We start from the raw sequence: 1153433 nt of genomic DNA, 5'->3' as shown, positions 1-1153433 counted from the left end.
AGCATTCATGGCAGTTTCCAGGTGAATGATCATTCTAGAAGTCTCCAGAGTTCCTATCCAAGCAAGGAAGATATCCAGAGGTATACAAATGCTGTCCAAGGAAGAGGTCAGGAAAGCATGGCTAATTCATCCTGCTATCTACGAAAACACTATTTATGGTAAACAAACTTGCTTTTTCCCCCCATCGATAAGCAGGCTGAATTAGCAAGCTGAATGAGGAGTCCCAAGCTAAGGACTTTAAAAAATGAAGAGTTGACCTCATCTATGTAAATTTCCTTCTTCTTTTAATTATTATTATTATTATTTTGCGACCCAGACTCCTCTGTAGATAGCATTTATCTGGACGATAATTGATGCAATACTGCCTTCCCACTCGGAGCCATCTGCATTTGCCAATTTGTTAAGGCAGTAGTGGGATTTGAAGGTGTGAACAGATGACCAGGTGGCAGCTTTACAAATTTCTTCTATGGGTACATTTCACAAGTGCACCATAGAGGCCACTGTTGCTTGGACTTGATGTGCTTTTATAGGATGCATTAGAATAAGGGACTGCACCTCACAGCAATGTTGAATGCAGGAGGCTATCCAATTGGAGAGAGAGTTTATTTCGCAACTGGTATACCCAATTCATTGGGATCATATGAATTGAACAGCTGAGAGGAGCACCTATGATCTTGTGTTCTGCATTTGTAATAAGCTCATGCTCGTTTGCACTCCAAGGTATGCAGCTCAGTCCCGCTCCTGTTTATGCGGCTTTGGAAAGAAAGTGGGGAGCATGATGGATTGATTCAAGTGGAATGCCAATACGATCTTTGGCAAGAATTTCAGGACTACTTTGTTATGGAAAAATTGTAGGTATAATGGAAAGTGCACCAGCACTTGCAATTCACTCACTCTTCTAGCAGAGGTAATCGCTACCAAGAAAATTAGTTTCCATGTCAAGTATTTTAGGTCATCTTTTTCCAAGGGCTCAAAAGGCAGTTCCATTAAAGCTTTGAGTAGATTTATGTCCCAAGACACTGGAGGTTTTTGTATGGGAGGATGTATATAAATGTTCTTTCATGAATTGGGAGATGAGCGAATGTATTGAGATGAAATTTCTGTTCTCTTGCTGATGATATTCTGCTATTGCACTTAGATGCACTCGAATGGAAGAGGTTGCGAGGCCCTTTTTGGGAAAGTGATACAGATGTTCCAATAACTGACTGACAAAGTTCACAGGTAAGGTTCACAGGTAAGTGCAGAATAATGCTTCCATTTGAAGGCGTAGTTATGGCATGTTGATGGCTTTCTTGCCAATACTAGGATGTTCTCAATGTCACTAGGCAAACACAAATACACTAGTGTCGAGTGTTCAACATCCATGCCATGAGTTTGAGCAAAGGCTATAGGGAATGAAGGAGTAAGCCTTCTTCCTGGGTTAGCAGTGCTGAGCTGTTCCCCAGAAACTGTGGGGGACTTACTGGAAAGGTTGCCTCAGCCATGCTGGGGCTACTAAGATCATCCTGGCATGCCTTGCATGCATTTCTGTACTGTTTTGGCTATTAATGGAATTGGGGGGGGGGGGGGGGGAGTGTAGGGTAGTCCCTGTCACCATGAGATCAAGAAGATGTCTGGAGCCTCTCGGTATGGGCTGGGATGAATGGAGCAAAAATGGGTCACCTTTTCTTGTTCCCTTCTGTGGCAAATAGGCCTAACCAAGAGCATCCCCACTGATGGAACAGGCAATTAGCTATTTACTACAATAGGGCCCATTCATGTGTTTGGTAAACTCTGCTGAGTCTGTCTGCTTCTGTGTTCACAATTCCAGAAAGATAAATTGCCTGCAGGGTCGCTAAATTGATACTTGCCCAGTTCCAAATCTTTAGTTTTTCTTGGCAGAGAGTCCAAGAGCCTGTTCCCCCCTGTTTGTTTATGCAATACATCGCTACTTGATTGTCTGTATGAATCATTATATATTTTTTCCCCAAGGTATATGTTGAAAAACTTCCAATACACATCGTATTGCTCTTAACTCTAGTAAATATATTTGATAGAATGAGTCTTGAGGGGACACATCCCCTGTGTTTTGAATTGCTGGAAATGGAATCCACAGTCACTGAGTGGAGGCATCCATGGCGAGTATAATCAGATGCAGTTCTGATTGAAGTGGCACTCTTATTTCCAATACTCCTTGACAGAGCCACCATTTGATATCCATCTTTATGAAATCGGTAATTAGAATTTTGGAGGAAAGTAGTTGTAGGAATTGATTCCACTGTGTTCATAATCCCCCCTGCATATGCAGACGGGTTAAAGGGACTACACATATCACTACAGCTAGATGTCCCAGTAATGTAAGGATGTGATGTGCCAACATACAGGTTCATTGTCAGAGATGGTTTGCTAAGATACAAATATTTTTTTGCTCTTTCTTCTGGGAGGAAAGCTCTGGACTGAAGTGAGTCTATCTGGGTCCCTATAAATTGTATTGACTGGGTTGGATGTAGGTTTCACTTCTCGTAATTTATTATGGAACCTAGAGTTTCTAGGCAGATAATGGTTGACCGTGTGTGAGCACCCAGATGGAGACTGAAGGACTGTTATCAGCCAGTCATCTAGGTAAGGAAAGATCCTTATTCCAGAATGACGTAAATGGGCTACAGCCACAGCTAAGCACTTTGTGGCAACTCTTGGGGCTGACAATAGGCCAAGTAGGAGCACCTTGTACTGATAGTGCTTCTCTCCCACTCTGAAGCAGAGGAAACGCCAAGAGGATGTGTGTGTATTATGATTTGAATATATGCATCCTGGAAGTCTAGGGAGCACATCCAGTCCTGTTGTTGGATGAAAGGTACAATAGTCCCTAGAGATGTCATTTTGAATTTCTTTCAATTAAGATGTTTGTGGAGACATCTGAGGTCTAGGATAGGGCGCAGACCTCTGGATTTCTTAAGAATGAGGAAATCTTTGGATTAATATTTGGAATAGTGGGCTAGTTCTTGTATGGCATTAGATTTCAGAAGCAACTGCACTTCCAAATGTAGAAGGATCATTTGGGATTGGTCAAGTGGGAGTAAAACCAGGTCAGGTGTCTGAGGCTGGTTCTTGAAATTTACTGTTTTACTATTGTCAGCACTCACTAGTCTGTAGTTATTGTGGATCAGTGGTTGGCAAAGTGTTGAATTCTGCCCCCCAACTGGTGTTAGTTGCTGTGGCAGTGGTGACTTAAAAAGTTCTGCTGTAACTCTGCTATCTACTGTGGCAGTTGCTTCTGTTGGCATCAATCTCTTTGATGTTCACAGGATTGGGAGACTGTTTTTTGAGGACTTGGCAGTTGATATGGACGCAAACCCCTTATCAAATACCTGCCAAACACTAATGGATATAAAGACAGCACTAGGATTTACTCTAACTACTGACAAACCCACACACAAAGCAGGACACTCTCTGGACCTATCATTTATCAACCACAGCTACTTCAAACTTATTAAAACAGACTACACACAAATTCCTTGGTCAGATCACTTCCGCATACTTTCCTCTATCAAATATATTGAACCACAAATGAAACAGACAAAAGAACCCATAGAATTTAAGTATCATCCGCCTTATAACATAGAAACACTGAAAGATAAATTAGAAGAAAAACTAACTGAAATTGACTATAAAGACTGCTGTTCTGCAGTAACAGCATGGATGCAAACAACCAACAAACTAGCTGATGAGATAAACCCAATAAAATTTATATGCATCAAAGAACCCAAAAAAAAAAATTCCTGGCATAGTAAAAAGATAAAGGAAGTCAAAAGAAATCTTAGGGAAAAAGAAAGAGAATGGAGAAAAGGTAAAACATCCGAAAACCTAACTAAATACAGAAAACACTTAGCCTATTACAAACAAGTAATTCTTGATGCAAAGAAACAATACTTCAGCTCTAAAATAGAGAAGTTTGCAAATAAACCAAGAACCTTATTTACCATAGTAAAAAATCTCACCAACGACAAATCTGAATCTCCTCAAACCCTACCAGAAAATAGATGTAATGAAATAGCAAATTTCTTCAGTGACAAAATTACGAACCTAAAAACCAAAATCCCAAACATAACTAAGCAAGAAATCAAAATGCAAAAAAGAGATGTTACACAATGGTCTACATTCAATGAGATATCAGACCTAGAAGTTGAATCCATGCTAAAAAAGCTAAATCCAGCCCCACACGTAATTGACACACTACCAACTACGGACATAAAAACAATAGCCAATACAGTATCTCCGATATTAGTGAAGATCATAAATCTATCCTTAGAGGAAGGAGTAATGCCAGATATACTAAAAGGAGCAATCATAAAACAAATTATAAAGAAAAAATCCAGTGACCCACTTACCCTGAGCAATTACATACCAGTATCAAATCTACCATTAATTGCAAAATGAATAGAAAAAACTGTACAAAATCAACTAGCTGAACACTTGGACAACAATAATATACTGTACCCATCACAACATAGCTTCTGTAAACACTACAGCACAGAGACACTGCTACTTTCACTAACAGACAATATCTTGAGAGGTTTCGATAGTGGAAAACATTACATTATAGTGATGCTAGACCTGTCATCAGCATTTGACACAGTAAATCATGACATACTATTAAAAAGATTAGAAGAAATAGGATTACTCAACAAAACAATAAACTGGTTCAGATCATATCTAAATAACAGATATTTCCAAGTACAGATCAAAAATGTAAGATCAGAAAAAATAAACCTTCAAACAGGAGTACCACAAGGATCAGCCTTATCCACAACACTCTTTAACATATACCTGCTGCCTCTTAGCAGGTCTGGGCATCATACATTACATATATGCTGATGACATTCAACTAATCCTACCCATCGACGACACAATTGAAAAAACATTAAACCTAGCTAATATGTACCTAGATATTATCAAACAGTTACTAAACCAAATAGAGCTAGTTATTAACATCGAAAAAACAGAATTCCTACATTTAGAATGAAAGAATATAGAGATCATTCAAAACCCAATTACACTCAAAAACAACCAGAAAATAGAATTAGCAGAGAACGTATGAAACCTCAGAGTAATAATTGACATGGAACTAAGCATGAAACAACACATATCTTTAAAAGTAAAGGAAGGCTATGCAAAGCTCATAGTTCTCAGGAGATTAAAACAACTATTAACACTGCTGTGTCGAATCCCTCATACACAGACCTTAGGAGATGTTGCAGTACTTCCTCCTTGTCATAAAGAAGTTGAGGTGAAATTGGTTGGCTTTCTTCCATTCTGATGTATGGTTTTAGTGATTGCAAACACTCATACAAGTATTGCACCTTATAAAACTGGTGCTGCTGGATAAGTGTTGTCAGCATCAAACTTTGAAAAAATTGCTTCCCAAAGTCATCTAATAGTTTGTGATCTTTCCCTGGAAGTGAGTTAGAGTGAAGCCTTGATTTTTTTAGCCCTCTTAATTGCTGATTCAACAATTACGAACTTATGGGGCATTTGCACAATGCTGTACCCTGGTGACTTCTGTAAATAAAATTTGAGATCTAGCTTGCAGTCTACTGTTGTCCTTCTGGAGAACCAGATGGGACAGGAGAGTGGTGGGTTCTGCTAGGATCTCTAAGATTTTTAAAATACCCATTACTTCCGCCTGAGGATGGGGTCTTTCTTTAAGTCTACTTTAAGACAAGTTACCATCTTCTCTACAAACCAAGATTACGTCACATCCTCAGGAGGGGAGGAATGGTCTGCACACTCCTCTGATAAGCCCATCGAGCTTCTCAGGGATTCCCCTGGAGATGGCAATATGGGGTTCTCTGATCTTGGAGAAGGTGCCAGTGATGATTCCCTAGAAGGTTGCAGGAAGAAGAGGTGCTCCCGGCATCACCAATTCCGTTGTCATGGGTCATATGGTGAAAATCTTGGATGCTGAACTTGTGGGAATAATGAAAAGAAATTTCTCTCAGTGTAGTAATCTTCTCTACTGCACTCTTGTGACTGGAGGCCAGGAGATTGAGGAAAGTTCTCTTCTGGTACTAGGATCTGTTCCTGCTCCATCGTGGTTATGGGACCCTTTGATAAGATTGAACAAACAGGTTGTGGTGCTTGAAGTCCCTATTGTCATGGGCTTGAAACCAGAAAGGAGCTTGGCCCTCCTATTGGAATGTGGAAAGACATTTCATAGGAAGAATAGATTCCCCATGGCAATCTTGGTGGCAGAAGTGCTGCGGCCAGTATTTCATGAGCTGGCACTGGCCCTAAGAGAAGAACCAGAACCTGTCACTTTCTAGGATGGATATCCCTTCTGTGAATACTTGACGTTCGCTTCCCTTTGAGGCCCTGAAGTTTGCAGGGTGGGCTCCTCAAGTATAGGTTCCTCCTGACGTGGAAGTCTTTTTTTCCCTTTTGTGCAGAACTGTGATCCCTGGGTGAGGAGGTTGTGCCATGGTCTTGGATTTTTCTCTTTAGTGGCAGTGGTCCTTCCTCTGCTTATTTTTCTCCATGTGATGCTTTCTGTTGCACGGTGTTTGAGTCATAGGCGCCGAGGCATGTGCCATCTTTGGTGCATGATGTACCGTATGCGATGAAGTGCCATGTTTTTTTGTGATCTTTGTGCTTTGCGTCAGAAACGGCATTTTGTGCATCATATGGGGAGGAATGTTGTGCACTGTGAGGGGTTTCCCCCATGAGTCAGCTGGGTTGCGCTGTGTGTCGATTCTTTCAGTGACCCTGTGTTTTGCTTCTTTGATCCAACACTATGGGACTTTTCCTCCACCAAGTTCATTTCTGATGGTGCGGTCGGTGCATGCAAGGCTCCCTTGGAGGCTGGTCAGTACTCCTGAACTTGGGACTGCCTCAACTGTGCCAGGGAAGATTTTGTCAACCTGGTATGGTTTCCTATCTTGCTAGATGAGGATAAGGGTGTTGCGTTTGCCGGCCGAGGCAGGCCTGCAGCCAGGCCCTCTTACCTCCGTTTGCCTGCTCCAGCGCCTGGTTCTGCTGCTCTCATGGCCGGTGGCCGCCGCCTCCAACCCCAGGCTGCTGCTCATGCTCCTAGTTCCGCAGCGGACGTCCCTGCTCCACTGCGGGCCTCCCCGCGTAGTCTGCGGGGAGACGCCGCCATCTTGCTCCAAGCCCCTCCCTATTTGCGCGTACGCACATCAGCTGTTCTTTTAAAGGGGCCGCGGCAGGAACCTCACCCGTGGCCCTGGATGATGACGTCACTGGGTCCCAGTATATAAGGTGGGGCCCAGCCAACACTTCCTTGCCTTGGCAGCAGGTCTCCACGCTGGTCGTGTCCTGAGTTGCTTGTTCCTGCATCTCCTCCGTGTTCCTGGTTTCTGATTCGTCTGTGTTCTTGTTCCTGATCCTGTTACCCGTTCTTGTTCCTGTGTTCGTGTCTACCTTACTTGTTCCATTGACTGACCTCCTAGCTTTGACTACTGCTTCGTCTGACCACGCTACCGCTTCTCTCCCGGTATTGACCTCTGCTTCATCTGACCACGCTACTGCCCGTCTCCTGGTTTGACCTTTGCCTTGCCCGACCATTCTCCTGCTGCCTTCTGGTACTGACCCACGCTTGCCTTGCTACTCTCCTTGCCTGCCACCTGCCCTGACTTCAGCCTGCTTTACGATGCTTCTCTCATCTTCATTCTGGACTTGGCTTTTCAGGCTTCAGCCTGTTCTTACTCGGGTGCCCTCTGCCTTTCTCCTGTACTCCTTGGCGCCTGGGTTTCCAGGACTCCGCCTTGTCCAGATCGGACTACGTATTCCTACTAGTGCTGCTGGCCCCTGGCTGACCTCCTCATCGTCCCAGAGAAGACCTCAGACGGAGGCCCACCTAAGTCCAGCCGGCCCCGGTACCCAAGGGCTCAACCTGCGGGGAACGAGGGCTGGTATTGTCGAAGCTCCAGCCAGCCTCCGTCAGTCAGCCAGCTTCGCCTGCCGACAGTAGGGACCCTTAGGGCTTGCCCTGCAGGGTCCCTTGGGCCAAAGTGCGGGTAGCGTCAACCCCACTTTGGCCCAAGGGTCCACCTCCCGCGCAACAAAGGGTGAGGACAAAGAATGCTCCAAAGCCGGTATGCTAGCTGCTCGAAGGCGAACAATTTTCTCCACTTTCTGCCTCTATATTCTCTGAGACATCCTTCCAGAGTCATGGCAATTGGCCTGGTTGTGCAATGCATGGACAAAAAAGAACTGAGGAGACTTCTAGAAAGATCATTCATGTGGGAACTGCCCCACATGACCAATAGAGCAAAAGCTCTAAAGCTTTGGGAGACAGTTTCACCTGGTGCCGCCTGATGATGTCACCCATTCAGCATGGCTAATTCAGCCTGCATACTGATGGAAAATACTTTGTATTGGCTTAGCACACCTATTGACAAAGAGAAGATCACTTGATGTGCTGTTGGAGTGTCAGCTTCTTACACCTTTCTTCTGAAGAATAGTTTTTTCCATATTTTAACTACTTTTAAACAGTTTCTACTCTAATTCAGGATCTTCTCCTCTCTGGGCTTTGTAGAATTTAGTCCTGGGGGAATTCTGGACTACTGTGAAATGCAGCATTTGCGCAGAATTCCCCTCCCATGCAGAATTTAAAAGAAAGCACCTGTGGGCCACAAGCAAATGAGTCCATCCCACTCACAGTGAAGATCAGGCCCAGGACAGCAGATGACCGTGAACAGTGAAGATCAGGCCAGAGGATCAGCTGGCCATGAGCGGAGCAGTGAAGATCAGCAGCAAAGAAGGCCCAGCATAAGAGACAAGTAAGCTTGTGAGCCTGTGTGAGAGAGGCAGTGTGCTTGTGAGGGTGCCTGTGTGTGTAAGCGTGAGTAAGAGATTGGGATCCTGTATGTGTGAGTGAGGGATTGTGTGCAGATGAGAGAGGCGGGGAGCCTCTGTGTGTGTGTGTGTGTGTGTGTGCATGCGCGCGCAACTGAGAGAGGGCACCTGTGTGAGGGAATGTGTATGTGTAGGAGAGAGAAGGAGCCTGGGTGATGGGGTGTTTGTGCAAGAGAGAGAGGGAGCTTGTGTGAGGGTGTGTGAGAGAGTGGGACAAAGAACCTGTGTGAGGATATGTGTGCATATGCAGACAGAGAAAGAAAGGGAGTCTGAGTGAGAAATTGTGTAGGTGTGAGGGTATGTGGGTGTTTATGAGAGGGTCAGAGGAAGCTTGTGTGAGGGCCTGAATGAGAAATGGATCAAACTATGGGAGTGGAGGGCTGGGGGGTGGAAAGACTATGGAGGGACTTGAGCATAGAGAGGTAGGGGATAGTGGAGAGCGGAAGAGTTGAGGCCTAAAAAGGCAGAGTGAAAGAAGTCTGGCCAGGGGAGTAGGGAGAGAGGTTGAAGGGACACTGTTACAGTGTGCTACTAGGGGAATTCAGTTAAAAATATTTAAAACTCTGCATCTTTGAGAAATAACTTTTCTATATTGCATGTCGACTGGTTCACCCTTATCCACATGCTTATTTATACCTTCAAACAACTCTAATTCTGAGTTGGAACAGTCGCAGTAAGCAGTAGCATTATTATATTTTTGGTCTTAACTTTTTCTAATTCTTCTTTTAATTTTAACTTTTATTTTAGGAAAGAATAATTGATTTTAGAATATCTTATTAAGTTCTTAAATATTTGTTCTTAGATAATAGTGTATCATGTTTTTGTTATATTTTATAGTAGTAGTTTTATGATATTTTTTAGCAGCTAATTTATACATGTCTCTTATTAATTTTAGCTGTTATCTCTTTTATGATATTATTGTATTTCTCTATTTTAATTTAATTGTAAACTGTTGTGATGGCATTGCCGATGTGACGTATAGAAAAACCAATAAACTAAACTAAACTAATAGTTTGGTACAGAAGTATTCCCTTTCTTAAATCCATGCTATCTCTACCCTACTGAGCCATGTTTATCCATCTGAGAAGGGCGAATGCCGAGGACGTGGGAAATGGAAAGTTGTTGATGGCAAGGGTTAAGAATGGAAATGGAGGCATTATATGTATGATTATATGTATGATGGATGTTGTGTAGGAGAAATGGGGAAAGTGGTGGAAGGGATGGAAGGGATGGGAGACAAAAGAAATGGAAGACTAAGAAGAAAAAGGAGAGGTAAGATGAAGATGTGAGGAGAGCCTGAGAGAAGTGAAAAGAGATTGAAGTTGAGAAGAGAAAGATGGAGAGAATGAAGGGGAAAGACAGAACTTGGGTCCTTGGTAGTGGTCTAACGGCACTGTAAGTAGTAGCACTATGGGAGAAACAGTCACTTGCTGTCACGCCTGCCCACTCTCCCCCCTCCCAACCTCTCCACCACTCTTGTGCAAAATGTATATGCTCCGCTCACACCCTGGAGAAAACCAGTGTGAACATGGCCATTCACCCTGGGCAGATGCACACATAAATTCCCACATGGGACACAACATCCATTCCCCCTTCCCCCAACCTCTAAAGCTGAGGCACTACCTTTTTTTGGATTACAACTGGCAGGTTGCCTCCATGCTTTCTGTTTAAGCTTGTAACTGCTATTCTATACTGGTCGCTCCAGGGTATCATTACCATCCACTTGTCTCTAGAAATCCTCTGCGTTTATCCCATACCAGTTTTGTCTCCATCACCTGCACTGGTTGCAACGACATCTGGTTTCCAACCAGCCATCCTGACATTTGATACAGTAGTTTTTGTTTATCCTGTACAGTTAGCTCTTTCAGTTAAAAGGAGTTTTACTTAGCTCTAGAGGGGCTTGAGAAAACTGGAGTCTTGAAGTTTGTGATACTTATTATTGGATCCAACAAGAAAATTATACAAAGATGCATCCGTTTTTTGAAACTACATTGGTCAATTCACCCTGCATTTCCTTCTCATCTTCAAAAAGAACCTATGTGGTCTTAGCTTATGCACAACCATTCTTTATAATCTCCACGCAGAATCAATAAAAGATATCACAAAACCTAGGACAAATCTAGTTGATCTACAATGAAACTTTAGTGCACAAGTATGGCTATTTCTTTTTTCCTACTATTAAATGATAAGTAATAAATGTCTGTAATACAGCCTTATCAATTCAGTGGACTGTATATTACCTACAGGTAATTTCTTGTAAGAGCTTAGCTTAGTTTCATTTTATTCCTCTTCCAAGCTGAAAAAAAAAATAAAGATAATTTATCTGAATTTTTCTGTGAACTTTGTACAGTGTTCCTGTTTTGTATCTATGTTATCCATCCATTAGGAACACTATTAACTAGTGTAACTGCCATCAATATATATATATATATAAAAAATTATATATATATATATATATATATATAATTTTTTGAGAGACATATTCCATCTCTGTTCCATACACGTGTCTTCAAATCTGCCAAGGAATAGCCAGAATTCTTTTTGTTTTTTTATGCAATAAGCAATAAAACTGAATATTCAGCTGTTCTGTCTCTCAGAGAGGGCTGGCTGACAATTTTGTTTTTTTTATTGGCTATACTGGCACAGAATATGAAGTGCAATAAATGATGTAATCTCTTCTCAAATTGTAAAACTAATTAAAAAGTGTACACATATACAAGAACTGAGTAAAGTCAGAAGGACAGTCTTGTGAGGCCCAGTCTCCAGAAAACTGGAGTATTGTTCATTTATTAGCACGTAGACTAAGTCAGCATTTTTGTATTCCCGACTTGTAATAGTGCTTACTGCAGTACCACTCCCTAAATATCCGTGTCCTTAGCATTTAACGGCTATGTTACTATAGTTAAACAGTCTTTGCTATCCTAATTAAATCAAGAGTTTGAGAGAAAATTGCAGTTCAATAAGCACTTTTAGGCATGTTGAAAACATTTATACAAAATGCCCTATGGGGTAATTTAGTAAATACATGCATAAATCTGACACTGATTGTGCAGATAAGTAATACCACGTTTTCAAAAGGAGAGTATGTGCGTGCTTTCCCTTTGAAAAATATCCCACCAAAACTAAAACTACCCACACACATGCGCACGCGGTTCTTTGAAGAAAAGTGCGTGTGGAAGTGCAGATCCGTCTCATACTCTGCCCCTGCTCGATGTGGGTAAACTTCCATGCATACGGGCCCTACACGCATACGTCTACTTGCACAGCGGGCGGGCAGTTTTGTAAAAGCCCATTTTACCCGTAGAAATGGCTTGAAAAATTACCCTCCCTAGGTATAGCTCCCTGCAAATCGCCAACAACAGTGATTCTGTTCTGCGCTCAAGGAAACATTTTGTTATTAACGCAATTAGCTTTCTCTGCGTTTAAGAGGTGATAATGCTTGAAGATGGTTTCGGCTTAGTAAAAAAAAAAAAACAATTCCAGCCTTAGCTATCGACAGCCTGACCCTCTCCAATTTCCAAGATCCTGCACTCAATACATAGCTGTGTCCTCTTGCTCAAAATTTTAAATTAGCCCGTCCTCAGAGAAAATCAAGAGATCTTTGCAGAGATTATGTAAAATAATCATTTTAATAAACAGTGGGGTCAATTTACTCAGGCTGAGGCTGGAAAAGAGGGTGTGGCAAGCAGTTATCCGGGACGGTTGGGAAAATATTTTTAAATGCCGATTTTTCTTTTTTTTTTTTTTTTTTTAACTTAGATGTCATCCGTAGCAAAAGAAAGGTTACACAGCAGGGGGCCTCGGCGCGTGCCGGACCGCGTAAGTATTTATGCATGCGGCCCAGGTTCATGCCCTGAAATGCCCATGCCCCTTTCTGAAATCTTCCAAAGTGTGCACGCTCCAGTAGATACGCACATTGGGGTAGATTTTCTAAATCTACACACGTGCGAACAAAAGTACGCCGGATTTTATAAGATACGCGCGTAGCTGCGCGTATCTTATAAAATCCGGGGTCGGTGCGCGCAAGGGGGTGCACATTTCTGCAACTTGCGCGCGCTGCCCCTCCGAGGCCGCTCCGAAATCGGAGCGGCCTCGGAGGGAACTTTCCTTCTACCCCCCGCACCTTCCCCTCCCTAACCCACCCCCCCGGCCCTATGTACCCCTTCCCCCTACCTTTGTTGGTAAAGTTACGCCGGCCGGAGGCTGGCGTAACTCTGCGCACACCAGCGGGCTGCTGGAGCGCCATCACCCGACCCGGGGGCAGGTCCGGAGGCCTCGACCACGCCCCCGGGCCTGCGCCACGCCCCTGACACGCCCCCGGGCCTGCGCCACGCCCCTGACACGCCCCCGTGCCTGCGCCACGCCCCTGACACACCCCCGTGCCTGCACCACGCCCCTGACACACCCCGGAACGCCCCAAAAATCACGCCGCCCGCCTGGCACGTCCCCGACACGCCCCCTTGCGAAGCCCCGGGACTTACGCGCGTCCCGGGGCTTGCACTCCCCACCGAGCCTATGTAAAATAGGCTCGGCACGTGCAGGGGTTTTTAAAAGAGTTTCGCGCATAACTTATGCGCATAACCCTTTTAAAATCCGGCCGATTATCTCTGCAGGTTTTAGAACCCGCTCAGCACACGAGGCCGACTTATTTGCGCATTCCCTAATTAGTGCATGCATCACCTTTAAGCGCGCAGCGGCCGCCTAAAGTTTCCCGAGACGTTAGAAACTCCCTCTCCCTCTGCTTACTTTAAAAGGAGTTTGTTAGAAGTGTTGTGAATAAACGTAATCAGGGTAAAAAAGCAGTTCTGTGAACGCTGCATTATTGCTGAAGTTGGTAAATGCTGATGCACTGAGATTCTCCAAAGCGATAAAGTTTCTCTTTAGTGCTGAAGTCAGATGTTCTCAAGCCATGCCCACGGAGTTTGAACACAGGCCAGTTTTCTCTGCGAGTATCCCCTGCTAGAACTATAATATTAAATTAAATCATCTGCCAATAATGGGCCTTATTCATCACGGTATTTTCCCATAGACCCGGAATGGGAGAGAAGCCTTAGTGAATCAGGCTATAAACATTAAGAAAATAACTACAAGACTGTCTGTCTGTATTTAAGCCTCATTCTGCCCCGGATGTCCAGTGTTTCCCTATCAGATCAGCCACTATAATTATTGGCACTCCCATCAACCTGTTGCACTTGGTTTAATCACTCACTTCTTATGTGCGTTTGTCAAAATCCCTGTTCTGAAAAGCTGTATAGGGCTCTGTCAGAGTCGAGTACATTACCCCCTTCATAACCACTGCTTATCATGAGCTGACAGTGGGAATGGAAGAGCTTTATTCTGCCACATTTTTAAGCACCTGGAGAGCTCTGCCCCAGCTGCCCATGCTCCCTTCCTTAGCATCAGAGGGGCCGATGCTATAAAGTGCGCCCAGCCTAGCACGCAGGTTCCCGAGCGGTTGGATGCGCTAGACTAACACCCGACGCAACAAGGGGATAAGCGCATCCAAAGCGAGTGCCCAATCAGCTGCAGAGCCGATAGCACCCATCACAAGTAAACGCCATGTAGATGAAGCTATTAGCTATTACCCCCCCCCCCCCCCCCCGATGCAGTAAATCCCAAGGCACCCAAAACACACTTTTTAACCCAGCAAATTCAACACCAGCGAGCCATGGGCTTATGAAAAACTCAAACATACTGTTCTCTGTGGTTCCTCCACAAAGAACAGAAGATCTACCAAAGATCTACTAAAGAATTAATGAAATGGATCAATTACAAAAATAAAATTTCTGGACACACAATATACACTCTCCAGGCCGATTTCACCGCTTGCTGTTGTGAGTGTATATTGTGTGCCCAGAAAACGTTATTTTTAAATAATTGACTCATTTCATTAATTCTTTAGGTGATATTTAGCATATCTCTATGGTTCGTATTGAGCACCCGTAGCAATAAGCACACAGCCCCGTCTCCTGGGCGCTAAGGATGCACAATTTCTCCCTACTGCATCCCTTTTAACACACCAAGTCATTTAAATATAGCCATCGGGCGCCCAGGAAAGGTGTCGTGAGTGCCCGGTTTGGACACACGTTTTTATGCGCGTCTTATTGCATCGGCTCCCTACGCCCATGCACCTCTACAGGCAGCTGCAGTCACAGTAGTTTATAGTTTATTAGATTTTTTTATGCCGCCATATTGGCGTTAGCCTTCACAGCAGTTTACAATATACAAATTAAAGATAATACAGTAAAACAATTCAATAAAAGGTGACAGCTAAAATTAATTAAAAGCACATAGAAATATTATAGCTGTACAAGTAAAGATAAAAATTATAGATTGCTATTCCTCAGTGTGGTTTTCAAGGGTAAAGTTAAGACAAATTAAGACAAAATAATAAGACAGCTGATGTAAATGTGCAACGGTGTGATTGCCCCACAAAAATGTCTGCCCCTCTTTAACCAACTACTCGGCATCTACAAAGCCACCAGACAATATCGTGAGAGCACTGCAATTACTATAAAACTCTGCCGCGAGGGTACTGACAGGTCAGAGGGTGTACTGTGCCTGTTTTATCATCTCTTCACTGGCTACCAGTTCAAGCAAGACTTAAATACAAGATGCTAATGCTGAGCCACAAGCTAATTAATACTACAGATGTGCCAGGGCTGGAATCAGCACTGTACATTCATATTCTACCACACAATTACGCTCCGCAAACAAAGGTCTTCTAAAGATTCCTAAGTCCATCAAGCTCATCTGTGCGAAATAAGAGCCCGTCCATTTTCTATGGCTGGACTTATAATGTAGAATGCAGTGCCAGAGTATTTAAGCACTATAACAAGAGCCTAAAGTGTTTTTAAAAACTCTAAAAACAAGAGTATTCCAGCAAGCCTGCAATCCTAATAGTTAACTGAATCAAAGCGGGTAATTACTGTAGTTAAAATTAGAGCCTGCAGATGTGATATGAGCTCAGAAACTAGGCACCATGTCTGTTTATGTACGTTACGTTAAAGGCCAATTATCGACAGTATATTTAGCAAAACTGCATGAGATATTTGTTTTATAAGTTTGTTCATGTTGTTTTATTATAGCGTACTTTTTATGTACATTATAAAGCAGCACAAGCATCAGAGTGTGCGGTCTAAAAATAATTTTAAATGCAGAAATAAAAGCATTTCATGGCCCCTGACTCTTTTCCTTGTAGGAGCAATAATGCTGAGCGCTCTCAATTCATGGTGTGTACCGGGGGGAGGAGGGCAAAAGGAATGCAGAAGGGGAGAATCCCCTGAAAGACAGCGCTGCCTTCCCCAATAGCTGCATTTCTGTAACTGGATCCCCAGGTGAGAGCAAGCTCAAATATTTCTGCAGTGCAGGAGGGAGGGAGCCTGGCTGGTGGAGCAGGAGAGGCCTCTGCCAGCTGGAAGGAACCCATGCTGCTGCTGCTGCCGGCCTGGGGCCAGAAAAGAGCTAAGATGGAGCCAAAGAGGTGCATTTAGCTGACAGCCTGCCACGGCAAGGGAGAGAAGGCAAGGCAGGGAGCAGAAATAAAGCGGAGAGGAGGACAGCAGACAATGGAAGGCAGAAACAGAGAGGGCGAAGAGGACCATGGAAGGCCCCCATCCTGTTACCCAACTTATTTTGCTGATCCTAGAGTTAGGTTCAGCATGGGCCCAGTGCTCGGCAAGGGCTGGAGGCCATGGACTCAGGAAGGATACAAGGAAGTGGCTGATGGTGATTTTATTTACACTGCAAGTTTCTGTTTAGTTTTATGCAGTCATTTTCAGTGATGCTATATACAATCTTTTGGTTTTATTTAGAATTTTTCAGAGCTCAAAAATGTTGCATATAACCCAAAAAGTTTCATATTGGAGTGGAGGAGTAGTAGTCTAGTGGATGGAGCAGCGGGCTATGAACCAGAAGACCAGGGTTCAATTCCCACTGTTGCTCCTTGTGACCTTAGGCAAGTCACTTCACCCTCCATTATCTCAGGTACAAACCTACAGGCCAATACAGTAAAAGTCACACACACAGGCCACTCTCCTGTGTGTGTGATTCTGTATTCAAATAAGGGCCTGCGGCAAAAAGAGGCGATAGGGACACTAGCACATCCCTAGTGCCTCTTTTTGGACAGGAGTGGCGGCTGTCAGCGGGTTTGACAGCCGACGCTCAATTTTGCCGATGTCAGTTCTCAAACCCGCTGACAGCCACGGGTTCGGAAACCGGACGCCGACAAAATTGAACGTCCGGTTTTCAACCCGCGAGCCGTGGGCCTATTTCAAATTTATTTTTTTTTAACTTTCAGGACCTCCAACTTAATATCGCCATGATATTAAGTCAGAGGGTGCACAGAAAAGCATTTTTTACTGCTTTTCTATGCACTTTCCCGGTGCCCGGAGAAATTAACGCCTACCTTCGTGTAGGCACTAATTTCTTAAAGTAAAATGTGCGGCTTGGCTGCACATTTTGCTTTCTGAATCGCGCGGGAATACCTAATAGGGCCATCAACATGCATTTGCATGTTGCGGGCGCTATTAGGTTCGGGGGGGGGGGGGAGTTGGATGCGCGTTTTCGACGCTCTATTATCCCTTACTGAATAAGGGGTAAATCTAGCGCGTCAAAAACGCGCGTCCAATCGCAGGTTACTAGTGCGCTCTGTTGGAGCGCACTGTACTGTATCGGCCTGTTAGATGGTAAGCCCTCTACAGATAGGGAAGAACCTGAATATGTAATCTGCTTAAAAGTGTGAAAAGCAGAATATAAAAATTGAAAACAATAAAATATTCATTTAAAAAAAAAGCATGGGACTCTCCCATTTCTAGTAAAAATACAAATTACTATCCCATGTGTAAATTTACTTTGGTGCAATGAAGAACTCAGAAATCTACTGCTCCCAATGCTAATAATTACAGTGGCAAATTTGCAGCCTGAGTAAAAGCAATAAGGATCCTAAAACTGATATTTCCATTTGCTCCCTTTATTTATCTTGCGATGTGGGGCATAGTGTCAGGGCAAAGTCTCAGGGCTGAGTTCTATTTTCAGAGTGGGCAATTTCACGTTATAGGTCTTAGGACTTTAAGGAGGTGGCATGCCCTCTATGCAGTGCATCAATGGTTTTCTATTGCCAGAATCTTCCCTGCTCAAAAGTCCTAAACCTCTCACAATAAGGCCAAGGGAATATCCAAGCTTCCACATGTCCCGTCAGATAAGCACTCAGAGGTATTAATTCTCCCTAAACAGAGAGGATGCCTGGGGTTCTTATCCCTAGCAAGTGGCTAATTCTTAGTGGAGCGAGTTTATCACAGGTCTCAATTCAGTAAGGCCCTCTGCAAAAGGCTGAATTATAATATTTCCAGCTTAACTGTGTCCTACTGTCCTTCACAACCGTGTGGGGATCGCCCCCTTTTAACCAAAACAGAAACCTGGAACTGGACTCTTAACTCTTTGTGGCAAATCTTGTACTATACTATTACTGTTTCCCAAAACCTTTGCACCATGCCAGCCTTCAATGACAACTCAAAAGAAAACCACAATTCAATTCCCCAAATTATTTTTTCATTCATTAACAGCTAACACTCAACCATAGCAGTAACAGTTTGAAGCAGGTAGTAGCACTGCTTAAGACAGCTCAACCTCTTAAGTCCCCAACCAGTCCAATCACTAGGAGAAAAGTATAATTCATAGCCCTGCTAACTCTGGGCTGTTTTACACAAATGCAGGGATTCCATGCCAGAGTTTCTAAGGGATTGGCGAGCAGAACCCTTACAGCTTAGGCTTCTAACTACTATGGGGCTTGCAGCACAAGTAATAGACAATTAATGACAGGACATATTCCAAACTGAAAGGTTCAGGATTTTCCAACACCACAGTTTCCTAAAAGCCTAGATGACCCAGTTAATCAGGTAGGGTTCTAACGGGCTGAACTTTTACATGAATTCAGCATTCCAAACAGCAGTTTCAAACCACAAATTAACCAATTAACACACAGCTTACGGTAGCTTGCTCAGCCTTCCGGCCCAATATTGAGCTTGCCTCTCCCAAACTATGTTCTCATCAATAACTTTAAACTTCAAGCACAAAGTCCTCTTCTTGAAATTGACTACAGGCTTGATTAGGGGCCTGTAGTTTGAGTAAGCTAACTCTAGATCTTCTTTTTTCTCTCCTATTTTTTATTGATTTTATGTATTTATTTTTCCTTAGAGCTGTCACTCTCTGGCTTTCCTCCGAGTTGTGCTATAACAAACCTAACATTCTCTAGTGCTCCTATTACATTAATCCAAAGTCTAGCAACCTACCGTTTCCTACACAGGTTCTTAAATTCCCAAGAAAAAGTAGCAACAGTTTTCCTGCTGTTTTCTAGACAAAAGACTTAACTTAAAAACTGGGCTCAGGCTCATCAACACTGTACTCTATGGTTAAACCAGTTGCCACCCCAGCTGTCCGCCTCCATCCCTACTGTTTCCCTCTGGTTCCTTTTATGGGAACTAACAGCCTATTGGTGGGCCTGACTCAGCCTTTCTCAAACTAGGTACCGGGGAACCTGGGAGATGTAGTCCTGATAGAATAACCATCTTAACCTCCTGCTTCAAACTGTTCCTGCCTTATCCTTAAAGGCTGTCTTTTGCACACAGACATATACTAACGCCACTGTGTCATTAAAACCTTCATTCAGCAGAAGAAAATACCTTTACTTTAAATGATAGCATTGATACTGTTCACTACTGTATAGACATATATTGTTCATTTGATAAAAACAAGATGACAAAGGAAGATACTTTCAAAATCTGTTTTATATTTTCTGGAAAAATGCTTTTTGAAGAAAGGATCTTGATGTTTACATGCATTTTCTGTTCACTCTTGAGGCATTATGAAAGAAATTCCTTCTGAATTTATTTATATGTTATTTGGACCCCAAAAACAGACCGGAAGCCGATCCAAGATGGCTACGTAGCGACCAAAAAACAAGGGCTTGAATGACGTCAGAATAAAGGCCCTTTTTTACACACCGATCCTGTTCTCCTTGTTTTTGGTCTCTTTATATGTTATTTGACATCATCCAAGAGGCTGTACCTTTAATATTAGTCAGTTAAGATTCTTCTTTTTAAATACGTTAGCAGGATATCTTTTATTCCAACAGACAACACCCAAAAAATTGTTTGCCAATCTTTCCCTAATAGTAACACCAGGGCCGGTGCAAGGGTATTAGGTGCCCTAGGCGAACCTTCTGCCTTGCGCCCCCCCCCCGATCCTGGTCCCGGCCTCAACCCCGACCTCATTTACTGAGACTTCGCTCGTGGCCCGTCAAGTCGTGTTTTTCTCGGCTGCGAGCAGTATGGACACTGCTCACAGCCAGCCGAGTCTCCACGCGCGGCCCCACACGGCTGCTTTTCAGGGCCCCCTAATGGCTGGTGCCCTTGGCAACCACCTAGTTCGCGTAATGGGACATAGCGGCCCTGAGTAATATACCTAGGTAAAGTTTCTCATGTAAAACCCAAGGGCAAGTGCTGCTTTTTCAGTAGGGGGATTGTGGCAATCAATATCTGAAAACCACCTAAGCCTTCCCTAGCCTCCATACCACCCTAGCCTATACAAGGACTCTTTTTTTCTTGCAAGCACAATTTTATACCTTCTTGCTACTGCACTCATTCTGTCACATCTCGTGCTTGCACACTAAACACTTGCTACATGCATGCAAACCTTCGTGCACTCTCATTTTCTCAAACGCACAGCGTATGTCCAAAAGACTAGGGATCTCCAGGACTGTAAATTTAAGACATCTGCACCACTTCTATGATGATCAACTACAATAGCAGGGAGTACTCAGGCACACTGTGGAAAAAAAAACCCTTTGAAAACTCTCCCACCTTCGATACAGGTGAAAGTATGCACATTGTACACAGCAGGTGAACTTTTCCATGCACAAAGAAAGGAGTGAGGACAGGTCAGGGAAGTGACGATATATGTTGAGATTTCAAGCGCACACGTTGCACTGGCTGGCAGTCAGGTGGGTGATTCAGTATCCACATTGTGCACGCTTGGTGGAATTTTCAGAGGCTTGGAAAATGAGCTTGCAGTCACGCAGGCACTTCAAATGCCACGGGAAGTATTATTATTGCCCTGTCCGCTCTTCAAAGTTTGTATTCATTATGGACACATTATGTAAGCCAGACAAAAGTATATTTATATATATAAAGCCCATACAGAACAGATGATTATACTCCAGCAAATCCACTTTTGTGATCCTATTGCTTGTTCTGATTTCTCCCTATGCGGGCGGTTTTAATCACCTATTGAAAATATTTATAGTGTAGGAACACATTGGTAATTGGTTTAATAGAATTACAACCATCACATTTCTGATTTATGGTTGGTTGCTTCCTGTTTTTGTCTTGATTATGCAGTTCATTGAAGCATATGTAACATCAGTACGTTTTATGGCACTTTAGCCTGTAATCCTAGATACTTAATATAATCATGTAGAGATAAGACACATTAACTAAAATAAGCACTCAGAATTTAGTATAATTTAAGATTAAATAGACAGAAAAGTACTTCTTTCAAGTCCCAATATTTATCCCGGACTGTCAACTAGATAAAAGAATCGTGTCTCTGCCCTTGGGTAACCAAACTGTTGTAACCATCATAGAGGTCAGTAAGGCAGTGAGGAAAATCATCTGATGGGTATGGCTGCAAAGGAATTTACGTGGCCCCTGACTATTTCACAGAGCCAATACAGATAGTGGACTAAAGGATTTCTATAAAGCATTGCTGATGTAAGAGCTCAAAAGATGTAATCTGACTTTCTACCCACAAAGAGGTGAATTTTCAAAAGATGCACACGTATAAAATAGTACATGCGTGCATAAAATATCACGTATGCGAGTATACACTATTTTAAAAACCACAACATATGTGCATATATCGGGGTCCGCGAGTAAACATTCGCATGTAAATAAGGGGCGTGCATAAGTTACGTGCATAAGTTGCTATTTTACAACCTGGCAAAGTGACGCGTCTAAGTCTTACTTACATATATTTACTCCCTACTCAATATCTGGTTACGTGATCATAAACATCTCACAAGTGAAAACATGACTGGATGAGGGGTCTGGGTGATATGTGGGGGGGGGGAATTCAGGCTGAAGAGCCAAGAGGGTCTTTACAAGCTCCAGATGGACTGGGCAAACCGGCAGATTAATTGTTAAAACGGGTAATTTCATTGCCGCATGCATGTTTTAAAATCCCCTGACTTACATGTGTAAAAACTAACTTTCGGAGGGTGAATGCATCTTAGTAACGCGAATAAAATCTATTCATGTAGCCCCTTAAAATTCGAAGTACAAATAAGCGGGTATATCATTTGCGCACACTTATCTGGCTAAGTAGTGCTTTTGCCGCTACTTAGATGGACAAATTTGAATTAAACCAGATAAATAGCACTTTTGTTTTAGGCTTATCTGGCTTTCTTACATACCCGGATAAATCGAATAAGTGTTAATTAGATAGAGAAGTAGCATTTATCAGACGTTTCTGGATAAGTGCCGCTACTTTTCTGGATAAGTCCGAACTTGTGCAGCTCTTGGTTTTTACATACAAGAGCATGTGCGTTCGCATATTGACTGGTATTTTATAACCTGCGCATTTCATTTGCGCACAGATTATAAAATACAGTAGTAAATTATTGTGTGCCTATAAATACGCATATATGGGCATATGCAAACAGTTTTGGAAGTTATCCTCTTAGTCTATTGATTTTTGTTTGATGTTCATGACTACAGTTGTACATATGATCCTCCTGGTTTATCACCAATCAAGGAGACAAGGCACCTCAAGCTGCAGTTAGTTTGGTCTGAACTAGATCTGATAAAGCTTCTTGAGAGTCGGAGCACAGCTAGTAAGTAGCACCTTCAAAAATGTGAGAAAAGACACAACTAACATCAGTCAGCTTTCTATATAAAAATGTGATCATTATCTTTTGACTATGATGATTTTCTACAATGCTCCTGAACATACATTAAACCTATACTTTACATGATAGACACAGAAACAGAAAGGTCCATATTCAGCAGTGCGGGATGCAGATAAATTATCAGGAAAAATTTACTCAGATAACTTTATATTCAGAAGAAAGCAGCCACTTTCGCTTTCCACTGCATATACTTGAGTAACATCCAAATTATCTGGATAAAATCATCCAAGTAACTTTAGGTTTCCTATCCGGAATGACCATGCTTACCTTTGTAACTGAATATCCGCATAATCTGGCTAAATTATCTGGATATATTCAGCCCTGCCCCCGAATGCCTCCCATTTATCCAGGTAAGTTTTATCTGTCTAAAAGCTTACCTGGATGAATCAGAGATAGTCTGCAAGGCAGCAAATTCTAATCACAGGTTGGTCCGGCTATATCCAAACTTACTGGACAAACTGTTTTGAATATTGACCTCAAGAGTAAGTGATCCACCTCATATGCCCATCAATATCTGCCTACTAGGCCAGATCCTACTTAATCTCTGGTCTTCTCCCTCCCTTGTTCTCCCACTAAAGGTCTCTTTGGGTCTGTCCTAAGCACATTTAAATTCTGTCACCCTTTTGTCTTCTACCACATCCACTTTAGTCTATTGCCGCCCCTTGTGCCCTGGTTCTACTTTAGAATTTTTAAGTTATCTATCATTTTATATCGATATCAATATATCATCTACAAACTGGCAATTGCATTCTATAACATTATTAAAGAAGACGTAAGCCTGGTACTGATCCTTGTAGCAAAGAACAGTTATTTTGCCTTCATCAGAGTGGACACCACCAACCACCATTTTCTGAGTCCTGAGGCTTAACAGATGCTGGCTGGTTCTCTTCAGCTGCGCCCGCTGTAGCAGGCCCCTGTGTTCATCAGCCGATGATCATTTTGGAAAGAAAAGCCAAGTATCGAGAAACTATTATGTCCTTTTGACCACCTCAGCCAGCCTTCTTCATCCCAGAAATACATTCCCACCATACTCATACTCAGCATCCCTATTAGTGCCACCAATATGGACACCAGTACAAGAGTTCAGATGAAGAGTCCCCCAGGCCAGGTCCTCGACCAGAATCAGCAGCACATCGCATGGCAGGCCTCCTCCCGATCAGTGCCATCTTGGCCTTGACAGCCACCCTAGTGTCCCACAAGCAATGCGTCGGCTAATCCACTGTCCTGGTTGTCCTTGGCAATGCTCTCCCAGATCTTTCCCTTAGTCTTTGAGGATGTCTTCTGATCAAAGAGGGCACTGTGTTTCTCACAGACACACCACACAAAAAGGTCCTTTTCATCCTCCCTGAAGCACAGATGGCATTGACGCCATTTGTCCTCTCGCTTTTGGCTGCTGATTTCCACCTGCTCGTCACTCCCAGATGATGACTGGTGTGGATCCCTACCTCCCTGAGCACTACTCCCACTACATGCTCCCCTATCACCTCCCCTCCCCCTGCTCAGACTCCTCCACCCAGCTTCTTTCCTTTCCCCCTCTAACTGCACCCTCTACCTTCCTACACCACTCTCCTCCTGCCCCATCTCCCCTCCTTGGCTACACTCCACTAACTAATGCACCACTCTCTTCCTAGCCTTTCTGTCACTATTCACCCGCCTGTCACGCACATCTGCTCCCCCATTTGCACCCCCCTCTGTCAGGCTCCCTTCCCTCCACAGCCACGAACACTCACTCCACTCTTTCAGGAACCTAAACGCAAAAGCGGACAAAAAGGCAGACAATCACAGACCAACAAAATATCAGATGCACACTAGAGATTCACTCAAGACAACACACAAAAGACAAAAGGAGAGGAAACAGCAAGGGAAAAAAACACAAAGCAGCACAGAAAACACCACTCACTCAGCAAGTGCAATTGAACAACTACCACCTCCAGCACCTCCAAAACCTCTCGCTCCTAGTCCAGAGCTCTTCTAACACCATCCAGCACTGACAAAATGGCCCTGGAAGGAGCTGCCTTTTATTTCCCTGAAAGGAGGAGTGTCCAAGAAAACAGATGGACGCCCAGCATGCACCACCAGTCACACCACCGGTCATGCTAGATCATTTCTATCAACCAATCGGGAACACTACAGCATTTTTCAAACTAGTACTGTTTTTCACCACCAGTTTCACTGTTGTTTTCAGTCCGTCGGTTTTAACGCCAGTTTTGATGCGCTTTTTGGGATTACTGAAGATTTTTTTTTAAGCACTGGTTTGGTTTGCATAACATTAGTTTACTACATCAAGCGAGGCCATGTGTTTTTTAACACGTGCAGTATTAAAATGCGCTATAAGTTTGTGCTGGTTTTGGCCCATGTTTTATTACATCAGCCCCTGTATTAGCATATGGATTCCCTAAAGACCTGAATCTCAGGGGTTTCTGCAAATTTTTAGATATGTACAGGGTCTGTGGCTTCATCAGAGGATTTGTTATATTTGCTGAGGTCATTGAATAACTTTCTGTCACAGATTTGTCTGAGCCCTGGATTACAGCAAATTGATTAGCTTGTGAAGATAAGTAGCAGCAGAGCGTCCTGCATATTTCATGAGCTGTTCATCTAACCTCAGCAGAAATATGAGAGCCTTTCAGGAAGTATGCTATCAATAATCGGCTCTTGCTAGCAGTAAGCAACTGCATCTCATACGTCACATGAAAGGACATATCTGGTGCAAAATGGTTGTCTCCATACATGGGAGCTTAGAGAAACAGATGGACTCCACAGCCAGCAAGATACGTTAATTTTACAGGCATTAACAGCTTGAAAATGTACTCAACAGTGAACACTGTCCCGCATGTTTTGCAAGTCTGTGTATGTAGTGAAGTATAGTATAAGGGTGGGCTGAATTTTCACTCCAGAATACTGTCTGACCATAATTCATATTCATAGTTTTAGATAGCATGCGTGCCCAGGAAGCAAAGCAGCTGTGCTAGCAAACTAAAGGCACATGCTCTGTGTGTGTTTTTTGTGGCACCTGTACAGCATTTCTGGCTCACATGCTTATGTGCGCGCTCACAGTAGAAAGTGATTCGCTTCTGGAAATTGCACTGTAATTTGGGAAACATTGCTCTTTCTAATTTACTCTTTTTCATTAGAATTCCACTATTTAACATGGAGCCAAATTTTAAAATACTTTCTTTTCTGCCATAACATGCATACATCTGCGCATAAGTAGCTTGTCTTCGTGAATATACTATTTTATAAACAGCATAAGTACGTGCATATTTTGAGTTTCGTGCACAAATTTACCTGCACAAAAAAGGGATGGTCTGGGGAGGACCACGGCAGGCACAAGAAGTATGCCCAGAAGTTGCTATTTTAGAAGAGATTCGCGCAAATACATTAGGCAATCTATTTGCGGAATTTTACCCCTACTAATTAACTAACGCAACTGGTATCAAACTTATCTGTTGTCTGCTATTTTTGGGTGAGAGATCTGGGTGAACTGGGAGTTCAGGATGAAGTCCTAGGAGGGTCTCGGTGATCTGGTGGAGGTATTGGCAAACTGGGGATTTCAAGTATGCACACATATTTTAAAATATACCCACTTCCGCTTATAAATTAGGGGCCCAATATTCAGCCCAATATTAGCTGCTCAATTTATGGATGGGCAATGGGCGGCACTACTTAGCTGGATAATTATCCAGCTAAGTAACAATCTTCACCCTTAGACAGGCAGCTTATCCGCCTAAGTCAAACCTACTCAATAACAGGTTTAAACTTACTTATCCATCTAAGTAGCGATTTCTCCATGGATATTCAGCAGCATAGCCGTTCTGCTGAATATCCCATCTAAGTTAGCTGGATATGTCTATCTGGTTAATTGAGATAGACGGACAACTTTTGAATATTGATCCCCAGAGTTTTATGCATAAAATATACATGTGTAAGTTTATAAAACAGATAAAGTACACGCTTTCACTGCATTGCAAAATATTTGTGCATACTGAAACATGCGTGCATATGTTGGGGGGTGAATATATGCTTATTTTATAATCTGCACAGACCAATATGCACAGATTAGAAAATATTATATCTCCCATATCTGTGTGTATGTGGGGCCAATGGAGTTGTTTGAAAGTTATCTTTTAAAGGTTTACTGTCATTTGATGCTTATGGAAAAGTGAGGCCCATGGTCTTCAAGCTCTCATCAGCTATCTAGTTTATCAGGAAAAAAACCAGAATCTGTCCTATTCCAGTAAGATTTGGGGTCTTATGCATAATGCAGAGTTTTATATTTCTGATTTCTTCTTCTTTGGGCTTAGATAGAGCCCCTTGGGGATTCGATTTTTATTTTTTTTGTTGGTTTTAGTCTATCAGCATACCTTATGATACGTGTTTATCTACGTCTTATATAGGACTACTTTTTGGGGACAATTTCTGTGGCAAGGCTGCATAAGAGTTGGCAAAAAGGTATATAAATGACACAGATTTTCAAAGTGAACATGCGCAAATGTTCGCTTTGAAACTTACCCCCACCAAAAATATCTTCACCCAATTCCACCAGCTAAAACATATGAAGAAAATGAAAAATAAATATGCATGTAAGTGCAAGGCCCTCCCCAACTCTGCCACCGGGAATGCCTCCACTCCGTCCAGGTAAACTCACCTGCCTGTGGGAGGGACACCCGACACAGGCCTGCATCTTTGTGAGAGTGCAACCTGAGCAATACAATGGAACAGAGTGCTCACAGGGCTCAGGGCTGACCAAGAGAGGCACTTTGTGATAAGCAACCTGACTCTCGCGACCAGAAAGAAATAGAAGGAAAAAGGTTCGCTCTGGGACCCTATCCCAAACAAAGAGTCCTGGGGAACACACCCACACCATACGCTGGGCAAAAAAATGTGCCAAGAAGGCTCTGCCCAAAAGCAGTGAACAAACAGCGCGCATGAAATGCAGGGAACTCAAAACTTCTTTCAGCTTAAAAGGAACGGCCTTAATCTAAAATATTACGGATATGCTTTCGTTTCGGTTTTTAAAAGAAACAAAAGCAAAATGAAGGACATATCGTTCATTTTCATTTTGTTTTAATGTAGGGCGTGCACCATGAAGCTGGGGAGAATTCTGTGTGGGTTTTGCTCCCCCAGGTGGGAGCAATGCAGATGGTACGGGCTGGCTGCTCATCATGTCAAAGCACCTGCTGTCCTGGTGGATTTTCAGATTGGATTTCGTTGACGTAGGAGCTCTCTGTCTCCTGATTTTTCCTCCTAAGTTATGGGAAGGGAGTAAGGACGTTCCCATTTAGGGGGCTCTTTTAAGCCAGTGTTTGAGGTGTCCCTGTGAGACCCCCCCCCCCCCCCGGGTTGCAGTGGATTGGGGCGTCCCTGTACTCCAGGCTGGCTGCGGGGTAAGGAAGAGCTGCGGGGGCTGTGTCTCCTGACGAGCATGCACAGTGACACAGGGACCTGCTGCAGAGGATGGAGAGTTTTGCATTAACTGTGTGGAACTATCTCCTCTGCTCTGAAGTTTTCCCACCCTTTCCCGTCTCTTGCTTCATTTTTCCCCTTTTTCGTGTTTGACGTAATTACTTTTGTTCACTTGGAGCTGACAGCCCAAGGTACCTGAAGGCAGCATCCTAAACCTAGTGAAGAGAGAATATTTCCTTCACAGAGGCACGGAGGAGTTACCAAGACCATCTAAAGAAAGGGAAAAAAACAAGGAAAATACTAAGGGAGGTCAAATAGGGGTAGGAGAAGAGTCCGCCCGGCGCTGCCTAGGGAGTGGAGCACGGCATGACGAAATATAAAGGGGGGAGAAGTGCCCACCAGGTGCTGACAAAGACGCTAAGGAGAGTGAAGTGCCCTTCAGATGCTGCAAAAGAGCTAAAAGGATTTCTGGAAGAGTAGGAAATCTGGGACCGAGTTCTGAATCAATATTGGGACCTCCGGGGAAGGGGGGGGAGAGTCAAATAGAAGTAAATTGGGACGTAAAAGAAGATTAAACTGCATAAGCGGGGAGGAGTTTCAGGAACTGAATACAGTGAGGAATTCTGTGTAAATATAGAAGTTTAGACTTTACCAAGAAGTGGAGTCACAAGTTTATTCTAGCTGCTGTTTATGATTTACTGCTGCTAAACAAGCGAATGAGAGAAGTGTAAATGTTACCGACTCATCTGAACAAGCTACCAGTAGAGAGGCTGGAAAACACCAGCCCTCTGCTGGGCGTTTATTGGATGCTGAGACCGTATAATTACCGATGCTGTGAAGCCAAGGGCGGAAACAGGGCTAGAACTGCAACAGGAACTGGGTATAAGAGCGATTGTTTAACCCCACTTATATTAGAACTTGTGGCCTCGGCTACAAGCTCTCCGGTAGGGAGAAGAAGCTGAACAGAGACCAAGAGGAGCTGTCTCTCCATTTATATGTGCCTCTGAGGGCCAAATAAGAGGATCTGTCCCGCCCAGGGGGTTACATTAAACTTTGTCCTCTACCAGACTCTTAACCCACCTCTGGGTCTTTGCAGGACAGCAGTGATCCCCGGTCACTCCTGCCCTGCCGGCTGAGCAATACAAAATGGTGGCGGCCCAACCCCAAGCCGATGTTATCTTGGATTACTGCAAAACTACAAAACGGCACTTGCCTCAAAGTTGGCCGGCATCATTTTGCAATTGTGAAACTGGAAGGTCAGGAGCAACTGAGGATCATTTCTGACCCATAAGGGACCATGGATGGGGGTGAGAGGCTGGGGCCAGGGAGTCTGAAGGCCGGGGAGGGGACTTGGGTGTTTAATTTTTTTATTTCTTTTTGTATTTATTTATTTATTTATTTTAAGTTTTTCTATACCGGCATTCGCAATAGATATCGCATCATGTCGGTTTACAATTAACAAGTGGATAGGTAACAAAACTCGGTAAAAAACTAACATTTATCTTAATAATAATAATAATAATAATAGTTGTAGTAATAATAATGATAAAAAACATTAAACAAGAGAAGGTTAAGGTATGCAGTTACAATAAAACAAGGGAGTAATACAACTTGGAGCATAGAAAAGAAGCTGGGGATTAAATAGAGAGAACGTAAATGCCAGTCAATGTGCTTAAAGCATTAATGAATTGTCCTTTAGAGGTAGGGATATTGATTATGCGGTACAGATATTAATTACCATGAATAAGGCAAAGTCTGAGCGCCTATTTAATAATGGAATAGGATCAGTTTAGTTCAGGAAAGGCTTTCAGGAATAGCCACGTTTTGAGTCTTTTCCTGAATGTGGGCAGGCAGGGTTCCTGTCGCAGATCTGGTGGGATAGAGTTCCACAGTGTTGGTCCTGCAATGGAGAAAGCCCTATCTCTGGTGGTTATGTGCCTCATGGATTTGGAGTGTGGTACTTGTAGTGTTTCTCTATAGGACTCTCTGATTGATCTGTTGGATGTAAATTTTTTGAGAGGAATTTGGAGGTTGAGCAGAGAATGTTGATGAATAGCTTTGAAAATAGTGGTTATGGACTTATATATGATTCTGTAGTGAATTGGCAGCCAGTGCAGGTCTTTGAGGATTGGTGATATATGGTCTCTTCTCCGTGTGTTAGTTAATATTCTCGCAGCCGTGTTTTGAACCATCTGAAGGGGTTTCGTGTGAGATGAAGGGAGACCTAATAGCAAAGAGTTGCAGTAATCTAGTTTAGAAAATACTATTGATTGCAGAATGGTTCTGTAGTCATGAAAGTGGAAGAGAGGTCTTATTCTTTTTAAGACTTGGAGTTTATAGAAGCAGTCCTTAGTAGTTTGATTTATGAATGCTTTTAAGTTTAACCTATTATCAATGATAGCTCCCAAGTTTCTTACTTGTTGAGTTTGTAAATTGTGAGGGGGATTTGAGTCGGTGTTCCTGTTTTCCGATGAAATTAGGAGGAGTTCACTTTTTGAAGAGTTTAGTATTAGATTGAGGTTGGAGAGGAGACCATCAATTTTTTTTAAGACAAGTTTCCCAGAATTCTAGGGTTTTGCTGTAGGATTCTTTGACGGGGATGACTATCTGGACGTCATCTGCATAAATAAAGTGTTTAAGGTTTAAATTAGTTAGCAGTTGGCAAAGAGGGAGCAAGTAGATATTAAAGAGTGTTGGTGAAAGGGAGGAGCCCTGTGGAACTCCCGTAGATGAAGGGTAGTGTTGAGATTCCTTGTTGTGAATTTTGACTTTGTATTTTCTGTTCCCTAAGAACGATTTGAACCACGAAAGTGCTGTTCCTGTTATTCCGATGTTTGCTAATTGAATTAGTAGGGAGGCGTGGTTAACCGTATCAAAGGCAGCTGAGAGGTCCAGGAGGATCAGTAAATAAGTGTGACCTTTATCCAGGCCCATGATGAGGTAGTCGGTCAGGGAAATTAGCAGTGATTCAGTATTTAAAGCTTTTCTGAAGCCATATTGGGACGGGAACAGAATTTTTTGTTCCTCGAGGTAGTCTGAGAGTCTGGAGTTAACTAATTTTTCCGTTACCTTAGCTATGAATGGGAGATTGGATATAGGATGGAAATTGGTAGGATCATTCGGATTTAAGTTGGGTTTTTTCAAGAGCGGTTTGATGGAAGCAATCTTCAGGTCGTCTGGGTAGATTCCTTGTGCTAGGGAGCAGTTAATAATGTCTGTCAGAGCGTTGGAGATTGTGTCTGGTATTAGCAGGAGAAGTTTGGAAGGGATGTGGTCAAATGGATGAGATGAAGGCTTCATTTTCTTTAATGTAGAAAGTAACTCAGTAGTAGTGATGGGTTCGAAGGATTGTAGAGTAATGTCTTTGTTGTGGTGGAAGTATGTGTTGGATGGCGTTGAAGTGTTGGTTCTCAGCTGTGTTATTAGGTTGGATATTTTGTTGCTAAAGAAGAGGGCCAGCTCCTCTGCTTTTTCTTGTGCTAAGTTGGCAGGGATGTCAGGAGTGGAGGTTTGTGTTAAGTTAGATACATAGGCAAAGAGGGCTTTGGAATCAAAGATTATGTGATGGATCTTCTGTGCAAAGAAATCCCTTTTTGTTTTTAATGTAGCGCTTTTGTATTGGTGGAGTGCAAGTTTGTAAGCAGAGAGGGAGGTCTGTGTTGGTGTTTTCCGCCATTTGCTTTCCTTCTGTCGTAGGGAGTGTTTAAGATTTTGAAGTTCTTCTTTAAACCACGGTTGTCTTTTGGAGGTGTTGTGTTCGAGTTTTTTTGTTACCAGCGGACAGAGATTGTTAGCTGCTGTTTCTGTTATCTTGGACCAAGAGTGGAGGGCTGAGTTGGGTGAAGAGATGTCTATGAGTGGGAGTTCTGGGCCAAGATGATTGTGTAATTCCTCGGAAGTGCAAGATTTCCTGTATATGAATTCCGGTTGTGGGACAGGTTTTCTGCTTGATTGTTCTAGCAAAAAGGTGGAAGATATTAAAGTATGGTCAGACCAGGGAACAGGTTGGCATTTGGGTGAAGTAGTTTGAGAGATGCTAGAGTTTACAAATATTAGGTCCAGGGTGTGACCTGCTCTGTGGGTGGGTTTGTTTATGATCTGCTTGAAGCCTATGGCCGACATGGCGATTAGGAAAGATTCGCAATTGGTTGATAGAATGGGGAGGGAGAAGGGCGGGCCCAGACCTGACCTTTTATTTTAAATTTGTTTTTTATTCCTTTCTAAAACAATTTTTTGTTTTTTCATTTTGACTAGACGAAATAAACAAACAAAATTTAAAAAAATTAGAAAGAAAAAAAAACAAAATAGAAAAAAAATAAAATAAAAATGTTATGTGCAGAAAAATAGCCTCTGTGAAGCATTACCAAAGCATTTGCCTATGAAGACAGAGCCATATCAACAAATATGTTAAGAGTCCAAGCAGTTTTAAGCCAGCGCTCTCAGTCATTAGAGAAACAGCTCAGTGGGGTGCTACTGAGCTTCACCCCTCCCCTTCTCACCAAGACCAGCAGATAGACTGGGAGGGGAAGGGCTGCTGCGGGATGGGACGGATCTGGCAAGTTACTTACTGTAAAACTCCTTTCCTCCCCATCCCCCACCCCCGTTAGGTAAAGATTCTCAGTGCGAGCCCAAAGGCTAAGAAGGGATCTTCCTCCACCCCCAGCCCAGCTCTTACGTTTAATCTTAAACGAAAAGCTGAGCAAGGTGGCAGCTGATCTGTTTACAGAGTACCCGAGAGACAGGTTCTGCTCCTCGGAGAGGCAAGAGCAGACATGAATGCATTACCTCTTCACTTCTATTAGAAAATACGGATATCCAGCTCTTGATTAAAACGGAACTGTGAGCTTTAAATCTGATTCCACGTTACAGAGGGCTGCTGCACTATGTCTGGGGAATGGATTTGGGTAGATTACTGCAATTTATCTTTATCACTCTGAACTTTAAATAGTGCTAATATTTTCCCTACTTAGGATTCACAAAGTTGTGATTTTACATTACACAGAGCAATTTAATTCTCTGCCTTCTAACATCCAAACTGGAGGATATATCACATTATCCATTTACATCAGATTTGTTGGAAATGTTTCCAGTGCCATAATGGAATCTGCAGCAAAGCCCGTGGTGCGCATAACTTTCCTGTAAAGTGCATAATGGCTCTGCTGTACTCGTGATGGGTTTTACCATATTACAGGATGTTTCTCGTTGACTGTTCAATTCACAAGCTGCTGCAAACATCAACAGCCTATTTAAGTGCATCAAAATGTCCTCTAAAGACTATCTCAAAGCAATCAGCTCATCAATAAACATCATAGTCAGAGGCTCAACGATTGATTACTGCATCTAATGGTCTGATTATGCAGGAGGTTCACAGTGACCTTTAAAAAAAAAAAAAGTTGCAGATAATAATCTCCCTAATTTCAAAATGACTAATTGAGTAATGTTCTATAATCATAATCAACAATGATGTCAGTATTCAGTGCTGCATACATTCATATAGTTACAGTATGTATATATCTTAATAGTATATTGATTAATAAAAATATTTAAATATATATATGTATATATTATACCACAACTGGCACTTACGTCAGACTATCCATTTTGGGGACAATACAATAAGATACACTCTATTTAACTAATGGATTGAACCCTACTCAATAGTATCTAATTATACTTCCTTTATTTCAGCTTGGCCTTTTGGAAACTGATCATTATAAATTCAATTAACAATTGCTACAAATAAGATACAACCATTCCTCCATTCAAACCAACAGTCATACTCACTACCACTCACATATCACATCCAGCATCCATAACCAACCTAGCACTCCGTCACTCCAGGGGCAACTCTGAAAGAGGTGATCCCCCTTTGGTTTATCCCTTCGGGAATATTATGGCAGGGGGTTTCTCTTGAACTCTGCCACTGATGATGTCACAGGAGGGGGACGGAGCTGCCGGTGGATGCCAGATTCTGAAGCAGCAGCGGCAAGAGTTGTGCAGGTCATCCAGCTGGAGAGGTATCCGTAGTGAGAAGGGTCTCACCCTTCCAGGCAGCTCTCTTTTGCAGCGGGTTTCCTCTTATAAATTTAATGCCATCAGATGATGCAATGACACAAGTTACATCACAGAAGAGCGAGCTGCACATCACCTGTCTCCACTACATACTGCAGAGTAATTAAATCCTCTTCTACATAATTGTCCATCTTATATAGGATATAATAATGATATGCAAAACAGCCCTTCTATATAGGAGATGGGGGAAGTGGCACAATCTTTCTTATCCAACAGTATACAACATGAATTTATTCAGTATTTTCTTTCCAATGAAAGACTTCCGGTATAAAGACTAATCCTAAATGAGTTGCCAAGTACAAGCAGAATATTTTGAATCTTAGTTAACTATATCCTATTGCCATCTTGCCAGTGGTCCCAATACATACAGTGGTGCTGAACCAGATTATCCTGTAAAAGACAAAATATATAATAATATGCAATAGATTAAAGAGTTTCTTGCTTTGGTTTGTGAAAGTCTGACACTATCATAGTTACGCATTGGAACACTAGTGAAATGAGGACACAGACAAGTTCCTTATTTATCAGTTCCCTGCTCTATGGCACCAGAAAAGACTCTGCCATTATTTTACTATTTAAATTCCACCTTTCTATAATAAAGTTCTAATAAAAGTACCACCTCAAAGCAACACACCCACCAGATACACTTGCTCAGCTGGAGAGAAATTATTTTGTTTGTCTGCTTCGCTGAGCTTTTTTCCATCACAACCTGCCTTGCTCTATGACTTTGAACCTTTCAAGCCTTATCTGCCAAATAACACAGCAAAACTAATGCACAGACTGCTCCCATTCCATAAGAAATGAGTAGGAGGAATCTGTAATGGACTTTGTACAGAGTGCGCTGGGAAGTAATCCTTATCACTTCAGGTATGTTTTCTTTCTGCTCATCAACTTATCGCCAAAGATGTTTTCAAGAATTTTTAAAATTCATTCAAAAATTGTTGTAATAACAGGAACATTTATTGTTACCTGCCAATTACTATGAAAACCAAGAAGCCCTCACAGTACTTGACAGGTATTTTAATGCAGAATCACATAGCAACAGCTCATAGGAGTTCCACAATCTGCTCTGGTCCCACAAATTTGCCATGGATTGCAGAGCTAATGAATGCATCGACTTCAGTAGCAATTAGGAAGTGCTGGGGGAAAAAATGTGTTTTTTTGTTTTGGGATTTTTTTTCTCCTCTGGGTATTATTTCATTGAATGTTTATTTCATTTCTAAACTTTGCAGAAACAAAATACACATTAACCCCCCCCCCCCAAAAAAAAATAACAAAATGTAAAAATAATAAAAATGGGAATTCCCCAGTACTCCCTGCACCCCATACAAACTGTAGGGACCAAGAACTTCCCCAGCCCTCACTTATCCTGTCCATGGGGGGGGGGGGGGGGGGTCATGTCAACACATTCAAATCAAGACCTAAGCTCAGGCCCAATACTGGGGTCTGGCCCAGAAGTTGGGTCCCATCACCAGGACCTCAAACTAGGCCCAGGCCCAATGCTGTGGCCCGGCCCGAAGGCCAGGGCGCAATGCCAAGCCCTTGGTCAAGATCTAGACTCGACACTAGGGCCCAGCCCGGAGGCCAGGTTCCATCACCAAGTCCATGGCCTCAGCCCAAACCAGGAGGTCAGGGACCAGGCCTCCAGATAACTTCTTCCATTGATGTCCTCTTCAAAGTCAGAGCCTCCGCTTGGAGGACGAACCAAAGTGGCATCTCTCCAGTGCCTTCGTCCTGACCAAAGGGCTCCATTCGTACATCAAAATGGCTCCCTCTGCTCAGGAGAAAGGTGCCAGAGAGACGTCACTCTGGTGTTTCTTCCAAGCGGGCCTGGGCAATAGTTCTGGCCTCAGGATCCTGCTTCTGGGTCAGGCCCCATTGTTGGACCTGGGCCTAGGAAGAGGCCTATGTGACAGGACCTGGTGGGCTGGATCTTGGGCCAAGGTCTCTGCGACAGGACCTAAAAGTCCTTGGCTCAGTCATGTTATCGGAAACCCATACGGATGGGCTAAGTGGGGATCAGGGAAATTCCTAGCCCCAGCAATTTTTGGGGGTGATCCAAGGGTTTATTTAGCTTTCTTTCAAAACAAAAAAAAAAACCCCCCCGAAGTCTCAGTTTTTCTATCATTTCATTTTAAAAACATTATAAAACAAAATAGCAAATGTCATTTCATTTCCTACTTCGTTTCCAATGAATGCATATTCCTAGTGGTAATGCTTACGAATTTGCTATAGCAAACCACAGCAAGTCTAGAGAATGCCAGAAATCGACAGTGTACATCACAGCCAAGAAAGCAAACAGAACGCTAGGAATTATCAGCAAAGGAATGGAGAATAAAACTGAGAATATCTGTATCACTCCATGGTGTGACCTCATCTTGAGTACTGTGTGCAGTTCTGCTCACCACATTTCACGAAAGATATAGCAGAATTAGAAAAGGTACAGAGAAGGGCAACAAAGATGATAAAAGGGATGGAACAATTCCCCTATGAAGAAAGGCTAAAGACTTTAGGACTCTTCAGCTTGGAGAAGAGACTACTGAGGGGAGATATGATTATAAAAGATAGTGAGATATCCTAGAATATTTATGATTATGAACTAGAACATGTATACAATGTGGTGTTGAACTAGAAGGTGAATGCTGACACACAGTATGTGATCGTTGACCATGAATATGAATGTGGATATTGGAAACTGCTGTGATCTTGTTTTGGAACGACAGTATATGAAACACCTAAATAAATAAATGTTAGAGGTCTATAAAATAATGAGTGGAATGGAACGAGTAAACATTAATCGGTTGTTTACTCTTTCGAAAAGTAGAAAGATCAGGGGACACACAATGTTTTTTTTACTCAACGCATAATTAAGCTCTGGAATTTGTTGCCTTAGGATATACTGAAAGCTATTAATATAGCTGCATTTAAAAAAGGTTTGGACAAGTTCCTGAAGGAAAAGTCCATTAACAATTATTAAATCCACTGCTTATTCTTGGGATAAGCAGCTTAGAATGTATCTACCCCTTGTGACCTGGCCTGGTCACTTTTGGAAACTATTGGCAAGCTTGATGTTATGTTCTCTGAAAGATCTAGAACTGAAAATGCAGTCTTCTGTATTCACAATGCTCAAGACTGATGAAGCCATTAGAGAAACTAAAGTCTGGGCAAAGAACCCCAAGGAACAACAAAAACAATATTTCACTAGAGTGCACATTCTGGAGTTAATTTTCAAATGGTTTGTACTCATAAAATCAAAATGTTTCCAAAATAGCATGTACATATGTAGATGCTATTTTGGAAACATCGTGGGTACGCACGCACTTGTGGTATTCTATGTAAATGTTAAAATGGAAAAAAAGGGGCAATTTAGAGGTGTTGCAGGGCACTTTAAGAAAAGTGATCAGAACTGAAGATTTCCAGAAATAACAATAATAAAAACACATTTAACATTTCTCTCTTCACATAAAAGTCTTCCATATTGAGGGACGGAGCTAACATATAGCACAAGAAATACTTAGAATGTATATAAGGAAACCAGCGGGATAGGCCTGAGACTACGCAATCTTTCAATTTACTGAAGGATTTGACAGGAAGGCTGCAAACTGTGTTACCAATGGATCTAATAAAACCCCAGGTGAGAGAACCAAACAGCTGTGAATATGCTTACCACTAAGAAATGAGGATAATTGGGATAATTGGGAAGGATCAAAAAACACATACTTATTATGTTATTTTACCACACATGGAAATTTGAGGAAAAGCAATGCCTCTATTTGCAAAACTTTGGGGCGGAGTAACAATATCTGCTTTCTACACTTTTGCTTAGGTTTTCCCATATCGGGAAAAATCCTCACTTTACAGTTAAAAAAAAAAAATTCTCCTATGTTTAAAAAGTCTTAAAATCTAATAGCAAATTGGTTCCAGGAAAAAGTTAACTATTAAAGCTTCCAAAGTAACAGGAGAAACCTCAGAACTCTCCAAAAAAGCAGAAAGGTCACAGAAAAAAATGGTTCCAAATTTCCCCCCAAAATCTCTCTTTTTGGCAAAGAGGGATAGAACATTCTAACCAATGGAGGTATCATTTCTGTTTTAACTTCTTAAACATTTCTGTTGCTGAAATCTTCACTGACTTTGGAAAATTATTGTCAAATTTGAATATTTAACAATGTTCTCAAAACTTTCCAGCTTATTCTGCAAATATATATTATCTTTCAGAAGAGAAAACACTTCTTGCTGTAATTCCCCAAATTTAGATTCCAACGCCTCCGTTTTATTAGTGTTAGTTAATAGAGAGGGTTCCTGGTCTGAAACTTTATTAGAAAGTGATGATATTTGTTGAGACAAAAAAAAAAGAAATACGGTGTCCATTCAGCGTCTTATCCAGTCCTGCCATAGCCATTCATATTGATTCCAAAGAAACAGTTTTTGGCTTCTCTAAAGCAAACTGGAAAGTTCATTAAGCAGCTACCTTCTCATCCTCCATCTCAGGATGAGCCGGTGCTCCCACCACAGTTGTTTTCGGGGATGAGGACAACTCCGGAATGGCTCTTCAAATCCACAGATGCTGCTACCGCCTGGAAAACACCCCAAGGTTCTTCCTGCCGCCTCGGCACCATAGTGGAACGGCATGGTCTTTCGGACCCTGGGGCTCAAAGGTGCCTTCCCAGCCTGCCAATCCCATGGGTCACCCGACCCTGCAACGGCTTCCAAGTGGCTGCCCCTCCGAGGAATTAGGTGGCAATAATTCCCGCTGAAGAAACTGATCCAGCAGCCCAGGGACCAACCCGATGTCAGTGGAAAAGACCTGGGTCCTCCCTTTCCTCTTCCCCATTTAGCGCTAAAGTTTTAAGCAAGAAAATCGCAGGTTAATGGGAGAGGTCTCGAAATCAGTCTGCCATTGTGCCCAACAAAATAGTTTGTAAACTGACTTTTCCCCCCAAAACTTTAACTGTACTTCACTGAGATATAGTTATATTTTTTTGCAAAATCACTTTTTATGAAGCTATTTTCACTCATAGTTTAAGCATTCATAGCTAATGAGCTAGTCTACAGAATTTTGCATCACGGACCTTCATCGGTGTGGATGGACTAACTAGACGGGCTGTAATGGTCTTTTTCTGTCATAATGTTTCTATTAACTATGAATTTACACAAAATTTTGCAAAAGTTCCGTTGTGCATACTAAATAGCTATTCGTGAAACCAGTAGTTAAATTTTGCATGCTAAAAGAATATAGTGCATGTTATCCCATGTCACACACTATTTGCTTTTTTAGTGTGCAAAGTAGCTTTTGCACAATTCTGCACACTTTCTAACATCGGCCTCTAACGGTATAAACCTCCTTCTACTTAAATGGACCCAGGTGCAGGCTTACTTTCTAAAGGAAGTACTGAGAATATCCTTGTTCATATAAGACTAATGTACAGCATGCTCTGAAGAAAACCACGAGAAAAGGGATAGTTCTAGGAGATATTCGTGAATTTACTCAAGAATCCATCTGCAAAAATCAGTACATGGATTTTGAAAACCCCATGGAAGGATGTTCCCCACAGGCTGGATTTTAAGCAGTTTAACATCATTCTTTTTTCTAAAAGCATTTTTTTTTTTCTTGGATCCCGGCACCAATAACAAGCTTTCACATCTTAAAAACAAACGCAGACCGGCAGTTTCCATGGAGCCTAATTAATTATTTAAAACATTTAATGGTGTGCGATTACAGCTCCTCCATTCAGCGTGGTCTTTCATCCACAGGCCTTCGTGGCCGCTGTTCCATTCTAATGCACAGTTGGGCATCCACCTTCAGAGGACCCAGGATTAGCTCCTTTGTTTGTTACTCAACAGCAGGTCACAGAAGATTTAAACAAGCCGAAGATGACCTATGCACAGCACACCAAGTTGCCAGAGCTAAGAAACAAAACATCACAAAAACTCTCTAAATTATTTCTCACAGCCCAGCTTATGGAGCCTTATTCGATTTAATGCTACGCAGTGTCAAATGTCCCTGTTCTATCCAGTGTGAATCTCTGCTTCTGCTGTTCTTATCAACAGCTCTGGACTGAAAAAATGCAAGGTAGGTTTGATGAAAGGCCCTTAAAATCTAAGGAAGTTTATTGTCCCCCCAGCTGAAAATACTCTTATTGATAAAAAAAAATATATACTTTAGACCCTTACCAATCAGGAGCTATCTTGCCTTCAGAACAGTTCCTGTTAGGAGTATTAATTTTGTGCTGCAGTCTAACACCATACTATCTGTTGCTAATTGGCCCATTATTAAATAGAATAAATATATACTGTATATTAAAAAGGGGTTATGGTAAAGTATTTATGGCGCAAATCTACAAAATGGATACAGCATACCTCTGTGAAAAATGAAAGAGCACCAGTCAATAAACATTGCTTGTACAAATTTATCCTAATCAATGGTTCCCAAGCTTGCCAGTTAATCAGGTTTTCAGGATAACCATGTAAATATGCATGAGATCAATCTGAATGCACTGCCTCCAACACATGTTCATTGTGGATATCCAAAACCCAATTGGCTGGGAGGCCATAGGGCAGGTTTGGGAACCACATGGTCTACTTTTTCTTTCTAGTGGGGGCTGGGGAGGGAGAGGTTTACCTAGCCTTCTCAAATGGAAATAGAAGAAACATATTACAAATATTAAATCTGAGAAGTCTTTACAGTTGCTTTTATCTCTTGTCGTAGCATGGTGCGCACTACTTAAATAACATAAAACACTGGGAGGAGAATTTTAAAGCAATCCGCATCAGGCGACAGTCCGTGTGTTGAAAGTACCTGCAGATTGTAGCCCAAATCTTCAAAGCAGATTCATGCGCCTAAGTCCGTTTTGAAAACTAGCGGGTGTGCGTGGAACCCTCATGGCATACATGCACACATGTGCACGGCTCCTTTGCAAGCGCCAACGTGTGCATGTAGATTCAAGTGCATACTTTCGAACATCGGATGTAAACGGCTTCCCCGCCCCAACTCTACCCATGAGAGCACCTCTTTCTAGTGGGCACAAAGGTGCACACAAAATTGCCTTGGCAAATACTTTTATCTGAATATATCCCAGCCAAGGCCTATGTATGTGCATAAAACTAGATTTTATGCAGGTAAGTCCTTTGGAATATTCAGCCCAAAAAGCTTCAGAAGAATCAGTGAACATCAGAATGCATTACAGTTCAACCATTTCCCGCTACTACATCAGAAATGGTAAGTATGAGATCGATGTACAGGTAATATAATGTGCGTGCGACCATGTTGTAAACATTTCTAATAAGGAAAAACTTCAGTTTCCAACTCTGGAAAGCAAACAGCAGAATGAGAGGTGAAAATCATCTGCATTGTGACAGAATCTGCAGGTTTCAAACAGAGCTGACCTCATGGCAGAGTCTACCCTCCAGAGCTGGCTTTCTGTGCCCGAGGCAAGCATTCAGTTTGATTTTTTGCCAGCACTATTAGGCAGTACCACCATTAAAGCGGGCAGCAATATAAAGTTACATGAGCATCTGTTACATTGCATGAGCCCTTTAAATGCCGTCAGCTAGTAGAAAGTACCCTGAAAAGCATGTGAAGCAATTTTCTGCTTTGCTTTGTGCTATTGCATTTTTTCAGATGATGTAAATTCATTAAGACCTAGATCATCAAAAAGCTATAAATATAGTGAAAATAGCAATACCTTGCAGGAGTCAATCTTCTGTGGCTGACAATAGGAATGTACACTATCCTTAGCAATGTGGATCAGAATAAATGGGCAGACTGGATGGGACAACTGGTCTTTTTCTGCTATCATATAGTATGTTACTATGCTAGTTCCACAGAAGTGATAGAAAAGTCAGAGATCAATTAAAGTTGATGGCACTATACCAGGAAATAAAATGGGCAAACACGATGGGCCATATGGTCCTTATTTGCTGTCATATTCTCTGCTTCTTTGTTTTTATTTCACCATTAGGAATAGTTCCAAAAAAAATAATAAAGTAAAAAGTAAATGCTTTTTAACTCACAGTTTGTCTCACCTGGTGGGCAGCTCTGTGCATGATTTAATTAACCCCGATTTGTGTTCATTGCAGTACTTGTCTTTTCATTAAGCAATTGGCTTGTGCAAGAGATGCAGAGAAGGGATTTTAATGGCTAAAGCCAGAATTGAATCAGCATGTAGATTACTGCTCAGACATGCTGGAAATTTGCATCTTTTAGGTTTCAGATTTGATGGAAAATGCCATTTTGACAAATGTAGGCCTATGGCATACTCAATCTCTTGTACATGCTCTGAAAAAGTGCCTTCCTTCGCTGGGTAACTGAGCAGAGGGCTACCAACAAGAACACTGTGCATTCCCTTAGGGGCGGATTTTAAATGCCCTGCCCGCGTAAATCCGCCCGGATTTACGCGAGCAGGGCCCTCGCGCGCCGGCGCACCTATTTTGCAAAGGCCGCCGGAGTGCGCAGAGCCCCAGGACATACGTAAGTCCCGGGGTTTTTTAAAAGGGACGGGAGGGGGCGTGTCAGGGGCGTGGCTGAACGACGCAGCATTTCGGGGGCGTGACGTGGCGTTTTGGGGGTGGCGACGTGGGCGTGGTTTCGGCCCGGGGGCGTTGCCGCGGCCTCCGGACCAGCCCCAGGACCGGAACACGGACGGGGCAGCCGGCCAACGCGCGCAGATTTACGTCTGCTTTTCGCAGGCGTAAATCGTGAGATAAAGGTAAGGGGGGGGGTTTAGATAGTGCTGGGGGGTGGGTTAGGTAGGGGAAGGGAGGGGAAGAGAGGGGAAGTGGGGGGAGGGCGAAGGAAAGTTCCCTCCGAGGCCGCTCCGAAATCGGAGCGGTCTCGGAGTGAACAGGCAGTGCGCGCTGGGCTCGGCGCATGCAGGTTGCACAAATGTGCACCCCCTTGCGCGCTCCGACCCCGGATTTTATAAGATACGCGCGGCTACACGTGTTTCTTATAAAATCCAGCATACTTTTGTTTGCGCCTGGTGCGCAAACAAAAGTACGCGATCGAGCAATTTTTTAAAATCTACCCATTAATGAGTGGTTTGGCACACAAAAAATCTAACCCAGGATCTTAGAAGTCCTGTGGCAGATGACTGACAATACTGAAGCCTTTAGAACAACTATCGCCTTCCTAGGCACAGCATTAAGATAGAGTCTAGACTATGGGGTAGATTTTTAAAAAGTGCGCCTTCGCGTACTTTTGTTGGCGCACCAGGCGCAAACAAAAGTACGCTGGATTTTAGTAGATACGCATGTAGCCGCTAAAATCCAGGATCGGCGTGCGCAAGGCTGCCGATTTCGTGTAGCCGGCGCGCGCCGAGCCGCGCAGCCTGCCGCCGTTCCCTCCAAGGCCGCTCCGAAATCGGAGCGGCCTCGGAGGGAACTCGCTTTCGCCCTCCCCTCACCTTCCCCTCCCTTCCTCTATCTAACCCACCCCCCCGGCCCTATCTAAACCCCCCCCCTACCTTTGTCGGGGGATTTACGCCTCCCGGAGGGAGAAGTAAATCCCCGCGCGCCAGCGGGCCGCTAGCGCGCCGAGACGCGACCTGGGTGCGGTTCCGGAGGGCGTGGCCATGCCCCCGGTCTGAAACCACACCCCCGGGCCCGCCCCCGAAACGCCGCATCCCGCCCCAAAACGCCGCGCCGATCGGCCCCGCCCCGACACGCCCCCGACATGCCCCCCTCGAAAAACCCCGGGACTTACGCGAGTCCCGGGGCTCTGTGCGCGCCGGCAGGCCTATGGAACATAGGCGCCCCGGCGCGCAAGGCCCTGCTCGCGTAAATCCGCCCGGATTTACGCGAGCAGGGCTTTTAAAATCCGCCCCTTTCTTTTTAACAAATTGGTAAGATTAAAGGAATGCCTAGCCAGAATGAATGTAGATAAAAAGCAGGTTGAAGAGAAATTACTGACTTACTGGTCAACTTAATTTCTCACATTGTGTCATTCCAATCAGGAGGGTATTAATTCATGCACTAGCAGCTGCCACTATAGACTATGCTTTCCTAAATTAATTAATGCTGTTCTTTTTAGACAAGCTTTTAGAGTCTATGTCGTATATTTTATTGCTTGTTTTAATTCCTTATGTTTTATGAACTTTTGTGTAGGTTTTATTTTACTGTTAAGAATTACTATGTATATTTGCTGTTTTCCGCAATGATTAAATGTTAGAATTGTGAATTATAAGAAATGTTATTTATTTACATACCGTACTATTAAAACAAGAAAACCCGAGGACTATTCTTATGTAAGTTTAAAATGTTTGCAATACGGAAGATTCCACAGTTTAAAGTGACTTATTCTGAATGAATCTCAGATGCATCCAGGAGTAAGGGGTTTCAGCGTTTATTTTCAGAAAGAATGTGTCAAATCATGGCCTGAACACTGGCAGACAAATGGAATCATGAGAAACATCATCTTGATGGAATTATTTCCCACTGTAATTGTCCTGTCACTATAGGCCAAATGACTAGCTAACAGGAAGTTACCACTCTGCTCTGATAATATGGGAGTTGTTGCAGTTGTCAACAGACAATCAGAAAAGGAAACTGGTTTAGTGAATCTGCTGTGAGTGGCAATTCTCAATAAATGACGCAGAACATTTCATTTAGAGCAGGGATGGTCAATTCCAGTCCTCGAGAACCACAAACAGGATATTCTTCAGGATATTCCCGAGGAATATTCATTGGATTGATCTGCAAGCACTGTCTCCATTATATGCAAATATAGCTCATGCATATTTATGTTCAATACAGTTTATTAAGTGATGCTTTGAAAAGGAATACATAAACTTGGAAAGAAAAAAAACACAGACATAACACGCAACAAGAAACTATCAACTTTCATCCAGGTAGTCATCAAATCAGGTGATCACTATATTTCCCAATGAAGGAATCACCCCCCCTTCCTCCCCTCTATTCCCCCCTCTTAAAGCCAGCCCACTCCCCCCCCCCCCCCAAGAGATCCAAACCAGAATTTCCATGTCCACTCCTTCCACTACACTTTTTGTCCCAGTACAAAAAGTATTTAAGCATTTAAGAGCAGGCTCCTGGCTTTCAGGCCGATACAGTAAGGGCGCGTAAGAAAGAGTGCGGCAGTGCCGGGCGCACCCTCGTTTGCCGCGCGCACAATTTGGTTCACATACCGCTCGATACAGTATTCAAATGAGACGCAAATGCAAGCGGCGTCCAAAGCGCATCCAAGAAGCGGTAGGCGTGCACAATCCATTTTACTGTATAGAGCGGTATACAGCGCCTATACAGTATCCTGGGTGCGCTGGTACCTGTCATTTCAAATGTCATTCCACCAGGTAAGTTCTTTTCTACAGACCCCACTGCCTTGAGCACCCGGCTGGACGTCCAAGTCGCGACCTTGGACGTCTGGCTTGGACGTCCAGCCGGGAGCTCAAGGCAGCGGGAAGGTCCATGAACGGATGCTGTGACTCTCGTGGAATAACATCGTTCCTCCATGTATTGCTGATGTCCTTTACCAAACTGCCACTTCCTCTGAAATCTCTCCAGACAGTGAATCTACAGCTCTGCACAGGAGGCGAATGCAGACCCCTGGCTTTCCTTTCCCATTAGCTCTTATTTGTTAACTCTTCCTCATGTGTGTGTGTGTGAGTGAGTGAGTGAAAGAGTGTGTGAGTGAGAGAGTGTGTGAGTGAGTGAGGGAGAGAGACTCTACTTACGAGCTCGGGCTCTGCCTTCAGTCTCTCGCAGGTCGGGAGCCATCTCCAGGCGGGGACGACGGAAGAAGGAGATCCCAGATCCCAAAGGTTAGCATGACCCAAGTGCCTCCCAAGCAATGATTCCCTCCCCATGAACGCGTCCATGAACGGACGCCGCGACCTCCCGCTGCCTTGAGCACCCAGCTGGATGGCGTCCATGAATGGACGCCGCGACTTCCCTGCTAAACTGCTCCGCCACGCTCGGGGAGGAGAAGAAGGGAAGGCTTTCGGGGTCTCCAGCTCCTCTCTCCTCGCAGGATGAACTTTCCGGAAAGCTGGCGCAGCAGGGGGTTGTCGCCTGCCTCTTTAGGGCGTCCCCGCAGAGATGAAAGGGTTAACCCCCCTCCCTGACTCCCACCGTGAATTAGAACTCTGATTCTATGCCTGCGGTGGCAGGGCAAGCGGGCCCAGTGCCGGGCCTTCCCAGCTGCCCGGCACTAGAGTGAAAGGAACATGTTTTAAATAACTTTTGTGCAGAGAAGGTTGAAGTAGGGAGATCCAGAGGGGGCGAAGATACAGCTCAAGGCAGCGGGAAGCTGAATGAACACCACACTAACGCCAGAGTCAGGGTAGGCGGTAAATTTGCAGGTTAAAGACGCGGCAAAATAGCTGGTTAAAAAGGCGATAATCTGGTCCTTTTTAACCAGCTGTATTGGAGGGAATAGCTAAATGGATCATTAACATATCATATACATGCGGTGGGCGGAGACGGATACGCGTCCGTTTCAGTAAGCGGTAAGGACGCGTAAAACCGGATACTGAATCGCGGGTTAGCCATACGCATCCAAAATGTTCGGCCAAAGCGGGTTAAAAACAGGGTAACCGCGGCCGCGCTTTACTGTATCGGCCTGTTTGTGAGGCAGCAATTGTAGGTAAGGTTTCATGCATATTTATTATGGATATCCTGAAAAGTAGTCCCAGTTCTGGCTCTTGAGGAGAGGTATTGGCCACCCCTGATTTAGAGTGAAACATGTTCCAGAAGTCCAAAAGGATACGATGTCATTGTCAGAGATCTCTCTATTTTCAGTTACGTGGCCTCAGATGTAGAAGAGGGAAGCATTATTGATCTTGCACGGCTTGTGGAGATTTGGCTACAAGGAACAGGGGCGGTGTTAAGCAATCTGATATCACTGAAAACCTTACAACAATTTCATAAAATGTAAGGAGGAGGAGAAAGATCAGCACGCTTAGCCAGACAGCTGACTGTTCACCAAGTTTTAACTCAGTTGTTTTAAAACAGGGTTTGACTGGCTGGATGTAAGTGTGTCTGGCACCCATTTCTTCCACCTAAGTGCGGAATCCAATCACAGCACTCAAATTAGAGCTCCTAAGACAGCAGGGTGATAAGATTGGGTCGATGGCATTCCACGGTCCAGCAGTTACATACCAACTGATGGTAGAGATTCATATTAAATAGTATAAATAGGGGGTCCATTTTTACAAAGCTGCAAAACATTAACAAAGGTTAATTTGTACCCGGGCACCTTTAGCAAATTTTCAAACAGCATGCACCCTGCTGTTTCTGTGGATAGAGTTAGCTCTATGGATAATTTCTGGGGGGGAACTAGGAGCATCAACTGAAATAGTCAGTATTATGCACATAGTTTTCTCCCCTGAGCAGGTTTGCCCCCTGTAACACCTACATTTGGAGTGGTTAAATAGAGTTACCTAGTTTGGCTCTGCATGGGGCCATTTCCAAACAAAGGATCTGGTTCCTTAACTCTGTGGTTGGGTGGCTATTTTCCTTTTGAAAATGGCCCTCATAAATTTTAAAACGTGGTCACTGTCTCAGATTTTATTTGTGTACTCCCCATAGGAAACATGGAATCAGTGTTTGAATGTGTGGCCACGTATCTGTATTCTGCATTAGAAGGCAGATGTCAGTGAAAACATTGCTAGCACACAGGTTCACCTACATTGGATGGAAATCCAACAGATGCAAAGGGACCAACCAATTCTGTTCATCTCTTCCAAGCCAGAAAAACCCTTGCTCCACCACATATATTATCATGGTCATTTATCGGGGGGGGAGGGGAAGAGGAGGCCAATGGTTTGGGAAAATGTTATTTATTTATTTTAAACAGTTGTGTTCACTGGTCGCAGCAGGCTGCTGTGACCTGCTTCACCAGCCCCTCCTGTGGCAGGATGCCGCTGCTCTCTCCGGTGGCAGGGACACCATCGGGACGAGGTCATGCCGGCAGGGCTTTCTTAGGTGTGCATGCACAGGGTGCATGGCTTTTTAAAGACCCCTGCGGTGGGAACCCAGGCTGCCGGCACTGGCGATATCCCACAGCTGGTTATATAAGGCTCAGCTGCGTACTGGAACTTGCCTCAGCAACAGGTCTCCTTCTTTCATGGTTTCTGTTGTTCTATGAAGCCTTGACTCATCTTGCCTTCCAGCCTTGCCTTGCCAGCATTGCCTCATCCACCCTTCCAGCCTTGCCTTGCCAGCATTGCCTCATCCACCCTTCCAGCCTTGCCTTGCCAGCATTGCCTCATCCACCCTTCCAGCCTTGCCTCGTGCATCTTTGCCAGCGCAGCCTTGTCCACCCATGCCTCACCCTACTTTGTCTTGTTCCTATTCCTGCCCTATCTCTGTTGCCTTGTTCTTGTCCTTTTCCTCAGAGTCTTATCTTGTCGGCCTTGTCCATTTTGTCTAGTCTTGTCCCTCCATATCTTGTCTGTCTTGGCTTGTTTCTGTGGTTCTGACCTTGGCTTGGATCTTGACTATCCCCTTGCTTTCCTTGTCTACGTCCTGTCTGCTGCCAGCCCTAACTTGTGGCCTGTCTCTGGACTCTGTCTTAGATCCTTTCAACCACTGAAGTCCTGCCAGCTGCTGGAACCCAAGGGCTCAACCCATGGAGGAGGCGGCTAGTTCAGGTGAAACTCCAGCTTGGTCTGCTTCAAGCCGCACTCTGCAGCTATTGGCGTAGGCCTCGTGGGCTTGCCCACAAGATAGCGTCAACTACACCACAGCACTAAAGGCACATGCCACTCCTTACAAAAATTTCTTATAGCCCACTTCCTCCAAAGTTCGGGGTGGGGTACAATAGTACATACATAATAAAACCTTAAAACAATAACCATAAATCAGAAAACAATTGACAGAATACAGATCCTGATAAAGGGGAATTAAAAGATGCCCCTCATAAAATGTCTCACTAATGTTCAGGGTAAAAATAAAAAGTCATTGTTAAGATGCCTGTTCCTGTATGAGATCTTTAAATGCGATGTTAAATAGGAATGTCTGCAGAAATGCATAGCTGCACAGGCAATGAGTTCCACAGTGAGGGGCCGGAGAGGGAAAAGGCTCTTTCTCTTTTTGAATCGAGTCTGGCAAACCTGTGGGAAGGAATCTCCAGGAGTTGCTGGTTGGATAACTGGAGGGAGCAGCTGGGTGTATGCATTTTATGTGTTGCATTTATCCAAAGGGAAGTGTGATGGTGTAACAAATTATGAATAATCAAAGCTAATTTATAAAGAATGTGCCACGGGACGGGAAGCCAATGCAAAGTGAATAATACTGGCGTGATGTGTTCATAGGTCTTGGTGCTAGTTAGCAGATGGGCAGCCAAATTTTGAATAGTTTGTAGAGCTCTGATAGAGAATTTTGGAAGACTTAAATAGGAGATGAAAAGAGACTTGATCCAGTGGGAAATGCAATTTTCAAAAGCCACTGTCCCATGTGAATGGCTATTTGCCCTAGTCAAGGTCTGTTTACTGAAATAAAAGGCATTTTGAAAACTCCCCACCTGTATATGGATAAAAGGGAGCATGCTGATCTACAATGCGGGTACTTTTACTTTAATTTTGTGGGGGCATTCTTGGGGTAGGATTAGGCCTGAGGAGGCAACAATACTTATAGGTTTGCATTTTTCAAAACTATATATATTATATTGGTCAGAAAAAGCATCTGCAAAAAATGCAGGTGCAAATCCCTGTGGTACTTTTTCAGCGGGTCATTTTCGAAGGGAAGGTATGCACGCACTTTCCCTATGAGAAATGGTGCAAAATCCGAGGAGGAAAGTACCTGTGGATTTTTGCAAGTGACTGCGCAATCATGGCAATTTCCCCCTTAATGACCATAATCAAGAGAATAAGAATGGCTTGACCTAACGTTATTCCCCAGAGGATTTGGAAGGGTGCTGAAAACCCCAACTGAAATTGGAGCATTTACAAGGAATCTAGTAGGTAGAACTATTAGGCAGGACTTGGGGCCTTATTCACTACAGAATTTATGCACAGGCAGAAATGATCAAACACAAAACCATTTGAAAGGACTGACGAGAAACCTGGGGGATTTTTTGGCTCAGCAGCAGACATAAAATTCTGCTGCCTCTCTATCATCTCCCCCTATCACTGTAACACATCAAGCAGCAGCAGCCCACTCACTTTTATTTGCTGGCAACGTCATCTCTTGCCTGTTTTCGTTTTTGGATCTGAGGAAGCGCATGTCTGCTCAAACAAATGTATTACGTCAGCTCAATAAAAAGGCATCAAATTATTATATTTTCTTTACTTGTTATCCTTTATTTCTGTGCATGCAAGTGGACTGACAGGGCAACCACACAGTCTGCATAGGCACAAGATGGGTAAATATATATAGGCAGGATGTGATCTATTTATCAGAAATGGGGCTCAGCTTATTCAATAATGCAGTTCAAAAAGCTATCAAGGCAGCTTCCCAAGTTCCTGAGGTCCACAGCTGGAGTGTAGGGAGTATCCTAGACAAATGAGGTGTCACTGTCTGTGCCAATGGTGGGGTCCTGTTGCATGGGACAGGAACCAATATATGAAGAGGAGGAGAGCACAGACCTTTATTTGCTTGCTCCGATTGAAAAGACAGGTGTCCCTGTGCAAGACTAATGTTGGGAGAGTAGAAAAGGGCAGTGTCCTTGAATACACAAAGCTCAACACAGCTGGGTCAAAGAGGCTGAGCTCAGCTGCAGCTGACTGGAGTGGGCTGAGCTGGGCCTGCCAGTCCCAAGGGCATCCCTGTCATTCTGCTACTGCACAGGCAAAGAGCTGATCCTATTAGAAACTGTAAGGTGTACAGTTTACCCTGTTACTTTTGCTCAAATTCAGTTCTCTAATAAAGCCGCGGCTTCTTCATTCCAGTGGTTGTTTCTGGAAGTGCTACTGGGGCTGTGGAAACACAACCCGATGGGCACAGTTGCACATATTATGGGACATTTTCAAAGCCATTCACCTGGGCAAATCCTGATTTATCTGGATAAACTGGCATGTCTGACAACTTCCCTCCTCAAAGCAGCAAAACCGTATGCCGGGGTTCACAACGCATGCAATTTTATCTGCCATTAACAGGGGGTGGCGGTTCCTGAGCAAAATAGCACGAGCACTTGGCATTTTCAAAAGCACGCATGCTATTTTGCCCTCACCTCCTCCACTGCCCGCACACACGGCATTTGCAAAGCACCCCCGACATTTGGCAGATGCTCACTTTCAGAGGGGAAGCAACGCTCATGGTTTCCTTTTCAAAACCGATTGCAATATACGGGGAGATAATGCAGACAATACAAGCTATTCAAAACGTTCCCCCTGTTATAGCCGAAGTACAAATACCAAGGCATTCTCCCGTGCCGGAGGTCATGGTTTTACTTCAAGGGGAGCGGTTTCCACACGCACACACAACCTGTCAAGCCGTAATTCCACAACTGCTTTCTTTATCAGAACGTGTGCATTCTCAAATGCAATCCCTTTATCTTGGAGGACGAGGGAATCCTTTCTCCGGAGGGGGCTGATTTTTTTTTTCTCCTCTATTTCTAATATTTTGCTCTCTCTCACTTTTCTCCTACCTATTTGGCTTCCAGCTCCAGCAGACTTGACCTCCACTGGGGTACAATGTCCTGGGCCATCCTTGGCAACTACCTGGGATTTAACCCATCTTTAACCCTCTCCTCCGCCTGACTAGCCCAAGGATTGCAGCAAGATTTCAGGCAGTCCCTCCAAAACCCAGTCTGAGTCTTTTTCTTTTGATTCTCTAGTACTAAGACTGATGATTACTTGCTGCAAAATGTTTAAAACTACAGTGTTTACAAGAATTAATAAAAAAAAAAACCAACCATTTCTAAATGCGCAAGTCTAATACAGAATGACTGAAGAAATACCGTAACTATCTAGATCATAATTACAAAAAGGTGCCATTTTGCCACTGTAATCACTTTTTGCTTGCACTAATAACTGTTTTAATACAGTATTGATATTACTGATGTGACCTGTGAAATATTGAGGGAAGGGTTTCACTTTTTCTTTACTTAAGTAGTTACAACTGATGTGCAAAGATTTTCACATCTACAAACTCTTAATATGTCTCCTATCAGCAAGGAGGATGAGGTTAGTGCAGTTAGTATAGCTATGTTTAAAAAAGGATTGGATAAGTTCTTGGAGGAGAAGTCCATTACCTGCTATTAATTAAGTTGACTTAGAGAATAGCCACTGCTAGTACTAGCAACAGTAACATGGAATAGACTTAGTTTTTGGGTAATTGCCAGGTTCTTGTGGCCTGGTTTAGCCTCTGTTGGAAACAGGATGCTGGGCTTGATGGACCCTTCGTCTGACCCAGTATGGCATTTTCTTATGTTCTTATGTTCTTATTCATAAAAAACTCAGCCCGATAAGTCAGACTTATCCAGCTAAGTGTCACCTTTGAATATCCAGCTATGTCCAGCAGGCGCCATAGCCGGATACTTAGCCAGATAACTCAGGGGTGGGGAATAGGCAGATTAGAGAGGAGTCAAGTTAGCTCCAATTCTCAGAATTAGCTAGATAACTTATCCAACTAACTCTGGTCAGGCTACAGGGCTATCCTAAAGTTAGTCGGATAAACCACATCAAGCATTTTCAGTGGCACTGCCACACTGCAGAATATCCCAGCTAAGTCAGCCAGATAAATGTATCCAGCTAACGTGCCGAGCTGCGCAGAGGCTCAATATGGACCTCTCGGAGCCTACATTTAAAATCTATCTGCAGGACAACAATTGTGCATGTAAGTGGACGTATGGAGACTAATGCTAGTATTTTATAAACTGTGCGGCAGCGGCTGCAATTTATATAATACTATGGAGTTCTGCTGCAAAAGTGCATGTGTATGTTTTACGTCATGCGAATATTTCCAATGCAGAAAATGCATACTTTTTTTACTTACTTTATAAACATGCACATGTATATTTTAGGTGCATAAAAAAAAAACCATGTACGCCTAATAAGTCCAATTTATATGCAGTGGCAGGATTTTATAGAATATCATACATAATGTTTTGAAAATACTTACCTGTGCATTTACCAGTTCATTGATACCTCTGCCAGTTCACCCAATCTATCTCTAGTCAACTAGACCCTCTAGCACTTTACCCTGAACCACCATCAGTTCACCCAGACCTCCCAACCAAAAACTGCAGACGAGTCTGATTTCACTTGCGCAAGTCAATGAGCAGGTATAAAAGTACAGAGAGGTTCGGTAAGGCATATGTGTATCTCTCTTACAAAACAGCAACTACTGCATGTACTTCTGAGCATGGTCCCAGAACTCCCCAGCCCGTCCCTTTCCTCTGCAGGTAAAATGTATGCATGCAATGGGAAATACAAGCGTATGCTCAATGTTTATAAAACAGCATATGCACAAGTACATGCAACATAACCACAGATATGCTATTTTGACCTTCAAAACCTTTTACTCGTAAGAGATATTTAACAAGATAACTCCCACATTGCCCTTTATTACAAAGAATTAATCGCATTCATGATTCCATTTTGCAATCTGACCAAAAATGCAACTTTCTAAAGAGCAGGTGCTGTAGATATCACAGCACAGCATTTTCCAACCGATCAAATGCTTTCAGATAATTAATTTATCTGCCAATGCAAAATGTTTTTCTATGCATTGTGGGAATGGTATCCAGATGGCCACTCTTCACATTTATTTCTGCTGGACGTGGTTAATTATTCAAAAGCAAACATTTCCCAAACTTCAGCAGTCCAGCTTGGTATGTCATCTTTTTGGCACAGCAATGAGGGTCTCCATCAAACTAGAGGTGATATTTGTTTAATGTCTTACTCATTGCATCTTTTTTGGCTAAATTTCGCACCTCTTCTCTGAACTGAGAGCGATAGTTAAAAAGTGCCCACCAGGTGGCACTGCTGGAAGGGACATTGTCCTTGGCTTAGTTTTCTGTCAGTGGGACGAGGAGCCCAGTCCGATTAGTCAGCACAAGTCTCTGATTTGATAAGCTGATGATGTTTGGTTTCTCACATTTCTACAACCGCTATCACACAGATCAATAATCCAGTCCACCAAGTAAAAGGAAGAAAATATTTGGGCATTTAAGTACGGATGGGGTAAAATCTCTCACTGCGCTATTTGCCCAGCCTTCCTGTGCACAATTTATTTTGCACAAGTTCTTTCCTAGCGCCAAATTTATCTTACGTGAAGCATGCAATATTCCAAAAGTGGCAAAGCTAAATGTTGTACACGTATATGCTGATTTTCTTTGCAGTGTTCTTGTGCATTGTCATTTAAGGAGGGATTACTTTATGCAAGCCTTCAGTTCATAGTACATGTAAAACACTCGCATTTTACTATGACAACTTTGGAGTGAATGATGCACAGCTCCGACAAACAACATTTTGAAAATATCAAACTATCCAAACTCACCAATGACTATTCTACACTTAGGAAGGATCATTTTAAAAGGCATTTCCAGGGGTAAAGCAATGCTTTACCTGCAGCAGGGCCAGTGCAAGGGTACTGGGCTCCCTAGGCGACCTTTGTGCTGCCCCCCCCACCCCCCTCGCGCCCCCTCCCCCGGTCACACCCCCCCCCCCCCTACCTGTTTCGGCGCCGACTGTGTGCTTCTCAGGGCTGCGAGCAGCTGGCCCTGAGAAGCACACAGTCTCTATTTCTCTTTGCCGCGAGCGGGATAGGCACTGCTTGCGGCACCACATGGCTGCTCTTCGGCGCCCCCTACGGCTCGGCGCCCTAGACGGCCACTGATGTTCGCCAAATGGACGCGCTGGCCCTGACCTGCAGAAACTGCTGGAAAACTGCAGACTGCCTAAGCGAGTAAATTTAGCTCGATAGTCCAACATTGCACAAATCTCATCTCACAAATCTTTCCTCACACCGAAGGACGTCAAATCTTCACAAGAGTGCACTGTTCTGTTTGTACGTCTCACTCTGCATGTAAAAGTGGCCCCCTAACCCCCACACTACTACCTAAACTTCACCTCGAGTAGCTAGGTGGGCCTCCTATAGTACCGTGTTTCCCCGAAAATAAGCCATACCCTGAAAATAAGCCCTAGCTTGAGTTTTCAGGATTTTTGGAGTGGGCTTGAAATATGAGGCCTACTCCAAAAATAAGCCCTAGTTATAATTTCAACGAGGCTGTGTCTGTTATCAACTCTTTGCTTTGCTACTGGCCAGCAGGCCCTGCTCGCTCCCCTCTGAACTAGACAGCGCGTCGCCGTGCATGACAAACAAGCTCTGATACACAAGTGGAAGTGCGGTTGCACCACCAGCTGGTAACAGCTGTGTTGTGGTTGGCCGTCGGGCCCGCTCGGTGGGTGGCGCTTCCTACCGTGGTTCCTTAGCTGATCTCTCACAGCTTAAGCAAGCACCACTCGCCATCAGACTTGGCGCCTAATCCACACGCAGCAGCCATGATTCTCCACACAGTAAAGTACCGTGCATATGTGACATGTGACCGTGCTCTTCACTCCTAATTGAATCTGATTGGTGAATGAAGGGGAAGGCGGGCTTAGCCTTGTCCTCATTCACCAATCTCTGCTGCTCATACTGCTCCTGGCTGTGTCTGGGGCTTGACTGCAGTGAGACGAGAGGACAGTTAGCAGTGCAGGGAGCTGGGGAAGTTGGGGTGTGTTTGGGCAGGGGAGAATGATGTATGAGATACATTAAACTGTATTATTGAAAAAAAAAAAGACATCCCCTGAAAATAAGCCCTAACCTTTTTTTCAGAGCTAAAAATAATATAAGACCCTGTCTTATTTTCGGAGAAACATGGTAGCATAAATAGCTAACTACTACAAGGGCTTTGTAGATAGTCTCTCTCTCTCTCTCTCTCTCAGTCTGTCTCAGTCTCTCTCTCTTTCTCTCAGTCTCTCTTTCTCTCTCAGTCTGTCTCTTTCAGTCTGTCTCTCTCTCTCTCTCTCTCTCTCTCTCTCTCTCCCTCACCCCCCCCCCCCCCCAGTGGTGAAATGAGCACTGCATTTTGATAAATCTAGGCCTAAGTTAAATTTATCAGGCTAACTAATAGATATCCAAGTATATTCAGTGGTGTGTCTGTGCCACTGAATACCTCGGCCAAGTTAACAAGATGTTTATCCAGCTAAATTGCTCAGCCTTATAGCAGATGAATATGGACCACAAAAAGGGAATGAAATAGCAAAAATTCAATCCCTTTTAAATTGTGTTATTTCCTTATATTTACCCTTATGGATCACCATACCCAATAAGGCTCATGGCAATTTACAGAGTGAAAGGGCTGGTTGTTGGTTTCAATCTTTTTTTACAAGGCAAGAATCAGGCTGTTGTCACAGGGTATTGGCTAGTGCAGGGGTGCTGAAACCAGTCCTTGGGGCTCCCCCAGCAGTCAGGTTTTCCAGATATCTACAATGAACTTGCATGAGATTTATTTGCATGCACTATCTCCCATGTATACAAATATTTCTCATGCATATTCATTAGGGATATCCTGAAAACTCAACTGGCTGGGGGGTGGGCCTGAGGACTGGTTTGAGCACCCCTGAGCTGTGGGGTGTCACATGGTGCCCCACCATTCCCCCATGCTATTTAATGTGCACCTTTGCCCCCTGGAAGCCATTATTAGAGCCTGGAGAAGCAGGAATACGTTTATGTAGATGATATCCAGATTCTCCTCCTGCAGTTGCAGATATGGGATACCCCACTAGTGAGTGAGAAAGAGCTTGTGTGTATGTGTCTGTGTGTGTGAGAGAAAGAGAGAGAGAGAATGAGGGAGAAAGCATCAGTGAGAGAAAGCTTGTGTGTGAGAGAGTGAGCAAGAGAGAGATTTGTGTGTGAGAGAGGGTGAGAGAGGAGCGCCAGTGAGTGAAAGAGGGTGTATGTGTATGTGAGCATGAGTGAGAGAGAGAGTACCAATGAATAAGAGAAACATTGTGTATGTGAGTTGTGTGTGTGTGTGCACATGAGGGAGGCAGCACCAGTAAATGATTGACAGCTTGCTTGTATGTAGGACTGAGGGAGAGAGTGCCAGTCAGTGTGAGAGAGCCTGCATGTGTGCATGAGAGGGCGAGAGAGCCTGTGTGTGTGAGAGAGAAAGTGAGGGAAAGAGCCAGTGAGTATCAGAGAGCTGTGTCTGTGAGAGTGGGGGAGGGGAAGAGAGAGCCAGTGAGTATGAGAGAGCCTGTGTGTGAAAGAGGGGGAGAGAACCAATAAGTGTGTGAGAACCTGTATATGAGAGATGCAGAGAGAGCCAGTGAGAAAGCCTGTGTGTGTATGACATAGAGAGAGCCAGTGAGTGTGAGAGAGCCTGTGTCTGTGTGAAAGGGAGTGTGCGTGAGAGTGAACATGTGTGAGTGAATGTGTGTGTTCGTGTGTGTGTGAGAGAGAATGAACAAATGTGTATGTTAAGGAGTGTGTATATATGAGAGAAAGAGAGAGAGAGGATAAAGTACATGCCCTCCCTCTTCCTGACTAATCCATGGCAATCTCAGGGGACTAGAAAACAAAGGTTCCTAGCTATGGAGATTGGGGGATCTATTTTAGCCCTGTTTTAATTATTGCACATTATTTGATGTGTCTGCAGTTGTATTGGTGTTTGGTAAATTGTAAAAAAAATGTTAATATGAGTTTTTAATTATTTGATGATATTTTATTTGTCACCTGTTTTGAAATATTTATTATTTTTATTGGTATGATTTTACTATTATGATGTTTTATATTTCATAGATTTATTGTTTGTTTTTTGAGGAATGGTGATGTTTTTGTTTTCCCATTCTTGCACAATATGTAGATTCTGGCTTGTTGCTGTTTTGGTCACTTTTTTCTGTATTTGGTGAGGGTCTGCATGAGTGACCGAAATGAGGTATTCTGCCAGTGTGTAGTTTCTGTGAAGGAATCTATAGCAGCCTGTTTTGTTCTGTTTTCCTAGCAGGAGGTGTATTGGTGTTTAGGACCTGGAGTAATATTTGCAGTATTGCCTTTTCATAGGCAGGGTGTTTACTGTTTGAGTTCTAGTAATTAGTGCTGTTTTGGTTTGGGAGGTTTACTATACTGTAATTCACTTCACACATGGCTTTCTGATGGGCAAGCCCCCACCCAATAGACGTTACCATAAGCCTAATACCATATGGGGTCCAAGTGTCTTTTTTGCAGGGTTCTAGTTTGCACCAAAACAGTACCTACATGTCGTGATATTTTTACCTCAGAAGACTGTTCTTTGAATCTGATATATCTGCATAATTTTAAATTGTGTGTGGGAAGGAGGGTCACGCAAGGCTGTAAGCTTTGCCTATTGAACCTAATACTCTTGCTCCTGCCCTGGGATGGCAGTGGTAGGTAAAGAGGTGTGATATCAAGTAAAAAAGACAAAAATAGCGGGGGAAATCTCAACTGGGCAGTGATAGGTTCGCAGGCTAAGCAACTGTAATGGGGCAAAACAGATTTAATAGAAGATTTGTGTGACATGATAAATGACAAGTATTTGTGATTCTTCTTCAAATCAAGTGCATTTTTCCTTAGTGGTGGGTGTGGCAATTGTTAAGTCATTTTAGCTTTCCTGACAGGCCCAGTGGAATGTTGTTGGTATTTTTATATTTGGGATCATTTGGTTGTGCACAGTTTTCTCGTAATAAGGCAAGTAACAAATATTTAAAATAAATAGTCGTGTGGAAGGACAGGCAAAAAGTTAACTCTGCGGGTCCAAGTGTTCAGAATTTTTACAGTTGAAAGTTGGAAATCCTGCTTGCTTTGTCAACTAGATTTAAGGATGATGATGCAAGTGGCTGTGCTCAGCCACTTTGATTATTACAATTTTCTATATGCAGGGCTGCCAATTAAATTGCTGACCAAGCTTCAAATAGTGCAAAACATGGAAGAGTCTATTCCAAAAGGGAAGTGGCACTTTTGACTGCTTTCCATCGATTAATGGTGGAGTTCTGAGTCAAGGTTAAGGCATTGGCACTAACTGTTAAAGGCATGAGCCTTTTGAATCTGTCACAAAAGGTGGAATGCTGGACAATGCATTCAAGGCATGAAAAGCACTTAAGATCCCCTCTATGAAATAGATTTGTGCAGTAAGAATGAGGGTGTTCTAATCTGTGCCTGGGTTAAGGAATCAACTCCCTTGAAAATAAAAAATATGGAAGATTATGGGCTGTTCCAGAAGGCCTTAAAACATGGTTCTTTGGTCTAATGGTACAGAAGGATGGTTATGGTATGGCACTGAAAAGAGACATAGAGGTACTATTAATTGCAGCAGTAGCATGGGATCTTCTTAGTGTTTGGGTAATTGCCAGGTTCTTGTGGCCTGGTTTGGCCTCTGTTGGAAACAGGATGCTGGGCTTGATGGACCCTTGGTCTGACCCAGCATGGCAATTTCTTATGTTCTTATGATAGGGTGCAAGAGAGAAAGAGGGGATGGGCTGGTAGTATTCATCTATGGTGGCCAATAGAGAAGGAAAGGGGTTTGGGGCTGGTGTTTATTTTTAGGCTGGACTTGGATGTGTATAATATAATTGGGTATGATTTAGTGTGGGTTGTTCAGGCAGTTATGCTTTTGTATGTTGATTATATGTTTTATTATGAATGGTATTTTATGTAATCCACTTTGTCCTTGTAATACTTAAAAATGCAGAATATAAATTTGTAATTAAATAATGAAAAACATGCAATAGTAACTTATACTCAAGTGTAACTTATTATGTGATACAACATCACATAATAAAACACAGAAACATAGAAACATTGAAACATGATAGCAGAAAAAGACCACATGTCCATCCAATCTGCCCATCATCCAATTAATTTAGCATTATAATTCTCATCACTTCTTTAGAAATCCCCTGTATTTATCCTATGCTTTCTTGAATTCAGATACTGTTTTTTTCTCCACCACTTCCAATGGGAGGCAGTTCCACACATCCACCATCCTCTCTGTAAAGAAATATTTCCTAAGATTACTCCCTGAGTCTACCCGCTTTCAAACTTATCTCATGACCCTTCATTCTAGAACCTCCTTTCCACTGAAAAAAGCTCACCTCTTCTGCATAAGAACATAAGAACATGCCATACTGGGTCAGACCAAGGGTCCATCAAGCCCAGCATCCTGTTTCCAACAGTGGCCAATCCAGGCCATAAGAACCTGGCAAGTACCCAAAAACTAAGTCTATTCCATGTTACCATTGCTAATGGCAGTGGCTATTCTCTAAGTGAACTTAATAGCAGGTAATGGACTTCTCCTCCAAGAACTTATCCAATCCTTTTTTAAACACAGCTATACTAACTGCACTAACCACATCCTCTGGCAACAAATTCCAGAGTTTAATTGTGTGTTGAGTAAAAAAGAACTTTCTCCGATTAGTTTTAAATGTGCCCCATGCTAACTTCATGGAGTGCCCCCTAGTCTTTCTACTATCCGAAAGAGTAAATAACCGATTCACATCTACCCGTTCTAGACCTCTCATGATTTTAAACACCTCTATCATATCCCCCCTCAGTCATCTCTTCTCTAAGCTGAAAAGTCCAAATCTCTTTAGTCTTTCCTCATAGGGGAGCTGTTCCATTCCCCTTATCATTTTGGTAGCCCTTCTCTGTACCTTCTCCATCGCAATTATACCTTTTTTGAGATGTGGCGACCAGAATTGTACACAGTATTCAAGGTGCGGTCTCACCATGGAGCGATACAGAGGCATTATGACATTTTCCGTTTTATTCACCATTCCCTTTCTAATAATTCCCAACATTCTGTTTGCTTATTTGACTGCCGCAGCACACTGTACCGACGATTTCAATGTGTTATCCACTATGACACCTAGATCTCTTTCTTGGGTTGCAGCACCTAATATGGAAACCAACATTGTGTAATTATAGCATGGGTTATTTTTCCCTATATGCATCACCTTGCACTTATCCACATTAAATTTCATCTGCCATTTGGATGCCCAATTTTCCAATCTCACAAGGTCTTCCTGCAATTTATCACAATCTGCTTGTGATTTAACTACTCTGAACAATTTTGTGTCATCTGCAAATTTGATTATCTCACTCGTCGTATTTCTTTCCAGATCATTTATAAATATATTGAAAAGTAAGGGTCCCAATACAGATCCCTGAGGCACTCCACTGTCCACTCCCTTCCACTGAGAAAATTGTCCATTTAATCCTACTCTCTATTTCCTGTCTTTTAGCCAGTTTGCAATCCACGAAAGGACATCGCCACCTATCCCATGACTTTTTACTTTTCCTAGAAGCCTCTCATGAGGAACTTTGTCAAACGCCTTCTGAAAATCCAAGTATACTATATCTACCGGTTCACCTTTATCCACATGTTTATTAACTCCTTCAAAAAAGTGAAGCAGATTTGTGAGACAAGACTTGCCCTGGGTAAAGCCATGCTGACTTTGTTCCATTAAACCATGTCTTTCTATATGTTCTGTGATTTTAATGTTTAGAACACTTTCCACTATTTTTCCTGGCACTGAAGTCAGGCTAACCGGTCTGTAGTTTCCCGGATCGCTCCTGGAGCCCTTCTTAAATATTGGGTTTACATTTGCTATCCTCCAGTCTTCAGGGACAATGGATAATTTTAATGATAAGTTACAAATTTTTACTAATAGGTCTGAAATTTCATTTTTTAGTTCCTTCAGAACTCTGGGATGTATACCATCCGGTCCAGGTGATTTACTACTCTTCAGTTTGTCAATCAGGCCTACCACATCTTCTAGGTTCACCGTGATTTGATTCAGTCCATCTGAATCATTACCCATGAAAACCTTCTCCATTACGGGTACCTCCCCAACATCCTCTTCATTAAACACCGAAGCAAAGAAATCATTTAATCTTTCCGCGATGGTCTTATCTTCTCTAAATGCCCCTTTAACCCCTTGATCATCTAACGGTCCAACTGACTCCCTCACAGGCTTTCTGCTTCGGATATATTTTAAAAAGTTTTTACTGTGAGTTTTTGCCTCTACAGCCAACTTCTTTTCAAATTCTCTCTTAGCCTGTCTTATCAATGTCTTACATTTAACTTGCCAATGTTCATGGTTTATCCTATTTTCTTCTGTTGGATCCTTCTTCCAATTTTTGAATGAAGATCTTTTGGCTAAAATAGCTTCTTTCACCTCCCCTTTTAACCATGCCGGTAATCGTTTTGCCTTCTTTCCACCTTTCTTAATGTGTGGAATACATCTGGACTGTGCTTCTAGAATGGTATTTTTTAACAATGACCATGCCTCTTGGACATTTTTTACTTTTGTAGCTGCTCCTTTCAGTTTTTTTCTAACAATTTTTCTCATTTCTCATTTTATCAAAGTTTCCCTTTTGAAAATTTAGCACGAGAGCCTTGGATTTGCACACTGTTCCTTTTCCAGTCATTAAATCAAATTTGATTATATTATGATCACTATTGCCAAGTGGCCCCACCACCGTTACCTCTCTCACCAAGTCCTGTGCTCCACTGAGAATTAGATCTAAAATTGCTCCCTCTCTTGTCGGTTCCTGAACCAATTGCTCCATAAAGCTATCATTTATTCCATCCAGGAATGTTATCTCTCTAGTGTGACCCGACGATACATTTACCCAGTCTATATTGGGGTAAATGCATGGATATATTGGGGTAAATGCATGGAAACCTTTGAGATATTTGAAAGTCTCTATCATATCTCTCCTCTCTCGCCTTTCCTCTATTGTATAGATGTTTAGATCTTTAAGTCTATCCCCATATGCTTTAGAACAAAGACCACTGACCATTTTAGTAGCCACCCTCTGGACCTACTCCATCCTGTTTATATCCTTTTAAAGGAGCAGTATCCAGAATCATATACAGTATTCCAAGTGAGATCTCACCAGGGACCTATACAGAGGCAATATCACCTCTCTTTTTCTGCTGACCATTCCTCTCCCTATGCAAGTCAGTATAATAATATAGTCATAGACAGAACATAATAATAAGCATTATTATTGACAAATAAACCCATTACAATCTAAAACACATTATAAAGTAAAATTCAACATATAAATCAACTACAAATAAAACACATGACTAAACATAATACTTCTCCGAAAAACCATGTTTTTAAGTCTTTCCTAAAATGTATACAGTCCTGTTGCAAGCAGAGTACATTATTCCATAACTGGAAGACACTACTGAAAATGCTTTCTCTGGTTTTCTGCAGCCAACTATTTGCTAGTGAGGGAAAAGATAAGAGATTGTTAGAAGATGACTTCAAGTTATGGTGGGCAACAAAAGAGACTACATAGTCAATAAAATAATCTAGTCCAAAGTCATGGTGATTATAAATGTTAGTAACAGGATCTTAAATCTCACCCAAAGATCTACAGGTAGCCAGTGTAGGCTCTTCAAAAATAGGGAAACATGATATCTAAAACTCAGTCCATAATGAAATTTTGCAGCCGTACGAGGCAAAAATTCTTTACAAAGATTTTTGTGGAAGCCTCATATAGACAGCATGATAGTAATCTAATCTTGGCAATATTGTAGCTTGAACCACTGAAGTAAAATATGAAAGATGGGCAACGCATTCAGATTATTGAACTAATTACAAAAGAAATCTGATCTGCCATCAACAACTTTGAATCAAGCCAAACTGCAAGACCATTGGCTTTCTGCTGATATGGTGGTAAAAAGAGGCATTTATTTGAATTTTGAAATCAGAATGAGGATCTGAAGTCCCATTTGTAACACTTCAGTTAGTTTATGTTAAATTTCAATCTATGCTCTTCTAAGCCATGTAACAATAAGTGTTATGCTTAGATTTATTAGATTTATTTTACCTAATTCCTTTAATTTGTCTTTGCTGACTGGAAAATACAGCTGCATTTTATCAGCAAATAAATAATAGTGACAACCTGCTGCCCTAATAATTTTACATAATAGGTCCTTAAAAATGTTAAATTCAAATGGTGACAATAAGGAACCCAGAAGGAACCCACAGGACAAATTTCAGATACTGAATGCTACCCATATAGCACTACAGTTTCAGGCCAAACAGTTAAATAAGCAATAAACCACTGTAAAACTTTGCTTTCAATCCTTCAAGTAGAAAGCCATGGCTTACAGTATCAAAAGCAGCAGACAAATCTAATACTTCACATTTCTGAACATATTGTTATAAAAGGAAAATAAACCCTTTCTATACTATATTTGATTATAAAATCAGATTGATACTTATCAAACACATTGTCATCTAAAAAAAACATAACCGTTTTTCCATTACTTTTTCCTCAATTTTTTTCCTAAATAAGGAAAATCTTAAATTAGTCTGCAGTTGTCCGCTATCATGGATCCAATGAAAGTTTCTTTAATTATTAGAATAAAGGAGTAGGATTAAATGGACAATTTTCTCAGTGGAAGGGAGTGGGCAGTGGGGTGCCTCAGGGATCTGTTTTGGGACCCTTACTTTTCAATATATTTATAATTGATCTGGAAAGAAATACGACGAGTAAGATAATCAAATTTGCAGATGATACAAAATTGTTCAGAGCAGTTAAATCACAAGCAGATTGTGATAAATTGCAGGAAGACCTTGTGAGACTGGAAAATTGGGCATCAAAATGGCAGATGAAATTTAATGTGGATAAGTGCAAGGTGATGCATATAGGGAAAAATAACCCATGCTATAGTTACACAATGTTAGGGTCCATATTAGGTGCTACAACCCAAGAAAGAGATCTAGGCGTCATAGTGGATAACACATTGAAATCGTTGGTTCAGTGTGCTGCATCAGCCAAAAAAGCAAACAGAATGTTGGGAATTATTAGAAAGGGAATGGTGAATAAAACGGAAAATGTCATAATGCCTTTTATCACTCCATGGTGAGACCGCACCTTGAATACTGTGTACAATTCTGGTCGCAGCATCTCAAAAAAGATATAATTGCGATGGAGAAGGTACAGAGAAGGGCTACCAAAATGATCAGGGGAATGGAACAGCTCCCCTATGAGGAAAGACTAAAGAGGTTAGAACTTTTCAGCTTGGAGAAGAGACGACTGAGGGGGGATATGATAAAGGTGTTTAAAATCATGAGAGGTCTAGAACGGGTAGATGTGAATCGGTTATTTACTCTTTCGGATAGTAGAAAGACTAGGGGGCACTCCATGAAGTTAGCATGTGGCACATTTAAAACTAATCAGAGAAAGTTCTTTTTTACTCAACACACAATTAAACTCTGGAATTTGTTGCCAGAGGATGTGGTTAGTGCAGATAGTATAGCTGTGTTTAAAAAAGGATTGGATAAGTTCTTGGAGGAGAAGTCCATTACCTGCTATTAATTAAGTTGACTTAGAAAATAGCCACTGCTATTACTAGCAATGGTAACATGGAATAGACTTAGTTTTTGGGTAATTGCGAGGTTCTTATGGCCTGGATTGGCCACTGTTGGAAACAGGATGCTGGGCTTGATGGACCCTTCGTCTGACCCAGTATGGCATATTCTTATGTTCTTAAACCCAAAACATACAAATTAGAGTAAATTGGCATAAAAACAAATAAACCACTATCGGAAACCACATGGTATCCTATCATGTATAAGGATGCTGATGATACCAAAGGAGTAGCCACTAGGAATGCTTTGGTTTTAGCTGTGATCTGGGCAACTCGCTACAAATGTCTAAGGCAAGTTTGTATCTTTAATCATATCCTTGGAATGGAAAGTACTCTTTTTACGCAGACGAACCTTACACCAGTATGTAGCCTGGGGCACTCTCAGGCACCACAGTCAGAGAGAATATATCAGATCCATTCTGGAAAACAAATATGCTTTGCTGCATACGGCTCAGAGACTTCCTGCTCTCACTCGGGTGATGCTTGTTTTGGAATCTAGACTTTAGCTCTGACTACCAGCATGATTTTCCCATTGTTAATATCTTTGTGTAGACTGTCGTCCACTTGGGAAGTACATAATGGCCTCAGAACTCAGATAATTCATATTCAAAAACCCACAGCATATCTAGGAAATCTCCATATGTGATTTATTAATTGCCTTGTCTCATGATGTCCCTCAGTGGAAAAACATTTCCACTATTCCTTCACGGCTGCTGCTGCTGCTGCTGCTGCTGCTGCAAAAACAAAAATTTAATAAGAAAGGACTTTCACTTCATGGCACAAAATATATTCAGATAAAAGCGAGCAGGCTTTTGTTGATAGTGAGCAGGTAAACCATGTCCTACTGCACTCAAGACAGCTCTAAAGCCTGCTTTTCTAGAGGGTATCAATTTATTTTGAAACTATATAGCCCACTAATCCTAAATCCTTACTCTTAAAAAACATAGCAGCTGATATTCAAATGCTACTTAGCCAGACAAGTAGGACTTATCCGGCTATGGGAGGCCACTGAATATCCGGCTACGTTTAGCGGCTGCCATTTAGCTGAACAAGTCACTCATCTGGCTAAGTAGACAGCCAGATAAGTTGTGGGTGGGCAGTGGGCAGATTGGGACAGGTCAACTTATCCAGTTAACTTAGCCGGCTAAGTAGCGATATTCGTACTTATCCAGTTATCTAGGCTATTACACTGGCTGCTCGGGGCTTCTGGGGTCCCTGGATGTGTGCCTATAGGTGCTGTTCCATCCGTTCCACGAGCTTCAGATGTGGGTTATGTGGAGAGAAGGATGGATTAGTTGCTCTCCATTTTTGTGTTCATGGGTTTGTTTCTGGTTGGGCATTTGGGGGGAGTTGGGTTGGGGAAGTTTGTGGGGGGAAAAGGCATGCTATCACTATTGTCAGCAAGCAATTTCAGTACTTCCTAGAATTGGCTATTGGCCTCTTCTTATATATGTCCATGTTTGTATATGTTCTCTGTCAATCTCTGTCTCCAATCTTATGAATGCACAGGTAAACACTATCTCTTTAAATGTGAAAGGCATCTCCTTCCCTATTAAGAAGAAACTTATTTTGCAGCATGGGAGCAGACATAAAGCTCACATTATGATGTTGCAGGAGACTCACTTAAATAAAACTGAACATGAGAAGCTGCGTTATGGCTGGAATACTATGCTTCATTTAACTCTAGAAGCAGAGATTTTTATGTTTTGATTGATAAAACTTTTCCCCTCACTGTGAAGAGATAATTAGCAGATCCTGAAGGGCAATATAACATTTTAGAATGTTTTCTCTATTTGTCAACATTTACATTAGTGAATGTATATGGGCCTAATATCAATCAAAATGAGTTTTATATGGCTCTTGCTGGTGTTTTTGTTGCGGTCCTGACCGCCCCTCTCCTGATTGGGCTCAGGCCTGCCTATCTCCGCTCCGGCAGCCGTGGGATTCCGACCAGCCCAGGTCCCGGGAGGCCCCCCCCCCCCCGTCCGCGCGCGCGAGGAGGCTCCTCTTGTGCGTCCAGCTCCCGGAAACCCGGCTCCGCCTCCCCGCCTGACTTCACGCTCAGCTCCCGATAAACCGGTGTTCAGTCGCTCACTAAACGCCTTGCAACAAGGTTCCTAGCTGACTAGTTGCTTCCTGTTCGCGTTTCCTGTTGTATCCTGATACCTGCCTTTGACTCCGGTTTGCTTCTGACATCGCCACAGCCTGCAGCCTGCCATAGACTCCGGTTAGCTTCTGACTTCTCTGCAGTCTGCCACCTGCCCTGATCCCGGTTGCCTCGGACTCTCGGCTGCCTGCTAGTCTGCTCCTAGTGGGCCTTCTGCCCTCCATTGGCACTAGCTCTTCTGGACATTCACTGCAGTGCCCAAGTCCCTATGGGCTCCTCCCGGGGGGACCCCAGACTCCGGGTGAATCCTCTCCAGATCGTGCCTCCGCCTCCAGGCCTGCCCTGTGATCTCCGGTAGGCCGGCCCAAGGGTCCACCATCTACCCTCACAGCAGTCTAGCCACAACAGTTTTGGCTGAAGCTGACCTTTCCTGGCTTTACTTGAGAGGTAACCAAGTAAAGCCAATACAAAATGAGTGCAGACCCTCTGCTTCTAGTACAGGTTTCAGAGACCTGATGGAGACTTACAACTTGGTAGATATCTGACGAAAGCAACATCGTAACTGTCGAGATTATATGTTTTATTTGCATAGACATAAAGGGGTAGATTTTCAAAGGGATACGCAAGTAACCCCCGCAAACCTACCCCTGCGTGCGCAAGCCCCGGGACACTCGTATGTCCCGGGGCTTTCCGAAATGGGTGGTCCGGGAGCGTGGCGGCAGTCCGGGGACGGTCCCAAGTGCTCCGGCACAGCAGCTGGTGCCAGAGCATGGCGCCCCGGCAGCTGGCCGGCGCGCACGTTACGCCTGCCTCAGGCGTAACTTGCGTGCCTCAGGCGTAACTTGCGCCTGAGGAGTTACGCCTCAGGCAGGCGTAACTCCTGAAAAAAAGGTAGGGGGGATTTAGTTAGGGCTGGAGGGTGGGTTAGATAGAGGAAGGGAGGGAAAGGTGGGGAGGGATAAAAAAAAAATTTCCCTCCTTGGATGGAACGGGGAAAGCCATCGGGGCTCCCCTTGGGCTCGGCGTGCGCAAGGTACACAAGTGTGCACCCCCTTGCACGCGCAGAGCCTGGATTTTATAACATGCGTGCGGCAGCGCACACATGTTATAAAATCGGGTGTACATTTGTGCGCACCATGTAGCGTGCACAAATGTACCCCACGCGCATAACAATTAAAATCTGCTCGTAAATGTACAGTATATTGGATTTTGCTCCTACAACATGGTGGCCTTAATACACAAAAGTAATATTCTTGATTGTGTGTTCTCTGATCATCATTCAATATGAGCCCTACTAGATTTTCAGGGCATTAAGTTGAGAACATATTCATAGAGGTTGAACACTATGTAGAGGATAAGGGTTTTCAAGAATTCTTGAATGATGCTTTTGCTGAATTTGATATGTTTAATCCTGAATCGGAGTACAACCTTACCTTGTTTTGGTAAACCTTTGAAGTATTCTTTCATGGGAGAATTATTGCCTACACTAGTCATTTACAATGACAGTGCAAGGTAACTTGGAGGTTCAGCACAAACTTGATTGTGCCCTGAAACCTTTTCAAAATTTATAGAAATTGCAGATGGAATTAAAATTCTTGGATATGGATAAGATTGAGAGTGTTGTTCAATTTACAAAATTACAATTCTATGAGCATGGGGTTAAAGCAGGGGCTTTATTGGCCAAGGCGGTCAAAAGGAAATTTGGGAGTTCAGTTATTGGAGCTATTAGAGATGGAGTGGTGGCATAACATAGGTTTGTTCTGCTGTAGAACAGGCATCTCTGGATTACTTTACAGCACTGTATCCTTCATCGCAGGCACTAAACACCTCTGGCATTACAGCTTTTTTCACCCCTTTCAATTTCCTAGCTATTATGCCAGCATGGACAGAAGAAACTTGCTGTTCCAATTATGCCGAAGGAAATTCAGTTGTCTATAAAGGCATTACCAGGTGGTAAATGTCCAGGCCCAAATGGATATCATATTGATTTCTATAAAAAATACTTGCCAGAAATGGTTCCTTATTTACTTGCTTTATTCAACTCCTGGGGTAATTCAGCTAATGTTATGATCACCTTGATTTATAAAAATAAAAGGATGATTGCATGGATTGATGTTCTTATTGTTCAATTTCATTACTTAATTCTGGCATTAAGGTGTTGCCTAAAGTCTTACAACCAAGGATGGATGAAATGAAGTCAATTTTGGTACAAAAGGACCAAACTGTTTTTATTAAAGGGTGAGTGTCTACTGTGAACACCAGATGTCTCTTTAACATTCTGCATGTCACCAAGAAGAAGGATCATTCAGGCTTGATTGTTTCCCTTGATGCAGATAAAGCATTTGATAGGCAATACTGGCCCTTCTTGTTTGCAGTATTAGACAAGGTTGGCTTGCCTCAGAGGCTAATAGAGTGGATTAGAGCTCTACATGAGAAGCCAAGATCCAGGGTACTGGTCAATGTGTCCTTCTCTTAGTTTTTTAATATTTTCCGGAAGGATGTCACTTTTCCCCACTTCTGTTCGAATTGAAAATAAGAGTCAATGGCAATTATTGAACAAAGATTCCTCTAATATTAATGGCTTTTATACTTGGAGAAGGGAACATAAACTCTTTTAGTATGGCGATGATGTCCTATTACTGGATATTTTACATCAATATGGACGGGTATCTAGCTATCGGATCAATAACTCTAAATCTGAGAGTTTTCCCATTGGGTCTCAGGTTGCCTTGCCATTTTGTCTCTCAGTTTATGACTGTCCTCATGGGATTTACAAATCTGGGAGTGCAAGTAGAAGCTAATGCCTTTGATCTTATTAAAGAAAATTATGGTCCAATTATAGGTGAGATCAAAAAAGACCTTGTTGAATGGCAAGATCTTGCCATTTCCTGGGCTGGTAGGATTAATCTTTTAAAAATGAGCATTTTACCCCAACTATTTTACTTGTTTTAACACATCCCTTGTAATATTCCTGCTAATGTGTTCATGTATCTATAAAGAGCTAAGGCATTTGTAATAATAAACAGGCAGGAATCAAGCTCAGTACCCTTTGATTGCCTAAAAAACAAGGAAGTATGGCATTACCTAATTTACTGATTTATTATTGAGCCTCCAGACTATACTCTTCCCCAACACACAAGGATTTCTTACTAGAAAAATTTGATTCTGCATTTAATCCCTTGCAAGATCTTTATCCTGTTGGACTCTATGCCATCCCGGACATAAAGTGACACCCCACCACCAAGTTGCTCCTCTCTATCATTGCGATATAAAATTTGTACGCTGCTGTCCATTGGTTATCCTCCTTCCACCAAGTCTCTGAGATGCCAATTACGTCTATGTCAGCATTCACTGCTATACACACTAACTCTCCCATCTTATTGCTTAGACTTCCCCTCCCTCCCCTATTTATTTAGTTATTGATCTGTTACTATGTTCTAGGTTACACAATGTTCCTTGTAAAGGCTTTGCCTATATATATCCTTGTTTTAAGTTATCTGTAAACCGGCACGATGTGCAAACGGTTGCCGGTATATAAAATTAAATAAATAAAATAAATAAATAAAATTAGTATATAAACATTTCAAAGTGTGTTTTTTGTTTGTATTAACATTCTGCTTTTCAGTTGACAGGGATAAATTGTAATCTTTTTGCTCAGGTGAGTCTTTAATTATAGGCACTTGGACTACTTTTTTTATTATTGGAACTTCTCTGTTGGGATGCCCTAACTCTAATGCTTCATTAGTATCCTTCGAATATACCTCCCTCCGAACCATGCACTGTTGAGCGACAGTTGGCTTTCCCCTTTGATTTAATTTAAAAGCCTCGCTATTTCCTTTTTAAAAGTTAGCGCCAGCAGCCTGGTTCCACCCTGGTTAAGGAGAAGTCCAACCCTTTGGAAAAGATTCCCCCTTCCTCAAAGGGTTCCCCAGTTCCTTACAAAACTGAATGTCTGTTCCTTGCACCATCGTCTCATCCACACATTGAGACTCCGGAGCTCTGCCTGCCTCTGGGGACCTGCGCGTGGAACAGGGAGCATTTCAGAGAATGCTACCCTGGAGGTGCTGGATTTCAGCTTCCTACCTAAGGCCTGGATTCATCATTCCTCGCAGAATGATGAATCCTGTGAAAACGGGGGGTGGGCCTGTGAAAGCCCGCAGCCTTCGCACCACGGCGGTGCGCCGGCTGCCGGCTTTCGCACCGAATAGCACCACCGTGAAAGGTGGTGCTATTCGGTGCGCTACTGCCGACGAATATGTTACTAACAGCCCCAACTCCTCCCCTCCCCCTAATTTGCATGATATCGCATGCGAAAAGGCCCTTTTCGCAAGCGATAAGCCTTTGATACATGACCCCTTAAGAGCCTAAATTTGGCTTCTATAACCTCCTTCCCCCATTTTCTTATGTTGTTGGTGCCCATATGTACCATGACAGCCAGCTCCTCCCCAGCACTGTCTAAAATCCTATCTAGGTTACGCATGAGGTCTGCCACCTTCATACCAGGTAGGCATGTTACCAGGTGATCCTCATGCCCACCAGCTACCCAGCTGTCTACATTCCTAATAATTGAATCACCAACCCTTCCCTCCTGGGCAGTAGCCTTGGGAGACACATCCTCGGTGTGAGAGAACAATACATCACCTGGAGAGCAGGTCTTTGCTATAGGATCATTTCCTGATGCACCAGGTTGATGCTCTCCAATCAGGAGACCTTCCTCCTCCAAGGCAGCACCAGGGTTTCCAGACTGGAGTTGGGACTTGGCTACTATGTCCCTGAAGTCTTATCTATATACCTCTCTGTCTGCCTCAGATCCTGCAGCTCTTCCACTCTAGCCTTCAGAGATCGTACTTGTTCTCTGAGAGACAGGAGCTCTTTGCACTGGGTGCACACATACAACGTCTTACCAGTGGGTAAAAAAATCATACATGTGACACTCGATGCAAAAGAATAGGAGGCACCCCTCTTGCTGCTGGACTGCTGCTTTCATCTTAAATTTGTTCAATTCCTAGTTAGGTTTAGGCTGCTATGGGAGTAGGAATGCATACAATTAGGGTCTTTTAAATGTATTAGTGTATTCACTATTTATCTGGTAGTGACCTACAAGGGAATGATTAAACTCTTGATAAGGCCTGGAGCAATCCTGTGTTTAAGTTAAAAGGCTGATTAATTTTTTTTCTTAGTGTTAAACTGTCACCTGCCTGTAAATTAAAGGATGAGCTAGAGGTGGGTGAGAGGGGTGGGAAGGAGGGATAACACAAACTCCTGGTTATTTTGCCTGCTTTCTGACTAGCTTTTTAATACAGACACACGAACATACTAAAGAATATACCCCAATAGTTTACTTCTCCCTATTACCCCCAAATGCTACCCAACTTTATCTTTAAACTATATTTGTTAAACTCTAATGTTACTCTCCTAATATAAACCATTTTGATGGCAAAACCGAATATACAGTACAGAAAGCATGTTAAAATAAAAATAAATAAATAAGTTCTAAAATTTCCCCAAGCAATACTTACTGATTCTTTCAGCCACCAGCAAGGTGATGCTCTCCTCTCGGTGCTCCTACTGGATTGTGTTGGCAGTATTTACATGGACCCTATGACATATTCAATGGGTTTGCTCCAGTGAGATTCCTGGAAAACTAGTTATCAGCCCTTAGCCCACTCTCATCCATAGGCAACAGAATGGCTTACTATCGCTTTAGTCTATATGTCACTCTAGTGAGCCCAGGCAGTTGAGTTGGGTGTGGTTGATCGTCTTCATTGAGCCCTGCTCTCTCCAAAATACAATCTGAAAACTTGTATGCAAGCTCCTGCATGCTCTTTCACTGTGGCTTCAGTAACAAAGCCAGAGAGACCCATCAAAGAAACCCAAGGACTTCGATGGCTTGTCTGGCTAGACACCAGGCTCTCTTACTGACTGCCATTCCAACATCGTAACTCAAGATATAATTTAGTTTTCCAGTAGACAGCATTTAGAAAGGCCAGACCTGTCCCAGTAAAACAAGAACAGCTGGTACTCTTATTCATAGTCGCCACATATGGGGGGGGGGGGGGTGTGTCATAAAATAAAGGCCCACATAAAAAGATGGAGTCAAAATAAAACCCAGCAGAAGACTGAAAATGTTTGCTTTATTAAACGTAAAACTCTCCTCTCTAGCAGCATAATCTCAAACACTGAGGTGTTCACTTTCATGATTTTTATAGTAATAAAACCATTAGAACTAACTAACAGCTAAAACTGATTTAGAGATGCATATGTAATAATATTGTGTCTTCAATAAAAACATTTAAATTAAAAAAAAAAAAGATTTAGAGATATTTGATACATTCATAGATCCAGGCCTGGATTGCTGCGCAGGCTCACTAAGTCTGTGCCTAGGGCAGCACAATTCTAGGCTGGTTCGTGAGGCCAAATAGCCATCCCCGCTCTGTATCCAGCAGTCTGCAGGACCTGAAGTCTCGCTGCCTCCCATTGCTCCTGTTGGCTGCTGCGGGGGCTGAAGCTATGCTGCAACTGCAGAGCCATGAAGATGCTGATGCCACCAGCGATGCCACTGGGAGCCACCATGGAGGCTCAAGCAGGGAAAGAGCATAGGTAAAGCAGGAGGGATAGGGCAGCGGTGGCCTGGAGTGGAGATTGGAGATCCAGTGCAATGACAATGGAGGTCTATCCTCTGGAGGTCTAGAAAAGTAGTTGTGGTGGAAAAGAGTCACCAAAGTGACAGAAACTGGAGGTCTGGGGGCAGAGAGTACCAGAGATCAGGGTAGGCGTGGGTGAGAGGGGTCAGTAAGGATGTCACTGGATATTGGGAGGGGAGCACTACACCAACAGCGCCCTAGGGGTGGCAGATAGGGATGTGCATTCGTCCTGTTTCGGCCACCCCGAAAAACAAAGGAAATTTCCCCGAAATTTGGTTTTTCGGAGTTAGCGCACATTAATCCGAAATTCGGGGCAGCTGAAAAAAGAAAAGGCCCGAACTGCGGGAAACCGAAATTTCCAGCAGCGGGCCGATAACAAAGGCCGAACCGAAAGGTTCAGCCGAAGCACATTTCTAGTGGCAGACAGCAAAATCCATAATGCATAGGTCCTGTGATTCCGATAAGCTTCTAAGTGAAGCTCAAATAGAGAAAAGGCAGAAATCACTGTGACCATAAGTAAGATAAGCAAAGTGAAACAGTAATGTGATGACATGTTGGATTTACAGGATTATTTGTCTCTTGTGCATTTTATTTTTCCTTTTACATGTAGGGCTGGCTTTCAGGACCCTTTCTATTTGGATCTCCATTATTGTTTTGTGGGTATAGATTTGTGCTATTGCTATTGGGTGGGAATTTTGTGTTTGACAAAATGTTTTCACTGATGTTATTTCAGTTTCCTTTTTCAACTGCTCACGGGAGATCTTAATTAGAAATGCAATTTAAAAATAGAAACAGTAAAAGTATAGCTGCTCAGGCCTCTTTTGGACAAGAGCTTTTCTATCTCTTGGGAGTTTTGGCAAAACTCCGCAAATCTGCCAAATCCCTCTTGCCCTGCTCCTTCTCTCCTCCATTCCCCATCCCTTCCTCTTCAATTTCCCATGCTTTCTCCCTTCTCCCCTCTCTCGCTTTGGTGTTAGTATCCACATTAATATTAATCAAACTCACTGAACACAGACTTTCAGAGGAGGGGCTGCCCCCCTCTCATCTCTGGCTGTGTTTGGTAGGCTTGGGCTTCCCGCTTCCCTTCCTGGAGCATCTTTGCTTCTGCCCCCTCCCTCTCCTGCCCTATGGTGGTGGTGAGATGCTGCCTCCTGCTTCCGCACAGGGGATGATCTTATTCTCTTTGGTTTTGTCTGCTGCCAGAAGACTCATCTGTTCACCGATCTGGTCCCATCCCAAGTCCCCTGGAAGTAAATGCAGCAGAGAGCAGTGCTTGCAGTGACACTAAGGAAACAGGAACATCTGTGGCAAATGTAGCGAATCAAGATAAGGACAAATGAACCCTTCTACGACATCTAGGCCACACTACTGTAAATTACTTATTAAAACTGTCAGGTTTGCCAGAACAAAAATAAGAAAATGTTCTTGGTGTTAGAGTGGGCTCTGATTGTTCAGTGCCCTGCTGCTACTTGACAGGTTCAGCAGGATAGTGCAGTTTAGCTTAAAGGTTAGGTAACACCAGAATTTAAATCCCACAGCCATTCTTCAAGATGTGACCTTGAGCAAACCAATTGGCCTCCAAGTGTTCATATCCAGTTGCAAGCCCTTTGAACCAGGTAACTGTTTATGTGTGTGATGTATCCAGCATAGGTGCACCACACAGAGGATACTCTACAAATTACAATTATTCTAAAAGTTAATGCTAAAGGAAATGCATAAGACTCCCTACTGGCACCACTAGGAAAAGCTCAGCAGCTCGCTCTGTTGCAGATTGTAGGAACCAAAGAGTTAAAATGTTAGTAATTCCAAACTGTACCCAGATGTCAGGACACAGTACTTGTGTATGCGGCAGTAAAAGGGCTGATGTACTGAGAGGAGATTATCCAAATGCATGCCGCCAATGTAACGCTGGCATGACAATATAAACCCCATGCAGCAGCCTGTACTGCAGCTGTTTGAAAAGTAACCATTTTTGAAATTTTACTTATTGCATTTGCAGTTCAAAAGACCTGAGTTCAGATTTTTGTTTTCCTTTAGTCAGCCTCTCCTAATAGCTAGCACTGTAAGTTGGCATGGTTTCCTATTGTATTATCATTGGTGTAACTACTGGAAAAGGTTTATATTCTGCATTCATCCTAACATGCGGAGGACAGAAAGTCCCCTGAGGACAGCACCACCTGCTCTGTATACCAAGAACAAATGGAAATATGTACTTATCAAGATGGATTTTCTACTGCAAAAGAGCAGACTTGGAGCTTTCCATACAGTTCAGTAACAGGTCCACAAGTTTGCTTAAAATAAAAGTAAAGAAACCCATGGGCTGCCAAGGGACCTGCTCAAATTCTTGATCTTCGATGTTTTTGCTTGCACCATAAGCTCCTCTTTGATCTTTTACTAAGAACCAGAAATGTTCATCCATAGTTAGAATACAAGAATTGCCATACTGGGTCAGACCGAGGGTCCATCAAGCCCAGTATCCTGTTTTCAACAGTGGCCAATCCAGGTAGGAAATACCTGGCAAGATCCCAAAGAGTAAATAGATCTCATGCTACCATTGTGCTATTCCCTAAGCCTCCTTGGTTAATAACAGTTTATGGACTTCTCCTCCAGGAACTTTTCCAAACCTTTTTTAAACCCAGCCTTAACTACATCCTCTGGCAATGAATTCCAAAGCTTAATTTTGCGTTGAGTGAAAAAGAATTTTCTAGATCTAGAACTAGTGTTAGCACAGAAAGGTTTGTAATCTACCATATTTATTAGACTATAAGGCACATTGCACTATAGGTTGGACCGAGGTTTTTTCAAGAAAAACATGGAAAAAAGATATCAGTGAATATGGGCCAATCAGGAGCCACTTCTCTGGGTGCGTATTATTGCCTCGGCCGTCATCTCTCTACCCCTTTCTCTCCTTCTGTCTCTACAGTGCCCATCTCCCTCTCTCTCCTCACAGTCATCTTTCTCCCTGTATTTTCCTCTCTCTGCATTCTCCTCTCCCGCCTATAATCATCCCTTCCTTCCACACCCTTTCCCCTCTATCTCCCTTCCTGCTCATTTCCCCATCTTTTGGCAGCTGGCAGGATGGACTCCACTTCTGCCCCAGGCCTTCTCCTCACTCTGGTGACTGGTAGAATGGCTTCCACCAGCTGTACAGGGACATACATAACTTTGCTCCCAATATAGCAAGGAGTTTTTTGCACAAAACATGTGCACACAACCCAGAGTAAAAAATGTGCACATGGCATCAAGCTCCACCCTGCAAAGTCCATGTTAATCACGGCATTAGCTGTTATTCCCCAATGCAGAGAGATATCTAGGCTTGCCTTTTATTTTCTTAGCACTGGAAATTTAACTACTGGTCAAAGGTGGAGTTTCTGAGACTAGTGTTAGTCTGTGGGGTTGAACTTGGAGTTCATGGTACCAGAATCCTGTACTCAAAATATATGCACATGAAACATGATTTATGTGGTTTTGTGCACACAACCTATAAGCACAATTTTTATGCTCTTAACTTATCTTTTATGCCCCCAATTTTTAGGAGCATCATCTGTGTTCCTATCTCATGGTTTATGTATAGAGCGATCAGAAGCATAAAAGTTTTGCTCCTAACTCATGCATTGTGCTCCTAACATAGGTGCATACAAATTCTACTTCTACCTTAGGAGCACACCTGTTACGGCTATGGCTGCTGTGCAACCGCCTCACCACCAGAGGTCCCTCAAGAGCATGCTCTCCTGGCTGGCCCAATCCGTCCTAGTCATCTGCTCTATGTCCTGGACTTCCTTTATAACCCTGCCTACCCAATTCTCCAGTGCTTCGACATCGAGCTCGTTTGGGCTCCCTGCTCTAGCCTCCTTGCTGTGCTGCCTTCGGGCCTCTGCCTTCGGGCTTTTGTGTTTTATGTTCAGTGTTAGTACTGTCTGGTTAGTCTGTCTAGTCATTGTCAGTCTTGCTTCCCCGGGTTCCCTCAGTCCAGTCACTCATACCTACAGTCAGTATCACCCTTACCTGCACGCTATCCTGAGTCCATCCTTACCAGCACCCAGTTCCAGTATCCTGATCACCTTTACCTGCACTCACTTTCACACATACCTCCATGCTGCTCCTGTGTATCAAGCTCACTCTTACCTTCACGCACCTTGTATCAGAGATTCCCTCAGCCTGCATCAGACTCCCTCCAGCCAGCTCCCAGTACATCCGACACCTTCCAGCTAGCATCCGGCTCCACAAGTTCCAGCCAGCACCAGCCTCCTTGCCAGCCAGTACTCAGCTCCACAGGTTCCAGCCATCACCCAGTTCTATACACTCTTGCCTGCACCACATTCCTTCCCAGCCATTATCAGAGGCTGTCCTGTTTCTCTCCACCTGGAGTCACTCCTGCAGGTGGTGTTCACTACACCTGACGATTGCCCAATCGTAACAATACCTCCTATGCTCCTAACTCACGTTTTGTGCCTACAACTTTCAGGAGCATAAAAGATGTGACCTATGCACTTACCAGAAGAATCTTTTTTCATGTCTTCCCAATCCTGATCTGTCAGATTTTTAGGAGACTCAATGCATTCAGATTTATCTCATGCATGTCCACTGCGGATACCCTGAAAACCTGACACTGGGGTTCACCAGGACAGCCCTGCTCTGCAGTGTTTCTTTTCTTTCCCCTTTCCCTCATACCCACATCGAGAGGTTGCCTTGGGAGGTGGAAGGCTTGAACATGGTATCTGCTGTTTGCTGTCACCTTGTCACAGTGTTTCTGGCACCATCCACTAACATTAAAGAGCTGCGGGGCAGTGGCTGGACAGCTCCCTCTGTGCTGGACCTTCCTCTCTTTCCTAGCATGTTACTCACCAATAAACTGTCTCTGATCGCCAGTGCCTTCCTGCTGCTGTGTTATGCTGGCCCAAGTGGGTCAACAACATGAACTGTGGGCCTGACGTAATAAGGCAGGTGCAAAAAAATGCGTGCCGTACTTCAACGCAAACTTTATTAACGCACTCACTAAAGGAAAAAAAAAGTTAACACCTGATGCAGTGAGGTGATGGTATGCAAATGCATCTTGAGTTTAAAAAAGTGCAGAAACCTAAAACTCTGTGCAAAAAAAAGTAGTGTGCATACACAAACCTTGATTTAGGATCACAAAACTTGTTTTTAGAAGTGTAACTAAGGTTTGTGCGCATTGTAGGCAGAAAACACAATTTATGCACATAAAACTTGTACTCCTAATGGGATAATTAAAAAAAAAGATTTACATACATAAAACTGGGTTTTCCACATGTAAAGGCACTTTACCCGAGTAAGTGGGCTTTTGAAAATTGATACAATATAGGGCCATTATGCAGATGCTGATTTCGAAACACTGGTCAGGGTCGGCCTTGGGACATTAATATCTTGTGAGATTAGTGTGCATAATTTTATTTGCATTTATAGAAAAAGGGCACAATTTTTGATTGCATTCAACCAAAAAAGAAAAAACAAACCTAGACCTATGAGTGTACCAATGGCATACAACACAGATTTAAGTCATGCTGTCATAGTGTGCAAAATGAGGTCAGACATATCCCATTTGAGAGTCACTGGTTTCAGCAAGACACCGAGTGAATTTTTGGGACATTGCTACAAAATAGAAGTCATACCAACAGCACAGTCTATAACAACCTGCTTACTCTAACTCATAAAGGTCCATAGACCTCCAGAGCCAGAAGAACGCTACTAAACTTCAGTCTGTGCTTTCAAAACCCCAGCACCATAAGTCAATGCCAGCCCTGCTGAAATATCTCACTAAGCTCGATTCAAGGCTAGGAAAACAGCACACCCATCAAACTTCCAGAAGAAGTTTGTGATAGTCTAGAATCCTTTGACCTAAACTAACGCCTCAAGGCACCGGATTTCACAACTCATAGGAGTGCATCATGCAGACCTGTCACTGCTATGCTACCCAACTGCTCTTTAAATCCAAATAAATATTTCTTAACCTATACATTTCTAAACTTCAAAGAACTGCTTCACAATTGACCTTTCATTCGTTTATGGCAGTGGTCAAACACCACTTTACTGTGCTGCACAATTTCCAATAATTGGTTTAAAAAAAAATTGTGCACCAGCATCTGCATCAGTGCCTTGCCGTCTATAAGGATAAGAGCCTTGTCCTTTCAATGCACCATTATTTGCCTGAAAATGCTGGCAAGCCTGGCGAGTTATACTCTACCTCAAAACTCCACAGATGTGCCAGGTTTGAAGACAAGGGAGGACCTTAAGTCTACTGCGATGAGCTACTTATAAAAGCATTTACAGGACATAAAGTAAAACAAAACAAGCTGCCGCAGCTACAGAGCCCCCGCCCCCACCCCCTTGCTGAGCAATGGCTATAAGCATTTGTAGCTCAAACTCCTGGATTAGACATGAGTTGCGCCTTACAACGCACATCCCACTCTATGTAGATGTAAAGCCAAATGCAAGGACTAATGATGACAACCTGATGCCTCTGTACACATGTGGAGTACACGTTCAGCTGAGCTCTGTATCGTGTACATTCTGGAAAACTGGAAGAGATCATAACCAGCCTTCCAGTTTATGAAGGTTTTCTTTATGTTTTACCAAATGTTTTTTTTCTGCACTTTTCTGTATTTTCCACATGGAAATCTTACTACTTAAATGCCATGAATCAAATCCTAAAGTTCTATTATATTTATTATATTTTGGTTCTCTAGGTGGCAGATTTATATATATAAGGAACAACTCACATACTATATCTAAAAATAAGAAAGTCTTGCTTTAAAAACTTTTACAAAATGTGTTTACACTTCTTAATTTGTTTTCCAGAGCTGGATCTTTGCACGGACATTCAAACCCTCACCATGGCTCTGCCCAAAACATTCTCGGTGGCTCCAGTGATATGTGGAGCACGCCGTGCCTGCAAACACCGAGGGATACTTCAAATTCTCCAGCCCTCCTTCTACAGAGGAGGAGTCTGCCCAAGCAAACAGGCTCTCCCTCAAGTGCTTCCTTCAGCCAGATGGGACCCTGCAGTACTTCAGCAAGAGGTACCTGACACTGTTGCACTTCCTCAGAACAACACCCCCCATCCCATCCCATCCCAGAAACTGCATCCTCCACCACCACACCTAAGGGCACGGAGAAAGTATATCCAGCCCTGCCAATTCCAACTACTAGAAACACCCAGCATTAAAAAAATCAGGAACAAATTTGTCTACTAAGAGTCTAAATTAGTGTCATGTCTCACAAAAAAAACAAAAAAAGAGACTCCTCTCAGGAGGGATCTTTGACTTACTGTCAGGAATCAAAAGTAGTTAAAAAAAAAACCTAACTAATTAGTTGAGTAGAGATGGTACTTTTATAATAATGCTGCTGACTGGTACAAGCCATCAGGGCTAGCAAGCTCCCTTTCTCGGATCTCCTGAGCTAGATGCCTTAGTAGCCCTGAAGCATGCGTCTTCAAATATTGGTTAGCCTTACTAAGATATTATATCTACTTAACTACTCCAGTTTTTTTTCCAACTAAGCTTTTTGTAACGGGCTAAACATGGTCTTCCCTTTCTGTATCTAGCAAACAAAGACTCCAGTCAGGATACGAGGGGTTCACAATATAAGGAGTGACTCCTGCATTCAGGATCTGACAGGATTTCACAATTTCTGAAACAATAATTAATGGAATCTCATATCCTGCTAGCTCCCAGCGCCAGCTGCAATCTTCCTATTATGTAAGGCATGATAAGAGTAAAAACAGTTGGTGGTCCAAAGCCTTTATGTTTAAAACGTGTCAATCTCACAAGAGATTAAGACTCATTATAAGAGATTCAGCTTCTCCTTTGGGCCTACTGAACTATTATTAATCAGGCATCATAGAATCCACATATAGAGCAGCAATACATGTTGAATGAGCAACAGCACTAAGGGGGTACTTTTGTATTATGTAACAGTGACACCAATTTTAAAAGCAGGCTTTCACGCAGAAGTCCACTATGAAAATTATCCCGGCAAAACTAGGCACACAATTACACCTGCTAAAATGTACACAGAAATGTTTCAGGAAGAAAGAAGGGAAATGGGGGGCGGAATAGGATAGAAACATTAGAATAAATTACAGGAAGATGACATTTTTAGCAGGAAAGGAATTTCAAGGACAAGGGACAATAGATGCTTGGCATAACCTAGCAAGAGAGAAGCTGGAAATCAGTATTGTGAAAGAATGTAAGCAATCGTGGTGGGACAGATTATAGAAGTAGGCAGGTTGCAATCAACTCACCCGTCACTCCCTCTAGAGCAGAGCTAAGGGGACAAGTCCCAGCTCCGTGCTTTCCATCATGCTGAGCCACCTGCCTGAACTAAACCTCTGAGTCGCTGCGTCAACCTTCCTCTCTGGCCACATTCAGATCCAGTCTAAAAACACACCTTTTTGAGGCTATTTTTAAATCCCAACTACTTCTCCAATATAAATCAGCTTCCCATAGACTCTTGTTTCTTTCTGAATGCTTTTCTTGACTAGACTGAAAGCTCCATGTTGCAGGGATTGTCTCTTCTGCATAGTGTGCTTCTGTAAAGCACTGCATATGTCTAGAGCCCTTTCGAAATGATAGTGTCACTAGTACTAGAAACAGGGACAGGTGATAGAGAAAAGAAGGGGACAGAGAAAGGAAGCATGGTCTAGTGACACCACAGGCCATAGGATATCTGGATGTGAACCAGCAGATTACAAAATCCCTAGAAATCAACTGAGTCGATGCCTGTAGTTTGGCAAAGCCTTGCTAGTTTTATTACTATTGCAAAGATTGTTGGTACGACATGGGGGGAGAGGCTGGGTGTCATTTTAAAGAAGGGCCATAGCAGATGTGTCCTACATCCACAGTAATAATACTTGCATTTTACCATACCTTGCAATGTCAGTAAAGAAAACATATCCTAGACAAAACTCTCCTACAAAGTGAGAAAACTTAAGATATAGTACATCCCTGCTAAGAAGTCAGATATTAAATCACCATTTATACTCAATTGTAGGGATAACAGGTGCATGGAACTACAGAATCCTGGCACAAAATAGCCTGCTCCATTAACTTCCTGGCACTGAAGTTTGGATTTCTCAACAAAGAAGCCTTCTACAAGAATAGATGTGCCAAACCCAATGATGCCAAAGTATTTTAATAAGCATTTTTTTTCATTTAGTTTCAAAGTCTAGATTCATTATAATTCTCCAGGAAATGTTTCCAGTGAAGAACAAGTGCATACGTCTTAAAAGCATTCACCATCCAAATGACAATGCTAAAATCTTGACAGGTCTTACCTTCACCTGATGATCCAGAAAGGTCTATGATTACAAACACTCTCCCCTCCGGCTCCAAGTCGATCTGCAATGGAGAGGAAAAGGCACAATTTAAGATAGTTTCACTAATTTACCTCACAGATGAAACAGTCTGCATTGAGTTCTGAATTTACTGAGCCCTGTGAAAAATGACAAAAATCTGCCTGAAAACTAGTCCACACTTAAAACCTGGCCCTAAACACGGGCGGGATTCCACATCGTGCATACGTTTAGCCATGTTAGGAGGAGGAGGTGCTCCTGATGGCATGTTCCAACGGGTGGTGGAGGGAAACGCAACCATGTGCCTAGTTCTGCACTTTCAAATTTACATTAGGATATTCCCCAGGCAACGAGTAACCACTTGACAAAGCAGGAGTAAATGTCATTGGATACCTCGTCCCTGCTGCAGTTTTCAAGGTGAAAGCAAACATGTGCGCTCACTATGAAAATGGTTGCAAAGCCTGTGGGTATCAAGTACCCCTGGGCATTGTAATAAATGGCAAACAGTTTGAAAAATGCCCGCCCCCCCCCCCCCACACCGCAAGAGTGCAAATGGCCAGAATCCAAGCATGGAAACTAGGGTAGTAGTTTTTATGCTTCTTTGCTGCTTTTCGGAGACGAGAGATCAATGTGTCTCAAGAATGTAAGATAAAAACAAAGTCTCCAGCCTGATTGCCCATCCATTTCATAAGTTTAATTTGTAACCAAATTTAGAAATGCAAAACGCATTGCCTACAGATATATCTAGGAAAACGTCAGTGTACAAATCCATGGCCAATGGCAATCAATCGATGATTGTATGTTGCCTAATTAGGGATGCAAAATTGTTTCAAAGCCCTCCTGCTTAAATTGGAGCTGTGGGAAAACCACATTTGGCCATCTCTATTTTACTCAAAGCCCAAACAAAGCAGCAATCCATGTGGGAAGTGCTGCTGGTTTGGGAAGGAGTTGATGTAAAAGGAAGAAGCCTAATTATCTACTAGGAAAGAATACAATACTGGAACTATGTATTCCTTTAAAGAAAGAAAGCTTACATTCAACTAGGACTACAGCAAAAAATAAACTTGGTCACTGGAATTTTTGTCTTACTAAAATGGGAACTGTGGTACAGCAAATGAACCCTCCCCATTATGTGGCTCTTTTATTCTAGAGTTTTCCAGTAGCACTGAAATCAAGAGAGAATACAAAGAGTTAATTTTTCTGGGTTTCTCTCCCATTCTGTGCCTGTGGTAAAATCCTTTGATAATTCAGGCCTGGGAGTTACAAAGGACTAGAGTACTTTAATATCTGGCTATGGTCATATTATACCTGCACTACTCTCTCTTCACTGGTTACTAAATACACTGGCCATCCCAATCCACCACTTAATATCAAGTCACCGTAGACCTTTTCTGTGTGTTAAAAATTCACACCCCCTGGGTTCAAAAAGGGTTTGGATAAGTTCTTGGAGGAGAAGTCCATTAACGGCTATTAATCAAGTTTACTTAAGGGCGGATTTTAAGAGCCTTGCTCGCCGGTGCGCCTATGTTCAATAGGCGCACCGGCGCGCGCAGAGCCCCGGGACTCACGTAAGTCCCGGGGTTTTTCGAGGGGGCGTGTCGGGGGCATCGGGGGTGGGGCCGATCGGCGCGGCGTTTTCAGGGCGGGGCGCGGCGTTTCGGGGGCGGGCCTGGAGGCATGGTTTCGGGTCAGGGCGGTCCGGGGGCGTGGCCGCGCCCTCCGGAACCGCCCCCAGGTCCCGTCTTGGCGCGCTAGAGGCCCACTGGCGCGCGGGGATTTACTTCTCCCTCCGGGAGGCGTAAATCCCCCGACAAAGGTAAGGGGGGGTCTAGATAGGGCCGGGGGGGTGGGTTAGGTATGGGAAGGGAGGGGAAGGTGAGGGGAGGGCGAAAGCAAGTTCCCTCCGAGGCCGCTCCGATTTCGGAGCGGCCTCGGAGGGAACGGCGGCAGGCTGCGCGGCTTGGCGCGTGCCGGCTACACAAAATCGGCAGCCTTGCACGCACCGATCCAGGATTTGCCAAGATCACTGAGGATTTTTGGCATCCTTGATCAAGGGGTGTGCATACATTTATGCCTGTTTGAAGATTTAATGTGACGTCCAGAGCTGGGCTTATTTTTGATACCCCAAGGAGCAATCTCTGTTTTGTTCTGTCGTTCGACTAGCACATAAGTTCAATATTTTGTCATTAATTATTCCTTTTCATAAATGTCTTTCAGAATTACAGACAGTGAGGTTAACTTAAACTACACAAGGCAGCTGCATAATTAGAATTTACTGGAATTGCAAGGCCTTCCCATGCAGATTTTGATTACCCTTGCGCAGTGTTGTGTGCAGAAATCTGACCCGAGCAACAGAGAGAATCTGTTATGCAAACAAAGGAGGCGAACGGATGGAGCAGAGCCAAGCCAAACCATAGAGCGCCCGCTCTCCTGTGCGTGCGATTTAGTATCGGCCCGCATGCAAATGAGGGCCCGCAGTAAAAAGAGGCGCTAGGGACACTAGCGCGTCCCTAGTGCCTCTTTTTTGACAGGAGCGGCGGCTGTCAGCGAGTTTGACAGCCGACGCTCAATTTTGCCGGCGTCGGTTCTCAAACCCGCTGACAGCCACAGGTTCGGAAACCGGACGCCGGCAAAATTGAGCAACCGGTTTTCAACCCGCGAGCCGCAAGCCGAATTTTTAATTTTTAATTATTTTTAACTTTTGGGACCTCCAACTTAATATCGCTATTACCCCTTAATATCGCTATTACCCCTTACTGAATAAGGGGTAAAGCTAGCACGTCGAAAATGCACGTTGAAACGCGGGTTAACAATGCGTTCCGTCGGAGCGCACTGTACTGTATCGGCCTGTAAGTGATTGCCAATAAAGACCTCACTGCATCTATCATTGTCTATCATTACCGTGCCATTAATCAAGCAAAGTGATGCCTCGATTGCCTCCCACCTGCAGACCAAAGGTCTTCAGTCATCCAAAACTCAGTGGAGGCCATTAATCTATGATAGGCTGATTATTTCAATTTTTATTTTATTTTCTATGATATGGCTGACTGGATTCTTGACTGGAATGCTGAAGTCAAAAATACACTTAAAACAGAACTTTTGTGTGTATATGTGGGGGGGGGGGGGGGGGGGGCAGAGAAATGCAGTGTCTGAGCTGCCACTTTCCCAAACAGCTCAGTTTAAATGTTGCTGACATCAGTCCACTGATCCAGGAGCCCATAATCAATAACTAGAAAACGTATTTTAAACATTTAGAGATGGAAAGTAATATCAGTTTTGTATCAGTGATCACTGCCTGACAATCAGCCGCAAGCCGGTCTGTTTGCTTATGCTCGTATTCCTTTATAATATATACATCATTTATGCAAATATACCTATGCTTTGCTCACAAATGCAATCAGCATCTGGTTTAAATAACTGGCATCTTGAACCTGCATTCTATTTATATAATTATATAACCAGAATCTCTCCTTGTCAAGAACCCCTCATAACACTGCTAACTCTATCACATAATCATGCAATATACGGAAATAAGGATTAACAGAAACAAAAAAATATGCTGCATATAACGTCATACCTTTTTATTCGTCTAACTTAATATATTTCTTGCCTGGCTTTTGGGAGTTAATACTCCCTACCTCAGGTCGAAAGAGAATGAGTAAAAGTTGACATCTCCGGAAACGCTAACAGGCCGAAGCTGTAAGGCGCACGGGAAAACGGGCAATCAGTACTGAGCACCCACTTTCCCAATGCGCGCTCAGCCACCTCTCCTAGGAGCGCGATCCTGCATTTAAATGAGGGGGTCGCGCTAAAAAGAAGGCGCTAGGGACAATAGCGCGCCCCTAGCACCTCCTTAGCAGCGGAAACCCAGGAGAGGTGGCTGTCAGAGGGTTCAGCTCAATTTTACAAGCGTCAATTTTCTGAACCCGCTGACAGCCATGGGTTAGGAAAATGGCGTCACCGGCACTTAAAATTTTTTTTTTTTTTAACCTTTTGGTTCCTCTGACTTAATAATGCTAAGATATTAAGTTGGAGGATGTACAGAAAAGGAGCATTTACTGCTTTTCTGTACACTTTATCGGGCCACTCAGAAATTAAGGGCAGGCGTTAATTTCATGAACGTGCATTTGCATGTAATGAGCGCTATTAGTGTTGGGGGGGGGGGGTAGTGGACCCGTGTTGAAAACGCGCGCCCAACTGCAGGTGAAACAGTGCGCTCAGCTGAGTGCACTTTACAGTATCGGTAAAAGGCATGCCAATGATGGTGTGAAGAGGAAGGTGGGGTGGAGAGCGGGCGCATGTTTGATGGGTGATCAGAAGGTAACAATCTGTATAGTACTGTGGATCATAATGAGTTAAGAAACCTAGGTCTTTGTTAAGTCCTTTCTTGTTTTAAATCTGCCTTTAATTATCTTGATGGTAAAGTCATTGAGGCAGTGATCTTGGTTCTGGAACGTGCTCTCCCATGGAGCATCACCTTGGTCTGACTCTGGGACCAGGGACCAACAAGCCCTTCCCATCCTGATCACCCCCCTCCAGACGTTCTTACTTCCAATTAAAACACGATATAGTAATGCAAACCCCGCAAATAATTGGCTGTAAAAGCCGCAGCTTTATTAGCATAACAATAAACAGAACAATAAAAAACATGTACCCGAGCCATGGTCATGGACACTGGGACTATGCCCCCAAACCATTCACCACCCGCCGTGACAACCAAACAAGGCAGTGATCTTCACCCACCGGCCCGGCCCCCCTGCCTTAGTACCAAGCAAGGGGGCCACCCTTCCAGGCATAACCACACCCTCCAATTCCACCCTAGAGGAATTCCCTTGGCAGCTGACAGCTGGCCCGTTACCATGTGCAATATTTACACTGCAAACAAACAGAGCTTGTCCTGATTTCCACTGTCAAAAACTATCATCCAAAAAGGAAATACCAACTCGACTGTTCTTCAACCGAAGGTGCCACTTACCAGGAATGTGTCTGCAAACTTTATTAAATATTAGTGTTAGATTTTCAGTTAGATTTTTTGCCGCATCATCAAGCCTGACAGCGTGCCCACCTGACATTCAATTCAATAATCCTCAACTGTCTATTAAGCTGAGACAACACACTACATGCAAGTCTATGGGAGTAGTGTATATTATCCAGTGTCCGTGTGAAAAGACGTACGTGGGAAAAGCCACGTGACAATTACGCACTAGAGTGACTGAACAGTGCTCTAGTCTGTCCACTAAACGTTTGAATGCACCTATAGTGATGCATTGCCTTGAGAAGGGACATGTCTTTGATGAATTAAAAGTATGTGTTTTGGAACAAATCTTACCACACTGGTGGCGAGGAGATATAAACAAGAAACTAATACAGGCAGAACAAAAGTGTATACGGTACATTTTTTGGATACATTACATCCTAAAGGCTTAAATGCGGAGCTTGAATTAAATGTATTCATTTGAAGAAACAACGGCGTTCACGTCATAGTGAGAAATGACGTTGTCCTGTATATGTAGATCCTGATTGGACAATATCCGGTTATAAGCTGACGCTTGACGCAGAGATGGTCTCTGCTCCTTTTGTCTGAATACTTCTCGAGACGATGGTCGCCCTGTTGGAAGGTTTGGTTTTGTGCCAACACCAGATAAGTAATACATTAACAGTTGAAGTTATGTTTTGATAATAATTTCTTGTTATACAGGAACTTGAATGAATATGGATGGAACGGTGTGACACATTTATATTATTGAGAAATGTACCTTTAAGACCTACGGCTCCTGATGAAGCAGTTTTCTGTGAAACATCGGCCGGTTGTCGAGCTGAGCTGAAGAAATGAGCTGAGCTAAAGAAATAACATTGGATTTAAAACGCGAGCTTATATTGAGAGTGTTGAAGTGATACACACGTTGACTACCGTGATCATATATCAAAAGAAAGAACAGTGTTTTTTATTAAAAAAAAAAGACTGTGACCACGGATGATTAGAAGACCAGGCGGCCTCCTTTTGAATGTCAGGTGGGCCCGCTGTCAGGCTTGATGATGCGGCAAAAAAATCTAACTAAAAATCTAACACTAATATTTAATAAAGTTTGCAGACACATTCCTGGTAAGTGGCACCTTCGGTTGAAGAACAGTCGAGTTGGTATTTTCTTTTTGGATGACAATACTTACACCAGCCATCAGAGCTTGCCATGGGCTTGGGTACCCATCCTTGCTACGACAATATAAACAATAATAATTGTATACTGTCTGTCAGACAAAGCTGAATGTGTACATGAAGATGTGGATTCCATCTAACATCCACTACCCGCCAAACAACACCATTAAATACTTAAACCCCATGCTCACATTAACCCTTATGCAAAATGTAAGGCACAATATTAGAAAAACATACATGAGTCGTTTGAAGGGATGGGAGGGTGGGGAAGTGAAGGAGCAGGCAAGAGGAAGCAAGGCGCGTCGGACCTTAAATTTAAAAATCCACGCATCAGCCTGCACCAGGCGTCCCCCCACTGCCAACGTCATCGGAGGTGGCTGGTGCCCCTGATGATGTCACCGGCGCACCGTGAATACGTAGTCACGCTGGCATGCCCGAAGAGGTGAGGGAGAGCCTCATTGGCTGTGGGCCGGAGGCGGGAATCACAGTGATAGCCTGCTCTGCCCCAGGTTAGTCGCAGGCTTCGGTGCATGAGGTGCGGGCCCGCGTATGTCTCTGTAGTGACTGATCTTGTATCGGTGTGAACTGATTCCTTTATCATAATCATGCAATGTCCTGAAAAATGCTGGAAACAAAACCATTCTCACATCAAAGGAGGAGATTCCAGGCTTCATTTGGATATGCATTTAATTCAGAATTTATTTATTTACATACATTAACATATTCCTAAAGGTAAATACAAGGTGGATTACATAAAATTTAAGAAGAATAAATATGACACACAGAGAAGGTGACAGATTGCAAGACAGGTACATTTTGGTACAACAGATGCATTAAAAAAGGTATAGTGGAGTACATTGGGTAGCAATAAAGATGTGGGTTAATTGGTTATAGAAAAATGCATATAAATATTTAAGACCCAAGTTAAGTGCTGGAGGTGTGAGAGATATAGGAATGACCCACAATTGGGTGAAAAATAGGTAGGTTGGTAGTAGGACGAGTCTCCACTGTGGAGTATGGAGGAAGGCCTGGCTAAATAGCCAAGCTTTGATTTTTTTTTTTATATATAGAATGAGAACACATTTCCTTTAATGCAGGTCTAGATTTGTCAATAGGCACACTAAACCTATGCCTAGGGCAGCTGAATTTCACTCAGCATAGAACAGCCCTCTATTTCCTGATCCGACCCCTCCTCTCTTAAGCAGCCTCCAGGGAGCAGGAGGAGAGGGGCCAGCCGGAAGCAGGCAGAGCAAAGAAAGCTACTCTGATCCCTAATCCAGCCCCTCCCATCCCCTCCCCTCATTCAGGGACAGGGGGCAGGGATGAGCCTAGGACAGACAGAGCAAAGGGGATCATTTTGGGGAGCTTAGGAGAGGCTGAATGGGAGATCATTGGTTAGTGAGTAGAGAGGCTAAGAAGCAATCAGTTGCAAGGCATGTGTCTGCATGTGAGAGAAACAGGGGACTGTGTTCTACAGTAGAATTTAAATACTAGTAAAAAAAAAAAAAGTCAACTCTGAGAATATTGCTAAAAACTGCACTATTTTGTATTCTGTAGTAAATTGCCAGAGTACTATATTGACCATTGCTCAGAGTTACATAGCTGAAGATTCCAGTATGCTTCTCTGTCATTCTGTGACCTTGAGCGTGTCACTTAACCTCTCTTGGTCAGACATACCATTATAAACTGTTTCGGGGATGGGCACAGTAAATGAGTGTACAGAGCTGTGAACGTTGATGGTGCTGTGTCAACCATAAACTAGGGCTGTTCTCTGCTGCTGAATGACATTCAGCAGAGCTGGAAGGCAACAAACCTGCAGCCCAGCCTTCTGCTTCTGAGATTTTGCCACCCTAAGCACTGGCCTAGTGTGCCTATTGACAAATACAGGCCTGATTAAGAGCCTCACAAGGTTTGGTTGGTTTGAAAAGCATCCAAATAAAAATGACATTCAGTGTTGGACTGAGTCCCACAAATGCAGAGCAAAGAATTAGTCTGGAGAAAAGTATCACTTTACCAGCACAACCGGACTTATCGACAATGTGTGCAGAGTGAAGGCATGCCAGACTTACTGGAGTTGGAAGAAGGACCTAACCCAGGGGCCGATGAAATAACACGTGGGTTAAAACTGTGCTCTGAAACTCAGCACGGTTTTCTAACATATGGGTTACATTTGTTTTAACTCCCAGTGCAGTAAGCTAATGGTAATGGTGATGCATCAGGACTTTAAAAAGTGCGCTGACTGTAAAATAAGAACCTGACTTAAAATGTGCGGTCAGCACAGACCACACATTTTAAACTTGGGGATGGGGGTGGGGGGAGAAGTCTAACATAAGTGATTTATGCGCACAAACTCATCTTTTGTGCACATAAAAGACTTTTATGCGCACAAAACATTAGTGCACATAAATATGATTTATGCACATAAAAATGCTTTCAGTGCACAAAGCATGTTTTCTGACATAAATCCAGATTACAGGTCTTGATTTCAGCTTCTGCTGACAGAAACGCTAGAAACTTTCCTCCCCCTCTGACCAGGAGTAAAATTTACAGCGCTAAGAATTGATAATGGGTAAATGTGAATCTGTTATTTACTCTTTTGGATAATAGAAGGGCTAGGGGGCACTCTATGAAGTTAGCAAGTAGCACATTTAAAACTAAACGGCAATAGTTCTTTTTTTATTCAATGCACAATTAAACTCTGGAATTTGTTGCCAGGGGATGTGGTTAGTGCAGTTGGTGTAGCTGTGTTTAAAAAAGGTTTGGCTAAGTTCTTGGAGGAGAAGTCCATTACCTGCTATTAATTATGTTTACTTAGGGAATAGCCACTGCTATTAATTGCATCAGTAGCATGGGATCTACTTAGTGTTTGGGTACTTGCCAGGTACTTATAGCCTGGATTGGCCACTGTTGGAAACAGGATGCTGCGCTTGATGGACCCTTGGTCTGACCCAGTATGGCAATTTCTTATGTTCTTATGGCTTCATTTGCATGGGATTTCCATGTGAGAGTGCTAAGCAAGTCACACAGTTTTCATGCACATTTTTGTGCTCAAAATTCCATGATGCATCGGGCATAACATCTGCCAAAAAAACCATGTGCGCAGAACTGAAGTTAAAACTGTGCGCTCTGCTGACCGCACCTTATTGCATCAGCCCCCAGGATAGTCTCATCCCCCTATTGAGCCTGGAGTATGAGCTGCAGGACTGCAGGTGGGCAGTGGCTCAATGTTCACACAAAGGTGCTGGTCCTGGCTGTCATCTCACCTTCTCTATCAGGTAACAGCATGAATATCTGATACTTGCATTGTAATTCTGTGTCTAGTACCAAGGCTAGAGCCCCACATTGCTATCCATATCCATTTGTCCTGCCTAGGCGGGTCTGAGAGGCATGCTAAACAGCAGGCTTTAGAGACGTAGCACACTGTTTGGCCTCTAGATGTGTCCATTGGGATTGTACAAGACATGACTATCTGCATGAGTACTGGCATGCATTCCTGTTCAAAGCAGTGGCAGAAGGTCTGCAGAGTAACCTGGTTTAGAAGACACTATGCCAGCAATATGTACAATGGATGTACTACAGAAGATGACAGAATCTCCTCTATTATGGCAAGACCACTGATGATGCAGGACAGGTCTGCAGTCCTTCAGGCCAATGCAATACGGGTGCATAGAAAATGGGCACTCAGTGCTCAGCATCCGCTTCCCTAACACATGCCCAGCCACCCCTCCTGGACGTGATCAAATATTTAAATGAGGGGTCCTGCTAAAAAGGAAGCGCTAGGGAAAACTGTGCATCCCTAATGCTTCCTTGGCATTGGGTGCCCAGGAGAGGTGGCTGTCAGTGCGGGTTAGGAAAACGGATGCTCAACACGAGCATCTGTTTCCTCCCGCTACCAACACAATATACATGCACAAGGTACACGGCCTGGCCCATCTATCTTGATATGTAAATTGGGTGCCCAGAATTTTTTTTCCAAGCCTTTTTTTTTTAATCTAGATTTGCTTTCTGTGGTTCCTCTTACTTAGTATCCTGATGCACCAAGAGGAGGAATCACAGAAAGCAGGATTTTTTTTATTTTTTTTCAATGCGCCCTTGAGTGTGGCAGATCTTTACACCAGCCCTGGGCTGGCGACAAATTCGCCGTTTTGTAACAGGTGCATTGGCTGTGCGGGAAATTTTTTTGAATTGCGGGGATTAGCTAATAGCCTCATCTACATGTACTTTACATATGATGAGAGCTATTAGCTTTGCGGTGGTTTAGATGCGCGTTTTGGGTAGGCTAATCCCCGTATTACAACGGGGGGTTATGGACGCATGACAAAAAATGCGCATCCAATCACATATAAAGCCGTGCACTCAGCTGAGCGCACTGCATTGCATCGGCCTGCTTGTGTGTGACAGATGAGGCTTCGGTGGCCAGTGCAGGAAAGGGGTTGCAAGATTGGGAAGCCATGACAGCATGCAGGCTTTGAGGACTGCAAAGCATATATAAGGCACAGGTGTGAGGCTAGTGTCCTGGCCCAGTGCAGAAAGCAGAGTGTGGGTAAAGGATGCAGAGTAAAGAGTTAGTAGATGGGGGGAAAATGTTGCTTATGTTTCATTTAGAGATATGGTGGCCTGGCATGCCAGCAGCTCCACATACGCTGCAGGCATCTGTGGTTTATTGGACTGAGAAAAGCAATGTTTTCCAGTGTGTGAGTGCTGAGGTTTTCCCCATTGATTCCCATACAGTAGAGTAAATAAATGTTTCACCGTAGGCAAATGAGGTGGCGTAGCTGTCAAGCAAATCACGAATCTTTGATATAACCATTTTTAAATAAATGCACAAACAGATGTGCAAATCTGAAAAGGGATGAGGAGGCTCGCGCATAAAGAAGTGAGGCCGGACAAATCCAAAACAGGTTATTACATGCTCAGTTTTGCCCCATTTGATCTCACTCACATAATGTTTTTCTTTGCCAGCTTTACCCCACATAGCTATTCCTCTCACCTTCGCCTTCTTTCAGGTCTCAGTTTCAGTGCATATATCAGCTTACAAGAAATAGGTGGCTAGTATACTGCGGCAGGGTTTGCCAAACTGTGAATCTTTATGTTCAGATGTGAATTCCCCCCCCCCCAAAAAAAAAAAAAATCAGATCTGAGTCCTAAGCTGCAGAGAATTTCAATCTTCACTATAGCTCTCGCTAGCTAGGACAGGAACATCTGAAGTGCCGGTCTGTTGAAGATGCGCAGAAGACGGCACTGGAAGACAGGATGGCTTTGCTGTATTTGTCCAAGATGGGGGCTAAGCAATGACTAAGGGTTGCTTTGCTCACATGCAAGGTTTTAGTTTATTTTGTAGCGCAACTATTAGATTCTCCTTGGAATACAAAAACAAGAGATTTCTTACTTCAAAGCTGATTTCATGATATCGCAAATGTCTGACAAATATGGCGAGCGCTTCAAAAAGTTCCAGAGGTCTCAAAACTGCAGATGTAGGTGAATTCTCGGGTTCCAAATTCTAAACTAATTTTCCAAGTGATTAGCATCACCAACAGATGCACATTTGGGGTAGGGGTGTACAGCCAAAAAAAAAAAAGTTTGATTTGTTTTGTTTCCTTTTATGCACCAAATTTTCTTTAATGCACATCAAAACCCATTTAGTGCCTGCTAACATCAATTTGCTGCCAAAATCAATACATTAAGTCAGGTTTTTTTTGTGTGTTTTTACAAAAACAGCTCAAGGGTGATTTCTCCCAGCATCCCAAGGGAGTATCAACTCCTGAATGCTAGTCAAGAAATGTACTAAATTAGTCCAATATTACTATATTATTTGTTTACTTGTTAACCTTTATCGCCATGCAGACAGTAACCAAAACCTTTCCAGGGTAATAGTTCCATCTTTTTCAGAATCTGCAAGTGCACGATTCATCTGCCAAGGGCAATTTTCAAAGCCAATTACCCGGTAAACTGGGGTCTGTCTAAAAGTTTCCCCTCCCTCCATCCGGCTGAATATATGAGCAGCCTTCCAAAGCTTTCAGCTGGACTGTCAGGAGGCATTCCCAGAGGTGCGCGAGGGTCAGGAAGGACAAGAAAGCACCTAGGCGAGATGTTCAAATCCACTTGCCGTATTTCCCATGGAAGTTTCACCCATACAGAGAGCTGCAATGCAGACTTTCTCTTTGAAAATTAGGAGCAAAATCCACAGGCACAAAGTACCCTGTGAACTTTTCACCAAGGCGAGGAGTTTGAAAATTGACCCCTCTATAACAGAAATACAACTTCTAGGGAATCCGATTTTGCAATGAGCACTAGAGACTTTTGCCACAACTAAAAACAAGAGGAAAGAGAAGCCAGACTAGACTCTCAGGGTCACGAGAAACCCGTGTTACAGCAAATAGCCTGTAAAATTAAGAAGATGGTTGGTCTGTCCACATTTCCTTGACCAGCATAGACATTTGATTTTCCAAATGTTTCTTTCTAAGCCATTTTGTCTCTTGCAGTGTAATGGAAAGTCCATTGAGCTGAACGGGATAGATACCTCCAGCAACATTTCTTGCTTCCGGTCAAACACAAATACTCCTTTTCCCTTAGCTCACGTAATTATTTGCACGCATTCCTCCTCCTTTGTTGTACTCTTCTGATACCAGGTGCACATTTACAGAAATCATGTGCCGAAAGAGGAAGTGCCCACAGAGCACTAGAAAAGCAACACCAAGGGCTAGAGGAAACAAAACCTTGTATTCATTTTAGTTTAGAGGCAGCTGTACTGCTGCAGCTAACGTGGCATAGATTCAAAACCTGCCCAACTGAGACGAAAAAGCATTGGCAAAAAGAAGGTTACTTTTGCCCATTCACGCAGAGGCATTCCGTAGATTCCTGATCTACGAGCGCTGCCAGGCAGTAGGCCCTTCATTCAATTCTTGGATTGATTCTCCCACACCCTAGGTCAGCTGGAAATGCTACAAAGGCAGTGCTCACAGCCTCTGGAAGAGAGGGAGTCCTGGTCATCCATAAGGGTGACACCTGATGGCCAGATCTGAAGCCCATGTTGCCGGATTCCAGGAGGGTTAATGCATGGTTCCCGGCCTCAGGACTGCTACTGAAATGATCAGACTATGTGAGAGTCTGTTAAAATAGAGGGGGGGGGGGGAATAATTAGAATAATTATATTGCTGTACCATGCTTTGATATTTTTTGTGTAACGTGGGTAATCACATTCTATTAAATAAAAAATAAAATCCCCAGGTAGTCATGAATGAAAATTCATGGTTCCAAGATCCCTAGGCTGGTTCCAAATGAGGAAGACTGGGCTAAGAAAAAAAAAAATTCCGAGCAGCACTTAATTCCTGGGGGGAATTCTGCGCCAATGCGCAATGTAAAATTTGCCCACAAAATCTGAGCTCACTACTCTCGGGGGGGGGGGGGGGGGGGGGGGAGCCATTTTGCAGAGAACGGGCCAGAGAGGGATGAGCAGCTAACAAGAGGAGGAGGAGGAGGAGGAGCAGCTGTTTCTGCAAGGAGGAACCGCTGCACTGAATGTGGGCAAGAACAGTCCCAGCTCAGCTCCATGGGCTGGCCAGAACCAGAAGAGGAAACCCTGTGAGGGTGGGCAGGTGGAAGCATTGTCTTCTTCAATCTGCACTCAGGAGAGAAAGGTTCAAAGTGTGTGGGTGTGGCGGGGAAAGGCTGCCATAGGGATTAGGAGAGAAAGAAGGAGAGCGAGACTGAGGACTAAAGCTGAAACATGTTGGAGGCAGGAGAGAGAGAGAGAGGCAGGGGTTAGGGAAACATGCTGGGAGAGGGTGAGATTGGTGGAAGCAGTGAAGAGAACAGAGGAAAGCCTCCTGGTTATGGCATGGGAGAGGTTAGAGAGGACGCAAAGCAAAGGGGGAGAGATGGAGATTGGGGGAACAAGGGCAGAGAGACTGGTGAGGTTATGGGAAATGGGAGGCTGGTGAGGATGAGCTGGGGGACAAGAGGATGGGGTAGAGCGCAATGAGGATGATTACAGTATTCCAAGTGTGTCAAAAGACATTTCAATTCTAAAATTTTGAGTAATAATTGTTTCTTGAATTGTAGTTTAAGTTACTTGCTCCTCAAAGATGAGAGTTACTTGTTCCTCACAAAAAATGGCAGAATTTTGCAGAATTTTAAAATACTGGGTGCAGAATTCCCCAGGGATAGCACTTGTAAGGCAATGCTTGGAAGAGGGATTAAACGATTAATGGAGGAATATTGATTTTTTTAAGCATCCAGGACCTGTTGTGCAAAGTTTAATTTAGGAGGAGAAAGTAAAGTGTAAGCATGCACAGACTGAGTAACCCTGATCTAGGCTTCCCAGACTGCTCCAGGCTGCACAGGTCCTGCTGGTTCCTTAACACAGGGAAAGGAATTTTAGTCCTGTATCACGTATCAGAAATCAGACCTTTAAGCCCATGGATAAAATGGAGCAAACCTGGGACTGGCCCAGCCTGTCTCGGAAGGTCTGGAGCCATATGGTGTGGCTATCTATTCTGATGACTTTTCCCTAGTTTATTTAATCTTCATTCATTGTAAAATCCCTCCAGCCCTCCCCCCACAAAAAAAGACAAAGGCAGAATTCGGGTGGTCATATGGGTCCAGATGACAACTGGATTCTTTGCCGGCTGGGATACCTTTTATTGGAGCAATATAGTGTAAGAATTATTAGAAGAGGCATCTGACGAAGGAGCTTTTGTGGCCTAATAAAGCTCATTGTCTAATGTAGGCTTTTAACATGTATCTGCTAGCTTGCATTAATGTTAACACAAAATATACTCTAATGAGGTAATAAGATGCAAAATGATGTTAAATAGTTCATTATCAGGACATGTTAAAATGTACAAAATTTAATGCAGACCTGTAAAATGTCACCGCTTGAGGAGATGCAGTCAACTTTTTGTGTTAATGCCTGCACTAACATGCACCTCATTTGTATCTCATTAATGTTTACCATTAAGATATGCATTAAATACCACATTACATGGGCATTAGTAGCTAATATTAAAGCAATTTAGCACTCTGGTCTCATAGGGCTGCTACGCTCCTACCCGCGGACCCCATCCCGTGGACAGGCCCTCACTTTTTTTCCCGTGCTGGCCCAACACTCCTCTTCTCACCGCGGCCCGGACTGCCACCGAGCCGCGCCTCCCTTCATGTCACGGCCTTGCCGCTGCTGCTGCTTCCTCCTGCACGGCTCGAGCCGTGCCACCGACTACTCTTCAGCGGGGAAGTCCCTGCCGGGATTCCCTCCTCTTCCGTGGCCGAGTGCCGCCATCGGAGTCCTCTTCAGCAGCAGGGAGCCTTTGCCGCTCTCTCTTCATCTTCAGGGCCAGACCCTGCCCCAGCGCTGCTCCTCTTCAGCGGCAGGAGCCGCCTCCGGCCTTCACCATCCTTCCAGGACATTGCTGCAGGGCCTAGCTCCACTAATCTTCTTCCAGGGCTCCCTCTAGGGCTGGCAGCATGGCTTCCTTCTTCTTTTAAAGGGCCAGAGACAGGACGCACTCCTGTGCTCTCCAGATGATGTCTTCAGGGCTCTTCCTGGTCCTGCCCTATAAAAAGGCTCTGCTTCAGTTCCTCAGAGCCTTCAGATGGAGTTACGTCTGCTCCATAATCCATCCTTGGAGTTTCACCCTCCATGGAGTTCCACTGCTTCCATCGTGGTCCATCTTGCTGCTCCTGTCCGGAAGACTTCGTGTTCCATGTCTTCTTTTTCCTGATGTCCGTCCGATGCTCCAGGTTTCATCCCTCTTCAGATCATCCTCGTGGTATGTTCCAGCCCTTAGCTTTCCTTCCATAAGCCTCGGGGTTCCTCATCCATACCTTGATGTCTGAGATGTTCCTGTCACCCAGATGTCCAGATGTCCCTGTCGTCCTGATGTCCGTTGTCCTCTTCTCTATGACCTTCTGATCTCTACTCGTCCAGTAGTCCACTCTAACTGTGTCCATCATCCCAGATGTCCAGAGACCCTGATATCCAGTTGTCTTCTCATTCTGAGATCCAGATGTCCTGATGACCTGCGCTTGAGGGTTCCCCTCTCGCATACTCTCTTCTTTCTCTCCTCATCTCGTTCCTGAAGAATCCGCCAGCAGCCTTGCCCACAAGAAGCAAGGGAGCACGGTCGGTCACTAGACTATAGGCCTGGAGTATCAGAGAAGGCCAATATAGCGTAGGCGATGACAAGGCAAGGGACAGAGCCAGAATCAAGAGGCGTGATCAATGGCTGCCGGGGTCAGGTTCCGAGAATCAGTCTGAGGGAAGTCAGCCAAAGGAGGAGTCAATACCAAGAATCAGTCCGAGAGTAGTCAACGAAGCAGGGGTCAGGTTCCAGAGGTCAGACGAGGTCACGAAGGCAGGCAAAGGTCAGAATCCAGGCAGCGATCAGAATAGTCAATGAAGCAGGCAGAAGTCAGTACCAGAGAGTCAGTCACAGGGACAGGCAGGGACAGACAGACGCTGGAACAGAAGGATGTTGGAATGGAAGGACGCTGGAACAAGGCTGGAACAGAAGGACGCTGGAACAAGACTGTGTATGGGGAGGCAAACTAGTACACATACAGTGCTGACCTGATTTCCAAGGCAAGGAAGTGCAGGCAGGAACTTCCTTAAGTAGTACGTTCAATCAGGGCGTGCCGTGGAGCTAGGACCCGCCCCTCGCCCTACAAGAGACTGGGCCATCTGTGCACATGCGCGTAGTGGCATGGCCGGCGCCACGGAGGATGCCGAACTCCAGTGTGAGGCCTGGTGCGCAGTGGAAGGCCCGGCGACTATTGCCGTGAGACGCCAAGGCCTGGAGGAGCTCGCGGCTGCCGCCGGGGAGGCCAACCCGTGACCTGCTGAGGAGCTAGCGAGGTGAGCAGGCCCGTGCGCGGGCCGAGTGCAGATGGGCTGCGCAACAAGTACACTGGCCCCAAAGAGCCTCATTCGTACTTTCCTATTACTACAAAGTCTGGTAGTAAGACATAGGGGCAGTGAGGACTGGGGGTTGAATTATGGAATTTGTGTGCTCATCTACCCAGGATGATAGAAAACCAAAGAAGGAAGACAACAACTGTCATGGATAAGGAGAGATAGCCTACAAGCAGTCAAGATTTCTATTGCTGGCTGCTGGGATATATCCTTACCAGTGTAGACCAAAATATCTAGGCAGACTGGATCGACCAATTAGTCTTTATCTACCATTGCCTTATTAAGTGGCTGTGTGTGTGTCAAAGGCCAACATAAAGTTGCAGCTCTTTAGCAATCACCAGCTTATGCTTCCCGATGAGTGTGGTAACAAGCTAATTGTGTTAGCATTACTGCACACCAGAGATCTCAATGGTAATGCTAACACATGCAAATTATAAAAAGAACATATATTTAACTTACCATTCTCTGAATTAATGTTGGATTTACTATCCTGTATTAATAACTGTAAAGCTGAATGCAGCTCTCCTAACGTGGGAAGTGTATGTAATTAAGTTTCTCCTTATTAGAATGATAGAGTTTGCATAATGCAGTGGCTCTGCCCTCCCTCTCCCTCATCCCTTGGCCTCCAAAAGCAAGACCGGGCTCTGAGCTCCTTCCCTCCTAAAATCAAGATTGAGCGATGGAGCCTCCGGACAGAAACCCACCCCCACCCCCACACATCACCAAGAAAAACTGTTCTCTTCAGGTTTCTACTTTCTCTCAAAAAATAGCCTGGCGGTGGAAGTAGTGGGGACTCCTCGCTCCTCCCACAATAGCCCATAGTAAGCACTCATATATACATATGTGGTTAACAGTACGATACATGGTTTTGCCATGGGCTTACTCTGGTGAAGCCAGAAGGAGGTAACTCGCCGTCGCCTGGACAAGAGGCGTGCCTCCAAGAAGCCAGGCCGGGCGTTACCGAAGTTGAAGCAGGTGATCTTCGGCCTCCCTTTCTCCCTATTCCAGGACCCCTGCAGCCCATGATCACTTTAAAGTGGGCTGCAGGGAACAACTCTGAACTGGCAGCGTTGCAGTCGCTGCATTAAACTATATATGCATGGGGCCATCCTTAGGAGGGGGCAAACAAGGGTAACTGCCCTGGGATCCCCACTCTGCCATAGTAGCTCCATCCCTAACACTATAATTTCAGTGCTCCATGGCCCCACAGGTGTTGCTTCACCCTGGGCCTCCTACAGTCAGCCCTGTTTATGCATAATATGTAGGAGTTTTCAATATGATGTAATTATGTGTTATTGTTTATTTTTATTTTATTTATTTAACTCTTTTCTATACTGACATTCATGATACGAATCATATCATATCAGTTTACAAGGAACAAAGGGGGTTATAACATTAACAAACCATTTAACAAGAGGCAAAGTTACATTTAACAAGGTGGAGTGAACTTGGAAGCTGAAGTAGCAGGAGCCGAGGAAAGAGGAAGAAAGAAAAAAAAAAAAACCCCTTAAATTATGATGATGTTTACTGATGATGTTTTACTGCTATTGTAACACTCATTGAGTGTAGAAAGAATAGAATTAAGCCGAACCTAGTCATTGTAACACTGCTACATCAGGTGTATCATCATCTTGGTACATTGGGTTTTAAAGCTTATTTATTTATGTATTTATTTACTTATTTATTTGTATTCTGCCTTTCAGGCACTTCAAAGCGGATTATATTCAGGTGCAGGAGGTATTTTCCTCGTCCCCAGAGGGCTCACAATTTAAGTATATTTCTGGGGCAATGGGAGGTGAAGTGACTTGACCAAGGTCACAAGGAGCAAGCAGCATGTCATCCTGCTGGTTCTTACATGGGCTGCTACACAGACCCCTCCCTCCTACAATTTTTTTTCTTAGCTTGTATTTTTCAACAGAGCAGGCTCTCTGCTCCAAGTGCACCTTACACATATAATCAGATTCACTGCAACACAGAAACGATAGCTACAGTAAGTACTGTAGTGCAAGGCAACTTTAAATGTTTATCCAAAGTGAATACAACTGAAACCATGAAATTCATGAGTTTCCAAATATCTTTGCTGCTACTTCAGAAAATGGGATCAAAACAAGGAGAAAGGAAAGCAAACTGGTCAGTTATTCAAAGATCCTTTAATGGAACTATTCATTAATGCTTTCAAAGTTTCGCTACATTATTAAGGGTTTCATGTGTGTCGTGCTCTATATCTTCCAGGTCAGGCTTGCTTAGTTTTCTAGACCAGGGCTTCCCAAACCTGTCTTGGAGACCCCACAGCCAGTTGGGTTTTTCAGGATATCCTTAATGAATATGCATGATGTAAATTTGCATATCATGGAGATCTTTTTTATCCTCTCAATGACAATGCAATATTCAGCCTGACCTGATTTCAGGTGTTACGCTAGGGCTCCGGTCAGGAGTCGTAAACACCACCCAGCAGGGTGGCTCCAGGTGGAGAGAGACAGGAATGGCTAGAAACAGTGTCTGGTTCCAGGCTGGGTCAGGGCAGGCAGCAAGTAGCAGTGTCTGGGTCCAGGCTGGGTCAGGGCAGGCGGCAAGTAGCAGTGTCTGGGTCCAGGCTGGGTCAGGGCAGGCGGCAAGTAGCAGTGTCTGGGTTCAGGCTGGGTCAGGGCAGGCGGCAAGTAGCAGTGTCTGGGTCTAGGCTGGGTCAGGGCAGGCGGCAAGTAGCAGTGTCTGGGTTCAGGCTGGGTCAGGGCAAGGCAGGTCAGAAGGCCCGTAGGCCACACACACACAGAAGGCCCGTAGGCCACACACAGTAAGCAGGGCAAGGCAGGTCAGAAGGCCCGTAGGCCACACACACACAGAAGGCCCGTAGGCCACACACAGTAAGCAGGGCAAGGCAGGTCAGAAGGCCCGTAGGCCACACACACACAGAAGGCCCGTAGGCCACACACCGTAAGCAGGGCAAGGCAGGTCAGAAGGCCCGTAGGCCACACACAGTAAGCAGGGCAAGGCAGGTCAGAAGGCCCGTAGGCCACACACACACAGAAGGCCCGTAGACCACACACAGTAAGCAGGGCAAGGCAGGTCAGAAGGCCCGTAGGCCACACACACACAGAAGGCCCGTAGGCCACACACCGTAAGCAGGGCAAGGCAGGTCAGAAGGCCCGTAGGCCACACACACACAGAAGGCCCGTAGGCCACACACCGTAAGCAGGGCAAGGCAGAGAAGGCCCGTAGGCCACACACACACACCGAAGGCCCGTAGGCCACACACCGTAAGCAGGGCAAGGCAGGTCAGAAGGCCCGTAGGCCACACACACACAGAAGGCCTGTAGGCCACACAAGGCAAGGCAAGACAAGGCAAGGAATAAGGCCCGAAGGCCGCGCAAGGCAAGGCAAGGCAAGGAATAAGGCCCGAAGGCCGCGCAAGGCAAGGCAAGGCAAGGAATAAGGCCCGAAGGCCGCGCAAGGCAAGGCAAGGCAAGGAATAAGGCCCGAAGGCCGCGCAAGGCAAGGCAAGGAATAAGGCCCGAAGGCCGCGCAAGGCAAGGCAAGGCAAGGAATAAGGCCCGAAGGCCGCGCAAGGCAAGGGAAGGTCCAGGGACCAAATGCACAGCAAGCAAGGAAGGCTAGAGCAGGGAGCCCAGGCGAGCTCGATGCCGAAGCCCTGAGGGAACTGTCAGGCAGGGTTATAAGGGACAGCCCAGAACATAGAGAGGAGAAGGGAGATGGACTGGGCCTGTCAGGAGATCCAGCTCTAGAGGGACCCCTGGTGGTGAGGCGGTTGCACAGCAGCCATAGCCGTAACATCAGGGATAGGTTCTCTGAGCTCAGGACATCCATACCTGTGAACTTTTGACTTTCAGTCACCTGAAATTATCGTAGGGTAGCAGGGGAGGGGCAGGGGCAGATAAACTTTGTCTTACACATACACATTCAAACACACTTAGGGCCAGAAGTATTAAGGTTTTACTCCCAATTTGTGTCTATGGGAAAAACCCTTAGTGAATCAGGTACTTACATATTCACTTACACTCTCTCTCACACACATGCCCATGCACACTCACTTCTGTCCTTCTCTCACTCTCATACACACTCATTCACTCTCAGTCATGCCTACCCCCTGCTCTGGTCCCAAGCGAAGGCCTCTTTCAGAAGATTGTGGGGACAAAGGAAAAGGAAAAGGAACGGTGACTAGTTGGCAAAAATAAATAAATAATACAAAAGTAAACTTTACTTGGAGGTTTGAAAGATGCCCCTTTCCAGTGTGTGCTCAGGCTGGAAACTGGTGCTGGCTCATGAATGGCATGGCCAGGTATTGGAAGCTGGTGAAACGGGAATTCTGGCTCAGGCTGTCCTGTTGTGTCTATCCCATTGTGGAGAGGTGGTAGAGCATGGCTATCGCAGGGCCAGCAACAGAATCAAGAGAGCAGGAAGGCTTGCCTCAGGAGAGGCCCAGGGCTATAGTTGTTTCCGATGGGAGCCCAGAGACCAGCCATTAAGTTCCAGCTGTTTAGGAGTTACTGTGGCACCTGGGTCCATGGAGGAAGGGTCAGGCAGCCATAACGAAGTAGACTGGGTTCGCACATCATCTAAACTGCAATCCCTGGCTTAACAAGGAGAAGTCAGTGTGAGCAGCAGTGGAGTATGGCAGGAGGCTCCCACCACTGCTGAAAAGTATCAGGGAGCACCAGATCCGGGTGAAACAGGAAATGCGAGGCTAGCCATTGAGAAGTTGCATTAAAAGGAAGCCAAAGTTTTTACACCCTAGAACAGCCGATGGCATGTTTTTATGCCGCTATATTTTAGGTTCTATCAGTGAAAGAAAACAAATTTTTATGGTGCATGAACTGATGCTCTCTGTTAGACAGAAGTGTCAGAGTGCAGACAAAAGTCAAAGCACCTCAAAAGATAAATCAGAATGAGCAGAAATTGAGAAAATTCACTGGCATGAAAATGTGCTGAGAGCTGTTCTAAGATGTGGAGCAAAAACTGAAGGGGGTAGGGGATAAAACTTTCAGGTATGAAAGGTCACCATAAATGATGAAAAGTCACAGATTTGCAATCCACTACGAACATGTGCATGGATTGTGCAAGCCTTTAAAATCTTCACAGGCAAAAAAACATGCCGGTGGTGGGAGCTGCACACAAAGCAATGAAGAGCGCTCAGGCGCCGGTGTGAGGGCTGCGCCTCCAGCTGGGGAGAAGAATAGAGGCCGCAGCACCTGCAGGTTGGCCCAGAGACCTGGCAATTCATTTAGAATTTCAGGGGTCTATTTTCAGCGGTGCTGCTCTGCTAGTTAGCTGGTCAGTGGTCACTTAGCCAGATAAGTCACTTACCTGGCTAACTATTTAGCTAGATAACTCAAGGGCAGAGAATGGGCAGCTCAGGGAGGAGCTGAGTTAGCTGGATAAGTTACCTGGCTAACTCGTAACTCCAATATTCAGAGTTACCTGATAACTTATCCGGCTAACTCTGCTCTGCCTATACACCTGTCCTAAAGTTAGCCAGATAAACTTATCTGGCTAACGTTAGGATACCCAGGTATATTCAGAGGCACAGCTGACTATCAGGCTAACTAGCAAAGTCGCACAGTGGCTTAATATGGGCCCCAAGAAGCTTTTATTTAGGAAAAGTTTAGAGTGTGAAGGCAGCGGGATACTAACTTGCAGTGAACAATCTGATAAAGCTGAAACAAGGCCCTGTCCTGATCTCATTTTTTTTCAAGAAATCTGAGATGGTTAAGCCACTGTATCTGCTATTGCATGCTGAAACATACGACTTATCTCCTGTGACTTATTTCGCCTTCTGTTGAGAGGTAGGATAGGTTAGCTCCCTTCTCTCATCAGTGCTAAAAAAATCCGTACAAGATTAATGATAGGACACGGTCCTCTGAGGACAAGAGCACTGTCCCTGCCAGCGTTCCAGTTGCTGCTGCTTTACCTACGCCATGATTTCATTAGATGATAAATAAAACAGGTTGGATCAGCACGTTGCAGTGCAATAACCAACCTGTCTCATGCTCAATTACACACAACTGGGAGGAAACCCTTCTGAAAACAGGACACCTTAGGTTATGCAATCTCAGCAGAACAAACTGACAACCAATACCCAATTTGCCTTTGGTAACATGAAAGACAATATGAGTACTTTAATTTGTGTCACTGTAACCACAGGTATCTCTGTTCTTCCTGCCTGCCTTGTCCCGCAGGAAAGGGGACACAGTACAAAGCTGCTCCTTTCCCAATAGTCAGGGCAAGGTTTCTCTTCAGCAGCTTTTTCCAGCTACCCCCTGCTTTCAAGATGAGGTATAATATAATCAAGATCAAGATAATATAATAGTTACAACTGTAGTTGTACTCATTCTATTCTATTTATTATTTGGATTAATTTTTAATTTTAATTTAATTTATTTATTTTGTATTGTATATTTCTTACTCATTTTAAGTCAATTTATTCATAGCCCTGGGTCTGTTCTATTTTACCCAAAGAGAGTTACCTCCTCAGTGTTCTATGGAAGCGTTCTGTTTAAACTGTTTCATGTAAACCTTGGCTTTCCTGAAGCCCGTTGGTATCCTAGTTTTATATAAACCGGATTGATTTGTATCCTTACAAGAATTTCGGTATATAAAAAAAATAAAAATAAACAAATAAATAAATGAGGTTAAAATCTGTTTTTATGAAAGTTGGATCCATGAACTCTGTAAACAAGGCTTTCAGCTTCTTAACCAGTATATATCTCACTTGATGTCATGCTAAGTGATTTCATTAATTAGGATCCTCCCTAATACAGAGTCATCATAGCGCATGTAAGTTCAATTATTCCTATTCAAGAGCAAGGAACAAGAGGAATTTCATTATCAGGTTAAACAAAGGCATATAGTTAATCACAATTGTCATTCATAGGAAAGACTACAACTGAGACTGCAAATGTAAATGTGCAATGCTCAGATCCAATCAACTTTTTCCTGATGTAGCCTGGAAGCCAGGGTTCAAATCCCACTGCCGCTCCTTGTGACCTTGGACAAGTCACTTCACCTTCCATGCCCTTGTGAGCCCTTGACTGCTGCCAAGTTGGCACTATCTGAACCGTGAGAATACAGATCAGGTGGAGGTAAGTACAGCCACAGACTAGGACTGAACTCACAGGGGGTCTTTGCCTATGCCAGGCTGCCTTCCCCACAGGGTGAGCCCTTGGGTGCTGATGGCCGGCAGGATGATAGCAGGCCAAGTCTTGATGGACAAGTGAGCGGAAATGAGATCCTGGCCGAGATCTGGGCAGGCATCAGTATCAGAGTTGGGTTCCGCGCCAAGGTTGAGGCTGGCAGCAAATTTCAGCATCAAGTTCCAGGCCAAGGTCAGGGTAGGTGGCAAGTTTCAGAGTTGAGTTCCAGGCCAAGGTCAGCAATCAGTGGAGACAACCAAAGGGGAAAAGCAAGGAAGCAGTAAGTGGAGAAGGGGGTCCGGGACCCGGGGATGGGCACAGGATGACAAGGCAGGCTCCAGAGGACAGAGAAGACAGAAATGACAAGGCAAGGCATGGCAAGAAATTCAGGAATGAGATAGCAAGGCTCCAATGAAGACGAAGAACCACACCAGGACCTGTTGCTGAGGCATCTGACCGGAGCAGGACTGGCTTTTAAATAGGGATGAAGCAGTGATGTCATAAGCCGGTGCTGAACTTAAGAGTCTGGCCTAGAAGCAGGCACCCTTGCCAAGGATGCCAGTGGTGATGGTGTGGCCTCTGAACACCGAAGCCTGCCCAAGGACAGGGTGCAGGTGAGCACCACGGCTAGTGAAATGTTACAGGTATAAACTTAGATTGTGACCTCTGGAGTCAGGGAAATACTTCCTGCACTTGAATATAACACCTCTTCAGTGACCAAGGAAAAAGCATAAGCTAAATAAATATAAATACATAAACAATGTTCCTCTTTTATGATCTGTGTTTGCAATTTTTATCCTAATGTCTTGCAGCAGTTGTCAGCTTCTGCCCCCCCCCAGAAAAGTGACTTGGCTTAGTTATTTCTGATTCCTTCCACTAATGGAAATTCTGTTTTCTAAAAGAGCAATTATTGGTCTTAAATTTTCAACCTCTGTATATGCTGCTACACAGCAGCCACACATGGCTGATAAAACACAGACTATCAAGTTCCCTCCCTGCGAGGGATGATTATACCGTGCTTTGCGTTGTACTGTAGGTGTTTGCACAAAGGCATAATCCCAGCACCACAATACAAATGGGCTCTTCGTTTCTTTGGCAACAACACAGCACAAACTGGATTTCCTATCATATGGTGAAAATAAAAGGCAGATTCAATTGTGGAATACATAACAAAGAATTAAACTTTACTATTTGCAAATCAAGGATGTATACTGTGGTTACTAAAATAAACTTATTTCATAGATTTCATGAGAAAGTACCTATATATGGAATGGCTGGCTTAGTGTGCTTTGAATAAGGTGTACATTAAGAAATCAGTGTTTTAGGGCAGTGGTCCCCAATCCTGTCCTGGGGGCCCACCAGCCAGTTGGGTTTTCAGGCTATCCACAATAAATATGCATGAGAGAAAATGTGCATGTTATGGAGTCAGTGCTGTGCTGTGCATGCAAACTCATTGTGGAGAGCCTGAAAACCTGACCAGCTGGGGATCCTCCGGGACAGGTTTGGGAACCTTTGGTCTAAATAGCTATGAGTACTAAAATGGCTGTTGACCAAACATCCAGCCTCCAAGACCTTCTGCATAGTATGATCCTTTTCCCTCAGGGCAACACAGGCATTCCCCCACCTGTCAAGGCATCAAGGAGTAAGAAGTTAATAATGGCGTAACTGTTCTCCTGTGAACCCTAGGTAACCTGGACACAATCCTGCAATCCCAATCCTCTGTAGTGAAATTTAAGTAATGGATAATCCCACTCTACCAAAATGTAAGGTAGGAAGAGGGGCGAGGAGACATAAGCAAAAACTATTCTCCCTTGTAGGTAGTGGGATGGTATTTAGTGTGCATCTGGCTCAAGAGCCAGATGCTAAAATAAATACATCAAATGTATTTCACTCTGCCTAATGCTGGAAGAATGAACTAGACTAACAGAAAGAGGAAAGAACTCAACTGCTAAATGATTTTCTTCTTCTTCTGACTTGGTACTATTTTTCAGAAGTTCAAAATGCATTTGAAAATTTAGCTTCAGATTTTCACAATATTTTAAGCAGATTTCACCCTATTGTGGGTTTGTTTTAAATTTTTCAAATTTCTTTTGCATTTTATACCTACTAGTAAGAATCCAATGGATGTCCCCAGAAGATCTGGGGAAAATCCAAAAATTCCACCCCGCTCAATCCAGGTTAACATTTGTCTAGTTTCAACCTGGATTGTTTGTACGTTTCTAAACAAGAGAATGGAATAGCCAGGTTTTGTTCTTCTAACCTATCTTCTCCAACCTAATCTTAACCTTCTCTTCCTCTACTTTTCTAGCCAATGCCACAGCCCCCACTTTGCCAAATGCGCTGGTCTCCTGCTTCTTTAAGAAGGAAGTCGGTCTAGCAAAGCCGTGAGGAATATAAAAGAGAGAAGCCGAAGTCCTCAAAAAATATTTATTGTTAAAACGATATTGCAGTGAGTGCCCGACTCTAGGCCTGAGTTTCGCCCAGTGGAGGGCTGCTTCAGGGGCTCATTTACAATCACATCAATAACGAGAGTAGCATGTTTTGCACTATCTTGTTGGTGTACTCATTCCATAGTGATTCATACATGAGCTCTTATGCTCACAAAGATATGCACGCTTGAGGTTTATTCTTTCAGAGCGGCTCCAAGGCACATAACAATGTAATATACGTGTATCAACAGGAAGTCAATATCAGCCCGACTATAGGAACGCTGTAAATGCAATCCAATTAGATTCGGTGTGCACACCATGTATCGGCTATTTTTGAAAAAGCGTGCATATCTTTGTGAGCATAAGAGCTCATTTATGAATCACTATGGAAAGAGTACACCAACAAGATAGTGCAAAACATGCTACTCTCGTTATTGATAACATTGTTAATGAGCCCCTGAAGGAGCCCTCCATTGGGCGAAACTCAGGCCTAGAGTCGGGAACTCACTGCAATATCGTTTTAACAATAAATATTGTTTGAGGACTTCGGCTTCTCTCTTTTATATTCCACCTGCTTCTTTTGTCAGGATTCACGGTTTGAAACATCTTCCTCCCTGCATGTCATGAACAGCCTCCCAACCAACAGCAGTCTGATATATTGCTGCATAGTTTTAATATGTACAGGCCGGGAAATCAAAAAAGGAACATTATCTTTTAAAAGCTCAGAACAGCCAATGGCAAAAAACATAAAAACTGCTTTGCCATTCACATGTCTTGGAGCAGAGTTGAGTATTGTTTAGCTGTGATACAAAACGGAGTCCTTTATTGAGAAACATATTTCTTTGGGTTCTTTTTGGAAGCAACAGCTGTCTTCCCATTGCACTTGTTCAATATTAGAATGTACACCATGGGTCTGTTTTCAAAAGATTTCCTTTGTGTGCTCACGCAAAGTTCTTTTGAAAACAGAGCCCCATGTTGCTATTTTATGGCCTCATAAAACATGTTTCATGACTAGTCATTGGAATTTGCACATATTTATCTAAAGGTCATAATCCCATTAAAAGTCACAGGGTTTTGCTGAGTCATGGAGAACACTTGGTCAAACAGAATCAGCAAGCATCTCTAAATGCTTTCTTGTAATTGCGATTAATACGGTAAATTGAACTTTTGCAAGTGTGTGCAATACATTTACTTTTAATTATTTACAACAAATCAAGCACAAATAGCTGCTGAACCAACTCGAGTGGCTTCTCAAGTAGATATATGCAACATCATATTTTGTTCATGACCAGGAAACCACTTTGATGCTTCTGCTTCCCACCTTTTCGATTATGTAGGATTCTGCCTGCTCTTGTCTGTCAAGATTATGAAATGGCCCCAAATCAACACAAGACTGACCCATGAACTTTTTTGGTTTTAAGTTTACTTGTCTAGCAATGTTAAGTGATATCATTTCATACAAAATGCCTGTTGAAAGAAGTACGCTTTTAGGGCCGGATTTTAAAAGACCTGCGCGCGTAAATCTGGCCGGATTTATGCGCGCCTATTTTGCATAGGCCGCCGGCGCGCACAGAGCCCCGGAACGCGCGTAAGTCCGGGGGCTTTGTAAAAGGGGTGGGGAGGGGGCGTGTCAGGGGGCGTGTCCACTGGCGCGCGCAGATTTACACCTGCTTTCGGAAGGCGTAAATCTGGCAACAAAGGTAGGGGGGAGGGTGGAAAGAAAGTTCCCTCCGAGGCCGCTCCGATTTCGGAGTGGCCTCAGAGGGAACAGGCAGCGCGCGCCGGGCTCGGCACATGCAAGTTGCACAAATGTGCACCCCCTTGCGCTCGCCGACCCCGGATTTTATAAGATACGCGCGGCTATGCGCGTATCTTATAAAATCCAGCGTACTTTTGTTCGCGCCTGGTGTGCGAACAAAAGTACGCGCTCGCGCAAATTTATAAAATCTACCCCTTAGACTTTTGCAGAACTTAAATAAGTAAAGAATTCTAGAGTATGAGACCCAAAACAAAGAATTCTCTCACACGATTCTTCCAGCCAAACCTGTCGGACAGAAGGGACTTCAAATAAATTTTCGGAGGCTGATCTAAGCTTGCGAACTGGACAATATACCTTTAATAATGGACAGGCAATACCATTGAAAGCTTTAAAAACTAATAATACAGTCTTGAATTTCACTCTCCAGGAAGTGGGCAGCCAATGAGCTTTGATTAAGGCAGGAGTGATATGATCTTTTAATTTAATGTCCATAATGAGTCAGGCTGCAGCATTCTGGATATATTGAAAAGCTTTCATAGTGGAATGGGGAAGGCCTATATATAAAACATTGCAATAATCCATTTGAGAAATGATTAATGCCTGTGTTACTGTTCTCAAATCAGATTTGGATAATAAAGACTGGATATGTCTTAACAACCAAAGCTTATAAAAACAGTTACAAACAAGATTTACAATTTGTGGCTTAAAAGACAGAGGAGTATCAAAAATGATTCCCAAATTACGTATCTTATTCAAATGTTAATGGGGGACTCCCTCAAAAAGCAGAGATGGTGGAGGCAGCGTTGGGGAGTAACATGATAAAAATAAAATTCTGGTTTTACTGGCATTCAGCAAAAGTCCGTTTTCAGAAAGCCAATACTTAATAGCAGACATACAACTAGATATTTTCAATAAAGCATTAACAATTGAGGTGGTAACAGAAACATAAAACTGAATGTCGTCTGCATGGAGACGATATCCAACCGATAAATTGGCTAACAGTGGACAAAATGGGAATATACACAAATTAAAAAGCGCTGCAGAAAGCGCAGACCCTTGTGGTACCCCAGTGTCTAAACTGAATGAAGATGATCTGCTTCCTGAAACACTAACAAATTGATGACGATCTGTCAAAAATGACTAAAACCAAGCCAACACAACAGATGAAATACCAATTTCCTGAAGACGATGCAGTAAAACATTTTGGTCATGTGTGTCAAAGACTGAGGTTATTTCCAGTTTGCAAATATTTGCGAGTATGATGGGGGGGGCAGATATACGTGTATTTAATAAAATACTAGAGTAGATCTTTGGCATGCCCATATATGCACCTATATGGCGCCACATGGGGATCTTTGAAAGTAATCCTATCTGTATGTAAGAATCAACAAGAAGCATTTCTCCCTTCTTCCTAAGGTTTAATTGGCTAACATTAAGAGTTGACCGGTTAAATCCAACAGGTATAATATATTCCCTCTCCTCGCCAAACACCTAGAGCAGACCTGCTTCATGATTTTGCAGATCAAAACAAATTATATAAGAAAAAGCAACACTAGCTGTCATCAGCTTTAGAGTGCTAAACTGATTATGCTAAGGGACTGGAATTCTACTTCATTCCCTAAGGTGACAACACAGAACCAAGGAATGTTGAAAATAGCTTCTTATGAATATATATAATTTATAAACAAGAAGACAGCAAGATCTGATCATCCTTCCTGAAGGTGTTAGAATGGGGGGGGGGGGGTCATCTATTAAGATGCCAACAGAGAGATCTTGTGCTTCCTCATGTTCCTCCTCTTTATCTATTATTTATTTTTTTTTGTTTCTATTTTTTGTGGCAGCATTAACTACAGGAAAAGATTTTCTTGTTGGATTGAATTTGCCAAAAAATTCAAGGTAAATGAATAGTAAAAAACAAAAAAAAAGCCCTCCTCTGACAGGTTAAATCTGAATGTGCAAGGTGCACAAATGCAGTCCATTAAAAAAAGGGGCAAGGCAGAAGCGTTGCAAGGTCCAGGTCAGAATTCATCCAGTTGGCAGTAATTTTCAGCACTAGTCAGTTAAGTCTAGAAGCAAAAACAACAGGCCTAAATCTAGCCAAGCATATTTTATCTGGCTAGATTTATCTGAACTTTCATCAAAAAATCTGGTCAATTAGATCTGACTGAAAATCTGGCTAAAATTACCTATTTATCAATACCACAGCAATTTTATGAAAATAGATCCATTAGAATTTATAATTTAAATACATTAAATGCTACTTTGTCATTTTTTCTGGGAAAGCTGATTTTGCTCTCAAGTCACTTTTGCAAACTTAGGAGGTTATTTTCCAACTCGCAGTATGGCCTTTTCGCATGCGTTAAGGTGAAAAACACCTTAACGCATGCGAAAAGCACCATAACGCATGGTGCGATGCTAATTTTTAAAAGGGGAGGAGTTGGGGTGGGAAATTTGCGAAAAAATTGTAATTTACGTTATGGGCATGTCGCACAGCTTATCGCCAGTGAAAAAGGTGTAGTTATTTTCGGCTTTAAAACTGTGCGATATGGCTTCACACTTTGCGAAGCCAGCCTACTTTTCCAAAAATCCCGACTCATCCTCCTTTTAAAAATCAGCATCGCACCATGCATTATGGTGCTTTTCACATGGGTTAAGGCAGTTTTCGCATGCAAAACGCCTTAACGCATGCGAAAAGGCCATAACACAAGATGGAAAATAACCCCCTTAGAAAGTAATTTACTAAGCTGTACTAAGCTTTGCCATACACTAAATGATTTTAAACGCAGAAATAATGTGCAAAATTTCAAATTCTGTGCATTATCCACACTAAAAAATCCAGGAACTACACAGGTATTAATATGAGCAGATGTGCATGCAAACACATGCAAATCAAATAATTTATATTAAAACTGAATGTAAATTGAATAATATGGCTTGCCATAAAATTCTCAAGCCTGGATATTTGAACAAAAATAAGCTTCAATGCAAGAGGTTTAGCTAACTTTCTCCAGGAGCATCAGAACATAAACGCACATCATAATACTTCTGAGATCAGGCCTTAAAGAGGATGTGCTTGTTGCACTCCTGCTCACGGGTCCAGCCGCAAGCAGGTGCTTACCTCGCGGCCCGTGACCACTGATGCTCCTTCAATGCAGCTTGTGCCACCCCCGGACCTCTCCATGTGACAGGAGGCCACTGCCGATGTCCCCTTCACTGCGGCAGGGAGCCACAGACTTTGGCCTGCTCTTCAGCAGCATGGCCGCCGGCAACGCCGTCTTCCAGCAGGCTTGGAGGCCTGCTCCTCAGCGGCATGGACACCGTCATCGCTCCGCCCCTGCCTCCCTCGTGCGGCAGGAAGCTGCCTCCCACATCGGAGCCTCTGTGGCTGCCTCCTTCTTGATAATGAACTCTGCCTGAACTTATTCCGTTCCGATGTGGCCGTCTTGCCTTGACTGGCCGGGAGAGCACGTCTTGGTACAGGCCTCTCTGAGCCTTGTCATGTCTTCAACCTGAATCTTCAAGCAACCTGCCCAGCTCCCCTCGTGGTCCGCGACCAGCCAACCGGCTGTGTAGGACACGTAGGAGACAGTGTGGTCCGCGACCAGCCCAGCTGGGCTGTGTAGGGCGCCTGAGAGATCTTGCTCGTCCTCGTCTGAGTCTCCATGTTCCAAGCTCCTCATCTGTGTCTCCATGCTCCAGAGTCCTCATCTGCCCTTGTCTCCTGTCCTCTGCCGTTACCCAGCGGCAGGTCCGAAAGGGCTTGGAGTGGTCAAAGGACTACTCAGAGACCAACCTTGCGAGGTTAGCCTCACGGAAGCCGTGCAGGTCGGTGGGGGCTTGGGCTACCAGTTTTCACCTAGAGAAGGACCCATCTCACCTGCCTCAGTGCTTCCTGAGCTCCTCTCCTGGTTCGCCAACGTCCAAGGGCACACTTCTCCCCGGTTCGGGAGCGCCCCCTCCTATGGATCCAGAACAGTGCAGTCCCAGAAATGCTCCCAACAGAGTGGTAAAAGCAGCTTGGGTTTATTCAGAACCCCTCGCAAATCCACCACCCCACCCACACTATTATAGAAACATGATGCTGAAAAAGACCATAAAGCCCATCTAGTCTGCCAAACTCTATAATCTCTACCATTCCCTCAGAGATCCACTGTGCTTGACCCAATCTTTCTTGAATTAAAATACTGCCCTTGTCTCCATCACTGTTATGGTTATGAGGTGTTGGAGTGGATTCTTGGGTACTGTGGGGATGGCCACTCCCATGAGGAGGAGCCCCATGAGGAACCACAGTACTAGGCTAGACTCTATACACACAGACACAGAGAAGTTGTATTTATTGTACAGCTCAATGTAATGCCCGAGGAGAGGGCAGCAGTGAAGGCAACCCAGTGAAGTAGTCCAGGAGTCCTCAGCAGGGGAGACCAGTCTCACACTCGAGTAGGTGATAGGCAGCGACGCGTAGCAGGGACAGGTCCTGGATGTCTCACAGAGCGCTGAAGCTGAAGATGAGGCAGACTGAAAGGGTTAGTACTCACTGAAGCAGAAAGCTGTATTGTTGAAGGTCCCGGCAGGCAGAAGTTGTTCAGTGGCAGGCACCAGATTTAGGGAGAGCAGGCCCTCGAGGATCGAGTACCTGGTATCCCAAGATAGGTACCTGAAATAAAGCAGAAGGGCCCCTGAGGAGCGGGTACCCAGGTTAGTGAAAAGTTACCCCGAAGGGCAGAGAGAGCTTCCTGCGGCAGCTGGGAAGTGGCAGAGAAGCTTAGACCAGAGGCAATCCAATCCTTGCTAACTCAGACTGTTAGCAAACGAAGGGCAGCTAAATACCAGGAAGTGATGACGTCACTCAGAGGGGACCCCTCCGAGGTTCACACCATGACGTGGATAAAGACGTGGGTGGCGTGCGCGCGCGTGCCCTAGGAGGCCCTCAGGAAAATCATGGCATACACCATCGCCATCGCCAATCCAGGGACACCGGAGAGAGCGGCATGAAGTCGCTGCAGCAGCCATCTTCCCAAGGCTTGAGGAGAGAGAAGGAAGAAAGGTGAGGCACAGAGATTGAAGCCGTCTGAGACCGACGGACGCAACAATCACCTCCAACAAGTGGCTGTTCCATGCATCTACCACCCTTTCTAAAGAAATATTTCCATAGATTGTTTCTTAGTCTGCCCCATTTCATCTTCATCCCATGATCCCTCATTCCAGAGTCTCTTTTCCATTGATACCTTGGAGGTATTAAATGTCTCTGTCATATCTTCCAAATCGCAACTTTTCTCTACGTTATACATGTTTAGATCTTAGATCACTACTGTTCATTTTAGTAGCCACCCTCTCGACCAACTCCATCTGGTTTATATTCTTTTGAACATGCGGTCTCCAGAATTATACAAATTATTCCAAAAGAGATCTCACCCTTGACTTATAGAATGGCAATATCACCTCCTTTTGCCTGCTGACCATTCCTCTACCTATGGACCCAAACATCTTTCCAGTTTTTGCTGCACCTCCTCCACCTGTTTGCCCAACTTGAGATCTAGACCCCACTCTTGATTCATGCATAGAACAATTTCACATCATACTGTACCATACTGTTGATGAGATTCATCTAACAAGACCTACTCTAGTAAAAACCATGCTGCACTGGATCTTGTAATCCATTGTATTCCAGAGATTGCACTATCCTGTTTTACCAGTGATTTCATTAATGTACTCATCACTGTGGTCAGACTAACCAGCCTGTAGCTTCTAGCCTCCTTACTTCAATTTTTATGAAGAGGAACTTCATCTGCCTGTCTCCAGTCCTCCAGAACTACTCCTGACGCTAAAGTAGCATTGAAAAAGTCAGCCAGCAAAGCTGTCAGAACTTCTCTACGTTCCCAATAATAACTTCAGATGGATCCCATTCAGCCTCATTATTTTATCTACTTTTAGTTTAGCTAATTTCTCACTAATACACTTTTCCGACAGTTGTGCAAAGTTTACTTTGCTTCCAATCCTATTTGTGTCCATTTTCTGTGGACCTACTCCTGGCCCTTCCTCAGTGAACACTATTTGTTAAGTAATTTTGCTTTATCCTCTTCAGGCTCTAGATATTCCAGCCCTTCACATATCAGGCTCAGAATGCCACTTTTGCACACCCTCCTATCATTAAAAAATAAAAGTCCTCCCCAACCTGTTTTACCGCATTTACTATATTTTTCTTCCATATGCATCTTTGCTCTCCTGACTACTTTCCCAGCTTCTCTTAGCTTTTGATTATATATTGTCACCTGTCTCTTTCTTTGATTTATTGTAGCTTATGAATGCTAACCTTTTTCCTTATCTTTTCAACTACTTTTTTTAGAAAACCATAGCAGTCTCTTTTAACTGTTTACCTTATTAGCCTTTCTAACAAAAAAGGTTAGTGGCTCTTACAATATCTTCTTTTAATTTTTCCATTGCTCTTTTACTTTCCATAGATTTTGCCATCCAGCTAATGACTCCTTGACGTTCTTCCCCCATTTTAACAAAATGTATTTTCCCGAAGTCCAGCACCACTGCACTCTAATACTGAACCACATCATCTGGCGATCGTTGATCCCACTGTCATGGCCTGCTCTGCTAAACATAAAAACATGATGGCAGAAAAAGATCATATGGCCTATCGAATCTGCCCATCCACACAACTAATTAGGCTTTATAATACCCATCACTCCCTTCAAGATCCCCTGTGATTCCCATGCTTTCTTGAGTAAATGTGTGATGGCTAAGCAAAGGCATACTTTGAGAGGCTGGGTGGTCTGGAGCTGCTGTTTTCCACCTAAGGCAGCCGCCATTCCCCATGGGTTGAGTCCTTGGTGCAGGTGGCCGCTAGGACTTCCATATGAGAGAGCGCAGGAACCGGAATGGACTGAAAACCAGGACCCAGAGTAGGAAGCAGGAGCATAGCTTAAGGCCAAGGCTGGAGCAGGAAGCAGGAGGGTAGCCAAAGGCCAAGGCTGGAACAGGAATACAGTAACTCAGCCAAGAAACAGGATACAGTATTGACTGTTGGACCAGCAAAGGTGTGGCAGAGTAGAATTCCTTATATACAGCTGTCTAGTCCAATAGGGACCCTCTAAAAGTGGGTCTCCAGGGGGCACCGAAGAAATGTTGCTAGGGGCGGAGCATACTAGCATTGAAATAGACCAAAGGCTGGTTTCCCTTGCTTTGGTTCACTTGATATTTAGTAGAGGATTCTTGCTGCTTCAGAATCCTTGTGACTCCACTGCAAGATCTCATGGCTTTGACCATCCAGGGTCACAGGTTTTATCCCCACTGCCCCCCGACACTCAGATGATCATTCACTATGACACTATAACCATGATACCTGTTGATATGCCACAGATACAGTACCACTCCCTCTCATGTGGGTTCTGTTACAAGTCGATGGAATAGTTCTCCCTGCTCCTAGAACACACCACAGCTTAGTAAATATTTTCCCTCTGCTTAGTAAATAGATTCAGTAATTGAGACAAAGTAATATCCACACTCCTTACTGTTATGAAATGTCAAATGGATACAAGTTAGCAATATTGTTTTATACTTTAATCTGCTATAGATAATTGATATTAAGCTCAGCAAAATATTAATGTTTTTAAATAAATTAAATAATATACAGTGGATAAGATGTGTGTATATTTTTCTCCTGCATTCATATGACACGGCTTGGAAGAGAATAACTACAGATTGAGAAGTATAATACAGAGGACAGATATGTGCTCTGGCGTGCCTTGTTTTACTCACAAGAGATGTAAGACACATGTAAGCTGCTTCAAGTTGGCATACTGTCAGTGATCCTTCATATATCAGTCTCATTATGTTATGACTGTATCAGGGGTTGGTTATTTAATCTTTGGCTTCGTGGAATCTCAACTCTGTCAACATATGGAACTGGAATTACAGAACAACAATACACTCCCTTTTGTGTTATTGTTAGTGACATTATTATGTAACTGATCACTGGGTAGGCTAAAAAGCTGCTGGAGATTTCTGTTCAGAAATCTATAGAGCATATTTTTTTCATTACTCTGCCATGCATTTTCAAAGATTTACAAAACCCCCATTCCCCACACTCACCTCTAGATTCATCATTCCGCTATAATTATAACGCCCTAACGTACGTGATAACAGTCCAACGCAATTTGATGAATGACCCCCTCAATGAGGTCTTGAGGTACATAGTCAGTGAATGGGAGGGGTTTGTGAGATAAACTGAAAATCATGAAGGTCACCCAAGGCAAGACCTAGAGTATGATGCAGACTAAGCATGGCATCAATTCGGGGCCGATAAATGGATGTTTTCTGTCCAACGGGTAATGATATGTGGTTATGTAACAGATGCAGTATGTTACGAAAAAAAAAAGCGCCTGAGGCTCAGATACAGTGCATATGTTATTTAAAACTTGACCAATTAACAACTTGTGGTTTACATTTGCAAATGACTATTAATCCCGCCTCTTTGTGGCTTGCAAAAAAAATTGTATGGACTTTCTATACCTCATACAAACATATTGGGATGATTGGTCGAGGCCCTCCTCCCCCCAATGCTTTGGACAGGAGCCCCATACTTCGATCCTCTCCCTCTTCCCTCCCCACCAGCAGTAGTACAGCAGCGTTTCTCAACCTGCATCTTCCTTCTCCTCTTTCAGTTTCAATCCAAACTGTCTGGTGATATTACGGGGCCCTGCACGGTTCAGACTTAAGGGTGAAACCAGCAGAGGAGGAGGCAGACACAGGTAAGAAGCACTGCTCTCACCCTCCTGGTAGGGAGGGGTCAGGAATTGCACTGGAGGAGTGTTAGAGAGGATCGTAGCCAAGGAAGTGAGGGGGAGATATGCTCCCCCCCTCCCCCCACGCACATATAGGCTGATGTGCCCTGGACTTCGTACCCCTCCATATCAGCCCTCTTTGTATTCAAATAACATCAGACTGCCATTGATCTCTCACAGTGGCAGACCTGTGACAGGTTAATGCCCGTAGATGTTACTCAAGCAGTCAAACCTGTAGCGCTGCTCTGTTGGATGCTAGAGAAACCACACATGGTTTTCTGCACACAAAAACAGAAATACTTGTAAAATATTGTGAATAAACCGTGCCATATAATGATGCTAACACACCTCACAGCATCAAATAATTAGCCTCTACCCCCTGCACTTCCACGTCACTCACTTACACACCTAGGTAATGGTGCCTCCAGGTCCCAGCCGCTGCACAGTATAACAGAAAAGTCAATTCCATTGATGTTAAACACTGATGCTCTTCCTTCTTCTAGCTACTTGCAATCTCTGATTTTGCTTATATTTTTCCAATACAGGATTTATTTTTTTCTGAGAAAAATACACCTAAGTGGTTGAACCCTTCCCCATGTGATTGTTGTGATCTGACTGAGCCAGTTTATGCATGATTATCTCCCGGCACTGATGGCTGAGAACACTGCAGGGTGGTTTGGTTAAAGGGAGAAAAAAATAAACCATGGCTTCTCCATTCCAAATGTATTTGTCACCAACTTATTAATGTTGCATTAATGGAGTGAGCAGTTCAGTTGTAAAGATGGTATTGCTAACAGCCAGAACTAACCCTCCCTTTTAAAAATGGCTCCCTAAAAAATCACGAAGATCACCGTGATACCTTCGTAATGTGGCCAGAGCGTGATTTTTTTTTTTTTTTTTGGCCACTTCTGATTCCTGGACCTTACTCCATCGTTTCCCAACCCTGTCGTGGAGGTACACCTAACCGGTCAGCTTTTCAGAATACCCACAATGAATATTCATTAGATAGATTTGCAAATGCTGGATTTTCATAAGTATGCAAACCTCTCTCATGTGCTCACTGTAGAGATATTCCGAAAACCCAAATAGTTAGGTCTGCTGACTCTGCTGCCAAGTTTAAGTCAAGCACGCTGCTTTCTAATTTTTCCCCTGGTCTCTATCAGGTTTCAACTTCAGCTTAGCTTAGATTTTACTTCCTTTATATCAGATGCTTTTGGAGTGCCAGCAGCATATGCCAAACAGCAAAATCATTTGCCAACAATGACAAAAGAAAAAAAAAAAAGCTGGAATTTGGCTCCACTTCTGCTAGTGAAAATATAGTATTTGCTACATGATGAAACATGTTATCTGCAAGATGTTACACACAGACCGAAATGTGTGCTTGAATGCCAGGTATATTGTCCTGAAACATCACAAAGTAACAGTTTCAAATATCCACAAGCAGAGGCATTATTTGAGGCTTCAGAAACAAGTGCAGTGAACATCCAAACAAGTGCCATCCATGGTCCGAGAGTGACAGGGTAGGTGAAAACCACTTTACATCCTTGTGTTAATTCAACAAACAGGAGGGAAGGGAAGTGAACGTTTCTCTCCTGTGTGTTGAATGAAAGCAAGTAATAACCACAATAACAGTCATAAAAGCTTCTTGAAATAAAAGAGTTTTCCATTTCTTAAGAAATAATTTATAGTCAGACATAGACCAAAGCTATTTCAGCACAATTTTCCATAAAGAAGGTCCTGATATTGAAATTGCACGATTTCTAGTCTCCTGAAGATGAGCAAATCTTACATCTGGGACCTCAAAAAAGTGCCCATGCCCCGAACGTAGGGTGTGAGAGGTAATATATTACTTAAACAAAGTTGGTAAATACACAGGAGCATCTGTCCTCAGTGACTTATAAAACAACACAAGTATTTTAAATCTGATTCTCTGCATGACTGGTAGTCAATGAAGGCTTTGAAGCAGAGGTGAAACATGGTCAGGCGGAGAAGCGCTGCAGAGTTTTGTAGCAATTGTAATGCATGTAGATGACTTTTTGGAAGTGTACATCTAAGTACATCACAAAACGATTGCACAGTTCTAGTCAATGGACATACTGTAAGTCTCTCTATGCAATAGCTGATCCACTCTGACTCACTGAATGCATTAACAAAATTACATGTATAGACCATGGGAATAGGCAAAATGGAAAATTCACAGAATACTGAAGCTTTATATTGGATCCCATGATTTTTCCATTCATTAATAAAAACCTTGGATATTCCCTCTCCCCCGTAATTTTATAGTATAGCAGAAGTATGAAAAGTCAACAAGGGCTTTTTTCTCCTTCATTTCCCCTCTTCCCATATGCCTGTGGGACAACACAAGGTTTAATTAGGTGCCTGATCTCAATTCTTCGTAACACACTAAAGGGGGCCCAGGCTTCAGGCTAGCCACTGCAATGCTTAATTTAAGGCTGTTCAATATGGACATTCAGGACTCAAAATCTCATTTTGGTTTGTTTTTTTCGTTTTGGAGGGTTGGGTTTTGTTTTGTTTAATGTTTATTTCAGTTTGGTTCATTTGCCAAACCAACATAAACATTAAAAAATGCCATAACACAAAAAGCACAAAAATGAGCCAACATGGAGGCCCCCGCCATGCTCCTCCAAACCTTCCCTCCCAAAAAAACAAATCTTCCAGGGTCTCCTTGATCACCACTTACCCCTTTTGTGGGGTCCTGGATAGAGAAAGGAGCAGGAGTGATACCCACTTGCTCCTGCCCTGCCGGTGTGCTTTGGAAAATGGCGCCAGTGATCCCTGTGACAAACACCATTGTGAAATCAAAATGGTGCCGGTCTAAATGCCAGCTGGTGCCATTTTTAAAGGGATGCAAATGGGGCAGGTATGAGTGGGTGTCACTTCTGCCCCTTTCTCTATTCAGGACTTCTACAGAAAGGCTAAGTGGGGGCCAAGGAGGTCTCAGGTCCCAGCAGATTTTTCAGAGGTCAGGAGGAGGGTCAGCAGGGTCCTGGGAGGCGCCAGCTGGGCTTGGCTCATGCTAGCCAGGGCAGTTTCAGACCCAGTGATTTTGGCGAGAACTCTTGGGAAGCCCTGGAGAGCACAGGGAAGGAGCACTGGGGGGCTGGGGAGGCCTTCTTTTTTTTGTAATGAATCACATTACTGGCCTGCAATTCATTTTAAACAAATTTACACTCCTACTGTTCAATGGTGCACTAAATTAAAAATGCTCTGGCACAGGACAAGATTTGTTTATTTACTGTACAAGCTTTTTTGCTTCTGAAAACCCATAACTGTTTTAATTTTTCCCCGCCGTCTTCTATGTAGGCCCAAATATGGGATGAAGTTCATAAAACCATTATCATCCAGGATAAACCACTTGTGAACTGGCCTAAGGCTCCTACCCTCATGCATAATAAAATCTCATTCCTGCCCTCCTTTCAATTGTCCAGCAGTTCCCGCAAAAAAACTTTTATTTTACAGTCCGAAATGCTTAGCCGAACAAAAATGCAGAAGAACCTTTCAGCCATTAATGCGATTCTGCTTTGATCCCTCCTTCTGGTCCATTGCTAAAAATCAACAGCATGATTGGTGAGAATACAACTCAACACTTGCTGCATCAGAGAAAATACTCAGACATATATTACTGTCGAGCTACCCAAACACAGTATCATTTTGGAAGAACATTTGTAAAGAAACGAATGCCACTCCTTGAACTCCGGAGTCTTTGTGTCAAATCCAGAGAGTTCCCAAGTATGGGAATTACTGGAGACAACTGCAACCCATCTGAAGATAAAAAAAAAAAAGTGAGACAACTAAACAAATCATGATGAATGATCTCCTCACCAATACATACAAAGAAACATACAAATCAAAACAGCAGCTGCAGAAGAAAGGCTGTGGTATTAGTACAAGTTTATGACTTATCAGCATCATTACAGGAACAAAGGGAAAAAAGGAAAACCAGAAAAAGGAAAACATATAAACCAGACAGCATGCCATGCTATTTAGCATTTAGAGGGTGCCTCCTCTACATGCCTCTACTCCTTTTCCTCTTCCTTGTGTGCCCATTTCTGCCCCTTTACTAGACGTGGTTGCCCATCAATGGTACGGCATTTGTGGCCTCAAAAGGTCAGCTTGTTAGTAGTATGAGTCAGAGGTCTCGATGGAGACTCTGCCCCTAAGTGTGAGGTCGGTGAACTGGAGAGGTGTTACGGTAGTGTACCACTCCCCACTGGGAGGGGTTTGAGCACTAACCAAACTCTGGTGCCCTTATGACAAAGAGGAAGTAAGGAACCAGCCGTTCCACAGGGCTGAGGGAGCAGGTGTCTCTCCTCTGGAGGACACTTGGTAGGTCTGATCCCTCCACAGGGAAGATCTGGGAGAAGAGAAGCAGGAGAACTGCAAGATTCCAAGAGGGGTGAAGAAAACGTTCCTGAAAGAAGAGGAGAATCCATGTCAAAAGAGACGGGGATTTCTCAGAGAACTGGTTGAGTTTACTGGAGGTATCAGAGGAGAGAGAACCCGTTTGAAGAAATCCAGAGTCAAAGACTAATCAAGAAATTCGGTCAAAAGGCTGTGGAGAGAAACAGAAGTGAGAGGTCGAGGTACAGAGAAAGCGATTCCACCACCCGGAAGATACTGGGAGAGCCCAGAGAGGAAGGGTACCTGCCCCTACTTATTTGTGATAGAGAGTAAGAAGAGACTGTACTGGATTTTGTACCAGTTTTTGTTTGCTAGAGTGCACTGTTCCCTGATTTTCTTGTTTTGGACTTTGGTTTCCCTGCCACCAATTTTCAGTAGAGATTCTGAGTAGCAGCTTTGGACTGTAGAGAGATTGCTTGTGTGACTGGACTGGAGTGTAGAAGATCCCTAGTGAGAGACAAAACCAAGGGCCTTGAAAACACTTATTTCCACCCCACCCCCATGCGGGAGCCCCAGGAGGTCATGCGGCCTTCCCCAATGTGCCCCTGTGCCCACATGCTGGCTAGGATGGGGACTACACGTGGGCACACTTTGCCTCTCCTCCCACTCCTCTCCCCTCCATACTAGAAGATGCTATGTGGATGCTTAATTAGTATATTCATATAGGGACACAGGCCAGCTCCAACGTCGGCTTTACGGATGCGCATATTCTTGCTTGTTGGACTTGCTTTAGGGCACTAAGAGATGGAGATTTGCCAACAAGAGCTCTCCATTCATATATGGACAGTACTCCTGCTTTCCGAAAAATCACTCTGGCAGAGAGAACAAGCTGAAAATGGCCACAGAGCAGCATGGCGCCCCCTCCTGGGTTCCTTTAGGGGCACAAATAAAGAGCAATAATAAACCAAGAAAATAGAAAGTGATAACCTTTTCTTTGGTCCGACTTAATACATTTCTTGACCAGCTTTCAGGAACTAATATTCCCTTCAACAAGCTCAAAACAAAAGGAGCAGGGAGATCCATGATTCAAAATGTTTTCTAGGTACTATGTTCCTTGCACGGAGGGATCTAAGTTCAAGAAATGCCCCACTCAACAAACAAAGACATTATTCCTGAAATAAATGAATGCGAGCCAGGTCTTTAATGGACTCATTTCATCTCATATCCACCAATGGCTGCCTGGACAGCTCTGCAGTTTTCTGCCATTCAGGAAGTGTCCACAAATTAAAAAAAACAAAAACAAAACAATCATATCATTATTCTTGCTTTCTTTATTTAAATGATTCATTCATTGTTTACTTAATTTTATCCCAGCATATTGGTACTTCTGTTTTGTAATAAAACATCAAGTTTTTATTGTAGTAGATGAGATCATAGGGAATATTATCTGACATGGTATAAATCACTTTCAGTCCATGTGCACTGCTCTGATACCACATTTTGGAATGTTACCTGAATGAATTCAACAATTTAAAAATAAATTTATTTCAGAATTAAAAAAAAAAAAAAGCCCCTTTGATAATCTGGAAAAAGTCAAGCGGTTGATACTTGCTTGTAAATAAACACACCAGATTTTACAAAGAGCTCAAGAACTGTGATAGTAACTTTTTCAGAAAGAGAAGAAATAAAGGTCAACAAACAAGCCCTAGCTGATACGTTTTTATTGGACTAATTCATCTATGACCAGCCATCAAGAACTCTGCTGTCTCCTTCAGGTCAGGTCGGGGAATGCAGCCCTCGAAAGCTGGTCACAGATGTATTGAGACAGACCAATAAAAAAGGATCAGCTACAGCTTTTTTGCTGATCTTTATTTCTGCTTATTCAAATGGACTCATTACCATACTTTGTTCAATTAAAAAAAAAAAAAGAAAACTGATATATACAGCATAGCTATACTATGGGCACAAATCAATAGTTTTCATACATCAAAACTGTTTATTGTACAAGCAAAGAAAAATCATTTCTACTATGTAGGTCTCTTTTCTGGATAATCTGATCTTCCTAGGAGAAAATAGAAAAAATTGTTTGCAGTCACTTGCTTATCTCCCACTCGAATTAGGGAAACATGTGACAAAAGTTATTTTCCTTGTTATTCTGAAGATTAGAAAGGTACCATGAGATTCTCACTGAAATATCTGTATCTGTTAACCACATGCACCACCATTCTATATAGTGCAATCCACCTGCTTCTGCTTCTCTGTAATTATGGCTTTGATTAACCCAAAGCCTCTCATTTCTCTTGTTTGTGTGACTTCACTGCCTCTTATGTGTATCCATACACTGCTTGTACATCTGGTGGTACTGTACAAATGGGGGCAGATATTTAAAAAAAAAATGCTAAGCTCCAAAATTTAGACCTCTTAATTAGGTGCAAAAGTTTTCATCTGAAAATTCACATAAATTTAGGAGCCTAACAGCCTGCTATTGCCTAGATTTAGGATCCATTCATCAAAAAGTGTTGAGAGAGAGAGGCCTGCACAGTAGTTAAGTATTTATATCTCTATAGGAGGGCCATCTAATAGGTCGAGGTGAGGTGTTGGTGGTGGTTTAGGGTTTAGGGACCAGTTTCACATGTAAAGTGAGACATACGAACAGCACAGTACACCTTGATGGAGATTTGACATCATTTGGAGTGAGGAAAGTCTTTAAAGATTACATTTCTACTATGTTTTCTCACCCTAGCTTGATGGACTCTATAACAGGGTACCATCAAGCTAGGGTGAGATAACATAGCACAAAATTTCATCTTTGACAGGCACAGAAGGGTATGTGTGCGATTTGGAGTCAATGTGCCTGAATGAGGGTGCATGTTTGTGTGTGAGAGGGAGCCCATGTGAAGGGATGTATGTGAGTAAGAGAACCTATGTGCAGGGGTGTATGAGTGAGGAAAAGAGAAAAGGAGCCTCTGTGTGAGTACTTGTTTGCCAGAGAGAGATGGAGCCTTTGTGAGGAGGGAGAGGTGTGTGCAATAGAGAGTGGGAGTCTACGTGAGGGTGTATATGTGAGTGTGCCAGAGAGAGGGAATCTGTGTGAAGGGGTGTGTATGTGTGAGGGCGAGATCAGTGGATGGAGCCTGTATGCAAGGGTGTGTGAAAGTGTGAGCAAAAGAGAGGGAGACTTACGGGCCAATACAGTAAATCCCGCGGGAGAGCTGGCGCTCCAAGGTGAGTTCCCGCTCCCCCAATGCGCGCCCAGGCCACTCTTGGGCGCACGATCAAGTATTTAAATGAGGACCCGTTGTAAAAAGAGGCGCTAGGGACACTAGCGCATCCCTAGTGCCTCCTTTTTGACAGGAGTGGCGGCTGTCAGCGGGTTTGACAGCCAACGCTCAATTTTTCCGGCATCGGTTCTCAAGCCCGCTGACAGCCACAGGTTCAGAAACGGACACCGGCATAATTGAGTGTCTGTCTTCCGACCCGCGGGCAGATTTAAATTTATTTTTTTTTAATTAAAATTTTTTTTTTGGGGGGGGGGGGCCTCCGACTTAATATCGCTATGATATTAAGTCGGAGGGTGTACAGAAAAGCAGTTTTTCTGCTTTTCTGTACACTTTCCCGGTGCCAGCCTTTGGGCAGGCGTTAATTTCTGAAAGTAAAATGTGCGGCTTGGCTGCACATTTTACTTTGTGTATCGCGCGGGAATAACTAATAGGGCCATCAACATGCATTTGCATGTTGCTGGCGCTATTAGTTTCGGGGGGGGGGAAGGGGTTGGCCGCGCATTTTCAATGCGCTATTACCCCCTTACAGTATAAGGGGTAAAAATAGCGTGTCGAAAACGCGCGGCCAAACACGGGCTAACAGTGCGCTCCACCGGACAGCGGACAGTCAGTGGTTCAGGAAACAAACGCTTGTCAACTGAACTTCCGTTGCCTACACCCGACTGCCAGTGCTTTTTTATTATTATTATTTTTTGAAAGATTTCTTCCTCCTACTTAATATCGCAATGATATTAAGTAGGAGGCTGTACAAAAAAGCAGGGTTTTTTTCTGCTTTTCTGTACTACTTTTAGAAATGCTCAGCAATTGGCGCCGGCTGTCCATTGCTCCTACCATGTGACAGAGGCCGGTCAATGGCACTGATAGCCCCTGTCACATGGTAAGCACAAAGAGACACCGGCGCCATTTTTACTGGCAGCTGATGGCCCGAGAGAGGGAGATCGCTCCCAGGACCCCTGTTGGACCACCAGGGACTTTAGATAAGTTTTGGGGGGTTGGAAGGATGGGGGATTGTAATTAATTAAATCTGAAGGGTTGGGGTGGTTTTCGGTTGTTTTCGGTTCGGGACAGCCGAAAAAAAATTGGCCCAAACCGCAGGAAACTAAATTTTCCACGGCGGGCCGATAACGAAGGCCAAACCAAAAGAATTGGCCGAATCACATCTCTACTGCTCATCAGGCAAGTCACTCCTATCTATGCCCTTCTCCTCTACCACCAATTCCTGACTCCATGCTTTCCATCTGGCTACACCACATGCTTGGAATAAAGTTCCTGAGCTGGTGCAACATGTTCCTTCTCTTGCTTTATTTAAATCCAGTCTAAAAACCCACCTTGTTGATGCTGCATTTAAATCTTAACCCCTGATTGTCTCACTTACAGTCTCATTCATTTTTAACCATTTTCTTCATGAATTAAATTTCCAAAGTCTTGTTTGCCTTATATGTTTGTTTTGATTAAACCGTAAGCTCTACAGAGCAGGGACCGCCACCTATATTTTTGTACAGCACTGTGTACATCGAATAGTGCTATATAAGTCTTAAGTAAAAGTAGTAGAAGTAGTAAAGTGAAAAAATTGACTTTAAATACCTTCACTGAGTCATGCACCCTTGTGAGAGAGACAAGGGACAGAACATTTCCAGAAGCATGGCCTAGAATATAGAATGCCCTTCTGGATACTCCAAGGGCAGAAATAGATATAAAATGTTGTTTCATTTTATTGAGGTATTTGTTACTCTGAAAGCTATGATGACAGGAAATAAATAACAGAGCACAGCTCATGGATACCAAAGCGAGAGGGCATATTAGTAACAAGGACAGGCCAAGCAGGGATTCACAGCAGAGGCTAGCAACAGTTTGTTTTAGATACATGCTTATGTTTTATGTCTTCATGTATATAGCTTGTAACCTGCCTAGGATTTTAGATAAAGTGAGTAGTAAATATTTTAAATAAAACAGAATAAAGTAGTAGGGCTTGCAATAAGTTTGGAGGTGAGTATGCCAACCTGCCCACTGAAAGTAGCTTTCAAAGGTAAAAATCACTGTAATGAGATAGAGAGCTCAGAATAAGTTCCAGAGCTGACATCACCAGATAACAGAAAAGTCGCTGGGCTGGATTTTGTACCTAAGGGAAAAACCTGTAGCAAATCCGACTGATCATCTCATGATGCCACCATTCAAAAGTTCTTTGCTAAATATTAGGACTCTAAGGTAAATGAACATAATTCAGAGGAACCACGTCTCAGTGCACTTTGTACCACGAACGGTTATGTACGAAATCATCATGTGGCAGAGATCCTTCCTCTGCACCTGTCCAGCCCTTATCACCACTTCCTCATTGGCTATAGCATAAATAAAAAATGGTGGGAAAGGCCTACCCTACACCAAGCAATATTAAATTATTTAAAATATAAATTTCCTATGAATGTATAACTCACCTTGAGCTATCAGTAAAAGGAGTGAGCTAAATCTAATATTTAAAAATATATGTGTAGCATACACTGGTGCTTTGTAGCTTGCCATGAAACCCTCCTCCTCTGCTCCCCTCAGTCAGCCTAAGCGTGCTCCTAGCTACCAGCACTCAGCCTGGGTCATCAGAAATAACAGGGTTTCCAATGAGCTAGGGACATTTTAACTGAACACAGGGTGCTTTTTTTTTTTTTTTTTTTTACAGCCCCTTGGTTCCTGCAAAGGAAGAAAAAAAAACAGGACCTAAAGAGTTAATTGCTTGACTTGGAGAAGAGAAAGGATGAAGTGCAGGGGAGCTTTTAAAATGTAGGCTATGTATTATTTGTATTGTTATTAAAATTACTATACCAATGTGAAGCAGAACCCTCCGACTTTTCGATTCTTTTCATGTCACAGCTTCCTCCTGCTCTGTTGGACTTCTAACTCACTCAAAATCATCCCCTACTGGGACCATGGCATACGGTGCCATGACACCCCAGAAACCGGGAGTGGATTTACGCTAGTCATACTGCAAAAGTCAATCTACCACCAAAGGTGTGTGAGAGTAAAGTGACCAATAGATTTTCATGTGCATAAATTCTTCAGTCAAGGTGCTCCATATTCCCTCACTGTCGGTCACAAACATATAATCAATTACTGGATGCTTCCACAGAATTCAAGGTATTTTAAACAAAGTGAAACTTGCAACAGAGGTTCAAAGGAGATGCGACCCCGGCATGGCCATGTTTCGCCCATCGGCTCCTTCAGGAGGGACAGAGGAGGAGGGTTTCATGATGCGGTGTAATGAGCTTTCATTCCCCCACCCCATATTTAAGCCCCGCCTTTCTAGCCTAGTCATATTGCAACACTCCTCTGGCTAAGAGGCACAAATCTTGCTTAATTCACATCCATTTTCCCTCAATCACCGTGCTTAGCCCGCACCAGGCAAGCAGCACCACAAGTGCCTGCAGCTGGTGCTGGCCGGACCCAGCCAGCAGCAGTTGGAAAGGGTGGAAGAGACGCGGAGGATGGGCAGGGAGCGGAAGCAGAGTGATGCAAGTTCTCTGTGCTGCTGTGGGACCCAAGTGCAGGCAGCACAGAGGGGCAGCAGCCAGCAAGGAGCTGCTGTGGAGGACAAACATGCCTGGCTCGACTCATTCTTGGATCATCATCACTAAGGATGACAAGCCAAGTCAGGGTCAGGCTCACTCAGTTCTAATTGAAATATGAATCGAAAGACTCTTCAGATGAACTGGAGCTCTCCTCTCATTCATACTAGTTCTCCCCTAGACTGCTATGTCTTACAGTGCAAGCCTACAAAGTGACTAACCAGTGAACTGAACAAGCCTGTCCCTTTCTGTCAGAGAGTCGTCAAGAAGTGGCAAACCCCCATGGTCTCAGATATTCAAAAATGGGCTGATAACTTAGCACTTGCATGACCAATATGCAGCTGCACATCTCAAATACACAGTGTGATGTACTAAGTTGTTCTACCCATGGACACAGAATGGGGAAAAAAAACCACCTTAGTAAATCAGGCCTACAGTCATGAAAAAAGCTGATTGGATATATTTGATGGCTAGGCCAAACACTGACCATGCAAACAGTCTGAACTGACACCAGGGACTTTTATAATGGGAAATATCCTGGTGACAGAATATCAAAACAGAGCACAGCTACAAATCCTTTCCTTTTCTTTATTTTCATATAAAATAAAACAATAATTACTCATCTGGAGGTTTTTGCTTGTCAGAATCTGTGTTAAGCAGACACAGTGCTGCAGGCTAACGTAACATTAGTCCTGTCTGAGGAACACCTGCACGCAGATGATTACAGATAACAAATAAATGCAAAAGAAAAAGAGAACTACTTTAAAGCATAGTTTCTGTGCTGAAATGTAAGCCCAGCAAGCACGCTGGCTAGCACAGCTGTTCTCATTAAGTGTATTCCCCCGAGATTCATAAACGGACCGTCGAGTAACCGGGTCTCTGGCTGAATTTTGAATATGTCCTATTTTCAGACTGCAGATTTAGAGATGTAAAATACAGTACAGTCTATTATACGTAATAATACTATGCAAATGGTATGTTATTATCCCCTTGATATTTTATATGCAATGCCAGATGTGCGGCAAACATCTGACTAAGCAGAAGACATTGGCTTAGTTTTACATTGTACTGATCCAACACCTTGTGACCCAGGCAGATGGTATTAGTCACAAAAAAGTATACAAAGAACTGAGAAAGAAAGCACCCCCCCCCCCCTCTTCTTTTGCCATTTCTCTGCATTATTATACAATTTCATATCTTTTTGCAATCTTTTTTTTTTTTTTCAAGAACATTGTTCAACTCTGTTATTGACTGTCCACTGTGAATACAAGTTTTTTTCAAGAGCTATTTTTCCATGGGAAATGTTATTTTGGGAGAAGAGGCTCTATGGCTCTAAACTGACAGAAATTCTTTTCCCCAGGATGGCAAATCTCTCTACAGAAATTGGCCATTGTGTCAACCGGTATTTAAAGTCTATAAATGTTATCTTCAAACTGTGCTCAGCATTTATCTGAAGGAACTAATGAAAAAGTACAGGATGTTTAATGCCCGATACCACTTGGAAATGCGCATTAAGAATAGGTTAGCCACTGATCTATATTTTCTTTTTCTTGAATGATGTATGGATAAGTAATATATGCACAATATACAGCATGCCTTAAAGTTTAAGATGTGTCAAAAAGATTAGAGACTATAAAATCACTGGGGCAGAGAAAAATTGATAGTACATAAAACAGCAAAGAAGTCCAGGCTACAGATGTGTATATGCTGAGGAGCTCAGGAGACTGCATGCCTTCAAAAGATACGAAGGTAGGATGGGGAAAATTTCTACAATGACAGAGAAATAGGAAAGATATTCAGGTGACAGGAAGCAAAAAAGCAGAAGGCAGCAAAGTAAGGTGAGAAGACTTTTGTGGATATTTTAGTAAAAGGAGAAAATGCAAGTCAAGAGTGGGACAGTAAGACAGAGGTGTAAAGAAGGAATGTGCAGAGAAAGACAAAGAGAAACAAATACTCTCTTCAGTGTACACTGAAGAAGCGATTAGTAAAGGACCACAAGTGAATGTCGGGGGCATAACCAGCAGAGAGATACGTCCCGGTCCCTTTACAGAGGACAAGATCTGCATGGAACTAGCACAACCGAAAATGGAAAAGGCACTGAAGCCAGACAGAACACATTCTAAGACTTTTTAATGTACTTATTTATTTATTTAAAAAATGTACAGCCCGCATTTATCCAAAATTCTAAGCGGGGTGCATGCTCACATTTATAAAAAAACTTTAACACAATAACAAACACTACATACAGTATCACAGCCACTTGTTTAAAATCCACCATCTACTGCTTACCTTATAAAAAAGGTTCAATATTAATGACTTCAGTACTTAAAATATCCTAAATAAAAGTTAGAGAGGTAATCATTCTTTAGCAACAGGAATAGTGGCAGAGTAATGGAGAAACACAGGCAAAATTGGAGTAGGGAGGAAGCTGGTACATAAAATCTAGTTAGTCCGACAGCAGTGGTGGTTAAATAAGTGGAATTACTAAAGAAGGGATACTGAAGTATCTTGAATCCAGGAGATTACAGGAACTAGGGCAAGAAAGAATGCCAAACAGTAAGATCAATTTCTTTGACTGGATAACAAAAGAATTAGATTGAAGAGACTGCTGGATGTGACACTAAAATTTCATGAAAGCTTTTGACACATTGTTCCACAGCAGTCTAGGGATAGGTCTAAAGTTAGTAAACTGGCTTAGCAACTAGTTGTGTGATAGGCTGTTATGATCCGGAAGTGGATCCTTAGGCCGACCGTCGTTGGGAAGCGGTCGGGAGGCAGACACGCACAGCCGTAGAAAGATCTTCGCCTGGAAACCCGTGACGCCCCCAGAGGAGCTGTGAACGCCCGGGTCGCTAGGACTTAGGTGACTTCACCCTGGAAGTCTGAGGTCCCCCCAGGAGGAGCCCGTAGGGACCCGGACCGCTGGGACTTAGGAGAGAGGCTGGTGTGGAAGAAAACCCGGACCGGAACTGGAACAGGAGTGAAGGCAGGAGAGAGAGTGAAGACGAACCGTGATCAAGGCAGGCAGCTGGAATCAGGAGCGGGAAGACAATCCGTGGTCGAGGCAGGCAGCAGGAATCAGAGGCGAGAGACAATCCGTGGTCGAGGCAGGCAGCAGGAATCAGAAGCGAGAGACAATCCGTGGTCGAGGCAGACAGCAAGAATCAGAGACAGGAACGCTGAAACTGGCAAGCAGGAACAGGAGAACCTGGAACAGCAACTAACCTACAGAAGTGACCTCGTTGCAAGGCAAAGCAGGAAGGGCTGGGACCGACTTAAATTCCCCGCCGGTGCTGACGTCATCCAGGGGGCGGTTCAGCACATCCAGGTGCTGGACTACCAAAAGCCCGACCCTCGCACGCGCGCATTCCCCTCCGGGGGAGGAGTCATCTGCGGGGCTCGGCGGTGTTGTCGGCGTCTCCCACGAGGCGAGGCCGTCGCCATGCGGCCAGGCCGGCCCCGGATCCCGCAGCTCGCGGCAGGACCCCGGACCCCGCTGAGGAAGTAAGGACCCGGTCGCTAACGCGGCGACCGGGGCCGTAACATAGGCAACCAAAGGACATAGCAACTTGAGTTTAATCCAAGGAAAGGTAGATTATATATAGAGTTTCTCAAGGATCAGCCTCGAGTCCAGGTCTGTTCAATAATATCATAAGTAATACCACAAAAATGGTGAGTAGTGAAGCTTTGTCTTTTTCAAGTTGATACCACAATGTTTAATGGAGTGGACATTCCAGATGGAATGGAAAATATAAGGAGTAGTCAAGTGTTTGGCAACTGATTTTTAATACAAAAAATTTTAGTTGTTGCGGGAGTGGACCCTTAGACCGAGGCGGGGTTGACGTAACCTGCAGGGAGGAGCCCTAGAGGTCCCTACCATCGGCAGGTGGACCCGAATGAGACAGAAGCACAGTTGGAGCTTTGCCTCTACCAGTCCATGTTCCCCTTGGGTTGAGCTTTTGGGTGCCAGGGACAGCAGGTCTTAGGTGGTGGCCTCTGCTGGTGGAGAGATCCATCAAGGTAGTTGGGTAGGAGCAGGAGTAGAGGAGATGGAACTGAAGGCAGGCTATGGTCGGAGGCAGGCTATGGTCGGAGGGAGGCACTGGTCAGGAATGTCCAGAAGTTAGGAGGTGGTCAGTGGCAGGCAGCATGCAAGAATATCCAGGAAGCAGGCAGTGGTCAGTGGCAGGCAAGAGTGTGCAGACGTCAGGCCGTGTCAATACTAGGTACCCATCCATAGGGAAGGAGGGAAGGATAGGCATGGCGGGAAGGCAAGGAGCAGAACAGGCAGGTGAGGAACCATGGAAGAACTGAAGACAAAGACAAGGACCACTAGAGAATGAAGATGAGGATCACTGAGGCAACTCACACTACAGAAACATAGGGAGACCTGTTTTCGAGGAAGCAGTGGAAAGTCCGTAGGGGCCTTTTATAGGCCAGAAGAGTGACATCATCTAGAGGCCCCTTCAGCCCTTTTCCTGCTTTATAGCTGGCGACATTGGGTGCGCATGCACTTTAGGAATGGGGCCAGATGATGTTGGAGGCATCCTGCTCCAGGCGCTGTTGGCAGAGTCTTGCCGCCCTGGTGGGCGGCGGTGTGTCGCAAAGACTCCAGGAGGCTGGCCACATTGGGAACAGAGAAGAGGCCCAGCTGGGAGGTGAGTGTGGTGGTTCGTGGGGACAGCTCACGGACTGCCAAGCGCAACAGCAGTCAAGTACTTGGGGGTGTACAAATCACAGGAAGCAGTACAGGATGGCAAGGTGAGGAACTGAAATGTACCAAGTGAAAGAGATCATGGACTAATTGTAGCTGATGATCTCAACATTGCAAAGCAGTACAACAAAGCAGTGACAAGAGCCAGAGAAATGACAGGGTGCATAGGAAGGAGTTATAAGCAGTAGCAATAAAAAGGTGATAATGCCTCTATACAAATCGGTAAGGATGTGAGTTGTTTAAGACACAGGAAATGTCATAATGTTGTTTTCTAAAGGAGTCGTCAGAAAAAAAAATCCAAAATTGAGTTTCTTGTCATTTGATGTTTTATGTGTATTATCTTCAGTGAGCATACACTAAAAATGAAAGTAAAAATAAAGCTAAATTTAAAAAATGACACTAATAACAAAATCTAAAGAAAACAAAATGAAAACCAAAAACTACAAATCGTTGGTAAGACCTCAAATGGAATATTGTGTACAATTCCAAAGATCACACCTACAAAAGGTTATATATAGGGTAAAATCCACAACATAAGCCCTGAGGTGAGACTTAAAGACATAAATATGTATATCCTATAGCAGATGACAGTGACGGGGATATGATAGAGACATTCAAATATCTCAAAGGTATAAACACCACAGATCAAAAACTTTTTAGAGGAACACAAATTCTAAAACAAGAGATCATAGTATTAGGCTGAAAGAGGCTACACACAAGAGTTAATAACTTAAGGGAATATTTCTTCACAGAGGGGGTAATGGGTGCATGGAACACCCTCCTAATGGAAGTGATGGAAGCAAACACAGTTTCAGAAGTTAAGTGCTCATGGGGCAGGCACAGAGGATCCTTTGTTATGGGGAACTGAGCATGACCAAAGCTCAAGAAGAAGAGTCCATGGCATTGCAGCAGGAAGGGAAAATGGGTGGACTCTATAGGCTGTGCAGTCGTTATCTGCTGTCATATTCTGTTTCTGTGGTTTGCACTGCTATATCTGGCATGAAGCCTAGCCAGTTTCCTATACATGGAACAGACTGTGGTTTCTAGGGTGTTAAAATCATTTATTTCAGTTATCATAAGAGTTTTGGAAAACTAAATTGTCTTTTTTTTTTTTTAGATCTTTTATTGACAGCCAAAAGGCAAATTTTCCAACTGTGTGCTACAATGTACCAACACATACAAACAAAGAAAACAAAAAACAGATGTCTGATCTGTAATAGATGTTAAAACATCTATCATCAAGGAAAAAAAAAAGTATTTTCTATTAACATGTGCAAGTATTTGTATCTCAATATACAACTCTGACTATGTGCAAGAGAGCTAAAAAGTTTACATTTCTCCATTCTGTATCCAAAATCTTTTGGCTGTGTCTCTACTCCACTTGGTTTGTTTAAAAAAAAAAGCATTGTTTGAATTTTTAATAATTTGTACAGACACTGATTCCAATATGAATGGGAGTCTACGTTTTTAGGGTCTCAGATTGTTTACGTAGTCTGGTCCTTGTATGTTTTACCATTTTATGAAGGTCTTGCATTTTGTAAGCTGCTTTGAGCTGTGGATTTAAATATTAAGAATCATCTTTCTTTAACAGTGAGTTAAGGAACAATGCGAGTTAGTTTGTGAGTCGGGCACAATGTCACTGCGCTGTAAGCATCAACTCAATGAAGACTAATCTGAAGGGGTGCAGCCTGAGTCAAACAGGACATTTAGACACAAATGTGTAAAAATACCCTTTCTTGCCCGCAGAAGGAAGAATCGCACGAGCTGTAAGTGGGGGGAAAAGAGGAAGGGATTGTAGCCGCTATAAGCGGACAGATGTTATGCACTTGAGTTCTTCCCTTGCAAACAGTTCATCTTTAAATGATGTTTAATATCCTTGACTAACAAATAAATGCAATCTAGCAGCCCACGTTGGCTAAATATCTTTGTGCAGCAGATAAAGATCAAAAGAAAGTAGGAGAGGTACAATGAAGATATTAAAGTAACCAACACTACCCTCCCACCATCTTCAGCTTCAAGGCTGGAAAACAAAACGTTTCGGGCACTTTCTAGTTTCCATCTCTGCTCCCAACCATTTCCACTTTCCCCAGGACAGGTTTGGAAAAATAGCTGGTGGCTGCTGTGAACACTTACAGCAGACAGGAGGAATAAACACTGTAGTGAGCTATCGAGGTGATAGGTCTGAGCGGGGAAAGTGCTGCACAGGACACCTCGCCAGTCATTGTTTACAGGGCCCCCTGACTTCTGGCCATGCTAAGGCAAGATATCTGCTGTCCTGGATCTCAGGATGGTTCTGCCAGTTACCCAGGCTATTAATGTACCATACTGGACCACACAGAGCAAATGCATTTAGCACTTGACAATGCTTTTAAATGCATTCCAGGGCGACTGAAAACAGCAACCTCGGCATCTCGGAACTAATTTGAAACCTCTTTTCTGATTCACTGGGTTAAAACCTCAGAAAACCAGAGCCACTCGCTTTCTTCAAAATGACAATTTGTTTATACATTTTTATGTCTTGCTGCTTTCATTGCAACGTTAATTTGTTAAGTGTTTAAAATTTCTGGAAGATAGGGTGTTCATCTCTGAGCATGGCTATGCCTCATTTCAAAATACCTCCCTTCCCTGTGGTCATGCTTCAATACTCCTTGCAGCACTGATACTCTAGATAGATATAGTAACATGGAGGTCAACATTCAGAAAAATGGTGAGCAGACAAGATATTCAGCTAAAGAAACCCAGAAAACCTGTTGTGGGTATTCAGCGGGACAAGCTTCCCACTGAATAAACTCATCTAAATTTATCTGGGTATATGTCCCCAGATAACTTTCAAACTTAGACAAGTATATTTTAATATAGCCAATTAGGTTTATAGTTATCTGGGTGCATATATCGAAAGAACTTTAACCTTAACTGGCACCTCCTTACAGCCTCTCACACCCTCAGCTTTTCATTTCCCTTCTTATTTTCTCCTCATATTCCCCATCTCTCCCGCTCAGTCCCTACCCTCATCTCCTCTTCTTAGTCTACTCCCCCTCCTCAGCTTCCAGCATTCATCACACCCTTTCACTCTCTGCATTGCCCTCAATCTCCTGCCTTATCTCAGCTCTGCAGTGCTTCATCTCTCACCTCAGTCCCCCTCCCCCCCCTCCAATTCTCAAACCTCAGTCCTCCATTTCATTTTCTTGCCTCAGCAAGAAGACAGATCCTGAGTCTCCAGGAATAGCCTAGCCATAGAGGCAAATTGCTCTTAAACAAGTAGGCAGCACAAAGTGATTACAAACTGTCCCTTGTTTCAGTCCTGCCTCCAACTCTTCCTTTCTCTGCGGCTCTTCCATCGGTTTCCTTTCTGAACTTAAAGCAACCGAAAAGGGAGAATTGCAGCACAAAGGAATAGTGAGCATGTGTACTCCTTCTGAGCTCCCAGGGCATGTGCTGACCAGGTTTCTAGCAATGCACTTCCATGAGTACTACTGATTGAGGAAACTCAAAAGTGAATACAGGAGTCTACCGGAAGTTTCACGGAAACTAGACTGTCACTGAAGTCTGTAGGCTTACACACCTTGTAAAAATAATAGGGGTGTGCATTCGTTCCCTACGATTTGGGAATCCACAACGTATAGGGCCCTATTCGTTGTATTCGTGGGGAAGCGAAACGTATCGCGATTCCCCATGATCGCTCCCGGACCCGCGCTGGACTTTTGGCAAGTCTTGTGGGGGGTCAGGAGGGCCCCCCAAGACTTGTCAAAAGTCCCTGGTGGTCCAGCGGGTATCCAGGAGTGATCTCCTGCACTCGGGCCGTCGGCTGCCAGTAATCAAAATGGCACCGATAACCTTTGCCCTTACTATGTCACAGGGGCTGCCAGTGCCATTGGTCAGCTCCTGTCACATGGTAGCACAAGATGGCACTGATGGCCATGTGACAGAGGCTGACCAATGGCCGGTAGCCCCTGTGACATAGTAGGTCAAAGGCTATCGGCGCCATTTTGAAACCGGCTGCCGAGGGTGTGAGTGCAGGGGATGGCTCTCGGACCCCCCGCTGGACCACCAGGGAGTTTTGGTAAGTCTTGGGGGGGGTCAGGAGGGTGGGGGTTTGTAGTTAATTTAATTTTAGCGGGGAAACGAATAGGAATTAACGTATAAACGTATCGGGGGGCCCCCTTGCCGAATGCAACGTATCTGCCCCCCGACGAATACGAATCCCGAATGCAACGTATGGCGTCCCTCTGCACATCCCTAAAAAATAAGTAGGTAGATGCCACCTAAAACCACCTAAAACCACCTATACCCATCTTCAGCGCTGTATGAGAATGCAGGGATTAAAAGTTAACTGATAGCTTCTATCTTACTCCCTACTGTGAAAGCACTTTTCAATATTAGTTTCAGACACCTGTAGTACTCTTTTCTCTCAGTGATTTATGCTGGATTGTTGCTCCTTCATCTACTCTTAGATATTTATGTACAACTTCCTGGCAGGTAAAGTTAAGTTGAACATTTGACCACTTCAGCCCCTTGGACATAAGTTTCAACTGGGGGCAATATTCAGCCCCTGAGCAACTCAGCTAGTTAGCCAAATAAACTTATCTGGCTGTGAAGTGTAGCGAGTGTGTGAGTCCTTGGTGCTGCGGCGTAGTTGACACAGCCTTGAGGGCGAACCCCCAAGGCCTCTGCCAGCAGCTGATCAATGCGCCCTGTAGCGAGTCAGTCTGGAGCTTCACCTTTACCAGCCACCTCACTCGTAGCTTGAGCCTTTAGTTCTGGCAGCTTGCAGGACTTAGGCAGGTTCCTAGGGTGGTGATGATAACAAAAGTCCAAAAGCATACCCAGGGTCAGGGCAGGCAGCAGACTAACAGAGTCGAGGCAGGCCAAAGCTGAGCAGGCAGCTAGCAAGAGTGTTCAGGTCCCAGCACGGATTCCGGTCCAGCCAGCAGGCAATCATGGCCAGGTCCAAGCAAGAGGTCAGGATCCAGAGCGTCAGGCCAAGGGTGGACAAAGACACACTGAAGACACTGGACAAGATGGATAAGAGAAAGTGAGGCTGGATTAGGAAAGCTGGAGAAGAGAAGGCTGGACAAGGCAAGGCTGGAAGGCAAGGCAGGAGGCAAAGCTGGAGAAGCCAAGACTGAACGAGGCAGAGGCACTGGAACACAGGAATCAGGAAAGCGAGGCAACATGAACTGGAAGGCAGAAGACTCTTTGCTGAGGTGAGGCAATGCTGTGAGGCTTTTTCTTAAATAGCCCAATAAGGCTGATGTCATCAAGAGTTTCTTGCCTTGGGGAACCTATATTATGTGCATATATGCGTGTGCGCGTGCCTAAGGTGAGGCGGCAGCCTGGCTGGGATGGCTGCGTCAGTGGCATTCAGTAGCATGCAGCAATGGCAGCATCCTGCCGCGAGAGGAGGCCTCCAGCAGCATCGGGCAGCAGCTGGGATGAGTGTGGCAGCTTGTGGGGCAGTCCTGTGAGCGGCCAAACGTAACACCGGCTAACAAGTAGGGTATATTTAGCAGCACGGTTGCACCGCTGAATATACCCAGCTATCTTAACGTTAGCCAGATAAATACTTCAGCAGCACGAGCAGAGTTAGCCATATATGTTAGCTGGCTAACTCTGAATATTGCATTTAGCCCGATTAACATATGTGGTTAGCTCCCCTCCTCCTCAAAACGCCTCCTGCCGACCCACCGGTTCAAATATTTAAGCCGATAACATTTCAGTTGTCCATCTAACAAGTTTCTGAATATTGACCTCATTTGTATTCCAAGAACGTAGCCTACAGGTCATGACTGCTGGGAAGTGTAAGAAAAGTTTATTCCATTAATGCTGACCAGTGATAAAATTCTTTTTGCTAATTGTTGACAATTATGAAATCATTGCTCATATTATCAGTGCAATAAATGCAGAGTGAAGTCTATTGATGCTGCATGCTTTCATTGCTGCAATGTCTTTAGACAAAGGGGTCAACTTTTAAAAAATGCTCAGTGTCTAAATTAGATCCCTAAAGTTTAGACACCAACAGTTAGGGGGATTTTAAGCTTGAATTTAGGGACATAAGTTTTTAACTGAAAATGCCCCTAAATTTATGGATCAAAGATATGTAAATTTAAGACTGCAATTCATTTGAATAGATTTAGGGACCCAAGTCAGGATTCTCCATCAAACTCCATCCCCCACTTTTTAGGGACTTAAATTTAGGCATCTAATAAAACAATGCCCCTAAATTAGGTGTTCATCCCTAGTCAGTTTTTAAAGGGGCTGTTATAGGTGCCTAACTTCCCAAATTAGGAACCTAAACCCTTGGAAAATTGACCCCCCCAAAGGGCCTAAGCTAGGGAACTATCAGTGGGATAAACACATCACCAACATTTAAAAAAACATATATAAAATACCCCGCTGTCCAGACAATGGCTGTTGCTGCTGCTCTAAAGCTGCATCCCACAGACACAACTTTTAGAACCACCTCTATCTTGAGAATTTCCTGCCCCTTGCTTTGCCTGTAGGATGACTGGAAGAGAAGCATATAACTGCATTCATTTTCTGTCCTCTCAGCAGCCCCTATGGGTTGGAATTTTCTGTTCTGAAAGGACAATGACTTCTTTTTTTTTTTTTTTTTTTAAGAGATGCAGCATAGGGCAAGCACTCTAGATCTGTTTCCCAGCCTACATTCACCAGTTATATCAGCAACAAAGTGCTACTTCAAACAAAACCAAGGCATAAACATAAACCGGTAAGCATTTTTTGACAGAAGGAAATATTTCTTCCCAGAAAGGGTGACAGCTGTAGGGAAGAGTCTCCCCATGGAAGTGGCAGGGGGGGCAAAAAATGTATCAAATTCAAGACGATGTGCAATAAGCCACGGAGCTGAACATCAAGACTATATAGCCAGAGAAAAGCAAGGTCTGTGACACCACAGAGGCAGGAAAAACAGGCAAAAAAAAACCTAGGTGGGCCTGAAAATCTGTTTAATGCTGTCAATTTCTCTGTTTCAGCCAATTGCAACTATAAAATAAAAAAGAGCAAAAGAGAAAGAACAAAAGCACACTGCACACGCACATTATACTGGGTAGGTGCACTGTAACTGAAATCCTGTTAATAGAATAAATGCACAGCCATCAGGGAGACCTTGTAGTTATGAAGTGAAAGTTTTGGACACTTTACAAGTTCAGAGGTAATTTGCAATACATAAAAACATGTCGTTTAGAAAATCAGTCTTCCAAAATTACCTAATTCACCTTAACATTTTAAATGTTTCCACCTTCTAATAAACACAAGTAACCCTGGGTGGGGAAACAGAGGAAGGTCATAACCTTCTTTTTATTTTAAAGAGAAAGTTTCATTTTTAAGCCAGATTTTATACCTCGTGTCTTCTTCTGGATAGTACTAGAATTCTTTAATTTCCCACTAATTCCTAATCTTTGAGAAAGTAATAGTACCAATGCACTGAATAAGAATATGAAACTTGCCGGTCGTGTACTCAGAGGTTTTAGTGGAAAACAAACTGATTTAGTACTGGGTGGCATGATAGATGGCAAAAGAAACAGAAGAACATAGTCAGCAGTCTGGGGCAATGACATCACAAAATGGTCAAGATCTGGAAACATGGGCAAAGGAGGAGGAGAAAGCTGAGTGCACAGTACCCAACCTCCATGTTGAAGATGGCATTTGATGATGATAACGATGATAAAGAATAAATGCTTATTCATACTTAATCACATGATGGGGCAATGGTCGGCTGGCGCCATTTTGGAAAATGGCATCGACAGGCTCAGGGCTAGGGGGTGCTCCAGGTTTGCCTCTGCACCAGTAACGAGTCTTCTAAAGATATAGGGAAAGGAGTCCAGAGGGGTCCAGGGCCACCCTAGACCACCAGGTCTGTTTTTGATGGAAGAAGGGATGGGAAGACCCACTAGACCCCAGAATGATATTGTATTTTGGAGAGGGAGAGCCAGGGGTGTATCTGCTCCTGGGAGGGAGTTAATGGGGGTATTTGATTGGGGCAAGGAAACTTTCTACAAATGGGAGGAGTTTGGGAAGGGAGCAGAACAACATCATGTGCAGTTGATTTCCTTTTTAAAAATCTTTTGGGGCTCACACCATCTCGATAGGTGGTTGGAGGGTGGGCAAGAGTCTTGATAAACCCCCAGTGGGGGATTTTATAGTGGCAGGAGTGGTAGTTATAGTTGGGCCTGTGAGTTTAAGAAGCCTCCCAGGGACATTGGTTAGCATCCTGATGTCCCCAGAAATAATTTGCATAGGATTTCCTATTCATTGATTGTTTGCATGGATTTGCAAAATATATGCATGCAAATTGCATGCTAAGCAGCTAATTATAATAGGGGTGTGTTTTGGGCCAAAATATCATGCAATATTATTAATATTAATATTAATATTGCTGCAATATGGTTAAATCATTGCAATAAATAGCATTAGAGCCTTATTGCAGCTTAGTAAATCTAGGCATATTTGTACCTGAGGCATTGTTGTGTTTTTTGCACAAAGACTTTGTTTTAAAGACATATAACCAGATGTCTGCACAAAGCATGTTCTCTGGAGGACCTCCACACCACAAACTCCAGGTTCAGTCCCACAGACTAATACTAATCCCAGAAACTTTACTCCAGCTCTGACCAGGAGTTAAATTTTCAACGTTAAGAAAACATGGGTTAGGGCTTATGCACCTTTCCACAATAGCTAATGCCTCAATTAACTTGGGATTTGAATGGAGGCACGCTAAACTGTGCACATATTTTTACTCAGGGTTGTGTGCACAATTGTTTTATGTGTAAAAATCCTTGTTAAATTGGGAGTAAAGTTGTGCACACACTTGCACGTTAACATGTATGCACAGCGACACATCAGTCTATCAGTTTGTAAAGCTGCAGTAAAAAGCAGGATAAGAAAAGAATATAAGAAGTAGAAAAAAAAGCTCCAATCAGATAGCCAGAGAAGAGTAAAGAGCGCACAGGGTACACATACACCTGTAGGTTGCTGTATTTTGGATGTGTGCCGGTAACTGAAAATGTCTTGCTCCGCCGTGATGGCATAGACCTGGGTAAAGAGTGAGAAAGCACCCAGACAGATTGGTGAGCACAGCTTTGAAAATACTGGTAAACAAATTTCTGGGAACATTTTGTTTCCTCCACAACCTTTGGTGAAACAAGCAGATTTTAACAAGCTGAACACAAATATGCATTTATTATGTCTATATCACATACCATTTGCCAGAAAAGTGCGATATACATTAAGCATTGTTACGTGTCTGTAGAGGCATAAGCTATAATGGCAATGTTGGTACCAGAAAACAAAACTAAAAATGTTTTGCCGCAGATTTTCGTTTCTAATCACTGTCCGACGCTTCGCAGATGAGAGTCCAACAATAGTCACCCAGCATGGAAGGGTTCCACTTGCTTTGATACCGTTTCTCCATTTTGACAATGTCTTGATGAAACCTTTCACCATGTTCGTCACTCACAGTGCCAAGATTGTCTGGGAAGAAGTCCAAGTGGGAATGAAGAAAATGTATCTTCAATGACATGTTGCACTTCATCAATTTGTATGCCTAAAGCAGATCTTCAACCTGTTTGACATAGTCTGCTGCCTTATAGTTGCCTAGAAAGTTACAAATGACATTCTTGAAGGCTGTCCACGCAACACATTCTGTACCTTGCAGAAGACCATCAAAGTGGCTGTCTTTCATCACAGCTCGGATTTGTGGGCTAACGAAAACACCTTCTTTTATTTTGGCGTCACTTATGCGTGGAAACACTTGCCGCAAATAATCAAAGGCTTTAATTTGCTTATTCATTGCCTTAACAAAGTTTTTCATCAGCCCAAGTTTGATGTGCAAAGGTGGAAGAAATATCTTACTTGGATCCACCAATGGGTCGTGCGCAACATTCTTCTGCCCTGGAACCAACTTCTTGCGGAGAGGCCAGACTTTTCTGACGTAATGTGAATCTCTTGCTTGACTGTCCCACTCACAAAGGAAGCAACAATACTTGCTGTAATCAAGCTGCAGACCCGTAGAATTGCAACTACCTTGAGATCACTACACAAATTCCAGTTGTACCTCGAGTACTCAATGTGGTTCAGTAATAGCTGCATGTTCTCATATGTTTCTTTCATATGAATGGCATGTCCGACAGGTATTGGTGGGTAGATATTGCCATTTTGCAGCAAAACAGCCTTCAAACTTAAGCTTGATGAATCAGTAAACAGTCGCCATTCTGTTGGGTCATGGTCACATCCGAGAGCACAAAACAATCCATTGATGTCACAGCAAAAAGTCAGACTGTCTACTTGGTTGAAATATTTTGTCAAATCTTCATGACGGCTGCAAAATACTGAAATTTTTGTATCAGATGACAAAAGATTCCAGCCTTGCAGCCTTGACCCAAGCAGCTCCGCCTGACTCTTTGATAAAGCCAAATCTCTGACCAGATCGTTCAGCTCTGACTGAGATATTAAATGAGGATTGCTCGCTGTTGATGGCACAAAGTCAGGATCAGCCGCAGCTTCCATCTGCGATGGCTCATCATCATTGCCTACCTCCTCATCCTCAAGTGTCCACACCTCTGGTGGTTTTAGAACAGGAAGACTGTCATCATGCGGCACTGGTCTCATTGCCGATGCAATGCTAGGATACTCAATAAACTTCCTGTTCTTTGATGAGTATCCTGACACATTCATCATGCAGATCTTTCTGTTCCCTCCATATCATTGGGATGGCAAATGGCATGGATGGTCACATACCTTTCAGCCAAGCTCGCAGACTACTGGTGCAAGATGCGCAACATATATGAGGAGCCAATTTTGCACCCGAAGTATAACTCGTATGCCTTCTTAATGAGTGCAGTCAAACTTCTTTTCTGTGCTTCAGAGTTATCTCACCACAGATGTAAAAAAAAAAAAAACGTGTCACGGCTATTATGACATTGGCGCGACATTTCATAAAGTATATGAAATTAAATCCACAAGCTTTAAACTCAACAGTTTTAGCAATACGATTCGCTCATTCACACAGACGTTGCATAGGAAACTATGCATTGCTGCTGTTTATATAAGGCTGTGTCATCATGGAAACAAGTTGGAATCTTTCAGCTGAGCTATGGCTTGCCCAAGCAAGTTCTGGCATGATCAGGCAGAGTTTCTTGGTATATTTTTTAAAAAAGTTAGTCTCTGTTACATGTTACGTTGCTTATGGCCATCAAAAATATGACATGAATTGTAAAAATCATAAAAACTAATGTCCAACAAGAAAATATGGGGTAGATTTTATAAATGTACGCCCACGCGTACTTTTGTTCGTGCACCAGGCGCACACAAAATCCGGAGTTGGCGCATGCAAGGGGGTGCATATTTGTGCACCTTGTGAGCGCCGAGCCCTGCACGCGCTGCCCGTTCCCTCCGAGGCTGCTGCGAAATTGGAGCGGCCTCGGAGGGAACTTTCCTTCGGCCTCCCCCCACCTTCCCTTCCCTAACCCCCCCCCCCCCCCAGCCCTATCTGCACCCCCCCTACCTTTATTGTGAAAGTTACGCCTGCTCCAGGCAGGTATAACTCGCGCGCGCCGATCGGCCGCCACCACGCGATTCCCCGGCCACGCCCCCGAACCGGCACCATGCCCCTGACACGCCCCCCGGAACGCCCCAAATGTCGGACCGCCCCGACACGCCCCCCCTAGCAAAGTCCCGGGAGTTATGCGTGTCCCGGGGCGCGCGCAGGGGGGTTTTAAAAGTGTTACGCGCTAACTTATGCGCATAACACTTTTAAAATCGACCCCTATATGTACGCGAGATTATATTTTAAAATTTCACAATTATTGTAACACAAAAGTGTCCGTTTCTCAAAAACCTTACGTGATGTACAAATTTCGAAGTAATATCTGTGATCAGCATCAAAAAATCTATTTGGAACACCAAAAAGCCTGAAGGAAACAAAAACTTTGTTTACCAGTGAAATCAGTGGTCACTGCTGCAGCCAAGTATGTAGCATTTGTTTGTCTGACCTTTAGCTGCCCAGAGTTAGCCTTACTAACTCGGCATGATTGGAGAGCTTCGTAGTCTGGCAGTGTAGACAGGCTCCAGGTTAAGATGAGCATTTAATGTTTTTGTGTTACTTAGCTGTTTAAAGAGTCCAGAATGGTAAGTATAAATAAATCACTACCACAATGCTGAAAAATATAATGTCCGTGAACCACTTCCTCGCCATCTCTTATTGACTCCCATGGCCGAAGCAAGAGGGACTTATTGCATGTTACAATTTCAGGTATGCCTAATTAATATTTTAAGCAAAAATGACTCAAATTGCCACAAAATGAGTCTTAAAGTACATCCTACCTAGAAAATATTTCCATTATGATATTTTTCTGACTCCCCAACACACATATAAATGCATCATAATCATATTTCTTCAGCTTTGCATTTTGATTTCAAAATTAATCCAAGTTCTTGAAAATTTTGAATTACTGCCTTCAAAGCAATCCATACTACTCCCATTAGGAGAATCCCAATCACATGGCCATAAATATGATTGCTTTCTTTCAGGCATTCTTTGTTGTATAGATATCATTTGGGATTGTTAGATATTGATCAAATAATGTTATCCCATTCTAATTCCAATTTTAATCCCAATGGATGAACTTACAGTAATGTAAAAATCCATCATCATTCTTTTATAGCGAGCAAACACTTCATATCACCTCCCCTCCATGATGCTCTTACCTGATCTGTAAAATGCCAAAAAATGTCCTTAAATACATTACCCTTTTGTGTATGATGTGCTACCCATTCAGCTTCTACCTTCCTTGTTCAAATGCAGCTTCAATGTTCTATAAATCTTGTCTTTATCATATACTTTTTTTCCCATGTATAATAAATTAAAGGGACAGCTTAAAAAGTATATTATGTATTGGGATCTGCTTTTGGTATTTGAATGGAACAAAAAAAAAAAACTGCTTGTTAACAGGATGCATGAATATACAAATGTCTACTGCATAAGGACACATGATGCTTTTGCCACTTTTCATGTGCCCATATGTGGTTCTAAATGAGGTTTTAAATCTGCTAACACAATTATATTCCTAATATTGTGATTTCTGGCAAATGCTGTATTTGGAGATTGTTGTAAAAAGTGATGTAACTTCAACATATATCAATGCAGATTAACTATCCATTCAATCCTGGCTGCATAGAATGAAATTCAAAGTACATGTCACCCATTTGATCTTTGATGTCTTCGTGGTGTCTTGTAGCTATTGTGTGCAATCAGTATATAGGGTTTGGGGTTTTTTTTAAGCCAATCAAGTGCTGGGATACATAAAATCAAAGAAGTGTCTGATGCTGTATTTTAGAGCCTGGTACTAGCCTCTGTGGATTCAAAAATCACAAAAAAAAAATGGTCAAGGAGATGGTGTCGTGAACCTGGCCTAGAAGCAAAGGCAATATTTCCTCATGCTGGAAGTCACAAAATCCTCCCTTTCAAAAGGCACAAACCTGTATTATTCTGGAGTGACCAGAAGACAAAGGCTCCTTAACTAGAAAATCACCAAAAGGATGAATCTTATAGAGGTCCACTCACACATTTACTGAAAAAGGCCTCTGAGAAACCAGGCCATTCTCTTCTGTAATAGGAAGACTCACACATTAATCAGAGGTAAAGGTTAAGTGACACATTTTTTTAGGACTAAGTAAAGGGCACATTTCTAGTGGCAAGGACCTGAGCCACATTTACAATGTACAATAAAACCAGTAGAAGTATTCTCAACTAAAACATCCAAAAATGAAATTTAGAATTTATCCATCTGAAGAATAAAACAAAAACTGACATCACAGTGATTAATCCATGTATTAAACTGATGAAGCTGTTCAACTTTTTTCTTAAATGAGCCTTCTAAGTGTAGTGTGGCATAAGGCCAAGAGTCCTCTCTCTTCATTGACCTATCTATATTTGATGTTTTTGAAAGGCCAGCAGTGACAACTGTTAGAAGCTGTTTCCACTCACTCTCTTATTGCCTTTTTTGTTTGATTAATCATGATGCCTGTACAGTAATTTGTTTTCTTATTTTGATTCTGTGACTGGGATTTCTCAGCCTGCTATATTAGATTGATCCATCTGCCAGCAAGGGTCATAGGCCTCAGCTCTGTTTGCCCAGTGGGTGCTTGAACATCCCCAGTGTTGTCTCCTGCACTTCTGTGAATTGAGAGCCGAGAGCTCCATGCTGCAGGGGAAGCAGGAAGGAAGTGTTTCTGCCTCCCTGCTGCTAATCCCGCCTCCCCCTGCAGCCCACTGATTGGCTGTGGAATCTCTGACCAATAAGCAGCAGGTGACTAGAGAGAAGCAGCAGGCTGGGCCAGACAGGCTTCCTCAGGGGCAGTGGAAATGGAGAGTTCTGCTGATAGAGGGCTCTGGGAAAGGGGAAAAGGGACAGAGGAGCTATGATGGGGGAAGAGAAGGGCTAACAGAACTACTGGGAGATGGGGAGGGAATGTTGGCTAGGAGAGGAACCGTGAGGGGAAGAAAGCCTGGTGGTGCAGCTATGGGAGAGGCAGAAGAGTAGGCAGGCTGTGAGGCTGTGAGGTTTAGCTAAGAGGGCTAAACCAGGGGTTGAGGAGACATGGGCTGTGAGCTGAGAGGGGGATACAAGCTAGGAGAAAGGACAAGGGTTGCAATCAGAAGAGTTGGGCTGAGAGATTAGGCAAAGGCAACTTAGTAGGGTGAGCGAGGTGAAGAAGACTAGGAAAGGAGCTGTGTGGGACAGAGAGAGCAGGGGGTCTGACAGGGGGAGTAAACCAAGAGAAGGTTGTGAGAAGCGATGGAATCTGCATGAAAGGGTGAAGAGACAAATGGTAGGAGGAGGTGAGAGAAGATAATAAGCTGTGGAGAGACAGCTGGCAGTCAGAAAAATATATACACATGGAAAAAAAAATAACAGAAATGATAAAGAAGTGAGAGGAAGACCAGAAAAGAAATGAGGAGGCAGAGAGAGAGAGAAAGCCAAGAGCAAGCAGAAGATAAATTCAAACTACAGACACAAATGATTGGAAGATTATTTTAGATTTGCTGGAGATTTCTATGCTAACTGGATGGGTTCAAGGTGTGGGACAGATAGTATTTGCCTATTTCTTCCAGCCCTGCAATCACCAGGGTAAATGCTGCATTTCACTAGAAGGAAGGGGAAGGAGGTTGTGGTGGCATTCGATGCCATGGGCTGAAAATCTCTCTTAAAAATTGCTCCTCCTTGGCAGCTACAATATTGAGAGGGGCTGAGGTCAAGGTTTGACAAAAATAAAAAAAAATAAATAATAAAAATGATAATTCCCCTGTTATATCTCACAGGATACGAAGGTTATCTCTGGGGTTTCCATGCAGAGAGACGGAAGCACCAGGTGCAACTATGCCCCTAGAACTGGGGATATGCTGACCACCGAGATGCCAGGGCTCAGGATATGCAGGTGCTGGAGTGTCTTATGGGCCTGGAATCTGTGAGTGCCAGGAGAGCGCTGCACGGGAAGGGGAGGAAAGACCATGTCTATAAAAAAAAAAAAAAAGTTGTACCTGAGCTCAGGGAGGGCAGAACACGAAAGTGATCCAAGCTTTTAGAGGAGGGGAACTCACACAAATTGAGAGGTGAGCTGAGCCTGTAACTGAGGGGAAGCCTAGAGTGCTTTTCTAACTCTGCCACCAGACATGAATCATTGTTCCTCCCATCCTGCATTCTGGCCAGCATTCACTTTTTCTACCTGGCTATAAGTTATTTAGTCTTATGTGGAATCAAATTTCACTTTAAAAAAATTTCAAAGCTATTTTCTGTCATTAGTGACGATACCAAGTTGCTAGAAATACTCTCTAATAGCCTTCCATTGATCACCAATAAACATGCAACTGAAGTCCTGCTATCAGGAGATCAATGTCTAGGCTTACATTTTTTTTGCTCAAATATTGCTTAGCCTTCTTCCAAAGATTTTTATTTATTTATTTATTTATTTTGTTCTTGACCACTTAGATTGGCACATAAGCATAATAATCTATTGCAGACGGTTGGAAAAAACTAATCCAACCGATATAAGACGTTTTCTTCCCAGTGCTAAAAACCCAATAACCTCACACCTGGGAGAGACGCATTGCTGCATCTTATAAGCATAAACAAAAATAATTCTCTAGTCAGACAAAGTTTATTTAATTCTACCTCATAGCTGTTTACTATAGTTAGTATCTGGATTATTAGTATTATGTCTCTGTATCCTATGGGGTAGAGTTTAAAAGGAGCGTGCGTGGCGTACATGTGCGAGCGCTACCTGGTACGCGCAGATGTGCACCCGATTTTATAACTTACGCGCGCAGGCAAGTTATAAAATCAGAGGTCGGCGCGCACAAGGGGGTGCACAATTATGCACCTTGCGCACACCGAGCCACACTGCCTTCCCCAGTATCCCCTAACTTGGCCTTCCACCCCTTCCCCTAACCTTTCCTCCCCCTAGCCCTACTCTAACCCCCCCCCCCCCCCCCCAAATTTTTAATTTATCTTTTGCGCCTGCCTCTAGGCAGGCACAAGTTGCTTGCGCCGGCAGCGTGCCAGCACGCGATCCTCCGACACAGCGGCAATGGCTGCTGTGTCGGAGGCCTCTGGCCCCACCCCCGCTCTGCCCCCGGACCGCCCCTTTTGTAAAGCCTCGGGGCTTTACACGCGTCACTGGGCCTTTTTAAAACAGGCCCAGCGCTCGTAACCCTTTTAAAATCCGACCCTATTTGTCTTTTAAATATCCAAGGCAGGAACTCAATAGGAGTCTACCCAGATACTGCTGTTCTGTTTGCTCCAGTATTTGATATTATGAAACATCTGCCACTCCACTACAGCCCTAAGCTGCCACACATAGAAATAAACTTTAAAATTTGTCATTACAAGGTTTCTCTGATCTTGAGAATCAAATTAAACAGATTGGGCTATGTGGGATGACTTGATTTTCCAGATATAGTCAAATTAGTTTTGAAAGCTCTTTTGCACTTGATATTTTATTTCAGTAGAGAGGATCTGAAACAGAAAATTTACTCTAGGCAATATATTCATTTTGATGCTGGCAATACAACCCATCCAAACAAAATTATATCTTGATCAGCATACTAGATCTTTATAAACTGTTTAACAAAAGGATAATTTTTCTGAAATAATTCATCTCTATGCAATATTATCCTTATTCCTAAATACTGCAAATTCTCCTTAGCACAATTAAAATGAAAATTGTGTTTAAATTATTCATCAAAGGACAAAGTAGCTTAATATTCAAAGCTTCAGATGTTTCCATATTAACTTTTAAAGCCTAAAACTTTCCCATATACATCCATTTCTTTCATAAGCACAGGCAAGATTCTAAAGGGATTAGAAATAAGGACACTTTGTAATCTTTCTGACCTACTAGTGTACATGAAACATCAGGGTCCAATTGGATTTTCTCCACCAATGGCTCAATCGCCAAAGCAAATAGCAATTGACACAGAGGGCATCCCTGCCTCACACCTCAACCAAAAGAAAATAAATTTCAGTAGCCTCCATTTGCTTTCATGCAGTAATGTGGATTATTTTCAAATACATTTAAAAGAAAATGCTCTCCCAATCCCCTTTTTTTTTTTTAATACCCATTTCATAAATTGCCAATGGACCTTACAAAAATGATTTTTCCAGCATTGATGGTTGTTATGGAATATGTTCCACCTCTGCTGCAGATGTTGGCAATTTTGTGAATATCATTTGTCGCTTGCCTACCCTGAATAAACTCTGATTGGTCTACGATGATTACTGAAGGCATGACCCCTGATAAACAGGGAGGACAATGCTCAAAAAGCCATTTAGCCAGGTAAATACAGATTTCCTTAGGTAAAAAGGCCTCCTGAAAATGGCCCAGCATCTACAAGACTAAATGTACGGGCATTCCTCCACTATGCACATATATGGTCATTTTCACCTTCAGAGAAGGCATTGCCTGGGGCGGGGAGTGGGTGTTTAGGTAGGGGAGGAAAACAACACCGATAGGAGTGAATTTTCAAAAACGGTCGCGCAACTTAAATTAGCACATGTGCACGTAAATGGCTCGTGTAGATGTCATTTTATAAGCATCGAAAGTACGCGCATATTTTTGGTTTCGTGCGCACAGGTCCCTGCACAAGAAAGGAGTGGTCTAGGAGAAATCCAGGGCAGGGGGAGGGGGGGGGGCAAGAGAAATGCACATACATTGCTATTTTATAAGAGAAGCAAAAGAAAAGGGAAGCAGGAGCTCGATGTTACAGTGTCCAGCCTCTATATGAGCATGATATATGAGGCTTATATCTATATTATATATATTATATATGAGCATGATATATGAGGCTTATATCTATATTATATATATTATATATGAGCATGATATATGAGGCTTATAAATATATTATATATATTATATATGAGCATGATATATGAGGCTCAGTCAAAGTTCTAAAAACTTTGACATAACTTTTCCATGCCGGGCCCCATCCGATGACGTCACCCATGTTTGAAGACTACCATCTTGCTTGTCCTTGCGGAAAATCCAACACAGTTTGCCAAAAGGATTCCTTCCTCCATGGAACAAACCTTTTACCATTTGCAGCAGAATTGCCATTTCCAGCCAGCATCTCCAGCATGCCCAGTCTAAAGTGTCCCGATGATGGGCCAAGAAATCGAACCAATAAAGGAAGGCTACAGTTTATCTCTATATAGATCATTGCTTCCATCAATACATAATGTAAAGGGTTCTGCCTTTACAAGGTCAAGTACAGCACTGGTACAGTGCGGTGCAAGCACGTTGTTAATTATGGCTGCAGTCTTGTGAAGTCCACAAGCAAATTGCTTGGCAGTGCTAGATTTGCTGAACAGCCTTTTAAACAGTGGACCTGCATGATCTGCTGCTGCTAATGGCAGGTTGTGCTTGATTAAAACCCTACTAAAAAAATATCTCAGCCTCAGTTGTTTTCTGAGAAAGATCATAATTTAAACCTGCAAAATGTAATCTGGTCTGCTTTTTATCCTCCAGCACATTATTCTCTGCTTTTGTGATGTACTTTCTATGTGACCTTTGCAATCACCAAGACCCTTGTGTGTAATGGAAATATCTGAGAAGCAAACTGAACAAAATATAAAGTCACTTCCCTTACGTGATCTTTTAAGAACGGGATATTCAGCAGAATAGCTATCCTTGTAGGTGCAGCTACATTTTCTTTGTGACACCTTGTCAGAATTTTAATTAACCAGCTGACCCAAACCGTGATCTGCGAGATCCACAAAATTTCTCACTGGAATAGTTTCTCTTTAAAAGTCAGAGAGCTCTCTGTTGGACAGTGCTGCAGGAAAATATAACTACTGCCCTACAAAATATACTATACTAAGAAAGCACTGAAAATGTTCAGATACTGCATGCACCCTAGACGTGGCTGCATGGACTTCCCCTCTCTCCTGTTTTTCCCTTCTCACCTCAGATACAATCTCTTATCCTCTACCCCAGCGATTCTCAACGGGTGCGTCGCGGCACACCAGTCTGTCGCCAAGCACCGGCAGGTGTGTCGCATGCTGCCCGCTCTCTCATTGCTCTTCTCTCCCCTTCCCCCACCGAGCGAGAGGCAGACATTCTTCCACTGCCGCCGTTGCTGCCCGGGCTGTCAGAACATTCAAACCGGGCCAGACGAGAACGGCAGCAGCAGCAGCGTTCGTTGAAGCCGGCCACTTCACTGTGGCCTTTTCTTCTTCCCGCCCCCACGGCCTGGAAGAGGAAGTGATGTGTGTAGCAGGGCATGCGGGAAAGAAAAGGCCATGCTGCATTGAAAAGTAGCGGCAGCCTCGGCCCGAAGCAGCAGCAGCGCAGGCCTGGAGCAAAATCAGAAGCAGCCAGCGATCAGCAAGGGAGACAGCAGCTTTAACCCCCACGGTCATGGGATTCATGAATCCCATGACCCCCACGGTCATGGGATTCATGTGTGTGTGTGAGAGAGAGAGAGAGACTGGTTGGGGAGATGATTGGTGTTTGAGAGACAGAAACTGGTCCTGAGGGGGTGACTGGTGTGTGTGTGTGTGAGAGAGAGACAGAGACTGGTTGTAGCCCAAAGGAAGAGGACCGTGAGGACAGCTTCAGTAGCCACTGCTGCTTCTGGTGTGTGCTACTGGCCAGCAAGGGAAAGGAGTAGGAAAGCTGCTGGAAACGGTAAGTAAAGGAGGCTTTTTAAGTTCATTTTCTTGATTGACTGCCATTTTAATTATTGGGTAGTATGTGATGTGTCTGCTGTTTTGAAATATTTTATTAGTGTTTGGAGAATTTTTAAGAGTTTTGTTTGTGGTGTCCTTTGTGTTGCTGTTATTGAGATAACACCAGAATATCTTTTTTATATGGTGAGTTGGATGGGAAAGGTTCTAGTTCTGCTTTATATCCATTGCTGAGAGTGGGCAGTGGGGGCTTCCTGTGGATGCAAAGTGTACATTTACATTTACCTTGTGACGGTCATGTGTTCAGCGGCTCACGCTTGTGAACCCCATCTATCAGATGTGTCCTGACAGATGAAAGGTAGAGAACCACTGCTCTACTAACCCTTCCAATGCAAACCTTTTCTCGTCTCTTCTCTCTTCCCCCCTGCCTACACAGACCTTCTTTCTCCTCTTACTGCAGACCTTTTCACTTCCTGCTGCAGACCTAGTCCTTCTCTTCCTCCTCATTCTTTTTTCTTCTTCTTCCTCCCACCATTGCAGACCATCTCTCCTCCCTCCACCACTGCAGTCCTTTTTCCTTCTCTTCCTCACACTGCAGATGTTCTCTCTTCCCCTCTGCCACCACAGGCCTTCTTTCTCCTGCCACTGCCGACATCATCTCTTCTCTTCTTCCTTCTCCCACTGCAGATGTTCTCTCTTCTCTCCTTACCCATGCCACTGCAGGTCTTCTTCCTTCTTCCACCCTCCCACCGTGACCCAAGGATCCCTATTGCCCTCTTTCCCTAACCCCTGCTTAATTTGTGGATCTCCGGTCCTCTGCCCGTCTAACCTGGCTATGCCCCCCTTCCATGGGTGCCTCAGTGTCACCAAGAGTTTTGATCTAATTCCCCTTCCCCACAGACACCATCTATTCTATGCTATCCTGTGCATGCCCTCTCACAGAAAAGGCCTTGATTCAGCCCCTCTCCGCATTTATCTTTATCATCATTATTAATCAATCAATTCATCATCATCAATCATTATTACAATCTTCAGTTCATCATCATTAATAATAATCAAATCATTATTCACCAATTCATCACCATTATCATTTATTCAATCAATTCATAATTATTAGTCATTGATAAATAATATTGATGAATTTATCATTGATTATTATTAATAATAATAATAATAATAATAATGATAAATTGGTTATTGATTAATAATAATAATAATGATGATGATGATGATGAATTGATTGATTAATAATCATCAATTCATCATCATCATCAAATCACTGACCTGGGCCCTACCTCTCCTCTTTGACTACTCTGAGGCTACTGTATGGGGACTCGAGGAGCTCAGCAATCCGGGGTATGCAGAGCTGCAGGCACTTCTCCCGGCCTTAAAATAAAAACACACCACGGGCCCTGCAAACCTCATGCAGTCTCTTCTTCACCCCATGGCTGTTCCTTGGGCATCGCCATTCCATCAGTTCACTCAACATCCAATCCTTACTCCCTGCTCCAGGCCAGCTGACAGATGCAGTGCATATGTGCAAGCGTGCAACGACAGCAGCTCCAGCATGCGGCCACACACGGGCCAAAACAGCGAGTACGTGCACAGCAAGACTAAAGAGAAGCAGGCAGCGGCACTGCACCTGATCCTCTCTGGAGATTTTATAGCCCTGCCCGCAGACCCATTCATCTGTGTAAATAGCCGGAGTCCCCTAGCTTAGTCCGGAGAGTTCACATGTATGTACATAATGGCTTGCTACAGAAACATTCAGCTCAGCCGGCCATTTCCTCTCTGATGCTGAGTTCAGAACCTTTTTAGTTCAGTTACTGGGCTATCTTCAGGACTCGCAAGAAAGTGACAAAAGGGCTTCTTATTAGAATTAGGCACAGGACCCAGAAACTGAATATATTTTGGCTTCCAAATCAAGGGGCCAATGTAATTAATTGAACATTAAAACTGTGGGCTGAAGTTTCTTAATGCACAAGCTAATTTTTTCTTAAATTCAGGATGCAATAAACTAATGGTATGCTAATACATCAGGAGTTAAAAAATGTGCACAAACCTGAAAATGTGTGCAAAGTAAAGGTTTGGAGTGAATTTTAAAATATATGAGTATCTGGGCTGCACACGAGCAATTCGTGTTTTAAAAGCCAGAAGTTACGTGCGTGTCTACACGGGTGCATGTAAAAAAAAAAAAAAAGGAGCAGAACTAAGGTGTTTCGAGATCATTCTGAGGCAGGCCCAAAAACTCTTAGTGTAAATCCATATTTTAAATCTGGTGGCCATAGTAGTCGGTGGCTTGTTAGCCGTGTATATTTACTACAGCTCCGAATGAGGTGCTTGTCTGCAGATCTCGTTTTTTAGGCCTAACACGTCAGAGTGAGGGGTCTGGGTCAACTGGGGGAAGGGTGGGGGGGAGGGGAGTGAAGGCTGAAGAACCAGAGGGGTCTGGATGACCTTGAGATAGACTGGGCAAACTGGTGGACTACTTGGAAAAACATGTCCTTCACGCGAGCATGTATTAAAATCCACTTACCTGCATGAGTTAAAGCCGATAAAGTCCTAAGGAAGATGCGCAAAATACCCATAGTACTTTGAATGTGTGCATAAAATACCAACTATAGGTCCTGGCACTGAGACCTTTGCTTCTGCCCATAGATGAACACTAGCACTGGAAACTTTACTCTGTCTCAGAACAGGGGTTAGGAAAACCTGGCGCTAGGAAAACCTGAGTTAAGCCAGGGCACCTCTCTGCATTGTGGGGTAATAGTTATTAGTTAATGCCTTCATTTGCTAGGGATTTCCATGCAAGGGCACTAAGCAGTGCACACAGTTCTATGCACACATCTTTTGTGCACAAAGTTCCCTGCTGCATCAGGATTAAAATTTGCACACAAAAAAAATGTGCACACAGTTGCGGGTAAGACTGTGCCCTCTGCTGGTTGTGCCTTATTGCCGCAAGCCAGTTGGGTTTTAAAGATTTCCACGCTGAATGTTCATGAGATGCGTTTGCCTGCACTGCCTCCACTGCGTGAAAAAGCATCTCAAGCATATTCAATTGCAGATATCCTGAAAACTTGACTGCCTTGCAGCATTTCAGGACTGGAGCTGCCAGCCCCCTTTTCATTTGTTTTTCAACTTTTCGCCTGTTGTATTCTTATTATTATTCATTTATATAGTACAGTGTTTCCCAAGCCTCTCCTGGAGGCACACCTAGTCAGTCAGGTTTTTTAGGATTGCCACAATGAATATGCATACACTAAGTCACCAATGTATGCAAATGTAACTCATGCATATTCATTGTGGATGTCCTGAAAACCAGACTGGTTAGACGTGCCTCCAGGAAATACAAGGGCTCGCGCACTCATATGCGCACCCGCCCCTAACAGCGCGCCGCCGGGATGGGAACACTCACCGTCCTCCAGCGCCGGTCTTCCTGGGCACGTCGGGTGTGGGCCTCTCGCGAGAGTGCGCCCCCCCTGACCGACGTGTCCATGGCATCATCGGCCTGCGACGCGCACCAAAGAGCGCGTCGCAGAGCCGATAAAACCCAGCCTCGCCGCTGCCATCACAAGCGAACATCCCTTTCTCTACCGGACCGCAAGTATTGAGATTTGGAGTGCGGGGGGACACGGAATGCCTCCAAAAAAATCGGCGATCCGAGGAGGAGGGGCAAGGGCTGCAAAGTAAGGCCCATTATAAAAAAAAAAATGGGGGGGGGGAATGCCGGCGGCCTGCCCAGCGGCAGTCAGAACGCGTGGCATACACGTGGTTTCCCCCCCCCCCCCACCCACCTTCAATATCAATTTTTGTTTCTTTAAAAAAAACATTTTTCTGCTGCACTTTTGCTACCCCTCCCTGGTTAGAGAGGGCACACTGAGCCCTAGATAAAAAAAAGAGGGAAAGGAAGAGATCAGCCACGCTTACGGCGGAAGACCTGAGTACTGCGGCCGCAAGACACTGTAATTTAAAAGAAGAGACCGGCGGGAGTATTTCAAAGAAGGTGGGTTATCCTACACCATGGCAGCCGTCCCGAAGGAAGCTGCGGACAAAACTGCACTGGAAAACAAGAAAGCAACGGCCAAGCCACGCGCATGACAGACTGCCAGCAGACAAAAGCGCAAAAGAGCGGAATGCGAGTGTGTCAAACTCGCTGAAGTGGCAAATAACAACAGAGATGGTACAACAAACATACCCCCTACAGCAGAACAACAGCAGCCTGGGCCACAAACACAAGAACTGGTCCAAAGGAAAAGCCTGACTGAGCAGTCAGTGACACAGAGTCAGACTGCGACACAGGGGCCCAATAATGCAGAAAATTTGGTCACGGCAACCGGCTGCCCCACCAACACGAGCGGAGGACAGACGCTGGCAGGACCTGCGAGCAATCAAATACAGAACGTTCCACAGCCCCCCTGGAACATGCTAGTACCATTCTGGCCTGGTGCAAATCCATTCACCAATTGGAACATGGGTAACGTGGGCATACCCGCGAACAACCCACAGCAGCCCCCCTGGGGATGGTGGGCATGGCCAGGGCAAACAGCCACAGGACAAACAGCCGCTGGCAACACAGCCGAAAGCACAGCACCAAGGCAAGAAATCAGCCAGAGAATGCAAACTGCAGAGTCGAGCTCCGCGCAACTTAACACGACCACCTCTGTCAACACGGCTCCGACGACTCAGGTGGTGGCAGAAGAATCCACCAATGAAAGAAACAACAAAGGCGGGCGGCACACAATTGCTGATCCATAACAATCATACCCCACTCAGTAGATACCAGTTCGCTGCAGTCCTCATTTTGGCAATTCAACAAATAGGACTCAACACTAAGGAATTCGGGACCCACTCGTTCAGGATAGGCGCGGCTATCAGCGTCGAACAAGCCGGACTATATATAGACGCCATTCAAAAAATTGGGAGATGGAAGTCAGATGCTGTCTACACGTATATCAGGCCAAGTGTACTGTGACCACATAACCTCATTTGTGAACCTCTTTTACAGAGACACCACAACGGCAAAGGTCTGTCTGGATTATCGGACATTCCTTTGTTCACTGGGCAGCCGAGAGGGCGCAGTTTCACTCTTATGGGACTCACTTGGGTCTAGCGTCAAGAAACATGAGAATCATACGGATGGGTCATAAAGGAATGACCTGGGATCAGCTTCTCCAGAGAATGCAGCACAGTAAAGACAGGTTGGCTGACCCAGATGCCGTGGTCATTCACCTCGGGGGCAATGATTCTTGTGTGATTTCAGACGCATACCTGTGATGCAATCCAACTGATTGAGTCAACTTAAGAATATGCCATTTTTAAGCCTGTTCAGCCCCTGAAGCAGCCCTCTAATGGGCGAAACTCAGGCCTAAAGTCGGGCAATCAATAAAGCATTTCCGAAGGACTTTCGGCTACTCTTTGCTTTGTTTCCCTGGGAACTATGTCATGCATAGATTTAATAAGAAGCATTAAACAGGATTGGAGCGAATTGGTTGCCATTTTTCCTAATTCCTGCATGATGTGGTCAGATATTATACTGTGACAGAAATGGCGGGATAACAGGTTATGGAAAAGAGGTCGAAAAAGGTAAACCAACAAGTCGGATGTTGGGCCACCAGGCTCGAAGGGCGGCACATACACCATGACTGGGCGGAAGACACATGTGAAGATTTATACAGGCCTGATCATATACACGTATCAGATATTGGCATTGACCTGTTCAACAATTCCATTCAGGAAGCCACTGAACAATTCTTAGGTTGAGGCCGCAGCTTAGGGGGGGCATGAGGCAAGTGCTACTACCTCATGCTGGTGCCGGGTGCACGAGTCGGGGCTGAATTTGGTAGGCCGGGGACGGAGCCCCCTTGCTAGGATGAGCACGGCAAGGGGCCGGTGGAAGGGGCCGCTTTGCTTGGAGACACGGCGGATGGCACCCTGCACTATTGGTTAGATACAGATATGATGAGAGACTCATGCATCTCAAGGTTATATAGTTGTTGAAGTCTTAATTATATAATAAAGCTGTGGCCTTTATTACCACCATAAAATGTTTTTGCCTCATATTGTTCCGCATTGTGTCAGCGATTCCCGATTGCAATAGCGAACGGAGAACTGCCCCGAGCATTTGCGGTCACGATGTTAATATAAGGGCTTGCGCTCATATGCGTACCCGCCCCAAAGGGTGCACCATCGGGATGGGAACACTCACCGTCCTCCGGCGCCGGTCTTCCTGGGCACGTTGTGCACGGGCCTCTCGCGAGAGCGAGCCCCCCGCCGACCGAAGTACCCATGATGTCATCGGCCTGCGACGTGCACCAAAGAGCGCATCGCAGCGCCGATAAAACCCAGCCTCACCGCTGCCATCGCCACTTTTCAGCAGCAGCGACGGCAAGCGACCCCACCCACCCCCATCTCAATCGTATATATGCATGTATTAGAAATAGCAAATAACCGTTAAATCATCTCTAGAGTGTTTGTTTATATTATAACATTGCTAATGGCTCTTGACTTCTACTGTTTCAATTTTGTTTCGTTCTCGGTTAATTATTACAGTGTACAAATGTAGCAACACACGTCGCAGCTTTATGCAGGTGCACGAGTCAGGGCCGAATTTGGTAGGCTGGGGATGGGGCCCCCTTACTTGGATGAGCATGGCGGGGGACCGGTGGAAGGGGCCGCATTGCTTGGAGACACGGCGGGTGGCACCCTGGACTGTTGGTTAGATACAGATATGATGAGAGACTCGTGCATCAAGGTTATACGGTTGTTGAAGTGTTAATGATATAACAAAGCTGCGGCCTTTATTACCACCATAAAAAGCTTTCGCCTCATATTGTTCTGCATTGTATCAGCAATTCCTGATTGCAATAGTGAACAGAGGACTGGCGGCGGTCGCGACGTTAAGGTTTGGGAAACACTGATATAGCACTGCAAGGCATATGTAGCATGGTACGGACACACAGAAGAGAGAGACTCTGCTCCATAGGGTTTATACTCCAGTCAAGACACACAGACAAGACAACGGGTTCTGAGAGCTGTGTTACCAGGGGAAAAAAAATGGTTAACGACAAAAAGGCCATAGGCAGAAGAATTAAGGTTCAAGATTTCATTGCATCCTCACAGAGCTGAGATTTTAAGCATGGTCTAACTCATTGATTATGCCTTATAAAGATCAATCAGCCATAGAATTCATTGTACTTTTGCTAATGCCAACATCTATCCCATTGTTTTCTTTTGATGCAGTGATCAAAACAGAACCTACTCCAAAAGATGATTACATCAGAGCATGCTCTCCTGCCGCGCGCTGGGTCCAGGGTATTTTTAGCACTTTCACAGATGCAGGCTGTGTTAGCATAAAATATGTTCTGTGAGGCAGATAGGGAGGCAGACATTCAGCTGAGGACAACAAAATTAAACAGAAAGAAATGGTTATCACGAAAAACAAAAAACCTGTCTGGGACTATAGCTAACATGTTCTTAGCATCCATTGTTTTCCAACCTAGCACGCACTCTACAAAGATTAAATCCGCAAAACAGCAGATTGACTTTTATTGTATGATCCAGTCCGATTACGGCTGCAGTTCAAGGAAATGATTTAAGGTGCATTGATTGGCGAGGCACCTCTAGGACATACGAGTTGGCAGTATTTAAGCCTGAAGCTATGCTCTCATTATCAAAGTCAAACTGTCTGAGCTCTCTTGCTTTTGTCTGCCAAGTGTTTTACTCAAAACTTTGCCTTTGTCACTTATCTGTGAAGGCAGAGAAGCTCCATGATGCTTCTGGTGACAAAAAAAACCCCAAAAAACAAAACAAACGTGCAAGAGAAAATCTTTTGGCTAAGAGAGGCCTTGTGCACAGTTTATATAATTTCTGGGTTTTTAGCTCGCCTTTCTAAATAATGTTTGAGGTGGATTACAGCATTAGTAGTATCCCTGTCTCAAAGAGCTTACAATCTAAATGGGTATCTGGTAAAAATGAAAGGTAAAGTGACTTGGCCACCATGAGAGGGCATATCAGTGGAGGACATGAGATTTGAACCCTGGTTCTCAGCACATTGCTTTAACCAACAGGCCACTCACTACCTCATGGCTTGGGGGTCTTCTAAAATAAGCATTTGAACAAAAATGTATCAAAATTGCTTGCTAAGAGCTGTAAAGAGTTGGCATATATTTCACAAATTTATAGCTACATCACAGAGCTTCAGTTTTTCGGAGAAGCTATAGAAATGTGTACATAAATAAGTACTGAATGGTAGGCTGTATGCAAATTTGAAACACTGTATAATTAGCAACTGTATGATTGTAATCAGTTCCTCTGATACTATGATTTATTTACATAAAATGCTTTGGCTGTTTCATTTTTAATAACTGGTGCAACCACATTTTTCAGAGGGGGTAAACGTAGCAGAGAAAGAGGTCTGAAAGGCTGCTGAATCAGAGAATGCATGCTGATCTGTACAGTGGTATATATACTAAATCTGACACAGCTCAGAGAGATTTCTCTCTCTCAGCCTGCACAGCGAGGTATTACTGTCCTTCATTCAATATTTATCCCTGCTTGGAGCTGAAAACGAAGCAGATTATAAATGTGTAAGCCCTTGACAGGGCACATAAAATGAGGGCTGGAATTCCCTATTGTTTACGGGTCCAACCCTTCCATCTTCCCAGCAGGCCATGCAGATGGTGAAGGCGACCTGATGGGGACAATAGGCTTATATCGCAAGCCTCCTTTTACCTTCTACACTATGGACAAAGAGGATAACACCCCACTCTCCTCCATGATCTGACCCCCATCCAGAAGATCGTGATGGCTCAATAATGGACACTGATGCACTGTATCAGATTTCAAAACCAAACTGCACCTTTATTTTCTTGCATTTCCAGCCAGTCAAGAACTATGTAGATGGATGAGCTGTTTTAACACTGCATTACTGTACATATCAGACAAGCATGGGCTTTCATATCAGCACAGATCATAATCACAGCTGACCATAAGACTATTCTATCCACCACCTTTTCTCTCCTTCCATGCTGTGGGAGAGTTGGGGGGGGTTTTTTTCCCCTGTCAGGCATACCCACAGCAAAATTCTTATCCAATGTGCACCAAATACATAATCACAAAATTCCATGACGTTACATTTGTAACGATACTGGCTGCTAGGCAGCCCTACTCCTGCCAGGAGGGGCCTTCACTGGGCCATGTTCGGACCCACTCTAGCCTCCTCCTCCTCGAAGGCCTTATGATGCAGCAAGGCCAGCCCCATAAAACTCTCCCTCATAGATTACTCCCTGTCAGGAGTCTCTTTTCTGCTTCTGCCTCTTGTCCATGTATTCTTTGCCTAGTGACCCTGTTCTGGGACTCCTTGTTCTTGTACGCCTTGCCTAGTTCTTTGCTCTGTCTTGTGTTGGACCTTTCTTGTCAGTGTGTTCTTAGCTTTGCCTTTCCTGCATTAGGCCTTCCAGTGGCTTTCCTTGCCTGCATGTTCTTAGCTTTGCTCCTATCCTGTGCCAGTGGCCCCCATATTGACATCACTTCACTGGCTCCCTATTACTGCACGCATTGCCTACAAATCAATGACCATCATTCACAAAATTCTAAATGATGACCATCAAGGACTGAATAGTTTAAACATAACCCCCCAGAACCCTCAAAGAAACCTACGTTCAAACAACACAGGATACTTAAGCATCCCCCCCATCAAAGATGCACATCTAACAACTGCAAGAGAGAGAGCTTTTTCTATCGCCTCCCCTAAACTCTGGAACACCCTTCCTAAAGCACTAAGAACCCAGCACAACCTGAAAACTTTCAAAAAGGACCTAAAAACTTTTATGTTCCGCAAATTCTTCAGACTCTCAGACCTCGGATATTCCCAACTCTCAAATGAACTCGCATCTATAAACCTCTTATTACCTGCTCTCCACCCTGAACCCCCTCTCCCTCCCTTCCAACCTAGTAATGCTTTCTGAACTTGAAACATTTTCATATCTACTATTGTTAACACTGGTTTACTGTTGCACAACTGCGAAGAATTATGTACTGTTCACTTGGTTTTTACTGTTGCCTAACTACTAAGTTATACATAATCTGAAAACCGTTATGATGGCTCTACCGAATGACGGTATATAAAACTCAATAAATAAATAAATAAATAAATAAATAAAAGTCACTAAGGCCTGGAGCTCACTGACCCTGTGCACTAAAGTGACCGCTACCAAAATTATGACCTTCCGGATCAGGTATTTCAGGTCATAGGTACGCAGGGAGCTTTCATCAGTTGAGCGAGCACCACGTTGAGGTCCGAAGACACAATGGGAGGCCTTAGGGGAGGCTTCAACTGAAGCAGGTCCCGCATGAAGCTTACAACTATGGGCTGTACAGAGATGGGCGTACCATCTATACCCTGGTGGTGTGCTCCAATAGCACTCAAGCGAACCCTAACGGAGTTAGTTTTTAAGTCAGCCTCCGATAGGTGCAGAAGGTAGTTAAGCAGTTTTTCTGTAGAGAAGGAGAAAAGATCTAGGGCCTTCTGCTCACAGCACACAGAAAACCTCCTTCACTTTAGTCCATAGGACTTCCTAGTGGAAGGCTTTTTAGAGCTAGGAGGACCCAAGACACATCGTCGGGGAGATCAAGCGGCTGCAGGATCAACCTCTCAACATCCAGGCTGTGAGCAATAAGGCCTGGAGGTTGGGATGTTGTAGCCTGCTCTGATCCTGCATGATGAGATCTGGGGAAGGCCCCAGATTGATTGGTTCCCAGAAGGACAACTCCAGTAGCAGTGGGAACCAGACCTGTCTCAGCCAATGGGGGGCTATGAGGATCATGGTCCCACAGTCCTGTCTGAACTTCAGGAGAGTCTTTGTGACCAGAGGGAGCGGAGGATACATGTACAGAAGACCCTTGTCCCAATGGCGAGCAAAGGCGTTAAAGGCTGGTTTGCCATCCAACTTGTACAGGGATGAGAACTGAGTCACCTTCCTGTTGCAGGGGGACATGAACAGGTCCACATCTGGGTTCCCCCAGAGACAGAAGATCCAGTTCGCTAACCCCTGGACTGAAGGTCCAACTCAATCTGTCCCATATGCCATTCTCCGTCCTGGCCAGGTACATGGCCCGGAGCACCATCCCGTGGGACAGGGTCCAGGACCAGATCTGTACCACTTCTTGACACAGGAGGTATAACCGCATGCCTTCCTGTTTGCTGACATACCACCTGGCAACTTGGTTGTCTATTTGGATAAGGACAATTTTGTTGGAAAGACAATCCCTGAAAGCCCATAGAGCGTACCTGATCACCCGGAGCTCAAGGAAGTTGATTTGATACTGAACTTCCTGAGCGGACCACAAACCCTGGGTGCAGAGCCCCTCTACATGGGCACTCCATCCTGGGGTGGATGCATCTGTGGTAAGGACAATTTGAGTAGGGGGATTTTGGAAAGACATTCCCTGCTCCAAATTGGAAAGAACGTGCCATGAGGATAAGGAGTCCCGGAGGGACGGTGTGATGCAGATGCTGTCCTGAAGGTTCTGGGTGGACTTGCGCCCCTGCGACCTTAAGGTCCATTGGGCTCTGTGCATGTGCAAACGTGTTAAGGGAGTGGCATGGACGGATGTGGCCATATGGCCCAGCAGCTTCAATATATGTGCTGGATTGACACCTGCTGGCTCTGCAGAGTCACCTCCGCTATGGACACCGAGGTGACCACCCTTGCATGTGGCAGGAAGGCCTTTGCCTGACCCGTGTCTAGCAGGGCTCCTACAAACTCCAACTGAGGTGATGGGCTGAGGTGAGACTTTGGGTAATTGATGATGAACCCTAGTGACTCCAGCACCCGGATGGTCAAATGCAAGGACCGATCTGCCCCTGCCCGAGAGGCGTTCTTGACCAGCCAATCATCCAGCTAAGGGAAAACATACACTCCCAGTCTGTGGAGGTGTGCCTCCACCACAGCCAGGCATTTCGTAAAGACACGTGGGGCCGACGTTAGCCCGGATGGCAACACTCTGTACTGGAAGTGCTATTTTTCCACCACAAATCTGAGATACTTCCTGTGACCTGGGAAGATCTAGATGGAGCATAGCCAGTTCCCTTTTTGCAAGAGGGGAATCAGGGTACCCAGGGGAACCAATTTGAACTTTTTTTTTCTTAGAAACTTGTTCAAGGCCCTCAGGTCTAGGATGGGACAGAGTCCCCCTGTTCTCTTTGGAATCAGGAAGTACCAGGAGTAGAATCCCTGCCCTCTTTGTCCTTGTGGGACAGGCTTGACCGCTCTGGCTGTTAAGAGGGCAGAGAGCTCCCAAAGAAGTACCTCCTGATGTACTATTGGCCCCCAAAACATGCAAGGAGGAGAATTTGGACACCCAATAGGTTCAATCGGTACCCCTGGTGGATGATAGACAGAATCCACTGGTCTGAGGTTATACTGGGCCACCAATTCACAAAGAACAGTAGCCTGCTCCTGACAAAGGGGTCCAGCATCTTGGGTAAAAGTGACTAGCTGATGCTCCCTATGATCCAGTCAAAACCCCATCCTGGGATTTAGCTGGGGCACTGGCTGAGACTTGGGAACCCGCTGCTATCTGGGATGGCCACAAGAGCTCACCTTCTGGGAACGGGAGCGAGGGGCCGGAAGATACTACTTCTTCTGGCAGAAGAAAGAATTCCTCTGGCCATACCTTGCCGACCTCCTGGCTGAGGAGGACAGGTCTGAAGTGCTAGCAGAGACTTATTGGAGGGTCTCATGGTGATCTCACAACTGAGCCACTGCGTCTCTCACCTTATCTCTGAAGAGATTTTCCCCTTTGCACGGCAGGTCGGCAAGTCTTTCCTGTACCTCCGGTCGGATATCCGAGGCCCGCAGTCATGCCATTCTGCGGGCACCAACTCCCACTGCAGAGACTCTCACAAACATCTTGAAAACATCATAGGTGGAGTGCACCTCGTGTTTTCCACACTCCAGGCCCTGACGCACCAGTGACAGGAAGGTGTCTTGCTGCTGTTGAGGTAGCTGCTCAGCCATCTACTGCACCTGCTTCCAGAGCTTGCAAGAGTTTTGGCTCATGAAGAGCTGGTAGGAGGCAATGTAGGCAATGAGCACAGCCCCCTGAAAAATCTTTCTCCCAAGGGCACCCAGCGCTCGTCTTCTCTCCCCAGGGGTGCCAAGGCATGGGTCTGAGAGCACTTTGCCTTCTTGAGAGTGGATTCAACCACTACCAATTGGTGTGCCAGCTGACACTTGTCGATTCTGGTAACCTGCTGGATGAGGTAAACCCCTTCCAACTTCCTGTAAACAGGAGGAACCGTGAGGGGGTGTACCCAAATTCTCAACAGCAACTCCTTAAAGATCTCGTGCACTGGGACAGCCATGATCTCTTTAGGAGTCTCCACAAACTGGAGGATCTCCAGCATTTTGTGCCGGGTGTCTTCCTCCGTCATTAACTGAAACAGGATGGCTTCTGCTATTGCTCGCACAAATCCTGTGAAGGTCAGATCCTCAGGGGGAGACCTCCCTTCACTCCTCTGGAGGAGAAGGTTCTTCCAAGTCTTCTGAGGAGGATTCCGCAGTGCTGTCCCCTCCCGGGGTCGTATGGCACCTCATCCTTGCTGTAATCCACAGGGGATGGAGTCCTAGGTGCTCAGCCTTCGTCCAGAGGTCTAGGCACCAAAGGCACCGGTGCCGGACCCAGCAAAGCTGATGGGGGACTACAGGCCACGGGATCTGCACCAGCCCCAATGGGGCTTCCTCCTCAAAGGAACCGGTGACAACCACCACATCAGTATGGGGAGGCATCGGTATCCTTCCGGGCATTGATGGCATCCTGGGAGCTAGCACCAGTTGGATTGATAATTCCCGAAGAGCATATTGAGACACTCCAGCAGCAGTTCCAACAGGAAGAGCCCAAGCGCTGATACTGTAGGTGCCATTGGCTTGATGCCCTGCAGTGCCCAGTCAACTGCCAGCTGGACTCTGCGCTCCAACTCCTCCTCGAAAGTTGCCGATGCCAAAATGGACTGGGAGGTAGGAATGGGTGGCCAGGTTTTCCTTGGAACCTCAAGGAGGATCGGCGACAGAACCCGGCATCGATGGAGGATAGGCACTCCTCGATGCGGGGTCGCTTCAGGAGCATCTTGGCAAGAGCTGGCCCCAACCCGAGCCTGGCATCATGCATCAAGGGCGACCAGTGCCGATGCTTCCTTGGCTTCCTTCGATGCTCAACCCAGTCTTTCCTCAGTGCCAAGGTCGAAGATGATGAACCTGATGTCCTTGACCTGGAAGAGACCGACAGGGGCCAGTCCCCGGCGCCCCAACCTCCGACAGTGCATCTCCATGGTCCTTCTTTGTCTATGCCACGGATGCTGAACTCAACGGCTCGAACTTCCTCGCCCCAAACAGCTTCTCCGTCTAGTCGAGGCAAGCGCATCATCCTTTAGGGGTCATTTGGTCACACATGCGGCACCGCTGAACATCATGTGAAGCCACTAGGCAGAGGATGCACATCTCGTGTGGGTTCATTCCATGATGGATATGGTCCTCGGGTACTGAGGGCATCAACGAAAACCTGATGTGGCCATGTTAGGACAAGCTAAAGGGGCAAAAAGTGAAGCCAAGGCAGTGGGCGACTGATGCCGGGGGGGGGGGGCACCAAAGCAACACTGCCATGGGGGAACAGATCGAAAGAAAACTTACCAAACTGATGAAAACCCTGACTGGAAAACAAGAGGGAACTGAGCGGTACCCGCAATCTGGAAAAAACACGCGATACATACAGAAGAAATCAGTGAAAGTTTTCCAAAACGGTACTGTTAGAAAATTAACATGAGTTCAAAAACCATGATGCAATAACTCTGCAGAAAAAGAGAGACTGAAAAGGGACCCTGCGTGGACGCATGATTTAGGGCATGCTGGGCATGCTCAGTGTGCCTAATCAAAGTTCCAGAAACTTTGACATAAATTTTCTGTGCCGGGCTCCATCTGATGAAGTCAACCATGTGTGAGGACTACCAACTTGCTTGTCCTAGGAGAAACCAATTTACAATAAACCAAAAAGCAAAAGGTAAAATCCACAGCCAACCAAGTGGAATTTTTATGGGAATAAACTAAGTATTAGGGACATGTCCTGCAACAACCCTGCTAACCGGAGGCAATGACACTAGATCATGCTCGGTTGGCTTCACAGAGGCACATTCTTCCCTCACCTCGCCAGGCGCCTACCTTGACATCAAAAGCCCCAGAGTAACCCTTAGGTTATCCCCTCAAGCATGTGACTGGCTGAACCCCCCCCCCCCCCCCCCCCCCATATACAGGTGGTACAGTTGGTTACAGAACCAGACAAGTGGGATGACTGGATAAGCTGCCTTATATTTATTTTCTTTACAGTCACTGAATGATTCTCATTTCTAAAACTCCTGTACCTCTGAAGTTTTAATTACAGTGCGCACTCATTTTCACAATGTGTGATCAGCACTTTTCAGCGTGTCAATCTGTGAAATATCAGCTGCATTCATGTGCGAAAAGTTCACAATTGTGAGGTAGTGGGCACCAGAACTCAGAAGATTTAACCTCCACTAGATGTCAGCCTTGCTTCCCTGCAACAGTAACAGCACAGCAGACTTCAAAGAAAATTCAGAACGTTTTGGCTTTTTATCAGAAATGATTATATGGGGGGGGGGAGGGGACACAGTTTCTTATATTTTTCTAGATAACAGTGAAACAGACATTTGCAGCTCATTAGATCAGAATGAGTCAAATTAAAAGCAATCCTAATTTCCAAGACTTTATCTGGTCTAAACAGATTGTACATGACTGTAGCTATACTGTACTACTAAATCAATATTTGCTCAAGTTTGAATGAATTAGCCATTTAATAAAAAAGGTCACAGAATTAGCAGACTTAATGAAGATTCAATAATCCTACACAGTATTTTATGCAACATTTAGCAACCACTAGACAATGGAATGTTAGCACTAACCACTCAGCAGCCAGTTAGCTCACAGTGAATGACGACGGGGTGGCTCGTGTTTTAACTTTATCTTTCAATGGAGATCATGACCTAGGAAGCAGATGGTTCTCAGTTAATTGCCCTTGCTATATGACTGGATGCCCTTGAAGGCCATCTGAAACATCTACATGTTGACAATTATCTCACAAGAACCCTTGCTGACATGGACATTGTTTCTTAAGAGTGATCCATGAGCGTGAGGCATGAAAGAATGAGCAATGATCAGGCTCTATAATAAGGTTTACAGAGCCACACACACAAGTGGTCTGCGACTGGCTTTCTGTGGTGGTGGTACTTCCTATTGTTGGACACCACTACTTTTGTTTTGTAGTCTGCTTAATTCTAGTCCTGCCCACCCCACAGCCAGTAATGGTGTTCATAGTGAAGATGATTGAGATAAATCTGCTTATACTAGGTCTCAGATGCATGCATATTTATCTTGTGTGCATTCATTATGGATATCCTGACAGCCCATCACCAAGACAGGTTTGGACCGCCTGACTTAATTAATGCAGCAAGGGAAACAGTAGGAGGATCTTGTCTACTGTTTGGTTACTATGCCATCCAGCATAAATGAAGAATATGTGAAAGTTCTTTTGTATTCCTGTTGAGGTTGGATTACAATATATTCAAATTAGGAAAGGGGAAAATAGACCTTACACAACCGATCCCTACCTGAGAATACAAATTATCACTTAAACCCTCCATAATTTTATAAATTTTGTTGCATTTCTACCCATGCAGTAAATAACTATCAATACCATCTCAGAGTCAGCTGCTCTCTAACTCCCCTTCTATCACGCCAATGAGACCATGAAGGAATAAGGCAAGGAGCAGAAGCTCACTGATAAAGGTTTAGAAGACTACCAAGGATGAGGCAAAACACTGAGTAAGTGTGATGATTCACTAATAGTTTTCTTAGTCCCTGCGCAGAAATTGGTATCTCAGAACTGAGAGGCAGGATCTGGATAGGCAAAAAGGAAAGACAAGCAAGATTGCAACACTAGAAGACTACATTTCCCATGGTACCCTGATGAGAGTTTCAGCTGGGAGGAGCTGGCATTGGGTGGAGTCATTAACCCTCACCTATAGCCTGATGCAATACTGTGTTCTCAGACTAGTACACAGATTAAACTGAGGTTGAATGCACGTTTTGGAAGTGCATCCAAAATCCCTTATGCAATAAGGTGATTAGTGCATCCAAAATGCATGTCCAAACCAGTGCATAGCTAATAGCACATGTAAATGCCATGTTGATGAGGCTATTAGCTATTCCCCCCTTATGTAAAAAATATGTGCGCTCAACGCGCACAATTTTACTCTCAAAAATTAATACCAGCCCTGGAGCTGGCGTTAAGTCCTGAGGAGTCCCAAAAGTTAACAGAAAAGCAGAAAATACTGTTTTTCTGTAGTTCCTCTGACTTAATATCATGGCGATTTTAATTCGGAGGAACTGAATAAAGGAGTAGCATTAAAAAAAACATTTTTTTTTAATGTCTTGCCGGTGGTCAGTTTAGGAAAACAGACGCTTAATTAACAGCATCCATTTTCCTAACCCGTGGCTGTGCACAGGTCAGGAAAACAGATGCCTGTAAAACTGAGCATCCGTTTCCTAACCCACACACAGCCACTTCTCCTGAGCGCCCAATGCTGAGAAGGCACTAGGGATGCGCAGTTTCCCTTAGCGCCTCCTTTTTAATACAGCGGCTCATTTGCCGACAGCATCGCGCACCCAGGAGAGGAGTATGGGTGCGCGTTAGAAAAGCAGGCACTCAATCACGAGTGCCTGTTTTTCCTGTGCCGATTTATTGCTTCAGCCTGCTAGAGGGGCAATTAGCTGTATAAAGGAGGAAGAAGTGAGTTGTGTATAATTAAGCCTGTGAAAGCAAGCAGCTTTCTCACCACGGCAGGAGGACTCAGATGAGGAGGACCTAGACACAGGACTTTCCACACATCATGGCTTTTAAGTTAAGTGATAGTCTTCTTTTGCCATTCTGCCTAAGAAGGACACTGCTATAAACTGAAAAGGAAAAGGTTTGTAGAAGTGAATGAGGGAAGCCACACAAGTATGATGAACAAGGCGGAACCTAGTAAGGCTATAACCTATTTTGGAGTTTGGGATTGGCTTGTTGTGCTAAGTAAGCTCTGCCCAAGTTGGGTTGCTGTATCAGGGGACTCTAATGTCTTCAAAAGTAAAGAGAATGCATGCAATGGCAGCAGCGTGCAAACTGATCTTATAAGTTAAAGTAAATAGAGACTCTGTGATATGCCAACCAAGGAGTAAGTCTCTTCTCAGTTTATAAACTGCAGTTCTGAACTGCACAGAAGTAGATTTTTGTCTCAGTGAGAAATTGCCTTTGTGACAGGCACAGAAGTAAAAAGCATGTAACCACTGCAGCAGTAAGTGTACAACTTTCAGGAGCAACCAGAGACTTTAGTGAGGTACCGGGGGAGGGGGGGAATAAGCCTCTCCTCTGTTTAAAGACTGCAGCAGCAAAATCATAGAAACAGTGCTCTGTTTAAATTAAAAAAGCTGCATTTGTGAGATGTCTAGAAATAAACTACCCAGGTTTAATTAGTAAGCTGTGTGCGAGAGCTACATGGGGCAAATCACCTCCTCTTAATTAACAAGCAGCAATGAAAAGCCTGGGAGAAGGAAAACCTCTCCTTAAGTAACTTAACCTTGCCTGGGACCTACATAGGCGTAAGCTAGCCCCTGCTTCCATAGGCATAATGTAGCACCTGCTTAGTAAAGCAAAGTGTTAAAATGTACTGAAGTGAACTCCTTCCCCAGTAATTATTTGGTACTACAAGCCAGTGCAAGCTGCATAGTGTGGACACTCCTTCTAGTTAATTGTACTAGTTGCCTCAGTGAAAATGTTGTGTCCCAGAGAAGCAAATAACATGCTGTACTACGGTCGATAAAGTTTCCCAGTACTGCCTAGGCTGGTGAAAGCGGCTAGAAGCCTGACCAGCCCATGCCTTGTGGTCTAGCTGCGCTGAAATGACCACTGCTTTGATTGACCCCAAAATTTTGACTGTGATTTGTTATGGAAATTCTGGGTTAATAAAGCTGAGATTTGCCTGAATGGAGATGGTACCAGGGAAGTTTTAATAATAAAAGTAACTAAAGGAATGCCTCTGATCCATGGACCTTTTCTTTTGGACATTAAAAGACAGTTCTAGGCTTGACAGCCTGAATATCAAGTTAGGAAGGTGAACAAGGGAAACATTACAGCGAACCCCAGTTGGAAGAAGGGGTCATCAGTGAGATCACAAGGAGCTCTGCACAGCCCTGTGAGAGCAGGGTCCTAGGAGCATTAAATTAGAGTCAGGGACACAGGTAAGGTGGGATTCACACAAGTCACCACTGCAATGCCTTGATTTTATTGACTTCTACGGTTCCCAGGGGTAGATTGCATCCAAGCCCAACTAAGCCAGTTGCAGCTTCCATGCAGAGTGCCAATATGCCGCGAGGCTCATGCATTCATCACAAGGGGGAACAATTTTCAAACTGTCCTCTTTGGGACATGATGGTGCATACGTTTTACCAGTGGTATCTCTGGCTGGAAGTATTAAAGGAGGTGGGGAGTGGCAACAGGGGGGCAAGCTAGATATGGAAGGGGGGGGGCAAGCCAAAGTGAAATTTCTACATATCACACCCACCTCCTCAACAAGGTCCCGCCTTCAAATTGACTAAAAAAAGACACAGAAAAAAAAAAACCAGATGGGTATAGATCCCTACACAGAAACCATGCCAGTAAAATAATCCTCTTTGGTCATACAGGTACGAGGCCCTTATGTGCCACTAGAAGATGTGCAGTGTGAAAACACAAAGGATTTCTAGGTTTGTAAAAATCTGACTTTCTCTGTGGGAGATTAATGAGGGACTGTGGTATATTTTGTAATGGGAAAGTTCCAGAGAGAGTTCACCTTAGGGTTGAGCAAAGACATGATGATTGTCATGTGGTACAGCCCCTTTTCGGTCATGGTCTAAGGAGGAGAATCTAAGCCAGGGTTCGGTGTGGGTCTGGAGCGTCCCCGGGATATCTGAGTGGAGTAAAGATGTAGCTGTCGCCCCACCCACCCCTGGGGTATACAGCAGGGGGAAGTGAGGTATATATGTGGGATACTCTCTCTAGCATCCCAAAAGAAAGAAACTGCTTGTGGTAAAATGAAGTACAAGACAACCAGAGGAAAGGAAGCTGTACTGGGAGCCACAGGACTAGGAGGAGAAACTGTGCCTGGCCTGAAGCTCAAAGCAGGGCCAAGAAGACTTCATTACCTAAAAACAGGGAGTGAGCGGCCATTCCAGGGACTTTGTGAGTTTTGGAAGCTGGGTAAGAAACTGACACGAAGACTGTTTCTGGGCCTGGTAGGCTGATGTTTTAAGAGGGAGCTGAGAAGACTGTTGGGAGAAGTGGACGGTGAAATATTTTCTTTATTTGAAGAGTGTTGCTGTTTTCTCTGCTCAGCTGAACTAAGAACTATATTTTGATTTTTCCTTTTTCACTAAGGAACTGATTATTCCAGGAAGCTCTCTTTATTTTTGGAGCACATCATCTGGTGTGGACTGTGTTTTGTTGGTGGGTGCCCTCAGCCCACCCTGGATAAGTTACCCCACTGCTTCCCAGGGGTGGGAAGGTGATCCCAAGTGGAAGAGGGGTTACACATATACAAAATAATCAACCACAAATTAAATATGGACTGACAAAAGTTGAAATGGAAATCCTGAGAAGCTAGACTCTGCACACAAATCAACACTGGAGAAAAAAAAATGTATTTTCACCTATACTGAGCAAAAATACCAAGATAAAAGGAATGCATATTCCCAAAATTGGTATATTCCAACCACTAAAATCCAAAATAAATGTCTCTACTTTTGTTGTCTGGATATTTTATTTTTCTAATCATGTTGGTCTTGGCATCTCTTTTCTACTATCCTCTTGTTGATTCTCACCCAAGCCTTTTTCCAGGGTCTCTTTTCCATCTCCATGTCTTCTCTCTCATTCTCCTCTTCCTTCCCTACATCTATCTCTCTCATTGATCTTTCTCTTTCATTTTACTTCTCTAGTTCTCTCTTCTCTGCTTCTCTGTTCACTCACAGCTGATTACACCCTTCCTTCCCCCTTCACACCTCTGGTCCTTGGTCTCTCTCTTTTCAACTCTCAGCTATCTACAAATGTTCCATATCCCACCCCACCTCCTCCCATTCCCCACTCTGTCTCTTATTCCTTCCCTAGCCTCCTGTTTTTCATTCCCCATTTCCACTATCTGTACTCAACCCCTACCTAGCCCTCATCTACTTTCCTCTGCTACTCATCTCCTCCTCAGCCCTTCCCTTTCATTCACCCCCCAGTCTCCAGCTGATTTCTTCTGCTCTTACCTTCTTTCACCTCCTCCCCAGCTCCATTTCCATCCTCTCTCATCCCCTTCACAGAACTGTTTACTCAGTCTCTCATTCCCCTCCACAGCCTCATCCCTTTCCTCTGCCTCCCAAACCCTCCCCAGTCCCTCACACCACCTCCCCACTCCTCTCCACCTTTCTACACCCAGTCTCACACCCCCTAAGCCACTGCCCCCTCAATTCCCGAGTCCTCATCAATCTGTCCCATTCTCCCCTGCTCTCCCACGCAATCCCCGAGCCTCTATCTCACTTCCTTCCTCTGCGGTGTGGCACAGAATGGCCGTCCCCTTCCAATCCACCACCCCCAGTTATTCTGTCCTCTCTTTTCTCTCTCTCTCTGCATCTGTATCTCAGATGTGGTCGCCCCCTTCCCCATCAAAGCTTTCCTATCCTCCTGAAATCTGTTTCTCATCCCCTCCCAAGCCCCTGTGCCGTCTGGTCTTCCCTTCTCCCAATCTGCTCGGCCCTCCTCTGTTCCTTTCCATCCTCTGTCCCTTCTTTCTTTCTTTCTCTCTGCATCTGTCCTATTCCTTTCCAGATCCCTGGGAAAACTCCCCCCCCCCCCCGTGTTAATCTAAATGGGAATACTTGGCCCCTCACCATTTCCTGTGACCTGCTCGAGCCAGGGAAGGGAGGTTTCTCTGAAGATCTCATCAGTAGGGGATGGGGCGGGCAGGCAGTGCTGCTCTTTTCCTCCTTAGCCCCAGAGGGATACAGTTCGTGACCAATGGTTCTTCATCCCTGAGTGGGCCGCATCCCCTCAGCCACTTTGGGAAAAGGCTGCACTCTGATTTGCAACCCACTTGCTTCCGCCTCTACCCGGCACTGTACATTGCGCCGCGGGGGCTGGAGCTTTTTTTTTTTTTTTTTTTTTTTTGCTAGGGTGTGTGGCTACCGGAGGCAGTGGTCTAGTTGCCCTGCTTGGTGCTGGCTTAAGGATGCCCCGCCTCCCCTTTCAGTAATGTGCCCTACAGTGACCACCGCACCCCACCCCCCTCCTCCAACTGCAGCAGCAGGAGTGCAATTAATCACCTTCTGCTGAGGCACAGGCCAGTCTCGCAGTATCAGCTGCGAGAATCCGCGCAGCTCATTGACTGAAACTGGACCCACGCAGCAGCGATTAAGTGGGCCACTCCCATTAGCTCACTGACTGCTCTCTTTATTGGCCCAGGTGGTGAGCGAAGATCAGAGCTGCACAGCACTGGAGAAGCTGGTTGAGTCGGCCCTGACGACACTGCAGGAGATGCGCAGGTCTGTGAAACTGCATTGCCAAAGTGGTGGCGGTGGCAAGCTTTTTTTTTGGGTGGAGGGGGGGAAAAACACTTATCACCCTATAGTGACGCTGCTGCATTTTACACCTGCGGGTTCTGCATCACTTCTGGAAGCAAAAGCATCAACAGGGTTTCACACTGAAACTTGTCGTTTGGTTAAAAAGAAAAAAAAGACATGGGGCCATGTGCAGCTACTTTCTCTGAAGGTAGAATTTGGCTGCAAAAGTAAGCACCGAGATTTGAAAATGCCACCTCTCCATGTGGCACTCGTGGAATGGCATGCAGACGTTTGACCACAGAGGGAGGCTGCTTTTCAGGCGCTGATTAACGCGAGCACATTGTTCTTTACCCCTCTAAACCCATTTGAAAACTGACCTCCAATTGTACATGCAAAGCCCTAAATTACCAAAAGAATAACTTTTTGCTACTAAGCACTTATTTTTTTTCTCTTCTAGCCCGGCACTAATCAACCACACGGGGAACATTTCACTGTACCTGAATTCCAAAATGGCTTGTCAAATGTGTCTAAAAAAAACAAAAATTGAGTTGAGCCAGTGGAGGGAGGGAAGGCGAATTGCCAGCACTGCATGGACTCCCATTGGCACTAAAATAGAGTGGAGAGAGAGTTTCAGAGACTCCCCTGCTGGGGTTGGTAGGTTTTAAAAGCGTGAAAAAAAAATTGGGATTTATAATAATGTATTAGGGCTGTGCACTACCCTGTGGAAGACCTGGGTAGTTGCAAATGAAGGCTTCTGGTGCTGTTGCCCAATGGAGGCTGGAAGCAGGAGGCCCAGAAAGGTTTAGCAGAAATTTAAAAAAAACCCTAAATGGCAATGCTGCTTCAAAGACAGGGAAGCTTTTACACTTTTTGTACAGCAGCAGCTTCACACGTTTCCTTGAGCATTTTTTTCAGACTTCCTCTAAACGGACAATAGTGCGATGCAAGGTGGTTTTTGGGTTTTTTAAGTAAATAAATATGCTAATTTCACCAGATAGCTAAAACCTCCACTGCGGCAGGACCCCACGTTATGAGAGGGCAGCAATTCTACCTAAGCTATCGGCGCTAAAAGAGGCGAGCTACAAAATCATATTAATTAATAAGTTAAAAAATAACTCCGCACAAAAGATGTTCAGACAAGCCTACTGCATTATTATTACAGGCACAAAATATTTAATCTTTTGACACTTCTGAGCACATATGAGTCACATGAAAAAATGCCGAAGAAATAAACAGATCCTAATTGGTGTGTTTTACAAACTGGAATGTGTCAAGTATGAAATAATATGAAACTCTTATTTAAAACCTGAAAAAAAAAATCCACGTTTCCGGGGTTGATCTGCTACTCCTTTCACCCTGCATTTCTTAATGGCGATAGATTTTAAAGTGCACGACCATACAACTGCCCCACTCTTTCAATCCCGTGGTTTTCAGAAACAGTGCCCACAGATTATGGCTGCTGCGGGAAAAAAAAAATCAGACAGATTATTCACCCAAATAGTTTTTTGAGGATCCACATCAAATATGACTGCCATTTTCCAAATTCGTAGCCACTCTCTTCCTTCTATAATATAGATCATTAAATTCCTATTGATTGAGCCATAAAGAGGAGGAGGAGGAGGATCCAAAAAATGCATAGATACCGAAGGAAGAACCAGAGAAGAAAGCCAGACAGCCGCACATCCAAGTGGGATTGACAAGGTAGGAGGGGAAACGCATTAAAATGAAAAAAAAAAAAAAACCCATTCAAAAGCAAGAAGTGGCAAAATCATTTTCTGGGAATTAGTGGAGAGTTGTTAATGACCTTTCTGGACATGTCTCTCTATGATGTGCTGCTGCACTAGGGAAAAATCCATTGGTGCTAAGAATTTAAAGACAACTGACTGAAATCTGTGGGTGTGCCTGTAGGGCACATTAAATCGAATAAGTAGAGTCATGCATTTGAGGTCTAGGAGTTCAGGGAAGAGGAGACTGGAGTACTGACAACCACCAAATAGGAGAGCAGAGGTAAAAATATTTAGATGCCAGCCAAAAATATTTAGAAATCAAGAAAAATGTTTAGCACTTTTTTCTTTTTTCCCTATTTTTTTCTATGTTTTTTGGTGTATTTGTTTTGTCTATTTTTTATTTTTTGCTTTCTTTAGTTCTCTCCTTCCCCCTCCAGTTATCTCCTCCCCATTTCTTTCCTCTAGGGCAGGGCTTCCCAAACCTGCCTGGGGACCCCACAGCCAGTCGGGTTTTCAGGATATCCACAACGAATATGCATGAGATACATTTGCATACCCTGGAGACTCGGTATATGCAAATTTATATCATGCGTATTCGTTGTCGATATCCTGAAAACCCTGCTGGCTGTGGGGTCCCCAGGACAGGTTTGGAAGCCCTTTTCTAGGGACCCTTTCTGCTTTCCTCCTTCCAAGCATTATCCCTCTTCTTCTTTCTTCCAGTCATTCTTTACTACCCCCCCCCCCCCCCCCCGCAACAGGCCACACTGGTTACATCCGCTGCAACTCTCTATGGCCTGGAGTCTGCTGGTGGTAGCCACTGCAACCTTCTGCAGCCTGGGCCCTGTCAGTGTTGGTCACTGCAACTCTCCCTGATCTGGGCCCCACTGGTAGAAGCCACCATAGACTGCGCCCTGCCAACAGCAGCCAATATAACTCTCCATGGCACATCAACACAGCTCTACTTGACCCTGGTACTGCTGGCAGCAGCCTTCACAGCTCTCTGACCTGTGCCCATCAGTATCTCTTCCTCTGGGCTCCAAGCAACCTAACACCTGAAATTTACAGCCCTAAGGAGCAAGATCTAGGAATGATCACAACTGACAATCTCAAATTTGTCAGTGTGATGATTATTAATCATTTTGTATAGTGCATACCAGATATATACAGCACATAATACAGTCTCTGCTCCTAGTAACATACAATCTAGTCAAGATCGACAGCATACAAAACAAAAAATAAATGAGTTATGATAGCAAAAGCATGACTGGGAAAGGTTTAAGATAGATGGTTTGGTTATAGTTGGGGTTCAATGGAGGGCTTGATTGCACTGTTATATGATCAAGATGTGCTGTTCAGGCTGTAATATTTAAGGAATATTGTGTGCAATTCTGGTTGTCACATCTCAAAAAATATAGCGTAATTAGAAAAGGTATGGAGAAGGGTGACCAAAATGATAGAGAATGGACTGATTCTCCTATGAGGAAAGGCTAAAAAGGTTAGGTCTCTTCAGCTTGGAGAAGAGGCGGCTGAGGGGAGACATGATAAAGATCTTTAAAATTAGTACAGTATAACAGGTAAACACAAATCAGTTGTTTATTCTTTCAAAAAGTACAAAGACTAAAGGACAAAAAATGAAGTTACTAGGTAATACATTTAAGACAAATAGAAAATACTTTTTTACTTAACGCATAATTAAACTCTAAAATTGTTTCTGGAGGATGTGGTGAAAACTGTTAGTGTAGCTGGGTTTAAAAAAGGTTTGGATAAGTTCCTGGAAGAAAAAGTCCATAAACCATTATTAAGGTGGGCGTGGGGAAATCCACTGCTTTTCACTAGGTTAAGCAGCTTGGAATCTATCCAGCTGTTAGGATCCTGCCTGGTGCCTCTGACCTGGCTTGGCCACTGCTGAAAACATGATAATGGGCTTGTTGCACCAATTGGTCTGATTCAGTATGGCAAATCTTATGTTCTTATGATTTATAATAATGGACTGAAGAGAGAGAGAGTGGAACACTATGGCATAACTAACAGAAAAGGATCTGATAATACTCCCCTACAATTCACTGGTATGGCTTCCTTTGGTGGTCTGTATTCAGATCTAGAGGCTGTATCTCCAGAAATATGAAAGCAATCCAGAGGCAGACTTATCAAAATGTTGCAACATTTGCATTAGGTCAATATTAGAAGCGCACTCAGTGCTATTTAGTTGGATAAGTAATTTATGCAGCTAAGTAGCAGTTGCTGAATATGCCCTATATTCAGCGGCTGCCGCTTAGCTACATAAGTCCCTAACACAGCTAAAGAGTTAGCCGCATAAGTTGTGGGTGTGTAGTGGGTGGGTCGAATTTGCCACATAACTTAACGTGGCTAGCTATCAATATTCAGTCTTAGCCGCATAAGTTAACTGGTGAGCTAGACTGGCTAAGCAGATCTAAACTTAGCCGGTTATAACTTATACGGTTAAGCATGAATTTAGATGTGTGTATTCAGTGCTGAGTTATATCCAGCCAAGTTACTGAAATGACCAACTTTTAATATTGATCTCAATGAGTCCTAGGAAGTAAGACTTGAAAACCTAAGGCAAGGATTTCTTAAACCTGTTCTTGGAATCCCCAAGCCAGTCAGATTTTCCAGATATCTACCAGGAAGATGCATGAGAAATCTGCATACATTGGATGCCCATTATAAATACATTTCTCATGCATCATCATTGTGGATAATCTGAAAACCCAAATGGCCAGGGAGTACCAAGGATAGGTTGAAGAAGCTCTGACTTTAGGGGCTTTGTAGCAAACTGCATTAACGTTGGCTGTTAATAATTACAAACACAATGCTTTGTTCCGGCATTACCAGATGCTAATGGATGCAAATAAGGCACGTATACCCACAGACGGTAGAGTGCACGCTAAAATGGTCAGTAATGCAAAAGCTTACCTACATCTTCTGGAGGCATAGTTATATTTTTTGGCATTGTCTGCATATTTTGTGCATTTTAACACACATACCTTTGCACTGCACTAATAGATAATGAGCTATTTTGCATACTTCTGCATTTCATTATTTCATTAGCGGAAATTTTGTGTTAACTCTAATGCAAACCTTTTTATGAATGTTAACCACTTGTAAAAGATAACACAGGGGAGCCAGGGAGGATCTGGGGAGCCCTATCCCAGGTCTTGCAGAACAGTGGCCCACTGCCACCTTCTGAGCACACCAACCCACACTGCAAGGGAACCAGCAGTTAAGACCCATGGATGAGTTAACAGTGGCGTTCTCAGTTATCATGCCATGGAAAAGACTGCAAGGCATCAGCAAAGCAGTTCTCCAAAAAACAGGGAAGCAGATGTCAAGAAAGGTGAGCCAGTCATGGGTCATGAGAGAGAATATGATATCAGCTCTGCTGGCTACACAGACTGCCAAAGAGTTTCAAGCTCAGAGTCCTCCAGCGACTTGAGCACCTCCTGGGACTCCTCCATAGCTGAGGCTGCTGCTCCTGCTTTAGTCATACAAGGCCTCCCTATGTTGACCAATGGCACTTGGCTCTGGGAGGATACTCCAAGGTCTCTCTGGCACCGGCTGAGGCAGCAGCAGCAGTACGTAAACCCTTTCCACCTGTTAGAAGGGCAGAGGAAACGAGGAGAAAGGATGAAGGGCAAGAAGCAAGATGAGCCCCTAGGTCCTAAAAAGAAGATGCAGTGCAATCTGGTTTATTGGGAACACTGCGCAGTTAAAGGTAAATTTTAAAACAACCACGAGGGGCGTCCATGTGCGTGAGGCTCCCGGCACGCGCACACAGACGCACCGATTTTATAACATGCGCGCATCGACACGCGCATGTTATAAAATCCGTTACCCATGCGCGTAAGGGGGGGGGTTGTGATTTTGCAAGATGTGCATGGCGACTGACTAGGCCTTTCCCCAGGGAACTTCCTAAACCCCCCCCCAACTACCCTTTTTTTTTTTGTTGCTTTTCAACTTACCTGCTCTCCAGAGCAGCAGTAAGTGGCGCGGGCTGGCCGGCTGCTGGCACGCACGCAAGCAGCTTTGCACCTAATGGCACTGCCCACACCCCTCCCAGATGCCGCACCAGGCCTGCCCCTTTCTTCTAAGCCGGCTCTTCCTCGCCTACTGGGAGATGCGCGCGGCCCAGCCCCGCTCACGTCTCCTGGTATTAGCGCGCGCGCTGGCCTTTTAAAATTGGGCCGTTAGCCAGCATAAATGGCAAAGCAGGCCCCCTTGCTGTATGCGGTCGTGAACACTATTCTTGGCACGCGCAAAGACTCCACGGGCTTTGCATGGCTGAACTATGATGAGTTGTTCAGGAAAAGGACATCCAGCAAATCAGGTGTGTTGGGGGGGGGGGGGGGGGAATACACAGGATGTTGGCCTTTGGTTTACCTGGACGATTAAGAAAGTACATCATGTGAAGGCCCATGGTTGCCCCTCTTGCAGTACTGCCAAACCCTCCTGCCCAGACGCAAGTCGGTTTGACCCATCAGATGCGTATTGGTGGTGCAGCATGACATACATAAGCATCTCCGTTCTCGACGTGCCGCTAGTCACCCCGCCTCGAATTGCTCCAGGAAAGGGACAAGCGTACAAGGGCAATGAGGGAGGTACGTTTGGAAGCAAATGGAGAAGCCTGTGGCATAGACTGATTTGGCAGCAGCGGGCACAGCAGGTCAGGTTTTCTGCACTCCTTCCCCATTCAGAGCACTTGGCCTGCCACGCACGTTGCAGGTGTAAATATTTGGAGTCTATAAGGGAGAAAAGAGGAAAAAATAGCTTGAGCTGCTCGGCAAAAATTCCCTTTATCTTTACGGTATGCAGTTAGCTCATTTGTAGTATGACAATGCTGTGTTTGTGTGTTTGTATTTCTCAAGTAGAGAAGCAGCTAATACAAAGATTTAATGAGGAAAAAAAAACAAAACAATCTAAAGATCCGAGAACACAAACAAAGTAGTCAATTGTGTATGCAAGAGAGCTTTGTATTACAGGAGAGATTTAGGCTCATAAAACCTTATTTCTGAAAAACAAAAGCTGCATTCAGTATAGTTCATTGGCTAAAAGCTTAAGATTATCTACGCAAATGAGAAATGCTGCGAGGAACACCAGGCTGTGAAAGCAATCCATTGATTACTTTTACAGGTCGATACTGTTTATTCAAGGTTATTAGGGACCAATCATCTGGTGGAATTTGGGTGAGAATAAAAAGCAGAATACTTCCATGACAGGCGGCACTACATCAAGACGGACATTAAATTGTTGAGAGCTGTTTTTTTGTTTCTTGTAAAAACACGATGTCTTGTGTTTCTGATACGCAATCAGAAACACAAGACATTTTTCAGACTGAGCTATTTTTATTGTGCATACAGCTGTCTATGCCAGTAGATCTGTAAGGGGAAGACTAGCAGGACATTTGGAGTCTGCTCACAGGAGTAGTGGACCCTTGGTACTGTGGTGTGGATGGCGCTGCCTATTGATCAAGAGCTGGCAGAGAAGCCCAATGGTGGGACTGGCTGCATCTTCACCTATATCAGCCACCTTCCCTACAGGTTGAGCCCTTGGGTTCTGGCAGCCAGCAGGTCTTAAGTGGGTCCATAGGGCAATCTGGGAATGAGTCCAAGGCATGGCGAGGGTCAGGTCTGGCAGCAGATAACAGGACAGAGGTCTGAGCTGGCAGCAGACTAGGCAGGGTCAGGTCCAGGTAGCGATCAAGGAAGGTCAGGGTCCAAGCCAGGGGTCAGAATCCAGGAAGTCAAGCCGAAGGGGATAGAGACAAAGACCAGAACAGATAAGACAACAGCCAAGGCAGGAACAAGAAGCAGGAATAGCAACATGCAGTGGGACACAAGGCACACCAGAAGACCTGTTGCTGAGGCGTAGAGAAGTTTCCAGGCCAGCCTAAAGTAGGGAAGGGCAGCTGATGTCATCAAAGGGCAATGCAGGGACTTTCCCGCCAAGGCCCCTTTAAGAGCTGGCACGTCGGGCGCATGCCTTAGTGGGAGCCTGGATGGAGGTGGCACTGGTGGCGACGTTCCTGCCACAAAGATGTCTGGGCCTGTCAGCGATGTCGAGGTGAGTGTGTCGGCTCATGGGGCTGTCAAACATAACAACTGAGACACCAGTAGGTGAGGGCACTGTGTGGGCAGTTTTCTGAGAAGCTGTAAAATCTGTGACTACTTTTGTGCCCATAGACCTCAAGGGTAACTTTCAAAGGGAAACCAAGGACTCAGAGACTTTGCACCTGCTTTTTCTAAGGGCTGGAAAACACCACGTGTAGATTTTAAAATTCAGTCTACGTGAGTTGCCTCTCTACCCTATCCTCTCCTCGCCCCTGGAAGTGCTTCCCCTCTAACTGGCTAGAAGTATGCATGCCGGGGAAGCCTGCATGTGCTCCTAGCTAGGCGGGATTTCCAGAAAGGCCAGTTTACCCCGATAAACAGCTTTGAAAACTACCCTCTGTATTGATTTGGGTCAGTCAGAGAATTGCGGGTCTGTTATTGTGTCTGTCTGCTGGCTCCAGTTGGGGATAGGAACAGAGTTATTACAAAAAGAGCAATGGAGCTGAGAGTTTAAATTCGTGCACTCAATGAACAATCTGAACTGTTGCTCTTCTTGAGAGAACAGGCTTGAACCACGGAGGGATGTATTGAAAACTGAGAGAGTAGCATTTTCCTGTGTGCGCTTAGGATTAAATCTACTGGAAGAGGAGTGCTTAGCCCAGTTCCACTCGATGTCACATGCTTACAAGGACAAGGTTCTTTGTGTCACTCTGATTAGAAAGTATGAGGGACAGAAGGAAGTGATGAGGAAAACCAGAATCAGATCCTTGTTGTCAGCTCTCAGCTTGAAAGTTGTACAGGAATTATAACTGCAAGCTAAATTTGGAGAACTGTGCATGAGAGCTGTTAGGAATTCCCATTATACCTGCATTAAACTGACTGAGAGGCAATTTTCACCAGCCGTTCATGGGGGTAAATGACTATTTACCCAGGTAACAGGACTCTTTTGGAAACTGTTCACCCTCATTGAGGGTAAAAGCACATGTATGGTAACATGACCAGCTATGGCTTAGGAAAAAAGCCAAGGGAAATAAGGATGCAGATCTGTCTGTTCCTTAGGTGCAGTTTATGTACAGTGAGAAAACGAAAATCAAACAAACAGTGCAGTTCACCTTAACTTCAGGTAACACACAGTCCTTAAATGAAGCAGGTCTTAACATAGGGTAGGTCACTGCCTGCTCCCCAGGGCACTTTTAACACTTTCAGGCCCTTCACCCAGGATTCCCTATGAGTCTGGATTCTAAGGAGGCCTGGTCCTTTAAAGGAGTTTTCTATACACTCCCTCACAACATGTTTCCTTGGAACAATGAATGCACTTTGACCTGCAATGAGTGGAGGTGCTCCCAGGGGAGGGGATAGGATGGGGACAGCCTTTCCTTCTGAGAACTGGGGTGAAGTCTGTGAGTAAAGGTGCTCCCAGACTTTGCAACTAACCCGCTGATATTTCAAAACTGCCCCCAAAAGTCAAATTCAGAGAGTGTGATCCGAACACTGCACTTGCGCAGACTAGAGCTGAATCTGGAAAGCTAGGCATGAGAACAGCTACAGCCTTCTAATGGACTCTGACAAGTTTAAGGAGCCAAAATGTTCAAAAATACATATAAGCTAAGGGAAAGTCATGACTGAAAAAAAAAACAGATTTAAGATTCAACTTTTTTTTTTGTTATTAAGAAAATGTCAATACACGTTATGAAACATGACATCATTTTCACACATAGCCAAGATTTCATAAAACACATTACATAATATTTACTGCACAGATAATCACCCCCCCCCCCCCCCCAAACCAATCTCTCCAGTCAACAAATAAAAAGGAACCTTCATTTTTTAAAACTATTATATGGAGCCCAAACAAATGCCATAATTTTATCTTGCTTCTTCATCTCAGCTGTCAAAATATCCCTTTCCTCCCACGCTCCAGAGACCCAGCCAAGGTTGGACAGAGGTAAACATTTTTCCATTTAAACCTAATAGCCCTCCTCCCTGGAAGGAACCATCACACCAGACAAATCACGTGAGCCGCTGGAGAGTAACAAGCCCTAAACTACACAACCAAGGAGTTGAAGGAACTTATACATCTGATGGGCCAAGAGAATATGTGAAATAAAGTACTCCTGTTTCTACATCTCTTCCAGAAACAGTCACTTCTGCTATTCCCACAGCTTCTAGTTGGATGAGGGTATAACAGGACTGAGCGAGAAATTTATATTTTTGCTCTCCTACAAAAGCTGATGGAGAACATTTATGCGTCAATGCAAACATTTCTCTCCATTTGAAGTTTGGCACACAGTTTCCTGCCCCTCTTATTCATAAATTAAAACATTATTATTTTATTTATTTATTTATTTTTTTAAGCAATGGCTCTATAAATCCTGCCAATCTCCTTTAACAGAGAAATCAGCTAAAATTGTTCAACCCAAGACCAGGGGTGATCCAGAGAAGATCCCCCTTAAATCAAGACGAGAATGAAAAGGGAAATCAACGAAGCTGAAACTTATCCAACTGCAAAAATGATAGGAATTCATTACCACAAAATAAAAGTTGGGGGAAAAAGTTTGCAATGACAAGTCACAAATTTTATTAGGCAACTTTCTGCAGCAAAGTCTGCTCTCCTCATGAGGCAAAATAGGCATCGATGGAAAAACTATTTGCTGCAGGTCCTTCAACAGCCTAGCTTGCCACCACTGCTAGCCACCCCAGTCAGAGGACATCCCCAGTCCCTCCCTCCTGAAATCCTAAATATTTCCTCTCCAATGCTGCTGTAGCGTTGGCTTGTGACATGGGGGCAAAATTCTTATTTGGGAAGCTTGGAAGAGCCGTGTCACCCTCTTTACTCTAACTTTGGTTTTAACGTTCTGGCTGATGATATTTTGTCCAAGGAAACAAACCGGTAGCCGATCCAAGATGGCTGACAGCAAACACACAACAAGATGGAATCGGTAAAATGGACTTTATTGACTCTTGCCTGCCCGACTCTGGCCGAGTTTCGCTTTACAAGCTGCTTCAGGGGCTTTAGAGTCACTCGGGTAGATTCAAATGAGCATAGACGTCACATACACTGTGATCTCAAAAAATTATACAGCGAGCTGACTTATAGTGACACCTCAACTTCCAAATCTCGCGATAGTGAGTTCTGGCTGATGATATTTTGTGGCGTTGCGGTATTGTTATAATATGAAAATCTTGTGCTAAGAACTGCGTACTAGTGATGAGAATAATCTAATGGGAGTTGAAACATGTGGGTGTGATCCATTGCGCAGTCAAAAGGTGCTTTTATGAGTGGCTCAAGTATAGATACATTTTTTTAAAAAATTGATTAGTGTAGCTAAGAGACTTCTTATTTTAAATAACTTTTTGTTGTGATATCCGAGCTCAATCAAAATTTGTTCAAAGAAAATCGCTTGGTACAGATGACACTTTTAGTAGTCTTCTAAGAAATGTTTTAAGGCACAAACATTTGGGACTACTAAGGTCCATGCCGAAATGTCCCTTGTTCAGACACTGCCATTTCTCTCCGCATTTTTCAAGGGTCTTGCTGCACTGATATGTAGACCCTTCCGCGCTCCCATGTCTCCACGAGCTGTTCCCAGCTCAGGCTATCAGTTAGGGAGTTGAGGAGGGAGCCTGCCACTCCTAATCAGCACCTCCTCCAAGGCTGCTGGGAATGGTATCTTCTGCTTGCAGGTGGGGGTGGTGGCATTTTGAGTTGGGTTTTGGGGAAGGAGGTGTTTGCATTATACTGGAGTTCCTCTACCTCCTAACCTAGGTCCCATGGTCAGATACCCAGGAGAAGAGGAGAGACCTGTCCCTGGTTAGCACCCAATCGCTCTGGAAGGCTTGGTCTCAATGTTGTGTAATTCTTTGGAGAGGAATTTTTTGGATTGTGGTGAATGTCTGTGGTGAAGCTCTGGGAGGTTCCCCTCCCCCCCCCCTTCACTCCCTGCTGGGAGGGGCTCCAGGAAAATAAGACCCACTGTTCCATCCTATCACTCGTGAAGGGACAGCAGGGACTTGCCACAAGAGACATCATGCCTGGTAATTGGCAAGTTTCCTTTTTGTGTTGGTTTGGAAGTTTTGTCCCTCCCCCACCCCCCCCCCCCTCCTTCCTGCATCAGCGGTGGGGAGAGAGGATTTCCCCTGCCGAGCTGAGTGTTGGGAATTTTGACCAGAGTGATCCCCTGTTAATACGAGAAGAGAGGCGAGAGTATCAAGATGTTCATCTGGAAAGCCCAAAAAGGATTCTCTACTCAAGGAGCTGAGAGAGGAGTGAGAGCATCCACGACCTCAGGTATTTTTCCTACCCAGGGAGGGGATACTAAAAGATCCCTGCCCTACTAGGCGCTTCGCTTCTAATATCTGGGAGGAAAGGCTATCCTAGTGTCAGCCATGCTACAGGAACACTTACCCAGAGAAAACAGGATTGAGGCTGAGGACAACTTATGGATGTAACAGCAAGGAGATGTGTGTGTGGTGCCATATTATACAGATTGAAGACTTGCTCAGTAAAGGGGTTTTGTTTTTTTTTTTTTTGTTAACATGCCACTGGAGTGTCAAACGTGGTTATTAGCTCAGAGACAACAAAGCACCAGAGAAACTGTGAGTATGCCAAAACAGAGAGGTATTCTCCCAGCCAGCCTTGGGCTCTGGAAATCCAGATTCCACCACCCCCCAAGTCCCTCCAGGGCTGAACAGACTTTGTGACTGTGTACAGGAACTCAGCCTTGGGACAGAGATTGACCCCTGCACTTTTCAGCCAAAACCCTGACATAGAGGATACAGATATATTTTTGAATGCAAGCACTCAAGACTACTTAGGCCTCTTGTTCAGGCTGAGTCCCTGATATACAGGAACCCTTCCACCAATTTTCAGATATCTCATGCCTATAATTTATGATCGTGACCTGATAAACCCCACCTTCCAAAAGAGATTGTCAGATTACAGACAAGATTTAGATCACAATTTTAAGTCATGACTTTCCAGCCCATCTCAACCATGTTGGCTTTCTTTAACCACTTTGGTTTTGCAGAAGTAATTGCAGGAAAAGTGAAGAACATCCTCCCTTAAGAGGTAGGGCCTGATTTGCTAAGGCTTTTTTCTCCATGTTGTATCTATGGGGGAGAAAAAAAAGCTTAGCTAATAAGCCACTTGTTTCCTTGCTTGATAACATCTTTGATTCCAAAACCACAATCTTAGATTGTGATGCAAATCAAAAATCAGCAGATCATGGACAATTCTGCTGGGCCTAAAGTTTTTACCTCATCCTAATCTATATCACTATGCTTTTCAAAGCAGGGCCCATCCCTATAAACTAAATCAAAGCTTGATTTCTCTTCCTTATTTCTTTTCTTTTCTGGGCAAGGAAGGGCTCTCTGAATAAGGGAGTCTACACACAAGGCCTCTTCCTTAAGATAAGGCTGGCTTAGCTTCTTCCTGTTTCTTTTTGGTCTCCAACTCAGTCAGAACTGGGGTTGTAATACGGTGCTATGAGCCTTCATTTGTAGCTACATGGGGGATTTTGTCCCATTTTTATATCCCCTCCCAACTCATTTGTAGTCCACTTACTACTGTGAGAGGCTTGGGTTAAGGGTCGTGCTAGTACCCTGCAGTAATGCACTCTAAATCCAGCCACTAGGTGTCGCTATTTTGTTTTGTCTATGGTTCCCCCTACGGACTGTGAACATGGTCTCTGCAGCACCACCAGCTGCGCTCTACCTGGGCAACTTGCTTTTTCTTTAACTTTTAAACTGTTTTTTTATTTTATCACAAATTACTGTCACATGCTGACCTCTGCTTGGCTTTTCATATCCCTCTGTAATCCAGTCCAAAACAGATGTTTGGGCACCTATGGGGATAAGAGTATGCAAAGCCTATAAGCATCCACGGAGAAGAAAGATTTATCCGCAAGTGACGTATCCAAGCAAGCATACACTCTTACTCGTTCCTTCAGCTGTGCTTATTAAGATCAGTTTACTCAGATTTTTTCTGTATAAAACAAATACAGATATAACAAAAAAACCAGGAGCCTTATCAATCTGGTAATTTATCAATTAACTCATATATGGTTATGGCTGCATTCAATCATCTGATTCTTGTGGCAGCAAACTACCAACTGTGGAACAGAACTGTCTTTTGGCTACACTGGTGAAAACTCTACTAATTCCTAAATTCTGTAGTTCACTCTTCCTGAAAATGTAAATCGTGAGCACCTTCATTTCTACTGGCTATCTTTTAAACAATGAGGTATACTTTTGATGTTTAGTGGCTTTGTTTTTTCACTTCTGCAGTTTTTTCCCCCAAGTGAGAACATCTAGAAAGTGGTGGCAGGTAAAGAATGACCATTGCACCAGTGCATTCTTGACTCCTGTGTGTTATTTTAAAAGCCAGGATAGTTATTTTGGCCTCTCTATCATTTTGTTCTCTATATCATTTTGTTCTTTCCATTACATTCATTGTAGATGTTTAAAATGCAGTGTTCTGGGTTTATTCAAACGTCAAAGAATATCTGGTGTCACACAGTTGGATAAACAGTTGTTTACAGAGGTACATTTTTATAGTGATCACCACCCCTGTCTGTAAAACGAGTCAAAGGAGTGTCTGATTCTTCAGTCTATGTGCGCAAATGTAAGGGATGATGAACGATGTAATAGAATGACACATTTTTGTCAAACTCTGATTTAGTGTCAAACTCTGATTAATGTGCAGATTGACATCTCAAATATAAGAAAGAGATAGAATATCAGACTTCGGAAGGCAGCCCTTCAGAATCTTATAACTGCTGAATTTCACTTATTAAGTACAGAATCAGGTAACTATTCTTTATGGAAAATGCAAACATACTTTTTGGATTCATTTAGAGATCCTGACATAGTACTGTAGTGTGTATATACTATATATGGCTAGAGCAGCATGCAAGCAATCTCGATGAATAACTAAAATGTAAAAACGATGGGGCTGGATGAACAATGCATTTTTCCTCCAAATATATAAAATTGGGAAAAACAAACCCTTTGGTTCATCCAGGCCCAGTGTTTACATGACATCGGCTCCTGAAGCTGTTTCATGTTTGTCATCCTGGTCCATGCATACTAAGCAAGAGAAACCCAAAACTGTTAATATAATTACCACTAAAAGCTATCCCCTTGGGTTTTCTATACCTTCTAAAACAAATGTTAAATGGATCATCATATGTTTCCACTCAAAACCTATACTTGATTGTCTCAAACCAGAAAGCAGAGCCTACCATGCAAGCAAGAATTCCCTTGAGAGCTAGAGATTTGCCAATGCTGAGTCCTCCTTAAGAAATCCCTCAGGCTAACAAGAGAATATTTAGAAATGTAGGCAAAGAGATCAGTTTTGAAAGGGTCTCATTGAAACTTGACTATCGCTGAGCTCCTAAATTTAGATGCCTAAAAGATGAGTGGGGTCAGGGTGGGAAAAGCTAGGTGTCTAACCTAAGCACCTGCATTTAGGGACGTGAACAGCAGATCTAAAATTAGGCATCTCGGTTTTAAGTTCCTAAATTGAACAAATTTTTATCCTAAAATGCAGGGGTTTAACATTGGTTGAAATTTCTCCAAACTTCGGTCCCTAAAACAGAGGTGCTTAGGTCAGGCACTCAGCGTCCTTGGAATATCAGCCTGCATGGGGCAGACAAAATATTTACCACAGATTCCAGTTTTCTGACCAGTCAAATTTTGGGCAAAATGTCATCCTCTACAGGAATGGAAGCTTCCCTAAAACACACCGCAAATCACAGCATGTACTGGAGGAATGCTTTGCCCCATCCTGCAAACCTTGGACCAGTTTCAGTAAGAATCTAGTGTAGGGGTGTCGGACTGCAATCCTGGAGGGCCACAAAGCAGTCAGTTCTCAGGATATACTGAATGACTATGCATATGAGATAATTTTACACAATGCCTGCCATGTAGGCAAAAGAGCTCATGTATATCCTGAAAACCAGTCTGGTTTGTGGCCATCCAGGACTACAGTTTTACACTCCTGATCTCATGACTGCCCATATCCTTTTATGGCTTCCCATTTCTTCCAGGCTACCTCTCTCAGGCCCTGGACAAACATTAAGGGTTATCCAATACTGAAATTAGAGGGGATAGGGATGACAAAATCACTGTAATTTGTGGCAGAGATTGTGGACAAAGAGTTCAACATAGCCCTGCCTTGTCTTATTTTAAGATCACCTGCAGGTGAGTGAGTGGTTTATTACCCAAACCTGTCCTGGTGACACTATAGCCAGTTAGGTGTACCGAATATCCATGAGACAAATTTGCATATACTGAGTCTCCAAAGCATGCACATTTATTTCATGCATATTCAGTGTAGATATCCTGAAAACCTGACTGGCTATGGAGTTCCCAATCAGGTTTGGGATGCCCTGCTCTAGAAGAAGAGAAAATAGAGAGGGAATTACCAAGACTAATGGAAGTTCCAGAGGGAGCTTAAGGGCGAAGTTACAGATGCTCATAGAAGATTAGAAGCTCTTAGAAGGAGAAGAAGTAAAACTTCTCTGCAGACAGCAGAAATAAAAATGAGTATGGTAATTCTGAACTCATCAGGGAAGATGCGTATTACCTATCTGGAGAAAAGAGGCCAGTTACATCTCCAGCCAAGTTTGTTTAGGTTCATTGGAACCTAGTGTGGTTGGTGGCCTAAGAAGAAAAGGATTTACCTTTTCAATTGTTTGTATTTATTTATTTATTTGAAGCTTTTATATACCGAGGTTTAGCGCATGCCTTCACCCCCGGTTTACATTGAAACGAAACAATGATACATAGAACAAGTAGTGAAACAAAAGTATATATAACAGGTCATGGAGCAGGTTGTAACAGGAAATAACTAAAATAGTTTAAGCCAAATAACGAAAATGAATATAGAAACGAAAAACGAGGAAGGTATATACAATAGAGGGGGAGGCAGTGGGAGGAGGAAGGGGTAAATATCTGCGGAAAAGAGAAGAGGGGAGAAGTAGGTGGAGGCTTAAGGCATCATAATTGTAATTTGCTTAAGTCATCATTGAAAGTCTGGCTGAAGATCCAGGTTTTCAGTTCTTTTTTGAATGCTTTATTATCGATGATATTGGTTAGGTAGTATGGTAGGGCATTCCAGAGTTTTGGCCCAGCTATGGAGAGAGCTCTATTTCTGGTGTTCGTAAGCTTTGCCATGGGATATGTGGGTATTTCGAGAAGTCGTTTGTCAGAAGTTCTGGTGTTCCGTTGAGGTTTGTGGGGGTGGAACATTTTACTGACTGCAGAGTTATCTGTATTGTGTACTGCGTTATGGATGAGCGTCAGGGTTTTGTATTCTATTCTCTGAATGATTGGTAGCCAGTGTAGACTTTTTAATACTGGGGTGATGTGATCCGATTTTTTTATTTCCGGTCAGTACTCTAGCAGCGGCATTTTGCAGTAACTGTAGTGGTTTTATGGTGGATTTGGGGAGACCTAGTAACATTGTATAAAATCTTCTTGTTTGAAGGATCTTAATTCAACCCTTTAAAAGAATAAATAAACTATTTTGTTTATGTGGAATATATGGTCAGTTGGTTAGTTGATTTTATATGTGGAAACTGATAAAGACCCTAGAGAAATATCTGACAGATCCACAAGAGATAATTTGCTGGGAGGAGGGAAGGCGTGCATTATCTTCACACTATCCTGGTTTGATCTCATTGTAGACTCAAATCAAAACTTCCTTAAGTATGTCTGTATAAAGTAGTCAGGCTGCTGTCTACTGCCTCTTTTCATGTTTGTATAGCTAAAGGAGACTTCTTTGTTTTGTTCAAAACAATTTTAATAAAGAGGCAAAGGAACAAAGCAAAATACCTCACCCAATTTGTTTGACTTAACAATCAAGTTTTCTCTATCTCAGCATGATCAGACACTTTTCTGGGAGAAAAGCAGTTTCTCAGATTGATGAAGTGCCAAAAAGCAATTAATAAGAGACCTGGATAATACAAACTATGTAGGCTGGCTGTCTCTCTCTAATTGATGATCTATGAAAAGGAAATATTTTCCATGGAAAGAGTGGTGGATGTGTGTCATGCCCTGGTGGGGGTAAAATGGTAAATGGTCTTCAAGAAGGCATGAGATAAGCACCTGGGATCCTTGCTTACAAAAAAAAAAGGGTGAGAAAAGCAGAATAATTAGCTACTGGGTCTGTCTAACAGGCCACAAGAACAGTAATAACTAGTTCCACAGTCCTCAGTTTCCTATGGCTGCTCAGGAATAGCTTCTGCACTTTCTCTGTAATTCAGTGGCAATTGAAAGACATATTTTTATAAAGTTGCATATATTTGCTTATTGAATAACGCATTTTTAACTTAATTTTCTTAAAGTTGTTTTCTAACATTTCTTAGAACATAAAATTTGTCATACTAGATCAGACCAAAGGTCCATCAAGCCCTGTTTCCAACAATGGCCAATACAGATAGATTACTAGTACTGGCAGGTCCCTAGAAGGTTGATAGATTCCACGCTGCTTATCATCACAAGGATAAGCAGTTAATTTCCCCAAGTCTGGTTTCTGGACTTATCTTTCTGGAACTTATCCAAATCTTTTTTAAATCCAGCTACACTAACAGCTTTTACCAGACCCTCTGGCAACAAATTCTAGAGTAAAAAAAAATTTTCTCCTATTTGTCACTTAAGGCCTGATTTTAAATCCCCTGCGTACGGGGAAAACGTGGGTTATGTGTGTGGCTGGGCCTTGTGCATGCTGTGCGCATTTTAGAAGAGGTCCACTGCGCGCGTAACCCCTATTACGCGCACAAGAGCCAGGCCTCTTCCAAGGGGCGGTCCGGGGGCCAAGTGGGGTGGAGCTGGAAGCTGCCAGTACAGCAACCATTTGCCGCTGTGCCGGGGAATCGCGCGCCGGCAGCCTGGCGTAAGTTCCAAAATAAAGAAAAGAACCAAAGGTATGGCCTTCAAAGGGGTCGGGGAAGAGGAAGGGAGGGTAATTAGTGGGGTAGGAAAGTTCCCTCCCAGACCGCTCCTTAATTGGAGTGGACTGGGAGGGAACTGGGGAAGGCCCGATCTCGTTGCCGCTCATAAACAGGGCAAATCTCCCCCCCCCCCCCCCCCCCCCCCCGTGCGCTCCGGCCCGGATTTTATAACATGCGCATGCCGGTGCGTCCATGTTATAAAATTGTGCATCCATGTGCATGCACCAGGTAGCACGCGCACATGGAGGCGTGCACGTATGTTTTTAAAATCTACCCTTTAATTGTGTGTCCTCTAGCCCTTGTACTTCTTGAAAGCATGAACAATCAGTTTACCCATTCACTCATTTTTCTAGATATCTATCGAGGCACAGGAACAAAGCAATACACACTGCAAGCCAGGGAGACCTGTTGCTGAGGCAAGGGCTTGGAGTATGGCTGTGGTTTAACCCCTCCCCCGCCAAGCTGCGTTGAAGTCATCAGAGGACGCCATCAGTCTTTGCTGCCATGCGGCCTTGATAATCAAGGCATGTGCCTAAGGGGAAGGCGCGAGTGACCGGAGCATCCAATGGCGACATCCCTGCCGCAAGAGAATCCCAGTAGCGTCCTGCAAGCCCAGTGGCACTAAGGTGAAGTGCGGCAGGTCACGGGCTTTCCTGCGACCAGCCGAAATGTTGCAATTCTATTTTCTTTCTTGGCCACTACCGCACACCGAGCAGAGGATTTCAACTTATTATCCCCAATAACGCCTAGATCTCTTTATTTATTTGCAATTTCTCATAATCCTCTTGTGATTTAACAACTTTGAAAAATTTTGTATTAGTAAATGTGATCATCTCACTCATTGTTCCCATCTCTAGGTCGTTTATAAATATTAAAAAGCTATGGTCACAGTACAGATCCCCAGGGCACTCCACTATTCACCTTTTTCCATTGAAAAAAAACTATTTACCCCTACTCTGTTTTCTATCTTTTAACCACTTTTCAATCCACAATAGAACATTGTCTCCTATCCCATGACTTTTAATTTCCTCAAGAATCTCTCATGAGATACTTTGTAAAATGCTTTCTAAAAATCTAGATACACTCTATCAACTGGCACACCTTTATCCAAATGTTTGTCCACAACTTCCCAAAAATGTAGCAGACTGGTGAGCCAAGACTTCCCTTGGTTAGATCCATGTTGGCTTTGTCTCATTAAACTTCTGTGTAAGTTTAGTTTGTTTACTGGCAGAGAGCAATCATAAAGGTCAATATTCAGACTCAGTCTGCATAGCAAAGTTAGCCGGATAAACTTTATCCAGTAGCATGGAATAGACTTAGTGTTTGGGTACTTGCCAGGTTCTTATGGCCTGGATTGGCCACTGTTGGAAACAGGATGCTGGGCTTGATGGACCCTTGGTCTGACCCAGCATGGCATGTTCTTATCTTACTTAGAGGTATTTGCAATAGTGCAGCCACACTATTGAATATTGCCAGCCATCTTAAAGTTAGCCAGATAACCATGACTGGGAAGGGATCTGGGAGATGGGAAGTAGAGAATAGAGGATCTTGGAGGACACAAATGGAAAAAGGAATGCATAGAATGGGAACCCAGGGAATAGGAGCAAAGGGGTATTAGCTGGAAGGGGAATCTTGAAGATGGAGGGAGAATGAAGGGGAGTGGAGGAAGGATTGAGATGCAGAGGGTGAAGAAGAAAAGGGGAAGCAGGGAGCAGAGGGAGGAAGGATCATGAACAGGGGAAGCAGAAGGAAAGGGGAGGAGAAAGTGGGGATAGTGGATCAGGGAAGGGGAGATCCAGAAACAGGAGAATTCACTCTCTCATCTCTCCTCCTGACATGAATCCCTTCTCTTACTCACAAAAACCCCATACCCTCCCTGTGATCTCCTCATTAATTCTTCCCAATTCCTCTTCAGTCCTCTCACTCAATTACACTCATCACACACACACACCTTAAACTCTACTTTCCACACTGAATCTATCCACCCTCCGAAGCAGGCTTAGTGGTAAGAGAACAGTAGCAGCTCAGCCTTTCAAGCTTTGTCCTTCTCCTCTGCTGGCCAGGGTTGGCATGCCATATTTTGAATTGTGCAGCAGTATGGTAACCCCATGGCTCAAACTTCCACACTCCAGCCCCAAATAATAGAGGAGAAGAAGATGAGCCAGGCCGCTGCATTGCTGCTGTCTTCCTCCTAATGCCATGATCAATGATTGGGTCTCCTGTCACAATTCTATTGGGAACAGGAAATGATGCATCAAGGGCCGCTTAGTGTAGCTGCAGAATTGCAAGAGACCAAGAGCCTTGACTACAACTAGAAGTCCTAGCAGAAATGCAGATTCTCACATAGCCAAGCCTGTCTGGCAGACTGCAATGACAATGGCAGCTGGGTCTGTCTGCCAGACTGCAAGTACAGTAAAAGCTATAAGTCCTAGAGGAAATTCAGGTGTTCTCAAAATCAAGTCTGCCTGACAGGTTACACCCTCCTCGTTTTAACTTGGTTAGCATAGCATGTTACTGGTGGCAGCCAGAAAGGCCATGGTGACCTAAGAGGTTGGATGTTTGGGTAACAGCTGTACTGGTGCTGTGCCTGTTTAGATTATTGTGGAGACCAGGTTGGGGAGAGGTGCTGAGAGTGAACTAAACTCAGGATTTTGCATGCTTACCTAATGAGAGAGAGTAGTGTACAAAGGAGGGAGCAGAGCTTCAAACTAACTCCAGAATTTCAGAACAGACTGTTATAGTCCTTGTTTGATCCCACTTGTAATCTTGGACTTGTAATCTTAATTTGTTTAGGAAATGTGATAGGGAAATTAGAACTACAAGTCTCTGCATGAAGTGGGGTCAAACCAGTACTGGATTGTCCTGTCCTGAAAAGCTAGAGCCAGTTGGCAACTCCAGGAGGAAAACAACATAAGGTATCTTGGTCAAGGAGTCATAGCCTATAAGTGGTCATGTTCTCTGGCTGGCAGCTGGGAGATATTCCTGTTCATGCTGCTAAGGATAACTGAGCAGACTGGATGAAACTGTAGGTCTTCTTTTGCTGCCATCTACTATGCTTCCAAATCTGTTGATCAGTGACCAGAAAAATCAAATTTTAAATACACAGAAAAGCATTATAATTAAAGTTACACATTCAGCATGACATTTACAAGTGAGGGGCGTGTCCAAGATGGCCTCCTGACTAGACGCCGAAATACTGAGCTCCTGCAATTCTCTTTTTTTCTTCAACATTTGTTTCATTTCCCTTTCCTTTGCCGATATGGGTAAGAGGAAGAGGGGTTGTGCGATCTTACCCCTCTGCAGGATCTTCCCAGCAGACCACTATGCAAGAGTATGCCGCATCGCTGCTTTCGCCAATTGTGGCTTCTGACTTGGACGAGGGGGCAGTCAGCCCGTTGATTGCTGAGGCTTCACTCAGCCCAATTGATCGGTCATCGCCCTGCCCTCCTAGTGCATCCACCCATGCAGGAGATGACCAAGTCAGGTTTGTCTCTTGACACTACTCCTGATTTTTTGGGTGGTGTTCTGTTTGCTGCTCTGCTGCTGAGGAACAGTGACATGGAACTACTGTGCAGCACCAGCCTTCCCAGGGGAGGGGAAGTATGGCAGAAGGTGCAGATTTTGGCGTTCTGATGTCATGTTAGGCACCGGTAGCTGAGACGGCTTCCTCTGCTGGTTCCCGGGAGATCCAAGATGCCATCAACACTCTTCAGGTCAGACCTGTTTTTGCCAAACCTAACCAAGTTTCTTTAGAAAATCTATGGGTTGTCCTTGCGTCTGTTGAAAAATCAGTCTCCTCTTTGGAAATTCTTACAATGGATATTCACTCTAAATGTTTGCTACAATACCAAAGGATGTCTACATGTGAATCTGCTGTTTCTAATTTAGAGACTTCTGTTGCCTCTGTTAAAGATATTCAAGCAAAACAAGTTGAAGACCCTATTTTGGTTTCATGCAAAATTGAAGGTTTGGAGAACGTCTCTAGGAACTTGAACTTATGTATTTTGAACTTTCCTCAGATTCCGATAATTTCTCCATTGGAGATGTTTAAATCATGTATGAAAGATGTTTTGCTTATTCAGGAAACAACCTATCCCCCAGTTCAAAGATTTTTTTACTTACCTTCGAAAAAGAAGAGGTCAGACATATTGCAGCAAGATGTTTCTCCGAACCTAACAGCTTTTTTTTTTGGATAACTCAACTTTACAATCATAACGGAGCTACTTTATTAGTTTCTTTTGTGTTTTTACAAGACCGTAATAATATTCTTCGTTTATTTTTTCGCCATCATGATGCTTTGTTTAAGAGGAAGAAGATCTGGATTTTTCCAGATTTAGCTAGGGCAACCCAAGAGTGTAGGAAAAAATTTCTTGCACTGAGATCTGAAGCATTAGCTTTGGGAGCTATGTGTGCAGTTAGATTTCCATGCAAATGTGAAGTAGTCCTTAATGATGTTTTCTTTGACCCTGGACAACTTCGTGACCTCATTGAGGCAAGACACCCTGCATCTTCTTAGTCTACTTTAGATGTTTTTATAGAGAGCGGTGATTGTCTTGGAGGCTGTATCTTACTTAACCTTTTTTTTCCTTGAATCATAAGGTCAATTTGCCTATGACCTCTTCCCCCCCCCCCCCCCCCCCCCACACATATATTTTTTTTTGTTTACCATGAGAATGATTGATTTTTATTTTTTCCTATTTATAATTGTTTTTTCCTTTATAATTGTATTTGTTAGCAATGTACTCTCAGCTTTTCTTTTTCAAATATATATGTATTTGATAAATTGACAAACTTCAATAAAATTTAAGTTAAAAAAATGAACTGAGTAAAGTTAAGGCAAAAGGACCACAAAAAGCAGGAGAAAGGATCACAAGAATATCCATAATAAGTAAAATAACAACAATCAACATCATGATTATTTGGAGAGACATACAAAATGAAAAAGAGGGAAGATTGGACAGATGGAGCTTTTATTAACACAGCTAAGCTTGCAGCCAATTTAAGTACTCACTCGGAAAGCTGGGAGCTAGTCAAGAACAGCAGCCAGAAATTTGTTACATTACAAGATACTCCAACTTGCAGTGATGCAAATGCATGCAAAACGTATGTAATTCCTATCAATACATTTTGATTTCTTTTCTTCTGTTCATGCCTTTTACAGCAGTATTTTAACATAGTTCATTTGAACGCTGGCTATGCTGAAATGCTCCATTTGGGTGCAGAATGCTATTTATGCACATGCCACTACTTGTTAAATTCACTTCAGTAATGGACAGCTCCTGACTTTGCAGCAGGACGAAAGGATAAATAATGCAAACAAATATCTTCTACCTTATAAATGGCCTGTGACCGACGGCCCGCAAATGCGCAGTAGAGACCAGCTCTACCGCGCATGTGCGGGCGAGCACGTCGCTCTGAGGCAGCTTCAGAAAGAAAAAAAAATGGCGGCGTCCAGTGGCAGCAGCGGCGGTTCCGGCGGCGACGGCGGTAGCGAGCGACGGCGGTAGCGGGCGGCGACGGCGGTAGCGAGGGAGGGAGAAGAGAGAGAGAGGGAGGGACGGACTGAGTGGGAGGGAGGGACGGAGAGAGAGAGTGGGAGGGAGGGACTGAGTGAGAGGGAGGGAGTGGGACTGAGTGAGAGGGAGAGGGGGGACTGAGGGAGGGAGTGGGACTGAGGGAGGGAGTGGGGCTGAGGGAGAGTGAGTGGGACTGAGTGAGTGAGAGGGAGGGGGGAGGGAGTGACTGAGTGGGAGGGAGGGATTGAGTGAGGGGGAGGGACTGAGGGAGGGAGTGGGACTGAGGGAGAGAGAGGGAGGGAGTGGGACTGAGGGAGAGGACGGAGGGAGTGGGGACTGAGTGAGAGTGAGTGGGACTGAGGGAGGGAGAGAGGGGGGAGGGAGTGAGTGAGACTGAGTGGGAGGGAGGGACTGAGTGATAGGAGAGGGAGGGTGGGGAGGAGTGGGTGAGGGAGGGGGTGGTGAAGAGTGAGGGGAGAGAGAAAGAGGGGGAGGTGAGAGACAGAGGGATGTAGCCCGTTTTAACGGGCTTAACGGCTTGTATAAATATATTTCGGCCTGAGAGCTTCCTGGTGTTCCTTTGGGCTCCAGCCAGCCCTCATGAGCCTTCATTCACAAGAATGCAGGTTTTTCCTCATTTTTAAACTTCTCCCCCTCCAGTCTAGCCCAGCCATTGTAGTAACAGCCTCAGCCAGGGGCCATAAGCTGCTGCTCCCTCTGAAAGCTGGGGCACAGGCCACAGAGTCCAACCATCTGCTGTCACCATTGTGAGCTGGCTGGGACTTCCTGTCTCACTGCTAGGAGCGGGACATTTGGCTGTCTCTGATGTTATGTAAGATGTTTTATGGTTTTGTATTTTTTTGATGAATCTATTATTCCTTGTTGATCTGTCTCTAGTTTTATGTGAAATGGGTTGTATTTCCATGTTTTAATTTTTGTTTTCTGCTCTAGCATATTTATGAACAGTGACTCTATAAATGTAAACAAATAAATGCTGCCTAAGCAGGATACGTGCATTGGCAAGCCCCAGAAATCAAATCCAGAAGTCACCACTGATCCATCAGGCCGGCTCTAAGATTGCAAATATTTAATGCTTTTCCTGCTGAAATGCAGTCATGTTTGTAATGACTGACAATGTTTGCTGTTCTGATTCCCCCTTTCAGAATTCTAGGGAAGCTTTTCCAAATAAGGAATCAAATGAGTCTGGGGCAAATGAGTCTTGGGTCTGGGGCAAAAAGCAACATTAGTTTCTTGGGTTCCTAGGAATACTCCTCCCAACATAATTATTTTAAGATGAATTACCTTACAATCTCAGGGTGCTGTCTAGGGATGTGCACTAAAAGCTAAAAAAAAAGTTACAAGCTTTGAGGCTCAGATTGAGTGCCCCAAGTTTGGACGTAGCCAGACAAATGGCGCTGTCTGAACACCCGCCCAAGCTCAGCAGCCAGCACTTACCTGGATAAGTTGGGGGTGGGTCCAGGGCATGAAAGTAGTTCTAAAGTTAGCAATATAAACTTATCCGGCTCACTGAAATAGCCGTGGATATTCAGCGGTACTGTCATGCTGCTGAATATACCAGCAAAGCTAGCCAGATATGTTTATCCAGCTAATTCTGCAATCTGGCCATCGGCTGAATATGGACCTTTCTGAATCCTCAATGTTCACACTCATAGGGATGATCAATCGTTTTTCCCAAATTAGGCAATGTCAACGAAATTACCTAATTCGGAATAGTTCGGGAGAACCGAAAAACAGTTTAATTTTTTCTGAAATTTTGGAAAAAATTCATTTTTGAGTTAGTACAAGTTAACTCCCATTAGTGCGCACTAACCCGAAAATCGGGGTCCCCGAAAAAAAACAAATCCCGAACCACGAGAAAAACGAAATTCTCGTGGGGGGGGGGGGGGCCCGAAATGAAGCCCGACACGAAATTTTTACCCGAAGCACATCACGTCAAAAGAGAACAGCATGGCCTCTTCTTTGAATCAGTTTTGTCAATCCATAATTCAGCACGGCTGACACAATATGCTTTGAACAGATTCCTTAATAACTATTTCCCTCTGACTAATTTTGTGGCTCTGCTGTCCTATCCTACACTCTAGTGGTAGGATACTAGAAATGTTGAGGTCCAGATTCAAAAGCATGTAGCCAGCAAGAATTTAGCCAGCTAAATGAATATTTGGGTGCCTATCTGGCTAAAGGCGGACAGAATTTAGCTGGCTAAGGGCCTCATTTAGTAAGCATTTTCCCCATAAACACAGAATGGGAGAAAAGCCTTGGTAAATCAGGCCCTAAGTTAGGGCATAACAGGGAGGCACTGAGTTAGCTGGCTAAGGGGGTTATTTTCTAAAGGTTTATCGCGTGCGTTAGGGCCTTATAAATAGATTTGTTATTGTTGCGTCCGTCGCTGCTCGACGCCCTCACACCACCCTTTTTACCTCTGTGGCGACTCCCTCCGGGTCTGATGGACGGTTAGCTGCCGCGGCGTCTTCATGCCGTCTTCCTCCGGCATCCCCGGACCAGCACGACGCTGTGGATCTGCCATGTTCCTGATGACATGCATGCTCTGATTGATGTACCAGCAAGGGCGCGAACCTCGGGGGCGTCCCCTGAGATGACATCATCCGCTTCCAATATAAAAGGTCTCAGTATTCGCTAACAAATCGAGTTAGCAAGGACTCTCTTCGGATTCGTGCAAGCTACTCTGCCTCCTTGGACTTACTAGGGGTACCCGCTCCTCAGGGGCCTCGCTCTCTTTTTTTCTTTATTTCAGATTGCAGATAGGAACTGGTACTCGCTCCTCAAGGGTCCATGTTCCTGAACACACTGAAGATTCTCTACTGCCTGGAAGCTATCCCAGATACAGACACCTGTGAGTTACCATCGCTCTCTCAGAGCTTTTCCTGGAACCAGGTACTTGCTCCTCGAGGGCCTAACCCTTTCCAACTACTGAGCTTCTTTAAGACCTTATGTGAGTTTTGTCATCCAGTTCTGGCTATGAACACAGCATACCCTGTCTACTCACTATCTATAGTTTCGCTACAGCTCAGCAACCCTGGGATCACTGTTCCAGTTCCTGAGGGACTTCAGCCCTGCCGGGCATATCAGCTCACTGCTGCCACCTCTGGTGGTTCTACTAATCTGTCTAATAAAAGTACTATCTGTGTCTGTCTCCATACCCAAGCTTAGTTGGTGGTCCCTCTCAGGATATCCTCCTGGGGGCGCAGCCATCTACCATCGGCCCAAGGACCCACCTATCTACTTTCCTTTACAGCCGAGTGCTCTCTCCAAACACTCCACTGGTAACAGATTGCTAACTCCTCACGGAGTCTCTAACAGATTGCTAACTCCTCCCTTCTACAGGAGTCGAGACATAACAAGATTGCTAACTCCTCCTACCACGGGAGCATATTCATAACTGATTGCTAACTCCTCCCCCAGCAGGAGTCTTTAGCATCAGTTTCATAACAGATTGCTAACTCCCATCTGCTTGCTCCTCCCATCAGCATAGCAGATCCTAACAGTTATATACACAAACCACAAATCTGCTCACAGTTAATAGGGACAGAACAGAATTCCATGCTTAGGTTGGGGAGATATTCACATCAGAAGCATTCGTTCACGGTGATATTTTTTTTTCAATAAATGAAGATAATCCTTAGTCCATTTTGCAAATACCGTAAATTAGAAGGCTAACATGATAAAATAAAATGGAAAATGTTTAACCCTTGCATTGACATAAATGTGCATACTTTTAATATGTTCATTTAGACATAAGGCTTGCCATACTAGTTCAGACCAAAGGTCCATCAGGCCCAGTATCCTGTTTCCAACAGTGGCCAAGCCAGGTCTCAAGAACCTGGCAGGATTCCAAGAGGTAGACAGATTCCAAGCTGCTTATCCCAAGAATAAGTAGGGGATTTCTGCAACTCTACATTAATAATGGTAAATGGACTTTTCCTCCAGGAACTTGCCCAAACCTTTTTTAAATGCAGCCACACTTATAGCTTTCACCACATCCTCTAGCAACAAATTCCAGAGTTTAATTATATGTTGAGTAAAAACATATTTTCTCTTATTACTTTTAAATGTATTACCTAGTAACTTCATTGTGTGTCCCCTGGTCTTTGTACTTTACGAAAGAGTAAAAAACTGATTAACGTTTACTCATTCCATTCCACTCATTATTTTATAGACTTCTATCATATCTCCACTCAACTATCTCTTCTCCAAGCTGAAGAATCCTAACCTCTTTAGCCTTTCTTCCTAGGGGAATTGTCTATCCCCTTTAGCATTTTGGTTGTCCTTCTCTGTACCTTTTCTAATTCTGCTATATTTTTTTTGAGATAATGTGACCACAACTGCAAGACTGGAAGATTGGGCATCCAAATGGCAGATGAAATTTAATGTGGACAAGTACAAGGTGTTGCATATAGGGAAAAATAACCCTTGCTGTAGTTACACAATGTTAGGTTCCATATTAGGAGCTGCCACCCAGGAAAAAGATCTAGGCAACATAGTAGATAATACTTTAAAATCATCAGCTCAGTGTGCTGCAGCAGTCAAAAAAGCAAACAGAATGTTAGGAATTATTAGGAAGGGAATGGTTAATAAAATGGAAAATGTCATAATGCCTCAGTATTGCTTCATGGTGAGACCGCACCTTGAATACTGTGTACAATTCTGGTCGTCACATCTCAAAAAAGATATAGTTGTGATGGAGAAGGTACAGAGAAGGGCAACCAAAATGATAAAGGGGATGGAACAGCTCCCCTATGAGGAAAGGCTGAAGAGGTTAGGGCTGTTCAGCTTGGAGAAGAGACGGTTGAGGGGGGATATGATAGAGGTCTTTAAAATCATGAGAGGTCTTGAACGAGTAGATGTGAATCGGTTATTTACACTTTCGAATAATAGAATGACTAGGGGGTATTCCATGAAGTTAGCAAGTAGCACATTTAAGACTAATTGGAGAAAATTCTTTTTCACTCAACGCACAATAAAGCTCTGGAATTTGTTGCCAGAGGATGTGGTTAGTGCAGTTAGTGTAGCTGGGTTCAAAAAAGGTTTGGATAAGTTCTTGGAGGAAAAGTCCATTACTTTCTATTAATCAAGTTTACTTACAGGCCGATGCGCTCCAACCCGCATTTGGACGCGCGTTTTCGACGTGCTAGCTTTACCCCTTATTCAGTAAGGGGTAATAGCGTGTCGAAAATGCGCGTCCAACCTCCCCGAGACTAATAGCGCCCGCAACATGCAAATGCATGTTGATGGCCCTATTAGTCATTCCCGCGTGATACAGAAAGTAAAATGTGCAGCCAAGCCGCACATTTTACTTTCAGAAATTTGCACCTACCCAAAGGTAGGCGCTAATTTCTGCCGGCACCCTCCGACTTAATAACATGGCGATATTAAGTCGGAGGTCCCAAAGGTTAAAAATAATCAAAAATAAAAAATTTAAAATCGGCCCGCGGCTTGAAAACTGGACGCTCAATTTTGCCGGCGTCCGGTTTCTGAACACATGGCTGTCAGCGGGTTTGAGAACAGACACCAGCAAAATTGAGCATCGGCTGTCAAACCCGCTGACAGCTGCCGCTCCTGTCCAAAAAGAGGCGCTAGGGACGTGCTAGTGCCCCTAGCGCCTCTTTTTACCGTGGGCCCTAATTTGCATAGGCCACCCTCCTAAATCATGCGCCCAGGAGAGTGGCCTGTGCACATGCCGAGAGCATGGGCACTCGCCCGCTCTCCCGCGACTTTTTCTGTATCGGCTTGTTAGGGAATAGCCACTGCTATTAATTGCATCAGTAGCATGGGATCTTCTTAGTGCTTGGGTAATTGCCAGGTTCTTGTGGCCTGGTTTGGCCTCTGTTGGAAACAGGATGCTGGGCTTGATGGATGCTTGGTCTGACCTAGCATGGCAATTTCTTATGATCTTATGTTCTTAAAGATGAGGTCACACCATGGAGCAATTCAGAGGCATTATAATATTCTCTATTTTAATCTCCATTACTTTCCTAATAATCCCTACCATTCAATTTGCTTTCTTGGCTGCTGCAGCACACATAGAAGAACATTTCAACATATTCGACTTCACTAACACTATCCCATCTGGGTCAACACGCCATGTGTCCCACTACATAATAATCCCTGAACAAATACAATCTCCTCCTGCCTAAGATTGACTACGTGTTACATGACCAATCCGAATTGCTAATATGTTAAATTCCAGTATGTTAGATTTCAGTAATTTAAAATGTTGTTTCTCATAATGTTCTATGCAATTTAATTTAATTTATTTAATTAATTTTCTCCCAGTTCTTCATTGCCTTGTTCTATGTAAGACATTAGTGTTTTGTCATCCCAAACTTATATGTAAACCGAAGTGATTGGTAACATTGTTACCAGAACCTCGGTATATAAAAAATGTTAAATAAATAAATAAATAAATTCTCAATGATGACACCTAGATCCTTTTTCTGAATGGCGTCTCCTAATGCGGAACCTTGCATTATGTAGCTATCATTTACTCTTCCCTAAGTGTATCACTTTGCACTTATCCATTTTAAATTTAATTTGCCATTTGCATGCCCAGTCTCCAGGTTTGCAATTTCCTCTTGCAATTTCTCACAATCCTCTTGTGATTTAACAACTTTGAATAATTTTGTGTCGTCGGCAAATTTGATCACCTCACTTGTTGTTCCCATTTCCAGGTCGTTTATAAATATATTAAAAAGCAGTGGTCCAAGAACAGATCCTTGAAGCACTCCACTACTCACCTTTTTCCAGAAAGAACATTTATTATTTAGTCCTACTGTCCGTTTTCTATCTTTTAACCAGTTGGCAATCCACAATAGGACTCTGCCCCCTATCCCATGACTTTTTAATTTCCTAAGAAGTCTCTCATGAGGGTCTTTATCAAATGCTTTCTGGAAATCCATATACACTATATCAACTGGTTCCACTTTATCCACATGTTTATTTATGCCCTCAAAAAAAACATAGCACATTGGTGAGGCAAGACTTCCCTTGGCTAAATCCATGTTAGCTTTCTCCCTTTAAACTATGCTTATCTATATGCTCAGCAATTTTGTTCCTTATGATAGTTTCTACTATTTTGCCTGGCACAGACGTCAGACTCACTGGTCTGTAGTCTCCTGGATCACCCCTTGATCCCTTTTAAAAAATAGTATTACATTGGCAACCCTCCAGTCTTCAGGTGCCATAGATTATGATAATCATTGCTTACAGCTTTCCAACAGCAGGTTCACAATTTCATTTCTCAGTTCTTTCAGTACTCTGGGATTTACTGTATACTATCTGATCCAGATGATTTGGTACTCTTTAGTTTGTCAATTTGCCCTAGCCTAGTACATCTTTGAGGTTCACTGAGATTTGTTTCAGTTCCTCTGAATCATCACCTTTGAATATCATTTCTGGCATGGGTATCTCTCTTACATCTTCCTCAGTGAATACGAAAGCAAAGAATTCATTTAGTCTCTCTGCTATGGCTTTGTCATTCCTAAGTGCCCCCTTTACCCCTTGAACATCTAATGATCCAACTGAATCCCTCACAGGCTAATGTACCCGAGAGTTTTTTTTTATGAGCTTTTGCTTCCACAGCAAGCTTCTTTTCAAATTCTCTCTTTGCCTTCCTTATCAATGCTTTGCATTTGACTTGCCAGTGCTTATGCTGTTTCCTTCATTTGGATCCCTTTTGCATTTCATGAAAGATGTTCCTTTATATATTATACTCTCTCTTATTTCATCTTTTAACCTTGCTTAAAAACCTGAGTTACCCACTACAATGATTTTACTCATTTCATTAAAAAAAAAAAAAAGTAAATCCCAGAGCAACAGGTGAAGCTGTAAAGCAGTAGCATCTCTAGACAGAAGTATGTGGAAGGGCATACGAGGTACGGAAGGAGGCAAGCCAAAGTGACATTTCCACACATTGTACTCAGTCCCAGGGGAAGTAGAATGGAGCTTGGAGAGGGAGGAAGTCAGTCTCCTGTCTCTAAGTTGCAGCTCATTGCAGGTAATTCACATATTCTGTTTCAGTGGTAGTGCACTTGGCTTTTCACTTGGCACTGTGTGTTCCCAAGCTATCATCTAGAAAGGAGAGTATGCCCATGCTAATGGAGTAAATCTCTCACTCCCGGGTTTGTCCTCAAGGGAAGAAAGCCTGGTCCAAGTTCTAAGTTGCACTAAGACACTGAGCAGTGACTAAGCAGTGTTTGGGAGAAATACTGTTTTGATTGGAAAGGCAGGTCAGCCCACCTTATGTTCCTGGGTGTCACTCTGGTGCCAACTGTTTGGAGAGGAGAAAGAGAAAGCTCTCCAACTAGTGCTTGTCTAAAGAGTCCAAAGAGAGAGCAGCAGAGATCAAGCACTAGAAAATGAGGTTCAACAGAGGATCCTTGGGAGTAAAGTAAAGTAACTAAAACACCAGTCCAGAGGGAACTGAAATTCTAGGAGAGAAGGCAAGGGCTCCCAGGAGGGTGCAGGCAAAGATCAGAAAGCCTATTTGATTTGTGCAACACTATAATATGGATGTCACAAGTAGAAAATATCATGTGCCAAATAATTTGTGCTGAAGACGTTTTGCAGTACAGACTTTAGGTTGGAACATTGCCACTCTGTGAAGGGCGGCCAAAATGATAAAGGGATGGAACGACTCCCCTATGAGGAAAGGCTAAAGAGGTTAGGGCTATTCAACTTGGAAAAGAGATGGCTGAGGGGGGATATGACAGAGATCTATAAAATCATGAGAGGACTAGAACAGGTAAATGTGAATTGGTTATTTACTCTGTCAGATAATAAAAGGACTAGGGGGCACTCCATGAAGTTAGCAAGTAGTACATTTAAAACTAATCAGAATTGTTTTTCACTCAATGCACAATTAATCTCTGGAATTCATTGCCAGAGGATGTGGTAAGGGCAGTTAATATAGTTAGGTTTCAAAAAGGTTTTCATAAGTTCCTAGAGAAGTCCTTAAACTGTTATTAATTAAGTTGACTTAGGGAATTGCCACTGCTTATTACTGGCATGAGTAGCAGGGGATCTTTTTTAATGTTTGGGTTCCTGCCACGTACTTGTAACCTGAAATTGCCACTGTTGAAAACAGGATGCTGGGCTTGATGGACCCTCTATCTGACCCAGTATGGCAACTTCTTATGTTCTTATGCCTTAGGCTATGAAAGTAAATCTTTCCCTCGATCACAGAATGCTTACTATGACTGGAAGTATGAGTCAGGACTCATTGATATCAAGTGATTCTTCTCTTGCCTAGAGGTGCACCCGGGAAAGTGGTTTACATGTTCAATAGTAAATGCCATAGTAAGGCGCTCATTATTCATTAACATATTTAACAATTTGCAGTAAATTTACCTTAGCAAATTTATCTGGGCGATGTCCCTGACTTCTACGATGCTGCAATTAGCCTGATAAAATTGACATATTATCAGTTATCTATGGGGGAGGCCATACCCTCAGCTTCCCTTGCCCTTGTTCAAAATTTCTCCCCAACCCAGTGCAATCAAACCTTCTCCACTATCATCACTGCATTATCCAATCCCTAGTCAAAACTCCCTTCTGTTCCCCTGATCCTGAGTCAAGGGATCCACAATCAAGTTCCCCTCCCAATCTACAGTCAATGCCACTCCTCCCCTTCTTAAGCCACAGTAAATCTCATTTCAAGGACTCCACTGCACCTCATCTAGTTCCCTCAGAACACCCCTTACCTCCTCACTAACACCAGCACAGAAAAAGATATACTAATTAATGATTTGCCGGGTGCGCATGCATTCAAGAGTCTGTTCGCGGTCCTTATAATTAAATTAAACCATCAAGTGATTTTTAATTTTAGCCCATGTGCTAACAAATGTACAATATAGGCCCCACTCTGACTAAAAACATCTAAAATTAAGTTGTACATGATGCAGACGGTGAAGGAGTGTATGTTAGATCCTCCTTAAAAGCCTGGGAGTAGACATTTAGCCTGGTGTACCTTAAGCCACAAACAGGGAGGGAGTTTAGCTCTGAGGGTGTTCTCCTTAGAAGGGGATAAAGGGCTAGGCCAAAGCCCCAGGGAAGAGAAGGAGCCTAGGGAAGACCAACATTGCTATCTTGTTTGAGAACTGCTAAAGTTTTTTTTTTTTTGGTTACCATGTTATAATGTAAAATAGGGCGGATCCCGCCCTATTCTCTTGGTTATCTGGAAACCGATGTGATATCTCGATTGAATGTCGGTATATAAAAGAAATAAATAATAATAATAAATAATAATAATAAAGTAAACAGAGCTGCTTTTGTCACATTTTTCCTGTGATTAATAAAAGAGCCAGAGTCCAGCCTGAGTCTGTTCTTGGTCAGCCACCGACCACTCATGATGCCACACAGACATATTCACATTAACCGCATGTGCAAACTCTCTAACTGAGAAAGCAGAAAACACTATTTGGTTACCTGCTTTGTTCCTGGTGCTTTCCCTTTGCATGTGCTCATTTCCTCCTAGGTCACCCCACTCCTCGCATGGGCTTCCCTTTACAGAAGTCCTGAGTTACTGAAGCCGCAAAAAGTAGCCAAGCTGGTGCGTTTTTAGAGCAGATTAGATCAGCATCTGTCTGGGATGAGAGATGCAAAATATCTTGCTCGGAGACAAGGGGATGAAACTGGTAACCACTGACATCATGTCCAGCCTTACCTTTCTAAATGTTTTCTGATTCTGTGTTCAATAGAAGACAATTTTCTGGGAAAAGTTAGGCAAAAGCAGAAAAGCATGAGGGAATGAATGAAAGGTGTGATGCTCTCTATTTCCTCATTCTGAGTTTAAGTTCAGTGCTTCCTGGTACACATGAGCATCCCACAAAATACAATAGGAGAAGGCGAAGCACCCCCCCCCCCCCCCCCCCCCCCGCCAGGAGTTGATGGAGATTTCTCAGTGTTGGCAGGTACAGACCTGTCTGCTGCAATCAAGGCAAATGCTTTCCCATCTTAACCAACTCCCTCACCTGAACAATCAGCCCTAGCAATAGCTTAGAAGCACCACATGCATACCAGGAAGTGCTGTGGCAACCCAAGGCACACCCTGCCCCCCAGATCAGGAACTAGAATCCCATGGATAGAGGAGGCCTCACTTAATTTTCCCCATAAATTAGTCTGATTGAGTCTACTCAAATGGAATGCATTAGAAAGCTAGAAACTGTAGTTTGTGTATGTCTCAGTTCTCACAGTCTATCTGAGTTAGGTTGCAATAAAAAAAAACAAAACCAGACAGGAAAATACAGATATCTCCAAAGGTCTGAAAGTATCCCTTGCACAAGTGCTGCCTGGAACCTCAAAGGTGAATTTAATTTTAAGATCTTGGCAAACCAACAGCTAGATGACTGATTAAAAGAAGACTGATGAGAAAGTGAGCCAGGCTGGTCTGAGCTTGTAACGTTGAAGCCAGCTGTCAGGGCACAGGATCTGATTTGCCCAGGGTTTGTTTTTTCCCCCACTCTGTGTTTTTGGATAAAGCCCTTCTAAAATATGGTCTAAAGGGGCAGAATTATCAAATATGTGCTCTGGTGCAAATTGTTGTTCAGGATTTATTAAATAAAATATCCCAGCATTTTGAAAGAGAAAAAGACCAGCATAAAACCAGAGAGCACTCTTTACATAAACGGGAGCAAAACACTGATATATCTACCCAGCGGTTGGAAATAAATGAGAAGAGACCCATTTCAAATATATGCACGTGGAATTTCATTCCAGCTATAATCAAAACAGTGTTGCTGTGTTATTGTGGTTCCCTGCATTCTCCATGCAAAACAGATCACTACTCGCCTCTGTTTTCTTCCTTTTTTTCCCACTGGAACAAACCCCTAGCCTCTGACATCCGAGAGAGCGCATTCCTAGACATCTTTCAGTCTCGAGGAAAGCACAGCTCTTCAAACGAGCTTCTCCAAACGCCCAACTCCTCCGTCGCCATTCATGCATCAGCCGACGCTGCACCGCGTCCCGCTCTCATCGCTGTTTTGCGTTCTGCGTAGGGGGTACCATACAAAAGTTGCAAATGAATAGATACAAAAAGCAGTAATAGAAGTTTAGTTTTTTTTCTCCCGTTAAGTAACAGCCCGCACACAACAGATCTTTCCGCCGCTAAACTTAGCCAATGAGTGTAAGAGGGCAGGCTGTAAGCCTCCTTCCCTGCTCATCCTACGTGTCCTTTTGCCGGCACCTAGCCCCACATATCAATTCTTCCCCTGTACTGTGGCAGAATTCACTCTTGCAAGATTAGGCCAACAAACTACGGGAGAAAAGAAATTGATTTAAAAACAAAATTCATCTGGTGCAAAGGTGGCAATTTTCAATGGCCCGCGTACTTGTGAAGTGATCAAAAACCTTTGTATCCAGGGACCCAGACCTTTGTATCCAGGGAATACAAACACTCGGGGTAGTTCCTACAAGGATCACGGGTACAAAGTTCCCACTCACTTTGCACCTGCTTTGTGTGCGCGTGACAGAACAGGGTCATGGGCATTTGAAAATAAACTCCGTGCACATTATTTGCTCCCATCCGAAACAGCCCCAGCTTCTCCTCAGTCTAAACCAGCTAAAGGTCCACCCATTGGGAAGGCCCTCGCATACTTTTAGCAGGGGCAATCTAGTGACTACTTAGTTACCCAGCTAGAGACCTTTGAAAATTGTCCTCCAAAGCAGAGAAGGGAACATTTTCTGCAAATGATCGCGTAGTTTTTTTCTTTTTTTAAGCTGCTCGCCAGCGTGACACAGGCTTCCAGAATAAACTGGGATGCCGAGTCGAAACAATCAACTCCCTCCAGAATTTATCCTTTGCTCGTGGTGCTGCCGGCTTCTTCGTTTCGCCGGCCCGCGCTAATGGCAGACAGAAAAATGATGCAAGTGCGGTAAAGAAGATCAGGGAGAAGTGCAAAAAAAAAAAAGAGGGAAGGAAAAGAATGAAGAGCAATGAGGACGCCAGCTCTCAGTCCCGTCCTTGGACCCATCCTGGTCTGGTTTTCGTGATATCCACAATGAATATGCATGCGCTACGTCGACTCAATTCACCTAAATAGATGACGATAAAAACTTACACGCAAAAGTTTTTTTGCTGAGGTTAACAAATAAAAATGATGCTACCCTGCATTATAAACATGGCTAAAGGTCTCTGAGCGTCCCAAAACAATTCAATAAATCCCCTTTCCACGCCGCTCAGAACAGCGTAATATCTTAGCAGTCTAATATAATGTGCAGGAGTTCAATGATCCCTTTCCCAAAGCACAGATGCTCTTCTGATATTACTAACATCTGGAGCTGGGGAAAGCAAGTTACCTTGCTCAGAAACCGCCACAGTGTTGGAATAAAATAAGGGTAAGAAGCCGAACACACTTGCCCATATTTCAATCACCGTGCCACCTCATTTAAACATGCTCAGACTCACTTGTGTGGCTCAGTGCCATAGGATTCAGTGGGGGGGAGGAGAGAAAGAAAGTAGAATTCTTTATTTGATGGTATAAAAATTGCTTTGCTACTTATACTGAATATATGACAAATGTGGAACATTATTTTGTGAAGGTCCACATTTGCATGTACAAGTAGGAAGAGAAACAAAAACTCACTGCATACTTTGCCTTCTCCGCATTACTTTATGACCTGTACTGCAGGTACATCAGATCAGATCTTTCCACAGGAAAGCTTCATTCTTCGCTTCACCCCTCCCTGGATACCATGGCCTGACATCTGTAAACTACAAAACAGAGAACAAACCATTCAAAGAAGAAGAGGCCAGAGGAGCAGGGGAAGAGTAGTCATGGGGTTATGACAATGCAGCTGTCCTCAGACTCACAAAACGCAGTGAAGCCCGGTGGCACCTCTGGTCTCCTATGTACAGTACAGGAATAATGGCAATGCTGGGGGCAGGTAGGCAGCCATGCTATTGAAAAAAGACTCAGTACATCCGGACACTGAAGGCAATATGATGCCCTCTCCTGAAAGAGTCATTATCTATTTCATCTAACTAGATCTAGTAGCCAATGAAACTGTAGTCTGTGGCTTCCATGTTTCTTGAAATGATGATAAAACGGGTGACTCACTCATAGAACCAAACACATGGTCATCCAACCTATCCGTTTTACAAAACCAAATGGACAGGAAGTTCAGATAATATAACCTGGGCTTCTTTAATTTGAACATTTCATTAAAAATCAATTATCCCATCATCTGTATCTACTATATGAAATGAAGAGTACACTACGGGGTACATTTTCAGGACCATGCTTTACAAGTACACAATTTCACTTAATAGGAGAGTGGTAATTTTTAAGAATAAATTTTATTGGGTGATATATTAAAAAAACTAAAAAATTGTTTATTCTCATGGGGAAATGGTAGATGACGCGATCTAACAGTGCCATTACATGAGAAGGGTTGTAGCCCTGTATAGGGCAAGAGCCTGTGAGACTGTGAGCACTTCTATCTGATACCTTCCCCTGAGAGTTTGTTAAGAAATACAAAATTATAATGAATGCTTTTTAGCAATAATCCTCAAAGATATCACGTCTTTTTGTTAGTTTATTAAGATTTTGAGGAAGTGAGCCGTTGTTTTAGAATAATTACAAGTATGTGAATCATTTTCAAGCAAGCTAATTTTTTATCTTAAGATGCATGCATAAGTTTCCTTTGATTGGATCGTTATGCAGCTAAATATATGCAATTTATGTTTTTCCCATTGCAAAATCGATTACAAAGTTATGTGTATAAATGGGCAGGCTAAGGTTTTACATATACCCAGGTCCAAAGGGAGCCACAGTCTGTGGCCTTTGGCCAAGAAATGTTGCTGTGATGGCTGCATTAAGACTATCCCTGAATAGGCCATAGGAGATTTTCCAGATTTTGCAAGATATAATGGGGGTGTGGAATAGCCAAGCAATCTTCACTGGCTGGCGACAGAAATCACGCTGACTACAGCCTTGCTTCATGCAACTTGAAACTTTATTCTTCCATTACATCGGCAAACAAAACAGTAGACTGCCTACCACCTTCTAGCAGTGTACTTTTACAATACGTTCGTGCAGAGCTGTAGTCAGGAGCTCTTCTCCTGGGGATGCTGCTGGGCTCACATTCTTATCCTGCCCCAGCAGAATCCCATCCACAGAGCTCTCTCTCTCTTTCTCTGTAGGATTTAAGGTGGACCAGGCTAGATGCCTGCTCCAGCACAAGTTAAGGAAGGGAAGTAAGACCACTCCTTCACATACCCTCCCTCTTAGCTTGGACCCATTGGTCCCATTCAGGGAAGTGCCTCAATTCTGATTCCCCTTCATCTGGCCTCCCACCAGCTAGGGCTGGGGTTGGAATTCTAGGATCAAGCTTACCCCCACACATTAGGGTTACCCCAGGCAGTACCGCTACCACCACCCACTGCACCCTTTGCCCAGTGTTCACCCCCAGTCCTTTAACGGAATCCATTAATGGCTCTGGGTTCCATTCTTTCCCTGGCCGCACTCCTTGGACTTCACTTAGGTGTTCTTGGGGGTGTCTTCCTTTCCACTTGCTGAAAAACTCTCCCTCCTTCAGGCTTCCACTCTTTCAACTGTTGCCACAGCATTTTCTGACTCATCTGTGCCATCTCCACCTGCAACGCCTCCCTCTGGCCATTCTGAAGTGGTTTCCTCTGGGCTCTCTGTAGGGCCTCCGTCTGGCTCCTCTGCAGCACCCCTCTATGGGCTCCCAGTAGCACCTCCCACTGGCTCCTGTACCACGTGTTTCACCGGATCCTACTTGCTGACTTCTTCTGGACAGTCTATGGGGCTTCCAACAGGAACTTCTATACCGTCTCCTTCAGGTCACTCTTTAAAACTCCACCATGAGCTGTCCTGCACACAAGTCACAGTCACTGCAGGTACATTCAACTGATTCTTTCTTTTCTTTGGCACTCAGCTTTTTTTCTGCTACATATTCCAGGGGTACATTGCCTGGTTCCGCTCCAGGTTTTCCTGTCACCTTCTCCACAAGCTTTCCTCTGGTTCCAACACTATTGCTACTTTTATGTTCTTCTGCAGCGTTGTCTGCTTCCAGATGTAGCAAGTTCTTTCCTTTCCCTACTTCAAGCAGGCTGGCAGACAGGAACACACTACTCACTTTCCAGATTCTCTTCTGATTAAGAACACATTTTTGCAGCTGCCTCTGTTCTTCCAGGAGGCTTCGCAATATAGCTCCATTGATTGCTCTTACATGCTTACTTCTGCAGCAGAGTAGCTGGCTTTCTGGTGCTCTAGTGTTGAGCAGGCTGTCTTTCTGCTGGAGGGCCATGCCCTGCTCACCCACACAAACACACAGAAACTTTGGCAGCTTCACTTCTCTTTAGGGACCACACCCTGTTCAAATCTGGTCTCTCTCTTTTTTTTTTTTTTTTTTGTGAAAAGATTTAAAAAAAAGGCCAAAACAAAATCCTACTTTTCCAGCTACTTACTCACTGATAGTACTGACTACGCATGCGGAGCAGACCCCCATTACTTGCAATGGTACATTTAAACCAACTTTTGCTTTCAAGCCCCAAGACATAGCTCTTTATATTGAAGAAAAAACTTTTAACCTGTTTTTCTCCTCTGTGCTGCTTCTTGAACCACAGTCTTTAAAAGTCCTCAGCACTCTGTGCACTCCTGTACTCTGTACCCTATTTAGAGCCACGGGTCCTCTGCTCAATTCTCTGTGTTCAAACAGAAATGTTAGCAGCTGTTTTACTTCTGTGTGTTATCCCCGACCAATACTCTTTAAACTCTTCAGTGCTCTAGAGCACACTGTAGCCCTGCTTTACGTCCAAACTGCTTTGGCAGCCCGCAAATACAACAAAATCTTTTCTTTTTCTGTTCTTCCCCTTGGAGACTTGGGTTTTCTTTCTGCTTTGCTTAGAGAAAAAATCCCCAAACTGACACCATATGTAGGGATAGCAGAGCAATCTTCACTGACTGGAGACAGAAGTCACACGGACCCCAGGGTTCATGCAACTTAAAGTTTATTCTTCCATTTAATCAGCAAATAAAAGAGTAGACTGCATATCTTCATCTAGCAGTGTCCTCTTGCAATACCTTCATGCAGAGCTGTTTATAAGAACTCCTGTCCTGGAGAGGCTGGAGTCTCTTGATCCCAGCTGGGCTCACATTCTTATTCTGCCCCTCCCACAAAGCTCTCTCTCCCTGTACGATTTAAGGTGGACCAGGCATATAGCACAGGTTAAGGAGGGGAAACAGGGTCACTCCACAGGAACATAAGAACATAAGAAATTGCCATGCTGGGTCAGAAGAAGGGTCCATCAAGCCCAGCATCCTGTTTCCAACAGAGGCCAAACCAGGCCACAAGAACCTGGCAATTACCCAAACACTAAGAAGATCCCATGCTACTGATGCAATTAATAGCAGTGGCTATTCCCTAAGTAAACTTGATTAATAGCTGTTAATGGACTTCTCCTCCAAGAACTTATCCAAACCTTTTTTGAACCCAGCTACACTAACTGCACTAACCACATCCTCTGACAACAAATTCCAGAGCTTTATTGTGCGTTGAGTGAAAAATAATTTTCTCCGATTAGTCTTAAATGTGCTACTTGCTAACTTCATGGAATGCCCCCTAGTCCTTCTATTATTCGAAAGTGTAAATAACTGATTCACATCTACTCGTTCAAGACCTCTCATGATCTTAAAGACCTCTATCATATCCCCCCTCAGCCGTCTCTTCTCCAAGCTGAACAGCCCTAACTTCTTCAGCCTTTCCTCATCCCCTTTCCATCCCCTTTCCTCATCCAGCCCATCCCCTTTATCATTTTGGTTGCCCTTCTCTGTACCTTCTTCATTGCAACTATATCTTTTTTGAGATGCAGCAACCAGAATTGTACATAGTATTCAAGGTGCAGTCTCACCATGGAGCGATATAGAGGCATTATGACATTTTCTGTTTTATTAACCACTCCCTTCCTAATAATTCCTAACATTCTGTTTGCTTTTTTGACTGCTGCAGCACACTGAGCCGACGATTTTAAAGTATTATCCACTATGATGCCTAGATCTTTTTCCTGGGTGGTAGATCCTAATATGGAACCTATCATCGTGTAACTACAGCAAGGGTTATTTTTCCCTATATGCAACACCTTGCACTTGTCCACATTAACGGGCGGATTTTAAAAGCCCTGCTCGCGTAAATCCGCCCGGATTTACGCGAGAAGGGCCTTGCGCGCCGGCGCATCTATTTTCCATAGGCCTGCCGGCGCGCACAGAGCCCCGGGACTTGCGTAAGTCCCGGGGTTTTTTTGTCAGGGGCGTGTCGGGGCGTGTCAGGGGCGGGGCCGACCGACGCGGCGTTTTGGGGGCGGGACGCGGCATTTCGGGGGTGGGCCTGTGGGCGTGGTTTCGGCCCGGGGCGGTCCGGGGGTGTGGCCGCACCCTCCGGAACCGCCCCCTGGTTGCGTCTCGGCGCGCCAGCGGCCTGCTGGCACGCGGGGATTTATGTCTCCCTCCGGGAGGCGTAAATCCGTGGACAAAGGTAGGGGGGGGTTAGGTAGAGGAAGGGAGGGGAAGGTGAGGGGAGGGCGAAAGAGAGTTCCCTCCGAGGCCGCTCCGATTTCGGAGCGGCCTCGGAGGGAATGGAGGCAGGCTGCGCGGCTCGGCGCGCCGGCTGCCCAAAATCGGCAACCTTGCGCGCACCGATCCTGGATTTTAGCAGATAAGCGCGGCTACACGCGTATCTACTAAAATCCAGCGTACTTTTGTTTGCGACTGATGCGCCAACAAAAGTACGTGAACGCGCATTTTTTTAAAATCTACCCCAAAATGTGATCTGCCATTTGGATGCCCAATCTTCCAGTCTTGCAAGGTCCTCCTGTAATGTATCACAATCTGCTTGTGATTTAGCTACTATGAATAATTTTGTATCATCCGCAAATTTGATAACCTCACTCGTATTCCTTTCCAGATCATTTATATATATATTGACAAGCACTGGTCCAAGTACAGATCCCTGAGGCACCCCACTGTTTACCCTTTTCCACTAAGAAAATTGACCATTTAATCCTACTCTCTGTTTCCTGTCTTTTAACCAGTTTGTTATCCACGAAAGGACATCGCCTCCTATCCCATGACTTTTTAGTTTTCTTAGAAGCCTCTCATGAGGGACTTTGTCAAATGCCTTCTGAAAATCCAAATACACTACATCTACTGGTTCACCTTTATCCACATGTTTATTAACCCCTTCAAAAAAAATGAAGCAGATTTGTTAGGCAAGACTTCCCTTGGGTAAATCCATGTTGACTGTGTTCTATTAAACCATGTCTTTCTATATGCTCTGCGATTTTGACCTTGAAAATAGTTTCCACTATTTTTCCCGGCACTGAAGTCAGGCTCACTGGTCTATAGATACCCGGATCGCCCCTGGTGCCTTTTTTAAATATTGGGGTTACATTGGCCACCCTCCAGTCTTCAGGTACAATGGATGATTTTAATGATAGGTTACAAATTTTAACTAATAGATCAGAAATTTCATTTTTTAGTTCCTTCAGTACCCTAGGATGCATACCATCTGGTCCAGTTGATTTGCCACTCTTTAGTTTGTCAATCTGGCCTATTACATCTTCCAGGTTCACAGTGATTTCATTCAGTTCGTCTGACTCATCACCCCTGAAAACCATCTCAGGAACTGGTATCTCCCCAACATCCTCATTAGTAAACACGGAAGCAAAGAATTCATTTAGTCTTTCTGCAATGGCCTTATCTTCCCTAAGAGCCCCTTTAACCCCTCAGTCATCTAATGGTCCAACCAACTCCCGCACAGGTTTCTTGCTTCGGATATATTTTAAAAAGTTTTTATTATGAGTTTTTGCTTCTATGGCCAACTTCATTTCAAATTCTCTCTTCGCCTGTCTTATCAATGTTTTACACTTAACTTGGCAATGCTTATGTTTTATCCTATTTTCTTCAGATGGATCCTTCTTCCAATTTTTGAAGGATTTTTTTTTGGCTAAAATAGCCTCCTTCACCTCACCTTTTAACCATGACGGTAATCGTTTTGCCTTCCTGCCACCTTTCTTAATGCGTGGAAGGAAGGACTGTGCCTCTAGGATTGTATTTTTAAACAATGTCCATGCCTGCTGAACAATTTTAACCTTTGCAGCTGCACCTTTCAGTTTTTTTCTATTTTCCTCATTTTATCAAAGTTTCCCTTTTGAAAGTTTAGTGTTAGAACTGCAGATTTACTTATTGTCCCCCTTCCAGTTATTAGTTTAAATTTGCTCATGTTATGATCACTGTTGCCAAGTGGCCCCACCACTGTTACCTCTCTCACCAAATCCTGCGTTCCACTAAGAATTAAATCTAAAATAGCTCCCTCTCCTGACTTAAATAGGTTTTGGGTGGTGATCACAGAAGTCTTAACTGGGGCTAATTTTGTTTATTGTTGGTCAGAAAAGATTGAGGATCTCAGGAACAGATCTTGGTGGGGGTAGATAAAGATGAGGTTTTAATTGGAGGTGAGGAAGAAGATTGGTTAGATGAGGGGTTTATGGGTCTGGAGGAGTACCATCCAATGGGGTTACAGGAGTTGCAGGGGTTATTGCCTACCTGTAGAATAACTAAGTTTGTTTGACCCATGCCCCTCATGTTTGATCAAACAGTTGCCTATTAATTTGCAGGGGGTGTTATTAAGATTAGTGAACCAGTCATTAGTTGAGGGTTCTTTACCACAGCAACTGAAGCGAGTGGTGATCTTGCCTTTTCTAAAGAAACCTTTGTTAGATAAAGAAGTTTGTGCCAATTATCATCCAGTGGCTAATGATCCTTTTATTGATGAAAATTATTGAGAAGACAGTTTGTTTCAGATTACAGATTAACAGAAATAGATGGGTTGGATGAGGCTCAGTCAGGTTTTAGGAAGGGCTATAGTCAGTCCTGGGTTTGTCAATAGGCACCCAATATACCCGTGCCTAGATAGCAAACATTTAGGGGTAGCAGGTTGGCAAAGATCTGCTGCCTTCCAGCTCTGTTGAATCTCATGCAGCAGAGAAGAGCCCTCTGCTACCCTGAAACAGTCCCTTACAGGAAGTGGGTGATTAAAAGCCTAACAAAAGCACCTAAGGCAGCAAAATCGTAATTTGTCTTTGGCTATAGTGTGGAAACTGCGTTGATATTGATAGCTATACATGATGCCATCCTGAAGGCTAGAGATCAGGAAAATTCAACAATACTAATCTTGTTGGATTTGTCAAGCACGTTTGACTTGGTAGATCAGCAAATTTTATTAAGTTGCCATAGGGCGTTGGGAATGGGAGGGCAGGTTTTAAAATGGTTAACCTCATTCCTTACAAAACAGTCTGCAGTGGTTCAACTAAGAGGAGTTTTTTTCTGCCCCTTATTCAGTGGAATGTGGGGTGCCTCAAAGCTGTAGTTCAATGTGTTCATGCAGTCGTTAGATCAATGTATTGGATACCTGGGTTTTAACATTTTTATGTATGCTGATGATGTACAACTGGTGTGTTCAGTGGGTACGGATTTGGATGCATCTTTGGCTCATATTAACGAAGTACTGAAAATGGTTTTCAATGAATAATTTGATTTTAAATGAAATTAAAACAGAATGGCAGTTTATTCCAGGAAAGAAGCATTTGGCTGTACCATTACCCCTTAAGAGCAAGGAAAAAGAGTTTGTAAATGTACAGAGTGCAAGAATTGTGGGTATTCAGTTTGAGGAGGGTATATTTGACGTGCAGATCTTGATGACAGTAAAATGTTTTGTTTTTTTTTTTAAAGTTATGCCAATTAAGGAAGGTAAGGAATATGTTGAGTTTTCCAGCATTTCTTGTCCTCCCCTTTGTTTATGGGCTTATCAGAATAGAACTTGAGGCAACGACAAGTAATGCAGCAGAATACGGATGCAAGATTAATCTTTGCATGTCAGCATAGAAAAAGCTCTCAGCCTTTTTTGGTCTGCCTCCTTTGGGTCCCAATAAAGAAAAGAATATTGTTTAAAATCATGATCCTGATGTTTTGGGAAATTAGAGGGGTAGAGGGGAAGGAACGAAATACTCAAAGCATTGCCAGTGGGTGAGGTGAAAACTATTAATGCAGCTGCATTTAAAAAAGGTTTGGAGAAGTTCCTGGAGGAAAAGTCCATTAACCTTTATTAATCCACTGTTTATTCTTGGGATTAGCAGTTTGGAATCTGTCTACCCATTGGGAGCCTGCCAGGTACTTGTGATCTGGATTAGCCACTGTTGGAAACAGGATACTGGGCTTGATGGAACTTTGGTCTCATCCAACATGGGAAGTTTTATGCTTTTATGCTCTTAAAACCTATTGGCAATTTAATGGTATACACTGCAGCAATCTTCAAAAGCTACTTACATGGGTAAAGTGCATGTAAAACCCAGTTTCAAGCATGTAAATGCTTTTTAAAATCAGGCCCTTTGCCCCTATGTTTACCCGCTTTGTTGCAGTAGAATTTTCTTTCCACTAAAAATTAGTTTGCTTCTTGTGATTTATTTACCAGTATAGCTTTGAGGCACTTGATTACTTCTATCACATCCCCTGTCCTCCATAGTATACATATTTCAGGTCTTAAGTCAAATTTCTTATAACGTTTTTGTAAGCGATGGCCAAAGAGATATGAATATACTGCATAGGGACGTGCAGGCCCCAAATTTTTCTTTTTTTTTGTTTGGTTTTGGAGTTTTTGTTTAATGTTTATTTCATTTTGGTATCTTTACAGCAATAAAATAAACATTTACTCCCCCCCCCCCAAAAAAAAAAAAGAAATAAAAACCTGAAATGCTAGGGAGCCCCTGGTAGCTCACCCCGACCCCCAAAATGATACTGGGGTGGGGGTGACCTGGCCCCTACTTAGTCCTCCCGTATGATCAAACTTACAGCTGTACAAACAAATTTCCATACAAGAAAATGGCACCCACCGGCCCGGAGACTGTTGCCATGTGATGTCTCTATGGTGCTAGTCTCAGGACCAACTGGCACCGTGCTGAAGATTACACAGATGGGGCAGGAGGCAGTGTGCATCCCTCCTTTATCTTTACCATTATTAGGATTTATGAATTGCGTATAATCAGTACTGTAGGTGATGTACAAATAAGAACAAAAGATATGCCATACAAAACAGTCACAAAATAATACAAATAAAATAATCACAAAACAATTGACGTCTAGTCATAAAACTTCACAGGGGTACCCTATTAGTCCATAATCAGGAAAATGAATAGTGCTAGCAAATGTTCAAAGACCCAAAAAGCTAATAGAGGCCTGTTGAAATAGCCAAGATTTCAATAATGTTTTGAAAGCCTTCACTCCATCCGCCTCTGGAAAAGAGTTCCAGAGAATAGGGGCCACAACAGAGGAGGCACAGTCTCTAGTAATGCTCTTGTACTTTGCTGTTGACCCCATGTGAGGGGTAAGTGGGGGCTGGAGTGGTTCCCAGCTCCAGTAGCTTTCTGGAAGTGGAGAGGGAGGGGTCAGAGGAGGCCACGGAATAGGCTCTGGGGCAGATTGTGGGGCATCTTCCTTGCCCCTTTTATTTTTATTTTGCAGGTGACCCCATGAGAGGGATAAGTGGGGGCTGAGGTGTTCCTGGCATCATTTCAGGAGCAGGGGGCGAGTTACTGGGGATTCCCTAGCATTTCAGGGTTTTTTTCTCTTGAGAGGGTTATAAGTGTTTGTTTTGTTTCAGTAAAGATACCAAAACTAAATAAGCATTAAACGAAAATATTTTTGGAATAATAAACCTCCGTAAATGAAAAAAAAAACCCCAAGATTATTGAGCCTATACATCTCTATGCAGCATATTCATATCTCTATGGCTAGTTAACACAAATAGCTGCCTCTTACTCATACAGAACTCATAAAGAAAAAAGAAGAGCACCAGCACACAGCACTATTCTCAGAATGTGCATTAAAATAGTCTAACAACTCTATTTCACAACAAACGTAATTGTAAAACACAGAGAATAGGAATTTTACCTGTGAATAGTACCATACAGGTACACCTGGTCATGACCGATTTCACTAAACAATCAATTGTATTATATAATATATTGTAACTGAACCTTTTGTGGCACCTGTTAGAATGTCACTCAAAAAACAATGCTTAGCAAGATCGAATCAATTTCGGAGAGGTCACGATCGATACACAAACTGCTACTATTGACCCGCTTCCTAATTCATAACCAACTTTGGACGCTATCGTAAAAATGTTTTGTGACCATCATACTAGGCATCATTGTGTGGTTCAACAGCCATAATCACTCAACCTTATTATAATCATCGGTCAGTCCATGTAAAACATCAATTTTTTGAATATTTTCTTGTGCTGATTACACCCATGAATGAAATTTTTTTTATTTCAATGACATATATCATTATTCTTCATAAATCACCTCTGCATCAATTCCCAAAGGTTTTATGATATTGCTTTTTCCAGTTAATTGGTATTAAATGCTGTACTTATCTCATGTTGACGCGCTTGTTTCTCTGCTGAAAACCAACCATGAAATTTCTGCCAGCATATATCTCAGCATTGTGATACTTCACACAAGCTCTTTTCTTGTGTGAAGTACCACAAACCGTTGCGAAGGTATATAATTTAGCGATGGTATAGAAAAGATTTTAAATAAATAAATACAAAACCTACGATTCCCCTTGATTAGGCAATTGGGGGCATAACACTAAGGGCCACAACTAAACCTCCTGTTTCTTAAGTTCCAACTAAAAAAGCCACACTGATAAATCTGCACAAACAACCATTCCAGAGGAGCCTCAGTGGAGGTGCCTGCAGGGATGGTCTGCAAATAAAAACATTCTTAGCCTAAGAAAGGAGCTAGGGACACTTTAGTTAGTTAAGACCTATGAGTCAATTACCAACATGAGTTCTGTCCCAACACAAACTCCACCCCGGAACACCTCTTGGTAGTGCACATAAACGTACAGGTGAAACGGGTTTTACATGTACCTTTGAATGCACAACCCCCCAGACAATTTTAAAAAGCACATTTATGCACATAAAACTGAGGTTTATGCATGTAAATCTTGCCACAATAAAATGCCTCGACAAGTTAAGAAATGGGAGAACCATTAAAAAGAAGCAGGAAAGTTACAACAGACTTTAGGAGCCCTAATTATAAAGTCAGAGCCAGCCTAAGGCTGCATGAACAAATGTTCTCAAAAGACAGTAATACACTGAATACTTTTACTGCAGTTCATGTATACAGAATAAGATTTTAACATTTTAACTAGCACAAAATCACCTTTAAGATCACCATTGCCTTTACTTGATCCTCATTCTCCTTGACTTATCTGCTACTTTTGATCCCTGTCTACTGCTTGACACAATATACTCAATTGGATTTCAGGACTCTGCTTTAGCTTGAGTTTCTTCTTACCTGTCCATTAGTACTTTTACTGTATTCTCGGGTGATTCATCATCCATCGCTATTCTGCTATCTGCCAGTGTACCTTGGCTCTGTCCTGGTCCTTTTCTCTTTTCTCTCTACATGCCATCTTGTCACAGTCCACTCCAGTAAGGATGGAGAGAAGGTGTGATGGCTAAGCAAAGGTGTACTCTGAAAGGTCGGGTGGTCTGGAGCTACTGTCTTCCACCTATGGCAGCCGCCATTCCCCATGGGTTGAGCTCTTGGGTGCAGGCAGCCACCAGGACTTCCATGTCAGAGCAGGAAGCAGAATGGATTTAAGACAAGAACCAGAAATCAGGACAGTAGCCAAGGACCAGGACTGAAGCAGGAACAAGTCAGAAAAAAGCAAACAAATCAATTGCACTTCCACAGGGCAGACGCCAAGTGAGCTGTTTGACAAGCAAAGGTGTGGCAGGCTAGAACTCCTTATATACAGCTGTCTTATTTTGCCATATTAATGCTAGTCTAATAGGGAGCCTCTGGAGGCAGGGCTCCCTAACTTTGCTTTGGTTGATATTTACTAGAGGATTCTCACTGATTTAGAGTCCCCATGGTTATACTGCAAGTTCTCCTGGTCTTGAACACCCGGGTCTGCAGGTTCGATCCCCGCTGTCTGATCTCTTTTCACAGCTTTCAGCACCACTTTTGATTCCCACATCTACCTCTCTATACTAGAAATTTCATGACAAATCCAGTCCTAAATTTCGGCCTACTTGTCTGACATCGCCACCTGGATGCCCCTCAGCCACCTAAAGTTAACATGACCAAGACCGAACTTCTTGTTTTCCCCCATAACCTTCTACCTCTCTTCCCTCTTTTTCTGTCTCTGTGGATGGTACTCTCATCCTTTGGGTTCCCTCAGCCCATAAGCTTGTGATGCCTCTACCTCCTTCTCTAGACACATCCAAAAGACTGCTAAAGCCTGTCATTTCTTCCTCTGACACCACTAAAATCCATCCCTTCCTTTCTAAGCATTCTAACAAAATGCTCATCCACTTTTTTTCTTATCACCTCTTGTTTAGATTGCTGCAATTTTCTCTTTGTAGGACTCCAGCTGAACCGTCTTTCTCCACTGCAATATATGCAAAATTTGGCTGCATGACCATGTAAACCCTTTTCTTGAGACACTACATTAGCTTCCTGTCGGCTTCTGTATACAGTTCAAGCTTCTTACTCGCCTATAAATGCATTCACTCTGCAGCTCCTCATTGCCTATCTTCTCTTCTCTCGCCCTACATCCTTATTCGTGAACTCCATTCATCAAGCAAGTCGCTCTCATCTGTGCTCTTCTCCTCTACTGCCAGCTCCCAACTCTACGCTTCCCACCTTGCTGAACCGCATCCTGGAATGGCCTTTCTCAGTTGGTCCACCCCGCTCCCTCTCTGGCTGTATTCAAATTCAGTTTAAAAACTCTCCTTTTTGAAGCTGGTTTTAAATGCTAGTCACTTCTATAATAAATACACTTCCCACTTCATTTGTCATGAATGCTTGCCTTGACTAGACTGTAAGCACGGACAGTCTCGTAATGTGTATCTGTGCAGTGCTGCCTCTGTCTAGTAGTGCTTAAGAAATGATCAATATTAGTAGTTTCAATTTCAGCTCTTTTTATTTTGTTTTTGGTTAGACAGGTTGGGTCTTTATTCAACAAGACATACAGTTAGGATATATCAGACAAATATCAAGTTTTAACAATCTAACACATAACAAATATTTCTTTGGTTTAATTGAAATCCCTGTTGAAATCTTTGATTACTCGTGTAATTGTGCAATAGAGCAATGAAAAGCCAATTTGCAACAAGGATTTCATAATGTGCTTCAATTACTGATCATTCTTGCATACACAAATGAAACATTTCCTTACAGTCAATTCTTGTTCTATTAACTTCTACATCAATGAAGCCCTGAGGCACTACTCCTTGGGGAGTAGAGGGTGTTGTCTATTTATTTATTTATATGAATTTTACATGGCAGCCTTGTCCAGGGCAGCTTACAAAAAACAGTGATAGGACAGTGTGAGCTCAACAGCTTCAAACCCTCTCATGTTTCCAGTCATTCATGATATTACACATGCAACTCAACAGTGCACTTCATGATCACATATCAGTCCATACACAACACAAACCAGTAGGTAATGTAGAGCCAAGCAGTGTACCAAAAGCATTCATGAGACAGTCGGTCCTGACTGTTATATGAGGAAGCAGAATATGAACTGATACGGAAAGTTACAATTCTATTCTATTCCCCAGCAGTCACGGCAGGTGGAACATAACATTGCAATAGTTTATAAGTTGGTGATCACAGCATTTTAGAGAACTTCCCAGATGATGCATTAAATATTATCCATTTTTCTACTCTGTAGTGTTTTATGACAGTATGAATTAAAGTCTATGCTGGCGCAATACATATTTTTTTTTAAATTTTAAAATCATGTTTACAGTCTGTCCCTCTTTTGTGATATCCAATTTACATATAAACAAATTAAAACCTTATGGTAACTTTGGCAATAGTGGCTTGGGAAACAGGCAGGAGGAATAAGGAGGAAGTCTCTGGCTGTTTCCTTTATGTGCAATTTAATTACAGTGCAAAGCAAATCAAAACAAAAATGCAGCTCACCTTAACTTCAGGCAGATTACACATCAAACATAGGGGAGGCTCCCGGGCCGAGCGTCTGGACCCTTTCTGTGGCTCATAACAGGGAGGGGGTTCCCCCCCTTTCTTCCCCAATTTCCGTATTTATTCGACCGTGAACGAGACCGAGCATCCCACGGCCTGCCATCCACGACGGAGGAGGATCGGGATCCTGGCCCGCCTCAGGTCTCTCTCTCTCTCTCTCTGTCTCTTTAGCATAGCCTGGCTTCCTCCCTGCTCCCCGGGGCCCTGAGGTCTTGTACACTGATGAGGGGCTTCTTCCTTCACCCAGGATTCCTAATGGGTCTGGATCTTAAGGAAGACCGGGCGAGACAGCTATGCTCAGTCCCTTCAGGTGATCTGAGGCAGTTTCCTTTAGACTCCCTCACAAGCTATACAGTCAGAATCTCAATCAACATTCCCACCCAACAGCATTAATCCTAAAAAAGAGGTATACAAAATTTCATAATACAAATACATCATACACAAACAACAATATTTATTCACATACCCCATCTTAACTTAGACCAAAGCTCCCCCACCAAACATCATCTATCCTAGTGATGTCTAATACCAGCTCCTCTCACATCATTAGTCTAACAACCAGCATCCTGTTTGTGGTAACTTGGGCGATAGCGGCTTGGGAGGTACACTCTGTCCCTTTCCTCACATGCACTTTTATTTACAATGAAAGCAAAAACAGAAAGCAAATGTAGCTCATCTTACAGTTCTGATAGCACTCAAACATCAAACATAACATGATTTCTCATAGGATGGCTTCCTCTCTGCTCCCCGGGGCCTTTCTAACCCTTCTAGGCCCTGAGTTCTTATAAGAACATAAAAAGTTGCCATACTGGGTCAGACCGAGGGTTTATCAAGTTTTAACAATCTAGCACGTCAACATCAGCATCCTGTTTCCAATAGTAGCCAATGCAGGTTAAAAATACCTGGCAAGTACCCAAATATTAAATAGATCCCAGGCTACTAATGCCAGTAATAGCAATGGCTATTCCTTATGTTTATTTGATTAACAGCAATTAATGGATTTATCCTCCAAGAACGTATCTAAACCTTTTTTAAACCCAGTTACACTAACCTCCCTAATCACATCTTCTGGCAACGAATTCCAGAGCTTAATTGTGCGTTGAGTGAAAAATAATTTTTCTCCAATTAGTTTTAAATGTGCTGCTTGCTAATTCATGGAGTGCCCCCTAGTTCTTCTATTCTCTGAAAGAGTAAATAACCAATTCTCATTTACCCGTTCTAGTCCCATCTATCATACAACCTCTCAGCCATCTCTTCTCCAAGCTGAACAGCTGTAACCTCTTTAGTCTTTCCTCATAGGGAAGCTGTTCCTTCCCCTTTTATAATTTTGGTTACCCTTCTCTGTATCTTCTCTAGTGCAACTATAATTTTTTGAGATGCGGTGACAAGAATTGCACACAGTACTCTAGATGTGGTCTCAACACGGAGCAATACAGAGTCATTATGATATTCTCTGTTTTATTCACCACATTCCTAATTTCTCACATTCTGTTTGCTTTTTTTGCCCCCCCAGTGTACTGAGCCAAAGATTTCAATGTTTTATCTACTATGATGCCTAGATCTTTTTCCTGGGTGGTAACTCCTAATATGGAACCTAACATCATGTAACTACAGCATGGGTTATTTTTCCCTATATGCTTCATCTTGCATTTATCCTCATTAAATTTCATTTGCCATTTGGATGCCCAGTCTTCTAAGTCTCGCAAGGTCCTTCTGCAATTTCTTACAATCCACTTCTGATTTAACTAATCTGGTGAGAGCTACTCCCTTCACCCAGGATTCCTTGTGGGTCTGGGTCTTAAGAAGACCAGGAGAGACAGCTGTGCCCGGTCCCTTAAAGTAGCCTAAGGGAGTTTCCTATAGACTCTCTCATACACACTACCCTTCAATTCAGTATTGTTGGGATGAGCACTTGCCTGTATTAGGGACACCTTTCTAGACAGGAAATCTGCATTGGTGTTTTTCCTTCCTGCCCTGTGTCATATTTTATAGGGCTAGGAACCATTTCATCATTCTCACTTTGGACTCCTTATTTCTATTTATCCATAGGTTTAGTTGCCTATTATGAGCATGAACTGCCGTCCCAGTAGGTAGTAGCACAAGGCCTCTAAGGCCCACTTGACTGCCAAGGACTCCTTCTCAACCGTTGAGTAGCATCTTTCTCGTGGCATCACCTTCTGGCTAATTTATGCCACAGGATGTTCTTGGCCATCCTTCTCTTGGACTAAGACTACTCCCAAGGCTTCTTCTGAGGCATGAGTCTGCACTGTGAAGGGTTAAATGAAGTCCGGACTTATCAGGACCAGTGCAGAGCATAACGCCTCCTTCAGAACCCAGAAGGCCTCTTCTGCTTCAGCTGACCACTGGACCTTCTTTGGTGCTTTCTTCAAAAAGCCTTGTGAGAGGATTCACCTTCTCCGAGTAATTGGGGATAAACCTTCTATAGCATCCCTTGAGTCCTAGGATTGCTTTCACTTTCACTTTTGTTTGTGGGACTGGCACCCTGCTGATCTCCTCAGTCTTCTGGGTCTGTAGATGGACCTTGCCCTTTCCCAGGGTATTGCCTAATACTGGAATTCTTGTCCCCCTAGCAAGCACTTCTTAGGGTTGGCCATAAGTCCTAATTTCCTCAGACTGGTTAACATAGCTTGGAGTTGGCATACGTGTGTCTTCCAATCTGGGCTGTACAACATGATGTGCGTACTCTTGATGTGGGTGGAGCAGGTGCTCAACCAAGCACTCAAACATTGCGGGGGCTCCACGGAGTCCAAAAGGGAGAACGGTGAACTAGAAAAATCCCTCTGGAATTAAGAACTCAGTCTTCTCCTTTGCTGCTGGTGTGAGAGGCGCCTGCCAATACCCTTTTGTAAGGTCCAGAGTAGACATGAACTGAGCTGATCTCAGATGCTCAGGTAGCTAATCCACTCAAGGTATTGGGTATATGTGTCAAGTTTTGAGAGTTTGTTGACCTTTTTTAAAGTTGATGCAGAACCTTATGCTCCCATCTGGCTTTGGCACCAACACTACGAGTGAGAACTAATTACTGTGAGACTCCTCTATAGCTCCGAGCCAGAGCATCTCCTACACTTCAGTCTCAGAGATGTGGCGCCTGGCCTCAGGAATCAGACAGGGTCATTGCCACACAGCAACTCCAGGAGGCATAATGATATCATGCTGCACCAGGTGTGTAAGACCTGATAGATTCGAGAAGATCTCCTTGTTTTTATTCACCAGCCAATTTAAGTCAGCTATGGTGCGGTGGACAGCTGCTCTCTGAAAGGAATTTGAGTTTGGTCCACTTCAGGTCCAACTCTGGACCAAACTTTTCTTCTTGTACCACTCCTCACACCTGTGGTAGATCTGAGTTTTCTTTTGTTTATCTGGCTGGGCTATTTTGTAATCCATGGGCCCTGTTTTCTCCAAAACGTCATAGAGTCCTTGCCACCAGATTAACAGCTTCCTTTCCAAAGAGGGGAGGAGGTCAAGAATGCAGTCCCCTGACTGGAATACTCTTTGGACTGTGAGGCAATTATAACCTTAAGTTTGGGTAGCTGGAGATTTCTCTAGGCATAGGCAGGCCGCCTCCCCAGCTTTTTTTAGGTGGTCCTGTACTTGAAGAACGTAGTTTGAGGTTCTGCCTGGGGTTCCCTTCAACTTCCCAAATTTTCCGAGCTATTTCCAAGATTCCTCTCTGCCTCCTCCCATTCAGTAATTCAAGCTCTGGGGCACTTCATGGATTGCAAACAGTACATAGGGCAGTTTTTGCCATCTTCATCCACGAATTTCCTTACAAAATAAAGAGGTGGATTGTGGCTCTTTCCCTGACTCCAACCCCTCCTCCCCATTGTCTCTAAATTAGCAAAATAACTGTATTTTTCCTGTTGGCATTATCTCTGGGTTTAGGAGTCTTAGAATCTTTATGATAGAGATCTGGATCATCCAAGGATAAGAGTTCTGGAAACTCCAATTCTTCATTGTTGTGGCTGGTTGAACCACAGGTTCACAGACTATCAAAGTTTGGACAGTCCCATCCTATTACCAAGGGGTAGGGTAGCCAAGGAAGAACTCCAACCTCCGTTTGAGCTTGGCCAACTGGAGTCTTCAGTTGCTCTTGGCTTGTGAGATACTGCTGCTGGTCACCATGGATACAGGCCAAGGTCACAGTTCTTCCATAATCAATCTGGATCCACTTTAATAACTTTCTTCTAATGAATATCTTTATGTTTCCAGAGTACACCAGTGCCTGGCTGGATGAGCCCTCCATCTCCACGGGAATCACAAAGGCAGAGACTCCTTGGCTGAGAACATCCCCAAATTTACAAAAACTTGGAGCCATGGAGTTAACATCCATGGCTCCTCTTCCTTGCAGAGGCAGTCTCAGGCAAAATGGCCTCTCTCTCCGCAGCTGAAACATGGTGGTCCTATGGGTGAGGTAAAAAGACCAGCCTGTCCAGGTTTACCAGCTGTCGCGAACTTCTGTCCTTAGAAGTCCAGTGCCCTCTAGCTGGGTTGGGTGGTCTCATCTGAGACTGTGACGATTCACGCATGAACTGTGCTTAGTAATTGGCCTCCACCATTTCCAACAATGTCTGTAGCGTAATGCTTGGTTGTCTGCACACCCACTGCTGCATAGGGTATTCTAGGCCATCTAGGAATTGATCCAGCAAAACTGCTTTGGCTACCTCCACCCAAGTTTTCCCTTCTGAGTGCAGCTACTTTCAAGCCACATCCTTAGGATGGTGGAAAATGTTCCATGGGTTTTCTCTGGTTGAAGAACTCCTTGCTGAAACCACAGTCGGTAGGTTTCTGGGGTAAGTCCTGTTCTTCCTAGAATGGCGGTCTTGACTTACGGATATGTGCCCCTCCCTTCCAGACTGGCAGTTTGGAAGGCATCTTGACTACTGGTGAGTGCATTCCCAGATAGGTAGTCCACCTGTACGCTGGCCAATCTGCCAGTTGAGGTGTGCATTCAGAGTTTTTCAGGAAACCATCAGGATCTTTTCCTGGGGTTATCTTAAGTAATGTCGGTGACAAAGGAGGTGGACTGGTTATGGCAGCTTTCACAGCCTGTGCTATCTGGGTTAGCACTGTGTATTGCTGCATCACCCATTCTCGCAGTGACTGTTGCTAGTCAATTTAGATTCGTAGGGCACTCTGCAGTTCTTGCTGCCCTGTAGCAAGGACCTGGATCACTTACTCCATATTCCCAGCTTTCTCAGGTGCTCTCCGGGGGAAGGAGAGGGGGGGTGGGAAATTAAAAAATAAAAACACCTGCTGGCCTGTCCAGCTCTTACTTACTGCTTGAACCCTGACTGCACAGACAGGGCTAGCCCCCTTGGCCTATTGTAACTAGAGATGGATAAGTGGAACCATGAGACCCCAGAGGAAAAAAGGGAAAAAAGATTTTTTTTCCTCTGCTGCAGCTGTCAGCTACTGCCTGTGCTTCCCGCTTAGGCCACAAGAATCCCACTTCTACCACTGTATGTGGTAACTTGGGCGATAGCGGCTTAGGAAAGAGCCAGAAAACAAAGGAGACAGACTCTGGCTGTTTCTTTACTTGCACTTTTATTTACAGTGAAAGCAAAAACCTAAAGCAAATGCAGCTCACCTTGCAGTTTGGATAGCACTTAAACATCAAATATAACATGTCTTCTCATAGGACAGCTTCTTCTCTGCTCCCCGGGGACTCTCTAACCCTTCTAGGCCCTGAGTTCTTATACTTTGATGAGGGCTGCTCCCTTTACCCAGGATTCTCTGTGGGTTTGGATCTTAAGAAGGACCAGGTAAAACAGCTGTGCCTGGTCCCTTAAGGTAGTCTGAGGGAGTTTCCTATAGACTCCCTCACACTTTGTTCCTTACAGACACAGCAAACACATATCTTGGAACAGCTATATCTTGACCCACTTTCAAAATTGAACATAATCCTTTAATACATGGATATCCTCTGAAAAGCTGTTCCAAAGTTGTTCAGTTGCTGCTGTAAAAGCTTTCTTTCTCATCCACTTCCACAAATAGCACCCCAATATGTAGTCTATTAGGCTATCTGATAGATAATGTGGTTTCCAGCTGTAGATTTGAACACAACCATTAAGGTTTTGAATTTAATTTGTGATTCCACTGGAAACCAATAGAGTTCTTCCAACATTGGAGAAATGTGGTCTCCAGCATACATATGTCCCACTATCTTGACCACAGTATTCTGAATTAGTTGAAGCTATACTAATAACTTGCTAGGGGGTTCCCAAAAGAATAGTGTTACAGTAGTCCAGTTTTGAGATTACTATAGACTGGACCAATGTAACTAAATTCTGGGACTGGGAAAACAGGCACAGATGCCAAATCTTATGGAGTTGAACAACACTGATTCAATGTTGAGCATTCATAGAGAATGTTGACTCTAGTCAAATTTCCAAATTACGTATTGACTTTCTAAGAGGCAAAATTGCATCTGGTTCTCCATTACCCACCCACAATAAATTATTTTTCATCATCCTCCAGCCTGAAATTTCTGTATCAATTCATTACTTTCTCCAAGTAAAGATTAATCCCTTCCAATTCCAATCCCTTCCCTGAATTTACTGGGAAGGCAACCTGAATATTATCAGCAAAAGTGAACTAACGCAGGCCTAATGATTTTAAAAGATCACATAACAGCATCATATATGCATTGTAAATGGCAACAGCTTTGAGCCTTGTGGCACACCAAAAGACAACATCCATGGCAAGGAATGGCATGTAACAGATTCAGAGGAAGCCATGGTTTGTGGCCCCTGGTCAAGGACCATCACTGCAATAGTTGGGTTAAGTGGTGGGTTTTAAAACAGGAAAAAAAAACTCAGGTAGTTGCAAATGGAGGTTCAGGGCAATGTCACCCAATATTGGTCAGTCTCCAAAGAATTAGGCAGGTGGTCTGTTAGAGCTGGGCAGCTAATTTGTCTAGAATAAACAGAGAGACAAATTTTGTCGTATTTGGAAGAGAGCCAATCAATTGAATTTCCATGTTTATGTTTTGTGTACATGTGTGTGTCTGTACTTCTAGCACAGACCTTCCTCTCTGGATGCATTACAGAACCCAAAGCTACGGAGGCAAACAAAGACATGCATAACTATTGAGAATCTGACATCTTGATTGTTCCCTCTGCTTTATACGATCTGAAAACCTTTGACACAAACTATTATTTACCAACATGGCTGTAAAAGGATGGGGTGATTTCCTTCTAAATTCCATTATTAATATGGTCAGAGAGAGAACATCACCTAATTATATGCCAAACAAAAGTATAGCAAGCAAAAAGAAGTAAGGCATAAGATATATATATATATATATTTCGCTTTACTCTAACAGAAGCAGACTGCAGCACACAAGACAGATGCTCAGTGCTGGGCTGAAGTTTAAGTTGCTCATCTGTTCTTCACTGCAGGCCAAATAATCTTTTCTCTATTGAAATGCCATTTATTCCTCCTCCACCAATGAGCCAGTGAAGGAAAAGCACAAATTAAAGCAGGGTCTAAATTAGAAACAAATACAAAAAGAATTTTAACCCAGCTCTGTAATCTCTAACTACTATGGTTGGAGCCAAAAGCTGATGAAAAGTGAGACACATCTCACCATATTTAACTGTCTATTTACTTTTCACAAACAATCATACAAACAAAAATACCTACAGTACCTGAATGTAAACCGATGTGATATCTCAGATCGAATGTCGGTATATAAAAATAAATAAATAAACAAATCACTGCCGTCTGCTTGCAATGAAAACCAGAATAAAAGAGATCCAGGGACGCCTAAAACGTCATCATCATCATCATCATTTATTTGTTTCAAGCCTTTCCAGCCAGGGAGTTCAAGGCATGCTACATTCAATATAGTAGATATAACACATTGGAAGTTGTCAGAGTAGAAGTTAACAAAGCTGCATAAATATATAAATAGTATACACACACACACATCGGCTGTCGTCAGGATAGGAGTTACTGTGGTTACAAGGTTAAAGAGAAATGTCTGTACTCCATTCTCATACTACTTTCAAACCTTGCGTTATCATTTTCAGCATGATTTTCTATACTAAAAATAATACACAATAAAATGGCATAATAGGGAGGGGAAGGCGTTCCACAGAATTCTCCTCTGAACTTAACCGTTCATAATTGATCTCTTGACAGCAACAGACTGCTCTTAATGTTTTCCCTGCACATGTGGCTCCTATTCTCCCATTCTTGTTTCACTGGTGCTATCCCTTTACAGGAGTTTCCGCTTTCTTCTCCCCCCCCCCCCCCCCCCAATTCATCCCTGGCTAACAAACACGAGACTACTCTCAGAGCCCAGCAGTAGCTAGAGAGACATATAAGGCTATGTGGACTTGCAGTATCCAACATAAGAGGTTTCAAAACAATATAAACATGATTATTGATGGTGGACCAAAGTTAGGCGATACACTCAAATTAATACATGAACAATGGAAATGCAAGCAAAGAAACACTAGTCTGAGAGATACTCAACGCAGAAAAAAATGTCCTGGGCATGATTAAAACATTGAGCATATTAAAATGGAATGATGCCAGTTCCCAGCACTGACATTTCATCTGAGTCATCTGCTGGAAACAAGTCAGCAGTACAATTTACACAGTCATACCAAGGATCAAATGACTCGTTTCCACAGGCAGCCCATGTACACATCATGTTTTCAATGGTTTTCACAGGAATTCAATCTATTTACAGGCTTTGCTGAAGGTCACATGCTTACACAGATCCGAAACTGAAAAAAATAAGGAAAGAAAATCGTGTCCACAAGGTTCTGACATCTTCCTGCTGTCTGCTCCTGTTACTACTGTGTATCACTGTAGGCACTGGTATTCATCAGCATGATCATGAGAAGCCTCTCTTAAAAATGCCCATGCATACAATACATACCACCTTGCTAGACAGAAGATTCCATAATCTGATCAAGCTAACAGTAAAAAAGGTTTTATTTTTCCTTAAAATTCTATTGAATTCCTCTTTTTTTTTTTTAGTTTCAATGTCTTTTTGTCTTTTGCATCCTACCCAATCTGTTGCTCAACTGATCTATATATTGGCCTCTAAAGGAATTACAGACAGTAAGTATATTACCTCTTACCTTCTCCTCTCCAAAGTACGCATTCTTAGCTGGCTTACTCCTTTGTCCTCTAGAAAACATTTCATTCCACAAATTAATTTACTTGTTATAACTTTCCTAACTGCTAAATTATTCTTAAAGTAGAGACCATGTCCTCGGCAGGATCCAACAAGTATCTTAAACAGGTACACAATGACAGCATTGGGCTAGGCAACTCATTGGCTCAGTTGTTGTGCACCACCATGAGGAGGGACCTGAGATCAATTTACAGAGACATCTTCCAGCCTCTGGGTTGGCCGAGGATGGAGACACCGTTGAGGCAATATTCCTAGTCCCTTTGGGGTTGCGTAGTCATTGCCAATAGTGATGACAAGTGGTACTGATTTAGGACCCATAATTGTAGGGTTGCAGAAGGAGTCCTGGTGCATGGCCCCCTACCAAGGACTTTCGCAATGAGATGTAAAACAGGAGAATAAAATCTCTGGGTAGTTGCAAATTAAAACTCATGGCACCAGATCACAGCACTGGTTCCAGCTGAGCTGGGAGCCCAAAGTAGAAAAAAGAAACTGTCAAGGTAAGAACAAAGAATACCAGCATCATCCATGTATCTAAATTTCTCTCTTCCCACCTTGCCATTTATCCAAGTGGATACATGCATACTTTTCATGTTTTTAAAATAGCATGTACGCAAGTACACATTACATGCACATATGCTGATTTTACATGCGTACATGTTTAGAAAATTCACCCCTTAGTCTAGCCGGCAATGTCTGAGTGCAAGAATAGCAGGCATAAGTCAACCTAGCCAGCAAGGCTTGTGGCTGAAAATGCACTTAGGTCTAGCAGGATGGAACATAGCCAGGTATCTTGCCACTGAGCAGCTTACCAAAAATTCACCCTCTGTATTAATGAGAGGGCTAAAATGCTGCAGGGGGGGGGGGGGGGAGCTAGACTGCATGGCTCTCGCAGGGTCACCCTCTACTTTGTGGCACTGCAGTGTGAAGAGGTGGATTCAGATTTCCATGTAGCCCTTTGTGCATTCTGGGATAGAATGAGTTGTCGGAGACCCAAACAGCATTCAAAAATAGGCTGAGGAGTTCTAACAGTTCCTAACTTTCTCTGGCAAGGGAATAATGCGTCAGCTTTATGATATTAAGATTAATTATCAAACGATGGCTCACAATCACAGATGGCACAGTAATCATATGAGTGCCAAGCATTTTGGCTTTCATTTCAGACACTCATTTTTTGCCTTGTTTATTTGAAAAAACTGCTTTATGAAATGAGTTAATTTTCCAATCTCTGGTGCAATAGCAATTTCAGCATGAATGTGACTATTTTTGCTGCCAAACTGCTTAGCTTTCTCCAACGCATCCAATGCAGAATTGACATCATACATATGAAGACGAACAGCCCACTTGTTCTGTGTGCTTAGGGATGAAATGTCATTCTTTCTGTTCCTAAATTTGACTGTGCTTTCATTTTTAACATCTGCACATATTTTTCTTCACAGGCAGAAGCCTCTAGGCATACTTACCCTGCACACTCCTAATGAATTGTTTATTAATCATGTATTGCAGTAGAAGCTGGTGGTATATCAGCCTGAGTTGGCAAATAGTTACTTTTTGGACGATCCCTCTCCCTTGAGTGGGTTATCTTACCTTTCAACAGCACACAGGCACTGCGGATGCACACTTATTAACTATGAGCATGACAAGTGTTTCTGTGGTCTGACGGATCCTGATTTCTGCTTTTAGACTAGTGAAATGGCTGGTAAAATAATTTGTAAATCAGAAGAGACCATTCTGAAAGTTCAGTGATGTTGCATGGTTGGAGAACAAAGCAGACATTCAGTGAAACTAACAGCAGAAGAAAGGCTACAGTCTGGACGCTGATCAGTGGTCCTATTGGGAGAGTAACAGGACCGGTTATAAGGAGCATATAGACTTACGTGCCCATTCCCAACAGCTGGTCTGCTGTCTACAAGGCTATCTACAAACTGGGTTATGCTCCTGGCAGTTCTGAAAACACAGGAGTAGCTCCTGTAAATATCCGAAAGACACACAACACAGAAGACTAAACACTGGCCTGATTAAAATGAACTTCCAAGTGCACCTTGATATATTGCCTATACATATTACATCCTATGAATGCCATAAGGAGGCTCTCTTGGCATAAGGCAAGTATTAAGACGAGCACTGGTAGTAGATTTGAGAGACTGAGATCATATCCAACATAAGCTCAGTCAGGTTCATTCCTGTCATGGTATGCACAAACGCTAACCCATTTGGAGGCACTACCCCCATCAAAGCGCAGGCTAGAGTAACGACAATCTTGTGCATAAGTGTGGTTATCAAGGAAGCTTGTCTAACCTGGCTATTTCATTGCTATATAAGCCATGCACCACAGGGCCAATAATCAAACTGCCTGCATTGGAGCAAATACCGCAGGTACCTTTTACCTATGGTGTTTGCGCCCATTTTGCTTTTATTAATGTGGTGGATAAAAATAGCTGCAACATTTGCACCTGCTTTCTGTATAGGTAAAAAATTAAAGGGAAATGGCACACAGACTTGACAATGCAAGCTACCCCAACCTAAACACCCTACTGAGAACACCTCCTGACAATATGGGGGAAAGCAAAACACCCTTACTTTTTCCCACATTCAGAGCAGGCAATTTTCATAAAAGTCAATTTATCAGAGTAAAAAACAAAAAAATCAGCCTTCACAAAAGAGCTCAAAGATTTGTTAACCATCCTAATGCAAGCAGGAAGCCTGAGAGTGATGCAAAATCTCTGCAGCAGGAGAGAGAGCGAGAGAACAAAACGACTGGACTAAGCAAACAAACAAAAAACGTCTTTACTGATGTGGATTCTAATAGAAAAATCCATTGTAGACTTGTTTAAACACATAAATGTCCATTTTGTTTTCTGGAATATAACTGTGTCTATTGATGGATGGATCTGAAATTGTAATGTAACTGGATGTTAAGTTTCGTAGTAATAATAACCGGAGTTAACCAACGCAAATGTTTCCATTGGTTTTCATGTTTGAGCTCATTTTTATTTTGTTCGTTTGTTGGATTATTTTTGAATCCCAAAGTATAAAAATATTAAAAATGAACTGAACCTATGATGATACAGATTTTCATCTAATTTTTTTTTCAGATAGAAAAAGCATGAAGAAATGTGGCATATCTGAGTACAGGGTTTTTTTAAATTCTTTATTCATAATTTCCAAATAATGCAAGGAAAAGCTTCAAAAACAGCAGCCAGAAATATAAAACAAACAGTAATCAATTCTACATAGCCCTAACAGTAACCCACAAAAAGGGAACTTTAAAGAGGGCTCCAGAGGGACATGAAAAGAAGAATGAAGTAAAGGACCAAAAAGCTAAAAACCATCCCTAATAAGCCCCTACTTTACAGTGCTGGAGCAGATGTAGGCAGGGCCATAGTCTTGCTATCCACAAAGGTTTTCAATTGACACAAGTCCAAAAATACATATCTATTATTATCCATAGCAATCACACATTTCATCGAATAACGTAATGAAAAGTGCCCCAAACCAATAACAGTTTCACAAAAGGATAAAAATTATTTCCTTCTTAACTCTGTCTGCCTGAATATATCAGGGAATCGTTTGACCAAAAAATAGAGCCTCCTTGTTACAAAAATGTGTACAAAAATCTGTACCACAATTAATTATCAAGGTAGCTCGTTCAGATATTATTTCTTCAGATTGCTCTAAAACCTGGTCACATTAAGACTAGTAGAACAAACAGATACAATTCCAGGATATGGATTCTCTTCCCTCCTTATACATTGGATATGGAGGGAAGAGAATCCTCAGAAAAACCCAGAATCTCTTTCACATAACTTTTAACAAGCTCCTTCCCCCAAATTAATGAAGACTGAGGAAAATTTAACAAAGATTCAGGGAACGATAATTGTTCTAAAAAATTACTAATTTCCTGTTAATAACACTGGTATCTTTAACTACAGCAGCTTGAAACTTTTGAGATGTCATGAGACTCCAAAAGTTTAATTCTCATTTCTTGACCTGCCAAAGTCATCTGATTAGTAGATATTTGACCCCGCATAACATTTGTGTTTGAAGAAATAGTTCCAAATTTACTATGCACTGTTTTATCCAAATTGATTATTGCCTGCCAAATGTCCTCCAGACATATAGTAGCTGGTTTCTGAGCCACATCCTACAAATGATCTTTAACTGCCTAGGTGCGAGCCATGCTAATCTCTTGTCTCAAGGAAAGAACAGGAGATGATACACAATCCCTAGAAACCAGTGCCACAGGTGGAAAATGGCAATCAGGGCTCTAAGATAACTCATCCGCTGGTTGGTGTGTGTCTGACCCTTCAACTGCACCAGCATCAAGGGAATCCCCTGAGAAAGCAAACTCCAAATCTTCAGCGAGCATCTGTGCTATAGTTCTTTGGGAAGCTGGAGGACGGGCTGACAACACTCAATAAACCCGTCCTTTCCAGTTACCCATAAGAAACAAAACGGTTCAAAAAAGAACCAACAAGCAGAATCAGCTGGGCAAGGAGTACTCCAGGCGAAAGCTTGAACAAAAACCTCCAAATTTGGCTCAAAGGGGAACCCTGGAGCTGAGAGGTGATGTCAAGAGCAACAGATGATGCGGGACAGTGGGCAACAGGAGGCAGATGGCTACAGTCCTCAGCAGTTCCACTCTCTCTGCATGATACCGTGTTTAGAAGGGGAACCCTGGCGCTGAGAGGTGACATCAGGACCAGTGCAATGAGGATCCATCACGGCAGCAAGTGACCCAGAAAAGCAGGCAACGAGAGGCAGATGTCTAGAGTCCTCAGCAGCTCCCATTGAGTACATTTTTAACGAGAGTTTTATTATTATGCATTTGTTTACTTAGGGGTAGATTTTAAAAAGGAGCGCGCGCGTGTCCATGTGCGTACGGTTCCCGGCGCGCGCACATTGACATGCTGATTTTATAATGCGTGCGGGCACGTTTTAAAAATTTGTTGGAGGCACGCGCATGTGTGCTCCAATTAAGGAGCGGACTGGGAGGGAACTTTCTTATCCCTAACCTTACTCTTCCTACCTCTTCCCCTCTCCACCCCAACCCCTAAATCTTTCCTATCTATCCTTTTTTTTTTGTTGTTTTGGAACTTACTTCAGGCCTAGAGCTGAAGTAAGTTGCATGCTCCGGCCAGCTGCCTGCGTGTGAGTCTTCAGGACAGTGCAAAATGGCGCTGTCCTGGCCCACTCCCCGCCTCGCCCCTTCGGAAAGGCCTGGCACTTGTGCGCATATTGGGCTTTACACGTGTGGTCGAGCCTGTTTTAAAATGTGCGCATCGCGTGCAAGACCCTGGCCATGCAGGTAAATCCTGATTTTTGCACCTGGCCTTTGAAAATTGGGCCTTTATTGCATTTTATCTGAATCTAGTCCCTAGTCAGTAGGACCTTGCTGATTTACAGGGTCACTTATCAAATCGCATTAGGGCCTTATCGCGGGCTTTAGGGCTCTAATGCATGCGATAACACCATGATAATTAAAGCATCATTAAGATGCGTATGCAAATTTGAAAATTTTTCCCAAATGGGAGGAGTTTGGGTAGAGTAAATCAAAATGAGGGGTGCCTATTGTTGCATAATGTACATTATCGCTGGAAATGACTATACCTTTTTTCTTGGAGTTGTGCTGTGCGATATGCCCGAAACGGGATTTGCGCTAAAAATCACAAATCCCATTTCAGAGAGAGAGAGAGAGAACCTCTGGGGAGGCACACCTATTAGTCAACTTTTTGTACCACTGTAGGAGGGGCAACTAGTAACTCGGGGTGAGCTTTTGATGGTGATTTAGTTTTGGGGGGGGCAATTTTACATGCACAGTCAGATGTACGAACAGCATAGTACACATCAGTGAAAATTTGATGTGATTTGGAGTGAGGAAAGGTACACAAAGATGAGATTTGTACAATGGACTCTCAACCTTGTTTGATGCACTCTCTGCCTCAAGCTAGGTTGAGAGTACATTGTACATTGCCGGCACACGATCCTCCGACACAGCGGCAAATGGCCGCTGTGCCGGAGGCCTCTGGTCTTGCCCACCCTCGGAACGCCCCACCCCACCCAGCCCCTTTTTCAAAGCCCTGGGACTTAGATGCATCCCGGGGCTTTACGTGCGTCACCAGGCCTTTATAAAATAGGCCCGGCGTGCGTAGGGCTTGAAAATCTGCCCCATAATAATTATAACAATGCATGTGCAATAACCTAGAATTAAACAAAGGCAGGTATTTTATAAAGTATACATGTACTCTACTTTTTAAAAATACTTGCCCATGTCCTTGGAAGCACCAGTTCGCTGGTGCCTCCACCAGTTTACCCAGGCTATCAATATTTCACTTTGACCCTCCAGCACTTCATCCTGAGGCCCTACTTGTTCACCCAGACCTCCCACCCAAAAACTAAAGACAAAAGACAAGTGCATTTTCAATTGTGCGAGTAAATTATCAGGTGAAAAAGCTTATGGACAAGTTCGGTAATATACGCACACATACCATTAGCAAAATAGCAACTTGTGCGTGTACTTCTGAACCCTGCCTATTTAAACAAGAAGTACCTTGAGATTTAAAACTGCTAGCACACTCCAGCATCCCATTTCCCTTGAGAACAATGCAGGTGTGCCTATTGCCAGGGTAACCCATGGAGAGTCTGGTGTCCTCCATGGGTGTCCTACTGCTGCCACTAGAATTTATTCCATTCATCCTCATCCACTAACTTTGCAACCAAACCCACTGCTCTCTTTCAGCAAGTCTCCTTCCTAAAACTTTCTTTCCTCACTTCTAGTGTCATACAGAATGCTGTCATATTGATAACCATTATTTATTTCCACATAACCAAGCTTCAGTTATTGTAATCGCAAGGGGAGGATAAAAGTAAATGACTACCAAAATAGTTCTTTCTTCACTCAAAAAAACTGAAGAGCTATTATTAAGCAGCCAGAATCATGTGTGTTATATCATGTCTGAATAGAGAGCACTCATGCTCATGAAACTCTCTGGAGACCTACCATGCAAATGGGATGGACCTACTTTCTCTGCTGCTTCTGCTCCCTCCTCGCCACAGATCTGAAAAGTGGCCAGATTCTATCCTATGTTTGTTCACACCTTGAAGGTGTGGTGTCAGTCTTCAGGGATACTGGCATCTCTTTTGGGGCTTCCTCGCCCATCTCTACTCTTACACACAATCTGGATATTTCAGTACATATGTTTAATGTACAGAAGGATGATTGGTGGGAATTGGCTCTACAATTTAAGAACATAAGAAATTGCCATGATGGATCAGACCAAGGGTCCATCAAGCCCAGCATCCTGTTTCCAATAGAGGCCAAACCAGGCCACAAGAACCTGGCAATTACCCAAACACTAAGAAGATCCCATGCTACTAGTGGCTATTCCCTAAGTAAACTTGATTAATAGCCGTTAATGGACTTCTCCTCCAAGAACTTATCCAAACCTTTTTTGAACCCAGCTACACTAACTGCACTAACCACATCCTCTCAAATCAAATTACAGAGCTTTATTGTGCGTTGAGTGAAAAATAATTTTCTCCGATTAGTCTTAAATGGGCTACTTGCTAACTTCATGGAATGCCCCCTAGGCCTTCTATTATTCGAAAGTGTAAATAACCGAGTCACATCTACTCGTTCAAGACCTCTCATGATCTAAAAGACCTCTATCATATCCCCCCCTCAGCCATCTCTTCTCCAAGCTGAACAGCCCTAACCTCTTCAGCCTTTCCTCATAGGGGAGCTGTTCCATCTCCTTTATCATTTTGGTTGCCCTTCTCTGTACCTTCTCCATCGCAACTATATCTTTTTTGAGATGTGGCGACCAGAATTGTACACAGTATTCAAGGTGCAGTCTCACCAAGGAGCGATATAGAGGCATTATGACATTTTCCATTTTATTAATCATTCCCTTCCTAATAATTCCTAACATTCTGTTTGCTTTTTTGACTGCTGCAGCACACTGAGCCGACGATTTTAAAGTATTATCCTCTATGATGCCTAGATCTTTTTCCTGGGTGGTAGCTCGTAATATGGAACTACAGCAAGGGTTTTTGGGTACTTGCCAGGTTCTTATGGCCTGGATTGGCCACTGTTGGAAACAGGATGCTGGGCTTGATGGACCCTTGGTCTGACCCAGTATGGCATTTTCTTATGTTCTTAAGGGTTATTTTTCCTATATGCAACACCTTGCACTTGTCCAAATTAAATTTCATCTGCCATTTGGATGCCCAATCTTCCAGTCTTGCAAGGTCCTCCTGTAATGTATCACAGTCCGCTTGTGATTTAACTACTCTGAATAATTTTGTATCATCCGCAAATTTGATAACCTCACTCGTCGTCTTCCTTTCCAGATCATTTATATATATATTGAAAAGCACCGGTCCAAGTACAGATCCCTTGGACCGGTTTACCCTTTTCCACTGAGAAAATTGACATTTAATCCTACTCTCTGTTTCCTGTCTTTTAACCAGTTTGTAATCCACAAAAGGACATTGCCTCCTATCCCATGACTTTTTAGTTTTCGTAGAAGCCTTTCATGAGGGACTTTATCAAACGCCTTCTGAAAATCCAAATACACTACATCTACCAGTTCACCTTTATCCACATGTTTATTAACCCCTTCAAAAAAATGAAGCAGATTTGTTAGGCAAGACTTCCCTTGGGTAAATCCATGTTGACTGTGTTCCATTAAATCATGTCTTTCTGTATGCTCTACGATTTTGATCTTGAGAATAGTTTCCACTATGTTTTCCAGCACTGAAGTCAGGCTCACTGGGCTATAGTTACCCGGATCACCCCTGAAGCCGTTTATAAATATTGGGGTTACATTGGCCACCCTCCAGTCTTTCTGGGGCAATCTCTGTGACAAGAAAGGTCTCAAGTCTTTTGGACTCTTACACTCAGACTAAGGGCTAAGGAGAAATTCTGTTGGTGTATTAGTAGGGTCCTTCATTTTCAGTTTAAATCGATTTTTAACCATAAATTCCTAGATTTTTCCAAAGCTGACAATATTTTTAACTGATTTCACCCTAATTTTAGGCCGATTAAAAAGCAGCTCCAGAGTTGTGGATGCAGAGTTTCAAGGCCTGCCATCCCTGCTGGAAATCAATGCGGGCTAAAGCATTGACTTCCAGCTGCATTCCAGCTGCATTCCAAGTTCTACCCCCTCCCAACTGTGAAAATGCTCGCTGATGCAACGTTTCAAGTTCTGCCTCCCTTCTCCTCCCTAACTAGCCAAAGTGCCTGCTGTATGGTGCCATACATGCAACATTTGAAGTGGGCCCAGCCACAACCCCTTCCCAGTAGGCTCCCTGGCCAGTACAAAAGCCAACGTGCAGAGCACAGGAGCCACAGCAAGCTGCTACCAAAGAAGGAGGGAGGAGGAGCCTACAGCCAGCACCAGTAAGAATGAATGCTTTTGCGGTGGCGGGAAGGAGATTCTTGGTGAGGACAGGGAGAGAAAGAGGGACATGTTGGGCAAGTGGTAGAGTGGGATATGCTGCTGAATGGGTGGGTAGGAGAATCCGCTTAGTATTGTTTTACTGTCCTGACTTCTGTGCACCATACTAAACTCTGATATTTACCTGGAAAAATAATTCATATTTTTTTCCACTGATTTTCTCCTGTTTTTGTTCTTGTCATAATAAATCTGACATATTGCAGGAAAAATAGAAAACAATAAAATGAGGGTCCTTATGTATTAATGAAGCAATATCATGGATGGAAGCTGCTAGGTGGACACATTGGGCCCCTTCTACACTTGAACCACAACTTAATGCAAAATGTATTTATTTATTTGGATTTATTTTTCACTTAATAACCATTGGATGCCATAAGCCATGAATGCCGTGTAAGTTAAAAAAATAAAGAAAACTAGGCAGATCTGTGGGGTTTTAAGGGTGGCGGATAGCTGTGGGAATGAAGGCTTTTAAACCAGGGGGAGTTTGGAGCACCTCTCTCTTAACTGGTAGAACTGGGGACGAACTGGTAAAAATGTCAATGGTGTCAGTGCGCACCCCTTTTAAAATCCCCCAATTTATGCGGTAGAAGCAGGATTTGTACGCACAGGCATGCGCCCACATATAATTCGATGCACATGTGCTCGTAGCCAGGCTATTTTATAACACGAGCACATATGCATGCGGATGTTATACAACGGCCACATCCCTGGGCATGGGCCAATGCAAGCGCACCAATGTGCACCCGCCCACCGGTTCGAAAGTTACTACACCTGATTGTAAGCCCTCCGGGGAGAGGGAAATACCTACAGTACCTGAATGTAATCTGCTTTCAAATGTCGAAAAAAAGGAATATAAAAGATATTTAAAAAAAAACAAAACACAAAACATGAGCTATGAATGAAACATAACCAAAGAAAAGGATGAAATGAATGAACAATCTGAACCAAAAATGTTTTGTGCCCATCCCGTCCTCAAATTTTTTTTTAGAGGGGATATGGTGAGGAAAGTTCATATATATGTATTTTTGGTGATCATGTGCAAAATGACTCAGTCTCATAGGAAAAGGTCTGGGTAAAGTACTGGGCATTGATCAGATGGACTCCTACGTGATTTTATGTATTTGCTGGAGCTTTTGTATGCTGCATGTAGAAGAGTCATCTCAGAGCTAATCCCATTACAGGGGCAGGCTGACATCTAGAGTTACACATGGTTTTACATGTTTCCTGTCACATCCTCTTCTCTTTATTTGTAGAGATTAATACTCTCTGATGTCTATGTTTGCTAAATTAAATTAAAGTTTTAAAATATTATGGGGATTTCTGAATCTTTACTTGATTTCTATAAGTACAAAATGTAGCCAAACACATACATGAAATCACAGGTTTTCAAGCAAAATATTTCAAATTTTGTAATAGATGTTTTTCTATTAGGTTGTGATTCTTAGCAATTGCTTATTTTTAGGGTATATACTAAAATGAAGAAATGTGCTGTTCTCCCATTCTGTGTGTTTGGGAAAAAAAGACCTTGATAAATCAGGCATTCATGGGGCAATTTTTTAAAATCTCTGCATCTGAATTTTCTACCAGCGAGCCTGTAAGTGAATTTTTAAAGAGAAACTTCCTCTAGAGTTTCCCTTTGAAACTTCAGGGGCCAGCCAATGCCAAGGATATTTCTGTACTTGAAATCTCTGCAAGTTCCTTGCTGGGCTCACCCATTTGCAGCATGGTGTGTGTACTCGGCTAATGATTTTACCTGGGCCACCGCTTATTTCCCTTCAGTAAAATCATTTGAAAATTGTCCTCAGTCTGGTCCTTGTTACTCTCACTGCTGTTCAAGGTTGTTTACAACCTTCCAATGTCATAATGCTAGCCCCTCCCACTTACCCAATGACCCCATCCACCTCACATAACTGTATATTTAAGCATAATGGAAGAACAATAAAATTACTGAAAGGCAGGAGGTATCAAAAACAGGGGTGGCCAACTCCAGTCCTTGAAAGCCTTGAGGCCTGGGAGTCAGGATATCCTCAATGAATATGCATGAGATAGATCCGCACACAATGGAAGCAGTGCATGCAAATCTATCTCATGCATATTAATTATGGATACCCTGTTTGTGGCTCTCAAGGGCCAGAGCTGGCCAGTCCTACTCTATAACATGCCCAATTTGTGTTACATTGGAAACCGTACACTTCTCCAATTTATTAGGAATGTTCTGAAACAAATGGAGAATAAAACAGAAAATATCATATTGGCATCGATCCATGGTAGGACCACACCTCGAGTATTGGATGCAGTTCTGGTCACCCCATTTCAAAAAAGCAGAACTGGAAAAGGTGCAGAGGGCAACAAGAATGCTAAAGGGGATGGAACATCTCTCCTGGGATGAGAGACTATGCAGCCTAGGGCCTCTTCAGCTTGGAGAAGAGACAGCTGGAAGGAGACATGTTAGAAGTTTATAAAATCACTTGTGGAGTGGAATGGGTAAATAAAGAATGGTTATCCACCTTTTCAAATAATACAAAAGCAAGGGGACATTCCATGAAGCCAGCAGATTCAAAACAAATTGTAGGAAGTACTTTTTCACTTGGCGCACAATCAAGCTACGGAATCTGTTGCCAGAGGATGTGATCAAGGCGAATAGCCTAGCTGGGTTTAAGAGAGGTTTGGACAAGTTCCTGGAGAAAAAGTCCTTAACACATTATTAGCCAGGTAGACTAAAGAAAGCAATTGCTATGACAGGCCGATACAGTAAGGCTGTGCAGGAAAGGGGCGCTCAGTGTTGAGTGCCCGCTTTCCTAACGCACGCCCACCCACCTCTCCTGGGCGCTTGATCCTGTACTTAAATGAGGAGCCGTGCTAAAAAGGAGGCGCTAGGGACAATAGCACGCCCCTAGCGCCTCCTTAGCAACGGAAGCCCAGGAGAGGTGGCTGGCAGCGGGTTTGGAAAACAGACATTCAATTTTACGAGCATCCATTTCCCTAACGTGATCCGCCTGCACACTTTTTAAAAATTAAAAAAAAAACAAATTTTTTTTTACCTTTTGGTTCCTCCGACTTAATTTTGCCATGAAATTAAGTAGGAGGATGTACAGAAAGGCTGTTGTTTTCTGCTCTTCTGTACACTTTTTTGGGCAGGTGTTAATTTCTGAGCGTAAAATGTGCGGATCGGGCACACATTTTTTTTTTCTGTATCTGGGGCAAATAGCTAATAGCCTCATCAACATGCATTTAAACGTGATGGGCGCTATTAGTTTCAGGGGGGTTTGGACACGTGCTTTGGACATGCTAAACCCTTTATTGTATAAGGGGTAGAGGACGCACGTCTAAGACACGCATCCAACTGTGGGTTAAACAGTGCACTCAGCTGAGCGAATTTTACTGAGAGCGATAACAGGAAATAGATCTACTTTTTGGGATCTGCCAGGACCCTGACTAGCCATTGTCAGCCATGATACTAGGCTTGTTGGACCCTGGTCTGGCCTAACATGGCACTTCTCATTCTTCTTATGTTAATATAATAATGAAGACTACATTTCCAAAATCCACATCATTAAACAAACAGTATTTAACATTTATATTACAGTGCCAATCACATGCTCCAGCAAAGCTTTTCTTATCCTAAATAAGGTTTTGGTTGAGTAGCTTTCAGCACGGGTTCCCCTTGCCTGCTTATGTACACACCTCACTACCATTTGTTTAAAGTACAAAAAACAAAATTCAGAAACCAGAAGGGGAAAAAATGGCACACAACAGCAGTGCAACACACTGCAAGAGCTAAAACCACTCTAATACACGTTCCAATTTCCTATACTGCCAGAAAATAAACTCCATAACAGACGGTGCAATTTACAGCGTAGAATGCGAAACCACGAAGAAAAGACACGGAGCTCGTTTCCCTGCCCAACTTCTGTTTCCGATTCAGAGTCACGAAACTTTCTTGGAATGGGAATGTAAAAATCAGGGTTTGTTCAACCTTTTTAATGCGAGGTGCCACACTGCAATTTTTCTCACTCACCCATGGGGTCCACTGAGCAACTTTTGGAAGAAAATGAATCAAAAGAACCACAAATGTGCCTATTTTTGTCATATTAAATAATGTTAATTTTTATATTATATTATAAACATAGAGAGTATTCACTTTCAAAACAATGACTGAAAGTCACCCTGTTGCTGAGCGAGATATACGTTATAGTGTGCTACCTATGGCTGTGCGTGGAAGATCTACCTCAAAGTCTTTTGTGGATTGTTACACTGCACTATATGTCTATGATGTGTGGTTTGTATTACCTAAAGCATCTCTTAGATGCTCCAATATTTACCAGTAGGTGAGATGTTGCTTTGATATTATGGGTTTACATGCATAAAGGAAATATGTATGGTCCAAGTGAGAGTGTCTGAGTGTGAGAGAGAAAGGGAGTGAACATGTGAAAGTAAGAGAGCCATGCCACATCCCCAGGTAAAAGGGGGGGGGGGGGCCCACAAATTTGGAGGTGCTCCACCTCCAGACCAGGAGGAGAGGTGGAGGGCTGGAGGTTGGACCGGTTAACAAACTTTAAGCATGGATGGGTCTGCCCACCAGCCTCTTCTTTCGGTGGCTTTTGCCTTGGTGTGCTCTCTGCTTCGTTTTCTGGCCTTTGCCTCAAGCCTGATCTTTGCTTCCCACCCTGCCCCCCTCACAGTTATTGGGCAGGCTTCCTCAAGGAGTTAAGTGAGTTCCTGCTTTCCCCTATGGTTGATGGTCCTTCGGGCCAGCTTTCATGCTGGCTAGAAAGACCCACCCAGGGCTCCCACTGCCGATACCTGCCACCGACACTGGAGCTTGATTCCTGGAAGTAATAGATTGCTGTGGATGTTGCAGGCCTGCGGTCAGAAGGATGGAGGGACAGCTGCTCCCGCCTCCTAGCACTACAACTTGGATGTAGCAAGGGCCCCACACCCCTTTGGGGTGGCTTGCACATACACGTTGGGCAGTGAGGCTGGGCATCTTCTTCATGTGTTGAAACCAGCAACCTCCTTCAGGGCTGTGCCCCCCCCCCCCCCCTTTCCTTTTTTTTGGCTTGGCAGGGCACGGGACAGCTCAGGAACAAATCCAGTGGGGGAGCACGGCTGCCACGTGTAAAGACAGTGAGCTTAATCAGTTGGGGTGTGGGTGCTACAGCGGTAGGCCTAGGAGTTCCCCTGCAACAGTACAGCTGCCTTTTGCATACCAGATTAAGGATTATTTTAAAAATAATAATATTCATAACCTCCGAGGGGACATGGATGCCACAGCTGCCCACCAGACAGCAAAGAAATGGTATTGGGGCCTGGAGTTGATGCCAGCCTATAGCATCCCGTGCACAGGCATGCAGCCTGCAGCTCTAGCACAGCAGTCCCTGAACAGAAAATAAGCTGGGAGTGACACATTTGTTTGGAGGCAAGATCTGGAATGCATCTTGCACAAGTACCCAACCATGCTGATGTGAGAGGTACAGTACAAGCGTGGGGAAAAGGAGCTGTCGCCACGGAGGAAAATGGGGAAACTTCAGGGTTAGATCGGGAGGTGGGCTTCTGAGTGGATCCACAGCCAATATGGACCCCGGAGGGTTTTGTGGGTGGGTGTTGGCCCTGACCAGGCCACACAGCTCAGTGAGGGACCCGAAGTAGGCATTTGTTCCCTTCCCCCTCCACTCCACCCCACCCCAGCATGGCTGCAGGTGATCCGCACAGCCTGGGCTTAGGTGGGCCTAAGTTTTATTTCTTATTTTGAACAAGGTCCTATGTGCACTTTGCTTTGTAATGCCAGTGGATATTTTTGAAGTGCAGCACACTGGTACAGATAGATAGGGCCAGGGAGGTCAGACATGGTGGTCCTTGTTTGGCGGCCCCCCCTATCAATCCCAAGAGTAAGTTTGGCAGCTGGAAGTGAAGCTAGATTCAGCTTAGCCAGGAAGCTGTGGCCTGCCTGTGGCTATTGGGGTTTCCACGAGAGACCTGTATGCCTAGGCATAGGTTGGCTTCTCGCGGGCCCGCACTGGTGGAACAGTGGGAAGCAGTGGGGCTGCAGGTGGAGAGTGTAGTCAGGCTCCGCATGTGGTAGTGTGAGAGGCAGAGTTCCAATTCCAGTAGGCCAGTTTAGGCCCCCTGCATGCTACATTAAAATGAAAAGGTGTTTGCGGAGAGGCAGGCTTTCATGCATCAACTTGACTACAAAGGGCACTAAAAGTTCTAGAGAGCCCTGAGTTTATAGAGTTTAGTGGTTGAAGGTGATTCGCATTAGCTATTGTTTAAAAAAATGTGGGGGGCATTTATACTGGGGCATGACTGATTAGGGAGGCAGCTGATGGTGGGCAATGGCCATTTGGGAGAGGGCAACTGGCATGTGCATCCATGTCCAATCATTTGATCTGACTGGCAGCCATCTTATGTTCTTATTAGCCAGCTGTGATGCACCGATTCCCTTCCTCAGTCTTTGCTCTTTTGCTGCTATGTTCTACTTATTATTAGAGTATACAAATTTAAGGTCTGATTCTGCTTGTACAGCATGTTTCATCTCTTTGCTGCCTCAGCTTTATCCCAAATTTTTTTATAGCATGCTTGGACAAGGCATTCCGCTATGACAGCACCATTGGTAATGTTTGCTTGTAAGACCTAACCGATGCCACCTTCAAACTGGGAGAGAGAATTCAGATCTATAAAAGTTATACAAGCATCACACCAATCCTATAGACAGAGCTAGTCAAGAAGCCTTCACCTCTCTGCAGTATCTGATAAGGTTAGGTACCAAATACAAGGTCACATGGTTCCATAGCGTTAGCTTGACTGCTATTGGCGATGATGCTTTTGAAAAGAACTTATTTTCTGATGTTTACACTTGGGCGTTAGAATATGAGCCAGTATCCCCAGCCACACTAACAGCATCACTACAATACTTATTTATTTTATTTTATTTATTTGTTTTTCTATACCAGTGTTCAATCTGAAATATCACAGCGGTTTACAGTGCAACAAGGGTTCTAAAAGACCAAAGCTTCTTATTTTACATTGTAACTTCATAATATTTCTTACATTATACTTTAAATGAAAATGAGGGCAACAATATAACCTGCAAGGAGTCTTACATTCTAGCAACATAGTATATGGTAACTTAAATATTTCTTACATTATATTTTAAATGAAAAATGGGAGCAACACTATATCCTGCAAGGTATCTTACCGTGTAACAACGTCGTATATGGTAACTTAAATACGCCATCTCAGGCTCATTTTGCCACATTCTCTGGATTTTGTTTTATATGTGTACGTTGGTCGAGCAGTTGTGGCAGATAGCCTGCATTTCTAAGAAAGCTGGCATCCTTCAGCATGTCTCTGGCCATCGCTATCAGTATGCACCTGTACATCATTCTGGTAGAAAGCATAGGTTGCCACAGTCATAATGCTCAACACCTTGTAGCCAAGATACGCTAGAGTTGCTATAGTCACATACTTTCCTTCTCTGTGGTCCGTGTTGGACTTTTTTGCTTGTTAATGCCATGTACTCCTTGATTCCAGAAAGGTTTAGAATTTTGTGTCTAGTGAAGTAAGTCATCGTTTACTTTGAGCAATCTTAAATCAGTCAGAAAGTGTTGGGAAAAACCCATAAGCAGGCCCTATTTTCATTGGTCCCTACAAAATCACAGGTAGATTGGCACCATAAACAACATACTCTCCCATGCTCTGCCTACTTATGTTGCTTCACCAATCTGACAGTGCACACATATCAGCAACTATGTACATTTAAAGTCACTTCCAATTACTTAAGTTACCATGTCTCTGGCTATGTCCTAGAACCTGTTCCCTATGTTGTCATACCTAGAGTAATGGTGTTCACATCGCTTTGTCTTGCAGATAGATAATGTACGTCAGGCTCTTGACGCTTTGCGATATTGTTAAATCCTCAATCATCTATCTTTGTTTATCAAATAATTTGTGGCATCCAGACATCTGTTGCCTACATGACGATGTCATATACAGTATGGGGTAGATTTTAGAAAGCCTACACATGTAAATCCATTGGATTTACCGCGTAGGTGGGGTTACGCGTGCCGAGACTATTTTAGAAAAGCCCAGTGACACGCGTATGTCCCGGGGCTTCGAAAAAAGGGCGGGGCGGGGTGGGGCCAGAGGCCTCTGGCACAGCGGCCATTTGCTGCTGTGTTGGAGGATCGCGTGCCAGCAAGCTGCCGGCGCATGCAACTTGAACCTGCCAGGCACAACAGGTAAAAGAAAGATCGGGAGGTTAGGATAGGGCTAGGGGGCGGGGAAGGGAGGTTAGGTTAGGGAGTTGGGAATGGGGAAAGGCCTTGCATGCGCCGACACCCGACTTTATAACATGCGCTCACCTGCGCACGCATGTTATAAAATCGGGTGTCCATGTGAGCGCGCTGGGTAGTGCACGCACATAGTCATCCGCGCGCGCAATTTAAAATCTAATGCTAGTGTGAGTTAGGTAGCTTCTTTGTTCTTTGGAGATCCAATGTAACACCATGTGCATCTTCACCTGTACTGTGTCTGAAAGTATTCTAGTGGATGGGGGCACAGAAGCCCTTATTTCTTATCTTGCATTGCAGTTAACATCGATAAAACGTGATACTAAGCCTTGGGAATTTCCCTTATGTAAAAACTGAAGTACCCACAATGATTCTCTGGACAATGATTTCATCTGTTCCCTCAGCTAACCACTGACTGCTATCAAATTTCCAGGTTGAGTAGCTTCCAATGCCCCTCCTTCTGCATATGTACATCAGTATTTTGTCTCAGCATGCCGTCCATTTTTCTTTTCTTTCACAGGTCTCTGATGGCATCCAGGCATCTGTTGGGGGCTGTGATTTGCATCTGGCGATGATATGAATGTCACTTGGTCTTCAGATATTGCACATATGTCACTGTCGCTATGAAGTGTGTTGCTGTAAAATTCACTGACAACTTTTGGCTCAGTAACTCAATTACTGCCTTGGGCATCTGTTCCACGTGTGCTCGTTTTATGAATGTTCACATTTCTGGTATGAGTGTCACCACCTAACTCTTGCATCGTTGGCAAGGACTGCTGTATCTTGCCATGTCTCCATGCCCACCCCATTCTGGGAGTGCAGGTATTCTGACTGAAGAGTACAGCACCCTGGCTTGTCAGGTGAAAGTGTTTCGCAGATGGCACACTCCCTGTTCCAAAGGGGTACTGATAGCACATCTTGTATGGAGTAGTCTGGGATGGCTTTTAGCAGAGCTAGTTCTTACGAAACTGTCCTTTCTTCCATATATTGCCCATCAGCCTGATTCACTTTACAGGCTGCAGGCTATTACCTCAGTGCATGACCATTTGTTTCCAAGTGGTACAGTTTTCCCCCAAATATCATAGCTTCAGGACAGTGGTGCGACTTTGTGATTAACTTCTCTCTCTTCATTTATTCACTATTGCCGGCTAATTCAGTCATAAATTGCATTCCTGGTTTAGCCAAGTACAGGTAGGAATGCTTCCTCCTCCCCTTTGATTACTCATCCCTGCAGCTACATTCAGGTATGGATGTGGCACCACTTCACCTGCTAGCCTGGGAAAAAGAGCCCTGGCTTGAAAATCAAACCCATGACCTCTTAGCGCTCCCAGTGGGGAAGGGAGTTCCAGTCAGTGTGCAACAATGACACCTATTGGTCAGATTTGGATCCCATGATTGCAGGGCTCCAGAAGGAGCACCAGTGTATGACCTCTGAATGAGGACTGTCACTGCAACGACCTGGATAGGTGAGTTGGGATATAAAATGGGGGGGGGGGGGGGGGATCGTCAGGTATTTACAAATGAAGGTTCATGGCATCAGTACCCAAACCACAATTCAACTTGAGTTAGAAGCCCAAAGGACAAACAATCAGGGATATATATATATCAAGCGTCATAGTACTATAATAGATGACAGCAGTAAAAGACTCCATCCAATCTGGCCAGTTATTCCTTTACACACTGCAAGGATATATCCCAGCAGCCAGTCATGGAGCGGGATCCATTTTAAGATATCTCTATTTAACCAGGACAGTTTTTGTTATCTTCCTCCTTTGTACTCTTCCTTCTTGGGAAAACGAGCTTACAAGATCCCCCACTCGTTTCACAAACAGCAATCCTCCCTTCCTATTTCTAATCATCAAGCTTTGCAATAATATAAATAGCTACCAATACTAGCATGTCTATTGCTCAAACATCTGAACTCCCTGTGCAGTCTGCCAGACAGATCGAGCTACATGAGCACCTGTGTTTCCACTAGGACTTCTATTATTACTGTATTTGCAACCTGCCAAAAAGACCCAGATGCTAGTTTATTCTATCAGGCCTGGCTGCATGGTGTATTTCTGCAATGACTTCTAACATTTCATTCTGGCTGCCCCAACACTTCTTGTATAATTTGCATACTGCGCTTTAAACAAACACATGCAACAAGATCATGCCTCCGCTATCTCTTCACTTTCTGCAACCAATAATCTGTGCTTATCTCATGCCCTCTTAAAAGTCCATTACTGTTTTAATCTCCACTACCTGCTCCAGGTCATGTTATGCAGCCACCCACCCTTTCCATGGAAAAATATTCACTGGCATTGCTTCTAAATCTACCCCCTTAAAGAGTCTCATATCGTGACCCCCCTTGTTCTAGATCTTTTCTTCTGTTGAAAAAGGCTTTCCTCCTGTGAATCATTAATACATTTCAGCTATCATATCTCCCCAGTCTTTCCTCTTCTCTCTTCTACGGTATACATATTTAAATCCTTAACTTGCCTCATACCGCCCAGAGTCTGCACCATTTTGACAGCCTTTCTCTGGGCACCTCCACTTGGCTTATGCCTTCATGGAAGTATGGTCTCTAGAACTGGAGACATCTGAAGTCTCACCAAGTCCCTGTACAATGACAATCATTTCCTTTTCTCTACCTATGTCTCGACCTGTGCACCCTAGCATTCTTCCGGCACTAGCCACCACCTTGTTGCCCTAGCTTGAAATCATCGGAAATAATCACCAAAGGATTTGTAGATAGCAAAATATCAAACCTTAAATATCACCGTTATGCAGAGAATGAAGAAAATATATTCCCTAATTATTAATCAGGTTCTTGTCCAAAAACTGATTAAAGTTTGGGAGTTGATTGCAGATGCCAGGCTCCTTCATTAAGATAATGTACTGAAGTAGATGAGAAAGAACAAAGGCAGCTGCACTGTTCAGACATGGTTAGAAACTGCAGTCTGAAAACATATAACTCAATGAGTGAGTTTCCTGTCTGCCCTGTCTACTGGATTCATTCAGAGAAAAGAGGTCAGGACAGCGGCAAATTAGGATAACAGAGATAAAAGCTGTAATCACTTCTAAGTACAAATTAAAAGGTACATCCAAAGCTATTATTACACTATGTAAAACACTCCGAGGCTGAAATTCCTCTGTGGTTTGTCCGGGTAGGTTACCAGGATTCACGTACCCCATATTCAGTGATACAACTGTGCTGCTGAAAATACTCAGACAAACCCAAAGTTATCCGGATAATTGAATATCCGAGTTAGCCAGATAACTCTCGCCTGCCCAGAAACACCCCTGAATTATCTGGAGAAATTATACCAAGTAAATACTTACCTGGTTAAAATGTATTCATTTAGAGGAACAGGAATTTAAAACCTCGATTTGTCCAGGTAACCTGAAGGTTACCCTGGACAAACCCCTTTGAACATCAACCTCTTGCTTTTTTTAAGTGTTTTTTTCAAAGCTTTCCTTTCTTGCAGCCCTCATTATAACCTCTGGGTTCTCTTTTTTTTTCAAGCTTGAGCCCCAAGCTACAGAAGGATTCCAAGGCTAGGACACAGTATGGTCCATATTAAGATGCTGGCTGGTAGGCATAATTATCCGAATAACATTTTCAGTTAACTTCACCGGGATATTCAGCAGCGAGAGAGCAAAACTGAATATACCAGGCTATCTTAAAGTTAGTTGGCTAATTTTAGCTGTTCGGCTGGTCTGAAGATGTCCAGCTAACTTGGCTCTGCTCCAGAATGCTCATGGACCACACATGACATAGCCAGTTAAGTTTTTAGCCAGCTAACAACTTATCTGGCTATGTGAGAGGCAGTTAGATTGGTGGTAGTTTCAAATCCTGGCATTTTGTCTGGCTAAGAGCCAAACTCAGCTAAACAAACATGCTAAATATGGATCTCAGTTTTATCAGCTGGATAACTGGCCAGTCAGTGACAAAAAATCTCCATTCCTATACCCCTTATGTCAACAACAGAATTTTCTTCCACTGAAATAGCTGACACTCCAGCGAGAGTCCCCCATCTCTCCAGGCTACCTGATGACCACAGCAGGTCTTCTAAAACTAGAATAGTGCCTTACTGCTCTATTATAATTAGTAGTTATAACAAGCGTCTCCTTGCATTAAAAAAATGTCCGTGTACTGAAACATGTGTGTGTACTTTTGGGGAAGTGATATGAGATATTTTATAATCTGTGCAGTTTCCGCTGCACAGTTTAGGAAACACAGGCATAACTTTAGAAGCACCTATTTATGCGTGTGTTTGTTGATTTATGCGTACTACTGAAAATTACCTTCTAATATTGCTACCACTGCCATAAAATAATAATAATAAGATGGAGTACTATTATACTACCGTATTTTCACATATATTTCCCACTTACGTATAAACCCCACACCTGTGTGTACCCCGCGTAAAAGTAGTCCTAGCAGATGTAAGCCAATGTATAACCTGCACCCATACCACATGCTAACAAAGCTGCATTTGCTTGATATATATATATATATATATATATATATTGATAAAAATAGCAAGGCATGTTCATTAGTTTCTTTCGTTTTGGCGGAAAAAACAATTTATGTGCATATTAAGGTGAACTGTAAAAGCCGGACTCATGCATTAATTAGGGGCTGTGCAAATATGTCGGGCTTACACACGCCAAGCAGATTTTAAAAGCCACACGTGAAAATGTCACATGTGCAAATTTTGGAAGTTTTCAAAATGGGGCACGGGCATTTCGTGGGCTTAAAGCTGAGATGTGCGCACAAATACTTGCGTGATCCGGCTCACACTAATGCCCCCAATGCGTAACTTTACTTCTGCTGTGGATGCCATGTAAGTTATAGATTAAAGATAAACAAGCAGATCAGTGGGGTTTTAAGGATCAGGGATAACTTGGGGGGGGGGGGGGTGAAGGCTATTAAAAAAGAGGGGGTTTGGAAGATCTACCTCTTAAATGGATGAACTGGGGACAAACTGGTAAAACTGGAAATAGCGTCAATGCACGCCCCTTTTAAAATCCCCGATTTGTGCGGCAGGGGCAGGATTTGCGTGCCCACTTAAAATTCAGAGCGCATGTGCGCGTGGCCGCATCCCTGGGCACGGCCAACACACATGTGCACTCGCCCGCCAATTTGAAAGTTACCATCATTAGCCGGTATTTCTGCGAGTACTTTGGTACGTGTGTGATGTAAAAACGAGTATAACCCACACCCTTGTTTTACCCTACATCAGGACTGCTTGAATGTAAAAAGTGTATATCCCATGGGTTATATGTGCAAAAATATGGTACTGGCTACTATGATGCAATAGTTTTCTCTCTGTTTGGCTTTCACCTCATCCACGTTTCCACATCTTGAGCATATTTGATGCTATTGCCACAGGTTGCTCTCTGCATTCCTCTCTCTCTTTTACCCTCTACTATGTCCTCCTGTACTATATTAACTAATTTACCTCCAAAGAAATCTCTACATACACAACTAGCAAAAACAAAATGTCATTTTCCTTTTAGTCAAATTTTCTCTGTACAGATATATAACTGCAGATTCTGTCCTGCTTGGTTTCTGGTCACGGGCCTGTTCAGAACCTTTGCTCTTGTGCTGGCATGTGTATTCTTACTAAGAACATAAGAACATAAAAAATTGCCATGCTGGGTCAGACCAAGGGTCCATCAAGCCCAGCATCCTGTTTCCAATAGAGGCCAAACCAGGCCATAAGAACCTGGCAATTACCCAAACACTAAGGTTCTTGCCGTAGATCTGGTGGAAGAGTATTCGATAGAGTGGGCCCTGCTGTTGAAAATGCTCGTTTTCTTAGCGAAGATTTGGCCGGGGGAGCATACAGGGAGCCTTTGTACGCTCTCCTGACTGGTCTGTCTGACGTGTGGGGACAGAATTGAATACTGAGCTTGAGAGGGGCGATGTTGTGGATGTCCTTGTGGATCATCATGAGGACTTTGAAGGAAATCCTAAATTTGATGGGTAGCCAGTGAAGTGACTGAAGTATGGGAAAGATATGGTCTCTTTTATTTGAGTTTGTGAGTATCCTGGCGACGGCATTTTGGACCATCTGCAGGGGTTTGATAGTTATTGCAGGGAGACCTAGCAAGAGGGAATTGCAGTAGTTTAATTTAGAAAGGATAATAGATTGAATCACTAGACGAAAGTCTCGAAAATGCAGGAGAGGTTTTAGTTTTTTGAGAACTTGTAGTTTAAAAAAGCATTCTTTGGTGGTGTTATGGACAAAAGATTTAAAATTGAATTTATTGTCGAGCCGAACCCCTAAATATCTGACAGAAGGGGAGAGGTTGATAGCTGTTTTGGCGAATTGAGAAGCGCTTGGGGAGTTGAGGAGAACTTGGTTTTCATCTGGTGAAATGATGAGTAACTCGGTCTTGTTTGTATTGAGGATCAGGTTGAGGCTAGCGAGGAGATTATCGATCGATTGCAAACAGCTATTCCAGTAAGACCAAGTATTTTGCAGGGAGTCTGTGGTTGGGAGAAGAATTTGGACGTCATCAGCATATAGGTAATACGTTAATTTTAGATTGGAAAGTAGTTGGCAAAGTGGGAACATGTAAATATTAAAGAGGGTGGGAGAAAGAAATGATCCTTGTGGGACTCCCAGGTTTGATTTGATGGGGTGTGATTCCTTGTTGTTGATCTTGACCTTGTAGAATCTATTGTCTAGGAACGATTTAAACCAGCTGAAGATGTCATCCACGTAGATAAATTTCCAAGACAGGATGGAAGTCAGGTCGTTAATATATAAATCAAACAGGGTTGGGGATAAGACAGATCTAATTTTATATCTAAAGTAATGCTTTTTCTATCTCTTCTGGCAATTCAGCTATGACTTCCACACAACACAAATATCTCTGCTGGCACTTCACAAACATCTCCATTTACTAATACTACCCACAAGATGAGCCAGAATGTGGAAAGAGGCTGGGGACTGTAGCAAGGACTTTTGTCCAAGGTTTTCCTCTCCTGAAACTTAGGGCGCTATTGAGAATGGCTCTGGACTCTAGTAAACCTTTACCTCTGTACAGAACAAGAAGTGACCTGCGGGAAACTTCAGTAGCACGGGAAGAGTACTGGGTCAAAATTTGTTGTGGGAGGGGAGGTGACGTCACCTATGCAAGTTGGCTGCTTGATTTTGTTGTTCCCCTGCCCATCCTTACAAAGCTAGATGTAGCTGGTGAATTGCAGCAGATAACACAGAGGCATGAGCCGAGCCATTGAGTCATTTTTCGTATAATTCCAGTGGATCCCAATTTGAGGCCTTTGGCAGTATGGCTGAGCAGGCAGAGGGCCATCTAAGTAAAACAGAGCTTGTAACAGATAGCATGGTACGGAACATGAAAGAGCGACACATTAACGAAAGAGGACTTTTGAAATTGGGTCCACAATATTCAAGCCGAAATAAAATCCCTAAAAAAAAAAATATGGGAAACTATATCCGACTTATGCTCGGACCTGAAATAGGCTGATGGGTAGAGGCGGTGGAAATCAGCATGGAGGACCAGGCTTTGTCGATGACATAGCTTCAGAGCGCTATGGCAGATTTGCAGATCCACAACACAGAGCTGGCAAATAAAGTAAAAGACCTGGAAAATAGATCGAGATGCTCAAACATCAGGATACATAGTTTGCCAGAGATTGAAGTTTACATGAACGCTCCGCTGTTGGCACAGAAGATCTGCCAGACCATACTGAATGCAAAGATGGGGGAACGGAGGCACATGTCCTACCACTGATTAAAATTAAGCCTTGGGAACAGCTCCTCGAAAGATGACTTGGGACATAATAACATGACTCCAAAGCTTTGTGATAAAGGAGAGAGTGATGAGCCAACCATGTAAAATGGGCCTGATTTTCTAGAAAGGCCATGTGTTTGCGAAATATCAGGATCTTTCACCCGTCATGCTGCATAAACGCAAGGAGCTGCAGTCGCTGATTTCAGTGTTTTGAAAAGAGAAGCTAAATATCTCTGGCTCTTTCCGAGTGGCCTGACTTTTACTTTACAAGGGGTGACATCATGAATCAAGATGGAGGAAGAAGCGCTGACCATTTTGAGAGCAGCCAGAATTGTAGTTGCAACAGTAGAGAAACCGCATCAGAGCCCTGCAGCCATGGGGAAACTGAGTTGGCAGTGCATGGGCAAGGGCGGACACATATTTCGCAGAAACTCGGAGGGAGCAGCATCGCAACTATCCAGTTTGGCTTGAAAAGTATGGACTTGGTGCAATTCTGAGGCAAATACAGATAAGTGCCTGTAGTTTGCTGGACATCCCAGCTGGGGACTTTTGAATTTTTGCTGAGTGTGGTTTTTTTTCTTCTCTAATTTGTGCTGGGGGAAGGAGGGCTTTAACCAGCGGTGAAAAGCACCGCTAAAAGCTTTTGTATTTTTTGTACTGTTTTTTATTGTATGGAAGTAACTGGGTGAAGAGTGCCTTAAGAGCATATACTGGATTTCACTGAAACTGTGGATGGTAAGGATGTTGGGGAGGGTGATGGTTAGTAGCTTTTGGCTGCGGGGAAGGGGGGAAAGAGGGAAATCTGGGGAAGAGGTGAAATTTGGGAGATAGGTTCCGGAGAGGGATAATTGTCGAGGGCAGAGCTCAAGCCCTGAGGGTTCTCCTGCCTGGGTGGCATGCTCTGGGGATTGGAAAGTTTTAGTTGGTTTACGGATAGGTAACATAGGGGTCAGGGATTAGTAACAGTAAGGAGTCTTGGATTGGTTGTTTCTACTATGGGGGGATTAGGAAAGTGGGGGATCTGTTTATATGGAGGTTAATGTTAAAAATTAACAGATCAAAAAAAATATATTTGCAGAGTTTCCAAATTCACCTTATTCTTTTTTGTACACTTGATGAAAATTTACAGCACATACACATAAAAAGTGATTATTATGGCTAACTCCAGGGTGATATGCTTGTCTTAGAATGTGCAGGAAATATCAACACCGATTAAGAGTAAAAGAATCTTCAATTTTTTGAAGAAGAGATCAGGAGATGCACTTGATGGACCAAGAATATGAGAAATTATGTAGGGAATGGGTGGAGCAGGTGTTCTATGCTTAATTGAACTCTAGGAGTAGAGGTGTTTGCATGTTAATTCATAAAAATCTGTTCATCGTGATCAGCAAACAGCATAGGGACCCAGAAGTCAGATTTGTTCTGCTGGAAGGCTCCTTATGTAGCCAGAACATTGCCTTAGTTAATGCCTATGGGCCAAACAGAGAGCTGGCCCTCTTTTATAACAATCTAAAAACAACCACAGAGCAGTTTACTTCTTGCTCTGAAGCAGTAGGAGAGGACTGGAATGCATGTATGGATCCTGAACAGGATAAATCTGAGAGTGTAAGAAGCATGACGAAGCCTACTAAAAGTCTTAAAACTCTGGTGCATAGTATGAACTGGGTGAATGTGTGTAGAATATGCTACCCGAGTGGCAGAGCCTATACATATTTCTTGACTATTCACCATTCTTATAGCCACCTGGACATGTTGTCCTGCTCAAAGGAGATATCTAGTTTGGTTTTCATGATAGAAATATTGAGTAGTAGTGATTTTGACCACAATCCTATTGAAATGGGAATTGGTTTATCGCAATTCCCAGCAGCAACACATTCCTAGCAGCTTGAGCTTTCAGTCCTGAATAAGGAGGAGTTTCAGGAAAAGATCAGAAAGGAAATTGCCGATTTTAAGAAAATTCATGCAGTTGGGGAATACAACTCTGAAAGATTATGGGAAACACTAAAAGTAGCGTTGAGAGGCAAAATCATAGGGTACACAAGTCACCGGAAAAAAGTTCGGCTGGCCAAAGAGGCTTCCTTAACTAGGGAAATTTTAAGACTATAAACTATTCACAAAAGTAACTGCTCTCTGAGGAACTGAAAACAGCTAATCGCCCAACGAAGGAACCTAGAAGTGCTACAAGTGAAACAGATTGAGAAATCCTTGCATTTCACATGGCAAATATTCTATAAGCATGGTAATAAAACAGGGAAGCTCTTCGGTAGCTTCTTAAAAAAAGAAAACAAAGCACGTTAATTACTAATATACACCAGCGAAATAGAAACATTTCTAACAACTTGGAGGATAGCAGCTGCACCTTTAAGAATTACTATGAGAATCTCTATGCAGGGAAAGAGATAAGCTCTGAGGAGGAAATTGAAGCCTTCCTCGAAAAAGTTAATCTTCCCAACCTAACAAAGGAACAAAATGAAAAGCTGAGGGAGATTATCATGCTAGCAGAAATGTTAAAAGTGATTAAGTTGCTTCCTATGTATAAAAGCCCAGGACCTAGCAGAATTTTGGCACAAAATATTTCATATTTGGTGCAAACTTACCCCAGAAGTAAAGTTTTAATTAACCTTTTATTTCCAAAATCTATGCATTTTGAATTTTTGCAAACCTGAGATTATACAAGACATCTCAAACTGATGCAAGAGAGTCTGTTGACAGCCAATGATAAAAAAGCAAAGTAAATAAAGTCACAGTGGTAACTGCATAAAAAATAACAAACAAATCAATAATGATATGTAATGCAAATTAACAATATAACACAATAGAAAAATCCCACTAGCTAGTGTACTGCTGCCTCCCCAGCATGAAACACAGTTAATGCTTCCACGGTAGAAGTTCACAGGTACATCAACAATCCCACACCCTGCAGTATTTCAGGAGAAGAGGCTTGCTGTCATCTCCTTAGGTTCACCCACACTGGAGTGATGGTTCATTCATTGCCCCAGTGGCTGTCCCAGCTGTGTCGAAGCACACGCAAGAGCCAACAGCCTGCCACCTCCAGGCAGCTGGCCCCACGCTCACTTTCCACTTGTTAGAAATAGAAACATGCAGGAAAAACCTGAAGTAGAAACCCCCAAGAAGACAGACTGCATACAGTGCAACCTGGCAGACACAGAAACAGAAATGCGTCTCCTCCTGTTCTGTGCAAAATACAAAGACACAAGAGATGCACATTTCCCAAAGCTGAAACAGGAAGTAAAAGACTTCCCACAAAAGAATGAGCAGGAAAAACTCCATAGAATCCTGGGGGGGGAGGGGTAACGGCAACTAAAACGTGCTGTATCCTGCCACCAGGCCAGAGACAATACTGAACATCAGAGTGCCCTGAAATTGCCTGTTATTGCTCTTCTGTACTTTTTAAACTTTTTTCCTTGTACCACTTTCGGGTAAAATTTTCAGTAAGGTGCCCTAACTGGCAATGAAGATGCGTATCTTTCAGCTCACACAAACATAAGGTACCCATGTCACGTGCATTGTTATACGACCGCAAGTACACACCTGCCCTCACAGTGTTGATCAATGGGGTAAAGCTGGGAGGGGTAGGCAACTCCGGCTGAGTGCCACAAAAGGTCAGATATTCAGGATATCCATAAGGAATATGCATGAAATAGATTTGCATGCACTGCCTCCAATTTATGCAGATATGTCTCATGCATATATTCACTGTGGAAGTCCTGAAAACCTGCCCAGTTTGCCTACTCCTGGTGTAAAGTATGTACTTTAGCAGTACGCCTGCCACATGCGCAAACGTTTGAAACTTAAATGCATGCACAGAGGGGGACATTTTCAAAAGGATTTACACACTTAACACTGAATTTTACACATGCAAGTAGGCTTCTGAAAAGTACTACAATATATGCTATTAATTTATCGATATGTTTTACATACGTAAGTCCACTTTAACCACATGAATGGGATTTTGAAAATTGCTATAATATATGCGTAAATCCTTTTGAAAATTACCCCCATGGTTTCCAACCATGCCCCGCAAAACATCCCCAGGATTGCCTCTCTTTATTTTATCTAAAAGTACATATGGTGTAAAAATACACACAAAGGTTCCTTGTTGTATGCAAACTCACGTAACAAAATTAGGGCTGGATTTACTAATGCCGCAAGGCATAGTGAATTCAGCGGTAACGGGGGCAGGGGGGCAAAACAGGGGGGGGGCGGACCTGCGATAGCCGACAGCGATCGCACTTCCGCGGTGCGATTGCTGCCAGCGTCGTGCCAAATAATTACACCATAAAAGGTGTAGTTATTCGGCGCGAAACTGGCAGCGAAAACGCAGCGTACCTTTCGCTGTCGGCGAAGTCTTCGCGGCGGCAGCCCCGGTGCCGCCCCGACTCTTCCTCTTCTGGGGCTGACACCGCCCCGACTCCGCCCCGATCTTGGTATCCGCTTGGAAAATGACCCCCTTAGTGTTTTGATGTAGAATTCCCCAGGAGTACTATAAAGGTACATCAAAAGGCAGCAGACGCCTCCACTGACCTGTCCTCTCCCCTCCTCTCTCTCCTGCTTTCTGGCCTGACCACATTTATTTATTTATTAAGCTCTTATATACCGTCGTTCAGATTGGCCATCACAATGGTTTCCACGCATAAAATATAAGTAAAACATAAATAACAATAAGTTAAATAAAGAGCAGTTGTTCCTAAAATATGGTAAATTAAACAAATAAGATACAATAAACAAATAAAATACAATAAAATGCAATAGTAATAAAACAATTTAAAATATACTAAAAAACTTAATATGTAAATGCTATAAATTTCTCATGCTCAATTGTTGGAAATTAACTGCCTCACGCTATATAAATAAATACTTAAAATACTATTAAAATAGCTCTGTCAGTCCTCCAAATGCAATTCCAAAACCCAGGTTTTCAAATTCTTTTTAAATGATTTTCTCTCTGCTTGGATCCTTAATTCAGTAGGCAGCTCATTCCACAATTTTGGGTCAGCCAGGGAGATACTTCTCTCTCTTATCTGACTAAGGGGGGTCATTTTCAAAAGGGATCGCACGCGATACTTAGATCGGGGCGGGTTCTGGGCAGCGTCCGCACCGGAAGGGGAGAACCCTTTTCGCCGCCAGTTTCGCGCCCAATAGCACCACCTTTTACGATGGTACTATTGGGTGCGAAAGCCGGCAGCAATCGCACCACAGAGGTGCGATTGCTGCCGGCTTTCACAGGCCCGCTTCCCACTTCACCACCCCACACCCCGTTATCGCCGAATTTTCTATGGTCACAGACCTTAGAAAATCCAGGCCTAAGATGGGCTGAATTTACTGATGGTATTGTTAGAAGCCCTTTATTAGCTGATCTCAGGTTTCTCTGGGGTTTATGTAGTCTAATTGCTGTATTTAACCAATGACTCTTCCCATCCCTCCCCAGGTCTGACCCACCAATTTTCCTATCCCTCATCTCTCCAGGCCCAACCTCACTACTTTCTCTTCTGTCTTCCCTAAGGCAAACCTGGTATGTTTTTTTTTCTCTCTCTACCCCTATCTCCCCATGTCAATCCCAGCACTCTCTCTTTCCTCCCTCTCCCTCTCCTGCAGGCCCAAACCCCAGCACTCTCACTCTCCCTCTTCCCTCCCAGGCCCAACTGCGAGAACTCTTTCTATGTCCTCCTCAGGCTTAATCCCAGAATTCACCCTCTTTCCAGGCCAGAGCACAGGCACTCTCTCTCTCTCTCTCAACCCCACTAGCCTCTAACCATCCCGTCTCTGAAGCCGCGGATGCTACAGCTGCTGTGGGCTCCATCCTGGCCTGTATGAGCCATTTCAGCCACTGCCTCTTTCCAGCCCTATCAACCATCGCCCCCTCCTTATTCTATCCTGGGCTGCTGAGAAAGAAGATCATAGCAGTTACCTCCCATGCTTTGGACTCCCTGATCTTGTGTATTCCTGGACAGACCAGCATACCAACGGGTGCACACATACCCTGAACAAGAATCACTGGGCTAACCAATTCACTCTGTGACAAACGCAGCAAAAGCACAGCAAGAACAGTTAGAACCAAGGGCTGTTTACCTTGTGACAAAGACAGCAGGAGTTCAGGCTCAAGGCAGACTTACTGCATCTTCCTAAGTTTCTTTTCCTGTGAAATAATCAGCTGTTTGCTTCCCATTTTTTTGCTTCTAACCAGTAGTAAGGTGGAGTTGTAATCTTAGCGGATGTGCACAAGCCTAGCACAAGCCACCAGTACTAATGCCAGCAGGGGGGTAAGTTCAGAGGGCTGGGCTGTGGTAAAGAAAACGGGAATATTCTGCAAGCCCGGTCACGTTTCAGATGGCTTCCTCCCTTTCCAGCAGAACACAGTAACTTGTTTAACAGATTTGTTCTAATCCAGCCCACACTGACCTGATGCTCAGGCCCTGATCACTTAAAAGTTCCTTCTCTGTTTTCAGACGTTATAAATAAACGCAGTCAAGGTTAGAATTCCTCTGTGTTGGGCCTCCAGTGCTCTGGATGGAAACAGTGCCACCTGGACAAGGTATGAGAAATTATAGCAAGAAAAAAAAAGGAAACGTTCAAGCGCACATGAAGAAAACGTATCTTAGGAAGGAAAGTCTTTACTCAAACACACCCGAATTGATTAAGGTGACTCAGCTGCAAGTGCTACCCACTCAGGTTTGATTCCCAGACCTGGCCAGGGCTGAGGATGTTATGGGGCAACGTTCAGACACTTGGGGATAATAAGTCTCAATGGTGACACCTAGTGACCAGATTTAGGGTCCACATTAGGTGAGTTCCAGAGGGTGCCACGGTTTGTGGCCCTTCGCCGAGGACTGTCACTATGATGGTTGGACTGAGTTGGGAGTAGGAGGGCATAAAAATAAATGTAAAACCCTAGGTAGTTATAAGTGAAAATTCATGGTACCATAACAATTGGTTCCAATTGAGCTAGAAGTCCAAATGAGAAGGAAGAAACTGCCAAGAACAAAAAAAAATCCACATCCTCAGGACACCATGGATTGTCAGAAGCTGTTGCACCTGATACTACATATATGTCCTGGCACTGGTGAAAGGTAGAAACTTTGTGATTTTCTCCCACTCCTTGCCTATGGGAAAAGTCTTTGCCCACTCATGATAGTTATTTTTTGATCAATCGTGTTCCCAGAACTTGTGCTCCTGTTGATTAGGGTTTCCAGCTCATTGGGAACCTACAGGGGCTATGGCACATGAACCTTCATTTGCTTCATTATTAGCCCAAACATTATAATAGCAACCCTTCAATCAGAGGCCAAAGACCAGGCCTCCCTCTGGAGCCCAGTGCACATGCACCCCAAGCCTGACCATTAGATATCACCACTGCACAATGGCTGGGACTCCTTCCACTCTATGTCTGTGAGCACTGCTTTCACAGAGTGCCTAGCTCCATACAGTGCAAGGCTGAGCTCAGGAATCAAACCCCTGATCTTCCTCATGGCGGTAAGCAACACTGCCACTGGGCCATTAGGTTAGACCAAATAGAGTCTTTTCATACCTGGCTACATTTAAAAAAAAAAAAAAAGCAAAAGAGGAAATTATACAGGTACCATAAAAAGTAATAGAAATAATAAAGAATGGTAACCCTATACTATAATAAAAAGCACCAAACTATACATTACATAAATATACAGTGATTTAAAAATGAGCTGGAGGAAAGTAAATAAAGGAAAAAGAGGCCGCTATGGTTTTCTAAAGAAGTAGCTGAAAAGGTAAAGGATAAAAGGTTAGCATTCATAAACAAGAGATCACAGAATGTGGAAGACAGGCAACAATATCTGGGGAAGCTAAGAGAAGTTGGGAAAGTAGCCAGAAATGTGAAACTCAAATGGAAGAAAAAATAGCAAATACGGTAAAATGACAGGACAAGACTATTTTAGATATGTTAGTGATAGAAGGAAGTGCAAAACTGGCATTGTGACTCAGAAGTGAAGGGGAGGGATATTTAGAGGCTGAGGAGGGAAAAATAAAATTGCTTAACAAATATTTCTGTTCATTATGGAAGGGCCTGGAGTAGGACCACATACAAAGAACACAAATGCAATTGGAAGTGAAGCGGCATACTGCTAGTAACAATCCCCTCCTCAGAGAAAACTCCATTTACCACTACCACTAACGCCTCCCAATCAGCCAATTTCTAACTCAGTCACTCTAAGATTCATACCAAGAGCACACAATTTATTTATAAGAACTTCTGTGTAGAACCGTGACAAGGCCTTGCTGAAATCCAAGTACACTACGTGTAGCTCGCTCCTGAATCCAACTCTCTCGTCACCCAATCAAAGAAATTGATCAGCTTCATTTAGCAAGGATTTACCTCTGGTAAAACCATGCTGCCTTGAATCTTGCATTCCATTGGATTACAAAAATTGTACTCTCCTCTGTTTTAGCAGTGATTCCATTACTTTGCTCACCACAGAGATAAAACTAACTGGCCTGTAGTTCCCAGCCTCCTCCTTACTTCCAAATTTATGAATAGGAATCACATCTGCACTTTTCCAGTCTTCTGGAACTACTCCTGACTCTAAAAAAGCATTGGAGAAGTCAGCCAGCATTGCTGCCAGGACATCTCTAAATTCCCTTAGTACCCTCAGATGTATCCCATCCAGCCCCATCGCCTTATCTACTTTAAGTTTAGTTAGCTCCTTGCGAACACACTGTTCTGAAAATCAGTTGAGGTTTACCTTACTTCCAATCTTATTTGTGTTTGTTTCATATGGTTCTGCTCCAGGACCTTCCACAGTGAACACCGAACAGAAATATTTGTTAAACAATTTTGCTTTTTCCTCGATCAGCCTCTACATATTCCTCCCCTTCACCTCTGAGTTTCTCAATGCCATTTTTGTACTTCCTTCTATAACTAACATATCTTATCTCCCCCGTTTTACGATATTTGATATTTTTTCTTCTATCTTATGTTCTTATTTGAATTTTCGCAGGCCTGATTATTTTCCTAGCTTCTCTTCATTTTTACTGATATGGTTACCTGTCTTCCTCATTCTGCCATCTCTTGTAGTTTATGAATGCTCTCTTACCTTTTCAGCTACTTCTTTAGAAAACCATAACAGTCTCTTTTTCCTCTTCCCTATATTTACATTCCAAACAAAAAGATTAGTTGCTAGGGATGTGAATTGTTTTTTGACGATTTAAAATATCGTCCGATATATTTTAAATCGTCAAAAATCGTTAGAGGCGATATACAATAGGAATTCCCCCGATTTATTGTCAAAAATCGTAAATCGGGGGAAGGGGAGGGGAAGGGGGAGGGTGGGAAAACCGGCACACTAAAACAACCCTAAAACCCACCCCGACCCTTTAAAATAAATCCCCCACCCTCCCAAACCCCCCCCCCCCCAAATGTCTTAAATTACCTGGGGTCCAGTGGGGGGGTCCCGCTGTGAACTTCCACTCTCGGGCCACGGGTGCGTTAATAGAAATGGCGCCGGCGCTACCTTTGCCCTGTCATATGTCAATATGACAGGGCAAATATGTCATATGCAATACAAAATGGCGCTGGCCGTATGGCCGTATGGAGGAGCTGACGATCGCAAGAATGTAAAGTGGAATTTCTCTGTGGACATACTGGAATTTAACCAGGGACTAATTTGGAATGATTGATAGCTATTTCCCCCTGAGTATTTCAGAACCTTTAGTCTAGAATCCTGCAGAGGCAAACAGGAGGTAGAAATTCAGGCTAAGTTTTAAGGAGTCAAACCGACCAGAGGATGAAGACTTCTCACTTAGAATATAACTGAAGAATTCAGAATAAAGACATCATAACAAAGCCATCAGAATGAGAAACTTCTTACAATAATTCCGTTAGAAATGCCACAATAATTTTAGATAAAATTTGAATCTTCTCAATTGTGTAAATGACAGGAACACACATTCCATTCAATATTAATATTCAAACCAACCAGGTTAACAGTGTTTAAAAAGAAGTCTATTGCTGTTCACCCTGTGCTAATACAGCATCTTGGTTACCACCCTCTGCAGTCTCTTTACTTCATCAGTTATTTTATTCACTTTTAGCTTTTTTTCTTAACTTTGTGTATTTTATTCACTGATTTAACAATGTTTTAGATTTGTTTTAGATTAATTCTAAGCTTACCGATATTTTAGTAGTTATTAAGCTATCATTATTTGATTTATTATATTATTGTATTTCTATTTTAGTAAGTGTACACCGTTGTGATGGTTTATTACTGTTGTGATGGTTTATAAAAACCAAATAAACCATAAACAAAGAATTTCAATTTGTTTATCTGTGTCCACATTTCACCCAACGAGATGCAAGAGAAGCATCTACTCTCTGATTCCGTAAACAGCTACAGTGTACAATGATTCTCATATGTACAATCCTCGTTGTCCCCCCCCTAGGTACAATTTGGAACAAGGGCAGACAATGGCATGAATAACAACAAAAAGATAACAAGCAGAAAAAGGTCTCCAGTACAAAGGTTCTCCCTGTTAAGGGGGTTTTTAAACTCCTTCAAGGAGTGAAGTCAAGGAACACAAAATACAGTGTCCACATTTAAAATGGTCATTTAAAGGAGAGCATAAAAGCTGAAAGCTGACGCTGTGATTCCAATGGTAAAGCAGCCACCAACAACCCATCACGAAGAATGCAAAGCCCTTTCAAAGGCACAAAGAGGTGGTTCCTGAAAATCTCTACAGGCATTAAACAAATGCCAATGTTTTCTTATAATGCAATTGAATTCATTACAGAAAGGTAGAGCACAAATTGTTTTCATTACATTTTCTCTTGAGAAGGAAAATAAAAAATGATCACAAGCTTGTTCAATAATAGGCACAGGATAACCTTTTTCTTTAAATCTCCCAGAGGAGATAATAGAACCTCACAAACGACGCAACTCTAAAACATAAGAACCGTATAGAAGACGGTATAGAAAAGACTTAAATAAATAAATAAATAAATAAATAAATAAATAAGCAAGCTCTGGAATTTGTTGCCAGAGGATATGGTTAGTGCAGTTAGTGTAGCTGGGTTTAAAAAAGATTTGGATAAGTTCTTGGAGGAGAAGTCCATTAACTGCTATTAATCAAGTTGACTTAGGGAATGGCCTCTGCTATTAATCGCATCAGTACCATGGGATCTTCTTAGTGTTTGGGTAATTGCCAGGTTCTTGTGGCCTGGTTTTGGCCTCTGTTGGAAACAGGATGCTGGGCTTGATGGACCCTTGGTCTGACCCAGCATGGCAATTTCTTATGTTCTTATGTTCTTATGTGGTCAGTAATCGGGCAGAGGTCGGTTCCAGGCAGCGAGTAGACGTGGTCGTAGAAACAGACAGAAGGTCAGAGGCAGGCAGCGATCAACGTAGTCAAGAATAGGCCGAGGTCAGTACCGAGAAGACAGTCCGAGAGGTACTACCTGGGGAAACGAGGAGACAGAAGGACGCTGGAACAGGAGGATGCTGGAACAAAAGGACACTGGAATGAGACTGGAACACAGACTGGAAACACAGAGGCAAACTAGAAATCACGAAGTGATCGATCTGATTGCCAAGGCAAGGAAGTGATGGCAGGGACTTCCTTTTATGCTGAGACTAATCAGAGCGCGCCGCGGAGCTGGGATCCGCCCCTGGCCCTTTAAGGGGCTGGGCGGTCCATGCGCACACACCTAGGGGCGGGGCCGACGCCATGGAGGACACTGAGCCCCACCGTGAGGCCTGGCTGGAAGAGGAAGGCCGGCGACCACCGCCACAGGACGTCGAGGCCTGGCTGGATTCACTGCCACTGCTGGGGAAGCCGACCCGGGACCCGCAGAGGTCTTAGAGAGGTGAGCAGGCCCAGGCCCGGGCCGAGCGCAGACGGGACACGCAACAGGAAGAATGAGTCCAATGTTGTTTTACATTAAGCAAAACAAATTTGACCCCCCCCCCCCCAAAATGAAATTTTTCATTTGCATTCATTTATGAAATGTAGTTTCATTTGAAATTTCCCTCCTCCAGGAATGTAATAAGTATTTGATCTCTAAGATTCTCTCTTGGATGCAAGAAAGGAAATAACAGCTGGCAATGGACAGTGGAAGGGTAGCTTGCATCGCAGGAACTAAATGAGGCTCTTGGTTTTCACCTGCATCCAATGAAATGTGTGTCAATCAGATTTTTATCAGTAGGCACACTAGGCCTGTGCCTAAAGTGGCAAAAGGTTTTGAGGGAGGACAGCAGGCTGGCTGAAGATTTGCTGCCTTCCAGCTGTGCTGAATCCCCCTCAGCAGAGAACAGCCCCACTGCGTCTTGATCCAAAACCTTCCTACCTATGCATGGTACAGGGAATAGGAGGGGAGGGGGATGAGCAAACAGCAAAGGGGATCATTTGGAGTGAGGGATCACTGGGGAATGAGAGGGGATCGGCTGGAGGTCATGTGCCTGTGAGAGAAAGGAGGGATGCAGTGATTTTGTGTGTGAGAAAGAAGGGATTGGTGCTCTGTGTGCATGTATGCCAGATCGGGTGACAGGTTAGAGAGGGGATGCAAGGAAGAGCAGGAACAGAGCGAGGTGGGAACACCTGCCTCCTCCTGAGAACCCCCACCACAATTCACATCCTCTCTCCTTTCATCTTGGATTCTATCCCCCAGATCTAGGAACCTCCAATCCTCCCTTCTCCCCAGATCCTTTTCTCCCATCCCAGATACCTGATCTACCCCCCCCCCCCCCCACTCGATCTTCCCCATCTCTGCCCTTTCTCCTTTTCCTCTCCCAATTCCCAGTCCTCTCACCTGTTCTTCACCCCATTCATGGTTCTCCTTCTTTCCTCTCCCCCTTTCTCCTCTCCCCATCCCTGAGATCTTCTCCCTGTACTAATTACTTGAGATCTTTTTTCCTTATCCAGTACAAAGGAAAATAAATTGTACACATAAGCAAGGTTTATAATCTAGTATAAAAGATGGAAATGTTTGTCAATGCAGCTCAGTGCCTTAGACCTACTTCTTGTTGACTGACCTTAGTGGGATGAGTACAGGGGGCGCGACAGCATCAGTGCCTAAGACAGCAAAATCCTCAATCTGGCACTGGTGTCAATTAGATCTACAATATTACTCTAACACTTTGGGCCCTAAACACAATTTCAAGACAATTAAGTGAAACAATTCCCTGCAGCTGCCAGAGGAAAGCCTTGTGACCCCCTATCACCCACAGTCCCGTTCTCCATAAATGTTAAGCTTGTTTTGTCAGTCCATTTTTGTCTCCTGATAAACTTGATATACCCCCATGAGAGAGAAATGCTTACTGTACTGCTTCTCCGAGTATAGTTTGAACTCCCTCCAAACTGCTTCTGAGGTCAGGATGCAAACAAAGGATTTTAAAAGTCTGTATTAAAGGACTCATGCCTCTCTTTTACCTTTGGAATCTAATAGGTTCCACCAAGCTCCACCAAGGGATTGGAGGGAACTCAGGAGCACAGCACCTAGAACCTCACTCACTCTTCCGCTGAAATTATCTAGAACAGCTTTACTCCCATACCATGTGTATATCAAACCATCCCTAGACTCAGGGCATTCAGTGAACTACAAGAAGTTATCCCATACATTTTGTCTGTGATCTCATTTACATGCTCCGCATGCAGCATGCACCCAGAATCACACAGATTTAATTCCAGGGTCACCTGGGCCTATTCATTATAAGCATCTCACTATAGCCTCTAGTCGCTAGAAATCTCCCAGCTCACATGGGATCAAGTCACTCTCTCCTAAGACTTGGAAACATTTCTAGCAGAACTTTCTTGACCATCTCAGGAGATCATATCTCAACCTTTCCAAAAAGCTGTTAAGAGGTCCCTACCCTTACCAGCACCACCAGCTAAAAATCCATCTACATGGTATTTTAAGTGTGCTTCCATTCTCCAATGCACTATCGATTTCATTACAATATGCATGAGGCTCGTTATCCTTATTCAGATATGCAACATTTTTCTGTTGACATCAGCAACATCTGAATGCAGTGATGTGCATAAAGCTCTTCATAAATCATGCCGATGCAATATCATGTGCATGAAAAATGTGCGTCCAAAGTGGCTGCACGTTGTTTGAACACGCGCACATCCACTTCTCCTGGGCGCTCGATGCAAAACGCAAATGAGCTTCCATGCTAAAAGGTATGTGCAGTGGATACTTTGTGCACCCCTAGCGCTCTGCATCGGGTGCCCAGGAGAAGTGTTGTGCATCCACAACAGCCTGGCTAGAGCTCCCTCCCCACCCCCGGCAGGGCTGTTCCCGATTGGTCCTTTTCACTGACAAATGTTAGTGAAAGGACCAATCCCCTTTTAGGACAGCCTTCTGAAAGGGGATTGGTCCTTTTGCTGACATATGACAATGAACGGACCAATCAGCAGTAAGTGAAGCAGTGAATAAATTAATATTAAAAGCCCTGTGTGTGCAGGTTACCAAAATGGATGCGCAATTTTTATTGGCACAATGCACATGCATAACATACACAGCCCTGAGCATGTATATTGCGGGTATATATTGTGTGATCCGAAATTTTTTTTTTTAGGTCAAAACTTTTTTTTGCATGGTGCTGCTTTCTGTGGTTCCTCCTACTTAGTATCATCAAGATACTAAGTAGGAGGAACCACAGAACAGCAGGGTTTTTTGTTTTTAAATTGAGCCCTTGACGTCTCAGGTACTCGGGGACTTTTGCATCGTGGGTAATAGCTAATAGCCTCATCAACATGGAATTACATGTGATAAGCACTATTAGTTATGTGTGATTTGGACGCACGTTTTGGATGCCCTGATCCCCTTATTGCATCAGGGATTATGGGAAGCACTTCCAAAACGCACATCCAAACACTCGTTAACCTGTGCGCTAGGCTCAATGCATGATATTGCATCGGCCTGAAAGTGATCAGTGTGAAGTTATCGACCAGAAAGCAAATGGCTTCCCCACACCTCAGTCACTGTTCCCCCCTCATTTAAATATGCTCTGAAGTACTTATATGCCTCCCATAAGAAATAATGGGAGACAAAGGCAGTAGCAAGACATATAGAAAATCCCTTTTTTGCCTTACAAATAAAAACAATGCTCTAGGAAAGAAGAAACCATGATAACCTGCTAACAGCCTAAAAGCAACAGATCACCTTCGTTCGTTGAATAAAAGTCTCCTTGAAGTTCCATCAGTTAAACTGGCTAGGTTGGATCTCACGGGGAAGCATGCCTTTTCAGTCACATGTCCCACACTCTGGAACTCTATGCCAGTTTCACTAAGGCTTTTGTCGAATCCCAAGGAATTTAAGAAAAAGCTTAAGACTTATTTATTTGCAATAGCTTTCAACACAATCGGTATCCGTTTGATCTCCTCCGTTTTACGTTTGTTCTGTCCTGTTTTTGTTAAGATATATAGATTGTATGTTTTAATGATACCCATGTAAGTTTTTATATCTTATTATGTACATGTATTTGGTAACCGCTTCGACCCTACTCCCATTGAAGAATGCGGGTATACAAAACTTGTTTAAATAAATAAATAAATTGCTCGCCATGGGGAGTATATACGAGATGATTCAAGGTTTTAAAAATTACAACAAGGAGAAGAATCTTGTGCTTAGCAGACAGGTCATAAAAAACTGTCTTTTTTATTCAAAGCTAATTAAATTATGAAACAACTTACTGCAAGACAAGGAAAACCACCAATGACATAGCACCTTCTCAAGGGAACTGGCAGACACACATGATTGCAATACCTAAATACATCCCTAATCACCAATGCAAATTCGAGTCATAAATAATAGAGTCATGTGAAAGTCTGAATCACTATGCACAATACAAAGTTAATTACAAAAGAAAGTAACCTTAGCTGAATTCAAACAAAGAGGTTTTAAGTTTTTCAGTTCATAAAGCCAATAGGATTTTCTGCTGATAAGACATGTTTATTGGCCGTTTACTACCCCAACTTCCCCTCAGTTGCTATAAATGAGAAACCATAACCTGAATCTCCATGGCAAGATTCAAAATGACCAGTTGTTAGTCGCTAAAACCCAAATATCTGGAGGTATTCACTCTCTGGAGCCTCTAAAGACCCATGTTACATTAGATATCTATGCACTTTTGGTCAGTTAAGTATTCTTGATTAGAGCCTTGAATATAATGCATTTCAGAATGTCATCTGCAAAATTATTCAGCCAGTTTGAGAAACAGCAAGATTCCTCTCACAGGCTGGTTTATTTGTTTTCAGCGATTATCTTTAGCTTCTGTCTAGAACCCGCAAATCTTGAACTGACGACCTAGGAGGAAAGAGGCCAGGAGCTCTCCACAAGACCCAAATAAGTTAAAGAACTGGAGCAGCCCTAACTTGCTGTCACAAGTCAGAGTTTACATCCCCTCCTGGAACATGCCAGCTAGTCCAAAAACATCTCAGCGACCAGGCAACCTTGCATAAACAGTGTATTTTATTCTTCTTCATCAATCACAGCTCCTTTCTTGAGACAATGAAGTCTATATACATATGGCAGAGTGTTCTGTATTTGTATGCTTCTTTAGTATACTGCCACCTGTGTCATCTTGTGAGTTTCTTTGGCTTAGATTTTCTACAGGGTGCACGCTTTCTCTATCTTGATTGGCTATTGTTTGAATGTTTCTGCACTTCTTGTTGAATTTGTTCCTGCTTGCTCTTGCTTTCTCTCTCTCTCCTCTTCCTATTGGTCCCCTAACCAAAAGCAACCTGGAACACTTTACTTCCTGGAGGGTCTTTCAGATTGAAGAAGGCTCTTGGCAAGCTAATAGTTCGTTTCATTCTCTTTCAAGCTCTGAGAAGCTTCATCTTTTCTCCATCCAATATTAACCCACAGCTACTGCCAGCTTTCAGAGAGCTTTCGATCAGTGCAGCTACCTTAAGTACCTTCTCATCCACAGTGAGTGGTAAATTGTTCCTCATTCAAATAAATGGTTTTGGTAATCAAGAATGAGTTTATCTGATATCAAGAGCTGAGGAAAGGTTTAACTGACTGTCTAGAAGCTCAGGATGGAGACTGAGGGTCAAGGGCAATACACAGACATTTATATACAAGCATGCAATTTTTTGCAATAGCTTAAAATTCCATTTAAGCTTTAGCCTACCCCCATTCTCAACCAGGCTCTTACCAGACTATGCCCACCTGGGCTAATCATAATTTCCTACAGTCCAGTTCAAGCTTCTCTAGTCATTTGCCTCTTTGGTATACATCTGCTGATGTTGAGTTTACTGCCTGCGGGACAGGCCTGCGAGTGGTTCACTCACCCCTGATGGCACTGGCTGCCAGCACGGCCCGAAGCAATGCTTCTTTCTGAGTTGCTGAGCTGCTTCCAGTCCCCATGCAGCTTGGAATGCCACCATCTGTTGCTTTGTATCGGCGGGGCCTCCAACACCGACGCTTCTCCTTCATGGCTGGAGTGCCGCCGATGCTGTTGCTGCTGCTGATTTCCTTTGTACCTGATGTTCCTAGGTGTGCATGCATGCTTCTCTTGAACTTTTAAAGGACCCGTGGCAGGAAAAATCCTACGGCCCTTCCTGATGACATCAGCCTGCTTGCCCAATAAAAGGGCTCTTCAGTCTGCTGTTCCTTGCCTTCGCAAGGAGTTGCCTTGCTCCTGGAGTTCCTCTGTCATCTCTTCATTCCAGGAGTCTTCGCTTATTCAAGGTCCTTTGTTTCTTCATTCTTTGTGAGAACTCCTCTATGTTCTATGATCCTGGTCTCTCGTCGGTTGTTTGTCCAAGTCTTCTGTGTCTTTGCCTGTTCCTATTACATCTTCCAAGTCTTCAATCAAGTTCCTGATGTTCCTGTCTTTGTTCCAAGTTCTGCCTTCCAGCTCCTCTCTCATCTTCCTCCAAGCGTGCCAGTGACATGGACCGCGACCAACCCACAGGTTGTGTAGGGCGCACAGCGAGATGACGTGGTCCGAGACCAGCCCTCAGGCTGTGTAGGGCGTGCTGTGGTGCAGCGCTCATTGAACCTATACGCAAACCTGAACCTGAGCCTTCGTCTAAATTCCACGTCTTGTGTATTCAGCCTTTGTCTGTCCTGACGCACAAGCTATTCTCAAGCATCAGGTCCAAAAGGGCTATTGAGTGGCCGGAGGGCTACCCCAGAGACCAGGATTACGTTGCTGGATCTCACGCCTGTGTGTACAGGCTCAGCGGAGGTCTGAGCAATCCTCAGTCCAAGTCCAAGCTATGTTCCAAGTCTAGCCCATGCCTGATCACGCTCACCTCCCATGGTGCGTACTCTGAAGCCTCGCCCTGTGGTTGTGCCATGACCCAAAGGCTCACTCTCTCAAGCAAGCGACTGCACTATCCTGCGCCCGCAACAGCTGGCAACTCCTTGGCCCTCTGTTTGTTGGCTTTCCAAGGGGTTTTCTTCTAGTTTAAACCATGCTTAAATCAGTAACTCCTGTCTCAATTAACTCCTCTATCCTTAGAACTACATTACACATCAAGCTTCTAACTACTACAACATCACTTCTTTTCTGCTTTTCCATTTCTTCCTTGCAGTGTCCTTTGCTATACTTGCAAACCATCCTCATCTCAGTCTTTTTCTTTTCCAGGCTGGGTGGAGTTCTAACTTTATTATAGGCTCCTGAAAGCCTCTGTCTTAAAGTCAAACTCGTATATATTTTATGTAGTTTACAGCCAATCTGTTCTGCATCTTTAGGCTGCTTTTCAATGTGTGTACCACCAGTTCTGTTGCAGTTACCTTGCAGAACCAAGGACTAGACCAACTAAGTCTCTAATTGATACAGGGGAAATGCCCTTATTGGTTTCAGGGTTTAAGATCAAACCGGAAAACCAATCCCTACTGGCACAACAGCATTTTGGGATGCTTCCTCTGAAATCTCTGTTCCTGCACTAAAAAAGGTTTGGATAAATTCTTGGAGGAGAAGTCCATTACCTGCTATTAATCAAGTTGACTTAGAAAATAGCCACTGCTATTACTAGCATCAGTGGCATGAGATATACTTAGTTTTTGGATATTGCCAAGTACTGGTAGCCTGGATTGGCCACTGTTGGAAACAGGATGCTGGGCTTGATGGACCCTTGGTTTGACCCAATATGGCAATTTCTTAGGTTCTTATGACCTTGTTTCTGGTATATTCCTACTTTCTTCAATTCCTGCCTTATTTCTGGTATTTTCCTGTTTATCTAGATTAACTTTATGGCTTTGGACTTCAGGAGGGTCTGGACTTACGCTATCCATTAACTCCCCCTTGAGGCTCATTAAAAAACTCTGAGTACACTCCATGCACATAGATAAGATAAGCTTATTTCCTGCTCACTCTGTCAGTCACCCATGGCTGAATATAACATATTCCATCTCAAGACCACCTATATTGTACATTCTCATCAAATATTTTCTGTTGCTACAACTGAAACCTCTTATTTCAGGACTTTTATTACTAGTGTTGTGTGTGCATACTACAAATATTTTTATATTACTCCACTGATGATATATTTGCTAAAGTTATATCAACAGTCTGACACTACAATATTACTTGAATTAAAATATATTCTAGAGCAGTTGCTATATGATTTATTACATTAGATCTGCTTTCTAGGAGTAATTTTTTTTACAAACATATACAAACTGAGTTCATTATGTGCTACATGGTCAAAAACACTACATTCATGTGCATGTGCTGCTTAGGGAAGCCAACAAGTGGTCTAGTGGTTAGAGTTCTTGACTAGGACTTGAGACATGAGTCAACCCAAACCTTTCCCAGCAGCTTCTGCGGTAAAGGAGCTTTATATACCAGAAAATATAGAAGCAACTAATCCTATTGTCAACTCAGCCTTTTCCAGTCAATCAGATTAGCCACTGTAACATTTTTGATCATACAACCCTTCTATTTAAGAACATGCAGAGAATTGAAAACCTTAAATCATCTACCAGGAGTTAGACCCAGATCTGCTTGGAGAATTTGGACAAATCCTTGTAGATCAGTATGCTCTAGCATAGATAATTATACATTTAATATTTAGATTCATTTTCAGCTACTGTCCAGCCAGCAAACTTACCCCTAGATTCATCAAAATGCCATAATTTTGCATGGATATTGCCTGCGATAAGAAAAAGGGTATTCTTACAATGTTCTCTCACCCTAACTTGATGGACTCTATAATCAAGGTACTATCAAGCTAGGGCGAGAAAACATTGTAGAAATCTTATCTTTGTGAGACTTTCCTTACTCCAAATGACGTCAAATCTTCACTGAGGTGTACTGTGCTGTTTGTACATCTCATTCTGCATGTAAAACTGGCCCCAAAACCCTAAACCACTACCACCAAAACCTCACCTCAAGTTATTAGCTGGTCCTCCTATAGTTGAATATTGTAAAGGCCTCCCCAGAGGTGCTCTCTCTACTCCACTCCACTCTTCCTCTCCCTAAGCCCAAAAATTGCAGAAATGCAATTTGCAATCTTTATTGCGAATTGCGTTACAGCTGCTTCAGGTATTTCGCACAGCTTAACACCAGGAAAAAGGTGTAGTTATTTCTGGCATTAAAGGTTTGCGATAGTGTGCATTACGCTATCACACAGTCCAAAAATGCCCTTCATTTTCATTAATCCTGCCCAAACCCCTCCCCAATCCCATCCTTCGAAAAATGTACATTCGCGCCACTTGCTACTACTACTATCAATTGCGTTATGGCATTATCGCAGGTGTTAATGCTATAACGCATTTTGATAAATGATCCTTTTAGCCAGATGAACTTATCCGGATAATTTTGTCCAAATATTCAATGATTCACTGGTGCTGCTGATTACTTTAGTGCTACTCTGCACCAAGACCAGATTTAGCTAGGTAACTTATCCGACTAACTTAACTCTGCCCTAAAATGTCCCTAGAATGCCTCCAAATTTTGGGGAAAAATTTTATCCAGCTAATTACTTAGCTAGATAACTTGGAAACAGTCAGCCAGAGGGGATTTTCAAATCCTGCCATTTGTATGGCTAGGTTCAAATTTAGCTGGACCAATGGTGCTGAATATCAGCCTCTAAGTTGTTCATGGTTCCATTATTTTTTCTCAAAACATGCACAGACTTTTAACAATTGTATTTGCATAGATATCTAACATAGAAACATAGAAATGTCGGCAGAAAAGGACTAAAAAGTCTATCCAGTCTGCCCAAAAAGCTTATAGTAGTATCTGCTGTGCTATATTCATCAATTTGCCAGACAGTAAAAGTCAGGGCCCTCTTTGGTTGCTGTTTGAATCCAATTCCCCATTACGCCTTGCCAATGAAGCAGAGAGCCATAATGGAGTTGTATCAAGAGTATGAAAGCTTATTGGTTAAAGGTAGTAACTGCTGCACCAACAAGTTACCCCCATGAATTCTTTTCTTCATTTCCATCCTCTAGCCTTTAGGGATCCACAGTGTTTATCTTTTGAATTCGTTCACAAGTTTCCCCTCCACGAAAAGGGCATTCCAGGTATCCACCACCCTCTCCTTGAAGAAATATTTCCTGACGTTAGTTTGAGTATTCCTCCCTGGAGTTTCATTTTGTGACCCCTAGTCCTACTGATTTCTTTCCAGTGGAAAAAGGTTTGTCAAATGTGCATCACTAAAACCTTTCAGATATCTGAAGATCTGTATCATATCTCCCCTGCACCTCCTCTCTTCCAGAGTATACATACTCATATCCTTTAGCCTCTCCTCATAGGTCTTCTTATGTAGACCTCACATCATTTTGGTCGCTCTTCTCTGGACCACTTCCATCCTTACTTTATCTCTCTTGAGATATGGATTCTAGAATTGAGCACAGTACTCCAAATGAGGCCTCATCAAGGACCTGTACAAGGGCATTTTTTTACTGGTTATTCCTCTTTCTATGCAGCCCAGCATTCTTCTGGCTTTAGCTATCTCCTTTTCACATTGCTTCGCCATCTTCAGGTCTCCAGACACCATTATCCCAAGATCTCTCTCTTGGTCCGTGCACATCAGTTTTTCACCCCCCATCACATACAGCTCTTTTGGATTACTGCACCCCAGATGCATGACTCTGCACTTTTTGACATTAAATCCCAGCTGCTAAATCTTTGACCTCTCTTCTAGCTTTCTTAAATCCCTTTTCATTCTCTCTACTCCTTTAGGCATGTCCACTCTATTGCAGATCTTTGTATCATCCACAAACAGACAAATTTTACCTTCTATCCCTTCCGTAATGTCGTTCACAAAGATATTGAACAGAACTGGTCTTAAAACTGAACACTGTGGCACTCCACTTAACACTCTTTTCTCTTCAGAGTAAGCTCAATTTACCATTACACTTTGTCTCCTATCATTCAACCAGTTTGTAAACCTCGCCAACACCTTGGCACTCACTCCCAAGCTTCTCCTTTTATTCACAAGCCTCCTGTGTGGAACCATATCAAAAGCTTTGTTGAAATCCAAGCAGATCATATCAAGCACTCTTGTTTGATCCAATTCTCTAGTCACCCAACCAAAAAATTCAATCAGATTTGTCTGATAAGACCTTCCTCCTGTGAATCCATGCTGCCTCGTATACAGCTACCCACCAGATTGTAGATAGATCATTATCCTTTCTTTCAGAGTCTCCATTAATTTTCCCTCCACCGAGGTAAGGCTAACGGTCTGTAGTTTTTGGCCTTCTCTCTGCTATCCCTCTTGTGAAGCAGGACCACCACCGCTCTTCTCCAATCTCGCGGCAACACTCCTGTTTCCAAGGATCTATTGAATATGTCCTTGTTATTATTCGTGATAGTTGTGGGTGGATCCTTGGGCCGATGGCAGATGACCACGCCCACAGGGGAAGATCCCGAGAGGGACCACCAGTCAGGCTCAGAATTGGGAGACCCACATACACAAGTTCTTTTATTAAACAGTTCTTGAGAACCACCAGAGGCTGGAGAGTCCGGCTGGGCTGTAGTCCTTCAGGCACTGGAACAGCGATCCCAGAAAGGCTGAGCTGTAGAGAAACTGAGATAGTGAGCAGGCAGAGTTCAGGAACAGAACCTTGATGGTAACATTCACACTGTAGTCTCTGAGAATAGCCCAGGAGCTGGAATGAAGTAGGCCCTCGAGGAGCGAGTACCTGGTTCCAGGGAAAGCTCTGAGAGAGAGATGGTAACTCACTGGTGTTGTAGGCAGCATGACTTCCTGGCAGAAGTTATATTCAGTAGCAGGTCCGGGAACGTGGGCCCTCGAGGAGCGAGTACCGGTTCCAGACTGCGACCTGAGAAGTAAAAGAGAGAGTGAGGCCCCCGAGGAAAGGGTACTCCTGTAAAGTCTGAGGAGGCAGAGTAGCAAGGTATGCGGAGAGCGAATCCCATCTGCAGTGATACCTGGAGGCAGCTAGGTATGAATCCCTTTGCTAACTCGATTAGTTAGCGAAATGAAAGACCTTTAAATATCCGAAGATGATGACCTCATCTCAGGGGGTTCGCGCCACTGCTGGTACTTGAGTCGGGGCCGCGCCGCGCGTGCGTCCTTAGGTCTCAGGAGAACATGGCGGAAGGCAGGGTCTAGCCAGTCTGGGAATGCCGGAGGTCGGCAAGATGACGCCGCGGCAGCCAAACTTCCATCAACCCAGGAGGAAGTCGTCAAAAGAGGTAAGGAGGGCGGAATGGAGACGTCGGGCAGCGACGGTCGCAACAGTCCTTCAGCAGTCCTGCCAGCACATCTCTGAGCTCTCCTGGGGTGTATCGTATCTGGACCCATGGCCTTGTTCACTTTCCTTTTGCCTAGCTCCTCCCATACATTCTCATCTGTAAATTGAGTTTCATCTACTCCATGCCCATCTTTGACCTTATTAACCAGCAATGGTCCTTCTCCAGGGTCTTCTTTGGTGAATACTGAACTGAAGTATTTGTTTAATATTTCTGCCATTTCTTTGTCATTCTCTACACATTGCTCCTTGTCACCTTTCAATTTCACTATTACACTTCTGACCTCTGTTCCTTCACTGATATATCTGAAAAATGTTTTGTCTCCTAGCTTTACCTCTTTGGCCATCCTTTCTTCCACTTGACCTTTTGCTTTCCTTATTTCTTTCTTCGTCTCCCTCAGTTTTGACAGATATTCTTCCCTGTGATCCTTTTTTTTGAGATCTTTTATACTCCTTGAATGATATTCTTTTTGCCTTTATTTTTTCAGCCACCTCCTTAGAGAACCAGATCAGTTTCCTTTTCCTCTTAATCTTGTTTACTTTTCTAACATATATATTTGTTGCCTATGTAATAGCTCCTTTTAACCTTGCCCACTGTTGTTCTACCTCACCCAGTTTCTCCCAATCTTCCAATTCTTCCTCCAGATATATCCCCATTTTGACAAAAGCTGTATTTTTGAAATTCAAAACTCAGGTGTTCATGTGACTTCTCTGTGTGCTATTTGCAAAATCAAACAACACAGTCTGATGATCACTGGTGCTCAGGTGAGCCGCTACCAGAACATTAGAGACATTATCACTATTAGTGAGCATCAGATCGAGTAACACATGCTCTTTTGTGGGTTCCATTACCATTTGTTTGAGCAAAGCTTTTCCAATGAGTGGAACAATTTTAGAAACTTTTTGTGTGATGCAGCAGCAAAGATATGTAAATTGATATTACAGGCCTAGGTTAAAGCAACTGTTAATCTCCACAGATAATACACTCAAACTGTAAATAATTGTAACCAACTATTTACCATTGCTTTAACTCACTTAAATGTATATTAAAATCTGAGAAAAAAACTACAGAAATACCTACTGTGCCTGAATGTAATCCACTTTGAAATGCTTGAAAAGCAGAATATAAATTAAAGAACAAAGAACAATGCATCCCTAAAATAATTAAAAAACTGACATTCCAATTATTGCACTCTATGTGTTGTAGTTGATAATGGAAATTTCTGATTATTCTGCATGAGGCGTCGTTCTTGCTGTGCGTCCTGGCCGCATGGGTGCCGCGACCGGGCCTGCTCACCTCGCCCTACCTTCAACTAGCTCCGGCCTCGCCGCTGCTGCCAGCTCCCACCGTCCCCGTGGCTCACCACGGCCTTCTCCGGCTTCCTCCATGCCGCAGGCCTCGCAGTGGAGCTCCTGTCGGGGCTCCACGTCTTCGGCCGCCTCGGCCCCACCCCTAGGCGCACGCGTGGCTGACGTCCTCAGATTTAAAGGGCCAAGCGCAGGAAATTCGATCGGGGCGCAGATTGATGACATCACATGAAAGCCCTATATACAGCGAGGCCCTGTTCCCAGGACCTCGCCTTGGTAATTGGGTCGACATTCCGGTGTACTAGTTTGCCTGTTCCTTGTATCTGATCCTTGTTCCAGTGTCTCCTCCTTCCAGCATCTCCTTGTACCAGTGTCTCCAGTGTTCCTGTGTCCTTCCTGTGTTCTTACTCAGGTAGTACCTTCTTGGACTGATCTCTGGTACTGACCCCGGCCTGTCTGACTACTCTTTGTCTGCTGCCTGGAACTGACCCTCGCTTGCCTTGACTACGCTCGGACTGACCTTGGTACTGACCCCTACTTTGGCTGACCACTTCTGGATGGATACTCTGGCTTTGACCCTTGCGCTTCACTTGCACACTCTCTTCTGGCCTACCGTGACTACCAGACCAACCTGCTTGGATTCAACCCGTGGCCTTCATCAGACTAGACCCACAGGCGCTGCCTGTCTCGCCCGGAGGAACTTCCTGAACTGTTACCTTCCTGAGGTCTCCGGAACTTCCAGTTCGGGTCTGGTCCATCCCTTCAGCATCAGCCGCAGTCCCTTGCTCGTGGTGGGCACACCTCTCCGCTACCTCTCCGGGAGACCCTCTGAAGCCACCTACGTCCAGGCGGTCCGGGTACCCAAGGGCTCAACCTGCGGAAACCCCAGACTGTTATTGGCGAAGCTCCAGCTAGCCTCTGTCTCCTCATGTGCTCCACCTCCTGGTGGCAGGCGCTCTCTGGGTCTGACCAGAGGGCTATACCAATCCTGCACAGGCCAAGGTTCCACCTGCAGCGCAACAGTTCTGAATAATGTTCTTGGATATATACCCCTAAGGAAGGCAGTTTCGCCGAAACATGGTCCATGTCGCCTACATAGCTAAGTATTTTTGATTTTATGGTGGTAATCATAAAATAAAATTTATTATCTTTGAGGTTTTTGGACTGATGGGAGGTTGATGGTAAATGATTAAAATCTGCAATGAAGAAATGCTGATACTGCCTAAGGCCCATTGCTGGCGAGACCCAGTGGATTACACTAGTGGCGCGAGTATTTCTGATACCGTCAAGCTCTTTGGAAGTTGTAGAGAGAAAATTATTAAAAGCTTTTTGTATTATTAAGTATAATTTTCTTACACAAAATAATTTTTGTTTCCCTCTCATTTTTGGTTTTTGCTGATTTCTTTAAATTCATGAAGGCAAGTGTGGCTAAGAAAGGGGAGCTTTCAGATATATTTGAAATATGAGTAAGAATTAAATAAAGGGACCTCAATGATTTGCTTCGATTTGACATCCGACTATCTAAAACTCTCTTTGCTATTACTGCTGCATTAAACCTGTCCTGTTTCCAACTCAGATTTAATGTTATGCCTCTAAATTCAATTTTACATCAATGAATTATTAACTGGCCTATTGCACTAACTGTACATGCACATATACACAGTGCAGACTACCATTGCAAAGAAGCAAGCCATCTTTACAGCCTTCTTTATTTATTTATTTGTTTGGGGGGGGGGGGTTATACCATCATTTGGCAATGCCATCATAACGGTTGACAAAACAGTGCGTCAATCAGTTTACATTCATTAAAGTTAGAGTAGAAAATATATAATATTCCAAAAAATAAAAATGTAACAGTTAAAAAATAAATTGCACATCAGGAAAATACAGTAAAATCTTAAAAATACATAAACCATGAATATTATTAGTAAGAGCATCTTAAAATTATCATTACAAGAGTAAATTAACCTGTACTATTGTTACTTTCCCAAACCATATAGAGAAGGAAAGTGATAGTAGAAGAAAATGTTACCATGAGCTGTCTGCATGATTGAATGTAAATAGTCTCATTCTCTTTTTTTGTCCGTCTCTTGTGCCAGTTACGCTATAACTTCCTTGCTATTTCTTCAGAGGCCAATATTCAGTAAGCCGCTTAGTGGACAAGTTGCCTGGCTAAAATTAGTATATTGGATATTCAGTGAGATAAATTACCCACTTATCCGACTATACTTAGCTGGATAACTTTAAACATAACTGGATATTCTTTTGAATGTCTCTGGTTATGTATAAAGCTTTCCTGCCTTACGTGGCCAGATAACTTTATATTTAACTGATTATATTTAAAAGAATATAGCCAGTTAAATAGCGGTTCAGTGGAAAAAAAAATTGCAGGCCTGCAGGCCCAAACCTTTACCTACCCTACCTCCCTCCCAACCGAACTCCAAAAGCCTCGCGGGGCGGAGCTTTCTGCCCTCTTCTCAAAGCACGCCATTTTTCAGGATTACAAAAAATATATCAGGGTCGGGAGTCCTTGCAATTCATTGCCCTCTCCCCCACACCCCTGCTCCCACTTCCCATTTTTTAAATGCTAGCATCTGGTGTCCGGGCCTCCCTCCCTTCCCCCCTGAACATCCCAACCCTTTCCTTACTATACCCCTCCCCCGTACCTTTAGTTTTTGCATTTAATCACCCGTTTCATGGTAGAATCCTACCCCAATCTGGGCCCGGCGCATTTAATCACCCGTGTCACGGTAGCATCCTACTGCAATCCGAGCCAGATGTGCCCTGCCATTGCCAGGCCACTACGTTGGAAATGTACGCCTCCAACATAGTGGCCTAGCAATGGTAGATGCGCCAGGCCCAGATTGGGGTAGGATGCTACCGTGACACGGTAGCAGAAGAAGTACAAAAACTTAAGGTGAGGGGGAGGTTAGTAAGGAAAAGGCTGGGGTATCCAGGGGTGTGGGGGGAGCAGGGAGGCCCGGCCACCAGATACTAGCATTTAAAAAAAACCAGGAAGTGGGAGCAGGTCGAGGGGGGAGGCAATAAAGTACACATATATTTTAGGTGCGTAAAAATATAACATATGTGTAATACCCCCAGTTTATACATGGAGGCAGGTATAAGTATGCACACATACAAGTTTTGATAATACTTTCGCGTGTACTTGAAACCAGTAATTCACCAACACCTCTGCCAATACCTCCAGCCCATCTCCAGTTCACTGGACCCAATACTAGCACTTCACCCTGAACCCCCACCAGTTCACCCAGATATCACACCCAAAAACCTCAGACAAAAGACAAGTCCGATTTCACGTGCAGCAGTCAATTAACAGGTGGAAACGTGTATGAATAAGTTCATTAATAAATAAGCGTATACCTCTTACACAATAGCAACTACCGGGCGTGCCTCTGAACCCTGTCCTGGTACACCCCACTCCAGCCCCTTTTTCTTTCCTGTAAAGGAGAATACGCACATGCTCTTGTGTACATACTACTGATGCATACATGTGCTATTTTAATGAACGAACCCCCTCTGAAAATGTACTCCAATGGTTTTAGCACGCATGTTTTTAGGGGGTATGAAATGGGACAAAACGAAAAGCAAAGCAAAACTTTTTTTTTCCCTGCACAACCCTACCGGGCATATTAAGGTCCAGGTTTTTCCAAGTTCCCCAGACATAAACCTTCCATTGAACATTCACCCCCCCCCCCCCCCCCCCCCCCCCTCCTCTCATTAGCCCAGTTTTACCCAGGTAAAAAGAGGGCGGGCGAGGCACATTCCAGGGGTGGGCTTCAGTAGGAAACGCATCCGGGTAAGCTCCGCTGAATCCCCTCAGCTCGTTACCCAGGCAACTCCCGCATTCACCGTCCTGCTCAGTAATGTAAACACATACGGCCTTCACACCTTATACTCGTGCTGCGATCCCGACTTTCTAAGAAAATCTGGCACTGGTGTGGGATTCGTGTTCAGTCTCTAGGGGGGCGGCACCGTGAAGAGGCGCGGGCGAGCAGGCTCACCCTTATCTGCTGGGATCACCGGGGATCGCAGCAATAAACATGTCAGCGTCCTCTCAGCACAGTCACGTGCCGTTCCCGCCGTAGGACAGATTTTTTTCTGAGCCGCCCCGATGTTTACAAAATCGCCCGGCCACCTCACAGGCTCCGGCAGTGGCCTCTGACAGCTGAACGAGGCATTGCATCACGCTGGCTCCAGCCCACGCTGCAGCAGCAGCACAGCTGGCGACGTTCAACAGGAAAGCGGCGCAGGAGCCTGCCAGGTCAAATGCTGTTTGATCTGGAAATGCGCACATTCCAGGCATTCCCAGATACCTACCGGGAGAGTCGACCAAGTTCTGCGGATTCCTAAATGTATCGCCGCAAACGTGCGTGCCACTGTCAATACGCATAGCCTGATTTTAGTTTCAAACAATCAAACCTAAAAGACCAAAATAAACTAAAATAATCTGTACAGAACAATAAAGTGACGCAAAAGAGAACAGAAACACAATGACCTGCAGCATTTTACCTCTCTGACACGATTATTTTTACCCCAGCAGAGGTGGTGGGGGCAAAAAGAGGATACTTGAGGCAAGGGTGAGACGTCAAAGCTGGAAACCAAGTCGGGTGGACGGTTTTACAGCAGGTAGGAAAAATGGGCTTTGAGCTCTTTATCTAGAATCAGCTTCTATAGTGCTATCTGACAGTACTTATACATCTAGTAACATCAAGATATTGATTACTATTGCTATCATCTGGTACTCCAGTTAGGGTGAGAAAATTTAGCATGAAAGCAAATTTATTGAGCGGGGCCCATATTTGTCATTCTTTCTTTACAATCTACAACCATATTAAAATGATTTCAGGCATTCCTTTTCTGGCCCCTAACAAAGGGATCATTGAAACCATAAAATGCACTAGGGTTCTCTCTCTTTTAGATCCGGCTAAGCTCTTTTAAACAATTAAATAACATTTGTCAGCCCAATTCATATCGTTTACATTTCTTCTCTGTGACCGTTTCCTTCTCTTCATAGGTCTGTGCGCTAGGCAATGCATTGTCTATCTATTGTAACTTCTCAAGTTTCACTTAAGGCATCCTCACAGAGCTTTGCACTGCTTCAGTAAACTTCCTTTTTTTCTTCCTGCATTATACTAGCTCCTCACAAAAAGCTGATATGGGAATAGGGAAATGCTGCAAGCTGGAAGAGGCCAGCACTATATACTCATGATGCAGAATGAGATCAACGGGAAAAGAGGGAGGAGACCAAACACAGTACATGTAAGCTTGTGCTGCTGACAAATTTCAGTTCAATCAGGGTCAGTGCAGGGATGTTAGGCACCCTACCTGAACCTTTAGCCTTGTGCCTTTCCTCCCTATCCTTTCTGGGACCTCACCCTCATATCCCCCCCCCCCCTCCTCCAGCCTACCCCCTCACCTCTTATCTCATCTGACCAGACCTGAGTCTAGCACAGATCTTCAGGTGGCAGTAGCAACAGGAAGAAAATCAACGTGGGTCTGCAAGCCAGCACGTAGTCACAGGCCCCGCAGCGACCTTACACCCTCACATATGTTTTCTTGGTAACAGGAAGACCTGTGGAAGGAGGTGGAGCCACTACAGGGCCTGAGAGCATATGCCAGATCAAAGGCCTCACACTGATTTTTCTTCTTAAATCCTCTGCTACCTGTGCTTATTTTGGTTCTGGGCTGGCAGCAGGCCCGCGGGTTCTTTGTAGTTTGGTGACCAGGTTGCCTCCCATAACTCTAGCCTTGTGAGCTTCACTACTACATGAAATTCTCATCTCTCTTCTCTCAAGTCAGCCCCTTAGAGATAATGTGAAAATCTGTCCCACTGAACTGACAGCCAGACTGTGACAACTTGATATCAGTAATGCAAATCAGTAGATTGATATCTTTCATTTCCCACTGCTGAAGCATGCTTATTTATTTATGCATTGTCATGCACAGTTTGTCAATTTTTTGCTACCCAGCAAATTTTGCTGTTCTAGGCAATTTCCTAATTTTTCTAGTGAATAAACTGGCCCTTTAGTCAATAGAAATTTTTTCCAGCAATAATAGGAGGACAGATATTTAATAAGCCACATTGCTTATCACTGAATGAATGGAGGGCAAGAAAGTTTGAGCACAATTGTTCTGCTAGTTAAGCAGAAACTGGAACATATAATTCACACAGATCCTGTTGGCTCCAAGAGAGGAGTGACCAGAATCTGGGTTGCCTGTACAGCACAGTGCTACAGTCATGCCATGGAGGCAATTCCATACTTTACAATAATTCATAGATCTTCAGGGGCTTGCCTGAAGCCACCTGTAAGATGAAAGCCATATGTTATTTTTTCTGACCAAGTATTTTGTAATGCAACTTCTATTTTATTGTATTCTCATATTTATATGTCACCCTTCTCCAAAAGAGGACCCAGGGTGGCTTACAACAAAATGATAAATAAATACAATAAAATTCAAATAATTTGCAACATAACAAAATATAAAAATAATTATACAACTAAATTGAAAATACGAATAATCATCATAGCAAAAATATCATTACATAAAGACCAAAGAATAAAATTCACAAACTTAGTCTTCAGTCCTCACTGGGAACAAAGACCAAATTCATATACATCCACCCTCAAGTCAGTAATAGAAAGTTATTAATTACATACTGCATAGACACTCCCTGACATGCTCTAAATGACCCCCACCCCCTTTCCCAACCCTCAAGAGCATTTCTAGGAGATAATCGAAGAGACTTGCCCTTTCTGAGGTGACCAGCCACTAGCTAGCCACAGCAATGTCAAAAGGGGAGAGGAGTCCATCGCTGTCGGAGGAGCCAGGCCAGAATGTAAGGTGAGAACAAGGCAGGATTATCCTCTTCTGAAAACAAAGGCATGGAATCTCTCACTATCTGCAGACCAGAATAGCATAACAGACCACCCTAGCAGTCCTCTGTAAAAGAGGACTTGCTGTATATAATTACTTCTGACTGGTACTTGCCATCAGGTACCTCAGAGCAGTCTACATGGCTTTATCGGACACAGAAGGCTGTTACTCTCTAGTTCTTTGGCCGATAAGGGCTGGCAGGAGTTCCTCGCTCCTTTGTGAGGAAAATGGAGCTTGCCATCCTCTTTGTCTGGGGAGAACCAAGCTGTCACATGATCCTGTTACAAATCTCTCCGAAAGAAAGGACCAGTGTTCTACGATAGATTACGATATATTGGTTATGGCTTATGATATGTTCATCTTTTAAACTGCATGCCGTTTTGAGTAATTTTTAAATTCAAATTGAAAACTTGACTAGATAAAAACAAGATTTTATCAGTCTGCAAATAATGGGGTCAATGTTTGAGTTTAACATGCTTGTGTACTTTTGTAGCTGCATGCCTTGCACCTGCATAGTTTCCCTTTGCAAAGTACCTGTGGACCTTGGTCCTGCTTTTTCTGGGTTCAGCTACACACTTGAAAATAAAGTTGCAGATTTAAAAATCAAGTTTGCACACCTATTTCCCCCCCCCTCCCCCGCCCTCAGGTCAGTCCTTTGTTGTTTTTTTTTAAACTGTGGCTAGATTTAACTGCTCTTAGGGGTGCAACCTTTGCCCCAGGGAATCTACCTGGGTAACTCAGTTACTTGGCCAGGTCCCCTTTGAAAATTCTTCTCAACACTTTCAACTTCCATTGTTCTTTATTACAGATACAGGCCTAGTACTTTAAAATCAAGAAAATGTGTTACTATCCTGTGATTAATATTGAAGAGATTTGATAGTGGTGGGAAAACAACTGCATAAGAAAGCTTTTTCCCTGGTTTTCCCTGCAGATACACAGGGAGAGATGTTCAAGTCTTTCACACCTTATCAGCAGAGCTGTCTGACTTATGCACTGGGATAAAGGAGCTCAGAGGGCCTCTGTTCAAGCGCTCATGTCAGATAGCATCAAACTGAGAACAGAGAATTATCCATCGTTTACTCCACTCAGATGGAGAAGCCAGAAGATGGAACAATGGTTATCAATACCTCTATCCATCAACCAAAAGCTGAGGTACACCCAACATCTCACTGTACACTGCACACTGTGATGAGAAAATACTATAGCTGGGCTGCCCAGCAGTGAGAAGATTTAAGATACAGACCGCATATCCATTGAGGAGATCGTTGAGCAACTTTAATTGAAATGGGATAAAAGAATGAACAGCTAACATCCAGGCCGAAGCAATAAGTGGTGCTCAGCACAGAGCACGGTTTAATCCTCAGTTGTGTACACATTAATTTTGTAAGCAAACTTATCTGCCAAAGCAGCAAGGAGTCTTGGGTAGAACACTCTGCATTTAAGTTAGCACCCTCGCTTGTAAATTCCACGCCAATGATGGCATTAGCTATTACCTCCCAATGCTGAAGTGTTTTCTTAGCGCTAGAAACTTAAGTCCTAGTAAGAGGTGGACTAGGAGTTGTCATGTGGTTGGTATTTTGTGCACAAAAAGCATGCACATGATTGTTGTACAGGCTAATGTACATGCCAAAAGCAGTGTTAAAAGGACAATGTCATGACACCTTGCTAAAAAAAGAAGCACTGGTTCTTAAAGGTATATTCCTCCAAGGGGGAGGTGGCCAGCCAGGCAGAAGACTGTGTCCTACTCTGCTCTTTATTCCTATGCTGCTCCTGTCTGGGGAATTCCCTTGCACTGGCCTACTCAGCCCTGACAGGAATGGGCAATTAAAAAGTGATCTTCAAACATTTAAATAAAAGATGTTTTCACAGGGTAGAGAAATTAAAAAATAAATTAAACTAAACACTGCAAAGTGCTCCTATCTGAGAATTGTTCCTTTGTACCAAAGGCTACTGCATGGCCAACATCACCACAGATCCTTCATCTACTCTGACGCACAGCCTACACTCCATCTCACCTCAAACACACCACCTGCATCTCGTCTTGTGCAATACCGCAACATCCTTTAACAGATCTTCTTTAAATATCAAAGCCAGATTCAAATATCTGTGTGCTCATGAAGCCATATGGTCACTCTAGCACATACTGAGATGAAGTGGCTGATTTGCCCAGAGTTTTCTCCCATTCTAGGATTATGATAAATCAGGTGCTCAGTCTCGAACAATGTCCCAAAAGTTAAAAGCTGTGCATTAAGATCAATAAGCTATCAAATGCAATGCTCATCATTGCTAACACGCTTTCCTCTCAGACTGTCTGAATCTGTTGAAACAACTCTCACTGTTTTCACTCTGACATTACCTTTCAACAGCAGTGCGAACAAAGAGTGGATATGGGTCCAGTAACCCAGTTCCTCCGCCATAACTGGGAACTCTCCAGCTTTGGCCTGGAGCCTCTGGAATTCTAACGGAATTGCCAGGTCTCCGGGCCAACATCAGAAAACTCCAGGTCCTGCTGCAGAAGCAGACCCTGGGAAAAAAAAAAAAAGTCACCGGGCATGCGGCTGAAGGGAGATCTATCGGGGCTGCACAAGCGGAAGGAGGAGGGGTGTGGGCCCCTTGCCAGAAGGAAGAGGCCCGTTGAGCCATATGCGCAAGGAGGAGGAGCATGGTCTCCCTGCCGGAATGAAGACAGGCTGCGAGTGCACTCAGGCAGAAGAACAAGGAGCATCTTCCCACCCCTGAAAAAAGGAAGGGATCCATCACCCGTGCAGCTGCAAGGAGGAGGCGTGTAGGAAAGAGGAGGAGCTATATTGGGCCCACGCAAGTGAAGTTGCTTGAAGGAGATCTGTCCACACTGGAAGAAGAGGCTGCTGTCATTGGTAGGTTTGGGGTGAGGACTGGGTGTGGAAGAAAGAGAGAAGTGAATGTGCATGCATGCATAAGATAGAGGGAGTGAAGTGTGTGTGTGTGTGTTGTGTGTGAAAAAGGGAGAAGAGTGAGTGCATGTATGTGTGTGAGTGCATGTGCATGACAGAGGGAGAGAAGTGTGTGTATATGTGAGAAAGTGCATGTATGTGTGTGAGTGAACATGTGAGTGTGCTATTGAGAGAAAATTTGTGCGCATGCTGCTACCGCATCCCACCCCAACAATCTCATGGTGACAGGAAATCAAAAGTTCCCAGGTTTGCTCCAGGCTCCTTCCTTCACGTGCTTCTGCCAGCAGCCAACGGGAGGCAGTGAGCAGGCCAACCCTGCTCTCAGCCGCATTTCATCCAGGCCTTTCCAACCCGCCCCCTTCCCAAACCAAGGGGGAAAACAAAGAAACAACAGGCAGCCCGCCCAAAGCCTAATCTTGGGGCCCTGCCTGGGTCCCCCTGACCACCAGTGTAAGTAAAAACTAATTTTTATTTATTTATTCATAGGAGAGAAGAGAGAGAAAGCACCTGAGTCAATGAATGTGTGTTTCTGACTGAGAGTTAGTGTGTGTGTGTCAGTGAGTGCTGTGAGAATGCATGAGTCAGTGAGCAGGTGCAACTGTAAGCATGTATGTGAGCATGACAGCACATGAGTGTCAGTGAACAAGTGTGTGTGTGTGAGGATGAGAGAGAGCATGAATCAGTATGTGAGAATGAGAGAGTGCAACTGTAGCATGTATGTGAGCATGACAGCACATGAGTGTCAGTGAACAAGTGTGTGTGTGTGAGGATGAGAGAGAGCATGAATCAGTATGTGAGAATGAGAGAGAGCATATGTGAAAGTCGGTGAGCATGTATGTGTATGGGTGTGAGAGCATGTATGTGAGCAGTGAGTGTGTGTGAACAATTCAGTGAGTGAGCCTGTGTGAGTGTCAGGGACCATTTGTGAGTGAACATATGAGAGAGAGTGTGTATATGAATGAACATGTGTGTTACAGAGTGTCTGTATATGAATGAGAGAAGAAAGTTTGTGCAGGTCACCACCTCTGACTAATTCACAACAATCTCAGGGTGTCTGGAATCAACAGTTCCTAGGTATGGAGAGCAGGATAATTTTTTTTTTAATCCTTTATTCTTTTTAATTATTGGATGGTATTTCATGTGTGTGCTGTTTTAAAATATTTTATAGGTATTAAGGACATTTTTAAAACTTTCAATTTTTGATTGTTGGATGCTGTATTCATCAGCTGTTTTGAAATATTCTTTTTATTAGTATGGTTTTAGTATTATAATTTATATTTTGTAGAGGGGAAGGTTGTTAACTTTTTATTTAAACAAAGTCAGAATACAGACATGGTGTTTATATCTTACATAAGTCTCTGAAAATCACAAACCAAAACACAACATCAAAATATCGTCCCCTTCCAGTTATAGAGAATGATAAAATTTCCAATAAGGGTCCCAGATCTTGTTATATAACAACACTTTATCATTTAACATCAATGTTAACTTTTCAATTAAAGCAACTGAATGGATTTGAGTCCGCCAATGGTCCAATGTTGGCACAGATTTCCATTCCAAAGCAATGGATAAGCGCGTCGCTTGGAGGAACTGTTGTATCAACAGTTTCTGATACTTGCCAAGTCTTTGATTACCCCATAGACCCAAGAGACAAAGCCCAGGGTTTAAGACCACCAAACATTCCACTATTTGTCCAGTTATGCATCCCACTCTGCCAAAAGAGAGTAAATATATGGGCAATCCCACCAAACATGCAGATATGAACCCGTTTGCCCACAGATTCTCCAATAGAAATGTGAGGCGGTGGTATCAAATTTACAATAGAACTTGGGATATCTGTAACTTCTCATTACTAATCTGACCAACAATTCCAGTCTTTTATCACATAAAGAAGATTTGTGCACTTTATGCCAAATAAGCCTCCACGCCTTAGGTTCTAGCCGTAACCCCAAGTCAGTTGCTCATCGTTCCTCAACATTCAAGGTGGGGGGGGGGGGGGTACGATTTAGATGGGATTGCACAATTGCCCTGTAGAGAATGGAACAGACTTTCCTCCAGGTAGGGCCCCCGGCAAAAGCTAGCTCGACCAGTGAGGGCCTAACCCATTGCCAACCCTCCAGCACCTCAAGCAAATAAGTGTAATATGAGTGGGACTGGGTAGGGATTTCAAACTCTTCTTGAAGCTCCTCAAAGGATCTAATCCTATTGTCTTCATACAAATCATTCAAACATTGCAGTTCTGCCTCCCACCATTGTTTTGCCTCACAGCTATAAGTATGTGTTACGAATGTCACTGCCCGACGTCTCCACTCCGCCCTCCTTACCTCTTTGGTGACTCCTCCCGCGGTTGAAGGACGTCTGGCTGCCGCGGCGTCTGCCTGCCGTCCTCTCTGGCATCCCCGGTCCGGCTTGGGCGCTGCAACCCGCCACGTTGTTCAGCTGCCATAGGGCACGCACGCCGCGCAGCCCTGCTTCTTATTCCTTCTTTGGCGTGAACCTCAGGGGCGTCACCCTGTGATGACGTCACGCATCCCGGATACAAAAGCCTACTCTGTTTGCCAGCTAAACGAGTTAGCAAGGGACTCCTTACTGACGGGATTCACTCTCCGTACCTAGCTACTCTGCCTCTCCCTATTGGACTTACTCTATCGGGGTACCCGCTCCTCGGGGGCCTCTCTCTTTTCTTTCAGGTCGCTGTCTGAAACCGGTACTCGCTTCTCGAGGGCCCATGTTCCCGGACTTGCTGCCTGAGCTCACTTCTGCTTGGAAGAAACTGCTGCCTACACCATCAGTGAGTTACCATCTAGATTCTCTCAGAGCTGTTCCCTGGAACCAGGTACTCGCTCCTCGAGGGCCTGCCTCTATTCCAGCTTCTATGTTACCTTCCGAGAGAAACCGCTGTATGAGTATTCAACCAACGAGGCTCCATACCAGAACCCTGTGTGTGCTCCATTGTACTCACTATCTCAGTTTCTCTCCACTACAGCACAGCTATTGAGGGATCGCTGTTCCAGAGTCCTGAGGAACTACAAGCCCAGCCGAGCTTCATCTCTACTCACTACTGCCACCTCTGGTGGCTTCTCAACTAAAAGATAATTCTGTGTTGTGTGTCCTAAAGCTGAGCCTGACCCGTGGCCCTCACAGGACTTCCCCTGTGGGCGTGGTCATCTGCCACAGTGTCCAAGGGTCCACCCAAAACCTTACAAACAATAACAGTATGTAGGGACAGAGCCGGGCTCTTCCACTGGGGCGAAAATGCCATGGGGCCCTTTCCAATAATACCCAACCCTCTACATAGTGCTCTCCAAGATTTAACTGTACAGGCGATGGTGGGGCAAATTCTGCAGGCCCTTCTACCCCAAGGGGATAGTAAAGGAGAGGTAAGCAAGGAGAGAAGATCAGTGTCCCCCGCCCATGTTCCTCTCAATAGCTAACCATGGTGACAGTCTATCTCTATATAACCAGGAAAAGATTCCCCGCATGGCTTGTAGGTCCGGAAACGCCATTCCTTAGGTCTGCACAGGGTATGCAGCTTAACCCTTGCTGGTTTACCACCCCACAAAAACTCCAAAAGCATGCTGGTCACCGTCGTAAAAAAAATGTTAGGAAGAAAGCAAGGCAGATGTTGAAATAAATAAAGTAACCTTGGCAAAATGTTCATCTTGATAACATTAATTCTACCTCCCCAAGAAATATAATAACTCTTCCAGTCCCGTAGATCTGCTGAATCTTGGTGAAAATTGGTGCATAGTTGAGCTTATAAAGATCCCCAAAGTTGCTGGGCACATAAATACCAAAATACTTAATATGATATAGTGCTTTTTTGAAGGGAGCGAAACAAGCAGGAATATCCCCCACCTTACTAATGCCAATAGGAAGATTTCCGATTTGTGTTAATTCACTTTCTTTCCAGCAACTTCCCCAAATGTCGCCAATTCCACTAATAACATTGGCCCCAATCTTTTAGGCTTGGACAAATATAATAACACATTGTCTGCATATAGAGAAATAAGATGCAGTTTTTCTCCCACTGGTATACCCCGTATCTCCCCATTAGCCCGCAGACGGATTGCCAAGAGTTCTATGGCCAGGTCAAAGAGCAGTGGGGATAACGGACAGCCTTGTTGAGTACCCCTCTGAATAGGGAAGGAGTCCAAAATATACCAATTCATGATAATTCGAGCCTCAGGTGCTCATACAACGTCCGGATATATTTTGTGTTTTTATTGTTCTATGTTAAGGAACGGTGAAGTTTTTCTTTTTCCATTGTTGTACTGCTTGTCTGGCTTTGTTGCGGTTTCCAGTTCAGTTTTTGTCTGCATGTTTCTATTTATACTTTGACCTCCCTATTCTGTATTTGGTGAGGATCTTTCTATGTTCTGTATATGTGACTGAGGTGAAGTATTCTTCTAGCGGGTACTTTCTGTGTAGGGATCTATATATTTATAAATGATCTAGAAAGGGGAATGAAAAGTGATGTGATCAAATTTGCAGATAACACAAAATTATTCAGGAGTAGTTAAATTGCAGGAGGATCTTGCGAAACTGGGTGACTGGGCGTCCAAATGGCAGATAAATTTAATGTGGACAGGTGCAAGGTAATGCATATAAGGAAAAATAACTCATGTTGTAATTATAAGATTTTGGGTTTCTTATTAGGAGGAAACAGATGTAGGTGTCATAGTGGACAGTACATTGAAATTGTTGGCTCAATGTGCTGTGGAGGTCAAAAAAGCAAACAGAATGTTAGGAATTATTAGGAAAGGGATGGTGAATAAAACAGAGAATGTCATAATGCCTCTGTATCACTCCATGGTGAGACTGCACCTTGAGTACTGTGTTCAGTTCTGGTTGCCACATCTCAAAAAAGATATAATTGTACTGGAGAAAATACAGAGAAGAGCAACCAAAATGATAAAGAGGATGGAACGGCTCCCCTATCAGGGTTGTTCAGCTTGGAGAAGAGATGGCTAAGGGGGGATATGATGGAGGTCTACATAATCATGAGAAGACTAGAACAGGTAAATGTGAATCTATTATTTACTCTTTCAGATAATTCAAGGACTAGGGGGCATTCTGTGAAGTTAGCAAATAGCATAATTAAAACAAAAGGGAGAAAATTCTTTTTCACTCAACGCACAATTAAGCTCTGGAATTTGTTGCCAGAAGAAATGATTAAGGCACTTAGCAAAGCTGGGTTTAAAAAAGGTTTGGAGAAGCTCCTGGAGGAGAAGTCCTCTCTAGAAGACCTCTCTAGAAGTCCTCTCTAGAAGACCCTGCGAGGTCCACCTAAGACCAGGCTTCCAGATAACCAAGGGCTCAACCTGCTCTTGGTCAAGTTGACTTAGGGAATAGCCACTGCTTATTACCAGCATTAGTAGCATGGGATCTAATTAATGTTTGGGTACTTGACAGGTGCTTGTATCCTGGATTGACCACTGCAGGACTTGATGCTGGATTTGATGGACCATCAGTCTGATCCAGTAAGGCAACTTCTTATATTCTTATGTTTCTGGCTTGTTCTGCTTTCCTTATAGGAGGTGTATTGGTGTTTTAGGGCCTGATGTAATATTTGCAGTGTTGCTTTTCATGGGTAGGGTTGATACTGTTTGAGTTCTGGCAGTTAGTTCTGTTTTGCCATGGGAGGTGTACTGTATTGTAGTTTGTAATTCAGTTTATTCAAAGCTTTCTGCGGGCCAACCTCACACCTAACGCACTTTACAATAGGCCTAATACCAAATGGGTTGTAAGTATCTTGCTTTTTTGTGGGAGTTTTCCTGAAATATCTCTAGAACCCTGACCTTCGCATCATCCCTTCCCCAGCATTTCAAATCACCAAGTGGGCTAGCCCCCCCCCCCCCCGCCTCCTCTCTCTGTTATCTGACCTGCACCATGCCTTGGGGGGGGGGGGGGGGTTCCTTGTCTCAGGCAGCAGATTGCCCTGAACTGCTCCTGGTGCCTGGGCTCTGGCCTAGGCCAAGTCCCAGCCATAGGGACCCGGTGTCTGGAACGGGCCCCGATGTCGAGGCTGGGCCCGGGCTCCAGCCTAGGCTGAGACTCATGCGTCGGGACCCAGCCTCCAGGCAAGGTCCTGGCATTGGGCCTGGGTCTAAGTCGAGGCTCAGGCATTGAGACCTGGCCTCTGGACCAGCCCCTAGCATCAGGCCTGGATCTTGGTCGAGGCGGAGGCCCCGGCATCTGGCTAAGGCTCCAATATTGGGCCTAGACTGAAGAGTCAGGACCAGGCCTCCAAGCCTCAGCCTTGCATAGATGTTAGGCCAAGGTCATAGCGACTTACCGTGGTCTCAGCCTATGCAAGGCCAAGACTTTGACCTGGGCTTAGGCCTCGTAGCAGATCCTCACCTGACCAGGTAAGTGGGGGTCAGCGTGATCCTGGCCCTGGCATTTTTCCGGATGGGAGGATGGGTGGTGTTGGGAGGCCTTGGGCGTCCCCATTTACTTTTTTTTGTTCTGTTGCGTCCATTGGTCTTTGACGGCTTTGCCCCGCCTTTCTCTCTCTACTTGTGGCTCCTCCCGCTCACCTTGGACTGATGGCCACTGCAGCATCTGTTTGATGACCTCTCCAGTGTCCCCGGACTGGCTTTGGTGCTGCCTCCTGCCATGCTCCTCCAAGGTACCTCTAGGGCGCACGCGCGCCACCCTCATCTTTATTTCCAGGTTGGCGTGAACCTCAGGGGTGTTCCCCCTGTTCTGACGTCACAACTCCAGGGTATATTTGCCTACTTCATTTGCTAGCTCGTCGAGTTAGCAACCGGAACTTTACAGATGGGATTCGCTCTCAGTTCCTAAGCTACTCTGCCACTCCAGCTCTACTGGAACTCTTACTACCCTTCAGAGCCTCTAACGGGATACCCGCTCCTCGGGGGCCTCTCTGCTTCTTTCAGGTGCTATCAGGAAACCGGTACTCGCTCCTCGAGGGCCCATGTTCCCTGTGTCGCTGCCTGCAACTTCTACCTTCTACTTGGAAGAACTAACTACAGTCATCATCTGTGAGTACAAGAAACATCTCTCTCTACAGTACCGCTTTGCCGGAATCAGGTAGTCGCTCCTCGAGGGCCTGCCTTCTGCTCTGGTGCCAGACCTCTCGTCTAGTGGAATCTTGGCTACTGCTAGTGAGTACAACGCTACCAATTTTCTCTGCTCTAAGGGATCAGGTACTCGCTCCTCGAGGGCCTGCTCTCCCTGTCTTGGAGCTTTCCTATTCTACTTGGGACTCTGAATGCTAATTCTATTGTGAGCTCATAACTCTCAGTCTCTTTCCACTACAGCACTGCTTACAGAGGAACCGTTCCAGCGTTCTGTGAGAGACGCGCCCAGCCGGGCTCTACAACCACTACTCGCTACTGCCACCTCTGGTGGTTCCAAATACTGTTTAATAAAAGATTCAAATCTGTGTTTGTCTGTCCGGCGTTTAGCCTGACACTGTGGTCCCTCACGGGACTGCCCCCTGTGGGCGTGGTCAGCTGCCACAGTGTCCAAGGATCCACCCAAACACCAATAACCATAACATGTTCATTTTTCTTTTGTAAATGCTTGATTTGTTTCTTTTAAACAAAAGAAACAATCAAACATTAATCAAATCAAAATTCTTGTGGAAAAAAGTTCCTAAAAACAAACCGAAACATGAAACAGATTATTTACCCCTGCATATCCTAAATAGTGCCTTTTATCCAATACATCATCATACTTTACTATCATAGCACAGTGGAGATTTCACACACACACACACACCCCTCTGCTCCCTCTGAGGTAAAAGGCGATGCAGTATGCGTCTGGCAACTGGACTGCAGAACCACTCCCAGGGCTACCAACTGAACCAGCTGTTGGCAACTGGCTTTTTTGCTACAACCCCTCTGTTGGGTTTTAGAACAGGAGGTTCTGACCTCAATCAGTAGTGCCAAGATTAGAAATAACCACCACAGTGCATCGTGATGTCCTATCCAAAACCAGAAATGACACCCCACCCCCACCCCCCACCACCAAAAAAAAAAAAAGAAAGCATCCTTCACAAACTAGGTCCTTCAGCAGCTTGGAACTTGCAAAGAAGAAAAACTTTGTTTTTAACCAAAAAACATTTGATATAGGGAAGCAAAGTGACTGTTTAGGGCCAGGCAGGAAGCCAGCAACAAAGTCTGAGCTCATATCCTTAGAATTCACCCAACTGCTGGGGGGGGGGGGGAGGGGAGTGGGTGTTATAACTGCTGGACCTAACTTCCCTCCCTCCCGCCTTTCTCCTTGCTGATACAAATGATAAACAACTGTACAGCCTCCCTTGCTTTTCCATATCTGTTTCAAAGTATTTCATCTCCAATTCGATTCATTTGTAAGCAGCCTTTTTGACAGAATGCAGTGCCAGCCTATGTGAGCTCTTGCTGGCAGCCCTTTAAATGTTTTTTTATCAGCAGTTCCAAAGCACGCCAGATGCGAGGAGAAGTCTTCTAACAGATAAAATATGCATTTATATGTACAGATATTGTATTTATAAGACTGCACAGGGCTTTTCCCCTGCACAGTCCATTTGAAAAGAAAAACAAAACAAAACAAAAACCTACAACTGTTTCTATTCTCTGTGTGCTCCCCTTCTCTTTCCTGCAGGCTGCCTACCCCTGCTGCTCTGCCTCTTAAACCTAAAAAGAAGTGCCAGGACTGTGTTCCATCCCGTTCCCCCACAAATTAAGCCCTGAATTTTCAAACCCTCCCTGAATGTACAGTCTTCCTCATTTTCTCTCTGTTTAGGCACTTTTTAAACTGGGTGCCATGTTCAGGCCTGCTTTTAAGGCTGCTCCCACTCATGTCTCCTTCCATGGCTATCAGATTTTATAAATCTTATATTTGCACCTTTTTTTTTTTTAGTGATTATACCATTAACAGCATAAACCTCCCTAACCCAAATATTAATCATCCAGTACCTTTTCTTATATTCTTTCTCCTCTGCTCATTTACCTAATGCCACCTATTTTGGCACTCTCCATCCAGCCTTTTCCTCACACTTGACCAAACATCTTCAGCTCTTAAAGCTGCATTCGTGCTAACATACATTTACTATTTTGTTTTACAAATGCCAAAATGGGGCTCTTAAGGGTTCCTGCAGTTGGGCTGGTAAAAATATCCCAAGGGTATTTTAATGTACAATGTCTGACTTTGTTCAAGATGACATATTCTGAAAGCAAATCTGGTAAGTGGAAGAGTCAACATGTGCTCTTTAGGTTCTATCCAAAGTTCCCCTTGCTGCTACCTCAGTGTCTACCACCTGCTTGCACTTTTTAATTGAATTAGAGATTACTCATTACGAAAATCCCACTGGGGAGCTGATGGGTTTATGAACTAGACACTCCACTGCCTTACTGCTCCTGGCTCTTCTAAATCTCCTTTATACTCACATTACCTCATGCTTACGTTATGGACTTCAATAAACTAAACGGAAGATAAAATGCTATTACAGGAACTTCAGAAGACTGAAATGGGGCCAACATACAGAGATTCTGAACTTTGACCCCTGTGCACAGTAACAAGGTTTGGGCTTTCATATTTAATAATCTCACTAAATCAGTACATAGTGCTTTACCATTAAATACAAGCGAACCATCTGACACAGAAATATTTCAATGAAAACCAAAACTTTTTCATGCCTGATACTGCTACATTCTGGAAAAATATTTGAATTTTTAGACGACCTTCCTAACAAGAACGAAAATTATTCTTCTTTTGAGAGTACTGCATTCAACTGTAGGAGTCATAATTTTGGAAACAGGGAAAAGGGCTCAAAAGGTAAAATAATATGGCTTGGGGCAACAGTGAAGCCCTATCGCCTTCAAATACTCACAAGGTCATTTCTTTGCTGTAGGATCCTCCATCCTTTCTTCAGTTTCTTAGTGAAGAATGGAATGGGATGCCAATATCTGCAATCAGAAATGCCTATAAAGGATCTCTATACGCACCACCGGTCAAAACCACTTTAAGAAAACGTGCTATTTCCACAGCCGGGCCCAGCCTTTGGAACTCGCTACCTCCTGAGCTTCGCCAAGAACCCTCTCTTCAAACTTTTAAGAAACACCTTAAAACATGGCTCTTCAGACAAGCCTTCCCAGAGTCTCAACAACACTCGGACACTGGTCAAAGGACATAACAGGTCACCAGGGAGCCACTGGTCAAAAGACATATCAGGACATTAGGGAGATACATGATCACCCTTAACTTCCTTAGCATATTCCCCTGACCATGATTCAATGTCACACATCCTTCCCCTCCTCCTCCTTCCCTCCATCCTTCAGCCTGATCCACTTAGCTCTCTCTTCCCTCATTGCTACCCTACGCCTTTGGGCCCCCGCCATGCCTTATTTATTCCTCAGACTCATAATGATACTCCATTAGACGTATTATTTTATGTAACACCCACATCCACTGTTGTTTGTTGCTCTATTTATTTTGTTATTCATTGACAAATTGTTTTTTACAGTTGTTTGTTATTTGATGACTTGTTCTATGTTCATTGCTCAATGTTCAATGTAACGCCATAGCCGCAACTGTTCTGTTTATATGGAAACCGATATGATTTGATATTTTTTTTCAAGAATGTCGGTATATAAAAATTCTAAATAAATAAGTGTGCCCTCATGCCTGTCAGCTACCACTCTGAACCTACTACTACTATCTGGTTCAGAAAAAGCTATCAGCACTTGGAGGGACGAGCCTTTGACATCTAAACATTAACGGGCCGATACAGAAAAACCCATGGGAGAGCCGGCGAGCGCCCGCTCTCCTGGCGCACGCCCAGGCCACTCTCCTGGGCGCACGATTCAGAAAAAAAAATATGTAAATGAGGGCCCACGGTAAAAGGAGGCGCTAGGGACACTAGCGCGTCCCTAGCACCTCCTTTTTGACAGAAGCGGCGGCTGTCAGCAGGTTTGACAGCCGACGCTCAATTTTACCAGTGTCGGTTCTCGAACCCGCTTACAGCCACAGGTTCGGAAAACAGACGCCAGCAAAATTGAGCGTCCGTCTTCACCCGCGGGCCGCGGGCAGATTTTTACATTTTTTTTAAAAATTTTTAAATTTTCTTTTATTTTTGGGGCCTCCAACTTAATATCGCTATGATATTAAGTCGGAGGGTGTACAGAAAAGCAGTTTTTTCTGCTTTTCTGTACACTTTCCCGGTGCTGGCCAAAATTCTGCCTTTGGCAGGCGTTAATTTCTGAAAGTAAAATGTGTGGCTTTGCTGCACATTTTTCTTTCTATATCACGCGGGAATGACTAATAGGCCCATCAACATGCATTTGCATGTTGCGGGCGCTATTAGTTTCTGGGGGGTTGGCCGTGCATTTTCCACACGCTATTACCCCTTACTGTATAAGGGATAAAAATAGCGATTCGAAAACGCGTGACCAAACGGGAGCTAACAGTGCACTCAGCCTGAGCACACTTTACTGCATCGGCCCGTAAGCGAGTTAAACGCTATGCCTAAACAGACAGCATCACTGTGGTTGTCCCATGGGATGGGCAGAACATTTTAATCTGCCAGTTTATTTAACTTCCTTTAATCTTACCTAGCTTTTGTAAAACTTTCTGAATTAAATCCTGTTCTAGGGTAACTGAAACCCATGGCTTTCTGAACCAGAAGCCAAGAAGGGGATGAAAAAATCTTTAAAGACAGAAGGATTAATGTATTTTTATTTAAGAACTCCATTGGTGCAGGGAGGGAGGGAGGGAGGAATATAATGGAGGGGTGGTTTTGGGTTTTGGAGGGAGGAATAGAATGTAGGGGTGGTTTTGGGTTTTGAGAGAAGGGATGGGAGTTAAATGGACTAGGAAGAGAAAAATGAACATAAGAGTTTTACAAAAATATGCTGTATGTAATCAGATATATATATTGTAATGTTCATTATTGTATGTTTTTTTTAAAAATAAAAACAGATTTATCATAAAGACAGAAGGATATAACAAAATACTTTGCAACAATATTTTTCTGGCTTAAGAAGAAAAGTTGGTCATTTTTCTCTTGTACTCTCTTGTCTGATTTTTCCCTGTTCCTTACTTGTCTGAAAAGCAGTGTGAAATACTCAGAGAAAGCCAAATGATGTATGATTAATGATACAGTACTGTTTATTCATTTATTATTGGTGCAATAAATCTTCCATCCCACCAAAGCTTCATAAACAAAAATCTGCTTGATATGGAAATATTGCTTATGCCCACCAAGAACTCAGTTTTCCCAAACAGTAAAGCGAACTGTCAGCTGGAAAATATTAGTGTGATCTACGATAAAATAAAAGGATATTCTAGACAACTATTGGCCAAACAAATCTATGGCGCAACATGTGCCCAAAGGGACTCATGGCCAGTTCTACTGGATCTCAAAGGGAACAACAGACATCTGAAAATGAAGGGCCACCAAAGATGAGATGCATCAGCCTAGATGTTCGGTTCATCATGGCACTCAAAGTCAATTGCATTCAGCATCGCTACCATAGACTTTACATGCACATTTGGAAAGTTATATAGAAAACCCTGATGTGGTGAACCCTCTCAACACAGGAGGGCCTGCTTCTTCAAGGTCTTTTACCATAAATAGAAAGGGAGAAAAGCTTGAGTGAACCAGGCCCTACACGTGCAGGGAACTATTAATTCAGAAAATTTTGGAAGAACTACCCAGTCTGCTACTGCCTCTCTTTGAGAGCTTCAGCAAATCTCTCAGTCTTCCTGTGCTTCCGCTTTCCATGCTGCACAAGGGTAACAATAATGACATTTTTCTCTTCTCTCCTTTGCAAGTTAAAAATGCACACCAGAAATCAAATACAGTAGCTCAACCTTTCACCACAAATGTGGCTGTGTGTAAGGTTCTGATGTAGGATGCAACCGTGTCAAAATTCAACCCTTGAGGGCTGCCAGCTGATCAAGTTTTCAGGATTAGTCCAATGATTAAAAAATACCCATTCCAAACCATCCACATCAAACTGTCCAAACCTTTAAAACAACTCTTCAGGGACTATCATTAAGCCTGTATGAGTGCCATTTGAAAAAGCTGCACAGGCCCTTATGAATCAAGGCATCATCCTAGCCAAGAGAATAAAATGTAAACTGTTACTGTAGCACTACAAACAGTTTTCACGCAGAGCACTCAGATACCAAACAACACAGAGGAGCTGAAGCCCTAGTTTCATCACAGTAACCCTGTTTTCTTAATGCTACAATAAAGTTTTATTTATTGCTAACTTCATTGCTGTTAGAATGATTTATGAATATCCTAGTTTTCAGCATAACATATGTCAACATCAAGAGGCCAATATTCAGCTGCTATCCTGCTCACCAAGATAGCCAGATAAACTACTTATATAGCTAACTTGGTCGAGATATTCAGCAGTGCAGCGTGGATAAGTTTATCCATCTATCTTTAGAACTACTCTATGGCATGACTAGAGTTAGCCAGATAAATTAACCAGCTAACTCAACTCTGTCCCAGAATGCCTCTAAGACAAGTAATCCAGCTAAATTTTAGCCAGAAAAGAGGGGGAAATATTGAGAAGTTGGCATTTAGCTAAATAACTCATTAGTGGAGTTGCAGATATCCACTACTTCCTCTTGGGATACGCAGCTTGGAATCTATCTCTTGGGATCCTGCTAGGTACCTGTGACTTGGATTGGCCACTGTTGGAAACAGGATACTGGGCTTGATAGACACTTGGTTTGACCCAGTATGGCAACTCTTATGTTCTTATGTTCTTAAATGCTGCTTAATATTGACTCCTCAGTGTGGAGAATAAATTGATGCTATTTAGGCATCTTGAATCTTGTGGATGGGCCAGAATTACCAGAATAGAAACAGGCCCAAAGGCAGCACCGAAATAGCGCTGTGTCAAACATTTGAATAAATATCAGCAGTAAGACAAAGACAGAATGGCAACATTCTCCATACCAAAGTTAGGTGGTGCTTTTTGGATTTAAGAGATTTGTACTGAGAAGAGAGTTTCACTAATTTCTTTTCATTGATATACTTTCATGATTATATGATTTTGCTAAGGAACAAAGTATGATTCCCAATGCTCTAATATGACCGCTGCTTTATATGATGACCCAGGTTTTCACCACAATGTTAAACAGAACATTTTTCAGCAAAATTTAACGAATAATTTTTATTTGCAGTTTTTACAGATTCAGAATAAGAAAACAGGGAATATGACATGTGGGAAAGTTTGTGCAGTAGTTTTAACACCTCCTTTGGCAGAAATAACAGCTTCCAACTGTTTCCTATAGCAAGCTAAGAGTCTTTCTATTCTTGCTTTCGGAATTTTTTTCACATTCTTCCTTGTAGAACTTGTCTAGTTCATATTCTTAGGTTTCCTAACATGCATTGCATCAGGGTCATTTATCATTTTGCATTAGTGTTAAGGCCCTAATGCATGTGGTAAATAGTGCAACGCACGCTAATATGCAAACATGACATTAGTTATGCAAGTGGGAGGAATTTGGGCGGAGTTAGTGGTAATGAGCGGCTCCTAACGTCAAATGCGATAGAGTAACACACAGTAACGTGGGTTTTAATGCTGGAAATAACTACACTTTTTTGCTGTGCATTGTGCCCACATTAGCTGTGATATCAAAAATGCCGTTCAGGCAGAGAGGGGAGGGGGAGAGACAGAGAAGGTTTGGGGGGCAGTTTTACATACACAGTCATAGGTACGAATGGCAAAGTTGAGATCACTGAAGAATTTCTATTATTTGGAGTGATGAAAGCTAAAAGAGGAGATGATTTGTGCAATGTACTCTCTACCTAGTTTGATGCACTCTCTACCTAGCTTCAATCAAGCTAGGTAGAGAGTACATTGTACAAATCAACTGCTCTTTTAGCTTTTATTGCTCCAAATGACAGAAAATCTTCAGTGATGTCAACTTTGCTATTTGTACCTCTGGCTGTGCATGTAAAACTGGCCCCCCCAAACCTACCTCACCCCCTCCAAACCCCACTCCAAGTTAAAAGTGCCCCCTCTTACAGTGGTATAAATAGTAAAGTTACATATTAGTCTCTAGCAAGTCTCTCTCTCTCTCTCTTTTTTTTTTCTCTCTCTCTCTCTCCCCCAAATGGCATCTGCAATAAAAACCTTTTTGGTCAGTAGCAAAAATTAGCATTGCTGTGATAAATTTATCGCAGCTTGCAGAAATTACCTGAGCGATGCGGGAGCAGGAAAGTCTGCCTAATGATGCCCCTTTTTTTTTTATCACGGGTGCTATTTTTGCTATGTTTATAGCTTTTTTATGAATCTAGGTCCATGTTTGAAATCTCCCACAGATTTTCAATAATATTCAAGTCTGTGGACCTTGAAGGCTATTTCAAAATCTTTGTCTTTCCGTCCCTTACTTCATGGTTGATTTTGAGGTGTGTTTTGAATTGTTGTTTTGCTGAAATATCCAAACTCTTATCAGCTTCACTTTCTTCATCAACTATGGGACATTAAGATTCTAGGATATGTTGAAATTTAGTTGATTCCATTCTTCCTTCCACCAGCATATTTCCTATGTCACTGGCTGCCACACAATTCCAAAGCAAGGTTAAACCAGATGTATTCCACACATTAAAAGAGGTGGAAAGAAGGCAAAACGATTACCGGCATGGTTAAAAGGGGAGGTGAAAGAAGCTATTTTAGCCAAAAGATCTTCATTCAAAAATTGGAAGAAGGATCCAAATGAAAAAAATAGGATAGTGCATAAGCATTGGCAAGTTAAATGTAAGACATTGATAAGACAGGCTAAGAGAGAATTTGAAAAGAAGTTGGCCGTAGAGGCAAAAACTCACAGTAAAATCTTTTTTTAAATATATCCGAAGCAGAAAGCCTGTGAGGGAGTCAGTTGGACCGTTAGATGATCGAGGGGTTAAAGGGGCACTTAGAGAAGATAAGGCCATCGCAGAAAGATTAAATGATTTCATTGCTTCGGTGTTTACTAAACAGTATGTTGGGGAGATACCCGTTCCGGAGAAGGTTTTCATGGGTAATGATTCAGATGGACTGAACCAAATCACGGTGAACCTAGAAGATGCGGTAGGCCTGATTGATAAACTGAAGAGTAGTAAATCACTTGGACCAGATGGTATACACCCCAGGGTTCTGAAAGAAATAAAAAATGAAATTTCAGACCTATTAGTAAAAATTTGTAACCTATCATTAAAATCATCCATTGTACCTGAAGACTGGAGGATAGCTAATGTATCCCCAATATTTAAAAAGGGCTCCAGGGGCTATCCGGGAAACTACAGACCGGTTAGCCTGAATTCAGTGCCAGGAAAAATAGTGGAAAGTGTTCTAAGCATCAAAATCACAGAATATATAGAAAAACATGGTTTAATGGAACAAAGTCAGCATGGCTTTACCCAAGGCAAGTCTTGCCTCACAAATCTGCTTCACTTTTTTGAAGGAGTTAATAAACATGTAGATAAAGGTGAACCAGTAGATGTAGTGTACTTGGATTTTCAGAAGGCGTTTCATAAAGTTCCTCACGAGAGGCTTCTAGGAAAAGTAAAAAGTCATGGTATAGCTGGCGATGTCCTTTCATGGATTACAAACTGACTAAAAGACAGGAAACAGAGAGTAGGATTAAATGGACAATTTTCTCAGTGGAAGGGAGTGGGCAGTGGATTGCCTCAGGGATCTGTATTGGGACCCTTACTTTTCACTATATATTATTTATAAATGATCTGGAAAGAAATACGACAAGTGAGGTAATCAAATTTGCAGATGATACAACATTTTTCAGAGTAGTTAAATCACAAGCAGATTGTGATAAATTGCAGGAAGACCTTCTGAGACTGGAAAATTGGGCATCGAAATGGCAGATGAAATTTAATGTGGATAAGTGCAAGCTGATGCATATAGGTGCTACCACCCAAGAAAGAGATCTAGGCATCATAGTGGATAACACAATGAAATCGTCGGTTCAGTGTGCTGCGGTAGTCAAAAAAGGAATCAAAATGTTGGGAATTATTAGGAAGGGAATGGTAAATAAAACGGAAAATGTCATGCCTCAGTATTGCTCCATGGTGAGACTGCATCTTGAATACTGTGTACAATTCTGGTCGCCGCATCTCAAAAAAGATATAATTGCAATGGAGAAGGTACAGAGAAGGGCAATCAAAATGATAAGGGAAATGGAATAACTCCCCTATGAGGAAAGACTAAAGAGGTTAGGACTTTTCAGCTTGGAGAAGAGACGGTTGATAGAGGTGTTTAAAATCATGAGAGGTCTAGAACGGGTAGATGTGAATCAGTTATTTAGTCTTTCAGATAATAGAAAGACTAGGGGGCACTCCATGACGTTAGCATGTGGCACATTTAAAACTAATCGGAGAAAGTTCTTCCTCATTCAACACACAATTAAACTCTGGAATTTGTTGCCAGAAGACGTGGTTAGTTCAGTTAGTATAGCTGTGTTTAAAAAAGGATTGGATAAGTTCTTGGAGAAGTCCATTACCTGCTATTAATTAAGTTGACTTAGAAAATAGCCACTGCTATTACTAGCAACGGTAACATGAAATAGACTTAATTTTTGGTTACTTGCCAGGTTATTATGGCCTGGATTGGCCACTGTTGGAAACAGGATGCTGGGCTTGATGGACCCTTGGACTGACCCAGTATGGCATGTTCTTATGTTCAAGATGTTCTTTTCTTCTAATGCTTCACTCTTTTTTCTCCAGATGTATCCTGTGCAGCTGTGGCCAAATTGTTCCATTTTAGTTTTATCATTTTAAAGCACATTGCTTCAAAAAGATTCAGGCTTATCAAGGTTTTATTTTGCATACTTTAGACAATGACTTTTAAGATGAGGCTGTAGAAAAAGTTTCCTTCTGACAATACTCCCATGCAGATCATTGTTATGTAAGAAACACAGTACTGTGGATCTGTGGACAACTACTCCAGTGGCAGCTAAATTTTTCAGCAGGTTGTTTGCAGTAATGTATGGATTCTATTTTGCAGATCTGACCAGTTTTCTGTGGTTCTATCAGAGATTTTTTTAGTCTTCCAGATCTTTCCCTGACCTCAACAGTTCCATGTTACATCCACTTCTTAACAATGTTTCTGACAGTTGAAATTGCTAGCTGGAAGCTTTTAGAGAGCTTTTTATAGTCTTTTCCTGCTTTGTAAGAGTAAATTATCTTCATTTTGAAATACTCCGACAGCATGGTTTTGAAAGTAGTCAGAACAATCAGAGTATTTGTTAAACCATGGAATTATCTCCACCCGATTGATTGAAGGCCAAATGAATCAATGAATGTTTTAGTCTTTATTATCAACTTAAAAAAAAAAGTCATGAATCAACTGGCAGAGTGTCCAAACGTTTGCACATGCCATATTCACTTTATTTTTAATCTGTTAAATTCAGCATAGTAATTTTGCATTGAACATCACAGAAAGATGAAGACGCTGAGAGACTTCCTGTCTTAAAAGATGATAACGGTCCAGTGATGATATATAGACCACTATTGTTTAAGAGCTCCTGAGGAAGCTTTCTGCGAAACATCAGCCATTGTTAGGCTTTTGAGAATACTATTTAAGACTGTTGTCTACGGGGTTTTGTGAATACTGTTTAAGACTGTTGTCTAAGGATTTTATATGCTATTTAAAAAAATTTGCTTTAAAAAAAAATGTCATTGACAGTCCCCACATATGATTGAATAGCCCGAGTGGCCCGTGTAATGCAAGTCATACTGACCGGCTTGCTGATTCTATGGGTGACATTTGCGAAGATTTACTAGTGGCAGGATTAAGGTGTGGTGATTTTTGATCTGTGTTTCCCTGTGTGTGGGAGTATGTTTTACTTTGTACCATGCAGAGGTTGTGTTAGCATCTGGCAGGCCAATTAGATCGTCACTGAAACATAAAATTTGACTAGGAGTGCCTAAACCTTTGCACGCAGCTGTATATGTAACTTGAATTTTGTATCAGGACTTCTAACCGATTCAGAGATGATCCCCGACTGAAAACTGTCTGAATATCTGATCATTAGAATAGCTGTGTGGCAAGCAACAGGCATCAAAATATCATCTTTCTTTTCCTGTTTATTTGCCAAATTCTACTCCTACAATAACAGAGAATTATATGACAAATAGTGAATCCTCTGACAGAAGTTTAATTTAAAGGGTGCTGTTTGCATTTTGATGTGAACATTCAGAATTGTTAAAAAATAGGGGGGGGGGGGGGGCGGGCGGGTTGGATATTGACAGCACGCTTCAACCAGGAAGAGAGGGCTTGCCTTTCTATAGTCTGTTGCACAGAAGAGGGTATTTCTGACGCATGACCTTCAGTGAACAGGAATTCCTCTACTTCAAAAATCTCATCCTTAACATGAACTCCAGCGCCACCATTCATCTTTTCACAGCCCAGGGGGTTAAAAAAACAATAGGGGAACCAAAATAGGCACACTGTATTATGTGGGTCCTTACTCGGGAGTTTTGCTACACTAGATGAGAAAATCTTGTTCAAACAGGAGCTTCAAGCAAAATACTCCTATCAAGGGACTATGTCTTCCCAAACCTGCCCTTGGGAGCACATAGCCAGTCAGATTTTCAGGATATCCACAATTAGTTTGCATGAAATGCAGTTGCATTCACTGGAGACCTAGTATTTGCACATTTATTTCATGCATAGTCATGATGGGTGTCCTGAAAACCCAACCGGCTGTAGGGTCATCAGGGAAGATTTGGGAAGCTCTGGACTATGGAAGTCTCATACAAAAGCAAAGTTTATGTGTAGCAACTGGGGTATTGAGAAAAGCTAATGAGTCCCTAATTATGGGACTCATTGAACCAAGTCATTAAGGCTTGCAAGTCTGAGATTTTATTACCTGCACTATATTTGTGTTTCTACAAGAAAAAGATACATCAAAATAAAGTCATTTATCTAAATAGACCATTGTCTTAATCCGAACAATTACAATTGACGGAAAGCTTTATTAAGGAGAAACCCCTCCAGGTGAGGCGGATCATCAAAGATGTAATTTGATCCTTGCCACTTCACACAACATTTGCAGGGAAACCTCAAGTAGAAGGTAGCCCCCAAAGCAATTGTCCTCTGCTTCAAAAGAAGAAACTGTTTCCTTCAAATCTGGGTTTCCTTAACATCAGGAAATATACTGATCTTCTGTCCTGTAAAAGGGGACTCTATTACAAAAAAAAGTTTAAAGTGAATTGATTATCTGTTCTCACAGGCAAAAACTAACAGCAGAGTAGCGCTGTTGGAAATAGGTGGGTCTGAATTCTCTAAGAACTCAGTTACATTTAAGGGATCTTGTACATTTAAATCTTCAGACAAATTTACAGGCAACACTTAAGGTTTAACATCGGAAGCATAATACGCTTTTACAATATCAGGTATAGCCTCCACAGAGAGTCTAAGAAAGTCTGAATAAAACGTTTCCAGCATCTCCATATCAGGCGGTAAGGAATAATATGGAAAATTTAAAAAATGCAAATTAAAACATTTTAGCTGATTCCCAACATTTTCTATTTTCCTAGTAAGCACTTTATTCCCCTGAATTAAAGAAATATTTGTATTAGGAATAGCCAGACATTGAGATTTCACAGCATCTAACTGTACCTTATGCTCTGAGATTTATAGAGACGAGAAGACATACTACCCAGACCACCCAAAACAGAGTCTTTTCTTGAGGATAAGGACAACTCCAGGCTAGAATTGCAGTCCCCAACAAATCCCGGGTAATAAGAGATGGTTTAGTTGATACAATATCTCTAGGAGTAGAGGTCATAGGACCATCTCCCCTCGGAGCCTGCCATCCGGAGAAGAAGAAAGTAAGCCACTACCAGACATAAGATCTGTTGTTATTATGCTTGTCATGCACCCTCCAAACCACCAGAAGTCCTCCAGGAGCTTCTCTTGCCATCTTTCCAGCTCTACCTTTGGTGACCTAATGACCCAGCAAGTCCCTGCCTATTTAGCCCTGCCTCAGTTTGTACTCTCGGCCTTGTCATTGAGTCTGCTCGGCTCCTTGCTTGGCCCCTCGTTTCTTGTATTCCTTGTGGCTTCCTGCAGCCTTCTGCCTTATTTATTTATTTTATTTATTTAGGGATTTTATATACCGATTTTCTTGATACAGATCAAATCAACTCGGTTTACATAGCCTTCTGCCTTGTGGCTTCCTTAGCCTTCCTGTATTCTAGCTTGCTTGGTAGCTTCCCTAAGCCTTCCTATTTCCAAGCTTGCCTTGTGGCTTCCCTAAACCTTACTGTCTCAAGCCTTGCTCCCTGGCCCCCAGGCCTCCTGTCTCAAGCTTGCCAATATTATTAACTACTGTCTTGCTCCAGTGTTCCATCCTAAACCTTGGTTCCTGCCTGAGATTCAGACCCACCAGACATCAGCGTCCAGCCCTTCAGCCTGCATCCCAAGTCTGCTCTGGCATCTGTCTTCAGTCTTGTCTGATGTCAGCCTACAGCCCTGCAGCCTGCCTCTTCATTTCTACCTGACTTCTGTCTCCACTCTGGATTCCAGTCCAGCTTTAGCCTTAGGCCTCCTCCCTTGTTCAAATCCTGCCAGCCACCAGAATCCAAGGGCCCAACCTTCGGGGAAGGTGACTAGTATAGGCGGAAGATCCCCTAGTCTAGTCTGCCCCTGGAATCCTGGACTGTTCCCATGGGGGTTCCCCAGCCGAGCTAGGTCCTCAACCCTAACAAGATCCGGTAGAACTGCCCCTAGAGCAGAAACTGGTATCAGGCCTAGGGCTCAGGGAGACCGAAGCTTCATCAGGAGTGGGGCCAAAAGCCCCAAGTTCATGGGAACCCCCAATTTAACTTGAAAAACGAAAGGCTTTCAAAGTCAATCAAGAAGTAGATGAAGGCATTACCTGTAGCATGAACGGCTATGACCTCAGGATCCTTTCCTCTTCTTACTCATTGATAGGAAGCTCTCACCAAATCCAGTGCAAGGAGAGATGAAAAATCGGACAGAGGGGCATGCCCCTTTGGTGTGGTGGCAGCAGCGCACCTCAGATGTAACCTCCCTGGTCGAGATCCCGGTCAGGGGATGGAGCTTAGGAAGAAAGTCCCCAGTCATGGCTGTCAGTGTCTGGGCTCCTCATAGGAGCTCTCCCTTTTTCTCTTTTTAAATACATTTTTTGCTTATGAACAAAATATCTCAGACAACCCAATTTTAATCAGTTTCTATCTACCTCTCCCCATTTCTAGTTTACACTTTTGTCAATAAATGAATTGAATTGTTCAGCTATGATCCCAATACCTCTCTGGGATAGATGCAGGTCATTTTTAAGGTATCATTCTGTGGCAGTCAGTTTTGGTTGTGCTATATTATGTGTTGTATGGAATAAGTCTTCAGGTAAATACAAATCAAGAAGACAGCCACTTGTGCTAACTGCTCAACTGAATAAAGATGGAAGCTTAAGTGACTCTATGCTGCAGAACCTCAGAGTCATCATCATCCTATAAGAAGCAAGCATGGACACAGACTTGTCATCTGACCTTCCTGCCCATCTGATCTACTGGAAGTAGTTTTAGCCAAACTGCCAGAAAGTCCTATTGTATTGCTTGTAAAGATAAATGGCAGAACCATAATCTGTTTACAAATTCACTCGGAAATCCCAAGTACTCGCAAAGATCTATATTTTAATGTATAGACCAAAAACACTCTGAAGGAATGGAAAAAGAGTACTTATGTATATGACATGGTAACAATTAAAAAGTAAATCTTTATTAATACATTAGTTGAAACCATTAAAATAAGAGAACACCTTAATACTGTTAAATGTAGCATGTCAAAACAGCCTATATACATGCATCTGTTTAACAATCTAATAGAAATATCTCCTTGCCTATACACAGCTTGTTTATGAATACTAATTCTCTTTTGTAGCATATAATTGTTCACATACCAAAATCATATGACACTTCAATATGTTTCAACATAATTAAATTCAAAAACATGTATATGAATATTGTGAAAGTTTTCCTCTTCTAAGGATTATTAATGGATTATAAATATTGACTCACAATAGCATTACTCGAAAGTATACAAAACAAACGACTGGTACAGCAACAAGTATAACCAATTTTTGTTTATTCAAAAACCAACTTTAAGACTGTAACAAAAATGGTGTTCCTCCCGGGTATGATGTCAAATGCCCCAACAAGGCCCTTATTTTGTCAGAAGTGGCTGGAAATGTATGTTAATTTATGTTATTTATTTATTTATACAGTTTTATATACTGATGTTTGGTTGGAGTACCATCACCTCGGTTCACAAAGCATACACATTAAAATTCATCCTTCATACAACAATAAAATAAAAAATCAGAACAAAAACACAAATTATCTATTCCTCAATTTAAATCAAGTCAAAAATTTCTGCTTTATAGCTTCTGGGATATAACTCTTAATTTAAACTGCTATTAAATGCCTGAGTGAAAAGACATGTTTTCAAAGCTTTTTAAATGTTTTTGAATTAGATTCCAGTCTTAGATATTCTGGCATGGAATTCCAAAGCTTAGGCCCTGCCAATGACAGAGCACGGGGCATGTTAATTGATTTTGGTCCCGTGGTGTGTGTAAGACAGTGGAGGAAGGTACTGCTGAAGGAAGCATTTAAACGTGTTTTTTGCTTGTGATTCCTATCGCACGGCTGCCTGACAGAGAGGCTGCCCCGTGTTCACAGATCCAATTGTTTCTTTAACAACATGGAAAATTCTATACGTGTGATTAACATAAATTTCTAGACATCTGAGTTTGTCTTCTTATGGCTCTCCTCTAAATGAAGCGACTTTTCTATGGATATTATCAAAATAACTTGCACTCCCTGTGCTTCTCCTGTTTCTAAATGACCTGCGAGCTAATTTCAGCCGGCACAACAAGTCAATCGGTGTTTTAAATCTAGATGCACTTTTGGCTCCCCTTGCCTTGGCATGTGTGGAGCCCCATGAGATTTTCAGGTATCCTTTATGTCAGGGGTTCCCCCCCCCCCGAGGAAGCCGCTTTTGGTGAAACAAGGGCCTTGTCGGGGCATTTGACATTGGTTCGGTGTCTTGGAGTAATATATGATAATGACTGTTGAGTATTGACAACTTTGAATCACACAAAATTGCCCCCTGATGCAGGCTTCGAAACACGGCTCCGTGTCAGGGATGTGTTGTCAAGATAAGTACATTTTACTTGCAATATAAAAAATACAAAACTATAAAAAGCTACAAAATACATTTGACTGGCTGATGATTATTGATAAGGCAAATGATTATACTGGAAGCGCCTATTATGACTGGCCACTTTGATGGTTTAACATCAATATATTCTTGCCATATTCTTCAAGAATAAAATAAGCAAAATAGCGAACACCTTCAACAATACTTCGATAACTGAAGAACACCCGGACACACCAAATATTACACCATGGTCGAATTTTGACCCAATTACAAACATTGAAACCGAAAAAATGCTAAGGAAAATAAACCCAGCTCGCCATGATCTTGATTTAATACCAACCCGCGAGTTAAAAGAAATATCACATATCATTGCTCCCTCCTTAGCAGCTATCATAAATAAATCACTCGAAGAAGGTGAACTTCCAACCAAATTAAAAATCGCAACTATCACTCCAATATTGAAAAAAAAGAACCTTGATCCAGTGGATCTGAATAATTATCGCCCCATCTCTAACCTTCCCTTACTAGCAAAGATGACTGAAAAAGCAGCACTGTTACAACTCAATGAACACCTAGAAAACAATAAAATTCTACACCCATCACAACATGGGTTTAGAAAAAATTGCAGCACAGAAACCCTACTACTCAATATATCAAACAAAATAACAAGAGGCTTTGACAATAAACTAAGATACCTACTAATACTACTTGACCTCTCGGCGGCTTTCGACACCGTTGACCACAAAAGCCTGATATCAAGTCTTGCTAACATAGGTCTTACTGGCAAAACCCTTGCCTGGTTCACTTCTTTCCTAAAAGACAGGTTCTTCAAAGTCACATTTAACAACAACTCCTCTGATCCCCTCCCACTCGACACAGGGGTACCACAAGGGTCAGCCCTCTCAGCCACCCTCTTTAATATATACTTACTCCCACTCTGCCAACTCATCGCAAGTCTAGGCATATCATTTTATATGTACACCGACGATATTCAGCTCCTTATCCCAATAACCTCTACAATCGAAGACGCATTGAGACTAACTGCCAACCACCTTATCGCAATCAGAAACAAGCTGAACCAACTAAAACTATGCCTCAAAATGGACAAACAGAATGCATACTCTTCGATAGAAACACAGGCCAAATGACCCCATTACCCTCCTTACAAATTGGCAACTCTAACATTCAACTGAAGAATAATACAAAGGACCTCGGAATTTGGATAGACTCCGAACTAAACTTAAAAAAAAAACATCGCAATGAAAACAAAAGACAGCTTCCATAAACTCCACATACTGAAACACCTCAAGCCCCTACTACACCAACAAGATTTCAGAACCGTCCTGCAATCTCTCATCTTTACCAGCCTCGATTACTGCAACTCACTACTAATTGGACTTCCCAAATCTACCATAAAACCACTCCAACTGTTACAGAATGCTGCTGCTAGAGTCTTAACCGGCAAAAAAAAGTCAGATCACATAACCCCTGTTCTGAAGAGCCTTCACTGGCTACCGGTCGAACAAAGAATAAAGTTCAAAACCCTAACAATCCTACACAACGCTATCTCAAAACTCTATCTCACTGGGAAACCTGCCTCCAAAACATCAAACAGCTTCTCACAAGTCTCAACTTGATACTAAATTCATCAAAAACGGAACTTCTACTCATCACACCAGAAAACAGCTCCCTCTCACACACTCATCCTACCGCTCCAAACACTACACAAGTGAGAGACCTAGGAGTTATAATTGACAATCACCTAAACCTGAAAGCTAACATCAACAAAACCACCAGAGACTGCTTTTATAAGCTCCAAGTGCTGAAAAGAATACGACCTCTCTTCCACACACATGGCTTTAGAACGATTCTACAATCAATCATTTTCGCAAAGCTGGACTATTGTAACACCATCATGCTTGGTCTCCCTTCATCACACACCAAACCATTGCAAATGGTCCAAAATGCCTCCGCCCGTATACTCACTAACACCAGGAGAAAAGAACATATAACCCCTATCCTGATGAACCTCCATTGGTTGCCCATCCACTTCAGAATAATCTACAAGGCCATTCTCACCATTTTCAAAAACATCCATCAATTAGCTCCAATCGATCTCCATATCCCCCTCCGATTACACCATTCAACAAGACCGATAAGAGATGCTTACAAAGGATCACTTCAAGTACCTCCAGCCAAAACTACCAGACACATCACGCTTAGAGATCGGGCATTCTCCACAGCCGGTCCAACTTTATGGAACTCCATTCCCCCGGATCTTAGAATGGAACCCAGCATCTCAACATTCAAGAAAAGACTCAAGACGTGGCTGTTCACACAGGCCTTTCCTAACTCCAACACTATGTAACTCCCATCAATCATCACGCTCCGCTAGCAATAGCGTTAATAGCCACCTCTTACAATGTTATCTATTCATATATTTAATTATTTGATCTTCATTTTCCTTCTCACTCCAAGTTATTGATTTCCTTGTTATATGTAACTGCTTTTCTGCACTATTGTTCAAATTGTAAAGTTTGTTATATGCACCCCTGTTTCTTGTGAACCAGCATGATGGGACTACCGTCTTGAATGTTGGTATATAAAAAAACTTAAATAAATAAATAAATATTTACAGATCAGATAACACCATCCTCGATAACATGCTCCAAACACACAAACCGCAACACACAACAAGAACCTCAAGCAAACTGCTCCTAGCCATACCTTCCCTACCATCAGCTAAGCACTCCAACACAAGGAACAGAGCCTTCTCCATTGCAGGACCAAAAGCATGGAACTCCCTACCTGACCACTTAAGTTCACTCAGAGACATAAAATCCTTCAAAAAAGAACTCAAAACATGGATATTCAGACAGACTTTCACTAATGATGTCGGCTAAGCATACATCAAACATACACACCAGAGACTCACTGACTTTACCCTGTTTTTCATGGAACTTATACATCAGCACTCGTTTATACCCTGATTAGACAATATTTATACATAGTTAGAATTGTTTCCCTCAAATCTTTCTACGATGTTTCCGTCATGTCTAGTTAACATGATACCCGTTTTATTGTTCGTTGTCTGTATCAAGTTGTTTACCTGTATCAAGTTGTTATACTGTAAACCGGAGAGAAGGCAGATTGCTATTCTTCGGTATATAAAAGACTTTAAATAAATAAATAAATAAATAAATAAATAAATAAATAAATAAATAAAACATAGGACTCTATTGTCATTGATAGCTTTAAATAAATGAATACATAAATAGTTTATATAAGGTCAGTGGCAATTTATCTCGCTCAACAAGTAGCCATATGCCACAAATATCTTTCATTTACCCTTTTCCGTTTTTAAATTTTCCTTTCTTTTTTTTTCAAAACTTCATAGTACAAGTACAATTTCTTTAAAAGTTTTTCAGCTCAGGTGTTTCAACAGTTCTAAAACACCTTAGCTGCTATCTTTTTTCCTATTACTTATTTTTACAAAAATACCACTTTTCAACCCAGGATGAAAAGAAACAAAGGTCCAACATTGGCCATTGTTTTGGCTATCCGCCTGCTTCAAGGAGTAATTTACATCATAACTGGTGCTTATCTGAACTGCTCTTCCAAAGAGCCTTTACAAATTGACAGCAGCTCAAGGGAACTCTCGGACTTCAAGCATTTAAAATGAAGTCAACCGCCTCTTTATACCTTTACCATGCCATTGATGTCATTTCTGGTACTGACAGTGAACTATGTCCTTTCCCATATCAAAGTTAAAAAGATGTGCAAGTGTATTTACATTATCACAAACTACCACTAGATCTTTATACATCAACATTATTTTCATTTACAGTAAGTATTTTCTAGTCAATATTTCTCCAACATAGGCAAAATACTTTTTTACCTTCAGATTTGGATATGCCAATCACATTGGAAAACTTTCTTTAATGTAGCAACGATTCTTCCTGCTAATATCCGATGAAAACTCTTTACAGAAAAACTTAAAAATCTATGTCAGCATTCAAACTGCTTGCTTCCATTGAGTTCAAAGGCCAAATTCAACATTGTTCTACTGACGGTCCATCAAGTCAAGTATCCTGTTTTCAGAAGTGGCCAATCCAGGTTACAAGTATCTCACAGGATCCCAAATAGTAGATCTCCTGCTGCAGATATGCAAGAATAAGCAGTGGCTTCCTCTAAGTCTACTCAGTTAATGACAGCATTATGGACTTTTTCAAAATGTTTTTTAAAACATCAATGCATTTATCCTGTCTAGTCCATTAATGCTTTTGTACAGTAGACCTCGATCACATCCCCCATCAGCTATCTTTTCTCCTCTGTAGCCTTTACTCATAAGGGAGATGTTCTATTCCCTTTATCATTGTGTTTGCCCTTCTCTGTAATGGGAGATGAGATGAGAGGGAGGGAATGAAAGAGAATCAGTTGGAGGTTATGAGAAAGGCTTGGAGGTGAGAGAAGATCAGCTGGAAGATGCAAAAATGGCTGAAGTGAGTGAGAGACAGAGAGTGGGCTGGGTAGGTGAGAGGAGTTGGAGTATGTAAGAGGATATCAGCTGGAGAGGCAGAGGTTGAGAGAGGGTCTGCGGAAAGGGAGGAGTTTAAGAGAGGAGATCTTCTGGAGAGGGTGGAGGTTGAGAGAGAGAATCAGCTGGAGAGTGGTGAGGGTGAGAATGGAGTTATTGTTGAATGGAAACCACACCACTGCTAATTTGTTATGGTCATCCTCTGAAGTCATGTGAATTTTCAAGTAATAAAATAGAGTCACTTGCTAAAACCTTGGGAAGTCCTGTTGTAGGATCTTCTGGTTGAAGGTTTCACCTCTTTAGCAAGAAGTAAGGAGGAGGAGACTACTGTGCCCTCAACATCCACACCCTGAGAGTCAGTACTGGTAGGTTCAGATGCTAGAGCCTGCCTTCTTCCTCTGTGATGAGAAAATAGAAATTCCCAATGGAACAGAGACTGAATTGACAGACGGATGAGCTATGGATACGACACTTGCTGTGGCCAGGTTGGTGCTATGAGGATTATCCTTGTCTTGTCCCAAAGGACCTTCTGGACCATCCTGGAGATTAGCTGAATCAGTGGGTCTGCAAAGAGTAGATCGATATTCCAGTCTAGTTCAGAAATAGCCAAGAGCTGATATGTAGCTGCTCAGATGCATAGAACAGAGCTCTGACCTTTCTGTTGCCTTCTGAGGCACATAGGTTGATCACTGGCCTAGCCCAACCATGATTCCTTGACTCAAGGAGCACTTGTGAAGTTACAACACTCTGAGGCAGTCTTCCCGGATGTTAGGTCACCTAGAGATGGGCATTGCGATATCCTGCCCACCATCAAATCTGGAGAGCCTCCTGGCTGAGGGTGTAAAAGCCTATACCTCACTGCTTGTTTATGTAGAACATGGCCAAATGGTATATCAAACTGTCCCCACACATCCTAGTATGATCCCAGCCCTCATTCTCCCTGCATTCCCCACCTCTCTTTCTCTCTCTCTCAAACACACACACACACACACACACACTGTTGGATTTGTGGACCCTTAAGCCGACTTAGACAGATGATTACGCACTGTGGAGGTACACAGTGGATGTCGAAGCCAGGAGGCAGCACAAGCAGGAAACTAGGAGGATCTTCACCACTGGAGATCCGAGGTCCCCCCAAGAGGAGCCCGTGAGGACCCGGGCTGCTTGAACTTACGAGCAGTCACCTGCAAGTCGGTTTCTTGATGAAGGAGAAGTAGAGCTGGAGCCAGGAGGCCAACTGGAATTTCACCACTGGAAGCCCGCAGTCCCCCCGAGAGGAGCTCATGAGGACCCGAGCTGCTTGGACTTAGGCGAGACCTCCTGGATGAGTGCCGAAGTCAGGAACCAGTAGATGAAAGCTGGAGTCAGAAGTCTGTGGACAAAAGCAGGGGTCAGAAGCCAGTGGATGGAAGCCGAAGTCAGAAGCCAGTGGACGAAAGCCGGGGTCAGAAGCCAGTGGATAGAAGCCGAAGTCAGGAACAGCAACTAGCAACTCTTAACCAGAGTAAACCTCGTTGCAAGCCCAGGAGTGCAGTTGGTGCAGGGTTAAAATACCCTGGGAGCGTCTGACATCCCTCCTGGGAGGTGCTGTGTATTCCTGCACTGGCCCCTTTAAGACTCGGGTCCCCGCGCACGCACCTAGGGGGCGGGGCCAGCCCAGATGTCGGTGGCGTCTCCCTCGCAGAGGGAACGCTGCGAAGAAACTTTACCAGCCTGACTAGGCCTCAGGAACGCCACAGCAGCCACCAGATGTCCCAGGGTAGGTGGAGGGCCGGCCCGCGGACCTCCGCGGGTCGGGCCCATAACACACACATGCACACCCTTCCTAAGACAGGAGGAGAAGATGTGTGGCACTTCTTACTTCTGGCCACCAAAATAAGCTCTGATATTTAACCAGAAAAATAAGTCTTTTTGCAGTGATTTTCCACCAGTTTTTTGTTGTTATAATAAAAACTGATATATTCCCATAAAAACTGGTTAAATATCTGTTCCATATGCTCTATGCAGTGAGACTTAAGGACCTATATATGTATGCCCAGGAGGAGGGGAAGGAAAGAAAAGACATGATAAACAGGAATTTGAAAATCCATGCGTCCGTTTGCCTGGGGTAAGCGGTTTTTCACTTCTGGTAGGCAGAGTTGAGCAGAGCTACGAAAAGACCGTTTCTTTGGCTACAATCAGGGAGCAGCACAAGAGGAGGCAATGACCAGCACCAGGACCACAGGGAGAAGGGCTGCACAGGGTTAAGTGAGGGAAGGGGGCAGAAAGGATAGGGGAGGAGAATGAAAGGGCTGCACAGGGGAAGAAGAGGCGTGCAGTACAGGTCAATGAAAGAGGCAGAGGCTGAAATGATAAAACGAAAAAAGCATTGCACTTCCAAGTGTAACCCCCCCCCCCCCCAGGGAACAGGGTCACCTTCCCAGCCCTGATGAGCACTGGAGCGCTCCCACAGATGTATGTTGTGGGGGGGAATACGAGTTCTGTGGATGGAGCGCAGGCAGGAATACTCCTGCAGGGGCCTCTGAAAGGCTTTCACTGTTCACAAAAATAAAATAAATAACTAACAGTCCACTCCAGAGAAAATGTGTTCCAAACCAGAACAACGTTCACTAAAATAATGGCACAGCTTCAGAAAACACAAAACAGATGTCCCAAAAATACAACAGTCAGGAAAAAGGATAAAACAACTTACAGTTCTTACAGAAAATTTCCAGATCAAAGAATGCACACACAATCATTATTCAACTTAAGTCTTCTCACTCACTATTAGCACTACACCTCCTCCCACAGGCTTTCTGTCATTTAGCCAGAAAAGAAATATACAGAATTTGTCCTGATATTGCCCAAATTGGCAGGCTGGCCCAAGACAAACCTTCTAGGTGGCTAGAAGTTCCCAAGTAAACCTTTACCACTTGCAGAAGAATTCTTCCTCTTCCAGGGAGCCAAAACTGGCTAGGACACAGCTCCTTTCTGTTCTTACTGGCTCCCAGCGCACACAAAACCACTCACTAGTCTAAATCTTTCTGGTCCCATGTTATAATGCCTCCCTGTGCTTCCTGAAAAGCACTTTTATATCACCTCCCAATCCATCCCTTTTGGGGGATGGACCCTCCTACACATCACTCCCTAACTCCTACCTCCATGGACCTCCCATTCCTGGGAAGTGCCTCACTGTAAATTATAGCTCTATATGTGATGATTCGTGAGCAGTTCTTGCCTCCCACCAGCAGGGGCTCTCAGTAGGCCATGTGTACTAGCTGCCTAGTCCTCCAGGCTCTATGGCTTGAGATTCTGCTGGCAACCATGTTGTTCCTGCGCTGCCTCTTTTATAAGCCAACCTCACACCTTGCTCAGTGCCAGTGCTTGATCCTTGTTATGCTCCCAGCCTTGGTCTCATGTCTGTCTTGATTCTTGTGCTTTCTGACTCTGATCCTCGGCCCTAACTTACGGCTTTACATTGGTTCTACTATCAGTCACATATTCCGAGACTTGTTTTTGCTTAGTTTGTTTCTTGTAGGCCTTCCTGTTGTTCCTAGTTTGCTCCTGTGTTTCTGTCTGGTTTTAGTTTTGTTCTGTGTTTCCTGGTCTTGTTTTTTTTTTTTTTAAGTGGGCGTCTTCCTGAATCCTGTCCCTTCAGTGGCCCTGCCCTGCTCCTGTGGGCACCTTCAAGTCCCCAGGTGTGTATCTGTGTGTCCCTTCTGTCCAAACCCTGCCAGTCTCCAGCATCCTGAGGGCTCAACCCAAGAGGAAGGCAACCAGTACAGGCAGAAAATATCCTGTTCCTATCTTATTACAGCCTGTCTCATCTGGGTCCATCCCTTCTCTGTTACAATTTTTTATTTTTGCAAAGATGAAATGTGGTCGGTTTTGTGATTTGTAAGGCCTAGTAGAGCTGATTTCATCCATGTTGGTTAGAAAAAGGATTTTGCAATGCTGCCTTCATATGACTGAGATTGGGTTCACCTCTCCAAACCCCTTATACTGAATTAAGATACATTTTATATTTTGTTGGCTGGTCAGCTTTCTCTGTGATTTGTAATATTTTTTATTTATTTAATTATTCATGTATTCAGGTGCATTTTAATATTCTGTCTTTTGTCAAAGCTGGTCTCAAGGCAGATTACAATACGTTTAAAGGGGAAGTGGATAATTTTTTAAAGAAATATTTGTTGTGCACAATTTTTGCAAAATTTTTCTTTTTACATGTATTTTTGGACACTTCAAGATTCTTATTATTTCTTTAAAAAAAAAAAGTTTGACATGCATGATATGATCATAACAAATGGCATGGCTTGAACAGTAATGTGACTGCATGCTGTAATATATGATCTTGCACAATTCTCTGTACTAATTGTGTATGTTAGATTGTCACATCATGAGCAACCTATGGCTGGATGGAGGACGGATTACAGTCTGGGCTACAGTTTTCTCTTGTACACTTTTATTATATACAATCGAATGGTAAGTAGAAAGCAGTTTGCCTTAGCAATGCGTCTTACCAAACCATATCAACCAAACAGTATCTACATGGAGCTGTGTTCCCCTCATCTTCCCAGGGCCTGTCCTGCTCTCTTCTGAGCCTATGCTTTATTCCTCCTCAGAGGAGACACCCTGCACCCAGAATGCCCTGTGTTAAAGTGGACCGGGCCCAAGGAGCTGGGAGCAGTCTTTTAAGGTGTTCTGAGGGGTTCTACAATGCACTCTGCCACATGGATATTTTAGGGTTTGTTCTGTTTTTGGGGACACTAAAATGGTATCAGGATTCAATAAGGCATGCAACCACCAGTACAGAATATCCATCCCAGGGATAACAGTACGGCAGAGCCAGAGACCAAGGATGATCTCTATATGGAAACACTTAGGGGAAAATGGGTTCAGTCTGTTTTTTTCAAAGTGTCTTAAAAGAGTTCTTTCAACTTGGCTGACAGAAGTCAGCTACTTTGAAATATTCTGCTCCATCTCTGTGGATCTGCAGATCTAAATTACAGCTCTAGGCTCCCCTGAAAGAGAAAATAACAGAAAATTGGAGCCTGGCACATATCAAAATAACAACTCTTCTGTCTCCAGTGGTGCTCCAACATCCCACTGAGTCTGTAAGAGCATTGTGTGCGCCTGCTGCTGCTTTCTGATCCGCTTAGGGGAGTGGAAACAGTCAGTGGGTCTCAAACTGGGGAGGATCAAACCACCACAGGTGGGGGGTGCAGAATGGATTTTTGATTTGACGTAATCTAAATTATACTGCACTGAAAAGTAAATTTTAAAATATTTTTAACCTTTTGGGGGAGGGATGGGAGGTAAAACGTATTAAAAGAAGAAAAAGGGGAGGTCTGAGAAACATTGAGTTAGAGGAGAGTGTCTCATTCCATGCAGGGGCTATTTAAAAATGCATTCTCCTTAAGTGGATGCATAGTGCTATAATAGAGTGCTACAAAGGGGTAGGCGAGGACCAGCTGAAATGTCCATTTTTGTGGCCCTGGCAGTTTCTTCCTGCTCTATCGAAAATCTCTGCCAGGCCTACAGCACCAAGAGTTTTCATTTCCAACTATGCGGGGTTTCCCCTCATTTTTAACCCCTTCCATCCAGCGCAGCCATCGGTACGGGGCCAGAGATCACCGCAATCATGCACGATGAGTCTGACCACTAGGTGTTGCAGTTATTTGTCACCGCCAACGGAGGCAACAGACTCCAAGCTAAGATGAGCAGAACTGAGGCTGTCATGAACTCTTCTTTTTTTTTCTTTTGGCCTGTCTGTTTCCTTCTGCTTCGTTGGGCCTCCAGTTCAACAGAAACCAGCGCCGGGAACTTTCATTCGCTAACTACCTGTGGATTTTCCCCCCTATTTTATATTGTACCGCTCCCCCCACCCATGCTCTAATCTGGTCACCGGTGCTTCCTCTGGTGCCCTGTAATCATGGACCCTGAATCCAGCCATAGGTGTCACGCTTAAGCAATTACCATGACTCCTTCCCATCCTCTCCTACAACCCAGAAAGTGTGAACGCTGCCTCTGCAGCACCCCCAGCCTCAGCTGAGAGTGGATGATCCAACTCAAGGACTGAACTGGGAACACTCCGCATGACAGTGCCACCCATGAGCTCTTTATTCTCATATCTTATCATTAATAGAACACCACATGCTTCTTGCTTCTTGGCAGTCACTTTATCCTACTGAATGCCACCATTATTGCTGTGCAGGCCTACCAAATATGCAGCTGGCTCTTCTTATGAATTTTTAGCTTTCCTAAAGCTGAATGGCATGCTTGTTGTAACCAGTATTTCAGTAAGATCTCAACATGCTAGTTATGATAACCCAGTTCTGCAATGAGGCAGATATAATATTGCTTATAAAACAAGTCAGAAAATCCAAGAGACAAGCCCTCTCTCATTTAACAGCACACATGTCAGTTACTTAGTTATACTACTTCTGGAGACAGTGAGAGTTACTACAGAACTGCACCATTTTCCTTGTCAGTGGTAACTCATAACTGATGCTCTCAAGGTTACAAAACAGTGGAACAAGGCAGTGGGCAAGAGTCAGAGGAACTGCAGCGTTCACAGGCTGAGACATAATCAACAGAAACAATGAGGCAATAAAACCTATACACAAATCATTAGCTGAGATCTCATTTGGAATATTGTGTCCAATAAGCCTTCCGAGATGAGACCTAAATATATACATCCTACAGGAAAGGAGAGTGAAGGGGATATGACAGAGGCATTCAAATACCTCAAAGTTATAAATAATGTACAAGAATAAAGAATCCTTTGGTGGAAAAGAAGCTCTAAGACCAGTGATCATGATATCAGGCTAAAAGAGAGTAAAGAGTAAGGAAATACTGAGAACAGCCTGCCAGGGAATTAGAGGCAAAAACAGTCTCAGAATGTAAGGGAGCATGGGAGAGGCACAGAGGAGCCGTAGTTGTAAGGGGTGAATGTGAAGCTGCACTTCAAGTGGAGTCTGCAGACTAGACAGGACTTTTTTCCTTATGTTACGTTTTGATGGCCCATGGAATGGGTCCATGAACCGCTACACTCACCCCAACCCGGTGGGCCTCTCCACCCCGACACCGCCAAAGAAGAAATGCCATGGAGCACAGCATGCCACACCTGGTCACCACCACCCTGCTCAGTCTCCTCCGGGCCCTCCCTTAGGTATGCATGCGAGGTACGCTAAAATATTTAAAGGGCCCGTGACGGGGAAGGCTTGCAGCGCCCTGGGATGATGCTGAATGCCGATGCATATTTGAGGACTCCTGACCCACAGTTCCTTGCTTCAGCAAGAGGTCTCCTGTCATGCTTTGCTCGTCAGGGCATGTTTCCTTGTCCTTTCGTTCTTGTCTGGCTCCATGTCCTTGTGTTCCTTTCTCCAGTTCTATTTCTGTCTCCTGCCCTGTTCCTGCCTTGCCCCCTCCTTGCGTTTGTCCATTTTGTCTTGTTCTTTCTTGGCTTAATTTCCTGGATTCTGACCTTGGCTCTGGACTCTGACCATTCTCGTTTGCCTTCCAGGCCTGATCCTTGCTTTGAACCTGACCTTGTCTTGTATGCTGCCAGCCTTGCTCATCCACTGGTTCTCACTGTCTGCTGCCTGCCCTGATTTCTGGCCCACCTTCTGGTTCTCCTGGTCTGCTGCCTGCTCTGACTTCAGTCTGGCCTTGGACTCTTGTTCTAGCCACTGCCTTAGCGATCCACCTAAGACCTGCCGGCCACCAGAACCCAAGGCTCAACCTGCAGGGAAGGTGGCTAGCATAGGCGAAGCTCCAGTCTGTCCCGTCACAGGGCGTGCCTGCCTGCTGATGGAGTGGACCTAGCAGGCTTCCCGTTAGGTTGCACCAACCACTCCTCAGCATCAAGGGTCCACCATTCGGATCCGTTACACTTTATCTGCTTTCATAGTCTATGGAGGTAATTTTCAAAGGATTTTCACAGGTAAATCTGAATTTTATGTGCATAAATGGGCTTTTGAAAATTGCTATTTTTAGGCACTTATCTCCTTTGAAAATTCATTCCATAAGGCTGAATTTTCAAAAGGTTTTACACATCCAATTGGACTTTTGAAAATTACTATGATTAGGGCCTGATTTTCAAAAACATTTACAAGCTTAAAACTGGATTTTACATGTGTAAATGCACATTACCTGTATAAGTGGGCTTTTGAAAATTACCAAATTATATGCCATTGAATTGTCAATAGATTTTACATGTGTAAATGCACTTTACCCACATAGATGGCTTTTGAAAATTGCTATGATAGTATATTACATTTATACTTGTAACTGATTTGAAAATTACCCCAATATGCTTTTACACCAGTAACTCATTTGAAAATTCACTCCTATGTTTTTTATGATCCAACAGAGATGAAGAGTAGCAAAAAATACTTACAATGTTTCATTCACTTAGGAGCACATTTTCAAAGGGGGTTCCACATGTAAAATGCAAAGGATAGGGGATGTGTGAGGCTTAGTGCTGTGGCGTAGTTGTCACAGCCTCGATGGCGAGCCCCCGAGGCCTACGCTGGCAGTTGGCGAATGTGCTCTGTAACGGGACAGTCTGAAGCTTCACCTTTACCAGCTGCCTCCTTCGCAGGTTTAGCCCTTGGATTCTTGCAGCCAGCAGGACTCAGGCGTGTCCTTAGGGCAGAGATGGTAGAGATGTGAATCGGAACCGGTTCTGATTCCTGTTCCGATTCACATCGTTAATTTTTTTTTGTGCGGCCTGATCGCGGTTTTGTTTATCAGCTGCGCCCGAGCCGATAAACAAAAAAACCCACCCGATCCTTTAAAACTAATCCCTTAGCTTCGCCCACCCTCCCAAACCCCTCCAAAACTTTTTACAAGTACCTGGTGGTTCAGTGGGAGTCCCAGGAGCCATCTTTAAAAATGGCGCGGGCCATCCAATGCTCCTACCATGTGACAGGGGCCGGCCAATGGCACGGATACCCTGTCACATGGTAAGAGCAAAGGGCCATCGGTGCCATTTTGATTAATGGCAGCGGACGGCCCGAGAGCGGGAGATCGCTCCCGGGACTCCCACTGCACCACCAGGTACTTGTAAAATGTTTTGGGGGGGTTTGGGAGGGTGGGCGAAGCTAAGGGATCAGTTTTAAAGGGTCAGGGTGGGTTTAGGGATTGTTTTGGTGTGCCGTTTTTCCCGCCCTCCCCCAAAACGATAAGAGAACCCCACAAACAATTTCGTGGGGTTTTCCTATCGGTTTCGGGGAGCCCTCGATTTCTGACGATTTTGAAAATATCGTATGATATTTTCAATCGTCAGAAGCACGATTCACATCCCTAAGAGATGGTACTTAGAGCCCAGAGACACACCAGAGAAAGAGTAGACAGCAGGCTTATGAGAGACAGAGAAAGGTCAAAGTCAGGGCAGGCAGCGGGCAAGAATAATCAGGTCCAGACAAGGCAGTCAGGTCCAGGCAGCAGGCAAATGTAGTCGGGTCTAGGCAAGAGGTCAAGATCCAGGTGGCAGACAAATGGGGGTCAGGTCCAAGCAAGAAGCAACAAGCCGAGGGTGTACATAGACACCCAGAAGACACTAGATGAGAGAACAAGGAAGACAAGGCTGGACTGGAAGGCAAGGCAGGACAAGGCTGGACTAGAAGACAAGGCAAGACGAAGCTGAGAATGCAGGAATGGTGTAGCAACACACTCTGCTAGGTAGGAGACCTGTTGCTGAGGCGAGAAGGGGAAGTCTGGGAAGCCCTTATATAGGAAAATGTGGGAGGAAGGTTCTGGAAGCCAAATTTAGGCTCTTAGGAAAAAAAACTGAAACTCAGAACCTCCAAGGTAGCCTTCTCTGAAATGCTCCCTGTTCCACGTGCAGGTCCCCAGAGGCAGGCAGAGCTCCAGAGTCTCAATGCATGGATGAGACGACGGTGCAAGAAAGAGGGATTCAGTTTTGTAAGGAACTGAGGAACTTTTTGGGTAAAGGGGAGTCTTTTCCAAAGGGAGAGACTCCACCTTAACCAGGCTGTTGGCACTAGCATTTAAAAAGGAGATAGAGCAGCAGACAGTCACTCAGCAGCACATGGTTCGGAGGGAGGTATCTTTGAAGGATAATAATGAAGCATTAGAGTTAGGGCATCCCAACAGAGAGGTTCTAATAATAAGAAAAGTAGTCCATGAGCCTATAAGTAAAAAATCACCTGAGCTAAAAGATTCTAAATTATCCCATATAACTGAAAAGCAGAATGTTAATACAAACAAAAAACACACTTTGAAATGTTTTATGCTAATGCCAGAAATCTGAGAAGTAAGGTGAGAGAGTTAGAGTATATAGCAGTGAATGATGACATAGACTTAATTGGCATCTCAGAGACAGGGTGGAAGGAGGATAACCCATGGGATAGTACTATGCCGGGGTTCAAATTATATTGCAATGATAGAGAGGAGCAACTTGGTGGCAGGGTTGCGCTTTATGTCTGGGATGGCATAGAGCCCAACAGGATAAAGATCCTGCAAGAGTCTAAAAGCACAACTGAATCTTTATGGGTAGAAATTCATTGTGTGTTGGGAAAGAGTATAGTGATAGGAGTATAGTGAGAGGCCAGTGAAATGCTAAGAGAAATTAGGGAAGCTAAGGGGGTCATTTATCAAAGTGCTATATGGCGTTTTCACATGCAAAAAACGCCTTTAACGCATGCAAAAACGCCATAACGCATAGTGCGACGCAAATTAGAAAAAGGGGAAAAGTTTGGGGCGTGATTTGTGGCCAAGTGGGCTGGCTTCATAATTGCGAAGCCATATCGCACGGCTTTAACACGTATTTTAACTACACCTTTTTCATTTGTATAAAACACAGCCAGCATGGATTAACCCAAGGGAAGTCTTGCCTCACAAATCTCCTACATTTTTATGAAGGGGTGAATAAACATGTGGACAAAAGTGAAACGGCAGATATGGTGTATTTGGATTTTCAGAAGGCATTTGACAAAGTCCCTCATGAGAGGCTTTTAAGAAAACTAAGATGTCATGGGATAGGAGGCGATGTCCTTCTGTGGATTGCAAACTGGCTAAAAGACAGGAAACAATTCAGAGTGGCAATGTTGAAGAATCATCTAGTTTAGGAGTGTCCACTTTCTTAGAAGAATCAATTGATATAATTAATAACAGAACGACACTCTTTGTTTCTTTTTTATTAGAACAAGATAAAGATTAGGTGTTTAAAAACTTTTTTTAGGAACAAAGATGCTTTGTTTTGTGGCCAGAAAATTCAAATGTTTCCTGATGTCTCCAGATCCACACAGGCTCGTCGGAGACATTTCTTATCCCTGAAGAGTAAAACTTTGGCTATTGGTGCCACTTTTTACTGAAATTTCCCTGTTATTGTTTTATTACTTTTCAGGCAAAAAAAATCTATATTTTCTGATCAATTACATTTGGAGACATTTTTATTAGATAAGACCAGTATAAATGAGAATCCAGTTTAGTTAATCAAGAATTAAGACTAGTAGAAGTTTGTTAACTCCTCTCTCCTAGTATTTTAGTTGCTTTAGTCTATATGCATATGTCAATAGATATTTATCTATGTATGTATATGCATGTATTTGTTTTCCTTTCTCCCCCATGATTATTGGGTTAAGTATTTCCATTTGAAAAAATTGTGTATTTTGTTTTCTTATACTGCAGTGCTTGCTTTCCTTTGTTTTATAATGTTTATATATTTAAAAATTCAATAAAGAAAAAACTAATTAAAAAAAAGACAGGAACAGAGAGTAGGATTAAATGATCTGTTTTCACAGTGGAAAAAGGTAAACAGTGGAGTGCCTCAGGGATCTGTACTTGGACCGGTGCTTTTTAATATATTTATAAATGATCTGGAAAGGGGCACGACTAGTGAGGTGCTTAAATTTGCGGATGACACAAAATTATGCAGAGTAGTTAAATCTCAGGCAGATTGTGATAAATTGCAGGAGGACCTCTTGAGACTGGAAGATTGGGAATCCAAGTGGCAGATGAAATTTAATGTGGAAAATTGCAAGGTGATGCATATAGGGAAAAATAACCCTTGCTGTAGTTACACGATGTTAGGTTCCACATTACGAGTTACCACCCAGGAAAGAGATCTAGGCGTCATAGTGGATAATACACTGAAATCATCGGCTCAGTGCACTGTGGCAGTCAAAAATGCAAACAGAATGAATTATTAGGAAGGGAATGGCGAATAAAAGGATGGATGTCAGAATGCCTCTGTATTGCTCCTTGGTGAGACCGCACCTTGAATACTGTGTGTAGTTCAAGTTACCACATTTCAAAAAAAATATAATTGCACTGGAGAAAGTACAGAGAAGGGTAACCAAAATGATAAATGGAATAGAACGTCTCCCCTAACAGGAAAGGCTAAAGATGTTAGGGCTGTTCAGCTTGGAGAAGAGACGGCTGAGAGGGGATATGATAGAGGACTATAAAATAATGAAAGGACTTGAACAGGTAAATATAAATTGGTTATTTATTCTTTTGGATAATACAAGGACTAAGGGGCACTCCATGAAGTTAGCAAGTAGCTCATTTAAAACAAATCAGAGAAAATTCTTTTTCACTCAGCGCATAGTTAAGCTCTGGAATTCAATGCCAGAAGATGTGGTTATGGCAGTTAGTATAGCTGGGTTTAAAAAGGTTTTGATAAGTTCCTAGAGCAGAAGTCTATAAACTGCTATTAATCAATAAGGAATAGTAGCTTGGGATATATTTATTTAATGTTTGGATACTTGCCAGGTACTTGTGACTTGGATTGGCCATTGTTGGACACAGGATTATGTGCTTGATGGACCCTTGGTCTGACCCAGTATGGCATATCTTATCTTCTTATCATCTTAAGAAAAGAAACATTTTTTTATATCAAGAGAAAAATGTGTTGATTAAATATAAGCTAGGAAAACTAGTCCCCAAGCTGTTGCTTTTAAATACGCTTAAGTCTACATAATTTCTACAGCAGGATCTTTTAGTTCAGTCTAGTACAAATCTTAAAACAAAAAATAATTATCCCAACTCCAAAAATGTCTGGAGTCTTTGTCCTTTGCTGTTTCAGGTTTTATATTTATATATAAATTTAAAGTAAAACCCTATCTTCCAAGTTTGTGCCATCCCTGTGACTTGATAAATACCAACAATATTGTTTAAATTGGGAATTTATTTATAGATAATGTCTAGGAACCTTATCCTTTCCATCCTACACAGTATATACTTGTATTTTGCATCTCTTTCAGATATTATTGCCCTGCCAATAACAGAAATGTGATTGAAAACATTTTCTTTCACTCCAAACTTATCATCTCCATTTAAACCTATTTATCTGTTCACTATGCGTCCTTTTCCTTTCCCTGTTTAATCATTTCAGCATCATTTGCTGAGAGCTGCAAGATCTCACCCCCAGCACATTTTTCTATCATATCCAGCTTTTCATGACCGTAGGGTGCTATGAAATATTCACAGACGCAGAAGAAAGATTACTGCCAGGAGTTAGGCCTGCTAGTGAAAGAATGCATCCAAAACCAACAACAAAGCAAACAAGAACATAAAAATGCACAGTTCTCCCCAGCAGAAGCACAAAAGCACGGAACTAAATTATTGGATTTGTAATTCTGAAGAACTAAATGCTAGCCTAGAAGATTTCTTGGGCAAGATGAGTCCTTCCACAGAGTCCTAGGAAGCACTCTTACCAGTTCAAAAAGAAGAGCTAACAGCACTGAGGGTCAAATGCTCTGGAAGAACATGGAGCGTAATAGTGGGTCAAAAAATCAGGGTTTATTAAGGATGACAAAATAAACCCTCCAACAAAATGTAACTAATGTGAAATCCTGATTGTACACAAGAGCCATTATTTCATTCAACTAGCTTAATGTATTTGTTTAGTAGCTATTGAGAGCTCTGCTACCTTCATAAAGTCAGTGCAGAGTGAGCTAAGAACAAAGCTGGCTGAATACTGAAACAAACCGTAGGTTAGATTATAACATCAGTTATAATCTAACCTACAAGGATAGTTTTCAAAGAGACGTAAAGTACAAGGATAGTACAAGGTGATGCGTACAGCAGAGAGGAGAGAAAAAGTTGTGAAAGCCACACAAACAGCAGAATTTACTGCTATAAGATGACTCTCTAGGTCATTTATCATTTCGTGTTAGGGCTTTGTCGTGTGTGATAACGCCATAACGCGCGTGATAACGTCGTAATGCACACGATAACACAGTAACACACACGATAAATAACACAACGCAAAATGTGCATGCAAATTTAAAACTGAGTATTCGAGTGGGAGATGTTTGGGCGAAGTAAATGGAAATAAGGGTCTGCTAGCGCAGAGTGTGATAAATTAACGCATACTATCACAGGATTTAACGCCGAAAATAACTTCTTCTTTTTTGTAGTACGGTAAAAAAAAATATTTTTCACACTCCTGCAGCTAATATCGTGGATCGGAACCGGAATCGGTTACGATTCCAGGTTCGGGGACTATCGGGAAATTTTTTGCGTGCGGTCCGATCGTTTTGTTGTTTTTTTATCGGCTGCGCCCGAGCCGATAAACAAAAAACCCACCCCAACCCTTTAAAACACATCCTTTAGCTTCCCTCACCCTCCCGACCCCCCCAAAAAAACTTTTTAAAAGTACCTGGTGGTCCAGTGGGGGTCCCGGGAGCGATCTCCTGCTCTCGGGCCGTCGGCTGCCACTAATCAAAATGGCGCCGATGGCCCTTTGCCCTTACCATGTGACAGGGGCTAGCCAATGGCACCGATAGCCCCTGTCACAAGGTAAGGGCAAAGGGCCATCGGCGCCATTTTGATTAGTGGCAGCCGACGGCCCGAGAGCAGGAGATCACTCCCGGGACCCCCTCTGGACCACCAGGTACTTTAAAAAAGTTTTATTGGGGGGTCAGGAAGGTGGGAGAAGCTAAAGGATGTGTTTTAAAGGGTTGGGCGGGTTTAGGGATTGTTTTTGTGTGCCATTTTTCCCACCCTCCCCCAAAACGATAAGAGAACCCCACGAACAATTTCTTGGGATTTTCCTATCGGTTTCGGGGAGCCCTCAATTTCTGACGAGTTTGAAAATATCGTAAGATATTTTCAATCATCAGAAAAACGATTCACATCCCTAATCACAGGTATTATTGCAGCTTGCGCGACCTCCCCCAGATCCCCCATTTGTTCCCACACGAGCCAAACGACACCACGCTGAGTGACAGCCAGCTTTGCCAAAACCTTATACAATGCTACTTTTCCTGATGGCCCTCACCTATCACATCCCCTTCCAGGGAAGGGAGGAGAGTAGACTGTTAGCTGCTGCTCTCCTTGCTATCATATTTCTTTCTGTCGCTGCTTCTCTTACTGGGTCACTGTGTAACAGAAAATACGTATGCCTAAGCAGGATTCATCATGACAATGGAGCCATACAGTGTACTGGAAAAACAGTTCTGAAATTAAAAATGACATAAAATACATGTGGCTGTCATAATGTGTTCTACCTCATAGTGACACTAAAAGAGGCATGTGTGGCACATGAGTCTGTGAACGACTGCCAACACAGTATTCATAGGTTGGCCTAGCTAGCACCGTGTGTCTTGTGGGCCCTCCCCAATGGACCCCATCCTAGTGCTCACATGTGGATGAGGTGGTGCCACAAGTGAGATGCCACCCCAGCTGGTCCTCGAGCATGGAGAGCTAAAACTCTAGAAATGGCAAATAGCTCTGAAGCTTAAAGGCACATCCTAAAGGTACAGGTAGACAGTTAAAGGTTTCAATGACAGAATTCCCATTTTACTGCCTCATTCTGTAACTAGGAAATGTGTGCATGTGAAGTTATACACCTGTACTGGGTCGGCGTACTTTCACATAGGCATGCCAAGACACAGCTGACACCACTGCATTACCAGTTTCACAGCCACTCTGACTAGGTTTTCCAACTGGATCCAGATTTCCAGGATATGTTGAACCAATCCTGGTCTTACTCCCATGCATGCAGGTATTGATAGTCTTGGTTTTGCTTGGAAAAGCTATAGGGAAATCAGATGAAATCCCTGCATGTAATGTGTTCCAAATCAGGACAGGATTTACCTGTCCTGAAAATTGGAAGCAGTTGGCAACCCTATTGCTGACATCCGATTACTCTAGTAGCATACCTTACTGTACAGCCTTGGATAAAGCACCTGTGCTTCCTGGTGCTATTCCCACAATGTTTACAGGTCCTTCCAAGGTAGCATACATCTTAGTGGTTGCATGCACCCCGACACACATGGCCCATACTACACCTACCTATGCTATTTGTAAATGGTAGGTGAGGGCCTTGGCCATTGTGATGTCATGTAGGTTCGGTTAGCATGTCAGCAAGCCTACACCGGGATGCATGTCCGGCTCTGTGAAGACAGGATTGGGAATCAGATGGGGCCCTGCATTCATTTGCAATTTTCTATGAGCTCGGAGATGTCACCATCACATATAGTTTCTAATGACTCTAAGAGCACACACATCTATCCTGAGCAAAGGTTGATGTCATAGAAGCCAATGGTTAGGTGTGATTGAACCTCCTGCCTTCAAATCAGCCATCACAACTAGCCTTACAGAGATCTTGAAATGTCAGGGTCCTGCAAGGCCCTTGGCAGTTATGGCTCACTGATAGTCATGTGGTGCAGCTGTATGTATGTTAGAGATGTGCAGCTGACACCCTGTTCCAACTATCATTATCGGCCTACCGCGGTTTGGACCGATTTTTTTTTCAGCTGTCCCGATCCAAAAAAAAAACAAAAAACCCACCCCAACCCTTCAGATTGAATTAATTACAATCCCCCACCCTCCCGACCCCCACAAAATTTGCCTAAAGTCCCTGGAGGTCCAGCGGGGTCCCGGGAGCAATCTCCCACTCTCGGGCTGTCGGCTGCCAGTAAACAAAATGGCACCGGTGGCCCTTTGCCCTTACCATGTGACAGGGGCTATCGGTGCCATTGGCCGGCCCCTGTCACATGGTAGGAGCAATGGATAGCCAGCGCCATCTTAAAAAATGGCGTGGGCCAGCCATTGCAAGAATTACAAGTATTACAAGTATTATATAGATCCCCAAGCCATGCTAGTACAGGGGTGCCAGCCAGTCTGTGGAAGTCTGCCTGGTCCCAAGCAACAGCAGCACTCTAGGCCTCTGCTGTTGGCCTGTGGACATTCTCGACATGACAATACTCCTTCACTCCTCCTCCCTAGTTGTCACTTAGCAGCTGACACCCTGTTCCAACTATCAGCAAGCAGATGTCATATTTGGTTTAGTGTGAAAGGTACAAATGCTTGGGTACAGAGAGCCTTTGAATCGTGACACAAGTGAGGGGGCCGAAGATCAAGTATTGTGTGCTGATGACTCTAACTTCTCCTTAACACCACACAAGCTCTACATGTACACAATATTCTGTGTTGGGTAGCTAGCTACTATCCATCTCACATACAGGCCCATGTAAGCAGGATTTAGCTAAGAGTATGCAGTGTGAAGAAGGCAACAAGAGGCAATACTGAAGGTGCCCAGTAATACCTTCTGTAACTCTTGCTGTCTTCCTTAGGAGCATACACTGAGCATTCAGTTGTATGGCCTAGCCCATATGGTTTTGCCTGCTAGAAAAGTGGCCAGTTGGAATATGCAAGGGCATTCTAGCATGCAAGGTCAGGTAGAGGGCCAACCTGATACCTAGTGAACCGTTAACACAAAAAACACACAATGAAAGGAGCCAAGCAGGAAGTGTATTTTTCAAACCAGTGACCACTTTATTAGCTAAGACATGTAGTCCACTGTTTGAAATAAAGTCAGTCTTAGGTAATCACATTCTGCAAAGACAAGACAGCAAATAGCACAAAACATTGTACATTACATGAACAGCACATTCTGTGTAGACCTGTATATACATTGTTTGAAATGGCATCATTACATATACAGGCTTAGCATCTTATCCTTTTGGCACAATGAAACAATTAACTACCTGATGATTTTGTTTTCTTAGGGGTTTTTTGGGTTTTTTTTTTGTGAAAAATCATTTTTCGGGCTAGTGCGTGCTAACAACAATTCAGGTCGTTGGAGGGCCCACCAAAAAGTCCAGCACCATATTAAGACTCCACAATGGAATTGGTAAGCTCAAAGGAGGCCTAAGGTGCTTCACTCCCTGCAAAAAACAGGCCACATCAGGATGAGATGAAAAGGAAACACCATTTGCCAGGCCTCTGAAACAGGCAAGAGCTGCAACCTGCACCTTCAAGGAATTAAGGGCCAAGCCTTTGACAATCCATCCTGCAAAACATCCAGAATCAGAGGAATCTTAACTGAACGAGGAGGAACACCCCGCTCCTCACACCAGGCCTCAAAAACTCTCCAAACTCGCACATAAGCGAAGGAAGTGGAGAACTTGCAAGCGTGGACTAAAATGGCAATCACCACAGAGGAATAACCACGCTTTAACAAGCGAGTCCTCTCAAAGGCCAAACTGTAAGACAGAATCGAGTCAGATCCTCATGATGAACCAGTGTCTGCTTCATGTGTGGCAGAAGATGAAGGGAGGCCTCCACCAGGAGTCATCACAAATCCGCAAACCATGGGTGCCTGGGCCAGTCTGGTGTTATGGTTATTGATGTTTGAGTGGATCCTTGGATACTGTGACAACTGACCACGCCCATGGGGGGGCAGTCCCGTGAGGGACCACAGTGTCAGGCTAGACTCTGGACACACAAACACAGATTTGAATCTTTTATTAAACAGTTTTGGAAACCACCAGAGGTGGCAGTAGTGAGTAGTAAATGTTGAACCCAGCTGGGCAGGTGTCCCATAGAACACTGGAACAGCGAATTCTCTGCTAGGCTGTGCTGTAGTGGAAAGAGACAGAGTTATGAGTACACAATGAGAAGCATTCAGAGTCCCAGGTAGAATTAGGAGAAGCTGCAAGACAGGGAGGGCAGGCCCTCGAGGAGCAAGAACCTGATCCCTTAGAGCAGAGAGACTCAGTTGTATTGTACTCACGTAGCAGTAACAGAGATTCCACTAGACCAGAGGTCTGGCACCGGAACAGAGGGCAGGCCCTTGAGGAGCGAGTACCTGATTCCAGTGAAGCAGTATTGTGGAATAGATGGTAGTTGTACTCACAGATGGAAAGTGTTAGTGAAGTCTTCCAAGCAGAAAGGTTTGAAGATGCAGGCAGCGACTCAGGGAACATGGGCCCTCGAGGAGCGAGTACCCGTTTCCTGATAGCACCTGAAAGAAGCAGAAAAGGCCCCCGAGGAGCGGGTACCCTGTTAGCAACCCCAAAGGGTGTAAGAGTTCCAGATAGCCTGGATTGGCAGAGCAGCTTCAGTACGAAGAGCAAATCCCATCCATAAGATTACCGTTGCTAACTCGATGAGCTAGCAAATACTGTAGGCTTAAAGATCCGGGCAGCGTGACGTCATATCAGGGGGATGCCCCTGAGGTTCGTGCCAACGTGTAAATAAAGATGAGGGCAGCGTGCGCATGCGCGCCCTAAGATACCTTGGAGGAGCATGGCGGGAGGCAGCACCAAAGCCGGTCCAGGGACGCCAGAGAGGATGGCAAACAGATGCTGCGGCAGCCAGTAGTCCGAGGTGAGCGGGAGGAGCCGCAAGTAGTGAGAGGTAGGCAGGGCGAAGCCGTCGAAGACCAACGGTCACAACATCTGACTCCACCAGGAGTACTAGCCCCCTGTGGTCTTCGATCTTGCGAATTATCCTACCCAGCAAGGGCCATGGAGGAAAGACATAAAGCAATCTGTCTTCTATCCAGACCTGTACGAGAGCATCTATTCTCAGGGACCACGTATCTCTCCTATGACTATAGAAGTGAGAAACCTTTGCATTTTGAGAAGTCACTAGCAGGTCTAGGAACAGAAGGCCCCAGCGATCCACAATCAGCTGAAATGCCTCGGCTGTCAACACCCATTCTCCTGGGTCCAAACTCTCCCTCCTGAGGAAGTCCACTCTTACATTGTCTTTTCCTGTAGTGTGAGAGACCAAGATCATCTGCAGATGACCTTCTGCCCATTCCATCAGCTGGTCTATTTCCTGCAACACTTGCTGGCTCTTGGTTCCTCCCTGGCGATTGATATAGGCTACTGTTGTTGCATTGTCCGATATCACATGTACCGTTTGATTCCATAGCCTGTGGCTGAACTGCAAGCATGTCAGCCATACCGCCCGGGCTCCAGGCGATTGATGTTCCAATGGGACTCTTTGGCATTTCAGCACCTCTGGGCCGTTAACTCCAGACAGGGAGCCCCCCCCCCCCCCCCAACCATGGAGACTCGCATCTGTTGTGAATACCAACCAGGCCAGAGAGGACAAGGGAACTCCCTTTCTCAGTTGATCTTCCTGCAACCACCAATGGAGGCGGGAGCAGATTTCCATCAGCAAGTGGAGCCGAACCGCATAATTCTGAGACTGCGAGTTCCAACAAGATAGCAGAGAGTGCTGAAGAGGCTGCATGTGCGCCCTTGCCCACGGCACCACTTCCAGGGTAGCTGCCATCAAACCAAGTACCTGAAGGTAGGACAACACTGTTGGGCATATGGTGTTTATCAACTGATGTACTTGAGACATCAATCTCTGAATCCAAACTTCTGATAGGAAAACTCTATCCTCTCCCATGTCAAACCAGACCCCAGATACTCCAACGACTGGGATGGTTAAAGATTGCTCTTGGTCAGGTTCACCACCCAACCGAGCACCGCAATAAGGAGATCACCTTGTATGTCACCAGATGGCTCTCTTCCTGAGACTTGGCTCAGATTAGCCAATCATCCAAATTCGGGTGCACCAGGATTCCTTCTTTTTGCAAGGCTCCGCTACCATCACCATAATTTTGAAAAATGTTCTGGGAGCGATGGCTAGACCTTCTTCTCCTTTCAAAAAGCTCAAAGCAATCCCCATAGGGAGATGCGCATCCACCATCTGCTGGAGATGGAGAATACTGGCAGGCTGGGGTCACTGCAGAGTATTATATACTGTGACGTCAGCTTGCTCCATCTGCTTCTGCTAGCAGGGAAGCATAAACCCACTGGTCCTGAATCTATCTGTCTACATGCTAGGAAATCATGATTATAAGAAATAACAAAGAAAGTGAAAGTGGCACCCCCAATAATTACAGTACAGCTCTAATGTTGGAGCTGACAGCAGCCCTGCTAAGTGATGGCTAGGAAAAGGCCCCAGACAGTCCATGCTGAAAGCATGCACTCAAGGGGACAGCTTAAGGGCAAAGACAGCAGAGTTCAAGTGAAGGCCCTAGACAATCCATGTTGAAAGAGTGTACTCAAGGGGACAGCCTAAGGGCCAAGGCAGTAGAGTTCAAGTGAAGGCCCCAGACAGTCCATGTTGAAAGAGTGCACTCAAGGGGACAGCCTAAGAGCCAAGGCAGCAGAGTTCAGCAAGAAGGATGCAGGACTAGGACCAAAGAGTGCAGCATGGAGGCAGGAGGTCTAGGAGAAGACACAGCAGCATAGAGGCAACAGCAGCAGCATGAACTGAGATGAGAAGAGACACCAGAATCTGGAGCAGGAGATGAGACATGATGAGAAGAGGCAGCAGCTGGACCACATCTGGAGGCCGCATCAAGGAGGATAGAATACGGGCAGAGCATTGAGGAGAGCTTTACAGTTACGCTGCTGGACCAAAATAGCTGACAGTAGACCATCCCTTCTGCGTGCTGGCACAAGAACTCTGTAGTGAGGACGGGCCCAGCAGGCTTCTTCCATCTAGCCAGCACAGGAATTTTGTAGTGAGGACGGGCACAGCAGGCTTCTTCTCTCTAGCCGGCACAGGTACTCAGTAGTAAGGACGGGCCCAGAAGGCTCTTCCATCTAGCTGGCATGGGTACTCTATAGAGGGGCCTGCCCAGGATTATTGGTACAACTATTCTTATTTGGCATTCAATGCCACCACCTTTGGTCCTTTATGGCCCCTTGCCACAACATGGTTTGCCACTGGGGGAGGGCATGTCTTTTGGGGGCCTACCCCTCAGGCGTCTGATAGCCAGGGACTGCTGCGGAGGGTAAACTCCAGTAATACTGGGAAACACTTGGATGGCTGCTCAGGCATCCTTTGCAGGACCTGCATCAGCACATTTGTCATGCTATTATTTACTGCGGGCAGCGCCGTAACATTCTGAGTGTTTGCGGCAGTCTGATCTCGCAGGATCTGGTTCTTCCTGTAGACAGCCCTCCTGAGGCATACTAGCTCTGCTAGTATGTGTCAGAGGTGTACCCCATGCCTCCTTTACAGCTGGTCCAGCTGATCGTGCATGGACTCTGTTGGTGGCGGGGATGTTGTTGGTGCTGGTGCCGGGCCTGATGCTGGTGCTGTGATGGTGGTGTGGAGTGCAGGACTTTGGGCCTCCAAATGTAGCATCATGGGGCTTCAGGCTGCTCCTGCCGAGGCCGTGGTACTTCAGGCTGGCGCTGTGGTGTGCTCGCTCGAGGTTGTGAGGAATCTGTTGGCTCCCAGTGTAGGCTAGGTTCATCCATGAAGCCAGAGAGGTTGAGGAACCCATTGAGTGGGCTGGGTGAACCCAGAGGTTGCAGCATCTGCATTGGCTCCTGAGCCTGTGGCTGCTGCTGCTGCTCCTCCTCCTCGCTCATCTGGGTCTGGGCTTCCATCAGGAAGGCCCTGTGCAAAAGGATGCTGTGCTGCTGGTCCCTGGAGCTTGCTGGCTGGTCCCTGGAGCTTCCTGGCTGAGACCAGCATCTTTGTAGGCGAGAGCTGTGGAAAAAAACATAAGACATAAGTATCAATGGCAGCAAGTATCCTTTGTTCATTTGGCATCAAAGGTACACACCCTTTGCAGTCTGCTCATTTATAAGTGAAGTGAACTTACCGGCTGTAGCTTACGTGGTGTCCAGTCGCTCAGCCATGCCCTCGAAGACACCAAGTCCTAGCCTTTGCACGAGGTGCTCCTCCATTGGGGTGAGGACAATGGAACAAGGGGCACCTCCTCTTGTCTGCCATATATATTTATTTCTGGCCGCCACCTTCGCTTTCAACTGCACCTTGATGTCTTGGTATCTGTGGCCCACTTGCTTCCTACTTCACTGGACTCCGCTGTGCCTGAAGATGCCCTGGGCTATGTTGCGCCAGATCTGGCGCTTGGATGCCTTTGAGGTCTTGGCTGCCTGGTTGCCAAACAGCATGGTATAATGCTCCAGGTCCCCTGCAATGACCATCTCATTATCCTACACACTGAACTTGATAGCCATGAGTTAAGGGCATCCTACTGCCTGTCAGAAGGGGGTGCCATTTCCAAATCTGGAGAGGTGTCCTCCCTTTCCTCACTCTCTCTCCCACTCCCCTTTCCCCTCCCTTCCTCCCTACTCCTGCCCCTACCCTGCCAACTTCCTTCCCCTCTGCCCTCTGCCCTCTCTCTCTATCCCTAGCCTGATGTCCTCCTCCCTCCGTCCTCACCTGCCTATCTCCTTCCCCCACCCATCTCCTCCTATCCCTTCCCTCCTCCCTATATCTACTTCTATCCCTGTCTCTAATCCTCCTCCTCCTCCTAGCACTCCTGCCCTCGACCTCCCGCCTCCTCTCCTCATACCTCTCCTCTCCTCTCTCCCCACGCCTCTCACACTTCATCCTCCTCACTCCTCCTCACCACAAACACCACTCATCCACACTCCTCCGCCAACACCACACCTCCACAACACCACTCCTCCATTCATACCACTCCTCCTCATTCCTCCACCAACACCACTCCTCCACTCACACAACTCCTCCTCACTCTTCTACTCCTCCACCACTTCTCTTCCACTACCACAAGGTAGACAGACAAACAAACTAGACTAACAAACAAAAACTTTCACTCCAACAAAGAAGACAAAAGACCAAGGTAAAGGGAAACAGATGCAACAGAAGACCAGACAATGCACTCAGGTAATTGATTCAGAAAAAGCTCCTGCTGCCACTAAACCACTCACGAACTCTTCTCCCCTCTCTCTCCCATGCCTGACATACCCTTAAAGAGGCAGCTGCAGTAAGTCAGGATATATTAACTGAAAAAATAATGCACAATGCGCTAATTTATGCTAGCCATGTAAAATAATGCGGCACGCACAGAAGCAACACACCATGTACTGACGCAGCGCACTGCATGTTATTTATCTATGCGATGCGAGAGCCTGCAAATTAGCCTAATCATACCCCTTTTTTTATTGTGGGCTTTATTTTCGCTATATTTATAGATTTTTGATGAAGCTAGATCTATGTCTGAAAAACAGTGTCGCTATTAATTTAATTTGTGTTTGTTCCAACATTTTGATCATTTTAATTTTGGGTGTCTTATATTCCTGGGTAATTTTGAAGTTTCCTGTTAGTATCCTGCTCATAAGGTCTTTGATGCAATGGTCTGGCCTAGGAAAATGTTCCACTACCAGAATATCACTTTGTTCTTCTCCAGGATGTATTATCTTATATCTGTGGAGGTTTGTTCTTGCCTTTCACTTCTTTCAGCAGTGTAACATCCCTCTTCATTTTTTCTACATTGAATAATACAGTATATGCTATATGAATAGTACAGCATGAACATGACCACTTTATGCTGAATATCTTTCGCCTCTGAGCAACTGCAATGTTCTGTGATATGTGCTGGTATCTACCTTATAAATGGGCTCTGACCGACGGCCCGCAAATGCGCAGTAGAGAGCAGCTCTACCGCGCATGCGCGGGCGAGCACGTCGGTCAGAGCCAAGCGTGCCCGAAAAAAAATGGCGCTGGGGCCGCAGTAGCGGTGGCGGTGAGAAGCAGGAGCGGCGGCGGCGAGAAGCAGGAGTTGGAGGAGCAGTAGCGGTGGCAGCGACGATGAGCAGTAGCGGCGCCGCGCGCGCGTGCGGGAGGGCCCCCCCCCCCGGAGATCTTCCGTCTGCCGGTTGTGGATGATCTGAAAGGGGAGGGGATTGAGAGAGGGGGAGTGACTGAGGAGAGGGAGGAGAGAGTGAGGGGAAGGGGAGGGGGAAGGGGAGGAGAGAGAGTGGGGGAGGGGAGGGGAGGAGAGAGAGTGGGGGGGAGGGGGAGGGGAAGGGGGGAGGGGAGAGAGTGGGGGGGAGGGGGGAGAGGGAGGAAGGGGGGAAGAGGGAGGGGGACTAGAGGGAGGAGGGAGAATGAGGGGGAGGGAGGGAGACTAGAGGGAGGGAGAATGAGGGGGAGGGAGTGAGAAGGAAATGGACCGAAAAATTTTTTTTTAAATGTAGCCCGTTGTTACGGGCTTAATGGCTAGTAATTTATAATAGGGGTGTGTTTTATTATTTATTTATTTATAGGCCACTTAAACCTAGGCCCTAAGTGGCATACAATTCGACATTCATAATTCTAAGAAAAATAAATACATACAGATATCACAAAATACAAAAATCAGTTATTCTAAACCTGGATAATTGCAATAGGCTTCTGCTGGTAAGAGAGAAAAGGCCAATTTAAGTAAAAGACTTGGCCATTTCCTTAAAGGTTTTATGACGGTCCATCAAGCGAAGCACAAAGTGTTCCACAGTACCGGAGCAGCAACCGAGAAACCCGTTCCCTGTTGTTTACTAATCTTGCCTGCCTTACAGAGGGAATGTCCAACAAGCACAATATTTTACTGGGATTATAAATTCAAGTAGAGCATTGATGCATAAAAATGCGTCAATGGCCAGTAACTTATCTACTGATACAACTGTTTTATATTTAACTCTCCACTGCAGAGCATGAAGTACAGGAGTAATAGGGCTTCTAATGCTATCACAAGAGATAACATGGGCAGCCACATTCTGGAGCAACTGGAGCATTTTGGTGGCTATTAATGGAGCCCTCAAATATATGACATTGCAATAGTCAAATATTGGAAAAATCAAGCCATGTACAACTGAAGGAAATGCATCTGGAAGTAGCAAAGGCTTGATATAATGTAACAAGCATAATTTGTAGAATCCAGATTTGAGTGTGGATTTAATTTGAGGGATCACTGTCAATTTAGAATCAACAATGACTTCCAGACTTCTTGCATGGGGAAAGATCTTGATCTTAGTATCACCCAATTTAACAATAGGGAGAATTTAAAAAGTTGCCCTGCTTCGAATTACAATGATCTTGGTCTTAGATAAATTAAGTGCTAGTTTGTATTGGGATAATCAGCGTTTAATAATATCCAGGCATAGCAAAATTGAGACAGTTGTATCAACCCAAGACTTTTCAACTGAGATGTAAAATTGTATATCGTCTGCATATAGAGTATAGACGGAAGCCCCCACAAAGGCCAGTTAGCAACGTGCAAATAGGTGCTAAATAGATATTAAACAAAAGGGTGGAAAAACCTGACCCTTGGGGGACTCCCACCTGCATAAGAAACCAAGCTGAAGAGATCTCACTAGCAACTACTCATTGAGGTCCAAGTCTGACTTGATACATGACTTTGCACTGATACATGACTTTGCATTTGGTTAATGAAAAATACTGATGTATAGGCCTTATGGTTTTATGGCTCACTATTTTCCTGTATTTTGTGTGGTGTTTTTAGAGTGTGTATGTGTATTTTAGGACACATTTCCAAAATTGTTTAAAAACGTTGTGATAATAAAAACTGTGCACTTTTCTCTTATATATGTGTGATTTACAAGTCTGACTTGAACCATTTTAAAACCAAAATTCCCCCCAAAATGTAGTATTAGTGAAAAAAAAAAACATTCCTATGTCCTGCCCCCCAACCCCTCCCTTTTGTTTCAAAATAGCCCCCCACCAGGCTGCCAGCCCCCACCTCATCCACCCTAGCCCACCCTCCGAACCCCCTCCAAATTTAGCAAAAACATACTGGTGGTCTAGTGGGAGGGCAGGAGCAACCCCTCTGCTCTTGGAACCAGCAGCCACCATTTTAAAAATGGTGCTGACCCTTTGCCGCTATCATGTAACAGAGGCTACCCAATAGCAGTGGTAGCCCCTGTTCCTTGATAGGGGCACATGGTGGATAGCACCATATTTGAAAATGGTGGCTGCCAGATTCGGGAACAGCCCGAATCTGGCAGCCAGGATAATTTTTGTAAGTCTGGGGGGGTCAGGAGGGTTGGGCCAGGATGGGTGATGTGGGAGCTGACAGATCAGCGGGGTGTTATTATTTTTAAAAAAGGGAGGAGTTGGGGACAGGACTTGGGAATGATGGTTTATTCGCTAATACTATCTTTTGGGGGGAAGTTTGGTTGCCTCCCGCGACAGCAGGGGCTGAAGCAGGGGTCTCCACAGACCCCTGGATTCTGACACTGGATTTTTTTTTTTTTTTTTTGTCGTAGAAAATAGTGTGTGTTAAAAAAAATCATAAAATTAAAAAAAAAACTTTCTAACAAAACAACATGAGAAATTAAATGACAATTTTTGCTGTGGACACCCCTAGTTTATAACATGTCATCCTGCCATTTTCTTGTTTTTTAATTTATATTTGAAGCTAGTTTCACACCAGTTTATGCTTCAGATTATGTAGCTGTCAGAAAGCTAGAACCAGAAGGGCAAGAAAAATTTCCTTCAATGATTCATGCTCCAGTAGCTCTGGGGTATTTTGAGGTCAATATTCAAAGCTATTTAGAAGAATAACATGCAAGTTATCCATCTAAATTGCAAGTTTTGAATATTCCTCTTTCTTAGCTGGTTAGGTCATTATCCGGGTACAATTTAGCTGAATAAGAAAGACGCGAGTTGGGGATGTTCCAGGGTGGGGCTGAGTTAGCTGAATAACTTACATGGCTAATGTTGATATTTGGATCTAGCCAGATAAGTTATTCAACTATCTCAAGATGTGCCTGAGAGCAGGTCTAAAGTTATCTGGGAACATATTTCCGGATAACTTTGGCTTTAACCGGCTTTCAATGTCCAATGAATTACCCCTAGCAATGGCAGAAGTACCAGGCTCAGGTTGCGGTAGGCTGCTGCCACAATTCAGGCTGGAGACCTTTGTGAGGGTTAGAGCTGGACTAGGGAAGTGAGGGGGCAAGCGAAAGAGTCTAAAAAAGGGCAAACAATAGAGGGGACAATGGACACCCCTGTTTCGTTTCCCGCTCCACCTCAAAGAAATCTGAATTCCCCCATTAACCCGTATAGCCGCTTTTGGGTGATGATATAAAGCATTTACCCAGGTCAAGAAGGAAGAACCCACACTAAACCAGTTTAAAACAAGTATGGCCAGTGCACTCTGTGAAATCCTTTCTCAGCATCTGCCGCCAACAGTACAGCAGGTGTTTTCCGCTTTTGAACCCACCATATTGTGTTTAGGACTCTAGGTACATTATCAGCCTCTAGCCTGCCTGGCACAAAACCCAATTGATCTCCATGAATAAGAACAGGAGCCACCATACCCAACCTTCGGGCCAAAATCATAGCTAGGATCTTGAGATCAAGGTTGGTTAGGGAGATGGGTCTGTACAATCCATATAATGTAGGGTTGCGTTCCCCTTTTGCGATCACAGTAATGCCAGCAACATTTGAATCCACTCTCCCGAAGAAAGTCGAACATCACCGTGAGACGTTTAACATGGGCCTGCTCACAAGCTTTATAAAATCTAGCCATGTACCTGTCTAGACATGGGGCCTTCCCCACTTTAAGTTTTAGAGGTCACCTCCAAAACCTATTCCTCCCAAATCTTAGCATTTAGGTGAATCCTGGCCTCCTCTGGCAGACATGGAAAAGACATCCCCTGAAGGTAGTTTTCTATAGATTCCTCCTTGATGGTGGGATCTGAGGAATAGAGTTCTGCATAGACCTGAGCAAATTTGAGTACTATCATACAAGAAATCATCTTCTGTATTCTTAATTTTAAGAATCTAATGAACCAAATATAGATCTTTTAGGCACCTAGCCAACATCCTGCTTGCTTTATTTCCAAATTCAAAGAATTTCTGGTTTGTCCGCTCCAAAGTGTAAACTAACTCAGCAAGGTCTAGAGCTCTCAATTCCTGTCTGGCCACTTCTAGAAGGGAGGGGGTGTGACCCTGACCACATATCTTATGCTTAATTTCAAATTTCCCAATCCGAATCATCAGTTGGACCCTGGTCAATTCCCTCTTCCTTTTTAAATAAGAGGCTCGCACTATCAGTTTCCCCCTAATAACTGCTTTTAGCTCATCCCATATTGCTGTGGGACTTACATCCTCCATCTCATTCAAGGTTAAATACTCGTCAATATCTGTAATAAGGCTGGCAGTAAAGGTCTTATCTGCAACTAAGTCTTCATTAAGCCTCCAAAAAGACTGCCTCAATGGTTCTCTGCCCACCATCAAATCTACCCATACAGGGACATGGTCAGACCAAGTGATGCTACCTATTCCTGCAGTCACAACTTTGCCCGCCATCCATTTATCTACTAAAAAATAGTCAATTCTGGAGTAAGATTTATGGGGCTGAGAGTAAAAAGTATAGTCCCTTACTGAAGAATTTCTAAGGTGCCACACATCAATCAAACCCCAGGTATCCATCAGTACCTTCATCCTCTGCCACTGCGCCCTTGAAGCACAGTGTCCCCCACTGGAATTATCCAAAAAAGGGTAGCGGGTCATGTTAAAGTCACCTCCCATGATGATATGCCCTTCCTCCCACCCAGATAACATGGTAGAAAGTGTATCAAGATAAGCTTCTTGACCAGTGCGTGGGGCGTAAACATTGACCAAAGTGAATAATTCCCCATGTATCATAACTTTTAAAAGCAGAAATCGATACCCCCTCCCCCCAACCCAGTCTCTAATTACTGCTCCGACATCCACTATTAAATTATTAGCAAATAAGATACCCACTCTGCCGTATTTGCACTCCTTAGAGGCCACAGCGAAGTATTGGGTAGGGAATTTCCTAGGGCACAGTGACGAGCCTTGAGATGAGTTTCCTAGCAGAAAATGATATTGGCTCTCACAACCTCCACTTCTTTGAACAATAATTTATGCTTCCTAGCAGTTTTCAGGCCCTTCACATTCAGAGATTCTATACTGAGCACCTCCATCCTAATTCCTTCTTCCAAGCAAGCTCCCGCCTGAGAACACACAGAGCATCAGAAGTTGCCAGCCATGCTTACCAACAACCAAACTCCCACCCAGCCCCCCTCCTTCACACAGCAACAATCCACTCAACATACCCCATCCCTTGTTCCATCCCTCCCCATTCCCCATCCCCCCAAACATGCCAGCACTCCACACTGAGTGCTTCCTCCCGTCAGAGGAATGATTTCATCCAGACAAGAGAGTTATCAACCCAGCTCCACTGCGCAGCTTCGCAAACATGCAGACGCCAAGCACAAATTGTCTAAGAACTCAGAGAGGTACAAAACCATCGCCCGGCCCCCCCCCCCCCCCCAACAGACAAAAAAGTAGACAAAGTTCCAGCTGTCAAACAGGAACCAGCAGGTTGTCCCATCACATATTCGCCATTCCCAATGACGAAGGTTTATCCGATTGTTGCTGTAGTCTATAGCCTGAACTTGGAACTCTCTGCCAGTGAGCCTGCTCATCCTTCCTCTTATGCTGAGACATGGTGAGGGCAGCCGGGGTCTCCTCCATCTCAGTGACACCCTCAGCTCATAGAAAGTCTAGCACCGCGGCAACAGTCTGCATCTTGGTGAACTTGCCCAGTACAGAAAATTGTAATCCAAAGGGAAAAAGCCAGCGATATTTATTTAATCCCAGATTTTCACAGGGTTGAAATGACTCCACAAAACTCCCTGCTCTTCTTAATAGTAGTCGCTGACAGGTCCTGGAAGACGTCAACCTTCTGGCCATGCCACACAACTTGCTCCACTCTTCTGGCTATCCGAGCCACTTTTTCTTTCATAGCAAAATTGTGAAAGCAGGCCACTAGATCCCTCGGGAGATTACCCCGTGGACTACCAATGGCTCTATGTGTTCTGTCCAATTTAATCTCAGTGTCAGGTACAACCCCCTCTTCAGTTTTCTATATGGAAATGCAGATGCTGTTCACTGTTTTACAAATATTAGCAAATTCCTGTACCCCATGAAAGTGTAAACTGGCCCTTTTGAGACCTGTTTTCAAGGTCCTCTAGTTTGTCCTCCAGGGCCTGAATGGAAGTCGCCAAAATCTGCCCCTCCTTTGGTGAGTGGCAAGATCTGATGTCTGATCATCCAGCCTCGATTCCACCTCCTCCACGTGGTAGCTCAGCGCCGCGACATCCACTTTGACTTCTGCAACCAGTACTCCGACTTCAGAGCGAAGCATTGCCATGTCCTGCTGCACCTTGGCGAACCAGCGGCAAAATTCAGCAAGGGTAGGCATCCCGCTGTTTTCCTCCTTCCGATCGCCCTCCTCTGCATCGCGGGCCGTGGCTGTCTCCATACTCCATACCCTCCAGACCCACCACACATAGTACCTCTCTGCCGGAGAAGGGAAAACTGCTTAAGATCTGGCATTTTTTTTGTTTCCCGTCATCGCTGAAGGTTCCATGAAGGTAAACCCGCTGAGACACAAAACCCGAAGATCAAGGGGTGTCACGATTGCATCTGATAGCAAAGTGGAATGCAGGAGCCTCAGGAGCAAGCGTCCATTGTGTGGGTGACATCACTTCCTTTCACAATATTTTCTTTTTAAACTCTGCAGCTCAGCACTTAACTGGCTATACTCTACGGAATATAGATGGTTTAAGTTAAAATTATCCAGCTAACTGTAGCTGGATAACTTTAGATCTAACTGGCTGTATTAAAAAGTATCCAGTTAGGTTTAAAGCTCCCTGGCTACGGTAAGTTGGATAACTTTAAGCAGGGATATTGAGTGGGACATTTATCATACTGAATATCCCAGATAACTTTAGCCAAATAGGTTATCTGTTTTCCGGATATCTGAATATTGGCCTCTTTATAATTTGTCTTCATTTTTCTAGCTCTGAGTTGTATGGTACAATGAAACTAATGCACTAAAGTGTGCTAAGAATTCTGGAGGAGTTACCACACATTACAAAATGCAATTTAGCATGCACAATCTAGTTACATGCATTAATTGCGCTTTTAACACTTGTCAGTTAGCTCACAAGAGTTTTAATGCAAAATCCTATGCTGAAGTAATGAGATACAAAACTATGTAAAACAGCTCATTACCTGTTAGTGAACAGAAAAATAACATGTGTTAAAATGCACAAACATGAACACACACCTGTTAATGCAGGAAGGTGTAGATAAGTTTTTAGAATAATGTCCATGCTGTGGTAACTCTAGCACTAGTAAGTTAACACAATACTCATTTGTCTGTCATTAACATGGGCTATTAATGCAAGCTAGTTAACATGCATTAATGGCCAATGTTAACACACTTTCATATACTGGCCCCTATAAGAGGAACCCGCTGCATGCTTTTCCTCTGTTTGTACCGCAGCAGCTTTGCTCTGAGTGTTTTATGTGATGCTGCAGCTTTCCTGGAGATTACTTTAGGGTTCTAGCCTTGTTTGAAGGATTCAGCTAGAGATCACCAGTGCTGTTATATTCCAGGCGGATCACAGAGCTCCCAGGCAATATGCTTATTAAGTGTTCATTCACTGAAAGAGGCACGGATTGCTAGGACTCACTTTTAGCTATTTTGTCTCTTCATTATGGAAGAAGCTTCCAATAGAAGTTCATTGCTCTCCACCATACTTTGAAGTCCTCGGTCTTCACCCAATCTTATGGACCTTTGTCCTGTCTTAATTGCTATTTGATATTTATAATTGTTAGGCTATATTGTTTTTTGCCAAGCCTTTTATGATTGTGAGTTTATAATTGCTATGTTAAAGTACAATGTTCTATTTTATGATTTCTTTGATTGCATTGATTATTATTGCTTGGTTATTTTTTCCTGTTATTATATTTGTTTACTTTAAGTTGTTCATTAATGCCTTGAACATTAGTGAAAATGATGAGTAATACTTAATTAATAAATACCTTGATGTGTTTATTCCTATCTTTTGGGTCCAAGCATCAGCATATATGTCCAATAGAGATTTATGGTTTTAAGAAATATGTATGCATTTGAGAGTGTGATAAAACAACATGTACTTGCTGGGCAGACTGGATGATCTTTTTTGGTCTTTCTCTGCCGTTATTTATTATGTTACTATTTGCATAATCCATTCCCTAAAAGCACGTTTTTCCACAGTGTATAAATAGGACTCACTAGGGGGAATCATGAGGGGCTGAGAGAAAGAAGAGGCAGCAAAAGTGCTCACTTGTTCTCTGCGTGGTCTTCAGCTTCTTCATTTTCCACACAGACATAGTGGGCCTGTTACTTGGTTCTCTACTAAAGCTGTTTGTGGGAAAATTCCACCTTTTCTCCCAAAAGGGAAGAAAGCTCAAGCCAGTCCCAGAGTTTGTCTCTAAAGGGATCAGGACTTGACAAAATTTTCAAGAACAAGGATTTCTAGTAGAACTCCGTACCTTGCTGGCTACGTTCTGTTTTGTGAAAAATAAATCAACGAGGGCAACCTACAGGGGTTATCCAACCAAAGCAAAGAAGAGAAGTACCAGGCCAGAGGGGCTGCAGCATTATAAGTAAAAGGGGGAGTCTGTTATAGCAAACAGAGGATCCCGCATATTTATTTGGGGGAAACATTTGAAGGCAAAGCATACCAAAGGGACACAGAGAACATTTATTTTGGATGTTGTTATGCGTTTTTACACTGGACAGTTTCTATAATTTTGAAGAACTATTTTTCTCACTGTATCTACATTAACGGCCGGATTTTAAATGTCCTGCGCACGTAAATCCGTCCGAATTTACGCACGCAGGGCCCTTGCGCGCCTCTTTTGCATAGGCCGCCGGCGGCACGCACAGAGCCCCGGGACGCGAGTAAGTCCCGGGGCTTCATAAAAGGGGCATGTCGGGGGCGTTCTGAAAATGACGCGGCGTTTCGGGGGCGTGATGCGGCGTTTCGGGGGCGGGCCCGAGGGCGTGGTGCCAGCCCGGGGGCTTGGTCAAGGCCTCTGGACCAGCCCCCGGGTCGGGTGATGGCGCGCTAGCAGCCCGCTGTTGCGCGTAGATTTACGTCTGCTTTCAGCAGGCGTAAATCTGCCAACAAAGGTAAGGGGGGGTTTAGATGGGGCCGGGGGGGTGGGTTAGGTAGGGGAAGGGAGGGGAAGGTGGGGGGAGGGCGATTTCGGAGCGGCCTCGGAGGGAACAGGCAGCGCACGCTGGGCTCGGCGCGCGCAGGTTGCACAAATGTGCACCCCCTTGTGCGTGCCAACCCCGGATTTTATAAGATACACGCGGCTACGCGCTTATCTTATAAAATGCAGCGTACTTTTGTTCGCGCCTGGTGCACGAACAAAAGTACGCGCTCGCGCAAAATTATAAAATCTACCCCTAATTTTTTTGCATTGGTTAGCTATTATTTGGATTGGAACAACAAATCAGTATGTGCAGAGCATTATTTAAGTAACCGTCACGGATCCTCTTGCACCTATAAAACTTAGCTTTCCCTTTATCTGGTAGAATCATCAGGACTAAGGTGAGTTTGGCTGGCCTCAGCAGCCCCTTTATCTCTGGAAGAGCTGAGAGAAGGGGGTTACAAAGTCCTGACAAAATCTAGACAGGTCACCCTAACCTAAGTTGATGTTTACTGTTGCAATAGGAACTAGTAATGCCTTAAGGCAAGGGTGAGCAGCTCCAGTCCTTGAGGACCACTGACCGGTCAGGTTTTCAGGATATCCCTTAATGAATATGCCTGAAAGAGAGATGTACATGCACTCTGCCTAGCTTGTAGGCAAATGTATTTCATGTATATTCAATAGGGTTCTCCTGAAAACCTGCCCGATCGGTGGCCCTTGGGAACTATAGTTACCCACCCCTGTCTTAGGGCATGAAGGAAAAGATGTGAGTGAAAAGAAAGGTAACATTCAGTTAGTAAAAAGGGAAAAAAACAAGGAAATAGCAGGAAGTAAGGTATACACAAACAGATAATACAGACTAAAAACTCCTGTAACTGGTCTGAATTAGTCAAGGAAGGTAAAGCTATTGAACAGAATTATGACTCATTTACATGCATATTAAACGCGATTAGTGTCAAAATAGTCACTGTACCTAGAAAAGCACCACGGTGTCATGCAATTCAAAGAACACAAACACCATTTGGTGGAACCTTTTCATTTGTTTCTACAGCTCTAATTTCAAAGCTACATTATCCCAATATAATGTTGGTCCTGAAATGAAAAGTTACCCAAGCACAAAGCAGCTACCTGGTTTTACACATTCAACAGGCAAGCCCTACAGCTAAAGGTTACCACAGGGAACAGTATTTCTGCTGCTTATGGTGCTGCTTTTTGTATATAATTAAATTAAGTCTATTTTTCAGATTTCTGAAATGGTTATTTTGAAAAATAAAATAATCTGAATATCTTTAGAAGACAAAATGAAAGCAGGCTGCTCAAAGCTACAGAACTGTAGTAAAAGAAATAACTAGAGTAGTATACCTAATTTCTGCATAGTTTAGGTCTCTCATATGAGTACAATCTTGAAAGAAGACTTAATTTGATGCAAATTTTATGCATTCATGTGTTTGATGTAAATAAAAATAACATTGTACCAAATAAATGACTTTTCAATATTGCTCATCAGAAAGTAAATATCTATTGATAAGTTTCATCATGGATGGATACTACAGCAGCAGTGATTTCCTTGTCTTCAATGTCTGGTATCTACATCAGTGATTCTCAAACAGGTACATGAGACTCACCCAGCCAGTCTGGTGTAAAGGATATCCACTCTGCAAATGAATGGGATATATTTGCATTTGCTGTGAGCCTAACTTTCAAACCTAGTCGTGGTACTCATTTTGCATGTGTAAGTGGACATGCAGAGATTTATCCTAGTTTTTTATAAACTGTGCGGTGAGAATTGCACAGTTTATAAAATACCGAGCAGTTGTGCTCTGAAAATAAACACATATGTTTTAGTACAGTCAAATATTAACAATAAAATGAAAGTGCGTACTTTCTTTACCTATTTTAGAAACATACACATATATTTTAGGTATGAAAAAATATAACAGGCACGCATAATAACCCCAATTTTATTTAAAAATCTTATATTCTTCATCTTCCAAGAAAAAATTCCACCTAGTGTGGATTACAAATTATGGGCCGGATTTTAAAAGGGTTACGCGCATAAGGTACGCATAACCCCCCTGCCCGCACCGAGCCTATTTTGCATAGGCTCGGCGGCACACACAAGTCCCGGGACGCTCATAATTCCCGGGGCTTGCAAAAAGGGGTGGTCGGGGGCGTGGCTAGGGGGCATGGCATCGGTTCGGGGGCGTGTTTGAGGGGGTGTGGGCGGTCCGGGGGTGTGGCCGAGTGCCCCGACACAGTGGCCTGTGTCGGGGCCTGCTGCGCCAGAAGACAGCCGGCACGCGTAAGTTACTACTGCCTGGAGGCAGTAGTAACTTTTGGAATAAAGGTAGGGGGGGGTTAGACAGGGCCGGGAGGGTGAGTTAGGGAGGAGAAGGGAGGGGAAGGTGCGGGGGGGGGTGGAAGGAAAGTTCCCTCCGAGGCTGCTCCGATTTCGGAGCGGCCTCAGAGGGAACGGGCAGCGCGCGCAGGGCTCGGAGCGTGCAAGTTGCACAAATGTGCACCCCCTTGCGTGCGCCGACCCCGGATTTTATAAGATACCCTTGGCTAAATACATGTTAGCTAATCATGACTATTTATATGTTCAGTAAGTTTGTTCATTCAAGGATAATCTATTCTTGGTTAGCCAGATCTTAGTCTGCAACATGCAGTCACAGAAAAGCATTTTGGGAAGCTCATCAGATCTGATACAAGAGAGGTAAAGCTGGATACTATTCGCATATATATAAAACTGCATATCTATAGCGCAAAAAAATCTACCTTAATGGTGAGAGGTAAAGATTAAAAAGGGCAGAGGACAGCGCAGAACCCTGTAGAACCCCTGATGTCAAACTATGCCAAGAGAACATTGTGCACCTAATTGGACATGCTGTCTTCTGCCCTGAAAGAAAGATTGACACCAGTTCAACACAACCCCTATAAATCCAATATCAGACAGGCGAGAAACGAGTATACCATGTCGCACAGTATCAAAAGCAGCTGACACATCAAGCTGGCCAAGAATTCCCAACCCACCATGTTCCAAACTACAAACTTTTGTGTCAAATAAGGAATGTAACAACTCTGTATTATGAACTTTAGTAAACAGCATAATTACACAAATATTCATCTAACTGAGACAGAACACTTTTTGTCCCAGAATTTTAGCCAAAATAGGCAAATTGAAAATGGGTTGGCAATTGGAGAAGCAGAAATATTCATATTTTTCTGTATTGGTGTCATGTTTGGCAACTCACGGGATGGCCCCGCAAGCCACTGCACTTACCCTGACACCGCTGACAGGCCCTGTCAGTTGCGTGGCAGGAACGCTGCTACCGCTGTGTCGTCAGCCAGGATCTCCCTAAGGTGCGTGTGCACCCAATGTGCTAGCTCTTAAAGGGGCCATGTCGGGAAAGTCCCTGCAGTGCCTTTTCTTGACATCAACAGCTCCTGTCTATATAAGCCTGGCCTGGACTCTGCCTCAACGCCTCAGCAACAGGTCCCCTGGTGTTCCTTGTGTCCCAGTGTATGTTGCTAGTTCTCTGTCTTGTTCCTTGCTTTATTGAGTCTTGTCCTTGCCTTGTCCATGCCTTGGCCTTGCCTTGTCTGTGCCTTTGTCCTTTTCTTATCCAGTTCTCCTCAACTTGACTTCCTGGATTCTGACCCTGGCTTGAACCTTGACTCTCCATGATCACTGCCTGGACCTGACCTTCTTCTTTGGACCCGACTTTGCCTTGTCTGCTGCCTGCCCTGACCCCAGCCTGGTATCTGTATCTGCTGTCTGCTGCCTGCCTCAACCTTTAGCCTGGTAGCCATATCTGCTGTCTGCTGCCTACCCCAATCTTTGCCCAGATTTGGATTTTCACTCCTGAATAGCCCAATGGACCCACCTAAGACCCTCCGGCTGCCAGAATCCAAGGGCTCAACCTGCGGGAGAGGCGGCTGGTATAAGCAAAGCTCCAGCTGGTCCCAACCGAGGGCTTCTCCACCAGTTGTCAGTGTGGGCCTAGTGGGTGCCACTAGGCAGTGCCAATCACAGCCTAGCACTAAGGATCCATTATTCCTGCGAGCGATATAGATTGCCTAGGCTGGCAGTCTCTCCTTCTGGTGGCTTCTTAGTGATGTCTGTAACTAAAAGATTCATTCAATCGCCTTTTTTATTTAATTTACTTTGGTCCCTACGTCTTCTGTCATCTTTGCAGTACTTTGCTTAACAGCGATATGGCTGCCTTATTGAATTGTATTTCTTGCTTCACAACAATCACCGGGCTCTGCAGTTCCTATTTCTGATACTGCTTAGTTATCCCCCTGAAGAAGGAAGAAGTATTACTTCTGAAACATTCCAATGTCGGGCATTATTTAAACAGCAACGTAAGGCACTACAGATATTTGCTGACCTGGAGCAACAACCGCAAACATAAGTATACTGAGATTTTATTTGCAACATAAATTTTTTTTTCAAACAATAGGACTTTGAGAAACCATGCAAAAACAATGACCATAGACTCTAAAGAGTAGAGCATGTTCACTTGGTTAGAATGACTGATGATTAAACTTTAGCATGAAGATGGGCATTACAATAGCCCAGTATGATGTGCTTCTATTCTAAGACATAATATAAGTGTTTCATACATCATTGTTTGAGTGAGATATTGATATTTGTTGATTGATCTTATTCTTACACTTTTGGGTTCTATTTATAGAGTATAGGCCATGGATACAGCAGTTCTGCCTGCCCTGCAGGCCATTTCCAGTATGGCCTAATGTATACAACAGCAGCAGAATGTCTTGGATCAAGTCACTGGGGTTCTAGACAGACTGGTGACTCATCTGGACATGCTACAAGTTCCATAACCGAGTGCTCCTACTCCAGTAGTTACTCAGCCGGCCTTGCCCCCAGCCTCCAGACTGGCACCACAGCTGCTGCCTCCACCTTGCTTTCACAGGAAACCCTTGGAGTGCAGGGGCTTCCTCAACCAGTGCCATATGCACTTCGACCTACAGGCAATCCTCTTCCCTTCAGACAAGGCAAAGGTGACATACATTTTGTCTCAGCTAGGATGGTTGGCACTGGCCTGGGTCTCAAATGACTCCCTTCTCTTCAACCTAGACCAGTTCCTCAGAGTTCCACCTCATCTTCAATGAGCGTGGTTGCACCACATCCACAGCGACAGAACTTTTCCAGATCTGACAAGGCTCCAGCCTGCTGGGGGTGCATGTGGTTCACTTTCGAACTTTAGTTTCGGAACTCCAATGGGGGAAGGACAGCCTAACTATGATCTTCCACCGGGGCCTCTCAGAATCCATAAAGGAAGAGCTCGCAGGCTGAAACCTTCTGGCCACCTTGGAGGTCCTCATCCCATTTGGCTGGATCTACACTTCCAGGAACAGGCCAAAGAGAGGCGTATCTTGGCACACCATCCACAGGATCTCCAGTCCTTCCTCCTCATCCAGCCCTCCTGGAATTGAAGGGGCCATCACTCTGCACAAAGAGCCTATGCAAATAGGCTGTCTCCAGAAGAGAAGCATAAAAGGAGGCATCTTAATTTGTGCCTGTACTGTGTGTGCTCGGGGCACTTTGCAGCATGCTGTTCTGCCAAGTCAGGAAACACAAAGACCTAGGGTTGGTAGGTGAGGCCACCTTAGGTCATTCCGATTCCTCACTCCAAATCCTAGGTCCAGTGTCTCTCTCTCCTGGAAGAGATCCACATCTACTAGAAGCCTTCCTAGATACAGGGGCAGCTGGGAACCTCATCACAGAAGAACGTGTACATTGCTGTGGGATCCCCACTGAGCCATTGCAAACAGTTCTTACAGTCTCATTAGTCACTGGACAGTTTCTGTTGGGTTGAATCACCCTGCTCACTGCACCTCTGCAGATGCAAATGGGCCTACTTCATCAGTACAAATCCACTTATACACCCTTCTGGGAGCTATTAATAACATCAACTTTGGCCTCCCCTGAATGAGGCAACACCAGCTCCATATTGACTGGGGCACTCTGGAGATCTCCCACTGAGGTTCCACCTGCCAGACACCTTGTCTAGCCCAGGTTCAACCACTGAAACTTCTGGGTCAAGTGACTGCTACTGAAAAGTCCAGCCTATCTTCTCAATACCCAGCCTACACCAACACACTCAGCAAGCAGCAGGCCACCAAGCCTATGACTGTGCCATAGACTTAATCCAGACAAACTCCCACCCAAAGGCCGAGTCTATCTGATATCTGCCCCAGAAAAGGAAGCAATGAAAAAATACATTAAGAAGAACTTGGATAGAGGCTTTATTCACCCTTCATTATTGCCTTCTGTGGCTGGCTTCTTCTCTATTGGGAAGAAGGACGGATCTCTATGCTCCTGTATTGATTACCATGATCTTAACTCTATTACCAAGAAGAATCGCTATCCGCTCCCTTTGATCTCCAAGCTCTTCAACTGCCTACTGGTTGCCCAGATGTTTACTAAATTGGACCTCTGGGGAGCATTCAATTTAATTAGAATTCCTGAAGGTAACAAATGGGAACTGCCTTTATTACCCAAGATGGACACTACAAGTATTTAGTGATGCCTTTGGGTTGTGTAACGTCCCTGCAATATTCCAATTCATGATTAACGAGGTCTTCATGGATCTTCTCTACTCCCATGTAGTAGTCTACCAGGATGACATCCTAGTCTTTTCCAAGTCACTAATGGAACATCGGTGTCAAATCAGGCAGGTCCTCTAAAGGCTCCATGAGCACCACCTCTACGCAAAGCTGGAAAAGTGTGCCTTTGAATAAGAGGAACTTCCCTTTTTAAGATACATTATCTCTTGCCTTGGTCTCAATATGGATTCAAACAAGTTAAAGGCCATCCTGGAGTGGCCCCAACCTGTGGGCCTCAAGGTGCTGCAATGTTTCTTGGGCTTCGCCAATTACTATAGGCAATTTATCCCTAACTACTCCCCTCTGGCAGCACCACTCACAGCCTTGCCTAGGAAAGGATCAGATACCAAAAACTGAATCATAGTTGCCATTCAAGCTTTTGAACAACTCAAAGAGGAATTCACCCAGAACCAGTTCCTACACTTCCCAAATCCGACCAATTCTTTCATCCTTGAGGTAGATGTTTCCACCCTCAGGGTAGATGCTGTCTTCCTGCAGCATAATCACAATGACACACTCATGACCTGTTCCTACTTCTCAAAGAAATTCTACCCAGCAGAGAAAACCTTGGGATGCATCTCTTTTTTTCCTTTATCTAGACTTCCTGCTACGGTGCTACATTATTATAAGATATATTAACATAGTAATGACGGCAGAAAAAGACCAAATGATCCATCCAGTCTGCCCAGCAAGTTTCTTATAGTATTAACTGTCGCTCCATGCAGGTTACCCCCAAGCCTTATGTTCAGGATAGTATTACTATTAGCAACACTTTTATAGGGTGAGCAGCCTTGATAAATGGCACCTAAACTTATGTAAAACTGAATTATCTATTATCTTATTAATGGGGACCCTATCCCAGCCCTCCCCATCAATTTCTGATGTCCACTTGGACAAAAAGTGATCCATATTCACTAACGAGCATTTCAGTTTTTTACAAGGAGCATTAGTACATGGTTTCATATAATATTGTACATTAAACACAAGAAGCGAATGATCATGGACTAAAAGACTGGAAATCTTATTAACCCAGGCCTTACTTCAAATAAAAGGCATAAATATGCCCCTTTTTATGAGTGGAATCACTCATAAAATAATTGAGCAAATTTGGCAGCAAATATGATCGTTAAAAAATCTTGAGAAAAATTTAAGTCTCATCATCAATGTGAATAATAAAATCACCAATCATTAATCTAGAATACCTCAATACTAATGAGGATAAAAAATCCATTAAATGATTCAAATCCTTCACCATATAGCATGGAAGAAAATATACTACACAGAAAACCTAATCTTGCACCCTTACTACTAATGCCTCCAATGAAGTTAATGCATTAAACTCTATATGATGAACCTTGATTCTTTCGAAAGATTACTAACACCCCACTTCATTGCCACCAGGGACGGATTGACCTATCGGGGGATCGGGCTTCCCCCGGTGGGCCGGTCACTCCTGTCATGTGATTATTTTTTTTTTTGGTATTATATAGTTTCCAACCAAAGTATTAGGGGGCGCCGCGAGCAGTGGTATCCCGAGGGGAGCCAATGCCCCCGGGCGCAAGGAGGCTCATGCGGCCGCTGAGCAGCGACACATATATAGCAGGCAGATCGGCAGGGCCGTGGTGAGGCTCACGTCACCACGGCCCGAAGAAAAAGATTGCATTTAAATGCGCTGATGCTCCTTCTCCTTCCTGCCTGTGCGGCCCCGGAAGTAAACGTTGCCAGAGCCATGTGGGCAGGAAGGAGGAGGAGCATCAGTGCGTGCAGAAGAGGAGCAGCGCTTACCGGCCGAGAAGAGGAAGAGGCCCGGTAGCAGGGCCGCCGTGGCCCGAGAAGAGGAAGAGGCCCGGTAGCAGGACCGCCGTGGCCCGAGAAGATCGGGGCCGCTGCAAAGCCCATTCTGCGGTGACCCACGAAGAGGAGGCACAGAGGTGAGAGAGAGGCTGAGGGTCTGTAGAGTGTGTGCATGAGATGAGTTGAGAGATTGTGTGTGGGAGTGAGGATCTGAATGTTTGCAGAGAGAGCATGTGAGAGCCTCTGTGTGTGTGAGAGAGACAGCATGTCACAGTGAGAGCCTGTGTGTGTGTATGAATGATTGTATGAGAGACAGCATGTGACAGTGAGAGCCGAGCAAGACAGCATGTGGGAGTGAGAGAGAGCCTGTGTGTGTGAGAGAGACAGCATGTGCCAGTGAGAGACTGTGTGTATGAATGATTGTATGAGAGAGAGCATGTTACAGTGAGAGCCTGTGCTTGAGCAAGACAGCATGTAGGAGTGAGAGAGAGCCTGTGTGTGTGTGAGAGTCAGACAGCATGTGCCAGTGAGAGACTGTGTGTATGAATGATTGTATGAGAGACAGCATGTGACAGAGTGTGTGTGTGTGTGTGTGTGTGTGTGTGTGTGTGTGTGTGTGAGAGAGAGAGAGAGAGAAATGCATGTGAGAATGAGAACCTGACTGTGTGTTTGAGGGAAGAAGATGGAGAGAAAAGAAATAGAAAAAAAGACAATATAAAAGGAATTGGCAAAAAACTAAGAAAGGGAAGGTGGAAAAAAAAAAGCCTGTGACCAACCGATTAGAAAACTAAGATCAGCCAGCAAAGGTTAAAAAAAAAAATTACTTTTTAGTGATTGGCACATGTAATCTTTGGGAATGTGCAAGAATAGCACTTTCTCTATGCGGATCTCACAATGTATGAGATCAGCATGGAGAAAGTGGAAGCCCATGGGGCCTGCACAGAGGAGGCAGCAGAATGGGTTTCAGTGTCAGTAGCAGCAATCGGTGCCTCCCCAGTAGCCATGTGGCAGCAGTGACAGTGGCAGCAGAGGAATGAGAGAGGTTCTGAGGTTGCTGGCAAAAGAAAGAGAGGGGGAGCTGCCTTTAGTGTGTGCATGTGTATGAATGGGACTCTGTCTGGGGGTGTATGTGTGTGAATGCATGGGTGCCTGCCTGGGGGTCTGTGTGTGTGAGAATGAATGTGTGCATGCCTGGGGGATGGGGAGGGAGTGGTGTGAAAATGAATGGGAGCCTGCCTGGGGGTCAGTGTGTGAGTGTGAGAGCATGAGTGTGTATGAGAAAATCCAAGGGAGTAAGAGTTTGTGCGTGTGGGGGTGTGTGTGTGGAGGGGGAGAGAGTGTCAGAGCCTGAGAGTGTGTCAGTGTCAGTGAGAGCAAGAGGTTATGGTGGGTATAAGAGCATGAATGTGTATGTATGTGACAGTGTATGTGTGAGAGAGGATGGACATGTGAGTATGTGTGAGAGAGAGAGAGGATAACCTCCTAATTCTCGACAATATCAGGGTGACTGAAAATAAAGAGCTCCCACAGAAGGGGACAGCAGGGGCTTTTTAAAATCCTTATTAGTTTTAATTATTGAATGTTATTTGATATATGTGCTGTTTTGAAATATTTTATTAGTGTTTGGGACATTGTAAAAAATGTATATGATTTTAATTAATAGAAATTCTATTTATCAGTAGTTTTAAAATATTCTTTTATTATGGTTTTACTATTATAACTGATGCTTTATGTTTCTTGATTTTATTTGTTTTATGAGGATGTTGGTTCTATTTTTCTATTGTTAATACATGGAGTCTGGCTTCTTGGAGTTTCCATTTCAGTTTTTGTCATTTGTGCTCCTTCATTTTGTATTCTGTATTTGGTGAGAGTTTGTGTTCGGCATGCAAAGACTGAGATGAAGCACTCTTTTAGCATGTGGTTTCTCTGTAGGGATCTGTAGTAGCTTGGCCTGTTCTGCTTTCCTGATAGGAGGTATATTGATATTTTAGATTCTGGTGTAATATTTGTGGCATTCTGTTTCATAGGTGGGGTTGTTATTCTTTGAGTGTTGGCAAATAGTACTGTGTTGATATGGGAGGACCATACCGAAATATAGGGATGTGTACATATATATGTAAATTATATATGTAAATTATATTGTATAGGTAATTGGGTACCCATGGGCCAGTATGGAGAAAAATCCCCCGGGCCACTATTTTCCCACAATCCGCCCCTGATTGCCACTGTAAGAAAACCTACCGTATGTAAGTAAAGCTTTCAGGGCACATATTATTTAGGAGGACAGTGAAAGTTATAATGCCAAGATTCAACAATACAGAATAAATCCAAATGATATTGATTAATAGCATTAAGTTAATAATCCTCATTTTTTCTTTTGGGCATGGCATTAATATAACCCACACACAGCTGACGGTTTTAACAATATGACCTTGCTCAGTGCAGAACACAGAAAAAGATGGCTATAATAGGGACCTCAGAGTTATCATGCTCCGGGTGATGTGTGCCCTTGGGCCATTGCTAAGTTGACACTGACTGGGGCATGCAAACACAGACCAGGCCCTAGCAGACAGCAGCTGACACACCTCAAGGCAAAATCTTCTGCCTGGCCAGCCCCCTCCCTCTTGGATTAAACCTGCAGGTTCTGGCAGCCGGTGGGACTTCTCTGGTGGGGTGCCAGGCAGGGTGCCGGCAGAATTCAGGCAGCGTCAAGGATCAGGGCTGGCAGAGAATTAGCAAGGTCAGTATCCAGGCAGGGATCAAGGCAGGCAGAGATCAAGCAAGGTTGGTGTCCAGGAAGGGGTCAAGGCAGGCAGAGATCAAGCAAAGTCAGAAGACAGTCTGAGGAAAGACTAACGAGAAGGCAAGGCAAGGCAAAGCAGGGCAGGAGAACAATGCAGAGCAGGACAGGAGCACAGCTAGGCAGGGCTGGACAAGGCAAGACTAGACAAAGCAAGAAAGGTAGCAATGTAGCACCAACAACTAGCACAGGAAGATCTGTTGCTGAGGCACTGGCTGATTGCAGAGGACTTCTTTATATATCTAGACAGGATGTGATGTCATCAGCTAGTGCCTGAGGAAATCCTGACTGCAAGGCCTATAAGAGGAGCTCAAGAATACACGGCCCTGGAATTCAGCATGGAGCGGGATGCTATGCCAGAAGCACTTGGAGATCGGGGCATTACATGAGTGTTCACTCTCCTAGCATGCATTCAAAGGTCTACAAATCTACTTCCCCCACAATTCATAAGAATAGTACATTCCATAACCAACAACTGTATAGCTACCAAAGGCAATATAAAAAAACATAACAAGGTTACATCACCAAAAGAAGATTCAACTAGTCCAAATCCAAAATCCAGAGTCCAGGGGCCCATAAAGTGGTGGGCCCACCAGGCTATGGTCCACCTAAGTGGACTGCCTCTTATGCAGAGCTCACAGTCCTTGAGTGATGACAACAATTGCGGTGACTCAACCCTTCCAGGCATTACAAGCAGAACTGGAAAATTGCCAACAGTAAGTAAAGTGCAGTAGTGTAAAACAGGGATTCAAGGCAGTCAGGCTACAGACACAGTTCCAGATGGTCATTAACGGGCCGCCTCTTATGCAGGGCTCACGATCCCTGGGTGATGACATCACTCACAGCTACTCAGCCATTCCAGGCCTTAGCAGCAGATCTGGAAAACTGCCAGCAGTAAGTAAAGTGCAGTAGTGTAAAACAGGGATTCAAGGCAGTCAGGATACAGACACAGTTTTTATGTGGAGGAGAGTATTTTATAAAGTATGTGCAGAAAGCATTTGAAAATACTTTCACGCATACTTGGAATCACCAGCTTGCCGATACGTCTGCCAGTTTACCCAGTCTGTCTGCAGTTCACCTAGACTCTCTAGCACTTCACCCTGAACTTCCATTACTTCTCCCAAACTTCCCACCCAAAAATTGCAGCCGACAGACAAGTCAGGTTGCACTTGTGCCAGTAAATTAGCAGGTCTAAAAGTGTACAAACAAGTTTGGTAATGTATAAGCGTAAATCTCTTATGAAACATCAACTTCTGTGTGTACTTCTTGATCCTGCCTGGAACACCTCTAGACCTCACCTTTTTTGCATCAATAAAATATAAGTGTGAAACAGAAAATACATGTGCACTTTTGATGTTTATAAAATAGCACATCTATTTTTATTTTATTTATTTAGTTTAAAACATTTTTAGCATATGCAATGCAACGTACTTGGCGGGTTACAACTGTACATACACAATAAAAACATTTATCAATACAAGAGCCAGTACATTATAATTATAAGATACCAGTTAACAACAGATAACAAACAGACACCAGTCCTTTCTTTCTGTCTTCAAACATGTCAATCAAATTGCCATTGCACAATATGTTTGCTTAAAATAAAATGCCCTTCGCTTGCTTTCTAAACGTTAAATGGCACTCAGTTGCCCTGATATCATCAGGCAGGTTATTCCACAAGAATTCTCTCTCTGGTCTCAGCTATGTGGGCCTCCTGACTGATGGCACATCAAGTGACTTCTATCCTACGGACCCTAGTGCTGTAGGGGATTTATCGATTTTTAATAATGAGCTTACACAGACATATGTCTCCTCACATACAGGTAGATTTTAAAAGCATTGCTCACACAAAAGGGCCCCACACAGGCGTATGTGGGCCGCACGCTAGCAACGCAAATTTTAAGAAGCCGGGAAGTACGCGCATCCATATCTGTGCGCGTGTCAAGAATAAGGAGGCAGAAAAGGGGTGGGGAATGGGTGTTCCGGGGTAGAGCCAAGACTTACACGCATAAACACGAATTTTGCAAAGGCTGTGAACATGGAAATGTGAGCCATGTTACCTGCGTAACTTTACTATTACCTGCGTTACCTACTATTTACCATGTTACCTGCGTAACTTTACTATTGGTCCTGATGAGCCAGAAGGAGAGAGCCTCTGTTAGAGAGACAATATGACACTGTATATCTCCCACTGTAAGAGGGGCACTTTCAGCTCAGGGGAGGTTTTGGGGAGGCAGTGTTACATTGGCCTGCCTAGGGTGCAAGGGACTGTAGATCCTTGTAACATCACCTCCTCCCCAAACCCATCCTGAGTTGAAAGTGCCCCTCTTACAGTCTCTCTCTCCCTCTCCCCTCCCACATGGTCACTTATGTGTGTAAAGGCTGCACACATACACGCAGCAAGCATATTTTAAATGAATCGCCTGTACTTGCATACACAATATAAAATTAAGCGTATCTTTGCTCGCGTGCTCAATATGTGCGTTTATGTGTGCACGCGTGCTCGTTTTCAAATTTACCTGTTGGAGCACAATGGATCAATGTTGCTGTCTTAAACTGGGTTCTCCAGGATATGGGTAGATAGAGTAATGATCTAAAAACTGGAGTAATATGAATGTAAAATCTAGATCCAATGATTATTCTGGGCACTACATTCTCAAAACAGTTGGCGCTTAAATATAATGCACTATCTGGGCATTTAGCTAGCATACTCCGAAGGTGAATTGTAGTCCCATAATGTTTTTTATCTGTTTTGGACACCCTAAAAACTTTGCTTAATAAATGAATGTCTTTCCATTGTCTATTATGGGTAGTTGTGGAGTAGTAAAAATATTGTATTATTTGCAAATGTTGCCTATATGAATAAGAGGGACTGAAGTTTAGTTGTTTAGATCTATGATATCAGCTTTTGTTTGGTATAATAAACATGCCAGACTAAATTTTGACTCCTTGAGTAGGGATGGCGCACATGGGGGGCTTGCTTTGCCCGATCTCCAAATATATAATGTGGCCTGTTTGATGTGTTATATTCAGGAATGGGTATCTTTGCAGCATAACTTTGATGCAGAGGGGTTGTTCAAAGAAATGTTTGACCTTATCATTCCATTGACTTTCTACATTTCACCAAATGGAGAATGCATTCACCATGCTCTGGGGTTTTCGGCCTATCCGCTATCAGGAAGACTTGGAAAGGGTGGAGGGATTCCTTATAATCCTTCCCCATTCTTATTTTTTGTAGTAACCCGAATTTCTTACTGGAGTTGGAAATTAAATTTCAGATTTGGAAACAGAAGGGTTTATATGGTTTGGGTCAACAGCTCGTTTCAACAGCTACAAGAATTGTGGTCAATCTCAAATGTCAAATTCTGTGCCTAACTTCAGGCTAGGCATTACTGTATGAGTGCTGCCAAGCGGGATGAGATACCGTAGTCAGATGTGCAAACTTCAGGGTTCGGGTTTGTGTGGAAGGAGAGAGAGATCACATGATGCCATTACATCATCACCACCTAGGGCAGCTGCAGACCCTTGCACCGGCACTGATGATACCTCTGGCTCTAATGGAACTCCATATACTCAGGGTACCTGATGTATCCTCTCCTGTGGGACATCAACCCTGTGGCAACTGTTCTTTTTGTTCCACGGCTATTACAGGTACTCAATGGCACAATCCACAATCGAGTCACATTATACATTTTTCTACAGCCACTGACTGCAGATTGAGATTTATAGTTTATTTCATATTGTGCTCTTGTTCTAAGATCTATGTCGGCAGAACAAAGAGATGACAAGACTTTCCTTGTTGCTATTCCAAAATTTAATAAGCTTGGAATTTGGGTCTCATTTATTAAAAAGCAATTTCTTTCTCCCCATTTAGGTAAGTTGGCCTCTCAGTGGGAGGCAGATTTAGGCCTCATATTAGCTCTGCTTTCTCAGCTTTCTATAGATATCTCCCACCAGCAAATTTGAGAGAAATACAGTTTAAAATCTTACATTTCATATAACTGACATAAAATGCAGCTGTGGGTGTCTGATCTTTGCCGAAAATATATTTATTGATGTGGCACTTTATGTCACATGTTCACTTCACAGAATGCTGTAAGTAGCAAGCATTTTGGAGACAAATCTTCGCTTTCTTAGAAAGGTTGTTGAGAAGATCTATTGACTGGAATGGCAAGCTACTGTACTTTTATCTGTTTGATAGATCTGTAGTGCTTCCTGCTGGTGGAAAAAAATGTATATATGTTTCTTTTACATTAGCAAAGAAAGTTATCTTAACCTTTTGGCACAATGACGAACTGCCTGTTTTCAGGCTTTGGAAGATGGAAACAGCTCGACATGCCTCAATCGAGTTTTAAGACAGAACAATCTTCACAGACACAAATCCATATTGACACACAGAAGATATTTTCAGCTGTGGGAAAGTTTGAAACGCATTGTATAAAGTAGGCATTAGTCTGTATGCATTTCATTCAGCATTATCTTGGAATGTATGAGGAGTGTATGGTATGAATGTGGTGTATAATGGGGAGTTGTTAAAACTGTGAGTGATTTTAGTCTGTTGTTCATAATAGTCTGGTATATTGTCGCCGTCTTAATTGTTCAGTGTTCTCTTATTGTTCCAATACTGTCACTCACTGGAATAAATATATAGGAAAAACAAAACAACAGCTGGCAACCCAACATAAAACAAGTTACAGTACTCCAGTTTTGATAATATAAAAGCCTACAAAACTGTATGAAAATCATTACAGTCTAAGTGTGATTTAACCCTGATAACAGACATAGCTTAAAAAGGGCATTTGTCACCATTCTTTTTATCTGTTGGCACAATGACACCCAGGGCTGGTGGGAGCATTAAGCGGACTAGGAAGGGCACAGGAAGTGGATGAGATACCGTAGTCAGATGTGCAATCTTCAGGGTTCGGGTTTGTGCGGGAGGAGAGAGAGATCACATGATGCCATTGCGTCATCACCGCCTAGGGCAGCTGCAGACCCTTACACCGGCACTGATGATACCTCTGGCTCTAATGGAACTCCATATACTCAGGGTACCTTATGTATCTACTCCTGTGGGACATCAACCCTGTGGCAACTGTTTTTTTTGTTTCACGGCTATTACAGGTACTCAATGGCACAATCCACAATCGGGACACATTATACATTTTTCTACAGCTGCTGACTGCAGATTGAGATTTATAGTTTATTTCATATTGTACTCTTTTTGTAAGATCTATGTCGGCAGAACAAAGAGAATGATTTGGACTCGTCTTACTGAGCATTGTAGTTGTTTGACTACTAGAAAGGAACAAGCCCTCTTGTCTCTCATTGTGAGGATTTTCATCATGCATTTGCGGATTTGCATTGGGGTGTCATTGATCAAATTCATGCATCACCTCGAGGGCAAGACCATGCTAAAACTCAGAACTTACGCAAACAATTTTGGATTTTTTATTTGAACTCAGTGACTCCTCAAGGTTTAAATTTGGAGATTGAGTGGTATTCCATTATTTAATAGATGATATGTCAATCATTATGGAACACTTACATCATTAGGCTGACGTTTCAGGAAACTTCTCTATTTATCTATCACTCATGTCACTGTCATTTCTGGTTAAAATTGGCACCATTTTCTGCTAATGCTGTCATGTAACATGGGAGTAGAGCTAGTAAGAAAAAGTACATGACTGATAGTTATTTTGATACTAATATATATTTTTTCGGCTTCCACAGAATTGAAAGATATAGCTCATATTCATGAAACTACCCCCTGATGCAGGGAGCGGCCTCGGAGGGAACTAGGAAAGCCATCGGGGCTCCCTTAGGGCTCGGCGTGCGCAAGGTGCACCTCCCTTGTGCACGCTGACTCTGGATTTTATAACATGCACGCAGCAGCACGCGCATGTTATAAAATTGGGCGTAGATTTGTTTGCGCCGCCCGTATCTTTTAAGATCTGGCCCTATATGAATATATGCTACTTACGTGCGTATATACAATTTTCCATGCAGAACTCCTTTGAAAATTTACTCATGCACAACTATGTGGAACTGAAGGACTAATTTCGGAATCAGCACCCTCTTTGTTAGCATACCAGTCCCTACCCATCACATATGCAACATACTACAAGTCTGTTTACACTGGCAATTCAGTTCACACTTGGGGATCACTAGATCTGATATAAATTTAGGGTCAACTACTTAATGAATGCTATTAAAAATTATATTTTTACCAATAAAGTTTATTTTTATTTTAAAATATCACCTATGCTAGCAAGTTACAAAGGGAGAGGAAGAATTCTAGTGGTAAAAGTAATACTTTGACAACTGAATTTAAGTAGGGCTGGTGCTTCCATTAGGCAAACTAAGTGGTCGCCTAGAGCGCCAAAACCTTTGGGATGGAAATCTAGATATCTAGAGGGGTGCTGTACCACAGCCAGTAATGTCAAAAAAGGGAATGCTGTGCTTGAGCCACTGCCGCTGGCAGCTAAGTTGGGGGGGGGGGGGGATGGGGATGACCAAAGGTTCGCCTAAGGAGCCAAATATGCTTGCACAAGCCTGAATTTAAGTCATGTTTTTGTCATGTTTTTGCCACTGTTTTAATTAGCAATCAAAGCAGTGGCAAAAACATGACTTAAACTCAGTTCTCCTAGTTGTCAAAGCATTAATTACTTTTACCACTAGACTAAGTCCTCTCCCTTTGTAACTTGACAGCACAATTGATTTTTTTAAATCAAAATAAACTTTATTGGTTAAAATATAATTTTACAACAGCAATTATGTAACTTGATAGCACAGTTGATTTCTTAAATCAAAATAAACTTTATTGGCACTAAATTTACATTAATGTTTCAACATCAATGGGCTTGATTATCAAAAGAATTTATGCATGTAAAACCTGGTTTTATATACATGAAATGGCTTTTGAAACTTGACCAGGGATTCGTGTGTGTAAAAGTAGGTGCAAAAAGGATTCCATGCAAAAAGGCACTCCAGGGAGTGGCCAAACCATTTCCATGCATATGTTCTGTTTTCAAAAGCATGCATGCAAATACTCTGCTCCCTAGTGGCTGTAAACATGTGCACTTATGCCATGCAGGGGCTAAATTTCAGAGCAGACTTATGCACGTAAGGCTGCTTTGAAAATTAAGGCTAAAGTCTTTGAGTACTTTCTTCGTGCAAACTTTAGCTCAACACGGGTAACTATAAAATTACTCACAATGGGTGGCCTGCTACCCCCCTCTTTGTCCCCTGCCCAATTGAAAGTAAGGCTTTTGTCTTTTATCTTTATTTCTTTGTAACCTCTTTGTATCCTCTTTGTAACCTCTTTGGGAGGTTACCTCCCACCCCAGAAGATACACCTGTTAGACTCAGGTACCTTCACTAACAAGAAATGAATCTTCCCTGAGACTTACCTCAACTCTGCTCCTTGCTTCATTCCCTCCATTCTTTACTGGAATCAAACTCATCACCTCCGCTGCACACCTAATCCCATTCAACCCCACTGACAGGAGGCTCATGCTACAGAAGGCTTTGATCTTAATCAGACTTTGACAATCAATACATTTAAAATCAATAGAGTATCTTTATCTGCCGTTGCCTCGGGTATCCTCTTAGACTGTATAACCTTAAGGTGGCAACGTGTTTTTTCATTGTACTTCTATAAAATGCTTCTGTATGGTACCCTGATTTAGGGTGCCATATAAATACCAACATAAATACATAAATATCATTTCTGTTATTCTATGAAAAGAAATCTAGGAATGTATTGATCACTAGGGAAACAACCAGAGTTAACTTTCCCAAGGCTTCCCACCACACACATCCACCAACTGCAGGGTGGTAGAGCAATCACACAGTAACACAGTAGATGATTTTTGTGCTTTAGGGCATTTCTTTGTACAGTACCCATCATAGAAGCAGTATATAAATTTAGTAAATAAATAAATGATGGCAGAAAATGACCAACCGACCTGTCCAGTCTGCCCGGCTGTACCGCACTACAAGATTATATCCCAGCTGCCAGCCATAGACGTTTGACTGCTTGTAGGATACCACTTCTTAACCAAGCCAGTTTGTTTTCTTCATCATGGTTCTCTACCATCCTGGGTAGATGAGCATCAAGATCCCATACTTAATCCAACATCACTCCCCCCCCCCCCCATATCTTACCACCAAGCTTTATAATAATCTAAACAATTGCCAAACTAGCAAGTCTGTTGCCTGAATAGCCAGCCTTTAGATCTCTGTGGCCTTGCTAGACAGTACCTAGTTACCAACAACCTACTAGCACCAATCTCATTGGTTCCTGAGGAATTCTAGCCTGCTGGTGCCAACTCATCTAGCCCATGGCCTGCAATATCATTAAACTGTGCTTCATTTATCTACCCTTTGCTCTGCCCCATCACCTAACCCCCTGCCTCTGCCCTCAAGGAGCAAAGGATGGATTGTTTGCTGTACTGCAGCCTCCCAACCCGGTTCTTAGTACTGTCATAGAAAATGACATCAGACAAAGACAATTAGGCTCATCCAGTCCACCCTACCTCACTCCCAGAAGAATGCCAGAAACCACAGCTAGTCCCAGGCATCCCCTTCACCTCCTCGTCATTAGGGGTCTTTTGTGCTTATCCCATGCTTTCTTGTATTTTGATACCATTTTTATCCCCATTACCTCCACTAAGAGTCCATTCCATGGATCTACCAACTTTTCCATAATGAAATATTTTCTGATGTTGCTTCTTAGTCTACCTCCCAGACAGGTAGAAACAAGTTGTAGGTGATATTTTTTTTTTTTATGGGCTAACTTAATATGCAGTATCTGTGACTAGCTTTCAAGAGCTAAGTTCCCTTCAGCTGATTAGTGAAGAAACAGCAGAGTTACACTGGGCGTAAATAGTACTGAGTCATCCAAGTTTTAGGTTGTCTGTATATGCTCAGTAAAGGGAAAGAAACAGAGAGGGGGTGGGAAGTGGATTTGACAGAGGTGACTGTGGACAGTAAACCTTTTCAGTTCAAATTACCTATATCTGATAATGAACAAGATGCCAATGTCCTTTCTGTGCTTGTTTCAAAGTATTTGAACAACCTCATTTCAGATGTTTTGTGCACTCCTAGAATTCCCTTTAAGCACCCAGCTTGTGAGATTGTTAAGGAAATGATCTTCCTTTGAGAAGTGTTCACCTACTGAGGTGTCACCATTCTCTTATGTCTGTAAAGATTTATTCTTGTCCTTAAGTTTTGGAATGTTTCACTCATACCGCATCCTTCTTCAAATTTTTGGCACTGGATCATGTACACGCCGTTCATAGAGAAGCAGTTTTAATAAGTTTTGGAAAAAATTACATTAGTTTGTGGAAGTTTCAATTTATATTTTTTGTATATTTAAGTAGAAGGATAGATAGACAGAGATAGACCTAGATTGTGCTTTGGAAACTGCAACTTACAAAATGCACTGTTGACGATTAAGTTTCAGCCCAACAATTTCTATGCAAATGAGGTTTCAGCTCTACTGGGTTTTTTGAGGACTACACATAACTGCAGCTTTGCTGCAACTCTGATATAATTTGTGCCACAGTACAACTTATAGAATACTGAATTCTTTCTGGGATTCAAACAGACCTAAGAATAACAAATCTTTTCTTTTCCTGTTGTTTAAGTGATGGATACAGTCGTCCAAACCTGTCACTGCTTTCACCATCTGACAATAAAGAAAAGAGCAAAGAAGGCTTAGAGAAAACAGAGAAGTGAAACTGAAGCTTGATGAGCACTGCTAGCTCCAAGTAAGGGAGAAAATGAAGGGCAAATTATTTATTTAATAAGTTTCTATCAGGCTGGATCACCAGTTCTCGGTGGATTGCATAAAAATAGTCAATAATCAATTAAAAATCACAACAAATCACAAACAAGTATAAAAACAACTAACATACCCAAACAATATTGAACTGCAAAGCTGCAAAGAACTTGATCAAGAATCACCAGATTGGTACTTCAGTACTCTTGTTTAGGTATAGTATAATGAACCATGTTATTTTTTGGTACTTTTTCTGTCTTTAAATCTGTTCCTTTTCTATACCTGTTTGGATGCCCTTGTTGCTTGATGAGAATGCAAATCTTATCTAGGGAAGCTGATGTACATTATGTTTGCATATCTCTTCGAAATGTGTAAATATTCTTTTTAATAAAGCTTTATTTACATCTTTATTTTTGTCCACTTTATTAACTTTATATTCTTTCCATTTCTCTGTTAGTTGGTTGTCCTCCCCTTGATAAAGCTGTTACATTGAAACATGGCTCATGTCAGGATTTTGAGAAAGATAGATAAATTTCCTATGGCAATGGGCAATCTTGGATCAAATTTTGGTCAAATATCACTAGAATAAAGCTGATTTGCTTTTAAGACATTCCTTTGTGAATAGTGGACTTTATCCTCTAACTAACACCTTCCCCTTTGCTGTGCTACATTTGATGAGCTGCTGTGCTATCTTTGCTCCTTCCCCTTTGTGATTTGCTGTCCTTAGGAGCATTTATGGCATCAGACACTACTGATAATTTCAGCTACACCGAACAGGATTTCAATTCACTTTTATCTGCCACTCCATTGTTTTCTGGTGTGGACTCTGCTTTAGACTCTGCCTCCTGGACTGATCTAATCCATCTATGCTGCCAAGAGATTCGAGCTGATCTACATGTGGCGACTTTAATCGAATACCATCAGGTTAGACATATCCCACGGGGCCTTCATATAAGGAAGGAATCAAAGCTACATGCTGAGAATTCTGATTTTGTCACATGGTGAAACCAGGCACTCAACAAATGTTCCTTTGATCTCATGATTTTGATCATTGAGACAACTAAAGACTCGGTCAAATCTCTCCAGGAACAAGTAAATCTCCATCTAGACACTTTGAAATTGAGGGCTCCATCCAATTTTTTTACATCTCAACTCACTGATTTTCAACAAAATATTGATAAATTTCATTCTGAACTGAAATCCTTAAAATACAGTTTCAACAGGATGCTCAGGACTACACAAAAGGCTACGTGTATCCATGGATGACATCATCTCGCCCGACCTGCAAAAGGGTAACCTTTGACTCTCCATCCGATTCATCTGGGGTCGAAGTTCCTCCAACATCAATATCCACTATCTCAACATCCTCTTCCTCAGTTTCTACCTCTTTTACAGAGAGACATCCAATGGCCCAGATCACCTGCAACATACATTCCCTTGGCCATCACCAAATTATCAGCCTGCCTCGCACTGCCTGATTCACCAGATCTCAACATCAGGCTCCTCCATGGTAGTGAATTTATCATCTCGCCATTTGACCACATCAGAATTTTTACTTTTGAACTTGAGACTATCATTTGTTCCATTTATATCTTGACATATGATCCATTTGATGTTCAAATGCATATTCAAAAATGCATAAATGTTTACTTTTAATAAAACCAAAAAGCTTTTATCAATCTTATCCCTCCTCCCCTGATATTTCTGTAGTGTCAAGTCCCTCTCACTTGGACCCCCTCTTCTCCTAGTGACTCCTTAATTGCTACCTTTGAAAGACTTATCTTCCATGAACTTTCTCTCTTTGAACTGGCTCATTCTAGTGACTTTCAAAATCTTTCTTATACTGCTAAACAAGCTCTTTCATCCCTACATACATACCCCACTATAATTATCCAACCTGCCGATAAAGGTGGAGGTATGGTCATTTTGGATCACGCAATGTATTTCTCTGAAATTTCACGTCAGCTATCTGATAAACAATATTACCTACCCCTTTAACAAAACCTTACTCCTTCTTTGATAGCTGAAATCTCCAACAAGCATTATCTAATCACTATATCCAACAAGCACTATATCCAACAAGCATTATCTAATCACTATATCACTTCATGTGAAGCTTATTTTTTAATTGAAAAGTTCCCTATCACACCAGTTTTCTACATACTCCCAAAGATACAAGAGTCCCTGACCAACCTCTTGGGATGCTTTATTGTAGCAGGCATTAGCTCCCTTTTGTAACCCGTCTCTGTCTTCATTAATAAATTCCTCGAACCATTTGTTAGTCAAATTCCATCATATGTTTGTGATTCCAGCCATATGATTACATTATTGTCCTAATTTCACTTACCTGATTCTTTGATCCGGTTAATCACATTAGAAATCGAGTCAATGTATTTTAATATACCCCAAACAGATGCATGTGAGCCAGTCTGTTCAGTACTTGATTCCTGTATCCCTACACCTAGGGTCCCTACCTCCTTTCTTATCTCCTTAACACACCTAGCCCTAACAATGAACTTCTTTCTTTTCCAGAACCAATTCTATAAACAGCTTCATGGCACCACTATGGGTGGGTGCCACTATGGCCCAAGACATTGCAAGTCTATATGTGGCAGCTTTTGAATCACAGATCCTCTATTCTTCATTTTGGCAACATGAATTAATTTGGTCATGATACATAGACGATGTAGTTTTGGTTTGGTTGGGGGTCATGAATCAATTTTTTTTTTCTTCGACTGGCTCAATACATGTGACCCACACTTACGGTTTTCTTTTCTATTCATATTGATCTCCATAAAAGACCAGCGTTTTTGCACTTCTATTTTTAAGAAACCTACTGACAAAAATACTGTTCTTCACTACAACAGCCACCATCCATGGTCTTTAAGACAAAATAATCCGGTTGGACAATTTCTTCGCCTTTGGCGCCTTTACTTCTCCAGAGAATTGTTTACCCATGCTCAGATTATGTGCAACAACTTTCTGAATCAGGGCTGTCCACCTCATTTCATAAGAAGAGCTTTCAAATGAGCATCCTATATTAATCATGACCTGTTATTTTTACCACATTCTGACTCAGTCAAAAGATTCATGCAACATTCTACATCAGCAGTGGTCACTGCTAACTCCCATTTCAATTTTCCAACACCCTCCCCAGTTTGCCTTCTGTCGAGGCTAGAATTTAAGACACATATTAAGGTCCATATTCAGCTACAGTCCAGCTAGCAAAGTTAGCCAAATAAACTTATCCAGCTAGATTTGGAGGTATATTGAATAGTGAAACCACACTTGAATATAGCCGGTTATCTTAAAGTTAGCTGGCTAACTATATATAGCTACCCAACTTTAGGATGGCTCTTTGGCCTGACCAGACTTAGCCAGCTAAGTCAACCAGCTAACTCTGAATATAGGAGTTAGGTGGCTAGAATTTAGCAGGCTATGTGCCCAAATATTAATTTAATTGGCTAACTTCTGAGCTGGCTAAATGCTTTTGAATATGGACCTTATTAGTATCACCTGATTTGCTGCAACCCAACTATTTCCATCTCTCCTATGGGTCATTGCCTTTGTGGCTCCTGCTTAGCTTGCAACTACTTGCTTCCTATTTCCACATTTATTCACCCTTCTACAGGCCGCTTGTATCATCTACTGAACAAAACTAACTGTATCACCTCCGGGGTAGTCTATGTAATCCTTTGTCCATGCTCCCTCCTATATACTGGAAAAACAACATGGAAAATCAAAACAAGGGTTTATGAGCATTATAGTAATAGTCACAAGCCCTTCTGGCATTCCAATGGTTGGTCCTACATCATACCATTGAAGATCTAAAATTATTTATCTTAGAGCTATGCAGACCATGTCCCCAAGACGGTAATTTCCCTTTACTATTACTACACGAGGAAAAGTGCTGGATTTTTACTCTAAACACTTTGGGCCTGATATTCAAATCTGCTTGGATATGTAACTTAGCCGGATATGACTTATCCAGCTAAGTTACAAGGGATATTCAGCAGCAAGATTATGCCACTGAATATCTGCATATAAGCCGCTACTTAGCTGGATAAGTTATATCCTGCTAAGTTAAACCTGCTTATTGGCAGGTCTAACACAGCCAAATAAGTTATCCAGCCAAGGCTGAATATCGACAATTAGCCAAATAACTTATCCAGCTTTGAGATAGCTGAATAAGTCACTTATCTGGCTATCAAATGGCCACTGAATATAATCGGATATTCAGTGGCCCACTAGACAGCCAGATAAGTCCTACTTATCCGGCTATGAGCACTATATGAGCTTTGAATATCGGGCCCTTTATCTCCAGCCGGTTTCAGTTCAGAGATCAAGTAGACATCTTATTTATTTATTTATTTATTTAACACTTTTCTATACCGACCTTCATGGTAATGACTATACCAGATCGGTTTACATCGAACAGGGTAAATATTGTCTGTAATATTGTAATACCAACCTTGAGTTCTCATTGGGTGGCAAATTCTTTTCTGTGATTGGTTGTTTTTGACCATGTGACATTTTTCTCTCTCTTAAATCTGTTCCTTTTCTATACCTGTTCAGATGCCCTCGTTGCTTGATGTAAATGCGAATCTTATATAGGTAAGCTGATGTACATTAAGTTTGCCTATCTCTTTGAAATGTGTAAATATTCTTTTTAATACAACTTTGTTTATGCATTTATTTTTGTCCACTTTATTAACTTTAAATTCTTTCCGTTTCTCTGCTAGTTGGTTGCTCTCTCCTTGATAAAGCTTTTACAGTGAAACACGGCACGTGTTGGGGTTTTGGAAGCAAGAGATAATTTTCCTATGGAAATGGGCAATCTCAGTTCACGTTTTTGTCAAATATCACTGGATTAAAGTTGATTTGCTTTTAAAATATTTCTCTGTGCACAGTGGACTTTATCCTGTCACACCTTCCCTTTTGATGTGCTACATTCGATAAACTGGTGTGCTATCTGTCATGATTCGCTCTGCCCGCGGGTCTCCCAGCGAGCAGGCTCACTGACTCACCCATGCTGTGCTGCTGTCTTCGCCGACGTGGCAGGACGCCGCCATCGGCCTGCCCACTCGGCCCGGAGGCCGCTCTGCATTCTTCTGGCTTCCGCGGCCGGAGCAGCGGCCTTCTTCGGGGCCTGGGACCGCCCCCATCGCTGCTTCTTCTTCGCGGCATCCAGGCCGCAGCCCCGGGTTGGAATAACGGCAGGAGCTGCCCCCGAGGCCTCCAGCAGTGGCTGGAGCCGCTGCTGACGTTGGAGCCTACGCCCAGGCTCAGCCCTGCCTCTGTTCACGCTCTGCCACGATGACGACGGTGCAGGCCGCTGTCCGCGGTCCTGCACAGCTCCTGCTCTTCTCCTAGGTGGGCGGCCGCGTCTTCCTTCTGCATTTAAAGAGCCAGACACAGGAAGTGTCTGGGCCCCACCTTGATGACTGTTTCCTGCTCAGCCCTATAAAAGGCTGCTCCGTCTGTTGTTCCTGGCCTTGCAGCGTCGTGGAGTCTTCGCTCTGGAGGCTCCTGCCTGCCAGAGCCCGTGTAAGGTCTTCCAGTCTTCTAGGAGCTCCTTGTTTCGTTCAGCTGTTCCATGTCAAGTCTTCGTGCCTATGGTCCATGTCCAGGTGTCTTCATGATCTCCTTCGTCCTGGTGTTCCTGCCTTCCGTGATGTTCTCTCCTATGCCACGCCTCATCTTCGCTCTCGAGCCTTCTGGTACCGGTAGGCCGGGGGTCCCTCAGATGCAGTACTCCTGAGAGGACTAGCCTGCTGGTGGACAGTTGTCCTGTGCTCCTGAGCCGTCATGTTCCGGATGTGTGTTCCTGTGCTGTCCCGCTCCCGTCGTGGTCCGTGACCAGTCTGCAAGGGCTGTGTAGGGCGCGTACTGGGACAGGGTGGTCCGCGACTCAGTCCCGCGGGTGGCCTGAGTAGGGCGCCCTGAGAGACAGTGCCAATGTCCATGCCTCCTGTTGCCTTTGTGGATGTCAAGAGTCTCGCCCCTGGATGCCGTTGCATCAGCCATGTGTCTTCGTCCCAGGATGCCGTTGCATCAGCCATGTGTCTTTGTCCCTGGATGCCGTTGCATCAGCCATGTGTCTCCGTCCCTGGATGCCGTTGCATCAGCCATGTGTCTTCGTCCCTGGATGCCGTTGCATCAGCCATGTGTCTTCGTCTGGATGCCGTTGCATCACTCCATAGTCATGTCTTCATGTCAAGGCCCGTCTGCCCGCAACCTCAGGCCAGGCCTGCTGCTCCATGCTGCTCGCAGCAGGTCTGAAAGGGCCTGGAATGGTCGGAGGACCATTCAACTTCCATCATCCTTGGATGTTGGCCATGGGAGCTTGCCGGCCTGGCCGAGGGCAGATTGTTCAGCCACGTGGGGCCACCGTCAACCCTTGGCTCGGTCCTGAAGGTCGGGGTCAGGCTGAGGCCCATGGGCACACGAAACACTGAATACAACACTATCTTTGTTCCATCCCCTTTGTGATAGCATAACAAAACATCATCTCTACCCTGATAAACATGATCTCTACCCTGATTTACTAACTGCTATTGTATTTTATTTATTGTCATTTTTTTATTGCCATTTTTTTTTATTGCCATTTTTCTTTGATATTTATTGTTGTTTATTTATTAATTATTTATTAATTGTTATTGCATTTATTTTCATTTATTAATTGTTATTTATTAATTGTTAGCATTGTTATATATATATATTTCTCACAGGACAAGCAGGATGGTTGTCCTCACAAATGGGTGACATCGAGGATGGAGCCCACCACGGAAAACTTCTGTCAAAGTTTAAACAGAACTTTGACTGGCCCCTACTGGGCATGCCCAGCAAGGCACTGACCCTGCAGCCAGCAGGGGTCTCCCTTCAGTCTTCTTTTTTCCGCGCAGCAGTTGCCACGCGGTGAAAGGAGCTCTCTAACCACGTTCCTGACAGGAATTTGGAAGTTAATTTCCTAAGAAAATTTGCCCCTCAGGGGTCTCCCTTCGACAAATTTTTAGTCATCTTACGGAACCCGGTAAGTTTTTTGCCTTTTTCCATCGACTACCGTCGAATTTGGCCCTTGAGGCCTGTTGGCACTTACCGATCCCCAGCCTAAATTTTGGCTTCAGGCCATGGCAACGGGGTTCCGCCGTTGTCCGGATTGTACCCGGACTATGTCCATCACAGACCCCCACAGGGTTTGTGTGATGTGTTTGGGTAGTGAGCATGATGTCCTGACTTGCACCAAATGTGCCTTAATGACACCCAAGGGTCGCAAAGCCAGGATGGAGAAGATGGGGCTCCTCTTCCATGCACCCACCCCAACGCCATCGATAGCATCGACGTCATCGGAACCGGCACCGTCGAAGTTGTACCATCATCGTCAACCCTCCGGTGACCGCCCGCCATCGATCGCTTCTCGGCCGTCGACTCCCGTCCCTTCCCCGGATGGGCGAGGGGATCGGAAGGAAAAGCACCGCTATCGACGGCACAAATCTCGGCCTGTCGAGGATCCACAGCCATCGACCTCTGCTCAAGCCGAGCCACCGACAAAGAAGCCACGAACAGACCGGACACCCTCCACGTCTCGTTCGCAGGCATCGAGGAAACCCTCACCCTCCCGGGGTGCGGGGGCCGTGATCCCACCGGTTACGGTGGTCCCTCCGGCCCTGCCTCAGCCTCCCTCTCCCGTCGAGCCGGGTATGGTTACCCCTGGTCTCCGGGCAGAACTGGACCGGCTGGTCCAGGAGGCCATCGAGAAAGCGATGAAGAAATTGCAACCTCCATCGGCACCGTCTCCGGCACCGGTTCCAGTGCCGCCCCCGGCACCGACACCGGCACCGGCTTCGCCACCGAGGAGGGAGGAACCGACCACCGAGCCGTTTATACAAGCGCTAGCACCGCTACTGAGCCGCATGGAGGCGCTCATGACGGCCCTTCCATCGGTGATTCCAGTGCCATCGACAACACCACCGTCTCCGACTGGATTTTCATCGGCAGGAGAAACACCGTTCCGGATTCCCCCTTCCGGGGTGGTTCCATCGGTGCCTTCTGGTATATCTCCACCGATATATCCTTCGGTTCCATCCGTTCCACGCCAGGCACCGATTCCATCGACAGCACCGAAGCCATCGATGCCATTTCTGGTTCCACCTACGGCACCGATTCCACCTCGGTTTCCATCGATGCCTTTAGAGCCTCAGCCAGGTCCATCAGGGTTACAAACCCCCACTTGATCCCTACGATACCTGGGGTGATGATGATGATACATCTTCTGACACGGATTTACCTTCGCCTCCATCTCCTACAGAGAGTAGAAAAAGATCTCCTCCTGAGGATCTATCTTTCATTAACTTTGTGAAAGAGATGTCAGAAGTTGTACCTTTTCAACTACAATCTGAAGCTGATGACAGACACCAGATGATGGAACTCCTTCAATTTCTGGATGCTCCAAAAATCATCGCTTCCATCCCTATACACCAGGTGTTTTTGGATCTGCTCAAGAAAAACTGGGAATCTCCTTCATCAGTGTCCCCAGTTAACAAAAAAGCTGACTCCACCTACCTTGTCCAGTCAGCACCAGGTTTCCAAAAACCTCAACTGGATCATCGCTCTGTTGTGGTTGAGTCCGCGCAGAAGAAGGCCAAGCGTCTTAAGCCACACTCTTCTACTCCACCTACCAGGGACAACAAGTTCCTAGATAGTGTTGGACGGAAAGTCTATCATGGAGCTATGTTGATTTCACGCATAGCTTCATATCAACTTTATATGACTCAGTACAACAGAGCCATCCTTAAGCAGATGCAAGACTATGCTGACACGTTACCAGACCAATACCAACCGCAGCTTCAAGCCCTTCTTCACAAGGGATTTGAGGCAGGGAAGCACGAGATTCGGACTGCCTACGACATATTCGATGCTTCCACAAAAGTTTCAGCCACAGCCATCTCAGCCAGACGTTGGGCTTGGTTAAAATCATCCAACCTTCGCCCAGAGGTTCAGGATCGTCTTGCTGATTTACCCTGCTTAGGCGATAATTTGTTTGGAGAGCAAATTCAGCAGATTGTGGCGGAGTTGAAAGACCACCATGAGACGTTGAAACAACTCTCATCTGTCCCACCTGAGCTGACCTCCAAGCAACCGCAAAAGAAAGACTCTAAGAAGTCATTCTTTCGACCACGCCGTTATTACCCTCCATCGGCCAGGCCTCGTCCAGCTCGATCCTCTACTAGGCCTCAGCCGCGTCAGCCTAGGAAACAAAGGCCTACTGTAGCCCCTCCTCCTGGGCCTGCGGCTGGCCTTTGACTCCCCTGTAGGGAACACATGCCAAACCCCTCTTCCGGACATCCCTGTAGGAGGTCGACTGTACCATTTTCTACAACCTTGGTTGCAGATCACCTCAGATCAGTGGGTGCTAACAATTATCGCACAGGGTTACCACCTCAACTTCATAACTCTTCCGGCAGACTCCCCGCCTCTTCAAGCGTGGAGTCTATCCACCCATTTGGCTCAATTACAACAGGAAGTATCCCTTCTTCTGCAATCAAATGCTATAGAACCCGTTCCTCCCTCTCAACGAGGCAAGGGATTCTATTCCAGATACTTCCTAATACCAAAGAAATCAGGGGGACTACGTCCCATTTTGGACCTTCGAGCCCTCAACAAATACCTTCAAAAAGAGAAGTTCAAAATGGTAACCCTAGGTGCGCTGCTCCCTCTGCTTCAAAGAGGGGATTGGCTGTGCTCTCTCGACCTCAAGGACGCTTATACCCATATTGCGATCACACAATCCCATCGCAAATATCTGCGGTTTCTAGTAGGCCACGAACATTATCAATACCGTGTCCTCCCTTTCGGTCTAGCTTCTGCCCCACGAGTCTTTACCAAATGTCTCGTAGTGGTAGCAGCATTCCTCAGGAAGGAAGGTGTCCACGTCTACCCATACCTGGACGATTGGCTAATCAGGGCCTCCACCCAACAGATAGCTCAATCCTCCCTAAAATTGACAATTCAAACACTCCTTTCCTTAGGGTTTCTCGTCAATTACGAGAAATCTTGCTTAGTCCCGTCTCAAACCTTATCCTTCATTGGGGCAGACTTGGACACCTTACAGGCAAAGGCTTACCTTCCTCTTCAGAGGGTCCACACCCTAATGTCCCTGGCTCGCCAGCTCCAGTCTCAGAACACTGCCACGGCTCGCCAGTTCCTCATTCTCCTAGGGCACATGGCATCCTCGGTTCAAGTCACTCCCATGACCCGACTAGCCATGAGAGTAACACAATGGACTCTACGACACCAATGGATTCAAGCTTTTCAGCCTCTGTCCTCCATAGTCACAGTCACACAAGTGCTGCGCCTATCCTTAACCTGGTGGACGACTCAGGTCAACCTCCTTCAGGGCTTACCCTTTCTTCCACCGGATCCGCAAGTAATCCTAACCACCGACGCTTCTCACATCGGTTGGGGAGCCCATGTGGACGACTTTCAAACCCAAGGGTTATGGTCCAAAGAGGAAGCCGAACACCAGATAAATTTCCTGGAACTTCGAGCAATCCGCTATGCGCTCCGCACTTTCAAAGATCATCTCTTTCATCAGATAATCTTAATCCAGACGGACAACCAAGTGGCCATGTGGTACATAAACAAGCAGGGAGGCACAGGCTCCTTCCTTCTGTGTCAGGAAGCTGCGCAGATCTGGGCGGAAGCCCTCTCCCACTCCATGTACCTCAGGGCCACTTACCTGCCGGGAGTAGACAATGTATTGGCAGACCAGCTGAGCCGTGTCTTCCAACCACACGAGTGGTCACTCGATCCTCTGGTAGCGACCTCTCTGTTTCACAAGTGGGGTTCTCCCCGCATAGACCTCTTTGCGTCCCCTCAGAACCACAAAGTGGACGATTACTGCTCTCTCATTCGGAGCCAGCACTCTCGGCCGAGGGATGCATTCTCCTTCAAGTGGACAACCGGTCTGCTCTATGCATTCCCTCCACTTCCTCTTGTGTCAAAGACTCTCGTGAAGCTACGCCAGGACGGGGGAACCATGATCCTGATAGCACCTTACTGGCCACGCCAAGTATGGTTTCCAATACTCCAGGATCTCTCCATCCGCAGGCACATTCCTCTGGGAAAGGACCCGCATCTGCTCACTCAAAACGACGGATGCCTCCTCCATCCCAACCTCCAAGCCTTGTCCCTGACGGCATGGATGTTGAAAGGTTAGTCCTTCAGCCTTTCAACCTTTCAGATTCCGTTTCTCGGGTCCTGATAGCTTCACGAAAGCCTTCCACAAGAAAGTCTTACTCATACAAATGGAAAAGGTACACATCATGGTGCACTTCTCAGTCCCTTGATCCCCTTTCCTGTCCAATCTCCAAATTCTTGGACTATTTATGGCATCTCTCTGAATCAGGTCTTAAAACCTCTTCTATCAGAATGCATGTCAGTGCGGTAGCCGCCTTCCATAAAGGTGTACAGGGTGTCCCTATTTCAGTACAACCCCTAGTAACACGTTTTCTTAAAGGCTTGCTCCATCTGAAGCCACCCTTACGTCCTCCGGCCCCATCTTGGGACCTTAACCTGGTTCTTGGTCGTCTAATGAAACCTCCTTTCGAACCTCTGCACTCCTGTGAGTTAAAGTATCTCACATGGAAAGTGTTATTCCTTTTGGCTATCACTTCAGCTCGCAGGGTTAGTGAATTGCAGGCCCTAGTTACCTATCCGCCTTACACTAAGCTCCTGCAGGACCGGGCGGTACTCCGCACTCACCCTAAATTTTTACCTAAGGTAGTTTCTGAGTTTCATATTAATCAATCCATCATACTACCTATCTTTTTTCCCAGGCCCCACTCCAACTCCGGGGAACAGACTCTGCATACCCTAGACTGCAAACGAGCTCTAGCTTTTTATCTAGACCGTACAGTTGCTCACAGGAAGAGCACTCAATTATTTGTCTCTTTTCATCCTAACAAGTTAGGACATCCTGTGGGTAAGCAGGCTCTTTCCTCCTGGTTGGCGGACTGCATTTCTTTTTGCTATCAGCAAGCTGGCATTCCCTTTCAAGACCGTGTAAAAGCACACTCTGTGAGGGCCATGGCGACGTCAGTGGCACACCTTCGATCGGTGCCGCTTCCTGACATCTGCAGGGCTGCAACCTGGAGTTCTCTCCATACCTTTGCAGCCCACTATTGTTTGGACAAAGCTGGAAGACAGGACTCCATCTTCGGCCAATCTGTCTTGCGTAACCTTTTTCCAACGTGACGTACCAACACCCTTCCACCTTCCCGGTAGGGTGCGGATGCCCTTTACCAAATTCCACCCCAGTTGTAGTGCCTGTTGCACGTCATTGGGTGCATTTGGTGCAAGTCAGGACATCCTCAGCTCGGTACTCACCCATTTGTGAGGACAACCATCCTGCTTGTCCTGTGAGAAAGCAAATGTTGCTTACCTGATGTAACAGGTGTTCTCACAGGACAGCAGGATGTTAGTCCTCACGAAACCCGCCCGCCACCCCGCGGTGTTGGGTTTGTTTTGTTTTTACTTTCTAGGCACTGCCTGTAGCTTTGAAAATCAGACTGAAGGGAGACCCCTGCTGGCTGCAGGGTCAGTGCCTTGCTGGGCATGCCCAGTAGGGGCCAGTCAAAGTTCTGTTTAAACTTTGACAGAAGTTTTCCGTGGTGGGCTCCATCCTCGATGTCACCCATTTGTGAGGACTAACATCCTGCTGTCCTGTGAGAACACCTGTTACATCAGGTAAGCAACATTTGCTTTTCTCTGTTTCTTGGATTAACTATGTTCATTGTAAACCGCTAACTTGAAGCGATAGTTACTGTTCATTGTAAACCGGGGTGATATGTATATTATACAGGAACCTCCGGTATATAAATCCTTAAATAAATAAATAAAACACAGAGCATCCTCTATCAGTGGGGACTGCTACAGATTTGCAAATAAAACAACCAAGACTTGAGCCGACTGTAATCTGCTGAGATTCGTGGATCTGTGTACTAGAAATTGTGGAAAAAAATAAATAAATTGAGTAACAGTTAGAACAGATTTTATCAACTCTAGCAAATTGTTCCACAACTGAGGCCTAGAAGAGTCCGCTCCCTGGTTGGTTGGTTGGTTTGGAAGGTGGGGGAGGGAGGGGTTTCAGTACTTTAAAATATTTGTATTCTCCGTGACCTGTGCAGCACTTCAGGAAGCCACCACATTCAGTCGGGATCAATCCCTCCCACCCTTCCCCGAACCCTTGGGGGCGGTCATGCTTGAAAAAGCATCCCAAATTCCCACTTGCGGAACAGGACCTTTACTGGTTCACCTGTTGCGGGTGATGCTGTCTGTAACATCATAGCCAGCGTAGACCCACGACATCCCATTCAATGTGAGTTAATTTGCAATTCTCCTGCCAAAACAGCTGCACAGGAGGACTACAGAAGACAATTAAAAAAAAAAAATTATGGAATGAAAAATAATGGCTGATTGGTATCTTTTTTAAGTGATATCGAGTATTATTACTGGCCATGTGTGCATCTGACATCCTACAGAGAGCACGGAACGCATAGTCCGTGTGACCTGACCGAAACCGATTTTACAGCCCATTTCCAAACGTAACAATTCCCCACAATTGAGTCATAATGCCTACAAGTCACCAATTAATCCTGGTAAAACAGGCTCTCTGCTACCAATCAGTTTCATTCCACACTTTCTGAAAAATGTGTGCTAAGCCACAAAGTGTTGCTTTAAACTTGCATTTTATTCCTTGGCACGATGATCCTTCCATCCAATTAAAGCCTGCATACCAGAGCAGCAAGATACATGAAAACTAAATACTTCTACAGCTCTATAACAAACATTACAGCACTGATTTCTTACATGGTCCATCTCACTTTAAAATCAATCAATCAATACATACATAAATAAATAAGCTTCATTAAAAACTGTGAGCGACCGAGGATAAACCCCCAAATTCAGATAACTAAGGGGCCCAATTTACTAAGCTTTTTTCCCATTAGTCACCATAGACACAGAATGGGGGGGGGGAACACATTAGGAAGCAAAGCCCTACGTTCTGGCAGCAAGCTAACCAATTTAAGCTCCACAGAGATGACCAGGTCATCCAGAAAACCCACTGATCCTGATATGATATAAAGTAGACAACAAGTTCTAATATACAGCCAAAATAATATTCATAAGAACATAAGAAATTGCCATGCTGGGTCAGACCAAGGGTCCATGAAGCCCAGCATCCTGTTTCCAACAGAGGCCAAAACCAGGCCACAAGAACCTGGCATTTACCCAAACACTAAAAAGATCCCATGCTAATGATGCAATTAATAGCAGTGGCTATTCTCTAAGTAAACTTGATTAATAGCCGTTAATGGACTTCTCCTCCAAGACTTTTCCAAACCTTTTTTGAACCCAGCTACACTAACTGCACTAACCACATCTTCACGCATTAAATTCCAGAGCTTTATTGTGCGTTGAGTGAAAAAGAATTTTCTCCGATTAGTCTTAAATGTGCTACTTGCTAACTTCATGGAATGCCCCCTAGTCCTTCTATTATTTGAAAGTGAAAATAACCGAGTCACATCTACTCGTTCAAGACCTCTCATGATCTTAAAGACCTCTATCATATCCCCCCTCAGCCATCTCTTCTCCAAGCTGAACAGCCCTAACCTCTTCAGCCTTTCCTCGTAGGGAAGCTGTTCCATCCCCTTTATCATTTTGGTTGTCCTTCTCTGTACCTTCTCCATCACAACTATATCTTTTTTGAGATGCGGCGACCAGAATTGTACACAGTATTCAAGGTGTGGTCTCACCATGGAGCGATATAGAAGCATTATGACATTTTCCGTTCTATTAACCATTCCCTTCCTAATAATTCCTAACATTCTATTTGCTTTTTTGACTGCTGCAGCACACTGAGCCGACTATTTTAAAGTATTATCCACTATGATGCCTAGATTTTTTTCCTGGGTGGTAGCTCCTAATATGGAACCTAACATCGTGTAACTACAGCAACGGTTATTTTTCCCTATATGCAACACCTTGCACTTCTCCACATTAAATTTCATCTGCCATTTGGATGCCCAATCTTCCAGTCTTGCAAGGTCTTCCTGCAATGTATCACAGTCTAAAATTATTCAGAGTATAACTACTCTGAATAATTTTGTATCATCTGCAAATTTGATAACCTCACTCGTCGTATTCCTTTCCAGATCATTTATATATATATTGAAAAGCACCGGTCCAAGTACAGATCCCTGAGGCACTCCACTGTTTACCCTTTTCCACTGAGAAAATTGATCATTTAATCCTACTCTCTGTTTCCTGTCTTTTAACCAGCTTGTAATCCATGAAAGGACATCGCCTCCTGTCCCATGACTTTTTAGTTTTCGTAGAAGCCTCTTATGAGGGACTTTATCAAACGCCTTCTGAAAATCCAAATACACTACATCTACTGGTTCACCTTTATCCACATGTTTATTAACCCCTTCAAAAAAATGAAGCAGATTTGTTAGGCAAGACTTCCATTGGGTAAATCCATGTTGACTGTGTTCCATTAAATCATGTCTTTCTATATGCTTTACAATTTTGTTCTTGAGAATAGTTTTCACTATTTTTCCCGGCACTGAAGTCAGGCTCACTGGTCTATAGTTACCCGGATCACCCCTGGAGCCTTTTTTAAATATTGGGGTTACATTGGCCACCCTCCAGTCTTCAGGTACAATGGATGATTTTAATGATAGGTTACAAATTTTAACTAATAGATCAGAAATTTCATTTTTGAGTTCCTTCAGAACCCTAGGATGCATACCATCCGGTCCAGGTGATTTGCTACTCTTTAGTTTGTCAATCTGGCCTACTACATCTTCCAGGTTCACAGTGATTTCATTCAGTTCGTCTGACTCATCACCCCTGAAAACCATCTCCGGAACTGGTATCTCCCCAACATCCTCAATAGTAAACACGGAGGCAAAGAATTCATTTAGTCTTTCTGCAATGGCCTTATCTTCCCTAAGAGCCCCTTTAACCCCTCTGTCATCTAATGGTCCAACCGACTCCCTCACAGGTTTCTTGCTTTGGATATATTTTAAAAAGTTATTATTATGAGTTTTTGCCTCTATGGCCAATTTCATTTCAAATTCTCTCTTCGCCTATCTTATCAATGTTTTACACTTAGCTTGACAATGCTTATGTTTTATCCTATTTTCTTCAGATGGATCCTTTTTCCAATTTTTGAAGGATGTTTTTTTTGGCTAAAATAGCCTCTTTCACCTCACCTTTTAACCATGATGATAATCGTTTTGCCTTCCTTCCACCTTTCTTAATGCGCGGAATACATATGGACTGTGCCTCTAGGATTGTATTTTTAAACAATGTCCATGCCTGTTGAACACTTTTAACCTTTGCAGCTGCACCTTTCAGTTTTTTTCTAACTATTTTTCTCATTTTATCAAAGTTTCCCTTTTTAAAATTTAGTGTTAGAGCTGTAGATTTACTTATTGTCCCCCTTCCAGTTATTAGTTTAAATTTGATCATGTTATGATCACTGTTGCCAATTGGCCCCACCACCGTTACTTCTCTCACCAAATCTTGCGTTCTACTAAGAATTAAATCTAAAATAGCTCCTTCTCTTGTTGGTTCCTGAACCAATTGCTCCATGAAGCACTTATTTATTACATCCAGGAACTTTATATCTCTAGCAAGTCCTGATGTTACATTTACCCAGTCAATATTGGGGTAATTGAAATCTCCCATTATTATTGCACTGCCAAATTGGTTTGCTTCCCTGATTTCTCTTAGCATTTCATCATCTGTCTGACCATTTTGTGCAGGTGAACGGTAGTATACTCCTATCACTATACTCTTACCCAACACACATGGGATTTCTACCCATATAGATTCTACTGAGCATTTAGTCTCTTGTATGATCTTTATCCTGTTGGACTCTATACCCTCCCGGACACTCCCACCAAGTTGATCCTCCCTATCATTGCGATATAATATGTACCCTGATATAGCACTGTCCCATTGGTTATCCTCCTTCCACCAAGTCTCTGTGATGCCAATTATGTCAATCTCATCATTTGCTGCTATACACTCTAACTCTCCCATCTTACTACTTAGACTTCTGGCATTGGCATACAGACATTTCAAAGTGTGTTTTTTGCTTGTTTTAACAACCTGCTTTTCAGTTGTTTGGGATAATTCGGAAATCATTAGCTTTGGTGATGTTTTACATATAGGTATATGAACTATGTTTGCATTCAATGGAACCTCTCTGTTGGGATGCCCTAACTCTCCTGTTTCATTAGTATCCTTCAAGGATACATTTCTCCGAACCATGCACTGCTGAGTGACTGTCGGCTTTCCCCCTTGTTCTAGTTTAAAAGCTGCTCTATCTCCTTTTTGAAAGTTAGTGCCAGCAGCTTGGTTCCACTCTGGTTAAGGTGGAGCCCATCCTTTCGGAAAAGTCTCCCCTTTCCCCAAACATTTCCCCAGTTCCTTACAAAGCTGAATCCCTCTTCCCTGCACCATCGTCTCATCCACGCATTGAAACTCTGGAGCTCTGCCTGCCTCTGGGGACCTGCACGTGGAACAGGAAGCATTTCAGAGAATGCCACCCTGGAGGTTCTGGATTTCAGCTTCCTACCTAAAATCCTAAATTTGGCTTCCAGAACCTCTCTCCCACATTTTCCTATGTCGTTGGTGCCCACATGTACTACAACAACTGGCTCCTCCCCAGCACTGTCTATAATCCTATCTAGGTGACGCGTGAGGTCTGCCACCTTCGCACCAGGCAGGCAAGTTACCAGGCGGTCTTCATGTCCACCAGCCACCCTGCTATCTACATTTCTAATAATCGAATCACCAACTATGATGGCCAGCCTAACCCTTCCCTCCTGTGCAGTAGCCCTGGGAGATTTGTCCTCAGTGCGAGAGGACAATACATCACCTGGAGAGCAGGTCCTTGCTACACCAGGGTGATGTTCTCCTATTGGGAGACCTTTCTGATCCAAGGCAGCACTGGGGCTGCCAGAATGGATTTGGGACTTGGCTACTATGTCCCTGAAGGTCTCGTCAATGTACCTCTCTGTCTCCCTCAGCTCCTCCAAGTCTGCTACTCTAGCCTCCAGAGATCAGACTTGTTCCCTGAGAGCCAGGAGCTCTTTGCACCGAGTGCACACATACAATCTCTCACCGGCAGGTAAAAAATCTTACATGTGACAGGATTCATTTCCTTAGGGCAACGTAGGAATAACACATCACCCCCTTCCCCCATTTATCTACATCTATAAAGTGGCATTCCAAAAGCTCCCCAGAATATGCATTAGTACGATAAAATGTAAAGTTTGGGATTTTACCTTGCAGCGTGCTAGAATTGTTACATTACTTGATAATAAGTAACATTTCTCTATAAACTGTGCCTTGCCTATTTTTTCCCCTCTGTATTTATTTTTATTTGTTTATTTAGATTTTTATATTCCACTTTTTGGTACTTCAACGTAGGGATGTGAATCGTTTTTTGACGATTTAAAAAAATCGTCGATATTTTTTAAATCGTCAAAAATCGTTAGAGTGCGCGATACAATACAAATTCCCCCGATTTATCATCAAAAATCGTTAAATCGGGCAGGGAATTATTTGGGGGGAGGGCGGGAAAACCGGCACACCAAAACAACCCCTAAACCCACCCCGACCCTTTAAAACCAATCCCTTACCCTCCCCCACCCTCCCGAACCCCCCCAAAATGTTAAATTACCTGGTGGTCCAGTGGGGGGGGGGGGGCGCCGGCGCGATCTCCCGCTCTCGGGCCATCGGCGCCATATTGGCTGCCACTAATATAAATGGCGCCGATAGCCCAATAAAAAAAAACCCCACCCGACCCTTTAAACCGACCCCCTTAGCCTCCCCCACCCTCCCGACCCCCCCCCCAAAACCTTTTAAAATTACCTGGTGGTCCGGGGGGGGCGCGGGGAGCAATCTCCCGCTCTCGGGCCATCGGCTGCCACTCATAAAGATGGCGCCGATGGCCCTTTGCCCTTACCATGTGACGGCATCCGTGCCATTGGCCGGCCCCTGTCACATGGTAGGAGCACTGGATGGCCGGCGCCAAGATGGCGCCCGCCAATGGCACGGATACCCTGTCACATGGTAAGGGCAAAGGGCCATCGGCGCCATTTTTATTTTAGCGCAGCTGATGGCCTGGGAACGGGAGATCGCTCCCCGTGGCCCCCCTGGACCACCAGGTATGTGTACAAAGTTTTGGGGGGGTTGGGAGAGTGGGGGAGGCTAAGGGGGTAATTTTAAAGGGTCGGGGTGGGGGGTTTTTTATCGGCGTGGGCCTCACTAAAAGAAATTAGTGATGTGAATTGGAATCAGAACCGATCCCAATTCACAGTTCTAACGATCAGATTCCCCCCCCCCCCCCAGCCGAACCCGATCGTTAAAACGATCGGGCACACGATTCACATCCCTACTTCAAAGTGTACATCAAAGCTGATTACATTCAAGTAGTATAGGTATTCCCCTATCCTCATAGGGTTTACAATCTACCATTTTGTCCCTGAGGCAATGGAGGGTAAAGTGACTTGTCCAAGGTCACAAGGAGCCACAGCCTAATAACTAACTAGGCATCTTAAAGTCTTATTTAACATGTTACAAATTTCCAGCTCAACACATAAGACCCAATTTCCCTGAAATAAAAAAAAAGTTTTCTAATCCTGCTTTATTGATCGGAGGGACTCATCCACATTTTCCAAGTGTTTTCTTTCATTATGGATGCATTTGGTAATAAGAGGCTCCAACTGTGCTTTTAACTGCCCTATCAGGTATTAAGTAGGCAGCAGCCAGGGATGCTGCAGAGGTAATGCTCCCATGGGGGGGGGGGGGAAGGGCTACCAGCTATTGTAGATCATTGGCCAAGCTCGGATGCACAGGTCCTAGTTTTGAAAGAGAGCCATAGTTAGTGGCCTCCAGCCCAGGATGATTGCTGCAATGTCTGCGCCATATGGAAGCGAGATGAGAGCTAAGAATGGCATGGCGGTGGCGGTGGCGGGGAATGCAAGTAGATACAGATACAAAGCCCATAGCTCCACAGCCCTTCCATTCTAATCGAACCAAAGAGCGGGCTAACGCTTTCTCCTTGTAAATGATCAGTGTGGTGACACTCAAATCGCAGAGTCTAGCAATGTGTGTCGCCAGAAGCGCCACTGAAATAAACTCCCTCACCAGCGGGTTTACTATCTTTTACAGCTTTACCCGCCTGGAAAGAGGAAATCATTTATTTCAAAAAGCTATTGCAGAGAGATATTGGCGAACCAGCATACAAACCACTTCAAAGTTCTGGGGTTTTTTGTTTTTTTTTTCACACAACCCTTGCTTTCGTTTACAGTTGCAAAGTGAAAGTCCAGCTGTTGCAGCGTATTCTACTATGCAAAGAATTATCTAGTCAACATTACAGCGAAGCGAGGGCAGCTTAGCCAATCAGTAACCAGATCCCCCAAGCGACTTTTCAGCGGCACCAGGGCCACTGAAGGTGAACTCCGACCCAATTTTTGACCTTTCTGTCTAGCCAGACATGGCTCAGCCCAACACCTTTTAGAGGGCCTTTGAAAACTTTCCAGAAAGGAATTCCAGTTTGCGCAGGAACACCACTGCTGTGAGCTGGGCCTGACTCCTGCCCCATGTCAAGCAAAGTTAGATTTCATCTCCCCAGTGGCTACAAAGCTGGCCCCCAATGAAAGAAACATGCAAGAGGTGCCAGTGATTTTGCCGACATACTGTTTTTAAAATTGTGTTTTCCTAGGGGCTGTCCGCTGTGCGGCATGTACAGCAGCTCACAAGTGCACGCTGTTGCTCATTGGCTATCACAGATGCAAATATTATAGAAATCAAATCTACTAGACACAGGATTCCAACTTAATTAAATGCTAAAACAGAAACTGGCTTTCCACAGCTGAAAACCCCGAATTGCCCAAATTGATTGGTCGATTTGTGGTTTCTGGTCCCAGACAGCATCTTATATGAATGGCCACATGCTTAAGCTTGAAGCAGACCTTTTTGTTCCTCAAAGAAAACAGCAAAGTTTGCAGCGTTAACTTGCAGTGCCCAGCTCCAAAGGTTACCGAGTTGTTTTAAAATGCATGGCAGCAGACAGTGAAACATAACTCAGTAACGTGTTTCTCTCGTCATCCTGGGCCACTCTTTAAAAAAAAAATGTGAAAGCAAACCAAGATAGCACAAAACCAAGGGAAATATTCTAAAAAACAAAAAAACAAATGTTTGACTTTTTTTTTTCTTCATATTTCCCATGCTACTGGGCATGTTCAACAGAATTAGCACTGCAGCATCATGGGCTAATTTCTTAGACTATTGCTATGGGAAAGCCTTACAGAGGCCTACAGGGCCACATCTGCTCCAAACATCACGCCCTTTTGAGTGGAAAGCAGGGTCGCAGCACAGGGAATACACAAAGAATTAAGAGCATCTTTGAAAATAAAACTATCCTATGGCATGTAACCCCCCCCCCCCCCGATACACTCATTTCTTGCCCCTCCCACATACACACCACACACCCCCATCTCCCATGCCCCTTCACACAAACACAACATGCACCCACCTCCACACACCTGCACACCCCTTGCTTCTTTTTTCGTGGGGGCTGTAAATGAGAAGACAAACTCTATGATACATGAATCATTCAAAGGAGAACCAGAATGTGATTTCTCAATAAATATATTGCCTATTTACCCCCTCCCATATGATCATGAAGTTATATTTTAATGTTGCAAAAATATAAATTGCATTTAAAAAATGTATCCCCTCACAAGGGAGCAAATTCTCGATTCCAGAAAAGCAAACTTTGATATCATCAGCTACATGCCAGCCTTGCTCCAACGTGGAGGTGCAAAAAAAACCTCAATCCTGTATTTTTCTCAGCCATGGCCCACAGAAACCCTTTATCAAAAAGACATACCCTTCCCATCGGCTCAGTCAAATCTGAAAATTCTGTGCACCCGAAACAGAATGGCCGGGAAAGTGGACCTCCCCCCCCCCCCCCCCCCCCCCGTACTGTGCTGGGAATTACTGAGGCGACATTATTGTCCAACTACAACGCTCATCAAATACACAAAATCGAAAACTAAGACAGTGACTTCACATGCGGGGTGCTTGACACCTCCGATCATGAGACTGCATTTGACAATGAGTAAACTTTCAGATCCAGAGCAGATAATGCCACAACTGGCGATTTGAATTTGTATTTATACATCTTGAAGGCAGGAATCAGAAGCCATCATCATTTTCAAGGGCATACTGCTCCTGGGAGGGAGGGTACCACTCAAACTCTTGACATCATTCCATGTTTGGGTTCTTGTAGCCTGGATTGGCCACAGTTGGAAATAGGATGCTGGGCTTGATGGACCCTCAGTTTGACCCAGAAGGCAACTTCTTATGTTCTTATGGGTTGAGCTAAAGAAAAGGCAAAATCATTGCACTTGGCAACTCTTTAAATCCTTTTTTTAACCCCTTTCCCAAAACCAGTGATACATGAATAGTGCTCCCACCACAAGCTTCTCCTCGGAGGACACATCTGATCTTATTTCCCTTCCCCTGATTTCAGAACCCACCTTCTTCACTTTGGGCCACATGTACTAAATTTATTTATCTCCCCATTCACACAAAATAAGGAAAACCCCTTAGTACGTCTGAACTTTTGTGATTTTAACATCCAAAGGCTGGTCAATGACAAAAAGAGTCTCAGACCTGAGTGTCGCAGACTTTAGCCCTAACTAAAGTCTATCAAAATGGGGATATTCTTGGAGGAAGAACTTGAAGACTGAGAAAAAATTGGTGAGGTGGAACAATAGTGGGCCAAATTAAAATGAGCTATTACAAAGGCAACAAATCTAAATGTTACAAAAGTAAACAAAAGTAAGAGGAAAAAGAAACCGATCTGGTTCTCAAAGGAAGTGGCTGAAATAATAAAGGCAAAAAGAACAGGTTCAGGAAGTATAAAGGATCCCAAAAAGAGGAACACAGGTAAGAACACCTGGTGAAACCGAGGGAGACAAAGAAAAAAATCAGGAAAGCAAAAGGTCAAGTGGAAGAAAGTATTTCCAAAGAGGTAAATAACGCAAGGTGACAAAACATTTTTCTGATACATCAGAAAAAAAGGGAGGCCCTAAGTGGTATAGTGAAATTGAAAAGTGACGAGGAGTACTGTGTGGAGAGAGATGAAGAAATGGTGGAAATATTAAACAAGTACTTCAGTTCAGTGTTCACTAAAGATGACCGTGGAGAAGGACCATTACTGGTTGACAAGACCGTAAATGGGGATGGGATAGACACAATTCCATTTACAGAAGAGAATGTATGGGAAGAGCTAGGAAAACTGAAAGTAAACAAGGGCCATGGGACTGGATGAGGTACATCCCAGGATAGTGAGGGAGCTCAGAGATGTGCTGGCGGGTCCGCTAAAAAACTTGTTCAACAGATCCCTGGAAACGAGAGTGGTGCTGTGTGACTGGAGAAGATCTTCATAAGAGTGGTAGCAGAGAGAAGGCTGGAAATTACAGGCCGGTTAGCCTCAACTCCATGGTGGGAAAATTAATGGAGACGTTGCTGAAGAAAAGGATAGTGAAATATCTACAATCCAGTGGGTTGCTAGACACAAAGCGGCATGGATTCCCCAGGGGAAGGTCCTTTAAGACAAATCTGATTGATTTTGATTGAGTAACTAGAGAATTGGACCAAGGAAGAGCACTTAATGTGATGTACTTGGATTTCAGCAAAGCTTTTGATACAGTCCCACATAGGAGGCTCGTGAATAAAATGAGAAGCTTGGGACTCGGCACCAAGGTGGTGGAGTGGACTACAAATTGGTTGACTGACAGGAGACAGCAAGTAATGTGATTCCGATCATGAAACTCGGTATAATAAAAATAATAAATAAAATAATAAATAAATAAAGTAATGGTAAATAGAACATACTCTGAAGAGAGAATTGTGTTAAGTGGGATCTGTTTTGGGACCTGTTCTGTTCAATATCTTTATGAGCTCACCGCAGAAGAGTTAAAAATTTATGTTTGTCTATTTGTGGATGATACTAACATCTGCAACAGAGTGGACATGCTTGAAGGAGTAGAGAGAATGAAAAGTGATTTAAGAAAGCTTGAAGAGTGGTTGAAACCTTGGCAGCTGGGATTCAATGCCAAGAAATGCAGACTCATGCATCTGGGGTGCGGTAATCCAAAAGAGCTGAACATGATGGGGGGTGAAAGACTAATGTCACGGACTGGGAGAGGGACCTTGCATTGATAGTGTCTGATGAACTGAAGGCAGCAAAGCAATGTGATAAGGCAATAGCTAAAGCCAGAAGAATGCTGGGCTGTACAGAGAGAGGAATAACCAGTAAGAAAAAAAAGAGGTGGTAATACCTTTGTATATGTCCTTGGTGAGGCCTCACCTAGAGTACTGTGTTCAGTTCTGGAAATCATATCTCAAATAGTACAGAGACAGGATGGAGGCGGTCCAGAGAAGGGCAACCAAAATGGTGTGAGGTCTCCATCGGAAGACTTATGAAGAGAGCCTGAAGGATCTCAATATGCATACCCTGGAAGTACACCACATTGAGTGCTCTTCCTTGGTCCAATTCTCTAGTCACTCAATCAAAGCTTCTCATTTTATTCATGAGCCTCCTATGTGGGACTGTATCAAAAGCTTTGCTGAAATCCAAGTACATCACATTGAGTGCTCTTCCTTGGTCCAATTCTCTAGTCACTCAATCAAAATCAGCAGAACCAGGGGTCATGATTTAAAACTCCAGGGAGGAAGACTCAGAACCAATGTCAGGAAGTATTTCTTCACGGAGAGGGTGGTGGATGCCTGGAACGCCCTTCCGGAGGAAGTGGTGAAGACCAAAACTGTGAAGGATTTCAAAGGGGCGAGGGATAAACACTGTGGATCCATAAAGTCTAGAGGATGTGAATGAAGAGAAGAGGCAAGAGGGTGGCTTGCTTGTGGGAATGACGGCTACTACCTGGAGATTAATATCCTTATTCAATAAACACACACACAGTTAATATGACTCCAACATTGCTCTATGCTTCAACGGCAAGAGGAAATGTGGAAAAAAGGATTTGCATCCACAAAAAAGCAAGGGAGTAGCTTGCTTGTTACGGTGGTTACTACCCCAAACCAAATAAACCTGATACTTCACTTTCAATGCACATCTAGCATAGCTCTCTGCTTCAACGGCAGGGAGAATGAAGAAAAGATGATTTATATTCAGCATCAACCAACAAGGAATGAATTACATAGTCTTGGTAAACAAATAAGCATGGGTGTAGCTTGCTTGTTACGGCGGTTACTACCCCGAATCAATTAAGCCTGATACTTCACTTGGAATGCTTGTTACGGCGGTTACTATCCCAAACCAAATAAGCCTGATACTTCACTTTTCAATGCACATCCAGCATAGCATAGCTCTCTGCTTCAACAGCAGAGAGAATGAAGATGATTTATATTCAGCATCAACCAACAAGGAATGAATTACATAGTCTGGGTAAACAAATAAGCATGGGTGTAGCTTGCTTGTTACGACGGTTACTAGCCCGAATCAATTAAGCCTGATACTTCACTTGGAATGCTTGTTACAGCAGTTACTACCCCAAACCAAATAAGCCTGATACTTCACTTTCAATGCACATCCAGCATAGCATAGCTCTCTGCTTCAATGGCAGAGAGAATGAAGAAAGGATGATTTATACTCAGCATCAACGAATGGGGAATGAATTGCATAGTCTGGGTAAACAAATAAGCATGGGTGTAGATTGCTTGTTACGGCGGTTACTATTCCGAAATAATTAAGCATGATACTTCACTTGGAATACATATCCAGCGCAGCTCACTGCTTCAACGACAGGGGGGAATGAAGTAAAGAGGATTTATATTCAGACAACCAACAGGGACTGAATTGCACAGGCAGGGTAAACAAACGGGAGTAGCTTGCTTATTGCGGTGGTTGCTGCCCCAGGCCAATTGGCTAGATGCTTCACTTGGATTCAACTCCAGCACTGCTGTCTGCATCGATGGTGGGGGTGGAGGGGGATTGGAACCAGGGAGTTACCAATAAGGGCCCTGACCTCAGCGGTCAGAGTAACTGATAAATATGAAAACAAGTGGGTTTTCATATTTATCAGTCTGTTTGGGGCATCCAGTCTGCTGGGCAGACTGGATGGGCCATTGGTCTTCTTCTGCCGTCACTTCTATGTTTCTTCTATGTATAGGGGAGATATGATGCAGACCTTCAGATATCTCAATGGTTTTAATGATGCATGTTCCTCAAACCTTTTCCAGAGGAAACCAAACAGTAGAACTACTGGTCACAATATGAAACTTCAGGAAATATTTCTTCACAGAGAGGGTGCAAGATGTCTGAAATGCCCCTCCAGAAGAGGTGGTGAAGACAAAAATAGTAACAGCCTGATTTCAAAGTCTGGTGCAAGTAAAAAAACAGGAGAAATGCGTGTGGCCATGCCACGCGCACAATGGGGAAATTTTCCAAGGCCTGCGGCCACGCGTCCATCTCACAGTACGCGCAGAAAAGCTGGCTTCGAAAAAAGAGGTGGGCCAGGGCGGTGGTCTGGGCAGGCGTGGGAGGGCTGTGGGCAGGCCGGGAAAGCACACGCTGGCAGCCGGCCAGCCTGCGCAACCTACTACTGCTCCAGAGAGCTGGTAAGTATTGAAATAAAAAAAACTAGTTCTAGGGGTTTTAGGGGTCGGGGAGGATAGGGGAAAAGACAGGCAGGGTAGGTAGAGGTGTAGGAAGATCCCTTCCAGTCCACTCCTTTATTGGAGCGGACTGGGAAGGAACTGGGGAAAGGGCCTATCGCGTCACCGTGCACATTTTATAAAATGGCCCCTCCTTACACGCGCGTTGGCATGTGCATGCGGGTAGCGGATTTTATAACATGCTCGCATTGCCACGCGCAAGTTTTAGAATCAGCGCGTCCACGCGCATGCACCAGGAACCGCTCACATGTGGATGCCCGCCCGCAGGTATTAAAATTCCCCTTTAAACGAATTCAAAATGGCATGGAATAAACCCTGTGCTTCCCATGCCTTTCCAACTCTAAAGACCAGAAATGGAAATTAAGAAAAGGAAGCATGGGAGTAACCAGCATGGAGCGGCAGCTGCCACCACTAACAGAAAGCGTGGGGATTACTACCCTTAACCAATTAGCTCACATGATTTTTATACATCTGCAACATCGCTCGCCGCTTTGCCAGTGGGGGGGAAAAAATAGGGAATTGGATTCAGATGACAAGCAATGCTGGGCCCTGACTTTTATGGTCCAGGGTATTTATATGCAGACATTAGGGGAAAAAGTACAGGACTGCTTCTACAGCCAAGTCCAAAAGCAAATCATTTCAAGCAGCAGCAGCAGCAGCAGCAGCATTGTATGAATTGTCAGGAAGGCTGCTCGCCCTGTAAAAATAATGCTAGCAATAATTTTGTTATGGGTTTGACAGTTGCTTGGTTTTGATTGTTAATATTACTACCCTTAACAGAAACATGGGGGTAACCTGCACGGAGCAGCAGCTACTACCATAAGAAACTTGCTGAGCAGGCTGGATGGACCATGTGTTCTTTTTCTGCCTTGTCATTACTATGTTACTATGCTATGTTTGGTATCTTCTTATGTAACTACTGCTGATTCAGCTCTTGATTTTGACCAGCCAGCGGCACGCACCAGCAGCTATTACCTGCCTCTAGAAACCAGGCTGAAACTCAGAACAGAAGCATCAGGGGGAAAAAGATTACACACTTAAAATCAGATTTCCATTTCTTTCAATTCCATTTTCCAATAGCAGCAGACCCTCTGGTAGAGAAAGATATCAGGCTGTCCTTTCGTTAGGGGTCCACTCTTCAGCATGGTATATCTAACTTCAAGCAAGAGCAATTAGCTGATGGCAGAGCCTCTTCTCACAATAAAACATGACAAATTTCGGTAGCAGAACAAAAAGAGAAAGCTACAGGCACCGTGCAGACTTTGGGCTGCGTTTTTAGTCATGATTTGATCCGCTAATTAATATCTAGTCTTAACAAAATTATCACCTACCCTGGAAGCAGAACAATAGCCTGTGCTCTGATTTGTCAAATTTTTATAGCTACGATCTGACAGCAGAGATTCTATTAAGTTTTACATTTTGCAAGGCAAAAAGATGTAACCTGTGTTGGAGCCATTAGGAGAGCTTACTGACAGGCTGTGCTCCCTTGATTTGCCTGCTCATGCAAACAGACAAGAATCTCCAGAGCAACCTGCTGAGAACGTTTTTATTCTACTAGGGGGATGAGGGAGATTGTGTGAAATGGGCAGCAAACCTTTTCCCCAGGGATCAGGGACTAGACCAAATGATTTCATCAGGGGTGGGAGAGGACCCTCTAAGCAGGCGGGAGGTGCCCGACCCTCCCAAATCAGTTTCTTTCCAAAGCACATTAACTTTTAAAGGGTAAAAACTATGGGAGTTGTTTCCGCCAGCTTCCTTTTGGAGGTGTCTCTGCAAAAAAAAAATGTTTCCCTTCTTCCTTTTATTCCTTTTTAAGTAAAATAATTCTAAAACCTGCTTCACTTAAACCTTGCCTGGCACTCTCCAGTGGAACTAAAGGGATCATCCTGGCAGCTGCACACACTGCCGCTCCTCAGTACCCTGCTGCCAGCACTTGGTCTGCAACAGTCAGAACAAATGCCAGGAAAAATCATGAGACCTTCAGTATCACTTCTCACTTTATCATCTTCATTTTCTCCTAGAGCTGGAGCTCTGCACAGTGCATCCCAGGCCTGGTTTGTGAATGGTTTTGTACCCATTAAGTACCTACGTGACACGCCCTTAGTAGGTCAAGATACGAGTCTCTTTCTGCGGTTTTATGACAGGCATGCCTATTTATTTTATTTTTTACAAGTTTGATTTTATATTACATTATGAGTTCTAGTTAGCTTTAACCCAGTTCATAATCTTTCTAATTTATATCGGCATACTCTGTTTATTATCTTTGTTATTATGATCATTTATTTGTAAATTGAATTTTTGTTTCCCACTATGAACAGTCCTGGTGATAAGGCAAGTCATACATTGTAAAAGAACAAACTAAAAATCAATGAATAAAGATAGTTTAACCTCAAAACAACTTTAAACTCATTTCCTAAAATGCATAGGAAACCCCACAGGAAATTATCAATAATCAGACTTACAAAAATACAAAGGAAGCCATCAAAAAATATTTTTGAAATTCAAAAAGACTGCTAAAGTAAATACCATTTTAACAACAAATTGAGTGAAAAAGGTTCAATCATTCTGTGAGGGAGTGTACAGGAAACTCCCTGAAACCACCTTAAGGGACTGGCCACAGCTATCTAGCTCGGTCTTCCTTAAGGATCAGCCCTGCAAGGCATTCTGGGTGAAGGAAGGCTCCCCCCACCATACTATAAGGAGCTAGGGCCCAGAAGGGTTAGCAAGGCCCCTGGAAGGAGACCGGAAGCCAGCGAATGCGAAGACCAATTACATTTCAGTTTGTTTGTAGCCAGCACTGCAAGGTGCGCAGTTTTCTTTCTGTTTTGGTTTTGCACTGTAAATAAATTTGCACCTAAGGAAACAGCCAGAGCCTGCCTCCTTATTCTTCTTGGCTGTTTCCTAAGCCACGACTGGCCAAAAATGTGTTCTAGTAGAAATGGCTACCTGGGTTTATGCCATCATTCTGAGCCTGAAGAAAACATGCAAATAATCAAGAAAAAATTCCACCATACTCTCCAAAACTCAAAAAAGGCAATATCTTTTTAGGAATCCCAAATTTAAGTCTTCAACAAGTAAAGATTTTTTCCATTCATGAACTAATTATATCTGTCTACAATTCATACTCCCATTGTGTGTTATAGATCTCTACTGTGTATATCAGATTACAACTTGAGTTCAACAACACTCAATAGGAGCATGAGATCTAAAACACTCAACAGGAGTTTGAGATCTATAACACTCAACCGGAGTATGAACTGTGGACAGATATAATTAGTTCATGAATTGAAAACAATATTAACTCTGAGAGAGATTGATTTTGTCTTTCTACTATCAAACTATGTTTTTTTTCATAATAAACTTTTATTAAATGTTGAGAAAACTGAGGTATTGATTTTGGAAAGAAAACTATCCAGAGATAAACCATCAATGTTTAGCTTTGAGGGATGTTAGATAATGATTGTCTCTCAAGCTAAAAGTCTGGGAGCGATCCTTGACTCTGGATTAACTTTGCTGCAGCCCAAGTTACAGCAGTAGCCAGATCCACTTTCTTTAAATTGCGGATCTTGCATCATTTAAAACCTTTATTTGGAATTTCGGTGTACAGTCAGGTTTTATAAGCTTTGATTTTTTTGGGGGGTTTGGACTGCTGCAACTCTGTATATATTGGTGTTCCATCTAATGTTTTAAGTTCTCTCTGCAAGTGGTACATATTTGGCAGTGTATATAGGAGCTGGTATTGCTTTCCATGAACACATCACACCTGTCCTAGTTATTCTCCAGTGGCTCCCAGTGGAATAGGGAGTAAAATATTAAATTACAGTTACTGAATGGCAGTGTGTCTCCTTGGGTGAGCTTGATGCTGTGTTTCACGTATGCTCTGGCTTGCTTGATATTCCTTTTAGTCCAGTCGACTGTCTCATGGAGACACACGAGAGCATTTTCAGTTGCAGGACCTATTTTTCGGAACAGTTTACCAGAACAGCTAAGATTGATCCTGTGCTACTATTTACAAAGTCGTGAAAGATGTATCTCTTTAAAGTGACATATGGCAATTAGCGTGCAAGCTTTTAAGTCTCTGATCTATAAGGTTTTTGAGGATGCAACCTGCGTAGAGTAGTTTTAGCAGTGTTTATTTTATGTTTCTTTGTAATTTTATGTATGTAGCATTGTACCCCACTTGGAACACTGTGATCAGAGCGGGTTATGAATCTTTTAAATATAAAGAAATAGCAAAGCTCAAGAGTGAACTTGTACTGAATTCTGAGGGGGGACTGCAGTTCTTGCCTTTTAGTTAGAGAACTGCCTGATGAGATGGTTGAACTAGACAGGGAGGAAGAAAGAGGAAGAAGAATGAAAAAAAAAATATATATAGGTGTTTTTTTTTTAAAAAAATACGTGCGCATGTCTGTGTGCATGCGCACAGGGATGCGCGATTTTATAACATGCGTGCACTCCAATTAAGGAACGGACTAGGAAGGAACTTTCCTACCCTCTACCTTAACCTCCCCTCTCCTACCCACCCTCTAAAACCCTTTTTTTATTTTTTTTTTACCTTGTATTTCGCAAGTTACTTCAAGGCCCGACCTAAAGTAACTTGCGCGCGCCAGCAGAGCAAGGAATGGCGCTGACCCGGCCCGCCCCCTCCCCGCCCCGGGACTGCCCTTTCACAGAGGCCTAGCTCTTGTGCGCGTAACAGGGGTTACATGTGTGGCCGAGCCTCTTCTAAAATGCGCGCAGTGCGCACGAGGCCCAGCCACACGCGTAACCCCCGTTTTTTACGCTCTGGGGTTTTTTTTTGTTTGTTTTTTAAATCCGGCTAATTCTGGGTAGTTATAAATACAAATCCATGACACCACAGCCCCACTTAGGGCAGGTTCCCCAGTTGGACTCAAAGCCTAAAGTAGTAGTAGGAGGCTATCAAGTCCAAAAGATTTAAAATGCACAATTTTCAAAGCTGTGGCATTTTAGTAAAGAACGACAGTTCCCAGAAGCAAGTCCCAACAGAAATAATCTATGGAAGAGGCCGCATAATCAGAGACTCCATTTCACTGCACGAGTCTTTTAGCAAACTTTGTCCAAAGGGCGATTTTCACACATTGTTTCATTCTACATTTTGTGGTTCACCAATATATAAAAAGCCCCTCCCTGAACTTGATTTGCCACTGCTGCCACCACCCACTGCCTGCCTCCTCCTTCCTTCATCTGCAATCTCCTTTCTTTCTTCCGAGCCCTGATCTGCCACTGCAGTCCCCACCATATCCTACTCGCTAAATCCCTTGGCCCTGACCTGCTGATGCCGCCTCCTCCTGCCGTTTCCCTTCACCCCAATCTGCTGATAAGGCATCTCCTTCTCCCACTCGAGTTCTGCTCTATATATGCAGCCAGGAATTTAGCACCGTGTTGGTGAAGCCGGTAATTTCACATTTTTTCTTTACTATGTGCATTTGCAATAAAATTGAACGCCCAAAACATAATTCTGCGGTTCCAAGGAGGATGAAGAGGTAGTGAAAGATGTGGGATTAGGGAGAAGAAGGTGGGGGTGGGACCTATAGACAAATGGGTCTGTAATGACGACTTAGAAGGAAAAACTTGTACTTTTTTTAACAAAAACATTTAGTGGATTTAAGGAAAATTAAAAAACAAATCCATACAAATCTGAAAAAACTCTAGTAGGCAGAGAGTGGACTTCAAGCAAGGGCGGAGGGGTTTAAGGAGCGGGATGTGCACATTCATTTTTTTTCATCTTCATTTCTTATTTTGTCTTTTGAAGATTTTTTGTTCATTTTTTATTTTCAGACATTTTATTTATTTTTTCATGGGGTTTTTTTGAGTTTTCAGGAAATAGTACATACTAATTTTAAAAAAAGGCACACTATTTATTAATAATGCACACTAGTTCCAAAAAATGAAAATTTTAAAACATTTCTTATTTTTCGGTTCATTTGAAATAAAAAAGAAAGCGGACTCATTCATCACCTTTTATATTTTTGTTTCCAATGAATGCAAATCCCCAGTGGAAATAGCAGTGACAGAGAACACATGCGCGCATGGACCCGCTGATTTTATAAACATGCCTGCATTTATGCGCTATTATAAAATCGGCTACCCATGCGCACATGGGCACACAATTTTATATCGACGTGCACATGTGCGCGCAAATCCCGTCTCCAGCGCATAAGGAGGGGAATTTTAGTAGGCACATGTGGCAACGCAATAGGCCTATTTCCCAGTTCCCTCCCAGTTCGCCCTAGTAAAGAAGCAGACTTCTTAAACCCCCTACCTAACTTGATTCCCTTTTACCCTACTAGCCCCAACTCCCAAAAGCTCGCTGACTACCCCCTTTTTTTTTTTTAACTACTTACATGCTGTCCATAGCAGAAGCAAGTTACGCAGTTGTGGGATCCCGGCGCGCACTAGTGCACGTAACTGACTTCATGGGTGCAGTCCCAGCCCACCCATGCCCCGCCCACCCCGTCTCTAGAATTAAGCAAGACTACCACATGTACAGGACCTGGTCCGTAAGGAGAACCTGCTGCAGAAGCAACACTAGCCTTTGAATCACATTAAGACCCTACAAACAGCTCTGACTGCTCACAATAGCCTTGTTTCACCTCACGTCTGTCTGGTCTCTGGTAAGCAAATATCTCTTGAATAACAACGATTGATGAATATGTTTTAGAGTAATTGAGTGATTGGCTCCAAAATGCCAATCACTCAAGGGGGTATACAGCAGAGTGTTTACAATGTTTCCCCTAGGGCCATAAAAGTTGTGTTCTTTGGGGCTACTGTCACCATCATATTCCCTCTCTCTGCAGATCTGGAAGGAGGGGGGAATCCTCCGTGGCCCAGGGGTTGGAGTGTTTCTCCTTAAGTGGGTGTATCTCTCTGGTACTGTACCTTCTCAGGGACAGCCTGGGTGTTCAAATGAAATGTACTGCTTATTTCCAAAATGTCAATCATAGTCCAGTATACTTTCCACCACTGAAACTCTACATTTCCATAGTCTCTCTGCTGGGGTGCTCGTGTCCATCTCGCTAGTTCCTTGCCACTTTTCCCTCATCAGTGCACAAACAGCCCCGGATGTAAGGGAATCCTATTGGGGAAACCCAAAAGCTCACAAAAATCCTACCTGAATCCAAAGATCTGTCTCTAGCCCACAGCCTGTGTCCTGGCCCCTCTGAGGTAGAGATCCGGGGTTCTCAATCCCTGACTCCGCTCTCTGAGGAGGATGTGGGAAAAAAAACCCTCCACACTAACCAAAAGGGGGGGGAATCCAAATTATTCTAAGTCCAAAAGTTCCCATGCTGGGTAATGCTGTCACTGGCATTGCTTCCTCTAGTGAGCAGAGGAGTACTCACAATCCCCAACCCCATCTCTCTGGACTGGAGGGTTCTCCTCTCCAAAGGGTACAGGGTGTTCCCCCAGCATGGGAAAACAATAAAAATCCTGACAAAAATTGTTTCTTCTTCAAAAGCCTAAGCAGACCCTCTCAGACAGGGAGTGTACGGAAAAGGGATCTCCTTGAACGCAGGAAAAACACTACTTTGGGTTACTGGGCCCAACTTAGCAGGGGACAGTGAAAAATAGCTCCTTACTTTTCAAAAGCCAACTCTCTCTCTACCACTAACTCCCCTTAGTGCCCTTGGGATAATGGAAAATCCCACTAAGCTGTTATTGCTACTGGGCAGGCATCTAGGGTCATCTAGTGGCTGGCCAAAGGATTGGCCACACATAGAAACATGATGGCAAAAAAATACCGTATGGCCCATCCAGTCTGCCCATCCGTCCAATTAATTTAGCACTATAATTCTCATCACTTCCTTAGAGAGCCCCTGTAATTATCCCATACTTTCTTGAGTTCAGATACTGTTTTTATCTCCACCACTTCCAATGGGAGGCTCTTCCACACATCTATCACCCTCTCTGTAAAGACATATTTCCTAAGATTACTCCTGAGTGTACCCCCTTTCAACCTTATCTCATGATCCCTCATTCAAGAGCCTCTTTTCCATTGAAAAAGGCTCACCTCCTGTACATGGTAACCTTTGAGATATTTGAATGTTTCTATCATATCTTTCCTTTTGCCTTTCCTCTAGGGTATATGTGTTTAGATCTTTAAGTCTATCCCTATATGCTTTAGAACAAAGACCAGTGACCATTTTAGTAGCCACCCTCCGGACCGACTCCATCCTGTTTATATCCCTTTGAAGGTGCGGTCTCCAGAACTGTACACAGTATTCCAAGTGAGGTCTCACCAGGGACTTATACAGGAGCAATATCACCTCCCTTTTACTACTGACCATTCATCTCCCTATGCAGCCAAGCATCTTTCTTGCTTTTATTGTCACTGCATCCACCTGTTTGGCTACCTTATATCATCCATCAGATCCCGTTCTTCCTTTGCTTAGAAGAATTTCACCTCCAATACTGTACTTTCACCTCCAAATACTGTACTCTGCATTTTTTAGCATTATATCTTACCTGCCAGGCCTTAGACAATTCTTTAAGCTTCGTTAGATCCCTCATCATGTTTTCCACTCCTTCCTGGCTGTCCACTCTGTTACAGATCTTGTTATCATCGACAAAAAGACAAACATTTCCTGACAACCCTTCCGTTACGTCATTCACAAAAATGTTGAAAAGAACCAGTCCAAGGACCTATCCCTGAGGCACACCGCTAGTAACAGACCCCTCCTCAGAGAAAACTCAATTTACCACTACCTTTTGTCATCTCCCAGTCAGTCACTCTAGGACCCATATCAAGGGTGCACAATTTATTTATAAGTCTTCTGTGTGGAACCATGTCAAAGGCCTTGCTAAAATCCAACTACACTACAACCAGTGCCCTCCTTTGATCCAACTCTCTGGTCACCCAATCAAAGAAATTGATCAGTTGACAAATCTTAATAGTAAATCTTAAAAATAAATATGATGAACAGAGACCTGGTTGTGTCTCTGTTTCTGTCTCCTCCTTCTGTGGAGTCTGGAAAGGCCGTCCCCCTGGAAGTCTATGTAGGAGCTCTCCACAGTGAACTCTGGAGGCAGTGCCTTTAGGTTAGCACAGAGTGCAGAGGTGTTAGGATTTTACCGTTTGTTGTTTTACAGGCCCAGTCACTAAAGGTAGGCTAACCCAGTCTGTTGGTCCTGACCAGGGTCGGGGGTGGAGAAGTTTCCTTCCAGTCTACTCACTAGCTGGTTGGGTTTTGAGATTTTTCGTGGTAGGAGCCTTGTGAGACATCTGGACCTTTCTTGGGCACAGGGATTGGGGAAACTTGTGTCTGGGATGCCCAGGGAGAGGGAAGACCTGCCCTCCATAAGCTCAGTGAGGAAGGGGGTGACAGTGACCTGCTGCAAAGAACAACTCAGGTGTTAATAGTTTTTTTGGGGAAAGAATCCGTTTTGTTAGAAAATTCAGGAAGAAGGTTTTGGCTGCCACTTCCTTCCTGCTTGAAGCAAGAGAACTGATTGTTTCAAAGAGGGTCCCCTTACATTAAGGATCCAGAGAGGGTACTAAAGAGACTGTGTAAGATCAAGAAAATCCTGAAGATCTGCTGACCATGAGTAAAGGAATCACCATCACTGGGGACACCCATCTGGTGTTCACCACTCTGGGAAGAGAAAGAGAGGATTTACTCTCTGTGCCATAGGCTTTGCTATTTTTATCAGCTTGGAGGGGGTTTTAATCATCCTAAAGACCTCCACTTCACTTTAAACCAAGAGAGTGGATGTTTTCCATGCCCTGATATAAGTGAGTCCTGCACAGATAGAGGGAAGAGGCTGTAAAGGAATTGAAGAGAGGCTTCTGTGGTGCTGCAGATATTCACCATCAGTGTTTAACAGTAAGGACTTTTATTTTGGACACTAGCCAAGTGGCTCCAGAGTATTTATTTCTGCACTCACTGCACCCATATCAGGGACCAATATCCTCCCCAAGGGAAACACAAGGGAATGTTGCATAAAGAAACCACCCCGTCACATCGGGATCTGAAAGGACTCCTTTCTTCCCTGAGCCCAGCAAATCCACACCCTGGGAAGTAAAGGAAATACAAGAGCTAGTCAGAGTTCCTGTCCCAAAGCGTACAAATTACTTTCTGGCCTCAGCCATGCTGGACTCGCACACCGGGATGGGGGTCACATAAATGAGCCATTCCATTCCCTTTATCATTTTTATTCCTCTCCTCTGCATCTTTTCTAGTTCCACTATGTTGTTTTCAGATGGGATGACCAGAACTGCAGCCCAATACTCAAGGGGTGGTCGCACCATGAATCGATACAGAGGCAATATGATATTTTCCATTTTATTCTCCATTCCTTTTGGATCATTCCTATCACTGAATTTGATCTTTTGACCATCGTCTTATACTGAGCTGAGTATTTCAATGTATTTATTTATTTATTTATCTGGCATACTTTATGTTCCACAAATTCCAAATTCGTGACCAACGCGGATTACAATAATACAGCCATAATTATAAAATATATACAAATTACATAAAACATGATAGTAAAATTAAATCTAAAGAAAAGCCACAAAGACTCACAGGTCCTTTTCCTGGGTGGCGATTCCTAATAAGCAACCCCAGTACCGTGTACCTATAGTTGCGATTGTTTTCCCCTATGTGCATCACTTTACACTTTCCAATATTAAATTTCATCTGCCATTTAGATGCTCAGTCCCCTCGTCTTGCAAGGTCCTTCTGCAATTCCTCATAATCCACTGCAATTTTAAGAACTTTGAATAGTTGTGTGTGTTACGAATATGTTAAACAGCACTCATCCCAGTATAGCTACTGCACCTGGGCACTCCAGTATTGACCTTTTTCCATTTGGAAAACTGAACATTTAGCCCTACTCTCTGGTCCCATTACCAGCCCATGTCAGGACACCGCTTCCTACCCCTTGGCTTTTTTAACTTTCTCAGGGATTTCTCATGTGGTACTTTAATGATATAAAACTGTATATATATGATGTATTCTTGTACTATTAAATTCAAAACAACATCATGTTTGTACAACGCTGATACCATGTAGTCTCATGAAACTAACCAGAGTAAACCTCATACAAAATGGTGGGCTTTAACTTCGATAGCCCTGACAGCCACTGGAATAATTGTGCGGTCACCAATCTGATAACAGACCGTCACGCTGGTATAATCATTGGTTTTTCTGGTATTGGTTTTACGTAAACCAATACCAGAGAAACCAATGAGAAACCAATGATTATACCAGCGTGACGGTCTGTTATCAGATTGGTGACCGCACAATTATTCCAGTGGCTGTCAGGGATATCGAAGTTAAAGCCCACCATTTTGTATGAGGTTTACTCTGGTTAGTTTCATGAGACTACATGGTATCAGCGTTGTACAAACATGATGTTGTTTTGAATTTAATAATTATATATCATGTGGTACTTTGTCAAATGTTTTTCAAACATCAACATACACTGTATCACTTGGCTCACCTTTATCCACATGTTCGTTTATACCTTCAAAAAGATCTAATAGATTGCTAAGGCAAAACTTCCCTTTACTAAAACCATGATGACTCTTCCCCATTAAGCCATATCTGTCCATATGGCCAGCAATTTTGATTTTAAATATAGTGTCTAACATTTGGCTCGGCATGAATGTCAGGCTCATCAGTCTATAATTTCCTGGATCACCCCCTTGAGTCCCTTTTTAAGAACTGGCGTTACATTGGCCACCCTCCAGTCTTCAGGGAATGCGGCTGTTTCAAATGATAGGTTACAGATTACTAGCAACAGGTTTGCAATTTCATATTATGAATGCTATCCAGTCCCAGTGATTTGTCACTCTTTAGTTTGTCAATTTGATCTATTACATCTTCCAGCGATTTATCTTATTGCTCAGAATCATCACCATCAAAGAATGTTTCTGGCATGGGTGTGTCCCACAAAAAATAACTGTACCACTAGCATATCACTCACTCTCTTCTTTCTAGCCATACACATAGAAGCACTACATTCCTACCTTTCCCTGCCACACATAACACTAAAGAATGCCTAGAATACATGAAGAAAAAATAGACACAAGATATGAACTTAAAAGAGTTACCAACCAAAAATTAGATGTCAAAAATATCAAATATAAATCGAGACTCAACAACTGGATTGTGAGTTGCGGCTGTCAAGTTTATAATGTGCCTCCCCTGTACTGTTCTGTCAAAAGCTAAGGCTGCCGCTCTTCTGTAAGGCAGATGAGCATCCCCCTCCTCTCCCTTTGCTGGATTGCTCTGTGTAATTAGTTCTGAGCTGTCAAGGCATTCTGTCCTCCGAGGAGGGAAGTAAAGACTGGTGCTCCAGAGCAGTAAAAGACAGACATATGTTATCTGTAAAGGATTCATTCCTCCCTGGTGTAGAGCGTTGCTGACGATAGGTAAGTTAACTTTACTCTCCTCCTGTAGATTCTGCATAACATGTGCCTTTCCTAACATCTACGTATCATCTCCGTTATCTTCCTTCTCATTATGATAATGTTTTTCCCCCAGCAACGAAAGAGTTCTAGTTTTGTTTTATTTTTCCTTTTTCCTCTTTGCTTCTGATTTAGTTGGCTTGGGTCATGGCTTTTGTGGTGACCAAGGGGCGGGCAGATATCTTTGCCTTACTATCTATCATTAGTTGAAGCTGTCATCGCAGCCGGAGCATACTCATGGGTTTCCTCCAACAATTCCGGATTAAGATATAAGGAGTGCACCCCCTGCATATCTGAAAGGGATAAACGAGGGTCATACATATTGTAATGAAGCTGGGCAGGGGACTGCCTAAACCAAGACATAAAAGGGAGTTTATTAGGATTTCCCAAAATATGCAAAGTATTTTGTTATCACAGCATGTGATTATTTTTATTTATCAACTCCGACAGATAAACTTTCATTTGTGAAAATGTCTCATTCCCAATTTGGGGTGAATTGAGCATCTGCCTCAGCTCTACCACCCATAATGCCTGGAGATGGGCTTGTTTGCTTTGTAATGCGAATGTGTTATTACAGGTGCTGCAACAGGCAATGACTTTGACAGGTACATACTAAAAATGTGGTGTCCCTCTAAAAGAGCAGGCGTAATATTTAGATCCCTGCATTACACAGCAAGACTGCATGGCCAGGCAGAAGGGAGAATGCAACCAGCAGTCAAGTTCAGATCAGGGCAGCGGGAAGGAATCCGATAACCACTTCTCAGGTGGCTGAAGCAACAGAACAGGCCGAGACCGCATGAACGGCTAGAGCAGCAGGCCGAGAACCAAGGAAGCCAGGATTCAAATCCTGCTTCTCCTGCTGATGCTTCTTGTGACCTTGGGCAAATCACTTCCCTCTCCATTGCCTCAGGTAGGACCTGATTTACTAAGGCTTGCCTCTCATTCCGTGTCTATAGGAAAAATGCTTAGTAAATGAGGCCCTTAGACAGTCAGCTCTCTGGGGTCAGGACAATACCCACAATAACTGACTGTAACTCACCTTGAGCTGTCAATGAAAAGGCCTGAGCTAAATCCAAATAATAATAATAATAGGCGCCTGCTGGCTTTCACATACCAGTATTTGTTCTGTCTCATAAGATTACACTCATTAACCTGCAAATAAGGCAAATGTTATCTATTAAGGCCAATGATATCTATTCTAATACTTTGTTCTCTATTGCCATCATAAAACAGATACAAAGGCACTTTACAATTCTTATTTTAGTTGATTAAGGTTTCTATATTATTTGTTTATTGACAATCTGCCTTTTTCCACAAGTGACCTAAAGGCGGATTACAAAACTTGTCCTTTTCAACTCATGAGAATACCTTTTTCTTTTCTATTAGCAGGTATAACATTCAAATTTATATTCTTCTGCGGAACTGGAAAACCAGGCACACATATTGACTATACTGAATACAGCAAGAGGGTGTCTGTTCCCACATCAGAACCCACATTTTAAGGATGGATTTTTCCCATACTGCAGGACTTGAGCACATAAGTTTAAAAACAGGACATGGACAGAAATCGGCAAGGACATACGGATACATGTACTCCATTTCCAAAACACACACTGCCTTCTTCTCTTACACACATATACAAATACACTCCCTTTCTGACAAACACACCACACCCACATACACAAACTTACACAAATGACAGCACCTCCATCACTAACACACACAAATGCATGCAAGCAAATTCAAGCGCTCTCTCAAAAACACACAGAATCAGCCTTCCCTCTCACACAAAGAACCACCCACAAATCTTGCCTCTTTGTTATACACAACTGACCTCTTTTTCTCACATACGCACTCAAAACAGTGTCACTCTCACTCATCTACACAAATACTGTTACCCTAGGTCTCTCTCTCACACACACTCACAAATATTTTGGAGATTTGCACTCAAAGTATAGAATGCCTTGGAAATTTTATGTACCCCATGGAGTACATAAAATTTAAACCTTGCAAATATAGATTTGCAGAAATTCCATGAAATCGAAAAAGCCTCAAATGCGCCAGATCAAAAGGAAAGAGACAGGTCTGCACAAAATCAGATACCAGGCGACAGCCCAAATGGAACATGTGCTAGTATGTTTCTAAGGACATCTCTTTCTGTAATGCTGTACAAAGGGACAGACTGAACACACCCAACAAGAAATTAACATTGATTAAATGAAATGAGTCTCTTTTATAATTGTGTCCCGTCTCTGATGATACTGCGTAGAGAGCCACAGCTTCCTCCCGGGTATTATGGCAGCACATCCACTGTAACCATGGTGTTACCTGGCATCGCATACATAATAAAACTAAGTGTCTTCAGCAGCACTTGCAGCTTTCTCTGTTATTCACTTTGAGAGGGTTATGCTATAGCTGAGCACAGCTGCATATATTTTACACACATTTTCAAAGCAAACTTGGCGCGGCAGTTTGCTTTGAAAAGCTGCGGGTAATTGGCACACAGATTAACTCGCACAAAGTTACACCCTTCAGAGGCCATAACTGGTGCAGGCTAGCTTAAAAGGTACACACTGAAAAATCAGAACGCACGTGAGTTCCAACTCAAGCCCCACTCCGCCCCCGAAATGCCTAGAGCCTAGAGTACTTTGCAAACTTTTGTGCCTGTTTTACAAGCGCACTTTTTACATGAGGTGAGGCCCAGGCTATTTTCTAACAGCCATTTATAAAAAAATGTGTTTTATACAAGTAAATGGCTTTGAAAATTTGGTCCTAAAAAAAAAAAAAAAAGGTGAAAGAAAAAATGGACATGTTTCTTTGCATCACTACAAGCAGAGCTGCTTGACAGAATGAAAATGCCTTAAATACAGAATCATGGCTTTTTTTCCCTTCAATAAGAGAACTATTTCTTTGGCCATCCAGGTTTTGCTGATCCCCATACCTCGCATGCTCGCACACATGTTAATTTATCCCCTTCTGTTATTAAAACTAGTACAAAAGTGTTAAAGGAATATGAAAAAATGACTGCATAATAAAATAATTCTGCAACCAAAAAGAACTTTTCCCTAAAGCTGTATTTATCTGGTGAGAAGTGAGTCAGAGGTAACACTGCACACAGCAGAGGATGGGTAATGTGGAGATAAACGCCTATTAGCAGGATGCTGATAAAGCCATAAATGAAAACAGCTTTCTCGCAGAGCCTCTAGAGCAGAAGACTACTCTGAATGGCAAAAAAAAACCTAGGCAGCAGAGCAAGACAGAACCACACAAATGACACAAGTAGGATTGCACTAAAATAGATGTTCTTTTAAGATTTTGCAGGTGCCTCCATGTCTGTGATTTATTTCGATTAATCAGGAAAATGATGACGAGAATAGTGAGGTTGCCATGTTATTCCATTTAGATCCATAGAGATAAAAGTCAACAAGTAGGTGACACCTTTCTACTGAACTGAGGGCCAGATGTACTAAACATGAGTCCCATTGACACAAAATGGGAGAGAATCCCTTAGTACATCTGGCCTTTAATGTGTTAGCAACTAGCTTTCCAAGACTATGCTCAGTATATAAGGGGGATCTTCACCAGATACTACATTAGAGCCTGTGTTCTTTATCTAATTATCTAGTGGCTTAACTCACAGCCATGAGATCTTTCGGTGCTTTGATGACAAGTGAATTAGCAGTGTGAAAAGGCACAGACATGCTGAAATATAGGATCCTAATGGTTACTATGTATTATACGCTAGGGATCAGGACAGCAAAGGCTATAAAGTACCTGCCCGTGGATGAATCTCAGTTTACAGGAAAGTGGCCCACCGGAACAAAGAAGACGGAAATCTGAAAGTCTGCTAAAAACCAAGCCCCATCCTTCCTCCTCCCTTTACCAGCTGACAGATCCCTACCGAATACACGGTGCTGTCACTCCAGTGTCCCTCACCCTAAGCTGCGTTCCATCAAGCAAGCACTTATTTCTTGCATTTCACTTGCCCAAAAGCAATAACCCAAGTGAATTTAAAAAAAAGAAAGTTTTTAATGCAATCCACTACACACCTCTTTTATTTTCAGATCGGCATCCTTAAGGAGGGATGTGATGCCAGTTAAAACCACAGGTGCCTCATTCAATAACATACACACACACAAAACTCACCGAATGCCACACTGCCAACCAGAAGGGCACTGCATGGTTAAATTCATTGAGAAGCAGCACCTAAATAAGAGCAATGTTGACTTCCAAGAGGCTTACCCAGTCTTCATAGTGCCGGCTCCCGTTCTGCAGCAAGTCTTCAAACTGGATAGTGCAGTTGGCCACAAAGTCGTCGTATCCGATGGGGGCATCGTGGAAGACGGCGAGCTCGATCTTGCGGCCGTCGCTCACCTCGGTCACGAACTCGTCGTGCCAGGCGGGGCTGTTGGTCTTCTGCTTGGTGGAGGTCTGCCCGATGCGCGAGTCATCCACGTTCAGGGCGATGTACGGGTCCAACAGGAAGGTCTGGGGCCGGGGTCCCACGGCGTGCCTCAGCGACCAAGGGGTGGGCTTCAGGTTCACCGCCTCGCAGATCTTGATTTTCAGCAAGCCATTGAAAACAACCATGGTGAAGAGAGCAGGCTCACCCCCGGGGCTCGTATTATTTAATCCCCCAGCTAATGCCCACTCCCGGCTGCAATGAAAGCTCAATGTGCTGGCAAGGGAGAGGAAAAGCGGGGGGGGGGGCGTCCTTTCTGAAACCCCCTTTTGGTTATTTAGCCTTTGCTCTTGCGACACCCAGTGAATGCATGTATTTCTTGCTATGTTTTCTAACGGAAAATAAGGAGGGGGCGTCCGCTTTTTTTTTTGTCTTCCTTTGCAACCAGATGCAATCAAAATCCAAACGTGATCCAGGATGCGGATAAACACTGACTTGTTTTTTTTTTTCGTCCGCTGCTTATTACCATTTATTCATAGTAGTAGTAGTAGTAGTATTTTATCTTGACGGCTCCGATCTTGCCGACAAGGCTTCCTCGGGCGGGCTGCGACCTAAGGGAAGCGGTGGCGATCTCCGGCTACAGAAATGAGCAGCGGAGCCCCTTCCCCGGCAGTGGGGGGGGGGGGCTGCAGTCCGAAAGCCGAGACCTTACTACATCCGCATCGGCTCCAGGATTCCCCGGCGGCGGCGGCTGCTGCCCGGAGCGCGGCCGGAGGGCCCCCTGCTCCGGCCAATCACGCGCAGTGCATGGGGCTCCGGGGTTGGGGGCTGGTGCTCTGCCCGATCCCAGAGCTGCGCTGGCTTCCCGCGGGGAGAGTGGCTGCAGCCTCTGCCTCTGCCGCCGCCGCTGCTGCTGCTGCTGCTCGGTGCTCCTGATGAGCACCACCCCACCTCTCCCTCTCTCCCTTCTCTCTGATGCAGGAAATGCGCAAAAGACGTCAGTGTGTGTGTGTTTGTGTGTGTGCGTGTGGGGCGAAATAGAAAGTTTTGCCTGTTGGGGGAGCAATCCGGTGAGTCGGACGAGAAGCAGAGCGAGAGCTCGCAGCAGGGCGAGCATTGCGGATCCCGGCCGGGGCTCAGTTTGGCGAGGGGTATGATGGATGGTGATTGTTGGTGCTTTTTTTATTTTTTTTGTGACAACTGTAAATGTCTGGTTTTCCAGAGGAACAAACCAAGGCCGTCTCTCCCCTCAACAGCACACACAATCCACAGTGATCCGGGAAGGATGTGCGAGATCGGGCTTAATCCCCGCTTATTCTGCAGCTGTACTTATAACAACTCCTTTTGCGTGGTCTCTTACAGTGCACACACAAACAGCCAATATCTCGCGATAGCTAATCTCTTCAGTGCATGTATGCCCGCATTTGTGTGTGTGTGTGTGTATATGTGAGCGCACGCATGCATGTGTTGGATTTCAACAGGCTTTTAGCTTTTTTATTATTTCTCCGAGGGTAATATTCCACTGGCATCCTTTGGCTGCTTCTCGCACACACTGCCCCCTAAATTATGATTGACAGGTGCAGCTTCATTTCCGGAATAGATTTTTTTGACTTGACCATTTTGATTTCTGGCTAATCATCATTTGGTTTTTGTTTTTGCTCGTTTTCATGTTAACTGGGAAGTGCGCTGAAACGCCGTACTTGCACAGCTACACCCAGCGAGGCTCCCCGGCGGCGCACTCTCCGTGTACCGCGTGACGTAATGACGTGAGGGGGCGGGGCTTCGGCCCTTCAGTTGCGTTTCCTCGGCGCGCGCCGCTTGCTTTCAGGGCTGGGAGGGCAAATCGGAAACTTGCAGCACGGATTTGAGAAAATTATCTCGGCGATGGAGCTAATTCTAGCCCAGCGTAGGCGATCTCTTCGAAACAAGAAACGGCGACGTGGATTGCCATTAAAAGTATATCAAAGTGTATGTTTGCCTTCTGTGTGCATGTGGCGAGAGCGGCTGATTTATGGAAATGATTGAGCATGAGTCGTTAAGAAATGTGAAGCGAGCGAGAGTGGTTTGCTGGCCAGACTCTTTTTAGGCGTAATGACAGTGCTGGTCACAAGCCAACTGCATTACATAAGGGCTCACAAGTGCCTCCGCGACTTTCAGTCCGTTTTCTGTTCACATTGCAGCGTGGTTCTGTAACCCGCTCCACGAATGAAGTTGTACATTTGTCTTATCTCGAAATAAGAAAGACGAGAAATGCTGTGTAATCTGATTTCTTTTCACTAAGGAAATGTGTGACTGATGTTCTTTTGCATTCTGAAATCGCGATTTAAAATAGGGTGGCTGAATTAACGCCACTCTGGTTACAGTAGCCAGGCCTGGCTGAAATGCTTTCTGCAAACGTTTCATTGCTTGGAAAGAAGCATGCAAGAATAATAACAATAAAAGTAAAATGTTGCAAAAGTATAGCAGATCAAAGTGTAAATCATTCATTATTTCTAATGGAGTAGGTTGGGCGAATAAGGAAGTATAATAAGTATGCCTTCTCTCCAGATACTTTTGTAGCATTAGTACATCACAGTTACGGTAAAAGAGAAGTCCACTCGCTTGCTTACCTCAGCATATGACCTTTGCATGCTGCAGGACTCTCAAAGGTGCACTGCGGAGAAACAGCGCTATCTAGTGGAGACAGCATAGAATGCTAAAATCTGCAGTTTAATTCATTTTGTTAAAGTGCAGTACTTTATACTAGGCTCTGCTACTGGCAACAGATATAATCTTAAACCTGCCGCTCACATGATACGGTTTCCCAGATTTCTTTCAGCATTGTGCATGGGTAAACGATAGTTAAGGCAAGAGTAAACATAAACGCCCAGGGCCTATTTGCAAAATGATGTTTAGTTTCCCTGACAATGACAAATGCTTCAGGGCTTCCCAAGCCTGTACTGGGGCCTCCGTGGCCATTCCGGTTTTCAGGATATCCACAGTGAATATGCAGCAAAGAATACATTTGTATATACTGAGTCTGCAATGCGTGCAGATTTACCTCCTGCATATGCATTGTGAATATTCTGACAGCCTGACTGGCAGTAGGGTTCCCAGGACAGGTTTGGGAAATCCCACTTTATGATCTTTGTTATGTTTCTCCCCAAGAGTGTATCCTGTTCTGTGGTGGCAGGTTTAAATGGTTAACCAGTTTGTAGCATGACTGATTGTATAAACATGGTTGAAACCTGTTGTAGTGCCAAGAAAGCTATTTTCCAGCAAAAGAAACCTCCCCTCTTCCCCCATCTTCTGTCGGGGTGTCCCTCTTCTCCGGACCCTTGTGGTATGATAGCGTTCGTACAATAGGGCATTATAGCATTCATATGAGAGGGTGTCATAGTATTCATCCACTTCCAAGACAGTATCCTAAATAGCAAGTTTCTGTCATACCAGAATTATAGCTCTGGGGTTTTAAAGTGGCATTCTTAATTTAGAGCTGGATTTTCTAATGACGCACAGCTCTATGAATCGCACGGTAACGGGGGGTGGGCCTGCGAAAGCTGGCAGCGATCGCACCACCGTGGTGTTATCGCTGCCGGCTTTCACACCCAATAGCGCCACAGTGAAAGGTGGTGCTATTGGGCGCGCTACTGGCGGTGATAACGGGTCTTTCCTTTTCGCCGCCAGCGAAGTTTCCACCCCGACAGCGCCCCGACTCCTCCTCTTCCGGGGCCGACTCCGTCCCGATATAGCCATCGTGTGCGATACGCATGGAAAATGACCCCCTTAAATTGCTGTAGGTTTCCACTTTTGGGGGAAAATACTCTTCTCTGAGGCCTCATCTTTGGTGCTGTTCTCGAGGTGTACGGTACCAAGCCGAGGCCTGTACGACAGCCTCATCAGCATCCGTGCCATACTGTCCTAACTTCTTTTGATTCACAAATATATGGGAAATGCTAAGTAGAAGTCTGAAAAAGAATGAAATATGTCTACTCAGAAACTAAATGTCTGTCAGCAAAAACAAGTGAAAAAAAATTTCAGAGCTCTGCCCACCCCCCCAACCCCCCCCCCCCTCAAGTTACAGCCTTGAAGGGTTGATTCATCCATTTCTAGGCCACAACAAATTGTCCAAAAACCATTTGGGTAGATTGCTTGAATATTTTATTTCCTATCTTGTGTTTAAAAACATCACTAATCAGGAGGCCAAAGAGCAGCCAAAAACAACATCAGCAAAGGATTTTGGCCAGGCTCCTCTCTTGAGTCAGGGAACGAGTCAAACCACGCAGAAACCTTATTATTCCTTCTAGGATATGCGGTGTCTCGTGACTGACGTTGGTCCCAAAAGGTGAAGTAACGTTCACAGGGGTGGCGCCCACGCAAAACATTGTCAAGAGGCCAAAAAACGGCTTGCACCCAGCTGAAGCAGCTCGCGGCCTCCGTTGCAGCTCCTCTCCCGACAAGGCTTCAGGGGAAAGAACGAGGAAGTAGGCAGTACAAACCCAAGAGGTCTTTCTTTTCTTTTTTTCTTCTTTAAATCAGTGGATTAAAAAGGTTAATAAAATAAAATAGAGAAATGGCACTACTGTGATCCTGAGCCTTTTTCTGCAACTGGGCTTTTTTTCAGCTTCTTTGATTCAGCCCCTGCTTTCAATCGTGGACTCTGTTATTAAAATGTCACCTTCCCTTCTTATCCTTTAGGAGATATTTGCAAATCCCTCTTGCCACTGGGGGAGAGTTTCAAAGAACCGCTCTGAGGCCAAGTTAACCAGTTAATTTTAATTGGTTAACTTTGGATAGTCAGCTGCAACTAACTGGTTAGATTTGAGGCTGGATATCCCATTACATTTAATCGTGTACAACTTGTGTGGTTAGGGGTAGATACTGGAAAGATTTATGTGCTTACAATTGGCTTTTAACCACATAAATCTAAGCTGTTAAAAATCCCCTCCCCGGTATTGTGATTCTTAATGTGGATATATTACAATGCTTTGTTGGTTTTTTTTCTTATTGGAATTATGTAACTATCCCTGTTTTCTAAACAAATAATGTATGTATTTTGAATTATGTAAAATTACTAAAAACAAAAATAAAGTTAAAAAAAAATCCCCCTCCCCTCAACTGGCCAAAATCCACACAAAATCCATGCATGCACAGGTTTAGGAAGATGAAAAGGGGGCTGGAGCGAGGCTGAAATTTTCATATAGATCTAGCTGCACCAGTGGCTGCGTTGCATCTAAGCTCACAGGTTTTGTGCAATTAGATTTAGCTGGATATTCAGCAGCACCTGAATATTGCCACTCAGCAACGCAGTGAAAACCTACCCCCTTAGATTTAAGGCAGCACTTAGATTTGGGACTGCACTTAGGGGGACAAAGTTAGTCCCTTAGTACAGAATGTAGCACCAAGCAGCTACTTTGAAAACCCACCTAGGGCACACCCTGACCTTTTTTTTTTCTTGTCTGGTTAAATCTATGCATGCAGCTATTTTGTGTGGACAGATTTTAGTTGGATGAAGTGGGGGAGGAAGGGAGGAATTTTTAACCAGTAAGCTTTAGGTGGTTAAAAAACAATTTTAGCAGCATTTGTTTTTTAACTATTGACTCCACTGTGTACCTCTAAAAAAAAAAAAAAAGGAGTGGAGGAAGCATGGTGAACATGCAGCAGCTACTGCTGTCAGGATTGGACAAAAACGGAGCCTGTGGAAACCAGAGCTGAAGTCCTGAGGTGGAGTTGCTAAATGTTCCCAGAACTCCTGTCCATCGCACTCCACGCAACAGCAGCATTCGGTCATATCCCTCCCCCTCTGCAGCTCCCCTTTGGTGCATGACTTGGTAATGCAGCTGTTATGGCAGTAGGATCAACCTCTTCCTCGTCATCTCTTTTTCCAGCATTTTTTGAGCTCTAGAGCAGGGGCTAATTATTATGGTCCTCCACTGGTCTTGTGCAGGTCTGCCTTTCAAAATAAATAAAATATTTAAGTTACCTGATTCTTAGACTATATTTTTGCAGGTATATCTGACAAATTTCATTGTGGGTATTCTAAAAAAAACCCTATTGGTTTGTGGTTCATGTGACCAGTCTAAAGATGACATCCTGCAGTTTTGGTTGGGGAAAAGTTGTGCCAGTTTCTACAACCAGTCCGAGTGGGGAAAGTAGGACATTAAACATAGTTCTAGGCTGGGTTTATACTCAGAATTTTATTCTTAATGCAAATAAGGGTTATTTTTACCACAGATACCAGGTTCAAAACACAAGGACTATAAGTCTCAGGATACATGGATACTAGGTTCAAGGCATAAGGTATCTAAGTCAGGATCCAGAGCTACTCCTAGGATCCTCGCTGCAACCCCCAAACCATCTGGTTACAGGGAGTATTGAGGAACCTCCAGCAATCCCTTATAAACCCCTGAGGCCCAATCCAAGAACTTGGGCTGAGTTGCAGGACTAGGCTGAGAGCAGGTATGGAAGATTTCAGCAGTTTGCTTGTCTGCAAGTGAAGAGATTCCATTCTGTGGCTCAAGGGCAGAGCTCCCATCTTCCAACAGGTTGCACCCTGGTTCAAGACCAGGTTTGGTTCTTTATACCTTTACACTTCTACTTCAGTGACCCTACATCAGGGGTGAGCAAACCTTTTGAGCCTAGGCTCTCCCCCCTTCCATCCATACAATTTGTTGGGCCCCCCACACCCCAAAGTTGGGTTGCATTGGGTATATAGTATATATGTCAAAGTTTCTCATCAACCAATCAGCTGTAGAACTGTTTGCCAAATAGGCAATCATGCTGCCATCCAGAAGCTCAAAATTCCAGTTGTTGATTCTTTTCAGGTTGCTTATAGGAACAATCAGATACCACAAACACAAAGCGAAGCAGACACCACACCAAATCCAGACAGGCATCTCACAGTAACAGCAGCACAAACACCTTCCATTGTCTGATACATTATGAACTAATACAAAACCCTTCAAAAAAGACACTCAAAATCTAGACAACAAACATAACATAAAAGTAGTAACACCAAGAACTCAAGTGAACCCTACCTGTGAAAAAACAGCACTGTAAATATTACACTGAGTCCCAGAATACCAATATACCACCTACTGGGGAAACAAAACAATCCTGATTCCTATGGATCCCTACACAGACACTACATGCTATCAAAATCTCTCCCCTTGGTCACACGCACAGAGCAGAGACAGACCCTCACCAAATACAGAATAAAGGATCAAAAATTAGAACCAGCAATATGCAGACAAAAACTGAAATGGAAACTCCAAGAAACCAGACTTTGTCTACATTGTAACAATGGAAAAACTGAACCGCCATTCCTCATAAAACAATAAAATCAAGAAACATAAAGCATCAGTTATAATAGTAGAAATACTAATAAAAGAATAAGTATTTCAAAACTACTGACAAATAGAACATCTTTTAAAGTCATACATTTTTAAAAATTTCCCAAGCACCAATAAAATATTTCAAAACAGCATACATATCAAATAACACCCAATAATTAAAACTAATGAGGATAAAAAAGCCCCTACTGGCCATACGTGGGAACTTGATTTCCAGTCACCCTGAGATTTTCAAGGATTAGGAGGCCACCTCACACCCAAATTTTATCCTCTCTCGCTCACACACACACTCGCATGTTCATTCTCACACGTACACATATATACATACATGCTCTCATACATACCCACACACTCATACACAGGCTCTAAGTCCCTCTGCCCCTGTCCATGCACCCAAAAGCTCTTACTTCCCTATATTGCCTCATACACACACAGGCTGTCACCCACACAGACCCCAGGCAAGCACCCATTCATTTTCTCTCTCACACACATATACACACCCCAGGCAGGCACTCATTCTCTCACACAAACAAGCTCGCATTCATTCACATACACACACTGAAGGCACGCACTCTCTCTTTGTTTTGCCAGCAGCTTCAGAGCCTCTCTCATTCCTGTTGCCACTGTCACCACTGCCACACGGCTGTTAAGGAGGATCCTATCCCTCATCACTGCTTCTGTCACTGTCCATTCTGCTGCCTTCTCCTCTGGGCAGGCCCCAAGATAATAAAAATGGGCGGGACTAGCATTTCCTCTGTGCTGATCTCATGCATCACGAGATCAGCATAGAGATAGTACTACTCTCACAAATTCTAATACCACGAGCCTGCACAGAGGGGGTGTCGTTTTCTGCTCAGCCACTGGTGGGATGAGGTCTACTGGTGGCTGCTCAACCTCTCTCTCTGTTTTTCAGCTGCTGGTATGATCAGGTCCACCAGCGGCTGCATGCACCTTCCCACACAGTACGACATTCATGGCCCCTGGGGTCGCACTCCCTGTTTGCACACCCCTGCACTACATCGATATTTCCCAAACCTTTTAAACCCAAGGCGCACCTACATTAACAAAAATGTTGTGTGGCACATCAGACTCCACTGTGCAGGCAGTGCGGAAATGGTGAGGAGTCACATGGCCAAAAGAAGAGCTGGAAAAGCCCTGAAAGCCCCTCCAGCAGTCTTTCTTTCAAATTTTAAAACAAAGCGAGAGAAGAGGCAGAGACACATTTGAACTTGTCACAAAGGGCCAGTTCCCTCCATGTATAAGAGTAGGAGAAGGTAGAAGTCTACATGATGCAGGCAGCTGGCTCGAGAAAGTTATCTTGGCTGCCGCATGTGGCTGCCAGAATGTCTGCTTCAACATTCAGTATGAGTCGCATCCAGTGCTCAGTGCACACTCTCCCTACCCCACTCAGTCTGTGGATAAGACAAAGGTTGGAACAACTCCATAGGAGGAAGAAGGGAAAGATGAGGAGGTGCTGTGGGCACTGTGTGTGCTGAACAAAACAGGGTCTAGCTGCCCATTAATTGCCATCCGCCAGGGCTCCTGCTATAGCTGAGAAGAAGAGGCATGCATGATTACACATGTTCTCAGAAAGGAGTTCCCACCTGTTTAAGAGCTACTGATGGTGACTTGTTGCTGTGAGGTGCTGAAAGCAGACCCCCAGATGCTGACCTGGATCTGAGCATCAGGCAGTGGTGACTTATTTTTGTGGCACACCTGATCAGGTCTAAAGGTTGAAAAATACATCCCTACATCATTTTTTCACAGAAAATAGACCACAAAAAAGAAAGCCAACAAGGACATGTCTTTCTCTACTAAATGGGATTTAATTTTCCTCCTTATTTATTGCTCTAGGGATCATGCTGGTCCTAGACATGGCCAGATCACAAGTGGAAGACCTAGATCAATAGATTCCTTTTAATTTTCTACCTCTGCCTCTGCCTTCTCAAGATAAACCTCAATACTGAGTGACTGGAACATCCTATACCAGGAGTAGGCAGCTCCAGGTCTGGTTTTTAGGACATGCATGATATATATCTGCATAGAATGGAGGCAGTGTGTGCAAATATACCTCATACATTTTCATGGTGAATATCTTGAAAACCAGACCTGCTTGAGGCACTCCAAGACAGATGTTGCCTACCCCTGCTCTAAACTTTTATAGATAGAGGAGAAGGTATAGATGCCACAAGCTTCTAGTGCAGAGTGAGGCAACTCCAGTCCTTGAGTGCTGCAAACTGGGCGAGATTTCAAGATCTCCACACTGAGTATGTTATTGTTTGAGTAACTAGTGAATGCTTGTGGGAGTATCATTCATATTAAGTAGGAATCTAGAGGGACACACACCTATGCACTACACCTGATAAATACCAAGGTTAGTGGTTAGGACACACTTTAAGTTCCTTTGTCATGGCTCATCATCGAAGACTGGTTGATGGGACACCTGTCCATTAACGGTGTCCCAAGAGGGACAATGATATAATTCATAATTCTGGTTCAGAACTGTGGCTTATTCAGCCATTCCCAGAATCATCAGAGGGCTGATTCATACTGACACTGTTGAAATATAGTGAAATTCTAATCATCAGACTCAAAGAATGTGAAAGATCTGGAAACTTGTAGGCTCTGCAAAGCCTATAATTACAGGCCACAGGGGAGAGTGGGGAAAAAGCATGCAGGAAGGAGCCGGGAAGAGGAAAAGCAATTGGGAGAGTACTCAGGAAGAGACTATGGGGAAGGCAAGAGGGAGAGCATATTCATAAGATACATTTGCATGCATCACCTCCATTGCATATGAATGTATCTCATGCGTGTTTATTGTGAATATCTTGAAAACCCGACTGGTTTGCAGCACTCAAGGACAGGAGTTGCCTAACCCTGTACTAGTGAATGGGCAGACACCTTGCCCAGCTGTAGGCCCTATTCAAAGTAACTCCCCCCCTCCCCCATATTATGTGCCTTTAGAAAAATATCCTGATTGAATAAAGTCCTTAGAGCAGAGCTTTCCAAACTGTGTGTCGGGACACGTTAGTGTGTCGCCTGCAGTGTGCAGGTGTGTCGCGCAAGCCCAGTCAACTCTGATGCGAGTTTGGGCTTTTTTTTTTCTAGAGATTCACTTTTTTTTTTCAGTTTATGGGTTGCTTATTATTGGGTGATTTTTGCTGTCAATCGCGTTTTTTTGGGGGGCTTGGTGGGTGGAATAAGCCCAGCCATCCTTGCATTGGCTGCTGCTGCTGCCGATGAGGCCTGGCCATGAGGAGTACTGACTGCAAGCAGCAGTGTCTGGGGATCATGGAAGGGAGTGAAGCACTTAACTGGCAACAATCAAAAAGACGAGGTACATGAGTGTGGGGGCCAGACATGTGCTGGGGAGAGAGAGATGAGTGAGTGGGGGGCAAACGTGCTGGGGGGACAGACATGTGCTTGAGGGGGAGAGATATGAGTGTGTGGGGGCCAGACATGTGCTGGGGGGAGGAGAGAGATGAGTGTGTGGGGGACAGACAATTTGTTTTATTATTGTTTCTCATAAATTATAACAATAACATGAATCTTGGAATATATATTTTTAATATACATTTAAGGTTTTCATGAGATAGGTTGTGTCGTGAAACATTTTATTTATGTATATATTTAAGGAAACATACATAAATTGTCGAAATATGTTTCGTTCGTTTAACCTTTAACCTCTGGTTTACTAGTAGACTGAATTACCGTGTCGTGAAATTATGTTTGTCTAAAAAGTGTGTCACCAACATGAAAAGTTTGGAAAGCTCTGCCTTAGAGTCTTCATTCAATGTGCCTCAAATGGTAGGCCAGAGGGGAGCTGGCCTACCATTAGAGCATCTTGCAATCACAACATGGAGGAAAACGTGTGGCCTTCGCAGCCAGGGTGGCAGTCCTAGCCATCGTGCAAGAGCACACTTGCACCGAATCCCTGAGGGGAGCTATTGTCCATACCCCTCATCCAGCGGATCGTCGCTGCAGGAGTACATGGAGATCACATATGGGGAAAAATAAAATATCCATGATCCTATAAGCCCTGTTGGGGCAGATATCAAATGAACTGGGAACTCCAGACTAGGAGTAAGCAATGATGCCACCTCCAAACTCCCATCCGCCACCACAAAACAACAACAAAATTGGATTGAAACCGATAAAGAAAAATAATAAGCACATTTCTCAAACTTGTACAAAGCGAACTCCAAAGCTCACACCCATAGCTCAAGGCGTGTACACTGTCAGGGAAAATAACCATGGGACTCCACTAACAAAATATAAACAAAGGTGCCATAATCCCTTTCTAAACAACTGCCCACAATGAGCAATAAGTCATCCACAGGAGCAATGGTAATTTGAAGAGAATTTTCCTTAAGTGATTGGCACTCCATGGCCATCATAAGTTTGCTATGTTTTTAGACAGCAGTTTTCTTTTTTTCTATTTCCCTAAACAAATATAGAAACATAGAAATGGCAGCAGAAGAAGACCAAACGGTTCATCCAGTCTGCCCAGCAAGCTTTCACATTTTTTTTTCATACTTTTGTTACTCTTGTCCCTTTAAATAATTTTTTTTTGTTCTATTTCCCTTCCACCCCCGCCATCGTAGATAGCAGTGCTGGAGCTGCATCTAAGTGAAGTATCCAGCTAATTGGTTTGGGGTAGTAACCACCATAATAAGCAAGCTACTCCCATGCTTGTTTACCCAGCCTGGGCAATTCAGTCCTTGTTGGTTGTTTGAAAATAAATCTTCTTTTCTTCATCCCCCTGCCATTGAAGCAGTGAGCTGCACTGGATATGTATTCTAAGTGAAGTATCAGGCTTGATTTGGGGTAGTAACCGCCGTAACAAGCAAGCTACACCCATGCTTATTTGTTTTACCCAGACTATATAATTCAGTCCTTGTTGGTAGATGTCTGAATATAAAACATCTTTTCTTCATTCCCCCTGCCGTTGAAGCATAGAGCTATGCTGGATATGCACTGAAAGTGAAGTATCAAGCATTTTTGGTTTGGGCTAGTAACCGCCGTAAAAAACAAGCTACTCCCCTGCTTTTATGTGGATGCAAATCCTTTTTTCCACATTTCCTCTTGCCGTTGAAGCATAGAGCAGTGTTGGAGTCGCATTAACAGTGTGTATGTTTATTGAATAAGGATATTCATCTCCAGGTAGTAGCCGTCATTCCCGCAAGCCACCCCCATGCCTCTTCTCTTCATTCACTTCCTCTAGTCTTTATGGATCCACAGTATTTATCGCACGCCCCTTTGAAATCCTTCACAGTTTTGGTCTTCACCACTTCCTCCGGAAAGGCGTTCCAGGCATCCACCACCCTCTCCGTGAAGGAATACTTCCTGACATTGGTTCTGAGTCTTCCTCCCTGGAGTTTTAAATCGTGACCCCTGGTTCTGCTGATTTTTTTCCAACGGAAAAGGTTTGTCGTTATCTTTGGAACATTAAAACCTTTCAAGTATCTGAAAGTCTGTATCATATCACCCCTGCTCCTCCTTTCCTCCAGGGTGTACATATTTAGAATCTTCAATCTCTCCTCATAAGTCATTCGATAAAGACCATCCACTTTTTTGGTCGCCCTTCTCTGGACCGCCTCCATCATGTCTCTGTCCCTTCGGAGATACGGTCTCCAGAACTGAGCATAGTACTCCAAGTGAGGCCTCACCAAGGACCTGTACAAGGGGATAAACACTTCCCTTTTCTTACTCGATATTCCTCTCTCTATGCAGCCCAGTATTCTTCTGGCTTTAGCTATCGCCTTGTCACATTGTTTCGCCAACTTCAGATCATTAGACACTATCACCCCAAGATCTCTCTCCTGCTCCGTGCACATCAGCCCTTCAGCCCCCCTTGAATACAGTTCTTTCGGATTTCCACACCCCATATGCATGACTCTGCACTTCTTGGCATTGAATCTCAGCTGCCATATCTTCGACCACTCTTCCAGCTTCCTTAAATCCCGTCTCATTCTCTCCACTCCTTCCGGCATGTCCACTCTGTTACAGATCTTAGTGTCATCCGCAAAAAGACAAACCTTACCTTCTATCCCATCTGCAATGTAGCTCACAAAGATATTGAACAGGACTGGTCCCAACACTGATCCTTGTGGCACTCCGCTTAACACTGCTCTCTCTTCAAAGTAAGTTCCATTTACCATCACATATTGTCTTCTGTCCGTCAACCAGTTTGCAATCCAGGCCATCACCTCGGCACTCACTCCTAAGCTTCTCATTTTATTCACAAGCCTCCTGTGTGGTACCGTATCAAAAGCTTTGCTGAAATCCAAGTAGATGACATTGAGCGCTCTTCCTCGATCCAATTCCCTAGTCACCCAGTCAAAAAAGTCAATCAGATATGTCTGACAGGACTTTCCCCTGGTGAATCCATGCTACCTCTGGTCCAGCAATTCTCCCGACTGTAGATAATTCACTATTCTTTCTTTCAGCAGCGACTCCATTACTTTTCCCACCACCGAGGTAAGGCTAACCGGCCTGTAGTTTCCAGCCTCCTCTCTGCTCCCACTCTTGTGAAGCGGGATCTCCACCGCTCTTCTCTAATCACTCGGCACCACTCCCGTTTCTAGAGATCTATTGAACAGGTCACACAGCGGACCCGCCAGCACATCTCTGAGCTCCCTCCAGTATCTTGGGATGAACCTCATCAGGCCCCATGGCTTTGTCCACTTTCAGTTTCCCAACTCTTCCCATACATTCTCTACTGTAAATGGAGTTACATCTACTCCCCTCCCCTCCAGTTTCTTGTTAACTAACAACGGTCCTTCTCCAGGGTCCTCTTTAGTGAGCACCGAACTGAAGTATTCGTTTAATATTTCTGCCATTTCTTCGTCTCTTTCCACACATTGATCCTTTTCACCTTTCAATTTCACTATACCACTTTGAACTTTTCTCCTTTCTCTGATGTATCTGAAAAATGTTTTGTCACCTCGCTTTACCTCTTTGGCTATCCTTTCTTTCACTAGACTTTTTGCCGTCTTGATTACTTTCTTCGTCTCCCTCAGTTCCACCAGAAATTCTTCTTTGTGCTCCTCCTGTTGTGTTCCACACCCATGGACAGCCACGGGCACGGCCCCTACCTCACCCGCGGTGGCGACCCGCCACAGCAGCTCCTAGTAATACCCCTGGGCTGGTACCTGTCGCTCCGGCGCAAGTCCCCGGTCTGGCCGCCGGGTGGGGTGCCGTCCCTGCTCCTCTCTCGCGGCATCCTGCAGTCTTTCCTCCGCGGAGGAAATCCAAGATGGCTGCCGCCATCTTTACGCACGAGGCTGCGCCTCCTCCATAGATTTAAAGGGGCCAGACCCCCTTAACTACTCACATCTGTCTCTAATGGGCCAGAGTAGAGGAAGTATAAAGGGAAGCTTCCTCTGCCCATTCCTTGACTTGCCAACGTCCCGCATAGTCAGGTCTGCTTGCTTCGGTGAGTTCTTGTACTTCGGATCCTTGTTCTTGTCTTGTCTTGGTGTTCCTGGTTCCTGACTTCGGATCGGCTAGCGGTGATTCCTGGTGTGTGACTTCGGACTGGCTAGCGGTGATTCCTAGTGTGTGAATTCGGACTGGCAAGCGGTGATTCCTGGTGTGTGTCTTTGGACTGGCAAATGGCGATCCCTTGGTATACGACCTCAGACTGGTAAGCGACGACCCTCTGGCACATGACCTCGGACTTCTTCTGGACCATCGTCTTCAAGGGCCCACCTAAGTCCCAGCAGCTCAGGTCCCTACGGGCTCCTCCCGGGGGCACCACGGGCTTCCAGGGGTAAAGCTCCAGTTAGCCCTTGCACCGAACTCTTGACTCCTTGACCTCTCAAAGGTCCACCTAAGTCCCAGCGGTCTGGGTCCCTATGGGCTCCTCCTGGGGGGACCGCAGACTTCCAGTGGTGAAGACTCCATTCTTCTCCTTGACATCACGACTCTTCATCTGCTTCCACAGTCGCCTCAGTCTCCAGTGCTGAGGGTCAGCTGGTCGCATCTTCTGTTCTGCCTCCCACCCAACGGGAGAACCTACGGATCTTCCTCTTAAGGTACTCCATCCTCCCGTCAGCCCAAGGGTTCACAAGCCTGAGCATAACACCTCCCTTTGGGAACCTTTATATTTCTTGAATGCTGTTCTTTTAGCTTTTATTTTGTCAGACACCTCCTTTGAGAACCAGATAGGTTTCATTTTTCATTTGATTTTCTTTACTTTTCTAACATATAGATTAGTTGCCTCTCTTGTTCTCCCAGCCTTCTAGTTCTTCCTCGAGGTACTTCCCCATTTCATCAAAGTCTCTCCTTTTCCTTTCCATGAACCGGTAACACTTCTGAAAAGGCAATGGTTGTTGCCATGTGAATAATCTGCTTCGCTAGAGACTGGAAATCCCTCTGTACCTCTTGGATGCTATTTCTAACAAGATCGTTGGTTCCCAGATGGATGATAATATCAACTTTAAAGTCTTTGCTTTCTTCTTTGATCGCATTGACTATCTGAATAGCATTTCTGCTGGCCGATGATCCTGGGAGGCTTTTAACTGTAGTGTTTCCCTCACTGAGAATTCCCAGATTAGTGCCTCTGATGACAGAGTCACCCAGCACAATGAGTTTTTTTCCTTTGGTTACTGATCGTATTATGGAATTTCTGTATGCATTGGGTTTCTTCTTTCTTTACAGATAACACTTTAATCTCTTTCTCAAGAACTTCTTCAGTATTTAATACAGAGAAGGCTTTTTGTTCTTGGGTCACTTGATATAGTGTGGGGCAGATTTTTAAAAAGTACGCCCGCGCGTACTTTTGTTCGCGTGACCAGCACAAACAAGAGTACGCCGGATTTTAATAGATATATGCGTAGCCGCGCATATCTTTTAAAATACGGGGTTGGTGTGCGCAACGCTGTGCAAAATCGGCAGTCTGCGCGTGCCGAGCCGTGCAGCCTGCCTCCGTTCCCTCCGAGGCCACTCCGAAATCGGAGCGGCCTCAGAGGGAACTTTCCTTCCACACCCCACACCTTCCCTCCCTTCCCGCACCTTCCCCTCCCTTCCCCTACCTAACCCACCCCCCACCTTTGTTTGAAAACTTACGCCTGCCCAAGGCAGGCGTAACTCGCGCGCACCGGCTGCGCGATTCCCCGGCCTGGGACCAGTTTTGGAGGCCTCGGCAATGCCCCCGGGCTGGAGCCATGCCCACGGCCCCGCCCCCAGATGACGTGCTACCGTGGCATGCCCCCCCCCCCGACATGCTCCCCAGGAAAGCCCCAGGACTTACGTGCATCCTGGGGCTTGCTCACGCCACTGAGCCTATTCAATATAGGCTCGGTGCGTGCAGGGGGAACTTGGGGCAGGTTTTTGAGGTGTAATGGAGGAAGGGAAAACGCATATCTTATGTGCGTACCCCTTTGAAAATCTGCCCCGTGTGTCTCCACATTAAAGGTCTAGTTCTACCAGAGCACACTGTAATCCTGTTGTTTTTTGAGTTCATTAATGCCCTGTGTGAGTTGGGGGGGGGGGGGGGTAGACTTGTGGGCTGCACAGCTGTCAAAAATGGGTGTCTGTGGGTCACAGGTCTTATCCTACCTGAGCCCACTGTAAATCTCTTTTTCCTTGACTTTTGCTTTTTCTGTGATAATGGGGAATCAATTCCTGAATAATGTAAAGTGGGTGAAACTTTCTTTATTGCAGCTAATTCAGCTTTAACTTCAGCTAGCTCCTTTTTCAAGGAAGAGATTTCTGAACAAATGGGCAAGCCCTAAGTTTCCAGATGATTTCCCTCAGAATAAAGGCTCCACAATAGTTACATTGGATAGTCCTCATTTAGGTAAATTTATTTGATGGATAACACCTAAGGAAATACCAATTTACTAATTTATCTTGTTGCCAATTATGTATTTAGGCAGACTATATCAGAAAAACAAACCTAGGGGTGGGTGTTAAACAGTTAACCCTTGGTCAAGGTTGTTCTCAGGACTCTGTATCTGCAATTGAGTTTGATAAGACCCTCCCCCTGATTGGTTTACTAAGTTAAACCTTTACTTAGCTGGACACAAGAAGCTTTAGTGCTTCCTGACTTCTTGCTGAGCACAGCCCACAATGGATCTGATTGACCCCTGCTGGCTCTCTGAGTCAGCAGACCCCAAGCTGGGTAGAGCAGGACTCTTTCTGGAATTTTTTTGTCCTTTGCTTTAAATGAACCCTCAGAAAATATATGCCCCAATATTAATATCTAAACAGAGATTATTAGTGACAGCTGAATCCAAATAAAAAGAGATCATTTTATCTAGGTAAATCTCAATTTGCCCATCTAAAACCCAGTTTTCCTGAGTAAATGCCTTTGAAATTTGCCCTCTAATGGTTGAGCATAGGTGAAAACCTATGGTGAATTGGAAACCTACATACATGCTAAAACTTCAAACACGTGATCATGAGCTCATTAGCTATTATGACTCACGGCTGTCAAGACTGATAAATTTAGCACCTGCTCTGGGTAGATGTTAAATGTCAGCATGTTGGCAGGGCAAGCACACACTGACAGATAACACAGTAAAGGAAGTTGTGTCTTCCTTCCAAAAAAAAAGCCCCCACCTCCCGAGAAATTCCAAATAGACCTGACCCCCCTCTGATCCCAGCACTCTGCCACCTGACTGTCAGGTATGGTCGGTCTGTAGTTGAATAACAACCGAAAAAATAAAGCCAAGTACCTGTTGGCAGGGGCCCAGTGCGTACAAAAGTTTCTCAGTGCTAAAATCCAAATCCAAGCAAGGCCAGCAAGTTCGGTTTAGAAATCAATCCAACAGGCTCACCGAGAGAGAAACATAGGGCTAGTACAGGAGCAGAATTTCAGGAAAGAAATACCAGCATCCAGCTGTGCCAGCAAGCAGCTTGTGCAGCCACTGGGTTTAAATGCCTTGGTTATTGAGGTGGTCCCCCTTGCTGGGCCCATGAAATGCTTCTCCTACTGCCAGAGGATAAATTACTAGTTGGTTCTCCATGGTTTCCCAAGAATCCTGTGGTTCCTCTGGGAAGTCTCCTGGTCACCTTTCTCCAGGGTCACCTAGTTTAAAATGCACGGGTCCTGACACCAACAAACTGAAAAAAAAGGTCCATTCTTCCTCCAGTTCTACCCCAATCCCTGCCGATAGCAAAAGGGTCCAGCCTCCTCTGATTCCTCCCCACATCCTCTAACAAACTCAAAAAGCTCCATCTCACCACTACTGGTAAGCCTCCAGCCCCCTCCCCAATAATCCAAGCAGACTCTGGACCTCCTTCCTCCCCACCCCGACAATATCACTAATGCTCTGCCCCTCCCCCTCCCCCCTTTCCCTCCCACACTCCCCTTCCAACATCACAGTGGCATTCCGGGACTCTCCTTGTCTCTCTGCAACCGAAACGTACTTGCATCAAATCATGAAACCTCTGCCGGCAGGAAGTATTCCATGTGCTTCCTGCCGACACTGCTGCTGCATTCAAATTGGTGCTGCCTAGTGTTACTTCACAGAGCATTGCACTGGTGCCTTCTTAGATTGTCAGAAGGAAAGAGACTGGGAGTGGGCCGCAGCCCAATTTTGCTTGTTGGGAGGGGGTTTTCCCCATGCTAACCAGCTGTTGCAGTTTGGACCAATTACATTGGGGGGATTATGAGGTGCATATTGTGCCCCTGATAAAAGGCCAGGGCTACCTTTAGCACAGCCCCCTTAACATGTACCTGCTCTGCATGTCATTATCGTAGAGACTAGGCCACTGAAACAATTCTACTGTACATGCTAAAATAATATTTATCTGCCCTCCTGTTTTATGCTTCTGTGTACTAAACTGCAGTACATTTACTCCTGTTCAAGGTTAGTTATGAGTAACAACATTTTGCAGCTGGCCTCTGTTATTGAGTAACTAGTAGTAACTATAAACCTCTCCAAGGACAGGAAAAAACTGTATGGTAGTACAGAGAAAAACCTGAGCTTGGGTGTACTGTGTGGCAGTAGAGAGTGGCTTGGACAATTCAGAGGGGGGTGGAGGGGCAGACCTGGAGACTACAGCCAGAGAGAGGGGCGGAGTTCAATTTCTATATGTGGTAATAGGCAATGGATTGGACAAATCAGAGAGAGAGAGAGAGGGAGGGGTGGAGCTGGAGAGTGGGGCAGAATTGGAGAATACAGGGAGAGAGAGAGAGAGAGAGCTCAGTTTCCATACAAAATCTCCCCCCCCCCCCCCAATAAATCCCTGCTCAGTACTCTAACAAGATCTCTTCAGTCCTGACCTCCTTCCCACCTCATTTCTTGCCTCCTTCCCCACAATCCTTCCTGTCTCCCTCCTTAATAAATTCTTCCTGGCCCTCCTTCATTCTGTTCTTGTTTTTCTTTTCCTTCAGCCTCCCCTCCTTCCTCCTTCTCATGATGTCTGACTGCATTGGCCATGGTGGGATTCTTCCTGCCCCTCCTGCATCCTTCTCTCATCTCTTTTTCTCTCTTAACATTCCTTTCTGATATTTTTATGAAATCCACATCTACAATGATCCCAGTAGCAGTGCTGGCACTGGAGCTGCTGAAACAGCCCAAGATACACTACACGTTACTAAGAGGATGGAAGTACTAGCCCTGGTGGAGTACAATGTCTATTGACTAGAGCTCTGGGGATTAACATTTTGGATGCTTATCACAATGGTTGTTGGGGGGTTTTTTCTGTTTGCAAAATGAGTGTTTTGGTGGCTGAGACTTTACATTGGAATTATTTTACTGACATATAGTTTTTTTACCTCCTCTCCTGAAATGCTGGAAAACCTGTGGAAAGTTTTCATATGAGCTGTGGAAAATTTCTGCTGGTTTAAGCCTTTGGATGTGTGTTTTAACTCCTGAGGTTTTCTGGTTCTCTACTTTAGGTTTCAGACTACCTCCAGCCCAAACGCTGCTATAATGGAGGAAGGGAAAATGTAAAAGAATAATTCTAAATAATTGCTTGATTTACTAAAACTGTACCCGTTAGTATACCTGAGAAAAGATGGCTTATCTGAATTCTGTTGAAGACAGCCATTTATTACAAGTGTCTGTTGTAGACAGCCACCCCTATTTTCAGTTGAAATCAAGGTTTGGTTTTGAAATTGAATTTCTGCATGTAATGTGTCAGAAGGAAGCAAGTCCAGGACTGAGGTTGCAACCATTGTTCCCAGACAAACACTCCTACTGTCTCAAAGTGCTTGGTCCTGTTGAGATTGTCACAGTAGTGCATTTGTTTTTCCAGCTTGACTGGAGCAAAGACCAAGATTTCTGATTGCTTAAACAGCTGAGGAATAATGATCTATTTTATGACTGATGGGAAGCAGAGATCTGTAGTGGATGAAAAGAGCCAATTTTCCTTTTTTTTTTTTTTTGCCTTCAGGCAATTTGAAGTTTGTCTTGGAAGCGAGGCTGAGAATTCAGTCCAGGACTGCTGTGTGAAGGAATCTGAAACAAGGAACATTACATGTAAAGTGAAAAAAATTGTACCCCTTTCAGTTTGCAAAGTTTTGCATCTGTAGGATGGGTTGGGACGGAGAGTGAGTGTTCTTTTTCATTCCTGGATCCATCTCTTCTGCTTCAGTGGCCATTTTAAGCCAGCACATTACTTTGTAAGCAAATACTACAGGACTATACTGGTCCTTGATTTTTGTCTAAAAGATCAGAGAGAAGGGACCCAAGAGAGTTGCAATGTGGCCTTAAGCTTTGTGAATGATTGCCTCATGATGATTTGGGAAATGTCCAATGAATCAGTCTTGCTGGCCAAATGTAAATACATTCATTGAAGAAGAACAGAGCTTAGGGCAGGCTCAACTTAACCATTAGGCAGACTAGGCGATTGCCTATGGCAGCAGCTTCTGGGGCGGGGTGGGGGTTTGCAGTCATAATAGTGCTGTTGTGGTGTGACAGATTTTCTGCCTAGGTACTGAGCCTCTGTTTTGTTTTGTTTTTTGCAGCGTATTGTGCTACATTACAAAGTGTCTGGTAATGGAGAGAGTCTGATTCACTGTTACTGAGGAGACACCAGAATTAGACTTTTTTTTTTTTTTTTTAATATGGTGAATAATAAGGGAAATTGTAAAAACACTCCTTGCTTTTTTCGAATCGACGAAATCACCAAAATATTGTAAATTGTACGTCAACTTTTCTTATTCTTTTCGAGAGATCACAACGTCGGTACCGAAACCCACTATGCAATATATTATACAAGTGATTTATTGACCTTCATAACATCCCGCGGTCTCTTTGGGCATCTCTGCTCTTTGTTAAGCCGCTACTGGGATCATCTTTAATCACAGGTCATGAATTTACTTGTATGCAAATTAATTTTTTGGTTTTTGCTTTTGCTGTTTTTTCACATTTTCCTTTTGAATAAAACAATTTTACATTCCATTACAGTTCGACGTGTCCACGTTTCGCATCCAAAGCTGCCTCAGGAACTCCTCTGACTGTATATTACTTTGGTTACACTTTGGTTTCTAAAAGAACAAAGTATTATTACAACCATTTTATTGATGATTATTTAACTTAGAAGCATTAGGACTCCCTGATTAGGTGTTCCATATTCCCTTTAAACTTGACGCATGCACATAAGAAGTGAAATCAGGGTGATTAAATCAAGTTAACCTTAGCACAATTATGTTGAATTCAAATGGCACGCATGCGTTTAAAAGCAGCTTCACAGCGTTTACATCAGTAGGAGGCATCTCCCGCACCCCGACGACGCAATGTATACATTCACGAGTATGTAAGTACATCTTGAGAGCAAACGTAAGGCAAGTACAATCCCGATAAAATGGTTGTAATAATACTTTGTTCTTTTAGAAACCAAAGTGTAACTGAAGTAATATACGGTCAGGGGAGTTCCTGAAGCAGCTTTGGATGCGAAACGTGGACACGTCGAACTGTATTCTGTCATCATTGGAAGGGTAGAACCCTCCATGAACTGTACTCTGCTATCCCTGGAAGGGAAGTATTTTTGAATTATTCACTTTAAAAATGGAATGTAAAATCATTTTATCCAAAAGGAAAATGTGAAAAAACAGCAAAAGCAAAAACCAAAAAATTAATTTGCATACAAGTGAATTCATGACCTATGATTAAAGATGATCCCAGTAGCGGCTTAACAAAGAGCAGAGATGCCCAAAGAGCCCTCGGGATGTCATGAAGGTCAATAAATCACTTGTATAATATATTGCATAGTGGGTCTCGGTACCGATGTTTTGATCTCTTGAAAAGAATACGAAAAGTTGACAAATAATAAGGGAAAACATTCTAGTTCAGCCCAGCTAGCCATTTCAGAGACCCTCTGTAACCCATATGGTATGGATTTACTTTAATTTATAAATGAATTATGGGGTGAAATGATTATTCCCAAGTCTCTCACTGAATCAGCCAGATCTATCTTAATATTGTTAGGCAGTAATATTGTATTTTGACTATTGTTTTTTTGTTTCCTGTCTAGGAGTATGAATTCGGTTTTCTCCATGTTAATGGCTAATTTCATATGGCAAAGGAGTTGTTTTATTGCAGCCAAGTAAATGTTGATTAATTTTAAAGTCTGTTCAACAGTATCAGTAATAGGGATGAGTATCTGTATGTCATCGGCATAAATATAGAAATTCAGACTAAGGCCGGCCAAGAGATGGCAGACTGGTAATAAGTAGATGTTAATCAGAGTGGCCAACAAGGCAGAGCCTTGTGGTACACCGGTGTTAAGTTCATGTTTATCTGAAATTGTGTTACCTATCTTGACCTGGAATGATCTCTGGTGGAAAAAGGATATCAACCATTTAATTGTGATGTTTGTTAGGCCAATTTCTTTTAGTCTCACTATTAAAATGTCGTGATTTACCGTGTTGAATGCGGCGGACAAATCAGGTAACATTAATATGTATTGTTGGCCAGTATCAAAGCCTTTCAGAACGGTATCTGCAAGTGAAATGAGCAGTGTTTATGAATCTCCTTAACAGATTACAATAAACCTCTCAAAGTGATGTACACCTCAACAAAAAGCACTGGCCACTGAATTAAAAGGATAAATGAAGCAAAATCAATAAGAGTGTGGGAACAAACATATCAGACATTTAACCTGCAGCCACTTGGTGGCTGATGAACTGAGACTCTTCAATACATGATTAGCTGGTTGTTGATTTGTATTGTGGTAGGTTGTTGGCCACCTGAAATCAAAAACCTTGTTATAATTATTTCAATATATGATAGATGTTTCACTATCATGAGGCTGGTCTCCAAAAGGGATTATAAACTATCAGAGAGGGAAGGGATGGACAGCGACACAACAAATCATGAGTGGCTGTAAATCCTTTATAGTAAATGGTTTGGCCAGTATGGTATGAACATATGAGGCTGAGTTTCTTCTCATCTCCAGACTCAATCATCAGCCTCCAGCTCTTCTGCCTCCTCTTTCATTGCCTGCTATGCTGGAAAAACCTCTTGATCTTTGAGTGTCTTCCAATGTCTTCTTAAATCTTTTCTGTGTCTTTGCTGACATCACCGAGTTTGTCCTGCTACTTGCTGGCCTTTAATCTGACTCTGTCATGTGATTTTGTAACATAATTTTCATTTGTAAAAGCTTCTGTTTTGAAGTTTCATAAAGGCAATTTTTAGAAGCCATTTCCTCAGGTAAATAAGCTGTCCGAAAATTACCCAGCCTTCTCTGCTAAAAGTGTACATAGGAGCCAGCGCCTTGTGTACTTTTAGTAGGCAAGTCGGGGGGGGGGGGGGGTGTTCAGGGCAGGGGAGGGAAATAGCATATGCAAACTAGATTTTCAAATTTACATGCAATATTTTCGAGGGGTACTTTTTCCTAGGAAAGTATTCACAGGGAACATATACTTGTATTTTCCCTTTTGAAAACTGGTGCAAAACTTGTGAACTCTGCATCTATGCGGGCACGCTTGAAAATTGCCCCCTAGATAAATCTAGAACAAAACAAAAGAGAGGAATGGGGAGGTGGAAGCCCTATTACCAGCATGGGTGTCCCGAGGCAGAGGAGCACTGAAGCAGCCAACATCATCGGAAGGGGACTCCCGCCCCTTCAAAATCTCCTGTCCCTTAAGAAAATGTTATTTCTTTTTGCCCTTCCATAAATTTCTTTGTTCAGAAAGGGTAAGAAGAGGAGAGGTCATTTATGTGCTTTCTCCCCCAAGCCTTCTCTAGCCCCTTTTCTTTCTCAACCCACTCTGGAGTTGTTTCAATTTCAGAATGGCAGAAAGAGCTTGGAGATCCTTCTTCCACTTCCTTCATTTCATCTGAGTTATTGAGCCTCCAAAGGTCCTTCTTTACTGCAACCTTTCGATATTTCATCTCCTGGGCTAGGAGGAGATTCAGGATTGATAACAGCATCTACGCTTGTTCTTGCTCTGGCTGGGGAAATTCCAGGAATAGATCAGGCATCATTTGAATGTGTTTCACCATCAATGTCAGCAGTGGACAATGTTCCAATGTCTGCAGTAACTTTGGATACGGTATGGTCAGCAATTACTCATCTTGAGAAATTATTATAGATGCCACACTCACATGCCTTGGAACTTTATCTACCCAAGTGGCAGAAGACTCTGTGATGTTAAAAAAGCATTCAGATAAATTAGCTGAGATTTCTGGTAGATGTTTCGTTTTACATGAGTTTCAAGCTTTTTTTGATTAATTAAAATAAGATACTTTCTCGGAGAACTGAAAATTTGGGTAATCTTGCTAAAAAGTTTAATATGAGATTCTTAAAGTTTTCGAGATGTGTTTTTGATTCCACCATTGGAGATGTATTTTTTAATATTCTGAAGGAACATTTGTCTTCTTTCCTAAAAGTTTATTATCTAACCTCTTAGCACTGGTAAAATGTCTCCTGAAGAAAATTTAGGAAGAATTGAGCCATGCCCTAGGAGGTTGAGTGTTTAAGAAATATTGGAACAATATTTGCTCAATGACAGAGCTCCTTTTTTAGTTTCATTCAGTTCTGAAGATGATAAACAAATTACATTGAGATTTTTTTTTTTCAACTTAAAGATATTTGCTTCTTAGGGCATAAAATTGCAATTTTTCCTGATGTTGCAAGAGAGACTCAGTTAGAAAGTAGAATGTTCCTTTTGAAGAAACAGAGAGTACTTGCCCCCTTGGGGCAATGTTTCTTTTGAAATTTCCCTGTAGATGTTTAATTATGTTCCAAGGGAATAAATATGTGTTTGGTAATCCTATGCAGTTAGAAGGCTTTTTGCCTGACTTGTCAACAATTTTTGTAAGGCTGGATGGTCAGGCAGGTCTAATACCAGCTTGCCCATAGTAATATGGTGCCAGGCTCACTTTGTGAGCAGGCTGGGGGATGGGGAGGGGGGGGGGGATCATTGACTGGAAGCTCCAGTCTAAGTTAGGGGCAATTGTGGTTTGAATTCAAACCACTCAGAGTTAGGGAGCTAATTGGTTCCCAGGGCCTGGGGCTTTCAGAGTAAGGGGAGGAGTTGGGCGATCTGGGGGTTAGATCCATCAGGGTGAAACGTCACTTGCCTGCCATCATCTGTTGGAGCTGTATTCCACCCACCCGCACTTATATATAGTATGGTTGTTTGTTTGAGGGTATTGTCTGTTGTCACAGCTGGGGTGGGGGGGACGGGTTGCCCGAGCTGGTTGGGATTCAGCCTGGTGCTGAATGGTTGGCTGCCTTGACGGTGGTCAGGTCCGGATCTTCCGTAGGAACAACTGTGTGCAGTTGTCCCATGTGTGGCTCCTTGCTGGGCTGTGGCTTGCATACACAGCTCCCTGCTGGGTGGTGGTGGGGGTCATGGGAGCGGCTATGGGGCAATGCCGATAAATAACAGGTCAGGTGGCCTGGCGGTGTTTGTCTTGCTGATTGGTGGCGGATGGACACTGTGGGCTAGTTATTCCTTGCTTCTGTTGGGCTAGGGCACCTGGATTGTTATGTAAATAAAGCTGTGGCCTATTTGATCCCACTCTATCAGTGTTTTTATTGTATTGTTATTTGTAAAAGGGCAGATGCTGGGAGAAGTGCATGTCCTGGCTTCCCATATTACAGTTTATAATAAGATTGCCATTATATTTTGTATTATTATTTGCTTCCTTTTATTGAAATCTCCTCTTCATGTGGTCTGAATTACAACTGACTGTTTTATTGTCAATAATGGACCTTAAATTGCTTTATATTTTCTTGAACAAAGTATTTTGCTTTGATGTAACTTATAATTAAAGAATTAGAAAAAAAAAAAAGGATAGGATATCAGATTGGCTTGTAGGCTTCGAGCAAATCAGCTGGACTAATACATTTTACATTTTTTGCCAGGACAAAAGTGCCTTGTCAAGATGGATTTACAAACTAAATTTAGATTTTGATCACACTCCGAGTGACTGTAGCTGCTGGAACATTAGCAGATTATATTAGTTTTGTGCTTTGTTTTGTAGCCCTTGTGGAAGGCATGGAATCCCAGGGCCAACTCCTTTCTCGGTCCCAGAGCCCCGGAAGTGTTGGATTCTTTAAGATGGGGTGGGGGAAGGAGGGGGAGACATATTCCTCCAAGGCCCAAGGTCTGGGGTAACTCACTATTTCTCTCCTGGGGAAATTTCTCTTCTTTGTAGGAGGGAGGGATGTGAGTGCCAACAAATTTACTTTGAATGCTCAAGCTGGGGATCCAAATTGAACTTTACTGTAGCAATTATTCAAAGGCAAGTTGTGGCACTATACACACCAGTTCTTGGCACAGTTTGTTATCACAGCTCTCCAACTTTCCTTATCTGTGTAATTGTCCCTCAGCAGATGGACTAGGGAAGATCTCACCCTTTAGGGCTCGAAAAAGAATGACATCACAAATGGACAGGGGTATCCTGTGTTAGGTGGAAAAATCCCCTTCCAAAAATACTGCAGTAAACAGGACAAACACTGCACTACTTCTCCTTCCCAGGGTGAAGATTCTGGATGGGGGTCTCCAGGCACCACAAAAAGGTCTTACAGTTCGTTTTCTCCAGATGACACATGGGATCTTTTGGATGAAAGGTTCAGGCAACAGGGAAGAATAAACTCTTCTAATTGTCCCCAATTCAGGGCAGGAAGGGTGGCAGACAAAACTTCCTCCCAAAACACAAGGCAAATCTTCACATACAAAGCAAAAACTCAAACTCTCCTGTAGTGAGTCCCCACTGATCCTCTTACTGATTGTGAGATGGAGAGCAGTGGAATCTCCTCTACTCCCGACCTTCCCAAGAAAGGGAAAGCCCCGAAAGTCCCCCAGGCCAAGTACTGGGGATCTCACAGAAAAACTTTCAAAGAGCAAGTCCAAAAACTCCGCAAGCAAATCCAGGCTGCGTTCCAGCAAGCCAATTCTCCCCTTCCTATTCAGTCTCCTTGCACACCTAGAATAGGAAGAAACTGAACTCTGGAGAAACAGCTCCTTTTTCCCTGATTGGTAATTCAAAATGCCACACCTTGCTACGATGCAACCTGCTTTTTGTTAGGTGCTCCGGCCCCCCTTACCTCCTTCTCCAACGCCGGGACCTTTGCCAGGACCCACGCGGCTGTGGGGAGACGCCCCCGCCGCACACGCCTGGTCCCATCTGCTCTTGCCGCAAAACTTGTGCCGCCCTCCACGGCAGGAGGGACAACCCCAGACCTTGTCTTCATGGTACCAGGCTGCAGGGCGACACTGACAGCAGCCTCCTCTGGACCAGGCCCTTCCTAGGTGCACAGCAGCGCCCTCTGCTGATTCTTAAAGGGCCAGCCTCGACGAACTGCAGCCCAGCCCAGCCCCCCTGGATGACATCAGGGGCCTGGGACTATTTCTAGGAGCTTCCTCTTCCTGTCCCTTGACTTGGCAACGAGTCTGCTTCACTTTGGTGGAGTTGTCTGTGCTTCGTTGGTGTCCTGGTTCCTGTTCCTGCCTTCCGAATCCTGTTCCTGCTTTCCGAGTCATGTTCCTGCTCCCATCCTTTGGCTCCTGTGGACGGATCTTCTGGCTTCTGACCTCGGACTGGCTCTTGGTGATTCTCTGGTTTCTGACCCTGGACTGGCTATCGGCACTCTCTGGCTTCTGACCTTGGACTGGCTATTGGTGATTCTCTCGGCTGTTATCCAACCGTCTTCACAGGAGCCCACCTAAGACCAGCCAGCCCCGGCACCCAAAGGCTCAACCTGTGAAGAACGGGGTTGGTATTGGTGAAGCTCCAGCCGGCCCCTGCACCAGATCAGCCTCGCCTCCCGACGGTGGGGACCTGCGGGGGTTCGCCCTCTCAGGTAGTGCCAACTCCCCCTCGGGCAAGGGGTCCACACTCTCGTCCATCAACTCAACAGATTGTCAAGTCCATGGACCCAGTAGAGGCCTCCGCCCTCCAAGCCATTCCGGGCCTAGCTCAAAGGATCCTTGAGCAGCAGAAGGCCCTGGAGACGCTCGCCTCCACAGTAGAGACTCTAAACCAGCAGTTGGACTCCGCAGCTCCTACAGTCTCCACCACACCGCCGATGCCTACCGCCTCACCTCTGGTACCGGGAGGTCGCCCAGTGATTCCCCTACCTGCACCTTCCTGCTTCGCTGGGGACCCACAGTCCTGCAGGGGCTTCTTTAATCAGTGCAGCATGCATTTTTGTCTACAACCAGCCCTCTTCCCAGAGGACATCATGAAGACAACTTACATCTTGTCTCTTCTTGATGGGAAAGCCCTGGCCTGGGCATCCACCCTGTGGGAACGTGCTGAACCAGTTCTGCAGGACTTGAATGGCTTCCTGACTCTCTTCTGTACCATGTTCGAAGACCCTACTTGGCAGGCGGCCTCCGGGGCGACCCTTCTTCACTTACGCCAAGGTTTATGGACTCTGAGTATGTCATCGAGTTTCGAACCTTGTCCTCCAAGCTCCATTGGGACACTAGTTGTCTGAGGGCCATTTTTCTGGAAGGCGCTAGTCCTAGAATCAAGGACGAGCTTGCAGCCCACAAACTACCGGGGTCATTAGATGCCTTGATCAACTTGACCTGGCGCATCGACCGGCGCCTCCAAGAACACTCCCGGGAGGCTCAATTCTCGAGGAAGTCTTCCGCTGGCTTACGACACCCCCGTGTTTGCCTTCCCCAAAGGCCAACTCAGGCACACCAGGAGCCGCAGCGGAGAAACCCATGCAATTGGGTTGGGGTAAATTAACCCCTCAGGAACACCTCAGGTGCCAGCAAGGCGGTCTCTGTCTCTACTGCGGCGGAGCAGGACATGTGCTGGCGTCATGCCCGGTACGTCCTGGAAACTCCCGGGCCTAGGTCCTGAAGGAGGACTCTTCCTAGGCCTTGCCTCACCCGCTCCTCCATTGACATTACCAGTCACCCTGAGGATGGAATCTCACGACTCCCACACCCTGGCCCTGGTGGACTCGGTGGCTGGGGGCAACTTTGTGATGAAGAGTTTGGTGGAACATCTCCGACTTCTGCTCCACCGCTCCCTGGTTCTATTGGTTCTCTCATTTATTCAGGGTGAACCCTTACCGGGTCAAGTCACCCACATTTCTGCCCCTATCCAAATCCGCACTGGGGTGCTTCACATGGACCAACTTGCCTTCCATGTACTTGATCAAGCCATACATCCCATTGTGCTAGGGCTCCCCTGGCTACAAACTGTTGTGTTTGTGGCATTGTGGACCCTTGGTCGCAGTGGAGATGACTCCACCCATGGGGAGGGGCCCCATGGGGAACCACTGCAATAGGCTGAACTCAGATAGCAGACACAGTATGGATAGAGGCTTTATTGTACTGCTGTAGATAGATGGTAAAAGCAGGAAGATAAGGCATTGATCCACGAAGTACCAGTACGTTCAACAGGCTCAGTATGTAGTCTCACCCAGATGTTCACGGTAGGAGGGAGCCCGCAGTGCGGGTAATGCCACAGCTGGTGGGTGGAGCTGGAGCACTGGATCGTAGAGGTACTCACAGGAATGAAGGTGTCTTCCTGATGATGGAATGGTGGGACCGAAGGTCCGTGGTGCAGGATATAATGGCTGGTAGGCCCTCGAGGAGTGAGTACCGGATGGTCCGATATTCTGAAATATATATATAGAGAAAGACCCACAAGGAGCAGTTGTCTTAGTTAGTGAGAGGGAAGAGTGGTGTCTAGAGCTTCTACAGGAGCGAGGCCCTTGGAGTGATAGCGGCGTCTAAGCGAGCAGCTTAGAGTGGTCAGAGTAGCTTAACCGAAGTCCTTGCTAACTCAAGGTGGTAGTGGAAGCAGAGACTTGTTATACCTGTAGATACTGACGTCATGCGGTGGGGCTGCCCCCTGAGGTTCCTGCCATGACGTGTATTTGACAAACAATCTCAATTTTATCCACTGACGTGGGGGTAAACCAAATATCACATTACCAAAAAACCCGCACCAAAAATGCAAACTTTTCCTTATTTCTCTTTTTGTTTTTTTATTGTTATTATATTTTATATTTTTTTAAATTAATTTATAAATAGTTCTTTTTTGTCACCTTTTTCTGTGTGTTTCCCACGTTATAGTGTAATAATTAAATACAATTCCCTTCATTAATATTTTAAAAATATTTAATAGGTGTATGGTGATGCTTCATAAAACGCAAGGATCACTAAACCTTAGTGCCCTGCTCAAATTTTTCGTTTATTCATGAGCACCACCGTCCACCCTTTAATAATTTATTTAGCTCCTTAGACATATATTTCTATAAATTTTGGTTTTCTATAAAATTTCTCTTAATTTCTTCTTAATTTCTAAAAATAATTGTTGTTTTTCTGAAAATCATTAAACTTTCTGTTGGAATTCCAGTGTTTTTACACGAATCCAAACAGAGAATGTCAGGTCGTCAATAGTTTAAACTGGGAGCTGAAAAAGCTGAACCACTTATCTTAGCATGTTAGGGGTTCGCCATCTTTTGAAGAGGAGTGCGGTGTGAGCAGCGTGGAGACAAGCTCATAAGAAGTCTTACATTTAAGGATAAAAGTTATCATGCCAGGAGAGTGGCTTCCCCTGAGGAAGAGCAATCGAAACCAGGCCTCGTTGGGGCAAGTGCTGCCTAAGGACTATTGTTACACGCTAAGATAAGTGGTCCAGCTTTTTCAGCTCCCGGTTTAAACTATTGGCGACCTGACATTCTCTGAACTTTCTGTTGGAATTCCAGTGTTTTTACACGAATCCAGTGTTTAATGATTTTCATAAAAACAACAATTATTTTTAGAAATTAAGAAGAAATTAAGAGAAATTTTATAGAAAACCAAAATTTATAGAAATATATGTCTAAGGAGCTAAATAAATTATTAAAGGGTGGACGGTGGTGCTCATGAGGAGTATACTAGCGTCCACTTGGACAAAATGGTCAGACAGATGATGAAATGCTAAGAGAAATCAGGGAAGCAAACCAATTTGTCAGTGCAATAATAATGGGAGATTTTAATTACTTAAACAAAAGAGAGTAGGTGGTATACCACACAGATATAACATGGTGAGATTTTAATTACCCCAATATTGACTGGGTAAATGTAACATCAGGACTTGCTAGAGACATAAAGTTCCTGGATGTAATAAATGACTGCTTGATGGAGAAATTGGTTCAGGAACCAACAAGAGAGGGAGCTATTTTATATTTAGTGGAACACAGGATTTGGTGACAGAGGTAACGGTGGTGGGGCCACTTGGCAATAGTGATCATAACATGATCAAATTTATACTAATAACTGGAAGGAGGACAATAAGTAAATCTACAGCTCTAACACTAAATTTTCAAAAGAGAAACTTTGATAAATGAGGAAAATAGTTAGAAAAAAACTGAAAGGTGCAGCTGCAAAGGTTAAAAGAGTTGAACAGGCATGGATATTGTTTAAAAATACAATCCTAGATGCGCAGTCCAGGTGTATTCCACTCATTAAGAAAGGTGGAAGGAAGGCAAAACGATTACCGTCATGGTTAAAAGGTGAGGTGAAAGAGACTATTTTAGCCAAAAAAAACACCATCCTTCAAAAATTGGAAAAAGGATCCATCTGAAGAAAATAGGATAAAGCATAAGCATTGTCAAGTTAAGTGTAAATCATTGATAAGACAGGCGAAGAGAGAATTTGAACTGAAGTTGGTCATAGAGGCAAAAACTCATAATTAAAACTTTTTAAAATATATCCGAAGCAAGAAACCTGTGAGGGAGTTGGTTGGACCGTTAGATGATGGAGGGGTTAAAGGGGCTCTTAGGGAAGATAAAGCCATTATAGAAAGACTAAATGAATTCTTTGCTTCCGTGTTTACTAATGAGGATGTTGGGGAGATACCAGTTCCGGAGATGGTTTTCAAGGGTGATGAGTCAGATGAACTGAACCAAATCACTGTGAACCTGGAAGATGTAGTAGGCCAGATTGACAAACTAAAGAGTAGCAAATCACCTGGACCGGATGGTATGCATCCTAGGGTAATGAAGGAACTAAAAAATGAAATTTCGGATTTATTAGTTAAAATTTGTAACCTATCATTAAAATCATCTATTGTACCTGAAGACTGGAGAGTTGCCAATGTAACCCCAATATTTAAAAAGGGCTCCAGAGGCGATCCGGGAAACTATAGACCAGTGAGCCTGACTTCAGTGCCAGGAAAAATAGTGGAAACTATTCTAAAGATCAAAATCGTAGAGCATATAGAAAGATATGGTTTAATGGAACACAGTCAATATGGATTTACTCATGGTAAGTCTTGCCTAACAAATCTGGTTCATTTTTTGAAGGGGTTAATAAACATGTGGATAAAGGTGAACCAGTAGATGTAGTGTATTTGGATTTTCAGAAGGCGTTTGACAAAGTCCCTCATGAGAGGCTTCTAAGAAAACTAAAAAGTCATGGGATAGGAGGCGATGTCCTTTTGTGAATTACAAACTGGTTAAAAGACAGGAAACAGAGAGTAGGATTAAATGGTCAATTTTCTCAGTGGAAAAGGGTAAACAGTGGAGTGCCTCAAGGATCTGCACTAGGACCCGTGCTTTTCAATATATTTATAAATGATCTGGAAAGGAATATGACGAGTGAGGTTATCAAATTTGCGGATGATACAAAATTATTCAGAGTAGTTAAATCACAAGCGGATTGTGATACATTATAGGAGAACCTTGTAAGACTGGAAGATTGGGCATCCAAATGGCAGATGAAATTTAATGTGGACACGTGCAAGGTGTTACATATAGGGAAAATAACCCTTGCTGTAGTTACACGATGTTAGGTTCCATATTAGGAGCTACCACCCAGGAAAAAGATCTAGGCATCATAGTGGATGGATAATACTTTGAAATCGTTGGCTCTGTGTGCTGAGAATGTTAGGTATTATTAGGAAGGGAATGGTTAATAAAACGGAAAATGTCATAATGCCTCTGTGTCACTCCATGGTGAGACCGCACCTTGAATACTGTGTACAATTCTGGTCAACACATCTCAAAAAAAGATATAGTTGCGATGGAGAAAGTACAGAGAAGGGCAACCAAAATGATAAAGGGGATAGAAGAGCTCCCCTATGAGGAAAGGCTGAAGAAGTTGGGGCTGTTCAGCTTGGAGAAGAGACGGCTAAGGGGGGATATGATAGAGGTCTTTAAGATCATGAGAGGTCTTGAACGAATAGATGTGAATTGGTTATTTACACTTTAATAGAAGGACCAGGGGACATTCCATGAAATTAGCAAGTAGCTCATTTAAGACTAATCAGAGAAAATTCTATTTCACTCAACGCACAATTAAGCTCTAGAATTTGTTGCCAGAGGACATGGTTAGTGCAGTTAGTGTAGCTGGGTTCAAAAAAGGTTTGGATAAGTTCTTGCAGAAGAAGTCCATTAACTGCTATTAATCAAGTCTACTTATTTATTTATTTATTTATTATTTTTATATACCAACATTCGATCTGAGATATCACATTGGTTTATATTCAGGTACTTAGCTAATAGCCACTGCTATTAATTGCATCAGTAGCATAGGATCTTCTTAGTGTTTGGGTAATTGCCAGGTTCTTGTGGCCTGGTTTTGGCCTCTGTTGGAAACAGGATGCTGGGCTTGATGGACCCTTGGTCTGACCCAGCATGGCAATTTCTAATGTGCTTATGTGCCAAAGGGAACTTGCTCTGGGGCTCGGAGGATCCTGATGCTGTACCAGAAGGATTTTATCTTGAGCTGATCAGGACATTCTTGTGAGCAACTATTTAGCTAACTGATGAAAAGAAAGAGGGGGCCAGGCTAGGTTGTCCAAAAGACTGAAGAAAGAAAAGAAACAACATAACCAGACACAATGTGTTGCTGTAAGAAGAAACTGTTACTTAATAAAAAGAAGTTATAAGGAGAAGAGTTAGAGGCTTCCTTGAACTGTGGTTCTGTTTAATTTCTGCATTTACTTGAGCTGTCATTATGTATGAATCTGATGATTCTACAGTAAACTATTTATTTTTTTGGAGCAGAGCTCGAGTCTGGAGAGTGGTTGGGTTGTGTGGAGCCAGATAATGTGGGTGATATAATCTGTGGAGTTTTCTTTTCACACCCAACTGTCTCCACATAATGTTAATTATTACTTGTTCAGGTATCTCTACCAGGGTATTGCTGTATCTCTCGGCATCCAGTTCTGCCCTGCCTCTTATTTTGTAAGAGTAGGACTCACTGAAAAGGGAGCTTTTACTGCTCAATATTGGAGGTGCCTGTAGGACCTGCATGACTACTAGCCAGACATCCACAGAAGTGGCCTCTGAACTTCAGTAAATGTCTGTCAGCTTCTCAGAGTGTGACAAGTGTGCATTCTTTGTTACAGGTGAACTTACCTCCTGAGCTCCGGAGTCTGCTCTGTTGTGGTCCAATGGAGGTAAGGGTTGGCTGTGGTAGATCTCCAGTCATTCAGCATCTAGAACAATGTTACACAGTGCCTCCTTTCTCTGGAGGAAGACATTGTTATTATTCCCCTCTTCCCTGACTTCCACATCGTGAAGCATTATCAGAGTGAGATCTGCTAACCTCTGGCAACTGACCCTTTCAGTGGCCCTTTTCCTGTTCTGTTGAGCAAGTACCATCAGCCGACTTCTCCCCTTTTGCAACCCTTCCAGAGGAGAGAGTGTGCTTGACCCTTGTCCATCTGACTTAATTTAGGTAGTCAGGGTCCGGTGGCAGACTCCTGAGTAGGTCACTTCCAATCAGGATTTTATTTCCCATGTTCTCTGGGACTAGAACTGAATGCACTACTTCCATCTCTCCATCTGAATGGCAAACCAGATCGTATCTCTTATCTCCATGGGCATTTCTCAATGGACCCTAGGCCACATCGTACTGAACCATCCTTGGGACGGATTTACTCTTTAAGAAAGCAGGGAATTTGTTAAGCAAGCTCAGAGTGATTAGGGTGACTCTAGAACTCATACCAGGAGATCCTTACACTGAACACACCCATGTATTCTGACAGGGATTGTACACTGGGATCTCGGAGGTTCCCTTTCTCTAAGGCATACTTATGCTTCTGGATGGTGTCCACCTCCAACCAGGCAACGCTCTCATGTAACAGGATGTCACCTAGTGTTGGAGAGGCAGCAACATCAGAAGATTCAGTTCAGGGGAGATTATTTCACACCGTCGGTATATACCTGGAGAGTAAAAATAACATGATTTAATTATTGTGAGCTAGTAGAGGGCTCAGAGGGACTGGTGTCCACCATGAATGTATGAGGCCCAGTACTACTCTTGGTGACCCCAAGCTTCCTGATTTTCCTTGGACTCCCTCTCAGGTATTGCCAGCATGCTCTCCCGGTGCTCACTGCTGCTTCAGGGGTCCTGAGAATCACCTGAGCTGGTGTTTTGGTTTTCTGTCAAATAAGTGGATTGCTCCTTGAGAGGCGGTAAACTAAGCTTGTCAGATTTGAGATATGAAAAGACAGTATTAATTTCAAGGTTTTTCCTCTCTGGATTCTGAAACATGGGGAACATCTGGTGTTAGCCTTTATCTTTGTACTGACCTCTGCTGGTTGGTTTATCTTTGTTGAAAATGTCATAAAGCTTATCAGCTTCCTTTACTAGGAAACCCATGGGTGCATGCTTGTAGGCACAGAGCTGAGCCCTATAATTAATGGGAAGCAATTCAGAGGAAGCATCCCAGAATGCTTTGCTATTGTACTCCCCTTCAGGGAAGAGGGTCTGCCTCAGTTTATAGCTAAAAGCTCTCAGGCACTCATTCTTTCTGCAGGATATGGCATATGTGGTCTTCCAGGAGAGGATCTTATTGGCACAAGTGCCAAAATGTTTTTTTAAAGGGCAGATTCAAAGTTCTTAAGGTGTCTAGTGCTTCCTTTGAGAAGCCATCAATTTGTATCTGGCTGTGTCACTGAAGCTCAGCAGAATAAGGACAATCCCATGTCCCTCAGAATTAACTGCTAGGAGCTTGAATATATTCTGAAGTTTAATTAGATCCTCCATTATGGTAAGCTTAGACTCCTCCTGAAATTGTAGGACCAGCTTTCCCATGATTATAATCTGCTCAGCTAAACTTTGGTGTGGCTCGTGCTCTCTAGTGATTGCTAGTAGGGCAGTAGCTTGGGGAGTGGGTTCCAATTCCAGTTCCTACTAGTTGTTTCTGGTAATCCCATCTGGCTCCCTCCTCTCCTAAGGGTTTCCCAGTATTTACCAGCTTGCTGGAAGCTGTGGCTAATTTCCTGATCAAAGACCCTAAAATGTAACCTTGACCATCAGATTCTATTTTATATTCCCTGGGGCTGGGTAACCTTGCTTCCCTTCTACGCTAATTACTGGATGGTACAGGGGGGAGCCTCCTGTCTTCCTCTAACCTTGGTTGGGGCACTGTGGCTGCCTATGCTCAGCTAGTGAAGGGAGGGGAAAGCCAGGCAGGACCTGCCCTAATTGTCCTTAAGGTTTAATCCTGTTTCAATGTATGTGCTGAGGTGGTCAGAACTGCCCTGCTGCACTTCTCTGATAAAGGAATTTAGCATTTTTTTAAATTCTTTGTTCTGCTTGTGTACCTTAGTTTGGATTGCTCTGTTTGAGCCTTTAACAGCTTTTGCATGAACAGATTGAACAACTCAGCAGACTTGCTTAATTGATTTCAGGCTTCTTGTAATGTTCCTTTTTTGTATTTCAAATAGCAAGCATTCCTGCCCTTCATTACAAACTAATAGATTTTTTCAGCATGTAGCCAGGTCAACTGGTAACTGGCTCTACATTCCATTCTGGTTAACAGTTTAACTATTTCCCTATTAGCTACTGTGATTTCTTACCCAGAATGCTCTGCATGCATCAATCTCACATGGAAACTCCAGATACTATTTCTCTGTTAGCTATGCTGCGATTTCTTCAGGATAGTTTATATAAATTACTGTAATCTCGGTGGAACTTCCATTGCTGTAGGGAGAAGTTTTAGGATTTCCTAGTCCTCCCCCACTTTTTACCGATCAGCTTGAGGACTGCCAATTGTTCACATCTTGACAGTGCACTGATAAATCCTGCTCTCAGATTGGCCCCAGAGCTATAAAAAGAGGTCCCTTCTGGTTATATAGATTCATACAGCCTAAATTGTTCTTGTGTTTCTCTGGGGCTCACTGGCTCCAGCTAGGCTGGGAGACCCTTTAAATCTGTCAGGCTGGTCATGTGCACTGCAACTGCAAAGTCTCTCATATCTCTGGATTTTGCTGCAGATAGCCAAATAGGCCAATATCCATTTTTACTGATGCAGAGAATCCATCTTAGCTGCTTGTCCTGTTAGCAAGAATTGAGATATTCCCTACAGGAGAATGAGAACAAAGCTCTGGCTTTGTTCTCATTCTCCTGTAGGGAATATCTTTAAGCCTAGAAATGAATGACTTTAAGCCTAGAAATTATATATGTCCAAGCAGGAAATTAGAATACTGCCAGCAGGAAGTGTGGGTCAAGGAGCTGGGAGGATTGATTAGTCTCCATAGCCCCAGAGGCCCCTGCTGGAAAGAGGTAAGAACTGCCTAGTGAGACTTCACATTGTCTCTTTCATAGACTTCACACTTGCTAGAAGTTTCTTGATTCACAGTCTAGTCAATTCTGTTTATCTCTCTCGTTTTCTTTCTTGCTTCTCCAATATAGTTTCTCTGGGTAACCTTTAAATCCCTACCTCCAGTTTCTTTCACTGGCTGCATTTCTTTCACACAATTCTCAAACACAATTTTGCAAGTCCTCCTCTGATGCTTACATTGTATTGTTTCAAACACTGATCTTTAATAGCTGTCACCAGAGAAGTGCTTCAACTTGCCCTCCTCTGTCTTTTCTCTGTTTGGCATTTTAAAATAGGTCATCAGGTTTCCCCCACCCTTATTTTAAAAATCCTGCTCCCTGGCCTCCATGATTCTACACTTCCTTTAGAATTCTGGGATTTGTAGTTTTCTATTCTTTGACTTGGGGGTCCTTTGCCAATTATTCTGACAGACTTTCCTTTTAGAGCAGCCACACCCAGGGATGATGATAGGAAGTATATCCCATCGCAACAATGATCAGCACACTTGTCTGGAATTTGTATTTCAGGTGGTTTTTAGAAATTCTAGAAATCTGTGAATATATGGGTTTGATTTTGTGACCCTTCCAGAAGATGGCACAATTCCTCAAAAATAATCTTTATTGCCAGCAACTCTTTATCAGTGGTAGTTCTTCTCTGGTGCTGCCAACTAGCAGCATTCATTCCTGCTAGAGTGAATGCTCACTTTAACCTAGACGTCCCTGGTCAGTCACCCTATAGGGAGTCCACATAAAAAAAAATTCCCACTCTAGCAAGCCGATTCCCACTCTAGTAAGCCGATGCTAGAGTGTGGAAAATGGGTACTCATGATTGAGTGCCTGCTCTTCTAATGCGCGCCGAACAACCTCTCCGGGGGACCTGATGCAAAATTCAGATGGGCTGCTGCGGTAAAAAGGAGGCACTAGGGGAAATTGTGCACCCCTAGCGCCTCCTCGGCAGTGGGCGCCCAGGAATGGTGGCTGTCAGCGGGTTAGGAAGACAGTCGCACAATTTTACGTTAATTGAGCATCCCTTTTTCTAACCGGACTGCCGGCACACTTTTTAAAATTTTATTATTTTTTTTACCTAACTCCTTTTTTCAATTCTTCCAACTTAATATCGCCATGATATTAAGTCGGAGAAACTACAACAAAGCAGTATTTTCTGCTTTCCTGTTAACTTTAGTGGTTTCTCAGAACTGCCCTGGGGCAGGCGTTAATTTCTGAGGGTAAAAATGTGCGCGTGTGGCGCACATTTCTTTTTTTTGGCATCGGGAGGTAATAGGTAATAGCCTCATCAACATGAATTTACATGTGATGAGTGCTATTATGTTCATGGAGGGAGGGTTGGACATAAATTTTGGATGCGTTAATCCCCTTATTGCAACCATGGGTTAACCAGTACACTTGGCTACGGGTACCTAAGAGGTCTGAGGTGTAGGGTAGATGGGGGGAGGGGGTGCAGGGGGTGCAGGGGGGTCTGTCTGCTAAAAGACACTGCTAGCTGCCCTCCCACCTTCCTTGCATCATAAGTCAGGCAAAAGACAATGTGTGTGCTCCTCAGAAACAGACTTTTATTTATTAGATTTGGCAGGACCTAGCATTTAGAAAATAACAATAATTCCTATCTTTAACATCCCATTCTGTCCCCAAAATTGCAAAGCACTGTTGATGTGGTGCTCACAGCTTTGTAGTACCCTGATTCTTTTTCCACCGTCAGCAACAGCTTAACAGCAGCTTATGATTGCTGCTTTGTAACTCAGCAGTTCAGATTTAAAAAGGGAGCCAGATCTCCCTACAAAACAGTGGTGGTGATGTGTGCATGGAGGGGATTTGGCAGTGGTGGTGGGGTTGGCAGTAGTGTGTGTGTGTGTGTGTGTGTGTGTGTGTATGTGTGTGTGTAAATGATGGTTGGCAGCATTGGTGGGGTGTGTGTAGGGGAATTGGTGGTAGTGGTGGTGTGTGTGTGTGCATGTTGCTTTGGCAGTAGTGGTATGTGAGGGGTTTGGCATTGTTGGTGTATTTGGAGGGAGGGTGTTGTGGAGGTGGTGGTGTGTGTTTGGGAGGGGTTTGGTGGCAGTAGTGGTATGTGTGTGGGTATTTGGTGGTGATGGTGTATGTGTGTGGGGATGGGGGTGGTGATGGTGGGATATGTGTGTGGAGGGTGGGGTTCATAGTGATGTGCTGTGAGAGTGGGAGTTGAGTGTGTGTGTGTGTAGGTGGTATGCATGTCTGAGAGATGTGTGTGTGGGGAAGAGGTGGTGTAGGGTGGATCTAGGTGAGTGTGAGAGTGGTGATGTGGGAGTGGGGTGGAGACGGTGCTGGTGTGTGTGAGATGTGAGAGAGAGTTGGGGTGGTGTAGTGCGTATGTGGGATATATGCATGTGTGGAAGGACTGGTGGTGTATGGAGAATGTGTGTGATGTATGTGGAAGGAGCTGGTGGGATGTGGTATGTAGGGAGTGTGTGTGTGTGTGAGGGGTGGTGATGTGGGGAATATGTGAATGTGTGAAGGGGGTGGTGGTATGTGGGGAGTGTGTGGTGGTGTGCTTGGGTTGTGTGTGTGAGGGGAAGGGAGTGTGGTGGTAATGGGATTTGTAGAATGTGTCTTAGGGGGGAGATGGTGGTGTGGATGTGTGTCTGTTGATATGGGAATGTGTGGAGGGTGGAAGTAGAGTAATGTGGAGGGAGGGTTTGTGTCTGCACTCCCTCCCACCTTTCCCTTAGCATTCTTGTCTTCCTCTTCCTCCTCTCCCAATCTGGTACTCATTACTGATCTTCCTCCCTCCCAGTCCAACTGTTCTCTTCTTCTTTCTTCCTCCCCTACCTCTAACCGCTTCCTTTAGCTTGTGGGCCCCAGGAAACTCTCACTGTCCTTTCCGAGACCAGTTCAACAGCCAATTGCACTCTGCTCATCTCTCCCCTACTCATCTTTCCCCCTCCCCTCACACCTTGGCTGGCTGCTTTCTTTTTTTTTTTAAAGTCAATTTAAACAATTGACCAGCAGCACAACCGAAAGAAAAACCTTGGGGCTGATGCAATATAAATTGCGGAAAGTGGGCACTGAAAAGTCAGCACCCGCTTTCCTAATGCATGCATGGTGCCCGCAAAGGGAGCGCCATGCAATATCCAAATTAGGGGTTCACGCTAGCAAGGAAGCGCTAGAGTCGCTTGCGTGACCTTAGCGCCTTCTTGCTAACGTGACCCCGCTGCGGCTGCTGGTTATGAAGACCAATGCCGGTAAACTCGGCGTCTGTTTTCATTACTGGCAGATGGCCGGTTATGAAAACCGACCCTGAGTTTACTGGCGTCAGTCTTCATAAACGGCAGCCGCGGCGGGGTCGCGTTAGCAAGGAGGCGCTAAGGTCACGCAAGCGACTCTAGTGCTTCCTTGCTAGTGTGAACCCCTAATTTGGATATTGCATGGTGCCCCTTTTCATTACTGGCAGACGGATGGTTATGAAAACCGACGCCGAGTTTACCGGTATCGGTCTGCCGAGTTATTTATTTTTTTACTTAAAAAAAGAAGTACAGAAAATCAGTTTTTTCTGCTTTTCTGTACTTCTTTTACCTGCGCTCAGCTATTAACGTGCATCTGAGACGCACATTTATTTTTTTGCATGCGCAGTGAATGAGTAATAGGCTCATTCACATGCATTTGCATGTGATGAGCGCTATTACATTCACTCTGCATCCGATGCGGGTTAAATAAGCGCTAATCCCCTTATTGCATTAGGGGGTGGATTAGTGCCTATTTAACCCACGTCAGAGTGCGGGTATACAGTGCGCTCGGCTGAGTGCACTGTATTGCATCAACCCTCTTGGCTGCTTTCTGCTGCTAGTGTGGCCAATGAAATCCCATGAACCTTTCCACTGCCACTACTGCTAGTTTAACTCTTCTGCTACTAAGGCCTGGAGAAGCCAACCAGCCCTGCTGCCGGTCCTTTTTTCTCTTTTGCTGGTGAGGGCTGAGGAACCCCACCAGCTTTTCTGAGGCAGGATCTGCAGCCTATCGTGCCCCACTCCTCTCTCTCTCCTACTCCCCTCGCTCCTTGCACCTCGGCTGCTTTCTGCCCCTAGTGCAGCCAGTGAAATCCCACAGCCTTACCGCTGCTGTTGCCTGGTTTTTTTTTTTATCACCTGGTGGGACCCAGGGAATCAGCCTTGCCACTGCCACTCATTTTTTTTCTTCCGCTGGTGGGGCCTAGGGAACCCCAACAACCCTATTGCCACTCTTTCTTTCTCTTCCCTTTCTGGCCCTGTGATGTGGCTCTGCTGTGCCTACCTCTCTTTGCAGCCCCAACCCTAGCAGCTCCCAGTGAATGTTGCTGCACACATATGCTTTGCTGTGATTAGCCAGAGCCCCCAATATTTTTATAATAGAGTGATAAATTAAAAAATTACACATTTCTTTTCAAACTCTGCTGCTTATCTGCTGGCTGTCTCTCCACAGCTCATTATCTTATATCACCTCCTTCTAGACTCACCCTCTCATGCCATTTCCTCTCCTCACCCCTAATTTCCACTATTTCCTCTTAACCCTTCTCTTGATTTGCCTTCCTTATCAGCTGTCCCAGTCAGCTCCTTTCCAAATCCTTTTCATTTCTCTCTCTATCCCTTAAATTCCCCTTCCCTAACTTTTAACCTATTCTTCTTATTCCAGCCCATATCGTCTCTACCAGCTTGTATCCCCTTCCCCCTTCTCACAGCCTATGTTCTCTCTTGCCCTCATAATCCATGTCGACTCCTCTCCTTCTTCCATAGCTCCACTATGAGCCCCTCTTCTCACAATTGCTCTCCTCTTTTCAGTTTATCTTCGTCTGATTCCTCTCTTACAATCAATCTTCCTATCTCCCAAACAGCATTCCTTCTCCCCATGACAGCAGTTCTCGTTGCTCCTCACGCACTCGCCTCTGTTCCTCTCATTTCCACTTTCCCTGTCCCTCTATCAGCAGCCCTACTCATAGCCACTGCTCCTCAAAGGCAGAAAGCCTGTTTGCCCCACCCTTCTGCTGCTCTCTGGTCCCCCTGCAGTTGTTCGGTTATTTCACACCCGGCCAAGAGGCTGCAGAGGTGAGGATGTAGTAGGGAGACGGAAGTGATTTTTTTCGCCGTCATCTGCTGGGGCATTACAGCATGGAGCTCTACGCTCCAGATTCATAGAAACGTTGGCAATAATATTGGTGGTGTTCAAGCACCCACAGAGCTGGCGCCTATGATTCAGGATTGCCAAGATGTGCAGGCCTTCTCGCCAGCATTTTTTCAACTCGAGCTAAGATTAATTTTATTCGCTAGCAAATAGTGAACACATTTTCTGTCAGAACTAGTTTGACTTCCCTAGTGGGAGTGGCTGACTCGACCCCCGTACTGTAATTACTAAGGCGCGCGAGGCACTGTCCAGGTAGTACTGCGCGCAATAAAGCTTTACACAAGAAAAAAAAAAATGTCCGCGACGGCAGGAGCCGGTGGAAGGCGTCGCGACGTCATCGCAGTAAGGGGGCGGAGTCTCGCCGTGGCATGCTGGGGTTGGAAAGTGTGAGTGTGCGCGCTGGAAGAGCGGAACGGGCCGGCTTTGGTGTCTGGTGGTGAGGTGCGAGCGACGGTAAGGAAGTGGTGGCGGGGGGCTTTGCTCGTTTTTCCCCCTCACCCGGGAGCTGCGGCATAGAGGTCGAGTAGTGCTGCCTTGGTGGTGGGTTGCGGCTCTGTTCTTGTGGACTGACTTGACAGCCTGATGCAAAGAATGTCTTTACTCCGAGCTATTGTGTTAGGGTCTTTTTTTTTGGGGGGGGGGGGGGGGGCGGAGTGCGCTCCCCGGGTATTTGTGGCGCTGTTTGTTGGAGCTCATCTGCTGAGAAACTGGTGGGCTGGGGGACTTTGCCAGCCTCTTCACCGCATGAAAACAGCATTGATAAGATGCACCGGAGAAGCGGTCACAGTGCCTAGGGGTCGGTTATTATGTTTGCAGGCAGTTCACACCGCTGATTTTATTAAAAGAAGTTCAATAAACTCATTCTTATCGAGCACTTCTAAGGGCTAACGTGGCTGTACCTGTGTTTTTGTTGGAAATCATATTTTGCTGCTGTCTAAAGTATGTTAAAGCAAGTCTTCAATAACTCTAGTTCTTTCTTGGTACTGTTTCTTCAGCTCGGGGGTCATCATGCTGTTATGAAATGCTGATTTTGTTTTCCTCTTTTTTTTTTTTTTTTAAATTCATTATCGGAAATAATTTTTCTGCCTGACCCTTTGTTATCAAGTGTAATGCATCAATTCCCCCCATTTCCTTCACACTTCCCATTCTAATGTTTACTTGTGTTTTCTGGCAGTGCCTGCGCTGATCTACTCATTTTGTTTGGACCAGAGGAAGTGTCAACTCCTAAAAGCTAGTTGAGAATATTGTTAGTCCCATGAAAAAGTATCATTTATGATATTTTTTGTTTATTAACTGTTTCCTTACATACAGGTCCATACAGTACAGTGTGCTCTGGTGGAGCACTGTTAGCCTGGGTTTGGCCGCGTGTTTTCGACGCGCTAGCTTTACCCCTTATACAGCAAGGGGCAATAGCACGTCGAAAATGCGCGGCCAACCTCCCGAAACTAATAGCGCCCGCAGCATGCAAATGCATGTTGATGGCCTTATTAGTTATTCCTGTGCGATCCAGAAAGCAAAATGTGCAGCGAAGCCGCACATTTTACTTTCAAAAATTAACGCCTGCTGGTGCCGGGGAAGTATACAGAAAAGCAGAAAAAACTGCTTTTCTGTACACCCTCCGCTCAATTATGCCGGCGTCCGTTTTCCGAACCCGTGGCTGTTAGCGGGTTTGAGAACTGACGCCGGCAAAATTGAGCATCGGCTGTCAAACCCGCTGACAGCCGCTGCTCCTGTCAAAAAGGAGGCACTAGGGACGCACTAGTGTCCCTAGCGCTTCTTTTTACCGTGGGCCCTAATTTGCATAGGCCACCCTCCTGAATCACGTGCCCAGGAGAGTGGCCTGTGCACGCGCCAGGAGAGCGGGCGCTCGCCGGCTCTCCCGCGAGTTTTTCTGTATTGGCCTGATTAGAAGTTTCATGCTAACAGGCTGATGCAATATAGTGTGCTCAGTCTAGCGTGGTTGGACATGCATTTTGGATGCGTTAGATAACTCCCATATCAATAATGGGGTTAGTGTGTCCAAAACGTGAGTAGCTATTATCGCTCATAATATGTAAATGTCATGTAGATGAGGCTATTAGCTATTATACCCCCCCCCCCCCCCCCCCCCCCCCCCCCGATGCAAAATTAATGTCAGCCCCGGAGCGTGACATGCCCCAAGCCGCAACAAAAAAGCCAAAAATATTGCTTTTCTGTGGTCATTCCTATTTAATATCGTCGTGAGACTAAGTAGGAGGAACCCACAGAAAACAGCATCATGTGAAAAAAAAAGTCTTGGCGGTCAGGTTAGGAAAATGGATGTTCCAATTACAAGTTTCTGTTTTCCAACCCGTGGCTCTGTGTGGGTTAGGAAAATGGACACTCGTAAACTGAGCGCCTGTTTTCCTAATCCGCATACGGTCACGTCTCCTGAGTGCCAGATGCCACAGATGTGCTAGGGGCGCACAATTTATCCCTAGCGCGTTTCTTTTAATGCGGCAGCTCATTAAAATATGCCATTGTGTGTCCAGGAGATGTGGCTGTATGTCTGTTAAAGCCCCCCCAAAAAACCATACGAGCGCCCATTTTACCGCATGGATTATTGCATCGGCTCCTAAGTCTAATAAGTTTCAAATCCAGCATCCTGTCTGGGTCACAATTCGCCCTCAGATCACCAATAGTTGATCTATTTCTTATTTCTCACTTCCAGGGATAAGCACTGGCTTTCCCAAGTCTACCTGGCTAATAACTGTTTATGGATTTTTTTTCTTCAGGACTTGTCCAATCCACTTTTGGAACCCACTATGTTACCTGCTTTGACCATGTCCTCTGGCAACAGATTCAATAGCTTGATTCTTTGCTGAGTGAAAAAATGCTTCCTATGATTTGTTTTAAATCTTCCGGTTGCTAGTTTCATGGAGTATCCCTTAGTCCTAGTGTTGTAGGGTAAATAACCACTATTTACTTCCACCTATTCATAGTTTTATAAATTTCAATCATATTTCCTCTGTCGTCTCTTTTTTGCATGCTACAGAGCCCCTACTCTATTTAGCCTTTTTCCATAAGGGAGCTTTTCCATCCCCTTTATCATTTTTGTCACCCTTAAGAACATAAGAACATGTCATACTGGGTCAGACCAAGGGTCCATCAAGCCCAGCATCCTGTTTCCAACAGTGGCCAATCCAGGCCATAAGAACCTGGCAAGTACCCCAAAACTAAGTCTATTCCATGTTACCGTTGCTAGTAATAGCAGTGGCTATTTTCTAAGTCAACTTAATAGCAGGTAATGGACTTCTCCTCCAAGAACTTATCCAATCCTTTTTTAAACACAGCTATACTAACTGCACTAACCACATCCTCTGGCAACAAATTCCAGAGTTTAATTGTGCGTTGAGTAAAAAAGAACTTTCTCCAATTAGTTTTAAATGTGCCACATGCTAACTTCATGGAGTGCCCCCTAATACTTCTATTATCCGAAAGAGTAAATAACTGATTCACATCTACCCGTTCTAGACCTCTCATGATTTTAAACACCTCTATCATATCCCCCCTCAGCCGTCTCTTCTCCAAGCTGAAAAGTCCTAACCTCTTTAGTCTTTCCTCATAGGGGAGCTGTCCCATTCCCCTTATCATTTTGGTTGCCCTTCTCTGTACCTTCTCCATCGCAATTATATCTTTTTTGAGATGCGGCGACCAGAGTTGTACACAGTATTCAAGGTGCGGTCTCACCTTGGAGCGATACAGAGGCATTATGACATTTTCCGTTTTATTCACCATTCCCTTTCTCATAATTCCCAACATTCTGTTTGCTTTTTTGACTGCCGCAGCACACTGAACAGTCAATTTCAATGTGTTGTCCACTATGATGCCTAGATCTCTTTCTTGGGTTGTAGCACCTAATATGGAACCTAACATCGTGTAATTATAGCATGGGTTATTTTTTCCCTATATGCATCACCTTGCACTTATCCACATTAAATTTCATCTGCCATTTCGATGCCCAATTTTCCAGTCTTATAAGGTCTTCCTGCAATTTATCACAATCTGCTTGTGATTTAACTACTCTGAACAATTTTGTATCATCTGCAAATTTGATTATCTCACTCGTATTTCTTCTGTTTTTGTTAGGTCTTTTTGAGATGGGGGGGACCTCAAGATGCAGGTCACACCATGGATCTTTACAAAGGCATTATGATGATCTTGACTTTTTTTTTTTCTAAATTCCTTTCCAAATAGTTCCTAATATTTTATTTGCTTTTTTGACTGCTGCCCTACACTGAGCCAAAGATTTCAAGATATTGTCTACAAGGATTATGAGGACCTTTTCCTGGGTGGTGACTCTTAACACAGACCCCAGCATCATGTACCTGTAGTTGGGTTTATTTTTCTCTTTGTTCTTTACTTTGCACTTGACCACATTTAATTGCATCTGCTATTTAGAAGCCCAGTCTTCTAGTCTCGCAAGGTCCTTCTGCAGCTCTTCACAGTCCACTGCTGCTATAACAACTCAAAATAACTGTCATCTGCAAATTTGGTTACCTTGCTCGTTGCCTCTTTCTCCAGATCATTTATAAATATGCTAAATAGCACAGGTCTCAATACAGACCCTTGTGACACTCCACTAACATCCCTTCTCCATTTGGAAAACTGACCATTTAGTCTTTCCCTCTGTTTCCTGTCTTTTATCCAGTTACCAATCCACAATAGGACACTGCCTATGATTTTATGACCTCCCAGTTTCCGGAGACTCTCATGAGGGACTTTATCAAATGCCTTCTGAAAATACAAATACAGCGCTTTACACTTTGATGGTGGGGGGTCGGGAAATGGTATTGGATTCAGACGACAGCCAGTGCTGGGCCCCACTTTTACGGTCTGGGGTATTGATAAGCAGACATTAGGGAAAAAGCACAGGATTGCTTCTTTGGCCAAGTCCAAAAGTAAAGCACGTTCAAGCAGCATTGTCTGATGTATCAAGAAGACTACTCACCACGTAAAAATGTTGCTAGCAGTAAATTATGGATTTGATAGTTGCTTGGTTTTGATTGTGAATATTGCTACCTTTAACATAAAGCATGGGGATAACCTGTATGGAGCAGCAGTTACTACGATAAAAAACTTGCTGGGCACAATGCATGGACTATTTGGTCCTTTTCTGCTGTCATTACTATGTTACGGTATCCAAACTGGCTCACCTTTATCCACGTATTTATGTACCCTCTCATAACAATTTAGTAAGTTTGATGGCAAAACTTCCCCTTACAAAAATTATGTTGACTGCCCTGTTAAACTATGTTTATTTAAGTGGTCAATTTTGCTTTTAAGGATAGCCTCATCCACTTTGCGGAGCACAGACGACAGGCTCACTAGTCTATAGTTTCCCAGATCATCCCTGGATCCCGTTGTAAAAATTGACATTGTATTAGCCACCCTCCAGTCTTCTGGTACCATGGCAGTTAGGTTGCAAATCACCAGAAACAGGTCTGCAGTTTCATTTTTGAGTTCCTTCAGAACTCTGGGGTGAATACCATCTGGTCCGGGTGATTTATTAATCTTTAGTCTGTCAGTCTAAATTATGTCCTCCAGTTTCACAGTGATTCTATATAGTTCCTCAGAATCATCACCATCAAAAAAAGTTTCCGAATTGGGTATGACCCAGACAGCGTCCTCCGTAAAAGCAGATGCAAATAATTTGGTTTTTTTGCTATTTCCTTTCCTTCCCTTCCCTTCCCTGATCCATCCCATTTACACCTCTTGTCATCTAGTAGTCCAACTGTGACTCCCTCATAGATTTTTTGCTTCCAGTGAAATTGAAAACGTTTTTTTACTTGTTTTTACCTTTATTGTAAGTTTCTTTTCAAATTTTCTTTTAGCTTGCTTAATTACTTATTAGCTTGCTTTTAGCTTGCTTACTTATTCAGACCTCTTCACTTTTTCCACATTTTGTTATATTACATCCTTATTCTAAAATGGATATTCCTCTTCATCCTGCCAGACCAGTAACCTGTGTGATTCTGCCTCCCACCAGCAGATGGGGCAGAGTGCAAAAGCTTCCTTTCTGACATCCCTACCATAAAGGCTGGCCCAGCAGAGGGGAAGTCAGTAGTCTCTGCCTCCAGCAAATGGGATAGAGCATAGTGTAAGAAGGGCCCTAGGGCAATGGCTTTCCCTAAGGTCGCTTTTCCCTAGGAGCCTGGGTTGGGGTGGGGATCCTGCAGGACTACAGCCTCCGTAATTCTAATCTTTCCTCCCCCGGGCAGCCAGTTGTTTTAGTCGCCTTGTTTTCTGACAAAGTTGCTTAACTGTGAGTAAAAAAAAAAAAAGAAAGGCGAAGAAGCAGCCTGGCCCGAACCATTGCTGCCTGCCCCAGGTATTAAGAACATAAGAACATGCCATACTGGGTCAGACCAAGGGTCCATCAAGCCCAGTATCCTGTTTCCAACAGTGGCCAATCCAGGCCATAAGAACCTGGCAAGTACCCAAAAACTAAGTCTATTCCATGTTACTGTTGCTAGTAATAGCAGTGGCTGTTTTCTAAGTCAACTTAATAGCAGGTAATGGACTTCTCCTCCAAGAACTTATTCAATCCTTTTTTAAACACAGTTACACTAACTGCACTAACCACATCCTCTGGCAACAAATTCCAGAGTTTAATTGTGCGTTGAGTAAAAAATAACTTTCTCCGAATTGTTTTAAATGTGTTACATGCTAACTTCATGGAATACCCCCTAGTCTTTCTATTATCCGAAAGAGTAAATAACCGAGTCACATCTACCCGTTCTAGATCTCTCATGATTCTAAACACCTCTATCATATCCCCCCTCAGCCGTCTCTTCTCCAAGCTGAAAAGTCCTAACCTCTTTAGTCTTTCCTCATAGGGGAGCTGTTCTATCCCCTTTATCATTTTGGTTACCCTTCTCTGTACCTTCTCCATCGCAATTATATCTTTTTTGAGATGCAGTGACCAGAATTGTACACAGTATTCAAGGTTCGGTCACACCATGGAGCGATACAGAGACATTATGACATTTTTCGTTTTATTCACCATTCCCTTCCTTATAGAGAAGGGCAACAAAGATGATAAAAGGGGATGGAACAATTCCTCTACAAAGAAAGGCTAAAGAGGTTAGGTCTCTTCAGCTTGGAGAAGAGCCGGCTGAGGGGAGATATAATTGAGGTCTTTAAAATCATGAGTGAAAGGAATGAGCAAACAATTAGTTGTTTATGCTTTCGAAAAGTTCAAAGACCAGAGGGGACACAATGAACTTACTGGTAATACATTTAAAACTAATAGAAAATTATTTTTTACTCAACGCATAATAAGTTCTGGGATCTGTTGCTAGAGGATGTGGTGAAAGTTATTAGTGTAGCCTCATTTAAAAAAGATTTGGACAAGTTCCTGGAGGAAAAGTCCATTAAAAATTAAGGGAGAGTTGCAGAAATCAATTGCTTATTCTTGGAATAAGCAGCCTGGAATCTATTTACCCCTTGGGATCCTGCCAGGTACTTGTGACCTGGCTTGGTCACGGTTGGAAACAGGAGGCTGGGCTTGATGGACCCTTGGACTGACCCAGTATGGCAAGCCTTATGTTCTTATGACGTAACCCTAAAGACAGCATATTAGTGGCCCTGTGTTCGGCCAGAAGGATCTCAGAGTTGCAAGTGCTGTCCTGCAGGGATCTGTACTTATCCTTTTCAAAGGAAAAAGTGACAATCAGACCGGCACCCAGCTTTCTACCCAATGTGATATCAGTATTTCATCTCAATCAGCCCATCTCTCTTCCTGCATTTAGGAAGGTGGAATGCATAGGGAAACAGAAGTTTGAGGTTCCTGATGTTCACAGGTGCCTCTTAAAATACCTGGAAGTGACCAACGACTTTAGGAAGTCAGACAGACTATGTTGTTCACAGGACCCAGAAAAGGGCAGGCAGTGTCCAAAGATTCAATCACAAGATGGATTTAGGAGGCGATAGCAACATTCTATATAATGAAGAACAAAGCAGTGCCAGAAAGGCTAAGAGTGCTTTTCACGAGAGCACAAGCAGCATCTTGGGCAGAATATAGAGCATTTACGCCTAGGGACATTTGCAGGGCGGCCATATGGTCATCTGTTCCCGCTTTTACAAAACATTATAAATTACACCTTCAAGAAAGGGATGAGACAAGTTTTGGTATTGGGGGTATGGAAGCAGAACTAGGGATCCCCACCTGGGGCAAATACAGCTTAGGTATATCCCTCAGGTTACTGGTCTGGCAGGACGAAGAGGAAGGTTCAAGGTCTTACCTGCTAATTGGCTTTCCTCGAGTCCTAACAAACCAGTCTAGATCCCACCCATAAGAAAGGAATGAAAAGGCACGTGAATAAAGAGAGTTTGATAAATAAATTAAAATATAAGAAACAAAGGAGCACAGCTGAACGTGAAGGCAGGCTGTTCTCCACTTAACCTTTTCTTTCATTTTGTGATGCGTCCTGGATCCCTTACTACAGAAAGTAGGGAACCAGCATCCTATAATACCCGGGAAAATGCCACTCTGGGGATGATAAGACAGACAAAGGAGCAGGCTGAGTAACGAGTTAAGTCTCCTTAAAAAAAAAAAAAAAAAGAGATACAAGCAACAAGCCATGCTTTGGCAAAAGACTACTGACTTACCCTCTGCTAGGCTAGCCTTTATGGTAGTGACGTCAGAGGGGAAGCTTTCACACTCTGCCCTCATCTGCTGGTGGGAAGGAGAATCCCACAGGTTACTTGACGAAAGCCAATTAGCAGGCAAGATCCAATTGAACCATATGCATTTTTTCTCATCCTTAACTTACACACAATACCCATAATGATAAGGCAAAATCAGCTTTGTAGAAATGTGTGCAAATTAAAAAAAAACAAACCAAAAACTGAAATATCACATTTACATTAGCATTCAGACCCTTTACTCACTGCTTTGTTGAGGCACCTTTTGCAGCGATTACAGCCTCAAGCCTTCTTGAGTATGATGCTACAATCTTGGCACACCTGGATTTGGGTATTTTCTCCCATTCTCTGCAGATCCTGTCAAGCTCTGTCAGGTTGGATGGGGAGCGTCAATGCACAGCTGTTTTCAGGTATCTCCAGTGATGTTCGATCAGGTTCAAGTCTGGGCTCTGGCTAGGCCACTCAAGGACATTCACAGACTTCTACTGAAGCCACTCCTGCATTGTCTTGGCTGTGTGCTTAGGATTGTTGTCCTGTTGGAAGGTGAATCATCATCCCAGTCTGAGGTCCAGAGTGTCTTGGAGCAGATTTTCATCAAGGATCTCTGAACTTTTCTCCGTTCATCTTTCCCTCGATCCTGACTAGTTTCCCAGTTCCTGCAGCTGAAAAATATCCCACAGCATATGCTGCTACCACCATGCTTCACTGTTAAGGATGGTATTTGCTAGGTGATGAGAGGTGCCTGGTTTCCTCCCATCACGATCGATGCTTGGCATTCATGCCAAAGAGTTCAATCTTGATTTCATCAGACCAGAGAATCTTGTTTCTCATGCTCTGAGAGTCCTTTTAAGTGCCTTTTGGCAATCTCCAAGTGGGCTGGTATGTGTCTTTTACTGAGGAGTGGCTTTCATCTGGCCACTATATCATAAAGGCCTGATTGGTGAGTGCTGCAGAGTTGGTTGTCCTTCTGGAACATTCTCCCATCTCCACAGTGGAACCTCTGGAGCTCTGTCGGGTTCTTAGTCACCTCCCTGGCTCAAGTTGGGCAGGAATCCACCTCTAGGAATGGTTCTGAACGGCTTCCATTTAAGAATGATGGAGGCCACTATGTTCTTCTGGACCTTCAATGCTGCAGCAATCTTTTTGTCTTTTCTCCAGATCTTTGCCTCGACACAATCCTGTCCCAGAGGTCTACAGACAATTCCTTTGACTTCATGGCTTTGATTTTGCTCTGACATGGCACTGCCAACTGTGGGACCTTATATAGTCAAGTGTGTGCCCTTCCAAATCATGTCCAATCAATTGAATTTACCCCAGGTGGACTCCAATCAAATTGGAGAAACATCCAAGGGTGATCAATGAAAACAGGATGCACTTGAGCTCAACTTTGAGGGTCATAGCAAATAGTCTGGATACTTATGTAAAATATGATATGTCATTGTTTTCAAATTGCACAAATTTCTACAAACCTGATTCTTTTTGTCATGGGGTATTGTGTGTAGATTGAGGAGGTAAAAAAAATGCATATCCATTTTAGAATAAGGCTGTAACATAACAAAGTGTGAAAAAAGTGAAATACTTTCTGAATGCACTGTATCTAACTTGCCATTGTTTATGCTCTTCCCTATTTTCCTTATTTGTCTGGTGTCCATATTTAAATTATGCTCTTTTGGCTTTAAATGCCTCCTTCACCTCACTATTAAACCATGTTGGCAGTCATTTGGTTTTCTTTTGACCTTTCTGCATGCACTGAATACACTTTGTCTGGGCCTCAAGGATGGTAATTTTAAACAGTGTTCAACCTTGTGGGTTGCTCCTTTAATTTTTTTTTTCTAACAAATATCCTTTTTTTAATCTTAGTCTCCCTTTTTATAGTTAAATGTTACTGCATAGTTTTCTTTAGTATTCGTCCTCCAGTGATTGTTTTTATATATTGGCCTTCCTGCCAATATTATGTCACTCTACAACTGGTGGAGAATTCTGCAGCACTGTTGTTGTCAAATATTCGTATGTGGGAGCGTATTACTCCTATTCTTACAAAAATACATTGGTTATATTATCAGTAGAATGGTGGGTTCAGTATTAGGTTGCCTGTGTGGAGTCTTGATCAGCTACTGCTGGTGCTGGAACTGGATTCTCTGGAACATCAGCTGCTGGTTGGTACGGGCCCCAGAGCGGGCGGTGGAACATCAGCTGCTGGTTGGTGCGGGCCCCAGAGCGGGCTGTGGAACAGCCGCTGCTGGTTGGTACGGGCCCCAGAGCAGGCTGTGGAACACTTAGCACAAGACTTGAAACAGTTTTATTGGCGTAGATGGAATTGCAGTGCAGCATTAGAAGTGGCTTCTGGCTGAGATGGACTCCGCAAGGCAGGATTGGAAGCAGTTTCTGCTTGTTTGATTAAAGTTTGCATGACAAGGCTGGAATGAGCTGTCTGACTTAACTGGAGCTGGGACTGAGGCTGACTCAGCTAGAGCTAAGGTTGGAGTCTTGAAAGCAGACAAGCCACACAAATGTGCGAGGCATTCCTAGTAAAACACAAATGGCAAATCCAGATTCTTGGTTCTGAACTAAAAAAATGGGTCTTTTTCAAAGAAACAGCAAAGCACATAACTGAGTTGTAGTTCAAGACCGGAACCTGAAAAACTTAAGCCAGGCTTGAGGGAGTTCATGATGGTGTTTTTGTGGGATTTGTATGGTCTCATTTTGATGTCAGGGCATGGGTGCCAGTTATGGATACCAGGAGCAGACTGAATCCAGGAACAGGTCTGGCCTGGCACCAGAAATTTTCCGCCTAATCAGCTACTTCCCCCCTCTGGTTGAGTTCTCAGGTTCTGGTAGCTGGCGGGACTTGAACTTGAGGTGCACACAGGATTGAAAGGCACCCACTAAAACAGGGCAGGACTAAAGCTAGGATAAAACAAAAGGGTGCCCATGAAGCAAGACAGAACAGGGAAGAGTACTACAAAACAGGAACCAAACAAGACCAAAACAAGAGAAACAGAAGGCCATGAATCTGCGGCCAAACAGGACACATGAACAAACACCAAAGAAATAAAGCTAAGACTAAGAAACACAGAAGGCCAAATACAGAGCTAAGGCAATGACTAGGACTAATTTGGCCATAATGCACACTGTAGTAGACTCCAAGATGAGGCAAGTACTTACTAGAGATGTGAATCGTGTCCTCGATCGTCTTAACGATCGATTTCGGCTGGGAGGGGGAGGGAATCGTATTGTCGCCGTTTGGGTGTTTAGATTATCGTGAAAAATCGTTAAAATCGTGAACACACACTAAAACCCCCTAAAACCCACCCCCGACCCTTTAAATTAAATCCCCCACCCCAAATGCCTTAAATTACCTGGGGGTCCAGCGGCACACTAAATCCCCCACCCCAAATGCCTTAAATTACCTGGGGGTCCGTAGCGGCGGTCCGTAGCTTAAATTACCCCCGGGTCCGTAGCTAAATCGTGGAAAGGGGGAGAGCAGGAAATCCGGCACAGTAAATCGTGGTGTCTTCAGCCGGCGCCATTTTGCAAAATGGCCGCCGCAAAATGGCGGCGGCCATAGACCAATACGATTCGACGCAGGAGGTCGTTCCGGACCCCCGCTGGACTTTTGGCAAGTGTTGTGGGGGTCAGGAGGCCCCCCCAAGCTGGCCAAAAGTTCCTGGGGGTCCAGCGGGGGCCCCTGGAGCGATCTCCTGCCGCGAATCGTTTCCGTACGGAAAATGGCGCCGGCAGGAGATCGACTGCAGGAGGTCGTTCAGCGGCGGTCTGGAACCCTCACTGAACGACCTCCTGCAGTCGATCTCCTGCCGGCGCCATTTTCCGTACGGAAACGATTCGCGGCAGGAGATCGCTCCAGGGGCCCCCGTTGGACCCCCAGGAACTTTTGGCCAGCTTGGGGGGGCCTCCTGACCCCCACAAGACTTGCCAAAAGTCCAGCGGGGGTCCGGAACGACCTCCTGCGTCGAATCGTATTGGTCTATGGCCGCCGCCATTTTGCGGCGGCCATTTTGCAAAATGGCGCCGGCTGAAGACACCACGATTTACTGTGCCGGATTTCCTGCTCTCCCCCTTCCCCCGATTTAGCTACGGACGCGGGGGTAATTTAAGCTATGGACCGCCGCTACGGACCCCCAGGTAATTTAAGGCATTTGGGGTGGGGGATTTAATTTAAAGGGTCGGGGTGGGTTTTAGGGGGTTTTAGTGTGCCGTGGGTGGGTTTTAGGGTGTTTTTAGTGTGCCGCTGGACCCCCAGGTAATTTAAGGCATTTGGGGGGGGTTCGGGAGGGTGGGGGATTTAATTTAAAGGGTCGGGGGTGGGTTTTAGGGGGTTTTAGTGTGCCGGTTTTCCTGCCCTCCCCCTTCCCCCGATTTACGATTTTTTGATGATAAATCGGGGGAATTGGTATTGTATCGTGGCCCTAACGATTTTTGACGATTTAAAATATATCGGACGATATTTTAAATCGTCAAAAAACGATTCACATCCCTAGTACTTACTATGAAGACAGCTTTTAAACTGTGGCAGTGCAGGAAACATGGCCACTAGCATGACTAGCAGCAGGTGTAACATGGCCCACTGAGGGCCCTTGCTGGCAGGAAGTGTGCATTGCACACAGATCTTCACACTTGCTTTGTCAGATACCTCCTTCCGAACAATGCGCTGCTTAGTGACTGTTGGCTTTCCACCATGTATATTTGTTTATTTTTATTTATAAAAATTTATAGCCTGCCTTATTACCAACATACTGTTCAAGGTGGATAACAATCTCTTAAAAAAAACCAAACTAGTAAAATCATACAAACATTAACATTCATAAAAGCAGCACAAAAAACACCTCACTGAGCAAGTATAGTTTTAAACATTTTCTGAAGCACTCGTAATTTGTCTGCAGCTGCAAGCTCCCAGGAAGACTATTTCAAAGGGTGGGAGCTACCAAAGAAAACACATGACTCTGAATACGCTGCAGCCATGCCAATAACACCACAGGGATAGTCAACAACTGCTGTCCTGAAGAGTAATGAATGAGTTGTTCATACAAAAGTAGCAGTCTCAAATTTAACTCTTTGCTTAATTAGCAGCCAGTCGAGGGATCTCAAAATTGGGGAAAATATGATCTCTCAAAACATTTTCGGCTACTTTTTTTCCTTTTCTTTGTTAGATCAGTCATTGTGTCTGGGATTTCCCCCTTTCTTAGCTGATGGAGACAGAAGACACACCTCTTTTATGATCTCACTTTGGGGTATGGTCCTAGTTGAATTCAGTAGTCTTTGTCTCTGGCAACTGCAGACACATGAAGCGGATCCCCCAACCTGGTTGAGTTCTTGTTGCTCCTGGAACAGCAGCCTTTAGGGTTTGATTTCCTCAGTGGGAGCATTCTCCCAGGCTCTGCCGTGGTTGAGCTCCTGGGGATGATCTCAGTATCCTTAAGGGTCTGTGGAACTTCCAGTGAATGATTCCTGGATCCATAGGAATCTGGCAACCCTTAAATTAAAAAGAAAACAAAAAAACAGAGCCTGAAGGACTGCTCTCTCCCTCTCTCTCTCTGTCCCTACTCCCTCTCTGGTGAAGAAAAAAAAAGCCTAATTCTTGGAAGATCAGAAATGGGAGAAAACCTGGGTCTGCTTAGCAGCTGGCAGTGACTCCCTGGAGGTGGTAGTAAGTAGTGGCTGTGCCATTTTCCTTGGGGGACAAAAGTCAGCATCGGGGCTTGCTTTGTTTGCTGCTTATATGCACACAGCTGAGGGAGGGCACCTGCTGAATGTATTTGTTCACCTTGGAGGAGTGGAAACTTAACTTGGCACAGCTGTGCCTTGTTTGGTTTTCCTTGCTGTTTCTGGGGCATTGCAGATATGTATAGAGGGAGAAAATGCTAGGGGTGTGCATTCGTTTTCAATGCATATGTAAAACGCAACGTAATTTTTTTTTTTAACTTAAAGTGATGAGGCGAAAACGATCGGATTTCCAACTTATTCAACATAGCTATGTTGAATACGTTGGAAATCGCGATTGTTGATCCTAAATAAAAATTTAAACCCCTCACCCTCCTTAATCCCCCCCCAAGACTTACCAAAACTCCCTGGTGGTCCAGCGGAGAGTCAGGGCGCCATTTCTATATTCCTTTGCGAGGAGCACGTGACGGCGTCACGTCGGAGTGACGCGGACATCACGTGATTCCCCGCGCGTTCACTCCGGGACCCTCGTTGGACACAACCGGAACTTTTGGCCAGCTTGGGGGGGGGTCAGGAGGCCCCCCCAAGCTGGCCAAAAGTTCCGGTTGTGTCCGGTTGTGTCCCGGAGCGAACGCGCGGGGAACCACGTGACGTCCGCGTCACGTCGGAGTGACTGTAGAAAGGTATTTATCTTTTTTTTTTTTTTTTTTTTTTACCTGAGCCATGCCACATGTAGTCTCGGAGATTTGTTGGGCCTGCCAAGGGTAGGCGAATTTGTGCACGTGCATGAGGGTTGGACTGTGCTCCCAGTTCGGCCTGCCTGCGGTCTTGCAGGTATGCTCATGCTCTGAGATGTTGATGTGGATGGGCCTGCTGATCGGCAGCAGCACGGATGGGTCCGCTCTCCGGTGGCTGAGTGGATGGGCCTGCGCACAGACGGTCGCATGGATGGCACGGCGGTCACATGCATGTGTGCCCTTACTGTTCGTTTCCGACGCCTGCGCGAGCTGTGCCCACGGTGATGGAGCCCGGACCTGTGGGGCGGCTGAAGGCCACACATATACCCCGGCGCTGGTGGGCACGTTGATGCCTTGGCGCTCCGGCAGGCGCGCAGATGCTTCAGTGCTCTGTACAATGAGGGTGCGCGACAGCGCACACCCGGAGTCGGTGGCCGGCTACTGCATGAGTGCCCCGGTGCACGCATCAATGCGTCCGGCGCACGTGTCGATGTGACGGTCCTCCCCCGGCGCAAGCGGTTATGTGATGGTCCTCCTCCCGGCGCGCTCCATTAGTTAATTATAACAGTTGGCGCCGGTGTGCGTCGAGGCTTTGACGCTTTTTTTTTTTTGACAGCTGGTAAGCAAAAACGGCTGCAAAGGCTCCCCTCCCTTCTCTACTCAGTGCCAGCCCGGGTAGACCGGGGGTAACCGAGGAGACAATTCAAGCAGTAAGTCGGATGGGAGGAGAGGGGGCGTGGGTGTCCCTAGATGTTGAATGATGTCCTGCGCTCCTGGAGTTGATTTTGAGCATGTGTGATGTGACAGGTAGCCTGTTTTGAGGCAAAGCTGTCGGTTGTCAGTCCACGAAGAAACTGAGGTCCTCCCCCTATCTGCACTCTGTGCCAGCCCTGCCATCGTGGGGTCAACCGAGGAGATCATCAGAGGAAGGTAATCATCTGAGAGGGGGAGGGGGTGTGCCGAGATGCTGAAGAGGATCTTGCTCTGAAGAAAACATTTTTTTAAGTTAAAATACAAATTAAGTAAGTTCTATTTCTTTCTCTCTTTCGGTATTTATTTTTTTATTTTTTTTTAAGTTAAAGAGAGGAGAGTAGAGAGCTCCGCGCACTGTTGTGTGGAAAAAATCAGACTGAGGTACCTGAGGTGATCCTGCCAGGATATAGCAGGGAGGGAGTACCTAGCTAAAAGTCTGTAATAGACTTTGAGAGCTCCGCCACCTAGTGGCATGGAGGACGTACCCATACAGCATGGGTAATTCATGCTGCTTATCTACGTGAAAAAGTCTACAAAGGTGAGTGATATCAACAACTGCCCATGTGGAAACATAATGTTTTGCACAGATGACTACAATTTATGCTACTGCTATCTGGAACCAGGCCACAACCAGAAAAACTATGTAGCCTGTGTATGGATGTCCCTGTGATCACAGCGCTCCAGGGCTTTGCTTATGGAAGAGCTGCATAAATCAGGAATAGCAGTAGATCATCTTCCTGCGGTGCCGCATTGTCTGCTGCCTCAGGAAAGCCACGTGAGCCGCTGGTGGTCCAAAACTCCCCCATATGCAATGACTGCAGCTGTGGAGTTGAGTTCAACTGCCCTGACGCCTTCATAAACCATTTTCATGAGATGAGTCGATGCCAGCTTCATTGTGCCATCCCTCTTCGGTTGAGATGAGACCACATGTGCAGGTCTCATCTCAACATGGTGCATTGAAAGACCGATGCATCCAAGCATGCACATGTGGCATCAAAGCATCCAAAGTGCAGTGCATGACACACTGGCCATAAGATGCATCTATGCATTTGATGCACCTGATGCATGCTAAACCAGTACAAGGTACATCAACCTACAATTCACCGATGCAAGTCATACCAATGCACTCTGCATCTTGAGTCTTCTGATGCAGTGATATCTTCTCCTCCTCATGTACTGGTATACCTGATGCAGGCCATGATGCATCAGATGCATATTTAGCTCCATGATGCCCCTGGATCTTCCTCAACTACAACTCAAGAAGGGCTCATGATCCTCTTCCTCATCCAGAGATTCCACATCTCCTTCCTGAGAGCCAAGAAAATTACCGACAGAAAACTTCAGTAGCCATCCAAGATCTGCAGGATAAGGAGTAAGATTGCCCTTACCTCCACCAATAGTTTGACAGCTAACATCCCCAAGGTTGGTAGTGGAAGGTCTTTGATTGCAGATGCTGGATCTTATCAGTTCGATAGTGCTCTTGTCCTCAAATCCACCACCTATTACTCTGCAGGAACCTGTTCTAGTTTCAGAAGATGTTTCTCTGCTCACTTTAGGTCAAAGTGCACAGCAATAGTATGACTATGTTGCAGGGTTAGTGAGAAATTTCTTGACCTCACTTGCAAAATGAATGGAATGCTCCAACACCTCTCTTCAACACTCGCTTTAACAGTTTCTCAGATTGGAGTCCTAAACTCATCTTTTGGTGTGTTTTCAACATCAGAACCTCATATTAGAGGGCCTTCATCAATACATTCCTTTGTAGTAGATTCCACTCATTTGGAGGCAGTAGACCAGGCCTCCCTTCTGAAATCTCAAACAGAGGAATGTCCTTCTTTCTCTTATTCATTATTGGCATACTGGCTGAGTTAGCCACTACCACTAGGATCAGATGAGGAGTCCCCTGGAATACTGTTGCATCCTCTGCCAGATCTTCTGGAATATTCTTCTCCAGAAGACCTTATGAATTCCAAATTTGTTGACAAGTTGTCAACAGCACTGGGTATTCTTAATTATAAGGACAAAGACCTAGAAAAAAGAGCTTCTTGGTCTCCTAAAGATTCTGATACACTGGCTGAACCTGCTGCCTTACCAGTTCATGACATTCTTAAGGCATTACCCTTGAAATTATGGTAAACACTCAAATCTTGCCTAGAATGCTGCACCTCCAGTTTTGAGTACAACAGTCTCTGGGATTTGGACAACAGTGGCCAATCCAAGTCTCAAGTACCTGGCAAGTACTCAGATATTAAATAGATCCCATGCTAGTAATGCTGGCAAGAAGCAGTGGCTATTTCCTATTGATTAATAACAATTTATGGATTTCTCCTCCAGGAACTTATCCAACATATTTTAAACCCAGCTACACTGACTGCCTTAACACATTCTCTGGTAATGAATTCCAGAGCTTAATTGTGTGTTGAGTGAAAAAGAATTTTCTCCAATTTGTTGTAAATGTGCTACTTGCTAACTTCCTGGAGTGCCCCTAGCCCTTAGTTATTTACTCTTTCGGATAATAAATTTCACATTTACTCATTCAAGTCCTTTCATGATTTTGTAGACCTCTTTCATATCCCCCCTCAGCTGTCTCTTTTCCAAGCTGAACAGCCCTAACCTCTTTAGCCTTTCATTCCATGCTCTTTATCATTTGGTCACCTTCTCTGTACTTTCTCCAGTGCAACTAAATCTCTTTTGAAATGTGGCAACCAGAATTGCGCACACACTATTAAAGGTGAGACTGGAAAATTGGGCATCCAAATGGCAGATGAAATTTAATGTGGATAAGCGCAAGGTGATGCATATAGGGAAAAATAACCCATGCTATAGTTACACGATGTTAGGTTCCATATTAGGAGCTACCGTCCAGGAAAGAGATCTAGGCGTCATAGTGGACAATACTTTGAAATTGTTGGCTCAGGGTGCTGTGGAGGTCAAAAAAGCAAACAGGAATTATTAGGAAGGGAATAGTGAATAAAACAGAGGATGATATAATGCCTCTGTATCGCTCCATGGTGAGTCCGCACCTTGAAAACTGTGCCGTCGGTACCTTGGGTCAGATCATGATGATAAGAATTGTTACAGTTGTGGATGGATATCCCCCATGCTCCCAACATTCCAGGAGGATTAGGATTGAGGAGCTCTGTAAATCTTGTCGGAATAAGAGCAGGAACTAGAGCTTCTTCCCCCCCTCGGCTCAGGCTGAAGCCACAGGGTTGAATAGTGTCAGCCTCCCTGCATCAAAGAAAAAGTTGCTGCAGTTATTGGAACTATTGGAGCCTGCATCAAAGAAGCATAAGCACTTAAAGCATGGTGCACCGGCACAGTTAAAGTGACTACTATTGGCACAGTTGATGCACCTGATGCCCAAAGCTTTGGGACACCCGATGCACATCCCATCAGTGCATTTGACACATGCTGAGCTAATGCACGGTGCACTGGTGCACTCGATGCTTGAAGCACCAAATCCAGTGGTATGTCTGGATCACTCTTCATTGATGCACCTCGAGGCTTCCATGCCCGGGCCCCATGGTACATCCAGTCCACAATGCACAGTACAAAAACACATGGCGCAATCCGATGCGATCGATGATTCAATGCAACATCCTTGCTCTGTCCCAGATTCCTTGACACAACTCTCTAAAGATCTGTCAAAGCAATAAAAAGTTGTGCTCTTCCAAAGCATCCAGGCATTGCATTCCATCGTAGCTATTGATTCATGAAGCCCAACTGCCAGCTTATCAGACTGCTCTACCAGCACAACTAAATGCAGCCCGTTCTAGATCTGCAGCGGAAGGACTCAATTACCTCTGCCACCTCCAATAACAAGAACTCTCATTCTGTTCAGGCTGTGGATGGAGGTTCTTTGTTTGGAAACACTGAATCTGGTACGTTCCATAATTCCATTCACATCCAACAAATCTGTACATTCAGATGCAGGAACCTATCCTGGTCTCCGAAGAGGATGTTCCATTGCTGACACCAAGTCAGAGGACACATCAGTCACTTGACCAGATTGCAGGTTTGTAAGATGTTTCTTTGCTTCTTTGACCAAGGAAATGAGAGAACTATTCAGCTTCTCATCTCTACTATTGCTGTAGTGATTCCTCAAATTGGAGTCCCAATCTCGCCTGTAGGGGTGAACACATATCAATAAGTCAAACAGATTTCTCACAAAAATCTTATATAGTGGGCAAAATTATGTATGTTGCCAAGTGACCATCATAGAGCACTGGGTTGAGTTAGTATACCTTGTTCTGCAACCCATCACTGTTAGTGTGTGCTTAAAAGCTTATCATCAGTCACTTGGCTCCCTTTATTCTTAATTTCTAATATTCTTTTTTTTGCTTTTTTGCTTTTTTTATATTTTTTTGAAAAAATGTATATGCTGGTAATCATTAAATGTAGCACATATGTTGGAGATGTAACAGAGTGAATCCAGCGACTGTCTTGCTTGCAGGGTCGTCAAATACGGACTTAAAGAGAGCAAGAAAACCTGGCAAGTCGCTAAGGATCGGGTCATTGTGCTCCCAGAGAGGTGAAGCCCAAGCCAGGGCTTTCCCATCTAAAAGAGACAGGATATACGTGGTCTTGGATACCGCAGTAGGGAAAGTAGGTTGGTTTTAAAGAAAAGTGCATACAGCACTGATTGAGGAAGCCTCTACATACCAGGGAATCTCCTGAGAAGCGAGTAGGGGCTGGCAGTGGTACTGCAGTTTGTCCGGAAATCACTGATGATGAGGCATCTTTATCAGACGTACTCGGGGTATTCAGTCGTGAATGCAACTGAATGCATTAGTCAAGGTCTCTAAAGCCCTCTGTTGTTCAGCAATACGTTGGGCCAGACCAGGGATGGCCTGAAGGGCTGAGACCTGAGCCGAGTCCATGGAGTTAGCAATCTGTTATATTCTGCTATATTTGTAGACCCTGGATCAGGGTGAGAGCTGACTCCACCCACAGGAAGGAGCCCTATGGGGACTCACCACTATAGGCGTGGCCTTAGCTGAGACTGACACAACAGAAATAGACTTTATTATACCGGAAATATAGAGGATCCCTCCAAGTGGGATAGGTAGACACAGTCCAGAGATATGGATGACTCGATGATATCCCTGGTAGTGGTCTGCGGAGGGGGGTACCCCGGGGACATAAGAACACAAGAAAATGCCATACTGGGTCAGACCAAGGGTCCATCAAGCCCAGCATCCTGTTCCAACAGTGGCCAATCCAGGCCATAAGAACCTGGCAAGTACCCAAAAACGAAATCTATTCCAGGTTACCATTGCTAATGGCAGTGGCTATTCTCTAAGTGAACTTAATAGCAGGTAATGGACTTCTCCTCCAAGAACTTATCCAATCCTTTTTTAAACACAGCTATACTAACTGCACTAACCACATCCTGTGGCAACAAATTCCAGAGTTTAATTGTGCGTTGAGTAAAAAATAACTTTCTCCGATTAGTTTTAAATGTGCCCCATGCTAACTTCATGGAGTGCCCCCTAGTCTTTCTACTATCCGAAAGAGTAAATAACCAATTCACATCTACCCGTTCTAGACCTCTCATGATTTTAAACATCTCTATCATATCCCCCCTCAGTCGTCTCTTCTCCAAGCTGAAAAGTCCTAACCTCTTTAGTCTTTCCTCATAGGGGAGTTGTTCCATTCCCCTTATCATTTTGGTAGCCCTTCTCTGTACCTTCTCCATCGCAATTATATCTTTTTTGAGATGCAGCGACCAGAATTGTACACAGTATTCAAGGTGCAGTCTCACCATGGAGCGATACAGAGGCATTATGACATTTTCCGTTTTATTCACCATTCCCTTTCTAATAATTCCCAACATTCTGTTTGCTTTTTTGACTGCCGCAGCACACTGAACCGACGATTTCAGTGTGTTATCCACTATGACACCTAGATCTCTTTCTTGGGTTGTAGCACCCAATATGGAACCCAATTATAGCATGGGTTATTTTTCCCTATATGCATCACCTTGCACTTATCTACATTAAATTTCATCTGCCATTTGGAAAATTGGGCATCCAGTCTCACAAGGTCTTCCTGCAATTTATCACAATCTGCTTGTGATTTAACTACTCTGAACAATTTTGTGTCATCTGCAAATTTGATTATCTCACTCGTCGTATTTCTTTCCAGATCATTTATAAATATATTGAACAGTAAGGGTCCCAATACACATCCCTGAGGCACTCCACTTTCCACTCCCTTCCACTGAGAAAATTGTCCATTTAATCCTACTCTCTGTTTCCTGTCTTTTAGCCAGTTTGCAATCCATGAAAGGTCATCACCACCTATCCCAAGACTTTTTACTTTTCCTAGAAGCCTCTCATGAGGAACTTTGTCAAACGCCTTTTGAAAATCCAAGTATACTATATCTATCGGTTCACCTTTATCCACATGTTTATTAACTCCTTCAAAAAAGTGAAGCAGATTTGTGAGGCAAGACTTGCCCTGGGTAAAGCCATGCTGACTTTGTTCCATTAAACCATGTCTTTCTATATGTTCTGTGATTTTGCTGTTTAGAACACTTTCCACTATTTTTCCTGGCACTGAAGTCAGGCTAACCGGTCTGTAGTTTCCCGGATCGTCCCTGGAGCCCTTTTTAAATATTGGGGTTACATTTGCTATCCTCCAGTCTTCAGATACAATGGATGATTTTAATGATAAGTTACAAATTTGTACTAATAGGTCTGAAATTTCATTTTTTAGTTCCTTCAGAACTCTGGGGTGTATACCATCTGGTCCGGGTGATTTACTACTCTTCAGTTTGTCAATCAGGCCTACCACATCTTCTAGGTTCACCGTGATTTGATTCAGTCCATCTGAATCATTACCCATGAAAACCTTCTCCATCATGGGTACCTCCCCAACATCCTCTTCAGTAAAACACCGAAGCAAAGAAATCATTTAATCTTTCCGCGATGGCCTTATCTCTAAGTGTCCCTTTAACCCCTCGATCATCTAAGGGTCCAACTGACTCCCTCACAAGCTTTCTGCTTCGGATATATTTAAAAAAGTTTTTACTGTGAGTTTTTGCCTCTACAGCCAACTTCTTTTCAAATTCTCTCTTAGCCTGTCTTATCAATGTCTTACATTTAACTTGCCAATGTTTATGCTTTATCCTATTTTCTTCTGTTGGATCCTTCTTCCAATTTTTGAATGAAGATCTTTTGGCTAAAATAGCTTCTTTCACCTCCCCTTTTAACCATGCCGGTAATCGTTTTGCCTTCTTTCCACCTTTCTTAATGTGTGGAATACATCTGGACTGTGCTTCTAGAATAGTATTATTTAACAATGACCACTCCTCTTGGACATTTTTTACTTTTGTAGCTGCTCCTTTCAGTTTTTTTCTAACAATTTTTCTAATTTTATCAAAGTTTCCCTTTTGAAAGTTTAGCACGAGAGCCTTGGATTTGCACACTGTTCCTCTTCCAGTCAGTGGATCCATAAAGTGAAGAGGACGTCAATGAAGAGTGGGTGGTTCGCCAGAATGACGGCCACTGCCTGGGGATAATACCCTTATTCAATAAACATACACACGGTTACTGCGACTCCAACATCGCTCTAAGCTTCAACGGCAAGAGGAAATGTGGAAAAAAGGATTTGCACTCACAAAGCGGGGAGTGGCTGGCTTGTTGCGGCCCCCAAACCAAATAAGCCTGATGCTTCACTTTCAATGCATATCCAGCATAGCTCTCTGCTTCAACGGCAGGGGAGAAGAAAAAACTGATACTTCACGCATATCCAGCATAGCTCTCTGCTTCAACGGCAGGGGAGAAGAAAAACTGATACTTCATGCATATCCAGCATAGCTCTCTGCTTCAACGGCAGGGGAGAAGAAAAACTGATACTTCATGCATATCCAGCATAGCTCTCTGCTTCAACGGCAGGGGAGAAGAAAAAACTGATACTTCACGCATATCCAGCATAGCTCTCTGCTTCAACGGCAGGGGAGAAGACAAAACTGATACTTCACGCATATCCAGCATAGCTCTCTGCTTCAACGGCAGGGGAGAAGAAAAAACTGATACTTCACGCATATCCAGCATAGCTCTCTGCTTCAACGGCAGGGGAGAAGAAAAAACTGATACTTCACGCATATCCAGCATAGCTCTCAGCTTCAACGGCAGGGGAGAAGAAAAAACTGATACTTCACGCATATCCAGCATAGCTCTCTGCTTCAACGGCAGGGGAGAAGAAAAAACTGATACTTTACGCATATCCAGCATAGCTCTCTGCTTCAGCGGCAGGGGAGAAGAAAAACAACCAATAAGGGCTGAATAACATAGTCTGAGTAAACAAATACGCATGGGTATAGCTTGCTTATTGCGGCGGTTACTACCCCTAACTAATCAAGCTTGATATTTCACTTGGATGCAGCTCCATCACTGCTCTCTACATTAATGGTGGGGGTGAAAGGGAAATAGAACCAAAGGTTACTAAGAGCCAAGAGAAACAGATAAGTATGAGAAAAAAGAAGTGTGAAGCTTGCTGGGCAGACTGGATGGGCCGATTGGTCTTCTTCTGCCATCATTTCTATGTTTCTATGAAATCAAATTTGATCATATTATGATCACTATTGAATTCCTCCTTTGCTGGAATCTCCTGAAGATCTGGTAGTGGCCCGCAGTGCGGAGTACGCAGGATCACAGGAGAAATGTTGAGAGTAGAGCAGCAGGCCAGTGGAGCTGTAGAACAGATGGTATTCACTCTGAAGTGTGCAAGGAAGGTTACTGAGGCGATCACGGTAGTGGCCCGAGGCACGGGGTACACCGGAGGTTCCGTCAGCAGAAGGTAGTGAAGTCACAAGGCTGAACCAGACAAGCCTGAAGTAGGAGTGGAGAGATTCCAGGCAAGAGGCCCTCCGAGGAGCGGATAGCCAAAACGGGACAAGGACCCCGAGGAGCGGGTACCTAAAGCGTTCAGATCTCTGGTCGGGAACGAGTTCAGCGTTGCAAAGCACACGTCTCTGAAGAAGTGGAATTCAGCAGGAAGGAAGTCCTTGTTAACTTATAGGTAGCTCGGACCGGCTAGCTCAAATACACATAGGCAGATGACATCATGTGGGGGGGGGATGCCCCTGAGGTTCCCGCCATGATTTGTAGAAGATGGGGCCTGGCGTGCATATGCCTTAGGTAGTACCCGATTCAAGATGGCGGACGGGATTGCCCACGCCGTCCCAGGAATGCTGAGGAGAATGGCATGGAGAGGCAGAGGTCGCCAACTGTCCGAGAATTACTGATGCAGGCAAAAAGAAGGTGAGCAACAGAGGTCGCAGCCGTCTGCGACCGGCGCAACATCTCTGAGAGATATTAAAAATAAATTCCCTCAGCACGATTCTCGCTTACATACAGAAAGACGAATGGATATGTGCCTTGGACCTAAAAGATGCATATGTTCATGTACCCATCCATCCTTCAAATTGGTGATATCTTCGCTTCAAGGTGGATTCTTCCCACTATCAGTATTAGGTACTCCCATTTGCCCTGTTGGCAGCTCACAAGAGTCTTTACGAAATGCCTCTGTGATAGCTGCACATCTATTTCACCTAGGAATACAAGTTTTCCCATACCTGGATGAATGGCTAGTCACGGTGAGCTCTTGGGAAAAAGAACTCTTGTTTCTTGCACAAGATATTTTGTCTTCTACAATACTTAGGTTTTCTAAATACTTAAAAAAATCAAATCTAGTATCTACTCAATGGCACAAATTCGTTGGGGCTTGGAAAGACTCACTATAAGATAGTATTTCTACTTTCAGATCGGGCGAACATCATGAGATCACTCATCCACAAGCTTCTGTCCTCTACGCGCTCCTGGTAGTCTTAGGACATAAGGCGGCAGCCATTCATCAGATGTTTCAATGAGATCAGCTCTCTCAACCACATTTCCAATGAGATCAACCAACTCAGCAACTGTTGACTTTGGTACAGGTTACATTCGACATGAATCAAGAGTTTCAGTAATGGTTGTAACCCCATATTTGCTAGGAAGGGGCTCCTCTTCACACACTTCCACAAGTAACACTGGCAATGAACACCTCCACAAAAGTATGGGGCATTCACACAGGATCCTTTCGAAGCCAAGGCACTTGGTCCCTTAAGGAAAGCCATTTCAAAGCACTCTGCTGGAGTTAAGGGCAATAAGATGTTCTCCATTAGTGTTCGAGCATCTTCTTCAGGGCAGAAACATCCTGATTCAAACCAGCAATGAAATCATGTTATATGTCAACAAACAGGGAGGCAGAAGATCATGGCTTCTTTGCTAGGAAGTGCTGAAGATCTGGAATTGAGCAGCCAAGCTATCCTGTAGGCCATCTATCTTCAGGAGGATCTCCAACATGCTGGCAGACTGAGTCAGCAGAAGATTTCATCCACATGCAATCCACAAGCAACCCAACCTCAGCATCCTGACAGCTTGGATATTGAGCGCTCTGTAATCGCAGATCTCTGTTTGCCTAAAGACGTTATAGACAGTTTTGTCAGGCCATCAACTAGAAGAAATTATGCCTTCAAATGGAACACATATTCCATTTGGTGCCAAGAGAATGCTTTGGTCCAGTTTTCTTGTGAGCCCATGCATTTGCTAAAGTACTTGCTCCTCTTCTGATTCAGGTTTCGCCACTTCAATGCTAGTACATCTCAGTGCCATAGTAGCATAACATGTCTAGGTGGACATTAAACCAGTTAATAAGAACATAAGAAATTGCCATACTGGGTCAGACCAAGGGTCCATCAAGCCCAGCATCCTGTTTCCAATAGTGGCCAATCCAGGCTACAAGTCCTGGCAAGTACCCAAAAACTAAGTATATCCCACGCTACTGATGCTAGTAATAGCAGTGGCTTTTATATAAAACAACTTGATTAATAGCAGGTAATGGACTTCTCCTCCAAGAACTTATCCAAACCTTTTTTAAACCCAGCTACACTAACCACATCCCCTGGCAACAAATTCCAGAGTTTAATTGTGTGTTGAGTGAAGAAGAATTTTCTCCAATTAGTTTTAAATGTGCTACATGCTAACTTCATGGAGTGCCCCTTAGTCCTTCTATTATCTGAAAGAATAAATAACCGATTCACATTTACCCGTTCTAGACCTCTCATGATTTTAAAGATCTCTATCATATCCTCTCTCAGCCATCTCTTCTCCAAGCTGAACAGCCCTAACCTCTATAATTTCTTGGATTGCCCCTGGAACCCTTTTTAAATATTGGGGTTACATTAGCCCACCCTCCAGTCTTCAGGTACAATAGATTATTTTTAATAATAGGTTACAAATTTTAACTAATAGATCTGAAATTTCATTTTTGAGTTCCTTCAGAACCCTGGGGTGTATACCATCTGATCCAGGTGATTTACTATTCTTCAGTTTGTCAGACCTACCACATCTTCTAGGTTCACCGTGATTTGGTTCAGTTCATCTGAATCATTACCCATCCACTGATATCTAAATTCATGAAGGGTCTGTGGCATGTCAAGACTTTGATATAAAAATTGTCAGGTCCATGGGACTTGAGCAGGATACTTTCTCAGTTGATGATTTTTCCCTTTGAGTCATTGGAGTTGGTTTCACTTAAGTTCTTGACATGGAAGGTACTGTTCCTTGTAGTGGTGACATCAGCTAAAAGTCGTTGAATTCCAAGCTCTCGTACACTATCCAGCTTATATACAGTTCTTCCACAACAGGGTAGTCCTCTGTATTCACCCAGAGTTTCTATCAATCAGTCATGGCATTTCCAGTCTTCTTTCCAAGATCTCATGTGACCATACATTCATACATTGGACTGCAAAAGAGTCTGGGCCTGTAACAAGAAATGAACTCTGCCACATCATCAAACTTCTCAGCTGTTTGCGTTATACAACCCTAACAGGCTAGGCCAGGCAGTTGCCAAGCGTACTTTGTCGACCTGGTTGGCTAAATACATTCAACACTGCTACACCTTAGCAGGCTTATAAAAGCCCATCAAGTGAGAGCTATGGCATCTTCTATTGCTCATCTTCAAGAAGTGCCTATCAAAGATACCTGCAAAACTGTAGCCTGGTCATCAATGCATACCTTTACTTCCTATTACTGTCTGGGCAATCTTTCAGGGAATGACAAATTCAGATGAGCAGTTTTGTATAACTTGTTCTCACAGTAGTCCATGCTCCACAGTGTAGAATGGGTTGTTCTGCTGCAACCCTCAGCTTGGGACTTCCCACTTGTAATGGCTAATTTAGCATGCTTATTGATAGATAAAGTAAGTTTGCTTACTGTAAAGGTGTTTTCCATAGATTATTTATTTATTTATAACTTTTCTATCCCGAAGTTCAAATAGAGTTACTTATCACTACGGTTTACATTTCAACCATAAAATAGACAGTAACAAATAATTGTCTTACAATGAAACAAGGAGGAAATAAACTTGGATAACTTAAGCAAGGGGAAAAAAACAAAGTAACAAACTAGTAAAATCAGGATTATTGGGGTAGTGGGCCAACTGGGATAGGGAGGTTGAATGGATACCCATCCACTTCCCTGGTGAATTGACTACATAGCTAGAATTAGCTCTGATATAGACTAAGGAGGATCACAAGACAACACCCACATAGAAACTCCTGCACATACTCAGTAGAGCTCAAAAGCTCTACTAGCTTGGAAAGACAAGTCTATGTGGTGCCGCCAGATGTCACCCCCCCACAGGTAATGGCTAATTCATTTGCTTTCTATGGAAAACACTGTTTATGGTAAATAGTATGTATGGCATTAGATTTATAGCTGAATGAGGTGTTTTACTACGAGACTTGTAGTAAAGCAATAATAAAAATTGCTATTTTTCTATCGCTAAAGGAGCTTTCCTTTACAGTGAAATTATTCATAGAATTTTCATTGGCATTACAACTTCAGATGTCTATTATTACAAAGCAAAATTTGAGGAAAAAAGAAGTAAAAAGTTTTTTTTGTTTTTTTTTTCCTAGCCATCAAAAAACATGATTAACAGAGGGAATATAGGCAATTGTGTTGTAATGTAGTGAGATACATAGACTGCTTATTGTCATTGCACCTAGGAACCCTGTTTGTAGAGTGACCCTCTTAAGAACCTAAGGTCTGTTTAGGCATCCCACAAAACATAAACAGGGATCTAGAATAAATTGTTTAGTTGTATATATTTTAATTAATACTTTAATTGACTTATGTTTTACTCCCTTTTTTTTTTTTCTGTTTTCTATATTTCTGTCAGATGTCTGGATTACCTAGAAGAGCAAAACAGAAACCAAACGTTGTGATAGAGGATGAACTGTCAACTTTTTTTAACACGTAAGTATTATTTTCTTGGGCCCAGATACTCACCAAAAATAAGGTCTGTCTCCAAAATTCCTGATTCTTGTAACTAACCTTAAGAGTCCCACTTGCAAGCTTGTTCATTGTGAACAGTCTTACCAGCTTTTTGAACAGGAGAGGGATCTGCTGCAGTTAGGGGTAGCTTTGCCTTCCCCCACCAATTGTTGGGCTGTGGTGAAAGAGAGCCGTCACAGTAAAGAGGAGTAACCACCACGTCTGTTGTGCTCCAGTGAAGAGGAGCAGCTGTCACCAATGGGCCTGGTGAAGAGGGACTGCCAATGCTGCCCAGGAAGCAGTGTGCTGCTAGGCCATGGTGAAGGAGAAGGCTGGAAGGAAGGAGGAGAGAAAGGGAAGAGGCCGGAAGGAGCAGAGGCAGGTTTTCAGTGGAATTCTTGAGGGCTGACATGTAATCTGTACCTCAGTGGAGTAAATTTATTTAAAATTCTATTTGCCTTTGAAAATTTCTACAGTTCTTGATAGAAGTCATTTTCCATATGAAAAACAATTTGAAGAAAAGGGGTAATGATATAAATTAGGGAGAGAGGTTCACATGAAACATCACTGGAGGAATGGTAGATGCCTAAAATAACCTACCAGTAGAAATATAACTAAAACCATGACAGAATTTATGCATGCTTGGGCCTCGTTCTGAGCAGAGTGGTAAGAGCATGTGGGACAATAGTAGGTGGAAGGGAGTTCTCACAGGACAAGCAGGATGGTTGTCCTCACAAATGGGTGACATCGAGGATGGAGCCCACCACGGAAAACTTCTGTCAAAGTTTAAACAGAACTTTGACTGGCCCCTACTGGGCATGCCCAGCAAGGCACTGACCCTGCAGCCAGCAGGGGTCTCCCTTCAGTCTTCTTTTTTCCGCGCAGCAGTTGCCACGCGGTGAAAGGAGCTCTCTTACCACGTTCCTGACAGGAATTCGGTATTTTTCTATCCGAAGAAAATTTGCCCCTCAGGGGTCTCCTTTCGACAAATTTTTGTCACCTTCGCGGAAACCGGTAAGTTTTTTGCCTTTTTTTCTTCGACTACCGTCGAATTTGGCCCTCGAGGCCTGTTGGCACTTACCGAGCCCGCGACTAAATTTGGCCTTAAGCCATGGCGACGGGGTTCCGTCGATGCCCGGATTGTACCCGGACTATGTCAATCACAGACCCCCATAGGGTTTGTGTTTTGTGTTTGGGTAGTGAGCATGATGTCCTGACTTGCACCAAATGTGCCCTAATGACACCTAAGGGTCGCAAAGCCAGGATGGAGAAGATGGGGCTCCTCTTCCATGCACCCACCCCAACGCCATCGATAGCATCGACGTCATCGGAACCGGCACCGTCGAAGTTGCACCACCATCGTCAACCCTCCGGTGACCGTCCACCATCGATGACTTCTCGGCCGTCGACTCCTGTCCCCTCCCCGGATGGGAGAGGAGACCGGAAGGACAAGCATCGCCATCGACGGCACAAGTCTCGGCCTGTCGAGGATCCACAGTCATCGACCTCTGAACAAGCCGAGCCACCGACTAAGAGGCCTCGTTCAGACTTGGCACCGTCCACGTCTCGTTCGCAGGCATCGAGGAAACCCTCACCCTCTCGGGGTGTGGGAGCCGTGATCCCACCGGTTACGGTGGTCCCTCCGGCTCTGCCTCAGCCTCCCTCTCCCGTCGAGCCGGGTATTGTTACCCCTGGTCTCCGGGCAGAACTGGACCGGCTGGTCCAGGAGGCCATCGAGAAAGCGATGCAGAGATTCCAACCTCCATTGGCACCGTCTCCGGCACCGATTCCGGCACCGCCACCGGCATCGACCCCGGCACCGACTCCGCCACCGAGGAAGGAACCGACCACCGAACCTTTGGTGGAAGCGCTGGCACCGCTACTACAACGTATGGAGGCACTTGTACATGCCCTCCCATCGATGATTCCAGTAGCACCGACAGCGCCATCGTCTCCGACTGGATTTTCATCGGCGGGAGAAACACCGTTCCTGATTCCCCCTTCCGGGGTGGTCCCATCGGTGCCTTCTCGTATATCTCCACCGATTTATCCTTTGGCTCCATCGGTTCCAAGACCGGCACCGACTCCATCGGCAGCACCGAAACCCTCGATGCCGTTCCCAGTACCGATTGTACCACCGGTTCCTCCAAGGTTTCCTTCGATGCCTTCGGATCCTCAACCAGGTCCATCGGGGCTTCAACCCCCAAGTGATCCCTATGATACCTGGGGTGATGATACATCTTCTGACACAGATTTACCATCACCGCCTTCTCCTACAGAGAGTAGAAAAAGATCTCCTCCAGAGGATCTCTCCTTTATTAATTTTGTAAAGGAGATGTCCGAAATTGTACCTTTTCAGCTGCAATCTGAGACCGATGACAGACACCAGATGATGGAACTGCTTCAATTTTTGGACGCTCCAAAAATCATCGCTTCCATCCCCATTCACCAGGTGTTTCTCGATCTCTTAAAGAAAAACTGGGAATCTCCTTCATCTGTATCACCAGTTAACAAGAAGGCTGATTCCACATACCTCGTCCAGTCAGCACCAGGCTTTCAAAAGCCTCAACTGGATCATCGCTCTGTTGTGGTGGAGTCCGCACAAAGAAAGGCCAAGCGTCTCAAGCCACACTCCTCCACTCCGCCGGTCAAGGACAATAAATTCCTAGACAGTGTGGGACGGAAAGTGTACCATGGAGCTATGCTGATTTCTCGCATAGCCTCATATCAACTCTACATGACGCAATATAACAGAGCCATCCTTAAACAGATGCAAGATTTTGCTGACACATTACCTGACCAATACCAGCCACAGCTTCAGGCCCTTCTTAACAAAGGGTTTGAAGCAGGGAAGCACGAGATCAGAACGGCTTATGACATCTTCGATGCCTCCACAAAGGTTTCAGCTACTGCCATCTCGGCCAGACGTTGGGCTTGGTTAAAGTCTTCCAACCTTCGCCCAGAGGTCCAGGATCGTTTAGCGGATTTACCCTGCTTAGGGGACAATTTGTTTGGAGAACAAATTCAGCAAATAGTAGCTGAATTGAAAGATCACCACGAGACGTTGAAACAACTTTCTTCTGTTCCGTCTGAGGTTTCCTCCAAACAACCACTTAAGAAGGACTCTAAGAAGTCGTTCTTTCGGCCACGCCGTTACTACCCTCCATCGGCCAGGCCTCGTCCAGCTCGATCCTCTACTAGGCCTCAGCCGCGTCAGCCTAGGAAACAAAGGCCTACTGTAGCCCCTCCTCCTGGGCCTGCGGCTGGCCTTTGACTCCACTCTAGGGAACACATGCCAAACCCCTCTTCCAGACATTCCTGTAGGAGGTCGACTGTACCATTTTCTACAACCTTGGTTGCAGATCACCTCAGATCAGTGGGTGCTAACAATTATCACACAGGGTTACCACCTCAACTTTATAACTCTTCCGGCAGACTCCCCGCCTCTTCAAGCGTGGAGTCTATCCACCCATTTGGCTCAATTACAACAGGAAGTATCTCTTCTTCTGCAATCAAATGCTATAGAACCCGTTCCTCCCTCTCAACGAGGCAAGGGATTCTATTCCAGATACTTCCTAATACCAAAGAAATCAGGGGGACTACGTCCCATTTTGGACCTTCGAGCCCTCAACAAACACCTTCAAAAAGAGAAGTTCAAAATGGTAACCCTAGGCGCGCTGCTCCCTCTGCTACAAAGAGGCTGTGCTCTCTCGACCTCAAGGACGCTTATACCCACATTGCGATCACACAATCCCATCGCAAATATCTGCAGTTTCTCGTAGGCCACGACCATTATCAATACCGTGTCCTACCTTTCGGTCTGGCTTCTGCCCCATGAGTCTTTACCAAATGTCTCGTAGTGGTAGCAGCATTCTTAAGGAAGGAAGGTGTCCACGTCTACCCCTACCTGGACGATTGGCTAATCAGGGCCTCCACCCAACAGATAGCTCAATCCTCCCTACAATTGACAATTCAAACACTCCTTTCCTTAGGGTTTCTTGTCAATTACGAGAAATCTTGCTTAGTCCCGTCTCAAACCTTATTCTTCATTGGAGCAGACTTGGACACCTTACAGGCAAAGGCTTACCTTCCTCTTCAGAGGGTCCACACCCTAATGTCCCTGGCTCGCCAGCTCCAGTCTCAGAACACTGCCACGGCTCGCCAGTTCCTCATTCTCCTAGGACACATGGCATCCTCGGTTCAAGTCACTCCCATGACCCGACTAGCCATGAGAGTAACACAATGGACTCTACGACACCAATGGATTCAAGCTTTTCAGCCTCTGTCCTCCATAGTCACAGTCACACAAGCGCTGCGCCTATCCTTAACCTGGTGGACGACTCAGGTCAACCTCCTTCAGGGCTTACCCTTTCTTCCACCGGATCCGCAAGTAATCCTAACCACCGACGCTTCTCACATCGGTTGGGGAGCCCATGTGGACGACTTTCAAACCCAAGGGTTATGGTCCAAAGAGGAAGCCGAACACCAGATCAATTTCCTGGAACTTCGAGCAATCCGCTATGCGCTCCGCACTTTCAAAGATCATCTCTTTCATCAGATAATCTTAATCCAGACGGACAACCAAGTGGCCATGTGGTACATAAACAAGCAGGGAGGCACAGGCTCCTTCCTTCTGTGTCAGGAAGCTGCGCAGATCTGGGCGGAAGCCCTCTCCCACTCCATGTACCTCAGGGCCACTTACCTGCCGGGAGTAGACAATGTATTGGCAGACCAGCTGAGCCGTGTCTTCCAACCACACGAGTGGTCACTCGATCCTCTGGTAGCGACCTCTCTGTTTCACAAGTGGGGTTCTCCCCGCATAGACCTCTTTGCGTCCCCTCAGAACCACAAAGTGGACGATTACTGCTCTCTCATTCGGAGCCAGCACTCTCGGCCGAGGGATGCATTCTCCCTCAAGTGGACAACCGGTCTGCTCTATGCATTCCCTCCACTCCCTCTTGTGTCAAAGACTCTCGTGAAGCTACGCCAGGACGGAGGAACCATGATCCTGATAGCACCTTACTGGCCACGCCAAGTATGGTTTCCAATACTCCAGGATCTCTCCATCCGCAGGCACATTCCTCTGGGAAAGGACCCGCATCTGCTCACCCAAAACCACGGATGCCTCCTCCATCCCAACCTCCAAGCCTTGTCCCTGACGGCATGGATGTTGAAAGGTTAGTCCTTCAACCATTTAACCTTTCAGATTCCGTTTCTCGGGTCCTGATAGCTTCACGAAAGCCTTCCACAAGAAAGTCTTACTCATACAAATGGAAAAGGTACACATCATGGTGCACTTCTCAGTCCCTTGATCCCCTTTCCTGTCCAATTTCCAAATTCTTGGACTATTTATGGCATCTCTCTGAATCAGGTCTTAAAACCTCTTCTATCAGAATGCATGTCAGTGCGGTAGCCGCCTTCCATAAGGGTATTGGGGGTAATCCTATTTCAGTGCAACCCCTAGTAACACGCTTTCTTAAGGGCTTACTCCATCTAAAGCCACCCTTGCGTCCTCCGGCCCCATCCTGGGACCTTAACCTGGTTCTTGGTCGTCTAATGAAACCTCCTTTCGAACCTCTGCACTCCTGTGACTTGAAATATCTCACTTGGAAAGTGTTATTCCTTTTAGCTGTTACTTCAGCTCGCAGGGTTAGTGAATTACAGGCCCTAGTTTCCTATCCGCCTTACACTAAGCTCCTGCAGGACCGGGCGGTACTCCGCACTCACCCTAAATTTTTGCCTAAGGTAGTTTCGGAGTTTCATATCAATCAATCTATCGTACTACCTATCTTTTTTCCCAGGCCCCACTCCAACTCTGGAGAACAGACTCTGCATACCCTAGACTGTAAACGGGCTCTAGCTTTTTACCTGGACCGTACAGTTTCTCACAGGAAGAGCACTCAGTTGTTTGTCTCTTTCCATCCTAACAAATTAGGACAACCTGTGGGTAAGCAGGCTCTTTCCTCCTGGTTGGCGGACTGCATTTCTTTCTGCTATGAGCAGGCTGGCATTCCTTTTCAAGACCGTGTTAAAGCACACTCTGTGAGGGCCATGGCGACGTCAGTGGCACACCTTCGATCGGTGCCGCTTCCTGACATCTGCAAAGCTGCAACCTGGAGTTCTCTCCATACCTTTGCAGCCCACTATTGTTTGGACAAGGCTGGAAGACAGGACTCCATCTTCGGCCAGTCTGTCTTGCGTAACCTTTTTCCAACCTGATGTACCAACACCCTTCCACCTACCCGGTAGGGTGCGGATGCCCTTTCCCAAATTTCTCCTCAGTTGTTGTGCCTGCTGCACACCGTTGGGTACATTTGGTGCAAGTCGGGACATCCTCAGCTCGGTACTCACCCATTTGTGAGGACAACCATCCTGCTTGTCCTGTGAGAAAGCAAATGTTGCTTACCTGATGTAACAGGTGTTCTCACAGGACAGCAGGATGTTAGTCCTCACGAAACCCGCCCGCCTCCCCGCGGTGTTGGGTTCGTTTTTATTTTTACTTTCTAGGCACTGCCTGTAGCTTTGAAAATCAGACTGAAGGGAGACCCCTGCTGGCTGCAGGGTCAGTGCCTTGCTGGGCATGCCCAGTAGGGGCCAGTCAAAGTTCTGTTTAAACTTTGACAGAAGTTTTCCGTGGTGGGCTCCATCCTCGATGTCACCCATTTGTGAGGACTAACATCCTGCTGTCCTGTGAGAACACCTGTTACATCAGGTAAGCAACATTTGCTATACTGATTGCTGGGGTAGTTCTAAGAACTATGTATGCTAAGTCACATTTAACATTAGAGGGTCAAAAGGGGGAGCAGGCAAAAGCCAGCTTGCACAGTGATGATACAGCTACAGCAAGTTTTCAAGAAGAGGAGGTAAGGTCAATCTTTATGAAACAATAACAAAGATTTGAGAGATATTTTTTTTTAATTGAAAGTTTGTAAGTTCACAAATATAGCCATAAGCATTAGCCATGAAACCATAATGTAAACACTCACGTTTCTGCTTATTTGCTTTGTTTCTCCAGTTAGAAATTGTTTAACCTATCCTTTTCTCTAACAACCAAGTTCCACATTCCCTGTTATAATGTAATTTCTTGCTTCCATTGTTAACTGGTTTTTTCCCCCTAGTTCATTGTAAACCGGTACGATAAGACCTGGTCTTGAGCATCGGTATATTAAAAGAATTTAAATAAATAAATAAATAAATAATATTACAGTTATTAAGAAACCTGCTGATCCATTATACAAAGGAAGTGGTAAAATCATACAACATGTTGTATCAGTTGCTATACAAATGAAAGATTGACCTGGACTAACAACCACTACCTCCTCCCCAAAGCCCTCCCTCCCCCCCCATCCCTACTCTCGGATAATAAAAACAAGCATTGTGCATAATGAAAGAAGATAAAAAGACAATTCCTATGACTCAACAAATACAGTTAGGAACAGCCAAATAGGATAACACTTAAGAAGCAACATCCAAAGATTGCCTCCACATATCATAAAGAGATCACACTCTCTCAAAGTTATATAAGTACTTGTGTTGAACAGCAGAAATCCTATATAAAATGAAGACCCTCTCAACGCTTGCGTTTCACAGAAGTGTGGTACCCTGGGCTCCTCCCAAAGCATTGCTAAATCACATCTAGCTGCAACACAAATATGCTGTACCAATTACCGCTCGTGTTCACTTCCTTGTGAAGTGGGGACATAAAGCAGGGCATTTTAAGAGAGAAGTACAATTTTGAACGGAAGTATACACTCGATTTGCTGGATCACCTCCCCCCCCCAAAAAGCTTTAATACGTGGACATTCCCAGCATAAATGAATGAAAGAGCCCATTCCCTTACATTTTTATTTTATTTATTTAAAAAACTTTTTTATACCGGAGATCATGTACAAATACATATCGCTTCGGTTTACAGAGAACCAACAATTGGAAATTACAGCAAACAATATGAACAAAATTGAACAAAAATAGAACCAGAATGGAATTGAACATGGATTACATCCCTTTTAACATACATCAGCATATGAGAGAAGCATCTTATGAAGGCAAACAGGAGTCATATACTAGCGGTACACTACTTTGTAGCCATTTTCAACAATCTGTGCAGAAATCAACCCCTTACCCATAGTTTGAAAAATGGCTAGCTATTGTTCTGTAGAAAGTTCATCCCCCAATCAATCTCCCAGGATTTAACAAAGGCAGGTTTGGATGACATATCACAATTAAACTGAATACATTTTTGAGAGGATCCTTTTAATCTGATCTGCATGCTTACAAAGCGATTTAAAATAAAATACTCCTTGTATCAAATGGGTCTGTATCTTGGTTTGTATCACAAAGTGGCACAATTGTAAATAGGAAAACACAGCATGATCAGGAAGATCATATTTTGCTTTTAATGATGGAAAAACTGAAGCCCAAAAACATCCCATACATGTTCCCATTGTAAAATCCCACATGATCGCCACAATCTAAAAGCTGGATCTTTCATTCCAGGAAAGAAGTGTATTGCAGAAGTTGAGAGAGAGCAGCTTTGCAAAAAGCAAGCAAGTAAATAAATAAAGGAAGCAGCTCCTGAGGTGAAAAACCAGTTCTTCTTCCTTCGGTTGAGCAGGACCTCTTCCATAGCATCTAGCTATGAAATGCTATGCACGGTAGTATAATTCTCCAGCAACCTGCGAGACAGTTATGCCCTTGAATTTGCCAGTCTAGTCTTCTGACTACTTAAAGGGCTCCCTTGTGTTCTCAATTCAATGCTAAAGTTATACCTGATCAGGGGTATTGGAGGTCATTTGAAAGGGCTATGCTCTAGAGCTTCTCTGGTTGGTTTCTGGCAGATTTTTTTTTCATTTCCCCTCATTCTGCCAGGAGGCGAGAGACTGTAAAAACCAAGTTGGACCAGCTTCTCTTCTTGAAGGCTTGATCCTGCTCCTCAGTACTAATGGGGTCAAGGTTCTTATTCGATATGTTGTGTGGTACCCGAGAAGGACGGAATCTTCCGTCTCATTTTGGAACTGAAACATGTCATCAAGTTTTCTCTAGTTTCATTTCTCACTGGAGACCTTGAGGTCCGGCCTTTGGACAGTGAGTTGAGGGGAGTTTCTTATCTCACAGGAGCGCATCTCCATATTCCTATCGGGAAAGACCACCAGCAGTTCGTTCATTTTTGCAGTCTAGCAGAGCATTTTCAGTTTCAGGTTCTTCCCTTCGCTTTTTCCATTGCTCTGAGGTACTTTTCCAAAGGATGGGGCAGACGGAGGGTATTTTTGTCCTTCTTTGTCTGGATGATTGACTGTTAAGAGCAAAGTATAAGAGAACCAAATTTTTTCCAGGAGCAGTTCCTGCCTGATCTTGTATTATCTGGGAGCCCTTTTTGACAAAGGCAGGATGGGTCTGCCTGATGCAGAAAAGGATTCAAAAACTGAAGCACTGAATCTTCATTGCTGTCCACGGAGGTTGACAGTATGCAGTTAATTTCAGCAACTCTGCTCCATGACAGCAACATTGGAACTGGTTCTCTCTGGGTGAGGGCTTACATAAGGTCACCGTAGAGAGCCTTGCTGTCCAGATGAGATCTCTGTTCCAGAATTATTATGCTAAACTAATAGTGCTAAAAATGGTCTGGACCAGTTTGATATAGTAGAGACAGTTGAAAATGGCACCTGGGTGCTATCTCCGCGAATGAATGGGAAGCAGTGGAATGTCCTCCCGCGGGGAGGATTCTGCTGCCATATTCCAGATATTCATTAAAGAGAAACTGGTGTGTTGACTGCACATTTCTTAGCCACACTGAATAGAGCAGAAGACAAGGAAGAGAAGTCTTCCAGTTTGGTGCATCCTGTTATGGTCTGTTTTAGGAAATCTTCCAGGGTTTTTTTTCCTACATCAGACTGTTCTAGATTAGGTGTATTTGAAGAGGGTTCTCCAGAAGCCAACTTTAAAGAAGCCCTCTCCTTGACTAAGTTGTATCCTCTGGCCTTGCAAGAGAAGGACATGATTTGATTCCTGACAATGTCTCGAAGCGGACTATTATCCCTTGTATAGTGGAGCTGTCTTGACCGATGTGCAAGAGAAAGAAAGAGTCTGTTTTGAAGCAGGCTTTTGAAGCAGCTGGCATGGCATTGCAGATAGCGTTCTGCTGCACCTGCACTGTATCAAGATCTGGTTTCTGTCTGGCGCACTGTTCTCGGGAGGAGTTGATGGATGTGTCTTTTCAGCTGCCAGCGGGATCATTGTTTCTTGCAGATGCTTTCTTGCTCTGGTACTAAGGGCGGCCAGGGGAATGGCGTCAGTAGTGGCAGCAGAGAGGCTCCTCTGCCTTCGTTTCTTGTCTGTGGATTCTGTTACTCAGTTGAACCTTACCAAACTTCCCTTAAGGAACATGTTGTTTGGGGAGGAGCTCTGGAGTAGATGGACCAAGTCCTGGGGCGAAACCATGGTACCTAGACTTCAGGAGGTCTTTTATGGAAGTCCTTTGAGGCCTTTCTATCTGCTCTGCACAAAGTCTCTCTCAGGTTTTTATCTTACTATCTATTCCTTGAGAGGGTTTAAAATAAAACAGTGAGCAGCTATTCCCTGATAAGGTGTCCGTGGTTCTCTAATCTTTGCAGAAGGGTCCTCTACAGCAGTGGTTCTTAACCTTTTTCCCATCGTGACACACTTCTCATTACAATTCACGGCTGAAATAAAAAAAAAAAAAAAAAAAAAAAGGTCCAGTATTATTTTTTTGGTCAAGAATGACACAAGGGAAAGTTAGGCACTCTGTCGGAACAGAATTTGCATAAATAGTAAACATCCCATACAGCACCAATTTCCAGCACCCTTACCTAAGAAAAGGCAACACTGAAAATATTATTCCAGGCTTTAAGACTCTAATACATCTCCTATTAGGAAAACGGACAGAGTCAGGCTGCTATAGAGCCCTACACAGAAACTACATGCCAGCAGAAAACCTCACCTGAATCACATGTGCTGACCCTCATCTAACAAAGAATAAACAGACCATAAAGCATAACTAGAAACATGCAGCCAAAACCTGAACTGGAAACGTCAATAAGCCAGAGAGACTGTATGCAGTAACAAAAGAAAAAGAGAAACTTCACCAGTCCTCAAAACAAATCAAGAAATATAAAATCAATAGCAGTAAAACCATACTAATAAAAAGAACAGATTATTTCAAAACAGCTGATGAATGGAATACCCAATAATTAAAAACTCATATAAAAATTTTCTAGATGCCAATAAAATATATCAAAATAGTAGACACAAAGACCCAATAATGAAAAATAAGGATGATAAATGCTTTGCTGTGCATACCTGGAAACATTTGATATCCAGGTGCCCTGAGATTGTTTTGAATTTGCAGGAGGAGGGATGGTTTGCTTGCAACTTTCTCCTCTCTCTGTCACACAGGCTCTCAATCAAATGCAGATGCTTTTTCTCTCTCACTTATATAGTCTCTTAATCACACATTTACACACATGCTGTCTTTTCACACTTGCACACACACAGACTCTCAATCACATACTCACATGCTCTCTCATCTACACTGGCTCTCAATCACACAGACACACATGCTTTCTCTCTCTTACTTATATACACAGGCTCTTAATCATACATACACATGATCTCTCTCACTTACACATGCAGGTTCTCAATCATATACTTACATTCATGCTATCTCTCTCACACACAAAGGATCTCAAACAAACAGGCTCTCACACACACACACACTCACACAGACAGGTTTTCAATCACACACACACACAGGCTCTCAATCACTCACATACATGCTGACACACACACACTATCTCAAACACATGCTTGCTCATTCACTTTCTCTCTCACCCTCCCTCCACCGAACTAGCGGTAGCAAGAGCTTCCTCCACTTCCAGCACTTGAAGTTTCAAGAAAGGAGTCCCATCGGCCGCGGGGCTGACGTTCTCCTCTTTTGTTCCACGACGCACTGCTCTTCTTTAGGCCATGTCTCTCTTCTCTTCTTTGGGCTCATGCTGCACAAACTAGCATGGTTTCTTCTTCCCGCGTGCATGGCTGCTGCATACCACTTCGTCTTCCGGGCCACAGGGGTTGGGAAGAAGAGGCTCTCCTACTACGTTCCGCCCGGGCTATCAGTATTTTAAGCCTGGGCGGAGGATGTATTCCTATTTCGCTGGGGCAGGGGGAGCAGTTGGGTCAGCGGGGGACCAGGAAGTGTGGCGATACACTTGCATTTGCTTGACGACACAAAGGTTGAGAACCACTGCTCTACAGCCTCATTACTTGTTTTCTTGATGATGCAGGTAGAATCGCTTATGTGCTTCGGTGGGAAGGGGACTGTATTGGTTTGTCACTTTTCTTGCTTCCAGTGGTAGCTGCGTTTTGTTTTTCCTTATGGAACGTGAGAAGGATTCCCATTTCTCATGAGGTGTTCCCTTTTTTTAGAGTGGTGTTTTAACCTGTTGGGAACTTCTTTAGGACTATTTTTCTTGGAAACCCTCTTCCTAGTGGTTGTTTCATTGCAAAAGTATTGGAGATGCAGGCACATTGCAGAGACACCTTGCTAAGATTCATTCAGATCTTTCCATCTTCTGATTGTGGTTTGGGATTTAGGGTGTTTATTGCTTTCTTTAGTTGTCTTTGGTTTTTACGGAATCACTTGGCTTCTTGTTTGACCTATCAGGAGAGTTTCTCTTCTCCTGAAAATTGTAAACACCCTTGGAAGGTCAAACTGTTTTTTGGGCTGTACGTGAGCAGTCTGTCTGTCTGGTTTCACCTTAGGTGTTTTTGAAGACAGTGACTTGGCCTTCATTTTTCATTCAAAGCATTATTGCTTGAATGGGGGCATCAGAGAGGAGGCTTTTCACCTCCAAGATATTGCAAGTAAGTTTGGCAGTTCCCATTCTAGTCAAGAGTAATTTGGGTCCATCCCATTTATCTGGACTGGTCTGACTGGATGATGAGGAAGGAGAAATTTAAGTAACTGATAATATTCTTTCCTTGAGTCCCGTTAGATCAGTCCAAGACCCTCCCTGTACTGCCAAACTTAATCAAACTTGAACACCTATGGAATAGACTTGAGCAATCTTGATCAGTTTAGCAAAGTATTTCACAAAGTGGAACAACCTGGCATTTACTTAAGTCTTTATACATTTCTGTTTGCTGTGAGTTGAAGGTTGTGGTCTGCGTTGTTTTACCTTAATCAGTTGAGTGCTTAGAGTGATAAGTGCTATTTCTGCTTCCAAGATGATTATTTTTTTGGAAGCATGTTAAAAAAAATAAATAAATAATTTTTTGAATAGTTGTGGAATTAATGTTACCTTGTTACAGGCAATACAGGAAGGCAATACAGGAAGGCTGAGGTCAGCACGGATGCATATAAGGGGTGATGTCAGTGAGCCTGTTGATCTTTCTCCATCTGCTGGTTGGTGACATAACTCATCTGCTGGTTGGTGACATAACTCATTCGTCTAGACTTGTCTAACTGGACTCTAGGAAAAGAAATTATCAGGTAAGAAGTAATTTCTCCTTTTCTAATATTGATATCAAATAGGTAACAGACTAGTATTGCTATTACAGCAAGGACTTACTAGTTGATATCTGGTTTAAGAAATTTCAGCATTTGTATTGTTCTTTGATTTGGCTGTTCCTTCACTATCGAGTACAGATTCTGCACCAACCTGATGAAGGGAAAACAGATTTTGAAATCTGGTCACAATTGTATTTGTTTATTTTATTTGATCTCTCATTCCATACAAGCTCAAAGCGAGTTACAAAGTAAAAATTACAAATATACAATTTGGCATTTCTCCAGTAGAAAGGTATCACCTCCAACTTGTTTGACTTTTATTTCTGTTTTAATGTATTATGTTTGCTGTGTTAGCCCGCCTAAATATGTCAAAATAAGGGTCAGCAGCCACGTTGGAGGTAATAACCTTTTTATTGGACTAATTCAGTGGAGCTGTGCTCCCTTCATCAGTCAACAAGGAAACAGCATAGTTATACTAGGTTTAAATAGTATAGAGTTAACTAGACATGAGATTGCATGACATTAACAGTTCAGCAAAAGGGACGGAGGTGGGGAAAGGGAGACATGACTGAGATGACTGTAAATCTTTATAGTTGAAAGGGCCTATTTCTGATTTTGGGTGAGAGCCAATGTCCTTAGTAAGTCTTTTTGTCTTTGTTTCAACATGCTTGATCATCTTAATTTAAAATGTTTTGCGTTCTTGTGCACTCTTTGAGAAATGCTTTCCTACCAGTGTGTCAGTCTGCTGTTACTACATAAACCCAGTGTAACTGCACGGCCTCTTCACTGACCTGAGGAAGGGAGTTTAGAATCTTAGTCACAGATGTATTGTTAGTCCCATATCACTTACAACTTGTTTGACATATTTCTACATATTTGATTTTCTTGAAACTCCTTTATTCAGCAGCAGAAGCTGTTGCACAGTAGTATCTTATATACAGTATTTTTGCTAGTATAACAAACCCCAAAAATCAAACATCTCTGAAATGAGTATTCAAAAGGGCATGGGATAAACATTGCAGATCCTTAGAGGTTGGAAATGAAGAAAAGGGTGCATGGGGGTAACCTGCACAAAGTGGCAGTTACTACCTGTAAGAAAAGGTATGGGGTAACTTACATGGAGCAGCAGCTACTACCCTTAACAGAAGGAATGGTGGTAACTTGCACAGAGCAGCAGTTATAACCATAAGCAGCTTGTTGGGCAGACTGGATAGACCATTTGGTTTTTATCTGCCATCATTACTGTGTTACTATGTTATTTGGCTTATTTCAGAAATTGTAAGTCTTTTCTTATTTGGCTAAGAGGCACTGATCGCCTCCCCCCCCCCCCCCTTCTCCCAAATGGAAAAGTAATTAACAGTCTTGAGATACAAAATAATTCGCAAATGAAATTTTATATTTTGCAGTTTAACATTCATTATTAATCTGTTTTGATATGTGTAAGCAGGTCTGAATCTGAAACAGATGACTCAGGAGATGATGAATGGGAACCAGAAAGAAAAGTTATAAATAGCAAGAAAGTGCCAGCTTCAGGTGCATCAAAACCTAAAAAAGAAAAAATGGTAAAAGAGAAAACTGTAAAAGAAACCGCAAAAAAAACCCCAGGAAGACCAAGAAAGGTAATTGACTGGTAAACTCATGGGACTATATGCCGAATGCATGCAAGCCTGTTTATATTTTTCATTTATTGTAAAAACTGATGTTACACTCAAAAGTTTTAAATTAAAAAAAAAAAAAAAAAAGAATGCATGCAAGTCTGGTTTTACAAAGAACAAATAGAATGTGAAATGTTCTTTTTAGCCTATTGTATAGTTCTTACTGCCTGCTGCATTTTCATGTCATGCTGGAAAGGTTTACTCATTATTATTCCTTGAGACCAGGTTAGATAGAATAATTTAGATTTGGGCCTTTTTAAGGCCTTTGAATTTCTAAGAACATAAGAACATGCCATACTGGGTCAGACCAAGGGTCCATCAAGTCCAGCATCCTGTTTCCAACAGTGGCCAATCCAGGCCATAAGAACCTGGCAAGTACCCAAAAACTAAGTCTGTTTCATGTTACCATTGCTAGTAATAGCAGTGGCTATTTTCTAAGTCAGGTAATGGACTTCTCCTCCAAGAACTTATCCAATTAAACACAGCTATACTAACTGAACTAACCACATCCTCTGGCAACAAATTCCAGAGTTTAATTGTGCGTTGAGTGAAGAAGAACTTTCTCCGATTAGTTTTAAATGTGCCACATGCTAACTTCATGGAGTGCCCCCTAGTCTTTCTATTATCTGAAAGACTAAATAACTGATTCACATCTACCCGTTCTAGACCTCTCATGATTTTAAACACCTCTATCATATCCCCCCTCAGCTGTCTCTTCTCCAAGCTGAAAAGTCCTAACCTCTTTAGTCTTTCCTCATAGAGGAGCTGTTCCATTCCCCTTATCATTTTGGTCGCCCTTCTCTGTACCTTCTCCATCGCAATTATATCTTTTTTTGAGATGCGGTGACCAGAATTGTACACAGTATTCAAGGTGGGGTCTCACCATGGAGCGATACAGAGGCATTATGACATTTTCCGTTTTATTCACCATTCCCTTCCTAATAATTCCCAACATTCTGTTTGCTTTTTTGACTGCCGCAGCACACTGAACCAATGATTTCAATGTGTTATCCACTATGACGCCTAGGTCTCTTTCTTGGGTGGTAGCATCTAATATGGAACCTAACATTGTGTAACTGTAGCATGGGTTATTTTTCCCTACATGCATCACCTTACACTTGTCCACATTAAATTTCATCTGCCATTTCTTTGCCCAATTTTCCAGTCTCACAAGGTCTTCCTGCAATTTATCACAATCCGCTTGTGATTTAACTACTGTGTCATTTTTTTGTCCGAGCACAAGCATGGACATGTACAAGTCTTTCTCTTTATATTTTTCTGTCAACCCTTGAATTCAATAATTGTCCTTACTATTTTTCTAGAGACTTTGAACATCTTTTGCCATATTAGCAAAACTATTTTAAAGAACGAGTTGGTTTGAAATTAATACATGCAGTTTGACCTGCATTTTATCCTTTTAGTACTTAAGGGTGTTTAGATCTTTGACATATCCTGTGAGAGAACAGAAAGAGTAAATCAGTTTTATAACAGGATTAGCAGATTACACCAATGAAAAAGCATGCCCCCTGTATGTTAGTTACCTTGGGAGGAAAGCTGTAGTAAATCAGGCCCTTAATGTGGGTTTCACAGACTTGGAGGATGTCTCAATTCAGGAAAATTGCATTTAACACATGGGAAGAGTATAATACAGTATGATGCCATGACAAGTAGATGGATTACCTTTATCTTTGACATGAATCAGTTTTAAAATTATTGTTAAATTTAGTATGAGATTTTCTGCTACCGGCTAGAACTCGCTCTACGAGACCATTTCAAAAAACCTAGTCTCGTCAGATACGAAAACAAAAGCCGCAAGCAGCTCCTCAGCTGGGCCCTGCTACCAGTTTTTGACTCCTGCATAGAGAGCAGCAGCCAGCTTCCACTGCCTCACATACCAGTGAGAGATCGATTGTGCCATTTCAACAACAGGTGGCACTCAATCACCTCAGACCAGTGGGTCTAGCGATAATCGCTCAAGGTTATCATCTCAACTTTCTCTCCATCCCACCGGACTCCCCCACCTCTACCTACGTGAAGAACATCCGATCACTCCATCCTTCTGGAACAGGAGGTCTCCCTCCTTCTCCAGTCCAAGGCAATAGAACCAGTACCCTACTCTCAGCACGGCCTAGGGTTCTATTCCCGGTATTTCCTAATCCCCAAAAAATCGGGAGGCGTTCGTCCAATTCTGGATCTACGTACCCTCAACAAGTACCTCCATCGAGAAAAGTTCAAAATGGTAACCTTGGGTTCTCTTCTTCCTCTTCTACAAAGAGGAGACTGGCTCTGCTCTCTAGACCTCCAGGACGCATACACTCATATTGCGATAACTCCATCTCATCGCAAATACCTGAGATTTCTGGTAGGCCCCAAGCACTATCAGTACCAAGTGCTTCCATTCGGCCTCTCATCTGCACCACGAGTCTTCACAAAATATCTTGTAGTAGTTGCAACCTTCCTCAGGACTCAAGGTGTTCACGTCTACCCCTATCTAGACGATTGGTTGATCAGGGCTCCCACTCAGCAAACTGCTCTGTCGCCCCTACATCTTACCTTACACACTCTGATTTCGCTAGGATTTCTCGTCAACTATGACAAATCCTACTTAGTCCCATCTCAAACATCATTCATAGGGGCAGACTTGGACACCTTGCAGGCAAAGGCTTTTCTACCTCGATAATGAGCTCTCACTCTCGTCTCTCTCACATATCAACTGCAGTCTCAACGCTACACGACTGCACGCCGCTTTCTCATCCTACTGGGACATATGGCATCCTCAGTTCAGGTCACCCCAATGGCCCGCCTAGCCATGAGAGTCATGCAGTGAACTCTAAAGTCACAATGGACTCAATGCATTCAGCCTCTGTTGACCATTGTCCACGTCACCGACTCGCTCCGTCAGTCTTGCCTGGTGGAAAAATCAGATCAATCTCCTCCAAGGCTTGCCCTTCCAGGCTCCAGACCCTCAAATAACTCTCACCACCGATGCTTCCAACCTCGGCTGGGGAGCCCATGTGGCCAATCTGCAGACAAAAGGAACTTGGTCTCCAGAGGAAGGAAAACACCAAATCAATTTCCTGGAGCTTCGAGTAATCAGATATGCTCTCAGAGTATTTCAGGATTGCCTCTCCAACCAAATCATCCTGATTTAGATGGACAACCAGGTGGCCATGTGGTACAACAACAAACAAGGAGGCACGGGCTCCTACCTCCTGTGTCAGGAAGCTGCGCAGATATGGGAGGAGGTCCTCTCCCACTCGATGTACCTCAGGGCCACCTACTTGCCGGGAATGGACAATGTGTTGGCAGACAAGCTAAGTCGCACCTTTCAACCGCACGAGTGGTCTCTCAACCCCTCACTAGCGGACTCTATCTTCCAACAATGGGGTTACCCTCAAATAGATCTCTTTGCATCACCTCAAAACCGCAAAGTAGAGAACTTCTGCTCTCTCACTCACAGCCAACACTATCAGCCAAGAGATGCGTTCTCCCTCTTATGGGCAACCAGTCTCCTATATGCATTCCCTCCACTTCCACTTCTCTCAAAGACTCTCGTGAAGTTACATCAGGACAAGGGAACCATGATCCTGATAGCATCTCACTGGCCACACCAAGTTTGGTTTCCAATACGTCAGGATCTCTCCATTCGCAAGCACATTCCATTGGGAAAGGACCCACTTCTGATTACACAAAATGACGGGTGCCTGCGCCACCCCAATCTTCAAGCCTTGTCCCTGATGGCATGGATATTGAAAGGTTAATCCTTCAGCCACTTAACCTTTCTGAATCTGTTTCTCGTGTCCTGATTGCTTCATGGAAGCCTTCCACGAGAAAATCCTACCTTTACAAATGGAACAGGTTTCAGTCATGGTGCTCTTCTCAATCCCTTGACCCCTTTACCTGTCCAATCATGAAGTTTCTGGACTATCTCTGGCACTTGTCAGTCAGGTCTAAAAACTTCCTCCATCAGAATGCATGTTAGTGCGGTAGCTGCTTTCCATAAAGGTGTCGGGGATTTCCCTATATCAGTACAACCCCTTGTAACATGTTTTCTGAAGGGCTTGCTTCACCTCAAGCCTCCACTGCGTCCTCCGGCCCCTTCTTGGGACCTCAACTTGGTTTTGGGTCGGCTCATGAAACAACCATTCGAGCCTCTCCAATCCTGTGAACTTTGCTATCTCACATGGAAAGTGATTTTCCTTTTGGCAATCCATTCGGCTCGCAGAGTTAGTGAGTTACAGGCCCTAGTTACCTATCCGCCTTACACTAGACGTCTGCAGGACTGGGCAGTACTCCGCACTCACCCTAAGTTCTTGCCTAAGGTAGTATTAGAGTTTCATCTCAATCAATCCATTATACTACCTACCTTTTTTCCCAGGCCCCATTCCAATCCAGGAGAGCAGGCTCTGCATACCCTTGACTGTAAATGGGCTCTAGCGTTCTACCTAGACCGTACAGCTGCCCACAGGAAAAGTACTCAACTGTTTGTCTTTCCATTCCATCAAATTGGGACAGCCTGTGGGTAAGCAGACTCTCTCCTCCTGGTTAGCGGACTGCATATCCTTTTGCTATCAGCAAGCAGGCATTCCACTTCAAGACCGTGTTAAAGCACACTCTTTGAAGGCCATGGCGACCTCAGTAGCACACCTACGTTCTGTGCTGCTTCCTGACATTTGCAGGGCTGCCACCTGGAGTTCTCTCCATACCTTTACAGCCCACTATTGCTTGGACAAGGCCGGAAGACAAGATTCCATCTTCAGCCAATCTGTCCTGCGTAACCTATTCACAACTTGACGTACCAACACCCTTCCGCCTGCCCGGTAGGATTCAAGATGCCCTCGGCCAAATTTTACCCCAGTCTTAGTGCCTTGCACACCTGGGTACATTTGATGCATACTCGGACATCCTCAGCTTGGTACTCACCCATATGTGAGGCCTATCATCCTGCTTGTCCTGTGAGAAAGCAAATGTTGCTTACCTGTAACAGGTGTTCTCACAGGACAGCAGGTTGTTAGTCCTCACAAAACCCGCCCACCGCCCCGTGGTGTTGGGTTCGTTAAGTTTCTTATTTTATTTTTCGGCACTTCCTGTAGCTTTTTAAACAAGACTGAAGGAGGACCCCTGCTGGCTGCAGGTTTAGTGCCATGCGGGGCATGCCCAGTAGGTGCCAGTCAAAGTTTTAGAAACTTTGACAAAAGTGTTCCGTGATTGGGCTCCATTCTGTCATGTCACCCGTATGTGAGGACTAACATCCTGCTGTCCTGTGAGAACACCTGTTACAGGTAAGCAACATTTGCTTTCTCTGTAGATAACAGGACAAATTAACAATGGCATACCTGCCAGTCTCCCTTGAAAGTAGACTACATAGCTAGAATTAGCTCTGATGTCGATTGAGGAAGCTCACAAGGCAACGCCTGTGCAGGAGCTCCCGTACATGATCAGTAGAACTCTAACATTTTACTAGCTAGGTGAGATGAGTCCGTTTTGTGCTATCAGATGACGCCATCCATATTTAATGGCTAATTCATCCTGCTATGTTTGGAATACACTGTTTATGGTAAGCAAACTAGCTCTATCAAATGTGATGTATAAAAACCTAAGACAAAACTGTTTAAATTCTACGGAATCTGTGGTAAATAAAATAATGCCAGCAGCTTTTGGTCCTTTGGTTGTGGTTTAAATGTATTTTAAGGAATAGCCTTTTTTTCTTCTTCAAATATATTTGTGCATTAAAACAAATTTGGATGTAGTTACCTAATCAAGATTGTCTCTAGGAAACACAATGCCGTGAGCACTGCTTGCAGTTGGCTACCCTCCTCCCATCCCTCTGACTACCTGTGCAGCTCCCATGGCCCACACCCACATTGGGCCATGGGAGCTGCGTAAATAGAGAGTGGGCGTAAATAGAGAGGAGGCAGCAAACACTGCACGGAGCGGCAGTAGCCACTGAGGCATTCACGGAGCGGGATGCCAGTGGCCAGTAGTTGGTGTTCCACCTTCAGGCAGCAAAACACTGCACGGAGCGGCAGTAGCCACTGAGGCATTCACGGAGCGGGATGCCAGTGGCCAGTAGTTGGTGTTCCACCTTCAGGCAGCAAAACACTGCACGGAGCGGCAGTAGCCACTGAGGCATTCACGGAGCGGGATGCCAGTGGCCAGTAGTTTGTGTTCCACTTTCATGCAACAAAACACTGCATGGAGCGGCAGTAGCCACAGAGGCATTCACGGAGCGGGATGCCAGTGGCCAGTAGTTGGTGTTCCACTTTCATGCAACAAAACACTGCACGGAGCGGCAGTAGCCACTGAGGCATTCACGGAGCGGGATGCCAGTGGCCAGTAGTTTGTGTTCCACTTTCATGCAACAAAACACTGCACGGAGCGGCAGTAGCCACTGAGGCATTCACGGAGCGGGATGCCAGTGGCCAGTAGTTGGTGTTCCACTTTCATGCAACAAAACACTGCACGGAGCGGCAGTAGCCACAGAGGCATTCACGGAGCGGGATGCCAGTGGCCAGTGGTTGGTGTTCCACCTTCACGGAGCGGAAGGATGGAGGGCTGCCATCTCAAAAAAATAAAAAAAAAACAAACAAGCAAACAAAACAGGGGTGGGTAAGGGGCAGGGGTGTGGCCTGCTGGTTGCGGCGGTTGCTACCCCTGATTGAGCTGGATGTTCACTAGGATGGCGCTGCTCTCTGCATTGGTGGAGGGGTGGAAGGGAATTGGGGCTGGTGGGTGCTGGAAGCCAATAGAGACGGGTGGGAGGGAGAAAAAAGGGGGAAAAAAAAATTGGATAAACTGCGTAGCTTGCTGGGCAGACTGGATGGGCTGTTGGTCTTCTTCTGCCGTCACTTCTATGTTTCTATGTTTGTATGGGCAGGCTGGCCTGCTATTGGGCAGCTCAGACAATGCATATGCTTGTTCTGGAGCGGTGGTTACTGATGGGGGCAGGGCAGTGTGCAGCTCATGCCTCCGGCATCCTGAGTGGGATTTCAGCTTGCCCTCCTATACTGATGATCCTGTGTAGCATGACTTATTTATTGATGGTTTCTTGTCTGACTATCATGGCTAGGTATGACATGTTTGTATCACAGCACTACAGTTGTCAGAAATTGTCAATCTTGGAAGGTCACACATTGAATGAAATCCAAATTATCTTCTCGCCTCTCAGCAGGACATCATTGCGGCACATTGCTCATGCGGCCTGGATAATTTGCGGTGCAGTTCTGTGGAGTAATGGAGGAATTCAGTTTTTGATGCTGTTCATCTGGCATGCATTATGACTGTTAAATACGTTAACCAAAAAAATTAGGAATGGAGAACAGAAGTGAAATAATTGTATTTCTGTTATGTGCTTAGAACATTATTTTTGTTTGTGTTCTCACTTCAGTAATTTGAAATGAAATATTTTAACTTTGCTTGTTGGGTTTTGTTCTAGGCAGTTCAGAAAGCTGATAATTTAAGTCCAATTATTAATCAAGAATTCACATGTTCGGAACCTTCTGCCTCTGAAAATGCTTATGCCTTTGAAAATGCCTTGGCTAAACCATGCACAGAACAAATGATGAAGCAGGAGGTAAAACTTCTACTAATGTTTTAACTAATATACTAGTTCAGATGAACACAATATATTCATTACTTAACACAATGAAATTAAATGTTTAGTATTGCTTTATAGTAAGTGTTTGAGAACTTATGCACAGTTATTTTCTGTTCAGATGGAAATATTTGGTAATGAACACATTTACTTTTTAGGTAACTCTTTTGATGGTACATAATCATTAAGATCTGCTTTTTCATTTTCATTGGTATTTCTCTCTTGATGTTTAAACAAGAAGCTCTGTCTTTATCATTCTGCTTCACAAGTCCAGACAATTATGTTTTACCCCCTTCCCCTCAGCTGATGGAGACAGAGGGGACACATCTCTTTCTATATGACATCATCCCTGGATAAAGGTAGGTGCAGCCTGGGTCTTTACCAGTAGTCTGTCTCCAGCGGGTGGTGAACATGTATTGATTAGGCAGGGAAAGAATCAGGGTGCATCTCTATCTAGATGTTGGCCAGATTATTCCAAGACAACCAATTGGCATCTGCCAAAGTTGTCCAGGTCTTGGTGCGCATTGGTTGGATGATACACTAGTCAAAGAGCAGGTTAAGCCCATCTCAAAATTCTTGGAAGCCCAGTTTGATACAAAAATAGGATGTGTCTTCCTAACCCAAAAAAAAAGGGTTGATGAGTAGCACAAGTGCAAGTATTTCGGTCTCAGAGGGCCCAAAATGTGGGACTAGATCCAACTTTTGGGGCTTATGGCAGCCTCCTGGGACTTCATTCCATGGGTCACATATGTCCTCTGCAGTTGTCAATGCTGTCTCATTGGGTCCCCAAGTCTCAGAGCTATGAAATTCATCTACCCATGCCACTCCCAGGAAGGGACAGCCTGAAGTGGAGGGGGGGGGGGGGGCCCAAATTTGTTGAAAGGAATGTGTTTGGCGTTTCCTTCCTGGCTTGTAATAACCTCAGATGCAGTTGCAGTGGGGTTGGTGGGGGAGCTCACTGTCATGTTCAGGTGGCTCAGGGCCTCCAGATCAAAGAAGGGTGGAGCTTATCCACTCTCCGTTTCAGTCCTTGGTTCCTTATAGAGAACCCTACCTGGTGTTCTTTATTGAAGCAATTACCTTTTGGCTGGTTCCTTCCTTTATCTCAAAAACAAAGTTGTCCTTCCATTTGAATCGGTCTTACTGCCAACCTTCTGGGGGAGTTCATGTCATGCTAAAAATGTATTTATATTTTAGATTTTTATATTCCACTTTTCGCAGCACTTCAAAGTGGATTACATTCAGGTATTGTATGTATTTCCCTATCCCCAGAGGACTTACAATTTAAATTTGTAAAGAGAGCATGCTCCATCTTTTAGATGGCCAATGCAAACTTCGCAGGCTGTTTGTACTTTTCAGCGGCCCCTGTAGGGGCAAACCAGCTTCCAACAATATTCTAGCCAGATGGATCAAACAGGCGATTGTATTGGCATGCACAGCTGAAGAGCCTGCAGGTGCCAGAGGTGCTCTGTGCTCATTCCATGAGGGGCCAAATGTCATCATGGGCAGAATCCTTTGCAGTGACTGCAGAGGATATCTGTAAAGCATCTACTTGGGCATCATTGCAGACTGTAAATACTGGCCAAGGCATATGCTGCATTTGGGGCAGGCATTCTCATAGCAGCTATGTCTTCCGTACACCTGGGCTAGTCCAAGCTTAGGTAATTCCTACTTGTCTGGACTGATCTAGTAGGATGATAAGGAGAAATTTAGTCATCTGTTAATTTCTTTTCCTTGAGACTTGACAGATCAGTCCAGGACCCATAAGGGAATGCAACTGCTACACATATGTATTTTTCTCTCTCCTTGCCTATCCTTTAGGAGGAATAGGGATTGTAGTTCTCTCCTTAGGGAAGCAGCTTGACCTACTCTGTGTCATCTATTCTGCTTTTTCCTCACCTTCTCCTCCTGTCTAGGGGGATACTGGTTGAGGTTCCCTTCTGCTGATAAGGGTAAAGATACTTTTGGTTTAGGGATTTGCTCCAACAAGATTAATAATGGCCAAAGCGGAGTAAAACCTACTTGTCTGGGCTGGTCTAGTGGGATTCAAGGAAAGGAAATTGACAGGAATGACTACAGTTCTCTTTTTCATCCCGCTAAACCAGTCTAGACAAGTGGGTTATGTTCCCCTACTAGCAGATGGAGGCAGAGAGCAACTGATTTGCTGATGTCACCTTATATAAGGTCTCATGTTGCCCTCAGCCTGCCAGTATTTCTCTGCCTCTAATAGGATGGCAAACCTGTGCATCGGTGCTATCAGTGCTGGATGAAGAGGAATTTCTGAATGGAGTGACTGACACCTAAGGCAAGCATTGTTTGAATTTATGGAGGGGTAGGGGTGAGAGATACTCTGCTGTGAGAGCCGACAGATTTCTGGATCTGCCTGGATGCCTCTCTTCTCATTAACAATCTTATTCTTTGCTCCTTTCTCCCGCCTTTTCCTCCAAGTCTCCTCTTAATTGTAGATTTTGTCTACAAATACAGAAAAAAATAAAGGAGGGGGAAGGACAGTGAGTTAGACTGAGCACTGCAACCATTCGGCTTTGGGTTGGTGATCTTAGCTTCTTGTAGTGAGTCTGGCTGGGGAGCTCCGAACAGCAACGCAGTGAGTACCTCTGGGTGGGGAGGGCACTTTTATCGCAGGAGCATTATGGCTGAACCTAGAAAATGCACTAAATGTATATAGGGGCTTACAGCAGATGTGGTTTTTGCTGCACTGCTGGAAAATGCCGTCTGTGTTCGGAAGAGGGGGGTGACTTGGACTTAAGTTTCTGCTGTACTGGGAGGCCAGATGGCAACACTTGGAAGGCAGACATTTTCCTGCCAGTGCACTTAGCACCATGGCATTAATGGTGTGCAGGTACAGACTGCAAGAAATTGGCCCTCTTTTCTCCTGCGGTTGCTGGGAAAGCTTAAACTCAAGGGGGAGTTTCTGTTTCTAGATTGTTGCTGGCTAATCCTCTGCCTCCTTGTTCTTTTCCCCAGAATTGCATGGAAATGAGGGCTTCTATAGGAGAGGGACAGGGTGTTTTGGACGCTTCCCACTGCAAGAACAAACACTTAATACCAATAGCTAGCAAAGAGAAAAATCTTTATTAAGATATTTTAGGAGCAATGTGGATTTGCCATAACTGTATGAGACAAATGCAGAGCTTAGGGTTCTGAGCCGGTACAGCTGGTTATATATGTCCCCTCTCCTAAACTTACACATCATTGGGTTAGTTTCTTTGTAAGCACAACATTTTTCTAGCTGATTAATATTCTTATTTTATTATGATCATATGATTTCTTGTAAATTGGGTCCAGAAGGTAGAAGCAAAACTTAATGCTGATCTTTGACATACTTTAGGATTCTTACGGTAAGATGGTAGTGATCAGTTCATTCTTATGCTGCTTTTATCTTTCTGCTTCTTTACTGCCACTAACTTGTTTGTGTCTATGGAGAAGTCCTTGAAACATCCATACAAGGCATATTGTCCTCTTCTTCAGAGCAGTCCTTTGGATTTTCCCTGTCGGCCTTCCTTGCCCTCTGCCTCTTCTTTTTCCCTCGAATTTGTTTTCCTTTGTATCAGGTCATCTGCTGAAAGCAGGTACTAGGGAAGATGGGGGAGTGTCCTTTTGCCTCCTGGGCCTCCCCACCCAGGGGCAGTTGGTCTTGTTCTTGATTGTCAGTGCTCTGGACTAGACTAACTATAATGGCAGGCAGGAAGAAGCCTATAAGAGGTTTTCCCCTACTTCAGATGATCAAAGATTTGGTTACAGCAGAATAGAATTTCCCAGATACCACATTGAAGACCAGAAAGGTGGTGAATAGAATCTATCCCTGCAAGTGGAGGAAAGGGAGAAGCTTGAGTGAATATACTCTTGTGTAGGCAACTTGAGTGAATATACTCTTGTGCAGTCATGAGGAAAATCTCTCTTTCAGTGGAAGGAGGGACAGCGCTGAAGATTGTTCAGGATCATAACATTGGGTCACTGCTTTGGCAATCCTCTAAGGTCTCTGATTTGGTCTACAGACTGCAGGGTCTGTGTGATTGGAGCCTGCCTTTGCTGGACTCAGCTGCTTCAGGGTGACATACTGGGCATGTGTACAGACTGAGAGGAGGTGGCTCAACTGGAAGTGGACATGGCCTTTCTAGTGGATGCTTATGATCTTATTAGGGTGTCTGCACAGAGGGTGGGCTTGGGGGAGTCTGTCACCCAGACTTTCTGTAGTTGAGTGTAAGGGCTCCTCCTGGACTTCTCTATCTATGAATTGCTTTACGGATTCTAAGATTTATTGTCCAAGGAAAGTTTCTGTAGCCTAGCAAAATTTCATAAGTCCCAGCCCACTGGGTGGGGGGGGGGGGGGGAGCACTAATACAAGATGAAGAGATGGAACCATGAGAGGTGCCAGTGGCAGCCATAGTGCCCATTGAAGATTGGAGGTCATTTGAAGGGGCAAATAGGTGGTTGCCTAGCCTTGTTTTATTGGAAGTGGGCCAAAATTACTTCAGACTGATAGGTTCTGGAAGTTGTGAGTGATAGTTAAGACAGGGAAATTCCCAAGATATATTTCAGATGCCTTCAAAATGTTCCCATGTTACTCTCATCTAAAGAGGGAGGTAGTCCAGATCATTTTGAATTATCTCTTCCAGATGGGAGTGGTGATCCCCGTATTGGAGTGGGGTCAGGGAAGGTATTGTTTTTCTTAGTAGTTCCTAAGAAGGAGGGCATCTGGCCCATTTTAGACCTGAAGTGTATCAAGAGGGGATTGAGATGATCTCTGTTTTGGATGGGAATTCTGAGGTCCATTGGGATGGAGGGAGGCAGAGAGCGTTCTTGACCTCCCTGCAGTTAACGGAAGCTTTCTTTCATATTCCTATCTGAAACCGTGATCAGAGATTTCTGTCTTTTGGCACTCAAGGGACACTCCCAGTTCTGGGCATTGTTGAAGATGATGGTGCTAGTGACAGTGGCTTTGCACTGGAAGGGAATTTTAGTGCACCCTGGATGATAACTATTCTGAACAAAAATGTTGACATCCTGACTTCTATTGTCCAAGTAATACAGCTCCTGCAGGAGCTGGGCTGGGTGGTGAATCTTGCCAAGAGCAAACTGGCAACATGCTGGTAATATCTGGAAGCTCACTGTGACATGAAGAATGTTTGGATGTGCATGGCAGTGAAAAGGATTTAGGACCAAGCATGCAATCTGAGATTGCTACAGAGTCTCAGGGTGTGGGACTACCTGCAAGTCTTGGACTTCATATTGACAGCTGTGGATCTAGTGAATTGGGTGATGGTATACATCGGCTGTTGCAGATGTTCATCTTGTCTTGATGGTTACCTTGGTAGCAGACCCGCTTTATTAGAGACCTGCTTTCAGCATGGACTAGATCCAGCCTAGTTTGTGGCTGAATAGGAACAATCTGGAGACAGGACTGTACATTGAGACTTCTAGAAACCCTTCCTTGGATTATGGTTATATCCAATGCCAGTCTCTCTGTGGTGCTGGAGTCCACTGTGGGGAAAGAGGTGGTTCATGAGACATGATCTTCTCTAGAGACCAGTTGTTCCATTAAGCATTTGGAGATGGGAGCCATCAGGAAAGCCTTAGAGTTCTCCTGTGTTACAAGGAAGGCTGTTTGAATTTGGTCAGACAATACGACAGAGGTGGCATAGGAAAATAATCCAGGGAAGATCCAATAATTCACAGGTTGCCAAAGGGTGGCTTGCATAGAAGGAGTGGAAAATACCCAAATGGAGTTTTTGAGTCATCATACACTGTACCCAGGAGAATGGGAGATCTTGGAAGAGGTCTTCTCCCTGTGATTGTGGCCAGGTAAGGAAGGCCAATTATGGTCCTCTTCGCAATCAGAGAGTAATATCGAGGTGAAAGTTTCTTTAGACAAAGAAAAGAAGGTTGGGAAGGGCTGGATGCATTGACACAACCATGGCTTCCTTGCAGATTCGTGAACGTTTCTTCATAGAAACGTTTGGGTGGGCCATTAGTAACGAACCTTGAAGACGAATTGGTCGAGTCTTGCAAAAGATAGTCAAATTCAGGAAACTGGTGACACCAGATTAGTCCAGATGTCCCAGGTTTGCAGTACTTATGAGAATCATAGAATCTCTGAAGTTCCCTCAGGGCAGGAGACTATTGGCTCAGATCCTAATAGTGTGTGAGGATCTAACTCAGTTTTTTGTCTTAATGTTTGGCCATTTAGAGCAGCGGTTCTCACACACCCGCTGCTCTTCCCCCCCCCCCCCTTCACCGCTGCTCTCCCCCCTTCCCCCCCTTCACTGCTGCTCTTCCCCCCAGCGAGACGAACACTGCTGCCATTCCTGCCTAGGCTATCAGCACATTCAAGCCCCAAGGGGGGGATGGCAGCAGTGTTTGTGGAAGCCAGCAACAGGAACATGACTTTTTCTTCTTCCTGCCCCTGTGGCCCGGAAGAGGAAGTGATGTTTACCGGGCACGTGGGAAGAAGAAAAGGCCATGGATGCATGCTGCTGCTGCGGAAATCGCATTCGATGCTGGCTGGCCACTTTGCCAGGGTCTGCAGGAGCACGGCGCTGCTGCCCCCACAGGCTCCGACCTCCCCTTCTCTCACCAGTGCAACACCAGCAAGAAAATATAAAATTAATAATAATAAACTGCAAAAAAAAAAAAAAAAGGCTGGGGTGGGGAGAAAAGCATAGAATTATATTCTCAGCTGATTGCCCTGTGCCTTGATCGATCGCAGCACAAGCAAACAGCTGAGTGCTGCCGCCTTAGCACTGTGGGGCTGGGGAGGTCACTCCTGCTGCAGTTTCCAGCCTGTCAGGACTCTGCTTTTAATAGCAGCATACTGGCTACCTTGTGTTGTAGCTGCTATGTGTGCTGTGGGTGGGGGTGAGTGAGACAGAGAGTGAGCCAGCATGTGTGTAAGTGTATGAGAGAATGTGTGTATAAGAGAAATGTGAGAGAGAAAGAGATTGGTCAGGGACGTGACCGGTGTGTGTGTGTGTGAGAGAGAAAGAGATTGGTCAGGGATGTGACCGGTGTGTGTGTGTGTGTGTGTGTGTGAGAGAGAAAGAGATTGGTCAGGGACGTGACTGGTGTGTGTGTGAGAGAGAAAGAGATTGGTCAGGGACGTGACTGGTGTGTGAGTGTGTGTGTGTGTGTGTGTGAGTGAGAGAAAGAGATTGGTCAGGGACGTGACTGGTGTGTGTGTATGAGAGAGAGAGAGACTAGTCATGGACCCTAAGGAAGAAGAATGTGAGGACAGAGCTTCAACAGCCCTTGCTGCTTCTGGTATGTGCTATAGGCCTACAAGGGAAAGGAGTAGGAGAGTTTCTGGAGAGGGTAAGTAAAGGTGTTTTTTTAAGTTTATCTTTCTTGATTGACTGCCATTTTAATTATTGGGTATTATGTGATGTCTGCTGTTAGAAATATTTTATTGGTGTTTGGAGAATTTTTAATTTTGAAAATTTTTAATGATTGGATGTTTCATTTATCAGTTGTTTTGAAAAATATATTCTAGTTTTAGAATTTTATATTTCTCGGGAAATGTATAAATAGAAATGTGGAGACAAAAACTGAACTGGAAACAGCAAGAAGCCAAACTGTATGCAGTAAACGCAAAAACAAAAACATTAGCTTTTTATTCTGTATTTGGTGAGGGTCTGTCTGTGTTCTGCATTGTGTGATCCAGCTAAGGGTGTTCTGTGAGCTTGTAGTTTCTTGGTAGGGATCTATAGCAGCTTGGCTTGTTCTGTTTCCCTAATAGGAGATGTATTTGTGTTATCGGCCTGGTGTAATTTTTGCAATGCTGCCTTTTCATAGGTAGGGTTGTTAATGTTTGAGTTCCATAATGCAGGTGTAACTTTGTGCACATTAGTTTGTGTACATTATTGCAGATCCTGGAAGTCTGTTAGGTGGTATATTTCTGTTTTGCACAGAATGCAGAGTGGCTTTTTTGGGTTTCCATTCCAGTTTCTGTTTCCATATTTGTAATTTGTGGTCTTTCTGTACTTGGTGAAGTATTTTACTAGCATGTAGGCATTTGTATCAATATTATTTGTTGTGTTTTCTCAATAGAACATGCATTGGTGGTAAATTACTGTCTTTTCATAAGGAGGACTATTGCACTTGGTAGGAGAGAGTGTTTATGTTGCTGTTATTGAGATGTCACCAGAAATATCTTTTTTTGTATGGTAAATTGAACGGGGAGTGTCCTAGTTCTGCTCTGCACCCATTGTTGGGGGTCGAGGGGGTTCCTGTAGATACAGAGTATATGTTTATATTTAGAACTGTACCCCAATATTAATCTCACCCTCCTGTGTTAATTTTATTATATTAATTTTTGTTTGCTTTAATTGAAGAATAATGTAAAACGGAAGAAGGTAAGTTTCATACGTTTGAATGCATGCCTTCCTCGGCCTTGCTTCATTTCTGTAGTGTAATCATTAACTTACCTCCCTCCCGATCCCTTTATTTGTATATCTTCTTTATCTGAAACAATTTATTAATTAATGATTAAAATGTCCACTATATAATGCCAATATTGGCTTTTTTTCTTTTTACTTTTTTATGAAATATTTGTAGTCAAAACGCCAATTGTTTGCTATGGATTTCTGTCGAAAAAATATTCTCAATAAATTTATTCTCTTGTGAACCCCGTTTGGGTAAAAAATTATTCCGACTAAGAAATATCCGTATTAGACGCCATAATAATTAATTATTGAAAATATAAGACTTATCTCCCAACACAACTGTGTTTCGATGTCCTTTTCGAAACACAGCTGTGTTGGGAGATAAGTCTTATATTTTCAATAATTAATTATTATGGCGTCTAATACGGATATTTCTTAGTCGGAATAATTTTTTACCCAAACGGGGTTCACAAGAGAATAAATTTATTGAGAATATTTTTTCGACAGAAATCCATAGCAAACAATTGGCGTTTTGACTACAAATATTTCATAAAAAAGTAAAAAGAAAAAAAGCCAATATTGGCATTATATAGTGGACATTTTAATCATTAATTAATAAATTGTTTCAGATAAAGAAGATATACAAATAAAGGGATCGGGAGGGAGGTAAGTTAATGATTACACTACAGAAATGAAGCAAGGCCGAGGAAGGCATGCATTCAAACGTATGAAACTTACCTTCTTCCGTTTTACATTATTCTTCAATTAAAGCAAACAAAAATTAATATAATAAAATTAACACAGGAGGGTGAGATTAATATTGGGGTACATATATATATTGTTTGGTCTCACTTTAGCGGAGATTGGGTGAATCATATATTTAGAACTGTGACAGTCATGGGCTCTGTGTGTCACGCATGTGAGAATTATCTGTCAGGTGTGTCCCGACAGAAAAAAGGTTGAGAACCACTGATTTAGAGGATATATCTAACTAGGAAATGTTATTTTGACTAGGTGGTTTCCACACTTTTACAGGTGCACAAGAGATCCACCTCTCTAATTTGTGAGGCTGTGGAAGATTTTTGAGACTTGGTGTGCAGATAGGGTAATTTTGCCTTGAAAGCTTCAGTGGTTATAGTTTTAACCTTCTTGTGGAGGGGGAATGGAGAAAGGGCTATCGCTTAATTCTCTCAGCCACATCTTGTACTTACTGAGGGCTACGGGAAGCATCTTCAAGGTTCATTGTTGGAGGCTCACCCAAAGATTTCATGCTTTCTAAAAGAGGTGAAATATATACGATCTCTCAGGAGGGAAGTGAAACCTTTATGCAATCTGAATTTGGTTCTTATTTGGTGCTCCTTTTGAGCCCTTCAGGGGAGTATCTCTGAAAGATCTGACTTTGCAGATGGTTGTTTTTTTTTTTCTAGTAGTGATGTGTTTGTTGAGGTGGATTTTGGGCCACAAGCTGTTTCCTGTAGGGGTTATTTTCTGAGGTTTTCAGAAGGGTCGGTGTTGAGCCACACAGTCTCATCTTTTCATCCTGAGGTGGTTTAACAATATCATTTTAGACAGTTTTTCAACAGTTCTTCAAGAAAGAGTCCCCAGTAGAGGGTTTTTGAAGAGCTTCAATGTTTGGATGGCCACAGAGTGCTTCTGTGATATTTGAGAGTGACTATTTTTTTTTTTTTAATTCTATTCCTTCATGTTGCTTATTGGACGAAGGAAAGGGGAGGTGGTTTCTAAAGTTTCAGTTGTTCAATGGTTTAAGGAAGCTATGGACTCAGCATACATTGTTATTGAGCTGCCACTTCCCAGAGAACGTAGGACTCATTTGACCAGGGCTCAGGCAGTGCAATTATGCTTTGTTTCATCATTGGAGATATGCGGGGTTTTTACTTGGTCATCCTTGCATTCATTCATAAAGTATTATTGTCTGGGACTTCAAGCTTGTGGCTGAAGCTTTTGTGAGCAGGTTTAGCAGTATCCCATACAGTCTGAGGGATGGCTTTGATTTATATCCCATTTGTCTTGACTAGTCTGGCAAGACGATAGGGAAGGTGAAATTTAGTCTTACCTGCTAATTTCCTGTCCAGGACCTGCCCAGACTGCCAGTTGGCTTTGTTCTCTCTCTCTCTATTCTTTGTGTTTGGGGTGATAAGGAAACCGTATGACAGAAAATGTTTTCTATAGGAATTATAGCTTACAGGTTTGGAGCCTTATGAGGCTTCCTGATAGTTCTGTAGGGTCTGAGAATATCACTGCTAGTTCTTTTTTTGTAAAGCCCCCCTTAGTGCACACTATTGGCAACATGCACTAAAATCAAATCCTGCACCACCTGATTTAAAAATGGCTGCCCTTTGCCCCAAACTTTCTCACCAACTTTCTTCCTAGCTTACCTGTAATCTCAAGATCTAAAGAGGAGCAGGAGCGATCCCCAGTCACTCCTGTGCTGCCGGTGCTATATTTCATAATGGCACTACCGGACCCAAAACTGTCGCTATTTTGAGGTATGGCTGCATCCTCTTTGGATCCCGGGTATTGTGAGTAAGTTAAGGGAATGGTCTGGGAGAAGAGGAGGGCAGGCTTTTTGAAAATCAGGTGGGCCTGGGAATTTAAAAATGGCAGTGAATTTCTTCAACTGAGGGAGTGGGCCTAATCATGAAACAAAAAAATGAACACCATTTTGTTTTTGTTTCATTTCTAAAACCAAACAAAATGGAAAATGATGATATTTCCTATTTCATTTCTAAGCTTTCAAAAGAAAGAACATTGAGATATAAATCGTTGAATGGTATAGCTTTTTCTGTCTTTTAATGTTCTAACTTCATTTCTGTTGATTTGTTTTGCAGCGGCTTTCTATAGCTATTTCTGACAAAGATGACTTGCAAGATAGTCAGAGTGAATTGAAAGATGTGAAAATGAAACCTACGCCTAAGAAACCTATGGCTAAAAAACCAACTACTCCGAGGCAAAGAAAACCAAAAGCTGTTAAAGTAAAGAAGGAAAGTAAAAACCTGAACAGTAATGAATTTCCCTCAACAAGTACACAGCAGAATGAAATGAACATAAAGGAGGAAGAAACTGAAGAGGATTATGCCTTTGGTGAGCCACCTTTAAAAAAGATGAAATCTACATCGTCTCCTCAAGGAAAAGCAGTAAAGCATAATGTGAACCTCAGCACAATTCTTGGGGAATTTCAAATGAATTGGGACCTGCCACAGGTATGAATTATACATTTTATATAAGAAAACAATAAATAAGCTTTAGATGTTAAGAAAAAAGAGAAAAAAAAAAAAAAAGAAACAAGGGGGCTGTCCTGGTGGCTCAATGGCAGTGTTATGCACCACCATAATAACCTAGTATAAGGCAGATAAAGACCAGTCTGCCCAGTTAGAGATTCATCCACTTTTGATACGTATACATATACATTCCCAAATGCAACCTAGCACTAACTTTTTGCCCATGTCTTCACCTGACCTCACAATATTTTCTCATCTTTGTCCCACACATGCCCAAAATCAGTTTAGTGATGGCCACCTCTGATGGTGTGTTTTTTTTTTTTTAAGCCCTGATGCAGTCATTCCACTGGCATGCCAAAGAACCTCTCTTTGATCCCCAGATTGGTTTTTCTACTTCCTGGGTTGGCTGGGGTTGCTGTGGAGGGCAATGTTCACAACCCCTAGCGGGAAGGGAGTCATGTTCGTTCCTTATGGTTGACGCCTAGTGGCCAGATTCAGGGCTTGGTGATTGCAGGGTTCTGAAGGAAGTCCTGGTGTGTGACCCCTGGTTGAGGACTATTGCTGCAATGTCCAGATTAGGTATATTGGGGGTGGAATATATAAAATAGGGGAAAAATCTACAGATTGTAGCCAATGAAAGGTCACGGCACTAGATCCCAGCCATAGTTCAATTGAGAGGGGACCAGAGACATGAGAAAACTGCTGAGTCAGGAAAAAAAACTTGGAAAGAGGCCAATTAAAATCTATAGTTTAGGGAGCAAATACATGTTAATCCAGGATTTGAAAAGAGATGGAAAATTCAGGAAAGCTTCTCTCAGATAAGTATGGATTTTAATAGTAGCCACCCTTTCGTTCAAAAGGAAATGGCAGGGGGTATGGAAGTTTGGGGTTTGGAGAAGGGAGGATAGACAAGAGTGCAGTTAGAGAAAAGATGGGTAATTATGAATAGAATGTTGTAAAAGGTAAGTAGAGCTAATGAGGATGCTTGACAGGAGTGGTATAGTTATAGGACTGAAGTCACAGGCAGCCAGTTGTGGCCAGAAAGGAGGCTATTTCAAATAGCTAATTGGGATGACCAGCAAATAAAAAGTTGCCATCGTAAGCTGGAGCAGAGGCTGCCTGGGAGGTTGGATAGCAATGAGAGTATAATGGAGAATTTCAGATTCATCCTATCCTGAGCTGTGGAAACCATTACCCACCTCATTTCCTTATGCATGAGCCTGATTATCCCTTTTTAGACATGCAGGTCAGTCGAGTTATGTCTGTCCACTATAGAAATTGATAGTGAAACTGCATTGGGTATGTACAGGCAGCCCACATTTCATTCTTCCTACCTTATTTTCAGTACTCTCTGAAATGCTTATTCACCCTGGCTCCATTGGAATGAACAGAGAAAAATCCCAACATCATGGGGCCTATAAGCACAGCAGTACCAAAGTCTTGCATCACATATCACCTCAATTTTGGGAGCAGAAGTGTTAGTTAAATAATGAAAAGCCAAAACATATATAGAAAAACAATAGTTGTACAAAATGCCACCATATTATAAGGGACTATTCAACCACCTCTTAAGAAGAGAGCTGTGAGGATTTCTGGGGAACTGGAAGAATCAATATGCAGTAGTTAAGATTTCAAACTCCGTGCTGAGTTCACCACCACACCACTTGCATCTGAAACAGTGAGCACATTTCAGCACATATCTGCATGTTGACTGTATAAAATGTCCTTCCATACACCCCATTTCTTTTTCTGCTGCATTATTGAAAGGACAGAAGAAATAGACGCTGCTACCCAAGACCCCACTTCCAGGGATACTGAGAAGCCTATGGGGGGACATTGATTTCTCAAGAGCAGCCTGCTGCTTGCGGTTGCCAGGATTATATCTAGCCCTCAGGCTTAGGGATCAGAGGGATGCTGAAGCTCCAAAGACTACCTGTAATTGACCTGCCAAGTACAGAAATAGTTGAAGGCCTGGAAGTCCAACTTTCATCCCAGGGAAGCCGAGGTCTCTGTTGAAGATGTCTCAAATTTCAGATCAATGATACTGCTGCTAAACAGCTGATACGGAGTCAGATTCCTACTGCTAATGGCATTGAAGTGATATCCAGGGAGGTGGAGAAGGTTGTACACATGGAGAGATTTGAAAACACAGTATGTCAGTATGCTCTCAATGGTTAGGAAACATAACCAGGGACCATCAGTGTGGAGGAAGGTGATTGCCCTTTCCCCATCATCCTGCAACATATGTATTGTCTGCCTTAGCAATTCTCTTTTTTTTTTTTTTTTTCACTAAGACCAAAATTAGACTAAAGAGATGCAAAGGATTGATAAGCTACCAAATCTTCCTCATACAGATGCCCAATATATTTTATGCCCGATTCTTTCCATCCTTTAATTTCATCAAATTTGCCAGGAGCTTACTTGCTTTGTTTCCATATTTATACAATTTATATTTAAAAAAACTTTAATGACATTTGGGCCCTCTGGAACAGTAAATGATTCAAAGTTTACCCATACCAGGTCTAATGACTGTTTGTGCACTTCGCAAAATGGTATCTTGATGCTGGACCTGAGCCAGTTTGAGCCAGTGTTAATGTAAGAATTTTAGTGTCTGCTTATTCTGTTTGGCTGAATATGCAATATGGCCACTCATTACTGCCTTGTTAGTCTCTCACCTGAGACATGTAGGTAAAAGAGATATTCGCCGCTTCCTTTTTGTCCTGCTACACTAGTCTAAACCAGTCCATACCAGTGGTTGTATCCCACTTCTAGCAGGTGGAAGCAGAGCACACAAAGAGGCCGATGCTGACCGGTGTGTTCAGGAACTTATGGTTTTACAAGCATTTCAATGGACACTTTCTGCGTGCAAGGAGTTTTGCAAGCAGAAAATGTGTGTGGAAAACTGAGTACTGCTTAGCGCCCTCGCATGGAAACCCATGCAAATGAGAGCATTAAGCAGCACTCCCCGATGCAGAAAGGTGAGCTGGCCCTAATCCAGGTTCTATTAATGCTGGAACTTTACTCCTGGTCAGAAGTGGAGTAAAGTTTCCAGAGTTGCTATGCTGGTGCAGAAAACCAGGGAATCGCAAAAAGAAAAATCTGTACTTACCCAGCTAATTGATTGTGGTTAGTTGCTGCCGCTTAGCTAGCTAAGTATGGAATTATCCAGCTATTTGGCCACAGGAAAAATCTTTCTTTTCACTTGTGATTCCCTCTCCCACTCCCAACTTTCTGAGTTAAAATATGTGTTCTTCCTCTGAAGAATGCACATTTTACAGTCAACGTGTTTTGTTTTTTTTAAACTCTTGATGCATTAGTATAGCATTAGCTTACTGCATCGGGAGTTAAAAAAAATTTAATCTGTGCATTAAAACTATGAGCTGAAATCCAACGTAGTTTCTTCAAGCACAGATTATTGCATCACCCTGTGAATTCTTCTATGACATTATCAGCAGTAATTATTGGTGATGCAGCCCAGAGAAATCCAGTATTCTTTGCCTCCAGCAAATGGTTTGTCCCCTGAAAGTAGAATATAACAAATACCAATATAACAGAAGTTTCACTTAAAAATATATGAAAACAGATTAAATGTTTTAAAAGCAAATCCTAACAATGTTTCAATGATCTTCATAGTGATACCTTAGAACCACATCATTTAGTTAAGATGGCTAATGTTCAAAGAAGTGTCAACAATATAATCATCGGTCAAGATGGTGCCAGGAAATATTCTATTTTTTTAATTTTTATAATATGAAGGTAAACGATCACTTGTAAACAATATCCACACTTATTTGCTGCAATTTGTAGATGATCACAAGTCAACTACTCAATATGTTGGAAGAATGGAGTAAAACGCAGCTGAGGCCAAGATGCTGCAACATTTTGAGAGCATTGCTTTCTGCTTCAGGAAATCTGTTTTTATCTGTCAATATCCTCCATTCATAGAGTGTCCGAGGTTTCTAAAAATATTTTCAGTGAACATATTTCTCAGTTATTCTTGTATACAGACATGTTGACACTGAAAATAAAAAGATACTCTTAAAAAGCAAAAGAAAATACATGTCCCGATTAGAATTTGAAAATGGACCAGAAGAATACTACTACTAGTATTGACTCAAGGAGGCAAATACATAAAGAATTTTTATAAACTGAAATGCTCACTTTAGAACAGGTGATTACAGTCTCTTAATGGGGCCTGGCGAGAGAATGCTTTGACAGCCTGCTGCTACGCTCTGACACGCTGAGATGCCAGAACTGCAGCCATTTTAAATGCTTAAGCATGCGAAACTAAAACTATCAATCATGCCATTGGCTGTCATGAATTCTTATGAATATTCATGGGCGCGTGAGAATGAAGCTGTAAATTCTGCCACTAGATGCCATGAAGGATTATAAACTATGCCAATTGATGCAGTCATTTAGTCCAAAAGGTACAACTGAAATTAGAAAAAATATCCAGAAGTGTTCTCGCTTGTTGAGAGTGGAATGAGGATCACCACTCCTCTTAAATAGATGTACTTGTTCGAACACTGTCCCTTGCAAGTTTGTGACAATGGGGGCAGACAGTTCTCTGTTGGTCATGCAACTTTGGTGCTCCCTCTGGTTTTGACCATCCGCGATGTCAGATTCACATAAATGCTGGGACATGGACATTGAATGAGATATATAACTGACTGTGAATTGCAATTAGTGCAATTCCGAAAATGGATAACTTTACCCCAGTTAGGATGTTCCCAAACCGGGCCCTGCATCAACTGTATGTCCCCATAGGAAACTCCCTCAGACCACCTTAAGGGACCAGGCACAGCGGTCTTCCTTAAGATCCAGACCCACAAGGAATTCTGGGTGAAGGGAGGAGCCCCTCACCAGTGTATAAGAACTCAGGGTCTAAAAGGGTTGGGGGGGGGGGGGGGTCCCACAGAACAGACAGGAGCCCATTCTATGCAAAGACCTGCTATGTCTCTGATGTCTGTGCTACCTGAACTTAAGGCTTTTCTTTCACTGTAAATAAATTGCAGGTAAAGGAAATAGCCAGAGTCTGTCTTCTTATTCTTTCTGGCTGTTTCCCAAGTCGCTATTGCCAAGTTACTACAGAGGGTCAGTCTTCTCTGGTGGGTTGTTTATCAGAACCTATTACAAGAGGTTCCCTCCTGGGATCTGCTTATGACAGACTTGAGTCTTCCCAGCTCAGGTGCTTTCTAGACCATGTAGCTGAGGGATACTTGAATCCAGAGGAGGCAGCTTGGATTATCAACAGACTGGAAACCAGGGCGATACATCTAGCCATGGTTTGGTTCCTTCTCTTTCTTTGCTACAGTACTATTTTCCTCTCATATTCTTCCCTCCCCACTCCCTTTCCTCCCCCCCCCTTAGCCCCTACCACCGGCCCTTTATTTCCACTACCCTTTTAGTATATTTAATCCTTAAGTTTATCTGTTACCACAATGCTACTGTTCTTAGAATCTGCTACCTGTCTCCTCTTGCAACCAAGTTCCTTTTACTCCCTGTTCCATGTAACTTCTCTTTCCTTTTCCAAAGTTAATTTATACCTGTTACATGTAAACCAATGTGATATGCTATATGAATGTTGGTATTGAAAAGTTTTAAATAAATAACCCAACAATGCCATGGCAGTAGCATATTTCAACAGGCTAAGAGGTGTCTGAGGAGATGGAACTGTTGTTCCCTTGGGTGGAACAGCCCCTTGCAGCTCTTGGTGGCTTATGTTGCAGGGCAGGACAATGTGCAGGTTGATTATCTGAGCAGGAACCTTCTGGATTCAGGAGAATAGGAACTCAGCGGAAAAGCCTTTCATCGAGCAGTTCTCTGATGGGGCATGCCTCACATGAATTTTACGGTGACTCACAGAAATGGAAAGGCTCCTCTGTTCTTCAGCTGACACAGAGAGCCCAGTGCAGAGGGCATAGATGCTCTGGCACAGCCTTGGCTGGCAGGAGAGATTTTTTATATTTCCCCTATGACCTCTAATTGGAAGAGTTCTACCTCATTGAAACAGAAAGCAACCCGGTGATTCTGATTGGCCTCAGAGGCTGTGATATCTGGATCTGAAGAGACTTTGCTGGCCTGCCACTGCATTTCCCAGTGTCTCGGAGACTCTTGATGCACGGTTCAGTTCTCAAGGTTGATCCAGCTCCATATTGTCTTACCACCTGGCTCTTGAGAGGGTGAGTGCGAGGAAGAAGTTACTTGGCATCTGTTATTTCTACTCTTCTCAAAGCATGCAGGACTTTCACTTCTTTGGCTATATTCACTTATGGCAGGTCTTTCAATCTTTCTATTTGGATTGAGGGATCGCCCCTGGATTGCAGATATTCCTTGTGTGCTGTCTTTTCTTCAGAAGGGTCTGGACAAGGGATTGGCCTTGAATTCCCTTAAGGTGCAGGTAGTGGCAATTTCTTGCTATGGGGGCAACTTACAGGGTTATTCATCAAAATGTGTTATGGCATTATCACGGGCATTTGGGCCCTAACGCCTGTGATATTTGTCGCAACGTGTGGCACGAATGCAAATTTTTTGAATTTATTCAAAAGGGCGGGATTGGGGAGGGGTTTGGGAAGGATCATGAAAATGGAGGGGCATTATCGCAAGTGCAATAGCATAACGTACACTATCGCATGTTTTTAATGCCGGAAATAACTACACCTTTTTTCCTGGCGTTAAGCTATGTGATATGCCCGAAGTGGAATTTGCAAAAGGTCTTATGGGATTTCTGCATTAATCCGCCTGTTGTGCTTCTGGCTTTTTCTAAGGAAGAGTATCATGTCAAAAAATCCTTGTAGTTGCTTGATGTTCGTCGAGTGGTTATCAGGTATTTAGAGGCAACAAATTCCTTCCATAAATCTGACAGTTTTTTGCATTGTTTGGAAAGCTGCATGAGGAAGAGGTGGCCTCCAAGGCAACTTTGGCCAGATGAATTAAGGATACTATCACTTCAGCATATTTGTTCAGTGGATGGTGAGCCCCAGAGCTAGTCCACGCTCGTTCCACCAGAGCACAGTTTTCCTCTTGGGCAGAGGCAGTGGTGGTTGCCTCTACTGACATTTGCAAGGTGGTGACTTGGACATCTTTGCTTTCATTTTCAAGACATTACAGATTAGATGACCTGGCAAAGGAGAATGTGGTTTATGGAGCTGTGGTTCTCAGGGCAGTCCTTTCTTCCTCTATCCCTAATTAGTTGGGCTTTGATATTTTCCACCGGTATGGCCTGACCTGGACTGGTGTAGCAGAACAAAATGGAAGAAGGACTTTGTACCTGTTTATTTCTTTTCCAGGAGTCCTGCTACAACAGTCCAGGGCCTTCCTAGGAAGCTGGGCCTTTATTTTGGAGGATAACTTTTGCTTGTGGTTTATTGACCTGTATATGCTTTGCTGAGAGACAAATCTTTATTTAGCCAGGAACTGTCCTCTTTCTCTTTCCTGTCCTTTGTTCTGTGGTTCTGTTATTCACAAGGGCAGTTTGTTTCCAGGTGAGAGGATATATCTTGTAAGATGTTGGAAGTTTAGTGTTCTTATTTGGATTCCTATAGTTAGTTTTGTTGTAATGCTTTGTCAAGGGAATACTGGCTTTTTCTGGGCTGCACTACCAAAAAGTACTGGCGATTGTGTCAAAAGAATTCAGTGTGCTCTGCTGCCATCTGCTGGAAAGGGAACACAACTTACCGGTATGGACTGACTTGAACTGGTGTAGCAAGACTCATGGAAAACTAATTAACAGGTAAACATTCCTCCATTTTCTTGCAAGTATGTATGAAAATGTGAATCTTGAAAGAGACCAGGACTCATCCTCCAATTAAATGCTTTGTGCTCTGAAATTCTCTATGAAACTCAAGGTGCATGATCAGAGATGAAGACTGCACCAGTTTTCAAGTCCTCCACTTTATGAAACAAGTCCTCCGAAACTAGCAAAAAATCCAGCCTGGAGTAGCTATTATGTGGGTTAGAGTAGAAAGTGTGATCCGCTTCTCCAGGGAAAAGAACCTGCCAAGCAGCCAGAAGGGCCTACATCTTGACAGACAAAATTTACTCCCAGTGGTTCCTTGTCTGTTTTTAGGGTCCTTAGGTTGTTTGTGATCAAATTTTGCAATCCGCCACAACATTGAAATCATCTCCCACTGCCAGTCTATAAGTCAGGAAACCAAGGAGATTCCTGACTATATTGAGAATAAACCCATGCAAATAAGAATTTAGTGTGTACAAATTGCACAAAGCCAATTTATGACTATAAAGTGAACCCAGCAAAATAATAAATCTGCCCCCCCTCATCTTGTTACTGGTGTTCCACCTGAAAGGAAAGTTGCTTGTGTAGTAAAATAGCCACATCCCTTTGTCTAGAAAATGAGGAGTGAAAATATTTGGCCAATTCATTCCCTTTTTAATTTAGCATGTTTCTCATCAGTCAGGTGGGTCTCTTGGATTGTAACTTGCAAGTTTAACCTTTTAAACACATTTATAGGTGAATGGACCCCATTGACATTCAAAGTAGTAACATTAGCTTGCACCATTTATATTCCTAGAATGCCACTACATAATCTGGTTAAATTTTAGATGGATACTATGTTATCTGGCTAAAATTTGGCTGGGTAAGTGGAGGAAATATTCAAAAGTCTACATTTAGATGGCTAACTCACTAGTTCTCTGGCTAAATGCTACTGAATATTGACCCCATAGTTCATTATGCCCAAGGTAATATTATCATAATTGAACATGTAGGAGTTTTTAAGACCTTGTGCTTTTGAAGTCTTTATGGAGAGAATGGTACATTAGTCTTAGCATAAGAGAATGAGATTTAAGAAAAAGGTGTTGGTATTTTGAAAACTGTATAGTTATAGGATAGTTGAGTCATTGACAATTCTGAGATGCAGATATTTGAGACTTTCGAGAGGGGGAGAATAGAGAGAAGGCTAAGGGAAAAGGAGGAGCTGGGGGGGAGGGTTGAGGGGAGGATAATGAGGCACTTGTGAGGAGTGGAAACTAGGAAAAAGAGCAGGCTGTATGAGTAATGGTCGGGAAGTGTTCACTCAGGAGGAGAAAAATGGACTCACTGTGTATTCCTATTCTCCCAAAAAATTATTATTGGGGGAATAGTGTAGGAGTACATGCTGAGTAAGTTCTGGAAGAATTATTCAAGCCTTGTATATTGAGCAACTTATGCCCTTGAATGCTAAAATTAGATATTTACATTACTGCATAATACACATGGTGAAATATTCTTTTCTTCATTAGGTTTTGTCTGAAACAACTAATGTTGAAATTTGGGTCTGTTCAAATCTAATTAAACTCTTTCAAGATGAGAATACAATTCCATTTATTGCCCGATATCGTAAAGAACTCATCAATAACTTGGATGCTGATGCTTTACGAGAAGTACATCATACTTTGGATGAACTATGGTGAGAGAGGACATCAAAATCCTATTAACCACATTTCTTTGAATTAATTTATTGTGGAGAGCATAGTCTTTTCACCATTTATGGGCTTTTTGTGCCATCTTGAGAGCCTCTAGATTTTTGACTGGTAGCACATACTAATTGTTCACATGTAGTATGTAGTGATTCATAATCTTTTTATCTTGAACTAGCCGATGATAGTTTTTTTTTTTTTGTCCTCATTCTCTTGGTGATTGTGGTATGGGTATCTTAAATGCATAGGGGCTGATGTAATACAGTGCGCTCAGCCAAGCACATTGTTTAACTGGCAGTTGGACGCAGGTTGTATAGGCGCTACCTAATCCCCTTATGCAGTAAAGGGATTAGTGCCTCTACAACGTGCGTCCAACACGGGGCAAAACTAATAGCAGGCTGACTGCTTCTCTGTACATCCTCCTACTTAATATTGTTGCGATATTAAATAGGAGGAACAAAATCTTTAAAAAAAAAAAAAACAAAACAAAACCCAACTTAAAAAAAAAACCAAACAAAGGTTATAAAGCACTGGCGGTCGGGTTCAGGAAACGGATGCTTGGTTAACAAGCGTCCATTTCCTGAACCCCTGGCTGTGCGCCGATTAGCAAAATGGACGCCGATAAATTCCGTCCATTTTCCTAACCGGAGGACGGCCGACCGCTCCCGGGCTTCCGTTCTCAAGGAGGCACTAGAGGCATGCAAGCATCGGCCCCATAATGAGGTCAATATTCAAAGCCTTTGTGCATGTAACGCAACAAAAGCTGAGTTATGAAGTTTTGCCCCTGCCAACTGCATAAATATGGTGTGCATAAAAATTACCTAGACAAAAAAGGGGCATCAATGGAGGTTTTGAGGACAGGGATACATTTTTTAGTTGGGTGTGTGTGCTTATTGAGCAGTTTTTGTCTAAAGTTACATGCATAAAGTCTGGTCAGAAAAGTAACAGTCCTAACTATATCTGGAATAAAGTTACGTATGTAACTTTAGTGATAGTCTTGTGCATGTAAGACCTGTTGAATATTCAGGAAAAGGTATATGTGTAACTTTCCTCAGATATTTTTTCCTCTCACTGGCTTACAGGAATATTGACCTCCATAAATGTATTAATTTTGATAATTTTTTTGTTTGTATGTACTTGTTCTGTTGGCTCCTAGTTGGTGGGTTGTATTCATATCATTGTTCTTTATTAAAGTATAACTTTATTTAGGATTTTTTAAGTCATGCATCTGTAGTCAACAAAAGAACAATAAAATACAATTTAAAAAAGTGAAAAAAAAACCTGATATTGTATATGATCAACCACAAGAGAGGGGAAAAACTTACCCTTGATAAGTGATTTAATAGCTTTTAGACCAATAAATCAGGTGAAAAGCCATCAGTAGTGTACATTTACAATGCATGTGAATAGTTTTATTACATTGCGAACAGTCGTATGGAAAATAAAAATATATAGAAACACTAAAATATCCTGCAGCTACAAAAATGGAAGTCATATTTACTTCTCACCCAGACATTTCCCCCAAACACAACCCAACAATTAAATTAAAAAATGTATGATCCCTTATCTCTTGTTAATACTCCCAACCCCCTCTCTCCATCGTTTCCTAAAATTCTAAAAGATGAATTGTACTGCATGCTGTGTGTACAATGGAAACTTGCATAATACATAAATGGTAGCAATATCTAATGCTGTATAAAAACACTCTGAACTGAGCATTTCAAAGTAAGCAGTTATTGGTAGACTATGCTGAAATACTGCTAAAAGGCAGGGCAAATTTTTAAAACACTTATTTATAGATTTTTTTTCCTCCAATACACATACATAAAATTTGTATATGACATTGGCTGATAATCATTAAACATGTAAAGTATCATACTTCCTTGTCGTCCCACCAGACCAATTTCAGACCCATGGGTTTTCTTCCCCTACCAGCAAATTGAGCCAGTGACAGTGGTATTGCTGATGTCACGCTATATAGGGCACTGTGCCATCTGAAGAACTTCTCCAGCAAATGGTATAAGTGCTAATCCTGTAGTTTGGTCTTGTTGGGGACAAAATTGCTTCTGTGGAACTCCTGCCTGATTGAGCAGGAGGATTGGTGGCCCTTGCTAGCTTGTTCTGTGTCTGGGGGTGGGGAGGAATGGGATTTGAAAGCTAGTGGTACTGATTTCCTCTTTTCCTTTGACTTTTCCCACTACCACCCCCCACACACTTTCCTTGTAAGAGAAGAGGGCATTCGGTGGCAGTTCAGTGGATTATCTGTTCAGAAAAGTATTTTTTATATCTTTTATTTGTTTTGAGTCTGTAAATTTGAAAACAAAAAGCAGCAGACTCCATTTTTACTTTGTGCTCCTTCTTCTCTTCGCTGGTCTGAAGGAGGTTTTTGTCCTTGTCTCTTTGGGGAAGCAGTAAGTAAGAGTAATCGCTCTCTTTGTCAGGAGGCTCCAGTGATGGTGGCCCTCGCTGAATGTGGGAAGTGCTGCATCTGAAAGGGCTGATGTATTAGCTCTGCTACTTTGTATCTGGGAGGGGGGCAGAGGATGATCATTCTAAATTGATCACAGGGGCTCTTCCTCTGTGGAGAACACTTTGAGAGAAGTCTCTGTAAAGAGCTGGGAGTAGGTTCCAACACAGGCCACATGGGGTGGGAGGGAGGTGAAGGTGAATGCGGGCTTAGCAGTCATCTTAGGTGTTTCAGGCAACAGAGGTCAAACAGAGAAGAGGATTAAATGGTCAGTTTTCTCAGTGAAGAGCAGTAAACAGTGGAGTTCCTCAGGGATCTGTACTTGGACCGGTGCTTTTTAATATTATTTATAAATGACCTGGAAAGGGTAAAGACAAGTGAGGTGATCAAATTTGCACATGACACAGTTATTCAGAGTAGTTAAGTCACAAGCGGATAGTGATAAACTGCAAGACTGGAAGATTGGATATCCAAATGGCAGATGAAAATTAACGTAGTCACATGCAAGGTGATGCAAATAGGGAAAAATAACCCATGCTGTAGTTACACAATGTTAGATTTCATGTTAGTTACCACTCAGGAAAAAGATCTAGCCATCATAGTGGATAATACATTGAAATCGTCGGCTCAGTGTGCTGTGGTGGTCAGAAAAAGCAAACAATGTTAGGAATTATTAGAAAGGAAATGGCAAATAAAATGGAGGATGTCACAATGCTTCTGTATCGCTCTATAGTTAGACCACTGAGTTCAAGTCTGGTTGTAGCATCTCAAACAATATAAATGCATTGAAGGGCATGGAATGGCTCCCCTATGAGAAAAGGCTAAAGAAGTTAGGGCTGTTCAGCTTGGAGAAGATACAGCTGAGGAGGGGATATGATGTCTACAAAATCATGAGGACTAGAATGGGTACATGTGAATTTGTTTACTCTTTCAGATAATAGGACTAGGGCACTGTTAGCAAGTAGCATATTTAAAACAAATCAGAGAAAATTCTTTCACTCAACTCACAATTAAACTCTGGAATTCATTGCCAGAAGACGTGGTTAAGGCAGTTAACTTAGCTGCATTTAAAAAAGGTTTGGAGAAGTTCCTGGAGGGAGAAGTCCATAAATTGCCATTAGTCAAGATGACTTGGGGAATAGCCATTTCTTTTTAGCAGCATTAGTAGCATATGATCTATTTAATGTTTGGATACTTGCCAGGTACTTGTAACCTGGATTGGCCACTATTGGAAACAGGATGCCAGGCTTGATGAACCCAGTATGGCAACTTCTTATGCTCTTAAATTGGTGAAATTTTCCTAGTTCTCTCTTTCCCTCCCCCCTCCCAGAGTGGGGGGACAGGAATTACCGGTTCATTGTCAGGAGATGATTGGGGCTCAGATGGCCAGAGAGAATGTGTCTTGTTCCTCTTCTTTAGTTTTTATTCCCGAGTTTGTTCTGCTTATATACCAGATTTTTTGCATAAAATCTGGGTATGACTCCACAACAGTCCAGCTTCTGCTAGAGCTCCCAAGGCATCCTCTCTGCCCAAAAAAACCCAACTTGGATCCCAACATGGAGATGGATGCAGCTTCTATCGCTTTGGGGTCAGACACTTTAAGGGACAATGCAGCAGCTCAGGAGGTTGGGGATAGTGACCCAGAAGGAAAGTTCTTTCAGGTAGTTCATCTCTTTAAGAGGGACACATTTCTGGCAGTGATTACCTAAGCCTTATCTGAATTGGGAATATCAGAGAACCAGCGGAACCCTGCAAGGAGGGAGAAGATTCTATTTTAGAAGGTTTCTGAGTCTTAGGCCTTCCGCTCCTTTCACAGGGCTGTCAAAGCCCTGGTTACTGCCGAGTGGAACTCTTTCAGATATAGTTTTACAGTTAGGCAGAGCAATGGCTAAACTTTACCCTCTCTCTTTGAAAGCATTGGAACAGTTGAAGCTCCCAAAAGTGGATGCATTGGTTTTTGCTGTAACCAAAAAGACCACAGTTCCGGTGGAGGGGGCAGCAGCTCTGAAGGATGCACAGGTTGCTCAAACCTCTGAAGCTTCAGCATTTCATGTCTAGAACATGCTTATGCTGGGTTCAGCAGATCCTGGTGGGATGTGCCTATGATCAATCTGACAGCCAAAAAAGCAGAAAGGATAGAATGCTGTTATTGCCTATGAGGCAGATGCCCTTTATGATTTTATTTGTACCTTGGCTAAAGGAATGGTGGCATCGTTTTTGTCTGGGCATCTTCTATGGCTTTGCAATTAGTCTGCAGATGGTTATTCCAATGTTAGATTAAGTAAACTAATTTTTCAGGGAAAACTTCTTTTTGGGGATGACCTAGAGAAGCTGGTGAAGAATATGGGTAAGACGAAATCCCATAAGCTTTCGGAAGATAAAACCAAGGGCTCCCTAGTAGGCCTAAGCTTAGGTAGACGAGGAGGTAATTGGTCTGGGAAGGAAGAAGAGTCAATTTTATGGAAAACCTCAGTTCTTTTGTGGAGGAAAGAGGCACTCTAGGGATGGAAGCACAAGCAGCGCACAGATGGTTCCAAGAGTGCCCAAAGAGAACCAAAGAGTTTACTCTCCAGTTCAAAGGAATTGGAAGATGGTTGCCCCATTTTACAGGGAGTGGACCCAAATTACTTTTGATCAGTGAGTTCTTTCAGTGATGAGAGATACACATTAGAGTTTTCATGCCAAGACTGTGACTCTTTCTTAGTTTCCCCCTGTCATTCCCTGGAGAAAGACGGAAGTGGTTAAAAGTCACATTAAATTGAGTACTTCAGTTTGCAATGGTAGTGTTGGTTCTGAGAGAAGAATAGGGTCAAGGAAGAAATTTTATTTACTTTGTGGTCCCCCCCAAAAGAGAGAACTTTTAGGCATATGTTGATTTAGAGTAGGTGACTGATGCTCTGAGGGTACCTCATTTCCAAATGAAAATCTTGCATGATGGTAGAGAGAAAAGGAGAATTTCATGTGTCTCTGGATGTTTTGGAAGCGTACTTGCATATTCCAATTCAGTAGGAGCATCAGAGGTTTCCCATGTTTGTAATTCAATGTCACGCTTTTCCTTTCGGTTTGGCCAAGGGTCCAAGGACTTTTTCCAAGGTCATGTTGGTAATGGTGGCAAGAAAGGGGGGGTCTTGGTCCACCCATATCTGAATGACTGGCAAAAAAATGTCAAAGCCAGAATCATCCAAGTCCTACAGGATTTGGAATGGGTGATCATTTTTGCCAGGAGCAAGTTGGTGCCTCCTTAGGTTCTGGAGTATCTGGGAGCTCATTTTGACACATGGTTATGAAGGGTCTTTATGACATTGTATAGAATTATCAAGCTCGTGGAGCAAGTCAATGGCCTTTTGTGAGTAAAGTCTTCAAAGGCCTGGGATTATCTATGGGTTCTGAATTGTTGTAAACAATGTTACAATGTATCAATAGTAAGACACCTTAGGCTTACTATTTCCATCAGTTATAATGTAAACCGATGTGATTATACTTCAATGAATGTCGGTATATAAAAACAATTAAAATAAAAATAAATAAACCATCTTTGTTCACCTCTTCACAAATTCCATTCCTCCCTGGGATCTCATTTAGGTTCAAAAAGAGGCTTACACAAAGCCCTAGGAACCAATTAGAGAGGCATCACTCAGCAATTTGATGCTTAAGTCAGTATTTTGTTTTTATAGTGGTCTGTTCAGCTAGGTGCCTTTCAGAGCTCTAAGGGATGTCTTGTACGGATCTGTTTTTCTCATTTTTGAAAGATTTGTACTGTCCCTTCCTTTTTGCCTAAGTCTATAGAACTTCCTATTTTAAGAGGTCGGGCTCTGGAGAAAGTTTTGGAGATCTGCAATAGTTGAACATTGTTATACAATGGTGATCAATGGTTTTGGATTGTTTATTTGCCCTCTTTAATGGTCAGAAAAAAGGTGAAGCGGCTTCTGAAGCTGCTAAAGCTAGATTGTTGAAGGAGACCATTGCAGTAGGCTTGGTGGTGCCTCTGTGTGTTAGGGTGCATTCTACTAGACTGTAGAGCATAGGTAACTTTGTAAGTGGAGGGTCGCTCAATATTGTCAGAGGAGATTTGCATACTTTGCATGTTTTCTCCAAGTTTTATAGACTCAATGTTCAAGCTAGGGAGATTTCTTCTTTTGGAGCAAGCATCTTGAAAGCAGGCTTAGGTTACACAGAAGCATGATGGCAGAAAAAGACCATATGGTCCATCTAATCTCCCATCTGTCCAATTTAGTATTATAATTCCTATCACTTCTTTAGAGATCCCTTGTATTTATCCCATGCTTTCTTTAATTCAGATACTGTTTTTATTTCTACTACCTCCACTGGGAGGTTATTTTACATATCCATCACCCTCTCTGTAAAGAAATATTTCCTAAATTTATTCCTGAGTCTACCCCCTTTCAACCTCATCGCATGACCCCTTATTCTATAGTCTTCTTTCTGTTGAAAGAGGCTCAGCAACTGTGCATGGAAAGCTTCTAAAATGTGGATGTCTTTATCATTTCTCGCCTTTCCTCCAGAGTGTACAGGTTAAGATCTTTGTCTGTCCTCATATGCTTTAGAACGAAGACCACTGGCCATTTTAGTAGCCACACTCTGGACTGACTCATCCTGTTTATATCCTATTGCAGGTGTTCTGGACTAGTCTGGTGGGATGGAAAGGAAATAAAAATTTTGATTTCCTAGCGTGTAGCAGATGGACTCAGAACAAATGGGTATAGCGTGCTCGTGCTAGCAGTTGGAGACGGATCTGACGTCAGCACGGGTACATATACCCCCGCAGGAAGTGCAGCAACTCGGTAATTTCCGTCTCCAAAGCAGTTTGGAGCTACCTTACGCTCGCTGAGCGTTTTTCCAAATTATAACGACTAAATTCTTGCAGAAATCCTACCTGAAGACGAGCCCCGCACTCCTGCGGTGATACCCTCGGGTCCCTCCCCCAGTTGAGTTTCCCGAGGTGATTTCCGTGGTCCCTCGGAGGTAAGTGCCTCGGTCCGGTGGCCGGATCGTGGCAGGGAGCTAGCCCCCGAGTGAGAAGGGCTCGGCCGCGGTATAGAGGCAGCCTCGGTCCCGGTGAGGACTTAGCCCCCGAGCGAGACGAGTTCGGGCGTGGCTTAGAGGCAGCGGGTGCACTTTCTCGAGCACGGCGGTGACGGTACTTACCCTCTCCCCCCGCAGCCGGAGAGCGCCCGGGTCGCAGCCGGGAAGCGCCGAAGATCGGGTAAGGCGTACATCTTACTTTACGGGTCGCCGAAGAGCGAGGATTGGTCTGCCTTTGTGGCAGCCCGCCAAGGAGGTCGCCATTTTGCCTGCCTACTCGCCGTCGCCGTCTGCCCTGGTTCGCCGCCTCGAGCTACGCGGGGCGACGGGCGCGTATGATAGGCGCACATTGCTAAGCGCATGCTGATAGGCGCACGTTACTAGACGCACGCTGATAAGCACGTTCATAGGCGCACGTTGATAGGCGCACGTTGATAGGCGCACATTCATAGGCGCTTATTGATAGGCGCATGTTGATAGGCGCACATTCATAGGCGCTCTTGATAGGGGATCGGACGCTATGGAGCATATGAGAGCCCCTGTGGCCGCAGAGCCGGCACCTACAGAATCCGGCATAAGAGCTCTAGGCCTCTGCTCAGCATGCCATCTCAGAGCCACACAGAGCGAGGAAGCAGACTCCCTATGTGCCCAATGTGAGGAGGCCCTGGGAGTTCCAGGCCAGGGCCGGTCCCAGCCCAGTTTGACTGCCAGTTCCTCAGGGAACACCCCGAACCTAGCAGGCCGCGGTGAGCAGCCAGGGAACCCCACGGACCTGGGGCCCCTACGGCTAGAACCTGCTTCCCTCTCCTGGGTGGAATTATTCAAGGGGATTCATGCCTTCGTCAAGATGCAGTCTGATCCCCGACCGGACCCATACGTACCGGATGACCCTGCCCCGGGACCCTCAAGACCTACGCATGGCCACCTGCCACCCGGAAGCCCCACTTATGGGGACTCTGATTACTCTGAGGAAGATGGCGAACCCCCTGAGGAGGGAGAACTACCCTCGGGGATAGAACTGTATCGAGCCATGAGACGCTTCTTTCCTAAGGAGGATCTTCCAGACCTGGTCTCTCAATGTCTGTCGGAGCTGGCTATCCCGGGCCAGGGCACCCCAGGGGAACCTAGGATGAACCCCCTGCTAGAGGGCCTGCGCCAAACGGCTCCCCATTTTCCCCTTCTACAAGCAGCACAGCAGTTAATCGATCTGGAGTGGAATGCGCCGGAGGCTTCATTCAAAGGGGGTCGGGCTTTGTCTAGCATGTACCCCCTAGACCCGGCAACCAAGGAGCTGCTGGCGTGCCCGATGGTAGACGCCGTAGTTAGCGCAATTGTGAAGCGCACCACCATTCTGGTGGAGGGAGGCGCGGCCCTCAAGGATGCACATGACAGGCGCATGGACGCCATTCTGAAACAAGCCTTTGAGGTGGCAGCCATGTCCCTACGAATTGCGACCTGCTGCACCGTGGTGACGCACTCCTGCTTATCACAAGCCAGGAACAACACCCCGGGAGAAGAAATGGAAGCAGCCCTCTCGTTCCTCACTGACGCTGCCTCCGACCTAGTTCGTACGGCGGCCAAGAGGAGTGTCATCCTCAGTGGCAGCCAGAAGACACCTCTGGCTACGAAATTGGTCGGCCGACTCCACCTCCAAGACTCGTCTTACAAGAATGCCCTTTAAGGGATCCCTCCTGTTCGGCAGCGACCTCGAGAAACTGGCTAATAAATGGGGCGCATCTCCATTACCCCGTCTACCGGAAGACAGGTCAAGGAGGACCCAGCGCCCTTTTCCTAGACCATCTAGAGGTAGAAGCTCTCAATGCTTCAATCCTTACAGGGCTCGCTACCAAGCACCTCGTTCTCAGACCAGGAACCAGTCCTTTCGGACCAGGCACAACAAGAGGGGAACTGGCTCGGGGTCGGGCCCCGGCCGCACCCCACAATGAGAATCAGCCGACCCATCTGGGGGAAGAAGCCATAGGGGGCAGACTATCCCTATTTTACCGCAGGTGGGTCGAGATTACTTTGGACCAGTGGGTCCTCGCCATTGCCCGGGAAGGGTATTACCTGGACTTCCTTCATCTCCCTCCGGACAAGTTTGTGGAATCGCCTTGTCCACCCCTCAAGAGGGCGGCGCTGGCAGCTACCTTGGAGAGACTCCTGTCCCTAAAAGCCATAATCCCAGTGCCTGCATGGGACATAAATTCTGGGCATTACTCCATTTATTTCATTATCCCCAAGAAGGGGGGCACCTTCAGACCCGGCCTGGACCTCAAGTCAGTCAACCGGCACTTAAGGGTCCCAGGATTTCGCATGGAAACTCTGCGGTCAGTCCAAAGTGCAATACAGCCAGGGGAGTATCTCACATCCCTGGATCTCTCAGAGGCCTATTTGCATATCCCAATCCATCGGGATCACCAGCGTTTCTTACGCTTCAAAATCCTGGATCAGCACTTTCAGTTCCGGGCTCTACCCTTCGGGTTAGCCACTGCGCCACGGACCTTTACAAAGGTAATAGTAGTGGTGGCAGCGTCACTCAGGAAGGAAGGCATTCTTGTCCATCCCTACCTAGACGATTGGCTGATCAGGGCAAAGTCACCGGAGGAGAGCCACCGGGCAACACACATATCTCTTCTGGAAAGCCTAGGATGGGTAGTCAACATAAACAAGAGTTCCCTACAGCCTTCGCAGTCGCTGGAATACCTAGGTGTCCGATTCGACACCCAGGAAGACAAGATCAGCCTGACCTCCAAGAGGAAATCAAAACTCCGGGATCGCTTGCAGAATCTGCTGAGCTCCACTCGGCCCACAGCTTGGGATTACCTACAGGTCCTCGGCCTAATTGCCTCCACTCTGGAAGTGATACCATGGGCACGGGCTCATATGAGACCGTTACAGCGCGCCCTCCTATCTCGGTGGCACCCAGACGTTTCACGTTTCCTGAAAGGAGTCAAACACATTCGCCCGCCCCTGAAGTGGCCAGTGCCCCTGTGGAACCTCAATCTAGTCTTGGAATTCCTAGCGGGACCCGCCTTCAGACCCCTCTGAGGCCTGTCCCTCCGTTTGTTAACCTTGAAGATGGTGTTCTTGCTGGCTGTATGCTCAGCACGCCGCATCTCCGAGCTACAAGCGCTGTCCTGCCGCGATCCGTTTCTCAGAATCACTCCAGGGGCTATCCATCTTCGCACGGTTCCTTCCTTCTTACCCAAAGTAGTCTTACACTTCCACCTCAACCAAACCATATCCTTGCCAACCACGGAAGGTTTGAAGAAGACTGAAGAAGGTCGAAGACTGCGCCATCTCGACATCGGCAGGTTGCTGTCCAGATACCTGGAAATGTCAGAAGCAGTACGAAAGACGGACCACCTGTTCGTCCTTCACAGCAGGAAGAAGCAAGGGGAAGCGGCCTCACGGGCAACCATCGCCCGCTGGATCAAAGAAGTTATCAAGGCAGCCTACGTAGAAGCGGGAAAACCACTACCTCTACGGGTCAAGGCTCACTCTACCAGAATGCAGGTGGCCTCCTGGGTAGAAACTAGCATGCTGTCGCCGGCAGAGATATGTAAAGCGGCAACGTGGTCCTCTCTCCATACCTTCTCCAGATTCTACCGTCTGGACGTCCAGGCTAGGGAGGACACAGCATTTGTGAAGGCAATCCTAAACGGACCTCGGGCAGCCTCCCACCTAGTCCGGGAGTAGCTTTTGTACATCCCATTTGTTCTGAGTCCATCTGCTACACGCTAGGAAATGTAGAGATTACTTACCTGATAATCTCGTTTTCCTTAGTGGACTCAGCATCCCGCCCGGCTGCCGGTATACATGGGGATTCACCGACTCACGGTAAGCCATGTTTTCTTATATAGGGTATCCACCCTGCCGGGTGTCGACGCCTTCCGGTTGAGAACACTGGCGGTCTCCAGCTACTATCAATCGGTCAGGGTACTCATGTTCATTTAATCGATCGGTCAGTCACACATATATCCAGAAAGCTTTTGCAAGGAAGATTACTGAGTTGCTGCACTTCCTGCGGGGGTATATGTACCCGTGCTGACGTCAGATCCATCTCCAACTGCTAGCACGAGCACGCTATACCCATTTGTTCTGAGTCCATCTGCATACACTAAGGAAAACGAGATTATCAGGTAAGTAATCTCTACATTCTTACTTGCTAATTTTCCTTCCTCGAGTCCTTCCAGACCACCTGTATTAACCTGAAGCCTGATTAACAGTGAAGTATGCATGAATTAGAATTTTTTAAACTTCAAGGTTATATTGAGGTTAGTTTCATCTCTAACTGTTGTTAAAGGGGGTTAAATTTGATTTGGACCCAATTATAACCCCCCTGCTTATTTTTTTGGGGGGAGAGGATAGTTTTAAGTGTTTGCTTTGATATAGACATACTGAAGTGCTGCAAGTGGCGTATAGTACCCTATCTGGACTGATGTCAGCAAAACAATGATATCTGCCGACATTTGCTGATGGGGAGGAAAACTCGTGCATCTGGCCTGCTCTGGTAGGATTCAAGGAAAGAAAATTAGCAGGTAAGAACCAAAATTTTCCTTGTTAGTAAATTGTTAAAAAGAGTTTACTTTAATAGCCTTATCTGTTCCCTGTAGAAGGTAATTCATTTTTAACCAGATAGTACCATACAATATTTTGACCTTGTTTCTTTTATTGTTTTCAATTTATACTGTTACCAAGTTTACAGCTAACCATTAATGATATTTCTCTGTGCACAAAATGCTAATTATGTTTTGGTGAAATTTATACATTTACAATTTGGTGAAACTTTACAATTATGCTACATTTTCTAGGTCAGTGATGCTCAAACTGATCCTCAGGCCACCCCTTAGCCAGCATGGTTTTCAAAAGGTCCATAACAGTTTTTTGCATGGACTGCCTTCAAAGGATGAAAATTTCTCATGCATAGTCATTGGGAATATCTTGAAAACCTGATTGGCTGAAATTGAGGACCGGATTGAGCACTTCTGTTCTCAGTGTTTCTCCAAATCAAGAGTTAATCATCAAAATGTTATATTTATTTAAAGACTTTTTAAATACCATTGTAATTCCCAGCTGTTGTTTCCATCATTTTCATTTCTAAGCTTTTGATTTGTATTTCAGTAACTTGAATCACTTTGAAGATCAGCACATCTTAAAATGGAAGATATAGCTGTATTAAAATTATTTAACTTCTGAATAAATATTACCGGTTGGTTCATATAAGTGACTTTACACTTATATGGGTACCAGGAATACAACCTGGGATCATAAAGCCAAATTCTCCTTTCTATACTGATGGAATATTTTCCTAATATGTTGAACTTCATCAGTGTTGTTGTATTTTTCTGTAGCAGTTTTTCTTTGGTCTGGCTACCATATATTCCTTTTGGGCTTCTAGCTCTGTTGGAGCCAGCTTCTGTTTATATACCCTTTCCAACTCAGCCCAGCCATTGTATTGACAGTCCTTGGTCAAAGACTACAAATCACAGTTCCTACTTATAAAAATACTGTTTTCTCCTTGGCTTGTGATCTCTGTACTTTATCCATTGTTCAAAATTAAACTTATGCAAACATTTTCGTTGCTGTTCCAGTCAACAAAGCCCATGAGATATGGCTGAGGCCAATGCTGTTATTGACTATTACACCTCCACAATCGTGAGACTTCCATTCCTACAGCGATCAGACGTGCCTTTCAGTAGGAACCATGCAGGCCGTTGCAGCTCCAGCTACATCATTCAGCCAGGGCCCTCCTCTGATACCCAAATGACTGGCATTCAGAAAGCCCTACTCTCACAAAACTTTGAGACCTCATAGAGCCTAAAGCTTTCCAATCAAGTTGTAACAGTCTTCACAATTACTTCAGCTCAAGGTTGCACCGACTCTGTGGCACAGGTTCCACAGACATGGTACTCTGTAAACTCCTGAGGCCTCTAACTCTTTTGATAGCATCACCAATTCTGAGGCAGAACAGTGGTGGCCTTTCAAGAGTATTGGAAGAGAGAGACCATTAAACTTCATCTCTGCATGTCGAGGCTTTTTGTTTAGTGGTGTCCCACCCACATGAGAGTGTGAAGGTAAAAAAAAAAAAATCACTTTCCAAAATCACTACACAACCAAATTAATGTGTAGAGACCAAGAAAAAGTGGCAGAAAGATACAGAATTTGACTCAGTTGTATTGGGTCTCACCAACTTGATTAAAAAATAACTTCCAAGTACACCTTGATATGTTGCCTATACATATGACATCCCATGAGCTCCAGAAAGAAGTTTGGCACAGTGCTGGTATTAAGATTTATTTATTTATTTATTAAAGGCTTTTATATACCGACTTTCTTGATACAAATCAAATCAACTCGGTTTACATCGAACAAGCAGTAACTATAACCAACCAATAACAAGAGACAGTTTGAAGGAGATGAGCATTAGCAGTAAATTAGTTATATGAATCATGTTTATTTCAAATATTTTTAGGCAGCTCCATCCCATGTTCTGGGCAGCTTACAAAAGTTTATGTACATAAAGTTATAAAGATAATGCTCAGAATAAAAAATTGACAAAGATAGTAATATATAGTAAAAAAAGAACATAAATCTTAAATAAGGAAGCGATAGGCTGTAAGTTCTGCTTGTCCAAAACTTGTTAGTTTAACTGCAGGCTTAGAATTTAAGCTGATAAGCTGCAAGGCAAATTCAGTCAAATGCTAGTTTAAACAGATGAGTTTTCAGGTCTTTTTAAAAAAGTTTTTGTAGCATGCCTGTATCTGGAGGGAAACTGGTAGCTGATTCCAGTGCATTGCTGCAGCTATAGAGAGCATACATTTTCAGGATTCAGCAAGATGAGTAACCTTGATATTTTACTGTACTTTATTTTTAATGCTTGTAAACCCGTTTGGGCATTCCCATTGGGTTCAATAAGGTAAGATAAAAGTCCAAATAGAAATATTAATTAGCTACTACTGACTTTCTGGCTTCTGGTTCTTAGTAGCTGCAGCTTTCAGCACAGGACCAGCCATAAATAAATAGCTGTCTGTCTCCTTCAGTAAGGAGAAACAGAAATGGGTAAAGTCAAAGTAGCCAAGAAAAAAGTTGTAAAGTGGCAGTTAAATTGGTGCTCACTTCTACATGTTCGTGTATTATGCTTCTTGCCCCAGCTGGTTAGATTAATTTTAAATAAGTTTCTGTCCTCTGGGGATAGGGAAATACCTACAGTACCTGAATGTAATCCACTTTGAAGTGCTGAAAGTGCAAAAAATGGAATATAAATCTAAATAAGTTTACTGGCTTAGTTTCATAAATATTGTAATCATTTTTCTGTTGGGATCATTCCTTTTCCTAGGGCAAACAGAATGGTAGTCCTTACACATGGGTAACTTCATCCGATGGAGCCTGACATGGAAAACTTATGTCAAAGTTTCTAGAACTTTGACTGGTACACTGAGCATGCCCAGCATGCCACTGTCCAGGCGGGGTCCCTCTTCAGTCTCTTCTTTTTTGCAGAGTGGTCTTCTCACAGTTGTGGAGCTCATGCTCCAGTTTTTTTTTTGAAAGCTTTTCTAGATCGATTCTATGACTTTTCCTGCACGGGTCTCTCTCCATTCCCCCGACTTAGTTGGGTGATGTAGTTAGTTTTTCTTCGTTTGTGCAGTCGATTCCTGGTAGTGTTTCCTTCGTGATCAGCCAGTCATTGACTGCTTGCTGGGTTTTCTTTTATGGTGCCATCAGGTTTTCGTTGGTGTCCCCAGTGCCCTCGGACCATGTCCCTCATGGATCCTGCATGGATACTTAGCATGGGGGCATCACACGACGTTCAAGGGTGTCGTTTTGTGACCAGATGACCCCCTAAAGGCCGGCATGCCCACCTGGATAAAATGGAGAAGCTCTTCGGGTCGAAGAAATCTGAACCCTTGACTCCAGCGTCGGCGGCCTTGACTCCGAAAGGCTGAGGGGAACCGATGGACACCGAGCTTTCGATGTCCACCCCTCCACTGGGTCCCTCGGTGGAAAGGGGTGCCGGGGATTGGCCTTCATCGTTCTCTTCTTGCTTGAGGACTTCTGGATCGTCTCTTTCCTCCTTGGCACTGGGGAAAGACCAGGCCGAGCACTGTGGGAAGTTCAGGAAGCATCGCCACTGGACTCCCATCTTTGCATGGTGCCAGGCTCAGGTTGGCACTGGTGTCTGCTGTGATTCCCCCAAGGTGATCCGTGACGAGGAGACACCGCCCTCATCGAACCTGGGAGTCCTAGGTGTTCCCCACAGATTCTGATGCCAGGCACCAATCTCCCTCAGGGCTCCGGGGGAGATCTGGTCACACCTCTCATTCCTCCGTCCGTTCTGTCTTCGGATTTCCAGGAGGTGTTGGAATGTAGGGCATTGAGCAGCCGGCCCCACTGGTGCCTCCAGTGGTGCCAGAGCCTGCGCTCTCTATGTTGGGACCGCTGCTGAAGCTACTTGACATTCTTCTTGGCGTTCTCCCCATGCAACCGCCAGTGTCTGGGAGTCCATCGATGCTGCGGCGGCCACCGTTGCCGCCTCCTTCTGGTGCTATCCCCATTGTGAGTTCCTCCTCCAAGAAAGGCCCTTCGAAGCCCGCGGCACCGTCGAGGCCCTTGGTTCCGCGGCCAGCGTTGCCTGGTCTGGTTCCTGGTCCTTTGGGTTCCTCGGTGCCCAAGCTGCTGGGTCTGGGATGGGGGTCCTCCACTGGTGTCTCCAGGTGATCTCAGCGATGATAACGCCCCTTATGACTCATTAAGAGATGATACCTCTGAGTCATCTACTGATGCTTCTGGCGACCTTCCCTTGGACCCATCTCCTCCAGAGGATCAGTGTTGGTCCCTGCCTGAGGACTTAACCTTTGCTGGGTTTGTGCGGGCCATGGCAGAAACCATTCCGTTCCAACTGCTAACTGAAGAGGATACCAGACATAAAATGCTGGAGGTTCTCCAGTTTGTGGGTGCTCCGAAGGAGGTGGTGGCTGTTCCCATCCATTAAATCTTTAAGGAGCTCCTCCTTCAGGTGTTCCCCATCTCTGTGCCTCAAGTGAATAGGAATGCTGATGCGGTTTACTTGGTCCAGCATGTTTGGGGTTTGAGAAGCGTCAACTCCCACACCAGTTGGTTGTGGTGGAGTCTGCCCTTAAGGAGGCCAAGCATTCTCGCACCCATGCCTCCGCTCTTCCGGGATGGGAACACAGGGCTCTGGATGCGCTAGGTAGGAAAGTGTTTCAGGGCACCATACTGATCACCCCTATCACTTCTTACCAGCTGTACATGACGTAATATTCTCAAAATCTCTGGAAACAGATCCAGGACCTGTCTGAGTGCCTGCCCCAGCAGCAGCAAGACACTTTTTTGGCAGTTGCACAGCAGGGCCTTGAATATGGCAAACATGAAGTACGCTCTGCCTATGATGTATTTGAGATGGTGGTGAGGATAGCGGCTGCGGAAATCTGTGCCTGTAGGATGGCCTGGCTCTGAGTTTCTGATCTCCGGCCAGAGGTGCAGGAGAAGCTTGCGGACCTGCTCTGTACTGGCGAAAACCTCTCTGGTGACAAGGTGAGGAATGCTGTGGCTAGGTTGAATGATCACCATGAGACCTTACACCATCTCTCTGCTAGTATGTCTGACTCACCGTCTTCAGCTAGGAAGTACTCTCAGCAAGGCCCAAGGAGGTCCTATTTATTGCCAGAGGAAATACTAATTTCATGCCTCTTGCGCCCATTCCCAGCATGTGAGCTCTAGGGGCCACCCTAGACAGCTGCAGACCCCAGACCTCAGCTGGTGCCCCAATCAAGCCCTGCTACGTGGTTTTGACTGCCTGTGAGGGAGCATCAGCCATCTGCCCTTGCCTGTGATGCCAGACCCTCCGGTCAGAGGCCAGCTGTGGTTCTTTGTGGACTATTGGCTCATTGTCACCTTGGACCAGTGAGTTCTGTCCATCGTTTGTCAAGGGTATCGGCTGAACTTCCTGGATGTCCTGTCGGACTCTCTCCCATCCCTCTTTTGGGTTTGGTCCTCGCATCAGGAAATACTTTTGACAGAGCTCTCCGCCCTTGTAACAGCCGGGGAGTCAAGCCCGTTCTGCTGCAGCAGTGGGGGTGGGGGTTCTACTCCCAGTATTTCCTGATTCCAAAGAGAACTGGGGGACTTCATCCTATTCTGGACTTAGGAGTTTGAACAAGTTTCTAAAAAGAGAAAAATTCAAGATGGTCTCTCTGGGCACCCTGATTCCCCTCCTGCAAAGTGGAGACTGGCTTTGCTCCCTTGATTTAAGATGCAGATGCCCACATCGAGATCTTCCGCGGTCACAGGAAGTATCTCCAGTTTGTCATTTCCAGTACAGGGTGTTGCCCTTTGGTCTTGTCTCTGCCCCCTGTGTCTTCATCAAGTATCTGTCCGAGGTGGGTGCGCACCTCCGCAGAATGGGTGTGCAGGTCTTTCCCTATGTGGTCGATTAGCTGGTAAAAAAAAACCCAAACACCCCACCCAGTAGGGAGCGCTACGATCCCTGTGCTTGAAATCCCTGGGATTTATCAACTACCCGAAGTCCCAGCTTGTTCTGTCACCTCAGTTGAGCTTCATTGGCACCCGGTTAGACACTGTTCAAGCCAGAGCTTTTCTTCCCTGCAGCTAGGCGCTCTCACTAGTGTGTCCCTTGTGGAGTGGTCTAACAGAACAGGCACATCTCGGCTCACCACATGCTGCGGCTCCTGGGTTACATAGCTGCGACCATCCATGTTACCCCCTTCACTTGCTTACGTATGCACAGAGCTCAATGGACCTTGTGGTTCCAGTGGCAGCAAGCCACCCAGGACCTCCATGTTTGCATCTGAGTTACTCCGCCTCTCTGGGACTTCTTGTTGTGGTGGAATAGTCTGCCCAATTTGGAGCAGGTGGTCCCTTTTCAGTCTTCCTCTGCCCAGATTGTGCTCACTACAGATGCACCCACCCTGGGGTGGCGTGCCCATGTGGAGGGACTCTCGGTACCCATGGTCTATGGTCCGCCCAGGAAGCACAGTATCAAATCAACTTTCTGGAGCTCTGCACGATACGATACACGCTCTGGGCATTCAGAGATTGGCTGACCAACAAAAGTGGTCCTGATCCAGAGTAACAACCAGGTGGTGATGTGGTATATCAACAAGCAGAGAGGTACAAGGTCATTCCTCCAGTGTCAGGAAGCAGTTCAGATTTCGTCATGGGCTCTGTCCCAGGATATGATGCTCTGAGCCATGTATCTAACTGGGACAGAGAATGTGATGGCGGACAGGCTGAATTGGGCATTCTAACTCCACAAATGGTTCCTGAATAGGTATGTGGCAGATCAGATCTTCCATCCCTGGGGCACTCTGGATATAGATCTCTTTGCATCCCCCCTACAACAGGAAGGTGGACCAGTTCTCCCTATACAGGGGTGGGGGAGGGAAATGGCAAGCCAGCCTCGGACACCTTTGCCCTCAATTGGGGCAAGGTCCTGTATGCTTATCCTCCATTTCCTCTGGTGATGAACACTCTCTCCTGAAGCTCCAACAGGACTGGGGAAGCATGATCCTCATAGCTCCTCATTGGCCCGAGGCAGATCTGGTTTCCGCTACTGCAGGATATTTCCCTTCGGGAACCGATCAGTCTGGGGGCTTCCCCAGACTTCATCACATAGGACCAGGGCAGGCTGCGCCATCCCAACCTCATTCCTTGTCCCTGACTGCGTGGATGTTGAAAGATTAATTCTACAGCCCCTTGACCTATCGAATGAGGTGTCTCGGGTCCTGGTGGCTTCCAGAAAGCCTTCCACTATTTATTTATTTATTTATTTAAGAACTTTTAATATACCGACGTTCGTGAAACACATCACGCCGGTTTACAATTAACTCAATGCAGGAGGAATTACAATGAACAGGGTGCAGAGAGTGGGAGCAGGCAAGAAAAAAAGGGGGAAGAGGTGGGGACGAAGAAAGAGAGAAGGGGAATAGGGTAGAAATAAAACGTAGAGAGAGGAGCAACCATGATAATAAGGTAACTTATTTACATTAGTTCAATTAAAAATTACTTCAGCAGGGGCAGAGTAAACAGGAAACTACATAAGCATAAATAATAAAATACTTGGCGAAGGACGGATTCTGGGTGGAGGGGGGAAGGGATCTATGTTTGATTAGCATCTGGGTAGGCCTGCTTAAACAGCCATGTCTTGATGCCTTTTTTGAAAGTGTGTGAGGAGGGTTCAAGACAGAGATGGGTGGGAAGGGAATTCCAGAGGATGGGGCTCGCAATAGTGAAGGCTCTTTCTCTGGAAGTGGTAAGGCGTGCAGTTTTGAGGGGAGGGGTATGCAGGGTGCCAGCGAGGGCGGATCTTGCAGGGCGCTTAGAGGAACGGAAGTGGGGCATTTCCTTGAGCCATGCGGACTTATTTTTATGGAGCTCGTTGTGGAGGATGGTGAGGGTTTTATATTGAATGCGGAAAGGGATGGGTAGCCAGTGCAAATCCTTTAATATAGGGGAGATGTGTTCTGTCTTACGCGTGTTGGTTATGAGTTTTGCCATGGCGTTCTGAAGGATTTGTAGGGGTTTGATGGTTGAGAATGGGAGGCCAAGGAGCAGGGAGTTGCAGTAATCCAATTTAGAGAGGATAGTCGTCTGCAAGACTAGGCGGAAATCCTGGGCATGGAGAAGTTGCTTAAGCTTTTTGAGGATGTGGAGCTTGTATAAACCCCCTTTCAGTAAGGACTTAATGTGAGGCTTGAAATTAAGGTGTTGGTCTAGGGTGACTCCTAAATCTCTTACAGAGGACGGAGGGGTGTGGGTTATGGTGGAGAGAGGAAAGGTGGAGGGAGATGTGGGTTCTAGTTGCTTAGAAATGAAGAGGATTTCCGTTTTTGCTGTGTTAAGAGCTAGGTGAAGGTTGGATAGTAGGGAGTTAATTGAGACTAGGCAAGATTCCCAGAATTGCAAGGATTCATTGAGTGTGGTTTGAATGAGGATAAGTATTTGCACATCATCTGCGTATAAGAAGGAGTTCAGACCTAGGTCAGAGAGAAGGTGGCAGAGGGGCAGAAGACAGATATTGAAAAGGGTGGAGGAAAGGGAAGAACCTTGGGGAACGCCTTGTGAAAGTGGGACATGGGAAGATTCGAACTTGTCAATTTTTACTACATATTCTCTGTGTGTGAGGTAGGAGGTGAACCATGAGAGTGCTGCGTCAGAGATGCCTATCTCTGCCAACCAGGAAAGAAGGATTTGGTGGTTAACGATGTCAAATGCTGCCGAGATGTCTAGGATGGCAAGAAGAAACTATTTCCCTTGGTCCATGCCTATGAGGATAGTGTCTGTGATTGCTAACAGGAGATTCTCAGTATTACGACTTTTACGGAAGCCAAATTGGGATGGGTGTAGGATATCGTGGTCCTCGAGGTAATCTGTGAGTTGAATGTTGACTACCTTTTCTAGGATCTTGGAGAGGAGTGGCAGGTTGGAGATAGGCCAGTAGTTTGCTGGGTCAGAGGGGTCGAGGGTAGGTTTTTTGAGGAGGGGCTTGACAACGGCAAGTTTGAGGGGGTCTGTTACTTTGCCGAAAGTCAGTGAGCAATTTATTATATCAGCTAGGGGCTTGGCAATGATGGTGGGTATGGAGAGTAGGGATTTTGAGGGGATTGTGTCTGCGAGATGGGAGGCTGGTTTCATTTTTTTAAAGATGTTTTCTATCTCCAGGGATGTTGTGAGGTCGAGGGATCCAAGGGTGATGCCATTGTGGTTGGGGAGTGGGCTTAGTAGGGAAGCGAAGGAGAATATTAGATATTTTATTATGGAAGTACTTTGCAAGTTCTTCACTTTTTTTTTTTTTTTTTTTAAGAGTTGTCTTTGTGGGAGGTGGTGGGGGGGGGACGGGGACTTAGTAAGGTCTGCTACATAAGACTTCCACTAGGAAGTCTTATGGCCTGAAGTGGAGGAGGTTTTCCGTGTGGTGTGAGTGCCACAGCTTGGACCCTTTCTCCTGCTTCACACAAACTGTTTGACTGCCTCCTGCACCTTTCAGGCGCTGGCTTAAAGACCAATTCCGTTAGGGTGCACCTGAGTGCTGTCGGTGCCTACCACCAAGGTGTGGATGGTTCACCCATCTCAGTGCAGCCCATAGTAGGTCGCTTTATGTGGGGTCAACTGCAGTTGAAGCCCCCCCTGCGACCTCCCACTGTCTCCTGGAACTTCAATGTGGTGTTGGCTTAGTTGCGCTCCTGTGACCTGAAGTATCTGACCTGGAAGGTCTTCTTTTTGGTTGCGGTCCTTCAGCGCACAGAGTCAGCAAGCTTCAGGCCCTAGTGACATATCCACCTTACACAAAGTTCTTTCATGATAGGGTGGTTCTGCGCATGCATCCTAAGCTCCTGCTGAAGGTGGTGACTGATTTCCATCTTAAACCAGTTAGTCGTCTTGCCCACCTTTTTTGCCAAGCCTCATTCGCACCAGGGCGAATGAGCTATGCACAGTCTGGATTGCAAGAGAGCCTTAGCCTTCTACTTGGAGCGAAAGGCAGGCCATAGGCAGTCTACACAACTCTTCATCTCTTTTGACAGGAATAGAGTAGGAGTTGCGGTTGCTAAGCAGACCTTGTCCAACTGGCTGGCAGATTGCATTTCTTTCTACTATACTCAGGTGGGTCTGTGACTTGGGGGCCATGTCAAGGCTCATTCTGTCAGAGCCATGGCAACTTCAGTGGCGCACTTGAAAGCGGTCCCCTTGGAAGAGGTTGCGATGTGGAGTGCCCTCCAACTTTTGCCTCTCACTACTTAGACAGGGATGGCTGACGCGATATCTGCTTCGGCCAGTCTGTCCTCTGGAATCTTTCAGCTGTAGAATCCAACTCTTGTTCAGGGCCCATTTTTTGGTTTAAGGCTGTCTCCCTCTGTTACCAACGACACCAGCGTTGTTGTGCCTATTGGTACCAGGTTGGGTGCTTGTTAATCTTGCTGCTTGTTCGGGAACAGCCTGTAGTTAGGGGGATTCACCCATGTGTGAGGACTACCATCCTTCTTGTCTTTATTTATTTATTTTATTTATTTTGAATTCTTATATACCGACATTCCTGTAAAAAATACAGATCATACCGGTTTATAGTGGAACATAACTGCCGCTGTGGGGCGTTACATTGAACCTTAAACAATTAGAGCAATAGTACATTCGAAACGTTGGAGATAACATTAAATATTAGCGCATTAAACATTGATTATTAGAACGTAAGAACAAACGAAACGTATGGAGAAACTCTGGAACAATTGCAAACTGTAAGAAGCTTAATGCGGAAGCTTAATGAGAAAGCAGAGTTGTTTACCTGTAACAGGTGTTCTCCAAGGACAGCAGGATGTTAATCCTCACGAAACCCACCCGCCACCCCGTGGAGTTGGGTTTCTCCTATGTTTGTTTAATTTTTCGTAATTCTATGTTAGAAGACTGAAGAGAGGGACCCCCAAGTGGATAATGGCATGTTGGGCATGCTCAGTGTACCAGTCAAAGTTCTAGAAACTTTGACATAAGTTTTCTGTGCTGGGCTCCATCGGATAGTGGCACCCGTGTGTGAGGACTAACATCCTGCTGTCCTAGAATACCTGTTACAGGTAAGCAACTCTGCTTTTTCTGTTGAATTCACTGTGCTCTGTGACTTCAGTCTCTTGTGCTGTCCTTTCTCATAATATTTGAAATTTGAAATGCTCTGGGAAATGCCACTATAGAGGAAGACACCTCTCTGCGGTATACTTGGATATTTCCGGTTAACATTCAAAGAAACAAAATTGATGATTTCACTGTCATCAGATTGTCAGTATTTTGTGCAAATAGATACTTGCATAGTACTTGCAGTAAAATCATTAATCTCATTTTTTTTCAGCACTGTTGCAAAGAAAGCTCACATGTTATCACAGAAACTCAAAAAGGAAGGAAAGCTATCTGCATGTTTACTTACATCCCTGCTGAACTGTAGGACTTTGGAGGAGATAGATCATGTGGTTAGTATATATATGTGTATATATAAATATATACAATTTTCAAACATTTTGTTAGTAGCAAAGTGTATTTTATGGTACCTTTTTTTATATATTGTAGTATGCACCTTTTAAAACTGGAAGCAAAGGCACTAAAGCCCAAAGAGCCAGACAGCTTGGACTAGAGTCTGCAGCTCTTGCTCTCCTTGAAAATCCAGTAGAACTTGAACTGTTTTCCTTTGTGAAACCTAATATTAAAGGTGAGTGCAGAATCCTAGTATAGTTTTATTAAATGAGAACATCTTGTTTTTTTATTCATTTACATAGAAACAAACCATAATGGGCTGTGCTTGCTGTAAAGGAATCTTGCATGCTTGAAAAATGTTAATGTAAATTTTCTTTATGCCAAATTCCTTTGTGTATCTGTAATGCACTTTGGAGGTAATTTTCAAAGGAGTTATGCTCGTAAATGTTGCATACTATCAAAGCAATTTTCAAAAGCCATTTATTCAAGTAAAGTGCACTTAATGTGAGTAAATCCTATGGATAATTCAATGGCATATATTGTAGCAATTTTCAAAAGCCCACTTACTCAAGTAAAGTGCATTTACATGTGTAAAACTCAACTTTACTTGAGCAAATGTTTTTTTAAAATTAGGCCCATAATGATTATGATGGTGGTATGGCTGTAGACATTGAATATGGTGACAAACATGGTGTTTGAGATAGAATAATAGCGACATGCTATGGAAAACTGCATTGGTTCTTGTTGCTCTGGCTGAACAAGTTTTAAAAATTGAAAAACTGGCCATTCAAGTACTCCTGCCAAGCCAGCAAGAGTAGGTTAATAGTCTAGTCTATGCTGCAGGTAAGGGAGAGGAGAGCCATGGTGGGTAAGGATACTGGGAGGGGGAAACATATGGGAGGAAGCAACACAAGGATGGATGCTTGAGATGACTAGAGTTTTGGCATTCTTTGTTTTATATTTTCCATCATAACAAAGACATAATTATGAGATAACCTAGAATATATAAGTAGATAAGTACCACAAAGGCCAACTAGTCTGTCCATTTCCTTATATCGTGGGGTACTGCAGACTATAACATAGCAACATAATAGATAACAGCTGAAAAAAGACCAGTTGGCCCATCCAATTTGTTTAGTTACTCTTTCCATACAGCAAGGATACTATCCCTGATGTCTGCTGCAGCAACCTGGCTACTTGTAGGATATTGCTCCTACAAGCGTTTTTCCCGCATTTGTTTTCTCCCATCCTGGGTAGATGAGCTGTCATGCAACACCTTAGTGCTACCGCTAAAACCCACTCAGAGTTAACCCTGTGGACACTTATGGTCCTGCCAAGTATTGCCTAGGTCATCTGAATCCGTGCATGTGCCCCTACAATGGCAATCCCATTAAGTGAATTCCTGATTGCCCATGGGCAAGTACCCTGCTCGTAAGCTATCATCTGGTGCTTTCTTAGGGACACTGAGACCCCTACAAAACCCTAAGAGTCACATAGTTCCTAGAAATGCACATACAGACCAAATACAAAAAATGCTGGGATTGTCAATCAGCAACAGGACAGAGCTAACAAATTAGAGTTTATTAACAAATAGCAAGGACAATGATCAGAAAAAAAATTTAATTTGAGAAAAGCAACAGAAAAATTAACAAGGATTCATATAGTTATTGCTAACTAGGATTGGATAAGTTCTTGGAGAAGTCCATTACCTGCTATTAGGTTCACTTAGAGAATAGCCACTGCCATTAGCAGTGGTAACATGGAATGGACTTAGCTTTTGGGTATTTGCCAGGTTCTTATGGCCTGGATTGGCCACTGTTGGAAACAGGATGCTGGGCTTGATGGACCCTTGGTCTGACCCAGTATGGCATTTTCTTATGTTCTTATGGTTTTTTGAGAGCCATTCTGCTTTGACATTGTGTAATACTGCCGGACTGTAGGTGGCACCATCGTATATAAGGTGGAGTTTTGTTTTGAAAACTTATGTCTCCATTTGCTAGGGGTGGGGGCAAAACCCAGGAGCCTGGACTGATCCGTGGTACTACAGGAAAGAAAATTATCAGCTAAGAAACTAATTTTCCTGTACTTTATAGCATCCAGATTCCATTTTAGGGGAAACATCCCAATCCTCCTTCCCTGGAGAGTGGGATCTAATGGGAACACTTCAGACTTACGATAATTAATCTTTAGCCCTGAGAAAAAGCCAAATACATTTATAGTATCAATAATTTCAGGAAGACTAGTCATAGGATTACCAATGAAAAGTTGCATGTCATCCATGAATAAGCTAAGCTTGATTTGCTTCATTCTGATCACAGTCCCCTGAAAACTAATCAAACTTCTCAGCTTTACAGCTAGGGGTTCAAGCACTAAACATATAACAGCAGTGACAGAGGGCACCCCTGCCTTGTTCCCATTTACAGCAAAAAGGAATCTGAAAGTACTCCATTTACTAATATTTGGACCAAGGGCTGAGCATATAAAAGTTGTTCCCATCGCAGAAACTGTTGAATTGCGCCAGAACCCACCACACATAAATGGGTACTTAACTCGGTCGAAGGCCTTTTTTGCGTCAAGGCTGGCCACAGACCCTCACTCTCTTTATTATGAGCAGTATGGATAGCTAATAGTGCCTTCAGCAGACTGGAAGAAGAGTGCCTATCTGAAATAAAACTGTCTGATCAGGATAGATGAGACATTATAATACTCAGTTTACCCTTTGTGCTAATATTGCTGCCAAGATTTTTATATCCTGGTTGAGCAAAGATATAGGTCTGTATGATTCAGGATTAATGGGATCTTTGTTTTGGTATCAAGACGATTGTAGCTAAATTATGTCCTAGAGCTTGAGCAACTGTAAACATTTCCTTCAAAGGTGTTAAAATACTATCCCCCAAAATTTTACGGAACTCTATACACAAACTCATAAAGGCCTTGTGACTTTCCCAGTTTCAAAAGCTTGGTTACATTTGTTTCTCCCCTTCCTCTATAGGAGCCTCCAAACTTATTTTGTCAGTTTGAGAGAGTTGCAGAAAATTTATCTCCTGGAAAAATTGTTGCAGATTTTCAAGTGAATGAGGCGGTCATGTATAGCGGTGTATAGAAAGATTGAAATGCCGCCAAAATGACCGAAGTACTCTTACAAGTTTTGTTTTGATATGCCAATTTGGAAATGAGCTTCAAATTAGCAAGCAATCTCCCCAATTTATTTCCCCGACAAAACAATTTATACTGGAAGAATAATAGGTTCTGCTTTGCTTTTGATTCCAGTATGCATCCAAATCACAGCGCACCTTGTGCATTTGTTCCTTAAGGGCCGGGGTTAGCTGCTGAATATGCGATCTTTTAAGCTGTGTTAATTCTTTCAGCATCTCTAATATCCGTTTGGATCTCTTTTATTTTTTATGTACTTGATATGCAATGATTTGCTCTTTCAAAACCACCTTAGCAGCATTCCAATATGTAAGGGCACTGATCTCCTGCGAATAAATAAAATCCCTGTACTCCTGCCATCTAACCTTAAAAATTGTACAAAATCCTTATGATTTAAGAGCACAGACATTTTCCAATGAGGGACATGTCCCCCTTGTTTTGAAATAAGGACTACAGATGTTATGTATGAATGATCTGAAAAGGCACCTCATACAAATCACAGGACTGTATCTTATAAAACTGTCTCTGTACAAAGCTACAAAGCTTAAATGCACCGCAGACTGTACTCTCTCCATTGCCGGTCCTACAATTTGGAATAAAACGCCCCCCAGTCTTCGCCAGGAACAATGTCCTAAGAAATTTAAGCAGAATCTTAAGACCATTCACATCTTAAGCATTCTCATGAACCTCTATTGATTAATCCCCCATTGACCTTTTCTACTCTTTCCCCCCCCCCAGCTCTTGCCCCGCCTCCACCTTCCACCTCCCCCCCCGTCCACTCAGTCTCCCTTTCCTTTAGCCTTTGCCCCCTCATTCCTTCTCATTGCTGCTCCCCTTTCCCCTTTTCTCACCTCCCTTCACTACCTCACTCCCTGTAATTGTAAATATATTTCAATGTCTCCTCTTGCCTATATACATATTTTTTGCACCTAGAATTTAATCTACATTTCTGCACCCAATAGTTAGTTCCCCCCCCTTTTTTGATTACTCCATCATGTATTTTAATTCAATGTTCCATGTTTACTGTAAAGCTTGTTGCTGCATTACTTTTTCTGTAAACCGATAAGATGTTCAAAACGATTGTCAGTATATAAAAACGTTAAATAAATAAATAGTCTATCCTGCTACACACATAATGAACGTGAGAATAGTAAGAGTATTCTTTACCCTCCTAGTGAAGCATATGCCAGCTATCAACTAAATGCAGCTCTTGGCACAAAAACCCCATATTTATTCCAGCCTGTTTTCTCTTAGGAGTTTTAGCTGGTTGGCAATCTATCAAAGGATTGTTGACAACCTTAAAATTTACCCCCATAATAAACAATCCCTTCCCAGGAAAGAACAGCAGTAACAAAAGAGGTGAAAAACTTGTGAGAATACTGATTTGGTGCATATACATTGACTAAAAGTACCTTTGTCTCATAGAAAGTTATCGCAATAATAATAATGCAACCATCTGGATCTTTAATTTGTTGCTCAGGATTGAATGAGAGATTCTTGTGAATTATAACAGCCATCCCTCTTTGCTGGGCAGAATATGAAGAGAAACAACAATGACCCACCCATTCCCTTTGAAACTTGGTGTGCTAGATATCTTTTAAATGTGTTTCTTGCAAAAAAGTAATGTTAGATTTATACTTTTTTAATTCTATAAGAACTTTTTTCCTTTTAATTGGGGAATGTAGGCCATCAATGTTAAGCGAACTTATAACCACACTAATCATTGCATATCCAATAGTGCATCATCTTATAATTAAATAACTCCTTACCAGGGGCTAACTCCCCAGCCTAAATCCTTCTCTCCCCCCCCATTATCATATACAAATGAAGTTATAGGACACATTATTTGTCCGTCAAGCTGACGAATGTACAAACACTGGATCAACTGAGTAACTGCCTATTCAATCTATACATCCTTCTCATCCCAAACATTCTCCACCATGCATACACATCCATACCCAATGCCACAGTGACCAAAAATATACTCCCACCAATCCATTCCCAAATCCCAGTAAAATATTCAATCCCTTATCCCAAGAATGAATGGACCAAGTGGCCCCTCCAATGCCGAGGTGTGTTCTGTCCTCTGCACTGGACACTGTGGCCTGTTCAACTCAAAGGATCTCCTGGAGCCAGAAGCTGGCTTTCATGGTACAAAGTTTTCTGGCTTCCTGAACTTCTAGGCATTCGCCTGCACCATGCAGCCACAAAAGGCAAAACTGATTGCACCAGTGTATTGTGTGTCTGAGCTGCAATAGCGAAGAGAAAAAAAGAAAGCTGTAGGCTTTCTAATGCTGATGCTGTATTGACAAGTGGTGCCAACAGATCATAAATTCCGGGACACCTCCAGTCTCAAGATAAACAATTGAGTGAGAGATTAGCCACTTGCAGACTGATTTCAACTGATTGCCAGAGCCATCTGCCTGTCAACAACGTGAACACTTCAGTTCAACTATCAAATGCATTTGAAAAATCATCTGTGATCAACCATCAAACAAATACTGATTTAATTAAGTCCTCAGATCCTAGTCTGGTTTGTCAACAAAAGCTTTAGCCTCTTTGCCAGTTGCAAGCACTTTGGTCTCTCCTTTCCGATGAAGCTGTGTGCAGTAGGGAGTGAACTCTTTTCTGGAGGTGAGAACTTTAGCTGAGAAATCCGGAAAGATGAGAAGCTTGCTGTTTTTGTATTACAGTATCTTGGTCTTGCCATACACTGCAAATATTTTTGCTTTGTCAGTGTCATTGAGGTACTTAACGATTACTTGTTGGGGCCGTCTTGATCTGAACTTCCTGCCCCCAGCTCATGTGCCCGCTCCACTAGAATAACTCTGCTTGCTGCATCAACATTCAGTGCCTTAAGTAGCCATTGCAAGGCCTCATCCTGTATTTTTTCAGGGACCCCCAAAATATACAGATTTACACCGGCTTCTGTTCTCGATGTTGTCAAGCTTTTCCTCAAGCATTTTATTCTTCTCTCGGAGCTTGGTGGTTACATTATCAATGGTCTCCAAGCGGTCATCGTGATCTTAGATTTTGTTTTGTATACTGGTAAGCACCAAATTTGTACTGTTCCAATTTGTCTCTCCACTCATCCACAGAGGACTGAATTTTCTGCAGCTGATTAGTGAGTGCAGCGGAAACTGCATGCAAGAACTCTTTTAGTGCGGCCTCTGATAGGCCTTCCATGGCAGGGCCTACATCCTGCACCATCTTATTATCAGCACTGGCAATTTTATCCACTTCCCATCTTTTTGATCAACCCGCCATATCTCCAGATTTTTTTATGATGAAATTGTCCATTCATTTGTATACTTAGGGAGAATGTTATTAACAGTAGGAAACCAGTATTATTAGCAACTATTAATGAATTCGCCACCAACTCCTAGAGAGTGAGACTCGGGAGCAACTGTTCAGGATGACATTATTGCCATGCTTCTTCTTTGCATTTTAACATTAGTATGTGTTGTGACAAGCTTCAGAGGATTTTGAAAGTTTGAGCAGTGCCTCAGAAGTACCTGGTTGAAATGAAAGGTAAATCTGGATATCATTGAAATAAATGTGATCTCATCCAGCATGAAGATATAATTTCCACAAATGGTTGAATATAAACATTTAAAGAGTATCGGTGAGAATACTGACCCTTGTGACGTTTCAACTGTAAGTTGTCAATCTGAAGAAGGAAAAGTCACCTATTTCTGCCAGTCAAAAAAACAACAAAAAAAACTAGTCTAAAACTGTCCCTCCATTTCCTCAGTCTTTTAATCAATTTAATAAAATATTATGATCCACGGCAGTGGTTCTCAAAAATTGTGTCGGGACACACTGGTGTGTTGCGATGTCCTGGGAGGTGTGTCGCAGGGCCAGCAGATGGCTGCCTTCTTACCAGCCCGGGTGGGAGTTGGTTGACATTTACATTGGGCTTGATGGGAGGCTACTCTCACTTCTTTCTCTTCTTTCTGGTCCAGTGAGCTGTTTCCTCCTTCACCCAGATCGGAGCGAGACATTACCAGCTCTGGCTCTTCTGGGCTTGATGGCACGCAAACTTTAACTTCCCCTGCTGAGTCTGGGAGAGATGCTGCTGATAATCTCTTCACCCTGTGAAGGGTGGGGGAAAGGAGGTTGGGGATGCTAGGAAGATGAAGGTGGAGTGGAGAGGGAGTGTGGGTGCTGCTGAGCAGGAAGGGGTGGGAATCAGAGGGCTGGCGAAGCTGAGCAGCCAGGGAGATGGGATGAAGGAGTAGGGAGAGTCAAGCAGGGGAGAGAGGGAGCACAGGGAAGAGGATGTGAGGGGTCAGGAATGCTGGGCTGTTATGAGTGTGAGCGGATGATTGAAAGGGAGTAATTGGGGAAAAGTGAAGTATGATGGAGGCAAGGAAGGGATGGGATGCAAGAGCCATAATATGTCAATTTTGTGAATGTGCATTTCTTCTATCTTTGCTTATTGTAGGAGGATATTTATTTATTTCGAGGCTTTTATATACCGAAGTATAGCAGATTGCCTTCACTCCGGTTTACATGGTAACAACATAGTACAATATAATAACATTGGAACAACTTATTATACTAGGAACGGTGTTCGGGTCATAGGTTTAAAGAGAGCAACGATTACAAACTGGAAATGAACATTTTTACAACTGACGAAATATGTATTTCTGTTTCTAGCTCTCCAGTTTTGCACTTCATACAGAGTGGCTTTTTGAGATTTCCATTCCAGGTTTTGTCTCCACATTTGTAATTTGTGGTCTTTTATTCTGTATTTGGTTAAAGTTGGATCTGTATGTTTGATTGAGGTGAGGTATTTTATTAGTAGGTAGGGATTTGTATCAATCTTCTTTGTTGCGTTTTCTCATTCTCAATAGGACATGCATAGGTGCTGCACTGCTGCCTTTTCATAGAAAGGGCTACTACTGTTTGAGATCTTGGAATTAGTGTTGCAGTGGTATGGAAGGTTTGCTATGCATGTGGAGGAGTAGCCTAGTGGTTAGAGAGGAGTGGAGGAGTTACCTAGTGGAGCAGTGGGCTACAAACCAGAAGATCAGGGTTCAAGTCCCTCTGCTGCTCTCGTGATCTTGGGCACATCACTTTACTCTCCACTGCCTCAGGTACAAATTTATATTGTAAGCCCTTTGGGGATAGGGAAATACTTTTACAGTACCTGAATGTAATCTGCTTTGAAGTGGTGAAAAAAGTGTGAAAAGCAGAATATAAAAATCTAAAATAAATAAATAAATGTACTGAGTGGTGTTTTGTTTTTTTTTTCTTTTCAGTTTTGTATTTTCCAGTGCACCTGGTAGTAAGGGATTTTGTGTTTCTATTACTGAGATAGCACCTGAATCAGAATATCTTTTTTATATAGTGAGTTGTATTTGAAATATCCTAGTTCTGCTCTGCATCCATAGTTTGGGGATTTGGGGGGGGGGGTTCCTATGCATGCAGAGTATATGTTAACAGTTAGCCCTATGATGGGCAAGTGTTCAGTGTGTCACACCTGTAAGCATCATCTGCCAGGTGTGTCCCAAGAGAAAAAAGGTTGTGAACCACTGATCCACAGTATCAAAAGCAACATGTAAATCTAATATTGCTAACTAAGTTGTATTTCCCGTATATAAGAGCTAGTTTTTGTACTAAAACCTGGTCTAAAACTGGAATGGAATGGATCCAAACTATTTTTTTTTTCAATTATTTATATTCCACTTTTCAGCATTTCATAGAGGCTTACTGTAGGTATTACCCTATCTCCAGAGGGCTTAGAAACTGTTTGTACCTGGAGAGCTCCGCCTCAAAGGGTGAAGATGGCGGCGTGAGCCAGATGCGCATGATCGCTCCGTGTTTCTTCATACTTGTTACCTCTCCAGATGCCCTCTAAGCGTAAGGGAAGGGTTCGAACTTACCCCTTGGATTCTCCTCTTCCCTCCGGTCAGCGACTTATAACCAACTTTGCCTCTGGACAGGCTGCAGTTGAGGGGGTATTATACCCTGCTGCAATAACCGCTGGCGTTAATGATTGCTGACACTCCACTTTTGACCGCGGTGCAGGGTGATGATGTGACCCGTGCACCTGCAGGGGGGATCAGAGTGGAGTCTGGACACAGGCTTTTTTGCCTTCCTTGTCTCTCCTGGCAGTTTTGGACATCTCCGAGGTGGCTGTATGTCCTTCCACCTCTTCTCAGGTTGAGATTGAAGTAGTGCACGGAAGATCTTCTGCAGAACTGGCAAGAAACGTTCCTGAACCGGTCAGCTATGGAACTTCAGATGAGATTTTTCATCTTCCTCCCAAGCCAGTAGTTGTAACCCTTGAAACCCTATGGGACCTGGCTGCCGGGTTTGGCTGCTCCTTGCAAGCCTGTTAGGCGAAGATAAAGGACCTTGATACAAAAGTGGACACTTTGGAGGGGAAGTGGGAAGAGAAATATAGGAATTTGCAATCACAGATAAAGACTTTGGAGTCTCTTACCTCTGAAACTCAATCCTGTAATGTCAAATTGATTAAAGATTTTAATAACTGCTCTCGAAGGCTGGAATATCTAGACAATCACACTCTGCATGTAAATCTCCGATTTTTGAATTTCCCCAAGGTAGTGGGTGAACATTCCTACCGAACTCTTAAGAAATATTTCCTAGAAATATTACAGTTTGAGGAAGGGAAAATTCCTTCTATTAATAAATCATTTTTATTATCTGATGTGAATAAAAGAAGATCATCACAAGACCAAGGTCCTGAAGCCATTACAGATTTAACACAGTTTCTGGAAGATTCCACTGCAGAAGTTTATGAACGCTCAACTCTGCTTGTTTCTTTCATCTCCGAGCAGGAGTTGAGTGAGGTGATGAAGAGATATTTTAAAAATATCTCTGTTCTCTTTTATGGGCAGAATATTCAAATCTTCCCAGATTTTGCCTGTTACCCAAGAACGAAGACGTAATTTCCTTGCTCTCCAGCCTCGGATCACTTCACTGGGGTTTTCTTTTGAACTAAGGTATCCTTGTAAATGTATAATTAGTTCCTCGAACAAATGTTTTGTTTTCTTTTTTTCCAGAGTAGCTCAAATCCTTTGGTAATTCCAGGAGTATAGTGCCTTTTCTTCCTGGAGAAACTGGGTCTACCTAGATCCAAGATATTGTGTAGCCTTCTCTCTCACGTTAAGCATATTTCTTTGTATATTTGATTCCTATATCTCTCCCTTAATTTTGCCCCCTCCTCTATTTGTTTTTCTTCTGTGAAAATGACTTATTATTAATAGGACTAATTGCTTTGTAAACTGTTTCATTTTCTTCTCTTTGATAAGTCATTTGATTTTCTGAAGTAAGGTATTGTCTTGCTTGAATTGATGAAATTAATAAAGAAAAAAAGAAACTGTTTGTACCTGAGGTAACGGAGGGTAAAGTGACTTTCCCAAGGTCTTAAGGAGCAGCAGTGGAATTTGAACCCTGGTTCGTGGCCCACTGCTCTAACTCTAGACTACTCTTCCCACTACAATCTTCTGCTTTTACTCCTGCAATTAATGATCAAAAAACATAATGGAAACATAATTTTCAGGGACGTTTTGATCCAGAGTTAACGTCTTTTTTTTTTTTAAATTTTAAAGGCCAAATTGCTGCCTATTTAGAGATGGTGGAAAACTCCCTTCTAATAATGATACACTAATTATTTTAGAGATCCATACTAATAGCCCACGTCCAAGGGTTGCAAAGGTTAAAACTTTGCTTGAGGCATTGACATTGTCTGAAAATATCATCTTGGAAGCCCAGATAAAAAGTATTCTATGCATTAAAAAAGATTGAAGGAAGACCAAATGATTTCTAGCATGATTTAATGGTGAGGTGAAAGAGGCAGTTAAAGCCAAATGGGTATCTTTCAAAAAATGGAAAGCAGACGCAAAAGAAGAAAATAGACTAGAGCATAAGTACTGGCAGGTTAGATGTAAAACAATAGTAAGAGAAGCAATGATTTAAATATTTTCCTTTTGTTTCTTTTTCTTTTTGAAACCAAAGGACTAAGTAACACCTAAAAGTGCAGTTGTGGGTCGTTGTAAACAGTGAAAATTGTAAAATCTCTGAAATTGAGTGAAAATCTGAGAAGAGATGTTTTTTCTGTCTTTCCTATCTTCTCTGGTGTTTCACTGGGTGTTGAGCAGGTGCACTACTACAAGGCACTGGAGCCTGAGGGTGCCATGTGGCTATCCTAAGTCTTATTCCCTGCTGGGGGCTTTGAGAAGAAACGCTGGCCTCCAGCTCTGAAACTCTTGGAACAGTTGAAGCATCCGGCTTTATCAATGTGCGTGCCCCAGTGTGGTGAGAGACAAAGCAAAGTCTGCAGTTGACCAAGTCCAGCTGTCTTTGCAGGGCCAGGTCCAGCGCCATTGGCGCAAGGTCTCTTCTTGTGTTGCTGACACAAGGCCTATTCTGGCACTACCAGTGCACATCAAAACAAATGCCATCAACACCAATGCAAATCAAAACAGATGCCATCAACATGAGTACCCTGGTGCTGTCAGCACAAGTAAAGTCAGGCTCTATAGAAATGTAGTCCCACTAGAAGGGACTGCAAGCACTCTTGAATCTGGCATGACAACAACACTATTAAGTGCTCTTTAGCTGGTAATCTTAGTCTATTTTTCCCTTACCCAGAGCAGGTTTGGCTGGTGGAGGAAGGTCAGGGACAGCGACCAAGTCTACAGTTAGAAGTCCTGGTTTTCATCTGCCCCATGTTACCCTGTTTCTGTGGGTATATCTAGTAAAGCAGCTTCTTAGAGTCTCATGAGACTGTCCCACGGGGATGTACCATTTTTATTCTCAGAAGAAGGTATATCTTCACAAACGCCTCTCCACATGCCACGTCAGTCCATGGATCTTGTTTCAGAGCTGGCGATTGCTTAATTGAGAACCCAATAACAAGGCAGGCAGTCTTACATTATTCCTTCTACATGTTTTTACATACTCCAAGGGGCAATCCTTTCGCCACCCCAAGCACCTCAAAGGAACAGGACAATCTAGCTGCTTTCATCGAGGCAACCTCTCTTTTTGCACGCAGGGCCACCTGTTTTACAGAGTGGAATGACAGGGATGAAATGTCCTATTAGACCAGTATCCTTCTGCATGTTTTGAAAGTGAGGTCTACAAGAACTCCAGCAATTCCCTCACCTAAACCACCAATGTGATCTTCGCACAAGTTCTTTAATCTCCCCCAAATTTATGCCAACAGCTCTGCTGGTCTGTGATATCATACAAGACTTGAAAATGTGGAAAATCCCATGCCGTACACCCCAGTTGCAAGCAGACTGGATCTAAATACACCCTGACTTTGGCCAATATGTAGTACTAGAACCAGCTCTTAGAAGAGCCTAGAGAATAATTGCTTTGCCAGAAGGCTTTGATTCTTTAATGTAGGCCTGACAGTAGCTAACTGTTTAGGAGCTGTGTACTCTAACAAAGAACTAGTAATGAATGCCTGCATAATGTCATAGGAGACATCTTTGAGGCCTTTTTCTAAGTAAAAAGGACAGGGATCTAAACGACGGTGAGCATTTTTTATTTTCCCAATTATCTCCTTAAACTCCTTATTGGATAGAACTTTAAAAGAGGTCTATTTTCTACTGCTTAAGTGGGTGATAGGGCAGTAGCAGAAAGTACATTATGACCGGATAACAGAAACTGCAGGTTATTAACCTTTTCTTCAAAGCAATCTGAAATCTGCTCACAGTTTATATTACATGGATTGTGGTCTTATTAACCAGCCCATATATAGTCACAAATAACTCATGAAGGCAACACAAGGAACTCTGTCCTTTTAACACAAAAGGCCTAGACTTTCCCCATTGCCTCTCAGCTTCTCTGAGTGCTTATCTTTGAACCCTAAAATCGTAAATGAACCATGGGGCAGAGTTAAAACTACATAATTTAGAAACCCTTGGCTTAGGCGCTAAAAGATCATATGCATCGGACAATGAGCTGTTCCATAAATTCATTGGGAACTGTGCTAGCATAGCTTGTTTGCCTTAAATTGGTAACTGGGGATCTTGAGACCAAAGTACTACTGAGCCATAATGTGCCATCAGCTCCCCAGCCTTTTTTCTCCCTGTTATGTTTTCTCTCATTCCATGATTCTGACATGTGGTAGTGACAGTTTATGGCTCATGGTACAAGATCCTTGAATTGAGGCATGCTTTTATAGCCTGCTTCAAGTTCAGGCATAAACTCGTGATGCCAAATGAACTTCAAGGTTTTGTGCTTGAGTACTTGGCTATCATATTTATTTATTTATTTTATTTATTTTGATTTTTTCTATACTGATGTTCCTGTATACAATACGTATCGCACCGGTTTACATGGAACTGAACTGTCGCCTCAGGGGCGGAATACATTATAACATGTTGACATAGAACTTAAGGGAGAACATTCATGAACAAGGTAAACTGGGGCAGGGTGCAAAAAAACTATGTACATTCCGGGTTTGAGTAGGTGATACTGGGTACACAATCAGAAAGAGTATGTAAAGTGATGTAGATAACGACTGTCTCTTCATCGTTTTAACTCTCCAGGGATGAACAGGTGTTACAGGAACACAGTTGAAAAGTATATGTAAAGTGGTGAAAGTGATGTGGATACTGACTGTCTCTTCCTCCAGTTTTAGCTCTCAGGGAAGGCTTGGGTGAATAGCCAGGCCTTTAGCTTCTTTTTGAAAGTTGCTATGCAAGGTTCTTGGCGGAGATCTGGCGGAAGCTTGTTCCAAAGGAGGGGTCCCGCTGTGGACAAAGCTCGTTTCCTCAGTGAAGTTGTGGTCGGGTGGGTGTGCAGCATGTTCTGGTATGCACTTCTGATCGGTCTCTTTGAGGTGTGCTGTTGTAGTTGAAAAGATAGGTTGAGGGGAGAGATGTTATGTAGCGCCTTGTGAATCATCATGAGAGCTTTAAAAAGTATCCTGAATTTTATAGGCAGCCAGTGAAGGTTTTGAAGGATAGGGGTAATGTGTTCTCTCTTTTTGGTGTTGATGAGGATTCTAGCCGTCGCATTCTGGGCCATCTGAAGTGGTTTGATGGCGCAGGCGGGCAGGCCCAGGAGGAGAGAGTTGCAGTAATCCAGTTTAGGGAGGATAATAGCTTGTAGGACCAGTCGGAAATCTCGGAAGTGTAGGAGTGGTTTTAATTTTTTTAATACCTGTAATTTGAAGAAGCATTCTCTGGTGGTGTTGTTTATAAACTTGCTGAAGTTGAGTTGGTTGTCTAGGATCACCCCGAGGTCTCTTACTTGCGGTGAGTGGTTGATCGGTGTGAGGGAGAGTTGGGAAGAGATCGGCTGGTTGAGCAGGGTGCCACTATCTGGAGCTATTATTAGGATTTCTGTTTTGCTGGTGTTTAGTACAAGGTTGAGGCTGCAGAGCAAGTAGTTGATTTCTGTGAGGCAGCTGTTCCAGTAGGACCATGTTTTGTGGAGGGATTCAGCTATCGGGATAAGGATCTGAATGTCATCCGCATATAGGAAGTGTGTTAGCTTGAGGCTGGATAGTAGATGGCAGAGAGGGAGGAGATAAATGTTGAATAGTGTCGGTGAAAGGGATGATCCTTGTGGTACTCCATGCTTTGATCTGATAGGGTGTGACTCTTTGTTATTAATCTTGACCTTGTAGTGCCTGTTTTCAAGGAAGGATCTGAACCAGTTGAGCGCCACTCCTGTTATGCCGATGTCTGCAAGGCGCTGGATGAGGCACGAATGGTTGACCGTATCAAACGCTGAGGAGAGATCTAGTAGTGCGAGAAGGAATGGTTGACCTTTTTCCTGATTAATGAGAATGGAGTCAGAGAGGGAAGTTAATAGTGATTTGGTGTTCAATGATTTTCGGAATCCGAATTGGTTTGAGGTGAGGATGTTGTTTTCTTCCAAGAATTCAGATAGTTGTCTGTTTACGACCTTCTCCATGATTTTAGCGATCATTGGGAGGTTAGCAATGGGTCTAAAATTGGCTGGGTCAGTGGGTGGTAAGTTGGGTTTTTTAAGGAGAGGTTTGAGAATTGCCAGTTTGAATTGGTCCGGGACTTGGCCTTGAGATAGAGAGCAGTTTATGATGTCCGCAATGGGTTTGGAGATGATGTTAGGAATGGAGAACAGCAGATTGGAAGGAATGTGATCTGATGGGTGAGAAGATGGCTTCATCTTCTTGAGTATGTTTTCTATTTCTAGAGCAGACATCAACTCGAGGGTGGCAAGTGACGCTGAGTTTGTGTTACATTGCTGAGAGGTTGTGTGTGAGTGTTGGGGGCTGGTGGTGGATGAGGAGTTTGGTTGAGGAGAAGGCCCCTTAAGAGGTGCAATGAGGGTGTCTATTTTATTCTCAAAGTAGTTCGCCAGTTCATTGGCTTTGTTTGAGGCTTGTGCATCTGGTATTAGGGCTGTAATAGGTTTTGTAAGGGCTGATACATAGGAAAATAGAGCTCTAGAATCGAAGATAAAGTGATGGATCTTTTTCGAGAGGAATTCTTTCTTGGTTCTATTGATGCTGTTTCTGTACGCATTGAGGCAGGATTTATAGGACAGAAGAGTATCTGTGGATGGGTTTTTACGCCACCTGTGTTCCTTACATCTGAGATCTTGTTTGAGTCCTTCTATGATAGCCATTCTATGATATGTCATTCTATGATAGTACCTGCAGCTGTGTTTCCTGTCTGTCTCTCCTCTTGTAGCTGGGAATATTGTGTCTGCGGTATTTCCGCAGTCAGTCGGTAGAGCAGGGGGGCAAACTTGAAACTTATTTATTTAGAGGTTTTATATACCGTTGTTCCAAGTGAGAATCACTAGATCACAACGGTTTACAGTATAAAACATTAACAATTATAAGTGATTAAAGGAAAAAAAAACACATCTTGAATTCTAATTGAGGCATGGTTCACAGTCAATAAGTGTAGGAGAAGGTAAAGTCTATTCCTACAATAGGTTTCATAACAATAATTTTTGTGGGAATCATTCTATTGGAGTTTATTTAGGTACTATGGATTTGAGAAATTGGATAGTTTTATTATGAGAGTATGTAATTGACCTATATAGGACAGTTGCCTCATCCATTTTCACATTTTTAGTTGATTTTCCTCAGTTTTATTTTTTCATTTCTTTTCATCCTTGCTTTTCCCTTTTGTATACCTCTACCATCCTGTATGGCATGTTTGTACTTATTTAGATTTAGCTGCTACCTTTTCGTTGGTAGCTCAAGACAAGACATTCATGTAGTGTAGGTATTTCCCTGTTCCCAGAAGGCTTACGATTGAAGTTTGTAATTGAGGCAGTAGAGAGTAAAGTGACTGGCTACAGTCACAAGGAGTGTCACAATCCTGAAACGCCTAATGCTGCATCTTCTGCTGGACTGACTTTCTAGAATAACAGCAGCTGTCTTCCTTCCCTTTCCCTATCAGAATACAAGCTTGACTTTGCTTTTTCCCCCATTTTATCTATCTAGTACAGTTTTAGGTTTCAAATATTGCATGAAAAGTGAAGTAGTAACACAACCCAATAACAAAATGAATATAGTTCTAACTGAAAATCTGTTTTCTAAGTAAAATAACATCAATTTAATTTGCTAGGATTTCTGCATGAACTGAAGACTGATGACCAAAAAATACCCCATAAAAATACAAACTCTGCCTGCTAGCAGTTGTTTTCACGTAGATAAGCAGCTGAATTAGCCATGCTGTCTGGGTACGTCCTCCGTGCCACTAGGTGGCGGAGCTCTCTAAGATTACCAAAGTCTTTTAGTGAGGTGCTCCCTCTTGTATTTCCCGCGTTCGCCTGAGGTTCCTCAGTCTGTTTTTTTCCGCGCAACTGATCGCACGCGGCGCTCTTCTCTCCTGAGACTTAGTTGTGAAGTAAAAAAAATAAAATAAAAAAAAGAATAAATAAAACACCATCAAAAACCACAGGAAAAGGCCATTCCAATCAGGATGCCTCGACCAGGATTTAAATTCTGTGCCTATGGCAAGATTGTCTGTCACTGATGCCTGCAAATCTTCTCTCTGCCTAGGGTCCTGATCATGACTAGGCAAACTCTGGGGACTGCGGTTGTATGTCCCCAAGAGTGCAGTGCCAGCAAGCTGCCAGGATTCAGCAGTTAAAAGCAGGACCATTGGGCTCTTATGCCCCTTCTGAAGCCTCAACAAGATCATCTCCAGGCCCAAAGAGAAGAAAGAAGTCCCCCCTCTCATCGACAGGCTTCTTCTGTTGACCCCCCCCCCCCCCCCCCCGGGTTAAAACACCTACCGCTGATGCCGCGACAAAAATTGATGCAGGGCGTGGGGGATGCGTTGGTAGCACTGCGGCCGCATGCTGCGTTGATGCCACTGACTCACTGATGCATCGAGGCCCATTGTTCCGGCTCTCATACGAAGCATCGATGCACCTCCAGAGAGACGACGCATCGGCGCACCGAAACAAAGAGAAAGCGTCTCATCCACATCCTGCTGATGCACCGCTGATGCCATTGGCACTCATCTGTGCACATCTTATTACCCCGACACTACCAACTCTGCTGAAGCCTAAAAAGCATACAACAGGTCATAAGAGGCCTAGAGATCCATCACCTCTACTAGTAGTATATTCTGACCAGGATATCTCTCCGCCAAGGTTCTCAGGCAGCACGTCATCTTCCTCAGAGGTGCTTTCCGGGCTTTCTACAGTCTCTCTACGCCAGAGCTTTCCAAACTTTTCATGTTGGTGACACACTTTTTAGACAAACATAATTTCGGGACACAGTAATTCAGTCTACTAGCAAACCAGAGGTTAAAGGTTAAACGAACGAAATGTATTTCAACAATTTATGTATGTTTCCTTAAATATATACATAATAAAATGTTTCACGACACAACCTATCTTGTGAAAACCTTTTTTTTAATATTAAAAATATGTAATATTCCAAGATTAATGTTATTGTTATAATTTATGAGTAACAATAATAAAACAAAGTTATTGTGTTATTCAATTTACCTCTTTAATGAGATATATGAGCTTGATGGGATGAACACAGCTTTTGAATATTTGGTGTTAATAAAAAAAAAGTCCAAAGGGTCTTCTGCGTAATTTTAAAAAGCTGGCCAGTTTCACACTATATAATTATTTGATAGTCTTATTCAACTAATTCTATATGGCTATGAGAGTGAAGTCTGGAATTTATAGGAAGGGACAGAATGTCAATATAATCCTGCACCTCCAGTTCTGTAACTCTGTGCATCCACTGAAATTCCCCCAAACGATGGAGCTTGGATGTTTCCCCTTACAGCTCATCATACTAAAAGATATTTTCAAATTCTGGTGTCACCTCACAGTAGCAGCAGCAAAAACACCTTCCACTGCCAGGCACATTATGAACTAACACAAAACCTTGCAAAAAAGACACTCAAAATCTATACTGCAATCCCATTGTAACATAACAGTAATAACACCAAGGACTCAAACAACAATAACTCTAACTGTGAAAAAGCAAGGGTAAATATTACACTGGGTCCTAGAATACCAATACACCACCTACTGAGGAAACAAAACAAACCAGATTGCTATAGATCCCTATGCTAGCAGAATCTCTCATCATGGTCACCCACACAGAGCAGAGACAGACCCTCACCAAATACAGAATACAAAATAAAGGAGCACAAATTAGACAAAAACTGAAATGGAAACCCCAAGAAGCCAGACTCTGTGTATTAAAAATGGAAAAACAGAACCACCATTCCTCATAAAACAAATAAAATCAAGCAACATAAAGCATCAGTTATCATAGTAAAAACCATACTAATAAAATAATATTTTAAAACTACTAAGAAATAGAATTTCTATTAATTAAAATCATTTACATTTTTTTACAATTTCCCAAACACCAATAAAATGTTTCAAAACAGCACATATATCAAATAACACCCAATAATTAAAACTAATAAGGATTTTAAAAAGCCCCTGCTGTCCATACATGGTAGTTCTTGATTTCCAGTCACCCTGATATTGCCAAGGATTAGGAGGTTATCCTCTCTCTCTCTCACAATCTCACATGTCCATTCTCTTTTACACATACACTGTCACATACATACACATTCATGCTCTTATACCCACCATAACCTCTCGCTCTCACCGACATTGACACACTCTCTCCCCCGCCACACACACATCCCCCACACAAACTCTTACTTCCCTGAATTTTCTCATACATATCATGCTCTCACTCTCTCTGGCTCCCTCACATACACACAAACACACACACCCAGGCAAGTTCCCAATCATTCTCACACAAACACACACACCCAGGCAAGCTCCCAGTCATTCTCACACACTGAAACTGACCCCCAGGCAGGCTCTCATTCATTTTCACACCACTCCCTCACCATCCCCCAGGCATGCACACATTTATTCTCACACACACAGACCCTCAGGCAGGCACCAATTCATTCTCACACACACACACATACACCACACACAGGCAGGCACCTATTCTCACACATACAAACCCCAGGAAGACACCCATACATTCTCATACACAGACACACCCTCAGGCAGGCATCCATGCATTCACACATATACCCCCAGGCAGACTCCCATTCATACACATGCACACACTAAAGGCAGACCCCCTCTCTTTCTTTTGCCAGCAACCTCGGAGACTCTCTCATTCTTCTGCTGCCACTGTCACTGATGCCGCATGGCTATTGGGGAGGCGCTGATTGCTGCTATTGGCACTGAAGCCCATTCTGCTGCCTCCTCTGTGCAGACCCCATGGGTTTCCACTTCCTCCATGTTGCTCTTGTACATTGTGAGATCCGCATAGAGAAAGTGCTACTCATGCACATTACCAAAGATTACATGTGCCAATCAGTAAAAAGTAATTTTTTTTTTTACCTTTGCTGTCTGCTCTTAGTTTTCTAATCTGTTGGTCACAGGCTTTTTTGTTCCACCTCCCCTTTCTTAGTTTTTTGCCAATTCCTTTCATATTGTGTTTTTTTCTATTTCTTTTCTCTCCATCTATCTTCTTCCCTCAAACATAGTCAGGTTCTCATTCTCACATGCTTTCTCTCTCTCACACACACACACACACACACACACACACAGGCTCTCAGCCTCACATGCTCTCTCTCATACAATCATTCATACACAGTCTCTCTCTTGCACATGCTGTCTGACTCTCACACACCTAGGCTCTCTCTTACTCCCATATGCTGTCTTGCTCAAGCACAGGCTCTCACTGTCACATGCTCTCTCTCATACAATCATTCATACACACAGGCTCTCACTGTCACATGCTGTCTCTCTCACACACACACAGGCTATCACATGCTGTCTCTGCAAACATTCAGGTCCTCACTCCCACACACACACTCTCAACTCATCTCATACACACACAGACACACAATCTCTCAACTCATCTATTACACACACTCTACAGGCCCTCAGCCTCTCTCTTACCTCTGGGCCTCCTCTTCACGGGTTGCTGCAGGAATGGCTCTGCAGCGGCCCTGATCTTCTCAGGCCGATCCGCGGTGGGGACCCTGCTACCGGGCCTCCTCCTCTTCTCAGCCCGCTGCAACAATGCTGCTCCTCTTCTGCATGCGGCTGGTGCTCCTCCTCTTTCCTGCCCGTGCGGCTCCGGCAACATTTTTCTTCCGGTGCCACGTGGGCAGGAAGGAGAAGGAGCACCTGCACGTTTAGACGTGACCTTTTTCTTCGGGCCATGGTGACGTGAGCTCCACCACGACCCTGCCGATCTTCCTGCTGTGTGTCTCTGGCACACAGCACAGCGATTCTTCACTGCTCAGCCGCCAGTGGGATGAGGTCCACCAGCGGCCGCATTGGCTCCCACTTGCTGTTGTGTCACGTGCACCAGGCTTGAGTGACACACCGGCACACTGCAGGCGACACACTAAAGTGTCACGACACACACTTTGGAAAGCTCTGCTCTACGCCATACATACTCTGGTCTCCAAGACCCTCTTACTCTAAAAGTCGTCCAACCTCCAGAAATGGTAATGCATCCCAGGGGCCCAAATACAGATGTACTTATGGCCGCCCTACTGCCTGTAGAAGCCCCAACGCTCACTCCTACTTCGGGGTTAGCTTCACAAGCTATTTCCCAAATCACCACAATATTATCACAATTCTTACAGTGGAGCAGACAAATCAGCCACCACTACATATTCCAGCCATAATACCAGTGGTTCCAGAAGACCCCTCTATCCTGGGTCCAGCTCCAAAGAACCAACCACAAAGGCCTTCATCGCCAGTGGAAGATCATCTAGACACAGCTTCCTCAACAGACTCATCAACAGACTATCTGTCAGACCCAGCTGAGGATCTGCCTGAATCCGCCTCTCCACTAGAATACCTTACCTATTCTCAATTCTTGGAAAAGGTAGGCTTAATGCTAAATATAGAAACAAGGAAAATACTCCTTCAAGAAATGTTAGGGATCCTAAAACATTTTGACAATCCCATTGAGCCCATAGCACTTCCACAACATTTGGTGCTAAATGCAGTGATGGAAAAGACATGGGATACCCCTCTCTCTACTCCACCGACATCAAGGAAAATAGACCTCAAATACCGCATGAGGGACTCCCACATACTTCTATAGTAGTTGAATCTGCGATGCAGAAAGCAAGGAAGTCACGGCTACACTCAAACACACCACCAGCTCAAGATGCAAGATCTCTAGATGACTTCGCAAAGAAAGCTTTTCAATCCAGCATGCTAAATGCTAAGATCCAAAATCATCAATTTTTCATAGTACAATATCTTTTTGAAAATCTACAGGCTCTAAAGCCTCATTTACAGCGGGGATCCTCAGAGACCAACTTGCCTGCGGAATATCACAATATGGAATTGGGTCTCAGACGCCTCCTCGCTCAGTTTATGAGGGGTTTGAGATTTCCTCAAAAACCTCTGCGAATGCTATAGCAGCAAGGAAGCTCACATGGCTTAGATCCAGTGCCATTAGGGACGACGTCCATGACAAATTAGCCAATCTTCCATGCCGTCCTGACAATCTGTTTGGAGATAAATTCACCAAAATGGTAACAAAGCTTAAGGAACAAAAGACACAGCAGTACTATCACTGACTTCTCCTCATCAGCCTTCATCCTCTAGGGAACAGTATTCTTCTTGCAGGAAACCCACCTATCCCAAAACGTACAGGCCTTACTCTTTTTACATGCCTTCGCTATTTCAACCTGCCAGACAGCAGCAACAAGGACCGTGACAGCGCCCCAGAGCCCCTCGCCAGTCCTGTCAACAAACTGATCCTCAACCCTCAAAGACCCAGCAAGGTTTTTAGAACTATTCTTGCCACCGGCTCAAACATCTTTGGAGGGGGTAGGCTGTCCAGGTTCCTCCCAACCTGGGACAACATTACATCCGACCAATGGGTCCTGAATATAATAAAGGAGGGTTACTCTCTCAATTTCAAATCCCTTCCGACCCTCCCACACTTGTTTCCTCAAAAACACCAAACTGCACATAGAGGACCTCTCTTTCGGGAAATCAAAATACTCCTCCAACAAAAGTGCATTCGGGAATTAACTTCTTCCCACCTTCATCAAGGTTTCTATTCACAATACTTCCTTATTCCCAAGAAGTCAGGAGGACCTACGCTCACTCAACAAGTACCTTCACAAAGAGAAATTCAAAATGACTTCCCTCAAGTCCATTCTTCCCTTCCTTCAACCCAACGATTGGATGTGCTCACTGGACTTGAAGGATGCATATGCCCACATACCAATGAATCCCAACTCCTGGTGTTACCTCTGTTTTCAGATGGACAGCAAACACTTCCAGTACAAAGTTCTTCCATTTGCCCCCAGAGTCTTCACCAAATATCTAGCAGTAGCGGTGGCTCACCTCTGTTGACAAGGGGTTCAAATATTTCCTTATCTGGACGATTGGCTTCTACTAGAATCCAACCAGTCTCTCCTATGGGACAATCTGATTTACACGATTTCTTGCCTAAACAATCTGGGTCTACTAATCAATTACGAGAAGTCAAATCTACAGCCAACACAAACCTTACAGTTCATTGGGGCCTATATCAACACCATTCAAGACAAGGCATTCCTGCCACGCCTGCAAGCACTAGCTCTCTCCACACTGTCTTCAGTCCTACTAAACAGTATAGCTGTTCTGGCCCGCCAAATCCTGACTATCCTGGGATACATGGCAGCATCTATTTATGTAGTCCCTCATACACGACTACACATTGCGTCGCTTACAATGGGGTCTGAAGAATCAATGGACCCAGTTCCTTCATCCACTGACGACTCCCATCGCCCTAACTATCAGCATGAAAAAAGACCTGCAATGGTGGCTACTCCCATCAACATTAACGATAGGATCACCTCTACGACCCCCTCAACATCAAATAATACTCACCACAGATGCCTCTCCCAAGGGATGGGGGGCTCACCTAGACAACCTTCAAACTCGGGGGCTATGGTCCATGATGGAATCAGCAATTCCAGAGTAGAAAAACTGAGCAGATATTTCACTCCCACGAATGGGAACTACATCAGGAAGTAGCACATCACATTTTCTCCACTTGGGGTCTTCCCTGCATTGACCTTTTCGTGACAGAGCACAACAAGAAAGTAAGGGAGTTTTGTTCAGTGTATCCAAGCCCACATCGACTAGCTCAGGATGTGTTCCTCATAAACTGGGCTTGGGGTCTTCTGTACGCTTTTCCTCTGATACCACTCGTCTCTCGCACAGTCCAGAGATGCATCGAGGACAAGGCAGATTAGATTCTCATGCGCTAGTATGGCCAAGACAACCATAGTATAGTTAACTGATACACAACTATCAATATACAATCCAATTCCCCTAGGCAACAGCCCTCAGCTACTTACCCGGGAGAACGGATCACTACTTCATCCAGTTCATTCATCACTACACCTCACAGCATGGAGAGTGAAAGGCTCGTTTTCAAAAACTTGAACATCAGTCCTCCTCTTCAGGACATACTAGTCTCCTCCAGAAAACCATTGACTAGATTCTACTACCAACGGAAGTGGTCACGTTATGCAGCCTGATGCTCAACTGATAGTATGGATCCACTCACCTGCCCACCAGAACGAATTCTAGCCTACCTCAATCTACTCTACAGCGAAGGCCTAGCCACTGCCTCACTCAGAGTACATTTATGCGCCATAGCAGCTTATCATAATCCCCTCAGTGGGGAACCCATAACATCATTCTCTCATATCTAGGTTCATGAAAGGAGTCTTGCGCTTACATCCCCCAACAAGGAAACCGCCAGTGCCATGGGATATCAACATAGTCCTAGAACCACTGGACACGATACCTCTCTTGGAAAGTACTCTTCTTGACTGCCCTCACATCAGCATGGCATGTCAGTGAACTACAAGCCTTGGTTCACTACCCTCCTTATCTACAATTTTACCATGACAAAGTTACAATACGTACCTACCCCAGTTTTCTGCTGAAGGTGGTTTCGGTTTTTCACATTAACCAAACCATCACTTTACCCACTTTCCATCCAAAGCCTCACTCCAGTGACTGTGATCGAAAGCTTCACACCCTAGATTGTAAACGTGTGCTTGCCTATTACAAAAAATGCACCCATTCTACCAACAGAGCCTCACAACTCTTCCTCTCCTTCAATCCAAATGCGCCAGGACATCCAGTATCAAAAAGAACATTATCCTCCTGGATATCTAACTGTATACAATTCTGCTATCAAAAGCGTACGGCGCAACTATCAGCGACACCTAAGGCACACCAGGTTCGTGCAATGGCTCCTTCAGATGCCCACCTCCATGATGTGCCTCTCATAGACATCTGTAAGGCAGCCATGTGGTTATCACTACATACCTTCATATCCCATTACTGTTTGGACAAACAAGCTGCTGATGATGCACGCATGGGGCGGATTATTCTGCAGAAAGGCAACTACTCAACAGATAAAACACCTTCATAAGAACTGTCCGCCTCTACGTCACCATATTGAACAAAAAAACCAAGCAAACATTTTACTAATAACAATAAGCTCAATATGTCAGCTGGGGACTCCCAGACAGCATGGCTAATTCAGCTGCTTATCTACGTGAAAAAAGCAAGTTCGCTTACCGTAAACTGTGTTTTCCGTAGATAGCAGATGAGTTAGCCATGCTAACCTGCCCGCCTCCCCAGAAGGTTCCGACATAGCAAACTAATTGAGCTTTGATATGGACTGAGGAGCCACAGGTGAATGCAGGAAGATACAAGAGGGAGCACCTCACTGAAAGACTTTGGTAATCTTAGAGAGCTCCGCCACGTAGTGGCACGGAGGATGAACCCAGACAGCATGGCTAATTCATCTGCTATCTATGGAAAACACCGTTTACAGTATGCAAACTTGCTTTTTTCTTATATATTACCTGTCATAACAAATTTCCTTAGTGACCAGGGCCCTCAGTTATTTCTTTGCAGAATTTGAAAATATTCTCTTTTAGGTAGGGACTCTCAGGCAATCAACATTTTCTTTTGAAATTTTGCATTTCATATATAACATGCTTTGCTCTTTTCAAAGGACTGTCAACCTTGGCTGATGTACAGACTGGAGTGCAACACATCTTAGCAGATATGATTGCCAAAGATAAAGAAACACTGGAATATATCAGAAACCAGTAAGCACTCTTTCTCGCTTTAATTTTTCTTTTTTAATGATTCCGCTTAAGATTGTTCTGTTTATTAGGTACTGCATTTTATTTTATTTTCCTTGATTTCCTAAATTATGGCTCTAATTTTTGCTTTTTCTTTTACTTTATCAACTTCTTCACATATTTAAGGACCAAAAAAAATATTTTTAAAAAGACTTCATAGGAATGCACAATGGGAACAAATGGATAGAAAACATTTAGTTTGTTTAATTTGTGGAAGAATATTAGCAAGAAATAAACTGCTGAGATATTTTGTTAAATTTGCAGGCAGTCTATTAATTTTTCTCTGTGGCTGTTGTTGGGGAAAAATTATGGAACAACTATTCAGATTGTTTACTGTGGATGTCTATTCCTTCTCTGTATTTGCTAATAATGAATTAGCATAGTGGGCTAAAACAAGGGCTTCTGATATAAGCCTGAAACAAGGGTTTCTGATATGAGGCTAAAGATGTAAAGTGAAAAGTGTAAAAAAATGTTTCTTCACAGAAAGGTTGGTAAGTGCATTGGAAAGACTGTCAGTGGAGGTAATAGAGGGAAATGCAGTATCAGAATTCAACAAAGCATGAGCTAAGTTCAGAGCATCCTTAGTTGTGATGAAGTGAATGTAAAGCCAGAGATTAAGTAAGGTCTGTGGTATTGCAACAGGAAAGGAAAATGGACAGACTAAATAGGCCTTGTAAGTTTTATCTGTTGTCAGTATAATTTTTAAATGTATTTTGTATTTTTTAATACAAAATATATGTAAATATATGTAAATTTATATATATATATATATATACACAAAATATATGTAAATTTAATATGTATATACAAAAAATATACATATTAAATTTACATATAAATTTATATGTATATACCAAAAATAAATAAATTTATATATATATACAAAAAATATATATACAAAATATATGTAAATTTAATACAAAATGTATGTAAAGCCTGTTGCTAATTTATTTACTGTAAACCGAGGTGATGTATATTTTTACGTGCCGCGGTATATAAAAATCACTAAATAAATAAATAAATATTTGAGAAAGGAACATATACACAACCTACAATGATCAAATACAGTCAAGTACCAAAAGATTATGATAATCATGTATAACTTGTGAATAACCAAAATAACTGAGTTTAACTTCTCTTTCTCCCTTTGGTTTTCCTTTAAGTTACCCCTGTGGAAGTCTCCCCCCATGATGAGGTCACAGGAGTAGCCTCTGCCATTGGATTCTCCCTGCCAAAAGGCCAATTTGCCCTTTCTAGTTCCCTTCTGCTGGATCAGTCAAAGGATTTAAGAGTCCTTGGAAAGGTTCTTAGCAATAAACGAACACTGTAGCAAATTGCTATTTGGCAATAAAGTTCAGAATAAATACTTTAGCAAAACTTCGCTCTATCACACCTCCTCCCCCACTGAAACAAATGCAAGATTACACAGTCACTGTAGTCATCCTCTGTCTATTTCCATGTCCAAACCATCTGTTGGCTTTGAGATGTCTACCTCCATTTCCGCAAGTGCTGCCTCTCTCTACTCTGGGGAAAGTTGATTATTCAGCCCCCGCCTTGATCACCTGCCTCTGTCAACTCCTGCACCTCTCAACTTATCTCAGTTGTATGCTTGGTGAGCTTAGATTCTCTGATCACCCTGCTTTCAGGGACTCTGTACTCAGAGAATCTGGTTAATGTAGTCTACTGGTCACAGTTCATTGATCTGAGGTATCTTGGTTTATTCCTTTCTAAATGATTTGAAAGATGCTTAATGTTGCCAGCTTTATTATACAGTGGCAAAGAATATCAGCACTATTCAAAAAATAGTGCAAAAAATAAAACTGGCCCAATAACACACACATTTATCAATTGCCCTAGTCAATCATTCCTCATTCACACTGCTTCTAAACTCTCTGTAGTGTTATGCATTTATAACATGTATAGATATCGAAATAAAACATCAAAATATATACAAAGTGCTTTTAATGAAACAATGACACACTTGCAAATAGAGCTGGACTTCAAGAAAGATACTTTGTGAATTGCAAATGAGTCACATGGAAGACACCTTCATTAAAACGGGGATACAGTTGAATCACAGACCACAAGAACAGATACTTTGTAATTTTCCCAGGACTGTTGTTCCAATGATGTTTCTGTAGTCTATGTTCTACTACTGCTATATCATGTATTCTATTCTCTCTGTCCCTACAAAGGCCTCTGTTTCGCCGTCCAGGCTTCCTCAGGGGAAGATATTGTTCATAACTATTTTCGTTGATACCATGGACTGTATATATTGAAGATGATTTGTTCTTATTGTTGATTCTACTAGAGAAATTAAATGTTTTACACAATATTGGTATTAATGCCTGTATAGAAACATCATTAGAACATCAGTCCTGTGAAACAATTACAAAGTATCCTTTCTTGTGGACTGTGATTCAACTGTATCTCCTTTTTATCTTCCATGTGACTCATTTGCAATTCACAAAGTATCTTTCTTGAAGTCCAGCTCTATTGCAAGTGTCATTGTTTCATTACAAGCCCTTTGTATATATTTTGACGATGTTTTATGTCGATATCTATACATGTTATAAGTACATAACACAACAGAGAGTTTAGAAGCAGTGTGAATGAGGAATGATTGACTAGGGCAATTGGTATGTGTTGTTGTGCCAATTTTATTTTTAGAATTATTTTTTGAATAGTTTTGATATTCTTTGCCATTGTGCAATAAAGCTTGCAACATTAAGCATATTTTAAATCATTTAAAACATTAGTGATGTTACTTACCCTATTTTAGGGTTCTCTGATGGATATACCATTTTAGGTACCCACATATAATTTTTATTTAAAGCCTAGATCCAGTATACTATATAGTGACATTTAGTTGGTTTATACCTTGCCATGCTGCTCCTGTTCCTTCAGCTTCTTATACTCTCCCAAGATGGGCAGGTGCCCTTCCTTCACTATACCCCCTACTAATCCTCCTTCCCTCTCCCACTACAGTTCAGCTGAAGATCAATCTTTTATTCCTTATCATCCATGTTAGACCAGTCCAAAGAAGTGGGTTATGTTCCTCTGTAAGCAAATGGAGACAGAAAAAAAGCTCATAAGTACTTAAGATTTGCCATACTGCGTCAGACAGAAGGTCCATCAAGCCAGTATCTTGTTTCCAAAAGTGGCTAAGCCAGATCACAAGTACCTGGCAGGATCCCAAAGGATAGATAGATTCCATGCTGCTTATCCCAAGGATAAGAAATGGATTTCTGCAACTCCATCTTAATGGTTAATGGACTTTTCCTCCAGGAACTTTTTCAAATGCAGCTACACTAATAGCTATCACCACATCCTCTGACTGACTTCACTCCTATAAGGGTCTGGTGCTGCCTTCAGCTCTTCAGTATATCTGTCTTCAGCATATGATTCAGATGTGTGGGCTAGTGCTGCAACTATGAGTAGGCCACTTCTGAGAAGGTTTGAGGCTCAGGCTTTTGGTGGCACAAAGGCCTAGTCTTGGGAGAGCTCTTGGTGATGGTCCTGGTGGGACTGATTCTCCCTTCCCCATTGAGAACTGACTCAGTAGGGGTCTGAGTTCCCACACCGATAGATCAAATATTGGGCTGTCCCTGGTGACTGTTCCCCTGATGGGTTCAGCAACAGGAGCTACTGATAGCACACGCTTCTTTTATACTAGGAGAGCAACAGAGAGGAAGTAACATTATGAAGAAACAAAAAAAAAGCTTGCCTTTTTTGAGGACTGCCTTCTAGTCTCTTATAGTGCTGTGCTGATTTGGAACATAAGAATATAAGTGCCATGCTGGGTCACACCAAGGACAAGCGAGCTCAACATTCTGTTTAACAGTGACCAGCCTGGGTCACAAGTACCCATCAGATCACCAATATTTGATCTATTTCTTGTATCTCACTTCCAGACATGAGCAGTGGCTTTTCCATGTCTACCTGGCTAATGACTGTTTATGGACATTCCCTTCAGAAACTTGTCTAATCATCTTTTGAACTCAAGTACATTAGTTCTTTCAGATACATCCACTTACGACAGATTCAATAGCTTGACTGTGTGGTGAGTGAAAAAATACTTCCTATGATTTGTTTTAAATCTGCCATTTGCTAGATTCATGGGGTGTCCCCTAGTCCTAGTGTTTGAAGGGGGAAAATAACCAACCATTCCCTATTTACCTGTTCCACTCCACTCATTATTTTGTAAATTTCAATCATATCCCTTCTGTCATCTATGTTCCAATCTAAAGAGTCCTATCTGTTTAGCCTTTCTCCAAAAGGGAGCTTTACCATTCCCTTTATCATTTTTATTGCCCTTCTCTATACTTTTTCTGTGTCTGAAGATATAGTTGCACCATGGATTTATACAAGAGCATTATGATATTCTTAGTTTTGTTCTCTGTTCCTTTTCAAATAATTCCTAATTATACTATTTGTCTTTTTGACCATTGCCACACACTGAGCCAAAGATTTCATGGTATTGTCCACAAGGACTCCCAAGTCCTTTTTCTGGGTAGTGACTCCTAACAGGGAGCTTGCATCATGTACCTGTTGTTGGGATTATTTTTCCTACGGGGATTAATTTTCCTATGTGCATCACTGTTCATTTCTTCTTTTATTTCTGCCCTCCTGCTCTCTTTCTCCTTGCCGCTCCCTCTTCCCCTTTTCTCGCCTGCTCCCACTCCCCTCTCCTCGTTCATTGTAATTCCTCCTTTCCTGAGTTAAATTGTAAACCGGTGTGATGTGTCTCACGAACATCGGTATATTAAAAGTTCTTAAATAAAATAAATAAATAAATACTTTGCACTTGTCCACATTAAATTGCATCTGCCATTTAGAAGCCCAGTCTCCTAGTCTCACAAGGTCCTTCTGCAGTTCTTCACAATCCATTGCTGTTTAATGACTCAGAAACAATTTTGTGCTGTCTGTAAATTTGATCACCTCATTCATTGTTCCTTTTTCCAGATCATTTATGAATATGCTAAATAGCAGAGGTCTCGATAAAGACCCCTGGGGCATTCTACTAAGGACCTTTCTCCATTTAGAAAACTGACCATTTAATTCTACCCTTTGTTTCTTGTCTTTTATACAGTTACCCATCTGCAATAGGACACTGCCTCTAATCCCATAGCCTCCCAATTTCCTGAGAAATCTCTCGTGAGGGACTTTATTTTTATTATTAATTTGATTTGTCAAATGTCTTCTGAAAATCCATACACACTATATGAACTGGCTCATCTGTCTGTGCATTTATTTATACCCTCAGAAAAATCTAGTAAATTGGTTAGGCAAGACTTCCCTTTGCAAGAACCATGTTTATTCTCCCCCATTAGACCTTGTCTATATATGTGGTCAGTATTTTTGGTTTTAAGAATAGCTTCAAACATTTTGTCTGGCACTGATGTCAGGTTCACCGGTCTTTAATTTTTTTGGATCCCCCGGAGCTCTTTTTAAAAATTGATGTCACATTCACCACCCTCCAATCTTCTGTTGCCCAGGTTGTTTTAAATGATAGGTTGCAAATCACCAGAAATAGGTCTGCAGTTTCAGTTTTGGGTTTTTTTCAGAACTCAAGGGTGAATATCACCTGGTCCCTCTGATTTGTTATTCTAGGGTCTGTCAATCTGAATTATTACATCCTCCAGTTTCACAGCAATTCCATCTAGTCACTCAGTCATCACCATCAAAAAATGTTTCTGTTGTAGGTATGACACAGACATCCTCCTCATTAAAGACAGAGGCAAATAATTAGTTTTTCTAATTCCTTGTCCTACCCTGACCCCCCTAGCGGCCCAATTAACCCCCTTACAGGCTTTTTTGCTTTAAATGTACTTGAAAAAGTTTTGTTACTTGTTTTTACTTCTATGGCAAGATTCTTTTCAAATTCTTATGCTGCTTAATTACTTTTACATTTGACTTGCTAGTGCTTATACTTTTGCTTATTTTCCTTATTAGGGTTTGCTTACCATTTTTTTGAATGATGCCCTTTTGGCTTTAATTGCCTCTTTCACCTCACTTGGTCAGGGAGTCTGAGGTGATCACTCTCCATTCTCACTCCATGCAGTTGCTTCCCGGTTAGGCTGCAAAAAGAGGGAAGCATGGTCCTGCAGGTGAGTTGCGGTGGCTCAGTGTGTCAGCTGGTATATTCTGCGTGGCTTGTGAGGTGGCATGCATTGAGCCCTGGCCCCTATGGTGGAAGGCAACAAGGTAGTGCAGTAAAAAAGGGCCTAGTTGGCACTTCTGTTTTGGCTGGATTCACTGACATTTTATCACTGCTTCATGCCAAAAATAAATAAATCAAGCCAGGTTCTTTACCTTCCTCTTCCCTCCAATATTTGAATAGGGATGTTCCATGGGAGCTACATATTTCCCTCACACAGCAGAACCTGCGCACCTCCAGTTCTCTACTGAATTATTTCAGTAGGCAATCTCATATTTATGTTGGAGCTCTTCTCTCCTGCCCTCTCTGATAGTTAAGTGATGGAGGGAACAGCCTACAAAAATAGCTTTCCACTTCTACACAATTGAAGCTTCTCAGAGAGTGTTTTAAAGCTAAATTAGGTTTGTGAGGCTGTAAATTGCTGTAACCTGATATATAAAAAAAAAAATCCCAGGTAGTCTTCCTTGGCAGCACCTTTGCATTTCTCCCTATGTCCTTCCAAGCTCTTATCTATGACCCTGCACAGAAGAACTTTAGATTATCCTTGGCTATGTACAATGGCTTTGTGATGAGTTCTGCATTAGATCCAGCATCCTTCAGAGGTGGTGACAGTGTGCTGACGGAGAGGCCTGAAAACTACAGCTCCTGGATGGATTCATGCACTGTAGAGATAAGTAATGTTAGGCTAGTTCAAGATGGGGCCATAGTGTTTATAGCTCTGCTTCTGTGCTGCTTGGGGGCTCCCCCACATGGTGATGGCCATTGCAATCTCAACCTCTTTCTATGACTTTACTTTTGCTAATTGATTACTGTCCTTTGGAGTCGTCCTGAAGTTTAGGACCAGAGTTCAGAGGCTGACTAAAGCTGCATATCAGAAACTCTTCTTTCCTGCCAGCCCCTAAATAACACTCTTGGTTGGAACCTTTCAGTAGCTATAAGCAACCTGCCCAGTTGATTCTCACCTTTCTTTAAATCAAAATAAACTTTCACAAGGTGCTCCAGCTTCCATTTGCTGCGCTCTGAATCAAGGACAGACTTTCAAAAAATGTACAAGTTTCCAGTAACTGCAATTTGAACCAACAGCAAGCTTTCAAAAGGTGCAATCCAAAATAACTTTCAGCTCAACTCAAGACAATCTTTTAGCTCAGTTCAAAAAAGTTAAATTCTAAAGCAAACTCAGTTTGCTTTACACTCAGTCTGTGGTCCTATTTTTGTCTCAGTACCTCAGTAGGAAAAAACCTGCTCTCTTTCTCCTGAAGCTTCTCTCTATACTCCTTCTTCTTTCCTTGGATTAGCATATCTGCAATTGCTTTCTCTTGTGTGCTGGGAGTGTCTGCCCACCCTCCTCGGAGACTCTCCTTAGGCCCTTTTCTGTTATCATTTTAATTTTAACTAATAGATCTGAAATATCATTTTTTAGTTCCTTCAGAACCCTGGGTTGTATACCATCTAGTCCAGGTGATTTATTACTCTTCAGTTTGTCAGTCAGGCCTACCACATCTTCTAGGTTCACTGTGATTTGGTTCGGTCCATCTGAATCATTACCCATGAAAACCTTCGCCGGTACAGGTATCTCCCCAACATCCTCTTCAGTAAACACTGAAACAAAGAAATTGTTTAATCTTTCCACAATGGCCTTATCTTTTCTAAGTGCCCCTTTAACCCCTCAATCATCTAACGGTCCAACTGACTCCCTCACAGTTCTTTCTGCTTCGGATTTATTTAAAAAAGTTTTTACTGTGAGTTTTTGCCTCTACAGCCAACTTCTTTTCAAATTCTCTCTTACCCTGTCTTATCAATGTCTTACACTTAACTTGCCAACGCTTTTGCATTATCCTATTTTCTTCTGTTGGATCCTTCTTCCAATTTTTGAATGAAGATCTTTTGGCTAAAATACCTTCTTTCACCTCCCCTTTTAACCATGCCGGTAATCATTTTGCCTTCCTTCCACCTTTCTTAATGTGTGGAATACATCTGGACTGTGTTTCTAGGATGGCATTTTTTAACAGTGACCACTTCTCTTGCACATTTTTTACCTTTGTAGCTGCTCCTTTCAGTTTCTTTCTAATTATTTTTCTCATTTTATCAAAGTTTCCCTTTTGAAAGTTTAGCACGAGAGCTGTGGATTTGCTTACTGTCCCCCTTCCAGTCATTAATTCAAATTTGATCATTTTATGCTCACTATTGCCAAGCGGCCCTACCACTGTTACCTCTCTCACCAAATCCTATGCTCCACTGAGAATTAGATCTATTTATTTAAAAATTTATATACAGTCTTACCAATATAAAAAATGACCAAAACGGTTTGCAATATTATAAAAACAAAAATAAAATCAAAATAAAAGATCATAATTTGTCTGAATCATAATCCAAGTACTGACTGACTAAAGTAACGAAGAAAATAAAAGCATAGATTGGGGAAAAAAATACAATCTGCTACATGATTAATAAAAATAAAAAAACTTTAAATACTATGTCAAAAGTAACACAACTATAAATAATTATTAATTTAAAACTAGAAAAGTTTGAAATTAGAAAGTAGAGACCTAATAGAAAAGCATATAAACTTGATACCTAGATGAGAGATGCCATATCTTAAAGAGTGCTAACTACTGTGTGTAATCACAGTTTCCTAAGGCTTCTTTGAAAAAATGTGTTTAGTGCTTTCTTAATGTCAATCCTACATGCTATTTGCTTTAAGGAATTAGGCAAAGAGTTCCACAAAATAGGACTTGCCACTGGGAAGGCTCTTTGGCTGCTTTAAATGTCACTAGACATTCTAATGGATGATATCTCTAATAGGTTTTTTGAGGAAGATCTAAGATCTCTTGTTGGCTTATATACCCGTAAAGTTGTACATAGCCAGATGGAGTCGTGTTGTTTAATAAAGAGTGAATTATCTAAAATTGCTCCCTCTCTCATCTGTTCCTGAACCAATTGTTCCATAAAACTGTCATTTATTCCATCCAGGAATTTTATCTCTCTAGCATGTCCCAATGATACATTTAACCAGTCAATATTGAGGTAATTCAAATCCCATTATTACCGCACTACCAATTTGGTTAGCTTCCCTAATTTCTCTTAGCATTTCACTGTCTGTCTCACCATCTTGGTCAGGTGGACAGTAGTATACAACACACAAGGAATTTCTATCCATAAAGATTTGATTGTGCATTTAGTCTCATGCAGGATGTTCATCCTGTTAGACTCTATAACATCCCCGACATAAAGCGCTACACTGCCTCCCAGGTGCTCCTCTCTGTCATTGCGATATAATTATAGCACTGTCCCATTGGTCATCTTCCTTCCACCATGTCTCTGAGATGCCAATTAAGTCTGTGTCATCATTCATTGCTAAACATACTAATTCTCCCATCTTACTTCTTAGACTTCTGGTATTAGCATACAAACATTTCAAAGTTTGTTTTTTGTTTGTATTTTCATTCTGCTTTTTAATTGATAGGGATAAGTTAGAATTTTTTAGCTCAGGTGAGTTTTTATTTACAGGCACTTGGACTACTTTTCTTATTATTGGAACCTCACTGTCTGATGCCCTAATTCTAATGAGTCATTAGTATCCTTTGAAGATACTTCCCTCATGCGCTGCTGAGCGACTGTCGGCTTTCCCCTTTGTTCTAGTTTAAAATTTGCTCTATCTCCTTTTTAAAGGTTAGTGCTAGCAGTCTGGTTCCACCCTGGTTGAGCCCATCCCTTCGGAAGAGACTCCCCCCTTCCCCAGAAGGTTCCCCAGTTCCTTACAAAACTGAATCCCTCTTCCTTGCACCATCGTCTCATCCACGCATTGAGACTCTGGAGCTCTGCCTTCCTTTGGGGACCTACGCGTGGAACAGGAAGCATTTCAGAGAATGCTACCCTGGAGGTTCTGGATTTAAGCTTTCTACCTAAGAGCCTAAATTTCGCTTTCAGAACCTTCCTCCCACATTTTCCTATGTCGTTGGTGCCCACATGTACCACGACAGCCGGCTCCTCCCCAGCACTGCCTAAAATCCTATCTAGATGATGTGTGAGGTCCACCACCTTCGCACCAGGTAGGCATGTTACCAGGCGATCCTCTCACCCACCAGCCCACCCGGCTGTCTACATTCCTAATAATCGAATCACCAACTATGACGGCTGACCTAACCCTTCCCTCCTGGGCAGTAGGCCTTGGAGACGCATCCTTGGTGCATAAGGACAATGCACCACCTGGAGAGCAGGTCATTGCTACAGGATCCTTTCCTGCTGCACCAGGTTAATGCTGTCCGTTCATGAGGAAAAAAGTCAAAAGAAATAGACAAACAGGAGAACGAAGTTTAATACCATTTACCTAAAAAACAGCTGTATTACTATTGTGTCCATCAGTGCCCGACGCCCTCTCCGCCCTCCTTACCTCTCTGGCACCTCCCTCTCCGACCGCGGGAAAATTGACTGCCGTGGCGTTCTTCTGCCACTTGTCCTTGGGCGTTCCCGGACCGACTCGACGCCGCAACCGCCATGTTTCCTGGAAGCCTAGGGGCGCGCGCGTGGAGAGGCCCCTATTGAAGTACTGGCAATGGCGCGAACCTTGGGGGTGTTCCCCGAAGATGACATCACCCGCGATGGATATTTAAGGTCTCAGTAATTGCTAACAGATTGAGTTAGCAAAGGGTTTTGCTACCTAAGCTACTCTGCCTTCGGACTTACCAGAGGTACCCGCTCCTCGGGGGCCTCGCTCTCTCTCCTTTGTTTTTCAGGTGACAGTCTGGAACCGGTATTCGCTCCTCGAGTGTCCTCGTTCCCAGACTTGTTCTTCTGCCAGGAAGTCTTCACCACCAACTATATCAACTACATCAGTGAGTTACCATCGTTCTCTCTGAGCTTTCCCGGAACCAGGTACTCGCTCCTCCAGGGCCTGTACTTGCTAGCTCCTGGCTTCATTGGGACATTGTGTGAATGTTACCATCTGCATACTCTGCCTACTCACTATATCTGTCTCTCCTCAGCTCAGTCTCCAGGGATCGCTGTTCCAGTCTGAGGAACTACAGCCCAGCTGGGCTTATCTCACTGCTGCCATCTCTGGTGGTCAGTAAACTGTCTAATAAAAGAACTAGTGTGTGTCTGTCTCCATACACTCAGCCTGACCGGTGGTCCCTCTCGGGATCTTCCCCCGTGGGCATGGTCATCTGCCACCAGCCCAAGGATCCACCCACAACTACCTCAAATACCAACAGAGTGCTAACTCCTATCTGATTGCTCCTCCCATCAGGCATCAGATCATCAACAGATTGCTAACTCCCAGCTTTCTTAACAGAGCATTAACAACAATTATACAGTACTTGGAAAACAAAAGGTGGGGACACAGACCAAATTCTTTAAAGGCTTAGTAATCCAGAGGTCACGTGATGCGGTGATCCGAGAGAGATGTGTCTTGCGGAACTCCGGGAGCTGCCCTGCACTTAAGCCTAAATACCGGTGCTAAACAGCTATTCGGATAAAAATTGCTCAATACCGCAGGCTGATTAGGCTTGGAACACACCCCAGTGTCCGAAATAGAGAAACATGATGTCTAAATTGGTGAGAAAAGAGAAACCTAAAAGTGCCGAAACAGAGTTCAAAATTGCCGATGGCCGAGGAGGCCCAGACGGTGCAGGGCTGGATGAAGCGGCGGTGGCACGCTTGACTGAGGTGGTTGTAGCGGGCTTGGAGCCTAAATTCACCAATATTGACAACTTTGCAGCACTTAAGGAATCCTTAGGTGATATCGGTAGGCATATCGATATCGCTGAGGGGAGGATATCAGCCATAGAAGAAGACCACGTGGCGTTAAACGGGTGGCTCACAGAGATAGAGAAATCTCTGCAGGCGGCAGAGAGTAAAATGGAAGACCTCGAGAATTGCACCCGCCATAATAATCTCAAGTTCCTCGGTCTGCCGGAGGCCATCCCTGAGGCTGAAATAAAATCTACCCTGGAGGAATGGCTACCAAGAGAATTACATCTCCCAGAGCTGCAAGGGAAACTAACAATAGAGAGGGCGCACAGACTGGGTCCAAGGAGAGATGCGGATCATAGGCCCAGGCTGGTGATCACCCGATTCCTAGATTGGGCCCAGCGCTCTGTGATCTTATCTGCGTTTCATAAGTCCAAGGACTTTAAGTATCAGAATCACAAAATTGTGATTTTTCAGAATTTCTCTGCATCCATGGCAGCCAAAAGAAAGCAGTTCTCTCCTGCATGCAATGAACTGTTCAATAAAAATATTAGATTTGCCCTTCAGTTCCCAGCAACATTAAAAATCTGGAGGGGGGGAGAGAATTCTTTGTGAAACTAGCAAAAAGAAGGTGAGAAGAACTGCTCGGTGCTCCGGGGGTAAAGTCTCGCTGGACCTAGCCCTGACAGCGTCCCTGAAGCCCCGCCCTCCCGTGTGACGTTAGCCCAGCGGGAACCTTATAGCTGGAGCTGCAACAAGACTTACTTGGGAGAAAGAATTCTTTGTGAAACTAGCAAAAAGGAGGTGAGAAGAACTGCTCGGTGCTCCGGGGGTAAAGTCTCGCTGTACCTAGCCCTGACGGCGTCCCTGAAGCCTCGCCCTCCCGTGTGACGTCAGCCCAGCGGGAACCTTATAGCTGGAGCTGCAACAAGACTTACTTGGGAGAAAGAATTCTTTGTGAAACTAGCAAAAAGGAGGTGAGAAGAACTGCTCGGTGCTCCGGGGGTAAGGTCTCGCTGGACCTAGCACCGACGGCTCGCGACTTAGTTTCGACTTTGTTTTGGACTTTGATTTGGACTTTTTAAGTGATTTTATTATTCTTTCTCTTTAAATTACTTGCTTATGATTGAATGTCTTTCTCCTCACCAGAAGACTCTGGGGAATTATAGGAAGGAGAATTTGGTAGGAAACCTTTTTATTTATTGTCAATTATTTAGTTATGCATCATACTAAGCGGAAGGGGCGATTGAGGCTTGAGTCCGCTGCCTCTGCCCCAAATTCCCCTACCCAAACGAGAATACAAGGTTTCTTTACTCTGCAGCTTCTACACCGGGAGTACAGTCCGCTGAGGGTTTGGGTAGGAAACAAAACCTATCCCTCTTGGACAATCAAACATCTTTGTCCCCAAGTGCACCGGTTATCCCCCCACCCCCTTTTCTTGGAAATCCACAGGGACTGCTCCAGGTCCCGGGGGAAGGTACCAAAGGGACTCTGGAGGCAGAGGGAGTCACTGTGGAAATTGCAGGAAAGTTAATGGAGGCGGGAGGTGACTTGGCAGGGGAAATTCAAGTGATTTCCGAGACCTGCCGAGTAGGGATGGTAAGTGCTGGTTTAATTATACCTAAAATAGATAAACCTAATGTGATTACATTAGAAACAATTTGGCAAGCAATAACAACAATGGAAAAATCAATATCTTTATTAGCCACTTCAATGAATAATTCTCAAGAAATGTTATCTTCGATTGAACCTAGGGTAAATAAAAATGCAGAGCAAATTGTTGAGATCACAAATAAGATAACATCTGTTCAGAAGGAACAAACAATGATTCAATCAGAGATGGGACTAAGAAGGAGGTTAGAAAATATGGAGAATAAAATGCGATATTTGAATTTGAGAATTCTTAATTTTCCTAATGTTAAATTAATTTCTCCTAAAGAACAATTTAAGAAATATCTAAAGGATGTTTTATTAATACCTTCCGATAAATTGCCACAAATTTCAAAAATCTATTTTATTCCTTTGGTAAGAAATGGAAGTGAAGGAAAGAAAGATTACCCTAATATTAATCTTGATTTAGATTTGACAGCTTATTTGGAGACCCCTTCAGAAGAACAAATTGAACAAAGAGGTACTTTATTAGTCTCTTTTAACTTTCAATCAGAAAGAGATTTGGTTCTAAGAACCTTCTTGAAAAATCGAAACAAAGTGTTTCTCGGTCAAAAACTGCTGGTATATCCTGATATTGTAAAGGATACACAAATTCGTAGAAAACTTTTTGTTGGATTAAGCCAAGAAGCTAGAAAGATTGGGGCACAAGTTAATATTGGATATCTGTGTAAATGCCTAATGCAACATCAAGGGAAAAGGTATATCTATTATGAACCTGAACATATGAGAAATTATTTAGAGAGTATAAAGAAGTCGCCAGTAACACCTAACCAACCAGGTGAATAATTGAATAATAGCTGCTACACTTCTCCTATTATTGTAAATGTTCAATAGATTTGTTCTATATTTTGTCTCAGACACTTCTGTTTCTTTATAACTGTTTTTGTGCAATCTAAGTTTGCTGATATAATGATGTAAACTTTATTTTTCGCATTGTATCTTAAAAACTGATAAAGAATTAAAAAAAAAAATCGGGAAGGAAGGAAAGGTATTCACTTTTGATGCACCTGACAAAGTTGCAGACTGGATCGCTAGTCTAGAGGCACAAAGATGAAAGCTGCACTGGTCAATCTACGGCTAGTTGGTTTTGGCTACCGGGACAAGTTGGAGCCCGACGAGTGCAGGCGGTTTCCAAGCCTGCTATAGTCACTGTATTAACAGTGTCTGAGTTGTATTGAATAATTAACATAACCTATAATGTTTATTGCCAGGTATCATCTGAGGCATGCAGGTTTACATATATAATAATGTTATGATACGTTTACTGTTTTCAAGGGTCAACTAGATTATCAAATGTGGGGGGGGCAGCTCCTGAACACATCTAATACTGATCTCTTCCCCGTTTCTAGGGGAAATTTGAAGAGTTGGGAACGTAGGGATATTTTGGGGGTGGTATGTCAGATTGGGGATATCAGGAGGGATGGGAAGGGAGGGTGGTTGAAGGAAACAGGGGAAAGATAAAGGGTGTTTCTCTCTATTATAGTGCTTTCGATGTAGCCATAGTCCTACTTGCTAATATTTGCCAACTGGAAGATTGGGGATGTCAGCGGCTGCGAGTCCAGGCTGGGGGGGCTTCTCAGCTACCGTGAAAATGAGAACCTAAAGTTTAATATGTGTATGACACCAGTAAAATAGGTCATTTACGATACAGTTCCTGGAATGTAGGGGGACTGGGGTCGCCAATCAAGTGACAAAAGATTCTAAGTGCTTTACAACGGCAACACCCTGATGTTGTTGGGCTGCAAGAAACACATTTATCAGAAGGGGAAAGTAAGAAACTCAAAAGAAGTTGGGTGGGACAATGTTTTTACAACCCAGCCGTAGGAAGAAAGGGGAGTTATGCAATTCTCATTCATAAGAGACTCCGTTTTGTTCTGAAACAACTCTCAGACTCTGAGGGGCGGATCCTCATCATTATTGGTAGCCTACAGGGCTGGGAGGTTACTCTATGTTCAGGGTATGTCCCCAATGCATACACGCACTATTTCTTCCAAATGCTAGTTAGTATGATACTACCGGTTTTGAGTAGGCCTCTCATACTACTAGGGGACTTTAATTGTGTACATGAGCCAAGTGTTGACAAATCACAGTCAATAGCTCTGACAGGCAACCCTCAAGATCATGGTATAGTGTTCTTATGTAGGGAATTTCATCTGGTTGATATTTGGCATCGCCTCCATCCTACTGAACATGATTACATGCATGTCTCACGGGCACATGCAACTATGTCTCGGATAGATTATATTCTGGTGGCAGATAGTTTATTTCCCAGGGTACAGCGTGCAGAAATTGGGACTATCCAAATTTCAGACCATGCGCTAATTTGGGTGGATGTTAAGTCAGAGACGGATGTACCCTCGGCCAAATTATGGAAATTCCCGGTCCATCTTGCAGAGGACAAACATTTTATAGTGTTACATCCAAGATAGGTGGCAAGAATTTGAAAGTCATAACTACAAATATAAAGAAGACCCACAGCTGTACTGGGAAACAAGTAAAGTAGTCATGAGGGGGGAAATTACTTCCTATTTGATCGCCAAGTCCAAGGCCATGCATAAGAACATTATTGAGTTGGAAACACAGCTAGACCAAGCAAAAATACATCTAGCCCAATGTAATTTTAGCCAGAATCAAAGGACATACAGGGAACTGTTGCAGACTTTAAACTTGGTTTTGCACACATGGGCCCAGCAGTCTTTGCAGAAGGGAGCACACCGGCTATTCTGCTCTGGAAATAAGGCAGGGCGATTGCTGGCAAACATGGTTAAGATGCAAAGAGGGAAAACGTATATAGATAAACTGAAGGATGCCCAGGGCAAGCCCATTACAAACAGTAAGGATATCTGTGCCGAGTTTAGGAAATTCTACCAATCCCTTTATATGGAAAATAGGGGGGCGAAGCAGGAAGAAGAATTCTTCAAGGGTCTTCACATTCCCACTATCTCAGAGGAACAATTGGAAAGGCTAAACTCACTGCTTACGCTCACCGAGCTACTCTCCGTCATTAAGAGTAGCAAGCAAAATAAAGAGCCAGGGCCAGATGGCATGCCATGCCTCAGAGGATCTTCTCCAGTTCTTTCAGGAGGCACAACGAAAGTGCCGGTTTCCAGAAACAGTAACCAGGGCTTTCATTACTGACCTCGAGAAACCTTGTAAGGACTTATCCCCAGCAGCCTATAGACCTATATCGCTTCTCAATATTGAGGCAAAATTGTTCACAAAAATTTTGGCAGACCGTCTGGGTAAGGGGTTTCCTACCATCAATTCAGGCAATCAAGTCGATTTTGTTAAAGGGAAGGCTATCAATTCTAACATGACCAAATTGATTATCTCAGTGGAGGAATGCCAACGAAATGGGGTGGAGGCTATGGTAATGGCCTTTGATTCCGAAAAGGCATTCGATAGAGTATCCTGGCAGTATTTATTTTTGGTCCTAGGACAGTATAACTTCCATGGTGAAATACTCCAGAATATTTCCATGCTATACCATATCCCAAAATCAGCAATACTGGCGAATGGTCAGGTATCAGAGGACTTTTCATTGTTCTGTGGGACTAGACAAGGCTGCCCTCTTTCCCCACTATTGTATATACTCTCTATAGATCCCTTACTTCTTAATTAGAGGAGGATGCATCAATTCACGGGTTCACGTGGGGGAGACAGTGCTTCAAAGTATCAGCGTTTGCTGATGATGTGCTTGTATTCCTTTTAGACCCTCAATCTTTGCATAAAGTCCTACTCCATCAAACCCAGTTTGGAACATTTGCAGGATTGAAGATTAATACTGAGAAGTCGGAAGCATTAGCGTTGGGCCCCTCTTTACAAAGAGATTGGAAGGGAAGTTTTCCATAAAGATGGGTAGGAAAGGAAATGCGCTATTTAGGGGTACGTATCCCCAGAGACATATCTACCCTATACAGAGCTATCGTAGACTATTTACTTAAAAATATGGAGCATAAATTACAGTCTTGGGCATCTTTACCACTATCATTAACCGGTAGAATATTTCTTTTTTTTTTTTATTTATATTTCATTGAAGTTTTAAACAAATTTACATTTGCGAAAAATCAGGAAAATAGTTTTGTTACAAAAAAGAAGAATGACAAACATTCATAACACCATTTATATGAACTACTAACAAAAAACCATTAGTCCATATTATGGGAGGATGACAGAGAGGAGCACTCGGGAGGAGGTGTGGCGCTTTATGTCCGGGATGGCATAGAGTCCAACAGGATAAACATCCTGCATGAGACTAAATACAAAATTGAATCTTTATGGGTAGAAATCCCTTGTGTGTCAGGGAAGACTACAGTGATAGGGGTATACTACCGTCCACCTGGTCAAGATGGTGAGACGGACAGTGAAATGTTAAGAGAAATTAGGGAAGCTAACCAAATTGGTAGTGCAGTAATAATGGGAGACTTCAATTACCCCAATATTGACTGGGTAAATGTATCATCGAGTCACACTAGAGAGATAACGTTCCTGGATGGAGCAAGTGGTTCAGGAGCCGACGAGAGAGGGAGCAATTTTAGATCTAATTCTTAGTGGAGCACAGGACTTGGTGAGAGAGGTAACGGTGGTGGGGCCGCTTGGCAATAGTGATCATAATATGATCAAATTTGATTTAATGACTGGAAGAGGAACAGTGTGCAAATCCACAGGTCTCGTGCTAAACTTTCAAAAGGGAAACTTTGATAAAATGAGAAAAATTGTTCGAAAAAAAACTGAAAGGAGCAGCTACAAAAGTAAAAAATGTCCAAGAGGCGTTGTCATTGTTAAAAAATACCATTCTAGAAGCACAGTCCAGATGTATTCCACACATTAAGAAAGGTGGAAAGAAGGCAAAACGATTACCGGCATGGTTAAAAGGGGAGGTGAAAGAAGCTATTTTAGCCAAAAGATCTTCATTCAAAAATTGGAAGAAGGATCCAACAGAAGAAAATAGGATAAAGCATAAACAATGGTAAGTTAAATGTAAAACGTTGATAAGACAGGCTAAGAGAGAATTTGAAAAGAAGTTGGCTGTAGAGGCAAAAACTCACAGTAAAAACTTTTTAAAATATATCCGAAGCAGAAAGCCTGTGAGGGAGTCAGTTGGACCGTTAGATGATCGAGGGGTTAAAGGGGCACGTAGAGAAGATAAGGCCATCGCGGAAAGATTAAATGATTTCTTTGCTTCGGTGTTTACTGAAGAGGATGTTGGGGAGGTACCCGTAATGGAGAAGGTTTTCATGGGTAAAGATTCAGATGGACTGAATCAAATCATGGTGAACCTAGAAGATGTGGTAGGCCTGATTGACAAACTGAAGAGTAGTAAATCACCTGGACCGGATGGTATACACCCCAGAGTTCTGAAGGAACTAAAAAATGAAATTTCAGACCTATTAGTAAAAATTTGTAACTTATCATTAAAATCATCCATTGTACCTGAAGACTGGAGGATAGCAAATGTAACCCCAATATTTAAAAAGGGCTCCAGGGGTGATTCGGGAAACTACAGACCGGTTAGCCTGACTTCAGTGCCAGGAAAAATAGTGGAAAGTGTTCTAAACATCAAAATCATAGAACATATAGAAAGACATGGTTTAATGTAACAAAGTCAGCATGGCTTTACCCAGGGCAAGTCTTGCCTCACAAATCTGCTTCACTTTTTTGAAGGAGTTAATAAACATGTGGATAAAGGTGAACCGGTAGATATAGTATACTTGGATTTTCAGAAGGCGTTTGAGAGAGTTCCTCATGAGAGGCTTCTAGGAAAAGTAAAAAGTCATGGGATAGGTGGCGATGTCCTTTCATGGATTGCAAACTGGCTAAAAGACAGAAAACAGAGAGTAGGATTAAATGGACAATTTTCTCAGTGGAAGGGAGTGGAAAGTGGAGTGCCTCAGGGATCTGTATTGGGACCCTTACTTTTCAATATATTTATAAATGATCTGGAAAGAAATACGACGAGTGAGATAATCAAATTTGCAGATGACCCAAAATTGTTCAGAGTAGTTAAATCACAAGCAGATTGTGATAAATTGCAGGAAGACCTTGTGAGACTGGAAAATTGGGCATCCAAATGGCAGATGAAATTTAATGTGGATAAATGCAAGGTGATGCATATAGGGAAAAATAACCCATGCTATAATTACACAATGTTGGGTTCCATATTAGGTGCTACAACCCAAGAACGAGATCTAGGTGTCATAGTGGATAACACATTGAAATCGTCGGTTCAGTGTGCTGCGGCAGTCAAAAAAGCAAACAGAATGTTGGGAATTATTAGAAAGGCAATGGTGAATAAAACGGAAAATGTCATAATGCCTCTGTATCGCTCCATGGTGAGACCGCATCTTGAATACTGTGTACAATACTGGTCGCCGCATCTCAAAAAAGCTATAATTGCGATGGAGAAGGTACAGAGAAGGGCTACCAAAATGATAAGGGGAATGGAACAACTTCCCTATGAGGAAAGACTAAAGAGGTTAGGACTTTTCAGCTTGGAGAAGAGACAACTGAGGGGGGATATGATAGAGGTGTTTAAAATAATGAGAGGTCTAGAATGGGTAGATGTGAATCGGTTATTTACTCTTTCGGATAGTAGAAAGACTAGGGAGCACTCCATGAAGTTAGCATGGGGCACATTTAAAACTAATCGGAGAAAGTTCTTTTTTACTCAACGCACAATTAAACTCTGGAATTTGTTACCAGAGGATGTGGTCAGTGCAGTTAGTATAGCTGTGTTTAAAAAAGGATTGGATAAGTTCTTGGAGGAGAAGTCCATTACCTGCTATTAAGTTCACTTAGAGAATAGCCACTGACATTAGCAATGGTAACATGGAATAGACTTAGTTTTTGGGTACTTCCCAGGTTCTTATGGCCTGGATTGGCCACTGTTGGAAACAGGTTGCTGGGCTTGATGGACCCTTGGTCTGACCCAGTATGGCATTTTCTTATGTTCTTATGTAAGCAATAAATCAAGTAATCTGTAATTATACTCATTACAGAAATAAGGAGAAAAAAACTACTTTATTTTGCAGACAATTTACCTCAACCTTGCTCTTTATCCACTAGGAAGGATTCTAGGTGAGAGGGTTCTTGAAATATAAATTTATTCTTTTGAAAAACAATAGAACATTTACAGGGAAACTTTAAATAGAATGTTGCCCCAAGAGACAACACTCTTGGCTTCAGAGCCAAAAATTGTCGTCTCCTTAATTGTGTTACCCGAGGGACTATTTGGATCCTTTGATCGCAAAAAATATAATCTGTATTTAGGAAATACTTTTGTAGGATCTGATTTTTGTCCCTTTCTCTACAAAATGTAACTAAGAGTTGCCCTCTGTGGAATATCATCCAAAGATGATTCCAAGAATGAAGTCAGATTTGGAGACTGTTGAACAAGGTCCATACCCTCCTCACCTTCTTGAATCCTTAACCTAGTTCTTGGGATATAATAAATCTTAGAAATACTAGTCTCATCAATTGTTGAAATAGCCAAAATCTCTACTAAGTATTTTTTTTTAGTAGTTCAATAGGTGATAGCAATCTGGTTTCAGGAAAATTTAAAAATCTCAAGTTTCTATTACAATTAAAATTTTCCAGATTCTCTATCTGCCTATGAATCACTAATCCATCTTTTATGATGGAATTATTAACCTCCTGTAGTACATTTGATTGCGCTACCACTGTTTTTCCTTGCGCTTCTAATTGATTCATTCGAGTATTATGTACTTCACATTTTTTATCTCAACAGTTGTTTTATTATTTTGAACAATTGAACTAGACATAGTCTTCTGTAAACCAACCAAAACTCTCCAAACATCTCCCAGCGTTATATTTTGGGGGTCAATAGTCTCTGTGACCAACTCTTGAGGTCCAGAGCTTTCATAATCCCTACCACCTGCTATAGTTTCCCTCACTACAGGTTGTACAACTTCAGAATTAACTAATACCCTTAATCCCATTGATGAAATCTGGGCTATGGGGTTTGGGTCTTTCATCAAAGTTAAGAGTTGCTGTTGTGGCCCTGGACTGTCTGTGGATCCAGATGAAAAAGATATTTCAGAGTTAGGCCCTCTTAACAGGGTTACTTACCCCTCTTGCAACATGAGAGTCCATAGGTCCCCTCACAAACGGTAACGACGGTGAAGAAGTCCAAGTTTTAACCTTTGTTTTCCTTCCCATATAGATAAGATAGCAATATATAAAAAGGAAAAATTTTTGATAAGGAGCATGCCCCTTTGGCTGCGCGCCACTCCTTCCCCAGATTTATACCTGAAGCAGTCCCTCCCCGTTAGGTGATGTCACAGGGGATGTGGCTTCAGCTGTTCCGGTGTTCTTCCTGGTTCCAGCTATTGCAAGAGGGCTGGAGCCCCAGACACAGTCTTTTAGCCAAAGTCTCTCTTTGCAGAGAGTTCTCCCTCAGGCTCCTCCGGTTCAGGTACGCTCCTTCCCCAGACTTATACCTGAATCAGTCCCTCCCCGTTTGATGTCATCACAGGGGATGTGGCTTCAGTTGTTCCTGTGTTATTCCTGGTTCCAGCGATTGCAAGAGGGCTGGAGCCCCAGACACAGTCTTTTAGCCAAAATCTCTCTTTGCAGAGAGTTCTCCCTCAAGTTCCTCCCTGGTAGAATATTTCTACTCAAAATGATGGAGCTACCCTGATGGCTTTGCGATCTGCTGCAGAACATAATTTGGTCGACAAACTATGATCTTACAAATATAAACAGATCGATCCACACCTTGATGTGGGGCAAACATAAAGCCAGATTACCTCTCATCACTGATGATGGAACGTATACACAGGGGGGCTCTCATGTCCAAACTGGCGAGAATATAACCTTGCATGTGTTCTTAGACATATTTATGATTGGGTTAATGGCACGCATTACTGTACCCCCCTTCAATTTACCCTGGAATGAATGCATCCGTACAAACCAGAAAACATGATACAAATCCCAAGAGGTCAAATTCCACACCAGTTTAAACATAGCCTGCTCATAAACTCAGGGAGTTTATGAGCAGGCTATGTTTGGATATCCCTATGTAAGGGGATATCCCTATGTAAGGGGAAATTGCATATTAGGAGACTCCTAACCCTGGTCCTATCCTTGGGGGCGTAGTCCCCAATTTACAGCGGGCCTGGATTCGCCAGTCTTTTCCAGGTGGACCCTCATGGGGCTAAGCTGCATACACCATTTACTTGAGGAGGGCTCTAATATTGTAAAAAGATTTTCTGATCTTCAAATGATGTATGGGATACCGTCAAAAGACTTTTATGCCTAATCTGCAAGCTAGACATTATGCTCAATCAGTATTGGTATATGACCAAGATTTCCCTAAATATAATAGTATTCGGGAGTTATTTAAACCCAGGGGAAGTAAGCCCAACTCATGTTCTAGATTCTCTGTGGTGCTGAAAAACATTCCAAATGATAGCGTAATACTTACCATACAGAATAAGTGGATAAAACAGGCAGGTATCACACTAACTTGTGCAGAGATCTCCCAAGTTATTAAATGGTGCGCAGTCGTTTAGGAAAATCTAGCTTTGAAAGAAGTTGGGTTTAAAATGCTCCATTGTATGTATATGCCACGAGTATGGATGTTTGCAGCCAAATTGTGTGATTCGGTTCTTTGTTTAAAATGCCACACTGAATGAGGAACTTCCTTCCACAGTGTATGGGAATGTAACTTTTTAAGGCAATACTGGGAAGAAGTTCTGGTGGACTTAGGATTTTGCACAAGCAGATACCCAGGGACCCTAAGCTTTGTCTATTTTGGATTTTTGGACCTAACTTGGAGACTCGCATAGAACCGGATCAAATCTTCCTGGAAAAAGCTTTGACAATATCACTTCAAATGATAACAACACAATGGATTTCATCCGAACGGCCAATGACAGAACACTGGAAGGCCCATCTACATACCCTATTCTTATATGAACATATGTTGGCTAAAACTAGGTCACCAAAGGCTCAGCAGATGTGTGCCTCCACTTGGATTAGTTACTGGGCGGAACTCCCGAGTTCCAGGAGAGACCTTTTTAATAAGTGTATGAATCTCGAATATGTGGAATCATCCCATCCTACAACAACTGGAGAAACAGGACATGGTTGACTCGAATTAGTTGGAAGCAGAGAGACACTGGAGATAAATGGGGGGATGGGGGATGTTCTTGTGTCTATATCTCTATCCATTTTCTAAAAGGAAATGGACTGTTCCATGGTTTAGTTCTTGGATATGTTGTTCATGTTATTTATGAAAATACCAATAAAGAAATAATTAAAAAAAAAAAAAAAAAAAAAAGGTTTAATAGTCCAACAAGTACTTTTAGAGAAAGTAAAGTTTTTCAGTAACAAATACTTATCTGATGAGTACTCGAACTGGTTGCAGGAACCAGTTCTTTTCTTAGGTTTATATTGGTACCTATGCAAGCAGATATTAGATGTTGATGTTGACATTGTTAATGCAAATGTGTTTTTAATCCTGCAATTATTTTTAGGGTGTTACAAATAAAACTGAGCACCTACAGTCATTAAAGCAATTGTAATCCATCTGATTATTGCTTTCAAGACTCTCTTCCTTCTCTATGCCTGGGAGACTGCCTGAGTGGGTTCAGTCCCTTGTTTCCTTTGAGAAGACCCAGCTGGAAGAAGAGCATTTTTTCTCTACCAGTTTTCACTTTGGGTAACATCTTACAGTGACTCACACCTTACCAACAGAAACCCCATCACTTACTATTGCCACCATACCACTGTAGTGGGAGAGTCATTACCCCAGAGTGTCTGATTGATTAGAATCTGAAAGTATTCAGTCAGTGTGGCAGGGCAGCTGGGAAAGCTAATAGTATGTTTACCTTAATAGAAAGAAGTACCAGTAATATTCCTGGAATAGATTTCTTGAATCATAACTCCCTCTCTCGCCATATTTAAATCAAGTCTCAAAGCTTTCATCTTTGTTGAGGCTGTTTTTAAATCCTAACCACTTCTCTGCAATAAATACACTTTCCATAGATTGTTTGTTATATACAGTATATTTGTCTAAGTTTTGTGGAGAAAGGAGCATATCTATACAGCACTGCATATGTTTAGTAGTGTTTTAGAAATGATAAACAATAGTGATTGTAAAATGATGGAAGTAAAATTACCTCTCTACTGCTCTTCCCTGCCTTGAGTACTGTGTTCAGTTCTGGACACCATATCTACTAAAGGATATTGATCAGGTTGAGGCAGTTAAAAGGAGCTCCATCAGACCACTTTTGCCTGTAAGCTGTGTGCGTGTATGCACACAGACAGGTTATGAACCCTGTGCACATGGCAAAACGTAGTGCACACAAGAAATCCCAGTATTATTTGTATTATACTGGTTTTATAGCACACAAATTTCAACTTGGCTTATAAAAAGTTGCACAAAACATTTTTGTACATGTAGCGTTTCAAAAATCAGGAGCATTGCATCAGACCGTGCATGGCCTGCACTAAAAGCCACACCTAGCGAGATGGAGGGATGCACTCTGTAGAAGAAAGAAAGGATAGAGGTGATAAAAATCTCACAGGCTTCAATAATGCACCAGAAGGAACCATTTAGCATAGATAGAAAAACTCAGGAAGGAAAGGGTTGTCATATTAAGCTTAAGGGAGGAAGGCTGAAAAGGAATGCAAGAATATGTATTTTTTCACTCAGCATGGTGGACAGCTGGAACAGACTTTCAGTGGAGGTGGTAGGTGCCAAACAGTGGCAGTATTCAAGCATACATGGAATACAAAGGGGCTTTATTGGCAGGAGAAAGGGAGATGACCACAGACCAATTAAGACCTCTTGCAGCATAGTAAACAGGTACAGATGGGAAGGCTGTATTGACCACGTGGTACTTATCAGCTGACATTATCTGTTTGTGTTTTCTGCATTTTAGAATGAAGTGTATGTACTTCTCTGCCTTTTAACTGTTGCGATATGTGGGATTAAAAATGTCACTTTTGGGGAAAAATAGAATAACAGGGGATGAAACTTGGAAAGTTCTACATTTTTTTTAAAACTCCTTCTCCACACACAATAATGAGAACAGCAAGTGTAATTAATTTAACTTTTGTTTTCCTTTTTCTTTTATTTTCTTCTCAGAGATGTCATACAGTTCTTTTCCTTCAGTGGTAAATGATGTTCTCTTAAATAAAACTTCATTGTAAAAAAAAAAAAAAGAGAGATAAAACAAACCTGCTATGTTTTAGTTAGGTTTTACCGAATATATTGCAGTTAGCAAAATGATTTACACATTAAGGGCAAAACTAATATTTGAAAAACATTCAAGTCAAATTTTATTACATTGTTTCTTTTAGTTTGTTTAAATAAGCTGAATATTTGCTTTTGCAATCTTCTCTCTGACAGCTGACTCAGTATGACTTCCGTTCCTTCTCTGGCTGAGAGCAGAACCAGGAGAGTTCTCTGAAATTAGACCTATTCATCTTGCTTTTCTTCCATCAGGGGCTACACATTGTAGTAGAAGGCACTTTCCCCGTCTCCTTCTTCTACAGTGCAACTCAGCCTTGCCACCAAACTGTAATCTCAAATCTGAGTCTCCAGTGGTGCAGTGCTAACATCTTGGCCTGTGGAGCTGCTGCCTGAATATTTTAGTTGTCTTGCATATTACTGTCTTACCTATGCTATTATAAGGGGACTGTTTAATTATGTTAAAGTATTAATAGCTTTTGATTTTTTTATTTTATTCTTCAGGTGTAAGCAGAATTATATTTCTATCCAGTCAAGTTTGGCCAAAGTGACTTCTAAAGAAGGAAATGTGAAAGATGTTGACAAATTCCATCTATACCACAACTTTAATTGCAATATTAATAGAATTCAGCATCATCAGGTAAATGCAGAGACTGAGGATCACTTAAAATAAATAAATAAAAAAAACTTGTTAAGTGACAGTTTATTGTTTGTGATACATTGCTTGCCATAGCAAAGTTTTTTCATGACCAGGACCTCCAGGTTTTATCTTTACAGAATATTATATTTATTTTTGGGAGGAACTAGTAAAAATGTTACCTACAAAACAACTATATTCTTCAACCTTTGCGCTTTTGTGCAATTTTCTTGTTTTTAAAAATTGTCTTTGTTGCCATTTTCTTCATTCTGCAAGCTATTTCATCAGATTGCAGGCCTTCTGAGACCAGAAATTAGGGAAGATTACAGTTTTAGGTAAATGTGGGATAAAATAGTGTTAGAAGCTCAAAGATTGGTTTGCTTATACAATTTTAGGGCATCTTATCTCCAAAATTTTAATTTTCTACAACTTTTTGAAGGGAAAATATTCCACATTAAAAATCATGTAATCTAAAATTGTGCAATAAGCACTGTGGGACTTCCGCATAATACTTAAATTTAGTACTTGTGAGCAGAAGTCCCACAATATGATTGTTCCCTTTGCTGATGAAAACATCCACTTTATTCTTATGAGCTCAAGTATCTGACTGGGAAGAGTAGTAAGTTTTTTTTTTCCACTCCAGTCACTTCAGCTGTTAGAGTTAAGAGAGCACTATGATATAGTAATGCTTCACATTCATCATAAGGTGGTTTTGAATTCTATCTTAGTTTCCTTTATCATGTCCACAAGAGAGATGAAACCTTAAATAAATCACTGAAACATAACTCTTGCTTTTTCTCTGGAGTGAATTGAAATAGTTAGAAATTTTATTCATATTTTGGCATCTTTTGTTTGACACCAGCAGTCTCAGCCTTACTGTGGGTAAAAATGCAACCTATGACTAGTACTGCTGCTTACCATTTCTCTAGTGCTACTAGATGTGTGAATTGCTGTACGGATACACATGACAGTCCTAACTCCATGGAGCGTACAGTCTAGTCAAGATACATGGGCAAGACAATAAGAGACTTAAGGACATTTATTAGATAAAACTTGGTTAAAATCAACAAGGCTATGATCAGAGAAAGCCAGGGTTTAAGATTTAAAATCTACAAAAATGTGAATTTTTAGATGGGATTCGAATATGGCCAGAGAGGGAGCTTGACACAGCAATTCTGGAAGTCTGTTCTAAGCATATGGTGCAGCAAGATGGAAAACATGGAGTCAGGAGGGGAAGGAGAGATGAACTGCAGAGCTGAATGCATTTGTAAATAAATAAGAGAAGTGGAAGAGAGTAGCCTTGTGGTTAAAGCAGCTGGTTGCAAACCAGGGAAGCCACGTTTCAAATCCTGCTGCTGCTCCTTGTAACCCTCCATTGCCTCAAGTACAAACTGAGGCCTAGATTCATTAAAATGCTAAAATTTTTGCATGGATAATGCCTGGGTTAAGAAAAAGGGTGTGGCCATGATAATTTTAAAACTATTGCACCGCTATGTTAGCACTTCGCATAGGTAGTTTATGGCGATGTGCATTAAAGTTTTCACACCCAGTGATACTTGTGTGAGAGAGATCCTCTTTATAAGGCCTTCATAGTAGTCAACTATATCACTATAGGAGTGCCAGCTAGTAACTTGAGGTGAGGTTTTGGTGGTGGTGTAGGGTTTTGGGGCCAGTTTTACATGCGGAGTGAGATGTACGAACAGCAAGTAGACCTCGGTGAAGATTTTGACGTCATTTGGAGTGAGGAAAGTCAGACTAAGTTGAGATTACTTCAGTGTTCTCTCACCCTAGCTTGATAGGACCCTGGTAGAGAGTCCATCAAGCTAGGGTGAGAGAATGTTGTAGAAATTTCCTTACTCCAAATGACATCAAATCTTCACTGAAGTGTACTGTGCTGTTTGTATGTCTCACTCTGCATGTAAAACTGGCTCCAAAATCCTACACCACCACCAAAACCTCACCTCGAGTTACTAGCTGGCCCTCCTATAGCAGTATAAATAGTTGACTACTATAGATGCCACCCCAGAGGCTCTCTCTCTCCCCTGCCCAAAAATGCCTGAAACGGAATTTGCAATATTTATCGCAAATTCTGTTTTGGGCATATCGCTCAGCTTAATGCCTGCAAAAAAGGTGTAGTTATTTCCGGTATTAAAAGTATGCGATGGTGTGCGTTACGCTATTGCATGGTTTGATAATGACCCTCATTTTCATTAATCCTGCCCTAACCCCTCCCTATCCTGCCTCTTTAAATAAAATTTCCAAATTTGCATTTGTGCCACATGCTGCGATGAATATCGCGTGCATTATGGTGTTATCACTTCTTAACGCCATGATGCACTTTAATGAATGACCCTGTTAGATTAATGAATGACCCTGATAGAGCTCTGACGATAGGGAAACAAATAGTGTATCTGAATGTAATAGGGTGGAATCTTATGCGGAAGTGGATGAAAAGGGGTGTAGTAGAGGTGACATGTTCGTAACAACAGAGGATGAGCGGAGAGGTTGACATGGTCGTAACAACATAGGAGAAGGCTAAATCTTGTAGCTGAATTTTGAATAGAGTGTAGTGGGACTACTTAGTTCAGTAGTACAACTGTGAAGAATAGTTTACAGTATTTATTTGGCAGTTTATTAATTGCCTACTCATGGGATGTGTTAGGTGTGAGGTACAACAATACATTTGGATACAGTAGTCCTCTAATACAAAATAAAATCCTATATAATCAAAATATAAATAATAAACAGCATAGATATATTTAAAATTGAACAAGAATCCATTGTCTACATATCCTTGACATAATGAAAAAACACAAATATTCAAAGCAAAAGAAATAAAATTAAAATCACAGTAAAATGAGTATATAGATTCTGCTCAGGTTGATCAAGTATTCAAGTTAATTAAAAAGCAACACAAACCATAACAAACATAACAGGAGAAATGTGCTTCCGAAAGGCACAACCAGATAACAGGCATGCTGCTGTATTCTGAGCTTCCACATAGCAATGTAGTTTGACTGGCTGAACAATATAGAGTGCATTGCAGTAGTCCAAATGAGATATCACAGTGGCATAGATAAACAGGTGCTGCTTATTAACATAAGGCTTTACTTGGCACACCATGCAAAACTATCCATGAGCAATTTTTACCACTATGGAATCTGGGAGTTCAGGATCAGTTGGGAATCTTTGATAACAACAAGGTTACTAACCTCTCCTTTAGGTGGAGAAGGTACAGAGAAGGGTGACCAAAATAATGAGGAGAATGGAACAGCTCCCCTATGAGGAAAGACTAAAGAGGTTAGGACTTTTCAGCTTGGAGAAGAGATGGCTGAGGGGTGATATGATAGAGGTGTTTAAAATCATGCGAGGTCTAGAATGGGTAGATGTGAATCGGTTATTTACTCTTTCAGATAATAGAAAGACTAGGGGACACTCCATGAAGTTAGCATGTGGGACATTTAAAACTAATTGGGAAAAAGTTATTTTTCACTCAACGCACAAACTCTGGAATTTGTTGCCAGAGGATGTGGTTAATGAAGTTAGTATAGCTGTGTTTAAAAAAGGAATGGATAAGCTCTTGGAGGAGAAGTCCATTACCTGCTATTAATTAAGTTGATTTAGAAAATAGCCACTGCTATTACTAGCAACAGGAACATGGAATAGACTTAGTTTTTGGGTACTTGCCAGGTTCTTATGGCCTGGATTGGCCACTGTTGGAAATAGGATGCTGGGTTTGATGGACCCTTGGTCTGACCCAGTATGGCATGTTCTTATGTGATCACTGACAACCAACCCAAGACGTGAAAAGAATCCAGTTGGAGGCTACTAAAGCCCACAAGGAGAATCTCTACCTTGTCTAGATTGAGTTTTAGCTTGTTTAAGGTTATCCAGTTTTGAATAGCAGACAGATGATAATGAATATTATCTATAACCTGTCTGCTAGGTGATCCAAGTACTGTATGTAATTGGATATCATCCACAAATGTGAATTTTCCTAGCGTGTAGCCAGATGGACTCAGGACCAATGGGTTATCTGTTCCCTTGCTAGCACATGGAGACAGGTTTCAAAGCGGACGTCACCCTAGATATATTTATTTATTTTTATTTAACGTCTCTTCTATACCGATAGCCGTTCACACATCGTATCGGTTTACATCAAACAAATAACTTTTTGGCAGGGCCCTTACAAGTAACAGTTGAAGATAATTAGTAAATGACAATATACCCCTGCAGTGACCTCAGCCATTCAGTATCTCTCCATCTCCTAGCAGATGTGGACGTGCTTGCCCTACACCAGCATTGGTGGTTTAGTGGGATTGCAGTACTCAGAAGAAGGGAAAATGTACCTTTAAATTGGAGAAAGATTGAGCCCTGCTCTCCTGCGGTGATACCTAAAGTTCCCTCCCCCAGTTGAGAATTCCTGAGGTGATTTCCATGATCCCTCAGATGTGTGCCTTGGTCCGGTAACCAGTTTTCTAGTGTAGACTTGCTGCTGAAGCAGCTGAAAGACAGCGGGATGCTGGAAGCTGAATGTGGCCATGGTGGCCAAAGCCCTCTTCCCCCCGCATCCGGCGGCTATCTCTGTACTCGGCCAGTAAGTGCTGAGTACAGGTAAGTAAAAGAAGGACTCTGATTCAGAGATGTGGAAGAGATTCAGTAAGTATTTCCTCTGGTCTCCTGCTTGGTGTGCCGTACTGACAATGTTCTTGATCCCGTTGGGTAAGGGAAGGGGGTTGAGTGGCCCCTCGATGGGCTAGGCCCTGCATCAAGCTCGGTGGGCACTCGTTCGCACAGTTTTGTGCAGCACCATTTTCCCCTATAGACCATCAGTACACGCGGTGCGGGTCAGCCCTGCTGCGCACGTAATGTGCACATACCTGTGCGCATAACCGCACGTGTGAATGTACGCATATGCTTGCACACAACCGGACGCATATGTTTGCGCTTAAGGGAGCTTATACTTACGTGCATTGGGGTGGATCTGTGCGTACTCGAGTTGAAGCGCAACTGAAAGCACAAGTTACAGTTAACTATGGCTCTGGCAGCAAAGAAGTACAAGCGACACTCTCTTTATGCTGCTTGCCATATTAGGGCTACACAGTCTGACCTTTCCAAGCCTGGTCCCTCCCATTCGGAAGATAGGTCAGCCATGACCATATCAGATAGCACCATGGATCTGAGTAATCCCAGGGCTGTGTCTGTCTCGGGAGAGAGCAGTTCAGCGACACCTACCCCAGTTCTTCCTGGGTTAGGTATGGACTCGGCGGCCTTTTTTTGGGTGGAATTCTTTCAGAGCCTTCAAGCTTTTATTCAGGCGCAGTCAACTGTTTTCCCCTGCCTGGTCCGAGCCCCACCCGGGAAGGCCTTGTCCTCCCAGCCCTATCATCGTGCTTTGGGACATGCCTCGTCTCACCAAGGGTATCCCTGACAAGGACCCAGACACCACGGACGACAAAGGGGATGCAGACTTGTTTGGAAGATGATGAAATCCCTCCAGGCTTGGAGCTATACTGGACCATGTTATGGTTTTTCCATAGACATGAATTGCCAGCCCTGGTCTCCCAGACCCTGAAGACTTTGGGCGTTCCCGGCACGGACCCGACGAAGGAACCAAAGAAGAATCCCATCCTGGTATCTCTACAGAGAGCCTCTTGTTTTTCGATGCTGGAAGCCATCCAGGAGTTGATTGACCTGAAATGGGATGCCCTGGAAGCCAGCTTTAAAGAAGGTCGGGCATTGGAGGCCCTGTACTCTCTGGACCCGATGGCCAGAGAACGCCTGTGTTTCCCCAAAGTGGCCACCCTGGTCTATGCCATTTTGAAGCGAGCAACTATCCCAGTGGAGGGAGGAGCGGCTTTGAAGGATGCGCATGATAGGTGGTTGGAGTCCATCCTTAAGCAAGCCTTTGACGCGACAGCAATGACACTACAGATTGCTTCCTATTTGTCCCCTGGTGGCTTGCTCGTACCTGCTTCTCAAGAGAGAGGCAGATAGGTCAGGGGTGCATTCCAGAGAGGCGATGGAGCCCGGCATGGCCTTTCTAGCGGACACGAGCTGTGATCTAGTTCGTACCTTGGCCAGGGGAGTGGCCTCAGTGATAGCAGCCAGAAGACAACTATGGTTGTGAAATTGGTCAGCGGACACGACCTCTATGGCAAACCTCACAAAGATGCCCTTTAAGAGATCCCTCCTATTTGGAAGCAAATTGGAAATGTTATCCATTAAGTGGGGTGAATCTACAGTGCTGCAGCTACCGGAAGATAAGAGAAAGTGGTCGCAGTACCCCTCGCCTATGAGGGGTCGGGCAAGGGGCTCCCAACGCTTTCAGCCGTACAGAAACTCGTCTTTTCAGACATCTTGGCCCTCAGGAAGGTCTGTCCTTTCGAAGCCGACAACCAAAAAGAGGCGCTGGTTCAGGTTTGGCCCAAACTTCCCAATGATATTTTGCCAACCCTTCAACGGGACGAGGAGATAGGGGGTTGACTAGTCCTCTTCTATCAGTGGTGGTTCAAGATCACGTCAAATAAATGGGTACTAGATATCATTCGAGAAGAATACGCTCTGGAGTTTCGCAGCATCCCTCGGGCCATATTCATGATGTCATTTTGCCACTCCCAGCACAAGAAACTGTCAGTGGAATCTTTCTTGATAAGGCTCCTTAATTTGAGGGCTATAATTTCAGTACCTATGCCCCAGGAAAATATGGGGCGTTATTCCATCTATTTCATTGTACACAAGAAGGACGATTCCTTTCACCCCCATCTACGGATAATTCATTTCCTCATGGAAACTCTAAGCTCCGTTATAATGGCCATCCAACCGGGAGAGTTCTTAACCTTCCTGGACCTCCCTACCTTCATATTCCAATCTGACAAGACCACTAGTTTTTCCTATGCTTTGCGGTACTGGGCCGCATTATCAGTTCTGGGCGTTGCCCTTCGGCCTCGCCACCCCTCCCAGAACATTTTCCAAAATTATGGTAGTTGTGGTTGACGGCACTGAGGAAAGAAAGGACGACTGGGTGATCCAGTTGAAGTCGGGAGAGAGCCTCCAGGTGACCAGCAGGGTGATGTCCCTGCTTCAGGAGTTTGGTTGGATCCTGAACATGGACAAAAGCAGTCTCAAGCCCTCCCAGTCCTTAGAGTATCTGGGAGTCTGGTTTGACACCAAATAGGACAAAGTCTTCCTCCCATCTTCGAGGATAAGGAAGCTGATGTGCCAAATGCATTGACGAGCTCTATGTGACCCAGGGTGTGGAGCTATCTTAAAGTCCTTGGTCTGATGGCAGCAACCCTGGAGGTGGTTCCGTGGGCGAGAGCACACGTGCGTCCACTCAAACACTCCATGCTGTAATGTTGGAACCCACTGTCTCAAGACTACTCAATTTGCCTCCACTTAGCAATAGAAGATTGTTCTCGGCCCCAGTGGTGACTACAGGAAGTTCACCTAACCAAGGGTGTAATCCTGGCCCCACCCAAATGGCTAATCCTCACGACGGACACGAGCCTCCGAGGGTGGGGAGCTCACTGTCAGGAATTGACAACCCGAGACATTGGACCAAGAAGAGGCGTGCTGGAACATAAACCACCTGGAAGCCCGAGCCGACAGATTAGCTTGCCTGCAATTCAGCCACAGGCTCCAGGGCCAGGTAGTCCTGTGTGCTTTACTGAATTGGCCTGATTTTGATTTAAATGTCTTAATCAAACCAGAGAAAGCTTGAATGCTTTTGATTTGTTCAAATATCTGTAATTTCTGCATGAAAATATTTACTTTTGCAGTCAAGGTTTGTAATGCTGTAATATTTCATAATGCAATTTTTATTACCAGCTTTGTTCGATGATATGTCAAGTCTAAGTATGTCACTTGCATAGTAAAGCTGAGGAGTATAAATTGGTACTGTAACCTGAAGCAATTTTAAACCATTATATTTAACATATATGACATGCCTGAGTTGGCTAGTGATTGAATTAAATTTCTGGATTGACAACATTTGGTTGTGATCGGGCTAATGGCCTAAAACATTTAGCAACATGTGCAGCACTTACAAGAATGTCATCCTTTAATAGCTTATTTTTTAAGTTTTTCTGTTTTCAGTATTTCAAGTCATCTGCAGTTTTCATTTTCAGAATTGTCGATGGCTAGTACAAGCGTTATATTACAAACTATTTTTTATAGCACATGCACAAATGAGAAGGGAATGAATCATTTATCATGGTATTTTGGATTTAATGCTTTTATTTATTTAATTATTTGTTGAGTTTTATATACCGTCATTCGGAAGAGCCATCATAACGGTTTACAAAAATACATTTTCTTAACAGTTGCGCAACAGGTATAACATTCAAATGGGATCCTAATGTGCTTTATATTTTAGTATTTAAGAAACCTACTGTAAACTGCTAAGGTCAATAGCCTCAGGTTTTGGGTACTTGAATTTCATGAAAACTTCTAAAATTATGAAGGTATATACTAGTTATTATTTGAGGTCCTGATATAATGAGACTTGATCAAAAAATGTGTGTTGAATTTCAGCACACATTTTCTTTACTAATGCTTTAAAAAAAAAAAAAAAAAGCAAACTTCCAGTGCAGGTTGTTAACGGTATGCTGATGCAATGGAAATAAAACAAAACAAAAAACCTGTTATGGCGTTAATGCCATAATGTATGCAATAACTCTAGCACACTGCGTGAATGCAAATTTTGGGAAAGGGTGAGATTTATGAAAATGAGGGGCAATATCGCACTGTGTGATCACTTCACGCATGCAATCGCACAGTTTTAATGTCAGAAATAACTACACCTTTGTTCCTGGCGTTAAGCTGTGTTATATGACTGAAACGGCCGTACCGCAATTCACAATAAATTTTTTAATTGTATTTCAGCCATTTCTGGGCTTGGGAGAGGAGTTGGAATAGAGAGAGAGCGAGCCTCTGGAGAGGCCCTCACAGTATGCAGCTATTTATATACCTAAAGAGGGGCATCTAATATCTCGAGGTGAGGCGTTGGTGGTGGCTTAGAACTTAGGGGCCAGTTTTTCATGCAGAGTGAGATGTACGAACAGCGCAGTACACCGGTGAAGATTTGACGTCATTTGGAGTGAGAAAAGTCTCACAAAGATGACATTTTTACTATGTTATCTCGCCCTAGCTTGATGGTACCCTGTTATGGAGGCCTTGTAGATAGTCTCTCTGTCTCTCCCTCTCTCTCTCTCAGCGTGAGATATGAAATAGGAATTATTGAGGGGCGCGAAAAGTTTACCGCACCATTCAATACTACCGATGCCAAGAGCTATGTTACCTTGTGGTGTGGTAATTCTAAAATTTCCATAATCGCCCCTTTTTCTTAGTGCGGGCGTTGTTATAGCATTTTGACGAATCTAGGGGGTAAGTGTGCTAACCTAAAATTTTGTGTAGAAAGACATGCTTAGGATGCATGAAACATGATTTATGCACCTAAATAAGATTTGGAATGAATTTTCAAAGGAGTTATGTGTGTAAAAGAAGCATATATCGAAGCAATTTTCAAAAGCCCATTTATACGTGTAAAGTCCATTTATATTTTCAAAGCAGTTAAATATGTAAAAGCAATTTAGACACAGCGCGGGTCTGGTGTGCGGATGCTGCGGATAACCCAGTGCCACATTTAGAGTGTGAGGAGCAGGGCCGTCGAGAAAGCACTTACTCCCTTTCTGTGGGCCGGCCCCTGGTGATCCCACGGTTGGTGATGTCGATGTGCATCATTGGCGTCACTGCTGTGGTGACATCACTGGCAGTGAGATCATGTGCGGAGGCATGCGAGAGCGGCACCCAGAGTGCTGAAGGGGGCCGGATTGGGGTGGGATCAACCAGGTGAAGGGCTGGGTAGCAGATCCCTAAACAGGTTATTTAAAACCCAGGAAGATGATCCGTGGATGGCGCTAGCAGCACAGGGATCATAGACTAGGATCAGCTTGTTTGCCGTCCCTTTTCTTCCTGCTCCTTGCACTACTGCCAGCTCCTTATCCCATCCAGGCTCAGGATGGAGTAGTTAGGATGTTTGTTATTGCTGATATGATTGTGTGAATTATGTTCATGTCACAGCAGGGTGGGGGTTCCTGAGCCGAGAGGGGGCTTTTCTGATTGGAGGCAGTACATCTGATGCAGTTTCACTATTTGGCTATTCGCTTGGGGGCGGGGGCTGTCTGCCTCTAGGGTTGGATTGGCCCCAGTGCAGTGGCAGACCAGATGCTCCATGATGCTGGGCAGTTACCTTGCTTGGGTGTGGCAGGTTTCCAGAAATGCCCATGGGAGTATACCTCACGGAAGGACAGGGCTTTGCTTGGCTGTGCCTGGGCCCTGTCCTACCTGCAAAAAGGTCTGTTAGTAATTTACTTGTTATGGCTCAGGTACTTGTTGTATATCTATATCTGTAAACACAATAAAGCTGCGGCCATTTTGCTCCAGCGAATTGCCCTTCTCATTGATTTAGTCTGGGGCGAATGGTATTGACATGCCACCCCCTCTTGTGACAAAAAATTGTGGCTACCCAGGTTATCAAAATCTCATTTATGAGCATAAAGCCAATTTATGGATATAAATCCATTTGAAAATTGTCTCCTTAGGGCATAACTCCTTTGAAAATTTACTTTCTAGGGCTGAATTTTCAGATGGTTTTAAAAGGCATAAATGGACTTTTGAAAATTGCTCTAAATGCTACTTTTTTGCTTGTAACGTCTTGAAAATTCAGCCTTATGGAGTGAATTTTCAAAGAAAATACATGCGTAAAAGTACAAATTTTCAAAAGTCATGCATAAAACCTTGTAAAAATGTCCTCCTTAGGAGTGAATTTTTTTAAGAGCTATGTGGTAAAAGCACATATTGTAGCAAGTTTCAAAAAACCATTTATGCACATAATACCTTTTGAAAATTCAATGAAATTTCAAAGGAATTATGCTTTTAAGAGGAGTAATAGCGAATGTTTTGATTAACATATTTGCATGGAGGTGTGTTAAACTGTATGTGCAGTTTTCCATATGCTTGTGTGCATATTTTTTGTCTGTTAAATTCCTTGTTAAATTATTTATTTATTTATTTATTTACGGGTTTTTTATATACCGAGGCACGTTTGCAAAACATCACCTCGGTTCACAATGTAACATAACTGAGCAACAAGCTTTACAATAATAACATTATTTAACAGGGAGGGGGTAAACAAGGACAGGAGTAAATAATACGAGAATTATATACATATGTACATGTTAGTTTTTACAAGGGCGTTCATCAATGCAATCAGAATAATTAGCAGGGGAAAGTAGTAGGGGAGGGGAATGGGGATTATATTCACAGAGGGTGGAAGGAGGGGAGCGTAAGTAGAAAGGGCAAGAGTCAGTCGGGAGGTCATGTCGCATCTTTGGAGGGAGTCAATTCGTTAGTCCGGGTACGCTAGTTTGAACAGCCATGTTTTAAGATTGTGCTTGAATTTTTTGTGGCAAGGTTCCTGGCGTAGTTGGGAAGGCATTTTATTCCAGTGGGCAGTGCCTGCAATGATGAATGATCGCTCTCTAAAGGTGGTGTGTTTCATGAGCTTAGGAGAGGGAGTCTGGAGTTTGGCCTGGTGAGGCGTTCTTGTGGGTCTTGTCGGAGTGTGAAGCAGGAGCTGTTCTGGGAACCATTGCATGTCATGGTTATGAATGGCTTTGTGTATGAGCGTAAAATAATTGTTAGTAAAGTTGTATACACAGAAATTTATGCACAACTGTTAACATTTGCATGTAGCTGAACGCTACTTATTACATCGGTCTTTGAGTTATGTTTGGATTTATACAACCACACAGAAAAAAAAGTGACATGATAGTAGCTCATGATCTATCTAATGTGTGGGTACTTGCCAGGTACTTGTGACTTGGATTGGCCACTATTGGAAACAGGATACTGGGCTTGATGGCATATCTTATGTTCAAGTTGTACTGCATCCCAGTAGTAAATGGTATTTGAATTTGTGTCCCAAGAATTTGCTTGATTTGCAATACTCTTAAGCGCTAGATCAAGCCTCTTATATATCTAATATAAAAATTGTTAGCTTGAGATTTCTTCATGGCTTCCTCCCACATTACATTTGATATTGTGGATGCTGATGCATATCACAGATTCAAATGTATGGAAGTTTATGCTTTATTATGATGATGAAGTGCATGCTGTTTTTAACTCTGACAATTGTCTAGGAATGGGAGATTCAAAGAGGTGTGGGTAGTGTATCAAGTGATAGGAGGGTTCTTCCTCCAAAGGGGATGGGCAGTTATAATGGTATATATATGGGAGTCTGTGAGAAATTTGGTTGGAGTAAGATGTCTTATTGGAAGTGCAAGGAGGACATCCCCAGTATGGGGCTCATCTTTGGGGGTGTGTGAATCTGCTGGAGAGACCTGTCAAGACTCTGGCACAGTGCACAAACCATCTGGAGGCAACAGATCCCCTAGTCAAGGAGGTATTATTTCTTTTTTTCTGGGGAAGTTTGCTGTCAGTGATTGGAAAGGAGAAGAGAGGTTTTCATGTCCTTCTTTTTTGAGCCTGAGAAGGATGCGGTTCATAGAAGGATTGGAAAAGTTTGCCAGATGGTGACTGAGATTTCATGGGTTGAGAGAGAGTAACTACATTGACTTTGTGGTGAACTGTCTAAAGTTTGGTTTTCCCCGTTTTTAAACATTTTAGACTGCTGATTTTTTTTTCTGCCATCTTCTGGACTGTGATTTTTTTAGACTTAAATTTCTTCTTGTTTTGGAACATAACTTGGGTGTGCACTGCTGTCTTTTTTTTTTTTTGGCATGCGACTCCCTTGGGGCCTTATAACATTTGCTATCCTCCACTGGATAAATCCTGATCTGGGGCTGTAGACCAGTTTTACCACTCCTCCAGGGCCCAAAGGTAACCCCCTGTGAAATGGTGATATTATTCAAAGAGTTGGTGATGTTTCAAATGGTGTATGTCTAAACATTAGCGGACCAACTATTTATATTTCTTAATATTTAATAGGTGATTGTCAGTGTTATACTAATCCTCCTGTTTAGGATCTTTTCTAGTTTTGCACAGCATTGAAATAATATTCTTTTTATCATTGGAGCTACCAGAAATAAATCAAAAGACATGATTGACCAAGTATGGCAATATTCTTTGTGACAGTCTAGTAATATCCTTGTAACAGCCTCAAGGGTATTCCACTGAGATTACATTTTTGAGTTCTTTATATAACTGAAAATGTTTCCATTGCTTTATAACCATTGAATGTGAGGAGGCATCCAGTGAGGAATGATATTTTCAAATTCACATAGGTCTGATTGCCTTGAAGAGTTGTAATGGTGCTCTATAAGCATTAGATTAGATACTTTTCTGATTTGTCATGCAGAACCAAAATTTCCAGCATTAAACTCAGTTGTATACATCTATATTTTAACTTTACAATTAGTTATTATTAAATCATTTAATTTTGGATAGTTGATAAACAGGCTTTTTAGCCTTTGAGTATAATGAAGTTAAAAAAAAGGTAAAGTAAATACAAATATATTTTTATTGCCATTTAAATCTCAAATTAACCTTCTCATAAATTAGTTGTTTACAATGAAAGGAATTCTAATTAATTCATATCACCTGAGCTGCTAATAAATGATCATCTTCTTATGTCCATTCATCAGTCATATTTTTTTCCACTCACAAATGTATTTCACTGCTGTTGAGTTGGCCTCAGCATGATAGACTGCATCATGCAGAGGCTGTTCTTGAAGAATGGGCAGCCCAAATGTGTGATTCTCTGCCTCTTGCCGAAATTGCAAGTCTCAAGTTTGGTAAAATATTCCCATTTCATCATGTTAGATCTTGAATTAGGTGTAGAGGCAATTTATAGCCTTCCAGGTGGTTCATTCATAGTCATCCTACTCTATAGGAAGCTGCTCATTTACCCTGATACTCATGCTAAAACCAAAATCTCCGTTACACTTGCTATATCTCATTGCTGGCATTCACAGGTATGATATTAAGTCTGTTGTTGCAAGAAAGTTCCTGCTTTCCTTTAGGTGTGTGTGTTTAATGTTTTTTTTGCCATGGTTTGATTGAACAGAGAGTGTCAAGTGTTCTGTACTGCTGCTTCTTTGGCTGGCCATAATCAGTGCATGTCTGACTGTGCTACTCCAGCAAGGATATGCAAACAGATTAATTGGTTTAAGTCTCTGATAATTCAGCAGCAGCCATTTAACACTCAGTTGATTTTTTATCACATTGGCAGAGCATTCCCATACCAGTCAAGCCTACTCAGCACAGGAGTGAAGTTTAATGACTTTTAATATTTTTTTACAGATTTGAAGGGAGTGAATTTTTACAGATGTGAAGGCTGTGGGAAAGAATATTTGAGGTTGATAGCATAGAAGTATGTCTTTATTAGGCATGTGATTTGAGTTGTAATTCACATATCAACTGACCTATTCCTTTTTTTTTTTCCAAATAAGTTTTTAATATATATAAGTAGGGGAAAAAACCATTATGTATACAATTTTTAGTAAAGAGAAAAACATTAGCAAAATAACTGTCATATAATCCTACCTTCCTCTTAAACTATCCCAGGGCAAAGGCACCTAGAAACAAAATCATAAACTAGAAGGAAAAAGGAAAAGGAGTTAAATAAAGAATTCCCAGTCCTCATCCCCCTCTCTGTTGAACTAAACAAGTCACTAGAAAAACTTATACTAGGTACCTAAATAAAACAGTGATAAAGAAGTAGAAGCTAGATTCAGAATAAATAAGGAATGGAGCCCAAATATTCCCCCAAATGACCCAGTTAATTTCTTAATTTGCATGTCATTTTCTCTATCCCAAACATTTGTATTCATTTCAATCTAGTTGGAGGTAAGGACTGTCTCCAAAATCTGGCTATCACACTTCTGGATCTAATAAACCTTTATACTAAATGTCTCGTTATCTTAGGAGCTTCCCACTTGATACCCTTCCTTAATAAAAACTCTGTGATCGCTTAAGTGACTTACACACCTGCAGTTCTGAAAACAGTTCTTTGCGTTTCATTCCAGAAAGCTTGTATAGATGAACAATTCTACCATAAATGAGTTGAATGACTCCAGCTATTGCAATTCCTCCAACACAATGAAGAGATGCTAGGGACCCATTTGTTAACTGTGGCATAAGAAATGTCTTTATTAGACTCTTTAGTTATGTGCTAAAAAAAAAAAAAAGTAAATGTATCTTCCCATCCTGCTGGCCAAATATTCTCCGTATCTTGTTGCCCCAAAGTCGAGAACATAATAGGTGTCATGCAGGGTCAGACCAAGGGTCTATTGAGCCCAGGATCCTGTCTCAGCTAGTGTCCAGTCCAAAAATTGGATCCAGTTTCTTGTTGCTCACTCCCAGGAGTAAGTGATGGGTTTCCTGGAATAACCTGGTTAATAACTGTTTATGGACATTTTCTTCCACGAACCTGTTCAGCCCTTTTAAACCTAGCTATGCTATTTTCCTTGACCATATCCTTCCTCAACAGATTCTATAGCTTGATTGTGCATTGACTTAAAAAAAACAAAACAAAAAAAAACCTTTCCCCAATTTGTTTTAAATCTGCTACCTGTTTGTTTCATGGAGTGTTCCCTAGCCCTAGTCTATTTGAAAAGGTAAATTACTGTTTACCCATTGTATCCTGCTAAAGATTTTATAAACTTCTATATTATCCTGTTTCATTGAAATTATAGAAACATAGAAATGACGGCAGAAGAAGACCAAACGGCCCATCCAGTCTGCCCAGCAAGCTTCACACTTTTTTTTTCTCATACTTATCTGTTTCTCTTAGCTCTTTGGTTCTATTTCCCTTCCACCCCCACCATTAATGTAGAGAGCAGTGATGGAGCTACATCCAAGTGAAATATCAAGCTTGATTAGTTAGGGGTAGTAACCGCCGCAATAAGCAAGCTACACCCATGCTTATTTGTTTTACCCAGACTATGTTATTCAGCCCTTATTGGTTGTTTTTCTTCTCCCCTGCCGTTGAAGCAGAGAGCTATGCTGGATATGCGTGAAGTATCAGTTTTTCTTCTCCCCTGCCGTTGAAGCAGAGAGCTATGCTGGATATGCGTGAAGTATCAGTTTTTCTTCTCCCCTGCCGTTGAAGCAGAGAGCTATGCTGGATATGCGTGAAGTATCAGTTTTTCTTCTCCCCTGCCGTTGAAGCAGAGAGCTATGCTGGATATGCATTGAAAGTGAAGTATCAGGCTTATTTGGTTTGGGGTAGTAACCGCCGTAACAAGTCAGCTACTCCCCGCTTTGTGAGTGCAAATCCTTTTGCACTCACAAAGCGATGATGATGATCTTTGAGAAACATGATGATGATGATCTTTGAGAAACATGCCTTGTCTTCTTCAGCCAAGTGAGTTTTAAAATGAATAATCAATTAAAATAAAAATAGGTAAACATTGAATGCTTGGGTTAATATGAGAGGCTGCCTATAGAAGAATTTCAGTGCTATTCTGCTATTATAGCTAGTACAAGAAGGAATGCTTTTATGCTATTACTTATGCAGTTCAGTGCTTTAACAAATTTCTTATTGCCCACATGGTTTGCCGCAGAATGTCATTTATGTGCTTGTGCAGGTGTAGACATGATGATAACTTTATCCTTTGGTTATTTTGTGTCTCATCTGTTTTTGAAATTTGTTTGCACTCAGATTCTGGCTATTAATAGAGGGGAAAATCAGAAGATCCTGACAATGAAGGTCAACATTCCCGACAGGGTGAAGGATGAATTCTGTAGGTGGTGTGTTAATCAAAGGTCTGTATATTTTTGTAAATAATTTTTTTTTCTAAAGACCTGTGTAATGAAATGCATTTTAAATGTGTTGTTTCTTTTAAAGTTTAAACAAATAATTTCTATAGTTTTGATAAACCTGAATTTTTTTGTAGTTTTTCATGATATCTTTTTTTTATAATATATTGGAGAGTGTAATTCTAACTCTTCTTTGATTCATTTTTTTATTTTATTAAATGTTCATGCATACAGAAAAAGCAGTATATTTAATAAATGCAAACCCAGAAATTAAAGTAAGCGTGAATCGCTCTTGAATTCCATGAGGTAACAAAAGAACCATAGAAACATAGAAATGACTGCAGAAAAGGACCAAACGGACCATCCAGTCTGCCCAGCAAGCTTATGGTAGCATCAGCCACGCCATACAGGTGTCCTCTATAATAGTAGCATCAGGGGTGGCATCTGCCGTGGCATACAAGTTTCCCAAACCATTAAAGTCAGGGCCCTTGTTGGTTACTGGCTGAGTCCAATTCCCCGTTATCTCTTATCTTTTGCCATTGAAGCAGAGAGCAATGTTGGAGTTACATCACAATTTTAAAGCTTATTGGTTAAGGTTAGTAACAGTCACATCAGCAAGTTACTCCCATGCTTATTTGTTTTCCCAGTCCGTAAAATTCAATGTCCTTGTTAGTTGCTACCAAAACTAATTTGCCTTTTCCTCTTTTCCCCCTGCCGTTAAAGCAGAGAGCAATAATGAGTTGCATCAATAGTATAAAGGCTTATTGGTTAAGGGTAGTAACCATCACACCAGCAAGTTACCCCCATGTGCTCTTTTCCTCATTTCCACCCGCTAACCTTTAGGGATACAAAGTGTTTATCCTATGCCCCTTTGAAATCTTTCACCATTTTTGTTTTCACTACTTCCTCCAGAAGGGCATTTCAGGCGTGAAGAAATATTTTCTGACATTGGTTCTGTGTCGTCCTCCCTGGAGTTTCATTTCATAACCCCTAGTTTTACTGATTTCTTTCTAACGGGGAAGGTTTGTCGAATGTGCATCATTAAAACATTTCAGATACCTGAAGGTCTGTATCATTTCTCCCCTGCACCTCCTGTCAAACGCTTTATCAGCATCCAGGCAGAGAGCTGCTCCATGGAGTTAATTTCCCCACTATATGAATTATGTTGAACAATCTTCTAGAATTAGCTATGGAGGTTCTACCTTTTATAAAACTGGTTTGATCAGGATATAAACTGTTCAATCTGAAGTTGCAATATCTTATCTAACATTTTTATATCTGAATTTATCAAGGATATTGGCCTATACGAACCACAAAGTAAGGGATCCTTACCTGGTTTAGGAATCAAAGCTTTATGAGCAACCAACAAGTTCCCAGGAGAAAAAGCAGGAGTCTTCATAAAATTAAAAAGTTCTTGTAAAGGAGGGACCAGCTCCCTTTCAAAACTTCTGTAATATTCTAAAGGGAAACCATCTGGACTTGGACGTTTTCCTGCTGCCAAAGACTGTAAAGCCTGTTTGATCTCAAAAACTGTAATTGACCTCTCCAACTGGGCCTTGGTCTCATCAGGAATCTGAGACATTTGCACGGAGCTTAAAAAACTTTTGATATCATCCACTGAGGGTGCTTCATAAGTTCTGTACAAGTGCTGATAAAAAGAAAAAAAAAGCTTAAATTTCTGCACTATTTGCATGTTTGAAAAAGATCCGCTGAGGCTCTTTGTAAGGCACTAATAACAGATGAAGAGGTCTTAGGATTAATTAGTTTCACAAGTAAGGAGCTAGGTTTATTACCCTGTTCATAGTATTTTTGCTTAGATAACCTAAAACTTCTTTCTACTAAAGGAGATTGAACTTTGATTAGCTCATCTCTAGCAAGTTGTAAAGCCTTGTAAGTCTTAAGGGAAAAATCTAGCTTATGTTGACGTTCTAATTTATAATCAACTGAGTCAGTTCACATTGTTTAGCTAGATATTGTTTCTGTTTATAACTAGCAAAAGATATAATTTGACCTCGCAATACCACTTTTAGAGTTTCCCAATGTAGCCTAGGGTTATAAGCCTCTATCTGATGGTGAAATTGAAAGTCTGTGATGGCTTTTTTCACCACGTCCACAAAATCTTGATTCTGAAGAAGGGAGAGATTTAAGTGCCACCGGCTCTTAACAATCTACAGAGAGCAGAACTGGATAAATGAGAGAGTAAGATGTCACTGTCACATCTTACTGTGACAGTAAGCATTTAGAGGAACTACATAGAAAAAAGTCTATTCTATAAGTATGATGTCAGGGAAAGTAATAAGTGTAGTCACTACTGCTGGGAAAGTGCTCTCTCCACCCATCATGGTGATTGTAGAACTGTATGTTTTGTAAAGCAGCTGGAATCGGCATCGTGGAGGCAGAGGAATGAGATCTATCCAATTTAATATTAAGGCACAGATTTGAATTTCCCCCATAATGGCATTGACTGTGGGATAAAAGGACTTTGAGGAATTTTTTGAAAGATTTTTATAGAGTATAAGTTAGGGCCATAAACATTAACTAATAGGGTCACACCGTAAATAATGCCCTCAACAATTACAAATCTGCCTTCAGGATCACGAAAAGTTCTGGTAATAGAAATAGGAAGGGATTTATGAAATAGAATACAGGTTCCCCTACTTGTGGAGTATGAAGAACCACTACTTTACCCGCCCAACCATGTTCTAACTTAAGATGTTCTGAAGGTGTCATATATGTTTCTTGAAAGAATATTATGTTAGAGCCAAGCTTTTTGAGGTGTTGTAATGTTCTGGTCTTCTTAATGGGATTGGAGAGACTTCTAAGGGATATACACTCAGTGTGTTAGAAAGGAACATTGCATTCATTAGAGAAATATTGAAAAATTACCTTAAGTGTTGAAAGCGCTTCCAAGACATTCCAGGTAATCAGCCAGACATTAAAAATTAGTTTGTGCATGGAAATCTAAACATTAGGTTGCACATCTTTTTTAATTAACAGAACTCCCCCATACAACATAAAGGAATAGAAACTGGTATATAGTAACCATGGTAATGTTCCTAGGAAAAGAAAAATATATCCTCCTGAACCCGACCAACCCCCCAACCACTAGAATCCCCACTGAATCAGTTTACCAATAACCCAAACCCAAAGCGTATGCTCATCTGAATAGGGTCTGAAGACAAACACAGAGTTTTCTCAATGATACCACCCTCCCCCCCCAAATATGAAACAGATCCCCTCTCTGTAAGAATAACCCTCTCTTTGGTAAGCTCTACCCATCAAACATATACTATCACCATTATCGCTCCCAAATATCCACAATGAATTATACAGCAAAATGATCAAAAAACCTTTCAAAAAAAGTCTGCAAAAATCATGCATACAATGTAAAAGTTAAATGGAGAAAAACCCTAAAAAACTTTGAGCTGCAAACTGTAAAAAAGCATTCCAAAGAGTACATATAAAAGAAAATGAATGGTATTGAAGAAAAATAAATGCATGCTAAGAAATCAGCCCCATATAGCCACACCTAGTACGAGGCCACATTGGGGCATGTAACAATGCCTGCTGCGAAACACAAAGTCCAATGAAGCACTTAGAGGATCGATAAAGCAAAAAATTGTCCAATAGTACAAAAAGGGGCCAGAATAAACCAGTAGTGTGAAAAGTAAAAATTCAAAGAAAAAGAAAAAGGGGTAAGAGAGAATGTAATCCCAGGGGTTTCAAACTATCAAGTTGTAGAATTGCATTGTCCACTGCAAGCAGGCACTCCTGCCCGATTCCATCCAGCAAAAGAAAAAAATCTAATGCAAGCTATGTAGAGAGGTGATCAACTTTGTCATCAGCAATCAGTGATCCCAGTAGAATCAACTTTGATATGCTTCCACTTCTTTAGGAGATTGAAAAATTTGATTCTGTCCTGCACCAACAAGCTGCAGTTTGGCCAGATATTGCATTGCATGTTGAAGATCTCTTTCCCTCAACTTACGTTTTACTTCATTAAAGCTTTGACATTGTTTTTGAACTGCCACAGAGAGGTCAGGGAAAATGAAAACTCTCTTCCCTTGAAAAAGAAGTTCTTTCTTCATTCTGGCTGAGTTCAGGGCACGTTGCTTATTGGCGAAATTATGGAGGCGAACAATGATTTCTTGCGGTCTCCCTTGAGGGCCAAGTAAAGGTGCCAGCGATCGGTGCGCCCTGTCAATCTTATTTCTACCTGCTTTAGCCTCAAAGCCTAGCAAGTCTGGCAGCCATTTTGAAGCGAAGGCTGCAGCATCATACTCTTCTGAGGCCTAGGTAAGCCAACAATCCAAATGTTATTACAATGGCTGCAATTCTACAAATCCTCCGCCTTCTCTTCCAAAATTGTCACAGATGTTTCCAATTTATCTGTTTTCTATCCATAAGAAATGTTAGCTTGTTCCAGTTCTTGCATCTATAAATCTACTCCGTCTAAGTGCTTTTCATGATCCTTTTCCGAAGCTACCAAATCCACGTCCTTGTGCACAATAATAGTTAGCTTGGTGTCGATGTTCTTGGTAATTTTATCTGAAAAAATTTCTAAATATTTTTTGAGAACATCGCCTGAAGCCAGGAATACTAGCGAATCACTGGCTTCCATCACCCAACATTGAGTCCTCAGTGTCAGCGTTTTGGTAGGAGGTTGGATTTTCTTTCAAAATGTTCGGTTTAAGTGCTTTATCCGCACACATTTTAGGAATGGAATGCCTCTGAGAGTCTTTGCCACTCATCACGAGTTTTGAAGATTAAATATAAAGAAATGAAAGGATTTATAAGGGAATTGAGTCGAGCAAATCAAGCCTGTGTCTACTTGGAGCATCACGTGATACCCCCCAGGGTACAAATTATATTGCAATGATGGGGAGGAGCAACTTGGTGGGGGGGAGGGGTGGCGCTTTATGTCCAGGATGGCATAGAATTCAAAAGAACAAGGATCCTGCAAGAAACAAATGCACAATAGAATCTTTATGGGGAGAAATCCCATGTGTGTTGAGGAAAAGTATGGCGAAAGGCATATACTACCATACATATAGCCAAAATAATGAGACTGGCGATGAAATGCTAAGAGAAATCAGGGAAATTAACCAATTTGGCAGTGCAGTAATGAGAGATTTCAATTTCCCCAATATTGACTGGGTAAATGTAGCATCAGGATATGCTAGAGAGATGGAATAATTATTCCTGGATGGAATAAATGACAGCTTTATGGAGCAATTGGTTCAGGAACTGACGAGAGAAGGAGCTATTTTAGATCTAATTCTTAGTGGAGCGCAGGATTTGGTGAAAGAGCTAATGGTGGTGGAGCTGCTTGGCAGTAGAGATCATAATATGATAAAATTTGAATTAATGACTGGAAGGGGGACAGTAAGTAAATCCATGGCTCTAGCACTAAACTTTCAAAAGGGAAACTTTGATAAAGTGACAAAAATAGGAAAAACTGAAAGGCGCAGCTACAAAGGTTGAGTATACAACAGATGTGGATGTTGTTAAAATAAATAAATAAATAAATAAACAAAACAAAAAAACCCCCATCTTAGAAGCGCAGTCTAGATGTATTCCACCCATTAATAAAGGTAGAAGAAAGACCAAACGATTGCTGGTATGGTTAAAAAGTGAGGTGAAAGAGGATGTTTTAGCCAAAAAATCTTCCTTCAAAAATGTGTTTTATGCTAAACAAAGTTTTTATATGTTTTGATTATTTTTAAAATGTAAACTGATATGAAATTTTATGAATACCGGTATAAAAAAAGTGTACAAATAATTCCAATTTTTATGTATTTCATTTAAGATCCATCTGAAGAAAATAGGAAAAAACATAAGCATTGGCAAGGTAAATGCAAAAAATTGATGACAGGTTAAAAGAGAATTTGAAAGGAAGTTGGCCTTAGAAGCAAAAATTCACAATAAAAACTTTAAAAAATATATCCGAAGCAGGAAGCCTGCGAAGGAGTTGGTTAGACCGTTGGATGATCAAGGGGTTAAAGGGGCACTTAGGGAAGATAAGGCCATCACAGAAAGACTAAATTAATTCTTTGCTTTGGTGTTTTTCTGAGGCGGATGTTGGGGAGATACCTATTCTGGAGACTGTTTTCAAGGGTGGTGATTCAGATGAACTGACCAAAATCATGGTGAACTTGGAAGATATAGTAGGCCAGATTGAGAAACTGAAGGGTAATAAATCACTTGGACTGGATGGTATACATCCCAGGGTTCTGAAAGAACTCAAAAATGAAATTTCAGACCTATAACAAGTAATTTGTTAACATCATTAAAATCACCCGTTGTACCCGAAGACTGGAAGGTAGCCACTGCAACCCTGATATTTAAAAAGAGCTCCATAGATGTTCTGGGAAACTATAGATCGGAAAGCCTGACTTCCATGCTGGGAAAAATCTTGGAAACTATTATAAAGAATAAAATCACAGAACATATAGCTAGACATGATTTAATGGGACACAGCCAGCATGGATTTAGTCTTGTCTCACAAACTTACATTTTTTTTTTTTTTGAAGGGGTGAATAAGCATGTGGATAATGAGAAATGTTAGATGTGGTGTATTTGGATTTTCAGAAGGCGTTTGACAAATTCACTCATGAGAGGCTTCTATGAAAACTAAAAAGTCATGGGATAGGAGGAGATGTCCTTTTGTGGATTGCAAACTGGTTAAAAGACAGGAAACAAAGATTAAGATTAAATGGTCTGTTTTCATAGTGGAAAAGGTAAACAGAGAGCCTCAGGATCTGTATTTGGACCGGTGCTTTTTAATATATTTATAAATTATCTGGAAAGAGGTATGTCAAGTGAGGTGATCATATTTGCAGATGACGCAAAATTGTTCAGAGTAGTTAAATCACAAGCAGATTATGATGAATTACAGGAGGATCTTGTGACATTGGAAGATTGGGCGACCATATGGCAGATGAAATATAAACTGGACAAGTGCAAGTTTATGCATATAGAGAAAAATAGCCCATGCAGTGGCTATACAATGTTAGAGTCCATTTTAGGAGTTACCACCCAGGAAATAGATTTGGGCATATAGTTGATATTAACTTGAAATCGTCAGCTCGGTGTGCTGTGGAGGTCAAAAAAGCAAACAGAATGTTAGGAATTATTAGGAAGAGACTGGCAAATAAAACGGAGGATGTCTTAATGCCTCTGTTTTATTCCATGGTTAGACTGCACCTTGAATATTGTATGCAGTTCTAGAGTCCTCATATCAAAAGAGATATTGTTGCACTGGAGAAAGTACAGAGAAGGGCGACCAAAATGATAAAGGACATGGAAAGACTAAAGTGGTAAGGGCTGTTCATGTTGGAGAAGAGATGGCTGAGGGGGAATATGGATATAGATCTTCAAAATTATGAATGTACTTGAGCAGGTAAATGTGAAATGGTTATTTATTCTTTTGGACAATAGAAGGACTAGCGGGTACTCCATGAAGTTAACAAGTAGCACGATTAATACAAATCAGAGAAAATTCTTTTTCACTCATTGCATAGTTAAACTCTGGAATTCATTGTTAGAGGATGTGGTTAAGGCAGTTAGTGTAATTGGGTTTAAAAAAAGTTTGAATAAGTTCCTGGAGAAGTCCATAAACTACTATTAATAGGGAATAGCTACTGCTTGTTGTTGGCATTATTAGCATGGAATCTATTTAATGTTTGGTTAGTTGCCAGGTACTTGGGTCTTGGATTGGCCACTGTTGGTGGATCTTTGATGTGACCTAGTATGGCATATCTTATGTTCTTATGTAAACAATTATAGAAAGTATTTTTCCAGTCAGTGCATTATCAAGTTGTGGAATCTGTTGATAGAGGATGTGATCAAGATGACTAGCACAGTTGGTTTAAAAAGGTTTGGACAAGTTCCTGAAGGAAAAGTCTATAACTCATTATTTGCCAGCTAAGTTAAGCAAGCTATTGATATCCCAGGATCTACTTTATATGATCTGCCAAGGTACTTGCGTCCTGGATTGGCCACTGTCTGAGAGAGGATGATGGACTCGATAGATGTTGATCTCACGTAGTATGGCAATTCTTAGGTGTCTATAGAAATATCTGCAGATATCCAGGAGTTCCAAGATGGTAGCTGTTAGGAACTCTAGCTTAATTTCAAACTTGATATTCTGCTTTAAATTAGGATTCCTAAGATTATAGTAAAGTTTGACCATTTCCAAGTATTGTTCCTAGTCTTAGCTTACCAAATTCTCCTTTCAGCAGCTATGGTGAAAAGGAAGGGAAACCTGAGGATATTCATCTCTGAACCTCTCCAGGCCCTTCTAGCACCTTGGATCATTTTGTGCTTTGGATGAGAGTACCCCTGGCTGAGTCCTTGAATTGGGGTGGGGGGTAGAATTCTGCCTTCATGAGGCTTGGAAACATTTTGGAGCTCTGGCATATGAGTTCCCTCCTCTCTCTTCCACCCAATGCCAAGAGACAAAGATTTGGCCAACAGTCCTGTAGTGCTAGAGCTTGGACAATTGGCGAGGCTCAAAGTAAGCACTGGTAGGGAGGTTTTTCAGATGATATTTCCTCCTCAAAGAAACATTGCTGTCAGAATGCATCTTGATGACCATTTCTTATAACTGATGCCTAGCAAGTTCTGAAACATTCTTGGCAGTAACTGGAGGGAACTGGCTGCAGATGTCATGATCTATTTGGGGTAGGTCTTTCACTGTCAGAGATGGATTCAAATGGAACTAGATTCAACTACAGAGGTGAGACAGGGTGAACAGGCTAGTGGATTATAAGGCACAAAGTAATAATCGGAGGCTCAGTATGGATGGTTATTGAGTCTTTAGAAAAGAATGATAGTCTATAAAATCATGAGAGGACTATAATGGGTAAACATAGATTGGTTATTTACTCTTTCAGATAATACAAAGGACTAGAGGGCACTTCATGAAGTTAGCAAGTAAAACAAATCTGAGAAACTTATTTTTCAAATAATACACAATTAGGTTTTGGAATTCATTGCCGGAGGATGTGATTAAGGCAGTTAGTGTAGCTGGGTTTAAAAAAAGGTTTGGACAGGTTCCTGGAGGAGAAGTCCATAGATTGTTATTAACCAAGTAGACCTAAGGAATAACTACTACTCTCATCTGTTCTTCCTGTTTACAATTCACGTAGGTTTCTTACTACATTCCATCTGAATCCTTGTTTGAGGCCTATTACTTAAACCCTGACAGCCAACAGTACTTTAGGGTTCAGTCTGTGGGGAAAGTGGCCATGGCAGTCAGAAGATAACTCATCGTTGTTCCAGTTGGAACCTGTCTGACTCACCTTGCCAATGTACTGACCATTTCACTCGGTCACACTTCCTGCAGACTATACTGTGTCAGTGCTATAGTTGTGGAAAATCTGGCCTTTAGATCTAAGAGGCTGATGTATTAAAGTGTGCCAGCATTTATTCAGGAGTTGCAATTTTATGCATGTAAGCTTTTTCTTCTGGGATTTGTATGTAAGCCTGGTTTAAAAAAAAAAAATTTGCACACCAAAATCTTTCTACAAACTTTGTATAACAAATAACTTTTCATTGAGACGTAGTTATATCCAGCTAACTTGCAGGGTATAATTCAGTGGTGCGGACGCTCCGGAGGCAAATTATAAAGGGGGTTGGGCTTTGGAAGGCCTGTACCCGCTGGATCTAATGGTGAGAGAGGGTCTGTGTTTTCCAAAAGTGGATGCTCTTGTCTGTGTTGTCTCTAAGTGGATGACTATCCCCGTGGAGGGAGGAGCGGCCTTGAAGGATGTGCACCATAGGAGGATTGTGGTCATCCTTAAGCAGGCATTTGAAGCAGTGGCAATGACTTTGCAGGTAGCTTCTTGTTGTTTCCTGATGGCTCTTCCTTATTTACTTCTCTCTCAGGAGGTTGATGATTGGAGTGAATTTCAAGGCAGTTATGGAGTCATCTTTTTAGCAGATGTGGGCTGCGATTTGGTCCTCACCTTGGCCAGAGGGGTGGCTTCGGTAATAGCAGCCAGGTGTCGGTTGTAGCTGAGAAATCAGTTGGCTGATGCGACCTCCAATCTTTTGAAATTGCCCTTTAAAGTCTCACTCTTGTTTGGGAGCGAGTTGGAAAAACTGGCCAGTAAATAGGGTGAATCCCCGGTTCCTTGGTTGCTGGAGGATAAGAAGCAGATGCTGTGCCCCTTTAGCATGAGGGGTCATATCAGGGGTTCCAAGCATTTTCGACCTTATAGAGGAGTGACCTTTCAGAGGACTCGACCTTTTGGTAGGTCTCGGTCCTTTTGTTCCAGACAGCTCAGGTGGGACGTGGGCTTGAGTAGTGGAACTTCCTGAGCCTCCCAGTGAAGGTTTGCCAACCTATGCCAGGAGCAGGAGATGGGGGGGGGGGGGGGGGGGGCGCGCGCGCTAAGAGGTGGATCAAAATCACATCTGATCAGTGGATCCTGGAGGTGATAAGAGAGCAATATGTGCTGGAGTTTCACAGTGTTCCTCAGGATGTGTTTGTTGTTTCCCTGCCACTCCCCGCAGAGGAAGTGGGCAGCGGCGTGTACATTGTCAAGGCTCCTCAGTCTGAGGGCTGTGGTCCCAGTGCCCATGTCTCAAGAAAATATGGGTCAATATTCCATTTATTTCGTTGTGCCCAAGAAGGAGCGCCCCTTTTGTCCCATCCTGGATCTCAAAGGGATCAACTGTCATTTGCAAGTGACTCATTTTCGCATGGAAACATTGCACTTGGTGATAATGGCAGTGCAGTTGGGGGAATTTCTGATCTCCCTGGATCTGTCTGAGGCATACCTCCATATTCCCATCCAATTGGAGCACCGTTTTCTGCATTTCGTGGTGTTGGGGTGCCATTATCAGTTTTGGGTGCTGCCTTTTGGTCTGGCCACTGCTCCCAGAGCTTTTTCCAAGGTTATGGTGTTGGTGGCGGCAGAACTGAGAAAGAAGGGGATCTGGTATACCTGTATTTGGATGACTGGCTGATTCAGGCCAAGGCTCTGGAAGAGAGCTGCCTGGTGACTTGCAAGGTTATCTCCCTGTTGCAGGAGCTTGGTTGGGTGGTGAACCTAGCCAAGAGCACTCTTCAGCCATCTCAGTTATTGGAGTATCTGTGTGTTTGGTTCGACATGAACCAGGGCAAGGTTTTCCTGCTGGATCTTCATATTTAGAAGTTGATGGCGCAAGTGCGTTTCCTGATGAGCATTATATGCCTGACAGTGTGGTCCTATTTACAAGAACTGATGGCAGCAACCCTGCCAGTTGAAGTCTGCTCTCATCTACAGTAGTGGTTGCAAGTAGATCATCTAAGAAAGGGAGTTTCTCTGAAATTGCCAGACTGATTAGTACTCACGACGGATGCAGGCCTCCAGGTTTGGGGAGCTCACTGTCAGGAACTAACAGCGCAAGGATGCTAGAGTGCGGAGGAGTCTCTCTGGGAACATAAATCAGCTGGAAGCCCATGCGGTCCAGTTGGCGTGCTTCAAGTTCAGCAGCAGATTGCAGGGTTGAGTGGTCTGGGTAATGTTGAACAATGCAATGACAGTGGTTTACATCAGTTGGCAAGGAAGAACCAAAAGCCAGCAAGTGTCGCAGGAGATAGACCATCTTATGGAATAGGCAGAAGTGCATGTTCAGGAGATTTTGGCCTCACACATTGCAGATAAAAACAATGTAAGAGCAGACTTCCTCAGCAGGGAGAGCCTGGGCCCAGGAGAAATGGGTATTGTTGGACAAGGTGTTTCAGCTGATAGTGGATTTCTGGGGCCTTCCGTTTCTAGACCTGCTGGCAACTTCTCACAATGCAAAGAGTCCTCGATTCTTCAGTTGCAGGAGAGATCCAAAGTTCTTGGGTAGTGATACTCTCATGCAGGACTGGCCAGAGGACAAGCTGCTGTATGCCTTGGGTAGAATAGTTCGGAGGGTTGAGGGTCACAGAGGGGTTGTGCTTTTGGTGGCACCAGATTGGTGCAGGAGACCATGGTTTGCAGATCTGTGACGACTACTGGTAGACTCCTCCCTTCGGTTTCTGGTGCACAGGAATCTGCTGCGGCAGGGACCTATTCATCACGAAGATCCGACGCTGTTTTGTCTTATGGTATGGCCCTTGAGAGAGCTTGCTTGCTGAAGCGTGGATATTCTACTGCAGTGATTGCCACTTATTATGAGCAAGAAAGTTCTCCACTTCTTTAGCCTATGTGCGGGTTTGGCAAGTATGTGAAGATTGAGGGGCGCTTCCTTGATCAGTTAAGATCCCGCTCATTTTGGAATTTTTTTGCAGGATGGATTGAATAAAGGTTTGGCCCTTAATTCCTTGAAGGTACACTTAGTGGCTCTTGCGTGTTTTAGGGGTCAGATGAATGGTGAATCCTTATTGACTCATCCAGATGTGGCCTGTTTCTTGAGAGGAGTGAAACATCTTCATCCTCCATTGAGGTTACCAGTACCCTTGTGGAGTCTTAATTTGATTTTGGATTTCTTGGCGGGCCCTACATTTCGATCGATGTGTAGCCTTTCTTGCGGTTACTAACCTTGAAAACCATGTTTCTGGTGGCAATATGTTCTGTGTGTCGAAATTCTGAACTGCAGGCCTTGTTTTGCCGGGAGCCGTTCCTTTGGGTGACTCCAGGGGCTATATAGCTGTGTACTTTTCCTTCTTTTTTGCCAAAAGTGTTATCGGATATTCACTTTAATCAGTCCATTTCCCTGCTGTCCCTGGATAGGGAAAGAGAAGAGGAGGAATATGGCCTGTTGCGACTCTTGGATGTCAAGAGTCATGTCAAAGGTATTGGGAGGTTTCTAACCATTTCCAAAAGACAGATCACTTGTTTGTCCTTTCATGGTGGAGGTAAACAGGGCGAGCTGGTTTCACAGGCTACAATAGCTCACTGGATTAAGGAGGTAGTCATGATTGCGTATGTGGATGCTCATTCCAGTAGGGCTCAGGCAGTGTCATGGGCGAAAGTTAGATTGTTGTCTCCTGTCAACATTTACCGAATTGCGAAGTGGTACTCCTTACACACCTTTTCCAGGTATTATTGTCTGGATGTGCAGGCCCGGGAGGACGCAGCCTTTGCATGTGTGGTTTTAACAAGACCGCAGGCGACCTCCTGTCCTATTCGATAATAGCTTGCCTGAATTCATCTATCTGGGTGCTAGGAAATGAGAAATTGCTACTTATCTGATAATTTTCTTTTCCTTAAACCAGACAGATGAATTCAGCTTCCTGCCCTTGGCTGCCAATTGTGTTATGGTTCTCCTGCGTGGCTACGTGTTCCAGGGTAACTGTAAGTGTTAATCTAGTCCCTAGACTAGTATTAATACATTCTTTGTCTGAGCTCAGTGTTTCCTGTTGGCTGAATACTGAATTTGTTATCTGTTAATCAAGTTTTTGCTAGTCTCTCTACTGTTGGCTTTTGAAGAGAATACTGGTAGGTTGATGTCACTGCAGGAGTGTATATACTGTGGTGTTGGGTGCATAACCCACTGATCCTGTCTGGTTTAAGGAAAAGGAAATTATCAGGTAATTAGTAAGTTCTCAATTGCTAAAATGGAAAAGACTGTGAGGAAAGAGGATTCCAAGCTGCCATGATTTTGTTCTCAGGATACTTCTGCCAAGCATGGAAAAATCAGCTTTGCTTATAATCTGGAATGTGAACCTTATTTCTGCTTTTCTTCTTCTAACTCAAAATCAAAATAAAAGATTGTGATATTGAACTTTCTGAGCTGAGAAGTTGTTACATAGACTCAGTTGTAAGGTCCTTAGCACCAAGGGTAGATTTCCCATAGGCATATGTAACTAGTTTATTGCACCAAGGGGAATACATTTACCTGAAATTTCTCCATAGTAGCCTGACAATTGAGGGAAAGGTTGCATTTAGTAGTACATGATTTTCTAAGCAAGACTTGAGATAACGATAACCACCACTTGTTAAAGTAGGATGCATAAGGAAATGGAGTGGAATGGAGCAATAATCTAGTGGTTAGAGCAGCAATCCATAAACCAGGGAAGCTAGGGTTGAAACCCTTGTGACCTTGGACATGTAACTTTACCCCCATTGCCTCGGGTACAAACTTAGGAACTGATTTACTAAAGCTTTTCACCCACTTTGTGTCTATGGGAAAAATGCTTAGTAAATCAGGCCCTTAAATTGTAAGTCCTCTAGAGACAGGTAAATACCTATGGAACTGAATATAATCCACTTTGAAGTGGCTGACTGGTCACGAAAGGCAGAATAAAAAAAAACTTCACATTAAAGAGGATCTTCAGTTTCCAACTATGAAAGGCACCAAAGAGAATAACATCACTCCCTAAAATTGACACTTTCAACTATATTAGATATTCCCTTTAGTTGAAGCATGCAATTCAAAAATATATCTACTCTTATTTTGTTGTAGTTCTCCACATCTTTTTGAGGCAGTAGTAAGTGCTATAAAGAGATGAAAGATCAATAAAAAATTGCATATTAATAGTGGGTAGTAGAGTGACACTCTACCTTTACCAGCCCTTTATTTTTATTCTCTCTTGTACTACAGCTTATCATTTCTATAGCACTACCAAACATATGCAGTGCTGTATAGATAAACATATGAAACAGTCTGTGCTCTGTGTTGCTTACAATTTATTCAAGATATGCAGATAAGACAAATAAACTTCAAGAAATATATTTAGTACAATTAACTAGCTCCCTTTGTACATATTTGTGGTATGAAACTACAAGTGAAAGGTGAAGGGTGAGGCCAGGGATCCTGTATAGAAAGAGTTTGTATTTTAGCTGTGACACAGGTGCCTGCTTCTAACAGGTTTCATCCCTCATGATGTAAGAGTTAATGTGGCAAAGAGAGCAGGCTTCAGGAAAGCATGAGAGAGAAACATTTTCTATGGAAAAATTAATTCAAGGACAAGGGGTCATGATATAAAGGAGGTGGGAGGAAGGCTCAGAGGAATTACATTAAGGATTTGGTTATAGATGCCTGGATTACCCTACTGGTAGAGATGATTGAAACTAAAAATGAATGAATTAAAGTTTTTTTTGGGATAAATACAGAAAGCAGTGGTAAGGAGAGGTTGGGTAATACATGGGATCCATGGTATTGGTTTAGATATAGAAACTTGGATCATGACAACATTGATTTGCATTAGGAGGAGTGAGCAGTGTAGGAAAATATAAGTGGACAGTTTGAGTGGACCTTTATCTTCTTTATCGACAGGCAGGGCTGAATTAACCATGACACATGGCTCAGTAAAGTTTTACTAGTGAGCATGTGTGGGAGTAATAAATTCTGAATCCTAATATTCTGAATCAGAAAATATTAAAAGCTATAAATGGGCCATCTCTGCTAAAATGTGCCATTTCTTTCACTATAACATGCCAAAATCCATCCCTTCCTTTCTGAACCCACTTATGCACTCTCTCATCTCCTCCCTCTTAGACTATTGCATCCTGCTCCTCACAGGTCTCCTGGCAACCCATATCTCTCCAGTACAATCTATACTAAATACAGCTGCGTGACTTATCTTTCACCAAAGTCACTACAGTCGCATAACCCCTCTTCTGAAGGTACTGCATTGGCTCCCTTTCTGCTCCTGCATACAGTTCAAGATCCTCTTTCTTACCTACGAATGCCTTCACTCTGCAGCACCTCACTCCCTCTCCTCTCTCTCTACATCCCTCCGTGTGCCCTTCTCCCCTCTCCGCCAATTCCCGACTCTGCTTTCTCCTGGATGCACCCTGTGCTTGGAATAGTCTTCCTGAACTGGTGTGTCGTGCTCTCTCTCTCTTGCCATGTTTAAATCCCATCTAAAGACCAACTTTTTTGATGTGCTTTTAAATCTTAGGCTTGATTGTCTGATTTTATCCTCATTAATTAACTTTGCTTTTTAGTGGCAATGCTGAACACTGCCATGCAGAAGATTCCTGGTTCGATCCCTGAGTTGGGTCTTCTGCTTCCCACCTCTTTTGGGGATTTTGCAGAAGCAGTCTTCACAGCCCCTTGGGGGAAGGGAGTCGTGGTCATTTCTTGAGTGGCTGGATTCAGGACCCATGATTTGCAGGGTTCCAGAAGGAGCCATGGTGCATGGACCCTGGCTGAGGACTCTCATTGCAATAAACAGAATAAGCACGGGGGAAGGAGGAAGAATTTCAAATAGGGGGAAAATTCACTAGGTAGTTATAAATGCTTATGAGCCAGATCCCAGTCCTAGTTTGAGTCAGCTGGCTATACAAAGGAGCAGTCAGAAACTGTCAAGGAAAAAACCTCTCTCCAAAGAACTATAAATGAGAGATGTTATGAGTAGAAATGATTGCTTTAGTTTTAAGACCATGCAATTTCTCATCTGGTAGTAGATTGTCCATTTAGTTCAATTCTTTATAGAACTGAATGGCATTCTTTTTCTTTGGAAGAGACACCTACTGACTCAAATACTGATTATTTCCACTTGAAAAAAATAACTTGCTTTTCAAAGTTTTAAGCTGATGATGAATGAAACTTGATTGCCAAATTGATCATTAAGTTACTTCAGAATCTGGGAATGGAGTGTGGGATACAAACTCTCATCTGTTTATTTTTTAAAGCTGGCTTTCATCTGTTGAATGTCACTGAACTTACCAAGAACAAATTCACAATTTAAATCATAGTCGGGTTTGAGATTTTTCTCCACAGATAGGCAGAGAGTAGTTTGCTTCAGAAATTCTTTTTTTTTTTGTAAAGAAACATTGGTACTGAACATAGTTGGTCTATTCCTGCCAGTCTTGCAACAGTATTGTTAAATGACACCTGATTATTGATAAGTTGATTGCTTCATCTGAGCATTCTGTTGACCAGAGCAATGCCCTCTCTTGTTCTATTCAGGAAACTATTTGTTGTATGCTAAGGCCAGTCTGGCCAATAGATGCATCCCTGTAAGCGAACTCATATTGCCAGTGAATGTTTGAGACTGTGGACTACGTGCAACTTTTTAATATCTTGAGTACAATGGAAGATATGGAAATGTACAATGTGTAGGATTAACACAACATATCCATGAATATAGTTTGTAAGCCTTAAAGTGAACAGAAGGGAGAGTTTGGCAAGAGACAGTGACCCTTTGTTTTAAGCATTGCAGCTGATTTAAATTTTAATGACACACTAAAATCATGTATCTTTGTAGTATAGGGAATGTTACTTTTTAGTGCATTCTGCTAATACTTTCCTATATATGCAATTATTCTAGACGGAATTGTTCTTTCTTTTCCTTAAGCATTAACATCTCAAAGGATAAGAAAATTGTTTTAAAAACAATTTATTCCTATAATTGTATTTTGAATTTTTGAGTTGGAAATAAAAATCAAGTAATGTCTGTTAAGTAGTACTCAACAGTAATGATAAAGAATCTGCATACAATATAAAGCAGAGAATCAAGATGATGTTTCCCTGTAGAAAATAACCAAATTTGTCATCTTGATGCTGCTTGTTTTTGCATAGGTGGCGGCCACGACGTTTTGCAAGACCAGAGTTGATGAACATTCTACGCACTGCTGTTGAAGATTCATATAAACGCCTTATTTTTCCACTTCTTTGTAGAGAGTTCAGGTAAACAATGCACATATCCTGCTTGTTGGACAACAGCTATCACAAATAGTGCACATGTGACTTTTCCGTTTCTACTTGTTAGCAAGATTCAGCTTATAGCATTACAAATGGAAATGTTAAAGAATCTAAAGCACTTTCACAATAGTTTAGTGTATTAGTTATTTTAAAGCAATTAGATCCAGAATATGTTGTATTAAGGGTTTCATGTAATTATAAAGCAGTAAAGCAAGAAAGAATGTTTTGATGTAAGTTAGATATCCTCTACTTTAAGGGCAATCCATTTAAACACAAAGGGCCTGATTTTCAAAAGCTTTTACATGTTTAAAACTGGGCTTTACATGTGTAAATGTGTTTTACCCATGTAAGTGGGATTTCAAAAATTGCTAAATTTCTACCACAGGAATGGTATTCTTATTCAAATGAAAATTGGGAGTTTGACGAGATAACAGCCCGATAGAGTAGGGAAGAGTTGTGTTTTCTGTGTGGACCATTTTTTCTATGATGCTGCATAAGTAGCGGAATTTACCACTGCTACAGAATCAAGGCAAATAATTCCAGCTGTGATAACCTTCACTTGCTTCTTCTTAGTATCTTTCTGCAGCCACTGTAGCTCACATTTCATGACTCTCCTTGAAAATTGCACCATTCTCTCGCTCTTTGATATCCAGAACTGCTGCTCTGTCTCTTAACTATGCATCCCAAAATAAAGCTCTGTCTTTCCTTCTCTTGCTCTCAAGCCACTGTCACCTCGTTTCTGACTTCCCAAACAGAAGTGAAGATGGCCAATACTACTGGTGGGAAGCAGGGGGGGGAGAATAAGAAACGTGATGGGGAAAAATAGAAAAGGGGAAAATGGAATAAAGAAAGAAAATATAAATAATCCAAGCAGTCAAAAACTGTTGAAACACTTTCACCATCGACAATCGGGCAAGAATTATCCGTAACACTTGGGTGACTTCATCATATGTTACCAACACAGATTAGACTGTTAGAGCACAGTAAAGAATTTACAAGCATGTGCAGGAGTTCTCTCATGCTTCCTTGTCAGCCCCTCAATTTTCCTTCATCCGAGCGGCCATATGGACCTATCATAGTATCCCTCAAAACTTTGGGGGGGTTTAGTGGACCTTACCTGCCTCATTGTTGCTCTTGTTTTTTTGCTGCCTCGGCTGCTCCTCAAACAAAAAAAAAAAGGTCATGGAAAAGCCGAACATCAAAAAGGCTGTGGTCATCTGTTTCAAGGCCTGTATTTGTGGGCATTGGATGTCCATAAGCAGATATATACTTTGTCTCCTATTGCTGCATGTGCCTCAACCAGGACTCCTCCAATTAATATAGCCATGATTGGATGTCTTCTAGAGTCCAGCACTAGTATGACTGGAAGGTGGAAGGAAGACACAGGCAGATAAAAGCCTGAACTCCTGGCTTGAGGTTAAGAAGTGGAGCCGTTCCTCTTCCAGGAGTGAGGCAGCACTGGATTTTGATGCAAGAAATTGAGGAAGGAATCTTCCCCCTCTCATTCCCACAAACATAGGAAGGCTTTACCCATTGTGGTGCTGGTTCCTGGATTCATCTCAGGTCAGAGGTTAAGCATTGCGCAGAAGCCTATGGCACTAAGAAGAGTACCTAAACAGTGCGAGAGATGCCTTGCACAGCAGTCTCTCTTGATGCTGAAGAAAAGATCAGCACTGTTAGGACAGAGCTCCACCAGACTGGGCCTTCCCTAAAACTGAAATGAGAAATAGCCTTATTGATACAGATGCCATTGTCTTTCAAGATGTGGAAATCCCTATAGCATTAAGCCATTTGTTTTACATGGACTCAGGTCTAACTACAGCACTGTTCATGTCTGTGCGGAGCTAATATTCTAAGAAGCAGTCAGCACACTTGGTGCAGCAGGCTAAGGCAGTCAGTCATGTTGAAGTGGAGTGATTCAGTGCATAAACCTGAAAAAATCCCATGGCTGGGGCTGTGATGCAGAACAAGTTGCCACTAATACTGTCCATGGAGTAAGGCACTGTTCAATTAGAGTTGTTGATACAACTTGCACGAAGCATCTCGGAGCTGTATTCCTCTACAGTAGATGCAGCTGCCATAGCGCTTGCCCTTAGTGAGGATGAACTATCTGGGTTGCTGAAGAGGAGGTCTTTCTTCTAACTTTGGTGCAGAAGATCCCTCAACCACTGGGAGCCCAGCTATTGGAGCTAATAATTTATTTGACTCTTTAAGCCTTCAGGACCAGGAGGGATATTATAACCTCTCCTGTCCAAGATGGAGAAAATTTTCTTCCATAGTGAGGCTTCCCAAAGTCATGTATTGATGCGTTCCTCTCCACATGAGCTACCACCTCCTCATGAGGTGGTAGGTTATTTTTCTCCAGGGGAGGAACAGTTTGTAACAATCCTTCTCTCCAGAATGCAAGAATGGATATGATCCTTAAGGAGGTAATCTCCCCAGCGGAATGTTACTTGGATACCACTGACACAGGTCCCAGGCCAACTCTAGCAGAGAATCCAGAGGGAAAGGGGTAGAGAGGGGATGAGAGACCCAAGAAGTAGGACTCTAACACTCCCCATTAGCTGAGAAGTTCCTGAATCCTATATCCTCTGAACCCTCATTCTCTCACTTGAAGGCCATAAAGATACAAGGAATAAGCACCCAGAAATAGCAGAACCCCAAGGGGCCTGCTTCAACTGTAGAGAGAGGGGACACTTTGCCCATGATTGTCGCCACATGGGCAACAAACTGTTAGACGTCAATCTAATGGCCCCACATTTCTGCAACTTTGTGTACCTTCCCTGCTTAGGGTTTTCAAATACTGTGGTTCCCAATGGAACTTGATAGCTTCCCTACGTAGACCTGAGTGAATTTGGGAAGCATAAAAACTTTTATTTGGAGGGAATTGGTCAAAAGACTACAGATAGATTATGAGAAAACAGTGAGACTCCTGCATTTATGGAGACCAGCAATAATACCCAACCAGCCAGGTTATGTTGAAGACCCCAATTGGACAAGTTAAGATAGAAATAGGAATACTCCGCTGACTCCCATATCCTGTATTACTGGGTTGGGATTATCCAGACTTTGGGACTTTTTGGAGCAGCCTTGCTACGGATCCAGTTAGCTCCGACAAGGATGAAATGTCTTTTCCAGAGGTCTTCCCATTTGTAGACCTGTACTTATGTGTTAGGAGCTCTAAAATATCTAAGTCCCATACACAGTGCTGGAAGAAGAAACATAACTATTCCTAGTTCTTAGGGGCTGCCATGAGTGGAGGGTCTGAGTCAGAGGAAGAACCCCCAAGCCCTTCAGGAGCCCATACTTACCCTCCCCACCCAAAACAAAACTGAGTAGGAGAGAGAAATCCTGATAACTTTAGATAGCCTTAAGTTTGCTCGAGAACATGTACAAATGGTAGATGGGGGAGTTAGTCCCTGGAGCTGAGGGTTGGATTCCACTCCCCTCTTCTTCATAATGAAGAAGAACCTCTTATTCCAAGTAGCAAAGGGGAATCTAAAGGGTGAAACATTTGAACAATTAGTGTCCCGGCTGTACCACCACCAAATGCCACAACTAGCCCATAGCCACTTCCTATGGGGCCAGCTGAGGAAAGAGAAAATGAGAAAAGATACTGACCCAGTTCTATTGGCTGGGTCTACACCAGCCAGTCCAGGACTACTGTCAGTACTGCCACCTAACCAAACCTGCAGTAATTAGAATGATTCCCCTGGTGCCCATGCCTATCATAGAAACCCCTTTTGAAAGAATTGCTGTGGATTTAGTAGGACCCCTGGAGAGGATTAGCCGAGGGAACAAATACATTTTAATCTTCCTCAACTATGTGACCAGATATCCAAAGGCTATACCCTTGTGGGATATGAAGACTTGTAGCCATGGCCTTGATGGAGGTATTCTCCTGGGTTGGGTTACCTAAGGAGATATTAACCAACCAAGGGACCCCATTTGTCTCTAAAGTGATGAAACAAGTTTGTGCCCTATTGCAAGTAAAAACCCTGCAAACCTCAGTCTACCATCCACAAACTGCAGGGCTGGTGGAGTGCTTTAACAAAATTCTAAAACAGATGTTGAAGTTCATTAAGGAAGATGGTAAAAATGGGAACTTGCTCTTGCCATTTGTATTTTTTGCTATTTGAGAAGTTCCCCAAAGTTCAATTGGGTTTTCCCCGTTCAAATTATTATATGAGAGAAGGTCATCGGGGATCTTTACTTACCACAGGATGCTTTCCAACTTTTTGCATCTTGCCCACACAATCCGTCCATATAGAAGGTACTGAGCGCTTGTTAATATCTTTAACTTGTGATATCTTGCAAGTAATGGTCCAAAATTGCTTTATTTTGTTGCGGTTCTGGCCACAAGCACCGCGGCCAGGCCCTTACCTCCGGGTTCCTGGACCTGCTCCCGCTTCCAGAGGCCTGGTTTGTAGCCTGGTTGGCGGCGTCCCCACTGGGCTGGGTCGCTGCAGGCCCTCCCATGGACGCCCGGCTCCTAGGCACGCGCGTGCGCGCGCCACTTGGACGCTTTTCTAGGCCGTTTCCCGCCAGTGGTGACTCCGCCCAACTTCTGACATCAGACGCCGCGGCCTTGATAAGCCGGCCGTGGCCATCCAGTCTTTGCCTTGCAACGGGTTAGCCTCCTGGTTTCCTGTTGCGCTGTGCCCCGGAATGACTTGCCTTGCTTCGTCGCTCAGTTCCTGCTACAGTACCTGCTTGGTTCCTGCCTGCCTGCTACAGTACCTGCTGGTCCCTGCTTGCTTGCTTGCTACAGTCCTGCTACAGTTCCTGCCTGCCTGCTACAGTACCTGCTGGTCCCTGCTTGCTTGCTACAGTACCTGCTGGTTCCTGCCTGCCTGCTACATTACCTGCTGGTTCATGCTTGCTTGCTACAGTACCTGCTGGTTCATGCTTGCTTGCTGCAGTACCTGCTGGTCCCTGCTTGCTTGCTACAGTACCTGCTGGTCCCTGCTCGCTTGCTACAGTACCTGCTGGTTCACGCTTGCTCGCTACAGTACCTGCTGGTTCGTGCCTGCCTGCTCGCTACCGGTTTGGTTCCTGCCAGCCTGCTACAGTACCCGGTTGGCCCCAGTCCGCCTGCTACAGTTCTTGCCTGGTCCCAGTACCTGGTGCCTGCTGCTGTTCCTGCCTGGTCCCAGTACCCGAATTCTGCCACCTTTCCTGCCTGGTTCCAGTACCCGAGTCTCGCTACAGTTCCTGTCTGGTTCCAGAACCTGAACCCAGTTACAGTATTGCTACTGTCTTAGTCTGGTTCCAGTTACTTGTCCTGATCCACAACCCGCCTAAGTCCCAGCGGCCGGGCCCCTACGGGCTCCTCCCGGGGGGGGCTTCGGCTTCCAAGGGTGAAGCCACCTAAGTCCCAGCGGTTGGGCTCCTACGGGCTCCTCCCGGGGGAGTACCAGCTTCCAGGGTGAAGAGCATCTACGTCCTGCCTGAACATCTGCCTCCCGGCCTGCTACTCACTAGAGACTTTGACCATCTTTCCCCGTCTCCAGCAGGTCGGCCCAAGGGTCCACTAAACAGAGACTCCCATAACATTATTTAATCAGGAACAGCAGAAATTCGGCAGTTGCTCTATCAAGCCATTGCCACCCTGCTTGGAGCATAACTGGAAGTTTACCTTTCATTTGCTTTTAATAACTATGTCAACTGTCTCATTGTTGTATGTTGTTTTAATAATGAGGTAAATTGGAAGACTCCTGTTAACTCCAGTTCTCTAGAATTGGCTAAGAAATAGGAAAAGTGTCTCCCTTTGACATGCAATATTTATCACATGCCATAATACTAGTATCTGTTGCATTAATCGTTCATTTGGGGGAAGGATGACATTTCATTTTCTTTGTGACTGTTGTGTTAGACACATTACATATTCATTGTGCTGTGCTTGAAAATGAATTGAGCTTTTGTGCTCTCACTTTTAGCACATCTGTTTCTTCACCAACAGGTTAAGATCTAAAATTATTTTTTGCCATAGACTTTCTCAAGACTGCAACTTAAAAGTGAACTAGTGAAAGTTGGCACTGAATTATTTTTTTATTTACAGTTTGAAAGAACCAAACTTTAAATAACAATATACGTATTTTTTTGCTCCATAAGACGCACCTGACCATAAGATGCACCTAGGATTCAGAGGGGGAAAAAAAAAAAAAAAAAAAAAAAAAAATGGTGTGCTAAATCAACTCTGTTCCCGAGCAAATAAGGGGTGTGCATACAATTTTTTTTTGTCCCAGTTTCGTTTTCAGGTCTGGGGAGGGCCATTTCGGTCCACTCCCTGGATCAGAAAACTTTTATGGTTCTCTTTCTTGGAAAAAACAAAACAAAACCCCACCCCAACCCTTCAAATTTAATTAACTACAACCCCCCCCAAGACTTTCCAAAAGTCCCTGGTGGTCCAGCGGGGGTCCCGGGAGCGATCTCCTGCTCTTGGGCCATCGGCTGCCTGTAATCAAAAAGGCGCCGGTAGCCCTTTGCCCTTACTATGTGACAGGGGCTACCGATGCCATTGGTCGGCCCACGCCAAGATGGCGCCGGCCGTCCATTGCTCCTACTATGTGACAGGGTCGACCAATGGCACCGGTAGCCCCTATCACATAGTAAGGGCAAAGGGCCACCGGCACCATTTTGATTACTGACAGCCCAAGCGCAGGAGATTGCTCCCGGACCTCTGCTGGACCACTAGGGACTTTTGGCAAGTCTGGGGGAGTCAGGAGGGTGGGGGTTTGTAGTTGGTTTTTTTTTTTTTTTTTTTTAATATTCGCTCCATAAGACACCCAGACATTTTCCCCCCACTTTTGGGGAAAAAAAGTATGTCTTATGAAGCGAAAAATATAGTACATTAATAGTACAAATATAACATTGGCACTGCATTTTGAATTTCCTATCCATGCTACCCAGCAAAAACATCAGGATTTCAAAACATTAAACCAGGCATTCTAGCAGTGAAATGGATTTAGAAGCCTTATGTACTCAGTAAAAACAAACAAACAAACAAAAAAAAAACCCAAGCAAGCAGCTATTTTAAATATTGCCATGTGCTTTTTTTTTTTTTTTTATATTATAAGGTCAAAACTAACGTCTGATGCAGAGAAGGAATCTGTAATGATGTTTGGGAGAAATCTTCGCCAGTTGCTTCTCATGAATCCTGTTCGAGGACGCACATTAATGGGGGTTGATCCTGGTTATAAACATGGCTGCAAACTTGCAATCATTTCACCTACCAGTAAGTTTAAAGAAAATATGTGCACAGAGAGAGACACTTTGTATTATCCTCCTTAGTTTGCATTTAATTTCTAAAACAATATTAAATGTTCCTTACTGGCTTTGCTAGATCAGTCGAGAGAAGTGGGTTATACTCCTGTACCAGCAGTTGGAGGCAGAGAGCAACTGATTTGCTGATGTCATTCCGTATAGGGTCCCATGCTTACCTCAGCTTGCCAGTATTCTCTGCCTTCAGCAGATGGTAGGATAGCATACCCATGCTCTGGAGTTATATTTTGGGCCTGAACCAAAAAAAAAAAAAGAAGAAGTTGGATCACCTGGGGCAGCAGGTTTTTCCTAGTTCTCCCCCAATGGAGTTCTGGCCCTATTTCCAAGAATGAGACTACCTCCTGTGGACTTTGAGTGTTAACATGTATGGAAATCCCTGTTTCTCTCCTCTCTCTACTTATCTCCCTTGCTCTCCTGCTATTCTCCCTCCTCTGTTTATTGATTCTTGAGTAATGATGAAGTTTAAAAAAAAAAAAATTAAATGCACCCAAGCTTCAGCAGGAGAGTCAAGTGGTTGTCAGACGGTTGCAGCTGGTGGGAAGCCTGCTGGAGAGGAAGTCTCTGTAATGTTTAGGGACCTGAGAGGAAGTTATGGCTCCTCCAGGGGAGCATTGGAAACATGCTGGATACTGAGAGGCTTGTGGCCTAAGTCACACGGTTGTAAGCACAAGTGGCTATTTCCAGGGATGATTTAGGTTTATTTAGCATTTGATTTCCTTCTAAATGTCTCAGACTTCTTAGTGGGTTACAAAAAAAATGTATCATTTATACAAATAAACATCAAGATACATAGAATTTAAAATTTCAATCTTCCCTAAATATGTGATTTCCTACTGTGGGTCGGAACTGGTTAAAAGATTGGAAGTGGAGAGTTGGACTGATAGTCTGTCCTTCCCTCATCTGTGTCCTTTTCCCCTGAATCTGTTCTTTTACTTCACCAAGATTTCTTCCTAAAGTGGGGCACTGGTGTGGGGTCCTCTCCCCTTCTCAATACCTCTCAGGGGTATGGGAGTTTGGAAGTACCAGGAAGGAAACGTGCCAGTTAGGGATCTGATTACGAGTTGGAGGTCGAGAGTTTCCAGATCAGGGACGTCCCTGGCATGCCGAAAGGAAGGTCTAAAAGAGGATCCTGGGGGGTGTAGCCCAGGGGAAGACGAGATTTCATTGTGTGAAGAGAATGCTTCAGCAGACAGGAATTGCCTTCTTCAAGCTTCATTGTTCTAAGCACCATGAGCATCACAAATGTGCAGGGGGAAGGGTAACAAGTTTGGGAGAACCCAATCATGGTGGGTATCTGGAAGCTCACCGGGGCTTTCCCTTTACATTAATCCATTAAGGATAGCAGCTGATTGGGAATCTGCCGAGGCGAAGTTAAAAGCTGGTAAAGCAATGGCAAAAAATTATCCTCTGCAGGGAGAGGAGAAGAAGCTGCCTCAGGAGGATGTGCTGGTTACTAGAAAAAAACATTCCTGTGGAAGGAGATATTGCTCTCAGGGACCTGGAAGATTAAAACACTACTCAAGTAGTGCTTTGAAGTCTTGGGCTTCACTTTTTAGACTGCTGTCTGAGGTGGATATCTGGCTAGAGCCTGTTTGCTCTGGACTTAGTGAGTCTAGGAGCTCTGGACAGTTGTTGGTTTTTTTTTTTACTACTTTATTTATACATTTTTCTTGGCATACAACTACAACACATGAAGTGCACCTTAACAAACTTCAGCTTTTGACACTGTACAGCACATTAAGGAGATACAAAATTAAGACAGGAGCACAGCTGTACAATGAAAGTTTATACTCTGGTCCTTCTGCAGATACATTTAACACACACCCAAAAACAAATCTCAGCCTCTTTGGTCTTTAAGATATTGTTGAAAGGGACCCCAAATAGCATTATATTTAGACTGTTCATGCCTCATAATATATTGCAGGTGTTCAGTATCAGCGATATTTTGCACTTGCTTATGCCAATGTTTGATACAGGGCTTTCTTTTCCAAAAAGTGGCAATAATAAAGCGTGCTGCTAATAGTAGCACTGATTAAAATTCTGTGCTTGTGAGATATCAACGAGCCTTGCTAGTGATCCAATATGCCAGTTATTGGTGCTGTATAAACAGGGAGATTGAGTATGTTTGCTATCTCCGCCGTAACTTTATTCCACAATTGTACTCTTTGGCAGTGCAACCATATATGTATGTATAAACCAGTTTCACCACACCACCTCTAGCACTGTAAATTATATGCAGGAAATAACGTAGAATAGATATGATCCCGGAAGCAACCTAACCATCAGTTCTTCCTGATGTTGGCACAGGGAGCTATGATGAGCATTCGTCCAAATAGCCTTCTAAGTTCTGGCATTTAAAGTTAACACCCAAATCTACATTCCATTTATTTATTAAGACCATAGGCATCTCTTTACCAAATTTACCCATCAAAATACCCCAGTAGATAATTGTAATACCCTTAGCAGAAACGTCTGGGTCAGAGATAATTTTCTGTCCCAATAAGCTCTCTAAGGGGAACAGCGAGGTCGGTGATTCAAGAGAGAACATAACGTAATTTCTAGTAATTAACGTGTGTGAGTGTGGGAAGATCAAATTCCTGACTTAGCAATTTAAAAGTTTGAAACATCTCATCTTCCCAGAATTGAGCCACGCAGTACAAGCCACATTCCCTCCACTCTCTAAAAGCCAGAGAGAAGGTAAGCCCAGATTTAGTACAATTTCTCTATATTGGAGCCAACGATGCAAAGATCTCTCCCTCCAACCCCAAAAATCTGTGCACTTGCCTTCAAATTTTAAGAATGTGTACAAGATTGCGGCTGTTTCTTCGAATTGGGGGGCGTATGTAACATGAATGGTAGCATAGTTAAATCGGCTAATCCGACTGCAACCGCTCCATGTATAACCATGACTTATCTGCATGACCACACCAAGTTTTGAGGGATATCAGTAGGACAGCCCAATAATAGACTTTAAGGTTAGGGAGTGCCATCCCACCTTGTTTCTTGGGAAGATACGCACAGCGATAGCGCCAAATAAATGTAGAGCGGTAAATTGACCTGTCTTGTAAACTATCATAGTTCTTAGAAAATAAACTTTTAAGGTCTCTTGGAACGTAGACCCCCTAAATATGTAAAACCACATTGCACCACCTTGAATCCCGCCATACACCCAGGGATGAACACTTTGGACCCAATGGAAAATAACTCAGATTTCTCATAATTAACCCTATATCCTGACAAGGCACTATATCTTGCCAGCAGCCAGCACATCGATTAACGCTGGCCCCGATATTTGCGAATTTGACAAATCAAAACATCTGCATAAAGGGAGACAGTATGCATAGTTGTTCCAAACTGAAATCCCATAATTTTTGGAGTCTGTTGAATCAGGACTGTCAATGTGGCTCTATTGCCAAGTCAAATAATAAGGGAGAAAGGGGGAGCCTTGTCTTGGGCTATGGGAAAGAAGGGACATAAAACACCATTGATCAGAATATGAGCCTGAGGGGCAGCATACATTGCTTTTACCCATTTAAAAAATCATTTTGGCAAGCCCACATTCCGCATGACTGCAAACAGAAAAGACCAAGAAATACAGTCAAAGGCCTTTTCTGCATCTAGCGACCCTATAAGGCCTGTTTTTCCAGACTGCTTAGATAAATGAAAAATATTGAACACTTGCCTGGTATTAATGGTTGAAACACGTCCTTTTGCAAACTCTTTGGTCAGTATGCACTTAGAAAGGAAACATATGCTCCAAACAAAGCTGCAGGATTTTAGCAAAACTTTTCAGATTTGAGTTCAAAAGAGAGATGGGACGATAAGACATAAGACTTGCCATACTGAGTCAGACCAAGTGACCATCAAGTCCAGTATCCTGTTTCCAACAGTGACCAAACCAGGTCACAAATATCTGACAGAATCGTAAGGGATAGATAGTCCAAGCTGCTTTCTCAAGAATAAGCAGTGGATATCTGCAACTCCACTTTAATAATGGTTTATGGATTTTCCTCCAGGAACTTGTCCAAACCATTTTTAAATGCAGCTACACTAATAGCTTTCACCACATCCTCTGGCAATAAATTCCAGAGCTTAATTATGCATTGAGTAAAAATATTTTCTCTTATTAGTTTTAAATGTATTACCTAGTAACTTCATTGTGTGACCCCTAGTCTTTGTATTTTTTGAAAGGGTAAACAACTGATTCACGTTTACTCGTTCCATTCAACTCATTACTTTATAGACCTCTATCATACCTCCCCTCAGCTGTCTCTTCTCTATGCTGAAGAGTTCTAACCTCTTTAGCCTTTCCTTATAGGGGAATCGTTCCATCCCCTTTATTATTTTGGTCACCCTTCTCTGTACCTTTTCTAATTCTACTATGTCTTTTTAAAGATGCGTTGACCAACACTGCACACACTAATCAAGATGAGGTCACACCATGGAGCGATACAGAGGCATTATTATATTCTCCATTATCCCAGGACAAGCAGGATGCTAGTCCTGCCATATGGGTGACGTCAGTAACGGAGCCCTAGTGCGGGAACAACTTCTGTCAAAGTTTCTAGAAACTTTTGACTGGCAGCCTGAGGCTACTGAGCATGCCCGGCATGTCATGATATTCTCTGCCACAGGGGTCTTCGTTTTTCCGCGCTGCAATCAACATCGCGGTCATGGGAGCCCCGTGAGTTTCCCTCACAACTTTGACTGAAAAAGTCACTGATTTCTCAAAATTTTTTCACCTTTTGGGGTCTCATTGTGATTATCACTGGACGGTGACAGAAAAATTATTTTTCGATTTCACATTTTTCACGTTTTCTCTCAAGTTTCCATCGACGGCCATCGATGCAAACTTGGCCTCGGGCTTCAAAAATTGCCCAGCCTGTAACCGAACAATGTCCATAATGGATCCCCATTTAGAATGTGTTCGGTGCCTCGGAGAACAACATGAGATCGCTTCGTGTCAAAAATGCCAAGAGATGACTCCAAAAGGCAGAAAACTCAGGCATGAGAAAATGGCACAACTTTTTCAAATTCAATCCGTGCCTTCCCCTTCGACTTCTACAAAATCATCACCGGTGGGAGTCACGAAGAAAATTCTTATTAAAAAACGACTCCCAGAGGGTTCCGGCGATGCCTCTTCACCAGCACCCTCCACTTCATCGACAAGGTCAGTCACTGAGTTGAGACCCAAGCATAAGCATCGACGGCATCGTTCCACGGTGTCCCTGTCGCTCCCTCCGCCGGAAGAACCGCTAGCTAAGCGACAAAAACCGACTTCAGTTCTGTCGACTTCAGTCTCCTCTGTTCCATCATCGACACTGTCGACGTCAATGCTGTCATCGACATCGATACTGGATTTGACTACACTGATTAAACAAATTGTCACCAAGGCTTTAAAACAGCAAGTTCTGGCGCAACCGCCGATGCAGACACCCATGTCGATGCCGGCGGCAACGCCGATGATGGAGGTTTCATCGATACTGGCTTCACAGCCGATGCCGACGGTTACGTCTATGCCATCGATTCCGCTGATATCCACATCGATATCGGTGACCACATCGATGACGGAGCCTGCTCAGGCATTGATTCCATCGAAACCATCGGTGCCGAAGCCTTTCTCGATGCTATCGATGCCATCTGGACCTATATCATCGATACCATCCATCAGTACATCGACGATTCCAATCTCGATGTTTTCTTTTCTTACATCGACCATGCCATCTGCTACACAGTCGATGACTCTTTTCACAATGGCACCATCCATACCTCCTTTCCAAAAGCCATCCACTTTGATGCACAAGTCATCGGGGAAATTTAAGCATTCATTGCCAAGACCTTCAACTGCAGCCATTGAAACTACTGGTTCAGAAGCAGCACTGCATAACCTTCTCACTAAGAGATACCAGGAACTGTTGGCTTCCTTGCCTACCATTCCAGGGCAAGAGGAGGAGGAAGAGGAAATTTCACCTGACCCACTGCAGGGACCTTCTGGTGTACCCCCACCTCAGAAGCCTACACCTGCTCCATACCAAACTCCAACTTCTGATACTTGGTCTGACACTGCATCTGAGCCCTCATCAGAGGACTTTATGTCCGACCCTTCACCACCTCAGTCCAGAAAGCAGTCACCTCCAGAAGACCTCTCTTTTTCATCATTTATACAGGAAATGGCAGAGTCTATACCATTTCAATTACAAGCTGAAAAAGATGAGAGACCACAGACCCTGGAAATACTACAGTTTGTAGAGCCCCCTAAGCACAATCTGGCTATTCCCATCCATGAAGTGCTACTGCAACTCCAGCAGCGGATTTGGGAGCATCCCTGCACAACTCCTGCAGTAAACAAAAGGGTAGACTACGTATCTCGTACAACCTGCACCAGGGTATCACAAAACTCATCTTCCTCACCATTCAGTTGTAGTTGAATCTGCACAAAAGAGGTCTCGGAGGACAAGAACCCATGCCTCAATTCCTCCAGGAAAGGATAATAGGTTCTTAGATCAGATGGGTAGGAAAATATATCAAGGAGCAATGCTGAACTCAAAAATCTCAGCATACCAACTTTACATAACTCAACACCAGAGAAATCTCTGGAAACAGATTGAAGAATTTGTACCATCCCTGCCTCCACAACACCAAGAGGCAGCACAAAATATTATTCAAAAAGGTTTAGAAGCAGGGAAGCACGAGGTCTGAGCCGCCTACGATGCATTTGAAACATCTTCAAGAATAGCTGCATCGGGCATTAGTGCCAGGAGGTGGGCCTGGCTCAAGGCCTCTGAATTAAGGCCAGAGGTCCAGGACAAACTTGTTGACCTTCCCTGCTAGGGAGATAATTTGTTTGGTACCAAAGTGCAGGATGCTGTTGCTCAGTTACGAGAGCACTCAGAAACCCTGAAGCAACTATCAACTCTCCCTCATGATTCTGCAACACATACAAGTCGCAGACTCCCACGTAGGGAGACAAAACGTCCTTTCTACAGGCCAAGAAGATACTATCCTCCCACATCTAGGCCAAGGCCTCCTAGGTCTCAACAGAGACAGCAACGGTCGGCTAGGCCCCAACCAGCTCCTCAGACAGGACCTGCATCAGGTTTTTGAAATTTAATCCAGGGAACAGGGCCTATACTCCAATCCCCACTCCACCTTACCAGTTGGCGGAAGAATATCCCAATTTTACAAAGAGTGGATGTCAATAACATCCGATCAATGGGTCCTCTCAATAATACATCAAGGATATCGCCTCAATTTCACATCACTCCCTCAGGATTTTCCACCGAAGTATTCTCATCTCAACGAAAATCACATACTCCATTTACAAACAGAATTATCCGCTCTTCTGAAAGCCAAGGCTGTGGAGCACGTGCCACAAGGTCAGAAGGGCAGAGGATTCTACTCCCTGTATTTCCTCATTTCAAAGAAAACCGGAGGCCTACGTCCCATCCTAGATCTCAGAAATCTCAACAAATTCTTAAAAAAAGAAAAGTTCAGGATGGTTTCTCTAGGAACCATGCTTCCACTTCTGCAAAAGGAAGATTGGCTTTGTTCTCTGGATCTTCAAGATGCTTATTCACACATTCCAATATTTCCTCCTCATCGCAAGTACTTGTGTTTCACAGTCGGCCACCAGCATTTCCAATACAGAGTGCTGCCATTCGGCCTCGCTTCCGCTCCCAGAGTATTCACCAAATGCCTGGCAGTAATAGCAGCACACTTACACAAGCAAGGTGTTCATGTCTTCTCTTATCTAGACGATTGGCTCATCAGGTGTCAATCTCAACAAGGAGCTGTCACTTCTCTAAATCACACAATTGCTGTACTTCAAAAAATGGGTTTTCTGATCAGTTATCAAAAATCCCACACTACTCCTCATCTACTCCAATTCATAGGAGCAGAATTGAACACCATCACTGCAAAGGCCTTTCTACCCGAAGGTTGTGCAGAAACACTGTCCCTGTTGGCAAACTCAATTTACTCACGACAACAAGCAACAGCGCATCAGTTTCTCATCTTACTAGGCCACATGGCCTCCACAGTTCATGTCACTCCTATGGCAAGGCTCGCCATGCGCATAACCCAATGGACTCTAAGATCACAATGGATCCAAGCCATTCAACCATTACATTATCCAGTTCAAGTGACTCACCAACTACGTTCATCATTACGATGGTGGACGACCAAGGACAATTTACGCATGGGCCTACCCTTCCAAAAACCAGTCCCACAGATAACGTTAACTACAGATGCATCCACCTTGGGTTGGGGAGCTCACATAGACAATCTCCAAACTCAAGGAACTTGGACAAAACTCGAAGCAACATTTCAAATCAATTTTCTGGAACTTCGAGCTATATGTTATGCGCTGCATGCGTTCAAGGACTGCCTTTCACACAAGAATGTTCTCATCCAAACAGACAACACAGTAGCCATGTGGTATATCAACAAACAAGGAGGTACAGGCTCGTATCTCCTTTGTCAAGAAGCTGTACAGATTTGGGCCTGGGCCTTGAACCACTCAATGTTCCTCCAGGCCACTTATTTATTTATTTATTTATTTATTTATTTAGCGTTTTTTATATACCGAGGTATAGCAGAGTTGCCTTCACTCCGGTTTACATTATAACAACCAGTTACATTGAAATTTGACAAATTACATTAAACAGACTGAGAAACTGACATATAAAATTAGTTTAAACAAAAACAAGATATACTATAAGTTAGGTATACTGAAAAAACAGGGTTCATAGATAATAGGAGATATCTGTAGTTAGTAAGCAGGATAAATTGTCCAATCAGGAGACTGATAGTTATGAGATCAAAAGTCCGAGCTGTCTGGCAGGCATTCACAATGTAGTGGCAGATCAACTCAGTCGTCAGTTCCAACCACACGAGTGGGCCCTGGATCCCTCAGTAGCGACCAGGATATTCCAACGTTGGGGACAACCAACAATAGACCTCTTTGCGTCACATCTGAATCACAAAGTGGACAACTTCTGTTCTCTACACAAACAGAAGAACCAGCCAGCCAAGGACGCCTTTGCTCGCCCTTGGAACTCAGGCCTACTATACGCGTATCCCCCGATACTGCTCATAACCAAAACCCTAGTGAAGCTACAACAGGACAAGGGAACCATGATACTCATAGCTCCATATTGGCCTCGACAAGTATGGTTTCCCACACTGCTAGACCTCTCGGTCAGGGATCCAATTCGCCTAGGAGTAGCTCCTACTCTCTTAACTCAAAATCAGGGTCAGTTACGCCATCCCAACCTTCAATCCCTATCCCTGACAGCATGGATGTTGAAAGCTTGATCTTACAACCACTCAATCTTTCCACCAATGTATCTCAAGTGCTCATAGCTTCCTGTAAACCTTCCACACGAAAGAATTATTCTTTCAAATGGAAAAGATTTACTTTGTGGTGCAGACAAAACCACATTGATCCTTTCACTTGCCCTACTACTTCTCTTCTAGACTACTTATACCATCTTTCAGACTCTGGTCTTCAGACTTCATCCATAAGAGTACATTTGAGTGCAATCTCAGCTTATCATAACAAGATGGGAGATGCACCTATATCCACACAACCTCTTGTCAGTAGGTTTATGAGAGGTTTAACTCACCTTAAACCACCAATTCGGCCTCCAGTCACAGAATGGGATCTGAATCTGGTTTTAACAGGATTAATGCGTTCTCCTTTCGAACCCATAGATTCCTGTGATCTTAAATTTCTCACATGGAAGACTATCTTCCTCATAGCCATTACATCAGCTAGGAGAGTGAGTGAGTTACAAGCATTTGTCACATACAAACCTTATACAAAGTTCCTACATGACAGAGTGGTACTCCGTACACATCCAAAATTCCTCCCCAAGATAGTTACGGAATTCCACTTGAATCAATCCATAGTTTTACCCACATTCTTTCCAAGGCCTCATTCTCACCAAGGGAAAAGAGCCTTACACACTTTGGACTGTAAACGTGCATTATCTTTTTATTTAAACCGCACTTCAGCCCTCAGGAAAACCAATCAACTCTTTGTTTCCTATGATCCCAACAAACCGGGTAAAGCATTGGGTAAACATACTCTATTCAACTGGCTAGCAGATTGCATACAGTTTTGCTATGAAAAAGCAGGCCTTCCTCTCCAAGGGCGAATAAAGGCACATTCAGTAAGATCAATGTCAACCTCAGTAGCACATTTTCGTTCAGTGCCAATCCTTGACATATGTAAAGCAGCAACATGGAGTTCTCTTCACACCTTTGCAGCTCATTACTGTTTGGACAAACAAGGACGACAAGATTCAGCCTATGGACAAATCTGTCTTAAAGAACTTGTTTCCACTCTAATCCCAACTCCTTCTACAACCAATCTGCTGTGATCTTTGGCTGACTCATTTCCACAACAACACATCACTGCTGCCTTCATAGAAAATGACTCAGCCTCTAGCTTGCTAATCACCCATATGTGAGGACTAGCATCCTGCTTGTTCTGGGATAAAGCAAAATTGCTTACCTTGTAATAGGTGTTATCCCAGGACAGCAGGATGTAGTCCTCACAAAACCCACCCGCCACCCCGCGGAGTTGGGCCTCATATCTTTTATTATTTTATTTTTGCTAAAGCTTATTGCTACATACGAGACTGAAGTGAGACCCCTGTGGCAGAGAATATCATGGCATGCCGGGCATGCTCAGTAGCCTCAGGCTGCCAGTCAAAAGTTTCTAGAAACTTTGACAGACGTTTTTCCCGCACTAGGGCTCCGTTACTGACGTCACCCATATGTGAGGACTACATCCTGCTGTCCTGGGATAACACCTATTACAAGGTAAGCAATTTTGCTTTCCTTTCCTAATAATCCCTAGCATTCTATTTGCTTGCTTGTCTGCTGCAACACACTGAGCTGAAGATTTCAATGTAATATCAATGATTATACCTAGATCCTTTTCCTGAACCGTGACTCCTAATGTGGAACATTGTATTGTGTGGCTATAATTTTAGTTACTCTTCCCTAAGTGCATCACCTTGCACTTGTCCATGTTAAAGTGCATTTGCAATCTGCATGCCCATTCTCCCAGTTTTGCAAGGACCTCTTGCAATTTCTCACAATCCTCTTGTGATTTAGCATTTGAATAATTTTGTATCAGAAGCAAATTTGATCATGTGGTTCCCATTTCCAGGTCATTTATAAATACATTAAAAAGCACTGGTACCAAAACTGGTCCCTAGGGCACTCCACTATTCACCTTCTCCATTGGAAAATTTACTATTTAGATCTACTTTCTGTTTTCTGTCTTTTAACCAGTTGGCAGTCCACAAAAGGACACTGCCCCCTAGCCCATGACATTTTAATTTCCTAAGAAATCTCTCATAAGGGGCTTTGTCAGATGTTTTCTGGAAATATATATACACAATATCAACTGGCTCCCATTAATTCACGTTTATTTTTCACCCTAAAAAAAAAAATGTAGCAAATTGGCTACAATTGGCTAAATCCATGTTGATTTGTCCCATTAAACTATGCCTATCTATATGTTCTGCAATTTTGTTCTATATGATGATTTCTACCATTTTGCTTGGCATGGATGTCAGACTTACTGGTCTATAATTTCCTGATTCACTCCTCTATTCCTTTGTAAAAATTGGCATTACATTGGAAACAATTCAGTCTTCAGGTACCTGGATGTAACTCACCTTAAGTTACAATAAAAAAAAAAGGTGACCTAAATATACTAAATAATAATAATACCATAGACATTGTTGATAGTTTACAAATTTCCAATAGGTCCGCAATTTCATTTCTCCATTCTTTCAGCTCCCTGGGATGTATACCATCTGGTCCAGGTGATTTGCTACTCTTTAGTTTGTACTAATAAATCTGCAAGGTTCACTGAGATTTGTTTCAGTTCCTCTGAATTGTCTCCATTGAATATCATTTCTGGCATGGATATCTCTCTGAAGGTAATAAAATAAGATGAGTCGTCAATAAAGAAGGGAATCCTTTATTTGTATTACAGGTATAAATTGCCCATAAAGTGCCAGACTCTGGCCGAGTTTAGCCCTTTGAGGCTGCATAAGGGGCTGCAAAACAATGATATAATATACAATTAAAAATATTTAAAACATAATGAGAGCACAATCGCAAACACAGAATGATATCATGTCACATAAAAAAAATTAAGAAAAAAAAATATATATATGCGCTATGCTTTGTCATCCCTAAGTGCCCCTTTTACCCCTTGAACATTTAATGGTCCAACTGTCTCACTCGTAGGCTTTCTACCTCGAGTGTACCTGAGAGAGTTTTTGCTTCCACAGCAAACTTCTTTTCAAATTCTCTCTTTGCCTTCCTTATCAATGCTTTGCATCTAACTTGCCAGTGCTTATGCTGTATCCTGTTTTCTTTATTCGGATTCCTGTTCCATTTCTTGGAAGATGTTCTTTTAGCTATTATGGCCTCTCTCACCTGGTTCCTCCAGCCGAGAGTGCCAGGTTCGTCATTGTCTACCTCGGCATTGGGGAAGGACTGTGCCGAGAATTGAGAGAAGCCTTAGAAGCATCAGGATCTGTCCCTTTTGATGCATAGTGCCAGCCATGGGGATGTCAGCTCATGCTGTGATGCCCTCGAAGAGACCCTGCAGCGAGGAGTGCCAGTCCTCCATCTATTCCAGGGGTGCACCACAGACTCCATCTGTCCCAATGCCAGCCACCAATCCTCCTCTCTGTTCCAAAGAACCTGGTTACACCTCCTGCATTCCAGCCTGCCTTGGCATTGGCGATATTTAAGGAGGAATTGGAGAGGCATGTGCATCTGGCCGTCACGAAGGTGATGAGTTGCCTTGGTGTCGCAGCACCGATTGCACTTACACTGGCACTGTTGCTCTTTGAGCCACTGCTGGAATCCCTGCATGTACTTATTTGTGTATTAACTATCCAGCTGGTGATTGTTTCCGGGGTGTCATCGATGCCCTGAAGGGCACAGCCGCCTCCTGTCAATCCGGTCATTGCTGCTGGGTCCACAGAAGAGGACGCTCCCCGTAGTCCAGCAAAGGCCCTGGGGCCTACAGCCTCACTGTTGCACCCCTGCCCGTGGCTGCTCCGCGGACAGGGCCTTACCTCTTCTTCGGCCCGATCTGCCACCGAGCTGCGCTGCCTCTTCGCTTTGCAGCCGCCTGCCGTGCTGCAGGCCCTCCTGCACGGCTGGAGCCACACCTCCGACCGTCTTCGGGGGAACCCCCTGCCAAGAATCACTTTCTTCGTGGCCAGGATGCTACCCCGGGGAATCCCCTCGTGGGGTTTCCCCTTCACTGCGGCCCGAGTGCTGTTGCTGAGCCTTCTCTTCAGCGGCAGGAGCCGCCACCTGACGTCCTCAGGCCTTTCTCGTCCTCCAACGCTGCTGCAGGCCTTGGCTCTGCCCCCTGTGCTCCAGGGCTCCCTCTAGGGGCTGACCGTGTGGCTCTTCTATTTAAAGGGACAAAGCAGGAAGTTCTTCTTCAGCCCTCCCAGATGACGTCTTCAGGGCTCTTCCTGCTCCTGCCCTATAAAAGGGCACTGCTTCATTCCTTTAGTGCATTCGGATGGAGTAACACCCTCCAGGATCAACATCCTCCAGAGAGTGCCATCCCTGGAGTTCCACTGTTCCAACGTGATTATCTTCAAGCTCCTGTCCAGAAGACTTCGTCTTCAAGGCTTCTCTCTTCGTGATGTCTTCGTCCAACGTCCAGGTCTCACCTGTCGTCTACCTTTCTCGTGGTATGTTCCAGCCCAGGCTTCCTTTCCTCAAGCCTCGGGACTCCTTGACTATTCTTAGATGTCTCTGATGCTCCTACGTCTCAATGTCCTGACATCCAGAGGTCCGCCTGTTCTGAGTCCCAGATATCTTGGTGTTCCGATGTCTTCCATCCTGATGTCTGTCCATCGTCGTCTTCTATAAAGACTTTCGGATCCTACCCTAAGCAGAGGCCCATTCCTGCTGTTGTCCATCTCTCCGATGTCAGAAGCTTCCAGCGTCTAGAGGCCATTCCCTCGCTACAGATGTCTAGAGTGCTTGGCGCCAAGAGGTACGTTCCCTTGCCACAGCTTGCCAGGTATCCTGATGTCAAGATAGCTTTGTCTGAGGTACTGCCCTCTGCATACCTCTCTCTTCACTATACCTCATTATCCTGGAGAACACGTCAGCAGTTCTTGGCGTTCCCCGGACTCCAATCAGTCTATGCTTGATAGATTGGAACTTCTCCGTTGGACTTCATCGAGTGCTGCCTGACTCCTCTCTGTCTGTTGCTCCTCCCACTCCCAGCATGGTCCGCGACCTGCCTCCAGGTTGTGTAGGGTGCGCAGCAGACAAGGTGGTCCGCGACCAGTCCTAACTTCAAGAGCCTCGTCTTTTCTCTACTCCAAGAGCCTCGTCTCTTCTCTACTCCAAGAGCCTTGTTTCTTCTCTACTTCAAGAGCCTCGTCTCGTCTTCGTCTTCAAGAGTACACCTCTCCATCCATGTCCAGGAGTCCTCATCTAGTTCAAGTTCCAGGAATCCTCCTTCTATGAACTCTTGACTATTCACTCTTCGGACCAAGAGTCCCCTGTTCCAGTTCCAGTCTTCATGAGTTTGAACTGTGTCCAAGCTCGCACTTGCTTTCCTATCCTCGGGGTATCTTGGGGCTCCTCTTTGAGTTATCTCGTGGACCAGGGGCTCACACTCACATAGGAGCAAGCGATCACACCTCTACGCCCCTTCCCAGGGCTTTCCCGCACACATTCACCACGGAATATGTAGCCACAAGGCGTGTCCGCAACACCCACATCCAGTTCCATCAGTGTCTGCACTGCTGGATGAAAGCCGAGTGCCCAAGATCCCATCCCCTGTCAATGACAGTGGAGATGAAGGCACATATGACCCCTGAATGGATGATTCATGGGTGATCTCTGACGATACGTCTGATGGTCTTCCCTCAGATCCATCTCCTCCAGAGGAGCAAAAGAAGTCCCCCCGCCAGAGGACCTCTCTTTTGCAGGTTTTGTCCAGTCGATGGAAGCCATCCCCTTTCAGTTAATGACTGAAGAGGATATCAGGCACAAATGCTCGATATCCTCCAGTTCATGGTGTCTCCCAAAGAGATGATAGCATTCCTTTTGTGATTCTATGAAAATAAGAATGCTTAAAACCACAAGCTGTAGAGAACATTTTTTAATTAAAATTTTATAAAATAATATGAATCTTAGACATTGGATAAAGTATCTTATGGAGAGAGAAAGAGTGCCAAGCAAGACACTTGCATAAACTCCCTCTCTAATGATTTTACTGATAACACAGCATTATATAGAATTTCAATTGTATATTTCCCACCCGTAAACTAGGTTTCATAATTGTCAAAATTTCTATGGTTGGCTTTCTACTATAAACAAATAATCTGAATGGCCATATGATAATTTAATTCTTGTCTGGCATGTAAATGTTTTCTTGGAATTTGCCAGCATTAGCAATCTTGTATTTGTTTTAAAATATTTTCTATAATTTTAGATGGAATGTAATTGGCCTTGCTCTTGTTCTTCTTCTAGAAGTGCTTATATAATCTTAGGTGGAATGTAAACTGACCTAGTCTCTGTTCAAAATGTTATATAACCTTGAGCTTAGTTTCTCTATCTAGATTCTAGCATCTGACTGTCTATATAAACAACTACAATATTGTAACTCAAAGGTTATGTTAGGGGGACAGGAATAATTACAACTTGAGTATAATTGTCAAAATGTGTTTTACTGAGTCTAAGTGCCTATGAGCACCCACATCAGTCCCAGTGCATGAGATCCTTGAGGAGTTACTGTTGAGGATATGGGAACTCCCTCTCTCAATGCCTCCCATGAAAAGGAAGGAGGACGCAGTCTATCTCATCCAGAAGGCCCTCGGATTCGACAAGCTTCAGCTGCCCCTCCAATCGTAGTAGACTAATTCATTCTCAAGAAGGCCAAGCATTCTTGGACCAATTCCTTAGCACCCTCAGGGAGGGATCACAGTGCTATTAACACTCTTGGGAAACAGGTGTTCCATGGGGCTATGTTCATTGTCCGCATTGCTGCCTACAGCTCATGAGCCAATATACGCGGGACATCTAGAAGAAGGAGCAGGATAAGAACATAAGAAATTGCCATGCTGGGTCAGACCAAGAGTCCATCAAGCCCAGCATCCTATTTCCAACAGAAGCTAAACCAGGCCACAAGAACCTGGCAATTACCCAAACACTAAGAAGATCCCATGCTACTGATGCAATTAATAGTAGTGGCTATTCCCTAAGTAAACTTGATTAATAGCCATTAATGGACTTCTCCTCCAAGAACTTATCCAAACCTTTTTTGAACCCAGCTACACTAACTGAACTAACAACATCCTCTGGCAACAAATTCCAGAGCTTTATTGGGCGTTGAGTGAAAGAATTTTCTCCAATTAGTCTTAAATGTGCTACTTGCTAACTTCATGATATGCCCCCTAGTCCTCCTATTATTCGAAAGTGTAAATAACCAATTCACATCTACTCGTTCAAGACCTCTCTTGATCTTAAAGACCTCTATCATATCCCCCCTCAGCCGTTTCTTCTCCAAGCTGAACAGCCCTAACCTCTTCAGCCTTTCCTCATAGGGGAGCTGTTCCATCCCCTTTAACATTTTAGTTGCCCTTCTCTGTACCTTCTCCATCGTAACTATATCTTTTTTTAGATGCAGCGACCAGAATTGTACACAGTATTCAAGGTGCGGTCTCACCATGGAGCGATACAGAGGTATTATGACATTTTCCGTTTTATTAACCATTCCCTTCCTAATAATTCCTAACATTCTGTTTGCTTTTTTGACTGCTGAAGCACACTGAGCCGACGATTTTAAAGTATTATCCACTATGTTGCCTAGATCTTTTTCTTGGGTGGTAGTTCCTAATATGGAACCTAACATCGTGCAACTACAGCAAGGGTTATTTTTCCCTATATGCAACACCTTGCACTTGTCCACATTAAATTTCATCTGCCATTTGGATGCCCAATCTTTCAGTCTTACAAGGTCCTCCTGTAATGTATTACAATCCGCTTGTGATTTAACCAAGCTGAATAATTTTGTATCATCTGCAAATTTGATATCCTCACTCATCGTATTCCTTTCCAGATCATTTATATATATATTAAAAAGCACCGGTCCAAGTACAGATCCCTGAGTCACTCCACTGTTTACCCTTTTCCACTGAGAAAATTGACCATTTAATGCTACTCTATTTCCTGTCTTTTAACCAGTTTGTAATCCACGAAAGGACATCGCCTCCTATCCCATGACTTTTTAGTTTTCTTAGAAGCCTCTCATGAGGGACTTTGTCAAACGCCTTCTGAAAATCCAAATACACTACATCTACCGGTTCACCTTTATCCACATGTTTATTGACCCCTTCAAAAAAAAATAAATGAAGCAGATTTGTTAGGCAAGACTTCCCTTGGGTAAATCCATGTTGGCTGTGTTCCACTAAACCATGTCTTTCTATATGCTCTACGATTTTGATCTTGAGAATAGTTTCCACTATTTTTCCTGGCACTGATGTTGCTCATCAACTGATGTTGCTCATTAACTGCCTCATCAGCAGCAAGATACGCTTCTGTAACTGGTTTATAAGGACCTGGAGTACAGAAAACATGAGGCCCCCTCGACCTACGATGTTTTCAAACTGCATTGAGGGACTCCGCAGCAAGAATTGGCTCCTGCATGGCTGCGGGCCTCGGACCTCAGACCTGAGGTGTAGGAGTAACTCACTGACATGCCATGCACTGGAGAGAATCTCTTCAGAGATAAGGTCTAGGATGCAGTAGCCCAAATCCGGGACCACCATGCGACCCTTCAGCAGCTCTCCAGCAGCATTCTGGTCCTGCCTGCCTCATCCAGGCGGTCTGTGATATCAGGACCAATGAAGTCATATTTTCACCCAAGGAGGTACTATCCTCCGCTCTGTCACTCCTGTCAACAACTCCAGGGCTTTTGCAGCTTTCTCAGGCAGCATAGAGCCTTGAAGCCCCAGCCAATGTCTCAGTCAACTCCAGAGATGGGGCTTTGGCTGGATCATAAGGAGAATAGTCCAGTCACCCATACTCAAGGTTTGCTATCATTGTTTCTCTTTCCTCTGTTCTTTTAACAACCCAAACATGCATATATAAACAGCTCATGCATAATCAGGTGGGGGCAAATGGTGTTATCTGTGTTTTTCAGATCATTGACCTCACTTTTCTTTGGGGGAATCACTGCTCCTGTTCCATGCATATCTGGAAATATTTTGACCAGCTGTGCCTTGCATGTCTGTGATTCTCTTCATTGCAGATTTCTCACCTGTCTGATGAACTGTCCTTGGCTAGGTTGTTTTTCTACTGTTTCCAGTAAGACTTGTTTTTGTCTTGGGGTAGCTTCCCGTTTATTTAAGGGATCTGATAAGCTGGGTAGCATTGTTGTCTTGGTCAAAGTTCCTTATCTTGTTTTCTCTGCTGAGACTTACATGTCAGCATTCATCTTTTAAAGTCTGTGACCCTCTGAGGTTCAGTAGTCATAGAAAGCAAAATTAATGTTTTGCATACAGTGGTAGAGCATATGACATCTTTACACTCCTTTTCCACCCCTTGACCAGCCAAGAGCAAGTACCCATAGTTGACATCTTGAATCCCCCCGGTGGGATATTACTTGTGGCCAGGAGGATAGGTACACTCCAACCTGTAGTCTACCACAAGCATACCCTCCAGCTGTCATCACGTCTCATCCCAACCCCTAAAATCCCACCCTGTTAGAACAGAGCTTCTCTGCAGATAACCTGCAATAAAACCACAGTTGAACAGTGATCATTAGAAACATACAAAAAAAAGACATCTCTAACCATAACTGTAGCAATCTGGAAAAAGAAAAGTTCAAGATGCCATAGCAACTAGTCTGGGAGGCATGAATAAAAACTACTACCTCAGGTGACCATAACTTAAAAGGACAGAAATCACTCACAGAATTACCATTGTCCAGCAAACATCGAAGCAGACAAGTTTTACTTTATCAAGTTTTTTTTTTCACCGCGCACCAGTACACCCGACTGCCAACACCAGCAGCACCCGCATCGTCCGTAGGAGCTGGGAGAAAGGCCTGCGCAGTCGGCGCAGGACCCATCGGGGTAAGGCCTCAAATTCTCGCCCTACCACCGACCGCCCACCGCTGGCCACGAGGCTGAGCTTACCTTCCTTCCTCCGACGACCCCATCCGGCACTTCGCTTCGCCCGATTCGGCCTCCAGAGCTCAGTGTCGCCCCGCCTGACGTCACTCGGAACGCGACCTAGGGGGGATTTAAAACCCAGTTCCCGACCCGGGCGCCGCGCACCGAAGGAGCACAACAAAGGAGCCTGCCCCTTTGTGCGCCCCTTCATGCAGCCCCTTAGCGAAGCCCAGCATATATAGCAGATCAACACAAGCTCAATTCTCCCAGACTGGAGCAACAGTCATTCAAGAACCGTCGGGGTAAGGCCAAAATCTTTATTCTCCTTACCCACTCCACTGATAACGCTGATCAAGTATCTGCCTTTCTCTCCCCTTTTCCGGGGACCGCCTTCGAATCCGGTCCCTACTGGATCAACAGCCTAGCCAAGTCAACGGAGCTACAGAACAACATAACAATCCACCTCAACCGTAACCCTTTGACTACTGTAACCAAATTCAATCCAATAGGACTTCGCCCAGAACCCCCCTAAATCTCGCCATCCCTGCTATCCGCCACAGATACGCTAAGGACTAAAGATCGCTATACCTAACCTTTCCAGAACACACCAACGCTCTAAACTTCTAAGGATGCAAGGATACGCAATACCCAGCTTACCCCATAGTCCATACTTTAGGATGAAAACCATAATGCAACAGCAACACAGACCTTACAGAAATCTCATGCCGGTCATGACATCCCCTCTTAACCAATTCCTGGGGCTAGCTTTATTCACTATAACTCTCTTTAACGCTCAATCGATCACCAAAAAACCCCATATCCTACATGACCTCCTGCTTGACTCCAAACCAGACATTTGTGCAATCACAGAGACCTAGCTAAAGCCGACAGACACAGTCCTTATAAACCAACTTCCCACACAGATATATGACATCTTTTCAATTCCCCGACTAAAGAAAAGAGGGGGAGGACTTCTCCTGGCGGCCAAAAAAGGTCTTAACCTCACCCTACAACCTATCAACTCAACTCCCAAACTAGAGGTAGGCCTGTTCAAATCCAAATCCCTCCAAATTCTCGTCATATACGCCCCCCCCCCCCCCCCCCCCCGGATTGCTTGACTCGGACGCCTCACCTTTAGTAGAAATCATAGCTAAATACCTAAACCTGGACTCACCAGCCATCATCCTTGGGGACTTTAATATACACATCGACGCTAACCCGTTATCCTCTAACTGCGAAGCACTCCTATCTTCCCTCACGGACATGGGCTTCACTCAACTCATCAACCATCCCACACATAAGGCAGGTCATACACTTGACCTCATCTTCACAAATGCCAGCCTCATACAACTCTCACCTCCTTTATGCCTACCAGTACCATGGTCAGACCATTTTATGATTACATCCTCTCTCAAAACGACAACAAGACCACCTGCACCCCCTCCGCTCACCACCCTGCACTATAGGAAATCTTGCCCATCAGAAGCCCTCAGCAATTCTCTGATCAAAGAACTTCCCAATCTGGATCTTTCAAACCCCAATACAGCCATACTCTCCTGGCAAAATATCACGGAAAACATAGCTAATAAACTATGCCCAACTTCGACAAAGAATATCAACCCTACTCAAAAAAACAAACAACCATGGTTCACAAAGGAACTCCGCTCGTTAAAACAAAGCCTGAGACAAAAAGAAAAGTTATGGCGGATCTCCCCCAACCCCCATTCCCTAGCCATATACAAAACCACGCTCCACCACTACAGAACTGCGACTCTACGATTGAAGAGAGACTTCTACGCCCACCGTATCCACGATATGATTTTCGATGCCAAAGCACGCTTCTCTTACATCTCGGATCTCACTAAATCTACCACCTCATCAATCCCGGACGATCTAGCCCAATCAAAAGCAAATGATTTGGCCATCTTCTTCCAGAATAAAATCTCCAATACACTGGCTAAATTACCCTCTAAACCTAACACACCTTCTTCAGTTCCTGCCCACCACCACAACTTGGATGCAGTATTGGATTCTTTTGAGCCCACCTACACCACAGAGGATGAAACCATCCACTCGCCCGCTAGACCAAATTCCATCAAATTACTGCTTCAAGTACCAGAGTCCATTTCCAAACATCTAGCAGATATCATCAACTGCTCTCTCTCACAGGGAATCTTCCCAGACGCTCTCAAACTGGCCACCCTTAAACCCATACTTAAAAAACCAAATCTGGACCCAGACGACCCCAATAATTATCGACCAATATCCAACCTCCCATTCTTAGCCAAGATCATGGAGAAAGTGGTAAACAATCAATTAACAAACTACTTGGAAGAACATAAAATTCTCCACCCATCGCAATATGGATTCCGGAAAGAACACAACACTGAATCTCTCCTCATCTCACTTTTAGATCAGGCATACCTGGGCCTTGACAAAGGACGCTCCTTCCTGCTAGCTCTTCTCGATATCTCCGCTGCGTTTGATACTGTAAATCACGCCTGTCTACTAAACCGTCTATCAGATATAGGAATCACAGGAGCCGCCCTCAGTTGGTTTAATTCATTCCTAAGTAACAGAGGCTATAAGGTTAAAATCAATAACAAGGAATCTCCCCACACTAATTCTCCATTCGGAGTACCCCAGGGCTCCTCTCTATCTCCTACTCTGTTTAACATCTACCTCCTCCCCCTCTGCCATCTTCTCACAACATTAAAATTGAAGTTCTATATTTACGCAGACGACGTTCAAATTTTGATTCCCATCACTGGCTCTTTGGATTCCGCAATCAAGTTATGGGATTCTCACTTACAAACAATCAACCGTCACCTTACAGATCTCAACCTGGTGCTTAACACCTCCAAAACAGAACTTCTGCTTATCACTCCAGAAATCAGTCATCCCCAACAACAGATGTGCGCTAATATCCAAACTTCTCACACTAGAGACCTCGGAGTCGTCATTGACAGTCACTTGAGCTTAAAGAAATTTGTAAGCCATACTACCAAGGAGTGTTTTTATAAATTACAGGTGCTCAAAAAACTTAAACCCCTACTATACCACCATGACTTTAGAACTGTTCTCCAAGCCATCCTTTTCTCCAAGGTCGATTATTGCAATTCTATACTGCAAGGTCTGCCTGCTGCCACTCCAAAACCCCTCCAATTGCTTCAAAATGCGGCAGCAAGAATACTAACTAACACCAATCGGAGAGAGCACATCACACCTATTTTAAAAGTTCTACACTGGCTCCCAGTCAACTTTAGAATACTCCACAAATCACTCACAATTATTCACAAATGCATATACCATCAGACCCCTCTTGACCTGATACAACTGCTCAAATTACACACTACGACCAGACCGACAAGGGACGTTTATAAGGGATCACTCTACGTCCCCCCGAATAAAATGGTACACAGATTAAACCAGAGAGCGGGCATTTTCAACAGCAGGCCCCTCCATTTGGAATGCCTTGCCCTCTCACCTCCGACAGGAAACCTGCCTTCAGACCTTTAAAAAGAAACTCAAAACATGGTTGTTCGGCTGAGCCTTTCCGTGCGCCTAGACCAAATTTTACATCACTGAACTTTTAATGTACTGTTTTTCGTTACGCTTCACATAATCACTCATTAAATCGCATAGATGTCTTAATTTTTAGAAGTATCCTTAGAGATTGGCTATACTAGCCACCCTCACTCTCTGTATAAAGTTTCCTATTGTTGTATACTCTTGTTTTCCCCCCTCTCTTTTCCTAATCCCCAGTTGCTTGCCCTTGTTATAATGTAACTTTTGACTCTGCCAATATCTGCCTCTTGTAATATGTTTATTGGCTACGTTATTGTTAAAACTTTTGTTCGATGTAAACCGAGTTGATTTGATCTGCATCAAGAAATTCGGTATAGAAAAACCTTAAATAAATAAATAAATAAATAAATAAATAAGCAAGCCAGAAAAGCTAGCATCAGAGTCACAGCTATTAAGGAAAGAGGGTAGCTCAGTGTTTGGTTCCATAAAGTCCCTGCCATCTCTTTCACCTCAGGTTCCTGCTGAAAAACATCTGTAATCGCAGTTGCTGACCCCCGAAAGAAAGAATAAGGAAATCATTGTGCTGCACAGTGAAAAAGCAAACATACCAAAAAACAACAAACCGAAAAATCGTATGTGAGACTTCCACTGATGTCGGGCCTCTCAAATGGCCGCTCCAACCTATATGTCTAGCCACATCAGCAGATACTTACCTCTGATCAGACACCAGTAGCTGTTGACATACTTTCTTTAATTTCTTACAGCAGTTTTTCTGCAGCCTTTACATCAGGACATATTGTAACTTTTCCAACCACAACCACCTGTGTTATTTGTAAAATTCATTAAAAAAATACATTTTCTGAAATTCTTTCTTAATACCTCTAAATTCCAGTCACTTCTTTTGAAGATCAAGTGAAAAGTCTTGGAAAATCATTATTCTGCTGCCTTGAAAGTGTAACATGACAGTTTCCCTTGCAGCTTTCAGAATTTTTTTGTTTGTTGGCAAAGTCATGCATTCGGATTGTAACTGCTCTTGGCCTTCACCCCCCCCCCCCCCGTGCCAGCACAGGAGCAAGTGCACGATGTGTGCGGTCAGTTTTCATGTTGCCTCATTTACCCTGCAGGCCATGTAAATCCGGCAATCATTTTGCAAAAAAAAAAAAGAAAATTGAATCAAAGCCTTCTAGTTTCTCCAGAAGACTCAAGATTCGGATGCTATTCAGCCTTGTGAGATTCTCAAGATCGTCAATTTTAGCTACAATGGAAATTTGCATCTTGTTGAGTTTTGCTCATGCAGCTGTCAGTGAATCTTCCAGGTTGGAGACCCACGTTTGTACTTCGAGTCTGGGAAAATTTTTCCCATAATGCTTTCATCAACTGGGCTACTTTGTCCACTATGAATCCCAGTTGCGTATCGAGATTCTTGGTGATTTTTGGAGGCAAAAGTTTCCAATAATTTATGCACATAGGCATTGTTACCGTATGCTTCCAAGCCCCACTAATTCCACTTCCTCCTCTGAGGCTAGGTTTGAGGTCTTCACCATAGGACCTGCCACCAATTTTGGGCATCGATTTCTTGGGTTTATCCTGATCTACTCACAGGTCAGCGACGGAATGAGTTGCCAGTTCCTTAGATAGGTACATATCAAGGCCGAATACAGAAGTATGTGGCTTGAAGGTAAGACGGTCTAAGCTAAATTATAGACTGAAGGGGCACCCATTTGGATGTGTGGTACTATGGTATGCTGCACATGCTCAGTACGGCATGCTCAACATTTCTAGAAACTTTGAAATCAAATTTCTATGCTGGACTCCATCTGATGATGTCTTTCATGTGTGAGGATTTCTGTCCTCTGAGAACATCTGTTAAAGTTAAGCAACTCTGCTTTACTGTTTGGCAGGATCAGACCCCAGAACACGTGAAAAGAAAACAGTGTTAGCTACACTGTTATAACTGGATTCAGTTTGAGGGGCAAGAAGTTTTACCTACTAATTTTTGCTTATTGGCAGAAAAATCAATTGGTGCAATTTACCTACGGTTGTAACCTTAATTACTTATAGTTAATATTTTATTTTAATATTTTAGCAAGTAAGTAAATATAATTCATTTACATATTGAAATAAGTTTAGAACTAATAAAATAGTTATTACCACATCATCTTATTGTTTTATTACACAAATATTATGAAGCAAAAGCTTTAAAAAAACAAAACAAAACAAAAATAAAACTGTTTAGCACATTCAACAAATTAAGTCCAAGTACAATTCTTGCCCCAGTTTAACTGGACTAGATTAGGCACTGGGAGATAGGTTACAAGAAAAGTCAGGAAAAGCAGCATTTGAACCTTTGTCTCTTATTTCCCAACCTTTCATTATAACCATTAGTCTACACCCTTTTCCTGAATAAACATCAAATTAAGTAATTGAAGATACTGTCACAATGAAACAATTTACAATTTGTTTATAGTTCTAAAATACTTTAATTTCAGCTGTTATGCACTGTACATTTTGTTGTATTTTTCTATGAGCCCAATGAACCAGTAATGTAAGATGTGCGGGATATACATTTTAATAAATATGAAATAGACTTTATTACCATTGAACAGTTTGTACTGAGAGGGTTTTATAGGGTATGATTCGTATTTTGTTGTGATTATTTCATTTTATACAACATGCCCAGATGTCTGTATATGGTTTAGCATTTTAACTATTTGTGTAAAATTCCACTAAGAAAAAATATGTATTAGAAGAGCTAGTTACCCATTTGTTGGTAGCAGCTAGAATGGAAGGCTAATACGGACCTGAAGTAGATTGACTGGGTAGATAGTCTGTAAATATGCTGCTGTGGATAAGCTAGCACTAAGTGAACAAGAGAGAGAATGTTGATTCCGTGAGGTATTGGTACTCCTGAATTTTTGGAATGTATCCTCACAAACCTAAGAATTCAGCAGGTCTACAGTTTCTTTTAATATTATAAGTCAGGCAGAGGGTAGATTTGGGGGTGGGTATCTATATTGGATAAATGGAGATAATTCAGATTGTACTATATTGAGAATTGAAGGGATAGAAGGTAAGGATCAGATTATGTCAAAAGCTAACCCTATTAAGAGTTATATAAAAATATTAGTATATTCACTCTCTTGTGGAGCTGTAGCTTAACTGTTTATTCACTAATAAATTAAGAAAAAAAAATTTTAATTTGTAGTATAGAAATATGTAAAGACCAAAATCAATGAGTGTCTGAATCACTTGTAAGAAGAGTGAAAATGGAGGTCCAGGTCTTTATTTAGTATAATACTATGAAACTATGTACATTTATTCTGCATTGTGAATGATGTGCATAAACTGTAAGCAGATTGAAACCCACAAAAGCTCAGCCTGTCTCCATAAGAACATAAGAAATTGCCATGCTGGGTCAGACCAAGGGTCCATCAAGCCCAGCATCCTGTTTCAAACAGAGGCCAATCCAGGCCATAAGAACCTGGCAAATACCCAAACACAAAGAAGATCCCATGCTACTGATGAAGTAAACTTGATTAATGTTTACTGATGAAGTAAACTTGATTAATAGCCGTTAATGGACTTCTCCTCCAAGAACTTATCTAAACCTTTTTTGAACCCAGCTACACTAACTGACTAACCACATCCTCTGGCAACAAATTCCAGAGCTTTATTGTACGTTGAGCGAAAAAGAATTTTCTCCGACATAAAGAATGCTTTTTAATTCTGGGAGGAAAAGTACAAGTTATGTTAAACTCACCTGCAATCATGATTTGTGGGCGGTTGTGCCCAGGGAGTTGCTTCAAGATAGAAGTTACATCACAGCGCTTCCTGTCTCTCCATCCTCCAGCAGCATTTCTTTCTAGTTGGTCTGTGTATAAATACACTAAAATTTGGTACTAAAAAACACCATTGACTAGGCATTTCAGGTCATGAATTGCTGGAGAAGTGCTTAGATTGATTGGGAAAGGACCATTGCATGAGGAGGTGGGACAGAGTGCTATGACGCAATTTTCTGTTTTGAAAATGCTGGTCTCAGTTAAATGCTCTGAGCAGTAGTGTTCATCGATCCTGACTGCTCTATGAGTTAATGGAACCAGGGTGATAAGGATAAATCCCATTTCTGTTTATCAGTAAGCATTTCCAAACTCAGATGGAAACATTGTCTTTTGGGTGGCCATTAATAACTTTCATTTTTTGATTGTGTGCTTAAAAACCTCTGCTTAAGAACTCTTTTTGTGCCTTTGAACTTTACTCTGACAATTTTGATATATTTTACTGTCTTTAAGTTCCCTGATTCTAATTACATTTCTTTTGTTTTTGGCTGGTTTAGATCAGATACTTCATGTTGATGTAGTCTATTTGCATACTGCACAAGGATTCCGTGAAGCTGAGAAGATAAGAAGGCTTTTACTAAACTTCAAGTATGAAAAGACAGCTTTTTGTATATTAATTATGATGCAGAGTATCATTTAAAGAATTTCTTTTAGATTTTAAGAACCGTTCTTTCTCTTCTAATGTTTTATTCTGTTGGCCTGTATCCATAAGTGCAGCAGTAGTGCTAGCTAGATTCCTTCAACATATCTGTTTTTTGACTATTTCTTTTTTTGTGTCTTCTTTTTTTCTTAATACATTATACCTTTTATGGTTCTTTGGAATTTATAGGCACATTTTTATTATGACTATATCTCCTGTTTCTAAAAGTCTCCTTTCTGCTGTTCCCTTTTGCAGATCTGTATGTGTGTGTATGTCATATTTCACTGTAATGTAAGCAGAAATTTTATAAAAAAGAATAGAAAGTGCCAGCTTTAGGGCAGGGCAAGCAGGGTGGTTGCTAATGGCACCGTTTTGATGAAGGGTGCCTCAAGGCAGGGTCAGTATAAGTACCAACACATTCCCTGTGGTGCCTGTGTATGTGGCTGAGCAGTGTTCCTTAAGCAGTTGCACAAACCGAGAACCCCTCCTTGGTGGGAGATCAGGAGGAGCAACATGAACCTGTGTCACTGCTCCTGCCACTGCTCCCCAACTGTGCTGTCTCAGCAAGCATATTCAAAACTAACAGGCCAACAGGGTTGGCACTGATAAGGAGAAGTTGTGGTAGCGGCTCTGCTAGTGGACAAATATTTTGTCCAGAGAGGAGCTGGTGAATCATGGGGGATGGGCAGATGCAGTGGAGGTTAGGGAGATGCTGGGGGGTAGGTAAAGGCAGGAGTCAGATATGGGGATAAGTTAAGAGGAAGGGGAAACGTGCAAGGAATGGGGATTAAGAAGCAGGGGAATATATGCATGGGAGATTAAAGGAGATTATGGTGGCAGAAGAATGAGGTAAAGGGCAGATGATGGGGAAGGGGGAGCAAAGACAAGGGTTGGATGATGTGGGAGGAGAGGCACTCATCACTTGTAGAGAGCACTTGCTTACATCCTCTCATCTCACTAATCCATGTCGAGGAGTGGAGGGTGGGGGGAGGGAGGCGTGCCATCAGTGATTTTTGCTCATGGTGCCATTTTCTCTAGAGCTGGCCTTGTTAGAAAGGGGTATTTTATTGAATTAGTTCTAACTGCAAACTGAGGGCCAGATTAACTAAGGCTTTTCTCCTATTCTGTGTCTATGGGAAAAATACTTAGTAAAGCAGACCCTGAGTTATCTAAGAAAGTAAAACAAACCTTATTTGCTAGTACTGTTGATTGGAACTGGTGTCACTTAAGGGCTTGATTTAGGTAAGTAAAGTTTAATAAAACTTGATATACTGCCATTAAAAATAATAAAATCACAGCGGTTTACAATAAAAAGCATGCAATAACAATCAAAACAACATAAACATACAAACACACAAAATAAATTCTAACACAGTCTACCTTCAAACTCATATAAAGCCTCCCTTATCCCAACCTCTCCCCATCATTTCCCAATTTCTAATTGTCTCAATCTCCCTCTGCTGCCTTATAACAACCTAAATAAAGGCTTGATTTAAAATACTGGCTATATTCACCGAGACTTAAAGTCTAGTAGACACCACCTAAAAAACAAACAACCTGAGCCTCTAAATGATAACCAGAAAATGCTTGCCAAATTTCAAATTTAATTAAGTATCCAGGTCTTCTAACCTTGTTTAGTGGAAATGCATTCCTCAGGAATGGAGCTTGACAAATAAAATACAGCTGGTGGGTTCCCTCTAATTAATTTCTGAGGGATCTGGCATTCTCAGTAATGTTTGTTGTGATGAGGGCAGAAGTCTTGCAGATTTTTAGGAGATCAGTGCAGCTGCCAGAATGAGAAATAACACTGGATGGAAAGAGGGATCCCAGGATGAAGGAGAGGGAGAGAAGACCAGGTACAGAATTTGAAGTGTGGTCGAAGATTTGGCAGCTGGGATTCAATACCAAGAAGTGCAGAGTTATGCATCTGGGGCGTGGGAATTGAAAAGTGTGGTATGTAATGAGGCTGAACGACTAATGTGTATGGCCTGGGAGAGGAAGCTTGCAGTAAATAGTGTCTGGTGATCTGAAGGTGGCGAAGCAATGTTACAAAGTGATAGTTAAAGCCAGAAGAATGCTGGGCTGCAAAGAGAGAAGAATAACCAGCATGAAATAGGAGGTGATAATGCCCTTGTAAAGGTTCTTGGTGAAGCCTCACCTGAAGTACTGTGTTCAGTTCTGGAGCCCATACCTCAAAAAGGATAAGGTCAGGATGGAGGCGGTCCAGAGAAGGGCAACCAAAATGGCGTGGGGTCTGTATTTGGAAGACTTATGAGTAGAATCTGAATATGTATATCCTGAAAGAGAGTAGATGCAGAGGAGATATGATACAGGCCTTCAGATTCTTGAAAGATTTTAATGATGCAAGAACTTCAAACCTTTTCCATTGGAAAGGAAACTATAGAGTTAGGGGTCACAAAATGAAATTCCAAGGGGAATGACTCAGAACCAATATCAGGAAATATTTCTTCATGGAGAGTGTGGTGGATTCCTGGAATGCCCTTCCAGAAGAGATGGTGAGGACAAAAACAGTAAATGAATTAAAAAAAGGCATGGGATAAACACTGCAAATCCCTAAAGGCAATCTTTTTTCAGTCGGGACACACCTGACAGATGATTCTCACATGTGTGGCACTGAATACATGACCGTCATGGGGCTTTATGTAAATGTACACTCTGCATCCACAGGAACCCCCTCGACACGCCCCCCCCCCCCCCAACAATGAGTGCAGAGCAGTACTAGGACATTCCACTTATAATTCAGCATCCAATTCTGGTGTCATCTTAATAACAGCAAAACAAACTCCCTCTGCCAGCAGGTGCAATAGCCTAGCCCTCCTTATGAAAAGACAGTATTTTACCACCAATGCATGTCCTTTTGAGAAAACACAACAAATAAGGTTGGTGCAAATGCCTCACCTCTGTTACATACATAAAAATGACCTTCAACGAATACAAAAAGATCACAAATTGCAAATATGGAGATAAACTTGAATGGAAACCCCAAAATGTCATTGTATGCAGTGCAAAACTGGAGAAATGGAAACCGAAATATAGCATCTAACATACTCCCAGGATCTGCAATAATGCACACAAACTAATCCACACAAAGGTACACCTGCATTATGGAATACACTCAAACAGTAACAATCCTATCTATGCGAAGGCCCTAAACTCTAATACATCTCCTATTAGGAAAACAGAACAAGTGAAGCTGTTATAGAGCCCCACACAGAAATAATTATAAAACTATACTAATAGATGTTTCAAAACAGCCAATAAACAGAATAACAGCCAACAATTAAAAACACAAAAAATTAAAAACAATTCCTCAAACACCAATAAGCATAACTATAATACTATGTGTGATAAAACTACGAGTGTAAGTACCTTGGTACAATTGGTCATGAACTACTTTGCTAAATAACTATGTATAATGATATATTGTAACCGAATCATTGACGGCACCTGTTAGAATGTACTATAGTACACTTTCACCTACATTAAATATGTGCCTACATGTAAACCGTTGCGATGGTATTTAACTTAGCAACGGTATAGAAAAGTTTTAAAATAAATAAAACAGAAGATACATCACATAATACCCAATAATTAAAATGGTCAATCAAGAAAAATAAACTTAAAAAGTCACCGTTGCTTACCCTCTCCAGCAACTCTGCACTCCTTTTCCTTTCAGGCTAATAGCACACACCAGAAGCATCAGTGGATGCTGAAGCTCTGTTCTCATGGTGCTCTTCCTTAGGGCCCATGACCAATCTCGCTCTCTCTCTCTCTCTCTCTCTTTCTCTCCCTCACTACACTATATGATCAGTCTCTGTGTATCACACACCTGTGACCTCCCTAATTAGCCTCTCTCTCAGATCAGTCACATCCTTGACCAATCTTTCTCTCTCACACACACATCAGTTACCTCCCTGACCAGTTTGTCTCCCTCACATGCATACCAGTTACCTCCCTCACCAGTCTCTGCCTCCTTCACACATACCAGTCACATCCTTGACTAGTCTCTCTCTCTCTCTCACATATACACACACCAGTCATCTCCCTGACCAGTCTATCTCTCTGACACACTCATCACGTCACTGACCTGTCTCTCTGTCAATTACACATGCTCTTTCTTATACACATGCTGTCAATCACACACATGCTCTCTTACATACATGATCTCAGTAACATGTTCTTACATACATGTCTGTCACACACATGCTCTTACATACATGATCTCAGTCACACATGCTCTCTCACTTAGACACATACTGTCAATCACACTTGTACAAACATGCTGTCTTACATACATGCTGTCAATCACACACACATGCTATCTTTCCCTCTGGCTCACTCTCACTCATGTCATCCCCCCCCCCCCAGCACAAATCGCAACTGCAGTAACCACCTCCTTCAGCCCTGTGACCCGAGAATGAAGAATCCCCTCAGCTGTAGGGGCTAACTCTGCTCTATCTATCCATTGCTGATCGTCTGCTGTGCTTCATTGTGGTCTGGGCCTGCGCTTCTGCCGCTACTTTATGCAGCATGGTCTTATTTTCTTCCCACAAATTCCACTGTACATCACTTCCTGTTCTGGGCCATGGGGGCAGAAAACTGCTGATTTTGCTAGCTTTCACTTACACTGCTGCCGTTTCTGCCCAGATGGAATGTCAGCAGTGTTAGTGGAAGAATATGTGCGTCTTGCTGACGATGAAGGAGAGGGACGGAAGTGCAACCGGAGCAGTGGGACACCAGTTGAGAATCGCTGCATTAGTGTACCAAATAGTGCTGTTGAGATATCTTGAGAGTTTATAGACAGTTAATGTAGCATGATGCAGGGTGTTTTATTTGGTACTCGTTCATCGGTTATTTTTATGAATGTTTGTTGTACCCTGCATAGTATTTGAAGATAGAGCTGGTAAAAAATAGTTTTAAATAAATAAATTGGATGCTTCTGCTCTGGCTTTATTTGTAATGTGTAGTCCAGCAGTTCAGTTGCAGTTATGTTACAATTATAGTGAAGTATACAGTGAGCTTGTGTAGGTTATTTCTAATGTATTGTCTGAAACATATTTGTTATAAAATACTAGTTTTTCATTTTGCTTGTACATCTTCACTTATAAAAATGCTTTCCCTATCATTTCTGTTCAAAGCTGTTCCTCAGTTGTTATTGGAAATGGAACTGCCTGCAGAGAAACAGAGCGTTACTTTGCTGACCTCATTCAGAAGAAGTACTTTGCCCCACTGGATGTAGTGTACTGGTGAGTGTGTGTGTTTATTTTAAAGCTTGTCATTCTTTTATTATGTACAAATGTTCCCAAAGAATTCTCAGTCAGGGAAATACTCAGTTGTTATCAAATGATAAATCCACGTCCAAATAATAGAAGAGATTATAACACAGATATTTGAATCTATGCATCTGGTTGTGTCAGTGAATATTATATAACTCACAATAGCTAGACTTTTTAAAACACAAAATAATTTATTAGGAGCAACTCTTTAGGTAGTAATGATGTATCTGGCTCCAGTAATACAGGTGGTTGTATATTTTCAGTCAAATAATTGCTTGCCTCCAATGAACTTATTATGATTGATAAGTGGAAAAAATACGCACTTGCAAAATAATCCTCCTCATTTTTATTTCATTATATCATTGAAAGAAAACCAAGAGCAAAAGCTATATTAAAAGCTCGGATGCATTAAAGAATGACCTTCATAATAGGCATCATCGGTACATGTTTTCACATTCAATTCTCTGCCTTATAAATAATCATTGGTCATATGTCCATATGTAGAACTCTTTTTTTAAAAAATGTTTATACTGCAAATAAAACACTGTTTGCGATACTGAAAGTACTTATCTAATTAATGGCATATTTATTTATTTATTTATTTATTTATTTATTTAAAAGTGTTTGTATACAGTCTTTACAAACAGTGTTTAATCAAAACGGTTTACATAACTAAATAAAAAAAACAAATGTAAATAAAGATTTAAATTTAAAAGAACATAAAGATTATCAAATTATAAAAGCTCAAAATTACAAAAATATATAGTAAAAATAAAAATCTAAAACAATGAATAGTTTACATAAAAAATAAATCGATATATAATAATGTTGTGCCCTGTGTGATGGAGAAGTAGTTATGTTATTTAGTGTGTGATATATGGAAAGCAGATTGAAATAAATGTGTTTTTAGGGATTTTTTGAAGTGTTTGGAGTTGGATATAGGTCTTAAAGAGTCTGGTAATGCGTTCCATAAGATTGGTCCAATGACAGAGAATGATCTTTTTCTGGTGATGTCAAGACAGGCCTGTCGTGGTGATGGGATGTCTAAGAGGTTTTTGTCCAGTGATCTTAGATGTCTGGTGGGTTTGTAAATCCGGAGAATGGAACAATGCCGAGTATCCGCCATAGATGAAATAGTCCTAGCCCAACACGGGACTGCTTTCGCACTTGAATAGTTCTTCAGGATACAGTAATCATGCTTGCATCTGAGTAAAAAGAAATGTTAGATTAAAATATGCTTCAAAAGAAAGGCGGCAGTTTTATGAAGAGACCCTCTTACTTGTCCAAACATTGAAACAGTCATGGCGTCTGGCTGGACTTAACAGTAAAAATGATTGGTACTCTCCTGTATGAAGACATGTAGGCAGTACTCTGATGTTACCTCTATTTAAATGGCAGGTCTCTTTCTGGTAACACGTACTGACATCATATCCAGCCAGACGCCATGACTGTTTCAATATTCGGACAAGTAAGCGGGTCTCTTTATAAAATGGATTCCTCTCTTTTGAAACATATTTTAATCTAATATTTCTTTTTACTCAGATGCAAGCACAAAAGAACTATTCAAGTTTGAAACGTGGTCCCGTGTCGAATTAGGACTATTTCACCTATGGCGGATACTCGGCATTGTTCAAACCATTAATTAGATACATTCTTTCAGTATCGCAAACTGTTTTATTTGCAGTATAAATTTTTTTAAAAAGAGTTCTACATAAGGACATATGACCAATGATTATTTATAAGGCAGAGTATTGATTGTGGTACAAGCAACACTGGACAAATTGCTTCAAATGTGTGCCATTTGTCCAGTACCTTACCAAGAAGAAAGACATGGTTGTTACCAAAGAAGGATGGGATGTACTGATCTATACCAGATTTAAAAGCCTTCACATTCCACATTTTCGAATGGAAACACTTTGATCAGTAATGCTATCAGTGCGGAAAGAGGAATCTCTGACATCCCCGTAGATCTGAGGCATATTTTCATATTCCAATAAAACAAAATCATCAGATTTATTTGCTTCTGTATAACAGGAAAACTTTACCAACTTAGAGCACTCCCTTTTGGGTTAGCAATTGCTCTAAGAACTTTTACCAATATAATGGTGGTAGCAGCAGCTTTCTTAAGAAAGGAAAGGATTATGGTTCATCCTTATCTGGATGATTGGTTTATCAGAACAAAGACACTACAAGATGGAATCAAAGTAACTTCCAGGGTTACCACAGGGTGTTGAAAGTTTTAGAAAGACTAGGTTTACGAGCACATTTCAAAACCATGAAAGGAAAAGGTGGAAAGGTTCATCAAGTTGGAGGTCCCAAGGCCATGGAACTATCTTCAACTACTGGGATTAATGGCACCAACTTTAGAGTTTTAATGCCTTGGGCAAGAGCGCACATAAGACCCCTGCAACTTGCTTTACTAACAGGTTGGAAACCATGGCAACAAAATTAGAATTATCGACTACCGTTCCACTCGGTGAAAAATCGCCTTCAGTGGTGATCAAACAAAGCAAATCTGACAAAAGAAGTATCATTAGATCCTCCAACAAGGATAGTAACAGTGGATGCAAGTTTAGTGGGTTGGGGAGTGCACTGTCTGAATTAGTATGTCCAGTGGAAGTGGACTGAGTCCACTTGGCAGATCAACAGCTATTATGGTTCTACCTGCTGCATAGCCTCCCCTCCACCACGGGTCCTTAGTGATCTTTGCTCACAGCTGCGCAAGTTCTCTCTCACTGATCATATGACGCCTCAGTTCCCACCCTATTTAATCCAGCCTCATCATTGAGTCACCTTGGCTCCTTGACCTGGCTATCCTTGCCTTGTTATCTTACCTTACCTTGTTTCCTAGCCAGGCCTCCTCCCTTGCTTTGCGGCCTACCTTGGCCTCCTGCCTTGCTCTGTGCCTTTCCAGGCCTCCTAGTCTTGCTTTGTGCTTTTCCAGGCCTAGCTGTCTTGCTCTGTGATTTTCTGGGCCTAGCTGCCTTGCTCTGTGCCTTTCCAGGCCACCTGGCCTTGCTCTGTGCCTTTCCAGGCCACCTGGCCTTGCTCTGTGCCTTCTTGGGCTTTCCTGTCCAGCCTTATGGCCTTCAGGCCTTCTAGGTTCGCCTAGTCAGCCTTGTACCATGTTGTGCTTTCCTATTTATTGTTGCTTGTTCTGTCTAGTCCTTTTGTTGACCTATCCTTTTCTTGCCCTGCCCAGTTCACTCACTTGTATGCTTTCTCAGGCCTTGTCCTTGTCTGTGGTCCCAGTTCCCAGCCTGTACTGTGTTCTATCTCCCAGCCTATATCGAACTCCTGCCTGCCCTCAGTTCCAGCCTCGATTCCAGCCCTGCCTATATCCAGCTTCTGCCTGCTCTCAGTACCAGCCCAGCCTCCAGCTCCTGCCTGGATCCAGATCCTGCCTGCCATTTGTACCAGCCTTGTCTCCAGTCCTGTCTGTATCCAGTTTCCAGCCTGTGTCTGAATTCATCACCAGCCATGACGTTCTTGAGAAGGCAAGTTCTACTGGCCCAGAACCCAAGAGCTGAACCTGTGGGGGAGAGGTCTAGCTAAACAGAAACCATCTTTGGTCCTGCCCTGCAGCCCTGTGCCATTTCTGCGGGAGTGATCCTTGACTCCAGCCCGCTGAACCGTGACAACAGATTATAGACCAGAGCAGTTATTTTGCATTACTCTATTTCCTACCAATTCTGAAAAGAAAGGCGGTCAGAATTTTTTGTGACAATGCAATGGCAGTAACATGTATGAACAATCAAGGGGGAACTCAAAGTCTGGGGATTTCACAAGAGATAGATCTTCTCTTTTTATGCGCAAAGGAATCTGCTTAAAATTTCTGCACTGCGCATTGCAGGGAAAAGAAAATGTGGAAGCATATTTCCTAAGCAGAAATCCCTTAGATTCAGAAGAGTGGGAGTTGAGCAACAAAGCCTTTCAGAAAATAGTACAGAGATAGGGCACACCTTAGATAGACTTAATGGCAACACTCAAGAATGCAAAGTACAGTGGTTTTACATCAGGCGCAAAGAAACCAGCACTGAAGGAATTGATGCTTTAGTACAGACATGGCTAAAGACAGAATTAGAATATGCCTTCCTCCATGGCTCCTAATAGGCTGCGTACTACGAAAAGTAGAGAAGGAGCTACCAGATTTGCCAAGGAGACCCTGGTATGCAGATTTGATGAGGTTAAATATCTATTATTCTCTACAGCTTGCAGGAGTCCTAGATCATCTATGCCAAGGTTCAATATTGATGGAAGATCCTGCTCCATTTTGTTTTACATCTAGAAACTCTAATATTGACACCTTTTGAGCCCTTAAAACAAATGTCTATCAAAGATCTGATATTGAAGATCTTATTTTTAATATCTATCACTTCTGCTAGTTACATTTCTGAAATTCAGGCCTTATCACATAGAAATCCATTTGTACAGTTCAACAAAGATTCAGTAACTATAACTCCTGTACCTTTATTTTTACCAAAAGTAATCTCATCTTTCCATTTGAATCAATCTATTACCTTACCAGCTTTTCAAAGGAGACTGTCAAGAGAAGGAAAAATCTTTAAAGTTTTTAGATGTATGGCGCATATTAATTAAACTATTTAAAAGTAACAAATTCATTTTGAAAAACGGATAGGCTATTTGGGGACAATGCTAAGAGGAAGCAGTATCCAAAGCAGCAAAAGCAAGATGGCTTAAAGAGAGAATTTTTTCAGCATCCTCCCACCCATTATTGTTGAGCTTTGGTACTTCCCAAGCATTCTGAACTGGTGTAGCAGAAAAACAAGGAAGAACAAATTAAACTTACTTGAATTTTCTTTCCTATATTTCTGCTACACCAGTCCAGAAACTTTCCCATAAGTAAATTAAAAATAATAAAAAAAAAAAAGATTAGAGAGAGTTTGATCATGGAAAAGTTCAAGAGCTTTTTTTGAAAATATTTTTGTAGAAAAGTTTGAAATTTGTAAAGATTTTGGCCTGCACAAAGAATTTAATATAAACATTGACAGAGGAATACTGGCTTAACTGGTTCCACACATAGCATAAGTAGTATGATATACTGTAGGGATGTGCATTCGTTAAGAATGAATTAGGAAATTTCAGCAAAATTGCCTAATTCATCCTGTTTGGGAGACCCAAATCCTGAACCGGAGCTTTTCCTGAACTTCGGGAAAAAAATTCGTTTTCGGGTTAGCGCGGGGAGGAGGGGCACATTTATTTCCAAAAAACCCCCAAAAACCCCTCAACTCTTCAAATTTACTTAATTGCAGCCCCCCTCCACCATCCCTATTCCCCCCCCCCCAAGACTTACTGAAAGCCCTGGTAGTCCAGCAGGGTTTCCAGGAGCGATCTTCCGCTCTCGGGCCGTCCGGCCTACTAGGAATCAAAATGGCGCCGGTGGCCCTTTGCCCTTACCATGTGACAGGGGCTACCAGTGCCATTGGTCGGCCCCTGTCACATGGTAGGAGCAATGGACGGCCGGTGCCATTTTGATTAGTGGCAGCCATGCGCATGTTATAAAATCCGGGGTCGGCGCACTCAAGGGGGTGCACACTTGTGCACCTTGCGCGCCCTGAGCCCTAGGGGAACCCCGATGGCTTTCCCCATTTCCTCCGAGGCTGCTTCGAAATCGGAGTGGCCTCGGAGGGAACTTTCCTTCCGCCTCCCTTCCCCTATCTAATCCGCCCCCCAGCCCTATCTAAACCCCCCCTTATCTTTGTTAAATAAGTTGCGCCTGCCTCCGGGCAGGCGTAGGTTGTGCCCGCCGGACTAGTGCCGGCGCGCCGGAGGCCTCGGTCCCGCCTCGGGACATACACAAATCCTGGGGCTTGCGCGTGTTGCCTGGCCTATGCAAAATAGGCTTGGCACGCGCAGGAGCGGGTTTTCGGGGTTGCATGCGTAACCCTTTTAAAATCCGCCCCAGTGTGTGTGCATTGTTCCTGCCCGTAAGTATCATGGTGGTGCAACAGCCAGCACTACCAGCTTGTGGATGCTGCCTCTCGGCAACACCAGCTCCAGCCAGGAATGAAATCCAGAATTGAACCCAGGGGTCTTAAGTGGCAGCGCTGGGCCAATTGGCAAGTTCAAGCATCCCAGCTGACTAAGAAAATATTAAACTTATGTAATAATTTTCTTTCCTTTATTTCTGTTACGCCATTCCAGAATGCTTGGGTTTGTCCCTCTTCCAGCCAATGGAGGCAAAGCACTTTTTTTTTAATATCCGTATATCATAGTACTTATGTTGTTCTTTTTTTTTTATCGATAATCACAAAAAAACTAGAAGCTACCACCTCTCAAATGTATCTCTAAATAGGAACAACCAGAGAGGGAAGAGGAATCAAATCCCAATGTTCACACAACTATAAAATTCACAATCATGAGAACGAATGACAATATCATAAGGCAAGAACTCTCAAAGATCTTTAATCTGCAGCCTCTTGCCACGCAATGGGCCACAGGTTGTAGTCAGCTTTTGAAGCAATTTTTCAACTAATCATTTATTGTCACTCGATACTCTTTAACAAACAATCACTCAATTTTATTCAATAGTAAAGTTCATTATAACCCGCATCTTTACCCAATTATCTCGCTACTTATTATGCTAAATGTTACCCAATAAAATAAGAATACTTAGCCACACATATAGGTCTTCTTAAACCATCAAAATCAATCGTTCAAAACTCATCCCGACATGAATCATGTTTCGACTGCACATCAGTCTTCTTCAGGGGAATATTGCAAATTACATGAAGGCAAAATATTCTGTAAATCTGGACTTAGTTTTACATCTCTCACAGGATTCAGTCAAGGGATTTGATTCCTCTTCCCTCTCTGGTTTGTTCCTATTTAGAGATTCTTTTTTTTATATCACAGTATATTAGGGATGTGCACAACCTTTTTTACCGGGTTCGGGGGTGGACAATTTTGGTCCACTCTCCGAACCCAGAAACATTTTTCGTTTTGCTTTCGGAAACGGACCAAAAAAACCCAAAAAACCCACCAAACCCTTCAAATTTACTTAATTACACCCCCCCCCCCCACCATCCCGATACCCCATTCGACTTTGAGATAACTTTGGACAAATGGGTTCTAAACATCATTCGAGAAGTTTACTCTCTGGAGTTCCGCAGCATCCCTCAAGACAAATTTATGATATCACCCTGACTCCCACTCCAAGAGACTAGCAGTAGAAACCACTCTAACAAGACTACTCTGTGAAGGCAATAACTCCGGTTCCCACGCCCCAACAAAATACGGGACGGGAAGGATCATTCCGGCCCATCTTGGATCTCAAGAACGTCAACCATCATCTGTGGGTTCTACACTTCCACATGGAAACTCTTTGCTCCGTAATAATGGCAGTACAACTGGGAGAGTTTCTAACCTCCCTGGACCTTTCCGAAGCCCACCTTCACATCCCGGACCATCAGGATTACCAACGCTTCCTGCACTTTGCGATACTGGGTCCATCATTACCAGTTCCGAGCGCTACCCTTCGGCCTAGCAACCGCCACCAGAACTTTCACCAAAATCATGGTGGTTGTGGCGGCAACACTGAGGAAGGAAGGGATCTTGGTACACACTTACCTGGACGATTGGCTAATCCAGGCAAAGTCTTCGGGAGGAGAGCTGGCAGGTGACCAGCAGAGTCAAGAGCCTACTGCAGGAACTCACTTAGGTCGTGAACACGGGCAAGAGCAGTCTGCAGCCCTCTCAATCGCTAGAGTACCTGGGGGCCCATTTCGACACCAAACAGAACAAAGTCTTCCTCCCTCTTCCAAGGAGAAGGAAACTGATGGAACAATTACGATGATTGATAACCAATGCATGCCCCAAGGTATGGGACTATCTTCAAGTCCTCGGCCTCATGGCATCAATCCTGGAGGTCGTCCCGTGGGCAAGGGTCCATATGCGACCGCTCCAGCGTTCCTTACTGTCACGATGGAACCCACTGTCCCAGGACTACTCAATTCACCTCCAACTACCAGCAGAGGTATGTTCTCAGCTCCAGTGGTGCTAAGGAAGACCACCTAAGCAGAGGAGTAAGCCTATCCCCACCGAACTGGATTTTGCTCACCACGGATGCCAGCCTGCGAGGGTGATGCGACAAGCTGAACATATTGCCTCCAGGAATGCCGTCTTCAATGTTAAGAGGCGAAGTGACAGACCACATGTTGGTCTGAAGCAAGCCCCAGCTAGGAAGTCTAATACTAGATTGAGATTCCATAGAGGCATCGGCCACTTTAGGGGTGGTCGGAGTTGATTAACCCCTTTCAGGTAGCGGGACAAGTCCGGATGGGTTGATAGCCGGAAACCATCCACTTCGGCTCTGAAGCAGGCCAGTGCGGCAACTTGGACCTTGAGGGAGTTGACTGACAACCTTCTTCATACCATCCTGTAGGAATGGGGCCGTCAGGAACTGACGGCCCCATGCATTGGGCCGTCAGTTCCTGACAGTGGGCTCCCCAGCCTGCGAGGGTGGGGAGGGTGCTCGAGCAGTCAGACTAGCGTGCCTGCGATTCAGCCACAGACTCCGAGGCAAAGCAATTTGAGTAATGTCGGACAACCGACAATGATTGCTTACATCAGCAGCCAGGGAGGAACCAAGAAGCCAGCAGGTGTCTCTGGTCATAAACCCTCTCATGGCATGGGTGGAGATAAACCTACAAGGGATCATGGCCTCCCACATCGCGAGAAAAGACAATGTCTCAGCAGACTTCCTCAGCAGAGAGAGAGCCTGGACCCGGAGGAATGGATGCTGTCGACCACAACCTTCCAACTGATAGTAAATCGCTGGGGCCTCCCAGCCATGGATCTACTGGCCATCCATCTCAGTGCCCAAGTCCCCAGGTTCTTCAGCCGCAGACGAGAGCCACAATCCCAAGGAATTGACACTCTCGTCCAGACTTGGCCAGAGGAAGACTTAGTGTATGCCTTCCCCCCCCCGGCCACTACTGGGCAAGGTCATCCGCAAAATAGAACATCACAGGGGACTAGTTCTACTTGTGGCCCCGGATTGGCCAAGATGACCATGGTACGCAGACATGCAAAGACTCCTGGCGGAGAACCCTCTGTGCCTACCTCCACACAGGGACCTTCTCCGGCAGGGCCCGATTCTCCACGAAGATCCGTCTCGATTCTCTCTTACAGTCTGGCCCTGGAGAGGACTCTCCTGAAGAAGCGCGGTTACTCAAAGGCCGTGATTGACACCTTGCTCCGAGCGCGCAAGTTCTCCACATCCCTGTCATACATACGGATCTGGAGAGTATTTGAAGCCTGGTGTGAGGACTGCAGGATTCTCCCGCGGACAGCCAAGATTCCCATAATTCTGGAGTTCCTACAGGATGGTATGAAGAAGGTTGTCAGTCAACTTCCTCAAGGTCCAAGTTGCCGCACTGGCCTGCTTCAGAGCCGAAGTGGATGGTTTCCGGCTATCAACCCATCCGGACTTGTCCCGCTACCTGAAAGGGGTTAATCAACTCCGACCACCCCTAAAGTGGCCGATGCCTCTATGGAATCTCAATCTAGTATTAGACTTCCTAGCTGGGGCTTGCTTCAGACCAACATGTGGTCTGTCACTTCGCCTCTTAACATTGAAGACGGCATTCCTGGAGGCAATATGTTCAGCTTGTCGCATCTCCGAACTACAGGCACTATCCTGTCAGGAACCATTTCTTAGGTTCGTGCCTGGAACCATACAACTACGCACTGTCCCCTCTTCCTACCGAAAGTGGTTTCAGAGTTTCACTTGAACCAAACCATCTTGCTACCATCTCCGGATGAACATATGGACTTGGAATGCCTTCTTCGCTAGCTAAATGTCTGCAGACTCCTAGTGCAGTACCTGGAAAGATCGGAACCGGTGCACAAAACGGATCGCTTGTTTGTTTTCACAGCGGGAAGAAACAAGGAGAAGTGGCCTTGCGGGCGACCATAGCCCGCTGGATCAAAGAAGTAATCAAGGTAGCCTACATAGAGGCAGGAAAGCCCTTACCTCTACAGGTTAAGGCTCATTCTACGAGGGCCCAGGCAGTCTCTTGGGCAGAAATCAAGCTGCTGTCGTCCGCCGAGATCTGTTCAGGCCCGAGAAGATGCAGCCTTCACAAGGGCAGTATTAAGTGGCCCATGGGCAGCCTGCTGCCCTATCTGGGAGTAGCTTTTGTACATCCCATTGGTCCTGAGTCCATCTGGCTACATGCTAAGAAATGGAGAAATTACTTACCTGATAATTTCGTTTTCCTTAGTGTAGACAGATGGACTCAGCATCCCGCCCACGGCTGCCCCAGAAAAGGAGAACCTCGGATAGCAAACTTCAAGACTAAGCAAATACAGGTAAGCTGCGGCCTACCCCTAGTCCAAGACATCCACAGTTTGTCTGGTGTCTGCGTTAATTGGTTGAGTGCACTGGCAGTCTCCAGTTTGGAAATTTGTTGAACCAGTTCAAATTTTACTCAAGTTTAATCAAGCTATTTAAGCAAAGATATATCCATAATGGCTTTTCGAAGAGAATACTGAAGAGCTGAGGTTACTGCAGGGGTATATCTAGAGTGACGTCAGCTTTGAAATCTGACTCCGTCTCCCATTTGCTAGCAGAAGAGCACAATACACATTGGTCCTGAGTCCATTTGTCTACACTAAGAAAAATAAAATTATCAGGTAAGTAATTTCTCCATTCCTTACCAGGATGGATTGCCAATTCCTGTTATATCTTGTGTTTTGCACAATCCACAACCCAACTCTTTTACTACCCACAACACCTGGCACGGTGCATCACCATACTGTCTTCTCCTCTCATCTGTCTCAAATCCAAAGGTAAAACGTATCAATGCACAATAAGAAAAATGTTTTTTGAATTACTATCATACTAGACATTCCTAGCTAAGTGGCTTTCCAATTGCCTTATCACTAATCATTGATCAAGATCTTCAGAAGGAAGATCTGTGTTAGCCTACTGTAGCAAAAATGACATGAGATAGGTGGCACCTTTATAGACCAGTGATTCTCAACTGGTGTGTCGCCAAGCACTGGTAGGTGTGTTGCGTGTTACCCGCAGCCAGCAGGGCGGAAGGCCGGAGCCGCTGGCCACAGCCGAAGATCAAGTCGGCGGGGCCAAAGACTGAAGCTGCTTGCCACTGCCGCAGGCCGCCGCCAAAGACCAGGCTGGCGGGGCCAAAGATCAAAGCCGCTGCCTGCCACCGGAGACCAGGCTGGTGGGGCCGAAGACCAGAGCTGCCGCTAGAGACCAGGCTGGTGGGGCCGAAGACCAGAGCTGCCGCTAGAGACCAGGCCGGTGGGGCCAAAGATCGAAGCTGCAGGTCGCTGCTGGAGAGCAGGCCGGCGGGGCCGAAAATTGAAGTTGTAGGCCACCGCCGGAGACCAGGCAGGCGGGGCTGAAGACTGGAACTGATCAGCTGAGGGCCGATGTGTATGTGTTTGAGATCAGGAGTGTGTGTTTGTGGTGTGTGTGTGAGAGAGGGAGGGTGCTTCTCTTCGTGTGTGTGAGAGAGAAGTGGAGCATGTTTCTGGCTGGCTGTGGCTGAGATAGGGAGAGGGGGGGGGGCATATGTGTGATTGAGAGCCATTGTGTAAGTGAGAGAGAGAGAGAGAACATGTGCGTGATTGAAAGCCTGTGTGTGTGAGAGAGAGCATTGTGTGAGAGAGAGCATTGTGTGATTGAGACTGGTCATAGAGGTGAAATGTGTATGTGTGTGAAAACCTGATCAGGGAGTTGACTGGTGTGTGTGTTTGTGGGAGAAAGACTGGTTGGGGAGATGATTTGTATGAGAGAGACAGAAACTGGTACTGAGGATGTGATTGGTGTGTGTGTGAGAGAGAGAGAGAGACTGGTTGTGGTCCCTAAGGATGAGGACCGTGAGGACAGCTTCAGTAGCTACTGCTGCTTCTGGTGTGGCCTGCAAGGGAAAGGAGTAGGAGAACTGCTGGAGAGGATAAGTAAAGGTGCCTTTTTAAGTTGATTTTTCTTGATTGACTACCATTTTAATTATTGGGTATTACATGATGTGTCTGCTCTTTTGAAATATTTTATTGGTGTTTGGAGAATTTTTAATACTTTTTTAAATCGTTTTTGTTAGATGATGTTCTGTTCAGCAGTTTTGAAACATTTATTCATATAGTTTTACAATTATTTCTATGTGGGGATCTATGTATAGCAGCTTGGCTTTTTCTGTTTTCTTAAATGGAGGTGTATTGGTGTTTAGGACCTGCTTTAATATTTGTGGTGCTGCCTTTTTATAGGTACGGTTGTTCCCTTTGAGTGCATTCCATAATGCAGGTGTAACTTTGTGTGGATTAGTTTGTGTGCATGATTGCAGATCCTGATACTATGTTAGGTACTATATTTCTTTTTCCATTTTTCCTATTTTGTACTGCATGTAGAGTGGCTTTATTGGATTTCCATTTCAGTTTCTATCTCCATATTTGTAATTTGTGATCTTTCTGTACTTGGTGAAGGTTGATTTTGTGTGTATGACCGAGGTGAGGTATTTAACTAGCATGTAGGCTAGTAAAATACCTCACCTTATTTGTTGTGTTTTCTCAATAGGACATGCATTAGTGGTGAACTGCTGTCTTTTTATAAGTAGGGCTATTGCGCCAGATAGTAGAGGGAGTTTGTGTTACTGTTATTGAGATAATATCAGAATATATTTTTTGTATGGTGAATTGTAAGGGGAATGTTTTAGTTCTGCTTTATACCCATTGCTGAGGTCGGGGTTGAGGGTGGTGGTGGTGGAGAGTTCCTATGGATGCAAAATGTACATTTATATTTAACCTTGTGACTCATGTGTTCAGTGTGTCACATATGTGAGAACTATCTACCAATTGAGTCCTGACAGAAAAAAGGTGGAGAACTACTGTTAGACTAACCAATTTATTGAGGCACGAGCTTTCAAGGACAGAGTCCACTTTGTCAGACACATAAGGTGTCATTGGTCAAAAGTCTGTGTGCATTTTTGTTAGCTTTTATTTGCAACTAAAAAAATATCTGTGTAAATTTTTCTATTTCAATGCCACAACACAGTCTGTTTCAAAGATGGAATCTGCATTAGAGGGAACCGTAGACATCTCTCAAATTATTGTTGGCTTCTCTCATCATTTTGGTAGTATCATATTGCTAATAACAAACCACATTTAAAATATCTTTCACATATCTACATATGGAGAACCAAAGATATGATTAAGACAGCCTGATCGAACACTGCATTTGCCTCTTCACTAAAAAAAAAATAAAAGCACCCATTGTGCAGCACTAAAGAGATTATTCCCATACATTTAAAGATTTGCAATGGGATACTATAGTTTTACTTGTCCTATCTCCTCGAGCAGGTGACTCACAGGTAATTTTAAATCTGAGGGAGCAATTTTGGATTTATACTCTTCAATACCATAGAGTGATATTCCATTCTCCAAGGGCAAGCAGGATGGTAGTCCTCACACATGGATGACATCATCAGATGGAGCCCCGATGCAGAAAACGTATGTCAAAGTTTCTAGAACTTTGACTAGGCACACTGAGCAAGCCCAGCATGGTCCTCCTTATACACCTTTTCCAGGTATTATCGTCTAGATGTGCAAGCCCGGGAGGACGCATCCTTTGCATGTGCGGTTTTGACTGGACCACAGGCAGCCTCCCACACTATTAGTGAGTAACTTGGGTACATCCCACTTGTTCTGGATTCATCTTACTGGATGCTAAGAAATGAGAAATTACCACTTATCTGATAATTTCCTTTCTCACAGGACAAGCAGGATGGTAGTCCTCACATATGGGTGACATCACAGGATGGAGCCCTGTACGGAAAACTTTTCTGTCAAAGTTTCTACAAAGCTTTGATTGACACTGGCACACTGAGTGCACTGAGCATGCTAAGCCTGCAATTATCCCTGTGAACCACAGGTGTCTCCCACAGTCTTCTTTTTTCCGCTCTGCATTAAGCATAGCGGTTAGGAGCTCTGTGAGAACTAACACTTTTTCATCACGGAAACACTAAACTTTTACTTCATAAACACTTTTCCCTGCACGGGTTTCCCTTCGCGTATGTTTATTCGACTCTCGGTGAGTACTATGCCCTGTTTTTTCGGTCGGTTCCTGTCACCTCCCTGGTCTGCCAACCGACTGCGGCCTTCCCTCTCCCTATGTTTTCAGTTAGCCACACATAACCTGCGAGTGTCCCTCTGTGACACTCTGCCTGGTTATTAGCGCTAGTGGGACAGGGACTTCCACGGTTTCCGTTGCCACCAGGGCCCCTGTCGATTTCAGGTCCTTCGATTCCCTCAGTACCCTCGCGCAGTCGATGCCCCCATCGCTACCGTCGGTACCCCTTTAGACCTTCCTGGATTCTTCGATGCCATCAGTACTCCTCCCCCCGCGGTACACTGATGCCATCGGTCCCTGCATCGTTTCTATCAGTGCCATCCATGTTTTTCTTCCATGGCACTGATTTTTCCTTCGGTTTCATCGGTGCCATCATTGCCCGGATGGATGCCATCGACGCATACCTTTGTCTCGTCTGTGCCATCCATGCCTGGGTCGATGCCACAGTCGCCCAGGGCACTTCCATCGATGCCAGAGTCATTTCTATCGATGCCAGCCTTTATTTTATTGATGTCATTGATGCCCAGGACATTTCCATCGATGACATTGTCCATGGCATTGATGCCCAGGTCAATTCCATCAATGGCATCCATGTCAGGGTCGATTCCACTGGTGGCATCGATGCAAGGGTTAATTCCATCCATGGATTCGATACCCAGGTCGATGGCATCGATGTCTGGGTCGATTCCACCAGTGGCATCAATGCCCAGGTCTGTGGCATCGATGCCCAGGTCAGTGGCATTGATGCCATCACCGCCATTGGTGCCCGAGTCGATCCAATCGATAGAGTTGATGCCCGTGGCCATGCCACCAATGCCGTCGGCACCCGCCTCCATACATCGTTGCCCTCGACGCCCACGTTTCCATCGCTGTCTTCGACATTCCTATCGATGTGGTCATCGACTCCGTTGATGCCGGTATCATTTTTCTGATGCCAACATCATTTTTCCGATGCCAACAATGTTTTTTCGATTATTCGATGCCATATCGTTTCCATAGATACCTACGCTGATGCCATCAGTGCTTCCGTCACTGTCATCATTGCTCTGCTCGGGTCATCGACATTTTTTCACGTATATTTTTGATGATATCCTCGAGGCCGCTTTGGCCGCCATCGACATCGGCAATACCGACCTAGCACCTCCACGTAATGCCCTCGTCTAAACACGGTGCTCCATGCTTTGGGTTCTTATTAAAGCCCCGTATTAGCCTACGACACTATATAGTGCCAGGAGCAGTGCAGGCATGCTGATAGTCCGTCATCAGTCGCCATCCAAGACAGCAAGGGCATCCATCTTGGCACTGGAACTGAAAACATAGGGAGAGGGAAGGCCGCAGTCGGTTGGCAGACCAGGGAGGTGACAGGAACCGACCGAAAAAACAGGGCATAGTACTCACCGAACGTCGAATAAACGTACGCGAAGGGAAACCCGTGCAGGGAAAAGTGTTTATGAAGTAAAAGTTTAGTGTTTCCGTGATGAAAAAGTGTTAGTTCTCACAGAGCTCCTAACCGCTATGCTTAATGCAGAGCGGAAAAAAGAAGACTGTGGGAGACACCTGTGGTTCACAGGGATAATTGCAGGCTGAGCATGCTCAGTGCACTCAGTGTGCCAGTGTCAGTCAAAGCTTTGTAGAAACTTTGACAGAAAAGTTTTCTGTACAGGGCTCCATCCTGTGATCACCCATATGTGAGGACTAACATCCTGCTGTCCTGTGAGAACACCTGTTACAGGTGAGCAACACTTTCTTTTCTTTAGGATAGTCAGATGAATCCAGCTTCCCTCCCTTGGCTGCCGAATGATTGTAGTGTTGTCCTCCTGTGTGACTACGTCTTACAGGGATTATTGGTAAGTGTTAGTCCAGTCCCTAGACTAATGTTATTACATTGTTGTCTGAGCTCAGTGTTGTCTGTTGGCCAAGCATTGAAATTATCTGTTTTAATAAAGTTTTTTGCTAATCTGTCCACAGTTGCTTTTGAAGAAAATACTGGCAGGCTGATGTGACATCAGTTTGCTCCATCTCCATCTGCTGGTAGAGGTCCATAACCCACTTGTTCTGGATTCTTCTGATAGTCCTTAAGAAAAAGACATTTTCAGGTAAGTAGTAATTTCTCAATACTGAAGGGGCTCCTGCGTGGACCCTAGGCAGTATGGCATGCTCAAAGTTTCTAGAAACAGTGAACTCAAATTTCCATGCTGGGCTGCATCTGATGATATTACCCATGTGTGAGGACTGACATATGTAGTCCTTGGAGACAACCTGTTAAGGGTAGACAACTCTGCTTTGTTGAGATTTGAAATATATGAACAGTTGACTAGTTTTTATCTAAATTTCATATTTGTATTCTAATATACCCTTTTAATTGTTAAGAAGAAATATATATTCTTTTTATAACTGAGGAATTCATATTGAAATGTATTTAATTTAAACATTTTATATACCATCGTTTCATGAAAAGATCGCAACAGTTTACAATAGCATTCATAGATATAAATCAGCAGATGATGGATTACATAGGAAGTATTTATAAACAGGTGTTAACATCTATCAATTGAATTGTTCAAATACATATTAATTAAAGATCAAGGATATAAGACATGAAGTACAGAAATAAAATAACAAATTTCACATATTCTATGCATTGTATTGAGATTCTTATAATCTCTCGTTAATTTGTTTCTCATGGATCAAATAATATCTCTTGTCCTACTTGTTGTTGTAGATCTCTACATTCTGATGTTTTAAGTTAGATTGTATGCATTTTTGAATACCCATGTTTTTAGTTCACACTTAAATCTCTCTCTATCTGGAATCAAACATAACATTTCAGTTAAAAAATTCAAAAGTTTTGGGCCCACTATGGAAAACACGATCTCTTACGTGCGTCAGGTGTGTGCTTCGTATTGTGGGAATAGTCAGTAGTCCTTTATTTTGGGATCTTAGCGTTTGCTGCAGTGTGTATGGTTGTAATGTCACACCTATCATACTGATGTTACTAGAATGAATGATTTTGAAAACTAGCATTAATACTTTAAAATAGATTCGGGATTGTACTGCCAGCCAGTGTTATAAAATCAGCGAGGGTGTAATGTGATTGAATTTCCTGGATCCTAATAGCCTTGCTGAAACATTTTGTAGTATTTGTAATGGTTTTGAGAGGTATCCGGGAAGACTGAGAAATAAGGAGTTACAGTAGTCTAGGTTTTTAGAAAATTAGAGTTTGCAATACTTTGTATGGTTATTAATTCTCTATATGTCTTTCTCTGAAACATGAGTTAAAAATTAGCAAGTAAACACAACCAAAATCATGTAACTGTAGAAATGTAATGTTGCACACATCTTCACCCTGAGATGTTGTATGTGATCCTCCATATCTGAATATGTATCACAAGCTGCAAGGAGTCCTGCTTTATCCAAGATCAATATGGCTATTAGACCTCTCTGCTACCCTGCTTCACTAAAAAGAAGTTTTTAATACTTGGGAAATCAGCAATAGGAAATGAGTCATTTGGAATATATATATTTTTATGCTTTTAAAATGCTGTCTGGACTCAATTTGACAGTTTTTGATTTAAAATAAATATTATTTACTAATTTTATACTCAATGCAGTTTTATATACTGAAGTCCAATCTAAATAACTGCAGGACTTTTTTTTTTCTACTTAGTCATTGCAGATCCTTGTTTATTGACTTAGATTAGGACTGGACTAGAGCCCAGAGGCATATCTGGTCTTGGGGTTTTTTGTTACAAATCTGCTTTTCTTGCCAGGTCCAATAAAGGCTCCTGATTGTTTTTGTTAGGTTTATTGTGAGCTCATGCCAAAGATACAGTGTGTTATAACCAAAACAGATGTTCTGTTTAGACAAGTGTATTTGCTTTAACTGAGCCCAAAATTTAAGTGAAACCTACGTTGTGCCCAACATTAATATAACAATCTATAGACTTAAGGGTTTCATGGGCCTTTTTTATGTTAGTCATTTTTTTTTCTATTAAACATAGTGCATTCCACATTCAGAGCACATATGCTATTCTTTTATGGCCGACTGCCATTGCCCGGTGAATGACGAGTGACATCTGTATAACTAAGAGTGAACCCTGTGAAGCGGCAGCCTATAGTCTTCAAATAGAAACTGTTCTGCTCACTGTTTAGAGAAGCAAAAATCAAAACAGAAATATCTTTTGGGTAAAATTCTTCACTGTGACTAAATGGTTCTTCATCATAGGCATGCCAGATTTGTATAGTTAAGAGAAATAATTTGATGCTTGTTAAAATGTTATGTAATTTTATAAATACTCTTTATAATAGTTCATACAGTATAGTCTGGTTGTAAACAGACAAGATTATGAAGAAAAGAATGCAACCAGTTTACCTTGAGGTGTGCTTATTATCTTGCTGGCACATTTTCTTTCATACTGTTTTCATTTTTCTTGGCTTTAAGCTGTTCTTTTCCTGTGCCTTAAGGAAAAATCTTTCCTTGTCCTGTAGTTGAGCAAACTGCTGCTTTAATTGGTGTGCTAAGAACAGTTAATGTGATGAATCATTTTAAGTTGAATAAGCAGGCAATAAGAAATGACCAAGGGTGTTCATTGAAAGCTTTTAGCATGACCAAGGTGTCTTGTGAGGCACAAGATTGAAGGTCAGGTGTCTTCCCCATCTGGGGGGTGCACAAGTGTCCAAGTATTGACTGAACTGGAGAAGCGAGGTGGGAAACTTCCCTAGAGGTCTAAATGGGATTGGCAGGATAATAATGTTCAATATTGTTTTCTGAAGGTCATTTTTGCTTGGATAAGCGATGTTCAATCGGTACTTTCTTAACCCTGAATAGCGAAGAAATAAAATTGATTTAAAGTATATCTTGCTACAAGAGATTTGGAGTTTGACTCTGGTAGAAAAGGCAGAAGGAAGCACATGGACAGGGCTGTTTAAAAAAAAAAAAGTTCAGCTCTTAGTTTTCTGTGTAATACTGTCTGCCCCTGACATCCCATGTTTTCTTTTTTTTTTTTTTTCAATTTAATCTTTATTATATTTTCAATGATTATATCATGAAAAACATTTACAAATATGTATCACAGATTCCTTAAAGCAAACTATTATTTCAAACCATGACATTAAAGTTTGTGAGACATAAAACATAATCGGGGGAGATCATCAAACAATTATTTTAAGTAATCTAACATCTATATAGTCCCCTTTCACGTGGGACTATCATTAGATATTAACAATCAATAATGGAGAAAGGATGTTACATTTTACTTAAGGTCCGTTTACCTCTAATACTTCTACTTCTGAAATAGTTTTATCAGACAAGAATGTCTCTAGATGAACTGGATCCGTAAACCCAAATTTGTTTCCCTTGTAATTTATATAACATAAGCAGGGAAATTTCAAAAAGAAAGTTCCCCCTAGAGCCACCATATGGGATGTGGCTCTGTGGTGACATCCCATGTTTTCAAGCCACTGGACTTAATCAGGAACGAATGATAGACTATTGAGGGAGGTGATATAGTGAAGAAAACCTGTTGCTTAGATTTTTATACATGAAAAAGACAGCAGATCTGAAGATCAACTTGAACTGAAATCTTAAGGATGTTTTAGAATATCTAGAATATGACTAAGTTCTCAATAATATGACAATTCTCAAAGACTTACATTGGCTGCCAGTGCACTACAGAATCTTATATAAGTCCATTACTACCATCTACAAAGCATTCCATCAACTCTCTCCGCTTAACCTCCAAATCCCTTTCAAAAAGCATTCCTCAGCCAGACCTATCAGAGAGTCCTACAGAGACTCATTACAGGTTCCTCCTGCAAAAACCTTTCACCATATGACACTCAGAGACAGGGCTTTCTCTACAGCAGGACCTACCTTGTGGAACTCCATCCCACCAGAACTGAGACAGGAACCTTGCCTCCCTACATTCAGAAAAAGACTTAAAACCAGGCTTTTCATGAAAGCCTTTCCAGATACCAACTAAACCTACTCCCAACTCAAGCAATTAAGATCTCCCGTCAGGGTAATCAACAACCTTTGACAACTCCGTAATGTTCTTCTCATTTAAATTGGCAGGTTTTTATTTACCTTGGTTATTATCTTTTATCTCATTGTTAATCTTTCTCTCGCCTTCTCTACATTCCAAGTTTACATTTTATCCCTGTTTTATTGTAACTGCTACTTTATTCTTCTATCACATGTTAATGTTCTAAGTTTTTTAAAGTATTTATCCTTTTATCACACCCTGTTATTTGTAAACCGGCATGATGCGACTCCCATCGCGAATGCCGGTATATAAGAAATTCAAATAAATAAATAAATAAATTAGTTTAGTTCGATTAGACTACCTTATCAATGCAGCCTTGATCTTGCAGTTTTGAAATACATTTTTGACTGTTCCAGTACAAAACACCATCTTCAAAATTGACACATAGTCGATCGGCTTTATTTTAAAAAACAACTGAAACTTGGATCACGTCAGAAATAAGTCAAACTCCATCTCAGCTAAGAACTATTAGTATTTCATACTTCTTCTAGCCATACTCAGTTTACCCTTTTTTAAAAAAATAGCCGATCGACTGTGTCCTATATTTTATTTGTACCTAATAGTTCTTAGTTGAGATGGAGTTTGACATATTTCTGATGTGATCCGAGTTTCAGCCGCGCTCCCTTGATTGTTTTTTTAAAATAAAGCCGATCGACTATGTCATAATTTTGAATATTTATTTATAAATATGTCATAGTCCATCCCTATGCTTCAATGTTCTTAGCATTTTCCTATCTTTCAATTGGTTTTGCAGGAATGCTTTAACTATATTCATGCCACCAGTGTCTTGCGCCTACAGCCTTGATTAATAGAATTTGTGGCGCTATTCGTAGCGCTTTAAAGTGATCTACATTCTTGCTCACGGCAAGACTGACACGCTGTATGGATGCTCTTTTAAGTAAGTGCCATTGTGCAAGTTCCTAAAGTATTAAAGATTTGCATTCGTGGATACAAATTTTAGTTGGTTTTTGATCAGATTTCTTTGGTGTGATCTGTGTGGCTATGTGTAATTTCCAGCTGTGGTTCATTCTTTCTTTTCTTTTTTTTTTTTTTTAACATTGTTCATTCTTTACACACTTAAGATTTGTTTCACTTCATTAGTCTTCCCATTCACTTTACACTCATGTTTTTAATTTACTTTGCATACTTCACTTTCTTTATTTAATTTCTATGTTTGAATATATTTTTTGCACCTGTCAATCTTTGTTTTTTATTAAGATTTAATTTTGATTAATATTTTTTAAGTACAATTACATAGTTTTTGATATTCTACAGACTTTCTGACAAACTTGATAGTATGAGATAACTATCATAGACATACAAGCAATATTGCTTACAGGTAAAATCATTCATTCACATTCTCTGGGTTCTGATTGCCTAGCTACATTTTTTCATTGTGTATGTTTCATTTTATATGTTTCAATTTATATGTTCCACTTTATATGTTAACTCAAAACACTGCTCCAAAAAGGAGGAATTATATTTTACCCTTGCTAACACACAAATATTTTTTTGGGAAATTGTATCAGAATGATTGTGCCTTCACAGTCGCCTGGCTCTTGCCCTTACAGGGCTACAACCAGTATCGTGTATATGGCACACAAAGTCACCTCATTTACTATTTCCCAGTTTCTTATTTTAAAAACCCCATCACGTGATTCACTATTAAAAACCTGAACTCTCGTGCAACAGTTTGAGATTAACATTCCCATTCCCGGGTGGGAATGTTAATCTCAAACTGTTGCAGAAGGAGCAAAAATGGATTTTTAAGTTAGGCACGGTTCATCCGGAGGGACTGAACAAAGAAGTGGATTGGTCAGTCTTTCTGGAGATTTGATTGGATTAGAGAGCAGGAACTTGCCTGGTTTAAAAGCAGTGGTTTCTGGGAGTTTTGGAGACAAGTGCCATTTTTGAAGCAGTGCTGGGGCAAGGAGCTGGTTGCGGCCATTTCTGAAAGTAAGTCATGTAGCTAGAGCCATAAAATGTTGAAAAATGTTTGAGAAATAACTTTGATAAGTGAGAATGAATGTGTTTTCATATTCAGGAGAGATCCCCTGAAGAAGGCGGGTGCTGCCGCCTAAACATCGTCGATGTCGGGAGTGTGTATGTAACAGCGGCACTGTGAACTGAATGAACAGCGTAAAGAACTGAGATAAGCATTTAAATGTTTTTGAGATTTGAATTGATTAAAAACTGAGAATTTGAAAGAAATCTTTTGAGGAGAGCACTTAGTGCGGGTAAAATTTAAATGTTGCACGAGAGTTCAGGTTTTTAATAGTGAATCACGTGATGGGGTTTTTAAAATAAGAAACTGGGAAATAGTAAATGAGGTGACTTTGTGTACCATATACACGATACTAGTTATAGCCCTGTAAGGGCAAGAGCCAGGCGGCTGTGAAGGCACAATCATTCTGATACAATTTCCCAAAAAAATATTTGTGTGTTAGCAAGGGTAAAATATAATTCCTCCTTTTTGGGTGCGTGGGCGGCGGAGAAGGGGGGTCGGCGGCAGCTCCGGGGTCTCGGAGGGGTAGGCAATCGTGCGCTGGGGTTCCCTCCGCAGTTTCATCTTTTTCGGAGCGGTTGTCTTCGGCTCAGCCGGGGGCGGCCGCCATTTTGTCCGCATTTTCGGCGGGAACGGCGGCCATTTTCTCGGCGCGGTCAGCCGAGATAAGCGCGGGCCGGCGTGACATCGGAGAGTTGGTGGACCCGCCGCGTTTGTCCCCTCAGCGGGGCCCTGCGGGGGGGACAGGCCAGCAGGGCCTATAGCACATGGTGAAGATTCCCCCGGGGACGGGGGTGATGAGGAGGGGTCATCGGACTCCTCCTTTAATTCTCAGTTCATTTTGCTGATGCATAAGGCTTTTAAAGCCAGTCGCCTGGCCAGAAAAAGACGGCAGGGGGCCCTGCCTCTGAGACTGGGGCTCCGGTAGAGAAAGTACAGAAGCCCGGCCCGGGGGAGGGGGGGCCGGCTCGAGCCCGACCCCTTCGCTCCCGGGGGGCCGAGGTTTCTCAGAACTCCTCGTCGGAGGAGCTCGAGGAGCCAGAGGAGCATCTGGAGTTCCCATCCCAGCCCCCGAGGGGGGTTGAAGGTGATGGAGAGCCGGGGGCTAAAGGTTCCGGGGTGCCCCATGGAGCGGAGGGGGATGATCCGAAGGTAGTCAGGTTATTCCATAAGGAGGAGTTAGGACCCCTCATTCCGGAGATTCTGGGGAGCTGGGGATTCCGCTTCCCCAGGTTGAGTCTCGTCTTGAACAGATGGATCCGGTCGTCCTGGGGCTCCGGGGCCCGTCTTCGGCATTCCCGCGATTTATGTATGTCCTATATTGTCAAGTTACATTTGTTATTTGTATATTGTAGCCCCTGAGGCAGCCTTTTCGTGTGGGTGAAACTCGGCCTGAGTCGGGCTTTTTATCGGATGAACGAGTCTCTATAATAAAGTTTCTAAACTGACATTTCTTGGCATCTAATCCATTGTGGAGTTCCCATAATTCAATGACATTCTATTAGATGTATGATTTTGACATCATAATAGGCATCATCGTATAGTACTGATTGACTTTATTACTCTGCCTTATATATAATCATAGGTCAGTCCAAAATTTTTTTTTTAGAATTTTTCTGTTGCAAAACGTGATAACCTCCACCTTTTTAATAAAATTATCAATACAGGTTGTCACGTTTTGCAACAGAAAAATTCTAAAAAAAAGTTTGGACTGACTGACCAATGATTGATTATATATAAGGCAGAGTAATAAAGTCAATCAGTACTTATACGATGATGCCTATTATGACGGTCAAAATCATGCGTCTAATTGAATGTCATTGAATTGTGGGAATACAGTTGTTGTTTAACATTGTGAGTTTGTGAGAGAGTATAACATGTATATGTGTGACAGAGAAGAAAGTTTGTATGTCTCCCCCACCCTCTAAAAATCCATGAAAATGTCAGGTTGATTGAAAATCAAAAATTCCCAAGAAAGGAGAGCAGGGAATTTTGTAATTCTTATTAGTTTTATTGGGTGTTATTTGATGTGTCAGCTGTTTTGAAATATTGTATTGATGTTTTTAATTATTGGATATTCTTTTCATGAGCTGTTTTGAAATATTCTTTCTATTAGTAGGTTTTACTATTATGATTAATGTTAAATATTTCATGATTTTATTTGATGTTTTCCGAGGAATGCTCGTGTTTGTTTTTCCATTGTTGCATTGCATACAGAATTTGGCTGGTGGTTTCCAGTTGAATTTTTGACTGCACATTTCTATTTACACTTTATGGTCTCTTTATTCTGTATTTGGTGAGAATCTATCTTGGTTCTGCATGTGTATCTCAAGTGATGTATTCTGCAAGTGTGTAGTATCTATAGGAACCTAGCTTGTTCTGTTTTCCTAATAGGAGGTGTATTGATATTTTAGGGCTTGGTGTAAGATTTGCAGTGTTTCCTTTTCATAGACAGGGTTGTTGCTGTTTTGAGTGTTGGCAGATAGTGTTGGTCTGATAGGGGAGGCTTACTATATTGTAATTATTCATTCTACTCATGGTTTTCTGTTGGTCAAGCCCACATTCAACATGCGTTCCAATAGGTTTAATACTATATGGATTCCAAGTGTCTTTTTTTTTGCAGAGTTTTCTGATTGGCACCACAGCAGTGCATGAAAATATAATACACATGTTGGTAATACTTTTAGCTCAGAAGACTCTATTTTGTCCTTTTTCATTTAAAATCTGATGTTATAAATGCAAAATTTTAAATTCTGGGTGGGGAGGGCTGGTGGCAGTGGGGTGGGGGTTGGGCACAAGGATGCAAGGTTTGCCTAGGGTGCCTAATACCCCTGCATTGTTGGGGGTGCTAGTAAACATTGAATACCAACAGTCAGTACAAGAAAAATCTATAATCTCTTATTATAAGATATCTCATAATAGAAGCAGTGCAGCTTACCAAACAGTGCAGAGTAAACCCCTAGCTCATCTCTTCTGAGCCATTACACTCAGCTAAATATGTCACTGCCTCTAAACTTGCACACCAATTATAATGCCAACCAATTTCTAACTGGTTGGCATTATAATTTTATCTTATACTAATAAGACTGGCTTCTTGCAAGTCGTCATTTCTTGTAAAGTAAGCCCTAAAGGCAAAACTGAAACTTAATGCTGATGTTTAACATACTGGTCAACTTTTAACATATTTTACTTTTTCAACAAGTCTAATCAGTGCAATTTCATTATTCTGTTCTCTCTATTTCCTTGTTGCCACCAAACTAGTCTGGCTTCTTAGAAAACCTTCTCAAAGCACCCTTACTCCTAATTGGAAAACCAATACAATAAGAGTTAAAAACCGAATGAGGAGGGGGAAGTAATTGTTTGCTTAGGACATCAAAAAAGGTAGCGCACTGGCCTTGGTAAAAATTGGAACATAAAAGCAAATAGTTGAGCCTCTGCCTCTTTCACCTCACCATTTAACTATGAAGGCAGTCCTTGGGTCTTCCTTTGACATTTTTTAATGTGTGGAATACATTTTTATCTGCGCTTCCAATATGGTATTTTTAAACAATGGCCATGCCTCCTGCAAATTTTTAAATTTTTGTAACCAATTCTTTATTTTTCTCTAATTTCCTCATTTTACCCTAATCTCTCTTTTTAAAAATAAACACTTCTGTAATATTTTTCTTAATGTCCTTCCTCCACTGATTGTCAAATTTGATTGCATTATGATCATTATTTCTAAGTGCTGCACCACCATTAACCTTTGCACCCAGTCCTGCATTCCGTTGAGGACTAGATCTAAAGTAACTCCTCTAATCAATTCCAGAACCAGCTGATTCATAAAGCAGTAATTTTTTTATCTAGAACAGTGGCTCTCAACCTTTTTTCTGTGGGGACACACCTGACAGATGGCTCTCACATGCATGACACGCTAAACTCATGACCGTCATGGGGCTAAATGTAAAAGTAGTTTGTTTCCACAGGAACCCCCCTGTCCCACAATAATGGATGTAAAGCAGAACTACAACATTCCCCATACAACTCACCCTACAAAAAAGATGTTCTGGTGTCATCTCAGTAACAACAACTCAAACTCCTTCTACTTCCAGGCTCAATAGCCCTACTTCTGAAAAGACAGCAGTTTACCACCAATGTATGTCCTCTTAAGAAAACACAACAAATAAGGCTGATACAAACAGTTACATTCTAATAAAATACCTCACCTCGGTCACACACACAGAACCGACCTAACATACTCCCAGGATCTGCAGTTATGCACATAACTAATCCGTACACAGTTACACCTTTATTATGGAATGCACTCAAACAGTAACAACCCTACCTTTGAAAAGGCAACACTAAAATATTAAATCAGGCCCTAAACACCAATACACCTCCTATTAGGAAAACAGTACAAGCCAAGAAGTTATAGATCCCCACACAGAAATAATTGTAAAACTATACTAATAAACAGAATAAGTGTTTCAAAACAGCTATGAACAAAATAGCATCTAACAATTAAAAATTATTAAAATTATTAAAAATTCTCCAAACACCAATAAAATATTTCAAAACAGCAGACACATCACATAATATTCAATAATTAAAATAGCAGTCAATCAAGAAAAATAAACTTAAAAAGCCACCTTTACTTACCCCCCCTCCAGCAGCTCTCCTACGCATCTTCCATGCAGGCCGTAGCACACACCAGAAGCAGCAGTAGTGGCTGAAGCTCTGTCCTCATGGTCCTCTTCATTAGGGCCCACAAACAGTCTCTCTCTCTCTCACACACACATACATTCCAGTCACACCCCCATGACCAGTTTCTGTGTCTCACACACCAATCATCTCCTGACCAGTCTTTCTCTTAAACACACACACACCAGTCACCTTCCCCACCAGTCTCTCTCTCTCATGCACATACACACAGGCTTCCCATGCTCACTCTCTCCACATGCACAGGCTGTTCATTCCCATAATCACTTTATCTCTCGCTCTCTCTCTCTCTTGCACGCACACACACACACATGCTTCTCACTCCCATGCTCTTTCACACAGACTCCCACACACCAGGCTTCTTATTCCCAATCTCTCTCACATACACCGCTTTCTCTCTCACACACACATTCCAGTCATTTCCCTGACCAGTCGCTTTCATTCTCTCACATGTACACATGTCACTCTCTGACCAGTTTCTCTCAATCACAGGCATGTTCTCTCACACTTACACACATGCTCTCAATCAAATACATGCTCTCACTTACACATTGACTGGCTGGCTGGCTGTCTCTCTCTGTCTCTCACTTCCTGCCCCTCCAGAGCACAAATGGTAGCTACAGCAGCCGCCTCCTCCAACCCCCACAAACCAAGAAAGAAGAATCCTATTGGCTGCAGGGGGCTAATGCTGCGGTCTCCTTTGCTGATTGCTGACTGCTTCAGATTTTGCTCCGGGCCCACGCTACTGCTTGGGGCTGATGCTGCCGCCGCTACTTTTCCATGCAGCATGGCTCTTTCTTCTTTCCACGCACCCCACTGCACATCACTTCCTGTTCCAGGCCACGGGGGCAGGTGCAGGAAGAAGAAAAGGCCCAGCCTTAGTTGCCAACCTCCACTAACACTGCTGCCGTTCCAATCTGGGCTTGAACATGCTGATAGCCCAGGCGGCAACGGCAGCACTGGAAGATCACCTGCCTCTCGCTCGGCATAGGAAGAGTAGGGAAGAACAGCGGGAGACTGGCAGCATGCGACACACCTGCTGGTGCTTGGTGACACACTGATGTGTCGTGACACACCGGTTGAGAATCGCTGATCTAGAAACTTCATCTCTAGCATGCCCTGATGAGATATTTACCCAGTCAGTACTGGGGCAATTGTAATTTCCCATTATTTTTGTGTTAAGTTTTATTTGCCTTTCTGCTTTGTTCATTTTTGTATTCAAGCTTATGTTATAATGCCTGCAGAGGGTGTTGATAAAGAACGATGTAATAGCTGTTTGATTTACATAGATTTAGAGTGGTGGGAGTGGAAAAAAAAACTTCAGGGGTTTAAATCCTCCTCCTCCTACAGGTGTTTGTGACTTTGGCTAAAGTCCCTCACCCTCCATTGCTTTAGGACAAACTGACCGTAGGATTTATCATTCTGTTGTAAATATAGCGGAATGATGAACTGTGGCCAGAAAAGGGGCGGGGGGGGGGGGGGGTGATGGTGTGCGGCACAGCCGCATCTGTGGCGAGCAAAAACGTACTGCCACAATGTGGCCAGCTGCACACTATTGCCCCCATAGCGCCGCTGCAAAAGGTGTTGTTTCTGGTGCTACTGCCGACGATAATGTGTAAAACATTATTGCCCACAGTGGTACTGACATAAATTCTTTTTTACCCCGCCCCAACCCTTCCCTTCATTTAAATGTTAGCCGCGATATGGTCATTATTACGTGCGTTAGGGCATTATCGCACGTGATAATGGCCCATTGCGATTTGAAAAATGACCCCCTTAGATTGTAATCTAATTGGGGAAGGGAACTGCCTACTGTACCAGATTTAACTCACCTTGAGTAATTAAATCTAAAATCCAAACCTAAATTTGAATATCTGTAATGTGATACATTTTTTGTGTGTAACCATTTGCTTGGATGATTAGAATATAGTGCAATGTAGAATCACAGGTATTCAATTTTATACTGTCTACAGGGGTTGCATCTATTTTCTACGTAAGGCTCCCTTCTCCTGTTGTAAAATGTATTTTGGCTCTCTGTATCACAATATGTGTGTTTCTATACTATGTTTAAATTAACTAAACAAATATAGTAGTATAGTATATAATCGAATGAGTGGACCAACTGGCCCATCCAGTCTACCTAGTTATTCCTGTCAGCCACAGAAAGTGACTGCTTATAGGCTATCACTCCTTATCCAAGAGTGTTCTTACTCCTTTGTACTCTACCATCTTGGGTAAGGAAGCATACAATAACCCCTATTTAAGTCATTCAGTACCCTACCCTTCCCTTGTCAAACTACAGAACCTTTATATAATCTAAATAGTTACCAATAGCATCATGGCTGTTGCCTAAACATCTGGCCTCCTAGATCCCACCCTAGTATTTTTGGATGGGAGGGAGTCCACCACAAACCTGCTGCATCTAACCTTTTGTTTGCTGGGGAGATGTAGATTTATATACATAATTGCAAATTTAGTAATCAGTTGTACTTTGTCATATTACATTTATATATAAAGTTTTCAAGGCCCACAGTTATGGTTCTTTGTTGATTTTATACAGTCTAAGTCCAGTTGTTTACGACTAATTCTATACAGCCTGGGTTATTTTTTTTTTCCATTTTGTTTAGTTTGGCAGACTCCTGAAACAATCTCACAAACCTCCTATGAGACCACAGACCTCTTTCTGAGAATCCTTATATTAGGGTCCACTATTTATCTTTGAAATGTAGCATTTTAGTTGGTTAGTTTTTACCATGTGTAGGAGAGTACCCATGTTGAAAATTAGCCATTCAGAATAGCTCATTTCAGAAGAGAATAGTGTGCTCTAGTACAGTGGTTCTCAACCGGTGTCTCGCGACACACTAGTGTATCGCCAAGAACACACAGGTGTGTCCCCACACTTCCTGGTCCCCCCGCTGATCTAGCTGCTTCCCCTACCCAAGCGAAATAGGTCCTCTGCCCGGGCTTAAAATGCTGATAGCCCGGGTGGAGTGCGGTAGGATAGCTGGAGTCAGCGGCACCGGCATGCTCTCTTCTTCCCACGCCCGGGAAGAGGAAGTGGTGAGCAGCAGGTGCGTGCGCGGGAAGAGGAGACCATGCTAGTGCGGGCAGCATTGGCCTGAAGAAGAGAAGAGAGGCGCGGCCTGAAGGATGAGCAGCGCAACTCGGAGTAAAATGAGGAACAACGTCAACCCTCATGGCCGATGGGATGCCTTTCTCCACGAGGGCTGAAAGTGAAGGAGGTTGCTGCTGCCTTTAGGGGTGGGAGGAGGCTGCTGCTGCCGCTAGTTCAGGAGAGGGGGGAGGGAGAGAGAGTGAATGAGCAAGCATGTGTGTTTGAGATCCTGTTTGTGTGTGTGTGAGTGAGATAGCATGTATGTGAATGATTGAGAGCCTGTGTGTGAGAGATAGAGCATGAATGTAAGTGTATGATTGAGAACCTGTATGTATAAGTTTGTGATTGAAAACCTGTTTGTGTGAAAGAGTATGTGTGTGAGATTGAGATCCTTTGTGTGTGTGAGAGATCGTGTGTATAAGTAAGAGAGAGCATGTGTGTCTGTATGTGATTGAGAGCTGATTTAGGTGAGAGAGCATGTGATTAAGAGCCTGTGTGAGAGAAAAAGACAGCACGTATGTGTGTGATTGAAAGCCTGTATGTGTAAGCGTGAAAAGATAGACTGCATGTGTGTAAATGTGTAATTAAGAGACTACATAAGTGAGAGAGAAAAAGCATGTGTATATGTGAGCGATTGAGAGCCAGTGTGAGAGAAAGAGAGGAGAAAGTTGCAAGCAAACCATCCCTCCTCCTGCTAATTCAAAGCAATCTCAGGACACCTGGATATCAAACGTTCCCAGGTATGCAGAGCAAAAAAATGTTTTGTATCCTTTTTATGTTTTATTACTGGGTCTTTGTTTCTGCTATTTTGAAATATTTTATTGGTATCTAGAAATTTTTTATATGAGTTTTTAATTATTGGATATTCCACTCAGCTGTTTTGAAATCTGTTCTTTTTGTTAGTATGGTTTTACTGCTGCTGATTTTATATTTCTTGATTTGTTTTATAAGGATGGGTGATGTTTCTTTTTTTCCTTTGTTACACTGCATACAGAGACTCTGGCTTGTTGCAGTTTCCAATTCAGTTTTGGTCTGCAAGCTTCTAGTTATGCATTTTGGTCTCTTTATTCTTTGTTAGGTGAGGGTCAGCACATGTGATTCAGGTGAGGTTTTCTGCTGGCGTGTAGTTTCTGTGTAGGGCTCTATAGTAGCCTGACTTGGTCCGTTTTCCTAATAGGAGGTGTATTGGTTCCTTAAGGCCTGGTGTAATATTTTCAGTGTTGCCTTTTTTTAGGTAAGGTGGTTACTGTTTAAGTTCTGGAAATTGGGGCTGTTTTGGTGTGGGATGTTTATCATTTGTGCTATTTCTGTTCAGACAGTATATGTATCTTTTCCTTGTGTCAATCTTAACAAAAATAATACTGGACCTTTATTTTTTATGTCTGCTGTGAATTGTAATGAGCAGTGTGTCACATGTGAGCGTGGTCTGTCAGGCGTGTCACGATGGGAAAAAGGTTGAGAACCACTGTTCTAGTAGACTATATAAAAATGATTCTTAACATTCAAGCAGATGAATTAGCAAACAGATTTCTAGAGGAGGTAAGAAGTAGGGCACTACCAACATTCAAGAGACTGTATTAAGGATATAAAATAATATTCATAAGGTAGTTAAAGATGTATACATTGTATTGCATGCTTTTATAGACCGAAGCTGGTTGTTAATAAGATTTTTGAATAAACAATGTATGCTATTAAATGATGTGACTCTTAGGGACTCTCTTGTGTATTGATTATGATGGACAGAACATAAGTCATAGCAAAACATTTTGAATAATATTACCAACATAATCCCTTAAGCAGTTTTCCATCATTTGTTTTTGAGGGTTGTAAATTAAAAAAGAATGTGAAACACATTGGAATGATTTTTAAAATTTGGTTCTGTTGCAGGTGATTCCATTAGTATTACTACATTTTTGTTGTAGTAAAGTTTTGTGAATTTTAATTGACATACAATGGAGAGTACTCATTTTTAGTATTACCTTTATGTGCTTTGGACTGCCAGTTGATGCATCCAGAAATTACTATTTCTGACACTAGAATTTTTTTTGTGTATTATGTTAAATTCATTTTCAAATTCCTTATAAATTCTAAAGTTCTGTCTTAATTGTCCCTGCCATTGCCTATTTGTATTGAAATGTTTTAATTACTGCTAAATCTTGAGTAAATTTGGCCTACGGATCAGTTTCAGCTTTTTTTGGTGTAAATACTCTTCAAACATGACTGCTCAATGTTAGGTAAGTTGTATATTATATTTCTCTGTAGACAAGCAGGATTGAATTAGCTATGACATGTAGGGGTTGTCCCCCGACAGCACTGAACAGATTCTTCTCTCTTAGTTTATAGAGCTTTTACTCTACTGTGCATGTGTGGGAGTTGCCTTGTGAAACTGTCTTTTTTTCTTCCGAGCATCATCACGGTTGTGTACCCTATTTCTCAACTTTTTCTTGATTTATATCTTTTGGTATCATCATTCTTTTTAGAGTTTTCAACTGCTAGGTTGCTTATTTGCCTCAGCAGCCCCCCAAACAGTGCTATCTGGGGGGGGGGGGGGGGGAGTTTTTCTTCACAAGGTGTCTGGCACTAAGAAGCTCATTAGTGGCTTAAAATACTGTATAAGTGGTAGGAAAATTTCCATTACAGATGTACATGACAACTATTACCGGTGCCTAGGACTGAATCACGACTAGGCAAATTGCTACGATTGTGGCTTCTAAAAGTCTACGGCCTGGAAGGTAGAGGAAATGCATAAGTTCCTGAAGAGTCTGTTGGTCCTTCTGAAACTGAGCCTCATCTTGCTCCCCTGGTGCTGAGTCAAATAGGAGCAACTCCAGAAAGTCTTCTCTCTTGCTGGAGTAGGAGAAGTGCCATTCTCCTAGGTCAAGCAGATGGTAGTCTTCACATGTGGGTGACATCATCTGATGGAGCCTGGCACGGAAAACTTTTGTCAAGGTTTCTAGAAGCTTTGACCAGCACACTGAGGATGCCCAGCCTACTGCTATACGTGTGTAAACGCAAGGTCCCCTTTCAGTCTCTTTGTTTCCATGGTGCAGTTGCCTCACAATTTGTGGAGCTCTACATTTTCTTATTTTTCTTGACAGTATTGGGTTTTTCCCGGTTGTCCTCATCGGGTCCCCCTTTGCGATCGGTGCCTCCTCGGTGTGATAGGTTATTATTGCCCTTTTTTCCAACTTTGAGGTTGATCCCCAACTCCTTGCCTCATGGTGACCGCTGGTCATCAACCACATGCCAGGTGATTTTCAGGCTTCGACTAGTTTTTGTCTGTGCCCCTAATACCTGCGGACCACATCCATCACGGATCTGCATGAGATTTGCATCCTCTGCCTTGGGGCCTCGCATGACGTCCACGGGCATAGTTTGTGTGACCAGATGACCCCCAAAGGCCATTGGGCGCACCTCAATAAGATGGAGAAACGTTTTGGGGTCCAAGGTCTGCATATTCTACTCTTGCGTCGGCCCCATTGATGCTGAGAAGTCGCGGGGAGCCTCTCAACAGGCTTCCCCTCGCTGTTCCTCTCGCCAATACTTCAGAGGATTGCGGGAATGGTGATAGATCCTCGATGAACATAAGAAATTGCCATGCTGGATCAGACCAAGGGTCCATCAAGCCCAGCATCCTGTTTTCAACAGAGGCCAAATTAGGCCACAAGAACCTGGCAATTACAGAAACATCAAGAAGATCCCATGCTACTGATACAATTAATAGCAGTGGCTATTCCCTAAGTAAACTTGATTAATAGCAGTTAATGGACTTCTCCTCCAAGAACTTATCCAAACCTTTTTTGAACCCAGCTACACTAACTGCACTAACCACATCCTCTGGCAACAAATTCCAGAGCTTAATTGTGCGTTGAGTGAAAAAGAATTTTCTCTGATTAGTCTTAAATGTACTACTTGCTAACTTCATGGAATTCCCCCTAGTCCTTTTATTATCCGAAAGTGTAAATAACCGTTTTTCATCTACTCGTTCAAAACCTCTGATGAACTTAAAGACCTCTATCATATCCCCCCTCAGCCATCTCTTCTCCAAGCTGAACATCCCTAACCTCTTCAGCCTTTCCTCATAGGGGAGCTGTTCCATCCCCTTTATCATTTTAGTTGCCCTTCTCTGTACCTTCTCCATCGCAACTATATCTTTTTTTTAGATGCGTTGACCTGAATTGTGCACAGTATTCCAGGTGCGGTCTCACCTTGAAGCGATACAGAGGCATTATGACATTTTCCGTTTTATTAACCATTCCCTTCCTAATAATTCCTAACATTCTGTTTGCTTTTGTGATTGCTGCAGCACACTGAGCCGACTATTTTAAAGTATTATCCACTATGATGCCTAGATCTTTTTCCTGGGTGATGGAACTTAACATCGTATAACTACAGCAAGGGTTATTTTTCCCTATGTGCAACACCTTGCACTTGTCCACATTAAATTTCATCTGCCATTTGGATGCCCAATCTTCCAGTCTTGCAAGGTCCTCCTGTAATGTATCATAATCCGCTTGTGATTTAACTACTCTGAATAATTTTGTATCTCCCCTAGTATCCTAAACTTAACTAGGAACTCAATAAAATTACGATGAAGGCAGCAGACCAGCAGCAAGAGGGGAGCTTTTCAGTCTTTTGCATTGAGTGTTACATGTATGATTTTTTACCCGCCGGTGAGAGATTGTATGTGTGCACTTGGTGCAAAGAGCTCCTGGCTCTTGGGGAGCGAGTCCAATCTCTGGAGGCTAGAGTAGCAGATTTGGAGGAGCTGAAACAGACAGCGAGGTACATTGATGAGACCTTCAGGGACATAGTAGCCAAGTCCAAAATCCAGCCTGTCAGCCACCGTGCTGCCTTGGATCAGAAAGTTTTTCCAGAAGGAGAACATCACCCTGGTGTAGCAGGAAGTAATCCTGTAGAAAGGACCTACTCTCCAGGTGATGTATTGTCCTCTCACACTGAGGACAAGTCTCCCAGGACTACCGCCCAGGAGGGAAGGGTTAGGCCGGCCATCATAGTTGGTGATTCAATTGTTAGAAATGTAGATAGGGTGGCTGGTGGACGTGAGGACCGCCTGGTAATTTGCCTGCCTAGTGCGAAGGTGACAGACTTCATACATCACCTAGATAGGATTATAGACAGTGCTGAGGAGGAGCCGGCTGTCATGGTACATGTGGGCACCAATAACATAACAAAAAACACACTTTGAAATGTCTGTATGCCAATACCAGAAGTCTAAGAAGTAAGATGGGAGAGTTCAAGTGTATAGAAGTAAATGATGAGATTGACATAATTGGCATCACAGAGACCTGGTGGAAGGAGGATAACCAATAGGACAGTGCTATATCAGGGTAAAAATTATATCGCAATGATAGGGAGGATCAACTTGGTGGGGGTGTGGCATTTTTATGTCCGGGAGGGTATAGAGTCCAACAGGATAAAGATCATACAAGAGACTAAATGCTCAGTAGAATCTATATGGGTAGAAATCCCATGTGTGTTGGGTAAGAGTACAGTGATAGGAGTATACTACCGTCCACCTGGACAAAATGGTCAGACAGATCATGAAATGCTAAGAGAAATCATTGAAGCTAACCAATTTGGCAGTGCAATAAAAATGGGAGATTTCAATTACCACTAAATAAACACGTTGTACAATAGTGTTTCAATTTAATATGTGTGTGTTACTAAATATTGATGTTTATTCATTATCAACTCTATTAAGGACCGTCTTAACACCCGTGGTATGCACGCATCTTATGCATGTGTTCTCAACCACATCGGGTCATCTTTAATCATCTGTCCTGCAACATCTAGGTAGTCTTTCTTAAAAACTTTGGTTGAATGAATGAATGAATGAATGAATGAATAAACATCAATATTTAGTAACACACACATATTAAATTGAAACACTATTGTACAACGTGTTTATTTAGCAGTGCTCACGTAGTCGTCGTATTCTGAATAAGTTTTTGGATATATTGGTAGATTTCAATTACCCCCATTATTGACTGGGTAAATGTAACATCAGGACTTGCTAGAGACATAAGGTTCCTGGATGTAATAAATGACTGCTTCATGGAGCGATTGGTTAAGGAACCAACAAGAGAGGGAGCTATTTTAGATTTAATTCTTAGTGGAATGCAAGATTTGGTGAGAGAGGTAATGGTGGTGAAGCCACTTGGCAACAGTGATCATAACATGATCACATTTTTTTTTTTTTTTATTTATGCCATTTTAAAACATTTTTACAAGAATTGCATCTTGATTGACAACAGTAAGTTTACATTCAAAAATCCTATAATTAAGAAATCAGGATTCAATATTAAATTCTCTTCTTACATTTATAGTCCACAATAAAGGATCCAATACTCATAACATTTCTTATAATAGTTATATACTTAAAATAACTAAGTGTTATCACAATTCCAAATGCACTATTTTAAATTTAATTGGGATATTCACTATTTTAAGGTCTCAGTAGAGTTCATTCCTTAATTCAGTTTACTATTACTTTATCCTTTAAAAATTCAATCAATTGAAGAGAGGAAAAGAAAACAAAAGAATTACCCTTGTAACAGATAAGATACTTACAAGGGTGTTTTAGAAAAAAGGTAGCTCCTATTTGGAGTACCTTAGCTTTCAACAATAAAAACTGTCTCCTTTTCTGAGTTGATTTAAAAAAATCTGGGTATACTCTTACACTCATAGTTGGAAACGTTTCCTTACTATGTTTGGAAAATAAGCTAAATACCCAATCTCTATCAGATTCAAAATCAAATGTGGTTAACAAAGTGGCCCCCTGAACTAATTCACTGTCTGAGGTCTCTAATATCTTGGAGATGTTTATATTAGACACTAATATATCTGCCTCAGCTATTTGTGCCTCTTCCTGTCCTTCTACCTTTTCCTATTTTTTGAAAGCTGGAATATAATAAACCTTAACCAAAGGTGGAATTGATGTTTCTGGAATTTTAAAAATTTCCTTAGGAGATACGAGAGGTAGCTTTGGAAAATTTATGAATCGCAGATTTCTCTTCCTATTAGCATTTTCTAAATTTTCTATCTTTACTTGCAACAACTGATTTTCTTTTACTGCTAAATCTTGAACTGTTTTCCAATTTTCTAAATCTTTTTTAATACTATCAAATTCATTATGTTCTTTTTCAATATTCCTCTCCAAATTAACCACCTTATCTTGTATATAGCTCACCTTCTCAACTATTGGGTTTACTTGAGCAACCATTGCATTTTGCAAACTAACAATTGCATCCATTATCACATCTAAGGTTACTACATTAGGTTTTACTAAAAGTGGTACGGATAATTTAGACAGGTGGGCAAGATCTTCATCCTTTGCTAACCTGGGTAGAACCCTTCCTTGCACCATTTCAAGTGAAACAGTTTGTCCCTCAAGGGGATTCATCTGGTTTATATACCCATTCCCTTCCAGAGGAAGTGGTCCCGCTATGGTCGAACCATTCCCTGCGTCTTCCGCAGTATGGTTGGCCCCTACTTCATCTGGATCCTGGATATAGCCGGATTAATTGGTGGTTCCCTAAAGATCGGGGATAAAGATAGTGAAAGGTCTGGTGGAGAGCCCCCGATATTATCTCTAAGGGCGTCTTCCACCTGCACCACATCCGATCTCAAAGTACGCTGAACATGAGTGTCCATGGGATAGTGTCCGGGGGTAGAAGCGGGTTCCTCCCTCTCCTTTGCCCTTCTTTTACGTACAGAATGAGGCATTGAAATCAAAATTTACAAACACAGACCCCACTTATCACTCAAAATTGTGAGAAAAAAAGAAAAAAAGTTTTGAATCCTTAGGAGGAGAAAACGAAAACCTTGTACTTACAGAAACAGCATAAAATCCAACTAAAGACTGTCCAAAGCTGAACAAAGCCGAACTAAGCCGCGCACCCCTTCGACCTTGCGCCGCAATTAGGCCGATTTTATAAGCCTCAGCGCCTCCCCCTATGATGTCACAAAGGGGGAGGAGTCAGAATCATTGTTGGGGCTAGCAGCCTCACCTCCAGCTGCTTCGGGCCAGGCACACCTCTCCTAGGTAACAGTCTCTGCCAGAAAGAAATCCTCTTTCAAAACTCCTCAGAAATTTCAAATGCTGGGCTGGTTTTTAGAGCCTCAGCGCCTCCCCCCTATGATGTCACAAAGGGGGAGGAGTCAGAATCGTTGTCGGAACTAGCAGCCTCACCTCCAGCTGCTTCGGGCCAGGCACACCTCTCCTAGGTAACAGTCTCTGCCAGAAAGAAATCCTCTTTCAAAACTCCTCCAACATGATCAAATTTAAACTAATAACTGGAAGGGAGACAATAATTAAATCTACAGCTCTAACACTAAATTTTCAAAGGGGAAACTCTGATAAAATGATGAAAATAGTTAGATAAAAACTGAAAGGTGCAGCTGCAAAGGTTAAGTGTTGAACAAGCATTGACATTGTTTAAAAACATATCCTAGATGCGCAGTCCAGGTGTATTCCATGCATTAGGAAAGGTGGAAGGGAAGGCAAATCAATTACTGGCACGGTTAAAAGGTGAGGTGAAAGAGGCTATTTTAGCCAAAAAACATCCTCCAAAAATTGGAAGAAGGATCCATCTGAAGAAAATAGGATAAAGCATAAACATTGTCAAGTTAAGTGTAAAACATTGATAAGACAGGCAAAGAGAGAGTTCGAAATGAAGTTGGCCGTAGAGGCAAAAACACATCATAAAAACTTTAAAAAATATATTTGAAGCAAGCAACCTGTGAGGGAGTTGGTTAGACCATTAGATGATGGAGGGGTTAAAGGGGCTCTTAGGGAAGATAAGGACATTGCCGAAAGACTAAATGAATTCTTTGCTTCTGTGTTTACTAATGAGGATTTTGGGGAGATACCAGTTCCAGAGATGGTTTTTTAAGGGTGATGAGTCGGCGAGCTGAATCAAATTACTGTGAACCTGGAAGATGTAGTAGGCCAGATTGACAAACTAAATAGTAGCAAATCACCTGAACTGGATGGTATGCATCCTAGGGTACTCAAGGAACTGAAAAATGAAATTTCTGATCTATTAGTTAAAATGTGTAAACTATCAGTAAAATCATCCATTATACCTGAAGACTGGAGGGTGGCCAATGTAACCCCAATATTTAAAAAAAGGTCCCAAGGGCGATCCGGGAAACTATAGTCCAGTGAGCCTGACCAATGCCGGGAAAAATAGTGGAAACTATTCTAAAGATCAAAATCTTAGAGCATATAGAAAGACATGGTTTAATGAAACACAGTCAACATGGATTTACCCAAGGGAAGTCTTGCCTAACAAATCTACTTCATTTTTTTGAAGAGGTTAATAAACATGTGGATAAAGGTGAACCGGTAGATATAGTGTATTTGGATTTTCAGAAGGTGTTTGACAAAGTCCCTCATGAGAGGCTTCTAAGAAAAGTAAAAAATATCATGAGATAGGAGGTGATGTCCTTTCATGTATTACAAACTGGTTAAAAGACAGGAAACAGAGTAGGATTAAACGGTCAATTTTCTCAGTGGAAAAGGGTAAACTGTGGAGTGCCTCAGGGATCTGTACTTGGACCGGTGCTTTTCAATATATATATATATGAGTGAGGTTATCAAATTTGCAGATTTTACAAAATTATTCAGAGTAGTTAAACCTTGCAAGACTGGAAGATTGGGCATCCAAATGGCAGATGAAATTTAATGTGGACAAGTGCAAGGTTTTGCATATAGGGAAAAATAACCGTTGCTGTAGTTACACGATGTTAAGTTCCATATTAGGAGCTACCACCCAGGAAAAAGTCTAGGCATCATAGTGGATAATACTTTGAAATTGTCGGCTCATTGTGCTGCAGCAGTCAAAAAAGCAAGCAATGTTAGGAATTATTAGGAAGGGAATGGTTAATAAAACAGAAAATGTCATAATGCCTCTGTATTGCTCTATGGTGAAGACCGCACCTTGAATACTGTGTATAATTCTGGTCGCCGCATCTCAAAAAAGATATAGTTGCGATGGAGCAGGTACAGAGAAGGGCAATCAAAATGATAAAGGGAATGGAACAGCTCCCCTATGAGGAAAGGCTGAAGAAGTTAGGGCTGTTCAGCTTGGAGAAGAGATGGCTGAGGGGGGATATGATAGAGATCTTTAAGATCATGAGAAGTCTTGAACAAGTAGATGTGAATCGGTTATTTACACTTTTGGATAATAGGACTAGGGGGCATTCCATAAAGTTAGCAAGTAGCACATTTAAGACTAATCGGAGAACATTCTTTTTCACTCAACGCACAATTAAGCTCTGGAACTTGTCGCCAGGGGATGTGGTTAATACGGTTAGTGTAGCTGGGTTCAAAAAAGGTTTGGATAAGTTCTTGGAGGAGAAGTCCATTAACTGCTATTAATCAAGTTTACTTAGGTAATAGCCACTGCTATTAATTGCATCAGTAGCATGGGATCTTCTTAGTGTTTTAGTACTTGCCAAGTTGTTGTGGCCTGGTTTGGCCTCTGTTGGAAACAAGATGCTGGGCTTTATGGACCCTTGGTCTGACCCAGCATGGCAAGTTCTTATGTTCTCCTCTCGGAGCCCTGTCGCCCCACCGAGGACCTTTCTTTTGCTGGGTTTGTCAGCCCCATGGCTGAAGCCATTACCTTTAACTGCTTAAGGAGGAGGATGTGCGACATAAGATGCTGGAAGTGCTCCTGTTTGTTTATGCTCCTAAATAGATTGTGGCGGTTCCTATCAATGACATCTTCAAGGACCCCCTCTTCTGGATGTGGAAACACCCCATTTCGATCTCCCCCGTCAACAGAAAGGCTGATGCCATCTATTTGGTGCAACAGGCCATGGGGTTCGAGAAACTGCACCTCCCCCACCCATCAGTGTTGTGGAGTCTGCCTTGAAAAAGGCCCAGTGCTCCCGCACCCATGCCTTCACCCCCCTCCCCTTCCTGGGATGAGAGCACAGGGAGCTTGATGCTTTGGGCAGGAAAGTCTTCCAAGGCAGTCTTCCAAGGCAGTCTTCCAAGGCAGAAGTCTTCCAAGGCAGAAAGCTGGTTGCCCGTGTTGCCGTGTTGCCGTCTATCAACTATACATGATCTGTTACAACTGGAACCTCTGTAAACGGGTCCAGGACTTCACAGAGAGCCTGCCTCAACAACAGCAAGAGGAACTCTCAGCCATTGTCCTACTGGGTTTAGAGGCTGGCAAGGATGAGGTGTGGTCCACCGACAATGTCTTTGAGACAGCGGCCTGTGTAGTTGTGGTGGACATCGGCGCCCAGAGAATGGTATGACTTAGAGCCTCTGAACTCCATCCGGAGTTCCAAGAAAGGCTAGCCGACCTCCCCTGCACAGGTGAAAACCTCCTCAGGGATAAAGTCCGGGATGCGGAGGCGCAATTGAAGGACCATCATGACACCCTTCAACAGCTTTCCACTAGTACCTCTGTTGCCCCGACCTCAGCCAGGAAGTCCTCCAGGCCGGGAACCCTAAAGCCTTTTTACAGGCAGAGGAAATATAATCCTCCAGTATTCATCGCTCACATGCCTCGCTCCAGCTCCAGGGGCCGCCCTTGCCAATAGCGAATGCCTAGCCCCCAGCTGGCACCCCAGCAAGCACCATCCTCTGGCTTTTGCCTGGCTTTGAGGGAGTAAATGTCAGTTGACTGTATCCCTGATGCCGGATCCCCTAGTAGGCGGCAGGCTCATTGGCTTCGCCCATCACTGGGAAGAGATCATGTCGGACTTCTGGGTCCTTGCTATCATCCGTCGGGGGTACCGTCTAAACTTCAGTTGGCTCCCAGAGGCCTCTCCACTCTGTCCATCATGGGATTCATCCGCCCAGCAGATCATACTTCAGACGGAACTCTCCGCTCTCCTTGTGACGGGCGCAGTAGAAGCAGTCCCTCGCCATCAGCAGGGCCGAGGGTTCTATTTGAGGTATTTCCTCATTCTGAAAAGGAATGGCGGCCTGCACCCCTTCCTTGACCTCAGGGTGCTGAATAAGTTTCTCGCAAGAGAAAAGTTCAAGATGGTCTCTCTGGATATGCTGATTCTACTCCTCAGAAGAGGAGACTGGCTTTGCTCCCTCGATCTCAAAGGGGCTTCTGCTCACAGCCATTTTCCCCGACCACTGGAAGTACCTCCACTTTGTGGTGGGGAGGCCCATTAGCAGTACTGGGTGCTGCCCTTCGGGCTGCTTCAGTCCCCTGCATTTTCACCAAATGCCTAGCGATCATGGCCGCCTATCTCAGGCGTTGGTTGGTGCATGTCTTCCCGTACCTAGATGACTGGTTGGTCTAGAACAATTCCTGCGCGGGAGCTTTGAGTGTTCTTACCCTGACAGTGTAGACGCTACAGACTTTAGGGTTTGTTCTCAACTACCACAAGTCTAATCTCTGTCCGTCTCCTCAGCTGGACTTCATAGGAGCCAGACTGGATTTGGAGCAGGTAAAAGCATTTTTGCCCAGGGATCGGGACTCGCCTCGCTGGCCACCTTTGTCCGGAGCAGCCAATAGGTATCCCCACGCCTTCTGCTCCATTTGCTAGGCCACATGGTAGTTTCTGTCCATATGACCCCTCTCGCCCACCTGTGCATGCGGAGAGCTCAGTGGACCTTGCAGTCTCAATGGCGACAGGCTTTCCAAGACCTTGAGACTCACATCACAGTCACTGATCCTCTGCGAGTGTCTCTTTCCTGGTGGAAGATCTCTCTAACATGGAAAGGGGAATTTTTTTTCCAGGCTGCTCCACCTCAGGTGATCCTCACCACCGATGCATCTCCTCAGGGCTGGGGAGCCCATGTGAACTGTATCCACATGCAGGGTCTCTGGACTGCCTCCGAAGCCCACTGTCAGATAAACATCCTGGAGCTTCGGGCGATCTGTTATGCCTTGTGGGTGTTCAGAGACCAGTTGTCATACAAGGAAATCCTGATTTGGACGGACAACCAAGTAGCAATCTGGTATATCAACAAACAGGGCGGCGCAGGCTCGTTCCTGCTCTCTCTGGAGGCGGTGCAAGTGTGGACATGGGCCCTGTCACAGGGGATGTTCCTGCGAACCATGTACCAGCCTGGACATCTGAATGTACTGGCAGACCGCTTAAGCCACTCCTTCCAGCCTCACGAGTGGTCCCTCAATCCACACTGGATGTGGACCTTTTCCCTCCCCTCACAACCACAAAGTGAGCAAGTTCTGCTCCCTTCTGTTGGGGTGGGGGGCAATCCGGCCTGTGATGCCTTCTCCCTCCACTAGGGGAGAGGCCTGCTATATGCATATCCTCCTCTACCTCTCCTATTGAAGATATTGCTGAAGCTTCAACAGGACAGAGGGACCATGTTACTTGTGGCACCTCTGCAGGACTTGTTGGTGTGGACCCCCGTCCACCTGGGGATGGCCTGATCTCATCTCTGAGCATCAGGGCACCCTGCGCCACCTGAACCTCTGGTCGTTGGCTCTGACGGCTTGGTTTTTGAGTGCGTAGTCCTTCAGCCCTTGGTGCTCTCGGATGGTGTCTCCTAGGTACTGGTGGCATCTCGGATGCTTTCCACAAGGAAGTCCCTTCAGCTTGAAGTGGAAAAGGTTTTTCATCTGGTGTATGGGACACGAACTGGATCCTTTCTCATGCCCCACCCTCGGCTGTTAGACTACCTGTGGCACCTCTCAGAGTCTGGGCTTCAAACCAGCTCTGTCAGGGTCCACCTTAGTGTTGTCAGTGCATGCCATCGGGGTGTAGCTGATGCACCCATTTTGGTGCATTCTTTAGTAGGCTGCTTCATGTGTGGCCTCCTCCAGCTGAAGCCCCCCTTCGGCCTCCTGTAGCATCCTGGGATCTCAACGTTGAACTGGCATGGCTCATGCACCCTCTTTTTGAGCCAGTTCATTCCTGTGATCTGAAGTTCCTCACCTGGAAGGTCATATTCCTGGTGGCGATTACTTGGGCTCGTAGAGTCAGCGAACTTCAGGCTCTGATTATGTACCCACCATACACTAGGTTCTTCCACGATCGTGTAGTCTTGCATACGCATCCAACGTTTTTGTCCAAGGTGGTGACTGATTTCCACCTCAATCTATTTCTCATTTTCCCCCACCTTCTTTCCGTGATCTCATTCCCACTTGGGGGGACGAGCTTTTTATATCCTGGACTGCAAAAGAGCCTTGGTCTTCTATTTAGACCGCACAGCTGGCTACAGGTTGTCCACCCAGCTCTTCATGTTCTTTGATTCCAACAGGCTGGGAGTGGCGGTGGGTAAACAGACCTTGTTGAATTGGCTGCGGAGTGCATTGCCTTTTGCTATGCATAGGCAGGCCTCCCGCTAGCTGGCAGAATGAAGGCTCACTCTGTGCGGGCTATGGTGACGTAGGTGGCTCATTTGTGTGCAATTCCCTTTGTCGAAATTTGCGGAGCTGCAACCTGGTATTGCCTTCACACGTTTGCAGCTCATTACTGCTTGGACAAGGATGGGTGTCAGGCCATTGCCTTCGATCTGTCTGTCCTGTGCAATCTGTTCCAGACCTGAACCCAGCTCTTCCTGTTCATGCTTCTGTGGGAACCAGACAGTCCTCTGCTGACCTATAGGGTCACAGTCTGGGTGTTGTAAGGCCCTTGACCGTTATGGCTCACTGCCTAAAAGAAGAGGAGGAGGCCTCCTCCTAGCAATAAAAAAAGAGCTTAAATTCTCATTGCTTTTTACAAACACTATACCAAAAATAGAAGCAGGCCTATTCAAGTCCTCCCTCACACAAATTTGTTTCATATACGCTCCCCCGGGTGTCCTTGACAACAACCTCTCACCCCTCATTGAATTTCTAATGCAAAACATTGATCTTGATAGCCCCGCCATTATCTTTGAGGATTTCAACTTCCATGTGGACGCCTCCACCTGCACACCCTCCTGCAAAGCCTTGCTCACCTCCCTCAACGCCATGGGTTTCACACAAACAGTCAACACTCCCACCCATAGAGCAGGTCACACCCTTGATTTTAATTTTCATCAATTCCCACATTCAAGTCAGCACTATCCCTTCCTGCACTCATATACCCTGGTCTGACCATGTGCTCATCTCAACCCCCTTTCTAATGAAATAAGGAATACAGGTCTTTGGCTTGCCCTAGTGGGAATGTGCCCTGGGATATAGTTGTTTACTTTCACAACTATGTTGTGAAAGAGAAGGTTTTGCTTCAGGCGAGGAAGATGAAAAATATTCAATGGCACGGGCACAAAGTGGAAGTATTCCAAGATCTCTCCATCCATACAATTAGAAAACGAGACTTTCAGGAGATGCTGCAGACTCTCTGGACTAAGAATCATCATTACAAACAGTTGTATTGTGTTTAAAAAATCATTACAAATAGCTGTGTTTAAAAAAGGATTGGATAAGTTCTTGGAGGAGAAGTCCATTACCTGCTATTAAGTTCACTTAGAGAATAGCCACTGCCATTAGCAATGGTTACATGGAATAGACTTAGTTTTTGGGTACTTGCCAGGTTCTTATGGCCTGGATTGGCCACTGTTGGAAACAGGATGCTGGGCTTGATGGACCCTTGGTCTGACCCAGTATGGCATTTTCTTATGTTCTTATGTTGTTTCCTTTTGGTTTACAATTTTCCATCAATGGAATAACCTCCTGAGTTAAATCAGTAGAAGAAGCAAAGAAAATCCTCCAAGCAGCTGGTTTAGTAAAGTCAGCATACTTCGGAGCTAGCTAAGTTTCCACCTCAGTGGGCAGAGGGGTCTAACCTCCGGTGGCAGAGGTTGCAGTACGGAGGCAAGCATCTGAGGAGACACTCTGGGGGATCGTCTTCTTCAAGAGATGCTGCAACTTGAGTGTAGCGCTCGGACATTACGGAGCAAATTAGTTGCTATGTTAGACCTAGGGATTTATTTATTTTATTTATTTATTTAAGTTTTTTTATATACCAACATTCAAGACAGTAGTCCCATCATGCTGGTTCACAAGAAACAGGGGTGCAATAAACTTTACAATTTGAACAATGGTGCAGAAAAGCAGTTACATGTAACAGAGAATCAATAACTAGGAGTAAGAAGGAAAATGAAGATCAGATAATTATATATATATATATAATAACATTATAAGAGGTGGCTATTAATGCTATTACTAGCGAAGAATGTTGATTGGAGGAGGTTAAGTAATGTTGGAGTTAGGAAAGGCCTGCGTGAACAGCCACGTCTTGAGTCTTTTCTTGAATGTTGAGATGCTGGGTTCCATTCTAAGATCCGGGGGAATGGCGTTCCATAAAGTTGGACCAGCTGTGGAGAAGGCCCGATCTCTAAGCGTGATGTGTCTGGTAGTTTTGGCTGGAGGTACTTGAAGAGATCCTTTGTAAGCATCTCTTGTCGGTCGGATTAGGGCAGTCTGTGTTTTTATACTTAAGGGCCTGCTGCTGTCCTATGTTACTTAGGTTTTATATTTGATGATTGCATCGGTTTTCTAAGGTTTTCATAGGGGAAGATAGTTTTTTTAAGCTATCATTTGGATTGGGTCGATAAAGTGGGTTAAAGAGTGGTCAGGGGAAGCTAAGTGTCGTTATTCCTCAGGAAAGAGGTGGGAGTGAAATGGGGGGGGGGGAGGGAGGATGGTGGAAAGGGATAGGGGGAGGCAAGAGGGTACGAGTGTGCTTGGGCTGGCAGATTGGGGGCTAGACTAGTTGGGAGCTTAAAATATTTAGTGAATGGTGAGGGGCAGGCGCTCTGCTGTTTTGCTTTAGGGTGGGGGCTGGTTCGGGAGAGTTACAACTACAAAACTTAATGGGAGAATTGAAAATATTATCATGGTATGTTAAAGGGTTAAATACCTATACCAAGCGAAAAAGGCTTCTTAATGATGCTATTAATATGAGGTGGATATTTTGTTGTGTCTGGAAACTCACTTAAGGAAGAGACATGAACGGTTGATGCTCTCACATCATTTTCAACTCCAATTTTTTGCTTCGGCTACAAAACTAAATAAATACTATGGGGTGGGGATTTTGTTTTCTAAGAATGTAGTGGTGGATGAACTCTCAGTCTTGAGAGATTTGGAAAGAAGGTACCAAATAAATAAATTTAGGTTGGGGAAAGAAATGTACACATTGGGGAACATGTATGGTCCCAATACGGATCAGGGGAAGTTTCTAGAGGGGTTTTCAGAACTGGGTGAAAAGACACATTCTTCTAGGAGGGGATTTTAACATTACTAGGTATCCCTTTTTAGATAATAGTGGGGGGAGGGGGAGTGGGGGAGCTTCTAGAGTGACAGAAAGAGTTGAAGGGTTTGATGGCAGATTGGAAACTGGTGGAAATCTGGTGGCTCCTACACCCCATCAGAGCGGAATTACACTTTTTTCTCGTCGGCCCTTGAGGCTTATTCTCGGATTTACTTTTTTCTGGTGGACAAAACCCTTGTAAATAGGGTAAGGAAATCAGAGATTGATTCTATAACATGGTCTGACTCACACCGCTGTGTGATTGACCCTGCAGGGGCAGGTTGGGGGGGGGGAGGGGCGGCAGTCAGGGATTTGTTGTTGGCAGTTGAATGAGAGTTTATTGGATGATAAGGATGTCAGAGACTCTTTGAGGGATTGGATGACCATGTACCTCTCTGAAAATGAAAAAGGGGAAGTGTCTGTGGGAACCATTTGGAATTGTTTTAAAGCAGTGGCCAGAGGTAAATTGATTTCAGGGCTGCATATCTTAAGAAAGAACGGGAAAAGAATAGGGCTGTTAACTCAGATTAGTAAACTGGAATTACGTCATAAAAGATGTGTGGATGTTAAGTTAGGGAAGAAGTTAGAGCAGCTGAAGACTGACTTATGAGATCTTTATGCACAAACGATTGCCTTTCAGTTAGATAGGGTGAAGCAAGAACATTTTGACTTAGATTTTTGGGTACTTGCCAGGTTCTTATGGCCTGGATTGGCCACTGTTGGAAACAGGATGCTGGGCTTGATGGACCCTTAGTCTGACCCAGTATGGCATGTTCTTATGTTCTTAAATATAGTCTCCCTAATCCCCCCCCTCCCCAACAAGACTATTCATTTCAGGAAACCATGCAGCCGAGACAACCTAATCGCAGCCCTCTCCCACAGCTTAAATAAGCTTGACTGCACCGACACTGACACGACCCTCACATCCTGGAATGGGATCACTTCTAGCGCTGCAAACTCATTATGTCCTCTCATCACAAAAACCCTTAACACTTCGAAAAACTAAAAAAAAAACCTTGGTACTCTTCCGATCTCAGGACCCTTAAAAATGCCCTAAGACACCTTGAAAAGAAATGGCGCCAAGACCCTTCTCCATCCCTCCTGGCCAACTATAAATCTGCCCTACATAAATACCGGGCTGCCATCCTTAAAACCAAAAAAGATTTTTACGTAAATAAGAATACACGACCTACAATTTAATGCTAAGGCCATTTTCTCCAACGTTGCCGAGCTCACCAAGCCACCTATTACCATTCCTACTGAATCTGACACACAAGCTAAATGTGAAAAGCTTGCATACCACTTCAATGAAAAAGTCTCGAAACTCGTACAGCGATTTCCCCCTTCAGCCCCACCTCTCCCGCTACCACCTCACTCACCCCATTTAACACCTTCAAACTTACCTCATCATTAGAAATAGAAAACATACTCAAAAAAATGAGACCAGCCCGACACCTCTCTGACACGTTGCCTACCAAAGCCCTTCTATCTATTCCCAGCAGCATAGCTAAACCCATTGCCGATATCATTAACTCTTCACTCTCCTCGAGAGTTATTCCTGATCCTCTCAAACAAGCCACTGTCAAACCCTTACTTAAAAAGCCTAGCCTCGACCCCAACGACCTCTCCAACTTCCGGCCCATCTCCAACCTCCCATTTCTATCCAAAGTACTCGAAAAAATTGTCAACATTCAACTCTCTGACCATCTGTAAAAATATAATATCCTTTTCCCCTCTCAATTAGGTTTTTGAAAATTCTATAATACAGAAACCTTCCTACTCTCACTCTCTGACTCCATTCTAAGAGGCTTTGACAAAGGTCACTCACACTTACTAGCACTTCTTGACATCTCAGCGGCATTTGACACAGTGAACCACAGCATACTCCTTACGTGCCTCAGTGAAATTGGCATTACTGGCACCCCATCTATTTGTTTTAAATCCTACTTTACCAAGAAACTCTACAAAATAAAAATTGACGATTGTGAATCGAAACCGATCCACCTCTCCAGAGGTGTCCCGCAAGGTTCCTCTCTCTCCTCCACTCTGTTCAATATTTATCTACTTCCCCTCTGCAAACTCCTCTCTGACCTTCACCTCACACGCTTCATTTACGCGGATGACGTACAAATACTCATGCCTATCACCGACTCCCTAGCCGCCACCATGAAAAGATGGGAAAACGCGCTCTCATCTATAAACAGCCTCCTCACCTCTCTTAACCTCGCCCTTAACACATCTAAAACTGAACTTCTCATTATCTCTCCCCCCAATCTCGCCCAGAGCTCCCCCTCTGCAAGCATCTCCTTCTCACTCCAAGCCTGAGATCTAGGTGTTACAATTGATAATCACTTCAACCTACAAAAATTAATCGGCGCCACCATGAAAGAGTGCGTCTTAAAACTCAATACTCTAAAAAAAAACAAAAAAAACAAAACAAAACTCAGACCCCTCCTCCACCTTAATGACCTCTGTACTGTCCTGCAAGCCATGGTCATGTCCAAAATAGACTACTGCAACTCCTTCCTTCTTGGCCTTCTCAAAGCCACAATTAAACCCCTACAACGCCTACAAAACGCAGCTGCGAGAATTCTCACAAATTCTCGCAAATGTGACCATATCACCCCTATACTCAAAGACCTACACTGGATCCTCATTCAACAGCGCATAACTTACAAGTCTCTCGCTATAATACACAAAACCCTCCACAATGAAAACATGCACTGGATGAAAGACACTATTCGCCTTCTCGCCTCAACCAGAACTACTAGATCCTCTTACAAGGGTACTCTCCACACCCTCCCCCCGAAACATATTCACCTCAAATCTACAAAAGAGCGGGCCTTTTCAGTCGCCGGCCTCTATGCCTGGAACACCATGCCACCTGAACTCAGACTAGAGCAGTGTGCACATAAATTTAAATCAAAACTCAAAACATGGCTCTTTAAACAAGCCTACCCTTAAATCCTCTATTCTATAACCTTTCAATCTATCTCCTTCTATCAACCTTACCTTCTTCCCATAGAGATCCCCTCAGCCCTCTCCCCCTTTTTCTCCCCCCTTTTCAACCTGGATAGGTTCGCCTGTATGTAAAACTTTGTCTCTACATCGGTGCTGCCTCTCAGCATCCAAATATTGTGAAATTTATAGCTCATTTAACCTGTCCACACATTGTATGCGCAATTGGATATTTGCACTCCTTAATCCCATCTTAAATGTTGGGACACATTTCAAGCCTTAAGCTATCTTTCCTACGTGCACCCTCCTCTGCACCTCCCAGTTCTTCTTTTTTTTTTATAATTCTTTATTTATACGTTTCAAAAACAAGAGTTATACAACTGTCAGCCCTGATACATTCAGTCAGTAACCCTGACATGTATTACAACACATCGTGTACAATAGCAGTTTGGGAATTCCCCAAAGTGCTCGGTGTATATTACCAACTTGTACTCATGATAATAAAACAGTTATCAACAACAAGTGTTCAAACATTTTGTGATGTATAATCCTCCCTCTCCTTATACCCCCCTCTCAGTCCCGCCCTCCCCGTTTCCCCCCTTCCCCCCTCCCTCATATACGCTATCCCGATTATGTGCAAGGAATGTTAGTTCTGGCTAATTTTCCAGTCATGGTAAGGTTTCCATATAGCGTAGAAATTCTGTATCCGATCATGTTGTACAGCAGTGAGATATTCCATCTGACATACTCTATCTAATCGGGTGAGAACCTGGGCAAGTGTGGGCGCCCTGTCAGCCTTCCATCTAAATGCTATTTCACACCTCGTGGCCACAAATATGTGTAGGGACAGTCGTTTTTGTTTATCGGTGCCCGTCCCTCCTATCAAACCCAGCAAACAGCCCTTTGGATCGGACGGCACCTCTGCCCCCGCAAGCTTAGAAGCAAACTGGGATACTGCCGTCCACAACCCTGTGACCCTGTTACACTGCCACCACATATGAAAGAACGTTCCCTTCTCGCCACACTGACGCCAGCATCTATCACTCAGCTGGGGTTGTATACGATGTAACCGTTCCGGTGCCATATACCACCGATATAGAATTTTATAACCGTTCTCTCTAATGCTAGCAGAGATCGATCCACGTCCTACAGTCATGTGACATTGCTCCCAGTCTGAGTCCGTGAGGATCTCTTCAAGATCAGCTTCCCACCAAGTCTGATAGCTCAATTTATGTTTGGGACCACTGTTAAGGAGCATATAAATTCGCGAGATGGGCTTGGTGAAAGGCCCAGTCTGCCCACAAAACGATTCAAATAAAGACTTGCCCTTAAGTAGATCCCCCTGTGCACCCTCGGAACATAGAAAGTGAGCAATTTGTCTGTAGGCAAACTTATCCATGGCAGAAAGCACATATGACTTTTGCAAGTCATCAGCTGAGATTAACTGTGTCCCCAAATACATCTGGCCTACAGTGGTAATGCCCAGCTGCCTCCACCTCCTGACAAAAACGGCTTCCTGTCCCGGAGGGAATCGAGGGTGCATTAAAAAGGACGTCTGATGGTAGATACCCTTATCGCCCACCAGCCGGCCCCTCCATCGCCTCCAGTACCGAAGTACCGCCTGGGTGTATGGCGTAAGGTTCCTATCATGGCTCCTACCAGCCTCCCGGCACCACACTCGAGTAGTCAACGGAACCGGGTCCGACCCCGCCTGCTCAATGGCCACCCACGGCTTGGGACAACTGGTATGAAGACAGCTAACGATCACACCCAGCAGTACGGCGGAGTAGTAACAGTAGAGATTAGGGATATTGAGCCCCCCACTGGACTTATCCTTATATAATATGTGGCGCGATACTCGCGGGGGCTTCCTTTTCCAAATAAACCGGAAAAGCTTCCTTTGCCACACTCTCATGGCCCCCAACGGTATTGCTATGGGTAGCGTTTGGAACAAATAGCAAAATCTGGGTAGGATGTTCATCTTGACCGCCGCCACCCTTCCAAACCACGTGAGGTCAGACCTGTCCCATCTGTCCAGATCCAGCTGTACGCAAGTGATCAAAGAATCATAATTTAGGCTATAGAGATCCTTCAGATTGGTCCCCAACTTAACTCCTAAGTATTTGATAGAGGTGGTAGCAAGGCGGAATGGTACTTTGCTCCCCATTGCTGCAAATTGGTCTGCCGGTAGTGAGACATTAAGCAGTTCAGATTTGTCAGCATTGATTTTAAACCCGGATAGCCTGCCGAAGAAACGTAGTTCTTCCAATATCGCACTTAAAGAGGCCTCCGGCTGTGCCACTGTGAATAATAAATCATCAGCAAAAAGCGTCAGTTTATATGACTCATCCGTAGCCCCTGAATATGAGTATGACCCCGAACCTTCTCCGCGAAGGGTTCCAATGAAAGAGCAAATAGCAGGGGCGAAAGAGGGCAACCTTGCCTCGTACCGCACTTCACACTAAATGGCTCCGAGTAGGCTCCATTGATCTTTATACGAGCCTGCGGATTCTCATATAACTTCCCAATCCAATTGAGGAAGCATTCCCCCAGTCCCATCACCTCTAGAACCTTAAACAAATAGGGCCAATGCACTCGATCAAACGCTTTTTCGGCATCAACCGCTAGTAGGACCGCTGGGATATCCTTTGTTTGGGCCCACCACATCAGTTCCACCACCCTGCGCACATTGTCTGACGCCAGCCGTCCTGGAATAAACCCAGACTGATCACAGTGAACCAACCCGGGCGCTACCCTCCCGAGTCGTATCGCCAGCGCTCTAGCTAAAATTTTCATATCTATATTAATCAGCGAGATCGGCCTATAGGAGCCACAGAGCGTGTGGTCACGCCCCGGCTTGGCCAGAATTGTAATGCCCGCAGTGTTGCTATCTGTAGAGAGCCTCCCATCCGTGCGTAAGGCATTGTACATGGCTACCAATGGGGAAATGAGTTCTGTGCTAAAGGTTTTATAAAATTTCCCTGTGAAGCCATCCAAACCAGGTGCTTTCCCTAGTTTGAGATCTTTAATAATAGACAACACCTCCCCCTCCCGTAACTCCTCGTTGAGCCGCTGCTGCTGCTCGTCTGATAAAGTGGGGAGTGGTATCTCGCTAAGGTATTGTGCTATCTCCTCCATCGTACATAGCTGTTCCGTATCATAAAGAGTGCGATAGTATTGATTGAAGCATTGTCCTATTTCTTTCTGAGAGTACACATATTGGCCCTGTGGACCCTTTATCTTTATGATCTGGGACTGCAAATCTTTTTCTTTTAACTTCCTAGCCAGTTGCCTCCCGGCTTTATTACCCCACTCATAATGTTGTTGCTTCAGTCTCTGCAAGTGAAACGCTATCCCGTCCATATCTAAGGTCTGTAAGTCACCCCTAGTCGCCTTGAGCGACTCTAAAACACTGGGATCTAAAGTGCGCTTATGGCGAAGCTCCAGTCGGGAAATTTTGGTCATTAACAGGAGACGTTTCTGCGCCCTGACCTTTTTAACATATGCAGCCCTGGCAATAAGTAGCCCTCTAAGATAGGCCTTCAAGCTATCCCATAACACTCCAGGCGACACGTCCCCTGTGTCGTTGATTTCTAAATATTGGACTATGTCCTTCTTAATAATTTCTACAAAGCACTTGTCATCTAACAACCGGTCATTCAATCGCCAAAACTTAACCCCCGCCTGAGGCAGACCCAGATAAATTTTGATCCAGACGGGTGCATGATCTGACCAGGATATGATACCTATGTCCGCCTCTCGAATGGACCCCACCATGTCCTTATCAATCAGAAAATAGTCGATCCGAGAGTAAGACTTATGCGGTGCTGAGAAATAGGTATAATTGCGTGACGTGGGGTTACGTAACCTCCACACATCTATTATGCCCCTATCTGCTAGTAAATTTTTTAGAGCTTGCCGGTTGGACTTAGTCCCTACGCCCCCTCCGCCAGTGTTATCTAGATATGGGTAGCGAGTACAGTTAAAATCGCCTCCCACTACCAGATGGCCCTCCGCCCATTCACTAAGTACCCTGGAAATTTTGTTAAAGAATGAGAACTGTTCGGTATTCGGGGCATAAATATTGAGGAATGTAAACAGCTCCTCGTTTAATTTAGCTTTCACAAGGATATAACGTCCCTCAGTGTCCCTTACCACCGAGATAACTTCGGCCACCACATGTGTAGCAAAGAATATTCCCACCCCTGCATATTTGCTGTGTGGGGTAGCTGCAGCATGAAATACCTGAGAATATCCCCGGGAACTTAGCAACCTCTCATATCGTTTCCTAATATGCGTTTCTTGACTAAAAATGATGTCAGCTTTATGAAGAGTCATTTCTTTGAAAAAGATATTTCTTTTATGATACGTATTTAGACCCTTTACATTCAATGATACGATATTTAAGAGTCCCATAACCCTGAGAATACAGATCTAATATCTTCCCCCTTAAAAGCCCCATCACGTCTTATGACTGCCCTAGTCCAACGCCAAAAACCCAAAAGATAGCTATCATAGTTGAGAACGTAACCCCTCCTTGCATTGACTTCCCCTCTGTCCACCCCCCCTCCCCTTCCCCCCGCCCATCCCTCCTGACCACCACTCTCCTCATCGTGGTATGGTACCAAAAGAGAGCTAACGTTTCCCATCTCCACGTGGCGCACATCCCCCCCCTCTAGTATGTAATTATGTAAGAATATGATCTCACCCCCCTTAGATCTAGGGAACACAACAGCCCCCAAAACAGCCTGTACTTTAGAACAACCGGTGAAACTACTAAGGAAATAACACGCTACCATATCTGTTAAGGTAAACTGCACAGGCTGGCCTGAGCATGAATAACTCTGTCCTTGCCCGCATGGCACATTTAACCTGGCAAGAAGACTGGTAACTCAAAGGCACACCCACGATAGTCTTATCCTGGTGCCTCCAAATCAGTAGTGCCTCCCGACCTCCGGCTCAGCCGTCCTCTGCCTGTGTCCACTCTCTGCCATCGGGGTCTTTGTCCTCGGCGTTGGTGAGTATCCGTGCCCGTCTCCGCAGCATCAGCCGAAGCCAGAAGAGGTAACCCTGCCGCTCTGATGATGTCCTCCGCTTCCATGACTTGCTGTACTCTTGATGTAATCCCGCTGATTGTAAACTGTAATCCAAATGGGAAGAGCCAGCGGTAGCGCACATTATTAGATCTTAGAATCTGTATAATATCTCGAAAGGCCCTCCTCTTCTTAATCGTGGATATGGCCAGGTCCTGAAATATCTCAATCTTGTGGCCCTTCCATACTATAGAGCCCAGTGTCCTGGCTGCCTGTGCTACCTGCTCCTTAATTAAAAAGCTATGAAAGCAGGCAACTATGTCCCTTGGTAAGTTGTTCCTTGGATTACCAAAGGTCCTATGTGCTCTCTCAAGAACCACCTCCCTGGGCCTCTCCGCTGTGCCCTCAGGATCCAGCAGCTGAGCACAAATGCTCTGTACCACCTGTGCACTGTCTCTGAATTCGTCCCCTTCCGGTATGCCGCGAAACCGAAGGTTTATCCTCCTGGCTCTGTTCTCCAGATCTTCAACGTGGCGCTGTATTTCCTCCTGAGAGTCCCTGAATCTTCCCTGCTCCTCCTGTACCCGCTCTAGCTCGGTCTGTGTCTCTTGCAGTCCCGCTTCTGTTTCGTCCACCCGTTTTTCAATTGCCTGGACTTCCTTTTGTATACCTGCAAACATGGTCCCAAGTTCCTCCCGATACCGAGCCATGTCTCCGCGAAGCTCCTGGAACCAGGTGCGAAATTCGAGCCGGGTGGGGACCTCCATATCGCCAGTCTCCGTGCCCCCTTCCAGAGCCTCCGCGTTTTCGCGGGTCGGCGCCATTTTGTCTCCTTCCCCCGTGGAGAGGGCCGCTGTTGCGGCCGCCGACGTAAAAGAAAATCGATTCAAGTCCGGTTTTTTCCTCGGGGTGGCCATCCCTGGCGGCTCACGATCCGGATTCGCTATTTTTAACAAAAATCCACCCAGTTGTTCCCGCGATGGGGTGAGATAGCCCGCGAGGAGGGGGAGAGCTCGGAGCTCAAGCGGCCATCGCAGCGGGTGACGTCACCGCTCTCCTCCCAGTTCTTCTTTAACCTGTTTTTTGTAACTGTTCTCTTCCTGCTTTGTTTTACCCCTGTTACATGTAAACCGGCATGATATCTCTGATGGTCTGTCAAGAAAAAAAACACCCCACAAATAAATAAATAAATAATGTGGTGCAGCTGTATGAACATATGTATGTACCCAGAAAATATGCAGAGCATTTTGCTTTGAGCAATAGCTAGCATCTCTTACAGTCCTGGTGCGATCTGTTACCACCCTTAAAGCACATAAGCTGAGCACTCCAGTACCAAACAGCTTGCAGTTAGTTCTATTTGCAATGTCACTCCACACATTTCTGTGGTTTAATGGTTACAGGCTCTTGCTTATCCACATGCCTGTCACAACTTGTAGGGAATCAGAGCAGGGCAGGTGTGCTCCTATACTCTCAATGATCTGCTCTGTGTAAAGCATTAAGGCTAGAGAAACTGTTGTCAGCTGACGACTTCATGAGTCTACACGCTGCCTCCATACTACACAGCACACAGTGTTGAATGTATAGGCCTACTGCTCCCAAAGGTCTCATGTGGTTGGCATGGCTGATGGCCTTTCTGTGTTGTTCTTTTGCCAGACATGCATTTAGTGCCACCTAAGACCTCAGACAAAGTAGATGTCATATATGCCTCTGACAGATGTGTTTATTTGGTCAGGTATACATAATCATTGCCGAGGAAGGACTAGCAATACATCATTAGCAGTTATGGACAAGCTGCCACAAACATCAATGTTGTTTGATGACAAACATTCCAGGAACATATGCATTGCCATGTGTAGGTGCACAAAGTGCTGCAGGTAGTCCATACTAAAGACAAGTGTTTCAGTGTGCAACTTGGTGAGTGTGTTACCCTCTCTCAATTTGTGTCTCTGGGGCTGCTGTTGCAGTTGGAGGTCCCTCCCTTACCATAGCAATCCTTACCCCAGAGCAGGCAGTGGGTATGCATTCATTTTGCACACACTGCTTTTGAGCAGCAGTGATCGAGTGCTTCCATGCTTGAGAAGGGGCGCCTCTGAGAGTTGACTGTATGGGCTGCATTATGCATGGCCTCAAGCCTTGTACTCTAAAAATTTCCCCTAGTCCACTTTCTGTTTATACCTAGCATTGAGAGAGGGGCAGAGGTGTGAAACTTGACAGCATCACACATATGCAGTCTTACAAGTGCCCATATTAGTTGACATTTGCCTGTAATGCACACCGTGCAACCCCCACCACTGAGGCTTTTCCACCTAGAGCTTGGAGTGGGCCTAATATTCCAGTTATTTGGGGGAGTGCAAGCTACCCAGAGCTTAAGCTGTCACTGAGGCTTGCCACTTTAGGGAGGGAGGAAGTGGGTATTAAGAAGCTGTTCACTGAATGCAGGTATGCTTGAATGGCAGGAACGTGGAGTGGCAAGGACCACTTAATGGTATCAATGTTGTCCTGAATTCAGATACATGGTTTGGATGAGGGGGTTTATTGGCAGCAGGTATTAAGATACCCGGTGTATGAGGGTGGGGGGGAGGTTGGTTTGGCGGGTGCTCAAGGCCTGGCAGCAGTCCTATTTGAGAGTCTCCTTTTCGAGTCACTGGTCTTCTTAGCCTCCTCTCTGTTGATCATATCATGCAGAGTAGACATAGAAGCTGCTTCCTCAGGCGGCATCATTAGACACTAGCTCTGTATATGCTTCACTTGTACACTAACCAACCTTTCCCTTCGACACCACTGTGTACTTGGTGACTGGTGGAACAGAGTGTCACCTGCTGCAGGACAACTAGGGAGGCGGAGTGAGGGAGTATTTTCTTGTTGAGAATGTCCACAGGCGAAGAAGAGAGGGGCCTAGAGGGCTGTTGCTGCATGGGACCAGGCAGCCTTCCTCAGACTGACTGACACCCCTGTACTGGCAGACAACATTCTGTTCCAGCTATCTGCAAATAAACGTCATATCTGGTTTACTGTGAAAGGTACAAATGGTTGGGTACAGATAGCCTTTGAGTCATGATGTAAGTGAGGGGGCCGAAGATCAAGTCTTGTGTGATGATGACTAACTTCCCCTTAATACCACACAAGCTCTACATGTAAACAATATACTGTGCTTGCCAGCTAGCTACTGTCCATGTTACATAGATTCACAACACGCTGGTAGAAACTAGGTACAACGAGGCTTTATGTGTTACCCACTGTATCATTGAACGTATCTTTGCAGGTCTCAAAAGGAGTTAGCTAAAAGTATGCAGTGTGATGGCAATACTGAAGGTCCCCAGTAATAAACTTCTTCTTTACTTCTTGCTGTCTTCCTTAGGAACATACACTGAGTATGGCCTAGCCCATCTGGTCTTGCTGCTAGATAAGTGGCTACTTGAAATGTGCAAGGCCATTCTAGCATGCAAGGGCATATGGACGCAAACCTTGTACCTAGTGAACACTTTACACAAAAACCACACAATGAAAGGAACCAACCAGGAAGTGTATTTTTTAAATCAGTTACAACTTTCTTAGGGAAGACATAGGCCACTGTTTGAAATTAAGCCAAAGTCTTAGGTAATCAAATAGCACAAAACATTGTAAATTATATGCACTGCACATTTTGTGTAGACCTGTACATAATTGTTTGAAATGACAACATTACATATACAGGCTTAGCATCTTATCCTTTTGGCACAATCATGATTACAACAAAGACCAAAGAAAGCACAAGTGGAACTGATAGCAGCCTTGCTATGTGATGACTAGGAAAAGGCCCCAGACAGTCCATGTTGAAAGAGTGCACTCAAGGGGGACAGCCTAAGGGCCAAGGTAGCAGAGTTCAAATGAAGGCCCTAGCCAGTCCATGTTGAAAGAATGCACTCAAGGGAACAGCTTAAGGGCCAAGGCAGCAGAGTTCAAGTGAAAGCAGAAGACCCAGGGGAAGACACAGTGGCATGGAGGCAGGAGGACCAAGAGAAGATACAGCAGCATGGAGGCAGCAGCAGCATGAGCTGAGATGAGATAAGACACCAGCATCTGGAGGAGAAGATGAGATAGTACGAGAAGAGGCAGCAGCTGGACCATGACTAGAGGCAGCATCAAGGAGGATGGAATACGGGCAGAGCATTGAGGAGGGCTTTAGAGTTAGGCTGCTGGATCACAATGGCTGACAGTAGACCATCCCCTTCGGTGTGCTGGCACAGGAACTCTGTAGTGAGGACGGACCCAGCAATCTTCTTCCATCTAGCTGGCATAGGAACTGTGTAGAGGGGCCCTCCCAGGATTGTTAGTACTACCCTTACTATTTGGCATTTAATGCCACAACCTTTGGTCCTTTATGGCCCCTTGCCGCCACATGGCTTGCCACTTGGGGGTAGGCATCTCTTTCGGGGGCCTACTCAGGCGTCTGTCAGCCAGGGGACTGCTACAGCGTGTGGACTCCAGTGATGCTGAGGAAGATTCAAATGGCTGCTCAGGCATCCTTTGCAGGATCTGTGTCAGCACATTCATTATGCTATTGACTGCTGCAGCCAGTATCATAACATTCTGCATGTTTGCGGCAGTTTGTTCTCTCTGTTGACAGCCCTCCTGAGGTGCACTAGCTCTGCCCGTATGTGTCAGAGGTGTACCCCATGCCTCCGTTCCAGCTACTTGTGCATTGACTTGTTTGTTGGTGGTGGGGATGATGTTAGTGCTGCTGTCGGGCCTGGTGCTGGTAACGATGATGGTGATGCTGTGATGGTGGTGTGGAGTGCAGGAATTTGGGCCTCCAAATGTGGCATGGGGCTTCTGGGCTGCACCTACCAAGGATGTGGTGCTTCAGGCTGGTGCTGTGGTGTGCTGGCTCAAGGTTGTGATGATTCTATAGTCTCCCATTCAAGGCTCTGTTCCTCCATGAAGCCAGAGAGGTTGAGGGACAGGTTGAGTGGGCTGGGTGAACCCAGGAGTTGCAGCATCTGCAATGGCTCCTGAGCCTGTGGCTGCTGCTGCTCCTTCTACACCACCTACTTGCTCACCTGAGTCTGGGCATCCATCAGGAAGGGTCTGTGCAAAAGGGCTGCTGCGCTGCTGGTTCCTGGGGCTTGCTGGCTGGCTGGTCACTGGGGTTTCTTGGCTGGGACCGGTTGCTTCATGGATGACAGCTGTAGAAACAAAACATAAGACATAAGTACCAATTGTAGCAAGTATCCTTATTTCATTTAGCATCAGAGGTGCACACTTCTTCTTAGCATTGTGAGCATCTTATGCCAAATGATGTGTTACACCCATTGCTGCCTGCCCATTTACAGGTGAGGAGCTTCTTTGACATCAACCTTTGCTCAGGAGAGATGTGTGTGCTTTTAGAGTCATTAGAAACTACACAGTTTTGGTGACATCTCCGAGCTCATAGTAAATTACAAATGAAGGCAGGACATCATCTGATTCCCAATCTTCCTTCGCAGAGCAGGATGTGCATCCTGGTGTAGACTTGCCAAGAAGCTAAACGAAACTGCATAACATCAAAACAGCCAAGACCCCTCACCTTCTACACATTATCATTTACAAATTGCGTAGGTAGGTGTAGGTACGGTGCATGTGTGACGGGGTGCATACAACCACAAAGAGGTATTCTACCTTGGAAGAACCTGTGCACATTGTGGGAATGGCACAGGTCCTTTACTCAGGGCTTTAAGGGATGGTGTGCTACTAGAACACTCTGTCAGCAAAAGGGTTGCCAACTGGCTCCAGCTTTCAGGACATGTAAATCCTATCTGGTTTGGAACACATTACATGTATGGATTTCATCAGATTTCCCTATAGATTTTCTGAGCAAAACCAAGACTATCAATATCTGCATGTGTGGGAGCAAGACCAGGACTGTATCAACATATCCAGGAAATCTGGATCCATTTGGAAAACCGAGTCAGCAGTGGCTCTAAAACTGGTGATGTAGTGCTGTCAGCTGTGTCTTGGCACACCCATGTGACACTAAGTCGACACAGTACAGGTGTGTATAAGTTCACATGCACACATTTGTTAGCTACGGAATGAGGCAGTAAAATGGGAACTCTATCATTTAAACCTTTAATTGTGTATCTGTACCTTTAAATTGTGCCTTTAAGCTTTAGAACTATTTGATATTTACATTATTTCTAAAAGCTGTAGCTGTCCATGCTCGAGGGCCAGCTGGGGTGGCAGCACACTTGTGGCATTATCTCATGCATATATGATTATTAGGATGGGGTCCACACAGGAGGGCCGGCAAGCCAGACGGTGCTAACTAGGCCAAGCTATGAACTCTGTGTTGACAGTCATTCACAAACTCGCATGCCTCTTTTAATGTCACTATGAGGCAAAATGCATTTTGGCAGCCTCATGTGTTTTATGTCATCTTTACTTTCACAACTGTTTTTCCAGTACACTGTATGGCTCCATTGTCAAGACGAATCCAGAGTAGGCATACATGTTTTCTTTTAGACAGTGACTGAGACAGAGAAGCAGTGAGAGAAAGAAATATGATAGCGAGGGGAGTAACAGCTAACAGTCTACTGGCCTCCCTTTCCTGGAAGGAGATGTGGTAGGTGAGGCCTATCAGGCAAAGTAGCATTGTATAAGGTTTTGGTGAAGCTGGCTGCCACTCAGTGTGGTGTCTTCGGCTTGTGCGGGGACACATGGGGGATCCGGTATGAGATCAAAATCTATATCCATTCATAGTCCATGGCGTAGAGCGAGATTATGGAGGATACAGCAGAGCAGCACTATATTGCCAACTTTGGGTGGGGCATACATTAAAGCTCCACCTGTTGTCCAAACAGCGAATTCGACTTTTGAGACCTGCAAAGGTGCGTTCAATGACACAGTGGGTAACACATAAGGCCTCGTTGTACCTATTTTCTACCAGCGTGTTGTGAATGGCAAACGGGGATGAGAAGCCAGGTCCTGCAACCATACTCAGAAACTCCTGTGGCAAAGACAGATTTAAATCACAACAAACGCCCAATATCAATGTATTCCAGAAACCCTCACAAGTGAGACACACAAAAAAAAAATAGGTTATACTGGTCCAGTTTTTACACTTATATTATAACCACATGTATAATGAATCACATATATTGTTTGTAGGACCCACACTCAGTGAGTTTGTCTGACAATCAAACTCATAATAAAGGTTATCGGTCCATTTAATTTATTAAATTGTAGACTAATTTTTTGATTATATTTAAGTATTTTTTTAAAAAAATTTTGTTTTATTTTTTATCTCAAAATTTGCATAAAAGCTGGCAAACTGAAGCTGACGCACCGTAATATTTATCCCAACGCGGATATATCCCAATATATTTGTTTGACAGTCTTTAATATGTTTTGCAATGGTAAATGTCGTTTGTGAAGATCATGGGACTGTCTCTAGAGCATCACAGATATTTTTCAGTCCATTGAGTTTTTTGCAATGATATACCCGCGTTGGGATAAATATTACGGTGCGTCAGCTTCAGTTTGCCAGCTTTTATGCAAATTTTGAGATAAAAAATAAAACAAAAAATTTTAAAAAATAATTAAATATAATCAAAAAATTAGTCTACAATTTAATAAATTAAATGGACCGATAACCTTTATTATGAGTTTGATTGTCAGACAAACTCTTTGAGTGTGGGTCCTACAAACAATATATGTGATTCATTGTACATGTGGTTATAATATAAGTGTAAAAACTGGACCAGTATAACCTATTTTTGTTTTAAAGACAGATTTGAGCCATCAATCATAGCATTGTCACTTGCTGATCTGGCTTGTAAACCACAGCATCCTATAAGACTGTGTATAAGGTAGCTGTACCTTTCCCTGAGTCTTAAAGGCGATTTGCCTAGCCTAAGTGCATGTCACATTGTTCTGGGCCAGTATATGGGCAAGATAGCAGTAGCCAAAAGTAGGTCTGCTCTTCCAGACTATTAAATTACATCTGGGTATTCCAAAAATTGTGTGCCTGGCCCTCACAACCGAGCTAAGGCTATTGTGTGTAGCAGGCTTCCAACCCTGAAGCAATACAGCCACACCTGTGTTAGCTGAAAAATGGTACCTCATGGTATGATTGCAAATGTCCCTGCTAGCTCTGCAGTATGTCCTCTATATAAACCAATTTGTCAGACCCGACACAGGGAATATGCCAGGCCACCAACATGCACAGGACATTGCTTCTGGTTGAGGTGCTTGAGGCTTAAGACAAGCTGGCCAACACTCTGGATGACTCTTCACTAACCGGCCACACGTGATCGTGCAATACCAGCAGTGTTGACACTTCAAGTTTGTCATTAACCAGTGAGATTTAAATAGCTCCCAATGGTAGGATAGGAACAAGGTCACTTTGAAATTTAACACACAGAAAGCATATAGTGCCTGCTCACACACCAAGCTTTAGGGCCGGAGCATTGTTTGCTGTCACAAGATTAGCAGGCCTCTACAGCATGGGGAGAAAGCCAGGCCCTGGGACAATGGCCTGCAGATGTAACTGTTCAAGCCACTTGACATGGCAGTGATGCTTTTCCTCCCCCCAGCCACCCTTCATTTGCCACAACCACATAGCCAGAGATGGAATATAGAAAGAAGTGTCTCTTGCCTATGAGCCATCCATCACCGTACAGGCCGTCCTAAAAATTTTCACACAGGCCTGATTGCCTAAGAATAAAGGAATCGTGCGCAGCTCCCCGTCAAGGATGCGTATTGGAGCATCACAGACCACTTGCATGTTGGAGTGGAAGAGCTTTCTGTTGCGGTACATCTCCTCCCTGTCACGAGGTGGAATGATGGCCACTTGAGTGCAGTCGATAGCTCCTAGATATTGCATCCGTCGGTCTCAGGCGGCTTCGACCTCTGTGCCTCACCTTTCTTCCTTCTCTCTCAAGCCTTGGGAAGATGGCTGCTGCCGTGTCTTCATGCTGCTCTCTCCAGTGTCCCCGGATCGGCAATGGCAACGGTGTTTGCCATGATTTTCCTGAGGGCCTCCTAGGGTGTGCACGCCACCCACATCTTTATCCACGTCATGGCGGAACCCTTGGGGGCATCCCCTCCGAGTGTCGTCATCATATCCTGGTATTTAGCCTGCCCTTCGTTTGCTAACAAACTGAGTTAGCAAGGATTGGACTGCCTCCGGTCTAAGCTGCTCTGCCGCTTCCTAGCTGCCGCAGGAAGCCCTCTCTCTGCCCTTCGGGGTAATTCATTACTAACCTGGGTACCCGCTCCTCGGGGGCCCTTCTGCTCTCTTTCAGGTACCTATCTGGGATACCGGGTACTCGCTCCTCGAGGGCCTGCTCTCCCTACTCTGGTGCCTGCATCTGAACTACTTCTGCCTGCCAGGATCTTCATCAATACAGCTTCTGCTTCAGTGTCTGTCTCACCTTAAGCTTCAGCGCTCGGAGTCTACATCCGGGACCTTCCTCTGCTACTCTGTGCTGTCTATCATCTACTCAAGTGTGAGACTGGTCTCCTCTGCTGAGGACCCCTGGAATACCTCTACTGGGCTACCTTAACTGCTGTCCACTCCCTGGGCAGTACCATCAAGCTGTATAATAAATACAAATTCTCTGTGTCTGCGTGTATAGAGTCTAGCCTAGTACTGCGGTTCCTCACAGGGTTCCTCCCCGTGGGAGTGGCCATCACCTCAGTACCCAAGAATCCACTCCAACACCTCAAAACCATAACACTAGAACATTAGGGCATATAAGCCTCTCTTCAAGTACATCAAATCCTGCCTGTCCCAAGGAAATGCTATGTAGCGATAAATGAGGTCAGAGACTGCTGTGATGATCTGGTCCAGACAGTGTAAAAAAGTATGTTGGGACATTGTTTGGAAGGAACCGGTTGCCATGAAATGCAGGGTGGCCAACAGTTTGGTGAGGCCAGGCATAGCGTGGGACCTTTCTGTGACTGGATCCAAATCCCCTTGGATTTATTCATATAATTCCAGGATAGCCCGAGAGCTGAGACGATACCTACAAAAACCACATAGTCTTCTGGCATGCCCAGCAAGGATGTTCGTGGAGGAAAGATATGCTCCCTGTATCTCATCTGCCATGGCCGCCTATGGGGGCCTGTGCCTCTGCCTCCAGTGCAGGGACTTCCCTAGGAGGGCTTGGAACTGCCCTTGTCTGTTCTTGAGGCTGCTTGTTGTCTGTGATGAGCCTCCCGAAGCATCCAGTATCCCCAACAATTAAACTTGCCACAAATGTTATGGCTTTAGGAAGCTAGACCAGGTAAGAGCAGGTGTTTTTATTGGGGCAGGAAGAACTGGTAGGTTTGTCTGTTATAATTCCTCTTTTTATCAAGGGCAGTAATTGCTGTGCCAATATCCGAGATATTGGCCACGGGAGCACGATAAATAGTTTTTTCACCATACTGCAAAAAAAAAAAAAAAAAGGGTGTAGTTATTTCCAATGTTAAATCCCACAATAGTGTGTGTTATGCTATTGCTCTCCACACTAGCAGACCCTCATTTCTATTTGCTCTGCCCAAATTCCTCCCACTCATACTCAGTGTTTAATTTGCATACACATTTTGAGTTGTATTACGCGCGTTATGTCGTCATCGTGTGCGATAAGGCCCTAACGCGAAATGATAAATAACCCAGTCAGTTTGTCTTGTATAGGCACTTCAGCAGGGATATTGACTTCCTTGTCCACGTTTCACTGTGTGGTCTCAACTTTCAAGTTGCTGGGAACAATATGTTGTTCCCAGCAACCCCCTTTTAAATTCCTGAGCACAGATCTGGAACTTCAGGGGTGTGACCTTAAGTCTTTGTTGGAGGATGTAGGCAAGCCCTTTCTGTTTACTTAGCTTCCCCTTATTTTAGCCTCTTGCTTCAACACCCTGCCTGGCAGTTCAAGACCAGCCCACGCTCTTTTGCCCTGTCATATATCTATATCTGAATCACTACACTTGAAAATCCAGAGACGTTTGTTTATTATAAAGTCTTTTTTTTTTCCAGATATTCTCTTTGTGCTGATCTGTTAGAAACCATAAAAGAGAGCACACAGTGTGTCTCGTGCAATTATTTTTGGTTGTTCTGTACATTTGAAAATATTTCAAAATATTATGAGATTTAATTATTCTGCATGTGTCTTGGCAGTTTTATGGAGAAATACCTGGCAGATCATACATAGACTGCTTGAAACATTTCAGATTGTAGATTTTCTTTGTCTGTGTAGACCCTAATAGTATATAATGAGATCTTGAAGGATAATGCTGTTGGAATTGTTGCACTATTCAGTTTCACTTTTCTGTTTTGTGTGAAAACATCACAAATATGTTTCTTTTGTTTTATTTTATTTTTTAATTTTTGGATCTTATTTGTATTTATTTGTGGTCACTGTAAAATAGGATCACAGCTTCATACTCAGAAGGACTAGTTTAGAAATAATTCATTCAGTAGAATTTTATATTCTAGACATTGTATATATATATTCTTTTTTGAACCTGTATTTATAGAAAGGAAGATTCATATCTATCTATTTCACAAAATGTCACTTCCCAGTTCTTATGCTCTTGTGTTTCTCATATTACTCTCAATTTGATGCCTCTTGCTTTCCACTTCAGAGAACTTTGAAAGTAATCTTAACATTTGGGTTCACATTATGGTAATTAAGTTTCAAGGCCACGGGGATTACAAAGTCTCAGGTTTAGTTGCAGAATCAATTTCAGAACCACTTGTAAAACCTGCTTGGTTAACTGCTGTGTTTTTATATATTTACTATTCATGCAGTATTAATCTGTATTTCATCAGGTACCACAGTGGTGTAACTCTAGATGTGACCTTGGAACTTGATTTAGTTGAGCTCAGCTTTCTTTATTAATGTACCATGAAAGAGGTACATGAAAGATAGCCAACATCAAAGCACCTATTAAAATAAAATAGTTGATCTGGATCACCTGGTATTTAACACTGTCTGTAAAACATTTCAGCTGGTTGGCATCTTTTTACAAGTTGCTGCTTGCAGTGTTGAAAGATGTGTAAAGCACTTTTAAATCTGTCACAGTTTCAACCAGTTTAATGCAAAGCATGTCCATACATATTTTAAGATTGTACTTTCTAAAAGTTTTTTGTCTTAAGCAAATGATGCAAAAATATAAGCAGACCAATAGTCAGTGTTACTTAACCAGATAAGTAGTGACTTATCTGGCTAAGTGGCAGTAACTGAATATCTGGTTGTGATCAGTGGTGGATGGATCGAGGAGGAGCTACTTATCTGGTTAACTTAGCCGAATAAGTGCCAATATTTGGACTTATCTGGTTAACTAGTGTCTTTTACAGGGATATTCAGCAGTACAGCTATGCTGCTTAATACAGTATATGTAAGTTAACCAGATAAGTCTTATCCCACTCACTTTATCTGGCTAAGTTTAAATATTGAGCCCTGTATCTTATGCTGGTCAGGTATGTATTATGTAGAGGTAAAACCGGTTGGTGTCTAGCTGAAAAGATTTATTTTTAACCACATTGTCTGCTGATCAGTGGGGGTTAAAGCAGCCATTAATGCAGAATACATGTTTTAAAATCCTGCAAACACATCCATAGTATTGCAATTATTTTTATAAATTTAAACACAGGGAGCCTAACTTTCAAACCTATTCATGATTCAGCAATTACATGTGTAAATGGATGCATGGAGTTACACAATTTATAAAATACAGAATAATTATTCTCTGAAAATATGCGCAAATATTTCCAATGCACAAAAATGCTCGCTTCCTGTACCTATTTTATAAACATATACATGTACATTTTAGGCACAAAAAAGTATGCGTAATCCTGATTTATATACAGAGGCAGGTATTTTGTAAGGTATGTGTGTATACTGTTTTGAAAATACGCGCATACTTTTAAATCACTAGTTTGCCAATACCTCCTCTAGGTCACCCAGACCATTTCCAGTTCACCTAGACTCTCTAGCACGTCACCTGAACCCCAACCAATTCACCAAGACCTCCCACCCACCTTCCAATTTCATTTGCACCAATCAATCAATTGTAAAAGTGTACAAATAAATTCGACAATGTACGTCCATTTATCTCTTACAAAATAGCAAGCACCTTCTGTACTACTGAATCGTACCTAAGAATTCCCATAGCCTGACTTTTTTTTTTCCTGCGGGTAAAATGTGCCTGTGAAATGTAAAATATGTGTGTACTCTCAAAGTTTATAAAAAGCATATTTCTGGTTACATATTACTTATGTATGCATATGCTATTTTTATGCACAAAACCCCTTTGAAATTTTACTCAGCTTGTAAGGGAAATTTGTTGGTTCTTTTTGTTGGGCATATGTGTACTGAATGGCTAAGAGTGCAAACATGATTAAATGTGCAATCAGGAAAAGTGTCAGCAAACATCCTGTGTAACTGCTGAAGGTTGCCCTTGTCCAGTGAAAAAGGCTCCTCTCTGTCCTCTACATCTTAAGCTTTGTTAGTCATTTATTTGAGCCATAAGCTGATGTTCAAAATGCCCTAGGATATGTATTTGATCTCTACCATTTTATCATGGAACTGTTCACCATATTTGAGCCAGACCCAACCACAATATTAATCCTTATGAGGGTAATATTCAGTAAGTCAGCAAACAAGTTATCTGGTCAAAGTTAACCAGATAACTTTTCCTGGATATTATGTGAGATAAATGTCCTGCTGAATATCCCCAATTAAAGTTATCCGCCAACCCTGTATCCAACCAGCTAAACAGATGTCCTGCTGGGCTGACGCTCCACCCTGCCCAGTCCCTCCGATATCAGTTTGTAGAAAAGTTCCAGGGGTCTGGGGTGGCCTCCGCCCATCTGTTCCTCAGTTCCTCCAAAATTTTGAAGAACAAGGTCTCCCCCACTCCAGCCCTAACCCTTTGCTCAGTGTGGCACAATGGAATTTGATCCAGTTGCTCAATCACTAGGACTGGCTAGGGATTTTTATACTTACAGTAAATACATATAATAGTGTACACCGGTACTAGTGTCATGATAAGACACATATCACAACAGATAGCATTCAGTTTTTTGTTACAAAGCATGCCACACACTATTTGCTTGCTTTTCTATGACTATGTAGACTTCTACTAGGAAACGACAGAGCTTGTGGGAAAAACTACATACAGGGACACACCAGTGTATACAGACTCTTTTTTTTACCTATAGAAGACGCTGCTGTTTTACATAGTTGGTGTAGTGGTCACTGATCAGGTTAAGAGAGACAGAAACTGTTAAACTAAAAACAGCTCTATCGCTGCACTGGGCATGCAGACAGAAACACTGTGCTCTTGCCTGTTCAATGATACAATAAAAGTGAACAGACAGAAAACTGCAGTATTTCCTCGTACACGGTGAAACTATGTGACAATAGGAAACAGCCCAGCCCATCTCGCGTTATTTCTCCTTCCTTTCCTTTCTATGTTCAATTTTTTTTGTGTTTAAATATAAAATCAACTGTTACAAATTACAATGAGCAGGTGATAAATATAAAATACAATATCAATATTAGCTCCAATAACAATCACAAAAAAAAATGTTATACAATTCTAACCATAATATTATTTTCACCCTTCTTTTTTAAGTTCTATTTAAAAAAATAGCAAAAGTAAATATTAATATAAGAACTATAAAAACTAATAAATTCCCTTCCCCTCCTATACCCTACCCCATTATCCAAAAAGAAATGTATAACACATCTCAATTTTTTTTGTCAATTTTTAATAATGTAAATGCTAACCATTACCATGAATAAGAGCTTAGAATTTAGTCTATTTAAATATAAAATTTTGTTTAAATCCAAAAATTTAGCAAATTTTATTTTTCATTGCATAAGTATTAAAGATCATGTTGCGAGTTTTATTTGGCAGAGTGTTAATATAGGACTGCCATATTTGCAGAAATTTCTCCCATCTCTGTGGTTTGCCATCTTGTCCAAATGTTCCATTACCACCATCTGATGTAATTCTATTCTCCACATTGTTCAATTAGGTACTGTATCATCCAGCCATTTCCACAATATGTATTTTCTAGCTATTAGAAGACATTTCTGAAGGAAAAAGTTAACATATTTTTCCTTAGGAAAATTTTTATCTGGCATTCCCAATATACAGAGTAATAATGATTTAATGAGTGTAAACTTAACTGTGGTACTTAACTCATGTATAATATGGTTCCAAAACTCTTCTATCTTAGTGCACATCCAGATACAATGGATAATAAGTGACCTTAATTTTTAAACATTTGGGGCATTTATCAAAATTGGTTAAGCCTGCTTTAAATGCTTGAACAGGGGATATCTATATTCTGTGCTTCATGTTAAATTCTCTCTCTTTCAAGGCTATATTCTTAGTCAAAGTTTTCATTTTTTAAAAACCCCAATCAAAAGTTTAGGTCACTGCCTCCATAGCTGCATCATCCTGCCACTTAACTGCAAGTTTATCCAAGGCATTTACTCATTGTAAATTACAAACTATTTTAAAAGCTGTAGAAACTGTCTGTCCTTTTGAGCAAGAGATTGTCAGTCCTTTTGAACAAGATATTGATTGGTCAAAGGAATTGAATGCAAATGTATTTTTGTTAATCCCCAAAACTGAATTCAAATAATGTCTAACCTGTAGAAAGGATAGATGCCAAAGTCTTTTTCAAATATTTATTGTGGTGGAGACGTATTTAAAAACAACTGCCCGACTCAGGCTGAGTTTCGCCGCTGTTTCAGCGGCTGCCTCAGGGGCTATGAATAAATCATAAAAATGTAGAAATTAATAAAACAAAATTCAAAAACATTAACTTAAAAACATTTTTTTTTTACTATACATACATAAAGGAAAACAGTAAAATGGTGACATGAAATTAAGACCCAACAGAGCAAACATGCAACATCAAACATAATAAATACCATTAAGGTTGAAATTTACCTACCGTATATATTAAAAAAAAAAAAAGTCGACCAAATGAAAATTAAAAAAATTAAAAAATTTTATTTTGAAACATGGGGTAGAATGAGTAATCAACATTTTATAAAAAAGTTATAGAAATTCTCTCATTAAAAACCAAACTATATTAATATTATGCATCCAATCTCAATGTCCCATGTCTATTTATTAATATCAGTTATTGTTACCTCACTCGTTTGGATTCAGAACCATTAAAAGGGCTTCATGCTTATGATGCAATATCATTTAAAAGAAATCCACAGTGGGAATGTATCTGTAAGGATATATCAGTACATTAAAAACTATCACTAGTGGTCTCTCACGATGCAAGTGAAAAAGTGAAAAAATATGAGAACAAACCTGAATTTCTATATGATAAATCACAATCTTGTAGACTCCATTCATCTAATGGTGCCTAATATTAAAAAAGTGGAATTGTTATGAAATGAAGTGAACATGTTATTAAAGAAAGGAGAATTATTGAAAAGGTACTTGTGTCATGATCAAAGTAACAAATGGCATATGATACTGCGCTATTGCCTATTTCTGTGTATTGGAGGGCCTGACAGTCGACATGACTGGCAGGCCATGGTAATGCGGGCCCAGGCATACTCGGGAGGTGGTAGGTCCCTAGGGGGTAAGGGTGCCATAGGAAGAGGTGAAGGGCCCGAGAAGGCAGGGGTCATCAGGGGGACAGGCAGCCGAAGGGGGAGTTAGGGTCAGGAGAAGGTGAGGTGGTGGCCAGTGAGGTAAAGTTAAGGGCAGAAGGAGGAGCTGAGGCTGTGCTGGCCAATTCTGATTGGCCAGCGGGCCGTGCTCGAATCTAGGGGTAAGGGCTGCCTGGGAGCAACGCGGCACAGTCCTTCACTGTGGCGCGGCTGCTCCGGAAGGCAGAGGCCGTTTTCCCTCCCGCCCACCCTTATTATTATTATTATTATTATTATTGTTGTCTGTTATGTGGTATTGTGATGGCTGTCGCAGCGGATGGCCCGAGCCAATGCTGACGATACACTGTTTATATATTGATGAGATGTTGGATTCATGGGACGATTTAAAGAGATGTACTACTGAGGAGTGCTTTGGTGGTGGACTCCTTGCTAGAAGGTGGCGGGAGTCATTCGGCAGGCCTGGCTACTTGCTAGATGGCGGCGGTGGCCCACTGGGTTGGCTCCTTTGCTGGAAGGTGGTTGGAGTCTGAATCTGGTGAGGAGGCAAAAGGCGAGCCGAGCGGCTGGTGGAGAGTCGTCTTGCTAGAGGAGTGGCGGACGGCTTGAAGATTGTTGTTGTTGATTTTGAAATGTTATTGGGGCTCGGGCCTCCAGGTTATTATTAAAGCTGCGGCCTTGTTAAACCCAAATCCCCGTTGTCTGTGATTATTGAGGAATGTAAAAGGGTGGATGTGAGAGAGTGATGTCCTGGATGCCCGTATTAGTGCTTATTACATCCTACTCTGCGCCGTTCAAACAGATATGAACTTCGCTGCGGACAACCAATCTGTTAAAGTGTATGTGAATGATATACTTCTCAAAACATAATGATGAAAGGAGTAATTTTACCAAACTCTCCTCATCTCGATGTAGAATCTATTCATCATGGCAAGTGTGTATATACTATTTTAAGATCACATTTAAAAAGAACTTTTAAGCTCCAGAACACGGTCTGTCATTCAGGGGGCGTGTCTAGAACGTATCAACAAGAATGAGCATATCTTAACAGATAACACAATATTCTATGGGGATGAAATTAAAATAAAGTTATGTGAAATGTATATTTATTATAACAAATTATATGCTCTTAGAGTATACATATGACGATATCTAAGCTTTCTTTAAAATAACCGTTCTTTATTCTGGTATCTAACCTGAATCTGAACAGGATACAAACAAGATACACTTATGTGGGGAAGACAGTGAATTATACTGTATTATCTTAAACTTCAATTGTTACTAGACTCCTCATAAAACAGACCGCCAAAGTGAAACATGCAATGGACAATTGCTCAGAAATTCAAAGTAGTACTGAGTCTATGTGGTCAGAGAAAATCTTAGTAGAAAGCTTAGTAAATTTACCTTGCGCTTCACAGCCGGATGTGTAGTCTCCACTCGCTCAAGCAAATTGTGTGCGCTATTGCTTGATTATATTTAAAGGGAAATTTTAGTTCCAAAGGACCTGTCAGTCATTGCCATATTGAAAAAATTCAACATAAATGCAGAAGGGAAAAGAAACAATGTGTTGTGAAAGACACTGTATGATAATGTGGGTAGAGTGTGATCAATATGCAGGCGAAACAAATATTGGTCTATGCTTATTAACCAAGTGTGTTGTTTGAAGATCACATTTAAAGGGACCAAATGGTACCAAAAGGCTTTTTTAGATCACCTACCTTCTTGCTTCTTGGGTCCTAACCTGTAGAAAGTCAAAAAATTCACAAGTCTCTAAACCAAATTTACTTTTCAGATCCTGAAATGTACAAATAATTTGTCCATTAGCATAGAAAAATTCTTTCACTAATATCAGTCCAGGTTTTCTCCATTTACTAAACATTTTTGGGCCGATTCAGTATGGTGCGCTCGGCCGAGCGCAACTTTAGCCCCCGTTTGGCCACGCGTTTTCCACGCGCTATTTTTACCCCTTATACAGTAAGGGGTAATAGCGCGTGAAAAACGCGCGGCCAATCCCCCCCGAAACTAATAGCGCCCGCAACATGCAAATGCATGTTGATGGGCCTATTAGTTATTCTCGCGCGATACAGAAAGTAACGCCTGCCCAAAGGCAGGAGTTAATTTCGGCCAGCACAAGGAAAGTGTACAGAAAAGCAGAAAAAACTGCTTTTCTGTACACCCTCCGACTTAATATCATAGTGATATTAAGTCAGAGGCCCCAAAGATAAAAAAAAATAAAATTAAAAAATCTAAAAAAAAAATAAAAAATTGGCCCACGGGTTGGAAAATGAACGCTCAAATTTGCCGGCGTCCATTTTCTGAACCTGTGACTATCAGTGGGTTCGACAACCGATGCCAGTAAAATTAAGCGTTGGCTGTCAAACCCGCTGACAGCCACCGCTTCTGTCAAAAAGTAAGCGCTAGGGATGCCTTAGTGTCGCTAGCACCTCCTTTTTACCGTGGGCCCTAATTTTCATTCCTTGGCTTCCTGAATCGCGCGCCCAGGAGAGTGGCCTGGGCGTGCGTCAGGAGAGCGGGTGCTCACCGGCTCTTCTGCGAGGTTTTCTGTATCGGCCCGTTTGTTGAAAAGGCCTGGTTTAAATTCAACATTACCTTGCAGAGGCAGGAAACTGAATAGTTAGGAAGTAGTCCCACCATTTTCCATGCTGTTCACCAAGTCCATCTGACTGACTTAATCAATACTTTTTTTTTTTAATCTGGAAGATATTTTACTCTTGCATGGATAACGTAGTTAAGAGTTAAAGGACTCACCATTTGTCATTCAGTATTTGTAGCCCACTATTTATTGATGTTACCAAAATCCAATCTCTAGCATGCCTCATCAGACATGCTATATTTTCTGATATCTGTAACAGAGAGGCCTCCCTCATTTTATAAAGTAATGTTAAAGTTTTCATTGGAAGCCTAGGTTTTTTTTTTCCTTTCCCTATAAACTTAAACATACCTTTATTAATTCTTTCTATATCAATCTTACATATTACCAATGATAACAATTGTAATAAATATAGCTATTTAGGCATACCACCATTTTAATTAGCTGTATTTGCCCTATAAGTGATACTGAAAGATTTTGTCAACTTGTTAAAAGTTTTTCTAAGGTCTAATAGGAAGAATATTAAGGCCATAAATTGCTTCCAAATCATTTGAAATGATAACCCCCAAATATTTATTATATCTTTTACCCAGTGAAATGGAAAATAATCTCTCCTCCTATTTTTAGTGTCCCAATTAGATCCGGGCTATTTGCATTTACTTTAAACCAGAAATTTGCCATTTCCTAGCGTGTAGCAGATGGACTCAGGACTAATGGGTATAGTGTATTCCTGATAGCAGTTGGAGATGGATCAGATTTCAATCTGACGTCAGCCGTAGTACATATACCTCTGCAGGAAGTGCAGCTCTTCAGTATTTTCCATCTCCATAGCAGGAACTCTAAGCACGCTCGCACAGCGTTAGAGTAATTTTACCAAAGAAAACCAAAATAAGAAGAAATCTTACCTCTACAGCCGAACCCCGCTCTCCTGCGGTGACACACATTGGGTCCCTCCCCCAGTTGAGAATTCCCAAGGTGATTTACGCGATCCCTCAGAGGTAAGCCTCAGTCCGGTGACCGACCCTCTGCAGGGACCTAGCTCCCGACATCGGGTGAGGCTGAGAAGCAGCGGGTGCAACTTCGAGCGTGGCGGTGAAGGTATTTTCCTTCCCCCCCCCCCGCAGCCAGAGACCGCCCGGAACGAGATCGGGAAGCGCCGAGACAAGGTAAGGTAGAAATCTATTTAAAAGTCTCCAGTCTCCGAAGCTCGTGGAATCGCACAGGTTGCCAGCCGGCACCAGTGCCACCGGGTGATCTGCCCTAGCAAAGCTAGACCCCGGTCAGATCCGAGGGTCCTTCCACGTGGAGACCCTCCGAGGTGGTCGCCGTCACCATTTTGATCTGTTTGCCGCCCTTTCCACCGTTCCGATCCGTGCGCACAGAGGCAAGCCGTGCGCACAAATTACTTGTACACACAACATCGCGCGCCTAAGTACCGTGCGCACAAGCGACGCGCATAGCCACACGCTTACTGTGCCGGGCGCATAACTTCGATCTGTGCGCATAACAGTGCGCACAGCTCCCTGAGCGCGCACCAAACCTAGGCGCACAACTTCAACGCACCGGAGCGCGCAACTGTATCTTACGCGCACAAGCCATGGCACCACCGGAAAATAAACTCAAAGCTCAGGGCCTTTGCCCAGCATGCCACATTAGAGCTGCACAGCATGAGGAGGCCACGGCCCTGTGTATACAGTGCGAAGAGGCCCTAGGGCAGAGCTTTCCAAACTTTTCATGTTGGTGACACACTTTTTAGACAAACATAATTTCACGACACGGTAATTCAGTCTACTAGTAAACCAGAGGTTAAAGGTTAAACGAACGAAACATATTTCGACAATTTATGTATGTTTCCTTAAATATATACATAAATAAAATGTTTCACGACACAACCTATCTCATGAAAACCTTAAATTTATATTAAAAATATATATTCCAAGATTCATGTTATTGTTATAATTTATGAGAAACAATAATAAAACAAATTGTCTGGCCCCCACACACTCATATCTCTCCCCCTCAAGCACATGTCTGTCCCCCCAGCATGTTTGCCCCCCACTCACTCATCTCTCTCCCCCCAGCACATGTCTGGCCCCCACACTCATGTACCTCGTCTTTTTGATTGTTGCCAGTTAAGTGCTTCACTCCCTTCCATGATCACCAGACACTGCTGCTTGCAGTCAGTACTCCTCATGGCCAGGCCTCATCGGCAGCAGCAGCCAATGCAAGGATGGCTGGGCTCGTTCCACCCACCAAGCCCCCCCAAAAAACGCGATTGACAGCAAAAATCACCCAATAATAAGCAACCCATAAACTGAAAAAAAAAAGTGAATCTCTAGAAAAAAAAAAAGCCCAAACTCGCATCAGAGTTGACCGGGCTTGCGCGACACACCTGCACACTGCAGGCGACACACTAACGTGTCCCGACACACAGTTTGGAAAGCTCTGCCCTAGGGGATCCAACTCATGGCCCTCCCCAGCTGGTAACAGGTTCCAGTCTCTCGAGCAATACGCCGGACCTAGCATTGCACAGTAGGCCCCCCCTCCCTCAAACGGGGCACACCAGGGACACGGTGCCCCTTAGTCTAGACCCAGCATCTATCTCCTGGGTAGAATTCTTCAAAGGTCTGCATACCTTCGTCCACATGCAACTGGGGCCTCCTATAATACGGCCACAGGCTCCACCAGAGGACCTCAACATCCCGGGACCCTCTATGCCCAGGGAAGTGATCCCACCACCCAGAAGCTCCACCTTCAGGGACACAGACAACTCGGATGAGGATTCAGAACCCCTGGAGAAAGGGGAACTCCCGGGGACAGAGCCCCACCGAACCATGAGACGCTTCTTCACCAAGGACGAGCTTCCAGACCTGGTCACACACAGCTTAAAAGAGCTTGCTATCCCGGACACAAGTGCCTTGAGGGAACCTAAGATGAACCCACTATTAGAGGGACTCCGTCAGACCTCCCGCCATTTCCCACTATTACAAGCCGTCCAGCAACTAATTCACCTGGAAAGGGATGCCCCAGAAACTACGTTCAAAGGGGGGGCCGGGCTCTGGCAGCCATGTACCCTCTGGACCCAGCTGCCAAAGATCTCCTGGGATGTTCGAAAGTGGATGCCATGGTCTGCATGGTCTTGAAGCGCACTACTATCCCGGTGGAGGGAGGAGCAGCACTCAAGGATGCTCAAGACAGATGTCTGGAATCTATCCTCAAACAGTCCTTTGACATCTCCGCTTTGTCTTTACAGATCGCGGCTGCTGCGCCGTGGTGACACGCGCCTGCTTAGCACAGACCAGGAACAACACTCTTGGGGAGGCCCTGGAACCAGCAGTATCATTCCTCGTGGACGCTGCTTCTGATCTGGTACGCACCGCAGCTAGAGGAGTGTCATCCGCCATGGCAGCCAGAAGACAAATCTACTTCCGAAATTGGTTGGCCAACACATCCTCCAAAACAAGACTCACAAGGATGCCTTTCCAAGGAACACTCCTGTTCAGAAGCGAACTAGAGAAACTCGCCAACAAATGGGGCGAGTCCCCACTGCTGCGGCTCCCGGAGGACAGGAATAAGAGAAACCAGCGATCCTTCCCCCGAACCTCCAGGGGCAGAAGATCACAGCGCTTCAACCCATATAGAAGCACATATCAAGCGGCCCGCCTCGCAGGCCGGAGCCAGTCCTTTTGGAACAAGCACAACAAAAGGGGAGCCAGTTTGGGCTCAGGCCCCAGCCGCACCCCACAATGAAAATCAGCCAACCCATCCAAAGGAAGAAGCCAAAGGGGGCAGACTTGCCCTATTCTACCAAAGATGGGTCGAGATAACTTCGGACAAGTGGGTCCTATCCATAATTTGAGAGGGATAGTACCTGGATTTCCACCACTTCCCTCCGGACAAGTTTGTGGAATCTCCCTGCCATGACCCTTCCAAGAGGATAGCCGTGGAAGCTACACTGCCCAGATTGCTAGCCTTAGAGGCTATAACACCGGTGCCTCCACAACAAATAAATACTGGACATTATTCCATCTATTTTATCGTCCCCAAGAAAGAAGGGACCGCCTTGAGGTCCAGACCCATCCTGGACCTCAAGGCGGTCAACCGTCACTTGAAGATTCCGCGCTTACGCACGGAAACCCTATGCTCGGTAATAAGAACGATACAACCCGGTAGAGTTCCTTACATCTCTGGATCTGTCGGAAGCCTACTTACACATTCCGATCCATCAAGAGCATCAGCGTTTTCTATGCTTCTCGATCCTGGACCATCACTACGAGTTCCGGGCACTACCTTTCGGGTTAGCCACTGCACCCCAGACATTCACTAAGAACAATAGTGGTGGTGGCAGCAACACTGAGGAAGGAAGGAATCCGCGTACACCCTTATCTAGACAATTGGCTGATCAGGGCGAAATCCCCAGAGGAAAGCCGCCAGGCAACCAACAGAGTCAATACTCTACTGGAGAGCCTCGGGTGGATGGTCAACACAAACAAGAGCTGCCTGCAGCCCTCCCAATCTCTAGAATACTTGGGAGTCTGATTTGACACCAAACAAGACAAGGTCATCCTGACACCGACAAGGAGATCAAAACTACTGACCCAGGTACGAACTCTGTTGAGCGAACTTCGCCCCACAGCATGGGCTTACCTACAAGTCCTCGGCCTCCTGGCATCCACACTGGAAGTAGTGCCATGGGCACGAGCTCACATGAGACCCCTATAGCGCTCACTACTATCACGATGGAATCCACTGACCCAGAACTGCTACCCCATATGTCTTCAGCTCCCGGACAGAGTTCGGCCCAACTACGATGGTGGCTACAAGAAGACCATCTGAGCCAGGGAACCAGACTATACTCACCAACCTGGATCCTACTCACTACGGATGCCAGCCTATGAGGATGGGGAGCACACTGCCAGGAGCTAACTGCCCAAGGGCAATGGAACGAAGAAGAGTCAGGATGGAACATCAATCGCCTAGAAGCCTAGAAGCCCTGGCAATCAGACTAGCCTGCCTAAGGTTCAGTCACAGACTCCGAGACAAAGCGGTCAGAGTAATGTCGGACAATGCCACAACAGTGGCCTACATTAACCGTCACAGAGGAACCAGAAGCCAACAGATGTCTCTGGAAATAGACCTCTACCCACCCTTTTCCCTCACCCCCGCCACTCCTCCCATTTGACATACCATTTCCGCTGATTATAATCCATGTTTCTGTATTATTAATTTATTGTTTTATGTTAATTTATAGTTTGTAATTTTGTTAACTTATTGTTCAATTACTTAATTCTGTCCTATCTTCCGACATCCATGTTTTTACTCTCCCTGTTTTAATGTAACTTCTCTTTTCCACTTATACGTTAATTGGTTTTTCCCCTTGTTCTAATGTAAACCGGTACGATAAGACCTGGTCTTGAGTGTCGGTATAGTAAAAGAAGTTAAATAAAATAAATAAATAATGTCATGGGCGGAAGTGAATCTTCAAGAGATCTCGGCCATCCACATTGCCGGGAAAGACAACGTCGCTGCGGACTCCCTCAGCAGAGAAAGTCTAGATCCAGGAGAATGGAGGCTGTCGATCACAGCATTCCAATTGATAGTAAACCGTTGGGGAACACCAACCGTGGACTTCCTGGCAAACCAGTCCAACGCCCAAGTACCTAGTTTCTTCAACCGCAGGCAGGAACCCCAGTCCCAGGGAATTGATACCCTGGTACAGACCTGGCCACAGGAGACTCTGTTATACACCTTCCCACCGTGGCCCCTATTGGGCGCAATCATCCACAAGATAGAACACCACAGGGGACCAGTTCTTCTAGTGGCCCCGGACTGGCCAAGAAGACCGTGGTACGTAGACATGCGAAGACTGCTGATAGGGAGCCCCCTTCCGCTGCCTCCACACACAGACCTGCTCCAACAGGGACCGATCCTCCACGATGATCCAGCTCGATTCTCTCTTATGGTCTGGCCATTGAGAGGACTCGCCTAAGGAAGAGCGGATACACGGGGGCAGTAATTGACACCCTACTCCGAGCACGCAATTTCTCCACCTCCCTAACATACATAAGGATTTGGAGAGTATTCGAAGCCTGGCGCGAGGACCGCAACATCATACCACGCTCAGTCAAAATTCCTGCGATTTTGGAATTCCTGCAGAATGGTCTACAGAAGGGATTGTCTCTCAACTCCATCAATGTACAGGTGGCCGCATTATCATGCTACGGAACCAAGATTGAGAGCGGCAGCATAGCCTCTCACCCAGATGTCTTCCGCTTTCTGAAAGGAGTCAAGCTGATCCGACCACCCCTGAAGTGGCCGGTGCCTCTTTGGAACCTCAACCTGGTCCTAGATTTCCTAGCAGGAACCTCCTTCAGACCTCTTCGAGGCCTGTATCTCCGACTATTAACACTGAAGACAGCCTTCCTGCTGGCAGTCTGTTCGGCCCATCGTATATCCGAGCTACAAGCACGGTCTTGCTGAGAGCCGTTCCTCAGACTCACCCCGGGAACCATCCAGTTACGCACAGTTCCGTTGTTCCTCCCCAAAGTGGTGTCTCACTTCCATGTCAACCAAACCATCTTGCTACCATTGCCAGATGAGCATAAGAATTCTGAAGAGGCTCGAAGTCTACACCATCTCAACGTCGGCAGGCTCCTAGTCCGATACCTGGAAAGATCGGAATCCGTACGAAAGACGGACCATCTATTCGTCCTTCACAGCGGGAAGAAGCAAGGCGAAGCGGCCTCGCGAGCCACCATAGCCCGCTGGATCAAGGAAGTCATCAAGGCGGCCTACGTAGAAGCAGGCAAGCCACCGCCTTTACAAGTCAAGGCCCATTCTACTAGAGCCCAGGCAGTGTCCTGGGCGGAAACCAAGATGCTGTCCTGCCAAGATCTGCAGGGTGGTGACATGGTCCTCCATCCACACCTTCTCCAGGTTTTACCACCTGGATGTTCAGGCTCGGGAGGACACAGCATTTGCAAGGGCAGTTCTAAGTGGGTCATGGGCAGCCTCCCACCTGGTTTGGGAGTAGCTTTTATATTTTATTTATTTATTTATTTATTTAAGAGTTTTTTATATACCGGGGCACGTTAAAAACATCACCCCGGTTCACAATGTAACGTAACGTAGCAACAGGCTTTACAATAATTTAGAGTAGATAAGCATAGATAAACAGTATTTAGCTTTACTATAAATTAGAATAGATAAACAATATGACAGCTGTTCAACTTGGGATAGGTGGTTTATCAGGTGATTACTTGATAAACTCTTAAGGAGAGTAGAGGGGAAAAGGTAAAAGGGGAAAGGGGGGGTAAGAGGAGGTAATTCTTGTGCGGGTAGAAGGAAAGTAGGTTCTTTAACTATTCACAATATGTTCTTTAACTATTCACAAGGTGATGGGTAAGAGGGTGGATATGGAGGGGTAGGAGGAGGGGGGGGGGCTGATGAGGTGGGAGTAGGAGGAGGGGGCATGGTTGCTAGGTTCAGAGGGAAGTGTCATATATATCATATATATCCCATTGGTCCTGAGTCCATCTGCTACACGCTAGGAAATGGAGAAATTACTTACCTGATAATTTCGTTTTCCTTAGTGTAGACTGATGGACTCAACATCCCACCCACGGCTGCCGTTACTCATGGAATTCTCGGGGGACATCCCCGGGAGTGAGTGAGTTCACGGGTAAGCCATGCTTTCCTTCATCTAGGACACCCACCCTACGTTTCTCGGTTGAGGGCACTGGCGGTCTCCAGCTATAGCCAATTCAACCGGTTCAAATTAATTAAGTTAACCAAGTTATAAAGTTAATCAAGTTATTCAAATTATTCAGTCATGTATATGTCCACAATGCTTTTCGAGGAGAATACTGAAGAGCTGCACTTCCTGCAGGGGTATATGTACAAGGGCTGACATCAGATTGAAATCTGATCCGTCTCCAACTGCTTTCAGTAATACACTATACCCATTGGTCCTGAGTCCATCTGTCTATACTAAGGAAAACGAAATTATCAGGTAAGTAACTTCTCCAATGTTCTCCAACACTGTCATAATTGCTTGAAGAGAATTTTTAGGGTTAGAAATAAATATTTTTTTATTTAAAATTTCTTCTATCTCACTATTTCCTAATACATGTCCTGTGTGGGTTACAAGGTTATAGTCATAAAAACATCACAATATAACATTAATCAGAACACTACATTTAAGTTAAAACATAAAATTCAATACTGATACAAGCCATCATATTTCAGTTAAAAGCTTCTTCAAAGAGCATGGTCTTAATACATTTTTAAAAAAAACTTTAAATCCTACTGGTCGTGAAGCTGTGCTGGCAATTTATTCCATTTAGTTGCAGCTACAGAGGAAAAGCATATCATCTGCAAAAAGAGTTAATTTTATCTCCTCTTTACCTATAAGAATACCTTGAAATTCAGGTGAACTAAGCAGTTTCCTCACCAAGGGTTCTAAAGTTAAAATAGAAAAGTGAAGGCGAAAGTGGCAACCTTGTCTTGTTCCTCTACACATAGGAAATTCCTCTTATCAGACCATTTACTAGAATTGCAGCCTTGGGATTATTATAAAGTATTTTAATTCTGTCCATTATTTGTCCTGATATACTGAATTTGCTCAGAGTATACATCAAGTAGTTCCATAAGACTCATCAAAAGCCTTTTTGGCATTTATGCTAATCTGCAAATTTTCACTTTTGGTTGACTTTGTAGCTCCTATAGCTGCAAGAACTTTCCTCACATTCAACAATGAATGTCTACCCTGGATAAATCCATCCTGATTTTCAGATACAAGCAAGGGTATAATTTGCTTAAAGCTATTTGCGATAATCTTTGCATACAATTTTACATCTTGATCAAGAAGAGAAATGGGGAGATAAGAGCTTGACACTTCAGGGTCTTTTTCATGTTTTGGAATTAGTGTGATCCAGACTTTATTAGAGGATAGCGGTAATCTACCACTTAATACTGCTTTATTAAATGCATTTACAAGAGAAGGCACTATAAATTCACCTAATTTATAAAAGTCAGCACTAAATCCATCTGGACCAGGCGATTTAAAGTTTTTATGTTCACTAATTGCAGATTGTATTTCATGTATAATGAAAGCATTTAAAATTTGCACTTGTCCCTCTGTAGTTTGAGGGAGAGATAGAATTGTAAAAAAAAATTATTCTCTAGATTCTATATTATCCAATTCTGAGGAATATAATTTGGGGCAAAAATCATGCAGCTCATTACTTATTTGTCTATTGGAGAGATGTAGTATCCTATCTTTATCTTTCATTTTTGTAAATATATTTAGTATTTCTTTGACACTTAGATGAGCTAATAATCTACCAGACTTGTTACCAGATCTACATAATTTATGCTTATAATATAACAGTGAAGATTGTGCTTTTGCTGCAATAAAGTATTAAGGGTAGTTTGAATTTCTAAAAAATTCTCTTTGTTGTCCTTAGAAGAATTATTTGCTAAATTGTAGTTAGTCTTACATAATTGTTTTTCCAAATCCAAAATCTTTTTGTTAATGTTTTGGGCTAGCTGTAAAGGCAATAATTTCACCTCACATTACTGCTTTAACTGTTTCCCAGAATAGAATAGGATCTGTAGCATGTGCTGCATTAAATTCTACAAATTCTTTCCTTTTGTAACTAAAATGATGTGAACGAGTTCATGAATGCCGGTATAAAAAAACCTTAAATAAATAAATAAATAAAAGGTCGTTAAAGACTGGATCTGAGTGTAGATAATAGGGAAATCTCGAGTAGTTTTTGTTTTTTATCATATCTGCATGACAGATCAACACTGGAGCATGATGAGAGATAACTAAAGGGCCAATTTTGCATTACTTATTCTGGGAAATAAAACTGTGGAAACAAAAATATAATCTATTCTAGATGGTGTCATGTACTCCCTAGAGAGATGTATAAAATATTTCAGTGAGATGCAGTACTTGCCAAGTATCTACCATTTTTAAATTGTTGCATAGAATTAGAATACCTTTACTATCGTTGACGCCATTTGAATGTTTTATCTGATCTGTCCATTGTCTGGTATGCTACACAGTTAAAATCCTCTCCCATCATCATGGCATATCATCTTTTAAAGTTGTTTGTTCCAATAAAGTAGAAAAAACATGATCGTAAGTAATAGGTGCATAAACATTGCACAATATCAACTTTTCTCCAGATTTTTTCAGTTACAATAACATATTTCCCAGTTGCATCCTTAATTACCTTCTAAACTTTTAAAGGAATTGATTTGTGAAAAATGATGGTCACACCTGCCTTTTTGGTCCCTGAAGAAGGAGAATAACAGCTTCCTCCCCATTCCCTTTTAAGGTTAGCATGTTCTCTCATTTAAATGGGTTTCTTGAATCATAGCCTTTTGTTTAACAAAAGCTTGTAGAACTTTTTTCCTTTTGATTGGGGACTTCAATTCTGATACATTCCATATTATTACCCTAAGACTATTCATTTGATCAATCAAAATTTAGCTTGAACAAAATAATTACTATTTTTTTACCTAGGTAATAATTATCTGGAGTCCTATCATTGACACTGTTCTCAATGTTACCCAAACTATATATAGTTACTAGAATTAACATCATTTCCCGTAAACAAATCTCAACATTCAGTATATCTTTCCCCTTCCCAAGTCCCCTAATCATCTGTCCAATCTCAAAGTTACATATTTCAAAATCAGGCAGACCTAGGGATGCACCCGTATGGGATTAATCTAATTTTATAACACAAACATTTGAAACAGCATAAATAATTTAAATGAATTTATGGAACTATATCAGTTTTTTTTTATTTTATAAACTACTTTCTTATAATTATATATACCTTATTAAAAACAATTAAAAATAACAAATACATACTTATGTATATAGACAAAGAAAAGAAAGAAATAACACACACACAAACAAGAATAAAGAGGAAAAAAATGCAAAGAAAAAAAAACACTAAACAGAACTTTCTGAGTTTATTTCTTATCAATTAGAGTCAGAACTTGTGTAATACATAAGAACATAAGACATGTCATTCTGAGTTAGACAAAGGATCATCACACCCAGCATCCTGTTACCAACCGTGGTCAATCCAAATCACAAGTATCTGGTAAGTATACAAATATTAAATAGATCCCAAGTTATTCCGTATTGATTAATGGCAGTTTAGGATATTGAACTTTCAGCCTGTATGGTCTTGTGGCAGGAATTCCATCTCCGTAGGTTTTTCAACAATTCCTGTATTAAATTACAGTTTTTTTGTCTGGAGTTTTCCAATGTTTAGGTATCATTTCAGTCCAGTTGTCTCTAGCAGAGGAATTCTTACTTGTGGGTGTTATGAATCCTCCTGTAGCTGCTACGGGAGGCTTCTCACCTCTTTCCTGGAGGCCGCTCCGAAGCTGGGGTCTCGCCTATGAACTATCTGGAATTTGCTCCAGGGCCTGGGAGGCCTCAATGTCCTTGGGGCCTGCCTGAGGCTTGCTTGGGTCTGCATGGACTTCCTGGGTTGGGCCACACCCTTCTCCCTAGGTGCCGGCCCGCAGCACTTCTCCTCAGTTATAGGGCCAGCTAGGTGTGGCCCATCCAAACTCCTCCCAGGGAGTTGCCTGTCTGCAGCCCTATAAAAGGACTTCAACTTCCAGTCAGCTTTGCTTTCGCAATCAGCCAGTCGCCTGAGGAGCTTCTCCTTCCTTTTGGACTCCTGCTCTTGCTTGGTGTTCCAGTATTCCAAGGGACCCCTCTTCGTTTTGTCTCTGCTGTTCCTGATCCCGGTCTCTAATGTCCTGATGTTCCTGTCGTCCTCTGTCTCTGCCCTCCTGATGTTCCAGAAGGCCTGACGTCATCGTTGGCTAGAGGTCCTTATGTACCTTATCTTCCTGATGTCTGTTCCTGCAATGTTCCAGCTCCCCGAGTCCTCCAGGTGGCCACCCCGAGGGTAAATCTGTTCCGCCGGTTCCTGTTTCCGGTCACTGGAGCTCCTGCCAGCTGGATTCCTTTCCTGAGTCTGTCCCGCTCCCGCTTGGTCCGTGACCAGCCTTCCTAGGCTGTGTAGGGTGCGTAGAGGACAGGGTGGTCCGTGACCAGTTCATTGGGTCCGCCCTGAGTAGTGGGCTGTGTAGGGCGCCCTGAGGAACAGTGTCCACTTGTCATAGTCTAAATCTTCCAACTCCTTTTTGTCTCGTCTGGATTTCCCAAGGTCCATAGAGTTATCCTTGCCTCGGATGTTTCTAATGCACTGAGCCTCCATCTACTCTAGTTCCAGATGCCTTCCTTGGGAGAACTTCCACCCGCTCGCCCTTCCGGAGATCTTTCGTTCCTGTTGTTGATGCCTGGTGTTCTTTTCCTGAGTCCTGAAGCCTTCGTCTCAGCCTTCAAGCTTCAGCCCTTGTCCGCCCTCGTCTCTTGTCCGGCGGGTCCAAAAGGGCTGGGAGTAGTCGGAGGACCACTTAGAGATCAATCTTGCATGGTTGGCCTCATTCAGGCATGCAGGTTGGCAGGGGCCTGGTCACCTCCAACCCTAGACGAGGTCCATCTTACCACAAGGGGCACACATATCATTCCTAATGCTCCCAGCCAGCGGAGCGTAACAGTGGGGTTTTTATTTGAAGATATCAGATCTTCTAAAAATTCTGTTCCTTCTTCAACAGCAGTAAAATAATATTTTTTCCCTTCAAACTGAAAATTGAAGGAAAAGGGAATCCCCATCTATATCTAATACCTCTTTCTGTCAAAACGGTTAAGATTTTAAAACTACATATCCTTACAAGTGTGTGTTGAGAGATCTGAAAATATTCTAATTTGATGACCTTTAAAATTAACAAAGTCTTTGCCTCTTATTTTGTTCATGAGCTCTTATTTATCATGAAAGGCATGAAAGCAAACAATAATCACTGATGGTGTCCTACCCCGCAGTTCCTTCTTTTCTGAATGTTGTATGGCACTTTCCAATTTAAGCATGTGTTCCTTCATTATCCATTATGTGATAATATATTTCTTAACCAAAGTAAATGTCTTCCTGCTCTTTAGACTCAGGTACTCCCAAAGGAGTCTTTTTTAAAAGGCCTGCCCGCACATGCGCACACATGGACGTGGCTATTTTATAACATGCACGTGTCAGCAGGCGGGTGGCCTCCACACACGGGGGGGGGGGGGGGGGGATTTTTTCAATTACGTGTGGCGACGCAATTGACCTTTTTCCAAGTTCCCTCCCAGTCCACTTCAATTAAGGAGCAGACTGGAAGGGAACTAATCTACACTAGCTAACCCCTTTTTTTTTTTTTTAACTTACGTGCTCTGTCTAATCACGCTGTCCTGGCCCGCCCCCTGCCCTGCCCCTCCCTGTCCATCCTCGCCCCTTTCTTCTGGCCTGGCACTTCTGCACGTGGCTGGGCCCTTTCGAAAATGTGCGCGGCGTGCTCAGTGCCCGGCCACGCACATAACCCACAAATTTTATGCGCGCATGGCTTTTAAAATTCAGGCTAATATGCGAAAATTCGAGCAATGTTGCCTGTTTTCTAAATCATCTTGCCACTCTTATACTCAGCAGTCACTTTTTCAAAAGTAGTCATCTTTCTGTAAAAGCAAGTTGTAGAGTCTATTTGTTCACCTATACGAATCTCATTCTGAGTCACATTTTCTTTTAATTTAATTTAGGAATAGCTGACCTTGGTAGCTTCATTTCTGATGTAAGAGCAATAATGCAAGCTTTAGTCACTGGAACATCTGCATCATGGTTTATGGTTTTATTGTTTTATATACCGTCACATTAGCCTTTTCATAACAGGACACTTGTTTAGTCCCTGATCAGGGCATACCACCTGCAGTCAGGACATACCGAGTCTTATTTTACATTGCAACAAAAGATTTAACACAGGCTGGTTTCATTCTCTACCCTTTCCTCCCTATCCCACACTATCTTTCCCTCCTCGAGATCCTACCTGTTTCCAGTACCCATAGCCCCATAGCCGCCTCTTGCAATCCTCTGTTAAATTCCCTCCATCTCTCTCTCTCCTGGTCCTATTTGGTATGCTATCTTACCTTTAATAAATTCCCCCCCCTCTTCTTCTCACCCCAGTTCCTCTCTTTATCCGTCTCCCCCTCCTACCACTGTAGTAACTTCGAGCTTTTCCCAAAATTTGATAGCATTTCATTTCGATTTTGGCTACATTTTAATGTATGTTCTTTAGTTTAATTAATTATTTGTTCGTTATTTTAATTTAACTTAATGTTGGTGCTATACTTGAATGATATATTAGCAGTTTGTATTTAACCCCAGGTATTTTATACTTGATTGATATATTAGCAGTTTGTATTTAACCCCAGATATTTTATCTTCAGGGATCCCAGTTCCGCGTAACCCCTGTTCCATGTAATGCTATTATGAAACAACTGTTTCAGTGTAAACCGATGTGATTTGTTTTTGCTACATGAACGCCAGCATAGAAAAATTCAAAATAAATAAAATAAATAAATAAATTAGCCGTAGCCTTCATAACTGTTTACAGTTTAAATAAATTTAGAAAATACAAAAATATTCAATAAATAGTAATAGCTAAAAATTGAAAAGGAATATCAATAGAAAGTTTAGCTGTTAAAAAGGTAAAAATCAATATAAAAACAGAATAACACTTGTTCAAAAGATAATACTAAAATAAACTCAACTAAAACTAACAAACATTAAAGAACATTTATTAGACAACTGCCTGTAGTTCATTTTCTGTGTACGCGCACTTAAAGAGCCAGGTTTTAAGTTCGGCCTTAAATTTCCGTTTATCTGACATTAGTCTCAGGTATGTTGGTAAGGTGTTCCACAGTTTAGATCCTGCTATAGACATTGCTCATTCTCGCACTTGACACAGTCTTGCAGATCTTATAGTTGGAATAGATAGTAAGGCCTTGTTAGCAGATCTTAAATTCTTCTGGGGCACATGTAGCTTTAATGAAAATTTCAACCATTCTGTTCTGTCTCCATAGATTAGGTTATAAATTATACATGCAGTCTTGTAATGATTCTGTAATTTATTGGAAGCCAGTGAAGAGAAATCAATATGGGGGTAATATGGTCTAATTTCTATTTTCCTGTAAGAATTCTGGCTGCCGAATTCTGAAGGACCTGTAATGGTCTAATTGTTGAGGCAGGTAGTCCAAGAAAAAGCGTGTTACAGTAGTCTAGGTTAGGAAAAATAAGTGCCTGAAGAACTGTCCTATAATCATAGTGATCCAGGAATGGCTTAAGTCTTCTCAATGTTAATAACTTAAAGTATCCTATCTTTAATTTAATTGCATGGTGCTTTCTCATGTTCAATTCCGTGTCTAAGACAACCCCAAGATCACGAGCAAAATAACAAGGGATTATTTTAGCATCATTGTCAAGAAACAGATCAGGAAGACAATTGTAACTACATTTTCTCTCTAAAAGAATTACTTCAGTTTTATTTATGTTGAGTGGTAATTTCAAATTCTGAGAGAGTTTCTTAATAGCTGAGATATAAACAATAATTTGATAAGTGTGTTCAATGTATTTTTCAATGGGTACTAAAAACTGTATGTCATCTGCATATATATAAAATTTTAAACCCAGACCTGCAAGAAGATGACAGGTAAAATATAAATATTAAAAAGTGTCGCAGATAAGGTGGACCCTTGAGGTACACCTGTCAGAACTGGAATTTTTTCAGAAAATTAATTATTAATTTTAACTTGAAAGGATCTATTAGAAAGAAATGATACAAACCATTTAAGAGAAGTACCCGTGATTCCAATTTTTTTAAACGACTAATAAGAATACCATGGTCAACCATATCAAACGCAGCGGAAAAATCTAATAAAATTAAAAAATAGCTTTGCTCTTTGTCAAAACCCCTTAAAACCGTGTCTGTTAAAGCTATTAAAAGTGTCTCTGTACTAAACTTTTTTCCTAAAACTGAACTGAATTGGATATAAAATATTAGACTCTAAAAAATTATCAAGTTGAATTTGAACAACTTTTTCTAAAATTTTTACTAAAAATGATAAATTAGATATGGGTCTAAAATTATTCAGTTAGTTAAAATCAAGTCTGGGTTTCTTTAAAATGGGTCTAATGATCACATTTTTTAAAATATCGGGAAGCAAACCTTCACACAGGGACAAATTTACAATTTCTGAAATAGGTGCTAGAACGTCTGCTATGGTTTTAAGAGTGGTAACGGGAATAACATCAATAGGATGTTTTGCAGGGTTTAATTTTCTTATTAAAGTTTCAATTTCAAGGGAAGATGTTGCATTGAAGCAATTAATTTCTATGTCTAACGTTTTGGGCTTTTTTACTTGATCATTAGTTACTGCCTTAATATTAAGATTAAAAGTATCAATTATCTTTTTAAAGAACAGTGCTACTTCATTACACTTATCTTCTGAAAGACACGCCTTGCTCAGTGTGATTCTTTGTTAAATTATTGACAACTGAAAATAAAACTCCAGGATTATGTAAGAATTTCTCTATTTTCTTCTTATAGAATTCTTTTTTAATTACTTCAATGTGTTTTTTGTATTGATTTAAGGCTGATCTATAAATTCCTATGTTATGGGGAGTTTTAGCATTTCTCCATTTTGTTTCCAGTTTTTTTTTTAATTTCTTTTTTCTTTTCCTAAATTTTTGTTATACCATGGATTATGAATTGCTTTGGGTTTAATTTTTTTGGTTATTGTTGTGGTGAGTTTTTTTTTATTAAATTTGCTGATTCTTGCATCCATGTTTTAGTGTAGCATCAGTAATGGTTTTGGATTTTGTTTTAATTTGCTCAGTTATATTTTTAATTTCTGCAATTAAATCATCTGTTTTAGGTTCTCAATAGCATTCCAGGAACCTCAGTCATAATCCCTTTTACTCCTACTTAATGTATTTTGTTTCTCCTTTTATGTTTTTACTATCATGTTTTTATGTGTTTTAAATATGTATGGTCTTTAAGATCATGAGAGGTCTTGAACGAGTAGATATGACTCAGTTATTTACACTTTCGAATAATAGAAGGACTAGGGGGCACTCCATGAAGTTAGCAAGTAGCACATTTAAGACTAATCAGAGAAAATTCTTTTTCACTCAACGCACAATAAAGCTCTGGAATTTGTTGTCAGAGGATGTGGTTAGTGCAGTTGGTGTAGGTGGGTTCAAAAAGGGTTTGGATAAGTTCTTGGAGGAGAAGTCCATTAATGGCTATTAATCAATTTTACTTAGGGAATAGCCACTGCTATTAATTGCATCAGTAGCTTAGGATCTTCTTGGTGTTTGGGTGATTGCCAGGTTCTTGTGGCCTGGTTTTGGCCTCTGTTGGAAGCAGGATGCTGGGCTTGATGGACCCTTGGTCTGACCCAACATGGCAATTTCTTATGTTCTTATGTTCTGTGAACCGTTTAGATCTGCCAAAGCTTGTATAGGTGGTCTAGAAATTTTTTTAAAATAAATAAACATCATAGGCTTGTCCCTCAGAAAATGACAAGCTTTTGTAATTAGATAATAATAAACTATTTGTAACCATCTCCATCAACTAAATAGAAGGTATTACATATATACCTCAATGGCTTTAATCATTTTTTCCAGGAACCGGGGAAACTTCGCATTGTGAGATGTAGTCAGTAGGTTGATGGATGGGAGGCCCCAGCGATCTACTAGGAACTGGAAGGCTCTGGTTGACAACGTCCCTGTTGAGAAAGTCTGGTCTGACGCTGTTTTTTCCCGTGATGTGGGAGGCCAAGATCCCTTGTAGGTTTAACTCCACCCATTCCATTAGGGTTCTATCTCCAGAGACACTTGGTGGCTATTGGTTCCTTCCTGGCGATTGATGTAGGGAAACCGTTGTTGCGTTGTCAGACATCACGTGGATTGCTTGACCCTGGAGCCTGTGGCTGAACTGCAGGAATACTAATCTGACCGCTCATGCTTCCAGGTGGTTTATGTTCCAGCTTGCCTCTTCCTTGGTCCATTGCCCCTGGGTTGTCAGTTCCTGACAGTGAGCTCCCCATTCTCAGAGGCTTGTGTACATTGTGAGGGTTATCCAGTTTGGTACGGACAGACTTGCACTCTTGCTTAGGTGAACTTCCTGTAGCCACCACTGGAGCCGAGAGCATACTTCCATCAGTAGGTGGAAGTGAATTGAGTTGTCTTGAGACAGTGGGTTCCAACGTGACTGCATGGAGAATTGGAGAGGCCACATACTACTACTACTTCCAGGGTTGATGCCATGAGACAGATGACCTGGAAAAGGTTTCATACCCTGGAGCGAATTGTGTTCGTCATCCGATGCACTTGGTCCATCAGTTTCCTTCTCCTTGAGGGAGAGAGGAAGACCGTGTCCTGCTTGGTGACAAATCAGACTCCCAGGTACTCCAAGGACTGGGAGGGCTTGAGGCTGTTCGTGTCCATGTTCACGACCCAACTGAGTTCCTGTAGGAGAGACCCGACCCTGCTGGTCACCTGGAGGCTCTCTTCCAATGACTTTGCCTGGATCAGCCAGTCATCCAAGTAGGGGTGCACCAGGATCCCTTCTTTCCTCAATGGCGCCGCCACGACCCCCATAATTTTGGAGAATGTTCTGGGGGTGATTGCCAGGTTGAAGGGGAATGCCCGGAACTGGTAATGGTGGCCCTGTACCACAAAGAATAGGAAACACTGGTGGTTTTGATGGATTGGAATATGAAGGTAGGCCTCTGAGAGGTCCAGGGATGTTAAGAACTCTCCCGGTTGCACTGCCATTATGACGGAGTGAAGTTTCCATGCGGAAGTGAATTATCCGCAGATGACTGTTGACGCTCTTGAGATCCAAAATGGGTTGGAATGAACCCTCTTTCTTTGGTATGATGATAGAAAGAATAACGCCCCATATTTACTTGGGGTGTAGGTACCGGAGGTATAGCCCTCAGACTGAGGAGCCTTATCAGTATGGATTCCACGGCCAGTTTCGTGTGCTGGGACTGGCAAGGTGACACCATGAACATGTCCCGAGGGATGCTGCGAAATTCCTCGTGTGTTGTCCAGTACCCATTTGTCTGACATGACCTTGACCCACCGCTGATAGAAGAGGGATAGTTGGCCCCCTATCTCCTCATCTCATGGATGGGTCAGCCAAACTTCATTGGGAAGTTCGGATCGAACCTGAGCCCGAACCTGTTCCCCTTTTTGGTTATCTGTTCTGAAAGGACTGAGACCTTCCCGAGGGCCAAGATCACTGAAATGATGAGTTTCTGTAGGGCCAGAAGTGCTGGGAGCCTCTGGCCCAAACCTTCATGGGTGAGGGGCACTGTGACCTCTTTTTCTTGTCTTCCGGTAGCCGGGGCACTGGAGATTCACCCCACTTACTGGCTAGCTTCTCTAATTTGCTTCCGAATAGGAGGGATCCCTTAAAGGGCATCTTTGTGAAATTCGCCTTAAAGGTTGTGTCCGCTGACCAAGTTCACAACTATAGCTGTCTTCTGGCCTCCACCACTGAGGCTACTCCTCTGGCCGAGGTACGCACTAGGTCTGAGCTTGCATCCGCTAGGAAGGCCGCGGCAGGCTCGATCGCCTCTCCGGTATGCACCCCTGAGCTATCTGTCTCTTGAGAGAAGCAGATAAGAACGAGCCACTTGGGGACCACAGGAAGTAATCTACAGTGTCATTGCTGTTGCGTCAATGGCTTGCTTAAGGATGGATTCCAACCAGCTATCGTAAGCATCCTTCAAGACCGCTCCTCCCTCTACTGGGATAGTTTGCTTCGTGAAATAGTGCAGACCAGGATGTCCACTTTCGGGAAACACAGGTGTTCCTTGACCACTGGGTCCAGAGGGTACGAGGCCTCCAAGGCCCGACATCCTTTAAAACTTGCTTCCAGGGCGACCCATTCCAGGTTAGTCAACTCCTGGATGGCTTCCAGCATTGGGAAGTAGCAAGAGGCTTTCTGTAGAAACACTAGGATGGGGTTCTTCTTTGGCTCTGACATAGGGTCCTTGCCCAGAACTCTGAGTCTTCAGGGTCTGGAAGACTAGAGCCGGTAATTCATCTCTGTGGAAAAATCAAAGCACAGTCTGTTATGGCTCCAGGCCTGGAGGGATTTCCCTATCCTTCAATGAATCCCCTTCGTCGTCTGTGTTGTCTGGGTCCCTGTCAGGGATTCCCTTGGTAAGGTGAGGCATGTTCCGAGGCATGCTGGGAGGGTGAGGCCTTCCCAGCTGGGGCTCAGCCTGGGTAGGGGCAGCACCTGAACAAAGGCTTGAAGGCCCTGAAAGAATTCCAACCAAGAGAAGGCCGCCGGATTCACATTTAACCCAGGTGGTACCAGGATAGAGGCTGCTGAACTGCCCTCTCCCAGGGAGGACGCAGCCCCGGAATTTCTCAGGTCCGGGCTGCTGCCAGATAAGGTCGTGGCTGACCTGTCCCCCGACTGGGAGGGGCCGGACTTGGAAAGTTCAGAGAGTCGAGCCCTTCCTGGTCCTCCTCACAGTGCTGACACAGGAAGGATTGCAGTTCAGACTGTGCAGCCCTAATATGGCAGGCAGCACAAAGGGAGTGTCACTTAAGCTTCTTTGCTGCTGGGGCCATAACACTCTGTAGCTTGTGCGTTCAGCCGGCTATTGCCTCTCGAGCGCGCACAGGCTTGCCTCGGCACGCGTAACTCTAAGCAACTGGTTGTGCGCTAAAGTGTGCATGGGCTTATGCGCGCAGTTATGCGTGTACTTAGGCGTATGTTAGGTGCACAAAAGGCCGGCCTTCACCATGCGTACCGACGGATGAAGGAGGGAAAATGGTGCCTCACCAAACCGCGTGCAAGATGGTTCCGCCAGGGGCCGCCATGTGGAGTGTACACTGAGCCTGAAGGGGGCCGCTCAACCCTCTTGGAAATCTCCTCACCTTACCCTAACGGGTTCGGGAACGATGTCGGTATGGCGCGTCGAGCAAGGAAATCGGAGGAAAGACTTACTGAAGCCCTTCCACATCTCTTGATCAGAGGAGTTTTTTCCCTACTTACCTGGTCTCAGCACTTACTGACTGAGTACAGACTGTCTCCGGCTGCGGGGGGAGAGGCCTTAGGCCGTCACCGCCTCGCTCAGCTTCCTGCACCCGCTACCTTTCAGCTGCTTCAGCAGCAAAGTCCATGCCGGGAACCAGCTACCGGACTAAGGCACACCTCTGAGGGATCTCGGAAATCACCTCAGGGCTCAATTTTCCTCTCAATTTAAAGGTAAATTTCTCCTTCGAACAAGTGCTGCAATCCCGCTAAACATCGCTGTTGGTGTGGGGATAGCATCCACATCTGCTAGGAGACGGAGAGATACTGAATGGCTGAGGTCACTGCAGGAGTATATCTAGGGTGATGTCAGGTTTGAAATCTGACTCAGTCTCCATCTGCTAGCTGGAGAGCACATAACCCATTGGTTCTGAGTCCATCTGGCTACACGCTAGGAAATGGAGAAATTACTTACCTGATAATTTCGCTTTCATGCTCCTCTGCTAGCAGATGGGAGACGGAGTCAGATTTCAAAGCTGACGTCACCCTAGATATACCCCTGCAGTGACCTCAGCTCCTCAGTATTCTCCTCGAAAAGCCATTGTGGATATATATATTGCTTAAACAACTTGATTAAAACTGATTAAACTCAGTTAAATGGATTCAACTGATTCAAAAGACTGGAGACCACCAGTGCACTCAACTAAGTTAACGCTGACACCAGTCGAACTGCGATTGTCCTGAACTAAGGGTAGGCAACGGCTTACCCCTATTTGTTTAATCTCGAGGTTCGCTTTCCAAGCTCCTCCTTCTCTGGGGCAGCCATGGGTGGGATGCTGAGTCCATCTGTCTACACTAAGGAAAACAAAATTATCAGGTAAGTAATTTCTCCATTTCCTAGCTTGTAGCCAGATGGACTCAGGATCAGTGGGATGTACAAAAGCTACTCCCGGACAGGTTGGGAGGCTGCCCGAGGCCCGCTAAGTACTGCTCTTGCGAAAGCATCTTCTCTAGCCTGGACACCCAGGCAGTAGAATCTGGAGAAGTTGTGTAGGGAAGACCACGTTGCCGCTCGACAGATCGACAGATGTTGGCAGGTGACAGCAGTTTGCCTTCTGCCCAGGATACTGCCTGGGCTGTAGTAGAGTGAACCTTAACCTGCAGGGGCAAAGGCTTCCCTGCCTCTATGTAGGCCGCCTTAATTAATTCCTTGATCCAGCGAGCTATGGTTGCTCGCGAGGCCGCTTTGCCTTGTTTCTTCCTGCTGTGAAGAATGAACAAGCGCTCCGTTTGCGCACCGGTTCTGATTGTTGTAGGTACAGTATCAGGAGTTTGCCAACATATAGATGGCGAAAAAGGCAGAAGTCTTCAGAGTCCTTATGTTCCTCCGGAGATGGTAGGGAGATGGCTTGATTCAAGTGGAACTTGGAGACTACTTTCGGTAAGAAGGAGGGGACAGTGCAAAGCTGTATTGTTCCTGGAGTGAACCTAAGGAACGGGTCCCGACAAGATAGTGCCTGTAAGTCAGAGATGTGATGGGCTGAACATATTGCCACCAAGAATACCATCTTCAATGTTAAGAGGCGTAGTGACAAATTGCGCATTGGTCTGAAGGAAGCCCATGCTGGAAAGTCCAATACCAGATTAAGGTTCCATAGGGGGACTGGCCACTTTTGGGGTGGTCGAAGTTGCTTAACTCCTTTTAGGAAACGGGCCAAGTCCGGATGAGCTGACAGACGGATTCCGTTCACTTCGGCTCTGAAGCAGGAGAGGGCTGCTACCTGAACTCTGAAGGAGTTGAGTGACAACCCTTTCTTCATACTGTCCTGTAGAAATTCCAGAATCATGGGAATGTTGGTCATTTGAAGGGATACCCCGCGGTCCTCGCACCAGGCTTTGAATATCCTCCAGATCCGTATGTATGCCAGAGATGTTGAGAACTTTCGCGTGCGGAGCAGGGTGGTAATCATGGCCTTCGAGTAACCGCACTTCTTCAGGCAAGTCCTCTCAAGGACCAGACCGTAAGAGAGAATCGAGACAGATCTTCGTGAAGGATCAGGCCCTGCTGGAGAAGGTCCCTGTGTGGAGGTAGGTACAGAGGGCTCCCCACAAGGAGTCTTTGCATGTCTGCGTACCATGGGCTTCTTAACCAATCCGGGGCCACTAGTAGAACTAGTCCATTGTGGTGTTCTATCTTGCGGATGACCTTGCCCAGTAAGTCCTTCTCTGGCCAGGTCTGACAAGGGTGTCGATTCCTTGGGATTGTGGCTCTCATCTGCGGCTGAAGAACCTGGAGACTTGGGCATTGAGAGATGTGGCCAATAGGTCCATGGCTGGGAGGCCCCAGCGATTTACTATCAATTGGGAGCCTCTGGTCGACAGTGCCCATTCCCCCAGGTCCAGGCTTTCTCTGCTGAGGAAGTCAACTGAGATGAGACATTGTCTTTCTCTGCGATGTGTGAGGCCGAGATCCCTTGTAGATTTACCTCCGCCCATGCCATGAGGGGGTCTATCTCCAGAGACACCTGCTGGATCCTGGTTCTTCCTTGGGGGTTGATTATAGGCAACCGTTGTTGTGTTGTCCGACATCACTCAAATCGCTTGCCCTTGGAGCCTGTGGTTGAATCGCAGGCACGCTAGACTGACTGCTCAAGCTTCCAGGTGGTTTATGTTCCATCCTGCCTCTTCTTTGTTCCATTGTCCTTGGGCAGTCAGTTCCTGAAAGTGGGCTCCCCACCCTCAGAGGCTCGCATCTGTGGTGAGTACGATCCAGTTCGGTGGGGATAGGCTTACATCTCTGCTTAGGTGGCTTTCCTGTAGTCACCACTGAAGCTGAGAACATACCTCTGCTGGTCAGTGGAGGTGAATAGAGTAGTCTTGGGACAGTGGATTCCAGCGTGATAGTAAGGAGCGTTGGAGTGGCCGCATGTGGGCCCTTGCCCACAGTACTACTTCCAGAGTTGATGCCATGAGCTCGAGGACCTGAAGGTAGTTCACACTTTGAGGCGCCTAGTGTTCATTAAATGGCGTACTTGTTCCATCAGGTATCTATTCCTCGGGGAAGGAAGGAAGACTTTTTTCTGTTTGGTGTTGAAACGGGCACCCAGGTACTCTAGGGACTGAGAGGGCCGCAGACTGCTCTTGACTGTGTTAATGACCCAATTGAGTTCCTGCAGGAGGTTCTTGACTCTGCTGGTCACCTGCAGGCTCTCTTCTGAAGATTTTGCCCGGATCAGCCAGTCCAAGTAAGGATGTACCAAGATCCCTTCCTTCCTCAGTGTTGCTGCCACGACCACCATAATTTTGGAGAATGTTCTGGGGGCGGTTGCCAGGCCGAAGAGTAACTCCTGGAACTGGTAATGGTGGCCCAGCACCGCAAAACGTAGAAAACGGTGGTCTTGATGGACTGGGATGTGAAGGTAGATCTCTGAGAGATCCAGGGAGATTAGGAAGTCTCCCGGTTGCACTGCCATTATTACTGAGCGGATAGTTTCCATGCGGAAGTGTAGGTTGATGTTCTTGAGGTCCAGGATGGGTCAGAATGACCCCTCTTTCTTGGGCGTAGGTACCGGAGTTATAGCCTTCAGACTTAGTAGTCTTCTCAGTATGGATTCCACTGCCATTTGCTTGAGGTGGGAGTGGCAGGGTGATATCATAAATTTGTCCCAAGGTATGCTGTGAAATTCCAGAGAGTAGCCTTCTCGTAAGATGTTTAGTACCCATTTGTCTGACATGATCTCGACTCATCGTTGGTAGAAGAGGGAGAGTCGACCCCCTATTTCCTCTTTCTGTGGATGGGTCAGCCCATCCTCATTGGGAAGCTCAGGTTGATCCTGCCCCCGGACCTGTTCCTCTCTTGGGTTGTCAGTTCCGAAAGGACTGAGACCTCCTGGATGGTTGAGGTGCCTGGAATGATGAATTTCTATAGGGTCGGAAACATTGTGAGCCTCTGCCCGTAGGCCTCCTGGGGGAAGGGTGCTGGGATCTTTTTCCTCTATCTTCTGGTAGCCAAGGCACTGGAGATTCATCCCACTTGCTGGCTAACTTCTCTAGTTCGCTTCCGAATAGGAGGGCTCCCTTAAAGGGCATTCTTGTGAGGTTTACTTTAGAGGTCGCGTCTGCAGACCAGTTCCGCAACCATAACTGCCTTCTTGCCACTACTACTGAGGCTACTCCTCTGGCTGAGGTATGAACCAAGTCTGAGCTTGCATCTGCCAGGAAGGCTGGGGCAGGTTCAATTGCCTCTCCGGCAACCGCAGCAGAAATATCGGCTTCTCTGGAGAGGAGCAAGCTTGAGCGAGCCACCAGAACGCAGTAAGAGGCAATTTGCAGTGTCATAGCTGTCGTGTCGAAGGCTTGCTTAAGGATGGATTCTAATCACCTATCTTGAGCATCCTTCAATGCTGTCCCTCCCTCAGTGGGAATGGTCGTTCGCTTCGAGGTGGCACAGACCATGGCGTCCACTTTTGGGAAACTCAGGCATTCCTTGGTCGCAGGTTCTAGAGGGTACAAGGATTCCAAGGCCCGCCCTCCTTTAAAGCTCGCCTCCGGGGCATCCCATTCCAGGTCGATCAGTTCCTGGATGGCTTCCAGCATCGTGAAATAGCAAGAGCCTTTGCGAAGGGACACCAAGATGGGTTTCTTCCTTGGTTCTGTCATAGGGTCCGTGCCTGGGATCCCCAGAGTCTTCAGAGTTTGAGAGACCAGGGTTGGCAGTTCATCCCTGTGGAAGAAGCAAAGCATGGTTCTGTATGCTTCCAGGCCTGGAGAGATTTCCCCTTCTTCCAGAGAGCCCTCATTGTCATCTGTGTTGTCTGGGTCCCTGTCAGGCAAACTCTTGGTAAGGCGAGGCATGTCTCGAGGCCCCTGGACCGGGCTGAGAGGATCAGGTGCTCCCGACTGGGGTTCTACCCGGGTTGGGACCGCGGCTGACTGCGCCTGAACAAAGGCTTGTAGTCCCTGGAAAAATTCCAACCAAGAGAAGGCCCCTGAGTCCATGCTTATACCTTGTAGTAGGAGTTACCGATGGGCCCTCTAGCGGTGAGGGGGATCACCTCGGAATTGCTTAGCTCCAGGGAGCTGCTGGATAAGGTCCCTGCGGACCCGTCCTCCGAATGGGATGGTCCAGACTTGGAAAACTTTTGACACTCTATTCCTCCCTGGGCTTCCTCACATTGTTGGCACAGGCAGGACTCCAGGTTGGGTTGTGCTGCTCTGATGTGGCAGGCCGTGCAAAGGGAGTGTCGTCTTGGCTTCTTTGCCGTTGGGGCCATGATCTATGGGTGCCTAGTATCCGGTGCGCACAGGTGATGCGCCTGGATTTGCGTGGCTGTATGCGCAGTTATGCGCGCCGTTGTGTGCACGTGGATATGTGTTTGTAAACGCGCCCGTTGTGTGCCCAAGAGGCCGGCCTGCCCTGCACGTACCAACTGCCGAAGAGGGGGGGGGGGGGGGAAGATGGTGTCGGAGCCCACCGCAATCAAGATGGTGCTGCTGGGATCACCACGTGGCTAAGTCTGGGAGCTGAAAACGGGGCTTAGCCCATCGTGCCTGCTCAGCCTGTTCGGAGCCCCCTCTTATTACCTCGCCGGTACGGCACTCCGAGAAAGGAGACCAGAGAAAGGTCGCTGGAGTCCCTTGTCTTCTCTGGGTTTAAGATTTTAAAGAACTTACCTGGTTTCAGCGCTTATGGCTGAGTGCAGAGATGGTATCTCGCTGCAGGGGGAAAAGGCTTTGGCCTTCCTTGCCGTGCTCGGTTTTGCACCCACTGCCTTTAAGCCGCTTCAGCGGCTAAGTCCCCGCCGGAAACCGGGTACTGGACCGAGCCACTTCTGAGGGATCGGAAATCACCTCCAGGATTCTCTACTGGGGGAGGGACCGTTAGGTATCACCGCAGAAGAGCGGGGCTTCTCTTCTTAAAGCTGAAAATCCTTTTTCTTTTTTTTTATAATCCCGCTAGCAATGTGCTAGCGAGAGGATAGTGTCTCCATCTGCTAGGGAAACGGAGAAATACTGAGGAGCTGAGGTCACTGCAAGGGTATATCTAGGGTGATGTCAGCTTTGAAATCTGACTTTGTCCCCCATCTGCTAGCAGAGGAGCACATAACCCACTGGTCCTGAGTCCATCTGGCTACACGCTAGGACAGTCTTTTGCTCCAGCATCATGTAATCCTTTGTATTACTGCATTCCAAATGCATGACTCTATTTCTTGGCCTTGTATTCTAGCTGCTAAACTTTTGACCACTCCTTGAACTTCTCCTCCTTCCATTTTGTTGCAGATCTTATTGCCATCCACAAATAGATACATTTTTCTTTCTAATCCTTCTGCAAATCACTCACAAACATATTGAACAGAACGAGGCACTAAACAGATCCTAGAGGCATGCCATTTATTACCCTTTTGTGTGCAGAGTAGCTTCCATTTACCACCATGTACTGTCTGTCAGTCAACCAGTTTGTAATCCATTCCACCAACTTGGGATCAACTCCCAGGTTTCTCATTTCCTTCATTAGCTTCCTATGCAAGGCCATATCAAACGTTTTGCTGAAATCCAGATAAATCGCATCAAGTGCTCATCCTAGATCTAATTCTCTAATTGCTCAATCAAACAAATCAGACTCATTTAACACAAACTTCCTACAGTAAAACCAATTTGGAGGGATGGTTTGATCTAGTTGGGATTTTGGGATGCCATACAACTTGCACTTCTTAATAATTGTCTTGACTGTGCTCCAAGGGATATTCAAGGACCTTGCATTCTTTTATACCCATCCCCAGATCTGTGCCTTTCCACAACTTTATCCTAGCATTCTTTGGACAACTCCTTGGAGCTCTTGGTTGGGTTTTGCCTTGACATGCACTCCTAGCAGAGAGATAGGAACTGCTGAATTTATCCTGTTATCATATGAATCAGTACAGTTTTAATGTAGGTGGGGCCAATTCATTTGGTGTGTGCTTTTGAAAGTGATTGGTTATATCAGAGTTTTAAGTAAGTATTTAGGCTTGCTACAGACATACAAGGAGGATGCAGACTTGTCCGATCAAGCTGTTTTGTGTTTTTATTTCTACTTAATTTCCTAAGGAATTCTGGAATATATTTTTCAGTTGGCAATTATAGGGTATAATATACATGGAACAGACTTGAAAGAAACAAAAGATGAACATTTAGGAAAAGGGGGTGGGGGGTGGGGGTAAGACTTTCCATAACCACTGTAAAAGAAACAAATTTACAAAATCTACATAGAGCAAAACGGGAACAATCTTTTCATATGTACATGCTTACTTTAGGCCATTAGTAGGAGGAGAAGGGGACCCAAAAAAAAAATCCCAGAGGCAGGGAAATCAAAAAATAATATAAAGCAAATTATGAATGCATTTTGTTCTTTCAATTTACAGGAAAAGTGGGTTATAAATAAAATTTGATTTTATTTAACTTAGCTGATTTTATCATTTTTTTTTTAATCTGGGCACAAAGGTTGTGAGGAGACCTTGCTTGCCTAGATTATAGTTGTCATTTTATGAATGTTTTATTCAAATGTTGTATCTTGCCTAGAATGGATGATAGAGTGAGAAATAAATATTTAAAATATAAAATAAAAATGATTTTAAAAATGCATATGAAATAGATTATAGAGAAATTTCATCTTATCCAAAAATACGTAAATGCATTGTAGTGAATACATTTGAGATTATATCACTTGATTTTTTTTTTCCTATGGAAAAGATTTGAAATGTATCTTGATACTTTCAGTATATATGTGTATACATGTAGCCATAAATGAATGTACTTGAAAAATGTTTATTGCACATATATATTTATTTTTTTATAAAATGTTAAAAGAAAAAGAGCGCTAGTAGGAAGTTCAAATTCATTTTTTAAGCAAAATTGTATGCACCACTAGGTGGTGCTAGTACAACATTTAAATTGTCATGTAAGGCTTAACAAAAATTATTGAAAAAAGAAAATGTTATCATGTCTGATTTTTTTTCCCTTCCGTGTCAACCATGTAGTGTGCAGGCTTGTTATAGCCTTATATATAATAATGTGGGAGGTTTAAACATATAGATTAGAGAAATGAAGATGTACAAGTCTGAATCAAGGCTGTTGATGATTTTCTGATTTTTTTTTTGTTTGTTTTTTAATTCATAAAGAGCAGTTTAAATAAGATTCTCAGAAAAAAAGTTACCGTCATACTTTAAACGGAATCACTTCTTTCAGATTAATAGGATGAAAGTCTATCAGAAAGAGACTGTTTATAAATCTTTCCATTTTTAAATTTCTTTCCTTTTAGTGTGCAGAGTCTTTTACTAATAGGCATAATTATAGCTTGCTTTTCTTTTACCAAAGTTGTTTTAAAGGATAGAATCACAATAAGTTAGTGAACTATTTTATTAAAACTCTGCACATTTACAGACCAACTGGCAAAAATGTTCGTATTACCCCATTTGTGCCCCTCAGTAGAGGCATGAAAATGTATGCTAGTATTATATAAAACTCTGTGTTCGAAGCTGCATGATTTATAAAATACCATGCATTTCTATACTGAAAGTATGTTGTGATATGTGCTTATATTTGTAATGTAGGACCACGTATACGTTCTCTATCCATTTTAAGAACATATGCGTATATTTTACACACAAAATTATTGTAACAATTTGTGTGTAATAACAGAATTGAAAGCAGAGGCAGGTGTATTTTAAGGTAAGTGTGTTCATCGTTCTAAAAATACTAGAATGAGTACTTGGAAATGCCAGTGAGAGGTCTGGGTGAACTGGTGGAGGTTAACAACCTCCACCAGTTCACCCAGACCTCTCACCCAAAAAACTGCACACAAAAGACATGTCCGATTTTCAATTGTGCAAGTCAGGTGTAGAAGAAAGTGTTTGGACAAGTATGGTAATATATGCACATATACCTCCGCAAAAACAAATTGTGTATGTTCTTACCTCTTCTTGGAACATTTGTTAAAATTTATGTGCAGTACTTCATCTATATGAGGTATATAAAATGATATACACACATACATGCTACTTATACATGTATAAGCTATTTTAACATGTGCACCCCCCTGCATAACTCTTTAAAATTCATTTGTTAGCTACAGTTTTTTTGTCATATTGTACAAAATTTTCCCACTGTTCACATAAACTGGGGATAGCAACATGTTTTCATGTGATATGATGACTATAATGTAGTGAATGTCTATTCATAAAGATTAATTGACCCTTGCAATCTACTCAGAGTGATACTCTTTCTTTCTGTGTGGGATAAAGGCTTTAATGGTTTCTAGCCTTGATATTTGTTGCTGGGGATTTGATACTGGCCTGACTTTATTTTGGTGTCTCAGTCGCCCTGGATCTTTGTATGTTACTGTCATTTTATGGGAAATTAGGGTTACTGGGACTGTCTTTAGCGTGGTTTTATTCTTATCTATCAGATCATCTGCAACAAGTTAGATATAACTTTGACTTTTGATTAGTTTCCACTTTCATCTGGTGTACCTTAAGGTTCTTCGCTCTTTGCTACTTTAACATATACTTCAGTCTGATCTGTAAATTGCTTTCAGGTCTTGGTTTGCATTATAGATTGTATGCAGATGATATCAAATTCTTGTTTCCTATTTCATCTGATATTAAAACCACTTGGATTTTTGGATATTTAGATTGTGAGAGTTTCTTTTGCTCTTTTTTTTTTTTTTTGTGGCTTGAGTGTTATGAATTCAACAGAATCCTAGCTAACTCAGACATTTAGATGGTAATTTTTAAAATGGTGCACGTTGGCGTGCCTGCATTGGCCCATGCCCAGCGATGCGGCCATTTTATAACATGTGCAAGTATATGTGCACATGTTATAGAATAGCATGGCTGCACGCACAAATGCGCTCAATTTTAAGTGGGCATGTGCATGCAAATTCCCTTCTACCGTGAAAGTCGGAGTATTTTTAAAGAGGCGCGCGCCAATGCCATTCCCAGTTTTACCTGTTTGTTCACCAGTTTGCCCAGTTACCAGCTAGATCCTGCCAACTACCCTAGTTTGATAGCCTGTATTCCCCGCCCACTTGGCCGTTACTCTTTAAACCTCTTAGATCTCTCTGTTTTTTTTTAACATTTTTTTAAATGTACACTTGATCCCTAGCAGAAGTAAAGTTACACGGCAGGGGACCTCGGCATGTGCCAGTGTGCGTAAGTATTTACATGCACATATCTTAGCCATACCCCGCAACACCCATGGCCTGCCCACATTCCACCCCTTTTGGAAACAAGTGAGATGTGCGTGCTGCGGGAGATACATGCTCATCTTGGGAGCTTTTAAAATTTGCTCGGCGCATGCCAACCTGACGAGTATGCATTTCCCTAATTTGGCATGTGCCGTCTTTAAAATTCACCTTTTAGATTTTAGTACTTGAGCACAAGTCACTACTTTTATTAACTGTTTTGTGCCCTGATCAATTTTCCTATTATAAATATTTTTATGTATGACTTTTTATTTGTCTTTGAAAGTACCTGTTTTCCATTATGTTTCCCAATAAATCTTTTTGGCACTTGGAAGTTGCACTGAGCGAAGACAATATTCTCTATCTGCAAAGCACCGTTGCACAGGCACAGATAGAGACAGACACTCGCAGATACAAACACTCATATGGGCAGACACACAGGTAGAGGTACAAACACACAGGAGTGTACACAGTGCGTATTATTAACCACACAGCCTGAACAGCGGCAGGTAATGTTCACTAATATGCTGTCTGCAAAGTCCTATCTCTCTCAGTCCCACACACAGGGACAGGCAGGCATAGGCATACACACATAGGTGCTCGCGTAGGCTTGCGCACACGAACCCATGCACAAGCACACTCATATAGGCTGTTATTGATTTGATAACTGGAGTAACGCTGGATAATGTTTTCTTATCTGCTTTGTGAGGAAGCCTGCTCCCACACACAGGGGACAGACTGGCATAGGCGCGCACACAAGCTCATGCAAGCGTGCATGTGCTCATACAAGTGCGCAAAGGCTTGCACATGTGAAAACAGGCTTGCCATACGTACACACAGGCACAGGAGACACCCACAGACACCCACACATATAGGCACAGGAAACCCCCCCCCCCCCCACACACACACACAGGCTGTTGTAGACCAGACTAACCGAGCAGTGCTTTGCAGTTTTCGCTATTTATTTATTTGATTAATTTATTTATTTAAAAGGATTTATTTCCCGTACCCATCAATGTTTGGGGTGGGTTACCAGAATACATTCATAATTAAGTATTAACATAAAATCCTAAGACAAAAAATAAAACATTCTAGAAACTTGACAATAAAATGTAGAAAATGACCTTTAAAAATAATTAAAAAGGGCTAAGAATGTGGAACTGGATCATAAGAACATAAGAAATTGCCATGCTGGGTCAGACCAAGGGTCCATCAAGCCCAGCATCCTGTTTCCAACAGAGGCCAAACCAGGCCACAAGATCCTGGCAATTATCCAAACACTAAGAAGACCCATACTACTGATGCAGTTAATAGCAGTGGCTATTCCCTAAGTAAACTTGATTAATAGCCGTTAATGGACTTCTCCTCCAAGAACTTATCTAAACCTTTTTTGAACCCAGCTACACTAACTGCACTAACCACATCCTCTCAAATCAAATTCCAGAGCTTTATTGTGCGTTGAGTGAAAAAGAATTTTCTTCGATTAGTCTTAAATGTGCTACTTTCTAACTTAATGGAATACCCCCTAGTCCTACTATTATTGGAAAGTGTAACTAACTGATTCACATCTACTCGTTCAAGACCTGTCATGATCTTAAAGACCTCTATCATATCCCCCCTCAGCCGTCTCTTCTCCAAGCTGAACAGCCCTAACCTCTTCAGCCTTTCCTCATAGGGGAGCTGTTCTATCCCCTTTATCATTTTGGTTGCACAAATCAGTAAAAGCTTGTTTAAATAAGAAATGCATTAAGGCTTCTTGAATTCTTTGGAATTGCCTATGGATTTAAGAGTTAGAGGTATGGCGTTCCATAGGATAGGTCCTGCGATGGAAAATGTGCATTCATGCGTTGCTACAAGCCTGGTAGTTTTGAGGGAGGGCACTTGCAACAGCAATTGGTTTCTAGATCTTAAATTTCGGGAGAGAATATATGTGCAAACTGGCAGACAGCCAAGTATTATTGTTATAAATGAGGTTGTGTAAGATTGATAACGTTTTATATTGCATGCGCCATTTAATAGGTAACCAGTGTAGGCTAAAAAGAATCAGGGAAATATGTTCATGTAATTTTGTGTAGGATAATAGCCGTGCAGCTGCGTTTTGAACTAATTGAAGTGGCAGTGTTGTAGATTAAAGGAGTCCTTCATAAAGGGAATTGTAGTAGTCAATACTTGTCAATACCAATGATTGAAGAACTGTTTGGAATGCAGATATATCTAGTAGAGGTTTGATATGTTTTAGTAAATGGAGTTTGTAAAATGAAGATTTTACGACAGATCTTATATGACTTTGCATATCTAATTTGATGTCTACTATAACACCAAGATTACGCTATATATATGTGAAATGATACACATTCCTCAAATTCTGTTATAATTGATGGTTTTTATTTTGTAGCATCGTCAATGAAGCAGGAGCCTCTATCTATAGTGTAAGTCCAGAGGCTGCCAAAGAGATGCCAGACTTGGACCCGAACCTGAGAAGTGCAGGTATGAAATTTTGTAATTGCTATCAAGTTACATAACTGAAGGGCTTCTCTGAAATGATCTACAACACTGGAGATTAAAGACTTGGGACAGACTATTATTTCAAAAATACATGGAATAATATAAAGGTATAAAAATGTCCTCATACTAGAAAGCAGGACATGCGAAATTGAAAAAGATATTGACTAAGGCAGTTAACAAAGCTGGGTTTAAAAAAGAGTTGTATAAGTTGCTGGAGGAGAAGTCCATAAATTGTTATTAACCAAGTAGGTTTAAGGAATAGCCACTACTTATCACTGTTTAATAACAGCATGGGATCTGTTTACTGTTTGGGATCTTGCCAGGCACTTGCGACCCTGGATTGGCCACTGTTGGAAACAGGATACTGGGCTTGATGGACCCTTGGTCTGACCCAGTGTGGCAAATTTTCATGTTCTTATTGCAGTATTAAAAAATCACATTTGATGTTTCTTTAAAGTAGCAACAGTCCGTTACCCAAAAACAAAATCACGTAGTGCTGCATGCTTGAAATTATGGTGCAGTCATGAAGGAATGGGAATGAGGGAGACGTTTGAAGTAGCTTCCATTTTTGATGGAAATAACAATACTCTCACTATAAAAACCGTGCTAGTGTCTCTGGTGCAAATATTTGTGAGAATATGTATACAGTATGTGAATAGTTTGCATATGATTGCTTGCTAAGCAATGAAATCATTCATGGGAACTGTCCACATGTTTCCTGTGAAATCTGAATCTTTAGTAGTCTGTTATAAATATAAATTGAGCAAAATATGTAATATGACTTGTATATTTTTTACATGCCTCTTTTCTGCTTGGTGCTCTCTGACTGGGCCTTGCTGGCATAGATGAGAAAAGGAGGTGGTTATTTAGGTATAAAATATGCATGTTATAATTTGTATTCATTGGACTTTCTTTTAGCTCAATATGTGTAGCACAGTAGTGTAGGTAGAGGTAATACTGTGCTTTTTATTGAAATCAGTTTTTGGATGGTCAAAATGTTTTTGACTTGGTTATATTGCTAGTTTAATTATTTTAAGATAATGAAATGTGTTCCCTATATTCTGAAAAACACAGTAGTACCTCCAGAAAAGCAACTACAGTTATTACAGCTGTTTGAAAACAAAGGGCCGATACAATATTTATGCACAGAAAGTGGGCGCTGAACTGTCAGCTCCTGCTTTCCTAACACGCCCCCCAGGCACCCCTCCTAGGGGCGCCATAAAATATTTAAATTAGAGGTTGTGTTATCAAGGAGGCTCCCATTATCAAGTGCCTCCTTGATAATGGGAGCCCAAGAGTGTCAGCCGTCCGCTGGTTAGGAAAACAGACGCCAAATTTATCGGCATCTGTTTTCCTAAACAACGCGCAGCCAGGGGTTTTACTAGGTACATTTTATCAATCTATTTAAAGTTTTTTTTATTTTCCTTTGTCCACTGGGTACATTGACATTAGTGCATTAAGCGGCATCGGTCTGGTTTTTGTTACAATTGTACCATTTGATTTCAGCCAGTGTCCCAGAAAGTAAAGAAGTCCAATAACTTCTTCAATAGGTGCCCCTGATCCAAATGCATCAGTTCTATCACTGATTCCCATGATAGATGTGTGCGAAGTCTGGGGAGGACTATAAAATCTTGGGTGTTCCACATAGGGAAAGATGATCCCTAGAGGTTGTTATTCCAATCAAGAGCTGATGGAGCAGTTGTTCAGGAAAGATAAACCATGGCTATTGGCTTTGGAAGCCTTGAGGGACCCAGGAGATACATAGTCCTCTGGTGGTGCATTGACATTGGGAGGGCATCGATTTCACTCAGTATTGAAAAGGACTAGGTAGGTATGCCATCATCTAGCTCTTCCCACCCGAAAAAACAAGGGTTCCATTTCTTTGGTTCTGGCATCAAAGAGCTCTGACATGTTTAGAGCGAAGACCAAAAAGCATTGGCATTGGTCTCCATTGGTGCATGAAGGCGAGAGTAGGGATGTTCTGGCTGCTGCTTTGAATCCAAAGTGTTCCAATAGAGAGGACAGCTCATCCTCTCATCTTTCTCGGAAATCACAACAGCCTCCAAGGGTCCATGTGCCAGCTACTAATATTTCTCAAGTGACCCAGGAAGATGTGGCCTCTCCTCCTATTTCCCCATCAGTACTGGCATTATCATTTTTCAAGGAATAACTGGAAATAGGATCCAGGAGGCCTTGGACCAAAAGGTGGCAGGCATCTGCGCATCTTTATCCACGGCACCGATCTGGAGATTTTTCTGATCACGAAGGATCAATAGGTCTGATCTCAGATCCCTCTCCTCCATTGGAAAGAAGTTCTTCAGAGGACCTCTCCGTGGCTGATTTTATTAAGAGAATGGTAGAGACAATTCCGTTTGGTTTGCCAGAAATGAAGGTTTGCATTCTAGTATAAAGGAAAGGCACTAGACCCTTTCTGCTGTTCCATATAAAAACTGCTTGAATACTTTATGAACCGTTTGAATTGCTAAAGAGACTTGGCCTTCTATGTATATCAGACTGAGGCCCTTAGAAAGTCCATCCAACATTTTCTTTTGATACTCCCCTCCCCCAATAAACTTTTAACTGCTATTGCCAAGCACACCCTTTCTGATTGGCTAGCAGATTACTTCTCCTCCTGTTATGTTCAGGCAGGCCTGTATCTGTCAGGGCATGTCAAGACTCAGTGTTAGAGCCATGGCATGTCAGCGAGCCATCTGAGATTGCCCTTCATGGAGATTTGCAAAGCTGTGAAGGGTCGTTCTCTCCACACATTCACATCTCACTATTTGGAGAAAGACTCCCAATGGAGTCTTTTTGAGATGTAGAACCCAACTCCATCTGCCTTTGGCCCCATTATGTTTCTTTCCATGCTGGCCCTAAAAAAAAAAAAAAAAAAGGAAAGAAAGTGACTGATTGCAACCACCCAAAAGATTGTGCCCATTGTCAATATTTTTTGGATTGTATTTTCCCCTTTTTTTGATCAGGGCAGCCTATAGCTAGGTATTCCATACTTATCCTGCTTGTCCTTGGAAAAACCAAAAGTTACTTATGTGTAACAGTTGTTATCAAAGGTTGAAAGTCTTCACCAAATCCTGCTGCCTCCCCTTGGAGTTGGTTCTTCACCTTCATGTTAATTGCCATGAGAGGACTGAAGTGGCCCATGGAATGTAGTGATGCGGGTTATGCTGTAACAAGCCGTTAGGCCCGTTCAAACGGGCGAGATTCTGTCGGTCAGAGCTGCTCTCTTCTCCACAACTTCTTACCCTTCCCACTTACTCACTCATATCCTCTTCCCTTTTCCTTCCATCCCCTCTCATCTTCCCTTTCCTTCCCCTCTCCCCTTATTCACAACTCCTTCCCTCTCCCTCAGCCCTCCTCCACTTCTACTCCCTCTTTTTCTCTTCTCCAGAACTTCTTACCCTTCCCCAGTTTCTCACTCATATTATTTATTTATTTATTTATTTATTTATTTATTTAGAATCTTTTCTATACCGTCGTTAAGTTATTTACCATCTTACCATCACAACGGTTTACAAAATAGGCACAAATAGTAAAAAAAAAAAAAAAAAAAAAGTTATAGAAGTGCCAATAATGATCCGGTTACAAAACATTCTAATATAATTACTAATTGATGAGTTAGGTATATTTTTCCTTCTGGCACATGTTTCATTTCCTCTCTTCTCCTCAACTTCTTACCCTTCCCACCTACTCACTCATATCCTCTTCCCTTTTTCTTCCAATCCCTCTCCCACAACCCCTTCCCTCTCCCTTAGCCCTCCTCCACTCCCTCTTTTTCTCTTCATAACTTCTTACCCTTCCTACTTACTCACTAATATCCTCTTCCCTTTTCCTTCCATCTCCTCTCATCTTCCCTGGCCACCCGGGATCTGCGAGCGAGAGGTGTCTTGTGCGAATTGGGCAGTGTCCGTGTTCTCGCTCTGTTTCTGTCTTGCACGGCACGTCGCTCACAGCTGTCTGTTCTGCGCATGTGCAGTAGAGCTGCTCTCTACTGTGCATTTGCGGCATGTCGGTCAAGCCTCATTTATCTAGATAGATTGCTCAATAAAGCATGCTAGTAGCTTCTAGAAGCTTTTGGTTTAAATCTTGTTCACTGGTCTCTGTCAAATGATGTCACCCAATAGTGAGGATGTATATCCTGCTGTCCTTGGAGAACACTTGTTGCAGGTATGCAACTTGCTCAACATCACAGTAAGTTCTTGAAATGGGATGTTGCTGAGTAACAGAGTTTATTGATTATGAATATTTAAGGAATTGAACCTCTACCTGGTAAAACAGAGGTTCAAAGAAACTTTTCTTCCCATTAAAAATCAAGGAATTTTGGGATATCTTTTAATAGACCAAAGAAAAATATGTTGTAGGTCAAGAGCTTTTCAGACCTTTTTGTTGGTTCCTTAAGTAACATAACCTTCAAAAATTCCAGTTTTCTTCAGGACCAATATGGCTAGTAGAACTCTGCACTACATAATAAACAGCTCTTCTATATCTTAGAAGGTGAATTTTCAAACACGTGTGTAAAAATTCACACTTGCGCACATAAAATAGCATATGCGCGAGTGCATGCTATTTTGAAAACCACAACATGCTCACATAAATCAGGGTCTGTGAGCAAGTTTGCACTTGTAAAATGGGGCGGGCCAGGGCATTCCGGAGTGGGGCTATTTTACAACCTGCCAAAGTGATGTGCAGGAATCTTTTAATTGCATACATTTATTCCTGCTCAATATCTGGTATAAGTGATTGTAAACATCTTAAAAATGAAAAAAAAATGACTGGGTAGGGGGTCTGGTTGAAATGGGGGGACTTCAAATTGAAGATCCAGGAGGGTCTTCATGAGCTGCAAATGGAGTGGGCGAACTGTTGGACTAATTGTGAAAAATGGTTATTTCATTGCTGCGAGCATGTTATAAAATCCCCTGATCGCATGTAAAAGCCGACTTACGGGGAAGGGGGGCAGTAAATTTATCTAATTAACGCAGGTAAAATCTACTTGTGTATCATTTTAAAAACTGAAGAACAAATACCGAGTATATCATTTGCACTCACTTATGTAGTGACACTTATCTGGTTATATTCAGATTTATCCGGCTAAGTAGCAGCAGGTGCTACTTGGCCAGATAAGTCTGAACAGCGCTACTTAACCAAGTAGTACTTTTCAGACTTATCCAGCTAAGTACCACTACTTAGCCAGATAAATGGCATAAGTCTGATCTTTTGCGGCTTGCGGTTTTTATATGCACATGAATTTGTGTGGGCATATGTACTTGTATTTTACAACCGGCGCTTAGCATATCCATGCAGGTAATAAATTACAGTAGCAACTTTGTATGCACCTTTTTACACATGTAAATGGTCACACATGAGCAGTTTTAAAAGTTATCCTCCTTGTGCTTATAAATTGTAAAATTAGATGTGGATTTTCCAGCTAATTAGGGGTTCTTAGAGAGTGCAAACCAATATTTATCAATGTTTGTAGCTCAAGTCCTGTTGCTGCTGTTGTTTTTCCAATTAAATTAAATACATATTTTGTACATCTGAGGAGTTGTCAGCACAGAAAAGTCCCAAAAAACAGAGTGGAGAATCTAAGACAGACAACAGAATGGTTTCCATTGTTTATCCAATAAATACCTATTTTTTATTTTGCATCAGGGTGTTTTATTGCTACTTGTTTATTTATTTGAAAGCATTTTTGTCCTACCTATCAAAAACCTAAAGGGGTAACAGCAAAAGATATGTAAATTACCAGTATCTCAATACTAAAAGGGTTTGAGAGTAAATCTGTAACGATCTGCTGTTCTCAAACAGTCTTGATCATAAACAAATTAAATGATCACGATTAGAAAAGCCACTAATCGTTCAACACCTGTTCAAATAGGAATTCCTTTTATTTCCTCCTAAATGCTTTAATTCAACCCTGTCCCCCAGGCAGAGAGTTCCACAATCTTGGTCCGACAACCACAGAGGCATTCTGTCCCTGGTCTCACATAACCTTAACTGCCAGAATGATGGCATTTCTTTTCCTTGTGATTGAAGTAAGGCGGGTGGGAGCATAGATCTTTAAATCTGATCTTATATGAAAAGGCATTTCGTCATGTAAAGCTTTGAAAACCAGCAGCAAATGTTTAAACTTAACTTCGCCCTCAGCTAGCCGACTTGGCAACAAGTTCCGTACGTCTCTACTAGCTCCTGTTCCGTGTTCCGGTGGTTACACAGTTGGACTTCGTTGGACCTTGGACTCTGTCTGGTACTCGCTCCTCGGGGGCCAGTAGCACTCTCATGGGGACCTTGTCTCCTGGCCTCCCCCGCTCCTTGGGTTGGCCCTGCACTTCCTGAAGTCCTACTCTGCAAGGCTCCCCACTCCTCGTGGCAGCCCCCTGGAACACCCTTACCACTTGGGAGTTATTCTAGCGCTTCCCTGCTCCTCGAGGTTGTGCTTACATGCTGTCTGGACTGTCAGTGCTTCCCCGCTCCCCAGGGCTGTGTGTCTCTACTTCTCAAGAGACTCTCGACACCGTCCCGCACCTCAGGACAGTGTCCTTGTGCTTATGGTGACTGCCACGCCTCCCCGCTCCTTGGGGTCACGCCAACGTGCTACAAGACTGCCTGCACTTCCCCGCTCCTCGGGGCTGTGCTTCGCTATCTACAGAGACTGCCGGTGCTCCCCGCTCCTCAGGGTCTACCTACGTCATCATCGGAGACCTGACTAGGTCTTCCCTGCTCCATGGGTTAGCCTGCATCACTACAGTCGCACCTCCCTCGCTCCGCCCCTCGTGGGTGTTTCTGCTATCTCTCCTGCACGCCAGTCTCAAGCCTCCCACTCTAAGGCCTGCCTGGCGCCTTCCCCTCCGGGGTCTCAGTCAAGGTATTATCAGCAGCCCGCTTGTCTACCGGGGAACCCCTCCTGACTCCTCGGGACCCCTCCACAGTCTTACCCAGAACTCCCTGCCATGCCTGACCTTGCCTCCCGTCAGTGTGGGCCTGTGGGGCTTCTCCCCACAGGTTATAACAACTCATGCCACGGGCCAAGGGTCCACCAACCCACAAACCATAACACAGAGGCATTATGGTATTCTCTGTTTTATTATCCATTCCTTTTCTAATAATTCCTAGCATTCTATGTATTCTTGGCTGCTATCAATAGGGTTACTCTTCCCTACATACATCACTTTGCTCTTGTCCACATTAAATATCATCTGCCATTTGAATGCCCAATCTCTGTATCTGTCTTGCAAGGTCTTCTTGCAAGTTCTCACAATCTTCTTGTGATTTAACCAATTTGAATAATTTGTATCAGCAAATTTGGTTACCTCGTTCATTCCCATCTCTAGATCATTTATAAATATATCAGAAAGTAGTGGCCCCACTAGAAATCTCTTGAACCCTCCACCTTTCTCAATTGAGAAAATTGATCACTTAGCCCTACTCTTTTTTTTTTTTTTTCCTATTCCATGACTTTTCAATTTCCTGAATAGTCTCTCAAAGTATTTTGTAGAACATATGCCATATAGTACATTATTCCTTTCTGGTACATTTGTATTACTGTAATTGATCTAACAATTTCATTCGTAATAGACTTATCTGCAACAGTAAAACTTGATCCATGCTCAAGTTTTGTAAAATTGTAAAATTCCATCCAGGTTTTGTTGTTTCACACTCAGTATGTCATCTGCTTTTGAAAATATTCCCTACAATGGAATAATGTACTGTATGTAACTAAACACAATGTCTGTCTGATTTTTATTTTCTAATCTAGTTAGACATGTTTTCTGAACAACCTGTTGACTTTTTCAGAAATGTAGTGCACAACCGCAGTCATGTTACTAAGATTACTTTAAAGTTACATTTCATACCGATATTTAATGCTTTGATGGTGAAAATGTATTGAAATAGGTGAATATATAGTGTAGAAAAATAAATGATTAAGGGAGACCTTCTGAGAAGATAAACTAGAGAGAACAGAGAGAGGTCATGTAACACAGGTTTTAGCATTGTTGGTTCCCATCTACTTGTCTTCTGTCCACATTGCAGAATACATTGAACTATTTTATACTCAAGAGTTCTGCAAACCTCTTGTGTTTTCCTTTACACAAGAATGCCTCATAGGCTTTTGGGCTTGTTAGGACTTTGGAGCTGTCATGCGCTAGGATTTCTTCCCTTGGGTTGTATTTTGGATAGAGAAGTACAATTCAATGCTGTCATAATGTCATAAAGTACCTTCCAAAGATTGGACACACTATAATTTCTTCTGGCTGTATCTTAAGGAAAGTAAAGCCATTTGATGTTTCTGTGTGTTGGTTATAATGCCTATATGTCAACCTGAGCCAATTTCTTTGTCTTCTTAAAAGATCATTCCCTCTTGACTGCTGAAGAGAGGTCATTTTTCAGAAACTTTTATTTTACAAAACTCTTATTTTGAGATCTCAGTGATATGTTATAAAGCATCTTTCTTTCTTATAGTTGATGTAGATACAGCAGTTATTACTTTACCTTTAGATAGTTGAGCCAGACAACTATATCAGGATTTACAGTGTGTATCGCTTGTACTTGTAAACTGCTTGTGAAGTCATAGGTTCCGTATTCTGGGTAGCAACAGTTGCACACTGAAGAAGCTATAGTTTTCTATTTGTGCATCCAGCATCTGCATCTTCAAAGGTTTGTAGGGATATGATTAAGGATTACCCTTAAGTGACATGGAAGATCAAAAATTATGTAACCTGCCCCAAACTTTGGAGGGAGCGGGTTAGAAATAATTTAAAATAAATAAATAAAATCAGGACAGTCTGTGTTGCATCTTTCATAAGATGTTTGGGACTTCCTGGGACCTCCTTTCTCTTTTCTAGACTTCTTCAAGATTGAAATTGCATTATTGAAGGTCACATATAACAGTTTAGAAGGGCTTGCATGATTTTAAGCAAAGATAAGGTAGGATTGCTGAGGTCCTGATGAATGGGGAGATATTTATGTTCTTTAATTTGCCAAAATTCCCATAGAATTATTACTTCATGATGAACAGGTAGAAAGTGATATGAGACAGCACAGGCAGTCAGAGTGTTGGGGCTGACTTGAGGATTATAGTAATGCACTGCATTGCAGTGTTAAATTGGATATCAGTAAATTGAATGTCAGCTTTTAGCCCACATCATGTGCATATTACTTGGTGAGTGCTCATAACTGTAGCGATGATGCTTCCCAGATTGTTTGCTAGCTTCTGGTTTAGGTCGACCTTTGTCTTCATCTTGACAGTTAACATTTTATGATCACCAGAAAGTGGCAATGTGCAGTCCAGACCCATTCGTATATGTCATTGTGAAAGTAGGGGTCAAGTAGCACAAGGTTGTAGGTGAAATGTAGTAACTTGCTGTATGGGGGTTTGGTTTAACACACTATTTTTAGAAAAATTCCTCCATGGTATTTAGGTCCCCACTAAAGGTGGACTCAATGTGTTTGAAAGTAACTATTTGGGTTACCAAGGCAAGGTCATCCATATATACAAATATGTGCAACTTTGTTGGCAGCATTTTGCTTGTTTACATAATAAAAAGCATTGGTGCTTTGTGGTAGTTCATTGTTAATGAACTAGGATGAACTAACTCTGTTGTCCGGGTGGACATGTAGGCATCTGTTCAGCATTGTCCACATCAGGCCTAGTGGGGAATGATCTTTACAAGTTTCAATATTAGACCTTTAATACAGACAGTATTATAAAGGCATTCAGGGCCAAACTGAGATGTAGGCACCTTGGCCAGGCTAATAATTTGTCTGACTTGCCAGCAAAGTTGACATACTCTTAACTCCAAGCTGCAGGTGCAAGGTGAACCTCCATTCTTTTTCTGCTCACCAGTGGTGTCCATCCCTCAAACACCATTGGGAATAGAGTGCTCTGCACAGAGACACAAACCAGCTCCTGACTACAGAAAGAGGAACCGAGCACCAAACATAGAGGCCTACAACCAGCTCCCAACTGCAGAAAGACTAGGTCTCTGCCTCATATCCCAGCAGCATGCGCAGGGCATTGTAAACACTTTTTTACCCCCATTACCATCTGGCGTTGATAATGGAGGGTGCTCAGTGGAATTTAGCTGTGGCGGGGCAGGACAAAACAGCTCAGCACCCCTTACAAGTTGGCGTGCTGGACAACTGCCTGGCTGATCTTCCCCTGCTAGCAGTTCCTCAAAAGCTCAACAAGTGGAGGCTGACTTGGACATTGTTGCTGTCACAGAGACTTGGTTCATGGAATCTCATGATTGGAATACGGCCATACCGGGCTTTAACTTGTTAAGGAAGGACAGAGAGAAAAGAAAAGGGGGTGGGGTAGCTATGTCAAAAACAATATCCAAGCAACTGAGTTGCAAGGAAAATGGAGTAAAGAAGAAGCATTATGGGCCGTCCTAAAAAAAAACCCATGATGGTGCATCCATTTTTACTGGAGTGGTTTAGAAGCCTCTCAATCAAACGGAAGAACTAGACAGAGATCTGGTTGAAGACATCCAAAAGGTGGGAAAGAAGGGAGAAGTGATGATTGTTGTAGATTTAAATCTGCCAGATATAGACTGGAGAATCCCTTCTGCAGCACCTAACAGAAGCAGAGAGATAGTGGATGCCCAGCAAGGGGCTCTGTTCAAACAAATGGTAATGGAACCCACGAGAGAGGGAGCTATACTCGATTTAGTGCTCACTAACAGGGAATAACGTTTCTAATGTCCGGGTGGGTGTCCACCTCAGCACCAGTGATCATCAAACGGTATGGTTTGATATCGCAAATAGGATATGGAGAAGTCACACAAAGAGGAGACTTCGTCCATATACATCAACACCACCTGGCAAGGATCAAATGTTCATGAACGTTTTAGGACGTAAATGTTTCAGGGCTCAATGCTGCTGTCAAGAATTGCCTCATACCAACTCTACATTTATTTTTATTTATTTATTTAAAAATGTTTATATACTACTTTTACAATTGGGAAATTAATCAAACCGGTTAGCAAAGTAAAACATACATAATCTAGAGGTAAAAACTTAAAAAATAAAAATAAAACAATATAAAACATAGTTCAGAAACATAAAATTTACAAAAAAACCGAAGTGCCTTCTAAAATGTAGTATGAGAGGAAAATGATTGAGTGAAAATGGGTGAAAAATTAATTGATGGTGAAAAAGTGAAAACTGAAATTATGATTATTAGTCAGGGAACTAAATGCTTTCTGGAAACAGGTTCAAGAAGTAGCAGAAACTCTTCCTCAACAACACCATGACACTCTCAATGCCATTGTACATAAGGGCCTTGAAGCTGGAAAGCATGGAGTCTGTGCGGCTTACAGTTCATTCGGAACAGCCTCTCGTATGTCGGCAACGGGAATCAGTGCCAGGAGATAGGTGTGGTTAAAAGCCTCAGACCTGAAGTCCTGGACAAACTGGCTGACTTACCTTGCACCAGTGAAAATTTATTTGGTGATAAAGTACAAGACGCAGTGGCTCAATTGAAAGACCACAATGAAACCCTGCGTCAACTATCCATGATCACTACAGAGGTCCCTTCTTCTGCCAGATGCTCATCCAGAAAAGACACTAAAAACATAGAAACAGAAATGACGGCAGAAGAAGACCAAATGGCCCTTCCAGTCTGCCCAGCAAGCTTTCACACTTCATTTTTTTTTTCCTCATACTTATCTGTTACTCTTGGCCCTTATTAGTAACTTTTGGTTCTAGTTACCTTCCACCCCCACCATTGATGTAGAGAGCAGTGCTGTGAAGTATCTAGCTTAATTGGTTAGGGGTAGTAACTGCCGCAATAAGCAAGCTACTCCAACGCTTATTTGTTTTTCCAGCCTGTGCAATCCAGTCCTTGTTGGTTGTTGTCTGAATATAAATCCTCTTTTCTTTATCCCCCCTGCCGTTGAAGCAGTGAGCTACGCTGGATATGTATTCCAAATAAAGTATCAGGCTTAATTGATTCAGGGTAGTAACCGCCGTAACAAGCAAGCTACACCCATGCTTATTTGTTTACCCAGACTATGTAATTCAGTCCTTGTTAGTTGTTGCCTGAATATAAATCCTCTTTTCCTCTTTCCCCGCTGCCGTTGAAGCAGAGAGCTATGTTGGATATGCATTGAAAGTGAAGTATCAGTCTTATTTGGTTTGGGGTAGTAACAGCCGCAACAAGCAAGCTACTCCCCCACTTTTTTGTGAATGCAAATTCTTTTTTCCACATTTCCTTTTGCCTTTGAAGCATAGAGCAATGTTGGAGTCGCATTAACAGTGAGTATGTTTATTGAATAAGGGTATTCATCTCCAGGTAGTAGCTGTCCTTCCCGCAAGCCATCCCTATGCCTCTTCTCTTCATTCACATCCTCTAGAATTTATGGATCCACAGTATTTATACCTTGAAATCCTTCTCAGTTTTGGTCTTCACCACTTCCTCCGGAAGGGCGTTCCAGGCATCCACCATCCTCTCCATGAAGAAATACTTCCTGACATTGGATCTGAGTCTTCCTCCCTGGAGCTTCAAATTGTGACCCCTGGTTCTGCTGATTTTTTTCCAACGGAAAAGGTTTGTCATTGTCTTTGGATCATTAAAACCTTTCAAGTATCTGAAAGTCTGTATCATATCACCTCCTGCTCCTACTTTCCTCCAGGTTGTACATATTACCCACCTGCTCCTCGTGGCCGAACAACTAGGCCACCTCAGAGAGGACTTCCTCGACAGTCTAAACCATCCAGACCTCAGCCTCCTCCACAAACAGGCCAAGCATCTGGGTTTTGATGGAATTCCAGAGAACAGCCCCACCACAAATCCAAATCTAAATTTACCAGTGGGAGGTCGAATTCATCACTTTATAACCAATTGGTTCAACATCACCACAGACCAATGGGTTATTTCTATTATAACCCAAGGTTACTGTCTAAACTTTCTCACGGTACCCCGGGATTCACCGCCCAACCCACTGTGGATACACAAAGATCACACAGCTCTTCTAGAGTCAAAATGGTCCACCCTTTTGGGTGCCAGGGCTGTGGAACATGTTCCCTGATCTCAGCAGGGCAGAGGATTCTACTCCCGCTACTTCCTCATTCCAAAGAAAACAGGAGGCCTCCGCCCCATCTTAGACCTCCGCAATCTCAATAAATTTCTACGAAAAGAAAAATTGAGGATGGTGTCCTTAGGCACCATGCTTCCCCTTCTACAAACAGGAGATTGACTCTGTTCTCTTGATTTTCAAGACGCTTATGCTCACATCCCAATCTTCCCACCTCACTGCAAATACCTGTGTTTCCTAGTGGGACATCAACACTTTCAGTACCGGGTACTGCCTTTCGGACTATCCTCGGCACCCCATGTATTTACAAAGTGCCTAGCAGTGGCCGCGGCCAATCTATGCAAGAAACACATACACGTCTTTCCTTACCTGGACGACTGGCTCATGAAGAGCCAAGCAAGAAGCTCTCGACACTCTGTCTCACTGTCAATCTGCTTCACTCCTTGGAATTTCTCATCAACTACCAAAAATCCTACTTGACTCCATCTCACCTCCTGACTTTCATCGGAGCAGAGTTGGATACCACCGTTGCAAAGGCCTTCCTGCCCATTGACCACGCAGACACACTCTCCAGACTCGCTAAATCTTTGCGTGCAAAGAAAACAGTCTTAGCCTATCAATTTTTAATGCTGCTGGGCCACATGGCTTCAACGGTCCACGTCACTCCTATGGCCAGGTTAGCCATGAGAATAATGCAATGGACTTTGAAATCTCAGTGGCTTCAAGCCATTCAACCACTGTCATCTCCAAGTCATATAACCCACCAGTTACGTTTATCTCTTCTCTGGTGGACGAACAACTTGCTAACAGGTCTACCCTTCCAGCAACCAGTTCCGCATGTATCTTTAACTACAGATGCATCCACCTTAGGTTGGGGGGCTCATGTGGACAATCTTCAAACTCAAGGTACTTGGACAAAGCTCGAAGCAACATTTCAGATCAACTTCCTAGAGCTTCGAGCTACACGTTATGCTCTCTAGGCATTCAAGGACTGCCTTTCACACAAGACTGCTCTAATACAAACAGACAACTCGGTTGCCATGTGGTACCTGAACAAACAAGGAGGCATGGGCTCTTATCTCCTCTGCCAAGAAGCCGCACAGATCTGGTACTGGGCCCTAAAACATTCCGTGTTTCTCTGGGCCACTTATCTGGCAGGCATACTCAACGTAGTTGCAGATAGCCTGAGCCGCCAGTTCCATCCCCACGAGTAGTCCCTGGATCCGGTGGTAACGACCAGAATCTTTCAAAAATGGGGTCAACCAACAATAGACCTCTTTACATCCAAACTGAATCACAAAGTGGACAGATTCTGCACCCTGCACAGGCAGAGAAACAAGTTAGCCTTAGCCGCCTTTGCTTGCCCCTGGAACTCAGGCCTCCTATACACGTATCCCCCGATACCGCTGATAGTCAAAACTCTCTTGAAGCTACAACAGGACAAAGGGTCAATGATACTTATAGCCCTCTATTGGCCTCGACAAGTATGGTTTCCCATACTTCTCAACCTCTTGATCAGAGAACTAATTCGCCTGGGCACAGCGCCCACTCTCATAACGCAGAACCAAGGCATGTTACACCATCCAAACCTTCAGATCCTATCTCTCACAGCTTGGATGTTGAAAGCTTGATCCTCCAACCGCTCAACCTTTCAACTGATGTCTCTCAAGTGCTAGTAGCTTCACGAAAGCCTTCCACACGATAATGCTATAGTTCTAAGTGGAATAGATTCACCATATGCTGCACGCACAAAGGTATAGACCCTTTTTCCTGCCCCACTCCATCTTTATTAGACTATCTCTGGCACCTTTCAGACTCTGGTCTCCAGACCTCTTTGGTGAGGGTACACCTGAGTGCCATCTCAGAGTACCACAAGGGAGTAGGGGATGCCCCAGTAACAGCGCCCCTTGTGAGTAGATTTATGAGGGGTCTATTACAACTTAAACCCCCTTTATGGCCACCAGTCACTGAATGGGACCTAAATTTAGTACTTACGAGGCTCATGCGCTCTCCGTTTGAACATATAGATTCCTGCAATGTTAAATTTCTTACATGGAAAGTACTCTTCCTAGTAGCCATTACATCTGCTAGAAGGGTTAGTGAGTTACAAGCACTTGTTACATACTCACCTTATTCCAGGTTCCTACATGACCGAGTGGTCCTCTGGACTCACCCTAAGTTCCTTCCCAAGGTGGTTACTGACTTCCACTTGAATCAGTCGATAGTCTTGCCCACATTTTTCCCAAGGCCTCACTCTCACCAAGGCGAGAAGGTTTTACACACTTTGGACTGTAAACGTGCACTTGCATTTTATCTGGACCGCACTGCAGGAGTTGCAGTGGGCAAACAAACTCTCTCCAATTGGCTAGCAGACTGTATTGCATTCTGCTATGACAAAGAAGGCCTTCCTCTTCAGGGACGAGTAAAGGCACACTCCGTGAGAGCCATGCCAACCTCAGTAGCACACTACCGTTCAGTGCCGATTGCTGATATCTGCAAAGCTGCAACATGGAGTTCTCTTCCCACATTTGCAAACCATTACTGCTTGGACAAAGGACGCCAAAATTCAGCCTTTGGCCAATCTGTCTTAAAGAACTTGTTTCCAGTATAATCCCAACTCCTTCCACATCCACCTACTATGATTTCAGGCTGCCTCATTTTTCCCCAACAGTACACCAGTTGTTGTGCCTGTTGCACAAGTTATGTGCTGTTGGTTCAATTAAAATATGACTCAGCCTATAGCTTGCTAATCACCCATATGTGAGGACTACCATCCTGCTTGTCCTGGGATAAAGCAGAGTTGCTTAACTGTAACAGGTGTTATCCCAGGACAGCAGGACGTAGTCCTCACGAAATCCACCCGCCACCCCACGGAGTTGGGTCCGAAACGTTTTATTATTTTATTTTTTGCTTGCACCTTTTGCTACAAACAAGACTGAAGGGAGACCCCTGTGGCTCGAGGGATCATGACATGCTGGGCATGATCAGTGTGCCAGTCAAAAGTTTCTAGAAACTTTGACAGAAAGTTTTCCATGATAGGGCTCCGTCCAGTGACGTCACCCATATGTGAAGACTACATCCAGCTGTCCTGGGATAACACCTGTTACAGGTAAGCAACTCTGCTTTCTTGACGCAGTGCCTGAAGAAGATGAATCAATCTTGTTAGTGTCTTTAAGCCCTGGCAAAAAGGTTCAACTTGTGGCTCTCATCCAATTTGTTCTCTGTTTCAAATCTGAATCCTAATGGCTGCACTACAGGCATAGGTAGAAAGAGAACCGCAGGAGTAAAATCACAAGAGAGGCATGGGGTCCAAAAGAAAGAGCAATTTACTCAGCATACCACTATCCCCAAGCCCTTCAGTGAGTGCCCTTGGTAAAATGTCTCCTGTTAGTTTGAAAGGAGACTCTGGGAGATCTGCAGTTATGCTGAGTGGATTCCTGTGGGTCAGGGTCCAGAAAGCTGTAAGTTTCCTAATTGCACCACTGAGCCTTCCTTGGCTCCTGGTAGTGTCTCATTAGAAAACCTGTGATGGTTGATGGCTAGAATGGAGGGGATTTTTTTCTGTGTCTCCCCCAACTATGTAAGTTCACCATAGGTGTGAAAAATGTTTTCCTCCCATGATGGAATACTCTGCCAAAATTAAATACTAATTTGCTCTGATGAAGGATTCTTCTCTCCTAAGATCTAAATTGGATTCCTTAGATGATATGGCTTGATATAAAAATTTGAGATTAATTTTCCCTATGTGAAGACCAGTTCTCTTTATGATATGTTAAAACAATATTTTCTTGCCCTGCATTCCACCTGTTTCCTGTGTGGTTTTATATTTCTGGATTTAAATCCTGCGCTTTCCCCTGTTGGCTCTTTCTACCTTAAACTTTACAGCAATCTTAGAGACATCCTTGGAAGAGTTAATAATGAGGACAATTTTATTGGTATTCTTTGCTTTGGAATTAGAGATCTGGTGCTTTATGCTTTGAAAATATGAATGCTATTTCTTGGTCAGGCAATAAGAGTTTTTCTAGATGCATTTGAAAGCACTTCTAGTACTAAGGAAATGTATTGCTCTGTGTCAGCAGGTGTTGGATGCTGAGACTACATTTTTATTAAATATTCCTGCAAATGTATTGTGAGGTTTCAAGGTAACATTTATTTTTCTAGATCCTAATCAGGTAATTTCCTTTTGTAGAGAAAACCTCAATGGCTGTACCACTAGTTCCAGAACATCAAAATACCAGCAGATTAACTGTAATATTTCGGTGACGAGTCAATCTGAAGTGCATTTGTTTATTTTATTTTCCATATTGTAATTTCCTTTGTTTCCAATCCCCCCTTGAATTGTGAGTTTGGATTTGCACATGTTGGGGCAGATTTTTAATCTTACGCGCCGGAGGACTCAGGACCACCCCCGGACTGCCGCCCCACCTCCTTCCCGCCCCTTTTTCAAAGCCCCTGGACATACGCTTGTCTCGGGGCTTGCACGCGCCGCCGAGCCTATGCAAAATAGGCTCAGCGCGCACAGGAGGGTTTTTAAAGGGTTACGTGTGTATGATTGAATTATCCTTACATGATTTATCCCTACATGTTTTTTTATGTAACTTGAGAATGACAGTTAAAAAAAAAAATCCAAAACATTACATTCTAACCAAAAATGTTTGATGCACCAGCTGTAAAGAATTGATGAGATTGTTTTTGTGCCAAGAAATTGGTAAATGCATATTTTTTCAGCGATAGTAAAAAAAAAAAAAAAAAAAAAAAAAAAATATATATATATATATATATATATATATAATGTGAAGGCTCACCGCCCGTGCTGCCCTGGGTGCCGCTCCGCTGCCTCCGGTTCAGGCCCCTCGCGAGTCCTGGACATCCCTGGAGTCCCTCAGTCTCACAGGACTCCCTGGGTTCAGGTCTCCGCTGGCCCTGGTTTTGCTGGGCTTCTGGGTTCTCTTTGTATGGCGTGGGGTTGAAGCAGTCCCCCAACCCCCAAAGATAACACAGAGAGAGAGATGTTCCTCAAAGCATTTTTATAAAGCAGAGTAGCTGAATCTGTTACATTGGCTCCGTCCCCTCAGGAGCTGAACAAATGACCCTGCCCCCGCTCTCCAGCAGTCTAACCCCTTAACACATGTGCTGGATTAAAGGTACTGTTTGAGCCCCCCGGCTCTCCAGTTCACCCGCAAACACCCCTGCCCTAACTTCCCTTAGGGTACAGGTTATCCGTTTCCCTTTTCAGGCTAGGCTGTGCCCCTGAGACAGCTGGAGGATTCCTCTCCCCCGGAACCTACCTCCATTTCCTTCTCCTTTGCTTCCTGGCACTGGCTTTTTCTGGCCACTGCCGCTACCTAGGCACGCCCCCTTCCTCTAGCTCCCTAGGCTCACCTGTGTGACTCATTAGTCCAAGTCTGCCACCTGCTGTCCTCCAGGCTCTCCCTACAGGTCAGGTGGTGGTTCTAGGAACCTGGGATTTGTAGTTCTCGCCTTCACCTGCTCCCCCTGCTGGCTGGCTCTAGTATTACCAGCCGCCTTATGGAATCTTATCCATTCCTGCCTCCGGCAGCGCTGCACTCCATCACAATATATATATATACCACTGAGGCTAACTCTATAAAATGTTACTTTTGCATTATGAAAAGTAATCCTTTTTCACTATTGACATTTCCTTTATTTTCTTAAACAGCTATTAATAAAATGTCATAATTGGACTAATTGAAATTCATGCATTTTACTCACTAAGACAAATAGATTATCAGTTTTATGGAGCATGATGTAAACCAAAAAATGGCATTTAAAGCAAAAATGACTAACAGCACATAGGTATTTTGGATAATGTACAGCTGTTCAGTAGTTTTAAAAAGTCATTTATTTTTATAAACCCATCAAAGAGATGAGTGTTCAAAACTATCACAAAAGACTTCTGTACATGTTAGTATATCCTCTGGGTGAAATTGAGGTTAGCAGGATAAATGGTTTCTAGAGCTGAGGAAACTTGAACAATTGATCACAAATTAAATATTGTTGTACAGGCCTGTGTAAAATATTTTGTCAGAAAACACTGCATATGTTGTAAATTTTAGGAGTTATTAAAAATGTTTTGAAAGCATATGTACTTTCACTAATACCCTGGCAATATGTCGGTGTTATGGATCTGCTGCTGGAGTTAGCAATCTGTTGTGGAGTTGTTGCTGGACACTCCTGTAAAGGGAGGAGTTAGCAATCAGTTATGGGCTCTGTTGCTGGAGATAGCAATCTGATAGGATCCTGCTGCTGGACACTCCCACAAGGGGAGGAGCCAGCAATCTGTTGTAATACTGCTAGCGGTTAGCAATCTGTTGCTGGATCTGCGATGCGGATGGGAGGAGCGAGCAGATGGGAATAGCAGTCTGATAGAATTCCCTCCCCAAGGGGAGGAATAGCAATCTGTAGTGAACTGCCTCCTATGGGTCTGCTAAGGAATGGCAATGTTAATGTAGACTGCAGAGTTGGCAATCTGTACCAGCGGAGTACTGGAGATGGTGCTCAGCTGGACAGAAAGTAAATAGGTGAATCCTTGGGCTGATGGCAGATGACAGCGCCCCCAGGAGGGAGTCCCGAGAGGGACCACCGGCTAGGCTGGAGTATGAAGACAAACACAGAAAGTTCTTTATTAGATAAGTAGTATAACCACCAGAGGTGGCAGTAGTGAGCTGGTATGCCCGGCAGGGCTGAAGTCCCTCAGATACTGGAACTGTGATTCCCAGGTTGCTGAGCTGCAAAGAGAGTGTAGATAGTGAATAGACAGGCTATGCAGTTATACATAGCCAGTACTAGATGATAACTCACATAAGGTCTTGAGATAGCTCAGTAGCTGGAAAGGGTTAGGCCCTCGAGGAGCGAGTACCTGGTTCCAGGGAAGCTCAGAGAGAGCGGTGGTCACTCCCACTAATCTGTATCTGGAATAGCTTCTAGTCAATAGAGAATCTTCAGAGTGTTCAGGAACATAGGTCCTCGAGGAGCGAGTACCGGTTCCTTTCTGTAATCTGAAATAGAGAAAGAGAATGAGGTTCCCCCCCCCCCCCCCCGAGGAGCGGGTACCTCTGGTAGGTCCGGAGAGGCAATGCTGGAAGAGTGAAGCGAGTCCGAAGGAATCCCGCAAACAATCCTTTGGGTGCAAGGTAGTCTTTGGACAGCTGGAGCTAGTCCAATTGGAGTTCTTGCTAACTCGATCTGTTAGCAAAAGTAAAGACCTTTTATGTTGGAAGCGGATGACGTCAATACAGGGGGACGCTCCTGAGGTTCGCGCCCTTGCTGGTACATACTTCGGAACGTGCACCCTACCGTCATCAGGAACATGGCGGATCCACAGCGTCGAGCCAGCCCGGGGACGCTGGGGAGAAGCGGCATGGAGACGCCGCAGCATCAAGCCGTCCATCAGGCACGGAGGGAGTCGCCACACAGGTAGAGAGGGTGGAGCGAGGGCGAAAGCAGGCATGAACGCAACAGTCAGGAACTGTTTGATTAGTTGTAGTTAAAAATACGGTAAATGTTTGTTACTTCTGATTATTTATTTATTTATTTATTTAACACTTTTCTATACCGACCTTCATGGTAGAGACCATATCAGGTCGGTTCACATCGAATAGGGGAACTGAACCAAGAACAGTAACCAAAAACAAAAGGTTGAACATGAAAAAGCAAAGTTACATTTAACAGGGAAATTAAACTTGGAGGCATAGACTGCTGGAAGGAAGGAAAGGCTAGAGATAGCGGAGACATTATTAGTATAAACAGAGCAGTCAGGAGGCTCTTATTCTGGTCTTAGGGGTAAAAATGGAAATCCATTGCTCCTAAAGGAAGTTCTGTCGACTATTGTGTGTCATGGGTATCTGAGAAGGCTTGGCGGAAAAGCCAGGTCTTAAGTTTTTTCTTGAATGTTGGTAGGCAGGGCTCCATTCTGAGGTCAGCTGGGATGTCGTTCCAGATAGTTGGGCCTGCTGTTGAAAAGGATCGGTCTTTAGTTGAGATGAGGCGTGTAGCTTTTGTAGGTGGGGTCTGTAGGGTTCCTTTATATATTTCTCTAGTCGGTCTGTTGGTGAGGTGGAGATTGAGGGGGAATTCGAGGTCCAGATGCAAGTGATTGTAGATGACTTTGTGGATTAAAGTGAGTGATTTGTGGAGGATTCTGTACTTCACTGGGAGCCAGTGTAGGTTACGTAGGATGGGAGATATGTGTTCTCCCCGGTTGGTGTTAGTCAAGATTCTTGCGACAGCGTTCTGTATCAACTGTAGCGGCTTGGTGGTAGAGCTGGGGAGTCCCAAGAGGAGTGCACTGCAGTAGTCGATTTTAGCAAATATCAAGGCTTGCAGAACTGTTCTGAAGTCGTGGAAAAAAAGTAGGGGTTTGAGTCTTTTTAGGACTTGAAGCCTGTAGAAACAATCTTTGGTTGTGGTGTTGATCATTTTCTTGAGGTTTAAGCGGTTGTCTAGTAACACCCCGAGATCTCGTACGTGGGTATGCATGAGCTGGGTGTTAAGGATGGTCTGTGGGAGTGGGTTGTCTTGGTTAGAGGAGATGAGGAGGAGTTCGGTCTTGGATGCGTTAAGGACCAAGTTGAGGCTGTTAAGAAGGCTGGTGATCCGATTTAGGCAGTTGTTCCAGAGTGAGAGTGATTTTGCGATGGATTCTGTTATCGGAATCAAAATCTGCACGTCATCTGCATACAGAAAATGAATAAGGTTAAGGTCTGTTAGAAGCTGACAGAGTGGGAGGAGGTATATATTAAAGAGAGTGGGTGATAACGATGATCCTTGGGGTACTCCGAGTGAGGACCTTGTTGAAGGAGATTCTTTATTATTTATTTTAACTTTGTAACTTCTGTTACTAAGGAAAGACGTGAACCAACTGAGGGCTGAACCTGATATACCTATTTCTGCTAGGAGAGTCAGAAGGATGGTGTGGTTGACGGTGTCGAAGGCTGCTGAGATGTCCAATAGAACTAGGAGGAAGGAATGGCCCTTGTCTAATCCCAGAATGATATGGTCTGTTAAGGAAATGAGGAGTGTTTCTGTATTGCGAGATTTGCGGAATCCGTATTGGGAGGGGAATAGGATGTTGTGATCCTCTAGATATTCTGATAGCTGAGTGTTAACCAGTTTCTCTGTAAGTTTGGCTAAGAACGGTAGATTTGAGATGGGGCGGAAGTTAGCAGGTTCTTTGGGGTCTAAGTTATGCTTCTTGAGGAGGGGTTTAAGGGAAGCGGATTTTAAGCTATCTGGGTATCTCCCTTGAGCTAATGAGCAGTTTATAATATTAGCTAGAGGTCCTGCAATCATGTTTGGAATCAGTAGCAGGAGTTTGGATGGTATCTTGTCTGCTGGATGGCTAGATGGTTTCTGTTTCTTAAGGAGATATTCAATCTCCCCGGGAGATGTCAGATCGAAGTTGTCGAGCTTGATTCCAGTATGGGAGTGAGTGGTGGAGAATGTAGAGTATGTGGTGGTGTTGGTTGGTAGGAGAGCCAGGGTATTTGTGATCTTCTGTTGAAAGAAAGAAGCAAGTTCATTGGCCTTGGATTGTGCTATATCATCAGGTATCGTTGGTGGGGATGACTTTGTGATTTGTGACACATAAGAGAAAAGTGCCTTGGCGTCATATTGGAGGTTGTGGATTTTACTTGCATAGTATTCTCTTTTTGACTTTAGGATTGAGGTCCTATAATGGTGTAGGGTTCCTTTGTAGGATGAGAGTGTGACAGAGTTGGGGGCTTTGCGCCATCTATTTTCTCTGTGGCGAAGGATTTGTTTCATCCGTATTAGCTCCGTGGAGAACCATGGTTGTTTTCCTTTCTTTTCAAGGTTTATTGTTTTGGAGACTGCAGGGCATATCTTGTTAGCTACTGCTTCCGTGATGTTGTGCCATGAAAGATTACAAAAGAAATACAGAAATGTTTAGAACAGACTATTTTAAAAAGCATATTTTTAGTACAATTGTACTACAGAGTTCATATCTTGTGGTTTGTAAAAGCTATTGAATTTGGCAGAAGCTGCAGTGTATCAAGTGGCTTCTGTTTCATTATGCATAGCACTAGTTATATGATCATTTGTGTAGAAATGGCATTGAAAAATGTTTAGTGTTTCAGTAATATGAATTATGGCATGTAAAAGAAAATGTAGTGGTGGCATGTTAATCACATTTGTTTTTGTGTTGCCAGAAAACCGTGTACTATTGTGATGAAATTTTAGTTCCTGGTTTATTATTGAATCTTTAGCTCATCTCTGGAAGGTGCCGCAGTGGGCTGAATCTGCTGGCTGGGTGATTCATCATCCAGGGCTCCCCTCTCACCTCCCATGCTTTCCCACCACATACGCTGGGAAGACCACAGGAGGAAGAGAAGCTCAGCAGCCTCAGTCTACTCTCTGCTCACTTCATCACTGAGCGACCACCCATCTCTTTAAAGAGCTGGGCTGCAGGCAGGTCTGACCACCCTGTCATGTGTATCACTGCTAGCAGCTATAGTTAGTCCACTTGTAGATTCCTTGGAACTAGCAGAGCAGTACTGACGTGACCATTAGGTGGAACTAGGCAAACACCTAGAGTGACATCAGTGGGCAGGGCGCCGCCGGGGTATTTGAGGCGCCATTTTCAAAATGTGAAAGGAGGGCTGACTGTAGTCACGGAGCACTCACTAAGTTTGAGAGAGAGCGAGCAAGAGAGAATTGTAAGAGGGAGAGACCATAACACTATATATCTACCACTGTCAAAGGGTAGATATATAGTGCCCACATTCTGCCCACATTCAACTCTGGGTGAGTTGAAGGGGCAGGAGGTGGTGTTACATTAGTCTGCATAGGGTGCTACAAACACTTGCCACCAACCCTGCACTTGTGGGCGCACAACTCACTTGCCCCCATTTTCCTAATCACACATAAGATATGCTTTGCAAAAATTCAACCTCCATCCCCTCCTCAACCTTTCGAATTCCCACCATTATGGGTCAAGATAGATGTTTGATTCATTACAAACTGCACCAGCCCATATCAAGACCATTCTACAGAACCCTCATCTGCCCACCAAGAGACACACAAAGCTGGGGTACTATACCTCCTCGACAGGCAATCTTCCTTGGACAAGAACACAATTCCTAAATTCCTGCTCCATCCCTCTGAAAACCTGCATCCTATATGACCTACTCACGGATGAACAGGCTGATATCGTATGCCTCACAAAAACCTGGGTGCTTGACATGACACCCCCCAATTTAACCAAATCTGACAAACCGCCCTTCGCCCCCCCCCCCCCCCCCATTGCATCTGTGCACATACCCCATGACAAGCTAAAAGAGGTAGAGTGTCTATTATCTATAGAACATCCCTGAACCTGGCACCTTCCCCACCTATAATTTCACAGTAGTGGTCTCATTCTCATCAAGTAATACTGAAGACTTGTTTGATCTCCTACAACTAATTTAATAAATTATTCTAGAACACCTTAGGACTTTGGTCCTTGGTGACTTCAATATCCATATACACCGCTTTGGGTGATTTTATTTGCAAGATGGTATATAAACGTTTTTAAATATATGTCAGTTCGCCACACTTAAACCTCCCTCAGGAGTTCCTAAACTCCTCAGATTCTCTTGGCCTAGCCCATCTAAAGAATGAACCAACACAATTAGCAGGCCATTCCCTTGACCTGATATTAGCACCAGTACAGGTATTACATGAATGGACATTGAAGAACATACAGACCACCCAATTCTCCTGGACTGACCACCATATTAAACATTTTGACATGTCCATCCTCAACACAAAAAAACAAATAGGAAATTCTACCCCTCCCCCCCCCCACACACACAACCTGTCTGCCTAGCATCACACCTTCCTACTCGCCTTACCATTCACACATGAGAATGCCACATCTACTACCATCAAGACTGAAAATTGGAACACTGATCTTATATCAGCCATTCACATAGTCACACCTTGGAAAACCAGTATCTCCAGTAACTCCATCCAATTCCCTGGTTTACACTGGACCTAATTGATATGAAAAGAACTGGAAGAAGATTCTAAGAAAATGGTGGAAATCAGAATTATCATCTGATAGGAATGACTGCAAAAGATACCAGATAGCCTACCCTTAGACAATCACTGAAGCAAAATGAATCTATTACACAAGAACAATCAACTAAGTGAAATACTACCCAAGAAAACTGTTCAGGACTATCAGCAAACAGGATCCTGCTTTACTATATTTTCCTCCTTCACAAATGAAAACCATTGCAACAGACTAGCTAACATTTTCATCAAGATTGCATGCATCCACATTTGATAAAACATCAGTAGAAGCCTTGCTACAGACAAAACAGATGCCACCACTACACACCCTGACCACTTACTGCCCACTCTTAACAGACATTATGCTCGAAGGACCTCTGCCTCTTCCTGGCTTATTAAGCAAGTTAAACATAGTCCGTTCCACTGCATCTAATCCATAATTGACACCTTACTAACAGAAACCCACTTACCAACTGGCGTAAAGAGAGCAGTAGTGAAACCTGTCCTGAAAAAGGCCAACATGGATCAAAATGGCCTTTTTCAGCACAGTCGCAAACCTCCCCTTCCTTAGTAAAATCTTAGAAAAAACCTTGTCTATTACAACTGTCTGATCACTTGCACAAGACATGTGCCCTCAACCCCTTCCAGCTGGTCTTCAGGCCACACTACAGCACTGAAACCTTGTTACTAAGCCTGGTAGATGAGGCAATCAGCCTTGCTCATCCTTCTAACCTCTTAGCTACTTTTGACACAATTGACTACACAACCTAGGTCTGACAGGATCAGCACTCACTTGGGTCTCATCTTTTTTTCTCATCCAAACTGTCTCCTTAGGAGCTACCTTGTCCAAATCTCATTTGCTTTCATGAGGAGTACCTCAAGGCTCTGTCACCTTGCATTATTTAATATATAAAGCTAGCACCCCTGTGCGCATTCATTAGGAACTGCCACATCATCTTCTACTCATAAGTGGATGATGATCAGCTCTTAGTCCCAATTGATACACATCAGGCTCAAGTGTTTCACACCTCACTGAATCTTTAGAGAAAACTGCCAAATGGCTGCACCAAAAGCAAGCTATGCCTTAACTCCAACAAGCCAGAGATGATATGAATTGAGAAGAAACCTCCCAGTCACCCGCTTCCAAAAGTGACTCATGGAGGGAGAACTACCCTTATCCTCAGCTTACAAGTCTGCAGATTCCCAACATACTACCAAAGCCCACGTCCACACAATAATCAAAACAGTGTTATTCCAACTCTGGCACCTCTGCTCTTTACTTGACAAGATGGCTTTAAAAACTGTTATCCGAGCCATAGTTATCTTCTGCTTGGACTCCTTTAGTTCACTGTATGTGGGTATCCCCAATACTCTAAACCACCATCTGCAGCTCTCATACAAAATACTGCAGCCCGCATGATAATGAGGGTGCATAAATTTGACTGAATAACCTAAATCTTTCACTGGCTTCCAGTACTCTAGTGCACCATATTCAAGATTCTGACTCCAACAATCTTCAGCAACTCCTTCACCCCGTAAATATCTTTACACTTGTTCTGGTCTCTGACTCAGGCCCGCCTGGGCATCCCATCACCTTGAGCTATGCACTTCATGAACACCAGAAAAAAGGACTTTTGCTGGCACTGCCCCAGCTTTATGGGAACTTTTCTTTCTCACATCATGCTTGTCCCTGACCTCTTGATCTTCAGAAAACCTGTAAAAGCTTGGCTGTTTGAAGCAGCTTTCAGTTCTTGCTACTAAGTCTGAACCCACCAATATTTATATACAGATGATAAACATTTATACCACTTGGATTGGCTAAATACTCTTTGAGCCATTTTGTACTTAAATGTTTATGAGCTATACTGATACCTGTTTTGTGTGACCCATTGTACCTGGCTATTGCTTTAACTATTTGAAACTCGCTTTGAACTCTCTTGGTAGAAAAGCATGTCATAAATAAAATGATGATGAGCAGTTGGTCTAATGAATTTATCTGAAAATATGAACTTTGAAATAATTTTATGGGGGTTAAACGAGCTGTGTCTGTTTTGTGTGCTCAAGAGAGAAATCATGAGCATCAGAGCTACTGAAAAGGTTCATCTGGAGGCATCTTCAATTTTTCCACTTCTGAAAATACTGTATTTCAAATTAAATGTCCACATTTTCTTATATGTAGAACTTAAACTACGAAAGTAATGTATATATGCTATATTCAGATCTCTTTTAGTGTGTAAAAAATCTCTCAATACTTTCGGGAAACTGTTTGTTCTAAATCTGAATAAGTATAGTAGAGGATATCATCTCAGTCGTCATAAGCCAATGCAAATCATCACTTTGACAAAATAAGATTTAAGAGCATAAGATTTACCATACTGGGTCAGACCAAGGGTTCATCAAGCCCAGTATCCTGTTTCCAGCAGTGGCCAATCCAGGATCCCAAAGGTTCAATAGATTCCAAGCTGCTTATTCCAGAGATAAGCAGTGGATTTCCCCATGTCCACCTTAATGGTTTATGGATTTTTCCTCCATAAACATTTTTTAAACCCAGCTAACTAACAGCTTTTACCACATCCTTTGGCAACAAATTCCATAGTTTAATTATACATTGAGTATAATATGTTTTAAATGTATTACTTATTAATTTCATTGTGTTCTTTAGTCTTTGAATTTTTTAAAGGAGCAAACAACTAATTCGCATTTATCCATTGCACTCATCATTTTGTAGACTTCAGACTTTTTTAGTCTTTCCTTATCCCCTTTATCATTTTGATTGCCCTTCTCTGTATCTTTTCTAATTCCTGTACAACTATTTTGAGATGCGGTGCTCAAAATTGCCCACAATATTCAAGGTTTGGTTGCAACATTGAGTGATAGAGGCATTATGATATTTTGTGCTTTATTCTTCATTCTTTTTCTGATAATTCCTAGCATTCTATTTGTTTTCTTGGCTGCTGACTCACACTGAGCAGAGGATTTCCTAGATTCTTTTCTTGGCAGGTGATTCTCAGTGTTAAATCTTGCATTGTGTAGCAATAATTTGGGTTGCTATACTTTTCACTTGCCCACTTTAAATGTCATCTGCCATTTGGATGCCCAGTCTCGCAGGGTTCTCTTGCAATGTCTTACAATTATCTTGTGATTTAAAAACTTTGAATTATTTTGATTCATCAGCAAATTTGTTCACCTCACTCATTCCCAACCCTAGGGCCATTTACAAATGTGTTAAAAAGTAGTGCTCCTAGTACAAATCCCTGGTGCACTCCACTATTCAACTTTCTCTATTGACAAAATTGAACATTTATCCCTACTCTGTTTATCTTTAACCAGTTTTCAAACCACACTTTCTGAAATCTAAATGCACTATACCAGCTGACTCACCATTATCCACATATTTATTCAGCCTTCAAAAAATGTAGCAGATTGGTGAGGCAAGACTTATTTTGGCTTAATTCAAATTGGCTTTTTCCCATTAAACTGAGACTATATGTTCAATAATTTTGTTCTTTATAAGTTTCAACCATTTTTTCCCACACGGACACCAGGCTCACTAGACTGTAGTTTCCTGGATCACCCTTGGAACCCTTTTTAAAAACTGGCATTACACTGGCCACCCCTCCAATCTTCAGGCACTGTTATGATTTGAATGATAGCTTACAGATTACTAATAGAAAGTCTATAATTTCATTTTTTTAGCTTTTTTGCACTCAGAAATATTGTGCAAGTGATTTGCTACTTGTTAGTTTGCTAGTTCTCCCTATTACGTCTTCCAGGTTCACTGAGATTGTTTCAGTTCTTCTGAATTATCACCTTTGCATCACTTATAGCAATGATATCTGCCTTATATTTTCCTTATTAAAGACTGAAGTAAAGAATTCCTTTAATCTCTCTGCTATGGCCTTGTCCTCCTTTAGTACCCCTTTTACCCCTCGATCATCTAATGGTCCGTTTGACATGATAGTATCCCATTAGTTATCCTCCTTCCACCAGGTCTCTGAGATGCTAATTATTTCTATCTCTTCATTCAGTGCTATACATTCTATCTCTCCCATCTCATTGTTTAGACTTTACGATTTGTGTACAGGCATTTCAAACTATGTTTTTTGTTTGTATCAACAGCCTGGATAATTTGGATAGTTTGTATCAACAGCCTGGATAATTTGGAATCTTTCTGCTTTACCTACTCTTTACTTAAAGGTACCTAGACTATTTTAGCATTTAATGCAACCTCTCTATTAAGATACTCTGTCTTGTTAGTACTTTTCAAAGATACATCATGCCGAGCCATGCACTTCTGAGTGACTGCAGGCTTTCCTTCATCATCTAGTTTAAAAGCTACGCTGTCTCCTTTTTAAAGGTTAGTGCCAACAGCCTGGTTCCATTCGCGATAAGGTGGAGCTCATCCTATTTGAATAGGATCTGCCTTCCCCAGTATATTCCTCAATTCCTAATAAACATAAAAACCCTCTTTGCTGCACCATTGTCTCATCGATGTATTGAATCTCTGGAGTTTGGCCTGCCTCTGGACTTCTGCACGCGGAACAGGAAACATTGCTGAGAATGCAGTCCTGGAGGCTATGGATTTCAATTTCCTAGTTAAGAGCGTACATTTAGCCTCCAAAATCTTCCTCCTGCCCCTTCCTCCTGCCCCTTCCTAGCAGGCTATCATTAGTTCTCACATGATAGCCTGCTTCTCCCCAGCGCTCTTTAAAATCTATCTATGTGGTGCATGAGGTCTGCTACGTTCACAACAGGCAGGCAGATTACCAGCCATCCAGTTATCTACTTTCCTAATGATCAAATCACCTACTACACTGGCCATCCTAACCCTTTGCTCCTGGCAATGGACCCTTGGAGACATAATCTTGGTGCGAGAGTATAATGCATCACCTAGAGAGCAGGTCCTAGCTACAGGATCATTTCCTGCCATACCAAGGTGATGGTCTCCTGCCAGGTGACTTTCCTGCTTCAAAGCAGAATAAGGGCTGCTAGATTGGAGTTGGGACTGCTTTACTATGTCTCTGAAGGTCTCCTTTATATACCTTTATATACTCTGAGAGCCAGGAGCAATATGCACCAGAGGTATGCATACAACTTCTTACCAACAGGTAATCATCATACAGGTGTCACTTGGTGCAAAAGTCTGGAAAGCTCTCATCTTGCTGCAGGGCTTCTGTCTGCATCTTAATTTGTTGAATTGAAAAATCGTAAAGGTTGGTAAATAGTAGCTATGTCTCAATTTAAGGGTTAATGTGATTACCATTTTTAAATGTATATGTTAGGTGTCTTTTTAAAATCTATTGTTTTTAAATTTGATACATGAGTGATAGTGAATGACCAGCAGCAGAACTAAAAATAGTCATTAGAAAGGGTTAATTTAATGTTATTTTAAGTAACTAATTGACTTGTTCTAAAGACTTTCCTCCTTATGGGGTAAAAATTTAAAAAAATGAGGGGATGGGTGGGAGAATTGAGTTATTCCCCTGATATAGAAAAACATTACCCAGTGAGGAAGAAAGCCTGCTATCTGTGTTTTTCTTGATAACCATTGCTTCAGAGTTGGTTACTTATGGTGAAGCTGTACTGCATTAGACAGAGAAGATATCTTTATTTGCTTAGTGGTTGCACTTTACTATAATGGTATATAAATGAAATCATAGACCTGGAAGAGACTTCAAGAGAATATCTAGTTCATTCCCTTATCTCTGGGCATGGTCTACTGTATCCATAGTATTTTAGATAAAGGCTTGTACAATTTGCTTTAAAAAACCCAAAACAAAAAAAAAAAAACTCCAATGATGCTAATTCCATTTGCTCCCTACATGACTAGAGGATCTTATTTCACTTCTGACACTCATTGTACAACTTGGAGCAAGTTACTTATTCTCCTCATGCTTGCAAGACTAGAAGATTGGGCATCCAAATAGCAGATGAAATGTAATGTGGACAAGTGCAAGGTGATGCATATAGGGAAAAATAACCTTTGCTGTAGTTACACAATGTTAGGTTCCATATTAGGAGCTACCACCCAGGAAAAAGATCTAGGCATCATAGTGGATAATACTTTAAAATCAACGGCTCAGTGTGCTGCAGCAGTCAAAAAAGCAAACAGAATGTTAGGAATTATTAGGAAGGGAATGGTTAATAAAACGTTAATTATGCCTCTGTATCGCTTCATGGTGAGACCACACCTTGAATACATGTACAATTCTGGTCACCGCATCTCAAAAAAGATATAGTTGCGATGGAGAAGGTACAGAGAAGGGCAACCAAAATGATAAAGGGGATGGAACAGTTCCCCTATAAGGAAAGGCTAAAGAGGTTAGGGGCTGTTCAGCTAGGAGAAGAGACGGCTGCAGGGGGATATGATAGAGGTCTTTAAGATCATGAGAGGTCTTGAACGAGTAGATGTGAATCAGTTATTTACACTTTCGGATAATAGAAGGACTAGGAGGCATTTCATGAAGTTAGCAAGAGCACATTTAAGACTAATCGGAGAAAATTCTTTTTCACTCAATGCACAATTAAGCTCTGGAATTTGTTGCCAGAGGATGTGGTTAGTGCAGTTAGTGTAGCTGGGTTCAAAAAAGGTTTGGATAAGTTCTTGGAGAAGTCTATTAACTGCTATTAATCAAGTTTACTTAGGGAATAGCCACTGCTATTAATTGCATCAGTAGCATGGGATCTTCTTAGTGTTTGGGTAATTGCCAGGTTCTTGTGGCCTGGTTTGGCCTCTGTTAGAAACAGGATGCTGGGCTTGATGGACCCTTGGTCTGACCCAGCATGGCAGTTTCTTATGTTCTTTTTTCATGACTCATTCTGCTAAAATTATAGTGGAATGATGAATCCCGGGGTCTATTTGTTATAAACAGTTTTTAATACCATATTCATAGTTGTAACTTTATATAGTTATGGAAATATAAGGAACAGAGCAAAAGAAGCGTATCATTTTTTCAATGGTATCTCTAATTTGCAGTTTCTTGGTTTTGTAACATGTAAAATGTTTTTTGACATTAATGGACATTTAAATGTATTTCTTTTGAACTGAAACTGTTTTCTTAAAATGGTGGAAATGCTAGCATTAGTAATCATATGGTACTGCTTTTCATATAAAAACTACAGTTGTTTTCTAATTCTTTTTTTCAGTTTCCATAGCAAGACGTGTACAGGATCCATTAGCTGAACTTGTGAAAATTGAGCCCAAACACATTGGAATTGGAATGTATCAGGTAATGTAATGCAAATGACTTAATCTAAGTAATCCAGCAGTTCACAGAGTGACACTAAACCATTGTTTCATATTAGAGTGCCAAGTAAATTATAAGTTTAAAGATTTCTGTGGAGATAGTGGAATGATCAAATAATTTACGTTTTTTAATGCCTGTTTTACGTTTGCTTTTAATAGTTGTGATTAGATTTAAGAATGACTGCAGTCAGATTTATAGACTATTAAAAACATCAAATCAGAACTGGTAACCTGATCTTCAGATTCTTCCTTTCTTTCACATCATTACAGCAGTACATTTTAGCTCTGTGTGTAAACTAGTATGAGATATTGATCCCCCGTCTACAAATCGTGATCTTGCTTCATTGTCTGCATTCCTTGAGTTGTTGATGTTTGTGTGTGATGGTATGTTAAGAACATTTATTTTATTAAGATTTTGTGTGGGAAACGAGGCATAAACCAAAGATTATAGCTACTAAGATATTTTCTTTGAATTCAGTTTTTCACAAACTGTTTCGGGCTTTGAAGGACGAATAGTAAGGGGTTAAAAAGATGACTAGCAACCATTTTAACATGTAGTTTGCAATTCCCCACCCCCACTTACAAACATCACCGGTAGGAGTCCACAAACCTAAACATGTTTGCTGCTCCTGGGGGCTGTCATAAGTTCTGGTTGAAGCACTTCATAGCTACTCAGATCCCATTGGTTCCTATGAGAACAATTTAGACATTTTAAACTTTGCTACTATTTTTTGGGGGTGGGGGGAGGGAAGGGGTTGTGCAGCAGCAGAGAGTGAGTAATAAAATTGGCTGCAGCAAATTCTTTTTTTGTAATATATCATACAACATTCATCAAATAATTTTAAGAAACTTCATTTATTTTTAAATATTGGTTACATTTTCCTAGGCAAAATATGCCTCTAAAGGTTCTTGGCATCTACATTTTAAAATCAACTTTGGCCTAATCTAACATTTATATTAGCCTGTGTAATGTACATGCCATCTTTTATCCTCTTTTGAGCCAAGTTTTATGAGCATTTACAACTTTACTCCTCCTCTTTCCCTCACATTTGTACAGTCATAGTTCAGGCACTCGTACTTGCACTTCACATAGTTGCTACAGGCATGCAAACCCTTGTATATGCATCTCATTTACAGAAATGCACAGAATATGGCCCCCAAACTGTAGGGATATTAATAGACCAAATATTAGTATACTGAATTTCTGCATTAGTGAGTAGAGTTCCTTCAACCTTAATTGGTTAGTCTATAAGGTGCCCACCCTCCTCTTGTCATTTTTTCTTCACACTGAGAACTTGTAGCAAATCTTCATAGCTATTTTTCAGCCTCCAAGGTAAAAGCGTACAGAAAACACACACCTATCATACCTACTACACGCTGAACATAGTGACAAATTTATTGAGCATATTTCCTGGCTTCTGATGTGTAGATATGGAAAAGATTGTGGCTTTGTGTGTAGTGTTTTGAAGGAAGTATGAACTGTATATTATAAGCTGTATGTTTGTGATGATGCTTATTTCCTCTTTCCGTGACTGTTAACTTAGTTGCTACATCCATCTACTGGTATGGAAGAGAACTTACATTAATGCTCATTGGTTATCCAGGGCATTTACTTAAGCATATATTTGATCTCTAAAAATCTACCACATCACAGACTTTATTATACTGATGCCTATTCATGTGTATCGTGTACACATGACCCTTTTTGAGTTTTTTTCTGTCTCCTGTTAGCCAGTTTGAATTCCACCTCAACACATTGGTGCTCATGCCCCCACCTTAGTGCCCTCTCCCAAGCTTCTCATTTTATTCACAAACCTCCTATACGGGACCATATCAAAAGCTTTGCTGAAATCCAAGTAAATCACATTGAGTGCTCTTCCTTGATCCAATTCTGTAGTCAGTCAATCAAAAAGAAAATCAATCAGATTTGTCTGACAGGATATTCCCCTGCTGAATCCATGCTTTCTTAGGTCCAGAAACCCCCTGGATTGTAGATAGTTCACCCTCCTTTTCTTCAACAGAGTCTCCATTAATTTTCCAGCCAGCAACATGAGGCTATCTGGCCTGCAGTTTCCAGCCTCCTCTTTGCTCCCACTCTTGTGAAGCGGGACCACCATCTCTCTTCTCCAATCTTGTGGCACCGCTCCAATTTCCAAGGATCTATTGAACAGGTCTTTCAGTGACCCACCAGCATATCCCTGAACTCACTTAGTATTCTGGGATGTACTTCATCTGGCCCCATGGCTTTATTCACTTTGAATTTTCCTAGCTTTTTGATACATTCTTTTTTGTAAACTTCCATCCAAGGTCTTGTCAACCAGCAATGGTCCATCTCTAGGGCTGCCTTTAGTGAACACCGAACTGAAGTATTTGTTTAATATGTCTGCTATTTCTTCATCTTTCTCTACACATTGCTCCTGGTCACCTTTCAATTTAACTATACCGCCTTGGGTCTTCTTCCTTTCTTTGATATATCTGAAAAATATTTTGTCACCTCGCTTTATTTCTTTGACAGTCCTTTATTCCTCTTGATCTTTTGCTTTCCTGATTTCTTTCATTTCCCCATGTTCCTCCTTTTGAGATCCTTTATATTTCTTTAACACTGTTCTTTTAGCCTTTAGTTTTTCCAGCCAACTCCTTTGAGAACCAGATGGGTTTCTTTTTACTCTTCCTTTTGTTGTCTCTGTAATAGCTACTTTTAATTTGGCCCACTGTTGTTCCACCTTACCCATTTTCTCCCAGTCTTCCAGTTCTTCCTCTAGATATGATCCCATTTTGACAAAATAGTTATTTTTGAAATTAAAAATTTGAATTTTCATGTGGCTTCTCTGTATCCTGTTTGCTATATGAAACCATACCGTATGATGATCACTGCTGCTCAGGTAAGCATCTACTTGGATATTGGAGACATTATCCCCATTAGTGAGCACTGGGTTGAGTTTCACACCCTGCCTCATGGATTTCATTACCATTTATTAGGGCAGAGCTCCTTGAAGAGCATTCAATGTTTCTCTACTTCTTGTACATCCCACAAAAGGGATACTCCACTTCACAACTGGCAGAGTAAAGTTGCCAACAAGCAACTTTGCCCTTCTTTACTAACATTTGAATGTCTTTGAACAGATTTCTGTCCAGTTCTTCTGTTTGAGTCGGAGGCCTGTAGAACACACCAGTGTAAATGGAAAACCATCTTCTTCTTCTTTTTTTTTTTTTTTTTTTAAGGAGAATCATAATGCTTCTTCCCTAACCCATGTCCCTTGCATTTTAATTGCTTGGATATTGTGTGGAGGTGGGAGTAGAAAGAGATTGCATTTTGTCCCTGCTGAGTAAATGCTGGAAGGAAGCCTTTGAAAACGTTCCACACTATCTGGGTACTCCTTCCTAATTCTTGTTTTTGCTAACAATTTATGTATAGAGTGTACAGCAGTGAATGATGAGATAAACATACTTGACATCTCAGAGACCTAGAGGAAGGAGGATAACCAATGGGACAGTACTATATCAGGGTGCAAATTATATCTTTGCTTCCATGTTTACTAATGAGGATGTGGGAGAAATACCGGTTCCAGAGATGGTTTTCAAAGATGATGATTTGGATGAACTGAACCAAATCATGGTGAGCCTGAAAGATGTCAGAGGCCAGATTGACAAACTAAAGAGTAGTAAATCACCTGGACTGGATGGTATACATCCCAAGGTCCTGAAAGAACTAAAAAATGAAATTTCATATCTGTTAGTAAAAATGTGTAATCTGTCATTAAAATCAACCATTGCACCTGTGGACTGGAGGGTGGCCAATGTAACCCCAATATTTAAAAAGGGCTCCAGGGGTGATCCAGAAAACTATAGATCACTGAGCCTGACTTCGGTGCCAGGTAAAATAATGGAAACTATTCTAAAGATCAAAATCAGAGAACATAAAGAAAGACATGGTTAAATGGAACACAGCGAGCATGGATTTATCCAAGGGAAGTCTCACAAATCTGCTACATTTGATTGAAAGGATTAATAAACATATGGCTAAAAGGTGAACTGGTAGATGTAATATATTTGGATTTTCATAAGGCATTTGTCAAAGTCCCTCATGAACAGAGAGTAGGTTTAAATGGTCAGTTTTCTTAGTGGAAAAAGGTAAACAGTGGAGTGGCTCGGAGATCTGTACTTTACCCCCAGTGCTTTTCAATATATTTATAAATGATCTGGAAAGGGATATGAAGAGTGAGGTGATCAAATTTGCAGATGACACAAAATTATTCAGATTAGTTAAAATAAGAACATAAAAATATGACAGGCTATACTGGGTCAGTCCAAGGGTCCATCAAGCCCAGCATCCTGTTTCCAGTAATGGCCAATCCAAGTTACAAGTACCTGGCAAATACCCAAACATTAAATAGATCCCAAGCTACTGTTCCTTATTGATTATTAGCAGTTTATGGACTATCCAAACCTTTTTAAAACCCTGTTACACTAACTGCCATAACCACATTCTCTGGCAATGAATTCCAGAGATTAATTATTCGTTGAGTGAAAAAGAATTTTCTCTGATTTCTTTTAAATGAATTACTTGCTAACTTCATGGAGTAGTTCCTAATCCTTTTATTGTCTGAGACAGTAAATAACCGATTTACATTAAACTGTTCAAGTCCTTTTGAGATTTTATAGACCTCTGTCTTATTCCTCCGCCGACTCTTCTCCAAGCTGATTAGCCCTAACCTCTTTAGCCTTTCCTCATAGGGGAGCTGTTCCATGCCCTTTATCATTTGGTTGCCCTTCTCTGACTATCTTCAGTGCAACAATTCTTTTTTGAGATGCGGTGAACAGAATTGCGCACAGTATTCAAGGTCCATTCTCACAATGGAGAGATAGAGGCATCATGACATCCACCGTTTTATTCGCCATTCCCTTTCTAATAATTCCTAACATTCTGTTTGCCTTTTTGACTGCCACAGCACACTGAGCTGATTATTTCAATGTATTATCCACTATGATAGCTAGATCTCTTTCCTGGGTGGCAGCTCCTAATATGGAACCTAACATCATGTAACTATAGCAAGGGTTGGTTTTCCCTATATGCATCACCTGCAGTTGTCCAAATTAAATTTCATCTGCCGGGCTAGAGGGCGTAAAGTTAAAGTGAAAGGGCTAGAGGGCGTAAAGTTAAAATGAAAGGAATCTATATGGAGACTTTGCGTCCTGATGGGAACAGACTCATTTTGTGACATCATTGACTCCTGATGAAGCAGCCGTAGGGCTGCGAAACACGGCCGATGTCGAGCCATCTGTATTTATAATCATAAGAGTCATCTTTATAATTACCATATTATTCATTGAAAGGACATATTTAAATATTGTATTAATTTGTATTAACACCTTTATTGAAGAACACCGGACGGTGCACTATTTACAACAATACATCTTTTCAGACGGGCCGCAAATGATTGAAAAGACTGCTCGGTAAGGTACTGAGTACCTCGTCAAAGGCTTGCTAATGCGGTCCCGTCTTTCTACAAAAAATGTTTCTAATAAAAATGTTTCTATAATATTAGTGTGGTGAAAGTGAAGTACTGTTTTCAAAATAGATTTGACGATACCTTTTGTGTTTTTTGGCGTTTTGAGCGAACAGGTTCGCAATACTGCTCTTTGTGATCTGTCATTTTGCCTGCTTCTGACATGCTATTTAATACAGACACACAAACATATTAAAGAATATACCCTAATAGTTAATTCTCCCCAATAATTTTAAATTCTAAAATTTCCCAAAGCAGTACTTTCTGAATCTCTTCAGCCACCAGCAAGGTGATCCTCTCCTCTCAGTGCTCCCACTAGATTGTAACATGTAGATTGTGATAAGTAGCAGGAGGACCTTGCAAGACTGGAAGTTTGGGCATCCAAATGGCAGATAAAATTTAATGTGGACAAGTGCAAGGTGATGGATATGGGAAAAAATAACCCATTCCTCTAGATACACAATCAGGCTGATACTATCCGTTTGGAGTGCACTGTTAATCCGCCATTGGACGCGCGTTTTCCCTTACCCCCTTATTCAGTAAGGGGGCCGAAAACGCGGTTCAATCCCCCAAACCTAATAGCGCCCGCAACCCAAAGGTAGGCGCTAATTTCTTCGGGCACTGGGAAAGTGCACAGAAAAGCAGTAAAAACTGCTTTTCTGTGACCCTCCGATTTAATATCATGGTGATATTAAGTCCGAGGTCCCGAAACTTTCCAAAAGTAAAAAAAAAATAAATAAATTTGAAGTCAGCCCGCTGCTGTCGGGTCGAAAACCGGACGCTCAATTTTGCCGGCGTCCGGTTTCTGAGCCCGTGGTTGTCAGCGGGCTCGAGAACAGACGCCAGCAAAATTGAGCGTTGGCTGTCAAACCCGCTGACAGCCGCTGCTCCGGTCCAAAAGGAGGTGCTAGGGACGCGCTAGTGTCCCTAGCGCCTCCTTTTACCTGGTTTTACCGCCGGGCCTAATTAGCATACTGAATCGCGACCATAGGAGAGTGACCTGTGTGCGCGCTGGGAGAGCGGGCGTTTGCCCGCTCTCCCGCGGACTTAACTGAATCGGCCCGAATGTTAGGTTCCAGATTAGGAGCTACTACCCAAGAAAAAAGATCTAAATGTCATAGTGGATAATATATTGAAACGTCTGCTCAGCGTGCTACAGCTGTGAAAAAAAGCAAACGGAATGTTTGGAATGATTAACAATGGAATGGTGAATACAACAGAGAATGTCATGATGTGTCGATTGATCCATGGTGAGATTGCACCTTGAATTCTGTGTGCAATTCTGGTCACCACATCTCGAAAAAGATATAGTTACTCTGGAGAAGGTACAGAGAAGGATGACTAAAATGATAAAGGGGATGGAACAGCTCCCCTATGAGGAAAGGCTTAAGAGGTCTGTTCAACTTGGAGAAAAGACAGCTGGGGGGGGAGGGGGATATGATAGAGGTGTATAAAATCATGAGGACAAGAACAGGTAAATGTGAATTGGTTATTAACTCTTTCAGATAATAGAAGGACTAGGGGGCACCCCATGAAGTTAGGAAGTAGCACATTGAAAACAAATTGGAGACATTTTTTTTCACTCAACGCACAATTAAACACTGGAATTCGTTGCCGGAAGATGTGGTAAGGAAATTAGTGTAGCTGGGTTTAGAAAAGATATGGATATGTTCCTGGTAGAGAAGTACATAAACTCCTATTAATCAAGTTGTCTTAGGGAATAGCCACTGCTATTACTGGCATTGGTGGTATGGGATCTAGTTAATGTTTGGGTACTTGCCAGGTACTTGTATCCTGGGTCAGCCACTGTTGGAAACAGGATGCTGGGCTTGATGGACCCTTGGTCTGACCCAGTATAGCAGCTTCTTATGTTCTTAATGAAATGTCCATTATTGCATGCAAGGAAATAGTTTAGAGGTTTTACATTCATTTTAAAATGATTAGCCCAGAGTCTCAATCTGTGGAAGAGGCTTGTGAGGTCCCAAGACCTCATGAAATACAGCATCTTTTCGGTTGGTCCCCAATAAAATAGAACACAACCTACAAAGACTCCAGTTTGTTGTAGGACCAATACATATATTAGTACTCTATACCCAGAGACCCAAAAAAAACCTTCAGATATCATAACATTTCTCAGGTTTGAATACAGTAGGTACTTTCTTTTTCAAAGATAAATTCTTAAACTGCAGTCAGGGTCATTCATCAAATCTCATTAGGGCAAAAACACGTGATAAATGCGTACTCTTTATCCCCTCATGCATTTGTATGCAAATTTGATGATGAGTATGCAAAAGCTAGCTTTTTATTAAATGAAGGACTCTTACTGCATGTTGCAAAAATGTTATGCACACTAATGTGGGATTTAATAAACCCTCTTTTTTTGGTGCGGTAGAGGAGGAAGGTTTTTATTGCAGAATAGCCGCTGTTATTGAAGATTGCAGCTATAATGGCATCTAATATTGCAGTCGCGAAAACACAAGGGCCTTGCTCTCACACACCTACACAGAACTGCTGGGCCAAATAAAATACCTTCTCTTGCCTGCCCTGTCTTTCAAAATATTCTATGTTAGGGGGACGTCTAATAAAAGTGGGACACTGGCTGCTTCACTGGTCCAGTTACGTGTTGGAATTGGGATTTGCATGCATATGAGCGCTTTTGTAGGTGCACAGCTGGCAGCATCCACTATGCGCATTCTACTTGTTCGAATAGGTGTGCACACACGTGAAATTCACTCTTTTGTGCATGCGCGCCCAATGCCGGGTAATTGTAATAGATGTGCAAATCCCGTTTCCACCACTTAAGTGGGGGGATTTTAAAAGGAGAATTGTGCTGATGCCATCGCTAGTTTCACCAGTTTGTTCCCAGTTTGCACAGGCAAGAGAGTGGACTTTCTAACCGTTCTAGTTTATGTGTCTTCCTTTCCCCCTGTTAGCCCCAACCCGTAATAACACGCTGACTAGCCTATTAAGTTTTCTTTGAGGACTTACATGCCATTCATACCAGCAGTAAAGTAACAAGGCAGGGAACCCCTGCCTGTGCACTTAAGTTTATACATATACATCTATTGGTCTACCCCTTATGCCAACGCACCGTCCCTTTTTTTTTTTTACACTACTTTTCACAAGTGCCTACTAAGCGAGAATCGCGTGTACTTGGGTGTCGTTAAAAAAAAAAAAAAAGTTCTGCGTGTATTGGTTCGACTGGTGCATGTATGTCCCAGTTTGGGCATGCAGTGCTTTAATGCATCATATACCATGGTAATTCATTTTGCAATAAAAATATTATCATGGGGTACGACTTTTTTGCCTCCCAATGCAGCATCTCTAAAATTTGTATAACTCAGTCCCTTTTTTTAAATGCAGCCACTAATGACATTTGTGATATTTGCAGTAACTTAATGAATCTAGGCCTAAATGTTTTGTTTTGTTTTGTTTAAGGTAAAGTTCTTCCCTTTTAATTAATATTGTGATATGTTTGCACTGTATTTGCTTAAGAAACCTTTAAAAATGTGAACGAGTCAAAAAAATTTTTTTTACATGTATAATAACACTTCTAGATATACAGGGTCCCATTAAGAATCTTGCTGTGATGCATAGTTTTCCAAGTGTTGTAGACGATCCCAATGAAATCAGTTAATAGTTTTCATTTCTTACTTATTCCTCTCAGAAGTTTGTCTTCTTGATATTAATGTTTTTGAGACTTTAGATCTTAAATATTTGTTTTGGATTAATATAAAGTTGAAGAAATCAGAGACATACTGATTCTATACATTATGAATTAGGATCTAAGGGATGATAAGTACAAACTGAAATATCTGAGACTGATTTATTTAAAAAACAAAAATGTTTTAAAAACCTAATCTAAAACCTAGGAAGAGAAACCAAAAACACATTTCAAAAAAGAAGGGAGATGGTAGTTAGCACGAGCTATTTTTAGTTAAACTCTTTATTCCAGATAAATAGACTTGCTAACCTTATGAAAAAAGCAAGGTATCCTTTTGATTTACTACATTTTAATAAAAAAAAAAAAAAGTACAAAACCACATTTAAGTACCGTATCCTGAGATTCTCATTTGCAACTATATTTTACATCCAGCATGAAAGAATCAAAAGTAGCTCACAGAAAGTCTTCTACGTTAAAACCCATGAAGGTCAAAGACGTTTTTGTGGACAACAGTGTCTAGAAATAGTACCTTTTTTGCAGGTTTTCAAATGAGAATACAGAGATGAAAAAGAAAACCCACTGTACCTGATACTTTTAAATACATGCCATAATATGTGTAAAGTAGTACTAATTTGGCCCAAACTATTTCTGCTTAATTTATTAGAAATCAGGGACATTTAATATTTTGATAAAAGGCCTTTATTTGAATATAAATAACCCTGTTCCAGTTTGCTGAACATGAAGTGCCCAAGTATACAAAAGAAACATGCCATTAATTATGTTTGCAAACCAAAGAAAACAGTTGAATCCCAAGTTCTCACTTACCTAGTGTAAATAAACTGTAAAGCTAGCTACTATCTATGAAGGCTGTAATATAATGCAATGTTGAAAACTCAAGTGCAAGATTATGATAAATAAACATTACTATTGAGGACATGAATCCCCATATTTAAAGATCAAACTTGTGTGTTTTTAATCTGTTTTTACAGCACAAAGACAAGTTCATACAAATCAAGAATATTACAGTAGCATCCATTCAAGAAAATGTTATAAGACAAGCTATCATAGGAATAAGGATAATGCAACTTTAGAAATATTGAAAGAAAATGTTTGCTAAAGTTAATAACTATACCATGAAACAGGGTATATAGAGAGAATGTTCTCAAGGGTCATCTATAAGTTTAGTTTATTAAAACTTACTTAAATGTCTTTCTGACATCATAAAATGATTTACAATAGAAATCAAATCAAAATAACATACCATATTTAATACTAATACTGTGAGGTATTTTTTCATGGTGAGGGTGGTGGATGTCTGGAATGCCCTCCTGAGACAGTAATAAACTTCAAAAAAACATGGAATAAACACATAGGATCTCTGGTGGCAAGAGAATGGTAATGAGGGCACTAGGCAACCTTCTCTGAGTGATGATTGCAACCCAGGGCAGCAGTGTTATAACTGTATTACGTTTCCTGGATGGCATGGGCTAGCCTACATGGAGTAGCAGTTGCAACCCTAAAGGGAACACAGTGGGTTTGGGAGTTGGGTTTCATGTGGGAATTTTATCTACTTTGACTTAATGTGCATAAAAATTACTACTGGCAGATTAGATGGACCTTTTTGGTTGTCTGCTATCATTTAATATGTTACTGTGTCTAAGTCCACAATAAAATACTACTTTATTAAGAGAATGGTAAATGGCTGGAATAGCATAGCAGCAGAACCGAAAACCATGACAGAATTTAAATCTGTCTAGAATAGACATAGAGTTCAGTGGTAAGACCAAGTGGGGTACCAGAAGAAATGAGGAAAGGTGTTTGCTTGCCTATATTAAATTTTAAATGACCAAAAAAAGGAGAATACAAGCCAATCTGTAGGGAGTGGTGGTTCAACTGCCCTTTCCAAAAAGGCTGGGGTAACCTAAACAAAGTAGCCATGGTTACAACCGTAATATCGGCAGTATGGCTGTATCAAATTTCCCAGGAAGCTGGAGTAAACTGCATGGAGCTGTCAGTTACAACCTTAATATGGACTCAGTAATTCTTGGCTAATTATTCTACATTCACCCACATTCTGTTTGCCTGTGAATATGTTTTTCTCCAAGGACAAGCAGGATGGTAGTCCTCACACACGGGTGACATCATCAGATGGAGCCTTGCACAGAAAACTTTTGTCAAAGATTCTAGAAACTTTGACTGACACACTGAGCATGCCCAGCATGCCACTATCCACACGTCCACGCATGGTCCCTGTCCAGTCTCTATTCCGCGAAGCTGAAGCCTGACGGCCGTGGAACTCACACTTTTCTGTGAGAATTCATGTTTGTTTTTTCTTCTTTCCTGTGTTCCGCCGAGTTCCCTCTGCTTTTCGGGGGTTTTTCTCATCACTCGGTAAGTTTTTTTGGTACCTTGCGGTTGATTAACTACTGTGTCGCCTCCTGGTGGCCGACGTCACGTTCTTTTTGATATGGCATCGTCCGGCTTTTGCCGATGCCCCCAGACCATGTCCATCAAAGTCTCCCCACGAGGTCTGTGTCCTTTGTCTGGGGGCATTGCACAACATCCGTGGTTATGATCTTTGTGCTCAGATGACCCCTAAGGGTTGTTGGGTGTGGTTACACAAAATGGAAAAGTTGTTTGGCACTAAGAAGTTGGATCCGTAGTTGGCATCTGGGACCTCCACACCGCAAGGGAAGAGAGTCAGCATTGACCCCTTCAGTATCCCCTCCGCTACCGATCCTCGATCCCAAGGTAGGAGCACGGGACCAGGTGAGATCAATCTCTTCTCGATCCGGGTCAGGTTCCTCCTTGACTCAGTCAGTCCCGGGGAAGGACCAAAACAAGCACCGAGAGAAACCAAGGAGAAACAAACACCACTCATCCTCTTTGAAGTCAGACTACGGTAAGGCATCGACCATGACAGTGCCTCCCACAAAGCTGTCTTGTGCGGAGGAGGTGCTATCCTTTGGTCCTCCTGAGGACTCGCAGCAGTCCCCACTGATACTGGTAGAAAGTTCAGTTCCTCCCCATGTCTCTGGGGTAGACCTAATTCTGCTGCCTCCCTCTCATCAAGCTGTTCTATCCTCTGCAGTTTTTGAGGAGGAGCTGGAGAGGCACATGTGGTTGGTGGTCGGCTGGGCCCTTCAGGGCATTGAGCCTCCGATTCCTCTGGTACTGCCTCCGCTGCAAGAGCCGATTCTGTTGGTGCTTGTGCCTCTTTTGGAGCAGTTGAACCTGTTGCTCAGTGTCTTACTGACGCAGCCATGTCCAATGCCCCAAACTTCTTTGCTGCCAATGGGGACATCACTGCTGCCGCCACCAGTTCCCATCCCAGTGAGTGACTCCTCAGATGAGGAAGGTCCATCGGGGTCGACAATGCCTCAGCCGCGTATGGCATCCTCTGGCGCTCCCGGCCCCATCGGGTCAATGCCCATGATGCCACCGATACCCTCCGGCCCTCCCGAGGCCGATGGATCTATCGGTGCCATGTGACCCGGGATCCCACCGGTGCCCCAAAAGCAAGGACAAGTGGGACCTCCACATCCTGCGTCTCCGGATGTTCAAAGCGAGGGGGAAGCTTCCTATGATCCCTGGGAAGGGGAGGCATTGTTTTCCTCCACTGAAGAATTGGAGGACTTGCCTTCAGAACCTACTCCACCGAGAAGAGGCGGAAATCCCTTTCAAAGAATCTTTCTTTTGCAGATTTGTTTTAAGGCCATGGCAGAGTCGGTGCCTTTCCAGCTATTGACAGAGCAGGATTCTCGTCGCAAGATGTTGGAGATCCTGCAATTCCTTGATGCTCCTAAAGAAGTGGTAGCTATTCCAGTTCATGACATCTTTAAAGAGCTAGTTATCTGACTCTGGGAACACCCCATGTCCATTCCTGCTGTGAACAGGAAGATGGATGCAGTGTATCTGATGCAGCCCTCCACAGGGTTTGAACGCTGTCAACTGCCTCACCAGTCAGTGGTGGTGGAATCAGCCTTAAAGGCAAAGAGACTTTGGACTCATGCCTTGCCCCCCCCCCCCCCACCCCCACCCCGGGCCGGGAGCACAGAGCTCTGGACACTCTCGGACGCTAGGTATTCCAGGGCTCTATGTTGTCAGCTAGGGTTGCTTGCTATCAACTCTGTATGAGGCAGTACTCCAGAAACCTCTGGAAACAAGCCCAGGAGTTGGGAGAACATCTCCTGCAACAGTTTCAGGATGACTTCCAGAAAATGGTTCAGCAGGGCCTGGACTGTGATAAACATGAAGTCCGCTCAGCATATGATGTGTTTGAAAGAGCCATGAGAGTTGCAGCAGGTATTAGGGTTCGTCGCATTGCTTGGCTACACGCTTCCGACCTGTGCCCCGAGGTGCGGGACCGTCTGGCAGATCTGCCCTGTACAGGGAAGAATCTGTTCGGAGACAAGATTAAAGAGGCCGTTGCCCAGCTGAAGGACTATCATGAAACTCTTCAGAAGTTGTCAGCCAGCACTCCGGACACTCAGCCCTCCAGCAAGAAGCCTCCGAGGCAATATCTTAGATGGCCCTTTTACCAGCCGTGCAAATACTACCCACTGGCCTCTAGGTCAAGACCTCAACAGGCATCCGTCATGGGATTTTGACTGGTGGCCAGGGGGTGTGACTCAGCCAACCCTATCCCAGGGTTCCAACCCTCCAATGGGGGGCTGCCTACAGCTATTTGCAGGATGATGGACATCAGTTACCTCGTACCACTGGGTCTGTCTATTGTGAGGCAGGAGTACAGATTGCATTTCCAACGACCTCCATCCCATTACCCCCCGTGTCCCCGGTGGGGAGGCGTAGAGAATCGGCAGATAGTCCGAGTAAAGCTATCCGCCCTCTTAATGGCTCGAGCAGTTGAACCCATCAGGCCAACAGGGGGATGGGTTCTACTCCAGGTATTTCCTGATTCCCAAGAAAACTGGTGGCCTTTGCCCCATTCTGGACATGAGGGCGTTTAAACCGGTTTCTATCAGAGAAAAGTTCAAGATGGTCTCGTTGGACACTTTGATCCCCCCTCCTCAAAGCTGGGGACTGACTCTGCTCCCTCGATCTCAGATGCATACGCCCATATCCCCATTTCTCCGGCGGATTGGAAGTATCTACAGTTCCTGGTAGAGGAAGAGCACTACCACCAGCACATACTGCCTTTCGGCCTCGTGTCAGCGCCCCGTATCTTCAAGTGCCTGGCAGTAGTGCGGGCCTATCTTCAAAGGCTAGGAATTGGCTTATCAAGAGTGACTGCAGGCAGGGAGCGCTGCGTTCCCTACAGTCTACCATACGCACCTTGGAAAATCAGTGATTTCTGATCAACTATCCGAAATCACATCTCCAGCCATCATTTCAACTGGACTTCATTGGGGCCAGACTGGACACTATCCAGAAGAAGGCTTTTCTGCCTCAAGGCAGGGCAGAGAGCCTTACTGCCCTTGCTCGAGTAGTCTCCAGGTGCCCCCATGTCTCAGCGCACCAGTTTCTGAGTCTTCTGGGACATATGGTGGCGATGGTGCATGTCACTCCGTTCGCTCGGCTTCACATGTACAGAGTGCAGTGGACGTTTCGTTCCCAGTGGTGTCAAGCCACCCAGGATCTTCAGGCTCAGGTCCTGGTCACAGCTTCTCTCTGGCAGTCCCTGGTGTGGTGGGAAACCCTATCCAGTCTGGAGCGAGGGATGCCTTTCTGGGGCACGTGGCCTCAGATTGTCCTCACCACAAACACGTCTCACATGGGTTAGGGGGCACATGTTACAGATCTTTACACTCAAGGTCTTTGGACCTTGCAGGAGAAGTATTCCCAGATAAATCTCCTAGAGTTACAGGCAATCTGTTACGCCCTGAAGGCGATCAGGGAGCACCTATGCAACAAGGTGGTCCTGGTTCAGACCGACAATCAGGTGGCGATGTGGTATTTGAACAAGCAGGGGGTGGGGGCGGGGGGATGAGGTTGTACCTCCTCTGCAAACAGCAGTCCAAATCTGGTCATGGGCCCTTGAAAACGGCATCTTCCTCTGGGCCGTGTATCTCCCTGGAATGGACAAGGTCTTGGAGGACTCTTTAAGCCGGGCCTGCCGACCACGCGAGTGGGCCCTGAATCAATAAGTAGCGAACCACATCTTTCACCTGTGGGGGACCCCAGACATAGATCTGTTCACTTCCCCAGAGAACAAGAATGTAAATTGATTCTGCTCACTGGGACAGGTGGACAGGGGATCAGTGTCGGATGCCTTCTCAAATCATTGGGGCACCAGTCTACTTTACGCTTATCCTCCACTTCCACTAATCTCAAACACTCCAACAGGACTGAGGCACTGTGATACTGGTTGCACCTTTTTGGCCTCGCCAGGTCTGGTTCCCTCTTCTACAGGAGCTGGCCTTGCGCCCTCCGATCTGGCTGGGGACCGCTTCGGACCTGATCTCTCAGGAGCAGGGCAGTCTTGGCCATCCCAACCTCCAAGCCCTGTCTCTTATGGCTTGAATGTTGACCGGGTGACTGTACAGGCACTGGGCCTTTCGGAAGGTGTGTCTCAACTCTTCCAGGAAACTTTCCATGAGAAAATCCTACAGTCTGAAGTGGAAGAGGTTTTCAGCTTGGTGTGTTGGGCGTGGTTTGGATCCCTCCTCTTGTTCCCCATCACAGCTTTTGGACTACCTGTTGCACCTCTCCAAGCCAGGCTTGCGAACAACTTCGGTGAAGGTTCACCTTAGTGCTATCGGAGCATACCACCAAGGGAGAGATGGTGCTTCCATTTCCACCCATCTGTTAATGGGGCGGTTCATATGAGGCTTGTTGCGACTTAAGCCTCCTACTCGGCCTCCAGTGGTCTCCTGGGACCTCAGTGTAGTCCTGTCCCAGCTCATAAAGGCTCCATTTGAACCTCTGCGGTCTTGAGATCTGAAGTACCTGTCCTGGAAGATCATCATCTTGGTGGTGGTTATTTCAGCGCGTAGGGCCAGTGAGCTGCAGGCTCTGGTGTCATACCCCCCCATTATACAAAGTTTTGTCATAAGGTGGTCTTGCATTCGCATCCAAAGTTCCTTCCAAAGGTGGTCACGGAATTTCATCTCAATCAGTCTATTGTGTTGCCTGTCTTTTTTCCGAGGCCGCATGCCCTCCAGGGTGCACTGCATACTGTGGATTGTAAAAGGGTCTTGGCCTTTTATCTTGAACAGACGACACCTCACCACCTGTCCACTCAGCTTTTTGTCTCATTCGACAAAAACAGGTTGGGAGTCGCAGTGTCTAAGCAAACCGTATCCCATTGGCTAGCGGACTGTATTTCCTTTTGCTACGCTTGCAGCTTGAAGGTCACGTCAAGGCTCATTTCATTCGGGCCATTTGTTTCAGTAGCTCACTTGTGTGCCATCCCCATTCACGAGATATACAGGGCGGCGACCTGGAGTTCTCTCCACACATTCACCTCTCATTATTGTCTGGACAAAGATGGACAATGTGACAGTCATTTTGATCAGTCGGTCCTCCATAATCTTTTTCAGCCATGAAAACCCAACTCTTCCTGCCTTGGGCCCTTTTCTTAGGTGCAGGCTTGCTCCCCTGTTTCTAGCAGCTCTAGTTGTTGTGCACGTTTGTGTCTGTTCAATGCTGCCTATATTGGGAGCAGCCTGTAGCTAGGGATTCACCCATGTGTGAGGACTACCATCCTGCTTGTCCTTGGAGAAAGCAGAGTTGCTTAGCTGTAACAGGTGTTCTCCCAGTTCAGCGGATGTTAGTCCTCACGAAACCCTCCCCACGGAGTTGGGTTTCCTTCGGTTTGTTTTATTTTCCGCGAACTCTGTTATAAGACTGGAGAGGGACCCCTCATGGATGCGTGAATAGTGGCATGCTGGGCATGCTCAGTGGGTCAATCAAAATTTCCCGTGCCATGCCGTGATTGAGGACACATCCTGCTATCCTTGGAGCACACTTGTTACATGTAAGCAACTCTATTTTCCCCTAGGACAAAGCAGGATGGTAGTCCTCACACATGGGTGACATCATCAGATGGAGCCCGGCATGGAAAACTTTTGTCAAAGTTTCTAGAACTTTGACTAGGCACAGTGAGCATGCCCAGCATGCCATATCCACGCATCCCCTTGGGGTCCCTCTACAGTCTCTTCTTTTCTGCAGAGCTATTGTCTTACAGATGTAGATCTCGCTGTTTTTCACTGGAAAACGTCCCTGATCAAGTTCTCTCGTTTTTTAATTCTATGCCGGGTCCTTTGATCCTTTTGTGGCCTTAGCCAGAGGGCTTTGTGGTAAGTTTTGTACGGCCCTTGCAGTCTATTCCTGTCTGAGCCGTCTTCTGGTGGCTGCTGGCCATCGACCGCTCGCAGTTTGATTTTGTAATGGCATCTGTTTTCGCCGATGCCCCCAGTGCCCTCAGACTATGTCCATTACAGACCCCCATGATGTCGGTGTTTTGTGCCTGGGGACGTCTCACGACTTCAGGAGGTGTCAATTTTGCACCCAGACCACATGCAACTCGACAAAATGGAAAAGTTGTTCGGCCCCAGGAAGTACGATCCTTTGACCTCTGCGTCAGGGGTATTGATGTCTCGGCAGAAGGAGGTACCAGTGGCCACCGGTCCAGGCTTATATTCTCCTTTGCTGGACCTCCAAGTCGAATTAGGCACTGGGGTCTGGCTGCTCTCTCTTTCCTCTCGTTCCAGGTTCGGTTCCTCACCGTATCTCTTGGAGCCGGGGAAAGACCAGGCCGAGCATCGTGGGAAACCACGGAAGCACCAACATCAGTCACCTTCCTCTCATGAATCCACGTCCGGGAAGGCACTGGCATTGGCCGAGATACCCCCAAAGTGGCCACGTGCTGAAGAGGCTTCACCCTCCTTCAAGTCCGAGGGCTCGAGGCGGTTCCCACTGATTCCGGTGCCAGAGCCCTGGTCACTCCTCCTCCTCCTCAAGCTGTCCAGTCTTCGGCAGACTTCGAGGAGGAGTTGGAATGCAGGGTGCACTTGGCGGTTGGCCGAGCCCTACAAGGCATTGAACCGCAGGCCCCTTTGGGGCCGCCACTGCCACCAGAGCCCACTCTTTCTCTGCTAGCACTGTTGTTGGAGCGTCTGGATTTGCTCCTCTTGCTGCCGATGCAGCCTGTGCTGGTGCCCTGGGGGGCACCGAAGCTATCTCGCCCAGAGACCAGTTTCTGATTCCTTGGATGAGGGAAGGCTGTCGGGGCTGCTGGCTGCAGCCGACATTGCCCGAGCCTTTTTTCGGGTCTGTCGGTGTGTCCGATGCCCGTAGCACCTTCAATGCCCTTTGGGGCAGTTGGTTTCCATGGGGCCACAACCCAAGTCCATGGTTAGGGCTTCCCCACCAAGTGATCAGAGTGATGAAGATGCCCCCTATGACCTGTGGGGATATGAGGAGTCTGTTTCCTCCTCAGAGGACTAGTATCTGCCCTCTGAACTGTCTTCTCCAGAGGAGAGATGTCTATCTCCCCCTGAGGATTTGACATTTGCAGGCTTTGTCAGGGCTATGGCGGAGTCAGTTCCCTTCCAGCTCCTGATGGAGGAGGTCTCCAGACACAAAATGTTGCAGGTTTTCCAATTTGTGGATACACCTAAGGAGGTGGTCGCTGTACTGGCCTATAACATCTTTAAGGACCTATTTATCTGGCACTGGGAATGGCCGATCTCTGTACTTCCAGTGAACCATAAAACAGATGCAGTATATCTGGTTCAGCCTACTACAGGGTTTGAGAGGCGTCAACTCCCGCAGCAGTCTGTCGTGGTGGAATCCTCCCTCAAGAAGGCGAAGAGGTCTCATACCCTTGCCTCGGCTCCCCCAGGTTGTGAACACAGGGCTCTGGATGCCCTGGGGAGAAAAGTCTTCCAGGGCTCCATGCTGGTGGCCCATATTGCTTGTTATCAGCTATATATGAGCCAGTATTCCAGGAACCTTTGGAAACAGGCTCAGGATCTGATGGAGCACCTCCCTCAGCAACTTCAGGAGAACTTCCTGAAAGTCCATTCAGCAGGGGTTGGAGTGTGATAAGCATGAAGTCCACTCCACTTATGATGTCTTTGAGATGGCGGCGTGGGTAGCTGCAGCAGGCATTGGTGCTCATCACATGGCCTGGCTATTGCCCTCTGGCCGGAGATACAGGAGCACCTTGCAGACTTGCCTTGTACTGGGGAAAACCTTTTCGGTGATAAGATCAAGGAGGCAGTGGCTCAGCTGAAGGATCATCATGAGACCCTCTAGCATCTTTTGGCCAGAACCTCAGATCCGCAGTCCTGTGGCAAGAAGTCCAAACAACTGGGACCCAGACACCTGTTTTACCAGCTGAGAAAATATTATCCTCTAGCACAGTGGTCCCCAACACTGTCCTGGGGGCCCACCAGCCAGCATGCAAATTTTCTCTCATGCATATTGATTGTGGATATCCTGAAAACCTGACTGGCTGGTGGGCCCCCAGGATAGGGTTGGGGACCGCAAGGTCCTCTTGCAATTTCTCACATTCTTCTCGTAATTTAACAACTTTGAATAATTTTGTGTCATCCTTAATTTTGGTCACCTCACTTGTTATTCCCATTTCTAGGTCATTTATAAATATATTAAAAAGCAGTGGTCCCAGAATAGATCCCTGAGGCACTCCACTATTTACCTTTCTCCATTGTGAAAATTTACCATTTAGCTCTACTCTGTTTTCTGACTTTGACACTGCCCCGATGTGGGGATTATGAGCTTTGCTCCTGAAAGAGCATGTCAGGGGTTAACTCTATCAACACATCTAACTTCCCCTTTCTCGGGGCTACGCTGAGCACAGTAAGTAAGATTGCCACATACCAACCGCCGTGAAGCTTGAGCCTGCAAAGACAGGAAACCTGTCTGCACGTAGACTTCCTCTTACACTTAGTCAGCTAGGTTAACATTTTTAACTGTCTCAATGTCCAGTTTATGACCTTTCCCCTCCCTGCCTGCCAGCTTACGCGTAGTCAGCAAAAGGCCAGGAAGGACATTTATGGTATAACGCTGTAAAAGCCAATAATGTGATGTATGTATTTACAAGAGCCAATGATGTTATGGCACATCTGTATTCTATGTATTATGTACAATAAAAGGAGAGGCTCCCCGGGGAGCCTCAGAGCACGCTTCACCACGAATCCTGCCTGATGTGTCTTCATTGTTGCAACATCCCCCAACCCATGACTTCTTAATTTCCTAAGAAGTCTCTCATGGTCAGTTCACTAGATGAATAGAGTTCTCACCCCTCTCTCTGTCTTGTTGGCTATCAACACACTGGCTGGTTGCCCTTTCCTTTAACACACAGATTCTGTTCCTGTGGCATTTCAGGGATGGGGCTACGATTCTCCATCAGAACTGATGCTGGCAACATCATTTCTGGGTCAACCCAGTCCTTTAAATTCACCATTTGATTCAGAGAAAGAGTTATTTTTACCATCTGCAGTTCTATAGGCATCTCCTGTACCATTGCTGTCCATAGAATGGCTGGCTTTTCCTTGCCACCTCATCTCTGACTGCCATCCTGTTCCCATGGTGTTTTAGGAGTGGGACTATGATTCCCCGTTGGACCCAAAGTTGGCAATAACATTTCTATATCAACCTGGCTCTTCAAATTCACCATTTGACTCGGTTGCAGATCTCCACCGGCAGATCATGTGCTGAAGGAGTGCAAGCCAAAGGGTCTTGCACTGCCCCTTTGCAAGTAGCTGAGTGAGTCTCCATTGTCCATTGAATTCTGTTATTTGTTTTTAATGGTTTTGATTTACTAATTTTTTTTAAAATAATTTTTCCTTCTCACGCTGTGTTAGTCTTCTGCTATTCCTGTTCTTTATGGTAATGGCTGGTATTGTGAACTCTGATCTCTTCTCACCATACCTATTACTCTAATCTCATTCCTACATCTCTCCTTTGATTCTCAGTGGTTTGCTAAACATCAGGTCACTTAATTAAAAATATACTTACATAAAAGATTAGTTACTTATTTTATTTATTTTATTTATTTAACATTTTTCTATACCGAACTTCATGACAGGCGTCATATCAGGCTGGTTTACATCAAACTTAGGGGTTAACTTAGTGAAAAAAAAACCCGTATAACAAGAAGGCCGAAGCGCAGTTACAAATAACAGGGAAAATGAACTTGGAGGCTAGAGTAGCCAGAAAATAAAGGACAGAGTAAAAAACTGGAGAATGAACATGGAAGAATTAGCAATTACTGAATTTGTTCATTTAGTCAGTTGAGCTAAATCAAAGCACTGTTGCGATGTTATGATTGAGGGAAGGCTTGGACAAAAAGCCAAGTCTTGAGTTTTTTCCGGAAGGTAATCAGGCAGGGTTCCAGTCTTAGATCAGTTGGCAGGTTGTTCCAGATGAAGGGGCCAGCTGTGGAAAGTGCCCGTTCTCTCATGGAGGTTAGACGAGTGGATTTAGTTGGGGGAGCTTGAAGGGTTCCTTTGTATGCCGATCTGATGGGTCTTGCAGAAGTGTATAATTTGAGTGGTAACTGAAGGTCTAATGGAAGTTGGTTGTGTATGGATTTGTGGATGATAGTGAGTGCTTTGTGCAAGATTCTGTATTTAATAGGTAACCAGTGTAGGTTTCTGAGTATCGGGGTGATGTGAATTCTCCGGTTAGTGTTGGTTAATATCCTGGCTGCTGAGTTCTGTAGCATCTGTAGTGGTCTAATGGCAGAGATCGGGAGTCCTAGAAGGAGTGAATTGCAGTAGTCTGTTTTGGAGAATATCGTTGACTGAAGTACTGTTCTGAAATCCTGGAGGTGGAGGGAGGGGTTTGAGTCTTTTCATAACTTGTAGCTTAAAGAAACAATCTTTCGTAATATTGTTGATTGATTTTTTTTTAGGTTTAAATGGTTGTCAATGGTGACTCCTAAATCTCTAACTTGAGTGGTCTGAGGAATAGAGGTTGACTGATCGTGGCTGGTAGAATGGTCGGGGGAGATGAGCAGAATTTCTGTTTTGGTTGCATTGAGGACCAGGTTCAGGCTGGTGAGTAGGTGGTTGATGGACTTGAGGCAGTTTTCCCAGAAGGAGAGCGTCTTTGGAAGGGATTCTTTTATAGGGATCAGGATCTGAACGTCGTCAGCATATAAATAGTGAGTTAGGTTGAGGTTTGTGAGTAGCTGGCAGAGATGTAGTAGGTAGATATTAAAGAGAGTGGGTGATAGAGAGGAGCCTTGGGGAACACCTAGGGTAGACTTGAAGATAGGAGATTCTTTATTGTTGATGTTGATCTTGGAGCATCTGTTTTTGAGGAAAGAGCTGAACCATTGGAGGGCGTGTCCAGCTAAACCAATGTCTGAGAGACGATTGAGGAGGATGCTATGGTTCACGGTATCAAACGCCGCGGAGATGTCTAAGAGAACTAGCAGGAATGAAATCCCTTTGTCTAGGCCCAAGAGGATGTGGTCTGTTAGTGAGATGAGGAGGGTTTCTGTGCTGGAAGACTTGCGGAAGCCATACTGAGAAGGGTATAAAATTTTGTGTTCCTCCAGGTAGTCCGAAAGTTGTGTGTTCACCACCTTCTCTGTGAGTTTTGCTAGCAGCGGGAGGTTGGAAATGGGTTGGAAGTTGGAGAGCTCATTAGTGTCTAGGTTGGGTTTCTTCAAGATAGGTTTAATCGATGCTGTTTTAAGGTCATCCGGGTAAATTCCTTGGGCAAGGGAGCAGTTAATGATGTCGGCCAAAGATCTGGAGATGGTGCCTGGAATAAGGAGCAGAAGTTTTGTTGGGATGTAGTCCAACGGGTGGCTGGATGGTTTCAGCTTCTTGAGTGTTGATTCTATCTCCAGCGGGGTGGTAGGCTCGAAGGACTCTAGGGTAGCACTTGGGGAGTCTGTGGTGGTGAGGTTTAGAGCTAGTGGTGTTGGTTTAGTAGGGAGAAGGGCTAGGGTGTTTGCAATTTTGTCTTGAAAGAAGAGTGCGAGTTCATTGGCTTTGGATTGAGCCTGATCGTCGGGAATGGACGGAGCAGAGGGTTTAGAAAGTTGAGATACATAGGTGAAAAGGGCCCTTGCGTCATATTGAATATCGTGGATTCTGCTAGCGTAATAGGTTTTTTTTGCTTGTAGGAGAGTAATCCTGTAAAGATGCATGATTCGTTTGTAATTGGACAACGTTGTAGAGTTGGGGGACTTCCGCCAAGAGCCTTCTTTGTGTCTGAGGTTTTGCTTCATTCGTTTCAGCTCCGGCGAGTACCAAGGTTGTTTCCTTTTTTGAGACCAATTGATGGTTTTCGTCTCTTTGGGCTGCCTCAGGGGCAATTCAATTGGCAGGATTTTAACAATGCCTGCTGGGCTGCTGTCACATGTACACTGTCACAAAATCACGTACAGAAATTTATTAATTCCTGTTCATATCTACGGAATGTACTGAACATCATTCTGCTGCTAACTCGGCCAGAATCGGGCACATAATAAAGGGCTTCGTGTGATCATCCGATTCCTATTGTTTTTACTCTAACACAGCCAACTGGATCGGTTTCCGATTTGTTTCTTGGGTCCATTTCGTCTCTTTGGGGCAGAGTTTGTTGGCTATGGACTCCGTGATATTGCGCCAGGATAGAAGTGCTGCGTTGGGGTTAGACGTGTCTAGGCTGGGGAGTTCTTTGGAGAGATGTTCACTGAGAATATCGGAGGAACATTTTCTTCTGTGATGGATGGTGGAATGAGGTTGTGGTTGAGAGGGGTTTCCTCTAGTCTTAAGCGTAGCTGATATGAGAGAGTGGTCGGACCAGGGGACTGGGGTGCAGTCTGGAGTGTTAGTGTATGATAGGTGTGAATTTAGGAAAATGAGGTCTAGTGTATGTCCAGCTTTATGGGTGGGTTTGTTGACTATTTGTTCAAAGCCCATTGCCTGGAGTGTGGATAGGAATGTTTCACAGATGGGGGAGATCGGGGAGGCGTGACATCCACATACTATTTCTCACCAAAGCAAAGTTACTATGTTGTTCAAGCATGCCTGCTCTCTCCCCCCCCCCCCCCCCCCACCAAGGCTACTTTGCTTATAGATGTAGGAGTCATCCCTCTGGGGAGGGAGTTGCTATTAGTTTCCTGAAGTTTTGTGACTTCAAGAACTAGAGCTTATATTGATTCTTTATTAGTTAAGACATATTCCTCACCAAAAATTACTTTTCTCCTGGTTTATAATACTCCAGACCTTCTCTTACTCCCCTCTCTGAAGCTATGAACCTCATGGCTTAATTTTGACTCATCACAACCTAGTACATCTTGGTGACATCTCATCTTCTCTTCCTGTACTGATTTGATTGCCCTTAACTTGGTCTCTTTATTCACTTTCCCCTGGATTGACCACTTCTTAATCTTTTTTTCAACTCAATTCTAAGCCTCCAAAGTCCATACCTTCTAAATTGGTCATTTATTCAAGAAATCTTCAAAACATTGATTTGGATTTGCTTTCTCAGAAACTGGAGAAAGGGGTGTGGGATAAACACTGTGGATCCATAAAGCCTGGATGATGGGAATGAAGAAAAGAGGTATGGGGGTGGCTGGCGGGAATGACAGCTACTACCTAGTGAGTAATACCCTTATTCAATAAATTTTCACACGGTTAATGAGACTCCTACATTGCTCTGTGCTTCAACGGCAAGAGGAAATGTGGAAAAGAGGATTTGCATTCAGGCAGTAACCAACAAGGTAGCACAGTCTGGGTAAACAAATAAGCATGGGAGTAGCTTGCTTGTTGCAGCGGTTACTACCCCAAACCAATTAAGCCTGATGCTTCACTTTCAATGCAAATCCAGCATAAATCTCTGCTTCAACGTTATCTCTGCTTCAACGGCAGGGGGAATGGAGATAAGAGGATTTACATTCAGACAACAACCAACAAGGACTGAATTGCACAGTCTGGGTAAACAAATAAGCGTGGGAGTAGCTTGCTTGTTGCAGCGGTTACTACCCCAAACCAATTAAGCCTGTTACTTCACTTGGAAAGCATATCCAGCGCAGTTCACAGCTTCAACAGCAGGGGGAATGAAGAAAAGAGGATTTATATTCAGCCAACATCTAACAAGGCATTGATCTGAGCAGTATGAGTATACAACATCGGGATAACTTGCTCGATACGACGGTTACTACCCTCAAACATTAAGCCTTATTCTTTACTTTGATACAGCTCCAACACTGCTCTCTGCATCAATGGCGGGGGTGGAAGGAAATTAGAATAAAAAAGCTAACAATAAAGGCCATGAACTCAGCGGTCGGAGTAACAGATAAGTATGAGAAAATAAGTGTGAAAGCTTGCTGGGCAGACTGGATAGGCCTATTGGTCTTCTTCTGCCGTCATTTCTATGTTTCTGTGGATTCTTTTCCAGACAATTCTGATACACAATCACTGACTCGTCAGATTGTCACCTACAACAATGTTCTTGATAGCGCCATTGATTCAGTAGTACCCTTAACTCAACATATCAGTGGCACACCGTAGCCGCCTGCCCACTGTACTTTATTTATTTATTTATTTATACCGGTGTTCGATTTTACATATCACATCTGTTTACATTTAAACAAAATTTGCAGGAACTCATGCGTTACCTTTGTCAAATACATTAAACATTTAAATATGGGGATTGTTAACAAGGGATATAAAAGAACTTGGGGAATGCCTAACACTATGGGATGCACGAAGGGATGCACTTTACTACCTACTCCTTTTCTATCATGCAGAAATATTACAATGGGAGGCCGGCATAGTGGACAAAATTTATGGCCGCAGCTTTATTAATTATTGACAGTAAAGTGATATATGATTTAAAGGCAAATTACAAACATTTCTTCCCACATCCCAGGCTCAACTAATACAGTAATAGCTAACCCCTTTGACTGACTTGCCACAAGACCTAGTCAGCATAATGAATCAGTTGCTTGCCAGACAGACCCAGCCACTTGGAGTCCAACTTAAAGTCTCTCTTCTTGAAACAAAGCCTGCTTGACAGACCCAGCTTGTTATTCCATAGCACAATACCTCCCAGACATACTTAGTGGGTTTCCTGTGCTGTACAAAATGTCTTAATTTGTAGCTGACCTGAGATGAGTTCAGCATTTCCGACAAAAGCTGGAGTAACAGCTCCTCACTTACTCCGACTTTTCCCACTTTCTTTGGCCAATACTAGAGTGATAGGCTTGCCTCCACTGTATCCTCTACGGTGCTCAAAAATATATTTGACCCAACCTCTAACAGATGTACCTCATCCTTCCTGAAGAGTCCAGGTTAGTCCTGCATAAGGAGCTCATGTTGAACTGTGAGCCCACCTTGCATAGAAACAAATTTCATCACCTCTCAACTGACCTTTTGCTGTGATTCTAGTTTCTTTGGAAGAATGTTGCTTCACCAAGCTCTTCCTTGAATAATGTCTGACCAGATGAAGCAAGCTCTGGAAAAGAGCATTGCTACCTGGGCTAATTCAGATTTGATTCTAATAAGCTTGACTCCATTAAATTTGGCTATTTCCTCCCAGATGAATGAGAATTTGGTCTGGAAATGGCTGACTGCCTTTAGCTTGGATCAGGGCTGGAAACAGCTGTCTCCAGTGCATTCTCCTCTGCTCTATCCAGAGTACCCTAACATGCTGCAGTGCTAGCCTTAAGTATTCTCCCATAGACCTTTTGACTGCCTGTTTTCTAGCCCAATATACAAAGGAGTGGCCATAGATCCATAGATTTCTTGTAGCACCTAGGAAACAGGGTGAAAATCAGGCAAATCAGTAACACAATATCCGTACTTGATGAGATCCTGGCTAGCCTCCCCCTCCCCACTTTAAAAAAAAAAAAAAATTACCTGCACCATTTCTCTCTCCAAGGACCACATTTAATCTTGCACAACTCCTAAATCAATTAGATGCCTGTCTATCTATTTTCTTAATTTTTTTTCTTCAGTCTGTCCCCTGCTGGTTGTGTATGTCGCTGTTCCAAACCTAAATGAGCGGGTACTGAATCCCTGTTGAAAACCCAGGGCTGCTAGTGCCTTTTTAAGGACTGCAATGAATTGAAACCTAGAAATCCATTTGAGCCATCTTCGTAAACCAAGAATGTAGTTAGGCCTCTTGGCCTGATCTCCAAAAATTCCTAAATGTTATGAAGTGGAAAAGTAACCAACTCACTCCTATCTTGCAGCATTAGCCAGATACTTTTTCCCTCCTGACCCATCCTAGATATTTTTATCCTTATAGTAAATGCTCATTCACCCAGAATAAGATTGTTGTAATGAAAGCCTCTGGCCTTAACGGTCCTCGTGGCTGGAGCAGCCAATTCACTTACCCGCAGGGTACCCTAAACAGATTATCTCATAATCCAAATTGCACACCACTACCAGTACATTGTGTATATGCAGCCAGGAGGCTTTTTATAATCGGGTGCTCTTATTCTTTGCTTTGGTGCCCCCTCCCTTCTCTAGCCTATGCCTGAATAAACGTCTTTAGAAAAAATAAAGCAGTTGGATCCGTGACACCCCTAACTTTTGCTAAAAATGAAATATTGGCCAAGGAAAGCTTGACTAAGGCCAGGGGGAACCCAGCTTTCTAGCCTACATCACAAAATGCCCAGTTGGATTAATTATAAAGGCCATTTAACATGCCTGCCCATTAATTTCTGAAATTTGCAAAAACACTTCCATCCTCTGGAATACACCTGCTATGTGGATTGCACTAGAACCAACTTGAATAAGTGTCTCACGTTGCTGCCCCAATGGCTCATAGTTGCTTTGGCATAGGTGTCCCATCTTCATCTGCTTCTGGGGCCAACATCCAAAAAAGATGTCACTTGAAACCAGAGAGAACATTAGCAATTGCATTATGAGCACCTGGTATGCGTTTTGTCCTTATTGCTAAGTCTAGAAGTTGAACTATTGATTGACATGACAACTGCAGCATTATTGGATTGAAAGAGGACTCTCCTGTACATCGATTAGCTTTTGATTGTAACAAGTATGGAAAAAACTCTAAAAAAAAAAAAAAAAAAAAAAGCAACATTTGTGCATCCTACAAGACTGGCTGTCTTCCCGAGGCCACTGTTCTGCACGCCAGCGGCCACCAAAATATATACCGAATCCTCCACCCCCGGATGTGTTCAAGAATAATTCAGAATCCTTGTTAGGTACCTCTGGCTCCTGCCATATTGATACCACTGAAATTCGCAAGGAAGGCCTGGCAGATCCTCTTTCATGACTTTACTGACCCTAATAAAATGATACTTTACACAAATACCAACTTATGCCAGCTCTAGTCATCTCAGGAATATCTGTTCCATTGGGATAACTCTGCATGCAAAGTTCAGCTGGCTCATAAGGGATTGGAGCTATTTAAGGGTCAACTACTTTGCCGACAGCGACTGTCAGACCACTTCATGCAAGCTATTATTTATTTATTTTATTTAACAGCTTTTCTATACCGACATTAAAATACACATCATATCGGTTTACATAATAAGAATAGGTAGAAAGTACAAATAACGGGGGGAGGGGGAGGGGGAGAACTAAGAACAGGGGGTCGGAAGGGGTGACCCCAAACTAAGATAGAAAGGAGAGAAGGCGAGAGGAACAGTAACAAGGTTAATTAAATGTATAAAAGTACATAATATACAAATGGAGCCAGAGATCGGTGGGAGGTGGAAGCAATTATACAAAAATATACAAAATGTAAAAGGGGGGGGATGTGAAAGTTACCGGGAGGTCAGTGGAATTATCGAGGGATCAAAAATGTTAATCCGGGAAGGCTTGATGAAAGAGCCATGTTTTTAACTGTTTTCTAAATTTGAAGGGGCAGGGTTCCATACGAAGGTTGGGCGTTAGATCATTCCAGAGCTTAGGGCCGGCAATTGCGAAGGCGCGATTCCTGGTAGCCGAGAGGCGGGCTTTCTTGAGAGAGGGAACTAGAAGAGTACATTTATGAATTGTTCTGGTCGGGCGTGAGGATTGTGTGGGTTGGAGGGGTTCATTAAGCCAGGAGGAGTTGTGGTTGTAGATAACTTTGTGTATAATGGTGATAGTTTTGAACAAGATGCGGGAAGAGATAGGGAGCCAGTGAAGGTTTTTGAGGATAGGGGTTGTATGATCTGATTTGCGTGTATTGCTGATGATCCTTGCTGTGGCATTTTGCAGTACCTGGAGGGGTCTGATAGAGGAGGAAGGAAGGCCAAGATACAGGGAGTTGCAGTAATCTAGCTTAGATGTTAATGTGGTTTGTATGACAGTTTTGAAGTCATGAGTGTGGAGAAGGGGCTTGAGCTTTTTTAGGTCCATGAGTTTGTAAAAACCTCCCTTAATAACCGAGGTGATGTGGTTTTTGAGATTCAGATGAGGGTCGAGTAGGACACCTAAATTCCTTACGGAGGGTTGCGAGAGGAGAGAAATAGTCAGGGGGTCAGTGGGTGTGTTCAGCATAAAGGTTTGGTGGTTATGTATGAGGAGTAGCTCGGTTTTAGCAGAGTTAAGGGCGAGTTGCATGGATGTGAGTAAGGTGTTGATGGAGGAGAGGTATTTCTCCCAAAAGCTTAGTGTGGTAGTTATTGTGTCGTGGATGGGGATGATGATTTGGACGTCGTCAGCGTAAATGTAGTATTTGAGTCCTAGATCAGTTAGGTGATGACAGAGGGGGAGGAGGTATATGTTAAATAGCGTGGAGGAGAGGGAAGAGCCTTGCGGTACACCTTGGGAGAGAGAGAAACGTGAGGATTCTGAATGACCAAATTTGACAGAGAAACATCTGTTAGTAAGATAGGATTTGAACCATAGAAGTGCAGTGCCAGAGATGCCGATGTCGGTTAGGTGGGCAATGAGGAGGTCATGGCTTATCGTATCGAAGGCAGTGGAGATGTCGAGGAAGGCAATAAGAAAGTTTTGGCCTTGGTCGAGGCCAGTGAGGAGGAAGTCTGTGAGGGATAGGAGGAGGGTTTCGGTACTTAAATTTTTACGAAAGCCAAACTGTGCTATGTGGAGTATGTTGTAGTCCTCAAGGAATGCCATGAGCTGTATATTAACTACCTTCTCCATGATTTTAGAGATGAAAGGGAGATTGGAGATGAGGCGGTAGTTAGTTGGGTCTTTGGGGTCTAAAGAGGGCTTCTTGAGCAGAGGTTTGACTATGGCATGTTTAAGGGGGTCGGGGATGGAACCTGAGGAAAGGGAGCAGTTAATTAGGTCGGCTAGGGGTGCAGCAATGGTGTTGGGGATGGAGATGAGGTTTTTGGTTGGTATAGTGTCGGAAGGATGGGATGCAGGTTTGGATTTTTTAAGGATAGTCTCAATTTCCTTAGGTGTGGTGAGTTCTATGGTGTCAAGTGAGGCGGAGTTATGGTGGGTAATGGAAGGGTGGGGAGTTTGGATGGTTGTGGGGGGGGGGAAACTGAGGAGTATGTTGGATATTTTGTTGTGGAAAAAACAAGCAAGTTCTTCGCATTTTGTGCTGGCATCTTCTTCAGCAGGGTTGGGGGAAAGGGGGTTGGTGAGGGCTGCTACATAGAAGAAGAGGGCTTTGGGGTTGAAAGTGTATTGGTGGATTTTGGAAGAGTAGTAGTCACGTTTGGTATTTTGTATGGCTAGGCGGTATGCGTGTAATTGGGTTTTGTAGGAGATGGAGCGCTGAGGGGTGGGGTCTTTACGCCATGCTCTTTCTTTGAGTCTAAGGTTGTGTTAATTTTCTTTGGAGTCAGCCTCAACATCATATTAACTGAGTGAAGCTCAGATCCTGACCTCTCCATTATTCATTACATTTCTTCCATAATTCATAAGTCATTCTTCTTCCTGAGGTATTTTTGCATTTGTTCTATTAGACCATTCTAACCTCAAACTTCTAGATCATGCCTTTGTAATTTGTTGAGTTGATTACTGCAACTCCTTTCTTCTTAGCCTCCTTATCAGTTGAAATGTCTGCAACTACTGCAAAATACTGCTGCAGAGGTTGTCCTTAAAAAAAAAAATTGGTATACTATCACTTAAAGGTAAATAAAAAGATTCCAATATTCAAAGATGTATCTCATGAAGGAATCAATTATATTTATCCTCAATTATATTTAACCTCTTCATTATAATCTTCACTGTTTACCTGTTTTGTATCGTAATTATTTTAAAATTCTATGCCTAACCTTCCTCATGCTTCATTCTAGTTTTAACTCTATCTGTCCAAACTCTTCCTTATTCTCTTGGCCATGCTTTGTGTTCATCACAAAAGGGTCTTCTACATTTGCCACATCTTCAGTGATCGTTCTCAGCTATACTAGAGAGAATCTTCCTTTAGCTATCAAACCCCTTTGCTCTGCAATTCCCTTATCTCAGATATTCATGCCGAATCAAATTTTCTGAAATGTAGGAAAGTGCTTAAAACTTGATTTTTTTTTTTTAAATCAAGCTTTTAACGCTTAGATCTCACTGTTCATAGTTTAGCTGTGTACAATCTTTATTGATTTCTTGTAATCACATGTTAAAACCTTAGTCTTTGACTTTCTACTTGTTATTTATTGCCAGATTATCTGAATCTCATTGTTAAGGTCTTCAGGTCTATGACTCAGCCTGTTTGCCAGATCTTTGTTTTATAGTGTTTTGCTGTCCAGTTCATTTAATTTGTTTTGTGCTCTTATTGCTTATGTATGTATTTTGCATTGTAAAACTGCTTGGCTAGCTCTGATTTGCAGATGAGATATTAAGTTCCAATGAATAATAATCTTTTTACAAACAAAGCAGTCTGCTTCTAAATTCAGAGTGTCTGCCTGCTGTTAATAGGTCAGCTAATTTTCAATTCTGTCACCTTCAGCTCTACAAACTTCCTGGTTGTGACTCCCTTGCTAGCAGCTGAGCTTCCCTAATTGGCTTCAGATCAATTACTAGCTTAAGCTATTGGAGAACTCCAAAAAGGCTTCTTGACAAGAATTATTTAACCAGAGCCCCCAGTTTCCTGCAGCAGATTTTTCAAAATTCTATAGAAATTATAAGACAAATTTGCATAAAGATGAACAATGCTAACTATGCAAAAGAAGTCAATTTTTTTGTTGAAAATTATTCATGTTTGTAAAGATATTTAAACTATATACAAATGCAAGATTTATCAAGTTAGGACATAAAAATTACACTTTAACTGTGCAATGTCTTTTGTTTTGATTTGAAATTGTGTAATGATCCCTTTTTATATTTATTTGAGAGTCATTGTCTTTAAAAGTATGTCAACTTAGGTATGCTAAAAATATGCCCTCCACATCAGCAGTTTGGCATGTTGTTAATTACACAGAAAAATATGTGCACATATATTGTCAGCAGTAGTGCCAGTCATCAAGGCTTCTTTCAATTGAAATTAATGCCCTCTGCTAGCTCTGGAACACCTGTAGTGGCAAGCTTCCAAAAATATGTTGAAGTCTTTGAAGTTGGTGTATGAATGGCCACATATGCTACTCCTGGGGGAATTCTGCGCAAAACAATTTAAAATTCTGCACACAAAAACTTAAAATTCTGCAAACTTTATATTGGTCAAAATAACCATATTTACATGACAGTCTAAGTACTTACATGTTAAATTAATACAGAAAAAAGTTATTACTTAAAGATGCAGAATTTTAAATATTTTGAGCAGAATTTCCCTAGAAATTCACTGTAAGAGTGTCCCTGCCACTTGCTCTCCCTACTCCCCTGGCCACTTTGCCCTCTCAGGCACCAACTCCTCCACCTGCCAGTATATCTCCCCTCCACCTCTAGGCTCAACCCCTTCCACTCTATTGCCAGTCCCAGAGTTTGACCCTGTTCTCAGTACTACCCCTCACACAGGCTCCCTCTGTCCCTCCCTCTCTCACATACACATGCTCCCTCCCACTGATACACATACACACACCCTCATACAGGCTTCCTCACTCTCTTGCACTCACACACATCCCCTCATACAGGGCCCTCTTTTTTCCATACACACCCACACAAGCTCCCTTTCTCTCTTACACATACATCCTCACAAAGGCTACCTATGTCTCTCTCTCTCTAGCACCCCTTCACACAGGCTCTGCTCACACATACACAATCCCTTCCCATAGGTTAGCACCCTTACATACACACGATCCCTTTTTCATACACACGAGCTCCCAATCTCTCACACACATACACACTCCTTCACAGTCTCCTCATATAGGCTCTCTCTCTCTGAAACCCACACTCAAGCATCCCCTTCTCTTACCTCTCCTGCTCTCTCTCACCCCCTCCTGCTCTCTCTCACCCTCCCCTCCCCTCTCTCACACCCATTCTCTCTCACCGGGGCCTTTGTCTTCGCCGCGAGCAGAGCACACTACGTTCGCGGCATACCGGGTTCTCTTCGATTTTCTGCATAGAATTTGGCAATTCTGCGCAGGGGGGAAATTCTGCCCAAATTCTGCGCTCTGCAGTGGCGCATCATTCCCCAAGGACTAATATGCAGGTCTGAGAATCTTTTATAAAGATGCAATACTTCTAAAGGGACATCACTACTTGCAGGAATTATATCAAAATCATCTTTTCCTGGCGTCTAGCCAGATGGACTCAGAATGAATGGGTATAGTATGCTCGTGCTAGCAGTTGGAGACGGATCTGACGTCAGCACGGGTATATATACCCCCACAGGAAGCGTAGCAACTTAGTAATTTCCGTCTCCAAAGCAGTTTTGGAGAGCCTGCACGCTCGCTGAGCGTGTTTCCAATCTACTTTCTACTTTCTTCTTACTAAACTTCTACAGTATCGAGCCCCGCACTCCTGCGGTGATACCCTTGGGGTCCCTCCCCCAGTTGAGTTTCCCGGGGTGATTTCCGTGATCCCCCGGAGGTTTAAGTCCTCGGTCCAGTGGCCGAATCGCGGCAGGGACGTAGCCCCCGGGCGAGGCTCGGGTGTGGCGAGAGAGGCGCCTCGGTCCCGGCGTGGACGAGGCAGCGGGTGCATTTCCTCAAACGCGGCGGTGAAGGTACTTGCCCTCTCCCCCCGCAGCCGGAGACCGCCCGGGTTCCAGCCGGGAAGCGCCGAGGATCAGGTAAGGCGTACATCTCTTACTCTTTGGTCTCCGAGGAACGAGGATCAGCGGCATGGCCTGTAGGCGGCACACCGTGGAGGGCGCTATTTTGTTGACCTTGTTCAGGTATTGAGCGCCCATGATAGGCGCCTGTCTGACTCAGCGCATATTATATGTCATTGTGCGTATATTACTAACCGCATATTGCTGAGAGCATATTGGATATCATTAAGCGTACATTGCTAAACCGCATATTACTGAGAGCATATTGAATATCATTAAGCGTACATTGCTAAACCGCATATTGCTGAGAGCATATTGGATATCATTAAGCGTATATTGCTGCCGCATATTATTAAGCGCCTGTTGTATTAAGCGTATATTGCTGCCGCATATCATTAAGCGCCTGTTGTATTAAGCCTATATTGTGGCCGCATATTATTAAGCGCCTGTTGTATTAAGCGTATATTGCTGCCGCATATTGTTAAGCGCCGGTTGTATTAAGCATATATTGTGGCCGCATATTATTAAGCGCCTGTTGTATTAAGCGTATATTGCCTCCGCATATTAAGCGCCGGTTATATTGAGCGCCTGTTGTGTTAAGCGTATATTGCTGCCGCATATTGTTAAGCGCCGGTTGTATTAAGCATATATTGTGGCCGCATATTATTAAGCGCCTGTTGTATTAAGCGTATATTGCCTCCGCATATTAAGCGCCGGTTATATTGAGCGCCTGTTGTATTAAGCGTATATTGCTGCCGCATATTGTTAAGCGCCGGTTGTATTAAGCATATATTGTGGCCGCATATTATTAAGCGCCTGTTGTATTAAGCGTATATTGCCTCCGCATATTAAGCGCCGGTTATATTGAGCGCCTGTTGTGTTAAGCGTATATTGCTGCCGCATCTTATTGTGCGCCTGTTGTCTTAAGCGCCTGTTATATTGAGCGCATATTGCTGCCGCATATTATTAAGCGCATATCTTTCAATGGAACAGAACGCCTCAGCGTCTTCAGCGGGGGCACCTCCTGCCTCTGGCATTAAAGCCCTCGGCCTCTGCTCTGCATGCCAGCTTAGAGCCACGCACAGTGAAGAGCCAGACTCCCTTTGTGCCCAATGTGAGGAGGCCGTGGGACCCTCGGTCCAGGACCAGTCTCAGCCACGGTTTGCTGACAGTTCCCCAGGGGCTACCCCGGATTTAGCGGGCAGTCTCGACCAGCCTGGAATCCCGGGGGATCTAGTACCCCGGTGATTAGAGACCGCTTCCATTTCCTGGGTGGATCTCTTTAAGGGAATTCATGCCTTTGTCCAGATGCAAACCGCTTCCCGTCCAGGCCCTGCTGTTCCTGCTGCTGCTGCTGTTGCTGCTGCGGTTGCGGCTCCAGCGGATCCTGTTCCTGGACCTTCACGCCCTTATCGTGGGCAGGACCTCCCGCCTCCAGACAGTCCGGTTCAGACGGACCCTGATGTTTCACTGGACGAGTCCGAACTCCCGGACTAGGGGGAACTTCCCTCAGGGATTGAGCCCTACAGAACCATGAGGCGGTTCTTTCCTAAAGAGGATCTCTCCGACCTGGTATCGCAATGTCTGGCGGAATTGGATATTACAGGTCCCAGCACTACGGTACCCTCTGCGCAGAACCCCCTGCTGGAAGGTCTTCGTCCTACGGCCCGCCATTTTCCATTTTTGCAAGCCGCACAACAACTGATAGATTTAGAATGGGCTGCACCAGCGGCCTCATTCAAAGGGGGTCGGGCCCTGACAGGCATGTACCCCCTGGCACCGGCTATTCAGGAACTGTTGGCGTGCCCTCAGGTGGACGCCTTGATTAGCGCTGTGGTCAAGCGCACTACCATTCCAGTTGAAGGGGGGGCGGCCCTCAAGGAACCTCATGACCGGCGACTGGATGCCATTCTGAAACAGACCTTTGAGGTGGCGGCTCTATCTTTGCGGATCGCAACCTGCTGCACAGTGGTGACGCGTTTCTGTTTGTCACAGGTCAGGAACAATGCTCCAACAGCAGACATGGAGTCAGCTCTATCGTTTCTCATGGATGCTGCATCTGACCTAGTCCGAACAACAGCCAAGGGGATCTCATCCTCCGTAGCCGCCAGGAGGCAGCTCTGGATCCGGAATTGGTCAGCCGATGCTCCTTCGAAGACACGCCTCACCAGAATGCCCTTTAAGGGTTCTTTTCTGTTTGGCAGCGACCTTGATAGACTAGCCAGCACATGGGGCGCCTCTCCAGTACCTCGACTGCCAGAAGATCGGTTCAGGAGGAACCAGCGCGCCTTTCTAAGGCCCTCCAGGGGTAGAAGCTCCCAGCGCTTCACTCCCTATAGGAGTCGCTTCCAGGCGCCTCATCCTCAGGCTCGGAATCAGTCCTTTCAGACCAAGCAGCGCAAGAGGGGAGCCGGTCCGGGTTCAGGTCCCAGCCGCGCCTCACAATGAGAATCCGCCGATTCATCTGGGGGACGGAGCCATAGGGGGCAGGTTAACCCTCTTCTACCCCAGATGGGTCGAGATTACGTCGGACCAGTGGGTCCTCGCCATCATCCGAGAGGGGTATTATCTGGACTTTCATCATCCCCCTCCGGACAAGTTTGTGGAATCTTCATGTCCCATCCACAAGAAGGCAGCATTGGAAGCTACCCTGGCGAGGCTCCTGTCCTTGAAAGCCATCATCCCAGTACCTGCATGGGAAGTGAATTCTGGACACTATTCCATTTATTTCATGGTTACCAAGAAAGGGGGCACCTTTCGGCCCGTACTGGACCTCAAGTCAGTCAATCGATACTTAAGGGTCCCGAGGTTTCGCATGGAAACTCTGTGCTCCGTCAAGACTGCAGTACAGCCAGGAGAATTCCTCACAGCCTTAGACTTGTCGGAAGCCTACCTGCATATCCCAATCCATCCGGATCATCAGCGCTACCTACGCTTCAAGGTTCTAGGACGCCACTTCCAATTCCGGGCTCTGCCCTTCGGGTTGGCCACGTCACCGCGGACCTTCACCAAGGTGGTCGTAGTGGTAGCAGCGGCACTCAGACGGGAAGGAATCCTGGTCCATCCCTACCTAGACGATTGGCTGATCAGGGCGAAATCACGAGAGGAGAGCCATCGGACAACCGACAGAGTGATCGCCCTTCTGGAAAGCTTGGGCTGGGTAATCAACCTCAGCAAGAGTTGCCTACAGCCTTCCCAGTCGCTGGAATACCTGGGAGTACAGTTCGACACCCAGGCAGACACAGTCAGTCTCACTACCAAGAGAAGGTTAAAACTTCAGACGCGTATCCGGTACTTGATGGGAGCCAGTTGGCCCATAGCTTGGGATTATCTGCAGGTTCTCGGCCTCATGGCATCCACCCTGGAAGTGGTACCTTGGGCAAGGGCCCATATGAGACCTCTGCAACGCTCCCTGCTCTCTCGCTGGAGCCCCCGTTTCCGGAACTATTCCACGCACCTACCTCTGCCTGCCAGAGTATGGACCCAGTTACGGTGGTGGTTGCAGTCCAACCACACGAGCAGGGGGTCGAAGATGTCCTCCCCCACGTGGACTCTGCTCACCACCGATGCCAGCCTGAGCGGCTGGGGAGCACACTGCGAAGGACTCACCGCACAAGGGCGGTGGAACAGAGAAGAGTCAGCGTGGAACATCAACCGTCTAGAGGCTCGGGAGTCCGATTGGCATGCCTTCGATTTGCTCACAGACTGAAGAACAGAGCAGTCAGAGTGATGTCTGACAACGCCACCACGGTGGCATACATCAACCGTCAGGGCGGAACCAGAAGCCGACAAGTATCTCTGGAGATCGCCCCACTGATGGCTTGGGCAGAGGCGAATCTTCAGGACATCTCCGCCGTCCACATTGCCGGGAAAGACAACACCACGGCAGACTTCCTCAGCAGAGAAAGCCTAAATCCGGGAGAGTGGCAGCTGTCACTCACAGCCTTCCAGATGATTGTGGATCATTGGGGGATTCCGGACATGGACTTACTGGCGGACAAGTCCAATGCTCAAGTACCCAGATACTTCAGCCGCAAGCGCGATCCGTTCTCACACGGAATCAATGCCCTGGTTCAGCCATGGCCTCCAGGGACTCTGCTATACGCCTTTCCTCCGTGGCCTCTGCTGGGCGCCATCATCCACAAGATTCAGAAACACCGGGGCCTAGTTCTTCTAGTGGCACCAGACTGGCCAAGAAGACCCTGGTACGCGGACATGAGAAGACTGCTGGCAGGGGAGCCTCTTCCCCTGCCTCCTCTCCGGGACCTTCTACATCAAAGTCCCATCCTCCACGAGGATCCAGCTCAATTCTCTCTTACGGTCTGGCCATTGAGAGGGTTAGACTGAAGAAAAGAGGTTACTCGGAGCCCGTGATAGATACACTCCTCCGAGCTCGCAAGTTTTCCACATCCCTCACCTATGTAAGGATCTGGAGAGTGTTTGAAGCATGGTGCGACTCTCATGGCACCAACCCACATGCGACCACAATTCCGATTGTTTTAGATTTCCTGCAGGATGGGCTTCAGAAGGGTCTCTCCCTCAGCTCCATCAAGGTTCAGGTGGCCGCACTATCTTGCTACGGTCCCAGGAGGGACGGCAAGACCATTGCCAAACACCCAGATGTCTCTCGCTTCCTGAAAGGAGTCAAGCACATTCGTCCGCCACTGAAGTGGCCACTGCCTCTGTGGAACCTCAACCTTGTCTTGGATTTCCTCGCGGGATCCACCTTCAGACCCCTTCGGGGCTTGTCTCTTCGTTCTCTAACTTTGAAGATGGTGTTCTTGCTGGTGGTGTGTTCAGCACGCCGCATCTCGGAGCTACAAGCGCTGTTCTGCCGTGATCCCTTTCTCAGGATCACTCCTGAAGCTATCCATCTCCGCATGGTTCCCTCCTTTTTACCTAAAGTGGTCTCACAATTTCACCTTAACCAAACCATATCCTTGCCTACCACGGCGGGTTTGAAGAAATCCGAAGAAGGGCGTTTACTACGCCATCTCGACATTGGCAGATTGCTGCCCAGATATCTGGAAATGACACAAGAAGTACGAAAGACGGACCATCTGTTCGTCCTGCACAGCGGAAAGAAACAAGGTGAAGCGGCCTCTCGGCCCACCATTGCCCGCTGGATTAAAGAAGTTATTCGAGCAGCTTACGTAGAGGCCGGGAAGTCTCCGCCTCTACAGGTCAAGGCTCATTCTACCAGAGCACAAGCGACATCTTGGGCAGAATCCAGGATGGTGTCGCCTGCAGAAATATGTAAAGCGGCGACATGGTCCTCCCTCCATACCTTCTCCAGGTTCTACCGTCTGGATGTCCAGGCCAGGGAGGACACAGCATTTGCGAGGGCAGTCCTCCGCGGTCCTCAGGCAGCCTCCCACCCAGGCTGGGAGTAAAGCTTTTGTACATCCCATTCGTTCTGAGTCCATCTGGCTACACGCCAGGAAATGTTGAGATTGCTTACCTGATAATCTCCTTTTCCTTAGTGTAGACAGATGGACTCAGCATCCCGCCCAGCTGCCTGTGTGCATGGGTTTCACCGATTCAAGGTAAGCCATGTCATCTGGTTACATAAGAGCGTCCCCTTTGCCGGGTGTCGACGCCTTCCGGTTGGGAATGCTGGCGGTCTCCAGCTACTGTCAATCGGTCAGGGGAATCCTGTTTCACTTTTTCACTGAGCGTCAGTACATACATCCATAACAGCTTTTGCAAGGAAGATTACTAAGTTGCTACGCTTCCTGTGGGGGTATATATACCCGTGCTGACGTCAGATCCGTCTCCAACTGCTAGCACGAGCATACTATGCCCATTTGTTCTGAGTCCATCTGTCTACACTAAGGAAAAGGAGATTATCAGGTAAGTAATCTCAACATTAGTTTGATTTAAGAAATTGTTGAGAGATCAAACATTGACTGCTTTATCTATCCAACTTCACCCCTCTCCTCCTTTTCCCTGTAAACTGTATAGGGAGGGGATAGTGGCTGGAGCAGGAGCAGATGGATTGATGAGACTGAAGGCAATCTGAGATTGAATTAAGTGGGAAGCTTTAGATGTTGATTATGTGGCAGATTATAAATTGTGGCAACAGATTACTTATACAGTTTCTCCTGTGGCTGTAGAATTGTGGGAACCTAGTGGTAAAGATTTTAACCACCTATCTTAGGAACAGTTTGTCAGTTAATGCAGTTAATTCACTCATTTAGCCTCCCTGGTTTTAATAGTTCTTTTAGGCTTCCCTACTCCTAAGGGAAGAGCTTCCACAGTAATCCCTGTGTACCGTGTCTCTAACCCCAGCAGCTTGCACTGCAGCCAGCTGTCAGTACCTTGCTGTCCTGGCTCTGGTTTGGTGTCTTGCCCTCCCCTGTGGTCTTTCAACATGGCTCCTGGTGTCCTGGCTCTGCCCTGCATCCTTTAGCTGACCAGGGTCATACCCAGGAAGTTTTGAGATTTATAGGGCTTGAAGACAGGAAATCCTGTGGTGCATCTTGATGACATAAGCACTGTTTAAAGCATTTAAGAAAGCCCAGTTCGCTTCAGCAATTGCCTGAGCAACAGGTCCTGTTATTCCTGTACTGGAGTACTCGCTTCTTCACACTCCTGTTTTGCTTTGACTTAGACTGTTCTGACCTCACTATTGTTGCCACCTGCCCCGATCTTGGCCTGGTATTTCTTCTCTATGCATGTACTATGCCTGCCTTGACTGTTGCCTGACTGATTACTTTTCCTTCCTTTGTTCTGTGCATTGCCGTCTTGCATCAGCTGCCACCTGTTGGAAGCCAGATCTGCTTGCAGATCAGGCAGCAACTTTCCAATAGTGGTCTAACAGGTTCACATCTTAGCCCGTAACAGGCCCGAAAGGACCAGAGGAGTAGCCGGAGGGCTACCCAGTTACTCTCTGGCTGATATACCTGTCACACATCACTGTCACAAGGGATTAATCCAAAACTTAGTAAAAAAAAAAATATATATATATATATATATATATATATATATATATATATATATGGATAGATAGATATAGATATAAAAAGCTTGGGTCAGTAGGTCACACTATTGCCTGTCTACGGCCACCAGGTAGTGCCCAGAAGCATGGAAGATGCACTGTGCAAAGCCAGTATGCTCTTTCTGGAAAGCCCTGTCTCACATACACACACAGACAAACAAGCAGAGACACATACATAGACAAAGGCTCTCCCAGGCACCGACACACAGGCACATGCCCTCTTACTTACATACAGGCAGAGGCATGCACACACAACTGTTATTGAACAGACAACCCAAGTAATGCCAGCTAATGTTCGTTAATATGCTCTGTCTGCGAAGCTCTGTCTCTTACGTTCTCGCAAACAGGTTTGCACACACTGGCTCGTGCACACGCTGGCAAGCACAGGCAGACACACACAAAAGGCACAGACCCCCACACTCGCAGGCACATAGGCTGTTATAGACCAGACTATCCGAGTAATGCTGGCCACTTTTCACTAGTTAGACATAGAAAGGGGTCTGGGTGTTGGCTTAAATATTGCACTTGTAAGAAGCAAAGGTAAAGATGGCAAGGCCTGAAATGACCTATTTGCAGAGGTGATGGAGACCATCATTGTAATAGATGTTGGGCATGCTTGGGATAAATATGGAGGGAGTGATAGAAAAAAGTTGAAAGATTAGGTAAAAGAGGAAACAAAGTTGGTGTTGAGAATTTATATGTGCATCTACCCAAAGTGAACAAATCTCAACAGACAGAATGAATGGGCTATTTTGGTCTTGATCCGCCATTATTTGCTATGTTGTTATAAATGTCTTGGAGAGTATGTAAGTGAATGTTGAGATGCATTTTTGGTTCATGCCCTTAAATCATTTATTTAGTAAGATTTGATGACACGCTTGAAATAGAAACATCAAAGTATTTTTTCAATTAATTTTAAAACCTGAATTTACAAAAAATCCAACACACCACCCTAACCCTTGTGATGACATGAATGAGCCTGCTCAGTGGGGTTTCCCCTGCCTTTTTTTTTTAAATAAGTGATTGTCACCAGGGTGACATTGTAGTCCAACAAGGGCTGAGATTCTTATGTAGCGAAATGACACTGCTAATGTATACAGCAGCTTGAAGCAGGGTGATCCCAATATGCTGCATTAAATGTTAATTTTTTTGCTATTCAATCTCCTATACAGCTTTGAATAGCAAATACTTTTATTCATCTATCTGCTAGAATAGGTATTTGCTTCATAATCCTTTCCAGCCTCAAGATGGGTGAATTGACCCATATGTAATTAAGTGCAACATTTCTTGTTACCCCTGTCATTACATGATGCAGATTTAGATTATGTAAGGTGTCTGCTTTATATTACAATTGGTTGAAGTTTAGATTGCATCTTACTAATAACACTTTCTTGCAAACAGTTTAAAAAAATGTTGAAACTAAAATCATGTTTCATTAGATGGTGATTAATATCTATGACATTTATGTTTGGATCAGCTATATAAATATACATTTTTTTTCTCTGTCACTCATATAAAATTTCAGCTTTGTTCTGTTTTCCATTACATACCATGAATTATATGAAATGAATTTAATCGTTACTCTAAACCGAAATTAAATGTGCCCTAGTCCAGAGTTACGTTGTTTGCTTTTTCAACTGTAAATCATAAGTAATTAATTTTCCTTGGAAAATTAATTCTGTTACCATTCCCAGTAGCATCATATGTTGACACAGGGTTATAGATAGTTTAATATTTTTATTCAGCATATTGTCCTTGGCTTTGGAAGACCTTAAATCAAAAAAAATTCAAATTTACTCAACTGCATATAATTCAGGATTATTTAAAATGAATTTCTTTATTTCTATCATTCATATGATGATTGTAAAATTATATTTAAGCTTTACAAAGTTTTGAGTTTGTGAACAGCTTCAGGATATTAAAAATATATTCCTGTTTGTCAGTTAGAAAGAGATAGGATGACCATTGGTAATCATTCAGCAGTAGCTACTTTTTTCTTAACATAGGCAGCTATGAATAACCTAGTACCCCTCAGATGTCCCTCTCCCAGCTCATTAAAAGATAAATCATACCAATAATGGGATAATAAAGGCCACAGCTTTATTGACAAAATAACATTTCTCCTAGGACAAGCAGAATGGTAGTCCTCGCACATGAGTGACATCATCAGATGCCATTATTCATATGTCCACATGGGGTCCCTCTTCAGTCTCTTCTTTTCTGCCGAGTTATTGTCACTTGGTTGTGAAGCTTTGCTCTTTTCTTCAATATTTTTTCAATAAATCTGTCGGTTCCAACTTTCCTGCACCAGGGTCCCTCTTCCCTCTACCTGTTAGTATGCAGCAAAATTCTGTTCTCACACCAAAAGATTGCCTCCAATGCAAATGGTATCCCCTGCATGGTTGTGGCCACTTCCTATTGGGAAGGTTTCCTAGAAAGATGTTCTTAGTAGTGTCATTCTTCATGTGAACGCAATCTTTTGCACATTTAGGTCTAACTCACTTTTATTCCTATTTGTGGGAACGTTTGCCTGAATTTTAAGAGGTTCCAGTGCGTAAAATCCGGGGCTTAAGCATGTGGCTGGGCCGTGCACACACCGAGCACGTTTTAGAAATGGCCCAGCCACGAGCTTAACCCCCAATATGCACAGAAGTGGTGGACCAACGAAAAGGGGCGGGCCATGGGGCAGAGTCTGGGCAGGGACAGGCGGGGAGGGGGCCAACCAGGACAGTGAACATTAGGCCTTGTCCCGGGGAAGTGCGCACCGGCAGCTAGCCAGCGCACCAATGTTACTTCTGCTCCGAAGGAGCTGTAAGTTTTAAAACAAAAAAAAAAAATCTAATAGTTTGGAAGGGGTTAGGGGGAGGGAGGGAGAAGGAAAAAGGTAGGAAGGGTAGTTAAGTGGTAGGAAGGGTAGTTTAGTGGGAAAACCCTACTCCTGTCGCCACGCATTGTTTTTGAAAATCCCCCCCATTGCACGCGGATGAGGCCATCCGCCCACACATGCGCGAATGGGCATTAAAATCCAGCGGGCGTGGGAATCATATTTAAACATGCGCATGCTGACTCGTGCATGTTATAAAATAGCCGCGTCCATATGCACGCACCAGGAACCATGCACACATGGATGCATGCGTGGATTTTTGAAAATTGACCCTTTCTGTGGTCTTACTCCAAGCTCTTGTTCACTGAACAGAAATGTTAAGAATTCAGCATTCTCCGAGGACAAGCAAAATGGTAGTCCTCATACAAGAGTGACATCATCAGATGGAGCCCTGATGTAGAAGACTTATGTCAAACTTTATAGAATTTTGTCTAGGCACACTAAGCATGCCCAGCATGCCTATACCCTGCATCTATGCAGAGTGTCCCTCTTCAGTCTCTACTTTTTCATGGAGCTGTAAGTGTTGTGGTGTGATTGAACTCACATTGGCTGTTTTTCGCCGAATGGAAAACTTTTTGCTCTTTGTGTTTTTTCACATTTTTTTTTCGATCCATTGCCGGGTCCTCCTTGGTGCCTTCCTGTAGCGTCCCTAGTCAGAGTTTTTTGCATTTCAGGTAAATTTCCTTTCACTATCGATTCCTCCCATGGTAACGGTGCCTCGATGCCCGCTGGCCATAGCTGTCTGCCGCCATCGCTTTTGACTTTGTGACCTTTTTGTTTCGCCTCGTTGTGGGCACGTATGGTTTTCGCCAATGCCCCCAGTGCCAGAGGACCATGTCTATCACTGATCCTCATTAGATGTGCATCCTCTGCCTGGGGGCATCGCATGATGTCCGGGGTTGCCGCTTGTGCACCCAGATGATCCCGAAGGGATGTCAACTTCGACTCGACAAGATGGTTCATCTCTTCGGGTCAAGGAAGTCCAAGCCATCAGCATCAAAGGATCTTGGAGCCGCACCGATGGATACCACACCATCAACATCGACGGGACTGTTGGTTCCATTGATTCTGCTGGTGGATAGGGGCGCTGGAGATGGACCGTTGTCAATCTCCTCTGGGCCGAGGACACCGGGTTTGTCATCTTTGACTTTGGCACCAAGGAAAAGCTGAGCCTTCAATCTCTCTAATAATAATCCATCGAATATTGACAACTCTACTCTCCTGGAAACATTTTTTGTTTACATTATTCCTGACAAAAGAGTTCTTCATTTCACCCCATGTGACAAGGGCTTCATCAGGGAAGACTATTCTTTGTCAGGAATAATCTAAACAAAAAGTTTTGTGTGTTCTGTAAAAATTTGGTAAATTTATTAAAATTTGAATTTGGATAGATATAAAAAAAAAAGTTCTCTCCTTGTATTTTCTCTGGAAAACTCCATAAAACATTATTAGCCAGATAGACTAGGGAAAGCAATTGCTATCAGTGGGAGTGAGTAGCAAAAGTTAGATCTACTTTTTGGGATCTGGCAGGTATTTGTGACCCAGACTGGCCACTGTTGGAAACAGGATGCTAAGCTTGATGGACCTTGTCTGACCCGAGCATGGCATTTCATATGTTCTTATGTTCCCCAGCCTTGCACTTTGAACACCTTTGTTATCTGCTTGTTAGATGGCACTACCCATGTAACTTTATATACAGATAGGTAGGGTCCTTTATTTTCAGTTTAACCTGATTTTCACCCATAAATGCCTGGATTTTAGGCTGATTGAAAAGCACCTCCCGAGCTGCAGATGCAGCGTTGTAAGGCCTCCAACTTCTGCTGGAAGCCAGTGTAGGCCAAAGTGCATACTGTGTTTCAAGTCCCACCTCCTCACCCACCATGCAGGCAAAGTTTCTGCTGTTTGATGCTGAAAATGTATTTGAAGCAGGCCATGTCCACCAGAATAACTTCATGGCAGGCTCACTGGCTCTGCACAAAAGCAGATGTGCAATGCTCCAGCATGTGAGAGCCTCAAGCAATACTGCTAAAGGAAAGAGGAGAAGCCTGCAGCCACCACTGGTAATGATGAATGCTGTTGCAATGCAGGGGAATAGGGAGAGAAGAAAATTCTTGGCTGGAGGTGGGGAGAGAGGGCCATGCTAGTCAGGAGGCGGAGATGCTGCTAAGCGGATGGGTGGAAAAATCTGCTTAATATTTTATTGTCCTGGCTTCTGTACACCAAAATAAACTCTAAAGTTTACCTGGAAAATTAGTCATTTTTTTTCAACTGATTTTCTTCTGTCATAATAAACCTTGATAAATTCCCAGGAAAAATAAATAACAATAGAAATTGAAGGTCCCAACAGATAGGATAGGCAATTTTCAGCGACCCCATTTCTGCATTAAAAATAACTGTTTTATGCTTAGAAATGGCTTTGATAATTGCCTTCCATTTTTCTGCTTTTCATACTGGTGGTATCCTATATGTGCTATGAAACAGTGTTTGCCACTATATTGGACACGGTGTATTGCTACCTATTCAGTTTTCATTGAATAGTCCTCAGTTTAGGTGACCTTTATATTCTTCTCCCCACTCCCTCCCCAATATATGAACTGCAATTCATTTCTTTGTAATCAGCCTTCTGTCTTTCTTGGGAAAAGACAGAATATCAAATGGAAATAAATAATCATTACATAATAAAGTCATCACTGATCCAATCCAACTATCAACTCTAATCAGTTGTTTAACATCTCCATCAGCGGTTTGGAATAGGGAGCAGTGAGCGAGATAATCAGATTTACAGATGACATAATTATTCAAATTAGTTAAACGTAGAATATGAGGAATTGCAGTAGGATCTTGTGAGACTGGAGATCTGGGCATCTAAATGGCAGATGAAATTTAATACGGAGAAATATAAACTGATGCACATAGAGAAAAATAATCATAGCTATTTGCACGATTTTTTGTTCCACGTTAGGCATTACCTCTCCAGAAAATTATCTTGAAGTCATTAGTTGCCATACTGGGTTAGACGGAGGGTCCATCAAGCCCAGCATCCTGTTTCCAACAGTGGCCAATTCAAGTTACAATCACCTGTAAAGTACCCAAATATTAAATAGATTCCATGCTACTAATGCTAGTAATAGCAGTGGCTATTCCCTAATAGCAGTTTATGGACTTCTCATCCAGGAGCTTATCTAAACCTTTTTTAAACCCAACTACAATAACTGTCCTAACCACATCCCCTAGCAATGAATTCCAGAACTTAATTGTGCATTGAGTGAAAAATAATTTTCTCCTAGGACAAGCATGATGGTAGTCCCACGCATGGTTGACATCATCAGATGGAACTCTGATGCAGAAAACTTATGTCAAAGTTTCTAGAACTTTGACTAGGCACTCAGCATGCCCTATATCACGCGTTCACGTGGAGTCCCTCTCTAGGCTTTCTTTTTCTGTGGAGCTGTAAGCTTCGCGGTATGACTTTTGGCTGTTTATGGCTTTTGGAAAACTTCCCTTTTCTCGTGTTTTTTTGCGTTTTTTTCTTTTGAGATTCCATTGCTGGGTCCCTGTTGATGCTTCCCTGTAGCGTTACTAGTCAGATTTTCAGCGATTCTGGTAAGTTTCCTTTCATAGTCAATTCCCCGTGGCGGCAGTGCCTCAGTGCCCACCAGCCATTGATGCCTGCTGCCATTGTCTTCGTTTGTGCCCCTTTTGTTGTTTCATCCAGACATGGCCATGTCCAGTTTTCAGCATTGCCTCCAGTGCCTGAGGACTGAGTTCATCACTGATCCGCATGAGATGTGTGTCCTCTGCCTGGGGGCATTGCATGACATCTGGGGTTGCCACTTATGGGATGTCTGCTTCGACTCGATAAGATGAAGCAGCTCTTCAGGTTAAAGAAGTCCACGACATTGATGGACCTGGGAGCCACACTGATGGACACCATGCCATCGACATCAGCAGGGCTGTTGGTAGATAGGGGTGTCGGAGATTGACCACTGTCTATTTCCTCTGGTCTGAGGATGTCTGGTTCCTCATCAGCCTCAGCACTGGGGAAGGACTGGGTCGAGCATCCAGGGAAGCCGAAGAAGCATTCTCACAAGTCCCCATTGATGCCAAGGAAGGCACCGGTTCATGCCGCGATGCTTCCCCAGCAAACCTGTGGTGAGGAGAGCCAGTCCTCCATTAGTGCCGGGGGTCTGCAATAGTTTCCACCAGTCCTGATGCCTGTCAGCAATCTGCCTCATCGGTCCGAAGAATGTAAAGACATCCCTTCTTTCTGTCAGTCGGTGTTGCATTGGCAAAATTTGAGGAGGAGCTGGAGCAGTGAGTCCAGCTGGCAGTGGTGCAGGCGCTGCAGAGCTTTGGTCCTGTGGCACCAACGGCACCAGACCCAGTGTCGTTCATTCTTGTACCGCTGCTCGAGAAGCTCAACGTGCTTATCTGTGCTTTACTGAACCAGCTGGTTTTGGTTCCTAGGAAGCATTGGTGCCCGGTGGGGCACCAAAGCCTCCCCTTACTGATGTGGTTGCCAGTTCCTCCAAGGAGGAAGCTGCACCTAGGCTGGGAGAAACACTGAGGCCTGCAGTCCCCCATCCAGTTTTACTGGTGTTTGCACCTTTGGATGAAGGCCGAGCACCTAGGGCCTCATCCCCTGTAGCTATAGTGAGGATGTGACCCCTGGGGGGATGATGCTTTAGAGTCCTCCTCAGCAGTCTGACAGTCTCCCATCAGACCCTTCTCCAGAAGAGCAAAGGCGCTCTCTGCCAGAGGACTTGACCTTTGCAGGTTTTGTGAGGGTGATGGTGAAAGCTAATAGAAGAGGATGCCAGGCACAAAATGCTTGAGATCCTCCAGTTCATGGAGCCACCTAAGGAGATTGTGATGGTCCCGGTGCACGAGATCCTTAAGGAACTGCTGCTGAGAATATGGAAACACTCCTTCACAGTGTATCCAGTTAATAAGAAGGCAGATGGTATCTACCTCTCCAGAAGGCTCCCGGATTCGGTAAACATCAGTTTCCCCACCAGTCAGTGATGGTCGAATCTGCCCTCAAGAGGGCCAAGCACTCTTGGACTCACCCCTTGATGCCCCTGGGGAAGGACGCTATTGGGAGGAGTGTATTTCAAGGTGCCATGCTCATTGCCTGCATAGCTGTCTACCCACCTCTATGTGAGCCAGTACTCACGGGACATCTGGAAGCAGGTGCCAGGAGATGGCCGAGCAACTGCCTCAACAGCAGCAGGACACCCTCATATTACCGGTGAATAAGGACCTAGAGTGCAGAAAACACGAGGTCTGAGCGACCTACAATGTTTTTAAGATGGCATCGAGACGGAATGCTGTGGCACAACTTCAGGAACACCATAAAACTCTGCAACAACTCTCTGCCAGCACTCCTGACCCATTCTCCTTTTCCAGGAGGCCGGTGAGACATGGACAAAGAAAGTCTTTCTTTTGCCAAAGGAAATACTATCCTCTGCCCTCTTGCTCCTGTCAACACTATCAGGGCTTCCGCTGCTGTCCCAGGCAGGAGAGAGCCCCTAAGCCCCAGCTGGTGCCTCAGTCAATTCCAGGGACAGGGTTTTGCCTGGATTATTGGGAGTGTAGGCCAGAGGCCAGTCACTCAAACCTGGGACATTGCACCCTCCGATCAGGGGCAGGCTGCAGTTCTTCGAGAACCATTAGCCTAGTATAACCTCGGCAGGTTCTTTCCATCGTCTTTCAAGGGTACCTATTAAATCTATTGTATGTCTTCCCTCCCACCCACCCATTACCCTCTGACGCCGTTTTGTGGGATGATAGTGATTCAGGAGGTACTGCTAATGGAGCTCTTCTCCCTCTTAACGACCAGAGCGGTTGAGCTTGTACCACCACGGCAAAGAAGACGGGGATTCTACGCTCGGTACTTCCTGATTCCAAAGAGAACAGGAAAGCTCCGTCCCATCCTAGACCAAAGGGCCTTGATCAAGTTTCTAAAAAAAGAAAAGTTCAAGATTGTTTCCCTGGGCACCTTGATGCCACTTTTACAAAAAGGGGACTGGCTATGTTGCCTCGATGTAAAGGATGTTTCTCACAGGACAAGCAGGATGGTTGTCCTCACAAATGGGTTACATCGAGGATGGAGCCCAACCACGGAAAACTTCTGTCAAAGTTTCAGAACTTTGACTGGCCCCTACTGGGCATGCCCAGCACGGCACTAACCCTGCAGCCAGCAGGGGTCTCCCTTCAGTCTTCTTTTTTCCACGCAGCAGTAGCCACGCGGTGAAAGAGCTCTTAACCACGTTCCTGACAGGAATATAGAATTTATTATTCTGAAGAAAATTTGCCCCTCAGGGGTCTCCCTTCGTTGAATTTTTTCGTCCGCGGAACTCCGGTAAGTTTTTGCCGTTGTTTTATCGACTTTCGTCGACTTTGGCCCTTGGGGCCCGTTAGCAGTCGACAGTCCCGCGGCTAAATTTTTGGCCTTCCGCCATGGCATCGGGTTTCCGACGGTGCCCGGACTGTACCCGGACGATGTCAATCACAGACCCTCATGGAGTCTGTGTTTTGTGCTTGGGGAGTGAGCATGATGTCCTGACTTGCACCAAATGTGCCTTAATGACACCAAAAGGTCGCAAAGCCAGAATGGAGAAGATGGGGCTCCTCTTCCATGTTTCTACCCCAACGCCATCGATTGCATCGACGTCATCGGAACTGGCACCATCGAAATCTTCGTACCATCGACAGGCCTCCGGTGACCGTCCGCCATCGATGATTTCTCGGCCATCGACTCCTGTCCCATCCCCTGATCATCGAGGAGATCGGAAGGAGAAACATCGCCATCGACGTCATAAGTCTCGGCCTGTCGAGGAATCGACGTCATCGACCTCTGCACCGACCAAGCCACCGCAGAAAAAGCCTCGATCAGAGTTGGCACCGTCCACTTCTGTTTCGCAGGCACCGAGGCAACCCTCTCCCCCTCGGGGTTTGGGAGCCGCGATTCCACCGGTGACGGTGGTTCCTCCGGCTCAGCCTCAGCCTCCCTCTCCCGTCGAGCCGGGTCTAGTTACCCCTGGTCTCCGGGCAGAACTGGACCAGCTGGTCCAGGAGGCCATCGATAAAGCGATGCAACGGTTCCAGCCTCCCCCGGCACCGACTCCGGCACCGAGAGCGGAACCGGCCACCGAGCCGATTGCGGCTGCACTGGCACCGCTGTTACACCGGATGGAGGCATTAATGACAGCCCTTCCACCGGTGATGCCTATATCACCGACACCGGCAAGACCGCTGTCACCGACAGATATTTCCTCGAGTGGAGAAACACCGTATCGGATCCCACCTTCGGGTATAGTTCCGTCGGTTCCAGGGCGTCCCTCGCCACCGATCTATCCTTCGGCATCGATACGCCCCTCTGCTCCACCGAGGTTTCCGATGCCGGCATCGATTCCATTGAGACCGACACCGGTTCCTTCGATGCCGACCCCGGCACCGATCCCGGCATCGATTCCATCGAGGGTTTTCTCGATGCCCCCGGTGGCTCCTTCCAATTTCTCGGAGCCTCAACCAGGACCTTCAGGTGTTCAACCCCCTAGTGGTCATACAGGTCACCAACCTGATCCTTATGACACTTGGGGTGATGATATCTCCTCTGATATTGATAATTTGCCTTCACCTCCCTCTCCCACAGAGAGTAGAAAGCGTTCTCCTCCTGAGGACCTCTCTTTCATAAATTTTGTGAAGGAAATGTCAGAGTTGGTGCCTTTCCAGCTCCAATCTGAACAAGATGACAGGCACCAGATGATGGAATTACTCCAGTTCCTGGATGCCCCTAAAATTATAACATCCATACCAATCCATCAGGTTTTCCTAGATCTTCTAAAGAAGAATTGGGAATCCCCGGGATCTATTGCTCCAGTTAATAAGAAAGCTGACACTACATATCTAGTACAGTCAGCTCCTGGTTTTCAAAAACCACAATTGGACCATCGTTCTGTAGTCGTAGCATCAGCTCAAAAGAAAGCTAAATGACTAAAACCCCACTCTTCTATACCTTCTACCAAGGAAAACAAATTCCTAGATAGCATAGGTAGGAAAGTATATCAAGGAGCTATGCTGATCTCCAGAATAGCTTCCTGTCAGCTGTCCATGACCCAATACAATAGGGTCATTCTCAAACAGATACAGGACTATTCAGATTCCTTGCCAGAACAGTTCCAGCCACAGCTCCAATCCCTACTAGCTAAGGGATTTGAAGCTGGGAAACATGAAATTAGAACATCTTATGATTTATTTGATGCTTCCACGAGACTTTCTGCTACAGCAATCTCGGCTAGATGCTGGGCTTGGCTCAAGTCATCTGATCTGCATCCAGAAGTTCAAGACAGGCTATCTGATTTGCCTTGTCTTGGGGATAATCTCTTCGGTGAGCAGATTCAGCAAATTGTTGCTGAACTTAAGGATCATCACGAAACCCTTAAACAGCTCTCCTCCATTCCTCCTGATATACCTTCTAAACAGCCGTTTAGAAAAGACTCCAAAAAGCCTTTCATTCGGCCCAGGAAATATTATCCCCCTTCATCTAAGCCTAGGCCTGCACGGTCTTATCATAAGACTCAGCCTCGCCAGACTCGAAAGCAAAAACCTGCAGCCGCTCCACCTCCGGGCCCTGCAGCAGGTTTTTGACTTCCACTTGAAGAGCATATACCAGACCCCTCTTCCAGCTATACCAGTGGGAGGTCGACTATGCCACTTCCTGGAAAGATGGCATCTGATCACCACAGATCAGTGGGTATTAGCAATCATTGCACAGGGTTACCATCTCAACTTCCTAACTCTCCCTTCCGACTCCCCACCCCTGCAAGCGTGGAGTCTCACAGATCACTCGGTTCTTTTAGAGCAGGTTTCTCTTCTTCTACAGTCAAACGCTATAGAACCCGTTCCTCCCTTTCAACAAGGACAAGGGTTCTATTCCAGGTACTTCTTGATCCCAAAAAAGTCAGGGGGACTTCGTCCCATCCTGGACCTAAGGGCCCTCAACAAGTACCTCCACAAGGAGAAGTTCAAGATGGTGACCCTAGGCTCGTTGCTCCCTCTGCTACAAAGAGGGTACTGGTTATGCTCTCTAGACCTAAAAGACGCATATACCCACATTGCGATAACACAATCTCATCGCAAATACCTCCGTTTTCTAGTAGGCCAAAGTCACTACCAATATCGGGTGCTACCTTTCGGCCTCGCATCCGCACCACGAGTGTTCACCAAGTGCCTCGTAGTGGTTGCAGCGTTTCTACGACAGGAAGGTGTCCACGTCTACCCCTACTTGGACGATTGGTTGATCAGGGCCCCAAACCAGCAATTAGCTCGGTCCTCCCTGACCCTAACAATTCAAACTCTGCTTTCGCTAGGGTTTCTAATCAATTACGAGAAATCCTACTTAGTCCCATCTCAAACCTTATCCTTCATTGGGGCAGACTTGGACACCTTACAGGCAAAAGCCTTCCTTCCTCATCAACGAGTCCAGACCATAGTGTCCCTAGCTCGCCAGCTGCGGTCTCAACACACAGCAACAGCTCACCAATTCCTTGTTCTACTGGGACACATGGCATCCTCGGTTCATGTGATCCCCATGGCCCGCTTGGCCATGAGAGTCACACAATGGACTCTGAGACTACAATGGACTCAGGCTATTCAGCCTCTGTCCTCCATAGTCCACATCTCCAACGCCCTTCGTCTGTCTCTTGCATGGTGGATGAATCCGTTCAACCTCTTACAGGGCTTACCCTTTCTTCCACCAGATCCTCAGGTAATTCTCACCACCGATGCTTCCAATATCGGGTGGGGTGCCCATGTAAACGATCTGCAAACTCAAGGGCACTGGTCACAAGAGGAAGCCAAACACCAGATAAATTTCCTGGAGTTGCGAGCAATCCGCTATGCTCTCAGAACTTTTCAAAGTTGCCTATCGAACCATTCCATACTAATTCAGACAGACAACCAGGTGGCCATGTGGTACATAAACAAGCAGGGAGGCACAGGCTCCTTCCTTCTGTGTCAGGAAGCTGCGCAGATTTGGGCGGAAGCCCTCTCCCACTCCATGTACCTCAAGGCCATCTACTTGCCGGGAGTAGACAATGTCTTGGCAGACCAGCTCAGCCGAGTCTTCCAACCACACGAGTGGTCACTCAATTCTCTGGTAGCGACCTCTCTGTTTCACAAGTGGGGTTATCCCCACATAGACCTCTTTGCGTCCCCTCAGAACCACAAAGTGGACAACTACTGCTCTCTCATTCGCAGCCAGCACTCTCGGCCGAGAGATGCATTCTCCCTCAAGTGGACGACAGGTCTACTCTATGCATTCCCTCCACTTCCTCTTCTGTCGAGGACTCTCGTGAAGCTACGCCAGGACGGTGGAACCATGATCCTGATAGCACCATACTGGCCACGCCAAGTGTGGTTTCCCATACTCCAGGATCTCTCCATCCGCAGGCACATTCCTCTGGGAAAGGACCCGCATCTGATCACTCAAAACGACGGATGCCTCCTTCATCCCAACCTCCAAGCCTTGTCCCTGATGGCATGGATGTTAAAAGGTTAGTCCTTCAGCCATTTAACCTTTCGGACTCAGTTTCTCGTGTCCTAATAGCTTCACGAAAGCCCTCCACAAGACAATCTTACTCATACAAATGGAAAAGGTACACATCATGGTGCACTTCTCAGTCCCTTGATCCCCTTTCCTGTCCAGTCTCTAACTTCTTGGACTATTTGTTGCATCTATCAGAATCCGGTCTCAAAACCTCTTCCATTAGAATGCATGTCAGTGCGGTAGCCGCCTTCCATAAAGGTATCGGGGGTGTCCCTATCTCAGTACAACCCCTGGTAACACGCTTTCTTAAAGGCTTGCTCCATCTGAAGCCACCTTTACGTCCACCGGCCCCATCTTGGGACCTTAATTTAGTTCTTGGTCGTCTCATGAAGCCACCTTTCGAACCTCTGCACTCCTGTGACTTAAAATTTCTCACATGGAAAGTGTTATTCCTTTTGGCTATCACTTCAGCTCGCAGAGTTAGTGAATTACAGGCTCTAGTTACCTATCCGCCTTACACTAAACTTCTGCAAGACCGGGCGGTACTCCGCACTCACCCTAAATTTTTACCTAAGGTAGTTTCGGAGTTTCATATCAATCAATCCATCATACTACCTATCTTCTTTCCCAGGCCCCACTCCAACTCCGGGGAACAGACTCTGCATACCTTAGACTGTAAACGAGCTCTAGCTTTTTATCTAGACCGTACAGTTTCTCACAGGAAGAGCACTCAATTATTCGTCTCTTTCCATCCTAACAAGTTAGGACACCCTGTGGGTAAGCAGGCTCTTTCCTCCTGGTTGGCGGACTGCATTTCCTTTTGCTATGAGCAAGCTGGCATTCCTTTCCAAGACCGTGTCAAAGCACACTCTGTGAGGGCCATGGCGACTTCAGTAGCACACCTTCGATCGGTGCCGCTTCCTGACATCTGCAAAGCTGCAACCTGGAGTTCCCTCCATACCTTTGCAGCCCACTATTGTTTGGATAAAGCTGGAAGACAGGATTCCATCTTCGGCCAATCTGTCTTGCGTAACCTTTTTCCAAACTGATGTACCAACACCCTTCCACCTTCCCGGTAGGGTGCGGATGCCCTTCACCAAATTCCACCCCAGTTGTTGTGCTTGTTGCACGCCGTTGGGTGCATTTGGTGCAAGTCAGGACATCCTCAGCTCGGTACTCACCCATTTGTGAGGACAACCATCCTGCTTGTCCTGTGAGAAAGCAAATGTTGCTTACCTGATGTAACAGGTGTTCTCACAGGACAGCAGGATGTTAGTCCTCACGAAACCCGCCCGCCACCCCGCGGTGTTGGGTTCATTTATTTTATTTTTCGGCACTGCCTGTAGCTATAAAAACAAGACTGAAGGGAGACCCCTGCTGGCTGCAGGGTTAGTGCCGTGCTGAGCATGCCCAGTAGGGGCCAGTCAAAGTTCTGAAACTTTGACAGAAGTTTTCCGTGGTTGGGCTCCATCCTCGATGTCACCCATTTGTGAGGACTAACATCCTGCTGTCCTGTGAGAACACCTGTTACATCAGGTAAGCAACATTTGCTATACGCTCACAACGAGATCCTTCCCGGTCACAGGAAGTATCTTCGATTTGTGGTGGGAAAAAAGCACTACCAGTACTGGGTTTTGCCGTTTCGGACTAGTGTGAGCCCCACATGTATTCACGAAATGCCTGGCCTTGGTGGCAGCATACCTCTGCAGGCTGGGTGTGCATGTTTTCCCCTATCTGGGCAATTGGCTGGTCAAGAACTCATCTCAGGCAGAGGCCGTCTGGTCCATGCACTTGACCATCCCGGTGTTGATGTTACTAGGGTTTGTCATTAACCAACCGAAGTCCATCTCAGCCCATCAGTTCAATTGGACTTCATAGGAGCTCTGCTAAACACGGCTCAGGCCAAGGCCTTCCTGCCTCATCAAAGGGCCGTCACCTTGACGACCATCATCACAGAGATTCAGCAGAGCCAGCAGATATCAGCCTGGCACATGTTGAGGCTGTTGGGCCACATGGCTGCAACCACCCATGTCACTCCCTTGGCATGTTTACATATGCGCAAAGCCCAATGGACCCTGAGATTACAGTGGCACCAGACCACTCAGAACCTCCAGGATTGCATCCGAGTCACCCCATCTCTCTGGGACTCATTGTCCTGGTGATGGGTACTTTCAGATGTGAAATAGGGGAAACATTTTGAAGTCCCGCTACTCAAATTGTCCTAACCACAGATGCGTCCACTGTGGGGTGGGGAGCTCATGTAGTTGGTCTCAGCACATAGGGTCTCTGGTCCACTCAGGAACAATCTTGTCAAATCAGTTTCCTGGAGCTTTGGGCAATTAGGTATGTGCTATGGGCTTTCAGAGATCAGCTGTCCAACAAAGTTGTCCTGATCCAAACCAACAACCAGGTAGCCTTGCGATATGTTAATAAGCAGGGAAGGACGGAATCGTACTGCCTGTGTCAGGAAGCAGTTCAGATCTGATCTTGGATCCTGTCCCACGGGTACATGCTCAGGGTCATGTACCTGGCTGGGATGGAGAAATTGGTAGCAGACAGGCTGAGTTGAGCCTTCAGACCCCACGAGTGATCCCTGGACCAAGAGGTAGTGAATCAGATTTTCCACCTCTGGGAGAGCCCAGACATAGATCTGTTTGCATCCCCTTAGAAAAGGAAGGTGTCTTGGTTCTGCTCCCTTTTCAGGTCAGATGGCAAACCAGTCTTGGATGCTCTTTCATGTCACTGGGACAGGGGTCTTCTGTATGTGTATTCTCCGATTCCCTTAGTGTTGAAGACTCTCTTGAAGCTTTGCAAGGACAAGGGGACTATGATCCTCATAGCTCCTTATTGGCTGAGACAGGTCTGGTTACCACTCCTTTGGGAGTTGTCCATTCGGAGACTGATCAGTCTGGGGACTTCCCTAGATCTCATCACACAAGATCACGGCAGATTGCAGCATCCCCAACCTCCAGGACCTGTCGCTCTCAGCCTGGATGTTGAGAGGTTGATTCTGCAACCACTCGATCTCTTAGAGGATGTTTCTTGGGTCCTGGTGCTTCTAGAAAGCCGTCCACTAGAAAGTTCTGTGGACTGGTGGAGGAGGTTTTCCATATATTTGAGCAGAAGACCCTAGATCGTTCTCCTGCCCCACACAAAAACTGTTTGATTGCCTTCTACACCTATCGGAAGCTGGCTGAAAAACCAACTCCATTAGAGTTCATCTCAGTGCAGTTGGTGCATACCTCCAAGGTTTAGATGGTACGACCATCTCTTTACAGCTCATAGTTGTACAATTCATGCGGAGTCTGCTTCTATTGAAGCCTCCCAATGAATCTTGGGACCTCAACGTGGTGTTAGGTCAGCTGATGAAAGCTCCTTTTCAGCCGTTGCACCCCTGTTACCTGAAGGACCTGACCTGGAAGGTCATATTTTTGGTGGCAATCAGCGTGCTCCAGCCTTAATGACTTATCCACCTTCTACTAAGTTTTATCATGACAGGGTGCTCTTATTTACACACCTAAGTTCCTACCCAAGGTGATGACGGACTTCCATCGTCCTGCCAACATTCTTTCTCAGGCCCCATTCGCACAATGAGCATTGCACAGTTTGGACTGCAAGCAAGCCTTAGCCTTCTATCTGGAGCGGACAGAAGCCCACCCAACGTTTGATAGGAATAGGTTGGGCGTTGCCATTGTCAAACAGACACTATCCATTTGGCTACCAGATTGCATCTCCTTCTGTTATGCCCAGGCGGGACTACATCTTGGGGGTCATGTCAAGGCTCGTTCTGTCAGAGCTATGGCAGCGTCAGTGACCCACTTGCGAGCAGTTTCCATAGAGGAGATCTGCAAGGCTGCGATGTGGAGATTTCTCCACACATTCACATCGCACTATTATCTGCATAGGGATAGCCAACTCAACAGTAAATTTGGCCAGTCTGTCCTTCAGAGCCTGTTTGAGGTGCAGAACCCAACTCCCCCTGCCTAGGGGTCCATTGTTTGGATTCAGGCTGTCTCTCCCTCTTGTTTCCAACAGCACTATTGTTGTTGTGCCCGTTGGCACCTGGTTGGGAGTCTGTTGTTCCCCTTTTGTCTTGGAGGACAGCATGTAGCTAAGGATTCACCCATGTGTAAGGACTACCATCCTGCTTGTCTTCGGAGAAAGCAGAGTCGCTTACCTGTAACAGTTGTTCTCTGAGGACGGCAGGATGTTGGTCCTCATGAAACCTGCCCGCCACCTCAGAGAGTTTGTCCTATTTTTTTGTTTTAATTATATGTTACAAGACTGAAGAGGCATTCCGCATGGACGTGTGGAATAAGGCCTGCTGGACATGCTCACTGTGCCTAGTCAAAGTTCTAAAAACTTTGACATATGTTTTCCACATCGGGGTTCCATCTGATGAAGTCATCTATGTGTGAGGACTAACATCCTACTGTCCTCGGAGAACACTTGTTACGGGTAAGCAACTGCTTCCTTTCTATAAATAAATATTTCCTTACATTATTTCTGAGTCTACCCCCTTTCACCCTCATCCCATAACCCTTTTTAGAGGTGTTCCTCTTGTGCTTTCATTCCTTGGAGGTATTTAAATGTCTCTATCATATCTCCCCTTTCCCTCCTTTTCTCCAGGGTATACACAGATCTTTGTTTGTCCCAAATGCTTTATGACAAAGACCATCAACCATTTTATTCGGTTCCTTCTAGACCAAACCCACCCACTTTATAGAAACTGAAATGTGACTGCCAAAAAAGCCCATCTAGACTACACATCCTCACAACAGTTAAAATACAATCCCTATCACTCCCTTAGAGATCCCTTGTGCCCTCTTGAATTCAGACACAGCCTTTGTCTCCACCTTCTCCACTAAAAAGCTGTTCCATTAATCAACTACTCTTTCTGTAAAGAAATGCTTCCTTAGATAACTCCTCAATCTACCGCTTTTACCTTCATCCCATGATTTCTGTTCCGGAGTCGTCTTTCCATTTAAGATATGTTCTTCAGAATTGTATACTGTACTCTAAATGAGATCTCATCAGAAACTTATACGTTAGCGTGCTGAACTCCCCTGCCAGTGGCTTCCACTAGTTCATTCAACATCTCCTTTTCCATCGCCTGCTGGCCTACACTCATGCTGCTGTCAGTGAGCTATGAAACAGAAATCCAAAGCATTCACGCCATAGGAGAAATTTAAAGTCCCAAGCTTAGAGAGACTTCCAAGTCCGAGTCACTCAGTGCCCAAGCAGACCATTGGTACAGTTCCCCCAGTAAATCGTGCAACTGTGTATTGGATTATGGGCTCCAACATTAGCTGCCCCGTGGTGGGAGGATAACTCACCATATGCCTTTTTGTTTGCCCATAGCACTGCTTTAAGATGGACACAGCAGGTAACCTCGAGGGTAGAACTTACGGGGCAGCCAGCACACTACCATCTTGGCTTCATTCCATCCATATATATTTTTTAATAAATGGATGTTCAGACTGGAATACACTTTTCAGATCCTTGTCAGGTAGGGAGAAATACAGGGAGAATATAATCATAAAACTAAGAGTTAAAAGTTCTGTCATATTTGCAGTGTTGTGTAACATACTATGAGATGCAACATGCTACTGATTAGACTTCTAACTGAACAAACTTCCATTGAACAAATCTATATTGTAAATAGTTAATGCATTCTTAAATATTTACATTATTTTTTCTTTGAGTGCATTCCTATAAAATGTATTCATTTAAACTTTTACTTACATTTTTTTCTTTGTAAGAATAGTGAAATATTTATATGATAAAAATCAGTTGAGATTACATATTTCCTTAGGCAGTTCTACATTTTAAACCAACCTAAATGTGCTTTTGTATTTGATATTGGAGAATTAGTACTAACTCAGAAATAATGATACAAACTACAGACTACAATACCATGAAGAAAATGCACACGAAATCATGAACAATATAGACAAGGTTTGGTAACATAAGTGCTTTGCTCTAGAGAGGCCACCAAGAAGTCTATGATGATTGACATGCATTCTGGTAGTTTTTTTTTCTTTTGGAGTTAGAGCTGAAGTCAGTCAAAGTGTATAGACAAAGCTGAGTGAATACCAGTTTCCCCAGTGCAGGGGCTATTTTTCAGGAAGTCTAACTGAAACCAGATGTTCTGCCTAGACCTAGAGTTCGTTACTGCCAAGCTTCTCATCAGAGGTCAGAGTTCTGGGCTCAGGGCCCTGCTAGAATTCTTTCACAAATTGTTATTTGGTGAGGTTTTAATCCTAATGGAAAGAATAATGTGCTTGTAAAATCTGCAGTTATTAAAAACACAGTATACATATTGTGGACTTCAAATGACTACATATTTCATTCACATAAACAGAGAATACAGATGAATACTATGTATAATAGCTTTAGGCATTCTAAGTTAAACCTTGTATAAAACTTATTCTACTAGTAATATCTGAAATCTTAACACCCCTCTGAAGGCAAAACAAGTTTTGCAGAACTGCTGAAATGTATGAAAATGTAAGATTTGAAAGAAGTTTTTAAAACTATAAACTATAATCTTCTCCTCCCTCCTGCTTTCCCCCAAAAAGAAACAAAAGAAGACATACTTGTACATTTCTGGAAATTGCATATGGGAAATGTTACCAAAAAAGTGCTGAATTTCAATAAGAAAAAGTAAGTACAGTTAATAAAATATTACCTGCCTATCCCTTCTGACCTTCTAGTACTGGGTGGTATTTTATTACAGAGAGCAAGATTGGCCTGCTCTCCAACTCTTGCAGCTAATTATGAGCAAGGGGAAAATTCCCTAGTAGCTGCAACTGTGTGAAATTAGAGGAACACAAGCTAAAAGTACAAAATTTACATGTAACTATTGCTATCAAAATGAAATAAATATCTAGAACAGAATCAGTCATTAGTGAAAAAGTAAACTTTTTTTTGTTACTTGTATTTTGTGAATAGGGAGGGTAATTTTCAAACAGCCTACATCGTGGTACATGTACATGTACATTGCAGGCAGCGTTATACAAGCATAAGTTAGCGTTGAAAATACTCTCGTATTTGAACAAGTATGTGCAGACATTCACTCATGTAAAGTTACACTTTCTCTTTGGAGGGCGTAACACACATTTATTTTTTTATTTATTTAAAAGATTTATATCCCACCTCTTCAAAGTTCGAGGCAGGTTGCACAATATTTATTCTTAAAATTATTACAAGGCGAAGCAATGTGTCAAGGCAATAGCTAAAGCCAGAAGAATGCTGGTGCTGCATAGAGAGAGGAATAACCAGTAAGAAAAAGGAGGTGATGGCATTCCAGCCACCGTCTCAGTGAAGAAATATTTCCTGACATTGGTTCTAAGTCTTCCTCCTTGGAGTTTCAAATCGTGACCCCTAGTTCTACTAAATTGTTTCCAATGGAAAAGGTTTGTTGACGACCATGGATCATTAAAACCTTTCAAGTATCTGAAGGTCTGTATCATATCACCCCTGCTCCTCCTCTCCTCCAGGGTATACATATTCAGGTTCTTCAACCTCTCCTCATAAGTCATTCGATGGAGACCACCCACCATTTTGGTCGCCCTTCTCTGGACCGCCTCCATCCTGTCTCTGTTTCCTTTGAGTTATGGTCTCCAGAACTGAACACAGTACTCCAGGTGAGGCCTCACCAAGGACCTGTACAAGGGGATTATCACTTCCCTTTTCTTACTAGATATTCCTCTCTATGCAGCCTAGCATTCTTCTGGCTTTGGCTATTGCAGTGTCACGCTGCTTCGTCGACTTCAGGTTGTTAGATACTATCACCCCAAGGTCTCTCTTTTGCTTCGTGCATATTTTTATTTATTTTTTATATACCAACATTCGATCTCAATTGAGATATCACACCGGTTTACATTCAGGTAACGTATTTCTCTATCCCCAGAGGGCTTACAAACTAAGTTTTTGTACCTGAGGCAATGGAGGGTAAAGTGACTTGCCCAAGGTCACAAGGAGCGACAGCAGGACTTTGAACCCTGGTCTCCTGGTTCACAGTCCACTGCTCTAACCACTAGGCTATTTCTCCTCCCTTCACATCAGCCCTTCACCCCCCAATGCATATAGTTCTTTTGCATTATCACACCCCCAGATGCATGACTCTGCATTTCTTGGCATTGAATCCCAGCTGCGATATCGTCAAACACTCTTCCAGCTTCCTTAAATCCCGTCGCATTCTCTGTACTCCTTCCGGCATGTCCACTCTTTTGCCTATCTTAGTATCATCCGCAAATAGACAAATTTTACCATCTATCCCTTCCGCAATGTTGCTCACAAAAACGTTGAACAGAACAGGTCCCAACCCAATCCCTGTGGCACCCTACTTAACACTATTCTCTCTTCGGAGTGGGTTCCATTTACCATCACCTGTTGTCTTCTATCCATCAACCAATTTGTAATCCACATCAACACCTTGGAGCTGACTCCTAAACTTCTTATTTTGTTGATGAGTCTTCTATATGAGACCATATCAAAAGCTTTACTAAAATCCAAGTAAATTACATCAAGACTCTTCCCTGATACAGTTCTCTAGTCACGCAATCAAAGAAATAAATAAGATTCATCTGATAGGACCTTCCCTTGGTGAATCCATGCTGCTTCTGATTGAGCAACCCACCGGATTGTAGATAGTTTCCTGTCCTTTCCTTCAGCAGAGTCTCCACAGAGATGATGCTAACCGGCCTGTAGTTTCCAGCCTCTTCTCTGCTCCCACTCTTGTGAAGCAGGACCAACACCACTCTCCAGTCACTAGGCACTACACCCTTTTCTAGGGATCTATTGAACAGGTCACACAGTGGACCCGCCAGCACATCTCTGGGGGTAACCTGCACGGCGTGGCAGATGATACCATGGGAAGTTTGCTGGGCAGACTGTATGGACTATTGGTTCTTTTCTGCCATCATTTCTATGTTTCTATATTTTTAAGTTGAAACAACAAACAAAAAAAGCTCAGGATTAATCAGGCCTGTTTTTAAAATAAAATATGTGATGTGCGTAAATACTGACTCTGCCCCCTGGAGTACCTCTCCTCATTCACATCAAAGTACAAATGTACTTTTACAAGCATTCAGCCTCAACTATTTTAGTACAGCCATTTTCATGCATAAAACCTAGGTTTTATGAGCGTGAATGTCTTTGAAGATTACCCCGATAGATCTCATTTCTGTTGAAGTTTGAGAAAGGCAAGTATTTTGACATTTAGGATGTGGATAGTTAAATGATTTCACAATGTAATTATAATATCATGTAATTAACTTACTAAATTAAAATTTGATAAGCACCTCAATATTGGAGGACGTGATTCACTTTGCTGAGATTTTTGTGACTAGTTTAAATACATTTGTGTGGCGTGCATATGAGGCAGTATACCTCCTATAGTTCACAGAACCTAAAATACCAGGTTTGAATTTTGATATAATCTATAGATAATTTGACTAACTAAATAATACTCTGTAATAATCGTTTAAGTGTTAATCTGAAAGTGTTAGCTTACCTTTAAAAAGAAAAGCAAAAAATATTTAGCATGGCTTGATATTGAATAATTTAATGAGTTTTATAACATTGTAAACTAATGAAAAATGTTACAGCAGTGCATGGTCTAGAAATAGTACTATTTATTATGAATAGAATTTTAAAATTTATCAGCTTGTATGTCCTCCTCAGGCTTTGAAAGAAACTTTATTTTACTTCCAAGTACATTTGCCACTCTAAATTAAGCTGCTGTTCTGAGACCGTTTGTGTGCAATCAAAGAGCTTAAGGTAGGAACTAGGATCAGCCTCTTGTCAAGATTATCCTTGTAATTAAGAGCATTATAAAGGGCTCCTTGTACCATAGTTACATATGTCTTTTGTTCCTTAGAGAGCTCAGTCTCAGATGATAACCTTGTTTTAATTTTGCAGTATATTTGGCTTGAGTTTTAAATTTTGTTGTGTAAGAATCACATTAAGGGCTCTGAAAAGTCACTTATGGCTTCTAAGTCTTTGACTCAATAATAGTTTTATTGTAAGAAACAGTTTTATGTCAGATCCTAAATAAATCCTTACAAATAAATCGCCATCTCCAGCTTAATGTCTTTATTCTACTGTATACTTTAACAAGTATCTATTCTGCTTTCTTGGTTTAAAATGCTGCTAGGTTCATTTATTGTGTACTTTGCAAGATGTGAAAACTCAGAACACACCAATTTGTGCATAGGTGTTGGGACAGGGAACACAAAATTTCTGCTGGAAGCCTTATTGGTGGCAAATGGAATGGCACATTAGGTCCTTTCCACCACAACCGCCACGATCCTCTGACTTAACCTCCCTACTTCTGGAGGATCGTGGCCTTGCAGGGCTACTTCCTTTTTCTCGGCTGCCAGCACATGATTGATATCAGGTGCAACAGTGAAACAGAAGGATGCAGTGCACTTGGCAAGGCTGCAATCCTCTAGAAAAAAAAACAGATATGACTGGACCACCGCAGAGCGCATCTCTCGGCGGCCAATGAAGAAGCCCAGGCTGCCGCAGGGGCCCATCCCATGGTGGCCAAAGAAGAAATCCAGGCCCCCGCCACAGATAAAGAGCCCCTGAATGCCTTCCTGCCTGCGTGTATAAGAGAGTGCCTGCATGTGTGTGTGTGCGCGCCTTCCTGCCAGCCTGCATGTGTGTGTGTGAGAGGGTGCCAGACTGCATGTGTAAGTGACAGAGTGCCTGCCTGTGTGTTTTAATGCCTGACTGTGTTTATGTGTAAGAAGTGCCTGCCTGTGTGTTTGTGTGTGTAAGAAGTGCCTGCCTGTGTGTGTTTGTGTGTAAGACAGTGCTTGCCTGTGTGTATGTATATAGGTATGTGTGAGTGCCTTCCTGCTTGCTTCCTGTGTATGTGTGTGTGTCAGAGAGAGCCTTCCTGCATGTGTGTACATGTGAGTGCCTTCCTGTCTCCCTGCCTGTGCATGTGAGTGCCTGCCTAGGTGTGTGTGTGTTTGTTCCTACATGTGTATGTTTGTGAGAGAGTGCTTCCTGCTTGCTTGTGTGTGTGATAGTGCCTGCCTACGTGTGTGAATATAGATGTGTGAGAGAATACCTTCCTGCCTGCTTGTGTATGCGTTTGTAAGTGTGTGTCAGAGAGTGCCTTCCTGCCTGTGTGTGTGTGAGAGTGCCTGCCTTTGTGTGAGTGCCTGCCTGTGTGTGTATGAGAGAGTGCCTGCTTATATGTGTAAGAGAGTGCCCTGCCTGTGCATATGTGCACCCCTGCCTGTATGTGTATGTGTGAGAGAGAGAGCTTTGCTGCCTGCCTGTGTGTGTGAGAGAGCGTGTGGGGAATTTTTAGAGAATGAACGTGTGAGTGCGGGAGAGAGAGGATAAACAGGCCAATGCAATATAGTGACTTTACAATGCAATATAGTGACTTTACACTTGCTTGGACGCGCGTCCAAAACTCCTCATGCAATAAGGGGATTTGCACGTCCAAAACACACATCCAAACCAGCGCGTAGCTAATAGTGCTCATCATAACTAAATTCATGTTGATGAGGCTATTAGCTATTACCCCGATGCAAAAAAATTGCCATGCGGCCAATGTTACAATTTTAACTCTGCAAATTTAACACCTGCCTGCTCTACGGCTGAGGAGAAAAAATTTTAAAAAATCCAGCTTTCTGTGATTCCTCCTAATAGTATCCTAGTGTGTGTGTTTGTAAGGGCGTGCCTTCCTGCTTCCCTGCATGTGGGTATGCCTGCCAAATGTCAGTGAAAAGGACCAATCGGGACCAGCCCTGCCAGTGGTGGGGAGGGAGCTCTGTCCAGGCTGTTCTAGACACGCAGCCACTTCTGGGCGCCGACGCAGCTCGCTAGGGACGCACAAATTACCCATCGCTCATCCCTTTTAGCGCGGCAGCTCATTTACCTATTGCATCGATGCCTAGGACAGGTGAATGTGCGCACGTTCAAAATACGTGCTCCCAGTTTGGATGCACATTTTTTTATGTGCTGATATTGCATTGGCCTGAAAATGTAGCCACCCTCCCCCCATTCCACAGTTTTCTCAGGGTGATTGGCCATCTAAAGATCCCAGGTATGGAGCGTGGGAGATTTTTAAATCTTTACTAGTTTTAAATTTTGGGTGTTATTTGATGATTGCTGTTTTGAAATATTTTATTGTTTTGGGAGGAAATATTAAAACAGTTATGTGAGTTTTTAATTATTGGGGGCCCAATATTCAGAGCCGGCCGGTTAAGCAACTTAGCTGGATATGACTAAGCTGGCACGGCAGAGCCGTTGAATATACACATATATGTGCACACTTAGCCAAATAAATCTACCCGGCTAAATTTAGACCTGCTCTATGGGACATCTAATCTTAGACATAAACTTATGCAGCTAACTACGAATATCGGTAGTCAGCTGTATAATTATACAGCTAACTCGCTCCGCACCTGATCCACCCAATACATGCCTACGTTTTGTGCTTGAAATTTTCATCTGTAAAGGGACTTATACGGCTAAGCAGCGGACACTGATTGTAGGCGCATATTCAGTGGCTGCAACTTAGCTACATAAGTCCTGCTTATCTGGCTAAATAGCGCTGAACACGCTTTGAATATTGGGCCCTGGATGGCTGTTCTAAAATATTTATTCCTTTTATTAATATGGTTTAACTATTATGAATGGATAGATCTTGGAGCAGAGTTTGGGGCAGAGCTGAGGTGGAGCTTGCTTAGCCTCCCTGGTTTTCTGCTGCCCATGAATTTGTTTACTGGTTTTGTTGGGCATAAAAAATTTATTTTGCAGTGATCAATCATAATTGCCTTATCCATTGTGAATTAAGTGAAAGAAAGACGCATAGGAGGCTGATGCAATAAATTGTGCACTGAAAACGAGTGCTAGTACTCAGTGCCCATTGTCTTAAAGTGCACACAGCCTTATCCCCAGGCACCAGATGCAATATTTAAATGAGAGGCAGCATTAAAAAAGTGCATGCTAAGGGCAAATTGTGCATCCGTAGCGCTCAATATTTTGTTGTGACGGGTGCTCAATTTGAACATCCATTTTCATCCTGCTTCTTTTTTTGTTATGATTCTCTTCAGCAACCTTAGCAAAATATTAGGCGCCCCTTGCCATTGATGTCTAAATTGTGTGGCCATAAGAAAAGTGAATTTCTTTTAATCAAGTCAAAATATACAATTATTTTTCTCCGCCAAAATCAATACATTAAAGTATCACAATCATACTAAGGAGGAGGACACACTTATTGCAACACAGAGAACCTATTTTTTAAATGGTTTTTCATGACCCTTTGGCTACAAGCTGACTTTACTCCGCTTCCGAGGCTAGAGTTAAATTTGCCGCATTAAAAAGTGTGCATTGGGTTCCCAGCACTTTACAGCATCGAGGGGTAATATTTAATGTCCTCATCTACATACAATTTAAATCTGACGGGCACTATCAGGTACTCATTTTTTTGGGCACATATTTTGGATGTGCTAATCTCCTTATTGCATTGGGTACTAGTCTAGCACATTCAAAACGTGCGTAAACCCGTTAGGCTGAGCGCATTTTATGCATCGGCCCCATTGTTTGCTACCTTTTTAATTATGGTCATATAAGTAGTATGGATGGCATGACAATATTAGGTAAGCTGTCCTTCATGCTGTGTGCTACGTAATGTGATCTGAAGCTGCCTTTTCATAATGAGAATATTTTTCATCTTATTAGCCAATAATTCTATATTGTAACTTGAATCATTCATTACTATGTTTAATGACTTTTTCAAGACCTTATTTGCAATTTTGTAGGGATGTGCAGCAGGGACAGATTCATCCAATTCGGTATTTGTATTCGTCGGTACCCAAATCTGTTGCATCCATTTTCGGGGGATCCCGATTCGTCCATTAGTTACATATGGTATTCATTTCCCATTAAAGTTGAAAAAACCCCCATCCCAACCCTTTAAATTTAATTAACTACGACCCCCCCCCCCCAAGACTTGCCAAAAGTCCCTGGTGGTCCAGCGGGGGTCTTGGAACGATCTGCACTCGGGCTATTGGCTGCCGGTATTCAAAATGGCGCCGATAGTCTTAGCCCTTACTATGTCATAGGGGCTACCAGTGCCATTAGTCGGCTCCTGTCACATGATAGGAGCAATGGGCGGCCGGCGCCATCTTGTGCTCCTAGCATGTGACAGGGGCCAACCAACGGCACCGGTAGCCCCTGTGACATAGTAAGGGCAAAGGCTATCGACGCCATTTTGAATTCCGGCAGCCGACAGCCCGAGTGCAGGAGATCGCTCCAGGATCCCCCGCTGGACCACCAGGGACTTTTGGCAAGTCTTGTGGAGGTCAGGAGGGTGGGGTTTTTATTAGTTAATGATATGTTGCATTCGTGGGGGTTCGCCATACGTTTCGGAACCCCATGAATGCAACGAATAGGGACATATACGTTGTGGATTACGCATTTGTTCAAAATGATTGCACATCCCTACAATTTTGTCTTGTACATTTCGATTACATGAATGAAAAAAGATACTGTTCCAACATCTATTGTTTCCATTTTTAGTGAAAAATGGTTTTCAAATCTGCAGCTGGTTATTGCTGCTTGAATATGCATTTAATCTGCTTTGATTGACATTTTGAAATAGCTTTTCATGGAAAGCTGTTAAATTGTACAATTCAGTTATGGTACTAAGACAGACTGACTTTGTTCTACTGTTGGGGCCTGTCCAACTTAAATAGTACTCTACATCTGAATTTAATAGTGCTTTTTAATCCAGGTAGACTTTTTTTTTTTTTTTGGTATTTGAGTTTGATGTGTGTTTGAATTGTCACCTACTAGAAATTCATCCCTAGCTCTTTAACTGCATTTTATGGCCATCACAGTCTCATGTCTGTGCCTATTATTTATAGAGATAGATGTGTACAAATTAGCAAGGCATATTGTTTTTTCACTGTTAGAATTTTGTTGACAGTCAGGAGGAGAAATGTAATTATCATGGAACCAACATACAGCAAAGTACTTAACTAAGAAAATTATTTCTCTCATTTAAAGAACAGTTCCTATTCCTCAAAACATTAAGGTGCTTTTTAATTTTTTTCTGCTATATTTCATGTTTATATTTTGTTTTATTTGTACCAAAGTATTGCTATTATTCCCTAATACTTTATGCTGTAATATGTAAAATATCTGTGTTCAGGTTTCTTATGAAGACTGGCAGTTCATATTACTTAAATCTTTAATGACAGGAGCTGCCAATTATAGTACTTGCAGCTTTCCGAAACTTCAGATAGTTATTTCATGTTAGCAGTGTAATGGAAATTGGAAATAAAAATGTCTATTTCATTTTGGCAGTACTATAGATTTAACAATCTATTTCAACACAATTTTCAGTAAGCATATTTTAATTTTGATATTTTAGCTGTGTTGCCACTTATGCTGTATACTGTTCTAAGTGCTTGCCTATCAAGACACAATGCTAAGTTTTTAAATACCCTGAATTCTTAACTTAAACTTTTCTTTTCCTTCCTTGTATCAGAAAGAAAAAAATAAGTAATATAACCAGTTTGCTCCATTCCCAACACTCTTTTTTTCAAGGTGTTAATGAGCTCTGTTTTGTAATGTAATGATATTTTCAATTTGCATATCATAATTCTAAAACCAATTTTCAGATCATTGCATTATGACATCAGCTGAGCCATTTCCTAGTAAAAAGTAAAACTCCAACTATAGTACGTGTTCTTTTTAGTTTGTATTTAATGTAATATTTTTAGGAATGATAGGTTTTCTGATATTTGCTTTTGGTTTTTTATTCCTTGAATAATAGTATCACAATGTTGGAGTAAAACCACTAGGCCTCTTTGCTGCCCTGATAAAACCAAATACAGGACTCCAAGATGGCAGAATAATGTAGTTCAGGTTTATTGCCAATTAATTCAAAAGGAAAATGGCCTTTATACTATTTTCATGCAAAGAAGAATATGGTACAGCTATGTTCCAAATTTCACATTTGCTATGTTTTGCTTGTTCGATAATTTCTACAAGTAGACATCTTTGCAGAGACAAGAGACTATACATTAGTCAATCATTGAAGCCTTGTCTCATGGCTTGCTAGTCACAGTTCTAATAAACATATTTATTAAGCAATCTTGTAATGTGTGATTACAGAAAGTATTGATCTGCTAATGTGTCTAATGCTAATGCCCCTGCCGCCCTCGGGGCTGTTGGGGCTGTGTTTGAGTCGAGCTTGGGCGCGGACGGCCCGCTCCTCCCGCGGCGAGATTTCTCATGGCTGCCTCGGGTGCCTTGGCCCGGGTTTCGGCCCCTCTCCCCCCCCCCCCCCCAAGGGACTTTTTGGTAAGTCTTGGAGTGGAACCACACATCCAATTAAAAGCTAGGGCTTATTTTTTGAGTAGGGCTTATATTTCAAGCCCTACTACAAAAATTCTGAAAATCAAGCTAGGCCTTATTTTCAGGGTATGGTTTATTATCGAGGAAACACGGTAGCTAGGGCATTCATAGTATATTTTAGTATGTACTTGCAGGGATCAGTACTCTACCTTTTCCCTATTTTTTCACCAAGTTCTGGCTAGTACTACCTTTAGCTTTTCATACTTACTAGGTTGACCAAAGTGCTTGACTGCTCATCTAAGCTCTCCTTTGGACACGATGGATAGGCCTATCTCTTGACAGGGTGGAGCATGGGTGAACTACAGGCCTAGATTAACTCCTTACTCAGGGTTTTTGGGCTAGTGATTCCTTTCATCCTTTGACACTCTTGATGTCTATCCTGGGTGGTCAGATATGTCTGGTATTTTGGCAGGTAAGGTCTGCCACAGACCTGGCTGCTGTTGCCACTTCTTCCAAGTGTTGCTTGGGTTTTTCCGCCCATTGTGCCTATCAGCCAATCATTGGGACAGAAATTGCATTCTGTCTTTCAGATGCTAGTGGCCTGCAGCTTTTTTCTGGAGGCTGTCTGGCTCCTGTTGGATTTTTTGGTGGTCTTCCCAAACCAAAGGAAACTGTGCGGTCTTGTCCAAGAATTCTTCTCTTGGTTGATTTTCTAGGCCTTTTTCTGTATACAGGAGGATTTAGACCTACTTTGCTTGTTAGGGTTCGCTAATCCAAATCTCTGACTCTAATGTTTCCGTGAGGCAACATATAGTTTTCGTTGGACTTCGCATCACAACCCTGCCTTAGGTGCCTCTGCTATGCATTGGGGTTTTGTCTCAGTCTGTTCTTTGGTTTTCTTTTGTAGAATCAAACCCTTTTCCCACCTAAAAATTTTGGGGTCAGCCCCCTCAAAGGCAAGTGGGAGAAAGGTGGTGCTTTCAGCACTGTGGGGTTTTCCGCTTTGTCCTGTTTTCAGTAGCCTTTAGCTAGGGAACATACTCATGTGTGATGACTGACATCCTGCTTGTCCTCAGAGAAAGCAGAATTGCTTACCTGTAGATGGTGTTCGCTGAGGACAGCAGGATGCCAGTTCTCACGAAACCAAGCTGCCTCCCCTGGGAGTTGGTTTCTCCATGAATTAGCTATATCATGGACTGAGGGACTCTGCCTAGGGGGGCGGGCAAGGTGATAACTACAGCTGCATATGCTCAGTAGGGCATATTTGATAGCTCTAGAATATTTCAGATCAAAGTTCTGGGCTGGGCTCCATCCGATGACATCACCCATGTGTGAGGGCTGGTATCCTGCTTGTCCTTGGAGTACACCCATTACAGGTAATCAACTCTGCTTTATCTTCACTGAAGTTCAAGTCATCTCTTTCTAATAGGCTTAAGAAGGTGCTTTATAGATTACATTGACCTGTAGACTCATACCAACATCCTTCAAGAGTGAAAATTAAGTTTCTCCCTTGCATCCTCAGTATAGAATGCAGAATTCAAAAGGTGCTCCAAAACTTGGATCTTGCATACTGTGCTAACCACAGTCCCATCAGGTTAACCTGTGGTGAGAATGTGAGGATACCTCATGCATTTTCTTAGGCATATAAATCTTGAACTGCCATTTCAGTGGAAGTGCTTTCCCACTGCCCTGCAGAAGGACCTGGATTTGATTCCAAGCTCAGGTCTTCCACTTCCTAAGTCAGCCAGCACCATTGATACTGTGGAGGCAGTGTTCATAGCCCCTGAGGGGGGGGGGGGTAGTCAGTCATTGTACAATGACAATACTTAGTGACTGAATTTTCAACCCACATTTGCGGTATTTTGGAATGAACTGTAGGGCATGGCCATGACTGAGGATTGTCACTGGAATGACTGGACTAATGTAAATATGAAGGGATATGATGATTAATAGTATACTTTATATAAAATAATAGGAAATAATTCTTAAGTATTCATAATGAATGCTCATGCTTCTAGTTCCCAGCTCTGGTTTCAATTGAACTGGAAGCCTAAAGGAACAAGAAGTAACTGCCTGGTCAAAAACAATCATGCACTGCAGACTTCTGAACATGCATTTTTTTGTTTCATTTTCTTATTTTACTGATATTAGATATTTTTTTTGCTTTTTTCTAATATACTGCCTACATTAAGAAATTTCATAGCCATTATCTTTCTGTAGTCTGATACAGGAATGCTATTAGCTATGGACATATGTGGTCCATACCCTGAGTCATCTTTGAAATTCCCTGAGTCCTAACTGTCCTCTCCAGGAGCTTGGAACTTATTCCTGCCTCGTTCAGCCTTTCTCTCCCCACCCCCACCAATTTGTTTCCCAGCCCGGCGCTGTAGACCTTGAGCTTCTTCCTGCAGCCGTGGTCCATATGGTTCACATAGCAGCACTGTTTGTATCGCACAAGGCTCTGTATAGAATACTATGCAGTTCATACAACAACTATATGAATGCACAGGCCATGGCAGGGAAGCTTAAATTTTACAGTTCCAGGATACAGGGGAAATGTGGGGGAGAAAGACAGACCAAAGGCAGAAGCAGGAGCAAGGTTCAAGCTCTAGCATAGTGATTGGGGGGGGGAGTGGGGTGGGAGCGACGAGTGGGGACTTCTAGATGGGAAGAGGGAATGGGATGTGGATGGGCAGGGAGGGATTAAGAGAGAAAGCAGGAACCTCAGATTAGTGGGTAGGAAAAGACAATGTGGCTCCCAGATTCAGTCAAAGAGTGAAGACTTCCAGATTAAGTGGGGAGCTTAGGGACTCATTGTGTGGGGATTGGGGGAAAGCAGGAACTTGGAATTTGTGTTGGGGGAGAGCAAAGACTTGGGCATGGATAGGGGAGAATGGGAATTTGGAGTCTTAGGGATAGGGATTCAGCAATTGGGTGGGGAGTATGAGTTTGTGTGTTAGAGGGGCCGGGAGGTGTGAGATGAAGAGGTGGATGTGAGAAGGGGGCATGAGAAGAGGGGTCTAAAGGCTGGAGAGAAGTTGAGATATGTGAAAGACCAGGAGGGCTGGGGAATTGTTGAGAGACAGTGGAAGGGTAGGGTCTGTGAAGGGTTTGAGCAGGTGAAAATGGGACAAGGATGGGATGAAAGAGGAGTAATGGGAGATTGGGTAGGGGATAAGAGACAGAAGAAAGGGGCTGGGAGAAGAATAGATAATAAGCAAAACAAGAAGCTGGGGTTAGTGAAGGGATGAGAAGCAGAGGATAGTTGAGACCTGAGAAGGGTGTTGAGTCAGAGGGTGGAAATGGGGGAATAGAGCGTGGATTAAAGACAGGGCGAATAGGCTGAAGAACAGAGTGGGGAAAGGGGGGGAGGGGTGAGAAAGCGGGCAGATGATCTGGGGTAAGAGAAGGAAAAATGGTAAGGTGAAAAGAGGTAGATTGAAGACTGGAGAATGAGAAGGGGGAGGAGTAGTGAAATCTAGCTTGGAATGGATAGAAGCAGAAAAGATAAAAGGGAAAGAACAGTGTCTGAGACAGGAAGAGGAGAAAGAGAAGAAGAAAGGAGGAGAAAAGAAACAGAAAATGGAAAGTAAATCATGGAAGTTATCAGAAGATAAGACAAGAAGAAGGCAGAAAAGAGAGACTGACCAATATGATTATAAAAATAAAATGCCCAGAGAACAAAAGTAGAAAAAAGCATTTTATTTTTACTTTAATGACTGAAATCTGTCAGCTCTTATATGTTGCCCAAGATAGGAGGAAATGCAGAGCTGTTTCTCTTTCTCCAGTGTCACAATGCATGCAGAGTCTAACTTCTTAGGGTTTCAATTTTTTGCACATTTCTGATTTCTATTTAGGTATCCTATGTTTGAGTCTGTCTGTGTGCTGCATATATATACAAGGTGAGAGATTGTTAGTCTATAGTTTCTGTGTAGGAATCTATAGCAGTCCAGATTGCTTTATCAGTAGTAGTAGGAGTATTGGTATTCTAGGTTCAGTTGCAATATTTGCAGTGCGCCTTTTTCATGGTTAGGATTGTTGACGCTTGAGTCTGATGGTCACTGTGATATTCTGGTATGGCAGATTAGCTCTGTAGGATTTGTGTGTGTTTTTTTATTTTTTTTGCAAGGTTTGTTTTGCTTCATAATGTGCTCAATGGCAGAGGAAGCTTATGTTGCTATTAAGGTAACACTGAATTTGTATGGTGAGTATTAATTTTAATATTTAAAAGTGTGATGTCCAATTACATGTTTTTACTGGATTGTTCTTGAGGTAGTGAGAAGAATCTGATCATGATTTTGTTTATTTCGGAAATGTGTTACTTATCACAGTCTTGGGAGGTGGAGGTGTTGGAAGGGCTGATGGGCCAGAGCCCAAGGGCTTTTAAGTATTTAGCAATGTTCCAGGTCTGATAGCTGAGCTTTCTCTTCCTGATTTAGCTGTATGATACATATACATGGTCTTGGATTTCTTATAGTTTTTTCTATTACTAATTACATATGATTAAATAAGTTTACAATGATCTGCAGAAATACATTTTTCTCATCTTGAAACTGCAAATATTTTTCTTTCTTTTTACTCATTTAGGACCATAATTAAATGTTCTTAGTGTTTGGGTAGGTCAATCCCAAGGAGTGGGGAGTTATGTACCTCTGCCAGCAGATGGAGATGGAGCAAAAGCTGACGCCACGGCCATATAGTCCCCCTCTGACATCAGCCTCCCAGTATTCTCAGTCTTCAGCAGATGGTGGACATGCATTTCTCTTCAGGAGATTGCATGTGAGTAAAAAAAAAAAAAGTAGTAGTAAAGAAAAGAAGCGAAAGGAGATAATAACATATAGAAAGACATGGTTTAATGGAACACAATCAGCATGGATTTACCCAAGGGAAATCTTGCCTCACAAATCTGCTTTTTTTTTTTTTGAAGGGGTTAATAAACATGTGGGTAAAGGTGAACTGGTAGATATAGTGTATTTTCAGAAGGCATTTGACAAAGTCCCTCATGAGAGGATTCTAAGAAAACAAAACGTCATGTGATAGAAGGTGATGTCCTTTCGTGGATTACAAACTGGTTAAAAAATCAGGAAACAGAGAGTAGGATTAAATGGTCGATTTTCTCAGTGGAAAAAGGGTAAACAGTGGAACGCCTCTGGGATCTGTACTTGGATTAGGTGCTTTTCAATATATTTATAAATGATCTGGAAAGGAATACGAGTGAGTTAATCAAATTTGCAGATGATACAAAATTATTCAGAGTAGTTAAATCACAAGCGGATTGTGATAAATTGCAGGAAGACTTTGCGAGACTGGAAGATTGGGCATCCAAATAAATGGCAGATGAAATTTAATGTGGACAGGTTCAAAGTGTTGCATATAGGGAAAAATAACCCATGCTGTAAGTATGTGATGTTAGACTCCATATTAGGAGTTACCACCCAGGAGAAAGATCTAGGAATTGTAGTAGATAATACATTGAAATTGTCTGCTCAGTGTGCTGTGGCACTCAAAGCAAACAGAATGTTAGGAACTATTAAGAAGGGAATGGTGAATAAAACGGAAAATGTCATAATGCCTCTGTATTGCTCCATGGTGAAACCACACCTTGAATACTGTGTACAGTTCTGGACACCGCATCTCAAAAAAGATATAGTTGCATTGGAGAAAGTACAGAGAAAGGCGATCACAATGATAATGAGGATGGAAGAGCTCCCCTATGAGGACAGGCTAAAGAGGTTAGGGCTGTTCAGCTTGGAGAAGAGACGGCTGAGGAGGGACATGATAGAGGTCTTTAAGATCATGAGAGGTCTTGAACGAGTAGATGTGAATCGGTTATATACACTTTCGAATAATAGAAGGACTAGGGGGCATTCCATGAAGTTAGCAAGTAGCACATTTAAGACTAATCGGAGAAAATTCTTTTTCACCCAATGCACAATAAAGCTCTGGAATTTGTTGTCAGAGGATGTGGTTAGTGCAGTTAGTGTAGCTGGGTTTAAAAAAGGGTTGGATAAGTTATTGGAGAAGTCCATTAACTGGTATTAATCAAGTTGACTTAGGGAATAGCCACCGCTATTACTGGCATCAGTAGAAGGGATCTGTTTAGTGTTTGGATACTTGCCAAGTACTTGTAGCTTGGATTGGCCACTGTTGGAAATAGGATATTGGGCTTGATGGACCCTTGGTCTGACCCAGTATGGCAAGTTCTTATGTTATAATAGATAGATGAGACATCTATATAATACCCCTTGCCTCCTTAGGTGATGATATGCGGTCCCTCCCTCAGTAGAGTCCCTTCAGTCCAATAGCCTTGACGGTCATGGACGAGAAATTCCAATAGCAGTTGCAACTGAGAGAGGCTCTGCAGTGAAGGCTTTAGCCCTCTCCCCTCGTAGCTGGGACCTGTTTCTGAGAGAGGCTCGGCAGTTAAGGCTTTAAGCCTCTCTCCCCATAGCTGGGACCCATTTCGGTTCTCAGTCAGGGAAGGCTGAGCTTAGGTAAAGTTTTTTTGCTTTATAAAAATACAGCAGCGAGAGGAAAGCAGGAGAAAATGGTCTGTTACCGGCATTCGCTTGTCCCGCTCACATCTCTGGGGAGGTGAGGAAGTAGTGCAGTCATTTCGGGTTGAGCACCCATTTGGCTAGGCCCTGCTTCCAGGTTTTTAACTGGCGTGCATTAGACCGCGAGGTGACTTTGCGCCTTTTTTCAGTGCTGGCATCAGCACACTCCTACGCTCCCAGTTTTATTCCCAACTTCAATGTCTCTTTTGGGATGAAACAGCTATAGCACCGCTTGCCTCCTGAGGGATACCATTCGGTTCCTCCCTCATGAGAGTGCTTCAGTCCATAGCCTTTAGGGGCCTGGATCTAAGGTTCGATTAGTGGTTGCAGGCCGAGAGAGGCTTGGTGGTGAGGGTTTAGCTCTCTCCCCCGACAGCCGGGATCCGTTCCTGCTCCCAGCCGCTGGGTTCAGGTGAATATTTTTCTTCTTATATATATATAAAAAAAAAGGAGAAAAAAATTATAGGCTAGCCAACTCACTTCTCTGGTGTGCTGAGGGGAGGCAGTGCAGGCATGGCGGGTTGAGCAGCCATTTGTCTACGTCCTGCTTGCAGTCTTCTCCCTTTTCAAGTGCATGGTAGGCCGTGAGGTCTTTGTGCGCATTTTTGTAGTGTGGGCCACTTGGCACGTGCCTGTGCATCCATTTGTGCATCCTGCTTGAGCATCTAGTTGGGTGAGCGGCTCAGGCACGTATACATGCGTAAATATGTGTGCGCACACTTTTTGGGTGTGGGTTTTTTGCGCGTATATTCCTGGTGCGAGCTTTCACTGTTCTGCATGCTTGCAACTATGGCGCCCAGGCAAGGAAGCCTAAGGGCTTATCTATTATGCTGCATGCCACTTCAGGGTCATTCAGCCACAGCTTTCTTTAGGCCTGCATTAGCGCTGCCTGGATGCTAGGGGCGATTTACCCCCTTCTGATTTTGCTGGCGATGGTCCAACTCTGCGGTCTGTGAGGTCTGGGACCGAGAGTGAGACAATGAGGGTATCCCTCCTTTGGTTGATCCACGGGCCGAGTTGTCATGAGCCACCAGCTCTCAGGATGTCAGGTTCAAGCCTGTGGATCCTGGAGTGGACCCATCCTCTTTTCCTGGGTAGAATTCTTCCAGGATTGGTACACATTCCTAAGGGCCAATCTTCTGAATTGCAGCTGCTTACTAAGGTTGGTCTGTGCATTCCAAATTCTCCTCCTCCTGGCTCCGAGGCCAAGTGCCGTGGCACAATGCGGCCTAAATAAACTCAAATGCAGGTGAATCAAAATTATACTGGTGATGGGAAACATTTCCCCACCTTTGGAGCCAAATCGATCTCTACTGTTTCTTTCATAGAGATCAGTTGCCGAGTTTGGTCTCTCAGGCACTGAGGATCCTCGGAGCGGCTGGTACGGACTCCTTGAGAAGGCAGAAGAAAGTTGAATTTTGGTCACCCTATGCAAGGCTTCTTGTTTCTTTCCCCTTCGGGTTGCACTCCAGAAGTTGACTTCTAGAATGGAGTGTGCCAGGGGCGTCTTTTAAAGGAGTATGCGTCTTGGTGGGTTTATGATCCTTAGATCCGCGGACCAGAGAGTGGTTGCGTTTCCATAGGGTGGATCCTTGGTGTGTTCTGTCATGAACCATATCAGCATCCTGGTAAAGGGAGGTACGGCACTGAAGGATGCTCAGGATTGGAGTATTGAGATTATCCTAAAGCAAAGTCCTGTCTCTTCTGCAGATCTCAGTCCTTTCGCCCCCAAGAACCTCAAAAGAATACAGACCCCAGAGGTGGAGCCCTCGGTTTGCCAATGAAAATTGGCAGGCTTACCTGTTGGTTCAGGAGATAGTTTGCTCTATCCCGTTTTTACCACACGTGCGTCCAGATTACTTTGGATCAATGTGTTCTCAAAGCTTTTTGAAGTAGGTATGCTCTAGAATTTCTTCGCATTCCTCCGGATGCCTTCATGTTCTCTTTGACTCCCCTCAGCAGAGGGTAGAAGTGGATGCGATATTACAATGGAAGTTGAACCTGGTCCCGAATCACAGGGATATACGGCTCGTTATTCCATTTATTTGGTCATGCCCAAGAAAGAAGGGTCGTTTTTGCCCATACTGGATGCATATTCCCATCCATTGGGAACTATAATGGTCCGTTTTGTTGTTCTGGATCGTCCTTACCAGTTTCAGGCCTTGCCTTTCAGGCTAGCCGCAGCGCTCGGTCATGGTGGTGGGAACAGTAGCTCTCCACAAGGAGGGCATTCTATCTGGACGACTGGTTGATTCAAACCAAAACCATGGAAGTGAGTCTTCACGCTTCCCGTAGGGTAATTCTTTGCTACAGGAACTAGGCTCTGGGTGAATCTGGCCTAGAGTGATTTGAAGCCATTTCAGACCCTGGAGGATCTTGAGGTTCGGTTTGATATGTTGATGCTGCAAGTTCAATCCCTATCGAACCTTGTTTGTCCATCTATGGCTCTTATCTACAGGTCCGGGGGTTGATGGCTGCTGCATTAGAAGTGGTTCCCTGGAAGAGGGCACATATGTGCCCTCTTCAGTACCCATTGATCTCCTGTTGGAGTCCGCAGTCGAAGAACTATGTGGTGAGGCTGTTCCTCCTCATTTGAGGTGAGATCTCAGTTGGACTGGTAGTTACAGGCAGGTCATCTTAGGAAAGAAATGTCCCTGATGATGCTGGATTGGTTAGTATTCATGACAGATGTGAGCCTCCGGGAAAGGGAGAGCTCGCTGTCAGGAGTTGATGCTGCAAGGGTGCAGCAGAATGGCAGTGGAACAACAGCAAATGGGGAGCATGAGCAGTTTGGTTGATGTGCCAGCAATTCGCTGAGCAGCTAGAGCAGCTTCTCCTAAGCATATCCACCTTCTCATAGCCGGAAAGAACAACTTCAGAGCCAGTTTCTTCATCAGGAGAAACTTGGACCTAGGAGAATGGGAGCTGGTGAGCGAGGCATTTCTGCTCCTGGTGAACTGCTGGGGCTTATCAGATCTCTAGGCCTGTTTATGAACTTCAATTACGTGAAGCTTCCACACTTCTTCAGTTGCAGGTGGGACCCAAAAGCAATGGACATCGATGCGCTTTTCAGAAGTGGCTGTGCAGTGTCCTGCTGTATGCATTTTCCCCGGGTCTCTGATAGTAGTCTGGTCCAGAAGGTTTACAAGTCAAACCAACTCTGTCCTTTTACTGGTTCCAGATTGGGTTCGAAGGCCATGGTACCCTGATCTCCAGAGACTTATAGTGGACAGTCCCTTCGGGCTACCGTCTCAGATGGACCTGTATGTCAGGGGCTCATTCTGTAAGAAAATCCGGGTCAATTCTGTCTTACAGTTTGGTCAATGAAAGGGCTCGGTGGTTGAAGCAGGGTTTTTCACCTGCTGTAATTTCCACTTTTCTTCAGTTCTGGAAATTTTCTACTTCGTTAGCCTATGTTAGAGTTTGGAGGGTCTGGAGGCCTGGTGTTGTGAGTGAGTTACGTAACTGCTGAAGATGGATATTCCTTTGATTTTTGGAATTTTTACAGGACGGCTTGCTTAAGGGTTTTGCCCTTAGCGCCTTGAAGCTCAAGTCGCAGCCCTAGCTTCTTATAGCTGAAGAGTCATTAGAGGACTTTTCTCTTCCCATCTGGATGTGTCTCGTTTCTTACAGGAAGTTAAACATCTTCACTCCCTGTTGCAGCTTCTGGTGCCTCTATGGGACCTTAACTAGGTCCTCAAGTTTTTGGCAGATCTGACTTTTCTACCGCTACATACTTTTTCCTTGTGGCTGCTTACCTTGAAGACAGATTTTCTGGAAGTAATCTAATTGGCACATTGGGTCCCTAAGCTGCAGGCTCTGAGCCTTCTCTGTATGACTCCGGATGTGGTTCAACTTCGGATGGTGCTCTCTTTTTTTGACTAAAGTGTTTTCGGAGTTTAATTTGAATCAGTCCATTTCTCTGCCTGCCTTGGACAGGGACAGAGATGAAGAAGAGTACTGCCTTTTGCATTCCTTCATCATCAAGCATCCTTTATGGAAGTGTTAGGAGGTGATTAAGGCTATATGGAAGTCTGATCGCCTATTCGTGCTCCATAGTGGAGGTAAGTAAAGAGCTCTGGTGATGTGGGCATGAACGCACGCCGTGACCTGAGCGCCCGGCTGGACGTCCGAGGTCACGGCGTGCGCTCATTCACCATTGCCAGCGAGGGCTGCTGGAAGCCGCCTTGCATGGGGAGCGCCCAATCCGCCCCGGGCTGCTGAAGCCGCTCTCGCCGCCGGCTGCCCCCGGGAGGAGGGGAGAGAGGACTGAGGCTGGTCCGGAGACCAGCACCCATGGACGCGGCCAGGGCAGGTGAGCGGGGGCTGGGGGAAAGTTTGCCCGATCCTGTTGACTGCAGGTTTTATCAAGCACAACAATGCTCCACCACCCTGGCTTTGAAAGTTATTTTTCAGAATACTGTTCGCATTGCAGTGGAAAGGAGAATGCATTGACATAGTGGAGAGAGGAACTGGGACGCTTAAAAAAAATCTTTCGTCCTTCCAGTGATGGGATTAGTCGCGATCTGAAGAGTGGCTTTTAGGTTGGGCAGGCAAGAGTTTAGGTTATGCTTGGAAACAACAGGTCCTTCCTAATACGTTTTTCTTTTGGTCTGATTTGATTGTATTTTTTTTCCCCTAGGGGAATTGTCTTGCTAAATCATGACCCTTGCTGTTAATGGCCGGCTGATACTTCTCTGATCCTTTTCTTTTGCTTAAAGTTGGGATCCACTTCCTGGTACCTGTCATTTCAAATGTCATTTGAAATGACAGGTACCAGCGCACCCAGGATACTGTATAGGCGCTGTATAGGAGCTTTGGACGCGGCTTGCATTTGTATGCCATTTATGTACTGTATCGAGCGGTATGTGATCTGAACTGTGCGCGCGGCAAACGAGCGGGCGCCCGGCACTGCCGCACTTTTTTTACCGCGTCCTTACTGTATAGGCTTGTAAGATAATTAAAGGACTAGGGGGCACACCATGAAGTTAGCAAGTAGCACATTTAAAACAAATCTAAATTCTTTTTCACTGAACGCATAATTAAGCTCTGGAATCCGTTACCAAGGGATCTGGTTAAGGCAGTTGGCTTATCTGGATTTAAAAAAGGTTTGGACAAGTTCCTGGAAGAGAAGTCCATAAACTGCTATTAGTAAAGTTGATTTAGGAAATAGCCACTGTTTATGACTGGCATTAGTGGCAGGGGATCTATTTAATGTTTGGGTACTTGCCAGGTACTTGAATCTTCGATTGGCCACTGTTGGAAACAGGATGTTGATGGACCTTTGGTCTGACCCAGTATGACAGCTTCTTATGTTCATAAGATTGTTCAGTTTTATGAGTTTGCAGTTTAGTTCACCTTTTTTTTCCCTCAGTCTTTTATTGCTATTGATGGCGTGGGGTTAAAGATTGTGGTTCCCCAACCACCCTAGCCCTTCACCATGAATACTAGCAAGTTTCACAGGCAAAATAAAAAAACAAAACATCAATAAACAAGATCTAAGCCATGGACTAAACAACCTTCCTCCTGATGGCCCACAAAAAGCATTTAATTGACAATAGACTGTGAAAACAGTTACCCTTCAGATTTCACTTCAAATCAAAAAAATGGTCCTATCTATGCCCTTGGGCCCTCTCCTCAACTCCGTCTCTTGACTCAGCTTTTATTTATATGAATGAACTATATTTGCTACTTTGAAGCTGTCTATATCTTATACATGGAATTTTTTTATTTTACTGACTTCAGTTTGCACTGAATCTATTTCACAGATACAAATTTATGAACGACTCATTTATGTAAACATCCCTTTCAGTTATTTGTAAACTGCTTGAAGTAGCTGTCTAGTCATGAAAGGCAGAATAGAAAATTTTAAAAAACATAAGATATGTCATGCAGATTTGAAGTAAACGTCCATCGAGCACAGCATCCTGTCTCAAACAGTAGCTAATAATCTAGGTCACAAGTACCTAGCAGATCCAAAAGAGATCTGTTCCTTGTTGCTCACTCCCAGGGAGAAGTGATGTCTTTCTCAAATCTGCCTGGCTAATGGTTTATGGACTTTTCTTCCAAGTAGTTGTCCAAACCCTTTTAAGCACAGCTGTGATAGATCTGTGTTTCCCAACCAGTGTGCCTTTAGACCTGACCAAATCTGCCACAGAAAAGTTACCATTGTCTGATGCTCAGATCCAGGTCAGCACTTCACAGCCACAAAAGTCACCAGTACTGGCTCTTAAACATGTAGGCCTCCTTTCTGAGAACATGTGTAATCGCGCATGCCGCCTCTTCCTAGCTACAGCATGAGTCTTGGAGTGTAGTAATCAATGGGCAGCAAGGAGGACAAGGATAGCTGGGTCCTGCTCTGTGTGGTACACACGGCATCTCTTCATCTTCTGTCTCCTGAGCTTCGTCTTTTAGTCTTTCCTCTCTCGTTCTTATCTCCAGGCTGAATGAGATAGGAAACATGTTCACTGAGCACTGGATGTGACTCTCTGTGTGCTAGGAGCAGCAGCAGTGGAAGAACTCTTGCAGCCAATTAAGGCAGCCAAGGTAACAAACCAAACCAGCTGCCCACATCACATCAACTTCTCCCTTCTCCTGCACTTACATATAGGAGGAACTGGCCCATTGCATTGAGCTCATATGTATCTTTGTGCTCCCTCTCTCCCTTTGTTTAAAAATTTGGAATAGAGACTGATGAAAGCTTTCAGTGATTTTTAATTCTTTATTTGACCATATGAGTCTTCTCCATGTCCACTTTACCATGCCTGTGGAAGCAGTGTGCCACACATTTTTCTTGTGTAGGAATGCCTTGGGTTTGAAAAGGTTGGGAAACACTGTGTTAGGTGCCTTTGTAATGTCCTCTGCAACAAGTTCTACAACTTGATTGTACATGGAGTGAAAAACTACTTTTTCCAATTTGTTTTAAATCTGCAACTTGTTAGTTTCATGGAGTTTTTCCTAGTTTTAGTATTATTTGAAAGGGTAAATAACTGTTTCCTATTTTCCACTCCATGTATGATTTTATAAACTCCTTTCTGTTGTCTCTTCTTCCAGCTGAAGAGCCTTAACCTGTTTAGCCTTTTTTTCATAATGCATAATTATGAAATATATTCAAAATGCACAACTCATAAATACTTAAAAATTAAACAGGACATAATCAGGCTCCCAATAACCTGGCCAGCTCCCCTCTTTCACCAAGGGACTGAGCAGTCATTACCTCAGAAACTGCCAACCACCCTATCAATTTCACTAAAGCAGCAGTGATAAAGCAGGAATATTCCCCATAATAAGCTATAAAAAGTTACTTCCTCGGGACTGCAATAAGAACAACCAGAGCATTAGGTCAGTCACATTATTAACCATAATTATGATCTAAACAAGCCAGGATATTTACCTTGAAGCAATTTGAGAATGCAGATAGCTGAAATAGTAATTAGACCCATGCTCAGAGGCCAGGGTTGGAGTTGAAGAGTCAGTTTCAGATGGATCAAACAAGGAAAGGTAGGAGATTGGAAAGAACCAGCTGGGATCAAAATCCAGACAGGAAGATGCAAGGCAGAAATATTGGAAGCAGACAGACTATTCAAGTACAGCTGAGCTGCAACAGGCCTTCCAAGAAGAGGAAGTATCTTACCACTCAGAATGTGGAACTAGTGGGCCATCTGAAACCTGAGGAGGTGGGTTATTCAAAATCTAGAAAAAGGTAACATTGTACGCTTCAGTTGGTAAGACCAAAATGGTTCATCTAGTGTGCCCAACAATTTGTCCATTTTGGATAGCTGCAAATGCAGATTTTCTTCTAGAAATAGCACCCACTTCCCCTTCCCTTGTGCTTCCACTTCATGCAATGTACCCTTTTGATTTCTAAGAAGCACAATGCAGTGGTTACCATTGATGTTTTGGGCTGTAACTGCTGCTCAATGAAGGTTACCCTAATGCTCCATTACCATTCTGTTGCCATTAGTGATCCTCTTGTTTATTCTACACTTTTTTGAATTGTGCTACTGGTTCTGTTTCTTCCTCCTCCACCTCAAAGGCATAGCAGGCATGCATCACCCTCTCTGAAAACAAATGTCCTGATGTTCTTGATTCTGCCCCCTTAGGGAAGTTCTGCAACTTCCTTCCAAAGAAGGCATCAAACATCACACCAGCAATTTGGAATTTGCAATTTTGATTGGTAAGGGACACTAATAACAGATTCTATCAATTGTTTTCTTGAAGCAAATTTAAAGGCAAAGTCTCACAAACTGAAAAAGAATGAAAACAATTCTAAAATTCTGGCTTGGCTCTATAGCATTGCATTTGGTCATTTTCAGATGGGTTGTTTTACAAAAGAATATACAAATATGATACAGATAGGAAAGAGGGAACAGCTCTGTTTCCCAGAACCTCTAACTCCCAAGATACATTTCAGATGGTGTCCCAGGAGACAGATCTGTAGGTCAGGTACAGAAAGTAAAAACTGGAGGGAGGCATAGCTTAGTGGTTAGCACATTGTACTCTCAACCTAGTTTGAAGCACTCTCTCTACCTGGGTGCTATCAAGCTAGGGCGAGAGTACATTATAGAAATCTCATCTAACTTTCCTCATTCCAAATCACATCAAATCTTCACTGATGTGTACTGTGCTGTTTGTACGTCTGACTATGCATGTAAAACTGTCCCCCAAACCCCTAGACCACCACCAAAACCTCACCTTCTGTTACTAGATGACCCCTTCCACAGTGGTATAAATAGATAACAAATGTGTGCCACCCCAGAGGTGCGCTCTTGCTCTTCTCTCTCGCTCCCCTCTCCCCTCTTCCCTCTCCCCTGCCCGAAACAGGATTCTCGATAAATATCGCGAATCCCGGTTCGGACATATCGCACAGCCTAATGCCAGGAAAAAAGGTGTAGTTATTTCCAGCATTAAAATATGCGATAACGTGCATTACACTATCACATGCAATGTTAAACACCCCTCATTTTCATAAACCCCGCCCAAACGCCTTCCATTTGACTATGTTTTCAGAAAATGTATACGCAAATCGTGATGTGAAAAAAATCAAATTTTGATGAATGACCCTGTTAGATTGTAAGCTGTCTGGGGACAGGGAAATACCTACTGTACTTGAATGTAACTTGCCTTGAGTTATCTGAAAAAGCATGAGCTAAATATAAGAACAAAAATACATTTTTTGGTGCACTTACAGAGACAGTGAGAAGGGAAATAGTTTAAAAAGTTGAGAAAAAATACACTGTAGCAAGAGATGTAATGGTTCTGTGCTGTAAAACTATTATTCTCGCCAGCCTTATTGCATCATCACAAGGTATCAAATTGTAATTAATGCCCTGTGGCACAGCAACAGTGCCATCTGAAAAGGAGTCTAGCATTATACAGAGGACAAGTTAACCAAAACAGAGCAGCAGCAAAGTGCAGGAAATTTCATGTAATAGGCATGTAATTAAATGTGAACAAATGAAATAAAAAGAGCAGTGCCAGGGAAAATACATTTTAAAAGTGCTGCCCAACAAACACGAAATATGGAAAACAAAAAATTGCTATAAAGATCACTATCTGTCTCTGAGTCATAATGTAATGACTGATAACACCGCCTATGTTTCATATTAATGTCACTGTGTGTGAGTCCTTGTGCTGAGTGAGATTGAAATTGATGTTGCCCAACTCATGACTCAGTTGGGCCTTCACTGACAGGAAGCAGACTCTTGGGGACCAGAGCTGAACTTCACCTATACCATCATCTTCCCCTGCAGGTTGAGCCTTTGGGTTCTGAGACCAGCAGGACATAAGCAAGGGGACCCATAAAGAGTAGACAGGTGTGGTCATTAGAGAGGCAGTGGTCTGGGCAGGCAGCAGACAAGGAGCAAGGAAGTCCAGACAATGATTAGGACAGGCGGACATTAGGCAATGTCAGGTTCCAGGCAATGGTCAGGGCAAGCAGAGATCAGGCAACATCAGATTGCAGGCAGTGGTTAAGGCAGGTGAGTAATTCGTTGAGAGAGTTGGGCAGGCCAAGGAGAAGACGGGGTGGCAGGATAAGGCAAGGCAGATGTGAGGCAGGCTGGAACGAGTAACATGCACTGCAAGGCAGGAGAACCTGTTGCTGAGGCGCTGGCTGGGACCATGGATGGGGTTTATAATACCCAACCACCAATGACATCATCTCTTAGCACCATTGCTGAGTTCTCGCTGCAGAGCCTTTAAGACAAGGAAGAGCATATGCATGCCTAATGAGTGCAGTGTGGTGTGTGCTGCGGCAAAAATTCTGGCGGCATTTTGGGGTTGACAGAGGCCAGCCGTGGACCTGCACTGTGTTCGGCCAAGCATTAGAATTAGCAATATCCAAGACTAACATTTATTTTGCCTTTCCAGGAAAAAGTATTTAAATAAATAGACATTAGTGGATGTCTTCTGTACAGAGTAAACTGTAGCCCTAACCTTCCTATGGAATCTTTTCCCTTGGCTTTTAATTGTATTGCTACTTGTGCTTGGATCAAAGTTATTTACAGTAAAAGTACTTTACATTGAATACCCAGTGGAGATGCTTTCAGAACCTACTAAAGAGATGATCACAAGTTTAAATTTGTTTGTTTACTTACGCTATAAACTGTTATATGTAAAGTTGTTACTAACTTATATTTACTTTACTGTTTAATTATTGTATAAACTGTTTAATGTAAAGCCTGTTGCTAAAATTAATGTTTACTGTAAACCGAGGTGATGTATAACTATACGTATCGCGGTATATAAGAATCTCTAAATAAATAAATAAATAAATAAATAAATAGGGGTATCTCTGGGTATGCTGAAATTGCTGGGATGAAATCAATTGCAGCTTTTCATTGCAAGGGCACCGTAAGGCATTTCTTAAAGGGAAAAAAAGAATAATATTTTGGAAAGGCTGTTCTGGTATCAAAACAATAATAGAGACACAATCTGTTCGACTGCTGCTTTTTGTGTTGTGTCATCAGTCATTCCTCTTAAATGTTGCCCAACTCATTTGCTACAAGGGTGTGTCAGTTTTAAAACAATAATTGTCACCTGTGCCTACCTATAGTCCATAAGCTAAAGAGACATAAAAGGAAATTTTTCCCACAAATCCTGGAAGGCTTTTGAAGAGGTTATCAAAGTATCCAGGAAATGTGAAATTAACTTATCTAGCTCAGAGCTAATTGAAATGGTATACTGCTGCTCTGTCATCTTTTTAAATACAGTTACTGCAACAGACATGTTCACAGTTCCAAGTCTAGACATGCAGAGCTTATGGATAAAAACACTTGATGTTTTCAAAGGGCAGGTATATGATATATATTTTAACACCGCTTTCATTTTTTATTAAGTATTCTTTCTTCTACTTTGTGTTTATGAATGGTTTCTCTTGAAAAATCACTACAAAATCACAATTTTTACTCCTATTCATATTTCTTTTTCTCCAAGGACAAGCAGGATGGCAGTGTCGCACATGAGTTATATCATCCAATGGAGCCAGTCATGGAACTTTGTTCTCAAAGATTCTAGGGCTTTCAGCATGCTCTACTGAGCATGTGCAACTGCAGCCCCCTCCCTGTTTCTGACACAGTCTCTCGGTCTCTAGGTCGCGGGTTCAGCTTTGCTCTCCTCACAGTTTTTTCAGCCAGAACCTTGGTGTTTTTTAAATTTTCCCATGCTTGCCTTGCAGTAGTTTAGGTTTCATTTGGTTTTTCTTTCTTTCTTTCTAGCACCTCTTTGTTGGCCACATGGCAGGCCTCGTGCACTATGCAGCTAACAGGAGGTTTTTTCCATTAATAAATAATGCTATTTCTGCAGCTTATTTCCTGTCCTCTCCTTAACTCTGCTGTTTTCTGCCTTTGTCAAGTGCCTGATCGGGCTGGCAGTGTGCAGTCTGTTGCGGTCCAAATAGACCTTTGGCTTGGGGACTTGCCCGGGTTCCTACCCAGGCAGAAGTCCCAGGAAATTCTCTGACTCCTGGGCATCAATAGAGGCTGAGTTTGTGGAGAAATTTAGGGTTAGATGTTGCTGTGGGGAGAGCACTCATCCTCTCCACACTCCAGGGAACTAGTCTGCATGGCTAGTGCCTTGGATGATATGGCCTCCCCTCCTGAATGTCAGATCAGTCTGGCAATGCATCTCCTTCAGAGAGAGAGGGTAAGTAGAAGCCCAGGCGATAAGCCATGCTCAGAATTGGTTGTCTGTGCACTTGCATGATAGAACACCAATGGCCCTAGGAGCACATCGAGCACCAGGGGTAGCGTGGCTACTACTGAGCACCAGGGGTGACATTGAGGGCTATGACTGCCATCTACACTACAACCCCATTGGGCGCCGTGGGCACCAGTCGACATCCAGGATTGAGGGCCATGGATCGCATCATGCACCGATGGCGCTATTGATGCTGTTGAGCATCATGAAGGCTATCATGCGCCAGTAGAACAATTGACGCTGTCTAGTGTCATGGAGGCCATCATACGCTGGGAAAACCATTGATGCCATCGAGCATCATGGAGGCCATCCTGCATGGGCAACTTTGGGCCAGTGAGCATCACAGGCAATCTTGGATACCGAGGGCACCACCAATGCACAGGTGCCATGGATGCCATCAAGTGGCGTGGGCAGCTTGGATGCCATCAGCCACCATAGCTACCACTGGTGTGGTCATTCGCCTATTGTGCGCATAGAGCGTCATGTTCACTACAAGCACCTGGGCACCATCGAGCTCCAGGGTTGCTGCACACACACCATGGTCACCATAGAGTACCATGGTTGCTATCACATGCCATGGTCACCATCATGTGCCAGGCACATCGATGGATGCCGGGGGCACCTTCCAGGTCATTGAGCGCCACAGGTGTTCTTGCCATCAGACATGTAGGCGTTGCAGGACATCATGAAGGCACTGCCAAACAACATAGGGAGAGACGGTCCATGCTGTTGCCTTCGTTTGCTGGTGGTGAGCGCTGCTGCCATCATAGTGCAGCATCAGGACAGTGGACCTCTGACGGTGGGGTTGCTATTGACAATGATAGACTATGCCTCTGTTGGCCAGGCGCACTACTAGGGCGCTATCATCACTGTCGGCACCATGTAGTGCCAGGGTGCTGTGAGTAGCAGCACTACCACATTTCACAGTTATGTCACCAACATTCTTGTTGTGAGTGACGCCCATTATATGTAGTAGATTACTCACAGGGAGCCCTGGATTGTGCATCATTAACGAGTGTTCCAAGATATACTTCCATGCTGGACTATGTCTCCCAGGTGCATCATTACAGTGGCTCTTGATCAATATTAGAGCCATCGGCAGGTGGCACCAGGGACACTTTTTAGTGCCTTCATGTCTCTGGTACCCGGAGGTGCTATTGGACACCAATGATGATACCTCACACGTAATCCATCGCCGCTGTTTTTGTGCCCATCCAGGCCATGGCATGGACTTCTAGGCCCACGGGTGCTGCATTTTTCTGTAATGTGTGTTGCTTAACAGAGTACCGCAGCACAAGTGCTCAGCAGTACTGTTGAAGGACACAGATTCAGCGAAGGGGCATCATTGCCGGAATGCTGGGAGGTCTTAGCTGAGAATACAATCCTATTCACTTCATTTTGGGGTGGATACCAGGGTATCTCCCCCCTTTCAGAAGGGGGCAGGACTCTTATGTCTTCCTCCCTCATTTGCTTACACTCTGGACCCCCTTTAGGGGGAACCTCCTGCACACATTCCCTCTGGTGTGTGGCATCCACTAGGGCAACGCTACAGCCCTTGATTCGTATGAATCAGTGCAGCAACATGGGCAAGTTGGGCCACTTTTGCTGGTTTTTCCTGTGCCTGGTTGCCATGTTGGCCCTAGTGTTCATCAGCAACTGTTCTGGTCACCATGAGGTCCTCATAGGTCAACAATTGTGCCCCACTTTCGTTCGAAGAGTGGAAGAGTTTCTGGAATTGAACTGATCCGGATGAACAGTGCACCCTTCCTCCACCTCAGGGGTGAGAGGTCTGACTTTTAGCTTTCGAGAGGTGCCATCAGTAGGTTTCCTCTCTGTGCCTTGTTTTCTGCTCAGAGAACGGGTTGGCTTAGCTTCTGAGTGGTGGCCACCCGCTGTTTTCACATGGGATCCAAAAACCACCCATTGGGAGCTCTCACTTCCCAATTTCACTATTGCATAGCGGGGGTGCCTTGTGGCGGGTGATGAGCTACCCAGATCAAGAATCCTTGTAGAGCTGGGGATTCCCTCTCCTAGAAATCTTCTCCCCAGTAGAAGATGAGGATTCTTTAGATATCTGCTGAGTACAATGTGCATAGTTTCACTTTGTGCCGCTCCTACTCATTGGTGTCAAGTTGGATGCGACACTACCTCTAAGGGGAGGTTTCTCTTCCCTCTGTTTCTTCACTGGCATGTTTTCCTTCCAATATCTCGCCCTATCTAGGGTGACTTGGGTCAGGGATGGAGAATCATGTGATAGCAGCTCCCCACCCATATTGCAGTCACTTATGGGGTTTTTCTCCTCTTTCAGAGGAGATCATGTTTGTAGTCGCATTCGTTAGCAGACACGGCAGTCCCTATCCATGCGGATGGTTCTGCTGGTGTGCTACGATATTATCTGGTGGATCAACAGGTTTGTCTTGAGCCATAGGTTTGATACCTAGGTTTGGTTAGTGGGCAGTCATTCTGCAGATCAGACTGTTCCTTCTCTGGTACCCTCAGTAAGTCCTTTTCCACAGGGGCTGCCTCTTGCAGCATTCCTGTTTTTGCTCTTAGCAGAATAGTTTATAGACATTTTCCTCAGAATGTTCTCATCCTGCTGATATCTAGGACTCTCTCGGTATCATAACTGAGGGGAAATGGGCCCTGTGGGCTGTACCTACCTTACTAGCAGCTCCTTGCTGGGATTGGCAGGGGACTCATATGGTTGGGAAGTCTCCCATCTATATTTTCTACAGCCTAGAGGCTGTCTCCTTTGTCCAATAGCCCAGAGGTCTGCCTTCTTATGTTGTTCACCTCGTTGACTTTGAGTCAGAAAGTCCAGGAGTGGTTGTCGCTTATACCTTCATGGAAGGGTATGTGATTATTTCCCTGCTTTGGCTAGTTCACTGGCTGAGATGCATCCCTTTCATCTGGCTTCCCCAATGGTGAAGTACATCATTCAGCTGAGTTTCGTCAGTGGCTCACTACCCTGCTCAGCATCTTGGCGTGTGGCTCCCTGGAGAGGAGTACCCCTTCATGCCTTGGCACTTAAGGTTTTTATCCCATCTGACCTTATAGGTCAGATCTTGTAGTTGTAGTAGCTCAATGGGTGGGGTCTGCTGGAGGCCCGGATACTTTTTGTCACCACTTCTCTGGGCGGACATGTGGATTCCATGCCTGCTGTTCCTTTTGGACATACTTTGGGTGTCGCTCTGCATGCCCAGTCTGTCTTGTTTCTCTGTTGGTAATAAACTGCAGTTTTCTTTCTGCTGGGCTGTCCAGCCCCAGCTGATTTTCAGTTGTCTTGTGAAAAAAAAACAAAAAACTTTGTGTTCTTCAACCAACTACTTTTTTCTCTTTTACTTGGAAATGTGTGCCTTTTGCTTGTATCCTCGGCGTCCTAGGCCTACTGGTGCTAGTTAGAGTTCACTTTTAAGAAGCTCTTAACTGTGCTCATTTTCATACGACTCAGTGGGATTTTTGCCCCATGGATGCATTATGCCCTTCTTTCAGATGCCTTGCTTCGTATTGGGGTTTCTGTTTCTCTATGTGTTGTCCAGCCTCTTTAGGTGAAAAACCCAACTCTCCTCCCTCCTAGAGCCCTTATGGGTCAGCTGCCTCAAGGAAAAATGGGGAGAAATGGTGATGCTTCCACACTAAATTGTTTCCCCCATTTCTCCTGTTTTTATATCAGCCTCTAGCTTGGGAATCACCTATGTGTGCAATAAGACCTGTACTGAAATCAGCGCTATTTTTCTATGCGCATTTTTTGAGTTCATGGTAAGAACAGACGACCCCACAGGATGTAATTTAAAAAAAAAAATATGCAAATGAGATACACAGAAAAGAACCTGTGCAGTCCAAATACATGTGCCACTACCTGTGGTTACGTCTTGATGCAGAAAGCTGAAGGAAACATAGCCACTAAAATAGGCGCTAATTGGAAAATGCTGCAGAGTTCATTAAAAAAAGAAAAAAAGTTTAAGGGTAAATCCTGGGTCATGTGTTCAAGAAGCCCCTCTGTACCTCTGGGTAAGTGACAGACATTTGTCTTAATCTTCCCAGACCACTAATGTTCATCTCGTACATCCTAGGTGCAAGGCATGGATACGTGGCACTTGCATTTAGTTCTGAGGGAGGTGTATAGTCAGTCATTTCTCCTAGCTATCAGTTTAGAAAATTGGCTGTAGCAGCGTTTCTTAGCCATTATATAGCAGAATTAGTTACAGTTGGCATGGCTTATGTATCAGACAGGCACTTTAACTTAACTCCTGCCCTGTCCCAGGTGCTAAAAAAAACCAAACAAAACCTGCTTTAAAAAACCTGCACTAACCGATCTCCCTGCTAGCATGGCTCCCTGCAGTGCCCATTAATATATAATTATCTTCTTTACATGCACTTGCACAAAACTTGCCATGGGTTTTAGAGCAGGTTTGTGCGCACATTTTTCCCGCACTGAACACATTACATACATGCACAAGTACGCTTGCAAAATCCCGTGGCAGGTTCAGCGCAGTTTATTACATTGGCCCCTACATCACAGCATGATATGAATCACTGGTAACTGGTCAATATAGTGTATATGAATTTTCAGAAGGCATTTGACAAAAACCCTTATGAGAGACTTGTCAGGAAATTAAAGTCATGGGTTAGGAGGTGATGGCCCAGTGTGGACTGGTAACTGCTTAAATGACAGGAAACAGGGTAGGAGCAAATGGTCAATTTTCCCAATGGAGAAAGATAAGTAGTGGAGTTACCCCAGTGATCATAAATGATCTGGAAAAGGGAGCGACCAGTGAAATGATCAAATTTGCTGAAGACACAGTTATTCTAAGTAGTTGAAATAGAGAAGATTGTGAAAAACTGCAGGAGGTCTTTGCGAGTCTGGGGATTAGGCATCTAAATGGCAGATGAAGTTTAATGTGGGCAATTGTAATATGTATAGCGAAAAGAAATCCTATCAGGCCGATAAGTAAAAGTCGCGGGGGGGTTGGCCACTCTCCTGTGTGCGCGATTCAGTAAAAAAAAAAAAATTCAAATTAGGGCCCGTGGTAAAAAGAGGCGCTAGGGATACTAGCGCGTCCCTAGCGCCTCTTTTTTGACAGGAGTGGTGGCTGTCAGCGAGTTTGATAGCCGATGCTCAATTTTGCCGGCGTCAGTTCTCAAACTTGTCACGGGTTCGGAAACCGGACGCCGGCAAAATTGAGCGTCCGGTTTTCAAGCTGCGGGCCGATTTTACATTTTTTTATTTTTTTATTTTTAATTATTTTTAACTTTTGGGACCTCCGACGTAATATCGCCATGATATTAAGTCATAGGGTGTACAGAAAAGCAGTTTTTTACTGCTTTTCTGTGCACTTTCCCTGTGCTGGCAGAAATTAACGCCTGCCTTTGGGTAGGCGCTAATTTCTGAAAGTAAAATGTGCGGCTTGGCTGCACATTTTACTTACTGAATCATGCGGGAATAACAGGGCCATCAACATGCATTTGCATGTTGCGGGCACTATTAGTTTCGGGGTGGGGGGGGGGGGGGTTGGACGTGCGTTTTCGACGCCCCTTACTGAATAAGGGGTAATAGCGCATATATAGCAAATATAATAGCGCAAATATACCACAAATTACTGAATAAGGGGTAAAACTAGCACGTCGAAAATGCGTGTCCAAACGCAGGTTAACAGTGCGGTCCGCCGGAGCGCACTGTACTGTATCGGCATGTATATAGGTATACAATGTGTTCTGTATTAGGAATAATAACCCAAGAATATGATTTGGAATCGCTGTGGACAGTATGTTGACATCCTCAGCTCAGTGTGTGGCAGCAATAAAAAAAAAAAAAAAAAAGGTTATGAATGAAACAGGGATGAAAAATAAAATGGAGAATATATTGCGTCTGTATCGATCCATGGTGCAATTGTGCCTTGAGTATTGCATTCATTTCTGATTGCCCCATATCAAAAAAATTTGGCAGAACTAAAAAAGCTACAAAGAAGGGCAACAAAAATGATAGAGGATGGAATATCTTCCTTATGAAGAAAGGTTAAGCAGGTAGAGCTTTTTAGTTTAGAGATGAGACAACTGAGGGGGGGAGGGGAATATGGAGAGTTTTAAAAAAATAATGAGTTGGGTGGAGCAGGTAAATAGGGAATAGTTATTTACCCCTTCAAGTAATATTGACTAGGGGACACACCATGAAACTAATTAGTAGCAGATTTAAAACAATTCCGAGAATATTTTCACTCAACACACAGTCAAGCTGTAGGATTTGTTGCCGAAAGATGGGGTCAAGTCATCTGGCATAGCAGGATTTAAAAGGAGTTTAGATACGTTTCTGGAGGAAAAGTCTATAAACCGTTATTAGCCAGATAAATTTGGGAAAGCCTTCACTTATCCCTGGAAGTGAACAGCATGGAATGGATCTACTTTTTGGTATCTGCTGGGTACTTGTCATCTGGATTGGCCACTGCTGGAGATAGGATGCTGGGCTTGATGGACCTTTGTTCTCAGTATGGCATATCTTATGTTTATAATTGATGAACAGATTGACTTATGATTTTGAAAACTGATTGTTTCAAATTATGTCTTTCAGAATCTAAGACTGAGTTAAGCTGTCTGGAGTAGAAAACAAATGTTGTAATGGCCTCGTATCTGACATTTTTAAATATTTAAGGATACTGTGACACAGATTTTGTGGTCCATTGAGCACTACAGAGATGCATTGTCTTCTAAGCATGATCAGTAGGGACATTTTTCTTTATTTTATTAAGCATTCTTGTTTGTATATTTTTTTGGTATGATTTTCAACATAGTAACACAGTAGAAAATAGTAGAAAAAGATTAACTGGACTTTCCAGTCTGCCAAGTTATTTTCATTCTATGCCTTATCCAAGACAATTTTTGTTATCTTCCCCTTTGGATAGGTGTGCCTACAAGATCCCACATTCAGTTCATGTCCAGCATCCTTCTTTTCCTATATCTATCCTCTAAACCAGGGGTTCCCAACCTTTTTGGGATTGTGGACCCTTTTCAACCTCCAAAACTTTCATAGACCTCCACATATTTCCCTTTCATTTTTACCTACAGTTATGTGCCATATATAGAACAATGATTAATGTAATAAATAACATAGAAATAATTTGCATTCAAGACTCATTCATAATATTTAAAACTTATTAAATAATTTACTGATATAAAGGGAATACATATAGTAGCAAAGCACAGCAGTAAATGTGTAACAATGTACTTATATTTGATAACTTACGTAGTGAAATTACAGGCAGCCACACAGATGGATCTGGGGAAACTGGGGAGAATGGACTGGGGGGTGGGTGGAAGGAGAGAGACTGACAAGGATAGACTGGTGGAGGGGGAGAGAGAGGGCTGACCAGGATGCACTGGTGGAAGGAGAGAGACTGACAAGAAAGAGATTGGTGGAGGGAAAAAGTGAGAAATTGGTGGGGATGGACTGGTGGAAGAAGAGAGACTGGTGGAGGGAGAGACAGATTGGTTGAAATGTACTGAGAGAAAGCAACAAACTTGGAGGAAATGGACTGGTGGAGGCAGTTGGAGATAGTGTGGAGGGAAAGAGAGAGAGAGAGTGGGAAGGACTGGTAGAGAGGGAAATGGACTGGTGGAAAGGGAAATTGGTGGGGATGGACTGTGGAGGGCGGGGGGGGGGAGAGAGATTTCCAAGATACACTGCTGGAGGGAGAGAGGGGAGCTCGTTGGGATGGACCATGAAGCAGAGACAAGAGTGAGAGACTGGTAGGGAAGGGGGAAGTAGGGATGTTTGAGACAGGCTGACATCACAAAAAGGGAAATGTGGAGAGAGATGTGGTGCCCATATCCTTCCCAACCCTCCGCACCCCCCACCCAACATGTTAATTTTCTTTTATTAAAAAAAATCTGTTTCACCCTATTACTTTGATATTAGTGGGGGTTCAATGGCTCTCTGCAGACTTGCAAGTTACCAGATTCCATACATGCAGAGATAGGACATCTCCACTCCTAAAACAAGAGGCACTGCTAGAAACATTTTGCACCATTGTCTCAAAGTACTGGGCATATATGTCAGTGGCATCTTTAGCCAGAAAAATCTTGTAGGTAAGAAAGAAATCCCTGGACAGTTTCAACTATCTAAGAAAACTACCACCAAAATTATTCAAGTGTATTAATCAATAAAAGATTTTCTATAAAGGAGCAGAACAGATTCCCAATATAAAACCTGCACTTCAAGTTCTACAATACCCTGCATTCATAGAAACTCTCCCAATAAAGGTTGCAGAACAGAAAAAGGGCAGTTCCTCTTACAATTCGCCATAAAAAAAAAATCAAATTCTGTTGTCACCTCATTAACAGCAACACAAATTCCCTCCAATACGAGGAAAATTGTATAATACAAAATCCTGCAAAAAAATGTATTTGAGACCTATAGAAAGCCTGCCATACTATAACACCCTAATTGCTAGACTCAAACAGTAACAATCCTACCTATGAAAAGGCAAAACTGCAAATATTATAACAGGCCCTAAAATACCAATAATCTCCTGTTAGGAAAACTGAACAATTCTAGTTGCTGTAGGTCCCTATATAGAAACTGTACACTAGCAGAATACCTCACCTAAGTCACACATCAAAACACAGATAGTCCCTTGCAAAATACAAAATAAATAGACCATAACGTATAAATACAAATGCACAGACAAAAACAAAATAAATAGACCATAAAGTATAAATACAAATGCACAGACACAAACTGAAACTGGAAACTGCAGTGAAACAATGGAAAAACAAAAACATTGCATTCCTCATAAAACATGAAACAATATAATCAAGAAATATAAAATATCAATAATACTAAAACCATACTAATATAAAGAATATTTGAAAACATCTGATATATAGAACATCTAACAATTAAAATCCAATACATTATTTTTAAATTTCCCCAAACCTCAATAAAATAAAACATCAGACACATCAAATAATAGTTAATAATTAAAGCTAACAAGGATTAAAAAATTCCCCACTCTCCATAATTGGAAACTTTTGATTTCCAGTCACCCTGAGATTGCTGTGGGTTAAGAGTGTGGGGTACACAATCTTTCTGCTCTCTCATATACACACATTCATTCTCTCTCACTCACACACACGCGAGCGCACACACACACACACACACACGGTCCCTCTGTCTCTGTCACACACACATGCATACATATGCTCACGTTCATTCTCACTCATACAAACCTGGTCACACACACACATGCTCACCACATACACTCCCTCTCATACACACATGCTCTCTTTCTCACACTCATAGGTTCTCACAAACACCATGCTGTCACAAACACGCTCTCTCTCATATACACATGTTCTCTCATACACACATGCTCCCACAGACACATGTTCCTTCTTTCTTACACACATGCTCTCACAAACACACATGTGCTGTCTCTCATATACACACGCTCCTTGTCTCTCATTTACATAGGCTCTCACACCCTCATTGTCACTCAGGCCTCTTCCTCTTTATTTCCTGGAGTCTGCAGGGAGGAGGGGGTGTCCCGTGGCTGCCACCTCTCATGCTGCCAGATGGTTTGGATGTGGTGGCATTTTTCAGTCTTCAGCTGCCGGCAAGCTGGATGCGCCAGCAGCCTATCGGCCTTTCCAGCTTCAGCTGCTGGTGGGATGGGTGTAATGGCAGCTTGTAGGGCCTCTTTTAATCTTTAGCTGCTGGCAGGATGGGTGCACCAGCAGCCTGTAAGGTCTTTCTTAATCTTAAGCCACCAGCAGTTTGGGTGCGCCAATTTCCTTTAGGCCTCTATGTCTTAAGCCTTCGGTAGGATGGGTGGACCGGTTGCCTGTCAGGCCATCTTTGATCTTCAGCTGCCGGTGGGATAGGTGTGCTGCTGTCTTCTTCAGTCGTCTCTGGCTAGGGTGAGCCGGCAGCCTATCAGGCCTCTTCTTTCTTCTTAGGAAGGTAGGGGGGATAGAAGAGGTAGCAGATCCATATCACTTCCCGTGGACTCCCTGTTATGGTCTGGTGGGAGCCCTAGGTGTCCGTGGACCACAGGTTGAGAACCACTGCACTAAGCTTTATTTGACAGTAGTTTCAGCTTTCATACGTAGAATACAGTACTTGAATGTAAACCACTTTGTAGTGCCGAAAAGCAGAATATAAAATAAAAAATGATATAATCTCAACTGCCAATCATAGATTGTTTGTGAACACATTTAGATGATATGCCTTATGCAAGATAGTTTTTGTCATTTTCTCCCTTTGATAGCCTTGCTGGGTAAGGAGTTGAGCAGGAGTTCCTCCAAAACTCCCCCACTGGCACAGGCAGTAGCTTCAGGGTTCAGTAGAATGAGCTGCCTTGCATCGAAGACAAAGCAGCATCACACTCTGGGATAGTCGGAGCTTGCATCAAAGAAGTGTAAGTCTTTGAAGCGAGGTGCATTGGCATTGTTGATGCATGGCGCATTGACATCATGTATGCAGCAGGCATTGGCACCATTGATGCAGAGATGCACTCAATGCATCATTGCACTTCACACTGGTGCATTTAGTTCACAGCTTATCGGTGCACTCCATACAACACATTGAAGCCCTTGGTGCATGAGGGCCACACTTCGACGTGCCATGCTTGCAGTGCAGCACATGATCCATCAATGCACATGCAAGAACGCACAAATCATTGCGATACACCAGATGCATGCATCAAGGAAACATTGCAGCTTCACACTGGCGTCGTTGATTCAGCTCAAGGAAGGCCCCATGAAGCACTTCAAGAAGCAATTCATGGCAGCCTCCAGACATTCGACTCCATTAAATCATCAGGCTACCCTACTGCTGCAATTGGTGCATCGAGCCTCAGAGTAGATTCCTCAGGCTGCTTTATGTATACAGCTGTGTGCCGGTCACCTTAGAGCAGAAGGGAATTTGTTACCACAGCACCCTCCAATTACAAGGTCCCTCACTCCTTCACGATTACTTGTGGAGAGCTTCTGTCTGGAGGCACTAGATCTGATATGCTCCTGCCCATTTCCAGTAGACCTCCTGCTGACAAAAGGACCCCATTCTTGTTTCTGAAGAGGATGTTTCACCTCCTACACCAGGTCAGAGGACATGTCAGTCACTTGACCAGATTGCAGATATGGTGAAGAATTTCTTTACCTGTTTTACTTGAAAGAAACTATCCAGTCTCTCCTCTCCACCTTCGCTACAGCAATCCCTCAGACTGGAGTCCAAGTTTCACCTGTCGGTGTGAACATATCAGAACTCTTGCTACGAGGTTCTTCATCACTCACTTGCAGGAATCAAGTCATTCAGAGGTTGTAGACCAGGATGTTTCCTCTCTGGGGCAATCGAGAAAAATCCCAAGCTGCCACCTTCATCATTGGAGTTTTAGGTTAGTGATCATACGCCATTAGGTTCAGAAGAAGGGGCTATAGGCATTCCTTCTAACATAAGAACATAAGCAAATGCCATACTGGGTCAGACCAAGGGTCCATCAAGCCCAGCATCCTGTTTCCAACAGTGGCCAATCCAGGCCATAAGAACCTGGCAAGTACCCCAAAATCCTGATCATACATCACCTCTGGAGGAACTTATCTATTCGAAATTTGTGGAAAAATGTGAAAGACACTGGGCAGTATTGTACACATGGATAAGAGCCCACGATGGGAGGTTTTTGGTGGTCTCAAAATACTGGACATGGAGCTAGCGGCTTTTCCAGTCCGCAATATTCTGAACCTGTTATAGATGAAAATGTGGGAAACTCCAATCTCTGGCATTCCTATGGCCAGAAAACTAGATCTCAAATATAAAGTTCAGAAGTTGCTGGGATTCAGAATTGTTTAAGTTCCCTACCAGCCCATCGTTGTCAAGCTGAACATAAGAACATGCCATACTGGGTCAGACCAAGGGTCCATCAAGCCCAGCATCCTGTTTCCAACAGTGGCCAATCCAGGCCATAAGAACCTGGCAAGTACCCAAAACCTAAGTCTATTCCATGTTACCATGGCTAGTAAAGCAGTGGCTAATTTCTAAGTCAACTTAATTAATAGCAGGTAATGGACTTCTCCTCCAAGAACTTATCCAATTCTTTTTTAAACACAGCTATACTAACTGCACTAACCACATCCTCTGGCAACAAATTCCAGAGTTTAATTGTGTGTTGAGTGAAAAAGAACTTTCTCCGATTAGTTTTAAATGTGCCACATGCTAACTTCATGGAGTGCCCCCTAGTCTTTCTATTATCCGAAAGCGTAAATAACTGAGTCACATCTACCCGTTCTAGACCTATCATGATTTTAAACACCTCTATCATATCCCCCCTTAGCCATTGCTTCTCCAAGCTGAAAAGTCCTAACCTCTTCAGTTTTTAGGCCAAAAGACAAGAATTCATTCAAATTTGCCTCTAGGCAAGGACCATAGGCTACTAGACTATTTTGGAAAGAAAGCATTTCATAGCACCATGCTTACTACTCACCAGTTTTATATGGTGCAATATCTATATGACTGCATTCAAAAACTAAAGCCTTTATGCAACAGTGAATAGCAACATGTATTTCCCCTAGCTGCTGTTGGATACAGAGGAATGCATAAAATATCTTCTACATTCCGTCTATGAATTATTCAACTCCATATCATGTACCTCAGCAGCCTCCATCAGAACCAACATATGATGTGACTTCGGGGCAATAGAATCCAGGAAGGCGAATACGACAAGTTAGCAAACCTCCCATTTCTAGTGGACAATTTTTTTGGCGAAATACTTAGAGAAGCAGTCGCTCAAATAAAAGAACAGAATGTGGCTCTTGAGCAACCTTCCTCTTTGAGATGCTCCTTCTTTTTTCTTATAAGAGGCCGTACTTTCAGAGATGCCCATTCCATCCCTATTAACAGTACCATCTCCTGCCCCTTCCAGCTCAATGACAGCAACCACTTCCAGCCAGGCTTCTGCAGAGGAGTGCCATCAACCCAAAATAACACAACAGGCCCATCCTAAGCCTGAGCTCAGTTTTTGATCTTTCCGAACACTTAGCAGTCCTCCGTCCCAATGAGGCACAGGATCCAGGCCTTCTTGAGATCGTGGCACCAGATAAACAAGGACCGCTGGGTTCTAAATATCGTGGAGTCTGGATACCATTTGTGTTTCTCCTGGCTACCATCCCTTCCACATTGCTCAACTCTCAATCCAAATCTCTCACCCTGACGCAGCTACTGAAATTGCATTCGCTTCTTCAGCAGTAGGTGATAGAGCCAGTTCCACCATGAAACAACCATAGCAGATTTAAAACAAATTTACAAAACACTTTTGTTTTTAAGTTAATGTGCAATTAAGATGTGACATTTTTGGCAGAGGATATGATCAAGGATAGTAGTATAACTAGTTATAAAAATAGTTTGGACAAGTTTCTGGAGCACATGTCCATTAACAGGTATTAGACAGGTAGGTTTGGGAATCACCATGGGATTGAGCCACAGAAAATGGATCTCCCCATTAGGTCCTGCTGGGTATTTCCAAGTGACTGAGACACAATGCTGGGCTCAATGGTGCAGTGGTCTGACCCAGCATGGAACTACTTTTAATCTGGTTCAAATCCTACCTGGCTAACAGACACTTCTCAGTCAAACTAGGCAACTCAGAATCCACACACTTCCCCCTCACACAAGGAGTCCCCCAAGGCTCCTCCCTCTCCTCCACCCTATTTAACATTTACCTCCTGCCACTTTGTCAGTTACTATCTGAACTCTGTCTCAAATTCTACCTCTATGCAGATGATGTTCAAATCATCATACCAATACAAGAATCCTTATCCACCACGCTAAAATATTGGGAGAAGTGCCTTGCATCCATCAATTCCCTACTCACCAATTTACACCTTGCCCTTAATTCCTCAAAAACTGAACTCCTCCTCATCCACAACCACCAAACTCACAAACTCCCATCTCCCAACAACTCTGCTGCCAGTACCTTCGCGCCTCAGCTTCCAGTACGAAACCTAGGTATTCTAATTGATCCACACCTAAACCTAAAAAAAACACATCAACTCAGTCCTAAAAGAAGGCTTCTATAAGCTCAACGTCTTAAAAAAGCTCAAACCCCTACTCCATACTCACGACCTCAAAACAGTCATCCAAGCCACCCTAGTTTTCAAACTGGACTACTGCAACTCACTGTACCTAGGCCTCCCCTACTCCTCTATCAAACCCCTTCAAATGTTACAGAACGCCACCGCCAGAATAATCATGAACGCACGCAAATCAGGCCACATAACCCCCCTCCTAAAAGACCTCCACTGGCTCTCCATCCTATCACGCATCCTATTCAAGACCCTCACCATCATACACAAATCCATCCACAAAAGCAACTCCTCCTGGCTCCGCGAACCCTTCAGAATCACACACTCCTCCTGCCCAACCAGAACAAACTGTAAAGGTACACTACACATCCCACCTCTCAAAAAAACCCGCCTCATATCAACAAGGGACCGTGCCCTATCAATTGCTGGCCCCACTCACTGGAATGCTCTACCGACAAACCTCCGCCTCGAGCCCTGCCCATACAAATTCAGGAAAATGCTGAAAACTTGGCTTTTCCACCAGGCATATCCTGACTAGTTCCCTTTACCACTGCCACCTTCACCTCCTCACCTTGCAATTAACCCTCAGCGCCCTAAGTACTATGTTAATATGTAAAAATCTTTAACCCTTTAGTTTCAGCTTTTCAGGCTCACATATGGAGCCTCCTTCTAGCTGCAGCACCTTTGTTGCAAATTGCTTCTCTTATTGCTCCCCTTTCCCCCCTCCCTGTTTTTTGTATTTTCCACCTTTTGTTCAGATGTAAACCGATATGATGTGCCCTCTAATGTCGGTATAAAAAAAGCTGTTAAATAAATAAATAAATCTTATGCTTGATCATCCAGTAAAATCTGTGATTCCTGACAAGCATTTACAGTGTACCTTAATATGATTTCACTTGTGAAAATGGCAATATGGCTGTTTATTCCTTTCTCCTAATCATTGAAAAAAACCTAAATTATAGTGGCCAAGCAGAAACCCCACCAGGAACCCGTTTGTTACTTTATTCTAACCATGATGTGTCATTAATTAGGACTCATTAGTGCCTTCCCTGGAACTGCTGCTTTATGGAATTGCAGACAACTCTGTAAATATTGATTTTGCTGATGCTGAACTTTTACTATACACATGTGAAAGACAAAAATAATAAAAAAAAAAGGCAGAATATAATCTTCTGCTATTTCTGATGCTCATAAAGAGCATTCAGAAAAAAAAAAAGAAACTTGGAACCATGCACAATTTTTCTTCATAAAGGAAAAGTTAATGGAAAGTTATTCATGCATCATCATTCATAAAAACAATTTTGAAACAACTGCACAAAAATAACCTATAGGTTCTAAATTGTAAATTAAACCAGAGATGGTATGATATGTAGTGTAATGATTACTTCCATGTAAATTACATTTACAACAAATCAATGACCCTTTTATCTACCACATGTAAATAATTTATCATAAGTAAGTTTGACTACTTAGCATAAATGTACTTAGCATAAATGTCTTGGCCACCCTCTTTAACATCTATCTACTACCACTTTGCCAACTTATCTCAAGTCTAGGCGTTACATACTACATGTACGCCAATGACATTCAACTCCTCATTCCAATAACCTCAACACTCAAAGACACCCTGAGTCGTACAGCTAACCACCTCATTGCTATCAGAAACATGCTGAACCACCTAAAACTATGCCTCAACGTGACCTCATTGAAAGAAACAACACTGGCCAAATTACCCCACTGCTGCCCTTTCAAATCGACAACACTAACATCCAACTGAAGAACAATACTAAAGACCTCGGTATCTGGATCGACAATGAACTAAACCTCAAAGAGAACATTGCAACAAAAACCAAAGAAGGATTTTACAAATTACACATACTGAAACACCTAAAACCGCTCCTACACCAACAAGAATTCAGAACCGTCCTGCAATCTCTTATCTTCAACAGTATCGATTACTGTAACTCGCTCCTGATTGGTCTTCCCAAATCGGCCTTAAAACCTCTTCAACTCTTGCAGAATGCTGCAGCCAGGGTCCTAACCGGCAAGAAAAAAACTGACCACATCTCCTCGGTTCTGAGAAGTCTACACTGGCTTCCAGTCGAACAAAGAATCAAGTTCAAGACTTTAACTATACTACACAATGCCATCTACAGAACAGAGAACAACGCTCTTGATAACTTGAGCCAGATACACAAACCACAACGAAGAACAAGGACAACCAGCAAGCTATACCTAGCAATACCCCCCCTCCCTTCAGCTAAGCTCTCCAACACTAGGAACAGAGCCTTCTCCATTGCGGGACCGACAGCATGGAATTCCCTACCAGACAACCTAAAGACAATCAGTGACTCCAAATCATTCAAAAAGGAGCTCAAGACCTGGCTTTTCAGGCAATCATTCACAGCTGGTGTTGGCTAAGCTGTCCGCCTACACTCCGAGACCCGAAATCGCATGCAAGTTTATATGCCACTCATGCTCCCGTACTCACTGAATCCATGTCTGTAAACCGTACCACCCAATTAGTCCCTGTTTGTTACAATGCCTGTTATCAGATGATGTTTTTTCATAATATATTCCCTTTTCAATTTGACTGTACATAGAAGAATGTTATGCGTTAATTTTTCTCAGTTATTTTTTTCTCCTGTAATAAGTTGTTTAAAATGTAAACCAGAGTGAAGGCAGCCTGCTATACCTCGGTATATAAACTCTTCTAAATAAATAAATAAATAAAAATAAATGGTGTTTTCCTTAGATAGCAGGACAAATTAGCCGTGACATATGGGTGACATCATCCAGCAGCACCAAACGTACTCGTCTCTCCTAACTAATAAAGCTTTTAGCTCTTCTGAGCATGTATGAGAGTTCTCACGTGGGCGTTGCCTTCTGATTTTCCTTAACAGAGCTTAAGCCAGCTCGGTAATCCACATTCTACAGAGGTGGGCGGATATTTCACATGGCTAATTCATCATGTTATCTACAGAAAACACCATTTCCGGTAAACATACTTGCTTTTACCGTTGATAAGCAGGCTGAATTAGCATGTGGAGAGTCTCAAGTTGAGGTTTGCAAAGGAGCATCCATTGCACAAGATGTTTGTCCACCATCTGCTAGAGACAGAGAATACTGGCAAACTAGTTTCAGTATGGATGAATATAACATCAGCCAGTTTGTTGATCTCTATCTCCATCTTCTGGTTGACATGCATAATCCACTGTTTGGACTGGTCTGACTGGATGAAGAGGAAACCATGTTTATCTATATGCCCAGTAAATTTGTTAATAACCACTGATTCCCTCATTTGCCCAGCACCAACATTTTTATTTTTATTTATTTGTATATTTTTATATACCACTAGTTTCCCACAAAATTTACAGCAAAAACAAGTATAATAAACATTACATTATCATACACATAACATACATAATAAAACCAAAACAATTATGAATTAATATTTAAATGCTTCTTCAAAATAAAAAGTTTTCAATTTTTTGCGAAAGGACTTCAAGTCCTTTTCACAATGTAATTGAGAGGGAAGAGCATTCCATAGAGTGGGGGACTGCATAGGACTTGTAATTTGTACTCATGCACTGGTGGTATTATCATTTAACTGTGATCTGAATATTCTCCTGGGAATATACCTTTTTAGTTTGTCAGCAAAAGAGCAGGAATCATCTGAATTCAAAAGTTTAAAATCAGTTGTAAGCAATTTAAATTGTATTCACTACTTAACTGGCAGCCAATGTAATTGGCACAGCGCAGAGCTAATATGTTCAATACGTCCTAGGGCTTTTAAGATCCAAGCTGGTGCATGCTGAATTAACTGAGGTGTCCAGTATTAACTAAAGGCAAACCTACCATAAGACTATTACAATAATCCACTTAGTTAAAAAGCAAAGCTTGCAGCACTGACTGAAAAAGATTCTCTGTTAATAGCTGTTTCAGGGGCATTAACATTTTCAATTTTAGAAAAGCCTTCTTAACCACCTGATGATATGATGTTTAAATGATAGATGGGAATCGAGTATAATTCTCAAATTGTGGGCCTCTGTCTCCAAAGGATACTGTTTTAACATTAACAGTTGGCCTTCTACCTAGCCATAGTAAGGATATTTTTCTCACACTTAGCATTAAATGATATGCTGTTACCATTCTTTTACTTTTCCCATGCAAAATTTAAAAAATACCTTTGGAAATTCTCTATCAACACACAGTAAATAACACTGGATTTCATCTGTGTATAAAAATGAGAGGACATTCAACTCTTAAAACATCACATAAAGGCCACAAAAATACATTAACATTACAGTATGGATGACAGTATTGAGACTTGCGGAACCCCTGATGATATCTCACATCTGGTTGATTTCTTTCCTCCATATTGAATCTGATACTGTCTTTTAGTTAAAAAGGATTGAATCCATTGCAGCACTTTTCCCCTTATACTAATCTGTACCTGCCTATCCAATAACTGACCATGATCTACCATGTCGAACACTGCACTAATATCCAAGGATTCCTGAATGACCTTGCTCAAATTCACAATACAATATAAAGTATCTAATAAAGAGAGAGAGTGGGATTCAGTACCGTTTTCCTTACAGAATCCGTATTGCTGTTGATCTAAGATATCATGTTCCTCTAAGAATTTATCCAACCATAGATATACAACTTCTCCACAACCTTACCTAAGGTTGGGATATTGGAAATGGGATGAAAATTAGAAACATCATCTAAGAATACTGTAGAATTATTTTGTACAGGGCGAACAGTTGCTTGTTTCAATTGATTTGGAAACATTCCCAGGTTCAGCATTTTGTTTACCATATCACATAGTATGTTGTAGGTGACATCCTTGTTTACTTTAACAAGCACAGACAGTGATCCAATACAGAATGGAATGATTTCATACTATTAATAGCTGACGTTAATTCAAATAAAGTCATTAATGTAAATGAGGACCAACTAGCACTTTGGGTTGGTGAAATATCTGTAACTTCATTTGTAGGAGTAAACTTTAACCTTATGTTATCAAATGTCCCCTGAAAATAACTAACTGGCTAAGGCATGACATCCAGGCATCACTTGATCATTTTTTAAAGGTTTACTCATTAGCTGTTTACCATCCCAAGCAACTCCAGTGGAAGATTTAGCGATTTTTCCACCTAAGCAAGGACTTTTGACCTATATGTCTCAGGACAACAGCTTTTATACTTTAATTTGACCTGATAACTTTGTTTTGTAATCTCACTGCAGCTCTTCCTCCATTCTTTCTCAATTCTACACAATGAATGTTTTTTTGTGTGGACCACCCAACTCTCCTACATGAGCACTGCATAGAAATCTTTCTCATAGGGGCTACATTGTCATAGGCCAGTGATGGTGACCTCTAGTCCTTGAGTGCCACAAACAGGCTTGTTTGTCAGGATTTCCACAGTGAATATGCATGAGATGGATGTGAGGCAGTGCATGCAAATCTTTCTGATGCATATTCATTGTGGATATCCTGAAAACCTAGCATGTTTGTGGCACTCGAGGACTGGAGTTTGCCCTCACTGTCATAGGCAGTGATCCAAACATTATACCATGAGTGTCACATTTCTTCCAAAAGAAGCATTATTAACAGACCTTTGCAGCAAACTAAAATCCAGTGCCTTTCTAAACATTCATTTTCTGGAATAGGCTGGCATTCTTTTTAATTATTCCAATGACACAAACACATTTCTTTTCATTATTTATTTATTTATTTACTTACTTGTTTTTATATACCGACATTAAACATGGGTATCACATCGGTTTACATGATAACTTTTGTGATAATGTGACGGCGGTCATATTATCTTTACATTGTAACGTTATAAATAACACAACTATGTATTGATTTAACAGTTGTAACATTATAAACATTAATATCATTTCTTAACATTGTCTTTAACTTTTTCATTAGTAATAATCTGAAATAAAATTAGAGAATGATCACTCTATGAAAGCTCCAAAACACATGAAGGAGAGAATTGGTGCCTCAAATATTCATGGTAATAAATTAAATCTAAGGTATGTCCCCCTTTGAGCCAAAGCATGCACGACATGGATATAACCTACTGTGGATAATGGCTATATGTTCATTCAGCTCTTTTTGTATTCCTAGATGTTTCATCATCCATATGGACATTAAAATCACCAATTGTAAGAGGTTTCCAATATCTTAAATGTAAATTAGCCAGCTGTTCACTTATTGGAGGTGAATATATTAAGCAGATAACCCAAGAAGAATATTTTACATGAGCTTCACATAGAGAGATAAATTCAAACTCTACTGTATCTATCTGCAATGACATTTTAAAAATAAGCAAAACCCCACCACCTTGAGCTGTTACACAAGATTGTTCCAAATAAACCCAGAGGGACACAATTGGGAGAGCAATACAGATGCCAAGATTTGGTAATTAATAACATATCTAATTTATGCTGAATAATCAATTCAACAATAAAAGATGACTCCTTTCTTACAGAGCGAGTATTATAATAGCTAATTTGCAAAATGCAATCATGGATCTTTTTTGAAGTTACCAAAGTAGGTTTTATGGGAAGTAATGTACGCTCTCTGATACCCAAACTTTTCTTAGTGCTTAAATCCCCATACCTCCCTTGCCCCATAATAATAGCAGTATTATTAGAATTATCCATGCCTATTATTGAAACATAAAAAATAAAACCAACAAGATTTGGCAAAAAAATCATCTTACTAATTAAAACAAGCTTGCAGCATGTACTGTCCACAGTTTCCATGTTGGTCCTGCAAAAAGGGATCCACAAAAAGGACCCTTTGATGTCAGCCTGCCAGGCTGTAACATAGCTGGCTCCTTATAGAGCTCACACTGATGCCTAATGAATTCACCTCACCTGCACCTATCTCAAGTCTTCAGTGGCAAGGCAGTGGCAATCCAGGAATTAGTACTGTCTTGAAAGAACATCATGCTGAGTTAATATAACAGTGAGCCCAGGGAGTAGCAGGACACAGTTTCTGATGGGCCTGACAGCTGGCTCCTGATAGGACTCACACGGTGGCATCTAACAGAAGTGGACGAGTATCTTCAGATACACTCAGTCACACGAAGGAGCGCACAAAGTAGCATGCTCCGTAGTTGTGAAACTGAGCTGCGTGCCCCACTGGCACGTGGTGCCTCTAGCACGCAGGGCATTTAAAATCCGGCCCATTATGAACAGAGTGTTAAAGTACCACCTCATCAGAGCTATAACTTTTTCTAATCTTATATTGGTCTAATAAAAGATATCACAATCTACAAATTGGATTTTCTTCAAGACCATTATGGCTTTTAATTTGATCAGTATGCTGCATGCTGATATCCCCATAAGCATGCATAGGGCTAATTAGATGCTTCTTTGTGACTAAAAGGAGTTGCCGAAAACTTGCAACAACAATTAAGACAGGCTATTGTGACCTACCTGTATTCTCTCCTCCTCCCTTCCTATACTTTGAACAAGCATGGACACCAGACCAGATTATTAAATTTAAAAAAGCAGGCTGCATCTTTTTTTCTTTTTTAACATATATAACATTAGTTCATACCTAATCATTATTCTTTTTTCTACCAAGGCTTAGATTATAACAAAGGCCAACAGGAGGAAACTGCCTGGAAGAGAGAAAGCAGAGGAAAGAGAAGTTGTACCAGGAATCTAACGCCATGTTAGATGGGGCTCCCATGCACCTGGCCTAAGTCCTTATTTTAAAATAGTGCAACTGTGACCTACCCAGCCTATCCTCTCCTTTCGTCCTGTACCTTAAATGATCATGAATAATAAACAGTCTGTAGTTTTATTGACATATTTAACATTAGTTCATCCCTAAACTGTACCCAAGCTGTTAGAATAAAGGCATCTTAGGCAGATGATATTTAATGTGGATAAGTGTAAGGCAATATATTTTGGACACAAGATGGGTGCATGCACTGTACTTTGAGGAAGTACTTGCCAATATTGACAAAGAAAAATAGCTGAAATATTAGCTGATGATAAACTGGGCTTGAGTGCACAAAACTTGGCACAAATAGTGTGCATTGAATGGGAGTGAAAACAGTATTACCAATTTCAATCTGCATTTAATCAAATACATTTAGAAGTTACTTGCTAACTTTTACATGTAAGACTAAATAGCCATAGTTTCTATAAAAGTGTTCGATTTATACTGGTACTGTGTATGTACTTCAAAAATTGTTGCAGGAATATCTATGAAAGTATTTGGTCCCTCCAGTGTAGCAATGTCTTTCTTGAAAGAATCTTTTTTTTTTTTTTTTTTTTTTTAATGCTAAATGGTATATGGTTTGCTTGGTTTATGAACTTATAAGCACATTGTTTTCCATGATACAAAAATCATTAGTTTCAGTATGAAGATATGATGCTTGCAGGTTCTTTTTGGGAACGGGAGAAATGTGGGTGTTCATCTCATAACATTTGTTTTTTCAAATGTTTCCTGGTCTCTCAGCTTTCAGTCTTTTGTAGGTCATTGTACACATGCTACCCTTGATGAGTACTTTTAAGTTGCCAGATGCCAATCAAAATGAAGTGGATGTTTTCAAGCGAGCAGAGAAAATAAGCTTTCTTTATTTGAAACTGACTGCACTTTTTGTAAAATCTTTCTTCTCTCCTTGGTTTCTTTCTTTAACCCCACTTTGGCCTCAAGCTATTGAGAAAAAAATTGGAGGCAGATGAAACAAAGTCAAGGGACAGAACTGCATAATCCAGTGATGAGTAGTAAGACTAGGTGAAAAATGAAGTTCCTTCTTTATTTTGTGCTGCAGATATCAGAAACCAATTCATAGAGCTTTTTTTTCGCAAAACTATGATACATAAAGAAACAAGAATTGACCTCTGAGTAGTTATTACTAACCTAACAGTTTAAAATGCAGGTTTTTGATTGCATTAATTTATATTTGTAAATTTCATTTTTGTTTTGTGCACTAAAGCTAAATTTGCTTGTAGAAACATGGAGGTCAATATTCAAAAAGATTAAAACGGCTAACTTAGGATAAAGTTTGGCAGATTAGTTATCCTGGATATTCAGCAGGTTAAACCTCTCTCTGAATATCCTTGAATAAAGTTATCCGGCTACCTGTAGCCGGATAACTTTAAACATAACTGGCTATCATTTCAATATCACAACCGTTAGCTTTAAAGTTATCTGGCTACAGGTAGCTGGATAACTATTGACTTAACCAGGATTTGTAGTCTCTTCATGGGGTCTGATGATCAGGTTACCAAATTATTCTGTCTTGGGCAGCACAATCCAACTTGTTGACAGCCCACAGCAGACAGCCAGGGCCAGCAGAACCAGTAGGCGAACTAGACCTGGCTTGGGTGCCGATCATTAGCGGGTGCGAGCCATGTGTGGGGACGTGAGCGACGGCGACAAAGAGGAGTGGAGATTCAGCAATGTGCATATGTATGTGTGTATTAATGTTTACATGCAATCATTACTACTGTGACTACTCTACCATGCGCTCCCAGCTCTCAGTGCAGGAGCTATTCCCTCTGTCCGCCTGAACTGTTGCTGCCTCTTCCACCTTGCAGCTCCTCAGAACTGCACAGTCTAAATACCGCCCCCTCCTCTGACGTCACCCCCGAGGCGCCGGTTCTTGAGGCCGCCGCGACACTGGAGGCATCACGCACCAAAGCGATGCGCGCCAAAGGTGCACAACAAAGGGGCACCCTTTGTATGCATCCATATTCATGTATTTCGTCTGCTTCTTCATATTCCGTCCCCCACTTCCTTCCCTTAGCTCCTCTTCCTACCCCCTTCAATTTCCCCCAACATCTTTCTGTCTACCATGTGCATCCCGATTGTAATAGGCAATGGTCATATAGCCTCAATAACTCCTATAGTAAACCTCAACCACGCCTGCCCTCTCATTACGATCATTCCTTCCGTAAAAAACAATAGCTCTTTTCATCACCTCTTTTATCTTTCATACTGCTCAGTGCCCACTCCATTAGAAAGAAAGAGCCCAATATCTATGATATATTATCAACCCAATCCCCGGATGTAATAGAAATGTGGTTGTACGAACATGATACTGTCTTACTAAACAATCTCTGTCCTACTGATTATATCTATTTCTCTCAACCTCACCTCAACAGTCGAGGAGAAGGTTTATTAATACTCATGAAACTCACCTACATCCAATAAGAAAAACCTTCCTACTTATGACAACTTTGAAATAATGTTAGTTACTACCTCTATTGTAAATTTTTGCATTGTGTACTGTCCGCCTAACTCACTTAATTACGATTTATCTCCCTTCCTTGAAACCATTGCCACCCTATTTATTTATTTATTTATTTTTGGTTTTTATATACCGATCTTCCTACATTAGATGCAAATCAAACCGGTTTACATAGAACAAGAAGAAACTTGCTAAAAGGCATTACATAAAACAATGAACAATTATGCAACATTAACCCAACTATACTATCTAATACTATCTAATACACCCTACCCAACTATACTATCTAATACAGTCATTGCTGGCGACTTTAACCTACACTTCAATTCCACCCCCTTACCCAACACTAATACCCACTTATCTGAAGCTTTACTAGGCTTAGGCCTAACCCAACTAATCACTGAACCAACTCACAAATTAGGCAAAACCCTAGACCAAGTTATACAACCCTGCAAATCTGAACTTCACTTATACTGTTTCCTCTATACCCTGGTCTGACCACTACATTATTCAATTAAAAGGTCAATTAAAACTTTAAAAAAATCCCATCAGTTCCACTGACACAAAAAAAAACATATTTGTCCGAAAAAAGATAGACCAAGAACAATTTATAGATCTTCTTCCTCAAATTACCGATCTACCAGAAACTGAAAATCTAGTTCAATCATGGAACGCATCCATCAAAAACTGCCTAAACACAATAGCCCCCATAACTGTATGTTCCATATCCTCGAAACCAAAAGCTGTTTGGTATACTAACTCCCTACGACTAATGAAACAAAAATGAAAACGCCTAGAATGACAGTGGTGAAGAAAACCTATCCCAGAACGCAAAAACTCATATTATTCCTATCTATACAAATACAAAAAAGAAATAGATCGATCTAAAAAAATCCTTCTACGCCACACAAATTAAGTCAGCTAATGGCAACCCACATATACTTTTTGATATTGTAAAAAGATGAACTACTGTTCGGCAAAATCAATCTGATCACATATACAACAATTTCTGTAACAGCATAGCTCAATACTTTCAACACAAAATAACCACTATCTCATCTAAATTTGCCCACCTACCGATTCCACAATCATTACTCCCTTCCTCATTCTGTGCCTTCACAAACTTTTCAGATAGTGATACTGAAAACATATCTCGTGTCATATCAAAAATAAAGCCCTCCAACAGTCCATATAACCCCTGTCATGGAAATGTACTAAAACCTGTGAAAGAACACATTGCCCCTTTTTTAACAAAATTATTCAATCTGTCACTCAGTACTGGCTGTTTCCTAATACACTCAAACAAACATTAATACTTCCAGTTCCAAAAAAGAAAACTACCGACCCCTTCCGCTAACTACCGCACCATCACATCCCTCATATCCATTGCTAAACTAATTGAATCTGTAGCTCACCATCAACTCTCCGAATACCTTGATGAGAACAATCTCCTCCAACCCAACCAACACAGAATTCCGCAAGGGACATAGTACAGAGACCATTCTTCTATCTTCCTTCGACACAATCCTTCGTGGTTTCGACTCCAACACAGGCTATATTGCAGTATTCTTAGATATCTCTGCCGCTTTTGATACCATAAATCACAACATTCTCACTCTCAATCTTCAACACATTGGGATTACTGGTACTGCTTTGCAATGGTTTAAATATTTTCTATCCAGTCGCCCCCCCCCCCCCCCCAAAAAAAAATCAGTCTTGATAACTTTAGCTCCTCTGGGTACTTTACTGACACAGGTGTCCCGCAAGGTTCTTCTCTATCGGCTAATCTTTTCAACATATATCTTCTACCTCTCTGTCACCTTCTAGATCAGGGGTGGGCACTTCCGGTCCTCGAGGGCCACAAACCAGTCTGGTTTTCAGGATATCCCTAATGAATATGCATGAGAGAGATTTGCATGCACTCTGCCTCAGTTGTATGCAAATCTGTCATGCATATTCATTAGGATATCCTAAAACCTCGACAGGTTTGTGGCCCTCGAGGACTGGAATTGCCCACCCCTGTTCTAGATGGATTAGGTCTGATCTTTAAAATATATGTGGATGATATTCAGTTTCTAGTTCCCTACTCTGTTTCTTGGCCCAACACTCTCTCCCTAAATGGTCTATATCTGAAAACCATTAGCACTTGGTTGTCTTGTAACTTCTTAAAGCTAAACACCACTAAAACTGAAATCACAATCCTAACTTCCATTACCTCCCCATCCGAACATTTACCGACCAGATTAGTATTTAACAACCACACCATTCCAATTGTTTATCACGTACGTAATCTGAGTGTTATAATTCACTCTAACCTATCCCTAACCACAAACATTTCTACAACACTAAAGAAATTTTACAAACTTCATTTACTAAAGAAACTAAAACCTTTACTTTTTCCAGATGACTTCTGAACAATCTTACAAGCTCTCATATTAACCGGAATAGACTATTGTAACTCTCTCTACCTAGGTCTTCCCAATTCTTCGATTCACCCTCTTCAACTCATTCAAAATACCCCTGCTTGCTTACTAGCCAACATCCCCTGTCGCGAGCATTTCACTCCAACACTACAACACTTAAACTGGTTACAAATACATTTTTTAATTCAATACAAAATATTGATTATAATTCACAACCTAATCTACAACCCATCTACTGTATGGCTCTGCTCTATCTTGAGACTTTACAAACCATCATGGCAGTTACGTTCAGTGGACAAATGTTTTCTTGAAATACCCACCATCAAAACTACATGACTGGACCTAACGTGTAAACATGCTTTTTCTGATACTGGTCCCCCTTTGTGGAATGCTTACCCGAATCCATCTGTCTTACTTCTACAACCAAAGAATTCAAAAAAAGCCCATCTATGTTCCATTGCCTTCAATAAGATCAATCAGCCATAATTCCTGTCCAGCTCTCTCTCTCACTCTCTGCTTCTTTTAATTATACCGTCTCACGTCACAAAACAACGTGTTTTTTCAATTGCTGGTCCAATATTATGGAATTCCTTTCCTATCAAATTAAGACTTGAATCTTCTACTCAAACTTTTAAGAAGAATTTACAAACTTTACTTTTTCTAAAAGCTTTTCCAAATGATTATAAGGATTATATCCTAAATTTGATATTGTTCTTTTTCCCTTTCTTCTTTCTTCTTTAATTCTCTCCATTATTTTGTATAACAACATTGTTTCTATTCTTCACATTGTATCTTTCTATTATTATTGTTATATGTGAACCGATATGTTGACGTTAGTTGAATATTGGTATAAAAAAATAAATAAATAAACTGCTTAGTTCACATTTTGTTTGTATAGGTGGTATACAAAAATTTTTAAATAAAAAAAATTTCTATATGTATGTAGACCTATAGCCAGAGGCATATGTGAGTGGAAGCTTGAAAACATGAAAGATGCCATGCTGGATCAGACTGGTGGTCCATCGGACCTGGCATCCTGTCTCCAACAGCAACCAGTCTAAGTTGCCTGGAAGTGACAAGCAATTCCATATGTAGATATCTAATTTATTTATTTATTTATTTAGAGCTTTTCTATACCGGCATTCATGATACAATCACATCATGCTAGTTTACAGTTAACAAGGGGTGTAAACGGCTTGAACATTTAACAAGTGAAGAGGAGCAAAAAAGTTACAATAAAACAAGGGTGCTAGAACTAGGGGAAGAAGAAGACAAGGCTAGAGTAGCTTAACAGTAGGATGAGCAATTATTTACATAGTCTAAGGGTCTCTCAATAGTTGTTGTGGTGCTTCAGTTAGTTAATTCATGTTGCTCTCCCCAGGAATTAAAAGGTAGAGAAGCCAAAGTCTTTCTGCCTAACAGTTATTTATGGTCCTAAGCTCCAGAAACTTGTCCAGACCTTTTCTTTTTTTGATCATTTATACTACTAGCCTTAACCATGTTTCTGGCATCAAGTTACATAACTTAATTGTCCATTGACAAAAAAAATTAGATTTATTTTGAGTCCACTGGTACAGTCTCAGTTATTTCCCATCCAATCCTTGGCTTGCCTTTCACAACCTAGCTCAATAGGTTCTCGAGTGTGTGGTGGCCTGAGGAGGCTAGCACCGATGCAGCTTCGTTTCTTGAGAGCTGGGACACATGGAGTGGAGTCCTATCTTCACCTCTATCAGTACAGGGGCGAGTCTGTGCCATCTGTGTCAGCTCTGCTGGGTCTTTGGGGTGGTGGCTTGCACGTTCTGGACTTAGTCCAGTCATCATTGTAACCAAATTTTCTGTCTGGCTTTCTTATCCATATCTTGTCTCGTTGTTATCATTCCATCTTATATAGCCTGGTTTGAAGCTCACAAGGAAAGGAACATGTTTCCACAGTGAGGCAGGAGCAGGTGTTCAATTTTTTTTATTGTATTTATAAATCAAGGCACTTACACAGTGCTTTATGTAGTAATTGAATGGAAAAAAACAATGAAAATAAGAAAAGAAACATTACATAAGAACATGTCATACTGGGTCAGACCAAGGGTCCATCAAGCCCAGCATCCTGTTTCCAACAGTGGCCAATTCAGGCCATAAGAATCTGGCAAGTACCCAAAACTAAGTCTATTTCATGTTATCGTTGCTAGTAATATAGCAGTGGCTATTTTCTAAGTCAACTTAATTAATAGCAGGTAATGGACTTCTCCTCCAAGAACTTATCCAATCCTTTTTTAAACACAGCTATACTAATTGAACTAACCACGTCCTCTGGCAGCAAATTCCAGAGTTTAATTGTGCGTTGAGTGAAGAAGAACTTTCTCTGATTAGTTTTAAATGTGCCACATGCTAACTTCATGGAGTGCCCCCTAGTCTTTCTATTATCCGAAAGAGTAAATAACCGATTCACATCTACCCGTTCTAGACCTCTCATGATTTTAAACATCTCTATCATATCCCCCTCATAGTGGATAACACATTGAAATCGTCAGTTCAGTGTGCTGCAGCAGTCAAAAAAGCAAACAATGTTAGGAATTATTAGAAAGGTCATGGTGAATAAACAGAAAATATCATAATGCCTCTGTATCACTCCATGGTGAGACCGCACCTTGAATATTGTGTACAATTCTGGTCGCCGCATCTCAAAAAAGATATAATTGCGATGGAGAAGGTACAAAGAAGGGCTACCAAAATGATAAGGGGAATGGAACAACTCAAGCTTGATGGAAGGGACTGAGGGAAACCTCATCCCTGGAGAAAATTGGGTACTCCTCTGTTGATACTCTCATTGGGAACACCACCGCCCAAAGCAGCAGGATAGATGCAAAAAGATGTAATTAACTGCTGTCTTTCAAGGTAAGTGGTCTCAGGGGATAGACCCGTACCTTGCCTTTCCATTTAAGAGCCATTTAGGAAACAAAGACGTGAAGAAACATAGGATAGGAACAGCAGAGTGCAGTGTGTCTATAATGAAGCCATCTTGGTTCCAGCAGTACCCCTTTGAAGTAAGCAGGGTGTTCCATTCGCTACTTCATACTGTTGGCTGCTGCACGAGGGTCATCAGTGTCCAGTTGTGTCTGGTTTGCAATTGAACATGGTTGGAAATTCACTACCCCACAAATGTGGCCCCCCCCCCCCCCCACCATCATCTATATTTTCTTTTTTTCTTTTTTGCTTGATGTGCACCATTAGCTCTTATGATGCTGGTTGCCTAAAATTAGGGAATTTATTCACAAGAATAAAAATATTTACTGCAAAAATTGATGAGCTATCTCTTTCCACTGATTATTTATTTATGTAAGAGTTTTTATATACCGTCATTAAGTTATTCACCATCATAACGGTTTACAATAGGGCACCAGTAAAAAATATGGGTTGTACTTTACATAGGTGGTGCCAGTAGTATTCGGTAACAATAAGGCGTTTATTAGGGGGATTAAGTGTTTCATAGCAATTTGTCCTGAAGGTTGCCTACAGTTTAAAAAAAAAAATGTTGAAATAATTCAGTAAGGGTTTATAAAATTAGGCATTCGGTGCTTTATGCCCATAACTTTTTACTTTCATTGCCCGCATCAGTTTTCTTTCTTGAAGGCTTGTATGTAAAGCCAGGTTTTGAGCTGTGTTTTGAAAAGTTTATGATTGCTCTGGAGTCTAAGGTCAAGGGGCATGGAGTTCCATAATATGGGACCGGCTAGAGACAGTGCTCGCTCTCTTACTTGGGTCAGTCTTGCGGTTTTCACAGATATCTCCTGTTTTTTGTTCTTATTGGCAATAAACACTGATAAATTCCAGGGTAAAATAAAACCTGAAAATGAAGGCCCCTACCTAAGATGAGTGATTGCCATGCTGTTCTCCAGGCCAGCAAGGTTTCCTTGAGGCTGGTGCAATGTTTGATGGGGAGTTTGAGTTTTTGCGTGCAGGGTTGATCACCTGGGCTGACCACATGCTTGGAGTGGTTGGGCATCAGAGGGTGGCATTCAAGGTGGCTCAGGGTGTTTAACTGTCCCTGGTGTCTGGTTTTATGTGAGAGTGTTTGTTCATTTCTTTTTGGAAGGGGCATTGTGATGCAAGTCCACCAGGAATTGCTGGTTCATTTCCTGAGTGGTTCCTTTTCAAAGGGATTGTAGTGAGGACTGGCCCTGGAGACTTGAGAGCCAAGCATGTGTTGGAGATTTACTCTGGGTTACTGGTTCTTCTCATTGTATTTGGTTTCTTTTAGGGAGAATGATCCTAGAAGATTCTGGGCACTAGCTCATGAGTTAGGCATGCCACTAGCTGAGTATGAGCTTGGAGATTCACATTCCTGGCCATTGGGCTTGACTTCAGAAGGATTTAGTTTAATTATTTAATGTACTACAAATTTCATAAAGTATGAAAATCGTAAAAGCAAATCAATCATTTACAGTATTAGAAAAATTAGCATTAATGTAACAATACATAAGTAGAATCAGTAATAAATACTGAGAACATAAAGGGGTAAATTTTAAAAGGTGCGCACGCATCCATGTGCTCGCAGTTCCCGGCAAGTGCACATGGACGAGCTGATTTAAAACATGCACACGTCACCGCTCGCATGTTATAAAATACAATATCCGTGCACACATGTGCGCCCAATTTCATAATCAGCCGTGCACGCATGTGCGAATGGATATGTCTGTCACGCGCGCAATAGAAGGGATTTTTAAACAATATGCACGACAACGCAGGAAGATCTTTCCCAGTTTCCTCCCAGTCCATTCCAATTAAGGAGCGGACTGGGAGGGAACTTCCCTAACCCTATCCTTCTTCCCTCTTCCCCTTTCCTCCCTGATCCCTAAACTATCTCTTACTAGCCCAGATTTTTTTTTTTTTTTTACTTACTGCTCCTCTGGAACAGAGGTAAACTTGGCCAGCACACATTCCCCGCATCTAATGGCGCTGTGTGTAGCCCGCCCCTTTACCCCCGATTTTTATGCGCACGAGCCTTTTAAAATTGTCCGGAAAGTGCATAATTGAGAGTTTTACATGTTGATTGCATTGTTGCAATTCCTAATATAACATATGGCAAATTAGGGGAGGAGTCGGGGTGGGGAGGGACGGAGTCGGCAGTGTCCTTCGCTGCCGGCGATAATGTTACTAACATTATTGTCGGCAATAGCTCGCCGAATAGCACCACGTTTCATCAACGGTGGCGCTATTCGGTGCGAAAGCCGGCAATAATGTTACTAACATTATCGGCAGTGCGCACCGAATAGCACCACCTTTCACAGTGGCGCTATTTGGTGTGAAAGCCAGCAGCTGGCACACTGCCGTGGTGCGAAGGCTGCAGACCTTCGCAGGCCCGCCCCACCCCCCCGTTTTCGCAGGATTCTCATTCTTCGAAGAATGAGGAATCTTGGCCAAAGTTAGTTACAGTTATCACATTGGTAACCAAAGCAATCATTATAGTTTGCAGAGGCCTTTAGATAAAAAAAAAAACATTGATATAAAATTCTCAAAAGGAAGTAGTCCTTATCATTGATGCTTGGCTGTGCATTGATAGCTTCAAGTCAAGTTAAACTAAGTATGGTTACTGAATCTTTGAAAAATGAAATCCCATAATAGAAGGTTATTCTGACAAAGAATAATTAAGCCTGCTAAACCAAGAGCTTATGTTTTTGAAAGATTAAGCTTAAACTTGAGTCATTAACCAATCATGGATAACATCTAAACAATTATTTACATTTGTTAAATTATCATAGGGAATCTACATATGCCACAAGCTGAATACCATCAATCAAAAAAAGTAACAAGATACACCAAATCTTGTATAAGTGTTGTCAATGGAAATATACTTAAAAGTGTAGGCATCAAAATAGAGTCCTATGGAGTCCCAAGTGACGACATCTTTACAGATGACAGTTTAATTGCCCTATTTAACATGATTTTTTTATCCTAAATCAACTTAGCACATTTGCCTATTTCAGAAAGCCATGGTGTCAAGACTGCCACTGTACAAGCTAGAGTGTGGTTGTTTGTCTTGCTCTATGGCCCTCTGACCACAATAAAAAAAAAAATCACCTTGAATCAGTTTTGAGCATTCCTCAAACCTTGAAGGTGCATGTTATGGACTTTTGCACAGGTTGATGCTCACATTGGTTGGAGTTGGGCAGGTTACCAGCAACTGGCCGTATGGAAATGTTCCCCTTGAAGGACCATGGGTATGCACAGCCAGTTGCTAGACCATCTGAAGAGTATATAGGGCATTCTCTCATCATGATTTCAGTCATGATGACAATAAAGAGTTAGCACTGGGTTCCCTGGGTCTCAAAGCCATAGTTTTGATGGAAGCCCAGCCGTATAGGGCGACGTATGGGTGACGTCTCTGACGGAGCCCTATTGCGGGAAAACTTTCTGTCAAAGTTGCTAGAAACTTTTGACTGGCCCTGTGAGGCCACTGAGCATGACCAGCATGCCATGATATTCTCTGCCACAGGGGTCTCTCTTCAGTCTTCATTTTTTCGCACTGTTGTAAGCATCGCGGAGCAGGGAGCCTTGTGAGTTTTCTCACAGAGTTGCTGACTGAAAAGTCACTTATTTTCTCACATATTTCTCCCATAGGGGATCTCTCTCAGATTTCCACCGGCTGGTGAGTAATCAAAGTCTCATTTTTACTCCCTGAGTAAAAACTTTTTTCTCATAATTTTTCCCTCATTTCATCGATGGCTGTCGATAGAAAATGGCTACCAGATTTAAAAAATGTCCTGTCTGTAATCGGACAATGTCCATTACAGACCCACACCTCGAGTGTGTTCTTTGTTTGGGGGACAAACATGATGTCTCAACCTGCCCTAAATGTGCAGAGATGACTCCCGAAGGAAGAAACCTTCGCCAAGAGAAGATGGAACGTCTTTTTCACTTACAGCTTCTTCCTTCTCCCTCAACATCAATGAAATCATCTCCAGCCGGAATTTCAAAAAGAATAATAGTGAAAAAACGTCGTCCGGAGGGGTCCCGGAGATCGTCATCATCGACGACAACGACAAGGTCAGTAATTCAAGCACCGGCCGAAACATTGGCATACATCGACTCCAGCGGCGCTTCTCTCCCCGGAGGAACCGACCGCTAAGCAGCTTAAACTGCAGGAAACACCGCTACCCTCTATGCCGGAGCCTGCACCTTCCAAAGAAATTACAATAGTTGAACCTCCACAGGGCTCTGTGGAAGGGGTATCGACGCCTCCATCGCCACCCGCGTTCAGCTGCTCTGCCTGCACCAGCTGTTCCGCAGGAATTGTCGGATTTTATCCGGCAAGCGGTGCTCCAGGCCCTTAAAGAACAGATACCTACTCTGGTGCCTTCACAGATGCCGGTTCCTGAACCGATGCCAGTTCCTGAACAGATGCCGGTGACTACACCGATGCCGATGACTCCATCGATACCGGTACCGATGCCGACGATTACGTCGATGCTGGTGCCCCCACCGATACCAGTCAAGGTGCCACCGGCACGGCCATCTGACACAGACGCCATTTCCGATTCCGACCCCGATACCATCGATGCCAACTTTACCTGAAGAACCAGGACATCCAGAACTGACACTCTATCAGCTCTTAATAAAAATATTTGATGAGGTAGTCTGTGCTCTTCCTCCCGTACCTCGGAAAGAACAGCCGGAAAGCATACCCTTCATTGACCCACAACCAGGTCCTTCAGGGCTTCATCGTCCACCTAGACCTTCTCAACAATCACCACCTAGAGAAGATCCATACGATACTTGGGACAATAGACAAACAAGCACCTCATCTGAAGATTTCATGTCAGACCCAAGAAAGAAATCTCCACCGGAGGATTTATCTTCCACCAATTTCATCCAAGAAATGGCTGACACCATACCTTTCACCTTTGTGACTGAACAAGATTCAAGACAACAAACATTGGAAGTTCTCCAATTTGTAGACCCTGCAAAGCAAGTAGTAGCCATACCAGTACATGATGTCCTTCTGGATCTACAACATCGGCTTTGGGAGCATCCATGCTCAGTACCTGCTGTAAATAAAAGAATGGACACAACGTATTTGGTGCAGTCTGCTCCTGGATACCAAAAGTCACAGCTTCCACACCAATCAGTGATAGTGAAATCTGCACAAAAGAAATCAAAGAGGATAAGACCACATTCCTCAACTCCCCCGGGAAAAGATCACAGATTCTTAGATTCCCTGGGAAGGAAGGTTTATCAAGGAGCCATGCTAAATTCTAAAATATCTTCTTACCAATTATACATGTCTCAATACCAAAGAAATCTGTGGAAAGAGATGCAGGCGTTTATACCATCCTTACCACAACATCAAGAAGCAGCCCAGGCTATTATCCACAAAGGGCTGGAAGCAGGCAAGCACGAGGTCAGTGCTGCTTATGATGGCTTTGAAACAGCATCCAGAGTGGCTGCATCAGGTATAAGTGCAAGACATTGGGCTTGGCTTAAAGCCTCGGACCTCAGGCCTGAAGTCCAGGAAAAATTGGTTGACCTCCCATGTCTTGGTGATAACCTTTTCGGTTCCAAAGTACAAGATGGGGTTGCTCAATTGAAAGAGCATACAGAAACCTTAAGACAACTTTCATTAATTCCACAGGATCTGGCTACGCAGACATCTTGTAGGCCTCAAAGGAAAGAGCCTAGAAGACCCTTAAGAACATAAGAACATGCCATACTGGGTCAGACCAAGGATCCATCAAGCCCAGCATCCTGTTTCCAACAGTGGCCAATCCAGGCCATAAGAACCTGGCAATTACCCAAAAACTAAGTCTATCCTATGTTACTGTTGCTAGTAAAAGCAGTGGCTATTTTCCAAGTTAACTTAATTAATAGGTAATGGGCTTCTCCAAGAACTTATCCAATCCTTTTTTAAACACAGCTATACTAACTGCACTAACCACATCCTCTGGCAACAAATTCCAGAGTTTAATTTTGCATTGAGTAAAAAAGAACTTTCTCCGATTAGTTTTAAATGTGCCATATGCTAACTTCATAGAGTGCCCCCTAGTCTTTCTATTATCCGAAGGAGTAAATAACCCTTCTACCGACAAAGACGGTATTACCCTCCAACATCTAGGAGCAGATCTTCTAGGCTGCAACAAAGACCTCAGCCCAGACAGCCTAGGGCAGCTATGCCTCAACTTCCGCCACAGACTGGACCGGCTGCTGACTTTTGAGATTTTTCCCAGAGACCGAAGCCATCTCTCCAATCCTCATCCACAGCTTCCGGTAGGAAGTCGAGTATCCTACTTTTACAACCATTGGGTGCAAATAACAACAGACCAATGGGTACTTGCAATAATGTCTCGAGGTTACCAACTCAATTTCCTCTCAGTACCAAAAGATTCTCCTCCGAGACCACCTTCTCTAAGCGAAAATCACATAGTTCAACTGCAAGTAGAATTATCCACCCTTCTGAGAGCCAGAGCAGTAGAACTCATGCCCCGGACTTAGCAGGGCAGAGGATTCTATTCCCGTTATTTCCTCATTCCAAAGAAAACCGGAGGCCTACATCCCATCCTAGACCTCAGAAAACTCAACAAATTTCTGAAGAAAGAAAAGTTCAGGATGGTCTCTCTCGGTACCATGCTTCCACTTCTTGAAACAGGAGATTGGCTTTGCTCTCTGGATCTTCAAGATGCTTACGCTCATATTCCAATATTCCCCCCTCATTGCAAGTACCTGCACTTCATGGTGGGTCATCAGCATTTCCAGTACAGAATGCTTCCATTTGGACTCGCCTCTGCTCCCAGAGTATTCACCAAATGTCTAGCAGTAATAGCAGCACATTTGCACAGGGAAAGGGTCCATGTCTATCCCTATCTAGACGACTGGCTCATCAGAAGTCAATCTCAACAAGGAGCTATGGCTTCGCTCAGTCGAACAATTACTCTACTTCACTCCATGGGCTTTCTCATCAGTTATCAAAAGTCCCATCTCACTCCGTCTCACCTGCTTCAATTCATAGGAGCAGAATTGAACACCATCCTCTCAAAGGCCTTTCTACCCGACGATCGAGCAGAGACACTCTCCCTTCTGGCACATTCAATTCACTCGAAGAAACAAGCAACAGCTCATAGTTTCTCACCTTACTAGGCCACATGGCCTCCACAGTGCATGTTACTTCTATTGCACAGTTAGCCATGAGGGTAACCCAATGGACTTTAAGATCACAATGGATCCAAGTCATTCAACCACTGTCCTCTCCAATTCAAGTAACGCACCAGCTACGTTCATCTCTACTTTGGTGGGCGAACATTGAAATTTGCGCAAGGGCCTACCCTTCCAACAACCAGTCCCACAGATAACTTGAACTACAGATGCATCCACCTTGGGTTGGGGAGCTCACATAGACAATCTCCAAACCCAGGGGACTTGGACAAAACTCGAAGCAACATTTCAAATCAATTACCTGGAACTTCGAGCTATACGTTATGCACTGCATGCGTTCAAGGACTGCCTTTCACACAAGACTGTTCTGATCCAAACGGACAAGCCATGTGGTACATCAACAAACAGGGGAGGTATGGGCTCGTATCTCCTTTGTCAAGAAGCTGCACAAATTTGGGACTGGGCCCTAACACATTCCCTGTTTCTCCTGGCCACTTACCTATCAGGCATCAACAACGTACTTGCAGATCGCCTCAGTCATCAGTTCCAACCACACGAATGGTCCCTGGATCCCTCAGTAGCGACCAGGATATTCCAACATTGGGGACAACCAACAATGGACCTCTTTGCATCACAACTGAATCACAAAGTGAGCAAATTCTGTTCTCTACACAAACAGAAAAACCAACCAGCCAAGGACGCCTTTGCTCGCCCTTGGAACTCAGACCTTCTATACGCATATCCTCCGATACCGCTAATAACCAAAACTCTAGTGAAGTTACAACAGGACAAAGGGACCATGATACTCATAGCCCCATATTGGCCTCGACAAGTATGGTTTCCCACACTTCTAGACCTCTTGATCAGGGATCCAATTCGCCTGGGGGTAGCCCCCACTCTCATCACTCAGGATCAGGATCGGTTGCGCCATCCCAACCTTCAATCCCTATCCCTGATAGCATGGATGTTGAAAGCTTGATTTTACAACCGTTCAATCTTTCAGCAAATGTATCTCAAGTGCTTATAGCTTCACGTAAACCTCCAACACGAAAGAACTATTCTTCGAAATGGAAAAGGTGTACCATGTGGTGCATGCAAAAGAGCATTAACCCTTTTTCCTGCCCCACAACTTCTCTACTAGACTACTTATGCCATCTTTCAGATTCTGGTCTCCAGACTTCATCTGTAAGAGTACATTTAAGTGCAATCTCGGCTTACCATAACAAAATGGGAGATGCACCAATATCCATACAACCTCTTGTCAGCAGGTTTATGAGAGGTTTAACTCAACTTAAACCACCAATTCGTCCGCCAGTCACAGAATGGTACCTAAATTTGGTCTTAAGACTCATGTGTTCTCCTTTCAAACCCATGCATTCCTGTGATGTTAAATTTCTCACATGGAAGACTATCTTCCTCATAGCCATTACATCAGCTAGAAGGGTTAGTGAGTTGCAAGCACTTGTCACGTACTCACCCTACACAAAATTCCTACATGACAGAGTGGTTCTCTCTACACATCTAAAATTCCTACCCAAAGTAGTTACGGAATTCCTCTTAAACCAATCCATAGTTTTACCCACATTCTTTCCAAGGCCTCATTCTCACCAAGGAGAACGGGCTTTACATACCTTGTACTGTAAGCGTGCGCTAGCATTTTACTTAGACTGCACTGCAGTCCACAGAAAATCCACCCAACTCTTTGCATCTTTTGATCCAAACAAACCGGGCAAAGCAGTGGGCAAACATACTTTATCCAATTGGCTAGCCGATTGTATACAGTTTTGCTATGATAAAGCAGGCCTTCCTCTCCAAGGGCGAGAAAAGGCACATTCTGTAAGAGCAATGTCAACCTCAGTAGCACACTATCGTTCAGTGCCAATTCTTGACATATGTAAAGCAGCAACATGGAGTTCTCTTCACACCTTTGCAGCTCATTACTGTTTAGACAAAAAAGGACGACAAGATTCAGCCTATGGACAATCTGTCTTAAAGAACTTGTTTCCAGTTTAATCCCAACTCCTTCCTCATCCAATCTGCTGTGATCTTCGGCTGCCTCATTTCAACAACAGTACTTCACTGTTGCTTCACTACAAAATGACTCAGCCTCTAGCTTGCTAATCACACATATGTGAGGACTAGCATCCTGCTTGTCCTGGGATAAAGCAAAATTGCTTACCTTGTAATAGGTGTTATCCCAGGACAGCAGGATGTAGTCCTCACAAAACCCACCCGCCACCCTGCTGAGTTGGGTACGATAGGTTTTATTATTTTATTTTTTGCTAAAGCTTATTGCTACATACAAGATTGAAGAGAGACCCCTGTGGCAGAGAATATCATGGCATGCTGGGCATGCTCAGTGGCCTCACAGAGCCAGTCAAAAGTTTCTAGAAACTTTGACAGAAAGTTTTCCCGCAATAGGGCTCCATCAGTGACATCACCCATATGTGAGGACTACATCCTGCTGTCCTGGGATAACACCTATTACAAGGTAAGCAATTTTGCTTTATCACAGCTATATTTTGGCTTTTGTGAAATCAATTATTTTTCTTTCAATTAATGATTATAATTGTCAAATGAGAATTTTGAAGTAAATTGAACACATTCTATAAAATATTTTGAAAGTCTGTGGTGTCAGAATATATATTTTTTAATGCCCACTTTGAGAGAGGACAAAGCAGAAGTTGCTTATAGTAGGACTAGCTGTTAAGCCCGTAACAACGGGCTACATTTAAAAAAACATTTTCGGTCCACTTCCTTCCCACTCATTCTCCTTCCCACTCCCTCCCCCCCATTCTCCCTCCCCCCTCTAGTCTCCCTCCCTCTCACCTTCCCCCCTCCCCTCCTCTCTCCTCCCTCTCCCCTCACTCTCTCCTCCCATCAGTTACTCCCCCTCCCCTTTCAGCTCATCCACAACCCGCAGACGGAAGATCTCCGGGGGGGTCCCTCTCTCGCGCGCCGCCGCCACTACTGCTCCTCCCAGACACCATTTTTTTTTTCAGGCACGCTCCGCTCTGACCGACGTGCTCGCCCGCGCATGCGCGGTAGAGCTGCTCTCTACTGCACATTTGCGGCACGTCGGTCAGGGCTCCTTTATCTAGTAGATGTTTATAAAAAAAAATGAATAAGTTTAGGTAATTTTCATAGTCCTTGCTTATTAAATGCATACACATACTGATATATCATTGAAAAGTACTTTTAAAAAAAGTTCATATGTGAAAGCTGATGCATTTGATGTTTTCCTGTCAGGTTAGTGAAATTAAAATCTTTCTTTTCCAATGACAATATTTCAACAATATGTTGCAATTAATAATAAACAAATTTTAGATTTAAAACAAAAATCAAGTAATGAGTAATTTAAGCCTATATTATAACTAAAGATCAAAAACCCACAAAATCTTCAAAGAAGAATGCCTTAAGTTTTTCTCTTTTATCAAACATCAGAAGCCTAAACTTTTGTTCTCATAATCTAATTAAAGGGATTTTCCAAGCTGTTGAGGATTAAAAACTTTAATGTGAACTTTCAAATAGATCCAGTCTATCTAATACATTTTTAAAATAAAATTTCCAAAGATGTTCACTATCATTGCAATACTACTACTCTTTGTGATGATATTTCTGATGTTAGATAAGTTAGAATTAAATTCATTTAAAATACTACTTAGATTTTTCCATCAGTGTGGGTGTGATGTCATTCATCTGCACCAACTGGCCTTTTTTTTGTTAGCTAGTAGAGCTTTTGCTGTACTGAGCATGTGCATGAATTACCACTTGGGCGTTGCCGCGTGACTCTCCCCCCTCCCCCCAGTCTTTTTTCATCTGAGCAGGGATGTGTACCTCTCTCTTTTTTCTAAAAAAAAGATTTCAGAACTTTTATCTTTAAAATTACCTCACTGCCTCAGCTGTCCCCAAACAGCACTTTTCAGTTGTGCTTTTCATCAGAATGTCTACTAAGAAAAATAGTCATAGTAAGTGGATTTAAAGACTATTTATGGCAGGAAAACGTCCATTTCTGATGGATATGAGCTCTGGTCCCATTGCCTGGGACCAGTTCACCAATAAGCCAATTCTTACAATTATGCATGGATGTCCCTGTGAACACAAAGTTCTAGGGCCTAGAAAATGAAGGAATTGTGTAAGTTTCATAGACTATGTAGTTGGACCTCTTCCCAAAACGCAGCCTCGTCTGCCTCACCAGGAATAAAGTTGAGTGCTTGCTCCTCTAAAATATTCCCCCACATCCTCGGGGTTGAGTAAATGCCATCATATGTTGAAGAAAAGGAAGTACAGAAAAAGCACATAGGCTCAAGTCTGGATACCATGTGCATTTCTGCTGGCTTCCTGTGCTTCCATACCATTCATCCTTAAATCCAGGTCTGTTCCACTCGATGCAGTTCCGCCTGGAAGTGGAGTCTCTTCTCAAACAGCAGGTGATAGAACTGGTTCCTCCCCATCTCTATGGCCAAGGATTCTAGTCCTGCTGTTTCCACATCCTCAAGACATCTGGGAGACTGAGACCAATCCTGTATGTAAGAAACCTGAATAAATATATACTCTGGGAGAAATTCAAAATTAATTCCCTCCAAACATTCTTCCCCCTTCATCCAAAAAGGGAAGTGGATGTGTGCTTGACTCTAAAAGATGCTTATGCTCACATCTCCATCCACCTCTCCCATTGGCAATACCTACGTTTTATGGTGGTTTCTTCTCATTATCAATACAAAGTGCTCCCTTTCATCCTCCCAGCTGCATCAAGCATCTTCTCCAAATGTCTGTGAGGGCATTAGGGTATTTCCCTACCTAGAAGACTGGCTTATGCCAGCAAATTCACAAGAGGGAGTTCTAACCCCTGGAGAAAATTATGGACACTGATCTAGAAGTGCCACATAGGAGGAGAAAGAAGTGCAGCATGGACAAAGACAGTACTGTTTTCCTGGTTTTGATTTTCCTTATTCTTTTTATGATTTTTGCCATATTGGCGTGTATATTATTTTTTAAACTTCAGTAAAAATTTTGTTGAACACCATCCTCTGTGTCCTGTGGCATTTATGAGGTCCATCTCAGAGTGTGTTCATCGAATGTGAGTATGGGGATCCCTGTATCAAAGCGGGGCAGAGAATGAGTGACTGGATACCCCAAAGAGATCCCCCTTGCACCAGTGGCTCAGGAGATTTTCCTCTCCTCTCTGGGTAAACCCCAGCACTTCCAGGGGCTGTACATGTCCAGGAAGAGATAAATAGCACTGAGAGCAGTGTGACCGTCTTTATTCAATCAGCCCATTGAAAAAGGGGGGGGGGGGGGTTGTTACAGAAGTATTATTTATTGGCTTAGAGGCTTTTGGACAACTGTTCAGTTATTTCATCACTTTCATAATAACTACAAATAAAACAGTAATTACATTTTTTTCAGATACTACATATGCAAGCATGGTGAAGAAAGGAAATGTACTTTGTTATGCTCCAAAGATTCTTAAATATTGACATTGGTTATTTTGACAGCCTTTGTTGAATGATGACTAAATCTTCCCTCTGAGGCAATTAGAACAAAGACATTGAGATAACATTTTTATGACAAGACCATACTGATGGTTGAGAGAATTTGAGGTCATGCTCAGGAAACCAAAACTCCTGATTTGTATCCTGATTTTATTTATAGATAAGAAAGATGCTAAGATAAATTGTTATAGGGTCTAGTTGCACTTTTTTTTCTGGAACAGAGATAAGATGGACTTTCCGAATTTTCTGGCACATGACGTTCATGTGGGGATATGTTACTTAAATAGTTTGAATTTTGGTTTCAGAATTATGGAGCAATTTCTTCCTAATATAGTAAAAATAGATCCAAAATCCTAAATTATTGAAATGGATCACTAAGAAAGTATGCTTCACTTTATATTATTTTAATCATTAGTACACTCTACTTACAAGCTATTACCTCACTATTTCCTCTGTAAAATGAATACTATAACAATTTTCAGGCAGGAAATACTTGTTTTCAGCAATATATTAATACATTTTAGGATCTTATTTAAATTCTTGCTGTGGAAATATTGTTCTTTGTATCCACATGGTCAGTGTCTACCAGTCTTACCTCTAACAACAACACGAAATATGTAAAGTAGACAGATTGTAGTTGGCTATATTTGAAATCTATTATATTCACATCTGAGTAAATAATATATACTGTTCAAGCAACTATGCGGTTCTTGTATATATTTTTTCAGTTTAAAGTAGAAAGTTTTCATTACACTTTGATCAGGTTTCTTAATGCCCAAAACAAATAGCGCTGGTTATCTCCATTCTCTCTAGCAAGCAGAGGCTTGCAACTTGGGCATCTAAAATTAACTCCTCTCTCCTTGAGGGACTGCTAATGACAGGTCTAAATCCTGTGGTGAGACCATTACTAAAAAAAGACTATGCTGGACCTAGACAAGCCTAAAAATTACCATCCAGTGCCTAACATTCCATTTCTGAGGAAACTAGTAAAACACTATGAACTCAACTAAGTTCCTGGCTGGAAAAGACAAACTGGTTGAACCTGCATCAGTCTAGATTTAGTCAAGACCTTGGAACAGAGAGGCTCTCCTTAGATACCATGAGAGAAACCAGTTAGCTTTTCTAGTGCTATTGGACTTCTCAGCAGCCTTCAACATTTTAGATCACAGTATCATGCTATCACAACTAGAAGTAGCAAAAACCTAATGTGATTTAAATTATTTCTGTCTGATGGGCAACAATTTGTGCATTTCGCTGATACCTCGTTATCACCTTGGATCCTTGAACTGTGGGATCTCCCAGGGCTCTATATTATCACCAGTACTTTTCAACATATACCTTCAACGTAGCACAGCCGATCTGTATTTGATCTTAAAATCTTATTTTGGAACCTCTGAGCTCCTACTTAAAACACAGATAAAAAGCCTCAGAATCCTTCTGGACTCTGAACTCACCGTGCTCCTACAAATTCAAGCAACAGTAAGTTACAAAGGCTGCGACTTTTCTTCGAGAGGATGAACCTGATCACAGTAATCCATGCTTTGGTTCCACATGACTGGATTGCATTAACGTATTGTACAAGGTAATGCACGTCACAAACTTTAGATAATTCAAAACTCTACAACTGATAGAAAGATGCAAACCATGTGACCATATAACACCTGACCTATACAAACTATGGGGGTCATTTATCAAAGTGCTATATGGCGTTTTCGCATGCGCAAACACCATTAACGTGTGCAAAAGCACCATAATGCTTGGTGCGATGCAAATGAGAAAAAGGGGAGGATATGGGGGCAGGAATTTTGACCAAGTGGGCTGGGCTCACAGTTTTGTGAAGCCGTATCGCGCGGCTTTAACTCAAATTTTAACTACACCTTTTTCATTTGCATAAAGCCATACGATAGGGCTTTATCGCGTGGTGCGATGGTTTCGCAAATGTAGTTTTTAGTGGTTTTAAGCTCCTGGAGAGCCAGCCTACCTATCGGGGGCCCTCCTACAACCACTGGGGGGGCGGGGAGGGAGAGAGAGAAAGAGAGAGACTAGCCATAATGCCCTCACACTAGGAGGAAACTCACCCAAAGATATTCTCTCAAGCTAGCTTGATGTTACCCAGGTAGAGAGTCCATCAAGCTAGGTTGAGAGAATATTGCACAAATCTCATCTTTGGGTGAGTTTCCTCACTCCGAAGGTCATCATATCTTCACAAGAGAGCATTGTTCTGTTCATACTTCTAACTTTGAATGTCAAAGTGACCCCTAACCGCTCCACTAATACCTAAACTTCACCTCGAGTTACTAGGTGGGCCTCCCATAGAGATATAAATACCTATCTAGTATGATGACATTATGGCTAGTCGCTCTCGCCCCCCCCCCCCCCCCCCAAGTGGTTGTAAATCCAAGCCTACACTGGCTACAAATCCCATACAGAACCAAAGTGAAAACCTGACTGATTTTCAAGGTTCTAAGAAGAGAGAGACTTATCTTGAAAGAGAGGCTATCCCCATCCATGCCCTCCAGATCACCAAGATTCTCACTCGGAGCCTCTATAACAGCTCCATTGACAAATTAAAAAAAAACAAAAACAGATGCCCATCAATAATCCTTCTCAGGAGCAGCACTGCATTATGGAACTCTCTCCCAGAAGAGGTCTGCCAAATATGGGACTGTTCCCAGTTCCAGAAGCAAGTAAAAGTCTGGCTCTTCTGCCAGGCTTTTAATGCCAAACCAATTGCTTCCTCCCCCTAGAAAGCTGCTAAATTGATTACAATAAGCTACCCGGCACCATCTTGGTGACTTAAACATGCTGCTACAACCTATTTTGCCGAAATGTTTATTTATAACTTAGTTATTATTATTGATTTATTTTAAGTTTAGCCCTTACTGTTGAGTTTTTCTCAAACCACATTTTTTAAACTGCTTCTGATTGTATGTTACCATTCTAATATTTTGTACCTGCTTTGGGTGATTTTTTTTATTCAAAAGTTAGGAAATAAATTCAAAAAAATACATTTCCTCTAAATGATTAGTGAAACATTTGCAATGTAGTAGAGGGGTTTTGTTTTTTTTTAAATCGGAATGATCAGGTCCAAGATCATTCAGGATAATGGAAATTATTCCTGTATCTTAAAAAAAATTATTTGAATACAAAATAATAAAAAAAATGGTAGAAAGATGCATGTGTGGAGTACCTACAATTCCTACTTGACTGAAATTAAGAGCTATTACACAAGCAAATACGATACCACTATATGAATAAAAATAAATAAAATGAATACCTGAGTCCTGAGGTGCCTGAAGTAGGTTGAAGGCTGGAAGGGAGGCAGTGATGAGGAACAGCACTTGAAGTCAGGACTTCAAGCTGCCTACATTCAATTAGAGCAGGTGGATGTTGTAACTTCAAGCTATGGTTAGAACAGGTAGATGTTAGGACTTCAAGAGTGGTAAATGTAATGTCAAAATGGTCACCGACTGATGGTGTAGATTCTGTGATATTCTTCTATGCACAATCATAGCAAGAAGACTTTCCAGGATAATCATGTCAAGAAAGCCTGTCAGTTGACAGGGTGGTTGACTGGTGTACATGGATGACTCATAAACTTCAACTACAGATGCTCAGCATCATTGCCAGTATCACTTGGAAGGGGTGCGAGCAAGACAATTGGCTGGTAAGCAAGACAAGCCGACCTTGAGGTGCTGGTAACTTTTTCCAATGACATGATAGAAAGCCACAGATTGTGTCATGCATTCTTCAGAGCTAGAGCCGTGACAGCATCTTTGACTCCATTATTTATTTCGTCTTGGGCTTTGGAGGAGTGGTGAATAGGAAATTGGAATAAATGAAATTGAATAAGGGGAGGTACAGTCAGATGGCAAAAACAGCTTCTACTGAATGGATGGTACTCATCTCTTCCGTCTTACGTCTGGACTTTCCTATGAAGAAAACTAGTTCTTTGTTAGCAGACTCACTCCTGGCCTTGATTTTCCAAATTTCACACTTCAGTGTCTGCCACTACTGCTGGGAACAGGAAAGGAACCATGCTACTAAACTGCCATGGCTGTGTCTACATGTGAATGATTTGTTAGCATTTGCCTGATTGACAAACTGAAGCGTAGTAAATCACCTGGACCAGATGGTATACACCCCAGAGTTCTGAAGGAACTAAAAAATGAAATTTCAGACCTATTAGTAAAAATTTGTAACTTATCATTAAAATCATCCATTGTACCTGAAGACTGGAGGATAGCAAATGTAACCCCAATATTTAAAAAGGGCTCCAGGGGCGATCTGGGAAACTACAGACCGGTTAGCCTGACTTCAGTGCCAGGAAAAATAGTGGAAAGTGTTCTAAACATCAAAATCACAGAACATATAGAAAGACATGGTTTAATGGAACAAAGTCAGCATGGCTTTACCCAGGGCAAGTCTTGCCTCACAAATCTGCTTCAGTTTTTGAAGGAGTTAATAAACACGTGGATAAAGGTGAACCGGTAGATATAGTATACTTGGATTTTCAGAAGGCGTTTGACAAAGTTCCTCATGAGAGGCTTCTAGGAAAAGTAAAAAGTCATGGGATAGGTGGCAATGCCCTTTCGTAGATTGCAAACTGGCTAAAAGACAGGAAACAGATAGTAGGATTATATGGACAATTTTCTCAGTGGAAGGGAGTGGACAGTGGAGTGCCTCAGGGATTTGTATTGGGACCCTTACTTTTCAATATATTTATAAATGATCTGGAAAGAAATACGACGAGTGAGATAATTAAATTTGCAGATGACACAAAATTGTTCAGAGTAGTTAAATCACAAGCAGATTGTGATAAATTGCAGGAAGACCTTGTGAGACTGGAAAATTGGACATCCAAATGGCAGATGAAATTTAATGTGGATAAGTGCAAGGTGATGCATATAGGGAAAAATAACCCATGCTATAATTACATAATGTTGGGTTCCATATTAGATGCTACAACCCAAGAAAGAGATCTAGGTGTCATAGTGGATAACACTTTGAAATCGTCGGTTCAGTGTGCTGCGGCAGTCAAAAAAGCAAACAGAATATTGTGAATTATTAGAAAGGGAATGGTAAATAAAACGGAAAATGTCATAATACCTCTGTATCGCTCCATGGTGAGACCGCACCTTGAATAATATGTACAATTCTGGTCGCCGCATCTCAAAAATATATAATTGCGATGGAGAAGGTACAGAGAAGGGCTACCAAAATGATAAGGGGAATGGAACAACTCCCCTATGAGGAAAGACTAAAGAGGTTAGGACTTTTTAGCTTGGAGAAGAGACGACTGAGGGGGGATATGATAGAGATGTTTAAAATCATGAGAGGTCTAGAACGGGTAGATGTGAATCGGTTATTTACTCTTTCGGATAGTAGAAAGACTAGGGGGCAATCCATGAAGTTAGCATGGGGCACATTTAAAACTAATCGGAGAAAGTTCTTTTTTACTCAACGCACAATTAAACTCTGGAATTTGTTGCCAGAGGATGTGGTTAGTGCAGTTAGTATAGCTGTGTTTAAAAAAGGATTGGATAAGTTCTTGGAGAAGAAGTCCATTACCTGCTATTAAGTTCACTTAGAGAATAGCCACTGCCATTAGCAATGGTAACATGGAATAGACTTAGTTTTTGGGTACTTGCCAGGTTCTTATGGCCTGGATTGGCCACTGTTGGAAACAGGATGCTGGGCTTGATGGACCCTTGGTCTGACCCAGTATGGCATTTTCTTATGTTCTTATGTTCTTAGGAACCAGCTGCAACTGCTGAACATTCTCCTTAAAATATATTTCTTTTCCAAATATTTTAATTTACAAATATTTTAAGATCTGGTATCATATGGTAGTCAGGTTGCCATTAATCTGCCACCTTCCCCAATACATAGTGTAACTCCCATCAGTGTGTAACTAATTGTCCTGTTTATGTATTTTTAAACATTTTATGCAGATAAAATCTCTTTAATTTTTTTTTTTTTTTTTACTTATCTTCTGTTCTTTTTCAGTATTGGTAATGTGATTTTGCTGATGTTTCACAGCCTTAATACAATCCACAATTCTGTGGTGATTAAAGTTATTACTTGCTGATTTCCAAAAACACCCAACATTGCAATGTTTTAGCAAACCTCGTTGCCTGCATCAGGTAATTGCATTCAGAAAACCTCCTCATGAGGCAAGCCATTTTGATGTCATGGGGAGTTTTCCTGAATGTAATTACCAAGAAGTCCCTGATGCAGGCAATGAGATTTGCTAAAACATTGCAATGTTGGGTGTTTTTAGAAATCAGCGAGTAGTCATTTTAATCAACCGAGTATTGTGGATTATAGTAAAACTGTGAAATATCGGTGGAATCACATTACCTACTGTGTAAAAGAACAGAAGGTAAGTAAAATTTAAAAAAAATACTTAAAAAGGACAAATATTTGGAAAATAAATATATTTTGAAGGTGGATGATCAGCAGTTTCAAGTGGTTCTTGTTTGTTTATTGATTTCAAAGTTTGGAACATTGCTTTGGCTTCTTTCTGGTTTAATTAGCTTTTTAAAATACTCATTGCCACATGCAGGGAATTCAGATCTTGTGGCCCGTTTTCCACCAGATTTTTTGCTGCCATCACTGTCAGAAACTCTGGGAATAGGAGAGGAGCAATGCTGCTGATCTGCTGTGTTATATACAATGCAGGATGGGGCTGAAGCACTGTTGTGTGATGTCTCCATGGTGTACAAATTTCAGATAGTAGAAGAATTTCTCTATAATGGAACATGCTTCAGGTCACACACACTTTTGAAAAATTTTGTAACTTTTAAGATAATATCAAAATAAAGTTTCTTTTAAGTTACAATAATATTACTAGGGCTTCTGCTTTTAGGTGTATATAAAATGTAATTTTTAGTGTTTATTTTTCAACTAATTAGGGTATTTTTTAAGGTTGATAAAAATCAGTGTTCATATTATATAACAAATGTAATAGCATAGTTATCCATAAAGCATCCTTCAAACTCTAGAAAAGATTCTACAAAGTAACAGCTGAACTTAGGTCAAGCATCAGAAAAACAATAAACTAGTTCTGTTTATGGTATCCACTGCATTAAGTGCCTGACTGAATACAATTATTTCCTATAGACCTGATAGGAGAAAATACTTAATCAGGTGCTAAATATCCATAAATGTAAGTAGTATAAGTAAGAATGACAAAAACAGCAATTGAAAGTTGTTATACAAAATTTGAGAATACATTTTTTAAAAATTTCAAGATAGTGCAATTTACTGAAGCTGACATTCTTTATTACTTTAACTTTATCATTTTTTATATCCTTGCTAAATTGTGATAAATATAATTAGTATTACTGGTATTGCTTGGGGATTTACTAACCAATTTGTATTTATTTTCATGTTTATATTGTTATCCTGTATAATAAGACAGGTGAAAGTATATGATGGACTTTGTAATTGGGGCAGAGAGAGGTTTGTAAATATCAAGGGAAGGATGAAGGAAACCTGTTCCAGTCTGCCATGGGATTGGGGAGAAGATTCAACTCCCAGCAGGATAGTGATCCTAAGCCCCAAACAAAAGTAACAATGGAGTGGCTCAGCCAGAACAAAGTGAAGGTCCTCAAGTGGACTAGTCAAAGCTTAGACCTGAATCCAATAGAAAATCTGTGGCAAGATTTGAAGACAATTGTCCACAGATGATCCCCAGTCAACGTGAACTAGCTTGAGCTCTTCTGCAAAGAAAAATGAGCAAAAACTGCACCATCCTTCTGTGCAAAGTTGGTAGACATTTATCCTAAGTCCCTCATGGCTGTTATTGCTGAAAAGGGGCTTCCACCAAGTACTGAGTCAAGGGGTTGAAGATTTATGCAATCAAGACTTTATTTTTTTAAATTACTTTTAGAATATTTCTATAATTGTTCTTTCATTATGAAAGTGTAGAGTGTATTGTGCAGATCAGTGAAACAAGCGTCTCCTTTAATGCATTTTAATTTGTATTTTTTTAGACAGAATATGAAAAATATACAATGATGTGCAGACTTTTGCAAGGCACTATGTTACTTTTTGAAATGTTAGAACAATGCAATGTAGTGTTCTAAAAAATCTATATTACCAAACAGATGTATTCACCTAGTAGAATGTTTTGCACAGCCTATTTTGAGTTTTCAATATGTATATCATTAATGCTACTGGAAATTGTAATAATGTAACCCCAGCTGAATTGATATTCAAACTGAATAATCTAATCTGTTTATTTCTTGTTTCAGCATGATGTATCACAGGCATTACTAAAAGCAACTCTGGACAGTGTGGTTGAAGAGTGTGTCAGCTTTGTGGGAGTGGATATTAACATCTGCTCAGAAACCCTGTTAAGGTGGGTTGAATACTTTTCTGTGTTAGCAATTGGGAGTAAGGAGTAGCCTAGTGGTTATAGCAGCAAACTGAGAACTGGGGGGGGGGGGGGGGGGGCACGCAATATTCAGCCACTGAGCAGCTCAGCTAGTTAGCTGGAGAATATACCTGAATATCTTAGTTAGCCTCATATGTTTATGCGGCTATCTTTAAGAAAGGTAGGTGACATGACCAGAGTTAGTTGCATAAGTTAAGTTAGTGCCACATGTAGCTAACTCTGCTCCTCCAGGAAATAATATCACCGGTTAGCCATTTAGATGGATATCTTTTCAGTTATCCGTCTAAATGGTTTTTGAATATCGACCTCAGAAAAGCCAATGCAAGGTTCAAATCCCAGTGATGCTTCTTGTGTCCTTGGGCAAGTCACTTCATCCTCCATTGTCTAAGGGAAGAGTGAACAAGTCTGGTGCTCGAGTACCACAAATAAGCATAGGTTTCAGTATATCCACAATGAATATGCAAATATATCTCATGTATATTCATTGTGGATATACTGAAACAGAGAACTATTTGCAGCACTGAAGAACGGGAGTTGCTTACCCTCTTCCCTAAACCTTCAGTATAAACTTAGGAATTTATTTGCTAAGCAGATAACTTTAAAACAAATGCACATGGCAGCTTATATGCCCCCATATTGAGTGCTAGTAGATCTACATAAGTATTTTATAACCTTTGCTTATGATATATGCTCGTTTTATAAAATGTGTATCTCTACCCCACAGCACGCGCACATATGTAGGCTTATGTGTGAATACATGCAATGCATTGAACAACATATCAAATCTTTGAACATGCATACTTTTTCCTACCTATTTAAAAAATATATGTGGCTGACCCTTCAGTTGGCCCTAGGTCCCATATCCTCAGGGCTAGTAACAGCACTGGGATTTTCCATTCTCTTTCAGTCTCTTCATTGAGCTAGCCCAGTGGCATAAGGCGGAGCTAAAGGTAGAGAGAGTGTGGTCATTTTGACTTAGGCTTTGAAAAGTAAGGAGCTATTTTACTTTCTGCCTGCTGAGATGGGCCCACTAACCCAGCTTGCTGTTTTTTCTTGCATTTAAAGGAGATTCCTCATCAGTACAACCTCTGTCTGGGAGGGTCTGCCTCCCCTTTTTTTTTTGTAGATTTTGGACAGCTTTTGGATTAGTTTTTCTTGTTCTGCGGAATACTCTGTGCTTTGGAGAGGAGAATCCCCCCCCCCCCCCCCCCAATCCTAAGAACAGGGGCTGGAGACCTGTAAGCAACCCCTCTACGTCCTAGAGAAAGCAAGACTGGTGATAGCACTACCCAGTGTGAGATGATTTTGGATATCCCCTTTTTGGATTTTTTCCCCTTTTTGTTAGTGTGGAGGTTTTTTCCCACCCCTCTGCACAAACTTGTGGAAGGAGATATAGAGGGCTGTAACCAGAACTGGAACATCAGGCTTCTTTCTTAGAGAGATCAATTGAAGTTTAACATCAAGCCTTTGGAAATTCCCAACTGGATCTCTTCCCCCCCCCCCCCCCCCCCAACCAAGGGATTAGGACATAGGTTGTGGGCATGAGACTGAACTTTGGACTCAGGATCAAAGACAGTGGTAAGCTTCCTCCCAGGAGCTAGAGAGAAAGATACAATCCAGTGGGAGCACTGAGAGGAGAGGATCACCTTGCTGGTGGCTGAAAGGAATCAATACGTTTTTGCTTGGGAAATTTTCTTTTTTAAAAGTATTAGAGCAAAGTTAACTATTTGGGAATATTATTTTGTGTGTTTGTGCTTTTAATAGTCAGTAAGGCAGCAAATAAACAGAAGTGAGTGTGTTTATTTTTAATAGTCTGTAAGGCAGCTAATAAGCACAAGTTAGAGTGTTTGTATATTAAAAAAAAAAAAAAAAGGTAGCCAGAAGCTAGAAATAAGCTAGGAGCAGTGTATACCTAAGTAAAAAGGTTGAAAAGTTCAGTTCAGTTACTCACCTTGGAAAGATGTTAAGGTAGTGTGATTTGGTTTGATTAGGTACCAACATCTGTTAATCAAGAAAGCAGTGAGTCACTCTTGCTGACTAACTGAAGTTAGACTGTTTGTATTTCCCAACCCTCCCACCCCTAGCTCATCCTTTAATTTATAGGCAGGTGCCATTTTCACAAAAAAAAAAAAAAAAACCAACCTTATTGAGAGTTTGATCATTCCCCTGTAGGCCACTACCAGACATATAGGGGCGGATTTTCAGAGCCCTGCTCGCTTAAATCCGCCCAAAACCGGGCGGATTTACGCGAGCAGGGCCCTGCGCGCCGGGAAGCCTATTTTACATAGGCCTCCCAGCGCGCGCAGAGCCCCGGGACTCGCGTAAGTCCCGGGGTTTTCGGAGGGGGCGTGTCGGGGGGCGGGCCCGAACCGCGCGGCGTTTTCGGGGCGTGTCGGGAGCGTTCCGGGGGCGTGGCTACGGCCCGGGGTGGCCCGGGGGCGTGGCCGCGCCCTCCGGACCCGCCCCCAGGTCGCGTCCCGGCGCGCAGGAGGCTCGCTGACGCGCGGGGATTTACGCCTCCCTCCGGGAGGCGTAAATCCCCCGACAAAGGTAAGGGGGGGGTTTAGACAGGGCCGGGCGGGTGGGTTAGGTAGGGGAAGGGAGGGGAAGGTGAGGGGAGGGCAAAGGAAAGTTCCCTCCGAGGCCGCTCCGATTTCGGAGCGGCCTTGGAGGGAACGGGGGTAGGCTGCGCGGCTCGGCGCGCACCGGCTATACAAAATCGATAGCCTTGCGCGCGCCAATCCAGGATTTTAGCGGATAAGCGCGGCTCCGCGCGTATCTACTAAAATCCAGCGTACTTTTGTTTGCGCCTGGAGCGCAAACAAAAGTAGGCTATTCGCGCTCGTTTTAAAATCCGCTCCATAGTGAATTCACTAATACATTTAAAGGACATTAATTAGACACATTCCTACTCTCATAGCAACCTAAAACTTAAGTAGATGAGATGAGATGAAGGCAGCAGTCCAGCAGCAAGAGGGGGGCTTCCCAGTCTTTTGCCCGCCAGTGAGAAATTGTTCATGTGCATGCGATGCAAAGTGTTTCTGGCTCTCAGAGAACGAGTCTGTTCTCTGGAGGCTAGAGTGGCAGACCTGGAGGAAATGAAGCAGACAGAGGTATATAGATGAGTCCTTCAGGGACATAGTATCCAAGTCCCAACTTCAGACTGGCAGCCCTGGTGCTGCCTTGGAGGAAGAAGGTCTCATGATTGGAGAACATCAACCTGGTGCAGCAGGAAAGGATCCTGTAGCAAGGATCTGCTCTCCAGGTGGTGCATTGTCCTTTCGCACTGAGGATTTCTCCCCAAGACCTACTGCCCAGGAAGGAAGGGTTAGGTCGGCCGTCATAGTTGGTGATTCGATTATTAGGAATGTAGACAGCCGGGTGGCTGGTGGGCGTGAGGATCGCTTGGTAACATGTCTACTTGGTGCGAAGGTGGCGGACCTCATGCATCACCTAGATCGGATTTTAGACAGTGCTGGGGAGGAGCCGGCTGTCGTGGTACATGTGGGCACCAACGAATAGGAAAATATGGGAGAAAGGTACTGGAAGCCAAATTTAGGCTCTTAGGTAGAAAGCTTAAATCCAGAATCTCCAGGGTAGCATTCTCTGAAATGCTCCGTGTTACACGCGCAGGTCCCCAGAGACAGGCAGAGCTCCGGAGTCTCAATGCGTGGATGAGACGATGGTGCAAGGAAGATTGTTAGGATCTGGGGAACCTTTTGGGGAAGGGGGAGCCTCTTCTGAAGGGATGACCTCCACCTTAACCAGGGTGGAACTAGACTGCTGATGTTAACCTTTAAAAAGGAGATAGCAGCTTTTAAACTAGAACAAAGGGGAAAAACTGACAGTCACTCAGCAGCGCATGGTTCGGAGGGAGGTATCTTCAAAGGATACTAATGATGCATTAGAATTAGGACATCCCGACAGTGGGGTTCCAATAATAAGAAAAGTAGTCCAAGTGGATGTAACTAAAAACTCACCTGAGCTAAAAATTTCTAACTGATCCCTATCAATTAAAAAGCAGAATGAAAATACAAACAAAAACCAAACTTTGAAATGTTTGTATGCTAATGCCAGAAGTCTAAGAAGTAAGATGGGAGAATTAGAATGTGAAAGATGACATAGACTTAATTGGCATCTCAGAGACATGGCGATAGGTGGCGATGTCCTTTCATGTATTATAAATTGGCTAAAAGACAGGAAACAGAGAGTAGGATTAAATGGACAATTTTCTCAGTGGAAGGGAGTGGGCAGTGGAGTGCCTCAGGGATCTGTATTGAGCCCCATACTTTTCAATATATTTATAAATGATCTGGAAAGAAATACGACGAGGGAGGTAATCAAATTTGCAGATGATACAAAATTGTTCAGAGTAGCTAAATCGCAAACATATTGTGATAATTTGCAGGAAGACCTTGTGAAACTGGAAAATTGGGCATCGAAGTGGCAGATGAAATTTAATGTGGATAAGTGCAAGGTGATGCATACAGGGAAAAATAACCCATGCTATAGTTACACAATTTTAGGTTCCATATTAGGAGCTACCACCCAAGAAAGAGATCTAGGCGTCTTAGTGGATAACACATTGAAATCATCGGTTCAGTGTGCTGCAGCAGTCAAAAAAGCAAACAGAATGTTGGGAATTATTAGAAAGGGAATGGTGAATGAAACGGAAAAAGTCATATAATGCCTCTGTATCGCTCCATGCACCTTGAATACTGTGTACAATTCTGATCGCCGCATCTCAAAAAAGATATAGTTGCGATGGAGAAGGTACAGAGCAGAGCGACCAAAATGATAAAGGGAATGGAACAGCTCCCCTATGAGGAAAAACTAGAGGTTAGCACTTTTCAGCTTGGAGAAGAGATGGCTGAGGGGGGATATGATAGAGGTGTTTAAAATCATGAGAGGTCTAGAACGGGTACATGTGAGTTATTTACTCTTTCGGATAATAGAAAGACTAGTAGACAGTCCATGAAGTTAGCATGTGGCACATTTAAAACTAATTGGAGAAAGTTATTTTTCACTCAATGTACAATTAAATTCTGGAATTTGTTGCCAGAGGATATGGTTAGTACAGTTAGTGTAGCTGTGTTTAAAAAAGGATTGGATAAGTTCTTGGAGGAGAAGTCCATTACCTGCTATTAATTAAGTTTTTTTTAGAAAATAGCCACTTCTATTACTAGCAACAGTAACATGGAATAGACTTAGTTTTTGGGTACTTGCCAGGTTCTTATGGCCTGGATTGTCCACTGTTGGAAACAGGATGCTGGGCTTCATGGACCCTTGGTCTGACCCAGTATGGCATGTTCTTACAGGCACCCAAGCAGAGAGATGATGTAAATAGTTCAAGTATACAGTTTCGTTTGTGGGACAGTGATTGACCTTTTGGAAATAATCAATAAACTTAAGCTGAACACCTAGTCTGAGTCCACCCTGTTTGGTGTTATAGTTTCTTCAGAGAGAGAAAAACATAGTAGGGGAGACACACTATCACTAGCCACAAAAGATTTCTTTCCTCCCCCACAGAAAGAGCTCACTCCCTGGGAGGTCCAGGAAGAAGGGGAAGGATGGCAAGAGCAGCCCTGATTAACAAAAACCTATATGGCCCTAGAGGAACCAACAAATCCCCGACAAAGGGTTACATATATGTGCATTTCTCACAGGGCAAGCAGATTGGTAGTCCTCACATATGGGTGACATCACACGATGGAGCCCAATCACGGAACACTTTAGTCAAAGTTTCCAGAACTTTGACTGGCCTCTACTGGGCATGCCTAGTATGGCACTAACCCTGCAGCCAGCACGGGTCCCCCTTCAGTCTTCTTTTTTCCGTGCAGCAGTAGCCACGTGGTTAAGGAGCTCTGCAGAGATTCTTGACAGAAATTTTCCACCCTGAATTACTAAAATTTAATTTACCCCACAGGGGTCCCTCCTTCAACGTTTTCAAGCCGCGGTACTCCGGTAAGTTTTTTACGCATTTTCCGTTGATTACCGTCGAGTTTGGCCCTCGCGGCCTACTGGCCGTTGACCATACTGCGGCTCAATATTTTCATGGCCATGGTGTTGGGGTTCCGTCGGTTCCCGGACTGTAATCGCACCGTGTCCATCACAGACCCTCACAAAGTCTGTGTAATGTGTCTCTGATGTGAGCACGATGTCCTAACCTGTACCAAATGTGCCCTTATGACACCAAAAGGTCGCAAGGCTAGAATGGAGAAGATGGAACTTCTCTTCCGTGCTCAAACCGCAACGCCATCTATTGCATCGACGTCGTCAGAGCCAGCACCGTCAACTTTGCGCCAGCATCGACCTCCAGCCAGTTACCGTCCAGCATCGACTACTTCTCAGCCTTTGACACCCTCTACTCTCCCTCAGGACCGAGGGGATCATGGAGAAAAACATCGCCACCGGCATCGAAAGTCATCGACCTTGCCATCGTCCGAGCCGCTGTCGAAGAAGCCTCATCCAGAAAAGGCACCAACCTTTTTGGCGACCGGGTCACCGAGGCAACCCTCACCCGACAGGGTATCGGGAGCCGCGACTCCGCCTTTAACGGTGGTCCCTCCAGCTATGCCTCTGCCGCCTCCTGTTCCGGCGCCGGGGCTGCTTGCTCCAGGTCTCCGAGAAGAACTGGACCGGATGGTTCAGGAGACCATTGACACGGCGATGCATCAACGATTGCAGAACTGACCACTGACCTGATTCCAGCAGCATTGGCACCACTGCTATCAAGGATAGAAGCGCTTATGGCTGCTTTTCCACCGATGGACCCTGGGTCACCGTTGGCTCCGGTGCCCTCCCCGCTTGCTTTGACATCAGGCCGAGAAACACCATTCTGCATCCCTCCATCGGGAGTTCTGCCGATGCCTCAGCCATCGATGCTGATACATCCGTTGGTGCCACCAATCCACCCATAGGTGCCGACACGTCCATCGGCACCACCGAGCCATCCATCAATTCCCTCGATGCCTTCATCGGTGCCTCTAGTTATTCCTTCGAATCCTTCGGAGCCTCATCCAGGAACTTCAGGGATCCTACCATCCCGTCCTCCTCTAGTCCCTAGAGGAGCAGATGCTGATCCCTACGACACCTGGACTGATGATTCTTCACAAGACACCGATGATTTGCCTTCACAACCTTCACCTACTGAAAGCAGAAAGCATTCTCCTCCAGAGGACCTTTCCTTCATAAATTTTGTGAAGGAGATGTCTGAATTGGTTCCCTTCCAGTTGCAGACTGAACAAGATGACAGGCATCAAATAATGGAGCTGTTACAATTCCTGGATGCTCCCAAGGAAATAATCTCCATGCCTATCCACCAGGTTCTTCTGTATCTCCTCAAAAAAACTGGGAACACCCTGGCTCTGTTGCTCCAGTCAACAGGAAGGATGACCACTTATTTGGTACAGTCAGCCCCAGGTTTTCAAAAACCTCAATTGGATCACCAGTCTGTGGTTGTAGAATCTGCTCAAAATAGGGCAAAGAGATCAAAACCCCACACTTCCTTTCCCCCAGGCAAGGAACATAAATTTCTAGATGCCATTGGTTGCCATGTCTTCCAGGGATCAATGCTCATCTCCAGAATTGCCTCTTATCAGCTCTATATGACCCAATATAATAGGGTCTTATTTAAGCAGATACAAGACTTAATAGACTCCCTGCCTCAGCAATTTCAAGAGCAACTCCAAACCTTAGTAAACAAGGGTTTTGAGGCAGGCAAGCATGAGATCAGATCATCTTATGATATCTTTGACACTGCTACCAGGGTATCTGCAGCTGCTATCTCGGCAAGACGATGGGCCTGGTTCAAGTCTTCCGACCTTCGCCCTGAAGTTCAGGACAGATTGTCTGACCTGCTCTGTGTAGGAGACAATCTGTTTGGTGAGCAGATTCAATGGACAGTGGCGGAACTGAAGGATCATCATGAGACTCTGAGACAGCTCTCTCTGATGCCTTCTGAGTACTCTTCAAATCAGCCCTTTTGGAAGGACTCTTAAGAAGTCATTCTTCCGCCCGAAGAAGTCCTAAACACCACCAATTAGAACCCATTCTACGAGACCGTTTCAAAAAGCCCAGTCTCATCAGACTCGAAAACAAAAACCACAAGCAGTTCCTCAGCTGGGCCCTCTTCCGGTTTTTGACTCCTGCATAGAGAGCAGCAGCCAGCTTCCATTGCCCCGCATACCAGTGGGAGGTCGATTCTGCCATTTCAACAACAGGTGGCACTCAATCACCTCAGACCAGTGGGTCCTAGCGATAAATGCTCAAGGTTATCGTCTGAACTTTCTCTCCATTCCACCCGACTCCCCACCTCTACCGACGAGAACATCCGATCACTCCATCCTTCTGGAACAGGAGGTCTCCCTCCTCCTCCAGTCCAAGGCAATAGAACAAGTACCCTACTCTCAGCATGGCCTAGGGTTCTATTCCCTGTACTTTCTAATACCCAAAAAATCAGGAGGCGTTCGTCCAATTCTGTATCTAAGTGCCCTCAACAAGTACCTCCAGCGAGAGAATTTCAAAATGGTAACCTTGGGCTCGCTTCTTCCTCTTCTACAAAGAGGAGACTGGCTCTGCTGTCTAGACCTCCAGGACGCATACACTCATATTGCGATAATTCCATCTCATTGTAAATACCTGAGGTTTCTAGTAGGCCTCAAGCACTATCAGTACTGAGTGCTTCCATTCGGCCTTGCTTCTGCACTACGAGTCTTCACAAAATGCCTCGTCGTAGTTGCAGCCTTCCTCAGTACTCAAGGTGTCCACGTCTACCCCTATCTAGACGATTGGTTAATCAGGGCTCCCACTCAGCAAGTGGCTCTGTCGTCCCTACATCTTACTATATACACACTCTAATTTCACTCGGATTTCTCGTCAACTACGTCAAATCCTACTTAGTCCCATCTCAAACCTTATCGTTAATTGAGGAAGACTTGGACACCTTGCAGGCAAGGGCTTTTCTGCCTCGACAGCGAGCTCTCACTCTCGTGTCTCTGGCACACCAGCTGCAGTCTCAGCACTACATGACTGCACGCCGCTTTCTCATTCTACTGGGGCACATGGCGTCCTCAGTTCAGGTCACCCCAGTGGCCTGCTTGGCCATGAGAGTCATGCAGTGGACTCTAAGGTCACAATGGACTCAATTCATTCAGCCCCTGTCGACCATCGTCCACGTAACTGACTCACTCTGTCAGTCTCTCACCTGGTGGAGAAATCAGGTCAATCTCCTCCAGGGCTTGCCCTTCCAGGCTCCAGAACCTCAAAAAACTCTCACCACCGATGCTTCCAACCTCCTGGGGAGCCCATGTTGGCCGATCTGCAGACACAAGGATCTTGGTCTCCAGAGGAAGCCAAACACCAAATAAATTTCCTGGAGCTGCGAGCAATCAGATATGCTCTCAGGGTATTTCAGGATTGCCTCTCCAATCAAGTCATCCTGATCCAGACGGACAACCAGGTGACCATTTGGTACATCAACAAACAAGGAGGGATGGGCTCCTACCTTCTGTGTCGGGAAGCTGCGCAGATATGGGCCACCTACTTGCCGGGAGTGGACAATGTGTTGGCAGACAAGCTGAGTCGCACCTTTCAACTGCACGAGTGGTCTCTCAACCCCTCAGTAGCGAACTCGATCTTCCACCAATGGGGGTATCCTCAAATAGACCTCTTTGTGTCACCTCAAAATCGCAAAGTAGACAACTTCTGCTCTCTCACTCGCAGCCAACACTATCAGCCAAGAGACGCATTCTCCCTATCATGGGCAACTGTTCTCCTATATGCATTCCCTCCACTTCCACTTCTCTCGAAGACTCTTGTGAAGTTACGTCAGGACAAGGGAACCATGATCCTGATAGCACCCCACTGGCCGCGCCAAATGTGGTTTCCAGTACTTCAGGATCTCTCCATTCGCAGGCACATTCTCTTGGGAAAGGACCCGCTTCTAATCACTCATAACGACGGGTGCCTACGCCACCCCAATCTTCAAGCCTTGTCCCTGACGGCATGGATGTTGAAAGGTTAATCCTTCAGCCACTTAACCTTTCTGAACCAGTTTCCCGTGTCCTGATTGCTTCACGAAAGCCTTCCACAAGAAAATTGTATTCTTACAGATGGACCAGATTCACGTCATGGTGCTCTTCTCAATCCCTTGACCCCTTTACCTGTCCAATCACGAAGTTTCTGGACTATCTCTGGCACTTGTCAGAGTCAGATCTAAAAACTTCCTCCATCAGAATGCAGTCAGTGCAATAGCCGCCTTCCATAAAGGTGTCGGGGATGTTCCCATATTAATACAACCCCTTGTAAACACGTTTTTTGAAAGGCTTGCCTCACCTCAAGCCTCCTCTGCGTCCTCCGGCCCCTTCTTGCGACATCAACCTAGTTTTGGGTCGGCTCATGAAACCACCATTCGAGCTTCTTCAATCCTGTGACCTTCGATATCTCACATGGAAAGTGATTTTCCTTTTGGCAATCACTTCCGCTCGTAGAGTTAGTGAATTACAGGCTCTAGTTACCTACCCACCTTACACTAAACTTCTGCAGGACCGAGCAGTACTCCGCACTCACCCTAAATTCTTACCTAAGGTAGTTTTGGAGTTTCATCTCAATCAATCCATCATACTACCTACCTTTTTTCCCAGGCCCCATTCCAATCCAGGAGAGCAGGCTCTGCATACCTTTGACTGCAAACGGGCTCTAGCGTTCTACCTAAACCGTACAGCTGCCCACAGGAAAAGCACTCAATTGTTTGTCTCTTTCCATCCTATCAAACTGGGGCAGCCTGCGGGTAAACAGACTCTCTCTCCTCCTGGTTGGCGGACTGCATATCCTTTTGCTATCAGCAAGCAGGCATTCCACTTCAAGACCATGTTCAAGCACACTCTGTGAGGGCCATGGGACAGGGAAATACTTGCAGTTTCTGAATGTAGCTCGCTTCATGCTACCAGTGAAATGGCGTGAGCTAAATCTAAAATTAATAATTATATGATTCTGGATCACAGAATCTTTGTATAGACTGCTATGGATCTTTGATTCAGCTGGAGCAAATGGCTTCTCCTGCCTGGTGAAATCTATCCTGTCTGATACTAGGCCAGTATCAGAATAAAAAAAAAAATTCATAGAACAAACTGAGGATTTTTGAGGGAGAGGAAGAAACTATAAAACTGAGCAGGAAATGTGAATGGGCAGACTGATTGGGCTGTATGATCTTTATTTGCCATTGTATTCTTTTCCATGTTTTTTATGATTTAAGATTCTCTTATTTTTGTATGGATATTAATTTAACAGTACATTTTCACTTTCAACATTGCAAAAAAGAGAAAAACATTGTGTATTAAGTGAATGTGTTTATAGTGTAAGTATAATTCTATATTTTGTATTCCAAAAGGCAGATTGACAACATAAGGTATTCATACATGAAATTTTTAGCATTTTATACATCATCAGCTACATTCAACCCTTTGTAATTGTAAAAGGAGGGCTGAATATGCTCTGAAACAAGTACAAAGACTGATAGGATTTAAATCAGATACACAGGATACTTTCTTTGTTCCAGCTTTCTAATTGGGGAGGGGAGGGGGAGGGTCAGGTTTTAATAGGGACTTATTTTATTTTTGTATTTATGATGATGCTGTATCTGATATAATATTGATTATATTGCTACTTTTTCCCATGATAAGCAGGCTGAATTAGCCATGCTGCCTGGGATGCCCTCCAAGTGGCTCAGGGATAGAGCTTCTCTTAAAGAATGCAGAGCTTTGCTCTGTGCGGCTGCGTGGCCATTCCTGCATGATTGCCCAGTCTCCTCAGTTCTTCTTTTCCATGCATCCCACTGGATGTGCAGATCAACTTCTCTCATATTTTTCTCCTCAAAGTTTCTTCTTTTCACCTTGATGAACCCTCAACAGCACTTTCAGTGCTCACATGGCTCCGAAGACACCCCCCCCCCCCCCCCAGATTTAAATATTGCCAGTGTGGCAAAATTCTGTCTGTCACAGATGGACTTAATTATTGCTACCTATGCTTGGGGCCTTAGCACGAGCAATCAACATGCCGCGACTGTGACAGGATGCCTCCAAGGACCCAGAGGAAGCAGGCTGCAAAGATGGCCAGGCTGAGAGAGAGCAAAGGTACCTATTCAGGTTCCTATGCCCGAATTTCAATACATTACTCAATCCATTCATCAACTCAGCCTAAATCACAATGCTCCACGCTAGAGAGAAGGGCGTCTTCGGTGGGCATGATACTATTTTCAGGTACTCAGGGCAAGCAGGGCCAAGTGGGAAAAGCTCCCAGAGTACACAAGATGACTCAAGTCATTTCTAAAATACATAAGAGGGTAACGACATTGACTAAAGGGTTGTCAAAAGACATTGGGAGTCGGGAAAACATCTCAGCCTATGACACACCCGAATCGTGATGCTGTCAATCAAGAGTCTATATCGCACCAACTTGGGCATATGGTGCATGATGCATCATGACGCAATGATCCAACTCCTTGAATCTCGACACAAGTGTCAAAGGACACCACAACACTTAAGCCATGATCAAAGCACAAATAGCAGTGATCAACGCACTCAATGTGTCCAAAGCAGACGACCAGTAGAGCACTGGGGAGTGACAACGCATCCAAACTCCGTCCCTCAAAGTCTCCAATGTAGTGGTAACAGGATCTGCAAATAGTATTCCTGCCAGAGGAACTGCTGGCAATATATCAATCAGAAGTATGTCCAGGTTCTGATAGATCCTCTACATCTTCTCAGAGGGCCTACTCGGACATCTCGTCCATCTTCAGACAAAAGAGGCCGTTACCTCAGTTACAGGAACCTCTAACTAAAAGACATAAGTCAACCCATAAACATCTGGGACCATCCGAGCATCACAAGGGTCCAGATTACTCCATCTTGCTCACGGCATTAGCACCAAGAGGACAGTTTAAGATACCCCCTTCACAGGTTGGCACAGCATGAGACGAGGCTTCTCCACCATCAAAGGAGAAACATTCCCTACGCACTGGGGCACATGCCATGTCCCAGATTTCAGCCATCTTGCAAACCTTATCTTCTCTGGAAGAAGGGCCGCCATCTGCGCCCTCTGCCTGGTCTGTCGGAGGAAGATTTCTCCTCCCCTTCAATTCCTCCTTCTCCAGTTCAGAAATGAAATAGTCTGCAAGACCAGGAATAACACCCAGATCCAAGTTTTTCTCAGAACCAAACAAGGAGCTTCAGGATTCCCCTCCAACTTTCCCTGGTGCTTCAACGGACATTCCATCTGCCCCCCCCCCCCCCCCCTAATGTGGGTCTTGATGCGGTCATGGACAAGTCTTGGGAGTCACTGTTTTCAGGCTACTCCATCTCCCGAAAAACTGACTTAAAGTTCCGCATGAAGAAATCACCTCATTAAAGCACAGTCCAACCCCCACACTCATTTGTGATTATTGAATCGGCCATGAAAAAGGCAAAAAAAAATCAAGGCTACATTCCAACATACCTCCAGGCAAAGACAATAAATATCTGGATGAATTTAGTGGAAAGGTTTTTCAAGCAGCAGTGCTTAATGTGAAAATACAACATCAATTCTACTTCACGCAGTACCTATATGAGTGTTTGCATACCCTCAAGCTACACATTACATCAGCCGTGGGTGTTCAAGCTCCTCCTCAGCCTTTAATAAACATTGGGGGTGGGGGGGGGGGCACTTAAGGCACCTTCTTCGTACCTATTATGAGGCATTCAAAAGTTCCACTCATACATCAGCAACGTCTATAGCAGGCCGCAGGATAGCCTAGCTCTACGTCAGTGCTATCCGAGAAGATGTACATGACAAACTGGTGGACTTACCTTGTAAAGGGCATAACTTATTTGAGGATTGGCTGTAAGAGACTGTCTCCCAGTTGAAAGAATAGAATTTAGCAGTCTTATCGCTCATTTCACCATTGGAGCAGCAGTCCTCCTCTGAGATACTACTCCAGTATAAAAAAACCTTTTTATCACAGACATCAGTATAGGTCGTACACTCCCTACAAACCACTGACTTACTAGTCCCCGAGGCATCAAGCCCAACCTAGAGGCCACCAGAGAAGCCATTGTATGCAAAAGCAAACGCAGGGCCCTTGTCAAAAGCTGCAACAGAATTTTTGAACATAAATCGGCCACGTCTGTCCTTAATGGTGGGGGGCAGGTTATCCCATTTCTACAGTGTGTGGGATTCCAATACATTGGACTGTTGGGTACTGAATCTGTTTTGCAATGGGTACAGAATAAATTTCAGAAGGAACCATTCGCTCCCTGCCCTTGTTCTATTGTTTTGGGATTGTGCGCAGAATTTGCTTCTACAACAGGAGGTGCAATCACTATTTCACCAAAAAGTGATTCAGGTGCTACCTCAACACCTGTGCAACAGAGGATTTTATTCCTAATACTACTTCATCCTGAAGAAGAGTGGAGATCTCTTTGCCTTCAACAGGAGCATTCAAAGGAGAAATTCAAAATTACATCTCCCAAAACCATTCTTCCCTTCCTCCAACCCAATGACTGGATGTGGTCCTTGGATCTCAAAGATGCTTATTCACAAATCCCAATACACCATTCTTCTTGGTACTACCTGTGCTTTCAAATCAACGCTCAACACTACCAGTACAAAGTCCTCCCTTTTGGCCTCTCATCAGCCCCCAGAGTATTTACAAAATGCCTAGCCGTAGCTGTGGCCTACCTAAGAAGGAAGGGTATAAAGATTTTCCCGCATCTGGATGATTGGCTTTTTGTGTCCTCCAAATCCAAAATTCTTCTGTTACATCTACTCCAGATAGTAGGCTGCCTGGAAAGCCTTGGGTTCATAATAAACTATGAGAAATCCAACCTTCAGCCAACACAAGTGTTTCAGTTTATAGGAGCAAAGATAAATTTAATCCTCTGCAGAGCTTTTCTTCCCACCGAGAGGATCCAAACAGCAGCATTCACACCCCACAGCATGTCAAATACTCACTCTCTTAGGACACATGGCAGCAGCCATATACGTCGTTCTGTACATTCGCCTTAATATGCGACATCTGCAGTGGGATCTCAAGGCCCAATGGTCCCAGTACAGCCAACCAATGTATGTAAAGGTAGCTGTGACTCAATCCATAAAGACAGACATAAGCTGGTGGCTGTCTCCATTGGTTTTAGTAATGGGGGCACCATTTTGCACCCCTATGCATCAGCTTGCACTTACCACAGATGCATCCACAAGAGGGTGGGGAGCTCATCTGCTAGGTCTGAAAATGCAGGGCCCATGATCTTCAATAGAGAGGATCTTCCAGATTAACCTACTGGAGTTAACAGCAATAAAGAATGCAATTTAAACCTTTCTGCCTTGACTTTAGGGAAAAAGAGTGATGATACACACAGACAACCAAGTAGCCGTGTTTTATATAATCAAGGAAGGTGGCTCCAGTTCCAGGATACTGCAAGGAAGCAGTACAGATTCTGGAGTGGGCAGAAACACACTCCATACAATTACAGGCATCTTACCTTCCTGGAGTAGTGAACACAAAAGCCAACAGGCTCAGCAGAATCTTTCATCCTCACAAGTGGTCTGTACATCAGGAAGTGTCAAACGATCTTTTCAGGATAATGGGCACCCCTTGGATGGACCTGTTTGCCATAGAAAACAACACAAAGCTGCTGAGGTTTTGCTCCATGTATCCAAGTCCAGACAGATTCTCACAGGATGCATTCCTTATTCCCTGGGTGGAAAACCTCTTTTTTGCGTATCCCCCTATACCACTATTAGGTTGAGCAATTCAGAAATGCATTGTGGAAGAAGTAGATCTTATCTTCATAGCTCCAGCTTGGCCCAGGTAGCCGTGGTACACCTATCTAGTTCAACTTTCTGTTCATCCTCCAATTTTTCTGGACAACAGTGCAGACTTACTATCTCAGGAGGGGGGCACTCTGCTCCATCCCTTGCATTCCTCCCTACATTTGACAGATGGAGAGGGAGGTATTAAGCCACCTTCCTTTATCATGAGGTATATGGTACATTCTGGTGTCCACTAGGAAACTGTCCACAAGGAAGAATTATGCTTTCAAGTGGCAACGGTACCTTTGTTGGTGCCAGTCAAGTATCTTGTCCCCCTAAAATGCAGGAATATCTACATTTACTGTTTATGAATGGGCTGGCAATGTTGTCTATCAGAGTATAGCTGCGTATCATTCATCAAGGAATAGACTATCCATTTCATCCCATCCGTTGGTGTCAATGTTTCATGAAGGGAATCCTAAAATTTTGCCCACCAGTCTCAAGACCTCCTATCCCTTGGGATATCAACTTGGAGTTGGAAACACTCATGCTTTTGCCCTTTGCACCCTTAGAAACTGCCTCTATGAAGCAGGATGAATTAACCATGCAATCCCACCCTCCTCCTTGGACAGCCTTTGTCTTTGCTGCACTTCGCTATCTTATCAAGTGAGGAGACCAGGCAATCACGCAGTAAAGGCCATGCAGCCACACAGAGCAAAGCTCTGTATTCTTTAAGAGAAGCTCCGCCCAGAGGATATCCCAGACAGCATAGTTAATTCATCCTATCTACAGAAAACATTGTTTATGGTAAGCAAACTTGCTTTTGTATTTATGATTATGCTGTATTTAGTTATGTGATACTAGGCCCAATGTAACACATGTTGAAAGTGGGATTTCTGTGGTCCTTGTTTGGCTCTATGTGTAGTCATATTCTTCAAAGACAAGCAAGATGGCAGTCCTCACACATAGGTGACATCATCCGATGGAGCCTGACACGGAAAACTTATGTCAAAGTTTCTAGAACTTTGACTGAGCCTCTCTGAGCATGCTCTGGCTTGTAATATACCACATGTCCAAGCGGGATCCTCGCAGATCTTCTTTTCCATGGAGCCCAGTGTCTCATGGCAGTTTAGCCTCTCTAACTTTTCTCCTTCTTGGAGTATTTTTCACTGTATTTTTGCAGTTTTTGCATGTGAGATCGTGTGGTAAATGCAAGGTTCCCTTGGTTCTCCCCTCTATTGTCTCCATCAGGGTTTTCAATGTTTTGTTAAATTTCCTTTTGTAGTCAGTTCTCCAGAGTGGTGCGCTCAATACTAGCTAACCATTGACTGCTGCTGCCACCAATTTTGACATTGCTTACTTTTTCTTTCATGACAGCATGTCATCAACCAGTTTTAAGCAATGCCCTTAGAGTGCAAGGTCTGTGTATATCACAGATCTGCATGATAGATGTGTCATCTGCTTGGGGTATCGCATGACTTCCAGGGTTGCAGCAAGTGCACACAGATGACCCCAAAAGGATGATGGGCCTAGCTAGACAAGATGGACCTCTTCTTTGGACCCAGGAAGACCGATCAATTGGCACTGGAGGCATCGACATTGAGGTACCTTAGCGCTGCACAGATGGCCATCATGCTATCGACAACAGAGGAGCCATTGGCTCAGTCAGCCTCAATGGCTTCCAGGCACTCCGAAGGTGGCCTGTTGCCCACTTCTTCCAGGCTGAAGTCATTGGGTTCATATTCTTTGGCCTTGGCATTGAGGGAGCCAAAGAAGCATCAGCATCGGTCACCATTGATGCATGGTGCTGGGCATGGAGATGCACCATCCTCAGCTGCAATACCCCCAAAGCAACCCCGTGGTGAGGAGCAGCAGTCCTTCATGGTTCCCAGGGGTTCGCCATGGCCTCCACCAGTCCCAATATCTGCCACTGATCCTCCTCTCTGTTCTGAAGAGGATCTGGCCACACTTCCTGGATCCCAGTATGTCTTAGCATCAGTGACCTTCAAGGAGGAGCTGGAGAACCATGTGAAGTAGGCTGTGGAGACAACACTGCAGAGCATCAGCATCTGTGCACCGATGTCACCGTCCTTCCTTGAGCCACTGCTCAAATCGCTGCATGCACTCATCAGAGTACTACAGACACCTTCATCGGTGTCGGTGCCTGGAATGGCATTGATGCCCATCTGGGTATTTAGGCCACTATCCACCAATCCAGTGGTTGTCCCCGATTGCTTGAAAGAGGAAATTCTCCTGGCAATGGGGGTGGCTTCATGGTTCAGGCTCTTACGCCCAGTTGTCAGTACCGACACTGCTGACTGGGAACTGTGCGCCTCAGGACTGGTCCCCTATGTAAGATGGTGAGGATGAGGACCCTCACGACCTCTGGAGTGAAGGCTCCTCAGTGTGTTTGATCCTAATGCATTGGATAGCCTCCCCTCTGACTCATCGCCTCCCGAAGGTAGAAGGTAATCTCCCCTGGAAGACCTCTCCTTCGGTGGCTTTGTTTGGTTGATGGCTGAGGCCATTCCATTTAATTTGCAGATGGAGAAAGATACCAAGCACAAGATGCTGGATATCCTCCAGTATGTAGAGACTCCTAAGGAGATCGTGGCAGTCCCAGTGCATGAGATCCTTATGAAGTTACTGATGATGATGTGGGAAAAACCCCTTTCAGTGCCTCCTGTGAGTAGAAAGGCAGATGCGATATATCTTATCCAAAAGGCTCACAGATTTGATAAGCAGCAGCTGCCATACCAATTGGTCATGGTGCTCTCAAGAAGGCTAAATGCACTCACACTCATTCCTCGGCACCCCCAGGGAAGTATAAGAGAGCCATGGATGCTCTTGGGAAGAAAGTGTTTCAGGGTGCTATATTTATCGCCCACACAGTGGTCTAACAATTCTTCATGGGCCAGTATATGTGGGACATCCTGAAGCAGGTGCAGAACGTGGCCAAGCAGTTGCCTCAACAGCAGAAGGACACCTTTCAGTCGCTGGTACACAAGGGTCTAGAGTGCGAATAACATTTATTTATTTATTTATTTATTTAAAGGCTTTTCTATACCGATGTTCATGTAATAGTACATATCGCGTTGGTTTACAGAGAACTAAAGTTAGAAATTACATCGAACATGAGGGATACATATAACAAGGCGTGCCTAATAAGCATTATAGATAAACCAAAAAACTTAGTATTACATCTAACGTAGTAAACATGAGAGATACATATAACAAGGTGAACGTAATAGGAATAATAGAGTTATACAACCAAAATTTTTGTATTACATCTAACGTATTAAACACAATTGTATGAAAAATGTGAGAAAATAAGTGTATGCCTGAAGACGGACGAATAAAAGGACAAAAGCTCCAGCGATTTTTCTAGCCCTGGATCATGGTCCGGGAGTAGACTAGCACGGGATAAGGTTAAGAATGAGAGAAGAGTGGCCACAGGGTCCACTCGACCTGCGATCTTTTCCAGGAGACTTTGCAGGTCTCTGCTGCAAGGATCAGCATCCGTAGACTCACCTGGCTGTGGGCCTTGGATCTCCAGCAGGAGGATGACTTGATGATGTGTTGTTCACAGGAAAGGATCTCTTCAGAGATAAGTTTAAGGATACAGTGGCCCAAATTTGTGACCACCATGTGATACTCCCAACAGCTCTTCACTAGTACTCAAGACCCGACGTCCTCATCCAGAAGGTTTGCAAGGTCTGGCCCCAGGAAGTCTTTCTTCCACCCAAGGAGATACTGTCCTCTGTCACTTTGGTCCCATCAGTAGCAACAGGCCCTTTGTAGCCATCCAAAGCAATAGAGGGCCCCAAAGCTCTAACCAATGCTTCAGTTAACTCCATGGACAGGGTTTTGACATGATTGAAGGGAGCATAGCCAACAGCTCCGTACCCATAGGGTCAGGCCACAGTTCTATGCGAACCGGTGGCTCATTATAACTGTGGACCAGTAGGTCCTTGCCATCATTGAACAAGGAAGTAAGCTTTGATATAGCAAATACTACCAGAACTCTTGGGATACTTATTGATACTGAGCTAAATATGAAAGCTCACATTAAAAAGAAGCTAATGATTTTAAAACGGTTAAAATCTTTTTTATCACGGGAAAATTTTAGAACAATTGTACAATCTTTATTGTTTACAGGGATTGATTATTGCAATTCAATTTTGTTAGGTTTACCAAATTCAACGCTACGCCCTCTTCAGGTCTTGCACAATACCACAGCTCATATTTTAACAAACACATGGAAGAGGGACCATATCACCCTGATTTTAAAGGCGTTGCATTGGCTCCCCATTCAGCAACGAATAGAATACAAAATATTGTGTATTATTCACAAGGGTTTATATGGTGAAACGACTGAATGGTTGAATTCAACCATTAGATTGCATGTCCCACAAAGAGCATTAAGATCCGCAAATAAAGCGTTGCTAATAATACCGGATATAAGATCAGCCCATCTAAGCGAGGTGCGAGATCGTTCCCTGTCAATTGCAGGACCCAAGCTTTGGAATCAGTTGCCAACAGAGTCGAGTCTCCAGCAGGAGTTAAAGCTGTTCAGAAAGGAATTAAAAACATGGTTGTTTCATAAGGTATTTGAGAGTGAAGGCACATAAAGAGTTTGAATGTCCATAATTTTAGTAGAATATGTTAACTTTTGAATTTTAGAAATATTTTTAAGATTTTATGATTGTTTTATATAATTATAGTATTTTAATGTTTTTGTAATTAGTTTTTAATATTTGTAATAAGTTTATGCTTTGTGAACCGTAGCGATGGAAATACTGTAGAATGGTATACAAAAATTGTATAAATAAATAAAATACAAATTACAGAGGGTACAAATTAAATCTATTGAGTGCCCCACCAGTTTGCCCCCAAGTCCATTCTGAGGACTGGTAGTACATCAGGAAGTGTTTGTCTGAACTTTCCTCCCTCTTAATCACCTGAGTGGTTGAGCCCATTCCACCAAAGCAGAGGGCGGAGATTTTATTTCTGGTTCTTCCTGATTCCAAAGAAAACATCCTAAACCTAAGGACTTTAAATAAGTTTCTCAAAAGGGAGAAGTTCAAGATGGTTTCCCTGGATATATTGATCTCATTCCTGCAAAAATGGGATTGGCTTTGCTCTTTCGATCTCAAGGATGCATATACTCACATCGAGATATTCTCCAATTACAGGAAATACCACAGATTCATGGTGGGAAAACAGCACTACCAGTACAATGTTCTGCCATTTGGTCTAGCATCTGCCCATGGGTCTTGACTAAATGCCTGACCATGGCACCTTTGAAGGCTTGGGAGTTCATGTCTTCTCCTGTCTGGACAATCAGCTAATCAAGCACCTCTCGGGCAGGGGCCAAAGTGTCCATGCGCTTGACCATCCAGGTATTGGCTTCACTAAGGATCATCATCAAGTACCCCAAGTCCCATCTCAACCCATCACCTCAAATGGGCTTCAGCAGAGCTCTGCTAGACATATCTCAGGCCAAGGCCTTCTTACCACAGCAATGGGCTATCAACTTGATTTCTGTCACGGCAGGGATCCAACAGAACCAGCCGGTATTAGTATAGCACATGTTGAGGCTTTTGGGTCATATGGCTGCCTCAGTGCACATTACTCTCTGGGCATGCATGCACCATGCAGCAAGCTCAATGGACCTTGCAATCCCAGTGGCTTTAAGCCATTCAGGTGCTACAGGACTACATCCAAGTCACTGCGACTCTCCAGAACTCCTTGTCCTGGTGGCAGGAAATTTCTAAACTGGAACAGGGGGGTATCTTTCCAAATTCCTTGGGTCCAAAATATCCTGACCATGGATGCATCCACCCTAGGCTATGAAGCCCATGTAAATGGACTTAGTACCTAGGGGCCATGGTCCGCCCAGGAACATCTCTGTCAAATCAACTTCCTGGAGCTCTGGGCAGTCAGTTACGCATTGTGGGTTTTCAGAGATCAGCTATGCAACAAAAATGTGTTGATCCAGACAGATAACCAAATGGCAATGTATTACATCAACAAGTAGGGAGGTACGGGCGCTTACCTCCCGTGTTAAGAGGTGATCCAGACTTGGTCCCGGGCCCCCTCTCACAGGATAGGGTTCAGAGTGATGAATCTGGCTGGTACGGAGAATGGAATAGTGGGCCAAGGGGTAGCGAATCAGATTTTCTGTCTCTGGGGAAGCCCAGAGGTGGATCTGTTCACGGCTCCTTGAAACAGGAAGGTTCCTCAATTTTGCTCCATGTAGAGGACACATGGCAAGCTAGCCTCAGATGCCTTTGCCCTTCATTGGGGCCAGGACCTCATGTATGCATATCCTTCTGTTCCACTGGTGGTGAAGATTTTGTTGAAGCTCAGAGAAAACAAGGGAACTATGATTCTTATAACCTCCCCCACTAGCTGAGGCAGTTCGGTTTCCACTCCTTTGGGAGTTCTCCAAAGCCAATCAGACTGGGGACTTCCCCAGATCTTATCACCCAGGAACACGGGGCTGGTTGTGACATCCCAACCTTCAAGCACTGTCACTAACAGCTTGGATGTTGAGAAGTTGATCTTGTAGCCCCTCAGTCTCTTGGATGATGTGTCTCATGTCCTCATGGCTTCTTGGAATCTTTCTACCAGAAAGTCCTATGGACTAAAGTGGAGGAGGTTTTCCGTGAGTTGTGAGCAAAAGGCCCTAGACCCTTTCTTCTGCTCACCACAAATACTGCTTGACTAGCTTGTATACTTCACTGAAGCTGGTCTCCAGATTAACTCTGTTAGAGTTCATTTGAGTGCAGTTGGCACATATCACCATGGCATAGTGGGTAAGCCCATCTCTGTGCATCCTATAGTTGTATGTTTCATGTGAGGGCTGCTTCTGTTGTATCCTCCCCTAAGGCCTCCTGCTGTGTCCTAAGACCTCAGTATGGTTTTGGTTCAGTTGGTGAAAACTCCTTTTAAGCCGCTGCCCTCCTGTGACCTTGAAGTACCTGACCTGGAAGGTCATGTTTTGGTAGTGGTCGGTTTAGCATGCAGGATCAGCGTGACATATCCTTCTTATACTACGTTTTTCATGATAGAGTGGTCTTTCAAATGCACCCTGATCCTGCCTAAGGTGGTATTGGACTTCTATCTTAAACAGTCCATCATCCTGCCGATAACCCTCCCTCTGCCCTTCCCCTTTCCCACCATGCCAGCCTTTAGCTGAATCCTTGTACATAGCTCTGTCATATTGTTATACAAGTAGTTGATGGTTACTGGTTCCATTTCTTTGCTAATTTCTCTGTTCCTATTTAATATTCCCACCCCCCCCCCATACCTGTTTATTGTAATTTCCACCTGCCGTTCTGCTGTAAACCGATATGATGTCACCACTAATATCTGTATAGAAAAATTTATAAATAAATATAAATAAATTATTTCCCAGGCCCCATTTGCACCAAGGTGAGCAAGCTCTGCACAGTTTGAATTGCAAGAGAGCCTTAGCCTTCTATCTGGAGTGGACAGAAGCACATAGTCCATCTAGCTTTTTATTTCTTTTGATTAAACAGGCTGGGAATTGCTGTTGCCAAACAGATGCTTTCCAATTGGCTAGCAGACTGCATATTCTGTTATGCCCAGGCCAGATTGCATTTTGAGGGTCATGTGAAGGCTTGCTCTGTTCGAGTCATGGTAGCATTGTTGGCCCATTTGTGAGCAGTCCCCATGGAGGAGATATACAGAGCTATGACTTGGAGTTCCATCCACTCATTTACATTTCATTACTGTTTGGACAGGGATGGCCAACGTGACAGCAGGTTTGGCCAATCTGTCATTTGGAAATTGCTTAATGTTAAAACCTAACTCGGTTCCCGCCTAGGGGCCCGTTCTCTCTGTTCAGGATGTTGCCAACAAAACATTGCTGTTGTGCCCATTGGCACCTGTTTTGTTGGCCCCTTTTTTTTGGGGGGGGAGAGGGGGTGCCTGTAGCAAGGGATTCACCCATATGTAAGGACTGCCATCCTATTTGTCTTCAGAGAAAGCAAAGTTGCTTACCTGTATCAGTTGTTCTGTGAGGATAGCAGTATGTCAGTCCTCATGAGACTCGCCTTGCTTTCCCATGGAGTTGATTCTCCACTTCATGAGTTTTATTCTTTATTATTTTCTTCCTGGTTTATGTATTAAGACTGAGGGGACCCCATGTGGACGCATGGTATATTGCATGCTGGAGTATGCTCAGATAGGCTCAGTCAAAGTTCTAGAAATTTTGACATAAGTTTTTCATGTTAGGCTCCATTGGATGATGTCACTCGTGTGAGGACTGGCATCCGGCCATCCTCAGAGAACACCTGTTACAGGTAAGCACCTCTGCTTTCTCTGACGATAGCAGTTCACCCGTCATACATACTCTCATGCCTTCCCTTCTGGAGTTGAACACATTAGCTTAGTTACAGAACTGAGACATGTTGCAGGAGCATAAGAAGTATTTCATAGGCTCAGAGAGATCTCCAGAAAAACCCTAGCATTTGTGTTTATGTCCATGCAACAGGATGATGTCACCCATATGTGTGACTGGTGAACTGCTGCTTAGAAAACATCAGGTAAGCAACCATTGTTTATTGCAAATATATTACTTTAACTGAGAAAGCAAGCAAATGTTTACCTGCTTGTTCCTCTGCAGTTACTCTTTGTTTCTCATTATTTCTGTTTGCATATGTTTATTTGACTTTAGGAAAACTCCATCCTCTTTTTTTTTTTTTTTTTTTTATTAGTGATCTTGAAAAGAGGAAATATTTTTTAAGAAAGATAAGCTAATGAAGAAATGCAAGCTAGAAAATCTCCTCCTTGACACTTTTGAGGACTTGTGTGAATTTTCTTAGGAATGAGAATATTTTGTAGATTATGCACCTTTAATTGCTTTTATCTTTCAGATATCTCAGTAAAAATGAGTATCACAAAGGCTTGAATTCCTCTAGTTCTAGTACTGTGGATTGCATATTTTGATTAATTTAAATAAATATGTTTGATTATAAAGACTTGGCAAGGTGTTGCTGCACACAAGTTTCAGCCATTTATTTTTATGTACTACTGTGTTCAGTATATGTTGAGTACTTCTCTAAATTAACAATAAAATCTCTTTCATTCTTAAGACATATTGCTGGGCTGAATTCAACTAGAGCAAAGAATATTATCGACTGGCGAGAGAAAAGTGGGCCATTTATAAACAGAGATCAGCTAAAGAGTGTCAAAGGACTGGGTCCAAAAACTTTTCAACAGTGTGCTGGCTTCATCAGATTTAACCAAGACTATATAAAAAACTTTTGCAGGTATGTATATAAAAATCTTATCCTCCTTTTCAATACTAGAAAATGAAACCTGAAACTTAAAATTCAATCTGTTTAGGTATATAAATGTATCTAATGCTTCCATAATTTATTCTGTCCCAGTTGTTAAGCATGGTATTGATAAAGGAGGGTTGGGAAAATGATCCATTTGATTGAAGATATGAACCTTTCAAATTTAGCACTTTCCTAAAGAAACAAGTCTGTACATGCTGATTAGAGCCAATAGTCTATCTCCTTGGCTTGAAACACACCCCATACACCCTTCTCTGTACTCTTATCTAGAGTGTGGACGGCCACAGTTCCTGAAGATTGGAGCATGGCCAGTGAAACATGGATTTTTAAAAAGGGCTCCGGAATGATCCAGGAAACTATAGTCCTCTGAGGTTGACATCTGTGCTGGGCAAAATAGTAGAAGCTGTTCTTAAAAATAAAATTACTGGCCACATAGATAGACATTGCTTAATGGGCCTGAGTCAACATGGTAAATAGCAAAGGGAAGTCTTGCTTTTCCAATCTATTTGATTTTTTTTTTTGAAAGTGTAAATAAATGTGGATAAATGTGAGCCAGTTAATACAGTCTACTTGGATTTTTGATAGGCATATGACAGAGTTCCTCATGAGAGATTCCTCGGGAAATTAAAAAGTCATGGGATAGGAAGCAGTGTTTTATTTTGGGTTGGTAGCTGGTTAAAAGATGGTAGTTTTACAAATGGAGAAAGTTCAATAGTGGAATAACCAAGAACCTGTATGGGAACTGTGCAATTTAACATATTCATAAATGATCTGGAAAAGAGAGTAATGAATGAGTTGATAGTTTGCAGATGACATAAAATTATTCATAGTTGGTACAGCAGCAGATTGTGAGGAAATGCAGAAGGATCTTGCAAAACTAGGAGACTGGGCATCTAATGGCTGATGAAATTTAATGTGGACAAGTGTAAGGTGATGCACATTGGGAAAAATAATCCCAACTGCAGGTGCTGGGTTCTATATCAGAAATCAGCACCAAGGAAAACAAGTATTAATGTACAATACATTGAAATTCTGCACTCAGTGTGCAGCAGCAATGAAAAAAAGCAAATATAATGTTAAAAACTGTTTTTAAAGGAATGGCAATGAAATGCCACAGTGTGACCGCATATTGCATGCAGTTCTGGTTGCCCCATCCCAAAAACCACATAGTGGAACCAGAAAAAGTACAGAGAAGGCAACAAAAAATGATAAAAGGGCTAAAACAGCTCCATTATGAAGGAAAGCTACTATTATCTGCTGTCTCTCTGATAGAAGAAAGCAGGTAATGTTAAATGGAACATACTCTGAAGAGAAAACAGTGTTAAGTGGCGTGCCACAAGGATCTGTTTTGGGACCAGCTCTGTTCAATATCTTTGTGAGCGACATTGCAGAAGGGATAGAAGGTAAAGTTTGTATATTTGCGGATGATACTAAGATCTGTAAAGAGTAGACATACCTGAAGGAGTAGAGAGAATGAAAAGTGATTTAAGAAAGCTTGAAGAGTGGTCACAGATTTGGCAGCTGGGATTCAATGCCAAGAAGGACAGTGTCATGCGTCTGGGATGCGGTAATCGAAAAGATCTGTATGTAATGGGGGTGACAGACTTATGTGCACAGACCACGAGAGGAATCTTGGGGTGATAGTATCTGGCAATCTGAAGGCAGCGAAGCAATGTGACAAGGCAATAGTCAAAGCCACAGAAATGCTATGATATACAGCAAGAGGAATAACCAGCAGGAAAAAGGAGGTGACAATGCCCTTGTACAGGCCCTTGGTGAGGCCTCACTGGAGTACTGTGTTCAGGTCTGAAGCCCATATCTCAAAAAGGATAGAGACAGGATAGAGGCAGTCCAGAGAAGACTTCCAAAATGGTGTGGGGTCAGAATCAGAAGACTTATGTGGAGAGATTGAAGAATCAAATATGTATACCTTGGAAGAGAGGAGGTACAGGGGAGATATGATACAGACCTTCAGATACCTGAAAGGTTTTATTTCTTAGCGTGTAGCAGATGGACTCAGGACCAATGGGTATAGTGTGCTCCTGATAGCAGTTGGAGACAGAGTCAGATTTCAGTCTGATGTCAGCACTACATATACCCCTGCAGGAAGCTCTGCTCTTCAGTATTTCTCCATCTCCATAGCAATTTGGGACTCTACACACGCTTGCACAGCATTAGAAAATCCAAACCCAAAGAAGAACGAAAATTCCAAAATCTTACCTCTACAAGACGAGCTCTGCTCTCCTGCGGTGATACCTAAGGGTCCCTCCCCCAGTCGTGTCCGAGATCCCTCAGAGGTAAGCCTCGGTCCGGCAGCCGGTTCCTGGCGTGGACTTAGCCCCCAGGAGGGAGCGGCTGAGAGGCAGCGGGTGCAAGACCGAGCGCGACGGTGAAGGTATTTTCCTTCTCCCCTCGCAGCCGGAGACCACCCGGCACGAGACCGGGACGCACGGAGACAAGGTAAGGTAGAAAACTTTGTCTCCGGTCTCCATGACTCGGATAGCCGCACAGATTGCCTGTTGGCGTCTGTACCATCGGGTTGAGCAGCCCCGTCCGGGCTAGACCCCGATCCGGCTCGAGGGTTCTCCCATGTGGAGACCCTCCGGGGGGGGGGGGGGGGGTGCCATCTTACTCGCGTGGTAGCCGGTGCCATTTTCCCCCTTGATTGCCGTACTGTCCGCCTAACTGAGCCATGCGCACAGCGGCAAGTCATGCGCATAACGTTCTTGTGCGCACAGCAGCGCGCGCATAGGGGCCATGCACGCAGCGAGGCACACGAGGGTGCCGGGCGCATAGCGCCACGCTCAACAGCGCCGGGCGCACAAGTTCGGCTTCGTGCACAGCAACATGCACATCCCCATAAGGGCACATACCGACTTGCACGCATATCTTCACAGGTTACACGCACACCCTCGGCGCACCCGGAGCGCATATCTAAGCCTCCCGGCACGCGCATAAAAATGCACAGACCGGGTTTGAACGCCCCTACGTGCACAAACCATGGCACCACCAGCCAAGAAAGCCAAAGCGCAAGCCATCTGCCCAGCCTGCCACATAAGAGCTGCACAGCATGAAGAGGCTACTGCCCTGTGCCTACAGTGCGAGACGGCTCTGGGAGAACCAGGACAAGGTCCCGACCCCCCCCCCCCCCCCCCCAGCCAGTACAGGAATCCGAATCCACTGAGAGTACCCCGGACCTCTCTATCCCCAGCTCGGCCCTCCAGACGGGGCCCTCGGGGAACGCCGCTGGGTTCAATATAGACCCAGGAACCTTTTCCTGGGTGGAGTTCTTTAAAGGTCTGCAAACCTTCGTCCAGGCGCAATCGGCGCCACCGATGCCACAGCCTCCAGTAGAGGACCCAAACCTCTCAGGCCCTTCCCTGCCTCCCAGAGACATGCCTCCCCCGGACAAAAGCCTAACCTTAGGGGACATGGACTCCCTGGAGGAAGGGAAAATCCCTCCAGTAACAGAACCATACCGAACCATGATGCTTTTCTTCTCCAAAGACGAACTACCAGACCTCGTGTCCAGGAGCCTGAGGGAGCTGGCTATCCCAGACACAAGCGCCTCAGCAGAGCCAAAGACGAACCCTCTTCTGATCGGGCTCCGTCAGGCCTCACGCCATTTCCCATTGCTGCAAGCCTTACAACAGCTGATCAACCTGGAATGGAATGCTCCGGAGGCCAGTTTCAAGGGAGGATGGGCCCTAGAAGCCCTATATCCACAGGAACCCTCAGCCAAACATCTCCTGGTGTTTCCCAAAGTGGACACCATGGTCTGCGCGGTCACAAAGCGCACCACCATTCCAGTCGAAGGAGGGAACGGCACTCAAGGATGCCTAAGACAGACGTCAGGAGTCCATCCTTAAACAGTCATTTGAGGCAGCAGCTATGTCACTGCCGATCGCTACCTGCTGTGCTGTGGTGACACGCTCATGCTTGTCACAGGTCAGGAATTCAACCATGCCCATCGAAACATTAGAACCAGCAATATCCTTCCTCACGGATGCGACTTCCGACCTGGTGCGCACTTCAGCCAGGGGCATCTCTTCCATTGTAGCAGCCAGAAGGCAACGCTGGCTCCGAAGCTGGTCAGCTGATGCAATTTCGAAAACAAAACTCACGAGAATGCTGTTTAAAGGAACCCTTCTGTTCGGAAGTGAACTGGAGAAGTTAGCCAACAAATGGGGTGAATCTCCAGTACCTCAGCTACTGGAGGACAAGATCAAGAGAAGCCAACGCCCCTCTCCCCGAACATCCAGGGGCAGAGGATCACAGCATTTCAGACCGTACAAGAACACATACCAAGCACCTCGCCCCGCAGGCAGAGGGTCAGTCCTTTCGGAACAAACACAACAAGAGGGGAGCTGGCTCAGGTCCAGGCCCCAGCCACACCCCACAATGAGAATCAACAGACCCATCCACAGGAAGAAGCCATAGGGGGCAGGCTTGCTGATTCTACCAAAGATGGGTCGAGATAACGTCAGACAAGTGGGTCCTAACCATCATTCGAGAGGGATACTTTCTGGACGTCCACAACATCTCTCCAGACAAATTTGTGAAATCTCCCTGCCATTCGCCCTCCAAGAGGACGGCAGTGGAAACCACACTAACCAAATTGCTCGCCTTAAAGGCTATAACACCAGTGCCCACTCACCAATGAAATACTGGACACTATTCCGTCTATTTTATCGTCCCCAAGAAAGAGGGAACGTACCGGCCCATCCTGGACCTCAAGTCGGTCAACCGCTACTTCAGGGTACAACACTTCAGCATGGAAACCCTACGCTCGGTCATAAGGACGGTACAGCTGGGAGAATTTCTGACCTCCCTGGACCTGTCAGAAGCCTATCTGTACATCCCGGTCCATCACGATCATCAGCGCTTCCTACGCTTCACAATCCTGGACCATCACTACCAGTTCCGAGCGCTACCCTTCGGACTAGCTACAGCCCCTCAAATGTTCACCAAAATCATGGTCGTAGTGGCGCCACACTGAGGAAAGAAGGAATCCTCGTTCACCCATATCTGGACGATTGGCTGATCAGGGCAAAATCTCCAGAGTCAAGAACCTCCTGGAGAACCTCGGATGGGTCGTCAACGCAACCAAGAGCTGTCTGCAACCTTCCCAATTTCTGGAATACCTGGGAGTCCGGTTCGACACCCAACAGGACAAGGTCATTCTTCCCCCTACAAGAAGAAGGAAATTGATGGACCAGTTGAGAAAACTGTTGAACGGTGCTCGCCCCACGGTATGGGACTACCTCCAAATCCTTGGACTCATGACATCAACCCTAGAAGTCGTACCATGGGCAAGGGCCCACATGCGACTACTACAACGTTCCCTATTGTCACGATGGAACCCGATGTCCCAGGATTACACCGTCCGCCTCCAGTTACCGGCGGAGGTAGGGATCCAGCTCCTATGGTGGCTGCAAGAAGACCACCTGAGCAAGGGGTCATTTGTCAGAATCAGCACAGACCCATGGATGGGAGATGAATCCTCCTGGTCCATCAGTCAGTCAGAGATGAGAGTGATCAGGATGGTCTTAGTGTTCTTTCAGCTGTTAGTCAAGGATAAGGCTGTGAAAGTGTTGTCAGACAATGTGACAGTGACATATATAAACAGGCAGGGAGGAACCAAGAGTCCAGTGGTGTCCTTGGAAGTGGGGATATTATTCTATTGAGCAAAACAACATCTAAGAGCATTGTCAGTGACGCATGTGGCTGGAGTGAAGAATGTTCAAGCAGATTTTCTGAGCAGGCATACGTTAGATTCCAAAGAGTGAGGGTTAGCGGAGGAAGTGTTCTCTACCATCAGGACCATGTGAGAGGGTTCCCCAGATGAATATGATGGCAACAACATGGAATGCCAAGGCTCCAAGGTTCTTCAGTCGTCAAAGATAGTCTGGGTTGGAGGGTCTGGATATTGTATCCCATGCATGGCCTCAATGGATCCTCCTGTACATCTTTCCTCCTTGGCCCCTGATAGGATGAGTGGTCAGGCACATAGAAAAGCATCACAGAAGGGTGATTATGGTGGCTCCAGAGTGGCTCAGACATCCATGATTTGCATACGTAATAAATCTCATAGTGAAAAAGGCCCTTACATCTCGGTCATGTTACTAGGTTGCTACGTCCATGTCCAAGTTTTCTTGGAGCAGGTGAATCGCTTTTGTCTCATCGTCTGGCTTTTGAAAGGAGACAGTTAAGAGATATTCGGAATAGGTCATTACAATTTTTCTGCAGCCAGGAAAGCGTTGACTTCTCTGGAATTTGTGCAGGTCTGGAAGATGTGCAGGTCTGGAAGATGTCAGAGTTCTGGTTCTGAGTCAGGGATTTTCCCACTTCATGTTCAGTTCTGATAATTTTGTCCTTTTTGCAAAAGGGTTTGTCTTTGAACTCTCTTAAAATGCAGGTGGCGGCATTGTCCTGTTATAGAGGGAAAGTACACAGTTCTCTAGCATCAAATTCGGATGTGGCAAGATCTTTGTGGGGAGTACAGCATCTGTGTCCCCCACTTCAGCATGTGGTTCCGCCATGGAATCTTAATGTAGTATTGATGGTCTTAGGAAGGCCTGTTTTTGAACCAATCAGAAAGGCATCTTTGAAGGATCTTAAACTGAAAGGGATGTTTTTGGCATCTGTGTGTTCGGTGAGATATATTTCAGAGTTGCAGGCTTTGTCCTGTAGGAATCCCTTCCTACAGTTTTCGGAGGATGGGGTTTCTATTCATTGAGTTACTTGTAAACCGGCGTGATGTGCCATACGAACATCGGTATATTAAAAGTTGTTAAATAAATAAATAAATAAATATCAAAGGTTGTTTCTTCTTTCCATTTGAGTCAATTAATGGCATTGCCAGTGTTTAAGAAGTTGCGGCTTTCCTCTTCTTCAGCAGCGCAGTCTTGAGAACTTCCAAACAGAAAGTTCTCAACAGAACTTCCAAATAGAATGCTGGGAATTAAGCAAACAGAATGTTGGGAATTATTAGAAAGGGAATGGTGAATAAAACGGAAAATGTCATAATGCCTCTGTATCGCTCCATGGTGAGACCACACCTTGAATACTGTGTACAATTCTGGTCGCCGCATCTCAAAAAAGATATAATTGCGATGGAGAAGGTACAGAGAAGGGCTACCAAAATGATAAGGGGAATGGAACAATTTCCCTATGAGGAAAGACTAAAGAGGTTAGGACTTTTCAGCTTGGAGAAGAGACGACTAAGGGGGGATATGATAGAGGTGTTTAAAATCATGAGAGGTCTAGAACAGGTAGATGTGAATCGGTTATTTACTGTTTCGGATAGTAGAAAGACTAGGGAGCACTCCATGAAGTTAGCATGGGGCACATTTAAAACTAATTGGAGAAAGTTCTTTTTTACTCAACGCACAATTAAACTCTGTAATTTGTTGCCAGAGGATGTGGTTAGTGCAGTTAGTATAGCTGTGTTTAAAAAAGGATTGGATAAGTTCTTGGAGGAGAAGTCCATTACCTGCTATTAAGTTCACTTAGAGAATAGCCACTGCCATTAGCAATGGTAACATGGGCTAGACTTAGTTTTTGGGTACTTGCCAGGTTCTTATGGCCTGGATTGGCCACTGTTGGAAACAGGATGCTGGGCTTGATGGACCCTTGGTCTGACCCAGTATGGCATTCTCTTATGTTCTTATGTTCTCTTATATTTTGGATGTGGCAGGATCCTTTTGAGATATTTGAAGGTTACCAATCATATCCAAAAATCAGACCATCTTTTCATGTTGTTTAGTGCTCACAATAAGGAAGAAAAAGTATTGAAAGCATGGATTAAAGAGTTAATAGCATTGGTGTACATTTGCAAGGGTCTACACTTTCCTTTGGGTCTTAGGGCAAATTCTACTTGAGAGCAAGCAGCGTCTTGGGCAGAATGTCAGTTTCCCCGAAAGAGCTTTGCAGAATGGCGACTTGGTCTTCTTTACACACTTTTTTCAAGCATTATAGATTGGAAGTGTGGTTTCTGGATGCTGCTGGGTTTGGAATGAGTGTGTTGAGAGCAGGTCTTTAGGCTCCCACCCAGATTAGGAAAGTTGGGTACATACCATTCATCTGGATTGGTCTGGGGGATAAGAAGGAAGGGAAAATTGGTCTTACCTGCTAATTTTCTTTCTTTGCATCCCACCAGACCAGCCCAGAAGACCGCTATTGTGTGTATTATATATATATATGTATATATGTATATAAAACACCAAGGGAAAACCCCCCTACTATTGGTAAACACAAAAGATGAACTTGAAAACCCCTCCCACAAACAGGCTTGAATAACAGAAACACCCTGAGTATATAGAAAGGGGTTAGCTTTTTGGCTTGATTACAGATTATATTTTTTAAAATGTACCCCAATATGTCTAAATAAAAAGTTTGAAAGTTTTTGGGTTTGGTAACGACTCTTCCTTCAGTCTTGCCCTTGAGTAAAGGACCTTATTTATCTTGAAAGCTTATAAAGCTTATAATTATTTTAAGATGCAATCATGTTTACCAAACTACTTACTTTTCTTTTAAATAATTTTATTTTTGATAGGCATATACTAGCATAGATTACCTTGCACGCCTATGAAACAGTGTCAGTGAATAATTATATCTGTTTATTTAAGGAAATTTTCTTTTTCTGGAATGAACAGCTTACTGTAATAAACCACAATCTGTGTGTGGGCCACACATATTAGGGGCATTCATCCACCAAGAACTATGTCCTTTTTGCTTTTTGACAGCAGTCAGCAATGTGAACTTAAAGCAGAAGGTCAGACACAAAAGACCGGTGCTACAGTTAAAGCAGGTGTTGAGGTCACGCATGGAAAACTAGTCAAGAAGAAGAGTAAAGCAGCAGCAAAAGGTGCACTACAACCAAACCCTTTGGACCAAACATGTATCCACCCAGAGTCATACGATATAGCAATGAGGTAAGCTGTCGGTTGAGGTGAGAAGATAAACGATTACCTAATTCATTTTTAATATGGAAAACAAATCCAGTTTTTTTTCATCATGCAGTTATCTGACTTTAATATACAGTTTGTGCTTGTAAAGCATCTAAATGTTTATTAATCTGAAAAAATGCTTTTGAAAATATAGTCCTCAGTTTTTATATTGTGCATGTTTATTTTACTCCACAAGAAAGTATACTTTGAGTCTAGCTCTAAATTTACAAAATGGAGTAGTAGCTTAGTGGTTAGAATACTGGGCTAAGAATCAGAGATGCCAGGGTTCAAATCTCTCCTTCTGATTATCCTTGGGCAGGTCACTTTACCCCCTATTACTCAGATACAAACTTAGGGCCCCATTTTATTAAGCATTTTCCCATAGACACAGAATGGGAGAAAACCTTCAGAGGATAGCTGGATAACTTGTTTTGCATATTCAGTTTTACTGCGATCCGGACCCAGTGTTTCTACCTCTTCATTACCACATGAGGCATCGTAGCTGCCTGGCAATACAAAGGCAGAAGTTCTGGGTCCAGATTTCATTGGGATGCTGCTGCAATCTGGGCCACATCAAAACTTCAAATGGCAGATGAAATTTAATGTGAACAAGTGCAAGGTGTTGCATATAGGGAAAAATAACCCTTGCTGTAGTTACACAATGTTAGGTTCCATATTAGGAGCTACCAGCCAGGAAAAAGATCTAGGCATCATAGTGGATAATACTTTAAAATCGTCGGCTCAGTGTGCTGCAGCAGTTAAAAAACCAAACAGAATGTTAGGAATTATTAGGAAGGGAATGGTTAATAAAACAGAAAATGTCATAATGCCTCTATATCGCTCCATGGTGAGACCGCACCTTGAATACTGTGTACAATTCTGGTCGCCGCATCTCGAAAAAGATATAGTTGCGATGGAGAAAGTACAGACAAGGGCAATCAAAATGATAAAGGGGATAGAACAACTCCCCTATGAGGAAAGGCTGAAGAGGTTAGGGCTGTTCAGTTTGGAGAAGAGACGGTTGAGGGGGGATATGATAGAGGTCTTTAAGATCATGAGAGGTCTTGAACGAGTAGATGTGACTCGGTTATTTACACTTTCGAATAATAGAAGGACTAGGGGGCATTCCATGAAGTTAGCAAGTAGCACATTTAAGACTAATCGGAGAAAATTCTTTTTCACTCAACGCACAATAAAGCTCTGGAATTTGTTGCCAGAGGATGTGGTTAGTGCAGTTAGTGTAGCTGGGTTCAAATAAGGTTTGGATAAGTTCTTTGAGGAGATGTCCATTAACGGCTATTAATCAAGTTTACTTAGGGAATATCCACTACTATTAATTGCATCAGTAGCATGGGATCTTCTTAGTGTTTGGGTATTTGCCAGGTTCTTGTGGCCTGGTTTGGCCTCTGCTGGGCTTGATGGACCCTTGGTCTGACCCAGCATGGCAATTTCTTATGTTCTTATGTTCTAAATGAATAAGGGGTAAAAGGGGAACTTAGGGATGATAAAGCCATAGAGAGTCTAAATGAATTATTTGCTTTGATCTTCACTGATGACGATGTAAGAGATACCCATTCCAGAAATGCTATTCAAAGGTGATTCAGTACAACTGAAATGAATTTCAGTGTATCTAGAAGATGTAATTGGGAAAATGAAAAACTAAAGAGTAGCAAATTATCTGGACCAGATGGTATGCATCTTGGAAGCCCAGTTCAGATATAGTCCAGGTATTAGAAAACATGGAAGTAAGGTTAAATGACTACTGACATAATTAAAAAGTGAGGTATGAGAGGCTATAAAAGCTAAAAGAACATCTTTCAAGAAATAGAAAAGGGATCTGAATGAACAAAACAAGAAACAGCATACGCATTACTAAGTTAGAAGCAAATCATTGATGAGGAAGGCAAAGAGAGAATTTGAAAAGAAGTTTGCCGTGGAAGAAAAAACTCATAATAAAAACAATTTCAGGTTCATTCAAAATAGAAAACCCGCAAGGGAGTCAGTTAGATCATTAGATGGTAAAGGAGTAAAAGGGCCACAGGGATCACAAATGGTATACATCCCAGAGTGATAAAAGAACTGAAAAATGAAATTGCTGACCTGCTATTAGTTTACAAATTACTATCATTAAAATCATCTGTGGTATCTGAAGACTGGAAGATTGTCAATGTAACACCAATTTTTAAAAAGGGATCCAGTTATGGTGTAGAAAATACAGATCAATGAGTCTGAAGTCTGTCCCAGGCGTAATGGTAGAAACTATCATAAAGAACAAAATTGCTGAACATGTAGATAAGCATAGTTTAATGCAGTGATTCTCAACCGGGGTGTCGCGACATACCAATGTGTTGCCAAGCACCAGCAGGTGTGTCACGCCCTTCTTGGTCTCCTGCTGCTCTTCCTTCCCTCTCTTCCACCCCAGAGAGATGCACATTGCTGCCGTTCCTGCCCAGGCTATCATCACATTCAAGCCCGGAGGCGAATGGCAACAGCAGCATGGCCTTTTCTTCTTCCTATCCCTTGGCCCGGAAGAGAAAGTGATGTTCGGGGCCCATGAGAAGAAGAAAGGGCTATGCTGCTGCTGCAGATATCAAGTACCCCAAGGTTCCTTCCACCTCCAGCAATCGCGGGAGCGCTTCCTTCTCTTTTCTGAGGCAGTCCTTCACCATCACAGACCCAGGGCAGCTAATAACCAGTTTTCCCTGATAACTGCAAGGCAGGAAATCCCGCAGCCGCATTCTCAGCTAACTGCCCCTCTGCAATGATTGCGGCATAGGATAACAGGTGAGTGCTGCCGGGGTGTCACTCCTGCTGCAGTTCCAAGCCTGCCCTGCTTCAGTAGCATACCGGCTGACCTTCTCAGTTGCCCAGGGCAGATACAGGATGCCTCGTGCTGCAGCTGCCCTATGTGCTCGGAGCATGTGTGAGTGAGTGAGACAGAGAGTGAACCAGCATGTGTATGTGTGTGACAGAATGTGTGTGATTGAGACCATGTAATTAAGAGAGAGACTGCATGTGTGAGAGAGAGAGACTGATTAGGGAGGTGACCTCTGTGTGTGACAGAGCGAGAGACTGGTCAGGGAGTTGACTGGTATTTGTGAGAGAGAGATTGGTCAGGGAGGTGAATGGGGTGTGTTTTCGTGTGTGTGTGAGGGAGAGAGAGACTGGTTGTGGGCCTTAAGGAAGAGGACCATGAGACAGCTTCAGCAGCCATTTCTGCTTCTGGTGTCTGCTTTTGGCCTGCAAGGAAGAGAAGTAGGAGAGTTGCTGGAGAGAGTAAGTAGAGATGGCATTTTAAGTTTATTTTTCTTGACTGACTGCCATTTTAATTATTGGGTATTAGGTGATATGTCTTCTGTTTGACATATTTTATTGATGTTTGGAGAATTTTGAATATGTTTTATAAGTTTTTAATGATTTGATGTTTTTATTTATCAGTTGTTTTGAAACATTTATTCTATTTATTAGTATAGTTTTAGAATTATTTTATATTTCTTAAGGAATATATAAATAAAAATGTGCAGACAAAAACTGAACTCAAAACAGCAAGAAACCATACGCTGTATATGGTGCAACAATGAAAAATCCAAAAACATTAACTTTATGGTCACTTTATTCTATATTTGGCGAGAGTCTTATGTGATCCATGTAAGGGTATTCTGCAAATTTGTAGTTTCTGTGTAAAGATCTATAGCAGTTTGGTTGTTCTGTTTTCCTAATAGAAAGTGTATTGGTGTTTAGGGTCTAGTGTAACATTTGCAGTGTTGCCTTTTCATAGCTAGAGTTGTTACTGTTTTGAATGTGTTCCATAATACAGGTATAATTTTGTGTGCATTATTGTAGTATGTTAGGTGGTATATTTCTGTTTCCATTTCTCCAGTTTTGCACTGCATGCAGAGTGGCTTTTTTCAGTTTCCATTCCAGTTTCTGTCTCCATATATGTAGTTTGTGGTCTTTCTGTACTTGGTGAAGATCACTTCTATTAGTGTGACCAAGAAGAGGTATTTTACTAGCATGTAGGCATTTCTATCAGTTTTATTTATTGTGTTTTCTCATTGGGACATGAATTGGTGGTAAATTGCTGTCTTTTCATAAGAATTATCCATGTCTACTCACATTTCCACTACAGTAAAAAAACATCTCTTTATAAACTCCATATGTTAAAACCTCTTAGTCCACTACTCAACTCTGACAATTTCTGTACTATGTTACAATCTCTGATCTTCACTGGATTAGACTACTGTAATGCTCTCTACCTTGGTCACCCTGACACTGCCCTTCATCCCCTGCAGTTGATCCAAAATACTGTGGTGTGCACTTCCAGTCTTACAATCCCTTCCAGTCTTACAATCCCTTCGCTGTATCCCTATTTACTTCAGAATTCAGTACAAAATTCTTTATATCATACACAACTTAATATATAACCCTTCCTCGATCTGGCTATGCACATCTCTTCGCATATACTAGCCAAACATACACTTGCGGTCTTTAAAGAAAAACTTGCTCTCAGTCCTCACCATTCTTCTAGCTAGGCTCGATATAACCAGGAGACGTGCCTTTTTAGTCGCCGGCCTCCTGCTGTGGAACTCTATCCCAGACTTCTTAAGACAGATCACCAACCCCAAAGACTTTAAGAAAAATCTAAAAACATACTTGTTTTCTATTGCATTCGGCTCACCTTCCACCATCTGAATTTCCAGGCATGCATTAGCTTCTATCATCTAGGTATCTCAGTCTTTGTCTATATTCCTGAGTCAGTCCTTTTGATTCGATTAATTTTCATGTTTTTAATTATGTCCTTCTAGTCCATATGATCTGATTGATTTTTTTATGTTTATATTTTATTTTATTTTATAAACCATTTTGACCAGCTCTAGTTGTAAAGGCAGTATATAAACACTTTTAAATAAATAAGTAGGACTATTGCACTTGGTAGGGAGAGTTTATGTTTCTGTTACTTAGATGACACCAGAAATATCTTTTTTGTATGGTGAATTGTATGGGGTATGTCCTAGTTCTGCTCTGCATCCATTGTTGGCGGGATTCCAGTGGATGCAGAGTATGTTTACATTTAGCCTCATGACGGTCATGGGTTTAGTAGTTCACGCATGTGAGAACCATCTGTCAGGTGTGTCCCGACAGAAAAAAGGTTGAGAAAAACTGGTTTAGTGAGAAAAAGCCAACATGGATTTAGCCAAGGGAAGTCTTGCCTCACCAATCTGCTACATTTTTTGAGAGCATAAATAAACATTTGGATAAATGTGAGCCAGTTGATATAGTGTATCTGGCTTTCCAGAAAGCGTTTGACAAAGTCCCTCATGAGAGCATTGAGAGGAGAGGATCACCTTGCTGGTGGCTGAGGAGAATCGGTAAGTACTGCTTTGGAAATTTTAGAACTTAAAACTTTTGGGGAGAATAAACTATTGGGGTATATTCTTATATTTGTCTGTCTGTATTAAATAGCTAGTCAGATGCAGCCTAAAGCAAAGAGTTTGTGTGTTTCTTTAAATAGCTAGTCAGAAGCAGGCAAAAGCCAGGAGTTTGTGTGTTTGTATGAGTCTCCCTCCCACCCCTCTCCCACCCATGCCTAGCTCATCTTTTGGTTTATAGGCATGAGACACTTTCAATTTAAAAAAAAAAAATCAGCCTTTTAACTTAAATTCAGGATTGCCCCAGGCCTTATCAAGAGTTTAATCATCCCCTTTTAGGTCACTACCAGATAAATAGTGAATACACTAATACATTTAAAGGGCTCTAATTGTACACATTCCTCCTTCCATAACTACATAAACTTAACTAGGAACTGAACAAAATTAGATGAAGGCAGCAGTCCAGCAGCAAGAGGTGGGGTGGGCATTCCAGTCTTTTGCATCGAGTGTCACATGTATAATTTTTTTACCAATTGGTGAGAGGTTGTATATGTGCACCCGATGCAAAGAGCTCCTGTTTCTCAGAACAAGTCCAATCTCTTGATGTTAGAGTGGCAGATCTGGAGGAGCTGAGGCAGACAGAGAGGTTTATAGATGAGATCTTCAGAGACATATGAGCCAAGTCCCAACTCCAGTCTGGCAGCCCTGGTGCTGCCTTGGAGGAGGAAGGTCTCCTGGTCAGACAGTGTCAACCTGGTACAGCAGGAAATGATCCTGTAACAAGGACCTGCGCTCCAAGTGATGCATTGTCCTCTCGCACCGATGATGTATCTCCTAGGGCCACTAACCAGGAGGGAAGGGTTAGGTTGGCCATCATAATTGGTGATTTGATTATTAGGAATGTAGTTAGCTGGGTGGGTGTGAGAATCGCCTGTTAACATGCCTACTTGGTGTGAAGGTTGTAGACCTCACGCATCAACTAGATAGTATTTCAGACAGTGCTAGGGAGGCGCTGGCTGTTGTAGTACATGTTGACACCAATGACATAGAAAAATGTGGGAGGGAGGTTCTGGAATCCAAATTTAGGTTATTAGATAGAAAGCTGAAATCCAGAGCCTCCAGTGTAGCATTCTCTGAAATGCTCCCTGTTCCACTCGCAGGTCCCCAGAGGCAGGCAGAGCTCCAGAGTCTCAATGCATGGATGAGACAATAGTGCAAGGAAGAGGGATTTAGTTTTGTAAGGAACTGGAGAACCTTTTGGGGAAGGAGGATTCTTTTCTGAAAGCATGGGTTTCACCTTAACCAGGGTGGAACCAGGCTGCTGGGACTAACTTTTAAAAAGGGAGATAGAGTAGTTTTTAAACTAGAACGAAGGGAAAAGCCAACAGTCGCACAGCAGCACATGGTTCGGAGGGAGATATCTTTGAAGGATGCTATTGAAGTATTAGAGTTAGGGCAGCCAATAATAAGAAAAGTAGGCCATGTGCCTATAAGTAAAGAATCACCTGAGCTAAAAGATTCCAAATTATCCATGTCAACTGAAAAGCAGAATGTCAGTGCAAACAAAAAATACACTTTGAAATGTTTGTATGCTAATGCCATAAGTCTAAGAAGTAAGTAATAAGAAGTCACTGTCTTCTTATTACTTAGATCGAGTAATAAGAAGTCCTGTCTTCTTATTACTTAGATCGAGTATTCTGATTTGTTCCATGTAAATGGCCATGTTAACTGTTCCTTGTAAACTGTTCCTTGTAAACTGTTCCATGTAAACTGCCACCCGGCAGTAATTATTACTGTTCTCTGTGAACCGGAGCGATATGTATTGTATACAGGAGCTCCGGTATATAAAAACCATAAATAAATAAAATAAATAAGAAGTAAGATGGGAAAGTTAGAATGTATAACAGTATATGATGACAGACAATTGGCTTCTCAGAGACATGGTAGAAGGAGGTTAACCAATGGGATAGTGCTATAACAGGGTACAAATTATATCGCAAAGATAGATAGGAGCTACTTCGTGGCAGGGTGGCATTTTATGTCCGGAATGTCATAGAATCCAGCAGGATAAAGATCCTACAAGAGACTAAATGCACAATTTAATCTTTATGGGTAGAAATCCCTTGTGTGCTGGGGAAGAGTATAGCGATAGGAGTATACTACTGTCTACCTGTCCAAAATGATGTAATGTCAGTGAAATTTTAAGAGAAATTAGGGAACCTAACCAAATTGGTAGTGCAGTTATAATGGGAAATTTCAATCACCAAAAGTACATGCTAGAGCAAACTGCACTATGTGAAATTTCAATCACCCCAATATTGACTGGGTAAATGTAACATCAGTTCATGCTAGAGAGACAAAGTTCCTCAGTGGAATAAATGATTGTTTTATGGAGCAATTAGTTCAGGAACTGACAAGAGTGGGAGCAATTTTAGATCCAATTCGCAGTGGAACACTGGATTTGGTGAGAGAGGTAACGGTGGTGGGACCACGACAATAGTGATCATAACATGATCAAATTTGAATTAATGACTGGAAGGAGGAGGACAGTAAGTAAATCCGCGGCTCTAGCACTAAACTTTCAAAACGGAAACTTTGATAAAATGAGAAAAATAGTTTTAAAAAACCCCAAAACTGAAAAGTGCAGTTATAAAGGTTAAGAGTGTGCAACAGGCATGGACATTGTTATAAAAAAAAATGCAGTCTTAGCAACACAGTCCAGATGTATTCCACACATTAAGAAAGGTGAAAGGAAGGCCAAATGATTGCCGGCTTGGTTAAAAAGTGAAGTGAAAGAGGCTATTTTAGCCAAGGGATCTTCATTCAAAAATTGGAAAAAGGATCTGTCAGAAGAAGAAAAGATAAAGCATAAGCATTGGCAAGTTAAATGTAAGATTTTGATAATACAGGCTAAGAGAGAATTTGAAAAGAAGTTGGCCATAGAGGCAAAAACTCATAATAAAAACTTTTAAAATGTATCCAAATCAGAAAGCTTGCGAGCAAGTTGGTTGGACTGTTAGTTGATCGAGGTATTAAAAGGGGCATTTAGGGGTAGATAACGGCCATCATGGAAAGACTAAATAAATTCTTTGCTGCAGTGTTTACTGAAGAGGATGTTGGGAAGATACCTGGAGATGGTTTTCACGGGTGAGTATTCAGATGAACTGAACGAAATCACAGTGAACCTGGAAGATGTAATAGGCCAGATTGACAAACTGAAGAGTAGAAAATCACCTGCACTGGATGGCATATACCCCAGGGTTCTGAAAGAACTTAAAACTAAAATTTCAAGCCTATTACAATTAATTTGTAAGCCATCATTAAAATCATCCGTTGTACCTGAAGACTGGAAGGTGGCTAATGTAACGCTGATATTTAAAAAAGTTTCCAGGGGTGATCTGGGAAACTGTAGACAGGTAAGCCTGACTTCAATACTGGGAAAAATTTTGGAAATTGTTTAAAAAATAAAATACAATGTAAATAATGTGTGGTTAGACATAAATCACTGGTCAGTACATCTAAAAAATGTTCTTATTTTTTACAGGAACACATGAACAGAAATTAATACAAGACACTTTCATAATTTAGGAAACAGGAACCCTGACACGGCTGTGTTTCGCATCAGGGCTATGTCAGGGGGACAGATCACTGCACATATCTATAGAGAAAAACAAGTACATACAGAATTGAGCAGGTTGGCTAACACAGAAACAGTGCAATCAATTATAGAAACTTATAAAATCTGAAAACAAAAAGAGAAGTAGAAGCACAAGTGTATATGCACAGGATTATGCTTTAGGGGAAACTTGAGCACAAGCTTCCATAGTCTGCATAATAAGAGTTGAAAAGTAACAGCTAAAAAATAAGAATGGAGGGGGAGAAGGGAAAACGTGCAAGGGGGTGGAGTAGTAGGAGGAAGATGAAGGAAGGAAAGCGAGGAAGGAGGAAGGGGAAAAGAGGGAAGAAGTAGAGGAGTGAGGGGAAGAGGAAAAAGGGTAGGGGGAGGATGGGACAGTAAGACACACAAACAGCATTGAGACAATAAAGCAGGTGTAAAATGCAAAAAGGTAGATGGAAATTACAAAAAAATAGGGACTGTATACCTAGAAGGTGATGGGTAAGGCTCCCATGCGAGAAAGGTCCTTAGAGGTGGCTGTTGGTAAAACTTAAAAAAACAAAATCAAATAAGAAAATCAATGAAAGACCTAAGAGTACAGACACAGGAACTGTTATAGCTTAAAGAAAAGTTAGCAGACTTACAATGAGGGAGTCTTCACTGCACCAGTGCGCAGGGTACATGGTTCGTCCACAGGTAAAAGCTTAACTTTGAATATACTGAAATTAGACCAGCTGAGGAGTTGGGGGGAGAAAAAAATGATAGAATAACTGAAGAACAGCACAGAGAGGCCAATTAGTTACCTTACAGGCGAAGTTCTATAGTTGAAATGCAGAAGTTAAGAGGCTGTCAGAAGCAGAACTCAAACTGAGGAACGGCAGAAAGAGCCAACCCCGGCTCAGAATAATTTTTATTCTCCCAGGACAAGCAGGATGGTAGTCCTCTCATATGAGTGACGTCATTAGGCGGAGCCCTATTACAGAACACTTTTGTCAAAGTTTCTAGAAACTTTGACTGGCACACTGAGCATGCTCAGCATACCATGATCCCTGTGTCCACAGTTGTCTCCCTTTAGACTCTTTTTTTCCGCGCTGCAGTTGCCTCGCATTTAGAAGCTCTGTGAGACTTTTCCTCACAACTTTTCCTCACGGAAAAACTTGAAGTTTTACTTCAGAAATAATTTCCCTACACGGGTCTCCATTCGCGTACATTTTCATCGACGCTCGGTGAGTACTATTCTGTGTTGTCTGGTCGGTTCCTGTCACCTCACTGTCTGTTCCCCCAGGTTACCAACCGTTTTGCAGCCCTCTCTTTTTTCTCTCCCTATGTCTATCACACTCGGTCCACTCCACGATGCCCGTGGGTATCCTTGCTGCGATCTTCCATCGGGGCTAGAGGGATCAGGGCATCCATGGTTCCCATTGATGTCATGGAGGCCGCCATCACTCTCGTCGTGGCCACCATCGATGTCATCAAATATGCTGTCGATGTCCCCATCGATTCCGTCGAGGCTCCCATCGATCCATCGGGGCCACCATTGATGCCATCTGTGCCATTTGCTGCCATTGATGCCATCGGTGTTTCCATTGACGCCTTCTTCGAGGCCGCCCTCTGCGGTCGTACAGCCATCTATGCCGCTGCCGTCAAGGCTGCTGTCTATTTCGTCAACGCCGCAGTCAATGCTGCTGTCGATGCCACCGTCGATACTGTCGAAGCTGCCATCGATACCTCCATCGATGCCTCAGTGCCCGCGACTAACGAAAACACTACATACTTGGGGACCTCAACCAGAGCCCCCGTGTAATCCTTAAGCAAAAAACAATGCCTGGAGCAGTAGAGGCACGGTGACCCGTCCATTACCGATGCCATCCAGGACAGCGGTGGCACCTTCCTCGGTCCTGGAGAATGACCGGGCCAAGCACCATGGAAATCATCACCAGCACAGTGACCGTCCTTCACCGACGCCATCCACGACATCGGTGGCATCTTCCTCGGTGCTGGAGAATGACTGGGCCGAGCACAGAGGGAAACATCGTCACCGCCACGGTAACCATCCGTCACTGTTGCTATCCTGGACATTGGTGGCAGCTTCTGCGGTGCTAGAGAATGACAGGGCCGAGCACTGAGGGAAACATTGTCGCTGGCACCGACAGGGTTCCGCATTCAGTGCTGGCATCGGCATCTTTCCATTGAGCCAGTTGCGAAGCGGGCCCGGGAACAAGAGTATCCATGCTCCTCTATACCTGAGGCACTGAGGCGTTTCCCAACGACACCTGGGCCGGGTACTGAGCCAATACAGATCCATGTGAAAGTGCCAGTAACACCTAGCCTGCCTCCCCCTATAGCTGTGTTACCTATATCAACTCCAGGGAGGAGCTGGACGTCCTCGTCCACCAGGCTGTCCTTGATGCCTTCCGGAATCTACAACCTTAATCGATGCCGGCCCCCATACCGGCACCAACACCGGAGCCATCGATATTCACACCATTGCGGCACCGCCTCGCTGCCCTCATCGGTACCCTACTAATGACAGCCTAAGTCATCGACGCTGACTCGTCCTTCTGAGCCTCCATGGGCTCCAATACCTATCCCAGGATATCGAAGAGCGATGAGGACTCTAATCCCGCTTCGGCACCAATCCCATTGAGACCTAAACCAACCTCCTCTCGGAGCCTTCTCCACCAGAAGAGTGGAGACAATCCCTCCAAATGACATCCCTTTCGACCTGGTCACTAAACAGTACCAAACGTTTTCGGGAGGGTCTAGGTCGTAAAATCTTCCGGGGATCCATGTTGGTGTCACATATTGCTGTTTACCAGCTATGTTTGACACAACACCAAGGGAACCTCACTGCCATCACCATGAATTTCGAACAATATGTGATTGCTTCGAAACGTCCTCCCATTTCCAGCAACAGGACTCAGTGCTAGATGGTGAACCTGGCTTACGGCCCCTGATTTAGGCCCGAAGTCCAAGATAAACTAGCTGATCTGCCATGCACCACAAATCATCTCTTTGTGCACAAGGTCCAGCAGACAGTGGCTCAATTGCAAGACCCTGCGACAGCTCTCTACGTTTTTTGCAAATCCTCCCTCCTCGGCTAGAAAACCAGCGAAGAGGGATGCTAGAAGGACCTTTTACCGCTCACACGAGTATTATCCAGCTCCCGCGTGAGACTAACCAGTCCACTTCAGAAAGCACATACACGTCAACATATCCAGATCATACCAGCTCCACCAGTCGGGCAGGCTTCTGGATTTTGAAACCTTGCCAGAGAACAGAACAGTCTACTTACTGAGGACCAGGGCTCAGGACACCATTCCCCAGACACAGCAAGGCAGAGGATTTTAATCCTGCTATTTCCTACTTCTAAGGAAAACAGGCAACCTCCGCCCATCCTGAACCTCAGAAATCTCAACAAATTTCTTCAGAAAGAAAAGTTCAAAATGGTGTCTCTTGGTACCATGCTTCCATTACTACAACAAGGAGGGTGACTATTCTCATGACCTTCAATACACTTCATAGTGAGTCAACAGCATTTTCAATACCAAGTTCTGCCATTCGAACTAGCTTCGACACCTCATGTATTACACCAAATGCCTAGCAGTGATTGCTGCTCATTTACGAAAAAACAGCATTCACATGTTTCCTTACCTGGTCGACTGCCTAATAAGGAATCAATCCAAACAAGGAGCTCTAAATTCTCTAAGATTCACTATAAATCTTCTAAATTTGCTGGGATTTCTGATAAACTACCGTAAATCCCATATTGATCCGTCTCACCACCTTACCTCCATTGGAGCAGATCTGGGCACTACAGTCCAAAAGGCCTTCCTGCCCAACAACTGCGCAGATATCCTATCAAACTCTCCACATCTCTGAGCGCATGCAACATAGCCTCAGCCCATCAATTCTTCCCATTGCTGGGCGACATGGCTTCCATGGTCCCATGTCACTCCTATGGCCAGACTAGCCATGGGAAAAACTCAGTGCACTTTAAAATTCAGTGGCTCTAAACCGTTTAATCACTTTCGTCTCTGATCCATGTCACCGATCCAGTAACCAATTCCTCAGTTGACCTTGGCCACGATCGCATCCAACTTGGGTTGGGGAGCTCGTATTAACAACCTCCAAACCCAAGATGTGTAGACTCTGCTCGATGAACAGTCTCACATCAACTTCCTAGAGCTTTGAGCCATACGTTATGCCCTTTATGCCTTCAAACACTGCCTCTCACACAAAACTGTGGTACTCGAACAAGCAGGGACGCACAGGCTCTTATCGGCTCTGCTAGGAAGCCGCGCAGATCTAGGTCTGGGCCCTTGCAAACTCCATGCATCTCCAGACCACTTATCTAACAGGCATACCGAACGTACTAGCAGACTATCTCAATCGATGTCTCCATCCCCACGAGTGTTCTCTGTGTAGCAAGCAAAATCTTCTAGCGCTGAGGGCAACCAACCATCGACCTCTTTGCTTCCGAATTGAACCACAAAGTGGACAGATTCTGCTCCCTACACAGGCAACAAAACGCGTTAGCCATGGACGCATTTGCTCACCCCTGGAGCAAAGGCCTCCTATATACGTCTCCTCCAATACTGCTCATAGCCAAAAACCTCTCATGAAGCTACAGCAGGACAGGGGTTTAATGATTCTCATACCCCCGTACTGACCTCGACAAGTATGCTTTCCCATACTTCTCAACCTATCAATCCAGGAACCAATTCGCCTGTCCACAGCTCAATCTCATAACACACAATCATGGCAATTTATACCATCTGAACCTTCAGATCTTTTCACTAATGTTTTTCAGGTACTTGTAACTTCACAAAAAATTTCCACATGTAAATCTTACCATTCGAAATGGACAGGATTTACCAAATAGTGTACATAAAAAGGTATTGGCCCCTTTTCCTGCCCCACTCCATTTCTATTAGTTATATAGGGTACCTTTTGGATTCTTGGCTCCAGACATCCTCTGCACAGTTACACCTCAGTGCCATTTCAACTTACCACCAGGGAGTAGGGAATGCTCTGATAATGGCTCTACCTCTTATGAGTCGGCTTATGATGGGCTTTGTACAACTTAAGCCTACTCTACAGTCACCGGTTACAGAATGGGACCTAAATGTAGTGCTCAGTGCGAGACCCAGAGAGAAGATCCATTGTTTTGTCAGAGGTGATAGATCTTCAAATTGAAGATGCCAATGGTTTGTTATAGCTGCACTATGACATTCGCATAGCTATACAACTGATTGGTCACCAACAGAATGAAGACATTGCTAATAGCATTTCTAGCCAAGCATTTCTACAGCTCTTCCACTGGACAACATATGAAGGTGAACACTAGCTAGATAGTGCCCATCTCAAATACATGCTCATGTACCCAAGAGTTAGTTAATGGTATGCTCTCTGGAGAAGGCAACAAGAGCCACTTGTGAAGCTCCACAGTATGGAGTTTTCCTGTTTTGCTCTTGCTGTCTTCCTTGGGAGCATACAATGAGCTTTTAGTTTTATGGCATAAGCCATATGGTCTTGCATGTGAGAAATGTGCCTATTTGGAATGACCAATGACACTCTAGCATGCAAGGTCATGTGGGTCCCAAACCTTTTACCTAATGAAACTTTAAGACAAACCACACAATGAAAATACACAACCAAAAGTGATGTTTCAAAATATGTAACCACTTTATTAAACATTTGTAGTCACCAGAATCAAAGCATTTCAACATCTTTGGTAATCATTCTGCAAGGACAAGATATCAAATAGCACATGACATTGTAACTGAAATGACCAGCACATTTAGTGGAGACATATATACATTGTTACAAATGGAAAATTGACGTATACAGTATTATGATCTTATCTTTTGCAAAAATTATGATTACTGCAAAGAACCTAAAAAGTGGAAGTGGCAATCCAATAACTACAAGACAGCTCTAATGTTAAATCTGATGCCAGCACAAACATGTGATGGCAAGCAAAGACTCAGACAGTCCATTTTGAAAGAGTGCACTCAAAGAGGACATCCTAAGGGCCACAGCAGCAAAGTTCAAGAGAAGGCCCAGACAGTCCATGTTGAAAGAATATACTCAAAGGTGAAAGCCTAAGGGCCATGGCAGGAAAGTTCAAATAGCAGGCAGCAGCACCAAGACTGGAGAGCGCAGCATGGAGGCAAGAGCCCCAGGAGATGAGGCAGCAGGAGGATGAGATGAGAAGAGACATCAGCATGGAGGAAGCAGCAGGATGAGAAGAGACACTAGCATGGAGTCAGCAGTAGGATGAGATGAGAAGAGACACCAGCAGCAGGACCAGGAGTTTAGACATGATGACAAGAAACACCAGCAGGTTCTTGGCTGGAGACTGCATCAAGGAGGCAGAACTACAGGCAGAGCATATAGGAGCGCAAAACACGTAAGCAGCAGGACAACACAGGCAGGCGATAGACCATCCACATCAGCAAGCCAGCACAGGAACTCTGTAGTTCGGATGGCCCCTGCAGTCTCTTTCTACAGTCGGGATGGCCCCAGCAGCCCCAGCAGTCGTCTTCTACAGTCTATTATTTATTCCAAAATAGACTACTGTAATGCTCTGCTACTTGGCCTCCCCGCTTCCTATATCAAACCCTTACAACTCCTACAAAATGCCTCAGCATGTATCCTCACTAACTCCAAGAAGAATGATCATATCACTCCAACCCTCAAAGAGCTACATTGGTTACCAATCAACTCAAGAATACTATACAAGACTTTAGCCCTCATTCACAAATCGATTATAAATGACAACACGCACTGGCTTAACCCACCCTTCAGACCCCACACCACCTCAAGACCCACTCGATCCATCCACCAAAGAATGCTTCACCTCCCCTCTATCAAATCCATCATACTCTCCTCCACTACAAAAAGAGCATTCTCCCTGGCCAGTCCCACTCTCTGGAACTCCATGCCACCAGAATTACGCCTTGAAACCTTTACCCCTAAATTAAAAAAAAAACTAAAAACATGGTTGTTCCTTCAGGCCTACTCATAAACTGACCACAATCCCTCATCTTTACTCCCTTCTCTACTCCACTCCCCCCTTTCTCTCTCTTCCCTTAACCCCACACCCTTCTACCTAACCCACTCTCTCTCTGACCTCCCCACCCCCCACCCTCTCTGTCCCTCCATTTTTATATCTCATGATAGTTTTACTCCTCTCTTTCCCTCTACCTTTGGTTATCTCATATTTTAACTCCTTGATGTATTAATAATTTATAATGCTGCATTATACCATGTAATTATTAGCACTATAATTATTATAACATGTTACTGGTACTGTTAACACTGTAATTAATATAACCTGTTACGACTACTGTTACTATTTTTTCAGTTTGTGTTCTATGAAAGGATACGCCCATTTCACTGGCGCTTCCATACAGTTGATTGTAAACCGGTACGATGTGCAAACGGATATCGGTATATAAAAACATTAAAATAAATACATATAAATAAATAAATGAAGCTGGCACAGGAACTCTGTAGTCAGGACAGACACAGTAGTCTTTTTCCATCTAAACGGCACAGGAACTTTGTCAGAGGGACCAGCCTGGCCTGTTTGGCTAAGTCATCTTTGAGTGAATTTGTGGAGCCTATACAAAGGTAGGCCTCATGGGATTTTTTTCTCTGCAGGGCTTTTGGGTGGGTAGGGGTGGCATTTCTTTGGATGGCCTGCCCTTGGGCATCCTGAGAGCCAGGGATTGCTGTATGGATTGGGACTCCTGGGAGGATGGGGTTGGCACAAGTGCATGTTATGGCAATCATTGAATGAGTTGGGCTAGTGTTGTGTTCAAATTGTTGATTGAGGTGGAGATTGTGGTTAGGCCCTGTGTAAGGGCTGCTGTTTGTACGTGCATGGCCTGACTGTAGCTGATCTAAGCTCTCCTCACTGCAGCATCTCTGCCCAATATAGTATAGGTGGAGTCCTTGCCTCCTTTCACAGTAGTCAAGTGTTTCCTGTACTGCATGATCCAGTACTACTGGTTCTGTTCTTGGTGGTGATTGAGGCACTATCTGTGGCTCCAATATTGACATGGACAAGTTGGTGGGCTGAGCTGGCTGGGTGTCTAGTGCGTCTCACTGATCATGTGGCATGCTGGAGGCAGGTAGGGACTAGCCAGCTTCCTCCCATGGCAGGATGTCAAGATATAGTGGTGAGCCAAGGATTGCAATAGCTGGTGCCGTTCTTTCAGCTGCTCTTCCTTTTCCTCGCTCCACTGGGTCTGAGGATCGAGTTGAAAGGCTGCACTGCTGGTCTCTGAGTCTTCACAACTGAAACCAGGGTTTTCCAGGCAACTGCTGTGGAAACAAAGAAGGCGACATAAGTATGAATGCTAAGTGTTGCGTCCGTCGGTCTCAGACTGCTTCGCCCGACATGCTTCACCTCTATTTCAGTCTTCTCCACCAGCCTCAGGAGAATGGCGTCCATAGCGTCTCCTTGCCGCACCCTCTGGCTTCCCCGGAGCGGCTCTGGCACGGCGTCCCGCCATGTTGACCTGAGGCCTCCTAGGGCGCGCGCATGCGCACGCCTCACCTCTTGTAGCATTGTTGGCGCGAACCTCGGGGGCATCCCCCTCGAGTGACGTCACTGCTTCGTATTCAAAAGGTTGCCCATTTGCTGACTCTCGCCAAGTTAGCAACAGATTGGATTCGCTCCGGTCTGAAGCTGCTCTGCCACTTCTACTCTGCTGGAAGCCACCTTCACCCTCCGGGGTTCTACTAACCTGGGTACCCGCTCCTCGGGGGCCCTTTGCTTATTTCCAGGTGCCTATCCTATATACATGTACTTGCTCCTTGAGGGCCTGTGTGTCTATCCTGGTGCCTGCCACCAATTCTTCAACCTGCTGGAACACTACCTATCAGCTACAGAGAGTGAGTACAACTTCTCCCAGTCTGTCCATCTACAGCTCCTCGCTGCTCATCTACATCGGGCCCTCCACCACCATTGTGGAACGGGACTCCTCTGCCGAGGATTACAGACTGTTAATACCTATCCTCTCTCAACTACTCATTGGGAACTCTATCTACTCAGCTACCAGGGAGTGTTTTATAACATCTGCCAGTCTGTCTCTCCTAACATGCCTTACTGGATATCTGCATTGGGGCCTTACACCACCATTGTGGGACAGGTCTCCTACGCCAAGGATCACAGACTACTGCTATCTAATCTACTCTCTACTGCCACCTCTGGTGGACCACACTAGCTATATAATAAAAGATACATTCTCTGTGTTTGTGCATCTAAGTCTAGCCCAGTGCTTCAGTTCCCTACGGGGCTCCTCCCTGAAGGATATACCATCACTGTTGCCCCTGAGAATCCACCAAACATCTCGATATCACAACACTAAGAAGTGCACATGTACTGTTTGGCCTCAGATATGCACTTTGCATCAATCAATGAGAGCATCTTATGCCAAAATATGTGGTCATCTATAGCAGACTTGACATTTATAGGTGATATGAACTTACCGTCCCGGCTCATGTCATCCATCCCTTCGAACATGGTCCAGTCTCAGCCATTGAATCAGGCACTCCTCATTGGGAATAACAAAGTGGTGGATGCCAGAAGAAGTCTTTTTCAAATATTTATTAATGGAGACGTTAAAATCATATGCAAGTGCCCGACTCTGGCCGAGTTTCGCCACTACAGGTGGCTGCCTCAGGGGCTTTTGTATCAGAGAATCAGTGGGATGATGGTCTAAATAGATTCCGACGTGCATGTATATATCTTATTTCTACACCGGCACGGTCCGTCTCCACTCACACAAAACTTTGCTAGATGATTTTAACGTCTCCATTAATAAATATTTGAAAAAGACTTCTTGTGGCATCCACCACTTTATTTCCTTACGGCTCTACTGGATCGCCTACCCTGTTGTTTTTTGGGTCCACTCCTCATTGGGAGTCAGGACTATCGGGCAAAGGGCTCTTCCTCCCATCTGGCATAGATACCTGTTGCAGCTTGCCATCTTGTTTTTCAATTGCTGCATGACATCCCGGTAGTGATGGGCCACCTGCTCGCCAGTCCTCTTGATTCCACTGTGCTGGCATATGACCTGGGCGATGGTGCACCATATCTGACTCTTGGCTGCCCAGTTTCCATACAGCAAGTTGTAATGTTCCAGGACCCCAGCGATGAGCAGCTTGTTGTTCTCAACGCTGAACTTGCAGGCGCAAAGATGAGGCCAACCTGCTGCCTGGCTGCCAGTTGATTAGGTTGCCACTTCCACTTCCGGAGAGATGTCACTTTTCTCACTTCCACTCCCCGCTTCCCTCCTTCCTCTCCCCCCTTCACCTGCCCTGCCAACTCCCCCCCCCCCCACCCCACACACACCTTCTCTGTCTAGTCCTACCTTGCCATCCTCCCACCACACTCATCTGCCTTTCCCATTCCCCCTCCCACCTCTTCCTAGCCCTTCCCTCCTCCCTATTTCTACTTCTACTCCTGGTGCAAGGGGATACTGTGGTGGGGCCACTAAGCAATAATGATCATAATGCAATCAAATTTGACATAATCATTGAAGGAAGGACACTAAGTAAAATAACTGCAATAGTATATAGTTTTAAAAAGAGACACCATGTTATAATGAGGAATTTAGAAAAAAAAACCTAAAAGGAGCAGTTACAAAAATTAAAAGTTTGCATGAGGCATTGAAATTGTTCAAAAATATCATCTTGGAAGCCCAGATAAAATGTATTCCATGCATTAAAAAAGGATTGAGATAGATAAAATGACTGCCAAAATGGTTTAATGGTGAAGTGAAAGAGGCAGTTAAAATCAGAAGGGCATCATTGAAAATTAAGAAAATAGGCAAGAGCATAAGCACTGGCAAGTTAGATATAAAATAGTAAGCCCCAGACCAAGAGAGAATTTGAAAAGAAGCTTGACAGGTAAAAACTAATAATAAAAATTGTTTCAAATATATTCAAAGCAAAAAGCCTGCGAGTGTCAAGTTGGGCTGCTAGAAGGCAACGGGGTAAAAAGAGTACTCAGGAAGGACAAGGAAATAGCAGAAATTTTGATGTTTTAATTTTGTACACCACTTTAGACAATTCATTGAAATCTATAAAGTAATTAATAAATATTCTAAATAAATAAAACTTGGGAATATACTCACACCTGGACATTTTTTTAAATAATGATTATTCTCATCAACTAACACATCTCTGTAATAACAGAGGATGTAATAAATGCAACTGACACATTAAAGAGTAACAAATCAAAAGGACTAAATGGCATCTACCTCAGAATCCTAAAAGAACTCAAACAGGAAATTGTAAATCTATTACTAATAATCTGTAACCTAACATTTAAAACAACCAAAATACTGCATCTGAAGACTGGAGGGTGGCCAACATCATGCTACTTTTTTACACAGGCTCCAGGGATAATCTGGAAAATACCAGATCTGTGAGCTCGTGATGGACACAGTAGTAGAAGTTATCCTTAAAAACAAAATCACTGGCCAGATAGATAGACATGGCTTAATGGGGAAGAGTCAACATGTTTTTAGAAAAAGAAAGTCTTGCCTTACCTATCTTTTACATTATTTTGAATGTGTAAATAAGCTTGTAGATAATGGTATTCCTGTTGATATAGAGAGAGATTTTCAAAGGCTTGCGCAAGGCAAAATTGGGAGATTTTAAAAGGCCCGCAGCCTCATGTGTATCTCCCGGTATGCGGATAAAATATGATTTGCAAAAAGGGGCGGGACATGGGCTTTCCTATTTTCCCAATGACACTAGCACATAACTGACACGCCCAAGCGCGCGCCGAGATCCCTAACCACATATTTTTACGTCAGCTGTGGATGGTGTGAAAGTAGAAAAATAAAAAAAATCTAGCCTAGTCAGCAGGGTTTTAAGGGTCAAAGCAGGTAAAGGAAAAGAAAGGCAGGCTAGCTAGGGGAGTATGGAAGTCATATACTTTAACTAGGTAAACTGGGAATGGTCTGGGAAAACAGGTATTGGCATCACCACGCACATCTGCTAAAATCCCCCCCAGCACACTCGAGACGGCATTCACGCATACATGCACACATCAATATGCTATTGTCTGCGCATGTATGCGCAGGTAGCTGATTTTAGAACATGTGCGCGTGTGTCACTTTGAAAGTTACTGCTTATGTGTATTTGGATTTTAAGAAGGCATTTAACAAAGTCCTCCATGATAGAGTCCTCAAGAAATTAAAAAGTCATGGGATAGAAGGCAGTGTCCTATTGTGGTTTGATAACTATTTAATAGACAGGAAACAGAGGGTACATTTCAATGGTCCATTTTCCAAATGGAGAAAGGTTATTGGTGTACCACAGGGATCTGTACTGGGACCTGTGCATTTTAACATATTCATAAATGATCTGGAAAAGGAAACAAAGTGTGAAGTGATAAAATTTGCAGATGACCCAAAATTATTCAAAATTGTTAAAATAGCAGATTGTGAGGACCTGCAAAAGGACTTTGGGTAGTCTAGGCAAATGAATGTCAGATTAAATTTAATGAGGAAAAGTGCAAAGTGATACAGGAAAAAATAATCCCAATTTACAGGTACACAATGCTGGTTTTTGTATAAGGAGTCACCACTCAGGAAAAGATCTTTGGAGTCTTTGTGGACAGTATGTTGAAATCCTCTGCTCAACATGGCAGTGGCCAAAAAAACAAGGAGAAGGTTAGAAATGATCTGAAAATGAATGGAGAATAAAACAGAAGATATAATATTAATTGTATATTGATCCATGTGTGACCGCACCTTTAATATTGCATTCAGTTCTGGTCACCTCGTCTTAAAAGGAAAAAAAAAGACATAGGTGAACTAGAAATGTACAAATGTTAAATGTACAAATGTTGCTTGTTTTTTGGTTAACAAGATATTTTATTATTAGTTCTTTGTAATTGTTCACATTTGAAGCTCTGTCAATGTTCAATGTAATTGCTTTCATTTACTGAAGCACTGTTTCTGTTCAATGTAAACCGAACTGATTTGTAAACCCTTACAAGAATTTCGGTATATAAAACTGTTAAATAATAAATAAATAAATAAATAAATAAATAAATAAATGGTGCAGTGGAGAGCAACAAAAACGAATGAACTGTCCCTATAATGAGGTTAGGACTCTTCAATTTGGAAAAGAGGCTGCTGAGAGGGGACGTTTATAAAGTCATGAGTGGGATGGAATATGTAAATAAAGTATGGTTATTTATCCTTTTAAATAATACTATAATAAGAGGACGCTCCATGAAACAACCAGCGGACTTAAAACAAATTATGGAAAGTAGTTTTTTATTCATCACACTATCAAACTGTAGAATCTATTGCCAGAGAATGTGATCACGGTGACTAGCATAGCGGAGTTTAAAAGAGGTTTGGACAAGTTCCTGGAGGAAAAGTCCATTAAAAATTATCAATCAGGTATACTAAAGAAAGCTATTCCTGTTCCTGTGCGTGAGTTAAAGGAAATAGATCTATTTTATGGAATCTGCCGTATACTTACGACCCAGACCTGCCCACTGTCAGAGATGGGATGCTGGGCTCAATGGATCTTGGACTGATCTAGCATAACATTTCTTATGTTCTTATGTACTGTGGAAACAAACATAGGCACTTCATGACTCAACCATTACAAAATTGGTCTTCTAAATGGGTGGCACAGATAATCCAAACAAATATATACATATCATAAAAAGCGGTACTCGGCATTATCACAGTTTATTTCAGTAAGCAGACTTTGTTGAATTACTTAGTTAAAAACATTTAGGGGGTAATTTTGTAACAGCCTGTATAAATTAGATAGCAATTAGACACATAATTTACACCAGCTTTCAAAGGAAAAGTATGGGTGTACATGTATGTGCAAACTTTTCCTTTTAAAAATTATCCCATCGAAACTACTTGCACACAATTACATCTGTTAAATTGTGTGCAGAAGTCTATCAGAAAATGTTTTGCGCAGACTTTTGAAAATGCAAATGTACACATAATTGCAAACCCATCCTCAACCCCATCCGGAGTCCAGCTAAAAATGCACAAATCTACCCACGTATCAGGTAATTCATTTTATAAAAGGTGATTTCTACATGTAAAAAATCATTTTATCAACAGAAGTCTTTGAAATTTACCCTCTAAAAGCATAACGCCTCACATAGAGACTTAAGTCTCATTATATCTAGTCTCCATGTTTTGCTCTGTCAAGCTTCCTTGGGAGATAACGGAAGCTTAACAGAACAAAAAACCAACATTGGAGCTGAGGCTTTGATCAGATTTTGGAGTCTTTGTATCTTGATCAGGATCATTTTGAATGTTTCCGTTTGAAATGATGCAATAAATAAATTTGCCTTTTAATATCTCTGTAATATTTGCATGTGCTGCTTTTTATACTGCATGATGCATACTATACTGTTTGTTGTTGTCACCATTCAGCTTAAAACATTTATTTTATTCTGTCTTTACGCCACATATCAGTATCCTATTTCCAATGTATGATCAACATAGTGCTTTTATTATAATATGTATTGAGTATTTGAAAAGCTGAAGGCAAACTTTATTTCTATAGGGGTAAATTTGTACCCTTGAATAGTAATAAGCAGTGTGTGTGTGTGCTGCTGCTGCTGATCAGTGTTAAAGCAGCTGGTAAAAGCTAGCTTAAGGGGTGATCTTTTCTATCATCACCCCACAACTGAAATTGGACTCTGCTTATCCTCTTGAGAAAACTTCATCTCCTGCCATAAACTAAAAGTTATCTATTTATTTTTTCAAGTAATTTGTAATACATGTTCTTTACTTAAGCTATAACAGGGTTATTTGAATTGCAGTTTGCAGGTTAAAATATATTTCCTTTTCACTTTGAAAGTTACTGTATAGTATTCCTGTAGATTTAGCATTATTTTTAATGACAGTAGATTTAGCATTATTTTTAATGACATGCAGATTAGAATGCACTTATTTTTTTATTATTTTCTGTATTAAGAGTTCTAGCATCTAAAATGGTTAATGTGTTTGTGAATTTGTAAATTAAATTTATGAGCATTAAAAATAGTTCAGGTATGTATGGAAGTCTTATACATGGGGTAGAAAACAATCACTATTTACTTAGTATCTCTTTTACTAGCAAATTTATTTTTTCTAAGATAAGGTAAATGTATTTGTCAGTTCATCTGCTTTTTTTGTTTCAATGCCTGGGATTGGAGATACTAATAGTTTACCCACATGGGTGCATGCTTCAAGAGAGACTTCACATTAAGGATGTGCAGAGGGATGCCATACATTGCATTCGGGATTCGTATTCGTCGGGGGGCAGATACGTTCCATTTGGCAAGGGGGCCCCCCGATACGTTTATCACTATGTCACAGTGAGGGCAAAGGCGATTGGCGCCATTTTGAATACTGGCATCCGATGGCCGCTGTGCAGGAGGTCGCTCCTGGACCCCCGCTGGACTTTTGGCAAGTCTTGTGGGGGTCAGGAGGGTCCCCCAAGACTTGCCAAAAGTCCTTGGTGGTCTAGCGGGGGTCCGGGAGCGATCTCCTGCACTGGGGCCGTCGGCTGCCAGTAATCAAAATGGCGCTGATAGCCTTTGCCCTTACTATGTCACAGGGGCTACCGGTGCCATTGGTCAGCCCCTGTTACATGGTAGGAGCACAAGATGGTGCCATTAGTCAGCCCCTTCACATGGCCGATGGCCATGTGAAGGGGCTGACTAATGGCACCGGTAGCCCCTGTGACATAGTAGGTCAAAGGCTATCGGCGCCATTTTGAAACCGGCAGCGAGGGTGTGAGTGCAGGGGATGGCTCCCGGACCCCCTGCTGGACCACAAGGGAGTTTTGGAAAGTCTTGGGGGGGTCAGGAGGGTGGGGGGTTTGTTTAAATTGGGTCCTTTAGGCGGCCGAAGAATTCGGCAGATTCGGTGTATTCATGGGGAATCGCGATACGTTTCGCTTCCCCACGAATATAACGAATAGAGCCCTATACGTTGCAGATGAGAAATACGTTAGAAACGAATGCACACTCCTACTTCACATATCGTATGGGTATACAGAACTCTGAAATCCTTGCAGCCTTTGCTGTCATGTGGTGATCTACTTAAATGAGATCATATTCATTTTTTCACAGTTTTCTTTTTCTTTGGGTTTTTTGAGTTGGTAGTTTTTCTCCTGAATCACTGGGGTTCTATCTCAGTCAAAACAGGATTCAGATATATCAGCATTTGGGGTGCAATAATCCAAAGGAGCTGTATGCGATGTGGGGATAAAAGATTAATGTGTACAGACCAGGAGAGGGATCTGGTGGTGACAGTGTCTGGTGCTTTGAAGGCAGCAAAGCAATGTGACAATGCAGTAGCTAAAGCCAGAAAGATACTGGGCTGTATAAAGAGAGGAATAACCGGCAAGAAAAAGGAGACGATAATGCCCTTGGACAGGTCTTTGGAGAGGCCCCACCTAGTGTCCTGGAGTCAGTTCTGGAGACTGTATCTCAAAAAGGATAGAGAAAGGATGTGAGATCTATATCAGAAGACCTATGAGGAGAGGCTGAAGAATCTAAATATATATACCCTGGAGGAAAGGAGGTGCTTGGGGAGATAAAAAATATTTTCCATTGGAAAGGAAACTGTACAGCCTAGGGGTCATGATATGAAACTCTAGCAGGGACAACTCAGAACCAACATCAGAAAATATTTCTTCTCAGAGAGGGTGATTGATACCTGAAATGCCCTCCTGGAAGAGATGGTGAAGATGAGAATAGTCATGGAGTTCAAGAGGCATGGGATCAATCACTCCAGATCCCTAGAGGCTAGAAGTTAGAAATGAAGAAATAGAGTAACCTATGTTAACTTTGGATGTAACATTTCTGCATGGGGTAACCTGCATGGATCTGCTGTTACTACCCTTAACAGAATGCATGGTGGTAAACTAAACAACTGTTACAAAATGCAGCAGCCAGAGTACTTACCGGTAAAAAGAAATCCGACCACATCACACCTGTTCTGAGGAGTCTTCACTGGCTACCGGTCGAACAAAGAATTGAATACAAATCGCTAACTATACTTCACAACGCAATCTACAATGCAGACAACACCGCCCTCAATAATATGATTCAACAACACAAATCACCTCACACGACAAGAACCACCAGCAAACTGCAACTAGTCATACCCTCCCTTCCCTCTGCTAAACTGTCCAACACTAGGAACAGAGCATTCTCTATTGCAGGACTAAAAGCATGGAACGCCCTACCAGCCTACCTAAGCACAATCAATGACACCAAATCGTTCAAAAAGGAACTCAAAACATGGATATTTAGACAAACCTTCTCAGATGGAGTTGGTTAAACCAAACCCATCTTCACAGAACCGCTATCCCTCTCAGCTCTGATTAATCTACCGCAATTGTGTGCCCCCCATGACATTCTTCACCTAACCTCTGCCTTTAAATTTGTACCCTTTGACTAACTCTGTCCCCCTCCGATTCCTGAGAACCACCTACATACCGATTCTTGAATCCTATAAACACTCCAATTGTTTGATGATACATTTAAGTTATTACGTTATATTCTTAGCCTCACCTGTCTTAATTTGTTCACCCTCAGTAAGACCAACTTATTTGGTCGCCCTCTATTATACCTGTTTTATCACTTTCGCTTTAGGCCTTAAATGTAACTAGTTGTTTGTTCACAGTTTCATTATGCGTTATCTGTAATAAGTTGTTATAACTGTAAACCGGTATATAAAAGAGTCTAAATAAATAAATAAACATAGTAGTAGTTACTACTATAAGCAGCTTGCTTTGCAGACTGGGTTGACCACATGGCCTTTATCTGCCATCTAGAATGTCACCATGAGTCTTTATTCACAACTTCCCAAGAAACTGTTTTCTCTATTTTTATCTTCTCTAGTCATTACAATTATAGCCCTTGGTTGGGAGCCATGCACCAGGCCTCCTTCTGGAACTTTGCAATCATAGGCCCTAAATCCTGTCACTATGATTCTGCTCCTTCCTGCCTTCCAGTGACTAAACAAAGCATCTACAGCTGACCCAGAGAGCCACTGGATTGGCCCACCATTTTTTCCTTTTATTTGAATTCCCTTTTATCACATTTTAAAAAATAGGTTTTTCTCTAGCTAATACTAGATTACATTTTTAAAGCTTTAGTTGGTATCTGCGCACATAGGGGTAGATTTTATAATTTTGTGCGAGCGCGTACTTTTGTTTACGCACCAGGTGCGAACAAGAGTACGCGGGATTTCAATAGATATGCGCGTAGCCACGCGTATCCATTAAAATCCTGGATCGGCGTGCGCAAGGCTGCCGATTTTGGGCAGCCTGCGCGCGCCGAGCCACGCAGCCTGCCTCCATTCCCTCCGAGGCCTCTCCGAAATCGGAGCGGCCTCGGAGGGAACTTTCTTTCGCCCTCCCCTCACCTTCCCCTACCTAACCTACCCCCAGCCCTATCTAAACCCCCCCTCCCCCACCTTTATCGTGAGATTTACGCCTGCCGGAGGCAGATGTAAATCTGCGCGCGCCAGCGGGCTGCTGGCGCGCCATCACCCGACCCGGGGGCTGTTCCGGAGGGCGCGGCATGCCCCTGGAACACCCCTGGGCCGAAACCACGGCCCGCGGCACCGCCCCCGAAACATCACATCACCCGCGCCACGCCCTTGAAACGCTGCATCACGACCGCCACACCCCCCCGGCACGCCTCTCCATGCAAGCCCCGGGACTTACGCACGTCCCGGGGCTTGCGCGCGCCGCCAAGCCTATGTAAAATAGGCTCGGCATGCGCAGGAGGGGTTTGGGGTAGGTTTTCGGGGGGTACGCGCGTATCCTACGCGCATACCCCTTTGAAAATCTACCCCATAATATAAGATATTACACAAGTAGATGGCAGAATCCACATAAGTGAATTTTCAGTTATGTGAAAATACATGCATAATTTTAGCTGCATTAAAAAGAAGCATTTTGAGGAAGGAAGTCGAAAAATGTATGCATGTAGTAGGCATGCCCCAAAACACTTATTTTACCACCATTGTTCACCACTGCTTGTGTGCATATATTTTTAGCAGTATAAACAAGCCAATAATCAAATACAAAGTTTGTGTGTAGCCTGTGTTTGAAATTGCCTGGATTTGTTTTTGGCTGAAGTTATAAACCTATCATAAAAAAGGCAAGTGAAGTAAATAATTATACAATGACAAAGACTTCACTCAATAATTAATATAGCAAATGCTGAAGGAACACACATGTTTTTCAAGTTAGGTACTCTGTTGAAAATTTAAGAACATAAGAAGTTGCTTATTGGATCAGACCAAGGGTCCATCAAGCCCAGCAGTGGCCAATCCTGGTTACAAGTACCCTCCTATTTGCAATATATATATATGGCCATAAGATCTGTCTTCTATAATCAAGAGTTTAATCACGAGTTTATGGAGCAAAAATGGCACAGAGACACATTGCTAGCCATACACATTTTAAGGTACTGCATAGCACCATTTATATCAAATTGTTGGAACTGAGGACATTCTGGATAAGATATTTCTGGATAATTGCAGTTTCCCTTTATTTAAAAGAAAGAAACAATGACTATATATACTGCAACTGTTGAATACTTAACAGTAAACAGGGAGTCAGCTGGCATGTAATAACAGCAGTGGTAACAGTATCCATCTGTTTTAAGCTTCATTTAGGTAGGAAAAGCTGTTGCATCAGGGGATGTGACAGATAGATCTTCAAAGTTGGTACCCGGAGACTGAAGGTGTTAATATTTTGGGAGGCTGCTGCACACATCACTTAATGCCTTCTAGAATAATTAAATCTTCTGCTTCATATATTTGCTTCTCTTTTATAATCTTTTCATATAACCTGTATATCTGCAAGATTTCCTGCCTTGATAAGCCTATAAGGATATGCTTTCACATTCTTGAAAACTCATTGACAGGCACTTCATCAATGACCAGCAATTTGCACTTGTGTATGTCAGCTGCATTTCAATACTTTAATACAGTTAGCCTCGCCTTTCTTTCACCTGGCATGCAGATGAAGGTGTTGTGTGGCAAACATCTCCAGAATAATCCTTTTTCAACTGCATGGTAGACTAATTCTGCTGTTAGTTTAGTCTTATGCACTAGCTGAGTAAACTCTTCTAAAACTCTGCAGCCTCATGATCTGCAGGGAGCTATGCGCCAGCAGTTCTGAGGTGACAAATGCTATGGCAGTTTCTTAAACCTACGAAGCAAACCAATGCTACGTTCACTTTGAATCTTCATGTCTGTGCGGGCCAAACACAAGCACACTTTCACTGAAATGTTAGCAGAACCACTCATACAGTACGCTGTCCTTATGTTTTGCATTTAGCAATTTTCCATCATCATACTCAGCAAAAAACTTGAGAATCTTGTCTCTGTGCTTTTAAATCATAGATTCTCATATGCCCAAAAACAAATTAGTGCTGAAGTTCAGCAATGCTTTCTCCATTACTATGTTTTTAATCAGCTTCACTTTCTGCTGAATTGATAACACATATCTTTTCCTTTTCACTCCTGATCTCTGACTTTCCATACTCCTTGTCTGCAAGGCTCATCACTGCTGCAAATGCTGGAAACAGGAGGAGGAGTAAGGATGCCGATTTTCCATGCCTGCCTTTGCATAGGAACGGCTTGAAGCAAATTCAAGTTTTGTGGCCCCTTTTCTGCCAGATTGTCCACTGCCAGAAATGCTGCTGATATACCGTGATTGTATAAGCTATAAATAGCTGAGGATAAGGCTGACTTTAGCCTAGGCAACTATTTGAAAATTACTATTTATTTTTTGGGTCTTTTTAAATATATATTTTATCATCATTTATTTAAAAAGTTATAAATCTTGCATTTCAAGAGCAAATTTGTTTGTTTTTCTTGTTGGAAGAAAAATAAAACCGTTAAACCTCAAGAGCAAAGATCGTGTCATGCATATAAATCTGATAATCTAATTAACGAAACAGCTTAAACTGTTGATATTAGTTTATCATCATATATTGAAATAATCTGATGCAAATGCCTCCAGAGTTCAGCCTACAGCAGGACCAATATTAAGTAACCTATCACAAGATTTTCAGAATCATAATTTACAAAAAATCTAACTTCTCAATTACCTGACCTCCTAAGTACAGGATCATATATTGCAGAATGCCTCAGCTGGCTGAGTTCTGCTGGAAGACCCTTTTTTATAGTTGGCACCAAAAATTCAAGTAAGCATTAATGTTGTGCAGATAATGGGGATTTGAGTTCAACATTTCCTGCACTTTTGAAGGCTCTAGACCTTTTTTTTCAACCAAAGTGTTTTGAGGGATGGAGCAGCCACCTGCTGTTTTTGGCTTTGTAGCCGCTCTTCAGGTGATTATCACATGAGGTCCCAAGGCTAAATCTTCTCTCTGCCCCACAGTCCTGGGGATCAGGTTCTTCCATTAGAGGAGCGGGAAGAGGGAATATTCCTTCAAGATGTGGGGGTGACTATCTCTCTCTCTCTCTCTCTTTTTTCTGGGGAGTTCTTTGCTCAATGTATAATCAGAGGATATGAGTGCCAAACAAGCTTTACTGCAACAATTCTTCAAAAGAAAATGATGGTACAATACACACCGATTAAGGCATAGACAATTGTTATTGTTTCCTTATCTGCGCAAGTCATCTCGCTCAGCAGATGGGCCAGGGAAGAATACATCCTCCAGGGCATAGAAAAGTAAGACTTCCCAGATGGACAGGGTATCCTATTTATGAGTAGAAATCTACTTTCAAAATTCTGGCAGACAAAACAGGGCCTCAACACTACTTGGCTCCCAAATTGTTACCTCTTCTCCCCAGTTGAAGACTCCTTTGGGGGGGAGGAGGTCTCCCAACAAATCAAAAGGGTCCCTTTTCACAGTTTTCTTTCTCTGGAAAGCACACAGGATCTTTCAGACAAAAGGTCCAGTCTCCAGGGGAACACTAGGCCCTTCTAAATTTCCACCTCTTAGGGTAGGACTGGCAGGAGCAAAAATCTTTCTCCCAGATCCACAAAAAAAAAAAAAAAGTACTTACTCAGATATACAAAAAATGGAGGTCACCACCAGCCACCACCATAGATTGTGAGCTGGAGCAGCAGTGTCTTTCCTACCTTGGTCACCCCAGGAAAGGGACTTCCCTGTAATCCATTCCTAGGCCAAGAGCCAGGAGTCTCGCTAGAAAACTCTATAAACTCAGCAAAATATCAGAAAAACAAAACTGGAGGCAACCCAGACCTGGAAAAATTAATCTCTCACCTATCCCTAGAGTAGACCTTGAGGCCTGGCCTTGGAGTAGACAGGGGGCCGGATTTTAAGAATTACGCGCAGGCATAGATTTGTGCGCGCAACCCCGTCGCACACATATCTACGCTTGATTTTATAACATGTGTGCGCAGTTGCGTGCATGTATAAAATCCAGGGTCAGCGCGCACAAGGGGGTGCCACAATTTTGCAACTTGTGCATGCCGAGCCGCGCAGCCTTCCTCTGAGGCCGCTCCGAAATCAGAGCAGCCTCTGAGGGAACTCTCCTTCCGTCCCCCCCCACCTTCCCCTCCCATTCCGCTACCTAACCTGCCCCCCCAAGCCCTACCTAAACCCCCTCCCCTTACCTTTAACTTAGAAGTTGCGCTGCCTCTGGGCAGGCGTAGGTTGTGCATGCCGGCCAATGGCCGGCCCACAATGGCAGGCAAAGCGGCAAATGGCCACTGTGCCTGGAGGCTCTGCCTCCCGCCCCCTTTTTCAAGCCCCGGAACATACGCGTGGTCCCCGGGGCTTGCGTGCGCCACTGGGCCTATTCAACCAAATACTGTCCGTGCCATACCAATCTATAATGCGATCTGCTTTTATACAGGTAGAGGGGGGCTGACCATGCCAGCAGCCTCAGTGGAGGTTTCTGTTCTGTAAATGGTATTCCCCTCCCCACCCCACCCACATCTAAACCCTATACTTAGGTCAAAATTTGGGAATGAGGGACATCTAGTGGTGATCTCAAGGAGTCGCCCACAGCTTGATCATAGATTTTTTTTGTCAGATGATCCATCATCTTCTCAGTCCAATAGATAGGACCAATACAGTTCAGTGCCCTGAAAATGAGAGAATTTTAAATGGATACAAAGATAAATTGGGGGAAACAGTAAGAGTGGGAAGACTTGTTCCCATTTTTTGTTACCCATGATTGTTCTGGTGACAGTGTTTTGTAGTATCTGTAGTTTGCTCATTGTCTTTTTTGGCAGTCCCATATAGATGGTGTTACAATAGTCGAAGTATGTGAATACTAATGATTATATAACTGTTTCAAGGTCAGTTGGCTGCATATATAATTTGGAGGAATTAGAATTGATGATAGCAACAGTAGCATGAGAGCTATCTTGCATGAGCAGTGAAAGACTTTGAAACATGTAGATGGTAGTGTGTGATAATTATGCCACCCTCCCCAGGTTCTGCGGAAGTTCCTTATCAATGTGTTCAGCCTCATTCAGCTTGAATAGCAGAAGCCAAATCCAGGTATTGAATCATGGACTCTAACAAAGCAGTATTCAATGCTACTGCTGTGCTCTCTAGCCCCCAAGTCGATTTTTAATTATGCATGTTTATACTGGACATATGAATATTACAAACATGGATGAACTACGACTCACTATGAGCTTGTCTATGTGCTGTTTTTATTTAAAATTAAAGATAATTTTCCTTAAATTGGCTACCAAAAACTGGTCATTTTCACTCTACCTAGTAACATAGACTATGATGAATTGCCTAATCATTTGTTCTTACATTGGAATGTTTTCTAAATCCCCAGACCTAGAAATATAAGATGTTGTTTACAATTAGGAGACTTACAGAACGTTAATTCTTTCGCTAGCTCATAAGGGCACTGAAAGTGTCTGAAAAAACTATTGCTCCTGTTTTAATAACGCAAACATATTGTCCATCATCTGAATATATTCCTTTATCCGATGACAAAGCAAGATGGCAATCCTCGCCATTGAGTGATATCCAATGGATTCTGCCTGGAGCTTTCATGTAAACGTTTCTACAGCTTTGACTGTGCCCTACTGGGCATGTGCAGAATGCTGTAATATGTCCACACAGGGGCCTCTACCGTCTCTTCTTTTCCACGGAGCCCACCAATCGCAGTTCACTCTCCTGCTTAATTCAGGATTCTGTTTTTTATTTTTTTAATTTAAAATTATTTATAGACTGCTTTCCCAACTAAAATTGGTTGACCAAAGTAGCATACTTCACAATAAAACAAAATTCTTCCTCAAGAACAGGCAGTGCTGGGCTCCATGATTTATTATTCATATTGTAGGTTTTTCGTTCATTTTTATGTTTTTGTTCATGTCACACTCAAGCGGTGCACCATGCTCAGTGCACCAGGGCCATTAACTGCTTGTGGTCATCAAATCCTTGACTTCACATCTTTAATTTTTCATCTGGCAATGGATGAGCCTGCCCCAGCTATAAATGATGCACCCCAGTGTGAAAGGGATCACGGATCCCCATGATAGATCTGTCCTGTGCCTTTGCATAATATCACAGGCTGTCATTGTTGCATGGTGATGACCCCTAAAGGGCTCCAGTCCTAGGTGGAGCTCATAGAGAAGCACTTTAGTTACTATAAGACAGGCCCACCAGAATTGGACTCAAGAGCTGCACCGGACGCTGACAATACATTCATGGGAAGGTATTGATCCCCTTGACATCGAGCTTTGGGAAGGACCATGGGGGACAGATTATCATCTTACTCTTTCCACCCAAAGAAGGAAAAAGGTTCAGCTTTTTCGGCTCTGGCATCTAGGAGTTCCAATGCTGAGCAGTGGATGAAGACCAAGAAGCATCAGCATTGGTCTCCAACAGTGCACGATGCTGGGAGTAGGATCATTCTGGCTGCAACTATAAATCCCCCAAGTTTTCACAAGGAGAGGAGCTCATTCTTGATGCATTCCCAGTAATCACAATAGTCTCCAGGGATTCAGGTGTCTGCCATCGATACACCTCTGGCTTCTTAGGAAGATGTGGCCACCTCCTAATGTCTCCCAGTCAGTGTTGGTACTGGCAATTTTTGAGGATGAGCCGGACAAAAAAAATCCAATAGGCCTTATGCAAGGCAATGTGCAGCTTGATGCCTTGGCATCAGTGTCAATACATACCTTTGTCCCTCCACTGCTGAGGTCCTTGGTGCTGGCCACCAACCTTGTCACTAATGTCGCCTTCTTTGTAAGACGGGCAGTATCTGAGTGTCTGCCCCTAGCATACCAGTCAGGTTCAGACTTGGAGTACTCCTGGGGGTGTGGATATAGATCTGGAGATATCTCTGAAGGAGAGGTTTTGACAAGTCTCCTCTCCAATTCTTCTGCCAAAAAGAAGGAAGTCTCTACCAGAAGACCTCTCCTTTACCTTTTTTATGCAGAGAATGGCAAAGGATGATACAGAAACAAGATACTAAACATCTTCCAGTTTCTGAAGCCTCCTGTGGGGATTGCGGCAGTCCCAGCTTTTGAGATCCTTCAAGAGATACAAATAAAGATGTGGGAAACCCCCTGACTGTGACTTCCATCAGTAAGAAGTGGATTTGATTTATTTCATCCAGAAGGCTTCTGGATTCTTAGAGACAGCTACCACGCCAATCTGTGGTGGTTGAATCTGCTCTCAAGAGAACCAAGAGAACTAGAACCCATTCCTTGGTGTCTCCAAGTAAGAATTCTAGAACTTTTTATACTCCTGAAAGAAAGGTGTTTCAAGGAGCTATGCTCACTGCTTACATAGCTTCTTTATGGGGCAATATATGCAGGTCCTTCCTCAGAAGCAGCCTGATGCATTCCATTCACTAATGGATAAGGGGATGGAGTGCAGAAAGCACATGGTCAGGATGACTTCTGATGTTTTCAAAATTACATTGAGAATCTGCCATGGGGTTTGGCACACACAGACTTGTCCGACTGAGGGCCTCAGGTCTCCAACCTGAAGTCCAGGAAATACTGGTTGGCATGCTATGTACTGGAGACAATCTCTTCATAGAGTCAAAGAAATGGTGGCGCAGATCAGAGAACACTGTACAACACTTCAGGAGCTCTCCACAGCCACTCCAGACGCACACTTCTCTGTTAGGAGATACCTAACTATGGCGCCAAGGCGACAATTCTTACAACTGAGGAAGTGTTCACATCAGGTCTCTCATGCTCGCCCAAAGCAGCAGAGAGCTCAAAAGTGGCAGCCAGCACCCCAGTCAAAACCTGGGATTCAATTTTGACTGGATTGCAGAGAGGATTACCTGGATCCTGATATCCATGCCAGAAGACCTCCCTGTTGGAGTCAGCCTAAGGTTTTACGAAAACCGTTGGCGCAGTGTGACTTTGGACTCATGGGTCCTGAACATCACATCAATTGTCTCCTTTCATAACATATCAAATGTCACGTAATGGGAAGAGATTCTTCTCACAACTCTCAATAAACTTGTCCCCTCTTAAATGCGTGTCGTCTAAATGATTCAAATCCCAGCCATGGTTAACTGTTGAGGTTAAACTACTTGTCAAATCTTGAGAAAATCTGAACGTGCACGGTGCAAACATCCATCTTCCAATCTTGCTAAGGCTTTTAGAGCATCCCTCAAAACTATCAAATTTCTATTTTAGAAGCAAAAAAAAAAAAAAAATACTATTCAAACCTCATCAATCAGGTCGGCTATGATCCTAAACCCTATTTAATATTGTCAAATGTCTCACCATCTTCCTTGAATTCTCAAATTCCTAATAATTTGCAGATTTGTTTCTCAAATTTTTCAATTGAAAATCAAATAACTAACTAAATTTTGCAAACACTCCAAAATGGTACCTAAATAAAGCTGTCTCTACCGCTCCATCATAGTCAGACTTTGATGGTTTCATCACTAGAGATCACAAATCACATTGCCAAATCTAACACTACCATGTGTCCACAAGCCAATTGCTCCACTACTTTATTTAAATCTGCCAAGGAATCTTTAGTTCCCATTTTCACACGTTTAATAAATCTCTCATTGAAAGAAGGTAATGTCCCTGATAAGTTAAAATTTGCAGTTTCCACACCTCTTTTTAAAAAATATCTAATTGTGGCTCCTCTGACTTATTGAATTATAGGCTAATTTCCTCCTTGTCTTTTCTTTCAAAAATTCTGAGTCCTCGGCTTCAACTCAGTTATCAGATCATATAGAGAAATATGAAATCCTTGACACTCATCAATTTGGCTTTAGCAAGGCTCTCAATACTAGCCGTTTATTATATTGTACAGTGACACCCTTATATGCCCCTCTGTTCCATGATTTCAATTTGGTGCAATACCTTAGCGTCAACCCCTAGTTTTCTGTTTCTAGTTCAAGACCTAAGCCCTAAGCCTCTGCGACCACGGATGTATTATATTTACTCTCTCTGGGACACTGTTTTCTGTAAAATGTTAAATGTTGTTCTGCTTGTTTGTTGGTTTAATAAGATATTTATTATTAGTTCTTTTAATTGTTCACATTTGAAGCTCTTGTTAATGTTCTATGTAATTGCTTTCATTTATCGAAGCACTGTTTCTGTTCAATGTAAACCGAACTGATTTGTAAACCCTTACACGAATTTCGGTATATAAAACTGTTAAATAAATAAATAAATAATAAAACATAAGAAAAAAGGGTGCAGATTACATCTATTAGGTTTCCCTCCAAATGTACTTGGAAGAAGTCTCCACATTGAAATTGCTGCAGAAGGAGCTCTCCTCCTCCTTAGAGACCAAGGTGATCAAACCCATTCCACCATCTGAAAAGAGTGGGGCTTCTGCTCTAAATATTTCCTGATTCCAAGAAAACCAGGAAGCCTTCATCCTATCCTAGACCTAAGGGTCTTGAACAAGTTTTTGAAAAGAGAAAAGTTCAAAATGGTTTTCCAGGGCATCCAGGAAAAGGGGACCTGGCTATGATCTCTCAGTCCTCATTAAGATATCTCCAGATCACAGAAAATATGAGTTGTAATCTGAGATTGTCACTTTTGGCCTAGCATCAGCTTTATATGCCTTCACAAAATGTCTCACCAAGGTGCAGCACATCTATGCAAATTGGGGATCCAAGATGATAGGCTGGAATGGGCACATCTCAGGCAGATGCCACAGAATCAAAGTGCAGAACCATCCAGGTGCTGGAGTTGCTAAGGTTCGTCATCTGCTATTTCAACTTAAGAACATACAATATGCCATACTGGGTCAGACCAAGGGTCTATCAAGCCCAGTATCCTGTTTCCAACAGTGGCCAATCCAAGTCACTTGCACCTGGCAAGTACCCAAGCATTAGATAAATCACAAGTTACTATTGCTTATTAATTACCATAATAGTTTTTCCTCTAGGAACTTATCCAAACTTTTTTAAACCCAGTTACACTAACTGCTGTAACCACATCCTCTGGCAATGAATTCCAGTGCTTAACTATGCACTGAGTGAAAACGAATTTTATTCAATTTGTTTTAAATGAGCTACTTGCTAACTTCATGGAGTGCCCCCTGGTACTTCTATTATCTGAGAGAGTAAGTAACCTATTTATAGGGGTGTGCATTCGTTTTGAACTTATATGTAAAACGCTACTTTTTTTTTTTTTTAACTTAAAGTGATGAGGCGAAAACGATCGGATTTCCAACTTATTCAACATAGCTATGTTGAATACGTTGGAAATCGTGATCGTTGATCCTAAATAAAAATTTAAACACCCTCACCTCCTTAATCCCCCAGACTTACCAAAACTCCCTGGTGGTCCAGCGGGGAGTCAGGAAGCCATCCTCTATTCCTTTGCGAGGAGCACGTGACGTCGCGTCACGTCGGAGTGACACGGCCGTCACGTGGTCCACCGAGGGTTCCGCTCCCCGGACCCCTCGTTGGACCAAACGGCAACTTTTGGCCAGCTTGGGGAGGTTCAGGAGGGCCCCCCCCCAAGCTGGCCAAAAGTTCCGTTATTGTCCAACGAGGGGTCCGGGAGCGGAACCGCGGTGGACCACGTGACGGCCGCATCACTCCGACGTGACGCGGACGTCACGTGCTCCTCGCAAAGGAATAGAGGAATGGCTTCCTGACTCCCCGCTGGACCACCAGGGAGTTTGGTAAGTCTTGGGGGGATTAAGGAGGGTGAGGGGTTTAAATTTTTATTTAGGGAACGGTGCATGTATGGACATAGACTCAACTTATGGAATTCTCCATATGTCCATATTGACCGAATTGACCCCCCTTTTCAACTTATGGACTTATGAACATAAACTTTTTGTCTGCACATCCCTACCTATTTACATTAACTGTTCATGTCCTTTCATTATTTTGTAGACTTTCTATCATATCCCCACTCAGTCGTCTCTTCTCCAAACTGAACAGCCCTAACTTCTTTAGCCTTTTCCTCATAGGGCAGCTGTTCCATGCCCTTATCATTTTGGTCACCCTTCCCTGCACTTTCTCCAGTGCAACTATATCCTTTTTGAGATGCAGTGACCAGAATTGCACACAGTTTTCACTTGAACCTATCAACTCAATAGGAGTTTATCAGAGTACTGCTAGACACTTCTCAGGTAAGAACCTTTCTTCCACAAAAGAGGGATATCACATTGATATCCACAGTGGAAAGGATTCAAGTGAGTCAGCAGGCATCAGCATGGGACATGTTGAGTTTGTTGGGCCTCATGGCATAAATAGTGTGTGTTATTCCCTTGGCATGTCTCCATATGAGGAGATTTTAGTGGCTCTAAGTCATTCAAGATCTCCAAGACAGCATTCACATCATGCACTTGCTCAAGGACTCTCTGTTCTGGTAGTGAGTCAATTCCAATTTAACTGGAGCATACCCTTTTATATTCTTCTATTTCAAATTGTCCTACACCACCGATATGTCCAATCTGGGGTGGGGAGCCCATGAGAGGGGGTTCTGCATCCAAGGCCTTTGGTTTGCACAGAAAAGGTTTCATCAGATAAACTTCCGGGAGCCAAGACCCAGTTCAGTATGCTCTGAATGCTGCCCAGCAAAGTGATCTTGGTCCAGAGATACAATCAAGTAGCAATGTTTTGCTCCACAAGCAAGGAGGAACAGGAGTGCACCTCCTGTATCAGGAGGCTATCCAGAAGTCGAACTGAGCAATATCTCAAGGGATGGTCATCAGATCCACATACCTAGAAGACAAGGGAAAATGTTTTTGCAGACAGGCTTAGTCAAGTACTGTAACCCCACAAATGGTCCCTGAAACAAGGGGGTAACAAACTGAATATTCCACAAATTGGACCACCACCCATTTTAGATCCATTTGCATCCCTCCAGAATAGGAAGTTCCTGCTCTTCTGTTGCAGGAAAGGACTCAAGGCAATCTAGCATCAGATGTCTTTTCCCTTGATTGGAGCAAGGGCTTTTTGTTTGCATATCCTCTGATTCCGCTCACTGAAAAGATTTTGTTGGAAGCTCAGAAGACTAGGAGACCATGTTTCTTATAGCCCTCTGTTGGTAGAGACAGATTTGGTTTCCACTCCTGTTGGAAATGTCTATCAGAGATCTGATCGGACTGGGGAATTCCCTAGCTTTCATAACTTAGGATTGAGGGCAGTTGCACCATCCCAACATCGGGACCCTGGCTGTCACAGCCTGGATGTTTCGAGCGTAACGTTGCAATCCTCTCTCAGAGAATGTGTCTTGTATTTTTTAAATTTCATGAAAGGGCTATTGACTAAAGTAGAGGAGGTTTGCCTTGAAATGAGAGCAAAAGGCCCTGGACCCTTGCTTCTGCTAGATATAAATTTGTTGAATACCTTCTGCATCTGCCAGAGTCAAACTTCAAAACCACCTCAGTAATTGTTGTTTCTAAGTGTTGTTGGTGTCTAAAACTGCCAGTTGGCAAGTAGACCCATCTCTCTACAACCTTTGATTTTCAGATATAGGGCTTGCTGTGTCTTGAGACCTCAGTGTATACTGACCCAGCTGATGCGAAGGCTCCCTTTGAGCTGTTGCATTCTTTTGACCTAAATTTCTTAACCTGAAAGATTGAATTTTTGGTGGCAGTAACTTCAGATGCAGAGTCAGCGAAACTCCATGCTTTATTGATTTTTCCACCTTATACCAAGTTTTGTCATGGTAAGATATTTCTGCCTAAGGTGGTGTAGGAATCCCATTTTCCAACATTTTTTTCCCAGGTCACCTGTCTACCAAGGTAAACAAGCACTGCAAAGTTTAGGCCTCAAGAGAACCATCGCCTTCTACCCTGCTTGTCAACAGAAAACTCATAGAAAATCCACCCAGTTTGTTTCTTTTGACACTAACAAAGAGATTGCTAATGCCAAACACACTGAATCCAATTGGTAGGCCTGAATATTGGGTAGGTCATGTCAAGACTATAGTGTTAGTGACATGGCAGTGTCAGTAGGCCTATCTACAATCGGTTTTCATGGAGGAGATCTGCTAAGCGGTTGGTTGGTATGGTAATGTTGAATTCTCTCCTTACGTTCATATCACACTATTGTTTGGTCAGGGAACTCCCTATGTGACTGTAGATTCTGCTAGTCTGTCTTACAATCTCTTTGAGGTGTAGAATCCAAACTCCATCCCTTGTAGGGCCTGTTGCTTTTTTTCAACGCTTCCCCCATTACAAGGAAAATGTGAAGAAAGGCTAGTTATACCAAAAACCAGTTCTTATCATGCTTCCAACAGGTTTATAGATGAGACCTTCAGGGACATAGTAGCCAAGTCCCAACTCCAGTCTGCTAGCCCTGGTGCGGATTTTGGAGGAGGAAGGTCTCCTGGTCAGAGAGTATCAACCAGATGCAGTAAGAAGTGATTCTGTAGCAAGGACGGTCTTGTTAAGAATATAAGATATGACATACTGGGTCAGACCAAGGATCCATCAAGCCCAGTATCCTGTCTTTAGCAGTGACCCAATCCAAGGCACAAGTACCTGGCAAGTATCCAACATTAAATAAATCCCATGCTACTAATGCTGGCAACAAGCAGTGGCTATTCCCTATTAATTATTAGCAGTTATAGACTTCTCCAGGAAATTATCCAAACATATTCAGTCCCAGCTACAATAGTTGCTCTTAACCACATCCTCTGGCAATGAATTCCAGAACTGATTATACATTGAGTGAAAAATAATTTTCTCTGATTTTTTTAATGTGCTTCTTGCTAACTTCATGGCATGCCCCCCTAGTCCTTGTGTTATCTGAAAGAGTAAATAACTTTCACATTTACCCATTCAAGTTGTTTCATGATTTGTGGACCTCAATCATCTCCCCCCTCAGTCATCTCTTCTCCAAGCTGAACAACCTTAGGGGGTCATTTATCAAAATATGCCAAGGTGTCTTCGCATGCGTTAAGGGCCCATCGCATGCGAAAAGCCCCATTAACGCATGCGATAGGCCCCTAACGTACACGAAAACGCCCTCAGTGCATGCGATACGCACCATATCGTATGGTGCAATGCAAATCCAAAAAGAGGAGGAGTTAGGGGTGGGCTGGGTTTGCCAGTCTGTGAAGTGCTATTTCACAGACTTAACTACACCTTTTTCAGTTGCATTAAGCCCTGCGATAGCTTGTGTTACGGGGCAGTAAGGTATTAGTGCATTTTGTGATGTCTCCTGAAAGGCCTGTTTTCGTAGGTTTGAAGCTCCCGGAGCACCAACCAAATGATTGAATCATAGAAGTGGGATTATCCAGTCATCTGCATCATCGCTCTGTAGCCAACTCAATAGAGGGAGGAGAACCCTCCCCTGCTGGTTGTGCATCACATCTTAGGGAGACCACCCCCAAGACTATCCAAGGCATGTCCTTTGCCTATAACTCAACCTGTTTCTAATCATGATCTTGTGATCCCTTTCCCTCTTCAAAACCTCTCTCCTCCAAGGCTGCTCAGCTCATTAATGAATCTCCTCTATAGGACAGTATTAAAATCTTTGCTGAAATCCAACTGTATTACATTTAATATATGGCCTTGATTTAATTTTCCAGTTACCTAATAAAAAAAAAAATAATCTTATTTGTTTGATATGATCTGCCTCTGGTAAAGGCATGCTGCTTCGGATCTTGCAAAGTAGATAGTTCACTATCCTTTTCTTCACTTGAGTCTCCATTAGTTTTCCCACCACCGAGATATGAATAAAGACATAGTTTCCAACCTTTTGTGAGGGAGTGTGTGTGGTGGGGAGGCAAAGACAGCGCAAGCATTAGACAGGACTAGGTGGTTGTCTAGGGTTGCCATAAGTGGGCGGGGGCACCAATTGTGAAATGCCAAAACGAGCTATGAGAGCAGTCCGCAAGTGTGGGATAGAAGGAGGTGGCAGAGATGGTGAGTGCGACTTGGGAGGAATGCGATTTTGGGTTTGGAAGTTGGTCATTTGGTCGAGAGAGAGAGTGCAATGTGACAATGACATCAAGGCCTCGCACAGCGCTGTGGGGAGGGGCACATTCATTCTTCTCCAGTCACATGAAATCATGTCTGACTCCAAAGATCTATTGAAAAGGTTCTCCAGGAATCTACCACCGAACCTCTCCGAGTTCCATTGGTTCTGTAGGATCATTCTACTCAGCCCTATGGATTTGTCCACATTCAGTTTTGTTGGTGATTCAGTTATTATAAATGTAGATAGCTGGGTAGCTGGTGGGTGTGGAGAATCGCCTGGTAACATGCCTGACTGGTGCGAAGATAGCAGAACTCGCACAACACCTAGATAAGATTTTAAACAGTGCCAGGGAGGAGCTGACTTGTCATGGTATATGTGGGCACTAAACGACATAGGAAAACATGAGAGGCAGGTTCTCGAAGCCAAATTTAGGCTCTTAGGTACGAAAGCTGAAATCCAGAACCTCCAGGATAGCATTCTCTGAAATGTTCCCTGTTCCCACGCACAGGTTCACAGAGGCAGGCAGTGCTCCAGAGTCTCAATGCGTGGATGAGACAATGGTGCAAGGAAGAGGGATTCAGTTTTGTAAGGAATCTGGGGAACTTTTGGGGAAGGGGGAGTCTTTTCTAATGGAAAGGATTCCACCATAAACTAAGATGGAACTAGGCTACTGGCACTAACCTTTAAAAAGGAGCTAGAACAGCTTGTAAACTAGAACAAATAGGAAATCTGACAGTCGCTCAGAAGCACGTGGTTTGGAGGGGGGTATCTTCAAAGGATATTGTTGCATTCGCCCACCGCAGGCTCGCCCCATGGCTGGCTTACTCTTACCTCTCCCGCCTGGGGTTCCCAATGCCGCGACGAGATGCCACCCAAAGCAATGGGGTGGTCTGATTTAAAGAGCCCACAGCGGGAAAACCTCTGTGGCATCACCAATGATGTCAACCGGGGCGCGGGTGTATTCAAACACGGATCTTTCCAACCCCAGACGCCTCATCAACAGGTCTTCTCATGGCTCCTTGACCTCTTGGCTCTGGATACTTTGCCACCAAATTGGATCGAAGCCTAGCTGACCTTGGGCCTCCTCAGGACTTCTCCTATCTTCTGCCTGCCCTGACTCTGGCCTGTCTTCGTTTCTGCTGCTTGCTGCCTGCCCTGACCTCTGGTACTCTTTAGTGCAACTAGGTGGAAAGCAGAGTCGGGAATTGGCGGTAGAAAAGAAGAGCATAGATAGTGATTTGTTTGATAGTTTTGGTACACATCTGGGATTGGTGGCATAGGACATGTGTTGGTGTGATGGCTCAGTCAGAGGGGAACACACTGGAATGATTTCATATCAAGCATGCCTCAGTAGCTGCTAAGGTTAGCTCACCCAGATGTATTAGTCATTCATCTAGGAGGCAATGACCTGGGTGATTTGTCTAGTCAGCAGCTAGTGGAAACCATTAGAAAATGATATCTCAATCCACACATCATGGTTGCCTCGAAGCTGCATCATTTGGTCTGAGATTGGCTTCTTGTCGCCAGTGGAGTCGGTTCTTCCCTGTGGCCAAGGTCAATCAGCAGGAGAACAGATTTGTGATTTGTCAGGAAGGGTCCCGCAGTAGACATGGCTGGGCAATCTTTGATTGTGAACATCTATTCCAGCCAGATTGTGTCCATTTATCTGACATGGATCAGGACCATTTTCTCAGTGCCTTAACCAAGGGGTTGAATTGGGTGATCTGGTAAAAAAAAAAAAAATCTAGTGGAAGGTTTTGCAGTAAGGTGCAGTTTGGTTTGTGGGGCCTGGGGCTACCATCTCCTGTGGTGGCGGTGTACCCAAGCCTTAGGTAGATGGGGAACATGTTGTACTAATATGTATACTTTTCTGTCTTTTTGGAAAAAATTACTGTCATGTAGTTATGATTTGTTTGTATGTAGTTTGTGTTACTGAGAAATGCTTTGTCCTTTGCAGTCTTCTCACCCTTTGTTCACAAAAAAGTAGTCTCCATTGCTGTGCACCAGGGATTACTGCATAGCAAAAGATAATCACAAGCTTGTACGCCGTGGGTAGCCCCCCTGCTCTTTTCTTTCTCCTTCCCTTCTCTTCCTTCGCTAGATGTAGCCGGGACACACAGTTCCCCCTTCTTCACCCACAGATTCTCTTCCCTTCCTCTGGCTTGGTCAAGGTCATATTTGGCAACTGTTCAGAACAGCACATGTTAGGTAATGGTTGCAATGTGGCGATCAGGAACAGTGCAAAAAGGACAAGAAGTCTGCCATCTTAAAGAACGCTCGCAGCAAAGTTCTCTTAGTAGTTTTGGTAATATTTCAGAAAATGAGACCAAGACATCCTTTCTGTGCATGTCTTATCCCACAAGGCATAAAATCCCCAGCACCTCAAACTCTAGCCAGATTCCCTGCCGAGAATTGAAGTAAAGGTTCTCCAGTGCTGATAGTCTCCAAAACGAGAACTCACTTTGCTGATTCACCCATCTAAGGGCAAGGAGATCCCCTTCAGGAAAGGTGACAACTTCAGCTAGGCTTTTGTAAATACTTATTTTTCTGTTAATTGGGGTAATTACTTTTGCATATTGTGCGATATATATGTTTTGTTTTCTCATTTTGTCTCAGGTGTTCTCATGAATATCTGTTCTGTACAGATATTATACAGAAAAATACAACTTTCATTATTTCACCCTAAGAATGGGTGTCATTTTTTCTTAATCTGTCTTGCGTGACCCCAGGGTGTATTCTACTGAGTTGTCTTACTCATAACCCCCACTCAGCGCCTCCATGACACGTGTATAGTTTGGCAATGTCATCTGCAACAAAGGTTTGCAGTAGAACATCTGAGGTCATCTGTCATGTGAGCTTTAAGCTCCGGTGTGGTGTTAGGCCATATTACAAGCCCGCCCAGAGGGACAGCAGCCTTGCTTGCATGGACTGACTATTCGGTAGGCCTAGACCTACTTCTTTTCCAGGAGGACTCCCAGTCTTGCTTGCTTGGGGTGGGCCAGGGGTGGTCAATTCTCCCCTTTCCTTAATGTAGCCTTGGTTCTTATGTTCATACAAGCAAAAGGGCTTGGGTATACAGGCTAGACTCTCTTGTCAGGTTATTTGAATCAAAACTGTGGGCTTTATTATTTCAATTCTAATAATTTTCTCCTGGATGTGACGGCTCAATTTTAAAAGGGCCTCGTGCGTAAATTACGGGGGTTACATGCATGGCTGGGCCTTGCGCATACCACGCGCATTTTTACAGCAGGCCCAGCCACGCTTGTAACCCCTGTTATGCACAGAAGTGCTGGGCCCAAAGAAAGGGGTGGACCGGGGGCATGGTCTGGGTGAGGAGGGGGTGGGACGGGACAGGACAGTGCCATTCAACGCCATCTAGGGGAAGCGTGTGCCGGCAGCTGGCCGGCTTGCAGAGATTACTTCTGCTCCAGAGAAGCAGTAGGTACCAAAATAACAAATTTAGGAACAGTTAGGTTAGGTTTAGGGGGCGGGAAGGAGAGGGGAAGAGGGAGGAAGGTTAGGTAGGGCGGTATTGAAGTTTCCTCCCATTCTGCTCCTTATTTTGGAGCGGGACCGGGAAGAAACTGGAGGAGGCACAATTGCCACACGTATTTTGTGAAAATTCCCCCCCCCACACATACACACGGATTTTAAAATCCGGTGCACATGTGTGCGCGGCCATTGGATTTTACAACATGCGCGTGCCGGAGTGCGCACATTATAAAATTGGCCCATCCATATGCGCGCACGCTGCTTTTAAAATCGACCCCTGCAGGGTCTGGACTTGTCATGGTTACTGGGTATTTAGAGAGAATCCGTTACTAATATTCTTAATTTCTATATGTACATAAAAGCTAAAAATGCAGTGCTTGTCAGTTTTTATATGCATTTTCAGTTGTGAGAAACTTTTTAGTCATTTCAGTTTTAATTCTAGATCAGGGTATATAAAACGATTGTTGCGGTGTTTAAAATAGCAAAGCAGAAAATTATTAGTACAAACATGATTTGGAACAAAGGTTAGATAATTTAGAAGAATAGCTCTATAGAGGTTTAGCACTAAATTAAAAATCTGTATTTCATTTGTTCATTTTCTTATCCATCCCTTTGCAAAAAGCACCCAAAATGGGGTACAAATGATTAGTAAAATACACTGCAATTAACAAAGAATGGATGAAACCACAAACAAACCATAAACCACATGCACCATCCCATTCCATATGATATGCTTGTTAATCCCATAATATGAATATTAGTACCATGTTTCTTCACTGTAATAGAGTTTCACACATAGGTGGAGGCTACTTGTTGATTATTTGCTTCACTATAATGTACATACTGTGATTTCTAAATACTATACTTTCATAAAGCATACCCAGTCAAATTGATTATTTATTTAAGAATATTATGAATCGCCCTTACAGATTACAATAAACCTCTGGGAATCAGTAATCTCCATATTTTTCATTGTGAATTATGAATCCACATATGTGAATGATAGTTCATTTGTTATCTGCTTAGCAAACATGAGCTCTGCCATTTAGAATGTTGTCAAGAAGCTGGTTTCACAGGAATTGTCGTGCTACATCTGCCATGTCAGTCAAAATACAGACAGCTGTTGCCTGTCACTTCTGTTGTTCTAATGTAATGTTGTCCATCTATCAACACTAACAGTAACACCCATGTCAGGTGGACAGGGAAAATCATGCTGTTCAGATGCATGGAGTCTCTTTAGAAAAAATGTTTTAAATTCTTTACAGTTACTAGGAATATCACACAGTAATAGCACACTTTACTTTTAAATAAGTTATTATTCTTAGGGTCAGGGTTAAAAATCTAGGTAGTAAATTATAACTGAAACTCATTATAGAATATTGTATAATTCATAGCATTAACTTTTTGATTTATGTGTGCATTGATTCTGTAATTTATACATAATAAACTGTTGTGATGGCTCAACCGAATAACGATATATAAAACTCAACAAACAAATAAATAAATAATAAAATACAGCTTTAAAACTGAGTAATCTGATTGCCTAATAGTCCTTACTTTGTAATTGTAGCATCACAGTTACATTATAGGTCTTGTTTTCATTTAGCATTCTTTCTTATGATGTGCACTAAAAAGATTTTATAGACAGAAAATAGTATGCAATGTAATGTCTAAATATTACCTAGCATATTTATAACAGTAAAGCACTTGTATTTCTTTCATAATTGGAATCAGCCTTCAGTCTTGTTCTCTGTCCCAAAAACAAAGTGTAATAGGAAAATACTAAGGGGTCTATTCACTAAAGGGTAATAGCATTTTTAGATGTCTAAAAACAAGTTAAGATACCAAGAACATAAGAGATGCCATACTGGGTCACACCAAGGGTCCATCAAGCCCAATATCCTGTTTCCAACAGTGGCCAGTCCAAGTCACAAGTACCTGGTAAGTACCCAAACATTAAATAATTCACAAACTACTATTGCTTATTAATAGCAATTTATGGATGTTTCCTCTGCGAACTTATCCAAACCTTTTTTAAATCTAGTTACACTAACAGCTGTAACCACATCCCCCTCTGGCAATAAAATCTAGAGCTTAACTATGCGCTGAGTGAAAAGAATTTTCTTCGATTTGTTTAAATGAGCTACTTGTTAACTTCATGGAGTACCCCCTAGCTCCTTCTATTATCAGAGAGAGTAAATAACCGATTTGCGTTAACTTGTTCAAGCCCTTTCATGATTTTGTAGACCTCTATCATAACTCCCCTTAGGTCGTCTCTTCTCTAAACTGAACAGCCCTAAACTTCTTTAGCCTTTCCTCATAGGGCAGCCATTCCATGCCCCTTGTCATTTTAGACACCCTTTTCTGCACTTTCTCCAGTACAAACTATATGTCCTTTTGAGCTGCGGTTGACCAGGAATTGCCACCCAGTATTCAAGATGCGGTCTCACCATGGAGCAATACAGACACATTATGACACCCATCCTTTTATTTGCCATTCCCTTCCTAATAATTCCTAACATTCCTATTTGCTTTTTTAATCGCCAAAGCACACTATGCGGACGATTTCTATGTATTAGCCACTGTGATGCCTAGATCTCTTTCCTGGGTGGTAACTCCTAAGATGGAACTTAACATTGTGTAACTATAGCAAGGGTTATTTTTCCCTATATGCATCACTTTGAACTTGTCCACATTAAATTTTATCTGCCATTTGGAAATCCAGTCTTCCAGTCTCACAAGGTCCTCTTGCAATTCATCACAATCTGCTTGAAATTTAACTACTCTGCATAATTTTGTGTTATCTGCAAATTTGATCACCCCATTCGTCATACCCCTTTCGAGATTATGTATAAATATATTAAAAAGCACTGGTCGAAATACAGATCCCTGAGGCACTACACTGTACCTTTTTTTACCTTTTTTCCACTGTAAAAACAGACCATTAACTCCTACTCTGTTTCCTGTTATTTACTAAAACACAGCTAAGGGCTTATCATGGCTGTGTATTTAGAAAAAAAGCTTTATGGTGTTAAAATGCTTAGTTGCAATGGGAGGAAGATATTCCAATTTGTATGTAATTAAGTTTATGCATATGTAACCTTGACTTGGTGATCCTCAGTGTCAAGGCACACTCAGTACCAGAGCTAAACCTCTGATAGTACTGAATCTTTCTCTTGTTTCACCTAGAAGGAGGGTTCCCCACAAGGCTTAAGACTTTGTTATTTAAACAAGCCTTTCCCTAATTTTACCGATCCGCCATAGCTATCATTACTGAACATTCAGCACACTGCAAATAATTGTTTATGTCATTGAGTTACTTTCTGCTTTGTCGTCTTCTCCCCTAGTTCCATTGTTTCCTTGTAACTTTTGCCTCTCTTCGCTATGTTAAAGTTTAAGGTTATTGTACCCTGGTTCCTTGTAAACCGACATGATATGATTGTATCATGAAGGCCGGTATAAAAAAGCACTAAATAAATAAGTGGGGTGGGGGGGGGGAGGTAAACCTCCTAGGCTCTGGGTGTTAACTGTATAGCCCTCTTCAGAGTGCCAATAAAGAAACTGGACACTGTTATGGTGTCCCAGCATATACTTTACAGATGCGATACTCCAAACATAAAACATGGCACATAATACAAGCCTCTCTCAAATAAAATCCATAAAGCAAATGAAAATAATAAATCTGTGAGTCTATGGTCTAGTATTCTCCGCCTTAAAAGACTTTCCTTTATCTTTGGATAGGATGTGCAGCCTCCCTGAGTAAACTGTAAACATGGGATTCTTCTCTCCCATCGCTGGGTTCCCTTTCATAATATCTGGGATCCACTGCTTGATATTGAACTTTCCAGTTTCTCCTCTCCGTTCCCCCATTTTCTCTAGGACCAACCTCCTTAGATTTTTTTTTTTTTTGTTGTGAGCATCTGCAAGTATAGCTCAGATTTCCTCTCTCCTCCTAGTAATGATATTAGCTAGGTATCCACTCCTCCTCCTCCTCCACTTGCTGGATTGGCAAGGGAATCTCTTTTGGGTAAGAGACACCTCAATAGCCAAAAAAACTTGTCTTGCTCCTCTCTCTGGGTAGGAAGGATGGATAAAATTTCCTCCCAAACAAAAATTCCCATAGAATGATTAATTTCAAAAATTGCTAGAGATGTATTACCAACTACTGAGTGTGAATTGGAAATTACTCTCTTTACCTTCCAAGATTCCTCAGCTAAAGCTTTGGGCCTTTACTCTGAAAAATCAAGAGAACTGAAAGAAACCTCTCTCTAAATCCACACTAAAAATCCACACAGACACTAGGGGTTACTTGCTTTTATGCAAGTAGGATTCTAGTTTGGTGCTGTAGAAAAGGTGGTACACTTCTCTAGTTAATTCGTATTTAATATACCACCTGTAAGTATACATCAGAGTGGTACATATATCTACTCTACATTGCCCTGACCTAGAATGTTAGAATGTGTATCTGTTTGAAACGAATGGGTAAGATGTGAAAATGAATTCATTTTCATTTCATTTGTCATCTCCACCAAAAAATCAAGGGCACCCTAGGAAATAACAATAAGGTTTTTACGTTTTTGTTTCCATTATAGTCCATGGGCAAAGTAAAAGTGTAGGTGCAATCTAGCATGTTTTTTTCCTGTTGACATAACAACCAATCCAATAATATCACAGGTTTCCCAGACTCTGCACAGGGCAAGAAGCAGGGGAAAATACAGGAAGGAGAACCAATTATGGTTAAGCATGTTTTAGCCAGCCTATAGCTGTCACCTCTATCAAGTGATGCTAATTTCCTCCAACTGAAAGGTTTGAGCATGTGAAACACCATTTTAAGATCACTTCTATATTGGCATTTCATCAGGGGCAGATTGCATTTTCTGAAGTTCTGATGAGTGAAAAAAAAGAGAAAAGGGGAGGAAGAAGAAGTTGGGGCAAAGGAGAACTTTGTTTTTTATCTTCACTTCTGCAGTACTTATAGTATGAGGGAGACAGAGGCATTGGAATTCTGTTTGTCTGTTTACTGGGGTAGTGTAGTGGAGAGAAGTGTCCTGTCTCACTCCAGTGCACTGCAGGCTAATCTTGTAATTGCTTCTCCAGCTACTATTAGCTACAGAGATTGCAGTGAACAAAATAGCAGCCAGAGCCCTGAGCCTTGCTTTTTCTTCTCTGGCAATTTGTGTGTATGTAGAAAGAGCAGCACGCATATACTATGTGTTGGGTAAGAGACATTTTTGGTCACACTGTGAGGGTTGCTTGGTATTTGACCTAGTACATAGACATAGCCAGCTAGCATGCAGAGTTTGTGCCACTGCCCAAGCCTCATATCTCTCCCCTTCTGGCGGCGCAGGCCGATGATATCACAGGTCCTTTAAAGGGCCGCAACAGAGGCCAAAAAAAACCCCTTTTTGCTACGCGCCGGCAAGGGGAACACGAGGCAAGGGTCCCCCCCTACCTTGTGTTTTGGGGGTTACCCAGGCCAGTTGGGCATATTACAAGTGGTGCCGGTGGCATCACAGGGACTGCGTGGTAGCCGATGAGCACCGTGGTCAGCGCCAAAGGTGGGGCGCGGAATACACCGATGGTTGGGGGCCCCTTGCTGATGGACAAGGTGGGGGGCCCATGGAGTAAGGTTGCCCTGCCAGTAACATCATACCGGCCCGGGTATGTTAAATAAAGCTGCGGCCTTATTAATCCCAGTCGACAGTTTGGTGTTGACTTTATTGGATGATGGATGAATAATTGTGTGCAATGTGCCATAAGGAGTAACAAGGGAGGGACGATGGCCATGTGGGTTAAGGTGGCGGCTGCTAGTGTTAATGTCATTTTCTCCTATGGAAGCTTAGCTTGTCACTTATTTTTGTCTTGGGGAACTTCGAATATTTGATCCCGATAAAGTTACTCCAAATTTGATATCCATCACTTATTTTCCATATGCCGCTAATTAGCATTGATAAAATATATTACAGACTTGTTTTGTTTTATAATCAGTACTTTATATAAATAAATTGGATGCTTCATTAGCTGCTTGCTCAAAGATAACTGACGATTTTATTCTATATTACAATTTTCAGAATTTTTAACATCACTGAAATATGTGCAATTTCTGTTTTGGAATCTTTTAAGGGGAAATATGCAATTGAGAGAGAGTTCTCTTTTTTAATAGTTAATTGATTGTTCGTCTTAACTTACTGAATGCAGAAATCTATTTGTGGCTCCTCATCTATTTACTTACTTTGTCTTCTCTTTGTTTCTTCATCTGTTAATGTGTTGATTGGTCTTTGTCGTTTTCCTTCCTCTCTCTTGTTTTTATAGTTTTGTGCAAGAATTGCAGGTTTGTCAGGTTGTGCAGTGTATTCTGTGAAATGATTAAATCAGTCTGCAGATGTATATTCACTTCAATCTTTAGATGTGTATTCAAGATGATCATTGTTTAGCTTTTGAGTATTCAGTTGTATTAGTCATGACTGGCTTTTGAGTCAATCATTATTCAGTCTTTTTTGTGCATCCCATTCAGTCTTTAGATATGTGTTATTGAATGATTAATCTTGAATCTTATATTCAGGCTGGATGGGCTATGCTACTAATATACTTAAAATTCAGAGTATGAAATATTCCTACATCAGTTTAATTAATACAAAATTTCACTCATCCTGCAACTGTAACATATAGAATGTATTGGAGGTGGTAATGTCTTTTAACATAGTAACATATCACAATAGTTAATGGCAGATAAAGACCAATGACACATCCAGTGTGCACAGCTACTCCATTTCACATTGCTAAGGATATATTTTTTTCTTTAAACAGGTTTTTAATTCTTATTGGTGGGAGTCCTAATGACATAGGAAAGCCTGAAATGCAAAGCAGTGTAAACACAATGATTCGTACGCAAGGAATAGACAAGATTGCACAAAACCTGAAAACAACGGTACAGACCTTACAGATAATAATTGATGGTCTATGTCAACCTGAAGGGTTTGACATTCGAACAGGTAAAATTAGATTTTTGTACTTTCTGATACTGCAGTAATGTTCTGGCCCAGAACTGGGATACTTTTCTATATATAGTAACTTTTAGATCAAATGGCTGCTGTAACTTATGAGAGATAGCCAAGATATTATCTCACTGCTTCAATAGTCTAGTATTGTGTTATCCCTTTCTATATTCCAGTCAACAGTACCAACTTAGTAACTGAAGAATAGAATCTGAATTCTGACTTTTAAAACTATAATATTGGAAGATGGCAGGAGAAGAGTGCTACACTACAGTGTTTCTAAATAATGAAGCTTCATGTTGATTTTGTACATAACAAATCTGCTATCAGCTTTCATAAAGAAAATAAAATGAGGATGCTTGTTGCAATTAACGAGCATAAGCACTGGTAAAGGCTTCATCAAAAATCTTTAGTAAGTAAACTAGAAATTCTTCAATAAGAATGAGTGACAGAAGACTTGGAATATAACTGGTTGCAAGCCCATAATGTGCGAGTAAGTAAAGTATAATAAAGAATATATTGCACTTGGGGGTGGACCCTTGTCCTGTGGCAGTGGAGATGCACCTCCTGGTAGGGACCAGAAGGCAACTGCCCCCAGGGGGCGGAGCATGGAAGGAGACAGAGGCTAGAGAGAGCTTCACCACTGGAAGCCCAAGGTCCCCCCGGGAGGAGCCTGGAAGTACTGGCAGCTGCCGCTAGGGAGGCCAACCCAGGACCTGCCATGGAACATGAAGGTGAGCAGGCCCGTCCACGGGATGGGAGCGAACGGGGCGCATAACAGAATATATTTGTGCTTGTATTTACTTCGAGGATCATAATGTAAAATCAAAAGAGACTAGAGGAGCTTAGAATAAAATTCCAGATTGGAAGACTATTATTTGTTGCTATTTTTTAAGCTGTCTTGCTATTTATGGTTTTTTATCCTATGTATTTTTCTAATAAGTGAAGGAATCTCTTAGAACGACTTCAGAAAAACAGAAAGGTTTCCTTTATTTTCAGTAGCCCTATATGTGGATTCTCATGGGCATACCAACAAGCTGCCTTAATACACTATAGAAGTCAGTATTCACATATGTATATATTGTGAAGTTTAGTGATTATAGTCCTGCCTTGAAAGCCATCAAAATTAAGTATGTATAGTCTGTAAACCACCATTGGGTGATGTATAATATGTAATCATCTCATTTTGCATGCTTTGTTACACAACATGATTATATTCCTTGATTTATAGTACAGTATTATATGTTTATAGATAAATTCCTAAAGGAAAATCAGTTGATTCACAGCTAATGATATAAATGAATTTTCATTTCTCATGTTCATGTGTATTTTGAGCATGAACATCTTTGTGATATTTTTATAAAATAAGTTTCTGTTCTTTTTTACAGTATGTCGTTTCAAATCTGCTTTTTCTGTTTCAGAATTTGAAACACCTGATTTTAAGAGGACAATAGTATGCCTTGAAGATTTAAGTGTGGGGACCATTCTTACTGGAAAAGTAGAAAATGCCACGCTGTTTGGAGTTTTTGTTGACATTGGTGTGGGCAAAGCAGGATTAATTCCAATGCGGTACATAACAGAAGCAAAACTTTCCAAAGATAAAAAGCGAAGAAGTCTTGGACTGGGCCCTGGAGAAAGGGTGGAAGTTAAAGTGATCAATGTTGATATTCGACAGTCCCGAATTACATTGGAACTCATTCGTGTTTTATAATTATTTTAAACATTGATTACTGTATGTTACTTCATACAGTAATCAATGTTTGTTTAGTTTATGATAGGGTTCTCATATGTACAACATTTCCTTTTGTATAATCAAAGTTTTTGAAATGTTTTGAATGAAATAGAGGTTTGAAGAAAGTGTATTCTGGTTCATCAACTGAGAGCAGCTTGGATATGAGTTGCTTGTGTACATAATGAGCTATAGAATTTCCATTTTTCATATTTTGTTGTGTCAGTATTTCAGGATTGCGTGTATTTAAATTAAGATTTTCCCAGTCATCAACTCCACACTTTTCAGGAACAAAAATGTTTTATTAGGGGACAAAGCATATAGGTATTCCAAAAAGAAAACTGAAATCCAATTGGATAAGTCTCCACTCCACGGAGTGAAAGCATTTTTGGTACCAATTATAGCAGTGAGTCTGTTGGGATAGGTCTTCACCAACTTTGCACACTTAGATTTATCACTTTTAGACCATTCTTCTTTATAAAACTCTTCCAGCTTTGTCACGTTCCTTGGGGAGTACTGATGGACAGCAATCTTCAAATCATGCCACAGAGTTTCAGTTGGATTGAGGTCCAGTCTCTTGACTAGCCTACTCAAGGATGTTTAGCTTTTTGTTCGATTCCAGTGTAGTTTTGGCTGAATGCTTTGGGTCATTGTCATGGTGAAAGGCAAGCTTCCATTCCAGTTTCAGCTTACTTGCATAGAACAGCAGATTTACCTCAAGAACCTTTCTATACTTTTTCCATTCATTATCCCTTCGATCCAGACAAGTGCCCCAGTTCCTGCTGATGAGAAACAATGCCCATAACATGATACTGCCACCACCATGTTTCACATTAGGAATGGTAATCTCTGGGTGATGTGCTATATTGAGTTTGTGCCAAACAACACATTGCATTCAGGCCAAGAAGTTCTGTTTTAGTTTTGTAAAACCACAAAACATTTTGCCATATGTCAGAAAATATCTCCTGAGTGTATACTTCAAACAGGATTCAAGATGGGCTTTCTTAACTAATGGCCTCGTTCCTGCCACCCTTGTTATACAGATCAGATTTGTGAAGTGCTTGGGATAGTATCAAATGCTCACTTTGGCCAGACTTGGCCAAGGAAGATTGTAGTTCTTTCAAAGTTGCCATTGACTTCTTGGTTGCTTTTCTGTTCATTCTCCTTGTTGCTCAGTCATCTCCTTTGGTGGAACAGCCTGATCTAGGCAGGGTCTTGGTGGATGACATATCTTTTCAGATATGTTTGGATGAGTCTATTTTTGGTCCGTTCTATTTAGAGCAAACAGAAAATAGACCTTTTTGTTCTGAAAACCATTTGTTTGTAAACTAATGCCATATCCCATATATATATTTTTTTCTTAACGATTGAACCCCACTAAACTGACTAATATATCACTACTTTTAATCATCTTAGTCATACATATATAACAGCAATTCATATTTATAACATATTACAATTGCAATAACAATTATTCTAAAAATGGACACACTCATCCACACCTACATTCAGCCATGCCAAATATTATTTGAAAATATACCATAATACCACAATTAAAATCTCATAATATGTCATTGGATTACAAAGTCAATATCATTTTACATTACTCCAAAGTACCATATAATAATTTTATAGAGTTCTCAAAATGAACCTCCAGAAAAAAATACAAGGTGTGATTCCAAAGTCCTCAAGAGTCCTCAAAAAGCTGATTTTAAAAAAAAAGCTCCAACAAAGATATAAATCAGCTGGGCTTCTTCAGAGAATATTTACTTGTACATGTGTAACCATGCTGTTCCAATACTAATGGCTTATAAGAATTCCCTTTGGTACATTGTCTCTTTGATATTTCATAGCTGCAGAAATGTTGAGATGAGTTTCTGCTTAGTCATTCTCTTTTAACCATCCATTAGAAGTAAATAAAAACATACTTTACAAAATATAAAAAATATTGTCTGCAGAAATCCATAACTCAGTTTATTCACTTTTCTATTTTATCTTTACTTACAAACCCATATACCTCTAAAATTTGTATAAACGTTTTATCTGCTTTCTTTCTGGAGTAATATTTGGTGATATAGCTAAACTGAGTGGTTTACCAAAAAGGGACCAGAAACACCCATTTTATATCCTCCACATTTCACCTAAACGGAATGGCCCAACCCTTTTCACCAAAAACAAATTTATTGAATTCAGTAAATTAATAAAACGCCTCACATTCAATAGCCATGTTGAGACCCATTAGTTGAGCAGTTTGCCACTTGAAGATGAATAATTGTTCTCTGTGTTGTGACAAAAGGGAAACGTTACTCTTTCGAGCCATAACTACCAGTTAAATGATGAACTGCAGTTGGTTAGTTTCATGATGGTTGGCTAACCAGTGTTTTACAATTGGAGCGTCTACCTTTTTTGTAAGGATAGAGCTTTTGTGTTGTATAATCCATGTTTTATTTGCTAATTTAGTATGTCCTATATAAAACTTTCGGAAGGACATTAAATGGTATAGACTACCTGCTTAGTGTCACAGGTAAAGTGTCCCCTAAGGAAATGCCTAATTGGCAAAAGTAGATGATGGAATTCTTGTATTTGCATTACATTCTCACAGCAATCCATTTGCCACAGCAAATGAAGTTCATTTGGAGAACTGCATAAAATGATTTCATGGTACTTTGGAATAACAGAAAATTACATGGACTCTTTAATCCAATGACATGTTATAAGGTTTTAATTGAGATGATATGGTTTATTTTCAAATAATATGTGGTATGGTTGGATGTAGGTGTGGATGAGTATGTCTGTTTTTAGAATAATTGTTACTGCAACTATAATATGTTATAAATATGAATCGCTGTTATAAATGTGTGACTAAGATGAATAAAAGTAGTGATATATTAGTCAGTTTAGTGGAATTGAATCATTAAGGAATTAGATTGGATCTATAATTATTGTCCCCTATTTTTTGTATTTTAGTATATGTGCTTAGATTATACTGTATAGATTGTGTGTGTGAGTATATATATACAGACGCTCTATTTTGGGGATAGTAGGTAGCGGTTTGTAAATTTGACTGCAAATCTATTGTGGTTCAAATGACAATATGGTAAATTTTAAAAAAGAAGCCCATTTCTGTCCCCTTTCATTGGCATAAATTACCATTGACGAAAACCATGCTACTCATAAATAGTGGAGTGTGAACATTCCAAGGAAGATTGCAAAGCGCCTTAATTTACTAAGCTTTTTCAATCTATAAGCAGGCTGAATTAGCCATTACATGTGGAGAGTCATCCAGCAGCACCGAACGGACTCATCTCTCCTACTAGTAGAGCTTTGAGTTCTACTGAGCATGTGCCGGAGTTCCTGCATAGACATTGCCTCATGAACCACCTCAGTGATTTTTAGTCTGAGCATAGCATGCTCAGTCTCTCCATTAGTTATTGAAAATCCTTTAGAATTTTATTTTTCTTTGTTTTCTTCAGTTTTCTTACTTTTACTTTCCTTGCTGCACTGCAGCACCAACAACAAGACTTTCAGTGCTACAAAAAAAAAAAAAAGGAAGACTACGCTCCTGAAAATGGCCAGCAAGATGGAACTGTGAATGGTTCAAAAACTGCACCTGTGATAAGGTGCTCCTTTGCTCCAGACAACTTTTATTTATTTGCAGACTTTTATATGCTGCATAATCAGAAATACTGGCCAGAGCAGATTACAACATAAAATATAAAGATAAAATGATACAATCATAAAATATAATAAAACATTTTAGGCCAATACCTAAACAGTCTAAACTCTGCAGAGCACTCAGGTACAGCTATGCTTTCACTTTCTTTCAAGCTTTTATGCCTGTGAACAGATGTCCCATGTTATCAATGCTTCATGGCTTAGAGGAACTGTATAAGTCTCCTAGAAGACACAGTAGTTCCTCATCCTGCAGTGCAGCATCTCCTGCCTCACCAGGAAATGAATTGAGCAGGAGCTCCTCCAAAACTCCCCCATCGGCTCAAATTGAAGGCATGGAGTCAAGCTATACAATTACCATGCTTCAAACCAGAGCCTGCATCAAAGAATTGCACGTCAGTGTGCTTCAGCACACTCAACACATGGTTCATCGATGCATATATCAGTATTGATGCACTCGACACACAGCATCAATGTGCTCGATGCAGAGAAAACATCAAATCAAAGGATATTGTTCAGGAAGCATCAAAGCCCTAAATCCCAAAAGCCCATTGATGCACAATGCAAAACAAGCATGATTGCCCATTCAAAACCAATCACTTTGATGCAACCAACACATGTTGGCAAAAACATCCTCATCTACAATCACTGGGCCGGATTTTAAGAGGTTCGCGTGGGCGTAGATTTGTACGCGCAACCCGGCGCGCAGAAATGTATGCCCAATTTTATAACATGCACGCACGTTATAAAATCTGGGGTCAGCGCATGCAAGGGGGTGCACACTTGTGCACCTTGCGCGCGCCGAGCCCTAGGGGAGCCCCGATGGCTTTCCCCGTTCCCTCCGAGGCCGCTCTGAAATCGGAGTGGCCTCGGAGGGAAATTTCCTTCCATACCCCCACCTTCCCCTACCTAACCCGTCCCCCAGCCCTACCTAAAAAAAAACCCCTCATCTTTGTTTTACAAGTTGTACCTTCCTCTGGGCAGGCGTAGGTTGCGCACGCTGGCCAAGTGGCCCTGCGAAGGCCTCTGGCCACGCCCACACCCCGACCCTTTTTTCAAGCCCCAGGACATACGCGTGTTGCCAGGCCTATGCAAAATAGGCTCGGTGCACGTAACCCCAGCTGGATTTACGCACGTAGGGCTTTTAAAATCTGTCGCAATCTGTATTCCTGCCCAGCTATATTCAAGCCATTCTAGGCCACCTGCTGAAGGAGTCATCTTGCCTCTGCCCCCTTATTCTTTCTAGGTTGATAGAAGAGGGCTTCTGCTTAGAGACTACAGCTGCAGTATGCTTTATACTGTCACTTTCCTTCAAATAAAGAAAAGAAAACCTTCTGTTGAGCTGCAGGAATTTGTCCTCCTGAAGATCATGTTCTACTACCTTCACTGGGTCAGAAGACACATCAATCCCTCGACCAGATTGCCTGTCTAGAGAGAAACTTCTTTAGCTCTTTATCTAAACAGTCAGAAGGCATAATCCAGCCTTTCATCTCCAGCATTGCTGCATTCTGACTGGAGTCCCAATATCGCCCATCAGTATGAAAGCTTCAATACAATCCTCAGTATGGGGTGGTTCTTTTTCTTCTTCCCACTCAATGGCTGCGAGTCAAGTCACTCAGGGGCAGTTGACCAGGTGTTTCCCCTCCAAAACACCCAGAAGAGCCCCCCCCCCCCTTTGGGTCCCTCCAAATATTGGATGCCACGTCAGATCCAGTGGTTCTCCCAGTCCTCAGCACACTAACCTGGTTGCAGATGACAGCATGGGGAAACAACTGTTTCTGCCATTGCTACAGCTAGGAAGTAGGCACTCAAAATAGAATCCAAAACTATTCCAGGGTTTGGATTTGTCATTGAGTCTGTCCCACATTATCATGGCAGGAGCATCTTCCAAAGTTCCATGCTTATTGACCATATCTCTACAAATCAATTCTATATGGTTCAATATCATTATCTCTGTATTCAAAATCTGAAGGCTTTTCTATGACCTGTGGAAGGAAGGGTCTTATTACCCACAAATGCTTTTAATGGTGGAAGAGTACATTCATCACCTTATCTCTATTCTGTCTATGAATTTTTTAGACTCCATTTTACGCACCTCCTCAGCTTCAGTTGGAGCTCAGCGTATGAAGTGTCTCAGAGCAAGTAACATCCAACATGATGTCCACGAGAAGTTATCAGACCTACCTGGTCTCGGTGACAAATTAAGAAACAGAATATGGCAGTCCAACCCTTTCAAGGTCCCTGAGCACATTCTATACTTAGTCATGCTTTCATTTCCGATCTTTTCAGCAGAACCACCTACCGCCTCTTCCAGACCAATGTCAGCAGTTACTTCCAGTCACTGGCAGTGTGAGCACCATCAGCCTAAGACTGCACAACTGTCCGATCATACACCTGGGCCCAGTTTTGGTCCTTCCAAACTCCATTCCGGGAAGGGACAGAATTCAAATCTTCTTGGAGGTGTGGCAATAGATAATCAAGGACATTTGTATCCTCCAAATCTTGGAGTCTAGATACTGTTTGCATTTCTCCTGGCTACTATCCCCTCCACACTGCTTAAATATTTATCCACATCTGTCTCACTTGATACAACTTTGCTGACAGATGTAATCACTTTCCACCAAAGAATGATGAAACCAGTTTCTGCATCTCAACAAGGATGGGATTCTACTACCTAAATTTTCCTCATCACCAAGAAGTCAGGAGGATTGAGGCCCATTCTAGACTTTCACAAACACCTACTTCAGGAGGAATTCAAAATAAATTCCCTCAGTATGATTCTCATTTACATTGACAAGCAGGAATGAATGGGTGCCTTCTTTCTGAAGGATACATATACTTATATACTCATCCATACTTCCCTTTGTCACAGCTTCACTTTAAGGTGGATTCTTCCCACTACTAGTGTAAGATACTTCTATTTGCCTTATCTGCAACTCTGAGAGTCTTTACCAAATGTCTTGCAGTGGTAATTGCACATCTATATTGGCAAGGGATTCATGTTTTTCTTGTACCTGGACAAATAGCTAATGACAGCGAGCACTCAAGAATAAGTATTTTTTTCCCTATACAAAATTTTGACTTTTTAATTTTGAGAAGTCCAAATCCTGATGCCTGCTCAGGGAATGAAATTCAGTGGTGCATGGGAAGACTCACTGCAGGAGAGAGCATTTCTGGCATCAGATCAAGCGTATTCTGTCTCTCATACACAAACTACTAACCTCTCAGCATATGACAGCCAGTGCTATTTTCTTTGTGTCAGGTCATATGGTAGTGGCCATTGCATATGGTCCCACTGACCCACTTTCATACCAGTTATCCACATTGGGGTCTCTGCTCCCCATGGAAGCAGCTGACCCAACCATCATTGACCACAATCAAAGTTTCTGAGGCAAGATTTACACTAGTCATAAAACCCCACTGTTTCAGGATGGAGTGCTTCTTTGCAATCTCCTTTAGCAAATCTCACTAGTGATGAATAACTCCTTAAATGGAGTGTATTCTTACATGGGATCATTCTAAACCCAGGAGACCTGGTCTCATGAGGAGCGCCACTTTCATATCAATCTGTTGGAATTAAGGGTGATCAAATACTCTATCAACATTCACACATCTTCAAGGAAAGAGCATCTTAATTCAAACAGCATACCAGGTTGCAATGTTTTATGTTAGCAGACAGTGATGCACAGAATTATGGCCTCTCTGCAAGAAAGCATTAAAGATTTGGCAGTGTGCAACCAGATGTTGGCCTGCCTACAAGCCACTTATCTTCCAGGTATCTCCAATGGGCTGGCAGATCGCCTCAGAGTAATCCAGCCACACAAGTGGTCTTTGCAACAGTCAAAAGCTGATGAACTATCTAACTTGACAGTTGGCTGTCAACTGACCTGATTGCATAAGAGCAGAATATAAAACTAGATCAATTTTTTCCTTAATTCTACCCAGTGATCTCAGACTGGCTCAGTATGTTTTCCTCCTCAATCGGGGCACAAGCTTTATGGACATACATCCACCAATACTGCTGATTGTCAGGCAGTGCAAAATCTCCTGCAAGACCCTGCTCACTTGATTCTTATAGCTCCAGCATGGCCCAAATAGACATTGTCTCCAGCAACAATCTGGAGACTGAACATACATTGTTGACTCAGGACAAAATCACCCTCTCTTGTCCACACCTTCTATACTTCAATTTCATGGCTTGTATGTTGAACACTCAGTAATTGCTCATCTCTCTCTGCATTAGAGTGATCAAAAACATTTTGGTTCCAGGTAGAAAACCATCCACCAGAAAGAGTTCTCTCTTCAAATGGATCGTATATTACAAATGGTACCAACAGAAAACCATGGACCTATTTTCTTGCAAGTCTAAGCACTTGCTAACTTACTTGTCACTCCTTTCTGACTTATGCCTTGCAACATAGTCTGTGAAAATACTGCTTTCTACATTCAGGTACACTCTAAACCCATCTTTACTCAACCACTGATATTGAGGTTTATGGAAACCTTGTGTCACATTAAACCCGCGACACAAAAACCTCCACTTCCGTGGAACTTGAATATTGTCCTTTTTCAACTCATGAAGCTGCATGTTGGGCCACCACAGACAGATTCTCTTAAGCTTCTGACATGGAAAGTATGTTCCTCATAGCCGTTACCTCAGCTACAAGAGTAGGCAAGCTCCAGCCTCCGCTGTACACCATATGTGCAATTCTTCCATAATCAGGTAGTCCTTCCCACTCACACAACATTTCTACCAGTGTTGTTTTGGCTTTTTGTATCAGTCAATCCATTGTACTATCTACATTTTTTCTGAGGCTGCATGTCTATGAAGGAGAAAGAGCCCTTCATAACTTACATTATAAAATTCTTCACATAGTATAAGAGAAGAACTCAATCGCATCGCCAGGCTTTGTAATTTTTTGTCACATACAACCTTAACAGACTTGGTGTTGCAGTCACCAAACATACATTGTCTATCTGGATCACAGAATGCATTCAGCACTACACCTTAGTAGGATTGCAAATTATAGATTCAGTCGAAACTCATCAAGTCAGAGCTATGGCTTCTACTGTTGGTCATCTTATAGAAGGTACCCCTTGAGGATATTTGCAAAGCTACATCTTGGTAATCAGTTCACACCTTTACATCTCATTATTGTCTGGACAATATCTCAAGGGCTGACTAACTTCGGATATGCAGTTTTGCATAACCTGTTCTTGCAATAGTCTTTCCACGGTGGGTCCGGGTTCCTCATTTAGTAATTGCTCTGCTGCAACCTTCTGCTTGGCATTTCCTGTATGTAATGGCTAATTTAGCCTGCTTATTGTAAACAGTGTTTTCCATAAATAGGAAGAATTAGCCATGGACAGTCGACTACTTAGCTAGATTTAGCTATTATATAGACTGAGGAAGCCCATGAGGCAATGGTTACATGGGAACTACTGCACATGCTCAGTAGAGCTGAAAGTTCTAACAGCTAAGAGAGACGAGACCATTCAGTGCCACCAGATGATGTCACCACACGTAATGGCTAATTCATCCTTCTATCTAAGGAAAGCACAGTTTACAGTAATCAACTTGCTTTTTCCCCATGGACACAGAATGGTAAATTAGGCCTATAGTTATATATCCAATAATAAGTTTAAACTTTCTACTATACCTGAGTTTATATTTGTTAGTGAAAGCCATTTGTGGATTAACAATATGGAACCTATTGTAAAAAGTGGCTGAGAAATAGTTTACAAAGAAATAATCTAGAATAATTTGAAAGTGTAAATGGGAAATAGCAATTGCTGGATTACATAGTTTATGTAAAAGGGATCGGCAGAAATTTGCATTCACTGTTTTTACTTATAAATTCCCCAAAATGTTTTGATGTTGATTTTGGTCATCATTTAATTAGATGACACAGTTTACTAGGTGAGTATGCTGGTGTTAGTTAATAAAATAATTGCTAGAAGTTGCTGATAAGAATTGTGCAAATCTTGAATCCAAGATTCCAATGGGTATTTGCTCATGTTAAGGAAATTTAGAAAACCGCTGTACATGTATAGAACCAAAGAGTTCTAGAGTAATCTGTGATGTGTGCTAAATGAAAGTCTGTGTCTAGTCATGTATGATATTCTCCTTGTGATAAGGTATTTGTCACTGATTTTCTTACTGATTTAAAAAAAAAAAATAAACTGCCTTGTTCACCTTGCAATTTTAAATGTGAACTGATTTTTTAAAATCTTATTGTCTGTGATTATCTAATCTGTTTATTTTTATAATTTCAATGGGAAAGACTTCTTTATGCCTATCATTCCTGAGGTAAAATGTTTTTGCCTGTTTTTTGATATTCTGTAATTCAGTCTCCTTTTTCAGCCATGTTGTCATTGGTATATATATCATGGGGAGTTTAGAGTAAACTGAAATTATTTTACATCTGCATTTACTGGTGAAAACAATATTAAAATATGACAGCATCTGAACCGATTCAGTATAGGACACTGCAGGGTGCAAGCCTTAGTGAAAGACTAAGGAAAGCATTTAATTGCATCAAAATAAAACACAAGGGGCAAATGACATTCTTAAAATATTTGGTCTTTGCAGCACCTCCATGTTTAATTTTCAAGACTTTCCCTCAGGGTAGACCAGGTATAAAAGGGACTACTGCAAAATTAATGTGAAGTATTTTTTTTTATCAGAATTGCTGCAAAATCTGAACCTTACAACTAATGATAGAAAAGGACCATTAGATCCATCTAGTCAGCCCAGTTGAATTCCTGATGCAATGCTGTAGACCCCAGTTCCCTCTATATACCCGGATCAGTCCAGACTACTAGGTTTTGCACCCCTGCCAGTAGATGGAGACAGAGAAAGTTTTACTGACACTGCTACATAATCACTTGTGCCACCTGCAGGTCCTCAGTATTCCTCTTTCTCCAGCAGATGGTAGATGGTGCAAAACCTGCAGTTCCTTAGTCAGGAGCTTTTTTGGGATTTGTAACCCTTTCCTTTCAGGGGTTTTTGGGTCTCGGTGGATCCTTCCCTTTTTGGTTGAGGTGGACGAGTTTGGGAGTCAGCGACCCTTTTGTATGCTCGATTCCTTATCCTATGGGGTATAAATCTGGTGGTTCAGATCCCTCCCTTTCACGAGGCTACTGAGGCAGCTCTGGGCTCAGGACCTCTGATTTTTCAGTCTGTCCTCTTTTTTTAATTTGACTGATCTCCCTGTGAGGTGCTGGATAGCTCTGTGTTCCATACTAATGGTGTTTGTTTAATTGTTAAGGTTGCAATAAAAAAAAAATGCAGCAAGGTTTGGAGGAGGAAGTCTTGTGGCCTAGGTAAGCTGAAGGGACGGTTCTTGTCCTTTGCTGTGTTGCTGACTAGGGGAGGGGGATTTGTTCTTCCTCTCCCGTGGTGTTGGTTTTTCAGGGGGCTCAGTTTTTTCTTGTGTGTGTGGGGGGGGGGGGGGGAGGGGGTTTCTCACCGAGGAAGGTATGGTGCGGGGATCGGTGCGCCACGCGTGTGAGCCGCATTGGTCTGTGTTCAGCATGCGTGTTGGGTGGAGAAGGACTGTCTGATGGCCCGGTAACAGCAAAAAAGAGTAAGGTGTCTCCTGTGTAGATTGTCCCTGAATGCCGGGGTTCGGAGCGCATCGGGGCCTCTATCTCCGTTGGCGCTGGAACAGCAGACATTTTGGATTACCATGCCGCGCTTGCCGCACCAACAGAGGAAGGGGGGATTTCCCCCGAGGCTGCTTCCAGAGCCTGCTCGAGCCCCCGGGAAGGTGCAGGAGAGGGCACATAGAAACATAGAAATGACGGCAGAAGAAGACCAAACGGCCCATCCTGTCTGCCCAGCAAGTTTCGCCCTTTTTTTTTTTCTCATACTTATCTGTTACTCTTGGCTCTTAGTAACCTTTTGGTTCTATTTCCCTTCCACCCCCACCATTAATGTAGAGAGCAGTGTTGGAACTGCATCTAAGTGAAATATCTAGCTTAATTAGTTAGGGGTAGTAACCGCCGCAATAAGCAAGCTACACCCGTGCTTATTTGTTTACCCAGACTATGTAATTCAGTCCTTGTTGGTTGTTGTCTGTATATAGGTCCAATTTTCTTCATTCCCCCTGCCATTGAAACAGAGAGTTATGCTGGATATGCAATGAAAGTGAAGTATCAGACTTTCTCCCCTGCCGTTGAAGCAGAGAGCTATGCTGGATATGCATTGAAAGTGAAGTATCAGGCTTCTTTGGTTTGGAGTAGTAACCGCTGTAACAAGCCAGCTACTCCCCACTTTTTTGTGAATGCAAATCCTTTTTTCCACATTTCCTCTTGCCGTTGAACTTAGAGCAATGTTGGAGTCACATTAACCGTGTGTATGTTTATTGAATAAGGGTATTATCTCCAGGTAGTAGCCGTCATTCCCGCGAGCCAACCACCCTTCATTCACGTCCTCTAGACTATATGGATCCACAGTGTTTATCCCACACCCCTTTGAAGCCCTTCACAGTTCTGGTCTTCACCACTTCCTCCGGAAGGGCATCCCAGGCATCCACCACCCTCTCCATGAAGAAATACTTCCTGACATTGGTTCTGAGTCTTCCTCCTTGGAGCTTCAAATCGTGACCCCTGGTTCTGCTGATTTTTTTCTGACTGAAAAGGATTGTCGTTGTCTTTGGATCATTAAAACCTTTCAAGTATCTGAAAGTCTGTATCATATCACCTCTGCTCCTCCTTTCCTCCAGGGTGTACATATTTAGATTCTTCAATCTCTCCTCATAAGTCATTCGATGAAGACCATCTACCTTTCTGGTCGCCCTTCTCTGGACCGCCTCCATCTTGTCTCTGTCTCTTTGGAGATACAGTCTCCAGAACTGAACACAGTACTCCAGGTGAGGCCTCACCAAGGACCTGTACAAGGGTATAATTACTTCCCTTTTCTTACTTGATATTCCTTTCTCTATGCAGCCCAGCATTCTCTGGCTTTAGCTATCGCCTTGTCACATTGTTTCGCCGACTTCAGATCATTAGACACTATCACCCCAAGGTCTCTCTCCTGCTCCGTGCACATCAGCCTCCCCCCCCCCCCCCCCCCCCCCCCCATCGAGCACAGTTCATTCGGATTTCCACTCCCCTTATGCATGACTCTGCACTTCTTGGCATTGAATCTCAGCTGCCATATCTTCGACCACTCTTCCAGTTTCCTTAAATCCCGTCCCATTCTGCCTGTTCTAGGGTCCTCTGTCTCTGGGTCTTCCCAGCGTTTGCCCTCTGCTTCCAGACCTTTTTCAGCAGATTTCGTCCTGCTGTTACATGAGGCTTATTTAGCTCAGTAGGCAGGGCTGGGGACCCGGACCCAGCATTCTGAGGGTCTGGAGTCGAGTGCCAGACCAGGGCAGTCTCGGAATAAGCAGACTTCACAAGTCCTAATCCGTCCAGTGCAGAGTCAGATGATTCAGGTGGGGATCCAGGGGTGTCGCTGTCTCAGGACCCATGGATGTGGCCGGCAAAGATCCAGATGATCCGGAGGAGATCCCAGTAGCTGAGGGGGGGATGATCCTAAGGTGGTCCGTTTGCTCTGAAAAGAGGAGTTTGGACCGTCAATTCTGCAGGTTCTGGAAGAACGTGGGCTGAAGGTTTTATAAGAAGACTCTGACATGGAAGGGGCAGACCTGGTCCTGGATGGACTTAGGGGTCCCACAAGATCCTTCCTGTATCATAAGTCGGTGAAGAAGTTGGTGGATTGGGATTGGGGGATGTTCCTGATGGCAGCTTGAGAGTGGGGAGGGCTATGTCGAAGCTTTATCCTTTCCCTGAGCAGACATTAGAGCTATTTTCCTTTCACAAGGTGGATACTACGGTGTCGACAGTGACAAAAGACTATCTCAGTCGTGGGGTCTTTGGCTGTGAAGGATATTAATGATCGAAAGCTGGAGATTCTTCTCAAAAGAATTTTTGAGGTGTCGATCCTCAGTTTAAGGGCAGCAGCTTCAGGACAGTCAGGTGAGGTCTGGTGATCAGGCAGTTAAGGCAGACTGCTTAGAGGCAACGGTGGCATACATGGCAGATGCTCTGTATGATTTGGTGAAAACGTCGGCTCGGATTATGGGAGCCACCGTGTCAGTCAGATGGTTGCGTAACTGGGTGGCAGATGTCTCGTTGAAGTCCCAGTTGGATTCTCTGCCCTTCAAGAGTCGTCTTTTGCTTGTGGAGGACCTGGAGCAGTTGATGAAGGATCTGGGTGAGAATAAGGTGCATAGGTTCAATCTGGCTCTTCAAAAATACACCAGAAGAGGACGGCAGGATCCAAGATGGCCGCACGTCGAGAGTAGGAGCGGAGCGCTCTCCTGCTGCAAGTTTGAACATTTTTGCTTTATTCCAAACTTATACCTCCGAAAAGGAAAGGGAAGATAAGGGTTTACCCTTCTACTCCCCCACCAATGTCAGCTATGCAGCAGGAAATTACCCATTACCTTACCTCACCAGGAACACTTCCAGGAGTCAAGGAGCCCTTGGCGCAGGGATGGAGAGAGAAGTCTCGGCGCCAGAGGAGACTACCCTGAGCCCAGACCTAAGACCAGCTCCGCGAAGTGCAGTGCCGCCGTTTCAACCCGACTTGCAGTGTGAGGGAACACCTTCCGGGTCCTTTGCAGCAAATACAACTATGACTGCAGCCTTTCAGGCTTTGACATCTTCGGCGGCGGACCCGGAAATACAGACTAGCATGGAGCTAGCGGCAGTCAGCTTGGGAGAAGGGGGCATCTGGGGTAAGTTATATTGGAAGCGGCCTGCAGCTATCGCAAGAAACTACCCTAGAATTTAAGCCCCTAATGATCCCTGATCGGCCTGAAGTCGTCATTAATGCTGCAAAATGGGATTTATTGGTGGGGGTTGCAACCTCTGTCAATATTTTGAATATAAAAATGTTCCCAGACCTTTCCTCGATAACCCAAGAACGGTGCAGAGCTTTTTTAGCTCTACGTCAAGAAATAGTTTCGTTAGGATATACCTTCATGTTAAAATTTCCTTGTAAATGCAGGGTAAGGAGGGGGTCTGAGGTATATATATTTTTACTGTGGATCAATTAAAATCTTTCATTCAATCTAAAACCCCTACCACTTCTCCCATAAATATACAATAGATGATCCTGGTACGTGCATATTTCTGTTTCTAAATATAAATGTTTAATTTTGAATATCTCTCAGTAAGTTTCAGATCTGCTTTAATTTACACTATATTGATTTATGGGTATATAATGGAAATCTTTGATTTATAATTTGTTTAAGTTAACTATAAGAATGTTTTATTATCTTGACTTCCATTGTGATTTCTGTGTTTGCAAAATTCATTTTTTGTATTTTGAAAATCTGATAAATAAAGAATTAAAAAAAAAAGGTGCACAGGTTGCTGGAGGATTGGCTTAAGGACAGGAGGTTTCTTCAGACTCTGTCCCATTTTTCAGGACAGTAGAAGATCTCGCCCGATGAGAGGTACCTCGGGTTCACAGAAGCAGTTCTCTCTCCGGGGTCAATCCTGGGGCCAGTCCTTTCGAGGAGACTGGAGACCCTTCAGAGCCTCCACAGGTAGCGAAGCTACAGGGGCTAAGGCCTCGCAATGAGCCGAGGCTGGTTCACTCCACCGTTCCTTTTATAGGGGGTCGCTTAGCAAGATTTTACGGGGAGTGGGCCAAAATTATGCAGAATCGGTGGGTCTTCAGCAAAATAAGAGATGGTTACGCGTTAGAATTTGCTCGGCCCATCTGCGATTTATTTATAGTCTCCCCCTGCGGGTCTTTAAAGAAGCAATTTGTGGTGCAAGAGATGCTAGACCAATTGCAGATGTTAGGGGCGGTGGTTCCAGTCCCCCGGGACGAGCAAGACAAGGGAAGGTAACACTCAAGATTTTGAAGTTCCGGATGGAGACCCTGCAGTTGGTAATAGCTGTGCGCAAGGGCAAGTTTTTGGCTTCCCTGAATTTGACAGAGGTGTACCTGCACATTCCCATTGAGTCCTGGTGTGTCACTAACGGAGTGCAAGCTTTACGATCTTCAGTGTCTCAGATCTTGTCTTTTCTTCAGGAGGGTGGTCAAGGGTTTTGCTTTCATCTCGCTTAGGGTTCAGGTGGCTGCTCTTTCTTGTCTGCTAGGTAAAGTGGAAGGTTGTTCTCTGTCTTCTCATACAGATGTGGTAAGGTTAATTCGGGGGGGGGGGCAAGAATTTGTGCCCACTGGTTAGGAGAGTTTGCCCATCCTGAAAACTTAATCTCATCCTTCAGAGGTTTGTGTGAGGTGCCTTTTGAACCTATTCAGAGAGCGTCGCTAAAGGATTTGACCCTTTAGGTCATTTTTCTAGTGGCCATTTGTTCAGCTAGGAGAATTTCTGAGTTAAGGCTTTGTCTTACTGAGATCTGTTTCTGCAGATTTCGGACAGTACCCTCATTTTTGCCGGAGGTGGTATCGGCTTTTCATGTGAATCAGTCTATGGAGCTTCTGTCCTTTCATGAAATGGGCGCTTCTGCACCTCATGTGAGAGAGCTTAAGCTGTGGGGTGTACGCAGAGCTCTGTTGAGTTATCTCAAGGAAACGAATGAATTCAGGAGATTGGATCATCTTTGTTTTGTGGAGTGATTCCAAGAAAGGTTCTCAGGCTTCCAAGGCTGCTATTGTGTGGTGGCTCAAGGAGGAAATTGGATTCACGTACATAACGAAGGGACGTCTGGCACCTGAGGGTTTGAGAGCTCATTCTACGTGATCTCAGGCGGCTTCGTGGGCAGAGGCTCAGCTGGTTTCACCACAGGAAATATGCAGAGCGGCGAATTGGAAATCGCTACATACTTATGCAAGACTCTATCGCTAAATGTGGGGGATCCGGAGTCCTGGTCGTTTGGCAAGAGTGTTTTGCGAACGGGACTCTCCAGGTCCCACCCTAAGTAGGGAGCTTTGGTACATCCCAGGAGTCTGGACTGATCTGGGTATGTATAGGGAAAGGAAAATTGGTTCTTACCTGCTAAATTTTGTTCCTATAGTACCATGGATCAGTCCAGTATCTGCCCGTTCTGTGGAGGTGGAGAATCGTCCGCTCATCTGAGATTTATTGGTCATGAATACAGATGTTCTTGGTATGGAATACAGACTTGTTGAAAGCTTTTTTAAATGTTGTTGAATTAGTTGGTGTGTTTATGATTTTTTGTACTTGGGTACAGGTCAATACTTGGGAACTGCAGGTGGCACAAGTGATTATGTAGCAGCATCAGTAAAACTTTCTCTGTCTCCATCTGCTGGCAGGGATGCAAAACCCAGGTGTCTGGACTGATCCGTGGTACTTCAGGATCGAAAATTAGCAGGCAAGAACCAATTTTCCTTTGGTCTCTGACTTTCCCTTCATGTCTTTGCAAGTAAGGATCTTAGTTCATGCTTTCTTGTATTCTGTTACCATTTTTATCTCCACCACTTCACCCAGGATTCTGCTCCATGAAGTTGTTCCTGAGTCTAGTTGCTTGAAGCCTCATACCATGACCTCTTTTTCTAGGTCATTAAGTCTTGTTTCATATCACTTTTGCTGTAAATCCTGCACCATTTTGGTAACCTTTTTCTGAACCAACTCCAGCCTGTCTATAGACCCTAAGTTTTACTTATATTTCTTGAAGAATAAAATTAATTGTTCAGCTATTCCTCTTGTCACTATCTGAACTGCAATACCGTGCAGATCTCTAGATGATTCTTTCAGGATTTGACATCATAAGACAACAGGGAAGGCATTTTGTGTGATAACGCCTCAAAGAATCAATCAGTCTGTGTTCTAACTGAATTTTACTGTGTAGTAATGTATAAAATAGTGTTTTTTTACCTGTAAACTAAATGGACAGAAGCTATAAAACATAGAACATTTTTACACAGTATGTAAACCTCATTTTTGCACACAAGCTTTTCAGAGGGCAGTTTGTAAGAAGATATAATCAAGTATCTTAAGGAGCAAATAGATTATCAGATGAACCTTATCAGTATATTTTAAAATGTGAGCAGATCCTTAGATGAAAGAAAGTTAATATTTTTTTTAGCACTTTATTAAGGCCTTTGGTACAGTTTATTATGAAAGGCTATTGTAAAAGAAAAAAACAGGAGAGTATTGAGTGTATTTGTTTATGGAATAAAACGTGGCTAAGTAGGTTTCAAGGAATAATGATGAATGGAAATAATGTGACCACTGGTATACCCTACAGTTTGATGATGTAGCTGCTCCTTTATTTATATTTATTTATTTTAACACTTGCTATATGTAAGAAAGTTATTGATGATAGCATAGTCATTGTTTATTTAAGAATCTTGTTTATTTACTTTTCAAAACACATAGCATACACAACGGTAGCCATTAACATCATTACAGATTTTTAAAGTTTACACTACTTCCAAATATTTCAGTGTCTCATATGCTATCATCCTCATTCACACCCTTCCCTCCAATCGTGAAACATAACTTTGCACATCATATTTCACACTATTATCTCTGACCATTCTTGGTTTGGGTTAATTTCTTGTTCTTATTAGGAATTAAACACTAAACCTTGCACAAGGAGACAGCACCATCAAATACACATCCCATATGGCCAACATGTTCTCATATTTTCAGTATGAGGAATTTTTGGCCATCAGAAAATCAAAAATTAAGAGCTTGTGTAGTTTTAGTTTACACTTAGTCAGATTAGGTCTTTCAGACACTGTCCAACAAACCAGAATAGTTTTAATAATCACCATAAAGGCTTTATGCAAAAATATATTTTGACTTTCTTTAAATCCTGGATGTATTGTATATCGTCTACAAACCCAAAGAGACACACTCAAGGAGTTTACAGAATATTTTTCCCCAGAACATGTCCCAAGTAACTCAATACCTCTTGCCTGTATTTAGTTATTTGGGGACATCTCCAAAAGTAATGGTAGTAGGAACCTTTTGCATCTGCACATTTTTGGCAAGAATCTGATGATATTAATTTGGCTTTGAAGGCCCAGCTAGGGAACATGGACATTTGAGACTGAAAGTTGTACAAGTTCTCACATAGAATTACATTTTCTGTTCCTTTATATAAAGGATCCCAAAGGATATATAAATAATATAAATATAAATATTTATTAATATAAATATAAAGGATCCCAAATGGAGGAGCACAAAGAAGAATATATAGTACAACTGAGAGAGACGAAGAAAGTAATCAAGATGGCAAAAAGTCAAGCGGAAGAAAGGATTGCCAAAGAGATAGAGGTGACAAAACATTTTTCAGATACATCAGAGAAAGGAGAAAAGTTCAAAGTGGTATAGTGAAACTGAAAGGTGAAAAGGATCAATGTGTAGAGAGAGACGAAGACATGGCAGAAATATTAAACAAATACTTCAGTTCGGTGTTCACTAAAGAGGACCCAGGAGAAGGACCATCGCTAGTTAGCAAGAAACTGGAGGCGATTGGAGTAGATGTAACTCCATTTACAGTGGAGAATGTGTGGGAAGAGCTGGGGAAACTGAAAGTGGACAAAGCCCAGGATACTGAGGGAGCTCAGAGACGTGCTGGTAGGACTGCTGTGTGATCTGTTCAATAGATCCCTAGAAACAGGAGTGGTGCCGAGTGATTGGAGAAGAGTGGTGGTGGTCCCGCTTCACAAGAGTGGGAGCAGAGAGGAGGCTGGTAACTATAGGCCGGTTAGCCTCACCTCGGTGGTGGGGAAAAGTGATGGAGATGCTGCTGAAAGAAAGAATAGTGAACTATCTACAGTCGGGAGAATTGCTGGACCAGAGGCAGCATGGATTCACCAGGGGAAGATCCTGTCAGACAAATCTGATTGACTTTTTTGACTGGGTGACTAGGCAGTTGGATCAAAGAAGAGCGCTCGACATCATCTACTTGGATTTCAGCAAGGCTTTTGATATGGTCTCGCACAGGAGGCTGGTGAATAAAATGAGAAGCTTAGGAGTGAGTGCCGAGGTGGTGGCCTGGATTGCAAACTGGTTGATGGACAGAAGATAATGTGTGATGATAAATGGAACTTACTCTGAAGAGAGAGCAGTGTTAAGCGGAGTGTCGCAAGGATCTGTGTTGGGACCAGTCCTGTTCAATATCTATGTGAGAGACATAGCGGACAGGATAGAAGGTAAGGTTTGTCTATTTGCGGATGACACTAAGATCTGCAACAGAGAGGACACGCCAGAAGGAATGGAGAGAATGAGACGGGATTTAAAGAAGCTGGAAGATTGGTCGAAGATATGGCAGCTGAGATTCAGTGCCAAGAAGTGCAGAGTCATTCATATGGGGTGTGGAAATCCAGAAGAACTGTATTCGATGGGGGGTGAAGGGCTGATGTGCACGGAGCAGGAGAGAGACCTTGGGGTGATAGTGTCTAACGATCTGAAGTCGGCGAAACAATGTGACAAGGTGATAGCTAAAGCCAGAAGAATGCTGGGCTGCATAGAGAGAGGAATATCGAGTAAGAAAAGGGAAGTGATGATCCCCTTGTACAGGTCCTTGGTGAGGCCTCACCAGGAGTACTGCGCACAGTTCTGGAGACTGTATCTCCAAAGAGACAGAGACAAGATGGAGGCGGTCCAGAGAAGGGCGACCAAAAAGGTGAATGGTCTTCATCGAATGACTTATGAGGAGAGTTTGAAGAATCTAAATATGTACACCCTGGAGGAAAGGAAGAGCAGAGGTGATATGATAGACTTTCAGATACTTGAAAGGTTTTAATGATCCAAAGATAACGACAGACCTTTTCCGTTGGAAAAAAATCAGCAGAACCAGGTGTCACGATTTAAAACTCCAGGGAGGAAGACTCAGAACCAATGTCAGGAAGTATTTCTTCACGGAGAGGGTGATGGATGCCTGGAATGACCTTCCGAAGGAAGTGGTGAAGACCACAACTGTAAAGGACTTCAAAGGGGCGTGGGATAAACACTGTGGATCCATAAAGTCTAGAGGATGTGAATGAAGAGTGGGTGGCTCACGGGAACGACAGCAACTAGCTGGTGATAATACACATGGTTAATGCGACTCCAACATTGCTCTAAGCTTCAGCGGCAATGAGGAAATGTGGAAAAAAGGATTTGCATTCACAAAAAAGCGGGGAGTAGCTTGCTTGTTACAGCGGTTACTACCCCAAACCAAATAAGCCTGATACTTCACTTTCAATGCATATCCAGCATAGCTCTCTGCTTCAACAGCAGGGGAGAAAGTTTGACACTTCACACATATCCAGCATAGCCCTCTGCTTCAACGGCAGGAGAGCAAGACTGATACTTCACTTTCAATGCAAAGCCAGCATAGCTCTCTGCTTCAACGGCAGGGGAGCAAGACTGATACTTCACTTTCAATGCATAGCCAGCATGGGTCTCTGCTTCAATAGCGGGGGGAATGAAGAAAGGTGGATCTATATTCAGGCAACAGCCAACAAGGACTGAATTACATAGTCTGGATAAACAGATAAGCATGGGTGTAGCTTGCTTATTGCGGTGGTTAATACCCCTAACTAATTAAACTATTTCACTTAGATGCAGTTCCTACACTGCTCTCTACATTAATGGCGGGGGTGGAAGGGAAATAGAATAAAAAAGGTTACTAAGAGCCAAGAGAAACAGATAAGTATGTGAGAGAAAAAAAAGTGTGAAAGCTTGCTGGGCAGACTGGATGGGCCGTTTGGTCTTCTTCTGCCATCATTTCTATATTTCTATGTTTAATCTCCCTTAAAACAGTTTTGTAAATCTTGTATAGAGAGTTGACATTGACTGTGTATGCCATTTATTTAGTAAGGGATCAAAAACATTGTCAGTATGTACAGTATATCCTGACTTGCCTTATGCAAAGATGTACAGGAACTTTCTAGCATCCCTGTGTTAAAGAAAATAATTTCAAATAATTTTTAATTGTTATTTTAAATTGCACCAACATAAATATATAGAGGTCTATATTCAGACACAGTCCGGATAGCAAAGTTAGCAGGATAAAAATATCCATCTAACTTTAGAGATATATTCAAACGTGCAGCCGTACTAGAATATACAAGGCTATGTTAAAGCTAGCTGGCTAATTTTTAACCAGCTAATTTTGGGACAGCTCTTTGGCCCGACCAGACTTAGCCACTATTTTAACCAACTAACTCTGAATATCGGAGTTAGCTGGTTAATAAACCCAGCTAATTCAACTATGCCCCTGGGGTGCCCCTAAGTTAGCCTAAGTTAGAATTTTTCCAGATAAGTGCCCAAATATTTATTTAGCTGGCTAATTTCTGAGTTAGTTGGCTAAATACATTTGAATATGGACCTCAAGGTGCCTAGCTTGCAGGTACAAGTAAAAATCTGTAGTAGTAAAGAATATGCTGTTTGCATCCCTTGAAAGCTGTGTATTGTTGCTGAACTATTCTCAAAGATCTGTGATATGATTTAAATCCTTACTTGCATACCATATGAAAATCAGATTGTTGTCCTGGGAACTGTGGGTTCCCCATCAGAGGACAGGACCCCTTTATTATTTAGCTTTTTATACAATGTTTGCCATGCCCTCCTGAAAGAATAGACTAATACATTTTTTTTCTAATATTTGCTGGGAGTTCTTCCATTTTCACCTGCACAGTGTTATGTAGGGCAAAAGGAAATGCCTAGTCTTGTAAAAATGTTAGCAGTGTAAATGTTTGGGTACTATGTAGCCAATCTTTAACATGCTGCAGGATACATGCCGGGTTTATAGTCTTGGAAATTTGGGCAGTGCAAGCCCCCTTGGACTGTTGTTCTCCTCAAAGCTCATGCTTTGTGTTTTCCCCACAGAAAGTCCCTTATATAGCGCTAGTTCTCATTTGTCTTTTTTTTTTTGTAACCAGATATGAAGCATCTGTGTAGTATATAGCCACCTTGGTAACTCCATTATTTTTAATAGATTAATTTTCCCTGTTAACAATAAGGGTCGCTAACGGGCATTTTTTTCATATCTTTCAACAATGGGTTTAAATTAGATGTATATATCATATTAACATCTAAGGGAACCTGAATCCAAAATTTCTCATTTACGTAATAACCAATTTTAAGAGGAAACTGCCCTCGCCAGTAACTTTGAAGGTCACCTAATACATCTAAGACCTCTGATATATCCAGATTTATCTTTAGCCTAGGAAAAGACCCAAAGATTTGTGGTAACTGCATAATAATCTGCAGAGATTGCTGTGGAGAGGTCAAGAAGATAAACACATCATCTGCGAATGCAGCTATTTTGAACTGTGTCCTACCTATCTTATAACCTTTAATTGTCGCCATTCGTTCAATTTTCCTCAGTAACAGGTCAATACACAGAATGTATAACAGTGGTGAAAGGGTGCTACTCTGTTGTGTTTCCCTATGTAAGGCAAATTCTTCAGACACCTGCCCATTCACAATGATGGTGGATATTGGTGTTTTATACAAAATTTGGAGATATTTCAGTATTTCCCCTTTAAACCCATATTGTCCAAGCGCTGAGAATAAATAACGCCACACTTCTAAATCGAATGCTTATGGAGAGAGTCATATTCTCTGCATGTTGCCGTAGCCATTATCAGTTTCACTATGTGCATATCTGCTAAACCTCCTTTCTCAAAGCCAACTTATATGGGAGATATAAAATTGCAAAAAATTCAGCTCAGTCTGTCAGCCAGTATTTTGATGTATACTTTTAAGTCATAATTTAACAATGATATTGGTCTGTACGAGATCAGATTAGTAGCATCTTTACTCAGTTTAGGTAGTACCGTTATCTGTGCTACAGTCGATCTAGATGGAAAATGCCCCATCTTTAATGTGTTTATAAGGATCTGTCCCACTGGCTTGAAGAATTGAAGGGAAAGGATTTTATAATCTGTGTTTAAGCTGTCTAGGCCAGAGGTTTTGTTGTTTGCCTGGTTTTATGGCATCTATAATTTTTTGCAATTGTTTCAGCCTATTTAGGCTCTCTGTCTGTCACTTGCGGTAGAGGTAGGTCTTCAAAAAATTCCTCCTCCCTTGACCAGGCTTTCCTCCTGATTCTTCAGTGTATAATTTCTGGTACAACTTTTTAAAGACTTCACAAATATCTTTACTATTTGTCAACTCCTTTCCAGTACTGTCTCTTATTTTTTCAATATGTTTTACCTTATTAGGTTGACCATTAGTTTACCCGCCTTATTTCCGAAGTGAAATAATTTATGGGAGTTGTACAGCAATATCCTCTGCGCTCCTTGGTGCAGATCTGTTTAGGGCACATAATATGGACCTATAATCTTGTTTGCTATGCATGGATTAATAGCTAATTTTTGCTTTGCTTTTGAGCTTGCCCTCTAACTCCATAATATTACTATATAATTGTTTATTCTTCCTTATAATATACAAGGTTATCTCATCTCATAACTGCCTCGCTTGCTTCCCAAAAGAATAGTGGGGAATCTGTATTGTGCAGTATTCTCCTCAAAATCTGTCCATTTGACCCTTAGATATTCCAGGAAATTTAAATCCTCTGACAAATAGTTGGGGAATTTCCAAATATGAGGTCCCTGACTTTCATTCCCTATCGTAAACTCTCCATATGAGAGCATGGTCTGAAATCTCAATTGGTCCAATTTCCACTTCTCAATTTTAGGGAAAAATGTGGTAGAGGCTAATATATAATCAATTCTTGAGAGTGTTATGTGGATCTTGGAAACATGTGTAATCCCTTTCCTCTGGGTTTAGCAACCGCTAGATGTCTATAGCCTGTAAATTATTACTTAGAAAGGAGATTCCCTTATTCTTACCTAAATGTGAGTCCTTAGTTTGTGAAGATTTATCTAAAATCGAATTATATACACAATTATAGTCACCTGCTAGACTCAGATGTCCTTGTTTATTCAACATCAGTTGGTTAACTATATCTACAAAAAAAGAATGTTTATATTCATTAGGCACACATACTGTATGTTGCAAAGCATAACCTCTTTCCTATTGTTTTCCTACTACTATTATGTATCTCCCATTGTTGTCTTTAACTCCACGTAGTAGCTGGAATTGGACTTTTTTATATTGAGTATTACAACTTCTGCTTTCTTACTAATGGCTGGTGAGTAATAGACCTGTCCCACACAATCTGTACATAGGTTTTCTCTCATGTTCCACATCACACCAACACTTATTGAACTCCACTGGCTCCCTATACAATCACGTATACTGTACAAAGCACTCTCCCTCATACATAAAAGTCTGACTAATGAAAACCTCAACTGGATCACCCCTCCCCTACATCCGCGCACCTCAATTAGACCTACCTGCCCTGCCCTCCAAGGAACCCTCCGCACACCAACAATCAAACTTCCCTCTATGATGAACAGAGCATTCTCCCTTGCTGGCCCTACCCTATGGAACTCCCTTCCCCCTGATATACGCACTGAGACCTCAACTCCTAAATTAAAAAAAAACCTAAAAACCTGGTTGTTCCTACAGGCCTACCCACATGCACCTCCCTCCCCATGAAGAAGACCCTACAACAGGCTTTCGATCGGATATCCACCTGCATCTGACTCCCTCCCCCCGCTATCGACTTCTGTTACTCCCTTAACCTCAATGGCCACCTTCTTGTAGCCCATGCCTCACCCCTCTCTCTTCCTCCTCTGTATGCTTTTCCTCTGTATCCTCCCACACCCTCCTTTGCATTTTTCCCACACCCTCTTATACCTCTGTATTGCTTTCTTTCTCCCCGACCCACCCTTTTTGAATCCTTGATATATACAGCTCCCCACCTCTGATGTTTTACCCTTTCTCATGGAAACACATTAAGAATTACTGTAGGAACGTATTTCGGTAATACATTGTATAGTTTCATGTACTTGCATTGCTCGTATCATGATCCCCTGTATAATAATTTTTCTCTTTAAGATATAATTGCTAATATAGCTGTCTAAGAAATCCCATTTGATACTCCCTGTTCTTATATACATATATTTATCTTGTATTTTTTGCATTTATCTCTTAATTTACATATATATTTTTGCATATATGTATTGCATATATCTCTTAATTTACATATATATCTCTTGTATTTTGATTTTCACATCTTGCTATTGTTCTTTGTAAGGGCTACGCCCACAAGTTATCAGTTGTATGTAAACCGATACGATGTGCAAACGGATATCGGTATATAAGAAACTCCAAATAAATAAGTAAATAAATGTTCTATCAGGTGTGTCTCCTGGATGCATGCAAATGGATCCTTATGTCTTTGTAGATCTTGTAGTATTTTTTTTTCTTTTTTTTTTTTATTGGGGAGCCCAAACCTGCTCCATTCCAAGAGATAACTCTCAAAGAATTAGCAAGTGTCTAGGATTCTTTTCAAACGTACCAAAAAAGAGCTTACAGAGCAAACAGAATATTGTCGGCAGCCTCCCAGCCTGGACTGCCTACCTTCTGAGATAATTTCTAGTCTCATTGTGACCAGCAGAAAGTTCTTTAGGAGCAGAGCTTTGCCCATGTAAACTCACCCTGAACATATACCTCTGTTCCCAAGTCTCTCCCTCCCCTCTTCCTCCTACCACCCCCTTCCCACCTGTTCCCTCTCATAAACTTTCTCACTCATCTTAGACGTGTTAATACATGCGGGTGCCATCCCCAAGCTATGAGCTGATATTGATAAGGCTACTCAACTCATGAGAAGAGATCACTTATATCTGATGTACTGTCAATACACTTTCAACCCCAGTGTTTACACCTGCCAAAAGCAATAAGCAATGACTGTCTCCTCTTCTGTCCCTTATGCAGTTTGGCTGTTTGGTTAATTATCAAAAAGCTCTCAGACCATAAACACTCAGCCAATTGTTTCTGTTTCTTGGGAGGATACCATAATCTGGTTAGCTTAACATGCAGACTAAATGGGAACCAAGAGGTGACTTGTCAATTGTTTCCTGTTTTTCTTATCAGATCCTATTTAATTCCAAATATATATTTTTTTCCTACAATATTTTTTGTAATAGTGCATAAACCAGAAAAGAAATTTAAATAGTGAAGTGTCTCTTTTTAACGTCTTCTCATTTTGCAGACATAGAAACATAGAAATGACAGCAGAAAAGGACCAAATGGTCCATCCAGTCTGCCTGGTAAGCTTATGGTACTGTTTGCTGCAACTTGTAGATTACCCCACGCTTATCAGTTTCCCAACCGTAAAAGTCAGGGTCCTCATTTGTTGCTGTTTGAATCCAATTTCCCCATTATGCCTTTCCGTTGAAGCAGAAAACGATGTTTGAGTTGCATCAACAGATTCAAGGCTTATCGATTAAGGGTAGTTACTGCCACATCAGCAAGTTACCCCCATACCTGTTTCCACAGCCTGTAAAAGTCTGGGCCCTCGTTGGTCACTGCATGAATCCAATTCTTCTTTTCCCCCTGCCGTTGAAGCAGAGAGCAACCATAAAGTTGCATCAACAGTATCAAGGCTTATTTGTTGAAGGGTAGTAACCGCCGCACCAGCAAGTTACTCCATGCACTCTCTTCCTCATTTCCATCCTTTAGCCTTTAAGGATCAACAATATTTATCCTATGCCCTTTTGATTTCTTTCATTGTTTTGTTTTTCACCACCTCCTCCGAAAGGGCATTCCAGGCATCTACAACTCTCTATGTGAAGAAATATTTTCTGGCGTTGGTTCTGACACATCCTCCCTGGAGTTTCATTTCATGACCCCTTGTTCTGCTGATTTCTTTTCAACAGAAAAGGTTTGACATTTGTACATCATTAAAACTTTTCAGGTATCTGAAGTTCTGTTTCATATCACCCCTGTGCCTCCTCTCTTCCAAGGTATACTTATTCTTCAGTCTCTCCCCGTAAGTTTTCTGATACTGACTATACACCATTTTGGTAGCCCTTCTCTGGACCGCCCTCCATCCTGTCTTTATCCCTTTTGAGATATGGGCTCCAGAACTGAACATAGTATGCCAGGTAAGGCCTCACCAAGGACCTGTACATGGGCATCACCATCTCCATTTTCTTACTGGTTATTCCTCTCTCTAAGCAGCCCAGCATTCTTCTGACTTTAGCTATCGCCTTGTCACATTGCTTCAACATCTTCAGATCAGAGCTATTAACCCAAGATCCCGCTCTTGGTCTGTGCACATCAGCCTACCCTTCCCCCCCCCCCCTCCCCCATCACATACAGCTCTTTTAGATTACCACATCCCAGATATATGACTCTGCACTTCTTGGCACTGAATCCCAGCTGCCAATTCTTCAACCACTCTTCAAGCTTTTGTAAATCAAGTTTCATTCTCTCTACTCCTTCAGATATGTCCACTCTTGGTATCATCTGCAAATAAACTTTAATTTCTATCCCTTCTGCAATGTCACTCACAAAAATATTGAACTGAACCAGTCCCAGTACCAGTCTCTGTGGCACTCCTCTTAACATGGCTCTCTTCAGAGTAGGTTCCATTTGCCATTACATGCTATCTCCTATTAGTCAACCAGTTTGTAATCCATGCCACCACCTTGGCGCTTACTCCAAAGCTTCTCAATTTGTTCACAAGCCTCCTATGTGGGATGGTATCAAAAGCTTTGCTGAAATCCAAGTAGATGATGTCAAGTGCTCTTCCTTGATCCAATTCTCTAGTCACCCAATCAAAAAAATCAATCAGATTTGTCTGACAAGACCTTCCTCTGGTGAATCCATGCTGCCTTGGGTCCAGCAACTTACTGGATTGAGGATAGTTAAGTAACCTTTCTTTCAGCAGCGTTTCCATTAATTTTCCCACTTTTTGAGGTGAGGCTAACCAGCCTGTAGTTTCCAGCCTCCTCTATGCTACCACTCTTATCAAGTGGGACCACAACCGCTCTTCTCCAATCTCATGGCACCAATCCCGTTTCCAGGGATCTATTGAACAGGTCATTTAGCATACCCGCCAGGACATCTGAGTTTTCATAGTATCCTGGGACATACCTCATCCAGCCCCATGGACTTGTCCACATTTTGTTTTCCTAGCTCTTCCCATACATACTCATCTGTAAAGTTGTATCTAGCCCATTTCCTTCTATAGTCTTGTCAACCAGCAAAGGTCCTTCTCCAGAGTCTTCTTTAGTGAACACAGAACTGAAGTTTTTAATATTCTGCCATTTCCTTGTCTGTCTCGACACATTGCTCCTCATCACCTTTCAATTTCACTATACCACTTCAGGCTTTCCTTTTATATATCTGAAAAATGTTTTGTCACTTCTCTCTATCTCTTGGACAATCTTTTCTTTGGCTTGACCTATTGCTTTTCTATTTCTTTGTCTCCCTCATTTACACCATGTATTCCCTGTGTTCCTGTTTTTGGGGCAAAGCCCCTTGAAGGGCATCCACTCTCTCTTTATTTGTAGATTCCGCCGAAGGGATACTCCAGTCTACGTCCAGTAGATTAAAATCTCCAGTGAGCAACATTTCTTCCTTCTTTCCAATTTTTTTGATGTCTTTAATCAGATCTGTGTCTAGCTCTTTTGTCTGAACAGGAGGCCTATAGACTACACCAATGTAAATAGAAGCACCATCTTCTTTTTTTTTTTTTAGGACAGCTCATAATGCTGCTTTTCTATCCAATTCCTTTGCATTTCAATTGCTTGGATATTGCTTCTGACATAAAGTGCTACTCCTCCCCCTTTCTTGTCCTCTCTGTCCTTCCTTAAGTGATAGCCAGGGATGGCTATATCCCAGTCATGTGACTGTGAACCATGACTCTGTAACAGCAACGATGTCCAGATCTGCTTCTATCATTAGAGCCTGCAGATCTGGGATTTTATTGCCCAGACTATGAGCATTTGTGCTTATAGCTTTCCAGCTTCTCTCTCCTTCAGATTACTGCTCTTCTTGGACTTCTTTTGTGCCTTATTCATCTGACTTTTCTTATCTTTTTCACCCATTTCTTGGAGATGTGGGGAGTGACATTCGATTTTCCTTCTGCCACTCCTATCCTCCAGTTTAAATGCCTTTTGGCATAGGATTTTAATTTATCACTTAGGCTCCCTAACTAGTCCCGGGAGTCTTCTCAGAACAGAGACTTTCATCTTTTGGATGTGCGGCGCACCTTATTACGTTATCTGGAGGTTACCAATGACTTTAGACATTCTGATCATTTGTTCGTTCTCTTTGGTGGCCCAAAGGATGGGGGACAAAGCGTCAAAGGCGACCATATCTCGGTGGATTAAGGCAGCCATTTGCGCGGCATACATAGCCCAAGGGCGTCAGGTGCCTTTGGGTCTCAGAGCTCATTCCACTAGGGCTCAGGCTACCTCCTGGGCAGAATGTCAGTTACTGTCGCCTCAGGAGATCTGTAGGGTGGCAGTGTGATCGTCTATTCACACTTTTACGAAACATTACCGATTGGACGTTAAGGCTTCGGGAGAGTGTGCTTCGTGCGGGTCTTTCGGGTTCCTGCCCAGATCTGGACTGATCTAGATATGTTCAGGAAATGAAAATTGGTTCTTACCTGCTAGTTTTCGTTCCTGTAATACCACAGATCAGTCCAGAGACCCACCCCTTTCTTCAGATACTGAAAGACTGTCTTGGTCAGAACCTGCTTAAGTTTTTTATTGTTTAAGCTCCTTTTTTGCAGACATGATTCATGGAGCAGTTTTTAGCAGTTGTTTGGTCTGGTTTTTGCCAGCGACAAAGTGGTAGTCTGGAAATTTGGTTGAGTGCTACCCTTCGTTATTTAGTTCTGTTAGCATGGGCTTGTGTACAGATCAATACTGAGTGACTGCAGGTGGCACTCTCATTACGTAACAGTGCCCAAAGTTCTGATTGTTCTCTGACTCCACCTGCTGGTAGGGATACACAACCCACTTTTCTGGACTGATCTGTGATATTACAGGAACGAAAATTAGCAGGTAAGAACCAATTTTCATTTCCATGCAGTTATTCCCAACCCTTATGATGAGTTATAATATTTACAATCAAAATCAATCAATTGTCAATCCCATAAAAAATTACTGCTAGCAACATTTTTACTGGATGAGATGCCTTCTTGAAAATTCAGACAATGCTGCTTGATGCGCTTTGCTTTTGGACTTGGCCGTAGAAGCAATCCTGTGCTTTTTCCCTTATATCTGCATATTAATATCCCAAAACGTAAAAGTTGGGGCCCACATTGGTTGTCTTCTGAATCCAATTCCTCTTTTTCCCCTCTGCCAAAGTGGAATGCAATGTTGTAGTTGGTCAAAAGCATCAAGATTTTTGTGGTTAAGGGTAGTAATCCCCATGCCTTCTGTTAAGGTTAGTAACTGCCGCTCTATGCAGGTTTACCCCCATGCTTATCAGTTCCCAGGCCATAAAAGTCAGGGCCTTCGTTGGTTTTTATCTGAATCTAATTCCCTCTTTTTTAATATATATATATATATATATATATATATATATATATATATATTATAGTGGTTTTGTAATATTTTGTAGACCAAGTCAGGTATAAGTGCAATTGCAGTACAATGTACAGTGCAATTTGCTAGACTAGTGGTTCTCAACAGGTGTGTCAGGACACACTAATGTGTCACAAAGTCCTGGGAGGTGTGTTGCAGAGCCAGCAGAAGATTGAACTTTCCTCATCAGTCTGGGCAGAAGTTGGCTTACTTCTCTTTTATTGGATATGACAGGAAGCTGCTCTTGCTTCCTTCTCCTCTTCCTGGCCAGAGGGAGGTTGTTCCCTCCTCCTTCACCCAGATCAGAGTGTGATATCACCAACTCCTGTTCATATGGGCCCAGCAGAACACCAACTTTTTCTTTCTCTGCCTGTTCTGGCAGTGAGGCTGCTGATATTCTCTTCACCCCATGGGCCTGGTTGTGAAAGCAGGAGCAGAAGGGAGAAAGGTGGTGCTCTGTAGATCTACTGTTGCTGCCTCCTCATCTTCCTCTCCTCAATACTTCTTGCCCTCATCTGTTGCTGATAAAGAGGGAGGGAGACTCTGAATTGGACAAGTCTTTTCTGCTGGCTGGGAGTCAGGAGGAGGGGGAAATGAACTGGGCAAGAAGGTGTGAGAAGCTAGGAGTTTGTCTGCTGGGCAGGAAGGCATGGGGAGGTAAGGAGTCAGGGGTGGGAGAAAGGAGGTTGGGGCTTGCTCAGTAGGGAGAGACAGAGGAGAGAGGGTTTGGGAGTTGCTGGGCAGTAGAGAGATGGAGGTGTGGGGTGGGTGGGTTGGGAGAGAGGGGATAGGGCAGGAAGGGGTAGAAAAGGTGGTCAGAGGTATTCTAGGTAGGGAGTGGGAGAATGAAGGGCAGAAAGGGTTAACGGGAGAGAGGGAGCATGGGGAAGAGGATGTGGGATGGGGGTGTCAGTAATGTTGGACAGGGATATGAGCATATGAAAGGATGATTAAGTAGTTGGGAGACGTGATGGGGCATGGAGGGGAGTGACGGGGTACAAGGACCATACTATCACAGTTTTGAGAATATGCATTTCTTCTCTTTTTGAACTTTACTTACTGTAGGAGGAAATATATTTTTCTTTCTAGTCTCTAGTTTTGCACTGCATGCAAAAGGTGGTCTTAGGGTTTCCTTTCACGGTTTTGTTTCCACATTTGTAATTTGTGGTCTTTTATTCTATATTTGGTGAAAGAAAGTCTGTGTTCTGTGTGTATATGACTGAAATGAGGTACTTTACTAGAGGTTTGTATCAGCTTTATTTGTTGTATTTTCTCAATAGTATATTGTACTGGTGGTGAACTGCTGCCTTTTCATGAATAGAGCTATTGTTTCATTTTTTGGAGTTAGTGCTGCCGAGGTATAAGAACATAAGAAATTGCTATGCTGGGTCAGACCAAAGGTCCATCAAGCCCAGCATCCTGTTTGATAGAATGTACAGAGTGAGATTTGTTTGTATTATTTTACAATGCACCTGGTAGTAGAGGGAGTTTGTCATGATGTTAAGATGACACCAGAATCAGAATATCTTTTTTTGTATGGTGAGTTGTATTTATTTTATTTATTTACTTTTTTTTATACTAGTATTCAAATAATATCATATTGGTTTACATCATATAATAAACAAACAGCATAAAACAATATAAATACAACATATATAAAATCCTAAAAAATAGCAAATATTTAATCACTAAAATGTCTTAGTTGTGCTCTGCACCCATTCGGGTCTATCCTGTAAAGTGCGGCCGCGTTTACCCTGCTCCTAAGCCGCTTTTTACTCACTTTCCGGCCGCGTTAGCCCTTCCTGCGATCCCGAATCCCCTTTAACCTACTCCTACCGCGTCCTAAATTCCCCGGGCAACCCCTTCCGCACGCGGCATGCATATTGCATGCAAACGAGCGAATTAGCTATTCCCTAGCATCCCGTAACCCGCGCCCCGACTATCGCTAGTTTTCCCTGCCGTTTTGTCGCGCGTTTAACCTGCAAACTTACCGCCTACCCTGACCCCTGCGGTAGAGGCAGGGGTAAGGGTAGGTGGCAAGCTTTCCCCCAGCCCCGCTCACCTGCCCCGGCCGCGATCATGGGTGCCGGTCTCCGTGGCAGCCCCAGTCCTCTACCCTGCTCCCAAAGCCAAAAAAAAAAAAAAAAAAAGCGAAAAAAAAAACATTGCAGCCCCCCTCCGATGTCCGGACTGGGGCTGCCACGGAGACTGCAACGGCGAAGAAAAAAAAACCAAAAGCAATTTTGGTTTTTTTTTTTTGCTTCGCCGCTGTGTCTCTCCTCCTCCCGGAGCAGGGCGCGAAAAGCAGCCTTGCTCCGGGAGAAGGAGAAGAGACACAGCGGCGAAGCAAAAAAAAAAAACCAAAAGCAATTTTGGTTTTTTTTTTCAAAAAGCGACAATTTTGGGTTTTTTCCAAAAGCGACTTACTTTTGGGATCTGTCAAGATCCCAAAAGTAAGTCGCTTTTTGCGCCCTGCTCCGGGAGGAGGGAAGCGGCGAAGCGACTTACTTCTTGCTTTTGGTTTTTTTTTTTTTTGCTTCGCCGCTGTGTCTCTCCTCCTCCAAAAGCAAGAAGTAAGTCGCTTCGCCGCTTCCCTCCTCCCGGAGCAAGGCTGCTTTTCGTGCCCTGCTCCGGGAGGAGAGAAGAGTGAAGCGGCGAAGCGACTTACTTTTTGCTTTTGGTTTTTTCGCTTTTTTTTTTTGCTTCGCCGCTGTCATCTTCTCCCCTCCTCCCTGGTATCTGTCATTTCAAATGACATTTGAAATGACAGATACCAGCGTGGCGTGAAGCCTTAGGCCCGCGCACCCAGGATACTGTATAGGCGCTCTATCCAGTAAAATGGGTTGCGCGGGCCTAAGGCATTACGGACGCGGTTTACATTTAAATAAAATTAGTGTTCAGGATCGAGCGGTAGGTGAGCTGCACTGTGCGTGCGGCAACCGCGGGTGCCGTAGGCACTAACGCAGCTCTTCCTACCGCTCGGTACTGGATAGACCTGATTGTTAGGAAGCGGGGGGAATCCTGTGGATGCAGAGCATATGTTTATATTAAGCCCAATTATAGTCATGTTTTCAGTGTGTCACGCATGTTAGCATCATCTCTTAGGTGTGCCCTGATAGGAAAAAGGTTGGGAACCACTGTTCTAGACCGTCAAAAAGGAATGTAAAATTTAACAAAAATATTGATGTATCTTGTGCAGTCAGGCAAACCTAGTTTCAAAAGCATTAGTAACTTGATTAATTAGCTGAGTAGCTCTTTGTACTTTCAGGGCAATTTATATTATAAAAAATCAGTATAGAACTGACAGTGTTGCCTGCAGAAAACAGCCATCTGGCAGAAGTGACAGCACTGTGCAGTTTGACCAGGCAGTTCACATAAGGTTTGGTAGGGGTGGAGCTGAGAGGTGAATTCCTTGTGCTCATTGTTCAGTAATTAAAAATGGGCAGGACTACTGGTCATGTGGATGCTGCTGACCTCAAAGAGCTGTGGGCAGAGCTTTCATATAGTGTGAAGGTGCAATCCCACCATGGTCGGTGGAGCTTGAGTGGCTGTAATGTTGCAGAGTTGTGTAGGCTTCCTTGTAACAACTCTCCCATACAGATAATTGTTGTGTAAGACACACTGTACTGTGAATCTGTGGACAACTACTCCAAAATCAACTATGCTTTTCAGTAGGTCATTTTCAGCGATCTGTGGCTTCTATTTTGCAGACCTGACCTGTTTTCAGGCAGTTTTAGAACAGGAGAGAGAGGTCACATCAAAGTCTTCAGTTCCCTGCTGTTAAGGCAAGCCTAAGAGTTACATTTTAGACTGTGGAGTTTTCTCTTACAGTGTTTTCAGTTGTGGTTTACAATTAATAAAGCATATACTTTTATCAGGGTTGGTTTTGTATAATACAACTGCTTATTCACCATCCTTTTTGGATTTTTTTGACAGTTAAACATGACATCTTTCTGCAATTTTTCATGCAAAATTAGTTTATTTGCTGATTTAAGATATTGAAAATAATTTTAAAAAGTGAATATGGTATGTGCCAAAGTTTGGACACCCTTCCAATTAATTTATTATGCCTTCCTTTTTATGAGTTGTTAATAAGGCCCAAAAAGTTGATTGACTCATTAGGCCTTCTGTTGTTCAGGTGAAGACAATTCCACGGTTGAACATATCCTCTGATACTTCAAAGTTTTCAGAGTGTGATTGTTATTCTGTCTACTTTCAACAACTATGGGCTCCTCAAAGCAGCTATCAGAGCATTTGAAAATGAAAGTAATTCACTCTACAAAGCAGAGGAAGTCTTAAAAAATATTAAAATGTTTCCAGCTAGCAATTTCAACTGTCATAAATGTTAAGAAATGAAAGTTACATGGAACTGTTGAAGTCAAGGCAAGATCTAGAAGACCAAGAAAAATCCTTGATACAACTGCATGAAAATGAGCCAGGTCTGCAAAATAGAACCCACAGATCACTGAAAATCACCTACTGAAAAGCTTAGTTGACCCTGGAGTAGATGTCCACAGATTGACAGTACAATGTGACTTACACAACAATGATCACCATGGGAGAGTTGTTACAAGAAAATCTTTTCTACCATCCCATCCCAAAAGTTGTAATCTAAAATATGCAAAACAAAACTATGATAAGCCTGAAACCTTTGGAAAAAGTATTTTGAGTTGATCTAACAAAGATTCAGCCACAGCCACAACCACACAAGATACATTTGAAGAAAGCAACACCTTGCCAGCTGTTAAGCATGGAGGCAGATCTATTTTGTTATGGGGTTGTGTGGCAGTCAGTGGATTCATCTAAATATCAATATTTCCTAATGCCCTACATTCAGTGAAGAAATTAAAGCTGAAAAGAGATTGGATGTTTTAGTAAGACAACGATCCAAAACATACCTCAAAATTAACCTTGAAGTAATTAAAGGAAAGAAAGAAGTTGGTTTTGGAATGGCTTTCACAGTCCTCACACTTGAACAATATTGAAAATCTGTGGGAAGATCTCAAACATGCAGTGCATGCAAGGAGACCTAAGAATACTGCTGATCTAGAAGAGCTCTGTAAGGAAAAGTAGGGAAAAAAAATAAAAAAAAAATAGGAAGACTGTTAGCTGGCTACAGAAAATGTTTGGAAGTTATTTCTGGCAAAGGAAGTGTTACAAAGTATTGGCTAAAAGGGTGTATGAACTTTCACACATACCAACCATACTCACCTTTTTTATTATTATTAATTTCTATCTGTTAAAATCAACAAATAGTAATTTTGCATTAAAAATTACAGAAAGATGTGTTTACAGTAACAATGTAGAAAAAGCCTTAGTAGATGATACGAGAGAATAAACTGCAATGAACACGTGTTCATCAAAAATAACACATAAGTGAATATTTTTCTATGGGACCATCATATAAACCTCAACTTTGATATCTTTTAGAGCATTAATTATGCTCCATCGATAGCTCACAGGGGTACGGTTTTAATCATAGGTCCAATTTTTTGAGGATTTTTTTTAAAGCATTTCATACACAGATTTGTTTTAAAAGGTGCACCACTTCCCTTAATCATAGAAATGAATTCATGCCCTATTGCTCCTTGTGACCTTGGGCAAGTCACTTTACCCTCCATTGCTTCAGGTGCAAAATGAGATTGTAAGCTCTCTGGGGATAGGGAAATACCTACAGTACCTGAATGTAATCCACTTTGATGTACACTTTGAAGTGCCAAAAAAGCATAATATAAAAATCTAAATAAATAAAAAGTCAGAAGAGGAGAAGGGAAGAGGGAGAGAGGATTGGTTAGGTAGGGAGTTAGGGAAGTTCCCTCCCAGTCCATTCCCGTGTGTGTGGGTAGCTGATTTTATATCATGTATGTGTCGATGCACGCATGTTATAAAATCAGTGCATCCATTTTAAAATTTACCTTCTTGCCTGCAGAGAACAGAGGGGAGGAATGAATCAGGAGCAGACAGTGCAGGCAGCATGTTGGAATTAATTGGAGGGCAGGAGCTGGAAGAGAGACAGCTCAGATTCAGATGAAGGCAGAGTGAGGGAAAACAAGTTAGGGAGGTATGACTTATATGGGAATGCTGGGAAAGGTAAGAAAGAGTAGATTAGCGGGAATCAGGGGAGGGAGTGGAAGAGAGAAAGCTGATATGCAGTTGGGCTTCTGTCTCCCCTCCACTAAACAGCAATCTCAGTGTGACCACAACAGAAAAGTTCCCAGGTATGGACCCCAGATGATCTTTACCTTCCCCCTCACTTCTTTCATAACGAAGGATCTTCTGAATTTATTCCATGCTTTCTTGAATGTTGTTACTGGTTTTGCCTTCATCGGAACTACTGGAGGCCATTTCATGTATCCACCACCCTATCTGTAAATAAATAGTTTCTGATACTCTCTGTTCCTTCTGCCTTGGAGCCTCATACCGTGTCATCCTGTTCTAGAGCATTCTTTCCAGTGAAAAAGATTTGCTTCCCTTCTATTATTTATACCTTTGAGGTATTTAGATATCTCTATCTGATGATCTCCCTTGTGTCTCCTCTATGATATACGTATTTAAGTTCTAAGACAGTAACTGTTAAACCGGGGTGCACATGTGCACGTGTTCGTCAGCCCACACCCAGGGACCTGACCATTTTATAACATATATATATATATATATATATATATATATATATATATATTAAAATAACCTGACCGCATGCATATGTGTGTGGGATTTTAAATGGATGTGCGCAAATGCCACTTCTACTGCATAAGGGGATTTTAAAAGACAAGCGCCAACGCCGTTACCAGCTTTTCAAGTTTGTTCCCAGTTCACCCTGGTAAGAGAAAGGACTTCCAATACCCCCTAGTTTAATAGCCTCCCTTCTCCCCTGTTAGACCCAACCTTTAAAACCCTGCTGATCTATGTAGAATTTTTTTTACAACATACACGTCATTCCTAGCGGAAGTAAAGTTACGCAGCAGGGGATCCCGGCATGCACCTGTGCACGTAACTATTTACTTGCTAATTTCAAGCTAAAATCCAGGAATGCCCATGACCTGCTTAGACCATGCCCCTGACCCGCCCCTTTTTGAACTTTTCATTTGTGCGTGTATCTGGGTGGCATTTAAATCTGCTTGGTGTGTGCCAGCCCAACTTGTGCACATATCTCCCAGTTTTGGCATGCGTCGAGCTTTTAAAATTCACCTTTATATGTCCATGGTCTATGTTGACCCTTGCAGCCTACGCTACCTGGCACGTAGGTGTGAGCCTGATCAGCATAGACTGCAAGTGATCCAGTGTGGGCAGAAGGGGAGGAGAGCACCAATGCCAGGTTCTCTGCCCATCCCTTCCAAATTCCTCTGACTCTCCCTCTATACTCGAGCCCCTAACCCACTGAAGTCCCAGAACCCTACACACCCTCCAGTCTATGGACCAATGAGGCAGCAGAAGGAGGAGGAAAGCAGCCTTGCTGGCTCTTGTCACTTTGCCGATCCTTGACTGAAGGCCCTAAAAATGACCTAGTCAAGCTGTCATTTAATGATGTATCCAACTAGGCAATATAATGACACAATAAAATTGGCAGCCTAGACTTAACTGATATCTTTGTTGTATTGTTTCTTTAGCTTATGTCTCTTGTTTTAATTACATATATTTAACTATGTTATCCACCTTGAACTAATTGCAGCGAGTACGATCTACAAATTTTAATAAATTCAAATCCATGTTTTTCCCATAGACACTGGCACACAGTTAATGCAGCACCTCAACATAAACTTCAGAAGTGTTAGTTAAAACATTGCATTATTTATTCAAATATCTTTTTATGAGCTGAGTACTTAAAATATTTCTTACAGAAATCTGGGTTTTATAGGTTTAGCCTCTTTCATTCCTCAGGGAAAGACGTCACAGAAAGCAAAGTGCGATGCCTTAAAATTTATGCAGATAGGTCACAGAGTTGAAGCTCGTGATCTACGTCAGCAATAACATTACAGACATTTATTTTTCTTTCTGAAAAGGCGGTCTGGCAGCAGTCCTTGCTTAAAAACAATCCATGAAATACGTAAAAGGAAAAACTGGGCAAGAACGTGCGGTAAGTAAAATGTTATGAGCAGAACAGAGACTGCAGTGTCTAGTATATATTGCTTTGTCTAACAACATGCCCCAGCAGGTTTACAATTGTGGGGTCTCCAAAGACTCTCCCAGCTGCAAGAACTGATTGACGGACTCTGTAGGCAGATGCAGATGCCAGACTCCAATAAAGAGAGAGCCCTGGGAAAAATCTAAGGCAATTATTGATGGGCAACAATCCACTAATCAGACAATTTTAAAATTAATCCCATATTCCCTTACTGTATTAGCTTTCTTTCTTGTTTGTATTTATATAACAAATTCATGGCATGAGTGAAAATTTTCCCCTCCAGCTCAATTACGTCTCTCACAGGGTAGCAAATTAAAAAAGAAGAAATATTGAAAGTGGCTTCTAATTAGTTTCTTTAGTTGAAGGTGCCACATCCACTTGCAAACTATATAGTTTACAGTATAATGTATGATAAAAGCAAACCATTTTGTTTTATATTTGCAAAAAAAAAAATCACTCATCTAAATATTTACAATATTCTAATTTGTTATAAATACATCCATTTATAATGATTAAAATGTAATTACAGTTTGAGTGCTTGTCTGCTGGACTTTAATTGTATTTGCATTTTTAATGGGGAAAAATCTTTTGAGCTCATTTGGCAGGTTTACATTTATTTTATTTTGATCATAAAACTTTTTTGATATCCAACTCAAATCTTTGTAATGGAAGATGAGTGGACTGATTAAAGACCAGAAGAGGACATAGGACCCTCTCTCTCTACCATGCCTATTTCAAATCAGCCACATGGGTACATAGAAGATATTCACCCTTGATGCAGGTATAGAAAAGGAGGAAGATACCAACTCCTCTGCTCTGACTTATATGGGATTATGATACTCCAGACAGAATCTGCTATATGAATGCTAATGCAACTCCCTTTTAGCACCAACAAAAAAGGTTTTCCAATGTAAATACATCATATTTCCTCATCCAAAAAATAGGAAGGATGCCAGTAGTTGTCATGTTTCTGACTGCAACCTAGCTAAATTTACATTAAAAACACAATACAAATTTATGGTTGAAATTTCACATGAAAGAAACATAAAACAGACACTAACCTTTGTAACTGCAACAAAAGACTCAAAAAAATATAAAGCAGCCATTCTACAGGCTAAAAAGGACTATATCTCTAAATAACTAGAACTCTTCATGAACCATCTAGGCAAACTGTCAAGGACAACCAGTTTGTGGCTGTCCTTTCCATTCGCCCCGTGTATTACTCTTTATTATCAATATTTTTTTGAATTTTTAATTTTAATTGTGTGTTTAGTGTTTCATAAAATCCCACCTCCCTATTTGCTGATGCGACCCGTTTATGTATAGTTGTCAATAAATACTTGTCAAGGCTGCCGTCTCTATTCCTTCTCACGGGGTCACATCTGCCTGCTCGACATGGGCCATGTTTCGGCACTAGGTGCCTGCTTCAGGGGCTACGGGAGAGAAATTACTGTGTCCGACCAGGTACACAGTATCGATGTATCTTCAGCTATGTAAAATCAAAGAGAATTTACTTGTGTCTAATCACAAAGTGTAAATCCTATTAACAATGTTACCACTTTCAAATTAATAACACTTACTTTTGTTGTTATACGTCTGCGCGTGGACGACGCCTTACCTCCATGTCTGGGGCGTCTATGCCTATTCTAGCGGTTTTTATACTTACCGCAGGTTCCCACCCTCTACCTTCACCCAACACACAATTAAAATTAAAAATTCAAAAAAATATTGATAATAAAGAGTAATACACAGGGCGAATGGAAAGGACAGCCACAAATTGGTTGTCCTTGAATAGAGCCTCCGTACAGAAGAAACACCACAGCACAAGTATTCCCTTGTATTGGTGTATGTTGTAGAATTACTATTGGAAGGGAAGAAGTTGGTTGTTGCATAGTGAACACTGATGCAATTAATAGCAGTGGCTATTCCCTAAGTGAACTTGATTAATAGCAGTTAATCGACTTCTCCAAGAACTTATCCAAACCTTTTTTGAACCCAGCTATACTAACTGCACTAACCACATCCTCTGGCAACAAGTTCCAGAGCTTTATTGTGCGTTGAGTGAAAAAGAATTTTCTCCAATTAGTCTTAAATGTGCTACTTGCTAACTTCATGGAATGCTCCCTAGTTCTTCTATTATTCGAAAGTGTAAATAACCAATTCACATCTACTTGTTCAAGACCTCTCATGATCTTAAAGACCTCTTTCATATCCCCCCTCAGCCGTCTCTTCTCCAAGCTGAACAGCCCTAACCTCTTCAGCCTTTCCTCAGAGGGGATCTGTTCCATCCCCTTTATCATTTCTGTTGCCCTTCTCTGTACCTTCTCCATCGCAACTATATCTTTTTTTAGATGCGGCGACCAGAATTGTACACAGTATTCAAGGTGCGGTCTCACCATGGAGTGATAGAGGCATTATGACATTTTCCATTTTATTAACCGTTCCCTTCCTAATAATTCCTAACATTCTGTTTGCTTTTTTGACTGCTGCAGCACACTGAGCCGAAGATTTTAAAGTATTATCCACTATGATGTCTAGATCTTTTTCCTGGGTGGTAGCTCCTAATATGAAACCTAACTTCATGTAACTCCAGCAAGGGTTATTTTTCCCTATATGCAACACCTTGCACTTGTCCACATTAAATTTCATCTGCCATTTGGATGCCCAATCTTCTAGTCTTGCAAGGTCCTCCTGTAATGTATCACAATCCGCTTGTGATTTAACTACTCTAAATAATTTTGTATCATACGCAAATTTGATAACCTCACTCGTCGTATTTCTTTCCAGATCATTTATATATATATTGAAAAGCACCGGTCCAAGTACATATGCCGTGGCACTCCACTGTTTACCCTTTTCCACTGAGAAAATTGACCATTTAATCCTACTCTGTTTCCTGTCTTTTAACCAGTTTGTAATCCACGAAAGGACATCACCTCCTATCCCATGACTTTTTAGTTTTCTTAGAAGCCTCTCATGAGGGACATTGTCAAACACCTTCTGAAAATCCAAATACACTACATCTATCAGTTCACCTTTATCCACATGTTTATTAACCCCTTTAAAAAAATGAAGCACATTTGTTAGGCAAGACTTCCCTTGGGTAAATCCATGTTGACTGTGTTCTATTAAACCATGTCTTTCTATATGCTCTACGATTTTGATCTTGAGAATAGTTTCCACTATTTTTCCCGGCACTGAAGTAAGGCTCGCTGGTCTATAGTTACCCGGATCACCCCTGGAGCCTTATTTAAATATTGGGGTTACATTGGCCACCCTCCAGTCTTCAGGTACAATGAATGATTTTAATGATAGGTTACAAATTTTAACTAATAGATCAGAAATTTAATTTTTTAGTTCCTTCAGTACCCTAGGATGCATACTTATCCAGTCCAGGTGATTTGCTACTTTTTAGTTTGTCATTCTGACCTACTACATCTTCCAGGTTCACAGTAATTTCGTTCAGTTTGTCTAACTCATCACCCCTGAAAACCATCTCTGGATCTGGTATCTCCCCAACATCCTCATTAGTAAATACAGAAGCAAAGAATTAATTTAGTCTTTCTGCAATGGCCTTATCTTCCCTAAGAGCCCCTTTAACCCCCTCAGTCATCCAGCGGTCCAACTGACTCCTTCACAGGTTTCTTGCTTCGGATATATTTTATTATGAGTTTTTGCCTCTATGGCCAACTTTATTTCAAATTCTCTCTTAGCCTGTCTTATCAATATTTTACACTTAACTTGACAATGCTTATGATTTATCCTATTTTCTTCAGATGGATCCTTCTTCCAATTTTTGAAGGATGTTTTTTTTTGGCTAAAATAGCCTCTTTCACCTCACCATTTAACCATGACGGTAATCGTTTTGCCTTCCTTCCACCTTTCTTAATGTGTGGAATACATATGGACCGCGCCTCTAGGATTGTATTTTTAAACAATGTCCATGCTTGTTGAACACTTTTAACCTTTGCAGCTGCACCTTTCAATTTTTTTCTAACTATTTTCCTCATTTTATCAGTTTCCCTTTTGAAAGTTTAGTGTTAGAGCTGCAGATTTACTTATTGTCCCTCTTCCAGTTATTAGTTTAAATGTAATCGTTATGATTACTGTTGCCAAATGGCCCCACCACTGTTACCTCTCTCACCAAATCCTGCGTTCAACTAAGAATTAAATCTAAAATAGCTCCCTCTCTTGTTGATTCCTGAACCAATTGCTCCATGAAGCAGTCATTTATTACATCCAGGAACTTTGTCTCTAGCAAGTCCTGATGTGTATGAGAAAATCCAGGGGAGTAAGAGTGTGTGTGAGTGGGGGGGGGGGGGGGAGAGAGTGTCTTACACCCTGAGAGTGTATCAGTGTCTGTGAGAGTGAGAGGTTATGGTGGGTATAAGAGCATGAATGTGTATGTATGTGACAGTGTATGTGTGAGAGAGAATGGACATGTGAGAGTATGTGTGAGAGAGAGAGGATAACCTCCTAATCCTCGACAATATCAGGGTGACTGGAAATCAAGAGCTCCCATGTATGGACAGCAGGGGCTTTTTAAAATCCTTATTAGTTTTAATTATTGTGTGTTATTTGATATATGTGCTGTTTTGAAATATTTTATTGGTGTTTGGGAAATTATAAAAATGTTTATGATTTTAATTAATAGAAATTCTATTTATCAGTAATTTTAAAATATTATTTTATTAGTATGGTTTTACTATTATAACTGATGCTTTATGTTTCTTAATTTTATTGTTTTATGAGGAATGGTGGTTCTGTTTATAAATGTCATAATAAATAAGTACGTATGAATAAGAACTGTTAAATTATGATGTAATCTTATATAGATATACTTCTAAATACCATCATATTAAACCGAAGATGATTGCCGTAGCCTATATTATTTATGGACAGTGAGACCTCATATATTGTGGCGGGCTTGTAAAGCAATTGCCCCGAGATGCCACTATCAGAGATATGCGGTGATAAATTCACTGATATACCGTCTGAATATTCTAATCATTGGTCTCTCTGTCAGGTTTTTGAAGTTTTGGTAATGACAACTTATGTCAGTTTACACAATGTTAAAGGCAGTGAAAATACACTTATCGTAGCGAAGTATGCAGCAGGGATATAACACTGGCGTTGGCCCGACACGGCTCGTGTTTCTGTGAACCTTGCTGCCCGAGTATAGCTGCAGCCAAGTAGCAGAACCAGTAGGCAGTTTTGGGAATCTATTGGCATAGCGCGGCCCCTGAAGAAGGTTCACAGAAACACGAGCCGTGTCGGGCCAACGCCAGTGTTATATCCCTGCTGCATACTTCGCTACGATAAGTGTATTTTCACTGCCTTTAACATTGTGTAAACTGACATAAGTTGTCATTACCAAAACTTCAAAAACCTGACAGAGAGACCAATGATTAGAATATTCAGACGGTGTATCAGTGAATTTATCACCGCATATCTCTGATAGTGGCATCTCGGGGCAATTGCTTTACAAGCCCGCCACAATATATGAGGTCTCACTGTCCATAAATAATATAGGCTACGGCAATCATCTTCGGTTTAATATGATGGTATTTAGAAGTATATCATAATAAATAAGTATGCACTAAAATCCAACCCCATCCATAACCCCGCATGTGAATACGGCCCCCTGGTCATAGTAACAGGTGTGTAATAGAAAACAACACAGGGAATAGTAAATAATAGGAAACTTTAACAAACTCTTTAGACGCGACCATCTTTTATTTTTTCTTTAGTAAACCGTCTCATGACGATGGATCGTGTAGACAAGAATATTAGGAAAAGAAAATACACTGAGGATTTCTTGCAGTATGGTTTTACCTCAATAATTACAGCAGGAATTGAGAAACCACAATGTGTTATTTGTTGTGAAGTTCTCTCAGCTGAATCTATGAAGCCGAACAAACTAAAACGCCATTTTGATAGCAAGCATCCAAGATTTGCTAGCAAGGATATCGACTATTTTAGAAGCAAAGCTGATGGACTCAAGAAATCTAGATTTGACACTGGTGGCCAGTACCACAAACACAATGTAGCAGCTGTTGAAGCGTCATATTTGGTGGCACTCAGAATCGCCAGAGCTATGAAACCTCACACCATTGCTGAGGATTTACTGTTGCCAGCTGCAAAAGACATAGTTCGAGTGATAATTGTAAATGAATATGTTCAGAAATTGAATGCAATTTCCTTCTCTAACGACACTGTCCGCAGAAGAATAGAGGACATGTCTGCCGATATTCTTGATCAGGTGATCCAGGAAATTAAATCTGCACCACTACCAATATTCAGTATCCAGCTTGATGAATCTACAGACGTGGCAAACTGTGCACAGTTATTGGTTTACGCGAGGTATATTGATGATGGCGACTTTAAAGATGAGCTTCTTTTTTGCAAACCGCTTGAAACAACAACAACTGCACATGATGTTTTTGACGCAGTTGGTTCTTTTCTAAAAGCGCATAACATCTCCTGGGAAAAGGTTTGCGGTGTTTGCACAGATGGTGCTCCTGCTATGCTAGGATGTCGCTCAGGATTTCAACGTTTGGTACAAAATGAATCGCCAAAAGCAATCGGAACACACTGTATGATACATCGCCAAATATTAGCGACTAAGACACTGCCGCAAGATTTACAAGAAGTAATGAAAAGCGTCATAACATGTCAATTTTGTAAAGTCGAGCGCCTTAAACAGTCGGCTGTTTTGGCAACTGTGCAACGAGCTAGATGCGCCAAACAATGCTCTGTTATTTCACACTGAAGTCAGATGGTTGTCAAGAGGAAAAGTTTTAAAACGTGTCTTTGAGCTTCGTGATGAACTGAAAACATTTTTTAATCAGAAAGCAAGACCGCAATTCGAAGCACTTTTTAGCGATAAAACTGAGCTGCAGAAAATAGCTTACTTGGTGGACATCTTTGTCATCTTGAATGACTTAAATTTATCACTGCAAGGACCAAATGCAACGTGCCTCGATTTGTCCGAAAAAATTAGATCATTCCAAATGAAACTTCAGCTTTGGAAAAATAAATTGGATAAAAATAAAATTTACATGTTTCCTACATTATCTGCCTTCTTTGAGGAACATGACATTGAGCCAGACAAAAAAATTATGATGATAACTTCTGTGAAAGAACATTTGCACATTCTTGCAGACGAAATTTCATCATACTTTCCTAATCTACCTGACACCCCACTTGCCAGAAGTCCATTCACAGTGAAAGTTGAAGATGTTCCGGAGACAGCGCAAGAAGAGTTCATTGACCTAATTAACAATGATGCAGCGAGAACAGATTTCTCTACGATGCCACTGACAAAATTCTGGATTAAGTGTTTACAGTTATATCCTATTCTGTCTGAGACTGTGCTGCGCCTTCTTCTTCCTTTTCCAACAACATATCTTTGCGAAACAGGGTTTTACAGCTTGCTGGTAATCAAGTCTAAATACCGAAGTAGACTTGTTGTGGAAAATGATCTTCGCTGTGCCCTTGCAAAGACTGCCCCAAGAATTTCTAAATTGGTAAGCAAGAAGCAACCACAACCATCTCACTGAATTTGGCAGCATACTGTTGCAAAATATTGCACTGTTGTTTACTGTTATATTACTGTTGTTATATTTAAACCCATGCTATGCCATGGTGAAATGTTATTTATTGGAATTAGTAATAAATATTTCTCAACATATAATTAAATATTGTTTTTGTGATTAATCACTATGTTTAAATTATGTTTGATTTGTAGCAATGAGAATACATAATGCATATCAGGTATTTACATTCCGAATCATAACTGTAGCAAAATTACAGTTTTGAAGTAGCCACCAAAATTATTTTTTGGTTTGGGGTCACCGCAACATGAGGAACTGTATTGCGGGGTCACAGCATTAGAAAGGTTGAGAACCACTGTTCTACCAAGTCTCTGTGATGACAATTATGTCAATCTCATCATTTGCTGCTATACACTCTCTCCCATCTTATTTCTTAGACTTCTGGCATTGGCATACAGACATTTCAAAGTGTGTTTTTTATTTTTATTAACAACCTGCTTTTCAGTTATTAGAGATAAATCGGAAATCATTAGCTTTGGTGTTTTTTTACATATAGGCACATGGACTACATTTGCTTTTATTGGAACCTCTCTGTTGGGATGCCCTAACTCTCCTGTTTCATTAGTATCCTTCAAGGATACATTTCTCCGAACCATGCACTGCTGAGTGACTCTCAGCTTTCCCCCTTGTTCTGGTTTAAAAGCTGCTCTATCTCCTTTTTGCAAGTTAGTGCCAGCAGCTTGGTTCCACTCTGGTTAAGGTGGAGCCCATCCTTTCAGAAAAGTCTCTCCCTTCCCCCAAAAGTTTCCCCATTTCCTTACAAAACAATCCCTCTTCCCTGCACCATCGTCTCATCCACACATTGAAACTCTGGAGCTCTGCCTGCCTGCCTCTGGGGACCTGCATGTGGAACAGGAAACATTTCAGGGAATGCCACCCTGGAGGTTCTAGATTTCAGCTTCCTACCTAAAATCCTAAATTTGGCTTCGAGAACCTCTCTCCCACATTTTCCTATGTCATTGGTGCCCACATGTACCATGACAGCTGGCTCCTCCCCAGCACTGTCTATAATCCTATCTAGGTGCTGCGTGAGGTCTGCCACCTTCGCACCAGGCAGGCAAGTTACCAGGCGGTCCTCACGTCCACAAGCCACCCTGCTATCTACATGTCTAATAATCGAATCACCAACTATGATGGCAGGCCTAACCCTTCCCTCCTGAGCAGTAGCCCTAGGAGACTTGTCCTCAGTGCAAGAGAAAAATACATCACCTGGAGAGTAGGTCCTTGCTCTACAGTATAATTTCCTGCTACACCATGGTGATGTTCTCCTACTGGGAGACCTATCTGATCCAAGGCAGCACTGGGGCTGCCAGACTGGATTTGGGACTTGGCTACTATGTCCCTGAAGGTCTCATCAATGTACCTCTCTGTCTGCCTCAGCTCCTCCAGGTCTGCTACTCTAGCCTCCAGAGATCGGACCCATTCCCTGAGAGCCAGGAGCTCTTTGCACAGAGTGCACACATACAATCTCTCACCGGCAGGTAAAAAATCATACATGTGACACTCAGTGCAAAAGACTGGAAAGCCCCCCTCTTGCTGCTGGACTGCTGCCTTCATCTTAGTTTTATTGAGTTCCTAGTTAAGTTTAGGATACTAAGGGAGTTGGAATGAGAGTACTTTAAATTTACAGGTGAATTTACTAATTAATCAGCTAGTGTCTGACAAGGGGATGATTAAACTTCAATAAGGGCTGGTAGAATAGTATGATTTAGATAAGACCCTGATTGATTTTTAACGAGAAATTGTCTCATGCCTAAAAAACAAGGGTTGAGTGGGTGGGAAAGACAGACACTAGAATTAACTATGTTGCTTGCTTATTACTTCAGATACACACAAACTCTAAAGAATATATCCCTCAATTTCACCTTTCACCAAACATTTGTAAGTCCAAAAATTTCTGAAAGCTATACTTACCAATCCTCTTTGACCACTATTAAATTAATCTTCACTCAGTTAATTGAAGGGTTTGAGATTTGCACACTGTTAAGCTCGCGCTTCCTGTCCTCCTCTGCTGCAAAGGGTGCGGGGCTTCTGGAAGCTGGGGCTGTGGAAGTCAATCCCTGGATTGCTTGCGGTGACCTCTGGACTCCTCTCCCAGGGGATGCTGGGAGCCGTATGCAGATGAGCCTTCCGGTCCTCCTCTACTGCAAAGGGTGAGGGGCCTCTGGAAGCTGGGGCTGTGAAAGTCAATCCCTGGATTGCTTGCGGTGACCTCTGGAATCCTCTCCCGGGGGATGCTGGGAGCCGTATGCAGATGAGCCTTCCACTCCTCCTCTACTGCCTCAGTTGCCATAAATTCAAATTTATCCCTTCCAAATCTGAACTCTTCTGGCTTAGCTGTGAGGGGCACAACCTGCAATTTCTGCCTTCCTCATCAACAACCCCTCTCCAACCCAATGAATCTGTGCAAAGCCTAGGGGTTCATCTCAACCCAAATCTCATGATGGAATCCTACATTTCTAAGGTAGTGAGAGTTCCTTTATGTAATACTATTAGATTCGGCAGCTTTCTTGATCAGTATAACTGGCTTCTGTTATTTATACACTAATCACCAGTCAATTGGATTCTCACAGGACAAGCAGGATGATAGTCCTCACATATGGGTGACATCATTAGGATGGAGCCCAATCACGGAACACTTTTGTCAAAGTTTCTAGAACTTTGACTGGCACCTACTGGGCATACCCAGCATGGCACTAACCCTGCATCCAGCAGGGGTCCCCCTTCAGTCTCTTTTTTTCCATGCAGCAGTAGCCACACAGGTTAAGGAGCTCTCTAGAGATTCCTGACAGGAATTTTCCTCACGAAACGTCTTTAAAATTTTTCAAAAAATTCTACCCCATAGGGGTCCCCCTATTGATATCCGTACTCCACTGTTGAAAGGTAAGGCTTTACCCTTGTTTGCGGGCCCAGCTGCTGGATTTTGACTCCTCGCTGGAGAGCATAAGCCAACCTCCTTTACTGTCCAAACCAGTTGGCGGTCGACTGTGCTATTTCACCAACATATGGCACACTTATCACTTCAGACCAGTGGGTACTTGCTGTACTGACCCAGGCTACCACCTCAACTTCCTATCGGTACCAGCAGACTCCCCACCTCGGCCGACGTGGGGTTTATCCGACCACTCCTCTCTTCTGGAAGAGGAGGTATCAACCCTTCTGAAATCCCGGGCAATAGAACCAGTGCCCCTCTCACAGCAAGGGCAGGGGTTCTATTCCAGGTATTTCCTCATCCCAAAAAAAGTCAGGTGGCATTCGTCCAATACTGGACCTGCATGCCTTAAACAAATATCTACAGAGGGAGAAGTTTAGGATGGTGACCTTGGGTTCTCTACTGCCTCTTCTACAAAGAGGAGATTGGCTTTTCTCTCTAGATCTTCAGGACACTTATACACACATCTCAATCACTCCGTCCCACCACAAATTCCTTTGTTTCCTGGTTGGCCCCTGGCTTTTCAGTACCGGGTACTGCCGTTCGGCCTATCATCCACTCCTCGAGTCTTCACCAAGTGCCTCGTAGTCATAATGGCCTACCTGAGATGTCAGGGCATCCATGTCTACCCTTATCTCGATGATTAGCTGATAAGGGCTCCGACTCAGACGAATGCATTAGCCTTCTTATGTCTCACTATCCATACATTGCTGTCTCTTGGGTTCCTGATCAACCAAGTCCAGCCTAGTTTCATCTCAAAAACTGTCCTACATAGGAGCCGACCTGGATACCATGCAGGCAAGAGCATTCCTCCCTCAGGACCGAGCTCATACTCTCATATCCCTCGCACAATGCTTCAGAATCGGCATTATTTGACAGCTCATCATTTTCTCATTTTGCTGGGTCACATGGCATCCGCTGTACATGTCACTCCAATGACACGCCTCGCCATGAGAGTCATGCAGTGGACTCTAAAGTCCTAGTGGACTCAGGCTTACCAGCCAATGTCCACCATTGTCCATGTTACCAAGCAGCTCCGCCTGTCACTGGCCTGGTGGATGCAGCTCTCCAACCTCCTTCAAGGCCTTCCCTTTCAGGTTCCAGAGCCTCAAATTGTCCTAACGACAGACGCCTCCAATCTAGGTTGGGGTGCTCATGTCAACAACCTACAGACTCAGGGTCCCTGGTCTCCAGAGGAAGCCAAACAGATAAATTTCTTGGAACTTCAAGCGATCAGATATGCCCTCAGAGTCTTTCAGGATTGCCTCTCAAACAAGACCATCCTGATTCAAACCGACAACCAGGTAGCGATGTGTTATATCAACAAGCAAGGGGGAACGGGCTCCTACCTTCTGTGTCAGAAAGCTGCACAGATATTGGCGTAGGCTCTTTCCCACTTGATGAACCTCATAGCGATCTACTTGGTGGGCATGGACAATATTCTGGCAGGCAGGTTGAGTCGGACCTTCCATCCGCACGAATGGTCTCTCAACCCCACTGTAGCAGACACAATATTCAAACATTGGGGGTATCCACACACAGACCTCTTTGCGTCCATCCACAACCGCAAATTTAGAGAACTTCTGCTCCCTCACTCGCAGCTGTCACTCACAGCCGAGGGACGCTTTCGCCCTCTCATGGTCCAGCGGTCTCCTCTATGCTTACCCCTACTTCCATTGATATCAAAGACTCTCATGAAGTTACGAAGGGACAAGGGCTTAATGATTCTGATAACCCCTCACTGGCCATGCCAAGTCTGGTTCCCAATTCTTGAGGATCTATCAGTTCACCAGCGCATCCCTCTAGGGAAAGATCTGCTTCTTATAACTCAGAGCAATGGGTGCCTGCGCCACCCCAATCTCCAAGTTTTGTCACTGATGGCTGGATGTGGAAAGGTTAATACTTTAACCCCTTAAACTTTCAGAGTCAGTATCCAGAGTCCTGGTAGCTTCACAAAAGCCTTCCACGAGACGCTTTTATCGTTCCAAGTGGAAAAGGTTTACAATCTAGTGCACGTCTATGTCTATAGACCCCTTTACTTGTTCCACTGCAAAGTTTCTGGACTATCTCTGGCATCTGTCAGAATCAGGTCTGAAAATTTCCTCTATAAGAGTGCATGTCAGTGCAGTAGCCGCCTTCCACAATGGAATAGGAGATGTCTCTATTTCAACTCAGCCCTTAGTCACACGCTTCATGAGAGGTTTGCTCCACCTGAAACCTCCATTGCACCCTCTGGCTCCCACTTGGGACCTAAACGTGGTCTTAGGGCAGCTCTTGAAACCTCCGTTTGAGTTTCTCCACTCCTGTGAGCTCCGCTATCTCACCTGGAAAGTAATTTTTCTTCTCGCTGTAACTTCCGCTCGTAGAGTTAGTGAGTTACAGGCATTAGTCACCTACCCGCCTCACACTAAAATTCTACATGACAGAGTGGTCCTCCGTACACACCCTAAGTTTTTACCAAAGGTAGTGTCGCAATTTCATCTTAATGAATCCATCATCTTACCTACTTTCTTCCCAAGGCCCCATTCAAACCCAGGAGAAAAGGCTCTACATTCCCTGGACTGCAAACATGCCCTAGCCTTTTATCTAGAGCGCACGTCAGCCCACAGAAAGTCCACTCAATTATTTGCTTCTTTTGATAACATCAAATTGGGAAATCCAGTTGGAAAACAGACCCTTTCCTCCTGGTTGGCGGACTGTATCGCATTCTGCTACAAGACCGTGTGAAAGCATACTCTGTTAGGGCTGTGGCAACCTCAGTGGCTCACCTTTGGTCGGTGCTATTTGTTGATATTTGTAAGGATGCGACCTGGAGCTCTCTCCATACCTTCGCAGCCCATTATTGCTTAGATAAGGTTGGCCGGCAAGATTCTGTTTTTGGCCAGTCTGTTCTACGTAACTTATTCTCAGCTTAACTATCCAACATCCTACCAGCGAGTCGTTCAAGGTTTTCAGGATGCCCTCCTACACAAATTCACCCCTTTGTTGTGCATGTTGCAGGTCTTTCGGTTCATTTGGTGCATTCCTTGGGCATCCTCAGCTCGCTACTCACCCATATGTGAGGGCTACCAACCTGCTTGTCCTGTGAGAAAGCAGAGTTGCTTACCTGTAACAGGTGTTCTCACAGGACAGCAGGATGTTAGTCCTCACAAAACCCGCCTGCCACCCCGCGGAGTTGGGTTCACTTGCGATTTATTTTATTTTTCGCACGTACTTCTTGCTAAACACAAGACTGGATGCAGGGTTAGTGCCATGCTGGGCATGGCCAATAGGTGCCAGTCAAAGTTCTAGGACTAACATCCTGCTGTCCTGTAAGAACACCTGTTACAGGTAAGCAACTCTGCTTCATTGTAACTCATGGTATCTCCCTGACCAGCTTGAAACACCTACAACTAATGTAAAAATATAGGGGCCAAAGCATCAAACCATGTAAGATCCATCCTAAACAGACTGCGCTTGAAACCAGGATAAAATTCAAAACCCTTTGCTTCATCTTCAAATGTGTGAATAAACAGGCCCTGGAGTACCTCTCCTGTCTTCTTTCCTCCAGCACCTCCTCTAGGGAGCTTCAGTCCTCATTAAAGGCCCTTCTCCCCCCCCCCCCCCCCCCAATCTTGACTTCCATTAAACTGACCTGCACGCATCCAAAAGCCTTCAACTGCTATGCTCCCAAGATCTGAAATAAGTTTCCACTAGCTATTCACCTGAAACCATGCTATCTCACTTTCCAGAAAAAAGCAAAGGAATAGCTGTTCAACCAGACCCTCCCTCAGTCTTCATTAGGGAGAGCTTACAGGGTCATTCATCAAAATGCGTTAGGGCATTATCACGGGCTTTAGGGCCCTAATGCCTGCGATAATGCCATAACGCATGCATTATTTTTCACGTTGCAAGATGCGTATGCAAATTTTCAAAATGTAGTCAAAGGGGAGGAGTTTGGGCAGGTTTATGAAAATGGAGGGGTGTTTAACATTGTGTGCGATAGCGTAACTCACATCATCACACATTTTAACGCCGGAAATACTACACCTTTTTTCCTGGTGTTATGCAATATGCCCGAACCGGGATTTGCAATATTAATTGCAAATCCCAGTTCGGGTAGGAGAGGAGAGCGCCTCTGGGGTGGAACATATATTTGTCATCTATTTATACCACTGTGGGGAGGGTTAACTAGTAACTTGAGGTGAGGTTTTGCTGACAGTCTAGGGTTTGGGGGACAGTTTAATATGCACAGTCAGAGGTACAAACAACTCAGTACACATCAGTGAAGATATGTGATTTGGAATGAGGAAAGGTACACAAAGATGAGATTTGATTAATATAATCTCATCCTAGCTTGATAGCAGCTAGGTAGCATATTAATAGTAGGATTGCCATCCATATTGCATTGGATTCACAACTTTGTCACTCATCCCATCGCTGATCATAAATATAGAGAGCATATCAGTCTAGTATTAAAAGACCTTCACTGGTTGCCGATTGTTTATGGGGCAAAATTCAAAATGGTAATAATTGCTTTTAAAATATTAAATTGCCCCATACATGTTTTATGTCTGTGTTAAAACTGTTTGATCAAACTGTGGACCTTCTGCATGGCAGAGTACAGCACTTGCCACTTGAGCCACCGTTTTAAGCCATTTGTGAGTAAAGCGGATAAGAGAAGCAAATAAACACTTGAAGAATTGTTAGACTTTTGGTAAACCTTTGAGAGCCCTGAGCTCTGCTAATACAGCATGTTTGTGCATCTCTTCTGTTCAAAAACTGGTAGATTTTCAAAGAAGTGGCACATACACATGGACGCCTGATTTTATAACATGTGCGCGCATATTATAATATCGGGATCAGTGCGCACAAGGGGTTGCACACTTGTGCATCCTGTGCGTGCCGATGCTCGCGGCCTTCCTCAGTTCTCTCCCAGTCCGCTCCAATTTCAGAGCGAACTTCCCAACCCCCTACACTATCCTCCCTTCCCCTTCCCCTAACCTACCCACCTCCTAGCCCTAACGTAGCCCCCTCCCCTTTCCCGAGACCCTGGGATTTATGCGCATGACCGGGCCTTTGAAAATTGGCCCGGCGCACGTAAGGCCGGTCATGCGAGTAAATCCCCGAAAATCTACCCCAAAGTGAAAATGAATGAGACTCTGAAAAGCTTTTCATAGAAACATAGAAATGACGGCAGAAAAGAACCAAATGGTCCATCCAGTCTGCCCAATAAACGTACGGTAGTGTAGGTAGTAGAGATGTGATTCGGCTGAACCTTTCGGTTCAGCCTTCGTTATCAGCCCATCGCGGGAAATTTTGTTTCCCCGCGGTTTTAGCTGATTTTATTTCGGCTGCCTCCCGAAACGAAACCCGAAACCCGCCCCAACCCTTCAAATTTAATTAATAACAACGGGAGGTTGTAAAAAAAACCCAAAAAACCCAAACCCACCCCAACACTTCAAATTTAATTAATTGCAACCCCCTACCCTCCCGACCCCCCCCCCCCCCCCCAAATAAAACAACTTTGCCAAAATTCCCTGGTGGTCCAGCGAGAGTCCCGGGAGCGATCTCCCGCTCTCGGGCCGTTGGCTGCCAGTAATCAAAATGGGGCCCATGGCCCTTTGCCCTTACTGTGTGACAGGGGCTATCGGTGCCATGGGCCAGCCTCTGTCACATGGTAGGAGCAATGGATGGCCGGCGCCATTTTTTAAGATGGCGTGCGACATCCATTGCTCCTACCATGTAACAGGGGCCGACCAATGGTACCAATAGCCCCTGTTACATTGTAAGGGGAAAGGGCCATCGGCGCCATTTTGATTAGTGGCAGCCAATGGCCTGAATGGGAGAGATCGCTCCCGGGACCCCGCTGGACCACCAGGGACTTTCGGTAAGTCTTGGGGGGGTCGGGCAAGTCTTGGGGGGTCAGGAGGATGGTGGGGGCTTGCAATTAATTAAATTTGAAGAGTTAGGCTGGATTTGCAGTTCTTTTTTTTTTTTTTTTTTTTTAATGTGCCCTTTCTCCCCCCCCCAAAAACCAATAAAACCACACAAAATTTCATGGGTTTTCTTATCGTTTCGTCACCCCCTCCTCCTCCCGGAACACAACGAAATAGGAAATATCGTCTCTATTTCCTATTTCGTTGCAAATGAATGCACTTCCCTGGTAGTAAGTTACCCCATGCTTATCTGTTTCCCAGACCATAAAAGTGAGGGCCCTCATTGGTGGCTGTTTGAATCCAATTCCCCGTTTCCCCGTGCTTATCAGTTTCCCACACTAGCTCTCATTGATTGCTGTTGAATCCAATTCCCTGTTATGCCTTGCTGTTGAAGCAGAGAGCAATGTTTGAGTTGCATCAAAGTATCAGTCTTATTGGTTAAGGGTAGTAGCCCACACTAACAAGTTCCTCCATCCACTCTTTTCTTCATCTCCATCCTTTAACCTTTAGGGATCCACAGTATTTATACCATACCCTTTTGAGTTCTTTCACTGTTTTGGTTTTCACCACCTGCTCCAGAAAGACATTCCAGGCATCCACTACCCTTTCCATGAAGAAATATTTTCTGGCACTGATTCTGAGGTGTTATCCTTGGAGTTTCATTTCGTGACCCCTAGTTCTACTGATTTCTTTCCAATAGAAAAGATTTGACGTTTGCACATCATTAAAACGTTTTAGGTATCTGAAGGTCTGAATCATATTACCCCTGCACCTCCTCTCTTCCAGGGTATACATATTCATATCCTTCAGTCTCTCCTCATAGTTTTTCTGATTCTGACCCCACACCATTTTGGTAGCCCTTCTCTGGACCTCCTCCATCCTGTCTCTAACCCTTTTGAAATAAGGGCTCTAAAACTGAGGCTTCACCAAGGACCTGTAAAGGGCATCACCACCTCCATTTTCTTACTGGTAATTCCTCTCTATATGCAGCCCAGCATTCTTCTGGCTTTAGCTATCGCCTTGTCACATTGCATTGCCATCTTCAGATTGCCAGAAACTATCATCCCAAGATCCTGCTCTCGATCCTTGCACATCTGCTTTCCCCCCCATCTCATATTGCTCTTTGGATTACCGTATCCCAGATGCATGAATCTGCAGTTCTTGGCATTGAATCCCAGCTTCCTGTTACTGCTACCATTTTGTGGAATTATTACCAGGGGACATACATTTATAGTCAAACTTATGTCTGATCATGGCTGCAGCATTGCACCCATTCTTTTAAATTGTGTTTTAATCATGCTTTTCAGCTGACTCTGTCTAGCAGGCTGCAAGTAGAGTAATGACTAGAATTAGAAATACAGGTGCTTACAATGCCAGGTGTGTCTAGCAGGCTATGATAATATAATTAATGAGTAGCTGGACCTGTCTGTGAAAGGCTGCTGGTAAAGGAAGTTCTAGCAAAGATGAAGGTGCTCATGTAGCCTGGTCTCTCTGTCAGGTTCCAAGCTCCTTGTGTGAACTGGATCAGGGTAGTGTGGGAGCAGGGAGCCACGCGGAAAGTCCAGTAGTATCTAAAAGGCTGGATGTTTTTACGTAATGGCCGTGCTGATATTTGGATTACTGAAGGATCTTGTGACTGGAAATGGGAAAGAAGGATGTTTAGTGTAAACATCCTTGTGTAATGTATTCTGCCCCTGAGGCGACTGTTTTAATGTATTTCCGCCCTGGAGGCGACTGTTCAGTTCCTTGTAAACCGGTGCGATATGTATTCTTTACAGGAACATCGGTATATAAAAATAAAAACTAACTAAATAAATAAATAAACTAAAAACGGGGATCTTCAATGCTCAGCTACTCAGGAGGGTGAATACATTAGAAGAAGCTGATATATACTGTTTTGGATAAGCAGTGATAGATAAACTATAGGTGTTCGAGATCTATGACTGAAAATGGGATATATCCTTGACAGTATGGACAAGAATAACTGGATAAACTGGGTGGAAAAGGAGTTGGTCTAGAACTAAAGAAAAACTCTTGATCTATGAACTAAAAGATAGGGGTAATTGATCTAAATTATTGAATTAAGATCACCGATTGTCTTTCTGCTCACCTATAACATCTCCATTTTATTAGAATTTTCAATTTAAGCTTATAATAAGCCATCAGTTGATCAATTTTAACAAACATTCAACTTGCAAATGGCATCCTCAGGATTTGATTCTAAAGTGACAGAGATGAATTTTGTCAGCAAAAAGTAGTATTTAAAATCAAACTGCCATGTTACTAAGTTTTTTCCTAATGAAATAAAATTGGAGGAAAGCCTTACAAAATAGGACCTTATGTCAGCATTTGTTACTGAAATAGTTTAAAAAACAGTTCAGATTCCATTGGGGAAGTAATATTCTCATAATGCATTTCAAGCTCTAAATTTGGCAGAAAATAACTTGATATAATCAGTTTTTCTCCTTTTGCTGGTATCTAGTGCTCTATATTAATGCTTTACCTGTTTGGGTAACATTTCAAACTACATGACTATTTGAGTTGACTGGGTTGAAGGGATTCTTTAATAAGACATAATTGTTATGTCAAGAAATACTTCTTAATAGAGAAAATGTGGCCTTTTCACTTAAACTTTCCTCCCTTCTTGGATTACTCAGTACTAGTGTAGATAAACTACTGTACTAATAATAGACATTTACTCTACTGATCCTGTTCTGAGGGAATTATCATGTGTAAAGTCTTTGTAAGCACAGAAGAAATAATGTAATCTTTAAGGATAAATATTGTACAAAGTTTATGAAGAAAACAGACTCTACATAATCATATTTCCAGTTCTGTCACTCATCCATTCAGATTTAAATTGTAGCTTCTGTTGGGATTACTTCAATTGTATTAACCTAAGAATGAATGCTTTAATATAGTAAAAATGAAATACACATCTAAAATATATTAGCTATGTTTGATATATTTGATCTGATCAAGTTCAGTATTATTGTGCATCTAATAATGAAATGAAAGGGCAGTTTCTCTCTATATATATTTTCAAAGGCAAACTGATGTGCATCTCTGGCCAATGTTATATTACTTATGTTAGAAATATAAAAAATAAAGTGAGTTTTCAAAGATCACTAGGTATCTAGTCTTGGATCCTATAAATCTTCCCATTTAGACATACAAGATTTCAAATGTATACAAGAGTACTTAATTTTTAAAGTAGTAATGTCTCTGAGAACTTTAATTATTTTATGCATCTATAAACATTATTTTCCAAGAGGTCCATACTTAACTGCTGTACAACTCAGCTAGTTAGCTGGATAAACTTATCCGGCTAACTTAGCCCATATATTCAGTATTAGCCCATATATTCAGTAATGTGGCTGTGCCACTGAATATATAGGACAGGTCTACTTGCCAACCAGAGTTAGCCAGATAAGTTATCCAACTAACTCAATTCTTACCAGTTATACCCTCGGAACACCTTTGAAATTATCCAGCTAAATTCTAGCCTTATACAGCTAGAATTTAGCTGGATAAGTGCTCAAATCCTTCATTTAGCTGGATAATTTCTGAGTTATCTGGCTAAAAGATTTGAATATTGTAGACCACACCCCTTTGTGGCCAAAGTATTCAGCCTCCAATGGCCCTCCCCAACCATGTTCCTTTAATGAGGAAAAGAATATAAAACTTAAAGATTTTGTTCTCCTGTTCAGTGGAATTAAACAATTTTTATTTGAAACAAGCTATTCTACCATATGCTTTAATTTAACAAATTTCATAGAACATTTTTTATAATATCAAATTAACTCTTTTTTTCTCTTATTTATCTTTTGCCTAAGAGTTTAATGGTTCATTTCACTGAATTTAACTCTCTACAGTTCAGTAGATAAGTATCTCTCTTCTTCTTAAAGATTGTGCCAAGTTTGCTCTCCACTTCTTTTAAATTGAAGAACTGATGCTGTGTGTCTTATTTTTATTTCTTTTTCAGAAGCACACACAAGTTTCTACTCTGATTTCCAGGTCCAGTTAAGTATGTGAGTCTGTTCAATTTCTATATCTATTTTCCTTTGCTCTCTAAATTATATCTTCTGTTCTCAGTTCTCTCCTTTTTCTAAACTTTCTTATCTTTTCTTGTGTGTCAGTATTTCTTTTTGTTCAGGCCTGTTGTACTCTGTGGTATTTACATATTTATCTCTGTCTTCTTTTTGATGCTGGTGAGTGTGGCTAGTGTTTGCTGTTGCGGTACACCTGCTGGGAGCGCTTGACTCATGGTTCCATCTTCTCCCTACTACTCTATCTTTAACAAATCTAAAAGAGATTCTATCTTCCTGCCCCCACATGTTTTTCCAACAACTTCTATGTACTCTATTGTGGTGTTTTCACTGTCTTTTTGTACTGTTAAATCTAAGAAAAAAAACCAAAACATAAGCTAAGTCTCCCTACTGTAAAGGAAAGAACATTTTTTCGGTATATATGAGCAGACACCCTTTCATTCACTCTTCTAAAATTGTGTCTAATGATTTAAAGGAATTATTCAATAAAAATGTTGACCCTCTTCTGTATAAGGTAAAGCATGACTTGCAGTTATTGATGGATCTACCTCTATCATGGGCTGGGCACATAAACATAATGAAAATTCATGTTCTTCCTAAATTGCTATATATTTCACATCATGTTCCATGCCTTATACCTAATAGGGTCTTTGCTTCCATGAACAGTTTGATATCCAGATTCATTTGGCATCACAAGCAGGTTTGTATTTGACTGAGCCAACTATGTCTGCCCAAGAGGCAGGGTTGCATGGCCAATCCTAATCTTCAGATGTACTACTGGACGGCCCACTTGGCTTGCTTAAAAGTCTGGTTTGGCTAGCGGGATGCCTTGTGGCTGCACCCAGAATGATTGCAGGCTGACTTAGTTGACTTAGCTGCCTTTTCTCCTGCGTCCCCAATGCTCATACGCTTAAAGTGTGGGGTCAGGTACAACTTACTTAGGCTTGGATTGGGAACATCTTTATCTTTTGTCCCCTGTTTATAGGAATGTGCTTGTTACCACTCTGACTTTTCCCCCAGAATATTGGGAATGGAGAGCCTGTGGTTTATTTTGTTTGGCACAATTGTGGGAGAATGGGTTTTTTTTTAACTTTTGAGTTCCTATGTGAAACATTCAAGTTGCTGGCCCACACTCAAGCTAATTTTTTGTAGCTTCCACATGCCTTGGCTACTATATAGGATATTTCTGTCCCTCAAAGGTCGTTGACTGAATTGGAGACATTTCTTGGCAATCCTAATGCCTTTGTTAAGGGGATGACTTTGATGTATTGTGGAATTTTGTCTGGTAAATATGGTTTCGACACTGGACACGTCTTTGATTGCTAAATTGAACACTGACTTGGGCATTGAGCTGGATTCCAGGGCTTGGAAAGGTATTGGATAGCTGCACACTGTAGCTCTATTTGCACATTTACCATACTGTCAATTTCGGCGGGGCCGCGCTGCTTCAGAGGAGGAGGAACACGCCCTGCTGGAAGTAGTGAAATGCTAGAGCTGGCTCGGACCCATGACTGAAAATCGTTCCCTTGGCCACAGGGGCTGAAGAAGGAGACTGCTGCTGCCTGCTAAGTCAAGGAGGACGTGAGCAAGAGAATGTGTGCTTGTGTGTGGGAAAGTGAGAACATCGGTGCTTGTGTATGGGAGAATGAGAGAGCGCATGTATGCATGTGTGTGGGAGAGTAAGAGAGAATATGTAAGTGGGAGAGTGAGAGAGAGCATGTATGCATATGGTGGGGGAGTGAGAGAGAGCATGTGAGTGATTGAGTGGGAGCTTGTGTGTGCACAACTATCCCAGTTATTCTTTGCCTGCTAATCTATGACAATTTCAGGGCATCTGGAAATCAAAAGTTCCAAGGTATGGATAATAGGGATTTTTTTTTTTTAAATCCTTATTTTAATTGTTGGGTGTTATTTGATGTGTCTGTTTTGAAATATTTTATGTTTGGAAGATTTTTATATGAGTTTTTAATTATTGAATGTTCTTCTATTCATTAATTGTTTTGAATTATTATTTTTATTGGTATGGTTTACTCATTTTGTTTTATGAGGAATGGTAATGTTTCTGTTTTTTACATTGTTGCAGTGCATACAGAATTTAGCTTGTTGCAGTTTCCAGTTCAGTTTTTGTCTGTGCATTTCTATTTATACTGTATGGACTCTTTATTTTGTATTTGGGGGTCTAGCTGTGTTTACATGTGTAACTGAAGTGAGTTATTCCATTAGTGTGTACTTTCTATGTAGGGATCTCTGGCAGCTTGGCTTGTTCTGTTTTCCTAATAGGGGATGTATTACTATTTTAGGCCTGGTGTAATGTTTCTAGTATTAACTTTCATAGGTAGGGTTGTTGCTGTTTGAGTGCTGGCAGTTAGTGCTATTTTTTTATAGAAATTATTTTTTCCTTGTGGATCCCTGAGGGTCATGTCACATTACAGAAGACCTAATACCATATAGATTCCAAGTGTCTCTTGGTTTTTTCCAGGTTTTCTGGTTGGCAGCTCAGCAGTGCATGTAAATATAATATATATATTGTAAGTGATATTTTATCCTCAGACTGTGCTTTGAATGTTCTTTTTTCATGTAAAATCTGTCATTATAAATGCATAATTTTTAATTGTGTGTGAGGAGGGTGTGATGGGGTTGGGGGGGTGCAAAGCTGTAAAGTTTTTCTAGGGCACCTAATACCATTGCACTGGCCATGGGCATTGCTGTACAAACATTTAATAGAGTCTTCCAACTCTTGGAGTCATGTGTTGTGTAATGAGTGAGAGCGCATTTTTTCACTTGGCCATAGGCGCCAAAATGCCTGGCTACAGCTCTGGGTGGCCTTGAAGACTTTTTCTCTTCCTCCTCCCAAGACCTGGTGCTCACAGGTGTGCAAACTGTGCAATTGCATGGAGCAGCTCACCTAGGGTGGGCGGTGGTGGTCCAAAAAAGAAAGAAGAGTGCTGCCCATGTACCCCATCCCACCGGTGGTGAAGACAAGAAGAGAAGACCCATGGTTGATCTGACCAGGAGCAGGAGGGAGCTCGTTCAGCTGCTGCTCTTTCTCCTCTGCCAGCCCAATGGATTTCAAAAATTGCGTGACTAGCACCAGTGACAAATTTAGGATTGTGCTGCCCCTAGGCACTGTTGGTGCTGCTGCCCTCACCCACCCCCCAGACAAGTGACAAAAGAGCAGAAGGTCTAAGGTTTAACCTTCTTTGCTCCAGGCTCACCTCCTCCTCTCAAGTCCCTGAATGACAGAAGGATTGGGGCTGGATTAGAGAGCAGAGTGGCTTTTCTTTGCTCCCTGTGTGCTCTGGTGTCACCCCTGTCATCCTGTTCCCTGCACTGGTCACAATGGGGAGGGCCAGGGCTGGAATAGAGTAGAGCAGTTTCTCCTTTGCTCTATCCTTTCCAGCATCACCCCTTCCCTCCTGTTTTCTGCCCTGCGAGGAGAAGGGGCTTGAGCAGGAAGCAGAAGCCTGTTTTCTGCCGAGGGAGATTAGGCACAAATGATAGGTAGTAAATCTTCAAATGGCCTGCTTCCCCCAAAATCTGTGCTGCCCTAGGTACAGGCCTAGTATGTTTATTGGCAAATCCACGCCTGGCTAGCACTTCCTTTATGTTGATCTCATGATGCATGAGATCAGCATAAAGGAAGTGCTAGCTCTGCGAATTTTGCACTGGAGAAGGAGCAGCAGCTGAATGGGCTCCTTCCTGCTTCCCGGTCAGATCATGCAGGGGCCTCCTCTTGCCTTCGCCACCAGTGGGATGGGGTCCACCCCACGACGCTCGATGTCTGCTTTCTTTCTCCTACCACCAGCGACCATGAAGCTCCTTCTCTTCCTTTTGCCGCCGGCAGCACGCAGGGTCTTCTCCTATTTCATTCACCGCAGGGACTGAGAACCCTGCTGATGTGTAGCTAAATATGTATCAGGAGGCAGGGGGAGGTGCCACCGGGCGTTTTGGAGGGCACGTTTTGCCGCTTCAAAATTTTGCCACCTGAAGCAGCCGCCTCACCCTGTCTCGTTATAGAACCAACCCTGGGCATCCAGAGTTTTCAGGTGTTGACCCAAAGACCTAGCAAGGTTTCCAGAATTCCGCAGTCTCCGGGCCAAATCAAGAGAGCTCCCAGGTATGCTTGCCTGGAGTCGCAGAAGAAAACACAAAGTGCTCTCATGGGCTGGCCTCAGCTGATCACTGCCTTTTCCTGTTCCCTGTCAGTGCTGCAGAAGGCAGATTAGGCAGTCTCCTGCGGCTGCTGTCTCACAGCAAGCAGTTTTATTTTAAATCAAGAAATGATTGCCTAGCAGCAGACAGACAGCCAAAGACAGACCCATGCCACCAGCCTTCAGCAGCCAGGCAACCAGTCAGCCCACCAGCCCAAGCCTTCTCCGGCCAGGTAGTCTTTTATTTTTTTTCAGTTTTAATACTTTTAATATTTTTCTTCCCTTTTCTACATTATGGACCTCTAAATGTTTCAGTTAACAGTATATCGTTTTAAAGGAGCCCTGCAAAAGCATTATTAGACAATCCAACAGAGCATAAGAACATAAGACATGCCATGCTGGATCAGTCCATCGAGCCCAGCATCCTGCCTCCAACAGTGGCCAATCTGGGTTACAGGTACCCCCCAGAACCCAAATAATTGAATTATTTCATTCCCAGGGATAAGCGCTGCCTTTCCCAGGTCTACCTGGCTAATAACTGTTTATGGACTTTCCTTTTAGAAACTTGTTCAATCCTCTTTTGAACTCCACTATGTTAGTTGCCATCACCATATTCTCTGGCAACAGATTCCAGAGCTTTATTGTGCACTAAATGAAAAAATACTTCCTACAACTTGTTTTAAAACTTCTAGTTACTAGTTTTATGAAGTAGTCCAGTGTTGTTTGAGAGGGTAAATAACTGTTCCCTATTTACCTATTCCCACTCATGATTTTATAAATCTCAAAATATCCCCTTAGATATTTTATCTCCAAACTAAAGAGCCCTAATCTGTTTAGCCTTTCTCCATAAGGGAGCTTCTCCATCCCCTTTATCATTTTTGTCACTCTTCTCTGTACCTTTTCTATGTCCACTATTTTTTAAGATGGGGTGACCAGAGCCGCACACAATACTCAAGGTGCAGTTGCACCATCAGCCCATACAAAGGCATTATGATATTCTCTGTTTTGCTCTCTGCTTCTTTCCAAATAATTCTTGACATTCTATTTGCCTTTTTGACCAATGCTGCACACTGAGACAAAGATTTCAAGGTATTGTCCACAAGGACTCTGGGGTAGTGACTCCTAACACAAAACCCAGCACTGTATTTGGGATTATTTTTCCCTTTGTGCACTATTTTGTACTTGTCCACATTAAATTGCATTTGCCACTTAGATACTCAGTATCCTAGTCTTACACGGTCCTTCTGCAGTTCTCACAATCCACTGTTGTTTTAACAACTCAGAACAATTTTGTGTCCTCTCTAAATTTGGTTACCTCACTCACTGTTCTCTTTTCAAGATCATTTATGAATATGCTAAATAACTATTAGGGGAAAAAGTGTTTTTGTTGGCCTTGAACCAGGGGGTTTCTGGTTTAGGCCTGGTGTCTTGTGCACAGAACCACAGACTGGCTCAGAGAAAGCCAGCTTCAGACAGAGGTGCTGCATGGCCCCACCTCTGAGGATTTGGATTGGTTCTCAAGGGATTCAAAAAGGAGTGCTGAAACATCTGGAAGGTGTTCCCAGCATTTGGATGGCTAGAAGGCCAAAGAAAGGTTTGAGATTTCAGAGGAAAACCCATGAGCTATTCTCCTGGTATGTACTAATTTTATACTGCCATGGTAAATCTGGAAATCTTGTGCTACATCTGTAAACTGAAGTCTTTTCACTAGATGTGTGTGCTGTCTGTGAAGATAATCTACTGTGAAATGACCCAGAGTAAATACCTGGACTGGAATTAAGCCTTTCCAAAAATGTGAGTTACCTGTTAATTTTATTTGCAGTGCATATGTCAAGAAATATATTTTATCGCTGTTATTAAATGAACCAGAATTGAGACACAATACTTGTGAGAGTGTGCTGTGGAGACACCAACCTGACAATAGCACACAGGTCTCAGTACAGACCCTTGGGCACTCCACTAACAACATTTCTCCATTTGGAAAACTGATCATTTGGTCCTACTCCCTGTTTTCTGTTTTTTATTCGGTTACAAATCCACAATAGGACACTGCCTTCTTTCCCATGACCTCCCAATTTCTTGAAGAGTCTCTTATAAGGGACTTTATCAAATGCCTTGTGAAAATTCAGAAATACTATATAAACCGGCTCACCTTTATCCGCATGTTTATGTGCACCTCCCAAAAAATCTAGCAAATTGGTAAGGCTAGACTTCTCTTTTTGCTATAAAACTTGTTGACTCTCCCCCCATTAAACCATGTTTATCTATGTGGTAAGTAATTTTGTTTTTAAGCATAGTTTCTTTATTTTTCCCAGCATCAATATCAGGCTTACTGGTCTATAGTTTCACAGATCACCCCTAGAGCCCTTTTAAAAATTGGCGTCAGATTGGCCACCCTCCAGGCTTCAGGGTACTCGTTGTTTTAAATGATAGGTTGCAGATCACACATTTTGTTCTGATCCGAGGAAGAGAGTATTAACTTCTGAAAGCTAGTGAAGAAATGTATTGTTAGTCCAATAAAAAAGGTGGTATCTTTATTTCCATGTTTTCATGGGGACTGATATGACAACCACACTACTTTATATCATTTACTATGTTACTACAAAAAGTATTTTCATTTACATAGTGCCTGTCATTCAGATTAGATCGCTTAGATTATCATCAGATCTATTTGCAGCTGGATAACATATGCTCAGAAAAAGAATGTTCACAGCTAACAAGTCACCCAGTTCCTGGAAGGGGAGGTATTAGATCAGTGCTTTTTACAAACCCCCATCCTGATGCATTCTGGTTCTCAGAGTGATAATTTCAAATAGTAGAAGCAGAAACTGCAAATTCCAGAAAACACTGAGATGCAAGTTAAAAAAAACAAAACAAAAAAAACCCAGTACTGGTCTAAACTTCCTGCAGGAACTGACAATTTTCACTTGCAGCTCAATAGCCCAGTGAGCTCTGATCTGTCAATTATGGTCTGTTTTGCACAGATTGCTTTGAAATAGGCCTTGAAAACCAGGACTGGCTCAGTTGTTTCTTAGAGTCTGAGGTCAGGTGTTTACCATCCCCTTGTTGCTTTCCCTGGTAGTGTTTCTGTGTTATAAAAATAGGACAAACATTCTGATTTTAACACCTTTATATCACCCCATTTTGTTCTTTCATATGCAAATGACTCATTCATGATTATTAGTCATTTGTCCAGCACATATCAAATGCACACAACACTGTACAGAAACAACAAATAAGAGGTCTTGCATTAGGTGAGCAATGCCATGATTGAGGTGGTTTAAAGCAGGAAAGAAATAAAGTAGGTGGCTTGTAAGTGGACTTAAATAGTAAGAAGCTTTCATTATGTAGATGCCCCCTAGGTTTCCACTAGATGCCTTTAGCTCCCTGCCCTGGGAGGTGAGCAGCACAAGTGGGGGCTAGGACAGAGGAGAGTGTGGTTAGTTTGGTTTGGATTTTGAAGAGTAAGGAGCTGCTTTTTGTTAATTCTGCTTAAGTTAAGGCCTCATGACCTGACTTAGTGTTTTGGAGAGAGAGATTCCTTCCAGTGTATTCTTAGCCTGTTAGGACCTGCCTCCAGTTTTTGTGACAAAGAGACTTTTGCTAGAAGGTTGAGGATTTTGGAATGTTTGACTGAGGTGAGAACTTGGTTCCTGCTGCAGTAAAGACATCCCTGAATATGATGGCCCTGTCTTGGAAGGCTCAGTGGAGAATCATCACCTCAGAGGAAGTGTTTTTGACTTTAAAAGTGTTTTTTAGCCTTTTGGTTTGTGAGGAAGTCTTCTATCATCCTTTCTCACACCGAAGCTGGGCTTCTACAGCCTTGCATTTTCCAGCTCCAGACTTTTCTCAACAGAAGTCCATCAGGAGGAGTTCGGAGTGACAAAAAGAAGAGACAATATCTTGGAGAACCACTACTGGATCTCCATCCCTTGGCCACCGGACATAGGCTGGAGTTTAAGAATTGGACTATCGTGGACCTCAGGTACAAATTTTAAGGAATTAAGGGGATCCCTGCCCAACAGGGACAACTTATCCGCTCACTCCAGGAGGGGTAAACTCTATCGCAGGAGCCAGTACCAAGGGCATATAGAGAGGGATAGGATTTCAATGAACTAAACCAGTCTGAGCACAGATGTACTTTGGACCAGTTATTTCTAATTGGACTTTATTCTGAAGAAACTGTAAACTTTAACTTTGAACACCAAAGCTGTGTCCTGTCTGGTCCCTGATAGTAGATCACAGAGGGAAAGGGATTCCATTTACCCGCCTAGGCCTTGAAGGTCCTCTTTCTTCTCTCCTCCCCCCCCCCCCCCCCAACAGAGAAGATTGGGTGAATTTGACAGTTGGATTTATCCCCAAGATATATGAATTCAGTCATCACCCTGAACTGGGGTTACAATTAAGTAAAGTGGTAAAGAATCAATGGCTTAACTAATTGGTGAATCAGTCAAAAATTTAATCTTTGCCCCAGAAGCAATCTATAGAAGAAAATAGGACACATAGGGAAGGAAGAAAGAATAGACCACATTTGAATTTTAAAGAGTGTTTTTAAACGTCTATTGACGACTTTCTCATACAAGCTCAAATGATCCACTGCTTATAAGGTGGTCTATAGCTTTCATGACAAGCCTGCAAAAGGAAAGGTTGTTTTAGCAGAACAACAGAGTAATTTAGAAGAAACAAGGCTTAGAAATCTGCTCAATTTCACAGGCAGCAAGCATTTATGTGCCAGGAGATTTGTAGTTCTGTTTTCCTTTATGCTTTATATTTATTAAGTTTAAACAATAAACAAGCAAATTAACTTGCACTAAAAAAAAAAAATTGAAACACAATCACAGAAATAACAAATAGTAACACATTTTTTTCTCATACATTATAGAAGGAAGGAGAAAGGAAAATAAATTAGGAGAAACTTAAGAAACAACCCGCCATAAAAACATAAAATATCTTCTAACTGGCACTAAGTGGGAGTTGGTGAAGATGTAAGCTACTTTTTGTAATCTATAAAAAATTTAGCCAAAAGATCTTCATTCAAAAATTGGAAGAAGGATCCAACAGAAGAAAATAGGATAAAGCATAAATGTTGGCAAGTTAAATGTAAGATATTGATAAGACAGGCTAAGAGAGAATTTGAAAAGAAGTTGGCTGTAGAGGCAAAAACTCACAGTAAAAACTTTTTAAAATATATCCGAAGCAGAAAGCCTGTGAGGGAGTCAGTTGGACCGTTAGATGATCAAGGGGTTAAAGGGGCAATTAGAGAAGATAAGGCCATCACAGAAAGATTAAATGATTTCTTTGCTTCGGTGTTTACTGAAGAGGATGTTGGGGAGGTACCCACAATGGAGAAGGTTTCATGGGTAATGATTCAGATGGACTGAATCAAATCACGGTGAACCTAGAAGATGTGGTAGGCCTGATTGACAAACTGAAGAGTAGTAAATCACCTGGACCAGATGGTATACACCCCAGAGTTCTGAAGGAACTAAAAAATGAAATTTCAGACCTATTAGTAAAAATTTGTAACCTATCATTAAAATCATCCATTGTACCTGAAGACTGGAGGATAGCAAATGTAACCCCAATATTTAAAAAGGGCTCCAGGGGCGATCCAGGAAACTACAGACCGGTTAGCCTGACTTCAGTGCCAGGAAAAATAGTGGAAAGTGTTCTAAACATCAAAATCACAGAACATATAGAAAGACATGGTTTAATGGAACAAAGTCAGCATGGCTTTACCCATGGCAAGTCTTGCCTCACAAATCTGCTTCACTTTTTTGAAGGAGTTAATAAACACGTGGATAAAGGTGAACCAGTAGATGTAGTATACTTGGATTTTCAGAAGGCATTTGACAAAGTTCCTCATGAGAGGCTTCTAGGAAAAGTAAAAAGTCATGGAATAGGTAGCGATGTCCTTTCGTGGATTGCAAACTGGCTAAAAGACAGGAAACAGAGAGTAGGCTTAAATGGACAATTTTCTCAGTGGAAGGGAGTGGACAGTGGAGTGCCTCAGGGATCTGTATTGGGACCCTTATTTTTCAATATATTTATAAGTGATCTGGAAAGAAATACGACGAGTGAGATAATCAAATTTGCAGATGACACAAAATTGTTCAGAGTAGTTAAATCACAAGCAGATTGTGATAAATTGCAGGAAGACCTTGTGAGACTGGAAAATTGGGCATCCAAATGTCTGATGAAATTTAATGTGGATAAGTTCAAGGTGATGCATATAGGGAAAAATAATCCATGCTATAATTACACAATGATGGGTTCCATATTAGGTGCTACAACCCAAGAAAGAGATCTAGGCGTCATAGTGGATAACACATTGAAATTGTCGGTTCAGTGTGCTGCGGCAGTCAAAAAAGCAAACAGAATGTTGGGAATTATTAGAAAGGGAATGGTGAATAAAACGGAAAATGTCATAATGCCTCTATCACTCTATGGTGAGACCGCACCTTGAATACTGTGTACAATTCTGGTCGCCGCATCTCAAAAAAGATATAATTGCGATGGAGAAGGTACAGAGAAGGGCTACCAAAATGATAAGGGGAATAGAACAGCTCCCCTATGAGGAAAGACTAAAGAGGTTAGGACTTTTCAGCTTGGAGAAGAGACGGCTGAGGGGAGTTATGAAAGAGATGTTTAAAATTATGAGAGGTCTAGAACGGGTAGATGTGAATCGGTTATTTATTCTTTCTGATAGTAGAAAGACTAGGGGGCACTCCATGAAGTTAGGATGGGGCACATTTAAAACTAATCGGAGAAAGTTCTTTTTTACTCAACGCACAATTAAACTCTGGAATTTGTTGCCAGAGGATGTGGTTAGTGCAGTTAGTATAGCGGTGTTTAAAAAAGGATTGGATAAGTTCTTGGAGGAGAAGTCCATTACCTGCTATTAAGTTCACTTAGAGAATAGCCACTGCCATTAGCAATGGTAACATGGAATAGACTTAGTTTTTGGGTACTTGCCAGGTTCTTATGGCCTGGATTGGCCACTGTTGGAAACAGGATGCTGGGCTTGATGGACCCTTGGTCTGACCCAGTATGGCATTTTCTTATGTTCTTAATTATAAATAAAAATGTGTAGACAAAAACTGAAATGGAAACTCAAATAAGCCAGACAAATGCATTAGTACTCCCAAACACTGCTGTCCTCCTGCCCCTAACCCGGTGGCAGGGATTCCATGCAAACACAGCTACTGCAGTTGCCTTTCTCCAGCATTCATCTTCTGGTCTGCGCAGGGCATCTGGAGACGTATCCCAGAAGAGGCACAGAAACTGACACTGCAGGATTGCCAGCTCACCAGAGTCGACCCAAACAGGCTAATCAAGTCATGCTTTTTGCCCCATTGCATGCTCAGTGTGGTAATTCTGGGGAAATCCAAGAAAAATAGGTACAACTTCTCCATGCATGTAATGGGGGCAATACCAGGACTATATCAGACTGTTTGGAGTGACCTGAGTGAGCATGCCACCCAACTACAGTCCCGAGTCATGGAGGCCTGGAGGAAGCACTGCAGCAACACATATATATACCCAGGCCAGCAGCCTCAACTCCCTTGTCCCTGCCCCCACCCTAAGGCCAGCCTAGGCCAGAGAATGAAAAGCACTAGAGGCAGTTTTGGCCCTACACAGGGCATGCCTGAAGCCACAGATGACCTTTTTGCAGCTGGGCTAGTAGGGGAGTTGATCTCCTGGGTAGCAGCTTGAGTGTAGAGAGGTGGCATGTTATGACCAGGGTACTGCATCATTGGAGGCAGACAGGCAAGCAGCAAAGAGCAGCACTGGTAAATTGTGGTTGGATTTGGGGTGATACCTGCATTCAGTGTGCTTGCAGCCATCTAAATTCTCCTTGGTTTTCTTCATCCCTTGCTTCTCCGGTGATCTCCGTGCAGCCAACTGCAAACCTAAAGAGCAGCACAAGGCAGCAGCAAACTGCGGCAAGAGAAAGAAAATGGCAGAAGTGTATATCATGTCAAAGAATTTCCAGTGAAGAAATTACACTGTACTTAAAGTTCTATGTGTGCTGGCACACCGCAGAGTCATTTTTGTTAGTAAGTAAAAGTCCTAACCCTAAGAGCCCTGAAGCTTTGCTCCCCCACTGTTCAGAATTAATTCCCATGGCACCAGCAAATTGTGTCAGGTCTCTGCAAACCCTGCAACTAGTTCCCTCTCCACGGCGAGGACTTGAGAAAGGGGTTAGAACAGTAATCATAACAGGGTGAAAAAATGTTTTAAAGAAATGCAGATTATGCAGAAAAGGCAAAGCAGAACTATCTGTGTTATAAATAAATAAATAAATAAATAAATTACAAATGTATAGCTGCCTTGGAATGCATAAATAGGTACCTCATGTCATGAGAAGGGGCCAAAGCCTTCATCCACATTGTCTTAAGGCTGCTGCGACTTTGAATACCACCCTTACCAGTGTCATGGAATACATAAATATAATTATTATACACAGAAATATGAGTGATGCACTTTACAAATGGTTCTTGGGATTTAGAACTTTGAAACAAAGGATTCTAATGGAACAAAAATAATCTACATGTCTGTCCACAGAGCCAAGATTTGAACTAAGAGATGTGGAACCAAAAATACTACCAGTTCCTTAGGACTTAAATCAAGAAATAGAATAATAATGATGAAAACAAAGAAATTATGTGAAATATTTGTAATATCAAATGATTATAGCACAAGCGGCAGAAGACACTTGAGGAACTCAGATGTGTCTTTAAGCATTTTTAAATCTAAAATGAGTATAAATTGTTGCAGGAGATGATAAGGCTATACAAACATGTCCAGATTTAAAATACCTCCCTATTTAGCCACCTTAATACTCTGAGCAGGATTAGATACATAACTGATGTTCCATGTAGACAAGCAATGTTTTAAAAATTACATTGGGATGTCTAAAAAAAAAATTCATGCCCCATAACTGCCCACAGGGAGGCTAGCTAACTTTCAAAACTCCTCGCACGCGCTCATATATGGATGTGAGTAATATTGCTGAGTATTTTATAACCTGTGTGCAAACTTATGCATAAGTTATAAAATATGAGTACAAATACATGCAAATATGCTTGTGTATGATAAAATTGCAAGCCACACAAGTTCAGACTTATCTGGCTAAGTAGTGGCACTTATTCAGATAAATTCTAATTTATCCAGCTAAGGAGTGGCAAAACCGCTACTTAGCCAGATGAGCCTGAAAAGCGATGTTTGTTTGTCTAATAGCACTTTTTGGATTTATCCAGCTGTGTAGCCTGATGAGTCTTTAAAAAATGCTACATAGCCAGGTAAGTCTTGCAACGCTACTTATCCAACTTAGGGGGTCATTTTTCAAAATGCGTTAGGGCCTTATCACGAGCATTAGGGCCTTAACGCCCAAGATAAATAACGCATCGTGAGATGCATATGCAAATTTTAAAAATGTAGTCAAGTGGGAGGAGTTTGGGTGGAGTATATGAAAATGAGGGGTGCTATCGCGGGATTTAACTATATCTTTTTTCCTGCCGTTAAGCTGTATGTTATGGCCGAATCCCTGTCCCTGTTATGGCCGAATCCCTCTCCCTGTTTCGAGCAGGGAGAGGGATCAGGGAGGTGAGGAGAGAGAAAGCCTCTGGGGAGGCACACATATTAATCAACTTTTTATACCACTAAAGAAAGGGAATTCTGAATGCGGGGTGAGGTTTTGGTCGTGGGCTAGGGTTTGGGGGGGAATTTTACATGCACTGTCAGAGGAACAAACAGCACAGTAGACATCAGTAAAGATTTTATGTGATTTGGAGTGAGGAAAGGTACACAAAGATGAGATTTGTACATTGTACTCTCGACCTAGCTTGATGCACTCTCTCCCTAGCTGCTATCAAGCTAAGTCAAGTACAATGTACAAATCTCATCTTTGTGTACCTTTCATCACTCCAAATCACATCAAATCACACCAAATCACATCAAACCTAGGCTACCACCAAAACCTCACCCTGAGTTATTAGTTGCCCCTCTTACAGTGGCATAAATAGTTTACTTATATGAGAGCCTTATAAAGAGGCATGCTCCCTCTCTCTCTCTCTCTCTCAGCAGCACCAAAATATGCGATGCTTTATCGCGGGTACTATTTTCACTATAAATATTTTTTTATGGGGGGGGGGGGGGGAATTGAAAGTTTTATTGTTTTAAATAACAATTATACATCAACACATCTTGCAGATTATGTGGTGCAGAGGGGAAAGTTAAGAAAGTGATTTCCAAGATATACTTGCACCTTTTGGGAGATATGAGAACAAACCCCAGGCATGTAATAGCTTGGCTGAAAGATTTAGGGGAGGAGGTAGATGACACGGCTTGGGATATATGTTATCAATGCATTGGGAGGAGTTCAGTATCTGCACTATTGGTGGAAAACGGGTATAAGTTACTCTACCGATGGTATGACCCCATACAAACTGCATGCAATCTACCCGAATATTTCTAGTCATTGTTGTAGGAATTGTCAACGAGAGGGAACATTTATACATATGTGGTGGGAATGCCCGGGTATCAGTGGTCTTTGGAACTCTGAATTTAAAACACTATCAGAGATATTGGGAGTGACAGTAACAAAAGAGGTTAAATGTTGTCTACTTACCTTCCCTTCTCTGGACATCAGCAAGGAACATCGCACGCTCATATAAGTCTTTTCACTCCCACAATGATATTTTTCAGATCTATTTTATTCTTCCTCATTCAATTAGAGATTCACATATTCATGCTGACTACATACAGTCTACATACATATTCTCATGTGGACTTACATATCTCCATGTTATTTATTGATTTATTAACCGCATGTTTATTAACGGTTTAATAGTATTTACAATTTGCTTATTTCTATTAATTTGTTTCAAAGTAAAAACTTGTTTACTTCGTTTGTTTCAATGTAAAAACTTGTTTACGTCTTTTGCTCAATGTAAAACTTTGTTGTTTAATCCTGTTCTATGTAAACCGCTAAATGTAGCAATTGTTACTGTTCTATGTAAACCGGGGTGATATGTATATTATACAGGAACCTCCGGTATATAAATTATTTAAATAAATAAATAAATATAACACAGGTGGCCTTGGCTACAAGAATGACTATAGCAACCGCATGGAAGCAAGTGACACCGCCACAGCCTCAGGACGTCTGGAAAAGAATGTCTAATGTTTATTATTTAAACAAGTTGACTGCTATTCGACAAGATCGATTAGGCATTTTTCAGAAGGTGTGGAAATCTTATGAACAATGGTTACAAGGAAATACTGCTCATTAGTTTCAGAATCTTATGTACTAGGTTTATTTATTTATTTATTTATTTATTTATTTATAACTTTTATATACCGGCATTCGTAAAAAAAAAACATCATGTCGGTTTACAGACAACTGAGAAAGGAAATTACAATGATAGATGGAGGAAGGATAGGAAGTTAAAAGGTGACAACTTTACTGTAGAGCCAACGGGCGCCACAGTTATTAAATGAGATTACATGTGGTTAACCAGGTTGGACATAAATTAATTATATACAAGAGGCGACAGAGTGGGGGGTAGCGCGGGGTGGTGGATGAAGCGCATAGGGGAGGCGGGGTGGGGTAGGAACTGTACAAGGGGGCAGGTGGTGGCGATGGGAAGGAGAGGTGGTGACTGAATATCAGGAAGCCATAAAATGGATGGGGTGGTGAGGGAGGGAGATTGTGTAGGGGGGGGGGGGGCGGGGGGACACTGTACTAGGGAGAGGGAAATAATGAGTGTTGAGGAGAAGTCAAATGCTAGGGTTGAGAGGCGTTGGGATAGGCCTGTTTAAATAACCAGGTCTTGATTCCTTTTTTGAATTGATTAAGTGAAGGTTCTAGTCGGAGCTCGGTAGGGGAGGGAGTTCCAAAGGGTGGGGCCGGCGATGGAGAAGGCTCTCGCTCTGGTGTTTGTGAGGTGAGCAATTTTGAGTGAAGGGGTGTGGAGGGTGCCCGCAAGGGAGTTTCTGGTAGGACGGTTGGCCTGGTGGAAGTGTGGCATATCTTCGATCCAGGGGGAGTTATTTTTATATAGCGTGTTATGTATGATAGTAAGTGTTTTGTATTGAGAGCGATAGGTGATTGGTAGCCAGTGGAGGTTTTGTAATATGGGAGTAATATGATCAGTCTTTCTTGAGTATGTAAGGATGCGAGCCATGGCATTTTGTAAGATTTGGAGGGGTTTGATTGTGGAAGCTGGAAGGCCTATTAGCAGTGAGTTGCAATAGTCAAGTTTTGATAGTATAGTGGTTTGCATAACGGTACGGAAGTCATGTGCGTGGAGGAGAGGCTTAAGTTTTTTGAGGGTTTGGAGTTTATAGAAGCCCCCTTTTAGGAGTGATTTGATGTGGGATTTGAAGCTAAGTTGTGTATCTAAGAGAACTCCTAGATCTCTGACAGTGGACGGAGGTGTGAGATTTTGTGAAGTGTTCTGTTGCAGTTGGTGAATGGATAAGCTGGGTTGATTAGTAATAATTAGGATTTCAGTTTTTGAAGTATTGAGTGCAAGGTGTAGGTTGGAAAGGAGGGCGTTGATAGATGTGAGGCATGTCTCCCAGAAGTGCAGGGTTTCGTTGAGGGAGTTTTGGATGGGGATAAGTATTTGTACGTCGTCAGCGTACAAGAAGAATTTTAGTCCCAGTTTGGATAATAAGTGGCAAAGAGGGAGAAGGTAGATGTTAAAGAGGGTGGAGGAAAGGGAGGAGCCCTGGGGTACGCCTTGTGAAAGAGGAATGTGTGTGGATTCGGATTTATCAAGTTTGACTAAGTACTTTCTGTGGTCAAGGTAGGAGGAGAACCATGATAGGGCTGTGTTAGAGATGCCTATCTCTGCTAAGCGTGATATTAAGATTTTGTGGTTCACCGTATCAAAAGCTGCTGAGATATCTAAGAGGGCTAGAATGTATGATTGGCCGTGGTCCATGCCTTTTAGGATGGTGTCTGTTATTGCAAGTAGGAGCTTTTCCGTGCTTCGGTTTTTGCGAAAGCCGTACTGGGCGGGGTGGAGGATATTGTTATCTTCTAGGAAGTCGGTAAGTTGTGTGTTGACCACTTTCTCCAGAATTTTAGAAATAAAAGGTAGGTTGGAGATGGGCCTGTAGTTTGCTGGATCATTTTGGTCGAGGGTGGGCTTTTTTAGTAGGGGCTTTACGATGGCGAGTTTAAGCGGGTCGGGAACCGTCCCGAAGGTAAGGGAGCAGTTTATGATATCCGCTAACGGTCTTGCTATGACGGAAGGGATAGTGAGGAGGAGTTTAGATGGGATGTTGTCGGCGATGTGGGTGGCTGGCCGCATCTTTTTTAGGATGGCGTTGACTTCCATCGTAGTGGTGAGATCAAGGGATGTGAGGTTAATGTTGTTGGTGGTGGGTGGGAGGTCGATGTGAGTGGGTTTGGGGGGGAGACGATTGAGAATGTTGGTGATTTTGTTTTTAAAGTGATCTGCTAGTTTATTGCATTTCTCTATGCTATTATCTTCCTGGGGGGAAGAAGTGGTGGACTTTGTGAGTTCTGCTACATAGGAGAATAGGGCGGTAGGGTTGAATTTGTAGCTGTGAATTTTTGCTGCATAGAAGTCGCGTTTGGCGTGGAGTGTTGCTTGTCGGTATAGGTGTAGGGTGTGTTTGTAGGCTACTTTGAGTGTGGGGGTGGGTTGTTTTCGCCAGGAGCGTTCTTTGGCTCTAAGGTCTTGTTTTAATTTTTTGAGTTCACAGGTGTACCATGGTTTTCTTTCTGTTTGGTTGGGGTTTATTACTTTGTGGATGGTGGGGCAGATGTTGTTGGCTATGTCAGCAGTAAGCTTATCCCATGACAGGAGAGCATTATCTGGGTTGGTGAGGTCGAGGTTTTCACTTACGTTATTGAAGGCTTGGGAGAGTTCTTCTGAGGAGCATGGTCTATGGTAGGAAATTGTCTTTTTGTGTGATTTGGTGTTGGAGGCATTTATGTTGGTGTTGATGTTGAGCTGGGCGTTGATGAGGCAATGGTCGGACCAGGGGATGGGTGTGGTGATTGGTGCATGGGGTGTAGAGAAGCTAGTATTAGCAAAAAGGAGGTCGAGTGTGTGCCCAGCTTTGTGCGTGGGATTGGTGATGAGCTGTTTAAAGCCCAGGGCTTTGAGAGAGACAAGTAGGGTTTCGCAGGATGTGGTGAGGGGGTGGATGTCTACGTGGAGGTTGAAATCTCTGCTGCTGGGGTGTCTGGCTTTATATTGTTAGTAATGTATTCAATGAGGGGGGACGGGTCCTGTTCCAGAATGCCGGGGGGGGGGCGTAGATGAGGCAGACCTGCAGGGTTTTAGATTTAAAGAGCCCAATCTCGAGTCTCGGGGGGGGAGGGGGAGTTGGTCTGTAGTTTGAGGTGCAGGTATTTCTTGGCGGCAAGGAGAATGCCACCTCCTCTTTTATTTTTGGGCCTAGGGATGGAGAAGATGTCGTATGACTGTGTTGGGAGTTGGTTGATGAAGACCTGGTCTGAGTTCTTTAGCCATGATTCAGTAATGGCACAGATATCAGGGCTGGTGTCTGTGAGTAGGTCTTGTAGGATTGGTGCTTTCTTTATGATTGATTGGGCGTTGCAGAGGGTGATGGCTAGGGTGGCCAGACCCAATAGTTGTGTGAGGGGTGTGATCATGATGGGCACTAGTGATTTATGTTGTGTGAGGGTGTGATTGTGTGTTGGGTGGACAATCCTTCGCATGGGGTAGTGTATGATGGGTATAGTGGGGAGACACATTTCAGGAGGGGGGAGGTGGGTCGTTGAAAGGGTAGAGGGTGCTTGTGCTATGGGTAGCGGTTAAGATTCAAGCTCCTTTCAGTGGTCTGATAAGGAGGAGATGTAAGGCGATGGATAGGGTACTATCGTGGCAGGATGTGGTTAGCGTTTTCTGAAAGAATAAAGTACAGACGGAATATGGTAAGTTACAGCGTACGTTTCTCTACACATAGGGAAGGGTTAGGTGACTTATGAGGGTTCACATTGGTTTCAAAATAACCAATTAGGTTACTTGCTGTTAGGAGGATAATGGACGAACCAGCTATTATCATAGTCATGTGAGAAGTTGGTGGAAACCATCAAACATTGAGAGGAAGGATCCCTCAATACGGGAAAGGAATTTTTGTTTAGCCTGGTGTTGCTTGGGCTGGTCATCCGGGAGTTTCACTAGGTTTGCTGCAATGTGGAGAGATTATAGACAATTGGAACATTTATTCATATGGATGTGGAGTGGTATGACCAGATGGGGGTGGGGAGGGTGGGAATCGTATGTACAATATGCTTGATGTCTACGATAGGACACATTTCTGTTAACCAGTTTTAAGTTTTATTTTCACTATATGGCGATTTGATGAATGTAGGAGTAAGTCAGATTTCAGATAGCCGGATAAGTAGCACTTTTAGACTTAGGATAAATAACAGCCTGATAAGTAACGCTTTTCAGATTTATCCTACTAAGTAGTGGCTGCTGCTACTTAGCCGGATAAATCAGAATTTAGCTTGATAAATGTCGCTATTTATCCAGATAACCAAATTTGTCCATCTATATAGCCACAAAGACACTACTTAGCTGGATACATCAGAATTTAGCCAGATAAGTGTGTGCAAATGATATATCCCCATGTATGTTTACTTCCACTTTTACAGGGATACATTGGTAGATTTTACACCTTGTTTACTGTACATGCATTTACCCCCATAAGTCAGCATTTACATGATTAAGTCAGCAGACTTTCTAACATGTGCACGGCAATGAACTAATCAGTTCTATGATTAGTCTACCAGTTTGTCCAGTCCATCTGCAGTTTTTAAAGATCCTCCTGGCTCTTCAGCCTGAAGTCCCCTATTTCATCAGACCCCTCAACCTGACATTTTTTCACTTTTAAGATGTTAATTATCACTTCAGATACTGAGCAGGAATAAATGTGCGCAAGTAAGGTGCCAAATTTACATGCATAAATTGCTTATAAAATAGCAGTTTACTTGCAAAAATGTTGTCCCTTTTCTGGAATGCCCCTGCCCCCCCCCCATTTTACATATGCAAATGTACTTGTGGACCCTGATTTATGTGTGCATGTTGAGGTTTATAAAATACTGTGTACTTGCTATTTTACACACGTAAGTGCTGTTTTTTTATGTGCACGACTTTTGAAAATTTACCATTTAGATGGCTGTCTCAAGTTAGAAGTGAAAGATACTTTAAAATACTCCTGGGAGTATTGGAAAATGTGTGTGATCTCTAATTAATATCAAGAGCTGTCTGCCTGCAAACTGTCTAACTTCTATGCAAACGTTTGAAAGTTTAGCCGTATGTGTATACATATTAGTGCATATATGGGTAGTTTTCAGTGTTATGTGCCTAATTTGGGGGGTTAAGAACCTAAATCAATCCCTTTGAATATTGACTAGGGTTCAGCACCTAAATTTAAGAGCCTTATTTTCATGAGGTACCTAAATGTAGGTCCCTAAGATATAGGTGGCTACAGGGGCAGAGTTAGGACAGGGAAAAAAGTTAAGTACTAGGACTGACATTCAATCCTGAAAACCTATCTTATTCCTAAATCTAAGAAATGAATTGGAGGTCTAAATTTAGATGACTAAGTTTAGGAGAATTTTCAATTGAAAACTTAGGTACCTAAATTCAGGTGAAAATCCACCTAAATATAGATGCCTATTATGTGAAGCACTGAGTATTTTTTGAAACTTGAATACATAGAAGGCAATTTCCAAATGCTGTTTTCCCAGATAAATGCATATTTACCTATGTAAATTGGTTGTTTGAAAATTGCCCACCTTCAATCCAGATAAAACTAGGAGTATTTTTCTACCCTCTTTGGGCAGTAATAGTCCAAAAGGCGAGGTTAGATCAGGGGAGGTAACAATGCATCTAGATTTCCATGGGAAAAAGTACACATAGAAAAATCAGGTGAAATGTCTCAGGGTACTTTTTCCTCAAGGCAATTTTCAAAAAAGATAAATGCTCAAATATTCCCTTTGAAGACTGGTGCAAAGCTTGCAGATACAAATACCCATGGACTCTGTACCAAGGCAGGCAATCTAGAAAATTGCCCCAAAATGTAAACTCTTACTTTTAGGTAGAGCCCACATGAGTGACTGCTATGCCATTGTGCATGAATGCCACCAATAAGGAGTTATGTGCGACTTGGCTCCCCCTCTCGCAGCAACCCTGGGCACACCCATTGTGGAAGGGCAGTGCTTAACTTTCCACTCCCCTTCTGGTTTCCATTTCATGGCCACATTCTTGCATAGACACTTTCAAAAATTTCAGCTTGGTTCACTGTATGACATGGCAATGATGTGCATCCATGGCTGCCAAAATCTGAGATTTTTATTTTATCATATATTTATTTATTCCAAATTTGAATGCCCTTAGTTCTCATAAGATACAACTACTCTGGCAATTCAATCATAATTCACAAAACTACTGATACCAAAAAACATATAGTGACATATATGATGTTACAATCTTTTTTAATTTCAAAAAAGGAAATTTCCAAAAGACTTTGCTTTCAAAATTTCACAACATTACCCCAAGGAATACCATCTAAAAATCCCAACGTATAGGTAAAATATGTGAGAATGTTGTTTAAAGAAAAAATTTTTTGTGCATGGGGTTTGTTGGGAAATATATTTTTAATTAAAAAAATGTTAATCGTTGTAGTTGAAACCTGTATGGTAATATTACATGAACGAACATGCTGAAGGTGTATAAGCTAGAATTGAAAACCCTAAATATTATAACATGTAATCAAATCTGAGGTACCTGAGGTACCTAATGATTGAGAGGCCTTTCAATAGGCTCACAGACACGATAGCTGAATTTACAGCATCGTATGAAGGTACACTCAGATCTTAATAAGACATCCATATAGAAGGTGTATAAGCAGCAGGAAATTCTTTAAAGTTCTCCTGAAGAAGCCTGTGGAAAGGCGAAACATGTTGAGAGGATGAAGAGGAATTGAAGGAATTTCGTTTTGAGAACGAGAGAAAAATCTGAGAAATAGAATTTTTTTCTGCTTGTGAACAAACTTATTTTGAAGATTTGTATTGGATTGAGAATCTCTATCTGCATGTAAAAAATTTGTTTTGAGAATAAGAGCAAAATTTGAGAAATTTTAATGTTGGGAGGTATTATGGAGAATGTGTGTGTGTAAGTAGATATGAATGGTGTGTGATGATGGGTATTCCTTGGGGTAATGTTGTGAAATTTTGAAAGCAAAGTCTTTTGGAAATTTCCTTTTTTGAACTTAGTTCTCATAAGGCAACATCGTGAGGTACAATAAAAATCATAAACTACATGATAAATACCAAATTGGTAAATACACTGAACCACATAAAATATACATGCTACCATCAGGCCTGACCCCCCCATGCTACCATCAGGCCTGACCCCCCCATCTATCCCAGTAGACTGTCCCAAACTCAATACAAAACAGGAAACATCAATCATTAAACCAGATGAATCCAGCTTATCATACCCATACAGATTTCTGTTGGTTGACAAAGGACTCAATGGGCTGGATTTTCAAAAGGTTACGCATGGATTTACGTGGATTTTCAAAAGGTTATGCATGGATTTACGTGCATAACTGGCCTTACACGCGCCACTGTGCCCAGGATCGCATGCCAGCAGTCGGCCGGCAAGTGCTATTTGTGCCTGCCCAAGGCAGGCGTAACTGGTAAGATACATTTTTTTTGGGGGGGGGTTAGCTTAGGGCTGGGGAGCAGGAGAGTTAAGGAAGGGAAGGTGGGGTGGGGTGGGGGAGAAGGGAAGTTCCTGGGAGGGAATGGGGGAAGGCAGCGCGGGCTCGGCACACGCAAGGTGTACAATTGTGCACCCCCCTGCATGCGCCAATCCCCGATTTTATAACATGTGCTCTCTATCGGGTGAATTTTAAAGAACGTGTGTGCGCATTTTCAAAAGGGCCTGGCGACGCATGTAACTCCTGGTACACGCTAAAGTGCCGGGCCCTCAGAAAGGGATGGGCTGGAGGTGTGGTCTGGGTGGAGAGGGGCAAGGCAGGAAGTGGGCCAAGAAATCGCCGTTAGATGCTGTTCCATGGAAGCGTGTACCAGCAGCTGGCCGGTGCGCGGAAGATACTTCTGCTCTGAAGGAGCAGTAAGTAGAAAAAATAACAGAATTGGGAGGGGTGGTTTAGGGATCAGGGAGGAAGAATAGGGTTAGGGACGTTCCCTCCCAGTCCACTCCTTTATTGGAGCAGAATGGGAGGGAACTGGGGAAAAATGGAAAGTGCGTCGTCCCGCGTAAATTAAGAAATACCCACCCCTTCACACAGAAGAGGCCATCTGCCTGCACATATGCGTGAGAGGATATTACAATCTGATGCACTGTACTTGCGGGGATCCTATTTTATAAATGCTTGTACCAATGTGTGCATGTTATAAAATAGCCGCATTCATGTTCATGCGTTTTTCTGGGTCTGAAACACTGGGTCTGAAACACTTTGCCTAAAAAGTTACAATCAATAGAAGACTATTTAAGTATTTTACATTATGTAAGGCCTGGTTATTTATTGCTGCTTTTAATTAAGTCTTTAAACTATTTGTTCCTTCCCTTCTGGGTTTTTTGGTTAGCTGCTATTTGCAGCTGATTTTATAGCTATTTGTATGCTACATTATTTATTAATGCATGATATATTGCTACTGTTCATTATATTTTATGTTGTTTATGTTGTTGCTCACCTGAAGCTCCTAATGATTGATGGTTTTATAGATTTAAGAAAGTAAAATATTAAAAGATATTTTAAAATTATAGAAGCAAGGAAAATCTTCAACTGAAATTTTTTCTTAGAAAAGTGAATATCTTAACATATTCAAGGTGATGAAATGATCTTTTGTCCTCAATAGCTTGCACCTAGATAAATCTGTTAGTGACTAAAAGAGAGAAGAGGGAGGACTGTTAAAATCTGACTGTGTAAAGCTGGTTTTTAAACATTATTTGCAAAACTTATATAGGATTTTTACAAAAATGATTTTTTTAAAAATTAACTATATTTTGTGCTTTGGCTATTTGGCTCACAAGATGTGAGCTAGTATGCACTGAGAAACAATGATTACTTTTTGGGAAGTGTGAAAAAACCTTAGTCAATATTCTGATCTAGGAACATCCAAATTCAGATTTACCGTTGACTTCTAGACCCAGTCTGACTCTAGTGCTGCAAACTGCATGGTACACACTGATGTAACAGTCAATGTTTTTGAAGTCTTTGTCTCACAAATTTTGGAAAACAAATCATCGGTGTCTGGTTTAATTTTTGCTGTTATGTTAAATGGTATTATACTGCTTGGGAAACTCATACAATATGCATCAACTAAGAAACTAGTCTTTTCATATAGAAATGTTAATAAAATGAAATCCCTGGGCATTCAGAAAAATTAACCCATATCTATGATTGAAGTACCAAATCAGGTCTTGTTATTTTTATGAAAATGTGAATAATATACGGATCCTATTGATAAAATGTTATTAAAACTGACAGCCCTTAAGTGATGTAAGTGGTAAATATTTAAATGAAGCTTCAAAACCACCACAGTACCAAGAGATGCCTCAGGCAGTAATAAGCATTAAACATTGATTTAATGTTTTTCCTTGGGGCAAGGCAAGTTGCTTTAATGGTGAGAAATGGCTCACTTCCCTTTTAAATAATGAAAGCATGATTTAAGGAATTGATCCATGATAGTTGTACTGGTATGTTGAGGTCTGAAAGAGATAAATGAAAGAAGAGTATCCTGGGGCAGTTGAAAGTCAGGTGAGAGCAGTGAAGAGAGAGCTTTGCGGGACAGATTCATGACCTGCTTCCCTGGAGTGAATGAGACCTGATAATGAGCATATTTTAGCTTTTATTTGCAGTGTAAACAGCCTTCTGCTGCCTGGGGTTTGTGTAAGAGCCCATGAGCAAGGCTTTCCATTGGGTGCATATTTTATTAGTGCAGCTCATAAATAGATATAAAATGAAAAGACTGTGACTGCTAATTCGCTAATGAGAGAGGCTACAGGGAGCATATGTAGTTAAACAGTGTGGTAAATATAGGAATAGAAATATGCAAAATATGCATGCAATTTTTTTTAATGCTATTTCAGAGTTCTGAAGCTTCCTCATCTTTGAGGGAAGGAAAACTGATCTTCAGTGAGTATCTTTTTAAGGAACGCTATATATTTTCCTTGAAATGGAACGCCACTGCGCCATATTTGAACACTGACTATCGCAACATGATTTAAGCCCTTGAAAAAGGATCATTAAATCCAAAACACGGTCCCGTGTCAGGCAGAGCTTCTTGGTAGCAGAAGGCTTCTATATCAGCGCAGGAGCATTTTACAGATCTAAGCTAAGTGATGTGGTGCAGCAAATTGAAGAATTTATCTCTCTCTATATATAGCGCATGTAATATTGTACGGACCACAGTCTATTTGCACAAATAATGGGAAATGATAAAAAAAAATCTAAAAAAAAAAATTGAATAGCGATTGACCGATGATTAAATATAATGTGGAGTTTTAAAGTTGTTTCCAAGACTATACGATGAAGCCTATTACGAGGGTCAAACTAACACAGGTTCGTTGAGTCAAGAATATGGGATTTCTGGACTTTATGGTACTTCTTATAAAATTATGCTATTTATTTGGCACGAAAGGAAAAAAAGGCTATTGAGAGCATACAGGAGACAGAGCTAGCACTCTCTGCTCTGCCCTGATCCAATTCATCCAATAAGCAGTGTTTATTTACTGCTTTGAAATGCCAAAAAAAGCAGAATATAAATTAAATAAATAATAATAATAAAATCCTGGAACTCCCCCCATCCCGAATATATTTATTCTTGCCTAGAGCAGGAGTCATCATTGGGTCTTCCTTTATTACTGCATACATTATCTTCTATGGGAGATAAAAGATGAACTTTATTTTCTTTACCTCCTGGACAAATTATGGGAACCAGGGGAGCTGTGCAGTGCCTCCTTGTTTTCTATTAGTTTATCATATTCCATTGAAAAAGGGACATGATAAAAAAAAGTATCAGGAATGCAATGTTAAAAGATCCTATTTCAGGGCTCGTTCTTACCTCTCTTAAAGAGACAGCACTGCTTTCTTCTGCCAGCGCTGGCAGTACTTGTCTTTTGACAAAAGATATCTAGAACTTTCCTGTTACACATGCCTCGGGAGCCGCTGAAGGCTCATTCATTTTAATATGAGTTTGTCTGCCTGTTATGTCATGTTGTGTATTTTATTGCTCTTGTTATTTTATGTTTAAATTGAACCTCCCTTAGTAGGAAGTTCTCATTATCAGTGATTTATAAATGATTGTAAAAAAAAAATACCAACAAACCAACTAATCACATCTATCCTTCCCTATCATGTAATAGCATAAATTCAGTTTCCATACTCCCCAAGCAAACATTTTGGAGAAAGCCCCTTGCCTGATGTACTCCCCCTCTCTGGTCCTTCCTATAATGATGCAGTTAACTGTAGGGGATGGCTGAGGTTTCACACACATACTGTTTCATTCTAGGCTTCTTCTGCTAGAGGGGGGGAGGATTTAGTTTCAGGGCCCTTGAATATATTGGTTACACAGTTGTGGTGGTCCAACACAACATAAATTTTATTGAGTAAATATAACTTCAGCTCTGGTACATTTCGTTGGTGTGACATCCATATTACACAATTAAATATTCAATAAGTAAATCTTTTATTTTCTTGAGCACTCGCCACCGTTCCTTTCTAGATATTATGGCTCTCTCCAGGGTAGATGTCAAGTTTCCTCCTTGCTACACAGGATTCCCCTTTGTACCGGGGATCCTGTACCTTGGTCTCTGTTATTTGTCTTCTCAATATTACTGGGTAGGCACTGACTTCTGTTGACTTCTTTGGATGAACACCTGGTTAATGGCTTGCTCTTTTCCCAAGAGACACATTGACTGGGCACCCATTTCTCAAAAATGTTTCTGCTGGGTTGGTGCAGAGGGATTTCAGGCTGAATGGCACAAAGATGAACTGCAAGGTTTCCAATAACAGTTACAAAAACCCATCCCCTTACTTGTAAAATGTCAGCTATAATACGTATTTCTTCTGCAAAAACTCAAGAACCTAGAGAGCGAGGCTTTTTTTTTTCTACTTTTTGAGCAACCCTCTTTCCCAGGAAGGAATGGTGATACACAATTTCTTTCAAAAATAAACAAAAGAGAGAACTGACCACCCAGCCACTAGAAGTATGGGTCAAATTTCTCTTCTAAAAGAACACTATGGATCTAAACCCACTGGAGCTCAGCTTGAGGCCCGGTCCCATTGCCCAAGCTTAGGCCTAGGCCTGAGGCCAGATCATATTGCCAAGGCCTGGTTTTTTTTTTTTTGTTTTTTTTTTTTTTTTGCTGAGGCCCAGGTCTAGATCCAGGCTGATGCTGGAGCCCAGCCCCAGAGCCAGGCAGTCTGACTTCTTTATTTCTTGGATAGCTGAAAAATGGCGCCAGCCATACATCACATTGGCACCATCTGCTCAGGAGGAAGACATTGATGCTTTTTAAATTCTTAGACCACTGATGCAAACATTTGCCCTATAATAAATGTTGTTCATGTGTGTGTGCTGGGGATTTCCTCATTTCATCTAGTAAAGCTTGGGGCTAAGTATTTCATGAATTTGCAAATGAGAAGGGTATGGCGATAGTAGCGTGATCATGTATTTTTGGCGTCATGCCTTTAGATTGTATTGACATAATAGCCTGAGAATCGTCAGGGTGACTTCCTTGCTTTTTTCCTCTGGAAGACTGACATTTGCATGTTCAGTGCCCTTGCATAAGGAACTAAGGCCTAGAGATATCAAAATGCGGTAAGTATCGCATGCGATAGCAAAAGGGGTGTGGTTTATGCAAATATTCAGTTTATCGCAATTTGCGCTAATTATCTATGTGAAGAGCTAAGTAAGTGCAAATTGCAATAACATTATCAGACCTTGTGATAGGTGCCAGATCTGTTGTATTTCCTGAGCAAGAGAGAGAGTGCACCTGGCCATAATGTCATCTCCCTAGATAGGTATTTGTATCCCTATGGGAGGCCCACCTAATCACTCGAGGTGAGGTTTAGGTATTAATGTAGGGGGTTAGGGGCCACTTTGACATTCAAAGTGAGACGTATGAACAGAACAGTGCTCTCTTGTGAAGATTTGATGACCTTCGGAGTGAGGAAACTCACTCCAAGATGAGATTTGGGCAATGTTCTCTCAGCCTAGCTTGATGGACTCTTTACCTGGGTAACATCAAGCTAGGTGGAGAGAACATTGTACAAATCTCATTTTTGGGTGAGTTTCCTCACTCCGAAGGACATCAAATCTTCACAAGAGAGCACTGTTCTGTTCGTATGTCTCACTTTGAATGTCAAAGTGGCCCCTAACCCCCTACACTAATACCTAAACCTCACCTCGAGTGACTAGGTGGGCCTATAGGGATACAAATACCTATCTAGGGAGATTAGATTATCGCCAGTCTCTCTCTCTCTCGTCCCCCAGCTGATGCTCTGGGAGCTTCAGTTCACCTACAATATGCCTTACGGGAGACATCGTGACAGGCGATAAAACTTTACTACCTGGTTACGGCAGCTAACGCAATTCAAAAAGATGTAGTTAAAATCGGCGTTAAGTCTGTGCGATAGCTCTTCGCAGACAGGCAAACCCAGCCCACTCCCCACCTCTACCTCCTCCTATTTTCCAAATTTGCATGGCACCATACGATATAGTGCCATCGCATGCGTTTAACACGTTTTTGCATGCGATAAGCCCTTAAACGCATGCGAAAATGCCTTAGCGCATTTTGATAAATGACCCCCTTAGGTAGCTAATACATTTCAGAGCTCAAAGCAGGGCAGGCCTAAAATGCTTAGAAGTAAAAAGACCTGCACATTTGCACACTGTTTGGTGGCATGTGCACATGGATGTACTGGTTTTATAACATACGC

The 1153433-nt window shown here is 43.3% G+C and overlaps 3 protein-coding genes and 1 long non-coding RNA gene across 6 annotated transcripts in view; 3 read left to right on the top strand and 1 right to left on the bottom strand.

Moving 5' to 3' along the window:
* The window catches only part of PRKCE (protein kinase C epsilon), a 1012677-nt gene extending 582856 nt beyond the window's left edge, over positions 1 to 429821 (bottom strand). Inside the window, 2 exon segments of the mRNA XM_029593349.1 lie at positions 83638 to 83701; positions 428703 to 429821. Of these exon segments, the coding sequence (XP_029449209.1) occupies positions 83638 to 83701; positions 428703 to 429050 (412 nt within the window). The 5' untranslated portion in view covers positions 429051 to 429821.
* On the top strand, positions 179536 to 199129 carry LOC115086900. Its single transcript, XR_003855361.1, has 3 exons — positions 179536 to 179607; positions 181201 to 181326; positions 198726 to 199129. It is a non-coding gene; the product is annotated as an uncharacterized LOC115086900 (long non-coding RNA).
* A 42777-nt stretch (positions 429822 to 472598) lies between the features above and the next one.
* SRBD1 (S1 RNA binding domain 1) lies at positions 472599 to 1066017 on the top strand. Of its 3 annotated transcripts, none has more exons than XM_029593347.1 (22): positions 472599 to 472719; positions 501336 to 501412; positions 516403 to 516574; positions 524046 to 524183; positions 535453 to 535824; positions 545086 to 545252; positions 568641 to 568758; positions 568856 to 568994; positions 594444 to 594540; positions 620820 to 620955; positions 637640 to 637743; positions 655192 to 655299; positions 662394 to 662551; positions 689659 to 689749; positions 694961 to 695068; positions 803075 to 803166; positions 835416 to 835498; positions 975806 to 975912; positions 1000857 to 1001033; positions 1009814 to 1009999; positions 1062697 to 1062881; positions 1064306 to 1066017. In XM_029593347.1, the coding sequence occupies exons 2-22, from the start codon at positions 501336 to 501338 to the stop codon at positions 1064593 to 1064595; spliced, it is 3105 nt and encodes a 1034-aa protein (XP_029449207.1). In that variant the 5' UTR covers positions 472599 to 472719; the 3' UTR covers positions 1064596 to 1066017. The 3 variants fall into 3 exon arrangements, with proteins under 3 accessions (XP_029449207.1, XP_029449206.1, XP_029449208.1); XM_029593346.1 differs by having other exon boundaries at positions 1009811 to 1009999; XM_029593348.1 differs by lacking the exons at positions 472599 to 472719; positions 501336 to 501412 and adding an exon at positions 514774 to 514937 and having other exon boundaries at positions 1009811 to 1009999.
* Positions 1066018 to 1109532: 43515 nt separating this feature from the next.
* On the top strand, positions 1109533 to 1111528 carry LOC115088502 (zinc finger BED domain-containing protein 5-like). The gene is given in 2 exon segments (XM_029596763.1): positions 1109533 to 1110437; positions 1110439 to 1111528. Coding segments are annotated over 2 exon segments (1794 nt in total). The 3' UTR covers positions 1111328 to 1111528.
* The last annotated feature ends 41905 nt before the right edge of the window (positions 1111529 to 1153433 follow it).

The sequence above is a fragment of the Rhinatrema bivittatum genome, chromosome 3, assembly GCF_901001135.1.
Source record: "Rhinatrema bivittatum chromosome 3, aRhiBiv1.1, whole genome shotgun sequence".
Taxonomy (NCBI): Eukaryota; Metazoa; Chordata; class Amphibia; order Gymnophiona; family Rhinatrematidae; genus Rhinatrema; species Rhinatrema bivittatum.
This window is presented reverse-complemented; position numbering and strand designations above follow the sequence as displayed.

Coding starts and splice junctions, on each gene's coding strand:
- SRBD1 (XM_029593346.1), top strand. CDS start 501,336: ATGTCTGGATTACCTAGAAGAGCAAAACAGAAACCAAACGTTGTGATA. Junction 568,995..594,443: donor TGTGAAACCTAATATTAAAG/GTGAGTGCAGAA, acceptor CTCTTTTCAAAG/GACTGTCAACCTTGGCTGAT. Junction 689,750..694,960: donor AGGCTTTTACTAAACTTCAA/GTATGAAAAGAC, acceptor TTCTGTTCAAAG/CTGTTCCTCAGTTGTTATTG.